The following is a 1,153,433-nucleotide window of genomic DNA, read 5'->3' as shown; positions in this document are numbered from 1 at the left end:
TAGATATGGGGTGTGAGAGACACTGTTGTCTCCAAGGTTTTTGGCCTGAGTAACTGGAAGGAAGGAGTCACCATTAATGTGGGGAAGACAATGTGAGAAGAAAATAGGCAAAGGGGGAGGAGAGATTAGCAGCTCAGTCTGAGACATGCTAAGTTTGACATGGATGTTAGACCTCCACGTGAAGCTACTGAGTATTATGAGTCAGGAATTCAGGGGAAATTCTGGACTGGAAATATAAATTTAGAAATCATGAGCACATAGATGGTACTTAAAGACATGAACCAGTGTTGATCAAGAAGACAGCCCTAGGGCACCTCTAAGTTAATAGGTCAGGAAAGGGCTGGACCCAGTGAAGATAGCTGAGGAAGAAGTCAACAAGGAGGTGTGAATAATGAAGTCAAATACTTTATTAGTGAAGTAAGACAGAAAATGACCACTGAATTTAGAATATGGGTCAGAGGATGGTTGAGGGGAAAGCTTGAATGGAATGGATTCAAGAAAGAAATTTAAGGAGAGAGAAAGCATAGATAGAGAGTATAGACTACTGTTTGAAGAAGTTGCTTTCACTTCTCTTAATTTCCTTCTCCCGGAGTCTCTGTGGCTTGTAGTACCAGTCTGCAAAGGTAAGTGTTTTATCATAATTCCATCTTCATGATATAGTTAACTCTTCATTATATATTCTTTGCAAATAGTTTGGAAGCACTTAAAGGAGAGACTCAATATCTCCCTTCACATCTGCAGTCTCCTTTCAGTGCTTTCCACAATTTTGTGCCCACAGTGAGTATCCAAAAATACTCAATGAACTAACTAAACAAATATTTCTCTGATTCTTTTCACTGCTCCTTTTTCTGGCTTCGGCCTGACTATAATTTTAATCAGCTTGTAAAGATCTCCAATCATTGGCTTTCTCTTCTTATCTCTTCATTGTCTTCCCCACAAAATTATCTAAACACTGAATTTTTACTAACAATTCTATATGAATAACACCTAAATACACAGAAACATAACAGCTCTCACAGAGTAATGAAAATGCTCGAATGCTTTAATCTCATTTAATCTTTATAACAAACCAATAAGGTAAGTACTACCTATATCCCCATTCTAGAGATGAAGAAACTGGAGCTTGAGATAGTAGAAATAACTTGCTCAAGTCACACAACTACCAAGTGATGATGCTTAGCATAGAAAACAGACTTCTGGCTCCAGAGCTGCTCACTAATCATTCTTGAATATCCTTAGAATATCCAAAAACATAATTTTAGAAAAAAGTGAATGTAGGTGTCTGCACTGTACTTTTCCAGACAGCCACATGTTTGAAACGTCTCATCCACATCTGCCTCTTCAGTTCACGCCTCTAGTTCAATCTCTTTCCTTCACATCTGCATGATCGAAGTAAACTCCTAAACAACCTCCCAGCCTCCTGCCGCCATCCTCATTCTTGTCCACTGTGCTCATGACGCCTCCTCAGTTCAAGAAGCTTTTATGGGCCCCTGTTTTTCCATTAGTCAAATTTCTGTTCCTCAATTTGACCTTTAAGAACTTTCATGATATGGTCCTAACCAAATTTCATCCTTTAGTACCTTCTTATATAGCCCTGTGCTTTAGTCAGAATGGTTTACCGACCATTTCCTGAAAAGAAGCTGCTTATTTTTACCTGTCATTTTCAATATGGTATTATCTTTGTCTATAAATTGCTCCCCCAACCCAAGGGCTTTCCTCTTCTCAGAAACAAGCCAAGAAGGCACCCAAATTTCATCCTTTGGTGCTCTTTGCTTTGATGTATAGTTGTCCCAGCTTTTAGACTTATCATCTGTACCTCTCTACATCACAACCTTTCTTGTACTTTACATTGGATTCAATAATTCTACTTTCATATACTTTCCACTTCAAAAAAATGTTATAATTCTTGGTTTTATGTTTGTTCCATCAGTGAACTAGCACTTTTAGGATCAATGAAAAATCAACTGATAAACAAAATATCACTACACGTGAAGACACGAAGGATTAATACATGGTAACACGAATAAATAAATGGATGGATGGATAGATGGATGGGTGGATAAAGGGCTTTACATTATACAGTTACCCATATATCATACATTGTCCCATTTCATCCTCACAAAAGCTGCAGGATGTGAATAGCACACATTTTACAGATAATGAATTAATCTTAAAAGGTTATCCTGACCAAGGTTATACCAGGACACTGGAACTCAGACCCAATCCAGTTATCTACTTTTTCCACCATGGTTGCCCCCTTGACAAAAATATAAAACCACTCAAAACTTAATTCAAAGTTGTTATCCAAGCCTTTTCATTTACCATGGATGAGGTTTTTATGAATTTGTTTTCCAATGAAATTGTAGTTCTACAATTCTATTCTTTTCCTCTTTAATAACAAATGCACTTCTAGTCTCACAATGGGTTGGTCATTTACCTTAACAGAAAGTCAACAAAACAAAGTGCACAGTTCTTTAACAACTCTCTTTCATTTTGATTCTTTTCTTCTGGAAAGCTCTGCCAAACTACAACTGACTCAAACAGTGATGGTTTACCAATTTGAATGTCTGAATATCAGAATAGATATGCTGTCTGGGGATACAATTCCTCTTCGAAGTGAACTTCTTTCTATCACAAGAACTTCCTCTCAGATTTCTGCTCTTCAGAGCACAAAACAAAGAATGGCTGATTAAATAATTGCTTTCTTGAATCACATGAAGTTATAACTCTACATGTTTTTCAAGTGAGCAGGTTTCAGATATATTTTTAAAAATATTCCATTTCCTTCCTCAAAATGAGCACTCTTATAAATTCTGAAAGCTTTCCTAACCCTCATAGGTTACTGGGACACCAATAGAGATCTGAGTGAAAAATTGACTAACAGGTTTTCTGGCATAATTGAATTATTCAAGGTTAACAAAAGTCTGGCCATCTTATTTGCTTTATTTTTTTATCCATGGGCTCAAAAAAAAAAACACGACAAAGCTAAGAACATTAGTGTATGTTTGCAAGTTATAAGGAAAATAACACAGGGAAACAAAAGTTATATGGCAATATGTAATGCTATCAAGGAAATACATTCTCTAATGAGTGGCGCCAACTAGTTAAGGGACCAACAATTTAACACAATAAAGCATTCATCATCCCAGTGCCCGAGGTTCCCTCAGCCTGTAGCTTATATCCCAAAATCATCTGTCTCAAAACTCGAAGTTGTGTTGAGATCTTCAGAAGGGTTGTGCATAAAACCAAAGTGCTACTTTTAATTTTTAAAATTATCTTAAAGAGCTATAAAAGTGGCATAATGTAACTTAACCCTAACTATATATTAGTAATTATTTTTCTCATTTCCTAAGGTGCTAGATGCTTTTTGTTATTTTCATTGTGAATTGTGAATCTGCTAACACAAGTTTTGAGCTCTTGTTTCTATAACTCAAGATAAAAAGAACTGTATTTGACTCATGCTAATTTTGTGAGAATGAGTTTACTCTTGTTTAACATTTAATTGTATCTTAAGACTATGCATTTTTAAGTTTTAAAGCTCAGATTTATAATTTTGACCTTGTATCTTAGGTGTCACTGTTAAAGAATGAGAAAGAACCTTTCCAGATATTTCAGAGGAATTAGACAAATAAGCTAACTAAAAACCTGGTATATGCTTTCTTCTATTATTTTTTAAAAAGAGAACAGAAATGTAATGATAATTAGTCTCATGTGCTATTTTCTCTTTTGCAAAATCTTAATTGGGTTCCAGGAAATGGATACCTTTCAATGATAATGGATGAAAATAACTCTCAATGAAATGATTATCAAATGGATTTTCCTGTTGAGAAGTGAAGATGAAACATGAAAAAGATCAGCTTATGCAGCAGACATTTTTCATTCTTTTTTACAACGTGAGCAAATGGAGGATGAAGGAGCAGCCTTCACCTTTCATCATATGCCATGCTATGCTCCAAGATTTACGTTACCCTTTAAGTTTAAAAAAAAAAAATAGTAAGCTGCACAAAATAAGGAAATTTTCAGTCATTGGAGAGGTCACTACCGAGTATATTTTCCTCTGGATGGCTTGCAATGAGTTGATGATGGTTAACCAAACAAAAACCATGACTTTTAGGATCAATGAAATTTGAAAATGGGATAAACAAAACAAAGGGATATTGTTTCCCCAGTGTAATTTGTTTTGAAAAGTTATTGCCTAGTGAGCACTGCATAAACTCTTATTTCACTCATGAAAAACCTGCATCCTATTTTTTAGTGAACAAAGCCGTAGTCAAAAGAAAAAGAAATCTGATTATTTGCATTATTTTAAATGCGAAATTTCACTCTTCTTGATTCTTAGTGATGTGATTTGTAAGGGGAACTAATTGTGGTCAATTATTATGGTCCTCTACCGCCACCTAGCGCTTACTGCATATTGCTGCAGCCCAGCTTATCTATTAAACCTAGCAATTTCTTTAGGAAGCTGTTCATACATCACAAATAAAAGGAAACAGGAAGACTCAAAGCCAGATTTTGATATCTCATAGTCAAAATATTTTATATTCTTTTATTTTAATACTTTAAATTTTCTTAAGGACCCCTGTAACTTGTTGAACTGAAAGTCTTTTGCATCCTTTGGCTGCATTCCCATAGATAAAGGTCTAATTGTCATTGCTTCCTGGCAATTATAAGGTTGACCATGATAAAATTTAAATCATTTCAAAATTTATTCATTTTGGGGCATTTCAGAGTGGACGATCTGCACATAAATGCTGAGTTTACAGAAACAGCCAATGAGACATGGATACAAGGGGGCCCTTTGAATACCCGATTTTTGTGAACAGACTTAAACCAAATTGATTGAACACAACTCCTGGGTTCACGTGATTATATACTAGTGGCAACAAAGGACAGTTAAGATGTGTGACAGTGACTCTCCCACAACCTCACTACCAGATTATAATGGAAGCAAATAATTATGCTTCCTTTCGTACCAAATTATGCACACCCAAGACATTTATTAACTACGCATTCGATAGCAAGCAGTCTATTCTGTAAGCTTAGTAAAGTCCCAACTATCTTGTTTTTAGTGCTTGAAAAACTACCTAGCATTAATTATTCATTAGCAGTAGATGTGGTAACATCCTTGAGGAAGAATTTTGTAACAGTGTAGTCAGCTTTAGGCAACCCTAAATTATCCTAAACCAATGGCTAGTTGCAGGACCACTTAGGGATCAAGCTATAGGCACTGTCCTTAAGGGTAAAAGTGACAACCTCTCATATCTTTTCATAATTGCTGAAAATAATTTTGTCATATAGGGGAGGAGGGTGTTAAAAATGATCCACTCTAAGTGTCAAATACATGAGTGTGTGTAATACATATGCCACTGCATAACACCAAGCAAGAAAAAGTGTATCCCTGTTCTTGAACACACATGGGATGAACACACATATTTGCCTCAGGAAAATATTCTATTCTTCTTGTTCTGGTTTTCTCTTGCTTAAATCTCTTTATCATAGTAATCCAACAACCAGGAAAATGTCTTCTAGATAAGAAGTGCTAGAATTGGGTGAGTTAAAGAGGATTTTCTAAGAAAACAGAACTGCAGTCTGGGCTGTTCACATCCAGATATACACCGGGGGAATAAACCAGCTCAGTCCACTCATGGAAAAGCTGACACTGCTGTGCAGCTCTGATCAGGTGAAAGGTGGTAGGGAAAAGCTCATCATTTAGGCCTCAATGGCCTTTTCTTCCCATTTCAAGCCAAGTCAACGAATACAGAAGAACCTAAGTTCCCTGTAAAACTGCCTTGATTTCTTCATTTATAAAATGTGAATGGGCACAGAAATGTGACAAAGACATTTGATGCCCTAGAGGAGATGTATCACCTCTTCTCCATTTTTAAATAAATACTTCAAAAGGGACATTAATTTGGGCTTTGTATCAAAGAAAATTTACAATATTTTATAACATTAGTAAATTCACTTTTTGCCAAACAGCATTGTTAAATATGCCTTTTGGGGTGAATGCCGGCATAGCCCAAACCCTCCCTCACTTGCTAGGTGTAAGCCCAGCTTCTGACATTGATCTCAGACACTTCCCACAGTGTAAAGCAGTGTAGGTCACATGTAGCCAGTGTAGGTCAACAGGGAAGCTGAGCTATCATCGGCTGACAGGGTGGTTTTCTTGGATTCCTTTGCTACCATTTAAAAATCTGTAAAGCCTGAGTGGCAGCATTAAGGCAGACACCAAGAAAGGAAAAGAAGGCCACTTTTTATAAAGAGAAATGGAGGCACTGTGATTCAACTCTGCTATAAGACAACGAAACCTTACAGCTTGTTTTATAGTGAGGAGCAGTGAAGCAGGAAATTGCTAAAGCAACGCATATGTAAAGGAGAGATGTGACTATACTAAGCAAAGATGCAGAGAAGATTTTGATACCTACCCAAGCCACTGCAACAGAGACTACAAAGTTCAGAGTCAATATTCAGGGAGTGAAATGCCACTTAATTAATGATATATTTGATTTTTATTAACTTTAAGGAAGGCTATGAACATAGGCATGACATTAAACCATATCATTCAGTTAGCAAGTATCATTTTTTCTCACCAGCTTTGATCTGCCTTTGGACTTACTTCTAATAAGACATGATGACTATCACTTATAACGAGAGTTTTAAACACATATTTGCTATTATAGCATTTTATAGAACTTATTTCTCAAGTATTTGGGCTGTACAATACACACACAGATTTTTGCCTTATAAATACTTAATGTTCAAACACACAAGAATTTCCAGAGGATATGTGGACCTAGATAGCTTTAAGGAAATCTATTCCCAGATGTTCGACTTCCCCATATACACTTTCTTAAAACTAAATTGCTTACATAGCACCATTCTCCAATAAAAGGTACCAGGGGTCCATGGAGTAAAGGGTGATTTTAGGGATAGGGCAGGCAAAATACAAGATGATCTTGAACATCTTACAGTGCCAGAAAGTAAGGAAGTGGAGAGAGAGAGAGAGAGAGAGAGAGAGAGAGAGATGCACAGGAGGGAGGGAGGAAAGAAGGTAGGAAAGATGGATGGATAGGGACATGTCAAAAGGACTCAAGAGTCAACCTGAAAGAGTTCTCACTGGATCTATACTTATACAAACAAATGATTGATTGAATAAATAAATAATTGAAGGAGAAAGAGCAAATCTTTCTTAGAGAAGAATTTCAAGTAATTAATGTAGAAGGTATTAGAGAAATAGAAAATCACCACTAGAACATCACAGTAATATTTCCTGCTGACGAGATATACTGTTGAACACTAAACCTAGTGTTCTTTAAGGAGAAAAAGATAGTTAAATAGCCTCAAAGAATCTCCCCCCAAATATTTATTAATTACTGTGGTGGTTTTAGCATGTGTCCTCATTTCTCTGATAGTTCTCCCTCCAGGAAGTTGAGCTTAACTCCTCTCCCCTTGGGTGTGGGCTGAACTTGGTGAATCTTTTCTAACAAATAGAAGATGGAGAGGGGAAAACAGCAACTTCATAGTGGCAGACACCACGTTTACTAAGTGATCAAGGTGAACATCGCCTTAATTAGTCATGTTGATATCATGTACCCCTGATTTGAAATCATGTAACTCCAGTCAAATCCAAATTAAAGGACATTCTACAAAACACCTGACTTGTGCTCTTCAAAAGTACCAAGGTCATAAAAGAAAAGGAAAGACCAAGAAACTGTTGCAGATTGAAAGGGACTAAGATGACATGAGGACTAAATATTGTGTGTTATCCTGGAACAGAAAAAGGACATTGGTGAAATCTGAATTAAGTCTGTACCAATATTAATTTCTGAGTTTTGATCAATGTTCCGTGAGTGTTCGAGACATTGACAATAAGGGAAGCTCGCTGAAGGGGATACAGATATTCTCCAGACTATCTTTACAAGTCTTTTATAAATCTAAAATTATTTCACAATAAAAAGGTTTTAAAAAAATCAATCTGCTTGAGATTCTCTACTTCCGACAGTTTTCTTTTCTTTCTTCCCCCTTCACAATAGCCCTCCTCCCATGTGACAAACAAAAACATACTTCTCACCCATCTCAATTTTGCTATGGTGAATTGCTCTTGAGTGTAAAACCTCCTGGAAACCAAACCTCCTGGACAAATTTGAAACGGCTCTGAGGGTGAGACAAGTGGGAGGAAAACAAAGACAGCGGCAAGAAGGAGTAATGAAGGGAGCCGAATCTTTTTTAAACCCATACCAATGTTCTCTCCCCCGCGTGCTTTCTCTTGCTTTCTCTCTCCCACCTATTTATTCACTTATTCACCCCTATAAATTTACCAACCTAAGAATTTTAATTCAGAGCTAATAAGGTTATGTTAACACATAGATTTGAATTTTTCAAAAAGGAAGTCTGACTTTTTTCTGGCAGAAAGTAACTTAGATTCAGCTGATAAGGACTGACTTTGCTAATTAAATTATGTGGTGGACATTTGAATCAAGTGCATGAGCTAAATTTGAGACTCCAAAGTTTTCATGAAAAGATATTTAAAGTATATACAATATGCTAGAAAATACATCTTTTGCAACTATTTAAACTTGATAAAAAATTTTATTTACCCATTTTTAAATGTGAGTGAGTAAACGGTTCTTCAACATTCTTTTGGGGAGGATGCAAGCAAAAAGGGAAGGCAGTCAAAAGAGAAAAGTCACTGTATCTCCTTTAGTGATATGAAGTGGCATGAGAGCTGGAAGGATACTTAGTCAGTGTGAGAACATCAGAGTTCCAGGAACCACAGGATTATTGGGTCTTTTAGTTTGCTAAAGTTCCCAAAATGCAATCTACCAGAAATGGGTTAGCTTTTACAATGGGGATTTATTAACTTACAAGTTTACAGATCTGATGTCATGAAAATGTCCAAATGAAAATATCGAGTGATGCTTTCTCCCTGAAGACCAGCTATCAGTGATTCTCAAGGCACATGGCGATGTCTGCTGGTCTCTTCCTTCTCTTCTGGGTTTCATTGCTTCCAGCTTCTGGCTTCAGTGGCTTCCTCTCTGTTTTCTGGGGTTTCTCTCTGTTTTCTGTGTGTCCTTCTCTCTCAGCTTCACTGGCTTTTCTCTCTCAGCATCTCTGTGTGCTTCTCTGAATTTCATCTCTTATAAAGGACTCCAGGAAAAGGATTAAGACCCACTTGGGGCAGGCCTCAACTGAAATAACCTAATCAAAAGGTCCCACCCATGGAAGGTCTACACCTACAAGAATGGTTAGCTTTAAGAAAATGAACTTTTCTGGGGTATATACTGCTTCAAACCATCACACCGTGATACAGGTAGATGTGAGATAAGATGAAGCTGACTGGATTGCAGAGACTCAGACAGAGGGCCACAGATCTCCTAGACATGTTTCCAGCTTTTAACCTGACTTGGGTCTTAGGACCTTTTGAGAATTTGACTAAAGCTATGAAAGTCTTCCCAAGAATAATACACATCAAGTCATACTCTTTAAATTTTGTGTCTAATTCTATGTTCAGAAAATGCTTGGAGAACCCAGTTAAGAAGACTTGGTATAGTGAGAATGAATAAAAATGTCAACCAATATGTGTGAGCATTTCAAAGCATTAATATTTTTTGCATCCATTAAAAAGCTCAGCATTCCACCCCAACCCTGTCACAAAACAAAACAAAACTCACCCCATGCATTATCATAGAAATGTTCTAGGAATTAGGCCATGCTCAGGACTAGGTGTATCAACTAGGTATATAATTAGTACACAGCCCACACTTTCCTCCTTGTCTTACACTCTTTCTCAGCCGTTATCCTCTCAGTTCCTCTTTTCTCTCTTCCCATCTCCTACCCAACTTTCAAAAATTATTTTTAGATTTTTAATATGAACTGAATCTTGGTCAAATCAGTTAACCCGATGTCTTGTTTTTGGAATCAAGGCCAATGCTCACCTGTAAGATACATGTGTAAAGTTTTAAAAGGCTCCCTCTCTGGGCAGAAGAATTAGAAAAGCCTCCCCTCGCCCCAGCCGCCCCGGGTAGACACAGACCCTCATGCAGAACTTGGCAAGCAGATGACACTTTTGTGCAAAGAAAAGTTTGCTCTTCCTCTGGGCAGATGGAACCTGGCATCAGGGCTCAAGGTCTAGTGAGCAGGGTGGGGGCTGGGTTCCATCCCCAACTCATTTCTCAGCCACACCTTTGGGCAGTGCCCAAATTGCACAACCTTAGCAAGTACCCTACTTGCTTTATTATAAACACTGAGTCATTGCACAACTGTTTTGGCCTGGTGAAAAGCAAATTGTTCTGTCTGTTTCTAGAAGTAGAATCTGGGTTGTCAAAGAGGTTTGAGTCCAGCCTCAGTACAATCACTACACCTTCTGAGTTGGGGAGAATCTGGCCTGAGCGTCAGTACCCGAGCCCTCTTGAGTGTCCCTTTCTACTCTAAAGGAATTCAGCAGAAGGAATAGCTTAGCCTGTGAATTCCGTAAGGGATCTGGGCTACTCACTTATAAGGAACCCATAAGACCCAAGCAGGCCACCTAAGCCTTGAGTAGGTTTTCTGTCTTCCCCTGTTTTGCACTCAACTAGCACAGTTCCAAGGTGGTGAGACAGACCCTCAAAGCAGTCTAGACACTGGTGAGCAAATTATGACAGGGTCATGGATAAGAGTAACTCCTCTAGAGTGCTGATTCTCAAAGTACAATCCTTAGCTGGTTATCAAAGCCTTTTGAAAACTCTTGGTGATGCTAGATTTTATTTCCATGTACTCAAACTGGGAAATCCATAGTGCATGAAACTAGGAGTCATGAAACCTGGGTCCTTGTTTCATCTCCTTTTGCCAGTTACAAATCTCCTGTGCTTTAGTCTCTTCTTTTGTGAAATGAGGACATTCTTTCTCTTCTTATCTTACAGAATGGAAAGCATAAAGATTTGCTCCATACAAAAGAGAGGAAAGATATAACTGAGATTACTTCTGAAGAAATGGCATAATATTACTAGGAATATACAGAGGAATAAGAGGAGAATATGAAGAGGAAGCTGTTTTAGTGTCCTTGTTGCCAAAGCAAATACCATGCAATGGGGTGGCTTAAACAATGGGAATTTATTGGTGCACAGGTTTGAAGGTGGGAGAAGTCCGAATCAAGGCCGCATCAATGAGATACTTTTTTCTTGGAGTCTGGCTTTCTGGGCTGGCTGCAGTGATCTTGGCCCTGAGGTGCTCTGTCACACAGCAGCACACGTGGCGGCCTCTCCTGGCCTGTCCCTTCTACCTCAGGTTCCCTTGACTTACAGCTCTGGCAGCTCCCTCTGGCTTTTTTTCTCTCTGTGACCTTCCCTACAAGGCCCTCCCTAATAGGATTAAGACCCACCCCAGGCGACACCTTATCACAGCTCCAAAACTCCACAAAAGGTAAAAGATTTGGAAGTTTGTGGGAGGGGGAGAAGGAGTTATAAAGCCGGACAGAGAAACTCATGGTGTGCAAAGTTCATCCCTGCCTTTAAGTAAACAGTCAATTGCAAAAAGAAACCAGAGAAAAGGAGATCGTTCTTGCAGCTAGTTGAATATTCCAGGTCTGCTCTTGTCCCAGCACGCTGATGGAAAATTCTTCCTCTTGACACTTGTGTGGGTAAGTTCCTTCTCTCCTTCAAGTCTTTAACCAAATGTCGTCTTCTCAGTAAGCCTATTCTGACCACCCTATCTAAATTTGCAGTCTGCATCCAATGCCTGGAACTCTAGATCCCCCTTTCCTTGCTTAATTTTTATTTTTCTCATGGGATTTACCACGTTCTAACAGCCTGTGTAATTTACGTATCACATGGCAATTTACTGCTTATTGTGTGTCTCCCTCTGCTGGAATATAAGCTTTGCAAGGGCAGAAATCTTTGTCTCTTCTGTTCTCTTAGACTTGCACTAGGGGTAAGTCTTAGACTTACTCCTGGTGCACAGTAAGTGCTCAGTGAATATTGTTGAATGAAAGAATGAAGGAAAGAGAAAATACAGGGAAAGGAGGGAGAGGAGTAGAATAATATGTTCAAGGTGTTTCAGTAATGGTCCTAAAATTCTTAGAGTGAAAAAACAAAGAGAAATGCTGCATTAGTAAGCATGTGTACTAAAATGGCTTACCAGGTGTGCTGGTTTGAATGTTATGTCCCCCAGGAAAAACCATATTCTTTGATGCAGTCTTGTGGGGCAGATGTTTTGGTGCTAATTAGATTTGCATGGAAATGCACCCCACCCAACTGTAGGTGATAACTCTGATGAGAGTGATGAGCGTGGCCCCACCCATTCAGGGTGGGCCTTGACCAGTGGAGCCATATAAATGAGCTGACAAACACAAGGAACTCAGTGCAGCTGTGAGTAACATTTTGAAGAGCAGCTACAGCCAAGAGGGACACTTTGAAGAAAGCACAGAAGCTGCAGATGAGACAGTTTGAAGATGGCCGTTGAAAGCAGACTCTTGCTCCAGAGAAGCTGAGAGAGGACAAATATCCCAAGTGCAACTAAAAGTGACATTTTTGAGGAACTGCAGCCTAGAGAGGAACGCCCTGGGAGAAAGCCATTTTGAAACCGGAACTCTGGAGCAGACGCCAGCCACGTGCCGTCCCAGCTAACAGAGGTTTTCCGGACACCATTGGCCATCCTCCAGTGAAGGTACCCAATTGCTGATGTGTTTACCTTGGATACATTATGGCCTTAAGACTGTAACTGTGTAACCAAATAAACCCCCCTTTATAAAAGCCAATCCATTTCTGGTGTTTTGCATTCCAGCAGCATTAGCAAACTAGAACACCATGTCACAGTCTTAGTTTCCCCTGAAAGCAGAGACTGATTTTAAGGCTTGGGCAAGGTCATTTACTTGGGAATATGATCCAGGGAGCAGGACTGAGGGACCAATGAGACTAAAACACACAAGGAGGAAAATCCAATACAAGGATGCATTAATTTCTAAAATTTCTATTGTGGTAACATATATACAACTATTTCCTATTTAATGACTTATATGTGCACAATTCATGATATCAATTAAATTCAAATAATGTACTACTATCACCATTTTCTGTTACAAAAACTTTTGTATCATCCCAAACAGAAACTCTGTACCCATTAAGCAATAACTACCCATTTCCCCCTGCCCCATCCCCTGGTAACTCCTAATCTACTTTCTTTCCCTATGAGTGTGCCTGTCCTAGATATTTCATATAAGTAAAATCATTCAATATATGTCCTTTTGTGTCTGGCATAGCCTGGGGAAGTCACGGACACACCTAGCAGTCATCTCCCAGCCCTCGCCTGCCACCCCCTTTTCTATTGTGTGCAGATGTTTCAATATATTTCTGTTCCACAGCAAGGGGGAGATGTTAGGTCTAATGGAGTGGCATCACCATACCTGAAACATGGAGACCAAGAACAAGCAGCCCCAGCTGCTTATCAGGGCAGGAGCTCTCAGTGGCAGGACCCTGACCACCTGGGTTGTATAAATACCCTGCCCGTGGGCATCACAGATTCATCTCTCCTCTCCCACATGAAGTAGGGTGTGCCGAGCTTCCAACCCTGACCCAGGCAGTTGGCCTGCCCAGGAGACCGGTCACAATGGGCTCTCTCCCCCTGCTCTTTTGAACCCTTTGTACTGTGTAACTGATAAAGTGGTCATTTGCTGAAAGTTCCTGGTGTGCCTGAACCTTTATTCCCACAATGCACTATATGGCATCTCATTCCACAGCTTATTTCACTCAACATGGTGTCTTCAGTGTTCCTCTTTGCTATAGCGAGTATCAGTACTTCAATCCTTTTTATGGCTGAATAATATTCCATTGTATGCACATACTTGCTCTAGTTTGCTAATGCTGCCAGAATGCAAAACACCAGAAATGGATTGGCTTTTATAAAAGGGGTTTATTTGGTAACACGGTTACAGTCTTAAGGCCATATAGTGTCCAAGGTAACACATCAGCAATCGAGTACCTTCACTGGAGGATGGCCAATGGTGTCTGAAAAACCTCTGTTAGCTGGGAAGGCATGTCGCTGGTGTCTGCTCCAGAATTCTGGTTTCAAAATGGCTTTCTCCCAGGACATTCCTCTCTAGGTTGCAGTTCCTCAGAAATGTCACTCTTAGTTGCACTTGGGATATTTGTCCTCTCTCAGCTTCTCTGGGGCAAGGTCTGCTTTCAACGGCCGTGTTCAAAATGTCTCTCATCTGCAGCTCCTGTGCTTTCTTCAAAGTGTCCCTCTTAGTTGTAGCTCCTCTTCAAAACATCACTCACAGCTGCACTGCCTGTCGGCTCATTTATATGGCTCCACTGATCAAGGCCCACCCTGAATGGGTGGGGCCACGCCTCCATGGAACTATCTCATCAGTGTTATCACCCACAGTTGGGTGGGGCACATTCCATGGAAGCACTCAAAGAATTACAATCTATTGAGCACTAAAATGTCTGCCCCAGAAGATTGCATCAAAGAATATGACTTTTTCTGGGGGACATAATACATTCAAACTGGCACAATACTACATTTTGTTTATCTATTCATCTGCTGATGGACACTTGGGTTGCCTCCACCTTTTCGCAATTGTGAGCAATGCTGCTATGGACATTGGTGTACTAATAACTGTCCTTGTTTTCAGTTCTTTTGGGTATATACCTAGATGTGGAATTGCTGGATCATATGTTAATTCTATGTTTAATTTTATGAAGAACAATTAAACTGTTTTCCACAGAGGCTACACCATTTTACATTCCTACCAGCAATGTAAGAGGATTCTTATTTCTCCAAATCATCTCCAGCACTTGCTATTTTCCATTTTTTATGGATAACCATCCTAATATGTTCAAAATGGTATCTCACTAGTTGTGATTTACATTTCCTTAATGGCTAATGATATTGAACATCTTTTCATGTGCTACTGACCATTTGACTATCTTCTTTGGAGAGATGTCTATTCAAGTTCTTTGCCCATTTTAAAAATTGGGCTATTTGACTTTCTGTTATTGAGTTGTAGCAGTTTTTTTAATATCCTGGATATTAAATGCTTATCAGATACATGATTGCCAAATATTTCCTCCCATTCTCTTGGTTGTATTTTCAGTTTCTTGATAATGCTCTTTGATGCACAAAAGATTTTAATTTTGATTTTAATTTTTTCTTTTGTTGCTTGTGCTTTTTGTTGTCAAATCTAAAATCTACTGCATAATATGAGGTCCTCAAGACGTTCTCTCATGTTTTCTTCTATGAGTGTTACAGTTTTAGCTCCTGTATTCAGGTCATTGATCTATTTTGAGCTAAGTTTTATATATAGTGTAAAGTAGGAGTCCAATTTTCTTACTTCTGCAGGGATGCATTATTGAGTTGGCCACTGCAGGTGACTTGTGCTTGATTCTGTTGTGACCCTCTACATAGTCTTGTGAAATACATGTCAGAACTGTCCACCCAGGGGACAACAGGGAGATAAATGCATTTTGGTTCTGTCTCCAGTGGCCAAGTGTGATTCCACAGGTGCACTTCCAGTTTGCAGATGCATTAAAAAATCCACAGGGCAGGAAGCAAGATGTATGCAGCAGCCTAAGGTGAGGTGTTGACATATTACACCTGTGAGAAGGTTCCTGAAAGATGCTCAGAACTATTCACTGAAACAGGGGCTAAGAGCATATAAAGGGATGCACAAGAAGTGTCCCATACATGTGCCCAGCACATTCTTGAGACCCCCTTCCTGACTATATTCTGAATCTTTTCTTGCTCAAATCCTTTGAAATATTTAATATTTCAATATCTGCATTTGTCCTACCTTTAAGCCTGCCTTGAAGGAGACTGAAGAGGAAAATGACATGTATGTATTTTCTGAAGGAAAGATATGATGAGGAGGGCCAATAAGAAGATAATTGGGCCAGAAACTGACCCATAAATGAACCAAAACTATTGTCACCTTAAATGCTCCAAAAGATTGGTTTTTAGTGACCAGAGATCACTTTATGAACAAAGTCTTTAATGTCTTTCTGGAGAGCTGGTCATATCACAACCTACACTCATCCAAATGAGGCAGCAAGTATATTGGGAAAACATTGACATTAGGCAGAGCTGTGGCAGGAGGGGGCTGTGGTAAACCAACTGCTCTTGACAATTACTAGAGGTGGAGAGAAATCACTGTGCATGTTTTTGCCAGTCATAATTCTTCAATAAATGTGATTCAATGACAGATGTGAGCCATTTCAGATGCTGATGGGGCCCACTGCACATGGTATGTGAATGCAGGGATCCCAAAGGAAAACATCCATTGAGTTGTTCAAGGTCCAAAAGAGGACAAGAAAGAAGAGGAAAGTGAGTTAGAAGGAACAAGAAAAATCAGGCAGGTCAAAGACTAATGGGGATGAGGGGTTTGATCCACTCAGAATGATTTAGTTAAAAAGGGGGGTGACTAGTGACAGGAGGTATATAGGAATGTGAGAAGCATGTGGGATTGAACTGGTGGAACTGAAAACAGTACAGAGGAAATGGCAAAAGTAAATCAAACCAACAAAGAGAGAGGCACTGTGCTGGTTTGGAAATGTTATGTGCCCTAGACAATGCCATGTTCTTTTAATCCATTCTTATGGGTGCAGACCTATTGTGGGTGGAACCTTTTGGTTAGGTTGTTTCAATTAGAATGTGACCCACCCAATTCAAGGTGGATCTTAATCCTTTACTGGAGCCCTTTATGAGAGGATAAAAGGCAGAAACAGAGAGAGGGCAGAGAGATGAGAAATACACAGAGAAGCAAGAAGGACCCACAGAAGATGAAAGAAACTCCCAGAGATACTTGGAGACAGCCATTGAAACCAGAACCAGGAGAGAAGAACCAGTAGACATTGCCATGTACCTTCCCTTGGGACAGACGAACTCTGAATGCCAGCAGCCTTTCCTCAGAGAAGGTTATCTTCCTCTTGATGCCTTAATTGGGTAGCTTCATGGCCTTAGCACTATAAATTTGTTAACTAACTAAACCTCATTGAAAAAGCCAACCCATTTCTGGTATATTGCACTCCAGCAGCATTAGCAAAACAAAACAGATTTTGGTACCAGAGAAGTGGGCTGCTGTGATTTGCATATACCAAAAATGCTGGAATGGCTTTATAAATGGAAAAGGGGAAGATTCTAGAAGAATTGTGAGATGCTCCATAGAAAGGCCTGGATTGCTTTGAAGAGGCTGTTGGCAGAAATATGGATGCTAAAATACTTCCAATGAGATCTTAGGCAGAAATGATGAATGTGTCATTGCCAATGGAAGAAAGGTGACCCGTGTTTTAAAGTGGCAGGGAATTTGGCAAAATTAAGTCAGAATTAAGTAGGATGGAAGGCAGAATTTGAAAGTGATGAGCTGGGATAGCTAGGTGAAGAAATTTCCAAATGAAATGTGGAAAATGCAGCCTGGCTTCTCCTTGTAGCTTATAGTAAAATGAGAGAGGAAAGGGATAAGCTGAGAACTGAACTCTTGGGAACAAAGAAACCAAAAACTGATGGTTTGGAAAATTCTGAGCTTCCAGGAAGCAAATTCCCAGAGAATATAGCCCCATGCGAGGATTTAACCAGTCAGCCAGTTCAGTGCAAGACAGGCTTGCCTGCCCAAATGTTACTAATTGCAGCAAGTTCTGCCTGAATCCCCCAGGCTGAGTTACACTCCTCTCCTGTGTGCCTTCCTCCAGGACAACTCTCATCATGGAGTATGTAATTATTGTCTGTTCAATTGTGGCTCTTTCTTTAGAGTGTAAATTCCTTGAAATCAGGGACCTTGGCTCTTCTTTGAAGCAGTGCCTTATTCAAACTAGATTCCTGGTGAATGAATGTTGGTCAAATGAATGAATCAACTATTCTCTCTATGAAATGGAAGGGGAAAAATAAACTTAAAGGTAAGGTTGGTCAAAGACCACTCAATTGGGAAAGAATCGTCTCTTCAACAAATGGTACGGGGAAAACTGGATCTCTACTTGAAAAAAAAAAGAAAAGAAAGAAGGAGGAGGAGGAAGAGGAGGAGGGCCTCTACCTCATACCACCTTATACACACACACAAAAAAAAAATTAACTCAAAACAGATCAAAGATCTAAATATAAAAGCCAGAACTATAAAACTCCTAGAAGAAAATATAGGAAAGTATCTTCAGGACCTTGTGTAGGCAATAGTTTCTCAGACTTTATGCCCAAAGCACAAGCAACAACAGAAAAAATAGATAAATGGACTCTCCTCAAAATTAAAAACAATTGCATCTCAAAGTATTTTTTCATCAAAGTAAAATGACAATCTACACAATGGGAGAAAATATTTGTAAACCACATACCCAATAAATAGTTTTAATATCCAAAAGAAATAAAGAAATCCTTCAACTTAGGAAGCAAAAGACAAACAACCCAATTTAAAAATAGGCAAAAGACTTGAATAGACTTCTCTCCAAGGAAGACATACAAATTGCCAGAAAGCACATGAAAAGATGCTCAACATCACTAGTCATCAGGGAAATGCAAATCAAAACCACAATGAGATATCATTTCAAATTTCTTAGAATGGCTGCTATTAAAAGAAAACAGAAAAAAAAAAAACAAGTGTTGGAGATGATGTGGAGAAATAGGAACACTCATGCATTGCTGGTAGCAATGTAAACTGGTGCAGCCACTGTGGAAGACAGTTTGAAGTTTCCTCAGAAAGCTAAGTATGGAACTGCCATATGACTCAGCAATCCCACTACTAGGTATATACATAAAATAACTGAAAACAGTGATCTGAACAAATATTTGCACACCAAAGTTTATAGTGGCATTATTCAAATTGCCAAAAAAAATGGAAGCAACCCAAGTGTTCATCATCTGATGCATGGATAAATAAAAGGTGGCATATATATATATATATATATATATATATATATATATATATATATAATTCAGCTGTAAAAAGAAATGAAATCCTGATACATGCAACAACATGGATGAACCTTGAAGACATCATGTTGAGTGAAATCAGCCAGACACAAAAGGACAAATGTATAATCTCACTGATTTGAGATAATTAGAGTAAGCAGACTCATAGCGTTAGAATCAAGAATATAGGTTACCAGGGGATGGGGTGGGCGTAGGAAATGGGAAGTTAAGACTTTAAATGTACAAGATTCTTCTTTGTAACAATGGAAATGTTTTGGTAATGGATGGTGGTGATGGTAGCACCAAATTGCAAAGGAATTAAGAGGACTGAATTGTATATTTGAATGCAATTAAAAGGGGAAATCCTACGTTGTATATATGGTACTAGAATAAAAATTATTTTTAAAAATCCATGGAATTGCAGAACACAAACAGTGAACCCTAAGTTAATCCATGGACTATAGTTAATAGTTCAAGTATAAAAATGTGCTTTCATCAATTGTAACAAATGTCCCACACTAATGCAAGGTGTTAATAATAAGATGGCATATGGAAATACAGGACCTATGCATGATGGTTATGTAAACCCACAACTTCTCTAATAAAGGAAAAAGAATATCTGGAAAGTCAAAAGCAGAGTGAAGAAGTTATGACTAAAGACCAAAAAATTATGAAATTCTCCTTAAAAACACAGTCTCTTGACTTTTATACTAAGAGATTCTAAGACAAAATTTCTGGTGGCTCTCCAAATTCAACTCCAGATTTATTTATTTATTTATTTATTTATTTATTTATTTATTTATTCATTTATTTATTTATAAATCTTTAGAAAAAGCTCTACCAGGAAATTCTTTTTTCTTTTGATTTTTTTTTTAATTAGAGAAATTGTAGGTTTACAGAAACATCATCCATAAAATACACTTCTCATATACAACCCTATTATTAACAACTTGCATTAGTGTGGTTCAATTATTACAATTCATAAAAGAGCATTTTTATAATTGTACTATTAAATATAGTCCATTGTTTACAATAGGGTTCACTGTGTTATACAGTCCTATGGTTTTTTAAAATTTTTTTTATTCTAGTAACATATATACAACCCCGAAATTCTACTTTTAACCACATTTATATATATAATTCAATGCAGTTAATGACATTCACTATGAGGAAATTCTTGTCATCTAACATTTCCTTAAAATTCTGAGGGAACATTATTTTCAATTTTGAATTGTGTATTCAGGAACACTTTCAATCAAGACTAAGACAAGAATGAAGGCAGTTTCGACACACAAAAATTTCTTCATTCCAGCTGAATGAACGTGCATTTTTACAAGCATTCCTAGAATGTCTGTACAGGCGATCATGGACCACACTTTGAAGAAAAGCTACTGTACAGGGATTGGCCTGCAGACAGCAAACCCTATCCTAGCCAACTATTTTACAGTGATAATTATGACCAGGGGCATACAAATGTCCAAGAGTTTTCATTCGTGAGTATCTTCTGAGGCAGGAGCAGCCAATCAGTACCATGATCCAATGCAGAGTTGTCTGTGTCTGAGCCAAGAGGCAGAGAAGGGAAAGCATACAAGACACTGGGGCTTGCTGATACAAATGGATGTGGAAAGTTAGAAACATAGTGCACGAGAGTCCTCTGCAATGGGAAGTGTGCTCATTCAGAGAAAATGTCAAGAAAAAAATGCTCCTTAAGGAGGTTTTGTTCACTTTCTTGGAAACACTGAGGAGCTGCTCCCAGAGAGTGGGGGGACTGGAAATGGGGTGGAGAAGTGAGGAAGGAAAGGCACATAATACAGAAGCAGAAGCATAGTAGACTGAGGTTCCAAAGAGGAGAAATTACTATTGATTTGGAGAGTTTCACTGATGGATTTTATATATCCCCTGACAGTTTAAGTGAGCCTCAAGCAGAGGTTTTATTTAAGGAAAATAACCACGTCCAAAATACAAGGATGGATGAAGATTTTGAATAGAGCAGGATTATAGAAAACATCTGCAAATAAAATCCTTACTGTTGCTGAATCCAGACAGCATCTTCATCTACTTCTGGGTCCTCCAAGACATTGCCAGGCACTTGACAGATGCTCCCGATATTAACAGAGGTGTATACAATCCAAAGGAAAGCACATTTCAGAACTTTTAGCCATCATAGGCAAAATAATGTTATTAAGTAAGGGAGAGAGAGACTGGGGTAGAGAGGAGGGTCTGTCTAGGGATTAATGTGGAAATTCTAGAAATATCTAGACAAGTTTGATGCTATGAGTATCTCTGCCAATTGTAAATTTACATGAGGGTTGTTCATTTGAGGAAGATCTTTTCTTTTTGTCATGGACACCGGGGGTGGGGAAATCCATAGTGTCTATCCTGGATGCGATGCCACTCCCTAATCTAGGCCCATGGATTTTGTTTGAGCCCTTAAGGACAAGAAGGAGGCTTCACAGGTGAGGATTTATTTTTCCAAGGAATTCTGCGAAATTTTTGTACAATTTGGCGTCCAAATGACAAGATGGGATTTGGAGTGGGAGAAAGGAAGTCTCGCCCTCCTTCTAGGTAGACCTTGGTGTGACTCTGATCCCATGAGATCTCAGGAAGCAGCAGGAGAAAGTGGCCTCAGCTGGAACTGACTTGAGGGCCTGAGCAGCAGTGGCAGTGTGGAGGGGCCTCTGGGCAGCCAGCACCAGCGAGGAGCCAGAGACAAAGCATGGGAGGTGATTGCCAGTGAGCACATAAGCACCACTTCCAAAGGACATCCTGCAACAGTTGTAGAACAGCTAGCTGCAACTTCTAAAAGAGTAGAGGTAGTTACATTTTGTGTTTTAACTATTACTATGATCCTCATTTATATTCATGTGTTGGTGAGGCCTAGGGAACCTCACATTACACAAATGTGGGAAATTCGACTCCTCCAGAAGATCTTTCCTCACTAACCCCATCACTTCAAATCACTGGTATATTTGTAATACTCTATGAATTTAGTAATTCAGTTTTTATTCCTTATGTATCACATGAATGGTTTTTACTGGCTATCTAGATTGTTCCTGTGTTTATATTTTATCTCCACATTTGGACGATAAGTTCTTTGAATGTAGGAATCATGTATCCCAATTCTTTTATGCTCCCCAAATAATCAGAACAGTGCCAAGCATAGTCAGCTTAGAAATCTTAGTAGTCATGGTTATGAAGCAGATGGAAGGAGGGTGCTTGAGTTGTCTACAGAAAACATTAGACAAAATGAAGAATGTGTTTTAAAATGTAAAGTGATGCAAGCATGTAATTTTGAATCAAATTTTAGAAATAAATTAAGAATTGTATAAAAGTGAGTCTTCCCATCATGCAGATAGTAAATGCACTTTAACTAGGGAAACGAGATGGGGAGAAAACAGGCTCAAATGGAGAGTCCCAATCAGTTAGCTGAGTCTGCCTTGGGTAAGGTATGGGTTGGGGGTTGCCACCTTGCTGGTTTGGATGTATTATGTCCCCAAAAATGCCATTATCTTTGATGCAGTCTTGTGTGGGCAGGAAACGTATTGGTGTTGATTGGATTGGAGACTTTTGATTGTATGTTTCCATGGAGATGTGATCACTCAGCTGCAGGTGGGATCTTTCATTGGATGGTTTCCATGGAGGTGTGGCCCTGCCCATTCAGCATGGGCCTTGATTAGTTTACTGGAGCACTATATAAGCTCAGACAGAAGGAGCAAACTTGCTACAGCCAAGAGGGACACTTTGAAGAACGCACAGGAGCTGAGAAGAGAGTAGCTGCAGATAAGAGACAGTTTGAAGACGGACTTTGACAGCAGACTTTTGCTCTGGAGAAGATAAGAGAGGACAAATGCCCGAAGAGCAACTAAGAGTGACATTGCTGAGGAACTGCAGCCTAGTGAGGAACGTCCAGGGAGAAAGCCATTTTGAAACCAGAATGTTGGAGCAGACGCCAGCCACGTGCCTTCCCATCTAACAGCGGCTTTCCGGATGCCATTGGCCATCCTCCACTGAAGGTACCCCATTGCTGATGTGTTACCTTGGACACTCTATGGCCTTAAGACTGTAACTGTGTAACCAAATAAACCCCCTTTTATAAAAGCCAATCCATTTCTGGCGTTTTGCATTCCAGCAGCATTAGCAAACTGGATTACCACCCTTAGCTATCTCTTTTTTATCCTTCATAGGATAAGGATAGGTGACAGAAGAAATAATGCCACAGCCTCCTCACTAATTTTACTGTTTATTTTTAACTATTTACTAACAAAACCCAATAAGATAAAAGCACCACAAACCCTAAGGATTGCTTTTCATTTTTTACTTTGAAATAAGTTTAGACTTATAGAAAAGATGCAAAAATAGTATCAAAAAGTGCCATAAGCCCTTCACCCAGCTTCTATGAATGGTAGCATCCTATATAACCATAACACAATTATCAAAGGCAGGAAATAAACATTGATATTATATTATTAACTAATGTAGAGACCTTATTCCAATTTCACCACTAATTTTTCCACTAATATCCACTAAATCCAGGATCTCACTTTGCATTTAACTGCCTTATCTCCTTAGCCTCCACTAATCTGGAACAGTTCTTGAGTCTTCCTTTTTCGTTTTATGACCTTGACACTTTTGAAGAGTACTGGCCAATTATTTTGTAGACAACCAAGTGGGGTTTGATTTCTCTATGATCAGATTGAGGCTGTGTATTTTGGGCAGGAATACCACAGAAGTGATATGTGCCCTTCTCACCATATGCATTCTTGAGGGGCTTGTGAAGAAAACAAAGAAACCCAGAAAGTAATGGGAAAAACTGCTAAGTTTCATTAAAAGAAAAAATAGTTGATGTTTTTTAGACAGAATAATAGACTTGACAGAAAAGGAAATGTCTGAAGTCAGGTCAGTGGGAGTAAGGACACAGTGAAAAGGATCACACAAACATTGCTGGCATGACAATAAATTGGTACCAAAATTTTGAAAAGCAGTCAAACAGTCGGTATCACATATCCTAAAATTTTTTTATAAAACTTTTGACCCCAAAACTTTACTTCTGAGAACGTATCCTTGCTATTTATCAAAGTGTCATTTAAAACAACAAGAAAATTGAAGACAAAAATATGAACATTTTAAAAGTAAGCAGTTAGGTGTTTTGGTTCTCTAACACCTGAAAATCCTCCTGATTGAGGGGAAATCCCAAGAGATGAAGGATGTAAGACCCCACCTCTCACTGTGGAAAACTGTGGGGCATATTCTCTCTCCCATTCCCTAGCAACAGGGCATGGTTCTGAAATCTGGGCTCAACCCACTGGATACTAACACCTGGAATTTTAACTATTGAAGAAGTGACCCAAAGAGTCAGGGAACAGTCTGAGTTTATTAGCAATACCTCTGGGAGGCTCCAGCAGTGCCAGGAAGAAAGATTTATAGCCAAGGCGCCAGAAGCAACACCCTAAGCAGACTGTGGTGATGCAGTGACATGAGCTTCCTGTGCCTGCCCATCTCCTGAGCCTGGCCCTTCAGCCCTCCTGTTAATTTTGCTAGCTGTAATCTTTCTAATAAATCCCTTTGCTGCTCAAGTTAGTGGAGGTTGATCGGCGATGTGCTTGACTGGAACAAAACTGCCCTTGAAAGGGGTTTAGAGGCTCCAGACCCTCAGAACATGGGGGCAGTCTGGGACTATTTTTCTTTCCTAACTGGAACCAGATGCAGTGAAGATGCCATTAGTAACAAGGATTGGGAATCAAGTCGCCACATAGAGAGTAAGAAAGAGCCAAGAACAGAGCCAGGTGTCGTAACTAGAGTCATATTCCTGAATGTCATTGATAAACACTAAAGAAGAAGGCTTCCACACCAAAAGAATTTTAGGCCTCTGCAATTTTATACTATAAAAATCTGGGGAATATGTGTATAAATGAAAGGTGATGGTGCTCAAACTAGTGTGCGCACCATGAGCACACTCATCAGAGATTCTGGATTTGATAAACTAATTCAAGCAGTGACAAGTGATTTTAATTGTTTGGTTGTTTTCCTGAAATTTAGACTCAATGGTTGATATCACTAAATGAAACTGAAGTGGCAGAAAACCCTTGGGTATAATGAAGAGGAAGACATCTAAAGAGCTTAAGCTATAGGAACACTGAAATGGATTAATCCTATGCGACTCATCTATCCTCCATCTGTCCTTTATGGCCTCCAAGGGGATCTGACTCTTCACTCACCAAGGCATTGAGAAATACACATGTGAAGAGATGCCAGAATCTCTGAAATACACTTAAATGGTTCTTCTCCAAGGAGCCTGGAGAGAGACACTGCAGTGAAATGGACTCCCTGACTCCCATGGAGATGGGATGATCCCGAGGAGATATAGGCCCAGGAGTATCACTGAACTTCCTGACACAAGAGGGGTGTGACTACACTAATGAGGCAGCAGGGCCGGGTGGAGAGTGGAGCGGTCGACTTGCAGGGATCTTCAGCAGTGGATAGTTGGCCATGAGATCCCTAGTGCCAAAATATATGAGAAGATTACCAAAGTGTAACTTAATTTGTATAACTAGTAAGTCTCCAAGCTCATGCAAAGAGGTCTAACCTGAGCCACAAGTGGGCACAATTATAATTCCTCATAGACCTAGAGGTCCTTAACTGGAAGGGAACCAGGGGGTCCTTGAGAAGGACACCACCAGCATCTTCTAGGTATCTTCCTCCTGGCTTTCAAAGGGGAGCTGGTGACCACTTGATGAAGCTAACTCTAAATCTTGACTAGCTAGAGCACCACTGAGCTCACCTTTCAGAACCCACTGGGGTTAGCCTTTATGGGAGTCAGATGATAAATATTGATTAAACATTGATACATTTTAAATCAGGAGTACATCACAGTAGTCCTAGTGAAATTCCAAGAATATCTCAAGTTTTTTCCCCCAATTCTCGAGTGTTTGGTTAGCAGCCCATGAGCTGGCAGAAAACCCTTCCCAGCTCCCTGATTTGTGGAATGTGGTGGTTTGAAACTGTACGTACCCTAGAAAGACATGTTCTTAAATGTAATACATTCCTGTGGGTGTGGACCCATTGTAAGTAGAAACTTGGTGAGGCTACTTCAGTTAAGGTGTGACCCATCTCAGTCAGGATGGGTCTTAATCCTATTACTGGAGTCCTTTATAAGCAAAATGAATTCAGACAGAGAAAGAGAAAGTCACCAGAAGTAAGAAGCGGAAATCAATGAAATCGGAAGAGAAGGGAGAGACCAGAAGATGCGGCCGTGTGCCTGGCCATGTGACAGAGGAACTAAGGATCACCGGCAGCCAGCCATTGACAGCAACAGTCTTTGGGGAGAAAGCACTGCCTTGATAATACCCTGATTGGGACTTTTTCCCAGCTCAAACCATGAGTGAATAAATTCCCATTATTTAAGCAGAACCATTTCATGGTATTTGCTTAAGCAGCCCAGGAAACTAAAACATGGAGCTAATTAATTGGTGATTCTTAAGCCAACCAGACCCAAAACTCCCTTAGACATTTTCTAAAGTCCCCTTTACATTCCTGAAATGAAATCCTCCACAGAGAATATAACCAACCTACACACATAAATTAAAAAGGACACTGTAATAACCTATCTGTAGTGTGAAGAAGAAATAAAAGGTAATTAATTCATAATAGCATGATAGCAACCATACTTAAGCATTAGAAGGCATAACAAATGAGTCAGACACTTACCCCATATACAGAATCACTGTGAATATTACAGCTCCCCATGATGACTGATAGATGTGTGCCACGTTGGCAACTCAGGTGCCACAAGCAGGATTGTCAACAATGATGGCTTTTTCCAAAATACTGTGCAACTCTTAAAAAGTTCCAAATCAAACAAAGCACAATCATCCCTCAGTTTACATGGTAGATCCACTTCTGGAAAATTCAAAGAGTATTAAAACTGTGCAAACATAATCAGTATTTTTATGAAAGATGGAGTTAGGTTTTAGGCTATAGAATATTCCAAATTGTATAGGAGCAGGACAGTTCTCTCTTGTATTGGTCTATCTTGCATATTGCAGAATGACTAACTTCCCTGGCCTTTGTCCACTAAATCCTGAATCATTGTGGCAATCAAAATGTACTTATGAATTTCAAAAATGTCTCTGGGGTGGTACGCACTTTAGAACAAGTGCATGGAGTGAGGGCTATTTCTGCAGGAAGTTCTACATGGAGGATCCTAGAGCTCTCCTTTCTACTGAAACAGTAAATCTCTGTTTTCCTTCAAACCTGAAAAACGTGGATGGGTGATTCCCTCTAGAGTATAAACAATACAGTGGCAGTAATTTGGGCCTGTTTTATTCTTTTATGTATCTCAAATGTCTAGAACAGGACCCAGCACTTAGTAGACACTCAACTCATATGTTTAGAACAAATGAATAGACAATCCCACATAACCATTCAATATAACCTGTGCAGTAGCCATGTGAGCCTTAGCGAACTTAAATTAATGATTAAATGTTAGCGTCATCAATTGGTTGGTCCACTTGAGATTGCCATTGCAGCTTAATTTCCTGTACTTCCCAAAGCAAATAAACACAGACCTTGTATATAGCTTTTAATATGGAAAAGTTTTTTTTTCCTCTCTCCTAGTCTCACTATCCCTAACAGCAGGAAGCAACAGAAGCAGTTTGCTAAAATCCGGCAATAAGCATACTACACTTTTACTATCGTATCCCAGAAACAGATGTAATCTCTACCTCCATGCCGTAATTTAGTCCAGAGAAATTTTGTCCACACCCCTCATCAGGATATCTTTTTAGTCTCCTCTAGTTATGGATGATGTCATGATGATAGGGTGGAATTTATCCTAGAAACCCTGAGACAATATCTGCAGTCTCAGGGTGGGAGATAAAGCCCACACAGATGTAGGGACCTACCAATTCAAGGAATTTTATGGGAGCCCAGTGTTAGAATATTCTCCCCAAAGTGAAGGGCAAGTTGCTACGCAGTGAGCCTCCTACCATAAAGGAAAGACGCGGTGCCTGGTGGGCCTCTTTAGGTATCAGAGGGAGCACTGAATCATGGCGCATTCAAAAGTTAGAGGCTAATGACCAGACCCAGAGTGGGCTGTGCAGCGTGGCCTTGGCAGCACTTCATCATCCTTGGTTCCCCAGTCTTCTCCTCCATTCTATGAGCTGTCTGAGCTCCCTTTCAATTCAACACTTTCTGCATACACTAGCCAGAATTGATTTCTGCTACCAATTGTGACAAGAACCCTTATTTATACAGTCCCCAATTTGGAGAACAGCAAAAATGGCAGATACTGTAACTTCACAATCATAAGTATTTATATGCCATTATATGAAAATTGCAAGATATAAAATGTTATATTACAGAAGTGAGTGAAATAAATATAAACACTGTCCACAGAGAACACTGGGAAGGGAATATATCCAGATGTTGAATGGTTTTCTCTAATAATAGGACAATGGGTGCTTTTTCCTTTTTCCTTCTATGTCTATTTCCAATTTTCTCTAACGAATACCTAATTCATTTATGATAGAAAATGCTTATCTTGAAAAACATCAGTTTAGCAGGAAGATAAAATTTTAAAATACTCCGTATGTTAGGAATTAATGTTTTGTCTGCTAAAATAGACTTAAAATGCTTCTAATTAAAGAAAATCTGTTGGAATAAATGAATCAATATAGAAAAGTTATTTGAGTTCATTAAAAGAAACATTTCGTATTCCTCTCTGGAACTGCATTTATTACTGCCTTGTGCAATTCATGGAAATCATTAAACAGTACTGTGGTGGGCCAAGTTATGTACCCCCAGAAAGAAGCAAATTCTTAATCTTAATCCACATTCCTGTGGATGTGAACCCATTGTAAATAGGAACTCTTGACGACATTATTTTTAGTTAAGGTGTGGCTCAACTGAATGAGGTGGGGTCTTAGTCCAGATAACTGGTGGCCTTAAAGAGGGAGAGCCACAAGAAGGAGCCAGTAGCTGGAAGTTAGCAAGAACCCAGAAAAGAAAGGAGAAGACATCATCTTGTGACTGGCAAGCCAAGGAACTCCAAGGATTGCCAACCAGTTCCAGAATGCTACAGTTTGGGGGAGGAAACAAGCCTTGCTGATATCCAGATTTTGCACTTCTCTGAGCCTCAAAATAATTAACATTAAATTTCCATGGTTTAAGCCAAAACCAGGTTGTGGTATTTGTGTTAGAGCTCAGACAAACTAAGACAAAGAATTAAAGGGCACCCTGAAATGGTTGCACGGCGCCTAGAACCTTGGTATATTCATTTCCTATGGTCTCTGTAACAAATTACTACAAATTTGGTGGCTTAAAACAATGCAAAATTATTTTCTTACAGTTCTGAATATCAGAAATCTAAATGGGTGTCAGCAAGGCTGCATTCCTTCTGGAGGTCTCTTCCAGCTTTGAGAAGTAGTCTGTCTTCACTCACAGCCCCTTCCTTGCATCACTCCAACCTCTGCTTTCATCGTCACATCTTCTTCTCTGACTCTGACTATCCTGCCCCCTCTTATAAGGACCTTCATGATTATATTGGGCCCACTCAAACAATCCAGGGTAATCTCAAAGATCTTAATTTACTCATACCTGCAAAGTCCTGGGCCATGGAAGGTGAGGAATTCATGGAAGGTGAGTAGGGTGCAGATATCTTTGGGAAGGGACAATATTCTGTCCACAACACTTGGGCTTTCAGAACCTCAGTTATCAAATGCAGGGCAGGTTGCCTTTCTGGAATGGGGCCAGGGGTATGAATCCATCATTCAGAGCTGATTTCCTCCCTGCATTCCCAGGGCCTGGGTACTGCTCGCAGCACCTCAGGGCTCCTCAGGGCTGCTAACGGAGCCTCAGGGGCCCCCAGCCTCCAAGACATTTGCATTTTAAAAAGAGGTTTGCTGCTCAATTTTTAAAAGTTTGAAGACCGCTGTGGTCCTTAAAAATGTTCAGGCAGACCAGGAATTCATGGTTTTTTGTTGAGCCTTCTTTCTATTTGGATTAGCCTCATTTCCCTTCACCGTATCCACCAGACGGGAGAGTATTCCACATTATGTGGTGATCCATCCATCCCCCTCCTGCCCCCCAAAAAGATTTTATAGCCCCTTTGGGGGAAGCAAATTATAAGACATGAGTCATAGTGAAGTTAACTAGGCATCTTGGGAAAGGAAAAAAAGAAGAAGAAAGTTATAACTGAATTCTGGCTTTTGCCAAATATTAGCAACAGTTAGCACAACTGAAGAACAATATTTTAACAATATTTTTTACAATCTACTGCTAGTTTGGTTGAGTTGGGAAGAAATTTTATATGTTGTAATAGGGTATAGTTTCAATAATTACGTTTGTATAGCACTTCATGATTCCAGTGCTTCCACATACATTATTTAATAATAACATGGAATAAATGCTCACTTTTAATAATATCTTTGTCTTCATTCAATATACTTTAGCTTAGCCTCTGAGGAGTTTGCTGGTAAATGGTTAATAACACTCCTCCTCAAGAAGTAGTGATCACCAATTCCTGTATGTAAGTACTCCCACCATGGTTGATTTCAAGCTACTGACATGTCGCTGAACTGGGAGTCAGGAAGAGATGTGCACAATCAATCAACTCTTGCAGGCAGGTTGGAGCCAGCTTTAAGTTAGTTTGCAGTCTTCCTGTGAACAGACCATGGTCCTATCAGGTTCAACTTAAGAAAAAATACTCTTTGAGGAAGAATTGAGGTGATACTCTGAAGCCAAAACCGGCTTTCACACGAGGTACATAAAATAGCAGACCCAGTGCTCTGGCAGAAGCACTCACATACCCTTTGCTCTTTCTGTATGTCTCCCTTCTGGTTTCAACGTGTCTTAATCTCCAACAGGTAGCACTTGTGACTTTTCTGCAGAATATGGCCCTTGAGCAGCTAGAGCTACTTTGCTTCGTTGTCTTACACCCTCACCTGATGACTGATGGGGAAGCCCAGCTCCCTTGCCAGGTCTGGAAACTCTTGAGGCATAATTTGCACTTCAGTGCAACCCTGTAGGATCAGATCCAGGCTGACTTCCCAGGCTTAGCTTGGAATGCACCCTTGTTTCCCTCACTCCTTTGTTTCTCCAGGGAGCATTTCTTCAACATATCACTTGCATATGAATCCTCATCTCAGGGTCTGCTTCTGGGGAACCCAACAAAGATATGTAGTGGGGTGAGCACATAAGGTCTCTACCTCTGATTTGTTCTTGCTTTAACCTCACCCTGTGAGTGCTTTAACAAACCTACTTTTCCAGCAATCAGTGTTTATAGTTACCTAGAATTTCTAATCAATTGTGAGAATTCAATGCATTTATGACAGAATATTTGAGGTCCATGGGGTGGGGCAAATATTGAATTCTGGAAAATGGGGTCAAGGTATGTTAAACTATTTAATTAAAATAACTGGAATGTGAGTCATTTCTAAATGCTTCTAGTTTCTGAAGCTTCTGGCTGGTCCCAGCATAGTGTAGGGCTATTTGATTGTACTACCCAAGTCCTGAGTATATGCACTGATGTGAGTAGAATTTCAGAAGTTGCACAGTAATAAAGCTATGCCATAATATGGGGGATTCTGTGAATTATATAAGCTTACTAGATGTTTTCTGGCTGGAAAACAACAACAACAAAAAGATCTCTCTGCTCTCAGTTGAAAGGATTTAATTTGTCTTCAGAAACACATCCTGTAACCAAGTGAAAAGGTCTATTAGGCTTATAAAGACACAGCGCCAAGTGCACAGTCTAACAAGAAACCTCTACAATTTACCCATAAAAAAAGCAGAAGAAAGACATGGATTTTGGCTCTTGGAGACTTTCTTTGGTTCCATGCAAATAAATAAGCAAAGAGTCCAGAGGAAAGTCTGTGCTTCCAAACTAAAATATAATAGAAATTCAACAATTGGGATTTTATTTTTAAGTTCTCCGGACCCAGAGGTGGTAATTTCACTCAGTGTATAAAGTACACAACATATTGGTATACATACTCAGTTGAGGCAATAGGGGTGAAATTGTTTCTTTACTCTCTGTGTAAATCATAAGACTGGAAAAGGGTGAAGTGCTCTGCTTGATTGGAAAATGGGAAGACACAGAAAGACCCCTTTAGATTCTCATCTATCAGTCTTTCCTTGTCCTCTGAAAGAGGGAAGGTTAAATTCTGATACGGCTTCTAGACACACTTTTATAAAAGCAGTCAAAAATAAAGCCGATGCTAGCAGGCAAGCTTAAAAATATGAACAAACAAACTATTACAGAACTTTGTAATCTGTGTTCACACATGAATTATTAACACAATTATTGAGTAAAGTGCAGCCCAAACATAAATTCTCAGACCCTGCAGTCTCAGGCACCTCACAAAGAGCTGTCTAAAGATAGAACATAAAGGGTTAAAAATCTTGAGAAATTTCTTTTGGTTTATCTTGCTGACGTTATCACTCCACCTAAAGATAAAATTATCCAAGTTTAAGGAAATGAAAGATTTCAAAAGAAAGAGGAAAAAAGAAAGATTTTTCAAGTGCCACAAATTGGAGATAGATTAGCAGGTTAGGGGAAAAAAAGTTGTTAGGAAATATTTAATATTCTGCTAACTCTGTACACAGTGGTGATGAGGAAAAGAATTGCAGAAGGCTGCCAAGATTGTAAAAATTAATTAAGGGTTTAATTTACATAAGATATTACATATCTAAGCAAAGATATGACAAAGAAATTGTTATGGGATTGTGTGTATGTGTGTTCAAATCCCTCACTTACAGAGAGACAAGTCTGCACATTATACACATATTAGGGCTGAATGGCTTCTCTGCTGTCAAGGAAACGTGGCTTTACAGAATTCAGTGCAATTAAGGTAAGAAGTAGATTTCTAAGCCTGGTAAGACAAAACAAGGGAAGAGATGAGGCAATCAGAGAGGAGAAAGTATAGTCTTATGACAAGACCATTCACCTTCAGAAGCAGTAAGCCAATATCTGAAAGAAAATAGACTATTTCTTCTCTTGTGCAAAACCGTAAAGGAGCTTTATGGATGTTTCCTCTGTGTCATTGTTTCTTTATCACCTTCCCCACAGAGCTGTATTGGTGGCAATTTAATTGCAGTCATTTTTTTTCCTTCCCATTCTTTCCATTGGTATCGCCCTGACCTCTGACTTTCAAGTCCTAAAGTTTTTCAAGTTAAAATCCCCTCTCGTATCACAGTTATTCATTATGGACATGTAGATACACAATAAGCAGGGTGGGAGGTGAGTTGAGAAACACTAGAAGCCAAATGATACAGTCTGGTAGAAAATTGCCTCCTGGAGACGCAGTCTTTGACAGCGTCTGAGTTCATAGCTTCTCCTAATCCCGTCTTCTTGGTCCTATACAATGACACCCTGGGCCTAGCACTGAGCCCCATCCAGCGCCAGACAGAGAGCAGATGTGTGCGAAAACAAGGCACTAGACGGCTGGTTTTGAACCAAGGCTGACTGGTGGCTGACAGGCTGTGTAGCCTGACCCAAGGCTAGAAAAGGACGAAGCACTGGAGCCAATTACGAGGCACTGTTTCCTCTGTAAATGGGCACCTTTGTAAAGAGACATGCAGGAAAGGTTAGTGGGCAGGAATGCATGACTGACAGAGTCCAAGAGGGTAAAAGTTGCCCTGCTGAGTGGCAACTGCACGGCTGGCAGCAGCGGTGAGCCTGGGAGGGCAGAGAGGCTTTGCACAACTTGACTCCCAAAGAAGGAGACCGCATCGTTCCCCATTTCAGCAGTGACAGGCCAGTGGCTGCCCAGAGGACACCCCCCCAGACACTGGCAGGCCTTGAGAGTCCCGGTTAGGGACTCAGCACCCCTCCTAGGTGTTATTTAATATTTACTGAGAGCCCACAACGGGTGAGGATTGACATTCTGATAATCCCTGGTATTAAGCTCTGGCTGGTGCTTCCTGACAGGACTGTGCCGAATCAAGGGCCGTGGATGCACTCAGGGTCCCCAAGAAGGTTCAGCAAGTTGCATATTTTTAAGCACTGCATGGAGGCTAGAGAAAACTCACTGACGAGGAAAATCGAAATTATTTACAGATCTCCTTGAGGTCATTTGAGCTCAGATTATGAAAGGAATAGTACCTGAGATCTGAGACCCTCCTTGAAGGCAAATACCTGGGAAATACATCTGAATGGAAGTGTAGACAGTTGTTTAGCACTCAAACATCAGTCGGGGTTCAGACTGGGTGACTGTGTGTTCTCCACTCCATGTCACATCATCTGTACATTCTCTTACACTTGGTTGAGTCAGCCACTTCACATCTACAGGGTGAGGACCAGGCCAAAAGAGGTCTCCCAGCCTCCTCTTTGTGTGTCTATTCTTGACAGACATCAAAGCCAAGGTGATTATAAACAGTCTGACAGCTCTATTAAGACAAAGAAAACACTTCTTCACTGGCTCAAAGAATTGGAAACAACTTAGTTTGTAAAATATATTTTTCAGCCCACATTCAAGAAAATAAAATAGTAAAATACATTATGAGATCATGAGATAGTTGTATACGTGGAATTTAGGCTATGATTTAAAATGTCCTTTGCCAATTCTTTTTCTTCCAATGCACTCCATGAAGTGTCCCTGTTACACTTCATTCATTTTGAATACCACTGTTTCAATAAAGGCTTCTATCTGGCCCCTGCATGGCTTCTGAGGAACCATCACCATAAAAATATCATCTTGTGGCCTTTGGTATTTTCTAAAGTACAGGAGCAATTAAAATGTAACTCTGATTTGGGTTGAGCTGGATTCCAATCCAATTAGCTTTATAAATTAATAGCTCTTTGTATTTCAGGATTAGGTGATGTTTAATTAGTCAGTTTATTGTTTCTAGTCTTAGTGTAGAATTTTACATTCTGACCAGTTTTAATTGAGTGGATGAACATTCATCTAGAAAAGCGTCAAACTTCTGTGCTAACATTAAAATTCCCATGTGTACATTATGTGGAGTGAAATAAGCCAGATACATTAGGACAAATATTGTATGGTCTCACTAATATGAACTAATTATAATTGAGCAAACTCATGGAATTAAAATCTAGAGTATAGGTTTCCAGGAGATAGAAGGAAGGTAGAGATTGGGGAGCTGATGCTTAATCTATGCAGAATTTTTAATAAGGTTGATTATAAATGTTTGGAAATGGACAGAAGTGATGGTAGCACATTATTGTGAGTGTAATTAACTGAATTGTGGGTATGACTGTGATTAAAAGGGGAAGTTTATGGTCATGTATGTCACCAGAAGGAAAGTTAGAGGATAAACATGGGACTGTATGACATAGTGAGCCCTGTCATGGATGATGACTGTGGTTAATAGTACAAGTATAAAATAAATGATTTTTCATGAATTATCACAAAAGTGCAACACTAATAGAAGGTATTAATAATAGGGTGGCATATGGGAAAAATACTCCTAATGTAAACTATGGACTAAGTTAACAGCACTATTTTAGTATTCTTTCATCAGTTGTAACAAAGTTACCACACCAATGTCAAGTGTCAATAATAGGGGGTATAAGGGATATGGGATTTTTTATTTTTTTTTTGCAGCAATGAAAATGTGCTCAAATTATCTATGGTGATGAATGCTCAACTCTGTGATTATACCGAGAGCCATTGATTGTACACTTTGAATGGACTGTATGGTGTGTGAATAAAACTGTTTTAGAAAAAAAAGATTCTGATGTGTACCTAAATTTCAATTCTCCAACTTCAAAATTTTATAGTATTTAGGCAGAAGTCACAAAAGCTGCCTACAGTACTCTAGGCCTGCCAACAGTTCTCCCCTTCCCTTCCCTTCCCTTCCCTTCCTCTCTCCCTTTCTTCCTTCTTCCTTCCTTCCTTTATTTCTTTGCCGGGAGAGCAATTTTCATTCTTTTTAATTAGTTGGCATCAAATCAAGTTAAATCATTGGATCTCACCCTCCTGGAGGACAAAAGCAATGGAGTGGAACAGCAGCTGCCCCCTTAGATGGGCCGATGCTCTCCAGTTCTCCTCAGGCCTCACTTGTCCTGTGCCCTTTAATTACTTTAACTGCCAGCCCCCATGGGCAAGTATTTACATTTGCCACCACTGTCTACATCCAGAACCAGGCAATGTTTGTCTGACCTTAAGGCCAAATCTTACCTGGAATTTTTGACATCTTTGCAGTAGAGAGTCTGTAACTGGGTTTTGCAATAATGTGCTCCCCTTTTCCCATCAAACATGCTGGGAATAAAATAATAAGTTCTTCAAATATTAGGATACAAAAAGAATTGGGACCAAAAGTTCACCAACTATTAGAATATAAAACAAATTGAGACCAAGATCAGAAAATGCTTTAGTGCCAATAAACACTAAAATGGCCTAACATAGCCTACGATTTAGCCTAAAAATTTAAGGATGAAGTTGTTATTGAAAGAAAGAGGGAGAAAGGGGTAACATCTAGGAAAGAAGGGGAGAAAAGAGAGTGAGAAGGAGCAAGCGTAGAAAAGCAAAAAGGTAGGAAAGACACTCAATAAACTGGGAAAAAGAACTAAAGTGCCACGCCAACTCCCTCAGGGGCTCAGGGGTCAGTAACACATCAGAGTAAAAATGGACAGGGAGTAGGAGGTGGGGGGAGAAAAGATTCCTTCTACTAAGTAACAATGTTATTCAATCACTTGGAAAAGGAGTAGTAATATCCCATTTGTTCCACCCAAACCCATTATGGAAAACAAGCTATCCTGAAACGTGTTTGTCTCTCTCATGGTTTGGCTGGTTTGAGTGTTCAACCTCACCTAAAATTCATAATAGATACTAATCCTATCATCTTTTTAACCAACCATTCCAGTGACAGAAGACAGCTAGTTTCATTATTTCAGATTACTCCCAATATTCAATAATAGGAAACGTTTTGAGGGCACCAACAGGGTTACTTGTCAGGAACTCCTTTTACAAAAGGCTAAAAACACACCAGGAGTGACACTTGAAATTGATCATCCTTTTAGCCATTCTGTCAGGCTTCCGAAAATTAATGAGTGGGCTGCAGAAGGGAAGTGGCTTACCAGAACAGTGCACAAATTTGCTGATCTTGACTTGCTGAAATTCTGCTTACCTAATGCAAAGCTAAACACTTCACTTCTCCTCAGTGTTTACATTCTGCCCGGATGTTTTCCTGGGTGTCCTCCATTCAATGTGGCTCCCTCCTCAGGCAATAACAGCAAGATACAAAAGAAAGCAACAAAAGTCGCTGTCCTCAGCTGACAGAATGCCACAAAAGATGTTCTCAGGCTAAAACTACAAAATCATTGTGTTTATAGAAAAATAAATTTTCAGAATGCAGGGATGACATCCACTCCATAGTATTAATTAGGCGAATATAGTGTTTACAGCACTACTTGAGATGCAATGGGAAGCTTACCTGGGTGAGAAAATATCTTCATCAGGAAAGTGGTACTCCCAAGGCAAGGTTTAGCTGCTGCTCTCTGTATGAATGACCTCTATCATTTATTCAAATATGAGAAATTCAACTGCAGGAGCTCTGGAAAGATACAATATTCCCTGTCTCTAAATACTGTAATTTGTTGAGGTAAAAGAAAAAAACAAAGAAATTTGAAATTTTTAAGGTTAACTATTAAGAGGCAACAATCATTGGTAAAATGTTCTCCAAGTTATGACAATTGATTAATGTACATACATAATATTCTCTACACATTTTGCACTTCACAGCCCCTACAAACCCTAGGCTCTGAACCAAGCCATGTTAGCCACAAAGCTGCCTCAAGACAGCACTGCCACCTAGTGGTCCTTTGGGAAAACTATCAGATCCCATATTTACAAAAAAGCTTTTTTTTCCTTCTCGGATCAGTGATAAGGTAGCTCAGGCATACATTACAATTCCATATTTTTCTTTCAAGGTTCATTGTTCAGTTTTAAAAACATCTTTTTCATAAATTATCTTTAATTCCGTTGCTCCTTTCCCTCTGTCTTGAATTTGTACCAGATTTATATAGAAAAATTTTATCTTGCTTTTCCCTCCCTTCTTTACACACTTTTCTCTATATTTCTTTTGTAAACAAAACAATTGATAAGAAGCGAGCATCTGTCTAGACTTTAAGAGAGGCATTTTTTCTTGTCAAGTCAACTTCACAGTTTCCCAAAGTTCTATGTTGAATATATTTATTAAAGTTGTCTCCTAAACTTTCTTTCTGCCATTTTACCAAAATCTAATTACCAAAATCCAAGACATACTGAATACTATTAAATTGTGGTTCCAAGCATGGAGTTTGGAGTTAACCTCCTTGGGCTTGAATTTCAGCCCTACTACTTATTAGCTATGCAAACCTAAGAAGTTACTTATACATCCTTGTGACTGGCATTCTCCTCTGTAAAATGAGCATAACAATTGACTTTACATTACAGGAATTTTGTAAAGAGTAAACAAATTAGTACTTGTAAAAATGTAAAGAACTTAAGCAGTGTCTGACACATATAAAGTTCTTAATATTTTATTTCATTGCAAATATTGAAATTTTATTTCTAATGCTGCTTTTTATTTTATATATTTGAATTTAACCCATACTTTGGGTTAAACAGATTTTTGTGACTTAGTCTGGAGCTATAACTACCACATATAACACTGTTTCAATTAGAAAATATGCCTAGTTTTTAAAAAATATTCTTTAACAAACTTCCAGAAAACATATTAATTGTGGATTAATAAACTATATGTTCACATTAACTTCACAGAGGGTAAGGAGCCATTGAGTAGGAGAATGAACAGGATCTGGCAGGAGAAATTAGATAAGAATGATTTCCTGAAAGATTTTGTTTTGGATGTTGTTAGAAATATTGAGAAACAAGAGATAGAAAAAGAGGAAGACATTCTAAATGATGAAAACGGTGTGTGCAAAACCTTGGAGGAACAAGCAAGTTGGAGGCCTACCATTTAAATAAAGCCCTGCTTTTATTTAAAAAAAAAAAAAAACAAACACCTTGGCAATTCAGTTCATTTTAAAAGCTTTTATAAACTCTTGTTTCTTGCATTCTGGGACATAATATTGCCATCTTCAAACTAGAATTGTGATCTAGATCCAACAGGAAAGTGGAATATATTGACAATATTCTTTTCCCATTATAGCATTTAAAGTGGATGGAAATTGAACGCATTAAAAGAGATTTGCCCTCCATTTTTCACAATGCTCCATACTGAGCATGAGCTGATGCAGGAGATGTGAGCAGTATGGGGGAAGCAATAGGCACATGCATTCACGACTGCAATCAAAATCAGATGCTTAATTTGTGGACTCACAGCACATAAAAGAGAAAATTCAAGCACTTACTGTAGCTGCTGCTGATTACTGACTATTCATTAAAAAGGTATTTGGCTTGCTCCAATGTAACCCAAATGTTCTTTGTGAAGAAAAATTCCATCGTGCAGTTTCTACAAAATTATGCAGCCCCCTGTTTATTATTCTTTAAGAACCCATGCCCTGCTTCATAAAAAAGAATTGTCGAGAGGTTCTTACAGTCTAGGAATTGTAGCTAAAATACTGGAATCACACAATTACAGAGAAGAAAAAACTAAATTAAGCTTCCAAAAGGGATACAGCCCAAGCTAATCCTTCCCCGTGTCTGAGTGAAATTCATTCTAACAAGCGGGGCTAAAATGTGTTTCAGTAATTGCGTCTTCCCTTAGCATTGCTGAGTAATTACTTTGCAACTTTGTCCTCCAGGCATACACACATAGAGTTATCATGGTGTGATTCCAAAATGATACCTAGACCCAAAGAGCAATGTTTTGCAAACCCTGTAGTCAAAAAGAATGGGAAAAATTACAGGGAAAAGTCAGTTTTCAGTCTGGCAGCATCTTAGGCTTTCATCCAGAAAGGAGGGGCATACCCAGGAGACCACCAAGACTTACACCTTGCCCTTATCTTCTCTCTCCAGGCAGGAGTCCACACAGTCAGACACAGCCCATCTAGATGCTTTGATGCCTCAGTTTCTACTTCCATCACCAGAACTAGAGAACATGAGAAATGTCTTGCTGGATCAGACAACTGACTTATATTGTTGGATCATCCGTGAGAGGATATGTTCATTCTGACATCAATTTCCAAACGAGGGAAGGTCGACTCTGAGACAACCCTAGCTTTTCTTTCTTTAATGAAGCTATTATCCGTATAATATTGCTCCTTTTTTTCCTGCTTCCTGACCCTACATGCATTTTCAGCTAGTACACCTCTTGAAGTTCCAAAAGTTTATAAATCCTGTCTTTGCCTTAAAACAACCTCTTTACTGAAGGCTAGCATAGTAGTAAGCACACAAATGTTTGGGGAAAAAAAATAGGTATCAAATGCACTTCTTGGTATATACACTGAAGATCTGAAAGCAGTGACACGAATAGATATCTGCATACCAATGTTCATAGCAACAGTATTCACAATTGCCAAGAAATGGAAACAACCCAAATGTCCTTCACCAGATGAGTGGATAAACAAAATGTGGTATATACACACAATGGAATACTACGCAGCAGTAAGAAGGAACAGAGTCATGATACATATGACAACATGGATGAACCCTGAAGACATAGTGCTGAGTGAAATAAGCCAGGCACAAAAAGAGAAATATTGTATGTTCCCACTAATGTGGACACTGTGAAAAATGTAAAATAAATGGTTTATATTGTAGACTGTAGGGGACCTAGTGATAGACAGCAAATAGTGAAGGGAGAATGATAATCTAATAAGAACAGATAAGTTATGGAGGGTAAACTTAATGTTCTAGGAATGCTCAGGAGCAACATGGTTTGTTAATTTCTGGGGGGTATGGTAGGAACAAGTTCACAGAAATGTAGTTATTTTAGGTTATTTGTTTTTCTTATTCTTTTGTTGGGTTACAGTCTGTTTATTTTCTTGGGGTAAAGTAGGAACATGTTGAAAGCAATGTAGTTATTTTAGGTTATTTGTTTTTTCTTATTTGTTTGTTTTGGTTTTGTTTGAAATGTTTTTTTTAATTGTTTTTTAATTTTTTGATGAAGTTAAAAAAAGCATGAATAAGTGTGAAAAAAAGCATGAATAAGTGTGAAAAAAAGTAAATGAACAATGGGGGAATGGAATGTTTTGGATGTTCTTTTTTATTCTAATTTTTTTTTATTTTTTTGGAGTATTGAAAATGTTCAAAGAGTGATTGTGGTAATCAGTGCACAACTATGAACAACTGATTGCACACTGAAGGACCGTATATTATGTGAATATATCTCAATAAAATTGCATTTAAAAAGATACGTATCAACTCAAATTGGACGAATTGGAAATACTCAAGGTCCGACCCCTAGATGTGAATACACCACCTGATTGGCTCGTTTTGACTGGGTGCTTCAAGACACCAACTTGAATTTTTTGGTTTGATTCCAAAATGATAAGCCAGGGTTTTTAATAATTCACTGTCTTATGGATATGGTTAGAGTTACCCATGTAACTCTTTTCATTGATAAGCCTGACCAAATTCCTTAACACGTGGAGTAAAGCCAACGGGACAGATCCTGCTCCGTCTGTAATAACTTCACTTTCTTATGAATAGCCTGTAGGTCATATCCTTTTTCAGTTTCTTTTATTCTCTGAAGTCAGCTATCCCTCCACATGCCCAGATGCACATTATTGAGATACCTTATTGAGAACTTCTCTTTGCTTTCTATGATCTATCACATGACATTTAAACTCCAGAAAAAGGATTGTGTAGGCCATTTGTAATTGTGACGCTTTGGGAGATTGCTCAAGAGAAGTTCTAGGACCACCATGGCAAAATCACAAGGATTCCCGGACTAAATTATTTTATTACCAAGCCAAGCCATCTGTCACCAACTGAATGTTGAACTGCATGTAGATAAGCCAATGTACTGCAAATGGAAACTTTAGTTTGCATGGGATTTGGATACTAGTGAAACTAATTTTTCTCTGATTTAACGTAAAGAAACCTATGTTACAATAGTTTTCACCCACTACACTCTAAGTTATAACTTTGTTAAAAGAGAAAACTTCATACTGCCACAAGCATTGATGAAATTGATTTTTCTCCTTCCTGAAATATCCCACCCCTTTTAATGATTGAACACTAAGATACCTGTACCTCCTGGCTCAGAAATATGGACAACATTTTCCACTAATGCTCATTTTTCCTCTGCTGCTGTCACAGCTTATTGCTCCAATTTAATGGTGGGTAGACCCACTGCTTTGACTTATTCTGTTACTTATGTGACAAAGGCTAACCCACCAAGGTCAGTAGTTGGTTGTCATTCATCACGTTGCCAATATGTCTGCCATGATTGATGAGGAAGATGCACTGGAGGGGCCCTGACTTATATGACTGTCACAGTTTTTGCCTCTCAGCCACACCAAGACTGGAGCTCCTGCACAGTATGCCATCTCTTATTTTAATATCTCTCTGATTAAAATGGCCCAAGAGCAGATCTGGTTTCATAAAACAGTGGGAGATGAGGGCATACAGGACCGGTATTCTCCCTGACTCAAAAAGTGCATTGAAATGTGACTGGCCTAGGGTGAGGACCCAAACAGAGTTGTAATCCTTTGCTTTAATGCAAACACAAATGTTTTCACCCAAATCCATAGCCCTGACAAATAAACACATCCCAAGCATTAAACCCTGGACGATGTGAACAAGCCCATTAAAGTAACCTTGCATTTTTAGCAAAGTTCACAATAGATTATTGAATTTTATAGCTAAAAAATGAAAAAGAGGTAATCTTATTGCTTTTGTAAATAGCATACAATTTCAGAAACATGATTAAAATCCTAATCCTAAGTCGATAAACACAAAACTCTTGATTTTCAAGCTTTTCCTCCCAGCAAACCTGATAAATCCAACCCAGGCAGACGCACAGAAGTCGATTATGGGGAAAATGTGACTGAGCTGCATGTACACATCCTCTTGGTCGTCTTTTCCTTTTTAATCAATAGCACACTGCGTCTCCAGCTTCTATTGAATTAGGTTTACAAAGCTTTTTTGTTCTCACCTGTCGCTAAGAAAAATCATTCATGGTATCCTGGTTCTAAGCGAGTGGAGACTGTGCGAATCAAAAAGGTAAAAACGTTCCCTCCCCAGGGAGGCTGCCAGCTGTCTCACTGACTCAGCGCCACTCTTGGCAGATTTGGAGGCTACCCTGGCACCGGCTCCGGAGAGGGCCATATAATAAGGTGCCACAATGCAAACCGTTACCAGGGAGAAATGGAACATCTGGTCTGGGACAAAGGCAAACGTTATCGTAAGAAGCAGCCTGGACATCAGCATTGAAGCGTGAATATGCCAAGGCCTGTCACCTGAAAGACGGGTCCCTGGAGCCAAATAAATAGAAACATAAGAAAAAAGAAAACCCCAGAGAGAAATAATATCACTTCCACATCACTTTTGTCTAAATGTAGAAGAACAGTACCAACTAATCTTTCTAGGCGCTCTATCTTATTTTTTTACTGCAACCAACAACAAATATTAAAATGGAAAAAGGTAGAAATCAGTTGGTTTGTGTCTTATCATTCTGCCAGTTTTTTTTGTTTGTTTGTTTTGTTTTTAATGCCTGCAAGCTTCCCTTGTGTCCTGCTGTTGTAAAAAGAGCTAATGACTGACCTCTGTTCTGCGGATATATTTTAACTGCCCCAAGGATCTACTGATGTGGGCAGCCAGTGTGAGAATAAGGAGGGACAGCACATGATTCCTGCACATCTAAACCCAGAGCTTTAGAGTGTGTTGCTGTCCGGGCTGCTTTATAAGCCTATCATTTTTGTTGTTTTAAGGACTAACCCACTTTCAGAAAAAGAGAAAAATGAAAAAATGCATCCGACTTCCAACTGCTTCAAAATCCGGATTCTCCCTTTTTTTCAGATTGATTAAAAAAAAAAAAAAAAAAAAACGCTTACCCTGTTGACAAAGCCCTTGTCAGTGTGAAAGTCATTATACTCTGTATAAGGTTTGTGTACTTCATTCCTTTCCAGAGCCATCTGTCTGAATTTAATTTACTGATAATTTTATCAGTCTCCCCATGCTTTGCCTGCAACCTCTCCATTGCATTCTTTATTCTTCACAGATGCTAACTCTTTGAATGACAGCTTCAATGCTTTTAGAATTTTGATGAAGATACACATTCTCTCGGAAGGTTGTCTCTTCTGTACACTCCACTCCAATTGCCCCACTGCATTTTTGGTCTCCTAGGTGTCAAAAGTTGTGCTTCTCCTGAGCAAAGTCAATCTAGATGCAAATTTTATCCAAGACATTGCAAAGAAAACCACCTGCGGCGGCACCATCCCAGGCACACCCAACGCCTTCATTTAAGATGCCATTTTGGAAACTGGAAATCAGAACACATTTTGTAAGGATGAATCCAATCTTCCTTCCTACCTACTTAGCCCATATATCTTTCATAAAATGCAGCCTGTCAAGGGACAATAAAGAGCTATTTAAAAATTAATGTTTTAAAGAAATCAATTGTCTCTTCTTAAAAAATACAGACCATTTAAATGCACTTTTAGGTTGCGCCTAATAAGATGGTTTATCTCAAGTATACTGAGGATATTGTGTTAGTAATTTCCAGATTAATCCTGGGGCAATGTCTTTGTACATTTGGTGTCCCATCTTGCTTTTAATTCTATCCAGTAAGCATTTCTAAGCATCTGCATTGAACAGAGTATGATGTTGGGCACTGGGGAAGATGGATAGGAAAGTCCACATGACATTTGCTCTCTGGAAGTTTACGATCTAGGAGGCACGAAGAGACACAAAGCAGGCTGCGATTAGTAAAAAGTGCTACACAAACACAAAGAAGAGGGGGGTTTGTTTAGCCAGAAATGTGGGGGCAGTTGCAGTGGAATGATATTTAGGGCATTTGTTCAAACACTCCAATCAAGCAGATGGGAGAGCTGTATTCAAATCAAAGGAAAGGCTCGGATGGGCCAAGCAAAGCAACCTGACTGAAGTGTTTTTCAACTTTGCCTCTTCCTAAGTTAACTCTGGTCTCCAAGATATCACCACCATTTCTCAAAGGAACCTAAGCCAGGCATTTTTGGAAGTGTCTTCTTCAAATCTTGAATATGTTTTGACTACCAATTTAGCTCCGATATTGTTTCCATGACATTTAGAAAGTTCCTGACAATCATTTGATTTCTTTAAAATCAAAACTTTCACTGAAAGGCACTATTCTGAAAACCTAACACACTGACAAGAAAAAAGCCAGAAAACAAGGGACTGACTCCACAGCGACGCAGTCCTAAGGGTCATGATCAGAGGACACATGTGGTGCTTTAATTAAATAACATAGATATCACCCATACAATAGAATGTCAAAAATTAAGAATAATAATTTATTGTTTAAAAATTGGAGCTATAATGACAATGACAATGATGATAATTATTAATGGCCTTATGAGGGACAATGAGATACCTGAACCAAAAGTCCAAACCCCCTCCTGGTATGATTTATATTAATTCTCATTAGCCTAGAGGACTATTTATGGTACTACATGAGGTCTTGGCATAAAGAAATTGCATTTGAAGCAAAATGTCTAAACACTTCCCCTGGAACAGTATAGGGGAGAATTTGGTTTAATGTGATATGGTAGGGATTAGCTAGTTGTTCCACAAATCCCATTCCTTTTCCCCATGGGTACATAACCAGACTGTATTTCCCAGCCTCCCAGTGCTTGCAAATTGAATGCAAGCAGAAGTGCTGTTCACCACTTAGCAGTCTTAGTAACTTCCAGCTTGACCCACCATACTTTCTTCTTTTATCTGCTAATGAAGTGAATCAGCAGAGAACTTCTGTGCCCCAGGAAATGGTGGGCCCACTAGAAGGATTGCATGGAGCAGATGTTTCCATGTACCCACACTGGAATGTGATGTGAATGGGAACACTTTCATAAATTGTTATTGTGTTCAGTCACTGAGATCTGGGAGTTGTTGTTACAGCAATTAGCCCACGCTGACTGATAAACTTTTGAGGTTTTGCAGCCACAGGGACTTATGTCTATGTCTCAGCTCTGTCACTTAACTAACTCTAAGAACTTGAGCAAATTACTTAACCTCTTGGAGCCTCAGATTTCTTATAAGTAAAACAGGAAATGCAGGGCTGCTATGAGCATTAAATAAAATAGAATGTAGGTAAAACTATTGGTACAGTGCCTGGAAATGGAAAGCATGTAATAGAAGATAGCTGTTATTATCTTAGGTAGAGCAAAGACATCATTTGTATGGTGTTATTAGCCAGCATAGAAATGTCCCTGGAGATTAGCAGAATTACTCCTCTCCAGCATTTCCTAGAAAAGGAAACTGTAATTTTATCTTCACTTATTATTAAAGAATTATTTATGAATAAAAGAATATCTTGTTACTCTCAATGAAGGGTGGAGAAACCTAAGATTTAGAGTTAAAATTCAAATTCCAGTTCTAGGATACCCACCTCTGGCCACAATGGAATAGCTGGCATAGGAATTATAACCCTACTGTTAACTATAAAACTGGACAAATTTTATGTGGAAATTGTTGTCAGATATTGAGCAACAAATGGCACAGGGCTGTGATTCTTGAGGGAAGAGTAACATGTGAGGTGAATGTTCCGGTTTGCTAATGCTGCCATTATGCAAAATACCAGAAATAGATTGGCTTTTATAAAGGGGGTTTATTTGATTACAAAGTTACAGTTCTACAGCCATAAAACTGTCCAAACAAAGGCATAAATATGAGTATACCTTCACCGGAGGAAGGCCATTGGCATCCAGAAAAACCTCTGTTAGCTGGGAAGGCATGTGGCTGGCATCTGCTTGCTCCCAGGTTGCACTGGCGTTCTCCAAAATGTCAGCATCAGCTTTCAATGGCCATCTTCAAAATGTCTCTCTAAGCTACAGTAGCACTGAGCTTCTTCTGTCTGAGCTTTTATAGGACTCTGGTAAACTAATCAAGACCCGTGCTGAATGCACAGGGTCCCACCCCATTGAAATAATCTAATCAAAGGTATTACCCACAGTTGGGTGGGTCACATCTTCATGGAAACAACCCAATCCAAATATTCCAACCTAATCAACACTAATATGTCTGCCCCCACAAGATTGCATTAAAGAACATGGCATTTTGGGTGACATAATATATCCAAACTGCACAGTGAGCTTCTTGTTGACCCCATATTTCTATTTAGGGGACTTTCTGAACACCAGGAAGAAAGGACAGAGCTGGGAATTGAGGGTTGCTGAAGAAACTAGAATTTATAGGGCAGGTTATTTGTCGGAGGGAGGTGCAAAAAGTGGGATCCCCAGAGATCTGTGTGGTGACGCTGCTCAGGACCTTGTCCAAGTGCTGGACTGCACATGTACAGGGAGAGATTCTGTGAGGCCAAGCAGATACCAGTTGCTGGAAGGTGATTCAGAAATGGAGATAGCAGAGGTTGTAAAGGTGCTGAGTTCCAGTCTGTTAGAATGGAGTGAAGGGACCTCACTTAGCACCTTGGACATTCAGATAAGAACCCAGAAAAGACTCGACTTAGAAATAAAGCCCATGCACTGAGTAAAGAACATGACCTTGGGCTAAGGCCAAAAAAAAAAAAAAAACTAAAATAGAACCTCCCTACCAAAATTTAAAACCTCTAGAGTAGGGTCCCTCAACCTGGGCACTATTGAAATATTGGGCCAAATAATCCTTTGATATGAGCTGCTGTCCTGTGATTTATATGGTGTTTAGTGGCATCCTTGGCCTCTACCCACTAAATGCCACCACAACCCCAAGTTGTGACAACCCAAACTGTCTCCAGACATTGCCAAATGTTGCCTGGGGTTGAGGTGAGGGAGAAAAATTGCTCCAGGTTGAGAATCACTGCTCTACAGGATTTAAGTGATCCACTATGAATTAACTGCCAGCCATAACAAAACTCAACACTCCTTAAAGAAAACTTCATAAAGCATAAATCATGTAGCTTTCACAATGTCCAGTATACATTTTAAAAATACTAACATGCAAATAAGCAATGAAATGACCTATGGACAAGAGAAAAAATAGTCAATGGAAACAGGCCCCCAAGATGAAGCAGGTGTTGGGATTATCAGATAAGGAATTTAAAACAGCTTTCATACACATGTTCAGTGATTTAAAGGAAATGATAGGTAGAATGAGTAAATAGGTGGGGGAAATCAGCACTGAAATGAAAACTATTAAAAAGTACTAAATGCAAATTCAAGAGCTGAAAAATATAATATATGAAAAATTTAGAAACTTCCTGGATAATAAGCTCAACAGAAAATTGGACAATGGAAAAAATGGAACAGTGAACTCAAAGATAGGTCAATAGAAATTATCCAAACTGAAGAACAGAGATAGAAATGATTTTCAAAAATGAACATTAGTATACAGTACAGATATACCTCATTTTATTAAACTTTGCTTTGTTGCACTTGACAGGTATTGCATTTTCTACAAATTGAAGGTTTGTGGCAACCCTCCATCTAGTAAGTCTATCTGTGCCATTTTCTCAATGCATGTTCTCCCTTTGTGTCTCTTTGTCGCATTTTAACTAGGTATGTATAGTGCCTTTGTAGACATAATGTTATTGGATCCTACTATATAGTATAAACATAAATTTTATTGTCACTGGGAAACCAAAAAATTCGTGTGACTTCCTTATTGTGATATTCACTTTATTGCTGTGTTCTGGAACTGAACCTGCAGTGTCTTTGAGGAATGCCTATAATTAGAGTTTTACAAGGAGAGGAGAGTGAGTGACACTGCAGTATAAAAATGTTTAAAAATAATAGATGAAATTTTCCCAAATTTGGTGAAGACATCAACCCACAGATCCAAGAAGTTCAGTGAACTCCAATAGGAAAAATACAATGAAGACCATACATAAGCACATGAAAGTAAAACAACTGAACAACAAAAATAGAGAATATTTTTATAGCAGTCAAAGTAGGAAAACTTGGTTACATTTTGGGAAACAATAAAAGGAAGGATTCTGATTACTCATTAGAAACAGTAGAAACCAGAAGAACATGAGACAGCATCTTTAAAGTGCTATATGAGGGGATTTATGCTTCTGGCCAAGATAGAGTAACAACATAATCTGAGATAAGAAAAAGAAATCAAACAGACAAAATATACAAAACAGTGGTTTTCAAGTTACTGCACCTCAATTAACAAAGAACAGTAAACTCTGAGAGACAAGAAATAAATGAGATGAGCTTTACGATTGCTCCTGCTTCTTGACTTGAGAGTTTCCAGGACACTGTGCAAGTAGGGGGAACGAGGCAGAGCCCATTAGATTCTCTGAGTTGAGAAGATAAAGCTTAGTGTTCAGGGAAAACAAAGCAGCTTGAGTTTTCCGGATAGAGTACAGGAGGAGAGGTCTTTACAGAGAGAGAATCCTGGAAACCTTTAGATAGGATCCCTTGAGTTTTCAATGCATGCATGTGAGGAAACAACCTGAGTCCAGGGGACAGTATCTGACAGTCACACAGCACAGGGATTAGTGCCTATCACCAGTCAGACTGGAAAACTGTGTTATTCACGGGGCATTGGGTAGGGTACTCAGAAGGATATTGCCTTGCAAGTGGGGAGTAATTATCCCTATGTCCGGCGCCGCCCCGCTCGACCCCTGTTCCCCGGCCGGCGAGGGGAGAAACAAGGGATGAGAGAGAGAGAGATGCAGACCACGCAAACTGACCTGGCTGGAAGTCACGACTCGAGCCACACGGCGGTTGCGAGAGCAAGTCTTTTACTGAAGCTAGATAAGCATTCTCTGTTACAGGTTTCCACGCGGGGCAGAGTGCCTCGCGGGAGAGCAGCCTCGATGTGGCCGTCAGGTATGGCTCCTAGTGGGCTGTCTCCCCGAGGTTCGCTTGGGCAAACTCTTAAGTACTCTACTCATAACCAATGATCTAGCGCCGCGCATATGCACTCAATTGGCAGATAGGAATAGTGAGTGTGCACGTCATAAGCGGAAGCAGGATATGGGCGCCATCTTGGCTCATTCGATGGGCGGGGGGACTTTGGAGCAGGTTTACAGCGCATGCGCTATGCCCGTCCCGGGAGACGGCTCTCCACATCTCCCCCTTTATTATTTATATCGACCCAGTGTCCCCAGTGATGAGTGTGCTCCCGTGAACCCAGATGGCTCACAATTTGTTCCGGTGCTTTGGGGAGTCTGGACTAGGTCTCAGCCATTTAGCGGCGGAGCCTCTAGCACCGACCAGAATGCTCACCTCATATGGAGACAGGAGAGTCCGTGAGCTGGAAACAACATGACTCTCCCTGCAGTGCTTTGCCTTGCAACTGGGGGACAAAGGCGGGGGCAGGGATAGCATTAACCAGAGTCGGAGGCGTCACTAGGCGTCCCTATGCATTGGCTAGAGTCAAGTCTGGCCACAACTATGACTCTGCCTTAGGGACCTACCTGAGACAAAAATTATGACTGCTGGCGTCGCCCGTTATACCCGGGACACAGCTGCGCGCTTAGCTACAAACCTCGCTCCCGAGTGCCCCGCCCGAGGCGGCCAGGATGGGGTATGGCCATCAGAATGGTCGCTGTTGGGGGTATCAAAGGTGGAGGACATAGCCATCATAGTGGTAACACGGTACTGCCGCGCTTGAAACAGGCGTTCTAGCAAAGATTTAACAATGACTAATCCCACCAATGGTCCCACCATCAAGAGAATCCAATTAGTCAAATTGGGCCAAGAGAACCAAGAGGTGACTTGGTCCCACAGATTTTTTACAGTCTCGCCCAGTGTGGAAAGGTCGAAACTAACAGGCTTCAATTTCCTAATGTTCTCAAGTCCCTGAAGGTCGGATTTCACTTGGTCGGAGAGATTGGTGAAGTTGGGGAGATAAGTGTCCTTGAGCCACTCGGCGACATCTTGCTGCTCCTCTGTCAAGTTCACCCTAACCGGGGTGACACAAAGCCTCCCGAATAACCATCGGGTATCACACGTCTGCTGGAGAACTCTCCAGAGTCCATCTATTTCTAGTCCAAGTTCATCTATCTCCGCTAGGAGTTTCTGAATGGCCTGGAAATTTAAGTTCAGCATCTGATTGTGGCGGCGTAGCACGTCTCGGGTAAGGTATGCCTCTTGGACGCCTAGACTTAGAGAAGGGGATATTGTTAAGTGAAACAACTTGAGAAACAGGGCCAACCCAGTCGGTTGCCTTGACGGGGAGCCAGACATAACTTGGGCGATACACTAGGATAGCGGGGCGGCGAGGCATCCGGGTCTTTGGAACGGTTGCAGACTGTAGGAGCAAACCCCGGAAGGAAAAGGCACCTTTGAGTCTCATTTTTACTCAAGATCCCTTCACAAGACTGGCGGCTCTTCCCTGTAACGTTAAGAAATTCAAGCAAGACTCCCTTACTTAACTCGCCATTACCAGTTTCACAAGTAGCATTCGCCGCAACTGTGGTGTTGACAACCTTGACAGAGAGGTTAGCAAAAGAGAGGATCAGTGTGTCATTGGTGAGGGGGAAGGACTCGTTGAAGCTTGTGGAGGAAATATTTCTGTCAGAAGGCAGGTGGTGGAGACCTAGAGACAGGGTACGAGTGAAAAACACAGGAGAGGCGGGAGACCCAGCAGAGAATGGGGCCAGGGTCGGGGGATGATGCCACAGGCCCCAAAGACCACTCTCCTGCGCTACCACAGTTCCACTAAAAAAAGAAAAAGGCAGATTAGAAGGATTGCTATAGGAGAGCAAAGAACAGAGTTACCGATCCTCTTTTTGGGCAACCGCGGGGTGGTCAGTCCTACTATTATCGTCTTGTCGGTCGTCGCCATCATCAGCAGGGTCGGAGGCTTGGTCTAATGGTTCAGGTTGTATATTCGTTGGCGTTTCTGACAGCTGTTCCTTGGCTTCTTCAGGTGATGTCACGGTTCTCACCAGTCTTTCCGGAACCCACACTGGTTGACGTCCTGGTTCCTGGGGAAAAACACAAACAGAGCCTCTGGCCCAGCTGAGCACCGGGTCAGGGCCTTTCCACTGCCCCGACAGGACATCCTTCCAACGGACTAGACCTCTATGCTGAGGACTCGGGGTGGTGTGTTGCAGGGCAGGTGTCACTCCCTGTGAATTTTCATTTAAAAAATTGTATGTAAATAAGGCTATAGACAATTGAGCCTTTGGGGACAAGCCGTGACCTATCCCCCCTTTCTGTTTCCTAAGCAGGTCTTTGAGCGACCTGTGCGCTCTCTCGATGATTCCTTGCCCTTGAGGGTTATAGGGGATGCCATGTTTCAATTGGACACCCATGTTGTCACAAAATTTTTGGAAGGATTTACTAGTGTAGGCTGGTCCGTTGTCTGTCTTTAACGTTTTTTTGGCTTACCCCAAGCCGCCCATGCAGCCAAGCAGTGTGCAACGACGTGGGAGACTCTTTCTCCTGGTTCAGCAGAGGCAAACAAAACTTGGGAATATGTGTCTATCGACACGTGTAAGTACTTGACCTTACCATACTCTGAATGATGAGTGACATCCATCTGCCAAGTATCCCCTGGGGTGAGACCCCTAGGGTTGACCCCAACCGAGGAGACTGCTCTCTGCTCCGCACAATTGCTGCAGGCTCGGACAATATCTCGAGCAGCTGCACGTGGTATGCTGAACCGCTTAGCTAGGGTGCCTGCATTGATGTGAAACTTGGCGTGGAACTCTCGGGCCTGTTGATATGGCACCAGTGTGGGAAAGATGTGTAGCTGTCGAGTGGCCACATCTACGATGTGGTTTCCCTGGGCCATGGGGCCAGGCAAGCCCGTGTGGGCTCTGATATGAGTTATGTAGAAAGGGTGTCGCCTGGCCCATATAACTTCCTGTAATTTGATAAAGAATGTTCTTACTGTAGATGAATACCTAATAGTGCCCACTGTCTCTAGTATCTGTACAGAGTTTACAACATAAGCAGAGTCCGAGACAACATTCAAGGGTTCAGAGAGGCTTTTCAGAACAGTGATGATAACCTGTAGCTCTACCCATTGAGGCCTTTGTGGATGGAAGAGTACTGTTTTGGGAGTGTCCCCCTCGACACAATACGCCCCTGTGCCGGAGCTGGAGCCGTCTGTGTACACAGTGGGGGCATCCGCTAGCGGCTTAGGCGAGGTCACCTTAGGAAAAATCACTGGGTGCCGAGCGACAAACTGCAAGAGGGGAGCTTTAGGGAATTGATTGTTAATGCTTCCGAGAAATGTACACCGGAGGACGGCCCATTGATCGATACATCCAGTGAGTATCTCAAGCTGTTGGGAAGAATAAGGCACTCGGAGATTTCTGGGTTGTTGGCCGAAATGCTGTACCGCTCTTTTAATACACTCCAGGGCTAACTCTGCAACCGCTGTAGGATAATGCTCTAGAACCTTCCGGGGGGAAACCCCAGGGTGGATCCAGAGCAGCGGTCCTTGCTGCCACAGCACTGCAGTGGGCTGTAATTCTGTTGGCAGCACGCAGGCCTCAAAAGGCTCATTGGGGTTTATTCTTTTCAGAGTGGCGCAACTGAGCGCTTGCTCTACCCGGTACAGTGCTTGCCTCGCCTCGGGAGTAAGGTGCCGGGGCGAAGTTATGTTTGAATCTCCTCTCAACAAGTCAAATAGGGGCGCCAACTCAGCGTTGGGTAATTTCAAATACGGGCGGATCCAATTGATATCTCCCAAGAGCCTTTGCAGATCATTCAGAGTACGTATATTGTCTAATCTGAGAGATACCTTCTGGGGGGAGACATGAGTAGGCGTGAGTTTCGCTCCCAGGAAAGTGGTAATGTCAGTCATTTGGATTTTCTCAGGGGCTACTTCCAGGTTAGCTTTTCTAAGGTCACAGACCAAGTGTGACAACACAGTTTCAAGGATTACAGCATCCTTATGGGCTAACAGAATGTCATCCATATAGTGAATGATTTTTACGTGAGGGAATTGTTGCCGGGCGCCAACTAGCTTTGTAGCAACATACAGCTGACACATGGTAGGACTATTAGCCATACCCTGGGGCAGGACCGTCCATTCAAAGCGTTGACAGGGCTCCTCTTGGTTACGAGAGGGCACAGTGAAGGCAAACTTAGGGGTGTCTTCGGGGTGGAGTGGAATAGAAAAGAAGCAATCCCTAAGATCTAAGATGACAACCGACCAGTGCCCTGGCAACGCCGAGAGGAGGGGCAGTCCCATCTGAACGGGTCCCAAAGGCTCCAGGCAATCATTGATAGTCCTTAAATCATGCAGCAGTCTCCATTTTCCAGATTTCTTTTTTATTACGAATATGGGGGTGTTCCACTGTGACATGGAGGGAGCGATACGGCCCTTTTCTAGTTGTTCTGATACTAGGGCGTGCAACGCTGCAAGTTTTTCCTGTGGCAAGGGCCACTGAGGGCCTGTGTACTCGGGCGGGGGGTACGGCAAAGGTTGCCCCTCCCCTGACCGGCCCATCGGGGTTTCCGGGTCTGGCAGCAAAGGATAATTACATTTACTGGGCATGGCCACTAGAGGGAGCTCTCGGCGAGGTCCTTTGGTGGGACCGCCCAAGGCGTCAGTTGGGAGCTGGGGTGTCCCTGGGGGTGCAGCGGTAGACATTGGCGGGGCGGAAGGCCGCACGGGTGTGGCGGGAGGCTCCTCCCACTCAAGTAGCGGGGATGCTTCCGCCTCCTCGTCGGTATCGCTATCTGACTCTGAGTCAGAGTCACTGGACTCCGGCGGTTTGCCCTTATAGGAGCCGTCCGCTGACGAAACTGACTGGGTTTCTTGGAGCGCGCACCGTGCTTCTTGCAAGACAGAGGACGGGCTTAGGCCGGTAGCCGATTCTAGTTCAAGGACCGCACGGACGGTCTCCCATATGGGTACTAGAATCGGGTCCATACACACGCCCGTCTGGCGCGCTCGGTCTATGTCGCGACCGAGCTTCATCCAAGAGGGTAGGCTAAGGCTGCCGGTGCAGGCAAACCAAGGGGCAAAAGTATCAACATCATCAAGAAAACGCTGAAGGGAGCTTTTCCTGACCGAGATACCCCGTTGTTTCAAAAGGTTCTTTAAGGGAGCTAAGAGAGATGAACTTCCGGACTGCCCCATGATTGCAGTCGGCACTATACTTCAGTCACTCGGAGAGCTCTTCCGAGTCCCCCGGGGTCACCTGAAAACCCACGGGCCCTAACTATCATGTAATAAGACGCACTCACCTTCTCGCGTTGATCAGGCGCGGGAAGTCCGCCGTAAGCTCGATGCGCAGCGCTGCTCTCCTCACAGAGGGACCGTCGAGAGCGAGGCAGGAGGAGGAGCGTGCCCCGTACGGGCCACCACTTGTCCGGCGCCGCCCCGCTCGACCCCTGTTCCCCGGCCGGCGAGGGGAGAAACAAGGGATGAGAGAGAGAGAGATGCAGACCACGCAAACTGACCTGGCTGGAAGTCACGACTCGAGCCACACAGCGGTTGCGAGAGCAAGTCTTTTACTGAAGCTAGATAAGCATTCTCTGTTACAGGTTTCCACGCGGGGCAGAGTGCCTCGCGGGAGAGCAGCCTCGATGTGGCCGTCAGGTACGGCTCCTAGTGGGCTGTCTCCCCGAGGTTCGCTTGGGCAAACTCTTAAGTACTCTACTCATAACCAATGATCTAGCGCCGCGCATATGCACTCAATTGGCAGATAGGAATAGTGAGTGTGCACGTCATAAGCGGAAGCAGGATATGGGCGCCATCTTGGCTCATTCGATGGGCGGGGGGACTTTGGAGCAGGATTACAGCGCATGCGCTATGCCCGTCCCGGGAGACGGCTCTCCACATCCCTAGACTAAATCTAAGTACTTCTCTGGTCACTCTTGCCAAATTATAAAACAAGACCCAAAAGGTTCAAACTGTTTACAAGTAACTGCACCCCAGAACAAGCCACATGAATATTTATGGGAATAAAAAAATATTTTCAGCATCCAACAAGGTAAAATTCATAATGTCTGACATCCAATCAAAAATTTCCAGGCATGCAAAGAAGCAGGAAAATACAACCCATAATGAAAAACCAATCAACTGAAAGTGACACAGAACTCATAACAGTGTTGGAATTAGCAGACAATTAGTAGACAAGGGCATTAAAATGATTAGTATAACAGTATTCCATATGTTCAAAAAGATAAATGGAGACAAGGAAGATATTAAAAAGACTGAAATCAAACTTCAAGATATAAAAACTACAAGTTCTGAGATGGAAGTTACATTGGATGGGAATAATAAGAGATTAGATATTGCAGAAGAAGAACTTGAAGACATTGCAGTAGAAACTATCCAAAATGAAATACAAGAAGAGCAAAACATTTACAAAAATGACCAGATCATCAGTGAGCTGTGGGCCAACTTGAAGTAGCCTAATATATATGTAATTGGAGTCCATGAAGGAGAAGAGAGAGAGGGATTGAAAACAATATTTGAAGAAACTATGGTCACAATTTTTCCAAATTGATGAAAACCACAAACCAACAGATCCAAGAAATTCAACCAACCTCAAGCATAAAAAATATGAAGAAAACTACACAAAGACATAATCAAATTGCTAAAAACCAGTGATAGTGAAAATCTTAAGAACAGCCAGAGAAAAAAAGATATTAAAGTGCACAGAGAGAGAGAGAGAGAGAGAGAGAGAGAATGGGAGCAGATTTCTCATCTGAAACAAAGCAAGCAAGAATACAATGGAGCAACATCTTTAGAATATTGAAAGAAAAAAAAAATCTTGTCAACCTAAAATTCTGAATCCAGCAAAAATATCTTGCAAAAAAAACAAAGCAAAATATTGAGACATACAAAAAACTAAAAGAACTTATCACCAGCAGGCATATATTACAAGAAACATTACAGAAAGGTCTTTAGGTAGAATGAAAAAGATATCAGATAGAAATGCAGTTTATACAAAGGAATGTAGAGTACTAGAAGTGATAACCACATAGGTAAATATATAACATTTTATTATTAGTTAAATCTCCTTAAAAGACAGTTGATTATCTAAAACAACTAATAGCAATGTACTGTGGGTTTATGGCATATGCATAAATAAATTTATGACAAAAAATAGCACAAGGATCGTAAGGGAAGAAATGGAAGTATACTATAGCACAATTATTACATTAAATGGGAAATTGTATAATATTGATTCTAAGTAGACTGTGATAAGCTAAGGATGCACATTTTAATCCTCAGATAAATGGACTTTGTAAAAATGCAAGGGTATATAGCTCAAAAGCCAGTATAGGAAATAAAATAAAATACTATAAAAATATTCAATTTATCCAAATTTCAATTCTTCCACTTATGTCCTGTGTGACTTTCTGCAAATTATTTCAACTTCCTTTAACTTTAGTTTATCTAGCATCGATTAAATGTATTTAATAATATTAATTTCATTAAGTTATGATGATAAGTCAGGTTTTAAATTCCTTAATAGAAGGAACTGTATCTTGTTAATTTTTATATTGCCTGTATCATGCCAATGCATGACACATGTATTTTTGAATTTACTTATACTTTCTTGTACCCTGCCTTATAAGGTGACTGAGTACCTAGAATATATATACTATAAAATATAATAAATATAAAATATAAATATTTGTTAAATTATTCTATTGCAAAGTACTCTACAAAATTATGAAATATAACAAGGTAAGCTAGTTATGGAGGAAATCTATTAAAATACCATGTATTTGTATTTGTTAAGTAATAAGTAAACAGACAGTGGCACATGTACACACACAAAAAAATTACACAAAGAATGTTTGAAGAGAATGAAAGACAATGCTCCATTTCCTTGTCTCAGCAACATTGATGTAAATATCAAAATCAGGCTTATGAATACAATCTAAAATATGTTTATCCTCAAAACGTATTTTCAGAGTTTCTCAAAAAGTCAAACCCAGAATTACCATATGACCCCAAAGTTCCATTCCTAGGTACATACCCAAAAGAAATGAAAAATGTATTCAAAAAAGTACATGCACACAAATTCATGGCAGCACTATTAACAATATACAAAAGGTGGAAATAGCCCCAATGTCTCTCAAAGGATGAATGGATGAACAAATTGGTGCATATATATATTTTCAGACATGAAAAAGAATGAAGTACCTATACATTCTACAATATACCTCCAAAACATTGTGACATAAAAGAGGTCAGACACAAAATGTCACATATTGTATGATCCCAATTTTATGAAATATCTAGAATAGATAAATCCATAAAGACAGAACACAAAGTGGTTGTCAGGGGATTGGGGGAGAAGGAAAGGGGAGTAACTACCTGGTGGGTGTTTTAGTTCCCTAGGCTGCTCAAAGCAGATACCATGAAATGAATTGGCTTTTAACAATGGGAATTTATTAGCTTACAGCTTGAGGCCATGAGACTGTCCAGTCAAGGCATCATTGAACTGATGCTTTCTTCCCGGAAGATTGACTACCAGTGATCCTTGGGTCCCCCCATGGCAAGGCACATGGTGGCGTCTGCTGGTCTCTCCCCTCTCTTCCGGGTTTCATTGCTTTCAGCTTCTTGTTTCCATGGATTTCTCACTTTCTCTGTATTGATCCCATTTATAAAGGACTCCAATAAGAAGATTAAGACCCATCCTAACTGAAGTAACATCATCAAAAGATCCTGCTGACAATGGGTGCACCTCCACAGGAATGAATTAACTTTAAGAACATGATTTTCTGGGGTACATAGAGCTTCAAACCACCACAGTGGGCAAGGGATTTTACTTTGGAATGATGGAAATGTTTCAGAACTAGATAGAGGTGGTGGTTACACAATATTGTGAATATACTAAGTGCCACTGAATTGTTCACTTTAACATGGTTAATTTTATGTTCTGTAAATTTCACCTTAATAATGCATTTTAAAAAAAAAAACTGTCACAGGGTGAGTCTTGATGACCTAGTACAACTGTTCTTCCCAAGACAGGTGGTTTTGGGGGATGCTAGTCAGCAACAAATAGGAGAAAAGCCAAGAGTCTCCATATATCTGTTACAGATGGCTGTCTGATTAATAGGTAATGAGGCCCTGAAACTGTTTTGCTGAGAATTATTTTAATTTAAATATGATATAAGGACAAGAAGAAAAAACAAAACAATTCATTACAACATCTCTGAAAAGATGCATCAAGAAAGTCTTCAGACCTAAGAAATATTTACCGGCCTAAAAGGATTTCCACTCTCTCCTCTTATACTAACAATGGCAATTGTCATCAATTACTGAGTACGATTCTCTGCTAGACTCTCAACTAAGCACTTTACGTTTATTTTCTCATTTAATGTTTGTAGCAGCCCATAAAACAAATATTATATGTATTACCATTTTACATATGAGAAAACTAAAGCTTAGGGACACCTAGTGACATGTACAGATTCACACAGCCAGTGACAGAGACAAATTTGAACTCAGTCAGGTCTGATTACTAAGTCCAGTTTCTTTTAAATACTTTACCACCTCCCTTAAAATTATTATGGAAATGAGAGAATCTAATACCAGTGAATAACATTCACCTAAAAAGTATATAGTATCATGTTGTAGGGAACTTTTAACTGTTCATAATCCAATCAATTCCAGTCTGAAATTTTGGGAGCCCTCCGCTGATTTGCGTGGTAAACAGCACTGTCTCTATTTCTCTCTGTCTCTCTCAGGCACACATAAAAACTGAGAGAGGAGAGAGAGAGAGGAGAGAGAGGAACACACAGTCAGTGCAGGGTATAGAAAGAGCACAGGCTTTGAAGTCAGCTAAATTTAGTTCAAATTTTTACTCCATCTCTCAGGAGCTGCCTGACCTTGATAGAATATTTAACTCTCTGTTTTCTGATCTGCAAAAGATCTGTCTACTTTGTAGAGTCTCTTGAGCTTTAATTTAGCATTTGTGACAAGTCCCAGCATGAAAATCAGTAATGTTTGCTTCCTTTCTTCTCTCCTGTCCCACACATTCACTTGTATTTCAAGTAGAAGGCCTCTACCTAGAAAGAAATGACCTGCTAATTAGGCACAGTCATTTGATGTGTGTACAGCACTGGATGGTACAGGCCCAACCTTAGTCTACGAACGTGTAAGGGCTTTGTCTGAGTGGCCTCTTCTTGTACGCTCAATATCTTCCACCAGGTGGCAGAAGATGTGTGATGAAGCAGATGCATAAGGGCTGGTCACCTTAACTGGGAAGAGGATAGGTATTCCAGAGAGAAGAGAAAGGTTATGGACACTTGCCACAGATGAGTACAAGATTTTCCCTCTGTACATGAAAAGGGAATGCTTAAGATCTCTTCCAGTTCTTAAGAGTCTATGATTACATGTCCCAGAAGAGCTTGGGACCAGTTTAGATTCACAATCACCCAGATTATGAATCACCTAGATTCCCAAAAGCAGGACTAAGTAAGTGTGGAGCTAAATTAAACTGATTTTGATTTCAGTATCATAATGAAGAATGGCTGAAACAGATTATAATGCATTGAATTTTTAAAAATCCATGAGTCCATAATGATACAAAATGTTTGTTACATGTGCATGATTATACACATATATGTATGTATAATAATTATAATAAATACTATTTTTAAGTGGAGAAGGAAAAGTTCTTCACAGAAAAATTAGAGCTAATAAACGTAGAAGGGATGCTGGATTTAAAAAACCACCACTTTCAACCATCATAGAAATAATTGATTTGGGTCAGAATCAACAGTAGATGTCAAAGCTGTGGGCAAAAGATTGTTGAAGAACATGATATTTACACAGTGTGAAAGTTTCACCCCACTGATTAGTTATAAATTTCAAAGGGTAAAGTTGCCTTTGATACTAGGAAAATCTGTTTCACCCTTCCTCAATCAGATGATCAAAGTTAACATCACCAAAAATGGGGACAAAGGGCTCAACATGTCTCTCAATTAGATATACTGAGAAAGGCATACACATCTGAAAACTGTGCTTAACCTGAATCAACCATAAGAAAACAATCATACAAATTCAAATTGGAGAACAATCTGTAGAATAATTGATCTGGATTCTTCAAAAATGCCAGAGGAAAATAAAAAGCTGGAGAGCTGTCCTGGATTAAAAGTTCCTAGAGAAGTGTGACAGCTGAATTTATAATGCACAATCCTCAACTAGATCCAAGATTTTTTGTTGTTATAATTTTTGAAAAAAACCTACAAAAGTCATTATTGGGACAACTGTGGAAATTTGCATCTGGGCAGTATTAGATAATAGTGTTGTCTTAATGTTAAATGGCCTGAGTATGATAGCAAGTTTTGGTTATGTAGAAGAAAGCCCACATTCTTCAGAGATAACAGGCCGAAGGGGAAAGTGTGAAGCCCGCAGCTAACTCTCAGCGCAGAGAAAGGAAACTGTATAGGACTAGGGGTTAGGCACACATCCTCAAAGTTAGCAAAATGGTAAGTGAAGCTAGGTAAAGGGTTTATGGGTGTTTATTGTACTATACTAGGGCTTTTTTTTTTTTCCTTTGGACTTGAATTTCATTTGGGTCTATTATTTTAATTTGGCTCTGAGAAGTCTCAGTTGAGAAAATCAGATTGATTCTTAATAGGGATCTGCCATCCTGAGGGAAGGGAGGAGAAGAGAGAAACCAGAGAAAAATATTTGTTGAAGCTTAAATGAATAAATGAATGAAATAAACAAAAAATCAAGTTCATATTGTATAATCATATGGATGGAGATTTGAATCTACTTGTTCCAAGAAACATGAGCAAGGGTTTACATTCCCCCAAATCTGCTCTTCTGATTATAGAATACATTTCCCTTAAAGTTCCTAGATTGCAAAAATAGCTCAGGCCAGAGGGAGGAGCCATTTCCTTCTAATAGGGGCAAAGTCTACAGTGCATGCAGACCTTTATTCTTCTGAGCCAGAGAAGTAACTGTAGGTACCAGCAGCTCCGAGCTCTGGCAGCTTGTCCATTTGTGAAGCCACGTGTGGTCTGCACAGGACAGCAGCACGTATTGCTATCTAACTCTATTCTCCACCTGGAATGGAAGTGGGTCACCACAGTCACATCTGAGAAAGGTCAGACTTCAGAGCCCGTCTCAGCATCCAATTTGTTCTTCCTCACATTATTAAGCTTTGCAGGACTCCATCGAGTCTATTTTGAGATGTTTTTTAAGTGGGGGAGTCGAAATGGTAGCTGTGATCCATTGAAAAGTACTTTCTAAAGGACAGACTTCAGCCTGTTGCCCTTCCACTCCCTACGTCCCCTCTGCATGACCCTCATCTATGCTATCCCTGGAGCGGAACAGGAATCTGCTGCATGTTGAAAGGATCATTGCCCTGGGATTCTTTCTGGCATGGACTGCCCTATTAGATTCCCCCTGCTGGGTCTGGGCTGTCTTTGGGTTCTCCCTTGTTCCCAAGCAGTTGCTGGGCACTCTGCTGTTTGTAAAAGTGTTTCTATGTCTCTGTGTTACCTGAATCCAGAGAAAAATAAGGATTTCCAATGTTTGGGGGGATTGGGGGACATACTGCCCCCTTCTCTGTGTTTCTGCTGCCTGTGCCTCTAAAATAGGGACAACACATAGCTGATTGATTAATATGGGGATTAAATGAAAATGTGAACTTCCCACTTGATCATGAATTCCTAGAGAGTAGAGACTTCCTCGTTCATCTTTGTGCCACAGCACTAGGGACCTTAAATACATATTTGATTGAATACCATATATGAAATGTATGAATATAAACAGACACCTTAACAAAGACGGTTCCTGATCCCATGTAGTCTAGGGAAGGACATTTTAATGAACAGGTTCTATAAATATATGCTTTTACAGTTGATGTGACTGGCTCCATTTTCTTGCATATTGTTGTGTTGCTGTTCATATACTAGATGGCAACAGTTCTTAGGGATAAGAAAACACTAATTTGATTTTAGAACATATTGTGTTGAGGGTCTCTAATTAGATATAAGATGAACCGAGCAATTAAAATATTATTCAAATATTTTAATATTTAGGACAGGGGTTAGCAACCTTTTCCTGTAAAAGGCCAGTTATTAAATATATATAAGCTTTGTAGGCCAAATAGTTTCTGTCACTAACAACTCTGTTGTAAGGTGAAAGCAGCCATAGAAAATATGTAGATGAATGAGCTGGGCGTAGCTGTGTTTTTTGTTTTGTTTTGTTTTGTTCTACAGAGTTCTCATATACCACCCTATTATTAACATCTTGCATTAATGTGTGGCTGTACTTTAATAAATATTTATGGGCACTAGAATTTGAATTTCATATAATTTCCACATATCTCAAAATATTCTTCCTTTGTTATTTGTTTCAAACATTTAAAAATGTAAGAAATATTCTTAGCTAACAAACTGTTGAGTTAGGATACTACCTGTGTTAGGAAATTACTTGAATTTATAACATATTTTTACATCAACTTAAAATTCAACTTCTGAAAGCAGGAGTTAAATAGATATTGAATTGCAATCCACTTTTTAAAAACAAAGGGTAAAGACTATCTAGGTGCTTATTTAAAAAGCAGTATTTTATTAAAAATTTAGCAATTTATTTTTCATTGTTTTCTAATAACAATACAAATTTCTAAAAGTATCAGTGAACTGTAGAAAGTATTTTCACTGTTTAGAGTGATTAAATTAAGCATGCTTCCATAGGTCTTAATGGTGTATTGCTACCACTTAACCAAATAGTTACCTATTCATTTTATACAACCTCCATACTCCAGATACTAGCCTCTTTACAACGCCAAACATATTTCTGTGAAAGAAATATGTATTTTTTTCCTTTAAATATAATCCTCATAATGGGGTAGTTATATGGTGTGTGTCAACAGCAAGAAGAATTTTACAAACACAGTAAAGGGAACTAAAATGCATGTAATACTCTTAAAAAGAAAAAAGGAGCATGTCAGCTCATGGTTAACCCCCCTCTGAGTGATTTTCCCAAGCCTTCAAAGGCTCTATGCTTGACTATCTGAGTTGATATTTTCCACCTGACCTTTCAGGGAAGTATTTCAGGTATTGGGGAGGATGGGAATTAGTTACTCATTTAACAAGTATTTACTGAGCTCCTCTTATATGTCAAGGACTGCTCTAGGCATTGTCAAAGCACTGGTGATCCAGGCAAGCAAGGGCCCTATTCTCATAGAGCTTATGTTCCAGTGAGGGGAGATAGCAAAGATGGAAAATATTAGATAATCATAGGTGTTATGCAAGGAATTTTAATCAGCTATTGTGACAGAGAGTAAGTACCAGTAAGGCTAGTTAAACCAGCTGATCAGAAAAAGACCTCTTGGAGGAGGCAACACTAAAAAATTGAGATTTGATTGGCCAGAAGAAACTGCTTCCATCGACAACAGGGTAAAGTGCATCCCAGGCAGAGGCCACAATGAGTGCAAAGGCCTAAGGTGAGAATGAGTTAGTCTATTTGAGAAACCCAAAGAAGATGAGTGTGGATAGATCGTAGTGAGTGAAAGTCAAGTGAGTTGAATTCAGATGCATAGACCTGGGCAAGATCAAGTTGGGTTTTGTAAGCCAGAGTAGGAAGTTTGGATTTTATTCAAAGGGTGATGGGACAAGAATGTAAACAGGGAGACCAGTGAGGAAGGTATTTCCGTGGTCCAGACCACAGGGGATGCTGTGACCAGAGGAGTACAATGCAGGTGAAGAGAGGCGGGGGTGCAAAAGCTGGATCTGTTTAGAAGGTAGAGGCCACAGATCTGCTGAAGGATTAAGTGTGGGAGGTGGGGAGAAAAGGAATCAGGAGACACTCCTCAAGTTTTGCTTTTAGCAACTGGATGGATAGGGCTGCCATTTTCTGAGAAAGCTAGACTGGAGGGGAGCAGGATTTGGGTGAGGGCAGATCAAGAGGTTTTTTTTGGGTCATACTAAGCTTGATATACGGTATTAGTTTCCTAGGGCTGCTGTAACAAATTACCACAAACAGGGTGGATCAAAACAACAGGAATGTATTCTTTCACATTTCTGGAGGCCGGAAGTTTGAAATCAAGGTGTCACCAGGGCTGGAACCCCTCCAGTGTTTCCCAATCCAGCTCCGTCTTCCAGCTTCTGATGATTGTAAGCATTCCTTGGCTTATGGCCTCGTGGCTCCAATCTTTGCTTCCTTCTTCCCATCACCTTCTCCTCTGTGTGTCTGTCTCAAATCTTCCTCTGCTCCCCTCTTATGTGATTGCATTTAGGGCCCACCTGGATAATCCAGGATAAACTCCTCCTCTTGAGGTCCTTAACTTACTCAAAGGTTTTGCCATACAAGGTAATATGTACAGTTTCCAGGGATTAGGACATGGACATACCTTTTTGCAGGTCACTATTCAGCCTACTACAGAGTCTTGTTAGACAGCTTCCAGAACTGTAAGAAAATAAATTTGTGTTGTTTTTAGACACTAAGTTTGTGGTGATTTGTTACAGCAGGAATGGGATTGTGTTACAGGAGGGTTAACACACATTTAGTTCTGGAGGCAGGAGTCCAAAAATCAAGGTGTTGGCCTTCTGGAGGCTCTAGAGGAGAATCTATTTTCTTGTCTTTTCCAGCTTCTAGAGGCCCCTCATGCCATTGCCTTTTCTCCCTCTTCTTCCTCATCATATCAGCTTCACTCTGTCCGACCCTCCTTCCTCCCTCTTACAAGAACCCACCTGGATAACCCAGGATAATCTCCCCCCTTAAGATCCTTAACTTAATCACACCTGCAAAGTGCCTTTTGCCATGTAAGGTGACATATTCACAGGTTCCTGGGATTAGGGTGTGGACGTCTTTGGAGGCCATTATCCAGCCTACCACCTCCCAAGGTGAAAGTGCCATTAGCAAGAGCCTTGCCTACACCCAAAGGCATTGGCAATTTTTCACTGGTGCAATTTAGATATCTGTGACTGGTAGAGATTTTATGGGGCAGTAGACCTCAAATGACACAATGGGGGTTAAGGCCCTGGGATTTGAACTAATTTGAAATCTAGTGGAAGGCAAAAGAGAAATCACTCCAACCTAAATACCACCCTTCTCAAGATACAAAAGAAAAAAAAATCCTCCATTTCCCATTACAAATAGATATATCCTGGGTTTGAAAATACAGAGAGGTGAAGAGTTAGTTAGGAACTACAAGTTTGGAGGACTGAATGAAAACATTCCATGGCTTGTGACAAAAAAAGCTAAAGGTTATTGTCAGACAAGACAACACTATATTTCAAGATTTTAGCTCCAGCTAAGGTTTCAAGATTTCAGCTCCAGTTAAGGTTTAATTTGAAATAACAGTGCCTTTGCCAATCTGCATTTAGAAACTCTGAACCAAGTCAGGCTAATTTGGCTCCTGTGTATCCTAATCAAGGTTTCAATTGAGTGCAGTGGGCAGCCTCCTAAAATTTTGTAAGGCTAAGGCATGAAACAAGGCTGAAGTGAGATTTGAACTGACATAAGGTGAAGTGAGTCTGAATCAGTGCAATCCTTAAATCCTATGTTTATCTGGAGCAATAAATAGAATGTAAGGTAGGCATTCTGTAACAGGTGTTCCTGGATGGTAGAGACCTAAAGCCACAAGAATGTTTGTAGGTAGATTAGAAAAAAATAAAGCATGGGAAGAAGGTTTGTTTTAGGAACCCCACTCTCTCTGTGGCCTGAGCCAAGTAAAGAGCAATTCTTGCAAGCAAACCAAGGGAGCAAACCGGTGAACAAAGACATCTGTGGTGCTGTGACTCCAATGTCTCAAGGCTGGAGAGCAGTTGAGAGTGTACGTTAGGACTTCATACCTGTTTCCATAGGTCAGCTCTGCCAGACACTCAACCCTAGCCCTGGCCTGGAGAAAAAAAAATTGTTAATTTCTATAATTTGGAGCACTTCAGTAAATGAGACAACAAGCTCACCCTTTGGGGACAGGAAAACTGTAAGCCCACAAGTGCCTTCATAACTTCTGCTCAGTTGAAAAAAGAGCCTATAACTACTATCAATCTTTGTGTCATGTGGAAGTGGCATGAAATTCAGGTTGGTCAATTTGTAATGAGCCCATGGTATGTTGTGGCACTTGCTTTGCATGGAGTATCTTATTGAAACTCCACAATCTCTCTAATAGGTTAGGCACTTCTACTACCTCTATTTTATAGATAATGAAAGGGGGTTTAAAAGGTGTGCCAGTTTGGAGCTATTATATCCCCACAAAAGCCATATTCTTTAATGCTATGTTTTGTGGGTAGACTTATTAATCTTTTTTAATTAGGGTGTGACCTTGTGATAGAATGTTCCATGGAGATTTGACTCTGCTCATTCAGGGTAGTTTACTGGAGTCCTTTAAAGAGAGCTCTCACAGAGAGCAGAGAGACAAAAAACACCCCAGGATATGCTAAGCCAAGACCCCTAGACATTAGATGCTTGGAAGCCAACAGAGATGCATGCTGATCCTTAGAGATGCTCAGAGATACTTAGAGTTGTGAATATAAGGACGTTTGGAGATACTGAGCTATGGACACAGAGCAGCTGAGAGAGACATGTTGGAGAAACCCAGGAGCAAATGCCAGCCACATGCCTTCCCAGCTGACAGAGGTGTTCCAAACACCATCGGCCTTTTTTCAGTGAAGGTCTCCTCTTGCTGATGCCTTAGTCTGGATACTTTTTTATTTTTTTCCAGCTTATCTGCAGAGTTTATTCCCTTCTGTTTTTTTTTTTAAATTCATTTTTATTGAGATATATTCACATACCATGCAGTCATACAAAACAAAACGTACATTCAGTTGTTTATAATACCATTATATAGTTGTGCATTCATCACCAAAATTAATTTTTGACATTTTCATTACCACACACACAAAAATAAGAATATAAATTAAAGTGGAAAAGAACAATTAACGTAAAAAAGAACACTGGGTGCCTTTTTTTTTCCTTCCCCCATTTTTCTACTCATCCATCCATAAACTAGACAAAGGGGAATGTGGTCCATACAGCTTTCCCAATCACATTGTCACCCCTCATAAGCCACATTTTTATACAATTGTCTTGAAGATTCATGGGATCTGGGTTGCAGTTTGATAGTTTCAGGTATTTACTGCTAGCTATTCCAATTCATTAGAACCTAAAAAGGGTTGTAGCTTGGGCGCTTTTATGGCCGTAGAACTGTAAATTAGTAGCCAAATAAACCCCTTTTATAAAAGCCTATCCATTTCTGGTATTTTGCATAACAGCAGCATTAGCAAACCAGAACAAGAGGTAAGTAATTTTTCTCATGTCATACACCCTTGAGTTGCAGATCCAGGATTCAACCCAAATAGTTTGACTCCTGGACCTTTGCTCTTAAGGATTAGTGGGAAGTTTCCACAACCTCCAGGAGACCCCTGTGTTCAATTCAACAAAATATTTAAGTGTTGCCCTTTGCAGACAAGCCTGGGATAAGAGATGATATAAGGGAGACACTTACATTTCGTCAATGCTTATGGGTTTAAATTCTCAAGAGTTTGAAAATAAAGCTGTTCTAAAGGAAGCACAATGATTTTTACCTAAGCCATGGAACTAGCCTGAGTCTCACAGTATTTTAATTTGGGTAGCAAATCAGAGCAGTTTGGTTAAATTGTCAGCCCTAAGGCCAGAGGGTCTTTATGAATCAGTTCTCTAGAGTCTATCCCTTTGACATAAAGCAAAAGACTTACACATAACTCTGGGGGTGGGGGTGAATAGATTTGACATAGGGCATACTAGGCATTTGAAGTGTGTCATGACTCTTCACAATAGAGTTATTTCTAAAAGTAAAGACCAACGTTTCTTGTACATATAAGCCCAATGGAAACCTTCACTGGTCATGGTCCATGTGTTTTTAGCTTAATAATTTTTAACACTTGGAACAACACCATGTACAGTGGCAGATAATAAATTCTAATTGACTAATTTCCACCCACATTTATTAAAAACTGAAAAGGACTATTTGATTAAGAGGGAAAACAGCATAATGATTAACAGCAAAAATTTTCACAGCCAGATAGCCTAGATTTAATTCTTGATGCTGCCACTTACTGTCTATGAGATTTGGGGCCAATTACTTGACTTCTCTAAGCCTCAGTTTTCTCAGCTGTAAAGTGGGGCTAATGAAAACACCTACCTTAAAGGGTTGTTGTGATGACCAAGAGAGCTAACAAATGTGAAATACTTAGAACACCACCTGGCACTATGGCTATGTTAACTATTGTTATCCACTAAATGTCAATTATGTCTACATATATTCAGTAAGTACTATTGAATCCCACACTCATGCTCAATTTTCCTCCCCAAGAGAGATAATCCATTTTCTCTTCTCTAAGCATAATAGAACCCCAAGGAAATTCTTTCAAAGGCTGAATATATGTACTTTTTCACCTATCTTTTCAAGGTCTGTGCCAAAATTCTAATATTGCACTATTGTGTACCAAATGGGGAACGGATTTTACTTAAGACCTATAAAATGTTGAGTAACTGGGATAATTACCAGTAATCAATGATCCTAATTAAACCTTCCAGCTACAATGTAATATAACCATTTATATTTTCCATCTTTTATTTATCCTTTCAACAAATATTTATTTAGTGCCAGACACTAGCACTATTCTAGGTGCTAAGGCTAAAGCAGTGAACTAAACAAAGTACTGAGCTTGTTTTCTGGTGGGGAATACAGATAATAAATACTTTTAAAATATTTACATATATAGATACATGTGCATGTATTATATATATATATAAAGCTAGGGGAGGAAGGGATAAAGAGTGATGAAGCATGCTGTATTTAATTGGATGGTCAGGGAAGTTTCTCTGAGGAGGTGACATCTAAGGAGATTCTGGAATGGCATGACTGCTGTCTCCCAACATTTCTGCTCTGTGCACCATGGTCTTGTCATGCTGGTGTTTCTACACATAGTCCTTCTTCCATGCTTTGTCCCCAGACTGAAGCAGTTCAGCCTGTTTATAGCTGCCCATTTCTTCCACATGTCAAGGTCAGTTTGAAATTCAATGATGTTCTTCTATACCTAGTCATTTTGAGTTGGCACCAAATTTAATAAAATTTTAATGCTGATATTGATGCTTTAAGGATTTTAGTCAGAGAAGGTTGTTAAGAGGGTGATTCTGTGGAAAGGAGGCAGGGGCCTGCTTGATCAAGGCAGCTTGGCAATCTATCCCTTGAGAAACCAGCAGAGTTATTTTTTATTTCTTTTTTTATATTCTGCAACTGCAGATTTCAGTTAATATTAAATTACTTATCAGAGACCATTTGGTATACGGTTTCTTTATATTCCATTTGACTTAACATCATTTCTCTGTAGTGAAGTCTCTTTGCTGTAAAAGCTCTTTTTATAGATAATTGAGCCTGAGAGTGAAATCTAGGCATTTGAAGGAAATATAGCTGCTTCTCTTTCCCAGGGAATATAATCCTGGCCTCCTTCCTGGAACCAGTGAAGTATGAAGAAATGACAGTCCTTGATTCCATCAAAGATCCAAGACTATTCCTTGACAGCAGGGGGCAGATCACCAAGTGAAAAGCTGCCTCATCTACTCGGAGTCTGTTCAGCACACACAGCATTCAGACAATAAATGATGGGCCACTGGAGCCATTAACAAGGAGAAAATGCATTGATGACTTATTCTTTACCAAAAAAAAGAAAAAACAAAAATGAATGTGGACCCAGAAAAATTCAACAGAAATATTCATCAAACCAAAACTGTGAAAGAAAGAAAGATATATAGATGAAAGAAACAAAGACAGAAAAAGAGACAGGGACAGAGAGAGAGGAGGGAAAAGAGAGGAGAGAGAGAAAGAGTCATCAACAAAATGGATATCCTCATTTACTCTCAGAAGACAGACAGCACTAGGGAGAGTTAAACTCCTTAGTTGAAATCACTGAAGGGGTTATGTTCAGCTTTATTACTGGATAGCAGGGTTGTACATTACAGACCATTATGAACAGAATCGTATGAATAAAGCAGCAGATATAGATAATCAAACCGTTTATTGAGGCATGGAACCACAATGCAGAAGCAATCACCGTGGAAAGCGGTGCAGTGACAATACAATTTTAAATCCATTTGATAGACAAACTACATCAGTTGAAACCTCTCAGGGTGAATGAGTTTAAAACTTGTTACTAGTAGGGCTGCCTATCCCATGATACCACTTTATTTGTTCAGATGGAGATTGGAGAATATGGGTAAACACCACAGCTCCAGTCTCAACACGCTTTGTAGATAAATCCAGTACAATATTTGTTCTCTATGACTTTGCATCAGGTTCTTTTCCACTGTAGAAGAAACGGGTGGGGAGTGTCAGGGGAAGGAAGAAAGGAGGCGTCTTTAAAAGACACCATGCATAGAACTGTGAAATGGCAAGATGTGTTTACCATGAAGGTCATAACAATTCTGGAAGGCAGTCTGTCATGTAATGCCCCTCTTCAGAGTTTTAAATAGCTGGGAATTGCTGTAGCCTCTTCAAGCAGTCTATCAGATAGTAAGATTCGTTATGTCTAAAGGCACCATTTAGCCAAAGCACACAGCAAGATAACTTCACAAAGTGCAGGTCATAAAATATATATTTGTTTTATGGTTTAATTTTCACATTTTTCCTTTTCTCCCATTGGGGACCTTAGTTAGTTTCAGCTGAAGGAAGTTAAACACTAAAATGGAACTTAGGGACAAAATGTTTCTGTGAAAGTACAATAAAAATAATTCTTGAAAGAATTGTGGCTGGAAAAGGTTAGACGCATCTTTTATGGAGAAAGAATGTGAACTGGAATCCAAAATGTAGCATTTGATGTAAAAATTACACCACAACTCTTAAGAGTGGTCTACAGATAATTTTTTCACTTATTGAAAGGCTCAGATGGATTCTCACTAGACAAAGGATTCTGTCTTGATAAATGTCCTAACTCTTCTTCTGAAGGTTGAATCCTCCACTTTATTTGGCCATTTATTTGTTCACTCATGACAAATTTGCTGCTTTAGGTAGGAAGGAGAATACAGTGATTATATGGATCTCTTTTTCTCTCACAAGGAAAACTTTCCTGGTGAGTTGCATTTGGGGTAAATTATTATATTTCGAATTCCTTGAAGTGAACAGCATATTTGTTGAGTGTACCACATGCCCCTGTACTTAATTGTTACTGTCTCAGAATCAGGTGTGGCATATTGTTGGGTGATTTGGAATAGGTCATTTATTCCCCATCACAGGTTTTTTTTTTAACATCTATAAAATGAGAAATTTAGATTAGATGATCTGAGTCCAGTCTAATGGTCTATGGTTTTATTCTTTATGAAGGACCTTAGAAAGATATGTAATTTTTTTAGAGTAAGACATATGAGTTCATAGGAACTATTCTTTATTAATCACGTGCATTATCTCTTTTAATCCTCACAGCTCTATAATGTGGCTATCGTCACCTTAAATTTTAAATTATTTTTATGATGAGGAAGTAAACCAAGAAATAGTAAAGAAATTTCACACATTTGCATAGTTATGAAGTAGAATGGGCTGGACTCAAACCCAGATCTATTTGAGCAAAGCCAGTTCTTAACTGCTGGGCAGTACTGACATCCTTAGAGAATGTGATCCCACAGCCTCATTTTGCATTTGCAACCTGTAGCTAAACAACATCAAGTGACTCGCCCAAGGTCATTATTGGGGATTGAATCATATACCCCCTCAAAAAATTATGTCTTTAATCTTAATCCGTGTTTCCGTAGGTGTGAACCCATTTGTAAATAAGACTTCTTGAATATATTATTAGTTAAGGTATGGTCAGATTGAATCAGGGTGGGTCTTAATGTGCATTACTGGAGGTCTTATAAAGAGAGGAAATTCAAGTGCATTTGTCAGTAGAAACCAGGGTCCGGCAGAAGCCACAAGACCTGGAAGACAGAAGACAGAGAAAGCCACAGAAGGTGCGCATGTGACTGAGACAGAGAGGCAAGACAAGGAATAGCAAGGATTGTGACAAGCCAGCACCAGAACAGTTCAGACTTTCGGGAGAAAGCATGACCTGCCTGTCAAGACATTGCTGTTGGACTTCTAGCCTTCAAAAACTTGAGACAATAAATCCCTGTTGTTTAATCCATCCCCTGTGTGGTATTTGTCATAGCAACCCTGACAAACTAAAACAACCACACAGCCAGAAGTATCAGAGTCAGAACGTGAATTTAGGTTTGTTTTCCTTCACATTGCCATATATGATCTTATACTGCCTGTTCCCTATAAGCCAAGTGGGAGGTCAATAGTATCTATGATTCATATTATTGATTTGATACACATAAATTCAAATAGCTAAGGAGAACCTAAGATGGTGGCTAGGTGAGACAGGGCAAAAAAACACTTCCATGAAAAATACTAGATAAAAACCAGAAAGTGACCCAGAACACCAGTTTGAGCGATGCACCAGCCGGACAAAGTCTGCCTAAACCACAGGGACAACGCACTTGGTGAAACCGGGAGTCTGCATTTTGAAATGAGTGAGTAAGCCAGCTGAAAGCCCTGCGGCCACGATGCAGTGTGGGGAAACCAGGGGTTGGCATTTGGAGACAGACTAGTTCTTTTTAAGAAAAGCAAAAACAAACAAAAAAAAAAAAACCAGGAGTGGCTGCAGTTATGACAGTGAGAACCGCGCAGTGAAGCATGGCATGAGCGGGCTGTGCCAACCTCTCAGTGCCTGGCGTGGAGGATAGATCACTGCTGATTCCCTCAGGGCCAGGGGGGCAGAGGGGAGAGCCAAAAAGAGAACGAAACTGCGCTGCTTGCAGCCGGCTCCCCAGTGGACTGGAGACACTCTTGCCCAAGGCCGTACCCACAGCCCGGAGCTGTGCCAGGACACCCAGTGTGACAGGGAGTATATCCCATGGCACTGCACACATGCCACAATATTGGCCATGGATGGTGGCCTTGAGTGCACCCACAGCTAGTTGTCCCAGAGCTGGGAAGGCGGAGCTGTGCGAAAAGGTGGGGGTTGACATGCCCCATTTAGCTATCTTTGCAGCAGGCTGAGAGTGCCCCTGCACAGCCCGGTGGCCCGGGGCTTCCCTTGAGGGACAATGCACACTTGTGATGTAGCACAGCCTTCCCTCAGCAGAGGTCTTGGAAGATCACAGCTGAGACGGGGGGCCCACTTGGAAAACCCAGGGACGCTATGTCAATGCCAGGGACTTGTGGGTCAGCAGCAGAGAAAATCTGGGGCAAAACTGAAATGAAGGCTTAGACTCTTGCAACAGCCTTGAATCTCCGGGAACACCTGGGAGGTTTGAATATTAAAGCTGCCCTGCCTCCCTAACCACCCAGACACACACCCCACATTCAGGGCAGACAGCACCAACAACACACACAAACTGAGTTAAACAATTGAACCCCACAAGAATCATTTCCGCACACACCACAGACACAAAGTTGGGGAGAACTGGCTTGGGAATAGGTGACTCACAGACACCATCTGCTGGTTAGTTAAAGTGTACACCACCAAGTTGTAGATCTGAAAAATTAAATTGGTATTTTTTACAACGTGAAAGAACCCTATCAAGCAAAGCAAATGCCAAGAGCCCAAAAACAACAGAAAATCTTAAAGCATATGATAAAACCAGACAATATGGAGAACCCAAGCCCAAACACCCAAATCAAAATATCAGAAGAGGCACAGTACTTGGTGCAATTAGTCAAAGGACCACAATCAAAGAATGAGAGCATGGCACAGGATATAAAGGACATGAAGAAGAGCATGGCACAGGATATAAAGGACATGAAGAAGACTCTAGAAGAGCATAAAGAAGAAATTGCAAGAGTAAATAAAAAAATAGAAGATCTTATGGAAATAAAAGAAACTGTTGGCCCAATTAAAAAGACTCTGGATACTCATAATACAGGATTAGAGAAAGTTCAACAACAACTCAGTGTCCTAGAGGACCACAGAACAGAAAATGAAAGAACAAAAGAAAGAATGGAGAAAAAAATCAAAAAAATCAAAATGGATCTCAAGGATACGACAGATAAAATAAAACGTCCAAATTTAAGACCCATTGGTATCCCAGAAGGAGAAGAGAAGGGGAAAGGTCTAGAAAGAGTATTCAAAGAAATTGTTGGGGAAAACTTCCCAAACCTTCTGCACAATATAAATACACAAAGCATAAATGCCCAGCAGACTCCAAATGGAATAAATCCAAATAAACCCACCCCAAGACATATTCTGATCACACTGTCAAATACTGAAGAGAAGGAGCAAGTTCTGAAAGCAGCAAGAGAAAAGCAATTCACCACATACAAAGGAAACAACATAAGACTAAGTAGTGACTACTCAGTGGCCACCATGGAGGCGAGAAGTCAGTGGCATGACATATTTAAAATTCTGAGAGAGAAAAATTTCCAACCAAGAATACTTTATCCAGCAAAACTCTCCATCAAATTTGAGGGAGAGCTTAAATTTTTCACAGACAAACAAATGCTGAGAGAATTTGCCAATAAAAGACCTGCCCTACTTCAGATACTAAAGGGAGCCCTACTGACAGAGAAACAAGAAAGGAGAGAGAGACATAGAGAATTTTATCAGACATATATAGAACCTTACATTCCAAATCACCAGGACACACATTTTTCTCTAGTGATCATGGATCTTTCTCCAGAACAGACCATAAGCTGGGACATAAAACAAGCCTCAATAAATTAAAAACAAACAAACAAACAAACAAAAAATTCAAAGCACATTCTCTGACCACTGGAATACAAATAGAAGTCAATAATTTTTGATTTGTAACTCCACTGTTTACTTCCTACATGATATAAAATACACAAACTCTAGTGACAAATGAGTGGTTTTGGACTCAATGTAAAATATGTAATTTTTGACAAGAACTGTATAAAGGTGGGGGAATGGAGGAGTATAGGAACATAGTTTATGTGTCCTATTGAAGTTTAAGTTGGTATCAAAGAAAAACAAGATTGTTATGGATTTAAGAGGTTAATTTTAAGCCCCACAGTAAACACAAAGAAAGTATCAGAGAATATGACATAGAGATGAAAAGTAGAATATGGGTTACAAGAAGTGGGGGAAGGGGCAATGGGCAGTTAAGGAATGAGTGCAGGGTTGCTGTTTGAGGTGAAGAGAAATTTCTAGTAATGGATGGTGGGAAAGAGATAACATTACAACATTCTAAATGTGATTAATTCCACTAATGGAATGCTAGGGAGGGGGTGGAATGGGAAGATTTAGGCTGTATATATGTTTCCACAATTGAGAAAAAAAAAAAAAAGACAGTCTAAACAGATGGCAAGTGAATGCCAAGGATGATCCTGGAGGGGATCTGAGGATGGAGGACAGGAGGCTCAAAGGGACACAGTTGAGACATAAGAAAAAAAAAAGAAAGAAAGGAAATATAGAATGTATGCTTTGTATCAATGTTGAATTTCTTGAACTTCTTAGCTGTGCTTAATGGGATTGCATAAAAGAATGTTCTTGTTCATGGGAATTGTATATGTGAATTATAGTGTATGTTCAAGGATGTGTGCAGCTTGCTGTCATATGTCCAGAAGACAGAACAATAGATGACAGCTGATAGATAGGGAGGGAAAGAAATAGCGGTGTGACAGCATGTTAAAGTTGGTGGATTGGGGTATCGGGGGAGCAGAGTCAGGGTATGATGGAGTTCTGTGTACGAGGTTTGTATTATTTTCGCAACTGTTCCTATAACTTTGAATTTATTTCAAAATAAAATTTAAAAAAAAATTCAAATAGCTAGAGAGACCCTAACTGATGTCAAGGGTAGGTGGATATTCTAAAAGAGTAAGAGAAAATAAAAGAGACTTGAGGAGAACTGAAGATTAAAAAACCAAGAAGTCCTTTAATGTCATCCAGTTCTCTTTCTATCAATATGCAACCGAAATGATATCTAAATTCCCATCATTCTCAGCTCCTGGGAAAGCTCTAGATCCAAAAATGTCCTGTGTTCAAGATCCTGGGAGAGCCTCTCCAATTTGCACTGACCTCACCCAAAGCACGAGCCCTAGAATAACAATTTAAACAGGCCACCTCCGTTTCCTGAAGAGGTCTCTCATTCATTGCCAAGATGAGCATCTTTTGTAATGGTGGGCAGCTTGATGGTTAAAACTTATGTCACTCTGAGCTGTCGCTTTTAAAAAAGCAGCAACTCCTTTGCACAGAGAGAATATGAACATATTTTTTGTCCCAAAGATGACTTGAAAAGTCCTCCTCCAATTTTCTTTGAGAAAAAATAGCCTTTACACTGAGATTAAGCAGGGAAAAACTTCTGATAAAAGGGAATATTTTTCACAGACTTGCAAGTGACTGCAAAGCCAGTTAACACAGAAAACCTTGTCACCTTAAGTATGCCATTTGTTATCACACATGCCGGAATACATCTATTCATCTTCTTTTAATTGCTGAGCTGCACTAGAAATACAAAGCAGCTCACTGATGCAGAGACTGTGAAAGAATATTTTGTCATGGAAACTTTGAAAACATTTCAAAGCAGGAGCTCTTCTCTGGTGAAATGAAACCTAGCTGTTTGTTGGGCATCATATTCGGCTAAGAAGCCACCTCCCTGAGTGGCTTTTGCACACATCTTCTTAGACTGACAGATGACTGAGAAGTTTCCAATAGTGTCAGATTTCCAAAAAGCATTTAGGAGAAGAGTAGTCTGTTGTTTCTTCCTCTTTTCTTGTGAAAGTGTAAATAAGTGAGATTATACCTGGTTACTACTCTGAATGAGTCTGAGACCAATCATGGGGTATTTTAGGGTCCACTCTTCTCTGAAGAATTTTTCTGAAAGTACATACAGTATCTTTTTTAAAGAAAGTAGAGTAACTACTACGTGTTTTATGATTCAGTTGCTTTAACTATGTCATTTCATTTAGTCTTTACAGCAACTCTATAAGATGTATTTATAAATTATTTTGTCATGGATGATAAAGCTAGCAGTTTAATTGCTAATGAGTGACAAAACCCCTGCACCTAGAAGATGATGGGAAGTTTGAAAGTGGTTTTCTCTTTTGAACTCTTCCCTCTCATCCATAGTCTATCAAGATATATGGCACAGTTATGACCTAGCTCTTCCACTTGGGGATTGCTGACCCCTAGGGGTACAAGAACATTCTTTCCAAGGAAAAGAGGAGTACAGAATGTTTTAAAAGCCCCAGTTTTCAGATCCTCAGTTTCCACATAAAATATATTCTTTCCTAAAATTGATCTGCCAGAGAGTGCACTTGCAGTTAAACCTTCTTTAGGTTTTTCTCACCCAACCCCACTCCCCCTTTCACAATTGCTCTTTTCCCATTTAATAAAAGAAAGGCACACCTTCCACCCATACCTTATTTCCCTATGATGTATTGTCTCAGGCTGCTATTTGAAATCTTATTGTTGGAGAAGCATTTTCTTATCAAGACACCATAAGCTTCCCTCTCTGCAGACATACACAGAGATGCAATTCATTTCATTAAGAAATGAATTTTCAATAAATGTTATGTTTTGCAATAATGTATCAAAATTTTAATATATTAGCTCTTTTTTATAAATCATTAATTAATTAAAATGTTATAACTCAATAGAGAAAAATATGCTAACACTTGGAGACTTACAAAATTAGGAAAAATTATTTCAATTTATAAACATATTTTGGTAGCAAAGAAATAGGATAACCAATAAAAGACTGTCAGGCCAAAAATATATGTAATTCATTGGAGTAGAGGTCTGTGAGGGAAGTGAGAAAAAGCAACAATGTAAAATGATGGACTTAAAGAAGAGTTGTTCTTATATTTTTAAATGGATGGTGATGGATATCAAGTCACTGTGGCATTTAGAGTCCAATGGAAACATTTTAAAAGGAGTGATGCAACACTTTTATTTTAAAAGGCAAAGGTGGTTTGCAGGTGAGTTCAGGTCCTCAAATATACCATGGTGATTTGTTATCTGTACCAGAAAATTAGAGCAGGAAATAGAACATATAGAGATGAGAAGCAAAGGCCAATATTCAGGCCACAATGAATACTAGTAGTTTGGTATAATTTCCTCTTCTCCAATCCCATTATAATCATTTTGTGAAAATTGCTTTCATATTATACTATTTCCTCTTCTTGTTAATATCTTTGTCATGTAAATGTAGCAACATTTTAATGGTTTAGCTATTTAAACTTTTCTGATGATCTCTGTCCCTTGATTGACCCTTCCACTTCACCTCTTCTCTTCCAGTTACAAGAACCGAGGCTAGGAATTGTTAGCAAATCAACTTACAGAAGTGGAAAGGTTATTCTGCCAGGAACTGCTGTTATAACAAGCATGCGAAAAGGCGCAACCAGAATTCGTTAGCAACCTAGCACTCAGAAACAGGATGCCATGGTACAGATTTTAGAAACAATAGAAATGGTTGATATTCAAAGAAATGCCATAATTCATGTTCAGAATTGATTTTCCCTAGCCTTTTTGCTGAGACTGTCAATAAATGATATGGCTATTTAATTTAACAATGGTCAGGGTAATATGATATATGTCAACAAGAAACTGAAAGATGTTTCATCATTCACCATTGTGGTGGTTTGAGGCTGTAAGTACCCAGAAAAACATGTTCTTAAATCTAATCCATTCCTGTGGGTGTGAACCATTGTGAGAAGGACAGTAGACCTTTTGATGAGGTTATTTCAGTTAAGGTGTGATCCACCTCATTCAGGATGGGTCTTAATCCTATTACTGGTGTCCTTTATAAATGGAAGGGGGGGAGGGAGAAAGAGAGAGAGACTATAGAAGAAAGAAGATGAAATCAAAGAGACCAGGAAACAAAGAACAGAGAAGCAGATGCTGCCATGTGCCTTGCCCGGTGACAGAAGAGCCAAGAATTGCCTTCAGCCAGTCTTCAGAAAGAAAGCATTGCCTTGGCGATGCTTGATTTGGACATTTTTCTAGCTTCAAAACTGTAAGCTAATAAATTCCCATCATTTAAATCACCTATTTCATGGTATTTGCTGGAGCAGTTTAGGAAACTAAAACAACCAGCATTACAAATACCCTGAGCTCTTCATATAAAGCAGCCAATTATTCCTTGGAATTCAGTTCCATAAAGGTGCTTCTTGGCCCTGGAAGATTTTTGTTATATCGTGTTATGACCTGTATACGTCTCCCAAAATGTGGGCAGAAATGCACACACACACACACACACACACACACACAGCATTGCAATGAGATACCATGATCTTTGATGGTAATACATTTCGCTTTCTAGCACAGTGTCTATAAATTTAGAATTTATGAACAAATATTGTTTCAAATTTAGAATTTATGAACAAATATACAAAAAGCATTTATTGTAAAATATGGATTCACATTCTATGAATACTATAATAATTTTAGCCAACATTGATTAAGTGCCATGCACTATGCAATGCACCTGCTTTACCTGTCATATTATTTAAGCATCACAACCCTTTGGAGTAGATACTTCAATTAATTCCCATGTTAAACTCAAGGAACCCAGGGCTTAACGAGTTAAGTCAATCGCTGTGATTTGTAACTTCTGAGTGGTGAGGTATCCCTGCCAGAGGGTCTCTCTTTGTCCCCCAGGACATTTCGGGCCTCCTGACCACATCTCTAGTGGTTCTAGAACCATGAAGAAACAGGAAGAATGGCTAAAGGGGATGAGGTTGTGCAGGATTTCAAGCATGAGGCAGAACTGACCTTGCTTATCCTTTACACATTTGAAACATTCATCTCTCTGTAGATAAATAGGGGATATTAAAAAATACACAAAGAGACACGTGTGGGTATAACTATAATATATTTTTCTTTATATGAAACCTGATGAAATTTTCAGGCTCATTTAACCAGCTGTCAAATAACCAGAAACCAGCCGGGAGCTATAGACCATAATACTTTCAGATAATAGGATGCTAAATAGGAGAGATGGATTAGTTATAAGCATTTGATACTCAACAGATTTCACAACTCCCTCTTCATCCCTCTTCCAATAGCTGTATCTGCTAGCTATTGAATATTGAAATTTAAGTTCTCTTAGATTATTGTCACAGCTGCAGTAGCAATCTTTAACACAGTGCTTACTCATTCAACTCCTATTATAAATGCCAGTGAAATAAAATATCACAAAGTCATTCAGATTCATAGACTAAAGATGTATCTCCATGACAAAGTAAAGTGTAGGATAAAATTCATTATCCTGATAAACTGATGAGCATGGACAAGTCACTCTGAATAATTTGAGTCAAAGGAACTTTTCGTTTCAATGGTTGGATATTTTTGGCCTGATTTATCCACATAATTGCCTCAGCTCTTCATTTCATTTTGCCCATGTCAACACAACGAAGTCTCTGTACTTGATTTTGAAGGCTTCACTATTTCATGTCATGTTAGGAAGAGAGATGCACACAGCAAATTCTGGATGAGGATCTTGTGACAAACGACTTCTATGGTTTGCACGTGTCTCTTCAATGACAGCTGCCGGGAAGAAACATCACCTCCCAGCTGCACAACTTGATCCTTCTCTCCCTTGTGAATTAGGAGGAATTGAATGTTTGGCTTTAAAGTGGTACTTCTCACTCTCTCGTTGAGTATCATAATTGTGCCTGGACGAAAGGAAACAAAAAACCTCATCATTGGCAACTGATGAGAGAAAAAATAGTTTTCTCATTACAGAGATAATAAGCAGGATGTTCCCCTACAGCTTTTCTTCCTAATTCTCCTTATTGTATTTTATTAAATGAGGCAGTTTGAAATTAAGTCTCTGGCAACCTTTATGCACACTCTGCATAAACAAGCAAAACAGAAGCACAGTTCAAAGAGCAAGTAGATGCCCCTCCCAAAAGCCATCTGCTTTCTCCTTGTTATGAAACTTCAATTCATCAGCAAAACTCCATAGAAAATGTTTATAGCAGAAGTGTAATCCTGCATTCTGGAGCTGCCTGGAGGCAGCAGAATTAGTGGAAGGGGGTAGAAAATTTGGTTAGGTTGTGCCACTTACTAACCTATTTAGAACTGGTCATTTAACCTCTGGCAGTCACTCATTCCATGTTCTTCCACTTGCTTATTTATTCAACAATATCTATTGAAGACCTTAAGGTGCTGGAAATTGTGGCAGGTGCCTCTGTTTACACATCAATACATCATAAAAATGAAGACAAATAATTATACCTGCCCTGCATACCTCAAAAGTTTGCTGCAAGGATCAAATGAAATGCTGCATCTGAAAGCACTGCTGTAAACTGAAAATGTAAAATGAATTCAAACATCCGCATTTGTTTTCCACTGACAAGCCACCAGAAAGAAGTGCAGCAACCAGGTAGGTACCCATGCAAAAAACATAGGCATGATTATAACTTACGGGAGATTTTGTCTTATATCTAGCACAAACTTTTTGCTAATTCTGCTAAGTCTGACAAAATACCCTCTTATCCCTATTCTCACCCATTATGCTTCTCAATGGAGGAAAACAAATGATTAATACACAACAGAATTTCTTCATGCAACTAGTCAATCACACTGAATAAACATACAAATAAATATACCCAAGCAATAATATTGACATGAGATCCAAATTTGCTCAGCAAAATGTCACCTAAACTTCCTGTTCCATTTTCCCCATAACTCATACTCAATGATCTGATGGTAGATCATAATGTGAAAAAGGATAGGACCTTGGAGATATTACATGAATAGGAAATACAACCTCATTGCGATCAGCCAGTGGGTTGGGATGGGGATATGTGTTTCTACAGCATACTCTAGTCTATCCTAACAAATTCAGAAATTAGATTGTACCAAAAGAAGCCATACTGAAAGAAACCTAAAATGTGTAGCAATAGCTTAGCATTTAGGTGGAAGACAGTGAGAAATCCAATACAGGAGGCTGATAAATGGCAATTCATGTTATTGCAGTGGGAAACCATTTGGTAAAATTGTTTCCTGTGGTTATTTGTAAGACAGACCATGTGCTTCTGAGCCCACTGATTTAGGGAAAGAAAGTTGAAAGTTAGTGTTGGCTGTGTTTGACAAAGAATAACGAGAAAGAAATAAGTTCAGGAAACCCCTAGCTGGTTTGCAAATAGAAATGAAGGGGACTAGAAATAGTTCAGAAATATGGAAGCTTGCAAGTTTGAAATGTGACACTCTAGGCCCCAAACAGTAAGTCTTGAGATCTCAAAAGACTGCAACAAAATCACAGTGAAATTCCTCCATTGAATGAAATGACTTAGGACAAGGATCAGATTCTATGTGAATGTCCTACCTATTATCTAGATATCTTCATGATAGCCACCATAAAGCTGAGAGAGAAATTCATGGAAGTGAGAAAGCAAAGAAATAAAGCAGATTTTAGAAATACGTCCAGAAAAGAATTTTAGGTGTGGTTACTAGCAAAAGGAACTTATTGGAAACAAATCAATCAGAAACCTACTATGTTTTTCAGAGAACTGTTGCCAAAGATAGTATGAGCCTGGACAAAAAAAAAAAAAAAAAAATTGACACTTTGATACATATAACCCTTGGTCTGCCAATCCCTCATGAGAGAGAAATTTGCTGAGAAAGCTGCGCATCTCCCAAAGAGGGCATATTCCCGACAAGCACTTCAGAAGTGGCCAATGAGTCTAATGGAAAAGAAAGAACAACTCTGGCCATGGTGTACAGTAGATAAAAGAACTCCCCTCAGTCCTCATCAAGGAACACTCCCCACCCCAGAAAAGGGGAGCCTTCACCATGTCTTCTCAGTGGGATTTCATCATGGCTGTATGTCCCCAGTTTTCCTCTTTCCAAATGGAAATGGGAAACCTACCCCATTCCACCAATGGGTAACCAGTGGAGTAGGGAGCTACATATAATTTTCTGTTTAGTTTATAGGTCATCTGATCAAAAGCCTCATACACAGCTGACTTAGAAGACCACAAATCCCATTGAGGTTGATGGAGTGACTGGACTGGACATTGGATTATCTGCCCTGAGGCTGAGTTACAATATCTATGTGTGTGAAGAATGGAGTAATTGGAAACTTGATAGCTAGAGGGCAGACACTGGCAGAGCTTGTGAGTGCCTATGAGATATCCACATTTCTAATGGTATAGTTACAGGATGAAGGAGAGCAATAGATTCTGCATGAGGGAAATGTATATTATTTGTGTAGCACCACTAAGATTCATGGGTCTATTTATTATCACAACATAGCCTATATTATATTAACTAAAATACTACTCAATAAAACCCCATCTTCATTATCCCCACAAAATTTTTAGCAAAGTCTATGCTGATCACTAAATTTTATGGTGTGAATGAATGAGGAAGGATATGTTTGAAGAAGTGTTGTCAGTTTCAAAGAAGAAAGTACAAGAGAAATTAGGAAATTTCTTGAGGCAAATGAAACTGAAACCACAACAAACCAAAATTTATAGGATGCAGCAAATTCAGTGGTAAGAGGGAAATTATAGCTTTGAATACTTACATTAAAAAAAAGATCTCAAATCAGAGACCAAACCTCACAACTGGTGGATATAGAAAAAGAGGTACAAACTAAACCCTAAGTGAGCAGAAGGAAGGAAATAACAAAGATTAAACAGAGCCAAATGAAATAGAGAACTGGAAAAAAAAAAAAAAGAAAAGAAAAGAAAAGAAAAGAAAACAATAGAAAGTACAAAGGAAACCAAAATTTGGTTTTATGAAAAGATCAGTAAAATTGACAAACCCTTACCTAGATTGGCAAAGAAAAAAAAAAGAGAATGGATGCAAATAACTAAGATCAGAAATGAAGGGGAGACATTACACAGAAATTAAAAGGATTTGTAAGAGGATATCTTGAACTGCTATACCCCAACAAATTTAGCTAACCCGGATGAAATGGACAAATTCCTAGAAACACACAAACTACCTACACCAACTCAAGAAGATACAGAAGATCTTAACAAACCAACTACAAGTATAGAGATTGAATCAGTTATCAAAAATCTCTCAGCAAAATAAAGCCCAGGAACATGGTTTCACTGGAGAATTGTGCCAAACATTCCAAAAAGAATTAATTCCAATTCTGCTCAAATGCTTCCAAAAAATTAAAGTGGAGGGAACACTCCCTAACTCATTGTATGAGGCCAACGTCACCCAAATACCAAAGCCAGATCAAGATACCGACAAGAAAAGAAAATTACAGACCAGTATCCCTTATGAAAATAGATGCAAATATCCTCAACAAAATACTAGCAAATCAAATCCAATTGCACATTAAAATAAATATACACCATGATCAAATGGGATTTATGCCAGGTATGCAAGGGTGGTTCAACATAAGATATGTAATTAATGTAATACATCATTAATAGAATAAAGGAAAAAAACAGATGATCATCCCAATTGAGGCAGAAAAGGCATTTGACAAAATACAGCAGCCCTTATTGATAAAAACACTTAGAAAACCAGGACTAGAAGGATACTTCTTCAACGTAAGAAAGGGTATATTAAAAAAAAAAGAAGTTTACATCATTTTCAATGGTGAAAGACTGAAAGCTTTCCCTCTAAGATCAGGAACAAAATCATGCCCACTACCAACACTGTTATTCAACATTTTACTGGAAGTTCCAGCCAGAGAAATTAGGCAAGAAAATGAAACAAAAGATATTCCAAATTGAAGAAGAAGAAGTACAACTTTCCCTATTTGCAGATGACATGATTCTATATAAAGAAAATCCTGGAAAACCCACAACAAAGGTACTAGAGCTAATAAACAGATTCAATAAAGTGGTGAGGTACAAGATCAACACCTAAAAATCAGGAGTGTTTCTATACGCTAGTAATGAACAATGTGAAGAGGAAAAAATCCTTTTACAATAGTAACTACAAGAACCAAATATCTGGAAATAAATCTGAGAATGTAAAAGTTTGTACACAGAAAACTATAAAGCTTTGCTAAAAGCAATTTAAGATCTAAATAAAAAGACAAACATTCCATGGTCATAGATTCTTAAATATTGTTAAGATAATTCTACCCAAAGCAATTTACAGAGTCAATGCAATCCCAATCAAAATTCCAACAGCCTACATTGCGGAAATGGGAATGCAATTACCAAATTTATATGGAAGGGTAAGGGGCTCCAAATAGCTGAAACCATCTTGAAAAAGAAGAATGAAGTTGGAGGACTCACACTTTCTAATATTTAAACTTATTAGAAATATACAGTGGTCAAAACATCACATAAGGGCAGACATATAGTGAGCCATTCCTGCTTCATGCTGAGCCAGGGTTTGAACATTTCTGCATATGTCTCATATAATGGTGTGGCCAATTTCCAGAAGTGTATTTACATGGGAGTACAGAGGAGCATCGGAAAGAACTCAGCCTCAGAAAGAAAGAGTTGGACATGGCAAAGCCTTAACCATTGAAGTGTTCTTGGTATAACGTGGCATCTTTACTCTTTTATTTCCCTGGCCCAATCTCTAGGCCCTGGGAAGACAGAGGGTTGTAAATAAAACCTAAATTTATTTAATTGAAGCTTCTTCAAGATATTAGACACATCAACATAGTTTTGATAACCATGTAACAGAGAATAGGGGCAAGGTATTTCTGCTCCTTGGTTGCCCTCTTGTCAACAGTATGTTGGCATCTTGAAACAGTTGTTGATGCCAGAGTAGCTGGCAGGGGAAGGCAGGCACCGTGGCTGCCCCCAGCAAGCCCAGCTGGAATGGGGGTACCCAGCAGGAACGGCAGCAGGACGCTGTAGATGCTGCTTGGCTCATCACCAGGCTTTTCAAGAGCACTTATCTGCCTGAAGACCCCAAGAAACACTCAGAGCCAGATGAAGAGAGCTGGACAGGGTGCTGAGTTCTTGGGTGAACAAGTGAAGGGTAGAGCCAGTGAAGCCTCATGTATCAGTTAACTTTTGCTGTGTAAAAACAACCCTAAATTTATTGGCATAATACAAGAACTGCTTATTTTTTCTCACAAGTCAAAGTGGACTGGGCAGCTCTGTTGACCTTCACTGGGCTCAGTTTATCTTATTTGGGCTCACGCGTGTGTCTGTGGTCAGCTAACAGGTCAGCCGAGGGCTTCCTGAATTAGGTGGTGTTGGCTAGAGAAACTCAGCTTTTCTCCACGTATCTCTCACATCCCTCCAGCAAATTAACCTGGGCTTGTCCTCAGTATGGAGGCAGGGGTCTGAGAGAGAGGGCCAAAGAGCACAAGGCTTCTGGAGGTCTAGACTTGGACCTGGAACACCATTCGTTTCACCCCATTGTTTAGGCCAAAGACGGTCACAAGGCCAGGCCAGATTCAAGGAAAGGGGAAAGAGATCGCTCCTCTTGATGACAGAGCTGCAAAGTCGATTGCAAGGGGGGCCATGATTCTGAGAGAAAAATGATTGGGGCTGTTTTTTCAGTCAATCCACCATACCTGGTTATTACTTTTACTATGATACTGTTTTTACACGAGAAATTTGGTTAAATGCTCTACAAATTTCAGAGAACCCTAAAGTTTGGAGGATCTCCGAAATCATCTATCCTAACCTCCTAATTTCAGAGATGAGGATTCTGAGGCCCAAAGAGCTCAATACTCGGATTAATATCTCAGAGGCAAAAAAACAAAAACAACAACAACAACAATGACAAAACCACAAAGGACTAGAAATTACTTCTGATTTGGCTTAGAGCTCTTTCCACCATACTATATTCTCTTAAAGGACACTTTCAGGACAGGACAAAATTTGATTTTGTTTTCCATTTTTGTGCCCACAATTGCTGTGGAATTATTAACAAGAAACTCACAAACAGTAGCCAACTGTCAGCCATGGGAGGTTCTCTGAGACATTGCTCTGCTCAGCTCTGACCAGCCCTCTGCCCTTGGCCTCTCCTGCAGTGAACTTCCATAACCCTAATTCTCTGCCCTGTCACATGACTGCCCTCCCTATAGAACCCACCTGTCCCAGAAGGTCCTGGCATTTGCCTAGCCCTGTCCATGCTTGCCTGAACATTTTATCCTCTTGAGAGAACTGCCCCCACAAACAGTTGTTAATAACCGTACTTATGCAATTTTCCCCCTTATTTTGTTTAAATAGTTACAGTTCTGCCTTCCTCGACTGTAGTTTTTCTCCAGAACGTATATTATGAACCAATTGATAGCATGATCTTTATTTCCTGTATTGAATGATGACAAGCCCATTTTAACCAGTAAGTGGTTAGAAATACCCTTCTTCCTCATGTTTTAAACCTGCATAGAAGGATAGAAGAGAAAAGGCATAGCTTTCTAGCATTGTAATATTGATCCTAAGAGGTTGGTGCTTGAGGATAGGGCAGTGGGTTGAGAACATCAGGCATTATCACTCTGCTGTGGACAAGCATATTTTGAAGTGAGTCGTTCCTGAAAAGGCCTGATCTCTGTACACAGAGCATGACAATGGGGAGAAAACTTCATATTTTCAGCCATTTTTATGACTCATCTCTATTTTTATGAACATCCCTGTGCAGTTCACCTCGTTAACCATCATAGGGATTTTAATTCTTGAGTTAATCCTGTGCTCATTCATCAGAATGAATATTAATATCTTTCTAATGCAATTTTTAATTAAATATAGCATTGCCATTATTACACCCAGAAGATCTAAATAGAGTTTGAAAGAGAAGGCAGACACTATCACAATAAAAATCGGCAAATTCTGCTCACATTCTTTTTGAAAGGCTGATCATCTGTGAAGTAATGAGAATAAATTGTGAGATAATGCAGGACAGATCTAATTAAGATAATGAGCTACGATTATGGACATGATTTTCCAGGTAAAGATCTTAACAAAAGACAATATATGGATGTGTTTTAAATATCCTTTTTGGTCTACTTACTTATATTAGCTATGTCTCTTAAAAAAGAAAATATTCATCAAAAGTAATGATCCTGAGTCAGTTGCAAAACTCCAGGACTTTAACTATTTTGCTACCACTGATGCATTTAATACTTGGACAGGCTTTTTAAAAATTTATTTTGCATATTTGACTGAAACCACTTTTTTTTTTTTTTTAAATCATTGCATTCAAAGGGAACCAGAGAAATATTAGGACCAACATTCTCTCTGCACCTTCACAATTCTAGGGAGACACTTTGATTTGGGTAGTACATAGCTTTGGAAGAATATTTCTGGAGGGAATTAACTAATTAGCCTGCCTTCAACAGCAGTGGCAGACAAGACAACCGGAAAGGAGTAATTGAGCTTTGACGGTATGCCTGTGTGCCATCTGTGCTCCCTCAGAGGAAGAGAAAAGCTCAAGGGGGAGAAAAAGAAGCAATTTCGAGAGAGAGAAAAAATCCAGAAGAAGACCCAGTTAATCCTTGGTCGACAATGGCTAATCAACAGAAATAAATATTTCCTGAGAAGTGCAGAAATGCTGCAGCTGAGTTGTGGTTGGGTCCAATGGCTGCATTACGAAGTAAAGAGTCAATGTTGCCCTTTGAAATGTCAGAAACCCCGACTGCCACCCGCTAAAGCTGACTGGAGGAAGGCACTGAAACCAGAGGGGCTCTGACAGCTCTCCCCATGTCCTGTGCATGATGAACGGTGGCTCTCGAGGAAATTAAATAAAGTTCTGATCTGTGATGTGTGCTTCACAGTGGATCCTGGCTCAGCGTCAGCATCATGTACCTGCCATTCACGGTTACTGTCATTTGCCTCAATTAGCATTGTACCGTTGGGTGTACACTTACTACCTACAGGAAACTGTAGCTTGGGTGCTATCCCTGACCCTGGCTACAGTGGCTTCTGGGTTACATTAACTCCCCAGCCACCAGCATCCTTCAGTGACAGCCCTTGGGACTACAAGGAGTTGCTCTTCTTGAAAATTTGAGAGCCTATGGACCCTTGAAAAACGTTGGGCCAAACAAAGGGATGGATGCCTGAAAGACATAAAGAAATGAGGCATTTCAAAACAAAGAAGTTAATTATCTGTTCTCTGGATTTTTATTGAATTTTGCTTTGCATTCTTCTTCTCTGTTATGTATACTCTTCTTCTCTCTCTCCCTTTTCCTCTCCTCTCCTCTCCTCTCCTCCTCTCTCTCTCTCTCTCTCTCACACACACACACACACACACACACACACACACTGGCTCTCTTTCATTCTCACTGTCCCATGCTTGTGTGGTATTGTGGAAAGAATATTACTAATAAGTTAAAAGACTGGGACCAACTCTTACTAGCTGTGCATGCCTGAACAAGTCACTCAACCTCTCTGACCCTCCATTTCTACGTAGACTCCAGGTTTATAATTCTCAGTGTGCTTACATTTCATGATGTCCTACAAGTAGATAGAATTTTTCCAATTTTAGATCTGAGGAAATGGAGGGTCAGAGAAGTTAAGTGACTTGTTCAGACAGTCCCATTAAACTCCCAAGCTATATTTTTGTTTTCAAATACACATCCAGTGCATGCTGGGGAAGGCAGGTGGCACTGGCCATGGGGTGGAAAAGAGGAAAGCGGCTCATTATCCTGAGCCTCCTGTACAGGAGACGAGCTTCCAGAGGAATACTTGTCCAGCATGCCTTGAATGAATATCCCTCTGCCTGTGAGGTCAATGGTAAGCCATGCCACCCTCCACCCATCCTTTTCTCTACCATCTATGAAACAGAACATCAACCAAGACCACAAATATAACATGTCCGAAACCCAACTAATTATCTTCCTTCCCAAACCTGTTCCTCTTTCTGTATTCCCTGCTCTGGTGAATTAACCCTTCAGCATCCTTCTCTACCACTCCTCTGCCCCTGTTCAGATCCTGGTTTCTGGCAATAGCCTCCCAGCTAATTTTCCTTCCTCTAGTCTCACTTCCTCCAATCAGCTCTCAACAAAGCAGAGAGAATAACCTTTCTGAAGAGAAAACAGAATCATGTTATGCTCCTATTCCGAAACTTTACATGCTTCCTATGGCCTGCAAGACAACATCCAAGTCCTGAGTGTGTCATCCTCGGCCTTTCATGAGTCCTCTGCATGTTCTCCAGCCCCCTCATCAGTCTTTCCTGGCAGCGGGCCTTGTGCTGTCTGTGCTGCTCTGGCCTGTTAAACATCACCAGGTTTCAGCACATCCCCACTCCCTGCCTGGTAACTCCTGCTTATCCTTAGGGATTTAGCTCAAGGGGCTCCACTTTCTAGCTCTCCCTATGCCTTTCCCACTCCACCTCTACCCTACGCCCTCCTTATCCTCATGTAACTGTTTGGTACAAAGCTCTGCTGGAGTGCCCAGCAGTGTGTTTGCAAATATGTGTCTAGCATATTTGGCTTCCCAGCTAGTCACTAGCCTTTGGAGAGAAGCACTCTGCCGTGATCTCCTTTGTATCCCCAGTGACCATCACACTGTCAAAGGCCATAGTAGGCCTCCTAGCGTCTTCCTCCCTTCTTCTAGTTGGAGATATCAAGGCTTCCTTCAAGCAAGTTTGTGGGTAATTGAGAGTTGTGGAAGAAAGCTTAGTTGGGTGTTCAAATTTTACTTTGCCAGGCACTAGCCAAAAAACACAAGACAGTGTGAAGTAACAGAAATTCTGCTTAGTTGTCTGAGAGTTTGAAGGAATTGTTTATGATCCTAAAAAGCATTGCTACCCCAAGGGTCTTGGGGCTGTTGTTTGAAGTTTGCCTTACAGACCTGCCCCAAGCGTCTATTTTATATCAGTTCCTGAGGGGTACACCCGACAATTGTTCCCTTTCCTCTACCTTCTATTGGTGCTGACTTAATCATGTGCTGGAGAAACACGTCCTTATATGCTACAGAAACTGTAAACCTTGACAATCTGGTTTCAATTAAAATAAATGCTATTGCAACGTATTGCCTCAAGGTATCTCAACACAGCATGACAATAATGCCTATCATAATTTGGCATTGCACGTGGTGTTATCCCCCAAAAACTGTAATCGGGGATTATTTTTACCATCTCTTTGTAACTTATTCACATTATTCTGATTCTTAAATCTCAAGGTCCTAGATCAATGCTTCTTATTGTTTTCATCACCATGTAAGGGCACTTTTAATCCAAGAGTCATGTTTCTGTTCCTTCTGATGACCTCAGTTCAGTCTTCCCTGTTAAAAACCTTTATTTGGTAATATTCTGCAAGGAGTCATTGCAAGCAAACATCACATCCAGAATTTACTTGATTTACATTGAAATATCAAACTGAGAGCATAAAATGTGCTTGTAAAATATGTAAGTTATTTTCAAACACAAAAAAATTGCAAGCCTATTTAAACCAACCAGAAAGATGTCATTCTGTTTTTCTATGAACTCTCTTATTATTTATGTGTATTCACCACCACGTAAATCAGAGCGGGTTTTCTTAGACAACAGAGCACAGTGTACAAGATCAATTGTATTCAAGGTTTGGCCCATTAAATTAAATTAAATTTCTGCATGGGGAGGAGGGACACATTTTCATGTTTGTATGTGAAAGACTTATGTTTTTGAGGCTGTTGTTCTTGTTGTCACTTATTCCCTCTTATATCTTACAGTTGAATTTCATTAAAATTGCTCTTCCAGCCTGAAAGGATTCTTTGCATTCTGCTTATACTATTGTACATTGCATTAATAATTATTGTATATTGTATATATTATGCTGTATTGATAACTATTTATTAAATGTTCATTTCCAACATCGGCTACAAGGAGTAGGTTCTAATCAAATGAGTCCTAATTGGATGGACAGTCTTTAGCTTGGAACTCACTTGAAAAATATTAGCTATGGCAGTTCAACAAGACACTTTCGTGGTGTGGGATAGATAGCAACCTAAGCCAGGCTGTTTCTGACTTTATAGCAGGTCAGTATTATTGAAAATATTCCTTTTCTTTGCAGTGCTGTCTCTAATAACACTATGAAACACCTCTGCATGGGGAAAACCATACGTGGTTTAAAACTGCTTCCTTTACAGCTAATGAAGAGTGTACAACATCATGCACTCTTAACAAGCAAAGAAAGAAGCGCTGACTCGCCAGTGTTCAGATGTCCCTGAATCAACTAAAGCTAGATGAATGTTGGAACCAGAGACTCCCGAAGGCCTTCAACCATTTTCATGTGAAAATTGAAATTGATTGCTGATCCTTCAGCTCTATAAGCAGCAAGGATAGATTTTATATGTATATTTTTTCTAGGAAATATTTTTAAAGAGGTGATCCTTCCTTATGGAACAGAGTGTTTTTCAAACAGGGAAAAGTGGAAGCAAGGAGAGGGGCAACATTTCAAAAAGCTCAGTAGCGGTGTGTAAGCTGATTTACTCCTCTGCTAAGACAGATTCCTTAACACAAAGTTTTATATCATTTTTCAGATAGGAACTGCACTGGAATATATTTTATACATGGAAAACCCAGCCCAGAATTACTAGAGTTAAAATCTCACAGCAATAAATTTCTATCTCAATTAAGTTGTCTATAGAACAGACCTATTTCTAGGTGCCAACTATTTGTAGATCTGACTTAGAAAATGCTCTGAAACAAACAAGCCTACACAATAAATGGCATTTCTGGTTCCTGAACTTGTAAAAGGCTTTCACTACCATGACCATATCTACTTGTCTGAACATCCAATGTAGAACTCTATTTAACTTCCTTGTAGTCCCAGAGACTGAAAAAATGGATACTTGAGGGAGAAGAAGCTTTGGGTAAACTGCAATCAATGATGTTTAGCAGAGATAGGAAAGAAATTTCCATTTGCACCCAGGGGCATCCCTTGCTCCCCTCGTTGGTACAGAGAGTTTTCCAATTTTAGCTCTGTCCATTACCATTGCAATCCCAAAGCACAGCAAAAGCCAGCAGGTTATTCTGACCTGCCTCTGTCAGCCCCTTCACCTTGACTCACTCTTTCCTCCCAAACAGACACAGGAATTTAGTTCAGAGGCTCAGCATCCATTCTCTCCCAAAGATGCTTTGGAGAAACATCTAATGAACTTCTGCTTTGGGTAATGGCATATTAGGTTATTAATACCAATCTTCCCACTGAAGACAAATTGAAAAAATCTGGAGAAAATTTTAAAAAGCATCAAAGAGCAAACAAGAGAGTGAGGAATTGCCACCATCCAAAGTGGAGAGGACCCAGGAGTTTGCCTGTGAGCATCTGTCTGCCTGGAACAGGTAGCTAAGAGGCCAGGCTGCAAAGCTGGCAGTCTTGAGGGGCTGGGGGACAAAACAATGCAAAGGCCAACAAGATTGGGTGACTTGTTAAATCATGCTCTGCTTTAGTCTGGACCTCAAAACTCTCCACCCTTGGAATAAGGGGAAACCTGAAGAAATAAAGCCGATATTGATCACAGACAGCATAAATGAGAATGTAGAAAATTCGAAAGAATCGTCAGATAAGTGATTAGAATTAATAAGTGAATTTAATAAGGTCACTGCATTCAAGACCAAAATCAGTTGTATTTCTCTATGCCAGCATCAAACTAGAAAACGAAATTTTTTAAACAAAGTGTTAAAATAAAATATTAAACAAGATATTATTTATGAGTTTATTTGAGCAGTTTGCAATTCATGAATCAGGCATTATCCAATCCACACTGCTCTGTGGGTGGTGGGTGGGTGGAGGGGGAGGAAAGAAGGAGCTGATATAGGGCAAACGTGAAGCAAATGAGGAAATGTTTTGACTGGCTGACAGATAAATTTCCTTTTTATGTGGAGGGAGTCTTACAAAGTAGGGAGCAGATATATATTAATATGGTATGTTTGTCCATTCTGATAAGCTATCACTACAGAACTGAAACTGGTTTATTACCAGATGTTGCTTATTTGCAATTCCATAGGATGCATTCATTGTTTCATTTTCATTTTCAGGTCAACTATTTTGTCTTCTGGAAAATGCTTTTTTCAGCTAGGGGTCCCTACCAGCAATGCCCAGTACAGGTGGCCATTTTATTTTTCTTTACAAATGTTATCTATAATAGCATCAACAATACCATCTACAAGTTAAATACCTCAAAATAAATCTAACAAAAGACATATAAGACTGCTTTAGCTTCCCAGCTGCTAAAATAAATACTGTACAATGAGTTGGCTTAAAAACAGGAGTTCATTGACTCATGGTTCAGAGGCTGGAAGGCTTGCCTCCTTCCAGAGTTGGTATCTTCTGGTTGGTTGGCAATCTTTGGGAATCCTTGGCTTTTTTGTCACATGGCAATGCACATAGTGACATCTCCTTTCTCTTCTGGGTTCTGCTGACTTCCAGCTTCTGGCTCCAGAAATAGGATTAGGGTCCATCCTGATTCAGTTGGGCCACACCTTAACTGAAGAAACCTCACCCAAAGGTCCTATTTACAATGGGTTCACATCCACAGGAATGGATTAAGACTAAGAATATATTTTTCTGGAGTACATACTTCCAAGCCACCACAAAGACCTACACAGAAAATGATAAAACATTATTGAAAGAAATTAAAGATGTAAATAAATGAAAGGATATACCATGTCAATTCTTCCCAAGTTAAACTATATATTCAATGCAATCCCAACCAAAACTCCAGTAGTGGAGAGAGAAAGAGAGAGAGTAAATTGTCTACCTAATGTTCATTTTATGAAATACAGCAAACCAAGAATAACCAAGACAAGCATAAAGAAAACAAAGTTGGAGAATTTGCCAATTATAAGGACTAAATCTATAGGAATTAAGCCACTGTGGTACTGGAACAATATTAGACAAATAGATCGAGTAGAAAGCCTAGAACAGACCCACACATATATGGTTACTTGATATATGACAAATTATAGCACTGTAGAACAGTGGAAAAAAGGCCGTATTTTCAAAAAATGGTGTTGAGTCGATTGGATATCCATTTGGAAAACAATGAAACTTGACCCTTACTTATCACACAAAAGAATCAATTCCAGGTGTATTGTAGATCTAAAGGTGAATGGTGAAGCAATCAAGTATCCCACAGATAACAGGACAACAACTTTGTGAGCCTGGAGTAGGCAAAGATTTATTTAACAACACAAAATACACTAACCAGAAAGGGAAAATTGATACATTAGACATCAATAAAATTAATAATTTCTGTTTATCAAAAGACACCATTAATAGAGTGAAAAGGCAAGCCACATGGTAAGGAAACATATTGTATTACCTATCACAGACAAAAGACCAGCATACAGAATGTATAGAGTTCCTACAAATCAATAGAAATATGCCAGGCAAAAGGACAAAAGGCTCAAACAGACACTTCACAAAAGAGAATCTCAAAGGCCAATAAGCATATGAAAAGATGCGCAACCTTTTTAATAATCAGGGAAATGCAAGATAAGCCACAGTGGAATATCACTAGAAACCCACCAGAATGGACAAAATTAAAAATACTCGCAATACCTAGTGTTTGCAAACATTAAAGCAACTAAAACTCTCATGCACTGCTTGTGTTAATGTAATTTGGTACAGGCATTTTTAAAAACTCTTTGGCATTAATTATTAAAAGTTTCACAGTTTGTATGTCCCGGAAATATCACTCCTAGGTTTATACAGAACAGCAATGTAAGCATATGTATACCAAAAGATTGCTACATGATATTGATAGCAACATTATTCTTAATTGCCAGAAGTTGGAAAACAGCCAATATATCCTTAAACAATAGAACAAGTTAATAAGTTGTGGTATATTCATACCACGGAATGTATCTAATCCTTTATTCAGTGACTTTAATTAATACCTGTAAACACTGCCACTAAATAAAACACCTAAAAAGAAAAAAATGTTTTTATAATTTTAATGGGAAAATTTTAATGCATTTCATTCTGATTATAAATACCCACATAGAATTCAGATAGAAGAAAAAAATCAAGTAAATAATGAAAACAAGTTATTATAAGTAATAAGCAATATTTTAAAAGCAAATAATTTGCACATGAAGTGTAATATAATGAAGGTTTATTGTGCTTATTCATTTTTCTTCTTTCTGCACCATTTTCTATACCAACTTATCAGCCTTTCACGGGTCCAGGGTTTCTTGCATTCAAACTACACTTATAATGTTATAGCCCAGAAAAAAAAAAAAAAATAGAGCAAAACATAAAGGCTAAAGATGAGATCCCTTTGAAATGAGTGGAAATACAGCATTCATAGAACCAACTGAAGAGTCAGAGAAGAAGACATCACCTCTTCATATCTCTCTTGGTGTATACATGCAAAACAACACATTTTGGATTCATCCAAACATGTCACAGGATTCTAATTTGTCCCACATGATATTCTTTCGCCAGCAACAATATTGGTGAGTGTGTCTGCCTGAAATCAAAATGCCAAAATATCACTTTCTACAGCATATTTATTTAGCATGTTTTTGGGTTAAAAAGTCATTATTCTGAATAAAAGGAATGACTCTTAAAAAGTGGTATGTATTTTCAAGAGCTATTATCATGAAGAAGTTATGTAACTCATTTACAAGTTATGAAAATTTCACATGCAACAATGTGGATGAAGCTCAAAACTGTACTGTTGAGGCAAAGCCAAATACCAAAGACTGCATGTTAATTCCAAAACATGCAAAATAATCCATAGTGTTGAAAGTCAGAATAGCAATTACCTTTGGGGAGGAAGGAAGGGATCATAATCAGGAAAGGCAGGAGCATGGCTTCTGGGGTGTGGATTATGTTCTATTTCACCCAAGTAGTGGTAACAATAGTGTGTTTCTGCAATTATTCATTCAGCTGTGTGACTAACACATTCAGCCTTGTGTTTTGTGCATTTTTCTGTTTGCATGGTATGTTTAACTAAAAATATTTATTTAAAATAATTTTTAATTACAATTGAAAATAGCAATAGAAATATCAAGTACTAAAAAAATAAAACTAATGAGATTTGCATTTCTTTATGGAGTGAACTATAAAAATGCAAGAAGATCTAAAGAAGTGGGGTATTTTACCATGCTCATAGAGTGAAGAATCAATGCTGTAGAGATTTAATTCTCAGAGTGAGCTATAGACTCAGTGCAATCCCCATCAAAATACCAAGAGATTGTTTGTGTGCATGGTTTGACAAGCTGATTCAAAAATGTATATGGAAAGGCAAAAACACGAATAGTCTGAAGAGAAAGAACAAGGTGAAGGATTTGATCTGTTCACTGTTAACACTTAATCTAAAGCTAAGGTAATAAAGGATTGGGATATTGGTGGAAGTACGTCAAAATCAACCAGTAAAACAGAATTGAGTGACCACACACAGACCCATGGATTTATAGATACTTTATGACAACAGCATCATTGCAGACCAGTGAAGATAGGACCGTTTTTTTCCATAAAGGCTGTTTGGACAATTGATTAAACACATAGGGAAAAATGAAGTTGGACTCCATCCCATACTATGCAAATGTGAAAACAAAATAATAATGCTTTTAGAAGACAATATTCCAGAATATCTTCATAACTTTGAAATAGTAAATGATTTATTAAATAAGGAGAAGGAAGGAAGGAAGGAAGGAAGGGAGGGAGGGAGGAAGGAAGGAGGAAGGGAAGGAGGGAAGGAAGGGGGAAGCAAGGAAGGATGGTAGGGGGAAAAATATACCAAAATTCTTAGTAAATTAGATTATATTGAATTAAGAACTTCTGTGCATCTAAAGACACCATTAAATGTGTGAAAGACAAGGCAACAGACTGGAAGAAGACAGTAGCTGCAACACTATAACTAATATAGGACTCATATCGCAATATATAAAGAACTTTTACAAATAAAAAAAAGCGACAACCCAATTTAAAAAGAGCAAAAGGCTTAAACAGCCATTTTGTGAAAGAAGAAATCCAAATGAACAGCAATAAATATAGGAACAGATCTCTACCTTATTATGTAATCATGGAAATAGAAATTAAATCCACAATAAAATATGATTAAACCTCCACTGGAATGACTAAAATAACAGTCTTACAATGCCAAGTGTTTGCAAGGATGCTGAACAACAAGAAGTCTCAAACATTGCTGCTGAGCATATAAATTAGTACAATTGGAAAAGAATTTAGCATTACTAGTAAAGTTGAATATGTAAATATTTAATGACCCAGCATTAAATTCATAAGATATGTAAGCAACAGAAATGTATTCCTTTTTGCTCAAATACATAAACAAGAATGGTTATAGCATCCTTATTCATAATAATCCCAATAAGAAAAAAAATGTCCATCAACAGTAGAATATATAAATTGTGGTGTATTAATTCAAGGGATATTATACAGCAGTGACAATTAATAAACCACAGACTACATATCAACATGGATGAATCTCATAAACACAGTGTTGAGAGAGAGATGCCAGACATGTAAGGGCACATCCTATATGATTTCATTTATATAAAGCTTAAAAACTGGTGAATGAATGAATGAATGAATGAATGAATGAATCAGCAGACAAAAACTTTATGGTATTTAGGAATGCATCTTTCAGAGATAAAACTATCAAGAAAAGGAAAGCAAGGAGGTGGTAACTACAAAAATCAGGATAAAGGCCATCCCTGGAGCATGGGAAAGGATTTTGGTAAGGAAAAAAGCATGCTGGACCTTCTGAGGAGCAGAACATATTCTATTTCTTGACCTGAGTGGTTTTTTTATGGATACTGTTTTATAGTAATTCATTAAACTATAGGCCATCTAGTACATTTACCTTTCCCCTGAACTAATAATGCTCAATGTTGTTTCTTGGTTTGTTTGTTTTTAAAATAATACTATATATTCACATACAAAAAATTAGGATATCCATGTGCATTGTCTTTCCCCTACTAGAATGAAATGTCTTGAGCGCCATACTTTCATCCTCATTAGTATCTTCCTGAGCATCTGCACTCTCATCATCATGGAGGAGGCACCCAGTACTCACACAACAAAGGATTTTGAACGAGTTGCTTTACAGGCCAACCAGAACAAACCTCTTCACAGTTTTGTTTTGACATTAAAGTCAAAGTTATCCTTTGCTTACCTTCAACTCCCCTTGTCAATGATTATAATACACACAAAAAAAGAAACCAATAAATTTCTGAGTCACATTCAAAAACCAATTCAAGCTCTCCAAGGAGGGAAGAAATTGAGAAAGAGTGGGAGGTGAATTTCCCTTATTGTATTCCATCATTTCCTTTCACTTTCTAGGTTGTTTGAGAAAGCCTAGGCATCAGCCCTCATTCTTTTTTGTGTCAGAATAAGAAATACTTGTCGTGTTGGATTTTTCTTGTCTTTGGTATTCCCCTAGGTAAGAGACTTCGTTGCTTGCGAAATATTTGTGAGTTCCTGTTTAAAAAAAAAGAAGTGTTGCAAGGTTCTAAGAAGTAACTTAACAAAGAGTTAGATTACTTTTAAATAAAGCTAGTGAGGTTTGGGGAAAAGAGCGTGGGCTTGGAGCCAGAGGGTACCTGGTTCAAACCCCAGCTCCGTAGGTTTATAGCTGTCTGTTACTGGCAATTTATCCTCTCCTAGACTGAGTTTCCAAATAAAAAACAGGGACAATATTTATACTGTATGTAAGATGATAGATATAAAAAGGCTTGGTGGGTAGAAGGTGCTAAACAAATGTTGTGTTTTTTTCCTACCATCTGCATTTACTGGATATTGTGGTAGGATCAATCCCCAGTTTGTTTCCTTCATTCCGTTTTTACAGCACAGGCCAGTAGACTTGGTAAATCTACTTATGTATAGGCGAAAGAAAGACACATCTTCAATTCAACTGAGGAGAAAGTTAAGGTGTCAAGTAAGGGCAAGGAAAATTCACCATAGAAGTCCTAGGAAAACAAAATCACACAAAAAAGGTAGAGACGTTATTTTACATAGAAAAAAAATGTGTTATTTATGCTTACCATTTTTTTATTTTTTATTTTTGGTTTTTATTCAATTTTATTGAGATATAGTCACACATACCATACAATCATCCACAGTGTACAATCAGTTGTTCACAGTACCATCATATAGTTGTGCATTCATCACCACAGTCAATTTTGAATATTTTCATTACTCCAAGAAAATAAAAAATAAAAGTAAAAAGAAAAGAAAAAAAGAACATCCAAAACATCCTATACCTCCCCATACTCTCTTATTATTCATTTAATTTTTGTCCCCATTTTTCTACTTATCTGTCCATACACTGGATAAAGGGACTGTGAGCCACAAAGTTTTCAGTCACACAGTCACACTGTGTAAGCTATATAGTTATACAATCGTCTTCAAGAATCAAGGCTACTGGGTTCAGTTCCACAGTTTCAGGTATTTCCTTCTAGCTAGCTATTCCAATACACTAAAAATGAAAAAGGGATATCTATATAACACATAAGAGTAATCTCCAGAATGACCTCTGGACTCCGTTTGATATCTCTCAGCCACTAAAACTTTATTTTGTTTCATTTCTCTTCCGCCTTTTGGTCAAGAAGACTTTCTCAATTCCATGATGCTGGGTCCAGGCTCATCCCTGGGAGTCAGCTCCCCATATTGCCAGGGAGATTTACACCCCTGGGAGTCAAGTTCCATGGAGTAGAGAGGGCAGTGAGTTTACATGCAGAGTTGGCTGACAGAGAGAGGCCACATCTAAGCAATGAAAGAGGTTCTCTGGGGGTGACTCTTAGGCACAATTGTAAGTAGGCTTAGCCTCTCCTTTGTAGGAACAAGCTTCATAAGGGCAAACCCCAAGCTTGAGGGCTTGGCCTTCTAAATTGGTAGTTTCCAATGCTTTTGAGAGTATCAGTAATTCCCCAGGTGGGGAAGTTTAATATTTCTACATTTTTTCCCAGTCCCTCAAGGGGGCTTTGCAAATACATTTTATTGTCTGCCCAAATTATTGTGGGATGTTTTGGGGTTTCACACTAACCTGTACAAACCAACCAAAACTCACTCCCTATTCAAAGTTCCATGTAATTATGGTGTTTGAATAAACTGCCCATACAAGTTAAATTATATAGTGTGCTACAGAAAATACAATTGTTTTTAAGACTCATTTAAAAAGTCAGATGCTTGAAATACATCATAATTGTTTTCATATCCTCAAGTACAGTGGTACTGTGAATTTCTATTTTTATTTTTGTTGTCAGTCAGTTAAATGTTCAGTCTCAGGAAGATAATTGAATCAGTTAAATTCCTGCAATCGTATTAATTAATTTAAATCCATCAACGTCATTATTTCAGGATTGTAAGCAGCACCCTCCTGCAAATTCAGCAGTGAGAAAAATTGACAAAATATACTGGAATCACCTGGTCACACATGAAGATTCTACATTAATCAAGAAAGTCAACAGTAGGAATTGTTCTTATCTGTCTGGATAATGTTCCCTCTGGATTTATAAGGCAACAAATGAAAATATAAACCTACCTCATTTCCCAGAGACTTACTAAATTACATTTTCCCCTGATCCAGATTTGAGATCCTCTAACTCTTGGTCTGACATCACCTTGCTTGCTGGGCAATATTTGCTGTGGCCAGTGCCGCTGGTGGCCAAAAACTCACTCTACTGCTACATGGTCTGGTCACCCAGAATGCTCTTCTTTCCACCCCACCCAACTTCTAAGCACAGCTCACCTGTGCTGTCCTCTCCCAGAAACCTTCCTTCTGTACCAGGTCCTCCGTGAGTTCCTTCTTTGGAATTCCTGCCATCTTTTTAATTATACATTATCTTGAATTGCTCAATATCATAAGTTTTTCCTGTTCTCCTACTACGCTCTAACTTCTTGCAAGGCAAAGGCAGAGTTTCCCACTTAGTCTGTTTTCCCACAGATCTAACATAGTGCTCAGCAACTAATAGGCATGTTGAGTGAGGGTGGCAGTATAGAAGAATGTCTTTATTCAACAGCCCGCTGCAAAAACTACTAAGGGTTAAATTCACCTTAAATCACCATGTGACTCATCCACAGGAAATCAAAAAGGGTGGATGGAGAGGGGGAAGCAAACCTCACAAGTCAGACAGAGGAAGCTCCTTTAACCTTGTTTGATGTTCTGTTTGGGTTTTTAAGTTTTACATACCGGACAGTGTTGATTTTTTCATCTTTCCCTGTCTTGTAAATGAAAGAGGATATTGTTCTCTACCCTATTTCAAGACTCAGAAGGCTGACTAGCATGGACCTCATCAATAGGGCACCTTGCCCACTGGTATACAATAGGGCTTCAATGGAAAGCACAGGCAAGAGGTTAGTGAAAGAGGAGAGTGAGGTCAGGGTATTTATTCCTCCATCTTCCTCCTGAGGGGTCGCCACAGGCTGGCTGCACTCCACCCCCAAAAGTCCCAGCAGCCCTCTCCAAGAAGCCTTATCACTGTATCTGGGTCTTGGTAACCTCCCTCCCCTCACCCTTAAGACAGAGGTGTGATAAGACCTTCCCACTTCACTCTTTACTGCACAATACTCAGTGTTTTCCTTATACCCTACCTATGCAGCTATAAAACTCTCTACAAATTACCCAGTTTGGATGGGTTGTTTCAGAAACTTGTATAAAACAGATTTTTTTCTCTTTATCATCTTTACCTTTATAATTTTAATTTTTATAATACGGCATCCTTCCTTGTTTCTTTAAGTAAGTGAATGCACTTATTATAATATGCTCTTCTCTTAGTGACTCAGGGTAATCAGGGGGACTCTCAGATAATAGTACAGTTTCTTATCAGTTTTTACCAGCCACACTGTGCTTTACAGATATTACCTCATTTCATTCCCCTGCCCAAAAAACCTGTGAGATGGATCTGATAAGTCCAAGAGAGCACAGTTGGTAAGTAGTAAAAATAGGAATATGAGCCCAAGAATCCAAGAATGTCTCATTTGAAAACCTGTGTCCTTAACAAGCACATAAACTCAGTTTCCTGCCACACTATACTGCCTTGAAGGGCTAGGGAGTTGTGTTGACTCTTATACTCTGTGGTTCACACTGTTCTTTTTGGGTCCAGATGATGATTTATATACCTCCTCTACTTGATTAAAAATGAATTGGGAGGAAACTAAGATGGTGGCTAGGTGAGACAGGGCGAAAAAACACCTCCATGAAAAACACTAGCTAAAAACCAGAAAGTGACCCAGAATACTGGTTACAGCGATGCGCCAGCTAGACGAGGTCTCCTAGTTCCAGAAGGGCCGTATACTTGGTGAAACCGGGAGTCTGCATTCTGAAACAAGTGAGTAAGCTGGCTGGAAGACCCACAGCCACACGGCAGTCTGGGGAAGCCAAGGTTTGGCATTTGGAGACCGGCTGGCTCTTTCAAAAAAAAGAAAAAAAAGGGAAAAACCCAGGAGCAGCTGCAGCTGTAATAGTGGGAACCATGCAGTAAAACACAGCAAGAGGGGTCTGGGCCGGCCTCTCAGTGTCTGGCTGGGAAGATAGCCTGCTGCAGATACCCTTGGGGCAGGGGTAACAGAGGGGAGACCCGGAAGCAGAAAGAAACCCCGCGGCTAGCATCTGCCCCCTGGAGGGCTGGATAAACTCCTGCCCAGGGCCGTGCCCACAGCCCAGAGCCCCGCCAGTTGTCCCGGAGCTGGGAAGGAGGAACTGTGTGAGGAGAGGGGTTTGGAGATGCCCCGTTCAGCCATTTTTACATAAGGCTGAAAGCGAGCCGGCTCGGCCCAGCAGCCCGGGGCTTCCCTTGAGGGATGGCATGCACTGGTGACATAGCACAGCATTCTCTTGGCTGAGCTCCTGGAGGATCGCAGTTGGGAGGGGGGGACCCACTTGGAGAACCAGGGATGCTATGCCAAGTCCAGTGGTTTGTGGGACAGCAAGAGAGAGGGTCTGGGGCTGAAATGAAATGAAGGCTTAGACTCTTGTGGCGGCCTTGAATCTCCGGGAACCTGGGGGATTTGAATATTAAAACTACCCTTCCTCCCTGGCCACCCGTACACATGCCCCACATTCAGGGCAGACGGTTCCAGCAACACACCCAATCTGAGTTCTCCAACTGAACCCCACAAGAATCATTTCCCCACACACCGTGGGAACAAGGTTGAGAAATGACTTGAGGGGTATAGGTGACTCACAGATGCCATCTCCTGGTTAGTTAGAGAAAGTGTATGTCACCAGACTGTGTTTCTGAAAAATTAGATCAATATCCTTTTTATTTTTTTACAACTTGAAAGAACCCTATCAAGCAAAACAAATGCCAAGAGGCCAAAAACAACAGAAAATCTTAATGTATATGATAAAACCAGATGATATGGAGAATCCAACTCCAAACACACAAATCAAGATTTTGGAAGAAACACAGTACCTCTCACAATTAATCAAAGAACTACAATCGAGGAACGAAAACATGGCAAAGGATTTAAAGGACATCAAGAAGACCATGGCCCCGGATATAAGTGACATAAAGAAGACCCTAGAAGAGCATAAAGAAGACATTGCAAGAGTAAATAAAAAAATAGAAGATCTTATGGAAATAAAAGAAACTGTTGGCCAAATTAAAAAGACTCTGGATATTCACAATACAAGACTAGAAGAAGCTGAACAACATCTCAGTGTCCTAGAAGTCCACAGAACAGAAAATGAAAGAACAAATGAAAGAATGGAGAAAAAAATCGAAAAAATCGGAATGGATCTCAGGGATACGATAGATAAAATGAAATGTCCAAATTTAAGACTCATTGGTGTCCCAGAAGGGGAAGAGAAGGATAAAGGTCTAGAAAGAGTATTCAAAGAAATTGTTGGGGAAAACTTCCCCACCTTCTACACAATATAAATACACAAAGCATAAATGCCCAGCAAACTCCAAATAGAATAAATCCAAATAAACACACTCTGAGACATATTCTGATCAGACTTTCAAATACTAAAGAGAAGGAGCAAGTTCTGAAAGCAGCAAGAGAAACAATTCACCACATACAAATGAAACAACATAAGACTAACTAGTGACTACTCAGCGGCCACCATGGAGGTGAGAAGGCACTGGCATGACATATTTAAAATTCTGAGAGAGAAAAATTTCCAACCAAGAATACTTTATCCAGCAAAACTCTCCTTCAAATTTGAGGGAGAGCCTAAATTTTTCACAGACAAACAAATGCTGAGAGACTTTGCCAATAAAAGACCTGCCCTACTTCAGATTCTCAAGGGAGCCCTACCAACAGAGAAACAAAGAAAGGAGAAAGAGATATAGAGAATTTTAACAGACGTATATAGTGCCTTACATCCCAAATCACCAGGACACTCATTTTTCTCTAGTGATCACAGATCTTTCTCCAGAAGGGACCATAAGCTGGGACATAAAACAAGCCTCAAGAAATTTAAAAAAAAAAAAAAAATTGAATATACTGAAAGCACATTCTCCAACCACAGTGGAATACAAATAGAAGTCAATAATTTTTGAACTGTAACTCCACTATTTACTTCCTACATGATATAAAATACACAGACTCTAATGACAAATCAGTGGTTTTGAACTCAATGTAAAATATGCAATTTTAGACAACTATATAAAGGTGGGGGAATGAAGGAGTATAGGAACATAGTTTATGTGTCCTATTGAAGTGAAGGTGGTATCAAAGAAAAACAAGATTGATATGGATTTAAGAGGTTAATTTTAAGCCCCACAGTAAACACAAAGAAATTATCAGAGAGTATAACCATAGAGATGAAAAGTAGAGTTTGGGTTCAGAGAAATGGGGGAAGGGGCAATGGGGAGTTAATAAAGGAGTATATGGTTGCTGTTTGAGGTGAAGGGAAATTTCTAGTAATGGATGGTGGGAAAGAGCATTGCAACATTCTAAATGTGATTAATGCCACTAATGGAATGCTAGGGAGGGGGTGGAATGGGAAGATTTAGGCTGTATATATGTTTCCACAACTGAAAAAAAAAGAAAAAGACAGTCTAAATAGATGACAATTGAATGCTAAGGATGAACTTGGATGGGATTGGAGGATAGAGGACAGGTGGCTCAAAGAGACACAGTTGAGACATAAGGAAAAGGAAACACAGAATGTAAGCTTTGTATCATTGTTGAATCTCTTGTACTTCTTAGCTGTGCTTAATGGAATTGCATAAAAGAATGTTCTTGTTCATGGGAAGTGTATACATGAATTATAGTGTATGTTCAAGGATGTGTGCAGCTAACTCTCATATGTTCAGAAGACAGAGCAATAGATGATGGATGACAGATAGGGAGGGAGGGAGGGAAAGAAATAGCAATGTGACAGCATGTTAAAGTTGGTGGATTGAGCTATCGGGGAAGGGGTGTCAGGGTATGATGGAATTCTGTGCATGGGGTTAGTATTGTTTTTGCAACTGTTCCTATAACTTTGAATTTATTTCAAAATAAAATAAAATTAAAAAATGAATTGGCAGCCCTGATATGAACCTGACAGTTCCTGCCCTATGGGTTCACCTGTCTGCAGCAGGCAGTCTCGCTTGCAGAGTTGGCTGCTTATAATATGCACCCCTACTGGAACTGTGGTGTGAAATAAAGAGTAACAATTTCCTGAATGAGAGACTGAGACTCTAATATTCACTCCTTCAGTTGAAGTAGGAGATGACTGCTCTATACTGTAGAAGGTCCATATTCTATCTTTTCAAACTTCATGATGAGTATATGAAGAGGACACAGAGCTATTACAAAGTGGACACAGTACCGTTGTGGTTCCTTGCCTTCTCTCCCACTATGAAGGTGCCTCTAAGAAAAAACAAGTCTTTAGCAACATGCAAAAGCTAACTCTGGTGGTTTTAAAACATGGCTGCAAATTCTTTAAGCCACATTCCATTGAGAAGTGATGTCTATGTGCCCTCGCCTTGTATCCATCCAGTGAAACCATGTGACTTCTTAGACTAGGTCATAAAATGCTATGCAGCTTCCACCTTATTTGCTGGAACACTCACTCTTAGAACCCTGATCTCCATGTAAGAAATCGGACTACCCTGATTCTGCCATGCTCTGAGAAAGCCCAAGCCACATGGATAGGGCACATGTAGACTGCTGGTTGACAGTCCCAAATGAGCCCAGCCTTCAAGTGATCCCAGCCCAGAAACCAAACATCTCCAGATGATTCCCATCCCTTGCCATTCAGTTGCTGCCAGTGGTTCAATTCTTCCCAGCTGAGGTGCCAGACATCATGGAGCAGAGACAAGCCATCCCTGCTCTACCCCGTTTAAACCCCTAACCAAATCAACGTGAATAAAAAAGGAGTATTTTTTTTAGGCTTCTAACATTTGGAGGAGTTTTTAATACAGCAATAGATAACTGAAACACTGACTGTTAGAAATAAAGGAGGAATTGGGGTGCTGTGGAAGGTATTAAGGGAACTTAGGAATAACCAAAATGGCCCAACCACAGCCACTCCATATCTATACAAGCAAATGCAGAAGACTCTGGGAGGCTGGGTTGGACCACCATGTCCTCTTTTTTCCTCCAGGTCCAAATTTGAATCTTCCATCTCACCACCCAAAGACGAGCAACATGAAAGGGCCAAAGAGGGTGAAGGGTAACAGAAGTTAACACTGCTGTGATATGGGGCAAGAGACAGAAAAGTGAAGATTTCTGCCAGAGAGATGTAATAACCTCACCCATTAATGGCCCAACTAATGATCTAAATATACAATCAAAATCATATTTCCATTTATTTGGAGTGGTGAAAATGTTAGGCCACTTAAAGGGTGGTGATGGTGGCACAATATTGTCATTGTAATTAATGTCACTGAATTGTGTACTTAAAAATAGTTAAAATGACAAATTTTATGTTATGTATGTTACCAAAATAAAATTTAAAGACAACAATAACAATATAGTACCATTTGTACTTCTCCAGAAGGGAGGAGCAGATGGGAGAAGGGAAGCTTCTCCTAGAATAAGGAGCTGAGTGAAGAACTTCCACTTTACCCTAAAGCCTGTAGCCAGCTCTAATGTAAAATTTGGAATGTTGGACCCAATTTTCCTACTTATTACTAATATGACAGGAAACTGCTTCTTCAAGCTAATGATACTCAAAGGCTGCCACTGGGGCATAGGTGAGTTTGGGGACAACCTTCAGTTCTAACTGCTCCCTGGATCTGAGGCAGAAGGAAGGCATATTCCCAGGGAGTTCAAGTGTACCTCACCAGGGAGGAAAGGAAAATAACAGTGTAGGTCCAGTCCTTAAGGTAAGGTGAAATGAGAAAATTAGTTAAAAAATAACTAGCTAGGATAGAGTGATGAACAGGGCAAAACAAGATAACACTTGTGCTGTCACCTTTCAGTGTGGCACATGGTGCTTGATGATAAAAAGTGGGGCCATCCAAAGCTGTGCTAGCCAACCCCTTACTCATTCCACTTTGTGCAGGAACCATCACCACTACCCTATGCGGACACCAGAGGTGACTTTAGAGCTGGTGACACCTAAGGCATAAAGAATAAATGACTTCCTCTTCCTGTAAGTGGCCCGAGGTGATCTCTGAAAATGGTTTGCTACCCACTTCACCCAGAAAACCTCACAAAATCATGCAAATCAAGAGGATCAAATCTTCGTGTTCACTTTAAGAACACCCGAGAAACTGCTCAGGCCACCACGGGTATGCATATTTGAAAAGTCACCAAGTATCTTAAAGATGTAACTTTGGAAGCAGTGTGTGCCTTACCATTGATACAACGGTGATGTTGGTAGGTGTGCCCAGGCCAAACAGTGGGGCTGGATGCAGGGTCGGTGGCCCGAAAAGAATGCTGAATTTTTGTTGCACATGCTCAAAAATGCAGAAAGTAGTGCTGAACTTAAGGCTTTAGATGAAGATTCTCTGGTCATTGAGCACATCCAGGTGAACAAGGGCACCAAGACGCACTGCTGTACTTACAGAGCTCACGGTCAGATGAACCCATACATGAGTGCCCTTACTTTACATTAGGATGATCCTTACTGAGAAAGAACAAATTGTTCCTAAACCAGAAGAGGTGGCTGCACAAAGAAAAAGATATCCCAGAAGAAACTGAAGAAACAAAAACTTATGGCTCTGGAATAAATACGTCATAAAGTAAATGCAAATTAAAGTTAAAAAAAAAAAAAAAAGAATAAATGAGGTGATTTCTATACAGAGGGTCAGCAAGAACAAAGGCCCTGAGACAGGAGATGCTGATGTTCAAGAATAGCACGCAGGCCAGTGGGGCTGGAGTGGAGGGGAGAGTAACAAGAGATGAGATCAAGGAGAAAACCAGGACCAGGTTATGCAGGGCTTTGAAGGCCACTGTAAAAATTTGAGCCTTGACTCTGGGTTTCATGGGAAATCATTGCAGGGTTTAGAGAAGACCAGTGAAATTATCTAATTTCTTTTAAGTGGGATGACTCTGGCTGCTGTCCTGAAAATAAACCTAAGGTAGCCAAGGTAAAATGGGGAGACCAATTAATTAGGGAGCTACTGTATTATTCCACACCAGATATGTTGGTAGCTTGGCCAGATAATGGAGGTGGTGAAAAGTGGATATATTTTTCAAGTAAAGTCATCAGGATTTGCTGACAGATTAAATGTGGAATGTGCCCTTTTCTTGCATCATTTTCCCCCATAGCACTTATCCCTTTCTAACATACTACATAACTTTCAATGTGTTTATTTCCTCCCCTCACAAATTAAGGTTCCATGAAGGTAGAGATTTCTGTCCATTTTGTTTACTGCCATGCCCCCAGTGCCTGGCACCTAGTAGGCACTCAATAAACATTCTTCTGGGGTGTTTTAATAATTTCATTAAAAGTTTTCACCCTTGTCATGTTCTCTTCCATTTATAGACATTATTTATTGCAGGTTTGATCTCATTATTCCAACACGAGTCACTTATCACAGTGAATCCACTTTAAATTGATCTACATTATTTAGAAAGTGCCACCTAAATTACTTCTACAGCTATTGCCTTGTTCTGATAACTGGTATAAACAAACAGCTGTTGACGTGCCAGACATGGGATGAGGTCATGGCTGAGTTCTAGTCGACTTGATTCAGTTAGCACAGATGCCAGCGATGCACATTTGCAAGGGCAGAGGGTGTAACACTCTTGCATTGAGGTAACGCTGAGCTGTTTTCTATTTTGGGTGTATGATCTATTGATGAAGCTGCTTTGATGCAGCCATTTGATGCCAAGGACAATATAGTGAGGCCATTTTTGAAGCAGGAACATTGTGACACTGCCTGAAAACAAACACCTTTTGTTCCAATGAACCTCATCCCATCTCTTAGAGTCGGGGATGGACTGAGTTTAGGTTTTGTCTTTAAGGAATCATAGGTTTGCCACATACGCATATCTCAGAAAGGGACATCAGTGATTTTAAGGGGAATTTCTGTCATTCTCTGAATATTCACCTCTCTCGAATGATCTGCTTGTTGAAAAATCATTTGCTTTTATGTAAATTTCCTTTAGTTATCTAATAATGGAAGTTGTTCTATTTTGTACTTGAGAGAATGGACCCCTATGCTTTTTGGCAAGGCTTTCCTGTTAGGCCAGCCTCATGTGACAAGGTTTCTATCCCAGAGCTGAGGAAAGGGAGGGAGAGGATCTGGGTGCAGAACATTCCCCATGTTCACTTTCAGCCTCACAGGAAATCCTCACTTGAATTTCTCATGGCTTTCTTAGAGCTCTTGATGAAAATCTGGAACCTGTGTGTGTGCTCCTTTTTTAAAGATCTGCCGAGCTGACTCTGCACAAGTCAAGAGAAATACAGGGGACCGTTTCTCCAACCAGGCCTGGTCTGCAGGCAGATGTCCTCACAGGCACAGTCTGCCACAGTGACTCACAGCCACAGGCAACCTGTGAGGAAATCTGTCCCAAAGGCGTAATAATTACCAACGCAGCCATACTGGGGTTCCTGAATAACGGCGGAGGTGTTTGGGGAGATTACAAGTGAAGGAAGGGAATTGGGGATTCAGGCATTGTGGCCACTGGTCTAGATCTCTTACTCCCCCATTTCGCACAGAAGGCCGTTCCTCTTTTTTGCTAGGGGTGGGGTGGGGGTTGTTGGAGGGCATGGGTTAGGTGGAACTAGAGGAAGAAGTAATGGGACACAGTTCACAAGTGGAAAAGTTGCCTAAGAGAGAAGCGTAAGGTTCATTCACTGTAACTGGAGAAAAGGCAGCACATTTTAAGTACAGGGCAGAAAGGTGTTTAATTCAGTGGCAGGATGATGAGTAATATTTTCTAAATGAATCATGAAGTATATCATCAGCTAAGAGTGCAGACAAAGAAGTGCTGGAGTTGAATGTTGGAAGAGAAGGGATGATGTGTGAAAGACACTGGAAAAGTGGGAAACTGGATATATCAGGGAGATGAAGTTGAAAGCCCTGTTGAGATCTGTGGTCATACATCTCAAGCGAGACCAGTCAGCACAATTGGGTATTTTTTCTCAAACTCTTTTACCTGCTTTGGTGCAAGTGCAGTTATTAGAGAATTGGGCTTAACCAAGGTTAGATTTAGCCAGACACATATGATGGAGGGAGATCGGGGCTAGAAAGTTAACGGTTTGTGAATAAAGTGGTTTTGTTGATAAACCATAAAATCTAAGCAGGGTAATGAGGGAGGCGAGTAGAGTATATAGAGAAGTGAGATACACTGAAGAATAGTGAGATCGTTGGGTGGAAGGTTCTGGTAAGATTTTAAAATTAGGGGAGTGGGATACTAGAGAAAATAAGCTGGAGAATTAGGAGGTGATGAGCAGCTTCTAGTCACTATTTCAGAAGTGAAGTGTTTTTTGTTAATGACAAAGTTCTAGGATATAACTATGAGAATGAATGACTGAGGGGAGCAGAAGGAAAACATAGTTGAAAGTGAGGATATCAAGGAGCTAAAGTCAGAGTGTTCAATGCATTGCCTTTATTTCACTGTTAAAGTCACCAGGAATGAGGACAGGAGTAGTGATAGACAGAAAGACAAGGAACCAGGTGTTAAAACCTAAATAAATAAGGGAGAGGGATGGGAAATTCAGCAAGTGCTCCAAAAGAATGCACTCTAAAGGCGCAAGAGCTCCTGAAGGACAAAAGGGAGAAATGGGCTGGAAGTGTGAATCAGATCAAGGAGGACATCTAACCCACCCTCAGACTTTGGGTGATCAGATTTGGGAGTAAAAGCAGCCTGAATTTGAAAAGACTCCAGGTTTCAGTTAGAGCAAGAAGATGAACAAAACATTCAGAAAAATGTTTGAGGAATCTAGGGGACTTTGCTCACGGTACCCTGAGTTCCAGAGGGTGCAGTGGAAGTGTTTTAAGGGTCAAGAAGGAGAGGTGATGGAGTTCAAAGTTGGAGATATACAAAGCCATGAGACAAGAATGATGAGGATGGAGGACTGTGAGGCTTGGGCTTCTGGTGGTGACCAAGGTAGATAAGATGTGAGCATGAAAAGTCTAGACCTGAGGGCCATTGAGGCAAGGTGAGCACTCACTTTGTATCGGGGCTCCTTCCCTGGACTGTTCTCTCAGTGGTAAAGCGATGGTGTGCTGTCCAGGGCAAAGGCAGCTTTCCTGCTAAAATAAAAACTCATTTCGCAGACTCTATTGATTACCTGGAATTCCTCAGGATTTTTTACTTGTTTCATAGGACTAAAATTTAAGTATCTGTTACATGAGGAGTCATGCTTGCAATGAGTGAGTAATCTAGACTTTGGAAGTAAAGTACAGTGATATTTCTCAGGTACCAACCTGCCTGAAACTTGGAAATGTCTTCAACTAAATAGTTCCATATCTCCTTTCACTCTTGGTCTGATGAAGTACAGGGATGAACAGCCAGAAAAAGAATGCTGTCATGGCTTTCTCTCTATCAGCCTGCTTTATCTTGCTTGGCCTGCACACGTGTACTTTTTGCTTTCGGATATCAAATTAGAAAGCTCTTCTCTAGGTGGGGTAGGTTGAATCATGACCCCGCCAAGACATGTTCACGTCCTAATTGCCCCCCACCCCTTGTGGATGTGAGCTCATTTGTAAATCAGATGTTCAAAGATCCTATTTGGATGAGGACAAAGTGAATCAGGATGGGACTTAATTCTATGACTGGAGTCCTTATAAGCAAAGGAAATTTGGACATGGAAGTAGAAAGGAAAGAGGAAAAAGAAAGAGAGAGATCACCATGTGACAGAGGCAGAGACTGATTACCAGCAAGTCACCACCAGAACCATTCAGACTTTGGAGAAGGCACAGCCCTTCTGACACCTTGATTTTGGACTAATATCCTCCAGCACAGCACTGTAAGACAATAAATTCCAATTAGGAATTAGGCCAACCAGTATGTGTTATTTGCTATAGCAGCCCTGGGAAACTAAGATACCAGGAAACCTTCTATGGCCACACAACCCTGTAGGCTCTTCTTGTGGAATCCAGTGGGTTCTTACCCATGTCCTAACTGCATGGCCATTGCTTCCTACTGGCTTGTCTTCCCTTGGAGGGGGCGTGAGTGTTGAATCACAATTCCTATTATGGTGCCTGGCATGAAGTAGGAACCTAACAAACATTTAATGAAAGAAGACATTGACATAATATCAGTTCTTTTGTTGCTTTAAAATAAAGTGCATAATACCAGAGAAATTATCAACAAAATGGGGAACCGGAGTTACATCATCTCCAAACTGAGAAGCGATTTTCTTAAACCTGTTAGAGAAAACCTTCTGAAGTTTATAGTGGAAAGAAAAAGAATTGCTGCACTCCCATATTCTCTCCAACTATTTGAAAAAGGCACACAGCAACCTCACTTCACCCCATTCACTCTACTACCCTACCCCTGTATTGCCTGGTAGTGTCTACTATTGGCCCAGCCCTGGGCTACATCTTGGAATTCAAAGGCAAACAGAAATTTTTAAGGGTTTATTAAATATTAAATAATTGAAAATTGGAGTAAATGCTGCAAAGGCAATAAACACGGTGCCAAGATGGAGAATAGTAAGGAAACCTACTTAAATAAGGGGGTCAGAGAAGGCCTCTCTGAGAACATGACATTTGAACTGGGACTGAAGGAGGACAGGGGATACAGTATTCCAGGAAGAGGGAAAAAAACATGTGCAAAAGTTCTTGAAAAGGATGGAGTTTGAAAAGACCAGTGTGAATGAGGCTACATTAGTGAGACTGGAAAGGTAAGCAGGTTTGAAGGTTGGGGTTGAGGTTGGGACTTGATTGTATTACAGCAGGAGGCTCTTAAGAGATTTGAAGCAGAAGGGTGGCATCATCCTATCCACTCTGTCAGTTAATAGTCATTTATTGAACATCTACTATGTGGCAACATTAGATGCTAGCACATCCATACTCTAGGAATTTGGGACAAGATAACAGACCATTCCCTGTTTTACTGTTATGTGTTCCAGAATTTATCCTCCCCCTAGACTATAAAGGGAAAAATGATTATGGGAGAAATATTTTTTGAATACAACTGTAAGTCTATCAATTCACTCTGACTCCTAAATGCTTAAGAAAATAACCCAGTCTGGTTCATCCCCATAGCAGTTGCTGAATTAAGTCTTGCTGACTCAACATACCAATGAATAAATGATGGCAAAGCTAACTGCAGCTCTGCATAATAGAAAATATAAGTGATTTAAGCATGAAACAGTTGGAGTTTCAGAGTAAATATTTATCTACAGTCTTTTATAAATAATTCAGATTTCTTTTTGAACCACCTGTCTGTGTTCCCACAGCAACTAAACTGAATAGACCCACCTGTGACGCTGCTTCCCATTTCAAGAGCCACATGGACAAGGATACAGAGGAGAGAGAGGCTCTCTCCACATTCTTTCTTACTGGATTCACTTTCTTGTCTGAGAACATCCCAGAAATGGTAGACAGTAGATAAGGAAGGAGGAGCTGAAGAGGAGGAATTGGATACAGAGTCTCGCCCTGCCACGCAATCAGGCAGTTTGGGCAGTTTGGGTGTGTTGTAAAAAGCACCACGACAGAGTCTAAAGACCTCGGTTTGCTTCCTCACTTTGCCCTTTACTAGAGTCTCCAAGAAATTATTTAAATGCTCTGAGATGCAGGTTTCTCATCTCACATTGTAGCAAGAGAACTGATGATGAAACTTTAAACCTATTAATAACCACGATCATTTTGAATAGTGTGAAAGGTTATGAGAAAAAGATAAAATAGAGCCTTGTAGTGGAGACTGGGAATGGTGAGGATCCTGAATCAGCCAGACTGTTTGGAGAAGAATTGCTCACTCCTGCACTAAAGGGAATAGTAAGATTCTATACCTCAAAGGGTGTGAATGTTAAATGTGGAAAAATAATAGTAAGCATTCCTTAAATGTATGTTTTCTCATTCATTTATTCATTCATGCATAGAAAACTAAGAGCTGTCTGAGAGGACAAGGGTTCCTCCTATAGCAGAAGGCAGGGATGAGGACCTCCCCCCTACAGTCCCCACCAGGAAATAATGACAAATGACAGCATCCAGATCGAGACTAACCTTGCCTTGTCTATCTTCACAAAAGGGGAGCTCAAACCCAGGCCAGTGTGTTGTCCATTCCACACACTCTCAACTAGAGGCATCAGTAGTTCAGGGGGTGTGCTTCTGTATCTGAATTCTTACTGTCTAGCACAGAGGTTTACACAAGAAGAGGAGTTGAATAAATGGAAATAAACAAGTTAATTTATTTTTAGGTTTAAGCCTGCAGTAATCCAAGCAATTGCCTGGTGGCGCGGTCTGCTTTGAGGAAATGGCTGCAGAGCCATAGGAAGGTTGAGCTTTGTTTGTGGCATTGCATTTAAAAGAAAAGGGTTGTCAAATTGTCATTCACTGAAAATCATGTTGCTCATTCACTTAATTAAAAATAAACTCATAATAAAAACAATAAATTAGAGAGACAAAATCTGAACAATAAGACTTCCCAGCGGCCTTTGATACATTATCAAATGGAAAACGCAGCCATTTTTAAAAACTAAACTTAAAAGCCCTGGGAAAGCTTGAAGGCATCTAAATCCGTCATTAGCATATGCAGCCACCAGATGTCACTATTGGTTTAAGCAAATATCTACCAGTTCTGGAATAATTCCTACAATTTTTGTATCTCTTAAGAACTTAGAGGGTGTCAGTGGGTGAAACTGAGGCTCCAGTTTCTTCTCTGGTCAGTTAGTTATTTACAAAGAAATCAGGACTTGGTCTAAGCTTTCAGACTCCCTTTCTTATACTTTCCCTGTACCATGTTTTTTGTTTAACTAAACCGAACAATTGATGTTCTTTATGCTCACAAGCTACAACTACAAAGAACTATGATACCAAAACCTCTCCCTGGGTCACAGGGCTCTGATGCATGTAATGGTGTTTGTTCACCTTTTCCATTTTTAAAGTGCTCCACTCTTGAGTATTGCCAGATGAAAGAGTTCTTCACAAAAGGAAAGGGAACAGTGAAGAACTTGCCAATCAAAGTCCAATTAAAATGTATTCTTATTGGGCAGCTGACATTTAAACAGTAGTTCTTAGAAGGTAGGTCACATTTCTGATATTTACAAATTACTTTTGTTATGCATGGTTGTATCCAGGATCACTTTATTCATTAGTTTTCTATTTTTTGATAAATATAAAGAAGATTAAATGTTACTATCCCCTGTTGCTAATCCTTTAGCTTCCCTCTATAGAATAGTAAGTAGTCTTCCTTCTATACAAACTCATTCTGACTCCAATAAGTCACATTCTGCATCCTCACCCCCACTCAAATATTGCTACAAGCAACACTTTTAAATTTCTGTTCCTACTTCCCGTTCTCACTACTTCCTCTACCTTCTCAAAGAGAGAACAGCTGATAGATTTTGATTTCCTAAAAGGCTGCAAAGATTCCCTGAAATTCTCTGCTAGTTGGCAACTCGCATTTTTCTTTTCCTCTCCACAAATGGAAAACTCAAAACAAGAAACCATACATGACAAGAGCAAGGAACAAAGAAAGACAAAGACCAAGGGAGAAAGCAAGGAAGTTTGTGCAACTAAGATTTGAAGGAAGAAAATTCCACGTAGGAATTTCCTCCTGGCTTGTTCCTATTAAATCACGTGATTCTGGTGTTGTGCTAATTTTAATACACCCATGGGTTTGTTTTTCTTTCATTTGGCAACTGAATTATGGTCATTATTCAAAAAGAATGACAAGATATTTGTGAACTGAGATGAATGCAAATATATAGTTGATTTATTTAAGTCCAAGGAATAATAGCCAAAGAGTTTGACTAAAATTTCTGCTAAAAACAGGACACTAAAGATAATTTTAATATATTCAGTGCAGTCATTCATTCCAGCTTCATGCATGTTGAGTAGCTTTTTGTTTCCCCAGTGATATCAACAGCCCTCTCAAACATTGAAAATACCAGCATTAGGTCATTAACACATTTCTGGCCAATGAGTTGAATGACGTAGAACTTCGGAAAATATCTATTGCCATTCTTCTTCAAATGAGTTGCATATTACATCCATTAACATAACTGTATTGATCTAGTTTCATTATTTTCAGTAGAGTGGAGTTTGGAAATATAAAATTGACAAATGAGAGCCATATGAGGAGAGAGAGCTTACACAAAATGTCATAAATTATAAACTCTCAATAAGGAATATCCTCAATAATTGCCATGACGTAGAAACATTAAAATGTTTGAACATTTTTAGCTTCAAAAAAAAGAAAATCTCACACATTTTTACCCTTTTATTTCAGACTAAATCTGTTGGCAGTTGATAATTCAGCCTCCTTTCTAGAGAGGTAATTTGAATTCACTTAATTGTCTAAGTTATTTTATCACCATGGACTGTGGGAGGCTTAAATTGGAGTCCTGGATCCAGATGTGTGGGTCCCACCCCCAGAGATGCTGCTTTAATTGCCCTGGGCATCCAGATGTTTAAAAGCTCCCCAGGTGACTCTAAAGTGCAGGCAAGGTCGAGAGTCATGGCAGCAAACCTCACATCTTCCATACGTGGATGTTAACAAACATTATATCTTTGTTATTTGCAGGGTTATTTATAATGGGGTTTAGTTCCAAGTTAGGTTTAAAATATGGTTGGAGTTTAGGTAATGGAAAATTATTTCAAATTACTGCAAAAGGTGTTTGCAAACTAAGCATTCTCTGCAAAGGAAAAAGAAAACACAAAAAGTAATAGATGCATCTTCTCTCCTTTTCTCTGAATAATCAGTGAATTCACTACAAAACTCCCAAACTCCTTGGAAATCCCCCCAAAAGTGTTTTTAATGTTACCAAAAACAAACAAAAATCCAATATCAAATAATTTGAGGTTAAATACACTTTTCTTTCCTACAGGATTTCTCAGAGACTTTAACATGCTAATAGAATGTGAATTAGCATGTGTGGTATGCGGTAAACGTTTGTTCAAGGACTGAAGGAACCAAGGGTCTAATGTTCCATGGAACACACTTCGGGAGATGCAATCCAAATGCAATCTTTTAAGGCAATAATAAGTCAGGCCTAGAACCAAAATGTCAGCCAAAGATTTTACTCTGCAGGTCTAACATAACACTCACTAAAATGTTCTCTTTTGAATACATCATTATATAACCTTCGAATATCTGGAAGTTTCCTACCAGTGGTTAAAAGTACAGCTCAGGAGCAAGGCTGCTTGGGTTCACATGAAGCATTTTTACTGAATTTCTCCTTGCTTCAGACTCCTCACCTGTACAGTGGGGAAGTGTTCCACGACCCCCTCAATTTTGTATTGTTGTGCTTGCTAAATTCTGGCCATTGCTATTATTGTTGTAATAGAACGTCAAGATTCAAATGAGGTGCCAAACTGCCATATGAAGAATTTCAAAATAAATTTCTAGGAATCCACCCTATGACTTCTGAACCCTTTGAGCCACTTTGAGAATATCAAAGTTTCAAGAAAGGGAAGATAAGGGAATATTTGGAGAGCACTTTGGAGAGAGCAATTGCCTTATCAGTCTCCACCATTAGACTTTGGGGTCTACTGAGAGGAACTCCAGAGAGAGCCAATGTGGAGTTTAGTCCCAGTAGGGGTCCTCGATAGCAGCAGCAAGAAGCTGAAGGCAGCCAGATTCCTAGGATTCAAAGCAGGAAGACCAAGTGATCACCTGGAACAGAGATGGATCCACCAGCATCCAGAGAACCAAAGAGGGGAGGCCCCCAGTGACAGGAATCCCAAAGACTCTACAAAAGTGCCCCATGAGGAGTCAGCTTAAACATCTAACACAGAAGAGAAAGAGCCCCACTTAGGTAAATTGAGAAGAAGGCTAAGAGGGTCCTTCTCCAGCTGAGGCTGCAGGCAGTAGCAGGCCAGGCTGGGCAAAGGGAAGTTTCCTGTTAGAGCAAGGTCAGAGCTTGGCTACTGTCTTGGGCCCATAACCTAGTCACTGAATTGAGCCTGTGTCCATGATCTCAATTGACAGTAGGATGGTCTATTACCTTGGCATGAGAAGAAAAGCCATGGAGCCTGGAGAAATTTTCATTCACGGGCACCCAGTGATGAATGAATAAATTTTAAAGGGACAGAAAAGACAAAAATGAGGTTGATTTTGATGATACATCATGAGTTCAGTTGTTAACACCACAGAGACATTGCGTGCACGGACACACATACACAAACATTTTAGGGAGATTGTGTCATAAGTTCCCATGAATTTACCCTCAATTTTACAGCCTTGCCACCGCAATGTGTGATCTGTGAACCAGCACATCCGTATCACATGGGAACTTTTTAGAAATGCAGAATCTCAGGCCCCATCTGAACCAGACCCTGCATTTTAACAAGATCCCCAGGTGACTTCCACGCACATTAAAGTTAGAGAAGTATTTCCTTATACTACCAAGTTGCCCATGATGAAGTCTTTGTGAGACTTTATTATCTTCTAATCGTGAAAACACCAGTCCATTTAAGCTGACATGAAGGACTTAAAATAGCAACAAATGTTACAGCACTTTGGCATTTACAAAGCTCTTCTACCATATCATTTTATCTGTTTTATACTGATGTACACTTCTGGTTAATTTTTAATCTGTTTTAGTTATTCCACTTATCATCTCACATATTAAGTGCATGTGCAACTGGTTAGACAACTGAAAGTAAAACCTGTCTCTCACACCTCATAGTCCCAGGCCACCTCCCAACACCAAAGGAGGATTAGATAGTTTAGTGTCTGGGATGGGGTAATAAATGCTCATTAGCTTACTGATGGTGGATGCTGCCATGTGAGAGGCACAGAGATGAAATTTCCCTTTATGTAGTGCCACAACTAATGGTCAAGGGTCTATCTGCAAGCTCCAGTCAGGGTTTCCTGGATTCATGGAACAGAGAGTCACTTGAATTAAAGCAATAGAAAGGGGAGGTTTTCAAGAAAAAGTATTACCATCAAGTCCTCTGAAAGGGCAAAAACCAGGTTAGCCCTGAGAAGCTAACCATATTTTCTTTCTCTCATACCTTCCCTTATTCATCAGCTCCGCTCTCCCCCGGCCCCACCCCTGCTTCAGCTGGCTTCCTCAGCTTAGCCGTAGAGGTGTCTCCTCTCTAACTCCAAGTCACAGCAGTCTAAATGGAGACCTCAACCTGGAGTCTCTTTGACCTTTGACATCCAGGATCTGCCATCAATTGAGGATTTCCTCTATGACATTTAGTTCCTGTCTCATCAGACCAGTTCATCTTTAGGTCACTGGAGAAAAGTGATCTTGCTCCTGCATATGCTAACCTCTCAGAGGTGCCTAAAATGAGGCTTCTGAGCAAATGACTCAAAAATTGCTGACCAGGATAGTTCCAATCAGTTGGGCAAAATATGGGCACTGAGGACTGCAGAGTCCATGGCAAGACCTCCTCCAGCCACTGCTACAGGATGCTGAGTGCATTTAGTAGCTACATACAGTAACTACTGCTCTACCAATCCTTGCCTAGCAGGGCCAGCTAATAGCAATGGCTTTCAGGTAATTAAATCACCTCAGCAAATTTTTTATTTTTAATTTATTTCCTATTTCTCCTGACTCTTTTATCATAATCTATAAAGATATAAAAACCAAACTTCATTCAAAAGAGTCAATTTTCAGTGAAGGGAATGATTTTTAACATGATGGCCAAGGATTTTTCATGTGTCTAGCTTTTAAATATACAATCTTTTCGATTAAATTATTGATTTGACCAAGTTTGCACGTTACTAAGTGATATTAATCTACAGTTTATATTCGATTTGTGTTTAGTTTGTCATTTTAAACAAAATGATCATCAATAAATGTCGCCATGTTTTCTGTAACTTTTTACAGATCTCAGTGAAACTTTATACATACACAAAGACCACTGAGATAGATTATTTCACTAGGGGGTAGTTTTGGAATTATCAGAACTGCTAGTATACTTATTTCATAGTTAATGTCTCTTAGATCTATAAGCACACTATGGTTCGTTTAACTATGCAAGAGAATAAGGTTCAAATAAGAGGAAGAACCATTAGAAATATGGAAGACACCACTAGAAATATATTCCAAAAAGAAAAAAAAAAACTGCTGTTGGTAAAAAGCAATAGCAAATAAATAGAAACTAATACAGTGTCCGACCCATAATAGGAACTCAATAAATGTCTGGCTGAATGAATGGGCACAGAGAAGACAAAAATGACAAATATAAGATATATGAATGTATATATGCAGAACTATATAATAACTTTCTTTATGGAAGATATAAGAACATGTTTTTACATTCAAGGGATCCCAAAAGTGATAAAATGAACAATGTTCAATCAGTTGCTCAACAGATAGAAAACTCAAGAAACCATTTAGGTAAATGTATAAATGTTTTCATTCTCCATTATTGATCTGAACTAAAAAGAAAGACTAAAATCCAATAACAATTGGAATTTAATGTATCTAGGAAGGAAGAAATTTTAATTAAATTTTGCAAACAGAATAAATCTCATCGAAGTATGAATGCCTCTTTAGAAAGGAACTAATAATAAAAATGTTAGCATAAGTTGAAAACAGTCAACAGCATTGAAGAAATTAAGAGGAAAAAGAAAAATTAATTACAAAGACATTATTTCAACACAATACATACTAATAATGCAATAGGAGAGAAACATAACAAAATCAGGAAGGAACTCATTTCACAGTCACAGATTTACAGAAAGGGAAATAGTCTAAAAGATCCATTAGGAAATTTCCTGGCATAATGTGGGTTAACAGAAGCTGAACGTGGCATTTATTTTACAGAAGATACATGAACCATGGTATGGTCTATGCATAAGAAAGGTCTGTTTAGCTTGGCATTTCCTTCTTGTTGAATTCCTTGAGGAGAGCTAAATCCTAGTACAGAATTTCAACTATGATTTTTAAATTGTGTTTACAGTAAGAAGTACATGAAAGACAAAAGGTCAAAGAAATAAAATAACCTGTTTAAAAATACATCTCCCCATTGAAGTGCGTCATGTTGTTCCAAATCTTTATAAACATCTCTAAGATGACACAGAACCAACAAAGTTCAAAGATGATGACATTGTCTTCCCAAGCAAATCCCTTTTCTGTTTTATAAGGTAGAGAAAAATTAAACATCATAAAGCTCTTCCAAGCCCACTGGAGCTCTTATCTTTAAAAAATTAGGAAGGGGGATGCTTTTCTGTGATGCAAACAGTTCAAAAAGTCACATATTTGTCTGTGGATAGTTGATTGCATACCATGGATGATTGTATGGTGTGTGAATGTATTTCAGTAAAACTGAATTTAATTTAAAAAAAAAAAGTCACATATTTGTAAAGGAACATTAATTCTTCTGAGTCACCATAATTGTAATTTGCTAATTTATTTCTGCAGCAAATATCAATTTTCATTAGTGGTCTGAAAGAGTTAAAATGCCTTTCTCCTCCCTAGCAGGTGCCTCCTTTTCTGACACACTGATCTGTTCTTTACAATGAAAGCCCAAAAGTAACCTGAAAAGAAAAAAGTTAAACCTTATCTTCCTCCACAGGAGGGACTTTAAACACAATGATAATCATGCCGTACAAAAGACATGTAATTTCATATTTACCGTTTAACAATTGTTTAAAAATATGTTGAAGTAGCTAGTGCTTTCAAAATGCAAGATTAAAGTGTTTCTGGTCAAACAGTTAAACTAGCATTAAAATAAAACATGTGGTTTCTTTTTTGTTGTTTTATTTTTAGTAACGTTACACCAAATACCTGTCCAGAACGGCAGCAAATCACACAGGTCAGGGTTGCTGGACTGCATCTGCATTTTATGGAAACTAAGAAGAGTAAGAGTCTGTGCCTGTGTTTGTCCAGCCTTTGGACATTCTCAGTCTTCTGCATTACTCAGTGGATATTTGATAAATAAATGGGTGAGAGAAGGAAGGGAGGAAAGAAGGGAGGGAGGGAGGGAGGGATGGAGGAAGGAATTTTTGTGATTTTAAAATGCTGGAAATATCTCAAAATTTGCTTGGCAAACAAGCCTACCAGGTGGTGAGCATTTTCTGGGGCACAGCAAGAAGTCCCTCCATCTGAAAAAATGGATTTCGACCATTTTTTTTCTTGAGGCCAAAAATGTCTTGTGTAGAGTACAGCCTTTTATACCAAAATCAGTGATACAGTTTAAAATGTAAATACTGTGAATTGCTATGATAAAATTTAATTCTACTTAGCAGTGTTTCTCAAATGTAGTCAATGACTGGTGGGTAGCCTTTTGTCATGGTTTGCCTGGGACAATGCTGGTTTATACCTGTCAGTCCAGAGTAATGATTAGTAGCACCACATTTCATCCTCGGAAGTGTCCAAGTCCGGATAATAATCTATATGGTCATTCAACCATTGGCTAATTACATTTGAAACTCATGGTTCTTATTAAAAGTAGAGATGCTTAGACCCTACCTCGAATCTAATAAAATTACGACCTCTAAATGGTACCCAGGAATGTGCATTTTAACAAGCACCTCCAGATGATTGTTATGAATATCAAAGTTTGACAACCACTACATTTAGATATAATAGAGGATGTTAGAGTTCAGTGGGAAGAAAGCTGGAAGTCCACTGAATGAAGGGAAGCAGGAAGACGTAACATCATTGAATAATACACCTAAAGCCATCAAGATTTAATTTTGCTCATTTGGCAACTTTCTCTACGGCTTGTATCCACTGCCACCAGAACATCTATCTTTGTCCCAGAAGCAGCAAGTTGGGTAAAACAGTACAAATGTAAGTGAAGTGGCACTGGAGGGCTTTGTCTGGCTTCTATATTTTACATGTGTTTCCATCCTTTGCCTGCCATGTTCTGAGTTTACGTATCTGCCTTTCCTGGGCTACCTGCAGAGAACCAGTCATTCTTGATTGTTGTTTTTTACCTTCCCCCATTACATCTCCACCATAGTCCCCCAAATTTAAATATAGAGAAATAAATATAATTATTCCAACAATGCTTACTTTTTTTCCACCAAAGAATTAAGGAACGGGGAAGAGCTGTGTAACCCCATAAAGGAAGTGGTAAGGATTCTGAGATTAACTCCCAAGTCTTCTTTCCCTGTTGTAGCTTTCTTCTTCAAAATGCTTGATGATTTTCAGTTAGAATTGAGCAACCACATTTAGGAGAACTGTATGCATCAGTAGTCTTTAATTTCTTTATTAATTAATTAATGTTCTTTGGTTGCAAGGAACAGAAAACAACTCTGACGAGCTTCAGGAAAAGGAAGTTTGTTAGAAGGATTCTAGCGCATCTCATGAAATCCAAGGAAGGCATGAAGGACAAAGGCCCAAAAGGACGGGAAGTAGGGCAGCTCCAGGGCCTCAGCAGGTGTTCACAGATCTCTCTCTAGAATTTGCCACTAATGTGACTTGGATCAAATGGCCTCCCAGCTCTCAGTCTCGCTATTCCAAATGTTAATCATACGCATACAGAACACAATCAGGTGGCAAAGCATTAAAGCAGTAAGAAGCCCATAGGTACATGCACAGGAACAATCCCCAGGGAAAAAGAAGTTATAGTTATCCAGACAGCTACCCCCGAGGCCATCTGTTCCAATCCACTTTCTGGCTGCTCAGAATACACACACACACACAGACACATACACACTCACATACATACCCTTCTTTTCCTATTTCCAAAGAAACCCCCATAACACAGGATCTAACCAGTCCTCACACAACTTCAATGGGAGACAACCAAAGTCATTTCTGTCATTACACGCAGAGAGAGGTGAGACGTGGTCCTGGCTCAGGTCTTCTGGTTTATGTCCATCCTTCTTCAATTCTATCACAATGCATCTCAGTATTCTTTATCCTAAGGATGACAGTAGATAAAATTAGACAACCTTGGAGAAAGGAAAAGAAAAGGAAAACTTTTAATTTTACAGTTCTCATTTTAAGAAGAAACAGAGGCTAAATACAATACTTAGCAGCAAGCAAGGGAATACTGGTGCCGGCTACAGTTCTCAATTCTGCAAACTTTCACAAGACTGCTAACTGATATATCTTATAAGCTCCTCCTCTTGTTCCAAGTTCTCCTGGCTTTCAGCCAGCATCTCAGCTTGCCAAGGATCTTTGCCATGATTGCATAAAGAATCCAAAATGTCCAGGTGGCAGTCTCAGTTCCCAATTCAATAGAATCAACTCCTTTTAAAAGAAAAATCCTTAGATTAAAAAAAATCGTTCCTCCCGTGGGTACTGATTTCCTTAGGCTGAAAGAGTTAACGAGACAAGAAACAAAAGTGCTGTAGGTGTTAAGATGCATCTTCACCCCTAGGTTCCCAGATTCATGCTATGAAAATCACATTAAATGTATTGGTCACTGGTTCCACTCATATTCTGCATAACATCCCAATATCACAAAGTGCTATTTCCCAGATGGTGCTGTGGCTGTTTTCAATAGGTCATTCCAACGAAGCCTACCATCATAAGGATGACTGGACATTTATTTCTTAAGACCAGGGAATTATTATCATGTTGCCTTGCTTGCTGTGTCTATGCAGAGAGTTCATGCGCAAGAAGTCAGGTGTGGAATCCTGTTGATGCTTTAGAGGTATGTGAGCAGAGAAAGCAATCCAAATCCAGAAAGACTATTCCAATGATGATAAATTGCTGCCTCTCCATAATGAGAGGGCATTATCAACCCAAAATAATTTACCTTCCACAGGATAGTGGAGCAGGTCCCCCAGAAGTACAATATTGGTCACTGCTGCTAACAGTATATGAATCAGCATTTGGGAAAGGAAATTGATGCTGTTGAGCCCAAGCATCACCTTCATTCTGGCCTCCATAGCTGTTATGTCCATGATCCAGACAACCGGCTGGGGAAGAGGATGACTGACTTCCATAAAAGGAGTCCCTTTTTTCTCCTGGTTAAGAACCTCTTCTGCAGTGATGGGCTCTTTGTGAGCATTCACATGGATCCAGATATTCTCCCACTCAGGGCCCATTTTGAGTGGTCCATCTACCTTTCTCTAAAACCAACTTGTCATGATTCTCTAATTTTGATCCTTTCAAATCCCTGGACTATCTAGTCAGAGACAGACTAAATATCACCCAGGATGCTCTCATTCATCCTTAACCATCTCTAAAATATTGCCATTTCCCAAACTCCCTACCCCAGCATAGCCCCCATTGCCCTAGTCTCTCTGGTCCCACCCTCAGAGACATCCTGACTGCCCCAGAATCCAGCAACCAAAGGGTTAATGTCTAGTGCAATAGGGGGTCTTCAGGACCGTGTTCCAGTGCTAGATTCCAATTACCTTGTAAAATATTTTAAATGACAGTTCTGAACCAGATATTTGCCTCAGGAATCAGTGTAGATCTTGACCTCAGGTAAAGTAGACAATAAAATCGTTCCCTTCCAGATAAAGTGGGCAATAAAATTTCTGCTCAAAATTTAACTACTGTGTTTTCCTTCTCAGCTGGAAGAACAGCAGCACTTCCCCACAGCTGAGTGGGTGCAGGTATATCAAGCAGAGCCATTGCACATGGGTTCAAGTTTCTTTATCCACAGTCCACTAGTCATAGAAAGCTCCCTAGGAGGCATAAGGAAGAAAGAGTAGCATAGCAGGAATACAACTCCTGATCATAAAATTTACCTGTCTTCAGGCTTCTCACAGGAACAACCTCAGATGCTTCTCTTCCACCTAATGTGGAGTACTGCTGGGAATGCCTGACTTTATGCCAAAGTGTATGAGACAACAGTCAGTTTGCCAGGCATCAAAGTAATGTGGTCATTTTATGCTAGATGCTTGGGTAATTCAGTCTCTACCAGAGTCCAGCAGCAAGCCACAAGTCATTTCTCAAAGTAGAGGGTCATCTGCATTTCCCAAAATATGAGGGGTCTCCTCTGTAATGGGGTCTTGTTGTGGCTTGTCACAGGCTCCATAAAACTTTCTGATGGGTCACAGACCATTCCAGAAGCACTGGATCCAAATGCTCACAAAGGCTGAAGGCAGGGCTGCTTGCCCTTCAGGCTGGACCAGCTGGAGAGCACAGCCTTGCTTTGGGTCTCACTCAAAACTGGCAGCTTTTGGAAGGTCAACCAGGAAAAAATTCAAAGTATGAGAACCGAAAGTGACAATACTACCTCCAAAATCCAAAGAGGCCTGGTAAATTCTCTTTAAAAATTTGTGAATGAATGATTTACAGCCTCATATGAATTACAAATTCTATGTCTAACTTCAAAGCACTAAAATTTCAAAGTGATGCTATATTATATTAACAAAATTTGTTGATTATTTCTCTTCCATTTCATTCATTCATTCATTCATTCCTTATTTTATTCCATCTTCTTACAAAAAGAACTGGAAGTGCCTTTTTATATAACATTATTGCTTTTTCCTAATAAGATGGTAGCAAGAAGATGCAGAGTTAAGAAAGCATTTTCTAAAGTTCAAGTAATTAAGTTACTGACTTAGCCCCACTTAGTTTCTATGTTATGGGTTCATATATGGAAATCTATCTATTTGGAAAACCAAGGACTTTTGAAATCTCTTAGAACCCATAGCTCTTGTGTGAGCTAAGCAGAATAAATATTGGCCTGCTTAGATAGGAAATCATTCTTTGCCATGCTCTTCCTTTCAAAGCCATTATAACAAAGATTTTTTTAATTTTTATTTTTACACATAGTTTATTTTATAAGTGCTATAGCTATACTGTGCACAAATCTGAGGACAGAAATAAATGTGACTTTTACTTCAGGGCAGGTTTCTATGACCCTAAATCCTACTTTCCAGTTTTCCAAAGCCCCCAAACTACAGAAGCTTAGCATATTAGCCAAACATATCTTAAAGTAATATAATACCTATGATCTACATTAAAGAGTTAAAATTATTTTTTCACTTAAAATTTGACTTTTTTTGAATCATTTTTAATTCAATTTTATTGAGATATATTCACATACCAAACAATCATCCAAAGTGTAAAATCAATTGCTCACAGTACCATTATATAGTTGTGCATTCATCATCACAATCAATTTTTGAACATTTCCATTACCTCAAAAAAATAAGAATAAGAATAAAAATTAAAGTAAAAAAAGACCCCAAACATCCCATCTTCCCCATCCCTCCCCTATTATTCATTTAATTTTTGTCCCAATTTTTCTACTCATCTGTCCACACAATGGATAAAGGGACTATGAGCCACAAGGTTTTCACAATCACACGGTCATACCATGTAAGCTGTCTAGTTATACATTTGTCTTCAAGAATCAAGGCTCCTAGGTTGCAATTCAACAGTTTCAATTATTTCCTTCTAGCTATTCCAGTACACTAAAAACTAAAAAGGGTATCTATATAATGCATAAGAATAACCTCCAGAATGACCTCTTAACTTCATTTGAAATCTCTCAGCCAATGAAACTTTGTTTTCATTTCTCTTCCCCCTTTTGGTCAAGTAGGACTTCTCAATCCCTCGATGCCAGGTCCAGGTTCGTCCCTAGGAGTTATGTCCCACATTGCCAAGGAGATTTACTCCCCAGTGAGTCATGTCCCACATAGTGGGGAGGGCAGTGAGTTACCTACTGAGTTGGCTTAGGGAGAGGTCACATCTGAGCAAAGAAAGATTTTCTGGGGGTGACTCTCAGGCACAATTATAAGTAGGCTCAGCCTCTCCTCTGCAGCAACAAGCTTCATAAGGGCAAGCCCCAAGATCGAGGGCTTGGCCTTCTAAATTGATCATCCCCAGTGCTTGTGAGAATATTGGTAATTCTCCAGGTTGGCAAGTTTAATATTTTCACATATTCCCCCAGTCCCTCAAGGGGGCTTTGCAAATACATTTTTATTTTCTGCCCAAATTACTCTGGGATGTAGCATGACATCACAGGCCAACCAGATCTCACTCCCTATCCATATTCAAAGTTCCATGTAATTATAGTGTTTGAAAAAACAGACCATACAAGTACAATTATATAGTGTGCTACGGAAATATAGACTTTGCACCAAATAAACATCTCTTCCTTTGGTCTCACACAGAAGTTGAAGTTTTAAAACACCATTCCCTGTATAATCACATAGTTATGCATTAACCACCACAATCCATATAAGGACATTTCCATTTCTTCTGCAAAGAAAGAGGAAGAGGAGAAAAAAAGAAAAAAGAAAAACAAATGATGGCAAAAAAAAAAAGAAAAGAAAAATAAAATACATTAAAAAATATTCAAACACCACCACCAACGCCAAGAGTCCCATACCACTCCCTTAAATCCCCCTCTTATAGACATTTAGCTTTGATATATTGCCTTTGTTACAATTAATGGAAGCAAAGTACAATGTTACTGTTAACTATAGACTCTGGTTTGCATTGATTGTATTTTTTACCCAATACCATCCCGTTTTCAACACCTTGCAAAGTTGACATTCATTTGTTCTCCCTCATGTCAAAATATTCTTATATTTGTACTTTTAATCACAATCATTGACCACTCTCTGTTTCACCAAGTTATACAGTCCCAGTCTTTATCTTCTATCTTTGCCCCTGGTGTCATACCTACCCCTAACCTTCCTCTTTCAACCACACTCACAGTCATCTTTGTTCAGTGTACTTACAATATTGTTCTACCAACACACAGTATTGTGTTATCCATTTCTGGATCTATACAATCAGTCTTCTTGAACATTCTATACTCCTTCAGCATCAAATGCCCAATCTCTATCCTCTCTCTATCTCCTGATATCTTCATTTCTACACTCTTCTCCAAACCTCTCTCTCCTTTCCTTTCCTATCTGTCTTGTAGAGGAGGTCTCCTGTTCACGAACTCTCTCAGTGTCTGTTTATCTGTAAATATTTTAAACTCTCCCTCATTTTTGAAAGACAGTTTTGCCAGATATAGGATTCTTGTTTGGCAGTTTTTCTCTTTCAGTAACTTGAATGTATCATACCACTGCCTTCTCGCCTTCATGGTTTCTGCTGAGAAATCTGCACTTAGTCTTATCAAACTTCTCTTGTATGTGATAGATTGCTTTTCTCTTGCTGCTTTCAGAATTCTCTCTTTGTCTTTGACATTTGAAAATCTGATTAGTAAGTGTCTTGGAGTAGGTCTATTTGGGTCAATTCCATTTGTGGTATGCTGTACTTCTTGGACTTGTAATTTTATGTCTGTCATAAGAGTTGGGAAATTTTCATTGATTTTTTCCTCTGTTATTCTTTCTGCCCCCTTTCCCTTCTCTTCTCCTTCTGGGACACCTATAACATGCATATTCGTGTACTTCATGTTGTCATTCAATTCCCCGAGATCCTGCTCATATTTTTCCAATATTTTCCCTATCTGTTCTTTGGTGTGTAGGATTCCAGATGTCCTGTCTTCTAGTTCACTGATCCTTTCTTCTGCTTCTCCAAATCTGTGTTTGTATGTCTCCATTGTGTTTTTCATCTCTTCTATTGTGCCTTTCATTCCCATCAGTTCTGCCATTTGTTTTTTCAGTTTACAAATTCTTCCTTATGGTCACCCAGTGTCTTCTTTATATACTTCATCTCATTTGTCACATTTTCTTTCAACTCATTGATTTGATCTAGAAGATTTGTTTGAACATCTTTAATTAGTTGTTTCAACTCCTGAATCTCAGTTGAGGTGTTAGTTTGTTCCTTTGACTGGGCCACACCTTTGTGTTTCCTGGTGTGGCTCATGATCTTTTTGCTGTCTAGGCATCTGATTTTCTTGATTAGTTTATTCTGGAGGTTGTTTTATCTCTGTTTCTAAGTTTTTCTTGTTGGTTGTCTTTGCTCTCTATCTTTTCTTTGTTTCTCCTGCTGGTCAGTTGTCAGATTGGCTCCCCCCCTCCCCAAATCAGGCAACTACTTTGGCCTGCCACAGGGATGAGAAGTAGGCACCCCAGAAAATTCACTGTGTGTGGTAATACAAATCTGCTGGCTTCCAGTGGTGCTCTGCTTTCCACCCACCAGCAAGACCTGGGTTGTTTTAGAGCCTTGCTTTGACAGTTGGGTTTTCCATATTTCTCAGCCAAAATATGGCCAGGTTTCTGTACAGGGCATGTAGACCAGCTCTTGTCATCTTAAGAAAGGGTCTGGAGCATCTTTTAAAAAGTTTTTCAATTCTCTTGCACCTTCCAGACTCTCCAGCAGATGGCACTGTTCAGTAACATAATTGACCTCAGAAGCAGCTTTGCCTCTAACCACAGGCTGTGTCTACACAGGTGAGCTGAAGCTTCAGGATTCCTATGCCCTTCCTTTTTCAGCCAAAATCTGGTTCAATGTGGGGCTCCACCTGTGGCAAAGTATTCCCTCAGCTGACCTAGCACTCCAGCCATCCCTCAGGCAAGGAAATGTCTGCTGGCTGCTGCTTCCCTCAAGGGTGGGAGAAGGGCTTTCAGATCCAGGGCTGGAAACATAGTGTCTGTCCATGTTTTTGCAGTCTCTTTGTCGCTCACTGACCTGGGCCTTGAAATGTCCTCCCCTGTCCCCCAGGTCTTCAAATGTTGGGTGTGTATGTCACTGCTGTGAGAGATTTTGTAGTCTGTGTCCACGGTAGGAGGGGTACTGTCTGCTGATTCTGTGCCTTTTCCACATAAGAACAAGTAAGGGGAAGGGGAGAGGACAAGTTGATCTGGGATGGAAGGTTCCTACCTCACATTCTTCTCTTTTTTCAATTTGGCATTTTCAGAGTCCGTCTCCCGCCTATATTCTCTTCCAGAGTTTCAAATAATTCAGAATTGTTCTTTTTTTCATTGAATCTCTGGAGAGAAGTTTTCAGTAGCTGTTTACATCACCATGTTGATGATGCCAACATAACAAAGATTTTTAAATGTAAATAACTATCAGAATTTTTAACAAAAAACTAAAATCTATATTCCTTAAAACCATTTTTCAAGTAGTTTTAACACACATTGATGTGGCAGGAACCCAATGGGGCTTCACTTCATTTGCTTCTACAAGCATTTATTGATCATCTATTTATGCAAACTCTGTATGAGGCAGTAAAGAAATAAGGCCCAGTCAACAAGACATCAAAGAACCTACAGGCTAGTAGAGGAATTTAAATAAGTAAACAGAAAATCACAATATAATATGACAAATTCTAAGACATGGCTTACCAGAGGGTGCTGTGATACTGAGGGTCAGTATTGCAGTTTTAAGTAAGATTTTAGAAAGGGATTAATCAGTTTGCCAGCTTTTATCATAATCGAATGTTTAAAATAAGGTCTAATCATATGATTCTACAGGTGTCAAGTACTGTTTAGGTTAATCCTTATTCAATTGTGATTTACCATAAAAAGTTGATTAATGGTTGGCAAATTACTTTAGTATATAAAACATCACATATGAAAATCCAATGATCCATCCTTTTCATGCATTCCTACCAATCCACAACATCTTGGTAGAAAATCACTTACTGCATGTGTTGCAGGAAGAACAATCTATCTGAATTCAAAGGCAAACAAAGCCTTAAGCTGTACTGAGATGCTAGAAAATAAAAGCAGCTGAAAACCAAACCATAGTCATGACACTCAAGAAAGACCAAGTATAATTACCCATAATAGAAGAGGCTAATAGAATTACCAATTGTACTATTGTTGCATTTTAGGTATGGATTTTTATGAATTTTATTGATTTAATTCTGAATATAGAGTGTTTTCAATTTGGTGTCAAGATCTGGTCCAGATGGGTGTTTCTTCAAGAGTAGACCACAAACCACTGTTAGTCATGGAGAATAGCAAACAGCCGAGTCAAGATGGGCTATGACCTGCATTGGATGAGCTTCCCCAGCAAAACAGGGAGAGAAGACAATATATGAGCAGATTGAGGCAGGAAAGGAAAACAGAGGAGGAGGAGAATTCCCTGAATGTAACTCAATAAATATTTATTTCATCTACTCTGTCTGAAGCTCTTTGCCAGAATTGGCAACAAAAGCTACTAGGCCTCCCTCCTGCAAATAGATCAACCACTACTTGGTAACTCTAGCCTAGGTCACTTAACCAGACTTGACCTGAATAATGATATAGTTATTTACCAGTTACTTACTACCATTTGCACAAAGATGATGCAGAAAGGAGAAGGGAAGGGAACACAGAATTCTATTGGAATTTTGCATCTGGATCCTGCCAGCCTTCCCTTAGTATTCTATACCTTACAAAGCCACCCCAGCCTGCTGGCTCCACAGAACCAATGTTTCTCAAAATTTAGTGTGCCTCAAAATCACATAGGGAGACAGTTTAAAATGCAGAATCCTGGGCCTCACCCAAAAACTTGATCCACTAGGCGCTACTCGACAGACATTCAAATTTGAGAACAGCCCTAGAGAGACAGATTCCAGACCAGCAGGAGAACCACACATTCCTGACTTTTAAAAGGCAAATAATGGTCATAGCCATTGGGAATGTTTGTTAATGTCGTTTACAAGACTCATCTTAGACCCAAAGACTGTAATAGGCTGAAAGTGAAAGGATGGAAAGATATTAACAAAAAAAGATAGTAACCAAAAAAAGATAGTAACCAAAAAAAAGCTAATATCAGACAAAACCTGTTATAAGAGACAATGGACACTATATATTAATAAAAGGGGTAATCCAAGAAGAAATAACAATGATAAATATTTTTTCACCCAACTACAATGCCCCAAAATACATGAGGCAAACACTGGCAGAATTGAAAGGAGAAATAGAAACATCTACAATAACTGTTGGAGTTCTTCAGTACACCATTCTCGCAATAGATAGACTATCTAGACAGACGATGAATAAGGAAATGGAGAACTTGAATAATATGATAATGGCACTTAGAACTAACAGACATATGCAGAATATTGCACCCAAAAACAGCAGGATATACATTCTTCTCAAGTGCACATGGATCTTTCTTCAGGATGTATCACATGTTGGATCACAAAACAAGTCTCAATAAATTTAAAAAGATTGAAATTATACAAAGCATCTTCTCTGACCTTAATGGAATGAAGCTGGAAATCAGTAACAGGCAGAGAACTGGAAAGTACACAAATAAACATATGTTACATAACATACTCTTAAACAATCAGTGGGTCAAGGAAGATATTGCAAGAGAAATCTGTAAATATCTTGACATGAAAGAAAACAACAACACAACATATTAAAACATATGGGATTCATGTTCATTCACATGCAATTCCATAGGAATTTGATGATTCACTTTGCCATTTCCGTGAAGATGCTTGTTGGAAATTTTATTGGAATTATATTAAATCTGTAAATCACTTTGGATAATATTGACATCTTAATGATATTAAATCTTCCAATCCATAGGCACAGAATATCTTTCCATTGATTTAGTTTTCATTAATTTCTTTCAGTAATGACTTGTAGTTTTCCACATACAAGTCCTTTACATCCTTGGTTAAATTTATTTCTAGATATTTGATTATTTTAGTTGCAATTTTAAATGGAATTTTATCTTGATTTCCTTTTCAGGTTGTTCATTATTAGTGTACAGAAATACCACTGGTTTTTGCATGTTGATCTTGTACCCTGCTACTTTGCTGTCTTCATTTATTACCTCTAGTTGCTTTGTTCTTTTTTTCTTTTTTTTCCAGGACTTTCTATATATAGGATCATGTCATCTGCAAATAGGGAAAGTTTCACTTCTTCCTTTCCAATTTGAATGGCTTTTATTTCTTTTTTGTTCCTAGTGCTTTGGCTAGAAGTTCCAGTACAATGTTTAATAGCAATGGTGAGAGCGTGCATCCTTGTCTAGTTCTTGATCTTAGGGGGAAAGATTGTCACATTGAGAATGATGTTAGCCATGGAGTTATCATATATGTCCTTCATGTTGGTTGTTAGTTCCCTTTTATTCTTAGTTTTCTGTGTGTTTTTATCCAGAAAAGGTGCTGGATTTTGTCAAATGCCTTTTCTGTATCAACTGAGATGATCATGCACTTTTTTAAACTTTCATACTATCAATGTAGTATATTACATTGATTGATTTTCACATGTCGAAGCTTCTTTGCATATCTGTGACAAACCCCACTTGATCATGGTGTATAAACTTTTTAATGTGCAGTTGGATTTGGTTTGCTTGTATTTTGTCGAGGATTTTCGCATCTATATTCATAAGGCAAATTGGTCTGCAATATTATTTTCTTGTGATAGCTTTATATGGCTTTGGCATTAGAGTGACACACCTCATAGAATGAGTTAGGAAGTCTTTCTTCAATTCATATATATATAATGTTACCAGAATAAAGTCTTTAAAAATTCAATTGTGCTTCTATAAACTAGCAATGACCCATAAAGGAGATTAAGGAAACAATTCTTTTTACAATTGCATACAAAAGAATAAAATACTTAGGAATAATTTTAACCAAAGAGGTGAAAGACTTGTACACTGAAAAGTATAGAACACTATTGAAAGAAATCAAAGAAAACCTTAAATAAATAGAAAGACACCCTATGTTCATGGATTAGAAGACTTAATATGTTTAAGGTAGCAATACTACCAAAGTGATCTAAAGATTCAGTGCAATCCCTATCAAAATCCTAATGGCATTTTTTTTTTTGTAGAAATAGAATAGCTTATCCTTAAATTCATATGGAATTTCAAGGGGCCCCAAAGGAGCAAAATCATCTTTAAAAAGAAGAACGAAGTTGGAGGACTTGTTTCCAATTTCAAAACTTACTACAAAGAAATAATCAATACAGTGTGGTACTGGCATAAGGATAGATGTATAGATCAATGGAATAGAGTTGAAAGCACAGAAATAAACCCACAAATCTATGGCCAATTGGTTTTTGAAAAGGATACCAAGGCCATTCAATGGGGAAAGAGTAGTCTTCAACAAATGGTGCTGAGAAAGCTGGATATCCAAATGTAAAACAATGAAATCAGATGCCTACCTTACACCACATACAACAATTAACTCAAATTGGATCAATAACCTAAACATAAGAGCTAAAACCATAAAACTCTTAGAAAAAAATATGCATCTGAGGACATTATCAAGAAAGTAAAAAGACAACCTACAGAATGGGAGAAAATAGTTGAAATCACTTATATGATAAGGGTTTAATATACAAAATATATAAATAATTGCTACAACTCAATAACAAAAGAACAAGCAACTCAATTAAAAAGTGGGCAGCAGGTTCAAATAGACATTTCTCCAAAGAAGGTATATGAATTGCCAACAAGCACTTGAAAAGATGCTCAACATCATTAGTCTCCAGGGAAATGAAAATCAAAATCTAAAGGTACCATTTCATACCCACTAGAATGGCTATAATTTTTTTAAAAAGAAAATAACAAGTGTTAGTGAGGATGTGGAGAAATTAGAACCCTAATACAGTGTTGGTGGGAATGTAAAATGGCACTGCTACTGTGGAAAATAGTTTGTCAGTTTCTTAAAAAGTTAAACCTGCAAATATAAGATCCAGCAATTTCATTCCTAGGTATATACTCAAAAAAATTTAAAACAGGGACTCAAATTCATGTACATTCATGTTCATAACAGCATTTTCCTACAATTGTTAAAGGTGGAAATGGCCCAAATATCCATCAACTGATACATGGATGAACAAAATGTGATATATCCATACAATGGAATATTATTCAGGGATAAAAGGGAATGAAGAACTGATATATGCTACAACCTGGATGAACCTGGAACATTATGCTAATTGAAAGAAGCCAGACACAAAATGCCACATATTATATGAAATATATGAAATAGGAAGAATAGGTAAATCCTTAGAACCAGAAGGCAGATTTGTGATTGCCAAGGGTTGGGAGGATGAGGAAATGAGAGCAATGCTTAATTGGTATGAGGTTTCCATTTGGGGTGATGAAAATGTTTTGGAACTAGATAAAGGTGGTGGTTTCACAATACTGTAAATGTACTAAATACCACTTTTAAATGGTTAATTTTAAGTTATGTGAATTTCATCTGAGTTAAAAAAGTACTGAAGTTGAAACTGACTTTTTCAGACATACAAAAGCTAAAAGAATTCATTGCCAGTAGGCCTGCAATACAAGAAATTCACTAAAAATTTTAAAATTTTTGTAGTTATATATCCATGTATCTCAAAAATAGCCATCTTTACTTGTCCAGCAGGTTGTTTTGTCTGCAGACATTACCTGTTAGAGATTTGAATCCCAGGATACTCCCTGTGTTAACACAAAGCTCTCAAGGTCCTGTGACCCAGAGACTGAGAATTACTGTTTAAGAATATAAACATGACAAGAAAATTGCAGATCTAACTCGATGTCGTGGAGCAAATGTATTAATTAGGATAAAGGCTGGGCTGCAATAAGATCCAAAAACACAGTAGCTTAAACGACATTTAATTTTATTTCTTTCTCATAGAACAGTCAAAGCAGTATGGCAGCTCCGGTTATCAGGGACCTGGCTCCCTGTCAACCCCAATGTATTGCCCTTGACTTCATGGCCTTGATGTTCATGGTTCCAACCAGTGGGAACAGGAAAAGACAAAGGCAAGGGAGCACTCCTTTCAAGCGTGAGACTCAAAAGCAACACTTCCAGTCACATCCTATTGGCCACGACCTAGTCACATGTCCACACCTTGCTGCAAAGGAACCTAGAAAATGAAGTTTGAATCTGGGCAAACTGCTCAGCTGAAATTTGTGTTTCAAATTTCAAAAAGGAGAGAATGAATATTGGGAAATGATTAGCAGTCTCTGCCAGAGCAATTAGTGGCAGATTTAAAACTAGAAGAGGAGAAGAGCATCAAATTTGGAGTTGGGAGATACAGGCTGTAGTCCTAATTCAGCCTTACTCTGTGTTTAAACCAAATGATTGGCCCATGCTTATTATCTAAGCCTGAGTTCTTAGTTATTCCCTTAAACTTTCATGGAAAGATAGTGAAGGAGAGAGAGAGAGAGAGAGACCAAAGGCCCAGAGAGTTCCATCTTAATCTTTCAGTTAAATCCTGTTCTTTAAATGGACAGTGTCTGATTTGAGGAGTCATTAGCCCTATATTTGCTGAGACCAGGGTTTAGCTCTGAACTAGGGTCTAATGTTTGCTCAGACCTTGGCACAGTGTCTAGTCAGCAAGAGGGTTATACTCAGTGATTCATGAGAGGCAAGAATCTCTACCTACAGGGAATAAGAAGTCCCATTTGGTTGTCATCAACACCACTTTTCTTGCAGAAGTTCCAATGGATGACACTGGGGGTAGAGGTGGGGAGCTGCATTATTTATGCAGAAGTCTAAGGTGTTGTGGCAATGAAAGCAATTACCTTTCTCCTCAGTGTAAAACAACCCCCCCCCCTTTCATTTTAGCTTTAATTTTGAAGGGAATGGAAGTTAATTATAACTAACAAAAGCTAATGCCACTTATTAAACATTTCTGCTATTTTCATACATACACACAAAATTTGCTAAAATACATAACTAGCTTTGCTGAGAGTATAATAAAAGCATTGTTATTCTAGATAGCATAACTGACTACAGGAATTAAACCAAAATTGACCAAGATATTTAGTCCATGTTCTTGAGTACATCCAATCTCTCTTTAAGGACTACACAATAGAGTGAATAAATGACTTTATTTTTGCCTCAAAGCAAGGCACAAGACAATGTGGACTGAATCAATAACAAGTCAGACATGGTCTATGGATTAAGTACAACTTGAACCCGAAACAAATATATATATATTCTTGCCTGTTAGGAATATGACACTATTCCAGTCACATTCAATGAAGTACATTGCAATCATCTAATTAATTTTAGACTACCTAAGAGGGAGAAGAAGGAAGGTAACTTGGCAAACACTAAGGGGCCTTAGAATTATCCAGCCAAAAGTATCCCTTAAGACATCAGGAAATTCATCTCCTAAAAAACCAATTTCCTATATGGACTATTGCTGTAAGGAAATTGTTCACTCAAATTAATTGTCATTAATTTGAAAATGTCTCAGATGCTAGTGTTCTTTTTAAGAATTAAGGTAGATATTTGGGGCCTTGCTGATAGAATTCTTATTTTGTTTTTATTTTTGCTTGCTATTTTGGTATTTATTGGATGTGGGGATTTGGTGGGGTAGGAGTTGGTTTTGCTTGTTTGTTTTCCCTTCAATGACATCCTCCAATAATATTAGTTTCTCAGGACAAAATTTCATTTCACAACCCTGTTATCAATAAGTCCCAATTCCATATGATTCATTATCTAACTAAATTGTGATCCTCTAAAAGGATAATTCTGACGGGTAAACAATTTGCTTCTTCCTTCATTAAACTATGGATGACTCAAGGTTGAGATGTTACAAGACTAGAGGATACTTGCAAAGTATGTATGTAGGAGGAACTTTCTTTTATACCATCAAGAGATGTCCAATAGATTGACCCAAGGTATTTCTTTATTTCATAAACAGCTTCTCTGTATCATTTCATCATGTATTTAGCTTCTAGGTGTCAACATAATTTGCACAGCATCAAGAAATCTGAAGATAATTCACATAATTTGGATTTTCTGTTTGTTTTGTGCTTACTCTGAAACTATTCCTAGGAAATATATTGGGTTTACAGTGAACAGTATTGCTTTGCTAAGGATGGTGGAGCAGTAAAATGGAAGGAGCATGATGACATAGAAAGGCCATACCAGCCCTGGATGGCCCACCTTCCAATTTCCTTTATGTGTACAAAAATAAACCTCTGTCTCATTTAATCTACTGCTCTTTTGGGTCTCTGTAAATGGCAGCCTAACACAGTTCCTAATTCACATGGTGCCTGCTAATGCATCGTGAACCTGGGGAGTTCTCAAACAATTTCATTGAATAGAGTATGTAAAGAATTTTTCCTATGGAAAAGTTTGTCATCTTGTTACAAGTTGGAAAATGCAACTTATTTATTTCCTAATGTCAGATCCCATTGTTCAATAGACTTTTTCTTCTTAGAAGCTGTTTGAGATTCTCCCTGGCACCTTATTGCATTGCTGATCTGCAAAAAATGAAACAATTTAACGTCCCAAAAGAGTAGAATAGTAACAGATGCAGCAATTTTTATAATGGGAAGGAAAAGGACTCACTAGGAATGGAGAATGCACATGAGTTTATTGTTTCCTTCCTCAAATATTATCCTAGGTGTTAGGACAAGATTTAAAATAATGATGAAAAGTAATTTTAAATTTTATCTAAAGCTCTATGGGAAACTGTGGAATTTCACTGCTGTGCTGACTAGGTAGTTCTTCTATCACATATTTGTTCACTTTTAAATATTTTCTTTAAAGTCACTTTTAACTTCTGTAACAACATAAGACTCCTGGCTAAGGTTTTCATCTTGGCCTTGGAAAGGTAGAGAAAACCAGAGTAATTAGTTACATAAATCAGCTTACTCTCTCACTTCCCCCGAGGTGTTTGTTCCAATTATCTGTATTATTTTGAGAGCAAACTTAGACCACACAAGCAACCCGCCATTTTACTGGTTCTCTTAAATGTAAATACCTGCTCCAAAGCCAGTTTTCGATAAACGGGGTTTCTAATATGTTTTCATTTAACCAGTAAATCACTACTGATGGAAAGGAAAAAATTATAGTTAGGAAATTTTGTTATCTATTTCTCTCTCAATGCTTCAATTAATTGATACATTCAGCCAACATTTATTGAGTATCTACTATGTTACAAATATCATTTCATTTTTCTGTTAAAAATAATATCTTTTTAAGTCATACAGTAGGTTTTTACACATACACTATTAGTTCTTGGAATCAAATATTTTAAAACAAAATATTTTAATCATCTTTCTTTTGCAAGGATACCTTTGTTTCTCATTTTAAAAAAGGGTTTGCATTTTCCTTTTCTCCTTCTTACAAATAGCAAAAAATAACATTCTTTATGGCTTGTGTTGTTAATAGGTTAGTTCAATGCTACTTATAAAAGCCAAAGATATAACAACATTGTTTTTTTTCTCCTAAATTTCTCCCAAATCTTAGCTTTTAACAATTTGCTATTTTGTAGATCATATTCATACAGGCATTTGTTTATTCACAAACATTTATTAAGGACTTGATGTTTCCTTAACTCCCTATTTTATGCCACACTGGGACAGGTTCATGTCCATCTATGACAGTAGAATCCCCAAAGGATATATCCAAATAATATTAACTTTAAAGTTTATGTATATTTCTGAACTGTGCCATCTTTCTATTAAAATGTCAACATCTTCTCCTTCCATACTTGTTCTCTATCCATCCTGGCCAGACACCTTTCTTTCTTGAGATGAACTCTCTTTAGTCAACCCCTGCTCAATATCCTATTAACTGAGTGCCTTTAGGACACTCAGTAAAACTTTGGACAGTGTCTTAATCTGTAAAGGAGGGATAATAATTTTACCTTCCTGGGTACTATAAGGATTAAATGTAAAGCGTATAGATTATGCCTGGCACATAGCAAGCACCCCATTCATGTTAGTTGTGGATTTCAGATTTGTTTGTATCATTACTCAATAGTCATCTTTCATTCCACCCTATTGAATTGTTTCAACCAGTTTCACCCTATTGAATCCATTCAATGTATTTATAAATATATACCATAACCAGGAATGGAGTCATAGCATCTTGGAGTTGCATTTCAGCACAGATAATTTTAAGATGCACCTATTCCAAAACTTTTTCTTCCCATGATCTGTACATTGCAGGGTACACCAGAAACAAGGTTTGGGTCATTACCAATGACAAAGAATAAGAGAAGATGAAGGTGCTACAGCATCAATAATTTAAATATAAAAGATATATATGACAGGAAAAAAATATACATACATACACATACACATATATACAGTTGTTTTTTAACACAGCCTTTTTTTTTCCTTTAAGCCCCACTCGATTTCCAGGTACAGGCCTCTAACTTTTCTTGGTGTTGAAGTCTTGAAGTCTTCTGTCCCCTAGAACCACAGAAATCTAACCTGGAAGCAAGGAGCTCCTAGCACCTCAGAGAAAGAAGCCAGGGGCGTTCCTTCGCTGTGGCTACCACCTGCCCGCCAGGTCATTGTGACGCAAATGCATGGACACGTGGAACACCTGCGGGAGAGCCGGGCGGGGGTGGGGGTCACCCTGGGCGGCAGATCCGAGCGGGGGATACCCCTGGAGATGGGGGTCGAGGAAAGACCCCAGGGAGTCGAGACAGGGAGACCCACTCCCCCCACCCCTGAACCGCCCCAAACAAGGTGAGGCCATCGCCCCTCCCTTCCCCCGGATCCCAGTGCTCCGGGAGGGGAGGGGAGGCGGCGGCGGCGCTCGGACTGCGGGCGCTCGCGGAGGGGAAGCGGCGCCCTTTCCCCCTGGCCGCTGCGCTGCGCTGCAACGCGCACGGGCTCCGCCGGCTGCTATTCCGGGTGGCGGCAGCCGCCGCAGGAAGGGCCGGTTCTTGAGCTCCCTCCGCCCCCTTCCCTCGCCTTCTGCTGACGCTGACGTCGGATGAGAGACCTGGAGGGACGCTCTGACAGCGGCCGGGAGGCTCCTAGGGGCCGGGGCTCCGAGGTACCTGCCCGCTGGGGCTGGGGCGGGGACGCGCAGGGCGGGCTGCAGCGGGACGCGCCCGGCAGTCGGGGCGGTCGGGGGTGCCAGCCCGGGGCTGCCTCCTCTGCGCTCCGCGAGCGGCGGGTGACAGGCGGTTGGCTGTCGCCTCCTGCCTCAGAGCCGGGTGCCCGAGTCGCAGCAGCCCCTTCCCCTCTCCCGCCTCCTCTCTCGGGCCTGGGAAGGTCTGGAGGATGCACACGCCATGAGAGCGTGCGTCAGCCCCGAGGGAGTGGAGGAGGAGGGTTCCGGGCGCCGGCCTCATCTCTGGCCCCAGCACAGGGAACACCCACTCCACCCCGAGCCATGCTTTCCTTCCCAAAGGTTCCGGCCCCAAGAGCCCGAGGTCCCTCCAAGGTGGGGACTTGCGTCCAGGGTTGACTTGTTGACAAGTTCACCTGCCTAATGTTTGCTTTTATTTTCGCCCCTCTGCCCGTCTTTGGCGAGGGCGGCATAGGGCGAATGGGTACCTGTTTATAACCACAAGTGCAAGGAGGCCTCAGCTTGGGCCCCCTCTGGGGAGGTGCTCACTGGCTTTGCACCCGACAGAGACAAGAGTCCCCAAGCAGGCCAGATCCCTGCAAACCGTGGCGTGCCCGTTTCCTTTGGGTGCTGCTGACTCCGCCTTTCCTGCGCTCCGGCTGTTGCAGCTGCTGTTTCCTCTAGAAACGAACGTATCCTGTTATTGTGTCTGCTTTTGCCTGAAGTGGCCCCCCATTAACCTTTCCCACTCTCTTTTTACTTGGAGTCAGCCAAGATCTACAGCTTCTCTTTGGAGTCCTAAAAGTCCAGGTGATCTTAGGCTACCAGGCGTTAACTGCCTAGTTGGAGAGAGTTATGGTTTAGACTGAGAATCAGGTTCTCTTCTGGTAGATAGCATAAAAAATCAGGAGAAAGGGCTTTGCCAAGAAACCTGGTTGGCAGCCTTTGTGTCTGAGATCCAAGATCTGGTAACTTTGTGAATATTATCAGGGTCTGGAAAAATATGTCACCGGCTGGCTTGGGAATGATATTGAATGTATGAAGAAAGGAGCACAAGGACTTGACGATTAAAGTCCCATAAATTATGACTCATTGCAAACCTGTTCTTGTCCAAACATTTTGATAAAGGCGCTACAGAAAATATATAACTGGTCTTCTGTGGACCTCTGGTTTAGGTCTTCTGAGATCTGAACGGTTCCAGTATGAATGCTGAAATAAAGGGGTTGGGCAGTAAAATAAGAAATGCCTACTAGATTGAAATCAATGCTTCAGACTTTACGTTCTATTTAAAACACACAGACCCACATTCTTGAAAAATGCTTTCACCTGGATTTTCAGACTAACAATTTCCTTTTTAGATTTCATTCTTTATTTCTGAGATAACATCATGTATAGAGCATAATATGGGAGCAAAATTAGTTGATAATCCTTCAGAGTTCACATATCTTGATTTGGTTTTAGACAGCATTAGACAACTTTCTTAAACTGCTGGAGACGTAGCTTTCTAATTGTACCTTTTTGTGTCACTGTACTGTTCTATAGTCCTGTACTGTTCTTAAAGATAGATCTTTTAAAAACATAACAATAAGCTACAGAGTGCTACTTGTAAAGGTGGAGAGAACTGAGCTTAAAAATCTGACCCTGCATACTCCATCTATGGATCATTGAATGCAAAAGATACTCAATGCTGGTTGCCTGGGCATTTTATTTTATAGCTTTTTATCTCCTTTTGGTACACTTGAATATCTGACTTCTCTGAAGATCTTTATTGCTGTGCACATCTTTCCACAGCAACTTTATGAGAAGTACAGAATGTTTCATTACTCGAAAGAAAACCTTCAAAAAAAGCTGCATTTTCCAGATATTTGACTAAGCAGTCCTTTTTCTCAGATGCAGACACTTATATCAGGGCACGGAAGTGTGGCAACTGTGAAATGATATATTAGGGTAAACTTGTGTTGATGTGAACTTTAAAGTTACAGAAACGTCTTACAGAAGGATGAGGCAGTTGATAGGCTACCAGGCTCAGAAAGAAGTTAGCCTCTGTATTGGTTAAGCCCAACAGCTAAAAGCCTGAGGGTTGGTAGAAAGGTCTATGGTCAGCATGCTGGTAACTAGTCCTTTTTATTCCATGGGCAAAGATGCTATGTGCATGTTTTTGTCCGTGAGGCAACATAGATCACTAATTAATTAACCTTACCCTTGGCCAATCCACAATCTGCCTCAACAGAGTGTGAATCTCAAAGACTGATAGAGGAGAAACCTTTTTTTTTTTTTTTCCCCACTATTTTTTCCTTGACTTCCAAACTGGTATGTCCCATAAGACAGTAAGATCTAGCACTGTGAAGGAAGTGCTTTGGATCCTGGTGGACTAAGATTAGAGTCCCAGTTCCAAACCTTAACCAGCCACGTGTCCTTAGGCAAGTTACTTAAGCTCTCTGAGTCGCCATTTCTATCTATAGAACAGGATCCACTTGGGGGATTGTGGTGGGGATTAGAGATCATGCATATAAAATGCTTGGCACAGTGAATAGGACCCAAGTTATAGCTGTAATTATTCTTTCACATGCTAAACACGTATACTATCTGTTTCTGAAATGGATGCTATGGCTTACCTGTGATAGGGAATCTATTCCAATTTGGTTTTGAGTAGTTGAAATGATTTTGTATGAATGCTGAGAGCCTGGGCTTTTTGAAAAAATGCTCCCTCAATTTGGGGTGCAGTGTGTAGTCCAGGAACAAAGTAAAGCTAATTTGTTCTGGTAGGGATTGATCTTTGAGCTTCTGCCACTCAAATGTGGTCCATGGACCAGCAGAATCAGCTTTCCTTGGGAACTTATTAGAAATGCAGAATCTCGGGACCAAGACCCAGGTCTACTGAATTCAAATCTGTATTTTAACGAGATCCCCAGTGATTAAAGTTTGAGAAGCATTGCTCTATCCTGGTATTTCTCAGACTTAGTGTCCTAAAGAATCACATGGTGGCTTGTTAAATGTGGATTCCAGCCTGGCTTCCATGCCATCTCAGGTGGCTCTGATGCCCAAGGTCCTTCCACCATTCACTGGGTGAGAAACACTGCACCAAACTTTTTATCTAATACCCTGCTATAAAATGGGCCTTTTCTCTCTTCCTTAACAAAGTTCACTGGCAAACATGATCTTATTTGATATTCAACCTCCTTTCAAGGTTAGTAGGTATTATAATTCCCATCTATCTGACAGGAAAATTAAGACCCCAGGCATGATTTGCCCTTAATAATGGATATGGTAGAACCAGTTTGGAATGTCTGAAATTCTAGTTGACCACATTTTCACTATTCTAGCACCCAAACTAATGCCCTTTTTTAAAAGGTGTAATTTTCACGAATACTAATGAATCTGTCCAGGACAAGAATGACTAAACATAATAGTACATTTTATATGTAGTTTTAAAACAAAGTCTACTTTCTATGTGTTTGTAGGCCATTTACTTAAGGTAACTGCTTTTGAGCTTCAGTTTGCCATCCATCCATAATATAGGAATCCTACTTAGTGGTATCATGAGGACAAGCAACGGTGTGCACGAAGCATACATCTCAGTGTCTGAAAAGTGGTGGTTCTCAGTAGTTAGTTGTTCCATTTTAAACCTAGTGAGAGAGAACGAGTTCAAGAAAAGCTAGGGAAGATGCCATGCCATATTGTCATGATGAGAATTGTCAGTCTATCCTGCTAAGTCAGATGCCCTCATTCCAAATCAGAATTGGGGCCATTCATTCAGCATTCCACAAGCATTTATTGAATATATACCATATGCCATGCACTTGTGTTAAGTACTAGGAATCCCATGATAAGATCCAGATCCCACTATGTCCTTAAGGAGACTGCAGCCTAGTAAGGAAGCTAGACTAGTTAGCTGACAATTACATTTCAGCGAAAGTGGGGAGAAGATGGAGACACGGAATAACCAAGGCCAGGGCAGAGGCAGCCAGGCAGCCAGGAGACAGGGTAGAGAAAACCTGAGAAGGCTCATGCAGGAGGTGACCCCTGAATTGAGTCTTAAAGTACCAATAGGAATTGGACAGGTAAAAACTATTGGGAGAAGATAGAGAGTTCCCAGCAGAAGTGCTCATGTGTACAAAAGGGGAAGATACAGGGACAGAATACTGGCAAATTGTCCCACCTGGAGCCTGATACGCATGTGTGGGAGGCTCCAGAGATGTGGCTGGTGAGGCAGAAGAGTCCATAATCAGTCCATGGGTGCCTTATCTGTCTTCTAAGCCACCTTGAGAGCTTAAAACACTAAATTTGACAGAATGCCAGAACAATAGGCATAAACTGGTACTGTCCTGAACAAACAGATGTATGACCACCCACTTATATGCCATAGGAAGGGGTTTGGTTTCATCCCCAAGGCCACAGATATAGGGAGCTACCTAGAGCAGCCTGGAACAGAAAGTAAGTGACTTTGCCCCTTTTAGCTGAGTGGACTAGGGCAAGTCTGATCATCTGTGAAGTGAGAGGATTAGATGCAATAATCATTGTAAGCACAGGACTGATGTCAGTTTTGAGCCAGATAGATATGGAGGTGGTTGGGGGTTTTAGTAGAAAATGTCAGTAGAATTAGAGAAAATTGCAAGGGTGAAATTTAGAATACATTTAACAGAAAATATATAGAATTAGAAAGGGATGATTGAAAAAGATAACTGAATGCAATTCGATATTTGAGAAAGAATCCAGGGTGTATGTATTTCAGTGATGGGCCATGAATATATTGATAATGGTATGTTGTTAACCCTGAGAGTCTAGATTTGAGATTATAAATGTCCTGTACTGCAAGGTGTACAAGGAATGACTATGAAGTATTGTGATCACTTTCCAAGAGCACATATTAAAATCCACCCCATTATTTACAATCATGAGTACTTCCACTTCTCTGTACCCGGAATATGGCACAATCACCAATATCTAAAAGCTAATAGAACTTAGGAGAAACCCAGTCTTCTGTGCATGTTTCTTGGGATAGGACATCTTAAGCCAGAGAACGAGGAGCTAGTTTTGATAAATGGTGCCCCTCTCCCCATAGACAGGGACCCCAGTGGCCTCCAGGACTCCATCAGCAGTTGTAGGTTTTGTTGTGCACAGACACCATGGTGGTAATGGTTTGTGGCGTAAATCAGCACCTGAGCTTGTGATTAGGAGAGATTGTTTTTTTATAGAAATGCAGACCATTAACCAACATCCTTTCATCTAGGAGCATAGTGGAGTGATTAAAAAGAGGAGCTCTGGAATGAAAAGCAGACTTGGATTTACTAATTGTTGACCTTGGGCAAGTCACTTCACCTTTCTAAGCTTTTTTCCTCACCTGGAAGATGGGGATGATACCTGCTTCATACTGTTGCTGTGGCGATAACATGAGACAATGGTGGAAAACACTTCAGCATGTAAAGTGCTTCGTAAATGTTAGCATGTAATCATTGCCCTTCGCCAAGCATGTATCAGCTAAACGCCTGCTGTGTTTCTTGTGCTGTGCTTGGTGCTGAGGAGACAAAGATGAATCAGTTAGGGTCTCTGCCCTCAAGGGGCTGACAGTCTAGTGCAGGAGATGCAGATGTAATTAGGTCTTTGCAGGAGAGTACGGGGATGATGAGAGAACCATTGCACCAGCATGGGGCGATTAATCCTTCAATAAGGAGGATAGGCATGGCAGGCCCAGGGAGTTGATAGGGGAAGGCTTCACTGAGGAGGTAACATTTGAGGAGAATCCCGAAGTATGGTGTAGGCTGGCCAATTGGATGAAGGTGGGGAAAGGATTTTGAGTGGAAAGAATGTCTCAAGGCTTGAAGTGGCATAGTATATTCAGGGAAGCTGTGCCTTCTGATGTGATTAGAAGTAGTTCTTGTACAGGGTATGGAGAAAGTTTTTTGAAAGGGAGGCTGAATGTGGAAGGGCTTGTGCTTTTTTGTTTGTTTGTTTGTTTGTTTGTTTTTGCTAAGAGTTTAGGATTTCTCTAGTGGCCAGAGAAAACAAGCAAAGCATTTCAAGTAGGGGAGTGCGGTGATTAGATTTTCATTTTTTAGTAATAGTTCAGACCATAGTGTAAAAGGTAGAAGTGGACAGATACAGGGTAGTGTTGTCTTTCAAGGCCTAGACCATGTCCTGGCTATGAAGATAGAAAGGAGATATGTTTAATAGCTGTTTAGGAGGGACAATGGATAGAACCTGGAGACTGGCTACAAAAGATGAGAGGTAAGTCAAGTTTCCATCTTGGGCCCCTCAGTGGATTTAGTGCTGGAAATCGATTAGGGACCACAGGAGGAAGAATGATTTGAGGGCAGAGATGGGGAGAGAGAAGTTCAGTTTTGGATGTGTTGAAATTGAAGGCTGAGTGAGACATCCCCGTGAAGACTACTTTAGGTAAATAGAAACGTGGACCTCGTTCTCTAGATAGTTCATTTTGGAAGTCATTGGCGTGTGAAACCTTTGGAGTGATTAAATCAGCTAGAGAGAGTGTGTGAAGTGTAATAAAGGACAGTCAAGGTTGTAGAGCCTTATGGATCACTGATATTTGAGATGTGGACAGAGAAAGGGGAGCTAATAAGGAAGTTTTGAAAAGATTTGAAGGTGTAGAGAGTGTGCTTCCTCAGAAATCAAGGAAGGAGAGCATTTCAAGAAGGAGAGAAGACATAGTCAAAGGGTCAAGTGAGATAAGGACTTGAGGTGGGCCCATAGTGAAAGTCTTTGTGTGTGTGTGTGTGTTATTATAGAGAATTGAATCAGACTACACAGGCTTAGAAGAACTCTAACTCTGAAGAGAAGAAGAAAGGATAGTAACTAGAGTGAGAAAGAGGTTGAAGAGTATAAGTTGATGGTGGAAAGCAAGGGAGGTTGATTAACTTGAAAGAGAAGGGATATAGATGGGCTAATGAGGGGAAGGCCAAGGGGTGCTCCTGGACTTGTGGGAGGAGGTATTCCAGACAAAAGGAAGGGAGTGGTAGTGGTTATAGTGATCGTTCCAGAGAAGTGAGCAGTGGTGCCCACAGAGGGGAAGCAAGGGAAGAAGATGCCCAGTGAAAAAAAGTACCCAGTGCATTGCCAGAAGCATTGTGCCCCACAGCTCATGTGAAGGGAAACTGTCTATCACCAGCCTGGGAAGTTTTTCTTCACCCCCTGTTTCCAAGGACAGTAAGACCCTCTCTGCTCGCTGAAGGCCAGGAGTTGAGTGTCCTTATACCTAATGCTCTTTCCTCAGCATTGCTATGGACAGCATTGGCAGCACTGGCAGCATTGAGAAATATGTAAAGTTTGCATTGGGTGCCAGAATACTCCCCACCTTCCTGCTTCCTGCTTCTCTCTTTACTACACTCTTGACCTGGAGCAGAGCCCAGGGCATTTGTGCAGCTTCCTGGTTATGCTACCTGAACCTGCCCTCCCAGGTATATGCCCCGTGGCCCAGTCTTTCCTGATCTTCATCAAAAACCACCAGTCTTGTGCCTTATTAGCTCAGGACTTTGCTGCTGTTCAACCCCACATGATTATTCCCCCAGGAATAAAGGAAGAAATTGGAAAAGGGATCTTTATCAGTTCTCAAATAACACCAACTAAATTATCCAGTTTAGGCAAGGGTAGCTCCATTGGAGTGGTAGAAAGGGAAGATGAAAAGAACGAGTTCCCCCTTTGTGTTTGCTTCCCTGTGCTCTGCTGACTTTTACATTAAGGTCCTCTTCTGTCTTCTTCCCATGCCTGGACTGCATTCATTCCTTGCTCTTAAGCCAGTCCAAACTCAAATATGATTTAGCTGCCACAACTGAACTGAGAAAAGTCCTTGAATATGTGCCATTTCTAGAGAAAGGAGCTAGGGTGGTTTGTTTATAGGACCTGTGCACAGTAACTATAGACATTTTATGAACCACATACAGGTGTCTGTGTATTTCAGTAATTTAAGACTTTAATGAAAGAAGGCTTAATCTGTGTCTTGGGGAAATTTCTCAGTCCTGGGCCTCGGTTCTCTGATCTATAATAGGAGGAGGTCAGACTAAATAATATATAGATTGTCTCAACTCTAAGAATTATCCTGTGATCAGCTCTTTAAAAGTCATTAAATTACTATTTTGAACAACCTTAAAGAAAGAGAATTGTAAATATTAGTGTCTCCCTAATTATTCGGATTGCTGTCATTAGCTTATGTACAATTTCATATAGTTATGGTCTGTATATTCACACTCTTGTTCTTCCTTCACATTTGTATTTATGTTATTAATCATTCATGGCTTTCTGTGTATTTGCATATGAATTGTACATAATGTATTTATAAAAAATAATTTATTTATAAATATAGACACACTTTTTATTTTTGTATTTATTATATATTTTTTCCTTCTTTTCATTTTTGATTATTTCATAGTAGTCTATCCACCTCACTTAACATTTCCATGAACCCAATTTGAAACAAATAGTACACTTTGCACAGAAACTTGGACCTTTCAAAAATACAACTTATTATGAAAATGTAGAGTGCAACCATTTTGTAGGTCATTTAAAAATGTGCATATGGTTTTATTTTTGTAATGACATTTCTGACTGAAAAATTATCAGAGATTCTGGGGATAAAGAGTTGTTTTATGGTACCTTGTAGCTGGTGCAGTAAATTGGTAAAAAAAGTTATGGAATTTATTTCTAGCTCTTTTGCTGATTACTAATGCCTTAGACAAATATTCTCCAATAAAAATATAATGGCGGTCAACATATGTAATTAAAATATTCTACTAGACAGAGTAAAAAAGGTAAAAAGAAACAGGTGAAATTAATTTTTAAAATATATTTTCTTTAACCCAATACATCCAAAATATTATTTTAACATAAAATATATAATTCAATATATAATATTTATAAATAAATATATAAAATATAATTAAATAAAAATCAAAATGTTTAAATATATTTATATACATACAAATGTGCTTTATAAAATATACACATAAACATGAATAGAAGATATGTATTATTTATGAACATAAAAATATAAATAAATATAAAATATAGATTTATTAATACAACATTTTACGTTCTCTTTCTGTACATAGTCTTTGAAAGCTGTTCTGTATTTGACACTTTCAGCACATCTTAACCTGTGGCCAATCACTGGCATATTGCCCAGTGCAGTCTTAGGTGTAAAATTAACTTATTTCAGATTATTCTTCCATAAGAAAGTTTTTAAGTTGACATCATGCTTTAATGTCTGAAAGAAAGTTATAAGTTTTATGACTGGACTCCAATTATAAAATGTGCTTTTAAAATGTAATTTAAGGATAACATTTAATCCTGTCATTTAATGCTCTGTGTGGACCGCTGACAGACGTAGTATTTCTTTACGTGAGCTGATGGAGACTTTTGTCTGACCAGGGTGTTCCTTCCCCCTTCACCTTTTGAGGTTACACTTTTAGAGAAAAGGCCACCATAAATATTAGGGATTAAAATTCATATGCTGTATTTGAATTGGCATTTGGTTGAAATAAAACCAAAGGTGAATATAATTTCTACAGCAATTTTTTTTTTCCAATTACTCTTTTCTTTCTCAAAGGCAACCTGTTTGCTCTTTTTCTGTTTACTATCTTCTAATCCACATTATCATTATCTTATTTGCTCTTGTAAATTTCTTTTAGGTTTGTTGTTTTCAAATGCCAGCCTTTTGGTTATTACTATCATGATTTTTGTTGTAGCATGAAATTCACCACTGATCATCCTTTGAAAAGGGTACTTTAAGCAAGAAAAAGAGGACTAAGACCCAAAATTGCTTCCCTCATGAACAGTTTGAGTTATGTGGTTTGTTTTTTGGTTTGTTTTGTGGGGATATAATATTTTTTAAATAATATTAATGTTGAGGATGATACACTTTAAAGAATATCTTGGCTGTGATTTTACTTTCTAAAATGAGACATTAGATTGGTATTTCCCTTTGAGAAACAGCTCTTAGAGCAGCTTATGACAGCTGAAGAGTATACCGGGTTGTGAATTGGCTGATGAGAATTTCAATCCCATTCTTGCCTGTGAACTTGACATTTAACTGGATCTTGGACATGACTCCACTTGAACTCCAGTTGTCATCTATGAAAATGAAGATGTTGTGTTTCTTATTTCTCCAGTATAAATGTCTCTGACGGTAATTAAAATGAGTTTCATAGTTTTTGACTCTGAAGGCATCCTAGATTTCATCAATTTTTCTGATAAGCGAAGTAAGACTAGAGAGAAGTGAGTTGGTGGATGTACAAGTTTGTGGCATATTCATGGATTTTCCAACTTTTATTTTATAGTGAACAGCATATTGGGAGAAAAGTTATATTGGCATTAAAATATTTGCTTTAGGAATGTGATTTTGATAATTTTAGGGAATCATTAAGCTTAATTAATCTGTCTATATAATACCTGAGTTGTTTTAAAATATAAATGAAGTAATCTTTTTAAATATCCGAAGACCTCAATTGTTAACAAAATGAAAATTTTAACAGTGTCTTAAATGAGGTCAGGATTTTGTTTTCCTCTCCGAAGATTTGCTGACTCACAAAGTTAAAGTGTAACTTTATTTCATGTTTACTTGTGAATTTATGAAATGTCAAAAATCATTTGCAGAGGACTCAAAACTCAACTAGCAGCAGAATCCATTTAATGTTATGTGGAATGTTAAGATAATCATAACCTTATCAAAATCTGAAAGTAAAAACTGTGTGATATTTAAAAGATAGGAAAAATACCCATGAAAACTAGTCAAAATCACATTAATTAGTGTTTTTTTTTTTTAAATTCAATTTTATTGAGATATATTCACATACCATGCAGTCACACAAAGTGTACAATCAGTTATTCACAGTACCATTACATAGTCATGAGTTCATCACCAAAATTAATTTTTGAACATTTTAATTACCACGCACACAAAAATAATAAGAATAAAAATGAAAATGAAAAAGAACAATTAAAGTAAAAAAGATCACTTGGGTGCTTTTTTATTTTTTATTTTTTTTTTGGCCCCATTTTTCTACTCATTCATCCATACACTGGACAACGGGGAGTGTGATCCACATGACTTTCCCAATCACATTGTCACCCCTCATAAGCTACATTTTTATACAATCGTCTTCAAGATTCAGGGGTCCTGGGTTGTAGTTTTATAGTTTCAGGTATTTACTGCTGGCTGTTCCAATTCATTAGAACCTAAAAAGGGTTGTCTATATTGTGCATAAGAGTGCCCACCAGGGTGACCTCTCGGCTCCTTTTGGAATCTCTCAGCCACTGAAATTTATTTCATTTCATTCACATCCCCCTTTTGGTCAAGAAGATGTTCTCCATCCCATGATGCCGGGTCTAGATTCCTCCCTGGGAGTCATATTCCACATTGCCAGGGAGATTTACACCCCTGGGTGAGTGTTGACATTTGAAAGGATGAGGAGGCTAATTCAACTTCCCACCTCGATAGGAATCCCTTTCCCAACTACATGGGAATATGATTTGGTGAATCACAATTTTAAAAATGATAATAAATATAGATAATTATGTCTGGAGGAATTGTTTCAGTTTTTTCATTGTTTCTTCTGAAACTATTGTAATATTTATACTAAAAGCACACTTGCTAATCTTTATAGAAAATTATAAAAATAATTTTGACTTAAGAGGAAGTGACTAGAGATAAACCTCTAGAAAAGAAAGATGAAAATATACTTTGTACAAAAAAAGTACAAATACTAAATTATTTCTTAACTCTGTACCCAGCACCCCTGACACATTTATATTTCTTCTCTTCACTAGACAAGCTGTGGGAAGCCTGTTCTAAAGCTCCCCAGAGCTAATTGGCTTTGTGTTCCCAGGCCCATTAGTCACCTATCTAAAGCATAGGTCCCATATAAAAAGGAGGGGCTTCATTTGATTGTTTCTAAACTCCCTTTAGTCTCTAAATTATATAATTTATACAGTTCTGAGCTTATGCACCAGAGAAATAAACCCAAAGACTTCCATCAATGAGATCATTTAAAAGGAAATATTTTGGGCTTAATACACTGACTGGGAAAAAGCACAAAGGCACACATTTCCACTTCTCTGAAAAAAAGCTAACTACATTTGAATTTTAAAAAATTATTGCCTGACATGTAAGTTACACTGCACAGAAGGTTGAAAACTGGTAATGTTTCAAGATGAAGTTGATGTCTGAAATAACTAGAAGAAGGAATGAGGAGAAAATTATATTAATTAGTATTGTACAATTAGAAGCTAAATCCAAGAGACATTTTTTCCATTTGTTATGGATCGTCAGAAGACTAATTACAGTAGCCTCTGTAACCAAGAAAGAGACTAACCACAAGCCAGATACAAAAGAACAAGTACTGTATGATTCCACTTATATGAACTACCTAGAATAAGCAAATCTTTAGAGACAGAAAGTAGATTAGCGGTTACCAGGGACTGGGGGAAGGGGAAATGGGAAGTTATTGCTTAAAATGGGTACAGGGTTTTTGTTTTGGGTGATGAAAAAGTTTTAGTAATGGAAGGTGGCAATAGTAGCACCAGATGGTAAAAACGAAAAAGAAAAAGAAAAAAAAAAACCATGCCCTTGAATTGTATACTTAAAAATGGTTAAAATGGCAAATTTTATGTTATACTTATGTAACCCACACCTTACACACACACACACACACACACACACACACACACGACTAACTGCCTAAGAAAGAACAAAGAAGGTACTCACTAAATGTGAAATAAACACTGTCTGGTGGCTCCAGTGTAAATCTAAACTGCTGAACATAGCATTCAGTGCCCTCAGAGAGTTGCCCCTATGTCTCTCCCCCATCACATCTCCTGTCTCTTTAAATTGTAGTAATGCACAACTGCTTATGTGTGTTTGAAAGCACACACCTTGCAGTTCTTCTGTGGAAGCCTTTGTTCATTTCTTTCCCTCTGGCTGGAAACACACACACACGTACATACACAGACACAAACACACCTCACCTGTCCAGCAACTGCTGATTCTTAGAGACTTAGCTCAGGGACCATGTAGGAAGTCAGCTCTGTGCCCTTCTTCTATGCTGCTCCAACCCTCAGTGCCTTCCTCAGCCATGGCACTCATCCCACATCACAGGCAATACTCAGCAGCCCTGACTGCAGATTGTCCTTTTCAGTTGTACACAAAAGTCAGTGTCATGTAATAATGTATAATTTAGTAAAGTTTACTTCTAAAGCAATTTTCTGCATTTTATCAAATATAAGCAACCATTGCTTCTAAGGTCTTACTATTATTTTATGTTCATAAAGAAAGAAAAATGACTGTCAGCTCAACAGATGATAAGCCATTGGTTGTAGGAAGCATACCAGTCTCAGGAATGTTGAAATGTGAACCGACTTGCATCTTAGATTCAATGATATATAGTGCTATGAAGTTGAGTTTGGGAGTGAGTAATTTACCAGGGGATGATGCTAGCCTAATGCTTTGCATCCACAGAACTGCAAGACTGTTCTGTTCTCCTGAAAGTACATTTATTGTTTGGAGGTAGGTGTAGGGAATGGCCCACTTCAGAACCGAGGAGCTCTGAGATAGTGATCATTTTTAGCCAGAAATAGAAAGGAGAGGAAAATGCAAATTTGGCTGTGGCCCAGATCTGCAATTCAAGAGAATCTGCCATATGCTCAGTACAGACACAAGAAAAAGGGATTCTGGATCTAGTTTCAGCTAGTACTCCAACTAATAGAATAAGTGCTTTCTGAATGGAAGAGAAAATTCTGCTAAAGTTGGAAACTTTGCAAGGAAACACAACACTCAAGAAATGTGATTAAAGAGTATGATTGGTGATGTCTTCAAGATGGCAGTGTGAGACATCCCTGGGAAAATTTCCCCTTAGAGAAACTAAATAAATGGGCACATTCCACTCACTTGGAACTCTAGAGGATTATAAAGACTAGAGAAAGACTCCACAAACACTGAATCGAAGGAAAAGAAAGAAAAGAAGGTAGGAGATCTGCATCTCAGACCTGCCAGAATGGATTCCTCTGCCATACTTGGTCCTGCGTGGTTTGAGAGCCACATAGTGGTAACACTCCAGCCTGAATACTTCCTGCCACGGACACTAACCACAGCAGTAATTTAGAGCCACATGCACATTCAGGCAAAGGGACCCAAGGCTACATAGATCCAGGGCAAAGTTGTAGCAGTAGGCAAGTGTGTGCATACAAGACAGCCCCCAGGAAACAGAAAACGAGAACAACTCATGGCAGAACTGTTGACAAGTGGTGTACACTTCTTACCCATTCTCTAATTGCTGGTGCACTAAACGAAAAAAAAAAAAAAAAAATAGGCATTTAAGAATGCCAATCCCATCTAGCTCTCTGGGGCAGGATACCCTAAGTTGGAAATTACTGGAGGCAGAAAAGCTACATGGGGACAAAAGGGAAAACTAACTACTGTAAAGCAAGGTGAACAGAGGACTGAAGTTATAGTAGAAATGCAGCCCTGAGCTTGGGAGAGCCATTGAGCAAATTGTAGCCACTGGGGAGGAAAATGTGCATAAAAACAAACAGAGCAGACTGGAACTCCCAGAGGAGTAACAGAGGAAAGTGTATCTTCTCCTGGAGGTGAAACAGTCACACATATTAAGGTAGTCTTAAAAGTTGCAGCACATGCCAAGGACAACAGACAGGTACAGAAGACTTAAGAAACTGTTAAACATGGGCTGCTCAAAAGGTTCAGTATAAGCTGGACTAAGCATTGAAGAGCCTTAACACACAGCCAATCTACAAAAAAAATCCTTGACAAGAGGCTAAGAGTGACTTCAGAGTTAGCACATCAAAATAATCAAATGATGAGACATCAGCAAAAAATCACAAGCCATATAAATAAACAAGAAGGCTCAGTAAAGGGAACAAATTAAAGCTTCAGAGGAAGCAGGCATTGGAACAAGTCAAGGAAGTTCAAATATATCTCCTGAATCAATTCAAGGATTTAAAGGAAAATATGGATAGAAATAAACTAAATATGGATATAGAGTTAAAGGATATTAAGACTATGTAAGCAAAAAGAAGTAGAAAGTCTAAGGAAAATAGGACTTCTGGGGATGAAAATACAATAATGGAGATTAAAAATACACTAGAGGCATCCAATTGCAGATTTGAACAGGAAGAAGAAAGAGTCAGTGAACTAGAAGACAGGATCATTGAAATCATATAGTTGGAAGAACAAGAAAAAATTTTTAAAAGTGAGCAGAGCCTGTGGGACAATATGAAGCATACCAACATAAACATGATAGGAGTCCCCAGAAGGCGAAAAGAAGGGAAAAGGGGGCAAAAGAATATTTGAGGAAATAATGGCAAAAAGTTTCCCAACTCTGTGAAAGACATAAATATACATGTCCAAGAAATGCAGTGTATTACAAACAGGATAAACCCTAATAATAGACCTACTCCAAAGACACATACTAAAAATGTCTTCGGAGAGAATTCTGAAAGCAGCATGAGAAAAAAGATTCATCGCATATGAGGGATCCTTAATAAAACTAAGTGCTGATTTCTTATCAGAAATGATGGTGAGAAGGCAGTGGTATGACATATTTAAGGTACTGAAAGAAAAAAAATGCCAACCCAAAATTCATTAACTGGTAAAACTGTCCTTCAGAAATGAGGGAAAGTTTAAGACATTCATGGGTAAACAAAACTGAGAAAGTTCATCACCAAAAGACCTACCCTATAAAAAATGCTAAAGAGAGTTCTTCAGGTTGAAAGGAAAGGACAGGAGAATAGTGGCTTGGAGCAGTATGAAAAAGCGAAGATATCCAGTAAAGGCAATTATGGGGAAATACAAAACCCGGTAGTACTGTATCCTCAGCATATAGCTCTATTCTTTATTTCCTATAAGATTTAGAATGCAACTGAATTTAAGAATACAGTTTTCTTGTAATGGACATGCATAAAGAGGTAACGTGACAAAAACAACATAAAGAGAGGAGACAGAGGGATATAGGAGCAGAGACTATGTATGCTGTTCAAGTTAAGTTGGTGTCTTTTCAAACTAATAGGCTATATACTTAGGTTGTTTAATACAAACCGCAGGGTAACCACAAATACAGTATTTTAAATATATACAGAAGCAAATGAGAAAAGGGATCAATTAGTTACGTTACTAAAGATCAACTGTACACAAAATGAGGCTGCAATAAATGGAAAGAGAGACAAAAAAGAAGTAACATATAAACAAAGACAGAATGGCTGAAGTGAGTCCTGTCTTATCAGTATTTACACTGGATGTAAATGGATTAAACTTCCGAGTCAATAGCCACAGATTGGTAGAATGAATTTAAAAAGTGTGATCCAACTATATATTGTTTACAAGAGACTTGCTTTAGACTCAAAGACACAAACTGGTTGTAAGTGAAAGGATGGGAAAAATATTCCATGCGAATAGTAACCAAAAGAGAGCTGGGGTAGCTGTAATAATATTGGAAAAACAGACCTGAAGTCAAAACCTGTTAAAAGAGACAGAGGAGGACACTATGTATTAAGAAAAGGATCAACCCACCAAGGAGAAATAACAATCATAAACATTTATGAATCTAACCACAGTGCCCCAAGATACATGAGGCAAGCATTGACAAAACTGAAGGGAGAAATAGACATCTCTGCAAAAATAGTTGGAGGCTTCAGTATACCTCTTTCATCAATGGATAGAACATCTGGACAGCAGATCAATAAGGAAATGGAGAACTTGAGCAATATGATAAATGAACTAGACCTAACAGACATAAACAAAACATTGCACCTGAAAACAGCAGGATATACATTCTTCTCAAGTGCACATGGATCATTCTCCAGGATAGACCACATATTAGGATATGAAACAAGTCTCAATAAATTTAAAAAGATCACACTTTATAAAAAAATTAACTTAAAATGTATTGAAGACCTGAATATAAGAACTAAAACTATAAAACTCCTAAAAGAAAACATAGGGAAACATCTTCAGAATCTTGTGTTAGTCTTTGGTTTCTTAGACTTTACACCAAAAGCACAAATAGCCAAGGAAAAAATAGGTAAAATGAACTACCATAAAATTTAAAACTTTTGTGCATAAATAACTTTATCAAGAAAGCAAAAAAGCCAACCTACAGAATGGAAGAAAATATTTGGAAACCATATATCTGATAAGGGTTTAATATCCAGAATTTATAAAGAACTTCTACAACTGAACAACAAAAGACACATGACCCAATTAAAAAATGGGAAAAGACTTGAATAGGTATTTTTCCAAAGAAGATATACTAATGGCCAACAGCAGATGAAAAGATGCTCAAAGTCATAAGCTATCAGGGAAATGCAAATCAAAACAAAAATGAGATAGCATTTCACACCCAGTAGAATGGCTACTATTAAAAAACATGGAAAACAGAAGTGTGGAAAGGATGTGGAGAAATAGGAATGCTTGTGCATTGTTGGTGAGAATGTAAAATGGTGTAGCCACTGAGGAAAGCAGTTAATTGATTCCTCAGAAAGTTAAGTATAGAATTACCTTATGACCCGGCAATCCCAATTCTAGTTATATAACCCCAAACAATTGAAAGCAGGGACTTGAACAGACATTTGCACACCTATGTTCATAGATATACAGACCAATGGAATTATGCATAATTGAGAAAAGATGGAAGCAACCAAGTGTCCATCAAACGATGAATGGATATACATTTGTGGTTGATACGTACAATGCAATATTATTCACCTGTAAAAAGGAATGAAGTTGTGATGTGATGCATGCTACAACACAGATGAACTTTAAAGACATCATGTTGAGTAAAATAAGCCAGACACAAAGGGATAAATACTGTATGATCTCTTGTATATGAAATAAGCAGAATAAACATATTCTTGAAGTCAGAAACCAGAATACAAGTTACCGGAGACCAAGTGGGAGAGGGGAATAGGGAATTTGGTTTGGGTGATGGAAAAGTTTTGATAATGGATGATGGGGATGGAGGCATAACTTTGGATATGAAATTAGCACTACTGAATTGTATATTTGAAAAGGGGAAATAAAGGGAAATTTTAGGTTGTATGTAAGTTACCACACATATACACAAACCCACAGAACTTTACAACACGATGTCAACAGTGCAGTAAAGTTACTAGAATAATTATACTAATATTGTTTCTTGAATTATACCAAAGGTACCATGCTCGTGCAGGATGTTAATAATGAGGAAAACTGTGCAGATGAGAGGGAAATATGTGGAAATTTGTGCTTCCTGCATGATATTCTGTAAACCTACAACTGCTCTAATAAAAAATAAATATAAAGAGATGTGATTCAAGAGGAAGCCAGTTTCCCATATGAATATGGTGAAATGGCTACATATCTTACCTTCGCTCTGCCTGTTGGCTCAGGAATATTAGAATTTTTGCATAGTTCAGTTGTAATTGGAGGTGCCCTCAGCTAACACCACTGCCTTGAAGAAGCTGAGACAAGAGTTCCAGAGCAAAACAAGTCTTTGGTGCAGCTGAAGCCAGCATATACGGAATGAACATGCTTTCCCATATTACATTTCTAATGAGGAGAATTCTGTATCAAGGTTTAAGAACAGACTGACTCCTTTATTTTATCATTCTGTCAAACTTTATGCTTAAATCAGGCTTGCTTTTTTTTTCTGTGAACCTTAGGGTATTAAGAAAACATTTTTACTGGCTTATTGGCTCTCCAGTTTGTTCATAATTTTTTTTTAAAGCAGGCAATAGGAATTAAAATAAGTGAAACAGCTTGTTGTAGCCTTTTACCTACCCACATGGATGGGTAAAATTGAGGACTCGGCACAGCCAACATATGTAAAGAACAACAGTGATCCTAGCTATTGCACAGGACCCCAATGAAAAAATCTGAGCAACGTATTCTTCCTCATTCTCTCAGTTCTTGCCATAGGACAAGCTGGTTTCTTAGCTGCATGGATATGGCTGCGGGGTCAATACCTGGTCTTAGAACATGAGGTGAACATATTGCAACCCCATCAAGGTTCAGTCTGGGAAAGTCTAAGGGGATTTTATATTGATTACATGTTGGAGTGATAATTTTTGACATATTGGGTTAAATAAAATGTTATTAAAATTAACTTTCCTTTACTTTCCTTTTTACTTTCCTATGTGGCTTTTAGAAAATATAAAATTGCATATGTGGCTCATCGTATATTTCTATTGGGCAGCACCAACCTAGACTATAAATTCCTTGAGACTAGGGACAGTACCTGGAACAAAATAATTAGATGCTCAATATATAATATTTGATATATTGAACTGAACTGAATGAATAGATGAGGATTATAAGAATTTTTTTTTAAGTAGTGATTTTGACACTGAATTTGGAAAGTGTAGAACAGGATGAGATAGATTGTGTTAGGAAATCTTATGATGTTTATTAATTGTCCCTGGCGTGTACATGCATACATACACACACAAACACACATACATACATACACACACACATACACATATATAGAGAAAGAGAGAAGCAGCCCTGGCTGCAGCTGCTTTCTCATCAAGCATTCAGATAAGCCCTGTAGAGTTACCTGATTTGGGCTACCTATGATTCCTTTTCTAGTGCTGTGTGTTCCAGCAGTTTGGTCAAGAAATGTTCATCTACTGAAAGGATTTTTTTTTTCCTGTGTGTTATTTCATTGTGTTTTTCAGACTTTAATGTGTTTAAGAATTGTTTGCAGAGTGTGTTACAAATGCAGAATCCCAGGCCCACTCCCAGAGATTACAGTTCAGTAAATAAGGAATGGGGCTCGGAATCTGCATGCTAATATCCCAGAAAGTTCTGATGCAAATGGCCTGTAAACAGTGCCTTGAGGTAGAAAGGGCTGTTTGCCCAGGGATTTTTATTAGATATTACACTATAAGGAACTTAAATTATTAGGTCTCCTAATAATTAAAAAGTACTAAGTATCCTATAGTTCATGGGGAAATCTAACTGAAGTGAAGAGTATAATAATTTTGTTTCCTTTGAACAATCTTTTTGTGACATTTTGGTGGAAATTTTGAGGCAAACGAAGTCAGTGTGTACTTGTGGTGTGCCGTGTAGGTGGTGAGAGGACTGGAAGTTCGTGGCCTCTCCACAGTCGTACTGAGCAGAGGGCAAAGCTTACTCATTGAGAATGTCATTCCCAAAGCAGCTTGTCCAAAAGCCTGGATGCCCTCCACCAGGAAAAGCGATATTGATTACCGGATGCTGTCACCTCAGAAGCATCCATTATATTCTAAGAAAATTGCCTACCACCATTCTCCTTTCCCCAGACTTGATGCCCATAATTTCAGCACCTTAGTTTGGTTTCCCTTAAAACATGTTAAAAAGCCTGGGACCCTTTCTAAGGCACAGGGAGAGTATTGGATTGATTTTGTGGAACAGCCAGAACCATTCATATGCTGAGCGCTGCCTCTGGCAGCCAGTGGTTCTTTCTGACCAGAGGCCATTCAGTTAGGGAGTGAGCACTCCATTCTTTTTGGTAACTGGTAGGCAAGTGTGGGCTGATCTCGTGGCTGGGCCGTTTATCTGCACCTGGGTTGGCTAGCTTCCAGGAGTGGAGCAAATGGAATGAGGGGCCGAGGTGTTAAATGCCTTCCGAATCTACTTACAAGACAAAAATACAATGCTAGCCAGTCAACACCTTAATATGTGCCCTCTTTAGTATCCCATTCTGGCTTATCAACTTTTTGTTTGTGTTTTTTTGTTTGTTTGTATTTTGCAATGCCTTGGTTCAACTTTTAAAAAGATTTATTATGAAATATTTCAAATCTATAAAAAGGTATACAGGTACGGTATGCTCAACCCCTAGCTGACTAAGAGAACATTGCACATACAGTTGAAGTTCTTCTATACCCCTCTTGAATCCCATTCTCTGCCCTCCCCTGCAGTGATAACTGCTATCTGGAATTTAGTATTCATCATTCCCAAGCAATTCTTTAAACCTTCACTATGCAATATATATATACCTCAACAATATATAGTATTGTTTTACATGTTTTAAAACTTTATATAAATGGTATCATGTTTTATCTAGTCTTCTAAAACATGCTTTGTTTCTGTCCACCTGCCTGTTCATGTCTTAAAGTTTGTTTTGGATATTTCCTTTCAGTGTTACTTAGATAAACTATGCTTGACACCGATGTGTGGTGTCATCGTTACCTTTAAAATACAACTAGAAATGGATTAGACTGAAAAATTTTGTAGATGTTTCAAATTAATGTATAATTATAATATAGTGTGTAACTGTTAAACATATTTGTTTTATTTCAGGTTATAACATAACTTATCCTCTCATGCTTTTTCCCTGCCCCTTCTCCCCAAATCATCAACAGTAGAAAAAGAAGAAGAAAACAACATGTCAGGACACAAATGGTAAGTAATTTGAGTCTTTTTTTAAATTGGCAGAGTCTAATGAAAGAGGAAAGCAAAATTTTATGCTCAGTAAATGTCTATTGAATGGGAAAATCAAGAGACTCGTTAGCAGTAAAATAACCTGTTAGCTCCTGTTCAATGTTGAGTATGGTCAAATTCAGTATTCCAACCAAATGTAATGTTCAAACCAAGTAACCCAAAAAGATTATAAATTCTCATCTAGTGTATATTCTCTCTAAAAAATGCATTTATTTGTATCTTTTCACTTCGGAATCTAGTTATGGTTTTTCTTACCAATGTTTATGTAATGAGTTGGTATATTTTTATCACTATTTTATTTACAACTTCTAAAATTAGCTGTAGAGTAATAAGAGTTTTATGTACGACAGCTATAAAATAAGTGATTCTACAACCACACACAACTCACACTCACTATTTTATAGTCATGACTCCAACCTTCATGACACTAAGGAGCCAGTCATAGTTGGAAGTATAAGATGCTAAATAAAATAGATGTGTAATCACATGGCAATGTCAGTTCTGTTGTTTATATGCCTATAACACATCTCAGCAGCATGTTAAACCTCTTATAAATTCCAGATCTGCTTCTAGCAGTGTTTCTGGACTCTTTTAAATCCTGGACGTACAAAGCATGCAGATTTTTGTTGAGTTTTTACTTCTTTATTGTTGTATCATAAAAAAAGTTTAGTGCATGTTTTCATTTCTTCAAATTACAGTTATAATAAAGAATGCATTTTTAATCCCTCCCTGCACTCTCAGTTGAAAAAGTCAGACTAAAGTCCTCTGTAATAGCAAATGTCAAATTTCAAAGGAAATGTTCACGTTGTAAAATCTAATGAGTTTTGAAAGGTAATTATTAAAAAGCTAAGGGGTTTAATTTCTCTGAGTAGCTCCATTCGACAGTTATGTAAGAGTTATCGGATTGTTTTTGTCCTTATTGTTCCATCTTGCCTCACGTTGATAATCCAGGGATTGGGGGTGGGGGCTCCATCCGTGACCTGCATACTGGCTGGCTGCTGTATCCAGGATACAGGTCTGAGGAAATAGGTGGTCACTCACCTGGGAGACGGGAGTGCTCCGGAAAGTGTTGCCTTCCCCCAAGTCTCTCACTTCCTCTGCCACATCATATCCTGCTGCCAAAACGCAAGACCTGCCAAGTGCACTGCAGTAAGCACTAGACTGGGGTTTAAGACCTAGGTTTTAATCCTCTGTAACTTTGGGCAAGATTCTTAAGCTTTTGAATCATTTAATAAATGATGGGGAGCAGAAGACATAGACTTGATCTCCAGATTCCTCCTCTTTTTTTTCAAAATGGAAAATTTCAAATATTTTTCTCTGTAAATCTGATCTTTGGGGAAAAAAGAAATCCAAAGAAGTCTGCTCCATTCCCCTTTCTTAGGGATCCCATTTTCCTGAAATAACCATAGTCATTTCACATTTTGGGTTATATCCTTCTAGACTTTTTAATGGATTTTTATATAAAGAGATGATATTTTATGTAAATGTTATAAATATTTTGTATAACAATGTATTTTTATCTTCTTTTTTCTGATATAAGCTTATGATAAAACTTTAAGTAGTTCAGGAAGATGCAAAGTAGACTATGAAAGTCCCCAAGTCTCTGGAAAAAGTGTTCTGAAATCCTTTCTGACTCTTTTTGGAATAAATTTGTGATTTGAAGATTGTAAATGTTATCTGCAAGGAGAGTATAAATCATTAAGCTTTGAGATTTTCGTGCGTTTTTAAAAACTTTTCATTTTGAATTAATTTCAAACTTCCAGGAGAGTTGCAAAAACATGCAAAATCCATACAGAGAACTCCAATATACCTGCCCCCATACCCAGATCCACCAATTTTAACATTTTGCCACATGTTTTATCATTCTATCAATCTGTCTGTTTTTTTGAATGTTTGAGAGTTGGTTGTTTATATCATGCTCCTTAACCACTTAATATTTCCACTTATATTTCCTAAGAACAAAGATATTCACTTATGTAACCACCTTCAGTACAGTCATCAAGTTCAAGAAATTTAACATTAATATAAAGCTTATAGTCGGTATCCCAGTTTTTTCATATGTCCCAATAATGTCCTTTTGAGTCTTTTTTCCTCTATTATTAGGTCCCATCCAGGATCGTATATTCCATTTAATTGTCATTGTCTCTTTAGTTGCTCTTTTTTTTTTTTTAAATTGTGGGAAACATATATACAGCATTAACTCCCATCTCAACCACTCCCAAACACACCATTCATTGGTATTAATCACATCCACAATATTGTGCTACCTTCACTACCACATCCATTACCGTAACTCTCCCATTGCCTCAGACGGAAACCCACATCCATTGTGCATCAAGTCTCCATTCTTCCACCCCTGCTCCTGGTAATCTCCATTCTACTCTCTGTCTTTATGAATTTGCATATTCTGGCTATTTCGTACAAGTGGAATCATATATTTGTCCTTTTGTGTCTGACTTATTTCACTCAAAATATCTTCAGGGTTTATCCATATGATGGCATGTATCACAATGTCATTCCTGTTAAGGTTGGGTAGTATACCATTGTATGTATAGATCATGTTTTGTTTATCAGTTCATCTACTGATGGACACTTGAGTTGCTGCCATCATTTTGTGAATAATGCTGCCATGAACAGTTGTATACAAATATCCATCTGAGACCCTGCTTTTCAATTCTTTTGGGTAGATACCTAGAAGTAGGTAGTCATATAGTAGTTCCATGTTTAATTTTTGAGAAACCACCAAACTGTTTTCCATAATAAGTGCACCATTTTATATTCTCACCAACAATGTATGAGGGTTTCTATTTCTCCACATCCTCACCAGCACTTGTTATTTTCTGTTTTCATTAATAATAGCCATTCCAGTAAGGGTGAAATGGTACCTCATTGTTGTATTTCCCTAATGGCTAATCATATTGAGGATCTTTTCCTGTTCTTATTGGAGATATTGGTATTTCTGACATAGTACAAAGCAAGTAATGTTTTAGGGCACAAATCTGGCACATCTCAAGTGACAATGTGATGAGAGTGGAAGGAGGAACATGTCTGCAGAAGGTTGGAGCCCGGGGTCCTGTATGGGCCTTTGGAGTAGGAACTTGAAATGGAAAGAGTTTGTATACTAAGCAGGGGGAGGGATGGAGTGCCAGTGGTGAACTTTCTGTCAATATTTAGGGTGTTCTTCTCACTTTTATAAAATTCCATCTAAATCTCAAATAATTTCTTTTCACATTTCTCTTTTACATAATTTTTATTTAATTTTCAGTATGATTTTCCTGAAGAATGGTTTGCTATCTTTACTTTAAACATTTATGTTTGAGAATTTAAAGTCTTTAACATCAGGAATCTGTAACATTTTACACATGCTATTTGTCACGCCCTTATCTCTACTTTTCTGCCGTCACTTACATGTTGGCTGTCACGGTGGAGTGGTGAGAGCGTTGACATCTGGCTTTACCCCTGACCCACTGAGGTGCCTTGCGCCAGCCCGCCCTCACCATCTCCACCTCTCAAAGCAGCATGTCCAATCTGGTAATATCTAAATTCTCTTCAAGATATTGTTTCTTGGTTTCCTGCAAAAAGAAAGGTATTTTGAGCTTTTGGAGAAAGTTAGGAAGAGCTGATTACTTTTCTTGCTGTAATAAGCATGTAAGAAAGTACTTCCTGAAGAATGTTCATATGAATTCTTTTCAGACTAAAATAGCTTTATCTTCATAAAAGTCATGAATGAAATAACTCCTTAAATGTTTTCAGCAGTTTTTCCTCAGACTTACATGATCGATATGCTCAAGATAAGTCAGTTGTAAATAAAATGCAACAGAAGTACTGGGAAACAAAACAGGCCTTTATTAAAGCTACAGGGAAGAAGGAAGATGAACATGTAGTTGCCTCCGATGCAGACCTGGATGCCAAACTAGAGGTGAGTGTTTTCTCCCTCTCAGCCCAGCAGAGCCACTGAGAGTTTACTAACCTGTGCAAGCATAGGTTTGTTTCATAGTTGAAAATCTATTATAAACAGCTAGCTTATGAGGAAAGTCTAGGATCAGAAAAATTGTATCCTAGTGTATTTTTTAATCCAATAAATTACCATGTAAGCATAAGTATGTTTCAGTTAATTTGTTTTTCCAGCACTTAGTTGGATGCATGGCAAGTGGTGGAGTCTCAATATATTTTTGTTGGAAAAAATGAGTGCAATCAAAGAGCCACCACTAGGGATGTCTGAGGATCAGAATTGGAGAGGGCTCAGAGGACTGGAGTCAGGCAAATATTCACATTTAAAAAAGAAAAAAGAATGAGTAAAACAATCCTGGAAAGTAGAGTCTTATAGCTTGGTGTTGAACCCTGGAAAAATCTGGAATTAATTAACTAAGAAGCTATTTAGTTAGACTAGTTAATAATATGGTAGGCTGAATTCATATCTGATTATCTACAGTGTTGATATAACTGATAAAATGCCCACTAACTCCCTGTCTTGCCAGACATTTCTGCCAATGGTTTGAGTTAAAATTTAAACAGCATTCTCATCTATTCTATGAATGGCAGGGCACTGAGTGGAATAATGTTGGGTGGTCTGATGATGATTCAAAATGATCTCTAAATTTAAGTTGTAAGCTAAAGTTCATGTGCTGAACATTCAATGGGCATACGATAAAAGTCCAAGTCTGCAGAACACCTTCAGAGGAGGCAGAAACCCTGGGTATTCTGGAAGAGAGAGGGCTAAGAAGACACATGCTGTCAATTGTATAGGAATGTGTGACATATGGAAGAGGGACTAGATTCATTCTATGCATTTGAGGGTAGAACCAGAGCTAGGAAGAACATTCTAATATTAAGGCTATCCGATGAGAGAACGGGCCGCCTTTTGAGACCATGAACGCCTTGTCAGCTGGATCTGGACAACTCCTCCAGTCTCTTACTAGCTGTCGTGACCTTGGGAGAATTTCAGTTTCTCTTATCCTTATTTTCTCAATATGTGAAATGGAGATATTAAGGCTTACATATTAACAGTTATTGAGAGGATTAAATTAGATCATAGAGTAATGGCTAACGTTTATTGAGTATTTACTATGTCCCGGGGATCATTCACAGTGTTTTGCATACATTATCTCTGGCACGAAGCTCACATCCTGACATATCTGGCCCCTGCCTCCCTGTCCTAGGTTTTCTCCCTCCCACATCACTAACACCCAGCTCTCATCCTCCAGCTACAATAGCCTTTGCTTAGTTCCGGTCCACAGAAAGGTATGTTCAAACCCATCAAAACGCTTCCTATGTTCCCTGCCTGGACATTCTTTTTTCAGATCTTCCCTTGGCTGGATTCTTCCCATAATTCATGGCTCAGCCTAAACATCACCTTGGAGAAGACTTACCTATATACAGTTAAAGCTGCTGCCCATCTGTTCCCATCCCCACCACTCCTGCTCACTGTTTAGCAAATGACCCAGTTTTATTTTATTCATAGTGTTCGACTCTCATGGAATTATCCGAATTGTTAGGTCTTTGTTTGTTTTTGGTCTGTCTTCCCTCCACTGCAAGGTCAGATTCCATGCCAGCCTTATTCAAAACTGTATCCCAAGCCAGGCACAAAGCACACATTCAGTAAGAATTGACTGAATAAGTATACATGTCCGTCCAATTAATGTTAACTTTCAACCCTTTCTTTTCCTGTCATTGGAGGTGTTCTAATAGAAGCTAGATTTGACGGAGATGTTATAAAGAAGATCCCTGCAATGGAGAAAAGTAGAATCAAAAGGCATCTATTCTTGTCATATAGTATTCTAAATTCAGTTAAAATGATTGAAGTTGCATATGATTTTCATAACTCATAGCTTTATTTTTCATTCTTAGTAACCTCATAAATACAATCATTATTCAAAAAGTAATTTAATATTTTAATCCCTAGTGCATTAAACACAATACATCATTTTATATTTATATTCAGGCTCTTGCATCAGCACTCTCAAATGGAATCAATTGTACTGTAACCAAATAGCTGTCCTCCTAGACTTGTATCATCCAAAGTACCTAGCTACAGCTAATGATTTTACACGATAGAGGTTTCTGATGCAGAAATGTTAATACTGATGTTGAAGTGTACAGAGAGAATGGATTCCTTTGATAAAACATGAAAATGATGTGCAAACCATTTTGATGTGTTCTAACTTGGAGTTACCCATAGAATGCTAGCTTATAAACCAAGAACTTTTATTCTGCTGTGTCAAGCTGTAGTAAATGGTCAGATTCTATTGCAATTTGTTGGGGAATTAATAGAGAAAATTTGTACTAAGTTTAAATATTTGTCAGAATTGCTTTTTAATTAACCTGTTTCTTAAAAACAACTCCTAAGTACAAGAATAGTCAAAATTACTCTGATGACAGAGGGAACTGACTGAATAAAGGAAACGTTATCTTGTTTGGGGTGTGTTTACACAAGTGTATACAGTTGTCAGAACTCACAGAACTGAACACCTTAGAGCTGTGCATTTTATTGCATTTATTTTAGACTCGATTTTTAAAAAATAAACAATAACAACAGAACAGCTCCTGAACATACTTTTTGAACCTCCTTGAGCCTATATTCAGGAATTACTGTGTTTTGGTGGTTTGTGACCCAGAATACTGATATCAGGCATTTGCTAAAGAATGTTGTCAGACTGCTGGTGTTTTCTTTTGTTTTATAGTGAAGAGTATTTTTGTTCTTTTTTTAAACAGGAGGGTGTGGTTTCATGACATGAGAAGTGGAAAATTTATATTCTTTATGACCGTGTTTTATTATATTAAGCATTCCTAGCAATGATCTTTAATCTTTTAATTATGCATGCATCCATTTTTATTAGATAATTTGGTCATATTTATTATGAAGCAGATCAGGAGTTTTTACTCAGATGTTGATGTATGTGCTTTATAATATCAGGACACAATTGCTAGATTGCCATGACCAGTAAGTTGGGAAAGGGGGCAGGCGAGACTGTCCTCTTGCCTCATTGAGTGTCTCCTCGGGGCAGAATGTCCATATGCCTGATTTTCTAATTGATGACCACTCCCTGGACTCTGAGTCAGTGAACAGAGGGTGGAGATGAAGTGTCTGTTTTACCTTTCCTCAAGCCGTCTCAGTTTCTGAAGCGAAGACTTGGGACCACTGTGAGTTGAAGCATAGAATCGTCTCTGGACAGCTCCACCTGCCTTTCCACTAATTTCCTAAATTCCTTCCAAAGGATGGCATCAGGTTGCCTCTCCATATCTTTTATTAGATCATTTGGAAAAGAAGAAGGAGAGATGGAGGCTGCTAGCTAAACTTGGTTTTACCAGATGTCTTTTAAACAGATCATTCAGATGATCGATTTTCATTTGCTTTTTATCCAGTTGTTTTAGCATGCCATAAAATACATTAGGATCACAAAATAAGTTAATGTTATCTTTTAAATACTATACTTAATTGACAGATCCTCCATTTAAAAAAGACAGCAAGTTGGTTAAAGGAATAAATTAAATTATGAATCAATATTGTGTCTCTGGTTTACTAAGTCCTCTAATTGGGCCCTTCACTTAGTCTTTCTTTTCTTAGCTATTATTTCAGTAATCTGGAGGAAATAATTGTTTTGCATATCTTAATTTAGATCCCAGAGATGATGAATTCTAATAAATATGGACTAATAGGAGCATATTTGGAGGCTTTGGTCACAGTCCCGCACAGTTCAACATACCCCACCAGGAGCACTTGGACATGTAATCCTGTTTTTAATGGGGCAAATCAAACACTATGGTTCTGTTAATTATAAAGATTTAAAAAATTTTCTGCTGTCTGTTTTATTGGGTATTTTGTTCATATTTTTATTTCAGCTGTTTCACTCGATTCAGAGAACCTGTTTGGACTTGTCTAAAGCAATTGTACTTTATCAAAAGAGGATATGTTGTAAGTATACCATTTGAACCAATGTAAATATTGAGCAAAAAGACAGTAAGAAATAGTTGGCATGGTATTTTGCCTTAATATATTATTTAATATGTTTCGAAAGTAAGACAAGGAAACTGTTAGTGATATTTGTATTTGCTCTTTAAGGGGTGGCAAGAAGGTCTTTAATAATTTTATCAGAATTCTTTTATGTAAGATGTTTATCTTACAATACCAGTACCATACTAAGAGAATTTTTTATGAGCTCTCCCATGGATATGGAAGTGCCATTTATTTTCCCAATTATAAAAAAGTTTGCTCAGTTTTATATCTTGGGCTTTTAAATTTTGGATTGTTTCTATTTGATAACCCCAATTCTCTTATGCCCAGTTTTGTTCCTTTTAAACTGACCAAATGGAGAGAGAAGGCATATAGAGTAATTCATTGAACCACATTTTGTTGACAGTGCTTCTCATGAACATTGCTTATGTGGGATACTGGTTATTAGGGAATGAGATTTTCATAAGGTCATCCTTTCTTAAGATCATTACCAATGAAGTTATTGCTGAAATGATAAATATAAACCTGTATATTAGCAACAAAACAAAACTGTGTATTAGCATGCTTTTACATTTCCAGTTGTAGGTTATTCTAATAGATTAATTTCTGTATTCCTGAGACTAGAAAATGGGAAGTCTTTCTTTTCCTATTTCTGACTGCTGCCAAAACCTTTTCCACTAATCACTAATTAATAATTGTTAATTTCCTTCATTAGTAATCTTTTATTAAGAAGACTGGGAGAAGTCCAAAAATCATAGGACTTGGAGAATTTTAAAATTTATCTATATTAATATTAAGAATTTGAGCTAAGATTTCTGTGGTTATAACTCCAGGCTCTTGTGCTATAAGAAAACCAAGACACATGGCACAGAGTCTTCTCTGATAGAAGCTCAAGATCCTTTTATATCTAGTCATCAGATATTTATTGGGATAATTCCCAGAGCAAGGCACCATTCTAATTCTGCGCGGTTCCCCATCTGGGGGATGGTGGCACCAGTAACATCCATCTCACTCAGAAACCTAGAAAGTTATCCTCAGTTTGCTTTTTTTAAAAAAGGCAAATCTATTCAGATTATCCCTTTGCTTAAACCTTATGTTGTGGAAAATCGTTGGTAAAATTCCCACCATGCCTCTGACACTCACCATGAAATGAATTATTTTCTCCTTTCTGGCACAAAACAAAAAAGTACTCAGAAAATTGTGACTTATTTTTTAAGTAAGTCACATGAGGTTCTGTGTGCTCCTTTTCCATTAAACTACACATACTGTAACAAGGGAAAAAAGATGCCTGCTTGCAAATTTTCTAAAAGAAGTGATTCTCTTGACAGAAATTATGCTTACTATTAATTTTAATGTTTCAAATGGAAAATAGAGGAGGCTTTCCCACAGAACAATCTTAAATTAGTTAATAGAATTATGACTGGACACTCATCAAGGGTTATAGTTGTCTTGCAGTTGATGTGATGTAAGGGGTTAGACTGTGTTCCCACCATCTGGTTGTGCCTGCAGAGCTTGGCTGTGGGTGGTGGGCAGGCCCCTTCACATCCACTCACAAAGTTCATGTGAGCCAAGCCTTTGCAGTTGGGCTGGGAAGCAGGGTTCTACGCTGCTTGGACTTTTAAGGTACCCTGCCTTTTATGGAGGACTAAAACTAGTGTCTTAATTTGAAGATGTTGCTATGTAGCTGTGAAAAACAAAAATGAGGAAAATCTTCATGAACTAATATGGAATAATTTCAGAGATGTACTGTTACGTGAAAGAAGCAAAGCACAAAAGTGTAGCTATAGTGTGCTAATCTGCATGCCAGAAAGAAGGGGGAAATTATATACATTTATAAATTGTATGTGTGTTTGTGTGTATATATACACATATAAGAAAATATACAAGTATTCTTCTCATTTTGGGAAAGAAACTTAGAAATGGTAAACCAGAAACCAAAGAGAGTGGGTGTCGACAGGGCTAGGTGGGAAGTGGGGAAAAGAAGGGGGAAATGGGAATAGGAAAAGGGTAGGGGGATGAGGAAGGAGCTACATTCTTTGAGTTTATCTCTGAAAAGCTCTGACTCTTAAAACCAAAAAATAGATACTTAAAACCAACCAGGATATAAAGAATCCAAAATAGAATACAAACAATAACAAAGTAATCTAATTGTATAATAAATGAATAACATAACCACCCTGTCAAGTGGGGAAAGGAAGAGCTAAGTAATTTTGGAAAATGATATTTTGGCTGGCTACTAAGGCCAAAGATTAAAAATAAATAAATAAATAACTATACACAAAAACTATACTCTAGTTGGTAAATTTGTTTCTTCTAGGGGAATGGATTAGCAATTCTGAAACATCTTTATGTATATACTAGGGTTGAACAAATAAGGTAATATATTGTGGATAATGAAAGTCAGCTTTCTTGCTGTCTGTGATGGAAGACATTACAAGTGAGGAAAGAGGGGGCTAGGATGAACACTGCGGTGTTGCATTGGAGTCAGTGGTTGATTCCAGGGCTGGAGCAGGGAAAATTAAAGATGAGTCTGGAATATTCTGTGATGCCAGAACATAAGGAAGTGCTTGGAAAAGGGTAGGGACCTATTGAAAAGACACTGGAGCAAACCTAAAGGAGCATCCAAGGGTCAAAGTAAAACAATTTGATCAACAAAAATAAGTAAGGATAGCATCGGATTAAAACCCATAGAATAAAAAAAATCCATTATCTATACAAATATGAATCAATAAATAAATGGGAAAGAAAGAACAGCTCTTCCTTATAGAATATTTATAATGAATAAATGTAGAAAGAATAGGGAACCACAAAATCACCGTTAGGCCAAAACCACAGTAAGAATAGTGGCAGGCAAGATTCACTGAAGGATACTACAATTAGTGAGTGGAAGTTTGATGAGAAATTGACTGTTTACATAGTCTCATGTATTTCCCAAAGATTTTAATAATTTCAAAAGGAAAAATTAGTAACTTTGCAGTGGAGAAACCCAGTGGACCTTACCTTAACCAAGTGATCGGGGCTAACATCCCCTGTGGTAAGCACGCTGAGGGCATATGCCCCTGAAACCTCTCGGAGAAGGGCTCGTCACCTCTGTGGGACCCTCCCCAACATCTATAATCCCCGTCTAACCAGGAGAAACCATCAGACAAACCCAAACTGAAGCACATTCTGCAAAACCCCTGACTGGCACTCTCTAAAGGTCTCAATGTCGTGAAAGACAAGAACCGAGGAACTGTCACAGGTTGAAGGAGATGACGGAGACTTGACAACTCAGTATAACGGGGATCCTGGATTGGATCCTGGAACAGAAAGAGGGCATCATTGGACAGACTGGTAAAATTCAAATAAGGCCGGTGGCTTGGTTAATAATCTTGTACCAATGTTAATTTCCTGGTTTTGATAGTCATACCATGATTATGTCAACTGGGGAAAGACATATGGGAACTCGGTCCTCTGTGGTTTTTCTCTAAGTCTAAAATTATTTCAAAATAAAAACTTCTAGAAAATGTAAATCAGATCATATTGCTCCCATCCTTCAAAGCCTCCAACAGCACTTAAAATAAAATCCACAATTCTTATAGCATAGCTTATAAATTCCTACATGATGTGGTCCCAGCTCACCTCTCCAGCCACTTTTTCCCTTGCCTACCAGCTACCTGAGGCCTTTTGCACTTGCTGTGCCTTCTCGTAAATGGCTCCTTCCTGTTCAGAGCTCATCTTAAACATCACCTGCTTAGAGACTTTCTCTAACCACCCAGTCCTAAGCAGCTGAAAACCTACCCTCTCTTACTCCCCTTCTCTTATTGCCTTATCTGATGTTTTTCTTGTTGCTTTTTGTTTCTGTGATTGTGCATATTTGTTTCCTATCTCCAGCCACTTAAGTGTGAGCTCCATAAGAGCAGAGACCTTGTATCTTGCTCATTGCTATATTCCCAGTTGCAAGAACAGTCCCTGGAACATATTAGATCATCCATAAATCTCTGCTGAATGAATTAATGTTGTCAAGCTAATTGCTTTTATAGTTGTTTAGTTGCTTCTTTAAGGGCACATCTGAAAATCTATTCAGCAATTAAATGTGAATAGGTTTTCATTTGTCTCTGAATTAAATCCCAGTTAAGTGAAACCTTAAAAGTAGAAACTTTGAGTTATCTGTTACCTTTATTATATGTGAATTTTAAACTTTTGTAAGTTAATTTCAATATTTAAATTTTAAAAAAATAAGGAATAAACAATCCTTAGGAAACGAAAACGACTGTCATCACCAAGTAATCCAGCGTTGATCCCTCCATGGCTTGGAATTCTTTCCGCCGCCCTCTGGGCAGCAGTGCCAATTAGTCATAGCCGGCACTTAGGGTGAAACCTGCTTACCAACCCCGGTTAATCCTGAAGTGCATAAAATGACCAAAAATGAGTTTTTAACTGCTTCGACCTACTTAGATGTATTTAGGAAAGGAGTACCTTTCACCAACCATGTAATCATTTAGGTATCATGAGTTGGTTTCTTCCTGGCCTTAAGCTAAATGTGTTCATTTGTATGTGATTTGAGGCTGCAAGGTAAAAAAGGTGGCAGTAGCCTCATGCTATTATGAATAAAAATGTGAAATTGCTCTCCATAGGGAAAGATTTACAGTGGAGTTGAGTGAGTCACTGTTAGGAAGGGAGGAGGAGAAGGAATGGAAAATATTAAAAAACAAAAAAACTTCTTATAACTCTAGGAATTATTTTTTTAAAAAAAGCTACATATAACCATGGTGTATTTATCAAATAAGCATTTAAAGTGAAAAGAAGTGTTTGGGGATAACTAGGCAAAAATTGCAGTTAATTCAATTATACAAGCCTTTAATTAGTGCTACAAATAGGCTGTGTAGTTGGCCTAAGGAGTAAAAGTTTGGATGAGGTTCCTGACCTGGAAGGTCAAATAGACACACATCTGCTGTGTACAAACGTCCATCCATGCTTACCTAAAGAAAACCAGCCCTGCCGTGGTTACTTGCTGAGCAGATGCCTGCAGGGCCCTGCTATCTCCCAGGAGGAGGAATCAACAGCTACACAGAGGAGATGGCCTTTGAGATGGGCTTCCACAGAGGAACCTGATTTTGAGAGAGAAGAGGAAGGAGAGTAGTCATTTATCTGTCAGGGAAAATGGATTCTAATAGTTTCTTCTGGGCTCTCCCAGCAGAGTGTTTAGAGTAAACAACATTCACAAAATAATAAGGAAACTGTAGCGAATTTACCCTTCATCTTTGGATTTGTGGTTCCTGGCCAACAATCTGCAGCTGTTGTTGGAGAGGTTGGAAAGGGGGCACATTCTGAAAGAAACCTGAACTGTTCATGAAAACGGGCAAGAGTCGGAGGCGCATTTGGAAAGCAATTGCAGAGACAGTTGTCAGGTACAGTGAGGTCGATGCGATGAACAGAGAAATGTGAAATAGAGCAGCATTCAAGGTATATGGAGAGTAAAGTGTTGTGTTCAGGAATAAAGCATCCTAGGAAGCTCGGTGCCGCTCCTGCCCCGCAGCTCAGCTGTTGGTGCGTGTGTGTTGGGGCCGGCACCCGTTATTTTGGAGAGGTGGCAGTTAGGAGCTGGGGAGCACTCCCAAGTCCCCAAGTGAAGTGGTTGGCAGCAGCCCGCTATGCGTCTGGGTTTTCTTGTTTGCATGGTTTTCAAGTTCACAAAGCTAGGGAAGATTGTTTTGAACTTAATGCCTGCCTTGGAACATGTTCATTGTAATAAAATTTGGGGAATATTTGTATATGACATTTGGGATATTTCCTTAAATTGCACCAGAGTTGTATTTTTTCCTGCATGATCGAACCGATGTGAGTAACATGGTGACCTCTTCAGAAAAAAGCTTTTTCTCAACCAATCTGTAGTACCAATTATAAGGCTTATTTTATTTGTGTTCACTATTTTATATATTTTTAAATGAGATTTTCCTTCTTTCTTCCCAAGTACCAATTTTAGTCTCTTTTCTTATCCCTCTTTGATGCCATCCCCTAAAATAGTGCTAAAACATTTTTTTCATCATAAGGCTTAAAAGTTTGTAAGAACAACTTTTGAAACAGACAGTTATTATTTATATATGAGCAGTATTGCTCCAGTGAGATAGTGTGTCTGTTATGAGATATTGTGGGACGTAGTCTGTTTTCCTGACCCAAACTGAGTTATCTGGGAAGATAGTCCTTTGGAATAAAAAATTTTCAAAAATTTCTTAATATTCTTGAACGCTCTGAAGTTAAAATCCAAAGTTTTTAACTATTATATGGCAAAATATAAAATAAAAATAGCATATTTTTATCCAAATTTTTTGTTATAGTTCATATCACCTATTTTAACACCATGGAAAATAAATTTCTATACTTGTATTTTTTAATGATAGTTTCATATAGTAGTGGCTTACTTTGAGTTAGTAGCATCTTTGTGGGCTCTTTAAATCTTAATGTGAAATTATTCTTGTAAATTATTGAAAAAATACCATTTTTCAAAATTAAGTTTATCATAGAAAATTAGAAGATACAAATTAGAGAAAATGAAGATTGCTGAAAAGAGTTCACCACTGTTAACATTTTTGCATTTTTCTGCTAACATAGAAATATTCATAGTTGAGATTTTTGTGCAAATTTGGATTCCACCTTAGCTATTGCTTATAACCTGTTTTTTTATGTGATGGATTTTGGTCATCTTTGTATGTGAATATTCTTCTACAACATGACCATTAGTGGCTGCACAATACCCAATGGTTCCATGATCAGGGTGCACTGTATTTTTAAAATTAGTCCCTAGGGTAGGGAAAGAGAGCTTTTTTGCTATTATAAATAATGGATGCTTTGATTACCTTTGTATGTACATCTTTGTGCCCATTTTACTATGCCCCTTAGGTTGTGTGATGTCAAAAGATACACATGATTCTATGACTGTATTTACTGTCTAATCAATCTGTAGAAAACTTGTACAGAGTCACTCTCACCAATAGTGCCATCTGAGGTGGTCTTTAAAAATAAGACCGAGATTGGACATAGGCCATTCAGATTTAGTTCCAGGTCTGTATTTTAAAAATCCACCAAGTCATTAGCCTATTTCCCAGCCACCCACCCTCAATCATCAACCCTTCCCCATTGCAAACCAAAAGCCTGTGTCATGGATGAGGTATTTGAGTTGCTTTACAATCAAGTAGAATGTAACTCAGAAGGCAGAGATGAAAAAACCAGCAGGAGAGAATAATAGGAGGGAGCTGGCAGTACATTATAGGCAGCCACAAAAGATTCTCACAGTTGTACCCGACAAACCCAACTCCTTTATTTCAGCCTGAAGCAGCACATTATCAGCTTGCTTTTCAGTACAGAGGTCATTTTCTGGTTCTGATTACAGTGCGCCAAACTCACTGACGGATGTACTCGAGTGAATTTGATCTCCCATTTTGTAAATAGAAGAACAGCATGCAAGTTAAATGCGGGGAGAGCTTACCTTGTAGCCTGCCATTTGGATTTAATTTCATGTGGTCTTTGCCTCTGAAAAAGGGGGCCTTGTGATTTCTCTCTCTCTCTTTCTCTCTGTGATAAAAATACTCGTTGTTCATGGCTCCTTTTGGTCTTTTCTTCATCAGTCTTGTCTCAAGAAGAAAATGAACTGGGAAAATTTCTTCGATCCCAAGGCTTCCAAGATAAAACCAGAGCAGGAAAAATGATGCAAGCCACAGGAAAGGCCCTCTGCTTTTCTTCCCAGCAAAGGTGCGTGGCCTGCACTGGGGCTCTGTTTTGGGGGGATATCGAGAGACCCTGGGACTCACCCGCTCGTGAAGAAGAATCTCACATTGTTCTTTAGAAAACGTGTGCCTACGACGGAGTTACTCTGTACCCTGTTATTCATGTTTGCACTTCACTCTCAGTTAAGATATCATATGAGTTTTCTTCCTCTCTGTTAAATTCTCTTGAAATGTTATTCTTATTTCTTCTAGTCTGTGGAGAGCATTACACTCTCCAATCACTGAGAGCGTTGTCCCGGGCTTATATTTGACCTTCAGCGTTGCCGGTAGCAATCAGTCTGGTCCCTCCCAGCAGCTGATGAAAGCAGGGGCCTAATGAGACCAGGTTGAAGGGTTCCCTGTCTGCTCCCCGTGGGCCAGTTAATGTCAGAGAGCCCTGGAGCAGCAGCAGCACCACTGAGAGCTTGCTAGAAATGCAGAATCCAGGCCCCAGCCCAGACCTGCTGAATTTGAATCTGCATTTTAACAAGTTGATTTCAATGAACTTCCAAGTTTGGGAGTTCTGGCACGGAGAAAATTGTGGTGGATCAGTGACTTTTTTTTTTCTTTCTTTTTCTTTTTACACACAACATGACTCATTTTTATGGGCTGTGTTGAATGGGCAGGAGCTCTCTGTGTCTGAAAAAATTGACACCCCTTCTCCTATCCCCAGTAACTAACAAGTCCAAAAAAATGTCACCCAGAAATGTTAGAATTATACTTAAATAAGTTGAAGGTAGTTTCCAAAAGTATTCAGACTACAGAAATTTCACTTACTCCAATTGTCCAATATTTTCTTCTGTAACTTACCTGTTACTCCTTTCCTTCCCTGTGGGCCCAGAGTAGGCCGACAGCCTGGGTCCCATCCTGGGATTCACACTGGCATCTCCAGGAAAACCCAAGAGAAGGGGATAGAAAAAAGAAACCAACCATGTCACTTTTACAGTGGTCTCACTCCTGGGCATTTTGATTCTTTCTTATGACATTTGGACCCTGACTTCATGGGCAATGCCAATTTTCATAGTTGGATGAAACCATTTCCAGTAGTTTTTCTGAGTAAGGTATTTGTTTAGAATCTTGAATTGCACCTTTTTATCTTAGTTGTTTATAATTGTTTTTTTTTCCTTGTTGCAAAATGTTCATTCATGTTAGATTTTTTTTTTAAAAAGAGAGACAAAACAAAAGGAGAAAATAAAAAAGTCAACTAAACTTTTAGTGATGACCCACTTTTAACCCTCGATAGATACTATTTATACATCTACAGCCTTCCTCACCCTTACAAGGTTAATTGAGTCCTGAAAAATCTTTCATAGAGTAAGTCCTCAGGTGTTAAGAATGTAATTATCATTTATTTCAATAGGAAAAATTCTATGCACACCTGTGTACCAAAATTGACATCCATAAATAGACAATACAATATGGCTATCCAGTTACACCTTTTCAGTTATGGACTGAACTATCTCACAAAGCACATATATGCTTCCTTAAGTTTATATAATCTAAATGTTGATGTAAACAAAAACTAAAAGATATCAACAAAAATAGTATGAATGATACATGAAATTATGGCTAATAGAAACTAATAAACTGCACTGTAGCCATAATTTAATACAGCAGGGCCAGCTTTGCTATGTGGAAAATGGCCCTCTGCATAGTAACTGAGGTTTCATGACACTCAGCTGTTCACAGATCCTCCTGAACAGGAATAAAGTAGAAGGATGACATAAAACTATAGTTGACTTGAATTCACAAACCTGAATGGATGTGATCTGGGTAGCCCAGATGCATTTTTAAAACATGAACAGCATCATCCCACAGTGTAGAAGATGAGTTTTTAAATCAAGTATCCCAAATACCTTTTTATTTTAATATATACACTTGAAAAAAAACATATAGCGTAGTATTCTGTTGTCTGGACATGCCATGATATATTTAGCCTGAGCCCTCTGTTTATTACTTGAGTCACTTCCACCTTTTTTTTACTAAAGGATAAATGTGCTTGCTGTAGACCTTTAGGCACTTTAATTATTCGCACTGGGTAGAATCTCAAGAATGGAAACGTGGGGTGTCTCACTGAAGCTTGAACCCGGCTACTGAGTTTTTCCTTGGTCTAGACTCAGTACACAAATGAATTATTTTCCCCTTTCTGATTTTACGTGAAGCAAGTTACAGAAAAAAAATGAAGTCGTTTAAATTCATTTTGCTTTTCTTTAAGATCTTAACATCTATCATCAAGTTATCACATCTTCAAAGTTTTCTGTCCAATTTTACAATAGTGAAAGAAATGAAGAAAACTTTATTCACAAGAGTCTTTTCAGCCAGTTTAGGGAAATTGGCCAATTCCAAGGAAAGAGTAAAAAGAGTCCAAAAATGAGCAGGATCCTAAGGAGCCAGTTGAGGACTCTTTTTCCTCTCAAATAGGAGTCTTCAATTATATAAACCTTCATATTTGTTTTACTGACTTTTTTTTTGTAGTCATTGCTACAACTGGCCTATCCAATTTGATGAAAGATATTAAATTTGAACAAACAGGGAAAAAGAACATGCTTGTTTTATGGCAAAATAGTATGTTTGAAAACAACCTGTAACACCTAGCTAGAGCAGTGTGAGCAAGCTATTTTTATAACAGTACTGAACATTAAAATACAAACCCTTACAGACAGAAGGAACACTAGAGAAAATAGTAAAAGAGGTTTTTTTTCTTAAACAGTTTATTGCACTCTCTGTGATCTTATAGTGCTGCACACATCTAAGGCATCTCAGACATCGCTGGAACTGCCAAAGCTGACTTCATCTCACTAATACCCATTGTTCCCTTCACCTAAATAAGTTTGCATTTAAATTGAAATTCAAATATCTTATTTTTATTTTTTTAACCTATGCCCTGAAACTTCATGAAGAACAATATTTTTACATAAGTGTGTAATTCATCTGACATTGCTCATTTTGGGTCGGAGGATAAAGGAAGCTGCAGTTTGTGGGTTTTTCCCCAAAGACATATATATTTTATCAAAAGTTTGATATGTCTCAGACATTTTTTGCCAAATAAACGACATTGTGTCACTTAAAGCTGATGTTATAATTAATTTACAACTATTTAGTTTTAGAGCATTCATTCATTTCTGCTGTAGGCTTTTTTGTAAGGATTAAATCATATAATCTATTTGAAAGTAACTAAGACATAGCAGACCCTCAGTAAATGTGCTTTTCCCTCTTCTTAGACCACTTAAACATGCTTCTCTCCATGCCCCATTCCACTGAGAGTACTGGAGCAAGCAGCGTATGCCCTGGCCTGTGGAAATAATCCAAAATGGCCTATTTAAGGAGACCCCAATCATACAAACTTCCACCCTCCTCACAGGGTTTCAGAGGAGCTGGAGGCAGGGAGGGGCCAAGAATAGAAACAGGAAATGTTCCTTAACACAGGTTTGGTTCCAGCTTTGAATGAATACTCTTTGCCCAAGCGTGAGGCCATGTGCAGTTAACTAACAGTAAACCAAGGGACCAGTATATGGATAATTGTCTCTGGTCTCTGGCTGAACAAATCCACACATATTTCAATGATAATTCATCAAATGTTCATTGAGCATATACTGTGTTCCAGGTACTGTTCTAGACTCCTGAAATTTAAGAATGGGCAAACTGTCAAGGATTCACATTGCTGGTCGGCTCACTTTCATGACTGTGGTTTTATCCTCTTGTCTAGGTTGGCCTTGCGAAATCCTTTGTGTCGATTTCACCAAGAAGTGGAGACTTTTCGGCATCGGGCCATCTCAGACACTTGGCTGACAGTGAACCGCATGGAGCAGTGCCGGACTGAATACAGAGGGGCATTATTATGGATGAAGGATGTGTCTCAAGAGCTTGATCCAGACCTCTACAAGCAAATGGAGAAGTTCAGGAAGGTAGGAGGTTTCATGAGGGTTACCAAAAGGGGCACCTGCTGGAAGGTAATGATGTGTGATTTGAATCCCTCTGGTGAAGAAGATACAACTCAAAAGCACCAAGGATGCAATTAATCATTGCTGGTGTCTTTTTATGTGACAGAACACCAATTAATGTGATATATAATTCTCCAAGGATAAGATAGAAGAGACAGCTGGAAATTGCTGGGATTTAGTAACTAGTTCTAATTGAAGTCAGATTTTCATAATGTGCGCTTTTTATAAGGCTGTCACTTTTAAATGCTTTTTCATGCATAACTAAGAATAGAGATTAGATCACATGAAACAGGGAGGTTAGAACAGACTATTGGGGAAATCTTTTTAAGTTGCTAATGCCTTAAAATTAATATAAGTAACAATACTTCTTTGTTTTGTGAAGTGTTCAGAAGCAGTGAGGTTTAGTTGTAGGATTAAATAAAGTAGCATTGACTATGTCTGCAATAGACCTCTTCAGAGATTTGTCTGAGGAAAATAGGTAACTGTGAGATAAGTATGTTCTTAAATTCCCCTGAAATAAATAGTGAGCTGTAGAGGAGAAGTCTTTAGTTGAGTTTTTAAAAGCTAAATATCTTGTGTGAATTTAGCTGTTTGGAGGTTTTGTCATTAGAATTTCTTATCCACGAGGACAAATCTGACCACCAGGTGGCAGTCATATACCAAGTATTTATGAGAACGAGTGGTTTTCGTTGTATACAATCTTGGTAGTTCTTTGTTTGGTCGACCAGGTATATTTCAGGATGTGAAGGAAAAAAATCACTCAGATGATACATTTTACATAATATTGTGTCAACTGTCTTGCTCGTTTCAAATGATCATTTGTAATTAGAGATACTGCTTAAAGTCTCTAGATTTCTTTGTAAGTCATCATTTCAGAGCTCTGGGAATTTTCGCTGATGAGCTGGAGGTTAGATGGGGGAGGGGAGTTCTGATGCTTTAGAGTACAGTCACCATTTCTTGACTTAGATATTAGATTGATGTAAGCTATTTTAGGAATCAAGTTTTCTTTCCGTTTGTAATTTAGAATCCTTCCCAATGAGGGGAAATCAGAGATCATTTTATTTCTGATCATAAATATTGTAGATGTCATCTATGCATTTAGCTTCTTAGTAGGCAGGTTTCTTTATTTTTCTTTCTTTTCTCTCTCCCTCCCTCCCTCCCTCCCACCCCACCTCAAACACACACACACACACACACACACACACACACACACACACCCCTCAAATAAGTCTGAAGTTGCTTTTGAATTTGTGAATTTCCTACATCCAAATCACCTCTTAACTCCTCCCCATCTCTATTCCATCTGCCACTCCCCTAGATCAATCTCCCCATTACTTCTTTTTATCTCCAAATATTCCTCCTCCTCCTCACATCTCCCTTTCCCCCATGTAACCTCTAATCTGCTCTCTATCTCCATGAATCTGTTTCTGATCATTTCTTATACGTGATATCAATATTTGTATGTGGCCCAGGCTACATCTGAATATTCTTGACTTTCTGTTCAGATTGGTATTTTGATTTGTCTTTGGCTCTCTATTTGGGCTGTGGAAAAAGAAAAAACAAAATTGGCTGCAGGGTATAGTGCTAGTCACTTTGTACCTACTGACTCCTATGAACGTCACAATGGCCAAGACACATATTTCGTGTTATAGAAGAAGAAAAGCATCCCCAAGCTAAGTTATTTTCCCAAGGTCAGACAGGGAAATGAAAGTCAGAATCCTAGGGGGAAAGAAATGGAAGTTGACGAATATACCTAAAATAGGCAAAAGCATTTTCATAATAATATCTCTTCTGTGGTTTATTCATTCAACATACACTTATTGAGCAGTTCCTATGTGCCAGGTAATAAAAAGAAATGTCATTATTCTTAAAGGCAAAATAATTTCATGTAAAATTGTGTTTAGGATTTGTTTTGGGGGAGGGTGGTTACTAACTAGGCAAGGATATAATGAAAACCAAGCCCTTCATCATTTGGTTTGAATGCTGAAACATTACCCAGTCTTTAGTGTCATCCATCTGTTGAGCTTGGAAAATATGGTTTAAAGAATCCTTTGACGTGCCGCGGTAGCTGCAGTGGTGGCTTACTCCCCAATTCCATGTGTGCTGCATCCAATTTAATAACTGAACATGGTGTACTTAGAATTTAAGGGAAGCATTTTTTTTTAAAGAAGTCTATTTTCAAGTATAAATTTGATTGGACTGGAATCTCCATGAGAACTGGGACAGAGGTGGTTCTCTTCACTGCCATAACCCCAGGGCTCACCCATCCGGTCCCCAAGTTAGCACTCATCAGATGGCAAGATTCCTGCCAATGAGTTTGAAGTGCCAGGCCCATATTTTCTCAAACATCTAGGGCATTTGCACAATGTGCAGCTGACCTCATTATGTTTTGGAAATTGACATGTATAGTTTTACAGGTAAGAAGTGGCATTATTGATTTATGACTTGGCGCCCTCTTCAGAATAAATTTATATCATGGAGTTTGCTGATCACTTGAGGTTTATAACATGATATTTAGCTTTGAACAAGCTTTAGCATTTTGCTCCAATGAGATTGCTTGTTAACAGGGCCTCTATTTATCTCTCAGGAACGTGTTACTGAAATGTGTTTTTGAGTCATCAGGGAGAGCAGTACAGCTGCATGTGGTTCCTAAAGAATTGCTCTGGAAAGAGGAGACTTTCATTCTCTGCAGAGCCAGCTGCTGCTTTCTCATGTCAAAGGATGAATCCTGAACAAAGTAGCATTTTGCTATAAATTCTCTTTGAATTCACACTTTCCAGAGGAGACAAAATTCTAATTCATACCTCATGAATGTGGTTCTCCTGGTTGGACTCTTTAGTATGCATTCATTCACTCATTTATTCATTCATTCAACAAATAGCATTGAACCCAGCCATGTGCCAGGCAGTGTGCAGAGGGTGTAGTAGTGAGCAAGCAGACGTGCTTGCCACTTTCCTGACACATGCAGGCATTTGGAGATCAAGCAAGTAAACACTATGCAGCACGGTGCATGTTTGCCCATGGTAGCAAAGGGTGAACAGGAACACTTTGGAAGGTCTTCCTGTAGGACGTGGCATCTAAACAAGACATGAAGGATGAGTAGGAAGTAGCTGGGCAGAGGGTGTGGGAACAGCAGAGCAGAGTCCAGGCTAAGGAAGCAACTTGGACAAAGGCTGCAGATAAAAGAGAAGAGGGCATTTTTAAGGACCTGAAGCATGGAAGGCAAGATGGGTGTGGGTACGAGGTGCCCCAGACCATGGGCAGGAGAGGTAAGCAGAACCAGACCACAAGGGGCATCTCCCTGAGGGCAAGGGGGAATGGAAGGGTGTTGAGAAGGGAAAGGATGTGATTGAATCTGTGTTCTCGATAGCTCTCTTGGGCTTTCATGCAGAGGTGGGATTTGAAGGGGGCAGTACCTTGAAGCTGGATGAGCTGTTACAAACCCACAGGAGAGATGGGGAGACCATGGAAGGAAGAGGAAGTGAACCAGAGGGAAATTTACTGTTCTTACTGCTACGAGATGTCATAGTGGCACCACTTTAATTACAGAGCTCTTCGGTCTTTTTTAGAAATAGGCGGAATAAGTGAAAATAAAATAGCAAGATCAAGTGTACTTTCACCTCCAACCATGGCTTTTTTCATAGTGTTTTCAAAATGCTGAGAACCTTTTAAATAGCATACAGTGAGCATGACCGAAATGATGAATGGAAAACTTAAAGCAAATAATCTGTTTCCCCTCTGGCACCCTTTGGAGCCCATAGGCCTGATGACAGAGCCCTCAGCAGCAACATTAATTAGCATATATTAGGTGCCTGTATTAGGGGTGGAAAAACAAAGAAGTGAAAAGCTTTATTCCAACCCTTAAGAAGGACCCTGCTAGTCATCTGCTCCTCTTAAAAATTACCATGATTAACAAGACACCTGGAGAGCATGGCCATCTGTAGCTATTCTGCTGCAGACCAACTGATAAGAAATGGGGATGAATTTACATGGGCAGGGCTGAGGTGGTTTATGTGCAGTTGGAAGTGCCTCCTGACAGTGTGATTCACCCTGGGAGGGAAATGGACGGGACACTACACCACGAGGTATTTTACAAGCAGAGTTGCAATGTGTGATATATGTGTCCTTTGAAGGCAGAGTAAAAGGGTGTGATTTAAAAATAGAAGTCAGCTTCTTGTAGCAGATTACATCAGCTAAAGTTGTGAGCTCACAGAAGAGCTTTTGCAGCCTGATGCCCTTGAGAGAGTCCTCCTGTGGTCAATTAAGCGATCTTGTTATTCTTGAAAGTCAGAAATGGGATGGAGGGTAATTATTCTAAATGGAATAAAAGCTGTATCAGATGTAAGAAAATAGTTCTGAATCCTCTAAAGAGATACTATGGAAATGTATATGTGAGCATTCGTACGAGTCAGAGTCCTCATAGACAAGGACAAGAGAACCAGTGTTTTAATGAGGATCATTTATTAAGTGGCTTAATGAAATCCTACAGCGTTTGTCTAGTGTTTCATCACCATAATTCACAAGGATGTCTAAGAGGTGTTGTAGGTAATGTGACTGTTACACACAGGTGTTCTCAAGCCTGTATCTGTTATCTGTTTAAAATACTTTGAATGATCTGATGCTAGGAAGTCATATCATCAAAGGATGTTTTGCTGTGAGAAGGTGTGTAAACTAATGCTGGTGGCTTAATAGGTGGGACCTTATTAGGGCAATCAGTTGGTGGTGTCCCTGTGTCTTGGCTGTGAACGTTTGGGTCTATAGAATTCAGTCAAGGGCTGGAAAACAGTCAAGGGCTGTGGACAAAGACTTGGGTTAATTAATTTGACAGTATAATTCATTACTGCTGAAATCATTGGTCTTTGTCAGGGGTCAGGCTCTTTTAGAATTGAGGGCAGGCCCCATGGGAGCCAGAGATGCCAAGAAATGCAGGAGAACCACTGCTCAGCCATCCTCCTGCTCTGCTCTGCGTTGAAGGCCTTTCCTTTTTGCCTGGGCCATCCAGCTCTCTGGCTTTAAACTTGTATTCTGCTTCAGTTCGGTGCCTAGGGCTGGGCTGGGACTCCCAATGTGTTGGGTTGAGGGATTCTGAGCATTTCAAGTTTGAGTCCACACAATGGACTAACATTGTCTTTTTAAGCAGTACCTAACTTCCAGATAAGTTGAGTGGAACTTCCACCTTAACTCTCAGGGTTTTGCTTAATTCATACATAAAGGGAAGGGTCATTTGACCCCATTATCTCCTCTGCTTCTTCTAGTTCTAAAATTCCATACACTGGTCTAAGTTCTTTTGTGAGTTGAAAATTCCTTTGGTAAGCCTGACACTCTCTTTGATGTATCTGTTTCATAACTCTCTATTTTCATTTGTTGGGTTTTGGTGTGTGCTTGTTTGTTTTGGTTTGCTTGTATAACTAAGGCACTGTTTTTCTGTGATCCCTAAGTAGATTGAATCTAGCTGCCCAAACCCCACCCTTGGGTTGCTGTTTCTTTATAGTACCCAAATGCCATAGGAAAAGATAACCGTTTTCACATAGTGCAACTCAGAAAGGAACAAGTAATTACACCCTTCCTTTCGATTTGGAATTTGCTGAGATGTGGCCTTTGGGGCTTTGTTTGTCTTTATTGATTTCCCCCCACTGAACTTGATAAATTGCAAAAATTAGTTTTCAGGGTTAAGCCAAGACCAGTTAGAACAGCATGCATGACATAGATAATTCTTGCAGTTTGTGGCTGTCTGGCTGGCTGCTGCTCCTGCTTGGAAATAGAGAGAAGGGAGGAGCATGGCCTCACAGTTGGTGTGTATGTGCTCTTAGAATGATTTCGTTGTTCCTGATATTGGGAAGGCCATGAGTCTTCTGTTCCCAACCCCACCTATACTGGCTGTGACAGCTTGCAGAAATCTAGTAAAAGTCTATCACAGTGTTCTCATCCACAAAAGGAGGGAGGTGTAGGTGATCTCCAAGTTCCTTTTCAGCCATCACATTTCTTTTATTCTTTTTCTAACATTGTTATGCTCGTCGGAAGTCTAGACTCTGGATTAGGACTGATGTGTACTTTTGTCAGCAAAGTGCTTTCTTCCAAGTCAGTTCTGGTCTTGCTGAGTCTACTTGTTTTGGTTGCTGTTGCTCAAGAACTCTGGAGAAGAAGGTTTCACTCATTGTTCTTGGGTAGATGAGTTTTGATGTTCACAAACTGATAATATTTATCTCTTATTTAGACAGCAATACTTTTGCAGGGTTCAGCAAACTGTGGCCCATAGGCCAACCACCTGTTATTGTAAATAAAGTTTTAGTGGAACATAGACGTGCTCATTTGTTACTTATTGCCAGCGGCTGCTTTCACGATACTGTGGCAGTTGAATAGTTAGTTATAACTATTGGCCTGCAAAGCCAAAAATACTCTCTGCTCTCTACAGAGAAAGTTTACTGGCCCCTGCTGTAATCTAAAGACACCTCTGGTGCACTTCAAGGAAAAGAAGTTTTATATAAAGAACAAGTTCATACAGATATAGAGATTTATATGTTTCTTAAATCTGAATTTTTTTAAGAAAGGACTGGAGTTTATACCACTTAAATTTCTAATGTAATAGGGATGCATAGGACCAGTAGGAAATTACTGATTAGGATACACTTCTCCTTTAGTACAGACTCTAGTACATTTTTTCTAGACAACTGAAATCCAGAGGAAACAAACAGAAGGGCCACCTCTATTTTGAGGACTTTCAGATAATGGGGAAAGAAGAGGAACTGTGGGGAATAGAAACAACTCTGCTACTTGTCCCCTCCCCAAAACAACAACAACAACAACAAACAGGCTTAAACTTTAATTCAATAAATACACATTTATCCGATACTTACTTTGCTTTGGACCAGTGGTTTAGAAAATGTACATCCAAATCACCAAAATCTGTAGGAAGCATTTTCCAAAATAAACATGGAGTGCATTCTTGGTTAAGAAACATTGTAGTAGACATTGGAAATGATAAGATTTCTAATATTACTCGGTCATTTTGCTTTATCTTCATTGAAGACTGATTCAATAGAAGAGGGAAATGAACAAGGCTGTGGCAAGCTTGTCAGGAGGACAGAGGTCATCTTTCCTGGAAAGCTAGATTCCTGTTAAAATATGAATTGGGAAGTGATGCTCATTCATATTGCTTAGCTGTTTGACTGAAAACATCAACGTTGTTATTATAATACGACAGCGACGTTACTTAGTTTTTTATTTAACAGTCATTTATTATAGTGCAATCTTTGTGCCCGATGTTTTTCCAAGCCCTTCACTAGTACAAGCTCATTTAATCCTCTGAATAACCCTCTCCAGTGGGTGCAGGTATTATCCCCACTTTGCATATGTGGAAACAGGCCTGGAGGGTGAGGAACTTGCCAGAGGCCACACGGGAAGGCCAGCTCCAGTGTCCCTGCTCGTTACCAGCACACAGCACTGCCTCTCATGCCACCTGACGTTTCCACAGTTCACAGCTTCACTTTGTAGGCAACCAAGATTCCATCCCCATTTTACCCATGAGGAAATGCCACGGTTCAAGGGATTAACAATTTGGCTGTTGTGCCAGACATCCAGTTCCAGAGCTTCTTCTCCAAACCTGTTCAGTCCTCTTAGAGAACACTGCGGACTAATAAAATTCCACGAGCTAATGGTCGTCATAGTAGGTTGAGTCCAGAACTGCCAGTCAGAAGATGCACTGACTCAGCCCATAAGGCAGGACAAGCTACCTACCCTGCCACTTGCCACCGTGCTAAGCCTTCCCTGCAGAGGGGAGATAAAAGAGGCACTTCCAGGATCAAAAGACATAATGCCTGGGAGGCACTTAGCACAGGGCCAGGCACAAGGCAAGCTCTCAGATAATAACTATTTTTATAACTACCACATTTATGACTGAAGCTCTGAGGAGAAAAACTTAGGGTGCAGCAAAACATGTAAGCTAAGTAAATCACTGGTGAGGTCTGGTTGGGAGGGTGGCCTTGGCCTTGAATTGCCCCCACAACGCAGGCTCAAGGAATCAGTGTTTGTTATTCTGAGTTGCCAGACAGAGTTGGATGGAGTGTCTAATCATGACAGACCACTGCTTCCAAGTTCAGCAGCTCCTACTGCTGCCTCCATCCAACCCAATGTACACAAAGGACACATAACTCCAGAAGAAGTGCTCCATCATCCTGGGAGCCCAACTTCCCCACCCTCTAGTCCAGGATTTCCTCACTGCCATCCCTGTCTCTCTTGGGAGCTGTTCAGGTCCCTTGTCCATTTTACTATTAAATTGTCTCGGGTTATAATGTAGTTAAATAACCCACTTTTGTGTCCTTAGGGCTATAATTTTTTTCCTTTCTCTAATCTGCTTTCAAGTTGATGAAGTCTTTGGAAAATTGGCTATTTAGCCTAATTTTGCATTTATACATGGATTGACATGGAAATTAAATAGCAGTCTCTTCCTATGTGCCTTTCTACTTGATGTACCTCCACATCCTTTATATTACTTCTTTCTAACTAGACTTCTTAATGAGATCTTGACAAAATTTAAACAAATAAAATCTTCATAGTGTGTTTATATCCTGAGAAGTTTTAGGTTATTTCTATGTAAAATAAACAAATATATTTTTATAGGTCCCTCTAAAATTACAAGGAAATTTAAGCACTTTTCTTTCATGGCTTGTTCTGTTTCCCAAGCTGGAGGTTTATCCTCAGCTGCTGCCATTATTCACTTTTCACATCCAGGAGATGTCCAGTTTCTGATGATTCCACTTCCAAAGTATCTCCTCAATCGGTCCTTTCCTCTCATCCTCACTGCTGTTGCCTGAATTAGGCGCTTTCTCAATTTAAAGCATTGCAATTGGCTCCCAGCTGATCTTGCTACCATCCTCCATTCTAACGCTAGTCTTAATTCTAAAACATAAAGCAGACCATGTCATTCTCCTGGGCAACAACCTTCTATGGCCCCCACTTGGCCAACTGACAAGTCTAAACTTGGTGTGGCCCTCCAGGCCCTTCCCAGGCTGGCTCTAACCTACCTCCTCCTCCTCCCTTCTCCCAGGTTCTCTCTCAGATAATTCCCCTCACTCTGCTGCCACCACACACATCTGTCGTCTGGCCACCTTCAAAGTTGTGTCATGCCCTTACTTTGCAAGCCCTGCTTCTCCCTCCTGAAGTGCCTCCTCCCTTCTGTGTCTGTAAAGCTCTGAGGCATCATGCAAGGCCAGGATACCCTGGGAAGCCTCCGCCAGCTCCTCAAAGCAGAGATGTTATCCCTTTTCGGTTTCCCATGGCCCTTTGTGCATACTTCTTAGCCTGGCGCATGGTAGGTATTTGATACCTATTTATTAATCAAATGAGTGAATGGGTAAGCTTGTAGTTTCTTTAATGGCAAGAGCAGGGTCTTACACATTTTTGAACCTCAAAGACACAGTAAGCAAACAATATGCAGCTTATAAATGTTTGTGTTACTGAATGAATTTTAATCCTGCTATTGAATAAAAATAAGACTCAGGCTATGCAAGCAAGGAGTCATTTGTTTTGAAGTCCTAGAAGATATTATCCACACATACTACTTCATAATTTCCATTATCTAATTTCTATAAGAATACCAAATATTTATATGGTTTTTAAAAATAAACGTATATTATAACAACATAAAAGCTAATATGTTGCCTTAAATAGATTTTTCTCATGAGAAGTATTGCATCGTTGCATATGGCATTTCCTCTAATTATTTGAGGCAAAGCTTGTTTAACTCTCAGGTTTCAGAGTGAACTGTGGACAAAAAATGAGTTATCTAAGTGTGAACTGATCCACTCCAAGATAGTTTTCCTTGTGCCATATTGTCTGGTTTTTATTTCTAAGATTTACGTGTATTGGCATATGCAAGCCTGGTTTCTAGAATTTCATGGATGATAACATGCAAAACAAACAGATTTTACAGAATAGCCAGTGGGCACTTGTGGCTATAGGCTCCATGTCATAGTGCTGCCATATAATGAGCCCATTTCATAACAGATTTCTCAGTGCCTCAGCAGCTAGAATCTCTTGGATGGATTCAGTATTTCCGTGTTTTATCACATTGTGCTCTTGGCTGCAGGGCCAGAGGGATGGCTGGTGCATGTGACATCCCCTACCCCCCCTACCCCAAACACAGATTGTTCATCTGCCTCTGTCTCCTTTTGGTAGCTCCTAAAGAAGGTGTCATGGTAGATTATGGTGAAATGGAAAATTATTGTGTTCAAGTAGTATGATGTACCAGTTACTATCTCTGGCCTCCCTAGTGTCTGTCTCCAAGTCTTTCAAATCTAATATCCCTCTGGATTGCCCTCTTTCTGTTGGTTAACAGCCGAGATATATTTCTTAGCTAGTCTTGTTCTCTTATGATAAATGAGTTGCAGTTTTTACCATCTTCTGGAATTTACTATAAAATAAGACAGTTGCAGCTTGTTGGGTTAGTAAATCCTTTAATGGGGATTTACTCACAGGTATGCAAAACAGAATGTGAATTTATTTAACTTCAAACAGCAGCAGTGTATCTTCTATTTCCCAAATACCAATAGCTTTGTAGTACTCTCAGTTGTTTTCATTAAAGTCAAAAAGAATTTTCTTCAAATCCAGTATTCTTTGCAACCAGACTTTTCAGTGACAGAAACAGCAATGGTTTGATGCGTGTCTTGTCACTTTTACATCAAATTCCGTTTATATGTTGGCTACGGAGAGTTAACGTTTAAGAAAGAAAGCTCTAAATACAATTGCTTCAGGAAAAGCCTGTCTTTTTTGTTAGTTTATTATTGAGGGTATTGAAAGGTTTTGAATAGCACTTTTTAGATTATTGAATTGTTTTTTGTTAATCCTTAACAAAACTTTCCTAATGAGATTTTTCCTAGAAGTATTGACCCTATAACAGAGTCATAGATTGTTCGTGGTTTCACAGGTTTCCCTGTCTCAGGGAATCCCCTGCATCCCAAGTCCTAAATCTGTCCATATTTTAATGTTTGAACTATCAAAAGAATGACTTAATGGAAAACTGGTATTTTCCATTGACAGTTCTGTTTTTTTTAAAGATATTTGGATGATCCTTTTTCTCCGGAGAACTGATATAATCCTAATTCAGTAGGGAATTTAGAAAGTGGAAGCCCAGATTACCAGTTTATGCCTTACTCATTGGTGGCTCTGTTTCCTAAAAGTGGCACCATTCTTACCCACTTTCACCTTCTCTCAAAGAGTGGCTTCACTTTGCCTCCTCTTTGCCTCCTTATGAGTTTTTGATAAAAGTAAAAGCCCAAACAGAAAACACTTTTAAAAAATATGTGTTACCTTCTGATGTTAAATTTTTAGGATGATTCCATGTATAGTAAAATTATCCCAAGTGAAAAATTTTTTTCATATTCAGCAATTATCTCACACTAATCATTAAAGAAGATAATAAAGCTCATAATATAGGAGCCCCAAAATCTCAAACTAGCCCATTTTACATGGACCCAGGAAGCCCTAAAAAGAATTGATCCTAAAAGCCCATTGGTATAACTGTAGTAAAATTCCCACAAGGCATTAATCAGGCTTCTGTTGTTACCGTCCAATGAAATAAGATTTTAGGGCTTGGTAACACTTCATAGTTGATTGGCTCTTTCTATTCAACTACCCATCTACCTGTCCATCCATCTATTGAAATTCACTCCCCAGCTGTGATTCTGAGACGACCTTTATCATTTAGATGCTGATTCCTTACTGTGGTTCTTCTGGAGAGACTTTGAAATAAGGGATATGTCTCAAGATAGATTAATTATATAAACACAATGAGGGATGAGGGATTTTTCTGGTTTGTTCTTTTTCACAGTTTCTTTCCTGGGCCTTTAGAAGTGAACCGTGAAATTCTTACAGGCAAAAATGGTTCATGGCTATTCATATTCTGAGAGGCCCAGGCAAAGAGACTTGGAAAAGTTATCACATACAAGGAAGAGGAATCATGGGTGAGAAGCCTAGAGATTAATGAGTGTGAAGTAAATGAAGCAATTTCTCAAATAGACAGGGAAGCTGAAAAGAAGCTAGGAAAGTAAAACACATTACATGTAGGATCTTGTTCTCTTTCATTTTTTCATCTTAAAAATTAGGGGTCGGGAAATACGAGAACCTGGCAACAGTGATTGCTCCTGGGGCAAGGAGCTAGATTGGGGGTTGAGATGAGCAGAGAAGAGATGAGGTTTAAGTTTCAACATAGGACTTTTTGTAGGTTTTAGATTTTGTGCCATGTACATATATTACCCATTAAAATAATTTGTACTAAAAATAATGGGAATTAATGAGATTAGAGTTAGAACAGATAAGATTTGGTGGAAGAAAAGGGAGAATGACAGAAAACTCTTAAATTGGCAAAAAACTAAGAGGTCCCCCCACCAAAAAAAAATAATGATAATAATACGAAGGGGAAGAGAGGACAGCTTTAGAGGAGGGCAAAGATGGGAAGCTGAGTTCCAAAGGTGATGTCATATGGGCAGCTGGGTGGAGGGGGTGGAGGATGAAGTCATTTTCGAAAGACATCAGCTGGGAGAGCCATATGAGGAGGTTAATCACACAGGGATCAGAGGCTCAAAAACAGCGCCTGAGGGAAACCCACCCAAATCAGGAATGGAGATGAGAATGTTTCTTTTGAAAAGCTTTCCTTGTTCTAGAAGAACTGGAATATACAGAGTTATGCTTAGCCTGAAAGGGAAAAAAGGTGAGAGAGTAAAAAGATAACTTTTCCCATACATCCTCAATTGTGTCCTGGGGAGAAAAGGTTCTGTGTTTTGCAGCAGTGAGAAAGCGGAGGCGATCCTTTACCAAAAAAAGAGTCAAAACAGGGGAGGGCAGCTACTTCAGAGAGAACAGCCCCACTGTGGGGCTTTGTGATGGGCTGCTGTATCCTCAACTCTGACATTAGATCTCTTAACTGGAAGGTTTTCTGCTGGCTTTCATAACTTGTCCGTCCTGTGTTTATTGTCCTCTTCCTAATTCTCATTGGTGCTATTTAATATGCTTAAACAAAACCCTTCCCTACACTATCTCCCTCAACTCTTTTCTGTAAATCTAGCAGTTTCATCAGTTCTTTCTATTGGTAGTCCAACAGGTTTTACAAACTAAACCGAGAATATTTATTCACCGTGAGCCCTAATTTTGTCACTAAAATTTCCTGAGAAGTACTATCAGTTGCTGTCTATCAAACTACATCCCTTTGGCTTCATAGTGTTTGTTCATTTCCAGTTTACTTTTTAAAAATCTCATAGGAGTATCCTAATGCTTAAATTTGAAAAGAAATTAAAATACACACAGGTTCTAAACCACATCTCATTCTGTGCACACATTTTGGACTGGACAACTACTAACTAATGAAGTGTACATGTTAAAATAAGATCTGACTGGGAAGGCATAAGGACAGAGTTCTTCCCAGAGTTTCCCCCAAGACTGTGTAATATACTCAGGTTTCTCTTGTGTTTTATCATAGTCACCACAAATCAAGTGTTTTAGAATAAAAAGTTGAAATCATGTTTAATTTTAGAGTCCCATTATTTTCCTCATCCAGGCAGTGTCTGCCATGCTTCCTTACCCTTCTTCCCCAGCCCCTGCCAGGAAAAGCCAGTGATTTGAAAATTGAAGCTTTGTCAGCTAAAGCTTTTATTGGTACTTATTATCGGGGGCTCAGTCTGCTTTTAATTTTAATTCTTGGCTGAAAGGACAAGATTTGCCTGCTTTTAAAATTTTTTGCACGTCTTTCACTTTAAAATAGCTAAAAATTGGTCATGGGAAATCAGACAGTGGTTTGGTTTCATAAATTAGACCCCCTTCTTCCATATCCTTTGTATTTTAGATTTGGGACAAAACCTCTAGGATTTTTTATGGACCTACTTGTCCCTCTTCTCTCCATGACACACCCCATTCTCCCCACTGTTCCCCAAATCAGCTAATAGTGTAAGTAAAATTCACATAAACTGATAAAGAGTGTTTTGAAAATATGATTTGGTAACCCTCTTTACTTATCCTTCAATCTAGAAAATAGGAACAATATATTTAAGAGAATGTTAAATATAAGGAGTGCAAAAGTCAAAATGCTGTTAAAGTTTTTGTTTAAAGATATATCTTTTTCACAGTATAAAAGCACAGCAGATATTTAAATTCCACAATGAACAATATGATAGGCTTATTTATGCATTTTAATTAACACATTTGAGTTTTTTCCCAGCCTGGGATTTTCTTAGCATTCTGCCTTATAGATTGATGTGGCAGCTATTTAAATATGTGCATAACACAGAATATTTCTGATTAAATATTTGTAATCTGCTCTTCAGTTTACAAAGCCATTTGGTATTTATTACTTCATTAAAGCCTTGCAGTTTGTTGAGGGTATGAATTCTCTGTCCCATTTTTCATCTAGTGTCACTGTGCTGGTTTGAATTTAGTATGTCCCCCACAAAAGCCATGTTCTTTAAAGCAATCTTGTGGGGGCAGACTTATTAGTCTTTCGATTAGGGTGGTACCTTTTGATTAGGTTGTTTCCATGGAGGTGTGGCTCATCCAACTGTAGGTGAGACCTTTGATTAAATTATTTCCGTGGAGATGTGACCCCGCCCATTCTGGGTAGGTCTTAATTAGATCACTGGAGTCCTTTAAGAGAGCTCACAGAGAGGAGAAGCTCAGAAAAGCTGAGAGAGACATTTTGGAGAGAAGCTAAGAGTTTGCCCCTGGAAGAAGCTAAGAGCTGACAGACCCAGATGCTTAGAGACACTGGGAGATGCAGACAGAAAGATGTTTGGAGATGGCAAGCTAAGAAATGAAGCCCAGGGTTTGTCCCAGAGAAGCTAAGAGAGGATGCTTAGACAGAAACACCCCAGGAGAACCAAGCAGAGAGCTGAAAGAGAGAAACTAAGAGATACAGAAGTCTAGAGACATTTTGGAGAACGCCATTTTGAAATGCAACCTGGGAGCAAAGGACCAGCAGACACCAGCTATGTGCCTTCCCAGCTGATAAAGTTGTTCTGGATGCCATCAGCCTTTCTTCAGTAAAGGTATCCTCATGTTGACGCCTTAGTCTGGACATTTTATGGCCTTAGAACTGTACATTTGTGACCTAATAAATCCCCTTTATAAAAGCCAATCCATTTCTGGTATTTTGCAGAACGGCAGCACTAGCAAACCAGAATGGTCACTGAGGCTCTGTAAATCTGACCGACTTTCTCACAGCTGCTCATATGAACCAGGATTCTAATCCAAGCTTCCTGACCCCAAAGTCAATGTCAGTGCTCTTCCTACCACTTCTGCCTCGAGTTTTTCGTAATCAGTAAATAGATCCATGTGTAGTACTAAGTCAAAAATATTTTTGTGGTAGAGGAAACCCGGCTTTGTTTTAAAGTAGCCTCATCTTCCAGCACACACACCACACACACCATCCTCTGCCCCCATTTCCACTGGCCACAAGGGCTCACTTTAGAAGTGCCCTTAAGAAATATTTGGATTTTCTTTTCTTCTCATCAAGGCAGTCCATCATTCTGTCTTACTAGTCACCTCCCTGTGTTCAGCATTTTTCTCGATCCACCTTGTTCTTTTGGTGAAATGGCTGGTCTGTAGGGTAGGTTCCTTGCAGCCAGGTGCCTGAATCCTGCAGTTTGCTTCTAGCTCAGGGCCCCAAACCTGGAGGGAGGGGAAAAGGCCTGTGGATGGAGAGCAGATGGCACAGAGGACAGCACCCTGGGGAAAGACCCCATCCTACAAAATTGTCTTGCAGGTTAAAGCTGGTATGCTATTGAAAGGTTTTTACCTGTAAGCAGATAATAATGGAGACCCTAGAACAAGCAGATGTAGAAAGATAACAGGCCCCTACTGATGTTTCTGGTAAAGCACTTCTCCCTGTATACCCAACTATCCCTGAGTTAGTCCTCTGGGCTTAGTGAGTATAAGAATCCTCTGAGAAGCAAGTTAAACTTCTAGAATCCTGGGTTCCACCAAGGAATACTGATTCAGGAGGGCTGGGATGGGGCCCAGGGACCCGATATTTAACAAGCTCCTAGGTGATTAATTGCTGGTGTCCATGGACCGCACCTTGAGAAACGTTGTTTCAGAGGACAGCCATGGAATAACTGAAGCTCCCAATGATGACTGACCATCCAAAAAGGTAGTTTTGCTCTATTTAAGAAATCAGACATCCAAGATAAGTGTCTAACATATGATGATTTCTTGTTTTTATGTTTTATTAATAATCTTGAATTACCTGGAAAAATTACTTAAATTAAGCCACTTGATTCCCCAGAGATCCCACTGTATAAATATTTCTATGTTGTCAGGTACTCACCACGCATGTTGGCTTAAGCCCCAGGGCCTAGAGATTTGTATAGCACAGACCTCAAATATTACTTGTTCAGTTTATCTACAATTGGTGCTAACCTTGCTAGCTGAATCTTTTCTCCTTTTTCAACTAAGCACCTCTCAGTGTCCTCCAGGTTGATTCAGAAACCTGAAAGAACTAGAAGGGAGCCCATGGTGAGCTAACATCCAGAATTGAATACTCAAGATCATGCTGCTTTATGGACACACAGCAAACAATGCTGAGAATTAATTTATATATGCTAAACCTAGGGAATTTTCCAGGAGCCATCTGGCACTTATGTTAGTGCCCTAATATGTGGAGTCCCAAATAAATCCCAGTCCTCTGCTTCCTTCCCCTTTCATGTGATGATTTGTCTATTGCCCCAATCTTGTTCATCCTCTTAGGAACAGATTAGCCTAAGACAGAGCAGGCTTCACCACCAGCTCCCACGAACACCTCAGTCGTCTAACTAACTCTGTGTTTGCTGCAGCAAACATTATTAGAAATACTGTCCTAGCTTTAGGGTAATTTCTAACGTGAGAACGAAGAAGTTTATCAATCTGCAGAGTCAGGGATGTATTAAAATCAGTAATTCTCATTTGTCCCCAGAATGACATTTCTGTACCTGTGGAGAATGCCATTAGAGGCCATGAAATCATAAGTGAGGAATGTCAGGAATACAGCAATTTAACATTTTTGACAAATGTTCGGCCTTGAACGGGACAAAAGAAACATTGATGTTGAATGTAAGAGTAGAAATAATAACAAAATTAGCAAATACATTCTTAAAGGCTTATCATGTGCCAGCTGCTGTTCTAAGCGTTTTATTTGAATTGGCTCATTAAAATTCACTAGGGGGTAGATACTATGATCCCCATTTCACAGGTTGTAAATTTACTCCGGTCACATCCCCACCACCACCACACACACACATACCCCTTATTATTTTCTTGAACCTAAGTGGTTTCTTTACAAACACATACACGTTCATGGTGGTTGGGACCTCTACACTTGTCAGTTAAATAAGGTTATTAAATAGCCCCTTCATTTCAGTTTAAATGCTGAGTCTATTCACAATTCAGCTGCTTATTAGCTCTGGTTTAAATAGACTCTCATGGATGCTGCTTTATAATTCTATTCCTTTCTCCTTCCCCGGATGGCACTGGCCTAACTGGAGGTGAGCAAGTTGGTGTCCTCCGAGCTACCCTCTGTCCTATGGCTCCTTTGCTGCAACACAGGCAGATTGGGCTGGCATGGGCTCCTTGGGTGGGGGGCGGGTTGATCAGGCTCTTGGTTCCATGGTGTGTCACTCCAGCCTGTCGTTGGGGCAATGCCTGCTCTCTTTTCTCAGCTCTAACAGTGCTCTAGGAAGCTCAGCCACCTTCCCCTGATGAATTCTCACCACCCTCACCATGGCCACTCGGATCATCTTAGGCACCTGTTTGGTCCCCAGCCTAGGAGATGGCTCTTGCAGCTTTGACTATGGGTCACTTTGCCCCACAGTAGAGCCCTCTCTGGCACACTCGCTGGCCAGCACCCTCAGCCACCTTCCTCTTTCTTCCAGAGAGCAAGTGAGTTTCTCTGGATTTCTTCCTTTTTCACCCCAGGGGATCTAAACTTGACCCTCTGTCACCATCTGCACTACCTTACATTGATGCAGCTGACCCTGAGAGTTCTGCCGTTAGATCCCCCCCTCCATTGCCTTTCTTTGACTGTGACAAAGTTGGGGCCCCATGTCTCATTGCCCACTTCTTTGACTGCCCTAGCCCAGAAGGGAGTAGGTAAGCTTTCTCCCTTCCCTTTTCTGATCAGTAACCACCACCACCAACAACAACACAAAAAAGTCTATGATCATGTCAGCCTGCTTAAGTGGAAGATTTTGTAAAGTCTTTTTATCTGGAAAGGCCTGAGATTCAAGCCTATTGTTTAACTGAAGACTTGAAAAGCCTATTTTGGGCTGTCAGAAGCTGGAGAATACACTTTCTTTCTCTTTGTATTTCTCCAATAACAATCCAAATCCACAGTCTCATGCCATCCCACACTGACAGTTGAGAAGTTCAGGTGCATGGACATATAAACAGAAGAGTACTTTGATATATTTCCAAAAAATATGACCCCAGTTTCCCACAGCTGCAAAACAGGCATTCAAACTCCAGAGCATACACTTTTGTCCACTGCACTCACCTAACCACATAAAGAGAATTAAATTTGGTTTTTTGCATTGATGGAAAGGAGCAGTGATCAAAATAGATTAGACTCGGAGTATGAAAACATTTCATTTTAGTCCAGAACATGTCTGCAGTTACAAAAGTAGAAGCCGAAGTTATAAGCAAGTTTCCTGAGAAGTAATAATTGGCAGTGAGAAAGAAGAAAAGAATAACAAATCCTGAAAGTGTGGTGGTTGGCTGGACATTTGGTAGAGGGGCCAAGAGTCCCCAACTCAAAACTCAACTGATATTATAGCAATGGCTGAAATATTCATGAGACCATTTAATTATGTCCAAGAATCTAAAATAGCCATCAACAGTCAACTGTATTAAATCCAGTTTCCTGTATTCAAGTATTCTTTCAACAACTTTCCCCCTATAACTCATCTACCTCATCTCTTTGATTGCCAGCAAAACTTATCAGCCTTCACATGGCACTTGCACACTGCTCCTTCCCTATCACGTCACCCCATGCAGGGGTCTCTTCCTTTCCTTACTCCCCTATTCGTGGCTACTACCTCCTCTAAGCTTGGTTTAAAACCCAGACTCTCAGGGATTTACTTTCTGGTTAATATAATGCTTTGTAATTGTGCTAATATATTTTTCTTTCCTTTAACTATACTGAAGAGTCTTAAAGACTTTTAGAGGCCATAATTACTTCTGCGTCACCCTCCAAACACATGGCAGTGTGCTTTATCTCAACAAATATTTAGCAAATGATTTTAATTTGACCTGCTTTCTTAATTAATTTTTATCTATAGTATATGGGGTGGAAGGGTGTCAGATTGGATTTAAAAATGTCTCACATCACTTCTACCCCATCCCAGTTTTCCAACATTTCATTTGATCAAAACTCTGTTTGTTTCAGGCTGCAAAAGAGAGTGTACATCATCTTTTAAGGGAGAAATCTACATTTTATGGAAGAGAAATCTATAGGAGCTCTTTTGAGTGACTATTCATATTCACTAAGACATGCAGTTGCTGGGTTGGGGGGTGTGTATAGAGGAGGCCACCAAATCCCTGAATGGGCTTAAACCATTCATTTCTGAGCAATGACTGTGTGCCAGGAATTATGCTAGGCACTAGGTGTGCCACGTGGGCAGTGACACCAGTGTCAGCGGTGGAGATGGTTAACACTTACTGAGTCCTTTCTTGTGCCAACCACTGGGCCAAGGAGTTATGTGTGCATTACTTTATTGGGCTTCCCAGTAATTCTTTGAGCCAACTAGAATGAAAATCCCCATTTTACCTTTTTGGGTAGGATTCAGCCTTAATCTGTAGCTGGATGTTTTATTTGCCTCCCCTTAAAACATTAAATGAAGAGATATGGACATAGGAGAGCTCTTTTCTTTTGACTACAATAGCAAAAGACAGGGCAGAAAGGTCTGTAAAGGAGCGAGGGGGGGAAGATTAGGTCAAGGGAGACGAAGTCCTGAGCAGGACTCGCACATATGAAGTGATAGCTCCCTTGCTGTTTGCTTTCTTGTAGCCAGGTAACTGAGCACTTAAAAAATGAGCAGGATCTTTCTACCCAGGCCCTTGACACTGGCTTCCTCAGCAGCTAGATGATCTCCAAAGGAGAGGTGCAAGAGATAGATGCTGAAGGTACAGAGCGAGAATGCAGGGTGCTGCCTGAATGGGTTCCAGAGAGTCTGGAAGAGAGGCACAAGCATGAATGAAATAACTCCAGTGCAGTGAGCTGCACCCGAAGTGTAGATATAGAGAAGAAAAAATGACCGTTTCCTCGGCATTTCACTGTGCTGTTTCTTCCACTAAGCTTCCCTCTTCCTTCACTCTGTTTTGCTAACTGATGCCTTTTCTTTCTCAAGTTGACAAACAGGACATTCCTTGAAATCTTCCTCACGTTACTTTATCAAGTTTCTTCATTCTATAAGTAGCCTAATCAACTCTCACAGCTTCGATTCCACATTCTCTGTGTTGACACTACGTCTTTCTCTTTGAGCCCGTTTTCTCACTTAAGACAGATGAGAATTTCTAAGAAACACTAAGTGCTCTTCATGGTCCATATTCGAGTGTCCAAACTGAACTCGACATTGCCCGTCTCCATTTGCAGGCTCCTCCCCAGACACATGAAACTCAAAGCCTGCCTTCATCCTCTTTATTCAGTCAGCCATCATATCCTGCTGAGACTTCTTCAGACTTTCCCCTGCATTGGTCCCCTTTCTTCTGCTTCTCACTACAGACTCCCCAGTCTTGAATTTCTTTGTCTGGGGGTTAGTGAAAGAGCCCCAACAAGCACAGCTCCCTCTCCTGCCTGCCCCTTCCACGTATCTTCCCTTCTCCCTCCCATCCACCTCCACACACTGATCCTGAACAATACCCTCTCCAACCAGTGGTTTTGCCATGCTGTATCTTCTCAAGGATTTACTGTGCTTACCTAGTAAACAACCCCACTCCCCCAACTTTCAGTATTCTCCATAACTGCCCCCTTCCTCCTTCCAGTGCTGACTGCACTTCCTCCGGTTCTGTGATCAACCACATTGCAGCACTACTTAATGGTAAAGGATCCTGAAGAAATTAATTGTTCATGTGGGATTAGCCCTAAGGAAGCTGAAACATACCCGCTTTTTCTGTGGATTTTAGAACAGTAAGGGGTAGACCTATTTGGGATGTTTTAGACATAGGAACCAATGGCTCTTCTTATGGCCCCTACAGATTTAGGTGTGTATTTGTCCACATGGTAGTTCTGTTTGTTTTTGTTTTGTTTTTCTTTTAGTGAAGAGTTCTGTAAAGCCTTTTGCATTTATTGTACCAAAAGCTAAAGGAATAATTTTTCCATGAGCCTGACCTGGCTGCATTCTTTCTACCTTAATAATGAAACACACATGCTTCCTTGAGGCTCAAGAGGCCTGGTACACCCAGTGAGGATCTTGAATTAAGCGAGGCTATGCTTTGTGGCTCCAATCAGTGTCCGTTAATGCTTTTTTTCTCCCTCTGCTTCAGATACCTTGTTCCTTTTTCATTTATTCTACCAAGCATTTTTGTAGCCTGTTTGTACATTAATTGAGTCTTCCTTGTCATTTAGAGAATACTCCTTGTTTTCAGATAGACGTTACAGTCTTTCTGTTAATGGTTCCCGTGAAGCGGGCCAGCAAAGCCTGTCTTATCCTTTCCACATCTTATTTTGTTCCCTCTCTAAAGTTTTTCCTTGAAACATTGGCCAGGATTCTGGTTCTTCCCAGTCTCCTGGAAAGAGGTTCCCTGGGGCAGGCTGAGCATGCCCCTATAAAGAACAGTAGCTAGAAAATGATGCCCTGGCGATGGGAATATTGATCTAGGAAAGAACTGGGTTTTTACAAGGAGATGTTTTAAGATTCATCACAGCACGTGTGCCTAGATGTGTCCCTTCTCTATGGCAGTATTTGTGTGTGTGTGTGTTTTACCGTTTTGCTTTGATTCTGAAGCAAAAAGTTGTGTTTGCAAAGAGAGCACTTATTTCAAAGATAAAGCAACTGATCGCATGTCAGCAGCTACTCTAGGCTTATTTTCCATTCTTTGATCTTCCTTCAGTCACTTCACTGGCCAATTACTGAGTGCCCCTGTTGTGTTTGAGACACTGCACTAGATGCTGTAAAGGACTGAGCAGAGGTATGACAGCCCCTCTCCTCAGTTTTACAGTCCAGTTGAGGAGATAAGACATATACTCATGAAAGAGAGAGAGAGAAAAAAAATGTTTGGTAGTCATTTGAGTAATAGGTCCATGTGTGGCATTTCTCTAGCTTTCTGTCTCTCTAGAACTTCAGGGGGAGACAAGAAGTCACACCTAAATTGGGAGAACTTCCCACTTTATTCTAAATTACACATGTATCTATTAAAATAAAACTTCACAAGCTAGGTGCAGGAAAGCTGTCTAATAATGGCAACTCATGCTTGAAGGACATTTATCTTCCATTTTTAACGTGATAGTTCATGCACTGTGAGGGAGACATTCTAAGGATGAAGGCAGAGACTGATAGAATTGGGTATAGACGCACTTTCCTGGCTGACTCCTGATTCATTGCTCCATTCAGCCTGAGCATAACTTGGAAGAGGGATGGTAACGAGACTAGTCATACCAGCCAAGCTTTCTGGTTGGGAAATAGCAATAAATGATCTTGAAGGAGGAAGTGCTGGATACAAAGGCTCTGTTTGTTTTGAGGGAGGATAACAAGGAAAAATAAGCATTATGGCGACAACTCATATATGGGAAAACTAGCTAAACCTCCAGGTTTTGGAGAGACAGGTGTGTGTGCATGCCCGCACAACCATGCATGCTCAGAACCAGCAGTATGGCTCTTCAAGCATTCTTCTTGCCTGTCTTTACTTGATTAAAACTCAGTTGGAAATGATGAGCTACATTAGCACTGGGCCTCTGCAGGATACTTTAATCCAGCAGCTCTCCTTGCAAGTCAGCACCTCTACATTCTAAGCATTTGGCCTGCTTCCTGTATCTTCTTTATTGTTCCAAAATAATCCTGGGGTTTCTTTGCACTCTGCTTTGGTGCTTTGGAAGTTTCCATCCTCGACTTGGTGTAACTCATTCTCCAAACATGTGTCAGGTTCCTCCCACTGAGCATGTGTGGTGTTAGAACAGGTTGCCAACATTGAGAGGCACACAACTCAATAAGAGACAGCAATTTCAAGAAAACAAATCATAGATTAATATAAGTGATAGATATAAATATGTAGATCTTGGCATGTAATATTCCCCCTGAGGCTTTTTCTGGATATCTGACCATCACATTGCCTGATACTATGTTATATAAATTGGACAAGTTTTTTAACTTAGAGTGAACAAGCTCCCATTAAAATTATTATTCAATCCACTGTAATAATGTAAGAGAAAGAGCAGTACTTCAATTCACAGGTGCTCTTAGCTGTTAGCATTCATTCATTCAACAAATATTTTTAGTCCCTATTATGTGCACAGCACTGGGGATACAGTGGTGAACAAAACATGCTAAGCAAAACTGCCCTCATGGAGCTAATAGGAGATAGGAACGTGACAAATATTTCATACAAAGTGAATCCATAATTAAAAATTATTAGGAGAGTGAGAGCATGCTTCTTCTCTATGTGGGGTCACTAATACTAGCTAAGACCTTGAGGATGTGTTGGCGATAGAAGAGTTGCAAAGGTGTGTTCCATGTGGAGATAATGGCACGTGTGAAAGCCCTGAGATGGGAAAGAGTTGGGAAAAGAGGCCCATGTTGCTGGAGTATAGTCAGTGTTGGTCAGGAGCCACGTCATGCAAGTCTTTGTAGAATAGTTAAGGGGTTGGGAATTATTGTGAGTACACTGAAAAGCCATTGCAGAGCTGTAAACAGGAGAGTGAAATGATCAGGTTTGCATTTTTAAATGATCACTCTGCTGCACTTTTGAAAGTACATTGGGAAACAGATAAGGGAGAGTGTGGGGAGCAGAATGGAGTGGGGGAGAACTTAATGTTGAGTTAGGGTCACGATGTTGGTGGCTTGGACCAGGGTAACAGGCATGAGTGCGGAGGTAAGTTGAGGCGTTTGTGATCTGCTTTGGGGTTAGCATGATCAGATTTGGTGAAGGCTTGACTGTGGAAAGAGAGGAGTCAAGAGTGGGCCTTAGTTATCTGGCATAGTAGATACAATCACTATTTACAGAGCCATGGAAAACAGGGTGAGAGGAATGTTTGGGGCGTGTGAACAATAATTCAGTTGTTGGGCATGTTATGTTGGAAATCCCCGAGAGGTAGATCCAGGTGAAATTGTCAGATATTTAGTTTTGAAGCTCTAAAGGGAGATCTAGGCTGGATATTCACATTTAGGTATTCATTTGATATCCAGGATAAATATATGTGACAAAGGATGAGCTCCCTTAGGAGAAGATTTGGAGCACAAAGGAAAAATGGCCCTGGATTTGCAGCATTTAACGATTGGATTAAGGAGAAGCGAAAGAGGTAAAGAAAAAGCAAGAAAGTTTGCTGTCATGGCAACCAAAAAAAAAAGCATTTCAAGAGGGCGAATCTGTCAACTCTGAATTACCCCACTGTTATGTCAAGTATGATGAAGAGTGAGAGGTGTTCCTGCATTTATAGCATCAGACAAGGGTAGTTTTGTAGAATTATTGAATAAATGTACATGGGTAAAAGGAAGAAGGAGGAGACACAAGGAAAAGATGTGGATTATGTGGACAGCTCTTTTGAGAAGACTGGATGAAAATAGGGTATGGAGGAAGGGCAGAAGCCTGAGAGTGATTTGTCCTGATAGGAGATACTAAAGCTTGTTTGAATGCTGCTGGGTATTGGGAGGGGGAGGCGGAAGATGCAGAGGAGAAGGGGCTATCTTAGTGCTAGTGGGCAGTCACCTAGAAGGCTAGACAGAGTAGAGTACAGAGCCCACACAAAGGGACTGGTCTTTGGTAGGAGAGGGAAGAAAGAAAGGATGGGTGCAAAAGCACGAAGGATTGTGGATCTGGTGGTAGGAAAATTAGGGATTTCCCTTATGATGGTGCCAGTTTTTTCTTGAAGTATAAGGAGTAGACATTGTCTGGGAATAAAGGGAAAGAAGAAGAGTTGGGTTTAAGGAAAAAGGAGAAGATATTACATATCTGACTAAACAAATTTTTAATGCATGAGTGCTTTGTTGGGAGTGTTCATTAGGGCCACTGTGTACAGCTGTGCAGGTTGTGCATTGCACAAGGTTGCCACATGTGAGAGGGGCACCATTTTCATCATAAGCATTGTAGATTTGTGTATTTGTTACGAAGTTTTCTGACAGATGGCAGTAAAATATCTTGTTCTTGCAAAACCAAGATATCACAATAGCTTTCTGGCAGGGAAGTGAGTGTATGGTGAAGGTATGTCTTGTTCTGATTCATACATAGATACCATGTGGACTAGTGGTACGGTACTTATGCAGTTATAGGATAATACTACTCTGCCCCAGTGGGCCATTTTGTTCAGCAGCACACAAGTTGCTCCAGGTACAGACATGAGCAGGCTGATGATTGAGTCCATCCACAGTTGGAGTTTGCCAAGCAATTGTGACTTGAGGAGAAATAAGAAATGCCGACGATAGTAACTAAAAAATGACTACCTGTACACGCCAAGCTAGATAAGGAGGAAGGTAAGGACGAGGGTCAGTGGATCTGAAACTTCAGTGAGAATGAAGCACTTTTTATTATAGTGGGGAGTCCTAGAAAGTGAGTCCTGAGGATGGGAGTTGGTGGTCAGAGAGATGGATATTTAAATGGTGATTTTGAGGTAGGGGGTTTCTGGTGATGGCAAGATCTGGGGCATTGTCAACATACTTGGTATTTACTTGGTGGGATAAAAAAGAAACCTTACACATTTCTTCCTTTCCAATACACACAGGGTCTAAAGTGGAAAGAAATATTGTCCCAAGAACTGAAAGTATGATTAACTCAATTCTCTGCATTTAAGCTCCAAAATGAGAAAACGGAAATGAAATAGAAACAATGATCAGTACTTTAAAATAAGTTTTATGTACATATGCTTTCTTAGATGGTATTTAGCTACATCTTAGTAATTACTAAGAGGATTTTAATTATTTTAGTCATATGTATCTGGAAAATATTTCTTCTCTCTTATTTCAACATGATGGGTTCTAGTTCATAAGATTCTGTGCATTAAAGACATTGAAGACTACTTATTTATTGCTTTGGAAATTTTGCAGGTAATTCCTCATGATTCACACTTGTATAATTTCAGGATTGTACTTCTGGGTATAGATCCAACGTTTTTGACGTTTTCAGGCAGAGGTTAGAGATAGTGTGTCTTCCCTGATGCCTTGTGGCATATTGGTAAGGCCTGTTTTTATTTATTTATTTTTTTCCCCTTGGTAATCTTTATTGTTCAATTTTTTTTTAATCTTCATTTTATTGAGATATATTCACATACCACGCAGTCATACAAAACAAATCGTACATTCGATTGTTCACAGTACTATTACATAGTTGTACATTCATCACCTAAATCAATCCCTGACACTTTCATTAGCATACACACAAGAATAATAATTAAAGTGAAAAAAAGCAATTGAAGTAAAAAAGAACACTGGGTACCTTTGTCTGTTTGTTTGTTTCCTTCCCCTATTTTTCTACTCATCCATCCATAAACTAGACAAAGTGGAGTGTGGTCCTTATGGCTTTCCCAATCCCATTGTCACCCCTCATAAGCTACATTTTTATACAATTGTCTTCGAGATTCATGGGTTCTGGGTTGTAGTTTGATAGTTTCAGGTATCCACCACCAGCTACCCCAATTCTTTAGAACCTAAAAAGGGTTGTCTAAATTGTACGTAAGAGTGCCCACCAGAGTGACCTCTCGGCTCCTTTTGGAATCTCTCTGTCACTGCAGCTTATTTCATTTCCTTTCACATCCCTCTTTTGGTCAAGAAGATGTTCTCTGTCCCACGATGCCAGGTCTACATTCCTCCCCGGGAATCATATTCCACGTTGCCAGGGAGATTCACTCCCCTGGGTGTCTGATCCCACGTAGGGGGGAGGGCAGTGATTTCACTTTTCAAGTTGGCTTAGCTAGAGAGAGAGGGGGTAAGGCCTGTTTTTAAATAAGTGTGTGTGTGTGTGTGTGTGTGTGTGTGTGTGTGTGTGTGTGTGTGTCTGTGTCTGTCTGTCTGTCTGTCTGTCTGTCTGTCTGTCTGTCTGAGTTAATGCCCAGGGAAATGATAGTATCCAGACTTAGAAAATTATTATTATTATTATTTTTGAATTAGAGAAGTTTCAGGTTTACACAAAAATCATACAGAAAGTACAGAGTTCCCATGTATCCCCCTCCACACACACACACACACACACACAGTTTTTCTTATTTTTAACACTTTGTGTTAGTGTGGTATCTTTTTTACAACTGATGAACAATATTATTGTAATTATACTATTAACTATAATCCATCGTTTACATTAGGGTTCCCTGTTAGTGTTGTAAAGTTCTATGGTTTTTAAACTTTTCATTCTGGTAGCACGTATATTTAACCTAAAATTTCCCATTTTAACCACATTCAAATATACAATTCAGTGGTGTTAATTACATTCACAGTGTTGTGCTACCATCAACACCATCCATTATCAAAACTTTGCCATCACCCCAAACACAAACTCTATACCAATTACTTATTAACTCCCCATTCCCTACCTCTACTCTGGCCCCTGGTAACCTGCATTTTACTTTCTGACTCTATGAATTTGTATATTCTAATTACTTCCTGTAAGTGAGAGATCATACAGTATTTGTCCTTATGAAAATAGACTGACACACTGGGAAGCTACTTAGATGTAATAAGGAAAATATTAATGACCATAAATACAGAAATAGTTTAAAAAAAAAAGTAAAAACTCAATTATAAAAGTATTAGTGATAGATAAAGGTGTGGCTTATGCATAGACATATAGGACACATTTAAGTTGAAGTCTGGGAAATGAATAAAGAAAGCAATATTTTGTATTCAAGAGGAATCAGAACCCTAACTTCCAATATGTCTTATGACTATCTGGGATGCAGGAATATCTTGTTTCTTCCTAATATTTGTGTTCACTCATTGCTAGATGGATAGTTGGATTCTTTTCCAGTTACTGTGGGTAACAGAATACCCCAAAACTTAGTGGGATAAAACAGCCATTTATCAAAAGGCTCACAGATTCTGTGGGTTAGGAATTCAGACAGGGCCCAGCAGTGACTTCCAAGGCAAAAGGCAACACAGCTTCCAACTGGCTCTTTTTCTCGGGATGTGCTTGCCCTTAGAACTTAGCCAACAGCTGGCGTCAGCCACTAGACATGTGAGCTGGTTTGAGCATCCTCACGGCCTGGTAGCTGACTATCCCAAACTTTCAAGACCCTCTTCAACCTATCCCTGAACCCTCACTCACAGCACATGACCACACCCCCTGCTACAGTGAGAAATTATAGTCATTAGGTATTTTCCTTCCAATTACTGTCTGCTTTTTTGTCATGCCCTTCTCATCAAAAACTCAAAAAATTTTAGTAGGCTGTTTCCTTCTTTATAACTCAGCCCAGCTATACCCCTGAAATGTCTATGACTTCCCCAAACCCAAACCCTATCACTTTTTTTCAGGCCTTATCTTAAGGAACCTCTCTAAAGTCTCGTACTGTCAGCCGCTCTGGACCCAGTTTTCCTCCTTCTCTGACCCTTCTTTCACTACCCTTCATTGCTGCTTGCTTGTCTGTCCACCATATTAATGTTGGTGTTTCCCAGTGTGCTGTCCTTGGTGAAATATTCCTCTTAACCTCATGTTTTTCCTGTGATCTGTTAATGTCCCTGATTTAACTGTAGTTTACCCCAAAATCTTTATCCCTAGTCCAGTCCTTTCCCTCAAACCCGTCTTAATATTCCCAACTGCATGTTGGGCATCTCTACTTTCATCCAGCAATGGGCCAGAAGTTTAAATACAGTGCTTCTGAAACTAAGTTCATCTCCCTGTGCCCCAGAACACTATCCTCCCCCCACCAACACCCTTCACACGCACTTCTTTATTCTCACTGAGGCTAGAAACTGAAGAAACATCTGGATGCCTTACTTCTCATACCTTCCACAATCAATGATTCATCAGATTTGCAAATTTTTATTTTCTGAATGTTTTCCAAATCTGTGTCTTCTGTAAGCCCACCATTTGGGTTCTAGTTCAGTCCCTTGCAACTTTACCCTGGACTACCAGTCTCTGCCTTGCCTCCCTGCTTCAAGTCTGCCTTCCACATAATCTAGTGTGACCTAATTGAAACCCTAATCCAACCACATCACGTCTCTACTCAGTGTCTGAGGGGGCCAAAGGATCAAGTTCAAGTTCCTCAACATCCTACATGGCCCTCTGTGGCTTTGCTGTTGTCCACATCTAGGACCTATCTCTCACCACTTCCAGTCTCATGTTTTATGCTGCAAAACACCAAGCTGCTTAGTTTCCTGCACACAACAAACTGCCTCTTATGCTTCTTCCTTTGTTGGTATTGTCTCCTCTGCCAGAAGACAGTTTGAGGTTGATATCACCTCAGCAGGTATGGGGTTGATATTGCCTCAGCTTTGAAAAAACAGAATAGAAATGGGCAAGGAAGGGATGTGGGGTAGCCCAGTGTGCAAGGAAGGATGGGTGGATGTGTGTGACCATAGGTGACATTTACTCAAACCACATTCTCTGCTGGAGGCCATTAGTTTGTATTACACTTCAGTATTTTGGCTTATGGTATGCCTGAATCAGTATTGTTTATCACAGAAACTTATAACATTCAAAAAGAAAATTGGGAGAAATATGGCATTCCCAAATATATATAAATACTCTTCTGATAAACCTATCTCGTATAACAGACAGTTCTGCTTGATTCCCCAACAACCACCCTACTCTGAATGGCTCTTGTAAGACAGTAATTGTCAAAGTGTGGTCCCCACACCATAGCAGCAATATCACCTGGGAACTTATTAGAAATGAAAATTCTTGGGCCCCACCTCAGACCTATTGAATCAGACGCTCTGGGGTTGAAGTCCGGCAACTTGGGTTTTAATAAAACCCTCCAGGTGATTCTGATGCATGCACAAGTTTGTGAATCACTGGTCTAAGACAGTCATGGTAATTCTATCCTCTTTGCCACTGACTGACTTAAGAATATAGGTAAGCCAATTCTGGCCAGTTAGGGGAATGGGGAACCTTCTCAAAAAAATGTCCCTTTCTCCTAAGAGGGACACTCAGAAAAAGATCACTCCTGTATTTATCTGTATGTTGTCATATCTGGATGTGACACCTGGAACTGCTTCAGCCATCTAGGGACCATGAAGGGTGCCAGCTGAGGGCAAAGCCAGCATGCCGAGAATGACAAAGCAAGGAGATGGAAAGAGCCCAAGTCCTTTAGGACCTCATAGAGCCATTGAATCAGCCACCTTTGGAGGCTGTTCTACCTCTGGAGTATAATGTGAATTAGTAAGTTTCCTTATTGTTTAATCCTGTTTGAGTCCATTCTCTGTTAAAAAATAATAATAAAAATGCACACACACGTGCATTTATTCACACCTAAAAGCTCTTCCTTCGTTTTTAAAGATGACATTAGACGTGATTACAATCACTGATGGTGTTAGTGAGATTCTTTGAAACCAAGTGAAACCCAGATGTCCAGAACATAGTAGTCACACTTCCCTTAAACAATCAAATAATGATGCTCCAAGCTCTCTTCTTATTTTTTCTGGATGTACAGGACTTTTCCAGGATTCCCTTCCCAAGCATTCTCAAGAATCTTACTTTGAGTTCCTCAGTTGTACTGTGGCTGTCACTTATCTCCTCAATCAGACTCCAGTCCACCGCTCCAGTCTTCTGCAGGTCACCCCTTATCCTTCTGTAGCAGAAGGGAATTATAACGCAGATGTGACTCCGCCTAGAACTTACCAGCCAAGCACTTCCACAGAGCCCACCACTGGAGGGTGTTTCTCTCCTCCATGCCCAGCCTGTCCCCATGTCACAGCTTCACTTTTATACCTGGCAGTGCCATTAACCATCCTGCTCAGCTTCTCAGTGAAGATTAACATCTTACTTTTCTAAAGGCAAAGAGTTTTAAGGATGCAGTCCACCCTTTAGGAAGTTTAGCATTTACTTTGTAACCCAGAACTCATCAGCACCTCCTTGTCTCTAACATCCACCTCCATTCCCACATATGTTCTTGGCTTTAGCTCTTTATAATCAAAGATGTGTATCAAAAAACAAAGGAACAGTTTATCCTTAAAGGTGAATTCAGACCTCACTTTGAAAGTAGTTGATCCCTGCTTTTTGCTTTCAAGGTTTTCAAAGGCATGGACTTTTTGTTGCTGGAATAGCACTTTGCTAAAGGATCTGGTGCTCCTTAGGAATTGGTGGTGGACATGGGAATGGAAATAAAACAGCAGGTGGAGCCACCATATCAGGCGTTTCAGGAAGAACAGCATAGCTAGACCACCAAGGACTCTAGGACTAGGGGGTTCCCGGGGTTTGAAACCTGCCTATCTCTCCCCCATCAGACAGAGCCACTCTCTGGGTCTCTTTCTCTCTGTAACTTCTCATTTAGCTCCCCTCTGCTGTTTGCCTGATTCTTTCCATATTCCCTAGTCCTGATTCCCAGGAGAGAGATTGGAAACACAGTGCTGGGCTAGCTCGTCACTATGTTTTAGTAGAGCCTTTTACACCAGATGAGCTCACAGGGCACTGACCCAGCTGGAATGACTCCCTTGGGTCAAGTGACTGTCCCTGGTCCAATCCACTGTGTTGACAGAACTGAGGTGGGTAAACAATACAGCCCTTGCTCCTCAGGGAATGGGCTAGTGCCTCTCCCTCAGCAGAGGCTGTGGCTGAGGCAGATTCCCTTAGAAGGAGCCTGTAGGCAAGGCCAGAACAATTACTGCAGTGTGACCAATTAGGACAATGAGGTCCTTCCCACAGGGAACACAAGTGAAGGCTGCATTTAATTAATGACTGGCATCCACATTTTGACCTCAGCAAGTTGTCCTTTCTGGGCCTTAGTTTCTTTGTCTGAAGAATCAAGACAGTTCATCTTGGTGTTTTCTGAGGATTTAGGGGTAGATCCAGGTTTTACAGGCCTGAGTTCATATATTTAGAGTTCTCTTTAGCAAAAAATACAAAATGAGGTGCAGTGTCTTAGACAGAGTCCTGAAGCTCAAGCCTCCTTGGTTTCCTGTAATTCCACCTCTGCTTCTATCCTTAAATTCTGTGGTTCCTCTTTGGTCACTGTTTTGAATTCTCCCAACCTCTTGGGCAAACACAGAAGCTCCACCCATCATTTACTTTTGGTTCCCTTCCTTCCTGTGACCTTCTTAGACCATCTCTTTTTCCACATAAAATCATTTCTCCTTTTCTCTATATTGTTTTTAATCTCTCTTCTTTATTTTATCTGTCCTGCTTAGGTGTGTTACTACTCTAAGTATCTCACATTTGTTTTGGAAGTAGGCAAGTTATAATTTAATGAATAAATAAGCAAATGGAGCAAACACTAGATGTTTTCTTTCATGCCTAGCCAAAGCTGTAACTTTGGTAGGACATTATCCAGTAATGGAAACTACATTGGGAAAGATTTAAAGGCTAGAGTTTTTTTTTTGCCACCACCATTTTCTTAATAGTTGTGGTGAGAGGACTAACTAGCAGATGAATATATTGACACCTTTGATTCGGTTTCATGCATGGTCCTTTGAAAATTTTTTATCTTGGCATCCCTTCCTTTGGAGATAAGGGGACCAAAAACTGAACTATTTGGCTGAGAGACTTTTGGATCTGAGCATGCTAATTGAATGTCTGTGAAACCACACAGCACAGTGTGCCAAAGATTCTTTCCTTTCTCACCAAACCATTGCTGGTGTCAGAGTCCGTGCAGTTGTGCCAGAAACAATATTACCAAGGTATGCATGTTTGCACCTTAAATGAGTGGTTATAGAGATTTTCTTTGTTTCCTTAGTTCTTCTGAGACTGCATTTCTCCTCTCCTAGGACTGTGATATCTAGACTTTTGTGGAAATGAAATACCACTTGGCAGCCCTATGTTCAAGTCACTCACAAGAAAGGGGGGAGAATAATGTCCTATAATATATGCTAATATTCTGTGCTATGTATTCTGACAAAGTGGAAATAGTGCAACTAAAAATGGTACAGAAAGTGGGGGGAGTGGAAAGTAGAATAAGCTCATTGATTGTTGTATGGGCAACAATACAGGCAAGCCAGATAGCTAAAGTTTAATTAGGAGAAAAAAAAAGGATGGGGTGGGGCTAAGGAAACATAAAAAGTATAAAATATCAATATGAACATTCCAAAACTCCAAAAAAGAGCAAATAAAAAACAATTGAGAAATAAATGCAGAAAATGTAACATAATGCCCATACTGATTATGAAATAAAATGTATAACAGAGTGAGACCAAACATATTAGTCCTATAAATAAATGCAAATAGGCTTAACTCACCTAGTAAAAAGAAATGATTTTCAGTTTGGCTCACTGAACAAGACTCAACTATATGCTATATCCAAAAGAAAATTATTCAAAAAGGCTAAGCATAAAGGGATGAGAAAAGAGATACCAAGCAAATGGAAATAATATAAAAGTGGGTATAGCAATATTGATATCAGAGAAGTAGAATTTAAACCCAAAAGCATTAAATGTAACAAAAATGACACTGATGAATTAATGTCAAAAATAGTGTCAAAAATGACACTAATGTAACAAAAATGAACTAAATGTAGCAAAAATGACTTAATGCTAAAAGCCACAATTCACAATGAAGATAAAACAATTATGAATATCTATGCACCAAATAATAAGCAACCCTTTTCATAAAGCAAACTACAGTAGATATCAGGGAGTCATAGAAAGAAACAGGTGTTTACAAAAGAATGTAACACACCACTCTGAATATGAGAATGTCAAGTTGAAAAATATAAGTAATGACACAGAATATCTAAACAACATAATTAATAATATATATCTTATGCATATATATCAAACTTTACACTCATATAATAGAAAATATGCTTTTTAAGTGCACGTTAAATATTAATACAAAAATTATTTTATACAAATTGAATTTGAGAATTCCTAAAAAATAATGATAAAACATTATTTACCAGGATCTGTGGAATACATATAAAACAGTGATCAGAGGAAAATTCAGAGCTTTAAACACTAATCAATAAAATGAAAGAATGACAATAAATAGAATTCCCAGCTTGATAAGCTAGAAAAAGAATAACAGAGTAAACCAGAATGAAGCACAACCTAAATCAAGAAAAAAGAAAAAGCACAAATACACAAAATGAGAAATGACAGGTGGAAATAACTGTAAATCAGAAGAAATTAAAAACATCATAAGAAGCTACTTTGCAGACTTCTTTGCAATTTGAAAATCTAATAAGTGGATAATTTTCTAGGGAAATAGACTTTACTAAAATTGATCTCATTAAATATAGAAAGCTTAAAACAGGCAAATTCCCAAGAAGAAATACGGAGCTCCTATCAAGGAGCTTCCCCATTTAATAAAAGCACCAGGCCTAAAAGGTTTCACAGGGAAATTCTATAAAACCTTCAAACACCACATAGTCTCTGTGCTCCATGAATTGTTCAGAGCATTGTGAATGAAGGAAAATTTCAAATTGTTTATACGAAACAAGTATAACAACAATACCTAAACCTGATTGAAAAAAAAAAAGTATAAAAATTACAGACCAATATCAATGTTGATTATTATTGTAAAATTTATAAATAAAATATTTGAGAACAGAATCTGATACCAAATGAAGAAAATAATACACCATGAACAAGTGGGATATATCCCGGGAATGTAAGATTGGTTCAATAGGAGGCAATCCAATAATATAACATACCTTAGTAACAGACCTAAGATCTGCCTCATTGCCATTCAACATTGTATTAGAATTATTAGCCAGTGCAAGTAAGCAAGAGAAGTAAATTAGAGGCTAAGAATTGGAAAAGAACTAAAACTAACTCCATTTTAGGAGATGTAAGTGTGTACCAGGAAAGTGCTAAAGAATCAATGGTAAAACTAAGTCAACTAATAAAAGAATTCAGTAAAGTAGCAGGCGATAAAATTAACATGCAAACAATAGCCTTTATTTATACAAACAGTAACTAATAGAATATACAAGGGTAGATAAAACAACATTTATAATAGTAGTAAAGAAGATAACCCATACTTCAATTTAACAAACATATAAAACCTATAAGGAGAACTTAAATATCCCTACAGACATAAAAGTAGACTTGCTCAAATGGAAAGACATCCCTTGCTTCTGGATGGTAATACTTAACATCATAAAGATGTCACTTATCTCCAAGTTAATTTATAATGTAATACAAACCAATAAAAATAACAAGTTGATGCTAAATTTCATATTAGAAAAACACACAAGAATATCCAGGAAAATACTTAAAAAGAAATACTGTGGGGGGTTGGGGACTAGCCTACCACACATTAAAACATACTGTAAAGTTTCCTAATTAAAATAATGTGGTACTGGCACATGACTAGGCAGACAGACCAATATAGTAGAATAGAAAATCCAGAAATAACCCCATGTACATATGGAACTTGAGTGTATGATAAAGGTGTCGTCTCAAATCACTGGGGCAAAAATAAACTTCTTAATAAATGATACTAGGACAATGGAGTAACAATTTGAAAAAGGAGTAAATTAGATCCATATCTCACAGCATACACAAGCATAAACTCCAAATAAATTATTGATCTAAATGTAAACAAATGAAGCTAAACAAGTACTAGGGGAAAATACATGTACACTGTTTGTTAACTTGTGTATACAGAAAGAACTTTCTATGTCTCAAAATCCAGATGCAATAAAATTAAAGATTGACAAATTTAACTAAATAAAAAAACTGCACAGCAAAACAGCATAAACAAAGTCCAATGACAACTTACAAACTGAGAAAATATTTGCAATGTATATCATGATAAAAGGTTAATGTCCATGATATATAAAGAACTTTTCTATATTGGGAGGAAAATAATTAAAAATCTGATAGAAAAATAGAATACATGAACAGAAATTTCACAAAAAAAGATATAAAAAGGGCCCTTAACTTATGGAAAAATATTCACCCTCATACATGGTAAAAGAAATGCAAATTAAAACTACCTTGAGATACCATTTTCACCAATTTAAAATATAATATTGTAGGGAAATTGGAACCCTCATATAGACCTATTGAGAATGTAAATTAGTACAACTTTAATGGGGGGGAATTTAGCAGTCTCTAACAAAATTATGTGTGTTTACCTTTTGATCCAGCAATCCCACTTCTAAATATTTGTCTTGAAGATACACCTGTCCAAATATACACAAATGCGTACCTATGAGATTATTTATTTCAGTGTTGTTTGTAATTTGTAAAATATTGGAAACAACCTGAATGCCCATACAGAGGTGAGTAGTTGAATAAACTATTAAATGTACACTCAATGGAGTACTATGCAACTGTAAAGAAAATGAGGAAGATGGCTGTAAACTGATGTGGAGTGATTTCCAGAATTTTTAAAGTAAACAAACTCAGTACAAAAGAGTACATATAGTATGCTATCTTTTGTGTAAGATAGAAGGAAAAATAAGAAAATAAACATTTGCCTCCTTATTTGAGGAAAAAGCACAGGAATGAAAGACCAGAGTAATGAGAGTGGTTACCAAAGGCAACGAGTGGCAATTGAATAGAGAAGAGAGAGGGAATAGAGGAGTCCTAACACTTTTCTGAATCTTCTTGTTTTTACACAACAGCCATAAAGAATTATATTAATTTTTTGCATATTCAATAGAAATTAATTAGTTAATGAATAAATAAGAAAAAATATGTAAATAAAACCACAAGGATGGTGGGGGACCCTAAAATTGAATGCAAACAGGAACAAATGAAACAAATTGTGTTTCAGTTATAAATACTATATCCGTATGAAGAAGAGAGAGGGCATCAAAACTAACCCAAGCAACTTTTTAATGTAGTATTATGACTATATGTTCCATACTAAAAATAAAAATAGCTCTAAACAAATATTGAATGCTAGTAGACCTCTGTTTTATAGAGGCATAGGAATTCTGTAAACCATTTTTTGTACATTCTACGATTGAGCAAATAAGTTGTGGATAATTGGAGCCAGGTTGTGCGCTTGGGGAGAAAGAAGTTACAATTATGTTAGCATTGGTTTGGAATTGGAGATATAGGTATGAACTCATGGGTTCTAATACATACATACATACACATATATATATTATATAGTTAGCTATAGATATTTTATTTGTGTTACTTTCCTAGGGCTGACATAGCAAATTACCACAAATTGTAGCTTACAACCACAGAAATTTATTCTCTTGCAGTTCTGGAGACTAAAAGTCCAGAATCAAGGTATCAGCAGGGCCATCCTCCTCCTGAAGGCTCTAGGGGAGAGTCCTTCCTTTTCTTCTTCCAACCTCCTGGGGGTTGCCAGCTGTCCTTGGCATTCCTTTGTTTGTAGCAGCATCACTCCAGTTTCTGCTTCCATCTTCATACAGCCTGTTATCTCCCTGTGTGTGTGTCTCTCTGTGTCTCCTCTTATAAGGGTACAGTCATTGGATTTAGGGTCCACCCTAAATCCCGTGTGATTTCATCTGAAGATCCTATTTCCAAATAGGGTCACATTCACAGGTACTGGGGATCAGAAATTGAATGTATCTTTTTGGGGGACACAGTTCAACCCAATACAGATATAGATGTGTGTGTGTGTGTGTGTGTGTGTGTGTGTGTAGTGTGTATGTGTATACGCACACACTATATATACGTGTAAGTGAACATTTCCCGGCTCTGTCCCCTAAGAGGGTCATGAAGTAATTTCACCCAAGTAGCAGTGAGCATAACTAGAACCCAGATCTTGGCTTCTAAATACCATTCTCCACTAAAAGGAACCAGGGCTCATTGAGATGGCTGAATTCAAAATTGGGACAGGGAAAGAACAAGATAACCCTGAAATAACTTGTTCCCCCAGAAGTTAAGGAAGTGCTTAAAGAATGATGGGGACATGTCAGAACGGCGCAGGGGCCAGCTTGATTGGCAGAGTATGGGGCAATTTATGCAAAATAGTAACTCCATAGTGAAGAAACCTGGCAGACGCTGCCTTAACCAAATGATCAAAGTTAACCTTGGCAGTAATGGGACTAACTGACAGCACGTACCTGACATGATGCCCTGAGAAAAAGCCGGCATCGCTTTTGTGGTGTGCTAGCAGGGGCGCATAACCTGAATCTGATCATGAGGACATGTCCGACAAACCCAAAATACCTGGCCTTTACAAAGAATGACCCAGGAACTGTCCCAGACTAAAGGACCTAAAGAAACATGACATCCGAATTCAAAGCAATATCTTAAATTTTCTTTTGCTATATAAGACATCTTTGGGACAACTGATAAAACCTCAATAAAGTTTGTTAGATAATATTTCAATATTAATTTCCTGATTTTGATCATTGTGCTGTGTTTATTGTAAGAGTATCTTTTATTTTTAGGAAACACACATTGAAGCATTTAGAGATGATCTTACATCTGCAGCTTACTCTTAAATAGTTCAGAAAAAAAGTGTGTGTGTGTGTGTGTGTGTGTGTGTTTAGGAAAAGAGAAAAGAAAAAAAAACAAATGTAGTAAAAGTGTTAACATTTGGAGAATGTAGGAATACAAAGAATTCTTGCAATTGTTCTTGCATATTTTATGGAAGTCTGAAATTATGTCTGATGACTTCATGGTTTGAACTTTAATATACTCTTTTATAATATTACTCAAATTAAGATGTTAAACATTCCATATATGAAGGAACAGAAATGACTTCAATAGCATTGAAAAAAAAATGATAGCAATAGAGGTTTATATTAATTCTAATCATGATATTGTATTTGTATTATAAACATTGTAATTGTATTACAACAATTATAATAATATGCTAGTATGAGTGTTTCCAAATTTAGTGAAATATGGTCTGTGTCTTTCAGATTTAATCACCTAAGATATTATGGTGCCAATCTTGTTATGCCCTAAGAAACTGATTTTAGTCACTTGAATATAAAGTGGGAAGAGCGCAGATGGGCAGCCATAACCCTCGACTCTTACTAGAGGCAGGCAGTGGTTCTTCACATCTGCTAACTGTTCTGTGGCCATGGAATAAACAACTATGATAGCCATTTAGTCATACTGGAGTCATGTCCCTGAGGAACCCCAGGGCAGTAAAATTTTAGAAGCTAAATGTTTAACTTTCCAGAATGTCTGCACAAGACAATGCAAGGCTGACAGAAGCAAACTTCCTTGTTCACTAAACACACTCAGCCCAGAAAAATTGAGAGATTGCACATGTATCTGTGAACTCTCCACTGTTGGATTTGTAAATTCACAAACCAAAAATAGATTCTGTGGTTTATCCAAGAAGCTACATTTTAATGATAAATTTATGGTGGATAAAACTTTTTAAATGTTAGATTTACTTCCTCTTTCATCCCTCTGCTCATGATTGAGCCAGGTTAAGTTGATTTGAGCCCTGGAGAAGAAACACATTAGTTCTGCAGAGTTTTCTCAGACATCTGAAGAAAGGTACTAAATAACCAGTTCTGATACATTTTAGAATCCTCCAGGGGGCACCAGAACATTCCCACGTATTTGACCACATTTCATTAAATCCAGAAAGGCTAACCATATTACCTTTTTATAACTGATTCCCCTATGGTAACATTTTCAGTTCTATTGACATTATTATGGGCTTTTTTTTTCCCCTTCATACATTTGCTTTTTCAACGTTTGTGAGTTTATGGGATGTTTCTGCTTCTCTGAGGAGGCGGAGGAAGGAAAGAAATCATCTCTTGGATGAGCCCTTAGAAACTGTAGCCATTTCTCCTCTGGGTAAATGTGAAAGCTTCCAGCCCACTTGACAGTTAGGGTTTTCCAATGTTCCTATTCTGGCTGGGGGAAAACACACACACACAAAACTTGAGGAAACTGAGAATTCAGTTCACTCTCTCAGCTTAATGCTGTGCCTAAGCTACCCTGTTATTATCATTATTAATAATAAACACAGTGAACGTCAGTCAGGCACTTCATGGAAGGTTTTTATATGAATCTTATGCAGAAGTAGAGGGTTGCCAGGCTACTGCATAATATTACTCAGTTCTGGTCCAGGAGTACAAAATTCCAACAGGCCTCCTGAGCCAGTCCCTCCAATTAGTGGCTACTTCATTACGAATAAAGAACCCTCATTACTGTGCGCCTTCAAGTGAAATAGGATCCTCTACCTCTTGAAATCCGCCTTTCTAAGTACAGACAGTTCCCACCTTACAAACAGTCCACTTCAGAACCACCGAGGCATTCAGAGGCTGCGGTAGCCCCCTGCAGCTGCTGCCTGGACCCCCTGCCCAGCCCCCTTGCCTAGCTCCCATTCCAGGCTTCTGATCTGCTCATGGGGGCTCTGCCCTCCCCCTCCTGCAGAGCCAGCTGCCTACCTGCCCCCAGACTGGGGGCTGGGAGCTGGGGGTTCGGAGCTGGGGGTTCAGTGAGGCCTCAGAACTACCGCTAGTTTTATAGTTGAGCTCAGCTATGGGGTAAATAGGCTTTTGTGGCCTGGCCTGGGAACTGAACCACCATTTTTAAAAGAAGAAGAAAAAAACTGTCTCTATGGGAAAATGTGTTCTGCATTCTCAACAGCCAGCCAACAAAGTTGGAAGCTGTCTCCATGTTCCTGGCAAGGTGGAGAGGTGAGAGGATCGGCCTGGGTATACTGGATTCCTGCTTCAGCTCTAGCACTAGGCCCATGTGACGCCTTAGCAAGCCCTTCAACCCCTCTGAGTCCCAGGTCATCTGTAAAACAATAGGATTGGATTGAGTTAGCCTCCTTCTGGTATAATGCCTCCAATTAATCAAAGCATTACTGTTTCCATTCATTCATTCATTCATTCATGAGCATTTTTACACAGGGCCTGCTTTGTGCCAGGCTCTGAGCTAAGTTTGGGGGATACAGCAAATAATATAGGTCCTGGCTCTCAAAGGGTTTAGTGTTTAGTGGGGGAGACAAAATGTAAGCAGTTGCTTAAATGTAAGTGCTATGATTTAGGTTGTATTCCTGGGTATGTTTTTAACACAAATAGATTTTTAATTTGTAGTAGGTCATTAGGTTTTATTTCAAGTATGCATTTTTCTCCAAACCTAAATATATTCTAAAGGGATTATTCTCAAGTGACCGGGGAAGAGAGCTGGCTATCTTGTGATTTTTATATTGTGATATAGTCCCAATACAGCATGATTAAAGTGACTTTCCTTTTTTCATACCATTCCACCTCGTAATATGATATGAATTCAGCTATTATTTCAAAGTAAAGGTGGCCCCCTTTCATTGTAGAGCATGTTGTGTCTTACTGATAAAAGGTACAGTTGGAGCAGAAAACAGTGTGCTTGCCCTCTCTCTAGGAAATGGCCCCAAGCCTTAATGTATGTGCATGTCTCCATCAGAGACAGGATGTGAGGTTCATTGTCCAGAGGAAACACAAGCACTTCAGGAGGCCCTCGGGCACCTTTCTGTTTGACAGGGCACCACATGTACCACTTCAGAATGCACAGTGATCATGATCTTGCTTGCAGAAGTAAAAGCCTATAACTAGCTCTTTTTATTTTATCAGTGCGATAAACATATTAATAGATTAATAAGTAACTTTCCGTATATATACCATGTACAGAAGAATGGTGCATGTAATTCCTGTCCTGTACTTATTCATTTCTTGGGGTATTTTTCAAAAATATTACCTTGTTTTGTAGTGTTTGTGCCCGTGTTCATCTTCCCTGAAATCTGAAATGTGCTTGAGAGTGAAGACCATGCCTCTTTCATAGTTTTTTAATGTTTTTATCTCATTTTACCTCACAACCATTACTACAGAGAGGAATAATTTACTTTTATGGTGCTAAATGTAGGACCTTGCACATAACTCCTAATTATAGCATTAAGTATTATAGTTTTAAGAGCATTTCTCATATATATTATCTCCTTATTTATCTCATTCTTAGTTTCTAAATCTAATGACAGAAACTCAGAAAGGTTTAATAACTTTTCCAGTGTTACAAAGCTAGGATGTCTCTGATCCAGGCATAGAACCCAGGCCCTCCAACCCAGATCAAATGCCCTTTCTACTCATCCCACTGCCAGGTGTTTTAATAACTGTTTGTTGTCTGAATACATGAGCTTATTCCAAAACTAATCTCCTATGCAAAGACCTACATGCCTACAAACACACCTACACACACACACACACACACACACACACACACACATATGCACATCCCTTATTGGAGTGTATTCTGTTATTGTTGTGCTATTCAAGCTGTAGAATAAGACCACATATGTAGATGGAGGTGAGAATAGCCTTTAAGGGAACAAACATTTACAGCATCAACCATTTGGGAAAGACTGTCCTTAGAATGATGTTTAATAGTCAAAATATAGCCTTCACTTTCTCAGGTAGAAACTTAGGAGTGCAGGTAAGTTTAGGTGTCAATCTCTGCTGATAATCTTCTCCCTACCACACAGGAGACCAGGAGCTGGAAAAGCAAACTAAGTCTCACAGATCAGTCTGTCTAGTTCTAACTTGTTATTCACAAGTCTCTAAGAAAGTTGTAGTTAGAGGGTTTGACCTGCTCTCCATCATGCAGTGGAGAGTTAGGGAGATGTCATCACACCTCTCAGTGTTGTTATTGGGGAAGCAGTGCCCTGAAGATTAGTGACGGAGGCAGCACATTCAGGGTTACACCCAAGGATGTGATCTCCGTATGTGGAGATTTTCATTTAAATTGCCAACCATGGGAATACAGTGAGCTTCCTTTCAAAGAGAACAATTTAAGGCAGAAGTGAGCATTTAGAAAGCTGTGACACAGCATACCAAAACAAAATTTTAAAAAGAACATTTTCAAAAATAGGGTAAATCCTGAACATTAAATCTGCTGACAGTTCTTGAAAAATGATCTTTTAAGGTGATTTTCTAATTCATTTTAAAATACTTGATACTTTGTCAACAATAAAAATTCAAAAGGACTATATTATCCATAGTATAGGAACCAGAATTCCAGTTTCCTGCTTGGCATATGGTAATTGCTGCAGCAGTGTCTTCTTAGGACCACATCACGTGACAGAATGCCAGCTTTCAGAGCATAAAAATAGAAGCTTTCACCCAAAGAAGGTGATGGTGTTTGTTACTGTACACCAGATTAAAAACTATTCATTCAGAAAGGAGTTTCAGCACGTACCATCAGTACTGGGGTAACAAAATCAAGATACATGGTCCCTGCCTCAAGTTCCCAGGAGCACATAGAAGACAGATGATTAAATTAACAGTGACCGTACAGCATGGTCAGTGTCCTGTGAGGTAACAGAGGCGTCTAACAAGGTGCTGTAGGAGCCTGAAAGAGGAGCATCAAAACCAGACTTGGGGTTGAAGTGGTGCTTCCTGGAAGAGGTGACACAAACTGGATTTTAAGGGCCAGTGTAGGGAAAAAATATGACAACAATGGGAATAATATGAAAAGGAAGGTGGTGAAACCCCTTTATGAGTTGGCAGATTGTACATCGTTTAGTTTTGCTAGAGAAAAGAATGTGAAAGGGAGTGAAGATGAAGGTAGAGAGGTGAGCCAGGGCCAAATCGTGAAGGGCTTGTGTGCAAGTTACAACAGAATGTGGATTTAACCTCCATGTTCTAGTGAAGCAGTGAGGGGTTTGTTTATGCATCAATCTTTTCAGATGCTTCTGAACACCCAGGAGCACCCACATTTTGGAACTCAAGGACAGCAAGACAGACCCATAAAGGGAAGAGTCTAATGTGTTTCCCTCGTCACTCGACTCGGGAGCCACTACAGGATGAAGAACACTACTCCCAAGCAAAATAATTTGGGGAAGATAAACTCACCGTTAACTTATTGGTTGATGATTTGTATGCAGGAGTTACAGTTATTTCCAGTGAATAAAAATGTATTGCAATATAAAGTTCAAGCTAGTTTGGACAGCTGAGGGACCAGCAAATTGATACTCTCCAGAATTTCACATGGCATGTAGACATGAGTACATGATCAAAAGAAAGAGTAATAGAAATAAACAGAATAATGGTATTTTATTAAATCATAATGAAGTACAAGAAATATCGATGGGATAAAAGAACATTATTGTAGGCTTTTACTGTCTCCTGAAATGTAAGCAATTCAGATTAGAGAGAAACTGGTAAAGTGGGTGCCCTGAGCTCAGTCTTGTGACCCGAGTTAATATTTCTACTGATGACCTGAAAGAGGAAGTGAACCCAGTTGGTTAAATTTTCTGATGATAGAATATGATAGAATTGCTTTCTTAAGTTAAAAACAGAAAACAGAAAAAAAAAAAAAGAAAATCTACCAGCTGAATAAACACTAAGAATGTTGGGACAGTGTGATAGCTGGCTAAATTAAAATGATATATATCTTCCTAATGTACAAACTACATGCTTATGAATAATTTTAACTGTATTTATTCCAACTTTCCAAGGGCTTGAAAATAAAAGACTTTTTACTCTGATCCTACATCAATGGATGTTTTTGTATATACTAGTTTGTATTTTAAACAAAAAGCCAGGATTACAAAATTTTAACATATTAGAATATTTTTATTAGTGAGTTGACAAAATGACAAGGAAAAAGAGTAGTAGAAAAGATGCTGAAGCCCCCATATTTTGGTAATATACTGTTAATCTCACTGGTCCAGGACTTGGTACAATTGGAAAGAAAAAGTGATTCGGTGAAATGCGGATGAACTTTCACATCCTGGCCCTGGCACCAACTAGTCAAGGAAGTTTAAGTTACCTGCTTGTTCTGAAACCCAGTTTCTTCCTTGTAAAATAGAAATAGTGACAAAATTAGGCTGTAGGGGAGAATAAAATGAGACTATGTGTTAGCATGTATAACACCTAATCAGTGAATAGTGATGGTAGTGCTAAGCAAGAGGGATGATGCCTGGGAAAGTCTAACAGTAATTCGGGGAACTGAGAGCACACGTTGTACACTCTCTAAGAGCAATGTTATAGAGTGGGGAAAGCAAAGCCCGAAGAGTGGTTGGTTCATTCGTTCTGGTATCCTTTATGCATTCGTTCTCTGTTTGGCACACCTGCAGCTTGTCTGCAAGGCTTCCACTCGCATGAAGCTTACAGTCCAGAGAGTAGTTGAGCATAGAGGGGAGCAGTTAGCATCTGCCATAGTTTTGGTATCATAAAGGTGTTTGTAAAACGTGTTGACAGCAAAGAGGAAGAAGCTGCTAACTTTGCTGAGGAGCCTTACAGGAAAAGGTTCTCAGAGGAGAAAACATTTGAACAGAAACTTAAAAGGTGAGTAAGAGTTACCGTGTGGACAAGAAGGGGGAGGGCTCCCAGGCAGAGGAAATGTGCAGAAGCGTGGAGGTGGGTTTGGCATGGTGTGGGCTGGAGAATGGCAGCCCAGTCCCCGGGGTATATAGGGCCTGGGGTGGTGGGGGCATGTGGGAGAGGAGGCGATGGGCTAAAGGCAGGCAGGCAGGGTGTGGGTGTGGAGTTTGTATTTCATACCAGAGGAGACAAAAATCCAACCCAGGCCAGATGCCGGCTTTTCCACTTACCTGGCAGTATGGCTTTAGGCAAATTATTTTCTACCTCAGTTTCTTTCTCTATGAAAACAGAGGTGATTCTACCTTTCCTTAAAGAGTTTCAGTATGAAAGAATTGTACAACTGTAGGCCCTCCAAAGCGTTCACTCCTTATCCCTCTCCTCACCCTCCTGCCCCCCACCTTGGAACAGTTGATTGGGTGAAATTAGGAGTATTACAACTCTTTCCCTTGGAAACTTGTTAAGAGTGGGTTGTGGTATGGATGCCCACTTCTCCTGAATGTTCATTGAGATGATTATTTGGCCAAGGTATTTGTCCAATACAATCATTTTTACATTCATAGGAAATTACCCTGCAGCATTAGTGTGCTCTCCTCTGTCTTAGTTGACTTTTAAATCATGATCCTGTTTGATTGGGGATTCAGGATGTTATGTGATAAGAACATTTTATAAGCCTGAACTACTGAAGACCAGAAGAGCAGAATAGGGAAGAAAATTAGAGTTTTTTCATTTATATCTGAAAATGAGCATCTGAATGGGGATCGTACGCCATACACTTATAAAAGAAGTGGGACTGTGTTAGCTGCGTGTGTGCCTTATCCTAATACTTACACAGACGAATACAAAACCTTTGTCTTGAATAAAGTTTTCATTTCATGTGAAGGGAATGCTAGCTGAAGGAGTCAATTTAATCTCCTAAAAAATCAGCAGCCTTTATCTAAAAATTCAGCTAAAAAAAAACCCTAAAATTATCACTGCTTATTTATTGTTGAATTGTTAAAATACAAAATGCAATTTTAGGAGGAAATGAAGTAAAATGTCAACTGCATCTTCCTTGTTTGGGGCAAGATACTAATTATTAATCATTTTAGCCATAGCATTAAACATGTGCAAACTTCCTTCTTTTTCCACTCCTTTTGCTTCCCTGCTTGACTTCAACTTCCCTCTCTCTCAAATCTGCCTGCCTCTCCCTCCTTGAATTAGTTAAAGGGTCAGCCAGGCCAGCTCTCCCAAGGTTGCCCACCACACTCCACATGCTCCTTTCCATCTTTCACCCCTGTCCCACCTCATTTTCATTAGCAGAGGTGCTGACCCTGGCAAGCCCGTGATATGATCTTTTCTTCCTTCTGTCTTCCATACGGTGCAAGTGCTTTCTCCAATGCCATGTTTAACTACCCCATCCCTCTATTTCCTTGTATTAGTGGGTCATATGTCTCTGACTGGCCCTGTTCAAAACTCTTTCTTATTTTTATTCTTCAGCATTTCTTTCCCAATATTTGGGTGTAATTTTCTTAAGTGCAAGTCTAGCATGATGCTGCTAAGAAGGAAAGTGTTGATTCATTTCTAGTACTATGGAAGTATGAGTTGTCTCAAATTTTCTTGCCATCTTGGGGAAAAGTCCCAAACAACAGTATAGGTAGGAAAACTTTGTATGCACATTCAATTCTAATGGACTGGATTCATTACAAAAGCATAAAAGAAAAAATAGAGATGTAATTGAATTTCCTATGGAAATATATTACTCAAAGTATTCATATTATGATATGCTGATTTTCAAAACACAGCAACATCTCCTGTTGAGTAAGATTAAGAGAATTATATCATCCATTTGTGATGAGCTCACATTTAATAAGACATATAAAATAGATGGGAAAAGAAGCAAATAGTTAAGGAGAACTACCACAGTTCCTTGAACAAGCCAAGTATAGTGCAACCACAGGGCCTTTGCACTCACTGTTCTCGGTGCAGAGAGGACTTTTCCCCCCAATATCTGCATGGCCTGCTTCTTCATTGCTCCAGGTCTCTGCTCCAGTATCTCCATCTCGAAGCCTTTCATAACTATTCCTTATGAAACGGAATCCTCTTCTACACCTCCTAAGCCCTACACTCTTACCTTTCTTACACTGCTTTATTTTCACCATCTAACAAACGTTGTTTTTACTACTGTTGTGTATTGTCCAGGTCCACTGACTGGAACATAACTGTCGTGCAAGCAGACACAGCTTTATTCCCTGCTGTATCCCTGGCACCTAGATGCTCAATAATATTTCTTGGGAGAGAGAGAGAGAAGAGGGCAGTAAGTCTGAATGGTGTCATGAAAGCTAAAACCTGGAATTACCTGAGGTTCATGAAAACTAAGAACAAAACTGTTGAAAGTGTGAAGTAGCAGCTTGGAAGAATAGGCCTCTTTGGGAACAGATGGTTTAATATATTTTGCATGCTTTCTTCATCTATTAGTTTGAATGCTTTGATAGGTTTCTGTCATCAACTGTTAGGTCATCCTGAAGTCGAGTACAGTTTAACACAGCATAAATGTTTGCTTCTGTGTCAAAATATTGAGCTGTTTGTGAGGCTTTTTGCCCAGTGAGAACTTTTTTGTTTTCTGTTTATTTCTTCATTTGTTTTTAAGTGTCATTATGAAATCATAGATTTGATTATATTTGATGTGTTTTAATCCATTGCTAATATTATCTTTATTGATGTCCAAAGTATCACATCTTTGGCTAAGTATTGGCTTCAGATTGACTCCTGAGTCCTTTTGACATGACCCCACTAGTCTTCCTTTCTGTTTCAGGATCATCTTAGATATTTCCTATCCAGCCACTACAATCAGCTGTTTCACCAAGGAGTATTAGTTTCTTTAAAAGGGACATGATATTTAGAGGCCATGATCTGGTGCTAGGGGAGCTCATTGCTTCTGAGTTAGGAATTATTTCTAGACCTTTTACAGTGGGCAGAGCGAGAAAAAAATATCTTTAGATTATTTAGTTTTAATAATGAAAACAAAGAAAGCAGAATTACTAAGTTCCTATTTTACTTTCATCTACATCAAGGGAAGTAATTAAAACTAAAAGGATAGAAGGGAGGACTTTAGGAAAAGTTGAAACTCAATGTATGAAAGGAGCTAGTGTGTACTAGTTGTATTTAAATTCATTTAGTCACCAGACTTAGCTGAATTATGTCCCAGAAATAACATGTGTGCAAGCACAGGAACACTTTGAGAAATCGGAGAAATGCCAGAAATAAAATAACAAGCAAATATTGTCCTATTTTTAAAAGGGAATAAAAAGATAAAATTCAAATATTCAATATAGTAAATTACACTTAAATTTATATCCAAGTTTTAAAACTGATTACCATATAGTTTGTAATAAACTTGGAAAATAATTTTGATTTTTCTGAAACAGGTTCCTTTAAATCCATAACACCAGACTAACCCCTTTTCCTCCTGTTGATAGTGTTTTATAAGTTTCATAGTATTCTGTATAGACATAATGGGGGAAAGTATGTTATATTGTGTGAAAAAAAAAGCAATACCCAATTCTGTGCTCTCTGTAAGAACTCACTTTAAGTATAAATATACAGATAGGTTTAAAGTAAAGGATGGATTTGTGTGTATGTATATATATGTGTGTATATATATGCATATATATATATATATATATATATATATATATATACACATACACACATATATATATACCTTTGAATCCTAATCAAAAGAAATACAAAGTAGTTATATTAATATCAGACAAAATAGATTTCAGGACAAGGATTACTACTAGAAATAAAGAGGGATATTTATTAATGAAAGAAGGGTAAATTCATCAAAAGGACACAGAAATCCTAATTGTATATACAACTAATAACAGAGCATCAAAATATATGGAGGAAAAACTGATAGGAGAAATCAACAAATCTGTAATTGTAATTGGAGATTTCACTCCTGTTCTTTCAGCAATTCAAAGAAAAAGACAGAAATCAGTAAGGATATAGAAGACTTGAACAACATTTTAAACTACCTTGGCTAATTGATCTTTATGGAACATTCCATTCACTAACATCAGAATACACATTCTTTTCAAATGCACATGGGACATTCACTAAGGTAGACCATTTGGGGGCGTCATAAAACAAATCTGAATAAATTTTTTAAAAACTGAAATTATGCAGAGTGTCTTCTCTGGCTACGACGGAATTAAACCAGAAATTAATAATGGATATATATCAGGAATATCCCCCAAATAATTGGAAATTATACAACATCTTTCCAAATAGCCCATAGGTTAAAGAAGATACCGCAAGGGAAATTAGAATCTATTTAGAAATTAATGAAATTAAAACAACATATAAAAATATCTAGGATGCAGCTAAAGTAGTGTTTAGAGGGAAACAGAACATTAAATGTTTATATTAGGAAACAAAAATGTTCTCAAATAGATAATCTAAAATTCCATCTTAAGAAACTAGAAAAAGAGGGGCAAATTAAACCAAACTAGCAGAAGGAAGAAATAAAGTGTAATAGCAAATGAAATTGTAAACAGGAAACAGTGTAGAAAATCCATAAAATCAAAAGGTGGTTCTTTGAAAAGACCAATAAAATTGATAATCTCTAGCCAGATTGGTCAAGAACAAAAGAGAGAAGGCATAAATTATCAATATCAGGAATAAAAGAGGGCATAACTACAGGTAGCACCAACATTAAAAGTGTAATGATTATGAACAACTTTAAGCCCACAGATTTGGTAACATGGGTGAAATTGACAAATTCCTTGAAAGACACAAACTACCAAAGCTCAATCAAATAGAAATATATGATGTGATAGCTCTGTATCTATTAGGAAAATCAGATTTGCAGTTTAAAAACCATTCCACAAAGAAAATTCCAACCCTATATGGCTTCACTGGTGAAATGTACCAAACATTTAAGGAAGAAATAATACCAATTCTTTACAAGCTCTTCCAAAAGATAGAAGAGGACGGAACACTTCTCAATTCATTTTATAAATTGGGCTAGCATTTTCCTGTTACCAAAACCAGAAAAAAAAGACATTTTAAGAAAAGAAAACTACAGATTAATGTCACTCATATATGTAGACAAAAAAAAAAAAAAAAGGATTTTTATCAAAATATTATTAAATAGAAATGGTATAGAATTTCTTTAGAGTTGCACAACTGCAAATATACTGAAAACCTTTGAATTGTACACTTTAAATGGGTGAATTGTATGTTATGTGAATTATATCTCAATAAAACTGTTAAAAAATATTAGCAATTAGGAGAATTGCTAAAAAGAATACATAAAAAGAGTAATATATCTTGACTAAGATGTATTTATCCCGGGAATGGAGTTCAATTTAACATTCCCAAACCAGTCAGTTTAATTCATTGTGGGAATAGACCACAAGCAACAAACCAGATTATCATCTCAAAATATCCAGAAAAGTGTTTAGCAAAATCCAATATCCATTCCTGATATAAAAAAACAAATTTTCAGTGAACTAGGGGTAGAAGGGAACATCCTCAATCTGATAAGAAGTAGCTATGAAAAATTTACAGCTAATATCGTATTTAATCATGCAAGACTGAGTATTTCTCTTATGGTTAGGGACAAGGTAAGTGTGTTTGCTTACACCACTTCTATTTAACATTGTCCCAGCCAGTATAATAAGGCAAGAAAAATAAATAAAAGACATACAGATTGAATGGGAAGGAGTAAAGCTAGACTCAGACAACTGATATATGTACATAGCTCTATTTACAAAGATGTAGAAAATTTCAAGAAATCTAAAAAAAAGTTACTAAAACTAAAAATTGAAATTAACAAGGTCACATGATGCAAGATCAGATTACAAAAACTAATTGTTTTTCTTGTTAACAAACAATTGGAAATTGAGATTTTAAAAATTGACAAATGTAGCATCAAAAATATAATACGAGTGACAGATTTAACAAAAATACATGCAAGACCTGTGCACTGAAAGCTACAAAAAACTGATAAAAGAATTAAAAGAAGGCCCAAATAAATGTCCATGAGTCGGAAGACTCAATATTTTTGAGATGTCAATTCTGACCAGTGGATCAATAGATTAAATACAATCCCCAATCAACATCCTGAAGGCCTTTTTGTAGAAATTGACAAGCTGATACAAAGATATATATAGAACTGTGAAGTATCTGGAATAGCCAAAACAAATTTGTAAAAGAAAAACATAATTTGAGGACTTACATTGCCTGATTTCAAGACATACTATAAAACCACAGTAATCAATGCAATGGTATTGGTGTAAGGAGAAACACGTATATCATAAGAATAGCATATGAAGTCCAGAAACAGTCCCACACATATATGGCTTGTTGATTTTTGCCAAAGTGCCAAGGAAATTCAATGAGGGATTTGACAGCTTGGTATTTTTCGATGTATGGTGCTGGCACAATTGGATAGCCATATGCAGGAAAAACAAAATGAATCTGGACCCATACCTCCCACCATAGACAAAAATTAACTTGGAATGGATCATAGATCTAAATATAAGAGCTAAAAATATAAAGTTTTTGGAAGAAAAGGCCTGGGAGAAATCTCTGTGACCTTAGATTAAGAAAAGATTCCTTAAAGCACAAAATATACAAACCATGAAAGAAAAACTTAGTAAATTAGACCAAATAAAAATGAAAAACTTTTGTTCTTCAAAAGGCACTATAAGAAAATGAAAAGGCAAGCTACACACTTGAAGCAAATGTTTTAAACATATGCCTGATAACGTATTTGTATTCGGATGCAGAATATATAAAGAACTCTTACAATTCAGTAATGAGAAGCAAACACAATTTTTAAAATAGGCAAATGATTTGAATGGACATGTGATCAGAGATATACAAGTGTCAAATAAGACATGAAAAGAAGTTCAACATCATTAGTCATTAGTGAAATGCAAATTAAAATCACATAGCTACCACCATACATCCACTAGAGTGACTAAAATTTAAAAGACTTACAAACATCAAGTGTTAGCGAAGATATAAGCATCTGGAACTTTCATTCATTGCTGGTAGGAATGTAAAATGATAAGTCACCTTGGAAAACAGTCTGGCAGTTTCTTGTAAAGTTAAACATACACTTATATGATTCAGCAGTCCTACTCCTAGGTGTTTAACTGAGAGAAATGAAAAAAATTTGTCTATACAAAGACTTGTACCCAAATGTTTATAGCAACCTTATTTAAAATAGCCAAAAATTAGAAACAACTCAAATGGATGTGCAACCTGCGTTATAGCTATACAGTGAAATCCTGCTCAAAAACAACAACAAAAAAATGAACTAATATATGGAATAACATCAATTGCAAAAGCAAGTGAAAGAAGCCAGATACCAAAAAAAACTGCACAGGCAGCATTTTGTCTGATTCCATTTATATGAAAACCTAGAGGAGACAAATCTAACCTATAGTGACAGAAAGCAGAAAAGTAGTTGGCAAGGGCTGGAACTTGGGGAAAGAATTGACTGCCAAAGGAAATTTGGGGGATAATAGAAATATTTGATATCATGATTGTGGTGGTAGTTACATGCCAGTATACATTGGTCCAACAACTCAAATACTTGTACACCTAAAATTAAATTGTACCTCAATAAAGCTGATTCAGAGTGATGATGGTGGTCATGATGATGATGATGATGATGATGATGACACAAGATTTCTGATAATAGAAGCTCTGATCAGGCTGTGTGGCTCGGGATCTCCCTGTACCTACAGTTAACTTGATAAGGTCAGCCTTGTTGACCAGGGTGTATGTGCCTTTTGAGCTTGACTCAGACTCTGAACGCTGTGAGTCACATGGTCACTGGTGGATCAATGACTTGTATCCATGGTATAGTTTATGGCTTATAGAATCACATAAACTTGAGTTTGGATCTAACTTTTGTATGTTAGATAAACATCTAGGTCTTGGTTTCCCCTTTTGTTTTGAAACAGGGGATTTCCAGAAGTTTCTTTTTATGGCTTATAGTAGGTGGTAAGTGATTTATGAAAGGTTTCTCTGGTCAAATAAACTTTAGAGACACTAGAATAATCAAAGTAAAAAAGAGATTTTTATCACAGGATTTCTCAGAGCCTTTCATGTGAATTTCCAAGAAGTCAAAAATGAGCAGCCTGTATTAGCACTCTCTTGGCTCCAAGCAACAGAAACAATATAGAATCTGTTGAGCGAAAGGGAGGAGTAATTAGAAAAGCCATGTAACCATGGGAAGGGCAGCTGATCCAGAAATTTGAGTGCTACCAGGACTGTCCTTCTGCCTCTCATGTGTGCTTTTCTCGTATGTCACCTTTGTTCTCTCAGACCAATTTTCTTCATACCACAGGAAACAAAAATGCCAGGAGTTCGTACCCCAGGTGCCTTACAACCACTAGCGAAGGACTGAGACTTATTCTATTTTCAAGTTGAGAACTCATGTGGAAGGGCTCTGGTTGGCCCAGCTTAGACCAGGTTCCTTTCCCTGAAGCAGCCAGCTATGATACACTATGGCTTATTCAACTTGGGTTAAAATGATCATCCCTGGGCCAATCAGAGAGAGTGAAGGGATGGCTTATAAAAGAGGATGCCATCCCTCATTTAAACCATGTTATTAGAGTAAAGAGAGGAGCATTTTCCAAAATGGGGTGAGGGTATTGTTGAGGGTAGACCAAAAAATAAAAAGTTCCTGTGGTCTATCCTTGGCAATCCACACCCGGTTGGTGCACACGCAGTCACTTACACATGCTTCACTGTATAATACAGTATCAAAATTGCTCATGCCATCAATGGATAAATATGATAAATCAATACAGTAAAGTGTTAAGTAAAGTGATTTAGCAAAGTGCTTGATTATCTGATGAAGAGTTCTTGGATCATTGGTCTCAAATGGAAAGATCTCTTTCAATGATGCCAAGTTACTGGCCTTTCTTTCCAAGTGACTTCAGATAGGCTAGCTTAGACTTTTCTCTTGTGGTACCTCACTAAAAGCCGAAAGAAGTAATTGGGATATTGTATTATCTTAACATTCTACACCCCGCCTCCTCCAGTCTCTAATTCCAGAAAAGTTCAGCCTCAATGCAAACTTGTCTAAATCCCAAAAGATTTTCTGTTATAACTTGATCAGTGGCTTTGCAAATGCAAAGCAAACAAGGATTCCTCACTGACTTGCCTACTAGGATTCAGCCTGGTCTACGTTTTTGGATTTGCCAGAAGCAATACCCTGGTCTTGGTATTACTTTCTGTCTTAGTCAGAAATCTTTAGATTGTAAAAGAGAGAAGCCTAATTTCAGTTTTTAGCATGGGGAGTTTACTGGGAGGCCCAAGAAACCATAGAAAAACATAAGGGCAGCTGGCTTCAAGGGCAACAAGAATTTGAGACCCAGATCCAGTGAAGCACCCTCTCTGTGTCCATCTCTCCTTCTCTTCCTCCTCCTTCTTTCCCCCCACTGCTCTATCCACCCCCTTAACCCTTTCCCTCCATGTTGTCTTCTGTCTCTCCACCATCTTCTTACACATGGAGGAGTAAATGTGGTTACTAACAGCTCACTACCTCACAGATCCCAGTTGTGTCCCCTCTGTGGGTCAAAACATCCCCTTTCTGGTCCCAAGTTCAGAAATCCTGGAAAGTCTCTGATTGTCTCAGTTTGGGAGTCAGCTGAATGAATAGTAAAATATTTTATTACAGTAGCTTTTTCCAATTGGGTGGGGACATTTTGTATAGCAGTGTATAGTGGGAATTGCATAATAAATTTGAGGCGGCTGCCTTCTGTTACAGAATGTCAGGGAAGGCAGCCTGAAAGAGGAGTGACTTCAGGCGCAGTTAGAAGATTGGAAGTATAGTAGATGAACTGTTTTAAGAAAGTATTTGTACCCTGGATGTAGAATGCTGCCTCAGAAGAAGATAGGGGTTGAACAGGTCATGTTAATGAGGGGATAGTATTGAGAGCTGGTTGAGAAAGAAAGCCAAAAATTCTGGTGTGCTCTGATGTGTCCAGAAGTATTTGATATTCATAGAATCAGCTGGTGGGAAAGACAAGTTAGACAGAGACATTGGGCTTGGGGTGATCAGATAAGTAAGAGTCATCTACCACACCCTGATGTCTATCCTTCACCAGGGTCCTATCTGTTTTAAGGTCAGACTTCCTAAGTACCTCAGATCAGACCTTTTTTTTTTCCCGTATCCAATGGCACTACCCAAGTTTAGAGCTACTATCATCTCTCACCCTGACTCCAGATATATACTCCTTTAATCAATCTTCACATTGTAGTAAGCAATCTTTTCAAATTGCAAATTGAATCATATCTCTCCCTTGCTTAAAAGCCTCCAATATTTTTCCAGGGCTTCTAGGGTAAAATCCAAAATTCCAAACACGTCTGTGAGGCACTGCTGTAGGTTCTCTCCCACCCTCCTCTCCTGCTGCATTGTATTCCACCCTCCGCAGCAACCCGGGTCTGCTAGACTTCCGTCAATTCCGAAACCTGCCTGGTTTCCCTCTGCCTGTGCACGGGCTTCTCCCTCTGCTGGAGAACTCTCTCTCCCTCTCTCCTTGCGTGGTTAATCATGTTCAGTCCTTCAGAGTAGAGCTTCCGCTCCTCCTTCTCAGTGGGCATCTTCTGGGTCAGATTCTTTAGTCATTCTCATGGGACTATGACGTTTTTCCTTCCAAGCACCAATCTCGGTTTGTAGGTATGCCCTCGCTGATGTGAAAACACTCATGAGATGGTCAGCTCTGCGGGTCAGAGTTCCGCTCTATTTTCCCTCACTGTTACTAGCTCATAAAAGATACTCTTAAGTATTTGCTCAATGGATAGAGAGAGAAAAAGCTATCTCCTGGAAGAAGAATTTTTTAAAAAAACAGGGTGTGGAGGGGTAGATTATTATATAGTTTTGTTGTTAAAGGAAAGAAAATACTTAGAAAAAGAAGTACAAAACAGCTTTCAGAATTTTGGTTGTGGATAATATAAAGACCTTTTCTACTTGGGTGGAGAATCCAGATTAAACTGAGAAGATGAATAGCTTTGCCTTCCCCTTATATAGTTTGAATTGGGTCTGAGAGGTAGAATTTTAGGTTAAGGGGAATACGTACAGAGAGATGCCCTTCAGTTTTCATACTCCAGACCTTTCTTGTTCCTCTGGTAAACTGAATTTTTGTAGCCTGGGGAAGGCAGGACCCAGATTAAAGAGAATCTAATATGCACGGTCATTTCTTAGAACTTGGAGAATAAGAGGAGAAAGGTAAAGCTTTTTAAAGAACCTTCAAAACCACAGGCGCTCCTCAAGATGTTTATGTAATTGAATGTAATTTATCTGGGATTGAGAGTAATAATAATCAAAACATTTTCACTTAAGTGTATCTTGACACAGATGAAATTAGACTCTTGATAGTGCCCTGTGCTTGACTATGTCCTTGGTGTTTTGTAGCTAGGGAGACATTTGCACAACATTTTAAATGAATTTTACCACATTCGTAATGCTCAACAGTGTAACATCCTCCTTGTTTGGCAAGGAAAGGGCTCAACATTTGGGAACCCAGCAGTGCATTAAGTATTTTAATAATCATTGTTGACACACAAAGCATATGGCCTTTCAGAGCTCACCAGGTCAAGTGTTAAAGTTGTCTTCTAGGTTTCTAAAATTCCTTTACAAAATTCAAGCGATTAAATTAGGGCATATTTCAAACTATTTCAATTCGTATACTTTGTGGTATAAGCAAGTGAAGTAAGTTTTCTCCTAGAATATAATATAATCTGTATATAGCTAATTATAGTAATGTGAAGGAAAAAGCAAAAATCACACACATACACACAAAATTTAATTTGCACTTAATTAGAAAATCTAGAACTTCCCTAATAGCAGGCCACTTTTATGGATGTCTTGTACTTACCAGTCACACTTTAAAACTGACCTTAGATATCACCTCATCCCAGAAGCTTTGCCTACCTCTTTTTTTTCTTAAATTAGAGAAGTTTACATTTATGGAAAAATCATGTAGAAAATACACAGTTCCCATATACCCACACACACAGTTTTCCCTATTATTAACACTTTGTGTTAGTGTGATACCTCTATTACAATTGATGAAAGAATATTATTATAATTGTAATATTAATTATAGTCCATGGTTTTCATTAAGGTTCATTGTTTGAATTGTCCAGTCCTATGGTTTTTTAAACATTTTTATTCTAGTAACATATATACAACCTAATATTTCTTTTAACCACATACAAATATATAATTCAGTGATGTTAATTACATTCAGAATGTAGTGCATCCATTGCTACCATCCGTTACCAAAACTTTGCCATTACCAGAAACTCTGTACCAATTAAGCGTTAACTCCCCATTCCCTACCCCTACCTCAACCCCTGGTAACCTGTATTCTACTTTCTGACTCTAGGAATTTGCTTGTTCTAATTATTTCATATCAGTGAGATCATGTAGTGTTTGTCCTTTTGTGTCTGACTTATTTCACTCAACATGATGTCTTCAAGATTTATCCATATTGTCTCATATGTTAGAACTTCATTCCTTTTTATAGCTGAATGATATTTCATTGTATGTATTTATACCACATTCTGTTTAACCATTCATTTGTTGATGGACACGTAGGTTGATTCCATCGTTTGGCAATTGTGAATAATGCTTCTATGAACACTGGTGGGCCAATATCTGTTTGAGTCCCTGCTTTCAGTTTTTTGCATATATTCCTAGAAGTGGGGTTGCTGGGTCACAGGGTAATTCTGTCCTTAACTTTCTGAGGAATTGCCCAACTGGCTTCCACAGCATCTTCACCATTTTTCATTCCAATGCTTGTTATTTTCTGTTCTTATTTTTTTTTAAATAGTAGTCATTCTAATGCATGTGAAATGATATCTCATTGTGGTTTTGATTTGCATTTCTCTAATGGCTAACGACACTGAGCATCTTTTCATGTGTGATTTGCTATTTGTATATCTTGTTCAGAGATATGTCTATTCAAGTCTTTTGCCCATTTGTTAATGGGGCTGTTTGTCTTTTTGTTGTTAATTTGTAGGATTTCTTTATATATTCCAGATATAATCTCCTTATCGGATATGTGGTTTCCAAATATTTTCTCCCATTCTGTAAGTTGTCGTTTAACTTTCCAGATGAATTCTTTTGGAGCACAAAAGTTTTTAATTTTGATGAAGTCTCATTTTTCTAGTTTTCTCTTTTGCTACTTGTGCTTGTGGTATAAAGTCTAAGAAATCGTTGCATAACACAAGGTCCTGAAGATGCTTTTTTATGTTTTCTTCTAAGAGTTTTATTGTTTTGGTTCATATATTTCAGTCTTTGACCCATTTGAGTTAAATCTTTTATATGGTGTGAGGCAGGGATCCACCTTTATGCTTTTGTATATAGATATCCAGTTTACCCAGCACCATTTCTGAAAGAGACTGTTTCCTCCTCATTGGGTAGACTTGGCACCCTTATAAAAATCAACTGGCCATAGATGTGAGGGACAATTTATGAACTCTCAATTTGATTTGATTTGTCTATATGTCTGTCCTTGTGCCAGTACCATACTGTTTTGATTACTTTCACTTTGTAATAGGTTTTAAATCTGGCAGTGTGAGTCCTTCAACTTTGTTCTTTTTCAAAATGATTTTGTCTTTTCAGAGCACCTTATTCTACCATATACATTTGGGGATTGCCTTTTCCATTTCTGCAAAGAAGGCTGATATTCTGATTGGATTGAATCTATAAATCACTTTGGGTAGAATTGATATATTAACAATATTTACTCTTTCAGTCCATGAACACAGAATGCCCTTCCATTTATTTAGATGTTCTTTGATTTCACTTAGCAATGTTTTGTATTTTTCTCTGATAAGTCCTTTGCATCTTTTGTTAAATTTGTTCCTAGATATTTGATGCTTTTAGTTGCTATTGTAAACGGAATCTTTTCCTTGATGTCCTCTTCAGATTGTTCATTACTAGTATATAGAAACACTACTGATTTTTGCATCTTGATTATGTACCTCACCACTTTGCTGAATTTATTTATTAGCTCCAGTAGCTTTGTTGTGGATTTTTCAGGATTTTCTGTATATAGGATCAGGTCATCTGCAAATAGGGAAAGTTTTACTTCTTTTCCAATTTGGATGCCTTCTATTTCTTTTTCTTGCCTAAATGCTCTGGCTAGAATGTCTGGTACAATGTTGAATAACAGTGGTAACAGTCGGCATCCTTGTCTTCTTCCTAATATTAGTGGGGAAGCTTTCAGCTTTTCACCATTAAGTATAATATTAGGTGTGGGCTTTTCATATATGCCCTTTCCTATTTTTCTAACTTTTTTTTTTTTAATTAAGAAAGGGTGCTGGATTTTTTCAAATACCTATTCTGTCTCAATTGAGATGATCATGTAGCTTTTTTCCTTCATTCTATTACTGTGCTGTATTATATTAATTGATTTTTTTTTATGTTGAACCACCCTTGCATACCATGGATAAATCTTGCTTGATCAGGATTTATAATTCTTTTAATGTGTTATTGGATTCAGTTTGCTAGGATTTTGTTGAAGTTTTTTTTGCATCTGTATTCACAAGGGATATTGGTGTGTAATTTTCTTTTCTCATAGTATCTTTGAAATTAGGGTGATGTTGGCCTCAGAGAATGAGCTAAGGAATGTTTCCTCCTCTTCAATATTTTGGAAGGGATTGAACAGTACTGGTGTTGCTTCTTGGAATGTTTAGTAAAATTCACCAGTGGAGCCATCTGGTTCTGAATTTTTCTTTGTTGGGATATTTTTGATTACTGATTTAATCTCTTGTTATTGTTCTGTTGAGATCTTCTGTTTCTGATTGAGTCAGTGTAGGTAGTTTGTGTGTTTCTAGAAGTTTGCCCATTTCATTTAGGTTATCTGATTTGTTGGCATACAGTTATCATAGTGTCCTCTTAAATCCTTATTATTTCTGGAGGGTCAGTAGTAATGCCCCCCTTTCTTTTCTGATTTTAGTTATTTGTATCCTCTCTCTTCTTTGTCTTTCTAGCTAAAGGGGTGTCAATTGTATTGGTCTTTTCAAATATTTGACTTTTTGTTTGTTAATTGTCTCCATTTTTTTTTCTCTAGTTCATTTATCTCCACTCTAATCTTTGTTATTTCCTTCCTTCTGCTCGCTTTGGGTTTAGTTTGTTCTTTTTCTGGATCTTCTGGCTGTGAGGCTGGGTCTCTGATTTGAGATCTTTCTCCTTTTTTAATGTAAGCATTTAGCTATAAGTTTCCCCTCAGCACTGCCTTTGCTGCATCCCATAAATTTTGGTATGTTGTGTTTCCATTTTCATTTGCCTCAAGATATTTCCTTTTTTCCCTTGTGATTTCTTCCTTGGCCCATTGATTGTTTAATAGTTTGTTACTTAATTTCCACATACTTATGAACTTTCCAGTTCTCCCTCTGTTATTGATTTCTAGCTTCCTTCCATTGTGGTGAGAAATGATACCTTGTATGATTTCAGTATTTTTTAATTTGAGACTTGCTTTTTGACCTTATATATGGTCTGTCCTGGAGAATGATCCATGTACATAAAGAAGAATGTGTATTCTGCTCCTATTGGGTGAAGTGTTTTATATGTGTCTGTTAGGGGTGGCTGATTTATAGTATCTTCTATTTCCTTTTTGATTTCTGCCCTGGATGTTCTATCCATTATTGAAAGTGTTGTATTGAAGTCTCCTGCTATTAATGTAGAATCATTTATTTCTCCCTTCAAATCTGTATTCGTTTCATGTATTTTGGGTCTTTGTCATTAGGTGCATATATATTTATAATTTTTCTGTCTTCTTGTTCGATTGACCTTCTTTGTCCCTTGTAACAGTTTTTTACTTAAAGTCTATCTGATATTAGTATATCTGATAACCTGTCCCAGCTCTCTTTTGGTTTCTACTTGCATGGTATATATTTTTCCATACTTTCATTTTCAACCTCCTTGCATCTTTGAATTTAAGGTGAGTCTCTTGCAAACAGCATATAGTTGGGTCATGCTTTTTTATCCATTCTGCCAATCTCTGCCTTTTGATCAGAGAGTTTAATCCATTTACATTTGAAATAACTACTGATAATGCAGTACTTTCTTCTGCCATTTTGCTATTTTGTCTTTGTAAGTCTTATACCTTTTTTGACCCTCAATTTGTCCATTAATGCCTACTTTCATATTTATTTGGATTTTTTTTTTGTATTGTACCATTTTGAGTCCCTTCTCATTTCTTTCTGAATATATTTTTCATATGTTTTCTTTGTCATTACCATGGGGTTAATATATAATATCCTAAATCTATAAAATCATATTTGATTTGATACCAACTTATCTTTAATAGCATACAATCCACTGTTACTATGCCTCTCTATTCCCCATCTTTTTTTGTACTTTTTACAAATTATCTTTGTGCATTGTATGTCCAAAACCATAGATTTATCATTACTTTTTATGTGTTTGCATTTTAGCAAATTTTAGTGCTAATGTTCAGGTCTTTGATCCATTTCAAGTTAATCTTTGTATACGGTGTGAGATAGGGGTCCTCTTACATTCTTTTGGATATGTCTATCCAGTTCTCTAAACACCGTTATTGAAGAGGCTGCTCTGTCCTGGTTGTGTAGGCTTGACTGCCTTATTAAAGATCAGTTGTCCATAGATGAGTGGGTCTATTTCTAAACTTCAATTTGATTCCATTGGTTAGTATATTTGTATTTATGCCAGTACCATGCTGTTTTGACCACTGTAGCTTTGTAATATGCGTTAAAGTCAGGTAGTGTTAGAAACATCATTCCTCTTTATCAAGCTATTTTTGCCTATTTGGGGCACCCTGCTCTTCCAAATAAATTTGGTTATTGATTTTTCTGTTTCTGCAAAGTAAGTTGTTGGGATTTTAATTGGTATTTCATTGAATCTATAAATTACTTTAGGTAGAATTGACATCTTCACTATATTTAATCTTCCAATTCATGAACACATTTATTTAGGTCCTCTGTGATTTCTTTTAGCAATTTCTTGTAGCTTTCTGTGTATGCGTTTTTTGTGTCCTTGGTTAAGTTTATTCTTAAATATTTGATTCTTTTGTTTGCTATTGTAAATGGAATTTTTTTTCTTGTGTTCATCCTCATATTGCTCATTAGTAGTGTATAGGAACACTACTGATTTATGCTTGTTGATCTTGTACCCTGACACTTTGCTGTATTTAATTATTAGCTCTAGTAGCTTTGCTGTAGATTTTCCAGGATTTTCTATGTATAGATCAAGTCATCTGCAAACAGTGAAAGTCCTACTTCTTCCCCACCAATTTAGTTGCCTTTTATTTCTTTTTCTTGCCTAATTTATCTAGCTAGAACTTCCTGCACAATGTTGAATAACAGCAGTGACAGTGGGCATTCTTGTCTTGTTCCTGATCTTAGAGGGAAAGCTTTCAGTCTTTCCCCATTGAGTATGATGTTAGTTGTGGGTTTTTCATATATTGCCTTTATAGTATTCAGGAAGACCCCTTCTATTCCTGTTCTTTTGGATATTTCCATGAAGAAAGGATGTTGAGTTTTGTCAAAAGCCTTTTCTGCATCAGTCGAGGTGATCATGTGTTTTTTTCCATTTTGATTTATTGATGTGGTATGTTACTTTAATTGACTTTTGTGTGTTGAACTAGTCTTGCATACCTGGAATAATTCCACTTGGTCATAGTGTATAATTCTTTTAATATGTTGCTGGATTTGATTTGTGAGTATTTTGTTCAGGACTTTGCATCTTTATTCATTAAAGACATCGGTCTGTAATTTTATTTTCTTGTAGTATCTTTGTCTGGCTTTGGTTTTAGGGTGATGTTGACTTCATAGAGTGAGTTGGGTAGCTTTCCCTCTTCTTCAGTTTTTTTGAAGAGTTTGAGCAGGATTGGTACTAATTCTATAATTAATATAATTCTATGAAGTTGTCCATTTGTCTAAGTTGTCTAGTTTATTAGCATATAGTTGCTATAGTATCCTCATTATTTCCTTTATTTCTGCAGGGTCAGTAGTCATCTCTCCTTTCCCATTTCTGATTTTATTTATTTGCATCCTCCTTCCCTTCCCCCCTCCCTCTGCTATCCTAGCTAAGGGTCCACAATTTGTTTCCTCAAAGAACCAACTTCTGGTTTTGTTGATTTTCTCTTTCGTTTTCATGTTCTCAATTTCATTTATTTCTGCACTAATCTTTGTTATTTTTTTTCTTCTGTTTGCTTTGGGATTCATTTGCTGTTCTTTCTCTAGTTCCTCCAGGTGAACAGTTAATTCCTCAATTTTTGCTCTTCTTTTTAAATACAGTTGTTTAGAGAAAATAAATTTCCCTCTTAGCACTGCCTTTGCTGCATCCCATAAGTTTTGATATGTTGTGTTTTCATTTTCATTTACCTCAAGATATTTACTAATTTCTCTTGTAATTTCTTCTTTGACCCACTGGGTAAGAATATGTTGTTTACCCTCCTTATATTTGTGAATTTTCTGACCTTCTGCCTGTTGTTGATTTCCAACTTCATTCCATTATGATCTGAGAAAGGTTTTACTTAATATCAATATTTTTAAATTTATTGAGACTTTCTTTGTAACCCAGCATATGGTCTAACCTGGAGAATGATCCATGAGCACTTGAGAAAAATGTGCATCTTGCTGTTGTGGTTTGTAGTGTTCTATACATGTCTGTTAAGTCTGGTACATTTATTGTACAAGTCAACATCTCTGTTTCCTTATGGATCCTCTGCCTAGATGTTCTATCTATTGATGAGAGTGGTGTATTGAAGTCTCCAACTGTTATTGTAGGATTGTCTACTTCATTCTTGTCAGTGTGTGCCTTGTGTGTTTGGGGACACTCTGGCTTGGTGCATCAATATTTATGATCATTATTTCTTCTTGATTAATTGTCCCTTTTTTAATATATAGTGTCCTTCTTTGTCTCTTTTAATTGCTTTACAATTGAAGTCTAGTTTGTCAGATACTAATGTAGCTACCCCTGCTCTTTTCTGGTTGTTGTTTGTGTGAAATATCTTTTTCCAACCTTTCACTTTCAACCTATTTTTGTCCTTCTGTCTAAGGGAGTCTCTTGTAGACAGCATATAGATGGGTCCCGTTTTTTAATCCATTCTGCCAGTCTATGTCTTTTTATTGGGGAGTTTAGTCCATTAACATTTAATATTATTACTGTGTAAAGTCAGTACTTTCTTCTACCTTTTTTTGCATGTATGATTTTTTCTGTTGAACTTTATATGTCATATCTTATTTTTTTCTCTCTTTCCTTTTACCTTTCCTGATAGTCTTCATTTCCACACTCTTCTCCAAACTTCTCTCTCCTGTCTTTTCCTATCAGCCTGTAGCAGTTCATTTGGTATTTCTTGTAGAACAGGTCTCTTGTTCACAAACTCTCTCAATGTCTATTTGTCTGAAAATATTTTAAACTCTTCCTCATTTTTGAAGTACAGTTTTGCTGGATATGGGAATCTTGGTTGGCAATTTTTCTTTTTCAGTATCTTAAATATATCTTACTACTGCCTTCTCACCTCCATGGGTTCTGTGAAGAAATCCATACATAGTCTTATTAAGCTTCCCTTGTGTGTGATGGATCACTTTTCTCTTGCTGCTATCAGAATTCTCCTTTTGTCATTGACATTAGTCAATCTGATCTGTAGGTATCCTGAAGTAGGTCTATTTGGGGCTATTCTGTTTGGGGTACACTGTGCTTCTTGAATCTATAATTTTATGTCTTTAATAAGAGTTGGGAAATTGTCAGTGATTATTTTCTCCGTTATTCTTTCTGTCCCTTTTCCATTCTCTTCCCTTTCTGGGACACCCATAACATGTATATTTGTGTGCTTCATGTTGTAATTCATTTCCCTGCAACCCTGCTCATATTTCTCCATTCTTTTCCCTATCTATTTTTTTGTGTATGATTTCAGATGTTATGTCTTTTAGTTCACTGATCCTTTCTCCTGCCTCTTCAAATCTGCTGTTCTATGTTTCCACTGTGTTTTCTATCCATTCTATATTCCTTTCATTCCCATAAGTTCAGCCATTTGTTTTTTTCAAGCTTACAGTTTTTTGTCTTTAAATCCTTCATCTCCTTTGCCACATTTTCATTCAGTTCATTGATTTCATTTAAAAGATTTATTTAAACATCTTTAATTAGTTGTTTCAATTCCTGTATCTCAGTTGAAGTGTTAGGTTGTGACTTTGGCTGATCCATATCTTTGTGCTTCTTAGTATGACTCATGATTTTTTTGCTGTCTAGGCAAATGATTTTCTGGATTAGTTTATTCTGGAGATAATTTTCACTCTTTTATCTAGGATTTTCTTGTTGGTTGGCTTTGTTCTCTATTCTTTGGCATTCAGTTCAACTTATTCTGGATCGCTAGCATAGCTTCTATTTAATTTGATCAGAATTTTTCAGCTCTTGTTTTTCTGGTTCTTACCCTATCTATATGGAAACTTTTTTTTTTTTTTTAGGGTATCTCCCAGTTATGATTGACCCCAATCAGATTTTCCCAATATATTCAGGCCCAGGTCTCAGAAAGAGGGTGTGCTTTGTACCATGTTTCCCTGTGAATGAGATCTAGCAGGCTGTCAGATCCTCCTATGAAGCCTCTGGATTCTGTGCTTTTCCTATCCTGTCCAGCAGGTGGCTCCAGTCAGCCCAAAACTCCCCACTGTTGTAAAGCAATGTGGTGCCTCTAATTCTCAGCATCCCCTGTCCCTCCCAGGGGTGTGGTTGTCTCAAGTTGTTTCTGTTTTCCAGCCCCTGGGGTCTGAGTTCTCTGAAGGAGAGCTGCCACTTGAGCTGGGCCCAGCCCCCCATTTACCTGGGGAAGATATGCCCTTTAGGGAATTATCTCCCCCACTTGACTCATTGCTTTGTCTCTCAGACCTGTCTTAGTTCCACCCTACCTGGTTCCAGCTGCCAATTGAAAATATCTGAGGCTTTCTCTAATGAGCTACTTAAAATAGTTTTTAAAAAGAAGAAAAGATTTAAAAAAAAAAAAAAAAAAAGGAAAAAAGAAAAGAAAAATAAAACAAGGATTAAAAAAAAAAAAAAGAAATCACTTTTCAGAACCTTTCCCCAGCCCCCAGTGTTTGCCAGACAAGAGCTGGAGTTTGTACCCTGCTCTATGCACCCCCCTTCTTGGGGCACAACCCCTTTCCAGTACTCTGAGCTCAGCCAACTCCAAATCCTCCTTCTTTATTACTTTTTATTTATTTCATTTTACTTTTTTGCATCAGCCCTGCCTCCTTTGTGCCAGGATTAAAGCCGCAGTTGTAGCTTGTCTGGGCTACTTTCCCTTGCTCCCATTAGGGAATACTTAAAGATCCTCCCTTTAGGGAGTTATCTCCTTTACCTGAATAGTCACTCTCAGACATTCCTGAATTCTGCCCTTGCCTAGGCAGTGCTGAAACCTGAGTGTTCCTGCAGCTCTAATGGGCTATTGAAAACTAAATAATAATAATAATAATTAAAATTTTAAAAAAAGAAGTGGAGAGAAAGAAAAGAAAAAAAACACATCCTTATCAGAGCTGGACCCCAGCTCCCTGGGTTTGCCATTCAAGAGCCAGAGTTGGTACCCATTTCTGTGTGCCCCTTTTTCTTGGGGCCATCCCTTTCCTGGTACTCTGAGCTCCTCCAACTCTAAAAGTCTCTGTTTTTTTTTGTTGTTGTTGTTGTTAGCACTGCCTCTTCTCTGCCAGAGCGAAACCTCCCAGATCCTTTTATGCTTGCTTTTGATTTATCTGTGCTCAGAGGTTTTATTCAGCAGTCCAAATTTGTTAACTAATTCTGCAATTGGAGCCTGGTTTAAGCCACCCTCCTTGCTCCCAGCAGAGACTGCTTCTTTTTCCCTTGGAGAACCAGTTCCAAAACAGCCTGCTGTGCCAGTGGACAGCCTGCTGCACCAGCCCCCTGGCTGGGGAAACTTACCATTCTTTGCTGCAACCTCAGCCATTCCACCCATTCCAGACTGGTATATGATGTATGTCCGGTCAGAGAAGCCCTCCAAACAGTTGTTGCAGACAGTTCTAGCTATTTACCAGCTGCTCTAGAGGAGTAACTAAATTCTACACCTCACCACACTGCCATATTGCCCCATTCCCCCAATCTGCTTTTGAAACCCTTTAGAGAATTTTTCATCTCACTTATTATGGTCTTCACTCCAGGATTTCAGTTTCGTCCTTCTTAAAATTTCTGTTTCTTATTGAGATTCTCATATTGTTTATTCGTTATCTTCCTTATATCCTTTAGTTCTTTCTCTATGTTTTCTTTTATCTCCTTAAGCATATGTTGGGTCATTTTTTTAAAGTCTTTTTGTAGTATGTCCAACAAAGTTGATGGTTTGGTGATGGCTTCTGAATTTTTATCTTTTTCCTTTGGATGGACCATCATTTCCTATTTCTTTGTCTTATAATCTTTTCTTGGACACTGTACATTTTAATATTTTAAAATGTTAACTCTGAAATTTAGTCCATCCACTGTCTGTTCCTTAAGTTTGTATCTACACAGTGATATGACAGAGATTTCCTTGAGTTCCAGGAGCTAACAAAAACAAACTAGTGCAAAAACACCTTGCATAGTCTTTGCAAATTGGCTTTGCAATGGAGAGCTGATGCTCTCCTTCTGAGTTTAGTCCCCCTGTCAAGATCAGTCCAAGGTGAATGTGAAATGCAGGGTCCTCTCTGTCTTTTCTGAGCCTGCCTCTTGTTTTTGTCTTGTTCTTGCTTGTGGCCTTAGGAATTCCTCTGTTTATTTGAATTTAAATATTTTGCTCCCTATGAAATAGATTTTCTGTCTCTCCTGGTTGCTCCATTGCATGACTAAAGCAGGTAATCCTTTGCCCCAGGCCACTTTGACTTAATTGTTTTTTATACTGCTTTAGCTGTAAGCTGCTTCTGCCTGCAGGGCAATGCAAGCCAGAGCAGGATGTCCTTGTTTAATCTTTTGTGCTGCCACTAATAGACTGGCACAGACATACTACCACCCCATTACGTGCATCGGGATTACTCTGCTCCCTCTGGAATAGGGCCAGGGACCCACAATTGGAGTGCAGGCTAGTTGCACACCAGGGAGGGAGTGGGGAAGGTGCCAGCAAGGGCACCATAGCCTTCTCTTGCTTTTTTAAAAGCTGTGTTTTCCTTATTTGGTTCTTGCCCAGTTACTACAACTCTTTAACTATTTTGTGGAGTTTTGAGGAAGATAGCTCTGCCACATTTTGCTAGTTGTTCCAAGATTCGGGAACAGCAATCTGGAGTGTCTTACACTGCCATCTTGGTCAACCGAAAGCTTCTTGTCTATCTTTTTACAACTTGTATCAGTTATCTTTGGCTACAGTAATGTTATGAAATAAGCATCCATAATATTCATTTACTTACATGTCTGGTGGTCAGTTGTTGAAGGCTGATCTTGGATGATAAGTAGGCTCTTCTCCACATATCTCTTGCATGCACTTATGCTGCCCTCCCCTTTCCTGGCCAGCCGAGTCATGTTCTCAAGCTGGCCTGGGCGCATCCTCATGGCCATCTCAGAGAGGCAAGAGAGGAAGCATTTTTTTAAGCCTGCATTTGCATCACATTTGTTAACATCTCATTGACCAAAGCAGGTGATGGCCAAGCCCAAGGTCAGAGTGGGAGAAGACTACAAAGTTACTGTATGAAGGGTGGGGATCAGGGAACCATTACTTGCAGCTTTAATGCCATCAGTCTGTCCCTCCTCCAGCATAAATTATTTTCTTGTCTGTGCCACCTCTGTTCTATTGTTGTACTTTTCCCATTGTGTCCTTGAAAGATTAGGTAATCCTTATGCCTATGAGCATTCATTCACAAGTATTTATTGACCACCTGTTATGTGTCTTATTCCTTTATACACTCCCAGAGCCTGGCACCGGTCCTAACACATAATAGGCATTTAGTAAGTATGTGTGGAATTGAAATCATACACGAATGCTCATACCCCATATTTATCTCCTTCCCCATCAGAGAAAAAGGGTGAGGACAGATGCCTTTGAAGGATCCCGGTTGAGATCTTCCTAGCTCAAGCAACTGGCAAAACAACGGGGCAATTTACAGCAAGTATTTTTCAGCTGCTAACATCTTCCCTTCTAGATTTTCCTGCCTTTTTCGCTGGAACTCGGGTTCTCTTATTTCTATTTCACTGTTCCTCTCAAGGGAAAGCAGAAAATCATTGATACTTAGCTCATCCTAAACTCTTTTTACATTCAGAGGTCCCAAGTAGCTTTAACTCATGGGCTCTCTGCAATACGGTGGTGAATAGTCAACCTCTGGGATTTATTTAAGCTCATGCGTGGTTAGTTTGAGAGGAGCTGGACAGCTTTCGTTCTCTGATCTTCCCCGCTCTGCAGAGCAAAAACAGAGGAATTCTTATGAATTTTTTCTACAGCTGTAGTCAGACACAAGAACAGATTCATATCAGGTATGAATTTATCAAGGTGCTGTTCAATATACTATCTCATCATTTTCCATATCCATAGATTATACATGGAAAACTTGGATTTCTGGGAAGAATCATAATTTTGAGTTTCATCAATTTCCAGTGTGTAGGGTAAATCACTTGGGAGGCAGAAGAGCATGGCTTTTGGAGTCAGGCAGGCTCATTTAGAGTGCCAGCTCTGCCCAAAAGTCACTTACACTGACGAAGCCTCTCAGTCCCCCTCAGTAGGAGATGGTAGTTTCAGAGTAGTAGAATAGTAGTAAAATAGTGCTGGCACATGTGAATAAACTGTATCAGTTGTTAAATTTGCTATTATTATTATTACTGTTATTGTTATTATAGAATACCTTATAAATTAGTATTATTAGTGCTAAAAATTGATGTAGTTTGTACCAAACAATCTACCTGTTTGTTTTTATTAGAAAATAAATGCATCACTTCTAAAACTTCTGTAAAAGTTATACTTTTAAATGCACTCAGGTACATTACATTTTGAAATGGCCTGAAAGTGTTCTACATTCACAGCGAATATGTGTTCAGCACCTGTTTTGTACCAGGTTACCAGATGCCAGTGATATAATGGTGAAGAACGTAGACAGCCTCCATTCCCTCCTGATATCCTATGATGGAAGAGCTATCATTCATAAGTGAATCAGTTTGTTTTTTAGGTTGTGTCAGAATGTCCTCATAGGGTATCCTGAGTTGGATCCTCGAACAGAGAATGGAAATTAGTGGAAAGATTGGTGAAATCCCACTTAAGTCTGTAGTTTGGTTAGCATTGTATGTTTCAGTGTTAATGTCTAGTTTTGACAAGTGTACCACGTTCTTGTAAGGTGTTAACATTAGGGGAAGCTGGGTGGAGAGTATAAAGATACTGCCTTGCCATCACTAAGGTCAGTTTGTAAATGTCTTGAGAGGCGAGTGATTTTAACATTAGACAAAGGAAAATATAATTAGGTTCGTAAGTGGGCTGTAAAATCATGATGTGCAGTACCCTCATTTAGGTCTTTTGGAGGTAAAGACCAGATATTGTAGGATCTTCTCACTTGTCTGGAATTTTCAAGGGTGTTTTCTTATATAAAAGAGAAAAGCCCACTATTGGTCCCCTTGTCTCCATCAACTTTTAGTACTTAAGAGTTTGAGTAATTCAGAGATTCCCTTTTAATTTTATAGGTACAAACACAAGTACGCCTTGCAAAAAAAAACTTTGACAAATTGAAGATGGATGTGTGTCAAAAAGTGGATCTTCTTGGAGCAAGCAGATGCAATCTCTTGTCTCATATGTTAGCAACATACCAGGTAAAAACAGTGATCTTTGTTACAGTGTACTAAGAATGGATGAGCCTTAGATGAAGTAAAAATGATGTTTGAGCTATAAGTATGGTTTAGGCATAATAAAATTCTCAGTGTTTTGTTTCTCATAATTTATTTCCCACATCTCTCCCTTCTAGCGTCCTCTAGTTTGGTCAAACCGAATATTAGCTATTCCCTTTGTGTGCACTGTTAATTCCCACTTTCCGGCATTTATTTATCTGGTTCCTTCTGCCTGTGGTGCCTTTCCCTTCCACCTCTGTGCCTTTCTGAATTCCACTCTTTGTGATGTACCTGACCAAATGTCTCCTCATGCAAAGTCTCCTGTGAACTCTGAGAACTTAATCTGTATTTTGTCATGGCACAGTCACTTTCCTCATTAGGTTGTCATTATTTAATGCACTTGTAATGTCTCCCCTAATAGCCTCTGAGTTCCTTCAGGATGCATTTATGTCCATCAGCAGTACTGTCAAGCCCCAGCTGAGTGTGGGGTACTGAACTCTGGGTGTTGTAGGCAACATAAAGACTAACAAAGTCAGGTCCCTGTCCTCAAGGAGCTTGAAGTTGAGGAAGGAAGTTGGAGGCAGTGAAGTCTGACTATATTTTCTGTATCTCAGGACAGAATAGAGTAAGCTAAGTGAAATCAGTTGTAAGAAAGTCAAGGAGGGTCAGAAGATGGAGAAACTGAATCAGCTGAGGGATCACAAAAGTAGATGTAAATGGTTGGCCCTGGGTTTCAGAGGGTGAATCAGACCAGGCAGGGGCACGAGCCTGGAAAGCATTCCGGGGGGTGGAGGCAGCAGTGTTTGGGGGAAAGGGGCACATTTAGTTTGGCTGAAATACAGCGTATATAGGTGCATAATGGGAGATAAATCTGCAGAGTTGAGCTGGGATCTTGTTTTGGAGGACCTTGAAAGCCAGAGATGAGTGCACTTCCCTGGGGCCCATGACTAGAACCGGGCATGCAGAACATTAATAGCTTTCCTGTCTGTCTTTGCAGACCACTCTGCTTCATTTTTGGGAGAAAACTTCTCACACCATGGCAGCCATCCACGAGAGCTTCAGAGGTTACCAACCGTATGAATTCACTACATTAAAGGTATGAAAACTGGAGAGGCCATTAGAAAACCTTTCGAAAAGTAAAGTTTTGTTTATATTCCAAGCAGTGTCTATTGCAGCAAGCATCAGTTTTCCAACAGGCTCCAAATACCAAAGAGACAACAACAACCATGATAGGGGTTTTTGTTTGTTTTTTGCTGCATCAGGATTCAATACAATAATCTACTACCATCCAAAATCACAGCTTGAACCTTGGGATGCATCTTACTGAAATGGTTTTAGTGGACTAGAGTCTAGTGACTGGTCCTGCTCATTTAAAATACTTGTTTGACATTGCTAAAGAGGAGATTGCACTAGTCTGATAAACTCAATTACTTTCTAATTATTAAATCCAAATATGCTCACTTGAAAAAGGAATCTTCATTTCCTCCCTTACTTACTTCTGACAAATATTGCTTTGTTCTGAGAGTACCATCCAACATAGAATTGGACTTTTTCATAAAAGTAGAGTAATATTTTCTGATTGAAAAGGCAACTTTAAACTCAATGATTTCTCAGATCCTAAGGGATACATGCACTTCTAATTCTCAATATTGCAACTGACTGTGGAATTATTTTCCTCTCTAATGATTGCTGGGGGTGAATGCACATCAAGATAAGGAAGTAATTTGGGTTCTAAAAGGATTTTAAGAATTGTGAGAGAACAGTAGGTGCTTTGTTGCCAGGTCATACCTCTGAAAGAAAAGGGACCAGGCAAGAACTGGTTTTGAGTTCACTTTGAAATTGCTTTGCTTCTAATTTTTCAGTCGATTTGTGTCTCATCAACTTTATGAAAATTTATGCTGGTTTTTTTTTTTACCTCAGAAATGCTTGATTTTGTTTCTTCCCAATGATTTTTTAATTTTAAATTCAGTTTTATTGAGATGTATTCACATACAATACATCATCCATGGTGTACAATCAGCTTTTCACAGTACCATCATATAGTTGTGCATTCATCACCCCAATCTATTTTTGAACATTTTCCTTTCACCAGAAAGAATCAGAATAAGAATTAAAAAAAAAAAAGTAAAAAAGAACACTCAAATCATCCTCCCTGTCCCACCCTATTTTTCATTTAGTTTTTGTCCCCATTTTTCTACTCACCCAGCCATACACTGGCTAAAAGGGAGTATGATCCACAAGGCTTTCACTGTCACACTGTCACCTCTTGTAAGCTGCATTGTTACACAATCATCTTCAAGAGTCAAGGCTACTGGGTTAGAATTTGATAGTTTCAGGTATTTACTTCTAGCTATTCCAATTCATTAAAACCTAAAGAGGGTTATCTATATAGTGTGTAAGAGTGCCTACCAGAGTGACCTCTCGACTCCTTTTGGAATCTCTCAGCCACTGAAACTATTTTGTTTCAAGAAATGCTTTATTTTGAGATGTGTAGAGTGAAATTACATCTACAAAAAGTGCTAAGACAGGAACCCTGAGACCCTCACCCTTTAAATAAAGGTCCCAAGAGGAACCCTGCACAGTTCCCCCACCACGTGATGCCCCTGACCTGACTCCAGGCAGGACATTGGGCCGTGGGGCTTGTTCCTCATAATCGCCCTCTTAGCTGCTCACTCACCGATTCGTTGGCACTTGCTGACATGATGCATGTTAAACACCTTCGAGATGGGCATTTTTTTTGCCCCACCAACTGAAAGATAAGTACTTGAGGAGGGAGACCTTCCTTTTCTTATGTCTCCTCATGTGTCCAGCCACATGGTCTACTCACAGTGGGCCTTCAGCCTTCCTCATAGCCTGGGCAGTGTGTCATCCCTTCTCTGTGATTTACTGCTGCTTGCAGCACCTTAGCAAGGACCCATCCTGGCCAAAGCAGATGGTGAAAATCAACACAACTCACACTATTCATGATTCTTACCTGGGCCTGAGCAGAAACCCGTGGAAGGTGCTTTGATAAGGCAGAGTGCTTCAGGATATAGGGCAAGAATGTGCATCAGATTTTATTTTATTATAAATACAATTCTAAAAGTTATCTACTGTCTTTTGAAAGACTCTGTACATGACACACATTGTCCAGGAGGAAGATGAAATAATGTCTACCCCAAATATAATTCCAGAGAACTTTAGGTTTGAGTTTACTGCATATTAAGTGTGACATGAAATCGTGAAATTGAAGTTGTGCCACAAGCATGGTGGAATCCTTATGTGTATCACTGGCTTCCTGTGCTGAGGAAAATATGGCTTCTTAATTTTTGCCATCATGTTTGTCATGCAGAGACGATCAAGCTGATTATGTTAGAAGATTCCTGATGAAGGTTTGACGGCAGTGGTTCAGGACATAATTACAAATATTTTAGGAAGATGACTGCCCATTGCCTTTTATACCCCCAGAGCCTTCCTTAAATTATGGTTTAATTGGTTTATGGTTTAATTATATTTAAGTTTTAATAAGGTCATAGTAATATTAAGAGTGTTAAGTGTCTAAAAACAAAACCAAACCAAAACAAACAAACAAACTGTTCATTACCTCTCTAAAATCCTATTCATCCAGGCTTTCAACAATATTAGAATTTCATGCTAATAGCTAATTTTTTTCTTTATGTGGACTCAAATCTTATATAATTGAATCCTGTTATTACACAGCTCATTAACACAGCTATAGACCCATTGCATATCGTATTGTATGCCACAAAACATGTCAATGAAAACCTCAATGGTTTATACATCGCAGTGAAGCATGAGGATATAACTTGACTTCCCAACCTTTTTGCATCAATATTTTTTAAAACTACACATCTTGTGTTTTATAATATTTTGATTTGATCAGGTCATCTTTCAATATATATATATATTATTTTCTTCATCATATATTGATAATGGATATTTTGAAATTTAAATGTTTTCCCAATTTATTTGTTTTCTGGGTTTTCCTTAGCAAATTGTCCCTTAAATGCCTTTGGGACTATGACCAGAAAGAAAACACTGTCTTTGGAAAGGTTTGCCAGGCTCTGTTAATGAAAAGCAACCCATTTGATTTCTTTGCTTCAGGGTGTATTCTGAGTATGTTGGTAATTGTGCCATTGCAGCTGTAGGATGATAATTAATGTGTTAAACACTTAGTTCCTCCTGTTTGGAGGGAATAATCTTTTGCTGCAGAATTACAGGGATATAACTTATGCCCCAGAAATTCAAATTTTTATTTCTGTGAACCTTTCCCTAGAAAATACATTTAGAAGTTCTTTTCCAAAATAATTTTATTATAAAAGTGAATTGAGTCTCCATCTCATACAAGTTGAAAAATATCTGAATGAATATTTTGACATTTTATGAATATTTTATGCTATATGGTAATGTTTTATGTGACAACAGCTATTGCTTTTTTACCTAGGCCTAATATGATTACATTCTACTTTTATTGACATTTTCCTTCATCATTTTAAATTTATAACCACTAGAGTTTTGTAGCATTTCAGCTTTATGAGAAATTCATATTTTAGTAAAAATTATTTTAGTTTAATTCCAATAGAGCTCAAATTTAAAGCAGAGAGACTCTACCACTTAAATCACCTGTTAAGTGTTTTCCAATAAAAGAGCCAATAACCTAATCTTGTATTTTCAAACAATAAACATTTATTTATTCATTAGAATGTTATTAAACATATATTTTGCATGAGCTATCTTTAATACACTAAATTTATACTCATTCCAAATTATCTGGGATGCCATTCACATGGTAGTGATTATCAAATTATGGGGATAGGAATGGAATGTTGCTAGCCATATCTTTGAAAGCCCTGCCACATTTTCAGAGAAAATAATTTAGACTATGAGTTTAAAGCATTTTTAAAAAACTAAATGAAGCTATGTTAGAAGAGCACTACCCCATCTTAAATTGCCAGCCTTCAGATGTGGTCAAGTTTGCTTCATCCTTCCAGGATGTCATTTACTTACACATTTGTACAGATCTAGAACAGGCATCGAAAAAACAAAGATGAAAAACTCAAGCCCTCAGAAGTCAGTGCTCTGTTTGTACGGATGGCCCTTCTCCCCCTGGCCGGCATGGGGGTTGAGTGGATGTTTTTATAGAGAAGTGAGTTGAGCATGGGCCCTTCACAGCAACAGACTCACTCGTGGAAGCTGGCCGAGGGAGAAGTATGTCCTCCTGAATTTGCATTTTTAAAGGGATCAATGTACCTGTATTTAATGAAAATGACAAGTAGCAAAGTATATTTCTTGATATGCCCCACTACAGTGCTTTTGGAAGGAAAGCCAGCTTTTTGACTTTGTTCTTCATGTTCTCCACTTATGTGATAAAGTGTTTAAGAGCTCTGGGGCTAGCATGGCCTGACTATATCTGGCTCTTCTAGTTTCCAGCTGTATTATGGTGGTAAGCTTGCTGGCAGTGGTGGTAGTGATGGAGGTGGTAGTGGTGGTAATGGAAGTGATGGTGGTGGTGGTGAAGGTGGCAGTGGTGGTGTTGTATTGGTGATGGTGGTAGAAGCAGTGGTGATGGCAGTGATGGTGGTGGTGGTGGTGATGGCAGTGATGGTGGTAGTGGTGATGGAGGAGGTGGTGATGGTGGTGGCAGTGTTGAGGGTGGCAGTTGCACCAGTAGCCCCAAGGTGATGGCAAAAAGATGGATTTATCAAGAATTCTGTAACGGATCCAGAAGACAGCCATTGAGAACTTGGGGACAGGAAGGTTTGTTGAGATTGGTAGGTTTCATAGCTTGTTACTTCTTACTCTCCATTTTCCTCCTAGAGTGTTCGTTTTACAGTGTGTTTCACAAGCAAGACTGGGAATGGCAGTGTGTGTTGGTGGGGGGCGGGGGCATTCACCAGACCACTCCTCTTTATAACCTGGCCCCTCCCTCCTTGGACTCCAAAGATGCACTGGCAGTTCCATTCCTAAACCTGTGCTTCAGCCCTGCAATCCCTGGACTGAGCTGATGTGATTCTCACCAGGGACAGGAGAAGACTGGGCAGGTGTGCAAGCAGGAAAGGTATGAGGGCTTCCCATCCCCGCAGCATGGCAAATTCTAAAAACTGCAGATTGACTTTGCAGTTGGCTCTTGATCTGCACCAAGATTTTAACTAAGGAAACCTGAATTTGAAAACATAGCTCTGAAAACATAGCTCTGAGCATGTTCAAAAATAACCATTGAAACAGGTGAGCCAATGTTCCCTCCTTTGTCTCCTGGGGTCTAGGACTGTGCACTGTTTTATAAAACATCATTGTAGAGAACAATGCTTTTAGCTTTCAAAATTCAAAAAATAGCCTCATCTAAATTTTGTGTCTAGCAGTCTTCTTCCACCCACCTCCACATTTCTCAGTTAATCACTTGAACCTTTACTGACAGGCCACATGGCTCTGTAGTTACATGCTTTGAATACAAAGTCATAATAGCTTTCATGAAAATTGGGTAAGTATCCCTGCAATGCTATTTTAGTTAGCAGTCCCAACATGGCATTTACTTATGGCGAGCATCCAGAATATCCTTTTAGACTTTCAAGTTTTTCCCTCAGTGTCATTACTTTACAAGGTGTTTAGCAAAGCTATTTTTTTCCCAAGCAGCTCCAGGCCAGACCATTAGAAACAGCAAATTGGGATGCATCCAGGTCGCTGGAAAAGGAGAGAGTAGGGTAGCTGCCCATGGCCACTGCTGAAATTTGAGGTGGACAAGCCATGGGGTGGCTTGTCATCAGTTCATCCATCATTTATGGTGACGGGCATTTGTCTTCTCAGTCAGCTAGAGGCTCAGGCCTCCAGAGGCTCATTCACTCACTCCTCCTTGAGGAGAAAGGGAAAAAGAATATCATCATATAGGTAATGACTTTGTGCCAATCACTCTGCTAGAAGAGTTTGTCATATGGTGTATATGACTCTAATGTACCAAAGTTGGGTATTATAATTAATACCACTGTTAGGTTCAGCACTGACATATAAAAAGTGCATATATATTTTGGTGAATAATCAAAATAACCTTGGGAAGTAGAGTATACTTGTTCCCATGTTTCAAATGAGGAAACTGAAGCTCAGGAAGGTCTAGTAATTTGCCCAAGGCCACATCCCCATATGGGAGAAGGGAAGCCCATGCTTTCCCCACTCTACCACACCCTGCTTCCCAGTGGCCCTTCTCTTGCACCCCTGCCCTCTGACCATGAGGCAGGAGGGAAGAAGAATGCAAAAGAATACCTTTAAAGAATACAGCTCTTAACTTGCAACTAAAAATAGCATTTTGAGGCATTTTCTTGTGTGCAAAAAGTGTAATTTATATGTCAGACCCTCAGATATCTGGGAACTTATGACTCTTTCCTCAGAATCTGGAATAAAGTCCCCTCACTCTCCTTGGCTGATCATATGGAGGGGGAGTTCAGTAAATGGCTTTGGCTTGGCTAGTCAATAATATCTCTTAACTAGCTGTAGAATTTCAAAGACCTGGATGCAAATACTGGTTCCACCATTTGGTAGTTGAGTGGCCTTAAACAAGTTACTACACCTCTCTGAGCCTCAAATTCCATGTCTGGAAACCAAGAACACTGTTTATTAGGAAGGGTTTAAATGAGACATGTAAAACATGGAGTGCAGACCTAATACAGGATGAGCAATGTAAGACATCGCATTCCATTTAGATCTTTAGAAGTCATTGGTTCTTACCAGGCAGAAGCATCATCTCTGGTAATCCTCACGGCTGACTGCTGTCTATACCACCATTGTTCCGATGGGTAAACAGAGGCTCCGAAGAAGTGAAGATGCTTGCCATGTCACAGCACAACTTGATCTATTTCCAAAGTCTGTCTCTTTCCAGGACACTATGATGTCTCCCCTGTACCAATTTTCCACCTTATTTCAAAGAATTAGGTTATATGTCTTGTTTATGATTGCATTTGATTTGTTATTCTTTAATATTTTTCTTTTATTTTTTTGTTATGCAGTACAAGTCAAGATTATCTTCTGGCCTAGATTAATAGAGTGTTCCTTTTCCATTGTCCTCGCAAATTTCTAAGTGCATGGGGTCAGGGGGTATTTAGAAAATGTTCATGAATTGTGTGGCTCATACGCATCATCATGGGCCCTGCTTTTTATTCCCCTAGTGCTAATAATTACGTAAACACCCACATGCACACACACCACCCAGTTCAGCATCTAACCATGCCCCACTGTTTTGAGCACTTTTATTTCCTTTTATGTGTAATAATTTATTTCGTGCCTTCATATGCATACAGTGTAACTAGTGGAAAGAAGCATAAGAAAAGCAAATGTCATAATTAAAGGATTAGAGAAATGTGAGTCAGTTGCCAAAGTTAAACATTAAATTTAGGTTATTACATTAGGGCTGACTGCTGGCCTTTTGTCTGTGAAATTTGTTTTGCCATGTAGTTTTGCTTTCATTCAGATGGATGTTGCTGTAGCTTTTATTTTCCTAATACAGGAAGTAGTAACTCCCATTATTATATTAAGCTATTTCCTTTCTAAGACACTTTTGCAAGCTCGGTCTGTGCATTTCCTCTGTCACACTGATCTTGTATAGAGAGAATGTGCACTTCCTGAAACCATTTAAGTATTGATAGAAACTATTAGCATGTGAGTGCAGCCTCTAACAGAGATAGCGGTTACTTAGTCTAAAAATATTCTTTCCTCTGCAGAGAAACTTTCAGTCTTCTATAATGCTTTATTGCTGCTAATACACAGTGATTCTCACAAGAAACTTTAATGAAGGACTGAGTGGGTTTGGGGTTTAGAAGCAGAATGCTTTGGAGTTTCATTTCTGGGGCCTGGGTTTGAATGTGACCTCCATCAGCCAGGGGACTGGACATAGTTCAAGCTGATGGCTGCCCCTGTCTGTACAAAGCCGGCTGGGCCTCCTAGATTCACTTCTCTGAGCTGGTGAGTAAGGGTAGGTCAGAGGTAGAAGACCATGCATCTGTCAGTTACACCCAATAACTAACTTCTGGGAGGGGAAGGGACATGATTTATCCTCCATGATAAGAGTTTCAAAGTTCCCCTTGGCCTCCTTCGTTGATTCCATTTATACTCTCTTTCGTTAAGAAACAACTTCCGTGTGTGTGTTTTATTTTCCTTGCTATAGGGTAGTATTTAGTTTAGTTTGAGCTAAAGCACCCCCCCCCTTACTTCAAGAGATGCCCCCTGAAATAGCTCTAAAATTGTGATAATAGTTGTCACATCTCTGTGAATAAATGACTAAAAACCATTGAATTGTACACTGTCAGGGGGTGAATTCTATGATAGTGAATTGTATTTCAATACAGCTGTTTATATATACGCATGTATATCCATATACATATATATGTGAATATAAGATGCCCCTTGGTTCAGAATTCTAGTATTTCATAAACAAGCTCATGTGCCCAGTATTAATCTTGCTTGTGGTTTTATAAACCTTTTCACAAGTATTCTCCTGAGCCTTTGAATTTCCTGTCTAAAGAGCTCTAATTTTTTAGTTTAACCTTATGACTGTTAATTAATCAACTAACAAGGGCCTATTTAGCGACCTCTCATGAGGCACAACAGCCAGACCATTATGGGACAATGGTAATAGTAGGTAGAGAAGAGCAGTTGTCACAGGAATTATTAATAATAATTTAAAGTAGCAATTGGAACTGCAGCCATTCTGTTGGTGAAGCACAATAGTGACTATTAATTGTGATTGTAGTGACAGGGAGCCAACAATTGAGTCCCTGCTAATGGCCCAACTGGGGAAGGGGTTGAAAAGAAGAGCTGAGTGGTTTACATTACAAAGGGATAGTCCCAGAGCTGCTGGAGTGTGGTTATGAGGCTGGAGACAGAGGGATGATAACCGTGGAGCTGTCAAGGGCATCTCGGGGCTTGGGCAGGCGCTGCAGCAGCAAGACATGGCTGAGAGCAGACCTGCCCTGGCCCTGTCTAGCACTGACGATAAAAAGAGAACACAGTGAAAAGATAGTTGAGTAAACTGGGAGGCCTGGGCAAATGTCGCAGACTCTAAAAGCGAGTCTTGGAGCCATCAGAACCTTGGCTGAGAATATCTCTGGCGTCACTTTGACCAGAGATGGGCCACTCTATGGAGAATAAAACTCCTAAAACGTGTTGGGGGGTGTGTGTGTGTGTGTGCAAGAGAGAGAGGGAGAGAGAGAGAATAAAATTCTGTGATTGGCAGGTCTATTGACATCTGATGAACTCCTCCTCATGGTTGCACTTTTCCAAAATACACACATGCATAAACACATGTCCCTGGCTTTACCACATGCTTTGGGGTATATGAAAAATCATGATGTATGTTCTATCAAGGAACATCAAAGTTACAGCCCACATTCCAGTTGTCTCCTGTCCCCATAATGTCCTTTATAGCATTTTCCCCTCCAGTCCAGGCTCCAGTCGAGGATCACGTATTTCATTTTTTTTTTTTTTGCCATGCATTAGAGAGAAAGAAAGAGGGAAAGTATTTGATGACACAAATGGGGCAAAATGAGAAGTAGTGGTGAAGCTGGGAAAAGGGTAAAGAAGAGTTCTTTGTAGTATTCTTGCACGTTTTTGGTTAAGTTGCAAATTATTTCAAAATAAAAACTTTTGAAACTCCTCTAATACTTTCATTTATGTTCTCCCTGTGTGACCCGTTGACCTCTTTATCTTCATCGCAAAAGATTTGTCTCTTGCCCATGACACAGCAGCCACAGTGGTATTCTTTTTGTTCCTCAAGCCAAGTTGAATTCCCACCTTTGGGCTTTGCCCTTGGTGCTCCCTCTTCTCCCTGAGCTGCACGTTGCATCTCTTTCTGGTCTGTTAGCTCACAGCTGAAATGTCACTTCCAAAGAGAGGATGTCCTTGTAAACTGAAGGAATGTTTTGGTCACTTTCTATCTGCCTGTTTTAATTCTTTGCCTGCCCCTATCACTAGCTGATAATTTTGTTTGTCTTTCTTGTGCACAGACGTATCCACAGCACCTAAAACAGCACCTGGTGCTCCTTAAGTGCTCTAAAATTATTTGTTGATTAAATGAACTAAACTAAATATCCAGAAATAGGGAGTCATTAAAAATGATGGCAATGCTTGATGATGTGGTTTCTGCGAGAAAATGATGCAACGTTCCAATCAGGGGACATATATTCAAGGGAAGTCCTTGGCTCTACATTAGAATATCAGCAAATAAATACACATTTATATTTTAAGTCAGTATTAAATGTCTAAAGAATATAACATCGTTTTATATTCTCCACTCTAATAAGCCATTTTGCTTTACTGTGAATTTGGCGTGCTGAGTGAACTTCAGCACGCCAGGAAATAGTGGTAATTGATCTGGATTTTGAAAAGACTGATAGGACTTTTGAGGGTAAACAGAGAGGTAGATAGCTTTTTAGGTTGAAGAAGCAGGAGGAACAAAGCTAGAGAGAAAGCAACTAGCAGATACGGGACTCTGAGAGACAGACCAAATTGAATGAGAAGCTCATTTCAGGGAGAGTAGGAAACAATGTGGGAGAGAAGGATGGGAATACATTTTAAAAGATTCTAGAGGAAAAGGGAAACATGATGGCATGGATGTTTTAGGAAGATTATACTCGGCAGGGAGTGAGACAGAGCTGGCAAGAGGAGTGTGACACCACTGTCGGTCTGTGTCCATGGCAGTCACCAAAATCCGTCACAGCTCTGCTCTGTCGAGGCTCAGCCTGGGCACACCTTCCTCCAGCCTTCCAGGCGGCCATCACTAAAGAACCAGGGTTGGCGTGTGGAATGTCGTTGCTTTCTTTGGCGTGTGTGTGTCATATTAGAGAAGTAAAAGCTGAGAAGGAAGAAGACAGGAGATGAGAAGTGAAGGCCCAAAGGATGAGGACTTAGATTTTGATGGCTCTGCTCATATAGAAAGGACAAGTATCTTGAGTCATTTCTTTTGCGTATGTAGGTTTCTAATTTTATTAGGGCCAGAAATTGATGGTTTTTCTTTCTTTCTTTCTTTCTTTTTTTTTTTTTAAATAATTCGTTATTCAGTTGTTACAGAAATATTTAGTTTAGTTTTTCTTTACTCTTTATCACTGGTGTACAGTTTCTAGGCACTTGCTTTTAAAAAAAAAAAAAACTTTTCGTAAATATTTAATAAACCTTGAAGAACATTAACTCCAAGAATTGTGTGCCCAAAAAAGATTCTCACCAGTTTTTAATCCACACAGACTTGGATGCACCTGCTTCGTCCACTCGTGGGAGTTAAGTTGTCAAAATATGTTAAGCCGTCATTTGTGGTTTAAAAAAAAAAAAGGTTTTGTTTTCTGTTGTTTTCTAAAAGCTGTTTTTAGATGGCAAACTAGCAAACAAAATTAAAAATAAAATGAAATTGTCTCATCTCTGAAGGGAAAAGAAGCTTCTTTTCTGTCAGTGTGTGGGCTGTAAGCAGAACAGAATGTTTATCTTCACTGCATGTTGAAGATGGAAAATAAAGTTAGCAATAGCCAAAAGGCCTTCTTTGGAATAACTTATCGCAAAAGGGAAAATATAAATCTAGTGACAAAACAACTCTCCCTTCTAGGCTTGTGTATCTTAAATGGGTCTGAGAACATCGTAAAATTCACTATGTAAAATTCTGTTTCTGTCCACTTGATTGGTTCAAGGTGATCTCCCAGTGCCTCTGATTCGAGGTGTGCTTGCTGGAACCAGCAGCAGTTGAATTTTATTGATGAACTATTCTCCCCCCCCCCTTTTCATTATCTGTGGCTTGTGATCAAGAGCTTACAAGACCCCATGAAAAAGCTTGTTGAGAAAGAAGAAAGGAAGATCAGCCAGCGGGACAGTACAGAAACAGCAGTGGAGGAACCAAGTCAGTAAGTCAGATGTCCCTTCTCTCAGCAAAACCTTCCTAACCACAGGTCAGGGCAGCACAGTCCTCACTGACCAATGGAGCTGGCCTCCGACCAGGGTGACGGCCCTAATTCCTCCCTCGTCAAGGTACATGTATTACCACTGAGGCCTGAACTCCTCCAGCACATATCCCTGCTGGGAAGCGGCTCACTCATCCCAACAGGAGACCCACTGTGAGGGGTTGGCTGGGGCAGGATAGGGCAGATGTTCCCAGCTGCAGCTGGCTCTCTGCCTTTTGGCCCCAGGCCCCACTTCTTCTTGTCTTCAGTGTCTGGGCCCTCCCTGGTGCTTTTGTCATCATCACTTAAAAGGTGATGCGTCCTAGAGAGGCAATCCCAAGGCTTTTCTCTCATAGAAGGAGATAACCTATGGCATTGCCTTGTTGCTATAATACAAAATTGCTGAGGGTTGGGGTTTGACATTTTGTTTTCTACTTTTCAGACTATTTTGGTTTTCTCTGTGAAGCAGAGAGCAGTTTTGAGAGTGAGAAATAACTGTTCTGTCTTACTTTCTTGCCTTCTCACAAAGATGGGGCCTCTAGTCATTTTAAATCCTGAGAGGAACTTTTTGACATATATATGGCACATGGTTGCTAATCCCGAATGGCAAGAAGGAGGTTGAAATATTGTTGTTTTCTGTGGAGATGTAAGAGCCTGCAGGAGTAGGGTTAATCTTTGAACTGACTGACCTAGGAAAGCAAACGAGATGACCTCTCCACTTGCTGTCCCTTTTCCTCAAAAAAAAATTTAGATGATAACCTTCTGGAAAAACAGGTTTATCCTCTTAATGTGTTTTCCAATAAAGTTTCAAATATATTTTTCCCCCAGAAATATTTGCTGCCAATTTTAGCCCTTTTTAATTTTAAGCAATTAGTAGAAAAATTCTTGAGTGCAAAATGAAGACAAGATTTCACTGTAAGAAAGACTGTAGAATGTGATCTGAATCCAATACAATTGACTATTTTAGGGGGAACTGGTTTAGCTATTCCTGGTAGTAGTGATAATGCTAACTACCATTTAGTGAGTGCCCACTTTGTGTTGGGCAGCAATGGCAGGTGCTTTGTTTATGTTATCTCAGCTCCTCCTCCTGTGACCCTCTACATAGCTAGTGTAGGTATTTTCCCATTTTGTAAATGATGGAGCTGAAGCTCAGAGATGTTAAGGGACTACCCACAGCCCCTGGTAGGGTAAGAGGCAGAGCGTGGATTAAGCCCCAGCACCTTCTTTTCACCATATAAAATTAGTGCAGTCAAAAGTAAAGCATCAGCTTTTACTCACAAGGGGACTACCTAGGATCTTCTCAGTTAGTCTTAGTTTAATTTCAGATTTCTCAACTATTTTAGCACTTCATTTTTAAAAGCTCAAAAAGTGTAGTCAAGTAACTATTCAAAATGACAATGAAAATTTACTGATTATATTGCTCAGAAATAGCAGGTGAAGATGAGCTCCATGCTTGGAGGAAGGTTCAGAGACACTGCTGACCTCAGGGCCTTAAAGACGTGGTGGAGGCGGGCGGGCAGCGTCCAGCGGGATTTGAGAGCCATCCTGCCTCCAGCCTTGTACAGTTTTGCTAACCTGCTGAGAGGCCTCCCCTATGCAACCAGGAATCAGAACAAACACCTGCTTGGCTAGCAGTTTATTACCATGTTTTTAAAAGCAATAGTGGTAAGCATCACTCTTAGTTCTAGCCATGTAGATATTTACAGAAAGTGCCTTCCAATGAAGCCAAATTCACTATTAAGATGCTACTAACCAGTGTTGGGTCAAGAGGAAATGGCAACTTTATTTCTTTTTCAGAAAATGTATGGCATATAAATGATTATACCTTGCCCTTTCCTGCACGTGTGTATGTGTGTGTGTTTTATTATAAGTGAAGTAGATCTTGTACTCAAGATCTGCTACATCATAAATATACCATTTGCAGAACTTGATTACTAAACTTTCTTTTATTTTAAGGTTAATCAAACTAGAGGATGAAAACCAGAACAAGAAATCCTCTATTTCTAAGAGTAAGTTTTAATTTTTACTTCCAATTGCTTCTGAAATATTACTTAATGCTCAATAGGCAATTCATTTTCTTTTTCAGCAAGACCTTTCTTTTTTTCTAGTCAAGAAAGGGCTACATTAATTTGCTTCCTTTAGTTTCAATTTTAAATTTTCAAATATTGTAGATGTTGGTTCCTTAGATCATGGGTTGTATATTTTGAGCCAGAAAAAAAGCCTGATTAGTCACTTCAGTGACAGCCCTTCAAAGCCCACAATTGAGACCAGGCAGAAAGATATTTCTTTTCATAAAACAAATGGTAAAATTTCTTCTGTTACCATTATTGGCTCTAACTGCTGTTTGGGCTGTGGACATAGTTGTAGTGCGATTGCACTGTTAACACTGGGTAAGTGTGACGTTGGGTGACTTGCTGACAGACGTCAGCCTGTTGCCGGGAGTCAACCGGGAGAGCTCACACCCTGCTCCGCCTCATGCCTTCAGATTCCTCCAGTTAATGGAACCCGGCACCTTAGGAAGAGGGGTCAGAGCATTGGCAGATGATATAGTATGCTGTGAATGGCTTATTAGCTGTTTCTGCCTCCTGCCATTGCGACCAGTTTTCTTCATTCGTTCCATTTCAAAGAGTATGGAAAATTGTGGTAGCAGTAATGTAATGCAATCCCGGGTCTCTCTTTGGGGTTCTACATCCCTGGGGACGCAGGGGAGGTTTTGCAGGTGTAATGAAGAGAACTAAGGTTACCTCAGCCCTCTGCTCAGCCTGGCCTCCCGGGGCCACACCTGCCCCTGCCGTGCTTCGCCCTTAGCTGTGGCTCAGGAGACGGGGAAGCAAAGCAGACCCTGGAACTTCCCCTCTGCTCCATCCTTCTCCTTCACCTCAGTCTTCCTTCTGTCCTTCTTCACACTTTTCCAACCACTTCTTCACCGACTGTTTCCTTCCCCCCACTTTACTTCTTCATTTGTTTTTCTTCCATCTGCCGTTTAAGTGGAGAGAGCCCTCACTTTTTGCCCCTGTGCCTTGGTTCACGATCTCTGTTCATGCCTGTCCACCGTCACTCACTCAAATATTTGTTCATTTGCTCAGCAGACGTGTGGTGAGAGCCGCCTCTTGGCCGGGCATGTGTCTGGGCTCTGGGCATGCAGTGGTACCCCAGTCACATACGGATCCTTCCATGGTGGGGCTCACTGTCTAAACGGGACACTGATGTTAATGTAATAATCACACAAGTAATCAGGTGACTCCAACTTTGGAGAGAGCTACAAGGGAGAGTGCAAGGCTATGGACTTGTGTGAGAAGGAGACCTCACCTCTTTGAGGGGATCAGGAAGTATTGTTGCAAGACCTGTCAAAACAAAGAAACAGCCAGGACAAAGGCTCTGAGCCAAAAATGACCAGGAGAAGGTCAGAGGAGCAGTGTCCTGGTGTGTGAGGGAGGGAGCTAGTGGCCGGAGGAGGCAGACAGGCAGGCAGGACCAATCTCCTAGACCGCACAAGAGCTGTCTGTGTCGCTCTAAACTCCCTGGGCCTCCAGGTCCCTGTTAGAGCTCTAATGTTGGCAGCTGGGCTCACTGATGTGGTTGGAATTGAGGCAATCAAGTAGAAAATTTTTAGTTCTGTGGGAAAATGTAAACTCCACTTTATTGCATTTGTATTCAAGTTACATATCTATAAAAAGTATATATTTAAATATGTCACAGAGCAGGGGGATCTAACATTCTCTTTCCTTGTGTAATATGATCACTTGTGGCCTTTGCATCACATTTTGAGATAGCAAATGTCACTCACCTTGTCTTATATATACAAAGAATGGAATTCATTAAAGAAATGTCATCTCTCTTTTATTCTGTGACCTGCAGAAAGTCTAATGTGCATATGAGTGAACCAAGTTTTAAGGCTGTTCTGCTGCCTTTTTCTTTTAGCCAGGAACATATGGCTAAACTTCCAAGCACCACCAAGTAATATTTATTTACTTAGGTCATACATTTGACCATGGAGGGACAATTGTTCGATTGGTATCATATGGTTTTCTGGATTATCTACCAAATGAAACAGACTCAGGGCTGCTGGTTCAGCAAACATACATTGAGAGCCAATAGCGGGCATATAACGTAATCTGAGGACCCTGCTTCTGCATGAATGAATTTGTGGATGCCATTTCCTCCTGAAGCTGTGCATTTACCTTACACTGCAATAGTACCTGAATCTGCACCCCATTCCAAATTGGTGATAATGTCTTGAATGTGTTATATTTACAGCTGAAGATGGAAAAAGTATTTTATCTGCCTTAGACAAAAGCTCTACACGTAATGCATGCTCAGGTAATCTAGATTAAGAAAAACTACTCAATTTTAATAATTTGACTCAAACTCCTTACAAAGCAAAACTGACTCATAATTTTGCTTTTTTTCACCTCCTCTAAAGGACCTGTCGATGAACTAATAGACGTGAAACCTGAGGAAGGTGGTAAGATTTAAGCATTTCTTTGGGTTTATAATTTAATTTTTAATTCATTTTTTTTTACATACAGGAAAATGTAAAATTGATCTTTTGAATAGCTTTGCATTCCCAAGCAAATTGTTTTCAGGTGACTGTCATCTGTCTTTATAAATGACCTAAAATATTCCCAAACACAAATTAGTGAATGTGATTGGTCATCTTTAGTATAAGTAATTTCATAATGTTCAGACTCCTAAAGGTAAAGTTCAAACTAAAGCTAAAAGTCATTATGACAAAGATTGTGTACTATAATAGAAAAAACGTGGCCTTCATGGCCTGGCTGTGAACTCTGGTTCTACCATAAATGGCCTGTATGTCCTTGAGAACTTTGCTTCATACTTAAACTCTCTAAGTCTCCATAGTTTTCATTTGGAAAATGGGATCAATAGCAGCAATCTTGGGGGTTATTGTCAGGATTGGAGATCCTTTAAAGGTTCTTTGTGAGTCATACCAGAAACACTCTTCAAACTGTGATCCGTTGAGATAGCAGGACTAGGAGTGTAGTCCAGTGGTACCACTGTGTCACCCAACTGTGTTGAGTCTCCATCAAACCTTCAACATGTGGGTAGAGTTTGCCTGGCCAAGCCCCACATCTAAGTTCACTGGGCCTAAAATTACTTTCTAAATGATCCCCCCAAAGAGAATACAGACCGTGGATTTGGATAAGACACACATAATCCTAAGTGATCCCAAGTAATTGAGTCTGTTCAGCCTGATCATAGGCTGCGCCCTCTGTCATACAAAGAGTTTCCTTCTAATGATTTATTTAGAGTCCAAAGACGCCTTGGGGTTCCAAATCAAACTCTAGGGCATCCTTTGCCCTGGTGGCTGACACAGCCTGTCGTGTTCTCACAGGTTTCTTACGGGACTGGGAACCTGCCAAGGTCATCCCGTGGGCCCCCAGTAATCAGGGCAGAGGACTTTCAACTTTCAACTGGATTTAATTCCTACAGTGTGAGAGGAAGAAACCCTCAGGAAAACTGAGGGCTCTGGTTAAAACTTTTTATCAAAAACAGAAAGGCACCACAACTAAGGCATTAAGTTTCCAGGGCTTAGGAATATAGAATTGAGGGCAGAAACCTGCCTTCCTTATTAATTTCTTAACTAGGCAACACACTCTGCAATTGCGCCTGAATATCTGTGCATATTTTATCAGAATGAATACTCATTTGTAAATATTGAAATTATACCAGATTCTGAGAGTAATAGGTAAGCAATTAATGAAAATTGCCATACATGGATTCCACTTTCATGATAACTTTTCCCCTTTGGCTTAAGGATAGATAATTTGATGGAGTAAATGCATTTTTATAAATTATTTTTTGGAGGTGGAAATATTTCAATTGTACAAAAGTGAGAAAAAGATAATTATATAACAAGCACTAGGTAACCACCACCCCATTTTAGCAAGTCTCGACATTTAACAAATGTATTTGTAATCGTACATATGCTTCAATGTATTTTGATAGGAAGGTTGTTATTCTTCCTGTTCTCAACATCTTGCTTATGCAATTAGCTCTTTGCTTTCATTTTTACTCTATTATATTTTTTTCATTTTAGTGAACTTAATTTTTTATTAAGTAATACATTCACACTGGTACAAAAAGTAAAATAATAATAAAAAGGTATACAGTAAAAAAACAAAAACAAACAAAAAAAAACTTTGACTCCCGTTCTAGTTCTCAACTTCCGCCCTTTTCCTGAACTCCCATCCCCCAGTGTATCTTTACGCAGGCACAAACTAATATGAATCTACAGTTTTGCATGTCCCCTCTCACAAATAAAGGTCCTTGGTTTTGGATTTCAATTCTTTTAACTTGGTAGCAATGGCACAATACTAACCTGTAGCCAAGCATTTCTTCACAGAATTAAATCAGACATGCCGCTGCCTGAGATGTATGCTTACTTTCATAATCTTCCTCAAAAGCATGTGCCAAGATATTTCGGAATAAGATTGACATATTTCTATTTTTTAAAACAACTTTTATACCTCATTGGTTTATAGTTGCAATCTGTGTTAGTTTCATAGAATAGCAGCTTATATCCTTTTTTTTGGAGCACTCAATGCAGTTCTAAAGATAGAGATATGAATGTGCTCTCCCCTAAAATGTGTACTTGTTCTCAGGCAGGGAAATGGATTTACACATTTTCTCAGTTAAATGCAGTGTCGAATAATTTCTCCTTTCCCTTATCATTACCAAGCCACAAAGACCTTCTTTAGGCAGGAAAGATTTTTCCCCACTATCTGTTGCCTCTTCTTTGTTGTCAACCCATAGGGCAGCATCAGCTTACAGCGTCACGGCCATTGGAGTAAAAATATTCTCTCAGTGAATAGAGAACTTGAGGTGACTGAAGACAAAAATACTCATTAATTTGTTGACTTCAAAATGTGCACCCTTTGGAAAACTGCCGGAAGGCCCAAATCCTGAATTTAAAATGCTGTTTATAATATGCAAGACATTAAACAGTCAAGAAATAAAAAAAGCTTTGCAGGGATGGCTGACTTTATAGGACTTGTGGGCTATCAGCTCTAGCACCCTGCTGCTTGGGGGCTGGTTCACTCCCAGTGGTAATTCTGTTAGACAAGTGATGGCTAAGTCATGGTATAATGTTATCCAAAGCAGACCGCTAATGACAGAAGCCACAGTTCTCAAGGATCCATTGCTCAGAAAATCACACTGATTCAGTGTCACAGTGAAATTTATTTTCTCCTGCTGAATAGATAATGTAATAGAAAACCCATATTTGACTTCAGTTTTTGAAATGTTTTAAGTAAAAGAGAAGCTTAGTGTGATATTCTGAGATGCTCAAAAGTGGCTCTGAAATCACATTGTGACCACATGGGACCCTCCTGACCTCAATTCATGAGTTATAACTAGTAGAAGCCTTTGTATTCCTCAAAATTTTGCTAAGGAAAATAGCTAGCTGATAACTGAACATAAAGTGGTAGGGTATTCCATTTATATGAAATATCCAAAAAAATGTAGAGCCACAGAGACAAATCAGATTGGTGCTTGCTAGGAACGATAGGGAGCAGCTGCTTAATGGGTATGCAGTTTTCTTTTTGGGTGATGAAATGTTTTAGAACTAGGTGGAAGTGGTAGAGGCACAACATTGTGAATGTACTAAATACCACTGAACTGTACAGTTTTAAATGGTTAATTTTAAATTATGTGAATTTCACCTCAATAAAAAATATTTTTAAAGGGGTGGTATAAAGCAGAAGAGAAGAATTTCAGCTCACCTAAATCTCATTACTTGGCCTTTCCCAAAATGCCCCCTCTCCACTACAAGATTAATTGAGCCAATTTTAAAAATGCTGAATTGTCCAGCTTGCCCCCACATTCATGTAATTCTTTGGGCCATTGTGTCTTCTTCTACTTCCTGGATTACTCCTTCTTACACTCGTGGTTCTAAATTGTGGCTGCACATCAGAACCGCTGAGGAGCTTACTCTGGTAGCTGCTGTAAGTCTGGGTGAGAACCTCTTGCCACAGTGATAGTGCACGTTTATCTCAGTGCACTCGCCTTCTCCCGGGTCCTTCAAGACCATCTTCTGCAGTCATTCATTTATTACTGACTAGGGATCTCATTGCTCCCTCACATGCTACACAGCAAATACTAAGTGCCTTATCTTTCTCGTAAACTATCCCTCCTGCCTGTCCTCCTCTGTGTCCTGCTTTGGTCCTTTCATAACACAGTGCTACACATTTAAAACCAGATACTGTTGTTGCAGAGAAGGCTCTATCCCTGGCCCTGATTTCACCTTTTTCCAGGAGATTGTATGGTTGTTAAGATCTAGCACTAGAATGGACAAGCAGACTTAGGGGTCATTGGCAGTTTTCCTGCCTTCTCTGGGTCCGGTACAGTTGGTTTGGTTTTTCTTTTTACTTTTTTTTTTTTTTTTTTTTTCGTTTTGTTTTTTGCTTTCAGAGGGTGGGTAGGGTAATTTTCCTGCATCTATTTTTATAATCTTGGTCCTTTGTTCACCAGACGAGAGCTTCTAGAAACAGTGTTCTTGAATTCTAAACATGTACAATTTGTTACCAGAGCCTTTTATAATGAAGAATTTATTTTCTTGTTAGACATTTTTGTAAGATGGTTTCCTACCCTTCTTTTCCCCATACCGTCTTCTGGGTGATGTGAGGATAGTGTTGGTGTTTGGGGTTTTTCATCTGTATTGCAAGTGTGCGGCCTTGATGATTAGTCATAATGTCAAGAGTGGGACCAGGTTGAAAACCAGAGAAACGGAGTCTTCCTGTTTCACATAGAGATGAAGGTAAATTAAGTGACATTTATCTGTTTGTTTTCCTGTGCTCTCATTTTTGGTCTATGAAGTTATGTTTCCATCTTCTGTGTTCCTAATTTATGCTGAGGTCATGAAACTCGGTATGATTTGAAAAATATTACCTGAGCAGGCTGGCTCCAGTTTCACACATTAGCTTTCTGTTACCCAAACTCTGCTTAAACTTAAGAGAGATTCTTCTCTATGTCAGTTTTCATACAGATAATGCTCATTGGTGTGGGGTCAGTTCTCCTCAGAGACATTTTCCCAGGGCCATGGGGTTTTAATTTTTAACCCTTGGGCAATGTAAGACAAACATGCCAAGTGGACCTGCCCTCTAGGCCACTCCACCTTGGTGTCTACAGCTGCTAGATTTGCCTGGCTGCTGATGGGGCCATTTGGCCTTAGAAACCCTTGAAACTCGACAAAAGCTTAAATGTTAGTTTATATGTGAGATCCTTAATAGGTTCTGAAATGAAAGCACTGTGCTGCAGTGAGAAAACTCTTGACCTGTGAGCCTGGGGTCCCCAGTCAGATTTTCTTTAACAAAGAAATTCTATGACCTTGGGCAGGTCATCTAACTTAGGTGTCTTTTTTTCTCATCTGTAAAATGAGTTAGAGGACATGATCTCTAAGATCCCTTTCAACAGTAGCCAAAAGGTAGAAGCAGCCCATGTCCATCCGCAGATGAATGGATAAACAAAATGTGGTGTATGTACACAATGGCATATTATTCAGCCATAAGAAGGAATGGAGTTATGATACATGCTACAACATGGATGAACCTTGAAGAAATCATGTTGGTTGAAATAAGCCAGACACAAAAGGACAAATATTGTATGGTTTCACTTATATTAATGACTTTGAGTAAGCAAATTCATAGAATAGAAAGTAGATTGCAGGTTACCAGGGGCAATAGGGATGAGGGAAGGGGAATGGAGAGTTATTGTTTAATGAGTGCAGTTTCTGTTTGGAGTGATGAAAAAGTTTTGGTAATGGTTGGTGATGATGGTGGCACAACATAGTGAAAGTATTTAATATCACTGAATTATACATGTGACAGTGGTTAAAATGGGAAATTTTGTGTTGTGTGTATATTCCCATAATAATTTTTTTTTTTTAAAAAAGAAAGAACCTTTTCACTTGCAAAAAAAAAGTACGATTCTTCTCACTGGGAGGAAATAGCAGGTTCCCATAGAGGAGAGAGGAAAGCACGTTTGAGAGATGGAAGTAGAGGAGTTTGCTGTATTGTAGGCTTCCCATAGGCAGGGTTGATGGGAGGCTGAAAGGCTTACATTAGAGCTGGGCTGTGGAGGCTCTGCATGCCACTGTAAGGAATGTTACCTTACTTAGTAGTCAGGGGGGAGGCACTGCAAGTTTTTGAGTAAGGGAGTAATCTCACAGCCAGGCTGAAGCAAAGGTACACAGTGGGAGAATGCCTTTTATGGAGCGCCAGCAGCCTTGCCATGGGCAGACTCCTAAGGGCTTAGTCAGGAATGTGTCTTCAGAGTTCAGGAAAGAACCTGAAATTTGAGATAGAGATTTGAGAATTTTCCAAGATGAGATTGGAGCCCTGAGAATAGATGAGATCTTCCATAGAGAATGTAGGGAGCAAAGATGCGATGCCTTAGGATAAAACCTTAGGGACAACCAGAGTAGGAAGAGGCCTCAGAGAAGGAATTGTCAAGGAGGTAAGAGGACATCCAAGGGAGCCGCCGTGGGGTCTCCTAGGCAATGGCAGCATTTCCATAGCGAGCCCACAGCACAACATGCCACAGACATCGAGGCCTGAGAAGAGAGCTGGAAGCGGCCATGAGGCTCTCACCAGCAACCTTCAAGAGAGCAATTTAGGGAAGAACTTGATTAGAGGCAGCTGGAAAAGAGTGGTAACAAAGTAAGAGGAGCTGTGGAAGGAAGAAGCAACCAGAAGAGATTTTAGAAGTGGGATGACAGAGTCAAAGGGCATAAATATTGTTAAATCTCTTACAAATTAGCAAACTGCTTCCCAAATAGTATAATAATTAGCACTCCCAGCAGAAGTAAATAAGAGTGCCTCACTCTGCATCCTTTTTTATTAGGAAAAAAAAGTCTTTCATAACTTAATAGGCAAAAATGTTATCATATTAAAATATTCCTTTATTTCATAACTGGGGGGAATAAACTATTTTTTTATGTTTAAAAAAAAAAAAAAAAAGAAGAAGAAGAAGAAGCCACCAGAACAGCAACTTGAAAGAGGGCCACATATCAAGTGAAGGCCTTATTTGGGGGAGGTGCACACAAATTCTGAGGCCTGGGGAAGAAGCATTGTAGCGCCAAAGACTAAAGATGCTGGAGTTGAATAATGGCAGAAGCGGGCTCCTGAAAGGGTGGGGAGGGGCACAGAGAGGGCTAATCTTGGAAAGGAAAGGTGGATGCATGAAAGGTCATGGGGTTGTAGGCAGAGAGGTGAGAATTGGAGAACATCATTTCTGTCAGTCTTTATTCTTGCAGTGATGTTCAAAGTTGGGTTTATATGAAAGGAAACATGCAGATATGAGAGCATGCAAGAAGGTGAAGGGGCTTGGAGTAGCATCTGTGAGTTTGGCATCTGAGAGCTCTACATCCTTTGTCCATCTGTTAAGACAAAAACAGAATGGAACCCCATCATCCTAGTAACAGTACTCGCTCATATATGTGGGTAGAAACTATGACTCCAGTTGTGTAGTTCCTACCAGGCTTCTCTCAATGAGCTTATCCCTCCTCTGCGTACCCCATTTTCTCTCCGTTGAGTTGAATTATTTTCAAAGAAAATGATAATGATTCTTAAAAGCAAACTGACTAGTGTTATTTCTCAAGTCTCAACTTGTCCAGTTTCAGGCATAAACCTGTCCTTTTCTACTTGTAATTAAGTTTTTTTTTCTTACAAACTATGTATAGCAGTTTCAAGCATGTTAATTACCAATGCAATAATTGGGAGGTTTCTCTGTTTTCTGGTTCAAGCAGTGCCAGTTTCATTACTTTTAGCTAAGTAGTAAGCTCTCTTAAAAGAGAAAATGTTTGCTGTACAGCATGCATTATTGTTAAATAACCAGGACACTAAGTAATAGCCAAATTCAATGATAGACCTTAGCACAGGCAAAATCTCTGTTTGCAATAGGCTCTAAACAATATGCTGTTCACCATTGGTCCTTTCCTCATTTCTGGCACAAAATTTGTATTTGATAGGATACAGTATTAGTCAGGAATCTTTTGGTTGCAAATGACAGAAACCTTTCTCAAAATTGTTCAGGTTTAAAAAAAAAAAAAAAGACTGCTTTGGTCCTTGTAATTGGGAAGACAGAATAGTGTATGGGCTGCAGGCAAGGCTGGCTCCAGGGGCTTAGACAGTGTTCGCAGGACTTCTCTTTCCAGTTCTTCATGCTGTTTCCCTCTGTAGGTTGACTTCATTATCACTGCAGCCTCAGATCTGCATCTCTAGATCTTGGGATCCCAAAGAAAATTGAGCCTCTCTTGATTCCAGTTTCCATATACCAAAGTCAGAGAAACTTCGGCATGTGCCCATCCCTGAGTCAGTCAGCATGGCCTGGGAAATGGAGGTCACACTTCCACCAGGGATGATGAGGCATCTTAAGAGGCATCTCACCAGGATGACATGGAGGAGGGGTTTCCCTAAAGGGAAAGCTGGAAAGGAAAAGGGAAGGAATGCTAAGTAGGCAAAAACAGCAGAAGTCCACTACAGATAGCACATCACAAACCTAAACAGTAAAAACAAAAATAGAGCATACAGTCCAGTTGTTTTGAAAGGCTCAAAGTTTATTATTTGTTGTTGCTGATGTTAGTCATTATCTTCCCTGGATTGACATTAGATTGCAGCTGTGACGCTTCGCTCAGGATCTGACTTAGCAGAGGGTCAGAAAAGTGACTTTAGGAGGAACACACACAGTTTCCAATGCCCATTTGAGACCATCTCTCCCTCTAGGGTCTACACATTTATTTGAATTGGTTCCAATAAACAGGTTTGGTTCAGTAATTATTTGGTTTCAGTCAGACCAGAAAGTAAACCACGTGAAGGGTCTGGGAGTCCAAGTTCCAACTGAAAGTAGGAAGTGCAGAGATTTGTGAAGTTAATATATGTAAAAAGGGTAATACTGAGAGAAAGAGGGTGCTTTGACACATGGCTAAGATGGGACTAGCTAAGGTCACGCTCTTACAGCCCCTTCCTTCCCAGAGATGTGCTCTCTCACCGTCCCTGCCCCTCCTCACCCCCATGCCAGGCTGTGGGTTATTCCTGGGCCACCCTCTTAACATAGCACTGCCTCAGAACTCTGTTTAAAAATGCCGTTTTGCCCATGTTCTCCTCTAACTCATCTACAGGCTACATGTTGGCGAATTCTATGATAACAAAAATAACGAGAGTGCTTAAATTGGATAGTTGTCTGATCAAAGTGATGTTTTGCCACTATTTTATATCCCAGTGATATGAGGGTGAGTAGACTCCTCCTCTTCTTGATTTATGGCCAGTCTGCTGAGCACATCAAAAATCCCCTTAATCTTTAGATCTTATCTAAAGAGTGGTTGAAAATAGAAAAGCCAACAGAGATAAGCTTTATTTAAAAGAGGAAAAAGAAAAACCCACCCTTCACTTACTAATTATCTTCTATGTTTGAGGAAAACCTGTTAATCTCACTTCATATGGCAGGGTCACAATTTCAGTATAGCTCAGGAAAAAAAATATGTCATGATTTTCCTCCTCTTCATCACTTAACAACAAAATGTTGGCAGCTTCCAAGTGGTAATTAGGTATCACAACAAACCACAGTTAATAAAAAGCCACCTGTCCTTGGTTCTCAAAATATGTTGAAAACCCAGTGAAAGATCTTGTTACAGGATTTCTGATATTTAATGTTCCCATTCAACTTGTGTTCAATATTCAGTGTTTTGTCAATGTCAATATTGTAAGGATGGTTCTCTTCTTTAAAGTCTTCCTTATGTACAGGCAATAAGGTTTAAGGTATAATTCTTTTAATCTTCCTGACAACACTCTGAGGTGGGCATAATTAATGTTATAACTTTATGGATATGAAAAAAAGGCTCAGAGAGGTTAAGGGTCTTTCCAAAGTCACACAGCAAATCATGGATGGTCCTGGGGCTCCACCTCAGGGCTGGTGCTCCCTCAACCCCTCCTGGATCCTTCTGGGTCTGTGTCTCACTTTCTGGATCATTCTCGTTTTGTCCTGTTTCCGGTTACGCTCTTATGCCTGCCCTCAGGCAGACAAGGCCCAGCTCTCCTTTGCTTCATGCAGTTGTGTTTTGGCGAAGGAGAAAGAAGCAAGTGTTCTTTCTTGGTCCTTTTCAGTTTCCTGACATCCTCTGCTCCCCCTTCCTCCCCTGGGCCCGTCAAGGCATGGTGGGTGTTCTCACCCCGTCCGGGGCGGCAGGGCAAACTGCCACAAGGCGTCAGCTGTTCTAGCCCAGGCAATGTGTATGGATTTAGGGCTTGTTGTGTGGGAAGATTCCAGAAACTATACAAACAAGAAGCTAAGATCTCCAACATGCTTTCCATCCTGGCGTTATCTCATATTTGAGAAATGTTCTCGTGAAGTTGCTTTTATATGAGAAAAACCAAAACCCTAGATTTTTGTGGAGACTTATTTAAATGTGACTCTAATGACCCTCATAAACTGGGGAAGAGGGGATGAGGGGGGATGGAACTAGAAATTTAACTATGAAATCTCTTAAGAGAGAGCTATAGGAGATAAGTTTATAGTCTGATAGACCTTTTCTTAGATCTAGCCATCACCCATCCCATCCCACCCAACCCCCCGAGCATGTGTTCCCAGGCGGCGTGGTGACCTGTCGTGTGCTCCATGACTTTGCGCAGCTTGCCTGGGCCCAGCAGCCGGGACAGTGGAACCGGAAGGTGCTGACAAAGATGACCTGCTGCTGCTGAGCGAGATCTTCAGCGCTTCCTCCCTGGAAGACGGCGAGTTCAGCAAAGAGTGGGCTGCTGTGTTTGGAGACAGTCAGCTCAAGGAGCCAGCTCCCGCAGGGGCCCCCGGGGAGCCAGACCCCAAGCTCCAGCCAGACTCAGGATTCCTTCCTTCGCAGCTTTTAGACCAAAATATGAAAGACTTACAGGCCTCCCTACGAGGTATGTGCTGCTGGGATTGAAATGGGATTTTTTATTTGTTTGCTTGTTGTTTTGTTTTTAATCCAAAGCCATATTTCTTCCTTGTCTTTTGTGTGTGTGTGTGTTTTCTGTATTTTTTATTTCATACCCATTGTTTTTTTTTTTAAATTTGATTTTATATCCAGTAACTTTTTAGCTGAAGCCTCAGAATCTCATTCCAGCTTTAAAATATCTTACAGGGTTGAGAATCTGTTCTCATAATTTGCTCCCTATGTCAACATTTCCTGTTAGTAAAAGGTTAGAGCAGTGGTTCTCGATCTTATTGTCTCACTTTGCTTTTAGGTTTAAGAGGACTAGGTTGTCTTTGCAGTTATGGCCCCGTATGCTTGGCCATTCCTGTCTGGTGACACCCAGGATGCAAAGTTCCCTGTGGTCCCCTAAACACCTTCTGTTTTTTTTGGTGCTGACTGACATCCCATTGGGCTTTTCAACTCTTTTTCCACTGCCTTGTGTCTTTCCCCTTACTCTTGCTCTCTCTCCATCCCACCCCACCCCACCCTGAGAATCCCTCAGCTGGGCAGTCTCTGTTCTGCCTGAAATCCGTGGCCACAGCACTTCAAGCAGGTCAGCACCCCTGGGAAGGGTTCAGCACCCGGAGACTCTCCGGTGGGCTGGCATGCTGAGCGAGAATTGCTAGCCCCAGAGCATATTGGTATAAAGTGCAAAAACCAAAACTCTGGTTTAAATTTAAATATTTAAGTTGGAGTTTCTAAACAAACAGACCTCAAGAAGAAAATTCTTTTCTCGTATTTCTTTTCAACACTTTTTCCTCCTTTCATGTCACATTGATTATTATAAGATGAGTATCACAATTCTCAAATCGTTCTGTTTTTTTCACAGAAAAAAACAAAACAGTGTGTTTATCTGGTATTTAAAGCTGAGGACAAACTGCAGAGCTGGGATGATTAAGTAATTATGGGCGATTAAAACCTCAGGTCTTTGGAGATAAGATCATGGACAGCAAGGAGTGGGTGGTCAAGACCAAAAGGAAAAAAAGTCTTCCATCTTCCCTCTTTTTCTGAAATACATGATTCCTTTTACCTTCCTTTGTGGGTCCTATTTTTCAGCCAACTCATTTATTTGCTGTAACGGAAGTCAGAGATACCAGGGGTAAATGAAATCCACCCCGAGTTTCACCCCTGGGTCTCACCATCTCTTCCACTGGAGCTGCAGACGAGCAGTGCTGCCAAATGACTTGAGGTTCACCCCTCACCCACCCTGGGGTGGAGCTGCTAACAAGCTGGGAGAGAGTCGGAAGGCAGGGAGCCCACGAGCCACACTGGTAACTCGGGGCTGTTGGAAACGCTCCATCTGTGCTACATGATGGACCCCTCGACACCCCCCACTTTGGAGACACGTGGGCCCCTGCTGCAGACAGAGAACAGTGGTGACAGTGCTCTGCTGGGGGTGGCTGAATGGCAGTCATTGTGAATGCCCCATGCTGAAACAGCAGAGAGAGTTCCAACCCCCTTCCTGAACAGGCAAAGTGAGAAGAGCTCAGCTCAAGGCCCACGGTGGGGCCCCCAGAACTATGCCCAACAGCTGTAGACAAAAGCAGTGGTCTTGGGGCTCTGCCGCTACAGCCTTCCTTTACGGCCAAGAGAAAGGTGCAAGGTGACACTTGGGTCTAGTGAAGGAGGTATTCAGACCGTGAGAGAGAACTGCAGGCCCATATTGTAGAAAGAGAAGGAGGGAACAGTAATGGAAGGCCATTTATTTCTCTCCTTTCAGAGTGCTGTCCTACAAGACCTTTAGGAAGTTTCCCTCATTCATTCAACAAATATTTATTGGGTCCTGTGTGTCAGGCATTGGAGAGTCACCTGAAAACAAAACAGACAAGGCTTTTGGCCTTCTTGAAACTCCCATTCTAATGGGGAGGAGACATTGAACAATAAACATAATAAATGAGCAAATTATATAGTAGGCTAGAAAGTGATCCATATTACAGAGAAAAAAAGTAGAATAGGGGCCAGGAGATGGGGAGTGCAGGGGGGTGGCAGGGTAGGTGGGGCTGCAGAACATTTAAATAGGGTTCTTATTGAGAAGATGAGATCTAAGCAAAGATTTGCAGGAAGTGAGAGAAGTGGATATCTGGGTAAAGGAAACAACCTGTGCAAATGTCCTGAGGTGAGAATGTGCCTAGCAGGGCAGAAGTGTTGTGGAGCCAACCAAGCGATGGGGAGAGGCAGTCAGAGGGGTTGCAGATGGCTAGGTTGCTGGGGCCTTGTAGCCATTTTTCAGAGTGAAATTGGGAAACATCACAGCATCTTGGGCTGAGGAGTGACATGATCTGACTTACATTTAAAAGGATCATTTTGGCTGCTAACAGTTTCTTTCCACTGCTGGGATTCATCAAGATCAATGTTAAAAGAGTTATTTTGTACCTCTGAGTTACCCTGTTTCCTTTACGTGCAAACAGATAGAAATTGAATGTCTGTGCAACTCAAATGACAGGAAAGAAAATTGAACCTAAGTAGTTGAAAGAGGAGGCCCAATCAGCTTCTTCCACATCTACAGGTTCCCAGCAGGTGCAGCCACAGTTCCACCACTGAGACTGTCCTCTGTCTCGGGGAACCTTCAGAATATATGTGGTACAAATAAAGAATGAGCTCTGTGCTTCATTGTGATTATATCATCAAATTGTAACCATGCTCTATGTATTTGAACTAGCTATTTTCAGGACTCATTCCCCCAACCCCACCACCAAAAGAGGAAAGGATAAATGTTGGCCCTAGAATTTTTGTACTACATTCATGGTCTAGAAAATCCATCTCTCTCTCTCTCTCTCTCTCTCTCTCTCTCTCTCTCTCTCTATATATATATATATATATATATATATATATATATATAAATTTATATAAATTTTCTGAATTAAACTCTTGACAGCTTACAGTGAAACTGGGTCCCCTGATTGTCCACATCACCTTGGAAGCCAAACTAAATAAACCACTGAAATAATTAAGTAGCTAAATTAAACACAGAATAGAAAGGTTCACCGGCACATTGGCAGAGACTACATTTAGCCTGCAACCCCCCTTCTCCTGGTTCACCCTGTAATGGGTGGCCAGGCCACTCAAAACTCTGGGCCTGTACTCTCTCAGCTGTAACATGAGGCATTGACCTCACTAGATAATCTGCCAGGAGAGACTCAGTGCATCCAAAGGTTTTTCTTCCACCCTCCACAATTATGTGTCAACTCCTCATCCCTGGGCTAAGCCCTGTTTCGGAGGTGTCGAGGTCTCAGTGTGTGTGATTCTGTGAGTCCGCTATTTGTGACTGTAAAATAACGCTAGCTGGCACTCAGTAGGGCACTGCCATGTGCTTAATGCTGTCGTGTGTTTTTCTTACAAGTGTCAACTTATTTCATGCTCACCACAGCCTGACCAGGCAGGTACTATTATAACCTCCACTGTATAGCCCAGGGAGCAGGTCCCGAGAGGCTAAGTCACTTTCCCACGGTCCCACCTCTAGTACGGGCAGCCGCACTTTGAACCTGAGCAGTCAGCGTCAGGGAGCTGTGCCCTTGACCATTATGCTCTGTTGCCGCCCAGTGAGGTATATCTGATGGCGAGAGTGATTCCCCAGCAGGCTCCTTCAGGCTGATCTTGGGATGCTGCCGAGGAGCAGCACTTGTTGGATTGACCTGGCGCTGGGCATCCTGGTCACACATGGGGTTGGGGTCCTCGGTTTGTCGTGGAGGGGGAATGTGAGCCTGGGGTCGGGGGCTCTGTCCACCACAAGAGTCTAATTATGTTCCTGAATGGAATATTTGAAAATGATCATCCTATGAAATTATCGCTTGTGGAAGCCGTAGTCTGCCACATTCACTGTGGTGCACTCATGCTCAAACCCGCCCTGTCCTAGGGCTCTGCGAGGGGTGATGAGGTAGGGTCTCCACCGAGTCTGAGGACTGAGAGTGGGGTGTTCCCAGCTCCTCCTCGGCCCCTTCAGACCCCGCCACTCATTTCCCTTGTCCTCCTCCGTCTCCTCAGTCTGCTTGCATTCTTCTCTGCCTTCCCTTCTTCTTTGGCCTCTCTCCTCTTCCTGCTCCCTGGTGCTCCAGGGGAACAGGAAGGAAAGACATTGAGTGAAGGAACAACTACGTCCTCCCTTCCCTCCTCCTTCATGCTCCAGGGGAGCAACGCAAAGGAACTTACATGTAGGATCAAGTTGTGCTGAAAATTTGCAGGAGTTGTTCATTTTAGCTGGGATTTCTGAGTTTCCGAAGTTATCATCATGATAGGGGCTGGGGTTTCCTGTGTCATGCAGTGATGAGAAAATTGTACCTTCCTGAGGCCTCTCAGAGTGAGTAGGAGGAGAGCCAGCCTGCAAGAGCTGCCTACGTTAGCGATGAGGCAAGGCTGATAGGCCTCATGCTCGATGTGCTGCTCTGCCACCAGGGTCCAAGATTCAATTTAGAAACAAACCTTGATACTGAAAAGAGCATCAGCTGTTCAAAATCAACATAGCAGGCCATCTTTTAATTTAGGATTCTGCAAACCAGAGTTGTGTGTCTTGTTCTGGATTCCCACACACATACAGCCCTGTGTTTCTTCAGGACACTCTTTTGTTATTGTTGTTTTCCTATCAATTTTATTTATTTATTTTTTCATTCATTCATTCATTCATTCATTTTTAGTTAGAGAAGTTGTAGATTTACAGAAAGACCCTGCAGAAAATAGAGTTCCCTTATACCCATCCCCATTTTTAACATTTTGCTTTAGTGTGGTTCCTTTGTTATAGTTGATGAGAGAATATTATTATATATAGTCTGTAGTTAATAGTAGGTTTCACTGTTTGTGTTGTACAGTTCTATGTTATTTTTTTAAATTTTTATTCTAGCAACATATGTACCACTTAAATTTCCCCTTTTAAGCACATTCAAATATATAATTCATTGGTGACCACTGAATTATATGTCTAAATGTGGTTGAAAGGGCACTCTTATGTTTTACCCATTTCTGAGATGCCTTGCTATCTGGGTGGATTTCCATTTAATGCTAACATAAATCTAGGATTTGCGTCCTCTCAGATTCACCTTTCCCCTACCAGAGCACACCTCTTGCTATTCTTGGCTTGGCCTGGCTCTAGGTTATAGATACTTCCTTTACTCAAAGGGAATGATGCAAAGGAAAAGGCTGTGGGGCATCTTTAAAGGCAGCTTGAACAAAGGGCAGGTACTCTCAGCATGAGCTGATGGAGTTTTTGTTCCGTCAAAGAAGCAACGCGTCCTTAGCCTGCTGAGGAGCCTCCACAAGGCATGCCTTCGATATCTGCAGGTTTTAAGTGCCTCCATTAGTCAAGAGAAGGGGCCTTGATGACCATGATTCCATCCTCATTTAATAGATGAGAAAACCAAAGGAATCCCAGAACAAACTCTGCGACTTGCCAAGTGCTTACGTTTCATCTGCCGTTCACATTAAGCTTGACTTACTTGGTCTTTTAGGCCCTAACTAGCCTCCTTGCTGCCCACGTCTTTCCTTAGCATGACTTATTGACCTTGTTCTGCCAGAGAAACATGTATTATATCAGAACACCAGCCTCCAGCCATATAGAACTCCTGCCAGCCTGGCTCGCCCCCAGCTCTGCGCCTTCACACATGCTTTGCCTCCCTTTAGAACGTGCCACCCACCTGCCCACCCAAGATGCTTGCTATACATGGTTCACTTCTTCTCACCCTTCAGGTTCTCAACTTCTATATCATTTGATCTAGGGAGTCTTTCTCGACTCCCCTCTCTGCCACCCTTCCCCCACTAGCCAGTGTTAGGTGTTTCTGCTCTCTACTCCCACTATACCTGTACTTTATTATACCCCGTATCTCACCTGACTGTAAAATTGATTTAATTTTGTCTCTTCAGCTAGGTTGTCATGGGCAGGGGTCATGTCTGTGTTGCCCACCATTATATTTCCAGAACATAACTTTGTGCCCAGAATATAGTAGATAGTCAGTAAATGCTTTTTGGGTGCATGGGTAGATGGATGGCAGGCAGACAGGGAGGCAACATTTAACCAATGAATCGTTAAAAGAAAGCAATCTTAAGATGTGAACTTAAGGAGGATACTCTCTGGGTTTAGTCCTGATGTTTGATGAGCTCTGCACAAATGCATTGTCAGCTTAGATTTATTGTGGCCTGCTCTCCAGCCAGTGTACTACCTATCTGGTTTCATACACAAGATCCCGTTTTATCCCTACCACAACCTGAGGCAGAAATTTTCATCCACCCTTTGCAGGTGTGGAAACTGGGGCTCAGAGAGGAAGTGTAGAGGGCAGAAGGTGCTTGGCCTGCGGGGCCGTGGTGCACCCACTTTTCCCCTTCACAGCCAGCCCCACCCACACCCCTGTGTGATTGTCAACACAGCCTCGGCGTTTGTGAAATTACATTCATGGCAAAGTGCTACTCTGGGCGGTGCTATTTTGGCCTCCCTGGCTGCTCTGGCTGGCCAATGTTATTTCTGGCTGATTTGTATTTTCCCGTATCTAAGTAAAGGGGGCAGGCTTGCACTATAAAATTTTATCCTCTGTTTTTCTGCAAATTGGTAGCACATTTGCCATATCAAAGGAACTGAGATCTAGGTAGTCATTTTGTTCACAGAGCTCTAATGCTCTCCTACCTCCACCCTTCACCACCTCTCTCCTGACCCAATTACTCTGAGATGATAGACGTCTTTCTAGCCACACATCTATCTTAAAAATGTCTTAGCGAAGTAACACAAATTAGATAACAGTTGATGGCAATTGCAGGAATATTAGCAATAATAACTTCTATTTAAGTAGCTTTTATTTTGTTCGGGCAGAAGCAAAGACCTCTGAAATCCGGCTTTCCAGTGCATCTGTAATTACTTTCATTCCAACTTTTCCCCTAAATAACTCCCAAAGGGATATGAGTAAAGGTTCACGTTGCAACTGAGCTTCTTCCTTTCATAGCTGGTGTCCCAGCCCCTCATGCACAGATATTCAAGTTGTTAGGTGGATGCTTAATAACTGTTGTGAGAAGAGAATTGACAAGGCAAACTGGTTGTTTTTTCTATGCACTCTGGGAAGAGGTAATGATACTTAGAGTCTTTGTGAAAATGCTGAGGTATAGGGTCCCCAGGGAGGCTATCTTCAGGCTTCCTCCTCCATCATGTCCCCTGCTATGGCGAGCCCCCCAAATCCCATGGATCTGAGATGCTGCTTGCCCCTGTGGTTTAAGAGAGCACTATTCAAAAAATCTGGAGTTACAAAGGAATTCAGTTAGAAGACATATGTTCTCTTTGTAAAGGAATCTGCCATTGTAATCCTTTACATGATATATTTGAAGATATGACTTGATTTCTGGTTCTTGTAAAATATGACTTGATACAGAAATACAGAAATTTTGTTTATTTATAACTTTTCAGGTATATGCCCATTACATAAAGGAAGGCAAACTTCATTTTGACATGTAGATTTATTTCTGCCTCCTTTTAGGAATGTGTTCCATTTTATAGTCTGGAAAACACAATGCTTTGAGTATGCCTCTCTTCCTGTGTTCTCTACAGCCATTTCTGAAAATGAACATTGTACATATTTTTGAAATGGGAAGAATTATCTCGTTGAGTTCTCACTGTATCAAATGGCAGACAGAGACTGGGGAGAGGTTGACTGCTAAGGGCACTCCTCCCCTGGCTTTTCTCTGAGTTGATTCTGATTCTGTGTTGAGATGTGGGCCTTGACAGCACCAAGAAGTTCAGGCTGCAGGATTTGGATTCAGCTGCCTGGGGAGCTGGGATCTGAACTGGAACCTTCTGTTGCATGGGAGGGCCTCTCTCTCTTTGTCCCAGCTCTGCTCTCAAATCCTTCCTTTAATTCTATCTGAGATATTGATCCTGGCTGCCTCCTAGACCATCTAAAGTGGTTGAAAACTTTTAACTTGCATAAGAATCACTGGGGGTTGTTAAAATGGTTTCTTGGGCTTCACAGCCAGAGGTTCTGATTCACGAGGTCAGGGGTTGCCTGTGATCTTGCATTTCTACCAGCTGTCAGGTGACGCCCAGCTGCAGGCGTGAGCACCAGGCTTGGAGAACCACTGCTCTAAGAGGCAGGCTGCAGGGGTGAGGGCAGGTCAGAAGGCCTCGGTAGAGAACAGGCAGGTCTCGAGTACACTTGGCGTTGAGGGCAAGATTGCAGGGTCAAGGGCAAAAGTTATCCGGCAAGATTTGACCCCTCTCAGCTTTTCCTCTGATCTGCATTATTTGGCGCATGAGAGAACCACAACTTTAACTTGCCACATTTAGTACAGTTTTAGATGATTTGAGTTTAGAAGGAATATGTTCATGGGCCACTTTTCTAGGATCCAGGGAAATTATGTTACTCCTGAATTACACCAAATACTGTTCATTTTTTTAAAAATTCCATTTTATTGAGATATATTCACATACCATACAGTCATCCATGGTGTACAGTCCGCTGTTCACAGTACCATCATATAGTTGTGCATTCATCACCCCAGTCTATTTTTGAACATTTTCCTTACACCAGAAAGAATAAAAATAGGAATAAAAAATAAAAGTAAAAAAGAATACCCCAATCATCCACCCCCCAAATCCCATCCTATTTTTCATTTAGTTTTTTGTCCCCATTTTTCTACTCATCCATCCACAAGGTTAGATAAAGGGAGTGTGATCCACAAGGTTTTCACAGTCACACTGTCACCCCTCGTAAGCTACATTGCTATACAGTCGTCTTCAAGAGTCAAGGCTACTGGGTTGGAGTTTGATAGTTTCAGGTATTTACTTCTAGCTATTCCAATACATTAAATGCTAAAAAGTGTTATCTATATAGTGCGTAAGAGTGTCCACCAGAGTGACCTCTTGATTTCATTTGAAATCTCTCAGCCACTGAAACTTTATTTCGTTTCATTTGGCACCCCCCTTCTGGTCAAGAACATGTTCTCAATCCCATGATGCTGGTCCACATTCACCCCCAGGAGTCATAACTTGCATTGCCAGAGAGATTTACGCCCCTGGGAGTCAGGTCCCACGTAGGGGGGAGGGCAGTGAGCTCACCTGCTGAGGTGGCTTAGCTAGAGAGAGAGGGCCACATCTGAGCAACAAAGAGGCACTCAGGGGGAGACTCTTAGGCACAATTATAAGCAGGTTTGCAATATACTGGTCATTTTTAAAAACATCTTATTGAAGTTTAATTTAGGTATCATAAAATTCATCCATTGTTAGTGAACAGTTCAAAGATTTCTAGTAAATTTATGCAATTGTACAACCATCATCACAATCCAGTTTTAGAGCATTTTCATCACCCTAGAAAGTTCTCTTGAAACCTGGTGCTTTGGATTGTTCATGAATTATGTTAACTATACTATATGTTCAGGTAACTTTCCAATGAATTATGCTTTTTAAAACCCTCTCTATTTTTTCATCATTTGAGACTTTATAAATAGGTCACAGGCCACCTGTTTCGTTAGTCATCAGTTTTGTAAATAAGTTTGCACATCATTTGCTGTATTAGTCAGTGTTCTCCAGGGAAACTGAACTGAAAGGATGTGTGCATGTGTGTATAAATATATAAATGTAAATATTATGACATTTATTATAGGAACTGGCCCACATGGCTATGGAGATTGGCAAGTGTGAATTCTGTAGGGCAGACTGCAAGTTGGGAACTCGGATGAAGATTTTGATGAATTCCCCTGGAGAAGCAGGCTGGCTAAAGGAGAAAGAGAAATTATTCTTTCTGACTGCCAAAATGGTCGGTTCTCTCTTTAAGGCCTTCAGTTGAGTAGATGAGACTTCTGTCATCTAATTGCTGAAGGCAGTCTCCTTTGTTGATTGTAGATATAGTCAGCCATAGATGCAATCAAGTGACTAATGATTTAAATGCACGATATATCCTCACAGTGACAATCAGGCCAGGGCTTGCTGGACCAAACAGCTGGACACCATAGCCTGGCCAAGTTGACCCATGAACTTAACCATCACGCTTGCTTAAAATGAAATAATTCAACCAGTGAGTATTATAGCATTTACTGTGTGCCAGGCCCTGCTTTGCCACGTTTTAAATAATGCTTCATAGATATATTTCTCATGGCTTAAAAGAGCACTTCTGTGGCTCATCTTAGTTCAGCAGTCAGCCATCATATGCTGGGCATTGCAAAAAAAGGATGTGAAGATGCATAACACATGGATCCTGGCTTCAAGGGACTCGAGGAAATGAAACAGAAATGCAAACTAATCAATACAGTATGGTTCTATAATTAAGTCCACTAGCAAGTCAGAACCTTGGAAGGCAGGATGCACAAACAGCATTAAATCTAATTATTTTTGTGGCATATATGGCGTGGCATTTTTGTTCTGGATATTGGCGGCATGGCCCAAATGAATGTTGCCATCCAAACTTGATCTCTCTTGAGGGCCTTAGCAGAGACCAACCTTTTCTTTAGAAATCACTTGTTATGAGAGCATCCTGTAAAAAGATCCAGTCTTAAGCACGATGGCCCAACAGTGATACACCATCTGCGGTCTGCATTTCACAATCAGCATCAATAGTCGGTCCACAAACACCTTCCAGTACTATTTTAGGTATTTTGGAGTACACTAAAGAGAAATTCCTTGTCCCATTGGGAGGACAGGACCTAGAGACAAGGAATTAAAGAGGTACAAAGAAGTATATGGTAAAGTTCTAAATTAAATATGAATCCTGCCAAAACATCCAGCACAGACGGTAAATGCTGTGGGAAATCATGCTGAATGCCTCTGAATCACCTGGGGCTGGGCCGGTACAGCATTGAAGAGCTGGGGCTGTGCAAGCTAAATGCCGTTGTAAGGGTACAGAGTAAAAATAGGGAGGGCTTTCTTTCCCCTCATATATTTGGACTGGACTGCCATATAGCTATCTGTATTAATTAAACCTTCCAATTTCAATTAGCTGTGTAGAAAATAAATGATCTAAATTATAATGGAAGTGGCGATGTGCCGTTTACTAGTTCCATTGTTACATTTAATGATGTTTGCTTTTTCTAAGTTCTTCCCATTTGTGACAGAAAAGCTAGGCACTTGATTTTCTTGGCATGCTATTGATGATCTTTGGTGTGGTTATGAAATGATGATCCTTGAGAAGAAAAACGGGCATAAAGCTAAAAAAGCAGAAATGCTTTAACCTTAGCAATTTCTCATTTGCTTTTCAAAATCCAGTCTTTTCTTAATTTTTGAATTGGGCATGATTATGCATCTCTATTCTCTCCTGAGACCTAATCCAGGTATGGGGGCAATGGGAGAAGGGTCCTGTCTTACCATCTTCTTCCCTTTCTTTGGAGGCCACCATGGTCGAGAACCATGTGCCCAGCAACGGGTGGGTCAGTGTGAGTGCTCCCCGCCAGGTCTAATGTCCTCTGGTTTTGAATATTAGGCTGCTCAGAAAGCAGTGCCAATCCTCCTTCTCCATGGCCGGCACCCAAGACAAGCCACCCAAATGGCAACAGCCCTGCAGCAAAAGGTAATACAGTGTTTTATCTCCCTGACGTGACGGTTGCTCTCCTTTCCAGTAGCCTAACGCTATTTTCTGCATTTCTTTACTGCTCAAAGCAGGGACTCCTGGGTGGAGTGTTTCACATGACCCTAGAAATTACATCCTGACTTTTTTCTGGCTTAATATCCTAAGTCACATTCCTTTGTCAAGTTGTATCTAATGTGTATGAATCAAATATCTGTCTCAATGTGATTGTGTGGAAACAGCAAGATGGGAAAGGCCACTTAGGTTTCCTATCTTTAGTCAAAAATACCACAGCCACCATCAAATAAGGCATTTAATTCATGCTCCTCAGAAAATGTCAGGTTTCTTAGTTGTCAAAAAAGATCCTTTCAAGTTCATGAGATCTGTTCCCTTTTGGGACAGGCCCCCAAGGAGAACATCTGCTTGACTCAAGGTCTCATCTGTCTTTGCAGTTCTCTCTTCCTTTTGTCATCACCACTCTCCCTTTGTTGACCACAGGAAGTTAAAAGAAGTGTCCATTCCATTATCATCAAAAAGCATTCATATGATACTCTTTTATGTATTGTACAAGTAAGTCGCACCTGATGTTTGCTCCAACAGGCAGTCTGAGGAGTGTGAGTGGTGCCCCAAGTACAGGCACCTGGCTTTTCCTGGCAGGGCCACCCCCATTCTCTGAGGGCCTTTGGTGCAGACCCTACCACAGTTGGGAGAAAGGGGAAGTGCACGAGTAGCATGTTTGCCCTGGAGATATCTTTAAGATATCTTGATACATGCTATCAAGAAGAGAGAGAGACTAACCCATAGTCTTGTCCCACACAGTTTCCTTGTGTGACCTCTTACATGTCTAAAAAGAGATGAGTTATTCCCTTTTATAAGTCATTTTTCCCCCTTGATCAAGCTATATTGAGCTCTTTCAAGTCTCAGGTTATATCAATATAAACTGGGTGTTTTGTGGGCTGACTGTGTGAGGAATTCAATTAATATTAATAATAATACATATTACCAATTAGTCTTGCCAGTAGTAGCTTTTTCTCTATAATGAATGCATTAATTATCTCATTCTATAAGTGACAGATCTACAAGAGATTTTGGGAAAAAAAAAAAGACAAAGGGAGGGGAATCAGAAGTATAAAGTGATCAGTATAGTTTTTTAACATTTAAGTGCCATTTTAGTAAAATGAAAGGCTCAAAATCCCTGTTTATATTAGTATATCCCATCACTGTAATGTAACCACTCTTAGCAACTTGTCTAACAATATTTTTAGACTCCAGCCAGATGGCAAGCACATTCCTAGAAACTCTCAAATAGAAGGATAACCTCTCAGAACCATTTTCTTTGTGTTTCTGACACTCCCACCTGGTGGAGAAAACAAACAAACAAACATGGGTCATCCAAGCCAATGAACTTAGATTCTCATGTGGAATGATTTATAGACAAAAGGAACCCTCACCTTATTTAGAAATCACTTGCATCAGGTGCTCTTTTGAAGATGTTCTCTTCATCTGGAAAACAATTTGGTTTTATAGTTGTGGTATTCAGGAAGTTAGGGTAGGTGGTTCAGTGAAAGAGCAACCAAAGGAAGTATTTCACTATGGCTGGAGCATGAGTGGGGTGTAGAGACCACGTTGACTCCACTGCGAGAGGGGAAGGCATGCCAAGGGCCTCCTTCCTGGGGCAGGAGAGAGTTGAGGAAGTAGTGAAAGAAGAGAAGAGCCCTGGGCACCAACCCCCCACAGGGTGAAAGAGTGGCTCCAACATTTCTCTTGACCCAGAGTATTTGAAAAGGTCCCTACAGCAGATGCTGCGAGGCACCTTGCTTCCTCAGCCCTTCAGCCTGATTTGTGAAATAACCTGTATAATTTCCTGACTGTGGTGAAGCAGCAGGAGCTGAGGTTTTGAGCAAACCCTGTGGGCTGTGGCCATCCACTGGGGAGGGGGTGGGGAGAGCAGCCAGCTGGGGGGACCTGCTGGTAGTGGTCAGCTGCTTCTGGGTGAGTCAACAGAAGTGCTCTCTCTTCACCAAGCTTCAGACTACAGTTTAGATTGTTATTCTACCAACCAACCAAGGAGCACAGAATTCCCTAACAGTTTTTAGAGACCAGGAGCAATAAGATTTTCCTGACTGGACAGCCTCCCTTTTCAGGATGACCCGTGGCCAGCCGGCACCCAGCAAGGCAGAGGTGGGCATTTGGAAGGTGGCTTTGCTGATGATTCCTCTTCTCTCCCCAGAGCCTGCCAAGGCTGCCTCCTCGGACCTGACGGCCTGGTTCAGCCTCTTTGCTGACCTCGACCCATTATCCAATCCTGATGCTGTTGGGAAAACTGATAAAGAACATGAATTGCTCAATGCATGAGTCTGCAGCCTGCGGGAGGGAGCAGCGAGCTGCTCCGCAGCCACACAGCTGGGGGCTAGCAGAAGTATCCAGTGATCAGTATGCTGTTTTAACATTTACGTGCCATTTTAATAAAATGAAAGGGTCAAAGGCCCTGTTTATATTGGTATAATTATTTACTCTTATTTGTTACAAAGGGTTGCAGTGTATTCTCTACATGGATCCAAACAATCCTGGATTGTCTACAGTCAGTTCCCAGCGGGCCACTCTCCTGCCTCGGGGCTGCTGCTGGGTCACTGGGCTACTGTGAGATCCAAGTCATAAACCTACTTTGTGTAAACGACTTGTCCTACAGCCCTGGAGGCAGCTGGATGCTGACAAACCTTCAGCTCCTCCCCTTGTGCTCTCTGCCCCCCACCCCTTAGAGGGGGCTGCAGGGAGAATCCCTCCCCTGCCAAGTCACCGTCCAGCAAGCTCTGGCCACAGCTCTGGCCAACCAAAGACACTGTCCCCACAGCCCTTACCTGATGGGCCTTGTGCTCTCTCACGGTGGAGGAACTGGGCTTCTCTGCTGCACAAGCCTTTCTATGGAAAGCAGCCATATTTGCATACACCAGTGTCTCCTTTTTTCCTTTCTGAGGCTGGAATTCAAATGCATATATTTCTGGAGCCTCATTTGTTTTTTTTAATTAAAAAAATATTTGACATGCAAAGTCAAGTTAATGGAGTCTGTTGTGGGGACCCAGAGTTGTGCTGAGGAAGCTGCTCTGGGGCTGGGGGCTGGGGTGGGGCAGAGAAGGAGGCTGGGTCCCGCCTGTAGCCTTGAGGTTGCTGAGATGACGGGCATGCCTCCCTCTGAGAAGGCAGCAGGGGAAAGAGGAGACCATGGGACTTTTTGTGTGAGCAGCAGGAGTGGGAACAGCAGTTTTGCATTTGGGCACAGAAGTGGCTCAGACACCTCAGCAGGGCTGAGCTAGACACCCCAAGAGCTGACACCTCTCCTCTCCCATGTGGCCGGTGAGGTGCTAAGTTAGGGCCATGCACAGCTGCAAAAGCCTGTGTGCCCCTTTCAGTGAGCAGGTGGCCCTGGGTGGGGGTGGAAGGGAAGATCAGCAGGAAATGGTTCTCAGTGCATCTGTGCCAGGGAGGGCTCTGCTGGCTCCTGCAGCCCAGTCCCCCGGCCCTGAGAGGGCTTCCCGGGGCCACTTCCCCAAACACACGGGAACTCTGGGCTTCCCCAGCCTCTCTGTGGTGCTGCCCTCTTGGGAGGGCCTGGCCACACTAGTAACCACCATCTTCTACTAGGCACCCCAGGGGGCTGGAGGCTGGGATGGTTGAAGGCGTTCTCTTTCTCTCTGTGCATGAAGGATTCTGCTGGTGAAATGGGGCTGAGGACACAACGTGTTTTGTAGCTCAGAAAACTCTGCCCACCTGTGGGCCCAGACTGGCCTTCAAGGGAGTCTCATTTGTAGAACATCAGTTATTTAGCAGATTCCTCAGCCTGGCATTGATGGCCTTTGAGGATGTCAAGATATAGTCTCAGGGTCCTACCTTGCTGTCCTTCCCCCACACACAGGACCACTTCCTGAGCCCTAACTGCTCGCATCTCTGGGCCTGTGCATTTGCTGAGTATGCCATCTGGGGAGCGGCCCCTCTCCTTACCCCCAGGAGCTGCCTCCTCCACTGGGACTTCTTGAGGTGCAGCCACCCCTCGTCTCTCCTGGAGATTTCATCGGCCCCTGCCCTCCCTCCCTGCCACCCTTCCACATCGGTCCAGCAGTGTTGGGACTGTGGCAGGCACGGCAGTGCGCCTGGCATCCTCTGGCCTGTGCTCCTGGCAACGGCTCTGCCACTAAGTGTTGCTACCCCAGAGAACAGGGTCCTCATTTCCCAAAACCTCTGAATCCAGAGCCACCAGCAGCTTGGAGTCACCCTGCAGGCCCTGGACTGCAGATTGCTGCATGGAGCGGCCTTGCATGGGGTGCGGGCTAAGGGGCAGAGTTTGACCCTAGGCCACAGTTTTTTTTGCAGTGATGGAAACACCAGCCACAGTAAGAAGGTGAAGCGGAGGCCCAGGGAGCTGCAGGGCAGGGGGTGGGGAGTATCTTCTCTTTTAAATGGTTCACTTTGAATACCGACAAGAGGCATTTTAAGATTGATATCTGGGTGGAGGAGAGGAGGATTGTGGTCGCTAGACAGGCTTTGCTACAAGTAAAAGGAAAGAATTACACATGGAAACATTTTCTCCCTGAATTTTCTTTACATTTTTGTAAAAGGGGGAAAGAAAAGGCTTCAATTCCCTTTCGCATCTGCAATCCACTTGGGCAGCCTCTTGCTCCCTCTTGATAGCGTGTTTTGATCAGGGCTCACACAAAGCCCCCTAGGCCACCCCTCCTGTTTAAGGAGACACAGCTGCTGCCTGCATGCTGGCCCTGCAGGGGGGCTTCCTCCGGGCGTCTCCCCAGCCACCTTTTCACACCCAGGCTGGCCCCTCCCTTCCCTTTCATCCCACATGGGGAGGCCGGGCTGACTCACAGATGCACTGGAGCCCTCAAGGACATGGAGAGCACCTGCTCCTTGAGAACATTCCTGCAATTTGAGGTGGTCTCCAAGTCCCCTCCCCCAAGCAACACATAAAGGTGTATATAAATTTAAGGGAGGGAGCCGGAAATGATGCTGTTTCCTCCTTTCTTATTTCTTTCCCCAGCTGACATGGGCTGTTAATGCACTTTATAGATTCATTCCCTTCAAGATATAATTTTAGAAATGTCAAGTTGATTTTGACTTCTGAAAGAGAAAAGCATCCCTGTCAGCTTCAGAATTAGAAATGCACCAACTCAGGAAGAACCAGCACTTTTAGTTGGAGATTTCTGCCCAGAAGTCTGGGCAGACTGCTCAGGGGTGGCAGCCTGGGGGCCCCTCCCAACCCCGGCCACTGGGCACGTGCATGGGGCTCGCCCACAAGCATGGCTGGTCATTCCCCGGGGCATGGGGCTAGGGCTGGGGCCTGGCTGACAGTGCCACACGAGGCTGTGGCCACCCAGATGAAGAGGGCACCTGCCAGGCATCTCCCGCCGTCTGCCCAAGCTTCAGCTCCTGGAGCCAGCTAACTGAATCCAAGCATCCACTCTCAGAAGCTGCTGTAGAGAGAACCTCCCCAGGAATGACCCTGACAGTGACACAGAGCTAAATATAACCCTTTTTTATTCTGTCAATATATCAAAGCTGCATTGTTGTGCTCACCTAGTTTCCCCCAAGCAGGGTGTGGCAGTTAATCCTCTGCTTTGATTGAAACCATCATCCCAGTTGTCTGACTCCCAGTACTTGCCATGCAATGATGTAGGTCTCGTCAGCTTGTTGGAAAACAGACTTCAGCCTGGAGCCAACTCCAGTTGATTAGCAGTAGTTACCAAGAATTCTGCATTGAGAAGGATTTGATAATGAGTGATGTCTGAGATGGGTGCAGGACAGGGAGCAGTGGCATTAGACATGGCCTTTATGGGGCTTTGAAATTTAATTCTTCATTTTTTTTTTTTCCAGCAATGGTAATGGATGGGGTAATGGATGTTGGTGATGGTAACACAGTATTGTGAATGTAGTTAATATTACTGAATTGTACACTTGAAAGTGGCTAAAATGGGAATTTTTGAGTTGTACATACATTGCTACAATTAAAAAGTTTAAAAATAAATAAATAAATAAAAAGTAACTAGGATTCTGGAACCCTGAGAAGAGGGGCATGTATGGACAAAGAAAGCAGAAAATTGAAAGAGCACATCATTACTGAAACATAACTCAAACTGGCTTAAACAATAACAGCAAAGCAGGGGGATTTATTTTGCTCTTGATCCAGCTTGGCTGGCCGCAGGGCCTCAGATGACGTACTGAGTAACTGTCCCCTCCCAGCTCCCGGCTCTGATTCCCTGTGTGGCTTCATTCCAACAGGCTCTACTCACAAGGTGGCACAGTGGCCACCAGCATCTCCAGTGGAGCCTGCATTGGGTCCTGTGTCCACTCTCCTGCCAATCCCAGGGTACATGGTAGCGGTGGGGAGATAAGCCGTTTGCCCAGCTTCTCAACTGCCTAACCCTGGAACCTGGCCCTCAAGGACTGACATTGGAGAAGGGTCCTCAAGGGAAAATTGTGGTGCTGTTGCCAGAGGAAGAGGGAATAGATGCTGGGCAAGAAAATGCAATAGATACCCACTGCAGTGACTTTGTGGAGACACTTGTCTAGTCTTCCCAGAGAGTATTAAAGAACTGGAACATTTTCCAGAAACCCACCATAGGGCCCCTTTGGAGGCTACCCCAAGCTCCAGGGTTGGAGGGCTTGGAGCTCCCAGTGGTCCTTCGATTCCTAACTTCATCTCTCCTGATAGCTGACTTCAGGGAATCACGTACAGTGGCCATGGAGCTTTTTGCATCCATCCTGCTCATATTCAGGTGAAGAACCTGAGGGACCAAAGGGACATGAAGGCTCAAAGTTATTGGAAAACCAGGGTTAGAGCCCAGGTTGCCTGGCTCCCGGGCAGGGGTTCTTTCTCTTCAAGATGTTTACTAGAAATGGAGAGCTGTAGAAAAAAATTCCAAAGACACACAAAATTCTTTTAAGAACCAGCCTTGCTTTTCTTTCTCCCAACTCATTTTATTTTCCTCTCTCTCTCTCTCTCTCTCTCTCTCTCTCTCTCTCTCTCTCTCTCTCTCTATATATATATATATATATATATATATATATATATATATATATATATTTAAAGCCAGTTATTAGGTACAGCCTTTGGGGATAAAATCTAGGAGGGTAAAATAGAGCATAAAGTATTTTGGGTGCTGAAGCCTGTGGTCTGTTAGTCATATACCCTCTCTGAGCGTCAGTTTTCTCAGCTATAAAATAAACATTTCCTGCCTCTTGGAGTTATTGCAAGGATTATGTAAGTCAATGCCTTAGACACTTAGCTTTGTGCTTGCACCCTGAGCACCCAGTACGGGCCCCTTGGCAAAATGCTACTGGTTGAAGTAAGAAGCAAAGGCTGCGCCCTCCTCCAGTGACCTTCTAGAACAGTCTTCAGGCTCTGTCTTCTCTCTCCATCACTTATTAACTCATTACTAAATATCAAGGGAATGGAGTTGGGGGAGGATGACAGGACTAGAAAGTTTAATGAAAAAACTGTCCCTGATTTTTCCATAAAGTTGTACAAAATTCTGTGATAAAACTAGGAGAAATGAAGTGGAATCTGCCAGACAGAAGGGAGGTGCTCCGAAAACAGGCCTAAGGAACCCTCCAACCTTGAAGGTATTTTTAAAAATAAACCACTGAAGTTTGCCAGAGTGGCTATGACAAATACCACATGCTGGTTTGGCTTAAACAACAGGATTTTATACTCTCACAGTTTAGGAGGCTAGAAGTCCAACTTCAAGGTATCACCAGATCATGCTTTGTCCCAGAGTCTGGGGTTCTGTGCTTGATCTCTGCCTCCGCCACCTGCAGTATCTGTCTCCTCCTCTGGCTTCCACTCTGGCTTCTGTGTCCAATGTCCTTTGCTTAGAAGGACTTCATTGAATTTGGTCACACCTTAGCTAGTAACATCTTCTGAGGTCCTACTTACATGGGTTCATACCCATGGGGCCGACCAGCGTTTGGGATTTGAGCATGTCTTCTGTGGGGGCATAATTTAATGCCCAACAACCATAAGCCAAAACCCCGATTGAAAGAAACTGGGATGCAGAGCAACTGGATCTCTCATGCATTGCCGATGGAAACGCAAAATGGTACAGTCACTTTGGAAAACAGTTTGGCAGTTTCATGGAAAGTTAAATACACACTTTGCATACAACCCAGCAATCCCACTCCTAGGAATTTACCCTAAAGAAAAAAATTTATGTTAACACAAAAACCCTATGCAAATGTGCATGACAGCTTTATTCATAATCTCCAGCAGCTGGATGGAGGACATGCGTACCATGCAATACTATCTAGCAATAAAAATGGACAAACTACTGATATATGCAACAAAAGAAGTCAAGTTGATTCCAGGTAACCCTGATGAGAAGTGATGAGAACGGCACTTTACCTCTGTGGTCTTCTTCCCTCCAACTCATAATTCTAGTCTCTTCATAAGAAAAAAACATCAAAAAATGCAAATCAAGGGACATTCTCCAATATACCTGACCAGTACTCTTCACAAGGGTCAAAGCTGTGCAAAACAAGACCTTGACACGAATAGGAAGGGATGAAGGACACATGACAACTACATGTGATGTGGTATCTTGGATTGGATCCTGGAATGGAAAAAGACCATTATTGGAAAAATGGTGCCATCCAAATAACATTTGTAATTTAGTTAATAGTATGTGCCAGTGTTTATTTCTCAGTTTTGACACCTGTCCCTTGCTATGTAAGTTGTTAACATTTGGGGAAGCTGGGTAAAGAGGATACAGGAGCTCTGCTATCTTTGTAACTTTTCTGCATATTTAAAATGATACCCAAATATTACGCAAAATATAGATAACCCTTCTTAGGTGCTAATGAATTGGAACAGCTAGCAGTAAATACCTGAAACTATCAAACTACAACCCAGAACCCATGAATCTTGAAGACGGTTGTATAACTATGTAACTTATGAGGGGTGACAATGTGATTAGGAAAGCCATATGGACCACTCTCCCCTTTGTCCAGTGTATGGATGGATGAGTAGAAAAATGGGGGTAAAAAAAAAAAAGCACCCAGTGTTCTTATTTACTTTAATTGTTCTTTTTCACTTTAATTTTTACTCATTACTTTTGGGTGTAGGAGTGAAAATGTTCAAAAATTAATTTTGGTGATGAACACACAAGTATATAATGGTACTGTGAACAACTGAATGTACGCTTTGTATGATTGCATGGTATGTGAATATATCTCAATAAAATTGAATTAAAAATATTAATAGAGTAAACTCATCAATAAAGAGACATAGACTGGCAAAAAAAAATAAAAAATAAAAAAATAAGATGATACTCAAATAAAAAGTTGTTTTGTTTTTAAAGGCTGCATTGGTGTGGTTTCATTTATATGACATTTGGAAAAGGCAAAACTATAAGGCCAGAGTTCACTCAGGTCAGTGGGGGAGAGGATGACCACAAAAGGGCACAGGGGAATTTGGGGGGGGTGGGGGGGGAGATGGAAATGTTCTATAAATTGATTGTGTTGGTGCTTACACAACTGTATGCATTTGTCAGAATCCATAGAACTAAACACTAAAAAAAGGTGAATTTTACTGAATCCAAATTATACCTCAATAAGTATGACTTTAGAAATAAAGAAATGAGAAAAGAAATTGCATTCTGGATCCTCCCCAAAGGGACGCCAGCACTAAAGGGAAAGAGAGAGACCCCAACTGGGTCACAGAGCAGAGAATCTGGTCTCGTGATCCTGCTCCTCGTGGTGGTGTTCTCATGAGGATTTCCATCATATCCCTCCGGGGGTGATAAGGGTGGGCCAGGCTGTGGTTCAGCAATAGTCTTCACAAAATCTCAGTGGCTTCTCACATGGAGGCTTATTCCTCACTTGTGCTCATTTCCAGCGTGGGTCAGGGGGTCTCTGCCCACAAACCCTCAGGGACTCATTCTGAGGGAGGTGCCCACCAGCCTATGTGGAACGCGTGTCCTTCTCTGTCACTGCAGCAAGGAGCCTCGGAGCTGGAGGGTCATGCACCGGCTCTTCTCTGCTTGTCCAGCAGCAGCGTGTCACTCTTCCCTGTGCAGCCCATGGGCCAGAAATGGGCCCGTGGCCAGGCCTAACTGCAGGGGGCTGGGAGATGGGACAGCAGAAGGAATTGGTCATAAGTACGACTATCCCTGTTCTTTAAAGATGATTTTGACAACCTTACAACAGCAGAGTCTAATCTGTTCAAAGGAAAGAAGAAAAAAAATACACGTACTACTTAGAAGAGGGTTTGTGTGTGTGTGTGTGTGTGTGTGTGTGTGTGTGTTGTTTGATTTTGAGCAGACAGAGGTAATATTGACAATTCTGTCCTCTTACAGGAGACTGGAAACACTGTGTGAATGTTCTGGACCAACTGACTGTATGAATGAATGCACCAACGTTCGAAATGCCTGCTACACCTACGTGCCCCTTCTAAGCAGTCCTGGCTCCCTTTCTGCTAGGACAGACATATTCTTTCTTAGGCTGGCCTCAGCCGAGTAACTCAGGAAGCCAAAGTGGAGAAGGGTCAGAGCGTATCAGATTCTACCTCTTATGACTCAGAACTGCTGATGATATCAAATAATTTGTCAACGATAAAAGCAATAGAACCAGAATTAACAGAAGCAGTGCACATGTACCATAAAGCAATAGGAGCCTTGAGTAATCAGCAACTATGATGAGCAGGGAGCTGCAGAGAGGTCTAGAAAAGATACACAGTGGTGGAGGTGAGATGGCCGGTGCTGGCACAACCATCACAACAGATCAGGTCACCATGAGGACTGAGTATCTTTGCACTTCAGCTGCTGATCTAAACTTGCTTGATAAAATTTCACCTCTTGTGCTCTCCTCTGTAAATAGGACCTTTGGCCTTAATGCAAAACAAACACCTATGTGCTCTTGCCTTCTGATAATTGGTAGGAAACTGACCTGAGGGCCCTACTGTTCTCAACATGCCCAAATGTTTGCTTTAGCCTTCTCAAGCATTTGGCCACAGTCATGGAACCAGTGCTCTCCTCGAGAACATGATTAACCTCAATGGAATCCTGGGGCCCTTCAGGCTTTCTGTCAGTCTCTTCCCTTTTTAACCCTGTTCCTATAGGCTCGGCACTCTTGCAGCATTTCAGGAGGATGTCCAAGCCCATGTGAATGCCTCTTCCTCTATTGCTGAAACATGCTTCCCGAGAACAATCTCTGTGCTGGGTAACTATGAGTCTCAGTGATAGAACGGGCAACCTCTTCACAACTTCCTGAGTAGAGAGCTGTTCAGAAGTGCTCAGGAGACCTCTGAAACCAGATAAGGACCTGCATCCAAGCCCTTTCTGGCAGCCAGCGAAGAGGCGAGTGATACTAGAATGCCTCAACGGTAGAGCCGGATTACATGTCTGCTTTCTGGGACTTCCTTCTCCAGCCACTTCCAAGGAGCTCTTTAAAAGATTTGGGTCCTGGAGTCTCCTTGCTGGTATATCTGGCCCTGAACTGTGGTTCCCAAAGGTCTGTTTCCTATCAGAGCATCTCCCACTATTTCCCTGTCCCTAGCACAAACAAGGCATTCCCAGGAGACACAGTCCTTGAAAGACCAGTGCCCTTGTTGCAATTTCTTCCAGCAATTCATTGCTATTTCCCCTGGCTGGGTCAGGACAAATTTTGAGTCGGCACTGCACAGATCCAGAATCCCTCTTCCCTTTCAATCTTTCTCATCCTGGGCAGACGCACCCATGGGACCCGTCTCTTTCTGTCCTGTTATAGACTCCATTCTGGCCCAGGGTTTTATGGACCTCTTGGTTTCAAGGGTTCTCTACATCCTCTGGAATCATTTGTAATTTTTTGGTGAAAATGCTGGTATGTGGATTTTTTTTTTTTTCTAAGGAAATGGTCTAGGGCTTTCATAACTCCTCAAGCAATAAAATCAGAGAAATCCATGCTAATCATCGGCTTCACATGGCTGTAGAGGGCACCGGTGTCACCGAAACCTCCTGTGAGTCTTAAAACCCACGTCGTCCAGGTGTAAGCAAACCTGAGTTCTCTCTGGCCACCTTTCCCTGCAGGGAATTATCAGCCATTCCATACCGTTTCCTCTCCTTGACCTTGATGGCTGAGTTGGCTGAGAGTGGGCCTGGGCAGTCAAACTGAGGGGTATTTTTATCTTGCCAATGGGAGCTGCCATTCTGGGTGAGCTGTGACTTTGGCTCCAGCTGGGGAGGAGGAAGCTAGCAGCCAGAGAACATGTCCTGACAACACACTAGGGCGAGCTTGCTACCTGCAGTCTTCTACCCATCTGTTACCTGTGCTCAGAACCAGCCCTGAGGAAAGCCCTTGCTTCTTTAGCTTGGGCTTAAGTGGTGAGCCTGTGGTGAGAGAAGCCTAGAGCCGAAGTTAGCTTTTCTGTCCTATAAACCAGGTCCACAGTTAAAGAAAGAGGATCTTGAAACACAGAGGAGTGGGCCCAGGCTGAGGCCTGCAAGAGTCACGATCTCCTGGCCTTGCTTTCCAGGTCTGGACAGGGTGAGGAGAGCCAGGCCCACAGGATCACAGTGAGCAGGGAAGACGGTGGTGCAGGTCTGTTCACACAGCAATGTGCACAGGCTCTGGCCTCTTGGGTGGGCAGCCGGTGTGGTGGGTGCCGGGCCCCGCTGACCGAAACAGAGGAAAGGTGCAAACCACAGTGAGCCATGGAGAAGCAAGGACTGTGCGGTGAATGCCACTGAGGTATTAGGAGCAGTGGTTGTAGGCGCATGTCACCATGCTTTGGTCTGTACTCCCTTCACTCACTCCAACGCTACATGGACTATGGAAAATAAAAGCAGCCATTGTTCATGGAGCAGTTACTCTCTACTGGGTTCTATGCCGTGAGACCTCAGCCCAGTTCATCCTCTTCGCTATCTTACGGAGTAGGTGTCTGTGTGTGTGAGGCTTTTTAAATTGAGATATAATTCACATACCACGAGATTTACTCTTCTAAAGGTGTACAATTTAGTGGCTTTTAGTATATTCACAAGGTTATACAACCATCACCACTATCTAATTCCAGAACATTTCATCACCTCCCCCAAAAAATCCTTTATCTATTAAGCAGTCGTTCTCTATTTCCTCCCCACCCCAAGCCCTGGGAAGCACTAATCCACTTGCTGTCTCTATGGATTTGTCTCTAAAGGGCATTTCACACAAACAGAATCATACCAAAATGTGGCCTTTTGTACCTGGCTTCTTTCACATAGCGTAACATTTTCGAGGTTCATCCAGGTTGTAGCATGACGTACTACTTCTTTCCTTTTTACGGCGAAATAATACTCCATTGTATGGAAATACTGCAATTTTGTTTATCCATTCATTAGTTGATGGACTTTTGGGTTGTTTCCACTTTTGGGCTATTATGAATAATGCTACTATCAATATTCATGTACAAACATCTGTGTGAATATATGTGTTCAGTTCTCTGGGGCATACTCTAGGAGTGGAATTGCTGGGTCATATGGTAACTCTATGTCTAACCTTTGGAGGAACTGCTGGACTGTTTTCCAAAATGCCTGCATCATTTTATGTTTCTACCAACAATACATGAAGATTCCTGTCTCTCCACATCCTCATGGACACAATTATCTGTCTGTGTGATTACAGCACCTTAGTGGGTGTGAAGTGGTATCTCATTGGGGTTTTAATTTGCATTTCCTTAATAGACACACGTATTATCATCTCCGTTGTACAACTAGAGACTCTCAGACTCCCTGTCTCATGCCAAGTCCTGGACCATTTCCCCTTGTGTCCCACTGCCTCTGCATGCCGTGGCTTCCTCTGGGAGGGACATGGCCTGCCCACTGACCAAAATCATAGATGGCACATTGCTGAGGCCCAGTTTAGTGACTAAGGGGAGGAAACTTGCCAGGAAGGAGAAATAAGCAAACATCTGAATCCCCAAATTGTTTTCTGCCCCACAGGCCTACGCCAGCTACAGATTCGAAGAGTAAGAGGAGAGGCCCAAGATCTAGAACACTGGTGATTCTCTAGTGAGATATCCACTGCAGCCTGCCCAGGCCTCCCAACCTGGGTCCCCAATCTGCTCTAACATAAAGTCTGGGTGGTCGCTCCTGTGGCTAAAGAGTCAATGCCCATCTCTCATGATGCCACTTCGAGGTAGTCCCTGTGAAACTAGACCAAACAACCCTCAGAAAAGAGTGTACCCAGAAACATGAATCACACACAGGAACAATCTCTTGATCATTTCCAGGATTCTATCATTTGCTTTGGCGGGGGTGGAGAGGTACTTTTCAGTTTTCTAGATGAGGCAGTTCAAGGAGTGTAAACGAGAGGACAGATATCTGAGTTCCCTGGTGCCCACTTCACAAATCCAGCTCAACTGAACGGAGGGCTGTTAGAATGGGCTCTGAACTAAAACTCCAGTCTTCTCCAAAGGCACCTCCAACCCCATTCTGAGTGTATATACTCCAATCCTGGTTCACCTTAAGAGGAAGGGTATTGGGCCATCTTTTCTGGGGAAAGGGAAAGGACTGAGACTACCTAACATCTTTGGATTCCGGACTGAGCCATATTTGATGTTTTCAAGCCTTTCTTCAAACCACTTTAAGATATCTGTTGCTCATTTCCATTAAAATGAAATCTTTTGCCACCATTCCCTTCCTTTCCTCCCTACTTTTTTCTCCCTTGATGTTTAAAAATTACAAGAGTAAAAGGTACTAATGGAGAAAACTTAGAAAAGCGGAAAAGCAAATGTTAAATATAAAACTTATCCACTACCCATACATAACTGCTATTATCTCTTGTACATTCTTCATGTCTTTTTCATGCTTATAAAAATACATCGATTTTTACAAAACAGGGACCACACTGGTTTGTGATCTGCTTTTTTGCCACTTGGTGTAAGTACTGTTCAGAAAGGATGTGCCAATTTATTCTTCTACTAGCAGATAGGAGAGTAACCATATCCACCCCACTTGGCAATGAACAGTATCCTTCTTTTTAATCTTTACCAATTTAAATGTAACAAATTATTGTTTTAAGTTGCATTTTTTGGATTACTAGTGAGGATAACTATTGATTTCCATGTTGATCACTTCCTGTGAATTTCATCTCGTCTTTATCTTAGGAATATGTAAATCAGTCAGTTCAGTCATCTCCATTTTCTGTTGCAAACTGAAGGATGGAAGGTGGTGCACAGAGAGGGAAGAGAATTGTCAACAATGAAGGTCAGCTTGCTTCCTTGTCTTCTTTTTACCAAACGTAACAAAAGCAATACATAGTCAATGTAAAAAAAAAAAAAAAAATCAAACATTTCCAAAGGGTAAAAAAATATAGTGGATGCTCATCTAACACTTCCCCCAGATCCTGCTCCCCAGGTGTAACCATCTTTAGCCTCCTTTTGCTACCTCTTTACTGTCTTCCCACCTGAGACAATCCAATGGAGGAAAAAAAAAAACACTTTGGAAAGAACTATTACTTGTGGAAAATGCTGCAAGATGGGGTGGAATGGGTGATGTCTTTTTTTAAAGCTTTGATTTAATAAACAAGATCTGTTTAAGTTGGAGTATGAGAAAAGAAGGCAGAATTTCTCACCAAAATGAGGAATAGTTCTACCTTGACTGCCTTTTTTTTTTTTTTTTTTAATACTTTAGTTAATGGGAGGCTGGTGACCCACTGGTTCTAAACTGGCCTATCCCATTCCACAGACATTTGCTTCCCTCCAAGATGGGAGGAAATAATTTTGTCAGAGGTTCCAGATCCAGGTGACAGCTCTTCTCATGCATCACAGCCATTCTCTTAATACTACGATTTTGAACAATTAGACCATTTTCCTCCAAAAGATTTTCTGATAACAAGGAATGGGTCCCCTTTCACACTACAAATTCTACCCAAGTATCGGTGTCTTTTAAGCCTGACTTTTATGACATTCCTTTAACCAGAATTAGGTATGTATGGCCCTTCAGGCAATGGATGTTATTTCAAACTACTGTCTGGAAGCAAGCTGGAAAAATGGTGGATCCAGGGCTCCACAAAGACCTGCCAAATGGAGAAAGAGGTTCATGCTGGAAAGGAAGACTTTTTCTTGGGTTTTCTATTCCACTTTGTTAAGGAAAAGGGTTACACTCAAGGGACAGGAGTTAACAAAGGACACTGCTCACATGCTGCAATAAGCAAGCCTGCCATTTTTCGTGTGGACTGAAATCAAGACAAACAGGGTGAACTTATCTCCCTCTCCATTCACCTGCCTGTTTGATTCCAGGCAAACAGCTGATGTGGTCTCTCCTGCTTCCCTTCCCAATGACCACCCTGGAGCATGCCCTGGGAGCTTTGAATAAAGAAACTATTCCCTTCAGAATAGTTGCTCCTGATTATTTCTCCTGATCGCTGCCCTAAATCCACGGCCGGCCCAGCAGGTCCTGTGGGCAAGATGGTTTGGTGTTAAGGCAACTTTTAGGCAGTAAACACTTAAAATCACATGAGCTGTTGAAATAAGATTTTCTATAAGATTCTTTGTCTGGACCTCAGGCTCTTCTTCAAGACCCCTAGGGCTTCTTTCAAGAAGTGTCCATTCTAAAAAATGAGCCTCGTTTTCTGGACCCAGAAGACAGAATTTCATAGTAAGACTCCAGGTGATGTTGGTGGCAATAATGGGTAAGGGAGGGGGAGAGGAGGGCAAGCAGCTGCTATACTGTATTAGTTCTCTATCATTTTATGTAAACTACCCCCAAATTTAGCAGCTTAAAACAACAAATATTTATTATCTAATATAGTTTTTGAGGGTCAGGAACCCAGAAGCAGCATAGGTGGAAGGCTCTGGCTCAGGCTTTCTCACAAAGTTGCAGCCACGCCATTGGTCGAGACTGCGTCATCTCAAAGCACGACTGCGGCTGGAGGATCTGCTCCCAGGTTCCCTCACCTGAGGGATGGCAAGAGGCCTCAGTTCCTCTTAGCTGGTAGCCAGAGGCCTCCACTACCCTTCACGTGGACCTCTCCACAGCCGCCTGAGCACTCTTGCAACATGGCTTCCTCTATAGCAAGGTATCCAAGAGGGGCAAGCGCACCCAACATGGAAGCCAGAGTCTTTTTATAGCCTAATCTCGGCAGTGACATACCATCACTTCTGCCATATTCTATTAGAAGCAAATCCTGTCCACACTGAAGATGAGAAAAATTAAGCTCTACTTCGTACAGGGAGCAATATCAGAGTATTTGTGGACATATTTTTAAAATTACCACTTTTGATACAAGTTACCTGTATCTAGTCTGCTCTTTGATCCACAACAGAGGTCTGCAAACATTTTCTGTAGAGGACCAGATAGTAAATATTTTAGGCCAGTGGGCCAGATGGTCTCTGTTGCAACTACTAATCCTGCCACTGTATTGCAAAACAGCCAGAGGCAACACATAAACACATGAGCATGACCATGTTCCGATAAAACTTTCTTTACAAAAGCAGGCAGTGGGCCAAATTTGGCCCATGGCCAGTAGTCTGTTGACCCATGGTGTAAAGCTGAAGGGTAACTGGAAGCCTAGCATACTTAGTGATTTTGTTTCCTTGCAATTGGAATTCTGTTTCAAAAGAAATTCATCATTCATCCAGATGGCATCCATCCATATGGTCTGGCCCAGGCCACCATCATGTCTCTGCAGCTTCAAATTTAGTGGTGGGATAATAGAAATACAGGGAGGTAAATACGCAAGATTTAGGTGGAGAAAACTTCAAGACATAGATTTCCAGTCTTTGTCATCTTAAAAAATGAAGAATAGGGGTGTAAAGAAAGACAACTGGTTTAGACAAGGCAATGTCTTCATACCATTTAATTACAGAGGCTCAGATGAGGCAAGATGTGGCAGAGTGAATTATGTACCTCAACAAAGATATGTTCTTAATCTGCATTCCTGCGGGTATTTACCCATTCATAAATAGGACCTGTTGAAGGTATTATTTTTACTTAAGGTGTGGCCCAACTGATTCAGAGTAGGACTTAATTTATATTACTGGAGTCCTCTATGTGCAGAAGAAATTAAGACAGAGCCAGGAGTCATGGAAGCCCACACATGAAGCTAGAAAGAAGTCGGTAGAAACTGGAAAGAGCAGACACAAAGAGAGAGAGAAATCACCATGTGACAGGAGGCAGAGATGCAAGCCAAGGAACCCCCAGGATTGTGAAAAGCCAACATCAAAACCCAACAAACTTGGGGAGAAAGCATGGCCTTGCTGACACCTTGATTTTAGACTTCTTTTCCAAACCACGGGCCAGTACATTCCTGTTGGTAAGCCAAACCAATCTATGGTATCTGTCACAGCAGCCTGGCAAACTAAGGCACAAGAAGTCTGAGAGGAGAAGCTCTTTAGGCAACTGGGACTAAACTATAACGGGCCAGGTTATAGCATCCAGAGTTTGGCTCAAGGTGTGAATTAAGGGATCCATCTTTGGGCAGGTAGAGGAATTCCTTTAGAGGAGGCTTATCGTTTGAGGACAGAGAAACAAATATACATAGGAATTGTGGAATATGGTGAGATAATGAGGCAATTAAATAATATTTTTGTCATGGTACAACGTAGTTTCCCAGGTCATCAAGCCAACTAACAGGAAAAAATGATTCATTTTAGTAGCTGAAATTAGCTCATGTTTTCTCATGACAATTCAGGGCACACAGCAAACAAAAGCCTACATTAGCATATAAGACCAAGAGCTAATACAAGAAGAAAATTTAATTTTACAGAGGGGACATGAGGTATACAATAGATTGTCTTCTGACCACTGTTTATATTCAATAAACTCATTGTTTAAATTCTGTTATCAATGTTTTTATTATCAATTGACTTTCTTTTTAAGCAAACTTCTCCTGTAATAGGTCTTTTGTTCAATACATTTCAAAAACAGAAGACAATTTGACTTCAAAAGCCTATCTACCAACAGAATGGGAGAAAATATTTGAAAACCATATGTCTATTAGGGGTTTAATATCCAGAATATAGAAATAACTCCTGCAACTCAACAATGAAGGCAAACAACCCAATTTAAAAATAGACAAAGGACTTAGATATTTCTCCAAAGATATACAAATGGCCAATAAGCACATGAAAAGATGCTCACTATCATCAACCATTAGGGAAATGAAAATTAAAACCACAGTGAAATGCCACTTCACACCCCTAGAACGGCTATTATTTAAGAAACTGAGAAAATAGTAAGTGCTGATGAGAATGCGGAGAGATAGGAAACCTTGTACATTGCTGGTGGGAAAATAAAATGGTGCGGCTGCTGTGGAAGTTTGGCAATTCCTCAAAAGGTAAACACAGAAATACCATATGACCTGGCAATCCTACTTCTAAGTATATACCCAAAAGAATTGAAAGCAGGAACTCAGACATATATATGTGCACCAGTGTTCACTACAGAATTAATCACAATAGCCAAAAGATGGAAGCAACCCAAATATTCATCAGCAGATGAATGATTAACAAAATGTGGTATATATACACACAACAGAATATTACCCAGCCTTAAAAAAGGATGAAGTTCTGATCCATGCCATTACATGGACGAATCTTGAAGACATCATGTTGAGCGAAATAAATCAGACACAAAGGGACAGATACTATATGATTCTACCTAAATGAAACAGCCAGTATGTTCAAACAGACAGAGACAGAAAGTGGAGTACATATTACCAAGGGTGACAGTGGAAGGGGAATGGGGAGTTCATGCATAATGGGTTTCTGTTTGGGGTGATGGGGAAGTTCTGGTAACAAATGGTGGTCATGGTAGCACAACATTGTGAATGTGATTAGACCCAATGAATGGTATGGCTTGGGAATGGTTGAGATGGTAAAATTTGTTGTATGTGCCCACAATTAACAAAAAGGAGGGGGCAACTAAACTATTCTAATGATGATTAAATGCAATACATGATCTTGGACTTGATCTAATAATGACGGAGAAAAGGCTCAAAGGGCATTATCAGGGTATATGAAAAAAAATAGGGATATATGCTGTAAGCTTCCTTACATTTAAAGCTTTTACATGTAAAACTTTAAAGTTTAAATTTACATGTAAAATTTTTTAATTTACATGTAAAATTTAAAGTTTTTACATGTAAAAATGTAAAGTTCCTTACATTTAAAATTCCTTACTTTTAAAGTTCTTAAACTTGATAGCTGTACTTAAGGCGGTTATGTAAGTGAATATCCTTGTTCTTAGGGATGTACATGGAAGTATTATGTGTTCAAGGAGCATGATGTATACAACTATCTCAACCATTCAGAAAACAGATTAATAGATTGATAGACTGATAGATGGATAAAACGATACAGCAAATGTGGCAAAATGTTAAAATTGGGGGTCTGGATATCTGTAGGCAGGGGTATGTTGGAATTCTCTGTATGGGTTCTGTATTATTTTTGCAATTGCCCTGTATATTTGAAATTATATCAAAGTAAGTTTCAGGAAAAAAAGCGCAAATCCCCTTGGACAATTGTCTATCAGAATAAAATGATTAAATACATCCCTAAACTGGGACACATCTTTCCACCAGGGGAGGTAGACATTCAAGAAAACTTTGCTATTTCTATAAATGCTGTGAGGTGAAGTGGGGTGTTACCACTCATTTTGCAATATTCATAAATAAACTTCAAGGTACTATTTCTAGGTAGCATAAGGTTAACATATTAAAGTTCTTAGGCCCACCCCCTGCCCCTTCTTGTTCTTCGGGTTTGTTTTTTGCAAATTCTGACTTGTTTTTCAGGGCCATTTACAGCAACTTTATTACACTATATAGTGGAGTCAAGCAGAAATAGGGCTGAGAACTCCACTTTTCCTTCACATTCACTTGCAATGGACTTTTAAATGTACAGGGTAATTTATTGCCTAAATTATGTATTATTTTCAAGTAGGTAGTTGATAAATGTCACTATTAAAAAGCTACATATTACTTTTGTGAGCCCAAAACACAACTACTTAATAGTCATTCTTCAGTTCAATTTAAAGGTCAAATCTTAGTGAGCTCTTTCATGAAATGTGCTTTAGGAATGAAGAACACTCTGCTGGTGAATTATTTCTCAAAGTGGTTTGTTTTTGCTTTTGTGCCACCATATGGCCTACATAGACCATATTTGGATAAATTGGGCAAAACAGTAATCCTCCTTTGTTTTGCAAAGCTTTTCCCCCTCTTATTTTTGATCCAAATACAAATAAAAAGGGTAAAAAATTAAATTTTATTACTTCAACTCTCTTTGCAAGAAATATACAACTTCCTCTGACGTGATTTCACTAAACTTTAAAAACTCACCTCCATAACTAATTCTTAGGTATAAAATAATGTAGTGGGGACATTTTCTCTATTTAAGGTACTCGTAGCTGTGGGCAGTACAAAGACTTGGAACTTTAGACATCCAGCTTCTTACTTCATGATAGAAAATGTGTAAATTAAATGTCAAGAGGAAAGTAAGGCTGTAGGACTCTGATCCAGTTAGACACACTATAGCCCCAGAGATGCAGGTCTGGGGCTTGATGAGCAGTGAATACTGCCACAACCCCCAGCTGAATTCACCTGTCAGGTAGTGTGCTAACACCCTCATTCCTTCCAGAAACACATGGGAGCTATTCCAGTTTTACTAATAACTTTATTTAAATAAGACACAGGTACTTCTATACTGAAAAAATACAAAACAAAAGCCACACATTTCCTTGTGTAAAGCCATATTGTATGGTAACTCGAATACTGTTCAGCACAGTGGCTATAATTAAACAGTACAACTATATACAAAATTTAAACAACTTTTGACAAATTTCTACAGCTGGATGTAGGATATATTTGAGCTCAACAACTTCTGTGAAATTTACACAGCAAAGCATAAGCTTTAACACATTTGGTTCAAAACTTCAATATATGCTAAGAACAAATGTACAACACAATTAATATTCAGTTTCTCATGAGAAAAAAAGCACATCACTATAAATACCGTACATCAGATTTCATCACCAAAAAAGCATATTCAGTCCTTCTTTCTGAAATTGATATTGGTACTATTTGCATCTTATTTGGACAAAAGCAGAGCACAAGATCAACACATTATGTAATGCTAAACCAGAGATCAGAAGTTAAACGGAGCTCATATTTATCTTACGGAACTAGTATTTTTTCTCCCTTTAACCATAATCTACAAAATATAGTATTTTCATCAAGGCCTGAGATTATTAGGGTTAAAGGTATATGCTGCTGAAAAGATTGTTTAAAAGGTTCCCCTGTGAAAATGGCAAAAGTAAACTGAGTCCTTTTCTCCATGACAGTCTCCTACAATATAACACTGACTAATTTAAAGGAGCCAGAATGCACCTTCAGGAGAGAATATTACTGCAAACTTTGGTGGAAAGAAGAGAATTGGGATCATGACAAAAGAATACACAGAAAACACACAAACAAACACAAACACATACACACACATATCCGTTTCTTTAAAAAAAAATTAACGGTGTTGCTTTCTTCTTTATTGTCTTACATTTCTTCAACCTCCTTAGAAAATAAACAAAATGAAAACCTAGGAATGATTGAAAGGGGCTGAAATGCTCCTGTAACTGTAGGCACCTTGTTTCCCTAATTCTTAAAAAAAAATTGTGTCATACACTTTAGGTGCAAATGAAACAATTCTAGGTTTTACTGAACTGAAAGGAATGGAATAAAATTAAAGAAGCTTCCTTTTGCACTTGGATATGCTCTTTGTGTTGCAGGAAACAGTGTATCTGAAAGTTGGTTCTCCCACCGACCAAACAGGAATATCTGGGACTTTCTCTACACTGTTGAGAACTTAAGTCAAGTCTGCAAGTTCAAGGCTATTTAACTTGGGTTTATGCTCTACTCTGCATGTTAAAAATCTTAAGACTACTCATGATGATATTGAGAGGCTTATAGGAAAAACTTCAAACTATTGCTTTGTTAAGTCACCAACTAGCCAGCTTATTTAACGTTGCATTACTTTTGAGACCCAAGTATTGTTTGTCTACAGGTGAATACAGCTCATGCACCTAAACTGCTGGAGTGTGTCATTCTTTTAAACTGCAAATTAAAGAATTTCCAAAAGAGAAACTAAACATTAATATGCCTTAAGCTAAAATGGTAACATTTCATGACCCCAACAGCCAACAAAAAGCAAAACAAAACGACCTCAATCATCCCTGTGAAACTTCAATTGTTCTGAAATTAAACCTAGACATTGTCTTTAAATTTCATTACACACAATGTGGAATGTTTATGTACAGCCTAGTACTGAACACTTTATTTGCAACACTTTAACAGTCTCAGCAACACCTGAACTTCTAAAAAAGCCACATTTAAAAATGTTGAAACAGTGAATGCAACAGTTGTTTTACTTGTAACCACGTGACAAAAGTGATGTCAGACACCACAGATTTGCTGGTTCTCCTCATGTTCACCCGTGTCCAGGATTATCGTTCTCCTAGGGTTGAATGCACTTCTTATTCCAAAAATGTGGAATGTAATGAGGAAAGGGAAATGCAAAACATAAAAAAGGCAAAAGAGTGATGTTCCCTCTTTAGCTTTTTAGCTGTGAAATATTTAATATCCCAATATGATATACATTCCAAGTTACCTGAGTTTAGACTTCAACTGAAGTACCTGAAGCTAGGCCATAAGGGTGGGCACTGTGCAACTGTTGTGGCCATTTTTTTTGTTTTTTTGTTTTTTTTTTTTTTTGCATTGTATGTATTATAGAAGTTAGAAACAAACACCTGGATCAATTGTAAACATAATCCTGAAGTACAGTATTTTCCATAGGACAAAACACAGCAAGACATTTTCTAGAGAGACAGGCAACCTTTTGATATAGAGCTTATTTATACTGAAGAATTTGGAACAAAATACAGGACACAGTACTAATCTGTCAAACATACTATGAAATGCATAGTCTCCACTTACAATGCTGAATGACACGTATTTTGCAAGCATTACCGCTTTCCACAAAAACTGCTGAATAGGAGTTCCGTCCCTGCCAAGATCAGAGTTAAGAGATATTTTATGATGCTGATAAGTATTTTGTTGGTGGTGGTGCTGTTCAGAAAAGTTTATCACTCCATGCAGGTAGATGTCTGAGATCTAGTTCCTAATCCATGGAACACAGGGTAGAGGCCGGCTCCCCCTTTGCTTTAGATGATCACATAGTTCTGAGCAGAGACGTGCTCTTCAGCCTGTAGTTCCTGCAGAAGCTGTTGCTGCTGCTGGGATGGCTGTTGGGTAGAGGCCTCTGTGGGACCCACTGTGCTGGTGTCATTGGAGAGAGATGCAAAGGAAACCCGGGATGAGAGCTGCTCAACGGTCAGAGTGGACAGAGCTGAGCTCTGGCCAGAGTTAGGAGAGTTCTTGAGCATCAGGTCAGAGGCAGGTAAGAGAGGGCCTAGAAGTTTCACAGGACAGAAAGCTGATCCGGTTGGGATGAAATTAACCTTGTTTTTGTCAGGACATGAAAAGAGAGGGGCTGAGATAGGCTGACGAGACCTAAAACCATAAAACAAAATTAGGTTTACAAGCATTACAAAGTTAAGCACTTTCTAAATTAATTGGAGTTCTTTAAAACAGCTTAAATGTGAATGGCAGGGAATGCAGGTTAAGTGTACACAGAGGGCAAACATCTTCCATAGCACAAGTCAGCTGGCAGACTATTCACGTACACAGCACTGAAGTGGTCTTTGAGACAAAAGGATTTCCAAAAGGACTGGGCAGATAACACATTTTTGCAGAGATCATTAGTTTGCTTTCAATCATTTAGGAACAATTCAAAATTTCTTCCATCATAGTTGAAGATTCTGTAAGGATTACCTTTTTCTGTAGAGAAAAATTTATACGTGGGGAAAATTACCCCATCATGTATTTGGTTTTAAGCATTTCTCCTTTTTCTGCATCTCTACACATATTTCTACTAAGACAGATGGAAAAAAAAATTCAGTGTTCTCTCCAAGAGCCAGTAAGCCCAAAAGAGCAGGCTCCAAAGCTCTGCCTCTCCTCTCACTCTCAGGAGCTGGACCATCAACTCCTGCAAGACAGGTCTCTGTCTCCTCCTCAGTTGCAAGAGTACAGCAACCTCCACTAGGCATCCACACTGGGATAGAGAGATAAGTGAGTCCAAGAGTAGCACATAGGCTTTTTCTAAGCTATTCTGTTATGGGTTTACAGCATGAACCTCTTTTCTTTTAATTTCTAATTAATACATACTGAAATGCCAAAAAGAAAGAAGACAAACAAACAAACGTGAATATAGTCTAAATTCAATGAAGAGTACACATGCTAAATGTGTCTTTAAGGGAAGACTAACTTCCCTCTGGCTTGTGGAATCACTATCATTAGGCTAGCCACACACGGATGTCAACTTTGCTACTAATTTTTTTTTTATTAGCCTTCTAAGTTAATAGAGCTCTGGAAAGGAAAATTCTCAATAATTAAAAATAGATCTTTTAGGTGGTAAGGATGAATTTTCAAATTTCTTTGTATTGACATACATTTCCAGGATCCAGACTCCAATTTTCCTTCAATAAGATCTCTTTTTGCCTATTCAACACTCTTTGAGTATTTGCTTTTGGAAACACATTATCAGCTGGATAGAGTAGTTGATTCGACTGTCATCAACTGGTCTCAGTAAAAAGCTTTACAGCTTTACAGATCCCGGCTGATAGAAAAGACATTACTTACGCCATTTCCTCAAAGACCTTCACTCGCTCACATCCCTCTGGGGGCTCCCGTTTGAACATGTAGCTGTTGTTTGGTTTGGGAGATGAAGCATACTTGGGTAACGGTGAGCTACTCCCACTGTCTGTAAATTTAAAGCAGTTATATTAACTAGTGATTGAAAGCTCTTTTAAAATTAAATTTGATTTCCAAACAAGCAGCCTCCTCTCGAACAACCGATCTACTACTGCCCCTTGGCTTATACCACCACAGAGCTTCTTTTATTACCTAGCTATTTCTAATACCTTTGTGTAGTACATTTTTCTAATTAAAAGCTTCAAGGCAACAGTAATCTACCATACCACAGAACATAAAGAGGAGGATATTATGATCCAAAAAATTGCATTTTGAATAAAGCAGAGGTGTAATCCTTTCTGAAAATAAATACAATATTTCTTACATATTTCAAAAATGTAAATGAGTAATATACAGAAATTATGCTGAAGAATTACAAGATATTATAAAAATACAGGGTTCTCTACACTTGCTCACTGTCCAAACCAAATTAATTGAAAATTTTAATATGCAGAATAATCTTCATTATAAAAGTTCTTAATAGAAAAGGTGCTTTTATTAAACACCATGAATAACATATGTGCAAGGGGAAAAAAACAGGTTTATGACACATAAAGTCTTTTTCCATCTCCCCAACATGAAATTTGCTGAAGAGTTTTGTCTTCAAAATGTTTATACTAAAGAGCTGTCTCTGAACAGTTTTGTGTTTTTGCTACTTTCTGAAAGACATCGAGAAACCCAAAAGCATGTTTTCCTCAAATTTATGACCAAAAAGAAAAATAGTCTATTCATGAAAAGCCATAAAAACCTATATGCAATTCCTCCCTTTTCCTACCTGGCAAAGGATTCTGGAAATTCAAATCCACCAAAATGTGTCATTATCTATGTAAGATGCCAAGCTGTAAAGCCAGTAATATATTTGTATAAATACAATAGTCCTATTTAAACACGTTCTGACTTATATAAACCAGTCCCAAATGTTAAAATACTAATATACACATGATCTATTGAGATGCATTATTTTCACATATTTTGAAAGATGGCATTAGTAACTTAATAAAATGTGTTCCAATTTTGATAAGTTGCTTTAGTTTAGAGTTGCGGCACCCTCCAAGCAATCCTGAGAGCCTAGGATTCAGTAACCGGCCGCCACCTCCCCCCCCCCAGACGAGTCAACTACGACCGCATAGAGTATGGAACACAGTCCAACATTTAGAAACAGAATAATGTGAAAATTTTTGTCATCATTAATGAAGTATAATGCATACTTAGAAAACAGAGGTAACCCTTGATGCACACTAATCCTGTATCTTGATAACGATTCAAAGTGCATCCATTAGTGCTGGGTATGCAAATCTATGCTTATACATGAATATGGCTCTACCTCTGCTGAGAAAGCACTGCCTGCAAAATAACGAAGCCACACTATTAGGAAAGCTAGAAAACCACACAACTTCTTTATTACTATTGTTACTCATGTCTCAATAGATTATGTATAGTGTCCTGGAAGGAATTAAGTATTAGAATTAAGTATGGTTTCTTCAAAATCCATTTGGTATTGAGGATTTTCTTCTTAGATTCAACATTTATCCTGTATCTTGCTTAAACAAATGGGAGGGAAGAGGAGAAATACGATTTCTCTGTCAGACTAATGCAAAGCTTTATTAGCCTGATTAGAGTTCTGAGTGTGCCACTCTTTATCGAGCAATAGACCACAGAGACTGGTCCATGTTCAAAGACTGGTGAGAACAAGGCTTTGAACTTGGTGTAATACCAAAAATACACCTACTCCTCACTATAATATCCAACTAGCAACAAGCATGCAAAAGATATAAATAAGATCAAGATTACAAATGAGTATTGTATTGTGATGCTTCCATGGAGATTACTGCTGGTGACAATACAGCCCACAGGGTCATGCAGAATTGGCCTAGCACGATGGGCTTGCTGCCTTTAACAAGCCTTTTATGCCATCAGCAGGTGTGTGTGTCAGCAGTCAAGTATCCGTACTGTATCATATGGAAAATGCCACCATGGCCACAGCTACAGTCTCCTGTGTTCTATTTCTTCCTGCATCATCAGACATACAACATTATTTCTCTCACAACTTATATTTATGGTTTCAAGGGACTTTCCCAGAATTGAAAGCTAGATGTGAGGTGGTTAATCTGCAAAACTGATTATCTTCCCATTAACAACAGTCTTGCATGAGTTAAATTTTTCCTTCTTAAAAATTTTCTAATTTCAGAGGCTATAAATGTATTTTAGAGTTTCACCCACTTAAACTTCTTGTTCTGTTTTTTATTTTGGTGGTGGTAGTAGTGGGGAGATTAATGCTGAACAAATAAGTATATTGTTATCCTAGAAAAATGTTATTCAGGTCTACTATATCTTCTCTGTCTTTTCAATAAAGGTTGTTCAGTTTTTCTGTGTAAAACTGTGTATCTGTTTGTTGGCCTGAAAAGACTGCTTGAAAGAAAAAAATATTCTCAAACTATGTACAAAGATAGATCTGAACTATGTTCAAATCTGGAGTGTTTACCTCAGATAAGTATGTAAGAAACCTGGTAGAGTGCAAAGAGGAACAAGGAATGGAGAACCTAGTCTGGTTTTTTGTTTTTTTGTTTTTTATTTTGAAATAAATTCAAAGTTATAGGAACAGTTGCAAAAACAACACAAACCCGAAACACACAACTCCATCATACCCTGACCCCCCTCCCCTGATATCCCAATCCACCAACTTTAACATGCTGTCACACCGCTATTTCTTTCCCTCCCTCCCTCCCTCCCTATCATCCATCATCTATTGCTCTGTCTTCTGAACATATGAGAGCTAGCTGCACACATCCTTGAACAAACACTATAATTCACATATACAATTCCCATGAACAAGAACATTCTTTTATGCAATCCCATTAAATGCAGCTAAGAAGAACAAGAGATTCAACAATGATACAAAGCTTACATTCTATATATTTTTTTTTCCCTTATCTCTCAACTGTGTCCCTTTGAGCCTCCTGTCCTCCATCCTCAGATCCCATCCAGAGTCATCCTTGGCATGCAATTTAGACTGTCATCTATTTAGACTGTCTTTTTTTTTTTCCTCAATTGTGGAAACATATATACAGCCTAAATCTTCCCATTCCACCCCTTCCCTAGCATTCCATTAGTGGGATTAATCACATTTAGAATGTTGTAATGCTATCTCTTTCCCACCATCCATTACTAGAAATTTCCCTTCACCTCAAACAGCAACCCTATACTCATTTCTTAACCCCCCATTGCCCCTTTCCCCATTTCTCTTAACCCATATTCTACTTTTCATCTCTATGGTCATATTCTCTGATACTTTCTTTGTGTTTACTGTGGGGCTTAAAATTAACCTCTTAAATCCATAACAATCTTGTTTTTCTTTGATACCAACTTAACTTCAATAGGACACATAAACTATGTTCCTATACTCCTCCATTCCCCCATTTTTATATAGTTCTTGTCAAAAATTACATACTTTACATTGAGTTCAAAACCACTGATTTGTCATTAGAGTTTGTGTATTTTATATCATATAGGAAGTAAATAGTGGAGTTACAATTAAAAAATTATTGACTTCTATTTGCATTCCATTGTGGTCAGAGAATGTGCTTTGAATATATTCAATTTTTTTTTTTTTTTAATTTATTGCGGCTTGTTTTATGTCCAAGTGTATGGTCCATTCTGGAGAAAGATCCGTGATCACTAGAGAAAAATGAGTGTCCTGGTGATTTGGGATGTAAGGTTCTATATATGTCTGTTAAAATTCTCTGTATCTCTTTCTCCTTTCTTTGTTTCTCTGTCGGTAGGGCTCCTTTTAGTATCTGAAGTAAGGCAGGTCTTTTATTGGCAAACTCTCTCAGCATTTGTTTGTGAAAAATTTAAGCTCTCCCTCAAATTTGAAGGAGAGTTTTGCTGGATAAAGTATTCTTGGTTGGAAATTTTTCTCTCTCAGAATTTTAAATATGTCATGCCACTGCCTTCTCACCTTCATGGTGGCCGCTGAGTAGTCACTACTTAGTCTTGTTTCCTTTGTATGTGGTGAATTGCTTTTCTCTTGCTGCTTTCAGAACTTGCTTCTTCTCTTCAGTATTTGAGAGTCTGATCAAATATGTCTCGGAGTGGGTTTATTTGGATTTATTCTATTTGGAGTTCGCCGGGCATTTATGCTTTGTATTTTTATATTGTGTAGAAGGTTGGGGAAGTATTCCCCAACAATTTCTTTGAATACTCTTTCTAGACCTTTACCCTTCTCTTCCCCTTCTGGGACACCAATGAATCTTAAGTTTGGACACTTTATTTTATCTATCGTACCCCTGAGATCCATTTTGATTTTTTTGATTTTTTTCTCCATTCTTTCTTTTGTTCTTTCATTTTCTGTTTTGTGGACTTGTAAGACACTGAGTCACTGTTCAACTTCCTCTAATCTTGTATTATGAGTATCCAGTCTTTTTAATTTGGCCAACAGTTTCTTTTATTTCCATAAGATCTTCTATTTTTTTATTTACTCTTGCAATGTCTTCTTTATGCTCTTCTAGGGTCTTCTTTGTGTCCCTTATATCCTGTGCCATGGTCTTCTTCATGTCCTTTATATTCTCTGCCACGTTTTTGTTCCTTGATTGTAGTTCTTTGATTAATTGTGCCAAGTACTGTGTCTCTTCTGATATTTTGATTTGGGTGTTTGGGATTGGGTTCTCCATATCATCTGGTTTTATCATATGCATTAAGATTTTCTGTTGTTTTTGGCCTCTTGGCATTTGCTTTGCTTGACAGGGTTCTTTCAAGTTGTAAAAAAAGAATACCAATCTAATTTTTCAGAAATACAAGTTGGCGTGTACACTTTCTCTAACTAACCAGCAGATGGCATCTGAGAGTCACCTATACCCCTCAAGTCAGTTCTCCTCAACTTTGCCCTTGTGGTGTGTGGGGAAATGATTCTTGTGGGGTTCAGCTGGTGAAGTCAGTTTGGGTGTGTTGCTGGAGCCATCCGCCCTGAATGTGGGGCATGTGTCCGGGTGGCTAGGAAGGCAGGGCTGCTTTAGTACTCAAACCTCCCAGGTGCTCCCGGAGATTCAAGGCTGTTGCAAGAGTCTAAGCCTTCATTTCAGTTCTGCCCCAGACCCTCTCTGTCGCTGACCCACAAACCACCGGCATTGACATAGCATCCCTGGGTTTTCCGAGCGGGCCCCCTTCTCAGCTGTGATCTTCCAGGACCTCTGCTGAGGGAAGGCTGTACTACGTCACAAGTGCACGCCGTCCCTCAAGGGAAGCCCCGGGCCGCCGGGCCGTGCAGGGGTGCTCTCAGCCTGATGCAAAGATGGCTGAACAGGGCGTCTCAACCCCCTCCCTCTCCTCACACAGTTCCTCCTTCCCTGCTCTAGGACAACTGGCGTGGCTCTGGGCTGTGGGCACAGCCCCGGGCAGGAGTGTCTCCAGCCCACTGGGGAGCCAGCTGCAAGCAGCAGGGTTTCTTTCTCCTTCCAGCTCTCCCCTCCATTCCCCTGGCCCCGAGGGAATCTTCAGTGGGCTATCTTCCACACCAGACACTGAGAGGCCAGCTCAGCCCGCTCCTGCCATGCTTCACTGAGCAGTTCCCACCGTCGCAACTGCAGCCGCTCCTGGGTTTTCCTTTTTTTTTTTAAAAGAACCAGTCCGTCTCCAAACACCAACCCCCAGCTTCCCCACACTGTAGCGCGGCCGCAGGTCTTTCAGCCGGCTTACTCACTTGTTTCAGAATGCAGACTCCCCATTTCACCAAGTGTATGGCCCCTGTGGTGCTAGCAGACCTTGTCCAGCTGGTTGGTGCACTGCTGAAACCGGTATTCTGGGTCACTTCCTGGTTCTTATCTAGTATTTTTCACGGAGGTGTTTTTTTGCCCTGTCTCACCTAGCCGCCATCTTAGGTTCTGTCTGCTAGTCTGGTTTTAACTGTCAATATTTGTATAGTTGAACACAACTGCTTTTCTGGGATTCTATATAATTAAAGGAATTGCCACTCCTAACTCTAAAATTCTGTGATTAAAAAAAAAAATGGTTCTAGAATACAAAGAAGGAACACTGTACCAAAATATTTTTTTGCTCTGTCAAGTGGCATACTTTAAAAACCACTTATATGACCAAGCTATCCTACTCATTTCAGACTTACAGATGTCTAATCAGTGAGAACCCTGTGTTGAATTCAATAAAACACACTACAATAAAAGAACATTATAAATGTGAGGTGAGAATGCCTTCCTAGGAGATTCAACATGAAAAGTCTCAGGGTAATTTTAATTCAGTCCTTGTTGGTCACAAGCATGTTTTCTCATTACGTTATCCTGAAGGGGAACAATGTAGGAAAACAACTAGAAATATAGTTGGGATTAAGTTAAATATTAATTTATGTTCTCATAACAGCTTAGCCAATGTCAATTAACATAATTAAATGCAATGAATATGATTATTTACCTATCTTTCTATATTCACAATAGTCCCATCTATACTTATAAGAGAACTACCCAACTCTGAAAATCAAGGGTACAGAAACATTTTATTGGGTATTTTAAGATTTTGGTTCATAGTTATGCATAGATATCATATTTACCATTAAAATACCAGCAATTTCTCAAACATTTTTAGTCATATGATAATAAATTAAACCTTGGAAAAATTAGAGAAGTTATTCTTAACGTCTGGTATTCCATATAGAAATGATATTTACTAATGTAAAACTACTTATACTTTTATAGCTTGATTTGAATTTCTCCTACATTATATCTGATGTATTAAGTTTTGTAGCTCATGATTCCAGCATTAAAAAAATCATATATATAAAGGTTGACTGATTTAGTAGGTATGTAAAATCTTTGCCATGGTTCTATTCTAGCCCCAAGTCTTTAGTTTAGATGTGCTTTATTTCATACTACCATATTACCTTACCAAATTAAGGGAAATTAATTCTAAAACAAGCAATATAATTATAGAGCAGTGGTTCTTAACTCTGGTTTCACATTAGATGCATCAGAAGATGTTTTAACACCACCAATGTCCAGACCTCACCCCTAAGAGGTTCTGATTTAATTAGTCTGGGGAGGAGTCCAGGCATTCCTTTTGTTCTGCATAGCCCCAAATTTGAGAACTAATTGTGAAGATGTTAAGAACACTGGTTTGGAGTCAGGTCACCTGACTTCTACATAGGCCTAGCTGATTTTTTTTTTTTTTTTAATCTGGAATAAATACTGATATGATAGCTGTGGAAAATGAGTGTTAAAGGATTAGGATAGTGCCTGAAATATATAGTAAGCTCTCAATAAATATTATTATTATAGTAGAAAGAACATACCATTCCTAATTTGAAAATTAAAAATGGTGAAGTATTCAGAAGGTACATGCCTATTCTAGTCTCTTGGCAGGAGAGAGTTACAGAATGTAAGTATTTTTAAATAGATCTGTACACTCTAACTCTATTCAGGTATACAGAGATAAGATTTTGTTTCTGGCTGGGAAGAAGATTTTGTTTCTAGCTCTAATACTTGGAGTATCAGATTCTCCAGGTTTTGTGATTGCCAGTTCATGATGATATCTTTTAGTATATAGCGATCAATCGGTTTTGAAATTAAAATCAATGCCTAAAGCATGCAAAGTCTATATACCAAATGTGCAGGAAAAACATTTTTACAAACAGTAATTCTTATTCCAGCTTTCCGAGCTAGAATAACTTGGGAAAGCGAGTACCATGTTTTCAACCAACACTATCCTCAATGACTTAACTAAGAGCATAATCAAGTTATCCAAGACAATTAGATCACAGATATGATTAACTAAAATAGGACCTAAACAGAATTACTATTCTAGTGTTAAAATTATTTCTTCTGCATGAGGAAATGAAATTATCAGCTGTCCTGTGGTTTGATGGCCTAATGAAATCAGGAGGAACACAATTGTATAGCACTTCATGACAACAAAGTTTTGGAACCAAGTAACATTACCAACTGTACTGAAAGGCCTGGACTGTCAGTTAACTCCAATATCAAACTGTGAATAAGTAAATGAAACATTTGGCTTTTACAGATAGCCTCTAATGTTTCACAAAATCTCAAAGTTAACCTTTTATGAGAAAGTTACAGAATTTCAAAACTATTATACATCAGCTATAGCCAAGATCATCTGTAGATGAGCATTCAATAAAGTGTAAGGAGGAAAAAAGTAACACTAACTTTTAGTACTTATATTTTTGAACTTTACTTCAAATTAGATGTTTTTTGAATAAATGGAACACAATTTACATTCCAAATGTTAGGCAAATTAATTAGGTATTTGTCACATGTGGGAGGTGTTTTGCTTTATTTTATATTTTATCACTTATTGTTCCATAAGAATTAATTGAATTGATAATTTTAAAATTAAGTATAGCTGCTCCTTTCTTTTTGTGTACTCACAATCAGTATAATGCTTTTCTTCTACAAACACAAAACCTGATGTGCAGAACAACTTGTCTCCAAATCTTACAGTTGTTGATATGCTAAATGCTCATTCAGAGTCTAAGATGATAGCTAAAAATAAAAGCAAATCACCTACTGAAGACTGTTCTCAAACCAGTTCATAGTTTACAACCATGCTTCTTATATATGTAAGTCACAATGGTAAAATGAAACTGAAAATAAAATTTCAGAGTACACAGAATATTTTATATCTTGAAAAGTAATACATTTAAGGATTTCAATTTGATGCAATCTTATTTTTTATATTCTCAAGATTTTTACATGAAAACTTTCCAGGGACATCAGTTATCCAGGAACTGAATGAAACACACTGTTTATATTAAATTGCTCCTAAATTATACAAAAGGAAAAAAAATTAACATTTGAACACTGAATTGAAAAGTTTCAATTCAATTTTCAATGCTCACTCAAAAAATATTTGCTGTGTACTAGCCATGTGCAAAATAGAAGGCAAAGCAAAAATCCCATAGATGTTGTCACTGTGCATTACGTAAAATTCACTATTTCCTCTTTTGTTTTTATTCTTGCTTAAGGGAAATGACATTATAACATCCTGAGGCAGAAATCAGCATGGCTTTAAACTTCGTATATTCACCTTTAACCTGCTCCTTCGGTTATTCCTTACCTTATTAATGGTGGTAATCATTTCCACATCTCCCAAGCTAGAACTCAGCTGTTATCTGCCTCTGTTTTTCCTCTCTCATCTAATATATCTAATCAGCCACAAATGCTGAATTCTTCCTCAACCTCTTTCCTCCAATTCCTCTGCCCTAGTTACCCCTCCTCATCTTTGCCCTATAGCTGCGATCTCCTGAGGGAGCTGTACAAAACCATCTACTGACAAGCTGGAAGAAAATATTAGAACATTGCTACGTATTGGTTTTTTATCTCTCAAAATAAGAAAATATGCTTTACTAACACATATTTAATTTTTGAGTTGAATTATATGCATATATAATTTAGAAATACAGGAACTTAACATTAGTAGTACAGATTCAAAAGTGCTGACAGGAGTATGTAATAAATAAAGTTTGGAGGCCACAAGCCTAGACTTTAAAATAGTATCTTATCTTGTCCTCCTGCTGACTGTGTCTCTATTTCCATAGTTATACCTGAATTGTGGTCCTTAAAAATAAAGTTGGCCATGCTGTTTAGCTGACAAAAAATCTTTTGTTTGGCTCTTCCTTTCTCTTAGCAGGGCCTACAATAAGCAGGGCCCCTTATGAAATACTGGCCTTTCTACCTCATTGCCTTCAACTCCCTACTCGTCACCCCTGAGCTCCAGCCACACCTTTTCGTACTGTTCCTCACACACCAGGCCCTTTCACAGCTGACTGCCTGTATAAAGACTGTTCCTCCTGCAAGGGCAGCAACATATCCATGAAGTTCCTACAGAAGAACTTGTTGGCATCTGGAGTCACAGAATTTGGAAAAGTTACTTATTTTCCCTAAGCCTTATTTCCCCACCCTTAAAATAATGACAACGTCACCTACCGGTAGGAATACAGTAAGATCACAGGAGATAAAAAATCACCTTAGCATATTTAATCTTCCTAACGATCCTAGGAGGCAGCTACCATAATCAGTCCCAATTTATAGGTGAAGAACTTGAGATACAGAGCAACTTGCTAAAAGACACATGATTAGTAAGTGGCAGAGCAGGGATTCAAACCCAGAGCTAACACAGTCAGAGTTCATTACCTTTGTGCTCTCTGCCTCACTAAGTTTCGAAGTCTCTCAACTTTACTGTCCACATTAGATATGAGGAGGTGAATAGATGATCAGATTCCTTCCACTCTACTATTCTATGCATCTAATTAAAGGCTTACAGCTCTGCTAACAGTTTGGATCTGCCTCTATTTAGTTTCACAAGAAGACTGAGTGTAAGCAATGACCCTTAGGCTTTTATATTTTTTTCTGAGAGGAACGCAAAAGATAATGGGAGATCTGGTGGATCCCCTATTATTTTCTCCCTAGTCATGATCAGAGCTCACCTCTGTTACCAGCATGACCAACTGGGAAAAGGGGAAGGTGAGACAGGTTTTAGCAAAGTCATTTCCTTTCCCCAAACTTCAACAGGAAGTCTGAACTTTATTACTTCTTTCCCACCAAAGGCTTAACACTAAGTTAAGTCTTAGTTTGGTTACTCTTTATTGCGTGTATGTGTGTGTGTGTGTGTTTACTAGGAGTATCACACTCTTCTTAAACATCCAGAAACCTAACATACATAAAGTAAATCCTTAAAAATGAACACATCATGAAAACAGTTGTAAAAAAATACTAAAACTATTGCCCACTAAGCACTACTCTATGCTTAGCACTATTGTAGGAGCTGAGGATTTAGCAATGAGGAAAATAAAGTTACCTCCTCTTGCTGGGGCTTACATTCCAATACATAAACAGGAGATTAAATGAAATATATATGCAGGTATATTTAAACACCTGGCTTGTAATTGGTTTGTGTATTTTCTAGACCCTTTGCTGCAAAAACTAGAACTAAATTATATACTCATTAAGCAGTTTTGAATTATGAAAAATAACTCATCCATGGCGAAATATCATAGTATCTGCCATTAGTACAATTCTGAACATTTTCAGAGAAGGGGAAAGGTCATTTGCTAGGTGCTTATGTGCCGGCAGATACTGGGAATGTACGTAACTTTAGATGGTATCTTGAAAAAACAGAAACAGGGAAGATGTCAGTTTCAACCTACAGGATAACCCCTGTGGTGGAACAACATCTCTATACTCTTTGTAAATGTACCACCAAGAGGTTCTTCTAGGATAACAAGCAACCTGGAACAAAATGGGAGGAATCTTTTGTTAAAGAGACCCAGGATCTAGAACAGTGGCTTTACGATGTGGTGGCTAAAAGAAGTGTATCTATCATGATTAGGCTACTTAGAAGATAGATGGTTAAGGCATAGGGCAAAGGTCAAAAATAAATAAATAAATAAACAGACCCCTGGAGATAGACACAAATAGGGTTAAAAAGTATAAAGGAATAAGAAGATGCCAGAAACAGTCTATTTCAAAAAGTCTGCCTAGGATCAGTTCTAGACTCTGAAAAGACAGGGCTCTCTCGTGACCCCAAGGGCAGCTCAGTCCTAATATCTGAAGTTTAGCATTATTCTTTATGAGTTAAATCGCAGTATGAGTTAAATATCCTTGCATATATTGGCCTTGGGAAACTCTGTCCACATAGCATAATTGTTACAATGGGAAAATATGATTTAAGTTCCAAGTAACCAATCAATTTACAGATTCTTGGAAAACAACACTTGGCCTAAGTAAAATGGTTCCGTTTACTTCATGATTACAATAATCAATGTTTCCACAATCTCTCTCAAAACTGCAGAATTTTATAACAACTGCCTAAGTGAATTGTGCCAGAGATCAATAAGCAGCAGACTGAAGTCTAGATTTTGTGGCTTGCCCAGCACCAGTTTGATTACCATCAAGGAACACAAGGCAGAGTTGCTAAAAGAACTAATATTTCAACACTGCCCTCTCTATTATATAAATGACTATTTTCTTCCCTTGTACTTTAGGCATGACAAATTAAAATAATTTAGGCTTTTAGGGTATATTATGAGGATGTTAAGATGAGAATCCCTAACCTGGATATCTCAATTCTCTGCATAGACCATGATGTAGGAACTGTGGCTGTTATTAGGTTAGCTAGCCTGGCAACTTTACACATGACACCAGGCTGTTGCCTTCAGTCTTCAGGTCACTGGAGAAACTTGCCAAAAAACCCCCAAAAAAACCCAAAACTGAAAACAGTCTCTCAAGAGCTGGACCTTCCTAAATAGTCCAAGTGTTTCTGTCCTGGCATCGCAATAAATACAGTCAAAGAAAACAACAAATACGCTAATCAACTAAAACAGATGTTAAGAATAGGCAGGGAGAATGTTAGCAAAGTTGGGAAAAGGGTAAGTATGTAACAGATGAGTACTAGATCAGCCTACCAGCACATCTCTCATTCGAGCATATATTCACCATGGTTATCCCTCCCCTGCATGCCATCCAGTGTCTGAGGGAACAAATTTCTCAACAGCAATTACAGGACAAGTAGACACTTCAAATCTGTCATAGTTGACTACAAATTGCAGTTTTCATTGTGTTTTCATAGTTGATGGCTGATGCAAACCTGTTTGAAATCTGTGCTTCTACTTTTTTCTTACTGGAAATAAATATAAAGAAACCAAACACCAAATTATGTTTCATTGTAGAAAAACGCAAACTTTAAGACCTTTATATTAAAAAAAAACATAATTTGGACATTAAGTACTGAGTCAGAGACTATTCTATAGTTTGAATGACATAATATATATAAGTTTCAGAAACTGTACAACTGCCAACTCTCTCCTTTGTTCCTTTAGTTTTCTAACATATGGTATAATAGGGTATTACTTATTTACATACCCACCTACTCCCTATTAGAGTATAAATTCCCTAAAGGCAAATATCACATATTTCTCCATCTCTAATACAGTACTGACATACTGTTGATGCTCAACAAACACTTCCTGAATAAACTAGAAGTATAAACTCAGCTGGAATACATCAACATCTACTCTCAACTCTAAAATATATATACGTTTGTGTGTATCTGTATGTATATGCATATAAAGACACACAAGATGGATTGATGCTATTTTAATTTTCTCTTCACAAAGATGGCAGTTATCTTGTTTGAGAAACAGAAACTTCATAATTTAATTGAAGGTCATGAATTTTTCCAGGAAAGAGTAACATCAACTTGATCTTAATCAGAAAGTAATGACTCTAAGCTAAATATGGTAGATATGTTAACAAACTGATGTCATGAGGCTTTAATTCCCAAACTGAGCTAAATGGTAGGCTTATAGAAAACAGAAAAATGTCTTAAGTGACTCCAGGGTCTCTTCTATCTCTGTAATTTCTAGAGAGATTTTTAAAAAAATCACTATTAGTAACACCTACCACCATTTGTTGTCTATTAGTAATAAGGGTTTGTTAAGCAACTTGCTACATTAAATCATTTGATGCCAATAATGATATAAGGAGGAATTATCACCTTATTTTACAAAGAAAAATAAATTTTTTAACTATTATGGAAGAAACTATTGGTCTTGGAGATGATCTGGATCAGTGTTCTTATTTTACATATTTTAAAAAAACACCCAAGAGGAAGAGAAGACAGAAAAGACATTTCTGTTATGCAGGTGGTTGTATGGTAAGGAAGAATAAAAGGCTACAGAGGAAAATATACACATAAAAGCAAAGTCTTACTAGGAAAATAAGGTCTAATCTATCTAGGAAATGGTCAGAAGTCATATTATTACATAATTGGCAGAAATTAGGTCAGATAGGGAAGTTTGGGCTAAATTGTAGAGGGAAAGCACATGGTATTTTTTCTGAAGACACTGGAGCCAACAGTGAAGGGGAGCCACCAGGTGATAATAATGATGGTTGGTATTAGAGCAGATGCTACCACTTACTGAATCCTTGAGAATTAAGACATGTTTTTTAACAAAAATTTTATAGGATTTGAATCCATCCTGTGTACTGTCAAAGCTGATGCTGCACTTAGCTTCTGAGTTACATCTCCCACAAAAGACTTTGGTAGAATAATGACATTTATACGCCTTCTCATCATAAAACAGATTCTACATCTTTGGGAAAATGAGATATTAAATACACACTCTTAGAAACTTATGATCTAAGTGAGGACCCTCTTCCAAACTGCAGAAATCATGTATTTATCTGCTTTATGGATACAGTCACTTGGAAGCCCTGAAGGCATCTCACAACCAGTCAACCCAAATGGAACTCTTCCACCATCTTCCCAGTACATGTTTTGGTTCAGCATCTCTTAATTACCCACATGATTAAGCTTACAAAGAAGAAAATGAAAAATCCAGAATGAATTGTATAGCCTTAATACAACTTTTATTTTTCACTTTTCATTTTAATCAAACTAAAAGTGCTAATAAGTAGAAAAAGAGGCCAACTTGAACTGTACTTATCCTTTCTACTGGTATAACAAAGAATGTGGATTTTGGATACACCTGTTTCACCACTACTTCTTGTGTAGCCTAAAACAACTTGTTACTATTATTTAATGTATCCATTTCCCTTTAAAACAAACAAACAAAACACTCCTACTAGAAGCAAGATGTGTTCTCATTTGTTTTACTGTGAAATATCCATAGAAAAATCACTATGGTTATGAGAAAGTAAAGGTATTTGCTCTGGTGAAGTGTCTTAGTGAAACAGTTTCCTAGTCTGGCGTTCTAAGAAATGGAGACCTTCCACTTGAGGCAAAGAGATGCCTAAGGTATTGCCTTCAGTCCATTCATAAAGAAGGAAGGGTGTCCACAAGACTTTCAATGATGAAAAGGTCAAAAGAAAGGGAAGAACTTGAGCAGCTTAGCCATGGAAATAAAAGCAGAGTACAAAGTCCAAAGCAGCTTCTGTTTTACACCTCAAGAGAGAGTCAGGCGTAATATAATGATGAATGAAAGGAGCCAGACACAAAAGAATACACACCATAAAGTTCCATTCCTGTGAAATCCAAGAGCAGAGAAAACTAAATTTGGGGATGGAAGTCAGAATAGTGGTTACTTCCAAGTGGGGAGGGGAAGGGGCCTGAGGGAGCCTTCTAGTATGACAAAAACTTTCTATGCCTTGATTAGCTAGTGGTTACATGAATGCATACACAGTAAAAGTTCACTGGCTGATCACTTATTGCACTTCACATACAATAATACCTGAATAAAACAAATTAAGGGGGGGGGAGACCATAAAAATCCTGTAAGATTCTGTAAACTTCAGTTCTTCTAGGTTTTAAAATTTTGTTGCCTACAATCTATTTCTCTATGGTGAGAGGCAGTAAATGTGTTATAAAAATAAGTTCAGTGTTTCCTTAAACATAGCTAGGAAGATGGAAGCTGGAGAGTCTATTTTGCCTTATGTGTCTAGGTCTTAGGAGGCCAGAAACCAAAAGAAGAGTGAGTGAATGTGGCAAAGTACATAACAGTGTAAAAGAAGAACATGGGGAGATAGTTTGGCCTTGACAGGCAACAAGAAATCCCAGAGGTTTAGTTAATAATCACCAGACTGTAATATAATCTCTGATATCCTGTAGATACTTATTAAACTTTATCTACTTAGTTAAAAATACACTCAGTCTTCCAACAGAGTTTTGAGAAATTATTTCCTACAATATCAATCTGATTACCAAACCTAACCTCAAGCATGAGAAATATAAATTACCATTACCATCGTTAGCTCTGGACAGTTTCAAGGAAAAGATCCGTGTATTATATGTTGTGAAGATGTACAAACTCCATTTTATAGCTTTCATTAGCTGTTAGAACTATGCGCTGTGCTTCTGACACATTTATGGAAGATGTTTGTGAGAGTCACGAAGAAGGGGATACACGAAGCCAATGAACAAACAAACCTAGATTGACCATCTTTTATAATCCCACCATTTAAACAAAAGAAAAAAAAACGATGTAATGGTCTAAGACAAAAAAGGTATAATGAGCAAGGCCCTCCAACAAACTCTATCTAAGTGCATGATTTCATTCTCACCTTTATCACGATCATAGAGCAAATCTTCAGTTGAGCAAGGGCTGCCATCCTGGGATTCCGGGGGACAGAAGGGGGAGACACAGGGCGAATGGCTGCTGCAGCTGCTGCTGCGCTCCTGGACAGAGGGGGTCTGAGTGTCGATGCTGCGAGTACTACTGCTCCGGTAGTGGGCGGGGAGGGGAGCCCTCCGGCCATCTGGTATGTCCAAAGGCTGGAAGAGGAACACCCCGCTAAATATATAAATGACAGTGCATACACTCTAGTCAACACGAAAAACCACATGGCCTTTCCACCACTATCACCATCATATTTAATTCTTCAAATAACAGGCAAAGATACCACATTTGGGTCTGAAGTTAATTTTGGCATGTTATCTTTATCGAGCTACCAATTTCTTTCAAATCCCTAAAGATAGTTAGGTTTTCAGAAGACTAAGGCCAAACTGTTAGCCTTAAACATTCCATAGCTTTCTATATGCATTCCTAGGTTAGCACCTACTCCTCAAGGACAGGGGCTTTATTGTTTAACACTAAGTACCCAATGCCTAGCACTAAGCCTGGCACATAAGCACACTTTTGGTAACATTTTGCTGAATGAATTAACCACATTGGTCAGGAAATTACTTTGACCTACTAGTAAGATAAGTGAAATCTAGAGTTACAGATATAGATGTTTCTGTTTATGCATCCTTTCCTATTTTAACTTCTCAGAGGCCAGGAACTATACTTTCTTATTTCCTTTGCAAACCACCCAAACTTTCTAATAACAAGGTTTATTCTATTAGTACTCAGTGGAGGATATTAACATAACTCAGAACAAGTCTACTAACTTTATATTTAATATAGGATGACTCAGAATACTACTTGGTTCTAAAAACATAAGACATATAAAGGAAATGATAATCATAGAATTATATATTTTGGACTTGAGAGGGGACCTTAGATCACTAGTGCAATGTCTTCCCTTTACGAATAAGGAATCTGTAATTCAAAGTACCTGATGACATGGCTAATTAAGTGGCAGCATGGCTCCCACAACAGTGGAGTCTCTACACTCTGCTTCCACTATAAAAACAGATCTTATTGCATTTGCCTCATTTGTGTACTAACAAAGTGGGTTCAAGAAATAAAATTCTACATATTAATTTTCTTAAGTAATTAAAAAATTTTTGTTAACAAAAATTTTGTTAACAAAAATTTTGTTAACAAGACTGCAATGCTGGGAAAAAAAAACTCATATTCTCAGAGTTTATTTACAATATATTTCCACTATTTAGGGTGTACTCTGCCCGTACTCTGAGTTTTGTCATTTCAGAGTACTCAGACACACTGTCAAAGAACAAACGGAGGAACATGAAATTAGGCAAGATTCAAAATGTATCTGTTTTTTTATAAGGAACAAACAAGTTAAGTGAAGGTTGAAAACCCTTACCTACTGAAATCATAACTTCATTTACCTATGTAATGCTGTTAAACCAAAACAATTCATAACCTGATAACTATACTGTAAAGAGAATACTCAATTATTTAAATAACAATTCATTTTGTAACCAAACTTTTAAAAGTAAAACTGTCCGAGGTAGGAAACAAGGGATATTAATTTAGTTGATCAAACTCTGAGAAAATGTTCCTTTAATAAAAGTAATGTTGCTAACTAATAAATAACATAGCAATTTGTAGCTAAAAAAAAGTTTAAGAATTTGAGTTGTCTTTCATTCACATCCTATCTGATAAATACAATCTCTATGTATTCCCATTTCTTAATCTATAACTGGATGATACATCAATTCTGTTCACTAACTTCCATTTTGTTGGAGGGGAGGAGGGGAAGAATTAGAACAAAACATGTTTTAGAAATCTGTATTTTTAGGATGAAATAGAAATGAGAAATATAAAGGTTTGGAAAGAGGTTTTCTACTATTACCAACACTGATATATTTAACATGACAATTTTCCTTTCTTAGCTACTGGCAGATTCAGTAATAGTGACATTTTGATTTAGTAAAACTTTGAGGTACATTTCATAATAAATTGAAAAGGTTTAAAAATTAGTACTTTAGTTATTGTTTGTAGGTTACCCCAGAATAATTCTTAAATAGCAGCTATGAAATTAGAATATGCCTCATTTGAAATCAGAACTGTTAGCAATTTTTATACTTTATTATAGTTTTGTTTTCAAAGTAAATATGTGAATATCTTATCCTCCAAAAATAAGACCAATTTCACTTCCTTATATTACTGTTCTTAAACTTTACTTGATGTATAAAGATAACAATTTAAGGGTAAATAGCTAAGAGGTGGAGTAATTTCCAAAGGATTCCTTTATGGCAGAATAGACATAAAATAAAAATATGACATGAAATGTATAATGGAAGTAAAATGGAGCAATCTTTTAGAAGGGTGATTTTTGGCAATATCCATCAAAATTTCAAATGTATGAATGCTTTGACCTAGCAATTTCACTGCTAGGGATTATGCGCAAGAGTCCACAATGTTTTCTAAAGCACTGCTTGTGATGACAAAAACTGGAAATAACCTAAAGGTCCATCAGTAGGGGATAATAAAATAAATTATGGTACATTCATGCAATGATTTGCTACTTGCTAGTATATACACACAAACACATACATGGAGGATGTATAAAAAGCTATGAATAATGCTCATATCCACTGAGTAATACTGAGGATTGGAACAAAGTTTTATTTTTTTATATTGTAAATAAAAAATTGAACTGTTTGGATTTTGAAACCAATTCTACACCAGTGTTATGTTCTCTGAAGGAAGCAAACATTTACACTTTATATAAATTAAATCATAGCGTAGTTCCAAAAAAGCATCAGGGAGATGATTAAGCCAAAGGCTACTTGGTGGTTTCCTTCGTTGAGTCCACCTTGTAAAATTTGGTCCAATATAGGTTCACATGCAGTGGTGTCCAGATTTCTTTTCTGGGACAGAAGTAATTCACAAAATACTTTTGATTAATTCAAAATAGATCAAAGATCTAAATGTAAAAGCTAACACTATAAAACTCTTAGAAGAAAGCATAAATCATTGTGATCATGGATCAGGCAATGGTTTCTCAGATATGATACCAAAAGCACAAGCAACAAAAGAAAAACTGTTGTGCTTTAAAGGACATCACCAAGAAAAACTGAAAAGACAACCCACAGAATGGGAGCTAATATTTTCAAATCAAATATCTAATAAGGGACTTGTACATAGAAAATATAAAGAAACTGTTATAACTCAGTAACAAAAAGACAACACAATTTTAAAACAGGGCAAAGGATATGAATAGACATTTATATCTCCAAAGATGATATACAAATGACCAATAAGCCAAAGTAAGATCCTCAATATCATTAGCCACAATGAGATACATCTGACACCCACTGAGATGGCTATAATCAAAATGACAGATAATTATAAGTGTTGGTGAGGATGTAGAGAAATTGGAACTCTCATACATTGCTGGTGGGAATGTAGAACAGTGCAGCCACTTTGGACAACAGTATGGAAATTCCTCAAATGGTGAAACATAGATAGGTTAAAAAGTGGCATATCGATACAATTAAGTATATTCACAGTAATACAAAGAAATGAAGTGCTGATACTTTCTACAACATGGATGAACCTTAAAGACATTAGCTAAGTGAAACTGCCAGTCACAAAAGATCACATATTGTTTGATTCCATGAAATTGGGGGGATTGAGGGGAAAAGGGAAGTGACTGCTAATGTTTATCTTTTTGGGGTGATAAAAACGTTCTAAAATTGATTATGGTGATAGTTCCACAACTCTGTGAATATACTAAAAACCACTGAACTATACATTTTAAACAGATGAATTTTATGCTATGTAAATTATATCTCAAAAAAGCTGATTCAAAAAATTAGTCCTTTTGAAAGTTTACAATATTAAAGAAAAAAACATCTCACGTAACCTTACCTTGGTCACTTCTTCCTTCCCATTATTTTCTTTAATGAACACCTTTTCTAATTCAGGACTTATTCCTTCTACATTGCAGGGTACACGTGAAACAGATGATTTTGGCACTGATATATTTGACAGTGGCATAGGGACCGATCTTGATCCAGTAGCCTACAAAACAAAAAATAAGGTGGTGTCAGATTATTTGTGGTCAAAGAAATCGAGAACTGAAGAACATGGTAAATTCTAAATCTGAAAGCAATGAACAGTTATTTTTGACATTTTAAGTAAAATATAAATTTAGATACACATCCAGAAGATTAAATCTTAAAGTAAAGAAATAATAAAGTAAAAATTATAAAGTCAAAACAATCCTTAAAAATCTCCTTATGTGCTGTGTTCCTGCCATCCGTGAATCCTGCACATTCATGCCCAAGAGATTTTTTTCATATTTAAGTTTTAACTCTTTGTTACACATTTGTTACATATTTGTTGTTTCTTTTAGTATCAAATATTTTTCTTTAGTACTTTTATTAGTTTTATTTTTCATATTAAAATACTTAATCATGACTGAATTTCTGTGTGGTGAGAGATAGGGGCCTTAGTATTTTTTCCCACACAGTAATCCAAATGCCCAACATTTCTTTAACATGAATTCTAGATTTAATTTCCCTGAGCTGTTATTTGATCATCCCCATATCAGAGCTATGCTTTAATTGCTGTCATTTTATAGTACATTTTGGTATCTTGCAGGGAAAGTCTTTTCAAACTTCCATTTCTATTAATGGGCCTTATTTTTCCATATGAACTTTGGAAACAACTTTCCAAGTAATAAAAACAATTCCTTTTGAATTTCCACTGGAACTCAATTTGTACATTTATCTGGGGTAAACTGGTATTCAGAAAATACTGAGTCTTCTCATCCATGAATGTGTTAAGACTTCTCATTTATGTCTCTGTCTTAGTTTCCTAGGGTTCCCATAAAAAGTACCACAAACGGTGTGGCTTTAAACAATAGAAATTTATTGTTTCACAGTTCTGGAGGCTAGAGGTGCAAAAACAAGGTGTCAGCAGGACCATGCTCCCTCTGAAGTCTGTAGGAGTCTGGTGATGGTTTGCCAGCAATCAATGGCATTCTGTGGCATAACTCAATCCTGGCCTCCATCTCATGGCCAACCTCTCCCTCCCTCCCTCCCCTCCCCCTCCTTGTCCCCACATCTCCCTCTTTGTTTCTGTCCAAAATTCCTTTCCTTATCAGGCCACCAGTCATATTGGATTAGGGCCCAACCTGATCTAGTTTAGCCTCATCTTATCTAATAACATCTTCAAAGATCCTTTTTGACAAATAGGGTCACATTTATGAGACCAAAGGTTAAAATTTCAACATAGTTTTTGGTGGGAGACAATTCAATCCATAACAGTTCTCTTAAATATTTCATATTCTCAAGAAAGTCTTATGGTTTATATATTTCTTTTAAGTTTAATTCTAGGCATTTTATGTTTTTCACTGTATTTTCTTCCTGTTATTGCTAGTAAAAGAAAACTACTGATTTTTGTACATTTATCTTTAATAATCTCATTAAATTATCATTTTCCCTTTTAATATGGAAAATTCCAAACAAAAACATAATTAGACACAATACCATAATGAAACCTGACATGCCCATCGTCTAGCTTCAAAAATTACCCACATTTGCTAATCTTGTTTCACCTAAACCCACTTTTTTTTGTTTTTTTACTAGATATTTTAAAGCACATTTCAAACTTCATATTTCACTTACAAATATTTCAGTATGTATAGGTAACAATTATTTTTACAGCATAACCATGATGCTAAAAAATTCAATTTTTTTTTTTTTTTTAGTCAGTAAGTCAATGGATTTAGTATTAGTATACTGGGCTCCTAGAAAAAGTGCTTGAGATAAACAGAGTATATGTTAATTCTACCAGACTAAAAAGAAAAAGGAAAGCATATGTGAATTTTCACTTAAAATATGTGAGAATTGTTGCATGCTTATTTTACAGCTATGTTGAGATAAAATTTGTATACAATAAAATCCTCTCATTTTAAGAATGCAGTTCACTGAGCTTTGTTAAAAATATAATCCTGCAATTATCAGTACAATCACAATCCTCCAAAATTCCCTAGGGCCTCTTTACAGACAATATTTGCCCTAATATTTTCTGTCTCCACAATTTCGCCTTTTCTAGAATTTAATATAACGAATCACACAGTATGTAGCCTTTTATTCCTGACTTCATTCACTTAGTATGATATTTTTGAGATTCAACCAAGTTGCATGTATTAATAGTCTGTTCCTTTTTATTGCTTGCTGACTAGTATTCCTTTGTAAGGATATATCCTTTTTTTTTTTTTATCCATTCACCAGTTGATGGCTATTTGGTTCTTTTCTTTTTTTTTTTTTTTGTTTTGTTTTTATAAATAGTATCTCCATAAACATTCATATACAAGTCTTTCTGTGGACTTATGTTTTCATGTCTGTTGAAGAGATCAAAGAGTCGAGTTTCTTGTTTGTATGTAGGTAGGTGTATGTTTAACTTTTCATGAAAATGCCAAACTGTTTTCCAAACCACGTTCCCACCAGCAATTTGTGATACATTCTAGTTGTTCAACATATTCATCTAGACTTGGTGTTGTCAATGTTTTTCACTTTATCTATCTTATTAGTTTTAATAGTTTAGTTCATTCACTTTGATTTTCTAAGTACACAATATCATATGAAAATAACATAAACATAGATACCTGTGACTTACCCCTCTTTATGTAATGTTCCCAATATTTTATTCCAGGGTCTCATTAAATTTGTGGTTAGTTACATTAGGAAGTGTACTATTTTTAGTTTAATAAGATTTTTTTATTAATCATAAATGGATATTGAGTTTTATCAAGCGCTATTCAGCATCTAGAAATTAAAACATTTTTTTCTTCTACTAAGACCTTCTAATCAGCAAACTAAATTAATATATTTCCTCATGTTGAATCATCTGTACATTTGTAAAACTAATTGTATATGCTCAGGTTTCTTTTGCTTTGCTACTATATTTGAATTACTAAGATTTACATCAGCATTTCTAAGTAAATTTGGTCTAAAGCAGCACTTTCCAAATTTCCTTCCATGGGCTATATTAGCACAGATTTCTGGAGGAAAAAACTAATCCTCAATTTCTTCATGTATAAAATGGGGGCAAAATACATACAGAGATACAGAGACAGATGGGCTAATGAACTGTTAGGAAGATTAAATGAGACAATCCAGAGATGCTCAGTAAGTGAATGAGCTAGGATTTCAGCCCAAGACAGTATCATCATCAAGAACACTATACTTTGTTATCTGTGTTAATTAAGTAAAAGGATTAAACATATGTATTACAGGTTGAATTGCATCCTCAAAAAAAAAAAAAGATATGTTGCAGTCCTAACCCCCAGTACCTGTGAATGTGACCTTATTTGGAAATAGGGTCTTTGCAGATGTAACCAAGTTAAGATCAGGTCATGCTGGATTATGGTGAGCCCTAATCCATTAAGACTGGTGTCCTCATAAGAAAAGTAGAGACACAAATACAGACACACAAGGGAGAAGGCCATGTGAAGGCAGGGGCAGAGACTGTAGTTACGTAGCTACAGGATGGAATGCCAAGGATTGCTAGCCCCTACCAGAAGCTAGGAAAAGTGAGAATAATTCCTTCCCTAGAGCCCCCAGAGAGAGCATGGCCCTGCCGAAACCTTGATTTTAGACTTCTAGCTTCCAGAATGGAGAAAGAATAAATTTCTGTTGTTTTAAGTTACCAAGTTTATGGTACTTTGTTATGGCAGTCCTAGGAAACTAATACATATGCTTAAAAAATGGCTTTCTTTTAACAATTTAATAAACAATAATATTTTCGTAGAGCTAAGGATTATGTTTAAAAAAAAAACTTTTTAAATCTAAAACAATGCAGATTATTTCTTTATAATGAACTAAAAGGAATTATACAAATCTAGACAAAAGAAGTTAGCCCACCTGAGTGTGACTGACTGCTATATGGTTGCCATGGAGAGGTGACTGCCGATCTTTCTCCTTACTGTGACGATTACTCTGTTTACTGCGTTGTAGTTGCTGCCTGAGTTTGGCAATCTGCTTTGGGGGGTGGAAGTGGGGGTGGGAAGGAAGCAAGAAGAGAACAAAAGTGAATACCAATTTCTAAGTATTTATTTTTTCAACTTCTAGGTATCTATAAATGTATCCTTTTTCTCAAAAGGTTCAGGAAGAGACAATATTTCATCACAATGATTTATCCTTCCAAGTATTTAAAATCAAAGACTATTGACAATGAGAGAGAGATTCTACAAATGCTTCACTTCTACAATTCAAACAGTAAATGTGTAGACTAAATTTCTTCAAATTTTTTCAGATTTTACCTTTGTAACACCAGAAATATCTTCCTTTTTAAAAATCCTTTTTAAGGTGAAAAAACTAACATTTTGCATGCATACTGATTAAAATCAAACACACTCTCTTAGTACAGGGTTCAAATTAGTTTCTAAGTTCCTGCTTCATAAAAAATAAAGTGCATCTGATATACCAATTACTGAACACTTTAAAATTCCAAATCTCATGGTGATGAGGAGAATCAAAGCTATTTAGTATTAGTAATTTACTAATACTTAATATCTTACTATATATAACTAATTAGTCACACAACTTTTAAAAACAAATATAATTTAAGATACATTCTGCTAAATGGAACGATCACACTCCTAGGCTTATGAGAAAAATCACTACTACAGTACGCCTTGGAATTCATTAAACTAATATATTTTATGTGATACGCAATCTTTTTAAAATTTACTAGACCAGGAGTAAAAAATATTATTGAGCATTTTAAAGGGAACCATTAGTAATTTGGGGCAAAGGGTAAATACAAAATAAAGTTTTTAAAATATATTAATTTCCTCAGAAAGATATTGCAAAAATACAATATATTATGATATTATCTAAATGCTTACCTTGAAGAGCCACAAACAATAAAGAAGCATAATAGACAGTAATTATTGAAGCCTATAAAAGCTCAAGAGGAAAAGTACATGGGCTGTTAGGTATACTTTCATTTACTTGTGGCAAATAGTAGAGGAGAAACAGCAAGGAATGAATAAAGCATCCAAATAAAGAAATAATACATATTCTTTGTTTTAATATTATGACTTTGGCTTTTATAAAGCTCTTTGTAGCTTTTGGACCTCTCAACACAATGTCTCTGCAAAAGATGTACAAATGTTTATCTACGTTAATGTTTGGGTTCTGTGCTCTCTGTTGAAATGACATCATTTTCCTATAGAGAACATTAATTTTCATGAAAAAAGGAATCAAAATTAGTAGGTGATCATTACAAATCAAGACAGATTATTCCCTATTATAAAAAACAAATAGGATTTCAAATTGTACATGTCACTTTATTAGGATACAGGTATAAAATTAAGTGTTTTATGAATATTAATGTTTCAGTGGTGTTTCAAACTGACAAAAGCTTGCACGGAAGAGCCATAATGCCTAGGGATTAATCAAGGTAATTCTTATCTATTCCTTTTTAAAATAATCTTTAAAAATGAAGAAACAAATTAACCTAAAACTGAGCAATCATAATCATTCCATTTTCAAGGCCTTGTGACATCAAAATAAGCCAGAAAAATTTTTGTTCTATAAAGGTCTAACAAACCCTGAAACAAAACCATACATGCTACACACCTTACTTTGCTTGGGATCCTAACTTAATGCAACCTAATGTTTTCACAGAATGCTGTTAATCTTTGGAATATAACATAGTGATGCTCTATTTACAATTCAGAAGGGATTAGAGTAAAAGGGAAGAATACCTTTCTAAATATGCAATCTCAGAAGATTGTAAATTTTAGTCAAGCAGTATGCGAAATGGAAGGAGGACTATTGCCCCAAAAGTCCTCCTTTGCTTTAGAATATGGGTGGTTCCTGTGTTGTTTACACCACATTCAGAAGGAGGGCAGGTGTACATCAGAACATGGCAAATCCAAGTACTCTTGCCTTCCACAGCTTTTACTTAGAATTTCCCTTCTCTTTTCCCTTTAACGCTAAAGAGCCTATGGTTATCCCACGCCACCTCTTCTCACCAATGTCAGCACCAAGCTAGAGCAAACATAAAGGTGTCCCTGGGAGGAAGAGGCATAAGGCAGGTGTAATCCTCACCATTTCTCACACCCCATCTACCTCAACCACAACTCTAAATCTCTGCCGAAGATAGGCTAAGCCCAAATTCCAACCTCACATAGAAGCCTTTGGTTCTCACTTCAGTGGGACTACATACCACAGTTACTACGATGAAATGCCCAACATAATATCTTCCTTTAGAAAGGAAATATTAAGTGAGATGGAATGGATTTTTTTTTTCAGCTATATTACAGATGAATCTTACCTTGTGTTTCTAAATATTCATCAGTTACTCTGTGGCCTAAAGAAAAAATAAAGAGGGAAGGAGAGAGGAGTCTTCTTTAAATTTGAAAGGGGTCCCAAGCATAGGAACTACAAGGTTAAAAAATGTTAGGTAGTAAGTGACCCTGTGTCCCAAATGAGAAATGGTAATTGTAAAACAGAAGAAGTAGGATAAATCCTCACAAAGGAAAAACTAAAACACGTGTGGAATTAGATTAAGAAAAATCAAGAATTGGCTCCACTTAAAATCTGAGAAACAGAAACACATTTTATTGTAAATTTTTAGAAACTTGGTAATGTCCCTTTGTTTATTTACTATTTTTGTCTTGTTTGCTTCACTCACTATTGTCAGCATTTAAAAACCAAACAAAACTCTGAGCCTCAAAAGACTGACTGAATACTTGCTTCAGGGACTGAAGGGAAAGGAAATGTTTCTCAAAATGAATTCTATTCCATGGTAGGCCAGGGAAATGAGAAATCTTAACTTAAAAGAACTAAGCGGTGGCAGTGCGAAGATAAGCAGGATCCTGGGGCTTTAGGAAGAAAATAAAGAAAAAATGAAAGGAGAGCTATCCTAAAACAGGAAAAAATCTTACAGGTAATCACTACCAAGAGACCTAGTTTCCACAGCCAATCCTTCTTACCCACAGGCACCTTTGCACCAAGGTGCAGAGATACAGCAATCAGTTGCAGCTGGGAATTCTACTAATTGTTACTCCTGATGTTATGAAAAGATGGGAGATATGTTGCTGTTTTCCCAAGAGAGAACTCTGAATGGTATTTTTTAAAAAAGGTGACTATGTACAGTGTTTAGGGTTGATTGCACTATTACAGGCTGGCCTAGGAATCTAGATTCCACAGAACAGTGTTTCACTGGGAAATACATTCTGAGTATCAGACACCTAACTCAACCACATTTTTAGAACATAACCCACTTAAAAGTGGGGAATTAATTTTGGGTGTCAATTTCCTCAACAGAAACATCCTTTTGAAAGGAGAAAATACAATGTATTACTAAAGTATAAATAATTTGTATTCAACAGCTAGAAATTTTGAACATCTAAAGATAACCTGCCCTAGGCTGCCATACAAACTGTACACGAGCAAGCATTAAGGCCCCAGGCTGAGGGGGTAAATAAGGACTGAAATCCAGGCCAGACCAAGCTCTACCCGGCAAGCTGTAAGCCTTGGCACAACACTGAGGCCACCTGGAAAAAGCCTTTTCTTCACTCGAAGGCACTGCCCTCTTTTAAAACCTTATGCTAAACATTGGACTGGCGGTTTGATGTGCCAAGCCCTCGATCATGGGACTTGCCCTTATGAAGCTCGTTACTGCAAAGGAGAGGCTGAACTTGCATATAATTGTGCCTACGAGTCTCCCCCTGAGTACCTCTTTGTTGCTCAGATGTGGCCCTCTCTCTCTCTCTCTGAGCCACCTCAGCAGGTAAACTCACTGCCCTTCCCCCTATGTGGGACCCGACTCCCAGGGGTGTAAATCTCCCTGGCAACACAGGATATAACTCCCAGGGATGAATCTGGACCCGGCATCATGGGATTGAGACTATCTTCTTGACCAAAAGGGGGATGCAAAATGAGACAAAATAGTTTCAATGGCTGAGAGATTTCCAATGGAGTTGAGAGGTCACTCTGGTGGACATTCTTATGCACTATATAGATAACACCTCTTAGGTTTTAATGTATTGGAATAGCTAGAAGTAAATACCTGAAACTACCAAACTCCAACCCAGTAGTCTAAACTCCTGAAGACAATTATATAATCATGTAGATTGCAGGGGGTGAGAGTGTGATTGTGAGGACCTTGTGGATCACACTCCCTTTATCTAGTGTATAGACAGATGAGTAGAAGAATAGTAATAAAAACTAAGTGACAAACAGGGTGGAATGGGGGGATGGTTTGGGTGTTCTCCTTTTACTTTTATTTTTTATTCTTATTCTGTTTCTTTCTGATGTAAGAAAAATGTTCAGAAATACACTGTGGTGATGAATGCATAATTATATGATCATGCTGTGAACAGTTGATTGTATACCGTGGATGACTGTATGGTATGTGAATATATTTCAATAAAACTGCATTTAAAAATAAGTAAATAAATAAATAAAATGAAATGTCCTTGTTTCCATTTAAAAAAAAAAAAAAAAAACAAAACCTTATGCTAGTGGGAGAGAAATAACATGGTAAGGTTGTAATAGCTTCCAAGGTACTGAGTGGGAAACAGTGCTGAAAGGAGTATCCCCTGATAAACCAAGAAAGCTATATGCTTGCAGCCTTGCCAGAAAAGAATTATTGGAAAATAAAAGACATCTGCAAACACAGTAACTATGAGATCCACTTCTGTTAATGACATTTCTAACAATTAACTCAGTCATTAGAACATATCCACTTTATGTAAAGAGCTATTCCTATAATAGACATTTACCCTTTGACAAATGCAGGCAACACAGTTTTAACAAATTACAATTCAGCAAGCTGGAAATGCTCTGATGAAGCACATTCTGACTACTAACATACGCTTTCTAACAAGTAGTCAAAGAATAACGAGCATAGGCCAGTCTGATGACTGTATCAACAACCAACTGAAAAACATTAAAACTTGCCTAAATAATACCAACTAGTTATTCACCACTAGCAATGCAGAAGGCTCTTTGCCAATTAGTTTTATGTCAATTACATAATTTGTTTTTCAACAAAAGCATATGAGGTAAGTAATATTATTTGGGGATCCATTTTACAAGTGAGGAAACCGAGAAGTAGAGAGATTAAAAAACTTGCTAAAATTTTACATAGTTAGGTTGTGAAGCCAGAATTTGAACTCAGAAGCACAATTCCAGAGTCTGCACTCCTGACCACCACTCTATACTGCTTGAACAATCATGTTAATAACTCACAGGTGATAATGAAATCTTACAAAAAGTGTAGCTGGACATTCAAATGGGAAAGAAAAATCTGACAATAGCTAAACTGAGATAAAACCCCTGAAACAATTACTAAAGATATTATCACAACTTATTTTTCTTAAAATATACTTTGTCATGAATCTCAAGATGTTTAGTCCCTTTTACATGAAAAAGGGAACATATGATAAACTTAAATGCTTATGATATAAAGATCAAGTGTCAAAAAGAAAGGCTCTGAAGACTAGCTAACAGCAAATTTTACATATTAGATCCCTTGATAGCATCCAAAGGAATATCAAATGCAACAATACCTAATCTAACACTAAAAATAAAAATTTTAAACATGCTTTTGCCTTTCCATAAATATGAACAATATGTTGTTTTCCTGTTTTTCTCTAAAGTGCCAACAGACAAAACATAATGACCTAAATGCCATTCATTCATTCTCTCTCCTGATATTTAAATTAATATGCATGGGCATATGCATGCACATACAAAGAGCACACACAGGGGCAAGCACAACACCCATGCACCAGGGGTCACGTGCATGCACATCGACAGACAGACATCCCTGCCCATAAGCAGACTCAGAAAAACCCACTGGCTCAGGATCAAAGAAACACAGAGACCCCAACACACAGTTCCACTCCTACGGGTACAGTCAGCATTCGGAAAATTTTTATATATATAAAATAAGTTTTAACGCAGAATTGTTTTACCATTAAGGCATATTTGTCAATGGGGCCATTTTAATAATACCAATCTAACATTTAAAAAATAATTCACAAACCCGTTTGATCCCATGGATTTATTACATCCATTTTACAGATGAGGAAAAACTCTCAAAAATAAAGCACCTTGCCCAATGTGAGACAGCCAGGAAATGGCAGACTGATCTTGAATCCAGTCCGTTAACCTTCAATTCATAACTTCTATTACCTACCAATGCTGCTGAAAGTAATACAGTGTTGACTGATGTTCAACTGCAAATAACTACCAGTTACTATGTATTGGCTCATAATCTCAACCACTTCACAAAGTAACTCCCTTTCTTAATGTTGGAGATATTGCCAGATGTGAAACTGAAATAAAAGATGGACAAAAATTTGATGAAGCAATTAACTGACTATATACTAACTTACTGATAAGTTTCTATTTTTTTTTTTTTGATAAGTAGTTTATGGACCTTAAAAATTGCTCCTATTGGATCTGATTTTAAATAGAGTAATGAAAAGATTACAATTCATTTTCATGTGGATTTAGAGACTTCAACTGAATAAAGAACACATGTATTTTTTTAAAGTTTTATTTATCACCTAATTCCTTTGATTCCAAAGGGATAGTCAAAATTCTTTAGCTTATCTTTAGGTCCACAGAAAACATTAATGCAATTATTTTGTCCTATACAACTAAAAAAAAAAAAAAAACAATTTTTAAAGTACCAAAAATTAAAGGCTGTTAGGGTAGAAGGTATACTCATAGTAAAACTATAAGAAATATTTTTCTTACGTAAAAAAGGAAGACCACATCACTAACATCCATAAATCACTTTTTGATCAGAAGCTAGAAACATCCCCAATCATTTCTCTTTACTGCTCCAGATGGTTCCATCTAAAAGCAACTACCTACTGCTAATAGTAAGTGGCATAATAACTAATAGCTTATTGGTAAAATAAAGAAGCAATGCATGATTTTCCCTTCTATCCACTGAAGGACTTGATAGAAGTAAACCCCTCTTTTTCAATTTATCTTTATCATAATCGGAAATAGTTTCAAAACAATGACAACAATACGATAGAGCAGGTCACATAATACTTGATTTAGTATATTCTGAACACAGAAAAATACTTTAAAAACCTTAGTGTTAATGTATTAATAACTTACAGCTTCTCACACTGTTCCCTCAGGTGACTCATTTCCCCCACTCATCCTTATACTTATATTATACCCTATTATATAATATACACAATATGTTATACTCATAATAGTCATCTAAATTATAAATATTGTCTAAATTATACTCATCCTTTAAGATCCAACTCAATGATACCTCCATGAAGTATTCCCCGAAGTTCCTAAAGTGACGTACCGCCTCCTACTTTTGAATCCTCATAACACGTTGTTTCTCATCCTATCTATTATATTCATCTGTATGATAGGTATATAAAATATCCTAAGTCTCCTTACTTCCCTAATAGATTAAAGGCTTCTTGAGAGCAAATTATCTCATATACTCATCTTTGTATTTCAAGTTCACTATAGTAGATATTTAACAAGTATTTTCTGAATGTATAAATGTATAATTAAAACCTAAACCTGGAACCATTAAGAAAGTGCTTTTCAAAATGCTACTTGCTACTCTTTAGTGAATCATGAAATCACTGTATTGATTTATACACAGCATTTAAAAAAAAATTGAATAGAACAGAAAATATCAGAGTGTATCACATGAATTAAAAGTACTGTTTAAAAACTTCTGTTTCAGTTTTATACATAAGTGTGTATCTGTACACAAATACAAACATAAGGTATACCAGCTTATAATGTAGGATTTTTTTTTTTAAACTGTCGATTAAAGTAAATTTGAATAACATTATACTAAGTGGTACTATACCTTAGATTCTTGGGGTTTCTTTTTTTCCTTCTTACATTCTCTAGCTCTTTACCCTTCTCATTTTTTCAAGAGTGCATAGGTATCACTATCTGCATTGATCCGCCTCCTTCCTCAACGCTACACTCAGACAAGAATCTCATGTCCACATTTTAAAGTTATCCCTCTACATATCTCTGTATCTATTCTTTACATTGATTTCTATCTCTATGGTAGCAAACCCTTCCATCTGTACAGTGAATCTCTTTCTTTTCTACTTGCTACAAGGGTATCTTCACTTCTGCTTTCTTTCATTCACTCATTCATTCATTCATTTACCCAACAAATATTTATTGGGTTCCTGCTCTGTGCTAGGTAGCTGGGTTTCATAAGGGGGAAACAAGGCAATTAAACTTTTTGCCCAACTAGAGTTTATAGTCAAGAGGGAAACTAGACATTAAACCACAACAGAAGTAAATACAGTACTATAAACTGTGATAATGGCACTAAAGGAAAAGAACAGCATGTTAGTACTTGATAGTAATCGAATACAGGCTGGCATGTGTCAGAGGCTGCTTAGCAATTTAACAGGTGAGAAATGGGAAGAAGAATCTCTCAGAAGAGAGGAAACAGCACAAGCAAAAGGCCCAAGAGGACAAGGAGCTTGGAACCAACGAAGATGTGATAGAAAGGTGGAAGGGAATACTGGTCAGAGACTCAGCTGGAGAGAAAGTTAGAACATGCAGGGCCTCATCAAAGATTGGGTTTTCATTTAGTAATGAGAAGCCATCAAACAGTGCTGAGAATTGGAAATGAACAACAACAACAAAAAACAGACCAAATTTATGACTAGCCTATTTTCTGCTAATTTTCTTTACTTAACTCCTAAGACATGTTTAAGTCCCCTAAGTTCTGAGCCTACTATCTACCTCAAAGCTATTCATACCAATCTTCCTCCATTCTTTAAAAACATCTGGCTCAAATTCATTTCAAATTATACAGTCTCCTTTAACTCTTCTATTTTTCCACATTGCACAACTTCTATAGATAAAACTACCACAGTATCTTAAAATTATTCATAAATTGACGTGTTTCCTATTTTAAGCTAATTTAGATAATATAAATAGACTGCTTACTAAGGCATGAAGGCAATAGATGCTACATTCCAAAAATATTAGGATGGAATACCTTAAAAGCAGGTCCAGGATAACGATTACATGACTCAGCCAACCCACCCCCACCACTGAGTATGTGAAAGGATCTAAAGTAAATATTGAAAGAGGACTAAGAAGAGGCTACCTTCGTCAAGGAAGAAATAGGAAATGTTGTGAGACACCCCTCCATGGATCTCTCACGCTCCTATACATTTTGCTGGGTAGGCCAAGAATGCAAGGCCCTAACCACTCTCTTCACCGGGGCTATTTCTCAGGGTGTGTTTGTAATGAACAACCTTGAGGATAAAGAAATGTCCTTTTGGTACAAAGAGCAGGCTTGCTTACTATAAAACTGTGGATTCTTCGGGCTCAATGTTCCTCTCCTATAAAGTGATCTACTGTATGTGCGGGCATCCAGCTGGGCCCTCCATATCACCCAGGTGGAACTTGAGGCAAACATGATGCTCTTGATACTTGCTGTGCTGGGAATAATAAAGTCCTCTGTCTCTAAACCAGAAGTCTCACGTCTTTTGCCAGCATCTGTGAAACAGTAACAGGGTAACTTAGGTTGTAAGTAGGATAAAGTCAAACCTGAGACGAGTGAGGGAGTACTTTACTCATACCTCAAATCAGGAAAGAGGAATTTTAGTGGAACAATTGAAACAGTGAAGGGAACACAGTGGATTGGTGCTGAATCCCACCCCAAATAATAAAAAGGGTGAGAAAGGATGGTGGGAGATTTGCTGTTGCATTAGAATCAGCCTAAATTCCCAGACAAAAAATGTATATTTCCCGTGAACCATTCGGGAAATGCGTGAGAGCCACCACAGAGGGATGTTTAGGTCCGACTTAAGAGGACCATCTAGAAGGGTGACCGGAGCTCAGCATCTGGGAAGCTGAAGGTCATTTCTGGAATCCTAGAGGCTAAAGTGAGAGTAAGGGAATCATTAGCCCAGACAGATAGATAGGACTACAGGTACGAGACGTGCAGCAACAGGGATCTCCAAAGAATCCATGAAACTACTCTGCAAGAGAAAACCCACAGAATGTAAAGGTATCTTGTAATAGTACCAGTCAAGTAGGGGAGTAACATTTCTGCTCCCCTTACCTCCCTCCCCAAGCTCCAATTCCAGAGGGATCAGAAATAGCAGCTATGGAGTTAAAGAGGAGGTGAGCAAAAAGGGAAAAGTAGCCCCCAAGATCTCTTTAACCCAGGAGAGGTCACTGCTGCAGGAGATCTTGATGGAAGAAGGCGAGTCATTATAGCCATGAAAGAAGTTGGAAGCTTTCACTATTACAAAAGACTGGACAGTATTTGCTGATTTAAAGGCAACACAGGAGTTATTAACTTACAGTGATGAAAAAACAAAAAATCATGGAACCATTCTAGTTTTCCACCATGGGCAGAAGAACAACTCTCATAGAATATTTTTGTTATAAGGACATTAGGAATTAATATGAAGTCTTTCTGTAATTATCCCTTAAAAGTCTTATTTGCTTTTCCTATTTTGTAATTAAGATCTTTAAAAAGTACACTGTATCTATGGTTTCTTTTGAAATTCTAGATGCTTTATACAATACTGAGCATGTCTTATTTATTTGATATTACTCCAACAAATGCAGTGACAATAAAAAAGGGTAGTGTAGGCTAAAAAGTGTCTTAAAAACTTAATTTTCTTTCTTTTTACCTCAACTAAGTGTGTGCAAACTAAGTACTATAAAGTGTTATACTAATTACATCCTTCATCAGTTACTTAGCAGACTTCTTAAACTCTAATTATGCTTTACGTTAGTTTTTAATTATGTTATATAACCAGAAAACCACATATCTAATCAATGGAAAAGCACCAGTTTAACGTGTCTATTAGTTTAGTTTGTAAAATTTAAACAAAGTTTGGGTTAACAACCCTCCAGTAAACATAATTCACAGAAGCAAAAATAATATTTTCCTGAAGGGAAATGATGTCTCACTTGTGTTCATTTCCTTAGCATGGATACTACTACACTGTATACTGGCATCAACTGTAGTTTCTAGTAAAATTATTTGATAATCTGATTGGCATTCCTTTGTAGGTAATCTAATTTTTCTAGTAGCTGGAAACAGTGCGTGTGTCCTTGATCTACAATTCCATTACACTATAGCTAGCGGTGAGATTTTTTTCTCCTGTTTATCTTGTTAGGCACTGATGGGCTTTTTAAAATACGAAGACACGATCTCTTTCCAAATCAAGCAAATCTTCAACCTTTAAAAAATTGTTTTATTCTTATTTTCATTTTTTTTTGGAGTGATGAAAATTCAAAAATTGATTGTGGTGTTGAATGCACAACTATATGATGAAACTGCAAACAACTGTACACTTTGGATGATTGTATGGTATGTGAATATATTTCAATAAAATTACATTAAAAAATTAATCTTCTCTGACCCTTATTATTCTTACCTTCTGTAATTTCCCAATTCAGTCTATCTTCCATGTCTTAAACCTCTTTATCTTTTTGTTTTATGTTCTGGATGATCTGTTCATCCATACTTTCAATTCTCAGTTAAGACTTTTGCAAGTCTTTCCCTCTACTATGTCAATTTAGTGTTTAACTCACCAGAGTTTTTTGTTTTTAATTTCATCAACTATTCATATATATAAGATTGTACAAGTGGCACTTTTTTATTGCGCCTGTTCTTATTTATTTATTGTAAGATACTATTTCATTTGAAATTTATAAACATTTTTATTTTTAAATTTTTTGGAGGCATTGCTTTCATATTCACATCTTCTCAGATGTTAACTATCTATTATCTCTCATGGCTAGAGGTTTCCTGTATACACTAAAACATTTGTTTACAAGCTTGTCTTACAGGGAAGTTCTATCTTTTGTGAGTTCTTCCCTCCTGTGTCATTTCATGGTTGCCTCAAGACTAGTCCTGTGGAGTTGTGCAGCTCCAAAGTAGGTTTTACATTAGGAAGACTGAGGCTTTGGTCCACAGGGGCAGAGCTCTGTGGTAAGTTGAATTATGTACCCCAACAAAAATATGTTCTTAACCTTAATCCACACCCCTGTAAATCCATGTCCTTATAAAGAGAACCTGGAAGTTACAGAAAAGAAAAAGGAGATGACATCACTATGTGATGGGAGGCAGAAATACAAGCCAAAGAACCCCAAGAATTGCTAGCAGCAAGCACCAGAACACTTTAGGGAGAAAGCCAGCCTTGCTAATATCTTGATTTTGGACTTCTAGCCTCAAAATCATGATACGATAAATTCCACTATTTAAGCCAAACCATTTCGTGGTATTTATGACAGTAGCTCTGGCCAACAAAGATAAGCTCTATTCTAGATGCCACATCCACACACAGCATATGGTTATGGTTTCCACTTTTGCATGAATACCTCCCTGGGTCACAGGAAAACACCAACAATGTTGGGTGAAGTTAGGAGTTTCACTGCCTAGAAACATAGTCCCAGTTCCCTGATTTATAGAGTCCAGTTCCAACCTCTTACCACTGGCAGGACACACTTGGCTCCCCTTCCCATGAGAGTTTTTAAGCCCTGCTGAACATAACTCCAGGTTTCTGTGAGGTGGACAATGCCACCATCCACTCATCACCAAGGATTTCTTTTCTGTACATGGTCTGCAAAGATTTTCCTTGTCTTAAATGTACCTAGGATATATATATTTATTTATTTATAAAACATTCACATTCTATTTCTATAAGCATGGAGTGAAGTGGGACAGATGTTACAGGTGTTTTCATTAACATTCTGGCCAAAAATCCTGATGAAAAGTATCTGAGGGGGACAGCATGTATATATATCAGAAAGAATGGATGTGATACAGTTGAATTCAATCTTATGATAAGGAAGCAGACCGTAAGTTATTTAAAAAAGGAGAACACTGAAATTTTAGTGGTGTATAACATTTTTAAATCCCAATATTTCAGTAATAGTTTTGGCTTTCCATAATTTTCTCAAATTCCAATTCTGCCACCTATATCACTATTCTTCCTGTGTTTACTGTCAGTCTTCACCCACGTATTCTCATCATTTTCCCAGTCTCGAGATTTATGCCACATACAATTTAATGTCTTCATGTCATACCATGGTGTTGAGGATTGAATCATGTCCCCCACAAAAGGCATCTTTAGGTCCCAACCCCTGATCCTGTGGGTGTAAACCCATCTTTAAATATGACCTTTGAAGATGTTATTAGTTAAGGTGTACCCAAACTGAATAAGGGTATGTCTTAATCCAATGTGGCTGAAGACTTACAAGCAAAGCAAACTAGAGGCGGAAAGAGAAGTCACAGGGAGGAGTCAGAAGCTGTGAATCAATGGATCCCAGAAGAGAAAGGAAATTTTTCCATGTGCAGTGCCACATGGCAGAAAAGCCAAGGATCAAGGATCACAGGTAGCCAGCCACAAAATGGCAGCCCTTGGGGGGAAAGCATCGCCTTGCTGATGCCTTGATTTTGAATTCCTCCTAGCCTCAAAACTGTGAACTGATAAATTAGGGAAAAGCAAGTTAAAACCACGAGGAGATACCATAATGCACTCACTACAATGACAATAAATAAAAAGACAATACTAAGTTTAGGAAAGGATTTAGATAATCTGGAACTGTCAAATATTGTTATAAGGAATATAAAATGGTACAGCCATTTTAGAAAACAGTTTGTCAATTGCTTAAAAAGATAAACAGAAACTTAACCATACAACTCAGCAATTCTATTTCTAGGAATCTTTAGAAGAAAAATGAAAGCATGTTCAGTACCTTTACCTGTGTTATTTGCCATTCATATATATTCTTTGGTGAAACACTTCTATTCAAGTATTTTGTCCATTTTTTAAAGTGAATGGTTTCACTTTTTATTATTGATTTCTAAGTGTTCTTTGAAATATTTGCAAATCCAGAGTATATAATCTGTGGCCAGTCTTTTCGTTCTCTTAGTAGTGTCTTTTGAAGTACAAAGTTTTTTCATTTTAATGTTCAATTTGTAATCTTTTATTTTACGGCTTTTATTTTTGGTGTTGCATTTAAGAATGCCTTATAATCCAAGGTCTTCTAGAAGTTTTATAATTTTAGAGCTTACATTTATGACTATGATCCATTTTGAGTTGATTTTTCTTTATAGTATGACTTAAAGATTTAAGTTTTTTGTCTTTATATATGCATATCCAACTATTCCAGTACAAATTGGTGACAAGACTGTTCTTTCTGAATGAACTGTGTTGGCACTTAGGTTGAAAATCGAATGACCCTGAGTATAGTCACACAATTCTGTTCCATTATCTAAGTCTCCCTTTACAAAAATATTAAAGCATCTTTAGTAATGTATTTATATTAAGTATTAAAATCATGTACATCATGTATTCTCATCATTTTTCCAGTCTCCAAAAATGATGAGAATATACCATCCAAATATTTCCTTTTTTTTTCCAAAATTATTTTGGCTATTTTAAGTCTTTTGCATGTCCATATAAATTTTAGAGTAGCTTGACAATTATTACCAAACAAGGTGGGATTTTGATAAGGATTACATTTAATCTATACATCAATTTGGATAAATTACCATCTTAATAACGATACTGAGTCCTCTTATCCATGAACTGGTAAGTCTCTCTGTGTATTTAAATCTTTTTTAATTTAGACCAGAAATGTTTTATTTATGATATATAAATCTCACACTTTTTTTTTTGTTAAACATATTACTACACATCTTCATCTTTTTTATGCCATTGTGAATACACTGTTTTCTTATTTTTTGGACTGTTCATGGTTAGTATATAAGAATACAATTGATTTCTGTACGTTGAGTTTGTATTGTGCAACCTTGCTGAACTTGTCTATTATTTCTAGCATATTTATAGGTTACTTAGGATTTTCTGCCTATATGATCATGTTATCCGTGAATAAAATCAGTTTTACTTCCTCTTTTACAATATGGATGTCTTTTATTTCTCTTTCTTGCCTAACCGTACGGGCTAGAACCTCCAGTGCAAAACTGAATTGAAGTGGTGACAGTGGACATCCTTAATTACCTAGCTGCTAAAACAAATACCATACAATGGGTTGGCTTAACAACAGGAGTATCTGGCTCACGATTTCAGGGGTGAAAAGGTTTACTCCCTCCCGGGTTTAGTATCTTTCAGCTGGCTGGCAATCTTTGGGATTCCTGGCTTGTATGTCACATGGCAAGCACATGGCAATGTCTTCTTTTTCTCATCCAGGTTCAGTTAACTTCCAGCGTCTGCCTGCTCTCTGGGGCTTTTTCTCTGTGGCCATATCTATAAGGCCTCCAGTAAAAGAACTAACACCAATCCTGATTCCACTGGCCATACCTTAATTAAAAACAACCTCATCAAAAGGCCCTATTTACAAGAGCTTCACAAACACACGAATGGATTAAGATTCAAAACAGGGCACCTGTTCAGGATGGCTGAATGAGATGCCTCAGGGCTCTGCCCCTCAGAGAAGCTTTATGCAACAGCAAGACTGGCAGAAACATCTTTCTTAGCTACACAGAAAACAGTTAAAGACTTGCAGTAATAGCTTCTTAAAAGTACTCCTGGCATTCAAGAAAAGCTCAGTCATGGCTTCTGGTTGACCAAGATGGCAGTGCAGGATGCTCCAAGGCACTGTTTCCCCACAGAGTCTTTGAGCAACTAGTAAAAACTAGCAGAGATATCTTCTTCAAAACTTAGGAGAACAGTTAAAGGGTTGCAGTGGCTGGACAAGTGCCGAATCAAGAGAGTGCAGCTTTAAAAATGGGGGATGATGTCTGTGGCACTCTTACTGAACCCTCCCCAATGTGGTGCAGAGGCAGCCCATGCTTCTACATTGTACATCACTGGCCCTGTTCTGGAGGGAACAGAGAAACCCCAATAAACATACTGGAGTGCCTGTTATCTTGGTGCCACTCTATCAGATGACAGCCTGAAAGACAACTTGGAAACTCCTGTTTGGCTCTCCCTCCCAGAACTTGCCCTGTAGGCAGAAGCAGTTTGCAGATAGCCAAGACAGTGTAAGAAACAATTAACTGGAAGCAGCCTGGGGCAAAGGATTATCTGCTTTAAATCATGCAACAGAGTACCCTGGAGGGGGAGAGATACTATTTCACAGGGAGCAGAGGGGGCATGCAAATTCCTAAGGAATTCCTAAGGCCAACAGAAAGTGCAAAGAGCAAGCACAAGGCCAGGACAAAATTCAGGATCAGAGAAGACAGAGAGGACCCTGCACTTCATATTTTGCCTTAGGCTGATCTACCTGATAGAAGGGCTAAATTCAAGAGCACCAGCCAAAACAGAGCCAATTTGTGTTTTTTATGTTGGTTTGTTTGTTTCTGTTATTGCCTGGCACTCAAGAAAATCTCGGTCATATAACTAGCTGGATACAAACTTAAGGAACAGGCAGTTCATGGACTAAATTCCAAAAAAAAGCAGTAAGATCTCCTAGCACCCTGGCTGGTCCTGCCCCCCTCCCCACATTGGCTCAGAGCAGATCCATGGCCCCAGTTTTGGAAGGAGCAGAGTAATCCTCATGCACAAAACAGAAGCATGTATGTCTGGCTCAATATGTCTCGTGGCAGCCTGAGGGACTCACTCGCCCAGAAATTGTCCCGTGCGTAAAAGGCAGCTCATGAAGCTTTCCTACAGAATGCTGTGGGAGAGTAGTCAGGTCACACTGCCTTAGTAAAGGATTGCAAGCCATAGGACATACAGCGCAGTGCCTGGGCTGTGAGGCAACTGTTTCCTAGGGAACAGTGGACATTTGGAACCATGTAAACTGGGGAAATTCTAGGGCCATACCTGCATGCCCAAGACAAGATGTATGGGTAGAAAGCTTCAGGGACATCTCTGTGCTTTGGCCTGGGTTATTCTCTAAACTCATATGGATAAACTCTGAAGGACCGCTCTTGCAAAGGTTAATCTGTAAAGACTGGAAGAGGCATTTACTTTTTTTGCTGCTGCTTCTATTTGTTATTGTTTTATTAGCACCAAGCATTCAAGGAAAGCTCTGTCATAACACTAGCTGGATAAAAGCTTAAGAAACAGATGGCTCAGAGTCTAAATTTCAGTGATAACACATTAAAATATCAAAATGTCCAGTTTTCAGCAAATTGTCCAGGTTTCAACAAAAGCTTATAAAACATATGGCCCAGGCAAAGAATATTAAAGCACTGTAGACCAGACATGGGACTTAACAAACAAAAACTTAAAAAAAAAATTGTCCTAAATATGCTCAAAGAGTTAAAAGAAGACGTGACCAAACAACTAAAGGAAATCAGGAAAATGACAGATGAATGAAAACAAAGAGAATATCAATAGAGAGCTGTAAATCATAAAAAGGAACAACACAGAGCTGAAATTCTCAGTTAACAGAAATTAAAAATTCCCTAACAAACTGGAGCTAGCAGAAGAAAGAATCAGAGGAACCTGAAGGTAAGACAATTCAAATCTTTCAGTCTGAGGAGCTGAAAGAAGAATGAATGGGCTAAAAAGAACAGAGCCTCAGGAACTTGTGGTATACCATCAAGCATACCAACATACAAATTGTGGAAATTCCAGAAGAAAAAGACAGAGAGAAAGGGGCAGAGAGACTATCCAAAGATATAAAAGTTGAAAACTTCCTAAATTTAATGAGACGTGAATTTAAACATCCAAGGTGTTCAGCAAATTCCAAACAGGAGAAATCCAAATAGACTCACATCACAGCATATGATAAACAAACTGTTGAATGTCAAAGATAAAGAGAAAATTCTGAAAGTCACAAGGAAAGAGCAATGTGTCATATATAAAAGAGCATCAATAAGATTAACTGCTGATTTCTCATCAGAAACTATGGGGGCATGAAGGCAATGGAACAACATATTTAAAGTGCTGAGATAAAACAATGGGCAACTAAGAATTCTATATCTGACAAGAATGTCTTTCAAAAATGAGGGAGAGAGATAGACAGAAGCCAGAGAAGAGGAAATGATTACCTAATATGTACAGATGTGTTAACAAGGTTGAACTTAAAAACTTAAAGGCATGGGAATGGACAGGAGTGATGATATTTTGTTAATGGGATTATAGATAGCAGTACAGTATTGAAGGCTAATATGATTGGAAGGGGTTGTTTAAAGTCATTTATCACACAGATTAGCACTACAAATATTTCTTGCATGATTTACTTCTAAGGTATGACATTTGTACAAAGAGTTGTCAACAGAGTGGTATATGGGAAAAACTACCTATAGCATACTATGGACTATATTTAATAGGAATATGTTACTAGTACAACACCAATACTACAGGTAAATAATTGGGGGGTGGTATAAGAGTTATGGGTTGTTCTCTCAATTGTTTAAAATTAAGAGTGATGATGGCTGTATAATTAAGTGAGGATAATGTGAGATACTAATTGCTTATTTTGGACAGAACATATGCTATGTGAAATTAGGGAACCCATATTTAATAAGCAAAGCCCACAATCTTGAGGCTTGCTCTTATGAAACTTACTACTTTAAAGGGGTGGCTAAGCCTACCCATTATTATGCTAAGAGTCACTTCCAGAGAACCTCTTTTGTTGCTCAGATGTGGCCTTTCTCTCCCTAAGCCCAAGTCTGCAAATAAATTCATTACTCTCCCCACTATGTGGGACATGATTCCCAGGGGTGTGAGTCTCCCTGGCAATGTGGGTACATGCCTCCCAGGAATGAGCCTCGCCCTGGCATCAAGGGATTGAGAAAGCTTTCTTGACCAAAAGGGGGGAAAAGAAATGTAACAAAATCAGGTTTCAGGGGTAAGAGGTTTCAAATAAGAGTCAAAAGACTATCCTGGAGGTTACTCTTCTGCAAGCTTCAACTAGATATTGCAATTGGCCACAGTAAGCCAACCCCAAACCAACAGTATTCCTGAAAATCCTAAAGAATACCCAGGTCCCTATCTGAGATTCTATAAAAGTTTCACTCACTAAGTTTACTTTTCAGAAACTTAAAACCTCCAGATTGTTCCTATGCCAGATAAGCCCCCAAACCCAGAGGCACTAGTCTCTTCAAGAACATCAACCAGCCGCATCCTCATTCTCCATAATGTTGACATCCTTTTCAATATGAACACATTAGAGTAGTAACTGCCCAGATATCCCTGAAGATTGAGACAGTGATCAAATGAGAGGGAGGAGTAGCAATAGAAAAGATAGGATTTAACAAAGGATTATGATTACTGAATCATTATATAAATATTTTTTAGTCTCTAGTGTATTAGAACAGCTAGAATGAAATAACTGAAATTGTGAAACAGTAACCCATACTAGACATTGAAATTTGCTCTATAATCACTTGGTAAACCGTACTTCGAAAGTTATCACTTTCCTGTATTTATGTTGTATTTCACAATAAAGAATCTTTTTAAAAAAATGAGGGAGCGATTAAGACATTCCTATATAAACAAAAGCTGAAGGAGTTCATTACCACTAGGCTGGCCCTACAAGAGATGCTACAGAAAGTTCTGCAGGTGTAAAGGAAAGGATACTGGACAACAGATTGAAGCCACATGAAGAAATAAGGATCTCTGGTGATGGTATTACATGTGTAAACATAAAGGCCAGTATTACTGTATTTTTAGTTTGTAACTCTACATTTTAATTCCTACAGGATCTAATGGGCAAATGTATAAAATGATAAATTGGTGGTTTGGGACTCAATGTATAAACATAATTTGTGACAAGAACTACATAAAGGTGAGCAGAGGGATGCAGGAACATAGTTTTTGCATACTATTGGAGTTAATTTGGTGTCAGAGCAAATGAAGATTGTTATAGATTTAGCGTGTTAAATTTAAGCCCTGTAGTAACCATAAATAAAATACCAGAGAACATGCAACCTCACAGAGACAGAAATTAAGAGTACAGGTTTCTGGGGCAGTGGTAGGGGGAATGGGGAATAAGGAGTTAATGCATAATGGGTGCAAAATTTCTCTTTGGAAAGATGGGAAAGTTTTAATAATGGAAGGTGGTAAGAATACTGCAATACTATCAATGTGATTAATCCCATTGAATAGTATGCTACAGGGTGATTGAGATGGGGAAGTTTATGTTTATATATGTTCTCAAAAAAAAGAACAAGTAAAGAGAAAGTGACAAAAGTAATACACAATTTCTGGGTGGGATCTAGCAAGGGAGGAGAAAAGGATGAAAGGGACATTACTAGCACTATGAAGAACAGGAATATAGATTTTTAAGCTTTGTATCTATGTTAAATTTCTTAAACTTGATAACTGCACTTAAGGTGGTTACATAAGTGATTATCCTTTTTCTTAGGAAATGTACATGGCAGTATTAAGTGTTCAAGAAACACAATATATACAACTCACACACAAGTGTTCAGAAAATGGATAGAATGATATGGCAAATGTGACAAAATGTTACAATTGGTTGATCTGGGTATCTGGGTGGAAGGTAGGGATATGTCAGAGTTCTTCGTATGGTGTTTGTATTATTTGGGAACTGTCTTGCAGATCTGAAATTATTACAAAACAAAAAGTTTAAAAAAAAAAAAAGGTAGCCAAAAAACCACAAACTGTTATGGGTGTGCTCTGTTGTAGAACAGATTCCTCTGTCTGATGAACCTGTGAAACTTAGAAAACAAGTTAACCGCTTCCAATACGCAATGGTGGGATAGGCGTAAGATAAACATTCCCATTTCAGAAAGGAGAAACTGGAAATAAAACAGGAGTCACAAGTCCCAAACAAATCTGAAACCCAGCAGGTCAAATTCTTACTAGATTTAATGGTCTGAGAGTCATCTCCTGATGGATGCCCTGTCCTCCAGGTTTAATGGCGCATCAGTCCTAACCCTTCCAAGCGCTTGCCTAGAGGCCAGGCTCTGCACAAACACTGGTGCACAGGTTCCACCATCTCTGAGCATTGGGCTGGCAACACTCTTCCTGAAAATAGGGGTGCAAGACCCTGTTCCTCCAAGCACTGGGGTTAATGGCTTGCCCCCTTCAAGAGAAGGGTGGGACCTGGTGGGACACAACCTTCCCATCCAGAGAGTGGGTCCATTCTCCTGGCCTGAGGAAATATTTTCGATCCAGACCTTCACTTCCATGCTTCTGTCTTTGAAGACACGCTTTCTTCAATTTGTCCCTTCTCTGTCCCTCTCGGTCCAGGCTAGCAGTGGTTCTGCTCATACAAATTTTACAACAACCTTGTGGGCTTTGAGTGCAGTTCAAAGGGGTTCAAACCATCAGATGAAAGAACTTTCCAAAGATCCTTCCTTGAAAAATTCATTTCCAATCCTGCCTACCACTGAAATAGTCAACTGGATCCATGTTTGGCCACGTGCACTTTAGCAAGTTCATTTAAACCCTCATGTGGAGCCTTGTTCTCCAGGGGCACACTTTTCCAAAACACAGGACAGTCCAAGAAAGTCACTTCTGGCCCTAGTCTCAGAGCATGCCATCTGGATAGGCCAAGAATTTTCCAAATTATTAACTGCTGGCTTCCTTGTGCCTAACAGTTCAATCCTCAGTTTATTTCTTTGCTCTCTCATTTCACTACAAGCTGCAAGGAGAAAGCAGGCTGCACCTTCCACATTAGCTTGGAAATCTTAGCCAAATATCCAGCATCACTGATTCCAAGTTTTGCCTTCCATTTAACATCAGAACTCAAGTTTGCCAATTCCCTGTCACTTTATAACAAGGATCACCAATTTTTCAATTTCCAATGACACATTTACCATTTTCTTCTAAGGCCTTGCTGAAAGTACCTTGACCTTCCATATTTCTACCAGTAATCTGCTCATGACAAATTGTATATTTTCAAAGAAGATAAAATGTTCTCTATAGTTCTCATTTACTTTTGAGCCCTCACAATTCTTCCACCCTCTATTCATTACTCAATACCAAAACACATTTTAGTTATTTTTAAAAGGGGCATCCCACTTCTGATACCCAAACGATATTATTTTCCCGGCTGCTATACCATACAATGGGTTGGCTTAACAACAGGAATTTATTGGCTCACAGTTTCAGAGACTAAAAGGTTTGCTTCCTTCCAGGGTTGGTATCTTCTGGTTGGCTGGAAATCTTTGGAGTTCCTGGTTTTTCTGTTACGTGGCAGGCAATACACACGAGGCAGTATCTTTTCTCTTCCATGATCCGTTGACTTCCAGTTTCTGGCTGCTCTCTGTGGCTTTTTCTCTGTGGCCTCTATAAGGCCTCCAGTAATAGAAATAAGACACATCCTGATTTAGTTGGCTAATGCTTAACTAAAAATCATCTCATCCACTGCTCCTATTTATAACTCATTTATACCCATAGGAATGGATTAAGAACATGGTTTTCTGGGGTACATAATTCAATCTGCCACACCAAGGAATGCCAAGGATTACTGGTAATTACCAGAAGCTAGGAAGAGGCAAGGAAGGATCCCCTCCTAGAGCCTTCAGAAAGAACATGGCTCTGCTGACACCTAATGTCACAGTTCTAGCATCCAGAACTGAGAGAGAATGAATTTCTGTTGTGTTAAGCCATTCAGTTTGTGGTACTTTGTTACAGCAGCTGTAGGAAACTAATACCTAAGCTGTGTTTCTTACAGACAGCATATAGTTGAGTGTTGTTTTTATATCCAGCCTGACAATCTCTGCCTTTTAAATGGAGTGTTTATCCATTCACATTTAATATAGTTGTTATGATTGGATTTATGCCTGCCATTTTGCTATTTGTTTTCTATTTTCATTCTTCTGTTTTTCCTTTACTGCCTTCTTTTGTGATAAATATATTTTAATGTACCATTTTAATTCCTCTGTGATACTTCCTACAATTTTTGGAATCATTTTCTTAGCAAATGCTCTAAGGATTACAATACACATCTTAATTTAACACAATCTACTTAAGAATAATGCTTAATGACAGTAAATAGAAACTTTCCTCCAATGTATCTTCTTTTCCTCAATCCTCCTTTGTACCATTATTGTCATATATATTTCCTACAAAAAGGATATAAACCCAACAAAATAGGGTTATAATTATTGCTTTATATGACCTTATGTTTTTAAATAAGTTAAGTGAAAAAATGAGAAAAGAGTGTATTTATAGACTCTTATATTTACCCACATATTTACAATTTCCAGCATTCTTCATTTCTTCCTTTGGATTCAAATTAACATCTGGTGTCTTCTTTTCACCCAGAAGGAAATCCTTTAGTAATTCTTATAGATGTTCTGCTAGCAACAAATTCAATCTCTGTTTATCTGGGAATGCCTTTATTTCACCTTTATTTTGGAAGACTAGTTTTGCTGAATACTTTGTTGACAGTTTCTTTCTTTCAGTACTTTGAGTATTTCATCCTACTGCCTTATGGCCTCTATTCTAACGAAAAGTTAGCCATTAAAGGTGTTAGTGTCCCTTATGTGTGATGAATCATTTTCCTTTTCATCTTTGGATTTCAAGAATTATACTATGATGTACGGTAAATTTATCAAGTCTCTATGATTGTCTTACCTCTTAGAACTCTGTTAAATCCCAGCCAGTCCACCAGTCCACTGCTTGCCCCCAAACGGACCACCACTTCCACTACTGGAGCTGCTGGTCCTCCCTATTCAGTTGTCACCCAGATTGCCACTTTAAACTACAATGCCCCATATCGAGTGAACTCTTTCTATCATGGTCAGCCAAGTGGTTGGTTTTGCTGTTCTGCCCCATCCTGCTTCAACTCTTGTACCAACGGAGTTGGAGGTGAGTAGTGGGAGAAGAGGAGTAGGCCCAGACAAGAACAACCCAAACTTGAACTATTCCTAACCTAAATTCAGTAGTTTTCATGAATAAAGTTTCTCAATTTGTCTGGCTGATTTCCAGAGCACTGAAATAGTTGTTTTGACAGTTTTGTCCAGTTTCATGGTTGCTTTTTAGGGACAGTAATTGAACCTTCTTTTCTCACTCAGTCACGTCAGTCATTTCTTTTATATTAGTGTATGTTGTGTTTTGCTGCAATTCAGTCAAATTTCAGTCTTGCTGATAACTTTCAAGATTGTTTTTAACTCAGAGATAAAAATGCAAGTTCACTTTTCTGTTATTCAAATTCTACGCGTAGATACGTAGCTATTTCAACACGGATGTATTAGGCTCAGCATGCTTTCTTTTTTTGTTGATGCTGGGAAAAATGGATTTTGTGCATATGCATTTGAGTACAGGGATATAAGGAGTTGAGGATTTCTCTACACTAATATAAGGAGGCCACTAAAAATGTAATATAGTCATAAACAAAAATCATGCTAAACAGCCTATATCTGTTCAGTTCAGGAACAACACTAAGAGGTTTGGAAACGATGGCATATGAAAAACAATTGTGAGAAATGTTAATGCTTATCCTGGAGAAAAAAATGACCTACTAATAGTAACATTATTCAAATCTTAATATTATTTAAATATTTAAAGAAGTTGATTTATTTAATGTTGCTCTAGAGGGCAGAGTCAAACTAAGGGGCATATAACTCTGCAGGTGAACTCACTGCTCTCCCCCCGTGTGGGATCTGACTCCCAGAGATGTAAATCTCCCTGGCAACGTGGGATATGACTCCTGGGGATGAATCTGGACCCGACATCATGGGAATGAGAACATCTTCTTGACCAAAAGGGGAATGCCAAATGAAACAAAACAAAGTTTCAGTGGCAGAGAGATTCCAAATGGATTCGAGAGGTCCCTCTGGTGGGCATTCTTATGCACTATATAGATAACACTTTTTAGGTGTTAATGCATTGGAATAGCTAGAAGTAAGTACCTGACACTATCAAACTGCAACCCAGTAGCCTTGACTCTTGAAGACGATTGTTTAGCAATGTAGCTTACAAGGGGGGACAGTGTGATTGTGTGAAAGCCTTGTGGATCACACTCCCTTTATCCAGTGTATGGATGGATGAGTAGAAGAATGGGGATAAAAAACTAAATGAAAAATAGGGTGGGGGGGGTGATTTGGGTGTTCTTTTTTACTTTTTCCGGTACAAGGAAAATGTTCAAAAAATAGATTGGGGTGATGAATGCACTGCTATATGATGGCACTGCCAACAACTGATTGTACACTTTGTATGACTGTATGGTATGTGAATATATCTCAATAAAATTGAATTTAAAAAAACCTAAGGGGCATAACTAAGAGCTCAATATACAAAAAAACTTATTTAAAATTTAAAAACAATTAAACTCCTATAAAGTACTGAGTTCCCCTCATTGAGAATGATCACAACAGAGACTTGACTATCAGCTTTTTAAGGGATGTAATACAGGGGGGACAGACTAGACGACCTTACAATCAAAGTTTCAGTAATTTTATAAAAACAGTAAGAATTTAGATGAATAAAACATAAAACCATCAGGAAAAATAATCTAAAATATGCATAAAGAATAGTATAATTAAGGTTATTCAGAATAAATAAAGGAATGGGTCTTAAAACTATTTCTAAAAAACATGGTTTCTACTGTACTATCAGGTTCCAAAAGTCAATAATATGCTGGATATCATTTAAAAAAGCTACTGGAATGAGGAGCTATTAGAATCAGAAAACACCACTGTACAAAGGTGTGATCAATATTTGTGGTTTTTCTACGTCAAAAACAAGAAAGGTGAAGTGGGAACAAAAGATAACTAAGATGAACACAATATACAGATTATTACATAAAATAAGATTTCACTTTGGAAAGCCTAATACTGAATGGCTACAAAAGAAATAATTATAAAGGATAAGAAGGGTACATAATAAGGTAAACTCAGATTTGTTCACCAAAACTTTGACAACACAAACTCAGAGAGTTAAAATTAGGACAAATACTTTATTCAGAAATCAGTAAGAAAATCTGCTGGGTCCAAAAGAGGTTACAGGCTGCAAACAAAAAAAAACTTACCTCTTTTAGTTGATCAGCACTCCCCCATGATGCAGAACGCTGATGTGACCTTTTTTCTGCTCCCTCTTCTGCCCAACAGCTAGGTGTCTTAAAAAAAAAAAAATAAGAAAGAAAGAAAGGAATTTTGTCTCTATCATCCCATGGCAACTAAAATATATTTCAAAATCTTAGCACATACCAGTTGGAGGTCATACTAAAACTCATTGACACTAAAATTTTCATAATCCCAAGAAATGTTTTAAATATTCTGTCATATTCTAAATTAGACATGCTCAATCTAAGACTCATCTTGCTCAATATGCTTAATATTTTCACATGAACACTAATAACTTAAAGTTACTGAATTCAAAGAGAATTGTGAAGCTTTGCATATTGGTGCTTTTAAAGAGAATAGCCAAACTAAATACGAAATGATATTTCTACTAAATACAATGAACAGAAGTAAGATTAACATAACTGACTCAGAGAAAGTGGGGATTATAGAGTGACCTAAATGTTAAATATCTAGGCACAGGGCTGACAGTACTACTTTTCCTGTACTCAGGGAAGAGAATATTAACAACAGTAACTTTTTAAAAATTTATCCGGCATCTTTCTATAAAAAATGTAAACGGAAATGAATAAAATCAGTAAATATGAACTAACTGATCATAAATTAATGTAATGTTTGTTTTTTAAAACACCTGTGCTATATATCAGAAACTGGAATATTTTAACTAAAATCTCATTTTCAGTTACATAATCATTAATAGACTGTACCTAAATGGAATGAAAAATATTAAATCCCAAATGATGCCATAAAGTGGTAAGACCATTTAGTAATTATACTAAAAAAATCAAACAAGATCATAATACTATTTTTAATATAGGAGATCATTTTAGGGTACTGCAAATTAAGGAGAATAAAAAACCACTATTTAAAAACAGACAAAGGATAATGATTATCAAGATAAAATATATGACTTTAAAAAACCTTTTTTATTAAAAAAAAAAAAAGCTGAAAAAGAGCCCAGACTTTAATTAGTGATATGAATGAACCAGGTCTGGTTAAGACCAGGGCATGCCAGGCCAAAGGGTAAAGGTTGAAACTGACTGTGCTTTAAAACTTCAACTTCCATATGAGACCAAGAGAAGAGATCTCTATTTGGTACAGGATCTAAATTTTCTAAATGGTACAACTCTACAGTCGATTTGTTCAAACATCACAATTGCATAGAACTTTGAACAGAAAGTGAGATACGGTAGGTTAGTATAGGCTGGAGTGAAACAGTGACACATCCCAGAGTAATTTGGGCAGATAATAAAAAATATATTTACAGCCTCCCCCTCCCCAGCCCCGAGGATCTGGCGGAGGTGCGGATGTATTGGACATTCTCACCTGGACTGGTGTTGATGTTGTCACAAACATTGGGACCGGTGGTTTGATGTACTGAGCCCTTGATCATGGGACTTCCCCTTATGAAGCTCGTTACTGCAAAGGAGAGTCTAAACTTGCATATAATTTTGCCTAAGAGTCTCCCCCTGAGTACCTCTTTGTTGCTCAGATGTGGCCCTCTCTCTCTCTAACTGAGCCATCTCGACAGGTGAACTCGCTGCCCTCCCCGCTACGTGGGACCCGACTCCCAGGGTTGTAAATCTCCCTGGCAATGCAGAATATGACTCCTGGGGATGAATGTGGACCTGGCATCGTGGGACTGAGAGTATCTTCTTGACCAAAAGGGGGATGCAAAATGAGACAAAATAGTTTCAGTGGCTGAGAGATTTCAAATGGAGTCAAGAGGTCTCTCTGGTGGACATTCTTATGCACTATATAGATAACACCTCTTAGGTTTTAATGTATTGGAATAGCTAGAAGTAAATACTTGAAACTACCAAACTCCAACCCAGCAGTCTGGACTCCTGAAGACAATTATATAATAATGTAGATTACAAGGGGTGACAGTGTGATTGTGAAGACCTTGTGGATCACACCCCCTTTATCTAGTGTATGGATGAGTGGAGGAATGGGGATAAAAACTAAAGGACAAATGGGGTGGCATGGGGGGATGATTTGGGTTTTTTTCACTTTTATTTTTTATTCTTGTTCTGGTTCTTTCTGATGTAAGGAAAATATTCAGAGATAGACTGTGGTGATGAACGCATAACTATGCTATCATACTGTGGACAGTGGATTGTATACCATGGATGATTGTATGGTGTGTGAATGTATTTCAATAAAACTGAATTTAATTTAAAAAAAAAAAAAAAGAAAAAAACCTTTTTTATTACAGACTGAAAACTCTATCAACCACAGGGCATTTTTAGGGCAGCAAAACTATTTTGTATGATACCCTAATGGTGGATAAGGGATATTTGTTTGTCAAAGCCCAGAGAACTATATATACAAAGAGTGAACCCTGATGTAAACTACGGATTTTAGTTAAAATAATTTATCAAATTTGGTTTATCAACTGTAACAAATGTACATTAATGAATTTATAAAACTTGATACTTTCATCTGCCTACCAAGTATAAGCATTACACGTCCAAAAATTCAAATAATCACAATCTTTACAACTCAAAAGTATGTTCTCAGATATGAGTCAAAGTTTTGGAATGCTGCATAATTATTTAACAACAATAACATTCATAACGCTAATAATTTTCATTTTGTACAGCTCTCACTTTTTCCAGGACATTTACATAAACTGTATTTCCAACTTAGAGATAAATCAATAGCAATAAAAAAAATTTTGTAATTGCCTAAATATTGCAGAGACTATCAATGGCAAGTGGAACTAAATCTGAGGTCTCTTATCTCACAGAATATCTTCTTTCTTCATATTATTATCCTTTACTTAAAACTGAATGTGAACTTTCTGGACGTCATGAACATGGTTAACATAGGGCATCCCCTATAGAAACAACTAATAAAAGGATAAATACCACTTGGTTAGAACTCTGGAGAACTCTGGAGGATGTTAGAGACTGGAGAAGAAATCCACAAAGGCTGAATTAAGGAAAAAGGAAAAATCCCACCCAAAACAAGTAGGAGATTTAAGTCTCGGATCTGCCAGTCTAGATCCCTCCCTCCTACTCAGTCACTTGCAGCTTAGAGGTCGCATAGCGGCAGCACAGCCTGGATCCCTCCTGCCATAGATGCAAATCAGAGTCACTCCCAGCAGCAAGTTAGAACACCATGTATATCCAAGCACAGGGACCCAAGTATGCAAAGACCCAGGGCATATGGCAAACAGCTGAGGAACACCACATACGAAAGTGCCCCCAGGGAAAAAAAAAAAAAGAGACCACAACAGAACTGTTGGCAAGAGGTGCACACACTCAGCCCAATCTAATTGTTAGATCACCTAAACGAAAAACAGGCCTTTTTGGATTGACCCCAACTGGTTCCCTGGGGCAGGATACACTAACAGGGAAGTGATCCCGGACGAAGAAAAGCTTTATGGAAAAAAAAACGGGGGAGGAACTGAACTGCTGTCAGGCAGGACAGTTCCCAGAACTGAAGAGTGTAAAAAAAGGGGGCACAAAGTGAGAGAAAATTTGAACAAATCGTAGAAGCTGGGGAGAAAATTCTGAAAAAACAAACAAACAAACAAACAAAACAGATCAGAATTCCCAGAGAAGGAAGCTTTCTCCTGGAGGTTAAACAACTGCACACAAAAAAGGGCAATCTTAAAAGTTGTACCACATATCCAGGGCATGAGTTGGTTCAAAAGAGCTCAGAAAATCTGAACAAACACACTACACTAAAGGTCCAGTATAAGCTGGACCAAGCATCAAAGAAGCAATACTAAGAAATAGGAAGATATGGCTCAGGTAAGGGAACAAATTAAAACTTGAGAGAAGACAAAGAATTTAGAACTAATTAAAGAAGTTAAAAAAATCTGCTAAATCAATTCAAGGAGATGCCAAAATTTAACTAGAAATAAACAAATGGTAGATATAGAACTAAAGATATTAAGAAGACAATATGTGACCAAAAAGAAGAATTACAGAGGATTTAAAAAGAAACAATAGAAAATGTAGGGATAAAAGGTACAATAATAGAGATTAAAAATACACTAGAGGTAAACAATAGCAGATTTGAACAGGCAGAAGAAGGAATCAGTGAACTAAAAAACAGGACAACGGAAATCTTAACAGTCAGAGGAACAGAGAGAGAAAAGAAAATATTGAGCAGCTTCTCAGGGACTCGAGTGACAGCATGAAGAGTACAGACAAATCAAGGTAATTCCAGAAGGAGAAGAGAAGGAGAAAAGGGCAGAAAGAATATTTGAGGAAATAATGGCCCAAAATTTCACAACTTTCATGAAAGACATAAATATACAAATCCAAGAAGCACAACATAATCCAAACAGGATAAACCCTAATAGAACTACTCTAAGATACATACTAATCAAAATGTCACATGACAAAAATAGAGAATTCTGAAATCAGCAAAAGAAAAGTGACTTGTCATATACAAGGGATCATCAGTAGGACAAAGTGCTAAAACCAAGAAGGCAGTGTGATATATTTAAGGTACTGAACGAGAAAAACTGCCAGCCAAACATTCTTTATCTGGCACATCTGTCCTTCAAAAACATTCACAGATAAACAGAAACAGAGAGCTTATCACAAAACACCTTCCCTATGAGAACTGCTAAAGGGAGTTCTTCAGGTTGAAAGAAAATACAGTAGAGAGTGGCTTGGAGTAGTGTGAAGAAGAGAAAATCTTCAGCAAAAGTAATTAAATGGGTAAATGCCAAACTCAATAGTACTGTATCCTCAATATATAACTCTGAGTAATTCCTATAAGAGTCAGAAAACAAGAGAGTAAGAAAAAGTCATATTTTCTGATAACAGACACACAAAATATGAAGACAAAAACAACATGAAGAGGAGAAATGGAGAAATATCAGAGCAGAGAATGTGTACACTACTGAAGTCAAGTTGTTGCTATCTTTTCAAATTAGTAGGTTACAGATGAGGTTGTAAAATACAAAGTCCCACAAAGGGAATCTTTTAAAAATACACAGAAACAGAAATGAGAAAGGGATCAGTCAGATACATCACAAAAGATCAACTATGCAGAAAAGGACATAGCAAAAAAGGAAAACAGAGACAAAAAAAGAATATGACATATAAAAGAACTAAAAGACAAAATGGCCAAGGTTAAGTACTACCTTTACAGTAATAACACGGAATATTAACGGATTAAACTCCCCAATCAAAAAAAACACAGCTTGTTAGAATGGCTAAAAAAGCACAATCCAACTGTATGTTGTTTACACCTTAGACCCAAAGACACAAATAGGTTGAAAGTGAAAGGATGGAAAAAGATAAATAGACTTTAAGTCAAAAGCTGTTATAAGAGAAGACTTATTATTCAAATATTGATAAAAGGTCCAATCCACCAAGAAGAAATGACAATCATAAATATTTATGTACCTAACCATGTGACCCAAAATCCATGAGGCAAATACTGGCAAAACTGAAGGGAGAAACAGTCACCTCTACAATAACAGTCGGAGATTTCAATATACCACTCTCATCAATATATAAAACATCTAGACAGAAGATCAAGAAGGAAACAGAGACATTGAATAATATGATAAATGAATTAGACCTAAAAGACATATACAGAATATGACACTGCAAAACAGCAGGATATAAATTCTTCTCAAACGGACACGATTCGTTCTCTAGGATAGACCACATGTTGGGTACCAAAACAAGACTCAATAAATTTAGTATCTTTTGTTAGGCAATGGTTTCTTAGATTTTACACCCAAAGCACAAGCAACAAAAGAAAAAAGCCATGTGAAAAGATGCTCATCATCATTAGCTACTAGGGAAATGCAAATCAAAACCACAATGAGATTCCATTCCACACCCACTGGAATTGCTACTACTAAAAACAACAGAAAATTACAAGTGTTGGAAAGGATATGGAGAAACAGGAGCACTCATTCGCTGGCAGTGGGAATGCAGAATTGTGCAGTCACTTGGAAGACAGAATGGCAGTTCCTCAGAAAGCTTAAGTATAGAATTACCATGTGATCTGGCAATCCCATGTCTAGGTATATACCCCAAAGAATTGAATGCAGGGACTAGAACAGATACATGCACACCAATGAATTGCCAAAAGATGGAAGCAACCCAAGTGTCCTTCAACCAAAGAATGGATAAACAAAATGTGGTATATAATACAATGGGATATTATTCAGCAATAAAAAGGAATGAGTTCTGACACACACGACATGGATGAACTTTGAAGACATCATGCTGAGTGAAATAAGCCAGACACAAAAGGAAAAATATTGTATGATCTCACTGATATAAAACAATTAGAATAAGCAATCTCAGAGTCAGAATCTAGAATATAGGTTTCCAGGGGCTGGGCTGGGGGTAGGCAATGGGGATTTAACGCTTAAATTATACAGTTTCTATTTGGGTTGTTTGTAAAGTTTCAGCAATGGATGGTGGCGATGGTAGCACAACATTGTGAAAGTAATTAACAGTGTTGAATTATATATGTGAATGTGGCTGAAGGGGAAATTTTGAGTTTATATATGTTACTAAAACAAAATTAAAAAACAAAACAAAACAAAACTATAGGACTGCACAACAAACTGTGAACCCTATTGTAAATGATGTACTATAGTTAACAGCACAATTATAAAAATGTTCTTTCATGAACTATAACAAATGTACCATACTAATGCAAGGTGTTAGTAATAGGTTGGTATATGGGAACTCTGTATTTTACATATTTTATGCATGAATTTTCTGTAAACCTACAACTTCTCTATTTAAAAAAACTGAATATGAATACCTACATGATTATTTCAGAATGCAGTATTAGTTATAAAAAAGGAAAAAAACTAACTATAAGGGAATATTTATGCTCATAAAAGCAAGCTGTAATATGTGTAGTGTTTTAGAAGTGAAAACCCAGTGGAAGAGTTCTCTAAATCAATGTGGCTATAAAGTTAATATAAATTGTTTAAGTATATTCTTCACAGCCTCAGCCTTCCAAAAGAGTAATTTCATTTTAAGCACATCAATTTAAAAGAAATAATACAAAAAATTTTCTGATCTACAAATAGCCACATATGGCTATTTAAATTTAATTAACATTAAATAAAACTAAATGTTTAGCTCCTTGGTTGCACTAGTCATATTTCAAATGCTCAACAGCAGCATATGGTTATTGGCTAGTCATCGCTGCAAAGGACAGCACCGATATGGAACATTTCCATCACTGAAAAAAGTTCTATTGGAGAAAAGTGTTCTGTACATTTAATCAATGATTTTTTAACAAGTTATGTTAGCCAGAACAAAACCAAAAGGAAGCTACTTTGTTTATCAAACTTATTTCAAACTGATGGTTGTGAAGTCAGAGGATAAACTAATTTGAATCCAGTTTGTCATATCTGAGTATTTGAGACATATTTACCATTTGAATTAGGTATTAAAATAACAATAGCAGAAAGCAGCCTAAATTCTTTCCTTTCACATCACCAGGTAGCCCCGTCCAAATTGTCTACGGATTTTCCATGGGTTAAAAGGAAGAATCTACTGAAGACCACGTCTAGGGAACATGATATTAAAATGGCACTATAACATCAAAGTCAGCAATTTAGAAGGAGGTAAGCAGTTGAAACAAAGCTGGACATTGCAGATGAACTATAAAGAACATCATTAATCTAGATTAAATTTTTACAACTGGGTTTCCTCATAACATTGCTTCTGGACATTAGTAGGAACATATGACAAAAGGGTTCCATAGTCAAATAAAGTTGGGAAATATTTTATATTATGCCTTCCTCTACTCAATGTATAATGCACATTCACATTTCAAAAACATATTCTTTTAAACACCTGTTTAGCTTTCTTTCTCTCATATGGCCCCCAGAACACTTATTCTACCAAATACGCTTGTTCACATCCTGAAGAACACTATTCCGCAGACGGCTTGAAAGAAACGCAGTCCTCAATCAATGGTATTGTATATAACAGCTTGCTCTTCAGCCACCACTCTTTAGGGATTTTTTTTAGAAAAGCCAGCATAAAGCACTTTTATTGCAATAATAACTCAAAACTCCTATGTGTTGCCAGAGATGGGAGGTTAGGGTGGGGAGCAGCAATAATTTCTCCCACCAAATCACTACACAGGTCAGCAGTGGAGTGAGAAAGGGGAGGAAAAGCTAGGAAATTTTGAGATCAGCAGCGGGGGCTCAACAACTTTCTAGTTGCTTCCATTTAGACAACCAAAGAAGCGAAAATGAACCTTTCATATATTTGAGCAATGAAGAAGCAAAGCCCATCTCTAAGACTGTTGAAGAAAAGGTGGATGGCTAAGAAAAAAAAAAAAAAAAAAAAGACCCCTCTATATGAAGAGGATGCCTTTAGTGGAAAAGGCCAATTTTGATTCCCACATCCCAGAACTGTCCAAAGTCCAGCCCAGTACAGGTCCACCCCTCCGGGTCTGATTTCCTGTGAGAACTGCTTCCTCTCTGAGTGAAATACAAAGAGAAAGGCCCTACTGCACAGGACTGCACAGGCTTCAAAAGGAATAGATATTAGACAAATTATTTTTGGGTAGGTCTCCCGAGCAGCTTAAAATACTAGGTACTTTGGTTATTTACACCTTTATTCACAAACTAGCAAAGGTAAATCTGCATTACCACTTTATCAATTTCAAAACAGTTCCAACCAACTCCTAGCAAGAAAATAATTGTTTTTCAATATGCAAGAACCTAAAGCTATTTCCCCAAACAACCAAAACAAATAAAAAACAAATTACTTAACCAAATTGTTTTAACCTTATTTGAAACTTTAAAATCTGTTTTTATGTGTGTGGATTATAGTTTATAATCTATTATGGAAATATGGTTATTGACTTACAATTATTTTTATAGTACTTATAGATTATCTTTAGCGTTAAAGTATTGATAAATCTGGCAAGAAATGAGATAGAATTAGTGGAAAATCAAAGATAATTATATTAAGAATTATGTTTGCAGATAGATTTTAAATTACAGAGATGTTTTAAAATAGGTAATGACAAACCATTATTTATAAATGTATTCTTTGGAGATTATTTTAATTAATAAACATTAAAATATATTTTAATCTAAAAGATTGTTTTGAAGAGTCTAACCTGATGAAGAAGCACAAAAAGATCATGATTCTAGTGTAGTTATCCTTTGCCTCTCTGGTATTAGTGGTAACCACATAAATAACTGCTTCAGATGTTGAAAAAAGAGTGTAGATATGGCAGGCTTCAGTTGGAAAAAGACACAAGAAGGTTGTTAAGAGTGCATTTTTATTTGATGTAAAGATGAAAGCTTTTTTTTTTAAAGCTTTTGGACTTTGTTGCTATTAGCAGATACCTGCTCAAAACTTTTTTCAGGCTCCAACTATATACCAAATTAGTTAGAGCTTATTATACGAGACCAGTCTCAAGTATGGTTCCCTGAGGTGAAACATCAACATCACCTGGGAACTCCTTAGAAATGCAAATTCTCAGGCTCAACCCCAGACTTAACTAAATCTGGAACTTTTAGGTAAGGCCCAGCAATCTGTTTTAACAAGCTCTCCAGGTGACTGATACAAGCTAAGGTTTGAAAATCACGGTTAGACTAAGGGAATAAAAAAATGAGTAAGATATAGATTCTGCATTCAAGGTGTCATGCTGACCATATACCCACTCATTTTCCTTCTAGGCTAATATCCATAAACAAGTCTAATACAAATTTGCATTTAATTACATCTTTTTTGGAAATGTACATATGCTAATGGAAAACACTTTGTAGCCATGGAGAAAGTTATACTGGTAAATTTTCCTTTACTGTGGCATATTAAGCAGCAGTCTCTAACCAGGACTAACTTGCCCGAGAGTTTAAGGAATAAATATATTAAATCCACATCTATTTAGACCTCAATGTCTTTAACACACAACTGAGGGAAAGTCTGTGATGAAATGGTTTGTGATTTCCAGTTTATTAACCAGAAAACTTATTCAGAAGAGTTAAACTATCTTTGTTTTCTGGGAGTGGGGGTGGAGTGGGAAGGGATGTTACACACTAATAAATCTCCGAATTGGCAATTTTTGAAAACAGCAAATACCACAGAAATCAAGTACTGCATCTGTGCTGGATATGATAAAATTAAACAATTTGCCTTACTCAATAAGAAATGCTAATTTGATTAAAAAAAAACTAAAAAACAATCACAATATGTGCCAATAACCTCAAGAATATTCATAGTGATTCTACTTGTAAGAATCTAAGACGTACACTAAGAAAAAAACTGGAAATAAAGTAGATGTCTATCAACATGAAACGTAAAATCGTGGCACATTCTTAAACAATACTAAGATCACAGCACATGGACTACAATCCAACTTCAGAAAGCAAATACAACCAAAGAGAAAAAGACTAGAAAGATAACACTTCAAAACATAGTAGTGGGAATTCTAGGCTTTTCTTTTTGTTTTCTGTATTTTCTATTAATCCAATAGTAAGCATATAATATTTTAAAATGAGAAAAAAATCAGGAAAAAATGACTTAAATCATGTTTTGCAGTATTCAATAGCACCAGAAAATGCTGTGGCATTATTAAATTTAAAAAAAATTATGAAACACTACTTTACAGTATTATCTGAATTCTATTTTTAAATTTCAAATAGTCAAAACATAAAAAGGATATACATCAAAATATTAACATAAAGAAAATAAGTTGCTTATATTCCTAATATCCATACAGACCAACTTATTTTCTTTATGCTTTTTTGTATTTTTCCAAATTTTCTATGATGACTACTATTTTTGAAATTAGAAATTTGTTTTAAAAAAATAAGAAAAGGAGCTATACCATAGGCAAGTGTGGATATTTATCTACTTTGAGAAAGCCCAATATACAATTACAAAAATCCTCAAACTTATTTTGGAAGAGAGATGGTTACAAATAAACTTTGGGCTTTACCTTAAGTTAGGATGTAAGAAGACATCACATAAAATATTTTTCATTAGAAAGGATTCCTCTGACTACAGGATTTTCTCGTAATTGTAAGTATTTGTACTTAAATTATAAAATACTGTCTATAGGAAGAGAGTTAAAGACTTTGGAAAGATAAACATTTAAATGTTTAGAATAACTGAAAACTGTAGATAACTGAAATGTCAAAAACCCAGAAATATTAGTGGAAAGTTATTGATAAGAACATTGATAGGAAGGTAAAATTTAGTTTGGATATCTCTTTTGTGGTACAACCTTAATTATGTGAACAGAAATATACCTGTAAAAAATGTTTTCCTTGAGGTTAAAGATAGAGTTACCATATGATTCAGCAATTCCACTCTCAGGTATATGTACATATCAAAGAGAAATGAGTAAGTCCATACAAAAACTTGTAAAAGAACGTTAATAGCAGCATTATTCATAATAGACAAAAAGTAAAAACACCCTGAATGTTCATATCAAAGGATGAATGGATAAATAAAATGTGTTATATTCATATAATGGAATATTATTCCACCATAAAAAGAAATGAAGTACTGACACGTGCTACAACATGGATGAACCTTGAAAACATTATGCCAAGTGAAAGAAGCCAGACATAAAAGGTCACATACTATACGATTCCATTTATATGAAATGTTCAGAACAGGCAATTCTATAGGGACAGAAAGTAGTTAAGTGATTGTCTAGGGCTGGATTTGGAAGGGGATTTGGCGAAAATAGTAACTATTAATGGGTACAGAGGTTTCTTAGTGATGAAAATGTTTTAAAATTAATTGTGATGGTTGCACAACTGTTGAATATATCAAAAACTCTTAATTGAACACTTTAAATAGGTGGATTGTAAAGTATTTGAATTATATCCCAAAGCTGTTATTAAAAATATTTAATCAGAGACAATTATAAACTAATCTTATTTTTCAATTAAAACAAGCTGAGTGTTGCTAAACCTGTGAGTCCTAAGCATTGTTTATCTTTTATCAATAATAACTGATATTTTCTTTTACGTTTTTTCTTGCCAACTCTAAAGACACACAGAGGCACTAGCTGAGTAATATAATAGAAAAGGGCTATGAGGGACCATGCACAATTTATCTAGTCAGATTTCTCAAGTGGTGGTAAGATCACTGAACACAGGAAGCAAAGATGTAACACAAAATTATGGTCATATCTTAGAAATATTATTTTTTGGCTACTTCCAGAAATATAGTTATTTAATAGACCCTTGACAAATAAGAAGTTTCTGCCTTAACCAACGGGAGATGTTTATATGAAGGACTCAAAATACAAAGAATATTTAAAGTTATTTGGTATTTATACTTCAACAGTTTCACACTTTCTGACAAGCTTTATCCCTACTACTGGGGATGGATTTAAAATCAAATGACAAGATCTAATTTTCAGTTTTTAGAAAATATTAAATGTGCTTATTCTCCAGTGTTAACATTTTTTTAATTACAATTTGCTTTTGTTGCTGAGTTTCAAAAAATTGATGCCAGACGTAAAAAACATGAGCAATTTTATTTTTACAGGAAATATTCTCAAATACCTTAAATAATACATTAAACAGTCACATTACAGTACAGCTGCCACTGAAATACCTAAGAGAAAAATCATTACTTTTGTTGTTTCTTAATAGCTTTTAACCTGTTATTTTTAAAAATCTCTTATACCTGAGACAAAATCAACAAGATAAGTAACTATCAGCCATCTGCCAAAAATACTTCCATACCATTCTTAAAACCACTGAAGTCATAAAAACTCAGCAGTCAGCTTATGGCATGAATATCATCAATGGGATACCTAAGAAATGGGGAGGAGGAGGGAAGTTTTCAAAACAATATAAACTCACTCTGCCATAGTGAGACTTATAAATTAGACGTACCATTTCTTATTTGCAACACTAAACAACAGGCATGCAATAGCTACTTCTAACTGAATGAATTCTGACCTACCAGGAATTGTTCAATGAGCTTTAGAGCTCTCTCATTCTCTGGGGTTATTTGTATCTTTTGTATGCCATTTCTTACCAGTCCAGACTCATATTCATAATTTTATAATCAATTGTTCACACTAGTAATAATGACTTTTTATGTCTACCTAATTCAATATTATTACATTTAAACATGCTGAAAGCAAAATATTATAGGTTTTAATATGGAAGGCAAGTAACACTTATCAGCATCTATGATGTGCTAGATACTGTGCCAGAAGATTAACATGGGTTATCTTTTTTAATCCACTTTGCAATAGGTATTAGTATTATCACCCAAAGCAATGACAACTCCAGGGCAGAGAAAACTGTTTCCACTCTTCATGCTAACATTTCCTGTTAGTCTGGTGTTTTCAATTCCATTCATTCATTCATACAAAATAGGCATTAAAACCTTGAAGGGCATACTGCTTTCTTATACATAATCTAAAATACAACACAATTTTTAAGTTCTTAAAGCTTAATGTCAGAGGACTGTGGGAAGATGGCAGAGCACAAAGCCCCAGGAATGAGTCCCTCTACCCAAACAACTATTGAACTGGCAGGAACTGTCTGAACCAACTATTTTGAAACACCAGAGTCTAGTGGATCATTGTGCAGCTTCCAGGAAGGAGGGAGAGGAAGAGGTGATAAACTGGGGTAAACACTGGGTGAGTTCCACCCCCCTGCAGTGGCTAATAACTCACTTCTCCCAGGCGCATGGTGGCAGCAGTGGGGACTGCAACTTGGGTTACTGGTACAGCTTGCCGGTGGAAAGGACGGCCATAAAGGCCTAGTGCTCCTAATCCAGGGTTGTGTGGTCTGATTACTGATCACTGCTTTGATTACCTATTTCAGATCACTGGAGGCCAGCTCTGAGGTTAGCCACTGTTCTAACATACCTTGGGCAAATGTGGTAAGGAATCTTAAAGACAGTAACCTTTCTCAAAAATACAGAAAGACAGGGAGAGGAAGAAGATGGCAGCATGGAGAGGAATGGAAACTAGTTAGTCCCCCTGGAACAACTAATAAACAACCAGGAACAACTAGTAAATAATCTGGAATAACTGCTGGGGGACAAGCATGACTGTCCACACATCATACACCAACCTGGATTGGGACGAATACCCAAGATCGCAGCATAAAACCTGCAAGTAAAAACTGCGGACCCGTGCCAAGAGCCACCCCTCCCCCGCCCCCCACAGCAGGCCGAACTGCAAAGCCTCGCTCTGTTAGACAGCAGCACTCTCTGAACAAGCGAATGTACCTCAGCCCAGCTCCAACTGAGGTTTTCATTAACAAATGTGGACTGCTCAATACAAGCTCCAAATCCCCAACAAGAAGAAAGAGGCTTTTGATGACAACTGATCTTGGAGAGCAGGAGGACCTCTCTGGGAGGGAGTGGGAGCTGGGATGTTCAGGGAGAGTGCTGTTACCCCAGGCCTCAGAGAAGGTGGAGCACATTCCCCAGGGATTGGGGAGAGCCTGGCTGCCACCTAACCGTTCTGAAGGGTTTGAGCGTGTGCCCCAGAGATGGAAGAGAATCCAAGTGTTGCCCCACTGTTTGAGGAGGGTAGGGCCAAGAAAGTGGTCTCCCCAATGTGAGGATATGTTGGAGCACTCATCCCAGCACTTGGAGAGAAAAGGGCTCCTTAAAGGCCCTTAGGAAGGGTTAGACTCCTGCTCTCTCAAGCCCCAAGGATAAAACGTTATTTTGTAAATGACTCTCAGACTTTGAAACCTAATAGAGTTTGCCCTGTGGGTTTTAGGAACTATTTTGGTCCTGTGAACCCTGTTTTCCTTATTGTTTCTCCTTATGACAATGGGAATGTTTATCCTATCATTGTCCCTCCTTTGTATATTAGAAGCAGATAACTTGTTCTAAGTTTCACAGGTCCACAGACAGAGGGGAAATTTGCCTTCGAACAGACTGTGCCTTTAATTGATTTTGATGGGGTCTTGTACTAACCTATTGTTACCGAAGTGATTTAAGTTTTTGTGATACTGTGATGGGATGAATGTATTTTGTATTTGGAAAGCATATGTTTCCCTGGGGTCCAAGGGGTGGAATGTGCCAGTTTGTATATATTAAGTCCCCCCAAAAAGCCATATTCTTTAATGCAATCTTGTAGGGGCAGACGTATTAGTGTTGATTAGACTGTAATTCTTTGAGTATTTCCATGGAGATGCAACCCACCCAACTGTAGGTGGTAATTCTGATTAGGTAATTTCCATGGAGGTGTGGTCCTGCCCATTCAGCATGGACCTTGATTAGTTTACTAGAGCACTATATAAGCTTGGACAGGAGTGAGCTGCTACAGCCAAGAGGGACGCTTTTGAAGATTGCATAGGAGCTGAGAGAGGAGCTGCAGCTTACAGAGACATTTTGGGGACGGTCTTTGAAAGCAGACTTTTGCTTCATAGAAGCTAAGATAGGACAAATGCCCCAAGAGCAACTAAGAGTGACATTTTTGAGGAGTTGCACTCTAGAGAAGAGTATCCTGGGAGAAAGCCATTTTGAAACCAGAACTCTGGAGCAGATGCCAGCCATGTGCCTTCCCAGCTAACAGAGGTTTTCCAGACTTCACTGGCCATCCTTCAGTAAAGGTACCCAATTGTTGATGACTTACCTTGGACACTTTATGGCCTTAAGACTGTAACTTTGTAACAAAATAAACCCCCTTTATAAAAGCCAATCCATTTCTGGTGTTTTGCCAAAAGGCAGCATTAGCAAAACGAAAACTGCTCTACAGGAAACACTAAAGGGAGCACTACAGACAGTAAGGAAAAGACAGGAGTGAGAGGTTTGGAACACAATTTTGGGAGATAGTAGCACAGCAATGTAAGTACACTGAGCAAAGATGACTGTGAGTATGGCTGAAAGAGGAAGGTTAGGATATGTGATACCAGAAGGAAAGAGGAAAGATAAAGACTGGGACTGGATAACTCAGTGAAACCCAGAGTGCTCAGCGATTGTGATAAAAGATACAAATATGTTTTAACATGAGGGAGAACTCTGACATTTTAATAGCTTGACATTGCAAGGTATTAAAAATAGGGTGGGATTGGGGAAAAATACAATCAATGCAAACTAGAGACTATAATCAACAGAAACATTGTATTATGCTTCCTTTAATGTAACAAAGGCAATATACCAAAGCTAAATGCATATGGGGGGGAATATGAGAGGTGTTTGGAACTCTTGGCATTGATGATGTTGTCTGACTATTCTACTTTAGCTTAATGCTACGTTTCCTTTTGTTGCGTCCTAGCTGTCATTTTTTTTCCTTTCTTTTTTCTTTTTGTTTTGTCTCTCTACCTTCTTTGACTCTTCCTCCTTCTTTGTGGAAGAAATGGAAATGTCCTTATATAGATAGTGGTGATGGTGGTGAATACATAGATACAGGACTATACAGGGAACCACTGACTATTTACTTAGGACGGAATGTATGTTGTGTGAACAAAATTGTCTTAAAAAAACATGGGCTGATGAAGAAACCCTGAAGGCACTATATTGAGTGAAATAAGACAGACACATAAGGACAAATATTGCAGGGTCTCACCGGTATGAACTAATTATAATATGTAAACTCATAGATATGAAATGTAAGTTACCAGGATATAGAATAAGGATAAAGAATGGGAAGCAGTTGCTTATTATGAGCAGAATGTTCAACTCAAGTGAACTTAAACGTTTGAAAGTGGACAGAGGTGATAGTGACACATTGTGAGAATGACTAACAGTGCTGAATGGTCTGTGAATGTGGTGGAAAGGTTAAGCTCAGAGTCACGTATGTTACCAGAAGGAAAGTTGGAGGTTAAAAGATGGGAATGTATAAAACAGTGAACCTTGAAGTGACAATGTCTGTGATTAACTGTACAAATATTAGAAATCTCTCTCATGAACCAGAACAAATGTATGACACTATAACTAGAAGTTAATAATAGAAGAGCATATAGGGAAAAAATATACCTATTGCTATCTATGTACTACAGTTAGTAGTATTTCAACATTCTTTCATCAACAATAACAAATGTACTATACCAATACTGTGAATCAATAATGGCGGGGTGGGAGTTAGGGATATGGGAGGATTTGAGTTCCCTTTTTATGTCTTTATTTCTTTTCTGGAGTAATGAAAATGTTCTAAAAATTGAATAAAAGATTTTATTGTGGTGATAGATACACAGCTTTATGACAGTACCATGGGCAACTGATTGTACACTTTGGATCTTTGGATAATTCTATAGCATGTGAACAATCTCATTTAAAAAAAATACAGAAAGACAATTAAGGGTCTGCATTAACTGGGCAAGTGCTGAATCAAGAAAACATAGCTTCAAAAACCAGAGAAGCAGCTTCTGGTGTACCATCTAACACCTCCCTGATCCCCTTCAACTCAGGGTGGAGCTTTTGCACTCCCATTACGGGTCCCTGGCAGAGGGAGCAGCGTGTGTGTCCTGGAGTACATGTGTGTCAGTGCCAAGCTACAGAATGGAAGTCTGAGGGACTAGTCAGGGAACTTGTCTGAGACTCACCCCCTAGAGTTTGTCCCAATGGAAAAGTGCCTTGTAGAGAGCTGGAATAGCATGAAAAACAATTAAAAAAAAAATGGCCTGGGGCAAAGAACCACCCTCATTAAGTCGTACAACAGAAAATTCAACAGGGGATGAAAGTCTATTTCAAAGGAAGTAGAGGGGGCGTAAAAGGGAGAATTCCTAAGACTACAAGCAAGCACAAGCCCAGAAAAAGAAGCAGACTCCATGGCTCCATGCAGGCTCAGATAAGATAGGGAGAACCCTGCCCTTCCCATCTGCCTCTGGCTGATCTTCTTTACAAGAGGGCTAAGCTCTGAAGGAGACCCCTAGCTAAAGCAGAGCCAATCTGAAAAGACTATGAAAGGTGTTTTTTGCTTTGGTTTGTTTGTTTTGATTAGTTCCTGAAATTCAAGAAAATCTCTGTCATATCACTAGCTGCTTACAAACTTAAAAAACAAACAACTCAGGGATTAAATCTCAGAGATTTAAAGATATTAAAATGTACAGTGTGAAAGAAACATTACAAGATAAACAAAGAAACAGTAAGCGATGGTCCAACCAAAGAAACAAGATGAAAATACAGAAACCATAAACAAACAGGATCAGACTTTGGACTTATGAAACAAAGACTTTAAAAAAAAAATGATGCTTAATATGCTCAAGGAGATAAAGGAAAACATGGTGAAAGAACTAAAGAATATGAAGAAAACAATCAATGAACAATATCGGAGTCTCTCTGAGATTCTCAATAGAAAGCAAACACAAATACTGGAGCTGAAGAACACAGTAACCATATGAAAAATTTGCTAATGGTTTCAACAACAAATTGGAGGCGGGAGAAGAAAGAATCAGTGATCTAGAATAAAACTACTGAAATTAGTCAGGCTGAGGGCAGAAAGTTAAACGAATAAAAAAGAGTGAACCTGTGGGACACCATCAAGCATACCAACATATGCATTATGGGAGTCCATGAGGGAGAAGAAAGAGAGAAAGGGGCAGAAGGAATATTCAAAGAAATAATGGTAGAACACTGTGCCAGTCTGAATGTATTATGTCCCCCAAAATGCCATTATCTTTGATATAATCTAATGTGGGCAGAAGTATTAGTGTTAATTAGGTTGTAGTTCTTTGAGTGTTTCCATGGAGATGCGACCCACCCAACTGTGGGTGATGACTATGACTGGATAGTTTCCATGGAGGTGTGGCCCCGCCCATTCAGCATGGGCCTTGATTAGTTTACTGGAGCACTATATAAGCTCAGACAGAAGGAGCAAGCTTGCTACAGCCAAGAGCGACACTTTGAGGACTGCACAGGAGCTGAGAGAGGAGCTGCAGATGAGCGACAGTTTGAAGATGGCTGTTGAAAACAAACTTTTACTCTGGAGAAGCTAAGAGAGGACAAACACCCCAAAAGCAACTGAGAGTGACATTTTGGAGAGAAGCTGAAGCCTAGAGAGGAACATCCTGGGAGAAAGCCATTTTGAAACCAGAACTCTGGAGCAGACGCCAGCCACACACCTTCCCAGCTAAAAGAGGCTTTCCAGATGCCACTGGCCATCCTCCAGTGAAGGTACCCTATTGTTGATGTGTTACCTTGGACACTTTATGGCTTTAAGACTGTAAACGTGTAACCAAATAAACCCCCTTTATAAAAGTCAGTGCATTTCTCGTGTTTGCATTCTGGCAGCATTAGCAAACCGGAACAAACACTTACCAAATTTAACAAAAGATATGAATATGTACATTCAAGAATGCCAATGAGCCCCAAATAGGAACAACTTGAAGAAAATCATGCACAGACATATAGTAATCAAACTGTCCAATGCCAAAGACAAGGAGAGAGTTCTAAAAGTCACAAGAGAAAAGCAAATAGTTATGTACAAGGGAATCCCAATAACATTAAGTACTGATTTCTCATTAGAAACCATGGAGGCAAGGAGGCCATTGTATGAAATATTTAAAGTGCTGAAAGAAAACAATTGCCAACCAAGAATTTTATACCCAGCAAGACATTCTTTCAAAAAATGAGAGAAGATTAAGACATTACCAAATAAACAAAAGCTGAGATAATTCACTACCATTAGATCTCCAATGTTAAAGGAAGTTCTTCAGAATAAAAGGAAAGAACACAGAGAGTAGATCAAAACAGTGTAAAGAAATAAAGGTAAAGGTAGCCATATGGGTAATCACAAATAGCAGTATTATTGTATTGCATTTTCTTGTATGTAAATCCACTTATTTCTTACTGGTGCTGAAATGCAGAAGCATAAATAGTTATGATAAATCCATGGCTTTGGACATAAATGTACAAACATATAATTTGTAACAAGTACAAAGAAAGGGGATAGAAGGGTATAGGAACAGTGTATGTGTATGTACTGAAGTTAAGTTGGCATAAAATCAAGTATGATTATTAAAGTTTTTGGATGTTAAAACTTAACCTCCTAAAAATCACAAAGGAAATAACTGAAAAATATATTCAGAAGAAAATGAGAAGGAATCTAAAATGGTATGATAAAAAAAATTCAAATAAATATGAAAGTACACATTAACGGAATAATCGAGGGTAAAAACGGTATAAGACTTATGAAGACAAAATAGTAAAATGACAGAAGAAAGTTAGGCATTATCAGTAGCTACTTGAAATATAAATGTACTGAACTCTTCAGTCAAAAGGCAGAGAATGGTGGAATGATTAAAGAAAAGCATTCCCAACTATATGCTGTTTTATGTATTTGTCTTAAATTCAAATACATAAGTAGGCTGAAAGTGAAAGGATAGAAAAAATTGTACCATGCAAATAGTAGCCAAAAGAGAACTGAGAAAACTATACTAAAATCACATAAAACTGAGATGAGGGACAGAGAAGGTTATTATATACTGATAAAGGGGTCAATTCAACAAGAAGACAGAATAATTATAAATATACTTGCACCAAATATCAGAGGCTCAAAATATATGAAGCAAATATTCACAGATTTGAAGGGAGAAATAGACAATTCTATCTTAATAGGAGACTTCAACACACAACTGTCAATGCTGGACAGAATAAGACGACTTCAAAAATATTATAAATAAATTACACCTAACAGTCATATATGGAATACTTCACCCAAAAGCAGCAGAATGCACATTCTTATTTATGTACATAGATCATACTCCAGGACAAACAATAAGTTAGGTCACAAACCAAGTCTCAATAAATTGAAAAATACTGAAGTCATACATTGTTATCCTCTCTGACCCCAATGGAATGAAGCTAGATATCAGTAACAGAAGAGAAAAATGGAAAATTCACAAATATGTGGAAATTAAACAAAGTACTCTTAAACCAAGCATAGGTCAAAAAAAAAAGTCACAAGGAAAATTAGGAAATATCTTGCAACAAATGAAAATGACAAAATACCACAACTTATGGAATGCAGCAAAGGCAGTGCTGAGAGGGAAATTTATAGCTCTAAAGGTTTACATTTAAAAAGAAGAAAGATCTCAAATCAGAAACCTAATCTCAAGACTAGAAGATCAAAACAAGAAGAACAAACTAAACCCAAAGAGAAGTAAATGAAAGAGAATTAAAAAAAAATAAAATCAACAAAACCAAAATGTGGCTCTTTGAAGAGATCAATACAATCAACAAACTTTTAGCTAGACTGACAAAGAAAAAAAGAGAGGACACAAATGACTAAAATCAGAAACAAAAAGGATGATGTTACTACTAATCCCACCAAAATGAAAAGGACCATAGGAGGACACTATGAACAACTACAGACCAACAAAACAGATAACCTAGATGAAATGGACACATCTTAGAAACATACAAGCCACCTACAGTGACTCAAGAAAATATAGCCAAAAACAGAACAACAACTGGTAAAGAGATCAAATCAGTAATCAAAACCATCTCAACAAAGAAAAGCCCAGGACCAGATGGTTTCACAGGAGAATTTTACCAAATATTCCAAGAAGAATTAACATAATACTGTTCAAACACTTCCAAAAAAAAAAAAAAAAAAATGAAGAGAACAATCCCTAACTCATTCTTCTATGAGGCCAACATCACCCTAATTTCAAACTCAGATCAAGATACTACAAGAAAAGAAAATTAAAAACCTATGTCCCTTATGAATATAGAGGGCAAAAATACTCAACAAAATGCTAGCAAGCCAAATCCAACAGCACATTAATAGAATTATACACCATGATCAAGTGGGATTTATCAAAGGTATGCAAGAGTAGGGTCAACATAAAGAATGTCAATTAATATACTACCCCACATTAACAAAAAAAAACCACATGATCATCTCAATTGATGCAGAAAAGGCATCTGATAAAATCCAGCAACTCTTGTTGTTAAAAACACTTAGAAAACTAGGAATAGATGAAAACTTATTCAACATGAGAAAGAGCGTATGTGAAAAACTCACTGCTGACATCATACTCAATGGTGAAAGACTAAAAACTCTCCCCCTAAGATTAGAAACAAGACAAGGATATTCACTGTTACCACTGTTATTCAACACTGTAGTGGAAATTCTAGCCAGAGCAGTTAGGCAAGAAAAAGAAATAAAAAGCATCCAAATAGGAAAGGAAGAAGCAAAACTTTTCCTATTTGCAAATGATATGATCCTATATACAGAAAATCCTAAAAAACCACAACAAATTAGTTCTAGTGAACTAATAAATTCAGCAATGTGGCGGACTACAAGATCAACACACAAAAATCAGTAGTGTTTCTATATACTAGTAATGAACAATCTGAAGAAATCAAGAAAAAAAAATCCATTTACAATGGCCACTAAAAGAATCAAATATCTAGGAATTAATCTAACCAAGGACATAAAGGACTTATACATAGAAAACTACAAAACATTGCTAAAAGAAATCAAACAAGACCTAAATAAATGGAAGGACATTCATGCTCATGGATCAAAAGACTAAATATTGTTAACTAGTCAGCTCCACCTAAAGCCATTTACAATGCAATCCCAATTAAAATTCCAACAGTCTTTGCAGAAATGCAAAAGCCAATCTTGAAATTCACCTGGAAGGGTAAGTGGGCTGAATAGCCAAAGCAATCTTGAAAACGAAAAAATTTGGAGGACTCCTACTCCCCCGATCTTATAACAATGTCACAGTAATCAAAACAGCATGGTACTGGCACAAGGACAGACCTAAAGACCAACGGAATCAAACTGAGTTCATCAACAGACCCTCACATTTATGGTTAATTGATTTTTGACAAGGCTGCCAAGCCGATTCAATTAGGAAAGAATGGTCTCTTCAACAAATGTTGCTGGAAAAACTGTCCAGACATATGCAAAAGAATAAACATGGACCCCTACCTATACAAAGATTAACTCAAAATGAATCAGACATAAATATAAGAACCAGAAAAACTTTTGTGCAAAAGAGACTTTATCATGAAAGTATATATATACAACCTATACAATGGGAGAAAATATTTGTAAATCACATATCTAATAAGGTTTTAATATCCAGAATATATAAAGAAATCCTACAACTCAATAACAAAAAGTCAAACAACCCAACTGAAAAATGGGTAAAGGCTTGAAGAGACATGTCTCCAAAGAAGATATACAAATGGACAAAATGCTTACGAAAAGATGCTCAACCTCATTACCTATTAGGGAAAGGCAAATCAAAACCACAAAGAGATACCATTCCACATCCAAGAGAATGTCTACTTAAACAAACAAACACAAAAAATTACAAGTGCTGGAAAGGATATGGACAAATAGGAAACTCATTCATTGTTGGTGGTGATGTAAATTGCCATATGATCTGGCAATTCTACTTCAAGGTATAAACCCAGAAGAATTGAAAGCAGGGACTCAAACAGATATTTACATACCAATGTTCATAGTGGCATTATTCACAATTGCCAAAAGATGAACAGAAATCAAGTGCCTATGAACTGAGGCATGGATAAACAAAATGTGGTGTATACATACAATGAAATATTATTTAGCAATAAAAAGGAATGAAGTTATGATACATGCAACAACATGGATGAAGACATAATGTTGAGTGAAATAAGCCAGACACAAAAGGACAAATATTGTATAAATTTACTGATATGAAATAAGTAGAAAAACCAAACTCACAGAGTCAGAAGCTCGACTACAGATTATCAGGGGCTGGGACAGAGGTAGGGAATGGGGAGATAATGCTTAAATTGTACAAGGTTTCTTTTTGGGTTGATGGAAAAGTTTTGATAACGGATGGAGGTGATGGTAGCACAACATTCTGAATGCAATTAACAGCACTGAATTATATATTTGAATGTGGTTAAAGCAGGAAATTTTAGGTTGTATGTATGTTACTAAAATAAAAATTTTAAAAAAAGCAACCTCATAGGACTATACAAGTAGTGAACCCTAATGTAAATCATGGGCTACAGTTAATAGTACAATTATAACAATATTCTTTCATCAATTGTAACAAATGTACCACCCTAATGCAAAGTATTAATGATAGAGTGATATATGGAAACTCTTTTTATGCATGATTTTTCTGTAAACCTACAACTTCTCTAATTCAAAAAATGCAAAAAAAAAGCTTAATATCTGTAATTCACAAATTTCTTTTTCAGTAAATGCTAGCTGCTTATTACTTTCACAGGATTTTTTTATAAAATAGTTGATGGGCTTTAAGTTATGAAAGTTGAAAATCCATGTACCAGACAACAAAGGTCAGGAAGCCAGAGTAAGAGAGTTGTTCCAAATAAATTCAACCTATTATACAATTTTACCTAGAGTTAGCTCTAGGGTAAAGGTATGGAATGGAGAAAAATGAAAACAGGTTAATTCTGTGGCCCATTAAATGTTCTGATAAGGGTTGGAAAATGGAGTATGTGGGTAACAGAGTAAGAGGAAGGTCCTTTACTAAATAACTTTCACTTTTAAACCAAATGAATACATTACGTATTAAAGTTAATAAGTAGAATTTGGAATTTACGCTAATTTAAAGAGATAGAATTTGAAACTGATGAATAAAATATTAAATATTTTAGCCAAGCATTTAAATTTTTCATCAATACAGATGAATATATTCCTTCAGCAACTAAAAATATTACTCCCTAAGACTAGGAACATGGCTACTTTGATGTGGACTACTCAACTCTAGGATTCTACAATCCTGTATCCTAATCAGATAATGGCTGAAAGAAAAAGTAAAGTTGATATACAGAAATGAATCTTTATACATTTACTTAACAGCCAGTTATATACCAGCTTCATAGAAACAACTACTCAAGAGCCCTGAAATGCTTCAGAAGGCAATCTAAAAATTTGACCAAGATGGTGAAATTTTCAGTCTTGCTTCCATTTCATGAAGAAGCCCTCCCAAAAATGCTGCTTCTCAAACATACTTCAACACCAGGCTCTTCAACACAGGGTACAGGAAACCCAGACGGATGTACCAAATTTGACTTTTTTGGCTAGCAAATTAGTTTCAGATCAGAGTGGTAAAACTGAAAGTTTTCTTTTATATTCATTACTATTTGAGGTATATCAATCATTCCTTTGATTAAAGTCCTCCCCACCAAACTCCTTTCCGGAAGGGAGGAATAAAAGCTAGAATATTTTAAATATAATTTTAAGCAATAAAAAATTTATATATTTTTAGTTCAGAGTTGGCTGACTACTGAAAGTTGACTAAAACAACCACTAAGTAGTTATTAGTTACTCCAGATCTCTTTCTAAAAATAAATTAAGATAACTAAAAGTCTAGGTAAAGATGGTAGCAAACAGGTAGTACCATAAAGCTACCCTACAGTCAAACCTAATGAAATTAAGAAAAATAAATTCAAATGCTATTTTTTGTACTTTTGAGCATGATCAAAAATACTTCACACTTTCTACTTTTGAAAATTAATTTAAAACAATAAAATACCAAGGAAAAGCATCATTTGGAGAAAACAAGAAAGAAGAATGAAAAATTTCATTTAAGACCCACCCATTCCACCTTTCACTAAAGAAAAAAAGAAGAGAAATGTGCTGACATCTCTCTCTGACACCACTTTGGAGGGAAGGTTAAAGAGGGGAGTGGACTGGAAATCAAAGGGGAAGAACCTAAAAGAATAAAAGCTACCCACTTTCAGTTCAGCTGCCCATTAGACACTTAAAAACCTGCAGAGGCTCACCATATCATTCTTCTCTAATAGGGAGAAATACACAAAAGACCCCAAGAAAGATGGCTCAAAGGTAATACTTGCAACCATAAGCATGATTTACCAGAGCAGAAAGACAAAAATAAACTAAGAAATTAAAAACTATGAGAGAGATGCAGAGAAGGAAGAAATTCCCATTTGAAGTTCCTTTTCCAGCTGTGAATTAACAGTGCCATGGCCAATATACATTCATCTATCTTACAGCTAATGTTAAAAGTAAATGTTTTTCACTGCTAGTAAATATTAACAGTAATAGCAATTACTGTTATTGGTATTACTTAAAACACTTAATGTGTCAGTAGCTGTTCTTAGCATTTCAAATTCATTAGTTCAATTTAGTCCTTAAAATTCTAAGAGGTTGGCACTATTATAATATTCCATTTACAAATGAGGAAATTGAGGCACAAAGAGGTAAAGTAATTTGTCCAAAATCACAAAGTTAGAAAATGCTGGAGCTAAGATTCAAAACCAGGCAGTCTGATGCCAGAACCAGAACTATTTATTTATTTTTATCTGTTTTATTACTCATCTGCCCCTACACTGGATAAAGCAAGTGCCAGTCACAGGTTTTCACAATCATATAGTCACTAGATAAAGCTATATAATTATACAATCATCATCAAGGATCAAGGCTACTGGATTACAGTTCAACAGTTTCAGGTATTTCCTTCTAGCTATTCCAACTCATTAGAAACCAAAAAGACATATCTATAGATTGCATAAGAATAACCTCCGGAATGATTTCTCAACTCTATTTGAAATCTCTTAGCCATTTGTGTTGTTTCTTTTCCCCCTTTTGGTCAAGAAGATTTTCTCAATGCCACAATGCCAGGTCCAGGCTCATCTCTGGGAGTCATGTCCTACATTGCCAGGGAGACTTATACCCCTGGGAGTCATGTACCACGTAGGGGAGAGGGCAGTAAGTTTATCTGCAGAGTTGGCTGAGAGAGAGAGGCCACATCTGAGCAACAAAAGAGATTCTCCGACAGTGACTCTTAGGCATAATTAAAAGTAGGTTTAGCTTCTCATTTACAAGGATAACTTTCATTAAGGTCAAGCCCCAAGATCGAGGTCTTGCCTTATTAAATTGGGAGTTCCTAATGCTTGCAAGAATCTCAGGAATTCCCCAGGTGCGGAAGTTTAAGAGTACCACATTTTCCCCCAGTCCCTCAAGGGGACTTTGCAAATACTTTTGTATTTTCTGGCCCAAATACTCTGGGATGTACTAGGGTATTACATTAATCTGCATAGAATAACAGGATTTCATTCCCTATTTTAAGTTCTATGTAATTATGCCGTTTAAATAAACTAAACATACACAGAACCAGAATTTTTAACCAACGAAAAGAAAAGTTTAAATTCAGGGGAAAATTGTCAATAAAGACAGGTCTTTCTACAATACTAAACAGAACCAACCATGAGGACAACAGAACTGACACAAATGTTTAAAACTCAATAATATTAACAAGATATATACGGCAATGACTGTTGGAAACAGATATCAACAGAAATTTTAACTCACAACTGCCTGTTCAAGACAGAACAAGCAGACATAAATAAAAGGGGTTATTAGGAAACTGAATAATATAATAAGGTTGAATTGATATATACTGAATTCTGTATCTAAAAATAAAAATTGTACCTGATTTTCAAATACCCAGGGAACAGTCTCAAAAAGTGGATCATATATTATGCCTCAAAGAAAACATCAATAAGGTCTCCAAAGAATTTCTATAGAATATATAGAAAAGTATATAAATAAAAGTATATAAACTAAATTTTTGTTTGGAAAAGGAACTTCAATCACTTAGAAATGAAAACCAAAACAAACAAAAAGCTCCTATGTGCTAAACAGAATTCAAAAACAGAAGCTGCATAATATCTTGAAAACGTATATAATGAAAATACTATATACCAGTCAAAACTGAGCTCAGAGGAAAAATCTTGCCATAAAAAATTTATATTATTAAACAAGAAATATTAAAAATAAACAAATTAAGCATTCACCTCTAGAATCCAGAAAAGGAGCTACAAATACTCTAGGAAAGCAGAAGAAAGGAAATGATAAAGCAAAATCAGAAGACAAAGAATTAGAAAAGAGCAAAACAAAGTAAAATCAACATGCTTAAAAAAATTTTTTTAAAGCTAATAAATGCATTCACTAAAAACATAAATATACCATATTAAAATGAGAAAGGGGAAATAACAACAGACACAGATGATATTTACACCAGGCCAGTGCAGAGAGGAAGGAAATCTTGCAAAATTGTTCTATGAAGCAAGTGTAACACTAATCTGATGGCTACATCATAAAAAAGAAAAAAATTCAGGCCTCATTTCTGAATAGTGTACAAACTATCATAAATAAATAGTAGCAATTACTGTATTTGCCACTGTATGTTTTAAAAACTGCATAAATTAAAAGCATTTACTCCAGAAACACAATGATAGTCTAAATATTAGGTAATCTAATAAAGAAATTCACCCTATTGAGAGTTTATGGGTCAAAAACAACTTATTCATTTTTAATAAATGATGAAAAGGCATTCTGCATGTAAGGCCTCACTCCTCACTCCTGATTAAAACAAGAAAAACCAGCCTCATAGCAAAAGTCACTGTCACTTCCAATGAGAAAACTGGTACATTATCATTACAGTCAAGAAAAAGACCAAGGCATTCAACCACCTTAACCATTAGTCACATGATTCTGAGAGTTTTAACCAATACAATTTCAAGAGAGAACGTACACAAGGGATAAATAATGGAAAGGAGGTAGATGAGTCATACTTTGTATGATCATATACCTTAAAAACCAAAAAGAATTACCAGAAAAATTACTAGAAACAAGAGAATTCAAATAGAAAACTTCATGTGAACAAATTAGAAAGTATAATTGAAGATCCTAATCACAATAACAACCAAAAAAGATCAAATACTTAGCTATAAGTATAACAAAAAATGTGCTGGTTCTATATGAAGAAAGATTTAAAATTTTCCTGAAGGACAAATATAATGACTGAATACATAAAAAGACATATCCCTTTCCTGGATGGTAAAGTGGACAATGCCACAGATATTAATACTTAACTGCAATCCAAAACATTCCAAGAGGAACTTGAAAAATTAATTCTAAAATTAACAAGAAAAATAAATATGCAAGACTAATCAAGAAAATTCTAAAATAAATGTAATGAACACAACAAACCATATGAACTATTAAAATCAATCACCAACAACAATAATGAAAATCATTTGGTTATCTCTTGTTGCTCAGATGTGGCCTCTCTCTCTACACCCACTCGTAGGTACACTTACTACCCATCCACCCTACATGGGACATGACTCCCAGGGGTGTAAATCTCCCTGGCAGCATGGGATATGACTCCCAGGGATGAGCCTGGACCCAGCATCGTGGAACTGAGAAAGTCCTCTTGACCAAAAAGGGGAAGAGAAAGGAAACAAAATAAAGTTTCAGTGGCTGAGAGATTTCAAATGGAGTTGAGAGGTCATTCTGGAGGATATTCGTATGCATTATACAGATATCCCTTTTTAGTATTTAGTGTATTGGAATAGCTAGAAAGAAATACCTGAAACTGTGGAACTGCAACCCAGTAGCCTCGATTTTTAAAGACGGTTGTAAACCTATGTAGTTTACATGGTATGACTGTGTGGACTGTGAAAACCTTGTGGCTCACACTTTGTCTATCCAGTATATGGAAAAATGAGTAGAAAAATGGTAACAAAAATTAAATGAATAATAGGGGGAATGGGGGGATGGGATGTTTTGAGTGCTCTTCTTGTATTTTTATTCTTATTTTTCTTTTTTGGAGTAATGAACACGTTAAAAAATTGATTTTGGTGATGAATGCACAACCATATGATGGTACAGTGAACAAATGATTGTACACGGTGGATGACTTTAGGTTATGTGAATATATCTCAATAAAAGTGAACTGGAAAAAAATCACTTGGTTAATCACAAAAAAGACATAAATGGTAAATAGCATAGAGAATCCAGAAAGAGGCCCTAAATGTATGGAGATTTATTTTATGATAAGAGTGGCATCTCAAATCAGTAGGGAAACGATAAATTATTTAGGCAACATACTTAGATCCCACCTCATTCCTTCTATGAGAATAAACCCCCAAAGTATAAAGATATGAATGTAAAAAAATGAAACATTAAGGTACTAGAAGAAAACATGGGTTAATATTTTTTAACTTTAAATGGGGAAAAGCCTTCCTAATTATGGCATAATACAAAAAGTCACAAAAGAAAAGACAATTCTTCACCCTCTCTCAAAATTAAACAAATGCAAATTTAATCAAGATATGAAACATTTTAAGAAAATCAGAGTATGTAGTTATTATAACCTTTTATTTGGAAATTTTGCAATATTTAGCAAAATTAGATATACATACAATGACCTAGGAAATCCACCTCTAGGAATTTATCCCATAGAGATACTAATATAAGGATGCAAAATACAAAAATAAACAAAAAAAACCTCTTCACTATACAAAAAAGGAAGCAATTAAATATGTAAGCTATGTTGCCCAGTACAACAGATTATAAAATAATGAAAAGAATGGGGTCAGGATTTACATATTATGATTAAGATAGATGTTCATGAGCCATAAAATGGAAAAAAGCAAGTTAGAGATACAATGTATAGTATGATTCCAACTGTGTTTGTATATGTTCAAAGAACGTCTTTCTATACATAAAGAATATTTCTCGAAATATGTACCAAAAAAACCCATTAATGATTATCTTTAGGGAGGGGTTCAGGGAATCAATATCTATTATTTATGTTTTTCTGTATTACAGATTATTTAATCATCGAAAGTATAATTTTTCAAATATAATTAAGATAAAACTCAAAAATACATAACTTAAAGCATTTTATATTTCCTTTAATTCAGCTGAATTAAAAACATCCTGAGGTAATGATGGAAGGTCTATATATAGATCACCAAGCATCTTTTACAAGAACTGAGATGCACAGAGATTTTATAAGATAGGATGCTGACCTTGGGGGAATGGAAATTTTGTGTTTAAGCAAGTGATTTTTTTTTTTCATTTCCAAGTTATATACAAAAGCAATAAACTGATCATTTTATTAGACTATAAACATAATTTAAAGCATTTTAAATTGTTTAACAAGAAGGAGGTAATGGTTAGCTTAAGATATTTGTTTGAAGAAAGCCTATTAATTTGATTCGGCTATTATAGAGAAACAACACCCATAAGTATTTTAGCTCAATGGAAATTTCAGAAAAGGCAACTTTTTGAGGATAAGGCAGTAGTAGCCTGTTTCTGGGGCTGCTTCAGATGGACTGCTTACACAGAGAAAGTTGCTTCTAACTGTATCAAAAAACAGAGATTAAGGTCCGTATCACTCAAAGAAAGGTATAACAGGACACTAAAACCCAAGGTAGCTTTGAGAAGCAATTAACACTAAACTACTAAGACTTTGTTTAATTAAAAAAAAAAAAGTTTGAAATAAGAATAAGGAAAAAAGATTAAGAGGATGACAAAACTATGGGGGGAAAAAACAGAAAATACAATTATTCCTTTCATTCTATTTTGATATTGATACTATGTCCAAAATTGAATCATATGAGTTTTTAATTTAGAAAGATAACATACCCTGCTCTGAAAGGGCTATAAATATCTGTTAAAAGGGGTAATTCGTTGCATATTAGTCAGTATAGACTAGATTATACCAGAGCAACCAATCAATCCCCAAGTCCCAATGGCTTAAAACTACAAAAGTTTTATTTCTTGCTCACATGACATATACATAATGGGTCAATAAGAAGCCTTTGTGTATCACTGTCACTCAGAGACCCAGCTGGTCAGAGTAGCAGTGAATAGTTAGTTCCCCTGGTCAGTGGGAAAAGATAATTCAGGTAAGCATGCACCAACTCTTGAAAGCTTCTTCCCAAAGCAAATCTCATGGCCACACTTAACTTTGAGTGGGCAGAGAAGTACATAATCCTATCATGTGTCAAGTAGGACAGAGCATATGAGTATCTGCGAACATCCCTAATCACTACTACACTTGGGAAGTCAGAGGAAACAGCTTTGATTTTTGTTGTATACTATTTTTTATTGTGTGATCACTCTAACAAGAGTATATATTACCTTCACGTTTAAAAACACACCCAATTCACAGAATTTTTAATTTGTCCAGATTAAGCTTTATACTTCAGACTATGAGGCAAAAACTGAGGAATAACCTTAACCTCAAGTTCTATTTTAAGAGTTGGCAATAAATTTTTATCCAAAAAAGTTGTATCTGCAAGGATATAAATAAAGTAACACTGAATTCCACAAATGGTTTTATTTTTTCTACTAAACAGATTATTCTAATAAGCAGGCAATGATCCATTTCTTCACTGCCCTTAAAAATGTGAAGCTATCTATTTCAGTCCTCAGTATAAATGTGTGGATGTGTTAATTAGGTATCATTTACTTCAATTTACAGAAAAGCAAATTGAAGCTCGAGTTACACAGCAGTTATTTATTTACAACATTTTCTTAAGAAAATTTTCAAATGTGCAGAAAAGTTGAAAAAACTCATGAATACCCATGTAAAGTCAACACGTAGACTTGATACTCAACATTTGCTACATTTGCTTCATCTATCTATCCATCCACCATCTTATTTTTTATTCATTTCAAAGTATGCTGCAGACAACAGTATATTTCACTCCTATAACAACTCCTTAGAGTTCAATATTTATGCTCTACATTTTAAAGTAAAAGTTATGTAGTCAAATGCAAAAATCTCAAGAGTACACTTGGATAAGTTCTGTTAAATGCATTAGATAAATAAACATAATCCAAATTCTGACCAAAATAAAAATTTCCATCATCCCAGAAAGTTCCCTTCTAGTGGCCTTGATTTGAACGTAAGACCCATCTCCAAATCCATAATCTTTTCAAAACTATGCTACCTCTTTTAAAATTACCAAAGTGTAAATATATTAGATAACATTCATTAAGAATTTTATTTCTAAAGCCCTCAGTAATTAAGGTAGCTGAAATATGGAAATATGAAAGAAAGAAGATAATGGAGATGCCCTCCAACAAGACCATACAGCCAAGGTGCTTAATATGTGTAGCAAGTTGACTGTATTGCTTCTACTCCACCAACCCCATTAACAAACAAACAACAACAAAAATACTTCTTCCCTTCCAAAGTGTTCAAGAGTTAATTCAGGAGGAATCCATATTGCCAAAAAAACCACCTCATGTTTTTATCCCTGTTTCTTCAATTAAGCTATCAGATCCTTGGCGCCAAAATTAGCCCCTGACCCTACCATAAGCTATGCTGAGTAACAAAGAATTCCCCACCTAAACAGCAGCAAGCCTGGCTTCCAAGGTCCACTCTCTTGCTGAGGGTTGGGTGGATAGAGCTTAAACATGAGAACTGGAGTGTCCACACATTTGTGTACTGCCACCCCTCAAAATATAGGACGGAGTGTGGGGTAGGAAGAGAACAGGGAAGGTTAAAGGGATGGGGTGGGTTCTGCCCATTTTGGCACATAACTCAAGAATCCAGTAACTCTTAAGTTCAAACTTCACCTTACAGGTCCATATGAAGATTTATTTGTCAAGGTGGGAAGACAAAACATTTTATTTCATAGCTTATTAGTTTGGCTTACACATATGTGCTGTGTGGGTCTTCATTTGTATTTGCCCCGTCTCTGCAAAAGTTAAAAGTGGGCCTATTCGCATCTACTACTATCAACTTAATTTGTGTATATAGTACTTGCCACATTCACTTTTAAATATTACCATATTTAATGTATACAGCAATATCATGAGTTAGGTATCACTAACCTCATTGCACAAAGAAACAGACATGTTTGAGAAATCTACCCAGCACCCTTTTCTTCTGTCTCCACATCACTCTCTTCCTCTTAACTCCCAAATACCTAGGTTTCCACCCCTACCATATCACTGTATCATCAATACTGAACTCTCCAAGAGACTGTATTCCTAATCCCTACATCCAGTCCTTATTCTCCATGACCTCTTATCATGTCATCCATTTATTCGTTTTTGGAACAGCTTTCTCCTTTGCTGTAAGGCTACACTGTACCAGTTCTTATGCTAGCTTTCTGCTCTTTCTCTGGCTCCCCTACTTAGAGTTTTTGTGAAGGATGAATAAGATAATGTTTCTGGATAGAGTCAGTATGACGCACATGTTCAATAAAAGTTAGTGCTTTCTTAATCTAAAAAGCAGCATAAGAACAATATCTACTGCGGCTGTTTGGAGCTGTAAATACCCCAGAAAAACATGTTCTTAAATTTAATCCATTCCTGTGGGTGTGGACACATTCTAAGTAGAACCTTTTGATGAGTTTACTTCAGTTAAGGTATGAACACCTCAGTCAGGATGGGTCTTAATGCTATTATTGGAGTCCCTTATAAATGGAATAAATTCAGACAAAGAGAGAGAAAGCCACGGAAAAGGTGAAATCAATGAAACCCAAAGAGAAGGGGGAGACCAGCAGATGTCACCATGTGCCTTGCCATCTAGCAGAGACGCCAAGGCTCGTTAAAGCCAATCTTCAGGAAGAAAGCATTGCCTTGATGACCACCTTGATTTGGATATTTTTCTGGACTCAAAACCATGAGCAAATAAATTCCTAGGGTTTAAGCCAACTTATTTCATGGTATTTGCTGAAGCAGCCTAAAAAAACAAAACATCTACCATTTTTAGTACAGTGCTAATTACTATACTAGGTCCTCTATATACATATTATTCCATTTATCCTAGCAACTCCATTTTAATAAGAATAAAACTAAAGCCCAGATGGGTTAACAGACTGACCTGAGTTAGAACCCAACTTCAGTACTTTCTGGTTTTATAACCCTGGATAAGTTTCTTAACTTCCCTGGGCTTCTGCTTCCCCATCTATGTAATGTTACAATGTTCTCGTGAGAATTGAAACAAAAGATAAAAAACACACAGGACACATTTCAATAAATGTTAACTGCCTCCTTCTCTTGTTGCTTCCAGATGAATAAATGAGTTCTCTTTCTCTCTCTATTGTGTGTGCATTTCAAGTATTTAGCCTTTGGTCATTTGACCTGATCTCTTTATAGTTTATACCTACACTTTATCACACTTGTGAACCTAACTCCTCCAAAAAGATGGCCGTAAATTATCTGAGTCTAGATCACCCTATATGATCAGACCCACTTCTCGTAGTTTTGCTAGTTATTTCTACTTGAGCATCCCATGGCCTGTCATATCAGACCGATCTTCTTCCTCACAAAACAGAGAATAGAGAGCAAAAGACTGTGGACATAAGTATTATAAAGGCATAACTGATAGGGTATGTGATGATAAAGGAGCTGATTTCATATTTTCAAGCTTTCCTGAGAAAATGATAAAAAATGAGAAATGACGTCTTCAGAGATCATGTCCAAAATTCTCTCCCCCTTTCTCTTTTCTCATTCTTTAGACATGAACCTCTAATCCTTCTATTTCTCTAACCCACTCAGCCCCAAATAGTTTCTTCTTCCATTAAACTTCCTTACATTTAAATGTTCCATTTACCTTACGTCTAACTCTACACTAAATCCTATCTCAAATTTTCATAGGTTTATATTTTATCTTCCTAACTGTTCTGTAAGTTCTTTAAGGCCAACTACCGTCTTACATGTTTTGTATTTTTCATTGTGCCAACAAATGATGATTGACTACTATTATGCAAATGTGGTCAAAAACTCTTGTATCACGAAAAAGATGTTTTCAAATGTTTTCCTGACATGGGAGGAAATTTTTCAAATCAAAAGTTTGGGGAGACTTCCATCAACAGGAAAGGTGTGACCAACAGTACGTTTTCTATTTCTCTCTCAAAGTTTTTATCTTGAATATCCTTAGTCATGTATTAATACTTTATAAAGTAATTAAGAAGTGGGCAAACTTTTCTTCAAAAAATACTTATTTTCTAATATGGTTATGAGTGATTATATTAGTTTCTATTGAAAAGCAATTCTAAAAACAACACAGGAGTCTTAATAGATATTAAATAATTTTAAAACTTCTAAAAGCCAGATGACTGAAAGAAAAAACTCCATTCTTCTAGAGTTTATTAAAAGAAATCTTCTTTGGTTAATAGAATAGTTCAATTCTGCAAAAAAACCACTTTTCTTGATTAAATTTCATTTTCTTTAGTGTGATCAAAACAGAACTGTAGGGTAGTAAAATGGATTGTGATTTTCTTATTTTACCTGAGTAGCTTTATCTTTCATGCATGAAGGGTAGTGGACATGAGGATCCCGTGGCCACTGTCCTGTGAGGTAAGGTCCTGTTATCGTATCCAAAGAAGAGGTTCGCCTTATTGTACTAGAGGTTCGAACTTGCTGAGATTTTGGCCTGTCCACTATAAAATGTAAAAGAAGAAATAATTTAGATTAGTTGCTTATGAGTAAAGTGAACTTTAAAATTATTTAAACTTCATAGTTTGTAGAATGTCATCCTGTCAATTTTCCTTATGATACATATTTACTCTAAGAGCCCTCTTAAATATGATTTGATGAAATGTGTAGACCCTTTCTCAAGGAAAAGACATACACATTAAATCTTGCATACACTTCCAAGGCTATGGAGACCATCCATTTTAAAAACCTAATCTAAAATCTGTATACCATCTCCACTGCCATTAATTTAATTAATACTCCATCATGTCTCAACTGGACTGCCAGTTTCCTGTTATCTCTGCATCCTTCTCATCTAAATCTTATAGTGCCACCTTCCTGCTAAACAACCTTTCAGTAGTTACCCAACATCTTAGCTTAAAGCCCATATTATTTAGTATGACGTAGAAGACTTTCACAATTTGGCTCTTACATACCTCAATTCTTAATCTCTTGCTACTTCCCCATAAACCCATGCTAACTACCAAATGCCACACAAACTACTTGTAGCTTCCCAAATGTAAAACGCACCTCACTGCCTCTGTACAGTCTATTATTTCCAGAGTCTAGAACTCTCTCCTATCCTTGTTCACTTGACAAACTCTTTATTTATTTTCAAGACTAGCTCAGGTGTCACACTGCCTTTGTGAAACCTTCCCCAGCACCCTTCTCTCTTCTTCTCTTTCCTCCTCTGGTTAAGATACATATACCCTCTTCTGCTTTCATGGCACCCAGAGCCTGTTTCTCTCTCCAACTAGAGCATAAATTCCACAAGGTTATGAATAACCCCTACAGAGTGAAGGAAAGTAGATGCTCAATATTTATGTAATGCATTTATTCATGGCCACACTAAAATAATGTGTATAAGGAACCTTATATTTTAATTTAACTTCCTCATTTATGGATGAAGAATTTGAAGCCCAGAGGTATTAAGTGAATTGTCCAATGAACAGAGCTACTAACAGTCAACAGAGATAAAAAGTAATCATTATCTCTAGACATTATACACAGTTCACTTTATCTGTTCTAACAATCTACTTCTCCTCCCCATACAGATACAATAGGTATTTGGCTGAAAATTAAAATTATCACGCTGAACACTAAACCCTAAAATAATCCAAATGAATTACAAGCTCCCAAGGCTCAGTCTTATTCAGAGTTGTATCCCTCATCAAACAGAATGCTTTGCATATTACAGAGGATCAATAAATGTTAGTTATTAAATGCTGTCTTTAACTACTTTTCTGCAGCCAGAACACACCACAATTAGTTGTCTACCAGAAAAACAAAAGAAAATGAAGTATACCTAGATATGTTATCACATTACCTAGTTATCTTATAATTGCAGTTTTGATTTCTTCTCTGACCTAAGAATTGTTAAAGAGAAGATTCAAAAATTACTGTATTTCCTATCTTTATCACTTAGTTCTAATTTCATTATACTGTAGGCAGAGAATCTAGAATGACCTATTTCTACTCTTTGGAATTACCTGAAGTTTTCTTTGTGATCAAAAACATGATGACTTTTTATAAACATTTCATGAGTCATGGAGAAGACATTTTCTGTTTTCAGAATATATACTTCTTTATTTGTCTTGTGTATCAACTGAATTAAATAAAAATACAGAATATAGGAATAATATAATTGTCAGTTTGGTCTGCCACAGATTTAGTGAAGTACACTAAAATCTCCTAAATCTATTGAGTTCTCACAATTCTCTTCTTGCAATTTTTAAATATTTATATTTTAGTTCTGTATTATACTTTGTTATACATAGATTCATGGCATCCTGATTATCATCATATTCTTCGACATTGTAATCTATCCCATTTATCACTCTTCACTTATATTTTAAACTTTCCCAAATTGAATAGTATGACCTCCCTGTGCTTTACTTTTTTTTTTACTTTATTTTTACTGTGGTAACATATACATAACATGAAATCTGCCATTTTACTCATTTTTAAGTGTACAATTCAATGCCATTAAATACATTTACAAAGTACTACCACCACCAACACCCATTACCAAAACTTTTTCATCAACCAAAACAGAAACTCTGCACCCAGTTAAACAACAACTCCCCATTTAAGCATAACTTTCCCAGCCCCTGGTAATCTCTAATCTACTTTCTGTCTCTATGAATTTGCTTATTCTAGATATTTCATATAACTGGAATCATACAATATTGTCCTTTTGTTCATCCATAAGGTAGCAAGTATCAGAACTTCATTCTTTTTTATGGCTTAATAACATTCCACCGTATGTATATACCACATTTTGTTTATCCATTCATTTATCTGTCAGTGGATACTTGGGGTGTTTTCACCAATGTTACAGCTGCTTCAAATGTTGGTGCACTAGTATCTGTTTATGGTCCCTGCTTTCAATTATTTGGGGTATATACCTGGAATGGAATTGCTGCGTTATATGGTAATTCTATGTTTAACTTTATGAGGATCCACCAAACTGTTTTCTACTTTATATTCCCACCAGTAATGCACGAAGGTTATAATTTCTCCACATCTTTCACCAATCGCTGTTAAAATTTGTTGGTATGCTCATTCTTTCATTTTCAAGTTTTTAGAATCATTTTGTTTTATGATAAATCTTGTATATATTATTAGGCTTTAAAAAAAAAAAAAACTTAGTAAGCCTTCTTGTAAAAGGTGAGTTTGTCTCCTTTATGTTTATTGTTTTAATGAATTCGATTTCACTTGTCATTTAATTTCTTCCTATTTTTGTAAAGTGTCATTGCTACTTAATTTGTTTTCTACATTTTCTTGTTTGTTTCTTACTCTCCTTTCTCCTTACTCTTTCACCCCATTACAGGTAATTTGAAAGATATGTAGCTTATTTTTACTTCTACTACTATTAGTTATTTCCATTACTTCTTTTAAATATACATTTTTCTTATTATAAAAGCAATACCCACTCATTTTAGCAACTTTGGGAAATACGGAAAATTAAAGTGCCCCATAATCTTATATTTTATAATGATATGTTTAAAATTTTTTAAAAGTTACTTTACATTCCCTCCACCAGGAAGAAACAAAACAAAACAAACAAACAAACAAAAAAAACCATAAATCATCCCTTGAAAGGCAGAGCCAACATTTATAGCATCTGACCCCTAAATAAAGAAGGCCTACACATAGCTCAGCTATAACCTGGAAATGAAAAACCATTATATGTGGAAAGTTTGTGCCTATACTTAAATGGCTCAGACCTATCTGAACAGTTGTATGCAGTCTACTTAACTGTTAAATCTCCTTCTAACTTGGTAAGGAAACAATAAGGACCATTTTTAGGTTTTTAAAAAAATGATTTAAGTATATGGACAATCTATAAATGAGCCCCTTGTTCTGCATAATATATTCCAATCTACATTTACTAATTTTTCTTTTATTGTATTTATTATTTACTTATTATTTATTTATTGCATTTCTTGTACTGTATTTAAAGCTGGACAGCTGACCATCATTTTCATAAGATCACATGCTTTCCCCTGTGTCTACTCTCTATGATTAGCTACTTTATTAGAACTGCAGTCTTCAGATTACCTTAACTACTCTTATGGGTAAAAATGTAAGCATGCAACATGTGTAGTTATTTATTAAACAAGGATATAAAGCAGAGTATGGATGGCACATGCATGCTAATGAAAGAAGGCAACCAAGAGGGGGAAAAACAGTCTAGGCAGCAGATAGCAAAAATTATGCTCTATAACTAGTCCAAAGGAAACATTCAAGGAGTCCTGCCATGCCACTTGGCAGTCCTGTTAACATTTCCCCCTTAAATAGTTGAGGATAAAATATAAACTATACAAACTCACCAGTAAAACATGGCAGTTAAAAAAAATCACATTATTATAAAATAGTGGATCTGTTTCCAAATCCCAGTACCATGCAGATTGTTAGGACCAGGAAACGATTGTTCATAGTGGCAGTATGAAAAAGGCCTTCCTATTGCGTTCATCTACAGGTTGTGCTTTTCCCTCCTGAATAGAGAGACACATGGCAGCAGCAGCTGGTAAGCCTGGGGCTCCTCTGGGATACCTTATTGAGTACTATGCAAAATAATTCTTATTCTCTAGCAGTCAGTTGGAAATTGTACTTTAAAGTAATAACAGTAAAGTAGGTTTAAAAACAAGAAGCTAGATTAGCTAACTCTGAATCTGAATAGCAAATGAGGCAGTGTTCTAAATAGGGCAAAAATGCTTAAAATCTAACTACCAGAACAATGCAATATGATGTCAAATTGATTAATTTATTCACAACAATTTTTACTTTAGTGGCAATATTTCAAGACTGACTAATTACTGAGTTTGAAAATCTGAAGTCTTAAGCTACCTGCAATGGAAACTTCACAAAGCTAAGTGGAATTTCTACAAGTTTAAAAAAAAAGTTGAAGAATTTTAGAAATTTTAAGGGTTTTAGCTACAGGGTATTATTATGAAACAAGTCACTACATCCTCCAAACTACCCTTACTTACCAAGTGGTAAACAGACTACAATGTTGTTTGAGTGCCACAACTAACACATACAATAGACAGAGTGCTTACACTCTCCTTGGACTTGAACACACACCAACTTTTTCATCCTACATCTGCCTAAGCAAATAAAACTTGTCAGTTCTCTGTGTTTAGCTGTCAACTGATGATTAGCCATCAAAGCTTTCCATTAATATCAGTTACACAAGTAAAGAACATCTAAACTTAAAGAAAGCATTTAAATAGCAGTTTATTTAAACCTTTTGAAAAGGAGCTATTACTCCTTTAACTATTGTGTAAGGACTGTAACTTCCATGAAACTTAGCTGCCATAATATCACCATTAAGAATTATCTTTATTCAAAATCCATCTTTGATTGCAATTGTAAAGACTCTTCCCAAATTTGCAAAGTCATATAGTTCAGCAAGATGCTTAAAATTACTAGGTATTAATACCAAATTTTCCAGTTGTTCTACATACAGAAGACATATGAATAAGTAGCTTTTTACATGAAAATATTATATTACCAATGCTAACCAAAACTATCAACTGGACACAAATAAAGTCATTTTGCTTGAATTTGTGCTCCTGAAGTGTGTACAACTTTTTTTTATCTCATTAACAATCAATACAGCAAAAATAATCACATTTATAAGCTAACCTGTTAATGCTCAAAATGAAAAATCACTAAGTCTCATAATGTATACAAACATACATGTGTGTATCAGTATAAGTATATACACATATCTGTATATGTGTATGTATGTGTGGATATGTCTTAAATTACCTAATGGATCGAATAGAAGAATATTTAAGGAAAATAGGCAATACTTTTTAGCCACTATAATGTCAACATGTGGGCATGTCTGAGAAGTAACAGAAATAGCTTTCTAATATTTCATCCAGAAACTAGACCTTGGGAGATCTTAAAATATAAGATCATAAGGTGCTCAGCCCAGTTCACAGATGGACTAAGAAATGGAAACTAAGGGTAAGATCCTGTGATATGGTGATCTATATAAAGATCACCAGGGAGCTTGTTAAAAATGCAAGTTATTGGCCACACTTATATTCTGATTAAGTTGGTATAGGGTAGAACCAGGAAGCAACCTATTTTTTAAATCAAACCAGACCAATTAAGATGCATCATCAAGTTTGGAAATCGGTACAACCCTAAAGCAACTTCTCAAAGCATGGAACATTTGTTAAAATGCTGATTTCTGGGCCCAATCTCTCATCAATGATGTGAGACTCTCTGGGAGTGGGACCAAGAAGTATTCACTTTTCAATAAGCACCTTAGGTGACTCTAATGCCAGTAAAAGCTTAAGAACCAATATCTGGAGGACAGGGACTAAATCCTTTAGAATTTGCAGGTCCTCCCCAAAATCCTTTTCTGACAATAATCTACTCCATTTAGAGGTGTTGAAAGTTTGACCACACATCCAAGAAAATATCCTGGGTCTTCCTTTTTATTTTTATTTTTTTCTTTATTTTGGAGTAACGAAAATGTTCTAAAATTGATTGTGGTGATGAATACACAACAATGATACTATGAACCATTAATTCTGCACTTTGGATAGATTATATGGTGTGTGAATATATCTCAATAAAATTGCATTTAAAAAAAGAATAGCCATAAATAAATATGGGCACGGAATTTTCCTGCTATTGGTTCACTAGGGTTAAATATAAATTTGCGAAGGCTCTAATTTGTTAATAGACGCTGACTTCAGTATTTCTGTAATGAGAGCCACAATCTTAAAAGGTATAGTTTTAAATTTATTATCACCACCAAAATCATGAGTAATTTTCTCCTTGCCCCACATTTACAGATAACTATTTTAAAAATAAATTTCCAAAAGAAACTTAATAACTACATAACTTGTAACAAAGTATATGAAAAGGAGATTGGTATACCTTCTCAACCCAATCTAATGTACATTAATACTGTTCATCTAATAGAATTATTACTAGACTTAGTTTGCCAAAGTCAGCATATTCTAGGTACCTTCACCTATAGCCTTATGGGACTTCCTCCTCAACATACAAAAAGAAGAAAAGTTAGCCAAACATGTGGGCCACATAAATTAACTGTCAAATTCAAATGAACTTCAGATAAAAGACAGGACACTAGGTCTGAATATGTTATCTGAAACAAAACCAAAGGGTACAACGTAAGTCCTCTCAGTGTGAGTAGATTCTGAAACACTAATCACTAGACCTGGATTCCTGCCACAGAGCAATCTAGAAAACATTCAGAAATGACCATATGGCTGCCCTGCAGAAATCTGGAAAGGAACCAATCAAGAAGGTGACAAGAGAAACAAACATGCTTCTGACAAATGAGGCCTGACATAGCTCTGTAATATGAGGACATCAAGAAAAACAATTTTTAAAAAAATGTAGTTAGGCAGACATTTGGGTAATGTGTCTCTAGGTTACAGCTCACCCAGTTAAGTCTGTGTTAAACGAAACACAAGTTACGATAAGACACTGGGGATGGGGAGGGAGCTACAGCCTGTTTTCAAAAAACTCCAAGGGAATATATTTTTGTATCAGGGTTTTAAAGAAAAATTCACTAAGACAGCCATGAAACCTGCTGACAATCACTGGAAGAATACACAACAAATTAAGGTAGAACTCTGACATCTGGAATACATCGACAAAGAAATTACATACATGGCAGATGACATACTAAAGATTTTTAAGTTTATTTTTTCTGATGGCAGAGTGACAGTCCTTTAAGAACTCTGACAACTGAAATTAGAAGACAAGGACTCATCAGCTTTATGAATTTTCTAATGGATTCTATTAACAGAGATTCCAAACATCTAAAATCCATTATGACTAAATGAGTTCAAATTTTAGAGAAATAGAGAATATTAGCAACATTGAAAACAACTAAAATAAGATGGCCGAAAATAGAAAGTCATATTATAAGTGAAAGGAACACATATAGTCCTTAAACAAAAGAGTGAATATTTCACAAAATTTTGTATCAAAGCACTTCACTTCCAGCTAGAGCACTGATAGAGCTTGGAATGTTTTTATTAAATGAGACAGATTTACTGGGATTTCCCAATTAAAAAAAAAAAAAAGGTAGAGAACAGGCTATACCCTAATCACGTATGACAGCCAATATTATTGGTCAAATGCCTTCATATTCTAAATAGGGAATAATCTACCCAAGTGAGTGATGTTTAAAAAAGGCATTTTTCCTCTAACGAACTTCAACTTTTATCAAATGAAGAAAAAGAATGAAACAAATAGACAAAAAAGACAAAAAAGACCCTCCCTCATCCCTCTAATAAAGGATACTACTAAAATTTTTTGATATATATATATATATACATACACAGAAATACACACACAGAGACATTTATCTCCATATTTGTCCAGGTAACAGTTTTACTTCATAACACTAGGACCTGTGTGTTATTATTTAGTTTAGCAATTTGGCAGATTTCTAATATGCATGGTGGTTTCTTTTCATTAGGTAGAGCAATAAGTCAATAGTCAAGATAGTTCCTTAGTTAAGAGTTTTGTCAAAATATTCCAACAGTAGGAAAGATGGTGGCAGAACAGATTTTAAATTTCCTGATAACAACCAAGACCAACAACAATATCTAAAAGATGATAATGCTACAAAATCCCCTAAAATAAGTGAGTAGGGACAACCATGAATTCTTACAAGACCACTGTTTTATCAGCATCTGTATGACACTGAACAGAAGGAACACACCTGGGCTTCTGTTGGTCTTGACAACAACAAAGCACCAAAATCATTAATGGATATAAATGAATGTAAAAGGCCAGTCTGAGAACAGGAGTCAAAACTGGAAGGCGCTTTTGCAGGATCCAATTTGCAATTGCACGCAAGGGGACTCCAATGCAATAAAGTTTGATGGTTCTAGAGCAATATGACTACTCTCAACCTAACAAAAAACAGCTGCTTCCAAGACACAGTGCAACAGTGAGAAGAAATTATTGGGAGTCAAATCCAAATTGGGTAGATCAAGGACAACAGGAACAAAGGAAAGATAAGGTTGAAAGTGGGGGAAGGGAGCCATGGAAGCAAGTTGCAGAAATGAGTTTTTTCTTTGTTTTAATCATTTTACAAAAACAAAAGAAGTGAAATAACACAAACCATGAAACTAGAAAATCTGTCCTGATCCCTCCCTCCTAAAAGTACAATAAAATTCATTTCACTTAAAAAATAAGCAACAGAAGAGAACAGCAGGCTAATCACACATAAAGTTATATTATAAGGGAGAAAAGAGCACAAGGAATAAATGACATCCCTAGGAATAATGAAATCATGACAGAAAGACATGCCTATATAAGATGAAAACTGTAACCAAATATTTCAAAATAAACTAAAAAAAAATTTTTATGGATAGAATCATCAACAAACCTTAGAATTAGAAAAAAACTCAGAAATTATGTGTTTGGCAAAAAGGAAAACATGAAAAACGTGACCAAAACAGGAAAGATTTAGAAATATAATAAAAAATTATTACAGGAAAGAAGACTAAAGAAAAACAAGAATGAATAAATACAATGAATAATACCCTCATAAAAAGAGAAAATGTAAAAGAAAACAATTTTTAAAATAAAGAAATGAAGGAAGAGAGTGAAAAAGAAAATGATTGGCATATTAGGGAGGCAAAGAAGGTCCACCATATGTACAATAGGAGTACCCAAGGAAGAAAACCAAAACAACAAAACAGAAAAAAAAAATGCTAAAAATTCCAATTTAAGAAAGCTTTCCTAAAATAAAAGATAACTTGAAATTACACTTTGAAAGAACATGTACATACCTGGAAATACTGATCCAGGATCTCCTACACCAAACACATTCTAATAAAGCCAAAGTGACCTTTGAGTATAAAAGCCATGGATAAAAACTGCATCTGGGTTCTTAACATAAACTAGCATGAATTCAAGGACTACTATGAATACGAGTCTTTTCTAAGAAATGTACCAGAAAATAAGTTTCATGCAACCAAAACCTTGGAAAGCCATTAACATAAGGACTTTCAGGAGGTATGAGTCATTCAAGCAGTAAATTTGAAAGAAGAGAGCAAAAGAATGCTTGCCATCACAAAGGCAAGCCTTTCATCAATAAATGAAAGAGAATGATCAGAAAAATCATATTTTTTTCTCTCAGCACATTTCAATTTAAGACTATGAATTTCCAGAATATCTGATAAATAACTAAATTTATTAAATTCCTCTAGAACCAGGGATATATATTTATTTTTAGAATTCTGATATTCTTCCAATATTCAGATTTTGTTGGCAAAGAGAAAAATTAATGCTAGCCTTAGAAGATATACTTTCTTCCTAGGTAACTAAAAAAAACATCATCTTATGTCCCACATTGAGGGGAAACTAACTGGAATTAAAACATGCATATTCACTCCATTTATAGGATTTTTGTCCATTCTCTCCTTCCAGAGTTGGCAATCACATAGTAGAGTTTCAAAAGTGTACCCTGTGGAAGTCTGTAATAAGACCCAGAAAGGGAGAAAGGGACAGAAATTTCTTTTATGAGGAAGGGTGGCATTTACCATGGAAAATGGCAGGGCAATTGACTGAAGGGCTTAAAGAGAGGACTATGGGGACAAAAAATGGAAAGGAGCCTTGAGGAGGACCACCTTCTTGCATTAGATAAATCTAAAAGTGCCTCTCTTTGTAAGGGACAAAGGGAACAATCAGTTTCCTTCCACAACATCCCATAATCTACTAGACATGTCAGTAAAGAACAAAGGGATCCTATTATTTTCAAGTCCAAGAAAGGACTGTAACTATTAACATTATGCGCCAGGGTCTTATCACTACTGAAAAAGAACAATCAACTTACATCACATAAAATGGCATCATTAACAATCTGTATAATGATTACAGTTCCTATGATTCTGAAGAAGAATCTAAAAAGTGACTCTATTCCTTGGAAAATTATCAGCCTTCTTACCTCTCATGTGAATAAGGAATAATGATTTAAATATGACACAGCAAGTACTACAGTCTCCTAGACAATATCACCTCACAAAATCTAAACTGAAAATCTATAGAATTCTAATTCCAAATACATTTTAATAACATACAATTCAAAAATGAAATTAAGATCCAAGCACTTAAGTCTAAGCTCTGAATATTTTGCTTATGTAATAGTAACTACAGATTAGTTTATAAAAGGATAATTATAGGGAGAACAGTTAAACCCTCAGGTTAAGTGTAGAAGAGATTAAGGCAAAAGGCTTTGGAAAAGAGTAATTGCTTAACCTCAATAAGATATCTCTGCTAGTCATGCTAATCTACTGGTGCTAGGTAAACGATAAAGAGAAATTTGTACTGAAATGTCTGGATACCCTTAATTTGCTTAATGCAAAAGAACCTAGTAAATTAAATCTAGCCTAGAAGCTGCATTTTCTCCCATTTTGTGTCCCCCAATCAAGCAATGGTGAACATGTTGTTGACTAGGAAATATACAACAAACTACTTCTCTAGAGAAAACTCAGAATAAATAGTCTCAACAGAATCAAAGTTTCAGAAATAAGGAAACTCAAATGTTTACTCTAGCATTTACTTTCATAAATACTGACACCAAAGAATCACCTATGTAGTTGTAAAGCAGCAATTTATCCAAAATCGAATGCTTCACTAAAGCTGGAAATGGCCAAAAGCTGCAGGAAACATCCTGAAGGAAAATGTTTTATATAAATGACACCTTTGAAGAGGCCATGGAGCAAAATAGAACATGATGTTAAAAAAAAAAAAATGTCTGTGTTTGCATACACAGAACAACTTCTACCTCAACAATTCTACAAATATTGTACATAGAAAGTTGCCAGGAAAGGTTGCCAAGAACTGAGAGCAACTTAAGATGAAAATAATAAAATAAAATGAAAATGGTAGTGGCACAACTAAGTGCAGAGGAAAAGTACCATCAAATATTTTAGAATAACACCACAGTTTTTTTTTCTCTAGCATAGCCACACATCTGGCCATTGTAAACTCAGAGTTGTCTATTGTAGTACTGACTGAATTGTACTCCAGTCAAAACAGCACTTCCCAGGAGATACAAATGGACCAAAATCACAAAGTTCCAGAGTTTATCCTTAGCATCTAAAGTTAAAAACAAAGAAAAAACACTTCTTTCACCAATAATGAAAAAGTTTGGTTCAACCTATGTACCCAAGGAATGAGTCAACCAGTCTCAGAATATAGTTTTAGATACAGCTTGAACTGTTAACAATACCTAGAAATAGGTGAAACATTTTGAATAAAAAATTGAGTACCTCCACTTTTCTTTAAATATTGAGGTCAAGTAAGGTTATTAAGGTTGGTAATGCAAGCAGCTAGAATTTTTTTAAATTAATGGCTTATCACAATAAAAAAAAAACAGTATCAATCTCGCTGGTTGACAGATAGCCTTCCACATAGTCATTCAGGGACCCAGGCTTCCTTCACCTTATGGTTCCACCATTTCCCTAGGGCCTTGGTTGGAATCCTCTGCTAGATCATCTGCATTCAAATGACAAATGAGGGAAGAGAAAGAATGAGGAGGATCAAACTAGAGTTTTTTATTGACAAAGGCTAGAAGTGTCATATATTGTTTGGCCTTACCTAACTGCAAGGGAGATTATGAAATATAGCCTAAATATGAGCTCAAGAGGGAGAAAAGAGGTTATGATGAACATATAAAAATCTACTGTAGAAGAGCTTAACTCCATTTGTCTGAATTGCAGTTGGAGATAATTTGAGCCAAATAACTATATTATTACCATAATTTGTCAGCATAAACAGGATAATTGAAATCACTTACCTTAACTCTCAATATTAGGCTCTTAATTTTAACATCTTGGTTATTTTCAAAAATCATATCTACCCCCAAAAGAGAGATTCAACCAAATTTAGACTATTCTGAATAATGTGTTCTAGTTCCAAAGGCATTTCTAAAAAAAGACTTCTAAAAAGGCTGGGACACATACCTAACAACCCAAGGGGATCCCTTTGAATAGGTTAGCACATTTGAAGAACTGTGAATCATTTTTCTTGAGTTACGAATCTCATCATCTACTGAAAGTTCTTAGAAACCTTAAGATTTATCAAATCAAGGTGGTTATACTTTCAAACTGATAAGTATATATCAATAACAATATACTTGATGTAAAAAACGTAATAAAAACCTCTTGCTTATCAACATTAACACAAAATATCAAAACAAAGTTCAAGTTTCTGAATCCTTTTAACACTACACTTAACCATAAAAACATTTTTGTAAGTGGTTATAAAATAAAATGGCCACTTGCATTGAGCGTTGCTGGGAGAAGACCCATTTCCGAAAAGGGCTTGACATAACCATTATTCCAACAGACATACAGGGGTTCTTCAAGAAAACAGATTACATGTACAGGGTTGCTGGTAAGTAACACCTGGTGATAAAACTAGTTTTGGTTCAGTAGAGACAACTTAACAGAACGGACAAACATACCATACTAATCAAGTTACATCTGCTCCCCACTTTGTAAGACCCTGCCTATGTAAAATAAAAATTTAAAGTCAGCCAGTCAGAACATTTCCTCACTTGCCTCCACATTCACTCTACATAAGCTTCTTTCCACTGCCCTGGTGGAGCTCCCTTCTACTTTCTAAATAGGATGTTGCCCGATTCGTGAATCACTCAATAAAGCTGTGAGATCCTAAATTGTATGAAAAGTTTTTCTTTTATCACTGTAAACTTCTGCCAAAAAAGACTCCAGTGCTAGCCCGAGTTCTAAGTTTTGGGATCGGGAACCATATGGAAATGAGGGGCTGTGTTCTCATACCTCCAAAGTCATCAGGTCTCTGTGAACTAACACTTTCTCTCTCAAAAAAAAAAAAAAAAAAAAAAAATTTATGTCCATCATTCCCTTCTGGACTTCAAGAAAACACTCTTCTAGAGCTGTTCTGAGCTAAATATCACAAAGAAAGTAATATAACTAAAATAAATCACATGAAGGTAGTTAAGTCTCAAGGATATCCTTTCAGAGATTTTTTTTTAAGATGACTGTCAACTCAAAAGAATCTTTAATTAGTAATCTTTCAGGCAAAGTGATAAAGTGAAATCAAAACATTCAGGTAGAGAAATACATTTGGTGGCGAGTAAGATCCTAAATAGACAAGAATATCTGTCCTCAAGAAAATGACAGCTTAGGTAAGAAAGCAGGTATCTTAACAAATAAATATACACAATATAATTGACAATGTTAAGGTGTAAAAATAGTATTCGGGATACCTGGAAGAAATAACAACTGTCTCCACGAGGAAAAGTTAGGACTCTTGTGCTCAGGGAAGAGAGACATTTGAAAGCTGGTTTCCAAAGAACAAGGAGGCATTTTCAAGCAAAGAAATGTGTATTGATTGGAGGCATATGTATTTCTATCTGGAACACGTATTCAGAATGCAGATACATAAAAGGATAACATTTTCAAGAGAAAATGAGTTCAGTTTGGCAGAAATACAAGGTATATAGTGAAGGTTACTGAGATGAGCCTTAGATGCCAAGCTAAGGAAGGATCTTGGACTTTAACCCTTCTTCATCAAGGAACCAACAGAAACCTTCCATCAAAATCAGATTTTTTCTTTTTTAAGAAAAATTGTGCTTACAGCATAGTAATGGTTAAATTGAAGATGAGCGACTAATGGCAGGTGAAACCACTTAAGAAGCTGCCTTTACAACAATCCAAGTAATCAAGACATGGAGTGGATGGAAATAAGCTGCTATATTTAGGAGATAACTCTGAAGAGATGGGACAAGATATGGTGATAAGTAGGATGGGAAAAATGGGAGGAGGAAAAGTCAAGGCTTATACTGGCAGGAGAGAAGAACCCAACTCAATGATGCTCTGGATCTCAATGCCTCTTACCCACGGCTGAATTCCAGAGTGCTGATAAGCAAATAAAAGAAACCTTTCAATTCCATTTCCACAGCAAGTTTCTGAGTGTAATCTCAATCTACTCATACTCTCATCTTGATAACTGTCTTCTAATCATATCTGATTAGAACCTCCAATTACAAGGAGCAAAAATTTGTTAATAAATCACAGCTTTCTTCTCTCGATAGCATAGAGAAATATACTACGACACTTTTTTCAAGATGCAAACTGGAGACGAAATTCGCATACTAAGGGAGCATGATATATTCTATTCTGTCAAACATAGGTTGAATTTACTTTAAAATTTTTTATACAGATGGTAATAGGACAAACAAGAAGGTAAAAAAGTATGAACAAAACATCCAAAGACAGTTATATTTTAAAATATTTAGATTTGTAAACTTGCAGAATATAAGGATTATGTCTTTTAATTTCCCATATACAGGTACCACCAATAAGAGAACCCACTCTAACTCTAATGTCTGTTTCAACTTGAATTTAAAAACCAACATAATCTTCCTCTCAAAAATCAGAATGTCAACCCCAGCAGAGAATAATATCATATGTTTGTTAACAAAATTGTCATTCTAAACTATGTTAGATGATTTAGAAAAGGGAATTTATATTTATATTAATTTGTTTTTCAAACCTAGCCAATAAATTATTTAACCCAGAAATCAGCATTCAAAATATGCTTCCAGGAAGGAAATATAATTGTAACACTATTAATAGTAAAGTTCCCCATAATCACAACAAGGAAGATATTCAGAACTGTATCTAATTGGCTGTCTATTGGTTTTATCTTATATGAGGTGAGGAAAACCCCTAGGTGACTACCATTTGGTATTTTAAAATTGCTTAAAGTGTTATAAAAAGATGACCATGAACTTCCTCTCTGTGGAGAAATGATTATCTAGTGATTATCCAGTGATTGCTGAGAAAAGGATGTAAACACACACACACACACCTTTAGGAATAAACAGATTACTTGGTCAATCAGTTGTCCTTAAGTATATACTAAAACTTCAAATTAAGTTAAAATCACTCTGTTGGAATATATAATTTAACTATTATATCAAATAATATATAATTATTTAATTATATAATTATGATTATAATATATAATTCATAATCACAATCATAATCATAATCCACAGCACTTGTCATATTTCTATTTTAATTGTGATTACTTACTGCTTTGTCCTCCTGACAATGAGAAGTGTAGAAGGTTTTTGTGAGTTTTTCATGAAGTTTGCAATAAATGCTTTCTCCATGAAGTTGGTTCAGAACAGTATGTTAGGAATTTACAACTGAAGTGATTCTTTTTTTATAAGGACAAAATATACCAGGAAAGGACTTGGAATATTTATCCAATTTAAAAGTATACCTTTTCACAGAGAAATGAGAGAAATAAAAGCAATAGTACATATGAATTTGCCAAATTTATTAGAATTTTAAAACTCAGACTAGAAAGGGAATGGAAAAGATCTATTCATGTTAATTTATAACTTCTTAGGGTATTAGTTAATTCTGCTGAATGTCAGTAGAACATTTTATGTAGCAATGAGAAATTACACTATTCAGTAACATGTTTTTTCAACCTGAGATGAACCTTGTGCAACTGACTTCCTAAAAAGTTTGTGCAAATAACATTTTGGTAAATTGAATCATTTTACTTGCATATAAGTTAGTCTTTCTGTAAAGCAAATAACCTCTGCAAAATCTGATTCACAGCTTTAAAATTTTATATCATAATGATGCAAATATTAATATGCAATTTACATTTTCCTTGGTTGAAGCTTAGCACAAGCATGGTCTTTAGGAGAAACTTTAAGACAGACATTTAAATTTGTAATGGAAGAAGCCCACCAAAATCTGGCCATGATGTTTCAAGTTTCTCTAAACTTAATAGTGGATTCAGAAGCTAATTCCATGGAGACTCACTAGACCAAAATTCACTGAACAGAAATCTAAACTTAGAAACTCAACTCTGTGGAAGCTTATCTCCCATCATTCAAAATGTGGACTACCCTAACTTTATCATCTTTGTCCTACCTATCTCTACCAGCAAGCACTCTTAGCACCTTCTATTCTATGTGAAAGTCTAAATCAGTGTTTTTCCAAGCTTAACCACCATCACTGAATGACAGGCCTTAAATGAAGATGAGAGCCACCTAAACCATTAAGCATTGAGAACATGAGCAACATAGTTACAATCTATTAATTTTAATCTGTCAGATATTTATAGGACTACCTGTTCTAACAATTACTGATTACTGATTTAAACCCAGCTACATATATAGCTAGACAGAAATCTCACATGTAAGGATTTAATAAACATTTATTGCAGGGCCTTTTTAGTGCTAGACACCATGCTGAAAGCTGGAAATGCTGAAAATGACACAGGTGATACTTGGTGAAGCACACTCATACACCAAAATTACCCTGATCAAACAATTACAGAAACACTAAGACAAGCTAAGATAGATGAAAAACCATAACCAAACTGAAGTCTCTAGATCACATTAATTATGTACTATAATACAGTGAGTTAAATGATCAAAGATTCAGCAATTCAACTATATATTTATTTTGTCTTATATTTTAAGGCACTTAATTTACGGATCAAAATGAACCAAAAAAATATTAATGAAAATTTATTTAATTACTTTTCCTATACGTAACGCAATTTTAGATGATTTATTATATGATTATATTCAGGGACCATAAACTTTTCTTCGGTGTTCCATATGAAACACAAAAATTCAGCCCAGAAAATATGATTCACCTAACATCTATTTGCTTAACATAAGATTATGTGTAATACTTATTCCATTAAATATGAATATTTGTATAAAGAAGTTATTTTTTGACCACATGGCTTAGTATAAAGTAAAATAGAGAAACTGTCCTAAAGATTAGCTAACATAACTGAATAGCAACATTAAAGGTTATAATGCTAGTAATTCTGTAAAGTAAAAACTAAAAATGGATAAAAATTGAAAATAGGTAAATTCTGAATATTAAATTGAGTACTATAAAAATACTATGCCATTGTGCATTTGACCACGATACCAACTGAAGGTTAGCACTTACAATACATGAAAAGCTTATTCTCCGGTCTAGTTCAGTAATAGCAGGCACTTAATCAGACAAGACCTACTCACCTCAACAGCTTTAAAGAGCAGTACTGTCCAGGTACTACTACTACACAACATTATTCCTACATATCCACATCCAACAATACAGTACAGAATTCTGAGAGGATGTGTGGAGAGGGCAATTAAAAAAAGGTCAGACATCATCCTAGGCCAAACTAGAAACCTACAAGACCATAATATGTACAGACAGCAATACAGATTAAACCTGTTATAGAAGCCATACTACAGGGTTATTCTAATCTCCCTCTAATGAAAGAAAAACATATAAACAGAATGGTAACTTCAAAAGAGAAAACCAAAAAGCTCAGCCTAACTTAGAAAGATAAGCGTAAGAACACCATAATTCATATATGATACCCGAAGCTCAGAGAGAAGAGTGGGTCAAATTCTTACAGCTTTTAAATGAATTAACCTTGTTGAGAAATACAAATAAGAGCACACCAATTGCACCTAGAATACGTATTTCGTAAGGGTCAAACACAATTTCTCACATGTAGTAGGGGCTCAATAAACATCTGTTTCATGAAAGAGGGAGAAAAACCATTAGTTTTTCCCCACTGTAGTGCCAATAACTAGGACAATATCTGACACAAATTATTTCTTGAATAAATAGTCATCACTGAAAATACATTAAAGCTACACTAATCTTTGGCCATATGTTACTCAAAAAGAAAAAAAGTGAGCAAATGCAATTGACTAAATTGCTGTTTTTTAATAGTGGGTTACTTTGGCTTGAAAAATACAATTTTAAATACATTTTCTTAAGGTACCTGATAAAAATACTAATGAATATTGTGGATTTTTTTCAAAAAACTAATTTTCGAGCACAGTCTAAATCCTCAACTTTGCAATACTAATGAAACTGCATTTAGAAATGTTTGCTAACCCTTGCTTAGTAAGCAGTAGATGCTTAAATGACCTGTCTTTAAGTAGAAAAAGAAGAGTGGGTTGTTTTCAGGGGTGATACCTCAGAGTACTCCAAAAAATACTTCAGAAGAAAATGCCATAGTCACAGAACTTTCAAAGATATGAATACATTTTATTTATAGATTACCAGCAAAATATATAAACAAACATATTTTGCCATGATCTTTCTGTGCCTTCATGGAAGAATTTGCAGGTTTACGTGAGAATAGCAAAGTTTTTATACGGCTAGACCTGATACAATCCTGAGCAACTGGATACCACTAGCTTGTATTATCTTCTAAAATACCAACATTACTTCACTAATTCAACTTATAGCCTGATGTGTTTAACTAAAACAGTAAATATAATTACAGAAAAAAAGTCATGATAAACTTTATCTATCACATAGACTCTATATTAGACTTTCAATATCGTAATTAAAATACAATTTCCAGTGTTACTTATGAAAGGAATCATGTTCCACATTGACTATTAAGGGGAGCTTAGAGGAAATTACTAAAAGGGAGATTGAAATTTCTTTTCTACATCCTATCAGCAAATGCAGAAAAGGGGAAGACCAGCGGGTACAAATTAAGAAAGCAGTACCTTGTTTTCCCATGACAGTGAAACACAAAAAGATACCATTTTGAACACTACTAAAATATCAAAGAATGGTAAAAGAATCATAATGTTAGGGTTGAATATAGTCTTACAATACTTTATCATAAATGGGTAGATTTTTTAAAGGTTACATTTTCAAATATGAAAACATGAAAGACCTTTTTCAACAAAGATCTTGAGATTTCTTTGTGGAAGGCAGTTTTTAAAAAATTATATCTGAGTTGTCTTAACAATGCCATATATCCTTTAAGAACTAAGGGGAAGGCCCACTAATAGCATAGTAAGGTTTCAAAGTGCTTATGACATTCTTATATGCCTACCTGGGGCCTGAATCACTGGGAATACTTATAGCTATTTTAAGTTCTATGGACCCTAGAGTCCAGTTCCATTTAGCTTTCTCTTCACCCAATCACCAAGTCTATTTTTAGCCTTTCTATGACTTACCTGTATAAACAGTGGGAAAACCCACTGAGCAGGCTTTCCTGCCCCATAACTAACTGGGTTCCAGTTAACTTGAAGTTGACAGTTTAGAGGTTATAGGAGCACCCTGGGCCCCTTGTGCATGTAGTGTGACCTTCGGCAAATTATTTAACTTCTCAAGACCTCATTTCCTCAACTATATAAAAAGGATGTTAATAGTGGCCTACACTGGGTTATAGCGAAGATCGGTGCTTGACAAAAGAACAGATAAACAAAACATAGTCTATACACATAATGGAATATTATTCAGCCTTAAAAAGGAATGAAGTTCTTATACACGTGATAAAATGGATAAACCTTGAAGACATCGTGTTGAATGGAATAAGCCAGATACAAAAGGATACATATTGTATGAACTCACTGATATGAAATAATTAGAATAAGAAAATTCAGTGTCAGAACTAGAATACAGGTTATCAGGCACCCGGGTTGGGGTAGGGAATGAGGAGTCAATGCTGAACTGGTATGCATTTCTGTATGGGATAATGGAAAAGTTTTGGTAATGGATGGTGGTGACGGTAGCACAACACTGTGAATGCAGTTATCGGCACTGGATTGTATATTTGAATGAGGTTAAAAGGGGAAATTTTAGGTGGATATATGTAACTAGAATAAAAATTCCAAAAAAACACAAACCTATAGGACTGTACAACACAAACCATGAACCCTAATGTAAACCATGGACTATAGTTAACAGTACAATTATAATATTCTTTCATCAATTGTAACAAAGGTACCACACTAACACAAAGTGTTTATAATAGGAAAAACTGCATGTGTGAAGGAGGCTATATGGGAATTCTGTATTTTTTGCATGATTTTTCTATAAACTTACAAATTCTCTATAAAAAAAAATCTTCTCCCCCTTCTCCCTCCGAAAAAGAATACCCAATAAACTGCAAAGAATTTAGAAAAAAAAGAGAATCATCTTGTCTAATAGGTAAACATTTCTTTTCAATAGAAGAATCTTTTCCCTACCCAACCAAAATCTTAAAAATCCCAACTCCCTCAATTTATATAGAAAAAATAAGATGCAGAGTTAGTGACTTATTATAAGCCAAATGTTAAGACTGTAAATAGAATGCAAGTCTCTTGACTCCAAATGTAATATTTTCCATTATACCTTTTTGTCTCTAAGACACATTTATGGAACTGTTTAGAAAATAATTACTTTGACCTTTGATTTTATAATTAATACTAGAGAAAAAAGCCAGGTTTTTCTATCAAGGAATAATGTTGCCACATATGCTTCATTCTGCCTTTTTCAGAGAAAAGGCAAATAATCCCAAAACCAAATTTATAGAAACAGTTATAGGGCAGCTCTAGTTATTAGCCAATACTCCTTCAATCTTATTTCAATACCATCTACAGTAATCATATTAGGTATCATGATAAGTATTAATAAAGCTAATTAAGCCACAAAGAGTTCATTTATATAGTGTATAATCTGCTTAAGAAAATAATTAAAATTAAATAAAATATTTCATCAAAAAGTTAATTTTTTAGTAATGCAGAAGTTAGAATAATCCACAGATTACTGACAAAAATTCTCCCTGTGGCCATACCAGATAAATAAAGTGCTATTAGTCAGTCGTTGACAAGTATTTAATCTTTGGTAATACTAGGCAGCAAGCTGTATCAGTTTTTTTTTTTTGTTATAAAACACATTCAGATATTTAGTGGATTTCTTACCTGTTCTATTAATTTGGCAGACAATTTTGAACACTGACCTGGGCACACAATAATGGGTTTCACTATTTTCTTTAATTCATCCTTATTTTTGAGCCATCATTAAGGTACACATAGAGAGTCCAAACCCCAAAATGCAGAGAGAACTGTTGGCTCTTGGGAGGACTGAATCAACATAGAGCAGGTTGCTGGGACAATCACTTGAGACCAGTCTCTGCTTTATGGTTCCTGAAGCATTAATTACTTTACCACCATATGTAAGTAAATTTTAACATTAACAAAGGGAGCAAAGGGGATAAAAGCATTTCCCTCCTCTAAAATGTGATTCAAGGACAACACAGATTTTAGATGTAAGGAGGGCCAGACACAAGCTCATATTCCTGTGCCCTCAGGGACAAAGATTTCACACACACATATTCTTTTTTTGCAAGAAATAATGGATAGGCCAATTCATTCATATATGTTACATTCACCATCTTAGGGCTCACATTTTTAGATATTCTAAAAATGTCAGAGCATATCCCCACACAGCATAGGAAACAACAGAAAACCTGTTCTCAGTCATTCCTTAAGCTCAGAAATCAGGGCTGATCACCAAATCACAGCCCTTTTTGAGTTGCAAGCAACTGGATAGTCTTGTGGAATGAACACTGGATCTGGAATCAAAAGATTTACATTCCAAATCCACTTACTTGCTGAATGAATGTATACATTGCCAGGCATATAGTAAGTACTCAAATATATGTTTTCTTCCTTCCAACCCTACAACAATTAGAGATTTCAGCGTAATATAGGGGACGTCACTGAGGTATTCATGAACTTGCCTCCTCCTAGTATTTGCCTCAATATCATTCACTTGAAGTAAACAGCACTCCTTAAAGGTATCTGTCATGTTTGTTCCAACTAAAATGAAAACCAGGAAAAGTATTTTTCCAAAATTTGGTCATAATGTAAGTAAAACACTTAGATTTTTTTTTCCAGAATTACTGCTAATCCATTCAAATTTGTTTTTCTGAGTAAACACAATCTTATTTTTCTGGAATCAACTGGATGACTGGAGTCATGGTGCCTTACAGGAGTCCAGATAAGGGGAAGAGGGGAAGAAGGGAAGAGAGGTGGCTTCTGGCACTTGTACCAGTTCCCTAGGCTTCCTAATGAATAGATGAGGAATGTTCTCTCTTCTGCTTACTTTCAGAAAACCCAGTTAAAGACCATCACCAGTTAGATAAAAGCTCAACCTCTTGTTAAAATAATTAAACAGTGTATCTATCACACAGAAAGAGGGTTGCAAATTTGGTTTCTTTGACATTTAAGAAGGGAATGAAATTATATATTGAAGACAAAAGATAACGCCAGGCATAGACCAAGGACAGGTCCTATAGAAGAGCCTATCCTGGCAGTGTCTGGGAATTTTCAGCTCTGGAGAAAGGACCAAACTAAAATTAAAAATAACAAAATCATTAGTATATAATCTTTGGTAGATCATTAGCTGTAAGTGAAAGTTTCTATAAAATGGGCTTTTAAGAAATGCTTAAAATTTCAAACTTAAGGAAAACTCTTTCCTCTTAGCCATCCGTTGAACACTGCCATTTATTTCCATTGTTATTTATTGCTGTAGTGCTCAGTTACTGCTTTGTTTTCTTATTCATACTTAGTTTGCATTATCCCAAATAAAATAAAAGTCACAGATGTCATTCCCCTTCAACATTTCCCAAAGTATAAATCCTAATTTGCATTAAGTCCTCACATAAAAGTACAGGACAGTGAATGAAACGTCCTTCTATTAAAAAGTATTGGGTAATTACTGAAATGATTTTCAGTTCAACATACACATATAAAACTTCACATACAGTTAAAAACTGACCAAGATGCTTTTATATACCTTAGGTATCCAATATTCAATATGCTTAGAGTAATCTTTACTTGAGAAGAACATATCTTTAAATATAAGACAGTAATTTAGATTAAATAACTTATAAATTCACTTTTCTATTTTGTTATTTATTCGTTATCTAGAAATTTTATGCACCCTGAGATAAACGGTGGGGGAAAATAGATACATAAATAATGAAAGTGTTGCTATTTAGTACAGTTTGCAAAGGCTGAAAACTTTTATTAAAAAATAAGTATTTGGAGCTTGTAACTTTTAAAAAAGCTGAAGCTTTAACATATTTTATTTTCACTGCAGTATAGGAAAGCTTGAAACAAGTTCTTCTTAAGGATTCTAACAAAATTAACTTCAAAAGGTGGGAGGAGAAGACCTTAATTTCTAACAATATCAGCCTGAGAATTAACTTTATAGGGAGAGAATATTTGATTATCCTTAAAAAGAAAAAAAACATTAACATTTTTGCATTAAGCAAACTGAGCACAACCATAAAACTGTCTCAAAAAAGGAAATTTAAATTAATGAAAAGATATGAATTGATTAAAACACACACACACTGCCTGCAGTCATTCAACATTATATGCTAGCTGGCTTTGTATTTTCTTTTCAAATAGAATCATAACTTCTTTATGCACAAAACAATGTGTCTCTGAAGATACTCATGAAAAATTCTAATCAAATTTCACTCTAGAGTTAGCAATCTGTTAAACAGTATTAGGCTTAAATAAATTTGATACGTTAAGTCAGGACCCAACACATGTTATTTCCCATAGCAAGAGCTACATAAATCACAAGCTCTTCTATGTTTTGTTACTAGATTTGGTACACATAAAAATAAGCAGTATTCTCCATCTAGAGTACACTAATACAACCACTTTTACATCTTTTAGCACTTACAATTCATCCTAAAGCTTAACTTCACCAAACATACACACACACACTCACATGAGGATTTGCATTTGCTACCTACTATATTTTGCACAGTAAAACTGTATTTGTTTTGTTTTCAAATCCATAGGTTTTTCTCTATGAGTCTTCTGAAAGAAGCAACTTATTATATTTTCTTTTGGTTGTTACTAACGATTTTAATTTAAAGATCATTAATTCTTACACTAACATACTGTCGTATTCTCATCTGAGTTGTCCTATTTATCCCAAAGGTAGACTTTATGCATTACCATTACAAAAAAATAACTATTTGCATAATACTTTATGATTTTAAATCTAGTACAAACACATCACAGGGAGCCTGAGGATGCATTCAGCTGCTTGTCATTCACCACTTCAAGACCCTTCAGAATCAAACATGGGGGAGGGTGACATTTTGCTAACAGAAGTACAGAAATGAATATAAATAGCAAAGCTTTAAGTTTTAAAAATTCCAAAAGATGGTTAAAAATACAAATAAAAAGATGATCCATGAGCATACACAAAACCATTTCAACTTGTAAAACTCCATGTTCTCTAAACAGAGTAAGGTGCTTGGAGACTTATGATTCTCCACATTTTAATTATCTAAAGCCGTACTACAAAAATAAATTGCTATATTTTTGCTGGGTTTTATAAATTAATATCATGGTGATAATAAAATCGATTGCGCCTATCTACAGAATTCAGCTTTTCTTCAGCCTTATGAGATAATTTGAGTATCAATTCTCTATTACTCTAGCCATAACCTCATAAATATGCATAGTAAGAATATTTTAAGAGGGAAATCGTAATCATCTAACATATTTACAAATTATGCTGTTTCATAATTTCTTGGGAAAACAATTACAAAGAAAATTGTTTAAAGCTTCTGTATTTTCTTCCATACCCACCACTCCAGATAAAATGCACAAAATACTGAATGCTCAGTTATGTCACCTCTAGTGGCCATAGTACTGGAAGATTTTTGTAAACAATATGCCGCTATATTAAACACACACCCCTAGAGCCATCATCTACTTAATTTAACATTTTTTAAATAGAGTTTCAAATGCAGTAAAACACCACCATCCTGAACACACACACACACACACACACACATACACACACACATTCTAGAGTGTGCAGAAAATGAAGGAGGTGGAGAGCAGAGGAAGAAATGGAGCACGCTGTTGTTTTTCATTCATGCAGTATAGTGATGTCAGTGTCTGCAGCAGCAGCAGCAACAGCAGCAGCGGCGGCGACAGAGGGCAGCGGCAGGAGCCTTGACCTGTGGAGGCTAAAATCCACTGAAGTCAGAACCTTGCAGAATTCAAAAGATACTAAGTAGATAATAATTTGAAAAATTAAATTGACTGTTCCATGTCCTATGGATTTTAATGGCTAAAGAGACAGAATAGATTAGTTGTACAGTTTTAATTTGGGTATGGGGGAACAAGGGGGAGAAGTAGGATGGGGTAATATAATCAGGCAACTGGGGATCCAAGAGCTTATATTCAAAATCACCCTAATGTAAGAAACTGACAAAATCACCTGGTGTTACAAACACAGAAAAACATCTCTAGCAGAGAAAGCCCTTCCATTCTCAATACAAGCTCTCCGATGATGTAAATCTGTCTGCTGCACAACCAGACTCAGAAGAGTGTTTTCATCATGATTACATTAAAATTGCATTAAACTTAGATGTACCACACCACAACAAAGAGAGTTTAAGCCTGATTACAAATTTCATTAAAGCTATTTAATGGTAGAGAATGTAATCTCTAAGCAATGAAAGTTTTAAAAACAAGTTGTACTATGATCTGTTGTAAGACGTGTTTATCAACAAAGAGGGAGGAGGTACTACTACTAGATGGCCATTATTGTTGCAGCAATTGCTGAAACTACTCTTACTCGGTCCACAAAACCTCTGTCCACAATCTGCAATGCTTATATTAGCCCCTAAAAGAAAATCCTCAAACTCAACATATGTACTGTTCAAGCAAAATCACCAGAAATTTATGAAACTGCTGCCTTCTTTTTGTTTTGCTACCTCTCATTTCATACAGCTCTAGAAAATGTGGGAGAGAGTTGCATATGGCATTAATCTGTTAGAAAATGGTGGCCTCTTCTATAAAATACAGCCAAAGATGTGTGTTCCGTTGTGGTCATTATTAGGGCGATCACGTTGTTTTCATTCATTCATTCATTCAGGATTTGCTGGAAGATGTCAGTTTCTGCAGCAGCTGGCCTGACCTAGGGGAGGAGTGGGGGAGCAAATTCTTCTTGGTGCATACAGATTACAGGACGTATTTCTTGGTGCTCATGTACGCATCCCACTGCACTTACATCCTACTCTGGTACACCATCAAGTGGTCTGAAAACAAGTACCTTAGCAACATGCTAATTACAGGTCTGAAATAGTAAAACAAAACGTCAAAACTGCAATCTATCCTAACAGGCAATCACTTTCTCCAACTCTAAGAGCTTCATCAAGAAAACTCCATTAAAAAAATTCCACATACCACATAAACATTGCACAGTGTTCGAAAGTGTTTCTCTTCCAGGAAGAGAATTTTTTTTTCCCCCACTCAGTAGGATCTGCTCCCTCCACAGTGCAGCAGCAGCATCTGTAGCTCTAGGCTGGTGTCTAATAATATTAGCTACTCCACTCTCCTTACGAGCTTTAAGTCCCTGTTTTGCCTAATGTTTCTTTTCTCCCCTAGGACTTCACTAGATCATGCACTGTGTCCCTAGACATAAACAAAACAAAACAAAACCGAAAACATTACAAGCCCACAGTATCCACCAGCTCACCATTACCTTTGACACCTAACAAAAAAGAAACCTGAGATTCTTTAACAGTTAAGTGTACTTTAAAATGAACCTTTGGAAATTTACCATAAAAACCTTGAGTTGGGCATAAACTGTTTCCAGTATAGTACTGCTCTGATGCATATGACTATATAAAGTAGAGAACAGAAGGAGACTGGGCAGGGAAAACAAAAACAAAAACAAAAACAAAACCCTACACCCTTCAATTGCACATTGAGAATTGTCCCTTCCACACTAGAGCAGATTCTTAGTTAATAACTACCACCACCACCCCCACCAAAAAAGATAACATTTATCCCGATAGTTAGTTACAGGCTCGGTAGGAACTTGTAGGAAAGCACAAAGAGTCTGCAGAGATTACAACCACCACCTTATCGGCAGCTGCAGAGTTGTGTGCGTGTGTTTTTAAGTGTTTCGCCCGGCTCCTCCTTCCCCTGCTACAAACAGCAAACACGCGAGAGAGCTAGTCAGCTATTAAACTGAATAACCTTTCGATGCAGGCGAGTGATGTGAGATAGAAAATCTGAGGAGCGGCAGGAGGGTCAAATAAAAGTTGCTTTTCAGTTCGCTCAACCAAGCCCCGCAGCAACCGCAGGGGGGTGAGATTCCCAAAGCCGCTTTCACACCTTCGATAATGCACTAGCAAAGAGAAGCCCGGAGAGGCTGAAGTTTCCACGGAGGGCACCGCCGGGGAGACGCAGCCCGGGAGGACGGGAGGGTTGGGCTCGCTACCTCTGCACACAGGCGAGCCGGGGCTCCGTCTCTCAGGTGAGCTGCTCCTCCGGCGGCTCTCGGGGGACCGTCTCGGGCGGCCCTTGGCCCGCGGCGCCTGCTCGGCCGGGAGCGCGGCCGGCTGCGGCGTCGGGCTGGGCGGGCTGGGGCCGCGGGCCGCACCGGGCCCCGGGAGGCTGCCCAGCGAAGCGGCGGCGGCGGGCGGGCGCGTGGGACTGTGCTGGCTGCCCCGCAGGAGCTGGTAGGGCACCGTGGCGCGGATGGGCTGCAGCAGCCGGCCGGCTCCCCCAGCCGGGACGCAGCCCACGCCGCCGCCGCCCGCACCGTTCCCGCTCCCGGCGGCAGCGAGGGCAGGCGGGGAGCCCGCGGCGCTGCGCCGCATCCTCTGCGGCGGGGGATGAGAGGTCTGAGAGGAACTGGAGGAGGAAGAGGCAGTGGACATTGTGCCTCCGCGGGCCCCGGACGCCGCCGGCCGACACAGACGCGCGGAGCGGGAGGCGCGCAGCGGGAGGCGCGCGAGCGTGTGGGAGCCGGCGCGATGGTGCGTGCGAGTGTGTAAGGGGGAGGGGCGGGGGTATAGGGGAGGGGGAGGAGTCTCTCAGCTCCCCCTTCCCAGCGCGCACCCCCGCCGCCTCTGTGAGCGGTGTTGGGGGAGGGAAAGGGGGAGGAGGGGAAAACTGCGAAAACAAACGTCCAAAGGCCCCAACCGCCCCGCCGAGCTTGGCCGTGTCGTTCACGGCCGGGGCCGCGAGGACTCTGGAGCCGCCGCCGCAGCCGCCCCGAGCATCGCGCTGACTGGGGGAGTGGGGCAACAGCCAAGATCCCGCAGCCCCGGGGCCGCTCGCAGCCTCCTCGGCCCCCGTGAAGCTCTACAAGAGGAAGACCCGGCAACGGCTCGGAGGGCCGGGATCCCTGCTTCTGGGGACCAGGTTAAGGAGAAGGGCCTCGAGGTGCCTGTAGCTCCACGGAGCCACAGCAAACACCACAGTCTCTACCCGCTCCTCACTCGGAATAGCAACTAATGCCCACCCCCCCCAACATACACGCCCGCGCCCCGCCCCCGGCACCGCCTCCCCTGCGCCTCCCAGCTGCCGCATCGAGGATTCCCATTGAGTCCGCTGCTCTCCACCAGAACCCAAGTGATTGGTTCTAGATAGGAGTGAGAGTAGCTCCCGCCAATTAAAGTGGTGTATTCTATCTTTGGGGCGGGGCATAGGGGAAAGCGTGAGGAGGGGGCTATGCGCCCAGGGAGCGGCGTAAGAGTGACAGCCTTTGAGGTGAGAGCGAGACTTTGATTGGACAGCCCTGGGAAAGAGGGTCCATGTGTGTCCTGCGCGTGCCCCGCCCCACAGACACGCGCACGCCTCGGCAAGCAGGTTGCAAGTGTTCCACCTCCCTAGGTTAAGGGAAACTTTACTTTGCAAGAGCACCTGTTCCGGTAGGATGATTTAGAGTTAAAACCAGAAGTAGGTATCCCTTCCCTTCTAATCTTAGTTGTCTGAGTTTTCGTGGCTAGCGGACTGATCAAAAGAATTTACGGTGCTTAATATAATTAATAAAGTAGTCAGGAGCAGTGTCTGGCATCTGGATTGAACAAAGGGCCTTTTATATAATTGTATAGCCCACCCTAACATTTGTAGTTATGCATCGAAAAGAGATAATCAAATCTTATGCTCCCTGGCGGCAACTCTTCTAAGGAGGGTCAACTAGGAATTTTACATCATTACGCCATCATTAGGTATATTAATGGAGGGTGTCCATTTGGCTCCCCCCGGACGCAGATGGCCTCTTGGGAGGAATAAATACCAGGCTTGATGTAACAATCCACTGTGGTAAATTCTGTTTTTATTCTGTAATGAATCTGAAAAGATACAAGGATTTCAGATGACTATTAAATACCCAAGTTTTTTAAAACTAAGGCTTTAAACCTTAAGCAGAAATACTTTATTTAACAGTCTAAATCAAATACCTTCCATTAGCTTCCAGGAGGTTAAAAAAAAGAGACAAGTGGGACCCCAGATTGCTCTACTCCTGGTGTCTGTCCATCCTGACAAGCTTCCTGTGATTTCAGGGAGTATATGCAGAGATCAGTTTCACTCAGAAGAGACACCCCTCTCTGCTTCCCTGTGCCCTCAGATCAAAAAGCATACTTAGTTCTGTAAAAACTTGATGATATCCAACAGAAATAGAAAAATTGCATTCAGTACTTCATTCCATTACAACTGGAAATGGTTCCTCACTTAATCTCACACTAGAATAACAGCTAACATTTATTAGTCACCATGTGCCAGCCACTGTTCTAAGAACATTATATGTGTTAACCCATTCAGTCCTTACAGCAATGCTTAAGGTAAATGCTATTATTAGTCTCACTGTGTTCTCAGCTGAGGCACAAAGTGGCCAAATGTCTTGTCCAAGATCACTGAGCTAATAAGTGGAGAGCTAGGAATGTAACCCAGGCACTCTGGCTCAAGAGTCTATGAGTAAGCCCTCTGCTCTTGTGCCTCACAGCTTAATGCCTTGGAGTACATGATCCGTAGAATGTTTACAACAGTCCACAAAATTCATCTCTGAGAGAAGTTCTCATTAGTTCAAAAGAAATTTTACAAATGAAAACAGCCCACTATTATTTTGCTTTCCAGAAAAACATATACTTTAATTATAAATAGGGCAAAAACCTTACTCTTTCAAATTTGGTATAATTCATCTGACTTGTGTTACTTTTTCATATAAAAATCAATAATTCCTCATTAATTAGGAAATTGCATTCTTTCATGAGTAAAAAGAATGATAAATGGTTTCTCTCTGGTGACTTTTCAGAAGAGGAAGACTAAAGAATGTTTTAGTCTTGACAGACTAAAATTTGTAGCGCTTTTTAAAAAATGCTGGTAAATTTCTACATTGTTGATTTGATGACAGCATGGATTCATTATAGAAATGTCATCTCTGACCACTCCTAAATATAACTATGTAACAACTACAACACATTAGATTACAATAATTCTAAATTTAAACCAAGCCACAGTCACAATGATCAATATTTTATTTGGATCTAAAACAAGACACAATACCTGGCCACTATTTTGGGGCATTATGTGTTCAAATCTATCAGAGCCAACTTAAATCAAGGCATCTAAAGAAAATCTAAATGAACCACACAGAGATTCAGTATGATCTTGAAATACTATTTTCAGCTACTGATAAGTCATCATGACCTATTTGGAAGCTCAATTACCTTCTCTTTCCTAAAGAAATCTTAGTCATCTCTCAAACCTTTATCTCATGGAATAACTACTGTTATTCATGTTTAAGGAATTCAGTCTTTGAACAATTCAGGTGGGCTAAACTAAACTAAACCCAGTGCCTACTTTCACATGTCCCCATTTGTTGAGTTATTAATATATTTTATTCTTATTGAGAATGGAAACGGAGATCCAAAGTTATGTATAAGCTTCAGAAAATATTCTCAGTAAATTGGAAACCCTCTAGAAGGAATTGTGGATTGCTGGACTAGAATAGCATTCTTATGCTCTATACTATCTATGGAATTGACAGGCCCAGGGCAGATTTTTGCCTATTTGTTGAAAATAAGTGTAACTGTCTCTGAAAATTCTATAAGAGACTTAATGTTAGTAATGACCACTTTACTATGTTGTTCTTACTAGGAGAAGATAAAATTGAAAGCACAGTTTGGCCACATGGAAAATTCCATTGTTCTCGGTAGCCTCATACCTTGGCCATCTGTCGGACATGAATCCACCGTTAGCTAATCTGAGATGGAACACTATAGTGTGTACTTCTTGGTTCAAATATGGTAATGGACTATAATTTAGGTTAAGTTAAAACTTGGAATCATTGGCTACATGTGATTAGTATGCAGCCTCTTGTGGAGAGATGATCAGATAAAGAATCCTCAGGACAGAGCTACCAAAGAAGGGGCTTATATTCCAGAGATGAAAACCTTCCTCTTCTAGTTCCACCCAGGTTTGTCAGGCTGTGCATCCAAGACCCATCCAAATCTAAGAGGCAGCCCAGGCTGTCAGTATTAGCAATGAGGTCATGGCTGAGAGAGAACACTAAACAGATCTGCACTGATGTTCATCTTAAGCTGATTAAACTCTTGCATAGATGATTCTTAATAGCAGCAACAACAAAAAAGCCTTGCCTGCATTTTTATTCCCGGCAGATGGGGAAAATAAAACTCCTTACTGCTTATGAGAGCCTACGTGCCCCTTGGCACTAGCTGTTCCCTTTGCCTGTAAGGTCCTTGCCCCAGATATCCATGTTGCTTGTTCCCTCATTTCCATCAGATCTTTCTCAGTTGTCACTATCTCAGTGAGAGTCTCTGGACACTTGCTTTAAAACTGCAAGCCCCCTTAGGTTTTCCCTATTCCCTATCCCACTTAATTTTTCTCCAGAGCACTTACCACCATCCAACCTATCATATACTGCCATTTTTCCCCCACATGTCTGCACTGTCTAGAATATGAGAGTCATGAGGACTTTTTACGTTTTATAATTGCTGAATCTCAAGCACAATGCTTGGTACATAGCAGACGATCAATATGTATCTGTTAAAATGTGGATGAAAGAGTAGACAATTTTAATTGGTATTTGTTTCATGGACTAAAACATGTGCTTTTCATCAGAAAAAGAAATCATATGGTACTAACAGGTGTATCTCTGCTGCAATGGCAAAACCACAGAGTAGAAAAATGTTCTATGTGGCTACTGTAAATCTTACAGATATTTGCTGACATTCAAAAAGAAAGGAATATCTTGTATTATGGTCCTTACACAGGCAAAATGAAAGATATTAGCCCTAATGTCTCTTGGGAGACTCATCAAGAGGTCAAAAATGGAAAATGGAATTGGTAATGGAAAAAAAGACAGTTGAAATTTACAGGAAAAAAAAGAACAACTTAAAATGACAGCGAATGACAGTTGGGGAGGATCAGTTAGGGAGTGACATCTGGTGATTGGTAGTGGGTTCTATCTTAAGAGGTCTGTGTAACGGAACTGAAAAATATATGATAATTAAATAGAAAGGAACATTACATGTAAGCGATGAAAAAAAATTTTTTTTAATTTTTCTTAAAATAAGTTCAGAAGAAGCAATAGAAATAGGAGATATCTTATTTGTAACTGGTAAGGTCATCAAAAGAGTAAATAGGCAGTTATTCCTCCAAGGATAGGAAACAGTAATAAGGACAATGGATTTTTCAGCCTTGTATCTCCACAGCAATTCCAATTGCCACTACGACGCCAGTGGCGTATCCCCTAAACTGATACGTAAGATTTTTGCCACTTAAATAAAAGAATATATTGTATACAGTCAGCACATTCAGAAGCTAGAGACTTGGGGACCAAAGAACTCTAAATACTCTACTCATTGTATGTTGTGATATTCTATTTGTTTTAGTTCCAAATATAGTGTTAACAATATATGAAAGCAGTAGTAGTTCTATGAAGGTAGTATGCTTGACTATCATAGTGTTATTTTTTTAAATGAGAGTTTAAGTAATTAAAATGTGTCATGGATTAATTTTCTCCTGCATGGCTGAATTTTGCTTTTTACCACAAAGTATGTTGAGGGACAGTTGTTAAGGTATACTCAATTCATCAGCAGCACTTGACTATAGGAGTTTCTTTTAACTATTTTGAACTTTTTTTAGCACACAATTTTCATTGTCCTACTCTCACCCTATTGAAGAAGCCCATAGTAATGCAATGGCATCTAATAAGCCCATATGAGCTTATTGTTCCTAGTAGCAACAATACTGGCACCAAGCCTTAATGTATTTCTCATCCACTTAAATACTAAATGCCTTCTAAGTGTCAGACACTATTCTATACTCTGCAGGGCATACCTGTTCTCACACTCTGGTATGTTGTAATCAATTAGGCATAATAAGATATGCTTACAAATCAAGCTTAAAACCATGCCCAAACAAAATATTTTGCAAATGAAGCCTTATGGGACTGATGGGAAGGAAAGACCACTTTTGAGGAAAAGCTTCAGAAATAAAAGTATGAAGAAGTTATGGAGGTAGGAATGCACAAAGTGTGTTAGAAGATGACTGGACAGTATACCTTGCCTCATGGTTAATGGAAGCTAAGCCTTGGTTGGTCAAGAGCAAGTCACAGAGGGCCTTGGTTGCCAGGTAAGGTGTGCACTTCAGTGAGTATGCAATGAGGAGCCACTGAAGATTCTTGTGCAGGTGGGGAGAACATTATTGGAGTCACACTTTATGAAGATTGGTGCAAGAATAGTTTGCAAACTGGATTGGAGGTAGTAGGCTGAAAGATCACTTAAAAGACTCTGAAAATAGTCCACATGTGTGAAGTTAATGAGGGTTAGGGGGATGACAGAGAACATGGAGAGGAGAAAAAGGTGGCCATGTGAACCATGGAAACAAGGAGGTAGACCACCCTGAGGCTTTAAGCTTGGATGCCTGAGATGGCTTTAACAGAAACAAAGCAACCAAGAGAAGGAGTAGGTTTGGGGAGGAGATAATGAGTTCAGCTATAAATCAGAGAACCAGAGGACAGTTAAGTGGAGGCACTTTTTAATTGAAAGTAAAATTGAGAAGAGCAGAGATCTGGATTTGGAGGTTATCCATGTACATATGATAGTTGAAACCATGGGCACAAATAAGGTTGGCAAGGGAGAAAAGCATAGAAATAAAAGAGAGTCGAGGACAATATCAGTGGAGAAGGGAGGCTTAAACAAAACACAAGAAAAGAAGGCAGAGAGGAAGCACTCTTTAAAGTAGAATAGAGAGAGTTCAGTGTCTCAGAAGACGAGTCAGTTTGCTAAAAGCCCATGTCCTCTTTCTCTGAGAATTAATTCTTCCCCAACATTCACAGAGGGGGTGGATGTACCAGTTTGAATGTATTATGTCCCCCAAAACTCCATTATCTTTGATGTAATCTTGTGTGGGGCAGATGTATCAGTGTCGATTAGATTGTAATTCTTTGAGTGTTTCCATGGAGATGTGCCCCACCCAACTGTGGGTGATGACTCTGATTGGATAATTTCCATGGAGGTGTTGGCCCGCCCATTCAGGGTGGGTCTAAATTAAATTACTGGAGCACTATATAAGATCAGACAGAAGCAGTGAGCTAGCTACAGCCAAGAGGGACACTTTGAAGAACTCACAGAAGCTGAGAGAGCAGCTGCAGATGAGAGACAGTTTGAAGACAGCTGTTGAAAGCAGACTTCTGCTCTGGAGAAGCTAAGAGAGGACAAACGCCCCAAGAGCAACTGAGAGTGACGTTTTGGACAGAAGGTGAAGCCTAGAGAAGAATGTCCTAGGAGAAAGCCATTTTGAAACCAGAACTTAGGAGCAGATGCCAGCCATGTGCCTTCCCAGCTAACAGAGGTTTTCCGGACACCATTGGCCATCCTTCAGTGAAGGTACCCAATTGCTGATGTTTTACCTTGGACACTTTATGGCCTTGAGACTGTAACTGTGTAACCAAATAAACCCCCTTTTATAAAAGCCAATCCATCTCTGGTGTTTTGCATTCTGGCAGCATTAGCAAACTAGGACAGTGGGCCTAAGAGCTGTGTTTGTACAAAATGACCTTACCCCCTGACCACAGTGAATTGGACCTGAGATCGACAATTGACTAAAGCAGGGCCAATCAAATTTTTTCCCCTAGGAATTTGGAGTTAGGAAATTAAATGTTATTTTGTTAAGAGCATGAACTGGGTAAACATAGAAACTTCCACATGGTGGTGTTGGGGAGGGGTGGCATCTTCTGTAATGGGCAACACAGAAGCAGAGAAAACCTGTATTCTGAGAGAAAAGAATGAAATGATTTGCAGAGAGAAGGAGAAATAAGACCAAGTGGCCTGAGAGAGGAAGAGGGGCTGAAAGTAACTTCACTATTGGGAACTATTTTATGCCTGGTCGTTTTTTTCAATCCTCCAAAACTATCTCCACTTCCTCCCCACCCCTGCTGATACAAGTCCATATATTTCAACCATCAAATCTTCAAGCATCTGAACCCATTTCTCCTTCCTTTCTGATACAAGTTATAGATTTTCTTCTCCCCTGACAAAAGCCAACTCCTCTCTTTATGATTTACATTGTTTCTCAAAGACTTCATTTCTTTAGTTATTCCATCCTTCTTCTTTATCATCAAATTATTGATTATTCCTGATAATGTAGGAACATGTTTCCATCCTACCATTAAAAAAAAAAAAAAAGGATTCTGATACCGTGCCTTTCTGTCTGCAGTCCTAAATCCTTGATCCCATCACAGTAACTTTTCTTGAAAAACAAGTCTACATATTATCTCTGATTTCCCACTTGGTCTACTCCAATCTGGCTTGCATCCCTACCACACCACTGAAAACTGCTAATTAAGGCTCCAGATAGCTTCCAGATCACCAGATTCAATGAATATTCCTCAGACCTCACCCTATTTCAACTTTCAGCTGTTTTCTACACAGATGATCAGGCTCAGCTCATTTCTTAGAGCCCTGGAAACTGCATTTGCCTTTTCTGTCTCCCACTTCTCCAATCACTGCTGCTCAGTCTTCTTCAGAGGTTTTTCGTCCTCTAATCCCCTCTAAATATTGGGCTCTATTCTCAGATTTCTTCTCCCTATAAACTCACCCTCTTGGCAATCTCAGCCATTTTCATGGCTTTAAATACTAAAAAAAATGCTGACAATTCTCAAAATAACCTGTTCAGCCCAGAAATTTCTCCAAATTCCTCATTCATGTATCCAGTTGCCTTATGTGACATGTCAATTTCCTAGAAATACCAAAATTAATGTGCCCAAACTGAATTAAACTTTTAATTTCTATAGTCATTCTCTCACCACACCCCCTGCCCCCCAAAAAATTCTGTCCCCATTTTTTTCCTATTTCCAGAAATGATATCACCATCCACTCTATATTTCTAAACCAGAAACCTAGGCAATATTCTTGATTTCTCACTCTCCCTCTCTCCCCACCTCCAAGCATTAGCTAGTGCTCTTACTTGATTCTCATAAATAGATGTTCCACCCATTCACTTCTCCCTATCTCCTCTGCTATTACAGTAATCCAGACTACCATCATTCTTACCTCAACTATCGCTCTAGCTGCCCAACTGGTCTCCCAGCCTCTGCTCTTGCCTTGCTTAACCTATTTCCCATGCATCAGTCAGAATAAACTTGAAAATATATTGGAATATGTTGTTTCCCTGCTTAAAACTATTCATTGTCCTCCAATTACTTTGCAATGAAATAAAAATTTCTTAAAATAGGATAAAAGACCAGGCCTGATCTGATTTCTAATGCCGTCTCCATCTAATCTTGCTCTACTCTCCCCCTCTCCCTTCAAGTTCTGGCCACAAGGGCCTGCTTTCACTTCCCCTGAAACCCCGCCTCAAGGCCTTCACACAGGTGCATCCTCAGCCTGAAATGCTCCTTCCACATCTCCACTCCTCCATTTCATTGAGTGGCTCCCTCACATCTTTCTGATCTCAGCTTAAATGTCTTGTCTTCAAAGAGTCCTTTCTGAGTCTTCACCCATTATTAATAGCCTGTAATAATCTATCATTAAGCCAGTTTGTTTCATCCATAGTGCTCATTACAAGCTGTAAATACACAATTTGTTTACTTGTTTATGGTAAGCTTTCCCCAGTACATTGTAAATTCTCAAAGGGCAAAGACCATGTATCTTTTGTTCACTACTCAACACCTAGCTAGTACCTAGAATCAGTAGGCACTCAAGAATTATTTGTTGCAAATTTATTGGTTGCTGATGGCCTTTTTGTCCTTGTGCAGCCCTAGTACACTTTCTGTGGGAAGGCTTCCTATGGTCTCATATTAAAATCCTCCTTGTTTCAGTTATTTGAGTGGGGTTCTGGTCTTACAATCACATGATCACTAATTAATAAATAAAGTTTTTAAAAAAATGGGGTGGGCATAGCAATGTCAAATGCTGGTGAAAAGGTAGAAGGTTAAGGAATAAAAAGTCACTGGATCTCATGGTAATTTTCACACCAGTAGTATTTACAAAAAGTGATCCCACAGAAGCCAGATTGCAATTGGGTTAATAAGAAGGGTGAGAAGGTGGATGTCACCAATGCAGAATACTCTTTTAAGTTCAACAGTAAAAATAAGGCATGAAGTAAAATGGGATCTTCAGGGTTCAGTAGAGTCAAAGAAAGTATATGTTAGTTCATTTTTAAAAAAATAAAGATATAACTCAACAACAAAAAGACAAGCCAATTAAGAAATGGGCAAAGAACTTGAATAGACATTTCTCCAAAGAAGATACATAAATGGCCAATAAGCACATGAAAAGAGGCCAAATAGCCTTAGCTATTAGGAACATGCAAATCAAAACCACAATGATATACTACCTCACACCCACTAGAATGGCTATTTTTTAAGAATGGGGAAAAATAAGTGCTGGCAAGGATGCAGGGAAATAGGGACCCTAGTACATTGTTGGTGGGAATGTAAAGTGATGCAGCCACTCTGGAAAACAGTTTGGCAGTTCCTCAAAAAGTTATACACAGAACTGTCATAAGACCCAGCAATCCCACTTCTACTTAAAGGAACTGAAAGCAGGAACTCAAACAGATGTTTGTACATCAGGTTCATAGAGGCATTATTCATAATAGCCAAAAGGTGGAAGCAACCCAATTGTCCATCAACCAATGAATGGATAGACAAAATGTGGTATATACATGCAATGGAATATCATGCAGCCATGAAAACAAATGAAGTTCTGATACCTGTTGTGCCGGTTTGAATATATTGTGTCCCACAAACACCATTATCTTTGATGTAATCTTGTGTGGGCAGACGTTATCAGTGTTGATTAGCTTGTAATTCTTTGCGTGTTTCTTTGGAATGTGCCCCACCCAGCTGTGGGTAATGACTCTGATTCGATAATTTCCATGGAGGTGTTGCTCCGCCCATTTGGGGTGGGTCTAAGTTGAGTCACTGGAGCCATGTAAATGAGCTGACAGACAGAGGGTGCTCAGTGCAGCTGTGAGTGACATTTTGAAGAGAAGCCACAGCCAAGAGAGACACTTTGAAGAAATCACAGGAGCTGCAGATGAGAGACAGTTTGAAGATGGCCATTGAAAGCAGACTCTTGCTCCAGAGAAGCTGAGAAAGGACAAATATCCCAAGTGCAACTAAGAGTGACATTTTTGAGGAACTGCAGCCTAGAGAGGAATGTCCTGGGAGAAAGCCATTTTGAACCCAGAACTTTGGAGCAGACGCCAGCCATGTGCCTTCCCAGCTAACAGAGGTTTTCTGGACACCATTGGCCATCCTCCAGTGAAGGTACCTGATTGTTGATGCCTTACCGTGGACACTTTATGGCCTTGAGACTGTAACTGTGTAACCAAATAAACTCCCTTTTATAAAAGCCAATCCATCTCTGGTGTTTTGCATTCTGGCAGCATTAGCAAACTAGAACAGATTTTGGTACCAGAAATGGGGTGCCTTTCCTGCTGAATTTGCAAATACCAAACATGTTGGAATGGCTTTTTAAATGGATAAGGGGAAGATTCTGGAAGAACTGTGAGGAGCTTGATATAAAAGGCCTAAATTGCTTTGAAGAGACTGTTTGTGGAAATATGGACTTTAAAGATCCTTCTGACGAGGCCTTGAACAGAAATGATCAATGTGTTCTTGCGAACTGGAAGAAAGGCGATCTTGTTTTAAAGTGGCAGAGAATTTGGCAAAATTAAGTCCTGGTGTCAGATGGAAGGAAGAATTTGAAAGCGACAACCTGGAATACTTAGCTGAGGAGATCTCCAGACTACGTGTGGAGGATGTACCCTGGCTTCTCCTTGCAGCTTATAGTAAAATGCGAGCAGAGACAGATAAACTGAGAACTGAACTCTGGGGTTCAAAGAAACCAGAAGCTGATGGCTTGGAAAATTATGAGCTTCCAGGGGGTGGAATCCCAGACGCTACAGCCCAACATAAGGATGTAACCAAACATGGAACCCAGCTGCCGTTTCAGTACAAGCCAGGATTGGAGATGGTGTTATCCAGAAAGGATTTGTGGAAAGTCCTATTGTCTGATGGCTTTGATGCCTGTGTGCTTCATGCAAAGCCAACAGAATTTTTGGGAGATCTTTATAGACAGAGATGCTGCTGGTTGGGACCAGAGGAGAAAAACAAGGAACAAACTGAAGGAAAAATTTCTTCAAAGACAGAGCCATGGAGGTTGAGGTCTGGAGTCAAGAGGCCTTGGGCTGGGAGAGCAGAGTAGCCCACATGTATGGAAAGGGTGAGTTTGCCTCGGAGGTCAAGGGTGGGCCTTCTGCCTTGATGCTCTGGAAGAGTTTTGCCACCCCAACCCCCAAAGAGGGTGGAGCACATTTCCAAGGGAATGGGGAGAGCCTGGCTGCCACCCCACTGTTCTGAAGGGTTTGAGCATGTGCCCCGGAGATGGAAGGATATCCGGGTGCTGCCCTGATGTTTGAGGAGGGTGGAGCTGAGAAGGTGGTCTCCCCAATGTGTGGATATGTTGGAGAACTCACCCAAATGTTTGGAGAGGAAAGGGCTGCCACAGAGGCCCTTGGGAAGGGTTAGACTCCTGCTCTCTCAAGCCCCAAGGATGCAACATCGTTCTGTCAATGACTCTCAGACTTTGAAATATGATGGAGTTTTTCCTGTGGGTTTTAGGAACTGTTTTGGTCCTGATAACCCTGTTTTCCTTACTCTTTCTCCTTATGGCATGGTAATGTTTATCCTATGAATGTCCCTCCTTTGTATATTGGAAGCACATAACTTGTTCTAAGTTCACAGATCCACAGCTAAAGGAAAATTATGCCTTAGGACTAACCACACCTACATTGATTCTGGTAGAATTTTGTACTTAACTATTGTTACTGAAATGATTTAAGTTTCTGTGATATTGTTGTGGGATGAATGTATTTTGTATCTGGAAAGATAATGTCATTTTGGGGTCCAGGGGGTGGAATGTGCCAGTTTGTATATATTGTGTCCTCCAAATGCCATTATCTTTGATGTTATCTTGTGTGGGCAGACGTTATCAGTGTTGATTAGATTGTAATTCTTTGAGTGTTTCTTTGGAATGTGCCCCACCCAGCTGTGGGTGATGACTCTGATTGGATAATTTCCATGGAGGTGTTGCTCCGCCCATTCAGGGTGGGTCTAAGTTGAGTCACTGGAGCCATATAAATGAGCTGACGGACAGAGGGTGCTCAGTGCAGCTGTGAGTGACGTTTTGAAGAGGAGCTACAGCCAAGAGGGACACTTTGAAGAAATCACAGGAGCTGCAGATGAGAGACAGTTTGAAGACAGCCATTGAAAGCAGACTCTTGCTCCAGAGAAGCTGAGAAAGGACAAATATCTCAAGTGCAACTAAGAGTGACATTTTTGAGGAACTGCAGCCTAGAGAGGAATGTCCTGGGAGAAAGCCATTTTGAACCCAGAACTTTGGAGCAGATGCCAGCCACATGCCTTCCCAGCTAACAGAGGTTTTCCGGACACCATTGGCCATCCTCCAGTGAAGGTACCCGATTGCTGACGTGTTACCCTGGACACTTTATGGCCTTGAGACTGTAACTGTGTAACCAAATAAACCCCCTTTTATAAAAGCCCATCCGTCTCTGGTGTTTTGCATTCTGGCAGCATTAACAAACTAGAACACCTGTGGCAATATGGATGAACCTTGAAGACATTTTGTTGTGTAAAATAAGTCAGAAACAAAAGGACAGATAATGTATGATTCCACTTATATGATGTAACTAGACTATGCAAATTCTATAGAGACAGAAAGTAGAGTACAGGTTACCAGGGGTGATGGGGGAGGAGAAATGGGGAGTACATTATGGGTGCAAGGTTTCTGTTTTGGGGTGATGGAAAAGTTTTGGTAATGAATGGTGGTGATTGTAGCACAACATTGTGAATGTGGTTAATCCCAGTAAATTTTATGCTTGGGAGTGGTTGAGATGGAAAATTTTATGTTGTATTTATGTTTCCACAATTAAAAAAAGAAGAAGAATTGGAAGAAATTTCTATTGATATGCTTGCGGAGAATTGAATGGGTGAATGGGGAGGAGGATAAATAGATCTAGCATCCATGAGGCAGTAGAGGATTTCAACATTTAGCCTTGAAATAACTGAAGATGGCCACTTCTGGAGGAAGAAAAGTCATTTACAAACTGGCTGTCAAGGGAAGGATCAGATTCTCTTGAGAGACTTCCTAACCTGCATCCATTCACTCTAGATCTCACCTCCCTGCCCAAGACTGTTGTTGCTTTCCAAAATTAGCATAGCAGAGACTTAATGCTGCAGAAGGCCACTGTGGAGGATGGGAATGTGTCATATTTTTTGGTGGGATGGAACAGAAAATAGAATGAAGTCACTATGGAGAAAGAGGTCAGAAGGGAATATGTGTGTTTCAAGTGCTCCGTATCAAGAGGAATATGACAAGCAAACAAAACCATGTTTCCCAAACATATCAGGTCATCAGGCATACTGGAGCCCTTGCTAAATATACAAATTTCCAGGCCCCTTCCCTGGAGAGTCTAATTCAGCAGGTGTGGAGCTGGGTAGAAGTCCAGATAGGGCAAGATTGTATACTTTTTTTTGACAAGTTCCCCAAGTGACTTTTATGATCAGGCAAGTTTGGGAAACAGTGGATTAGAAATAAAAGTTTATGAAGTATAATTGCAGGCACAAATATTTTCTCAATTTTCAGCCAAATACCAAGAAATTTTGATACCTGACATCAACTCATGGAAATTGCTCAAAGCAAATAGTTTTCAAAATTCTACATGGATTTCTATAAAATAATCCAAGAAGTCTATTCATTTTACAGAATTGGCATCTAGTTCTCTGATTCCAAATAATCTACAGTGGTATTCATAATATGACTAGTTTATAGATACTTCTTTATTATAGAGAATTTCATTGAGGAAATTGAAAATGGAAGTGACAAACTAACAATTAGTGGTAATTTATAAGATAATAATGTCAAATATTTTAAAGCCTGTTCTGCTTCTAGTTTGCTTAGCACCAAAATCGGTAAGTTAACCACACACAAAAAATCTAAGAATATAATTTGCTCTTATCCATTCCTAACACTCAAATGAGATTTTTATCACACTAGCAGTAGAGCCACTGAGAGTGGTTTCAGGTCTGTAAAAATATTTCTTCCATCCCACAGAAAGGGTGATTTGTACTAATATACAACATAGTTGGACCCCAGACCTCTTTCTGGGACCACAGGGCCCCACTAATTTGTACCAGTTTTTCTTTATTCTAGTTGGCTGTGACCATCAGGTACAAATTAGTGCTAAATCAATATTAGCTGATACTTCCCGAGGTGTGGGAAGTGTGGAAACCTGATCACATGAACAAACATAGTCCTTCCAGGCTACATTTAAATAAGATAGTTATTATTATATTATATGGGAAAAAGGCTTTGGTTTTTTAACAAATCTTAATGCTACCTTAATTTTGCTTATTTTATATACTGATATCAATAGTCAGGATTGATTTTCAGCTATTTTACTTTTCCTATCGCCTTTCACACTTTTTCATTCTTTCAGGGAACTTTCTCCTATTCTTCCTATTTCTTTTTCACCTCTAGTGGTGCCATACGCATGTCCCCCTCCTCCACCTTTATCATGTCTAGTACTACTTACTAAGTTGCGTGGAGTAGCCAAGGGGACCAAATTTACATACCTGCTTTAATTGCTCACCTTGGGTGGAGCACTGTCCTAAATAAACTACAATTTTACCACAGTGCCATTACCCAACAAGGTATTTTTACAAGTGTCACTTTATAACACAAAAATAAACAGGGCACTTAAACTTGTTATTAATGAAAAAATTTTAGCTGCTCACTTTCCCTACCCAAGGGCCAAATCTCACTTCATTTGTTCTAAGAAAACTCTTAGGGAGTTTTCCTTAAAGGAAATCTAAGAAAATCAGCAGAAAACAAGAACTGTGAACCCGGTCTAAGCTATCCTTTACCCTTGCAAGGATTAGTTCTTTTGGTAATTATCAATGACAAGAAAGCTTAACATTTTTCTCAATGCTTCCAAGTTGAGGCTATTTGTTGTGTAGCTATATATTCAACACTCTCATAAATATCTCAAGTATACATGTTCAGTGTTAGCCATAAATGGAAATAGAAACACATGTTCAGAATTCCAAGGACATGGTGTGAGTCTACATGATTTTTCCCCCTTTTATTTCCAGAGATTTATAGAAATCTATATTATAGTATTTTAAAAGCACTTTCATGTCCATGACTTATTTAGATCGCCACCACAATTCTGTGAAGTAGTCAGGATGGGCATGCTATTTCTTTTTTACAGATGGGCAAATGGAGGCCCACAGCCTTGGCTGGAGTCACAGTTAACACACGTTAGATTCAGAACCAGAAACCAGGTCTCCTGACTCTTGACCTGGTGTTCTTCCTTCACTATAAAAAAAAGTGCCATTATAGCAGGAGAATCAGTGATGTGATATCTCAGTGAGAGGGAGGTATGGATCTTTCCCCCAGCCCACTCCTCCTGGGTCTTTGAAGGACCCATGAGCTAATGGGATATGCAAGAGAGGGTACTTACTGCCTGAGCAATTGATACCTATTCAGGGCAACCTGATGTTGCACCCTGATAGGAGAAGGGCTTAGGTCTGAAGGTTCTAATTTTCTTTAAACATCCAGGGTTCCTAATAGGAAGACAGGGTGTGGTAATTATATATCTTGCTTTTGGCGTATCTTCTCCATAGCCTAACCCTCACAAAAGCCTTTCAAACACTGGTAATCACAGCTTTCAGAGTCGAAGTCTACAAACTCATAATCCACACAGATGACATAATAAAGTCTTTTCAAATATGTTAAAGCTAAAGAAAATTTCAGTGCTACTGGACTCACATTAAAAGAAAACTGCTTCAAAAAGATGTAGCCTTTATTTCTATGTTACTTCTGTTCTCTACCACACAGATGTGTAATAGTTTCATGATAATCTGAGGAGGTGCATATTAAAATATTTGCTTCAAATTCAATCAATAACTTAGAAAATAGACTAAAGTATGTGTATAGATGACAAGACCATACTACTAAAGTCAAATGGTTTCACATTAGAAAACAGACTCAAATTAATGAAACCACTTGAAATAAAGAAGGAACTGCTTCTAAGTAAAGTGAAGAATCAATAATGATAAATAAATATGACATAGAAAAACTATTGTCCTTGTTATGGCAGCCTATAAATGGAACCTGCATTAATAACATGACTTCTTTTTAAGAATTTAGCAAGATCTGTGGTGGAATTTCCCAACATCTCTATCACTGGCCAGTGGTCATATACCCTGTCTAATTTTGGGGTTACTCAATTTAGGAGGGTCTAAATTTTAAAGAATTATGAAAGTAGAGTCAGAAAAGTCAATTGAATTAGCTTTTAGTTTGAAGAAGCAGTTCAAGGAAGGCTCAGTAATAGTCTATAGGTTTATTTAGTATATTTAGTGCCATAGATATTGGTGTTTGGATATTTTTCATTCATAGTAAGAATGCAAGAAAATATAGATTTTAGAGTGAAAGGGTAAATAAAAGGAATTAACATATATTAAATGCTTACAGTGTGCTAGACAGTTTATGTACATTAGTTCATGGACTTTTCGCAGAAACCCTGCAAGAAAGATGGAAACCAAGACTGAGAGAGGGTAAGTCAAGGTCAAAGTCAAAGGTCAAAGTCCTGGACCTGGTATTTTGACCTAAGTTCTGTTTACATCGAAAGCCTGTGTTCCTGACACCAAGTCTCTATAATACTGCATTGTGCAGGTTTATGGAATCTTCTTCCCTTATAAATTCAACGATAGTTTCTAGAGATATATAACTGGGATAGTTGAGATGCAGTCCTCTCTAGAAATAGAAAAATGGACTAAATTCCTCTTAGGTCACCTTCAGCCCTGTAATTTTTTTATATTAGAATTCAGGTGAATAGAGTTTCAGCCCAAGGCTTTTACTGAGCCCACTTTTTTCTTTTTTTAATCATTAAAGATCTGTAGCCCGTAGCATGAATAAGACTTTAGATGTTTATATTTAAAGTTTTCTCCACCTACTTAAATGTCCAGCAATAAGGAATTGGTCTAATAGAGTACATCCACACAATGGACTTATATGGAAGAAATTTAAATATTAGAAAATGTTAATGATATAGTATTAAATGAAAAAGTATCACAAAAACCAACCCATTATGTATGCTTCTAATAGAATTTAAAGATATATTTATATAGTGTGTTTCAAGAAACTGGGAGGATATATACCAAAATATTAACAGCAATTTCCTGTGGGCACTAGGATAATGGGTGACTTATTTTCAGGGCTTCTCTACATTTTTCTAAAAATAACATGTCTTACATATATTACTAGAAAGAATGCTTTTCACATCACACACATGTAAAACAAATTTCTGCAAAGGTTTTAAAATAAAGAAATAGAATAAATGTGTTATGAATGCAATTATCCATGGTTAAAAGGAAATTTATTAAATAGCACAGAGCCATTGGTGGCAGCAAATTGGCACTGTTCCGAACACTGGAGGTAAATTGGCCCTTCATATATTATCTTATGCTAAAATTATCATATTTTACTACCAGAGTTCTTTTAGCCCCCTGCCTCAAACCCTCTACTCAGAAGGCACACAGAAAACACACAGTTAATCATGTCGTAAAATGGACGTAGTAACCATACCTAGTTCATGGTGGTTTTATTTTATTTTTTTTAAGATTTAGTGAAAGATCCTAGCACAGTGTTTGGTCCATAGTAAGCACTCAATAAATGTAAGCTATCTTTGTAGTTATGTTCTTACTGATAAGCTAAAGAACAGAAGAATTCTACAGAGGAAGATGGTAGTTGATCTAATGAGAACTTCATATCAGCCACTTGTGACATGTAGTTAATTTTAAAATAGACTTACAATTAATGTAGGTGGTGTCCAAAGGAATCTTTGGCACATTGTAATTACACAGTCCAATTCATTCATACATGCTTATCAAGGTTTAGTGAGTAACGAAAACAGGAAATGAAACCAGGATATAATTCAATTTTTCCTTAATCAGTTTGCTTGTGTTTATATAACCAAAAATGATCAAATATAAAGAAAATGTTAGGACTTTAAACTACACTGTTATTTGAGCTTATATTTTTTTTATATATGATTATAAACAGCTTAGAATTTAGATATGCCCTTTACTATTAAAAAAACAAAAACAAAAAGCACATATACGATTCTTCTTTTAAAATATCACTATCCATTTGGAGACATACACAGATTTGTTTAAATATATTTTAATCACATACATTAGGTAAAATTGGAATGATTAACTGTCCCACATTTTTTAAGGGAAATCATTTTAGGAGGTGTCACATTTCTAGACAAGGAAACTTTAACCTAGTGATTTTAAAGAATATAGCTTCAGTTGGGCATCATATTTCAAGATCAAAAAGAAAAACCTCACAAAATAAAAACTTAACTACTTTCAAAGTGAAGAATACTATGACTATAACTGATACAAAAGTGATTCAGAAATATGAGTGGGATTCTAAACATTTAAACTTAGACTTGCTTGTCTCCTACTCTGATCGAGAGCAGAAGTGTTTGGGAGAGCACCAAATCCAGATGATGTGGTGGAAAATGTTTTTGTTAGTTGGAGAATGAGGATGCCCTGCTTTATCTAGCTATTTCCAAACTTCAATAAGGAGCTGCATCTCACACATCAACCCTCCCCCTTTCTATCTCAGCCCTCATTTTCTTACTTCTTCTCAGAAGTCCCTTGTGTGTTTCCCTCCAGGACCACTGCTAATTGATCTCTTCTGGGATCACCATCCTCACCCCTATTGAGGCTTTTTCTACTGAGTCACATCCTCAAGGAAAAGTTTATCCTGGGTGATGTATGCCAAGCCTTGCCCAGCCTCATCTAGCTTGTTTTCCAGCTAACCAGTTTATTGTTCGTCCCAGGAAGCAGAAGAATGGTTGGAGCCTAGAAGCGGCCCAATATGCCATCACCATTGAGTACATATTTGGGTAAACTAAATCCACCCAAGACAACAGTTACCTCTATTTTCCTGCATTTGCTTGGTGTGATTTTTTTAACTTCATCAAGATTTCATGTTGAAGTATTAATTTTTATATTTCTTTGTGTTTCTATCACATGCTTTAAAGATAATCATTTTGAAATCAATTATTTACATTTGACTGAGTTGTGGTTCTGTGTTCATATTCCAGGTAGCAGATTACTGTTTTTTGTGGATAAATAGAGAATATCTCTTTCTTTTCCCCAGGAGAAACTATGTGATTCTGGAAAACACAGAACATCTGCCAACACAGGGCAGGATAGTTAAGATGGATTTTCATTTCAAAAAATTTGGAAGTGAACAGATTTCTCAGGCAACTGAAAGAACCTATTTGGATCTGTAAAATTAAAAGAGGCTTGACATGGACTGGACTTTGTGTCGGACAGATTTCCCTAGACAGGGAAAGAACTCAACTCAGTTAACTGGCCTGCGTTTCACTTTCTTTGTCTGTAAGATCTGGTGATTCAACTGGCCCAGCAAAAGATACAATAAATGAATCTGCATTTTCCAAGCCTGATGAATTTTTAAAAACGGAATTAAATGACTAATTGGAATCTTGAAGATGAAAGGAAAGAACACAGTTAAGCATCTTGAAGTAAAATGTTGATCTAACTTGGAATTCTGCTGGCCCTGAGGCCAAATTACAAGGAAATAAAGAGACTCAAGATGATATGCATGGCCTCTGCTCCTACTCTGAGACTGTAATGTGAGGGCTGGAAAAGGAATACTTCCTATAGAAACATAAATGTTAAAGTATGAACATTTTGCTGTTATTTCAATACAAAAATAAATTTAAAATCAAAGATGTCTATTCTCACTTGAATTTGTTTGTAAATCATCTATTATGTAGTAGGTGCTAAAAATCTGTTCATGGTATGGGGACTAAACATTCTCTATGCCCTGTGTAGGTGTTTCATAAATGCTATAGTTCATTTATTATAAGATACTTTTTCCACATCTTAACATCTAAAATGTGGATGAAATGTTAAATTAATGGCATGTCATATTTTAATTGGCAGCATCTTTTTTCTTACCGTTACTTAAAATAATGGTATGATTTACAGTAGATAGTATCTTAGATTTGATGAAGTACAGCATTAAATACAGTTTAAAAATCAAAACTCTGTCTAGAATTCTAAGGACCCGATGGATGTTTTAGTATTTGTGAATTATCATAAGAGCAAGCTGGAAAATGCTAAAGAAATGCTCCTGCAAAGGTCTGTTCTTGAGAACGAAGATTACATGCATGGCCACGAGGAGGATGATGGACAAAACATCGATGACATCATCAATGATTTAGGCCTGGCATCAAACTCAGCTACATGTCTCCTGCCTCCTTCCCTAAGCAACTAGAGCTGCGTCTAGTCAGTTTCAGTCCCTTCACAGTGTGTTGGGGATCACAGATACAGTGAAACCCACGGAAAAGATTCATTTACCCTAATAATGACCAAAGTAGTAGGTATAATGTATTTTCCAGGTATTATATTTATCCAAGGTTTGACTGTACAAGGTATCTTGTACTTTTAAAAGATTTAGAACCTCATACAACTGATATAAAGTAAGTGTATTCTTTAAAACTTGAAAAAAGCATTTTTTAAAGTATTGCAATATATTTTTGTTACCCTATTTATATCAACCCAAAATAGCATTTTTTTTTAATAAGGGTTTCAGGGATCTTAAGTTAAAGTAACAAAGTGGCAAAGTCAATATTACTGAAGATTAAAGCCAATAATCTGTTTTTTTTTAAAGATGACTATACACACATACTATATATAGATATGTAGATAAGGTTGTGGAAAGTTATGTCAAAATTGGCTACTTCTGAGTGAAAACTGTGAGAGTTTTTTCCTCATCTGTACTTTTAAACTTTGCCCCAGTAAATATGTATTGCATTTGCAGCAATAAAAGAAAGCAATAAGGGTTTTTCTTTTTCATGATGAAACAAAGGCAATATAAAGTAAAGCTGGAATCTTCAAGGATGCATTTGCTTAATAATTTCTTCCTACAGAGTTACAGGCACCATCCAGTCCAGCCACAAAGTCCAATTTAAAGTTAGCCATAGTGAGACAATGGAGGCACTAAGCTGTGGTCAAAAGAATAATTCTGCCTTCCATCTTGATACAGATGGAGATTTCTGCACGTTTCTGTGTGTTGACAGTATATGTGTACACATGCAATTTGCTGTCTCTGGCCAGGTCACAGAATGGAGCAATTCACTTAAAAGCATAATTTTCTTCATCTGGATTTTGTTCAAAATGCTGGAGCTGAAAAATTCTATTTGGACGTTACTTCAATCCCTTAAAGCATAAAACCCTTTCAGTATGGGGCTTTCTCCTACTGTAACCACATTTGTGCCAAATTAAAAATATTGATAAGCAGTATTTGAAAGTAACTGATGCAATAAATAAAATGTCCTATTTTTCTTAGCTGTTAGCACAATTTTAGGATGATGTGCCTCTTTTACCATGCATTTGGTAGAAAATTGTACTTCTGCTTTTATGTTACTCATAAATAAAAGTCAATATTATTCAGGTTCTTTGTTTCCTCAAACCATGTTATTAACATTTATAGAAATACAGCTTTTTCCTCTTTTACCTTGGGTGTAGATGATCTCATCAGCTTTTGCAGAAAAAAAGATACCCTTAGGGTCTGAATGGATATTTGAGGAGATAAGCTCATTTTTAGTTCATGCCCAATAGTATTACATTATTTTTTATAAAACAATAGCAGCCTACATCTTATAAATTTTAATGTATTCCTTCTGTCATCGAGTAACAACTGAATTGTCCTGCTGGTAAACAACAGGACTTATATCAAACTGTGGATGATGTCTAGTTACTCTATTTTTGCCATCCAACAGCACAGAAAATTATGTCATGGCCAGCATTTCAGTGGCTTTAGGGATCCACATGTGGCTAGTGCCTCTTCATATATTGCTCAGGAAGCATTTTATACAATGATTTCAAAGGGAGAACAAGAGAAAATTGGAAGGAGAATTTCATGCATGTTTTTGAAATTGGGAATCTCTCTGAGCCTCAGTTTCCTCCCTGGTAAAACAAAGAGGATTATTCCTTCCTCAGAGTGTGATTGTAACTATTAAATGGGTTATATGAAAACAGTTTGTAAAGCACTATGTGGGTTATTATTAGTATTACATAAATATGAACATTGAGCACATAAGGCAAGACCTCATTAAATTCAGTGCTCTGGGTGGTGCTTTAGCACTCAGGGTAGCAATGGATGGGATGGAGGGTGAGAGGGGACAGGCTGAACACTATTGACCTTGGTGCTATAAAACCCCTTCCCAGAATTTTCTGGTTTGCAGTGTCACTCATGCTCATTCAAGGTAAAGGGCATATTCTGACTCTCTCATAGCAAAGGAACTCCCCCTCCAGCAAATGCATCTGATGTTGCTAATGCCTTCCAGTTTAGGGTCCGTAAAAGCAGGGGTACTAATTGAAAGGGAGAGGTTATAGCATTCTCTTGAGGGAGTTCAGGGAAGCTTCTCCAACTGGGAAGTGAAAATGGGCAGCAATATGTGATTTAAAGAGCTAATGGGCATTAACTAAATCCACCGCAACAAAGGCTGGTCAGATGAAATACAGGTCACCTATTCCTGTCTCCACATACCCACCTAACTCCTGGTAATATAGTATTTCCACACCCAAGTAAGAGATGGTTCCAATGTCCTGGGGTAGGAAGATGCTTGATGGCTAAAGAGTTCTGGTCTGCTGTTTGTAAGCCAAGATTCTACTACCATCACCCTCTTCTTCTTTTGTGGCAACAGAGACAAACAAAGGGGATTTTCTTGAGCAGAGTGAGTGACAAAGAAATGAGGCAAATTATTGAGAAACTGATGGACATTCATTGAAGAGTAACAAATATGATTTATCGGCCTGGAGGGACTGCCTTCAGAGGGAAGATGAAAGAGACAAATCTCCCAGCATGACCTGGCTCTAACTAACGGGGACTTGGCTCATCGGCCACAAGTACTTGAAGGGTGTAAATAGCAGAAAAGGAGAGAAATTATTTAGTGTGGTCCAAGGGGACAGACACCAAGAGGAGTGATAGAAATGAAAATCAAAACGAAGATGATTTAGTGACTGAGCAGGTCACATGCCCTAATGGAGAGAGGTATTATATTCTGTTCAGCACCATCCCCGGGGAGCCGTGGGAGCCCCATCACTTGCACCATTTACAATTGGAAAGGGCACTAAAAAGTAGATCAGCATATTGGAGAGGGGAAAAAACCACCACACACCCTCAGAGGATCGCGGGATGACTTAATAGGTCTTTTCCATCTCAAATTACCATGATGTGGCTTATGTGCATAGGGACCAGAGTTGCTGGAATAATTTTTTCATTTTCTGGGCTTTTTTTCTGTTACTACAAGGACTCAGTGAAGAAACGATAATAGGTAACGGAAAGCAGTTTCTCCATTGCGAAGAGAAGCTTAAAATGTTCTGAGGCTTTATTGTGAAGGCAGAGCTGACTGGATAAAGTTTCACAGTGTGATGTCAGTGTGATGTATAAATAAATATACACACATGCAAAAACAACATATATATATATATATATATATATATATAGAGAGAGAGAGAGAGAGAGAGAGAGAGAGAGAGAGAGACAGAGACAGAGAGGCAGTGAGAGAGAGAGTGGGAGAGAGAGGAGACAAAGGAAAAGAAGCTTTGCCACATTTGGGTGGTGGGTGCATAAATGAAATTTCAAGTCATTTATTCTCCAATCCAGAAAAATAAATGTCCAAATACTTAGTTTATCTTTAAAAAGAATAAGAAAAAATTATTTGCCTTTAAAAACTATCAAGAACCATTCATAGGAACTTGAAGGCCCACAGTTTGAACTTATTTATGTTTTCTGTCCACAGCTGCAGTTGTATTAGCAACTGACACATTCTGAAACTCGTGGTGGCCCAGAAGGGCACGTGTGGGCATAAACAAGGCAGTGCCAACTTGAGGTAACAACTGCAGCTGAAAGGAACACGCACAGCTTGGTCAGATGGAAACTGGGGCAGGCAGAGATGGGCCAGTGTTACCGCGATTGCTAGAAGGAGCACAGCTGGGACCATCGCAATCCCTTCAGCCAGAGGATGACTCAAAAGCAGGGGGACAAAATAGTAAGAGGGTGACAGGAAGGAGAGGCAGCAAAAAGGAAAGCAAAAGAATCTAGGTGGGAAAGAAACCCACAGATGTAACCCGCAAGTGGAAAATCTCACAGTTCCTGATAAAAATATTGTATGTGGTCGGGCATAAGTCAAACTTGATGTTCTGGAAGACTGACATCTGCTATAAACAAATTCAGGGTTTGACCTACACCCAGCAAATATAGGTCAACCCTCATCCTGCTGCTGCTCTCAGTAGCTGTAGCCAATGGGAGCAAGAACTGCCCCAGTGCGCCAGTGCAAGCTGCTGCTAATAGCTGGAAATCAACCTAACCCCATTTCCTGCGTCTCTGCTGTCACTCACTTGTCTATTCATAGCCGATTTAGGCACAGGCTGAGCTACTGGTTGGCTTTAACTGCTGGGAGAGACTGACGAGGTAGACTCTGTGGCCAGCATACATATTCTGATGTCATCTGGGTGAAAGATCTGTTTTTCAGCCCTTCAAGGAGGTCTGACTGAAATTCAGTACTCCTTTATTAGCCCAGGGGCCATCCTAGGCACATAGAATCAGAAGAGACTTTTCAGATCCCTTGTTTCAACAGAATCGTAGAGATATTTCAGAGAGAGAAATACACGAGAGGCCTGTTTTCAGAAAGGAGCCAGCTGAGGTTGAGTGACTTGTCCAAGTTCACTCAGAGCTGGTGGTCGAGGCAGAGAAAAAACCAAGGGAGTGGTCTGAGAATAAAAGAGGAAAGCATCTAATTAAGTCTGGAGAAAGAACATCATCATTGAATAAAACAAATTTAATTAAGAGTCTCACATTGGGTTAAATATCTGTCCAAAATCCCAGTTCAGTCATACATATCTCTTTGTCCAAGCTGTTCAGACTAGTTTTAAAAGTGAGTTCATGTTTTTAAAAATGTTTTTTTAAAATGCCCAGTCCATGCTCCTCAGTGGAAGTGACACTAATTTAAGTGTAGCCTGGTCTTGTGGCCACAACTGTTCCTCAGTAGGCCAGTAGCCGAGGCCTATTTTCAAGACTGAATCAGAAGAATAAGGGATAGAATGCTAAATATTCTGTTGTAACTACATAATCTTTCTTTGGCACTTTTTATATCTTTCTTTCTGGAATCCCGACCAACAGGGCTAAGTTAGAACCCTGAGAACTCCATAATGCAGAATCTTTGATTAGAATACACAGCCGTTTTCTTTTCATCACTTTAAGAGGACAAACGAATCCCTGACAACTACTTTTCCCACTACTTAGGATTCCAGAGGATATTCCTGATTGGAAGTCATTCTTTGTGTTTAAGTAAACATAATTAGGCTTATTAAAGAAAATTTGAAAAACACTGAAAGTAAAATAAAAATCATCCATAAGCTTACCAGCTAGTGACAACACAATGATCATTTTTGTGTTTCCTTCTTTCCTTCTCTTATTTCTACGCACATCAGTATATGCTACAAAATTTGTTATAAACTTTTTAAAGGTTTTTTCATATATTGTCAAATTGCCTGCCAGAAAGGTGAACTCAATTTACAAGTCCACTTTAAGTGAGTAGCATAATTAAAACCAATAAACCAAAACCCTTTAAATTTGAATGTCGAAAATGATGCCTCATTGCTGTCTTTTTTCTTTATTACTTCCAATGCTGACCATTTCCGCCTATAGTGGACATTGTGTTTGACTCCTCAGCAAGAACGTGGTTTCTAGTATTGACTCCGGCTCCAGGAGTGGGTCCTGATTAGCATAAACCACACATGGTAATCCTGTATCCCTTGCTAGTGAACGGCTAAAAATCAGAACATGGCATTCCTCTGGCAGATTTGGTCCGACGTGGTCCTAAATCGACTCTATCAGGCTGAAGAGAAGGACATGTATTTTGTTGCCAGGAAAGAGACTCAACTTCTCTTCTGATGGCCGTGAACAAAAAAGCAGTTGCCCCCAGTTGCTGCTGGGAACCATCTTGTGATCCTGGGAGAAGCCAGCCTGGCCTTCTGGTTATGTGAGATAATAAATTTCCTCATTGTTCAGGTCAGTTTCATTCGGAATTTCATTTTTTACACTTAAAAGCTGCCACAACATTTTCTGTTCTTCAGGCCTTTTGTGTTTTTTTTCCACTTCCTGTTGGGGCATTATTATTTGACTTGAGGATGTGTTAAGAGCTCTATCGAGGATATAATCTTTTTTGTTTTTATATTATAAATATTTTTGCAAGTTTATATCTTATTTATCATTTTCCCTTTATCTTGCTTAATGTAGAGCAGACTATAATTTTAATCTATCAAGTCTATTGGTATTCTTCTTTGAGATATATTCCATGGCTTTTATTCATTCATTCAAGCATGTACATATATACATTGAGCAACTACAAAGTGCCAGGCACTATGAGAGTCATGACGAATACATAAGGGAGTCAATAAAGACACAATCTCTGCCCTCGTGAAATTTATATTCCAGCAGGGGGTTAGCAGTGGCGCAGACATTAACTGAAAAATCACAGTAATGACTTCAAACTGTTAGTGGGTGGATCCTACAAAAGGAAGCTTCATGATATTTGATAGTATGAGGATTAAATCAAGTCATGAAAGTCAGAGAAAGCTTCCCCATGGAAGTAGTGACTAAGTTACGAATGACGAAGAGGAGTTAGCTAGGTTAGAGCACTACAGGCAGTGGAAAAGCAGGTACAAAGGTCCTGTGCAGGAAGCAGCACAGGAAATAGGAAGGACTGAATGTGAATGTGGCCAAGATTCTGAGAGGAGATTGGTATGAGATGAAGATGGAGAAGTCAGAGAAAGGGGAGGAGGATGAGCATGCATGGTAAGGAGCTATGCCTCCTTCCTCAGATCTATGGGAAACGATTGAAGGGGTAAGGTAACACACTCAGGTCTGTCTTCTCATAACCCTGTGGAAATGGATTGGGGTGGGGCAAGAGTAGGGGCAAAGAGATCACTGAAGAGGCTATTCCATTAGTCCAGGTAGAAGTCATGATAGATTAGACTAAGGTAGTGTTGGTACAGAAGTGGACGGATTGAATTGGATGGACTGAAGGGATATTCAGAAAACAAAATTGATAGGACTTGGTATTGGATTGGATGTTAGAGGTAAAAGAAATATGGTTGTCAAAGATGACTCTGAACAACTGCTTTGTGCATTGTTCAGATGGACATTGATTATTTGCTGATGTAGAAAACACGTAGAGGGCCAGTTGGTTTTTAGAGAGGAGAGGGTGTGGTGTGGGCAGTGCAAGTGTTCAATTTTTGACCTGTTGAGTTTGAAGTACCCTTGGAATATCTTTGAGAGGAAGGCAAGTAGGAAGTACATACTAGGTGGATTATGTTCTGCTTGCCTGAGAGTCAATCTCCACCCTTCTCTATTCAGCTCTGTATCCAGGGAGAGGGAATGCGTCAACATCCCAGGCATTGCCAGCGCCTGGCTCCCACTGCCTCTGGCTTCTAGTTAGGTTCAGCCAATGGGAGGTATAGGCAGAAGACTGAGAAGAAAGAGTGAAGGCAGAGTATTTATTCCATATTTTCTCCATACCATATTCTCTCTTTCCCTTCCTCTGCTCCTACCCTCCCTCATTTCCTCCTCCTTCACTCCTTCCTCTTTGCCTCCTTCTCCTCCCCTTCTTCTTCTCATCTCTTCCCTTTCTCACTCCCTTCCTCCCTCCCTCTCTCTCTTGTCCAGCAATCATTTCCATTCCCTTGCTCCTTGAGGCCTAAGGCTACTTAGTAATGGCTCCCTGAGATACTGCACCATTATCCCCTGTTGCTTTCCCTAAACCCTTTACAAATAGTCTCTACTAAAATCTTCTTAATAGCCCATTTGCAGTATGCCACTTGTTACCTGAGGAGTAAATAGGAAATGGCTGGGCTAGAGTTAAATTTGTGAGTCTTCTGAGCAGAGGTGCTAATTGGAGCCTAGAATACGAATGGGAATACCCAGGGAGAGAGTGTAGAGAGGAACTGGCCCTGAGGAACTCAGACATGTGAAGGCCTGCAGAGGACAACACTGCAAAGGCACTAGAGAAGCAGTGGTTAAAGTGATAGGGGGAAAATCAGAGGAGTGTGTGTCTTGGGAGCCAAAGGAAGAAAAGAGTTTTGAAGGTAAGGAAAAGGTAGTCAAGACTATCAACTGGTTTTACAAGATCACTGGATTTAGTGATTTACACCATCCTGAATCCGTTACATATTTAACTGTGTTCCCTTCTAGTTTATAATGCAATTCGTTACATTACTTTAATTTACCTAGAATTTATTTTGGAATATAGTTTAAGGTGAAAAATTAACTACCCTTCCTTAGCCATTATCCCAACATCATTTATTAAATAATGTATCACTTTCTCCATTACAATCACTTCATTCATCATATATTGTTTTTTAAAGTACAAGAAATGCTTAAGTATTTTCTATTAGATATTTGAAAGCTTTTCTATTTGACTGTATCCTAGTGTTCTTTTTTTTTAAATGAAATTCAGTTTTATTGAGATATATTCACATACCATATGTGCCAGTTTGAATGTATTGTGTCCCCCAAACGCCATTATCTTTGATGTAGTCTTGTGGGGCAGTTGTTTTGGTGCTGATTAGATTTGCTTGGAATGTGCCCCACCCAGCTGTGGATGATGACTCTGATGAGATATTCCCATGGAGGCATGGCCCCACCCATTCAGGGTGGGACTTGATCAGTGGAGCCATATAAATGAGCTGACTCAAAGAGAAGAAACTGAGTGCAGCTGTGAGTGACCTTTTGCAGAGGAGCAAGCTTGCTACAGAGGAACATCCTGGGAAAAAGCCATTTTGAAACCAGAACTTTGGAGCAGACGCCAGCCACGTGACTTCCCAGCTAACAGAGGTTTTCCGGACGCCATTGGCCATCCTCCAGTGAAGGTACCTGATTACTGATGTGTTCCCTCGGACACTTTATGGCCTTAGGACTGTAACTGTGTAGCCAAATAAACTCCTTTTTTATAAAAGCCAATCCATCTCTGGTGTTTTGCATTCCGCAGCATTAGCAAACTAGAACACCATATAATCATCCATGGTGTACAATCAACTGTTCAAAGTACCATCATATAGTTATGCATTCATCACCACAATCTATTTTTGAACATTTTCCTTAACCAGAAAGAATCAGAATAAGAATAAAAAAATGAAAGAAAGAAAGAACACCCAAATCATCCTCCCCATCCCACCCTATTTTTCATTTAGTTTTTGTCCCCATTTTTCTACTCATCCATCCCACACTGGATAAAGGGAGTGCAATCCACAAGGTTTTCACAATCAATACTGTCACCCCTTGTAAACTACATTGTTATACAATCATCTTTAAGAGTCAAGGCTACTGGGTTGGAGTTTGATAGCTTCAGGTATTTACTTCTAGCTATTCCAATACATTAAATCCTAAAAAGCATTATCTATATAGAGTGTAAGAAGTCCACCAGAGTGACCTCTCGACTCCATTTGAAATCTCTCAGCCTCTGAAACTTTATTTCATTTCAGCTGGCATCCCCCTTGTGGTCACAAAGATGTTCTCAGTCCCACAATGCCAGATCCATATTCACCCCCGGGAGTCATATCCTGTATTGCCAGGGAGATTTACACCCATGGGAGTTAGGTGCCACATAGTGGGGAGGGCAGTGAATTCATCTGCTGAGTTGGCTTAGCTGGAGAGAGAGGGCCACGTATGAGCAACAAAGAGGCACTCAGGGGGAGACTCTTAGGCACAATTACAAGCAGGTTTAGCCTCTCCTTTGCAGTAACGAGCTTCATGAGGGCAAGCCCCAAGATAGAGGGCTCGGCATACCAAGCCATCAGTCCTCAATGTTTGTGAGAACATCAGCAACAATCTAGGTGAGGAAGTTCAACACTTCTGCACTTTCCCCCATCTCCTCAGGGGGGCCCTGCATATACATTTTTATTCTCCGCCCAAATTACTTTGAGATGTGTCAATATTTCACTCTAACCTGTACAAACCTACCATATCTCACTTCCTACTCAAAGTTCCATGTAATTGTGGTGTTTGAACAAACTGACAGTAGAAGTTATATTATTTAGAAAATATAGAACCTGCACCAATTAAACATCTCTTCCTTGGTCTCACGTGGAAGTTGAAGTTTTAACACACAGTCAGTTTCAACCTTTACCCTTTTATTTTTTAACAGTTGCTAAATGCTCTAACACTGACATTCATATCTGCTGAGCTCTAGCTCTGAGTTTCAGGTGTCACACAGATACCCAATGTTCCAGAGACCAATCAGGTTATACGCAAAGGGATCAGCATCTCAGAGTTCGGAGATAGCCAATACAATTCAGGAATAGATTTGACTGCTGTAAGAGCTTACAAACTAGGGACCATTACAATAATCATTCCCTGACCTAGTGTTTAATGGTTGTAGCATTGTCATATTGCTATAGTTTAATATCCATTAGAGAAAGTCTGTCACCAAAAAATCATTTATTCTTCCAGATAAACTTTAGAACCATTTTATCAATTAAAAAAAAATCCCATTGGGATTTTATTTGAGATTATTATTTTTTTTTTTTGCCATATAGTTTTATAACCTTTTCTCATTTCATGATATATAGATTGCTTACAGAAAAATACACAAGACATACATGTTTAGCTCAATGATTTAACGCAAAATGAACGTCCATGTAACCACTACTCAAGGTGAGAAATACAACATTGTCAGCACCCCGTAAAATCCATCTTTTATATCCTCTCTCAATCAATACTTCCTTCCTGACAAAGGTAACCACTGTCCTAACTTTTATGGCAATCACTTCTTTGCTTGCCTAATTTTTTTTTTTCATTTTTATTGAGATTGTTCAGATACCATACAATTATCCAAAGATCCAAAGTGTACAATCACTTGCCCCTGGGTATCCTCATACAGCTGTGCATCCATCACACTTAATTTTTGTTCAATTTTTAGAAACTTTTCATTACTCCAGACAAGAAATAAAGTGAAAGATGAAAAAAAAAAAAAAAAAAAAGAAAAGAAAAGGAAACTCTAATCCTCCCCTATCCCTAACCAACCCCCCTCAATTGTTGACTCGTAGTATTGATATAGTACATTTGCTACTGTTTATGAAAAAATGTTGAAATACTACTAACTGTAGTATATAGTTTGTAATAGGTATATAGTTCTTCCCTATATGCCCCTCTATTATTAACTTCTAATTGTATTGTCATTCATTTGTTCCGGTTCATGGAAGTGATTTCTAGTATTTGTACAGTTGATCATGGACATTGCCCACCATAGGATTCAGTTTTATACATTCCCATCTTTTGACCTCCAACTTTCCTTCTGGTGACATATATGACTCTGAGCTTCCTGTTTCCACCTCATTCACACACCATTCGGCGCTGTTAGTTATTCTCACATCTTGCTACCAACACCCCTGTTCATTTCCAAACATTTAAGTTCATCCTAATTGGGATTATTTTAAGTCTATAAATTGAATTGGAAATAATTTAAATGTTTATTATATTGCCTTCTTAGCCAGAAAAAAAAAAATATATATATATATATATATACACACATACATTTATCTTCAAAGCTCATGTTTTAGCTCCAAGAAAAGTGTATTTTCTTCAAATAACAAACATATTGGTGAAGACCATTTCCAAGTTTTTTACATTTATATCATACTTTCTGAGTTTTCTTAGACAGACATTGTTATTCATTTCTGACATGTTTTTGGTATTAAAAGCCAAACATATCTGTGGTAGAAAAAAAATAGAAGAAATCAAGAAGAAAAAATTTCATATATAATCCCAACAGCCAAGACTTAGTTCCCAATGCTGTTAACATTTTGATGTGCCTTTTGAAGACATTTTGTATTCTTATATATGCATATTTTATGTTTCTTATACAAATTAGATATCATAGATATTGCCCTGTAAGTTTCTTCTTTCACTTACTATATAAGGAACATCTTCTCATGTCAGTGTACGTACATCTAACCCACCATCCTTCATTGCTGCATGCTACTCTGCTGTATAGATGTGCCTTTTATTAGATCTTTTATTAGGAACCTTTGTCATTTTCAACTTTGGAACATGAAATTATGCTGTGATAAACATCTTTTACCTCCTGAATTCTAAAGAGCTTTATAAATTTATTTTTATTGAATATTGAAGTATTATGTACCCCCAAACACCATTATCTTTGATGTAATCTTGTGTGGGCAGACCTATCAGTGTTAATTAGTTTGTAATTCTTTGAGTATTTCCATGGAGATGCGCCCCACCCAACTGTGGGTGATGACTCTGGTTGGATAATTTCCATGGAGTGTTGGCCCGCCCATTCAGGGTGGGTCTGAATTAAATGACGGGCGCACTATATAAGATCACACAGAAGGAGTGAGCTTGCTACAGCCAAGAGGAACACTTTGAAGAAAGCACAGGAGCTGCAGATGAGAGACAGTTTGAAGACAGCTGCTGAAAGCAGATTCTTGCTCCAGAGAAGCTAAAAGAGGTCAAATACCCCAAGTGCAACTAAGAGTGACATTTTTGAGGAACTGCAGCCTAGAGAGGAACATCCTGGGAGAAAGCCATTTTGAAACCAGAACTTTGGAGCAGACACCAGCCATGTGCCTGCCTTCCCAGCTAACAGAGGTTTTCCGGACACCATTGGCCATCCTCTAGTGAAGGTACCCGATTGCTGATGTGTTACCTTGGACACTTCATGGCCTTGAAACTGTAACTGTGTAACCAAATAAACCCCCTTTTATAAAAGCCAATCCATCTCTGGTGTTTTGCATTCTGGCAGCATTAGCAAACTAGAACAAATACTAACTATATAAAATATATATAAAACAAATGTTAAAGTATAAGAACATAGAAATACTATAATCAGTTATGTCCCACTGTATTGTTTAAGAAATAGAGCATGTAAGCCCCTGTTGGTCCCTCCTCAACCCTATCCTCTATTCCTCATTAGTCTCTTTATTTTATCACATAAAAATATATGCCTAAATATACATAATATATAATTTTGCATGTTTTTTAATTTATATAATTGAAATTTTACTTTATGGATCTTTCTGTGACTTACATTTTTTTGCTCAATAACATGTTCTTGAGATTCATTCATGGTGTTGCAAACAGCTACAGTTTATTCATTTTTACTGCTGCATAGTATCAGTTATATGGCTATACAGTAATTTTTTTAATCCATTCTACTGTTGGCAATACTTTCATTGTTTCCACTTTTTGCTACTGCAGATACTGCTACTTGAACATTCTTGTACCTGTCTCCTAGTACATGTGTACAAGAGTTTCTTGAGACCAAATATCAAAGAGCAGAATTTTGGGGTCAAAGGGAATAAGTATTTTTCAACCTAATAGATAACACCAAATTATCTTCCAGAAATGGTAGAAATAATTTACACCTGCACCAACAGTGTCTAAGAGTTCAGTGGCTTTATATCTTCTCCAATTCTTAAGTATCTCACATTTTTTAAAATACATTTTTTTTATTGTGAGATTTAACATATATACAGAGAAGGGATAACTTTCAAAATATGATTTCACAAGTAGTTAGAGAGCAAACTTCAAAGAATGTTATGGGTTAAGAGTTCCACAATTTCAGTTATTTCTTTATTGTGAAATTTAACATATATACAGAAAGGTGATAACTTTCAAAGTACAATTTCACAAGTAGTTACATAGGTCATTTCAAAGAATGTTAAAATGAATTAGGTTGCCTTTTTCTTAGTAATTTACAGATGTTATGTAGTATAGGCACTACTCCCTTGTCACATTGGTATAGCAAATGTGACAATTTATGGCTCATCTTTTCACTCTCATTATGGTATCTCTTGGTGAACAGAATTTCTTGACTTTTAGTATAGTTAACTTTAATATTTTTCTTTAGAGTTTGTGCTTTTCTATCCACCCTTCCCTTCCTTTAACTCAAAAGGACATTCCCTTATATTATCTTCCAAAAGTTGTAAAGCTTTACCTAATGTTGTCTTTAATCCATCGGCAGCTGATTTTGCCATGTGGTGTGATGTAGGGGTTCACATTTATTCTTTACATGTAATAGTTGATTATCTTAGCATGATTTGTTAAAAACCTCATAGTGAGTTTCGATGCCAGCTCTGATGCACTTGAGAATCATCTTGCCAAATTCCATTCTCCTCCCTCAAAATCCCCTCCACCCAAAAAACATTGTTAGGACTTTGAATGTAATTAAATTAAATCTATGAATCATTTTGAAAAGGAGTAACAACTTTACAATATCAAATTTTCTTATCCATGAACATATTATCACTTTCTGTTCAAGTCTCATTTAACCTCTCTCAATAATTTTAAGAGTTTCTGTGTATAGGTCTTTCATATGTTTTACTACATTTATTCCTAGGTATTGAATAACCTTGATAAAATTATAAATGATTTCTATTTTTAATTACATGCTTTAGCAGTTGGATACTAGTATATAAAAATGCAATTTTTTGGTATATTGACCTATAAGTAGCAATTTTGTTTAAAAATGTTATTAATTCTAATCATTGCTGTGTAGATTCTTTTGTATTTTCTATGTAGAAAATCTTATCATCTAAAAATGATGACTGCCTAGCTTCTGCCTCTATACTCCTTATAAATTGAATTTCTTTTTCTTTCCTCACTACTTAGGCTAGGACAAGCAACACAATGTTGAGAAGAACACTGCCTCAGGATAACAGGCAGCCTTATCTTCCTTCTGATCACAAAAGGAATATTTCAGTGTTCCCCCATTAAATAAGATGTCTGCTGTAGATTTTTCATAGATACTAGCGATCAGATTAAGTAAGCACCCTCTATTCCTACTTTGATTAAAATTTTTATTATGAAGATGTTTTCCAATTTTTACTATTAACTTTTCTGAATTTGCCCATCTTATTTTTAAAGTCTACCTTATTTTTTAAAAAAATTTGTAGCTGGATTTTTTTTTAAAGCCATCCCGACAATTTCTGTCCTTTATACATAATGTAGTTGCTTATGTATTTGAAGTTATTTTTGCCATTTTATTTTTGGGTTTTCTCTTTCTTTTGCCTTTTTGTGTTTATTTTCTCTCTTTTCTTTCCTTTTTTTAGATTTACATATCTTTTTGCTCATTCCATTGTTCCCCTGCTATACTGGCTTGGAAGTTATACATTTTACTTCAAGTCTATTAGTGGTTACCCTAGAACTTTTAACATGTATTCCTGTGTTATCAAAGCCTAAAATTAATTTATCCTTCCATCATTAAGCATTCAAGGACTTCAGAACAGTTTACCTTGGTGGTTCCCTCCCTAAGTATGCTCTATATTTATTTTTTTATTCATTCCATAATAAGATATTATTATTATTGTTTTCTATGTTAATGTTCCTTTAGATTTGTCCAAATATAATTTTCTTTGCTATCCATTTCTTATTGTATCTTAACTCCATCTGGAATAATGTTGCCTTTGTTTGAAGTACATCCTTTAGAATTTCCTTTGATGGAATTCTGCTGGTTGCAAAATATCTTTCAGATTTTAATTGACTAAAAATGTTTTTATTTCACCTCCCATTCTTGCAAATGTTTTGTTGGCTACATAATTCTAGGATGACAGCTATTTTCTCTCAGTATACAGATTACTCCACTGTCTTCTGACTTCCAGTATTCCTTGGCTTCCAATGTTCTTTATAGATAATGTCTTTTTTCTTTCTGACTGCTTTTAAGAACTTTTCATTGAGCTGTGTATTGTGTGATTTTTCTTTGATGTGACTGGGTTTGAGGTTTTTTAACTTATCTTGTCTGAGAGGGCTTCCTAAATCTTTCATACGTTCTGAAAATTCTTAGAATTTTGTGTCTCCTCCATTCTTTCTCTTCTTCTTCTAGAACATCTAATAAACATAAATTAAACACTCTTACTTTATCCTTTATAGCTGTTAACTTCTTGTCCTATTTTCCATCACTTTGTCTCTCAGTGCTGCATTCTACATGGTTTCTTGAGATCTCATTTCCAGTTCACTAAAACTTCTTTCAGCTATGGCTAATCTGGTCTTAAAATGGAATGTTGAATTGCAAGTTTTAATGACTTTATTTTTCCTTTCTAGAAGGTCTATTGGTTGTTGTTTTTTTTGTTTGTTTGTTTTTTGTTTTTTTTCCCCCAAATCTTATGGGTTACCTTTTTATTGTCTCTTGTTCTTTTCTATTTTTGATTTATCGTTTACTTCTTTAAATATACTTGTTTTTGGTTTTTCAAAATATACTCAAACATAAACTTAAATTTTTTTCATCTGATATTTACAATACCTGGCTGAAGTTTTTGTGGGTGATACTCAGTTGTTCATTCCTGCTTACTTCCACTCATGTTTTGTTGTAAGCTGTGGATTCATATTTCTGTGGGAATTCTTTGAAGCCTAGATTGAAGGAAATTCATCCAAAGAGAATTTGCATTTGTTTCTGCCAATTGCCCATGGAATCTACCAAAGGAGGACCGCTTTACACTAGATTCTCAGCTTGAAGTTTTTCCAGACCACCCATGCAGTGAAAAGTCAAGCAGCAAAACTCACACATAAGGGCTAGCTTGTACTTACAAACTTTCAGGGAAGAATTTTTCCCCTTTACCCAGTGCCAGATTTCAAGATAAGCTATTTTCCTTGTTGTCCGCTATGGGGGAAGTTCTATTCTAGTATAACCTTTCCAGTTTTATGTTGGGTGTTGTCTTTTAGACTACCCTCATTTGGTTGGACCTAGGCTTTGTCACCTATCATCCATACCTCACAAGACTGTGAAAACTGGAACTCAAGAGCCCATGGATTTGTCAAAAGTCTTCGGAGCAAAAACTGGCATTAGTGGCTGGTTCATCTCCCTAGAACCTTGCTTTGAATTTGTTTTGGCCTTATGTTATCACTCTACTGATAGATTTAAAAATGTTTCCATATTTTATTCATCATTTTTAGCTATTTTTAGCAGAAGTCTTCATAAGAATATCTAGTTTGCCAATGGTCTTTCACTCACCTCAGCCACTCACTTCCATATCACACCCTAGACCTTTTCATTTCCAATATCTGTGCCACCTTCTAAATCTCAATCTCAAATATCGGCTCTATGGCCATCCTCTCCTATCTTTGAGCTCCTTTATGCTATCAGTCCCACTTCAACAATTCTTCAACCCCGTTAGGACTACCAATTCAATCACTTCCAAATGGTCACTGTCCATCTTCTCAAGTCCCTCCTTATGTAGATGAGAGGCTATGTGGGACCACTGTGTTGCAAAATATAATATAAATACTGCCTTCCAAAGTTGTGCCGTGCTGCAGTACTGAGTCTGTGTTTCACCACAGGCATGTTCTTGTTATTTCCCCCTCCAAAATCTGATCTGGCAAAAATTTTTATTAAACTCACATCTGCCTACTCTGTACCTGTGCCTGGAGGAAACAAGCAACTATGCTTACTAGTTTCCTTGTAAATTTATGTGGCTTCAGTATGTTTACCAATCCTACTACATTTCTGTAGTCAGTACTCTCCCACTCTTCAAAATTACTGATTCACACCTTCTTCTCTCTGCACATCTCCAGCCTTTCCTGACCTTCCCCTTTCTTAGTTGATGATTTCCCTTCTTATTTCAATGAGATCATGGAATCCAACACTAGAGAACTTCCCCATTCATCTACCATCAAATCCACCAAACTGCCTACATATTTAACATATTCTCAGATTTCCCTCTTGTGACCTTGGATGTATTCTTCATGTCCATTTATAAGGCCAAAATCTCCACTTGTGCACTGGATCTCACCCTGTTTTTCCCCCCTTTACCCATAACCATAAATTATTCTTTCATTCTGATTTTACTCTTGTTCTGACACTAGGCACACACTGTCATATAAACAGGAGACACTACTTCTGGGAAGATGGGGTGGATGTACTTTTCCCTATTCTCCTCATTAAGTACAAAAAAAAAAAAAAAAAAAAAAAAAACCCTAGACATTATATTTAAAACAAAACTAAGAAGACTTTCAAAGCTGGAAAGAAGAAGGCAGAATGGCTGGGGACCTTGGGACCTGAGGAACAACATGTCAGTTGGTAAGTTCCCTGGGTTTTCTTTTTGTTTCATGTATCCCAGACTTGGAACTAAAGAAGCTGACAACCTGGAAACACATAGATTAAAAAAAAGCCCCCCAAAAAGATTTACCTGTGTAGCCAAAGAACCAGAAAAGGGGCAGCCTAGCAAAAGAGAAACTTTTAGACAATAACTGCTGCACTCTAGCCAAATAGCACAGAAAAAAAATTGCACTTCACATCAGCAAGTCTGACTGGGGAGCCCAGACTTCTACTCTTGCAAGGTTGTAATGAGGCACCTCAAAACCCCCACTGAGGTGGTGTCAGAGAAGGCTGAGTAGGGAGCAGGGATTTTCATCCCTGCCAAGTGGTAACAAAACCCCTTCCCACCTCCTACAGTATAGTGGATACCACATAGGAGCCTGGACTTCCATACCCACCTGGCAGTAATAAGGAACCCCTCTCCCTCCTTACTCAATCTGAGCAAAAGAGAAAACAGGCTGAAAGAAAAATGAATGGAGTTTGAGGGACCTGGGGGATTATGACAGAAGATTTAGGATTAGAGTCCTAGAAGGAGAGAAGAAGGAGGGTGGGGCTGATAAAGTACTCAAATAGATAATGGCTGGAAACTACCCAAATCTGGCAAAAGATATAAACCTGTATATTCAAAAAATTGAGTGAACCCAAAAGAGGATAAATCCAAAGATGTCCACACCAACACATATCATAGTCAAATTTCTGGAAACTAAAGACAAAGAAAAATCTTGAAGGTAGCAAGTTAGAAATAACACTTTACCAGGGAAAACAATTTGAATGACAGATTTCTCTTCAGAAAGCACGGAGGCCAGAAGGAAATGGCACATTTTTCAAGAGCTGAAAGAAAATAACTGTCAAACAAGAATCCTATATCCAGAGAAAATATCAGGAATGAAAGATAAATCAAGACATTCTCAGATGAAGGAAAGCTAGGAGAATGTTTTGCCTACCCTAAAAGAATGGCTAAAGGAAGTTCTTTTAGTAGAAATGGAATGAGAAAAGAAGGAAGAAAAGGAATAACAGAAAGGAAAAATGAACATGGTAAGGAAAAATATATGTAAATATGATAGGCTTTATGCTTCCTATTGAGTTTTCTAAATTATGTTTGAGGGTGGAAGCAAAAATTACAACACAATATGATGTGGTGCTAAATATATGTAGAGGAAATAATTAAGACAATCATATTATAAATGGGGAAGTATATAGGGGGATAAAGGGAGGTAAGGTTTCCACACTTCACTGAAATGGTAAAATGAAAACAGGAAACTCTGAAAAGCCATACAGAGCCATACAGAAATACACTGAAAAATGCAGACAAATAAAATGGAATTCTAACAAATGTTCAAGTAACCCATAGGAAGGCAGAAAAGGAAAACAGAGGAAAAAAACAGGAAACAAAAATAAAATGTCAGACTTAAACATGAACATATCATCAATTATATTAAATATAAATGGTCTAAATATACCAATTAAGAGGCAGATACTGGCAGAAAGGATTTAAAAACATGAGCCAACTCTAAGCTATCTACAAGAAAGTCACTTCAACCCTTTTGCTGATGATGACTATGGTTAATAGTACAAAAGAGAATGTTCTTTGATGAATTATAACAATGTATGACACTACTACAAGGTATTAATAATGGATGGTATATTATAAAAATAGACTTAATGTAAACTATGGACTATAGTTAACAGTAATATTTTAATATTCCTTCATCATTTGTAAGAAAGGTACCACATAAGGCAAATGTCAACAATAGGGGAGTAAATTATTGGTTGTTCTGGTTTGCTCAAGCTGCCAGAATGCAATATACCAGAAATGGATTTGTTTTTACGATGGGGATTTATTAACTTAAAATCTACAGTTCTAAGGCCATGAAAATGTCCCAATTAAGGCATCAACAGGATGATACCTGGACTCTGAAGACAGGTTGCTGGCACCAGGACACCTCTGTCACATGGGAAGGCACATAGTAATGTCTACTAGTTCTTTGCTCCTGGGTTTCATTGCTTTCAGTTCCTGTTTCTGTGGCCTCCTCTCTGAGCTTCTGCAGGTCCTCTCATAGCATCTCCAGGGCATCTTTATGAGCTCTGTCTGGGTATTTCTCTTTAAGCTTTCTCAGCTTTTTCTGTCCTTTAGCCTCTCAAAAAGGACTCCAGTAAAAGGACTAGGACCCACCTTGAATGGGGTGGTTTACATCTCAACTGAAATATCCTAACCAAAAGGTCCCACCCACAACAGGTCTGCACCATTGGAATGGATTAAGAGAAAATGGCCTTTTCTGGGGGAACATAACAGCTTCAAACTAACACAGTGGTTATGTAGGGCTGGGGGAGAATAGAGGGATTGAGAAGTGACTGCTAAGGGGTATGGGGCTTTTCTTTTTGGAGTAATGAAAATGTTCTAAAATTGATTAATGTTGAATGCATAACTCTGTGAGTATATTAAAAGTCATTGTACATTTTGGATGGATTGTATGGTATGTGGATATATCTCAATAAAACTCTTAAAAAAGAAACACTTCAAATATAAAGATAAAGTCAGGTTGAAAGTAAAAAAATGGAAAAAGATACATCATGCAAACATTAATCAAAATTAAGCAGGAGTGGCTTTATTAATATTAAGTAAAGTAGGCTTCAGAGCAAAGACAATCACCAGAGACAGAGAGAAACATTATACAATGATAAAAGGGTTAATCCACCAAGAAGATATAGCAATCCTAAATGTGTATGCACCAAATAATAAAGTACAAGTTATGTGAAGCAAAAATGGACAGAACCGAAAGGAAAAATCCACAACTATAATTGGAGATTTCAATACCCCTTTCTCAACAATTGATAGATAAACTAGTCAGAAAATCAACAAGGATATAGGAGACCTTAACAACACCAACAATAAACAGGGATAACAGGATCTACAGAATGCTTCAATCAACAACAGGAGGATATACATTCATTTTAAGTGCCCACTAAACACATACTAAAATAGACCAAATCCAGGGACATAAAGCAAACTTCAACAAATATAATAGAATTTAAATCATACAGAGTATTTTCTCCAACCACATTGGAATTAAGAAATTAATAACAGAAGAGAAAACAGTAAAACCTCTAAACACTTGGAACTAAACAACATAATTCCATGGTTCAGCAATATATTAAAATAATTATACACCATGACCACTTGGGGTTTATTCCAGGGATGCAAGTTTCAATATTTGAATATTAAGCCTGTAATCCACCATAATAGGCTAAAGAAGAAAAGTCATAGAACCATATCAATTGATGCAATAAAAATACTTGACAAAAGTCAATACCATCCATGATAAACACTCTCATGAAAATAGGAATACAGGGAACTTAAACTTAATAAATAGAATCTACAAAAAACTGACAGCTAACTTTACACTTAAAGGTAAAAGAATGAATGTTTTCTCCCTATGATCAGGAAGAAGGCAAGGATGCTCATCTTCACAGTCTTTTTCAATACAGCACTGCAAGTTTTAGCCAATGCAATAAGGCAATAAAAGGAAATAAAAGGCATACAGATAGGCATGCAGATGACATGACTGTCTATGCAGAAAATTCCAAGGAATCCACCAAAAAGCTAAACTAATAAGTGAGTTCAGCAAGGTTGCAGGATACAAGATAAGCACACAAAATCAATTGTGTTTTATGTACGAGCAATGAACACACGAACACTGAAATTTTAAAAATACATTACCATTTACAGTCATTCAAAAAATGAAATATCTAGGTGAAAATCTAATGAAACATGCCTAGAACTTGTATGCTAAACACTATATAACACTGATTAAGGAAATCAAAGAAGAGCTAAATTCCTATCAAAATTCCAGCAAGATTTTTTGTAGGTACAGCAAAATTATTCTAAACTTTATATAGAAATTTAAAGAACTCGAATAGCTAAAACAATTTTGCAAAGGAAGAATAAAGGGGGAAGAATCAGTCAACTTGATTTCAAGACTTACTATATAGCTACAATAATCAAGACTTTGGTATTAGTGAAGGGATAGAGACGTAGATCAATGGAATAGATAGAGAACCCAGAAACAGACCTATACAAACATACCCAACTGATTTTTGACAAAGGTGGAAAAGCCATTCGATGGAGGAAAGATAGTTTTTTCTACAAATGGTGCTGGAGCAGTTGGACATAGATAGGCAAAAAGAAAAAAAAATGAACATCAACCTAAGTCTCACATCTTACACAAAAATTAACTAAAAAGGATCATAGATTTAAATTAAAAACATAAAACTATAAAACTTTTAGAAGAAAACAGGAGAAAAGCTTCAGGATCTATAGCCAAGCAAAGAGTTCTTAGAATTGACACTGAAAGCACTGTCCACACAAGGAAGAGCTGATACATTGGATGTCAATAAAATTTAAAACTTTTTCTGCATGAAAGATTCTGTTAAGAAGATGAAAAGACAAGTTATCAAGTTACAAAGTGGGAAAAAATATTTGAAAATCACATATCTGACACTGGACTACACTGTTGAGGACAAAGTCAACAATAAATAAAATAAACAATCCGATTAGAAAATGGGCAAAATACATGAAGAGGCATATCACCAAAAGAGGATATACAGATAGTAAGTAAGCTCAGGAAAAGATGTTCAACATTCTTAGCCATTAGGGAAATGCAAATTAAAACCAAATTGAAATATCTCTATATACTTGTCAGAATGGCCAAAATAATGAAGAGGGACAACACCAAATGCTGGTGAAGATGAAGAGAAACCGAGTCACACATACACAGCTGGTGGGAATGTGAAATGGTAGAGCCACTCTGAAACTGTTTGGCATTTTCTCAAAAAACTAAACATGGAATTACTACACCACTAACAGTGGTGCTCTTGTGCATTTATCCCAGAGAAATGAAAACCAAAGGTTACATATTGTATGATTCTATATATATAACATTCTTGAAATGATAAAATTATAGAAATGGAGACCAGATTAGTGGTTGCCAGGGATTAAGGAAGGGGTAGCTTTGGGAAGGAAACACGAGGGAACTGTGATGATGGAAATGCTCTGTATCTTTACCACATCCATGACGGTGTTCTTCTGGTTGGGATATTTTACTATAGTTTTGCAAGACTAACATTAGGGTAGCTGGGTAAAGGGTTCACAGGATCTTTTATTATTTCTTATTACTGTGTGTGCATCTACAATGATCTCAAAATAAAAAGCCTAATTAAAAACAAAAAGAAGAAAAAGAAAAAACAGAACATAAAAAAATAAAGACCTGTTCTCTAAGATTCTGCTGTTGTAATAACCCTCTCTCCTGTGACATAAACAATACCTCCCTCCTCTATCATTCCCACAAGCAAACATGCTATATTGTTGCTCATCTTCAAAATAAAACAAAACAAAGCAAAAATCCTGCCTTGACCCTATATTCCCCTGCAGCTACTGTTTCCTTTCTCTGTTCTTTTTTTAGAGCAAAACTCTTTGGAAGAGATTTTTATATTTTGTTTCTCCAATTTCCTTCTTCTGTTCTCTCTTTAATCCACTCACATCAGACGTTCATGCCTGCAACTCCACCAAAACAGTTTTTCTAGAGCAGGGGTCGGCAAACATTTTTGTAAAGGACAAGAAAGTAATTATTTTTCGCTTTGTGGGCCATACAGTCTCTGTCGCAACAACTCAACTCTGCTGTTGTAGCATGAAAGCACCCATAGAAAATACATAATGGATGTGTCTGTGTCCCAGTAAACCTTACTTAAGGACACTGAAATTTGAATTTCATCTAATTTTCACATGCCACGAGATATCATTTTTCTTTTCTTTTTCCCAGCCATTACAAAATATAAAAATCATTCTTACTTAGTTCAAGGACCCTACAAACACAAGCAGTGGGCCAGATGTGGCCCTTAGACCATGGTTTGCCGACCTCTGGTCTAGATCAGTAATAGCCTCAATCTTGCCAAATTCAATAGGCGATTCTGTTCTTCATTTAACTAAAACTCTCAGCTGTATTTAACATAGTTGATCACTCCTTGTTTCTTGAAACACTTTCTTTCCTTGATTTCTGGCTACATTTCCTCGTTTTTCTCCCTACTTCACAGGTTACTCCTTTCTCTCCTTTGCTTATTCTGCCTCATGTTTCTGACCCACTAACATTAGAGTCCCTGGGACTCAGTCCTTAGTTGTCTTCCCTTTCCACTGACACTCACGCTCCCCTTGGTTAGCTCACTGACTCTAGCTTTAAATTCTATGAATACGCTGGTGACTCCCAAATACACATCTCCAGCTCCACCCTCTCCCATGACCTTCTCTCACTTACATGTTGATGTTTCTAGTTGAACTCCAAATATGTCCTTAATTGGATCACTTGACTCCTTCTCCCTCATAATCTCCCTAGACCTCACTATCATCTCTCTCCTGGATTACTGTTCCAAGCTCCTACCTGGTTTCTCTCTGGGGAATTTTGCAATCTGTGATCTTAACAATGTAAATCAGATGAAGTCATCTCCTTGGTGAAAACCCTCCAGTGACTTCTCATCACTTAGGAAACATCCAAACATCCACGGGCCCCAACTAACTTCTTAGGCCTGACTCCTATCATTAACCCCTCACTCACTCTCTCTGCCTCAGGCACCCTGGCCTTCCTTCTGTTTCTGTACAAGCCAAGCTTATCTCCACCTCAAGGCCGGTGCACATCTGTCCCCAGTCTGCTCAGGCTGCTCTTCTCCTAGACTTTGAAGTGGCCTGGTTCCTCACTCTGTGCATGTCTCTGGCCAAATGTCACAGAGGCTCTAAAAGCTTCCCAAACCACTCAACCTCAAGTAATGAACTCCACAACCTCTGTCTCTCTCTTTCTCCTCTTACTAAGCTTTCCTTGAAAGTATCTGTCATTTTCTGCAGTTATAAATTTACTTGTTTTCTTCTTTATTGACTCTCTTCCCCAGAAGAACGTAAGCTTTGAGAGAGCATGGATTTTGTTTATCTTGGGTACTGTTGTATCCCCAGTGCCTGAGACATTGATTGGCATATGCTAGGGGCTCAATAAATCCTGACTGAATGAATAAATGCCTGAAAGACACATCTTCTTGACCAAAAGGGGGATGTGAAAGGAAATGAAATAAGCTACAGTGGCAGAGAGATTCCAAAAGGAGCCGAGAGGTCACTCTGGTGGGCACTCTTACGCACAATATAGACAACCCTTTTTAGGTTCTAATGAATTGGAGTAGCTAGCAGTAAATACCTGAAACTATCAAACTACAACCCAGAACCCATAAATCTTGAAGACGATTGTATAAAAATGTAGCTTATCAGGGGTGACAGTGTGATTGGGAAAGCCATGTGGACCACACTCCCCTTTGTCTAGTTTATGGATGGATGGGTAGAAAAATGGGAGAAGGAAAACAAACAAACAAACAAAGGCACCCAGTGTTCTTTTTTACTTTAGTTGTTCTTTTTCACTTTAATTATTATTCTTATTTGTGTGTGTGTGTGGTAATGATGGTGTCAGGGATTGATTTTGGTGATGAATGCACAACTATGTAATGATACTGTGAACAATCGAATGTACACTTTGTTTTGTATGACTGCATGGTATGTGAATATATCTCAATAAAATGAATTTTTAAAAAAATGCTACATACATACTGCCAGTCTTATCTCCAGAAAGACTGTACCAATTTTTACTGTCATTTTTTTTTCACACCCTCACCAACAGTGGTTAAACACTTTTGAGATACATTTTATGTGCCAGCAAATGTTCTAGGCATTGGGGAACAAAAAGGTGAATAAGAATCATACTTTCCTTCTAGGGTCTCACAGTCTAGTGGGATTTTTCTAATTTAAGTTGAATGCCTGGGGGATCATAGTGGTTGAAATCACAGATTCTGGAACCAAACTTCCTAGGTTCTAATCCTGGGTCCCCCAATCACTAGTTATGTATTCCTGATCAAATCACTCATACTCTCTGCACCTCAATTTTCTCCTCTGTAAAATGAAAATGATAATAATAGTAACAACCTATAGGTTGTTGTGAGGATTAAATGAGTTGATACATGCAAAGCTCCTAGAACAGTGCCTGGCACATTATGAGTGACTAGTAAGTGTCAGCCACAGTCATTATTCACTCCTCACTGATTTTTATGCCTTTTAAATATAGCTTTATCCATGTCCCATGAGTTTTGATTGGCAGTATTTTCATTATTTTAGTTTCTAAACATTCTGTAATTGTAATCATATTTCCCCCTCATGCCCAATAGATATTTAGAAGAGTATTTTTAACTTTCCATGTGGGTGGGAATTTTTGTTTTAAATGTTTGTACCTAATTTGTAGTTTTATTGTTCTGTAGTCAGAGAATATGTCTGTGCACTTTGTGTTTTAGGAGATTTATTGATGTTTTCTTTATAGCCTAGTACATGATGCATTTTTAAAAATAATTCCTTCAATTAAAATAATTTCTCCCTTTGTCCTCATTGTGAAGACTTTTATGCTAGGGATACATCCTATAAACACACTTCCAACACACCAAACTAGACTGTTAAATGAAATAAAAGCTTCAATCACGTTGAGTTAAAATGCTTTATTCCTGTTCAATTTGCAGTAATCACAGATTGCAAATTTCCCCAGAGAAAGGGAAATGGGAGCAGGCACACTCAGTTTTGGTGTGATTTGCTAGTTGTTCCTCTGCTGCCTCTTTTCTCTCTCCAGTTTTTTTCCTGTAAAGAATGACTTTGATTCTAATTGTGCAGATTGCAATTTCCAAAAGTGACTATGGCAATCTATTTGGTTTCATGCTCTTCCAGAACCTTGCCACTTCCCATCGAGAGGTAAAGTCCATTCCCTATCCCTCAAACTTGGGTGCCCCAATAAAAAAGGAATGGATGGAAGAGATGTTGCAGGACTTCCAAGGCTGGGTCACAAAAAGCAATACGGTCTCTGTCTGGCTCTCTCCCTTGTGATACTTGCCTTTGGAAGCCAGCCATCATGTTGGGAGGAAGCTCAGGCCACATGGAGAGGCTGCTTGTTGGGGTTCTGGCCCAAAGCCCAGCTGAAGTTCCACTGATAGCTGGCATCAGCTGACGGACGTGAGTGTGGGAGCCTTCAGCCAACCCCAGCTCCCAACCTTTGAATCTTCCAGCTGAGGCCCCCGATAGCACGCAGCAAAGACCACAGTGTCTTTTCCAAATCTGTGACCCACAGACATAGTGAGCATAATAAATAAATGATTGTTTCTCATTATTGATTTATGGGGTAATTTGTTACATAGTTATAGTAGCCAGAGCACTAAGGATGGAGTGAATCCAATTAATCAGAAAATTTCATGTAGAAAGAGGGTGTGTAATGAGAAAAACACTAGACTAGGATCTGGAAGACTTGGGCTGTAGGCTAGATTAGCTCATAACTGGCCTTGGTTCTGTGAACAAATCATTTAGCCTTTCTCGGCCTTAATATCCACATCTGTCAAAGGAGTACTTTGGATCAATGAACTGTTAAGCCTCTTCCAGTTCTTCCATTAGCATCTTGATTTAGAAAATCTAGAATTATAAAAGGTTTCATATTGGAAATATCATCTCTTTTCTCAAGATACTATATATCTATTTTTGAATAATGATATTCTTGATTTTACAGTTAGCTTTCAAAGGGAAATCTTATTTCCCTCATTTCCTAATTTTTCAGTGGAACCCCTTTACCAAGCATTGACAATATAAAATAGAATCATTTTTATCATCCCAGTTTTAGCATAAAAGAAGTTAAAGAGTTTGGCTAGGCATTTGCTACAGAACGAAGGGCCCCCCCAGTTTCAAATCACAGTAATATATAAACCACTGCTTCAATTCCTGACTTTTATATTGTCCAGTGATCCCTGCCTATTTTGGGTGTTCTTTCTTACCAGGTGAAATGCTGCCAGCATACGCTTACTGACATTTCACTGTCTCAGTCTAGATTTAGCAGTCTGAGAATTTAAGTCTGCCTTACAAAGCCCAATCTGTTATGATATATGTAAAGCTGGTGTCTTATCAGTTGTAATTCCCTGGAAGTTGCCTGGTTAGAGGAGTCATCCATTATTCCACATACTACATTCCAGAAGAAGCTAAAGCAAATGCTTAATGTATGCTTTCCAGTACATAATCCTTCTGGTCCCTAGAGTGTGAAGACTTGGGACAGCTGTCCTGGGTCAATAGTTAGGAGACCCAGCCATGCTGACAGCTTGTCAGTGACTCAGAGAGCACTGACTGGGGCTCCATAAAATGTTTATACCACCCTCGCTGAGAAACACTCTTAACCTGCCTACCACTGCCAGTCATGCCAGAATCACTGACTCTTTATTCCTGCAGTATCATATTATACCAACTAACGCTCCTGCAGAGTGGTCAAAGCTAGTAGGTGTCTCATTTGAATTATATGCTCAACGAGAAGGAGTTGTTGATTCCTACTGTTTATCACAGTAGTATGATGTTATTATAATAGTATGATTTCATTAAATATTACATAAATAAATGAAATATGAAGACAAAGAAAAGAGCTGTTTCTATGGAAACAAGTTGAAAGCCTCACAAAATCTTAATATAAGCATGATGATAAAGCTGCAGAAAATTGTGGGAAGAAATCTAGGATTCTGCCCTCAGACTGCTTCCCAGTTATCTCTAAATTCCCATTCTGCTTTAAAGAAACCCATACTTTAAGTCTTAGATATTACATTGTAGGTGAACTATAATCAAGATAGATGCTCTGTGCTCGAAGAAAAGGTCTTATCCCTATGTCAAAAGACTGGTGAATGGATATACACTTACCAGATTTCAGTGAATCACAATGTTTGTGGAACGTATCATTTTTTGATTTGCTGCTTTAACCTGTTTTTTAACAGACACTCTCGGTCCTACTCCTGAGGCATGACTTGGCTTGGACTATATATAAATTCAGTTCATCTCTACTTTCTATTATATCACAGCAAATAAATTGCTGTTGGGACCTCCTTTTCCTGCTGCCCAGCCTACAAACTGCCACCTTGTGACTTCATTTTCACATCCAGGCTACCACTGCCAATTCTCCCCAACCCACCCCCCTTTACCTCCCAAATTAATTCTAGAGGAATGCGATTTATTCTTGGCTCCACAAACCTCATTGGGATGGTTCCATACAAGCTCATTTACCCAGGGAAAACTTTGCTGTCTTTCCAGATCTAAAACAGGCCCCCTCCCCCTTGCCCCAGGCGATTCTCCAGTAGGGCTCCTAGATCCTTTACTTCCTTCTTCAACCAGTGTTTACTGAACACCTTCCATGCGTTGGTCTAGTGCCAGGTACTGGGCATGTAGTGGTGAATAAAATGCATGTCAACAATATTAATATCAATATCAATAGAAGAGCAATAAGTCTTTTTGTTGATAAATTGGTAAAATGACCAGGGAGATTTTTCCATAGCTCTTTTCCCCTGGGAGACAGACGGTTTGTTGGTTTACATATTTATACATATATTTAGAAATGTATGCATTTATTAGAATTCCTGGGGGAAATTAAATGGGGTAGGGTATTTAAGACTCGTTAATTTAGGTGTCAGCAAACCTTTTCTATAAGGGGCCAGAGAATAAATAGTTTTGTTTTTGCGGGCCATACATACGGTTTCTGTCACAACTACTAACCTCTGTTGTTGTATCACAAAAGCAGCCACAGATGATATGTCACAAAATGGGAGTGGCTATGTTCCCATACAGTTTTCTTTACAAAATGGGGATCTAAGTTTGCCAAGCCCTAGAATCTATCAAAAAACCTTACTGGCTCCCCCACAATCTATTTAACTTGCTCAAGTCTCTTCCCTTAAAAAATCAGAGAAGTCCTACATTGCTGCAAAAACTTGTACTCACTACCTTGACTTCTCCACTTCTCACTCATCTTCAAAGCTGGACAATCCCACCACTCCACTGAAATTGCCTTTATCGGGGCCACCAACAAGCTCCAATGTTGCAAAATCCCTTAGAGACTCCATCCTCTCTTTCTTACTCAATCTCTTAACAGCTTTCCACACAGCCAACCACTCCCTCCTTCTGGAAACACTCTCCTCACTTAACTTCTGTAACATCACACATAACTGGTTTTCCTGCTATAAGAGCAGCTGCTCCTTCTCAGTCTTCAAAGGTTCTTTCTTGTATTCACACATCTGAATGTTGGAGTTCCTCAAGGCTCCCTCCTGGGTTATATGGCTTCTCTTCTTACACTCTCCCTAGGGAACTTCATCTATACTGTAGCTTTAAATGACATCTTTATGCTGAAAACTCCTAAATTTATTTCTTCAGCCAGATATCTCCTCCAGTACCTTACTCATATATCCAACTGCCCACTCCAACATTTCAAGTCTCTCAGGCACCTTAAGCCTAACGTAATGAGTAAATATTATTGAATAAATAAATGAGTTTACCTGGTTGCCCAAGCAGAAACCAGGACTTAATCGCTAACTCCTCCCTTTTGCTCACCTCATACCTTACCAGAATGTAAGCCTTCTCTTTCCTAATCATCTTCTGAATCTTTCCCTGGCTTCCTGTGCCTAATTCCCAGGCTGGTACAGCTGCCTTGGTTGCTTACTATTGAAATACTTCTATATTGGTTGTAAAGAGCTGCTACCTAAGCCTTCATCTTGCTCTGGGATCTGTCCTCTGGGATCCTCCTGCCCTGTTCTAGCCAGCCTGGCTCAGCAGGGAATTCCAAGACCCTTCCCCAGTGCTGAGCTCATGCCAAACTGGTTGTTAAATATTTTAATATCATCTTTGCCTAATATCAACATTACTAAGGTATTCTAGCATTAAAAAACCATCTCTCGCACAGATTTTTGGAAGAGCCATCCAACTAGCCTCTCTACCTTCAGCCTTGCACACCACCTGACCCTATATGGCAGCCAGCATGATTTTTCTACAAAGCAAGTTGATCCCTTCTCTTCCCTCCTTAAAACCTTGAAAAACAGATACTCCTCAAGATAAAATCCAAACTCCCTGACAAGGTTCACCAAGCTTTTCATGGTCTGACGCCTCATTTTTTAAATCTCACTTCCTCAGAGATGTCATCCCTGATCCCATCGAAAGCAGGTTCTCCCTGTTATTCTCTCCCAGCCCCTTGTTTGCTTTCTTTTTGCATTTATCACAACCTGGCACTATGTTGATTATTTTTGTCTGTCTTTCCCACTAAACTATAAGATCTCTGAGGACTGGTACTATACCTACCTTATATACTGATATATCCCTAGCCCATGAATATTTAAGTGAATAAATATGGCCTCCTGAATACCTTCTAGCTTCTAATTTTTTCCTTTGGAACCTATGGCTTAACTGTATGCAGTAAACATTTATGCCATATGATTTGATAATGCACTATTCTCAGCTCCCTAAATATTCCACATAAATGACTACTCTTTCCTTGGAACACTCTTGCTTGGCAAGAGTGCTTACTTCCCAGGTTTCGGCATAGTCATCACACCCTCCAAGAAGCCTTGCCTGCTGGTCCACCCCCTGTCCCCCACCCTGCCATGGCAGAACACTTTATATTATAATTTAAGCGTCTGTTTCCCATTCTGCTACTCTTACTAGATGGTAAGCCTTATGAAGGCAGGGACTGTGGCTTGTCATTTCATAGTTACATCCCAAGCACTTTGCTCAGTGCCTGGCTTGAGAGAAGTACTCAGTAACTAATATTCAGTAGACTAATTCAGTTCTAAAGCAGACACCCTAAAGCTCTGAGAGGAAGCCAGTGAACTCATATCCATGTGATATGATACCATTTGTAAAAGGGCTATCTTCAAAAAAAAAAAGGGTTTTTTTTTTCCCCTGTCTATGAGTGAGCTTTCCTTTAGCAATTTGCTTCTGTGATGTGCGGTGACTCCACCTGCAACACGAAGTTTGGCTTTAAGGGCAGAAGCTTGTTCATAAATTGCACCCTGAGTGAGAAGTGCAAAGTGTAGGTTACTAAAAGATCTATAGTGAGACCAGGTTTTGTAATGTCCTACAATGACATAACAGGAGAGCAGTATCCCTGCCTTGAAATAAATTTCCACATATTCATCCAGAATTCATGTAATTCGGTTAAAAGAAGAATCTCTTTCCTCTACTCAATAAAGACAGTTTTATGGCTTCTTTCTGCAAGATACATAAATACATTAAAATATGAACAAGTCAACGGTGTAATGAATCATTTCAGTCCTATAGTGCATATGTTTTTACTACAAATCTCAGAGAATAAAAGCTATTCATGCTCTGCATTTTTAAATTATGATAATGTGATTAGTTATTATGAACCTACTTGTTCTTCATGATAGGTGCAAGATGTTTAAGCCTTCAATAGCACTTGTGAGGGGCCTGATTAGTGCTTGAGACCCAATCAAGAAACTGTTGACGAAGTTCCAGTAACACATAAAGTTATATGTACGAGAAGAGTTGATCATTGCTAGAATAAAATTGTTTACACTAACAAAATAGTGTAAATTGTATGAATGCACATTTTTATTCTTCCAGGAAAGTTTTAGCTGCTAATGTGCCCTTCAAATGTGTTTTGCCAGGATCTGTCAAGACCATTGTTTTTGCAATGGAAGTGTGAACAAGACCATTGTTTTTGCAATGGAAGTGTGAAAATGACAGAGTAAACTGCTATTGTTAAGTATGAAAATTCAAACACATCCACATCAGTAAATAGATGTTTTCAAAAACTCAGATTTCAACACAGTTTACTGCATTCTTGCATTTTGATGTCATGATCAACCAAAATTAAAAACAGAAGAGGCACATTTTGGTTCATGTTATTATTCTGCCAAATCAGATTGCCTGTTATTGTCTTATACAGACACAAGCTCAGAGGGAGAGGTGGGGAGAGTGAAAGGATAGTTTTGGAATCTTACATGAGTCCGATACATTGAGAACTTTTTAGCAATTGAAGAAATGAAACTCAGTAGAAATAAATGTAGTATAAGACACTTCACATTCAGTGATTTTGACAACTTTTGTAGAAGTAGAACCCCTTTCATAAGAAGTCTTATGAAGAATCACAATATATATAAAGCAGAATATACAAAATGGATAAGAATATTTTTAGTATATACTTCATTAGTTAAAATTTATCTCATTTATTCAACTGGATTAGTTGGAAAAATAAATCTGTTGTGATGAACACCAAAAACTAAAATTAAAATTAAGGGCTTATTATCAGGGGCTGGGGGAAGGGTGAATGAGGAAGTTAGTGCTTAATGGGTACAGAGTTTCTGTTTAGTGTGATGATAAAGTTTTGGTAAATAGATGGTGGTGATGATAGCACAACATTGTAAATGTAATCAATTCCACTGAATTGTACACTTAAAAACGGTTAAAATGACAAGTTTTATGTTATATATATATATTACCATAATAAATTTTTTTAAGAAATTAGGTGGGCTTAGATGACAAATATCTTATATGAGCATCAGTAGCAATTTATTCCTGCAATTTCCTATAGCGAAAATGTAGTTTTTAAACAAGGTGCCTGTTCCAGTTTGCTAATGCTGCCAGAATGCAAAACATCAGAAAGGGATTGGCTTTTATAAAAGGGGGTTTATTTGGTTACACAGTTAAAGTCTTAAGGCTAAAAAGTGTCCATCAACAAAGGGTACCTTCACTGGAGAAAGGCCATTGGCATCCCGAAAACCTCTGTTAGCTGGAAAAGCAAGTGGCTGGCGTCTGCTTGCTCCCAGGTTGCATTTCAAAATGGCATTCTCCAAAATGTCTGCATCAGCTTCCAATGGCTGTCTTCAAAAATGTCTGTCTCAGCTCCAGCTACTCTCTCAGCTCCAGTGCTTTCTTCAAAGTGTCCCTCTTGACAGTAGTAAGCTCGCTCCTTCTGTCTGAGCTTATACAGTGCTCCAGTAAACTAATCAAGGCCCACGCTGAATGGGCAGGGCCACACCTCCATGGAAATTATCCAATCAGAGATACCACCTACAGATGGATGGGTCGCATCTGCATGGAAACTCTCAAAGAATTACAATCTAATCAACACTAAATACATCTGCCCCAACAAGATTGCATCAAAGAACATGGCATTTGGGAGGACATAATACATCCAAACCAGCCCAGTGCCTTGCAATCTTAGGATGCTATTCCATTTATAAATAATGAAAGGCAGCTTCCTCTCTTCTGAGGACTGCATCAAGGGTTGAGCTAGTAAAACAAAGTTAGCATGTCGTTGGTCTCTATTGGTCATAGCATTTGGTACGGGACAGACACTTGAATGTGTCTGTGTTTAAAAATATAGTTTTGTAACAGTTAAAATATATAATGAAACTAAAATTCCAGTGGAATGTTTCCTGACCCCTGAGTCTTCTCAAGGATACAGTATGGTGAGGCAAGGTGAGGACACCACTCCGGCTGGTGCTCTCTGAATTGCAGTCTCCTCCACTATATACAGAGGATTTTAACAACAGATCTGCTAACTTCATAGGATTGCTGTGTAGATGGTGTGTCTCCCTGGCTCCTCACACTGCCCTCCTATGCACAGAAATGGTATTCCTCTTGCGGGTTTTCTATCTCAATTAATGGCACCACCATCTTAGGAACTGCAGTCCCTTTCAACTCTTCCTTCTTCCTTACCTCTAACATTTAATAGCTCATGAAAGTCTGTTAATACCCATCTCCAAAATATATAATTCATCCTCTTGTCTCCCTTCTGTCCCCACTGCAAGGACCTCTTGTCTGGCAACCTTCAGCCTCACCCTACCCCTGGTAGCCAGAGCTTTCATTCTGAGACACACATTTGATCAAGTCACTCCCTTGCTTTAAAGCTGGTAACATTTTCTCTCACTTAAATGGTTAAGACCCAACACCTCAAACACAGTACAGAAGGCCCTTCACAGTCTGACCCCACTACCTTCCAACTTTATCTCCTGCTGACTCCCCCAACCCAGGCAACCTAAACTCTACACTAAACTCACCTAATCCTTTGTACCGGCTATTCAATCTGTGTTTGGAGAACTTGTATTCATCCTTCAAGACCCAACTCAAACATTACCTCTGTGCTGGTTTGGATCTATTACATCCCCCAGAAAAGCCATGTTCTCTAAGGCAATCTTGTGGGGGCAGACTTATTAATCTTTGTGATTAGGGTGTGACTTTTTGATTAGGCTGTTTCAATGGAGATGTGACTCACCCAACTGTAGGTGAGCTATTTTTATCAGATCATTTCCATGAAGGGGTGGCACTATCCATTTAGGGTGGGAATTAATTAGATCACTGGAGTCCCTTAAGATGCTCAGAAAGAGAGATGGGAGCTGGAGCTGACAGAGATGCTTACAGATGCTTAGAGATGCGGATAGAAAGACGTTTGGAGAAGCTAAGCTAAGAGATGATGCCCAGAGTTTGCCCTGGAGAGGCTAAAAGACGATTCTCAGATGCTTAGAGAGAAATGCTCCAGGAGAAACAAGCAGAGAGCTGAGAGAAGCTAAGAGAGATGCAGAGACATTTTGGAGAATGCCATTTTGAAATGCAGCCCGGGAACAAAGGACCAGCAGATGCCAGCCACGTGCCTTCCCAGCTGACAGAGGTGTTCCAGATACCACTGCCTTTCTCCAGAGAAGGTATCCTCTTGTTGATGCCTTAGTTTGGACACTTTTATGGCCTTAGGACTATAAATTTGCAACTAAATAAACCCCCTTTATAAAAGCCAATCCATTTCTGGTATTTTGCATTTCGGCAGCTTTAGCAAACCCGAACAACCCCCTTTCAAAGCCTTTCTTAATTTCCCCAGGCAAAGCTAGTTACAGATCTTCAGTGCTCTTTGCACTAATTATCCTTGCAGCATTTGTTCCATTGTTTTACTGTAATTATCTGCTTATGTGTCTCTCTTTTCTCCAAAAGACTATGAACTCTTAGAGATCAGGGATTGTATCCCATCCCTCTTTTTATCTCAAGCACCTATATCATGCTTAACATATGCCTGAAACATGGGAACCCTCAATGCATATGTTTTGTAGTTTTTCTTACAGCATTTCATGTGGAGCTTGCCCCTGATTCTCACAGTGATGGAGAAACAGAAACCACAATGGCATCCTGTAGACTCCCTGTTGCAGTAACAGGGTACAGCTAATTGTCAGTCTCCTTTTTCCTTCCTTTAGTTTTTCCATACCTTTGGGCAACTAACCCTTTATCTTCCTCCAAATGTATTATCATATGTTTCCTAATTGAATTTCAAAACTTCTTTTCTCCATGGTGTTTTCTTTCTCAAATTCACTTATCCTGTCCCCTCCCAGGTTATATGATACTTCCTTGGTGTTTGGAATTGAGTCACTCCAACAGAAATTATTTGCTCTCTTGGTTTTAGAATGTCAGATTTTGGAAAAAGTGCTTGCTTCTCCTCCTTACCCTTGGCCCTTTCATTTTGTTTTCTCACTGCATTTTATAATCCTTCTCCAGGGAGCTCATATTCAAGCTATCAGCGACTTGCGAATCTCAGGTCCTCCATCCCGAGACACTGTAGTGATGTCAAGATTGTAATTATTTTTATGTATTAATGTGTACATTCTACATCAATTGCATTTTTTCCTCACTCATTTTTATAATTCAATAAAAATCCACCCCGTGATATTATTACTTAATTATAAACTCGGTTGTTTATTGCTCCTGATCATTTTGATATTTTACAGATTTTATCATCTTTTATTTGCTTCATGATTTTACTTGAAGAGAACTTACTTACTAGGATGATTATTCTTCTTCATCCACTCAAGTGTTCCCACCCCTTTTCAATCTTCCCTGGGTGTGAAAAAAAATAGCTTGGCAATGGTTCACTAAGAATTGTAATTTAATCCTTTGGAATAACAGGCTTTTCATTGCTCCTTGCTAGGATCCGACGGACTGCCACACAACCAGTTCCCTACAAAAGAACAATGCAACTCTAAAGAAAAGAAAGTACTGGCAACAAGGTAAAGAATAGGAGACTTTTTACAAAATTTGTTAATATAAATTAACCTTGAGAGTCAATGGCATCAAATTATGAATTAGTATTCCTTTTCAAAAGAAGAATCAGGACATTTTTGGCAGTGAATGCACATGTACCTGAGTGAGCATCTGTGCATTTGATCAGGGCTTAGTTTTGTGTTTATATTGGTGGAGTCTCTTAAGATATGCTTACAGAACCAAGGAATAATGCAACATTCAAGAAAGAGCAAACAGGACCTTAATTCTTACCTCCCATGGCCCCTGACCTCAGGAGAGTTTGTCCAAGTTGTTTGGTGTCCCTGTGTTTTATGGAGCAAGTTATTGTAAAAAAACTGCAGAGACAGTCCTATATGTTTATAATTGCAACACATATATTTGTCTAAATGGGATTGGTCCTGATATGAAATGTTATCCTTTTGAGGCAATAATAGTTCACCAACAATCTGCATAGTAATTTATCACCTTGTTTTCAGTCATTATCACTGTTAGTTTACCATGTGTTCCACAGGCTTAACATCACAGAGAGTTCACTGGGATTAGTTAGGTGTTTTAAGATTCATTATCATCACCATTATTCCTACAAATCACACCATTTATTTAGCACCAACAATCTGCTGAAGAAAGCATGTTGGCACAATCTAAACGGGATAAGAAATAGATCCCCTTGCACAGGAGTGTGGCAAGAGCTCCAGGCGAGGATGGGTGAAGGAGGCTCACTTGGTTGGCTCTTAGGAAAGGGTTTAGGGGCGATGGCTTTCCATAGCCCAGAATACCATCTCCTGGAAGGGCAAAGACTGTGCAAAAAATCCTTTTATTTCTGCCAATGGCCTGATCAATAGAGAGTGAAGAGAGCAGACGAGAAGGCACACTTAAGATGAAAGAACTTGGAAAAACTGCCCATGTCTATGGCACAAAATGTTTTTTTCTGCAAAGTGCATTGAGACTAGAATGTTCTCCAGTGTGTCTGGGTGTAAAGTTGGTATACGAGTTCACTCATCTCAGATTCCCTCACTACCAGCACAGACGACTTCTGCGGCATCTAGAGGGAAGATCCATATAGTTAGCTGAAGTGAGGTGGAGAGAGGTTGGCAGTCCAAGCTTAGCCAGCCAAATACTATATAATATAAAAGGATGCACTTCCTTCTGATCTAAGAATTATTGCAAGTGATTCAAGGCTATATTCTGTCTTATTTGAAGTCCTAGTGGAAGCCAACTCTAATGCTCTCTTTTCTTTCAGTAAAATGTAAACATTTAAAGTCCAGTGACCCTAAGCATGTATAAAATTTGACTTGGAAACTAAGTTTAAAAAAACTGCAAAGGTTTTTTTTGTGTGTGCGTATCATAGTATTGGCCAAAGCTTTAAACAAAACTCAAAAATGAAAGGAGTTATTTGGAGAAAATGTTTTTGTTTAATGATTTTGAAAATCTGGAATAAAGCAATAATGCATATCAATAAAACTTTATTTTATATTTATTGAGAAACAAGAGTTCAAAATCATCTTGTATTTGGTGGTGAGTAAAATCTGAAGTATTGATTAAATTCTTAGTTTGCATGAAAACAACACATTTTTCATTTTATGAGATGTGATATGATTTATCACCTTTAAATAGCTTTAAGATAAACCTCTGATTTGCACATAGATTAAATACTTGATTTTTTATATATCCTTAGTAGTTCTGGTTACAGGAATTCCGAGTGAAGGCTAAAAACACTCCATATTTTAATAAGCCTAGGTTTACTAAAATGTATGAAGGCTCACAGTATTTTTAGCCACTCACTTTATCTTACCTCAGTTAGCATCTAGACACATAATTGTAACTGAGGAAGAAATAAAAACTTAATTTCCACCTCAGTAGTTCAGTTTGCTGTTCTTGGTGTCAGAAAAGTTTTATAGAAAATGGCTGCACAGGAGAAAAAAAGTAATGCTTGAGTAAATACAGAGTCCAAAAATTCTTCACATATGGGAAGATTTTAAAAATAATTATAAACAAGGAATTTGGTAGGTTTTTGCAGAAAGCAAAGTGAACCAATACATTTCATTACTTATTTATGTTTATGGAAAACATTTTTTTCTTCAAACTTATACCAGACAGGAAAATAATCACTAACCTTTCCCACAATGACCGGTGCCATTTGTGAAGCTACTTCTGGCAAAAGTAAGACTTTTTCAGAAGACTGAAAAAAAAAAATAAAAATACAGTACAAATGTTGTGGTTTTTATTGCTATTATGAAAAACTAATTTCTTTAGACTTTGGACCGGAGGGGTAATTTACATGGCCGATTTATGAGAGCTCTCACAGAATGATTGCACACCTGCATTTGGGGAAACAGAAAGAAAAACCCTCTTGTTCAGTAATGTGCCATATGCAAATTGGAGGATCAAAGGAGCACAACAGCTGGCACGCAAAGAATATTTTACAGATTCTTAAGGAGCACTGTGCTGGAGGCATGGGGGTCCTCCATCAGACTGACAGAAGTGCACGGTGCCACTTGGGTAACCTTAGCTCAAGTATGGAAGAAAATGGCTTTTGAAGACACAGATAAAGGCTATGGCCAAAGTCTAAAACCCATTGGCATTGATAACTGGGCATCCAGCAAAGTGGGAAGAGCTATGAACAAATTCATTAATTAGGGTCTTGTTTACATTCTTACCCTCGACTGAAAACATGTTTAATCTACACACTCCTTGATTTATTTCAATCTTTATTGCTAGAAAAAAAAGGCAGCCTGCTGGAATTTCATAAAGTATGTCAATGGCACACTGCTTACATTTCTGGACCAGGATGGACACATCATCACTCAACATTTATATTAAGTGACAGTCCCCCTTGAAAGCCCAGCCCTCACTTGAGTAAAGAAGTGATTATTCACCCCAAAGGACCAGCAACAAGACTTTAGAGGCAGTGCTGCCCGTGCAGAGAGCTCTGGACCATTCTCAGCTTCAACTCACTCATCAGTTAAACAGGGATAACAAGTGATAACACCCCCACTCCTTGTCCATCTCACGCTGCGAACACCAAATGAAGTCAAAACCGGTGAAAAGACTTTGTAATGTGTAAGATGACATATAAGTGCAAGGATTATAATTAATTAATGTATTTGCTAATAGCAATTCTTAATTTATAGATATTAGAGAAGTCCCAAATCTCCAAAGAGATGAATGTGATTATAATTATTTGACTCATATTTGTTTTGATTAATAATCACGTTTCATTTAGGAAAGAAAGCTAAATTTCCTTTACAGGCCACCCTTCTGCCAGCGTTCGAGGCTGATTTTTCTGCTTTTGCAAAACTCACTGAACTCAACTCAAACTTCAACAGGGAAGTCTCAGTGTTGATTAAAATGGAATATTTTAGATTTGTGCCCTAAATCTAATCAAGAAAGACAAGACAAGAAAGACAAAATTATTGTCATTCCATGCAGTCCTAGAACCCTGAGCTGCCCTCATTCTTGGTCCATCAGCCAAAAAACTACCATTTTAGGCAAGAATACAACAGACTACTGCTCTTCAATGTAAACTGTATAATAACAGACTCATACTGTACTATGAAGCTTCGTTATAAATAATGAAGACACCACTGTGCTTACAGAGCACAATTTACTGTTGAAGCTTTTATTTTCCTCTTTCTAGAGAAATTCACAATTGGACATCTCCTCATGGGAATTACTAGAAGCCCTTGGTGGTACAAGTAAGCTCTGAGGCTTAGAGGTAGAAAGCCGGGGAAGAGAACTTCCTTGCCTCAAGTTTTACATGCATATCATCTGGTGTACCTTGTCTTTTCCTCTGAAGGGGAGATGGGCCTAGTAACTGAATGCATGTGTTGCAAAGAATTGTTGGCCTTTTTTATAATATACCTGAGTTATAATAATGACCATGCACAATGCTGTCTTTTCCCATCCATCTGGAGGTGGTCTCTAGACTTGAAGTCCTGGAGATCCCCGACCCCTTTTCCTTGTTGCCTTCAGGTAGCTGGGGTCTCTTACTTTGTAAGCTTAAGGCAAAATGTATGGCTGGGCTACTCTGTGGCCAATGTTTTTTTTTTTTTTTGTAAAACAAGGGCTTTTGATTTGAAGGTCTTGAGGCGTCTTTCAACTTTGAAATACTCATGTTTCATGGATCAACACCTCCAAGGATGATCCAATTTACTTGGTGCGTAAGCCTGATACATACAAAACTTGGCACCTAATATCTATTAATGAAAAGACCTCCAACCTCCTTTATTTATTCATATTCCTGTAACTGGCAACCATGTAATGACAACAGAAAACCACAACTAAAATAACTTTTTTGCAAAAGACCATTCAAATCAATTTTAATAAACCACTTGTCTACTCCATGGAGATAAATATGGAGTATTTCACTGGGGACAATTACATTTTGAAAAACATTTACTGAGATGATCACCGGAATACCTATAGTTATCATGTAGCAATACTGATCATTAGCCAACTACTACTTCAGCTGGCTAATAATATCTAACCTGAACTCTATCATTAACTGGCTAAGTGGCCTAGGATAAACTTCAGTTTCCTTATTTGTAAAGTGGGAATTGGGCCATTGAACCGGCTCTTGAAAAGCACTTGTAATGAGCCTGAGTCTCAGAAGGCAAATGACCAGCTGGGACCATTTGAGACTCTGGGGGATACATTTACTCTTTGGGGCCATTAGGGGAACCATTTAGTACTGCAGCAATAATTTACTAATGTTGCTTCTGTGGCCCCAAAGAATTAATGCACTTTCCATATATCTTCTGCTTTCTATTTGTAAATCAAATAATCTATCAGATGGTGTCCTTGACAAGTCAATTTGCCTGACACAGGTGGGCATTTTACTACCAGAGAGTACTTACTTCTTCTGGGCTCATAAAATAACCAGGATCCAAACCGCAGCAGGCATTTACATGGCACTCGGCATGACAGAGTACTTTGGGATTGTTGATGAAATACAGAACCGTAAACTGCTTTAATATCCCAGTGCCTTCATTGCATTCTCTGAACTTTAGAAGAACAATGATGAATAGTGTTGCATGAGTTATGTGTAGAGCCTTGATTTTATATTTTATTATTAATAACATCTATAAAATGTAAACACTTCTCTTTTAGAATCTCTATTCACCCACCTGTCCTTTTTTCCTTCCATCTATACTTGGAGGAAGAGGGACATTGGAGAAGGTGAACCCTACTTAGGTTCTGGATCCCTTCCTATTTGCTTGTCTTCTCAAACAGCATTTCTTTCTCCTACTCTGCCCTGCATCCTCCACCTTTTTTTTTTTTTTACTACTTGTTTCCTCCCATCTGTGTGAAAAGATGCTGTGGTCTTAAATCATTCTCTCCGTGGACTTTATGTTCCTCTTTGCCTCTCTCCCTCTCTTTCCTTTTTTTTCCAGAAGTCTGCATTTACTGTCTTTGCTTCATCCACTCACTTACTCCGTAACCCACTGTAGCCATCTTTACGTGTGGTCATCACTGATAAGACCTTAGGGTCTCTGGATCTTCAAGGGCCCATAAGATATTTGAGATCTGAAGAAAAATTGATTGGATTAAGTACATAAAGAAAACTATAAAATTGCAATTATTTATATTTCCAAAGGAGAAAAAATTAATCCCCTAAAATGTTTTATGGAACAAATTTAATGTGAAATTTGGTACACTTTAATGTTTGCTCTAGTATGGATCTTTAGAAACCAGAGTGTTCAGGTCCTATGAGAGTTTTAGATGGCCCCTTCAGAGATCTCCTAATTGCCAGATCCAGTGACCCATTTTCAGACCTTATTATTAAAAATTGAAGCAGCATTTGATGTGTTAACTATGTCCTCCTTCTAGACACCTTCTCCTGCCTTGGTTTCTGTGACATCACCTTCTCCTAGTTTTTAACCAACCCCTTTAGCCACGCCTGCTCAGCCTTCTCTGGATTCCTCTTTTATGCCCAGAGTTCCTCCCTGACTTTAACTCTATATATGTTTCTTAGCACTCTTGTCCATGCCCAGGTTCCTACGATCAGGTATATTTGGAGCTCCATCGCCACCCATGCTGGCACTTCAAAGTCAACTGCTCTCTTCCTCCACATTCCTATCCAAGTAATTAGCACACTATGCACTCAATGGCTCAATCCAGAAATGTAGGTGACATCTTACACCTTTCTTTCCCCCACATCTTGTATCTAACCAATCACCAATTCCTGTCCATTCAATTTCAATATGCTTTGAATCTGTCTACTTCTCTCCATCTGTTAAAACACAAGTCTAGATTTGTCATCTCCACACCTTAGGATAAAGGCCAAAATCTTAGCATGGATCACAAGACCCTCCATGAACTGGCCTCTGCCTGCCTCTCCAGCCTTAATCCCAGTCCTTATTACTCCTCACCCCGTTCCCCTCAATATCTAAACTGTTGCCAGACCAGTGTTCTATCTTCATTCTGCTATGGTCTTTTCCTTTTGTACATAGTATTTATCAGCCTGAAACATCTTCTGACCACTCTTCTACTAGACAGGACTTCCTTGAATCTCTAGACCACCATGCCTACAATCACCTACCATCATTACATTCTCATTGCACTGTGAGTCACCTTTTGTAGTTCTCCATCACACATGCAATTATTTGTTCAAGGTCCATCTTTCCAGTAATGAGTGCCTGGTATTTACTGAGTACTTCCTCTGTGCCAGTTATTTTTATATATATTATCTCATTTTAAACATCACAACAACTAAAATGTAGTTTCCATTATTACCCCAGTTTTGCAGATAAGGAAACTGAAGCACTGAGAAATCGAAGACCACACAGCTAATGTCAGGTAAAACCGAAACTGGAACCTAGGCAGGCTATATCCATGATGCAGTATTGTTTCAGTGAAGCAGGAAGTTCCACAAGGACAGAGCCATATCTTGTGCCCCCAGAGCCTAACATAGGTCTGGCGCATAGTAAGATGCCAACCAGGAATTGCTGAATTAATGAATAAAATCCAAATTTCTTAGGGTGGTATACAGGGCCCTCTGTAATCTTACTGTGCCCTATTTTTCCAGCCTCATCTCCTACTAGGCCTGCCCCTTCCTTCCGAAGCCCTGTCTTCTAACTATATCAGCAGTTCTCTGAACAGGTCACACTGATTCACAACTCTGCCCTTTGTATATTCATTAACTCACTCAATCACTCATCCATTCATTCACTCACTCATCACTTATTCATTTACTGAATACCTACTAAGGACTAGGCAGAAAGAAAAGTGCTACAATAGATGTTTGCTATAGGATCACAGAAGAAGGATATATAAATAAAGCTGATGGGTCAAGAAAGTCTCTTAAGAGAAGTTAAAAAAAAACAAAACTGAAATTGAGTTTTCATTTCCCTGGAATGTACGTATGCATGGCAAACCCTATTCATCTTTCAGGGCTCTGCTCACATGTTTCTTCCAGTGCTTCCTCCATGACAGAACCTGCAGAGACATCATACTAAATGTGATTAGATGATTCCCTCCCCCATCAGACTGTGAGATCCTCTTTTCCTCTTTGAATATCAGTCTCAGCACAGTGGGTACCTGGCACAGAGGAGATATCCAATAAAGAGCAGATGAATGAACAAATAAAATCATGGCCCTTTTTGTGAAAACACTCCTCTCAAATTCATTGAACAATTCTATGCACTTACTTGAAGCCATACCATTTAGGTTCCTATTCATTTACAGAATATAGTTTCCTTAACATAGAAATGAGAAAGATTGGGAGACCATTGATACCTATCATTATCATATTATTTTATTTTAGGTGGATGTATAAATGATGTAAAAACACTTATGTAAATATACACACTCATTCATATGCTTTTAACTGCCTGGTGAGCCCAATAACTTGAGAAAATAAGAATATACACATGTTTTCACAAAAGCTCTGGGCGCTTTGGAGAATACTACATGACAGAATGTTAGCATATTTGCTGAAAAACAAAATAACCTAATTGATTCGGTTATCAATGAAAAAGACTTTTTCATTATTTGAAACAAGCCCCAAATGTTAGGCTGCTAATGTGTTTTTTGCATACTTATGAAAAAAGTGTGATGCCGTCTATATGTCTGACTAACATCACCACTGTTCATTATGGCTTTGGGATATGGAGGGCTCCTTGAAAACTGTAACGAGATGGAAACTTGGCCCACTGCCTCCTTTTCTACTAATATAGGCAGGATGTCTCTGACTTTTTCTCAGGGGACCAGTGCTCTTATGGGAACTGCTGAGGGAGATGCCTGGCATTCAGCAGAGCTGAATGTCTAGTCCTGTTTCTGTTTTAATGTGCAACCCTGAGCTACCTCTTTCTCTCTCTTGGGGTAGGTTTCCTCATTTAGTCAAATGATTAGGTTGTACCAGAGCAGGGTCAGCAAACTTTTATGGTAAAGGGCCCAATAGCAAAAACTTTCAGCTTTGCCAGCCATGTGGTCTCTGTTCCAACTACTTAACTCTGTCACTATAGCACAGAAACAGCCACACACAATATGTAAACGAATGGACGTGGCTGGTTTCCAATAAAACTTTATTTAAAAAAACCAAACAAACAGGCAGCAGGCCTGATATAGCCACTGGGCCATAATTTGCAAACCTCTGGACTAGATAAATTCAAGGATCCTTTTTAGCTCTTTTCTGCCATGGGGGTAAGTTTCAATGATTCTGTGAGAGTTCAGGATTGTGGGACAGCTGGAAAAAAAGAGGAGCACACTTTAAAAAATCACTGGTGGATGGGATTACTATATTTGACTTATCTTTTCACTTGAAGTCTTTTAACTTTGCAGCATAATGCCCCTATTATATTTAGCAATTAGAATGCCATCACAAAGTAAAATGTAAAACCATTATTCCCTGAAAAGAGAAAAGGCTTTCGGTATGAAATGATGCGTGCAAGGAGTGTGGGTGATAATTTACTCATATAATCATTTCTATTTCAGTTCTATGGCATGTATTTCTGGAGATGGCTCACACGGCAAGGAGATCTTTAAGACGTGCACGCCATAATTAACCTTTTTATATACTCTGTTAGAAATATCAATAGTCTTTTCTCCTTTTGCAGTTTTAACTTTACTTATGCTCTTTGGAAGTGATTTGAATTAAAGGATGATTATAAGAAAAAAAATAATACCTTGGCTTTAAAACAAAACACGCATATTCTTCCTGTTATTTTTATTTCATGCTTAAGTTCTGGATCATGACCACCTCCATCTCGTTTTTCTCCCTAGCAGAGGAGATCAGACAACTGGTGAGGGTTTCTGAATTGTGTAGATTGGCGGTTCTCAAAGTGCGGTCTCTGGGCCAGCAGCAGCAGCAGCAGCAGTAGCAGAAGCAGCATCTGGGAACATGTTAGAAATGCAAATTCTCTGGCTCCACTCCTGACCTACTGAACCAGTACTTCTGGGAGTGGGGCCCAGCAATTGGTATTTTAACAAGCCCTCCAGGCAATTGTGGTGCCCACTAAAGTTTGAGAACAACTGTATAGATTATTGCTTTCTAGAAACATAAGTAAAAGGGAAAACCTGGCCTCACACAAAGAGACGAATGACACTAAGTTTGCACATTCAGATGGTGCAGAATAAAGGCAGTAAGCAAATTGCAAATTATGGCCCAGTGGCTAAAGAGAAAAAGGACTGAGAAAGAAAAACAGGGAAAAAAGAGATACATGGAACTTCGATGAGTAGGAGGAACTAGAAAACCCCAGATTTCCATCTGCAGCTGTGGCTAAGCTCCATCATATCCCCATCACCTCTTGTCTCAAAGACATTCATTCAACAACCCTCACTGTAATTGATTGACAAGGACTGTGCTAGGCAACAGGAAATGAAGAAGATAATCTCAGGCCTACTAAGAAGTCACGGCCTCGGAGTGGAAAAAGGAAAGAAATAGCTTCCTTGAGAATTTACAAAGACTACCTAATAGTCCAAGTCAAAATGGAGCAGTTGGATGGTAGGAGAGAACAAGGATAAAGAGTACAAAGAAGAAGAGAAAATAAGAGGATAAAGAGAGTGAGCATTAAAAACAATTTGTACTAGAACATTTAATGATCTGTTCTTTTAATCTCTCCAGTTACTCATTGGCAAGCTCTTCTTTAATTGGAGATACAAATCCACTGGACAGAACCACAGGAGAACTGTAACCAAAAGCTTTTCCTGCCCTTATGATGCTTAAAGCTGGCAAAAAGCAAAAGTCAAACAGAGACCTAAACCATTAAGCCATGTATGGGTCAGGAACAACATATTCTTCCACTAACACAACCTGATCACTTTTCTAGTCCTGTGGCAGAACATTAATCTAGAACCCTCATCATAAAATCATCTTTCAGTCCATAAGGAAAGTGTCATAGATGAGATCATGTTATTAAAGGCTACAACCAAATCAAACACCCTAGGGCTTTTAGAGTTTAGAAAAATTTTAGAAGCCATCTCATCAAACAGCCTTGAATGTTTAAAGGATAACTATCATTTCATAAAATGGTGTTTATGTTCAAGCAACAGAGAAAGGTAAAAAGAAAGAAGTAAATAATTTACTAAAGGCAACATTTATCTCTGTAGTGCATAAATACAAACAGAAGGATAGATAGAAATAATTTCAGAAAGAGGCAATCATATGATACATGTTACATTTTAACATAAACTTCTAAATTTATGTTAATTTTCAATTTACAGAAAAGTTGCAAAGATAGTTCAGAGTGTTCTCATTTATATACCCCTGCCCAACTTTGCCTATTGTTGACATCTTACATTGCCACATTACATTTGTCATGACTAAGAAACCATTAATCAAACCCCAGACTTTATTTGAACTTCCCTAGTTTTTCCACTAATTTTGTCTTTCTGTTCAAAAATCTACATTGCATGCAGTTGCCAGGTATATATGCTATTTTTAATCCATTAATTTAATATAAGTGGAAACTTTCTTAGCCAACCTCGACTAGACCAATTTCCCAGGTCACTTTTCAAGTGATGCCGTTCACTTTAACTTCTTGCAGCAAGCAGACAGCTCTCTAGATGGTCCCACTATTCTGTTCCCATCAGTTCACCTGGATACTTGCCACAAGTCTTTTTTTTAATCACCTAATTAAATTTTATGAAATCTGATAAAGTACAAGTGCAAAAAGAACAAATGATTGTTCATACATTCTAGGATGAGTGTGTTGGAAAGACTGAATAAATGCAAGGTAGTTCAAAATTTACTTTCAAATTCTGTGTGAGCAAGGTAATGGTAAAATCTTGAGAGGTAGGGAGTGGACTTCTAAGAAGATTCTGCACTTAGATTCCTTCCCAATTGTCTTTCAGTTCTGGTTTCATTTTAAAGAAACTGAACCTGGAAATCCTAGATAGTTCACTATCAGTGTAGTTCATTCACAAAAGATGACCAGGGGGAATTCCAAACAGGGGTACACTCTCAAAGAAAAGATCTTGGTTTGAAATCAAAAGATTGGCAAATGACAAATGACTATATATGGTTATGTTAAAATAAAATATGCATAGTAAGCATTTTTTTTTTTTCAGATTTCCTTTTTTAAATACTTTTTGTTAACTCACAAATAGTTGCATTAGATAAGATGGCTATAATTTGATGAATTTCAGGTCAAGATTCCAGTTGAGATTTTAAATCAAGAGGTTTTTAATAGTCTAACATTACTCTAAATTTAAGGGGAAAACAGATTAGGAAAAACTTTAAGAGGTTAGAGCAGCGATTTTCAATTCAAGGCAGCACCAATTCTTTAGGGTACATTTCGAAATGCATAGGAATGTAAGAAGATTTTAAACTACTACTTTAATTATTTTATTAGTTATAGGACTATTCAAGTTTTCTAATTCTTAAGTCAGCTTGGGTAAGCATCTTAGCTTGCCAGGCGACTTGTTGGGTTAACAACAGGGATTTATTGGCTTATGGTTTGGAAGACTGGAAGTACAAAATCGAAGCATCAGCAAGACAAGGCTTCTCCCCAAAGTCAGGAGCCTTTGGATACTGGTTGCCCACAATCATGGGGTTCCTTGGCTTGCATCTCTGCTTCCCATCACCTGGGGAGCTCTAGTTTCTTGTGTGTGCTCTTCTGGCTTCCAATATCTTCCGGCTCCTCCCCCTGTGGTTTTCTCTCTCTAAGGCCTTGGGTAATGTGGACTAAGGGCAACCCTTAATCAGTTGGTTCATTCCTAAGGAGGATCTTAGAAGGCCTCATTCACAAATGAGTCCACAGCTTAACAGATAACACATCTTCAAAGGGTCCTGTTGACAAATGAGTTCACACCCACAGGAACACTGATTAAGAACATGTTGGGGTTCACAATTCGATCTACCACTGTAAATTATATTTTTCTCTCTCTCTATATATAATTTCATCTAGGTTTTCAAATTTATTGGCATAAAATTTCTCATGGTATTCTCTTTTTAATCTCCACTGTATCTATATTTACATACTCAGTTTATTATTCCTTATATTATTTGTTCTCTTTTTCCCCTCAATAATTCTTACCTTTATTGATCCTTCTGTTGTAGTTTTGTTTTCTATTTCATGGAATTCTGCTCTTATTTTCATTTTTTTCCCCTTCTGTTTTCTTTGGGTTATTTTCTTGTTTTTTTTTCAAAATACTTAAGAAGGGTGCTTAGTTCATTTTCAGATTTTTTCTTTTGTAAAATAGTATTTATGGCTGATAGATTTCCCTCAAAAATATTAGTTTTGACATGTAATATTTTCATTATAATTTAGTTTTAAGTATTTAAAAATTTTCATTATGATTTAATAAATTGATCTGTGAATGATTAAGTATTCTATTTCCAAAGATGTGAGCATTTAAAACACATATTTTTGCTGTTCATTTCTGTCTTAATTGAATTTTCATTAGAGAATACCATCTTTCTAAGGTGTAAACTTTAAATTCAAAGTTGCTTTAGTGCAAGTCTATTGATGACAAACTCTTGGTTTTTAACTGACAATGTCTATTTCACTCTTATGATTGATAGTTATAGCTATTTTCTTTCAACACCTTGAAAATATTATTCCATTGCCTTCTGTTTTCTGATATTACCTTTAAGCACTCTGCTGTCCATGAAATTATCATTTCTTTGTATGTGATATATTTCCCACCTCTAGCTGCTTTAAACTTTTTTGTCTTTGTTGCTCTACAGTATCTCTACTATGTGATGTCTAGTCATGGATTTTCCTTTTATTCATCTTGCTGGGAAAAGTCGTGCTTCCTTGAACTGTGGATTCATCACTTTTAGTATCTCTGGAAATTTCTCAGCTATGATTACTCCTTGATTAGATTTATTCTCTCCTTTTGTGACTATGATTTGACATATGTTAGACCTCCTCATTTTATCCTCATTATTTTAAACTATTTCCATGTTTTCTAGATCTTTTACTTTTTGGATTCTGATTAATTTATTCAAGTCTATCTTCAAGTTCATTAATTCTCCTTCAGATATGGCTAAACTGCTTTGTAACATGTTTTTATTTTCTTCCTTTTAACATTTACATGTTTCATTTCCAGAAATTCCATTTAGTTATTTTTCATAACTGCTTGATCACTCCTGATAGTTTTTTGTTGCTTGATCATTATTTTGATGCTATATTTCATTTTTAAGTATTTCATAAATACTCTATATCTGACAATTCTAATATTGATGGTTTGCTTCCTCATATGCTTCTCGGTCTTTGAATGTGAACTAATATTTGCCTGATTATAAATTGTGGCTGTCCAATGGGGTTTAAACTGGGGATGCTTTCCTGTCGAGATTTGGTTTATTTCTTCTAGGAGCCAGGGGAATTATCAACCTAGGGTCACATCTGCTTGCCTTGAGGGTCCTGCCCTGATGCAGAATCTTAGCTTCAGCTCCCTTTCCCTGCTGCTGACCATAGGCTCAGTATCCAAATTGCAATTCACAGTACTCATACTGGCATTTTCCCTCAGTGTAACACAGTTTCTGTCCCTTGCTTATCGCTCAGCACATTTACTTGCTCACTGCTCCAAGTTCTGGTGTTAACTCAGCTTGTTTTTTTTTCATCTTGGGGGTGCTGGGGTCAGGCTTGGAGATTATTTTCCAACATCAGGGTACTAGCAATGAACGGAAATGTTTTATTCAGGACCTAATTGGCTTCCAGCAGAGTGTCTTGTCTGCCATTGCTGCTGGAAGTGTAAGTCCTATTTTTAATCAGGGAAGTTCAATAAATAAAACACATGTGCTGACCATTCTGTCTCAGTTTCGTAGCTCATGGTGCCCTCTTATGACTTAAAGGGTCAAATCTCTATAATTATTTTCGTATTTTCAGTTTACAAATAAGGAAACTGAGAGGACCAGAAAGGTTCAATGACTTCACCAACTCATGACAGAGGGGGAACTAGAAACAATGTTTTATTCCAATCTAGTAGTCTGTTCAATAAATCCTTCTGATAATTTTTTAACAAAACCCTTTAGACCTGACTTTCAAAGACATGTTATGTTAAATTTCACCTGTGATTGTTTACATTATAACAAGGCTTAGAATTTTATTTTTATGACTAAGCATATCCAAGTCCAGTATAATTGGGTATAATCACAGACGTACATAAATAAATCCAAGCCTATATAGGAGCTATTGTAAATTCTCTATCGATAAGTAGGCCATAAGGAAGATAACTCGAGAGCATTAAGATAACTAAAGAATCCCAACCTTCTCTTTGTCTAATAAGCATGATCTTTAAGATAAAAATAATTGTACATATAGAAAATTTGATTTTATTTATGCACAGAAGCAAATAATTTCTGGTAAAGATTATAGTGACTTGATTAATCACATACTATGTCCCAAATAACCTTTTAAATAAACTCTCCATTGAGTTAACTCATAGATTAAAATTATAAACTACACGGGTATGCCAGAGAAGGATAAAAGTGAGATTCCTGTGGGCAGTGCTCATCAACAGTCCTCTGGGACTGTCAACTATACACACACAGTCAACTAACATAACACTAAAATAATAATATAGTCCAGGGATGGGAGAGCAAGGGAAACAAACTAGAGGCAGTCAGTGAAACAGTTACTTCAACATAGAGAAGCATGCTACCAGAAAACCTGAAAGAGAGAGGGATTAGAAACTCACCCTCAAAATACCAGCAACACAACAAAGTTATGGATAGCTTCTAGATGGAATTTTTGATTTCTTAAATCCTATCTGATAGCTTCCACTTTATTAGTTTTGCTTGAGAGGTATATATTTTTTTATAATAATTAATACCATTTATTGAGTAACCACTATTTCCCAGACACTGTTCAAAGTGTTTTTTATCTTCATTTTATTGAGATATATTCACATACCACGCAGTCATACAAAACAAATCGTACATTCGATTGTTCACAGTACCATTACATAGTTGTACATTCATCACCTAAATCAATCCCTGACACCTTCATGAGCACACACACAAAAATAACAAGAATAATAATTAAAGTGAAAAAGAGCAATTGAAGTAAAAAAGAACACTGGGTACCTTTGTCTGTTTGTTTGTTTGTTTCCTTCCCCTATTTTCCTACTCATCCATCCATAAACTAGACAAAGTGGAGTGTGGTCCTTATGGCTTTCCCAATCCCATTGTCACCCCTCATAAGCTACATTTTTATACAACTGTCTTCGAGATTCATGGGTTCGGGGTTGTAGTTTGATAGTTTCAGGTATCCACCACCAGCTACCCCAATTCTTTAGAACCTAAAAAGGGTTGTCTAAAGTGTGCGTAAGAGTGCCCACCAGAGTGACCGCTCGGCTCCTTTTGGAATCTCTCTGCCACTGAAGCTTATTTCATTTCCTTTCACATCCCCCTTTTGGTCAAGAAGATGTTCTCCGTCCCACGATGCCAGGTCTACATTCCTCCCCGGGAGTCATATTCCACGTTGCCAGGGAGATTCACTCCCCTGGGCGTCTGATCCCACGTAGGGGGGAGGGCAGTGATTTCACCTTTCAAGTTGGCTTAGCTAGAGAGACAGGGCCACGTCTGAGAAACAAAGAGGCATTCAGGAGGAGACTCTTAGGCACAGTTATAGGGAGGCCTAGCCTCTCCTTTGCAGCAACCGTCTTCCCAAGGGTAAAACCTATGGTAGAGGGCTCAACCCATCAAACCACCAGTCCCCTGTCTGTGGTCATGTTAGCAACCATCGAGGTGGGGTAGGCCAATACCCCTGCATTCTCCACAGGCTCCTCAAGGGGGCACTACATATTTTTTTCCTTGTTTTTCTTTTTTTTTTTAAATTTCTTTTTTAAATCAACTGTATAAAAAAAAAAATTAAAAAAAAAAAAAAAACATACAATAAAAGAACATTTCAAAGAGACCATAACAAGGGAGTAAGAAAAAGACAACTAACCTAAGATAACTGCTTAACTTCCAACCTGTTCCTACTTTACCCCAAGAAAGTTACCTAATATAGCAACATTTCTGTGAACTTGTTCCTACTATACCCATCAGAAATTAACAGACCATAGTCATTCCTGGGCATCCCCAGAACGTTAAATAGCTTATCTGTTCTTCTTGGATTATTGTTCCCCCTTCCTTAATGAGAGGTATATTTTTAAAGTTAAAATAGTTGGGTTAATATCCTAAGCTTTATTCTAGATTTTTTGGGGGAGGATGAGGGGTGAAGAGATAAGTTTTGTAAAGTTCTTTTTAGATGACTTGGCCATATCAATCAATTATATATCCCTTTTTAAAAGTTTTCATAGACATTTTCCCCAGGAGATCTTCTAACAGCATTTCAGCGTGTTTAATTTTTATTTCCACATTAACATGCAAGGGAAGATAGTGTCCTTACATGCCTTTTTCTCCTTTGATTTGCCTTCTCATTCAACTTTTGATTCCACCCACCACTCTCCCCACCCAAAACCCAACACCACTGGCATATAGCTCCACTTCTCAAAAATACGTACTGTTTTAGTCAAATGTGATACTAGTTTGCGTACAGTTCTACTTAGGTTTTCTCTTTTAGGGGAACTGTGAACCTTTTGAAAATCTGTATTGATATAATTGTACACAGCATATTCCACATCTGCTACTACTCTTGAAAAACACTTACAGACGAAGATATGTAAGCATTCCATGGTGAGGGGTGGAGGTGTGCTGGAGCTTGGAGTGGCAGAACCTGTATTACCCCTAAAATGGTAGGAGAGGCTAAGATAAATCAATTTGGTAGGGAGGGGACACAAAAGAAGGTGATTTCAACAAATCAAATATGTGAAGTGGCATTCCTAGAGTCCACTTCACATTTTTCAGTAAGTGATTATCCAAGAACTTTGTTTGCTTTTTTTCGTGATCAACTTTTGTATAATAACATGAATTTAAATTATTTAGAATAACTTACTGTCAAAGCTGCTATAAAGTTTAAGAGTGAAATTATCGATACATTTCATTACCCACAGGTGAGCTCTGAAATTACCCCTCCATTAAAGGACAGGTCTCTGCCAGGTGGGAATGGGTGCACCATACATCTGCTACCACTGGACGGCTGTAAAATGTAGTGCCGTCAGTGTAAACATCCTTTGTACATCAAGTTGCCTTGTATTACTATTATTATTTTTTAATAGCATTGGGAAAATCGGCCAATCTGAGTAACTTAACAGTGGGGGAAGTTGGTGTATAATAAGACACTAGATTGTTTATAATTGCTTGAAGAGATGTCTTCCTTAAGTCTCCTGACACAGAGTCAGGAGTTAGAGCAGGTCGGGAGGCTTGTTACACCTGGAGCCCAATGGGAAGCATCAGGTGACAGTTGGTCTTCTCCCTGGAGAGCCACTTTACTCATTATTTTAGTGTTTGTGTTGATGAATGCCTCCAAAGTGAAAATTAATTTCCCTTTTGGATTACTTAGAATATTATTTTTAATGCTTAAGTTTTCCACATCATCCTCCGTCACAATTTTTTTTTTCCAGAATAAATGAGTGAAAAAAATTACATGGCTGTTTTTAACAGCACACAAAAAAATAAATTTTTGAGAGATTTTATTTCCTATCATTTCCTTGTAGACATTCTTAATGATGATATTTCTTTAATGGAAAAAATTGAGGTTAATAACATTTAGTGTTACGTGTTAAAATGAAAGCTTGGTGTATTATTGCGAGAAGGGGAAGCTCTCCTCAAAGCAGCCAGCAGATGAAAACCTATCTGCTTCTATCTAAAATATTCCAAACAATTAAAATATAAAGCTGGCTGACCAAGAATAAGCTTTGGAATAGTGAAATCATTCTGGACCTATCGGCATTGCAGTCTGTCCCTTTTCATCTGTCACCCCAAATCTGGTGTGTTAGAGAAGGGCAGGGACAAAAGGCCTTTCCTAATCTATCCAGCTGCCTTCAACCCCTGCCAGAGCATCTCCGGGCAGTACTCAGTGTTCACAAGGCAAGCCAGGAGAGCATGAAATCAGCCAATTTCAGCTTCCTCCTCTCACCCCCCACCCCCAGCTCATCCCCAATCAAGGCTTCCGATTCTTCCGATTCTGAAAGGCTACAGGAGCTTTCCAAGCCCCTTAGTGGTCCTTCTTTGCCAACTCCGCACCTGGGGAAGCCTCTGGAGAGAGCATTCCAAACTGCCAAACACCCAGTACCAACTTCCTCAGCACTAATCCTTCAGGAGATTTTCCAAGCAGGCAACGTTTTGGGGAATTTTGCTATCACTTCCTTAGGAAAGGTTTACTGGGATAGATTTTCATGTCTCTATAAGAAACTGTGTTTAAGTTATTAAGTTATTAAATTACTCTGTGCTAAGAACTGAATCCTGTCCTCACAAAAGGCATGTTCAGCTCCCAACCCTGGTCCCGTGGGTAAGAACCCATTTGTAAACAGGACCTTTGAAGATGTTATTAGTCAAGGTGTGTTTAAACTGAATGAGGGTGGGCCTTAATCCAATATGGCTGGAGTCCTTAGAAGCATATTGGACATAGGAAAAGCAGCCACTGGGAGCAGCCAGTGGCTGGAAGTCAGCAAAACCTGGAAGAGAAAGAAGATACCACTGTGTGCATTGCCATGTGAAGGAAGAGCCAAGGACCCCACAGATTGCCAGCCAGCCGAAAGACACCATTCCTGGGTAGAAGCAAGCTTTCGAGCCTCTGAAACCACGGGCCAATAAACGCCTATTGTTAAGCCAACCCGGTGCAGCATTTGTTTTGCAGCTAGGAAACTAAAGACCCTAGTGGATAAGATATTCCACAAACAAGGGTGAAGACATCTCATCTATCTACTTTAATACTGCATAATATTGCGTATAAATGAGGTCTTTTGTTTTTTTTAAATCTAGGTTCTGAGGAAAGTGATGGATCCTTAAACACAAGGCGGACTGACTCCAGAGCAGATATGGGAAGTTGGAGAGATTTGAAAAGTGGCAGTGAAACGCCTTTTTATTTTTTAAACTGTTCTGCCCCTTCCTCCCTCCCTCACTCACTCACTCTCCCTCCCTCCCTCCCTCCCTCCCTCCCTTCCTTCCTTCCTTCCTCTCTTTTTCTTTCTAATTAATAGGCTTCATTTTTTGATGTAGTTTTAGGTTTACAGAAAAAATTAAGCAGAAAAGTACAGGGTTCCCATACACTTCCTCTCTTCTGCCCTCTCCCCTACATTTTCCACTATTATTAACATCTTGCCAGAGTGGTGTATTAATGTGGTGAATTTGTTACAATTAATGAATCAGTAGTAATGCATTATCGTTAACTAATGTCCATAGTCTACAATAGGGTTCACTCTTTGTGTTGTGCAGTTCTATGGATTTTGACAAATGCATAATATCATGTATCCATCATTACAGTATCATATAGAATAGTTTTAATTTCCTAAAAATGTCCTGTGCTCCACCTACTCATCTTCCAACCCCATCCCCTGACCCGACAATCGCTGATCTTCTTCCTGTCTCTATAGGTGCCTTTTCCAGACTGCCATATAGTTGAAATCATACAGCATATAGCCTTTTCAGACTGGCTTCTTCCACTTTGCAATATGCATTTATGGTTCCTCTACGTCTTTTTGTGACTTTATAGCTCATTTCTCTTTATCTCTGAATATCATTCCATTGTATGGATGTATCACAGTTTGTTTATCCATTCACCTAGTGAAGAACATCTTGACTGCTTCCAATTTTTGGCAATTATGACTAAGGCTGCTATAAACATTTGTGTGCAGTGAAATGCCTTTTTTTTTTTATATTACATTTATAACTATCATCTTTTTGGGCTTTCTCTTTCTCTGTGTTTTAGGTTAGATGAGTGTTGTGACTTTAGGAAAACAAATGGATCTTTATTCTTAGAAGGGCAAATAGGTTTCTTCCTCTTTTTAAATTGAAAGCCGCAGGCAAAGATCATTGTTAAGGCTCACCAGAAACTTCCTGAAAGAACTTCAAATGGACAAGCCCTGGAAGGTTCTATTTTCAAGTTGGGATCTACTTAAGTCTAGGTAAATATTGAGTTTGGATTACAGTGACTGAAAATAGTGAGATACTTAATTGTACTTATATACATGTACTTTTGTAACCCCAGCTCTGTTTTGTGTCTCTGAAACAGAATGTTCCCTTATATTTGTACTTATGTGCCCTAAGAAAGTTCTATTTTATAAGAGAAAATCATAATTGAATGACTCAGTTGATACCAAGCCTAAGAAAAATCCTAATCCTAATTCTACTACACAGACTCTGGCATCCACCCCAACTGCATGGTTGGGTCAAATGATACAAGACCTGTAACTAAAATGAACACTTTAACGAGCATTTATTGTCACCCTTATTCAACAGACATTTACTGAGTATCTCTATACATTCTACTGGATCCCAAAGGCCAGTAGCAAAGATATGAGACTCCCTTGTACCAGATCTGGTACCAAACCAAAAGGGACAGATAAATCTAGACAAAGAGTTCCACCCCAAGGTCAAAAGAAACTTACCTTAAATCCAGGGAATTTCAGTTTGGGACTATATATTTTCCAATTTTCCTCCTCAATATATATCATCTACAGCCCCAACCTACCTTAGAATAAACGGGATGGGTTGAAAGAAAAAAAAAAAGAACCAGAAATTCCAAAGTAAAAGAAACACTTGAACACAAATATGCAAAAGTTAGGAAACCACAAATTAATGCTTTCCTATAAGGGATGGAGAATGACAAGTTGAGCTATGAAATGAGTACTAGGGCATGCAGAAAGAGCCATAGTGGTGATTTACTGTTACTAGGAAAGCGTTAGCCTAGCATTTGATGATTTTGTGCTTTTGACTTTATAGCCAGACAATTCCATTCCTGCATTTAAAAAAAATTGATATATCATAAAATTAATACTGTAAGGGGATATGGGAACAGATGAATGTAGTTGACTTTAAGGAAAATGATGTTGCAGAAGAGATGAATGTACATATTTAATTTGTTTTTGAGATGATGGCTGTGCCATTTTGTATATATTATGTCCCCCAGAAAAAGCCATATTCTTTGATGCAATCTCATGTGGGCAGAAGTATTAGTGTTGATTAGATTGTAATTCTTTGATTGAGTGTTTCCATGGAGATACAACCCACCCAACTGTAGGTAATAATTCTGATTAGATAATTTCCATGGAGATGTGGCCCCGCCCATTCAGCATGGGCCTTGATTGGTGATAGGGAACTATATAAGCTCAGCAGCAGGAGCGAGCTTGCTACAGCCAAGAGGGACACTTTGAAGAATGCACGGAAGCTGAGAGAGGAGCTGTAGCTGAGACTGACATTTTGAAGACGGCCGTTGGAAGCTGATGCAGACATTTTGGAGAACGCCATTTTGAAATGCAACCTGGGAGCAAGCAGACTCCAGCCACATGCCTTCCCAGCTAACAGGTTTTCTGGATGCCAATGGCCTTTCTCCAGTGAAGGTACCCTTTGTTGATGGACACTTACTTTATGGCCTTAAGCCTGTAACACTTTGTAAACAAATAAACTCCCTTTTATAAAAGCCAATTCATCTCTAGTGTTTTGCAAAAGGGCAGTATTAGCAAACCAGAACAATGGCTAAAAGGTAGTAAGATTTCCAAGTCAAATAGTTGGGACCAGAAACAACAAAGGCTGGGAGGATTTGTACCAGCCACCTCTAAGAGAGAGGAAGTTCCTTAAGGAATCAAGTAAGGTGCCAGAGAAGAAAAAAATCCAGTGCCTAGATATGAACATTTCACAATTTCATCCTTTGATTCTTCACATATTTGAATTAATACCAGTTCCCTAGGCCAGAATCTAGTGTAGAATATGTGCTTTTCTAGCAAATAAAGTAGCTGTTACTATGATTTTAAACTAGTACCATCAATATAAAAGTGACTGCTACATTCTGTGAGCCATTTACTTCACATTCAGATGAAGTCATAAATATAAAATAAAGCGATGGGATATTTTCTTGTATCTCTTTAAAGTTAGTATCTCACATGTATTTTAAATGCTGGAAAAAGTGTCGAAAGGTCAGGATCCAGAATGAATTACATACCTCCTCCCTCCCAACCCCTAACCACAGCTTTAGTATCTCAAAGAAGAAATGCAAACTAAAGAGTAAAACTATTTTCAGGTAAGACATTTAAAAAATAGAAGCAATAGTTACCCTGAAAAATGATCTATTTATGTCTACCTGACCCATTATAAAAAATAGGTTTCTCTGAACACTTTCTTAGCCAACATCAAAAGACAACTGAATTGTGTACCCAGGAATATAGTTAGTTCTTCATCCAAACTATCCGCTTCAGATATCCAGGCAACAATCGACACCTACTTTCTTCATGTTCATCAATCAGCATTGCATTTTTTTTTTAATCTTCATTTTATTGAGATATATTCATATACCACGCAGTCATACAAAACAAATTGTACTTTCGATTGTTCACAGTACCATTACATAGTTGTACATTCATCACCTAAATCAATCCCTGACACCTTCATTAGCACACACACAAGAATAACAAGAATAATAATTAGAGTGAAAAAGAGCAATTGAAGTAAAAAAGAACACTGGGTACCTTTGTCTGTTTGTTTCCTTCCCCTATTTTTCTACTCATCCATCCATAAACTAGACGAAGTGGAGAGTGGTCCTTATGGCTTTCCCAATCCCATTGTCACCCCTCATAAGCTACATTTTTATACAACTGTCTTCGAGATTCATGGATTCTGGGTTGTAGTTTGATAGTTTCAGGTATCCACCACCAGCTACCCCAATTCTTTAGAACCTAAAAAGGGTTGTCTAAAGTGTGCGTAAGAGTGCCCACCAGAGTGACCTCTCGGCTCCTTTTGGATTCTCTCTGCCACTGAAGCTTATTTCATTTCCTTTCACATCCCCCTTTTGGTCAAGAAGATGTTCTCCGTCCCACGATGCCAGGTCTACATTCCCACCCGGGAGTCATATTCCACGTTGCCAGGGAGATTCACTCCCCTGGGTGTCTGATCCCACGTAGGGGGGAGGGCAGTGATTTCACCTTTCAAGTTGGCTTAGCTAGAGAGAGAGGGCCAGATCTGAGCAACAAAGAGGCATTTGGGAGGAGGCTCTTAGGCACAACCATAGGGAGGCCTAGCCTCTCCTTTGCAGCAACCGTCTTCCCAAGGGTAAAACCTGTGGTAGAGGGCCCAACCCATCAAACCACCAGTCCCCTATGTCTGTGGTCATGTTAGCAACCATGGAGGTGGGATAGGCGAATACCCCTGCATTCTCCACAGGCTCCTCAAGGGGGCACTACATCTTTTTTTTCCTTTTTTTTTTTTTTTTTTTTAACTTTCCCTTCTGTTTTAAATCAACTGTATGAAAAAAAAAAGTTAAAAAGAAAACAAACATACAATAAAAGAACATTTCAAAGAGACCATAACAAGGGAGTAAGAAAAAGACAACTAACCTAAGATAACTGCTTAACTTCCAACATGTTCCTACTTTACCCCAAGAAAGTTACCTAATATAGCAACATTTCTGTGAACTTACTCCTACTATATCCATCAGAAATTAACAGACCATAGTCATTCCTGGGCATCCCCAGAATGTTAAATAGCTTATCTGTTCTTCTTGGATTATTGTTCCCCCTTCCTTAATTGCCCTCTATTGCTAGTTCCCCTACATTCTACATTATAAGCCATTTGTTTTACATTTTTCAAAGTTCACATTAGTGGTAGCATATAATATTTCTCTTTTTGTGCCTGGCTTATTTCGCTTAGCCTTATGTCCTCAAGTTCATCCATGTTGTCATATGTTTCACGAGATCGTTCCTTCTTACTGCCGCGTAGTATTCCATCGTGTGTATATACCACATTTTATTTATCCACTCATCTGTTGAAGGACATTTGGGTTGTATCCATCTTTTGGCAATTGTGAATAATGCTGCTATGAACATTGGCGTGCAGATATCTGTTCGTGTCACTGCTTTCCGATCTTCCGGGTATATACCGAGAAGTGCAATCGCTGGATCGAATGGTAACTCTATATCTAGTTTTCTAAGGAAGTGCCAGACTGACTTCCAGAGTGGCTGAACCATTATACAGTCCCACCAACAGTGAATAAGAGTTCCAATTTCTCCACATCCCCTCCAGCATTTGTAGTTTCCTGTTTGTTTAATGGCAGCCATTCTAACCGGTGTTAGATGGTATCTCATTGTGGTCTTAATTTGCATCTCTCTAATAGCTAGTGAAGCTGAACATTTTTTCATGTGTTTCTTGGCCATTTGTATTTCCTCTTCAGAGAACTGTCTTTTCATATCTTTTGCCCATTTTATAATTGGGCTGACTGTACTACTGTCATTGAGTTGTAGGATTTCTTTATATATGCAAGATATCAGTCTTTTGTCAGATACATGGTTTCCAAAAATTTTTCCCATTGAGTTGGCTGCCTCTTTACCTTTTTGAGAAATTCCTTTGAGGTGCAGAAACTTCTAAGCTTGAGGAGTTCCCATTAATCTATTTTCTCGTTTGTTGCTTGTGCTTTGGGTGTAAAGTCTAGGAAGTGGCCACCTAATACAAGGTCTTGAAGATGTTTTCCTACATTATCTTCTAGGAGTTTTATGGTACTTTCTTTTATATTGAGATCTTTGGTCCATTTTGAGTTAATTTTTGTGTAGGGGGTGAGGTAGGGGTCCTCTTTCATTCTTTTGGATATGGATATCCAACTCTCCCAGCCCCATTTGTTGAAAAGACCATTATGACTCAGTTCAGTGACTTTGGGGGCCTTATCAAAGATCAGTCGGCCATACATCTGAGGGTCTGTCTCCAAATTCTCAATTCGATTCCATTGATCTATATGTCTATCTTTGTGCCAGTACCATGCTGTTTTGGCAACTGTGGCTTTATAATAAGCTTCAAAGTCAGGGAGTGTAAGTCCTCCCACTTCGTTTTTCTTTTTTAGAGTGTCTTTAGCAATTCGAGGCATCTTCCATTTCCAAATAAATTTGATAACTAGCTTTTCCAAGTCTGCAAAGTAGGTTGTTGGAATTTTGATTGGGATTGCATTGAATCTGTAGATGAGTTTGGGTAGAATTGACATCTTAATGACATTTAGTCTTCCTATCCATGAACATGGAATATTTTTCCATCTTTTAAGGTCCCCTTCTATTTCTTTTAGTAGAGTTATGTAGTTTTCTTTGTATAGGTCTTTTACATCTTTGGTTAAGTTTATTCCTAGGTACTTGATTTTTTTAGTTGCTATTGAAAATGGTATCTTTTTCTTGAGTGTCTCTTCAGTTTGTTCATTTCTAGCATATAGAAACATTACTGACTTATGTGCATTAACCTTGTATCCCGCTACTTTGCTAAATTTGTTTATTAGCTCTAGTAGCTGTATCGTCGATTTCTCAGGGTTTTCTAGATATAAGATCATATCATCTGCAAACAATGACAGTTTTACTTCTTCTTTTCCAATTTGGATGCCTTTTATTTCTTTGTCTTGCCGGATTGCCCTGGCTAGCACTTCCAGCACGATGTTGAATAACAGTGGTGATAGCGGGCATCCTTGTCTTGTTCCTGATCTTAGAGGGAAGGCTTTCAGTCTCTCACCATTGAGTACTATGCTGGCTGTGGGTTTTTCATATATGCTCTTTATCATGTTGAGGAAGTTTCCTTCAATTCCTACCTTTTGAAGTGTTTTTATCAAAAAGGGATGTTGGATTTTGTCAAATGCTTTTTCAGCATCTACTGAGATGATCAGTTGATTTTTCCCTTTTGACTTGTTAATGTGTTGTAATACATTGATTGATTTTCTTATGTTGAACCATCCTTGCATGCCTGGAATAAACCCCACTTGGTCATGGTGTATGATTTTTTTAATGTGTCTTTGGATTCGATTTGCAAGTATTTTGTTGAGGATTTTTGCATCTATATTCATTAGGGAGATTGGCCGGTAGTTTTCCTTTTTGTAACATCTTTGCCTGGTTTTGGTATTAGATTGATGTTAGCTTCATAAAATGAGTTAGGTAGTGTTCCATTTTCTTCAATGTTTTGAAAGAGTTTGAGTAAGATTGGTGTCAGTTCTTTCTGGAAAGTTTGGTAGAATTCCCCTGTGAAGCCATCTGGCCCTGGGCATTTAATTGTGGGAAGATTTTTGATGACTGATTGGATCTCTTTGCTTGTGATGGGTTGGTTGAGGTCTTCTATTTCTTCTCTGGTCAGTCTAGGTTGTTCATATGTTTCCAGGAAATTGTCCATTTCCTCTACATTATCCAGTTTGTTGCCATACAGTTGTTCATAGTATCCTCTTATATTTTTTTTAATTTCTTCAGGATCTGCTGCTATGTCACCTTTTTCATTCATTATTTTGTTTATATGGGTCTTCTGTCTTTTTGATTTTGTCAGTCTAGCTAGGGGCTTGTCAATCTTGTTGATCTTCTCAAAGAACCAACTTTTGGTGATATTTATCCTCTCTATTGTTTTTTTGTTCTCTATGTCATTTATTTCTGCTTTAATCCTTGTTATTTCTTTTCTTGTACTTCGTTTAGGATTGGTTTGCTGTTCATTTTCTAGCTTCTTCAGTTGATCCATTAGTTCTTTGATTTTGGCTCTTTCTTCCTTTTTAATATATGCGTTTAGTGCTATAAATTTCCCCCTTAGCACTGCTTTTGCTGCATCCCATAGGTTTTGGTATGTTGTGTTCTCATTTTCATTCGTCTCTATATATTTAGCAATTTCTCTTGCTATTTCTTCTTTAACCCACTGATTGTTTAGGAGTGTGTTGTTTAACCTCCAGGTATTTGTGAATTTTCTAAGTCTCTGATGGTTATTGACTTCTAATTGTATTCCATTGTGGTCAGAGAATGTGCTTTGAATAATTTCAATCTTTTTAAATTTATTGAGGCTTGTTTTACGTCCCAGTATATGATCTATTCTGGAGAAAGTTCCATGAGCACTAGAAAAGTATGTGTATCCTGGGATTTGGGATGTAATGTCCTGTATATGTCTGTTAAATCTAATTCATTTATCAGATTGTTTAGGTTTTCAATTTCCTTATTGGTCTTCTGTCTGGTTGATCTATCTGTAGGAGACAGTTATGTGTTGAAGTCTCCCACAATTATTGTGGAAACATCAATTGCTTCCTTTAGTTTTGCCAGTGTTTCTCTCATGTATTTTGTGGCACCTTGATTGGGTGCATAGACATTTACGATTGTTATTTCTTCTTGCTCAATTGCCCCTTTTATTAGTATGTAGTGGCCTTCTTTGTCTCTCAAAACATCCCTGCATTTGAAGTCTATTTTATCTGAGATTAATATTGCTGCACCTGCTTTCTTTTGGCTGTAGCTTGCATGAAATATTTTTTTCCATCCTTTCACTTTCAGTTTCTTTGTGTCCCTGTGTCTAAGATGAGTCTCTTGTATGCAACATATTGATGGTTCATTTTTTTTGATCCATTCTGTGAATCTATATCTTTTAATTGGGGAGTTTAATCCATTTACATTCAACGTTATAACCGTGAAGGCATTTCTTGAATCAGCCATCTTATCCTTTGGTTTATGTTTGTCATATTTTTCCCCTCTGTCTATTAATATCCTTTATTGTACCCATACCGAATCTCTTTAGTACTGAACCTTTCTCCAAGTCTCTCTGTCCTTTCTTTGTTTCTCTGTCTGTAGGGCTCCCTTGAGTATCTCCAGTAGGGCAGGTCTCTTGTTAGCAAATTCTCTCAGCATTTGTTTGTCTGTGAAAAATTTAAGCTCTCCCTCAAATTTGAAGGAGAGCTTTGCTGGATAAAGTATTCTTGGCTGGAAATTTTTCTCACTCAGAATTTTAAATATATCGTGCCACTGCCTTCTCGCCTCCATGGTGGCTGCTGAGTAGTCACTACTTAGTCTTATGCTGTTTCCTTTGTATGTGGTGAATTGCTTTTCTCTTGCTGCTTTCAGAACTTGCTCCTTCTCTTCTGTGTTTGACAGTGTGATCAGTATATGTCTCGGAGTGGGTTTATTTGGATTTATTCTATTTGGAGTTCGCTGAGCATTTATGATTTGTGTATTTATGTTGTTTAGAAGATTTGGGAAGTTTTCCCCAACAATTTCTTTGAATACTCTTCCTAGACCTTTACCCTTTTCTTCCCCTTCTGGGACACCAATGAGTCTTATATTTGGACGTTTCATATCATCTATCATATCCCTGAGGTCCATTTCGATTTTTTCGATTTTTTTCCCCATTCTTTCTTTTATGCTTTCATTTTCCATTCTGTCATCTTCGAGGTCACTGATTCGTTGTTCAACTTCCTCTAGTCTTGTACTACGAGTGTCCAGAATCTTTTTAATTTGGTCAACAGTTTCTTTAATTTCCATAAGATCATCCATTTTTTTATTTAGTCTTGCAATGTCTTCTTTATGCTCTTCTAGAGTCTTCTTGATTTCCTTTATCTCCCGTACTATGGTCTCATTGTTCATCTTTAGTTCTTTGAGTAGTTGCTCTAGGTGCTGTGTCTCTTCTGGTCTTTTGATTTGGGTGCTTGGGCTTGGGTTATCCATATCGTCTGTTTTTTTCATATGCTTTATAATTTTCTGTTGTTTTTGGCCTCGTGGCATTTGCTGAACTTGATAGGGTTCTTTTAGGATTTGTAGACCAATTGAAGTCCTTATATCTAATTTATCAGATCTACAGCTTCGTGGAGTACACTTTCTCTAACCAGCAGGTGGCGTCCACGAGCCACCTGTTCTCCACAAGCCAGTTCTCCCCTGCTTAGCCTTTTTGGTGAGTGGGGGAGTGAGTCTTGTGGGGTCCAACTGGTGTACCAAGCTTGCGTGTGTAGTTGGTGTTGCCTGCCCTGTATATGGGGCGTGTTTCTGGGCAGTCAGGGAGGGGGGGGGTGGCTCTAACAATCAAATCTCCCTGGTGATCCTAGAGTTTTAAAGCTGCTGCAATAGTCTAATCCTTCAGTTCAGTCCTGCCACAGTTTGTCTCTGCCACTGACCCACAAGTCCTTGGTATTGGCGTATGGCTCCTGAGACTTGCAAGTGGGCCTCTCTTCCAGGCCGTGCACCCCGGGTCCTCTGTTGAGGGATGACTGTGCTATGTCACAGGTGAGTGCCATCCCCCCAGGGCAGTTCTGGGCTGCTGGGCTGTGTAGGGAGGCTCCCAGTCTGCTGAAATGATGGCTGAATGGGGCTTTGTTAATTCACACTGCTCTACCTTCCCAACTCTGGGATAAACAGCTGAGGTTGCAGGGAAGGCTAATGTCTACGCCCAGTTTTGTGGTGTGTGCCTGTTATTTGAAGCACTTCCGTCACACTGGGTTGTCTGGGGCAGTTCTGGGCTATGGGGCTGGCGATGGGCAGGAGTGTTTCCTGTCCACCAGGATGATGGCTGTGAGCGGACACCCCCCTTTTCTTGGGAAGTTATGGTGTGTAGTGAATTTTCTCAGCCACTGGATTATTGCGTTTTGTCTCAGAGCTCTCCTAGTTCTGCTCTTGACTTGACCTGCCCAAATAGCAAGTCTTTGGAGCTTTCTGTATTGGGCTTCTTAGAGTAATTGTTTTAGAAAAAGAAAAAAGGATTTAAAAAAAAACAAAAAAGAAAAAACAAAAAAAAAAAAACGGGCCCTCCTCAGAGATCTAATGGGTTATTGAAATGGTAAGAGACAAAGCAACCAGGGCCATTAAGGAAAGGTCCACAGGGCAGAGAGATCAGCTTTTCTTTGGGATTTGCATATGCGCCTCAGGGCCCTTCCCCTTTCTATGTTCAACAGAACTCCAAAAATCCTCCGCTTTTATTTTGGAGTTTTTCGTGTTGTTTTTTTTCTATGCCTGTCTCCTCTCTGCTGGGCTGGCTGCTCTCAGATTCTCTGGTGTCTGGTCTCAGTCTATCTATGGTTGGAGTTTGAATCAGTAGAATGAGTTTCCGATAAGGGCTGCCACTGCAGTTCTCCCTTCTCCTTCCTGGAGCTGACAGCCCCTCCTCCCCTGGGACTGAGCCTGGCAGGGAGGGGCGCGGGTCCCTTGGCCGCAAAAACTTACAGATTTCGCTGATCTCAGCAGTTCCACGTTTTCATGAGTGTTGTATGAAGTATGCCCAAAGTCAGATTGCTCTGTGGTGTCCAGTCCACGCAGTTCCTGGCTTTCTACCTACTTTCCTGGAGGAGTAACTAAAACATACAGCTCACCAGTCTGCCATCTTGCCCCGCCCTCCCAGCATTGCATTTTTAAAGCACATTTTAAATTGATATATTTTGGAGAATAATACAAAAACCATTATTTTCTGAGTGTTTACTTTGTGCTAAGCACCAAGCAAAAGGTTTTAAATAAATATGAAAGATCCTATGGTTGACTGATTAAACAGACTAGGATGTAAACTCTTTGTGGGTTGGGATTATGTCTTATTCTGTCTCACATTAAACAGATATAAGTGAATAAAGAAACAGTCTCATGAGGAACAGGGATCGTCTTCCCAGTTTGTTAAAGGAGGGAAGATGTTAAACAGATGTTAAGTGATCTGTCAGAAGTGAAGGAGAGCATTTGCTCTAGGGGCAAGTATTAGGGAGACGGCAATGTTGCCTCTCTCCTAGAGAGACTTTAGGAATCTTGTCTTTGTGTTTGGCAAGAACCACAGTTTGTTTCAGGACATGTACAGTCAATCCTGTGTGAACCACTGACTGAGTGCTTTCATTTGGACCAGTCATTCTCACATTATTAGTTCTGGATCAGAACAAGATTGCTTTACTAATATCATTTATTAATAATCATACAACAGACAGTATTGCCAGTAGCTGCCACTTATTAACCACTCAGTATGTGCTAGGCTCTCTACTAAGCACTTGACAGCTAATATCTCCTTTAATTCTCATCTCAACATAATGAAGTAAACATTATCCCAACTTCAAAGATAAGAAAATCTAGGCTCAATGAGGTCACAAAACCTGTCCAAAGTCAAACAATCAAACCTAGATCTATTGACTTTTGTGTATCTTGTTTGCCTCACTATATTTACTTATTATTCTGCGATCATCAATCAGCTGATGATCCAAAGACATTTTAATACTGTGAATGCATGTCTAGATACTTTTATTTCTTAAAGAATAATTGCAGAGCATGCCTCTGAATAATGAAGATATGAAGTGGGAGAAAATTCACTTCATATTCCAATGAAATAAATGCAATGAGAAAAAGAGAGATATAAAAATTTACCCCATCCATGAATAGAGAAAGTGAATTAACTAAGATGACTGGTGACTGGAACAATAGCTAATGAAAACAACCAGCAGGACACCTAAAATTCACTCATCATTCACATTCTTGATATCCCACATCATCTCATTTTAAGAAATAAATATTTCTTACCTTCTCTGAAACATGCTTCTTGCTCCACCTCGTTCCTTAGGCTACAGAAGTAATTCTCAATCCTTTTTCCATTATTGCCCTCTTAAAGAGAAAAATTAAATTTGCTTTAAATTCTCCCCTATGACAGAAACTAAATACTAAGGGATAAGATTTGTCGGGTAGGGTTGAGCTTTGGAGGTCCACAAACACATTTCGTATCTAACTTATTTTCACTCTCCCAAGAACTAATTGGCCCTGTTGAGAATGTTTGCATTACAACTACTTAATCCATGTTCCTCCATCGTATACCCCCTTTTAAATGAATGTATATAGGGCTGAGTAATAAATACTCAGGAAAAGCATGTGGATAGTCAGAAATGGCATTTCATCGGTGCCTCATTAACAGTCATTGGGCAAGTTACTTCAGTTGATTCATGGGTCCTCTTAACTACCAAGTTATATGTTCAACTGCATAGACTGGTGATTAGACTGGCTAAGAGAAAAGGCCCTAAATCAGATGTCCTGGGTTCAAACCTCAGTTCTACAACTTATCAGCTGAGACTTTAGCCAAGACATCTAACCCTGTGATTCTCAACTGGGGGTGATTTTTGCCCTCTAGGAGACATTTAGCAATGTCTGGAGACATTTTTAGTTGTCACAATTGGAAGCAGGGACTGCTAGCATCTGGTGGGTAGAGGTCAGTGATCCTGCTAAATATGCCACAGTGCACAGGTTAGCCCCCCACACAATGAATTATCTGGTCCAAAGAGTCAATGGCTAAGGTAGAGAAACTCTGATCTAACCTCTCTGTTTCTCATTTTTTTTTATTGTGCCAGATGATTTTCATTCTTTAATGAGAATGGCATTTCCAACCCATCTCTCTTGCTGCCTACACTAATTTTGTCAGCCTCCCTTGCCTTATAGTTAGGGAGAGCGGTAAGGCAAAGTTTTGTCCAGTGAGATGTAAATGAAAATTTATTAAGGGCTTGAGGAAAGCTTTGGTTTTTTTCCTGATAAAAGAAGTAGTTTTGACTAGTATCACCACTTCTTCTCTTCCTCCTACCTTGAACATGGAGGCAACATCTAGAGTTGTAGCAGCCATCTTGGAGTTATTGAAGGAAAGCCAAGAGATTAAAATGGGATGGCCTAGATAGTGTTGAGATCCTGAACTATGTCAGTAGCTCCTCTTTCTAAATATATTGATGCACTGGAATAACCTCTATTTGTTTAAGCATTCTTGATATACCCAAATTTAAAATTAGATTAATAATAGGATTTTCAAAGATAAAATAAATGTAAATATTTGTAAAATATATATAAAGCACTGAGAATAGTGTTTGGTACCTAGGAAGGGCTCAGCCAATGCAAGGTAAAGTCACTACTGCTATCCTTAGATACCATCCCATCATACCCATGCCGTCAACTGTCTTTTGATCCAAGGTGGGATGAAGTGGTATGTGGTTGGACAGGCATAATACTATCTTCAGAACCTAAGGTACAACTCAAAGCAATACTCTCAGGGGTCTGTGGCCATCTGCAGGTATGAAGGACAACTCATGTTCATTTATTTATCTATCCATCCATTCATCTATCCAGAATTACCAAGCACCTTTAATATTATATTTCAAATCTAAGATAAAGTGATACATGCTTAAATTGTTGAAAATGACAAAGAAGAAATGTGATTTAGTAAGCATTTCTAGTGATGATGAAATAGTTCTACAATCAATTATGAACTTCAAAAATTTCTCATGGACTGGGTTGTTTTCTCCACAGTTATCAATGAACCAGGAACCTGTCTTATCAAGTCCTCATTGTGCTGAGCACTTTGCAACTTCAACTGTAAATATTATTCACTTTCATCCTTTGCACCTAATGTTTTGTTCACAAGGGTACAAAACCAAGGCTCCAAATAGTGAGTGTTGTGACTGATCCCAGGAAAAGTGCTATTTTTTTTAATGAGAAAAACCAACTTTTATCTTCAATAACAGGGGTAGGCAGAGAGTAAAGGTAAAAATGCTTGTCCTTCATAGAGGAACAAAGTGGGCCAATTTTTGACTGGTGGGAGGTATATCTTTGGGAGAGGATCTGGTGTAGGAGAGGGTGCATACACTGAAGAACATGTCACACAGGGAATGGGGAAAAAGAAAAAAGGGGAGAATGAGGAAAGGGGAATTACCTTCTGATGATAGCAGTGGTAACAAATCTTACTTTGACATTGAAGACATTTTCTACCAGTGTGGATGTTCCCATCATTTAAGATCCAACAACTGGAATAATGTGTGGAAGTCAGGTAGTCATTGAGCACCCGCTGTGTGCAATGTGTTTTATAATATAAAATAATCATTAGCCTGTCTTTCTGTATCATACAATTTATTTAGGGAGACAAAGTTCACCACATATTATCTTAAGAGAACAAGTGGAAGAAACAGTGTGAAAATCAGGATGTCATAGGGGCTCTGGGATGATATGTGAACTCTGTGCTCAGAGAACATTCCTGAGGGAGCTAGAAGGTGTGCTGAAGTGTGGGGTAGATTGTGTCTTTGCAGGAAAGGGAGAATCACCACCGGGAGAGAAAGGACAAGGAGCTAGAAAGGAGGTGGGGGCTTGGGTAGGAAGCTGGACGGGGTCCATGGAAATAAGGCTCAGTGATTAATGTGGTACCAAGGAGACAGGTACTAGGCAGCTCACTATTTCCAGGTGAGTCACAAGAGAACGTAGCTTCAAATCTAGGACTATTGCTTTTAATTCTGTTCCACCATCCCCACCCCTGCCCATTCTTTTCAGTTTGTCGCATTGAAAAAAAATCACACAATCCAGGCAAGGTAAATATATACTTATTTTTTCCAAACAACTTAACTGGCTCCTGACAAATTTTCTTGGGTTTTTCCCAATAACCATTGCTTGTCCTCCTAGTCACCTCCTTTCACAATTTTAATTTAAATTTCCTCACCTACCTGGCATTTCATGATGGTTGAACCTGCCTTTGGCGGTCCACGTGATATTGTTACCGTTACCTGCTGTTTTATACTCTGCAATGAAAAGTGCTAAGGACAGAGGCTTTGTCTTCTGTGTTTTAAGTTTTGTTGATCGTCGCTGGGTACATTTCTGACTCTTCGTATTTAACAAGCGTAACAAAGCATGACTGGGACGAAGGATATCGCATCTGCCATCCTCCAGCACAACAAAAGCAGCAAGCACAGTGGTCTCTGACCTCTAGAGTGGTGATAGATTGCACTGGGAAATGAGGCCCTTATCACGATCCACATTAAAAAAGAAATAGTGCCTCAAATGTATCTCCATGAACACTAGAAACGCCTGAATGGAAATAACCTAGACCCAGAAGACAACTGCTTTGCTTAACGAGAGTTTATTCCTACAATCACTCTCTGATAGGTGGACATTGCCAAGTGTAGAAACTTAAGAGTCACTTAAAATTACTAGGGTAGTAAACCTAAGATGGGTAGAGATAGTTTCAGCATATAGTCTTTCAATTAGAAAAAAAGAGAAACTATTGACCTTGGTACTCATTTAACATAACACTTTAATCAAGAATAGGAAGGTAATAAAAGATTAAGAACTTGCTTTCAAGTTTAATTTGGGAGAACATTTTTTGCTGAAAAACATAGCTAATGAAAGACTTTATTACTTCTTGATTTTATAAAGTATTTGCAAGTTGTCATTTAGACAACAGAAATGCAGAATTTTGTTAAAAGCATAAGGTGTTTTTTTCTCTTTTAGACTAAATGAAATTTTTAAGAGATTGGCTACTTTTGTTTTCTCCATTTGTTAAAAATGTTGTAGGCTCATATTCTTGCATCAAGGGGAATGGAGTACCCATGAAAATGCATAACTTTAGAGGTTACAATAATTAATGTGGTGGCTACATTGGCTACAAATCAGATAGGATAATATTATAAATTTTAATCCACTACAGAAATTTAAAAACTAAATTAATGCAATAGTCTGGCTACCAAGTGAATGTACCAGTTTAAGAATATTTTGGAACCTGTTTTGATTGCATAAAAAATCAAAATGATGGTCTTCCTTCTTCAGATAATTTGCTTTTTCCTCAGAAGAAAACTGAGTTTATCATTCAGGAATCTGGACCACTACCAAAAGGGTTAATATTTCCAAATCCTTCAGTAAGGTTATGTTACATAAAAACAAAATGTCACATTCCATTAAAACATCAGGCATTCTGTTTTATGCTATATATTTAAATCTACACAAATTTGTGATTTAAAAAGAGCTCATGTAATTTAATTGGCATTAATCAATGTTGGTTTAATAGAAGGCAGAGGGAAGTTTCCTCTTGGTAGACTATTAAGGAAAACCAAAAAAACAAAAAAAACAAAAAAAACCTAAATTACAATAGATAGATTCATAGAACTTATACACTAAAAATTTAATCTAAAGACTTAATTGGGACTGTCTAAAAGATTAAAAGAATACAAAATATTTTACTGTATTAGTGCTGATACAGCTAGTCAAACAAAATGTACGTTTCTGTCTTCAAGAATTTAAGAAGTTAAATTATTTAGGATACAAGATAAATTTGGGAGCATTAAAGAAATCTAGCATATTCTAGTATGCAAGTCTAAAAGGTTGCCTAAAGACTTCTAACATAACAGACTCAAGGGCAAATACTAAGGTGGATGGGATAAAGACTTTAAACTATTCCTTGCTTCAACAGTGATTCCATCATTTGCACATCCAACAAACATTTACTGAGCACCCACTATATGTCAGGCATCATGCTAAACACAAAAGTATATGTTAGGATCCATTCATAGAATTGTGAAGCACACAAGCAAATAATTACAATACTTTGGGGTCAAGAGCACAAGATGAGAACATAAAAGAAGGGTATCCCCCCAGCTTAGGGGGAATAAATGGAAGGCTTCACAGAGCAGGTGACACCTGAAGAAAATTTTGCAATAGGATTTAGCCAGGTAAAGAAGGAAAGGTCAGGGTATTCCAGGCAAAAGGGACAGGATGCAAGGAGGTGAGAGAAGGTTATCTTAAATGTTAAATAGTGCAGGACACTGCACAGTAGGAGAAGAACACAGAGTACATGAGTGGGAATATTAAGAGGTGAGGCTGGAGAGGCAGTGGAGGGACCCTGTTTGCCTTAGGACACTTCAGTTCTCCAAAGATACCAGAGAGCCCTTAAAGGGATTTTAACTTGTATTTTTTTTTTAAATTCCTTGCACCTCTAGTGTGGGGGAGGGATGAAATGAGGCAAAACTTGACATAGGGAGATTAGATAGGAGAAATGATAAGGGTCAGGACTGAGGAAGTTGTAGGTGATATGGAGAAGGGAGTACATATTTGAGAGACAGAGCTTTAAGGTATATAATTGACAAAAGTTTATCATCAATTGAGTGTGGAGATGAGTAAGAAGGAACAATGGAAAAATGCCTAGATTTCCTGCATGGGTTATCCAAGGCCTCTGGGTGCAGGAATGGTAGCAAGTAATTAAGACAATTCCTTCCAGGACCACATGGAATGGAGAAGGAGTTCTCCAAAGCATAGGAGAACAGAAGAAGGGGGTGAGAAATAGTGTGGAGAAAATAAAAAATAATACCTTCCAAGAGGAGATTTTGACAACAAATTATGTATATGGATCTGGAACTTAAGGGAAAATTCTGGGTTGGAGATTGTGTCAACAGTGGTTGGTAAGACATGGATGTGCTATGCAGGAGAAGACAGAAAGGAAGAGAAAAGAGCCCAACATGGCATTCTGGGAACACCAACATTTTATGGGTGGAGTGTTCTGGTTTGCTAAAGCTGCCAGAAATGCAATATACCAGAAATGGATTGGCTTTTATAATGGGGGTTTATTAGTTCACAGATTTATAGTTCCAAGGCCATAAAAGTGTCCAAACTAAGGCATCAATAAGAGGATGCCTTCACTGTAGAAGGCTGATGGCACCCAGAACACCTGTCAGCTGGGAAGGCACACGGCGACGTCTGCTAGTCCTTCTTCTCTTGGATTCTGGTTTCAATGGCTGTCTCCAAAATGTCTTTCTGTCTACATCTCCAAGGGAAGGCACGTGGCTGGTGTCTGCTGTTCCTTTGCTCTTGGGTTGTGTTGCTTTCAGCTTATGATTCCAGTGGCTTTCACCTTAAGCATCTGTGGGTTCTCACTTGGCCTCTCTGGGGCAAACTCTGGGCTTCATCTCTTAGCCTAGGATCTCCAAATGTCTGGGTCTGGGCTGGCAATCTTCAAAATGTCTCTGCCTTTTATCCTTTCATAGAAGACACCAGTAAACTAATTAAGACCCATCTTGAATGGGTGGGGTCCTATCTCCATGGAAATAATCTAATCAAAAGGTCCCACTCACAGTACGTCTGCACCCACAAGAGTCGATTAAAAGAACATAATCTCTCCTGGGGTACATAACAGTTTCAAACCAGCACATGGAGTGAGGGAAAAAAGTCCCCAACAGTCTGAGATGGAATGGTCACAGAGATATAAGGAAAACCAGAAAAGTCATGTCACCAAAATCAAGGGTGAAGACAATTTCAAGAGAGTTTAATAAATCAGTAGTGACAACCACCTCAAGATAAGGAATTCTGTCAGTTGGAGGTGACTCTAGTAAGGATCAGTTCAGTGGAGTGATGGGAGGGGGAATCAGACTGCAGAAGGTTGAGAAGGGAATGGAAAGTAAGGAAGTGGAGACAATATAGCCTACTCTTTAAGAAGCTTGAATTTAAAGAGAAGGAAAATGAGATTGTAGCTAGAGTTGGCGGTTTTTCTCTTTCAGTATCTTAAATATATCACACCACTTCCTTCTTGCCTCCATGGTTTCTGAGATTTTATGCTGTGATCTTGGGCATTCCTCCCAATTCAGGTTGGTGTATGATGAGTGGACAGTCTCGTTTGTCCCCCTGCAGTTATTCTGGATTATTTACTAGAGAAGGAATAGAATTAGTTGAGTAGAAAATGCAGGACAGAGACACAGGAGAGCACTAAGAGAAAGGTGCACTACTACTTGGAGAAAAAGAGGTCTTTCTAAATCAAGGTCACTTAAATACCCAAATGTGCTTGGAGGAAAGCATGTGGAAAAAGGAACACATTTGTCAAGGACAGATCAGATAGAATTAATAAATTCTGGGACATGAAATATCAAACTTAACCAAGAACACACTAAGGGAAACTTGGCAGCTAGGCAAAACCTCCAATGAGTTAGTCCACGGCACCAAAATATATTGTATTGTCTAGAATCAGTTCTTATTCACCTCAAGGATATATAAAATCATTTTGGGCAGAGGAAAACACAACCTGAAAAACATGGAGAATTCCAAAAACAGACAAAAGCCGCAGTTTGTAGAGGCTTGGTAAACTAAGCATTATTTTCAGCTGCACAAAAGCAGAAGGATAATTTGGGAACCCTTACTAGGGTCAGAGAAACCACAACGTCTAGCACTTCTTTGCTTTGGGGAAGTCTCAATTATAGATAATATAATGGTTTATTTCATTCATTCAATTAATTTATTTCTCAATAAATACTACTTGAGGATTTATAATGTGCTAAACATAAGTTAGGTAGAACATCAACAAGAAAGGATGGATTCTTAAGTGAAGTGGAGTGGTGCCTATACTTTATAAAAAGCATATTCAGGGTCTTGGGCAGGATGGTGGCATAGAGAGCAGTGGAAGCTAAGTAGTCCCCCTGGAACAACTACAAAAAACCAGAAACAACTAGTAAATAATCCAGTATAACTGCAGGGGGACAAACGAGACTGTCCACTCATCATACACCAACCTGAATTGGGAGGAATGCCCAAGATCACAGCATAAAATCTCAGAAACCATGGAGGCAAGAAGGAAGTGGTGTGATATATTTAAGATACTGAAAGAGAAAAACCGCCAACCAAGAATCCTATATCCAGCAAAGCTGTCCTTCAAATACGAGGGAGAGCTCAAAATATTTTCTGACAGACGATGAGAGACTTTGTGACCAAGACACCCGCCCTACAGGAAATACTAAAGGGAGCACTACAGAGTGATAGAAGACAGGAGTGTGTGGTTTGGAACACAATTTTGGGAGATGGTAGCACAACAATTTAAGTACACTGAACAAAGATAACTATGAATATGGTTGAGAGAGGAAGGTGGGGAGCATGTGAGACACCAGAAGAAACGAGGAAAGATAAAGACTGTGACTGCGTAACTTGGTGAAATCTAGAGTGTTCAACAATTGTGATAAAATGTACAAATATGTTCTTTTACGAGGGAGAACAAGCAAATGTCAACCTTGCAAGGTGTTAAAAATGGGGAGGCATTGGGGGAGGTATGCAATCAGCATAAACTAGAGACTGTAACTAATAGAATCATTGTATTATGCTTCCTTTAATGTAACAAAGGTGATATACCAAGGTGAATGCAGATAAGAGGGGGGGATAGGGGAGGCATGTTAGACACTTGACATTGGTGGTACTGTCTGATTCTTTATTCTACTTTGATTTAAGGTTATTTTTCCTTTTGCTGCTTCCCAGCTGTCATTTTTTTTTTTCCCTCTTTCTTTTGCCTCTCTACCTTCTTTGACTCTCCCTCCTGCCTTGTGGAAGAAATGTAGAGGCCCTTATATAGATAGTGGTGAAGGTTGTGAATACATAAATATATGACCATACAGAGAACCATCGATTATTTACTTGGGATGGAATGTATGGTGAGTGAACAAACCATATTAAAAAAAAAAAAATGGGTTGATGACAAAACCTTGAGGGCAATATACTGAGTGAAATAAGCCAGACACATAAGGACAATTCTTGCAGGGTCTCACTGATAGGAACTAATTATAATATGTAAACTCATAGACATGAAATATAAGGTACCAAGATATAGGACGAGGCTTAAGAATGGGGAGCGGTTGCTTAGTATGAGCAGAATGTTCAACTAGGATGAACTTAAATGTTTGGAAATGAACAGAGGTGTCGGTAGCAAGATGTGAGAATAACTAACAGTGCTGAATGGTGTGTGAATGAGGTGGAAAGGGGAAGCTCAGAGTCATATATGTCACCAGAAGGAAAGTTGGAGGTGAAAAGATGGGAATGTATAAAAGTGAATCCTATGGTCGGCAATGTCCATGATCAACTGTACAAATACCAGAAATCGCTTCCATGAACCAGAACAAATGTATGACAATACAATTAGAAGTTAATAATAGAGGGGCATATAGGGGAGAAATATATGCCTATTGCAAACTATATACTACAGTTAGTAGTATTTCAACATTTTTTCATAAACAGTACAAATGTACTATACCAACACTACGAGTCAACAATTGAGGGGGGTTGGTTAGGGATAGGGGAGGATTCGAGTTTTCTTTTCTTTTTTCCTTTTTTTCATCTATCACTTTGTTTCTTGTCTGGAGTAATGAAAAGTTTCTAAAAATTGAACAAAAATTAAGTGTGGTGATGGATGCACAGCTGTATGAGGGTACCCAGGGGCAAGTGATTGTACACTTTGGATCTTTGGATAATTGTATGGTATCTGAGCAATCCCAATAAAAATAAACAACAACAAAAAAAGTACCCAATAAATGTTAGCTATTATAATAATAATAATAATAAAAAGCATATTCAATTTACCTATTTTCTTTGTAATGGAAAATACAGAGCAAAATCTGTCAAATATCTTTTTGGCTGGTGAAATGAATACAGGATACAATGAAAAAATGTCCTAGGTCACAATGGTTTTAAAAGGTGGAGAGACATTGACCTGAGGCCTTAAGCATGTCTTCCTAGAAGAGATTCGAAGAAGATTCAATTTGAAGATTCTTTCCTCCTCCATTTATATTCGTTTCTAATTTCAAGGTATTGAGTAGGCAAACAAAGACAAAGTGTATATTTAATTATGGAAGCAAAGACAAACTTTTTTTTTAATTCCATAGACCACTGGTATTTTCATGAAGTTTTGGCCAGTGCCAGTGCCTTCTCTTAATCATTCTTCTTTCTTCTACTGCAGTCCATATGTTTGGGGTCGGGAAACTCAAATACCTGCCCAAGGTAGAAACTTCTAGATTTTGCTCACAAACAGAAGCTAAGACACCTGCAAGGGGAAGAGAGGGACTCAGTATTCTTGTTTTAGGCTGTGTTAATTGATGGCTACAGCTGGTGTGGTGTGAGCTAGAAGACTATGTACAGTCTGTTCCAGGCTCAAAAATATATATCCATTAACACAAATTTTTGTGAAGAGCTAAAACAAGGATGAGGGAAGAGATTGTAGAGAGAGAACGAGTTTTCAGGCTTTATCTCAGATCAACCGGCTGTTTGCTGTTTGGCATTTATGTATTTCTTTTTGGCCCCATGAAGGCCTATTAAAATGCCTAACTAATGTCACACACTCATGTTAAGGTACAAGGTAAGAACTCTGCTTTGTTCTGCCCTTGTTCTTGAAAAAAAGCTTCTTCTTTGTTAGTCTCCCAAATGTTCCTAGCCATTATGCAGAAATACATTAATTTTAAAAACAAAATAAATTATGTACCTTCTGAAAAACAAAATGAAAAGAAACAGCCTACACATAAGCACATATACACAGAATGAAACTAATATTTCCCTGTTCCTTCTTCCATGTGCTCAGAGTTACAGCCAACACCTGTGGCCACACAAGGGGCAGATTTGGCAGCTGCAGAACCCAGATGTCAGACACTGGATCGCACGTCCCTGGCAGCAGTCCTAAGTTGAAGGCTGTCTCCTTAACTGACCTCTGAAATGGTCTATTGTCTGATTCCCTTTCTAGCCTGGGTAGTAACTGAGAGGCTCTCCGTGGGGGCTGGTTCAGGGTTAGCCTACTGATGGGTTATTCTGGATGCAATTATCCTTTGCCTTACCTTTGATTGTAAGGAATTTATTTCCTTTGTAAGGGTGAAAATTGGGACTGGGCAACTTCCTAACAAAGAACTACGTGCAGGTCTCTTTCAAGGATAAAATAAGATGTTTTTTGCTTTGATTTTTTTCCCCTCAACTGAAATCAGATGAGATCAACCTTATGTTTTGGCATACAGTGAGCTCTGGTTAATCAGAAGCAAAATCAGGAGTTTCTCGGACACCTCCCTCCCCTCCCCCATCCCCACCCCCAGAAAAGACTCTGAGTTTCATTATTCTGCTTCTTAAAATTACTCCTTAAAGGCTAAAAAGGAAATCTTTTTTTCTTTAGAAACTTAAGGAGCTACAACATTGTTTTCGCTATTTCTAAAAAAAAAAGTTTCTACTGAAGAGAGCTCTTTGTATCAGGAATTATCTTGTTCTTTAAAGAGGAAAATGAGTACTATAACCTCACATTCACTCCACTTGCTGAAGAATGAAATTATGTGTAAGATGCACCCATCTTGGGAATGAGGTATGAAAAGACCAAGTATCTAAGAGGACTCCACTTACAGTGCAATGCTTACTGCCCCACAGAGAAAGATCTCTTTTGCATAGTAATAGCCATATCAAGTTAAAGAGAGACATGTCTGATATTCACAGGGAGGTAAATTCTGAGGAAAATAGAATGTATTAATATCATATCTATTGTCAAAAGGGAATCTATCTGCACCATAAAAAATCTCCCAAATTTTCTTTAACTTTTATAAAAATGCAGATTTGTCTCTTGGCCACCACAGATTTAGACTTTAAAAAAAGATGATTGAATACCCATGATTCCACACTGATATAAATAAATAATTGAATAGATAAACTGGGGAGAAGAGACAAATCTCCCATGCAGACGACCAAATAATTTATGTGAATATTTCCCCCTCAAGGAGGTGGAGCTTAAGTCCATTCATTGGGAGTGAGTTGAGCTTCCAAACAATAAAGAATGGAAAGGGGAGGAAGAGTAACTTTACATTGGAAACAGCAGGGAAACACTACCTTGGCCAGGTGATCAAGGTTAACATCATCAGAGATAAATCATGAGGACAGCATGTACCCTTAACAGGATGTGATGAGAAGGGCACTGTGCCAGTTTGGATGCATTATGTCCCCCAAAATGCCATGTTCTTTATTGCAATCTTGTGGGGACAGACACATTAACATTGATTAGGTTGGAACCTATTGATTGTTTCCATGGAGATGTGACTCAATCAACTGTGTGCCAGAACTTTGATTAGATAATTTCCATGGAGATATTATGCCATGCAGTCAGGGTGGGTCTTAATTAAATCACTGGAGTCCTATAAAAGAGTTCACAGACAAAAGGAGCTCAGAGCAGCTGAGAGTGACATTTTGGAGAGCAGCTTAGAGAGACACTTTGGAGGCGGCCATTGAAAGCAGACTTTTGCTGACACTTTGGAGATGCTAGCCCAGTATTTGCTCTGGAAAAGCTAAGAAAGGACAAAATGCCCCAAGAGCAACAGTTTGAAGAATGCACAAGAGCTGAGAGAGGAGCTGGAACACAACCTGGGATCAGCAGATGCCAGCCACGTGCCTTCCCAGCTAACAGAGGTTTTCTGGATGCTATTGGCCTTCCTTTGGTGAAGGTATACTCATGTTGGTGCCTTAATTTGGACATTTTCATGGCCTTCAGACTGTAACTTTGTAACCAAATAAACCCCCTTTATAAAAGGCAATCCATTTCTGGTATTTTGCATAACGGCAGCATTAACAAACAGTAACAACATCCATCAATCATCTAAGTATCTCATTGTAATTCCCAGTATAACCACGTGAAAACATCAGATAAATCCAAGTGAGGGATATTCTACAAAATAAAAGACAAGTTCTTAGAACTGTCAAAGTCATCAAAAACAAGGAAAGACTGAGAAACTGTAACAGCTAAGAGGAGTCTAAAGAGACATGGTGACAAAAGGCAATGTGGTACCCTTGATGGGATCCTGTAACTGAAAAAAGACATCAGGGAAAGACTGTGAAATCTAAATATGTGTGGAGTTTTTAGTTAATAGTAATGTACCAATGTTGGTTGCTTAGTTGTGACAAATGTACCGTAGCGATGATACAAGATGTTAACTATAGGGGAAAATGGATGAGGGGTATATGGAAGGTGTCTGTACCATCTTTGTAACTTTTCTGTAAATCTAAAACTATTCTAAAATAAAAAGTTTATTTAAATAAAAAAATAGTTGATCAACATATTGCAATATTGATTGTAACAGAGTTGTATGCATCAATCAATACCTCTCTTTCTTGCTCTCTCATACCTATCCACCAGGCATATGGCATAATAGATTTCCAGATGCATTAGAATACTTCATCTTTCAAGCCAGTGTAGTATAATGGAGTCAGACCTAGTCTGAAAGTTTTAGATTTCCCAATAATGTCAAAGGTCAGGCTCTCAGTAATATTCCATGAATGCTCAAGAGGATAATGTCCACAAACCCTAATATTTCTCAATGGATTTAAAAGATATAACATCTTTAACCCATCTTTGCAATGCCTTATATTTCATGTGACTTCTATTAACAAAATGATTAAGATGACAATATATTAATATTTGAAAATAACATATTCCTTGCTAGATTACTGAGAGCAATGTTCATTTATTCATCAGTTGTTATCAAGAGGGGTAAAGGGGTAATATCTGATGTACCACTGTTTTAGAACATGGATAAGATTCTTTTGGCTACTCTACACCAGTCCTTTAGAATTATAAGGAACGAAATCCCTGGGAATTTTAGAAGACATTTCTTTCAAACTGTTTGTTTCAATTCATCATTTTACTTTGAGAACAACAACAAAAAAGTGTTGATGTCAATAAATACTTACTTAAAAAAACTGTTGTTGTGGGTTTCTAGAATTGTTAACAACTGTTGTAATTCAGTTAATTGAAAATCAATTAACCAGAACAATGAAATTCCCTCTTTAATTCAGTAATTAGGAACAGATGAAAAATGCCATTTTAAAAACGCTGAAAAAAATACATGCAGATTCCTAGATATTTTTGGGGTTAAAAATAAGACTCAGTAAAATCATTTGCACATTCTATGTCTGCAGAACTTTGCAATGATAATTCATATTAAAGAAAAAGACCATGATCCTTGATAGTAAGAGAAAAAAAATTTTCCCTATGGAATTCTTAACTATGGCAGAAGAGTTAACTAAGATATTTTAGGAATACTTTCCATAGTGAGCTACATGATATAGAAAAAAAATAGTGTGTGTGTGTGTTGGGGGCGGATTTGTGTGTGTGTAGAATCTACAAAAATGTAGGTAGCTATTTTTATATTACTCTTTAGGCAGTTCAGTTAATATGTATTTTGCATTTCATTAGATTATTTTGTGTGTGTGATTAGTAACCAGAATTATAACAACTCTCTTTTCCTGAACACCTATGCTGTGTCAGGCTCTATGCTGCCAAGTATTTGACTTACACGGCCTGTAACTTGAATACAACCCTGCACGGTGAACATGGTGACTAATGAGCAAGAGAACCAAGGGCAGGCAAAGTTAGGGGACCCATGCAAGGCTCCACAGCTTGTAAGTTAGGGGACTCTTACAAACTCTGACTGCCTCCAGGGCCTGAACTCTTTCTCATCATATCATGCCACTTTGTTATGAGTCATATAATAATTATTGTCATATAATAATATATAAATATAGTCATATAATAACTATTAAAATGAAAGTTTATTTATCACTAACTAGGCCTCAATTTTCTTAGGTATAATGAAGGCATTGGCTCATTGATTTCTAATGTTTTTCTCAGTTTTTAACTACTCAGACTGATATATATATATATATATATATATATATATATATATGGGATAAGAAAATTAAAATGGCCATTTTCATATTTTTGTTAAAAATAAATCAATAATATTGGCGTTTACTAAATTTTGTGATGATGGGGCTCTCTGTTCATGTGATTTCTCTCAACTCACTCCAGTTTTATAAGCTGGGACTAGTGATCTCACCACTGTCAATGTTATTCCTTGAAAACTTACATGTAAGAGGAAATTTTATACTTTTCTCTGTGATATACAAAGTATATATTTAAATCTTTGCCTTACCCCAGTCTATAAGTTACATTCAGATATGAATAATGCAAAAAAAAAACAGTTTTCTGAATCCCCAAATAATCAAAATATTAGGCTATTTTAAGTCACATTTATTTAAATATAACATTTTCTCCAAACAAATGAAAGTACTTATAAGCATATTTATAACATGGAAGACATAAATATAAATGAAATGTGTAAGTACTGTAGGCAAAATTTAACAAATATATTAGACAAACTGACTTCATGCTTACATTTAGCTTTAAGGGCACATTAACATGGATTATTTGAAACGGATGAAAAAACTGCTATAAAATGTTCACATTTGCATCAGTAATAAGTCACATTTCCTAGACTGATGTTTTAAGGAAGCTATATAAAAATCTAATTTAATCATCAACCACATATGGTAACGTTATTTGCAAATGAAGCATATTTTTGTCAACAGAAATGTTTCTTTAACTTTTAAATAATATAACACATGTATCAAGAACATGGCACATTTATTTATTAAACAAACATGCATAACACACTAAAACATGAATAATTCATGCACTTTCATGCACAGAATTAACAAACTGTATTGCTATTAATCAAAATAAATGTGATTTAAATTTCCCATGGCATAGAAAATTCTCTATCACAATCTACCTTGTCCCTTTACAATTTATTGACCAGTGGCAGTTCTCTTCTGTTTTAGTTAGAATAAATAATGGATATTCAAGAACAACAAGTCATATCTAGTTGTTTTGCCTACACTCTAATTGGAATGAGTTGATTTCAGTTTTTCTCGCAGTAAAACATTTCCATCTGTGTTGTGGCCAACAAATTTTTAAATAAGGGTGTTATCAGCAATAATATGTATCATCATGAGATGTTTTTCTTTAGGAGGCAGGGAGGTTGAAAAGGAATGTAGCTCTCTTCATAAACTGGGAACATATGTGGTAAGGAGAGCAAATGCCAACTGAGGCAGAGGCAGGGAAAGTCCTTCGGAAAGCTGGTGGGAGAGCACGATCTGAAGCAGCAAGAAGGCAGAGGACTCATTCGATGTGCAAAGGACAGCCTGGGGATTAAGAAAACTGAAATTCATCCCTCAAAAGAAGCAGCATCTAGAGTAGTTACAGCATTCTTACAGCAACAAACTACCACTGCTTTTCAGGACAAGTTTTAATTTTCCACATCAGTATGCCTAAAATCAGGACTGAAGAAATTAACCTAATTGGCAAGCTTCCTTCTGAAATCATTCATAAACAGTGTGGAAGAAGAAAGGGAATAACGTTAATTCAAGCCTCCTCCAAACCAGAGAAAAAGATTCACGCTCACTCTAGGTGCAGACTTCATGGCTGTGGTTACTAAGAAAAATGCCACAGTTCTTTCTCACAGTTTTTCTAAGATTAAATCTGAGGTGTTCTATTTGGAGAGACCATTATTTGGAAGAGTCTACTCCTTTTATAAAAATCTCCATAGCCTAATTTTTGTATTTGTTGTGTGGAGGAAAGGAAGTAGAAATTAGTTCAATTTTTTAATACAAATATACTTTATTCCCCACCCACCCCCAAAAAAGAACAAGGAACACAATGTTATTTTCTTTGCTTTCTGATCCTTGCGTTTCTGAGGTCATTTAAACAGCAAAATGGCAAAGAACATCACACAGGTTAAATTAAATAGGAAACATGTTTGAAAAGCCGTTCAGGTGCAAGTAGGCACAATGATTATGAATCACAGAGCACTGAATTTTCCAGAGTGAAGTCATACCAAAACCGTGATAAGTTCTCACTGACATCATAGGAGAGTAAGTGTTCCGGCAGGTCGCTGCTGATGCCCTGCACGGCCAGCACGTGCGGCGCCAGGGTGAAGGGGACATCGCTCAGGAGCTCGGCCATCAACGAGCTGTTTTCCAGAGTCTGGCCTGCCTTATTTTCCATCTCACAGCCTGCTACAGTCACACTGGACGAATTTTCTTTGTCGGTCTAAAAATACATATATATTTGAAACATTTAGACCTCATGAACTTTGAGGTTTAGTAATGGTAAACGTGGCATTAATACAAAAAATGATTGAGAAATGTGGAATATATAAATATTCCCAGATTAGAATGCAGTTATTTACCTTGCTTGAGAAACACATCCATCCAAATCTCAGCCAGGCTTGAAAATGAGTCCTAAACCCTGCTTTTACTCAGACTGACCACCTGTGGCCCCTTTAACTACGCACTGGCATACTTGCTAATTCCCTGGCCCAGATATTGTCCACAAAGTCTGCCCCACCTCCTCCCGATTCTATGACTGCTCTGGGGCTCTGCTGAGGTCCCAGCTTCTCTGTGAAATCTTATGTCATCAGAGTCCAAAGTGATCTTTCCCTTCCCAGAATACTAACTGGGCAAATTGCCTAGGATATTATTTGGTGTTTCTTATGCATGCCCTTGCCAATTGCTATTTCATATACATATGCCTTATCTGCAATTAGACTTTAGGGTCCTTGAGGGCAAGTGATCTGTTTTGCATGTCTTTGTATTCCCCATCTTGTATACCTGACCACTTTATCATAACATAGACTTGAGAATTTAAACCTCTAATGTGTACCAAGAGTATCAGTCATTTGACTTTCACTGGAAATAACGTTATGTTACAGAAATTATTCAAATAGAATAAATATATCATATTCAATTTGTTTAAAGTATCTCTTGCATACACTAGTTTACCAAAAGACCTGCACTGGAATAGTCAAAGGAGCATACAAGCCCCAAACTGGAAACTACCTGAATATCCATCAGTAGGAGAATGGACAGCTGAATATATTTACAGAAATGAGAATGAATGAGCTGCCACTATAAGTAGAGGCTGACACCTAAACAAAACCAACTTAGGTGAGAAAGGCCCCCCACCCCGCAACCTGCCATCTCATGCAGTATAAAACTTCAAAGTCTTTGCAAAGGCCTGCAACAGTCTTTGTGATCATGAGGTCTGCGTTACCTCTCCAACTACTCTGCCCTTGCCCACCCCATTCCAGTCCCACTGGCCTCCTTGCCGTTGTTGGAGCACCCAGCCTGCCTCTGCCTCGGGCCCTTTGCAGTCCCCATTCTCTCTGCTCATGAGGTCGCCCCTCCCTTACCTCCTTCCACGCGTTGGCCGAAATGTCACCTCCTCAGCAAGGCCTTTCCTAACCACCTTATTTTAAACTGTATACTGCCCTCTTTCCTGCCCCCTCCAACACTCCCTGTCACGCTCTCCTGATTTTTTTCTCTCCATGACTTTTAGCACCTTGTTATAAATTAAGTAATTTATTTATTCTGACTGGGGACCCTCAAAAGCTTCAGGAGCTTTTTGCCTTTCACGTTTACTGCTGTACCCCAAGTGCCTAGATAGGTGCATAGTGCTGAGTAGATATTTGTTGAATGATGAAAGCAGACCAGATAATTGCTCACATAGAACTTATATGCTATGCTATAGGTTAAGAATACTGATAAATTCTTTAAGTCCAAAGGAGAATGATTTTCTGTGGGAGAAATCTGAATTTTGCACAGTATCAACTCTTCTGTTTCTGGCTTTTTTCACTCAACATTATGTATATGAGATTCATCCATATTGTTGCATGTCAGATTTAAAAAATCTTGAAGAACATTAGGTTGCAGAGAAGACATCTTCTGACTGATGACTTAAAAGGCTAACTTATTAAGAGTAGACATTTGGGTAGGTGAGCAGGGAAGGAAGCAGGAAGATAGCTGGGAATGAGGGATGATACTGGATTTGGATAGTAACAGTAGAAGTGAGTAGGATGGTTGAATTTTGGATAGACTGTGAGGATAGAGCCAATAGGACTTGCTGACGGAATGAATGTGGCAAAGAGAGCAAGAGCAGAGTCAAGAATGAAGTCCAAGCAATAAGGATGGAGACCCATTTACAGGGTGGGAAAGAGAACCACGGGGGCAGGCCTGGGCAGGAAGGTCAAGAGTCTAGTTTTGGACATTTGAGTCAGTTCTTTCTAGGCATTATGCTGCTGCAAAGGGGAAACAAGAGATACATATGGATCAGGAGCTGGAGAGGGACGTTTGGTCAAGAGTGGTTTCTCTTGATTTTTACTTTATTTTATTTTATTGAGATTGTTCACATACAATACAATCATTGAAGGATCCAAAGTGCACAACCAATTGCCTATGGTACCATCATACAGCTGTGCATCCATCACGACAATTAATTTATTTTTCAATTTTTAGAACATTTTCATTACTTCAGAAAAGAAATAAAGATAAAAAAGAAAACGCGAATCCTCCCATACCTCTAACTGCCCACCTCCATTGTTGACTCATAGTACTGGTATAGTACATTTGTTACTGTTGATGCAAGAATGTTAAAATACTGCTAACTGTAGTACATAGTTTGCAATAAGTATATTTTTTCCCATATGACACTCTATTACTAACTTCCAGTTACAGTGTCATACATTTGTTCTAGTTCATGAGAGAGATTTCCAATATTTGTACAGTTAATCACGGACATTGTCTACCACAAGATTCAATGTTTTAAACATTCCCATCTTTTAACCTCCAACTTTCCTCTGGTGACATATGTGACTCTGAGCTTCCCTTTTCCACCAAATTTACACACCATTCAGCATTGTTAGTTATTCTCACAATAATGTGCTACTGTCACCTTCCGTCCGTTTCCAAACACTTAAGTTCACCCTAGTTGAACATTCTGTTCATAATAAGCAACTGCTCCCCATTCTTTAGCCTTGTTCTATATCCTGGTAACTTATATTTCATGTCTATGAGTTTACATATTATCAGTAGTTCGTATCAGTGAGACCACACAATATTTGTCCCTATGTTTCTGACTTATTTCACTCAATATAGTGCCCTCAAGGTTTCTTCATCAATCCATTTTTTTTTTTAAGATGGCTTCTGTTTACCCACCATACAGTTCATCCTTAAGTAAACAATCGATGGTTCCCTGTATAATCATGTATTTATGCCTTCACCACCAACACCACTATCTATATAAGGACATCTCCATTTCTTCCACAAAAAAGAAGGAAGAGTCAAAGAAGGTAGAGACAAAAGAAAAAGAAAAAGAAATAACAGCTAAAAAGCAACAAAAGGAAAGATAGAATTAAACTAAAGTAGAATAAAAGAGTCAGACAGCATCATCAATGCCAAGAGTAACATACCCCTCCCCTATGTCCCCCTTATATAGGCATTTAGCTTTGGTATATTGCCTTTGTTACATTAAAGGAAGCATAATACAATGTTTCTGTTAACTACAGTTTCTAGTTTGCATTGATTGTACTTTTTCCCCAATACCACCCCATTTTTAACACCTTGCAAGGTTGACATTCATTTGTTCTCCCTCATGTAAAAACATTATTTGTATATTTTATCACAATTGTTGAACACTCTAGGTTTCATTAATTTATACAGTTCCAGTCTTTATCTTTCCTCTTTCCTTCTGGTGTCCCACATGCTCCTAACCTTCCTCTTTCAACCATACTCACAGTCATCTTTGTTCAGTGTACTTACATTATTGTGCCACCATCACCCAAAATTGTGTTCCAAACCTCTCACTCCTGTCTTTTCCTATCTGTCTGTAGTGCTCCCTTTAGTATTTCCTGTAGAGCATATATCTTGTTCACAAACTCTCTCATTGTCTGTTTGTCAGAGAATATTTTAAACTCTCCCTCATATTTGAAGGACAGTTTTGCTGGGTATAGGATTCTTAGTTGGCATTTTTTCTCTTTCAGTATCTTAAATATATCACACCACTTCCTTCTTGCCTTCATGGTTTCCACTGAGAAATCTGCACATAATCTTATCAAGCTTCCTTTGTATGTGATGGATCGCTTTTCTCTTGCTGCTTTTAGGATTCTCCCCCTCCTTGACATTTGATAATCTGATTATTAAGTGTCTTGCTGTAGGTTTATTCAGATCTATTCTGTTTGGGGTATGCTGTGCTTCTTGGATCTGTAATTTTATGTCTTTCATAAGAGATGGGAAATTTTCATTGATTATTTCCTCTATCACTGCTTCTGCCCCTTTTCCCTTCTTTTCTCCTTCTGGGACACCTATGACACATATATTCATGTGCTTCACGTTGTAATTTAATTCCCTGAGATGTTGCTCATATTTTTCCATTCTTTTCTCTATCTGTTCTTTTGGGTGTAGGTTTTCAGGTGTCTTGTTCTCCAGTTCCTGAGTGTTTTCTTCTGCCTCTTGAGATCTGTTGTTGTATGTTTCCATTGTGTTTTACATCTCTTGTGCTGTGCCTTTCATTTACATAGATTCTGCCAGTTGTTTTTTCAAACTTTCTATTTCTACCCTATGTTCTACCTTCATCTCTTTTGCCATATCTTTCCTGAACTCGTTGATTTGGTTTTTGAATTGATTTAGCATATTTCTTTGAAAATCTTTAATTGATTGTTTCACTAAAGTGAAACAACATCTCAACTGTATTTTGATTGAGGTTTAAGTTTGTTTCTTTGACTGGGCCATAGCTTCATTTTTCCTAGTGTAGTTTGTAGTTTTCTGTTGTCTAGGCATCTGGTTTCCTTGGTTACCCTAATCAGATTTTCTCAGACCAGAATGGATTCAGATCTCAGAATGGGGTTATACTCCATTTCAAGTCTCCCTGAGGGTGTGTCTTTGAGATTGACAGACCTTCCTGTGAGGCCTCTGGCCACTGTGCTTTTCCTAACTTTCCCAGCAGGTGGCATCTGTCAGCCTGTCACTCCCAAATGATGTAAGCAATATGGCCCCTTTAATTCTCAGCTTAGGTTGTTTCTGGTTTGATTGTTCCCACCGCCCCCCCCCCCCAGGCCCCGGGGTCTGGGTTCTGAAGGGAAGGTAGGCACTAAAGCTGGGCCCCACGTACTTCCTCTTAGGGAAGATACACCCCCTAGGGAGTTATCTTCTGCATTTGAATTCCTTCTTTGTCTCTCTGACTCTATCTCCACCCCTGTCTGGGTCAGAGCACTGTAAACTGAAAATGGCTGAGGCTGTCTCCATTGAGCCACTCAGGTTGAGAGAGAGAAAAAGGGAAAGAAAGCCCCCTTTCAGAGCCAGCCCCCCCCCCAACCCCCACCCCCAGTTTTGCCTGTTGGTCAGAGAGAGCACCTGGCCTTCTGGGCTCCCTTTCCTGGGACACAAGATTTTTCTGTCTCTTTAAGGTCAGTCATCTCTAAAAGCCTGTTTCTGCTTGTTAGGGGTTTGTCTGTGTTTGTAGCTTGTATTCAGCTGTCCACTTTTGTTAATTAAAACCCAGTTGGAGCTGGGCTGAGCTATATTCGCTTGTTCACAGAGTGCTGCTTTCTCCAACAGCGAGGTCTTGTAGCTCAGCCTGCTGTGGGGGGAGGGAGCTCCCAGCATGATTCCGCAGTTTTTACTTACAGATTTTATGCTGCAATCTCAGCCATTCCACCCAATCCAGTTTGGTGTATGATGTGTGGACAGTCACAGTTGTCCTCTAGCAGTTGTTCCAGATTATTTACTAGCTGTTCCTTGTAGTTTATTAGTTGCTCCAGGGGACTAACCAAATTCCACTCCTCTCTAGGACACCATCTTGCCCCTCCCTCTGGGTGCTCTGCTTTTGTTTTTTAGATTGGGAAAGACAATGGCAGTTGATAAGCTAATACAACAAGCCCATAGGGAAGGAAAAATCCATGGAGAATCTGTAAGAGAAGGAACTGCTCTGTAAACAAGGCATCCCCAACACAGTAGAAGAAAGCCTTTAAGGAATATTTGTTTAGTGGACAACCTCAAATTAACAATACTAACAAATACATCCCCATCAAGAGTGGTCTTATATGGTCATTTGAAAATAAAACACCTGAATGCTTTTTTAGGATCGCAACTAAAACACACGTAATTGCATGCTGCTTTGACAAAGTTTATTATAAAGATCCATGTATAAAGTGGACATATCCTGTCTCCTGAAATCTAACTGGAACTTTAAAATGCTAAGTATCCTAGGGTTCAGCCTAGAGGGCAGGTATCAGTGAATAATGACTCCATGAAATACCAGTCTCTCTAAAGGGTTTCACCATATGCCAGCTTGAAAAGCTTGAAAAGAAAGCAAAATTTGGGTGTACCACAAAATCTCGAGATTATGTCCACGCCAGGGCATTGATTACCACTGGGCAGCAGGGCAGAATGATCATAAGCACAGATACTAGAGCCAGACTTCTTGGTACAGATGCCACGTCTCCTGCTTATTAATTAGAAAATGAGCTCGGGCAAGTTACTTAACTTCTCTGTGCTTCACTTTCCTTAGTTGCTTATGAGATTAATAATAGTACCTATTTCATAGGATTCTCATGATTAAATGATGTAATGTTTGTGATTAGAACAGTGCTTAACACATGCTAACTAAAATAAGTGAACAAAAAACATGAAGATTGTAAGATCCCACTTGGCTTTAGATAAAGTCCAAGATTCATCCATTCTTTCTGTTGTTGACATTCACTGGTGGTTCAGATAATCTTACCTTCTCTTCTCCTCTTACACCTTGTCTTTTTTATCTCATTTGCAAATATTCCCTAGATCTGTTAGTCTCATCCTATACTCAAATTTTGTTCCCTTTTTGTACGCAGAATGTTCTTCCAGTTTCATTAGCCAAATCATCTTCTTTCTTAAATGAAAGCATTCCTGAACTATTACCTGACAAAGTTTACAGAGGGGATACATTACGCTTAGCACTTTGCTTTCTAAGGCTTAATTCTCCACAGCAATATTTATTCCTTTTTTCATGCCTTTATTAATCCTTTCTTCTTTCATCTGTCAAAGCATACAGTCCTTGAGGACAAGCTTATATCAAAGTACATCTAGTACAATAAATGAATAGAAGTATGTGGTTTATTGTTCAAGTTCTCCTGATAAAACTGCCATATGACCCACAAGGGGTTGCTTCATCCATGTGAGCCTTAGCTCTCTATTTTGTAAAATGCATGGTGAGGGATGAAAAATGATGATGATGGCAACAACTGGCATATATTGAACATTTAGTTTGTGCCAAGCACTATCTAAGTTGTTCAAATGTATTCACTCACTGAACCCTTAGAACAACCCTGTGTGGTGTGTACTATTATTAGTCCCATCTTTCAGACAGTAGGACACAGAGGCACTGAAAGGTTAGGGAACTTGTCCCAGGTTACACAGTGGGGCAGCAATAGAACTATGAATCCAACCCAAAGAACTTTGATGCTCTTCATTCTAAGATCCTGCACATTTCAGATATGCTTTGGAAAGATTAGCTGACTGAATGAACAAAGCTTTAAAAATTTAGGGGATAGAATTAGGAAACATGACAGTCACTAAAATAGCATACACTGACTTAATTTGGAAGGAAAAGAGATTCTAACATTTTTACCTTTAAGGAGAAAAGGCTGAGAAAACTATTAAGGTGAGAGATCTCAAGAGTAAAGAGGAATGGAAAATAAATTCTCATTCATTTAAAATATATTTATTCCTGGAAATGAATCTCCTAAGAATCTGGATAAAGCCATGGGGAAAACACCATGGACAGTGAAATAAGATCATGTATGAGCTGATAATTATTGAAACTGGGAGATAGGAACACACATGGGAAGGCATTACACTATTCATTGTACCTTGGCATATATTTGACACCTTTTCTGTAACAAAATTTTAAAAAAATTAGTTTAATTTAAGAAATACCATGGAGAAACGATTCTACTAAATACCTCCCAGAATGATCTGAATTTCAGCTGTGCTCTATGAGTTACTCCAGCACTTCTCTCTTACCAGTTGGCTATAGTACAACATTCTAGTCTCCAAGGAGGCTGTCTGCCCTCTTGGCAGCAGGGTGAGTGCCATGATGCAGCTGCTGTTGGCATGCTGAGAGCTGGAAGGAGAGGAACTGTGAGGCACAACCAGGCTATGTCACAAAGAAAATGTGAGTCAAAATTCAAGGACCCCACATCCAGTAAACCTGGTCACTAAGTCTCTAACTTGGCAGCCAAGGAAAGCAGAGGTGGGGGCTGATGCTGAAACAGGTGCATGAGTTCCCCTGCAAAAGGCAGCCCTCTCTCTCAGACAAAGTCTTGCAATTTTTCATTTGCATAAGAAAATGGGTCTTGAAAGGGAAGAATTAGTATGTTAACCACAATGGAGTGAGAAGAAAAGAATCAATTAACCTTTTGGTTAACAGCCAAGTTTTTAAAAAAATTACTTCAAATATCATGCTCATAAAGCCTATTTGTTATTTTTGTGATTAATCCTGTTCACAGAAATGCTGCTATAATAATGTTCCTGAGTAAAAGGTCCTTCATATAACAGAGCTGTAAGACTTATTTTTCAAAACGGTGTTTGGCCTTACATGGTTTGAGTATGAGTACACTAATGTCAGTATATTTCTTTAATTTCAGGGAGAAAACAAATTTCCGTATCTATAGCATTACAACAAATAAAGTTTACAATCAATTAGCTGTTTTCATAGGCCTAAAATTATTTCTCGTGCATCAGGTAACCAGTTAAAAAAGGGTCTGGACAAATTGATCTTCTGTTCTTCATATTCTCTTATCTTTCTTTCAAATAATTCAAAGAGGTTTGTAGGCACTACTGATCCCTTTCTTGCAAAGGGGCTGTAAAGATTCATGAAGTTCAATCTGTAAAATCGTCTAAGAGCTTAGGAAAAAACACATTCCAAAAATATAAGGAACATAACACTTTCCAGTAAAGGCTTAGCAAAATGAAGTCACTTTTCCAGAGCAACAGAAGGTTAGTGGCATCCCTGTGAACCTCACTCTTGAGTGTTTGAAAGCAAGAAAATGCGGGTTTAAGAACAGACAACTGTATTTTTCCTGGCATGAAAGCCCAATAATGCCCATGAAATTTGTTAGGAGGCTCCAACTTCGCAAATCCTCTAACAGTTGGAGACCTCATCTACTTAGCCATACTCAACTAAATTATGAATATTTTATTAGTATGAAAATCACCTATTTGACATCTTTTAAAATCTCCTTTTTTCTGCAACCTGTGCCACAGATAATTAGGGATAAACTAGTGTCCTGTAAAAGCAATATATTGATGCATTAAAATTTAGAAACCAGCCTTAATCAGAATAGCACTAGAACCCATTAAAAGAACATGAAACCAAGTATAAAACACCCATTTAATACATTTAATTTACATGCAAAGATGGTAGCTATATCAAGCATATTTCTAGGAAATGAGTTATACTCAGAGAGAATATCAAGCTCTGGCAGTCTATGCCTTTAAATTCAAATATCTATAAATAAAAGACATGTTCCTTTGAACAATAGCCTGAAGAAGCAACAGTCACTTTATCTCCCCAGATAACTATCCCTTCTATTCTGGCTTCAGCTGGTATCTGCTTGCATTACATCAGCTTCTTGGGGGGTGAGGGTGGGGATCAAATCTAAGTTTGAAGCATCAGGGGACAGAGGTTAGGAAAAGCTGATACATGCAATGGTACAGTTAAGGCATAACTGAAGCATTTTTTTTCCTAAGAAGTTGGTTGTTAATAAATTTCTGGCTAGCCATTAAAAGCTCAGGGATTTGTCTCTTGCACCTGCATAAGGCCTAAGCAATAGTCTCCCTTCATGTGGGAGAAATTGCATTGCAATGGCAGAGACTATTCCTTATTTTTCCGCAAATTCCCAGAATCTGGGGGCTAGAACTAGACCTAGAACATCATCCGCAATAGTAAGTGCTCATTAAATGTTTCTGACGGGCACAGAATTCAGTCCCCTCGTTCTCTTGGACACTTCCTTCAGGATGCAGACACTCTAGGCGCCCCCAAATTAGATTTTTTAAAATTGAGGTAAAATTCACCTAACACAAAGTTAACCATTTTGAAGTATACAACAACCGAGCGGCATTTAGTAAATTCACAATATTTTGCAACCATCATCTCTATCTAGTTCCAAAACATTTTCATCCTGACTTGATTTTTAAATTGAAGGGATAGACCAAAGAAACAAACAGAAACTTAGAAAACTTTATCACTGATCCAGTTAAGTTAGGTGGGAGAAATCGAATTCACTGAAAACCCATGACTTCCATCCAGCCTCTTCAAGGCTGCAAGTATACCCTGGGTGTTGGTTTCCCAAGAAGTGAAGTGATCCTAATTGGGGGCTGCTATATTTGAGGAGCAAACTAAGAAACTAAGGTAGAAAGTCGATGTTTTCTTCATTCCCTTTTCTTTTCCAGTCTCTGTCATTATTTTAGTTTACATTTTGGTTCCTTTTTTTTTCCAGTATTTTTTCTCTTTTCTTTCTTTTTCCCTCAGTATTTCCACCTGTTTATGCTTTTCTTCCTGCTTCTCCTATTTTCCTTTTAAAAAAGAAAAACAAGTTCTCCTGACTTCCTCTTTTCAGAGTACCAGCTGAATGTATATAAGTGAAGAAGGGGAAGCCAGCAGGCTGTCACTTGCTTCTGTAATCTGTTCCATGTATTCTTGGAAAAGTGGCTTGTCTGAAGTCAGAAAATCTTCTATACTAGCCAACTAGAGCTGGGGTGCAGTGGAAAGAGGAAAGAGAAGCATTTTAGGAAAGAAAAAAAAAAAAAAAAACAGGCAAGAAACAGTGTGTTCAGTGTGGGATCCTGTTTTACATTGGTTTTGAAAACACAAAGGGCTATTCCAGGGACTTTTTAAAAACATTTTTAAAGTTTTTAAAGTTAGTTTATAGAAATTGATGGTCTCTAACCTCAAGCTGTCCAGAAATATCGTATTTTCCCAGGCAGCCCCCACCACCAATTCATTTTTCACCTCTTCTCTCCTCTGGCCCTACATCACCATCTTCCTCCTCCTCCTTCTCTCCCACTTAGAGAAAATAGGAGCCATCAAGTAAGAATCTCCTCTAGGCTGGCCCACTCTGCGCAAAAAACGTATCTCCATTTGTTTCCATCTGTAGTTGTCTCCTGCCATGACAGCCACGTTGCCTTCCTCCTACAAAGCCCATGCCTCCACTGGTGCTTTGGATCCATCCCCGACCTTCTCTTCAAGGACAAGACTTCCTCATTTTAGAGTTTTTGCTCTCTCTTCACTTTCTTCTTCCTTCAGTATGGCTCTTTTTTAACAGCCAAGCTTTCTGAGACCACTATTGAACTCACTGTCTGCATTCAATCCTCACCAACTCCCTCTGCCTTCTAGCTCCATCCTTCTACTGACGCTGCTTTCACAAAGGTTACTGATAATCACTCTGGCTAAGCTCAGAAGATGCTGTGAAGTGCTAATCCTATATGACCTCTTCGCAGCACCTAAGACTGTTGACTCCCTCTTCGAGTTTTTATTTCTCGGCTTTTTTGTTTACTTCTTAGTTTTGCTGTCTACCTGTCTAGCTGGTTACTTTTTGGTGAATCTCTGAAATGATGGTGTTCTCCTGGATTTCATTTCTGTTTCTTTACTCTTTTTAGCCTCAACACACTTCTTTGGATGAGCTTACCTACTGCCCTCCTTCTCCACCTCCCAGAAAGTAAATGTGTATGTGCATGTATACATACATCTACATACACGTCACTCTCTAATCCATATTTCTGTCTCAAGCTCTTGACCCATATAAGTTCAACTCCTATTATACCTCCTTTTGGATATTCCACAGGCATCTTAAACTCAACATGCTTAAAACTGGTCTCCCATCTCCTTCCCTGTCTTCAATCTCACAACAAACTTAATGCTCTTCTAATAGTTTCTGTACTGATTAAAGATACCTACAGAAACCTGCATATCCTAGACTTCTCCCTCCCTCTCACTTCCTCTATCCAGTAAATCACTGAGTCTGACTGATTTTGATGTTTTAAATATCTTCCCAAATTCATCTGCTCTTCTTCATTCTCTTAGTTCAGGCCACTATAGTCTCCCTGGAATGTTGCAAGAGATTCCTGCATGTCACCTTGCTCCCCCTACACTAAATTCTCCCTGTCACTGCCACGGTGGTATCTAAAACACATTCTCTTCCCTGTTTAAGACTCCTGAGTCCTTTGGAGAAAAGACCAAACTCCTTATGATCTGATCTTGCTTACCTCTCCAATTTCTTCTTTTACTACCATTCCCTAAACTCTTTACACTGCCCATACTGAACTTACTCTTATTCAAACTTGCCAGACTTTCTCTTTAGCTCTGAGCCTTGGCTCATTCAATTACTTTTGCTTAAAGTATAATATTCTTCTCTTCTTCTATTTCCTTCATCTTGTCAATTTCAACTTGCTTTTTTGGGACACACTACAGGCCTTTTTTAGAAAGATCTACCCAACTAACTCCCCCTGTGCATACCTTTCTCACAGCACATACACTGGACTGTAATTCTCTGTCATCTCTACAAAACTATGGGCAGCTCAAGGCCAGAGACCAGTGCTTTCTTCTCCGTTTCACTAGCAACCAGCACAATGCCTGGCTCATAGAATACAGGTTTATTGAATGACTGAGCAATCTAAATTTCTTCATGGACTTCATACACAAATTTATTCAGAATAAGCTAGGAATTATTATGTTGAGTCTCTATTCTTGCATGCATTTATATTTTTCTAACAAGATTTTACCAATTAATTTTCACATTATCACCAACATGGTGAAGAAGGGATGATATAAAATGCAGATTGAACTTAAACTGCTTTCAGACCCTGGAGCTACATCTATGTCCTATGTCTATTTCTTGAACAATGAGTTGGGTTGATCTTTGACTTTCCAAATGAACAACTTCACAGCCTTGTCTCCCCAAGAAGTTTAATACAGTCCTGCTACAACATAGGTGAAACTGTTTGGGAAATATTTTTACTATAGATCCACCTTCTCACTAGCCTCGTGTACGCCAAACCTAATCAAGTTGTCTAACACAGCTCTTCTCTCCCCAAAACCAGTATTTCTCTGCAGTGATATGGCAAAGCCTGGGATGGCTGCAGTGTAGCCTATGCTCGGGGGTGGACATGAGGCACAGGACTGGTGACAGGGAGCAGGGCTAGGTAAGCACTGTAAGGGGAAAAGCTAAAGAGATGAGAGCTCTGTAGGAGGGTAAGAAGGGTGGGAAGTCCAATTATTTAATTTCTGTTCACTTCTGGTAAAGGGAAAAGCCTCTTTCCTACTACCCTGGTGTCCATAAAGAGGAATTTTTCTCTAAGCATCTCTGGTATCCTGCCCCACCCACATTCCTTCCCAAGAAGATGGAATGAGTTACCTGTCTGGTGATGAGAGCCACAGGTCTATGTTTCTAGATGGGGGGAGATAAACCACCCAAGGTCCTGGGTCCTCGGGGAGTCTCTCCTTCTTGCTCTACCTGGACTAGGGGAGACAAGTGACTGGGGTAAGAGTGTCTGCAGGGCTGACTTAAACTTTCCCACTCAGATGTGGGGACTTCAGAGTGTGGAAGTCCATTTTAGCTACTGCACTAAGCTGCCTCTTCCAACCCAGGCTGTACCAGTCAAAAAGGGGCTATCTTGTTTCTCTGCTTGAGGGCTCTATGGTTTTATTTCTCCATTGACTCAGGATGCCTGTGAGGACACATATGAGGACAAGGGGTGCCATTTATTAGGCCCTCAAGATCCTACCAATTTCTACTTCCCAAAGTAACTCCAATTACAGTAAAAAAAAAAAGACAGGTAATTAACCACACCAAAAATAAATGACATGCAAATGTTACATGACCTGGAAATTAAAAACATAAGCTGAAGGTTTAAAAAACTTGACACACCCTGTAACACTCCATGAAACAACTTCTTCATATGATTATGTCAAAGTTTCATGACAATAGATGTAGGGGATCAGAAAAGTTCTAACCAGAATCTTGGAAAAATGACAAATGACATTCATTTAGTGTCTTAAGCAGTTTTCAAAGTACTTTCACATGTTATTTCATTTGTGACTCACACCCCACTAAACCCGATAAAGAAGCTATAATTTTTATGCTCATTTTCCTGGGCTCAGAGTTTAGTGACTATCTAGGGTCACACCACTAGTAACTGGCAGACTTGCACTCAGTCTCCTGATCTACAATCCAATGTTCCTCGTTCCATGCTCTGTATCAGTGACGGTCACATACAGAGTAGAAAAGAAGCATGTGTTCCTTCTATCCAGATTATAACAACATCAATACAACCTATATTACACAATCTATGACATTATCAATCCAACCTGGTCAGGCAATCGTTCTTTTAGCATTGATCAGTCATATTTCAATTGCATGCACTATATTACAATTTCATGCAAAATATTTTTGCAATGTTTACTTATAAATTATGATTGTTTTCTTTATGAGGCTAAGTGAGTTAAACTAGTTAAATGAACTGTTCCAGGAAAGACCATGATCAAGGAAGATAATTTTTTAAACTTATTTGGCTGGTTTTCTTTTTTAAGAACTTAAGTTTAACAATTTCTCTATGGATAGTGTCATTTGGGGTAGAGGATGAAAGTCTAAAAGTACAGACCATAGAAACACAGTTTAAAGATAGCAGTTCAACTAAGTATCTTATAACTAAGTAAATCCATGAAGCTGGCTACAATATGTAATAGCTTAGAAAATTATAGCATCTAATCACAGCCAAGGTCACAAAATGGCTTAGGATTTTGTGCACAAATTCTTCAAGCTTATTATGCTTACCACAGATCTGAAGAATTTGATATCCCTTATTAGTCACACTGGATTGTACTTAACTTCCCATTTATATAGCCTTATTTATTTTAAATATCTATTCAACTTCTTCAGAATGCAAGGTGATAAGATTGTATTTCTTCCAGGTAATTTCAAAGGAAAACAATGAAAAATTATCTTGCACATCCCCTCAGCAAGCTGAATATTAATTGCACTCAAATGAATGATTTTCTTTTTGTAAAACAATAAAGTAATTCAACTGTCTGCATTTACAATAAGAAAGGAAATGGAATATTTCTATTTTTAGAGCTGGTAAGAAAACATAAATACTTATATTATAGTCATTTGCTATTATATAATTAGATACATAGATAGACATCATTTATATGATATTGACTGAAAGAAAATAAATAGCAAAGGATACTAGCAGGAAAAGCAAAGGAGAGTAAATCTAAAAATGCAATAGCTACATGCTGGTTTCTTTGGTGTATGCTTTGATGGGATGAACATCTGACAAGTATGATATATTTTTAAAGAACAAACATTTAGATGTAGTTACAAGCAATAATGAATGTAATTATTTCATGCTAAGGCTGTTGTTTGAGGACAGAAAAGCTAATCTATTTTGCTGGTCTTAATTTATACTGAAAAGCTTATACTTTGTCCTTTGTTTCCACCATTATTATGCAAAAATATAAGGATATAATTCTTAGTTTGTATTTAGAATTGTCATGTCCGTAGCCAGAATTCAGACAATTCTATCAGTAGGAGCTCATGATCACCCTGTATATATATATATAACATCTCCTCTCTAATCTCTGAAAACAAAAAATTCTTTAAGGAATGGGAAAATAGTAGACAAGAAAAGCCTTATTTTCTTTGTAATTTGAATTTGATGTGTGGAACAGTCCACATCCTCAGAAATACAGTAGTTGATGAAAACGCAGTCATGTCTTGGACTGCCCATTTTCAGATAGAGATGAGAGTGAAAGGAAGTGTGCCACACCAAACTGAGCATAGAAATTATGATGGCACATTGATTAAATTCCACTCAGAGGGCATACAAGTGCTAGTATTATCCACACTTGCTGTACCTAACCCAAAACTCCACTAGAAAAACAATGCTTGGCAAACTTGAAGAGGTGAGCAGAAAGCTGTGTCACTTGACCTTGGCTCTCATTGGCAAAAAGGTTGTATTTCAAAATAGAAGATGGGGTTGGAAAAGAAAATACAGCTGTGTTTTCTCCACCCCAGTGTGAGAACGTAAGGGGCCACTTGGCCTGGCAGAAGGCTGAGTCCCTTCTCGGCGCACACTCAAAGCCTGACCAAACGGACGTGCTATTTTAACTCAGGGCAATATTTTTAAGCTAGAATAAGATCAACTAGGTGGAAAAGCTGGGAAACAATTCTAACAATATTGCCAGGATTCACTGAACATAAGAATCCCGGGTATGTAAGCACATGGAGAAAAGGTAGCAAAAGCCTGAAGTGAAGAAAACATTAAGTATTGTTCCTGCTTATTTTGAATTATAAGTTGGTTTTAGTATAAAACATTTGTTTGTACAATTTCATAACATACTTTTTTTGGCTTTAAAAATTACAATTAAAACAAGGCTTACCAAATTAATATTTGATGAATTAAAATATAGAATATGATTTATACCATATCAATCTTGTATGTAACAGCTCCACAATCCCTAAGACCTTCTAACCACACTAGGACATGATGCTGGAATGTTTTTTTTTTTTTTTGCACATTATTTTAAGGGTACAATATGCTATTACCTGAACTTGAGAAAAGTCTATTGAATACTATAGGGAACAAATAATGTGAAAAAGTAATTGAAAATGAGTAGCCACAATGGTGTCCCCAAAATCGTGTTAGGAAAATTGAAACTTTACATAGCTTAATAAATTTTGATAAGCATAATGTCTCAACAGAACAGTACACTTTATATAAGTGACCTTGGAATTTCTCAAAAGAAAATACACAGGGTGATAGAAAATGCTTTCAGATCAACAACACAGAAGTTGATTAATGGAAAATCAGTTCTTAGTATCATCCCTTTCCAGGATTCCCAAGTTTTAGGAAGAAAAAATGTAATTATCAGAATATATACTATTACTTGTACATTAAGTTGAAAATTAATCTGCAAGACTTAGTAGAAAGTGCACTAGATCCAAGTCTCAATGACCCCCATCTCTAAACTATGATCTTATTCAAATCATTTAACTTTTCTGGGGTCCAATTTACCCCTCTGAAACAAGAGATAATTGAACCAGATGATCCAGCTCTAATGTGCCAAGATTCCAAGTAGAGTCAGACCCCAAATCTTCTGGGCCATTAAAAATTCTTAAGGAAACAGCTCTTAAATCTATATAAAGTATAACTATATAAAGAAGGTGGTAAATGAGGAGTATTTATCTTAAGAAGATACTCAGAACAGAGAAGGATACTCCAAAATTTATGAAAAGGATTCCTAACAGGATGCTTAACTTTGCACTGCTCTTGATTATAATAAGAAACAAACTATACAAACACTTAGGAATCAAATAAGAAAAATACAGACAGGTGCCAATCTTCTAAAAAGTTGTAGCCTAGAAATTTCCTTTATAATTAATTATTAAGAATTCATAATGCAATTTCTTATGCTGAGTCTCAATATATATGAAATCTTATACATTTGCAATGAATAGATGTAGAAAAATTATTATATTAGAATTAACAGAAGAACAATAAATGAGATCAAATATATTATAATTATCTTGATTGCTAGTGGTTGAAAAAACCAAAGGTAGTTGGAGAAGTTTCCTTTTGTAGAGATTTTAAAAGGAACTTCAGGGTACTTTCAAGATTGCTGGCAGAGGATGTTTGGGGGTGTTTCAATTACAAATTTCTCGAGGGACAGTTATGCTTGGCCAGGTGTTTTAAAAAAGATTCCATAAATAAGAAGGTAATAAAGGAGAATTTTCCAGAGGATAGTGGCAAAATCTGGAAGAGAAAAGGGGTATGTGTATGTGTATGAAAGAAAGCAATTCACTAAAATTGGAAATGACTGGCTATCAAAGGGCAAAGTGTGAGCAGAATCCATCAGCTAACTGACTAAAGTGGAAGATGGGATATTGTGAAGAAGAGCCTCATATAGTTTCTTTCTGTCCACCTGGTGACTTGACCACGGTCAATTTGGTTTTCATGTTGGCTGAACCAGGGCACAGAGAGGCCTCAAGAAGGGTGCAAGGAAGAAGCAGCACCATGCAACTCTCTGGGACCAGATATTTATATAGTAGTTCTTGGTAACCTGAGTGCTAATTTTCAAAGGTCTAATATTCCACCAAAGTTTCTAGGCAGCCGATTTTCAGAATCTAGTACAGATTTTTTATTAGCTTTCTAGAAATCATTGCTGTGGTTTCAACTTACAAAGTGGTCTAAAAACAAACACCTGCAATTTCCAAAGTGTTCTTAAATGAATAGAAACTACGCTTAGAGTCCAATAACTTCTATTTTTTGGAAGCCTAATAGTTTTATCTAAAGTAATTTTTAAAAACTTTTTCTTTTGAAATAATTTCAAACTTACAGACAGCTGCAAAAACTCAAAACCCACACAGAGAACTATAACATCTCTGTTTTCATACCCAGATCCTCCAATTCTAACATTTTGCCACATTTGCCATATTTTTCTACCTATCAATCTATTTGTCTGTTATTTATCAATTCATTTTCTGAACACTTAAGTTTAGATTGTATACATTATGCTCCTTGAACACTTATTACTGCCATGTATATTCCCTAAGAACAAGGATATTCACTTATGTAACCAGATTTACATAATGTACAGAATTACAGATGTACAGATTTCAAGTTGAAGAAATTTAACATTGATATAAAGCTCAGAGTCTACATTACAATTTTTTAATGTGTCTCAAAAATGCCCTTTTGGGCATTTTCTCCTTCATTATTAGATCCTGTCCAGGATCACACATTGCATCATTTCTTTAACTGCTCATTCTTTTTTTATAAATCACTGGAACACATATACAACATAAACTTCCCCATCTCCACCACTCCCAAGCATACCACTCAGTGGGATTACTCATACTTACACTATTGTGGTACCATCACTACCTTCCATTACTGAAACTTTCCCATCTCCCTAACAAGAAACACCACATCTATTATGCACCCCCCTTGTTTCCCCTCCCCTGGCAACATCAACTCTAATGTCTGTCTCAGTGAGCTTGCACATTCTCTGATATTTCCATTGTAGTTACCGTGGGGCTTAAATTTAACATCCTAAATCTTAACACTCTTCTTTTCTTAAATACCAATATTAATTTCAATGGTATTCACAAACTCTGATCCTATCCACCTCCATCTCCCCCCTTGAACAAGGATTCTCTTTCAGGGCTTATCTATACAGTGAGTTTAGAGAATAGTGAAAGCCCAAGGTGTAAGGGCCTCCCTGATCCTTTCTGCACATGCATCTTGGCTTGGGCATGCGCATGTGGTCCTGTAGTTCCAATCACAAATGGCATGTTTATACATCATGAGGCCACTAATTTATCATTATATGTTATGCATTTGCCTTTGAGATCCTATAGGAAATAAAAAGTGGAGTTACAAAGCAAGAGTATATAGTACTGGCATTTATATTTACCCTTGTCATTACCATTTCTGGAGATCTTTATTTCTTCATGCAGCTTCAATCTATTGTCAGTTGTCCTTTTCTTGCAGCCTACACAACTCTCTTTAGCATCTCTTGCAGCGCCAGTCTAAGGGTGATGAATTCCCTCAGCTTTGGTTGATCTGGGAATGTGTTAATCTCTCCCACATTTCTGAAGGACGGTTTTGCCGAACATAGAATTCTTGTCTGCAGATTTTTTATTTCACGTTTCAAATATGTCATCCCATTACCTTCTTGCCTGTATGGGTTCCGACAAGAAATTGACTCTTAACCTTATTGAATTTCCCTTGTATGTAACTTGTGGCTTCTCTCTTGATGAATTTCAGAATTCATTCTTTATCTTCGGCATGTGACAGTTTGATTATAATGTGTTGCGGTAAGGGTTTATTACCCTCTTTGGAGTACATTGGACATCTTGGATGTGTATATTCAAGTCTGTTGTCTAATTTGGGAAGTTATAAGCCATTATTTGTTTGAATATTCTCTCTGCTCCTTTCTCCCTTTCTTTTCCTTCTGGGATTTCCACAATGCATTTGTGGTACACTTGATGGTGACCCACAGGTTCCTCAGGTTCTGTTCACTTTTCTTCATTTTTTTCTTCCTTCTGTTCCTCAGAATGGATATTTCAATTATCTTATCTTCCTGTTCACTGATGCTTCTGTCAGCTCCAATCTGCTGTTGACCCCTCTAGGGAATTTTTTATTGTGGTTGTTTTGTACCTCAGCTTTTTTTAAACATTATTTTATTCTGAAATATAATATATATACAGAAAAGTGATAACTTTTAAAGTACGGTTTAACAAGTAGTTAGAAAGCAAATTTCAAAGTATTGTATGCGTTACAGTTCCACGATTTCAGTTATTTCCTTCTAGCTGTTAGAATACACTAGAGACTAAAAAAAAATATCTATACAATGATTCAGTGGTCATATTCCCTTGTTAAATCCTATCTTGTCTGTTGGTACTCCTCCCTCTCATTTGATCATTGTTTCAATCTTCAGGGATATCTGGGCAATGACCACTCTAACTTGTTCATATTGAAAAGGGGTGTCGACACTACGGGGAAGGGGGATACAGTTGGTTGATGTTCTTGAAGAGACTGCTGCCTCTGGGTTTGGGGCTTATCTGGCATAGGAACAATCTGGAGGTTTTAAGTTTCTGAAAAATAAACGTAGTGAGTAAAACTTTTATAGAGTCTCAGGAGCCTGGGTATTCTTTCAGATTTTCGGGAATACTATTGATTTGGGCTTGTCTTACTGTGGCCATTTGTAATATCTAGCTGAAACTTGCATAATAGTAACCTTTAGGATAGCTTCTCGACTCTATTTGAAATCTCTTAGCCCTTAAAACCTTATTTTGTTACATTTCTTTTCCCCCTTTTGACCAAGAAGGCACTCTCAATCTCATGATGTCAGGGCCATGCTCATTCCTGGGAATCATGTCCCACATTGCCAGGGAGAGTCACTCCCCTGGGAGTCATGTCCCACGTAGCAGGGAGGGTAATGAATTTATTTGCAGAATTGGGCTTTAAGAGAGAAAGGTCACATCTGAGCAACAAAAGAGGTTATCTAGAAGTGACTCTGAAGCATAATTATAGGTAGGCTTAGCCTCCCCCCTCTAGGGAATTTTTTTATTTCTACTACTGTGGTCTTCAGATCTGTTTGGTTCCTTTCCATAATTTCCACCTTTCTATTGCTGTTCTCTTTGTGTTCATCTACCATTTCCCTGATTTTCTTTACTTCTTTGTCCTTGTTTTCCTTTAGCTCTTTGAGCATATTTAGGACCACATTTTTAAAACTTTGTCTGGTATGTCCCAGGTCTGGTCTTCCTCACTGATGGTTTCTAATGCTGTAATTTTTTTCCTTTGCCTGGGCCATCATTTCCTGTTTCTTTGTCTGTTTTGTAATCTTTTGGTGAAACCTGGACATTTTGATAATTTAGTATGTTATTGCTGGAATTTAGACTCTGAGGCATCTGTTCCTTAAGCTTGTATCCAGCTAGTTTTATGGCATTCCTATGAATGCCAGGAGCTAACAAAGAAAAAAAAAAAAGAAGGAAAAAAAGAAAAAAAAAATCTTTCTTGGTCTTTGCAGATTGACTTGAACAAGGAGTCTCTTTCAGGGCTTATCTATACAATGAGTTTAGAGAATAGTGAAAGGCCAAGGTGTAAGGGCCTCCCTGATCCTTTCTGCACATGTGTCTTGGCTTGGGCATGTGCATGTGGCCCTAGGAATTCCTCTGTTAACATGGATACAAACCTTCCCTCTCTGTAGAAAATAGTGAATTCATTGTCTTGGGCACTGCACTGTATGTCCTATAGCAAGCAATCATCATTCCAGGCAGCCAGATGACTGCTCTCCCACCACATTCTACAGCAGAGCTCAGTGAGCTGCCTTTTTCACAAGTTCTAGGACGGTGAGTCCCTCAAGTTATCATCAGACAGACTGGGACAGACAAATGTGCTCCCAGAATGTGCATGAGGGTTACTCTGCTCCCTCCAGAGGCAGGACCAGTGATCTCTGCACTGGGAGCACTGGCTGGCTCCATGCCAAGCCAGTGAGGGGTGGGGCAGGGGCTAGACAGGGTGCTGCAAGACCCAACTGCTTTTAAGTTGCCTTTTTCTTGTTTGACCCTCACCTTGTCATTGTAGTCCTTTATTTTCTGGAGCTTTCAGAAAGATGTTTCTTCCAGTTCTTGCTCATTGTTCAAAGTTTCTGGGGGGAGGTGGAGCTCTTATTTAAACTAAATAATTTGTGATCCATCCATCAGGGTGGAGGTAAGTAAGGTGGTTTATATCATAAGCCCCAATATGTATTAATAAGTAAATTATATTAGCTAACTAGTGATTCTAATTTCATCTGATTCAATTTGAATCCATCTTTAAGGGTCTAATAGTGTACTTATTTCTACTACCACAGCTATCAGTTCACATTTAATGAGCAGTTCTTTGCCAGTGATTTGTCTAAGCTTTTTTTTTTTTTCTTTATGAGATGGGTACTATTTTCACCTCCATTTAACAGATGGGGGATACCAAGGTATAGAGAAATTAGATTATCTAACTCTGGGACCACAGCCTTACCCATTATTCTACATCCCAGATCTGACCCAGTCTAAGGAAACTTTGCATCATGCCTTTTAAAATGCAGTGCAATTTTTCTAAAGGCCAACCAGTATGTTCTCCCTCAGAAAGGGTTTTAGAACACTTTTCTGATGATCATACTTTCCCTTCCTCTCAAAATAAAACAAACAGAAACATGGAATAGGGAAGTTAACAGTTCTTTGGGAAAAAAGTTGGGTGTTGTAACATGTCTCATTTTAAAATCCAGCTGGATATGCTAATCCTATGCAGATCTCTGAAATTAAAGACTGCTTCGACTATTTTCATCCAAAAATCACTGTTGTGGTCCCTGAGTAATACATTTTAAAAATAACTGTTTTACCTTAACCAAATATATTCTAATTAAATTTAAGAACTTAAAGTAACAGTAGGCTGTCCTTGGTTCATGATGATGACATCGGAGACTCTGAGACATGCTGTCTGTGGCCAATTGTCCGGTAACAGCGACTGGCTGTATTCAACTGCCCACATTCTCTAGCCCACGGCCCTTGGTGAGAAGTGGCAAGAAGGTGCCAGATGGCTGGACCTGGGCTGCAATCTGTTCTAAGGAAACAGAGAAGATACCTTACCTTTAACGGGCTCAAACACACGCTCTGGGCCTATTTAACATAATTCTTCAACCAACTATTCTAAGGAAGAGATTATATCATCGGCTACAAAAAGGAATGAGAGCATTTCCTGGACTCAATATAGTTGCAAACTTCTGGGTGGACTCTTAAGTGTGGAAAAAAAGGGGAAGTACATCATCACTATTTATGCCTAGCATAGCACAAATAAATTGGTGCTGCTTTCATGCTCAAAGAGTACAGTGGATTTCAAAAAGGCCATGGGTGTATTTTACTTCCCATTTATTTAATTGCTTTGAACTAAAACATAAACAATAACTGACTAAAGTGATGTAGTTAAAAATAAAAAATTCATGTTAACTGCATAAAAAGATATAAAGATTTAGATGTAAGAAAAGAGAAAATTTATGAAAAATATCTGGGATCATCAGTCAGAAAAAGTAAAGCAAATCACAGGTTTAAAAACAATTTAAAAATTCTCCCTGGACAATCACTGAGGGGGAAAAAACAAACTATTTTTACTTGCACAAACATTTATCCAATTGACTCACTCTACTCCTTCAGTTTTCCATTTTACAACCAGAACTTTGTTTTTGAAGAGAGACCTATCCAGACAATATATATAAAGTACATGCTTTTTTGTACCATGAGCTTTGCTACTGTCCCTTTGTCTGGTTTAAATCAATTGAGCAGGGCAAAGGAATTAAGAGAAGTTAAATGCATGGTTATTTCTGGATGGCACAAAGGATTCACTGTATAGACAACAGTGGATAAAAGGAGAGAAACAGGGTGGTTTAGAGAGAACCCAGGAGAAAGCAACAATAGAACAGAAAGGTAGACATGGACTGGTAAATGCTCAGACACGGAAAAGAATGGGAACAATTCACAAACACAGAAGTTTCTATAGAGAGGGTCAGCAGAGAAAACTTCTAAGTTTGGAGGCCTGCGTGGCCCTCATTCACCAGTGGACCTTGTAACTACGTCTCCTGGCAACAACAAGGTCAGCTAAATCCATCCTGTCTCATATCCCTGTTCTCTTTGTTTTCTGCTTTAAAATGCTATGCTCTCCTAATCTTTTCTGTACATCCATTTTCACAATGCCTTCTGCTTCCTTTCCAATTTCTCACTGTTCTCTGCCCTTCCAAACTTTTCCATTTGTCTTAAGGAACCTCATTTGATCTGTAGATAACAAACCCACCCACCACCCTCCTCTGGATTTCCTGAAAGACTCTACTCCCCCACACCTCTTCTACAGCTCATGTGCCTTCACAGACTTGTCTAGATGATCTCCACTCTCGTTCACTTCTCAACCCATCCCAATCTGGCTTCTACCACCACTAATGCTTGTCTAGGTTGCAAATAACTACTACGTTGTCAAAGCCAATGGAGATTTCTGACCTTAATTTACGGCTTCCCCCCATCTATGGCATTTGATGTTCTCTCTTCCTTAATCTCTTCTCTTGGCTTTTGAGAAACCACACACTCCTATTTTTCCTTCTATCTCACTGGTTTTCTCTCCATATCCTTGTCAAACTCCTTTTCTTTACTATCCTTCTATTTTAATTCCTCTGGCCTCATCTATTTTCTCTTTATATAAGTAATCTCATCTTCCCAAGGATTTAAATATAATCTTTATGCTGATGAGTCTAAATTGTACCTTGAGGTTGGACTGCTCCTCTAAGCTCCAAACACGCACACCAGCAGCCTATGTTAGGTGTCCACATATTTCTCAGACTTCTCCAAATTCCAAAATGGAAATTTTGTTTCTTTCTCAGTCTTACTCATCTCAGTAAATGGCAGCAACATTTACCTGGTAGTTCAAATCACACATCTGGAAGTCATCTTTATCCCCTCATCAAGCATATCTATTTCCTCAGTAGATACTATTGCGTCTACGTCAAATATATGCCCAAATGCCCCCTTCTCTACATCTCAGTTGCATCACTTTAATCCTGCCAACCATGCTCTTTCATACCAACTGCTTCAACAGCCTTTAACTGGTATTCCCACTTCCTCTTTTGCTCCTCTCTAACTGATTCCCCACATAGGCACAAAAACAATCTTATTGTGTAAACTGTATCGTGTCACTCTGCTGCCCAAAACCCTTTGAGGGCTTTCCATTAACACTCAGAGGAAGCACAAACTCCTTATTCTGGTTCTTGCCATCTCTCTAGCCATATTTCATGACATTTTCTTCCATCCTTCACCCCCTTCCCCCATCCTTATCACTATAATCCCAGCCACACTGCAATTTTTTTGGTGCTTAAACATACTAAGTATCTTCTCTTCCAGGGACTCTTTTAAAAAAACTATAATTTATTTCAAAAACAGAAATGTACAAAGAATACTTATTAACCATGTGCCAACCAAGCAAACATAACAAATGTTAAAATTTTACCATAATTGCTCTGTATCTCTTTCCTCTCCTCTTCTTTTTCTTTTCTTTTCCAAAAAATGCAATGTTACAAAAAGTGAAAACTTTACTCTCATTTATCCCTTCCTTCCTGCCATTCAGAGGCAACCACTACACTGAAGCTGGCTTGTATCTTACTGAAAATATTTTATTACAAATATATATATCCATAAATAATAAACAATTCACTCAAAATTACATTGACAAGATTTATCCACAGCAAATCAGGTGAATTTAGTTCATTCATTTTAACAATTGCAGAGTATTTCATTGTATAAGTATAACAAATTTACCCATTCTTCCATTGGTGGACATTTAGGTCATTTTCAGTATTTTACTATTACAAACCATACTCCAATAAATATCCTAATGCCATGTCTCCATGAGAGTGTCTCTAGGGCAATGATCTTCAAACTGGGAAACCATATCACTGGGACTAAAAGAGCACCCAAGGGGTGTGCAACCCCAGATAACTCTTTACCTTTAAGGGAAAGAGTTTCCAAGCACAGATAGCTTTAAGGGAATGGATTTCCAGATCCTCAACTTTCATAACTATATATGCCGGAGAACATACCACTGGTCAAAAGATTATGGCCTTTCTCTTTCCCCACCTCCCTCTCATAGCAACCCTCCTTCTACTTAACCATAGAAAGGCACACCTCCCTTCCCATCCTGAATCTTACTGATGTATAAAACCTCTTGGACTCTAAAATACTGACGTCTATGAAGCCTCCTTTGATCAAGGCATTGCTACCGGTATCAGTTGTGTATTTTGCGTGTTTTCAAGGAGGCAGAGGTGAAAATTTCCCTTTTAGTTCCAATAGATCTAAGAATCATCTTCAAGTAAAAGGAACACATACAGGTTCCTTTTAGTGTTTTATATTTTCGCCAACACTTAATCAGACTCATAAAAGAAACATTTCATTCTTTTGTCAAAATATTTTTTAATATCATAAATCCACATTTATTTTATAATTGGATGCATCTCCCATTTGCTCTCATTTACCAAGCTCTTCCCTCTTATGCTTGTCCACTCCTACTTATCTATTAAATTTAGATAAAGTTAAAAGGAATGTTATGGATTCTACTGTATATAATGTACTTAAAAATCACTATTACACCTTTTAGTAAGGCCCAATATCTTCTTCATTTTACTGTTAAGTTTCATTCTAGTTACAATCATTCTCAGATACATGAATTAGTTGATGACAAAAAAAATTCAGGTCCTTCCATTTTATTAAGAGATTCCCTTCTAATAAAAATAAAATTTTTATGCTTGACAAGTATCAAAATTTGTAATGCATTTATATCATTTTGATTGAATATATACTACTAATAATCATAATGATAACTCAGAAAATTTTTCACATTTGGTCTTATGGTCATGATAAAATATTTAAAAAAAAATTTAAACTAATATTTTTTTGCTAAGAAATACAATAGATTGATCAATAAAAGACTTTCCAGTTAAAGGATAAAATTCTTTGGGGAAAGTGGATGGAAATCTGAGTCCAAGAAGAAAATCTCTGATTGATAAAGTGTGTTCATGTATTTTTAAAGTAGATGATGGCATGTATCAAATTGCTATGGGATTTAAACTCCATGGGATATATTTGAAAGAATGATGTAATCGTTTTATTTTAAAATGTCAATATTTACAATATGTAGGAAATTCTATCCTTTGCAACTATTAAACTTAAGATGGAAAATTTTTCCACACATTTTCAAAGTGTGAGGGGGTACATAGTTTTGAAGATTGCTTTTAGGAATAACTGCTCTAGGGTATACATCCAGAATTGTATCTTCACATTTACCAGCTATTGCCAAATTATTCTTTAGGCAGTTTTACAAATTTGTACTAAGTGTGAAGGCATTCCTTTTCCTATAAGGCCACCCAAACCTGGTGTTTCCAGACATTTTAATCTTTGCCAATCTGAATGTGAAATGGTATCATATTTTAGTTTGCCTCTGCTGCCTGGTTCTGTCTAAAATGCCTTGCTTCATTCTTCACATATCCTCCCATCTCTTCATGTCTCAGCTCAAATACCACTTCCTCAGTGAGGCCTGCCTTGTTCTCCCTCTAAAGTAGATCCTTCCACCCACTGCTCTCTGTCTCACTCCGTAAGGCTATTTCCTTCTTGCCCAAGTTTCACATTATTTCATCTGTTTGCCTATTCTTATGTTATTCTGTTTTTTGGTCAGGCCTTCCTACTAAAATGTAACCCCCGTGAGATAGGGTTACTGTCCAGTCCATTGAATGGGTAGTACATAGCAGAGTATGTGGCACACAACAGACACTCAAATATTTGTTGAATAATGACTGTCACAGGGTTGAGGAATGGAGTGGTGTCATTCCCTACCCTTCCTTCAGAAGACTTCCCACAATCCACTGAAAACCACAGCACCTGGCTCATGGTCTTCCTCTAGGCCACATTCCTTAACTTTATTCCTAGTGAACTCTGTGCACACCCCCACAAATGCTTTTGCAGTGAACTGTGATGAACTGTAGGAAAAACAATATAAAAACACCAATTAAGGGCTCCCCTGCTGTGAGACCTTGGAAAAGCTTCTGCACCTTGGTTACTTAATTTTTGTATGCCTCAGTTTTCTCATCTGTCAAGTGGGAATAAGCAAATCTACTCCATTAAGATGTTGTGGGGATTACATGAGAATGCTAGTAAACCTCTTTAACATAGCTTCTGAAACACAGTAAATGCTCAATAAACATTAGTTATTATTTCTTTGCCTACTATAATGAACTTTGAAAATGGCAGTCAAGTCTACCACATTCAATATTATCCTAAATTTCAACATAAGGGAAATATTTTATCCTAAGAACTTCAAGTGATATACAACTTTATCATAACTTAAATGACATGTAAATTAATATCAGTGAAAAAACTGGTATATGGTTTTTCTATAAAAAAGCAAAACGATTTTATTATTCTCACAAATTGAGAATGTATAAATAAAGTTGGCTGTAAAATATTACAGAATTGCTAGAATATATATGGCTCTTCAAAAAACCTCTTCTTCAGAAATAATTTGACCTAATAATTCTAAAAGCAAATTGACTTTATAGTTGTCTTTTCCCTTAGTTTGAAGACTGAATAACAAAAGAATCAATTATGATTTTTATAATGATTTCCTGGCTTTCAAGCCCAGGTGATACTATGGATCATGACAGCATTCCAGTTAGTAGTTCACAATTTTCTCTTTTTCCTTCTTTTAACAATGCTCAGAAAAACAACTTTTTCTAATAAGCATTTCAGCAACAGTAAACTTCGTTCAGTTTACCCTCTATAGTTATTTTTGAAGGTATCAGAAGTGTCTTTCTACTTTAAACTTCTTGGTGGACATACCACATTTGGCACCAAGGATAATTTTAACCAAACTGTGAACATTTTAGACACCAGACACTGATATAGGAACTGGAGACTTCCTGCAGTGAAACCACACATTGTGTGACTTTACCCCAATTACCAAGTTTCACTGCAATGCATTAAAAATTGCTAAAATGCATGCTTTTGAAAAGTTTAATCAGATGTCTTTTTATTTTGAGATGGCAAACTGAAACACAGATTGACTATACTATATATATTGATACATTTAATAGCATAACAGATTCTGTTAAAATCAGTTAAAGTTACTGGGGAAAAATACATGACAGACCAGTCAAGTTAAAAAAAGGCTTCAATTTAGTAAGTTAATATAAAGTTAACAAATGTTAAAAATGATCATTTTTAAAAACGGATATGCCAGATAACATACCATTGGTTCAAAAGAGCTTCCAGTGGTATCTGAAACATTCAAGAATTTCTTTCTTTATTTAGTAATAACTTAAAAATTCCTCACTGGCTTAATTCATATCAGCTCAAATACATCAAAAGATGATTGTCAGCTGAAAAATTTTGAACAATTTTGAGATTACATGTAAAGAAACCAAATGGCTTTGAGAAATTAGGCAAAGTGGGTATAAATAATGGCCTTGTTTTTGGTTCTTACAAAATGTGCATCCTTATTATAAAATGGAGAAGACGGCATAAGGCAGAGGAAAAAAATGAATTAGGAATCAGAAGATTGACTGCATTCATCCATTCACAAAAATATCTGAGTCCCTGCAATGTGCCTGGCACAATCTACAGTCATGCTACAGCTGTGGTGAGGAGTATAGTCTATTGGGGAAGTTGGGCACAAACCAAGGAAACCAACCGTGGGAAGTATTTTAGGGAAGGAGAAGCATGCAATGAAAAGAAATGGACAGGGTTTACAGGGATGAGGAGAGCAAGACAACTAGCTTTGACTGCTTGTTCAAAGAAGGCATCACCGGGGTGGTGAGGTCTTCATGAAAGGATACAGCGTGGTAAAGAATGGGAGCCGTGCTGCTGACACTGATTGTATGACAGGGTACTCCCTGAGCATGTGGGCTCCCCAGTGAAACGGCGATGACAATACTGTTATCCCTCTCTCACAGGGCTACTGTGAGATCCAACGAGAGCAGATACCTAAAAACTGCTGTGTCAACTGTGAGGTATCAGGGTGACACTGCCTTGGTTTGCTCAGACTAAGAGGTTTCTTGGGCTGTTCAACTTTCAGTGCTAAAACCAGGACAATCCAGGCAAACCATGATGGCTGCATCACATTGAAGCAATTATTATGATCAAATATTTAAAACCTTTGTTCACTCAATTTCCATACTTAAGTATTATAGTATTTGAAGTCTAGGAACTGTTATTATTGAAAAATATTTGCTTTAATCATTGACTCTCACTACATATCAAGTTTTAAAATCCCATTCAATGTTCTGATAACAGTATTTGGTACTGCTATCAAAGCAGAACAAAAGATTATCAAAGTTTCACCATGATTTCAAAAAGATGACTGAAAAAACTACTACTACTCAGATAAGCTTTGTAATTCATTTTTTATATTTTATATATTTATTTGATAAAAGTGATATTTTATATTTGTAATGAGAGTATCTCTAGCTATGAGTATTGAATAGATTGTGATATCTCTCAGATAATAAAAAAGAATTTTTATACCTCTATGGAAAATGAGATGTCCCAGATTTGACCAAGAACCCTGAATTCAATGGTGGTGGATTTCTGGGGAAGAGAACGAGAAAGCTGAAAATACTTTAAAGATAACAGCAAATGCTTGAACTTTTCCCTATTTTTTGTACTAGAAAAAGTAGATACCATGAGATATTATAAAATATGCTTTACATGTGTCATTAAATCTGCACAGCAATCCTAAAGTATTACTATTATTATTCCTAATTTACAATCAAGGAAAGTGAGGGACAGAGACATTAAATAACAGATCCAAAGTCAGAATTTGTACACCACAGAACACCATTCTGTACTGCTTTTAAGAACTGAACTCTGGATTACTTTCTTTTGCACGAGCAATTCTTGAGCCCCAATATATAGACTGTTCTCACAGAACTATACAGGGGGACGGTAAAGCTTAAAAGAGAAAATAACTATTGAAAACTCCAGTACTGTATTCACTGGATCTATTTGCAAAATATTTCCACTGCCATCAGGGTTCTATGTGCAAGGTTATCATAGAAAAACACCTCCATTTTAAGAAAGCTAAGTAACCGAAGTTTCAAATTTACAAAATAATCTGAAAGGAATGTTTACTTGTTCTATGGAGAAAGTCTTGGCTGTAAGGATTCAGTGAAGAATTCTGAAGGCTAGACATTCATTTTCTCTTATAATAAAAAATGTTAGGGTCACAAAAAGCTGATATCATTGAGAAGGGTAGTGGTCTTAAGATCTGAGAGCGATTTCTACTCTCAAGCTTTACATTCTGTGACATAAAGCATGCAGTGTGACCTAAAGCAAGTCACTTAATTTCTCTGAACTTCATTTGCTGTTCTTGTCCTTAAAATGAAGGAGTTGGATTAGAGGATCTTTAACTCTATAAAGCAGCCCTACCAAACAGAAACTAATGAGAATTACATACATAATTTTACATCTGTCAGTAGCCACAATATAAAAGGAAAAGGAAATAGATGAAATTTTTAATAACATTTTAGTTTTAACTCAATGTACCTAAAATGTCAGTTCGAGTTATCAATATAAAAATTGAGTGTGTATTTTACACCTACAGTACATTTCAATCCAGACTAGCCACATGTCCTGTGCTCAGTAACAACCTGTACCTAGTGGTTACCACATTGGACAGCACAGCTTTAGAAGTCCATTCTCCAACAATTCATGTAAAGTGCTTCAGGAGTATTCTATTATGAAAAGTGAAGCATACCACCAGAAATTAGGCCTAATAAAAGCAGCTGTCCTAAAAGTGAGGCTTCAATAGCAGCACTGAGAAGGTTCCCGACTTCGGAAGCCTGAAATATCACCTGTGATGAACATCCCTTTGGATTAAACATGAGTTGCCCATGTTTTTCAATTTTAAAATGCAAATTGTAGAAAGATAATAAATGAAGTTCTTAATGCAAACTCAAAACTTTTTTAGAAGTATATGGGCTGTATATAGTAAATTAAAGGATCCCTAATACTTGATGTGGATGCATTTATCACATTAGTTGGATCACCAGTATCTTACATGGTGTTGGGGGTAGGTATCAGGACCCTGTGGAGGGTAATGTTCTAGTTTGCTAATGCTGCCAGAATGCAAAACACCAGAAATGGATTGGCTTTTATAAAAGGGAGTTTATTTGGTTACACAGTTACAGTCTTAAGGCCATAAAGTGTCCAAGGTAACGCATCAACAATCAAGTACCTTCACTGGAGGATGGCCAATGGCGTCCAGAAAATCTCTGTTAGCTGGGAAGGCATGTGGCCGGCATCTGCTCCACATTCTGGTTCCAAAATGGCTTTCTCCCAGGATGTTCCTATCTAGGCTTCAGCTCCTCAAAAATGTCACTCTTAGTTGCTCTTGGGGTGTCTGTCCTCTCTTAGCTTCTCTGGAGCAAAAGTCTGCTTTCAACCACCGTCTTCAAACTGTCTGTCACCTGCAACTACTCTTTCAGCTTCTGTGCATTCTTCAAAGTGTCCCTTTTGGCTGTAGCTCCTCTTCAAAATGTCACTCTCAGCTGCACTGAGTTCCTTCTGTTTGTTAGCTCATTTATATGGCTCCAGTGATTTAATTTAGACCCACCCTGAATGGGTGGGGTAACACCTCCATGGAAATTATCCAATCAGAGTCATCACCCACAGTTGGGAGGGGTGCATCTCCACAGAAACACTCAAAGAATTACAATCTAATCAACACTGATACATCTGCCCACACAAGATTACATCAAAGAAAATGTCACTTTGGGGGACATAATACGTCGAACTGGCACAGGTAGCTACCTAAGAAAAAATTATCATGATTAATTAAAAAAAATAAAAAAATAGAACGTATCTCACAGCCTATGCATTGGGTATTTTAAATATGGCAATTGATGTAAATTGCTTCCCATAGTGCCTAGAACATAGAATCTTTCAATAAATGCTGGAAAATAATTGTACAAAAAATATAATAGTACAAAAATAGTTCAATTATAAAAAAATGCTATCATTAATTGTAACAAATGCTCCACACCAACGCAAGGTGTTGGTGGTAGGGTGGTATATGGGAATCCTATATTTTATGCATGATTGCTCTGTAAATCCACAAATTCTCTAACAAAAAAAAATTTTTAAACTATCCTGATCTAGCCTTACATTCTTATAGTCTAACTGTGAACTAAAATGTGGGGAAAAGATAAAAAGAAAAAAAAACGAATCCAGATAATCACATGCTAGGTGAAGTCACACCAAAGGTCTGTCATTTTAACCTGAAGCTCAACTAATGACAGCTTTGACAGAGTGAGGGGGAAGAAATTACTACCACCAATCACTGTTCTAAAATGCACTTAAGAGATGGTACTAACAACACAAAATAAAAGTTATTAATGGAAGTATAATTAGGCAAACCACTTTAAAACAATCAGGTACTAAATAACAGACGAAATTCAAAGCTTAAGGTACACCTTGAAAGGAGAAATGGTAAGACTTCCTCATGAGGCTTGTCAAAGGCAGAAACAAAACTCTGGACTATGTGTAATCTGTGCCCTAATTTCAATCAGTTCCTACTTTGCTATTCAGAGGAAGGTTCTGCAATAATCATATCTGGAGATGACCACATCATGGATATGTGGGAAGGGCTTGCCAGCCTCTTGGGAAGGAGGTGAAAGAGCCACCGTGGTCATCAAAACAACTTCCGTCATGTGTTTTCATGCAATCAGGAAGAAGGAGGCTGTGTATTTCATTATATGAAAGTGTTCATTCCTCTCCACTGGCAAGCCAGAGGGATAAACCTTGTCATAAACCAAGAACCAGTATCCCACTCAGCTTACTCTCGCAAGAAAACCACAATTTTAAATTTATAGAACTTTATATGTATGTGGGGTGGTGGTGGTGGTGGTGATAAATTCCTGCTGATTTTTCAGGTTAGGGGTGGGTAGAGTTTTAGATGATTGTAGAATTGATATTAGTGGGCCTATGGCATGTTAGCCATTCAAGTAATGTCAATACAGTAAATTGAGGAAGTGGGATTATAACTTAGTTTACTCTGGTTCCAAAGCTGGAACTTTTTCTCCAGGCGGAAAGGATTATATCTGAAAACCATGAAGGGTAAGGAATCCCCATTGCATTCTTTTCTATGGGCTCTTAAGGTTACTTCCAGCCTACTAGTCCCAATACTAGTCAGTATTGTACATAAAGTTCCAGAAGGAATCAGAAAAAAAGTTAACAGGAACTTTCATTTTAATATAAGGTACATTATTCCTCAAAAGGGAATCTGCCAGTCCTTAGCAATCATTCAGTTCTAGAACCATCCTATGAGCAATGGATTAGGCCTAGAAAGAGGCTCATCTTGGCAGTGAATCTCCAGAACAGACAAGCTTGGGACCTAACAAGGACACCAGCATGCCAAAGCAATGAACCTTTTACAAGCTTTGCTGTCAAGTGCTCAACTTTAAAACTCAGTGAGCTGGGCACACCTTCATCAAGGTGGTGGAGTGAGGTGCTTCAGGGCTCTGGCCCCCACAGAAGCTCTGACCAACCAGCAAGGACTGGTAGAAACATCTTTCTCAAAGCTCCAGAAAACAGTTAAAAGCACTGCTTGACAGGCATGAGCTGGATCAAGAAAAATGCTACTTAAGAGTGGTAGGTCTTGTGGCACCCTGGCTGGCCCTGCCTCCACCCCTCCCTGGCTTGGTGGAGAGCTGGCGCATACTCCCAAGGTGCATTTCTCTGGTCCCAGTTCCAGAGGGAGCAGAGTAAATCTCATGCACATACTGGGAACATGTACGTCTGTCCCATCTGTCTGGTGGTGGCCTGATGGATTCACCATCCCAGAACTTGCCCTGAATGTAGAAGGAAGCTCACTGAACTCTGTTAAGATGCTATGGGAGAGCAGTCAAGTGGCTGCCTGGGACAAGGTGTTGCTGTAGGACATAGAGTATACAGGACAGTGAGTTTGCTGTTTCCTACAGAAGAGAGGGAATGTTTGTATCCAGGTAAACAGAGGAATTTCCAGGGCCACACGTACATGCCCAAGCCAAGATGCACGTGCAGAAGGAGAGGAGGAGGGCCCCTACACCTTGGCCTTGAGCTATTCTCTAAGCTCATTGTATTGATAAGCCCTGAAAGAGAATCCCTACACAGGTCAATCAGCAAAGACTGAGAAAGGTGGTTTCTTATTTTCCTTCTTTTTCTTTTTTCTTTTTTTGTTAGTTACTGGCATTCAAGGAAAGCTCTGTCATAACATTAGCTGGATACAAGATTAAGGAACAGATGCCTCAGAGTCTAAATTCTAGCAATAACACAATAAAGTATCAAAATGTCCACGTTTCAACAAAAGATCACAAAACAGACAAAGAAACAGGAAGCGATGGCCCAGGCAAAAGAGAAAAAGTACAGTGTTAGAAACCATCAATGAGGAGGCCCAGACCTGGGACATACCAGACAAAGACTTTACAAATTAAGCATATTTTAATATGCTCAAAGAGCTAATGGAAAACATGGATAAATAAGTAAAGAAAATCAAAAAATGATAAATGAACACAAAGAGAATATCAATAGAAAGATAGAAATTATGAAAAGGAACCAAAAAGAGCTGAAGACCACAGGAACAGAAATTGAACATTCCCTAGAGTGGTTCAACAGCATACTGGAGCTGGCAGAAGAAAGAACAGGTGACCATGAAGATAAGATAATTGAAATCATCCATTCTTAGGAGAAGGAAGAAAGAATTAAGAAAAGTGAACAGAGCCTAAGGAAACTACGGGACACCATCAAGTGTACCAAAAATGCATTGTGGGAAGTCCAAAAGGAGAAGAAACACAGAAAAGAGCAGAGAGAACAGTCCAAGAAATAAAGGCTGAAAATTTCCCAAATTTGACAAAAGATATGATTATACACATCCAAGTTCATGCTCAATGAATTCCAAACAGGGTAATCCCAAAAAGACCTTCGTCACAACATGTTATAATCAAATATGTCGCAAGCTGAAGATAAAGAAAGAATTCTGGAACCTTCAAGAGAGACGCAACATTTTACATACAAGGGAGCTTCAACCAGTTTAAGTACCGATTTCTTATCAGAAACCATGGAGGCAAGAAGGCAGTGGGATGACATATTCAAAGCATATGAAAATAATAATATAATAATAATAATAAACTGTCAGCAAGAATTCTGTCTGGCAAAACTGCCCTTCAAAAATGAGGGAGAGTTATTTTGTGTGGTGTGGTAATGAGGGTGTCGGGGATTGATTTTTGGTAATGAATGTACAACTACGTAATGGTACTGTGAACAATCAAAATGTACGATTTGTTTTGTATACTGCGTGTATGTGAACATATCTCAATAAAATAGAATAAAAAAATGTTTGGCTGCAAAAAAAAAAAAGAAAAAAAAATGAGGGAGAGTTCAAAAATTTCCAGATTAAATCTAAGCTGACGGAGTTCGTCACTACTAGACCAGCCCTTTAGGATATGCTAAAGAGAGTTCTGCAGGTTGTAAGAAGGGGTAGATAGACAATAGACTGAAGCTGCATGAAGAAATAAAGATCTATAGTAAGGGTAATGACAGGAGGTAAATGTAAATGCCAGTACTACTGCATTCTGCTTTGTAACTCCACTTTTTATTTCCTACAGGATGTAAAAGGCAAACTTATAAAATGTAAAGAGAATCAGTGGTTTTTCGACTTATAATGTATAAATATTAATTTGTGATATATCCACAGAGGGTGACAGGGGTGAAGGGTATAGGAACGTAATTTATGTATGCATTGAAGTTAAGTTGGTGTCACTGCAAAACAGACTGTTACAGATTTAGGATGTTAAATTTAAGCCCCATGGTAGCTACAATGAAAATATCAGAGGAAATGCAAGCTCATAGACAGAAATTTGAGTACAGTTGCTGGGAGGGGGGGCTGTTGGGGGCAGGAAGACAAGGGAATGGAGAGTTAATATAAAATGGGCATCGAGTTTGTTTGGGGAAATGGGGAAGTTTCTATTAATGAACGGTGGAGGGGACACTGCAACACAATAAATGCTGCGTCCTTTTGCCACAGTCAATAAAAATCATGATAAAACACTAACAACAAAAACACAGCAGTGACCATTTTTTTGAGTACACATCCCACAGAACGTTATGCTTGGGCTATGGCTGAGATAGGAAACTTTACGTTGATTCATTGTATATATGTTCCCACAAAAAAAAAAAAAAAAAAAAAAAAAAAAAAAAGGAAGAACAACTAAAGATGGTAAAATGACCATTAAAGACAATACATGATTCTGGATGGGATCTATCTAGGGAGGATAGAAAGCTCAAAAGGACATTTATTATTGGGACAAACGGAAAAGTTGGAATATAGACTGTAAGCGTTATATCAATGTTAACTTTTGTGAACTTGATAACAGAACTTAAGGTGGGTTACATAGTGGATATCCCTAGTTTTAGGAAATGTTCATGGCAGTGTTACATGTTCAAGGAGCCATGATGTATAAACAGATACTCAACTGTTCAGACAATGGATGATAAACAGAAAGACAGACAATAGATGGGACAGAAAGATGGATGGATGGATGGATGGATAGAATGATAGAGCAAATGTGACAAAATGTTAAAAACTGATGGATCTGGTATCTGTGGGGATGGGGGTGTGACGATTTGAAGCTCTATGTACCCCAGAAAAGCATGTTCTCAAAGCTAATCCATTCCTGCAGGTGTGGACCCACTATAAGTAGGATCATTTGGTGAGCAGGCTCTTGAGATGTGACCCACCTCATTTAGGATGGGTCTTAATACTCTTATTGGAGGTCCTTTATGAGAGGATAAAAGCCAGAAAAGACACTGAAAAAAGGAAGAGAAGCTGAGAGAGAAGCAGCCAGAAGCTGAAAACCAAAAACACCAGGGAGAGAAGGACCAGCAGACACCAGACACGTGTCTTGCATGGGACAGAGGAGCAGAGAATTGCCAGTAGCCTGTCTTCAGAGTTCAGGTGTAGTCTTGACGATGCCTTGATTTGGATATTTTCATGGTCTCAAAACTGTAAACTTGTAAGTTAATAAATCCCCATTGTAAAAGCCAACCTATTTCTAGTATATTGCATTTCGGCATCTTTAGCAAATTAAAACAACGGGTATGTTGGAGTTCTCTGTACGGGGCTGCATTATTTTTGTAACTCTCCTGTAAGTTTGAAAGTATTTCTTTCCAAGTCTTTCAAAATAAAATATTTTTTTTTAGAAAAAGGCAATGGGCTTCGGAGTTTCTGTTTGACGTGATGGAAAGTTGGGGTGATGGATAATGGTGATGGTAGCACAATATTGTGAATATAATTAATACTACTGAATTGTACCTTTGAAAATGGTTGAAATGGAAAATTTTGAATTGCATATATGTTACATCAATAAAAAGAAACAAAAAGCATTGAGCTTAAAATGGCATCCTGTGCAATTCTTTCTTAATTTGGCAGGGAGACTTTAGTTTCTGCAAAACAGAATCATTAAATTGATTATTAAATTTGTGCATCCAGATTGCTCTTTGAAGGGCTGCAAGTAGGGAAAAGGCCATCTCAAACAGGATTATATTCAAGATATGGAGAGATTCTCCACTTGGCAGATGATCATCTGTGTAATCTTGCTTCATTGTCATGGCACAGATAGTCCCAGGTTTTGTAACTGTGTTGATCCACTAAAGACTGAGAGCTCTGGGAGGATATGGACCGTGTCTGCATGTTCATAACTGTATTATATCCCCATCCCTGAGCACTATGCATGGCACATAGCGGTGCTTAGTAAATATTTGCTAAATGGGGAAAAAGAATTCTTCTGCAAAGGTTAAAAGAAACAATAATGGACCACCAGTGACCAAGGTTTCGGAAGCGTAAGGGATATACTCCTTATTTTTAGTACTGAGTAAGGGATATACTTCTTATTTTTTGCCTAGGGAGATTGTAGCTTTCTTCAGATAATGAACTTTCTTCTCAGTGAAATATATGCATAACAGCAGTCAGAAAAAAGAAGGCGACTTGATTTGCCTTGTCATGTTTTACTCAACACCATCAGGGAACTGTCCCCAGGTTATCAGAAAATACGATACTATTTTTCTTTTATCCCTTAACAAATCATTCTAAATTTCTGATGGATCACAACAACAAGTTTTAAATGGCTTCAGTTCTTATGAAGTGTTCATATTGGTAATGCCAAACCAAACTTTAATAAACTTGTCTAGGTCTTAGTTACGCTTATCAAAATAAGTTAAGGCCTACCTTGAAGATTCTAAATATAGCAGTAACAACAACAACAAAACAACAAAAATACAAAAATCATTACATTTAGTAATTTCTAATTTACAAAGCACCTCCACATTTATAACCTCATTTGGTTTTTAATAATACTCTCACGAAGAAGACAGAGTTACCCTCATTTTACAGAGGTGGAATAGGAGCTCATGCAGATAACACATAGTGTCACCCAATTAGGAAATGAATAGCTGGGAATTGCAAGTGTGAAATGAGGACACAGCTGAAGATGTTTCAAAAGTGACTTGTTTATAAAACAAACTTTAGTTTACTGCTTTTGTTCACTTAACATACCTAAAAGAGACACTGTACAGACATTACATACTTTACTGTAAGGTATCATTATCCAGCCTTGTCATCATTATTTTTGTTTTATACAGGAGCATGGAGAAAAGTGTATGCCCGTCTCAGATGATAGCTTTTTAAATTAGCTCTTTTATTCCTTTATAATACAAGCTGACAAGAACTATTATGGATGGCAGGGAGAATTTAGAAAAAAAAAAAAAAACCTAGCAGGTTATGTCTCTTCATGGCAAACTAAAGTCTGATTGGTTACAAGGACAGAGATGTATCTCATTCCTCTTCAAACTAGACTAGAACTATTCTAGAACGTTCCAGGTGGGAATATTTCCTAAGTCTTTCTTTGGCATTGTCTTTTGTAAGCTGCTTGCCTGCCAGCTTTTCCAGTGAGCCAGTGAATCTATATAAAAACACGCTTTTGTATACAAGAATACAAAAATAAGATTATGTTGATAATCAACAATACCTTGTATCATTTTTAAAAATTTTCTAATAAGAATAAATTTATTCAATACCCTAGTAAACATTTGGATTATAAGTATCCAACAGTGTAAAAAGTACAAAACAGATTTGTAGCTTTCTAGTATAATAATACAAAGTGCATGACTACACACAATACATCCTATAGGCAAAGAAAGGTAGAAGGGGAAAAAGACTGTGGTTGAGGTCTAGCAATAAATAATTAAATGCAGAAGTAGAGATGACCAATATTGTAGTATATTCTACCACCAATCCTGCAGCCAAAATGTACAAAAAAGCACACAACACATTTCCAATATAACCCAGGAGGAAGGTGATAATGGCTGGGACTCTTCACTGTGTAGTCTGTGCATTTAGTGGCATGCAGCATGTAGGTTTTTCCAAAAGGAAGAGATATAAAATCTTAGGTTTGGATTAAGAATTATAAAACTATAAGGTGCCTATAAAAAGTGGCTCAGTGCTTACTGTTATTTATACTATCCAATTTTTAAAATCCAGTTTTAAAAGCATGGAGTCATGATATTATAAGGTAGGCAAAAATGCTCTCCCCCTCATGAAATATGTAAACTGGTAGTATTTTTTTCCTGAAATTTTATAAATAGGCAACGAAAGCACTTTGGTTTGGATTCACGCGAGAGGGTTTTAATACATGTTCAGGATTTATTTATCACCTAACATGTCAACGTTCAGAAAGCTTGACTAAAAGAAGCCATACCCCAAACCAACCCACTCAGCATTAACATACACCTTTTTCCTTCTAGAATTTTACTTTAATATAGTGAAAAAGAAAAAAAAAGAACCCTAATAGCTTAAAACAAACAGCTACTCAACAAAGATAAACCTTCACAAAGGTCAACTGAAGTAATGAAGAGCTAAAGCTGAACTGTGAAGATTTTCAATGAAATCACCGGTCATATAACACAAACAAAAGTCAATTATATATACACTAGACAAGACCTCTAAGAAATGAACTTTTGTTTTTTGCCATCTTGAAGACTTGCACACTTTATTTTTCAGACATTTTTAAATAGTGTGTTCTCTACCACGTGGTAGTGCTTTGGTACTACTCATATGGGATCACTTTCCCTGAGGCCTTGCCATTTCCCCAAGAGGAGCTTTGATTCTGCTTTGGAAGTTTCAGATACATTAACATCTTTATCAAATATTAATATGGAGGGAGGTGCAGCATATACAGTCAAGTTACCGCTCTGTATATTTAGTAATCACTTTCTCTTTCAACTATTTGCACCAGAAAGCTTAGTATGTCTTGTTTAATATTTCAGCAATACAGGTCTGAATCATCAGAACTTTGGCAAGACCTTAATACTTCAAAACTGTTAACAAATACCTCTAGGGGCAAGTCCATATGATTGCATTAAGACAGCTTTACTATCATGAGGGAAAACAAGTGTAGCCAGCCATCTTAAAAAATGCCCCAACCACTGCTTCTCAATATAGAAAAGACTAAAACAACATATGGTTTATCATACAGCAAATCCCATCTCTGTCCCCTGAAATTCCCTTAATTTAATATGAGAAGGGGATTTAAAAAAAGACTTAAAGAACACTTTACAGCAGCATTCAGCTTGCCTATGAAATACTCAGTATCTTAAATATTATGTACAGTTCTCTTTTTTTTTTTTCTCAGTAAGCTAGACACTGACTTCAGAGTCTGTGGACCTGGGGAAAAATAACCCATTCAAAACCATTCTTGAAATTGTTGGTAGAATAGCAAGTATTCAAGTTAAAAATAGAAGTGTCACTTTGTTGTCTTTCCAAAATTTAATTTAATTTTTTGTTTGTTTGTTTGTCTTCTTCATAAACCTCAGACCCCACTCTGAGTGCAGATGGGTACAAGCTCTGGTCCCTGCTCCTCATGCTCCTTGGCAGCTGCTTTCTTATTGCTGCAGCGAGGCTTGAATAGATGTGTGTCAATGAGGGTGTCCCCAAAATGGCCTTTGTAGCTATCCCACCACATATTTTCTGACTTTTCCAGTAGGTGAGGTCTAAAAAGAAAAAGACTTGTGTTCTGTTAGAGCCAGCAGCCATCTCGGTATCTGCGGAACCATCTGACTGGTTACTGTAACAAGTAGCCTGGGCTGGGGAAGCCTTGGGGTGGTTCTGTGAGCGAAGTAACTGTGACGTTTGAATTCTTTCTGCAGTTTACTGATCTGGTTGCTTTTTATCCTGTTTCCAGACAGAGTTTTACTTTCTTCGGTTTCAATGCAGTCTTCAGTCTGCGTCCTCCCCTTGCATCTACTGCATGAGTCCAGGTTTTTTTCAGTCCTGCTGGCAGCTTCCTCCATCTTTTCACACGCAGGGCACAGGCACTGCAGGTATCTCCTGAACGAATCTCCTGCAACTCAAAACAGCTCTGGAAGGCCTCTTCATTGCATTTACTGTCGGTGAATCAAGAACTGGAGGACTTAGCCCTGAGAATACAGCAGCCTTCTATTCTTCAGTATTCAGGACATCTTTGGCTTGTGAAAACCAAACATCTTTTCTTCTGGGCAACAGTCTTCCAAAAACAGACGTTCCACATGCGATAATGTTCCAGAGGTGCAGACTGCACGTCAGGTCAGCCCCGTCCGGTCGCTCCCTCCTCCTCAACTGCCTTGTCTCCCTTGCATTCTCTTTTGAGACTACAGCTCAAAAAGTCACTAAAGTACCTACAATTACCCATTAGATGTAAACAGTACTATTTACCCTGATTAATATTGCTCCTCCTTTGGGGGAGGGGCAAGATGCTCACAAAGTAATCTGGGAACATAAAATAAAATATTAGACATATGTTTCATGTCTGCCTCCTCTACCAACCCCCAATCCCTCCACTAAACAGGAAAGTTGAAACACAAAAAAGCCTTTTAGCTTGTAGGCTCCTATCAGTGGGAAAATACCTATCAGCTGTCTTAGCTTTTAGGCTTTGACAAGAGATAATAAGGTCTATTAGGCTATTGTTTGGCTCCCAAGGGCAAGGAGTTGCATCCAGCTCCTGAGCAGCGAGCCTCTGATGACCATAGGCTGCCAATTCAGGCTATGATGGGATGGTGCTCCTCCCTGCTTTAAAACTATCCTGGAAGGTCAATGATGAATACCGCCAACTTCTAGTTTTTTGCCAAACTCTATTAGGAACCATCCTTGATGATCATCTAAAATTAGTGGTTCTTAACTTTTGTGATGACCCTTTGAGAACTTTGATTAAAGATCTGGACTCTTTTCTGAGAATAATGCTGCTGTTGCCACTGTTGATAATAATAATGATAACAATAATAACAAAAACAATAGCAGCTAACATTTTTTTTTTTGAGTGCACATGCTATATGCAATGCATTATGCTAAGTGCCTGTCAATGATTCAAGGCTTATCTGAATCATTCCTCTCCACTCCCATATACCCACTAGCTCACCAAACTTTTCTCCACCACTTCTGTTAGCATTCTTGGCAATGCCAATATTCAGGTAGACCTGTGGCCCTCAACCCTGACTGTACTTTATAATCATATGGGAACTCCTGAAAAACAGCAATTTCACAAGACCCACCAATAGAGATTCTAATTTAATTGGTCTGGAGTGGGGTGTGGGCATCAATATTCTTTGAAAGCTCCCTAGATTGTTCTGATGTGCAGCCAGAGCTGAAAACCACTAACAGATGCAATCCATCCAATACTCCATCTTAGTTCCATGTCCTCTTCACTTTTCAAAATTCTTTCCTCTCACCTCACAAGAGCTATATACTTCCATGATTATCTGAGACCTTGACATTAATAACAACTGCTCTAGCCCCCAGAACACTATTTCATGCACTGCACACACTGACCACCACCTAACAATCTACCTCACACACTCTAGAATCTGCATTAAAGCAATTCTAAGACCACCAAAACTGTCATTCCACTTGTTTGTTGTCCAGTACATCAAAATTTGCAGTCCATGGCTAAAATGTACTTAGGGGAACATATATAGTCTTAAATGCACATATTAGAGAAGAATGAAAATTAAAGAACTAAGGACCCAACTTAAGAAACTAGAAAAAAAGGAACAGAATACACTAAAATGAAGTAAAAGAGAGGAAATCATAAAGATAAACTCAGAAATGAATGAAATGGAAAATGAACATGTAATAGGGAGGATCAATGAAACCCAAGATTTGTTCTTTGAAATCACTAATACAGTTGACAAAAATTGATAACTAAGAAAAAGAAGTAAAAGATATGACAAAGAACATTAGGACTGAAGAAAGGGCATAACTACAGATGTTATACAGATTAAAAGGTGTAATTCATAATGATTTAATAGTCACAAATCTTGTCATATCAAACACTGTTCTAGTTTGCTAATGCTGCCGGAATGCAAAACACCAGAAATGGATTGGCTTTTATAAAAGGGGGTTTATTTGGTTACACAGTTACAGTCTCAAGGCCATAAAGTGTCCAAGGTAAGGCATCAACAACTGGGTACCTTCACTGGAGGATGGCCAATGGTATCTGAAAAACCTCTGTTAGCTGGGAAGGCATGTGGCTGGCGTCTGCTCCAAGTTCTGGTTTCAAAATAGCTTTCTCTCAGGATGTTCCTCTCTAGGCCACAGCTCCTCTTCAAAATGTCACTCTCAGTTGCTCATGGGCATTTGTCCTCTCTTAGCTTCTCTGGAGTGAGAGTCTGCTTTCAACAGCCGCCTTCATACTGTCTCTCATTTGTAGCTTCTGTGCATTCTTCAAAGTGTCCCTCTTGGCTGTGGCAAACTGCTCCTTCTGTCTGAGCTCTTATATAGTGCTCCAGTAATCAAGACCCATGCTGAATGGGCGGGACCACACCTCCATGGAAATTATCTCATCAGAGTTATCACCTCCAGCTGGGTGGGTCACATCTCCATGGAACACTCAAATTACAATCTAATCAACACTAATATATCTGCCCACACAAGCCTACATCAAAGATAATGGCGTTTGGGGGGACATAACACATTCAAACTGGCACAAATACCAACACATATAAAACAAAACAAAAACACAGAACTGCCAGTAGAAATGATAGAATCACAATGGTGATGAAAGACTAATATACTTATGCTGTCTTTGATAGATTAGATACATAAAACATAACTAAGAACATAGAGTATTGAACAATTGATCCCTCTGAGCAAATTAGTATGTTTGTCTATGTGCACGTATTTTATATGCTCCTGAGTTCATCTGTATGGGTGTGTGTCTAGGTATTTTATATGCATTAATAGAAATAACTTTGTATCCAACAATATATTTTCTAAGTGGACAGATAATGTTTAATGAAAAACAATCAAGTGTTCTCACAAACATTGAAGACTGATGGTTTAGCTTGCCCTTACGAAGCTTGTTACTGCAAAGGAGAGGCTAAACCTGCTTATAATTTGTGCCTAAGAGTCTCCCCCAGAGTACCTCTTTGTTGTTCAGATGTGGGCCTCTCTCTCTAGCTAGGCCAACTCAGCAGGTGAACTCACTGCCCTCCCCCTTTATGTGGGACCTGACTCCCAGGGGTGTAAATCTCTCTGGCAACGTGGAATATGACTCCCAGGGATGAATCTGGACCCAGAATCGTGGGATTGAGAACATCTTCTTGACCAAAAGGGGCATGCGAAATGAAAAGAGATAAAGTGTCATTGGCTGAGAGATTTCAAATGGAGTCGAGAGGTCATTCTGATGGACATTCTTACGCACTATATAGATAACCCTTTTTAGGATTTAATGTATTGGAATAGCTAGAAGTAAATACCTGAAACTATCAAACTCCAACCCAGTAGCCTTGACTCTTGAAGATGACTGTGTAACAATGTAGCTTACAAAGGGTGACACTGTGATTGCAAAAACCTTATGGATCGCACTCCCTTTATCCAGTGTATGGATGGATGAGTAGAAAAATGGGGACAAAAACTAAATGAAAAATAGGGTGGGATGGGGGGGATGATTTGGGTGTTCGTTTTTACTTTTAGTTTTTATTCTTATTCTGATTCTTCCAGTGTAAGGAAAATGTTCAAAAATAGACTGGGGTGATGAATGCATAACTATATGATGGTACTGTGAACAGCTGATTGTACACCATGGATGACTGTATGGTATGTGAATATATCTCAATAAAACTGAATTTAATTTAAAAAAGCAATCAAGTTACTAAAGAAGAACTTAATAGACTTTGATAGAAAAAAGCTTTTGGCAAGATTTCTTCCCAAAGCTTTTAGAAAAATGATTAATTCATGGATTTGAAACAAAAAGTTGGAATAGCATACACTATCTAGATGGAAAAATTTTAACGAATCTAGGTATCCAGAAACTATTCTAAGACTGGTCTAACATTTTTGAAAATTTCAGACATACATAACTTTTTAGGTAATACAATTTCAAACAGAGAAATAAATTGTAGGAAGATCTCATAAGCCTGAATGAATGGACTAAAAAATGGAAAATGCTTTCTGAAGGGATTAGTGCTGTACACTTCTATAGTCACAAAGATCCACAAATGTTAAATAATGACAACCTTTCTGAATAAAAACTATGTTGAATTTGATTTCAGAATGCTGCATGCAACTGTATACACCATGCCTCAAAAAAGGAAAGGGAAAGAATGAAGGTAACATTTTTTGAGCAAATAGGGGGCCATTCTGATGTGTAATCTCATTTAATAATCAGTGCCTAGCATTTAATAATCAGTGCTTAGGAGTGTGTCTACTTTTATTCATTCAAAAAATATTTTCTGAGCACCTACACTATGCCAGGCATTGTTATAACCACCGGGATGGAAAGATAATAAAATAAATAGGTGAGATATATTGTATAGTAGATGGTGACAAGTACTACAAAGAAAAATAGAGAAGGAGACAGGGTGGGTAGTGCTGGAGTAGGGGAGTTACAATTTTAAATAGACGCAGTCAGGAAATGCCTCACTTAAAAGGTGATTTCTGAATGAACACTTGAAGGAGATGAGGGAAGGGTGTTCCAGGCCAGAATAGCCAGTGCAAAGTGGGGTCAGTGAGGCAGAAGCAGCGAGAACATAGGGGATGAGGGTGGGAGTAGAGGCTGGAGAGACCCTGGGAGACAGACTGTGTAGGGCCTTAAGCTCGCAGTCAAAATGAGACACAGGGCTACCAGAGGCTTTTGAATGGTGGAGTGATAGGATGTGCCCTATGTTTTAAAAGAATCATCATGTGGTTGAAAATAGACCACAAAGAAGCAAGGATGCAGGAAGGGAACCAGTTAGAAGCTTGGTCCTGGGTGGCAGTGAAGAGGGTGAGTAGTGTTGGATTCTGGATATATCTGAAGGTATAGCCCACAGGATTGGCTAATGGCTCAGGCATTAGAGGTAGCGAGGAATCAGGATAACACAAAGATTTGTCCTGAACAACTGGAAGGGTAAGTTTTATTCTTCTCATTTTACAGAAAAGGCAACTAGAGATTATTCCAAAGCTCATAGTCTTTCCACAATGCCTCACTACCTCACAGAAAGGGCAACTGAAATTATATGCACGGACGTCTTTTATTTGGATTACAGACTCTTCATTTTAGAAAGACGAACGTTAAAAAGAGATTTTAAAAAAAATAATTGGTAATATCTCCCTGAATCATGAGCTGCATTGTTCAACAACGTGGTGCAGCCTGAAATGCAAAAAGGCTAGAAAGGGCATAGGACATTTATGGATGACAGAATCATAACAGATTATCTAGGGATGTTAGGGATAGTTGGGTAGATCTCCACATTCTTGAATTTCACTGATGGCATGATAAATTACCCATAGAACCTCCTTGGAAACTGTTTGACAGAATGAGATGGATAACAGACATTCCTAAGATTAGATAGGAGAATAACTGTTTTGTTCTGATGTCTTCATTTCAAGTGTTTCAAATGAAAAAGTAACCACCAATGTTCTAACTGCTATTCAGTGACTAAAGATATTTTTAAGAAAATACACAGAGCCATGTTTTGGTACATTTAGCATATATGTATAGCTTTCTAGTTTTAATGGATTAAGTGCTAACAGGCTCCAAGAAATGCATTTGTTTAATTTCTTCCATCTTTGTGTTTATATTCTCTAGTTTGCTATCTCTAGCAGGATGCCCTAGCCAGTGCAATTTAATTTTGTTGTTGTTGAAATAAAATATAATTCTTTTTCTGCCACTCTTATTAGAAATACCACATTGGATAACTAGAATTAAGCTTCATCTATTGTGCTTTGTCTATTTTTATAATATGCCATGGTGTTCCAATTCCTGAGAGTTAGTTCTCTTTTATCTGCCCACATACGTACATCCATACTTCAATTAAAGGTACTTCCCTCTTTCTTCTCAGTCATTTTGACCTAACTCCTTCCTGTCGTTCACCTCCATGTCAGGATAGTTGCTAATATCAAGAAATACTATCTCCACAGTGTGCCTCATGTATGTAATCACCCTCTTTTTTCATTCCCTGTGATAATGGTCCAGAGAGGACACGGATTCTAATTTTGCAACACCTCTGAATGCATTTCCTCACGTCTTGTATGTCCCCACAGCAGTCTATCTGACATATTTGGTCCTGCTTGATTTTATGGCATGGCTCTAGTAATGTCACTCTATCAAAACTGTGTCATGGCTTCATACTGACAGGTGAATTAAGTTACATTTTCTACCTAACTTTCAGTATCCTCCACAATGTGGCCTCAAGCTGTTTTTCCAGTCTTATGTCCTACTGCTTCCTTTATAAGTTAACCACACTTTAGCAAAACCCATCATTCTTCTCCGAACCTACTTATGTTTCAGCATCTCTGTGCCTTTGCTCACACAAAAACTTACCCCCTGGTTTAGCAAAAGTTGACCAATCTTCAGGTCCTATCCCAATTGCAACTTCTTTTGAGAACCTTCTCCTGATGCCCCAATCAACTTGATCACCACCTTCATTGACTCTCTTTAGCACTTTATACAACGCTTACTGTAGTCTGCAGACAGGGACACCTTTCTCATCTTCAACACTTTATTCTAAGCTCCTGGAAGTAACAACTGTGATTTGCTCATCTCTGAATCTCTCGTGGCGGTAGCACAGTGTCTTACACAAAGTAGAATTCAATGATGATCAGGGAAGAAAACTGTTAAAAAAGAGTTGATGTCTTAAAAGAGGCTGTCTTTACACTCACCATTAAATGCCATGAACCTTCCCCTTTATATAATAATAGGATATTAGTGGAGACGAATGGATATAACAATCTCTTCCCAGTCTCCTCAATTTTCTTCTACTCTAAAGAGAAGTTACATTATAGTGATTGAAAGTCCCCTCTAAAAATGGTGACACTGGGCAATAACTGAGAGAGAAGATCAGAATGGATCTGTTTCTTACTCACTACTTAGTAAGTAAAGGGAATATAAGATAATATGTTTGAATTAGAGATAGAAAGGAAATAGAGTTTACAATGGAGAAAAAAATTACAAAAGAAAATCTAGCTTCACAAAATGCAGTCTGTCGAAAATGTTCCAGTTGAATGTCAAGATTAAGAAAAATCAATAAAACCTGTGAAGCCAGAACCATGTGAAAAGCTTTTTAGGCTTGACGGCAAAATACAAAGCTATGGCTCCAAGAAAGTAAAATCTTTCTTGAGTAACCGCAGAAGCAATTCTTCAATATTCAGGAGCTTCCATGGCCCTGAGGTATGCTTAGCACAAATTGCTTAGTACACAGATAAGGACAGTCAAGATGCAAAGGGCCAACATTTTCAAAAGGACTTTTACCAAGGCTGCAATTAGTTGTTCTAGCAAAAACTGCATACGTGTCTAATTGCATACACAATTGGCTAATTGTATCTTCAAAATAAAGGGTAAAGGGTTAATTATATCCACATCTGGCCACAAAGAAAGAGGTTGTCCTTTTAAAACTATGACACTACACTTAGAGGAAAATTCGCATTAAACAACCATCCCTATATTACTACTAATAATTATAATAATACCACATGCTTATAAATTAATACCTTTCACCATGATCCTGAAGACACTTTACAGACATTAATTAATCTCACAATACTCCTATGAGGTATGAAAGGCGATTATCCCAACGGTGTCCATGAGGAAATACAGCATAGTTAGGTAGTTGTCAAATAGCCACAAAGGGAATCAGAGCTCTTGGCCCTGGTTCTAGGCACTGGCCCAGTTCACCAGGCAGGTTTATGGGGGGGCTTGATTCACATATTCAGGGAAAATAAGCCTAAAAACAATGCAAAACTAAGTAATAAAATTTCAGAATAGTAAAAAATGACCTGTTGGTGTGACAGGATGTTAAAGGTGGTGGATCGGTGGATCGGGGTATCGGGAGGGGGGTCGGGGTATGCTGGAGTTCTATGTATGGGGTTTGTACTGTTTTTGCAAATGTTCCTGTAAGTTTGAATTTATCTCAAAATAAAATTTCTTATTAAAAAAAAAAATGACCTGTGATTTTGAGACCCATTTTGACTTCTTTCATTCAAAGGCACACAAAGAGACAGTATCAAGAAGGGAACTAAGAAGGAGAATTTCTTTTGTTCTTTGATTTTATTATTAAATATTTTAAATAAGAAAAAAATATATAGTGATCAATGATATACCTCCAATTAATTGTAATTTCAAAATTATATAAGAAGAATACTTTTCTGTGCAAGAAACAAATACTTAGAATGTCCTTTGGGACTTTCAGCTGGCTATAGCAGCTCTAAAGTAAGGACATGTCAGAAATATAGACGTGAGGTAAAGGACTCAAAAAAGTAAAATTAATGTTACCTTAATCCTAATTGAGATGAACTTAAATCCAATTTACGTTAGGCATAAATATCTAATTTAACACAAATAATTTTCTTTATAAATGCATAAATGTATTATTAATATTTCATATAACCTTAATATCCTTAAGAACCACAGAGACATGAGAGTTCACTTTTAAAAATAACAAACTATATATTTTGAGGACTGATTTATTTTTTTATAATTAAAAAAAAATTCTTCTATCCAAATCAGAAAATGTTTGGATGATTTGCTTATTAATCAAAACTAACTATAAATTCTCAGTGCAGATTAATTATAAAGACATGGGGACGTAAACATGCTCTAGTTCAGTTTGGTTCAATTCAATTCACCTATTTGATGAAGACACTGCACTGGACAATAAAAGATCAGTGAGACAAAGTTCCTGCTTTTAATTATATTCATCCAAGCCTTACCATATCTCTTCCTAAAAGGTTTTGAGGTAATATCCAATGGAAGAAAAAAGAAAACATTGAAATAAAAAGTCAGGGATAAGGAAAATAGAAACAAAACATCCTGAAGTTAAGGATCAGGTATAACCGTGCTATCCATGCTTCAAAGTTGGCTATAAGTTACTGGGCACCCACAGCAAAATGGAAGCTATAAATGCCAAAGGAAAAAAAAAAAAAAGGCACCAGAGTATATAAGCAAATTTGTTAAAAGGCCCAATAGTGATAAAAATCAATACAGTATAGGATTGAAATGGAGAGATGTCTTCCAGTGGAGAAACTTGGGAAGGCTCCAGGGAAAACAGTCACATTCCGAGCTGGGCTTGAAGGGCAGGGCTGGCCTCCATAGCGACTGCTGCAGAAAGGGCATTCCAAACTCACTACTCAGTGAGCAAAGGCAGGGAGCTGTGCAAGCACCAGGCGGGTGGGGGGTGGCAAGTAGATCCTAGCACAGAGTATGAGATGGAATGCAGCCTTAGAGGGGCCTGGCAAGAGCTGGAGGCCCCCTCACAAAAGCTAAGGCAATGGGATGTTTCTGTCAAGTAATAGGGAACACTGTAGGTTTTTGAGTGAGAGAAAAGGTAATACAACTAATTTTTGTTTTTGAAGTGGAAAACTCTAGCACTCGTGTAAAGAATAGATCAGAAGGGCAAAAGTGAGGAGGAAGAAAGATCAGTCAGAAGGCTTTGTAACAAATCAGATGAGAGATGTAAGGGCCTGATCTCTGGTCTTTCCACAGGAGAGGTAAAGGAGAGGACAAATAAGAGAGACTGAAGGCAGAACTGACAGGACTTAGTGAATAATTAAATGTGAGGAAAAGGCTGAGTCGCATATGACTTGAGTGCCTAGCCGCTAAATCCTACTTAACGGAGGAGATCGAGAAGATTGATACTGAATGTTTTTCTAACGCCTTATTAGGACAAGTGTCAATAGAATTAACACACACCTTTGTATTATAAATATTTTTCATCAATGACAAGTAAACAAAATTGTTTTGAAAAATGCTTATGCATTTAAAATATATCAGAATATGAAATGTATCTTCAAAATAAAAATTAAATGTGCTATTTCAGGCAGATGCAAGATACAAGATCTAATGCACTGTGGTTATATTTCTAGCTCAGGTTTCAGCACATCCCTTTTTCTGTTCATGTACATTTATAAAAAATGAAATGAGCTTTAATCTTTCTTCAGAGATTCAAATGATTTACAAGAACGGACCATGCACTCACTGTCTTCGTAATCCTCCCACATTGCCAAAGGAATAACACAAAGTTAGTAGATGCTTAAAAATTACTTGCTGAATGGATAAATTTAAAACAGAAATCAAATATAAATCTGTCCCCTGAACATGCGGAAAGTTATAGCTGTTAGTGTAAGAATATTTGTTGAATCTGCATATACAAGTGATTGCTGCCGCTCATTAAATGACGATTTTAAAATGTCGTCAGGAAAGATTTATTTCCTAAATAATTTATCCTTATCACCAAATTCATTGTTATGAAAGATTGCTAGATGCCCTATTCAAGGCAAGTCCTCATTAAGTGCTAAGAATTGCTCTAGCAGAACACCAACAAGAAAATGCTTGGGAGATATTGCAATGCACTTACAAAATTTCCTTAGAAAGTAACATGGCCATATGGTCAATATTACATAATTAGAAACTTTGCCCTTTATAATAGTGTTTCATCTTTGTGTTACAAATTTTATATTTTGAAGGAAAACCACTGATTTTTATCTACCCCAATTTAGTGATAACTTTACTATCAGGACCTCCTAACCACATACAAAATATAGTTCAAACTTTAAAATGTGACATTGAGAGCCCTAGACAATTTGGGCCAAATTTTCTAGCCGTAATTCCCTTTAATCTCCTGGTCAGTGATTCTCTAGGAGTGAGGAGAGTATCACGGTGTGCCAGTGCTGAGGGAGAGGAGTGCTGGAAGACCAGGGTTCAAGAAACCTTGAGGAGCAAACAGAAGGGGAAGGGAAAAAAGAAGGCAGGCAGAGAGCAAAACAGGTCAGGGGCTATCTCCTTTCTTTTTTTAGGTCAAAGTCTAGCAGCCCCTTTGCACTTGCCTTGGGAACATGAATTTATATACAAATAGCCCTGAGGCCAGCAGGGATGGGGTCTCTGCAGACTGACCCAGCTGCAGAAAGCCCAGAACTAGGGACTCTGGGGAAACTGAGGCAGAGCTCTAGCCGCTGAGATTAAATCAGTGTCTTGGCAGTTAAGTGTTTGGATTGGGCCCAACAGACCTGAGTTTAAGTTTGAGCCACAAATTAGCTATATGACCTGGACAAGTCATTTCACTGTTCTGTCAGTTCTCTCAGCTATAAAATGGGTATACTAAATGAGATAATATATGCCCACAGTGCACTCAGCACATTAAACACCAAAGTAGATGTTCAATAAGTAATAGTGGTTGTTATTACTGGAGGCCAGATCCAGAATACCAGAGCCTGGACCACATTTATCCGTTTACCAACCAGCAACTATCAAACACCTTTTGCTTTCTGAAATACTGAGTTGTGAATTCAAATGAACGTATTCCAGTCAGAGGAAACTGTGCACAAAAAAACTGAAGACATGCAGAAGCATGGTATGCTTGAGACACTGCAAATATTTGTTATTGCTGGAGCATCAAGTGCCAGGGAAGAAGTAAAAGAAGAGGCAGTTTAGAGGCCAGGAAAGGCACCAAATGCTGTGTTAATCAGCTGATAAGCAGTCCCTGGAGGTGAGCCAGTGATACGGTAAGATTTATGATTTAGAAACATCACTGCTGGCTGTAGATTTGGAAAGGAGTGAGGCTGGAGGCAGGAATATCACCTAGGAGACCTTAGTAATAATCCAGATGACAAGGGAAGAGAATGTGCATATGAAGTGGCCCTTCTCCAGCACTGTTGTTTAAATGATGAAGGGCAGGGTGAGAAGAGGGAAAAGGAGAGGGCAAAGGGAAGTTAAAATCTTTCATCTGGAGGGCAGTGTTTGTTTTGGGTGAGTCACTTTTTATCCAGCCTGCCCTCAACAATGTTTATAAAGCACACAGGACTTTCATATTTTGTCTAAATTCATTATTTTAAAGTTTTACATCTGTAAGTATACCACTAGGAATTTTATATTAAGTGAAACAAAAATAGAGAGGTGGGGGTGGGGAAGAAGGAGAAGCAAAAGCTATTTGTAGTAGGTGTCTTTTCACTTTAAGAACCAGTACTGTCACCTTAAATGGGAGCATTTTCTCCTTTTCAAAAAATGAAAAGTGGGCAAGATGAGAATGGAGTCTGCCCTTTCCTATTTCTCAAAAGAAAAAAAAAAAAAAGTGGACACAATATACTTGAAGCACTTTGGGCTTCAAAGAATTGTACCTGTATTGTGTTAGTATCTCTGACCAGGTTAGGATAGAATGAGCAAACAGCATAGTCCAGGGCGGCCATGCATAGAATTTACCAGACTCAGGAGTTCTTTGAGTTAGTAAGAAAGCTGAGTTATAGTTAGGGTTGCCAGATAAAACAGATATAATTTTTTAGTATAAGTATGTCCCAAATAATGCATGGGGCATACTTAAACTAAAAATTTTTCTATTGATTAACTGAAATTCAAATTTAACTGGGTGCCTGGTATTTTTATTTGTTAAATCTGGAAATGCTAGTTCTGGTGGTATCTTAGAAGGAAAAAGTTAGCTGAATGAATGACCTATTTAACTTGTTTGAGGCATTTTGGCTTCTTTTATGTAATAGAGAATGTTATTAGTTGACGTATCAGGGAATTACGAAGCATAATAACATAAAAATGTGAGCATAAGTGATTATTAAGTTATAAAAACTTTCCCAGCAATATTGGGGTTTCATCTTTTTAAAAAAAGAAAGCAGCAAGGAGAGAGGGACTTAATTAACAAAATAGAATATTAGCACTTTTTTAGCAAGAATAATGTTCACTGACATAAGTACTACAATCTACAGACAGGAACTTCTTAAGAGCAAACAGCCCACAAAAGTACAGAGGCATAAAAACTTTTCTGAAGAGATGCCACTAAAATTTCTTTTTTTCTTTCTCGATGAAAATGACAGAAAAGACAACCAAAACAAGTTTTTATGTTCATGGAGGTCTTACTAATATGTCCTCAAACTGACTGCCAGAAAGAGAGGGTGACAGGGGCAACGTCCTCATCTTGGACAGGGAAAGGTGGAAAGCCTAGCTCCAAAATGGAGAATCTTGCAGCCTTTACACCAAAGCATAATAGCTTTTTTTTTTTTTAAATGTACTTTATCCTCACTTTTATTACTTCCAGACCTCTCTCCTCATTAAGGCACAAATATCAGCTGAGAGCTCCTTACAGGGTAGATACCCCAAATAGTCTGGCTGCTGGTGGGATACAGACCTCCACCTTGCATGCATATCAGCTGAAGGAAGAAAAAAGCCCTTATTCATCAAATTTAAAAGGCGCTCTCTCATTTCATGCTAATTGTATGGTCCTTTGCATGATATACAAAAGATTGCCTAAGATGAAAGGCATTACGAAGAGAACTGTTTTTGGAACAAGATTAATTTATTACTGTTTTTTAGGCAAAGTAGACAACTGACTACTTCAAGTATTACGTTTATTTTACAGCCTGACCTTTACAGATTTCATTATTAAAAACATCTATCCAACTGCCTATCTCTGCTTAATATAATGTAACTTTAATCTACTAATCCCAGTGCTGCCAAACCTTTTAGGCTGGTGTCAAGCATTTTATAAATTAAAGACTTTAAAATAAAGTACACAAGTTTTCTTTATTTGAATTCCACCCACCCATCGCCCAACACAAAGGAAATAGTGAAGCCCCCCCTGGAGAAGAGGGGCTGATTATTAATCAAGCTTGTTTCTCAGTTCCTACAATATGCAGATTCTGCTTTGGCTGGTTTCTTATAAAAGCACAGTATCAAAAAACTCATTTTTGGTTACTGATATTTCCAGTAATAATATATAATAATACAATAAGTGACAGAATTTTATTCAAGAGTTGTAAAGAAGACTTACAAGCCATGACAATTTATGATAGGTCATAACTTATGGTACATGGTAATACATAAATTGGGTCTTTGAAAACCTGTATTAATTTTGATTTATGTTACCATAAACATCAACTGATTATTAAAAACCACGTAAAAGCCATCAGAGGAAGAGGTGGGAAGTAGAGAAACAGTAGGTACAGTTCATTCATTTGGGCTGCACAACAACAAAGTGGCACTTACGCTTCCATAACCATCTAATGATTGCTACCAGGCAACTGAAGCAAGGTTGGCACTTCCAAAGAACAGCTGCTTCAATCTGGAGCCCTTGATGAGAAGAGAAGAATAACTGGGCATCTCAGACTCCCAAAAGGAATGATTCCTCAAGAGGTTAAAAACAGAATGAAATATGGTATCAAAAATTAATATTTACTGTAACAAATGTACCACACCAATGCAAGGTATTAATAATAGGGTGGTATATGAGAACTCAGTATTTTATGCTTTATTTTCCTAGAAACCTACCAGGTTGGGATAGAATGAGCAAACAGCATAGTACAGGACAGCCATGCATAGAATTTAACAGACTCAGGAGTTCTTTAACTTCACTAGTTAAAAAACAGCAAGGAGAGAGGGACTTAATTAACAAAATAGAATATTAGCACTTTTTTAGCAAGCATAATGTTCACTGACGTAAGTACTACAATCTACAGACAGGAACTTCTTAAGAGCAAACAGCCCACAAAAGTACAGAGGCATAAAAACTTTTCTAAAGAGATGCCGCTAAAACTTCCAACAAAACTAACGTGCCACAAATGTAATTTTAAATTTTTCAAGTAGCTATGTCAGTAAAGTTAAAACAGGTGAACTTAATTTTAGAACTAAAATTTATTTAACCTAATATATCCAAAATATTATCATGCCAACATGCAATCAATATAAAATATTATGGAGATAGTTTACATTCTTTTTTTCATACCAGGTCTTTGAAACCCAGTGTGTAGTTCATATTTACAGCACCTCTGAATTCAGACTGGTCACATTTCAAGTGCTCAATAGCCACATGTGGCTAGTGGCAACTGCATTAGGTAATGCAGTTAAAATTTCACAACTTAAAAAGGTAAAAAAGTCTTGTTCTTAATTACTGCCTAATGTTTTTCCTGGGAGTCAAATCTCAAGCCACTAGTGAGGCCACTTATTCTTTTGGGTTAATCAACTCAGTAGGCTATAAAATGCAAAAAAGTTATATCACTTAAAACAGAGATTGAATCATAAGAAGGCCATACTTAATTTTCATTAATAAGTACTCATATAATTAACTACTTGCTTTCAACTGGCCCCTTTCCTGATCCTGCCACAAATTTCAGGAGTTGCAGTTTTTCTCAGAGGATCTAATTATCAGCCACATCACCCAACATTCGGTGAATATTCTCTTCTTTACCATTTCCTAATTATTTGGATAACATAATGTTTCAAAGTAGTAAATTATGTAATTCCTAAACTCAAACTGGTTTATAACTAATTGGTAAGAATGGTGGATTTTCCTCATGAAAAAAGTTCCAAAAAATCAAGAAAAGAATAACTAATAACAAGTGAGTACCAAAATAAACTAAATTCCAGGCTAACAAGCTCCTTGTCCCTTTAGAAACTACAAAAGGCAGCTTAAGGGCTTGCATGCAAAATTGAAGCGCTGCAGACCATTTTCTAAGGGCTAAAGCAGAGATGATCATTAGCAGAAAATAAGTGACAGAGTAGTGCCAACATTTAATCCTAAAATCTGAATAATCAAAATTTAAAAGATACAATATTAGAAAAACGAATGCCAGTTTATTTTTCCTTCTTTCTCATCTACTGTTAGATTTTAATTTCCAGTTTGGGTTTAGAATTGACTGAGAATTCCAGGCAATATATTAGAAACCAAAAAGTTAGCGGAATTATAAATTCCATAATCAGCATTTAAAAAGATCTTGAGATACAAACAGAATATTCATCTTAATCATGTATGAGATTAGTTAATATAGTTACATATATCAGAAAAAGAAACATTCCCATATTACTATGCTTTGTATAATTCTCCTAATATATCATTCTCAGAGCTCATTTCCTCCTATATCACCACCATTCTGCATTAGTAATTCCTTAACACTTAACTTGATTGAGCAAAGCAATGTCATGGCTCATTGATTCATTTGGTTAATTGATGGCTAGCCTTGTGGTGTCCTAAAACTTGCCTGAGTGACTATTACCCCTGAAAGACATAGTTATAATCCCCAACCCTGGAATTCTCTTTCAGTTACGCTCAATTGTCTTGCTTGATCTTGATGTGATGAGCTTTTAGGAGTGCAACACGATTTTTTTAAACCACAAAGCTTCAAGTCATAACCCAGCAATTTTCAGACAGGGAGAACAATGGTTAATGGATCCTTGTCCAAAATAGGTGTTGAAGAAAATTTGTTGAAATAAATTGAAATGTCTGATATTTCATAACTATACTTGGATAAGAAGGTAGAAAATGTAATCTATTAAACAAGCTAAGCAGGTTTTTGTGAGACAGTGATAAAAATTAAAATGTAAAATTAATCATGAATCTTTTGGTGTCTAAACAAACTGATACCAGAATCTGAATCCACTTTCCTTTCAGAGCAAAAGTATAGTTATGAGTGGAAAGCACAGAACACTGGTTTTGGTTTTTAGTGTCAACAGGCATGGGGTGGAGGGTAAAAACAGAAACAAAAACAAAAACAAGCAAACAAACAGAACAAAAACACCACCAAGGAACAGGCAGAGAGACATATCCAAGTAAAAACAGCCCACCGCTTTCTGATCTGATTCACTGGCTCTTTTGCATGCGTTTACAGGGTGATTTCTGCAGGATCTTTTTAATATGTATAGCGTATGGGTGCTAAAATTTCTTCTCATCGACTTTGGACTTGAAAGTTTACTGTGGTATTGGCTGTTCAGACACTATATAAGTGACATGCTGCTTCCATTGCTTCTTTCTCTTCCTTCAAAACTATTTGACAACTATTACATGTTAGGTGTTGTTTTTAGGTATTGAAATTTCAGCAATGACAAAGAGAAGATCCTAGCTCTCAAGAATCTTGACTCTTTCAGTAATTGTTTGGAGAGTTTTCTCTACCTGTTACCCCTCATGTTCATATGAAAAATTGCTACTCATCCTTCAGATCTCTGCTGAAATACCTTTCAACTTCAATGCCATCTGTTATGCATTGAATTGTGTCCTCAATAAGATATGTGGAAGTCCTAACCCCCGTATCTCAGATTGTTACCTTATTTGAAATAGGGTTGTTGCAGCCTGAATTAGTTCAGTTACTATGATGAGGTCATACTGGAGTAGGGAGACAAAGACAGTGTCTCAGTTACCTAGCGCTGCTGTAACAGAGTAACATGAACTTTGTGGCTTAAAACAATAGAAATTTATTCTCTCCTAGTTTTGGAGGTTAGTGGTACAAAATCAGAAAGTCTGCTGGGTCACGCTCCCTCGAAACCAACTAGGGGAGAACCCTTCCTTACCTCTTCCTAGCTTCCGGTGGCTTGCTGGCAATCCTTAACACTCCCTGTCTTGCAGCGGCAGCATTTCAATCTCTGCCTCTGCTGTCATATGGCATACTCCCCACAGGTGTCTGTGCCGCTCCTCTTCTTCTTATAAGGACACCAATCATATTGGATTAAGTCACATATAGTCAGTATGAGCCTCAGTAGTACAAGACACTATGGAAAATTAAAAATCAAGTGCAATTGCAGATTTCTGCAAGGTTGTGTACTGTGCAGCAAAGTATTACAGTGCAAAGCAAAAGGCAGGGGCTTGGTGGTCAGTTAGGTGCAGTCTACATTCTGGCTCCATTATACTTAATGATTTGTATGACCTTGGGATATTGATATTCTTGAGCCTTGGTTTCCTCCTTCCTCTATAAATATATAGATAATACCACCTACCTCATCTGTGAATATTAATGAAACAATGTATGTAAAGTTCCTACCAGCTCTAGGCCTAGCATATAGCAGATTAAAAAAAAAAAAAAAAGAAAGAAAAAGAAAAAGGAAACTCTCTTCTTTATTTCCTATCTCTCTTTGACAACTTAGAGAACCAGAGAAGGCTTTTGCCTCCAAACAGAATCCTGCGGTGTTTCGCTCCATTCCCTCTCCTCCTCAGTGATGTCTATTATTGGAAAAGGGAAAGCTTCAAAAAGCAAAACAGGTTGATATCAATATCAGAGACCCCTTGCAGTCCACCTGACATTCATTCTCCCTTTTTTCCTTACTTGAAGGACCCTGCTTTTACTGGGGTAGTAAAGTACTGAGCTAACATTTCCTGGGTTTCCTTGCCACTATGGCTGGACTTGTGATGCAATTTAGCCAGTAAAACTCCCTTCCCTCTCTTCCTCCTTCCAGCTTCCTGGAAAGTTGATGGGATGGCTGAAGCTTCAATAGCTGTCTTGCAACTAGGAGGAAAAGATCAAGGGACTCAGAGGTCCTTGGTTTTTACAACCTTGAGCTCCTGAACTAAAGCTTCAACCGCCTTCCACCAAACTTCTCATCACGTGGGAAAACGGGAAAAATAAAGCTCCCCATTTGTTTAAGCCACTGTCTTGCAAGTCTCTGAAATTCTCAGCTGAGCACAATTCCTAATTGATTTAGTTCCTTCAACCCTGCTTTGGCATGATTTTCAAGGCACCACTCACACATAATTTCCTTCCAACTTAAAAAGAAACTCAAGCTTATGGAGTGTCTAGCATATGTCAGGCACCGCACATAGATATATATTATATATTGCCTCATGTAATTCTTGCAGTAACTCTGCAAGATAAGTACTGCCATTACCATTTCACAGATAGGAGACACGAAGATCTAAGAGGCTAGGTACTTTATTGAAGGTATCTCAGTGGTATTAGTAGTGAAGCCAAGATCCCAGCTACAAGTCTGTCTGTGATAAAGTCCATGTTCTTGCTGCTACCCATGCTACTGCAGAGGTTCTGTGAATTCACTACTATGAGGAAGCATTACAAGATAGTATGTCTAAATTAGGTAGTCACTTTTCCTAGGCCTTCCATCCTGAGATTTAAAGCCCAACTGGCAAACCATCTAAAACGTATTTCTAGAGAATGAAAAAAAAAAAAAGGTATTTGGAAGAAGAACATAAGGTGGCTGATGTGGCAAGTAATGAGAACTGCTGATGCCTGTGGTGCACCCTGCCTGAAGCAGGTGCACAAAGTTGATGGCCTGCAACGGAGGCGCCTTTCAACTGTGTCCTCAGTAAATAAGAACCCTGAAGAAATCATATTAGACTGGAGGTCAGCGTATTAGTCAGGGTTCTCCAGGGAAACCGATCTGACAGGATACACACACACACACACACAATAACATAAGTGTAAATATTATGCTATTTATTATAGGAATTGTGTCATAACTGTGGGTATGGAAGGGCAAGTCTGAATTTGTTAGGGCAGGCCATAAGCTGATGAAAGTTTTCTATGAATTCTATGAATTCCCCAGGAGAAGCTGGCTCCCTGAAGTAGAGATCGAAAGTCTTCCTTCTGCCTGCTGAAATAATCAGTTATCCCTATAAGGCTTTTCAACTGATTGGATGAGACTTCTCTCATTATTGAAAGCAATCTCCTTAGTTGATTGTAGTTGTTATCATCCATAGATGCAATCAACTTACTGATGCTTTAAATTCATGAAATATCCTCACAGTAACAATCAGGCCAATACTTGATCGACCAAACAACTGGACACAATCACCTGGCCAAGCTGACATATGAACTTAACCATCACAGTCAGAGTGTGAGCCAACTGCCAGGACTGCCCATCCCATGGTCATTCTCTGCCTGAGACATGGAGAGGTTAAGTAAGGAACCCAAGGCTCACAGTAAAAAAAAAACACATGTTTAATTTTATCCCAAATGATTCTTCAGAAAGAAAGAGGAGAGAAAGAAGATTGAAATGCACACATGTGTGTAGCTAGCCTATTAAAATTAAAAGCACACTTTAACTATAAATGTATTTTATGTAAGTATTATATAAATATACTTACTTAAATACACATATTTAAATCCTTTTCGCTACACAACGGATTTGAAGAAACTGAAAAGAGCTACAATAAATTTAAAAATGATGTCCAGGAAAAAATACAGAGGAGCATCAGATAAGAGGAAAATAAAGTATTGCAGACACACATCCCATAAGTTCCTAAATCGTTACTAAAATTGAGCTGTTCATTTAGGTTTGAGTTTCCTCCTAGACAAGTTAGGAACAAAATTAGGTAGGAAATTCACAATGTCCATGAGAAAAAGAGAGTATTACCACCTTGGGGGAAGCAAAGTATTTTCTGTTTATTTAAAAGCACTAAGAAATCAGAAGCCCTAAGTGAACTGCACACAGAGGAAAACTGTTTAATGTAGTAGACAATGTCTTTAAGTAATACCTCCATAATAAATGTCATAGTGTATGCCACACAGCAGTTTCTCAGAGTTATGCAATCAAGCTGAAAAACACTTCAGGGAAGGCAATCTGTGCAGGACTAAGGCAATGAGGTGGCTATACACAGCTTCTGATGGGCCAATTTGATCTAGTAATAAATTCCAGAATATCTAAATGAACAAATGAGCAGCCTAATCCTCAAACTATTTCCAAAGGAAACCAACTTAAGAAGTAGGGTTGTACAAGAGTTCACCAACTATTTTCAGTTAAGAAGTTAAGAAAGTTTCCAGAGGCTCTTTACTCTTATGTAAATGGTACTTCAGTCCATTATCACTGTGCTCTTAAGTATCTGTGCCAGTCTTTTCTCCCTCTCCAAGTGTTATAAAAAGGCAGAGAAAATGTGGGTTGCTATTACTTCAAAACAAAATTTATGGGCTTTTAGCTTTTACATTAGGAGGTTCTAGTACATACGTCTTTCTATTATATAACTGGTGTTAGAGAAAATTTATGAATTCACACCCATAATGATTTCTTAACTAATTTAAAGGTGATGTGTGAAAGCCATGTTCCTAAGAATATGACATCCCCAAAGTGGACATTAAACAGCCCTTGTGTGGGTAAAAATTAATCTCAATTACTGGACAGGGTAGGAAGAAAGCAGTTCATTTAAAAAAGAATAATAAACTTGCTCACAGTAAGGGGTGGAGCCTGCTGCTAGGTCTGGAAAGAAATGTAAACTCTATGTAAATGTAGTGGAGGCTTAACTAAAGTATAATTTTTTTTCTGTGTATTCATGCTGATGCACTCTTGCAAGCATATTCACAAAAAAGAATCCTCACTAAAATATCAAATGCGATATTCAGATAATGCCATTTATACCACGGGCATACATGCATGCTGCTTTTCCATTACCTAAAGATTCAGATGAAATTTATCCTTCAAGAAAGAATCTCTTGTTGTGCAAAGACAGCATAAATATGGTTACGCTTTAATTTAAACTCTTTATAGAGTCTCCAGAAGTTACGACTATGATATGAACCAAAGGAGGAAAAAATAAAGATCATTTGCTACTAATTAAAAAACAGGGGATTAGAAAAAGGATGGCTGTGGGAAATAAGGAACAGTTATTCTCCCAACAAGGACCTGTCACCCTGCTGATTTTGTGGTTTTTAAACCAATGAAAGTGAAAACTGGCAACAAGGTGACTACCAAAATATAAAAAGAGTATTCTATATGGTTTTTAAAATAATAATAATTTCCAAATTGGATAAAGAAAACTAGATTTAATCAGCAAAAAGCTAGTATTTCCCATTTTGGTGCCTCATTCTAAATGTATATAATATACACTTATATTGGATCTAATGTGGCTGCATGCAATGCAAAACAAGGTTCCAGTTTTTGAGTTCTAACTGCAATATAACTTTAATAACTAAGATTGCTAAAGTTAAAGAAATATAAGTGTGGTCATTTTAAGTTACCTAGCTTCATCAGGCAGAGCTACAAAAGCAGCAGGTTAGCTATGTTTCTGGCAGGGAATAATTGGTGCTGGGCAACAGACTGTGTATATGAGCAGAAACACCACGTAAAACTCACATTACTGGCTTACCCACACCATATGTGTATTTTTGTATGGAAACATGGACAGCTTTCAAACCCCTCACATGGTTTGGCCTTACAGGCCAGGATGAATGAACATTATGTTTCAGTGTTCTACTTAACCCTCATGGAAACCAGAAGAAAGTACCAGAATTATGACCTTATTGTTAAAATTTTTGCCAGCACAATGGAAATTAGGACACAGATGTGGTGGTTACAGAACATACAGATTTGAAGTTACAGAAAAGATCCTTACAAACTCTGATAAGCAGGCCTTATGTTAATTCATCTTGACAATGTTTGAGGGTAATCAATGACCTATACTAAGGTGACTGTCAAATATAAAAGTCAAAAGTTTATAGATTTAAAGAAATAATAATAAAGTGAGTGTTTCAACTGTTCTCTACCAGCAACCAAATTTATCATTTCCTAAGTAAGACAGACTTTTGTTAGCAAGAGCAAGGATATCCAAAGCAGTTTATTTACTCCCAGGGGCTGTTGGACTATTCCTTCCTAGCCAGCATGAAAGCTTGATTAATCAAGGTCTAAAACCCTCCTGCCCCAATCAAAGCAGTAGTATAAAGGCTGGCATTTGGTGGTACAATCCCAATTCACTGTAAGAGCTAAAGAGCCATATCTTCTGATGGTGGAAGAGATCTCAGACATTCACATCTAATCCACCTACTTCATAGATTAAGAATGGTAGTTGAAGAAAAGCTTAGCAACTTGTCCTAGATCATATATTTAGTGAGCAGAGAAGTCCAGAAAAAGTGTACTTTCTACTATATTATACGGCCCAGTAATTCCAATGAAAATAAAGTTTGATGGAGAAATGCATTCTATAAAATCTTCTTCTCAAAAGGTATCTTGAATGAGGATAAACACATCCAAGAATTAAAACTACCGTTTAAATGACATAAACAGTGCAATAACCTCTTCATCTTAGGGAAATTAGAAATTTGATAGGGTTTTATATTAGAAGAAACAAAGAAGGAGAAAAGATACGTGCACTTCTTTGATAGAATTATATTCTTATAAGCTAATTATTTATAAAACTCTCAGTATCAGGTATATAAAGGGAGAAACAAGATTTTTAGACCAATACATGTTCAAACCAGCAGCCCAGTAATTTTGGACAAAATTTTTGGGGAAAAATATGACTTCATAACTGATACAATGAAATTGACAGTCAAGGGTAATCAATGAGAAAGGTTTGGGCCATGCAATTTCCAATGATATATGAAAAATGACCCTGTATAAGGGTCTCTTCTCACACATGATAGGTGATTCAAATAAGTATACCTCACTCTTCTCCCTGCTGGAAATGCCCTTGGGTGACAAGTCATGATCATATGTGGTGTTCTATGATGAACTAATTAAAGATCTTAAATCAAAATGAGCCAAGGCAGAAAAGTACTAATGTATCTCCTAAAAGTCATCCTTACTAGATTGTTCCACTGTCTTAATTACTGTACAAAATAGTTCTACTCAAGCAAAAAGTAATCTTGAGTGAATTTATCATTTCCCTAGCACCACCACCATTACTACCACTTAAAATATAAGATAAAATCATTATTGCCAAATTAGAAAATCAGAAAACTGGAAGAATGATTTAACCCATAATTTACCATCCCAAATGGAACCATTCTTAATGTTTTTATGCATTATATCATCTTTTTCTGCATCATTTTTACACAGCAGGATCATACAGTACACACAATTTTGTATTTTATGTTTTTTAACCAAGTGTCTTCACATTTTATTGAAAACTCACCATAAGTGTCATTTATGAAAACTGAAAAATATTCCATTAAGTGGATATGCCATCCCTTTGCACATAAAACTTCTTGTGGGTTTAAAAAGATTATTTCTTTAGAATAGAATCCTAAAAGTGAAATTACTGTCAAAGTATATTAATGTCTTGATAGCTCTTGATACTTACCACCAAAATGCTTTCCAAAAACGGTTGTAATAATTTAAACTGCCTTTAATATCAATACTTGTTATACCTGTATTTGAACTACGAATATCCTGCAAGAACAGACTATTTCATAATCATCTTTGTATCCCCAACACTCTTAGTGTATATTCTTATATACTATGTTATACTAAAAAAAAGTCTTAAAGCCAATATATCCTGGAGTCCAGTAGATGCTCAATGAATATTTGCTATTCTTGAAACTATTTTGAGGATCACTGGGGAATCTCCTTTTTCATAGGCCAAGCAACCCCAACTACTTTCCACAAAGAACCCAGTTTTTAATGGACTGGTCTTACTTACTCCCCTATTTAAGGAGTGGCAGCCAAAGTCAAGATCCCATGGAATTCACAAAGCTCAAGAACATTTAAACAGCAAGGTAATTAGTCCCTACAGGGTCTGAAGTCTCTTATAGCTGTACTGGTTCTAAGAATGACAGTATTTCAGTATTTTCCTCGTCAACTGTTAGAAGGCAAAAGGGAAATAGAAAAACACATTAGAAGAAAAGTGAACATGCTTCATTAATATGTGTAGTCCATGACTTTTCAAAAATTCAATTTTTGTTTCCTAAATTACTGAACTATGAATTCCACATGTAACTCAACTATGTACAAGTGCACAATGCAACTTCCATACCTAGTTCAAAAGAACACAAACTTTTTGTTTGCAATTGTGTTCAAAAGTGCTCACTGTGTATGAGATTGAGAGGCATACTTTAAATGATCTGAATTAATGAGAAAAAGTCCTCCCAAATCCTTACTTTAGCTTCCAGGGATTCTAACATTACACACAGAACAATTTTAGCAAAACATTTTTGTTGTTGTCTTTACTACCTTAATTACTGTTTTTACAACTGCTGTCTATTAAGTTTCCTAGTGCAAATTGGCCATGAAATTATTTTAGGTCTTTGTTAAGAAATTTATATTAAATATACAATAGGTAACTTTGGTTAACAGAAGTTGGGGAAATATTAGCGCCACAGTTTATTATTATAAATAATTATAAATAATTTTTTGTCTTCCATCAATATAAGCACAGGAGTATCTCAATACCACCAGCTGATAATAATCTTTATAAACCTTACTTTGTAGCTATACCATCTGTTAGTTATTATTTTATATGTGTCTCCATACGCATATGTGAATTCGTTGTCACTCAAGACAAATACACAAATGGAATTACGATTTTGTGGAGATTTTTTTGTTGTTGGCTTGTTTTTGTATTTTGTTATCTATGGGCCAGTGAACTAAGCAAATAAAAATACTCTTCAGTTTTGGAGACCAAAAATGAATACAAATTTAAAAAGAATTTTTGCCGTTACAAATAAAAGACAAATTCATGTTCAATAAACACTTAAACAATTAAAAAATATCTGCTTAAAATTAGGTTAAAATTAATGGTCACTAAAATTGGATATAATTATATTAAAAGTGAAACTTACATGTTCACATCTCCAACAATACCCCTATAAAATACAAAACAATAGGTCCACTAGTAAATTAGTAGCTAATATGGTTCCAGTTCTCATAGTATAAAATATTTTCCGAGATTGAAGATTAGAAAAGAATGACTAATTACTTATTTAAGGCAAAATCTCAAAACTGGGCCCTTGACAAATCTGTGGGATTATCCCCCTGAGCTGTAAGTCACAGACTCATTGACTAGCAGAAGGCACTAAGAAGCTGAAATGTCATTTCAATTCACAATCAAAATTTACCCAGAACAAGAAGAAAAGAAGGACCAGAAGGATGTGTCTAATCCTCCCATTGGATAATTAGTTCCAACTTATTACTTTTTTCCTAAGTTTTAAAAGTCTAATTAAAAAAAAGAGATAACAATGGCTCTTAAACCATGGACTAAAGCACAACTTGAGAAAAACCATATTTCATCACTAACATAGATCAAAGATTTCTTAAGTTAGCCTATTTTACGTGGTGACACCTTGGGATCATACATAGATAATTATAAGACATAAACAGAAGTAACTAATTTAAGTCATCATTGATTAAGAGAAAGCCTAAAATATTTAGGGGGAGAAGTGAGGAAGAGCCAAACAAACCAACTCTTCAGAAGTACTGGGAAATTATGATTTTTCTGGAATGAATATTATATTAATTTCACAAAATAAAAAGTCCCACTAATTACTTACTGCCAAAAAAAAAAAAAATGCTTTTCATAGACAATCTTTCATTTAAATGCATTAAAATATCTCATAATCCAATTGTGGAACAATTAACCTATTTGGTACCCAAACCAGATCTCCTTTTTCAAATTCTATTCCCTCTAGATGTTAGAATTTCCATGATGTCGGTGAAAAAGCTGTACTTGGAGAGGGAACAAAGTTTTGAAGTACACTTGGGTTATAAAGTGTAAGGAAAAATATCACAGACTACTTTAACAAAATATTGTAATGGCCATTAAAACGACACTGTAGTACAGGCAAAGTTACATTCATTTTATAACCCTTCATTATCTGTCACTGAGATTCATGTGTGTAAAGGAGTTTTATATCATGATTTGCTTCTGTATTTCTAAAATGTACTTAATGAAGGATTTCATTTTCTATGAACTTACCTTAATCATATAAAAATTAACCAAATATATAATTTTTAAAATTATTCATAGTTCAAAGCTCACCAAATGCACGAACCCTCTGTTGACACCCTCTAATGATATTTCTTCCTCTGTTGAAATTAAATAGCTATCTTTGTAATTTCAGAGCTTAAGAGGAACTTTATTTTATTCCACTTATATTACAGTGATTTGTGGAGTGTTCTATTTTTCCATAAATAAATTGAGAATTCCTGCTTCTTTAAGTTAGTCACTGAGTTTAAATATCTTTATATTAATATCTTTACTTTGGTATACTAAAAGCCACATTTTCCAAAAGGTCCTGAAGAAAATGAGTTATATTTTGGCACATAAGAATGTTTTCTTAAGCTGTGTGGAACCCATACTAATTTATAAAATATTTTCTCATTACAAATAATATTCAGTATTTCCTATGTATTCATTAAAATTAAAATGAGACTTTTCTACTACTACAATAGTTACAACTTCTTAATCAGAAATATATTTTTAAAAAACTAACTGAAATCATTAAACTTTTCCTTGCTAATGTAGTAGATGTGCCAAAAATAAATTAACAGATTTTTTATGGGTAATGCCTAACAAACGTAGTAAGAAAAATTTTTAGCGAGAACAAAAATAACTATGTTTATAATATAAGGTAGAAACTATAATTTGATCAAGAGATTTACTTTTTTAACACAGCATTTGCAGAGGACCAGTGATTTATTCATCTGTTCAGAAACATTGGCAGGGTATCTATGCCACACCACAAGTGACTTGCATATGTTAACTGTTGAGGCTATAAAGATAAATAAAGTTTAGTCCCCACCTTCAAGAAGCTCACACATAGTAAAGTCATAAAAGACAACATGAGTAGTAAGAGGACATCTGGGTTATCTCTGGGTGGGGTGCAGGGAAAGGCTTCCCAAAGGAGGTAACATTTAACAGAGTTTGAGTTTAAGCCTCATTCTGTAGGTTTCAAGGCATTTGGGGGGTATGGATATAACAAAATATGCTTTTATTTTTTTAAGAAAGCTATTTGGGAAAGAAACTGCTCATCTAAGAACAGGCTAGCCAACAGATAATGACCGAGTTGGGGTATAAGGAACCAGATTTAGAAGGTATATGTAAGGTAGAATCAATAAGACTTGATAGATTTGATGAAAGAAGTAAGACAAATTGTGAGAATGGCATTTAGGCCTTTAACTTGACCAGAGTGGATGATGACATTAAATAAAATCTAGATTATCAGTTAAAAGGTATTTATTGAACACCTTCTATGTACCAGGCATTGTTCTAGGCCCACAGCAGTAGACAAGGCAAAGTCTACCTTTATTCTAGTCAGGAGAGGCAGAGATAAACAAACAAATAAACTGAGATAGTGATAAACATGATGGAGAAAATAAACCAAGGTTATGTGACAGTGACTGGGGGGAGGGACAGTTTAACTCAGGTAGTCAGGAAAAGTGGCATTTTAACTAAGACCTGAATGATAAGGAGACAGCCAAGTGAAAATCTGGTAAAGAAGGGATAGAAAATGCAAAGGCTGATATAGGAAAGACTTTAACTTGATCAAGGACAGAAGAATGGCTGGTGTGGGGGACTGGGAAATGTGGGCATAGAGGGCAGTTAGATTGAAGAGAGCATGGAGTTCTTGTAGCCCACACTGTAAGGAGCTTAGAGTTTATTTACAGTGGGTAGCCAGGAGAAAATTTTAAGCAAAGGAGTGATGTGATCTGATTTATATTTCTGTTGGCAGAATGGACTACAGTAGGGAAAATGGAGGCAAAGAGTTCAGGTAAAAGAAAGTGGTGGCTTAGACTAGGTAAATTCTAGGTAAGAAGCAGTCTGATTCCAGATATTGAGGTAGAGGTGGCAGGGTTTGCTGATGGATTAGATGTGGAGTATGAGGGAAAAAGAGGAGCCAAGGGTGCGTTAGTGGTTTTGATTCTAAGCATCACATAAAGTCACAGTTTCCCTGGTGGTATCACAAATGCCAAAAAAAAAGGGTTAGCTTATACAATGGGAATTTATTATTTAGAGGCTAGAAAGATTGCTTCTTCCAGGGCTGGTAGCGTGTTGTGCTCACTGTGACAATCCTTGAGGTTCCCTGGCATGTGTTTCAGTTTGCTAAAGCTGCCAAAATACAATATACCAGAAATGGATAGGCTTTTACAATGGGGGCTTATTAGTTCACAAATTTATAGTTCTAAGGCCATGAAAATGTCCTAATTAAGGCATCAACTGGACGATCCCTTCTCTGAAGCAAGGCTGATGGTATCTGGGATTCCTCTGTCACATGAGAAGATACATGGCTGAAGTCTGCTGGTCCTCTCCTGGGTTTAGCTTCTGATTTCTGTGGCTTTCTACAAAATGTCTCTGGGCTTCTGTCTTAGCTTCTCTCGGCTCTCTGCTTCTTCCTCCCAGGGTGTTTCTGTCTAAGTGTATATCTCAGCTTCTCGTGGCTCCTGTGGGTCCTCCTTGCTTCTCCTGGGGGCAAACTCTGGATTATATCCCTTAGCTTCTCTCCAAAATGTCTCTCTCAGCTTCTCTGAGCTCTGTTTCTCTGGGAGCTCTCTTAAAGGACTCCAGTGAAGGATTAAGACCCACTTTGAATGGGCGGGGTCATGTCTCCATGGAAGCAATCTAATCAAAAGATCCCAACCACAATAGGTCTGCCCCCACAGATTACAAGAAAATAGTCTTTTATGGGGTACATAACAGATTCAAACCAGCACAGCATGTATCTCCTGCTTCCCGTTACATGATGATATCCTCTCCCTTCTTTCCCAGTTCCCACTGACTCCCTGCTTCTGGCTCCTCCCTGAGGTTCTCTCTTAGTATGTCTGAATTTCTTCTGCTTATAAAGAACTCTAATAATTCAGATTAAGACCCAATCTCAGTTGGGCCACACCTTAACTCAAAATAACATCTTCACAAGGTCCTATTTACAATGGGTTCACACCAACAGAAATGCAGATTTAGACTAAGAAAATGTCTAATTGTTTGTACATAATTCATTCTACCACATAGAGGGTAGTGATATTTATGAAGATGGTGAAAACTTGACAAGAGAGAAGCTTCAGGGTAGTGGGGCCAGAAATCAATAGTTCTGGTTTGGTCATGTAAAGGCTGAACTGTCTAGAAACTTGTAAGTGAAGTGTCATATAGGCAGTTGGATATAAAGCTAGAGCTCAGGAAAAGGTCTAGGTGGAGATACACTTTGGGAGGCATCAGCCTCTGCTTGGAAGTTAAAACCATGTGACTAGATAAGATCATCAAGACAGAGTATGGGCAGAATGAGTGTGCAACAATGATTTTTGTTTTTTGGGTGTTTTGTTTTGTTTTGTGTTTTGATTTTTAACGGAGGGGAACAATGAATTCCATTTTAGAAACTTAAAGTCGAGTGTTCCAGTTTGCTTATGCTGTCATTTTTCAAAATACCAGAAACCGACTGGCTTTTACAAAGTGGGTTTATTTAGTAACAAATTTACATTCTTAAGGCCATAAAAGTGTCAAAACTAAGGCATCAACAATAGGATACATTCACTGAAGGAAGGCCGATGGCATCCTGAACACCTCTGTCAGCTGGGAAGGCATGTGGCTGGCATCTGCTGGTCCTTTGCTCCCAGGCTGTGTTTCAAAATGGCTTTCTCCAAAATGTCTCTGGGTGTCCTGTCTTGGTTCCTCTTTTAGCTTCTCCAGGGCAAACACTGGGCTTCATCTCTTAGTTTAGCATCTCCAAGTATCCTTCTGTCCTCATTTCCAAGTATCTCTAAGCATCAGCAAGCATCTGGGTCTGTGTCAGCTCTAAGCTTCTCTCTTACCTAAACCAGTGAACTAATCAAGACCCATCCTGAATGGGTGGAGCCACACCTCAATGGAAATAATCTAATGAAAAGTATCATCCACAGTTGAGTGAGTCACATCTCCATAGATAACACTAATCGAAAGGTCCCACCTTAATCAAAAAACTAATAAATCTGCCCCCACAAGACTGCATTGAAGAACATGGCTTTTGGGGGGACAAAATATATCCAAACCAGCACATCGAGGTAAATGATTATTGGGCTTTTCTGTGGTAAATCATTTATAGCCTCTACAAGTATTTTATTATCCTCTTGCATTGCTATTTAACCCTATGGTGTCATTTGTAGTCTGTCTGTTCCTTTTTTGCTACCTCAGTGAGCTCTCTGATAGCAAACACTGTCCTCCCAGTGTCTAGCAGCTATTCATATGGGGAAGGCACTTTTGAAATATTTGTTACAGCGTAAGTATTTAAATCCAGGCTTAATGATTCAGGATTGATTAATGGGGAGACTAGAAAGTAGTACAACTATGAGCTAGATTTAAGTCTCTAAAGATCATAGTCTCAAACACTTTTTAAGAATTAATCTTGGAATTCTTTTCATCACTGAATCAACTTTGAAAAATAATCAAGTTCTGCAGACACATTTAATGAATCACATAACTGAGCAGTTAAACTCAAGTAATCATGGATGATTTCTAAGCCCTCTTGGTGGTTCTTTCCCAAATCCCAAATACATCAACCTTTATTTCCTATCAGAGACGCTGCTCATGGTCAGCAGTCACTAAATGTTTGAATAAATGAAGGAGATCAAGTAGCTTCAATGTGTAGGCTTTGTTTTTCTTTGTCCTTGTATCCACTTCTTTTACCACTACCTACTCAGCTCTTTGCACAGTGCCTTGAATACAGTTAGTGCTTAAATAAATATTTGTTGCATATATAAATGAATGAATGAAATGCACAGTTTTATGGGGAAGATGATTCTTTTCTTCTTCTTCCTGAATTTACTTCCTTCCTCACTTGTTTAAATAACTTTCTTCCCTGATTAAAAAATATTTGTTCAATGTGAAAAAGCTGAATACAAAAAATAAAACAAAAAGATCTCCCTTCCTAAAAAAAAAATATTCTCTATTTATAACCCATGATTCCATTAATTCAGTCATTTAACAAATCTTCTTGACTGCCTACTCTGTGTAGGCTTTGGGGATACATGATGAACCAAACAGACAAGGCCTCTGACCTCACTCTTGTCATAGCATCTACACCCCTATGCTACAAGCTGAGCAAATAGGTGTGTTACCATGTAGAAAGTTTCAAAAGTCATGGAGACTCCTTCCACCCTGATCATTTATATTCCCTGTAAGTCTTAAAAATAATTATTTCAGCAGGAAAATATTGTTAGTATTTTTCTACATAGAACACAATTGTGTCCTAACTACGTTTTCAAGCAGCCTCAAGGAACAGTTTTCTCATGTGGAAAAGAAGAAAGAAATGCCCAAGTTTTTCTACGAAACACTGTCACATCATATACTTTGATGCTGGAAATAGGAAATTGTTCTGAAGAGCTTATTTTCAAAACTTTCTCTATGGATTCATATAAAATTTATAATTCTAATTATTTTGGGTAAAAATATTATCTGCTTATTCAAATGTATTAGAAATCAGTCATTTGATTAACATGGTTCTAATGTTTTAACCTCAGGGCTCCATTCCTCTTTTATACAGAAAGTTTCCATTTCTTGCATTAGGAAAAGTTTAGCACGGGGGAAGTCACTCTTTGTACTGGGACCCCTTGACTATCAGCAGATCACCTGTTTTCTTTAGAAGAAACTCAATGATAACTAGGCACCTGTCTGCATAGCACCAGGAGATGTTACAATCTATACTCAGAGCAACACGTGATCTGTCTTTTTCACTCCAAAAGGACTCTCACGGTGTTTCACTTACCTCCAAAGGTTGGTTGCCTTTCACTTCTGAAGTGTTATCTCTTGTTGCCATTCTTTGCTCATTTGCTGTATCTCCTATGAACCCCAAATAAAAAACAAAATAAAACAAAAACTTCATTGTACTATCAAAGTCAAATTGTCTTCTATTTTTTGAAATACCTTGTTATTTAATGAAACATTTCACATTATAGAAGCAACTATTATTTCCTTCATTACAAAGTCAATTTTAAAAAATAGTAACTTTATAGAGGTCTCATAAATCATCCATAAAATACGTATATACAAACCCTAAACCAGAAATGCATCCTGCTTCACATGAAGGCTTACTCTACAAAAATCAAGTTATTTCAGATTCTGTAAATAAAGTCATATTTCAAATAAACTAGGAAAGCTTAAGACTTAAAGAAGATAAAGAAAATTATTTTTAAATAAAAACTCTTTGTAAAATGAATAATTGTTCTCCAACTTAGTTTTTTTATAAGGTTTACTCTTTATAAGTGTTCTTATTTCTGTCTCTATGGATTTGTCTCAGAGTAGATATATACGTTTGTATGTAATAACTGACAAGCTTTACAACAGAAAAGAATAATGAACCAATTCCTAAATTAGTCTTTGGCTAATAACTTGATTCTTAAGGCTGGTGCCTGGGTGGGGTACATTACCAAATGAAGCTGGTGACTAGGCTTGACTCCATGATGTGTAGTCAAGGACAAAGGGCAGATGCAAACACAGTTGGGTAAGTACAAGCAGAATTTAATGTATTAATTTATTAATTATCACTAATGGTTTGTAATTAATACATAGTAGGTAGAAAAAATTAGCCTACTTCTTTGAAACAAAATGAGAGATTAATTTATAAATTTGTAAATTGTCCTTCCCATAAAATTTAGCCAGGTCAGGAATGTCCACAATTGGGAAAACTGACAAATTCATACAGGATTCCTCGGCTGACACTAAAGGGTAAGAATTTGTTGATACAAGGAAGGTCATGGATCTTCACTGGAGATTATCAAATATGAAAGTCTTGGCTGAACTTACTTCCTCCATGTGAAATAAAAAGGTTTACTTTACTAATGGCTATAATCAAGGAAGAGCCTCATGAAAATGTTAAAGGATTAGATACAATCTTAATAAATTCTGAAATCATGAAGCAGGAATTACATTGGTAGTTTATTTACCTCAGATAAACTAACTCCCCCAAGTGTTTGCAATCCAAACACAACAATACATATTTTGGCCTATCAGCTTTGTTCTCAGTTGTATACAAAATTATTATCGTTGGGCAGGGCCCAGCAGAAAATAGGTGTTCAATAAATAATTGAATAAATTAATGGACTCCTCTTTGTTGTTTCTCTTCCATGAAACTGTGACAAAATGAAGTTATACCAGTGCCTTTCTTCTAAAACATATTTGTTAAATTTCAAAGGCAAATATATTAATTTGATGTATTGCTAGTATTGCGGCATAATTTAGTAGATTTTAAAAATAGTTAATGGTTAAAAAAAATCATATTGAAACAAAAGCCATTAGGAACTTTTAGGTTGGGTCTATAAGGTAACAAAGTTAATTGGTATAAAGCGGAAAACTGAATCAACCTATTCTGGTGACCTAGGATGTCAAGCAACTATTTTCTTTCATTTTTTTTAAGTGATTGCTCAAAATTACACTTATCTGCATATTAAGGAAAAAGAGCCTAAATTTTCTGAAATCTCCTTTCTCTCCAAAAGTTAGGGTAATCACAACACACACACACACACACACACACACACACACACACACAGGTGGAAAGTACAATGCACAGGGAATTTAATCTGAAACCATGGGAGTATGAGTAGCCAAGTAATGCAAATCTCTGGACAAGTAGGTCAAGGCTGTGTTTCATAACTCACATATATGATGTTTATAAGAAAATCTGTATAACCCAATACAACATGTCATTTACTCCAAGAAATATCCATCCACAGCCACACAAACACTAAGTATTTTGCTAAAATCAACCAGCCTGAAGTCTGTGCTTCCTTTGCCATTTTCTTACTTTAAGGCATGTATTTATACAAAACTTCCTTCATTTCTCCCTACTGCCTGAATAACCAGAAAGGTTAGCAGCCAGTGCTCTTGACATCACACAACACAACTGCCTGGAAGCGATTGTAGAATCACTATTTACTGAAATGCCATGTGTGGTGATGACTCAGATAGGACAATAACTGATTACAAGGAAAAATGCCATCTGCTAGATTATTTCTCTATAAACAAAGGCACAAAATGAAAACCACACAAACAACTAACAGAAAAGAACAGGACAGAAGGAAACATAATTTTTGAAGACTTATTTTATCATGACAAAATTAGACTTATTTTATCATGACAAAAATTTCATTATTCTCCTATGCTTTTCAGATTTTGCAGAAAAGTTAGATATTTAACAATAAATTAATAAATGTAGACGTGGCAAATGTGAAATAAGTTACTTCAGTTTCCAAACATCAGTTATCTCTAACTTATATACTGGATATATTCAAAGGTTTCATTTGCAAGTCAGCTGTTTAAAAAGCAGAACAAAAATAGGCAACATCTTCCTAGTACTTTATATTTCATAAAGCCCTTTTTACAACATCACATTTGCTTCTCACGATGGCGCAGTAAGATCTTTCCCCTCCTCGTTTACAGGTGAGTGAACCTTGAGGGGCAGAAAACATCAGTGACTTGCTCACAATTTCACAGGTGGAAGGCAGTCGTGACTCCTGACATTTTTGGGGACTCTGTGGTCTGGTGGGAGGGTTCCAGTGCATGAAGGCTGAGGTGAGCCAGGAACTGAGAAGAGTGTAGGGCTCCAAAGGGGCGTTCTGCGTAGTGTGTTGTGTGCGTACAATCTTTTGGAGCCTCTAGATATGTCTCCCTCCTTTTTGTTTTCTTCCATAGGGCCCATGAATTAATGTGCTTTCTTCCCTTTCCACTGGGGATACTGAATATTCCTGGACTAGAGCAGTCTCTTGTCTTTCCTTCTTGCCTTTTAAAGCAGACACAATCCACTTGATATTTTTCTAGGAGTTTCTAAGGCTAGAAACCATTTTACAAGAGGCAAAATCCCCCTTACACCACAACCATGCAATTTTCTTTGTTCAGAAGGTAATTTTTATTTAGGACCAGTAAGTGGTAAAGGCTACATGTATGTACTAATGAAGGTCTTTTAAGGACTAAGAGGACTAAATAAAGTTCATCTGTATTTTAGAGTAGGAGATGGCAGAGTTTTCTGTAAGGAGCTTTGCAGGCCATATGGTCTCTGCCACAATTCTCACCTCTGCCACCGCAGCTGAAAGCAAGTACACCAATGAGTATAGCTGTGTCAATTAGACTATTTACAATAACAGGCAACAGGCTGTAGTTTCCCAATTCCTGTTTTAAAAGGAATAAATAAAACTCAGGCTTTCTAGGATAAAAGCTGGATGATGTTGCAGCTATCTGAGGAAGATGTGTTAAGGGATGGTCATCAGGGTTTCATGAGGATCCCAGTCTACTGGATGAAGGCGCGAGTTGAGGGAGAGGAAAAATGGCAGTAAATAATGAGCATTTATTAAAGTATAAGGCAAGCTTGAGGGCAGTAGTTGATGTTAAATAAGCCAGAAATGAAAAGACAAATATTATAACGCCTCACTACTATGGACTAATATAATGTGTAAAACTCTGAGAAACTGAATTCACCAGCATGAGTTATCACAGGAAGGTTTATGTAAAGGTCCCTAGATTGTAAGGTATTACAGCAGCACATCCATTCCTGAGTTGCTGTGGTTATTTCTAAATTCTGAGATGCTGAGCTCTTTGTGTATAATCTGGTTCATTCCCTGGAATTCAGGTATCTGTGTCACACCTGAGACTCAGGGCTAGCATTCTGCAGCTGTGAAAGTCAGCATTACCTAATACAGCAACTGTTAAAAAGCTGAAAAAGATTATCAGACTTCAATTAGAGATATGAATGAAGCTGATCTGGTTAGGACTAAGGCAAAATCAGACTAAAGGGTTAAAGGATGATACTGACTGTGTTTTAAAACTTCAACTTCTGCGTGAGACCAAAGGAAGAGATGTTTATTTGGTGCAAAATTTATTATTTTCTGTTAGCACACTAAATAATTTAACTTGTATGGTCAGTTTATTTGCCACACCATAATTACATGAAATCGTGCTTAGGGGGTGAGATATTGTTGGTTTGTAAAGGTTAGTGTGATACCCTGATACATCCCAGAGTAATCTGGGCAGGGAATAAAAAGTATTTGCAAAGCCCCCCTGAGGGATGGGTGAAAATGTGGAAATTTTAAACTTCCCCATCTGGGGAATTCTTGATATTCTCACAAGCATTGGGCACTACCAATTTAATAGGCCAAGCCCTTTGATCTTGGTGCTTGCCCTAATGAAACTTATTCCTGCAAAGGAGAAGCTAAGCCTACCTCTTTTGTTGCCCAGTTGTGGCCTCTCTCTTTAAGTGTAGGTTACTCACTGCCCTCCCCCCGACATGGGACCTGACTCCCAGGGGTGTAAATCTCCCTGGCAATGTGGGACATGACTCCCAGAGATGAGTCTGGCCCTGGCATTCCTGGGTGTGCCAGTTTAATGTATTATGTCCCCCCAAACGCCATAATCTTTGATGTAATCTTGTGTGAGCAGACCTATCAGTGTTAATTAGATTGCAATCTTTGAGTGTTTCCATGGAATGTGCCCCACCCAAATGTGGGTGATGACTCTGGATAATTCCATGGAGGTGTTGGCCCACCCATTCAGGTGTACCTTGATCAGTGGAGCCATATAAATGAGCTGACGGGCAGAGGGAACTCAGTGAAGCTGAGAGTGACATTTTGAAGAGGAGCTACAGCCAAGAGGGATATTTGAAGAGAAAGCACAGGAGATGCAGATGAGAGATAGTTTGAAGATGGCCATTGAAAGCAGACTCTTGTTCCGGAGAAGCTAAGAGAGGGCAAATACCCCAAGTGCAACTAAGAGTGACATTTTTAAGGAACTGCAGCCTAGAGAGGAATGTCCTAGGAGAAAGCCATTTTGAAACCAGAACTTTGGCAGCAGATGCCAGCCACATTGCCTTCCCAGCTAACAGAGGTTTTCTGGACACCATTGGCCAGCCTCCAGTGAAGGTACCCGATTGCTGATGTGTTACCTTGGATACTTTATGGCCTTAAGACTGTAACTGTGTAACCAAATAAACCCCCTTTTATAAAAGCCAATCCATCTCTGGTGTTTTGCATTCTGGCAGCATTAGCAAACTAGAACAGTGGGATTGAGAAAGTCTTCTCTGGACCATAAAGGGGAAGAGAAAATTAAACAAAATAAGGTTTCAATGGTTGACAGACTTCAAATAAAGTTGAGAGGTCATTCTGGAGGTTATTCTTATGCATTATATAGATACCCCTTTTTAGTTTTTAGTGTATTGGAATAGCTAGAAGGAAACACCTGAAACTGTTGAACTGTAATCCAGTAGCCTTGATTTTTGAAGATGATTATACAATTATATAGCTTTTACGCTGTGACTGTGTAATTGTGAAAACCTTGTAACTGACATTCCCTTTATCCAGTGTATGGACAAATGAGTAAGAAAATAAAGACAAAAAATAAATAAATAGTGGGGAGGGGGGATAAGGGGTGTGGGATATTTTGGGTATTCTTTTTTATTTTTATTTGTTTTCTTATTGGTTTTCTTTTTGTTTTGGAGTAATGAAAATGTTCAAAAATTGATTGTGGTGATGAATGCACAACTATATGATGATACCGTGAACCACTGATTACACACTTTGGATGATTACCTGGTATGTGAATATGTCTCAATAAAATTGCAATAAAAAAAAAAAAAAGAAGAAGAAGAAGGGAAAAAAGAAGTATAAGGGAATGTGGAAGGGAGGGGGAGGGAAATCCCCAGTGCTAGGAATAGACCGTGACTGCCTGTTTGGGTCACCCAGAGGAGACCTGTGTGTGTTGTGGGAAGGGCAGGAGGAGATACTTCTTTCCCACCCCTTATGCTTCCTTTCATGTGGAGGAAGCTCTATTAACATCCACCCCAGGCCTCTCTTCACTTTCCCAAGTCTCCTCTTTAGGGCTTGGGGAGTTTGGGAGCAGGACTTGGGTGCAAATTGTTCTGCCCATTCCTCTCTCCTTTCTTCTGAGAGTGAGAGGACCAGAGAGAGCAGGAATCTGCTCGGATCCTTTATAGGAAGGAATCCTGTCCCAGCCCAGCATATCCCGTGACCTAATGGAGTTCATTCTAATTCTGGGGTTCAGATCAGGAAACTCATATGCTTCCTGACATGAACCACATTCTTCAACACCAGCTTCACAGCTAATAAAGATGAGAACTTGGTCCTCATCTGTTCCTTTTTATTTTTTTCCTCAACTGTCCATGTCTCATCTGCCAAAGAGGGGTGTACTATTGGCACATCCTTGAGCCCAACAGACTGGAAATGGGCTGGTGGGGGCTAGGTCAGGGTCTGCCTGAATATGAAAAGTTGTGAATTGGAAAACTGTTTTCTTTTTTCTTTATTTAGAAAGGATTTATCTAGACCCCATTTCTGAGAAGTGATCTGCAAAACACTAGTCCTATGGGGTTCACATTGAAAAAAATTTCTATGGTCAAAAGTATGAGGAAAAATTGCAGAGCTATTTAATTCCAGTTGCTTCCTGAAGCACTTTGGCATAATAAAAGCTCTGAGACATTCTGTGTTGAAGAAACTTGTTTAATTTTTGCACATGACTATGGAACCATTTTTTTCAATGGATATCTAGTAAACATCTTGCAGAGGTCTGTGGGAAATGCTGATTTCTGAAGTCAAATTTCTGAAGTTAAAATTTATTACGAAATAAATTATTTTTATCTGTTCAGAAAACCCTCAACTTTGTCGAATTTGTATTATTTAGCTTTTGTGCACTCTTTTTACACAATGCTAATCCATGCTATTTTCCTATTGATAATTCTTTTCACGACTCCCTTTTAATTCATTCAACTGTATACTGGCTAGCAGTATGTGACTGCATTCTACCACATAATTCCAACTCCAGAATAGCTGCTAATCTACAGAGGAGAAAAGGATAGCCAGGCACCTTGAAGACACAGGAGAAAGCCCCAGCATTCAAAAATATCTACCCCCACAAATTCCACCAATTAGAGATTCATTAGGGCTAATGAGCTCCTCTTTTAAAATGCAAATATCCTCTGGTAGTGTTTGCCTATTAGTCATTTGCCAAGTGAAGCAGTGGAAAGAACAGTGGAATGGACACACCATTAACTCCTTTCATTTTTCAGTCATACTCTCATTACACAAGGTAGCCTGGCACCAAGGTAGAGAAACGAGAATGGCTTTGGGGTCAGACAAAACTTGACCCAAATCCTTTACCAAATCTATAACCTTGGGCAAGTTTCTTAATTTCTCAGAGCTTCAGTTTTCTCATCTGAAAAAATGGTACAGTGATACATTACCGGGCTATTATAAAGATTAAATGAGAAAACATGTTAAACACTAATTGCAGAAAAGGGGGGTGAGGAGTTGTGGCAAGATAAATGTTTTGCCATAAATCTTGGTGTCAAGGGCTGTTCTGCCTTTGTCATGTAGCTGTTGCCATATCTTCAGGATAGCAGAGGGTAACAGTCCTGACACACTATCTCATTTAACGCTCAGGGCAGTGTTGAGAAGTAGGCATCATTAAGAGGCAGATCTGGTGTTGGAAACCTAGTCAGCTGGCAATGCCAAGCATTCCGTAACATCACACTGATTCCCATTGTTAATCAAAACTCGACCTGTTATCCAGCTCAGTTTAATACACTTTATATGTAAATCTCCTCCAGTTTAGTTATTTTTTCCCTTCCACTTTTTCTAATTATGCCCATTTAACTCCTGTCCATTCTCCACCAAAATGAAGAGAAGAAGTAGAGAAAAAGTAAATTCCTGAGTAGAAAAGCTCAGGAAGCCTGCTGCTGGAAGGTTCCACTGACAATCTTTATAATCCCAAAGGAAAATGAGCCAAGGATAGAACAGTTAAGTCACAGAGGGAGGAATGCAGTTAGCAAACAAATAAGGGAAAAGGTTCAAGCTGACTTAGAATTAAAGAAAATCAAATTACAATGGCACCAAGTATATAGTAAATTAGCATATCAAAATTATCACACCCGAATGTTGCTGAGGATGGAATAAAACCAGTATGCTGGCATCATTCTGGTAACAAAGTGAATGCTCAAAACACATCTGTTGATGTGACTGTACAAAAGTGCATTAAGAAAGATAACAATTTCATACACACACTCACTAAGGGCTTATAAGTAAAAAGAATTCCCGATGAGCACTAAAATACAAAGAAAATTTTAAATTAATAGTTCAACAAAACAGGCAAGCTACTTTATAAGACATTACTGTGAGTTAATTTTAATACACATAATTTTTAGGATCACATTAGATTTTAACCTTGTGGTTGCCATTAAAATCACACAACTAAAACCTTGCTTAATACTTTTAAAGCTTGGTGTCATCACCACTACTTTTGAAGGCACTTACTCAAGGAAGGAAGAATGTCAGCAAAGGTCAGACCTGTTAATCGGCCCTACAGGCCTGCTCTTAACTTATCCTGGGATTCCATGGTCATCTTTTGGTCTGAGTCTTGTTACTTTGTAGACATGGGTAACAATTTTTCTAGAATATCTTGAAACAATCCACAAACATCAATTAAGTTGTTACAACTATGTTAAAGCAGTTAGACCTAGGCATTTTTGCTTTTACGCTACAATACCAGAAACTTAAAAGGGTAATGAATTTTGCTTTTCATAAATATTGTAACTTGCTGTACAAATCTACCTCTAAAGGTTTTTGGTGGTGTTGTTGTTGTTAATATCTTTCCTAAATCAGAGTAAACTTATATACTGAGAGTCAACTGGACTGACCATTCCTGACCCTGGATCCCAAATGCTGTTAAAAGAAAGCTCTACAAGGGGATGCTCTGAGCAGTCTACTGACGACAGGTTCTATATACTCTGCTGGGAAAAAACAGGACTGAGACTGAAAGGATTTTCACAGTGTGTATAGCTTCAATCTGAAATATGTAAACAGAAAAAATAGGCTCACTCATCTCTACCGGGTTATCTGGTATCCTTCAGGACACCAGGATATAAAGACTCAAAGGTACTGTTGGCGTTGAAAATGATGATCCATCACCAATAGTGCAAATGTTAAGTTGAACAGATGAATGGATCAACGAAATGTGGTATACACATAAAATAGAATATTATCCAGCCTTAAAAAATGAAGTCCTGATGGATGCTACAATATGAATGAACCTTGAAGATGTCATGTTGAGTGAAATAAGCCAGACACACAAGGACAAATGCTACATGATCACAGATAAAACAAGCAGAATATGAAAATTCATAGTCAGAAAAGAGAATATAGGTTACCAGGGGCTGGGCAGGGAAGAGAAATAGGGAGTTAATGTTTAATTGGTACAGAGTTTCTGTTTTGGGTGATGGAAAAGTTTTGGTAATGGATGACGGTGACTGGGCACAACTTTGTGAATGTAATTAACACAGTTGAATTATATATGTGACATTTATATATATAAATATCCACAAAAAAACACCCATACAATTGTACAACACAAAGAATGAACTCTAGTGTAAACTATGTCTAACGTTAACATCATAAGTGTAATATTATTATTTAATCAATTGTAACAAAGGTACTACATTAATGCAAAATGTTAAAAAAAAAAAGGGAGGTCTGTGAGAGGAGGGTGTATGGGAACTCCGTAGTTTCTGAATGACTTTTCTGTAAACGTATGACTGCTATAATTTTTAACAAAGGGCATTATTGGGACATATGAAAAAATTGGAATATAGACTGAAAGCTTTATATCAGTGTCAGTTCGTGAATTCGATAAGGTGGTTACATAAGGGAATATTCTTGTTCATGTTTCACTTTGAAAAAGAATCACCTGTGATGAAAAGTCCTCAGATTCTGACTTGGGAAGAGTGACCAAGGGCCTAAGAATCTGAATGTTTGGCAGGGATTCCAGGATAGTATAATGCAGAAGGTTCATGGACAACACATTGAGAAACACTGAAGCAGGCTGGGATGGTCTAACATGCCTGACAGATGATCCTCAGTCTAATTTTTAGGATTGTTTCCTCCCTCCCTCCCTCTCTAACTGTTCAAATATTTATAGAGTACATATCTTTGTACTAACCTTGAGGCTCAATAAGTATTTCCCTCTACTTAAAATAAAATGGCAGGAGTTAAAGATAAGTCAACTACCTGTCAGTACAAGTGTTTGTGTTTTTTCAATTTGTTTAATTTTGTTCTAAAAATTGCTTACATATAGATGTTATAATTAGTCTTTCATATATATTTATATTGTCATTTAAGAAACAGATACATTTAAAAAGAAAAAGTCAAGCCAAGTGATGGAAAATGTGTATTTTCTTTCTCTCTGCTCAAAATTGCTTATGGTTTGATAAAGGGCCATGAGAAATAGTGTATTAGAAATAGTTTGACCATCTGTCCAGCTACTATGCAGTAAAGAAAACAATAAGCAATATCAGGGGAGCACACTTTGACCACTCTGTACTAGCACAACATTTTGTTTCAGTGCATATCTGCAAGCTGATTTGTAATTACACTACAGGGTAACAACATGTTATTAGTGCTATTGAATTCAACATGCTATTCTTTAAAAAAAAAATTGAAATTTTTAATAACCAAAATAAACCAAGAAACATAAAACATAAGATGTTGGATGAAGAGATGCAGTACAAATAGAGATTATAAAAAAACTCCAGAGAAAATATGCCTATCTTTCAATGACCTAACACGAAATACCTAACCTTTCTGAGGAAGAGCCATTTTTCAGTCCCCATAGGTCTTGATGTCACTCTGGTGTGTGAGGGGTGGAGGGTGGGGGGATGTTAGGCTGCTGACAATGAAGTCTGGGTGACTGGTGAGGAGGGTTAATATCAACAAATAAATTCTGAGGTCCCCATTGCTGGCTTGTGCTTCTTTCCCATGGAAATCCCAGCAATTCTGAGGAGTTGAGGGAAGGAAAAAGAGAACAGGAGAGTAACAGGGTGGGAAGCAATGGACAAATCACTTTGAGGGCCTACTACTGGTAGATCCTAATCTAAATGGGGAAACTTGACCTCAGACGATTCGAAATAGATTGATGCCATGAAATCAGAGTTATAGAAAGGTGTAAAGCCAAAAGTTCAAAAAGAAGGAAGAAGTGCCCTGTTGAGATTGAGAAGGTAACAAAGCTAAAAAAGTGTGAGAATTTGCTCGATTCCAGAGTGAAAAGTGATGATGGGAAGAGCAAGGACTGCTCCTCGTCTGGAATGTTCCTCAACCCAGACTCAGCAGGTAACATGTACTCATCGTCTTGACTCAGCTTCAATACCACTTCTTGAACACTTCCCCCAACTGGAACCCATTCCACCTTTATGTGTTCCCATATGTTCATCTTCAAAGCACTTCATACATTTGCAATCATTTAATTATATGCAATCACTTATTTAATATCTGTCGTTCGCACTAGACTATCAGCTCCACAAGGACCATGATGTGTTTATTTGCCACATATCCCATCATCTGGTACAGTAGCTGGCACCAAGGAGGCACAAAATAGCCACTGAATGGCTATTTTCTGACACATTATGGAAAACTGTGGCATGGGCAAGAGGAAGGTGTTAATCTCAGAAAAAATATAGATTCTGATGAATCTTTGGGTTAAATGAAGGAACCTGAAGAGGATGCACTATGATTGTTAAAAGGAAATACATTTATTAATAGCACTTTGAACTGGGTGAAAGGAAGAAGCCAAACAAAAGACTTAAGGAGAGATCAATAATCACAGCTCTAATGTGAAGTTTGGACAGGATTTCTGCAATAAGGAAGGACAAGGTAGATGAAGTAAGATATTTGAGAAGGTGGAAACACTTCCTGGCATTTGCTAAGCGTGGAGGGTAAAGGGCAAGGAGTCAACAGTAACTTTGAAACTGCATTATGAAAATGATAGGTCTGTACATGTGTGAGAGAAATGGGAAAGAGAAGAGATTTTTACCAGGTTCTATGGAGCTACAGTGAGTTTGAGATAATCATCTGAAATATAAGAAGTGGCTGAGACTCCCAGAGAATTCTGATAAAGTATATTCATTTATCTTACTGTATTTCTGGCTGCATTTTTTAGTTAATTACTAATAAGTATTTGACTAATTTTAAAATATTTAATAAAACACCATAGTACCACATTAGAAGTATATACCAACAAATTTGCAATATTTTTAATTGCTCTAAAAAATAGTACTGTTCAAAACACCTGCCTTTATTTTGGTTTAAGAAAGACTCACTAATTTGAAGACTGGTTAAACAGTAAAAATACTTGCCATTTTAAAGTTATGAAGATTGAATATGATTTATGTACTTTAAATCTCTATTTCTAATATATTCTCATCAAATCCATGGTATTGCTTGATATCATCAATTAGATATTCTTAAAATTAGGGTTCTTTTATTAAATACCCATCACATATTTACATCATCATGACTCATTAATTTCAAATAAAATCAGCAGTCTTTGGGGGAGTAGGTTCAATGAAATCAGAATTCATCTGGACTTGTGCTTAATTGCAAAACACATTAAAAAATTACCATCTCCAGTAACTTTTTTAATGCTTTGAGGACTAGGATGGAAAAAGAAAGATATTAACCAACCAGCTCTGTAATGCAGAGCTGTCTAAGAGTAATTGCTTCAGTCAGATCATCCTGTCTCAATCAAATTCCTTTTCTTTTCCCACTCACGCAGTTAAAACAAAGCAAACCTCCCTCCTACGACTAGTTTTCTCTCTTCACTCTGCCAGGTTCTCTTTCCTTACTCTGTGAGAAAGCACATCAACTCTGCTGAGGGAAAAGCACTAGTAAACCACAGCACAGTGGCAAAAGGGAGAACCTCTCATTCTAAGGGAGGAACAAAAAGCACCCCAGCCAACAAGGCTTCCAGAGGGGGACCTACTGGAGGTTTACTTCTCTGTTCTGTGTTAACTGATTTATAGACCACCCTTCTATGTATCCATCACACTGCAAAAGAAGTCGGGAAGAAAAGAATAAAGAATATGGTTCTTGTTAGCTTTTGGGTCTAAAACTGTGATTAGCGAAAGAAGTTTCTCAGAATAGGAGACTAGTAATGGGATAAAGAATTGAAGAACTCAGCTTGGGTTCAAACATCAGTAGAAAACAAACATTCCAAAAATTAAAATAATTAAATTATATTGGACTTATTCATCATTTCTGATTATTCAAATATCTGTTTCCTTATAATACTGGTAAGCTAGTCTTTTATTTCCCAATTTCTGTGGGCAAGGTTTATCTATCTATCTATCTATCTATCTATCTATCTATCTATCTATCTATCTATCTATGTCTTTCTTCCTCCTTCCCTCTCTTCCTGAATAATTCAGTCCCAAAAAGGTCTATCTATCTATGTCTTTCTTCCTCCTTCCCTCTCTTTCTGAATAATTCAGTCCCAAAAAGGTAGGTAGTAGCAGGCTATTAAGGTCCAAGCAGGGTAAAGATGGATCTAGAGCATCTCATTTTGCTAGAAAGTATTCAAACAACAATGGTGTTCTAGTTTGCTAATGCTGCCAGAATGCAAAACACCAGAGATGGACTGGCTTTTATAAAAGGGGGTTTATTTGGTTACACAGTTACAGTCTTAAGGCCATAAAGTGTCCATCAACAAAGGGTACCTTCACTGGAGGATGGCAAATGGCGTCCGGAAAACCTCTGTTACCTGGGAAGGCATGTGGCTGGCGTCTGCTCCAAGGTCTGGTTTCAAAATGGCTTTCTCCCAGGACATTCCTCTCTAGGCTTCAGCTTCTCTCCAAAATGTCACTCTCAGTTGCTCTTCAAAACATCACTCTCAGCTGCACTGAGTTCCTTCTGTTTGTCAGCTCATTTATATGGCTCCAGTAATTTAATTTAGACCCACCCTGAATGGGCGGAGCAACACCTCCATGGAAATTATCCAATCAGAGTCATCACCCACAGTTGGGTGGGGCACATCTCTATGGAAACACTCAAAGAATTACAATCTAATCAACACTTGCCCACACAAGTTTACATCAAAGATAATGGCGTTTTGGGGGACATAATACATTCAAACCGGCACAAATGGGGACAGCTTTAAGTGGCTCCCGTTGGCCAAAGCTGAGACATTTTAAGCATCAAAATAAATAATGTTAGTAGCAGATTAAAATTCATTAAATATAGGAATCTACGCACCCCTACCGATATAAATGAACAAATAAATAAATGAGAAGAGGAAGTTTTTCCTTGCAGTGGAATGTCAACAGATAAATGGAAAAGGAATAAAGGAATTCTCTCACCATTTGGCAACCATCATAGTAATAATTCTGCCAAGAAACAGCTACGGATGCTAAAGCTAGTGGGTGAGAGGTTGATGAGAAACAGGATATCATATAGTCCCAAAATGCCACACCACAATACAGTGATTACAAAGAGAGCATGCATAACTTTATATTGGAGAAATCTGGCAGAAGCCACCTTAAATAAGTGATCACGGGTAACATCTCCAGTAATGGAACAGAAATTGTGCATCACAGATAGGATGCAATGGGAAAGACACATCATTTCTGTGATATTTCTAACAAAAATTCATAACCTAAATCAAATTGTGAGGACTATCAGACAAACCCAAATTGAGGAGTGTTTTACAAAATAACTGGCCTTCTGCAAAAGTGCCTAGATACTGAAGGTCAAGGAAAGACTGAGGAACTCTTCATGATTGAAGGGATTAAAGAGACATGACAACTAAATGCAAGACATGATTCTCAACTGGATCCTTTTGCTATAAAGGACATCATTGGAACAAAACATAAATGGGATCTTTGGCTTCGATGGTTAATTTCCTGATTTTGATGGTTTAATGGTTGATATAGGAGAATGTCTTTGTTTTTAAAAATAAACACTGAAGTATTTGCAAGTAAATGACACATCATATTGCCAATTTATCCTCAAATGATTCAGGATAAACAAAAAGCTCTGTGTTCTATTTTTGCTCCTTCTCCATATGTTTGTAATTATTTCAAAATAAAAAAAGATTAATAAGAAAGTAGTTAGGATGATTAGAATACAGAGAGATATGGACACAGATATAGATACAATTATAGATATATAGATAAAGCTACAGATATAATTTCACAGGCTACTTTATTCAAGAACAAAAACCAAACTCATCCCTTATGCCCTTCATCTGCACCTCCTGGGTGCTCTCTATCTCAAGGAAAAGTACCACCAAACATCTGGTGCCTCACTTTCTTTATCTCCCTCACCCCCTACATCCAGCAAATATCCTGCCATTCATTCTGAGTCCTGGCCTCCACATGCAGCTTTCCATTGCCACTGGCCCTACTCAAATTTAGGCCACCATCATGTCTTGCCGTGATTTCCATAAAAGGCTAACCAATGAGTCCACCTTTTTGTCCTCTTTCCTTTAATCCATTCTCTTGATCTTTCTAAACACACATCTGGTCATGTTGCCTCATCCCAAACACCAAGCTATCTTATGAACCTCCCACTGTGATTACAATCAAGGCCAAATGCCTTTGCATGGCTTACAAGTCCAGGATGATCTGGCCCTGATGAACTTTCTCAACTCTTTCCATACCTTCCCCTCCAACTCTACACTCCAATAAAACAATTACTTTCAGTTCCTCATGCAACTTCTCAGGTATGCTACTTTCTATGCCTTGAACTCTTTTCTGTACTCCATCTTACCCTTTTCCCACTCAGCACACAATAAAAGCTTGGGAAATACTCAGTTTAATGAGTGAATGAATGCTTTGAAACCCTTTTCTTGCATTCCCCAAACTACTGTCCACAGACTTTTCAGTTTCTTTACCACAATTTTGTATCACACCCAGATTCACTTCTTATATCAAATCCTATGACGACTTCATTCTTCTGTTTTTTTGTTGTTGTTGTTGTTGTTTTGTTTTTCTCTTCACTTGCTAAAACTTGTAGGACTGAAATCAAATTCTTCAGACACTCATGAACGGTTCTGTGCAGGAAATTAGTACGCTCAGTTACCTAGGGATGTTTCTAATGCAAACAAACAAACAAAAAAACCAACTCCAAAACAGTTCAAATAATTAGGGAATCCTTCTAAGAAAGAGGGGCAGAAACCAATTTAAAAATATATTCAGATGTGTTTCAGTTTGCTAATACTGCCATTATGCAAAATACCAGAAATGGAATGTCTTTCATAAAGGGAATTTATTAGGCCACAAATTTATAGTTCTAAGGCCATAGAAGTGTCCACTGAAGAAAGGCCGATGGCATCTGGAACGCCTCTGTCAGCTAGGAAGGTATGCAGTTGGTGTCTGCCGGTCCTTTGTTCCTGGGTTGTGTTTCAAAATGGCTTTCTCCAAAATGTCTCTGGCTTCTCTCTTTGCTCCTCTCTCTCAGCTCCTGTGCATCCTTGCTCCTTTCTGCCAGAGCATTTCTCTCTAAGCAACTGGGGGTCCTCTCTTAGCTTCTCTGGGGCAAATGCTAGGCTTCATCTCTTAGTTTAGCATCTCCAAACATCTTTCTGTCTGCATCTCCAAGCATCTTTAAGCATCAGGAAGCATTTGGGTCTGTGTCAGCTCTCAGCTTTTCTCTTAAATACTCCAGTGAACTAATCAAGAGCCACCTTGAATGGGCAGAGCCACACCTCCATGGAAACACTCAATCAAAAGTTTTCACCCTAATCAAAAGATTAATAAATCTGCCTCCCACAAGATTGCATCAAAGAACATTGCTTTTTGGGGGACATAATATACCCAAACTAGTGCAGACGACATAATAATGTGTTTATTTTCCTACATAGCACTTTTCCTCGAAAGATTTTAAGCAAGAATTTTTTTCTACTCTTCCAGGAAACTGTGACAACTGCATAAAAGGGGATGATTAACAGGTTCTTTACAAGAACTTTACGAGTAAGGACAATTTTACTCATTTAACAGGTGAAGAAAATAATGAATGAGAGGTTCAAAAATATTCCCAGCTTCACAAAACTCCTAAGTGGGACAGCCAGTATTCACATTAAAGCCTATCTGGGTTCAAGACCCACATTCTTTCCAATATAACTATAAAAGGAAACAGTTCACTCAGAATTTTCTTCATGAACAGTATCCACCTTCAGGATGGCTTACTGTAACAGGCTAACTGGATCCATTTATTGTCTTAAATCTCTTTTTTATTACATCTCCTTTTTTGTGAATTACCGAATTAAAATAGACAGAAAACAGTGTCTATTTCTGGTTTCATTTCTCTTAACTGGAAGAAACTGGTGTTTTTATAAAATTGTGCAAAACAAACTGATTATCAAATGTGAAAAGGTACCTGTTGAAGCAGTTTTGTTGTTTTTCAAGTATGCCATTGGTGTGCGCTTATTTCTGGCTCTGGTGTTTCATTTCTTTCTATTTTCTCCTGGGTCTTTGGAACCAGTTTTACATCTCTAAAGGAAAAGGACATCACTTTACCCCTACAACTCACAATAGTTCATTTTTAAGCTAAATATCTTTGGTAGTGAAGACATGGAAGCAACCTTTGAGCTTATCTTGGCTATGGCCCTCCGTCCCCACTACCAAACCCACTTTATAGGTGAGATCCGGAACATGTGTCCTGATTGTCATTTTCACCTCCCAGTCCCAAAGCTTAACGAACACCCACAGAAACAAACCCTACAACATCTGGCTAAACATATATATATTCTACAAATGTTAGCTCACAAATTCTCATATTCCAATGCTACTATCATTGTAGTCATCATAGAGATAGTGAATTATTTTCATTCTGACAGGAGAAAAACATATTTTAATAACCACCAGCCCCGGCTTACAGACCACGTAGAGCAAGTTACAACTTTCTGTAATTGATCTGACCTAGTTTCATTTTACAAATTACACAAGACGGGTGCAACTAGATTGTCTCTTATAAGGACTAAATGAGACCCTAAGATCAGCAAACTACCATCTACCATCTAATTGTTAATCTCTGAATTAGACTTTATCAGTGAGTAAGTGGATCCATACAAGAGATTAAGCACTAGACATTTTGTTATTATTGTTGTTGTAAGCACAGAAGGTCAATAATGTGGATTAACCAGGATTAAAGCATTATTTTCAGATTATGTTTGTAGTTCAAGTTTCTAGGTATTTAAAACTATCCTTAAGTTTAAAAAAAAAAAAAACCCTACAAAATAAAACAAAGAAAAAAGAAAATAAATTAAAAAGTTAAAAATATAAAACTATTTTACTGAGAAAAAATTCATTTGTATATACAATAGAATGTATATATACTACATAAACATTTTATCTTTGAGAACAAATACATGAGACAATATGTGACACAAACATGTGTGTTTCATATTACACATGCATAAAGGTATTCAGAAGAATAAATGGTATCTGGAGACAAAGAATCATGGGAAAGATCCAGGAGAATAGAAAGGTATACAAGAACACCGGGGGTGGGGGAGTGGGGGTGGGAATCTGAAAGCAAACTGAAGAATTTTCATATTTTCCCATTAGCATTAAAAACATCTCTTCCCAAACTACTATATTCTTAAGAGAGAGAGAGAGGGAGAGAGGGAGAAAATAAAATAGATAGGAAAAACAAAGTTTAAAAAATGATATTTGGAAAAAATTAGTTTAGAGGAATGCAAATGATAAGTGTGATGTGGTTTTCACCATATGAGAAAACTAATTTGCCTTAATATAATACACTATTTTTATATTTTAGAATTTCTTCATTAATTTTATGTTTAACTTGTGACTTCCTGTTTCTTTCAAAATATGAGGCTAGAGAAAATGGTTTGGATTTGACAAGGATGAGTATATCAATCCATGAAAAAAAGAGAGTTTTGGAGATGAAGGGAATTCTATGTTTCTATTTTTAAATATTTTTCCAAATTCATAGCTTTCATATGACCAGTTACAAAATATAATGTAGGAAAAACTAAGACGGCGGCTAGGTGAGACCGGGCAAAAAAAACACCTCCGTGAAAAACACTAGATAAAAACCAGAAAGTGACCCAGAATACTGGTTACAGTGATGCGCTAGCTGGACGAGTTCTGCTAGTATCACAGGGGCCGCATACTTGGTGAAACCAGGAGTCTGCATTCTGAAATGAGTGAGTAAGCTGGCTGGAAGACCCACAGCCACATGGTGTTGTGGGGAAGTCGGGGCTTGGCATTTGGAGACTGACTGGCTCTTTTAAAAAAAAAAAAGAGGGAAAAACCCAGAAGCAGCTGCAGTTGTGGGAGTGGGAACCACGCAGTAAAACACAGCAAGAGGGGGCTGGGCCGGCTTCTCGGTGTCTGGCTTGGAGGATAGTCCACTGAAGATATCCTCAGGGCCAGGGGAACAGAGGGGAGAGCCGGAAGCTGAAAGAAACCCTGTGGCTAGCAGCTGACTTCCGAGAGGGCTGGATAAACTCCTGCCCAGGGCCGTGCCCACAGCCCAGAGCCCAGCCAGTTGTCCCAGAGCTGGGAAGGAGGAACTGTGTGTGTGGGGGGGGTTGAGATGCCCCATTTGGCCATCTTTGCTTCAGGCTGAGTGTGCCACCGCACGGCCTGGCGGCCTGGGGCTTCCCTTGAGGGACAGCGCACACTGGTGACGTAACACAGCATTTCCTCAGCTGAGCTCCTGGAGGATCGAGCTGGGAGGGGGGACCCGCTCGGAGAACCCAGGGACGATATGCCAAGTCTGGTGGTTTGTGGGACAGCAAGAGAGAGGGTCTGGGGCTGAACTGAAATGAAGGCTTAGACTCTTGCGGCAGCCTTGAATCTCCGGGAACCTGGGGGATTTGAATATTAAAGTGCCCTTCCTCCCTGGCCACCCGTACACATGCCCCACATTCAGGGCAGACGGCTCCAGCAACACACCCAAACTAAGTTCTCCAACTGAACCCCACAAGAATCATTTCCCCACACACCGTGGGAACAAGGTTGAGAAATGACTTGAGGGGTATAGGTGACTCACAGACGCCATCTCCTGGTTAGTTAGAGAAAGTGTATGTCACCAGACTGTGTTTCTGAAAAATTAGATCAATATCCTTTTTATTTTTTTACAACTTGAAAGAACCCTATCAAGCAAAACAAATGCCAAGAGGCCAAAAACAACAGAAAATCTTAATGTATATGATAAAACCAGACGATATGGAGAATCCAACTCCAAACACACAAATCAAGATTTCGGAAGAAACACAGTACCTCTCACAATTAATCAAAGAACTACAATCAAGGAACGAAAACATGGCAAAGGATTTAAAGGACATCAAGAAGACCATGGCCCCGGATATAAGCGACATAAAGAAGACCCTAGAAGAGCATAAAGAAGACATTGCAAGAGTAAATAAAAAAATAGAAGACCTTATGGAAATAAAAGAAACTGTTGGCCAAATTAAAAAGACTCTGGATACTCATAATACAAGATTAGAGGAAGCTGAACAACAACTCAGTGTCCTAGAAGTTCACAGAACAGAAAATGAAAGAACAAAAGAAAGAATGGAGAAAAAAATTGAAAAAATCAAAATGGATCTCAGGGATACAATAGATAAAATAAAACATCCAAACTTAAGACTCATTGGTGTCCCAGAAGGGGAAGAGAAGGGTAAAGGTCTAGAAAGAGTATTCAAAGAAATTGTTGGGGAAAACTTCCCCAACCTTATACACAATTTAAATACACAAAGCATAAATGCCCAGCGAACTCCAAATAGAATAAATCCAAATAAACCCACTCCGAGACAGATTCTGACCAGACTCTTAAATACTGAAGAGAAGGAGCAAGTTCTGAAAGCAGCAAGAGAAAAGCAATTCACCACATACAAAGGAAACACCATAAGACTAAGTTGTGACTACTCAGCGGCCACCATGGAGGCAAGAAGGCAGTGGCACGACATATTTAAAATTCTGAGAGAGAAAAATTTCCATGAAGAATACTTTATCCAGCAAAATTCTCCTTCAAATTTGAAGGAGAGCTTAAATTTTTCACAGACAAACAAATGCTGAGAGACTTTGCCAATAAAAGACCTGCCCTACTTCAGATTCTAAAGGGAGCCCTACGGACAGAGAAACAAAGAAAGGAGAAAGAGATACAGAAAATTTTAACAGACATATATAGTACCTTACATCCCAAATCACCAGGACACTCATTTTTCTCTAGTGATCACGGATCTTTCTCCAGAAGGGACCATAAGCTGGGACATAAAACAAGCCTCAAGAAATTAAAAAAAAAAAAAAAAATTGAATATACTGAAAGCACATTCTCCAACCACAGTGGAATACAAATAGAAGTCAATAATTTTTGAACTGTAACTCCACTATTTACTTCCTACATGGTATAAAATACACAAACTCTAATGACAAATCAGTGGTTTTGAACTCAACGTAAAATATGTAATTTTAGACAACTATATAAAGGTGGGGGAATGGAGGAGTATAGAAACATAGTTTATGTGTCCTGTTGAAATGAAGGTGGTATCAAAGAAAAACAAGATTGTTATGGATTTAAGAGGTTAATTTTAAGCCCCACAGTAAACACAAAGTAATTATTAGAGAATATAACCATAGAGATGAAAAGTAGAGTATGGGTTAAGAGAAATGGTGGAAGGGGCAATGGGGAGTTAAGAAATGAGTGTAGGGTTGCTGTTTGAGGTGAAGGGAAATATCTAGTAATGGATGGTGGGAAGGTGATAGCATTACAACATTCTAAATGTGATCAATCCCACTAATGGAAGGCTAGGGAGGGGGTGGAATGGAAAGATTTAGGCTATATATATGTTTCCACAATGGAAAAAAAAAAAAAAAGACAGTCTAAATAGATGACAATTGAATGCCAAGGATTCAATTGGGATTGGAGGATGGAGGACAGGAGGCTCAAAGGGTCACAGTTGAGACATAAGGAAAAGGAAATATAGAATGTAAGCTTTGTATCATTGTTGAATCTCTTGTACTTCTTAGCTGCGCTTAATGGGATTGCATAAAAGAATGTTCTTATTCATGGGAAGTGTATATGTGAATTATAGTGTTTGTTCAAGGATGTGTGCAGCTAGCTCTCATATGTTCAGAAGACAGAGCAATAGAGGATGGATGATAGATAGGGAGGGAAAGTAATAGTCATGTGACAGCATGTTAAAGTTGGTGGATTGGGCTATCGGGGGAGGGGGTCAGGGTATGATGGAATTCTGTGTATGGGGTTAGTATTGTTTTTGCAATTGTTCCTATAACTTTGAATTTATTTCAAAATAAAAAAACAAATAAATAAAAAATAACAAAAATGAAAAAAATATATAATGGAAAGAAATTATCCAATTCCCATTAGTCATTAAATATACAGTCCAGAAATAAAATTATACACTATCTAGAAAAAAAAATAAATGTATGGGGCCCCTATAAATAAAAGTATAAAACTTTATTGAGGGATATTTAATAAAAAGACTTGAATGAATGGAGAATCATTCCTGAATAGGATTATAAACATAAATATGTCAAATTTCCTCATATTAATATATAAAAATACCAGTAATGAAATTCCAATTAAATTCCCAATGACTTTTTTTTTCTGAACTTGGCAAAGTATTCTAAAGTTCTACTGGAAAAATAGATGAAACAAGAATAAGAAAACTCTTGAAAAAAAAATGAGGGAAGTCTTGCTCTATACACTATTAAAATTTATCAAATCTAAATTAATTAAAACAATAATGATCCAGAAAGAAGATAGATCAATAGCACAGAAAGCTAAAAAATGGATCCTAGAATATGAATGAGTTTACTACATAAGGTTCATGTCAAAATTTTATTGAAAACCTATGTGTCAGGTACTATTCTAATAGGAAGCATACTGGTATAATCTTTCTAGCAAGCATTTTTGCAATATGGATCAAGAACCTTTATATCCTTTTAGCCAAATTTCAGTCCTAGGAATTGTCGCTAGGAGTGGTCAGAAATTTGTTTCAGTTTTACAAGGATGTTCATCATAGGATTATCACTAATAGTGACAATCTGGCAACAACAATAGGGGAATTAATAAATTTAATTATGGTATTTCCATATAATAGATTACATAACTATTAGCATTATGTTTAAAAAAGTACTAATATATATTCACACAAGAGAATATTATAGGAATGAAAAGCCTGAACTATAACTACAATATAGACAGATCTCACAACACAGTAATCTTGACTGAAAGAAGCCAAACATGAAAAAGTACACAGTTTGGTTCCATTTTTTTAATCATATTTTTTACTGTAGCATATAACATATATACCTAGAAGTGATAACTTATCAAATGCACCTTAACAAGCAGAGAGTAAATTTCAAAGAATATTATGGGTTACAGGTCCACAGTTTCAGTTATTTCCTTTCTGTGAAATATAACATATATACAAAAATAATAATATCTTTCAAAGTATGATTTGACAAGTAGTTATATAAGAAATTTCCTAAGTTGTTATGAGTTACAGCACCATCATTTCAGTTATTTCCTTATTGTGCAATATAACATTGTATGGTTCCATTTACATAAATTTCATATATATAAAGTAATCCATGCTGTTAGAAGTCAGGATAACTTTGAGGGTTGGAGGTAGTGATTGAAAGGGGGGGATGCTGAAGTGGAATTCAGTAATTTGTTTCTTGATCTGGATGCTAGTTACACGGATCTGTTCATTTCGTCAAAATGAACTTAAAATTTGCACTCATTTCTGAATGTATGTGCCTTAGTTTGCCCTAGCTGCTATCACAAATACCACACAACGGATTGGCTTAAACAACAGGAATTTATTGGCTCACGGTTTTGAGGCCAGAAGAGGTCCAAAATCAAGACGCTGGCAAGAAGTGCTTTCTCCCTGAAGACTGCAGTGCTCTGGTGCTGACTGCCAGCAATTCTTGAGGTTCCCTAGCTTTTATCTCTGCTTCCTCTCACATGGTGATATCCTCTCCTTTCTTCTTCATGACTTCCAGGTTTTCTTTATAAAGCCTCCAGCAATAGGATTAAGACCTCCCTTAATTGAGTTGGGCCACACAATAACTAAAATTAACATATTCAAAAGGTCCCATTTACAATGGGTTCACACTCACAGGGACGCAGATTCAGATTAAGAGCATGTATTTGTTGGGGTACATAATTCAATCTACCATGGTATGGCTATTTATCAATAAAAGGTTTTTAAAGAATTAATAACATGAATCAAATGTTGATAATATTAAGTGGGGAAAAAAGGAAGACCACAAAACTAAAATCCAGTCCTAGTTTTATAAATAAAAAAGTAGCTTAGAAAAATTACTAGAAAGAAAACAGGTAGCTGGGTAGATGAGAACCAGGTTAAATTATGTTGAAGATCTAGTGGGAGGCAAGGATATGAAGATACTGTCTTATAAGGGCTATTTGTTGGGAAAGCTTGGTTTGAACGGGAAGAAACCAATATTTTAGGATATGTAATCTTTAAGTATGTAATCTTTCGGGTTTGGCTTTTAATAATTCTCTTTTGCAAGCACAATCCCCATATTTCATTTTCCCCATTTGCTTTTTTTAAAATCAGGTTTACACAGTTCATCCATTTACTTGTCGTTTAGATTGTTTAGTTTATGGATATTGTTAATCAACCTGCTATGAATATCCTAAAAAAAAAATAAAATCAGGTTTAATGAGGAATAATTTATATACTATAAAACTTACCCTTTTTATGTGAAGTTCTATGAATTTTTTTAAGTTTTATTGAGGTATAATTTGCTATGCTGTATAACAAACTGCATTTTAAAGTGTTCAATCTATTGAGTTTTTACATATGTATATATTTGTGAAAGCATCATCACAATCAATATAATCAACATGTCTATTACTCCCAAAAGTCTCCTTGGCTCCTTTGTAATCTATCCCTCCTACCTCATACTCCCACACCCAAGCAACCACTTTGCTCTGTCACTACAGGTCTGTATTTTCTAGATTTTGTAAAGGGAACCATACAGCATATACTTCAGTTTCTCTTGGAGTAAATGGTTGGGTTGTATGGTAGGTGTGTGTTTAATTATTTTAAACATTGCCAAATTTCCAAAGTGGCTGCACCATTTTACATCCCTACTAGCAGTATATGAAAGCTCCAATCTGCATCCTCACCATTTGGTATGGTCAATCTTTTAAATTTTAGTCATTCAAATGGACCTAGTAGTATTACACTCTGGTTTTAACTCGCATTTATTTAACCAATCATATTGAGCATCTTTTCACGTGCTTATTTTCTATTCATATGTCTTCTTTGATAAAGTGTCTTTTCAAACCTTTTGCCCATTTTTAAATTGGGCTTTTTCTTATCGTTGATTTTTGAAAGTTCTTTCTATTCTGGATACAAGTCCTTTATCAGATATGTGTTTTATAAATTTTCTCTCAGTCCAAGGCTTTTAAAAATTTTCTTAATAGTGCCTACAAGTAGAACTGTTAATTTTGATGAAGTCTAATTTATTTTTTCTTTTATGGATCATGATTTTTATGCGGTATCTAAGAAATCTTTGCCTAACCCAAGGTCACAAAGATTTTCTCCTATGTTTTCATTTATCAGTTTTATAGGCTTAGGTTGTATATTTAGGTTATGAACTAGTTTCAGTTAATTTCTGTACATGGTGTACAAGAACAGTCATAAGGAATATGTACTCTTAGGGGCTGAGGGAGGAGAAACACAGTGACAGAACTGGAAGAGGACAAGCAATGTATTGGCAGATGAAAGACAAAGAGACTTGGTGGCAATAGCAGCAGCAGCCGCAGCAAACTAACTGCTCAGGGACAACATGAGAAAGGAAGATTTAATAGCCTTGCCTCTCACCTACACCAGATATCACTGTGATTTCTCCAAAGTCCAAATTTGATCACATAACCCCTTACTTGACATACAATAATGGCTCTCCACCTTTTGTGGGATTGGACCTAAACTCCTCAGCAAGGGGTATAAGACCTTTCCTGCACTGGCCCCTCACCCTCCTGCCTATCCTGGCCCTTCCCCTCAGTGACATGGACCACTTGCAGTTCTCCAAACACACCTCTAAGCATCTGCACATGCTATTGCCTCTGCTAGGAAGGTGGTTTTTGTTTTGTTTTGTTTTGTTTTTTAAAAAAAAGACAAAGAGGGAGAGGATTTCAATTATAGGAGAGCTTAGGCTGTCAAAGTCTGCCTGGAGACTCAATGGAGAGAAGCATAGAGTAAAAGTCACTGAATTTGACAATGAGGTCATTGGGGGGCTTTGAGACAAGAGTTTCAATACAGTGAAACAGAAAGAAGTCAGCTTAAAATGGATCAAAATAAAGCATGGATGGTTAAGAAGAGCTCAAATCACTCTCTTGAAAATTTTATCAATGAAAATGAAAGAAACATGTATGATATGAACTCAAAGAGGGTTTCGTGTGAAGGATCCAGTAGAGAGAGATGGTGGGAACCCCAGGCCCATGGCCTTCCCCAAGTGCCTTGAAGACTGCACACAGCAGTTTGCCTGACCTAGGACAGTTCAGGTTTGACCTATTCTCCTTGTAAAATCAGGCGCTAAATGTAATCTACACCTGAAATTACCCCCTCCCTGAGACTCCCTGAGATACTGTTATCTACAAAATAATCTATAATCCTCCCCACCTCCTTGTTGATTACAATCAATCCCTCCCTACGTTGTAAGACCACCTTATGCTCTCATACCCATTGGAATGTCGAGCCCTTATTACCAGCTTATTCAGCCGCCGCCCTGCCCATCCCCTGCAAAGTGCGGAGTATCTTCAGGTTGATCTCTCAACCCGCTGCCATTCAGAGAAGCTCCTGAATCCATTCAGAGAAGCTCCTGGATTCAGGGCAACATGACTCGACTTCCCACCCTGTAGGTAAGCCCCATAATAAAAGCTCATGTCTGAAAACATATCCAGTGCTTTTGTTAGTCCTCTGGCTACAGCAGCCCTCTTGGGCCATGACAGAGATTAACGAATCAAGAGAAAGAAATGAAATAATTGGTGAAGCAAGGTTTGAAATGAGAGAGGTTGAGAAGGTATCAAGGACACCTTTTGCAAGGAGGAGACAGAAAGTGAGAAGGAAACTGGGTGAAAACAGAGACATTTAAAAAACGGTGGCCAGGGAAGCTCAGGGACCTTGTTCAAACTTCCTGGTAAATTAGCAGAGGAGACTATCTACTGAGACTAAGTTGGGGCTGGGGATGGGGTGCGAGAAGGATGATAGGGTTTGGAATTGTGTTGTGGGCAAAGTGGTAGGGAATCAGATAGTAATAAATAATTGGATTACCAAGGAGCTTTGAGGGCACTTGTAGAGAAAGCATCTATGTTTGTAAATTTTAATATTTGCTTTATGCCCTTTCCTGGGCTGCCCAAAATTCCTAGAAATAGATACAAATGGGTCAAGTGGTTCCATACCTATACTGTAGGACTTTACAATCTCATGGTTTTCTTTAACATTACCTCATTTTTTTGTTTTGTTTTGTTTTTAACCCTCACAACCTGTTTGGTATGTAGAACAGGTATTACAGTTCCACATGAAGGAAAAAAAAGCTGGGAGAATGACTTTCCCAAAATTCTTGGCTAGCTGGGACTTGAACCTAGATCTTTTGATTCTAATTCCAGTCATTAGAACCCTAGTAATTTTCCCACTACATCCTGCTGCTGCTCCCTATCTTCAATACTCACATTGTCATTCTTACCTTAAAACCTGGCCTGAGACAGTTTCTTAATTGCTATTCTACCTTTCCAATCCACCCCACACTCCTCTACATCCAGTTTCCTAAAACACAACTTGGCTTATGTTCTTAAAACTTCACAGTAGTCTACAGAGAAATCACAGAAGAGGCATCCAAGCCTGCAGAACTCCTAAGAGGAAACAGGAAAAGGAGTCTGGCACACATGAGGGCTCAGTTTGCAAACAGAAAAAGAACCAACTCTCAAGTTGCAGCCATGGTTTGCCACTCAGAATGAACTCAGGCCTGACTCTCAATGTTTTCTTAAGGCCTCTGGTGAGGAAAGACATAAAAGGAATCAGGAGGGAGCAGTTGCCAGAGAGCCAGAGGGAGACGACAGCCAAGGTTCTTCTCTAAAACGTTCAATGTAGAGTTCTTGTCCTATAATAGCTCCCAGTGTGAAGGATGCTAGACTGGAAACAGCCAGCACATTTGGGCTGTAACTGCCCACCCTTCCAGGCCCTTTATCCAGTTTTCCAAACTCCCCTAACTGAAAGAAAGCCCAAGATCCTCCCTTAGAAAATCATCAGTGTATCATAAAGTCTAAGTCTTAGTGGTCTGAATCTGGCCCTTTTACACTGCCTGGTGTGAAATTTTTTGTTTTTTTTTTTTACTGCATTGGGTAACCAGTCTGAAAACTTGTAATAGCTGAGTATTTGGTACAAATCTTGGCTAACTGTGAACACAAAAGTTTTTCAAAAATTCAGCTCCTCCTTGACCTTGTAATAGTTATTTTGCTATGCTACTGTAGACTGTGATGCAAATTAAGGCATTTCTATTCTTATTTCAGAATCTGCTGCTTATAACAAGTGTATGCTTTCAAAGTCAACTGACAGCCTAATGTTCCACATTAAACTACAACAAATTAACACTTTCCCAACTTATTTCATTTTCATTTTACCTATTCATTTAAAAATTTATCAAGAAAAATATACTTTTCACTGCTCATAGCTTCTGGTCCTCAACAGACAATACCTAAACACTTGAGAAAGTTCCAACAATGTTGTAACTTGTATACAAAGTAGATCTAAAAAGCAGCAAGTAAAGCTCAAAAAATTTTTTTTCTACAAAAGTGAAATGTCTAACTTTTTTACTGCATTAAAGTTAACATGAATATAACTGTTCAATTCCTTATTTTAAATGTTATTTTGAAAGCAAATCTCTCACAAGCGAAATCATTTTAAAATCCGTACTTTTCGGTTTGGCACTTGTTACAAAAACGAGCAATTATTCTGCAGTAGAACATCTCATGTTTCCCTTGACAAAAAGATATTGTGAAATAGTAAAATACTGCAGACCAGAATTACAGTGATATTTCTGCTTTTAAGTAGTAAAGAAAAAATGAATAAATTTAAGGTGAAAGACTGTTGTCACTTTCTTAAAAACAGGCCTTTTCTGTTAAATTTAATCTGCTTTCACACAGTTTTTCTTAATTACACTACAGCTGTCTGGTAAGGCACAACTGACCACTTCCATCATGAAAACAAACTGTACTCTACCATCTAAAGTTCTTGATTAAAAAGCAAATGTTTTTGTTAGCCCAGAGAAAACCGGTGCAGCTGCTCCATTTCACGAGGCAGGCACCTCACTCCATTCAGCTGTGAAGAATGGCAATGACTGTAAATTGTTCTTCCTGATCGGTTCCACAATAAAAACAAACCACACTACTTTCAATTTTTCAAAGCCAATTTTTTTTTAAGCCTCCAGTACACTAGAAACAAGTGTTGTGTTCTTCTGATTCATGGCCTTTGATTTCCACATAAACGTCCCTGTATGCATGTAAAAACAGGTCTCTGCAGGATACTCACAGAGACTGTATATATTAACTTACCAGATGTACCAGAAGATAGAAGCGCCATCAGCCTACCTTTTAAAGTACGATACTGTTTAACAGCTTAAACTGTCTGTGACTAAAGGATGACTGCAAAGAATGTACTGTATGTGGAGAGGCATTAGGTAGTTCATGAGAAAACTTCAGCATATTCACCAAAAGTGCAGCAAGTGGTTCCAAATTTGTGTTTTAAACCCTCTTGGTTAAAATCCATATTAAGGAATTAAGGTCAAGTCACACATCTGCATCTTGCAACAAAAGCACTTGAAATCTGATAATAACTAAAATTATTGACAATTTTATTAAGAAAACTCTGAATGTTCCCGATTTACTCACAATGCTCAAACGATAACTATGACTTAAACTTGAGATCTTTGAGTATTTTATTAATCCAACAAACAGCACACCTCCCCTATATTTATTTAGATCATGCATAAATTATTTACTAACATATCGTGCTGTACTAATATCTTAAACACATTAACAATACACAAAATTTGACAACTGCAAAAGGTGGGATTAAAAATAATTTATAAGTAGACGGCTGAAGACTTTCGTTGCCCACCTTTAACTCTTCTTGGACATCTGCTAGGACACCCCGTTTCCCACACTATGGAGACCATTGACCTAAGAAAGCTTTGGCTAACATGAGACCAAGCTAAGTCATTCGTGACTTTGGATGAATTCTTTGATTGCTTTAAGTTTATACCCCTGTCCCTGAGATGCTTGTTTGAGGAAATTTAAGGATATAATCTAGTTCAGAACAGCTTTTAATTCCCACTCATGACTGGAGTGTTACAATGGAACATAAATGTGACCAAACATTATGGAAATGAAAAACAGGAAAATGTTCAGATTTGTGAATATCCACTTTAGTGGCAAAACTGCTGATATGAAGCTAGCAATTCTGATTCCTCTCTAAAACAAGACAGCAATCAATATCACCTAAATCGGCAAACAGGTTTCTACTGAAAATAATATCCTGTGGCTGGTGCAATGATGGCACCCCCTACCCAGGCTGGTCTCCCAGTCTCCCATTTGTCCCCTTTCTGCATTCACCCTCTCAATTCATGGAAGCCATCAAAGATTTCTCCTCTTTCTCAATTCTCATACCCTCTCAATTTCAAAGTTTGGTCAATTCTACCTCCTCAAAGTCTCTCAAACTTTTCTCCTTCCCATCGCCAACACCATAATTCAATACCCTCCTAACTGTTTTTTTTAATCTCTATTTTCCACCTTCCTTGACTTCTTCCTCTATATCACAGCCAGAATAATCTTTATAAATATTGTGACCTTGCTTAAATGAGGAGAAATAGAGGGTATTTTGAAGAAAAAGATAGGAATTTTTAGGCTGCAGAAGATTTGAGAATGTTTATAAACTCAAAGGAAATAGCCCTTGGGAAGGAAAAAATAGGGTACATGATAAATACAGCCATGTCCCGGAGCATAGGATGGGCTCAAGGTTCTGGAAGGAGAGGTAAGTTCTGAAAAAGATGAAGAGACCCCTCCCTCTGAGGCAGAGGGAAGGCTATAAGGATGGATAGAGATGGAGGTAAATTTGGATGAGGACGAAAGGCAAGCTGAGGGAGCATATGCAAGACATTATCTATTTCCTTGGAAAACTGACAAAAGAGGGAGAACATTACATAAAATGAAGGAGTCAGAAGGGCCCAGTTCCTGAGAAAAAGTGGTTCCAGTATGGAACAGTCACTGTGGATAATGAGAAAAATAGGTGATTAGGCCTAAGTTTAGAAAGAAAGAGAGAGAGAGGGAGAGGGAAGGAGGGGGAGAGAGAGAGAGGGAGAGAGAGAGAGAAGGCATCCTGAGCACTGCATTAAGGCTGGAAATCATTAATCAGTGAGAGGAGAGTTGGTTACAAAGGTGCTGGGCAGGAGAAGGGGAAATGGTGTGATTATGGTGCTGATGGGTTTTAAGTTACCAAACAGCTCTCAACATCTACCTCCCTCCATTTAGCTCAGTTTCCCCAGGTTAATGCAATTTGGTTCCTCTTCCTCATCTGGTACCATGATGAACATACTGTACCATTTCTAGAACATATTACACTGTCAGGACTTTGTCTTAGCACATATTGCTTCCATTACCTAAATGAGCTTCTCTTAACTCCACTCCACTCCCCTCCACTCTTCATGGAAACAAAAGAGAACACTCCAAAGTACATCTGATTGGCCAGGGTCATCAAGCCACAAAGCTAATTAGTTGGGCACACAGAGGCACGCTACAAGCAATTGTTTGAGGAAGGGATCGATAGGTAGCAAAAACCAATCCCTGAGTGGAGCAAGTTCTTAAAGGCACATGAAAAGGAGGGAATAATCGGTATTTTTAAGTACCCCCTGACCCCAGACAACCAGTGTGTAGTAAACTTACATTTTATTTTTGAGGTCCTTGTTTCCATAACCGATTGAATCTAAAGCTTAAAATATGGTTAACTAAAGTCCTTGACTTAAAAAGAAAAGACATTGGTGGGCACTTGCATTTTCAAATTTTTGGAGCAGTCAATGCTACTCAGTCTTCCGAGTTGGCAGAAGCAGATTGATGGGGTTTTTGCTGAGGGTTCCTATCTCTGGAACTGTTCCCTTGCCATATTACCTTTAATATCTGAGATTGATTTTGATTGGTTTGCCCAAATGTGCAAATCGCAGACATGCAAAAGTTAAACTTCTGGACAGGTAAATGAAAGGGAATGTCTGGTCGTGGTGTTTCTGTTCCTCCTTTGTTGATTCAGAGTTCACAATGCACTGGTCCTTTCACTGTCACTACCATTCTCCTCTCCTCCTTTTAATCATCATCATCTCAGGACCAGAGAAATGTAAAGGTATTAATTAGTCATTCACTCATTGATTTGATAAAAATTTACTGAGTGCCTAAAGTGTTATAGACGTTGGGGGAAAAGCAAAGGTGAATAAATGCAAAGCTTCCAGTCTGGAGAAGGAGGAAAACACGTAGAAAATAATAAATAGGATGTGGTAAGTACTGTAATATAGGTATGCATTCATTCATTCATTCAATCATTCAACAAATATCGAATACTAATACATGCCAGGCAGTTTTAGATGCTAAGGACTTAGCAGAGAAAGAATAGAAAAATAAAAAAGAAGCCTTGTCCTGAAGGAGTTTAATCAAGATACAAATAAGTAACAAAATTAAGAAGACACACTGAAGGCAGTAACTTCTCCACATTAGGAGAAGTCAGCAAGCCTTGCCAGTGAAACTGACATCCCAGCTGAACCTTGGCGGAAGGGCACAAATGTACAGGCAGAAGAGGATGATGGTACAGGAAAGCAGTCTCAGGAAGTAAATGACACCGAGGTCTGAGAACAGGGCATGTGGTTCAAAATGACAGAAACATTTATTTCAGTAAGAAGAACAAAGGACCCCTACCTCACTCCATATACAAAAATTAACTAATGGAACAATGATCTAAATCTAAGAGCTAAAATTATAAAACTTTTAGAAGAAAACATAGGAGTAAATCTTTGTGTTAGAAGAGACACCAAGGCAAAAGCAATAGAAAATAAATACATAAAGTGAACTTTATCAAAATTAAAAATTTTTGTGCACAAAGGACACAACAAAAAGAAGTGTAATAAGAAAGCAAATAAAAATGAGAGGCAGTAGAGAATAGAAGCTGAAGCCACACTGCCTGGGAGTGCACCTCAGCCTTGCCTCTTTCTAGCTTTGTAACCCTAGGAAAGTCACAGCCTCTGTTTCTTCATATGTAATATGGAGGTATAATAACAGTAGCTAGCTCATGGAATTATTTTAAGTATTACACTAGTTAATACATGTAAAGCTCTTAAAAATGGCACCTGGCAGCTAGGTGTAAACTATTTTTATTTTTGTGGGGTAAAGTGGTTATAGTTTCTATTCTGATATGGAGCTGAGTATTTTCCTTTAGAATCCATATCAGACACTGATGATCTTCTGGACAATTGTTCTTCCTCTTATTAAACTGTGTGAAAATACTGCATTACTAATTAATTCCAGCTGCAAATACTGTACAGTTGAAAAAAAAAAAACATACGTGCTTAGCAATGCAGACTGTTTTAATCCTAATCTTGCCCATAGGCAAGAATGCCTATAGAATCCACCAGAATATAAATGTGACTAGACTATAAGCTTCTGCCAGAGCAGGGCCTTTTGCTGTGTTCACCAACGTATCTCCAATAGCTAGATCTATCCTGGAACATGGCAGAATTTAATATTTTTGAAGGATGAATGTGGTTTAGAGTGAACTGTCCAGATCTTAGATAAATTATCAACCACAGATTGTAGGAAATTACATATACTTAAATGATTAAAAAATGAATATTAGGTAAGTTTTAACAGCAATAAAAATCATGAACTTTAAATGAAGTTCTGAGTTTATCCTCAACACTAACGAGCTCACAATATAAGAGGGCAAAAAACTAAGCACCTCGAAGTAGTTGTAGATTGCCTAAAGAGGTTTATATGGTTTAAACCAAAGCAGCACCTGTACCAGTTAGTAGAATAAATTCAACAAGAAGCAGTTATGAATATATAAAGTATAAGGCTCTGGGGGTTGTTTTATTATGTGAGTAACAGCAAGTGTTTTCTGGACTTGCAGCTGGTGTTCTATTTCTAAACTACACTATTTTATTCATGACAAAGTTTGAAACCTGAGGCAATATCAGTTTATTAATCAGATGAACTTTAATGTTAAACAGTAAAAGTTTTATTTCCTAATATAAATTGTTGGCCTAAAGAAATAAGTAACAAATAGTATGTCATTTTCATGCCTGGGATAAGCACCAGCTTGTAGAAAAAAAGAGTTCTAAAATTGATTTAACTAAGTACATACTTGGAGAGAAAATTGGACAAGTAAATTCTACTGCTCACTAGCAAGGTCACTCTATTATAAGCCATGTACTAGTACAAGCAGTCACAATTTTATTAAAATAACGAAATTGCTACATTTGGGTTCTAAAAGCCGTATTTGGATTCTAACATGAGAGCATCAAATCACAGAAGACTAATTCTAATTAAAATTATCAGAATGGCATGTAACTGAGGAGAACTGTTCTATCATTTACTATATATATGAGAACTACTGTCAGGTAAGAATTTAATAAGTATTCAGAAAAATATCCCATAGATACTAAGTAGGAAATTTTATTTCTAAAACACAGGTAAATATGTGCTTATTAAATGAGACTGCAAGAACCCCAGGTGCCCCTTTAGCTACCAGCCTTCCCTGTTTTCTTTCACAACCAAACTCACTATTCCCCAATCAAATTTATGTTAAGTTCACATGAACATTTTTCAGTTCTACAAGTATCCTGTGCTCTACAGCACTCTTCCCTGATGTCACCCCAGATTTCCAGTTCACCCCAGTTCCTGTTCACTCATCTGTTAGGTTAAGTGTCCCTGTGTGGATAGCACCTCTCGCTTCCCACTTTATTAAATGTTTGATGATCCGTCTCCCCTGCTGGCTGAGAGCCACGTGGACAGGGACCTTATCTGTCTTACCATACTGTATTCCTAGACCCTAGCACAGCAACTAGCATAGAGCTGGAGCTCAAAAATTATTAATTAAACATATGAATAATTTGCTTGGTCAATCAACCAAAATTATTGCTCATAACAAGAATGTGAACTTTTTAAGGCCAAAGCCTGTACCTCATTCATAACCCCCAGTACAGGCCTACCTCAGTTCCTGACTCAGAGACAGAACTCAATCAATGATTGATGGGTGAATAAAAGTAAACAAATTCAACGACTGAAACTATTTTCAATTTTAAAAGGCAAACTTTAGGATATTAATATGTAGCTATGCAAATTACTAAATTTGTTTAATATCATAAATTTCTTTTCATAAGATGTAAAACAACAACAAAAAAAACCAGAAATATAATCTAAAACTTTTTGTAAGTCACCAATAATTTCTGAGGCAATAGTATGTTTTTATTAATCATTATTAAACAATGGAGTATTATACTAGAAAGAAAAGGAATATTTTGAGAGAAACACCTCAAGACCAGATTAAAGATTTGGCAGAAAAAGGGACAGATACATAAAGAGTGAAGTGGTGTGAGACAGAATACAAGTGAAGGTTAAAAGGGATTCAGGCGGAGAGAACCTAAGATGGTGGCTAGGTGAGACAGGGCAAAAAAACACCTCCGTGAAAAACACTAGATAAAAGCCAGAAAGTGACCCAGAATACCAGTTCCAATGATGCAGCAGCTGGACAAGGTCTGCCAAATCCACAGGGATCGTGCATTTGGTGAAACCAGGAGTCTGCATTCTGAAACGAGTGAGTGAGCTGGCTGAAAGTCCGGAGGCCGCACTACGGTGTGGGGAAACCGTGGGTTGGCGTTTGGAAATGGACTAGTTCTTTTTTTAAAAAAAACAAACAAATCCAGGAGCGGCAGCAGATACGGCAGTGAGAACGGCGCAGTGAAGCACGGCAGAAGTGGGCTGTGCCAACGCCTCAGTGTCTGATGCGGAGGATAGCCCTTCCCACACTCGCTGCTGATTGTCTCAGGGCCAGGGGGGCAGACAGGAGCCAAAAGGAGGAAGAAACCATGCCCCTTGCAGCCATCTCCCTGGCAGGCTGAGAATGCTCCTGCCCAGGGCCGGAGCCACAGCCCAGAACCACGCCAAGGGTCCCAGTGTGATGGGGAGTGTTCCCCACAGCACCGTGCACACGCCACAATATCAGCCGTGGACAGTGGCCTTTAGTGCACCCACAGCTAATTGTCCCAGAGCTGGGAAGGCAGAGCTGTGCAAAAACAGGGAAATTAACACACCCCATTCAACCATCTTTACAGCTGGGTGGGAACAGCCCTGCATGGCCCGGTGGCCCAGAGCTTCCCTGGAGGGCCAGCGCACACTTGTGACGTGGCACAGCCTTCCCTCAGCAGAGGTCCTAGAAGAGCATGGCTGGTAAGGGGGACCCACTCGGAAATCCCAGGGACCCTACGCCAATACCAAGGACTTGTGGGTCAGTGGCAGAGACAATCTGTGGCAAGAATGAAATGAAGGCTTAGACTCTTGCAATGGCTTTAAATCTCTGGGAACACCTGGGAGGTTTGATTATTAAAGCTGCCCTGCCTCCCTAACCACCCAGACACATGCCCCACATTCAGGACGGACAGCACCACCAACACACCCAAACTTAGTGCACCAATTGAACCTCACAAGAACCAGATCCCCACACACCACAAAGATAAAGTTGGGGAGAACTGTCTTGAGGGGAATAGGTGACTCGCGGATGCCATCTGCTGGTTAGTTAGAGAAAGTATACACCACCAAGCTGTAGATCTGACAAATTAGAGATTGGTATTTTTTAGATCCTGAAAGAACCCTGTCAAGTAAAGCTAATGCCAAGAGGCCAAACACAGAAAATTTTAAAGCATATGATAAAACCAGATGATATGGAGAACCCAAACTCAAACCCAAACACCCAAATCAAAAGATCAGAAGAGACATAGTACTTGGCGCAATTAATCAAAGAACTAAAGACAAACAACGAGAGCATGGCACAGGCTATAAAGGACATGAAGAATAGCAAGGCACAGGATATAAAGGACATAAAGAAGACCCTAGAAGAGCATAATGAAGAAATTGCAAGAGTAAATAAAAAAATAGAAGATCTTATGGAAATAAAAGAAACTGTTGACCAAATTAAAAAGACTCTGGACACTCATAATACAAGATTAGAGGAAGCTGAACAATGATTCAGCATCCTCGAAGACACAGAATGGAAAATGAAAGAACAAAAGAAAGAATGGGGAAAAAAATCAAAAAAATTGAAATGGATCTCAGGGATATGATAGATAAAATAAAACATCCAAATTTAAGACTCATTGGTGTCCCAGAAGGGGAAGAGAAGGGTAAAGGTCTAGAAAGAGTATTCAAAGAAATTGTTGGGTAAAACTTCCCAAACCTTCTACACAATATAAACACACAAAGCATAAATGCCCAGTGAACTCCAAACAGAATAAATCCAAATAAACCCACTCCAAGACATATTCTGATCAGACTGTCAAATACTGAAGAGAAGAAGCAAGTTCTGAAAGCAGCAAGAGAAAAGCAATTCACCACATACAAAGGAAACAACATAAGACTAAGTAGTGACTACTCAGCGGCCACCATGGAGGCGAGATGGCAGTGGCATGATATATTTAAAATTCTGAGAGGGAAAAATTTCCAACCAAGAATACTTTATCCAGCAAAACTCTCCTTCAAATTTGAGGGAGAGCTTAGATTTTTCACAGACAACAAATGCTGAGAGATTTTGCTAATAAAAGACCAGCCCTACTTCAGATACTAAAGGGAGCCCTACCAACAGAGAAACAAAGAAAGGAGAGAGAGATATACAGAAATTTAACAGACATATATAGAACATTACATCCCAAATCACCAGGACACACATTCTTCTCTAGTGATCACGGATCTTTCTCCAGAATAGACCATATGTTAGGACATAAAACTAGCCTCAATAAATTAAAAAAAAAAAAATTGAATATATTCAAAGCACATTCTCTGACCACAATGGAATACAAATAGAAGTCAATAACCATCAGAGACCTAGAAAATTCACAGACACCTGGAGGGTAAAAATGAGGGGGAGATGAAAACATTCCCGGATAATCAAAAGCTGAGGGACTTCATCACCAGTAGATCAGTCCTATAAGAAATGCTAAAGGGAATTGAGCAGGCTGAAAGGAAGCGACACTAAACAATTGAATGAAACTACATGAAGAAATAAAGATTTCCAGTAAAGATCATATGGTAAATATAAATACCAATACTCCTGTATTTTTTGATTTGTAACTTCACTGTTTACTTCCTATAGGATCTAAAATACATAAACTGTAATGATAAATCAGTGTTTGGGACTTAATGGAAAATATGTAATTTTTGACAAGAACTACATAAAGGTGGGGGAATGGAGGAGCATAGGGACCTAGTTTATATGTCCTACGGAAGTTAAGTTGGTAGCAAAGAAAACAAGATTGTTACAGATTTAGGATGTTAAATTTAAGTTCCATGGTAAACACAAAGAAAGTATCAGAGAATATGACATAGAGATGAAAAGTAGAGTGTGTGTTATGAGAAGTGGGGGAAGGGGCAATGGGGAGTTAAGAAATGAGTGTAGGGTTTCTGTCTGGGGTGAAGGGAAATTTCTAGTAGTGGATGGTGGGAAGGTGATGGCATTGCAACATTCTAAATATGATTAATCCCACTAATGGAATGCTAGGGAGGGGTTGGAATGGAAAGATTTAGACTGTATATATGTTTCCACAATGGAAAAAAAAAAGAAAAAAAAAAAAAAACTAGTCTAAATAGATAATGACAATTAAATGCCAAGGATGATCCTGGATGAGATCTGAGGATAGAGGAGAGGAGGCTCAAAGGGACACAGTTGGGACATAAGGAAAAAAAAGGAAATATAGAATGTAAGATTTGTATCAATGTTGAATTTCTTGAACTTCTTAGTTGCACTTAATGGAATTGCATAAAAGAATGTTCTTGTTCATGGGAAATGTATATGTGAATTATATTGTTTGTTCAAGGATGTGTGCAGCTTGCTCTCATACGTTCAGAAGACAGAGCAACAGATGATGGATGATAGATAGGGAGGGAAAGAAAGAAATGGTGGCGTGACAGGATGTTAAAGCTGGTGGATCGGGATATTGAGGGAGGGGTGTCGGGGTATGCTGAAGTTCTGTGTATGGGGTTTGTATTGTTTTTGCAACTATTCCTGTAAGTTTGAATTTATTTCAAAATAAAATTTAAAAAAAAGGGGGGGGGATTCAGGCTTTTTATTATTGTGGTAACATATACAACTCAAAATTTCCCAGATGTCCTCAGTGGCCTAAGTGGAAAAGTGCATACTTGTTGGATTTGGGAAAGGAAGTATGAGAAACAAAGACAATATCTGATTTGATCTGTCCTTTAAAAAACAATGAATGACATTAAGTATTAGAGTAAATAGATGTCATCAGTAGTGGTGATAAAGCTGAAGGACAAACATCAGTGCTAAGAGGAGGTAGGAAGTTAAGTACAGGGAAGGAAGTGCTTTGAAAGGAAACAGAAGGCCAGTTGCAAAGATAAGAGGTAAACTAATCAAAGAAATTGTAGAAGCCAAGATGAAAAAGGTGCTAAGAGAATGGGCAGAGGCATGTGAATGGTCCTAGAGCATAAACGCTAGAACCACAGAATAAACAATGAGACAGGGTAATCCAACCAGTATAGACAACAGGAAAAATATGACTTCATTGTTAACACATGCTGCTTCCAATCAATTCTGGCACTGTTACCTAACAGAGTTCTTCGTTAAGTCCAAGCTTACCTCAAGTGATCCAGCTCCCATCACTGCCTTAAGACACTATATCACAGTCTGCATAGTTGGCTAGATGTTGACAGTTGCCTATGAAAGAGCTTGTACTACATGCCCCCTTCCATGGTCTCAGCTCAATCTAAACAAATTTGTCTTCCAACAACTTACTTATATCCATCATCTGACTTCATAATGTTTTATCATTTAACCAGAGAAAAAACTTTTCTCTAAAATCCTTTTTATTAGGTCAATTTTTCCCTATTCTAAGGACTGCCATTTCTATTTTCCAAATTACTCAAAATAAGTAATTCTTGGATTGGTTTAAGACAAATGTAGTCATAATACTAGCAATTTGTAAAAAGTTTCTGCTTCTCTTGTTTATTGTAATGAGTTTGTAAGACGACTGCAAATGGCAATGATTCTTTGTCTGTGCCATATCCTATTGCAACCTCATATTTACTTTGCCATCTGATATCACCTTGGCTCCCTCTCAGCATTATTAAGCTTTTCTCCCACTGAATATCTATTTCAGATTATTTGCTCTTAGATGTTTTAACTTACATTTTCCTAGGCTGAGTCGCACTATTCCCTGTGGACATTTCTAAACCTTTTTAAGTATCTGTGTGATACTTCTCTTATTTCACTATTTGAGATGCTTCCCAATTTACTATCATCTGTAAAATCAGTTGGCACACTGCTCATTTCCAATTTTAGATATTTAATGAAAATGCAAAGGAGGATCCGATAAAATGCCTTCATGAAGAAGTTTTATTTCATCTTACGAAGACTTAGTTTTTTAAGTAAAAATTGCAAATCATGTTATTGAGTTAGTAAACCTGAATTGTTTACTTATTACATGAATCATATACTATTAATTTTTGTGACTACCTTTAAACAAAAGTGCAATGATATTTGCTAGAATTTATTTTTGTATAATGTGTATACTTGGTTCAATTTCATACATTCATTTTTTTGAGATTGTGTTAATGTAGAGGCAATGGTTATTTAAAAAGAAGCAAAAGTAGCATTTTTGTTTAAATTTCAAATCTTAAATATATTTAAATTTAAAAATTCAAATATCTTTGGTTCTACAATGACTGTAAAAACATCACCGATTTTAATTAAATAGAAGGCACATCAATTAGACAGCCATGATCCATAGTCAATATTTCAATACTACTTCATTGTATTTTTTCCTACTAGGCGGTTTATAACTTTTGTTTCCTGAGCTCAAAACATATTTTAAGATATAATTTGTCTAGTTAATTTCAGGATATTTATTTTCCTAAATACTGGGCTTACATAAACACAAAATTCCTGTTTTACATCCTTGTTTATCTAGAATATTCTAGTTTCCCTCAGTTTCTTTAGACAGTGCCAACTTAATAGCATTTTACAAATTAAATCTGCTAAAACTAGTGTTATTGAATGTGTTTTAATTACATTCTGTTAAATCTTAACTATCATAGTGTTCACCTGACTCCAGAAGTCTTTAAATAAAAAACTTTCTAATATAACCCAGGACAGTTAAGAGTTAAACATGTGCAATTTAGAAAAGAAATATGGCAAGTCCATGTATGTGGCTGAGTCTTAAAGGGATGTTTACCTTGGAAACCTGGCTCTGTCTGCACTATATTATGACCCTTGTCATCGCCTGCCTTGGAGCAGTTACATATGTGTCTACTTCTCCCACTAAGCAATTCTCTCCTAAAGGGCAGAAGCAATCTGTCTCACCTTTGTATCTTCATGAGACCTACAACAGCACTTTGCACAAAGCTAGACACAATAAATGTTTGTCAAATTATAAGAAACACAAAGTTCTTGACTTTGCCTTGCTACCCAAGCCCCATGGAAAATGAAAGGAAAAGTAACCGAAGTGAACAGGGTTGGGGGTGGGTGGGTGTTGGTGGTAAGAATGTTAGCAAGTAGAAATGGAAATATATAAACATGATCCTTACTTAACCAGTCACTAATGTACTTGAAGAATAATCAAGAATTTTGTTTTTAAGGAACTTTCTCATTCTCCCCACTTTAGAAGATGGAAAGTTTTGTTATCTAGTTTGAAAGTATTTTCTGGATGGGACACACCCATATATAGACACAGCCAATGTAAATAATTTGTTCTCCTGGTGTCGCCACTACTGTGAACAATGATGAACAGATCAACAGTACAGGAATTCCCCAATAAAGAATGACCCATTGTGTAGAAAACAGATCCTAACACAAGGAACTGTTATTTACGATAGGTTTCTACTTTCTGAATGCTGGCTGGCACACCCACAGTCTTTAGCTGCCTCTGAGGCAGTCTCCTGGAAAATTTGAAACTGATCCTTTAAAGGCAGTGCAATTCAATTCAACAAATATTTATTGTGCACCCACTGTATACAAAGGCACAAGAATGGAAACCTAGAAAGAAAAGCCTGTGAAGGAGATTGAGAAGAAGAACTGATTAGGTAAGAAGGAAAAGATACAGGAGAGAGGCATGCATTGGAACCCAAGAGAGGACTGGTCAACAGTCCTAAACATCACAGACAGTAGGAAGCTAAGACTCTAGAAGAAAAGATAACAAAATCCCTACTGAGTAAATGCAAAACACTGATGGAAAAAAGACAACTTCTTAAGTTTTCCACATTTAGAATAATCATGCTTTTGTGAGCCTATTCCCTAAAAATAGGCCCCATTTCTATTAACCTTGCCACTGGTCAGACTTGAAATTTCTTCCTTTTCCCTCTGATGACAAATGTAATTGGGTACCAAGTCCTGTCACTCATACCCACATAATTAGGGTCACAGGCATGATAGTACAGGCTGTGCACTGCACAAGGGTGCCACACTGGGGGTGGGGGTGGGGGGCATGGGGAGTATTCAAATCATAGATGTGTTTATTTATTTTAACAATTTTCCAGCAGATGGCAGTCAAGTGTCTTATTCTAATACAATAAATATATTACGATTTTCTAACAGATGGAAATGAAATTGTTTTTGGAGACTGCAGAATGTACTGAAAGGGTTAGTGGTGGCTGTGCCCACAGGGTCTCCCATCTCTTTCCTAGTCTTCATTCTGGCTGCTGCCACCATGAGTCAGACTCACTTTCAAACCAATCCCCTAATTTTACCTCCAGTTCATCACACAAACACCTGATAAAATTTCCTGAAGAAGAGTTCTACTAGTATAACCTCTCTTTATAAAGTCTTTACTGGCTCTATTTTATACAGTTTCTTCAATGTCACACTCAAGGTCCTTCATACAAGGTCCTTAACCCTCCCGTCTAGTCTGGTCTTTCACTTTTCTCCAACTGGTGCCTTACTCCCAGCCAAACCTAACTTGCCTTAAACACGTCTGTCCTTTTAGACCTTGCTATCTTTATTCATGCCATTTCCTCTGCCTGGAATTATCTCCAGATTCAATCTTCCTGTCAGAAATTTTCAATCATATTCAGCGGTATATTTTGGGGAGAAGTTTTGCATGAGGGAATAGTATCTACAGCGAGCATCCCCCCCAAAAAACATTCTTCCCCTTGACTTTGGTTGGTTTTCCAGTTATAAATTGCTGCACAAAAAAAACTCCCCTAAACTTTAAATAACTATTTTTTATTATACTTCACATATTTGCCAGTAAAAATTCAGGCAGAGCTCAGGTGGGTGTTCCTTCTGATCTCATAGTGGCATTAGAAGCTTCTCTGTAGTAAATTGATATTCAGCTGACAGATGGGCTGGTCTTGGGGGGGAGGCGGTGAGGAGAGGGAGTCCAAGACAACTTCACTGGCATGTCTGGCACCTTGACAGAATGGCCAGAAGGTTAGACTGAGGTGGGGCTGGGGCCCAGGTCGTCTACACACATGGCCTCTACAGCAGGAAGGCCCCAAGGTGGTTGGACTTCTTATATGGTGGCTCAAGGCTCCAAGAACGAGCTTGTCAGAGAAAAAGGCAGAAGCTGTTGGCCTTTTATGACCTACCCTTGCAAGTCACATAGTGTCTCTTCCACCATATTCAACTGGTTGAAGCACTCATAAACCCACCCAGATTCAAGAGAGGGGACACAGACACCACATTTCAATGGCAGAGTGTCAAAGAATATATAGCCATATTTTAAAACTGCCACAGTTAGGGGACAGTGAGTGGAAGGGGGAAGGCAGGGGAGACTTTTACCTGGAAAGATCTGAGCCACTTCACTTATTGACTGTTCTTGAATATGTCACTGTCTTATAGTTTTCCCTTTTCTGTATCTTTGCTCAGTCTGTTCACTCTGCCTGGAAAGTCTTCCCATTCCTTCTTGTTTACAACGAGGATGTCTGATTAACATAGACTTTTAAGTTCTTCATCCTTTAGGGCCCAGCTTAAATTCCCCTTCCCCCAAGAATCCTTTCCAGATCCTTCCAGTCGGGTTTAATCTCTAATTGCTTCAGATTTCTGAGTACTTTTTTCTTCATTATAGCACTCTTTTCTATGCATAACCTTATATTGGATTTTTATTTATGTAAGAAGCAAAAGAGAGACAAAGGCAAAGGAAGCAACAGAATGCTGTGAGCTACAAGGTTATCCCTCCTGTGACCCTGAAAGTTTTCATTAAAGTTTAAAGAGAACATAAAATGTTTAATGGGACTAGAACTCTCATGGAATCAAGTAGAGAAGTTGAGTTCCATTTCCGGGCTGGCTGGATGAGGCTAATTCAACATATGTGGTCAACATCCCTTAAATATGTATAAAATTATGTTTATTCTAAATTATTAGTACTTGTATCACTATACACTCCAGGAAAGATGAACAAAATTAGGGAAAAAAAAGATTTCTGTCTCTAATATTACATAACTTTTTGTCCTCAAAAATCTCAAATAGAACTTTCCCTTGAAAAAGAAAAATCCATATCCTACATAATGTATTGAGTAAATATACTAATGGGACTGTGAAGCTATACTAATAAGAAAATCCAATAATACCAAATACCCAGTTTAAGTAATCATATAACAAGCACAATTTTGAGCTAGAAAATATCTAGTTCCATCTTATCCTGATGAGAAAACTGAGGCCCACAGAATTTGGTAAGACCAAACAGAATTCATTTCCTGTATAAGAATAAACAAAACAAAACAAGAAACAAAGGTACAAAAATCTGTGAAGCAAGACATACACAGAAACATTTGTGGCAACACTGTCTACATTAGCAAAAACAGAAAAAACATAATTATCCACTACCAGGAGAAGGAATAAATATGGTATCTTAGTGCAAATGAATACCACAGAGGTTAAAATGAATGAACTACTGTTGCAAATATCAACGTGGATGAATCTGACAAATACAATGTTTAATAAAGAAAGCAAACTGCAGAAGAATACATAGAAAATGACAGCATGCATATAAATTAAAGATTTTATATAATTAAAAAAATTTAATAAGCAAAATAATACTGTATTATAGCTTGGACTCACACCATATGTTGTAAAAATATTTTAAAAACAGGATGGGAATGAGTGGTTACTTCTATGGGGACTAGAGGAGTACACAGGAAGCTTCAGCAGTATCCATCTATAATGATGATGTCTAAAGTTAAGTGGTAGGCACACAGATGCTTGTTTTATCATACTTTATACCTTTTATAAAGCTTAATTATTGTACAATAAAATTTCAAGTTAAAAAATGTCAGTGAAAACAGTTTTTACACTTTTGTCTCTTGAGATAGTCACTAGAAAAATGACAGCATAAACAGGAGGAAAGAAAGCTAAGGCAGTCTACCTGGGGAATGGTTGAAGACCATTGGGACAGGCTGTGTGAGAGCAATGAAGCAAAGCCTCTAGGTCTCAAAGTAAGATAACAAGAAACCAACCAACCAAACACATTTTTTAACAAATCGAGTAAGTCACATTCCGGATCCCTCCCTCAACTTCTGCATTGCTATTTTCAGAGTCACCTCTTCCCCCCGACAATGCCCGTACTCAGGGTGGACCATAAGGAGACAGGAGGCTCAAACACATCACAGAAGGCTTCTATGTGCTTTGGAATGGCGGCAGCAGCAAAGCCAGCAACAACTAAGTGAACACATGCTATGTGCCAGGCATTCATTAAAAGCTTAGAGTTTCATCTGCATTCTCTGCATTCTCTATTTACTGTGCTCCTTTTAGTGAGGCAAGGAGACTTGCCCAGGCCACACGGCTAGCGAGTGGGAGAGTCAGGATTCCTGCCAGAGACAGACTTGAAACCTATATATTCTACTTCACTCTCTACTCAAAATTATAATTACCAAATATCTGTAAATTAACTTATCTATGAAAATGTTATTTCATTTACATCTGGCTCCCAAACATGTTTAATTAGTTTAACGCAGCTTTACTTTAAGTATTTCCCCTCTGCAACACAGGAGAAAGAACTTTTATAGATCACTGTCTTAAAAAAACCATCTGTACTATGTTCACATGGTTGTCAAGGTTTAAAAGCGAATACAAATAATAACAGAAGCCAATTCCAAGGGGGATTTTTCTTTTGTGGGACAAGATTAGATGGAAACATTCTGAAAAATGAAAAAAGTACGCCATCTGGAATAATTTTATTTTCTCACATCTTGCATACTTCATAATGTGCAACAATGTGAAAAATAAAGGATCAGGGAGTACTGAAGTTGAAGAGTCTCAAGACCTCAGAACCAAGATGACACCTTGAATACATAATAAAATTGATAGCTGCTTATGAATAGATACTCTCTCTGGATTTTTCTCCTTTTACTAACCAAAACCACATTTACATCATTCATCTCTTAATAAAAGTAGTTTCTTATCTCCCAAAGAAACACAACATTCAGCTCACTTTAAATAAAAAAGGTACATACTAGCTTGCCACAAAACAGGTCAACATGCAGGTGTTGTGTCAAACTGGTCATCTCCTCTGTGGAGAGCAGGTCCCATGCACTGTGGCAACATCCAGGAGCTCAGGAAGGCTCTCAGCATCATCTGAACCGGAGCGCCAAACCCTGGCTGCACAGAATCACCCAGGAACTTTAAAGGAATTCTGAGACGGCTATAACTCTAACTGATTGGTAAAACAGTAAAGTGTCCAGAAGATAACAGAAAGGAATATTTTCTTAATCTTAGAGTAGGCAGAGATTACTTACACAGGACCCAAAAAGTAGTAATCAAAAAGGAAAAGGATGACAAACTGTACATTAAAATGAAAAACTTCTGTTTCTCAAAAGACACCAACACAGAATGGAAAGGCAACTGACAGAGTGAGAGACAATAGTGGCCAACACATACATCCAAGACTGGTGCGACGTGCTTGCAGCTGCTAGTCTGAAGATGAGGCCTAGTGGCCAACACATACATCCAAGACTGGTGTGACGGGCTTGCAGCTGCTAGTCTGAAGATGAGGCCTAGTGGCCAACACATACATCCAAGACTGGTGTGATGGGCTTGCAGCTGCTAGTCTGAAGATGAGGCCTAACCACAAAGGGGGTAGTGCAAGGAAAAGGTCATGTTCTTTGGAACCTTAAATTAATGCATGCCTAAAGTCAGCCTAACCCACGGACCAAAAAATCTTCCATATCATTTAAGCAAAGATGAGGTGGATTTTCTGCCACTTTCTTCATAAATAATCCTAAATGATACTCAGCTCAGATCCACTTACACTTTATCGTTCAACTTCTCTGAACATGTTGAAAAGCTTCTTTTTGGTCAATCCGCCAAATGTTATTAAGTCCACCACATGTCCTCATTTCCTTATTCCATTAAAATTTCAGTCAAAGAAGTCCTGATAACTCCAATCTCGAGTTGTTCCTTCCCTGGTCTCACACATTTTCCAATAATCGTCCTTGCCCTTTGGGGTCCTAATTCATGCCATCCTCAGTTCCAGAGTTTACTGCTTCCCTGCAATCACTTCATATTCCTTTCTTTCTGTTAAATTCACCCCTAATTTCTTTAGTCTTGTGCTCTCAGGGCACAAAGCTCTAACAAATTCTACTTATTGAAAACAATGTGGTTCACAAATTTATTGATCAAAAACATTTATTCAGTGATAAATATGTGCCAGTCCACATATTTATAACTATCACCATACTTCATATCATAATCCCTTTAGCTATCAAATAATCATTAATCATCTAAAATTCTAAATTCTTAAAATCTAAACAGATCACAGGAATCTACCTTACTTTAGTGGCACTGGGCTGCTAAAACTACATAAACATTTAGCCAACATGTTTCTAATTTTCATTGTTTAATTTTAAAAATTGTTTCTTACCTTGTAACTCTCCAATCAAAAAACGAAATTCTTAAATTTTTCTGCAAAACCCTCCTTTACTTTTAATATGCTTGGAAACCAGTTTGGAGTTTTCTTGCCAATGTGAAAGCCTTTCCTTAAGCCTGGCAGAGGCTGGACTGTAGCGAGAGGTATGGAAAAGAGACAGACGAATTTTTCTCCTTTTTGCACACTGCTACCCAAAAAAAAGAAAGTGCCACCAGATGTGAAAGGAAAATTTAGATTGCGAATTCTGAAATTTAATCTAGCAGTAAACAAGCACCAAATTTTTAAGATCTAGTACACTTTAGCTATCTGTCACAACACCATTTCCTCCTTTAAATGTGCTCTTGATTAGAAAGGGCCTGCGTCATTTTTTTTTCACTTTGGTTAATAGGGTTTTATTTACTTTAGTGAGCTCTAATGGTGAGGGAAAAAGGAATCCTTTCCCTTAAAAGGATCTGGTGGTGGTAGAATAAATGAGAAACAACATTATTTTCAATTTTGTAACTGGAGAAACTTTGCTTTACTAGGAATATTTGACTGTTTTTTGTTTTTTGTTTTTTTAAAGAATGAAGTGCCTGTACTTATGTTTGGTGCTCCACTAATCCCCACATTACGTATTAACAGATGTTTATCCTACCCCAAACTGAGAAGAACAGTGAGAAGGCAGATCATGCTAAAGACTCTGGATTTTATTCCATGATAGATTTGAAGCCTCTGGAGGGTTTTGAACACAGAAGTGACATGATCTTACTCATGCTTAAAAAAAAAAAAAAAAAATCCAGCTGTTGTGTGAAAAAAAAGAGGCTGTACAAATAGAATATTATGCAGTTAAAAAAATGGATGAGATAAATCTGTAAGTTGCTGTGAAAAGATGTGCAAAACATAATAGTTCAATTAAAAAGTTAAGATGCAGAATCATATATGCAGAGTATGATCTTCTGTGGAAAAATGTGTGTGCATACACAAACACATACACACACATTCACACACTAGAACTGTCCACATATATAATTTTAATGTAATTTTAAATTTTCTAGTAATCACATTAATGTAAAAAGAAATGGGTAAATTAATTTTAATTGTTCTATTTAACCCAACATAGTAATCAATATAGAAAAATTTAATGAGGTATTTTGCATTCTTTTTGTACTAAGTCTTTGAAATCAGGTTTTTAATATTTATATAATTTCTCAATTTTGATGTTAAATTTGCATTGGAAATATCTGATTTGTTATCTGCAATTGAAAAAGTAAATCCACATATCCAAGTTTATAAACATATTTAAGACTGTTCCATGATTTTATCAAGTATGTTTTTAAAATTAATTAAATTTAAATAAAATTTAAAAATCAGTTCCTTATTCACACTAATCACATTTCAAGAGTTCCATAGCCACATGTGGCTAACGCCTACCTTATTGAACAGAGCAGATTAAAACAACTGTAGAAAATACACAAGAAAGGTTAGACCCATTCCCCTCTGGGGTATAGAAATGGGGGCATGGGAGAAGTCCTCTGCTTATTACTTTATATCTTCTGGAATATGTATACCATATATTTAAAATATTTTTTCACCTCGAAAACTATTAACTACAGACAGGGAAGGATCCAGGTTGTGTGGGGTCTGAAGCCTATGCAACTTTTGGGGCCCTTTTAAAGAAAAAGAATACAAAATTGTGAATACAAAATTAAGTTAGAAGTGAATATGTATTTAGAACAAGAAAAATGGTGAAAAGTTACAAATTTTAAACAGTTGACAAATACCACAAACATCACAAAACCTAGAAAAATGCCATCTTATTTTTTTATTAATTAACCACCTGGAAAACTTCATTAATACTTTTTACTTAAAATTTGACTGCACACATTTTGAAATATGCTAATTTTATAATATCACTTCTATATATAAAATAGAAGGATAATTCAGTGTTTCTTCTAATTATGGCAAAGAAATATAATTGTTTAAAAATATATGTTTAGAACAGCTTCTTGCTATTTCACAACTCATATCATATAAACTTTTTGGATCACTGTCAAATTTGATGATACTTTTATCCAGTTTCTTTCATATATGAGCTGCAGAGTTTCAGGGCATTTCAAGGTTCCTTATGTAGTGACTAACATTAAATACTGTGAAATTGAAGATACTCAACTATAAAGATCCTTGTGGTAACATATTATGAATATGTTATCTTTCCCTATCTTACTATTTTGTGGTCAAATCAGCAAGAAACAAATCTTTTCACAATGTATTTATATAATTCACTCCTCTTCATTTACTAGATTTTCAAACTACCCATGAACCTATTTATTACTAATATTCAAAATTTTCCTCTTCTTCTCAATGAATTACTGTTTTTTTTATATAATCTGAATTTTTTACAATATGCTTTTTTGAGGTCAAAATAATTTATTTGTTTCATCATTAACCTTTATTGCTTTAGTTTAATACTCCAATAATTTTTTATCTGAATTTTCTCAGTTCTTTAATAAATAAACGTGAAGATGACAAAGAAGTTACCCTAAATACAGGTCTAAATTAGGAATATGCAATTTCTCACTTGTCTTACTGAAACATTCCAAAACATCTTTCAAACTGCAGTTAAAGTTGTGAATTCCCAACTCAACTTCCCCTTAGCCAAATTCCAAAAATGCCAGTGTTCTAAATCCAAAGCAATCCAATGTGTGAGGAAATGTGAAGGAACAAAGGTTGGAGTGGAAAGAGACAGCAGTCTTAAGCAATTTTGGTTTAAGTATCTTAACATTTTTCAAATTTTGCAAAAACATTTGCCGATGTGAACATACAGCTAGTGCTCCTCCCTCCTTGGAGGAGGCCTGTGCAAGGCAGAGTTCCTGAAACCTAAGTCTAAGTAAATTAGCTCATGGTAAACTTGCCTCTGATTACAGGTAAACAGAGTACTTAGAAGATCTAGCTTAAGCCAAGCATCCTTAGTTCTACCCCCAGAGGAGTTGGGCATTTCTCCCACCTGCTCTCCCATTTCATTGTAGCATATTTAATTTCAGGCTGAAGTATATGGCTTGGAAGTCTTAGGTGCAAACACTAAATTACTTTCCCTACTTTTCCAGATTGCACAGCTAGATATCACTTAAACTCAGTTTTTGCCAAAATTGAGGTTCACACCTACTGAAATCTTGATTAATGAAAACTTTCTGGCTCCATTTCATAAACTTTTTCAGTTTCAGTTTCACCAATCTATTATTTTGATCGACACATCCAGCCTCAAACTCTCTCCTAAAGCTCTGAAAATTGTGGCCTTGTTTCATCATAACAACTAAATTTTCATTTGCCCCACACATCTATAAATAATCCCTATCATTTATAACATATGATACATATGTTATACGGGGAGGGAAATAATCATCCCAGAAGCTCAATGCTTCATAAGGGGAAGTAATGTAACTACTGGAACAACATAGGAAACAATAATGATATCATATTTACATAGCTCTGTTATATACACAAAGGGAAGCCTGCACAACATCAAACAGAGCTATAAAGTAGGAGTCTCAACTGGCTTTTAACACAGTTAAAGCTGATTTTTAGCTTCTTTACAATTCATCTTTCATTTCTAACTTAGAGAATTTCAAGGTCTGACTGGGGGTCATTGCTTCTTACTGTCATATTTACTATCTCCATTTACCCTCTCACACATGTAAGTCCAGTAATAAGTTTCAAACTTATGTATGCTTTCACCAAATTCTATAAAATCCAATAAATACAGAGAGTTAAGAGCACAAACTCTGGAACTCAACTCTTGGCTTGGCCACTTTCAAGATTTGCAATCTTGAACAAGTCACTTAACCTCTCTGTGCTTCAGTTATCTTATTTGTAAAATGGGAAAAATAATACCTACCATATAGGGATGCAGTGAGTATTAAAGAATTTATATTTGTAAACAGAGCAGTGCCTGACACACAGGGCTTTATGGATGTTTGTTAAATATAAGAAAAATATGTATTCATGTCCAATAGGAAAGGCAGAGCAGTCACAGAAGCTAAAATCAAAACAGATATTCATACTAATTTGAGTGGAGCTTTACTATTTTCTGTCAAGTGTTATAAATTTAAAACTGCTAAAAGCAGTTAATTCAAATTTAAGAACACAAACACATTTCTGAACAAATAAACAATTCATACATTATCAATACCATATCTATCCCTGATAAATAGGGCAGTCATATACCAACAAGCAAAATGGACTCTAGATGGGTAGCTTTAGGTAAGTCATTTAATTCCATGGAACTTCAGAACTTCCAGATCTGTGCAATGAGTATAATACTATCTCAACTTAAAACATTTTCTAAAATTACATTATATGATACACCTAAAGAGCTAGTGTGTGTTCTGGCATCTAGCAGAAATTCAATAAACAGTAGTTATTATAACTGAAATTGATAATCATTCTATTCTTTTAATATTCCTCTCTATTTTATACTATATATTATAGACTGCTGCACCTCACCATACTAGCAGTATAGTTAGGAAAATGTATCTTCCCTATTCAGCCTTGTGAATACTGTTAAACATAATCAATGCCTGAGCTTGTCCTGAACTAAGATTGAATAACATTGGTGAAAGAGATCCTTCATGGATATTTATGAATGCAAATGTGACACATAAGCTCCTTTCATTAGAACTTAACTTATTAAAATTTTAAAGGAATTTAAACTATCATAGAATAGAATAATTTTATCTTAGATGATTCCTGAGTAATAACACTTCAGTTTATACCATGTTGTGTGAGAACTTTAAAAAAAAAATCTCAATATATACTACTTTATGAATCTTTTCATATCTGCATATTAGATCACAGCAAATATCAATGTCCAGTTTTATTTTAGAAAAATATGAGACAGAATATTTATGTCTTGCCCTCCTAAACCTACCAAGAAGGGAATTCGCATAATTTCTCTCTGTTTCTGGAGGAAGCCTTTGCCACCAGTACTGAGAATGCTATAAAATTAAATATTAGAGGCTCAAATTGCTAACCATTCTATAAGCTATGAAAAAAAAAAAACTGCTTACCCTCTCCCATTCCTGGAAAATGCATTAACTAATGTCACTCAAATATTTTCCCTTGGATTAGGTGGAAACAGTTCAAACCCAAAGAAGACACACGGCTTTAACTTGGAATGTTGGCTAATAGAGTGCACACTGTTGTAAAGTTAGTTAAACCACACAGTATCCTCATTTAAGTGAAATTATAAAAACCCAGAAAAGATTCTTTCAAGGAAAAAGTGTCAAAACTGTTTAGTTTACCACATCAACTTTTACCATATTTATTGAGAAATTGTTGCAGCATTCACTTTAACCTTTAAAAGAAGAACTGATAAATTGAATTTGTCTTGAAAGGCCACATACTTTTAAAACAAATCTACTGAAAACGTATCAATACCAAGTATGAAAAGGTTACAAGCTAGAACTTTTAAAAGCACTATATAACACAAAGTTTCCTGTTTTAACCATTTTTAAATGTATACTTCAGTGGTCCTACAGGATAAAACGGGAAACTTTGTGTTATATAGATGTTACCACAATAAAAAAATTATGCTAACTGAAAGAAGCCAGTCACAAAATACCACATATTGTATGACTCCATATACACGAAATATCCAGATAGTCAAATTTATAAAAACAGAAAGTAGATTGGTGGTGGCTAGGGGCTAGGAGGTCAGGGATGGAGGGTGACTGATAACAGGTTCAGGGTTTCTTTTTTGAGGGGACAAAAATATTCTAAAATTGCAGTGATGGTTGTACAATTGTGTGAATATATTAAAAACACTGAATTGTACACGTCAAAAAGATGAATTTTATGGTATGTGAATTATATCCTAATAAAGCTGATTGGTTTTTTTTTTTTAAAGAAAGCACTATGAAGGGAAGTTTCTTGAAGAAAAAGGAAAAAGGAACAGAACAAATAGCACATACAGAAATCATTGTGATCTAGGTGAAGAGGAGCCCAGGGAAAAAAATAATTGCGTGTGATAGAATGTCTTTAGCACAACAATAAAAAGGGTGCTAGAAATGTGGGAAGTTTTGGTAGTTCCTAGACTTACTAATGATCATCCTTGCTCCCAGACTGACAGAGCTAAATCCCAAGGCATTCTTGTGACAAGTCTTATATTCTTTTCCCACATTTTTTGCTTCTAAAAGTAACAGAAAAAAAAATTATAGTTTATGTATTGAAAGATACTACTATTCCCCCAAAAGCAACACAATATATAGTTTCTTTTAGTAAAATTACTGATTTTTTTATTGTGGTAACTTATATAAAACAGTTTAACCATCTTTAAGTGTACAATTCGGTGACCTTAATTACATTCAGTATGTTGTGCTACCATCACCACCACCATCCATTACCAAAACATTTTCATCATGCAAAACACTAACTCTATACCCAGTAAGTAATAATTAATTCCCCATTACCTCTTTCCTCAGGCCCTGATCACCTCTCTTCTACTTTCTGCCTCTATGAATTTGGTTATTCTAGTTATTTCAGGTACAGTATTTTAAATGAAATGTACATTAAAAAGTAATAGTTTAAAAAATTTGGTACATGGATAAATCAGCATTTTTATATTATTATTGTGCCACCACAGCACAATGTTAATTGATTACCTTGCTGTAAATGTAAATGCAAGACAGATGAGTCCTACCTCACCCAGTTCCCTCCCCGTCAAAATTAAAGCACCTCTAATAATAAGATTGATTGATTAATTTATGATCCAGTTCTAGGAATGGTTGTCTGATTCTACAGCAGTACCAGTTTTGAAAGGTTCATCAGTTATATTTTCATAAATATTTATTTTACAAATGGATATTGAATTTATAACTATGGAATGTATTCTAACCCATGGAAGGGAATTTGGTTTAAGGAATTATTGTAACTGTAATATAACTTGATTGGATGTTTTACTAGATGATTACATATTTTCTGGACCCAGAAACAGGATATTCTCTAATAATTTAATAGTTTAGATTTAATTTCTAGACTTTCTTCCAAAAAACACAGGCAAACCTTTCTTTGCCTTTAACAATGAAGGCTTAGTCTCCCATTATATGGAGAAATGGGACAAATCAGCCTGCAACAATGATTTCCCATTTCCTCAAACCTCGACCTAGTGGGCTCTGCACTAGAGATGAAAGGAACAAACACCTCCATTGTTTGTTCTGTGTTGGTTTACTACTCTGGCAGGTTTGTGGCATGGTTTCACTTGGTTAAAAGTTTATTATTTCTTGGCAAAAATATATTTCATAATTGTTAAACATCACAATAATCCAAAATTTGAAGATTTATGAGGATACTGCGGAGTAGTAGAAAAAGAGAACCATCTTTTTATTTTGCCACTATGTGACCCTGACCCAGTCAGTGAACATCTTTGAGCCTTAGTTTTCCTCATCCATAACCCAGGATGTCCCAGGGATTTCTGAAAGGATCAAGTGAAGTAACATTTATGAAATGATCTATAATATGAAAATTATAAAGCAAATGGAGTGATATTGACAATAGTAGGAGAAATAATAGTGACTATTAATTAAAGGAAATACATTTAACTATAACTCAGCCATTCAGGAATCTCTGGTTTTAAGAATTTCATGAATTATACAGTAAAAAGGGTGAATGAGCTTTCTAGATGATAACTTCAGAAAAATACCAACACTTCTGAACAAAACAAGGATAGAGTTTTCCATTGCTCTAGGACAGACATCAAAACATCAGTATACAAGCAAGAAAGCAGTGAGTTGAAATTCTTACAGTGCTGACAGAAAAAAAAAAATGTCAAAAAAGAATTTTAAACCTGGTGAGACTTTCTTTCAAAAATGAGGGAAAGAGTAAGACATTCCCAGGTAAACAAAAGTTGAGTGAGTTCATTGCTACTAGACCTGCCCTACAAGCAGTAGGAAGTAAAGGAAGTTCTTCAGACTGAAAGCAAAGGACACTAGATAGTCATTCAAAACAGCATAAAGAAATAAAGATCTCAGGTAAAGGTAGCCATATGGGTAATTATAAATGTCAGTACTATTGTATTGCATTTTATGGTATGTAACTCCACTTCTTACTTCCTACAGGTGCCAAAATGCAAATGTATAGAAAGTAATGATAAATCTATGGTTTTGGATATATAATATACAAAGATACCATTTGCAACAAGTACAAAAATGGTAGAGGGGTATAGGAATAGTGTATGTGTATGCTACTGAAGTCAAGTTGTTATCAAATCAAATATGATTATTATAGTTTTAGGATGTTCAATTTAAGCCCCATGGTAACCACAAGGAAAATACATGAAAAATACATCCAGAAAAAATGAGAATGGACTCAACATGGTGCAATACAAAAAAAAATCAAATGAATATGAAAGGAGGCATTAAGGAAGAATTGAGGGACTTAAAAGGTATATGACTTACAGAGATTAAATAGCAAAATGGCACAAGAAAAGTCCTGCATTATCATGAGCTATTTTAAATGTAAATGGATTAAACTTTCCAGTCAAAGGAAGAGATTGGCAGTATGTATAAAAATTCATGACCGTTCAACTATATGCTGTTTATAAGAGACTTGCCTTAAATTCAAAGATACAATAAGTTGATGGTGAAAGGATGGGAAATAATATACCATGCAAGTAATAACCAAAAGAGAGCTGGAATGGCTATAATAATATTGGATAAAAGAGACATTGAGTAAAAAAACAATTACAAGAGACAAAGATGGTCACTATATACCAAAAAAGGGAACAATTCAACAGGAACATGTAATAATTATAAACACATATGCACCTAATAGCAGAACCCCAACATATATATTTAGGTGTGGCCAAGCTGAATCAGGGTCAGCCTTAATCTGTATTACTGGAGTCCTTATAAAAAAGAAAATTCAGACTGAGAAGTCAGAGGCACACAGGAGGAAACCAAGGAGACCACCATGTGATAGGAGGCAGAGATGCAAGCCATGGAACACCAAAGATTAAGGCAAGCCAGCACTAGAACCCTATAGACTTTGGGGAGAAAGCAAGGCCTTGGGGGCACCTTGATTTTGGACGTTTAGTCTCTAAAACTGTCGGACAATAAATTCCTGTTGTTAAGCCAATCAGTGTGTGATATTTCTCACAGCAGCTCCAGTGAACTAAGATACTTTAGAGTTATCTTGGACTGTGACTTTATCTTATGTATCTTCTCTCACTCTCTCACTTGCTCTGGGGGAAGCCATCTGCTGTGTGTGAGATGCCCTTTGGAAAGGCAAGGAACTGAGGAAAGACTGCAGGCAACAGCGAGTGAGGAACTGAGGCCCTCAGTCCAACAGCCTGTGAAGATCCAAATCCTGCCACCAACCACGTGAGTGAGCTTGGAAGTGGATCCTCCCCCAGTTGAGCCTTCAGATGAACCTGCAGCCCTGACCAACATCTCGACTGCATCGTCTTAAGAGAGAACTTGAACCAGAACACCCAGCGAAACTGCATCCAGATTCCTGGGCCACAGAAACTGTGAGATAATAAATGTTCGTGGTTTTAAGCCAAAAACAAAACAAACAAAAACATCACTATATGATATGGTCTCCTCTCATGTACAACATCAAAACATTGCTAGTATTTGTCATTTACTTAAACCCTCCCATCTCCATTATTTAGGAAAAAGTCCTCATGGTCTAACAGTTAATTAAGGTATCTCATTATTTCTCACTGTGCACTTAAAGACCACTTTGCTTATTTAACAATCAATATCAATTCTAATTTGATATATGAAGTGCTTAAAATAAACATGACCACTTTCAGTAACAATTTATACACACACACACACACACACACACACACACAAACATACACCCCACTTAAAAAAAATTCTCCTAAATCTATGGGACCTTACTACCTGAAGAGAAGAATAAAAAGAAGGGATTATTTGTGTAAATTGTACCAAAATCATGAGACATTTCCAAGTTTGTGTCTGAAGTTCTTTAAACAAAGTAGCCTTTTAAACACATTGAGATTAAAAGTGTAAAACATTTTAGGGACAGAGAATCTGGTTGGCATTCTGCCACTTTCTACACCAGATAATTTTGTCTGCTGCTGTTTGTCTCACATGTTTTTTATTCTCTCTCTAGGGAAGTCAAAGCCTTTTCACTTGCAATCAAACTTTACTGTAGCTCTGGTAACTACTTTACAAGGTGATAAGCATTCACAAGAGGCTTTTATTAGGCTGGTAGGTAGCTAAAGCAAAAACGTCTCACACATATTTAGGCAACATGTGTGAAATGGAAAACTTTAAATATATATGAGCTTCAAGTTAGGACATGAAAACTATATATCCTATGAAAAAGCTGGAGGAATGGAAAGGAGCATTTTAAATTGCCTAAAATATAATTATGAATGTTATGTATAGTTTCTTTGTCTCAATTCAACACATCAGCTTGTTTAATTAACTTTATCAATCCTTTCATCTGCTAATCCACTTCTTCCTGATTTTGCCAGTATATTTTTCCCTCTATCATTTTTCCAAATGACTTTGCAACGTTAGAAGAGAAAGCCTTGCTTTTACCACGCTGCTTCTGTTCAATTCCACAGGAAGTGCCCTCTAGAAGCAGTCTGAATTCCATGGTAGATGCCAGAGGGAAACCAAGCATTCAAATATGAGACTACCAGTTAAGACACAAATAGGGTTCAAAAGCACTACTCCACCAGCAGGAGAAAGAAAAGATGATCAGGTTTCAGAAAGGTACCATTCACGAGGTGCCTTCAGATGGGCCTTGGGTGCAGGTAAGACCTGGGTAAGTGGAGGGAAGAAACAGCCCCAGGAATGTCAAGAACAATGACCCAACATTATTGGCACAAAGAGACAGCCCAAGAGAAACAAGCTTCAATGAGAAGTGGAAAATGTGGGGAAACAAACCGTTTGTTGGAAACTGCACTAGCCCAGTTTTTACACACCATGAAGTGAAATATACTCAATGATATTCAAGTCTTCAACTACCTGCAAGGTTATATCATAAATAAAATTAATGTCCTTGGTTTGTAAAGATACAATGCTTTTCCTGGCAACATAACTTTTTCGAACCTGTCCAGCAAACTTTAAGCTTGTTAATAATTAGTTCCATCTTATATCCCCAGAAGTTGGTTACAGTGTCTAGTGTCTACATTAGCAGGTACCTAAAAAATGCTTCCTAAATGCTGAATAAGCACCGAGTAAAGGGGTAGGAAATGGACCTTGCTGGCACAAAATAGTGGAAATATAACCCTTCTCAGTTTGCCACTGGCAATGCACATCCCATGAGTTCAGAGTTTCCCAAAATAAATGCACAATGTAATTAGAAATCAAAGAGAGGAAGCAGTAAAATCTCAAAAGGAAATTATTATGAAAAAACAACCCACAGAATGAAAGAAAATATTTGCAAATCATTCACCTGATAAAGGATTTGTATATATAAAAAATGCTTACAACTCAATAATAAAAAGACAAATAACCTGATTTAAAAATAAGCAAAAAATATAAATGGACATTTCTTCAGAGAAGATATACATATGGCCAATAAGCACATGAAAACATGCTCAACATCCTTAGCCATCAAGGAAATGCAAATCACAATCACATTAAGATACTACTTCACACCCACATTAGGGTGGCTATAATAAAAAAGATAGACAACAACTATTGGAAAGGATGTAAAAACATTGGAACCTCATCCACTGCTGATGGGATTGTAAAATGGCGCAGCCATTCTAGAAAATAGTCTGGCAGTTCCTTAAATGGTTCAACACAAAGTTACCATATGGCCCAGCGATTGCACTCACTCCTCGGTATATATTGAAGAGAAATGAAAACATATGTCTACACAGAAACTTGTACATGAATGTTCATAGCAACGTTATTCATAATAGCCAAAAAAATGGCAACAAACGTCAACTGATGAATGAATAATGAAATATGGTATTATCCATACAATGCAATATTATTCAACAATAAAAAGGAATGAAGTATGATACATGCTACAGCATAGATGACCCTTGAAAAACGCACTATGCTACATGAAATAAGCTAGTCACAAAAGACCACATATTGTATGATTTCATTTATATTAAACATCCAGAATAGGCAAATCTAAGAAAGTAGATTAGCGCCTAGATATGGGGGAAAATGGGGAATGACTGCTAATGGACAAGGAGTTTCTTTTTGAGGTGATGAAAATGTTCTAAAATTGATTGTGGTGATATCTGCACAACTCTGTGAATCTATTAAAAACTACTGAATAATACACTTCAAATAGGTGAATTTTATGCTATATGAATTATATCTCAATGAAGCTGTTATAGCTTTATGAGTAGGTTTTCTTCTCCAACAGACTCACTTTGCCCAAAGTAAGAAGAACCCACATCCAAAAAATTGTGTAAGCCCATACACATAGAGGAAAAATATTAACATGATTTGGGAAAGTATACTGAAGTAAATCAATGAATATAATACAACAAAACAAATGTCAAAATCAAATATAATTGAACATTCTACTGTTTTCAATTTTATAATTTAAAAATGGTATATACTACAAACTTCGTATTTGTGGTTCTTTGTACAGCCTTAACAAATGTTTTTGACAGAAGATGTTTGTTAATTGCTATGCAATTTCTTGTTATGTGGAAATTAATTGACTTTTACTATTTAGGTTTTAACAAACAGCATTTCTACTATCCTTTGCTAATTACACTGTGCCTGGCTTTTGCAAGCATTTCAACTACATATTCCCTACTTTGATTTTAGAGCAGCTTATCTGTAATAATGTGAATTTGTGTACATTTCAGCTTGACCCATTAGACTAAATCTGATTTTATCGCTTCTAAGTCAATTCTAGATAGAGACTTACCTAGAAATGTACATTACCATGAATAAATAAGATAATGTCTAAATATATACCACCTCTTTCTGGATTAAACAGGAATGGAAACACACATGTACACATACAGCAAAAAAGACTTAGTGTATGTAGAGTAAAACTCATGTGCTTACAGTAAATATTTCCCCATAAATCTTCCTAATACAATGAGAATTATTATCCCAGGATGATTACATTTTGAGTAGAGCCCTCTGACGTTTTAGATTAAAGCAAACCTATTACGACAGAAAGAGGGATAAATGTTCTGCCTTGTGCTTTTTTTTTTTTTCTTTGCAAAATAAAGCATCAATATCAGAAGTTGGAAAAGTAAACATGCAAAAAAATAGTAACTTTCTCATCAGGCAAGCTTATTTTAGACAAATGAATACAGAATTTCAAACCTGTGATTATTTTTATTCTCTTTTCAATTGACAATCTTGACAATCACTTTACCTAAAAAATTTGGTTCTAAGTATTAGACTTTTTAATAAATAAAATTAATTCTAAGATGTTGTGACTTTGAAAAGGCTCCAGGGAAAATAGAGCAACAAATAGTGGCATAAATTATGCCTTAATAAAATATAAACATTAAACAATATCATATATGCTGAAAATTTCCAGTTTCTGTGATGAAGGAGAAATGTTAATCTTCTTAGAGGAGAAATATAATGATTGATGGCCACTAGATGCAAGGGCTAAGAGAAACCAGAAACCATCATATTATAAAATAATAAAAGTAAAGCATTTATTGAGTGCATACTTTGTAAAAGACATTTTCTTGAGCATTTTACGTACCTAATTTCATTTAATCCTCATAACAATTTTGTTAGGTAGGTATTCATTATGTATAGCCATTTTATACATGATAAAATGCAGGATCAAGAGATTAAGTAGCTTGCCTAGGAATGAGTAGGAATTAGAGCTGGGACTTGAATCCAAGTCTGACTCCAAAATCCATGCTCTTTCTATTAAACCACTCTTCCTTCCAATAATAATCTATCATCTACCAAGACAACTCAGTAGCATCAGCCATCCTAACTGTATAAAGATTCAAAGAATACCAGACGTATTCCTGTAGTCTGATGGGTTCAGCTACATTTCCCAGATAAGATGTAAGGAATAAAAAACTTATGTATAGCCTACTTTTTCAAGTTTTGGTACACCAAAATAAAGAAATAATCAGAATTAAATTAATACAACCTTAACATTTCTATTTCTTAAAGCTTCATAAATCCAACTTAGTAGAGACAATCTAATGTTAATACATGGAAAATAGGATACAGATTTTATAAAAATCATTTCTATTTAGATCCAGCATGTGATATATTTTCACACTCTACTGTACACCTGTTTGAGCATATCTTTTATAGTTGTCTATTAAGAAAAATTTCTTTAGTGTTTGTCCAAAGTTATCTTACCAATTGACTCCATTTTAAATCATGGTGGGTTTTTTTTGGATACCAATACCATTTTTTTAAAAGGCATTTTTCTAGGAAACAATAGGTATGTGTGTATTTGTACATATTTATAAAAGTAATACAGGCTAAAAAAAAAAAGTAATACAGGCTAATGTTCAAACTACGGAAAGTTGGATCGGATCCCACTCATTTTGAATCACTTTTCTCTTAGCTTTTATAATACCCATTCTTCTCAGTATTTTCCTGTTAACTCTTTGGCTGTCTTTCTCAGTCTCTCTTATCAGCATCTACTCTACTCAACCTCTAAATGTTGGAGCTTCCCAGCTCCAGGTCCTAGACCATCTTTCCTTGTCATTCCACATTCGCACCTTAGGAGATCACATCCATTCACAAATATTTAAACACCATCAGCATTCTAACAATCTCCACATTTATGCTGTAAACCCAGATCTCTGGTTTCTTTGTGTAGCTCTACTACTACTAGATAAAAATTTACTTTGTCCAAAAACTGAACTCTTGGTCTTCACCCAAACCTACCCCTTCCCTAGACTTCTGTATTCTCTGCTCTGTGTTTTATGCTACATACTTGAGATTAATCACAGGGTATCTCCTTCTCTCTATATCTAATCCACCAGCAAATGCTCAATACATACATAATCTGTCCACTTCTCTCTGTTTCCACTGCTACCATCCTAGTCTAAGTCACCACTACCCTTCACCTGCACTGTCATTGCTTTTGGCCATTTTCAACCCATTCTCCCCAACAATCAGTGGGATCTTTTAAAACAAAACCAGATCCTATTACTCCTTTGCTTAAAAATCATTCAGTGATTTCTCATTGTACTTTAGGATAAAAGCCTGTCATTCTTCTCCAAATTCATTCCATGTTCCTTGCTCTTCTTTCTGTACTTCAGCCATGCTGGTCTTCTTTCAGTTTTTCCAGTAAGCCATCAGGACTTTTTGCACAGGCTAGTTTCTCCACCTAGAAAACCTTTCTCCACCCATTTCCTAGCTAAACTGCTAACTCATCCTTCAGGTCTCAGCTCAAATATCACTTCTTCAGAGAGGCCTCCCCTAACTTCCCAAATTAAATCATCTCCCTCCGGTAATTCTCTCTCATAGCATCCTTTTCTTTCCTTCATTTGACTCATTATTATTTATAAGAAGTATTATTTATAAGTATGTATATAGGTTTGCATGTGGATGTGAATGCACATGTACATAGTAAATGACTGGCTCTTCCACTAGACTGTAAGATCCATGAAGTCAGGGACCACATCTGTCTTGGTCACCACTGCATAGCCCATACTTTGCATAGCATCTGGTACATAATGGGTCCTAAGTATTTTCTGAAAAAAGAAACAGTTCTAACACAAACATATTTTAGTATATTTTTCTAATATAAATTTTTACACTTGAATTAAATCTAATAGTAAAGTTTTAAAAAGGTAATTAAATAGAAGTAGCAAAGGGGCCTTAGAAATATACAGTAAATACTGTTGAGAATTTGACCAGAAAAAGTAAATGTTACAGAAAAAGGCCATTTCAACAATGGCCTTTCAACATTTCAACAAATATTCACTGAGCATCTATTATATACTAGGCCCTGTGCTACCCAGTGGAGGTGGCTCATGTCAGTATTGATTCACCAATAGCATTTTATCACCATGTACAATATGTTTTAAGAGGTAGTTGGTAGGAAAAATATCTTCAACACTGTAACTATAAAAAGATTTTATTACATCAAAACTATAAAAATTTTTCCTTAGGGATATTAAAATAGCTTTATTTTGACATTCTACAAAGGTGCTGAATTTTTAATTAGTTGATTTAAAGCATTTTAATTAACAGCCTCATTTTTTGGGAAAGAAGAAATGCAGGTTTTGCGTTCCTTAACCTATTATTACTTGTAGTTAACTGAAAGTCACAATTATTTTTACAGCAAGCTGATAGCTTCATGTTTGTTTCAGTTAATGTAGACTCAATAAATAGCATAGGGGACCTCAACTGTCATTCTAATCATTCTAATCATGTTTTAATCCATTGCATTAAAAAAACTTGTCTAAAAAAAAGCAAAAAACAAAACCACTACTCTTTTTTTCTCCTTGTACTTAAAAGGAATTCAAAGTTCTCCCCACAAGTACAACACCTGGGGAAACTTCATTAGGCACTTTCCCTGAATTACTTCTTCGTGATACAAAATGAGGGCTTTATAACCTGAAGAAGTTAATGTAACATGCACTACTGCTCAGGGACTCACAGTAGCACTGAGAAACTGCCATGCTATGAGCTTACTTCATGTTTTTATCAAATGAATGCAGTGCATGTGCACAGGCACACACGCAAACACACAACCTAAAAGTAACAGTTTCTCAATTATTTAGAGAACCAATGAATTTCTGACTTCAGTATTAACTGAGGAAAACATTAAACTTATTCCCAATGTCAAATTATCTTGAATTCTGGTAGCAATGTGTCAAGAGAGATGGACAGTGGATAAGGTGCAAAGAAACTGATTAAGGACTCTATTGATTACTGTATGTGGTAAATTACAAAAGGATTATGATTCTTCAGGATGGAAAGGGTAATGCAAAAGGCAGATTATAAAAGTACATAGCCTTATGAACTATTATGTTCTACCTGAATTTATCCCCAAATTTCAGAATCCTAGAATCCCAGAATTCTAGACAATGTAGTCACCAACTTAAATGTGAAATAATTTAAGACAAATACAGTATTATTTTAAGCTGTGGGTAGAAAACATATCTTTCACTATAAAAAACTGTATAAAGCTGAAATTATAATAGTTTGAAGAAGGATTCAGATGATTCTTATGAATTTTATGGACTTAAAAAGTAACATTTTATTATTATTACCATCATCATCTTGCAATATTTGGGAGAGGATAGAGAATAGCTAACTTTTCTAAAGTTGTCACTACAAATAGCCATGATTTCCTATAAAGCATCCTTTGAGGTATTGGCAGAAAAAAATACCAGAATCCTTTTTCTCTCGTATCAATATTTGCTACCAATAAAATGGATTTGGGATAAAAAAAAAATGAAAAAAGAAAGAAAAAGCAAATTTTCAAAAGAAAGTGAGTCTACTGCTCAACATTTCAAATCTGCCTCATACCTTGAAAGTAACAGTATTTCCAAGGGTCCAGGAAGTTTTAACAATTATGCTCCTGTTTGAGAAGGAAAAAAAGGTTCACTGTATAGTAATTAGATGCTTAACAGTCTTGACTTATTTAAGCTGCCTTCCATTTTTCTCATTGACACAGGCAGCTACAAAGCTTACTCAGATTTCTCTTCAGGTCCATTCTAATTAACCTTCCTGTGCCCTCCTTTGCATGGACAAATAAGGAGAATCTGAACAACATTACAAGTTTTTCTGACCAATCAATGGAAAGCTGAGTCATTTCTTCTTTTCATCATGAATTTCATTCCAAAGTAGAAATTTAAAAAATCCTACAATTTATCTGCAGATCATGAAATCTCTTAATTAGTATAAGCTCACAGTTTATGTTTACACATACATATATTTCAAAAAATATAAGTTGCCCTTGACCCTAATATAAAATCCAGATTTTCTAAGAGTGCTGAGTAAAGTAATGGTTTGCCTGACTTGCTTTATCACTAGGAACACTTATAATATCAAAAGAATTTGTGTGTGCTGCCTTGGCATCCATCTTACTTTGGCTAAGCCACTTGCCTCCACACTGACCTTTGGCCTGGTTATAAACAGCTTTCCAGCCTTGGGGCATAAACTCCCCCAGAGCCCAAACCCACATCTGCGGCCACCACCCACAGCACTCACACACCGCACCCAGAACCCACAGCTGGTCCCAGATGATAAAATAACCATCTCCACTGCCCTCCGACCTTCAGTCCCTTTCCCTTTTCATGTCTGTTTGCTTTAAACTTACCAATCCTTGACTCCTGCAGGAAGTCCACTAACCTCCACCCCTGGACCACAGTAAAGGTACAAGCCTATGGGTCCTTTTTTTTTTTTTTTAAATAATTCAATTTTATTGAGATATATTCACATACCATGAAGTCATACAAAGCATACAATCAATTGTCCACAGTACCACATATAGTCGTGCATCCATAACCAAAATTAATTTTTGAACATTTTCATTACCACACACACAAAAGTAATAAGGATAAAAATTAAAGTGAAAAAGAACAATTAAACTAAAAAAGAACACTGGGGGCTTTTTTTTTTTTTTGCCCCCATTTTTCTACTCATCCATCCATCCATCCACTGGACAAAGGGGAGTATGGTCCATATGGCTTTCCCAATCACATTGTCACCCCTGATAAGCTACATTTTTATACAATCGTCTTCAAGATTCAAGGGTTCTGGGCTGCAGTTTGATAGTTTCATATATTTACTGCTAGCTATTCCAATTAATTAGAACCTAAAAAGGTTTGTCTATATTGTGCGTAAGAGTGCCCACCAGAGTGACCTCTCAGCTCCTTTTGAAATCTCTCAGCCACTGAAACTTATTTCATTTTCTTTCACATCATCCTTTTGGTCAAGAAGATGTTCTCCATCCATGATGCTGGGTCCAGATTGCTTCCCGGGAGTCATATTCCACATTGCCAGGGAGATTCACTCCCCTGGGTGTCAGATCCCATGTAGGGGGGAAGGCAGTGATTCCATCTGCCAAGATGGCTTAGCTAGAGAGAGAGGGCCACATCTGAGCAACAGAGAGGCATTCCAGAGGAGACACTTAGGCACAATTATAAGCAGGTCTAGCCTCTCCTTTGCAGTAACAGTCTTCCCAAGGGCAAGTCCTGTGACTGAGGGCTCAGCCCATCAAACAACCAGTCCCCAGTGTCTGTGAGCACATCAGCAACCATCGAGGCGGGGAAGCCCAACACCCCTGCATTCTCCCCCAGCAATTTTCACATTAGTGGTAGCATATAATATTTCTCTTTTTTCTGCCTGGCTTATTTCACTCAGCATTATGTCTTCAAGGTTCATCCAAGTTGTCATATGTTTCACGACATCATTCCTTCTTACTGCTGCAAAGTATTCCATTGTGTGTATATACCACATTTTATTTATCCACTCATCTGCTGAAGGACATTGGGTTGTTTCCATCTCTTGGTAATTGTGAATAATGCTGCTATGAACATTGGCGTGCAGATATCTGGTGGCATCGCTGCTTTCAGATCTTCTACGGGTCCCTTTTGCTGGGCCTGTGTGCTCCCCGCCTGCTGGCTGAGCCATCCGAGTTGATTATGCTTCTCATCAACCCCTCGTGGCACCCCTATTCCTCTCTGGAACCTGGGATTGACACCACCTTCCCTCATGCATTACTGCCTCCGTCACCCACTGTGTCATACCTGACTTCCACTGGGACCCAAATTACAAATCCAACCTAATCAATTCGGAACAAACGCCAATTGGTTTTCTTGAGAGAAATAGATCTTGAAGAATCTGTTCTAAGTTTTGAAAATATTTGAGACTGCTTTCAGACAGCAAAGGTGCCCAGGTTAAACCACACTGCAGAAGAGTAAATAATTACTTCAAAGAAACACTTGTCAGCTACTGATGCTACAAAGAACTGTTCTGTCTTGCTGAACGTACATGAAAAGGGAAGGTGTTGGGAATGGGGGGATAATGCCAAATCCACCTGAGGTTACTGTAACTTACTGAAAATATGGTAAACTTTACAGGAACCAGGAAAGGTAATGACAGTGAGATATAAATTGACTGCATGATTAAACCTCAAATGCCTTCATTACTAAAGTTTATGTTCTCATCTGTGGTGTGTCAAATTTTAAAATGTGATATTTTAACAAACTGTGCCAATAGCCTACTTCAAAAATACATACCTTATTTTTTTAAAAAACACTTTAAAAGTTTATAACTTGTTCAGGTATTGTGCCTGAATAATGTTGCTGAGAAGTGGAAATAATTTCTTGCCTTTTTTTAACTGAAAGTTCAGACTGTTCTCTCAGGAGAAGGAAGGAGGGAAGGAAGGAAGGAAGGAAAGAAGGAAGGAAGGAAGGAAAGAAGGAAGGAAGGAAGGAAGGAAGGAAGGAAGGGAGGGAGGGAGGGAGGGAGGGAGGGAAGGAGAAAAGGAAGAAAAAGGAAAAAAGTAAAGAAAAAAACAATCACCAGGATCTCATTCCCTACACCGTCTCCCTTTTATTTCCTTTTCCCATTCTCTGTCTCATCTGGCAACTTTTAACATCAACCTTGCAGCCACTGGCCAATGGCTCGACCTTCTTCAGCCATCATCTAAATTCTAAATGTGGCCATGTCAAGGTTGTTACACATGAAAGCTATTAAAAAAAAAAATGACACTTTACTGATAAAGGCAAAGACGGTGTCATTTTTGAAAACTGACAACGTTTAAAGAAGAGGGTTCGGAGTTCCAGCCTGCAGCAAACAGGAGAAACACAAAGAAATGCCTAAATGTGATGTCCCAAGGTAGGCACAGCCCTAAGAGTAGCTCAGAAAAAGAGCAAATTATTGGTGAAGTTAAAGCAAGAAAATATTCCTGATGCATAGCATTTAGTTAAAAGGACAAATAAAGTTCATTTATACTTGGTGCTTAATGGAAGAGTTTTTCTATATCCACATTATTTTGCAATACTTAATATTGATGCAACAATCTAGTGTCAATTGACCTTAAACAATACCTGATTAAATATCACCAGGTCCTGCTTATACCAGTAGTCAGTGTCAAATACCACAGTGAGGTATCCAACTCAAACAGAGATGATTTAAATTTTATGACTTGATGAATACAGCAACAATTTACTTTTTGGCACTAAGGGCACAAGGAGAACAAGCCTCGGTTAGGTTTGTTTTGTTTTCAGGTTCAGTGAGTCAGATCCCATCCTGGAAAATTTTCATAAAATTATGCTAATTTCTTCCATTGCCTATGCTACTCCTTGTTCACAGGTGTTTCTAACACCTTTGAGAAACTAGATTAATTCTTTCAACAACTAAGATACTACTGCTTAATGTTCTGCAGACCTTTTTATCAATTTGAAATACTTACATCCCTATATGTATCAAAATGACATTTTTCTATTAGCTTTGCTTTAGAATCCATTTTCTCAGTTGAGAATATGAAAAATCAGGCTATGCTACTGCCTTGTTTTAAGGCGACTTACAGGACACATTTTTTTTACTAGCACTGGATTTTCCCTTTACATAATAATGGCTAATATTTATTGAGGACTTAACTTGGTCCTTGGAGAGGATGATATCTGTCTTCTGAATGGAGAAAAATCTCAGAGGAGAGACACAGTGATTCCCATCTCCACACACCGTGGAAATGAGTCTGCTTCATATTTTGCCCTTGTCACCGTATATGAAGGCATCACAAAGCGACTTTACGATTCAGAGAAATCACTATGTATTTCTTTTTAGTTTCTAGTGTACTAGAACAGCCAGAAGGAAATACCTGAAACTGTTGAACTGTAACCCATACTATACTTTGAAGTTTGCTCTGTAACTACTTGTTAAACTGTACTTTGAAATTTATCACTTTTCTGCATATATGTTATATTTTACAATTAAAAAATGTTCAAAAAAGATTCAAAGAAAGAGCTCTTACTTAAGGAATATGATTTCTGGGAGTTAGGAACTCAATTAGATGAAGAAACAAATTGTGTGAAATGAAAACAAGTAAATAGCTATCCCTCACTCCAGGAGGTACAAGGATAAGCTCTCGACACACATTACCTCTTTTACAATAATCTGATAAATTCAAAATTATTAGTATCTCATTTTACAAATGGGGAAACTGAAGCATAAAGATAGTAAGTGACATTCCCAAAAATCCACAGCTAATTAATGTCATGGGAAATCAGATTTGAATTTGGATCTAACAAGTTTCAGAGGCCAACCCCCTGGTCAGTAGGGGGTACCGCCACTCACTGTGCTCTCCCACCTTAATTTACCACTTGCAGGAAATGATTTGGTCCAATCAGCCAAGAGGATTAGTCAGGCTAGTCCCCTTCCAAGCATGAAGCACCTTTCGGTAAGGAAAGCCAAGGAAAGTAAGGAAAGTTCCATAAATCAAATCTATAGATGTGTATTGGGAGCATGAGAAAGAGGCGGCAGGCAAAAAGGCAAGGAAACAGATTTCATTTCAAGAAAAAGAAAATATTCAGGGTTGGTTAACAACAAATATATGACCTTACATTATGGAGTTTCTAAATTTTATTTTAAAATTTTGCTACTATAACATTATGCCACTCAGGCCACATTCCACACTCTTTCTAAAATTACTATATATAAAAAGACAACATGCCAAGCTTCAAGGAGTCCAATTTAGGAAATGGCAAAAACAATCATTTTCTGATAGATAAAAATTTAGGGGTAATTCAAACTATATAAATCTCAGTGTACAAATTGAAATAATAGTACCACCACTGTCACCAAAAAATACGTACAACTGTCAGAAGTGAAATAAATCAAATAATACTAAGTTTTTCCTACTGATTTTGTTCTTCACCTTTACTGTGGAGGAGTTTTGTTTTTTCCAGGCTCTTGATCCAACAACATTACTAAACATTATTGGCTCCAGAGATTACATAATGCACCAAGCAAATAAACCCAAATTTAAGACCTAGTCCTGGATTTGGGCAGCAACCTGAGCTTCCTGCCCGAGGAAGGAGAAACTAATGTTGATAACCACCCATTACGTGCCCAGCGCTGGACTGGCCATTTCATCCAAGTCATCGAATCCAAGCCTTACAAAAGCCCTACTGAGATGATGTCATCACCCTCCTTCCACAGTGGAGGAAACTGAAGCCCAGAGAGATTACTTAACTCACCAAAGTCCCAGCTGGTGAGCAGCAGTGCTGTGCTTCAAATCCAAATCTGTCTGACTTACCAGACAATGGGCATTCCCCTAAATTAACATAGAAAAATTACATATTTTTTTGAAAGCTTAACTACTTCCTCTTTCAAAGACAACAGAATTCTCAGGACTCAGCTTTGGAGATGCTCTTGGGCAAGGGCATAGCCTGGGTCAAGAGTGGGAATCCCTCACACCATGGAGCTGCCTTGGCTGGGAAGGCAGCAGGGTCTGCAGGAGAAACAGGAGCCCAGGGGACTTCGGGTGACCTGGACTGTTTTCAGTTTGTCTCCTACCACTGGGGCACAATGGAAACCCTGTGGCTCTGCAGGCATCACTTATAACCTACCTGGCTCTCGCTGTCCTGGCTGTATTGGTAGAGGAGGAAAGCTGCCTTCTGAATGGTGAAAAAGCCCAGGGGAGAGATAGTGATTCCTATCTCAGCACATTCAGGAGATGAAGTCTGTTGCTTCATGTTTACCCTTGTCACTATTTATAAAGACATCAAGAAACAACTTTAGGATTCAGAGAAAGTGTACTCTTTCTTAAAGGAAATAATACGATTTGGGGAAGAAAAGTTTATGGGAACTCAGTTAAAAGAAGAAACAAATTCTATGAAATGGAAACAAGTAAATAAGGACTATAACACATAGAGATCTACATTGCTAGAGATAATTTGAAGATCATATTGGAAGAAAATGAGTAAAGATAACTCCGAATCTATGACAATTCTGAGTGAACAGTGCTGTCTAAATAAACAGATCTCCCTCCATCTAAGAACAGAGGGTAAACTCAGCTGGGGAAGATGAATTTAAATCCACCTCCATCAAACTGGGAAGTGGAAAAGTTGAGCTGTGACCTGAAGATCCATGGTTTGGAACAAAAGCTGGAACTTACAAGGAAGAGTAGTGATCTCAAAATAGAGTTAGAAAAATCCAAACAAAGGGATCAGTCTCAGGAAGAGGATCCGAACAACAGACATCTGCAAAGACTAAGTAAGGGATAACATACAACATTCAGTTCAGGGAACTGAAGAGAGAAATGACTAATTTACATCTGAGATTTAAGTGCGGGCTCAACTACTGAGAACACTGAAAACCACCTGCAAACTGGAATGCCTTTGCCCCAAGAGAATGCGTTGAAAACCTTGGAAAAGACAGCACAAAACTGCACTTGATGCATTTTACTGCAACATTCAAAAGACATCCCCCTTTCTCACTACATGGCAAAGCTGTTTGTATTAAACACCACAGCTTCCCTTTCACCAGGAGATACAAAGATTTTAGCCTAGAAAGCAATTCTCCAATTATGGACAGATAATGAGAGATCTATAACTAATATGGCACAAACTTGCATGAACCCAACTCCTATTCAGAAATTCTATGGGAGATAATCTGTGGGTGTTCCCAAGTCCTCCTAAATCAAGTGAGACAGACTTCAGGGAAACTAAAAATTTGCCTTTACACAACCTGTTACTTATTTGGATCAACATAATCAAAAGTGCTTTCTAGGAATTAATACTGAAGGAATTCCTATCCAAAGATAAGAACATGGAATCTCCCCCAGTGGTTTCCCAAGAAATGTTTACAGCAAACTAAAAGTGGACTTGGATCAAAAGTGAAGAATTCTTCAGTATATATAAATGACATATATTTCAAATATTTTACTTTAAAAATTACCTTTAAATAATACTATCTTTCCTTCAAATCTGATACCACCATGGGTTATTTCTAGCTATAATATCTATGTTCTCAAGGATGGTGTGCTATCAATCACCCAGTGTCAACTTACCTCTTTGAATGACCTTGCAAGAATATTCATTTCAGGCATAATCACTCTTCCTGCACAAATCATTGTCTATTAAACAGTAATTTATTTAATATGCTCCTGGAAATTTTTTTATATCATTGGTTTTGTAAAACCCAAATGTTCCATGATAGAAACCACTAAAAGGACACCTGTCACAATATATTCATTAAGCACACTTTTAGGAATATAAGTGAAACAATTTATAATCTTAGATGTAGTACATAAAAATGTAATGCAATTCAAATGGAATGGAAACACTATTTAGTATCAGATTCTTAGGTCTTAGGTATTTCCTGAGCATTGTGGGAGATTGCAAAGCATTTTTAATTAATACAGTGGGATTTTAAATTTTTGCTTTTTGAATAAAACAATAAAGTTAGGTGGCATATCATTTTGCTTTAAGGATCAAAAGATATGTCATAAGGTGATAATGCCAATTGATGGAAATAATAGGTAACTATTTCTATTTCAAGGGGAAGAATAGAAAACGAGCAATCATAAATGCCATGTAGGCTAAGCATTTGGTTTCAGCATGATGTGATGAAAGGCTTCATTTTAACCTAACATTCCTCATCATCCTGAGTATTTATGATGAAACTTCATATGCACAGTGATGTTTACATACTTTTCCATATAATGAAGGTGTGCTGGTTTGAATGTATTATGTCCCCCAGAAAAAGCCATATTCTTTGATGCAATCTTACGGGGCAGACATGTTAGTGGGGATTAAGTTGGAATGTTTGGATTAGGTTGTTTGCATGGAAATGTGCACCACCCAACTGTGGGTGATGACCCTAATTGGATAATTTCCATTCAGGGTTGGTCTAAATTAAATCACTGGGGCCATCTAAATGAGCTGACAAACAGAAAGAACTCAGTGCAGCTGAGAGTGACATACGAAGAGGAGCTACAGCCAAAAGGGACACTTTGAAGAATGCACTGGAACTGAGAGAGGAGCTTCAGCTTACAGAGACATTTTGGAGATGGCCTTTGAAAGCAGACTTTTGCTCTGGAGAAGCTAAGAGAGGACAAACACCCCAAGAGCAACTAAGAGTGACATTTTTGAGGAGCTGAAGCCTAGAGAGGAACACCCTGGGAGAAAACCATTTTGAAACCAGAACTTGGAGCAGATGCCAGCCACATGCCTTCCCAGCTAACAGAGGTTTTCTGGACACCATTGGCCATCCTCCAGTGAAGGTACTCAATTGCTAATGTGTTACCTTGGACACTTTATGGCCTTAAGACTGTAACTGTATAACCAAATAAACCCCCTTTTATAAAACCAATCCACGTCTAACAAGGAGACCACAATTCTTATTTAGGAATATGAAATTCATATTGGTTTGTTTTCTTTTCTAGGGTAACAGTTGTCAAGACTGGGTGAAAGACGTTCCCACTAAACCAACAAATAAAATCAGCAAAGGAAATGCATCAGTGAAGCACCCAAAATGTCGGCCTTCAGTGCATACCCAATAGCCTAGTGGTATTTTCATAACTATATACCAAGACCACCGATGTCTTTTGGAGGTTTAACATGGCGTTCAGCTTACTACCCAGAGATTCTGGTGTTTCCTGCCAGATAAAGGACAAACATACCAACTGGGTATAGTCTACCACATGCTTCCGTTTCAAAAAACAATGCCAGATTGCAACATTCTCTGTCCACAAAAATGCCTGACTTTTCTGGGTTAAGATCTTTTGGACCTAATAACTCCATTTCTTATGACAAAGATTTCTTTCATTGGTGGATTTATTAAATAAATAAGTAGTTCATCAGTTTACAGAATGTGTTATTTCACACAATTTAATATGAAAGAACTAGCAGGTGGTACTATTAAGAACCATCAGTAGTAGGAATTGTTTCATACATGACCAACTTAATCTACCTTTGGAATGCTGCCAGCCCTTATGAGGTTTTTCCAAATAGCACATTCAAAGTTTTAGTGTCCATCTACTCAGGGTGTTTATGAAATCCTTGTGCAACTTTCAACTTGACCTATCCCACTGAACTATATTTTATGGGACTGTGCTAAAACTGCTGTGTATTCATCCAGACCACATTCTTTAAAGGAACTTTGAGCCAGGATCATGAATGCAATTTATGAAATCACTCAGCAGCAGCTGGAGAATGTTTTCAATGAGGTGGAAAATCAGACTGAATGTTGAATCACCAAAAAATGGAGGTTATGTTGAAGTCTATAAATTTAAACTGCAATGTTAGTCTTATGCATGCTGATTTAAGATGTTTTTAATTTTTTTCTGAACAACAAAGTACAATAAAGATTAAGGCTTAAAGTTAACATGGAAACTTTAAAACACCCAAAATGGCTATGATGTTGTATTTTTCAATCAGAAACTTTATATTTTTCCCATGTTATAAGACTAACAGCAACTCATTAGAAAAATGTTTTATAGCATCCCAAAAAGACTAAAATATATTTTAGAGATCACTGATACCCCAATTGACTTGTACCATATTTTAAAATTTTTACACTATTTATAAAGATGCATATTTGAAAGGAAATCATTTCCTAATAGGCTATTAGAGAAAAATATATTTTATTATTAAAGAAAAATATATCAGTATGAGAGAGAGAGTGGTTAACATGTTAAAACAGAGCACGGCTAGATGCAATGTAGTGGATCCTGCAACAGAAAAGCACATTAGTAGAAATTAGGTGAAATCCAAAAAAAGTCTATGGTCTAGTTAATATCTGACACATCTACCATGGCTACGTACAATGTTAATATTAGGAGAAGCTGGATGAAGAGCATAAAGCAACACTCTTTGCTACTTGTCTGTGGATCTAAAATTAGTCCAAAATAAAGAGTTTATTAAAAATTTTTTAATGTGATGAGAATATTGGTAGCTTCTATAATCACCTTCTTCTCAACCCTTCCTGTACTCATAGATTGGGACAGATTGTATTTTCCACAGTTGGCCACAATGTCTCCTATCCCATATACTCATTACCAATATCTCCTCCATTAAGAGCTGGCATTTATTTCTCCACACCCTTGAATCTGGGCACACCCTGGGACTGTTTTGACCCACGGAATATGGAGGAAGTGATGGTAAACTCATTCTGGGTAGAGCTCTTAACTGGCCTGGCAGCTTCTGCCTCCCGCCTGTCTGAATGCTCACTCTGGAGGCACTCCCTTTTGAAATCATTTTATGAGAAACCTAAGCGATGTGGAGAGGCTACATATAGGTACTTTTCTTGACAGCCAACAACCAGCATCAACTGCCAGTCAGGTACACACACTACTCTGGACATCTAGCCTAGCCGAGTTTTCTGATGACTGCAACCCCAGCAAGAGCTCAAGCAAGAACTTCCCAGTTAAGCCCAGTCAACCCATAGAGCTATGAGAGATACTAATAAATTATTGTTTAAGCCACTATGTTTGGGATAGCTTGATACACAGCAAAGATAACTGGGATGCTGATAATCAATAAAAAGGGACCTACTGGATAAATGAATTCATGGAAGATATGGAAATAGAAAGTCTGGAAAAGAAAAGTTCAGGAAAATAGAAGATCTGGAAAAATGGTAATTGTGACCCTTTTCACTTTACTATTCTGCCTACTTTCTCTTTACAGAATTTACTGATAATAGCAGTTAGGGACAAAGAGTAAATTTCAGGAAAAAATACTCAACTGGGGCTTCATGGGAGAAACAATGTTTTTAGGTTTATCAAGAGTCAAATGTATCAGTTCACTAATGCTCAGTCAATAAATATTTTCTTAAAAGGCACATGAATTACTCATTGCATTTGCTTCCTAAAATAATATTTTAGGAATATTTTGTATGAATCTTTTAGTGAATCTCAGTGGCTAGAGGAATTAACCCAAGAATAAAGAGACAAAAAGAATATTTATCTAAAATTAACTATATAACACGACATAATAACAGCTAATATTTATCTCAAGTAATTCTCACAGTCCTATGAGGCAAGTCCTCTTACTATACCCATTTTACAGATAAGGAATATGAGACTTAGTCAAGTTTATCAACTTGTCCAAGGTCACCAGGTTACTTAGTGTAGGAGCCAACCTTCAAATCTCATTCACTGTTGATAAGAATGTAAAATGCAAACTGTGGAAGACAGTTTGGCAGCTACCCAGAAAGTTAAGTATAGAATTACCATATGACCAAACAATCCTACTTCTAGATATATACCCAAAAGATTTGAAAGCAGAGACTCAAGTACATATCTGCACACCAAAGCTTACAATGGCATTATTCACAATTGCCAAAGGATGGAAGCAACCCAAGTGTCCATTAACTGATGAATGGATAAATAAAAGTTGATATAGACACACAATGGAATATTATTCAGCAGTAAAAAGGAATGAAGTTCTGGTTCATGCAACAAAATGGATGAACCCTGAAGACATGTTGAGTGAAATAAGCCAGACACAAAAAGATAAATATTGTATGATCTCACTGATATGAAATAAATAGAATAAGCAAACTCATAAAGTCAGACACTAGAATGTAGATTACCATATATACCAATATATGGGCCAGGGTAGGGGTAAGATTTGGGTAGTTAACACTTAAATTGTACAGAGACCCTGACTAATACAGATGGTATATGGGAGCTCTATTTCATGCATGATTTTTCTGTAAACATACAACTTCTCTAATTAAAAAAATAAATAAATAAATAAATCCAGGTTTGTGTCCAGAATCCAAACTCTTAACCACTATCCTTGTCCTGATTAAAAGTGTTTACACTTATGCCTTCTTTTCTAAATTTTAATAGACCATGGGAAAAAAAACATTTTGAATCACTAATCAAGTAACTTATTTCAAATTATATTCTAACATTACACTCTGGGGAAGAATTGTCTATTCTTTCAAAAAAAAAATCTGAAAAGTCTCCTTTATTTGGGGCTAAATATAGACAATTTAGCAAAGAGTCGGTTGGGTTAATTATTATGAGCAAATTAACTTAAATACCTACAAGTCTTTGACATAATTGTCAGCACGCAAATGATCCAATCATCGGATCCAATCTCTTGATTCTACCTCTATTAGTATCTCTAGATGCTGTATTCCCCCCTTTCATCCTATTCTCACTACTCTATCCAGGACTTCATCATACCTTGCCTAGCTCAACGCAAATGGCTCAAAAATCTCCCTCCTGTCTCTTCAGACCATGTCCCACCCAGGCTGCCACCACATTTCTGTCTTTAAAACACATATTTGATCATTGCCCTCCCTTCATTCCAAAGAAAAAATACTTTCAAAGTATTTAAAAGCCAAAGTCCAATGGCCATAGTATAATATGTAAAGCAACCACTGCCACCACCAACTCTTTCACTGCACAGCCCCTATCCAGCCTCTCACTATATTCTCACTATATTCCTTCAAATATTATTTGCTTTAAAAATCATTTTTGACATTCAATTAATATTGATTGAACCCAGGTTTTATTTTTTCACATTCTATTTCTAAGAGAAAATGTATGGTTAAAAGTACGTGCCTATTTTTTAAGCCTAATCATTTGGATCACGGGCTCAGATCAGGAGTGGAAGACATAAGAGAGACTGACTCCCAGTGCATCTCTGAAGGTGTCAAACAGACAACTTTTTTTTTTCCCTCAAAAGGGAATGAACCAGACAAGTATGGGTGCAATTAATGGTAAGTCTAAAGGTAGAAAAAGGAAGACAAGTTGAATGAGACAAGATCATGTGCTTAAAGTGAGGGTTAGCAGAGAACTCGAAAGAAGGGAACATGTGCATCAGCCTCTGTGGGGCACAAGAGCACAGTGGTTCTCAACCTTAACTGCACATTAGAACCACCTGGGAACTTCTAGAAGTCCCACCAGGCCATACTCCAGGTCAATTACATTAAAATCTCCAGGGGTGGAACTGAGGCATTGGTATTTTTTAAAGGTTCTCCAAGTGATTCTAATGTGGAGCAAAGATTGAGAACTACTCCATTAAGACAGAGCTGATGAGAAAGGACCACAGAGGAGAGTTGGCAGCTTAGATAAGTGGAAAGCAACAATGCATTATAGTGCCCATAATCACAATTACAATTTTCTCCAGAAATACTTAGTACCTGGGAGCAGGGGCAGAAAAAGGCAAAGAATGGATTTATCCAGAGTTGGAAACTAGCAGAGATCAAAATATTTGAAAGATCTAATTTTCACAATGCATCAATGAAAGAACCACAGGCTCCAGGTTGGAAAAGAAGTGATATAGGGCAGAAGATTTGGCAAACAGCTGTCAATGAGTTGGGTGAACAAGTAGGAATAGTGGCATGAAAGAAGGAAAATTTGGCACCAGAGAATGGGATTTCTGATTTTAAGAATTCTAAGGTGGCACCATTCTCAGTGATTAGATAATCTAGAGCAAGGATGCAATTGAGAATTGAAGTAGAAAAGGTAACAGTCATCGGCAGTGAAAGTCTTTGGAAGACAAGGGAGTGAGGTAAGGGTATTAGCTGGGGCAACATCACAGATGCTAGAATTTCCTAGGCTGACAATAAGACCTGGGAAGGGGAGGAAGCCACAGCCAAAGGGCCCTGTGAAGTCTGGGAGCAACCTGTAGAGAGAAGAAGATGGCAGTGGGCAAAGTCAGGCAGTATGAATCCCAGAAGATGGGGGCCTCATTAATGAGGTGAAAGAGAAATGGTCTGCAGTGACAGAGTGGCACCAGGAGAATAACAATCCTGACCACAAAGTCAAGGGTATGAGAGAATAAGCAGTCTGAGATGGCAGAGTTCTCAATTAAAGGATGAAAATGGAGCATCTTTCCAAACCCATGTTTGTTCAAGTCATCCCTACCCGCAATTTAACGCTCATCAATGGCTTCCACAGCTCTTAAGATACAAACATTACCATAGCCCACACAGTCTGGCACAATTTGGGCCTTCTTAATTCCCCAGCCTCATCATGTCCCATATTCTCTTCTCACTCTCTGCACACTGGTTTACTGGTCTTTTTCTAATTCATCAAAAGTGCTATGTTCTCTCCCACAGAAGGGCCATTACACATGGCTATTCCCGCAGTCTGTCTGAAACATTTCTTTATCCCCTCCCCTCTCCATTCAGTCAACTCTTAATCTTGCTTCAGCTCTCAGCTCAAATGTTACTTACCTAGGGAAGACTTCCTCAAACTTCCACACTTGGTCATGTGCTCTTGTTCCGGTTTGCTAATGCTGCCATTATGCAAAATACCAGAAATGGATTGGCTTTTATAAAAGGGGGTTATTTGGTTACAAATTAACAGTTCTACAGCCATAAAAGTGTCCAAACTAGGGCATCAACAAGAAGGTACTTTTACTGAAGAAAGGCCATTGGCATTCAGAACACCTGTCAGCTGGGAAGGCACGTAGCTGGCATCTGCTTGCTCCCAGGTTGTGTTTCTCTCTACGTGTCTAGGGGGTCCTCTTTTAGTTTCTCCAGAGCAAACTCTGGGCTAACATCTCTTAGCTTAGCATCTCCAAACGTCCTTCTGTCTACATCTGTAAGCAGCAGCTTTCAACTGCCTTCAAATGTCTCTCTCAGCTGCTCTGAGCTCCTTCAGTTTGTGAACTCTTTTACAGGAATCCAGTGATTAAATCAAGACCCACTCTGAATGGGTAGATTCCATATCTCCATGGAAATAATTTAATCAAACATTTCACCCACAGTTGATTGAGTCACATCTCCACGGAAACACTCAATCAAAAGATTCCAACCTAATCAACTCTAATACATCTGCCCCCACAAGACTGCATTAAAGAATATGGCTTTTGGGGGGACATAATATATCCAAACTGGCACAGCTCTCGTAGCACTTGTTCACACAGTAGTTTTATACTTGTTTGGGTGGTCATACAATTAACGTCTGTATCCCCAACTGGGCTGTCAGTTCTATGAGTGCACAGACTTATTTATCATTCATGTCCACTACTTATTCCCAGTGCCTACTAAAGTGGCTAGCATACAGTAGACCCACTACAAATGCTGCTGAATGAATGAATCATTACATGAATGAACAAAAAGAAACTTAATGAAAAAGCTGAGGAGAGCTGATATTATTCTTACAGTAGCCATAGATAACTATGTCTTGACTGCTTCTACATGCCAGATATGGCTATCTCATTTAACCCATCCCAATTTTATATGGGAGGAGGAAACTGACACTCAATGAGATTAAAGGACTTGCCTATCATGTCCTAATGAAGAAGTGCCAGAGCCAGGATTTACTCACATCGAGTTTTACCTTATCTATTTGTAGAATGGACCACACAGTTACTTACAGTTAAAGCTAAATTTTTCCTCAGAAAAGCAACTCTAGATGTGCACACATATCTGAACATATACCAGCTTGACTGGCTTCAAGCTGGTACTCTTCACCATGACATTCTACAATAGAAAGGGAAACATAGGTGCTATGAAACTGAGACAATGGGTCAATGGGTCAATGGAAACGGGGTCTGTGAAGAAGAAAAGGTTTGGATGGGGAGAGTTTGATGAAATCATGGAGAGGACAGGTAGCCCAAATCCTCATGGGCAGTCACAAAAGATAAGGAGGCAGGAGGGAGCAGCATAAAAGTTGATTCATTGACTCTACAGAGGTCATCTCTGAGGTGAAAGGGAGTGGCCAGTCATTCCAGTGGGAGATTGTGGAAGGTGACCACTTCTAGCTGATGACAAGTCTCTTCTATATTCAATGAGGCAAAACTGATATCACCACTTAGTACTTTTTCAAATACATGAGCTGCTTTTTACAGAAAAAAAAACCTGAGTTCTAATATAAGGCACCACTATGGCTCACCATCGTGCAGAGGTAGAGCAATTTTCTTTTGGTAACAATACTAGACAGGTTCCTTGGTATTTAAAATAGAACTCAAACTTGTCCAAAATCAGGTCCAAAGCACTTGAACCTCTACATCCACATAAAATATGTAAGAAACTTTAATGTTTTGCTTTCTACCTAGTTTTAGCCAAAAATCCAAATAAGAGAAAAGAGACATTCACATACTAACCATCCATTCTTCCAGATACTTTAACGTGACTTTTCAATAAATTGAGATTACCAGAAGGGAGCTTACCTTACCTGCACTCAATCCACTTAGCCTTCATTGAAGGCTTTTAGTTCTTCAGTAAAATGCCCTTTATTTTTATTGAAAGTTTAAATAGAAATATATTTAAAAAAACATATTGGCTTCTTGTACAAAATCACTACTGAATACACTAAACCATTACGCTCTTCCATAGTCTTTTTACAATTTCTATGAGAAAAGTTTATTTCTCCTGATGACACTGAATATTTTCACTTGTTTGGTAACTAGGAAGCTTTGAGTTAACTACAAATACTATATTAGTCTAGGTCAGTGTTTCTCTTTGGTGTGCATCAAAATCTTTGGTTGGGGAGGGGTAGTGGGGGGGGGATTATTAAAAGCACAGGTGCCTGGGACCAACTCCAAACCTGTGGAATCAGAATTGGTGGGATGAGGCCCAGGCACATGTGCTTCTGACAAGCATCCAAAGTGGTTCTGATACGCACTGAATGTGAGTTTCACCGGGCTAGGATTTTCACATACCCTTTCCTCCTTTCTTCTCAATAGTCCACAGTTTTTAATTTCTATTTTAATGGTCTTGTAGAGTACATATTCTTTATCGCAAGCTTTCTTATATATTTTTGGAGGACAGCAGTTTAAATTTAAGATGAACAAACAACTTCAAGTATTCTACTTCTGAATGACCCATTTGAAATAAAACTTGTGACTATATTTTTGGTTCCTGTAACTATTTTTCTCCAGAGGACCTACATTCTCAAACAGATGGCTTTTTTCATCCTTGCCATATCCCTCAGTGGCACATTGGAAGAAAAAACTATTATTTCCTTCAAAGAAGAAAAATAAAGGCTCAAGTCCAAGGCAAACTGAGTGTTTATTAACTACTCTCATATTCAAGACATGGTTAAATATCACCTCATCAGGACAGGTAAAATGCAAGGGAAGAGCATCTCTGAATATGGAAAGGTTAATGCCTCTGAATATGCCACAGCACACTGACTCACCCTCTTCTGTTTATACAGAATTAAAGAATCAAGACGGTTTAAGTTTTTTTTAATTGATCAATCACTGTAAGTAGTTGTAAACAATTTTGTATAAGAGCTCAAAGTATAAGTACTTTCTTCTTTCCACATTATTTTTACCATCTTCATTTTCCAAGGGAAAACTAAGTAAAGCCTCCCAAATTTAAGGTTATAATGTACTGTAATGTCTGTAGTCACTAGGGTACAAAAAAAAAAATACTAGTTTCCATGGCTTTCTATAGTTGGAACTATCTGAAAATAGATATAGTCAATTTGAAGTCTTTTGTGAAATCCCTTGTGAGACTCGACTGTTGACTGTGGTTAGAGTGCATTCTAAAGTATAATCAGGTTGCATCATCACCATCACCTGCTCAGAGTCAAGTTGAAGCTGAAGGTGGCTTCTTGTACTACACTCTGATGTGGGCTTGCCAGAGAGATTACTAACTATTTTGCAGCTGGTTTCAAATTCAGTTGCTGCAACACAAGTGCAGATGCAATGGCTTACCCTAATTATATTGCTCCAGTTTAATCTTTCCATTTGCAGCACACTGTATACTGGATTGAATTCAAGATCCTGTATTAGTTTCAAATAGAAGAGATTTCCAAATCGCATATTGTGACCCTACCCCACAAACTTGCTGATCATATTTCATCACTGTATCTTCTGGATACACCCAGAGGTGTTTCAGCTCTTTAAAAAAGGCAGGAAAAACTGTCCTTAAAAAGTATTTTTTTAACAAAATAAAAGAGAAGTAATGTCATCTTGAAATTTTTTTTAATCTTGAAAAGAAAATCTCTATTTTCTCCCTGCTTTCAATTAAATATACTAGCAAATTCTAAGGAAATTAATCTTAATCAGCAATTTCCAAATATGGCTGATTATCAAGTCACCTGGAAGGTTTTAGCACACACTCAGATTTCCCCAGCTTCACCCTAGACCTATGAGTCATAATTTAAAGAGGTTTCTTGTAAAAGTAATCCAAAGTTAAATAAAGCTTATGCTGGTACTGCTTCTGAGAATCAGAAACAAAAAAAAAACAAACAAAAAAGCAAAAGAAAAACACAAATTCTGCCCATCTCAGGCAGGTCTTTTTACTGCCTATTGTCATTGTCCATATTTCATAAGTGTTTTGTGTCAAGAATGATGTCTATACAAAGACATGCAGTAAATAAGAACTTTTAAAACAAAAGAAGAAAAAAAAAATACTAGTATTGTCAGATCCACAAAAGCTACCCAAACAAGAAGTTCCAGGGGGAGATTTTTGGATACCAACCATAATGACAAACTCACTCTCTCACCTAGGCCACAGTCCCTGAACCGCACAATTTAAAAGTAATCTTTATTTAAAATGTATCTCTTTTGTTAAAAATACTATTTGTTTTAAATACAAAAACTCCATATTATTGAGGCTCTAAAGTGGGAAAATAGAAGAATCAAATACAATAGAGGCCAATGGGAGTGGAACCAGTTCTTCACTTACTTAAAAAAAAAACAACAGTTGCAGCAAGGATATCATAAAAAATAAAATTGGTATACCTTAAGCATTTTATTTTACTGAACAACAAATAAATCATATTCATTTAATAAAGTGAGTAATTTGAAGTTACTTAGAATAAATACAACTTTTTAAGGCATTGCTCCTTCACATGTTATCATAATCTTACTGAAGCTGATTCAGGCTGTTACTCCATACAACACAAAACTATTTCTAGGCATCTGCAATGGTGATGTGAGTAATTTTTTACTGTGGTTTTGCTCTTATCTCCTTCTCTTCATATTTAGATTCATCCTTTTCTATTACAACCTGATCATCCATAATTTCATTTATATATTTGAAAAACCTGCTGCCATTAATTTTCCATACATTAGTTTCTTACAAATTAACACAAATCTTCAATTCGTCTGAGATAATAATTGTAACAATGAATGATGTTCTTCATCATCTCCTTGCAATTCAGGATATTCTTAAGTCAGTTTTCACCAAGGTTTAGTACATGCTGAAATGGGATTTTTGTTCTGTGCTAATGCTATATTATTTTTAAGTCTTTTAATAAATGTTATATATTTCATATGACTGATAGTTCTTATACTTCTTTTTTCCCCAAAATAAAGCTCGAGTCCCTGTATTTACATCACCTCTTTAAATATTCCAGAATCATCTGATCCGTGGGTTAGAGCAAAGATATATTTAATCGTAAAATGATGGCTTTTGAGTCACGTTCTCTAACGTTCCCATGACAGGGATGCAAAGAAACAATCTACCCGGGGCACGGTCATTCCTGGGAAATTTATTTTCTTCAAATGTTTCTATGCTGAAGGTACATATTAATGGGAAAAATTCTATAAATAACTAGTCAATCTCAGTCCAATAAGCTAAAAAAGTTTAATGTCTGTACTTTATAAATTCTAGAATTTGTGAACTGGACTATTTGTAAATTTGTAAATTTTTTAACAGCAAGTTGATCAGGATACAATTTATCCCTACAGGTGCCCAGTACACCAATACCTGACTTTTCCCCAACTTTCAATGCAACTGTTACTTGTTCTAACTTTCCCACACAGGAAAGAAGTTGGGGAAGATGTTGGGCCAAGGACTTTATTTGCAATAGGAACCCATGACTAGAGCTCTGAGTTTTTCTTTTATAAGCCCAACTTATAATACACTGTATACAAACCCCAATTGTTGTGAGAAGAATGAGAACTTAAAGACATTTGCAAATCAATCTGATGCATATTTCTTGATTCTTTTACAAGACATATGAGACACACTTAAATTGACAGGAACTTTTTTTTTTTAAAGCAATTAATCTATATAGATTATTTCCAAATCATTTAACTAATTTTTTTTGGAGTTCACTCATTTCATTTAAAGAATAAATTACAAATTAAGGCACTCCCATGTTGAGGACAGACATAGAATTCCTCATATGTAATTTCTCTGGCTTGCTTATCAGTTAGAGTGGTAGGTGAGGACTTTTCACTTCTATTAGATTCATATTGTGAGTGCTCTCATATATTATATCAACAGATCAATTACTAAGGGCTTTGCCACATAGATTACATTCATATGGATTCTCTCCAGTATAAACTTCCTTATATTAACGGAAATAGCAGTGATGACTAAAGGCACTACCATACTGATTACAAAAAAAGTGTTTCTTCAATATGCGAGTTCTCTGGTGTTTTTAAAGGTTAAGACTATGGCTGAAAACTCTTCAATATTCAAAATGTGTAGTGTGAGTTCTCTCATTCCATCCAAGGTCAGAATATTGACTGACGGCTTTCCCACATTGATTGCATTCATAGGTTTCCTCTCAAGTTTGAATAATTTCACATTGTCTAAGGATAGAAAAATTAAGGTTTTCCCATACAGATGACATTCTTTTGACTTCTGTCTACTGCATTCTCTCATGTTGCCTGAGGGCACAACTACGAGTGAAAGTTTTCCCATATAGATGACATTCATGGGGTTTCTCTCCACTGTGAGTTCTCTCATTTTGTCTGAAGGTAGAACAATAAATGAAGGCTTTCCCACATGTATGGCATTCATAAGGTTTCTTTCCAGTGTGTGTTCTCTCATGTTGTCTAAGATTAGAATACTGACTGAAGGCTTTCTCAAATAGATGGCATGTCAGTTTGGATATATTATGTCCCCCAAAATGCCATGTTCTTTAATGCAAACTTGTGGGGGCAGACGTATTACTGTTGATTAGGTTGAAACCCTCTGATTGAGTGTTTCCATGGAGATGTGACTCAATCAACTGTGAGTGAAATGTTTGATTAGATAATCTCCATGAAGGTGTGGCCCTGTCCATTCAGAATGGGTCTTGATTGGTTAACTGGAGCCCTATAAAAACTCACAAACAGAAGGACCTCAGAGCAGCTGCAGCTTACAGAGACATTCTGAAGACTGCTGTTGAAAGCTGACCCTGACATTTTGTAGAATGCCATTTTGAAATGCAACCTGTGAGCAAGCAGATGCCAGCCACATGCCTTCCCAGCTAATAGAGGTTTTCTAGATGTCAATGGCCTTTCTCCAGTGAAGGTACCCTATTGTTGATGCCTTACCTTGGATACTTTATGGCCTTAGGTATGCTCTTAAGACTGTAACTTTATAACAAAATAAAATGTCTTTATAAAAGCCAATCCATTTCTGGTGTTTTGCAAAACAGCAGCATTAGCAAACTAGAACAGGTGGCATTCTTGGGGTTTTTCCCCAGTGTGAGTTTTCACATGTTGTTGAAGAGTAGAAGCTTGACTGAAGGCTTTTCCACATAGATAACATTCACAAAGCTTCTCTCCAGTTGTGTAAGGTGAAAAAAATCTAATGGAAATTTTTCCACATAGAAGGCATTCAAATGGTTTATCACTAATTTGAGTTCCATTTTATTGCCTGTGGCCAGAGTTGTTAATAAAGGCTTTAGCACTTAGATGGCATTCACATTATTTACTTCTGATGTGAATCTGCTTAAGTTAATTAAAAGATGACTGGTCACTGAGGACTTTACCAAGTTGTTTGCTTAAATATTGTTTCTTTCTCATGGAAATTAATGCATGTTGAGTCACTGTGGATCTGAGAGTGGAATATTCTTGCAAATAATTACACTGAAAGGAATTCTTTTGAGTGCAAGACATCTGCAACGATATGAAGTCAGAATTGTCCTTCTTGTAGGTAAGTTGTGTGAGTATCATTTTTTGCTTTTTACATGCAGTTTTCCTGCCTGGACTCTGATTTTGGAGAAATCCCATTCCTTCTCTCCACATTTCTTCACTTGTGCCAACTGGGACAGAACATCTGATTTGCAGACCTGACAACCATGGTTGCATTGTCAAGAGATCAGCTGACAACTGTCTTCCTTTGGAGTTCACTCACAGAAAAGCAGTAGGTGTGTAAAGGAGAGCTATAGTAGCTGTCGCCATTTTACATCCATTGCGGCCGCCTTGCGTGATCCAAGCTGCTGCTCCCTTTGTGGTCTTGTGCGATTTTAACTAAATTTTTGTAGAAATAAGTATTCACTTTCGGGAAGAGCAGGCATGGGTACAAAATGGCAGAGTAGGGAATTTACAAATTACTACCTCCACTAGAAAAAGGAAAAAGCTGGAAAGAGAGAGTAGAATTAAGTAGGTGGGAGTCCTGGAACTAGAATGGAAATTTAGAACAACTACAGGACTGCCAAAGGAAGAAAGGGGCAGCCAAGAGTTTAGCTTTTTTAAGTGAAAGCACTAATAAGTGATCACCTCCAATTATTCCCATTGCTCAGCCCCCACAGCAGTGCCGGCAGAAGCAATGGCAGCTGCAGCAAGGACCCAGATTCCAGGAGCAGCCCAAGGTTCACAGAGGAAACCACCACCTCTAAAAGTTGGGATTAAGGGTCAAGGTGGGTCTCAGGGAACAGCACAGCAACTGGCCTTAGCTTCAGTCCTCTGGGCAGCAGGACTTTCACCTTTCATCTGGACACAAAAAGCTAGGCACCTTCTTTAGCTGTGTTTTTTTGTTTTGTTTTGTTTTTTTTCCCCTTTCTGGGTGTGGGCATTTCCTGATCTGGCAGATTCCTGAGGGCATAGCATACTCTGGCCTTGATTTCCACCCTCTCCACAGCAGCAGCAGCAGCAGTTCAGTAGCTCTAATCCTTACACCACGACTTATCTACCAGGACCTCAAGACCCAGTGCATTTTTTCATTGGTTGGGTTTACTCTTTCTCTTTCTTGTGTTGTTTAGTCTGGCAGATACCTGAGGGCCCAGCACAGATGCTCACCTTGGTTTTTCTCAGGGGCAGAGTCTTCTGGCCTTAAACCAGCATCAACAGAGATATAAAGAGACAGTGCATTTATTTTTTTCTTTGCTTTTTGGCTGGTTGGTTCTTTTCTTTTTCTGTATTATATTTTCGGGTCTGGCAGATCTCTTAGGAAAAGTAGGGATGCTTTTAGCACAAAACAAGAGACTTGGGAAGGCAGTGTACTTCATTATTTTTTTGCTTGTTTTTATTTCTTTTGTGTGTGTGTGTGAGTGTTTTGTCTAGGTAGTAGTATTTTTCCCCTCTTTCTTTCTTTCCTTTCTTTTTCTCCTTTTTTCTATTTTTTTTTTTTTTTCCTGTTCTTAGCCTGGCAGACTGAAGAGTAGGAGAACTAGATTTCCAGAGTGACTGAAACATAATACTCAGAATGTCCGGATAGCAACAGAAAAAGCTACAAAATGTACAAAGAGACAGGAAAGCATGACCCAGTTATAGGGGAAAAAAAAAAAAACCAATTTGACAGAAAATATTCCAGAGGAAGTGTAGTGTATGGAATTATTCTGATAAATAGGACCAATGAATTTAAGGAAAACATGGACAAAGAACTAAAAGATATCATGACAATAATATATGAACTAAATGGGAATTTTAATAATGAGACAGAAATTATAAAGACCCAAATGGAAATTCTTGAACTTAAAAGTACAATAACTGAATTGAAAAGTTCAATAGGGGGATTCAAGATCAGATTGGAGGAGACAGAAGAAAGTGTCAGCAAACTCGAAGAAAAAATCAATTGAAATTTTCTAATTTGAGGAGCAGAAAGAAAAAGGAGTCAAAAAAAAAAAAAAAAAAAAAAAAAAAAAAAAAAAAAAAACAGAAACTGAGGAACCTGTGGGACACTATCAAGTGTATTAATATACACATAATAGGAGTCCCAGAAGGAAAAGAGAGAGATGAAGGGCCAGAAAAGATATGTGAAGAAAAACATTTTTAAAAAATTTCCCAAATCTGATGAAAGACATGAATATAAAAATCCAAGATGAATGCCAAGTAGGAAGAACACAAACTAATCTACACCAGGACACATTATGATTAAACTGTCCAATGCCAAGGGCAATGACAGAATACAGGCATTCCTTATTTTATTATGCTTCACTTTATTGCACTTTGCAGATATTGTATATTTTACAAATTGAAGGCTTGTGGAAACCTGCATTGAGCAAATCTATCACCACTGTTTTTCCAACAGCATGTAATCACTTATGTCTGTGTCACATTTTGCAAATTCTCTTAATAATAATGAAAAAGTTTGAAGTATTACATCTGTTATGATGATCTGTGCTCAGTGATCTTTAATGTTACAATTGTAATCATTTAGCAGTGACACAAACCATGCCCATATAAGAGGCCAAGCTTAATCAATAAATGTTGTATATGTTCTGACTGCTCCACTCACCAGCTGTTCCCTGTCTCTCTCCCTCTCCTTGGGCTCTCTATTCTGTGAGAAACAACAATATTGAAGTTAGGCCAATTAATAACCCTACAATGTCCTCTTAAGTATTCAAGTGAAAGGAAAAATTACACATCTCTCACTTTAAATCAAAAGCTAGAAATGATTAAGCTTAGTGAGGAAGGCATGTTAAAAGCTGAGACAGGCCGAAAGCTAGGCCTCTTGCATCAGTTAGCCAAGTTGTGGATCCAAGGGAAAAGTTCTTAAAGAAAATCAGAAGTGCTAATCCACTGAATACATGAATGACAAGAAAGTGAAACAGCCTTATTACTGTGGAGAAAGTTTTAGTGGTCTGGATAGAAGATCAACCCAGCCACAACATTCCCTTATGCCAAAGTCTAATACAGAGCAAGGCCCTAACTCCCTTCAATTCTATGAAGGCTTGAGAGAGGTCAGGAATCTGCAGAACAAAAGTTTGAAGCTAGTAGAAGTTCATTCTTGAGGTTTGAGGAAAGAAGCCATCTCCTAAACATCAAAGTACAAGGTGAAGCAGTAAGTGTTGATATAGAAGCTGTAGCAAGTTATCCAGAAGATCCAGCTAAGATAACCGATGAAGGTGATTCCACTAAACTATAAATTTATAAACTATAAAATAGTCTTCTATTGGAAGAAGATGCCATCTAGGACTTTCATGGCTAGAAAGGAGAAGTCAATGCCTGGCTTCGAAGCTTCAAAGAATAGGTTGACTCTCTTGTTGAGGGCTAATGCAGCCAGCGAATTTAAGTTGAACCCAACAATCATTTACGATTCTGAAAATTCTAGGGCCCTTAGGAATTATGCTAAATGTATTCTGTCTGTGCTCTATAAAAGGAACAACAAAGCCTGGATAACAGCACATCCGTTTACAACATGGTTAATTGAATATTTTAAGCCCACTGTTGAGACCTACTGCTCAGTGATGTGTCACATATAAGGTATCCTGAAAATACCCATTTTCTTGATAGAAAATATGGAGGACAGAAGGCAGCAAGAGGACATATTTTTAAAAAGAAAAATGTTAACCGAGAATAATATCCAGCAAAGTTGTCTTTCAAAAAATGAGGATGAAATTAAGATACTTCTGGAAAAACAAAAACTGAGGTAGTTCATTACCACTAGACCTACCTTATAGGAAACGCTAAAGGGAAGCCTCCTTTTTGAAAGGATAGGACACTAGACAGTATCTCGATACTGGATGAAGAAATAAAGATCTCCAGTATAAGTAAGAACATGAGAAAATATAAAAGTCAGTACTATTTCATTTTTCCTTTGTAATACTATCTTTTACTTCTTATAAGGCTTAAAATTCAAATGCATAAAAAACAGGTATAAACCTTTGTCACTGAGGACACAATACCTAAAGATATAATCTGTGACAAGAACAACATAAAAGGGAGGGATAGAGTGATATAAGTACCATGTATGTATAAACTACTGAAGTCAAGTTGGAATTAACACAAACTAAATAGTAATGGATTTAGTATGCCAAATATAATCCTTGTAGTAACCCAAAACAAAATATCTAAAAATTCTACACAAAAGGATAAGTGATTCAAAACTGCTCATTATTAAAGAGACTCTAAATTAAAAGGAAGGCAGTAATGGAGGAAAAGAGGTATAGAAAAGGTAAAAGACTTAAAAAGCAATTAGCAAAATGGCAGAAGTAAATCTTGCCTTATCTGTAATTTCCTTAAATGTAAATGGAATATATTCTCCAATCAGAAGGGAGAGATTGGCAGAATAGATAGAGAAACCTGACCAACTAAATGTTGTTTACAAGAGACCCATCTTAGCTCCATGGATATAAATAGGTTGAAAGGAAAAGGATGGAAAAAAATATTTCATGATATAGTAATCAAAATGAATGGTGGCGGCTATATTACTATCAGACAAAACAGACTTTAAGTAAAAACCAGTACAAGAAACAAAGAAGGATATTGTTTATCAACAAGATTTAACATTTATAAACATACATGTAACTAGCAGCAGAGCGCCAAAATGTATGTAGCAAACACTGACAGAAGTGAAGGAGTAATAAAGAGACACCTCTAAAATAACAGTTGGATATTTCAACATTCCACTTTCAATAGTGAGTAAAGCATCTAAACAAAAGATCAGTAAGGAAACAGAGGACTTGAACAACACTATATATCAACTAGATCTGACTGACGTGCACAAGAATCATTTTCTAGGGTAGACCATATAATAGGGCACAAGAGAAGTCTCAATAAATTTAAAAATATTGAGATCATAAAAAGTAACCTCTCTAACCACATGGAATGAAGCCAGAAATCAATAACAGAAGGAAAACTGGAAATTTTACAAATATGTGGTAACCAGTATACTCATAAACAACCAATGGGTTAAAGAAGAAATTACAAGGGAAATTAGAAAATAATGTGAGACAAACGAAAACAAACACCCAACATACCAAAGTGTATGGGATGTAGGGAAGGCAGTGCTCAGAGCGAAATTTATAGCTCTAAATGCCTATATTAAAAAAGAAAAAAGATATCAAATTAATGACCTAACTTTACATCTTTATGAACTAGAAAAACAAGAGTAAAGTAATCCAAGGTTAGCAGAAGAAAAGAAATAACTAAAATTAGACTGAAGATAAATGAAATATAAAATAGAAAAACAATTTAGAGAATAATCAAAACAAAAAGTTGGTTCTTTGAATAAAAATCAATAAAACTGACAAACCTTGAGCTTTACTGACATAAAAAAGAGAAAAGATGCAAGTAACTAAAATCAGAAAGGAAAATGGTGATCACTTTATCTTACACAAATAAAAAGAAATTACAAAAGAACAATACGAACTATTGCATACCAACAACCTAGATTATCTAGAAGTAGAAAAATTCCTAGAAATACATCATTACCCAAATTTACTTAAGAAGTAGAAAGAAAATCCAGACCACATGGCTTCACAGCTACTGTGGAAGGTAATATGACAGTTCCTCAAAAAGTTAAATATAGAATTACCGTTTGACCTAGAATTCCATTTCTAGGTAGACATCCAAAAGATAGTGAAAACTGTCACAAGCAGATACTCCAACACCAATGGCCAAAGCTGGAAACACCACAAGTATCCATCAACAAATGAATGGAAAATTAAATATGGTACACATATACAATGGAATATAACCTTTTTTGCACCAAACAGTTAAAGAAGCATTAATACCAATCTTTCTCAAACTCTTCCAAAGAATTCAAGAGGAGGAAACAGTTCATTATATGAGGCCAGCATTACTCTGACAACAAAGTCTGGTAAAGACATAACAAGAAAACAAAATTAAAGACCAATTTTCCTTAAAATATACAGGCAAAAATCCTTAACAAAATACTAGCAAACCAAATTCTATGGCATATTAAGAAGATTATACACCATGACCAAGTGGGATTCATCTCAGGAATGCAAGGGTGGGTCAACATAAAAAATCAACCAATGTAATACACCACATAAAAAGAAAGAAGGACAGGAAAACCCCACATAATTATCTCAATAGATGCTGAAAATGCATTTGACAAAATCCATCACCTTTTCTCAGAAAAAGACTCAGAAATGTAGTAATAGAAGAGAACTTTCTCAACATGAAAGGCCACTTATGAAAAGTCCACGACTAACAACAATCAGTCTTGAAAGACTTAAAGCTTTCCCCCTAAGATCAGGAATGAGACAAGGATAACTACTTTCACCACTGCTGTTCAATATTGTACTAGCAGTTCTTCCCAGAAAAATTAGGCAAGAAAAGGAAATAAAAGGTATCCAAATTGGAAAGAAAGAAGTAGAACTATCTCTATTTGCAGGTGGCATGATCTTATATAGAGAAAACCAAAAGGAATTCACAAAGAAACTATTAGAGCTACTAAATAAAGTCAGCAAGTGGCAGGGCACAAGATAAACTTGCAGAAGTCAGGTGAGTTTCTATACACCAGTAATGAACAATCTGAAAAAGAAATCAAGAAAACAATGCCATTTACAATAGTGACAAAGTATAAAATATCTAGGATAAATTTTACTAAGGATAGAAAAGTGTGTATATTGAAAACTACAAAACACTGCTAAAAGAAATTAAAGATGACCTAAATAAATGACAAGACACCCCATATTCATGGATTGGAAGAGTTAACATTGTTCATATGTAAATATTACCAAAACAATATATAAATTCAATGCAATCCCTATTAAAATGCCAGCAACATTTTTTGCAGATTTGGAAAAACTGACCCTTAAATTTATATGGAACTGCAAGGGGTCCTGAACAGCCAAAACAATCTTAAAGAAGAAGAACAGGGTTGGAAGACATACATTCCAATTTCAAACTGTATTACAAAGTGACAGTAATCAAAACAGTGTGGTACTGGCACAAAGACAGACAAATACATCAGTGGAACAGAATTGAAAAGCCCAGAAATAGATCCACGTATCTACGGCCAATTGCTTTTTGACAACGGTGCTAAGTACATGCAGTGGAGGAAAACCAGATATCCACATGCGGAAGAGTGAAGTCAGACCACTACCTCATACCATATACAAAAAATAAACTCCAAATGGATCACGAGCTTAAATATAAAAGCAAAAGTATAAAACTAATAGAAGATAATATAGGGGCAAATCTTTATGACCTGAGATTTGGCAGTTGTGTCTTAGATATGACACCAAAAGCAAAAGCAACAGAAGAAACAGATAAATTTGATTTCAACAAAATTAAAAACTTTTGTACATCAAAGGAAATATCAAGAAAGTGAAAAGACAATCTACAGAAAGGAAGGAAATAGCTGCAAACCATATATCAGATAAGCATTTAATATCCAGAATATAAAAAGAACCTTTATGATGCAACAACAACAAAAAAGACAAACAACCCAATTTAAAAATGGGCAAAGGACTTGAATAAACATTTCTCCAAAAAAGGATATACAAATGGCCAATAAACACATGAAAAAATGTTCAACATCACTGACCTTTTAGGAAATGGAAATCAAAACCTCAGTGAGACACCACTTCACATCCATAAAAAAAGGAAAATTACAAGTGTTGGAGAATGTGGAGAAATTGTACCTCTAGTTAATAGTTGGTGAGAATGTAAGTTGGTACAGCCACTGTGGAAGGTAATATGGCAGTTCCTCAAAAAGTTAAATACAGAATTACCATTTGACCTCGAATTCCATTCCTAGGTATATAACCAAAAGAGTGAAAACAGTGTCACAAGCAGATACTCAAACAACAGTGGGCAAAAGCTGGAAGCACCACAAGTATCCATCAACAAATGAATGGAAAATAAATATGGTACATACACACATTGGAATATTGTTCGGCCCTAAGAAAAAAATGAAGTTATGAGGCATGTTACAATATATAAGAATCTTGAAAACATGATTGCTGAAATAGGTAAGATGCATAAGGACAAAAATTGTACGATATCACTTAGAAGAGTTGCCTAGAAATAGCAAATTTGCAGAGATTGAAAAGATTACAGGTTTTGCGGGGAGAGTGGAATGGGGGAGAAGAACGAGGAAGTGTTTGAAAAAAATACTTTTTATACTCATATATTATTGACTTTCAAATTAAATTGCGCAGTTACAGTAGCAAGTACAAATGTTCAGGAGCAAACAGAGTGACTCTTGGAAAGGACACGACCCAGCTTCAGGGGGCAGAAGTATGCAGGTTCACCAGAGTAAAGTTTATATGCTGCCAACATTCAGGGGTTTATAGAAAAGCTAGAGAATAATAATATTGGTCAATCTGCCAAGTCACTAAGTAGAGGTCAGTTAAGACTTCTCCTTTACACTTTTGTCAGGTATGAGACCCCTCCTTGCCAAAGAAATGGATAAAAAAGTCACTTACATAGAAGATAAGGTATTTGGAACTACTAAAGGAAAATAAAGTTTAACTTTCCAAATCTATGTCAAGGATCAATCCTATAATTTCAATACCTATTTCAAAAATACACTAACATCATTATATTTCTTAATGAAGGTTTCCAAAGAAAATTGATTAATACACATAATATTAAATAATGAAAGTCAATCACAAAATGTATTAAATACACTTAAATTTTTACTTAGTGAAACAAAACTCACTTTGCAAATGCCATACAATGAATACAATTTTTCCCATCGTGATACACATACTAAGATATTTTCATTAACAGTGAAGCCTGATGATCAAACTCTACCCAACTGTAATAGCAAAAGTTGTCCATCCACAAAGCTATAAGCAGCATAGGAGAATATGAAAATGCTAACAGAAACAGGCAAAATCCATTTTAATTTAATTTCCTTACTGTCCTTTCTTTAACCAAAAAAGTAAGGAGAGTTTCATCTGATGTATTAGTTGAATGCAAAAATGAAGATGCAAAGAATTTTAGCAACAAATAAATGGAGTTACCAGCAGCATTTACAGCACAGACATGTTTAACTTGGTGTTTTAGTGATTCTAAAAGGATGTAAGTAGTTGCCCTACAACACTACAGGACTGTTAGAAAGACTGAATGAAATCAGCTACGTCAGTGTGCTCTGAAATCTTCAGAGCACTGGGCAGCTATTACGCATTCTTACTAATTAGTACATATCAATTATTTTTAGTGATGTAGAAGTTCTTAATAGAAGATCCAAAAATTTAGTATTTCTAGGACTTTCTGAAATTTTTAACAATTGATGGCTTTCTGGAAGTTCAACTGAGTAGTATTTTAATAAAAGGGAGGGCAGTAGAAATAGTAGTTTTGCAAGATCATCCACAGACACACACAAAAATGGGTTTTCAAGGCAATTTGAAAAATACTGAATAATACAAAAGCAACTTAGAAATTTTCAAAACACATTAATAAAGACTGAAAAATTCCTGTGCAACTTCTTTAACCATTTTAAACCAAGTATTTCTGAAACTATCTAAACATGATTCTACTTTTTCTGAAACTATCTAAACATGATTCTTTTTACCTACTATTAACATCCCAACAAATGAGTAAATGTTGATGTTTCCAAATTAATGCAAATATCACTGAGTCCTCTCTTATTCTTTCCTGTACATGAATGTTTTAAAATCAATTTTACATTTTTCTGCCTACCACCTTTTATCCTCTATCTCATACACAACACAATCTCACTGCTAACTTCAAGTAAAGCTACATTAAAGTATAGAGTATAGAGTAAACAACCAGCAACTCCTAAAAAGCAAGTAAATAAATACAGGAAGATAACAATAAGCACATAAATGAAATAAATCAATCGTCAAAAATTAACAGAATTCATAACAATAAAACAAAGAATAATTTTCTTATAAAAGTGGTATATATTTGAGACCCGTCACATACACATGAAACAGAAGGTTAAAATATTGAGACAGAGCAATACAGAATTTCTCATTTAAAAAAAAAAACTGATTTTTAGATGGAAGTACAGAAGTCCACAAACAAGGCTTTGGCCATGGCTTATAAAGCTTGACCTGATGAAAACTTAAGGTTCTACAGCAGCAAATTTTCTACCAAACACTTATACCCTAAGGTATTAAGAAGGTAAGTGGGATATAAATATTCTCCAAGATAAAACTCATACTTAAAAAGCTAAAAATCACTCCATCCCCCAAAAGCACTCTATAAATGCCATGTACTAGGCTGTGAAGAAAATCTCAACAATTTAAGGAATTTCTATCATTTGGAACACATCCTCGGACCACAGTGCATTAAATTAGAAATCTTGATCAAAAAGATTCCCCAAAACAAAATCTCGTATTTGGAAATCTTACATTTTAAAATAACTCATAAAAGAAGAATCCACAATAGAAATAAGAAAGTATGTTAAATTGCAACTAATAAAAATAATGCAAAACAAAACTTGGATGCAGCTAAAACAGCACTTAAAGGGAAATACAGCATATTTTTAATTAACATATTAGAATATAAAAAAGCTAAAAATTGATGATTCAAGGATAAGCACCCAGCTTAAGAAGTTAGAACAGGCTGAACAAGATAAATCCCAAATAAAATTCAACAATTAAAATAGAAGCAAAAATTAATGAAATAGAAAATAAATATACAACAGGGAGAAAAAACAAACCCTAAAGATGATCTTTGAAAAGACCGAGGAACATAATAGCAAAGGAATAAGCAGACAATATTAGGATGGAGCAATGGGAATACAACAATGAAAATTCCAGAGATTAAAAAGGTAAAAAGATATGATGAAAAAATTTCTAAGCAAAAATTTGGAAATTTAGACAAAATGAGCAATTTCCTAATAAAACATAACTTACCACTGAATCAGAAATAAGCTAATCTATAACTATCACAAACCTGGTAAAGATAGTACAAGAATGTAAATGTCTAAGCCAATCTCACTCATAAAACTATATGCAAAAATCTCAAAATGAATCCAGTAATTTATTTTTAAAGTATCAAAATAAAATACACTTTGGATCTACCTCAGGAATGCAAGGTTGTTTAAACATTAAGGAAACAATTAATTCATCACATTAATAAATTAAAGGAGACAAATCAATCAAGAGATCTTTAAAAAGCATTTAATAATACTCACTGCCTATTTATAATTAAAAATATATATATTTTATAAATCAGGAAAAGAACTTCCATAGTCTGATAAACAGCATATACCATATTCAATAGTTAAACATTATAAATGTTATCAGCACTGCCTTTACAATTGGAAATTAGATAGAGATGCTTGCTTTGATACTTCTATTCAGCATACCAGCAGTTATAGACAATGCAATAAGAGAAGAAAATGAAATCAAAAGGCAGAAAGTTTGGAAAGGAAGGGAAAAAACTCATTATTCCTAAAGATTGATTATTCAGAAAATCCAAAAGAATTTAAAGATGGATTATTAAAAATAAAAAACTTTAAGGTACAACATCTGTGCTGGTTTGGATATATTATGTACCCCCAAATCCATGTTTTAATCTGATCTTGTGAGATACTGGGATTAGGTTGTTTCCGTGGAGACGCGACCCACCCAACTGTGGGTAATACCTTTGATTAGATTATTTCCATGAAGGTGTGGCCCTGCCCATTTAATGTGGGTCTTGATTAGTTTACTGGAGCCCTATAAGAGCTCAGACAGAAGGAGCTCAGTGCTGCAGCTTAAGAGAGACATTTGAGAGAACATCATTTGAAACACAACCTGGGAGCAAAGGAAGAAGATACCAGCCACATGCCTTCCCAGCCAACAGAGGTGTTCCAGACACCATTGGCCATTCTTCAGCGAAGATACCCTATTGCTGATGCCTTGGTTTGGACACTTTTATGGCCATAGGACTGTAACTTTGTAACCAAATAAAACCCCTTTATAAAAGCCAATCCATTTCTGGTATTTTGCATAAAGACAACATTAGCAAACCGGAAAAGCATCAGTATACAAAAATCAACTACATGTTGTTACACAACCAACAATCAGAAAATTTAATTAAAAAAAAAAAAATTACTATAACAGCTGAAAAAGCAGTTTCTATAGCAGCAGATTTTCTACCTAAGAATAAATTTAACAAAAGAGCACATGTGACTTCTGTGGAGAAAGTTTAAAACAAATTGCTAAAACAAATACCATGCAATGGGTTGGCTTAAACAACGAGAATTTATTTATTGGCTCATGGTTTTGAAGCCAGGAGTGGTCAAGGTATCATCAAAGTGATGCTTTCTCCTAGAAGACTGTAGCATTCTGGGGATGGCTACCAGCAATCCTTGGTCCTTGGCTTTTCTCTGACATGGCAATGCATATGGCAGTCCCTTCTGGTTTCTCTTTTCTCTTCTGGGTTCCGTTGACTTCCAGCTTCTGGCTGCTCCCCTGTGTCTGAACTTCATTTTGCTTATAAAGGACTCCAGTAATAGGATTAAGATCCTTCTTGATTCAGGTGGACCACACCTTAACTGAAGCAACATCTTGAAGAGATCTTATTTACAACGTACTCTTTACCCAGTTTCCTCCAATGGTAACATCTTGAAAACTAAGGTACAATGTCACAATCAGGACACTGTCATTGCTATAGTCAAGATATAGAACATTTTCATCATCATGAAAATCCCTCATCCTGCCCTTCGTCCACTTCTCTCCTGCTCCCACTCTATGCCCTGCCTTAACCACTGGTGCCAACTAATCTGTTCTCCATGTCTATAATTTTGTAATTTCAAGTATGTTGTGGTAGGTTGAATTATGTATCCCAGAAGAAAAAAAAAAACGTACTTAATCCAATTTCAGAGGGTGTAATCCATAGCAAATAGGATCTCTTGCAGAAGTAATGTTTTTGTTAAGGTGTGGCCCAACCAAATACAGGCTGGGTCTTAATACAGTTTACTGGAGTCCTTCATAAACAGAAGAAATTCAGATATAGTGAAAAAAAGCCACAGAGAAAAGCCAGAAGCTGGAAGTCAACAGAATCCAGAAGAGAAAGGAGAGGATATCGGGAAAGTCAAGGAACTCAAGGACTGCCAACCAGCCAGCCAACACAATACCAACCCTGAGAGGAAGCAAGCTTGCTAGCCTGTGCCTTGATTTGGACTTCTGGCCTCTGAAACCATTAGCCAATAAATTCCTGCTGTTACACCAACCCATTGTGTGGTATCTGTCATAACAGCCAGGAAACTAAGACAGTTATACAAATGGAATCATACAGTAGGTAACATTTGGGATCAGCTTTTCTCAGTCAGCATAATTCTCTAGAAATTCATGTAGATTGCTGCATATCAAAAGTTTGTTCCTTTTTTATTGCTGAGTAGTATTTCATGGTATGGATGTACTACAGTTTTTATTTTTTTAACTGTTCACCCATTGTTTCCAGTTTTTTGGCTATTACAAATAACTATGCTATGAATATTTGTGTAAAGATTTTTGTGTTAAGGTAAGTCTTCAATTCTATGGTATAAAATTCTAGGAGTGCAATTGCTGAGTCATACAGTCATTGTATGTTTAGTTTTTTTTTTAAGAAATGGTCTGTTTTCCAATCTAACTATTCCATTTTACTTTCCCACCAGAAATATCTGAGTAATCCAATTTCTTTACACCCTCACCATCATTTGGTGTTGTCACTATTTTTTACTTTAGCCATTCTAATAGGTGTGTAGTGATATCTCACTGTGGTTTTATTTTTCATTTCGCTAATGGCTAATAATATAGAACATCTTTTCACATGCTTATCTCTTCTGTGAAATCTCTCTTCATGTAATTTGCCCATGTTCTAATTGAGTCGATTGTTTTTACTGTTGTGTATGGAGGGTTCTTTGTAATTTTAGATACTAGCTCTTTGTCAGACATGTGGTTTAAATATTTTTCTTCACTCTGCACTTGTCTTTTCATCTTCTTAAACAGATTTTGCAGAGCCAAGTTTTTAATTTTGATGAAGTCTAATTTATCCATTTTTCCTTTTATGGATCATGCTTTTGGTGTCAAGTCTAAGAACTTTTTGCTCAGCCCTATAAAGATGTTCTCCTATATTGTTTTTCTAAAGGTTTATGGCTTTATATTTTACATTTAAGTCTGTAGTCCATTTTCATTTTTGTATGAGGTGTGAGACTTAAGTAAAGGCTCATTTTTTTTTTGCCATGGATGTCCAATAATAGCATTGTTTCTAATAGATTACCAGACATCATCAAAACAGGTATGTAAATTATGGTATATTCAACATTGGAAAGTCAAATGAAAATGGAAAAAATGGAGGTACATGCAGCAATATGGATGAATCCCAGGTACATGAAGAATGAAAAAGGCAAATTGTGATTGCCTTAATATATGGCTTTAAAACCTACAAAACTAAACTCTGGGCATTAAAAAATGTGGCAACACTACTAAAAAGGGGAGTGGGGAACAAAGAATTTAGAGAGTGAAATTTCCCTTTGAGGTAGGAGTAAGAGCAGTGAAATCAGGGGGGTGGGGGGGTGGGTGGGCATTAAAGGATAACGATAAATTCTGTTTCTTAAACTGACTGGCGGTACATGCATGTTCACTTCATTATTACTCTGAATACCTTCTCACTTTTAAATAAAACTTTAAAAGGTTACTTTAACTGAGATTTGTATAAGCAAGAGCTAAAAATAAAAACCTGATAAGATCTGCTGCTTTAAGCCCTTTAGCCCAGCTGGTCATAAATTAACTAGCAATACAAGGACACACCAAACAGACTCCCATTTGGGACAGATGTCTTCTGAGCAAACCCTAGTTTGTCCCCAAGCTTCACTGTGTCCTTGCAGGCTCAGCACCTGATTTTCTTTCAACTCCTGGACTCTAAGGGGTCCACCTTCCTTCCAAAAAGATACTTCTGCTTTGTTTTACAGCATTCGGTCCTCCTTAGTTGGCACTGTTAGAAATGAACACCAACATCTGGCCTCTCCAGCTTATTCTCAGGACTCATCTTTGTAAGAGATGGTGAGATGGCAATGGGTGAGCCTTCCTGACTGTAGCTGGTAAAGATCCACAATTGAACAAATTTATAATGTTCATATCTATAAAAATTATAGTCTAGAACCTCACTGCACAAATGCAGTATATACATAGATACTTTCAAAAACTGATGCTTAACAAATCCATATTGTAAATTACATTGCATTATATAATTATTCATAGATGTATAATTTGGATAAATTTGAGAATATGGATAGGAAAAGAAACAAAAGTTCATTTCAAACAAAGAAAGAAAATTTCTTGACCAGAACAAAAAAAAATTGCAAAATATGAAAGAATTTGTTACGCAAGGCACCAGAAAGGCTGACTATTAAATAAAGTAGCACTGTTGATGGTTAGGACTCTCTTCTCTCTCTCAATCTCTCTTTCTCTCTCTCTCTCTCTCTCTCTCTCTCTCTCTCTCTCACACACACACACACATACGCTCACTCACACACTCACACACACTTAACTTGTTATGAAATTTCTTAAAAGAAATCCATACAATATAATTGCCTATATCTGCATATACACATGGGTATTTGCTCTCTTGTATTAAGTTTCCTGTAAACCACATATCAATGAGGAAAAAGTTCTAATATTCATGCCCTTTGTAAATGATGAAACCCTTTGTCTCCAATAACTATAGTTGCTCATTTCAGTCAAACTAACTTAGTACTTAGTGTTTACAAAATGTAAATTTAAGACGGCTGAAACAAAGTACTTAGCAAAGTACATTACTATTTTAATCGCAGGATTTGCTTCTATTTTTGAGGTATATCTTACATAGGACAAAGATATTGACTCATTTAAAAAGGTTTCTTTTAAATATTTCAAGTTATAAAGCACTGCTACTATTGTAAAGGTCCTATTAATTTCTTAATAGAGTGTTAAGCCTGGTTCCATTATATCCAAAAAGGAAATGCTGTCTAATAAATACAGGGGTGATTGAATCAAGGTCACTGTCACTTGGGTAACTTTAATACACAAACAGTTTATAGTATATATACTTCTATAAAACTAAAGCTGAGCAATCATAATTTTATCTTCCATCGTGTACAAGTAGCTTATTCAACATTCACTAGTAAATCAAGGGTGAAAGGGAGGGTTGTAAATCACAAAGAAAAGATTCATTTAATCTTAATTCCCACTTGAATCTATGTAAAATGTTAAATTAGACAGTTGAGAAGCTGTTGTTTTTGAATATGTAATTGCTATTGAGATGATAATGGCATGGATGTCGCAGTTAGAACCATGATCCAAATTTGAATACGGTATTAATGAAGGAGGCTAACAGAAGAATGACGAATGAAATACAACAGTGTCAGCAACAGACCTTAATGAAGCAAATTACTTTCAGTACCTTTGTAATTCAGGAGGAGCTGTATAAAAAAAGTGACAACTAAAGGATCAAAAGCGGGACCTTTGCAAACTAAACATGCTTAAAACATGACATCACTGTCTGGGCAACAGGGCATTGTGGAAAGCAGCCTCAATGTTTGGGTTTTACAGCTCACATCACAAAATAATTACATTAAAAGATCTGGCTGGCAAACCAGTTTCCTTAGAAAGCATCTTTATATTTCAAGTTAATGACATTTCTGAACAGAAAAAGAATTTACATGCTCAAAGACATCCTGGCTGATTTTTAAAAAGGATTAGATGTTAACACTAATAATAGTTTTGAAGCAAAATGAAGCTGGATTCTGGATCATAGCAAACTAAAGAGGTAGTTCTTTTTTTTTTTAAGTTCCAAACTTAAACTAAACTATTTTAAGTTTACCTGTTAAATTTATGAAGCATACAATGCATACTACTTAATAAATAATGGAATCACTTTATATATTCATATTTTAGGATCAATTATATTTTTGCAAAATCTCACTGAGGCAATTTGAGAGCATATGGCATTCCCATTGCCAAAGCGAACATACATTTAACATGTTTAAATGATTTAAGCAAGGTAACATGGATAACGGTGCTAGACACTGAACACAAGGCTTCTGTCTTCCAAGGAAGTCATTTTAGGCAAGTGAAAAGTGCTGGGATTACAAATTAATTTGATATCCATGAGGATATTTTCTCAACTCTTCTAGGTTACTATATTTCTCTGTGACAATAACATTCATTCCATATTAATAGCCTAGGCGGCCCAAGGAGTTTATTACCATATTGGACACAACCACTGTTGTCCACACCAGTACTCACCAGGGTTATAGAAACCGATTCTGCCTATCAATCCCCAATCCTCAAATGTGTGCACAAACGGCAATCCTACTGACCAAAGAATGCCAGTGTACTCGTTAGGTATTTATAATCAGAAAATGATTCTTCACTACCAATTATGTCCTGACACAATCATGTTACTGTTTCTGGAGACTGACTGGAAATGTTTGGACTTCAAAAATAAGGAAACAAGAATATAAGCAAATAACATGGTTGAACTTGAAAACATTATACGCTAAGTGAAAAAAGACACAAAAGGACAAATATTGTACGAATCCACTTCTGTGAAATATCTGGAATAAGCAAATTCACAGAGACAGGCCGTAGATTAGAGGCTGCTGTGGGCAGGGCAGTGGGGGAAACAGTAGTTTGCTTAATGAGCTGTGGTACATGTAACTTATTTAGAACAGAACCAATCACATAGTCAGGGCTCAGTTATATCAATTATCACTATTCTTATTTCTGTTGCCTATTAACATGTTACTCTGATCAGTTACTTCAGTTCTGTGCACCTCACTTTACCCAACTTGAGAAAATAATGATACATGATGTTTTTAGGCATAATTTAAATGAAGCTTTCGAAAGTGCTTAAAAATACCAAAAATATTACACGAGTTGTTAGCACTGTTATATTAGTCTCAATTTTTCTTTTTTAGAGTCACTGAGCCTAGTCTAGTTCCTATTTCTGCAGATGTTTCCTGAACTTGTCCCTCTCTGTACTCCAATCAGACATATTCTAATCAGCAAATCTGTACCAATGTGAGAACATGGCCAGCCTCACTGCTTCTACCTCCTCTAGACTTTCCTACACCCTGCACCAAGAATTAATTTATTACACTTTTTAAAATATTTTTTTTCTTCTATAGTTTTGATTCAACATGGATTTCACACATTTTCACTGACCCCTACTCGCTCTCTTCCCCAAATCCTCCAACACACACAAACATTGAGAATACACCAAATCCTTACCCCAAACTATACAGTATTCTGCCATTGTGGGCATTTGGAAAACATTAACTAAATTAGCAATTAGCTTCAGATCTCCTTAGCTAATATTTAGATAATTTTGAATGGTGACCTTCAGTAATTTATTTTAGGGAATAGTGATTTCATCTATGTTCTTTTCAATATAAAAATAGTAACAAAGATTTATAATAATAGATTATGGGCTACATACAGTTTTCTGTTTAACAATAAGTACCAGTTTTCAGCCTGAATTATAATTCACTGTACTTGTAATGGAAATACCCATTTAACCATATAACTATTAAAACAATGGGTTAGAAGGTACAGTACTTAAAGCCAGATAATTATATAAAATGCAAATTAAGTTTTTTATAATAACACACTGAATATAAATACTGGGTGCCAGTCATAAAGAGCGTATGACTCAATTCAATTATATTAATCCTAGAGTTATTTTATCATGCTTGCATCTAATATCATCATTTGAGTGGGTACCTTACTAGAACAGGTAAAATTACTTTTTTTAAGAGAAGTTGTAAGTTTACAGAAAAATCATAGATAAAATAGAGTTCCTATATGCCACCATAATATTAACACCTTGTATTAATGTGATACATTTGTTACAACTGATGAGAGAACATTTTTAATAATTGTACTTTTACCTATAGTCCATGGTTTACACTAGGATTCACTGTTTGTGTTGTATAGTCCTGTATTTGTTTGTTTGTCTTAAGTTTTTATTCCAGTAACATATATACAGCCTAAAATTTCCCCTTAAACACATTTGAATTTGTAGTTCATTATGTTAATTATGTTCACAATACTGTGCTACCATAACCATCCATTACCAAAACTTTTCCATCAACCCAAATAGAAACTCCATATAATTTAAGCATTAATTCCCCATTCCCTAACCCCTGCCCTGGCCCATGTTAGATAGCTTTTGACTCTGTGGATTTGCTTATTCTTTATTTCATATCTGTAATATCATATAATATTTGTCCTTTTGTGTCTGGCTAATTGCACTCAACTGATGTCTTCAAGGTTCATTCATGTTGTGGCCAGTATCATAAATTCATTCTTTTTTATGGCCGAATAATATTCCACTGTATGTTTACACCACATTTTATTTATCTATTCATTGGTTGATGGCACTTGGGTTGCTTCCATCTTTTGGCAATTGTGAACAATGCCACTATGAACATCAGTGCACAAATATATGTTTGAGTTCCTCCAGGATCATATGATAATTCTATATTTAATTTTCTCAGGAACCATGAAATTGTCCTCCACAGTGGCTGCACCATTTCACATTCTGACCAACAACAAATGAGTGCTCCTGTTTCTCCACATCCTCTAAAAAACTTATTATTTACCTTTTTCCTTACAAAATAATAGTCATTCTAGGGGGTATTTAATGTCATCTTGTTTTGGTTTTGATTTGCATTTCCCTCATAGCTAATGATGTTGTACATCTTTTCATGTGCTTTTTGGTCATTTGTATATCATTTTTGGAGAAATGTCTAATCAGGTTTTTTGCCCATTTTTTAATTGGGTTCTCTGTCTTTTTGCTGTCGAGCTGTAGGATTTATGTATTCTGGATATTAAAACCTCATTGGATATGGGTTTCCAAGTATTTTCTCCAATTTTATATGCTGTCTTTACTTTTGTGATAAAGTTCTTTGATGCACAGAAGTTTTTTATTTTGACAAGGTCCTATTTATCTGTTTTTTTCTGTTGTTGCTTGTGCTTTGGGTATAACGTCTAAGAAACCATTGCCTAACACAAGGTCATGAAAATGTTTCCCAATGTTTTCTTCTAGTATGTTAATAGTTCTGGTTCTTATATGTAAGTCTTTGATCCATATTGAGTTGATTTTTATATGTGTTGTGAAGCAGGGGTCCACCTTCATTCTTTTGTATATGGACATCCAGTTTTTGCAGCACCATTTGTTTAACAGACTATTCCTTCCCAATTGAGTGGACTTGGTACAGTTGTCAAAAATTAGTTCCATAGAGGATCTAAGATGGTGGCATAGAGAGGAGTGGAAGCTAGTTAGCCCCCCTGGAACAACTAATAAACAACCAGGAACAACTAGTAAATAAAATCCAGAATAACTGTGGGGGAACAGTCGTGACCATCCACTCATCATACACCAACCTGAATTGAGAAGAATGCCCGAGATTGCAGCATAAAATCTGTAAGTAAAAATTGCGGATCCAAGCTGCAAAGCCTCGTGGTGCTAGAGAGAAGCTCTCTCCCAGCAAGCAAATATAGCTCAGCTGAGCTCCAACTGGGGTTTTAATTAATAAGCGTGGACTACTCGCTACGAGATACGAATCCATAACAAGGAGACAGAGGCTTTGAGTAACAACTGACCTTGGAGAGCAGGAGGGTGGCCACAGACTGGCCCTGAAGGGGGCTCTCTGTCTCTGTTTTGGCTCAGTGGAGAAAGCCTCAGCCATTTTTAGTTCCCAGCACTCTGACCCAGACAAGGGTGGAGACAGCACAGGCAGAGTATATTCAAATGCTAATGATCTCTCCCTAGTGGGGGTTATCTTCCCTAAGAGGAAAGGGGTGAGGCTCAGCTCTACTACCCGCCTTCCATTCAGAACCAGACCCCAGAGCCTGGGGGAAAACAGCCACACCTCCTTATACCAGTCTGGAGTTACAGCCTGACAGGTGCCACCTGCTGGAAAGAAAATCACAGTGATTTGAGGCATCACAGAGTGTACCAATTTTCTAAGACACATCCTCAGGGAAACCAGATACTGAATAATTCTTCCTTCTGGGATCTGAGCCCATTCTGGTCCGGGAAAACCTGATTGGGGTGGCCTAGGAGGTCAGATGCCTAGACAACAGAAAACTGCAATCTACACTAAGAAAAACGAAGTTATGGCCCAGTCAAAAGAACAAACTTACACTTCAACTGAGATACAGGAATTTAAACAAATAATAATAAGTCAATTCAAAAAGTTGAGGGAAGATATGGCAAAAGACATGAACCATATAATAAAAACAATGGGAATATATAGGGTAGAAATTGAAAGTTCAAAAAACCAACTGACAGAATCTATAGAAATGAAAAGCACAACACAAGAGATGAAAGACACAATGGAAACATACAACAGCAGATCTCAAGAGGTGGAAGAAAACACTCAGGAACTGGAGAACAAGGCACCTGAAAGCCTACATACAAAAGAACAGATAGAGAAAAGCATGGAAAAAAAAGAGCAATGTCTCCAGGAACTTAAGGACAAAACAAAAAGCAAGAATGTACGTGTCATTGTGTCCCAGAAGGAGAAGAGAAGGGAAAAGGGGCAGAAGCAATAATAGAGGAAATAATCAATGAAAATTTCCCATCTCTTATGAAAGACATAAAATTACAGATCCAAGAAGCACAGCATACCCCAAACAGAATAGATCTGAATAGGCCTATGCCAAGACACTTAATAATCAGATCATCAAACGTCAAAGATAAAGAGAGAATCCTGAAACCAGAAAGAGAAAAGCAATCCATCACATACAAAGGAAGCTTGATAAGACTATGAGTGGATTTCTCATAGAAACCATGGCGGCAAGAAGGAAGTGGGGTGATATATTTAAGATACTGGAAGAGAAAAACCACCAACCAAGAATCCTATATCCAGCAAATATGAGGGAGAGCTTAAAATATTCTCTGACAAACAGACAATGACAGAGTTTGTGAACAAGATACCTGCTCTACAGGAAACACTAAAGGAAGCACTGCAGACAGAAAGGAAAAGACAGGAGTGAGAGGTTTGGAACACAATTTTAGGAGATAGTAGCACAGCAATATAAGTACACTGAACAAAGATGACTGTGAGTAAGGTTGAAAGAGGAAGGTTGCAACCACGTGGGACACCAGAACAAAAAATCAAGGACAAAGACTGGGACTATGTAACTCAGGGAAACCTAGGGTGCTCAACGATTGTAATAAAAGATACAAATATGTTTAAAAAAAAATCAGTTCCATAAATATTGAAGGTTGATTTCTGAACTTTCAATTTGGTTCAATTGGTCTACATATCTGTCCTTGTACCAGTTACCAGGCTGTTTTTATTACTGTTGCTTTGTAATAGGTGTTAAGATTGGGAAGTGTGAGCCCTCCAACTTTGTTCTTTTTTCAAGATGACTTTGACTATTTCGGGACCCTTACCATTCCACATAAATTTGATGATTGGCTTTTCCATTTCTGCAAATGAGGCTAGTGGAACTTTGATTGGGATTACGTTGAATCTGTAAATTGCTTTGTGTTGGACTGACATCTTAACAATATTTAGTCCTCCAATCCATGAACATGAAATGGACTTCTATTTACTTAGGCCTTCTTTGATTTTTTTTTTTTTAGCAAAGATTTTGTGGATTTCCATGTACAAGTCCATTACATTCTTGGTTAAATTTATTCCTAGCATTGCAGTTTGCTAATGCTGCCATTTTACAAAACACCAGAAATGGATTGCCTTTTATAAAGGGGATTTATTTGGTTACTAAGTTACAGTCTTAAGGCCGTAAAGTGTCCAAGGTAAGGAATCAACAATAGTGTACCTTCACTGCAGAAAGGCCATTGGCATCTGGAAAACCTCTGTTAGCTGGGAAGGCACATGGCTGTTTCTGCTGATCCCAGGTTGTGTTCCATTTCCACTCTCAGCTCCTGTGCATTCTTCAAAGTGTCCCTCTTGGGGCCTTTTGTCATCTCTTAGCTTCTCTGGAGGAAAAGTCTGCTTTCAATGCTATCTCCAAAATGTCACTCACAGATGCTCTGAGTTCCTTCTGTTTGTGAACTCCCTTATAGGACTCTAGTGATTCAATTAAGACCCACCTTGAATAGGTAGAGTAACACTTCCATGGAAATTATCCAATCAAATGTCTTGCCCACAGTTTATTAAGTCATGTCTCCATGGAAATAATCAATAGGTTCCAACCTAATCAACACTAATATGTCTGCCCCCAAAAGATTACATCAAAGAACATGGCTTTTCCTGGGGGACGTAATATATACAACCGGCACACCAAGATATTTCATTCTTTTACTTGCCACTGAAAATAGAACTTTTTTCTTGATTTCTTTTTGAAACTGTTGATTACTATTGTGTAGAAACTACTGAGTTTTGGGTGTTGAGCCTGTACTCCACACTTTGCTGAATTCATTTATTACTTCTAGTAGATTTGTTTTGTTTTATTTGTTTGTTTGATTTTTCAGGATTTTGTTTATAGGATATAGGATCTGCAAACACAGAAAGTTTCACTTCTTCCTTTCCAATTTGGATGTCTTTTATTTCTTTCTCTTGCCTAATTGCTCTGGCAAGAACTTCCAGTACAGTCCTGAATAACAGTGACAGTGGACATCCTTGCCTTGTTCCTGATCTTAGAGGTAAAGAATTTAGTCTTTCACCACTATAATGTTAACTGTGGGTTTTTCATATATGCTCTTCATCATCTTGAGGAAATTTCCTTCTATTTCTAGTTTTCTACGTGTTTTTATCAAGAAGATGTGCTAGATTTTGTCAAATGCCCTTTTTGCTTCAATTTAGATGACCACAGGGTTTTTTTTCCCTTCATTCTGTTAATGCGGTATAGTATATTAATTGATTTTTTATGTTGAACCACCCTTGCATATATGGGATAAATCCCATTTGATGATGGTGCATAATTCTTTTAGTGTGCTGTTGGATTTGGTTTGTTAGTATTTATTTGAGGAATTCTGCATCATATTCATAAGGGAAATTGGTCTGTAATTTTCTTTTTTTGTGTGTGGTATCTTGATCTGGCTTTGGTATGAGAGTGACGTTGACCGCATAGAATCTCTCACAGATTCCCTCCTCTACAATTTTTTAAAAGAGTTTGATTCTTCTTGGAATGTTTGTTAAATACCCTGTGAAGCTATCTATCTGGGCCTGGGCTTTTCTTTGTTGGGATGTTTTTGATTACTGTTTCAATCTCTTGTTGGTTTGTTGAGAACTTCTACTTCTTCTTGAGTCAGTGTCAGTTGTGTGCATGTTTCTAGGAATTAGTCCAATTCAACTAGTTTCTATCATTTGTTGGTGTAGATTTGTTCATAGTATCCTCTTATAGTCCTTTTGATTTCTGTGGGGTCAGTAGTAATGTCCCTCTTTTTGTTTCTGATTTTAGTGATTTGTGTCCTCTCTCTTTATCTTTGTCAGTCTAGCCAAACACCTTGTTGATTTTATTGTTTTCAAAAACCAAATTTGGTTTTATTGATTCTATTGTTTTTTTTTATTCTCTATTTCATTGATCTCCACTCTGATCTTAGTTATCTTCTTCCTTCTGCTTACTTTGGGTTTAGTTTGTTATTTTTTCTAGATCCTCCTGTTCTGATGTTAGGTCTCTGTTATGGTATCTTTTTTCTTTTTTTAATGTAAGCATTTAAGGCTATAAATTTCCCTCTGAGCATTGACTTTGCTGCATTCCATAACTTTTGCTATGTTGTAGTTTCACTTTCATTCACCTCAAGATATGCCCTAATTTCCCATGTGATTTCCTCTTTATCCCATTGGTTGTTTAAAAATACATTGTTTAATTTCCATGTATTTGTGAATTTTCCATTTCTCCCTCTGTTATTGATTTCAAGCTTCATTCCATTGTGGTTGGAGAAGATACATTGTATGATTTCAGTATTTTTTAATTTATTGAGACTTGCTTTGTGACATAATGTATTGTCTACCCTGGAGAATGATCCATGTGCACTAGGGAAGAATGTGTATTCTGCTGCTGTTGAGTGAAATGCTCTATATGTATCTGTTAGGTCTAGCTGGTTTAGAGTATCATTCAAGTCTTATATTTCCTAATTTTTCTATCCATTTTTGTTCTATCTAGATGTTCCATCCATTTTTGAAAGTTGTGTATTGACATCTCCTACTATTAATGTAGAATTTCCCATTTCTCTCTTCAAATCTGTCAATATTTGCTTCACATATTTTAGGGCAGATCAGAAAATGCAATACAATAGTGCTGGCATTTATAATTACCCATATGATTACCTTTACTGGAGGTGTTTATTTCTTTATGCCACTTTGATCCACTGTCCAGTGTCCTTTTTTTCAGTATGAAGTACTCCCATTAGCATTGCTCATAGAGCAGGTCTAATGGTGATGAACTCCCTCAGCTTTAGTTTATTTGGGAATGTCTTAATCTCTCCATCATTTTTTAAAGAAAATCTCACCAGATATCAAATTCTTGGCTGGCAATGGTTTTCTTCTATCACTATAAATGCTTTGTACCATTGCCTTCTTGCTCCATACCCTCTGATAAGAAATCAATACTTAATCTTATAGGGATTCCCTTGTACATAACTTGACACTTTTCTGTTATAGCTTTCAGAACTCTCTCCTTGTCCTTGGCAATGGATAATTTTATTACTAGGTGTCTGGGCAAGGTTCTCAGTTTATCCTGTTTGGGGTTCTTTGGGTGTCTTGAATGTGCATATTCATGTCTTTCAATAACTTTGATAAGTTTTCTGCTATTAGTTCTTTGAATATACCTTCTGCCCCTCTCTTTCTTCTCCATCTGGGAAGAAATGCTAATTGGTATTAGCTATAATGCTAATAACATAATGCTATATTGGTACGCTTGATGGTGTCCCATAGGTCTCTTAGGCTCTGCTCATTCTTTTTTATTCATTTTTCTTTCTGCTACTCAGTCTGAAACATTTCAATTGTCTTGTCTTCAAGATCACTGATTCTTTCTTTTGCCACCTCCAATCTGTTATTGAAATCTTCTAGGAAATTTTTCATTTCAGTTATTGTGTTCTTCAACTCCAGTATTTCTGTTTGGTTCCTATTGAGAATCTCAAAGAGATTCCCATACTGTTCATTCATTGTTTTCCTCAAATTCTTTAGTTCTTTCTCTGTTTTCCTTTATTTTCTTGAGGATACACAGTCATTTTATTACGGTCTTGGTGATGGTTTGAAGCTGTTAAGTACCCCAGAAAAGATCATGTTCTTTTAATCCATTCCTGTGGATGTAGAGCTATTGTAGGTGTGGCCTTTTGATTAAGTTATTTCAGTTGAGATGTGAACCACCTCATTCAAGGTGGATCTTAATCCTCTCAATGGAGTCCTTTTTAAGAGGATAAACAACAGAAAAAGCCCAGAGAAGTTTAGAGAAAAATCCCCTGGAGGAGCTGAGAGAGGACACAGGAAAAACAGAGAGGAAGCCATTGAAGCCAGAAGCTGAAAGCAATGAAACCTGGGACAGAAGGACTACCAGATGCCAGCCATGTGCCTTCCCCTGTGAGAGGTGCCCGGATGCTGGCAGACTATCTTCAGGGTCCAGGCATTGTCTTGTTGATGCCCTGAGTGGGACATTTTCATGACCTAAGAACTATAAATTGTAAATTGTAAATTAATAAATCACCATTGTAAAAGCCAACCCATTTCTGTCATATTGCATTCTGACAGCTTTACCAAACCAAAACAATTTCTGCCTGGTTAAGTCAAAAGTCTGGTCCTCTTTGTTGATGGTTTCTGGATTTCTGTCTTTTCCTTTGCACAGACCATCATTTCCTGTTTCTTTGTCTTGTAATCTTTTGTTGCACACTGTACATTTTTAATATTTTAAAGTGTTAACTCTGGGATTTAATCCATGAGCTGTCTGTTACTTAAGTTTGTATCTAGCTAGTGATATGACAGAGATTTCTTGAATGTCAGGAACTTAAAAAAACAAACAAACCAAACCAAAAGCTCTCTTTCACTGTCTTTGCAAGTTGCTTCTACATTAGCTGGTGGTCTCCTTCAGAGCTTAGCCCTCCTATCAAGTAGATCAGCGTGAGGCAAATGTAAAGGGCAGTGTCTACTCTGTCATATCTGAGCCTGTGTGGAGCCACAGAACCTGTTTCTTTTCCTGGCTTATGCTTGCTTCTGGCTTTCAGAATTCCCAGGTTTCAGTTTACAAGAGTTCAACTGAAACCCCCACCCTCACCCCACACCCTTTGAAATAGACTTTCGCCCCTTCCTGGGTGCTCTCTTGTGTAGACCTTTGCTCTAAGCCATTTTGACTTAATTTTTTCTCACACTGACCCAGCCAACTGCAAGTTGTTTCTCTGCCCTCAGTACCATCTCTGGGAAGGGGAGCCTGAGACAAATTTGCCAGCTATCTCTCAGACTTGCACCCATAGATTGGCACTGACATAAATGCATCCCCTATGCACAAAGGAGTCATTCTGCTTCCTCTGGATGATGACCAGGAACCCACAACAGCAGTGCAAGCTGGATCCACCCTGTGTTGTGGATGGGTGAGGGAGGGGTCAGCAAGGATGCCAGGAGCTTCTTCTATGGCTTTTGAAGTTGTGTTTTCTTGATTCAGCAATTGCCTAGTTAATACAGTTCTTCAACTGTTTTCTGTAGTTTTGAGGAAGGTTATTGTCTTTAAGACTCCTCTGCTGCCTCTGCCCGAGCTGGCCCCCAGAGATGCAAAGTAGCTGATCAAAAGTAATCTGCTATCAGACCACACACCCCTGGAGTCTGGAGGACCATGTCTTTATGTCCCCACCCTGGCACCAGTGAGCTGCAACAGAAGCCTGAGCTACTGTCCCCAGTGCTGTCCACCATATGGCTGGGGGAGGAGAATGGCAGCCACTCCAGGGCTATTTACCGGTTTCTTCTTCCTGCCCCTTCCTGGATGACTCACAGTGCTCCACTAGACTCTGGAGTTTCAAAATTGTTGATTCCAATAGTTCCTGCCAGTTCAACAGTTGTTTGGTGGAGGGACTGATTTAGCTTCCTACCTGCAATCTTCCCACAATCTCCCCTGAAATTACTTTTTAAACTTCAGTACTTTAAAGCTTCTACTAATATAAGTGGTTATGATTATAAAAACTGAGAAGATTCTATGTTCTATAAGCCAGTTATTTTTCCAAAACACAATGTTAATAATGACAAAATTTAAATCTTATGCCTCAGTTATACAAAATTCATTACAATCATCTCAGAAGTTCACATGCCAACTTCATATTCTGTGCAGTTCAGTAAGAGCTAGTCTATGCCAAATAATTAAACTGAAAACTCTTCTTATTGCATAAGAAGCTTAAAATAACAAAGATTGATTTACAATGTGAGAATAGGAGCTCCCTAAAATTCAGATATCCAAGTGTGAATTATACTTGAATGACTTTTTCTCACTATTTCCTTTTGTGTTTCATGTTTCTACTTCCACCTCATCCCCAGAAGTAGCTACTTGAGTGAGCATCTCTAAGTATTTGAACGGCTTTTAGTGGAAAAAATACCACCACACTTCATGAGACGAAAATACATTGTTACTTTTACTTTTTACTTTCACTTTACTTTAGGACTTGTGTTATTTTTAAAGGCAGTTTTCTGAATATAATCTTACTAAAATAAACAAAAGATTTATTTCCATTTGTGTAAATAATGTTATTTATATCCAGAGCTCAGGTTAGAATTCATACCATGCCAACTCATCCATTCACTCTCACTCAACAAATATTTCCTGAACACTTAATATTTTTAAGACACTAAGTCTGAAAACCTGTGGTTCCCCAGGAGTCATGGAATTGAAAACATATTTCTGCCCTCACTCAATATAGCTTTGGAGCTAAATGTGAAAAGCCTGAAGGAAGGAAGTAGTCTTTTCTGGTCCTAAACTTAGAACAAAATCCATTTCCAAGATGACCTTACAGATTGGAACATCACATCCACAGGCCACCCTAGGGATTCACTTCTCTAGCAGAGTTTCCAAAGTGAAACTTTCCAGTGCTACTGTTTAGCTAAGTCTGGTGCCACTATTTTTAAACAGTTTAATGATTTTATTATTTTAATGTAAGTAAAAAAGGAATAAATCTATACTTCTATCATAAATTCTGAAAAAATTCTAAGGAACTAAGGAAATGAGAACTTTAATTTGAGGTCCAAGTTCATGAATTATTAGCGTGCAAACATGTTTAACTTTTAAATCAACTGGAAAAAGAATCCAAGAGATCTAAAAACGTGTTATATTATCTTAAGAAAATAAGTCTCATGAGAAGGAGAAACACAATTTCCCTCTAAGAAAGGTCTGACGTTCCCATAATTGGTGAAATGACTGTCCCCTTAGAGCTGGGGGAACCCATTTCCATGGAACTCATGATTTACATGCTGCAGGAAAAATCAGGGTCTAGTTTTTGCCTCAATTCACTCTGAGATGAGTTCACTTTAAGATGAGAGTCTCACGTGCCTTACCATTACAGAATCCCTAACAAAGTGGGGCAGGTAATAAAGAGAGTTGGAGAACAATGGTTGAAAAGGGTTACTACAAACAGAACTTGAGAAGCTGAAGCTGCAGCACCCAGTAATACTGGGTTATTTGACAGTCAAATGCTTGGAAGGAAGGCCCAAACAGGATCTCCAAATATGTGATAAACCACAAAAAAAAAAAAAAAATTCAAACAGAATAAAGTCTGCAATGATGCAACCTCAAACTATCTTTTTGTTAAGAAGTCAAGTGAGAGAGGAGCTAAGATGGTGGCATAGAGAGGAGTAGAAGACAATTAGTTCCCCTAGAACAATTCATAAATGACAGAAAAATTAGTAAGTAACCTGGAATAACTGCAGGGAGACAAACGTGACTGTTCACTCATCATACACCAACCTGAATTGGGAGGAATGCCCAAGATCGCAGCATAAAATCTGTAAGTAAAAACCATGGACCCATGCCAAGAGCCAAGAGCCCCTCCCTCATGGAAGCCTCGTGGTGCCAGAGAGCAGCACTCTCTGAACAAGCGAGTGTACCTCAGCCCAGCTCCAACTGGGGTTTTAATGTTAACTGCTCAATACAGACAGTGAATCCCCAACAAGGAGACAGAGGCTTTTGGTGATGACTGACCTTGGGACACTCAGGAGACATATCAGTCTCAGGGCGGGGAGCCCAGAGGATCAGGTGCTATCTCTGGCCCTCAGGTGAATCTGGGGATTTTCTGTACCTTTTTCTCTCCATCAACCTGGGCTGAAAAGATTGGAGAAAGGCTAGAGAAAGCCTCAGCTGTTTTCAGTTTGCAGTGCTTTGCAGTAGAGAAAGCCTCAGCCATTTTAAAATCACAGCACTCTGACCAAGACAAGGGTGGAGACAGCCGAGTCAGAGAAAAAAAGAACCTATTTATTTGCAAATGACCTCTCTGTAGGGGGCATAGATTCCCAAGAGGAAAGAGGAGGGGCCCAGCTCTACTACCTGCCTTATATTCAGAACCAGACCCCAGAGCCTGGGGGAGGAGAGCCGCAGGCCACACCCCCTTACACCAGCCCATGACAGGCTGACAGGCACCACCTGCTGGGCAGAAAAGCACAGGGTGTGTCAATCCTCTAAGACACACCATCAGGGAAACCAGATACTGAATATTTCCTCCTTCTGTGACCTGAGCTTGTTCTCATCTGGGAAAATCTGATTGGGGTGGCCTAGGAGGTCAGATGCCTAGACAACAGAAAACTACAACCTACACTAACAAAAATGAAGTTATTGCCCAGTCAAAGGAACAACCTTACACTTCAACTGAGATACAGGAATTTAAACAACTAATGCTAAATCAGTTCAAAAAGTTTAGAGAAGATACAGCAAAAGAGATAAAGGCTATAAAGAAAACACCGGAGCCCAATTATAAAATGGGCAAAAGATATGAAAAGACAGTTCTCGAAAGAGGAAATACAAATGGCCAAGAAACACATGAAAAAATGTTCAGCTTCACTAGCTATTAGAGAGATGCAAATTAAGACCACAATGAGATACCATCTAACACCGATTAGAATGGCTGCCATTAAACAAACAGGAAACTACAAATGCTAGAGGGGATGTGGAGAAATTGGAACTCTTATTCATTGTTGGTGGGACTGTATAATGGTTCAGCCACTCTGGAAGTCAGTCTGGCAGTTCCTTAGAAAACTAGATATAGAGTTACCATTCGATCCAGCGATTGCACTTCTCGGTATATACCCAGAAGATCGGAAAGCAGTGACACGAACAGATATCTGCACGCCAATGTTCACAGCAGCATTATTCACAATTTCCAAGAGATGGAAACAACCCAAATGTCCTTCAACAGATGAGTGGATAAAGAAAATGTGGCATATACACACGACGGAATACTACACAGCAGTAAGAAGGAACGATCTCGTGAAACATTATGACAACATGGATGAACCTTGAAGACATAATGCTGAGCGAAATAAGCCAGGCACAAAAAGAGAAATATTATATGCTACCACCAATGTGAACTTTGAAAAATGTAAAACAAATGGTTTATAATGTAGAATAGGGGAACTAGCAATACTGAGCAATTAAGGGGAAACAATAATCCAAGAAGAACAGATAAGCTATTTAACGTTCTGGGGATGCCCAGGAATGACTATGGTCTGTTAATTTCTGATGGATATAGTAGGAACAAGTTCACAGAAATGTTGCTATATTAGGTAACCTTCTTGGGGTAAAGTAAACAGGTTGAAAGTTAAGCAGTATCTTAGGTTAGTTGTCTTTTTCTTATTCCGTTGTTATGGTCTCTTTGAAATTTTCTTTATGTATTTTTTTTTAATTTTTTTCATACATTGATTTAAAAAAGAAGGAAAGTTAAAAAAAAAAAAAAGAAAACAAGGAAAAAATGTAGTGCCCCCTTGAGGAGCCTGTGGAGAATGCAGGGGTATTGGCCTATCCCACCTTGATGGTTGCTAACATGACCACAGACATAGGGGACTGGTGGTTTGATGGGTCGAGCCCTCTACCATAGGTTTTACCCTTGGGAAGACGGTTGCTGCAAAGGAGAGGCCAGGCTTCCCTATAATTGTGCCCAAGAGCCTCCTCCCGAATGCCTCTTTGTTGCTCAGATGTGGCCCTCTCTCTCTAGCTAAGACGAGTTGAAAGGTGAAATCACTGCCTTCCCCCCTATGTGGGATCAGACACCCAGGGGAGTGAATCTCCCTGGCAACGTGGAATATGACTCCCGGGGAGGAATGCAGACCTGGCATCGTGGGACGGAGAACATCTTCTTGACCAAAAGGGGGATGTGAAAGGAAATGAAATAAGCTTCAGTGGCAGAGAGATTCCAAAAGGAGCCGAGAGGTCACTCTGGTGGGCACTCTTATGCACACTTTAGACAACCCTTTTAGGTTCTAAAGAATTGGGGTAGCTGGTGGTGGATACCTGAAACTATCAAACTACAACCCAGAACCCATGAATCTCGAAGACAATTGTATAAAAATGTAGCTTATGAGGGGTGACAATGGGATGGGGAAAGCCATAAGGACCACACTCCACTTTGTCTAGTTTATGGATGGATGAGTAGAAAAATAGGGAAGGAACAAACAAACAAACAGACAAAGGTACCCAGTGTTCTTTTTTACTTCAATTGCTCTTTTTCACTTTAATTATTATTCTTGTTATTTTTGTGTGTGTGCTAATGAAGGTGTCAGGGATTGATTTAGGTGATGAATGTACAACTATGTAATGGTACTGTGAACAATCGAATGTACGATTTGTTTTGTATAACTGTGTGGTATGTGAATATATCTCAATAAAATGAAGATTGAAAAAAAAAAAAAAAAGAAAAAGAAAACACCGGGCATACATAAGGCAGAAACCGAAAGTTCAAAAAAATAACTAGCAGAATCTATGGAAATGAAAGGCACAACACAAGAGACAAAAGACACAATGGAAACATACAACAGCAGATCTCAAGAAGCAGAAGAAAACACTCAGGAACTGGAGAACAAAAAGCCTACATGCAAAGGAGCAAATGAAGAAAAGAATGGAAAAATATGACCAACATCTCCGGTAACTTAAGGACAAAATGAAATACAAGAATGTATGTATCACTGGTGTACCAGAAGGAGAAGAGAAGGGAAAAGGGGCAGAAGGATTAACAAAGGAAATAATCAATGAAAATTTTCCATCTCTAATGAAAGACATAAAATTACAGATCCAAGAAGCACAGCATACTCCAAACAGAATAGATCTGAATAGGCCTACACCAAGACACTTAATAATCAGATTATCAAACATCAAAGACAAAGAAAGAATCCTGAAAGCAGCAAGAGAAAAGTGATCACCACATACAAAGGAAGCTTAATATCACCACATACAAAGGAAGCTTAATAAGACTATGTGTGGATCTCTCAGCAGAAACCATGGAGGCAAGAAGGAAGTGGTGTGATATATTTAAGATACTGAAAGAGAAAAACCGCCAACCAAGAATCCTATATCCAGCAAAATAGTCTTCAAATATGAGGAAGAGCTCAAAATATTTTCCAACAAACAAGATGAACATGTGAATAAGACACCCACCCTACAAGAAATACTAAAGGGAGCACTACAGAGTTACAGGAGAAGACAGGAGTGAAAGGTTTGGAACACAATTTTGGGAGATGGTAGCACAGCAATGTAAGTACACTGAACAAAGATAACTATGAATATGGTTGAGAGAGGAAGGTTGGGAGCATGTGAGACACCAGAAGAAAGGAGGAAAGATTAAGACTGAGACTGTGTAACTCAGTGAAACCTAGAGTGTTCAACAATTGTGATAAAATGTACAAATATGTTCTTTCATGAGGGAGAACAACTTTGCAAGATGTTAAAAATGGGGAGGCATTGGGGGAGGGATGCAATCAATGAAAACTAGAGACTATAATTAACAGAATCATTGTATTATGCTTCCTTTAATGTAACAAAGGCTAAATACCAAGGTAAATACAGATAAGGGGGGGATACAAGAGGGGTGTGAGACACTTCACATTGGTGGTGTTGTCTGACTCTTTATTCTACTTTGATTTAAGTTTATCTTTCCTTTTGCTGCTTCCTAGCTGTCATTTTTTTTCCTCTTTTTTTTTTTTCTTTTGCCTCTCTACCTTCTTTGACTCTTCCTCCTGCTTTGTGGAAGAAATGTAGATGCCCTTATACAGATAGTGGTGAGGGTGGTGAACACATAAATATGTGACTATACAGGGAACCACTGATTGTTTACTTAGGATGGAATGTATGGCACATGAACAAAACCATCTTAAAAAAAAAAAAAAAAGGGTTGATGACGAAACCTTGAGGGCAATATACTGAGTGAAATAAGCCAGACACTAAGCACAAATATTGCAGGGTCTCACTGATAGGAAATAATTATAATATGTAAACTCACAGACATTAAATATAAGTTACCAAGATATAGAACAAGGCTAAAGAATGGGGAGCGGTTGCTCAGTATGAGTAGAATATTCCACTAGGATGAACATAAACATTTGGAAATGAACAGAGGTGTCGGTAGCACATTGTGAGAACAACTAACAGTGCTGAACGGTGCGTGAATGAGGTAGAAAGGGGAAGCTCAGAGTCATATATGCCACCAGAAGGAAAGTTGGAGGTCAAAAGATGGGAATATATAAAACTGAATCATATGGTGGGCAATGTCCATGATTAACTGTACAAATATTAGAAATCTCTTCCATGAACCAGAACAAATGTATGACAATACAACTATGACAGAGGGGCATATAGGGAAAAAATATATACCTATTGCAAACTATATACTACAGTTAGTATGACTTCAATGTTCTTTCACAAACAGTAACAAATGTACTACACCAATACTACAAGTCAACAATGGAGGGGGTTGGTTAGCGATATGGGAGGATTTGAGTTTCCTTTTCTTTTTTTCGTTTTTTTTTTTTTTTTTCCGCTTTATTTCTTGTCTGGAGTAATGAAAATATTCTAAAAATTGAACAAAAATTGAGTGTGGTGATGGATGCACAGCTGTACGAGGGTACAGGGGGCAACTGATTGTACACTTTGGATCTTTAGATAGTTGTATGGTATGTGAACAATCTCAATAAAAATTAAAAAAAAATAGAAGTGAGTCTAAAGTACTTTTAAGGAAAACACTAAGTTCTAAGACACTGAAAGTTGACTTAGAGCCATTTCTCAATTAATCAAAACTTCTACCAATTTAACTGAAATACATGACACAACTAAAAGAAGAAATGCACCATCACATAATATTTTTAAAAAACTAAAGAAATAGTTTCCTATGGTGCTGAGAAAATGATAGTTGTTATATTTTATTTTGCACATTTCTCACAGAAATAAATTTCACCTATCTATACCTTATTTCATTAATGTCATTAAGAAAACCTCACTGCTCTCCCTGCCACATGGGACCTCAGTCCCAGGGGCGTAAATCTCCTGGCTGCGCAGGATATGGCTCCCGGGGATGAATCTGTACCCGGCATCATGCGATTGAGAACATCTTCTTGACCAAAAGGGGGATGCGAAATGAAACAAAATAAAGCTTCAGTGGCTAAGAGAATTCAAATGGAGTCAAGAGGTCACTCTGGTGAAAATTCTTATGCACTATATAGATAACACTTTTTATGTTTTAACGTATTGGAATAGCTAGAAGTAAATACCTAAAACTATCAAACCCCAAACCAGTGGCCTTAATTCTTGAAGACGATTGTATGACGATTGTATGACAATGCTTACAAGGGGTGACAGGGTGATCTGGAAAACCTTATGGATTGCACTCCTTTTATCCAGTGTATGGAAGGATAAGCAGAAAAATGGGGGCAAAACACTGAAGGAAAAATAGGGCAGGTGGGGGGGGACGATTTGGGTGTTCTTTTTTCACTATTATTTTTTTATTCTTATTATCACTTTTTCTGGTACAAGGAAAATGTCAAAAAAATAGATCGGGGTGATCAATGAACAACTATATGAAGGTAATGTGATCAATTGATTGTATATTTTGGATGATTGTATGGTGTGTGAACAAATCTTATTTTAAAAAAAAGTAAATGAACAATGGGGGGAGGAGGGGAATAGGATGTTTTGGATGTTTTTTTTTTTATTTTAATTTTTATTTTATACTTTGGAGTAATGAAAACGTTCCACGTTTGCCTGTGGTGATGAAAGCACAACTATATGACGATACTGTGAACAACTGATTGTACACTTTGAATGATTATATATGATTATATCTCAATAAAACTGCATTTAGAAAAAGCAAAGACTTGACAAGGTAATTTATAAATAAATAAAATCACTTAAGAAAGGGAGCTGTTTATTCCAAATGCATAAGTGTGTGGTGTCTAACTTATGGGCACTCAATAAGAATCTGAGTAGGCCTTCAATAAATATTGAATAAATAAATAACTTAGCTGGAAATCCATGAATTGTATACACAAATTCTATGACTCTCCTCAAATTGTAGGCAAAATACTGGGCCTAGGGGTGCATGAGTATTTTTCATAAGATTCTCATACCGTCTGTATCCAGCAAAGGGTAAGACTTCCTTTGAGTAATTGATGAATTGATCATCTTTCAGGCAGTCCACTATTAATGTGATTGCTTATTACTGAGATTTTGATAAGAGCTTGACAACAAAAGATCCAGAAAACACACCGTTTAGCTAGAACTTGAAGTGCAGAATTCTCCATTTTTAATTAAAAGCGGAACTGGACACTATGACAGTCAAATGAGCAGAGGTCAGCCTGATGTCAATTCCAACCCAGGCAACTCCCTACAGACAAGTCCATTTAATAGCTGTCATGAAGGTGGGCTGAATCAATACCAAAATTTTCCTCCAAAAATAATTCCAGTGTCATTCAACACAGTCATATAGGAACTATGATTTATACTTCTCAAACTGGAAGACGGGTACCCTCAGGGGTACATAGCAGCATGTGAGAAGATACATGATGCCAAAGGGAAAAGCATAGTGATCTTCCTAGCATCCTATTTAATGTTTGCCCCTACATAATTCAAATCTTTTTCTGTTACAATAAGTACAGACATACTATGCATGGAGTAAAAAATTCACATGAATTTAAGATAACCCCAAGCTCCAAAAAATAAAAAAAAAAAGTATCCTGAAGCCAGGTGCCCATCTAAGGGCCTTAAGTAGCACATATTCATGCCCCTTTATCATTGGGCTACTTCAGAAGATGAGTTGGAGCAGGATTGCCACAGAGAGAGGCCACAATAATTTTTCAAATTGAATTTTACATTAGTCATTTTTTAAAGTCTCTAAAAGGTATCTGTTCTGGTTTGCTAATGCTGCCATTTGCAAAATACCAGAAATGGATTGGCTTTTATAAAGGCGGTTTATTTGGTTGCAAAGTTATAGTCCTAAGGACATAAAAGCGTCCAAAGAAAGGCATCGACAATAGGCTACCTTCACTGAAGAACATCAATGGCGTCTGGAAAACCTCTGTTAGCTGGGAAGGCACAGGCACATGGCTGGTGTCTGCTCCAGGGTTCTGGTTTCAAAATGGCTTTCTCCCAGGACATTTCTCTCTAAGTGTCTGGGGGTGTTCTTTTAGTTTCTCCCAGGCAAACTCTGGACTAGCAAAAATCTACTTTCAATGACTGTCTCCAAAATGACTCTCTCGCCTACAGCAGCACTGAATTCCTTCTATTTGTCAGTTCTTTTATATGGCTCCAGTGGTTTAATTAAGACTCACCCTAAATGGGTAGGGTAATACCTCCATAGAAATTATCCAATCAAAGGTCTTGCCCACAGTTGATTGAGTCACATCTCCATGGAAGCACTCACAGGATTCCAACCCAATCAACACTAATACGTCTGCACCCACAAGATGGCATCAAAAACATGGCGTTTGGGGGGACATAATACATCCAAAACTGACACAGTATCCATATCTACTTTAAGCAAATATATTTAAGGAAAACTCTTTAAGACAACATGGTTATGGTACCTGCTTCATAGGTCTTTTAGAAATAATATTCAGTGTTACAACTTGTCTGGAAAAATAGATGAAACTGATGTTAAAGCAATAAAAATAAGCAGTTCTTTTGAACCATAATTAGATAGGGCAAGCATTGGACAGTGAGGAAACTATCCAAAAAACTACATAATCAGCATTCTTATAGAAGATAATAATCTCTCTCTTCATTCCTGCAAAGGGTCAGGAGCACAGTCCATTGAAAAGTGGTACGTGTTCATCAAGATTTTAAAGGGTGAAAATAAGTATTTTAAAAAATAAAAAGAGGAACAAAACAATCTGATTTACCCTCACTGAAAATGATCTGATCTACCACAAGATCATTCCTCCTGACCATTCTTGGAACATGTAGTGAAGTAGTTCTATAGAAGTATCACTTGTTCAGAGCCAGGCAAAGGTGTTTACTGCGTTCACTAAGCTTAGGTCATTGCTGGTTCCACTTCACATAGTCAAATGCCCAGGAAAAATCAATAAATCTGTGACCTGTCTTATGTTGTTCTTAACGGATTTCAGATGGAATGTCTGAAAAGGGTTAGTCTTAAATTTAAAAACAAACAAAAAAGGGAGCGTCTACATCAGTCTGGCCTGACAGGGCTTTACCTATGGAGTTAATAAGGGTAAACCAGTTGGCAAGCTAAGTGCCCACTATTCAGAGCTGACTTTGAGCAGTTCTAGGGGCAGAAAATCTTTACAGAGTGCTTTATTTAGCTTGAGCCTGTGAGTCATTTGTCCTGTATGAGGGAGAGTTACTGGCAACAAATAAGGAAGAGCCTTGAGATCGATGAATTTCAAGCAGTTGACATTGGCTTAATAACCAGGGGAAAATAAGCTTCCCCTTTATCAAACGGGATCTGAATTTCCACAATTTCCCTTACCAAATTCAAACCATTGGTGATTCTATTCTCAAATCAGGCCTCATGGCCAGTTCTAATAGCTAAACTCAGGTCTCCTAACAAGAATTATATTTGAATTTTTTTCTAGAAAATTAGAACTTTATTCTAAGATACATGCAATAAGACTCCATGTAGTTTTTATAATCAGACCACATTTACTGTTTGTTTAATCTCATAATCCTCAACAAATCCAGCTCTAAAAGGGTCTTATTTGAGCTAAGCATAAAATAAATTATACTAGCAATAGTTTTTCAGAAATATATCAAGATATGGTAGGGTTTAACAGAGCCTCATACAAAGATCAATGATCCTTTTCACCCTTCCTCACCTTTACCAAATCCAACTATGAGTACTTAAAATTTAATACAAATAATGCTGCTTAATTTATAATCATGTGAGAGGAGAGATGGGGGGGGAATCGTAAAGATGCCACTCTGGCAGAGAATTCATACATAAAGATGCTGGGTGAATTAAAACGAGAGTTGTTGCGGGCCCTTGCTGAGGTGCACATGCTTAGAGGCAAGGTTTCTTTATCCAGGGCCATGGTTCAATAAAGGGGTCACATTCTGTCAGCAGGAATTCCAATGCCAGAAAGTCAATGTGTTACAGACGCTAATGCCAAAGAACATGAAAAGCCTGAGTGTTCTTGCTCTGGAGACTAAACATTTAGAAAATTCTATGGCTAAAAGAAACAAGGAGAGAGCAAAGCGCAGGCATCGTTAAAAAGCATGTAATGAAAATTAAGTAGAGAGAATCAGAGTAAAAATCAATTTTTTAGGTCCAGAAAACAATGGAAGTGACAAGGTTAGTAGATTTTTATCTCTCTCTGGCCTTTTTTATCTGATAGAAACAATCATTCTGTGTTATAAATTAAATCCTAAAGTTGGCTGGATTTAAGAATTCTGAATAAAATAAACTACGGTGGGGAAAAAGTTGACGGCAAGTAAATAAACCATTGTCGTGTGGTGGGGAGTAACGGCGCTTTTCTCTACTTGGAAAACAACACACCTAGTTTCTTCTTCAGAATGTTCAAGTATGACTCAAACAGATAAAGTTCCAGCTACATGATACTGCTTCTCTATGCGTATGGGGGAAAAAAAACAAACGTTTGTTTGTTTGTTTTGTTTTGTTTTATAATTAAAGGGTTGGGTATATTTGCTACAGGTGGCTAACGAAAACTGAAATAAAAATGCAGTTGCCCTCCATCAGCAAAGCACTATCAGACATTCCAGATCAACTGACAATAATGGCAATAAAAAAAGAGATCCCATTTCTCAGTGAGAAAAACTTCCTTTTTAATACAGGCCATTTAAAAATAAAGTGTGATTTTTAACTTTAACTGTTAAACAACCAATACAAAAACCCACTGTAGAAGAAAAATTATTATAAATATTCATGGTAACTTGCCCTAATATGACAAGAGTTTTAACAGTTTAAACTTAACAAAAGGAAAAATATTGTATGATTCCACCCATATGAAATAGCTAGAACAAGCTAATTCACAGACATAGAAAGTAGATTAGAGGTTATCAGGGATGGGTAGGAGGAGAGGAGTGGAAAGCTATTGCTTAATGGGTATAGTTTCCCTTTGGGGTAAAGAAAAAAGCTTTGGTAATGGATGGTGGTAATGGTAGCACAACATTGTGAATGTAATTAATACCACTGAATTACATACTTGAAAATAGTTACAATGGGAAATTGTGTGTTACATATATTTCCACAATAAAAATTTTAAAAGTTTAAACTTAAAATTTTAGAGAAACATATTGCAAAAGAATTTAACAGGAATACAAAACTTCTTTTCCCAAAATATTTCCCCAAGACATTGTTTCCCCTTGAAAATGCTATAAATCATTAAGTTACTGTAGAATGACTGAAAAGTTTAAGATGAGATTTTCCTATATAATAATCTGGCTTTAACGCTACCAAAATATTTATAGTTAATAATGTATATGTTTTAAAAGAAACTTGTGTGCTTGTTTTGACATGCAGAACAGTAAAAGCATTGCTAAAATTTTAAACTATTAAAAAAAAAAACCTTCACAGAAAAAAATCTAATTTACTCCCTAATTCACCAGATGAGAAATCTGAGCTTCAGGAATGTGATCTGAACTACATATAAGGTGAGAAAGAAAACAGAAGATTTCCCATCTTCATTTTTAAATGAAATCTCTTCACCCAACAAATGTCATGAAGTCAAAATGCTCTTTTCAGAACAAATGAAACAGCAGAAAAGCTGATATTTTAAATTCTATCATGCAAACTATAATTTTAGAAAAAAATAGTTTTTCTAAGTTTAAGTTTAAATTGCTACTAATGTTCAATTTATTTTAATTTATATGTTTTAAAGTAGAACAAAAATCATGACTATGCCTACAAATGTCCAAAGAAAAAACAGCTATGGAAGTAACTATGACTGGCTATTTGCAAATTTTCCATTTAATAACCATTTGCTCTTTATTCATATATTTTAACTGCCTACTAGTTGCTTGGAAAATTAATGTTAGCTCTCTATAGAATTTAAGGAAAACCTAAAATTACATCAACTTGGTTTTTTTCCTACAAACTGTGAAAAGACCACCATTATTCAATTTTGGCAGCATAACACCTCTGCCCAATTCCAGGAAGGTGCACATGGAGTACAACTAGAGAAATTCCAGTTTGTACCACGCTGAGCTCTACATGCTTCAAGGTCTTGTAACCTTGGAGACCTCAAAGGAGCTGAAAGAAACTGCACTCCTTTAGGGAACGGAAAACGTTTAAATATATCTGAACTAAGAATATTAAAATACATTTGTTTGCGTATTTCCCTAACAGGTATAAATCACAACTGAATTTCTGTGGTGGTAAATTTAACCCAACTTCAGCAATTAAAAAAGATGCCCAAAGGCTAGAAGGTATATATATATTTCACTGGAAAGGGAATATTTTTACTATAATTTGTTCACACTGTAATTAAGCATTTTATATAAGGTAGCCTCTATACTTCACTTACCTTTTCTCTCCTTAACAGACAAAAGAATTTACATACTTTTAAAGTATTCTGAATATACAACTATCAAACAGAAACATTTGTTTATGAGGTGGTTTGGCTGTTTAAAATTATCCCTAAGATCTTTTTTTAGCTCTAAAACTTATATGCTGCATCCCCCTCATATCTTTTAAAGGCGAAATGCTACAAATTGTAGCTCAATTTATAATAAAAGATAAACACTTAAAAATAAGATTAATAAAATTTGTATCATTGCCTTTAAAGACTATCTTTAAAGTCTGACATACTGAGCATGATTAATGTGAAATTCAAGTAAAAGCATAATATATAATTGGTTTTAAAATTTAAAAAGTGCCTTTGAGCTATAAATTTAGGATGATAAAAGGTAATGCATACATTTCAACTTGTCTCCCAAATTTGCAAATTTAGAAAAAGGATTATGATTTTATTTATTGCCTTCAACATTTTTGGAAACAGTAAATTTCTAAATATGAAACACATAAAGATATGTGAGTCATATAGGTGAGTTGCTAGTTTAAGACTACATTACCACTAGCAGGATTGCTGACTTAATAAAATAGCTGGTCTAGATTAGTTCAGACATCTTCCGCTTAACAGCAGTAAAACCATTCCTGAAAATCAGATGTTGTGCAGGAAAATTCAACTGGGAGCCTATTTCCCATAACTTTAAATGAGAAAAATTACAATGTGTTACACATCAATCCAAAACCACCAACCAGTTTCTTAAAACATATCACAAACACAGTAAATTGCCTATATATAAGTAATAAACTACTTATGATAGTATGTTAAACTTGCTTCCTGAACACCAAACAATTTATAAGATTGTTCATCACCACTGGTTTTGTGGCAGTGACATGGTCCCCTTTGATGCCAGCAGTATCCAAGACTGCATCCCTTTTGATGACACTTGGCATTTGTTTCAAAATGTTTACAGGTGACTCTCAAAATCCATTAATTTCATTTGAAATGTAATTCAATACTATTTTCAGACACTGTTTTGTTAAAAATTGAGTTTGGGGGGAAGTAACTTTTCCTACATAAACACTAGCTGAAGAACTTTACGAGACATTCACATGTTCTATTAAAAGCTAAAAGAATGCCAGGAAAAGATTATCCAGGGAGATGTAGCATTTTAGGTATACCCACCAAACACCATCCAGACACTATCGGCTGCAAGTAATAGAAATGCAGCTAAAAGTAGCTTAAGCAATCAGGAAATGTATTATATCACTTGATACGAGATCCAGAGGTAGGCAACTCCCAGGCTAGGTAATTCATCAGTTCAACAAGGTCACCATGGATGAAGCTGCTCCTTCATTTTACTCTGCCAACTTCAACAGGTTGCCTCTGTCTCAGACTAACTTCCGTAATACCCTCTAATACCTGAAACTATCAAACTACAACACAGAACCCTTGAATCTTGAAGACAATTGTATAAAAATGTAGCTTATGAGGGGTGACAATGGGATTGGGAAAGCCATATGGACCACACTCCCCTTTGTCCAGTGTATGTATGGATGAGTAGAAAAATGGGGACAAAAAAAAAAAAAAAAAGCACCCAGTGTTCTTTTTTACTTTAATTGTTCTTTTGCACTTTAATTTTTATTCTTATTATTTTTTGTGTGTGTGGTAATGAAAATGTTCAAAAATTAATTCTGGTGATGAACGCACAACTATATAATGGTACCGTGAACAACTGAATGTACGCTTTGTATGACTGCATGGTATGTGAATAAATCTCAATAAAATTGAATTTAAAAAAAAAAATAAAAAACAACGGATGTAACATCTTCAAGCATTTCATCTAAATAAAACAACTGCCCAGGGGGAGTTTGCTGTCTCTCCTGTATCTGCCTTTCAGCCCGTCAGCTGACCTTCCTCACATCCAGTTACTCAGAATCGTGCAAGGTGCCCATTCCCAAACCAACTGCAGGCATCGTGGTGGAGGACTGGCCCACCATGATTGAATTAGGCAACACAGCACGACCATCCGGGGCCAGCAATCAACCCTCTCCTTAAACACATGGCCATACACAGGAGGGTGAATATTTTGAAGTGTGGAAGAAGGGGAAAAGATGTTTCGGTAGGCAGAACTGCTCTGAATGCTTACAAGTTTGCATAAATACAGTAATTAAAATAAGTATAATTTAAGTCCAGGTGATAGGTGATATAAATTAAAGCTTTATTTTTACTTGAAAAAAATACTTTAAATAGAGAACATTACCAAGCTTTCTAACCAATATTAAATGATTTTAGAAGTGATTCCAAAACCTGTTAATAATATATGGATTGAAGGTCTATTTTATGGAAGTTTTTATGCCTACCTTTATGTAAGACAATTAGCAAATGACATGTCATTAAGAGGCTTACTATCAAAGTGGCAAGACACACAAACATAAAAGTTCAAGTAACATTACAAAACAATAATATAGGAACTGATACAAGATACTATGTGACTGTATTAGCTTTCTTGGGCTATAGTGACAAATTATCACAAACTGGGTGGCTTTAAATAACAGAAATTAATTCTCTTACAGTTGTGGAGGCTAAAAGTCCCAAATCAAGGTGTTAGCAGCCTTATGTTCTCTCCAATGGCTCTAGGGAAAATCCTTCCTTCCCAGCAATGGTAGCCAGCAGTTCTTTGCCATGGCTTGTAGCTGCATCTCTCCAGTCTTGCCTCATCTCATGTGGCCTTCTCCCCTGTGTGACCCTGTCTCTGTGTCTCTTCTCCTCTTCCCATAAGGACACCAGTAATACTGGATTAAAGGCCTACCCTGCTCCAGTATGACCTCATCTCAACCAATTAAATCTGCAACAACACTATTTCCAAACGAGGTCTCAAACAGGGCCGTATGGCAGCTCACTGTCTTCAGGAACAGAGCCCACTCCTCTGTTATCCTCTCGGTGTGCCCTTGTCCTTAGGGTTCAAGATGGTGGCTAGGAAGCCACTAAATCATCTTATCCACATTCCAGGATCAGGGGAGTGGCAGGAGGAGAGGAAAAGATGTATACCAGACCAGCTTTGTTTTAAAAAGGTTTCTTAGAAGCTGTAACACAACACTTCTCATATACCACTGGCCAGAACTCTTATTACAATTCCACACCTAACTGCAAAGTGACCAAGATAAAAATGCTATTACTAACAAAGAAGGGGAAACAAATATTGAAGAACAACTAGTAGTTTCTGCCCCTGTATCATGTTTCAGCTAAAGGATATGGAAAAGCTTAAACTTAAGTTATCTGATAGAATGACTTGTAATATGATGGTCTTACAGTGTTTATTAGTTTGCTTTTGTTGTTCTCTGGCTTATCATGTCAACATGGCATGTGTATACTTGCATACTTTGATGCAATTTATTTTTTTATTAAAAAATAATTGTCAATCATGATTAAATTGTAACAATTACCTACACTTTTAAAAGTCCTAATGAATTTGATTAAAAAGAAAACAATACAAGACATTACTCCACTGCTTTAAAATGGTGTATAGCTCCCTACAGCCAACGGGATAAAATTCTAACATCTCAAAGTAGCACATAAGGCCCATCACAAACCACCTTTCTAGACTCATTTATCTTTGCTGGCCCTGCTGCACCCTTTCTAGTCAGCCAAGGAGAACTGTTTACTGGCCCTGAACATGTCCCAGATTCTTCCAAATCAACATGCCTTTACACAGTCTGTCTCACCACCTGGAAAAGTTTTATTCCCCCATGCCATTCTGTATAAAATAATTATTCCAGTGATTCTCACACATCAGTGCACATAAAAATTACCTGGATTCCTGGTTTAAAATGTTGATCTTAGGTCTACAGCTCCAAAGACTCTGTTTTACTAGATGTGGGTCAGGCCCAGGAATCTGCAGCATCCTTTAATAAGCAGCAGAGCACATGAGACAGAGAAAGTGCTCAAAAATGTTCACTTAGTGATTATTACAATAAGAAAAGGATACATTACATTAATGTAAGAGCTTTTCCTTCTGGCTTAGTTTATTGGATAATGATAATGCTCTTCCAATGTAACATCATAATTCTATCATGATCTAATGAAAGAAGCAAATGCTTAAATTTTTTAGGAATTCACATTTTTATAGATTAATGTGTAATAATAATTCTTCCCTTTTCAAAATATTTTGTTTACATTCAATGGGTTAAAAAAACAGATACTGAATAAAATAACCATTTAAATATAAAAGAATATTGCTGTATTGTTAAGATTACCAGAAAGACAACATTTTGGTCTTCTAAACCTATCTGCATTAGTAAAGAAAACAATGTTCACACTGAACATTTTACTTAGATTCTCAATCTCATTATGTACTTCCTCAACAAAAGTGAATAAAATTAAACTTCAAATAAAAGTACAATATAAAGCTACTCATCACAATTGTTAAGTTAAATATTCTTATATGTAGAAATTATAGCATTATGAAAGCCTTGAAAGAAATACTAGAGGAAACACCATACTTAAATCTTTCCATATTCATGCTGTACTAAACCAGTGCCCTGAAGGAACCAGTACCACAGACTACCCCCAAACAGCTATTCTAAATACATGAATGCCTAAAATTTCAAAGAACAGGTACCTCAGAGGTTACTTTGAAAAGTTTACAGGTATTAAATTTGTCAAATAATATTACCTAAAGTCATTCTAGATGTACTACAACTGAAGACAAGAAAAGTCATGTGCCAACGGGAACTCACATTGATAAAATTAATTTAACAAAATGTTTCCTAATTGCTTTACTGATTTTAAAAAAGCATTTAAGATTTCAAATATATTACTTTTAGAAACAGATTTCATTTCTTAGAATTCTGTTTGGGGAAAAGTGTGCTTACTCAGAAATTCTGTGGTTTATTTGTTTTTTTGTGTATTTCTTTACAGTTCAGCTAAAGTGGAGGATAAACTAACTTTGTATTTTTATGGTCTTCTTCAAGTATCTTAACACATTACATGAGGGTATACAATTACTAAATTATAGCTAGCAAATTGCAGTGGTTCTTAGCCCTGGATGCACATTAGAATCACCTTGGGAACTCTGAAAAAAAAAAACTACTAATGTTTAGGCCAAATACCAGGCTACTTTAATCAAATCTAGGAAGGGGGTCCCAGCACTAGCATATTTTCAATGTGTCCCCTAATGCATAGAAGGGTTAGAACCAGGAAGTTAGGGACAGAGAATCCCTAATTTACATGAGACACCTGAGTCTATTGAGCCCCAGAAATACTGCCTGACCTGCCCACAATTAATTGTGCAAAACAGAGGGTTAAGGTTCCACCTGTTTGCACACCTGGCACCTCTCCCCTGGCCCACACAGGCCCCTCTCCCTCTGCACAGTCAAGGGGCTAAGGGAGTGTACACCCCACACGGGAACAGCCTTGCCTGGGCATTCTCACCTAAGGGAAAGTGAAGTGCCACTAGATGAAGAGGTGAAGCAGAACTGAGTACCAAGGCATGTGAAAATTCTGTTAATTCTATCCATTAAACACACAAGTCCACATTTCTTAATAGGAGAATAAACAACTACGTAACGAAGTCAGTTGAAAAACCCTGGCATACTTGCTTTCGATTTGAAAGGTCAAGAGTAAAAGCACAAACAATTCCTAAGTAAATCAAATGTAATTTCAGTTTTTCTGGATCACAAGACACATGAATAAAGAGATAATAATAGGATGAATTGCTTTTTAATCCATAAACACTCTATTTTTTAAAAGATTTGGGACACTTGTGTTGTAGGAACCAGGAGTAAAAACAGGAAGCTCATGAGGAAAACATTTATTTTTGCCATTGTTTTAATTAAAGCCTTCAACCCTTATGAGAATCAAAGTGACTTAACTCTCCCTTGATCCTCGGAATGCAAATTTTTATTGTAGAGAGCTAAATTTCTACTTTTAAAGGAAGGAAAACATACAGAGATGAAGAGATTACCAAAAAGTACCATATAAAAATACAACAGATTCACTGAAGTGTATATACATGATTTGATTCCCAGAATGAGGAATTCAATAGGAGAGAATCTTAAAAATAGCCCACTCCTTTTCAAAATCTGATTTATCATTTAAACTGGAAGACAAAAGGTGAGAGTAAACTCCAAACTCCAATATTAATAGTTAAAAGATGAAATCCAAGCTGATGTGAATTACTAAACTCTGACTCCTAGTCCAATGAAACTTGTAAAATAATTATCTTAATGACTAGGAAGTTAGAAATTCTTATGCCCTACTTTAAAAAGCACCTGCCTATTCTGAAAACATGATGAATTTCAGTTGTACTGTAGCCCAATTCCTTTAATCTCTTTAATAGTGCTTCTCCAATTTAATTCTGCCAGCTCCAAACATATATGCAATATTTGGTCAACAACGTTATTCCTTTACATTTTCTATCCCATGGGTTTTTTGTTATTTTTCCTTCTTTTTGCTTTTAAATAATAAGTTAATTCATGCCTTTGTCTTAATTTTGGAAGAAATTATAAGCCAACATCTAGGCAATAGATGTTTCCTAATTTAATTTCCTCTTTCCTAATTTAAAATAACTATGAGGTTGCACACTACATTAGTAAATTTGTAATCAACTTGAGGATAACGTCTTAAAAGTACAATTAAACATGTCATAACAGAAGAAAACCCTGGTAATTACAAATAGTACCACACTTGCTGGTTTTTTAAACAGTAGTGGAAAATTAAGAAAAATCGCCCCCCAGTGAGGCATATGAAAACTACAATTTGTTTTTGTGTAAAATGAGTACCCTGGAGGATTACTTCAACTTCATTACTGAATGAAGGGATAAGTTATTACCTTCTTATGTGAATAGGAACTGGTTGAGAAAGGATGTTTTTCTACCAGGATATTTTTTCCTTATTCTTATTCAGCACACTGACATTTTACAAAGGCTAAAGCCTTGGAAACCTTAACAGGGAGGAAAGGCTTTCCATCCAAATGTGAGCTAATTGTCTATGAGAAGCCCAGATATTCCGGTCAACAAAAGTGCCTGGCTCTGCCTGGACCTGGAATTTCAAGTCATGGTGTGTTGACTTCATCAGCTCAGCACTGCCATGTAATAATTCTGACCTGACCTGTTGGTGTTAAGCAGGAAAGCTTGCCTAGGGGAAAAAGTATTCTCAAGTGGAAAAAAAAATGCTAATTTACACCATGAACGGCATAATTAACTCTGACCTTTTAAAAACAGGTTATAAAGGCCACATGAGGTGAAAATCTAACAAATTCTATAGAGTCCATATTGATAAGTTATTGCTACAAACATAATTGTGTTTCTAAGCCTTTACTTAGTTGACTCACTTAGAAGTCAATAGGTAAACACACAAAATCAATTATATACATTTATTTTCCTCTAATATATCTATTGTACATGAGAACAACAACAAAAAAATATGGGGGGGCCTATTCTAACCAAAATACATCTGTGCAAGTATGGAGCCATGTTAATAAAAACATTAAAATCATTTCATAACTACCATTTGACCTATTTGACATTTTCCAAAATATTTTTGAACAGAGAACTCTGAGACTAAATTAGACATTTGTATAGCTAGAAGCATACCATAAAACGAGCACCTAGCTGAAAAAGAAAGTTTTTTTAAAAAAAGAGGTTAACATCTTATTTTTAAAGAGAACTATATTCCTAATAATCTGAAAGGACCTTTATCAGTCAATTCAGTTAAGTCCTTAATTGTTTAATCATTTTTTATTAATTAAACAATGTATACTACCATCCATTGTCAACTTCATGAAGGAGATTTCAGTTTTCTGCTATATTTTGAGATATTTTAGTAATCAGTGAAAAGTTTGTGGTAGCCTACCATTTTAAGAGAACAATAATATAACAACCAACCCTCTTATATTTAAAAAAAAACAAACAGCATTTTCCCTTTTATACAATAAGGAACACAATTTAACTTTTAAAAGAGCTTGAAATTTCACTAATGTCATAGAATTATAACTGACGATACGACATTAAAAAATGATGGAGAGCTCATAAGAGCAAAGGCTCTGAAGTCAGATTGTCTAAGCTAATCCCAGATCTGCTATATTCTAGCTAGAGAACTGGAAAAAGTTAAGTCCTCATCTGTAGGTGGGGATATCATACTACCTCATTCACAGGGTTGTTAAAAGCATCTTATACACTTAACTCATTTAATCCCTTCAATAACCCCATGGGGAAGTTACTATTATCATCCTCAATTCATAGATGAGCTAACCGACACACAGGTAGGTTACATATCTTGTTCAAGGTGGAAAAACTAGTAGGGTGTCAGGATGCAAACTCAGCAGTCTGGCTCTGGAGTCAGCAGTCCTATCTGTTCTTCACTGTAGAGCCTCTGAAGTGTTCCTGAGGAAGAAGGAAGATGGATGCGATGAAAAGATAAAGAAAAGAGAGGAAGTGAAAGCCAGGTGTTGAGTTGAATTGTGTCTTCTAAAATGATGTATCAGAGACTTAATCCTCTGTACCTCAGAAAATGACTTTACTTGGAAATAGGGTAGTTACAAATGGAATTAGGTGAGTTAAAATGAGTTCACATTGGAGTAGGATAGGCCATTAATCCAATGTGATTGGTGTCCTTTATAAGAAGGTGTCTTCATTTTCCAGGGCTGCAATGAAAAATACCACAGACAGGTTGACTTAAACAAGAGGACTTTATTATCTCACAGTTTTAGAGGTTGCAAATCCAAGATCCAAGGTATCAGCAGACTTTCTCAAAGTCTGTAGCATTCTGGTGACAGCTTGCTGGCAATCAATCCTTGCTTCCATCACATGGCTATCTCCTTCAGTCTCCTGTGTCTTCTACTGCCGGGTCCCAGATTTCCTTTGCTTATAAGGACTCCAGTCACATTAGATTAAGGCCCATTCTGATTCAGTTCAGTCTCATCTTAATAGGATTGTCAAAGTCCCCATTTACAAATGAGTTCATACCCATAGAACTGAAGGTCAGGACCTGAACATGTCTTTGTGGGGGACATAATTCAACCTACTATAAAAAGTAAGGGGAAAGGACACATAAAGAGATGATCATGTGATGACAGAGGCAGGGATTGAGTCATGCTACAAGTTAAGTTAAGTCTTAGTTTAATTTCCAAGTTGCTATGACAAATACCACACAATGGTTTGGCTTAAACAATGTGAATTTATTGTCTACAGTTTCAGAAGCTAAAAGGCTTCTTGCTTCCTCCCAGAGTCAGGAGCTTCTGGCTGGCCACCAGTCCTTGGTTTCCTCAGCAATGTCCTCTCCTTTCTCTTCCAGGTTCCCACTGACTTCTGGCTTTTGGCTCCTCCCTGTGGCTTTCTCACAACATTTCTGAATTTCTTCTGTTTATAAAGGACTCCAGTAATCTGGATTAAGAGCCAAACCTCATTCAGTTGAGCCACATTTTAACTAAAAATAACATCTTCAAGAGATCCTATTTACTATGGATTCATATCCATGTGTAAGTTTGGAGCATATACTTCAAGCCACCAAACCAAGGAATATCAAAGACAGCTGGCCACCACCAGAAACCAGTAGAAAAGCATCGAACAGATTCTTCCCTACAGACTTCAGAGGAAGCATGGACCTTCTGACATCTTGACTTAAGACTTCTAGACTCAAGAACTGTGAAACAATTAATTTCTGTTGTTTTAAGAAGCCACCCAGTTTGTGGTACTTTGTTATAGCAGTCTGATGAAACTGAGATACAGATGCTATCTGATGGCATCAGTCAGGAGAGTTACTAAGCTCACAGAACATAGGTTTGCAAGGATTTTTCATGGAAAATGGTGAAGAAATGAAGCTTTGTATCTGGAGGAAAACATGGACTAAGCAGAGACAAGCATCAGCAGAAAGAGGAGCTGAGGGACAGGAGGGTCTCAGCCCTCATTTGTGGGACCTATCTTGCATCACCAGCTGCACTTGAAATTAAATTGCCATCCTGGAACTACAATGGAAACAATACCTCACTTTGACTGCCCAATTGCTGGACATATGGTACAGGAGACAGGAACAACCCTGCTCAGTCCAAGATGGTCCTGGGAAAATTCCCACAAAATACAGCATGTCAGCCTTCGGGAAAATGCACCATTGGAACTTAGATATAGTAGATGGAGCAGCTAGTGCATGCGAGTACCTTAGAACAATTAAGTCCTGGAAATTCCCTCACAAAATAGCAAATTTGGAAGTCTGTATGTCTTTTGAGGCTAGGTTAAACATAATTTCTTAAACTAGAGTCTTTTCTGGAAAAGGAAAAGAGGTCCATAGCAGATATGCTTTACCTGATGAGACAAAATACCCTGGAAACAGGGCCCCTACTGGGTTAGCTGTAAGACAGGCTGTGGAAAATCTGGTCAAGGCTACATGCTACTGGAAATTAGAAGTCTTGGAAGGAGCAGAACCAGGGTCCAATTCAATTGTGGTGAAAATCTGTCTCTGAAATACTGCAGGTAGCATATTACAGAGGTAGAGAGGTGAAGAAGATGTAGAAAAAGCTTTGACATCCAGCAATAGAAACTATATGTGGTCTCAAAGATGCCAGTACAACCAAATCACATCATTTAAGTAGCTATTTGATAATGGGAATAATAATGTACCTTTCTTTTTTCCTTTATTAGAGAAGTTGGGGGTTTACAGAACAATCATGTATAAAACACAGGATTTCCATATAACACGTATTATGCCACCCTGCTTTGGTGTGGAACATTTGTTAAAAATTGGATGAAGGCACATTTTTTTAATTGTACTATTAAGTATAGTCCATGGTTTAACTTCAAGTTCACTGTTTGAATAGTTCAGTTCCATGGAGTTTTTTTAATTTTTATTCTGCTACCATATATAAACCAAACATTTCCCCTTTTAATCACATTCAGATATATTCAGTGCTGTTAATTACATTCACAATGTTACATCACCACCATCCATTACCAAAACATTTCCATCATTCCAGATAGGAATCCTGTACATTTTAAGCCTTAACTTCTTATTTCCTATTCCCTGGTAACCTATATTCTAGATTCTGACTCTATGAGTTTGCTTTTTCAAATCATTCCATATTAGTGAGCTCATACAATATTTGTCCATTTCTAATCATGAAACAACAGAAAAGAGCAAAGCCCTCTGCATATAGGTTAAGACACACACTTTGGAAGACCAGGCTTTGTTGGAGCAAATTTCTGAGAGAATTTATAGAGAACTCCCAAAGCAGCAGAAATTTCACAAGAGAACTGATACACCCTTGAAGCTTTTCTGTTAGTTCAGGAGGTGAGAGGGAAGCAACACAGGCAGCCCTCAAAGAACAAAAGCTGGGGCTGGCACAGCCGGCACTGACTTGGTTGACAAGGCACAAATCCCTGACCCAGTAGGGAGAGTCAGAGAAATAGTCATGTCCACAGCACCTCACCTTATCCCAGTCAAAAGGATCCCTAGGCCAGGTCAAGATTTGTGCCCCACTATTTTGCTTCAGGTGTATGGAACCCGGTCAAAGAGAAAACAATTCTGACCACCTTCACTACTGCCCCCCTCCCAGGCCACATGAGGCAGATTTAGAAAAACGCACGAGCCTGACGGACCTTGGCTGTGGAAAGAATGGGGCATTCTGTGGTCAAGTTCAATCACTATAAAAACTCTATTCTAGTCTCCCAGAGAGCAAAGTCGAGAAATGGAAGAGGGCCAGAGAGTTGAACCCCTAGTGTCCTCTCTGCAAGAGACACAAATCCTAAAGAAAAGTCCTGAAGAAACAGAGCCCCACCCAACCATACTTCTGAATGTGGGGCCATCAGAAGCATGGAATAAGCCTAGCTCTGAGAGGGGAGGAAGTGCAACAGAAAACCTAAGCTGAAAATTCAGGATCACCCTTAAATCCTAAAGGTGTCATCCTCCACTCCCCAAGGCATACGGAGGATTTGCCAATTCAGGGGGAGCCATGTCTGACTGGGACAAGATAAGGAAGAAAGAGGTAGGAAGCCATATCGGGGAAGGCAGACACTTGGGAAACATCCCAGGAAGCAAAACACTGTGTGAATTCATGTAAATCCTCTCAGAGAAGGGGACAAAATTTAGCAGGGAAGAGGTCCAGAGTGGAAGAGGACGAGTGCCTCAAGGCAACACTGGATTTTAGCATCTCCTTGCCATCTCCAGAAAAAGAATTTCAGGGAGGAACTATTCAAAGATTGCACATATTTTCCTTGGGGGAAAGATACAATGACATGGAAGAAATTTCATTTTTCAAAATTCCCCTTGGAAATGCACTGTATTTGGTAGAGATATTGTTTTAAAATCATTAAATTCTTTGTAATTAGCAGGTATTAGTTTCATAATAAAGTCAACAAACACTTAGGAGACATTATTCCTTCATTCAGCAAATATTTATAGGATGCCTAATTTAATTTCAGATGGTAATTTAAGCAAGTTGGTGCTACTTATAAAAGAGAACTTGAATTTATCAAGGATTCTTTAAGACTTCTGATTTTCCACAAGCACAAAGGATCACTAGTTTAATCATCTGGAAAACAAAGGTGATTTTACAAATTTAATTTGGAGTACACAGCCAAATGAAGATATAAGAAAAGCCTGAATTGTCAATAATATTCTAAGTGATTGACAGCCTTTATCTTTATAGCTTCTTAATTTTTTTAATTATATAAATAAACTAATTCTAAAATTAGCAAGAAATAAGTAAAAGATCAATCATATAAATCTTAAGTAATTTTTAAGAAAAAATAATTCATTTAATTATCATTTTGTTTCTTAAAAGGACTCACCTAAAAGGACAAATCCATCTGCTTCTGTCTCTGGTACTGAGGGCTTTTTAGATTCAGGAGGTTTTCTGAAGAAGTGAAACATTGTTGTGGCTGCTGCAGCTGCTATCTGAAAAAGAAGCACTATATAATGTCAAATTCAGATGAAACTGCAACACGCTTACTCTTTTTAGTAAAAATCCATGCACTAAGATATCAAATAATTACTCTTAGGAATTCTATTACCAGACCTAAGAACATGGGTCTTTTCTAGTAGTCAGAAGACAAACCCAGATATTCCCAAAAGAAGAACAATGCCTCAACTTGTATTAGCAGAATGGCACTGGGAGCCTCAGTTTCTGCTTCCTTAAAAGTGGAGCTGTGACATAATTAAATGAATGAGCATGGCTGTATGTCAGTAAAACTTTATAAAAACAGGTGGCAAGTAGACCATCATTTGCCAATCCCCTGTGCTTTAAAAGCATAAGGGAGAATAGAGCCATCATATGGTTTCTGAAACATATACTGGGATTTTAGAATACCTAAATTTTTTAACTATTAATAGCGCACAGGAAACTAATTTGGCAAATTTTACTTCCCTGAATATCACTGACGACTTTATAAATGCATCTAATTTATTTAACAAAAAAATACTCTGTGACCTTGAGGATACCTTATTTTGGCCATTTTCCCCACCCCTATTCCCAAACCCTGGGTTATCAAGAGCTAAAATGCATTCTGTTGGTCTTAGAGCACCAGCCTACTATACAACAACTGTTATAAAAAATGTTTATTGTTTACCAAAAACAGTGGACCTCTTATCAAATGCTGCTTGGTAACAAAATCTTATCACAGTTTTAATAAAAAAAAAAAAGCTAAAAAAAAAAAAAAAAAAAAAAAAAAAAAAAAAAAAAAAAAGTGGAGCTGTGAAGAAAGGATCAGTGAACTGGAAGACAGGTCATTCAAATTCATACACACAAAAGAACAGATGGTGAAAAAAATGGAAAAATATGAGCAGGGTCTTAGGGAGCTGAGTGACAACATGAAACGCACAAATATATGTGTTATGGATATCCCAGAAGGAGAAGAGAGGGGAAAAGGGGCAGAAAGAGTAATAGAAGACAAATTCACTGAAAATTTCCCAACTCTTATAAAAGACAGAAAATTAGAGATTCAAGAAGTACAACGTACCCCAAATAGAATAGATCCCAATAGACCTACTCCAAGACACTTACTGGTCAGATTGTCCAATGTCAAAGACAAAGAGAGGATTCTGAAAGCAGCAAGAGAAAAGCAATCCATCACATACAAGGGAAGGTCAATAAGACTATGTACAGATTTCTCTGCAGAAACCATGGAGGCAAGAAGACAGTGGCATGATATATTTAAGATACTGAAAGAGAAAAACTGCCAACCAAGAATTCTATATCCAGAAAAACTTTCCTTCAAAAATGAGGGAGAGATTAAAACATGTTCAGACAAACAGACACTGAGAGAGTTTGTGAATAAGAGACTGGCACTACAAGAAATACTAAAGGGAGTGCTACAGGCTGATAGGAAAAGACAGGAGAGAGAGAGTTGGAGAAGAGTGCAGAAATGAAGATTATCAGGAAAGGTAAAAGGAGAGGAAAAAATAAGATATGACATATAAATTCCAAAAAACAAAATGGTAGTAGAAAGTACTGCCCTTACAGTAATAACACTAAATGCAAATGGATTAAACTCCCCAATAAAAAGACACAGACTGGCAGAATGGATTAAAAAACAGGACCCATCTATATGCTGTCTACAAGAAACTCACTTTAGACACAAGGACAAACATAGACTGAAAGTGAAAGGTTGGAAAAAGATATTTCATGCAAACAACAACCAGAAAAAAGCGGGAGTAGCTATATTAATATCAGACAAGTTAGACTTCAAAAGCGAAACAATTAAAAGAGACAAAGAAGGACACTATATATTAATAAAAGGGTCAATTCATCAAGAAAACATAACAGTCATAAATATTTATGCACTAAGCCAGAATTCCCCAAAATTCATGAGGCAAACACTGCGATCACTGAAAGGAGAAATAGATACCTCTACAATAATAGTTGGAGACTTCAAGACACCACTCTCATCAATGGATAGAACATCTAGACAGAGATCACTAAAGAAACAGAGATATTGAATTGTATGATAAATGAACTAGACTTGACAGACATTTATAGAACACCACATCCAACAACAGTAGGATACACTTTTTTCTCAAGTGCTCATGGAACATTCTCTAGGATAGACCACATGTTGGGTCACAAAGCAAGTCTCAACAAATTTAAAAATATTGATATTATACAAAACACTTTCTCAGACCACAATGGAATGAAGTTGGAAATAAATAAAAGGCAGAAGGTCATAAAATTCACAGACATATGGAGGCTAAACAACACCCTCTTAGAAAACCAGTGGGTAAAGGAAGAAATTAGAAGAGAAATTAGTAAATACCTCGAGGCAAATGACAATGAAAACACAACTTATCAAAACTTCTGGGATGCAGCAAAGGCTGTGCTGAGAGGGAAATTTATTGCCCTAAATGCCTATATTAAAAGAGAAGAGAGAGCAAAAATTGAAGAGTTAACTGCTCACCTGGAGGAATTAGAGAAAGAACAGCAAACTAACCCCAAAGCAAGCAGAAGGGAAGAAATAACAAAGATTAGAGGAGAAATAAATGCAATTGAGAACAGGAAAACAATAGAGAGAATCAACAAAACCAGAAGTTGGTTCTTTGAGAAAATCAATAAAATCTATGGACCACTGGCTAGGCTAACAAAAAAAAAGAGAGAGCAGATGCAAATAAATGCAATCAGAAATGGGAAAGGAAATATAACTACCGACCGTGCAGAAATTAAGGAGATAATGAGAAGATACCATGAGCAACTATATGCTAATAAACTAGACAACTTAGATGAAATGGACAACTTCCTAGAAAAGCATAAACAACCAACATTAACTCAAGAAGAAATAGATGACCTCAACAAACCAATCACAAGTAAAGAGATTGAGACAGTCATCAAAAAGCTCCCAAAAAGGAAAAGCCCAGGACCAGATGGTTTCAGATGTGAATTCTACCAAGCATTCAAGAACGAATTAGTACCAATCCTGCTCAATCTCTTCAAAAAAATTGAAGAAGAGGGAAAGCTACCTAACTCTTTCTATGGAGCCATCATCACCCTAATACCAAAACCAGGCAAAGATACTACAAAAAAGAAAATTATAGACCAATTTCTTTAATGAATATAGACGCAAAAGTCCTCAACAAAATACTTGCAAATCGAATCCAGCAGCACATTAAAAGAATTATACACCACGACCAGGTGGGATTTATTCCAGGTATGCAAGGCTGGTTCAACACAAGAAAATCAATTAATGATACACCACGTCAATAAATCAAAGCAGAAGAACCACATGATCATCTCGATTGATGCAGAAAAGGCATTTGACAAAATTCAACATCCTTTCCTGATGAAAACACTTCAAAGGATAGGAATAGAAGGGAACTTTTTCAATATGATAAAGGCAATATATGAAAAACCCACAGCTAACATCACACTCAATGGGGAGAGACTGAAAGCTTTTCCTCTAAGATCAGGAACAAGACAGGGATGCCCAATATCACCATTGTTATTCAACATTGTGCTGGAAGTTCTAGCTAGAGCAATTAGGCAAGAAAAAGAAATAAAAGGCATCCAAATGGGAGAGGAAGAAGTAAAACTTTCACTATTTGCAGATGACATGATTCTATATGTAGGAAATCCAGAAAAATCTACAGCAAAGCTACTAGAACTAGTCAATGAATACAGCAAAGTAGCAGGCTACAAGATCAACATGCAAAAATCTGTAGTGTTCCTATACACAAGTAATGTGCAACAAGAGGAAGAAATCAAGAAAAAAATCCCATTTACAATAGCAACCAAAAGAATCAAGTATTTAGGAATAAACTTAACCACGGACACAAAAGACCTTTACACAGAAAACTGTAAGAAGCTGCTAAAAGAAATTGAACAAGACCTGAAAAAATGGAAGAACATACCATGTTCATGGATTGGAAGACTAAATATAGTTAAGACGGCAATTTTACCTAAACTGATTTACAGATTCAATGCAATACCAATTCAAATCCCAACAACTTACTTTACAGAAATAGAAAAACCAATAACTAAATTTATTTGGAAGGGTAAGATGCCCCGAATAGCCAAAAATGTCTTGAGAAAGAGGAATGAAGTGGGAGGTCTCACACTACCTGACTTTGAAGCATATTACAAAGCTACAGTGCTCAAAACAGCATGGTACTGGCATAAGGACAGATATACTGATCAATGGAATCGAATTGAGTGTTCAGAAGTAGACCCTTACATCTATGGACAACTGATCTTTGATAAGGCAGTGAAGCCGAAGCAACTGGGAAAGAGCAGCCTGTTCAATAAATGGTGTTTGGAAAACTGGATATCCATTTCCAAAAGAATGAAAGAGGATGTCCATCTCACACCTTATACCAAAATTAACTCAAAGTGGATCAAAGACCTAAACATTAGCACCAAGACCATAAAACTCTTAGAAGAAAATGTAGGGCAATATCTTAAAGATCTTGTGAAAGGAGGTGGTTTCTTAGACCTCACACCCAAGGCACGAGCAACCAAAGAACAAATAGACAAATGGGATCTCCTCAAAATTAAACACTTTTGTACAACAAAGGACTCTGTCAGAAAAGTCAAAAGGCAACCTACACAATGGGAGATAATATTTGGAAACCACATATCAGATAAGGGTTTAATATCCCGAATATATAAAGGAATCCTGCATCTCAATAACAGAAAGACAAACAATCCAATTAAAAAATGGGCAAAAGACATGAACAGACATTTTTCTGAAGAGAAAATACAAATGGCTCAAAAGCATATGAAAAAATGCTCAACTTCACTGGCTATTAAGGAAATGCAAATCAAAACCACAATGAGATATCATCTCACACCTACCAGAATGGCCATTATCCAAAAAACAGAAAATGACAAGTGCTGGAGAGGATGTGGAGAAAGAGGCACACTTATTCATTGTTGGTGGGAATGTTGAATGGTGCAACCACTCTGGAAGACAGTATGGAGGTTCCTCAGGAAGCTAAATATAGATTTGCCATATGACCCAGCTATTCCATTGCTGGGTATATACTCAGAGGAACTGAAACTTAAGACACAAACAGACATTTGTAAACCAATGTTTATTGCAGCATTATTCACAATTGCCAAGAGATGGAAACAGCCCAAATGTCCATCAAAGGACGAGTGGATAAACAAACTGTGGTATATACACATGACGGAATATTATGCAGCTGTAAGACAGAACAAAGACATGGATCATGTAATAATGTGGATGAACCTTGAGGACATTATGTTGAGTGAAGTTAGCCAGAAACAAAAGGACAGATTCTGTATGGTCTCACTAATATGAACAGACATTAATGAACAAACTTTGGGAGTTAAAAGCTGACAACACAGGTGACCAGGAGATAGACAGAGGGCAGAGACCAGCCATTTGATGCTGAAGGACTACAGAATGTTTAGGATTGATTGCATAGATCCAGAAATAGCATAATACTGTGTGACGGCAACACAGTATTGTAAGTACACTGAACAAAGATGTCTGTGAGTAAAGCTGAAAGAGGTGGGATAGGAGAATGTATGACACCAGAGGTAAAGAAAGATGATAAAGACTGGGACTGTATAACGTGGCAAAAACTGGAATGGCCAATGACTGTTACTAAATATACAAATATAAAAATGTTTTTGCATGTGGGAAAGCAAATAAATGTCAACCATGTAGAAATTTGAAAAAGGGATGGTATTCAGGAAAAAACATAATCAAAGCAAACTGGAGTCTATGGTCAACAGTAACATTGTAATATACCTCCATTAAATGTAACAAAGGCAATATGCCAATGCTAAATGTATATGAGAGGGGGATATAGGGGAGTCATATGGGATTCTTGGTAGTGGTGTTATTTGCTGTCCTTAGTAGTATATTGTATTGTATGACATGTTATTTTTCTTTTTATCATTTTTTCTTATTGCAAAAAAAAAAAACAAACAATTTTTCTTGTAGTAATCAGTATGTTCAAGTGCTGATTGTGGTGATAAATGTACAACTTTATGATGATACCATGAACAACTGATTGTACACTGTGGATAAATGTATGGTATGTGAATATATCTCTATCAAATTGTAGGAAAATGTATATATAGGAGTAAAAGTATTGGAGAAAACATGGTGAGAGGGATGATGCCTCACCAATATGGACTAACTACAATGTGTAAACTCAGAATTGAATCTTAGAACATAGCCTAACGTGGACACAATAATTGTAATAGTCCCTAGATTGTAAGCTCTTACAGCAGTTAACTCTATCCCTGAATTGTAAGGCCTATCTCTAAACTTTGAGATGCTGATCCCCTAGCGTATAACCTGATTGGTCTCTGGAACAATGCATATCTCTGAGACACCTGAAACTCAGAGCTAGAGCTCGGCAGATATGAATGTCAGTATTAGTGCATACAGCCACTGTCAAAAAAAAAAAAAAAAAAGCTGAAAAAGAGCCCAGACTTCAATTAGTGATATGAATGAAGCAGATCTGGTTAAGACCAGGGCAAGCCAGGCCAAAGGGTAAAGGTTGAAACTGATTGTGTTTTAAAACTTCACCTTTCATATGAGACCAAGGGAATAGATATCTATTTGGTACAGGATCTAAATTTTCTAAACGGTACAACTCTACAGTCGATTTGTTCAAACACCACAATTGCATGGAACTTGGAATAGGAAATGAGATACAGTAGGTTAGTATAGGCTGGAGTGAAATAGTGACACATCCCAGAGTAATTTGGGCAGATAATAAAAAATATATTTACAGCCTCCCCCTCCCCAGCCCCGAGGATCTGGGGGAAGGTGCGGATGTGTTGGACATCCTCACCTGGACTGGTGTTGATGTTATCACAAAAATTGGGACTGGCGATTTGATGTGCTGAGCCATCGAGCATGGGACTTGCCCTTATGAAGCTCATTACCACAAAGGAGAGTCTAAACTTGTATGTAATGGTGCCTAAGAGTCTCCCCCTGAGTACCTCTTTGTTGCTCAGATGTGGCCCTCTCTCTCTCTAACTGAGCCATCTCAACAGGTGAACTCGCTGCCCTCCCCTCTACGTGGGACCCGACTCCCAGGGGTGTAAATCTCCCTGGCAACGCAGAGTATGACTCCCAGGGATGAATGTGGACCCGGCATCGTGGGACTGAGAGTATCTTCTTGACCAAAAGGGGGATGCAAAATGAGACGAAATAGTTTCAGTGGCTGAGAGATTCCAAATGGAGTCGAGAGGTCACTCTGGTGGACATTCTTATGCACTATATAGATAACACGTCTTAGGTTTTAATGTATTGGAATAGCTAGAAGTAAATACCTGAAACTACCAAACTCCAACCCAGCAGTCTGGACTCCTGAAGACAATTATATAATAATGTAGATTACAAGGGGTGACAGTGTGATTGTGAAGACCTTGTGGATCACACCCTCTTTATCTAGTGTATGGATGAGTGGAGGAATGGGGATAAAAACTAAAGGACAAATGGGGTGGGATGGGGGGATGATTTGGGTGTTCTTTTTTCACTTTTATTTTTTATTCTTGTTGTGGTTCTTTCTGATGTAAGGAAAATGTTCAGAGATAGATTGTGCTGATGAACGCATAACTATGTTATCATACTGTGGACAGTGGATTGTATATCATGGATGATTGTATGGTGTATGAATGTATTTCAATAAAACTGAATTTAAAAAAAAAAAAAAGTGGAGCTGTGACATCAGTCCCATCTATGTCATGGGTTTCTGAGAGATTTAAGTCAAGGTGCATGGACTTCCAGTTTAAAATCTTGATGTTCACAATGCAACCTCTCTCAATTTCTGAAGATTCAGAATATAAACCAAGAAATAAGTATATGTAAAACTAAAATTGACAGAGAACTTAACACCAGAATCAGGAAGGATTTCCACTAATTGTTAATCAGGCAGTAGAGTGCAGGGAATAAAAAAGAAAAAGAAAAAAAAGAAAAACCTGTTCAGAATTTTTGTTATGCTATCACTAGTCTAAGGCTCATAAAACTGAGGCAACACTTCAAACATCCTCTTCTGTTGGGTATCTGATTCAGACACCCAAGTTTTGTACCCATTGTAAGCCAGCCTTAAATTCCCACTGGAGCGGATCTTTGTGCTGTGTCTCATTGTGCCTATCATATGTGTGCATGCACATTTCTCTCTCCTCCTACTCCTCCCGTTTTCATACCTTGAGGCAGGGCAAGAACTCCTAGGAAACAACTGGGAAGAAGGTTGAAGGGTATTTGTAAGGACACATTACATTCCAAGAACAGTCCCATATAAGTAAAGCAATATAAGAGATGGCAAAGAAAGGAAGAATCCTGGTGGTAGCAAGTGCTCCAAATTTTAGCTCTCCTATATTCTATCAGTTCCAAAAAATCAGGGAAGGAGAGTAGGTAAAGATTTAATAGGAGCAAAAGCCTTCTAGAAACTGAGATTTGGACTAGGATTTATGTAGGTTAACCTGCCCTCAGTTATAGATCTGAGAAGAGTGTTAACCCCAACCTGGGTAATACTAAGAGAGCTTATTAGTTGACATAGAACATATTGCGGCAGGTATGACTTTGAAAAGTAGGAAAAAAAAAAAAAACACAAGCCAAGTTAAAAATAAAATATTCTAATCAAGGACATTTTGAGGGAAAAAAAAGCTTATTGGATACAGTAATGTAATGGATCCAAAAGAAAAGTCTGAAAATGGTTTAGTACTCTCAATAGAGTACAAGAGGACATGGCCTCTATGAAATTGGTGCAAAAGAAGATTAGATGGAAAATCAAAAGGAAAAGATGAAAAGACAAGGAATCACATGAAAAAAGTAACTTGATAAGATAATGAGACACACACAATACAATGCACATACTTCCAATCCTTCCCAAAACCTTAATAAAGTGATTGTAAAAGGGTAATAAACAGAAGGCCTAAGCCCCCAAGGACAAAGAAAATGGAAAAGTAAATGACAGTGAGAAAAATACTGGAAACTAGAAAGCAGATGGACGAACTGTGTAACTTAATAGTCCAGAGAAGCTGAAATCTTAGGCAGCCGTGGGGAGTATAGAACACAAGCAGAATCACATGAAAGAATCCCGGAAAGTCTCAAGAATTGGAGACACCAGGAATTTCATGAAGTGAGAATGTAGAGACACCAGGAATTTCATGAAGTGAGAATGTAGGTGGATCTAAAAAGTGGATTGGTATAAAATATGCACAATATATAAAGGAAACAATAAGACACACATAGCCCCAAATCTCTGTCTCCATGTTACACAGTCAGTCAGCTGTTCCTCCCCCACCCAGGAGGTGCCCAGAGTTTTACTTTCTGAAGATGTCAAAAGAGAGGAATGCCAGACAATTAGGATATGCAGTGAAAGTTTGCAGGAAATGCAGAATGGTGAGTCACACTCCCTGGCTCCCTTCCTCCACTTGACTCCTACAACACTCAGAACTAATTAATGTCCTAAGAAAATTTTAAAAGAACTCTTAAAAATTAAGACTATAATAGTAGAAATTTATTTTGAAAAATCAGAATATGAAATCTAGGAAATTACCAACTAAATAGAAACAGATTTTTAAAACATAGGAGAAAGAAGAAGATAAGATAATCAGTCTAAACGATCTAAGTTTCAGAAAGCAAGATTATAGAATATTAAGTGGAAGAAATCATCAATGAAATAAGTCAAGAAAATATCTCAGAGTTAAATATATGAGTATCCAGATCAAGGGCCCACTGAATATCCAGCACATGGACTAAACAAGACAAAACACTCCAAGGCACATGGTAAAAAATTTTTACACTGGGAGATAAAGAGAAGATCCTAAAGTCAAAAAGGACCAAGACTCAGAAGAGTAATGAACGTCTCAATAGCAACACTGGAAGTTAATAGCGTAATGTCTTCAACTTTATGACAGAATTATTTCTATCCCAGTCAAATTAATCAAATATTAATAAAGGACTTTCAAACAGATTTTCAAACGTGAGCTCAAAATATTTATCTCCTATGCACCCTTCCTCAGAAAGCTACTGAGTATGTGTTCCACCAAAACAATAGATAATCCAAGAGAGAAAACATGAGGCCAGGCAATTGGAGATATAACACAGGGACTCCCCACTGTGACTGATGACAGGAATGCAGCCATACAACAGGCACAGCAACAAGTACAGTTTGGAGCCTGGGGACAGAAGACTTACTGGACAGCTCCAGGAGGAGGGTGGGAGGAAGAGCTGACTAATGACTTGAAATAAGATTTATACTTAAACTATGGGTCCACTCGTGGGAAAGTTGGGAGATGAAAACACTAGAGAAATTCTTATTAAATGGGCAAGACAAGAATGACCATTATTATTGCTGTAATTCACCAGTATTCTGGAATTTCTAACTCAGTGGTCTTTAATCTTTCTTGGGGAACAGGCCCCTTTGAAACACTGATGAAAGTAAGAAACTATTTCCCTAAGAAAAAACACAATTATATGTTGTCAACTTCAAAGGGTTTAGGATGCTGGGAACAGAGAGTGCACCAACCCCTTGGTAAGAAACCCGGTTCTAATTGATGTAAAAAAAGAAAAAAAAATTTCAAGCAAGAGACATCTATAACAGAAGGGAAGAGAGAAAATTATTTTTTTAAATAAATAATATGCCATAGTAAGCTGAAGACCATAATAACAAAAGCTGAGAAAAAATTAGACTTCATTAAAAAGTTTGATAAAGTAACTGGTAACAACAAATGTAAAACTAAAAACCTTTCTATATATCATTAGAAACCATTTTGAAAACATAACAGGAAAAGAAAAAAATCTCTTTTCTGAATAGGTACTGCACTAGTCACCAGTGCTGTTTACCAAATAGTTCTCTCACCAAGTTCCAAAAATATGGGCTCACCGTGAATTAGGTATGGATACATGACTTGCTATGGCTCATGAAATACGAAAGTGACACTTCAACATGGAAGCTTCAAGAACCAGGGCATGAATCACCATACACCATTTCCCTTTGCCACAGGGTCAGGCAATATTCTAGAACAGGTAATAGACAATCCTTCAGTCTGGGACTAGGAATAAGGCAACACAGAGCACAGCTCCTAGCTAAACCATGATAAATATATAGTTAAGCAAGAAATAACCTTTGCTGTCATTGAGATTTTTCGGTTGTTTCATACCACAGCATAATCTAGCACAGCTGACTGATAAAGAAATTAATATCTAGAAGTTGAGACTATCACAACAAAAAGTCCAAAATATGTGTTTTAGTCTCAGGTGCTAGTCCAAAGACAGGAAAAAAACTGTTAGAAGCTGGAAGAATGGCAATCCATCTACTGCAGTGGCAAAACAATTGGTAAAACCATGGCCTATGGTAATTTACAAAGCAGATGTGATAACTAATTAATCTGAAGCATTAGGGGAAGAACCCAGAAAACAGAAATTAGTAGTATGTGTTGGCAACTGTTGGCTGTTTCTGACAGGGTATTTCAAGAAAGAAATGAGTTCAGAAAAGAATGGTTGGTTTGCTAGCAGGAATGTAAGAAAACAGAGTTCAAATTCAAAGACGTGTAGGGTTCAAAGAGGTCCCCCAGAAAAAAACATGTTCTTTGATGCAATCTTGTGGGGGCAGATTGACTAATATTTTTGATTTGGGTGTGACCTTTTGATTGGATGTTTCCATGGCGATGTGACCTACCCAACTGTAGGCAATAACTCTGATTAGATCATTTTCATGAAGGTATGGCCCCACACATTCAGCATAGGCCTTGATTAGTTCACTGGAGCCCTATAAATGCTCAGACAGAAAGAGCTCAGAGCTAGCTGCAACTGAGAGACACATTTTGAAGATGGCTGTTGGAAGCTGACACTGACATTTTGGGGAACGCCATTTTGAAACACAACCTGGGAGCAAGCAGATGCCAGCCATGTGCCTTCCCAGCTGACAGAGGTTTTCCAGACACCATTGGCCATCCTTCAGCGAAGGTACCCTATTGTTGAAGACTTAGCTTGGACACTATTATGGCCTTAAGACTTTAACTTGTAACCAAATAAAGCCCTTTTATAAAAGCGAATCTGTTTCTGGAGTTTTGCAAAATGGCAGCATTAGCAAACCAGAACAAGGCCTTTGAAGGAACAACAGTTGACGCCATCTCAACTTTGGGTAAGGATCAAAATAAAGGTACGACCATCACACTCGATATAAAGATTTCAGAGTTGATTAATGTGGCATCCAGTAAATTCTTTCCCTTAGGATAAAATGGTTCAGGGAGAAAGAGGCTAAAATTCTAGGCTCCAACTGAAGCCTCCTAGAGCAAAGATACACAAAATTAAATAAAGGGAGAGAGGTATGCACAGTAGTGAGAAAGATGAGAAATACAGCAAATCTAGGAATAGCAAATCTGGATATTGACCCATGAGGCTGACTAGAATCAAACTGATAAGAAGCCAACAAAGATTTTTGAGAGTTGTTCTGATGAAAGAACTACCAGTTTAGTTTTAAAAAGGAACATGACAATTGGATATTTAATATAACACTTGGGTGCCAACCTTCTACAGACAGAAAGATGCCAGAGAAACCTGCTGAGCACCCAAGGAAGGCCTATTCTCCAGTGTCCACTTCAGCCTATAACCAACGAAGCTCATGGAAAAAGAAGAAACTCCAAGAAGGCATGGAGAACAATGGGCTGGGAAATCTCCCAGAAAGCAGAATCTGGACATAATTAAGGCACATTTCCTAGCTCCCTGAAAGGAGTCTCCCCAAATTGCCTGCTAGTGGAATTCTATGGAATTGCTATGATTCTGTAAGTGCCATGTATCTCCCACCCTTCCCCTTTCTGAATGGGAGTGTTGGATGTTGCTATCCTTCCCCATTTCACCAGTATATATTGAATGTGAGGTGATGGGACAGATTAGTTGTCTTTTTAGTCATGAAGTCCCCAGATGTAGAGGTGCTACATCTGGATCTGAAAAAGAGACTCTTGAACATCACCCATAGATATCAAATATTGAGTAAGATGCTATAACTAGGTGGGGCAATGAGTTATTTTCCTTGGAGAGAGGTGAGTTATTTGGCTTATGGAAGGGTGAGAGATATGAATACATGTTGACCAGAAATGAGAACCACATAATCATTTTGGCTGTTCACTGACTCTCTGCCTTAAAAAAACATATCAATAGGACTATAGTTTTCTATGCTCTTTGGAGTGAAGTCTGGCCATGTGACTTGCTTTGCCCACAGTGTCATAGGCCATTACAGTGTTATAACAAGGAGCTTTGTGAACACAAAGAAAGAAAGGCCCTTAACAAGTGGTCTCCGTATTAACATATAAAGATCAGCCTTTTAGGCAGCGAGAGGCAATGCCCGAGAGGGTGGACGTGGTGGCCGCCGAAAAAACAACCCCCCCTGTTCCTGCTTCTCCTGGAGAGGTGCCCTGTCACTCCCCTCCACCAGCTGGTGGCTACGAAGAAGACAACCATCTTTCCACCTCCCCACCTCCACCCCACCCACCCACACCCCCCCACCCACACCCCAGACCAAAAGTAGTAGAAACCCTGTCTTTCAGGATTCCTGGGATACGGAGTCTTCAAGCAGTGACAGAGGTAGGAGCAGCAGCAGCAATGGCCCAGACAGGACATTGGGCCAGAAAGCAGCTTAAACCAGATCATCAACAGATCCAGCCCCAATACTCCTCAGCCTGGCCCCGAGCCGCCTGCACTATGCCAAGGCCTGTACTTCCACATCAACCAGATCCTGAAGGAAGCCCACTTTCCCAGCCTACAGCACCCAGGGCAGCCTCCAACACGATGAGCCTGCATTTTCTTGCCTTCTGTGAAGGGGCAGCGCTGTGCAGATTTGATATATCAACTTACCATTTGTTTTTAAAAATTGCACACAAAAATCACCTGTTGGCTTTTTGGTCGATATTTGAAATAACTGGTTAACAGGCAATTGTTTACTTTGGGTTCTGCTGCACTATTGCAATATCAAAGGGGCTCTGAAGCAATTTTTTATAGGATTCTTTTGAAAGTGGGTATCAGATCCATGTCAAGGTAATGTTATTGATGAAATCTCATCTGTGTGTTGAATCCATAGTATGTCCAGTTCAGATTGATTTCCAAATCTGTCAATTAGAAATTCTACTTCACATAAAAAGGCCTTTTAAAATGAGGGATCTTCAACTTTTTAACTCAATAAACTAGTAAAGTGTATCTAATTTCCATGAAAAAATAGAAGTTTTTTTCCAAAATATAGAAAGGTTGATTTTGTCTTGCACTGAAATTAACTGCCATACTACCTCTTACTGTGTGGATGTCCTACTGAAGGTACTCTCTCCTTTTAACAGGACAATAATCAGATCCAATTTAGACTGTGTGAGTGAAGCACCCTCTCTAATAACTGTCTTCTCTCTGGTACATATTTGAATTTCCAGGGAAAATGTCTTTCAGACTCCTGTATACCCAGATAGGTTCTGTATCATTGTTCCTCCAGGGTCTGCACTTCAGACCCCACAGAAAACATTGCACAATTCCGAAGGGAAAAAAAATACGTAGTAATTCTGTCTTACTCACAAATTTATGTTGGCAGCTGACATGATCTCCTTGGTGATTCCACCCTGTGTGTGAGTATGAAGGCACTGATGAACGCTGACCAAGTATAAGCTACCTGAAATGATGTCTGAAGTAACAAGTACTGTGAAACCACTGGGTGAAGTTAATTTTATGTTTAAATAACCCCTAAGTGTAACTAGGGGGCCACATTCCATCACTGAAACTGGAAAGATTGGTGTGGCTTAGAAATAAGCAAGCAGAGGCCCCTTTTGAAGGAAATAATGCAGCAGATGTATTTAGAGATGGAGACGTTCCTGTGTTGAGAAGTGTCCTCTCTTCAATCTTTTGGAAGAGTTTCAGCAGGATTGGTACTAATTCTTCTTGGAATATTTGGTAAAATTTATTGGTGAAGCCCTCTTGGTCCTGGGCTCTTCTTCGTTCAGAGGTTTTTGTTTACTGATTTAATCGCTGCTTGTTATTGGTCTGCTGATATCTTCTATTTCTTCTTGAGTCAGAGTGGGTAGTTTCTCTGTTTCTCAGAACTTGTCCATTTCATCTAGATTATCTAATTTGTTGGCATACAGTTGTCCATAATATCCCCTTCAATCTTTTTTATTTCTCTAGGGCTGGTTATAATGTTCCGTTTCACTTCTGAGTTTGGGTATTTGCGTCCTCTTGCTTTTTTCCTTTGTCAATCTAGCAAAGGGTTTGTCTGTTTTATTGATCTTTTCAAAAGAACTAACTTTCAGTTTTGTTGATTCCCTATCGTCTTTTATTCTCTATATTTTTTTTAAATTCTCTATTTCATTTATTTACACTCTAATTTTTATTATTTCCTTCTCCCCTCATTGGATTTAGTTTGCTCTTCTTTTTCCAAATCCTCCATTTACAAGGTTAGGCCTCTGATTTGAGATCTTTCTTCTTTTTTCATGTAAGCATTTAGTGCTATAAGTTTCCCTCTCAGCACTGCCTCTGCTACATCCCATAAATTTGGTATGTTGTGTTCTCATTTTAATTCACTTCAATGTATTTCTTAATTTCCCTTGTGATTTCTTCTTTGGCTCACTGGTTATTTAAGAGTGCATTATTTAATTTCCGTATTTTTGTGAATTTTCCAGTTCTCCGTTATTGATTACTTGCTTCATGCTAATCAACAAAGATATGATTTTGATTATTTTTAATTTATGAAGGTTCTACTGTGACCTAATATATGTCTATCCTGGAGAATGATCCATATGCCCTGCAGAATAATGTATATTCTGCTGCTTTTCAGTGACATGTTCTATATATTTCCATTAAGTCTAGTTGATTTACAGTATCATTCAAGTCTTCTATTTCTTAAATGCTCTTCTGTCTACATGTTCTGCTGATTATTGAAATTGGTGTAATGAAGTTCCTATTATTAATGCAGAACCATTTATTTCTCTCTTAATCTTTCAAGTTTGCTTCACATGTTTTGGGACTCTACTGTTAAGTGCATAAATATTCATAATTACTCTGTCTTCTTGCTGAATTGACCCCATTGGCAGTATATAGTGACTCTGACCTCATAACTGTTTTTCTCCTAAAGCCTACTTTATCTGATACTAGTTTAACTACCCCAACTCTTTTGGTTGCTATTTGCATGGTATATTTTTTTCCATCCTTTTACTTTCAGCCAACCTATGTTTCTGAATTTAAGTTGAGATTCTTGTAAGCAGCATACAGTTGGGTCATTCTTTTTTATCCATTCTTCCAATCTCTGCCCTTCCACTGGAGAGTTTAATCCATTTACATTTAAAATAACTACTGATAATGCAGAACTTTCTTCTGCCATTTTGCTACATGGTCTTTTTAAATATTATACATTTTTCCCCTCAATTATTTCATTAATGCCTACTCTCATAATTATTTGAAATTTTGAACTGTGCCACTTCGAGTCCCTTCTTGTTTCTGTATAAGGAGCCAAGGTAGAGGACCCCACTATTGCTTGCCATGAGCTTGGAGGACAGGGGATGGTGGCCACTGCACGGAGGGTGAAATTCACCAGCATTTACTGCAATTTACCATCCTTTCCTCTAGCTCTTCCTTGGATACTTCCCAGTGTTCTATTAGAATCTGGAATTTCAAAGTAGTTGATTTAAATAGTTCCTACCAGTTCAACAGTTGTTCTGGTGGAAAGACTGATTCCCAGAGCCTTCTACTTGCCATCTTCCCACAATCCTCTTTGTTAAAGACCTGCCCTTCCTTCTTAAGAACTTCTTTTAACATTTTTTGCAAGATAGACCTACTATTGACAAATTCCCTCAATTTCTGTTTGTCTAAGAAAGTATCTATTTTCCCTTTACATTTGAAGGATTATTTTTCTGGAGTTCTAAATATGGTATGTCTAGGTTTTGATGTTTTGGTATTTATCTTGCTTGGTGTTCTCTGAGCTCCTTAGATCTGTGGTTTGGTGTCTGTGATTAATTTCAGAAAATTCTAAGCCATAATTACTTCAAATACTTCTGTTCCTATCTTCTCCTCTGGTATTCCCATTATGTATATATTACATCTTCTGTAATTGACCCACTGTTCTGGATATTCTGTTCCATCTTTCTCATTCTCTTTTCCCTTTGCATTTCAGATTTGAAAGTTTCTATTTACTTATCTTCAAGCTCACTGATTCTTTTCTTGGCCATGTCCAGTCCACTGATGAGCTCATCAAGGGTATCCTTCATTTCTGTACAATGTTTCTGACTTCTAGGATTTCCTTTTGAATCTTAGAATTTCCATATCTGCATAAAATACCCATTTATTTTTACATTTTCCACTTTTCTCATTAAAATCTTAGCACATTAAATATAATTATTTTAAATTCCCAGTCCAATAATTCCAAAACCTCTGCCATATTTGAGTTTAGTTCTCATGCTTGCTCTGTGCTCTGTCTCTTCAGACTTTGGTTTTTTTTTTTTTTTTTTTTTGCCTTTTATTAGGACGTGTAACTATTTTGTTGAAAGCCAGATATGATTTACTTGGTAAAAAGGGATTGAGGTAAAAAGGCCTTTAGACTGAGATTTTATTTTTTTCTGGCCAGGACTCAGGCTGCGTTTACTGTTTGTTGTGGCTGTCAGTGTCAGGGGTTAAGATTTCCTCTGGTTTTCTTCTTTTTGTCTTAACTATTAATAGTCTTTGGGTTTCCTAGAGGCTTCCTAAATAAGATCTGATCCTTGCAGTTCTTTCCCTTAAAATCCTCTCTTGTTATATAGGAGCTGTATCAATATGGTGGTAGTGGGAGGAGAAGCGCTCTATGATCCTATAATTAGGTTTCAGTCTTTTAGTCAGCATGTGCCCCCAGAATGTAACCTTCGCAAGTGCTTCTCAATTCCCCCCTCTGCCCTCTTAGGAGACAAAAAAGACTAGAGGGATCTGGAGTTGAGTATTTCCTTTCCCCCATGTCAGTTAGGCCCTGTTAAAATACATCCTTTGGAGGGAAGCCCTTTAGAAAGAAAACAGAATGCTTACAAGAGGGGAATTTTCACTGGTCTTCACAGTGAGAACCTGGCAATGCTCCTAGAGATAAAACTCACAAAAGCATGGGATCCCCCTAAGACTGGGATCCCCAGAGTTTTTAACTCTCAAGCTAGACTACACAGAGCCTCTAGCAATCTGTCAATTACAGACAGGCTTCTGTTCTTAGGCTTCTCTAAGAACTGTGTGTGACAGTTCAAATGTGTGACAGTTAAGTTCTCTAAGAGGTGAGCTGTGATTTTCCTGTGTCTGCCCCTCTATCCAGATTTCTGGGAGGCAGCTTGCCCTGTGACCTCAATTCTCTGATGGACCTAAAGAGGTTTTTTTTTTTTTTTGCTTTGCTTTCCATTTTTCAAGCTTTTCCTTGTTGTTAGGACAGGAATGATGAATCACAAAAAATTTAAGCTGAGTGAAAGAAGCCAGACCAAAAAAAGAGTCCACAATGTATGATTCCATTTATATAAACTTGTAGAAAATGCAAACTAATGTATAGTGATGGAAAGCAGATCAGAGGCTGCTGGGGGGGAAGTGGGAGATGCAAGGGTAGAGGACAGGAGGGAGGGATTACAAAGGGCACAAGGAAACTTTGGGAAAAGATGGATATGTTCATTATCTTGATTGTGATGATGATTTCATGAGTGTGAACATATGTCAAAACTCACCAACTGTACACTTTCACATGTCGTTCGTTTCATGCCAATTATACCTCAAAAAAGCTATTGAAATTCATAATTAGCATGCTATTAAAAATTCATTATTAGCATGATATTCTAGACGTAAGATAAAAGTTTTAGGTCACAAATATTCAGAAAATCATCTCAAATTTCTTAAACCACTTCATGTGTGTTACAGATACAGTCATTGTATGAAAAGCAAAATTTTATTTTCTCTAAGCACTCAAATGAAACTGAAAAATAAAAGAACAGTACATGTGCATTTTGAATGGTATAACCACACCGCATTATCAGAGAGCAAGCCTGAATGTGCAGATCCTATTGCTCTGAAGCAGGGAGAAGGGTGAAAGGGCAAGAAATAAACATCTTCTTTTTCCTTTCATTCCAAGGTTTATGTTTTAAGTACTATAATCCACAAAAAGGGGATTAAGGCAACCTGGTCTTTTCAATTCGATCATCTCCTTTCAATTTCAACAGATTGCTAGTTAATGTAAATATATCAAAAAGACTGAAATTCATATGTATGCTCCATAAGCAGCAGCCACTTACTATAAGTGAGAATATACATAAAAACACACACACATTTTTTTCTTCGTGTTTGTGCCAAAATCTAATAAATACATAAATTTCTTATTGCCAAAAGGTTAAAATCCTCAACAGTGTTTATCCTCACTTCTCTTCTTTTGTATGCTGAGTTGCAAACTGCATGATTATACAAAAATAATACAAATTTAGACAACAAGCTTTCTAAATTCTTCTGAGAGATAAATTCAAATGTGTGACAGTTAAGTTCAAATGTCAATTTGGCTAGGTTATGGAATCCAGTTGTTTGGTCAAGAAGCACTAGATTGTTACTGGGAGGGTATTCTGTGGCTTTAAATCTTCAATCAGTTGATTGCGTTTGTGACTAATTACATCTACAATCAACAAAGGAGAATGCCTTCAGCAACGAGAGAAGTCTCATCCAACCAGAAGAAGGCCTTAAAAGGAGAAATGATGATTTCAGCAGTCAGAAAGAATTTCTTTCTCTGCTTCAGTCAGCCAGCTTCCCCTGGGGAATTCTGCTGAAAACTTCAGCAGAATTCCCAACTTCCAGCCTGCCCTACAGAATTTGGAGTTGCTTATCCTCACGGTCATGGAACCAATTCCTAAAATAAATCTTGTAATATTTGCATACATATATATCTCATTGATTTTGTTTCTCTGGAGGAAAATGGATGATACAGATATCAAAAACATGTAAGACGTCGATTCATGCTTTTGGTAGCTTTAATCTTGAGAGACAAGATTATATTACATAAAATAGCATTAAACAGTATAAAACATTCCAGAGAGGTCAATGAGAATTAGAATAGCCCTGGTAGGCTTCACAGAATAGGTAGGCCTGGAATTTAACACCATCACATGGGTAGGGCATAGATATAAAGAAGAGAATGAAGGCCTTTCCTGTAAGAAGGATCAATATGAACAAAGAGCATAATGTGTTTTGAGAACAGGAAAGGGATTAACTTTACTAGAGGTGAAGATTAATACAGATGAGCAAAAGGAATTAGAACTGTAGAAGGTAGAGAAAAATTATTGAAGGGTCTGAAAAGTCAGAAAAATGCCAGAATATTCAGAGTGGGATACAAAAATTTGCTGGATTACTGTACAGACTAGGATCTTGAGCACATTAGCATTTAATAAAATAAAATTTCAAATGGTATGCCGGAGAGCTTGACTGAGGAGATTATGGACTCAAGAGGGAAAGTTAGAAAGCTGTGTCAGTAAGAGATCAGATTAAAACAGGAGATGCTTGAATGGAAAAGAAAGAATGCACACAAACAATATGCTATCGAACCTAGTGATTCTCAAAATACAAAAGCAGAAAGGAATTAGTAAAAGATGTCTGAAGTCTCAAGCCTGAGGGACCAGAGAGTGGTATTATGAATAAAAAAAAAGAAAGTAGGAAAGGGATGTGTATTTTAAGAAAAGAAGAAAACAATGAATTCTATTTTGGACAAGTTGGAGGGGGGTAACAGTGGCTGGCCCAAATAAAATATGTAAAATGATCTGGAGAAATAGAACTAGTGCTCCAGTGAAAGCAGTAAGACGGGATTTGGGAGCTGTCAGTTGAAAACATGACCATCACTGGTATTTCAAATGGAAATATAAAAGTTCAGGGATGGGGATCCTGATGTCTAAGATCTCAAATTATATCATGAAAATATATCCCTTTATCTATCACTAAATTGATGTGTATGTTGCCATATTTTTTTTTTATTTTAAAAAAACTTGATTCTTGGCTGTCATAACAGGACTAAAATGTTAACTCTCCTATATTGTTTCACATTGCAAAACTGCAGAAACAACTGACCTCTGAGAGTGGTAAATTCAAATGCCATCCAGATAACTATGAATGAAACAGGCCAATTTTAAGTCAATGGGAGTGAAAGGGAGAGTAGAAGCCTAGTCTACTACTGGCCAAGCAGCACAACACTGGCCAAGCAGGAAGGTGGGCCCAGGACCACCAAATCTGATTTTTTAAGACAAGGCAGAAATCCAATTATTATTAAAAATCTCCTAGTTCGCAGATTATAGCAACAAACTAAAATTTTTTAAAAAATATTCCGCAGATTGAACAAATCTACAAACCATAAGGCTTCAGGCAGCAAAGTTTTAGACCCAGCGTAAGAACTGTTTAGTAGTCTAAATCTAAACAGTGTAAAAAAGACTTTGGAACATAATTGATACCCTGCCTAGCTCATCCATCTGGAGTTTACCTCCACCTTTATTTGTCTTTGACTAGGCTATTTTATAACTCTTCAGAGACAGAAGTTAACTTGTAGAGAACTGATAGTAATGCAAAATTCCTGTCCATAAAAATGCATCTGGTAAAATGCAATGATTATTGTTTCGTGGAAATTTACAAGTTTTGCATCCATTTGAAAATTCAATTCAATATTCCTTCCCTGAATATAAATGCGTGGTGGTACTTTGAGTTCTCTTTCAAACTAGTTGTAAAATCTTACTACTTTTCCCCTATTAATTAACAAGTTAAATAAAATCTTTGATGGATTTATATTTGTATGAAAGACACAGTTTTGCCCTCTTTTAAAATTTATCCTTTGACATTAGTCAGACTACCAATTAGAATTACACAAAGATTACTCTTTTCTTCCCCAGTTTTTCCACCACAAATAAGTTTTTGTGTGTGTGCGTAGGTTTTTGATATTGGTCTAATGAGGGAAAATACAGATGTTAGAAAGGATAAGCAAGAGGAAGGAGCAATGACATCAGAACTGATGTCACAGACGTGCTCCATAAAATAATGTGAAACCCAATTAATTAAAGCATTAACATGAACTTTGTTTCTACCTCTCTGATTTATTCGCAAACAACAACAAAACAACTGAGTCTTAGATCTCTAGCTCTTTCAAATTTTAGGTCCCAACCCATTAGTTAGAGTAAACTCAATTTAGTAGGTCTGAATCAGGATTTTTTTTTTTTTTAACTGAATGGAAAAGAAAGAAAGGAAAAAGAAAAGACAGGAAAAGAGAAGAAACAAAAGAAATACGTTATCCGAGAGCTTCATATATGATAAGTATAAGAACTGATTCACAATCTTTGGCTTTTGGGTATGTGTCATGAGTATGTATATGCTAGGTCAAGAAATGAAACGCATTTTTTAGTGTGGGTTGCTCAAAAAAGTTTCAAAGCCACTGGTCATATTTTGGTACTCTATTCACATACCCTAAAAGAATTATGAAAAATTATGCGCCCCTTATGCTTTTTAAGTTAACATCTAAAACTTTCCATCAGAAATTATAAACAATGTAGTTTCTAGTATATTTTAAAGGTTTATATGTTTAAACCAAGTGTTATATTACTCTTTTATATTTATGCAATGGCATCTAAATATAATATTTTAATATCTACCATCAACCATTTTAAAAATACATTAACAAGTTTTTCTGTAACAATAGAAAATTACAAATTGTTCTTTTTTCTCCTTGAACTCGTATTTCTATTCCACTTCCCCCACTGGTCTGGAGTAGCTCTGGGATGTTCTCAGAACACACTAGAACAGCTTTTATAATCTATCTAGATGAATACAAAGTGGTGGTGGCAATCTCATTTTTAAGAGCTCTTGTACTCTAATTTAACATCCTAGCCTTTTCACTTGTCACCTAAATGGAAAATGACATCATATGCATATATAACAACCATTAAAAATTGAAGTCATATGATGCAATACAACTTATTTCCCTAATATGACCATATAGATGCTTTTAGCAAATTGAGATTTTAAAGACACATTATGGTTAGCCAAAAGAGAACATCTAAAATAATTAGAAAAAGCCAGAAGACCCCCAAATACAAATTGTTGATTATAAAGCAACAGGCAAAGGAAGATTCTGGAATAGGGCAGAGGGCCTCCCAAGAACTTTACAGTGCAGATTTTCAACAGTGGCCAACCCGGAATTTTTTTTTTCTTGATCTTATAGTTTCCTAACCTTTAGTCTGTAGTCCACTGAATTATATACAGCAATAAAAGACATGTTCTTGTTCTTATTCCTGTTCTTGTGGGTGTGAAATCATGTGTAAATAGGACCTTTTGAATAGGCTGAAGAAATTTAGACACAGGGAAGGACACAGGTAGAGGATGGAAGTCAGCAGAAACTAGAAGAGCAGAGTCAAAGAGAGAGAGAGATCACCCTATGACAGAAGGCAGAGATGGAAGCCAAGGAACCCCAAGGATTGCAGCAAACCAGCACCAGAACACTCCAGACTTTGGAATGAAAGCACGGCCTTATTGACACCTTGATTTTGGACTTCTAGCCCCTGAAACTGTAAGCCAATAAAATTCCTATTGTTAAGCCAACCAGCATGTGGTATTTGTCACAGGAGCCTGGCAAACTAAGAGACGGTGTAAATCCACTTCCTATTTTATTAATTAAAGGCAGAAAATGTTTTTCAGAAATGGGATGTGTTGGATTCAAACCTGAAATCCTTAAATATAACACTAGAAATTCCTAGTTAACATAATATCAGGGGAAGAGGATTCTAGTTTATCACCACAATGTGATGACTTCTCTTTAACAGCTGACTCTATCTGCCATGGAAAAAAAACATCCTAGAAGCTTCACTTGATAACCTCAACTGCTGGCTACTCATCATTAGCTTATAAAATATCAACCACATGAACTATTCAGAATCATTTGATGTCACTATAATAATAAATGATGCCATTATGGATTATATGATTTGGAATCAGTAATTTTCTGGAATACTGTCTCTAGCAAAACTACTTCCTTTAGCCATATGATAAGTCATTTTGAAAAGTCACAAGTCAGCCCAAGAATATTTTAAAACAAAATCTTGTCTTCTTCTCAGATCCTACCTATATCACTGAACACAGGTGATCTCCCTAAGGAAAAACAGACATAAAATAATTTTACTTTCCTCCATTAGTTTGTAAATAAATATGACAACCAAGGTTAACTACTAGAATTGTCAAGGAAATTGTTGTTTAGTCTTCTTGTTGCTGGATTTGGAATGTTTTCATTTGTTTTCTTTTTAATTAACTGCCTGTTTATTTTCAGAATCAAGAAAGTGGTAACTGTTTTTCTCCCTTTACTGTCCCTTATTCATAATATGAAAAACAGAAAAGAATAATAAAGTCTCCCCCAATTTTACTAATGGGGGGGCTTCCATTACATTAGGCCAGAGTTTCTCAATTTCTGCACTAATGGCATTTGATGCCAGATAATTCTTTGTAATGGGACGCCATCCTGTGCATTGTAGATGTTTAGCAGCATCCCTAGTCTCAACTCACGGATGTCAATAGCACCTTCTTTTCCGCTTACCAGCTGTAGCAACCAAAAATGTCTTCAGACATTATCAAATGCCCCCTGAGGGGGCAAAACTGACCCCGGTTGAGAATCAGGGCATTAGAGAAAAGGAACTCACTCAGCAGTGCTCTCTAGGCAAAGAAATTCCTCTAGGCCTGGGAATCTCAGACTTCACCCAAGGAACACTCAGAACCCTGGCCTCTTCTTTTACACGAACACTTACAGGGAGGAAGAAAGCTGTGCTGTAACCTACTCCTTTGTGAATGGGTGTGATTACCCAGTATGTGATGCACTCTAGTCAAAAAAGGGCCAAATTTCAAGAAGTTTCATTAAAAAACAAACCAGTTTTCCTCTTTTTAATGCCTCCCATGTGAAAACCACAGATTTTTTTTTTCTCTAATGAGGGATGATAAATAGCGTGAGGAGATATAGAAATTTAGAAGATAAAGATGCTGCCTTCTGAGAGTTTACAAACTGCTTATAATTTATCATAAGGTCTCAATAACTGAACAAGAAGATAATTTATAGGAGACTCTAGTGTTGTGCTGACTATTTTAAATTAATGATGGAAGGTTATATTTTTGTGTTTTAAAAAAGTTACAAACATAATTCTACATAGCTGCCATAAATAAAGAATTTTAGTGCGGACTTAAATAACATTAATGTCTACCAATGCAATACTAAATTCTACAACTCTGAAATGAAGAATAGCCTGCAAAAGACTCCAGATAACTCTAATAAAAAGCATCTCTCCACATAAAACAAATATCTTAAGTGAGAAAACATATTTAAATAATGCCCTAAGGGAGAACAAAGTCACCCAATATGAGGTTACACATCTTCACAATTCTCTAGAGCATAAGGAAACCTAGAATGAATAAAAAAATATATATATTATTATTATTCAGTTTGTGTCTTTAAATTGCTCTAATTGCACACTTTAATATATTCAACATACAAGAGAACTCATCATGCTCAACTAACAAAGAAGACTCACTACCCAAATTGCCCACTAAAAATTTAACATAATCCCAATCAAAGTTCCAACAGCCTGCATTGCAGAAATGGAAAAGCCAATATCAAATTTATTTAGAAGGGTAAGGAGCCCTGAATAGACAAAACTGTTTTGAAAAAGAAGAACGAAGTTGGAAGACTCACACATCCTGACTTTAAAGCATATTACAAAGATACAGTGGTCAAAACAACAAGCTACTGGAACGAAGACTGATGTATCAACCAATACAATCAAACTGAGAGTTCAGAAATAGACCCTCACACTTATGGCCAACTGATTTTTGATAAGGCTGACAAGTCCACTCAATAAGGAAAGAATGGTCTCTTCAACAAATGGTGCTGGGAACACTGGATTTTCATATGCAAAAGAATGAAAGAGGTCCCCTATCTCATACCATACACAAAAATTAACTCAAAATGTATCACAGACCTAAATATAAGAGCCAGGACTATAAAACTCCTAGGAGAAAATGTGGAGAAGCATTGTCAGGATCTTGTGTTATGCAATAGTTTGTTTCTTAGACTTTACATCCACAGCACAAGTAACAAAAGAAAAAAATAGATAAAAGGATTCTCTCAAAATTGAAAACTTTTTGCATCAAAGGACTCCATCACAAAAGTGAAAGACAACCTACTCAATGGGAGAAAATATTTGGAAACTACATATCCAATAGGGGTTTAATATCCAGAATATACAAAGAAATCCTAAAACTCAACAATAAAAAGACAAACAACCCAATTAAAAAATGGACAAAAGACTTGAATAGACATTTCTCCAAAGAGGATATATATCAACGGCCAAAAAGCACATGAAGAGATGCTCAGCATCCCTAGCTATTAGGGAAATGCAAATTAAAACAACGAGATGCTATTTCACACCCACTTGAATGGCTACTATTTAAAAAAAAAAATAGAAAATTACAAATACTGGAGAGGATGTGGAGAAAAAGGAACACTCATTCATGGCTGGTGGGAATGTAAAATGGTGCAGTTGTTGTGGAAGGCAGTTTGGCAGTTCCTCAGGAAGCTAAATACAGAATTACCATATGAGCCAGGAATCCCACTACTACCTATATACCAAGAACTGAAAGCAGGGACTTGAACAGATATTTGCACACCAATGTTCATAGCGGCCTTACTCACAATTGTCAAAAGATGGAAGCAACCCAACTGTCCATCAACCGATGAGTGGATTAAAGAAATGTGGTATATACACACACTCCAATTTGCTAAAGCTGCCAAAATGCAATATACCAAAAATGGATTGGCTTTTATAAAGGGGATTTATTAGGTTACAAATTTAGAGTTCTAAGGCCATAAAAGTGTCCAACTAAGGCATCAACAAGAGGATACCGTCACTGAAGAAAGGCTGATGGTATCCAGAACACCCCTGTCAGCTAGGAAGGCACATGGCTGGCGTCTGGTGATCCTTTGCTCCTGGGTTGCGTCGCTTTCGGCTTCTGAGTCCAGTGGCTTTCTCTTTAAGCATCTGTGGGTTCTCACTTAGCTTCCCTGGAGCAAATTCTGGACTTAATCTCTTAGCTTAGCATCTCCAAATATCCTTCTGTCTGCATCTCCAAGCATCTGGGTCTATGTTGACTCTGAGCTCTCTCTCTCCCTGAGAGAGACTCCAGTAAACTAATTAAGACCTTGAATGGGCGTGGTCACATCTCCATGGAAATAATCTAATCAAAAGGCCCTACCCATAATAGGTGTGCCCCCATAAGAGTGGATTAAAAGAACATAGTCTTTTATGGAATACATAACAGAGTCAAATCAGCACAACATACAATGTAATATTATTTAGCTGTAATAAAGGAATGAAGTCATGATACATGCAACAACATGGATAAACCTTGAGGACATTATGCTGAGTGAAGTAAGCCAGGCACAAAAGACAAATATTGTTTGAGCTCACTGATACAAACTAACTAGAATAAGCAAATTCAAAGAGTTAGAATCTAGAATATAGGTTATCAGGGAATAGATTGGGGTAAAGAATGGGGAGATGATACTTCATTTGTACAGAATTTCTATTTAGGTTAATTGTAAAGGTTTTGAAATGGATGACAGTGATGGTAGCCCATTTTTGTGAGTGTAATCAACAGTGCTAAATTATGTATGTGAATGTGATTGAAAGAGGAAGTTTTTGGTAATGTATGTTACTAGAATGGAAATTAGAAGACAAAATATGGGACTGTATAGCACAGTGAACCTTGCTATTGATGATGGACTGGGGTTAATAGTACAAATATAAGAATGTTCTTTCATGAATTATTACAAATGTTTGGCACTAATACAAGCTGTTAATAATAGGATAGTATATGGCAAAAAAAAAAAAGACACCTAATATAAACTATAAATTATAGTTAATAGCACTATTTTAATATTCTTTCATCAATTGTAACAAAAGTACCACACTAATGCAAAGTCTCAACAATGGGGGGATTAAATGGGAACACTGTATTTTTTACATGACTTTTCTGTAAACTACAATTTCTCTAATCTAAAAATAAATTTTGTTTTGAAAGTCTGTATCATTTGACTTTCAGTATGTGTGCTGGTTTAAATCTATTGTGTACCCCCAGAAAAACCTATGTTCTTTTAATCCAATCTTGTGGGGGCAGACTACTGTGGTTGGGACCTTTTGATTAGGTTGTTTCCATGGAGATATGACCAATTCAAGGTGAGTCTGAATCCTTTACTGGAGTCCTTTAAGAGAGCTCACAGACAGAGAGAGAACTCAAGAGAAGCTAAGAGAGACAGAAGCTGAGAAGACAGTCATTGAAAACAGAACCAGGAGAGAAGCTAAGAGATGAAATCCAGAGTTTGCCCCAGAGAAGCTAAGAGAGGACCCCCAGACACTTAGAGGAGAAACGCCCTGGGAGAAACAAGCAAGGACACACAGGAGCTGAGAGAGCCACTGAAACTAGAAGCCTGGAGAGAAGGAACTGCAGACATTACCATGCGCCTTCTCTTCTTACAGAGTAACCCCAGATGCCATTGGCCTTTCCTTAGGGAAGGTATCTTCCCCTTGATGCCTTAATTTGGACATTTTCATGGCCTTAGAACTGCAAATTTGCAACCTAATAAATTTCCATGAAAAAGCCAACCTATTTCTGGTATATTGCATTCCAGCAGCCTTAGCAAACCAAAACGGTATGACAACCTAACTGTATCACCAGAAAGTTTTTACTCCTCCAAATAAACACAAATTTCTCATAACAGTCAGTTGTTTGTTCAGTTACTAATTCATCCAACAAACATTTTTTGAGGGCAAACTATTGGCCGGGCACTGTGATAGGCCCTAGAGAAACAAAATCAGACAAGTTATTTTTCTCCAAATTCAATGAACTAATCAATCTACTTGATGCCTCTTATCCTGCTTCTTTATCACTTCTCACAATGCCAAAGCATGGTGATTAACTACTCTATAAAACCAGCACCAACCATTCAAGTGGCTAACAGTTACTAGTCTAGTCAAGAAATAATACTAGCTGTCTAAAGAATTGTTTCAGACCCCTGAAAAAACAAGAGAGCCACTTGTTTTACCTCCTCCCAACTTTTCATTAAAATGCACATAAAGAAAAGCAAGACAATAACTGTCAATAATTCTGTCAACTAAAAATAAGAGACCACATGCCAAAGTCTGTCTTATTTCCATGAACTGCATGATCAATAGGGATTGACAAGAAGGACATTCTTGCACATGCTGCCACATACTACATCTTTTGAAATACTACCCAAGGAATAAATGAATACATAACAAACAAGCAAACCAAAACAGAAGCATGAACTGCAAAAAGGATGGGAAAAGCATTTCACCCATCCCCACAGCTTGAGCTTAATTTTAAAATACCTAACAGAAAAATAGGCTGCCAGAAGTCCCACTGCATGGAAACTCTTTGCAATGTCTTGCAGAGCTAGAGTCCTCCTCTCCCTCCTCCATTCAGAGACCACAGTTTTTGGCCTGGGCAGTCAACAGAAAGGAATGAGGAGGGCAAAGAGGAATGAGAGGCCCAAAGAAGACGGTAAAAGAGAGCTCAAAACCTCCCTCTCACCAGAGCATAGGAAGGATGTCTATTTTCAAGTTAACCAAACTGCAAACTCCTAATTCACTCAGACCCAACAGACCCACACAAAATAAGTGCCTGTTAAGCTCTGGGAATCAAACCAAGCCAGGAAAGGTATATAACCATCTGACTTCCAGAATCAGACTCAGAAACAAGAAGCTGCCAATAACCAAAAGTTCAGTGACGGAGACTAAGGTAAATCTCAGGCAACCACTCTCTCCTTCAAGAAGAGATCAACATAAGAAAGGGAAAATAAGGAACCAAAGACAAAGAGAAAGAACATCATTATCATAATTTTTCCCAAGGAACAGCTGAAAAGTGTAGAAAATATCTCTTGGTAAACCTCAAAGTGTTGCGAGATACACAATCTCTTACATTCAGGCTGCTGAGAAGGTTTGGGCAAAACATACCATCACTCAGATGGATTCAGGGCTCCTTGCTTCTGGGGAGGCACTTTTCATCCTAAAATGTCCCACAGATATTTATGGTCAATCTGGCCATGATACAACAGTTCTAAGCTATGATTTATTTAAATATTTTCCATAATAAGGCACTGTGCTCAGTGTTTTACATACATGCTCTTATTTATACTTACAACAACCTTAAAGGCTGTATGTCTTGTGTTAATATAGAAATTGCAGCTCTGAAAGGTTGAGTAAACTCATCCAAAAGTAATTTAAGTGAATTGTGCCAGGATTTAATCTGTCTGTCTGCTCCAAAGTCTATGTTTCTTCACTCTGTGCTATACTGCCTTAATGCCAAGCCTGAAGCATCTTCCCCAGCACACTTTTCTCCTCCTCTATTCTCTATCTCAGGAAAGAGCATGATGGTCCAACCAACTTCCAGAGACAGGACCATAAGTGTTACCTTGATTTCACCCTCTCCTCACACCCTATATCCACCAACCATAAATCCTACAACTCCACATCTCCTGAAACTATTGCCTCCTCTCTATTCCTACTGACACTACTTCAGTTCAGCTCACCACCGTCTCCAGCATGGATAATTGCAACTTCTCTGGACATCTTTCCAACATACTAGACCCCCAGTAGTCGTATTTGTACTCAACCCTCCCTTTGTCCCCTTCCCCACCACACTGTTTGGACCAAGTAGAGTCACCTGATTGGAACCTGGCCAATTAAATTCCCCAAAGAGCTGGACACAGAGCCTGGGGTAACCATGTAGGTCTATGTAAACAATGAAGAGATAAATGAGGGAGAAAACAGTCTCATAAAGAAAGGGTAGACAGCTTGGATTCCGAAATCTTTCCCAGCTATGGCTCCAGTCCCCTGTGAGGTCAGTAACCCTTGGGCTAGTTACCTAACACACAGTCAGTTTCCTTTTGACTTAACAGTTTAAGGTCGTTTAAAGCAGTCATGTTACTTGTACCAAAAGCACCTTGACTAGGACATTCCAACCCATTCTTCACTCTGAACCCAGAATGCTCAGTCTAAAATGTCATACTGATCATCTCACTCCCCATCCAATGTACTCTTCCAGTATCAGTATTATTTAAGTCCAAACTCCTTGGCATGGCAGATAAGGAAACATTCCAAGTTCTGGTCTCTACTTATCTTTATTCTTGCCAATCCCCTATGTTATCTTCGCCAAGGTCTCAATCAAGCACTCATAATCCACCAAGGTCTTGGTGAAAGGTATAGCTGGATATGATGTCCTCAGCAACTGGCAGAATCCCCACACTGGCTTTTAAAGTAAGAGCATTTGTGATACAAAAAGCCAGGTGTAAGCCCCTTGAGCCACCCCTCTCTAACAAAATAGAAAGACAAAAACAATACTAGAGCTTAGGTGGTTTGAACGAGACCGAGACAGAACCAGAGCCAGGCACAGGCAGTGGATGCGGTTCCAGCAAGAGCCAAAGATGGCAGTGAATGTACACTTGACATCAGTGACCAGTGATAACCTAAGTCAACATGACATGCTGGCATGGGTCAACAAGGCCCTGCAGTTGAATTTGGCAATAATTGAACAGTAGTGCTCAGAGCCTGCCTATTGTCAGTTTATGGACATGCTGTTCCTGGGTTCCAATGCTTTGTAGAAAGTGAAATTCCAAGCTGAGTTAGAACATGAATACATCCAGAACTTCAAAACACTACAAGTAGGTTTTAAGAGAATGGGTGTTGAAAAATAATTCCTGACAACAAATTAGTGAAAGGAAAGTTTCAGGACAATTTTGAATTCGTTCTATGCCTCAAGAAGTTTTTTGATGCAAACTTTGATGTAAAAGACTACGATTCTTCTTGAGGACCTGGGGCCCAGGGCCCTGCCCCCTCCTCCATTACTGAGATACACTCAGCCACCTACATGACCAGGCAAACAGGCCCTTCCCCCCAGGGATAAAGCATTAAAATCTCCCTCCCCTAATCACTGATAATAAACAAATCTCACAAGATCCTGCTGTAACCAAACCTCACAAGACTTTGTTGTAACCAAATCTCAAAAGACAGTCCATTGTCACAAACCTTTATAAACGACCTCCCCAGCACTGCTCTCTTGCTGTGCGGAACGCTGACTTCACTGTTCCCAAACTGCTGCAATCAGGGAGATTCATCTCCTGTGTGTAAGTCCCTAAATAAACCCATGGGTAACTCTGTGCCAGGCATGTTCTTTGGTTTGGGGGCAAATCTGGGTTGGAACACCTGGCATGCCAGTTGGGAGATAAAGAAACTGCCAGCTATAATAAGCCTGAGTCCTGGGAAAGGAGACAGAGCTGGGGAAATCCTGGGATGGCCTGAAATGTCCATGTGGGGAGGGGTGGCAGCCCTCCTGGACAAGTGGGGGCCACTGAGAGAGTATGGTGATCCCCAGAACTCCCTGGCTAGACTGCTGGTTCTCCTGCAGCAGGCTGCAGGACAGTTAGGATTTCATAAGAAAAGGGAGAGCCGTCATGCTGCCGTGGCTGTTGCATGGCCTCTGTTAGGAACTTTGCGCTCAGCCACAGAAGAGGCTCTGGCAGTCAAAGTTGAGGTTTGCCGCCTAGAAGAGGAACACAAGTTAAAAAGTGACATGCAGATAGCCCAAGGAGATGTGAAAGATGCATTAAATGAGAGGCTGCGTCATGTAGATTAAAGTTTAGAAATATTAGCATGCCGGTATTATGACTTCCCCTGACTGGGATCCCAAAGTGTGGGATCCCGTTGATTTTTCTTTAGATGAGTATGAGCCCCCATCTGACTGGGAACCTGAAATTAAGGAAAGTAGGCATGTTCGTTCTCTGGTCCAACAAAAGATCAAAACAAAGCAGATACAACACCCTGATCCCCAGGCAAGGGGGAGGACGGTGCTGCAGCTGCCACTGCCCTAGCAGCACCTCCTGATCAAAAGGTGCTGGTTACAATGCGGGATTATACTGCCACTGAATAATGGGACATTGGGAATCAATGCAGACAAAAACCTAAAGAAATTTTACCAAACTGGCTGCTGCACCTGTGGGGCACTGGTGTGGAGGGAATACTGCTTTCAGCACATGAAATAAGCAAACTGGCCTCTCTTACCATCCACCCCTCCCTCCACCAACGTATATATTCCTTAGCCACCCAACTGAATCTAGCTCACTATTAAATTGGTTAGTGACTCAGTGTAAAGAAACTTGGCCCAATGTAGGGGACACAACCCCGGTCACCACCACCCCCCTACATTGGAACATGCTTGATGAATTACAAGATATGCTAAGGGGGCTAGGAATGAAACATGCAGTTTATGCAGCTGACTTCGTGGGACCAGATAACGAAAGTTTCACCACAGACATAAAGGACACAATCTTACGTAGTGCACTGAATCAATGGTATGGGACACTGGTGCCCACTCTTAGCCCACTGATGGGGCAACCCATCTCTAGGGCTGCCCAAGTAGTAGCAGATCTAGGAGAATTTGAATACCTAAGGCGAAAAGGAGCTGAGGTCAGGGTTATGGTCCAAACTACGTGTTGCGAAGACAAATGTGGGCCGACCTAATAGCTGTCAACACTAAAACTACTGATAGACAGCTGAACCCTGTGCTAGTAAAATTATGGAGTAAATTAACAAAGGAGCAAAGATATACTGAATTTAGAACAGATCACCGGAGGGAGAAGCAAACTCTGGCCAAGAGACTTGGCCCTTACAGTATAAAGAGCCCTCCACTACCCCTGCTGAGGAGGCATAGCAACCCTTTCCCCTCGCATATGGGATGGGTCAAGATCCCCAAATAAGAGCTATATATGGTGTTATGGTTTGCTAAAGCTGCCGTTTTACAAAATACCAGAAATGGACTGGCTTTTATAAAGGGGATTTATTTGGTTACAAATTTACAGTTCTAAGGCCACAAAACTGTCCAAAATAAGGCATCAATAAGAGGACAGCTTCACTGAAGAATGGACAATGGCGTCCAGAACACCTCTGTCAGCTGGGAAAGCACATGGCTGGTGTCTGCTGGGCCTTTGCTCTAGGGTTGTGTTTCAAAATGGCTTTCTTCAAAATGTCTCTGGCTTCTGTCTTCGCTCCTCTCTCAGCTTCTGTATGTCCATGCTACTTTCTCCCAGGGTATTTCTCTCTAAGCATCTGGGGGTCCTCTCTTATCTTCTCTGGGGCAAACTCTGGTCTCCATCTCTTAGCTTAGCATCTCCAAACGTCCTTCCCTCTGCATCTCCAAGCATCTCCAAGCATCAGCGTCTGTGTTGGCTCTTGAGCTCTCTTAAGTACTCCAGTAAACTAATCAAGACTAACCCTGAATGGTTTGGGGTCTACACCTCCATGGAAAAAATTTAATCAAAGGCCTCACCCACAATTGGGTGAATCACATCTCCATGGAAACAATCAAAAGATTCCACCCAACAAGATTGGGTTAAAAGATCATGGCTCTTCTGGGGTCCATAACAGTTTCAAATCAGTACATATGGGGATTCTGGGGATAAGGAGGCCGCATATTGAGTTAACTATTTTTAACTAATGAACATAGAGTTCTGGCACTGGTGGATACTGAAGCAGAATGCACCCTAATATACGGAAAAATGGCCACAGCCCAGAGGGCCTATATTGGCCATTCCTGAGTGTGATGGTAGGTTCTTGTATCAACTTGGCCAGGTGATGGTGTCCAGGTGTCTGGCCAAGCAAGCACTGGCTAACCATTACTGCAAGGACATCTGTGGCTGGTTCATAAACCACAAGGTTAGCTTTTTAAATCATCAGTCAATTGGCTGCAGCTGTGACTGATTACATCAATGAAGGTGTGTCTTCCACAATGAGAGGATTCAATCAGCTGGATTTAACCCAATCAGTTGAAGAATTTTAAGCTATTGTCTGTAGTGTTGCTGAAACAGCCCAAGATACTGACAGATGAGACTCAGTAGCTTGGCAGCCCCACATCCCCTGATCTCACTTATCTCCAGTCACAGCATCCAAACCAGCACCATCTCAAGGGACATCAACACAGCAGCCAAGTTCATTGGGGCTGGGGCCGCCCCAGTTGGGGTGGCTGGCTCTGGGGCTGGGACTGGAACTGTGTTCAGGAGCCTCATCATTGATTATGCCAGGAACCCTTCTCTGAAACAACAACTCGTCTCCTGCGCCTATCTGGGTTTTGTCCTCTGGGAAGCCATGGGGCTCTTTTGCCTGACAGTGGCCTTTCTCATCCTTTTCACCATGTGAAGGAGTTGTCTCCATCTTCCATAATTCTTTCTCCTGTGTCTCATTTGCCCTGTGAGTTCATTTTCCTATACCTTCCCAGGCAACCTGGGGAAAGTGGTTGGCTCAGGGTTTGACAGAGGGAAAACAAATAAATGCTGTATTAATAAGGAAAAAAAAAAAAAAAAAAAACAATGGAAACTGGCGAATGACTATTGATTGTAGAGAGCTTAACAAAGTAATAACTCCTCCTTAGTTTGCAGCTGTACCAAACATAGCTACTTTCTTACAGGACATAAATACACCAGTTTCTTTTTGTGTTAGACTTTGCTAACACTTTTTTTAGTATTTCCTTAGACCCCTCCAGCCAGCCTGCATTTGCCTTCACATGGGAAGGACAACAATGGACATTTACCATGCTAGCACAAGGATCTCTCCATAGTCCCACTATCTGCCATGGTCTAGTAGCCCAAGATTTAAAAATGTGGACACCTCCAGTAGAGGTCACTCTTTTTCATTATATTGATGATGTTCTATTAACCAGTAACTCTCTTACGGAACTGGAGACCGCCACCATAGCTGCAGTGGCCCACCCTGAAAGCTGAGGTTGAGCAGTGAATCAGCACAAACTGCAAGGGCTGGGGTACTCTGTCAAATTCCTGGGTATTGTTTGGTCAGGGAAGACGAAGACTATCCCCTCTGCTGTTGCTGATAAAGTGAAAAATTATCCCACCCCACATACTCCTAAACAGCTAAAGGTTTTCCTTGGTTTGTTAGGTTATTGGGGACCGTTTATACTCCATTTAGCACAAATCCTAAAACCTTTGTATGTCCTAGTCAAGAAAGGGAAAGCATGGGAATGGGAAATTTCATACACGCTGCCTTTCAAAAGGCTAAACAAGCCTTTGCACAGGCTCAAGCTTTAAGGGAGGGGTGGACCCAGATGTACCTTGTGAATTGGACGTGGCCAGTACCAATATTGGCTTTGGGTGGGGCTTGTGGCAAAGGCAACAGGTAAAACAAGTTCCCGTTGGCCTCAGCTTTGGAAAGGGGCCAAACTACAATACATCCCCTTAGAAAAACAACTATGTGCTGCCTATAATGCCCTGCTGCAAGTTGAAGCACTAACCCAAAGATGCCCTTTGTCATCGTGCACTGTCATCCCCATATAAGGGTGGATAAAAGACAGCAAATAAACCACATTCAGGGAGTGCTCAGCTGAGCACTATGACAAAATGGAAAGCCTATCTACTTCAATGCAGTGTCTTTAACAAGAGCCCCTTAAGTGCAGAAATGCATGATATTCTGGGACCAGTTTCCTGTGTGGAAGAGTAATGTTTGCCCCTCCCTGCTGATCTCCTGAGTTGGGTGTTTCTGTGCCCACCATTGACCGATGTGGCGGTATACCGGAGTCTGCCTGGCATACTGATGGATCAGCAAATGGGGAGCCCACTACCAGAATGGCAGTAGCTGAGCAATCTAGTACTTACACTCTATGGTGGGAAACTGGGACTATGCAAAGCGGCCAATGGGCTGAATTAAAGGCTGTATGAATGGTCATTGTTCATGAACCAGGAGACGCACTAACTGTTTGTATGGACAATTGGGCATTGTACCAGGGCTTATCACATGGAAACAAGAGCAATGGACCGTCATGGGCCACCCCTTATGAGAGAAAGAAATGTTGGAAGACATCTGGGCTGCCTGCCATAAGCACAATGTTTCTGCCCATAGCACTGACTGTTCACCTGGCAATATCAAAGCAGATGCTTTAGCAAAAGATCATAGCCTGGAGCCAACATTGCACAAAGCTCCTGAACGGCTACATAGGAAGACAGGACACCGAGAATACCAGACTCTGTGGAGGCTGGCACAGAAGTTTCAGTTGCCCATCACATGGCAATAGCTGAAAGACATTGTGGATGTCTGCCCCTCCTGCTCACTGCAACGACCAAGAATGCTTCCTCACCAACTTGGACACATCGGCCACGAGCAGATTCCAAGTCACCAGATGGCAAGTAGACTACACTGGGTCACTTCCCTTATCTGAGGGTGCAAAATATGCCTTTACAGTCATAGAGACAGCCACTGAACTGTTGCTGACCTTCCCAGTAGGGAAAGCTAACCAAAGAGCTAAAATACATAGCCTAGAAAAGCTAAGTGCCTTTTTCAGGGTCCCCACATGTGTGGACAGTGATAGAGGGACCCCTTTTACTGGACAACTAAACCAAGCCTGGGCTACTGAACATGATATGGACATTTCATTTGCTTTACAACCCCACAGCAGCGGGGTTAACTGAAAGAATGAGTGGGCTTTTAAAACAGCAGTTAAAAGACAACTGACAATCTCTACAACAGTGGACATGCCAGTCGTATCTGGCACTCACCAACCTCAATTCACAGCCAGAGCAGCTGCTCCTGCTCCCACTGAATTAGTAACGGCTGGACCTATGCAAGCCCTGTGAATACAGGTACAGAGACCAGCGTTGCTACAACCACGACACGGTAATGAAAATAATTTGCTCTTGCCTGCCTCACAAGCATTAGAAATTGGGGAAAATAAAGTCAATTGGCTGTGGTCCTGGCCAATGCTGCCACGGTAGGTGGGTATCTGAAGCCCATGGGGTATCGGGGTCACCCAAAATTTAAGCATTAAGCCACAGTTTATATGTAAAATGCCAAAAGTTGAATATATAACTAACCCAGGAACCCCTCCCCATACCTCCAGGTACTGTATATATGATTTTGTGGACACTTATTATGCCTAAGCTAACCACAGTTTTAACTCCAGCAGACTCCCTGCAACTGCAGGGAGGGGAAGTGTGGTATTTAAAACCCCCTCATAGCACTCCTTCCCCAGGAACTCTTCTGTCTACAAATGGAAATTTAGTTAGTATATTGTTTGATCAGCAGGAATTACCCCTCATTGTTCCCCATAAACATCTTTCTTTTTGCCATAGCACCCTAGGGGCTTCAGCAGTAACTCATGCCCACAACTGAACTCAATGTTGGGTTTGCACAGACTTCCTACCTTTAGGTGCTACCAGCCTTTCTTGGACTGTAACCCCGGCAAACTGGACTGCATGGAACACCCTGCAGGCCTGGCGGAATTGAACGTGTAGGAAAATAAGACTGAAAATCACAGATTTTATCAACTATCAGTAGCATCTCTTTGTGGGGTAGTTATTTCTGTGGGGGGGGGGTAGGGGGTGTCTTGGTGTTTAGTTGTCTCTTATCCTGCAATGTCTGTCCTATGGTCAACAGTCTGCTGCATGGGGGTGGACTGTAAGGACCCAGGGCCCAGGGCCCCGCTCTTTCCTCCATTACTGAGACACATGCAGCTGCCTACATGACCAGGCAACAGCCCCCCCATCCTCACCCCTGGCCCTCGCCCCCAGGAGGGGACATAAAAACTTCCCTCCCCTAGTCACTGTTAGTAACCAAATCTCGTGAGACCTTGTTAGAACCAAATCTTGCAGGAGACTCCATTGTCACAAACCTTTATAAAGGACTCCCCTTGGCACTGCTCTCTCTTTCTGTGCAGAATGCTGACTTCACTGTTCCCGAACCACTGCAATTGGGGAGATTCATCTTCTGTATGTCCCTAATTAAACTCATGGGTAACTCTGTGCCAGGTGTGTTCTTTGGTTTGGGGGCTAATGTGGGTTGGGACAAGCCTGTAGCTGCTGGGCAAGGTCAAGAAATGGCAGTGGCTCCCTCCCTTGTTGCTCCAGGTCTGAATAAACCCAAGAAATTCTCAGCTCTAGCAGTGCCACTCCACAGAGGCCCATTTCAACACAAAGAATGACTGTAACTCCTAAGGCTGGCCCAGGTGTGGCAAGAAAGATTCCAGGTGTGGGCAATGGGGATGATGAAGCAGCTGAACTGATGTAGCAGGTCAACATATTGAAACTTACTGTCAAAGATGTGGAGAAGGAGAGAGATTTCTACTTTGGAAAACTAAGGAACATCGAATTGATTTGTCAGGAGAATGAGGGGAGAAAACAACCCTGTATTGCAGAGGATTGTGGACATTCTCTATGCCACAGATGAAGGCTTTATGACACCTATGAAGGGGACACACAGGAGGAACAGGAAGAGTATTAACAGCCTGGACCAGAAGAGCAACATCCGAATTCTTCACTCCAAATCATGTGTTTAACTGTAAAATACTCCGTTTTATTATTCTTAGAAGACTCACTGGTTTCTTTCCAGAATCAAAAAGTACCTCTTCTTAAAAAGTGCACTTTGCAGAAGTTTCACTCCTTTACCATTAAGTATGAATTAGATGCTTTTACCTCATAGCAGAGCAGTATTAACATCTGGTTGGTTCACCCAGGAACAAAGAGGTTGCCTCTGGGGCTCACTGTGTGGTTCCTAGAAACGCTGATTGCTGGAGAAGGTGTTTTTATGTAATTCATTGAAGTGGAGACCTCAGTAGAGAAACAGAAAGACTGTATTGAATTTTACGCTACTGTGAAATCTTGGCAAAGAACGTTTTAATAAAGAAATGCCTTAAGAATATTTAAAATATGCTTCCATATTTCAAATTATTAAAATGTAACATGACAGATTTTATGTGTTTGACATTGTGTTTAGGAAGGAAGGGCCACACCTTGGAATCTCTGGAGCCTTCTGTTCACAAGTCTTGGCAGGACTGTTCCAATCCTTATAGGCCTAGACATAGGCTCAAAAGGAATATGTATACAAAGAGGTATTTTATGATAAAATTGTCATGTAGTGCATGCTTTGGTGGAATTCAGAGGAAAACCCCAATTCAGTAATTAACAATGCCAAAAAAAAAAAAAAAAAATGCAAGTAACTAGCCATTGTTCAATTGGCAGCGGTGCTATTTCTCTTTTGTGTACTTTTAGACTTTTGTTACCCCAAATTCCATTTTATTGGGAACCCACTTTCCACCTGGTCTTTCTTGACTTTGAACAGTTTCTTTCTACTTTGAACAGTTTCTAAATAAAATTCTGAATTTCAAAAAAACCCCACTAGAATATATTTTCCGGTAATATGTCATATCAAATGTTCAGAGAAATCACACCCAGTACAACCCATCTAAAAATGCTAGATTAATATAAAAATTGTATTTTTTTTAGGTATGGCTAAGTAGATAAGAGAATAAAGAAATTCCACGAAGCCAGAAAGAACAAGAATCTACAGATCCACACTGTGCCGGTTTGAACGTATTGTGTCCCCCAAATGCCATTGTCTTTGTAGTCTTCTGGGACAGATGTTTTGGTGCTGGTTAGATTTGCTTGGAGTGTGCCCCACCCAGCTGTGGGTGATGATTTTTGATGAGATGTTCCCATGGAGGCGTGGCCCCGCCCATTCAGGGTGGGCCTTGATCAGTGGAGCTATATAAATGAGCTGACTCAGAGAGAGAAAACTAATGGAGTGCAGCTGGGAGTGATGTTTTGAAGAGGAGCAAGCTTGCTAGAGAGGAATGTCCTGGGAGAAAGCTGTTTTGAGGCAGGAGCTTTGGAGCAGACATCAGCTGCCTTCCTAGCTAGTAGAAGTTTTCCGGACGCCACTGGCCATCCTCCGGTGAAGGTACCTGATTGCTTGGATGCTTTGTGGCCTTAAGACTGTAACTGTGTAGTGAAATAAACCCCCCGTTTTATAAAAGCCTATCCATCTCTGGTGTTTTGCATTCTGCAGCATTAGCAAACTAAGACACACACTAACATTTTTCCTGGGGCCATTTGCTGATTTCTAATGATAAAAGCCTGAGTTTTAATGATCCATGTCCCACAGGAAAAAGGGACAAAGCTGAGGGCCCAAACATCTTGGGAAGAAGGAAACAGAAATCCCCTCTGAAGAAACATACCCTTAAACCAACCTTAAAAAAAAGCAACCAAAAAAGATTTCCAAAAAAAAAAAAAAATGATTTCATAATCAGAAATTACTATACATGTGAAGAAACAAGCCACAGTGAGGAAAAGTTTTCAGAAACTAAAAATTACAGAATCAGACCCATAAAGACTCTGGGTATTAAAACTATAAAATGACTTACTTTATTTTCTTTAATATATGAAGAAATAAAAGAGACGGCTGAAAACATGACCAAAAAAATGGGAGACCACCTATAAAAAATAATAAAATTTGAAAGGAAAAAGAAAAAAAGAACCAAGCAGAACTTCTAGAAACAAACAAAAAATAAAATAAAATTAGAAACAGCAAAGGAGTTACAACTGCATGAAGAATTAGTAAACTGAAAGCTAAGGAGAAATTATCCAGAACTCAGCACAAAAAAATCAATTGGAATTGTAAAACAGAGGTGAAGAGCAAGTAAGAAGGACCGTCTTACTTCTTATTGGGGTTCCAGAAGAAGTTAGAGAGAATGGGAAATGCAATATTGGAAGGGATATTTCAGCCCCATGTGGCATCACTGTGGCTGATGACTGTGTCAATCTGATCAGACAAAGAACAATTCTTTTAAAAATGTAGTCTCTACAGACAAAAATTATCAGATTTGCAAAGCACAACATATTCACAAGAAGGTAAATAAAAGAAATCCACACCAGGACACATTTTATAGTAAAACTACAGAACACCAAAGACAAACTGAGGATCAAGCTGACAAAGAGACACAAAAGCTTACAGTAGAATCACAATTTAAAAGAAAGCAGATATCTCAAAAGCAGAATAATATCGAAGTAATTTTGAGCAAAATTAACCGTCCATTTAGAATGATATGCCATATTAAGATAGTGAAACTATCTTTTGAGAATAGGATGAAATAAACATATTCAGAAAAACACAAACTTTACAATGAAAGACAATTTCCAACCAAAGAGTTTCCCTGAAGGAACTTCTAAAGAAGGCACCTCAAAAGAAGAAAAATAATTCCAGAATAAAGGTTGAGATGTAAAAATAAACAGTAAGCAAAAAAATGATAAATATATGGTTAATTCTAAGCAAATATAAATTGCCTAAAACAATAATAATGTAATTTGTGAGGTTGCAAGAAATCAAGATAGAACTAAAATTCTGGACAACAGCATACAAAGAGGAAAAAGGAATGGAGTTTCAGGTCCTTCTCTTAACCTAAGTAAAGTAACTTTAGGCTTTAGATTTAACATAAATGTTAAAATTTGTAGGGTAACCACAAAATCTGGAAATAGAATATATAACATTCAAACTAACAGAAGAGGATAAACTGGAATGAAGGGAGAAAAAAAAGTAACAAAAAGTCCATTCAAAAGAAGTCAAGAGGGAGGAAAAATTAAACAACAAAAAAGAATATACAGGAAGCACAAGATAATTAGAAATGGATCCGAAAACATCGATAATCATAATCAATGTAAACAGACTAAACCTTTCCAATAAAAGACAAAAGTTACTCAGAAAAACCAAGCCTAGAGCTATACACATTATTTACAAGAGACACACCTAAAACCTAAGGACTCAGTTGAAAGTTGTCAGGCCAACACAGACACAAATTCCACAAGGGCCACACAGTATAAATATCAAGTAAGGTTTACTGGAGAAAACTTAGAGTAGTTTCTATGAAAACTACTAAGCACTAGTGTTTCCATAGGGAGGGATGCAGGTCCTCATACACCTAGGCAATTATGGCATAATAGAACCCTGCTGGTTAAGGAAGTGGCTTTGTTAAGAAGGAGCCACTGGCAGGTGTTAGCCTGTTCTTCCCTTCAGCTGAGACCTGTCAAGCTACCTTTGATAAACTACCAAACCAAAGAGGAAACTAGCCTCCAGGGTCATGGTCTTGCCTCCCCTAGGTGAAATGCAGGATGGAAAAAGATACAAGCAGCAAATTCTAACCAAAAGAAAGCTGGTGTATCTGCAGTGACAACAGACAAAATGGATTCTAAGGCAAAGAGCATTGTTTGAAATGGTCGTTACCTCATTCCACCATTTTATTTCACTATCCTTACCTTGTACATATCAAATAACGAAGTTTTAAAAATACATAGCAAAAGTCAACAGACTCTCAAGGAGAAACTGCCAATGTTACCATCTATAGGGTATGTTAATGTGATTATTTCAATAATTGAGATATTAAACAGGTAAAGGCAAGAAAATAGAAATATTTCAACACTGCTTGATCCAACAACTGGAAAATACATTTTTTTCAAGCAAACATGAAACAATTACTATAATTGTCCACATACTTGATATGCCTTAAAGCAAGTGCCATATACTTTCAAAGAATTAGTTCAGATACACAATACCCTCTGACCGTAAGGCAATTACAGTAGAAATTATTAACAAAATTAAGTAATTTTAATAAAATCTATACATTTGGAAACAAAAACAACCCATGGATCAAAGAAGAAATATATTGGAAACTAGAAAATATTTAGAACTTAATGATAATAGACAGTTACTTAAAAAATTTATGGGAGTAGTGACAGGTAACTCTACCAGATCCAGAAGATTTTACAAGTGAATTCTACCAAACAGTCAATGAACAGATAATCTCAATTTTATTAAGAATCACAGAGAATCAAAAAGAAAGAACATTCCCTACCTCATCCCATGAAACTAGTATAACCCTGATATCAGAATCTGACAAGGAATATACATAAAAGGAAAATTATAGGCCAATCTCACTCACAGACATGGATATAAAAATGTTTCTTAATGAACCAATAGCAAATCAAATCCAGGAATGTATAAAAAAGATAATATACATAACCAAGCTGGGTTTCTTCCAGAAAATATGAGCTTGGTTCAAATTGGAAAATATATGCATCTCTATCATCTCAATAAAGGGGGGAGGAAGGTATTTGATAAAGCTTAATAATCATTCAGTGAAAACTCTTATCAAACTAGGAATAAAAGAGAAATTCCTTAACCTAATAAGCAGAGCTTCAAATTGTGAGCCTTCCAGGAAGTCTCCTCAAAGGGAGCTGACACCAACGGAGGTACACCCTTTTGTCCACCTATTCTCTGCTGCCTAAAATGGGAACTTCATGGTTGAAGGTCCAGCACTTATACAGGTCTATGAGGTGACCTTGAGGATAAACTACATGCTGAGCATAGAGGAGCAGAAAGACAGAAGGAACCTAGATCATATCATGCAAATCCTGAATTGCATGCTTGTGGACTTCTTTGACATGTAAGAATAAGCCTTTGTATATTTTAAGATACTTTTACTTTGGATATTCAGTTTTATGCAGTCAAACCCCAACTTAACTCAAACACCATTTACATGCAAAATGGTACTGGAGGTTCCAACCTGTGCAGAAAGACAAGACAAATAAATAAAATATGTGAGGATTTAAGAAAGCGACAAAACTGTAATTATTCACATATGAATAGGAAACTCAAAGAATCTTTTAGAAAATTTTTAGAAATGAAGAGTTTAGCAAGATGACCAGGAAAACGTCAAGTGCATTTCTAAATACCAGCAACAATCAGCCAAAACTTTTAAGTTTAAAAATATACCATTTACAATTGTAACAAAAACAAGGTACCCTGGAACAAATCTCACGAAGTCAAACTTTTCTGCAGAAAATTATGAAATTTTGGGGTAAGACTTCAAGAGGATGAAAATAGCTTAAGGACATTAAGAGCTGCTGTCATTAAGATGTTACCTCTCCCCAAATAAATACAAGGATACAATGCAAAGATAATCAAAATCCCAATGCAATTTTTCACAGAACTTCAATAAGGAACAGCAAATAGGAAAGAATAATCAATAATCAAGATACTACAGAAGAACACAGCAAGGTATAAGGATTTGCCCTGCAATCCACCCCTACCCCCCTCCACACAGCATATGTACTGGGTGTTGGGTATAGACCAATGGGACAGAACTGACAGACCAGAAACAGGCCCATGCATATACCTAAACTTTAAGCTGACACTGCTAACCTGTGGCCAAAAAAAGGTGATCTAGAAGGAGGCAGGGCAAGATGGCGGACTGGTGAGCTGTATGTTTTAGTTACTCCTCCAGGAAAGTAGGTAGAAAGCCAGGAACTGCATGGACTGGACAACACAGAGCAATCTGACTTTGGGCATACTTCATACAACACTCACGAAAACGTGGAACTGCTGAGATCAGCGAAATCTGTAAGTTTTTGGAGCCAGGGGACCCGCGCCCCTCCCTGCCAGGCTCAGTCCCGTGGGAGGAGGGGCTGTCAGCTCCGGGAAGGAGAAGGGAGAACTGCAGTGGCAGCCCTTATCGGAAACTCATTCTACTGATCCAAACTCCAACCATAGATAGACTGAGACCAGACACCAGAGAATCTGAGAGCAGCCAGCCCAGCAGAGAGGAGACAGGCATAGCAAAGAAACAACACGAAAAACTCCAAAATAAAAGCGGAGGACTTTTGGACTTCTGGTGAACACAGAAAGGGGAAGGGCAGAGCTCAGGCCCTGAGGCGCATATGCAAATCCCGAAGAAAAGCTGATCTCTCTGCCCTGTGGACCTTTCCTTAATGGCCCTGGTTGCTTTCTCTCTTAGCATTTCAATAACCCATTAGATCTCTGAGGAGGGCCCTTTTTTTTTTTTTTTTTAATCCTTTTTTCTTTTTCTAAAACAATTACTCTAAGAAGCCCAATACAGAAAGCTTCAAAGACTTGCAATTTGGGCAGGTCAAGTCAAGAGCAGAACTAAGAGAGCTCTGAAACAAAAGGCAATAATCCAGTGGCTGAGAAAATTCACTAAACACCACAACTTCCCAAAAAAGGGGGGTGTCCGCTCACAGCCATCATCCTGGTGGACAGGAAACACTCCTGCCCATCGCCAGCCCCATAGCCCAGAGCTGCCCCAGACAACCCAGTGTGACGGAAGTGCTTCAAATAACAGGCACACTCCACAAAACTGGGCGTGGACATTAGCCTTCCCTGCAACCTCAGCTGATTGTCCCAGAGTTGGGAAGGTGGAGCAGTGTGAATTAACAAAGCCCCATTCAGCCATCATTTCAGCAGACTGGGAGCCTCCCTACACAGCCCAGCAGCCCAGAACTGCCCTGGGGGGACGGCACTCACCTGTGACATAGCACAGTCATCCCTCAACAGAGGACCCGGGGTGCACAGCCTGGAAGAGAGGCCCACTTGCAAGTCTCAGGAGCCATATGCCAATACCAAGGACTTGTGGGTCAGTGGCAGAGACAAACTGTGGCAGGACTGAACTGAAGGATTAGACTATTGCAGCAGCTTTAAAACTCTAGGATCACCAGGGAGATCTGATTGTTAGGGCCACCCCCCCTCCCTGACTGCCCAGAAACACGCCCCATATACAGGGCAGGCAACACCAACTACACACGCAAGCTTGGTACATCAATTGGACCCCACAAGACTCACTCCCCCATTCACCAAAAAGGCTAAGCAGGGGAGAACTGGCTTGTGGAGAACAGGTGGCTCGTGGACGCCACCTGCTGGTTAGTCAGAGAAAGTGTACTCCACGAAGCTGTAGATCTGATAAATTAGAGATAAGGACTTCAATTGGTCTACACATCCTAAAAGAACCCTATCAAGTTCAGCAAATGCCAAGAGGCCAAAAACAACAGAAAATTATAAAGCATATGAAAAAACCAGACGATATGGATAGCCCAAGCCCAAGCACCCAAATCAAAAGACCAGAGGAGACACAGCACCTAGAGCAGCTACTCAAAGAACTAAAGATGAACAATGAGACCATAGTACGGGATACAAAGGAAATCAAGAAGACCCTAGAATAGCATAAAGAAGACATTGAAAGACTAAATAAAAAAATGGATGATCTTATGGAAATTAAAGAAACTGCTGACCAAATTAAAAACATTCTGGACACTCATAGTACAAGACTAGAGGAAGTTGAACAACGAATCAGTGACCTGGAAGATGACAGAATGGAAAATGAAAGCATAAAAGAAAAAATGGGGAAAAAAATTGAAAAAATCGAAATGGACCTCAGGGATATGATAGATGATATGAAATGTCCGAATATAAGAGTCATTGGTGTCCCAGAAGGGGAAAAAAAGGGTAAAGGTCTAGGAAGAGTATTCAAAGAAATTGTTGGGGAAAACTTCCCAAATCTTCTAAACAACATAAATACACAAATCATAAATGCTCAGCAAACTCCAAATAGAATAAATCCAAATAAACCCACTCCAAGACATATACTGATCACACTGTCAAACACAGAAGAGAAGGAGCAAGTTCTGAAAGCAGCAAGAGAAAAGCAATTCACCACATACAAAGGAAACAGCATAAGACTAAGTAGTGACTACTCAGCAGCCACCATGGAGGCAAGAAGGCAGTGGCACGATATATTTAAAATTCTGAGTGAGAAAAATTTCCAACCAAGAATACTTTATCCAGCAAAGCTCTCCTTCAAATTTGAGGGAAAGCTTAAATTTTTCACAGACAAACAAATGCTGAGAGAATTTGCTAACAAGAGACCTGCCCTACTGGACATACTAAACGGAGCCCTACAGACAGAGAAACAAGAAAGGACAGAGAGACTTGGAGAAAGGTTCAGTACTAAAGAGATTCGATATGGGTACAATAAAGGATATTAATAGACAGAGGGGAAAAATATGACAAACATAAACCAAAGGATAAGATGGCTGACTCAAGAAATGCCTTCATGGTTATAACGTTGAATGTAAATGGATTAAACTCCCCAATTAAAAGATATAGATTTGCAGAATGGATCAAAAAAAATGAACCATCAATATGTTGCATACAAGAGACTCATCTTAGACACAGGGACACAAAGAAACTGAAAGTGAAAGGATGGAAAAAAATATTTCATGCAAGCCACAGCCAAAAGAAAGCAGGTGTAGCAATATTAATCTCAGATAAAATAGACTTCAAATGCAGAGATGTTTTGAGAGACAAAGAAGGCCACTACATACTAATAAAAGGGGCAATTCAGCAAGAAGAAATAACAATCGTAAATGTCTATGCACCCAATCAAGGTGCCACAAAATACATGAGAGAAACACTGGCAAAACTAAAGGAGGCAATGGATGTTTCCACAATAATTGTGGGAGACTTCAACACATCACCCTCTCCTATAGATAGATCAGCCAGACAGAAGACAAATAAGGAAATTGAAAACCTAAACAATCTGATAAATGAATTAGATTTAACAGACATATACAGGACATTACATCCCAAATCACCAGGATACACATACTTTTCTAGTGCTCATGGAACTTTCTCCAGAATAGATCATATGCTGGGACATAAAACAAGCCTCAATAAATTTAAAAAGATTGAAATTATTCAAAGCACATTCTCTGACCACAATGGAATACAATTAGAAGTCAATAACCATCAGAGACTTAGAAAATTCACAAATACCTGGAGGTTAAACAACACACTCCTAAACAATCAGTGGGTTAAAGAAGAAATAGCAAGAGAAATTGCTAAATATATAGAGACGAATGAAAATGAGAACACAACATACCAAAACCTATGGGATGCAGCAAAAGCAGTGCTAAGGGGGAAATTTATAGCACTAAACGCATATATTAAAAAGGAAGAAAGAGCCAAAATCAAAGAACTAATGGATCAACTGAAGAAGCTAGAAAATGAACAGCAAACCAATCCTAAACCAAGTACAAGAAAAGAAATAACAAGGATTAAAGCAGAAATAAATGACATAGAGAACAAAAAAACAATAGAGAGGATAAAGATCACCAAAAGTTGGTTCTTTGAGAAGATCAACAAGATTGACAAGCCCCTAGCTAGACTGACAAAATCAAAAAGAGAGAAGACCCATATAAACAAAATAATGAATGCAAAAGGTGACATAACTACAGATCCTGAAGAAATTAAAAAAATTATAAGAGGATACTATGAACAACTGTATGGCAACAAACTGGATAATGTAGAGGAAATGGACAATTTCCTGGAAACATATGAACAACCTAGACTGATCAGAGAAGAAATAGAAGACCTCAACCAACCCATCACAAGCAAAGAGATCCAATCAGTCATCAAAAATCTTCCCACAAATAAATGCCCAGGGCCAGATGGCTTCCCAGGGGAATTCTACCAAACTTTCCAGAAAGAACTGACACCAATCTTACTCAAACTCTTTCAAAACATTGAAGAAAATGGAACACTACCTAACTCATTTTATGAAGCTAACATCAATCTAATACCAAAACCAGGCAAAGATGCTACAAAAAAGGAAAACTACTGGCCAATCTCCCTAATGAATATAGATGCAAAAATCCTCAACAAAATACTTGCAAATCGAATCTAAAGACACATTAAAAAAATCATACACCGTGACCAAGTGGGGTTCATTCCAGGCATGCAAGGATGGTTCAATATAAGAAAATCAATCAATGTATTACAACACATTAACAAGTCAAAAGGGAAAAATCAATTGATCATCTCAATAGATGCTGAAAAAGCATTTGACAAAATCCAACATCCCTTTTTGATAAAAACACTTCAAAAGGTAGGAATTGAAGGAAACTTCCTCAACATGATAAAGAGAATATATGAAAAACCCACAGCCAGCATAGTACTCAATGGTGAGAGACTGAAAGCCTTCCCTCTAAGATCAGGAACAAGACAAGGATGCCCGCTGTCACCACTGGTATTCAGCATTGTGCTGGAAGGGCTAGCCAGGGCAATCCAGCAAGACAAAGAAATAAAAGCCATCCAAATTGGAAAAGAAGAAGTAAAACTGTCATTGTTTGCAGATGATATGATCTTATATCTAGAAAACCCTGAGAAATCGACAATACAGCTACTAGAGCTAATAAACAAATTTAGCAAAGTAGCGGGATACAAGATTAATGCACATAAGTCAGTAATGTTTCTATATGCTAGAAATGAAAAAACTGAAGAGACACTCAAGAAAAAGATACCATTTTCAATAGCAACTAAAAAAATCAAGTACCTAGGAATAAACTTAACCAAAGATGTAAAAGACCTATACAAAGAAAACTACATAACTCTACTAAAAGAAATAGAAGGGGACCTTAAAAGATGGAAAAATATTCCATGTTCATGGCTAGGAAGACTAAATGTCATTAAGATGTCAATTCTACCCAAACTCATCTACAGATTCAATGCAATCCCAATCAAAATTCCAACAACCTACTTTGCAGACTTGGAAAAGCTAGTTATCAAATTTATTTGGAAAGGGAAGATGCCTCAAATTGCTAAAGACACTCTAAAAAAGAAAAACCAAGTGGGAGGACTTACACTCCCTGACTTTGAAGCTTATTATAAAGCCACAGTTGTGAAAACAGCATGGTACTGGCACAAAGATAGACATATAGATCAATGGAATCGAATTGAGAATTCAGAGATAGACCCTCAGATCTATGGCCGACTGATCTTTGATAAGGCCCCCAAAGTCACTGAACTGAGTCACAATGGTCTTTTCAACAAATGGGGCTGGGAGAGTTGGATATCCATATCCAAAAGAATGAAAGAGGACCCCTACCTCACCCCCTACACAAAAATTAACTCAAAATGGACCAAAGATCTCAATAAAAAAGAAAGTACCATAAAACTCCTAGAAGATAATGTAGGAAAACATCTTCAAGACCTTGTATTAGGTGGCCACTTCCTAGACTTTACACCCAAAGCACAAGCAACAAAAGAGAAAATAGATAAATGGGAACTCCTCAAGCTTAGAAGTTTCTGCACCTCAAAGGAATTTCTCAAAAAGGTAAAGAGGCAGCCAACTCAATGGGAAAAAATTTTTGGAAACCATGTATGTGACAAAAGACTGATATCTTGCATATATAAAGAAATCCTACAACTCAATGACAATAGTACAGTCGGCCCAATTATAAAATGGGCAAAAGATATGAAAAGACAGTTCTCTGAAGAGGAAATACAAATGGCCAAGAAATACATGAAAAAATGTTCAGCTTCACTAGCTATTAGAGAGATGCAAATTAAGACCACAATCAGATACCATCTAACACCGGTTAGAATGGCTGCCATTAAACAAACAGGGAACTACAAATGCTGGAGGGGATGTGGAGAAATTGGAACTCTTATTCATTGTTGGTGGGACTGTATAATGGTTCAGCCACTCTGGAAGTCAGTCTGGCAGTTCCTTAGAAAACTAGATATAGAGTTACCATTCGATCCAGCGATTGCACTTCTCGGTATATACCCGGAAGGTCGGAAAGCAGTGACACGAACAGATATCTGCATGCCAATGTTCATAGCAGCATTATTCACAATTGCCAAGAGATGGAAACAACCCAAATGTCCTTCAATGATGAGTGGATAAATAAAATGTGGTCTATACACACGATGGAATACTACGCGGCAGTAAGAAGGAACGATCTCGTGAAACATATGACAACATGGATGAACCTTGAAGACATAATGCTGAGCGAAATAAGCCAGGCACAAAAAGAGAAATATTATATGCTACCACTAATGTGAACTTTGAAAAATGTAAAACAAATGGTTTATAATGTAGAATGTAGGGGAACTAGCAATAGAGAGCAATTAAGGAAGGGGGAACAATAATCCAAGAAGAATGGATAAGCTATTTAACGTTCTGGGGATGCCCAGGAATGACTATGGTCTGTTAATTTCTGATGGATATAGTAGGAACAAGTTCACAGAAATGTTGCTATATTAGGTAACTTTCTTGGGGTAAAGTAGGAACATGTTGGAAGTTAAGCAGTTATCTTAGGTTAGTTGTCTTTTTCTTACTCCCTTGTTATGGTCTCTTTAAAATGTTCTTTTATTGTATGTTTGTTTTCTTTTTAACTTTTTTTTCATACAGTTGATTTAAAAAAGAAGGGAAAGTTAAAAAAAAAAAAGAAAACAAGGAAAAAAAAAGATGTAGTGCCCCCTTGAGGAGCCTGTGGAGAATGCAGGGGTATTCGCCTACCCCACCTCGATGGTTGCTAACATGACCAGAGACATAGGGGACTGGTGGTTTGATGGGTTGAGCCCTCTACCATAGGTTTTACCCTTGGGAAGACGGTTGCTGCAAAGGAGAGGCTAGGCCTCCCTATGGTTGTGCCTAAGAGCCTCCTCCCGAATGCCTCTTTGTTGCTCAGATGTGGCCCTCTCTCTCTGGCTAAGCCAACTGGAAAGGTGAAATCACTGCCCTCCCCCCTACGTGGGATCAGACACCCAGGGGAGTGAATCTCCCCGGCAACGTGGAATATGACTCCCGGGGAGGAATGTAGACCTGGCATCGTGGGACGGAGAACATCTTCTTGACCAAAAGGGGGATGTGAAAGGAAATGAAATAAGCTTCAGTGGCAGAGAGATTCCAAAAGGAGCCGAGAGGTCACTCTGGTGGGCACTCTTACGCACACTTTAGACAACCCTTTTTAGGTTCTAAAGAATTGGGGTAGCTAGTGGTGGATACCTGAAACTATCAAACTACAACCCAGAACCCATGAATCTCGAAGACAGTTGTATAAAAATGTAGCTTATGAGGGGTGACAATGGGATTGGGAAAGCCATAAGGACCACACTCCACTTTGTCTAGTTTATGGATGGATGAGTAGAAAAACAGGGGAAGGAAACAAACAGACAAAGGTACCCAGTGTTCTTTTTTACTTCAATTGCTCTTTTTCATTCTAATTATTATTCTTGTTATTTTTGTGTGTGTGCTAATGAAGATGTCAGGGATTGATTTAGGTAATGAATGTACAACTATGTAATGGTACTGTAAACAATCGAAAGTACGATTTGTTTTGTATGACTGCGTGGTATGTGAATATATCTCAATAAAATGAAGATAAAAAAAAAGTAAAGGGAGTGTTTTGTATGACTGCATGGTACGTGAATATATCTCAAGAAGATGAATATTTAAAAAAAAAGTAAATGGTGTGAATCTCACTTACTATTTAAAAGGAAGCCATGTCAAATAAAAAGGAGTTAAAGAAAAAGTCAGCAGCAAAAATCTAGATTTCATTATGCCAAGTCCCCCTCTTAAGCCCCTTCTCCTTTGGCTTAATTATGGAAGGATTACAAGTCGGCAGGATGCTTAGGATCTCATATCTGTATAGTTAGAATTTATGTTCAGAATATTCCTTCAAAAATATAACACATTGTACTGGTTTGAAACTGTATGTGCCCCAGAAAAACATGTTCTTAGACTTAATCCATCCCTGTGGGTGTGAACCCATTGTAAATAGGACCTTTTGATGAGGTTACTTGAGTTCAGATGTGGCCCAACTCAGTAGGGATGAGTCTTCATCCTACTACTGGAATCCTTTACAAGCAGAATGTAATTCAGACAGAGAGAGAGAAAGCCATGGAAGCAAGAAGCTGAAATACAAAACAGAACCTGGAAGAAAACTGAGAGGCTAGAAGAGGCCACCATGTGCATTGCCATGTGACAGAGGAGCCAAGGACCAAGGATTGCCTGCAGCCAGCTCCAGAACACCAAGTCTACAGGGAGAAAGCATCACCCTGATGATGCCTTGATTTGGACTTTTTCCTGGCCTCAGAACCATGAGCCATTAAATTCCCATTGTTTAAGCCAAAAAAAAAAAAAAAAAAAAAAAAGGTGATCTAGTCAATAAATGCTACTGGGACAACTGAAATGAAAATGAAGCAAATTGGATACCTAACTGGTAATGTACATTTAAAAAAAATCCATTCCAGATAATAGATTATTAAATCTGAAAGGCAAAACTACAAACATTTTAGGAAAAAAGAATACCTTTAAGGGGTTGGTATAGGAAAGGATTCTTAAAGGAGGTATATTTAAATGGCCTTTTTCAACTATATTAAAATAAAGAAAAAATATTTAAAAATTAAGAGCTCTCTCTAACAAACAAACAAACAAAAAAACAGAAAGAAAACTGAGAAAATCCTTTTGTAACACTGCCATGCAGACTAACATGAAGAGCTCTCAAAAAGCAAGAAAAAGACAACTCAATAGAAAAATTGGAAAACTATTTAAAATAGTCAATAAATATTTGAAAAGATAGAAGTAATCAGGGAAATGCAAGTTAAGACTATATTGGAAGAAAAAAAAAACTTCAAGCATTGTCAAAAATGTGGATCAACTGAAACTCTTCTATACCCCTGACAGGGGAAACCTCTTGGTTTTACTAATAAAACTAAAGATGTTCATCCTGTACTCCAGCAATTCTACTGAAATACCTTTGCACAAGTGCACCAGGAAATAAGTACAAGAATACTCTGGGCAACCCTGTATGCAAGAGGAAAAACTGCAATCAAAATGTCAGTGAATTAGAACAAGAAGAATTTACTCTGCCTACATGTGTCAACATGGATTAATCTTAAAAGAAGCAAGTCACATAAGATATACAAAGTATGGTCCCTTTATATAAAGGTCAAAATTTGGCAAAACTAAATAATATTCCATTTAGAAAGGCCTATATATGTGATAAAACTATAAAGAAAAGCTTAGGATGCGTAACACAAATTTCAAGATAGTAGTTACTTCTGGGTGGAAGGAAAAGATTTGATTGGAAAAGTGCAAACTACTAACTAGCAATGTTACATGTTTTAAGTTGAATAAGAGGCCCAAATGGGTTCATTTAATTTCTCCTTAAACTATACATATCAGCTATATATACTCTTCCCTTTGTAAGAAATAGTTCATAATAAATTCTCAGTGATTCAAAAATATCCAAAAACCTGTTTTAAAATTTCTTCTTGCTCATCTTCCCACTAAAAAATAATGTCTTTGCTTTTAAGTGATCTTTTATCTGGAACTTTAAGGGCTGCTCTTTTTAAAATGTGCTAGTACATTAAAGAGATTCATGTGTACCCTATCCTATGTAACATACATCAACTTGTTTTCCAAAGTAATGCTATTAGTGCAAAAGACCTTAAAGCTTTCTGCAGACATGTAAAACAGACAATAACTTGCACCAACACAACTACCATCTTTTATATACCTTGCTCCTATTTAATGAAATCCTTTAAACTTGTTTTTGTGGCAGCAAAATTTTAAAACAAACATTAATACTAAGTAAGCACTGGAAGGAAGTTAATTATTTAACTACAGTACATCAGATTTCAATCTTAAACTGCAGGCCTTAGGTCTCAAAGAGGATCTTCTTTGCTTAAAGTAAAAACTGCCGGATGAACGAGAGACTCTGGATAGCTTCCAGAATTTGAACGATGACACCCCTGTAGCTCTGGGCAAATTCACAGATTCACTTTCCTCACACACAAAATAATAAAATCCAATTAAAAAAAACCTTTTTTCCAATTTCCGCAGCACCGTTTGCAAGTATTTTTATAAGCACTCATTCTGGAATATCCCTGGCAAGGCAGTACTAATCCCAGCATACAGAGCTCCGAAAATCAAAAGACATAGGTTTTTGTGCCACAGGGTTAGCCCGCGACAGCTCTGAGATTCCCACTCAAATCTTGTTGAAACAAGTTATCTTCCCCTCCAGAGTCACGGGATGTGGAGAGAGCTGGTGGAAAGGGTGCTGGGGGTTAAAAAGTGTTCGTTAATCATATGGTCAAAGGTTAAAGTCAGCTGGGACCTTTCAAATCATTCAGTCTATCCGCCTCCTTTTGCGGATGGGAAAATTATGCCTCAGGGAAAAGAGCACTTGCTCAGAGTCATAAAGGCTTGTCTCTGCTCTCGGACTAGTGGTCCCTGCCTCCTCTCACGCCCCCAATGCTTCTTTTCGCTACTAACACGAAGTGGGTGGGGGACAGACATCTCCGGAGGCTGGCTATACTGTCAGGACCTGAAACGGTTTTAGAGGTAATCGGGCTAACCTCCCCCGTCTTCTCAGTGGGGAAACTGAGGCTGGAAAGTGACGCAGCTTGGGCGTCAAATCATTGACCCTCTGCCTCTGAGAAGGACGAGCCTGATGAAGGTCGCTGGTAACACCCGCTTCCTGTCTCCAAGAGAGCAACTGTCAACAAACCCCGAGATCCCCAAACTTCATTCAGCAAGAATCCCGCGGCTCCCACACGGAACCGGGAAGAGTGGATGCTAAATCATTAGAACTGCTGGTGCACAGTACGAGAACGCCGCGGGGGCAGCCGGCGCCAAACTCCTGCCTCGCTCTTCAGCATCTCCCAGCGAGAATGGGAAGCAAGAAGGTGGCAACACCTCCCGCGAGAAGAGGTACCTGTGGCTCTTGCAGCAGTCCCCCGCCGCACCAACACAGGAGCCCGACACCCCACTTCCGGGGTCAGATCACAGTGGGGACGCCCGAGACCGCGGCAGGGCAGCCTCATACCCCGCCCCCACCAACCCAAGCTCCGCCCCCACTGCCTTCTTTGCCCAGAACGGAACCAACTTCCGGGACGCCGCGCGTCACTAAGCAGCGGATCTGTACTTCCGGACGCATATCTCAATCTCTCTCTCCTTCCCCACTTCTTTCCGGGATAGCGCAATTGCAGCCAGGTCTCCTCGCTTTTGATTGGCGGAGCGGGAGCTCTGGTCTTCGCTGATTGGTGCAGAGGAAATGTGCCCCATAGCCACCCGCGGGGTGTTCTGTTTCAGGCGTGTGTCAGTTTCCCGCCAGCTGTAAGTCTTGCGCCGCCGTCATGGCGGACATAATGGAGTTGCCGAGGCGGCGCGTCAACGCGAGCATGCTAGCTCAGTTCATCGACCGACCTGTATGCTTCGTAGGGAGGCTGGAAAAGGTGCGTGGGCTCGCTCCCCTGCACTCCCTGGTCGGTAGCCGGTTGGGGGGTGGGTACCCTGTAATCGTCAGGATGGCAAACTGAAGGTGGCTAACGGAGGGGAAAGACAGAATGTCTCAGTGCATCACCGTGTTCCCAGTTGTTTTATTTTGTAGGAGGGAGCTTCCCCCCCCCCTCTTTTTACCCATTGCGACCTCGTTTTGACGTCTCTTATGGTGCGGAAACAAGATGTTTTCCAGTGCTCTTAGTTATAAAGTCCAGTTCCCCTACTCCATTGCTGTTTGTATATACTTGAAGAAAACTATAGACATGAATCCCAAATCTACATTCTGATTTTTTTTTGTTTTAGCCAGATTTGACCGTGATCCCAACTAGTTTAATATGCTTGCTTTCTTCTCTTCTGGAATTTTCTCTTCCTAAACTTCATTTCCTCGTTGAAGTCGTCTCTCCATAGAACATTCCTTGAATGTCCCTTCCAGATCCCTTAGCAGCCATATTATCTTACCCCCTGGTATCGTGTAGTCCATAACATCCTAAAGGCTGGAAGGGATCCAGAAGATGCGGCCGCCGCCCCCACCCCTGCCCCGCCCTCATCTTACAGAAACAGACCCCAAAGTCTCAGGATTAGTGAACCCAGAAAGCTGAAGGAAAGAAAACTACTATGTAAAGACTTATTTAGTAGCTCATTTCATTCACACATCAACTTCCTGAGGTAGGTGTTAGGAGATAGGGAGAACAAGTGGTGGTTGTTTCACTGAAATGATCATGGCCACAGAAATTGGCAAAATTGGCATTCAAACCAGATCTCACTGCATTCTTGGCAGCTGCCTCCCAGGCATAGAAACCAGATCTTCTGGCAACAGTTCTCTGTTCACTGTCCCTAGTTTTTAAAAACATACCCCACTTGGGATATGTACTATCCAATTCATGTGCACCAGCAAATCTAACTTACAGATGGTATAAACCCCCTTTAATTTGTTCTTAGCATAGTGTTTCCAGATTCAGCAAAAACATAGGACATACTTATACTAAGAAAGTATTTGTTGTTTATCTGTTATTCAGATTTAGCTGGACATTCTGTGACCAGATGTGGTAACACAAGACTACAATTTAAATGAAATAAACTTCAGAAAACAATTGCTTTCATTGAAATCAGGGACTTGAACAGATATTTGTACACCAGTGTTTGTAGCAGCATTGTTCACAGTAGCCAAAAGGTAGAAGCAACCCAAGTGTCCATCCACAGATGAATAGATAAATGTGGCATATACATACAATATAAATGTGATATGTACATACAATGTAACATATTCAAGTGTAAAAAGGAATGAAGTTTTGATATGTGCTATAGCGTAAATGAACCTAGATGACATTATGTTGAATAAAATAAGCCAGGCACAAAAAGACAAATATTCTATGATCTCACTTATCTGCCCTTAGACTAAGCAGATTTCATACAGACAGATAGTAGATTACAGATTGGGGTGGAGTGGTTGGTGGAGGTAGTTGTTGCTTGATGGGTGCAGTTTCTATTTGAGATGATGAAAAAGTTGGGTGATGAATGTTGATGAATTGTGAATGTTATTAATTCCACTGAATTGTGGTATTAATTGTACACTCGAAAGTGGGTAAAATGGGAAATTTTGAGTTGTATACGTGTTACTACAATAAAAGTTTTTTTTTTTAAGTAAAGCTGGAAGTTAATAGCTTGTATCTCAAAAGAATGAATTAAGAAATAGCTATATAAACATATTTAGAATTAGGGAAACAGTATCATAATGAGAAATATAATTTTTTAACAGTATTTGTTCCTAGGAGTGGCATAAATAATGGGAAGTATAAGGCAAGGGAATGTTTCTTTTCATGAGTGGTCTTTCCTTACTATATGACTTTTTAGAGTTCCTGGTTCCTGATGTGACAAACTGTATTTTATTAAAGGCCATTAATTTCTTCATTCTGTCCTGACCTATATGTTAATAAATCATTTAATTACAGATTTAAGCAAGTTGAAGTTTTCCTTTCCTAGATGTTTGAAGCTCTAAGAAATGCCAGTAATCTTTAGTTCATGCTTTCCAAGTCTTTATAATTGTAAACACTTGAAGGAATTAAAACATGCCAAAATTAAAAAAAAAAAATTGCTTTGTACTAATCAGCTAGTAAGTTTAGGTCAATCTGCTCATCTTTTGTCAAATTGTTTTCATTTGTTTATTTTAATGAGATTTTAGAGGTTTTGTTTTTGTGTGTATGTGTTTTTTTTTTTTTTTTTTAATTATGTGTTTCTTTTTTAGATTCATCCCACTGGAAAAATGTTTATTCTTTCAGATGGAGAAGGGAAAAATGGAACTGTTGAGTTGATGGAGCCTGTATGTTTAAGTATTAACTCTTTGTACATTATAGTTAATTCTTCATCTTGGGTTGGTTTGTTGCTGATGTTTCTGATTCTTGGGGTAGATATATAAAGAACAATTTTGTAAAACTTCCTGGCTCTAAAATTCTTGTACTCTTCTCACATTATATTTACCTTTAAATTTCTATCCAATGGTTCTTTGGGCTCTCTGATTGTTGAATTTATCCCTTAAATGGTAGATAACAATTTTCATTCCTTATGAGAGATCAAAAAAACCACGTAAGAAAAATCTTCCAGTTTAATTCATTTTTTTCTTCCTTGGAGTTTTACATTTTTTTAGTCTATTTTCTATTTATTTTTACATATGCTTTCAGTTGTCACCTATTTGTTTTTACGTTTTATGTTTAACATACTTAAAAACATTTTTTTGTCTTGGTCTTTTTAGAAGACAAATCCATGTGCTCTTTGGTTAACATATTCAGAACACTGCACTAAAAATCATCAGTAATAGAATGGTTCTGCTCAGTGAGTTGTTTTAATCAAATTACTGCTTGTAGAAAGGCTGGCCATTCTCACTTTTCTTTATCTCTAAGTGATTTTGTCTTTAACTTAAAAGGTTAACTCTGTTTTTGGACTTAAAAGCTACTCTTAAAGGTAATAGAACACGTGACATCCCAATAGTGAGTACTCAATAAAAATTGTTGAGCAAGTTTTAATTCAGTTTTTGCATTGGTAAATTTAAAAATCATTTCGTTACGTGAATTGAAAGATATTGTAGAACAATTTTCCATGGTAATTACCAACTGCAACATTTCACAACACCCAGTTAACATTTTGTTCTTTGTGTTAGCTTGATGAAGAAATCTCTGGAATTGTGGAAGTAGTTGGAAGAGTGACAAACAAGGCAACTATCATGTGTGCATCTTACATCCAGTTTAAAGAAGATAATCATCCTTTTGGTAAATAAAGTATTCCAGTATTTAGTGGCTTTATGTAATTAGAAGGAAAATGATTTTATTCTTAACTTGATATTTTTTGGTCTTGTTTTCAATCTTACCTCATTTCCAATTTCTATGGTGTTTTCTTATCCCAGATGAAAATGGAAGGACACTTTGGCTTGCTTCTAAGTAGTGCTTGTATATGTAGGAAACTCAGTGAAAATTAATTAATATTTTGTGGAAAGAGAAATTTAAAGAATATGGAAAACAAAAATAATGTAATTCTTTTTTCTTTTCTTTTTTTTTTTAAATATATGGTTTGAAGGGGCTGAACCGTGCCTAATACCTAAAGCATGACCGGGCAGGAGCAATGCCTTGGTAACAGATACCAAAGTGAATGGTCTCCTGTCCCCCATGTCTTTTTCTTTTTTGGAGGGACAGTTAAATAAATATAATCCACATCTCAGTTTTAGAGATTGGATGATGAAAATAAATTGACCGCTGAAAGAAAAGAAAAACAGAATTCTTTTAAATAATAATTGATATTACATCCTTCCACTGTAAACTGTTTGCTAAAATGTTTCTTTCAGATCTTGGACTCTACAATGAAGCTGTGAAAATTACCCATGAGTTCCCTCAGTTTTTTCCTTTGGGGATTGTGCAGTATGATTGACCTTGATGAATTTTTTATGATTGTGAAAGATCTACATTAAAGACTATTAAAAGGAGGCTTCTGATGTTTGAGGGAGAAATCTTTGTGATTTCTAATATTTAATTTGTTCTTTTTAAAGTTCCATTTACTTAACCATAGATACTCCAATCCAGTCTTTGGTGAAACTGTTATATTGACATTTCTCACCTAAGGAGTAATCATTCTCTTATAAAGAATCACTTTTCTAGTGTACAGATTAGATCCAGAGCAAAACAATTGTCTGAATTTAGTTTTGTGTTTTATTAATAAAAATTAAAACAGAATATACTGTTGGTTATTTCATTCTTATTCTTTTAGTCATGTATTCAAGCGCAAACTTGGAATTTCTAAGCTATAAGGTCAGGACTTAGACCTACCAGTGTGAAACCCTGGGCCTGCTCTGTTAAGGATGTTCTCTCTATTTCACAATGCTGTACAATGTTGTTACTTCCTTGACAGTCTATGTAAAAGTGGTTTTGACTGATTAGAAAGAGCAAACAGAATCCTATATCTTTGGGGGATTTTAAAACCGATTTTACAAAGTGTCGAACAAGGATACATGATCATTAAAACATGAAATCATTTAATTTTTTTCTCTTTCTTTCAACTGTCATTATGTATATTAAGGAATTCTGTTTACCACCAAGTAATGTTGCTGAGAAACGCAACATTTCTCAGTGTAGGATCGCGCAAGATGCAGAACTGTGGTGACCTGGGTAGCCAATTAGATTTCATGGCTTGATCCATTCTCTTTAGTTAGGAAATAAGATAATTCCAACTCCATTTAGATTGTAAATTATACCAAACAATACTTATTTTAAATTAACAGAATCTTAAATTTCAACTTTTATTATCCTAAAATACTCTGCGTATTATTTAAGGGGCATTGCCATAGCCACTTATTGTAAAGCATTTTATTATAGGAAGTGTAGACGATTATAGTTTAAAATACGATGGGAGGTCTGTGTGTGTGTGTGTGTGTGTGTGTGTGTATGAGGGACATCAGCCAGTCTCCATAACACAGTGCTGTCTTCGGTGACAGAGAGGCGGTCCAATCGTTAATTCTGTGTTAACCCTTGACAGCTAAGTGCTGTTAAATGTTGAAGATGCCCTTCAAACTATCCTTTGAGCTACCCAAGTTTCATAATTAGACTAAATGAATAGGGTATCTTACTTCAAATGAATCTCTTATGCTAATGATTTATGGTGCTATGTCTCTACCCCCAACCTCTCTTCTAAGCAGCTCAACATCTGCAATTGGATGTCCCACCAGTATTTCAATTTGAATGAGTGTAGTTGGTTCTCCTGCCCTATGTTCCCTGTTTCTTTTTTTGGTAACAGCTTTATTGAGATATAATTCCCATATTATACAATTCACCTATTTAAAATGTATAATTTAATGGGCTTTATTGTATTCAGAGTTGTGCAACCATCACCACAATCAATTTTAGAACATTTTTATCACTGCAGAAAGAAACCCGGTACCATTTATCCATCACCATCCAATTGCCGCATTCTCCCCCCATACCCTGGCAACCACTAATCTGCTTTATGTCTTTATAGATTTGCCTGTTCTGGACATTATCTATAAATGGAATCATACAATATGAGGTCTTTTGTGACTGGTTTCTTTTACTTAGCATAGTTTTCAAGAGCCATCCATGCTGTAGCATGTATCAGTACTTTATTCCTTTTTATGGCTGAATAATAGTTCATTGGATAGCTATTTGGGTAGTTTCCACCTTTTTACTTATGAATAATACTATAATGAATATTTGTGTACAAGTTTTTGTGTGGACATTATCCAAAGGTAACAATGTTTAACTGTTTGAAGAATTTTATTTTTCAAAGTTGTTGCATTATTTTACGTTCCCACCAACAGTATATAAGGATTCTAATTTCTCCACATCCTCACCAACACTTATTATTTGACTTGTTGATTAAAGCCATCCTAATGAGTATAAAGTTGGTATGTCATTGTGGTTTTGATTTACCCCATTTATTTTACCGTTACCATAATCCACCCAGTTGCCCAGAAACCCATAATCCAGAATCCGCCTAGTTGCCCAGAAACCCATAATCCAGAATCCACCTAGTTGCCCAGAAACCCATAATCCACCCAGTTGCCCACCGTTACCATAATCCACCCAGTTGCCCAGTCCTTTTCACTCATTACCACTGTAAGTTCAGGCCTTTGTCATTTCTCATTTAAACTGTTGTAATAGCCTTTCCCATCATCCAGCTAATAGAGTTTCATTAAACATCAATTGTAATCATGCTATAGAGCTTAAAAACTTGAGAAGTACGGATAGGGAAAAACTTCCTAAGTTTACAGTGGAGAAATTTGCAAACACTGCCTTAGCAAAATGATCAAGGTTAACATCGTCCATAATGTCATGTGGATACGCGCCCTCTGACCTGTTGTGATGAGAAGGGCACTTCACCTCTGGAACTATTTCCAAAACCTGTAACTCCAGTCTAATTGTGAAAAAACAGAAAAACCCAAATTGAGGGACATCTACAAGCTACCTGATCAGTAACCCCCTCAGAACTGTGTCAAAAGAAAAAGACATGAAAAAAGAAACAAATTTACGTAACAGAGGAGACAGGAAAACTAAATGTAATGTGGAATCCTGCATTAGCTTCTGGGAAAAACTGGTAAAATCTGAATAAAGTTGGGAGTTTAGTTAATAGTGGTGTACCATTGTTGATTTCTTAACTGACAAATATACCAAGGTAACTTAAGATTATAACATTTGAGGGAGATTGCAATTGGGAGAGGGAAGTATAAAAACTCTCTAAACCTAAAATACTCCAAAATAAAAAATATTTTTTAGAAATCAACAACTTCCAGAGGCTCACTACTGCCTAGATCAGGTCCACATTTCTAACTACTGTTTGAGAACCTTCACAGTCTGACAGTCTCTCACCTCAGTCTCAAATTCTGCTCTCCCGCTAAAGCTACCTTCCAGCCACCCAGCCTGCCATTCCCTTTAAGAACTGGCTGCCATTGAACTTGCTGTGTAATGTGTACTTCTGTGCCCAAAGGAAAATATTTTCTAAGCTTTCTCTAACTTAGGTAGGCAAACTAATTTGTCATTTTATGTTCTCATATTCCTTTCTCATACCTCTCATCACACTTAACTTGCTAATAAACTTTTTTTTCCTTTCGTGGTGGGAAAGGAATAAAAATACATACTTTTTGTTTTCTCTTCAATTACTGATACACTACAAAAGTTGTAAAAGAAAGTTCCCAGTGTCTTCCTAGAGATACTGCTATGTTTTGGTGTATATGGCTTTCCACAATTTTCTCTACATAGATTATTTGTCTAGCTATAGGACCTTATATGGTTATGCAACACGCATTTCTCCTTTAACATGTCTTGGCAATTGATAGAGCTAGCTCATCCTTTTTAATGATTGCAAATATACCATTGTACAAATGTTCCCTAATTTATTTTATTAATACTCTAATTAGTCTTTATTAAGCTGAGCTCCTTGTTAGGTAAGAAACCTGTCTTATTTGTAGTCCCAGTGTCTAGCTTAGTGCACAAATAAATTAATCCATCCTAGCCTTGTTTGAGAAGCTATAAAGCTGGGAGGAGAAGTGATGAAGGCCTGAACCATAATAAGGAGGGAAAGAATTCAGAAAATGTTAATAGATTCATTCAGAGCTAAACAATAAGGAACCTAGGATGAGGTCAGTTAATAGTTATGAGGCAACACAAATGTAAGAAGTTGATAGGCCCTTTGGTGAAGATGTCCAAAGGGTATTTGGAAATGTAGGACCAAACAGATTTGAGAGACAGTCTGCTAAAAGAAATATTTAAAGTAGAATTTAAGAAGTCTACCATCACTTATCTACAATTTTGAAATCTAAAATGGATTGAAAACCAAAAGCTTTTCCTAAATTTTGGGCAAAACTTATTTGGCAGCAAAACCTGATATGAATCTATGTAGGGGTATTTATAGTTTTTATTCATCTCTGTAAATACTCATGTTTCACTGCATAAATATTAATATGTTTGATTACACGAATTGCAGCTCTTTCAGTGAGGGATTTACATACTGCCCTGACTTTTCTAAAACCCCCAAATTCTGATTTTTGAAGCACATTTGGCCCCAAAACTTCAAGTAAGGGATTGTGTTCCTGAATCAAGGAGTTGCATACAGAGTGAGACAGCCATAGAGCCGATGACAGAACTGTGGTGGGCACATGCTTCTGTGGAGCAGGAGCGGAGAGAGTGAATGGGATGAGGAAGGCTAACCACTGAGTTAGGAGGGGAATCGCAGCAGTGCCTGGTACCTAGTGAGTGCTCAATCCATATTTGTTGACTGAAAGAATATGAAAGGGAAAGGAGGAGAGTTTCAGAACAATTAAAGAAAATACAAATTAAACACTGATCTTATTAATTTATAATATATAGCAAACACTTATAAAAAGGATTGGGATACAAAAATTTAAAAGGAAACTTAATGAAAATAGGAGATGAAAACTACCAAAATACCCCGCCTTATAATGTGAATATAATTAGGCATTAAATTTATCTCCAGGTCTTCCTGGGAAGCTAGGAAAAGGGAAGAAAAATTGGCTATAAAATTTTAATAGCCTTAAATTCATTAGCACAATCAAACTTCCTCCTGATACTGCCTTCTAAAAGGAAGACCATGCAGAATCTATTGGGGGTGATGAACTACAAAGTAGATGTCTTCAATAATAATTTACAGGTGACTTTCAAATGATCCTTTTTATTTTCTTCTGACAAAGACAACTGAAACACAATTCTGGAAGCATCTCTTCATAGGGTGAGTTAAACACCCTGAGTGATAAACTAGTGTTATTACAGAATTTATAGAATTATGATGTTGTCTTTTTAAGGTATTAATTTAATATTAGGTTGAGTTATGTCACTCAACAAAATTTTTTGTCAAGTCCTGGGCTAATTGCTGGAGATGCATATAAACATGGTTCCTGGCTTCTGAAATCTCAATCTATGGCAGTAGCATAATCTCAAGTTTTCTCTCTTATTACTAAAATTTTAATATTTAGCTTGTCTGAGTTTTCAAAGAAGTCTGCCATGGTAAGAACAGCCAAATTCTTAGGTTCTATTTAGTGGAACTCCAATTTGGTTTCTTCCTTTATTTAATTTACAATTTGATTCTACTCTGTTGCTGAAAGACCATTAATAATCCTGGTACCACAAAGCTATCTTTCCTATGAGAAGATGGTGCTAAATTTAAGAACATTGATAAACCATGTGTTTTAAGTTACTTTTCAAAGTGATGGTTTGAGGCAAGCCATTTATAGGTTTTTTAACCCGATTTGACCTATAGCATGGGGTTTTGAGATGGCTAATCAAAACCAGAGGTGTAGTCTATGAACAATCTATAGTGTAATACATTTATCTTGATTGCAAGGATTAAATTGATAGTTGTATGTCATCACATATTCTTTATATTTTACAGAATGACAGCAGCAGGGCACCATGTTCTGTAGTATTTCCTCATTTTTTTTTTTAAAGTTCAGACTGAGTATAGTGGCTTTGGATATGAAAACTGCTTTCTCACCATGATTATTTGTATGGTTTAAAAACAATCTCTGTGGCCTTTATATAATATGATATTCAAGGTGCAAGACTCAGAAAACTTTGAGACAGTTCTCAAAAAATAGTGAGTGCCATAGTTGGAAGAAAGGAAAACATATGAGCAGTTCATTAGTTTTTGGCAATGCCATAGATGACACTGACTTAATTTGCCTCTTTTTCTGAGTGACTACTCATTTCCCACAGGACTTTGAAATATCCAGGAAAATTAGGCACTCATTTCGGATGTGAGAATCTCTTACTATAAAATGTTATATTAATGTAATAAAGTTTATTTAATGCTGTTAAATTGAATTATTTCATTCAAAAATCTTGGTATCTTGTTACCTTGAATCTTGAACAATAATCAGCAGGGAGAAATTCTTATATTGAGTAATTACTAATTAAAAGTTAGATAATTTAATATTATTTTTTACCTTAAATACTTAGGAAATAAATATTATTTAGATCTTAGCATTTATTTTCATTAATTCAACTCCACTTAATACACAATGATCATTTAAAACCAAATTGCATCAAGTAAATTATTTAGCACAACCCCACACAAGATTAGAAACAGTGTCATGTTTTACTTAAACATTTTAATATGTTTTCTTTAGCTTTTGAGAAGCTTTTAAGTATTATGAAAACATTGGACCTGATGAGAAGATATTATTTCTTTTTTGAGAGACTAATCTATTCTTTTAAGCGATCAAGGTCCTACTTAGTCAATTATTTCTTTCATACGGCTCAGAAATGTCACATCTTAGTTGATCATGTATTTGACCTTTTATGAGAGGCAGACAGTGGACCAGGGATTGCCTCATTTTGGAATCTCCTCAGAAATGACTAAATGCTTTCCAGATGAACATACTGTGGACACAAGGAGGAGCTAGGAATTAGAAATCATTGCCTCCAAACTAGGGGAATGTCTAAACTTCTTTTTCTGTTGGAGCCTGGTGACTTGAAGGAATTCACCCTCTGGGCAATTTCTTTCACTCTCAGAGGTATGATCAAGGCACTAAAATAATTCATGATGAGATACGTTCATTTTTATCCCACTTGTTTCCAAAAAAGAATTTAAGACATCTGCAAAAGTTTCTGTCCTTTCCCTGTTCTCTCATCATAAATCCATACAGATTGACTTTCCCAAATGTAAACTTGAGTTACCAGTGGAGGTGGAATGGGACAGTCAGTTGATTAGTGTCATTTGTCACAGGAACACTCATCTGCTAAAATTGGCTCTAATGTCCTATGTTATCTCATTTTAAGGAAAATAAAAAATAGCATTTCAAGCCTATTAAAATATGTACTCTATTGCTTTTCCACTCTTTATCCTCTATCTTATAGCCTAAACCCATTAGAGGTATGTGCCGGTTTGGATATATTAATGTCCCCCAAAAAGAGCCATGATCTTTTAACCCAGTCTTGTTGGGTGGAAACTTTTGATTGAGTGTTCCAAGGAGATGTGACTCATCCAACTGTATGTAATACCTTTGATTAGATTATTTCCATGGACATGTTACCCCACCCATTCACTGTGGGTCTTAATTAAATCACTAGTGTCCTGTAAGAGCTCACAGACAGAAGGTGCTCAGTGCTGCAGCTGAGAGACAATTTTGAAGAGACGCTTGGGAGCTGACTGCTTTGGAGATGCTAGCCCAGAGTTTGCTCTGGAGAAGCTAAGAGAGACAAGCCCAGGGACATTTTGGAAAAAGCCATTTTGAAACTAGAACCCTGGAGAAAATGCCAGCCATGTGCCTTCCCAGCTAACAGAGGTTTTCCAGACACTATCGGCCATTGTTCAGTAAAGGTACCTTCTTGTTGATGCCTTAGATGAACACTTTCATGGTGTAGAACTGTAAATTTATAGCCAAATAAACCCCCTTTATAGAAGCCAATACGTTTCTGGTATTTTGCATAATGTCAGCATTAGCAAACCAGAACAAGGTACAAATTTAAGAATACATTTTAAGCAGCACAGGGAAAATATATTATCATTCTATATGAATGCCAACACTGTACATAAACATATACATAAGATACCTTATTTAAATAAAAATAATGCTTCTCTGTTTAACCTGCCTTCAAAGTAAAGTCCTGGCAGGTATTTTTAAAAGGAAATATAGACCAAAAAAAAAAAAAAAGCCTAGAAACATTGCTAAAAATCACCACTTATATATACATTAACAATTAATGAAAAGATTATAAGGAACCATATGCTTCTTAGGTATAACTCCCTAAACAATCTGGAGTACATGACATTTGGCTTCTATAATTATTAAAAACAAATAGGATCTAGAGATAAGTCATTGGATAAATTATCTCATTGGAAATGGGGTTAGGAAACTGCATGGATTTTAGGAAATAAAACAATGCAGAAAGACAACTATTTCAAGCAACAGACTAGTTTGAAGTATTTATCTAAAGTACATTTCAGAAATGAATGATTTGGACTGATGCATTTGAACTTTTAAAAATGTTATGAGTTAAAATCATTAAGTCAATGACATTTAGATACAGTAGTGCTGCCTTCTGTGTTCTCAACAGATTCTAAATTCAGTTACGTGTGTCTTGTGATCACAAGATACGGTTACAAATAGCAATAATTGTTGCAAAGCAAATTACATGGTGGCTCAGGAAAACATTCCCCTTCCAACAGAGGGGGGAGTGGATTACCTTACTCATATAGCCTGCAGGTTATATAATGAAGATTAAGGCTTTAAAATGAAAAAGGATTGCATGCTAAAACAGAAAAATGACTTCATGAAAATAAAAAGTCAGATCTCTTTGTTAAGTAGGAAAAAACATCTAAAGCACAGAAGAGAAACTTTAAGTACAAATATTTAAGTGTTTATAGGCTATGGAAAACTGTTATTAAAAACAGTTTATTCTTTTTCATAACTTCATAAAAATACAATCATGTAAATAAGAATTTTATTCATATAATGCTTGAATATGTTACAACTTCAAAGTGGGTAATTTCTACTTAGCTGGAATCAGTAAGAATAAGGATACATAATTTTAGGCCACATTTGCCTCCTGCCCCTAAGTTATAATTCTGAGTGAAATCTGTACACAGACAAAAGTATTACTGTTAGTTTTAACCCATTTACTTTAGTAAGAAGTGGCCAGAGCTTATCAAGTTTGAACTACTTCAGGATACATTTTCATATAAGTAACCTTTAGGTGGGTTGTCACAAACATGGGTGGTCATTGTAATAGAGATTTCAAGAAACATTTTATTTCATATCTGGCAATTTATTCCCTTAACTCAATGTTTCTCAATCTTTTTAATCATTCCTTTGATAAATATTAAAATCTCATGGCTGAAACTTCCCAGCCCAGGATTCTGAAATGCCCTCCTCAACTCCATCCAGAATCACTGATAAAGAGAAGACAGGGTATACTATATGTTTATTGGAATTTTTTGCTTGTCTGCCTTCACAGTATACTGCAAACTCTGTGAGGGCAGGGATAGGGTGGAGCAAACTCAAAGATGGTGACTGGAGGATGAAAGGAAGACTGTTCATTTTATACTTTGTGGCTTTAGAATCAGGTGAATAAATTGCCTACTCAAAAATTAAACAAAAATGTCTTCAAGATAGAGATTTGTTCCTGAAAAGTTAACTCTGAGGAAAATAGGATGTATTTTTCAATAGGATTCATTCTAATAAATCAGCCAAATCCAACCACTTTGGTCCATTTTTCAGAATATGAAGTTATCCTCAAAATAGGGAACCACACATATTTTCTACCCCTCAAACCATGAGCCTACCTATAGTAAAAACCACTGAGAAACAAGATGAATACTAACAAGCCATACTAAGTAGCAACAAAGATGATAGACCACAATATTATAAGCAAAGTTATGAACCAAGATCATCAGAAACTTTTGGCAGGACTATTAGTCTTCCTCACTGTAACTGGAATCTATATCTTGTTAATCCAAGTGACTTGTGTGGAGAATCTGGTTAAAAATTTCAGAGATGATTATCATAAAAGAAATAGACACTTAAACCTGTTACTTATTTCAGGTTACTTATTTTTGGGTAAATCACACAAAAATACATTATAGCCTCCAAATTACCTAACAGTAATGGCAATAGATATTCTTATAAACTGTATTTGCACTTCATCATATTTACTGTGTCATCACCCCCATTTCTCAGGTGAGAAAAGGTTTGGAGGTATTACCTAATTTGATTAAAGTCACACAGCTACTAGGTAATAGTCAAATCTATGTCTGACTTCAAAGATGTGATTGTCTCTACTGTGACATACAGCATCCCTTGACAAGGGTTTAGTTTAGGTAGCTGCTTTAATTCAGTCAGTGTTGGAATCTCCACCACTGAAGCAGGGTAAACAGTAAGAGTTGGTTTTCATTTTTCTCTTTGGGATGATGGGCATAATAAGGGGCTCATCAAGTGGAGGAAGGCTGGTATAATTTTTAAAGAACATTAAAGCCCTGACAATGGAGAAATACATCAAAGGTAATTTTGAAATTTGGGGGGAAAAGGTGGATAAGGAGAGACTTATATCTAATTCAGGGATTTCCAGGATTTGGCATTTTTTCCTCACAAGTAAACAGTAAGCATTAAGAGTGAGCAAGGGTGTAAACAAGGAGTCATTGTAAAATAAACACAGAGTGGATAGACATACAAAATCTATGTTTAACCTCACTCAGAATTGAATATATGAATAAATGAATATATAGGATATTTTCAAGATTGCCATAATTAGAAATGTTATAATGTCCAATATTAAAGACGGAGAAACAGGCATTGTCCTTTACCATATAGTTTGAACAGAAATAGTTGGTTCAACTTTTAGACAGCTGTTTGGCAATATCTATCAAAATATAAAATATGCGTACCTTGACTCAACAATTCCACCTTTATAATTTATCTGACAGATATTCTTGCTCAAAAATACCCAAAAATTTATGTACAAGGATGCTCCTGAAGCACTCTTTGTAGAAACAACAAACTGGAAATAAATACCTTACATTTCCATCAATAGGAAATATAATATATCCATATAATCACATACCATGTGATCACATACAGGTAAAAAGAAAAAAAGTAGGTGTATGTTCCAGTTTGATAATGCTGCTGTTATGCAAAATACCAGAAATGGATTGGCTTTTATAAAGGGGGTTTATGTGGTTAAAAATTTACAGTCTGAAGGCTACGAAAATGTCTAAATTAATCAACACAAGTATACCTCACCAAAGGAAGGCCAGTGGTGTCTGGAAAATCTCTGTTAGCTGAGAAGGCACGTGGCTGGCATCTGCTGATCCCAGGTTGTGTTCCAGCTCCTCTCTCAGTTCCTGTGCATTCTTCAAAATGTTTCTCTTGGGGACATTTTGTCCTCTCTTAGCTTCTCTGGAGCAAATTCTGAGCTAGCATCCCCAAAGTGTCAACAAAAGTCTGCTTTCAACAGCCATCTTGAAAATGTCTCTCTTAGCTGCTCTGAGGTCCTGTTGTTTGTGAGCTCTTTCATAGGACTCCAGTGATTAAATCAAGACCCACCCTGAATGGGTGGAGTCCATATCTCCATGGAAATAATCTAATCAAATGGTTCACCCACAGTTGATTGAGTCACATCTCCATGGAAACACTCAAAGGATTCCAACCTAATCAACACTAACATGTCTGCCCCCACAAGATTGCATTAAAAAATATGGCTTTTGGTGGGACATAATATGTTCAAACTAGCAAGCACAGTGTATAAGGCCTAATATGGAAAACTCTATAAGATACACTTTTAGGTTAAAAAAAAAAAAGGAATTTGGAAGAGAGTTTACATAGTATGATCTTATCTTTGTAAAGAGAGAGAGGCAAAGATTGACACAGAGAGACATAGCTAGATGTGGTTTATGTATAGAATATTTCCATATGTATATACAAACTTTAAAGCAGTTTCCCAAGGGAAATGATAATTGAAGTTTTGGGAGTTGGGAGAGCATACAGCATGAAGGAAATGGAGCAAAGGGCCAAGGAGACATTAACATCCACTTTTTACTTTTTGTAACTTTTATTTTCTCTACTGTGAGCCTGCACTCTATCTATCTGTCTGTCTGTCTATCTATTTACAAATTTACAGTTCTAAGGCCATAAAAGTGTTCAAACAAAGGCATCAACAAGAGGATAACTTCACTGAATAATGGCTGATGGCATCCAGAACACCTCTGTTAGTTGGGAAGGCACATGGCTGGCATCTGCTGGTTTATTGCTCCTGGGTTGCATTGCTTTCAGCTTCTGATTCCAGTGGCTTTCTCTTTAAGTACCTGTGGGTTCTCACTTAGCTTCTCCAGGGCAAACTCTGGGCTTCATCTCTTAACTTAGGAACTCCAATGTCTGGTTTCAGCAGCTGTCTCCAGAATGTCTCTGGACATTTTCTCTCTGAGTCTCTCTGGGCTCTCTTCACAATGTCTCTGCCTTTTATACTCTCATAGAGGATGCCAGTAAACTAATTAAGAGCCATCTCGAATGAGTGGGGCTACATCTCCATGGAAATAATCTAGAGCCATCTCGAATGAGTGGGGCTACATCTCCATGGAAATAATCTAATCAAATGTCTCACCCACAATTGGGTGGGTCACATCTTCATGGAAACAACCCAATCAAAAGATTCCACCCAGATAGCCAGCCCATGGAGTGCTGGACCCATAGGGTACAAAGGCCCAGGCCATGGCTCCCTGCATCTGTGATGCCCACCACCCCCCACCCCCCGCCACCACTGCTTTGGTTCCAGCAGTGCCTGGGTACCAGTCTGGTACATTATGGGAGCACCGTCTCCCAAGGAGGAGGAGGCAGAAGGTGAGTTGGTGGATCTGTGAAGAAACCAGTAGACTAGGAGAGGGAGGGGAAGGTGCTAATCATGTGGTGCATGCACCCGAGAACCATGTTGGTATGGAAACCCTTTAACCCAGAAAGTCACAAATTGGACAAGAGCTTCCAGCTGACCAGGCTCACTGAGCTGAAGGGCATGGACTGCAAAGTGCCCCAAGATGTCTGACAGAAATTGCTGGAGTCCTTGCAAGAGAACCAATTCCAAAAAGATGAGCAGTTTCTGGGAGCAGTTATACCAAGGCTCGGCATTGGGATGGATAGGTGCATCATCCTTCTGGGGCACTGTGGCCTCTCCCTGGCATAAACAACAGAAACATTTACCCTTACATGATGGGCAGGATAGCCTGTGCCAATGTCCTCAGTGACCTTTATGCAATGGGGTCATGGAATGTGACAACATGCTCATGCTCCTTGGGATGAGCAATAAAATGACTGACAGGGAAAGAGATAAAGTTGCCCCTAATTGTACAGGGTTTTAAAGACGTGGTGGAGGAAACAGGGACATTAGTAACAGGTGGTCAAAAAGTATTAAACCCCTGGATTGATTTAGAGGGAGTTGCTATGACTGTCTGCCAGCTCAACAAGTTCATCATGCCAGGTAATGTGGTGCCAGGAGATGTTCTTCTGACCAAACTCCTGGGCACACAGGTGGCTGTGGCCATGCACCAGTGGCTGGACATCCCTGCAAAATGGAATAAAATTAAACTAGAGGTCACCCAGGAAGATGTAGAGTTGGCATACCAAGAAGCAATGATGAAAATGGCAAGGCTCAACAGAACAGCTGCAGGGCTCATGCACACGTTCAATGCCCACGCAGCCACCAACATCACAGTCTTCGAGATCTTGGGCCACATGCAGAACCTGGCCAAGCAGCAGAGGAACAAGGTGTCATTCATCATCCACAACCTCCCTGTCCTGGCCAAGACGGCGGCCGTGAGCAAGGCCTGCAGGAACATGTTCGGTCTCATGCACCGGACCTGCCCGGAGACTTCAGGAGGCCTTCTGATCTGCTTACCGCACGAGCAGGTCGCACAGTTCTGTACCGAGATCAAGTCCTCCAAGTACAGGGAAGGCCACCAAACATGGATTGTTAGAACTATGGAGAAGAGCAACCGAACAGCCAGAATCATAGACAAGTCCCAGATCAGCAAAGTGGGCCTGCAGGTGGCCACTCAGAACGCGAACCCCACGCCCAGCACCACTTCCTAATCCAGGCTGCACTAGCTCTCTTGTTTTGTTTTTACATGCATCTATTCCATTACCATTACTTCAATTAAAGACTGTAAACCACATTTTGTCTACACATCCGGTGACTTTAGGTCGATTTGTGAGTGTCTACTACTAATAATGTAGAGCCCATTGCTTTCTTTTCCTGTTACGTTAACTGAAGATGCATATAATCTTGAGGCAGCTTCTGAGTTGAGAATTACATTGTTATCCAATACTGTTGATTCATTTTGAATCTTTAAACACTTATCTCTTGCCTCTTGGTTCTTTCCAAGATTCCACCCACAATAAGTTTGCACCCATCAGAGAGGGTAAAAAAACACAGTCTTTCCTGGGGTACACAACAGTCTCAAACTGGCACAAGGATTAAGACCCATCCTGAATGAGGTGGATCACATCTCAGTTGATATAACCTAATTAAGAGGTCCTAGCCACAATAGGTCTATACCCACAGGAAGGGACTAAAACAACAAGGACTTTTCTTGGGTACATAACAGCTTCAAACTACCATAGGAACTGTCATTCATTGATGGTGAGAATGTAAAATGGTACAGCTTCTTTGGTAGATAGTTTGGCAATTTCTTACATAGCTAAACATAGGCTTACTATGGCACCCAGCAATCATGCTACTAGGTATTTACCCAAATGAGTTGAAAACTGATGTCCACGCAAAAACCTGCATGTGAATGTTTATGGCAACTTTATTCTTAATTGCCAAAATCTGAAAGCAGTCAAGATGTCCTTCGATAGAAGAATAGAAAAACAAACTTTGATATATTCATAAATGGGATAAATGGAGAAGTACCCCCAAAAATGCTGAATTGAAGAAAGAGAAAAAGAATCTCTAAGGTCAGCTAGGAGATTTTGTCCCAGACCTGCCAATCCAGACCCTTCCCCCTCACTCAGTCCTGTGTGGCTTGAGGGTCTCACAGAGACAGCACAGCCCAGGTCCCTCCTGCCATGGATGCAGATGATAGAGCCACTCACAGCAGTGATTTAGAACCCCATGCATACTCAGGTACAAGGACCCAAGTCTGCAAAGACCTGGGGCAAAACACAAGGTACTGAGGAGTACCCCACACAGAAGGGCCCACATGGAAGGAAGAAAAAGAGAGAGAATGGCAGAACTGTTGGCAAGAGGTATGCACACGCAACACAGTGTCTGTTGTTTGGACCACCTAAACACAAAACAGACCTTTCTAGATTGACCCATCTTGGACCCTGGGGTGGAATACTCCAAGGGAGAAGAAATCAGAGGCAGAAAAGCTTCACAGTAAAAGAAAAGTGTGGTGCGTTTGTATGTGGGGGAGTGGGGACTGAACTGCTGTAAGACAGGACATGTCTCAGAATTAAAAAGTGTAAGGAAAGGGGGCAGGGATAGAATTTAAATAAGTCATATGAGCTAGGGAGAAAATCCTGCACAAAAACAAACAGAACAGATCAAGATTCCCAGAGAAGAAACAGAAGAAAGGAGGCTTTCTCTTGGAGGTGAAACAATTCTATAAACATTACTATCTTGAAAGTTGTACTGCATATTCAGAGCAAGAATCAGATGAAGAAGAACTGAGAAAACCTGAACAGTTAAACATGGGCTACTCTAAGGTCCAGAATAAATTGGACCAAGCATCAAAGAAGAGCCTTAACACAAAACCAATAAACAATAAAACCCTACACAAGAAGGAGAAACTGACCTCCAGAGTTAATGCATCAATCCATCCTAAGAAAAAGGAAGAGATGAAATCAGTCAAGGGAACAAATTAAAACTTTATAGGAGAAACAGAATTTGGAGCAACTAATCAAAGAAGTTCAAACAAATTGCCTAAATCAATTCAAGGAGATAAAGGAAAATATGGATAAAGAGCTTAAGTATATTAAGAAGAATGTGTATGAGCATAGAGGAGAATTCGAAAGTTTAAAAAGAAACATAATAAATTATGGCGATGAAAGGGACAATAATGAAGATTAAAAATACACTAAGGCATACAACAGAAGATTTGAATAGGCAGAAGGAAATTATACAATCAGAAGAAAAGCACGGAAAAATTGAGCAGTGTCTCAGGGATTTGAGAGATAGAATGAAACATACAAACATATGCATCATGGATGTCCCAGAAGGAGAAAAGGGAAAAAGGGCGCATAGAATGTTTGAGAAAACAGTGGCCAAAAAAACACCCAACTCTTATGAAATACATAATTATACAAGACCATGAAACGCAACCTACTCCAAACAGAATAAATCCTAATAGACCTGCTCTGAGACACATACTAATATAAACTTCAAATTCCAAAGTTAAAGAGAGACTCCTAAAAGCTACAAGAGAAAAGCAATTCATTACACACAAGGGATCATCAATAAAACTAAACGTTTACTACTCATCAGAAACCATGGAGGTGAGAAGGCAGTTGTATTATATATTTAAGGTACTGAAAGAGAAAAATCATCAGCCAAAAATTCTTTATCCAGCAAAACTGTCCTTAAAAAATGAGGGAGAGTTTAAAATATTCACAGAAAAACAGAAATTGAGAGTCTGTCAACAAACAACCTGTGCTATAAGAAGTGTAGTGTGAATAAATGAAGATCCTCAGTAAAGGTAATTTAAAAGGCAAATACAAAACACAAATGTACCATATCCTCAATATACAAGTCTACTCTTTAATTCCTTTATGAGCCAGAATAGAATTGAGAAAAAGGAATATATCCTGATATTGGACACAGAAAATATGAAGAGATAATAGGGGGCAGGATGAGATAAAGAAGGGAAATAGAGGCAGAGGCATATGGGAGCAAACTTAAATATATGCTATTGAAGCTAAGTTGGTAGCTCTTCAAATTAGTAGGTTATAGATGTATGTTATATAAAATAAACCCAAGGGTAAACACAAAGTATTGAAAAAATAAACAGAAACAGAAATGAGAAAGGGATCACTCAGATACATCACAAAAGATTAACTATACAGAAAAGGAAAAGATGAAAAAAAAAAAAGATATGACATCTAAAAACTAAAGGATAAAATGGCTGAAGTACATACCACCTTTACAGTAATAACACTGAATGTTATTAAACACCCCAATCAAAAGACACAGATTGGCAGAATGGATCAAAAAGCATGATCCAACCATATGTTGTTTACAAGAGACTCACCTTATACCCAAAGTCACAAAAAGGATGAAAGTGAATGGTTCAGAGAAGATATTCCATGCAAGTAGTTATCAAAAAAGAGCTGGGATATATACTAATATCAGACAAAATAGAACTTAAGTCAAAGCTGTTACAAGAGACAAAGAAGGACACTATGTATTTATAAAATGGTCAATTCACCAAGAAGAAATAACAATTATTAATATTTATGCACCTAACCACAGTGCCCCCAAATATGGGAGGCAAACACTGGCAAAACTGGAGAAATAGACATCTCTGCAATATTAGTTGGAGACTTCAATTCACCACTCTCATCAATAGATAGAACATCTATACAGAAGGTCAATAAGGAAAATGAGAACTCAAATAATGTGATGAATAAATTAGACTTAAAAGATATATTTATAGAACATTGCACCCCCAAACAGGAGGATATACATTCTTCTTAAGTGCACATGGATCATTCTCCAGGATAGACCACATGTTGAGTCACAAAACAAGTATCAATAAATTTAAAAAGATTGAAATTACACAAAACATCTTCTTTGACCATATGGAATGAACCTGAAAATCAATAACAGGCAGAGAACTGGAGAATCCACAAATATATGCAAATTAAATAATATACCCAAACAATCAGTGGGTCAAAGAAGATATTATAAGAGGAATCAGTAAATATCTTGAAATGAAGGAAAATGAGAACACAACTTATCAAAACGTATGGGATACAGTGAAGACAGTGCTGAGAGGGAAATTTACAGCCCTAAATCCTTACATTAAAAATGAGTAAACAGCTAAAATCAAAGGACTAACTGCATACCTGGAAGAACTAGAAAAAGAACAGCAAACAAAACTGAAAGAGCAAGCAGAAGGAAAGAAGTAACAGGGATTAGAGCAGAAATAAATGAAATAGAGAAAAAAAAAACAATAGAGAGCATTAACAAAACCAAAAATTGGTTCTTGAAAAGATCAATAAAATTGACAAACACTTATCTAGACTGACAAAGGAAAAAGGAAGAATATGCAAATAAACAAAATCAGAAATGAGAGGGGGGACATAAATACAGACCCCACAGAAAAAAAGAAAAGATCATAAGAGCATACTCTGAATAAATGTAGGCCAACAAATTAAACAACACAGATTAAATGAACAAATTCCTAGAAACACATGAACAACCTACACTGACTGTAGAAGAAATAGACCACAACAGACAAATTACCAGTAAAGAGATGGCATCAGTCATAAAAACTATCCAACACAGAAAGTCTAAGACCAGATGGCTTCACAGAATTCTACCAAACATTCCCAGAAGAATAAATACCAGTCCTACTCAAACTCTTCCAAAAAACTGAAGAGACAGGAACACTACCTAATTCATTTTATGAGGCCAACATCACCCTAATACCAAAGCCAGACAAAGATACTACAAGAAAGGAAAATTACAGACCAATTCCTCTTATGAATACACATGCAAAAATCCACAACAAAATACTTACAAATGGAATCCAATAGCACATTGAAAGAATTATACACCATGATCAAGTGGGTTTTATCCCAAGTATGCAAGGGTGGTTAAACATAAGAAAATCAATTATTGTAATACACCATATCAACAACATGAAAGGAAAAAAAAACATAATCATCTCAATTGATGCAATAAAGGCATGTGACAAAATCCAGCATCCTTTCTTGATAAAGAACTTAGAAATATAGGAATAGAAGTGAATTTCCTCAACATGATAAGGGGCATTGTGCTGTTTTGAATCTGTTATGTACCCTATAAAATACTATGTTCTTTTAAACAATCCATTCTTGTGGGGGCAGACCAATTCTGGATGGGACCTTTTGATTAAGTTGTTTCCATGGAGATGTGATACCACCCATTCAAGGTGAGTCTTAATTAATTTACTGGAGTCCTTAAGAGGGCTCAGGGGAGAGAGACAAAGAGCACAGAACCAGCACAGACCTACATGCTTGGAGATGCAGACAGAAAGATGTTTGGAGATGCTAAGCTAAGAGATGAAGCCCAGAGTTTGCCCCTGGAGAAGCTAAGAGCAAAAGAGACAGAAGCCCAGAGACATTTTTGGAGAAAGCCATGGAAACTAGAATCCAGGAGAATAAGGACTAGCAGAGGTTGCCATGTGCCTTCTCAAGTGACAGAGGAACCCCAGATACCATCGGTCTTTCCTCAGAGAAGGTATCTACCTCTGTTGTCTTAATTTGGAAATTTTCATGGCCTCAGAACTGCAAATTTTTAACCTAATAAATTCCCTTTATAAAAGTCAATCCATTTCTTGTATATCACATTCTAGCAGCTTTAGCAAACCAAAACAGGCATATATGAAAAATCCACAGCTAACATCATACTCAATGGTGAAAGACTGAAAGCTTTCCCTCTAAGACCTGGAAGAAGAAAAGATGTTCATTATCACCACTGTTATTTAACATTTTACTGGAAGTTCTAGCCAGAGCAGTTGGGCAAGAAAAAGAAATAAAAGATCTATCAATTTGAAAGAAAGAAATAATACTTTCACTCTTTGCAGATGGCATGTTCCTACATATAGAAAGTCCCCAAAAATCTACAAAATAAATATAGGGTTTACTATCCAGAATATATAAAGGAATCCTACAACTCAACAATAAAAAGACAAATAATCCAATTTAAAAATAGGCAAAAGATTTAAACACATTTCTCCAAGAGGATAAATATAAATGGTTAAAAAGCACGTGAAAAGATGCTCAACATCATTAGCTATTAGAGAAATGCAAATCAAAACCACAATGAGATGCCATTTCATACTCACTAGAGTGGCTACTATTTAAAAATCAGAAAATTACAAGTGTTGGAGAGGATGCAGAGAAATAGGAACTTTCATTCATTGCTGGTGGGAATGTAATATTGTGCAGCCACTGTGGAAGACAGTTTGGAATTTCCTCAGAAAGCTAAGTTTAGAATTACCACATGACCCAGCAGCCACTGTGGAAGACAGTTTGGAATTTCCTCAGAAAGCTAAGTTTAGAATTACCACATGACCCAGCAATTCCTCTCCTGGGTATATACCCCAAAATATTGAAAGCAGGGACTTGAAGAGATGTTTGCACACTGGTGTTCATAGCAGCATTATTCACAATTGCCAAAAAATGGAAGGAACCCAAGGGTCCATCAACTAATGAATGGATACACAAAATGTGGTACATACATACAATGGAATATTATTCAGCCACACATAGAAAAGAAATTCTGGTTCATGCGACAACATGGATGAACTTTATGTTGAGTGAAATAAGCCAGACACAAGAGGACAAATATTCTATGATTTAACCAATATGAAAGAATTAGAATAAGCAAACTCTAGAGTTAGAATCTAGAATATAGGTTATCAGGGGCTGGGTTGGGAGTATGGAATAGGGAGTTAATGCTTAATTTGTACAGAATTTCTCTTTAGATTGATTTTAATGTTTTGGAAGAGAATGGTGGTGAAGGTAGCATAACATTGAAAGTGTAATTAACAACACTGAATTATACATGTGAATGTGGGTTAAAAGGATGAATTTTAGGTTGCATGTATGTTACTAGAACAAAAAAAGATGAAACATAGGATTGTAAAACAGTGTGAATCCTAATGTGAATGATGGACTGTGGTTGACAGTATAATTATAAGTGTTCTTTCATGAATTGTAACAAAAATGCCACACTGATATAGGGTATTGATAATTGGGTGTTTATGGGGAAAACCACCCTAATGTATACTATGGACTATAGCTAATAGTACATTTATAATATTCTTTAATCAATTGTAACAAAGGTACCATACTAATGCAAAGTGTTAATAATATGGGTGTGGTATATAGGAATGCTGTATTTTTTACATGATTTTTCTGTAAAGCTACAACTTCACTAATTAAAAAAAATTTTTTTAAACTACAGAAATCAAAACAGTGTGGTACTGATACAAGGACAGACATATAGATCATTGGAATAGAATTGAGTCCAGAAATGAACCCCCACATCTACAACCAGTTGATTTTTAACAAAAGTGCCAAGACTATTCAATGGATGAAAGAATAGTCTCTTCAATAAATGCTGCTGGGGCAACTGGAAATCCACATGCAAAAGAATTAACTTGGTCCCCTACCCCTCACCATATAAACAATTAACTCAAATTCATCAACACCCTACCTATAACAGCTAGAAGAAAACATAGGGGTAAATCTTCATTACCTTGGGTTTATCAACAGATTCTTAGATATGACACCCAAAGCACAAGCAACAAAAGAAGATAATTTGGACTTCAGATTATTAAAAACTTTTGTGCATCAAAGAATATTATCAAGAATGTGAAAACACAACCTCAGATTGGAAGAGAAGAATTACAAATCATATATCTGACAAGGGTCTTATATTCAAAACATATATAAAAGAACTTGTACAATCCAAAAACAAAAAGACAAACAACTTAAGTTAGAAAATGGGAAAAGGACTTGAATAGACATTTTTTTCCAAAGAAGATGTACAAATGGCAGTGGTCAACATCATTAGCCATTAGGGAAATGCAAATCAAAACCATGAGATACCACCTCACACTCAGAAAGATAGCTATAATTTAAAAAAAAAAAAAGGGAAAATAACAAGTATGCCAGTTCGATGTATTATGTCCCCCCAAATGCCATTATCTTTGATGCAATCTTGTGTGGGCAGACATGTTAGTGTTGATTAGATTTTGGAATCCTTTGGGTGTTTCCATGGAGATGTGATTCAATCAACAATGGACAAGACATTTGGTAGGATAATTTCCATGGAGGTGTTGCCCCACCCATTCAGGGTGGGTCTGAATTAAATTACTGGAGCACTATATAAGCTCAGACAGAAGGAGCAAGCTTGCTACAGCCAAGAGGGACACTGAAGAATGCACAGATGCTGAGAGAGGAACTGCAGTTTACAGAGACATTTTGGAGATGGCCTTTGAAAGCAGACTTTTGCTTTGGAGAAGCTAACAGAGGACAAACGCCCCAAGGGCAACTGAGAGTGACATTTTGGAGAGAAGCTGAAGCCTAGAGAGGAACGTCCTGGGAGAGAGCCATTTTGAAACCAGAACTTTGGAGCAGACACCAGCCACATGCCTTCCCAGCTAACAGAGGTTTTCCAGACACTATTGGCCATCCTCCAGTGAAGGTACCCGATTGTTGATGACTTACCTGCAACACTTTATGGCCTTAAGACTGTAACTTTGTAACCAAATAAACCCTCATTATAAAAGCCAATCCATTTCTAGTGTTTTACATTCCGGCAGCATTAGCAAACTAGAACAAGTGTTGGTGAGGATGGCGGGGAAATGGGAACCCTTGTGCATTGCTGGTGGGAATATAAAATGGTGCATTTGCTGTGGAAAATAGTTTGGTAATTCCTCAAACAGTTAAACATACATAAACCATATTACCTGATAATCCCATTCCTTAGTATATCTGCAAAAGAAATGAAAGCCAACTTGAACAGATATGTGTACAAGCATGTTCACAGAAGCATTATTCACAATAGTCAAAAGGTGGAAACTCCAAATATCCATCAACAGATGAATGGATAAACAATGTTGATCTACCCATACAGTGGAATGATTCAGCATTAACAATGAAAGTTCTGATGTATGTTACAACATGGATGAACCTTGAAGACATTAGGCTGAGTTACAGAAGGCAGAAACAAATATTACATATGGTACAACTCCATTTATATGAAATACCCAGAATAGATAACTGGATAGAGACAAAAAGCAGATTGATGGCTGCCAGGGGCTGGGGGAAGAAAGAAATGGAGAGAAACTGCTTAAAGGGTATGGAATTTTACTTTGGAGTGACAAATATTTTGGAGTGATTTAGCAGTGATGGTTGTACAACATTGTGAATGCAGTAAATATCATTGATTTGTATATTTGAAAATAGTTAATTTTATGATATGTGAATTTTACCTCAATAAAAAAATTAAAAATAAATTTAGTAAACACTAAAAAAAATCCATAGAACTGCACACCACTTTTATTTTCTCAATTGCTAAAACAAATACCATAAATGGGTTGGCTTAAACAAAAGGAATTTATTAGCTCACAGTTTTGAGGCTAAGAGAAACCCAAAATCGAGTCATTAACAAGACAATGCTTTCTCCCTGAGGACTGTTGGGTTCTTAGTCTGGCTGCCAGCAAACCTTGGTCCTTGGCTTTTCTTTCCCTTGGCAATGCACATGGCAATGTTATCTCTCTCTCTCTTCTGGGTACTGTTGACTTTTGGTTTCTTACGCTTCATGGGATTTTTCTCTATACATGTCTGAATTTTATTCTGCTTATAAAGGACTCCAGTAATCTGGATTAAAGCTCAAGCTGTTTCAGTTGGCCAAATCTTAATGAAAAATAACATCTCCAAAAGATCCTATTTATGATAAGTTCAAACCCACAGGAATGGATTAAGATTAAGAACATGTTTTTCTGAGATACATAATTCATTTTCTAACAAATCCAAAGAGTGAACCCTAATGTAAACTATGGACTTTAGTTAATAATAATGTTCAATATTTGTTCATTAAATGTACTACACTAGTGCAAGATGTTAATAATAGGGGAAACTGTATGTATGGGGTGGCACAAAGATGGGGTATATGGAAATGCTCTGCACTTTCTGTGCAATTTTTCTGTAAAACTAAAATTGCTATAAAAATAAATTCTATTAAAAATCATTGAGATGGGGCAAGACGGCAGCAAACGGAGGTGTGGAATTTAGTTAGTCCCCTAGAGCAACTAGTAGATAGCCAGGAATAACTAGAAAATAGTCTGCAACAATTGACTGGGGGACATCCATGACTGGACACACATCATACACCAGTCTGGAATGGGTGGAACAGCTGAGATTGCAGCACAGAACTGTAAGTAAAGCTCCCCAGACTGCAGAGCTGATGCCCTTCCCCCACCAGCATTGCAGGCTGAGTTGCAACACTTCCCTGTTGGAAAAAGAAGTGATCTCTGCCATGAACAGGGAAAGATAGCCTAACCAAGCTCCAGTTGCAGTTTTAGTTAACAAATTTGGACTATGGAATACAAGCTAAGAGCACAGAGGAACCTGGAGCAAGCAGGAAAGGAATCCTGAGGTCTCTCCCAACAGAGAGGAGACAGGGCTGATGGAAAAACAAACAAAACAAAACAAAACAAAAAGAAAAAGAAAAAACAGAGGTTTTTGGAGTCGGCTGAGCTCGGAATACTGGAAAAGAGCTGTATCCCAAGAAAAGGGGCACACAGAACTGGGTACCAACTCTGGTCGATCAGTGAAACTGGAGTGCTGGGGACGGGCTCTGAAAAAGGGATTTGTTTCTTTTTTCTTTTTTTTTTTTCCTCTCATTCTAAGTAGTTCATTAGAGAAAGCCTCAGGCATTTTCAATTGTCAGCACTGACCCAGGAAAGGGTAGAGTTAAGATAGTTAGAGAAACAAAGGAAGAAGTCAAGTGAAGAAGATAATTCCCTAAAGGACTAATCTTAACTAATAAAAGTGGGGGGGAGGACAGTGCTCAAGTGGCTGCCCTCCCTCAGAGAATTCAGACTGCAGGACCTGAGGAAAAAGAGGAAAAAAAAAAAAGAAAAAGAAACAGAAACAGCTTAAGCTTAGTTTTTGACACTCTCAGCCCCTGATAGGGACAGGGTCTACTGAGAATTAAAGACAGCACAACTTTTTATGCCAGTGGGGAGCTGTGGGCTGACAAGCGCCATCTGCTGGGCAGTATAGGAGAAGCACAGTGTATAGAAGCCTCAGGAGAGTCTGACAATCTTTTGGGGCTCATCCTCAGGGAAAATTGATACTGATTACACCCTCTTCCTGAGACCTGAGCCCATCTGGTCTAGGAAAATCTGATGGGGGTAATCAAGGCAACCAGAAACCTAGACAATAAAAAATTATGATTCACACAAGGAAAATGAATATACGGCCCAGTCAAAGGAAGAAACTTACACTTCAAGTGAGATACAGGAGTTTAAACAACTAATTAAAGATGTCTTAACAAATCTAAGTCAAATCAATGAGCTGAAAAAATGTGGCAAAAGAGATGATCTAAAGAAGACACTCGATGACCATAGAAAAGAATTTGTAAGGTTGAAAAACAAATGGCAGAACTTATGGGAATGAAAGGCAAAAGAGAAGAGATGAAAAACATAATGAAGACATACAACAGCAGATTTGAAGAGGCAGAAGAAAGGATTCAGGAACTAGAGGATAGGACATCAGAAATCCTACACACAAAAGAACAGATAGGGAAAAGAATGAAAAAAATATGAGCAGGGTTTCAGGGAATTGAAGAATAACAGGAAGTGCACAAACATACATGTCATGGGTGTCCCAGAAGGAAAAGAGAAGGGAAAGCTGACAGAAACAGTAATTGAGGAAATAATCACTGAAAATTTCCCATCTCTTATGAAAGACATAAAATTGCAGATCCAAGAAGTGCATACCCCAAACAGAATGGATCCAAATAGACCTACTCCAAGACACCTAATAATCAGATTATCAAATGTCAAAGACAAAGAGAGAATTCTGAAAGCATCAAGAGAAAAGTGATCCATCACATACAAGGGAAGTTCAATAAGACTATGTGTGGATTTCTCAGTAGAAAACATGGAGGCAAGAAGGCATTGGTATGATATATTTAAGATACCGAAAAAAGAAAAACTACCAAACAAGAATTCTTTATCCAGCAAAACTGTCCTTCAAAAATGAGGGAGAGTTTAAAATATTTTCAGACAAACAGACACTGAGAGAGTTTGTGAACAATATACCTGCTTTACAAGAAATACTAAAGGGAGCACTACAGGCAGATAGGAAAAGCAAGGAGAGTGAGGTTTGGAGAAAAGTGTAGAAATGAAGATGATCAGTAAGGGTAAAAGGAGAGAGAGAGGAAAATAAAAATAAAATAAAATAAGACATGTAAAATCCAGAAGACAAAATGGTAGACAGTAGAAATTATGTTAAGTGAAATTAGCCAGAAACAAAAGGATAAATACTGTATGTTCTCACTAATATGAACTAACATTGATGCGCGAACTTTGAGAGTAAATTTGAGAACACATGTTATCAAGAGACAGAAAGAGGTTAGAGATAGGGCATTTGATGCTGAAGGCAGAGCAACAGGATTGATTGTATAGATCCAGAAATGAATAGTGCAATACTGTGTGATGGTAGCACAGTATTGTTAAGTACTCTGAACAAAGATAAGTGTGAGTACGGTTGTAAGAGGAAGGCTAGGGGAATGTATGACACCAGAAGGAAAGATAGAAGAAAAAGACTGGGATTGTATAACTTAGTGAAATCTAGAGTGGTCAATGATGATAAATTTACAAAAGTAAGAATGTTTTTACATGAGGGAGAACAAATGAATGTCACAATTGTAAGGTGTTGAAAACTGGATGGTATAGGGGATAAAATACAATCAATGCAAACTAGAGTCTGTAGCTAACAGTAATATTGTTAGATGCTTCCATAATTGTACAAAAAGCACATGATTATGTGCAAACTCCGAGAATTGAATCTGAAAGCACAGGTTATCAGGGGAAGTCTTATTGTAAAGGTTCTTAGATTGTAAACTCTTACAGTGGTAACATCCATTCATGAGTTGTAACGATTATTTCTAAATTCTGAGATGCTGAGCTCTTTGTGTATAACCTAGTTGGTTCCTGTAACTTTGGATATCTGTGTGACAACTGAGACTCAGAACCAGAGTTTGGCAGCTATGAATATCAACATTACTCCATACAGCAACTGTTTAAAAAGCTGAAAAAGAGATCAGACTTCAGTTAGAGATATGAACATAATGGACTTGGGGTTGAGACTGAGGTAAATCAGACTTAAGGATAACGGATGATACTGACTCTGTTTTAAAACTTCAACTTCTATGTGAGACCAAAGAAAGAGAATCTATATTTTCTGTAGCACACTATATAATTTAACTTGTATGATCAGTTTATTCAAACACTGAGTAAACTGGAACCTTGAATAGGGGGTGAGATCTGGTTGGCTTGTACAGGTTAGCTAGAAGCCCTGATACATCCCAGGGTAATTTGGGCAGAGAATAAAAAGTATTTGCAAAGCCCCCTTGAGGGACTGGGGGGAAATGTGGTAATAATAAACTTCCCCATGTGGGGAATTCCTGATATTCTTGCATGTATTGAGGACTACCAATTAAGTAGGCTGAATCCTTGATCTTGGGGCTTCTCTTATGAAGCTTGCTACTGCAAAGGCGAGGCTAAGCCTATTTATAATTGTGCCTAAGAATCATCCCCAGAGAACCTTGTTTGTTGCTCAGATGTGGCCTTTTTCTAAGCCTACTCTGCAGGTAAATTCACTTCCCTCCCCACTACGTGGGACATGATTCCCAGGCATGTAAATCTCCCTGCAACATGCGACATGACTTCTCAGGATGAGCCTGGACCCAGCATCATAGGATTGAGAAAGACTTTCTGACCAAAAGGGGGAAGAGAAATGAAACAAAATAAAGTCTCAGTGGCTGAGATATTTCAAATGGAGTCAAGAGATCATTTTGGAGGTTATTCTTATGCTTTATATAGACATCTCTTTTTAGTTTTTAGTGTATTAGAGTAGCTAGAAGGAAATACCTGAAACTATTGAACTGCAACCCAGTATCCTTGATTCTTGAAGATGGTCATGTAACTATATAGCTTACAATGTGTGACCATGTGATTGTGAAAACCTTGTGGCTCACACTCCCTTTATCCAGTGTATGGACAGATGAGTAGACAAATGGGGACAAAAAGTAAATGAATAATGGGGCGCAGGCAGGGTATGAGATGTTTTGGGTGTTCATTTTTACTTTTATTTTTATTCTTATTTTTTGGAGTAATGAAAATGTTCAAAAATTGATTGCGGTGATGAATGCACAACTATATGATGATACTGTGAACAACTGTAACTTCAGATGATTGTATGGTATGTGAATATATCTCAATAAAATTGCATTTTATAAGAATCATTGAAAGCTCATATAATATATACATGACACTAACAAGGAAGAAGCTATCTAGCCCAGTTTACCTACGAAAGAGAAAATCGCTAGACTTCAATAAAGAGATCTGCTTTATTTCTAGCTTTACCACTCAGAGCACCTCTTTGGGTGACCCTCCCAGCTTCCTTTCAGGTCTAACATGCCATGGCTCTAGATGTCTTTTTAGTCAATTTCCAAATCAGTGGTTAAGCTAACAATGGCAAATAGGCTAACTCTGATCAGTTATTGGTTGCTTCCTGGAATATTACTACGCTGAAAACAATTCTGATGTGATTGGTGGAAAGTTAGTGATTGATAATCAAATTTTGTCAAGACTAAAGAAGGGTGGTGGTCCAAGTACACCATGGCCTAACTTATTCATCTTCATGGTGACTGAAAATAATTGTTATATTTGTCACTGGAGAATTTTAACATATAAAGGAAGTTTGCTATTGTTCCACATGTAGAAATTTTGTTTTATCTTATCATCTCAGTATTTTCTCCTTATCAGCACCATTTCCTGTCTATTTCCCCAAATACAGTCAGTCTCAGTTATCTACAGTAACCAATGTGGGCAAAATTGTTCCCTACTTAGGAGTCCTCAAAAATGTCTTTTCTATTTTATCTTAGAACACCCGTAAAAACAGATAAAGATGAAAACAGAACACGACCACCAAAAATCTAAGTACTAGAATCTGGAAAGTTTCCTGAATTAAGTAAATGCAGAAGCACCTGGAGTGAGAAAAACCTATGACAGCTCTACTCCATGTATAACTAGACTCTCTGCTCTGAAGAAAATGCACATGCACTTCTATTGGGTAACCAATATAATGCAGTTCAGGTAGCTGTCTTAATTCAGAGCTAGACTAAGTGGTTGGTTATATGAAATTCAGAGGAGGGCTGAGAGAGGAAACAATGAGAAAATATTAGAGTAATGTACTAAGGGTGTCATACTGAAAGATGAAAGTAGATGAAGAGGGAGTTTAAGTTCAGTTATGCCCAGAACTCTAGATGGGAATCCCAGGTACAAGGAAGATGCTAAAATAGAAGTTCTAAGTTCCATTCTTCCCTTGGGTGTTATCACTAACAACAAAAGTACAATCTGTCACTTTTTTGTAGGTCTATGCAGATTTTCAATTCTCTGCCATCTGTTTTCAAAAATGCAGGATCACATCATCCAGATATCTAAATGATGGTCATATCCCCTCATTCTCACATCTGCTTGCTGAAATATAAGAAAAGTTCTATCAGACTATCAAGTATCAATCCAAAATCCTTTTCTTCTCAAATGGAAATTCTTTGGCAACTTCACTGCTCACCATTTCATGCAAATTGCATGGTTTCATACATTTACAAAGTTTTATACAATGAGACAGTGATTAATAAAAAGAATGGGAAGTTTGGGAATATTAGTGGGTTGTTTTGAAACAACAACCACTTCACTTCCATGCCTTCCAAGCTTCTATCCTCAACCTAAGGTCGAGAAATTTGGTAACGGTGGTTATTAAGCCAAAAAAAAAAAATTTTTTTTTTTAAGCCAATCAGGTGGGATAGTGCGACTCAGAAGGGATTAGTTATTATTATTCTTTTATTTCAATGCTCATAGTTTGTCCTAGCACAATCCTCTGGTAGCAGAAACAATTTCAGTAATGATGCTGATGGCTGCAAGATGATCAGCTGAAGCCTCTACCTTTTAGTACAAAAGGAATGGAAATGATAGGCATCTCATTAATCATTTATCCCAGAGATGAATATGTTCAGTTGCTGATAGGGGTCTGTAGGTGAATGCTGCCAAGATGAGAAATATCAACTGTCAGGCCTCATGCATAATAACTGTAAAGCTATTTTTAAGCTTCTTTGAAGATTAAAGTTATGCCCTTTTTCAAAGCCTACAGTTCCATCACATATGCTTGGCAATTTTGTTCTATGAGAATTCATTTTCACTCTGTTCAGATGTCTCTGCTTCAGAAAATATATACAGTCAAAATCTAGCATATCAGAAATTATTTAGAAATTTGCAGTGTTCCAAGTATTTGGCAGTGGACCCTAAAAGAACAGAAGAGTAAAAGAGGCAAACCAGGAAAGGTATTGTTTAACTTTTTGGTTAAAATTTTCCACTGGATATATTTTATCAGCAAGGATGATAGAAGGTAATTTCTTAGGTCCCCATGAAACAGACATACTCTATATTTCTATAACATTTTCTGAAGATAGAGATAGCAGACTATATTGTTCACTAAACTAGGTAAACAATGTTTCCAAATGAGTAGCTGTCCCAAATTGACCTTGAGAATATCTAAATTACCAGGTAAGAAATTATGTTAGGGCAACATGCTTTTCATATGTTGAATGATGAGTTTCTATTATTGCTGCTATTTCTGCCATTATATTTTTAGTACAGCATTTTAAAACATTGTACTATTAACAGATCAAAATTACATTTTGAAAAATGTATGAATGACCTTTATATTGTCAAATGATTTCTAATTAGAAAATAACTTTTAAAGCCCAAATTAGAAAGTTTAATAAAATCAACTGACATTTCCTTGGCTTACAGAAGTGACAAGTCACAAAACTCTTTTCAGCAAAATATTAATCTGAATGGATGTGAGTATGCCAAAACTATGCTTATGCCTAGCTTTTCTGTTAGACATATGACTTCTCCAAGGCAAGTATGGTGGCACCCAACATTTAACCTCATGTCTTTTAACACAGCATCCAGCACACACAGGCACGCAAATGCTTGGTAGTTTGTTGGAAAAATGGACCTGCAGGCATGTTCAGAATTCATAACTTAAACACATATAACTTACTCATTGAAATGAGTTGAGTAAAATGCACTCCAGATTGGATTTAGACAAATCAAATATCTTCTATACACAGAGGACACCAGTACAGGGTCAAAACAGAGTCAGAAAATCAGGGTCAAAGCAGAGTCAGAAAATCTCCTGAAGAAAATCTAGCAGATGGAAGCTGATACAGTCATTAATTATATACCATTAACCTCAGGGTAATCAAAATTATTTTATGAATCCATTCCTAACATACTAAATGGAAAATAAAATGCACTATCTATGATGAGCGGTCCTTAACAGAGAGAGGACTGCATCTTGTTTTTCTTATATACTGTAAAATACGGAACCTAGCAAAACGCTTTCCTATTAGATCTCAATGTTAATTTTCATAATATCTTGTAGGTTTCTTCACCTCACTGAATTATTCCCAATATTTGATGGTTTCATTATGGTAGTAACAAGATACCAGATTATGGATAACTTTTATAAAGTCAGTAACATCCATGCATAATACGCATATGCATTTATTCATAAAAAGAATACACCAATATCATAGAAAACGTAGCCTATAGCAAGAAGAAAAATATTACTCAAAATCTTACCCCTTAAATATGACCACTTTAAAATTTTTGTAAATATTCAAGTTTCCCATGCAAACATGCTATACATACAATTCTATAACTTGCCTTTCCCTCCACTTACCATATATCATGAATCTTCCTTGTCAATAATATGCATACTATTTGAATAGTTTCTTAGTATTCTACTATATGTATGTGCCACAACCTATTTACTCGCTTTCCCATTATTGGATATTTAGGTTTCCATGTTTTTATTATAAGCAATACTGTGATGAACTGCCAAATGGAAACAAACATCTTTGTGCACTTATGTAATCATTCCCTTCCAAAATATTTCCAGAAGTACACTATGTCAAAGAGTATGAATCTTAAGGCTTTTAATACATATTGCTCAATTATCCTCAAGAACACTTGTACTGATTTATACTTTCACAAGCAGTTTTCTGGGAATGCTTCTTTCCCCACATCCAAGAAAGTGCAAACTATTCCTTTTAATCTATACAGATTGGTGAACAGTATCCTATTGTTGTTTTAATAAGCATCTTTTTTTAAATTCATTTTTATTGAGATATATTCACATACCATGCAGTCATATAAAGCGTACATTCAATTGTTCACAGTACCATTATATAGTTGTGTGTTCATCACCAAAATTAATTTTTGAACATTTTCATTACCACACGCACTAAAATAATAATAAAAATTAAAGTGCAAAAGAACAATTAAAGTAAAAAAGAACACTGGGTGCCTTTTTTTTTTTGCCCCCATTTTTCTACTCATCCATCCATACACTGGACAAAGGGGAGTGTGGTCCATATGGCTTTCCCAATCACATTGTCACCCCTCATAAGCTACATTTTTATACAATCATCTTTGGATTCATGGGTTCTGGGTTGTATCTACTGCTAGCTATTCCAACTCACCAGAATCCAAAAAGGGCTGTCTATATTGTGCATAAGAGTGCCCACCAGAGTGACCTCTTGGCTCCTTTTGGAATCTCTCAGCCACTGAAATTTATTTCATTTCATTTCACATCCTCTTTTTAATCAAGAAGATGTCCTCCATCCCACGATGCTGGGTCTAGATTCCTCCCTGGGAGTCATATTCCACGTTGCCAGGGAGATTCACTTCCCTGGGTGTCAGATCCCACCTAGGGGGGAGGGCAGTGATTTCACCTGACAAATTGGCTTACCTAGAGAGAGAGGGCCACATCAGAGAAACAAAGAGGCATTCGGGAGGAGGCTCTTAGGCACAATTACAGGCAGGCCTAGTCTCTCCTTTGCAGCAACAGTATTGCCAAGAGCAAGTCCTATGGTAGAGGGCTCAACTCATCAAACCACCAGTCCCCTGTCTGTGAGCACATCAGCAACCATCAAGGTGGGGAAGCCCAACACCCCTGAATTCTCCACCAGTTCCTTAAGGGGGCTCTGCATATTTTTCCATTTTTTTTAAATTTAGCTTTTTAAAAAAATTATCTATATCAAACAAAACAAAACAAAAAAACCAAAAAAACATACAGTAAAAAAATATTTCAAACAAACAACACAAGGGAGGAGGAAAAAGACAACTAAACTAAAATAACTACTTTACTTCCAACATATTCCTATCCTACCGCAAGAAAATTACCTAATATAGCAACATTTCTGTGAACTTGTTCCTACCATACGCATCAGAAATTAACAAACTATATTCACTTCTGGGCATTCCCAGAATGTTAAATTTACCCATGATAGCTTATCTGTTCTTATTGGGTTATCATTCCCACTCCATTAATTGCTCTCTATAGCTAGTTCCCCTACATTCTACATTATAAACCTTTTCTTTTACATTATTCAAAGTTCACATCAGTGGTAGCACATCTTTTTGTGCCTGACTTATTTCGCTCAGCATTATGTCTTCAAGGCTCATCCATGTTGTCATACGTTTCATGACATTGTTCCTTCTTACTGCTGCATAGTATTCCATCATGTGTATATACCACATTTTATTTATCCACTCAACTGTTGAAGGACATTTGGGTTGTTTCCATCTCTTAGCAATTGTGAACAATGCTGCTATGAACACCGGCATGCAGATTATCTGTTCATGTCACTGCTTTCAGATCTTCCAGGTATACACCGAGAAGTGCAATCACTGGATCGAAGGGTAACTCTATATCTAGCTTTCTAAGGAAGTGCCAGACTGACTTCCAGAGTGGCTGAACCATTATACAGTCCCACCAACAATGAATAAGAGTTCCAATTTCTCCACGTCCTCTCCAGCATTTGTAGTTTCCTGTTTGTTTAATGGCAGCCATTCTAATTGGTGTGAGATGGTATCTCATTGTGGTCTTAATTTGCATCTCTCTAATAGCTAGTGAAGCTGGACATTTTTTCATTTGTTTCTTAGCCATTTGTATTTCCTCTTCAGAGAACTGTCGTTTCATATCTTTTGCCCATTTTATAATTGGGCTGTCTGTACTATTGTCATTGAGTTGTAGGATTTCTTTATATACGCAAGATACCAGTCTTTTGTCAGATGCATAGTTTCCAAAAATTTTTTTCCCATTGAGTTGGTTGCCTCTTCACCTTTTTGACAAATTCCTTTGAGGTACAGAAACTTCTAAGCTTGAGGAGTTCCCATTTATCTGTTTTTTCTTTTGATGCTTGCACTTTGGGTGTAAGGTCTAGAAGTGGCTGCCTAATACAAGGTCTTGAAGATGTTTTCCTACATTATCTTCTAGGAGTTTTATGGTACTGTCTTTTATATTGAGGTCTTTGATCCACTTTGAGTTAATTTTTGTATAGGGTGTGAGGTAGGGGTCCTCTTTCATTCTTTTGGATATGGATCTCCAACTCTCCCAGCCCCATTTGTTGAAAAGACTGTTATGTCCCAGTTCAGTGGCTAATAAGCATCTTTTGTTACTGATTGAACATTACATACTTATTTGCTATTTTAATTTCTTTTTCTCTGTCCAAGTCCTTGGTTGATTTTTTCTATTATGTATTTTCTCTATTGATTTGTGAATGCTCTTTATGAATTAAGGATATTAAATCTGTCAAACATGTTGTAGTTCGTTGGGGGATAAATCATATCCCTCCACAAAGGCATGTTCAGATTTCACACCCTGTTGTTGTGGATGGACCCATGGTAAATTAGATCTCTTAAAAGATGCTACTTCAGTTAATGTGTGGACCAATTGAATGTTGGGCTTTAACCTGGATTACTAGAGACCTTTTATAAATACGCAAAGTCAGACACAGAGAGAAGTTGTGGGAGCAGCCAGAAGCTGGAAGTCAATGGAACCTGCGAGAAGAAAGAAGGGAGAAGCCCCTACCACATACATTGCCATGTGAGAACATAGCCTAGGAACCCCAAAGATTGCCAGCCAGCCAGAAGACCCAACCTGGGAGGAAGCAAGCTCTTTAGCTTCTGAAAGCATAAGCCAATAAATTTCTGTTGTTAAGCCAACCCATTGTATGGTATTTGTTTTAGCAGCTAGGAAACACAAAGTTTATCACAGTTTGCCTTTTAACTGTTTATGGTATTTTTGCAACACCAAACTTTAATGACTTAGAAAAGGAAAAGGTGAGCCCCCTTCCATTTTCTTCTTCTGTATTGCTATGTGCAGAACTAGCAACAACGGCATCCTTGTTTTGTTACTGTCTTCCATGGGGAAGATTCTAATATTTTCCCACTTGGCATGATGCTGTTTTTTTGACATAGCAAATTCTAAAAAACAAATTAGGAGTCATTTTTTGAATTTTATCAAGTGTCTTTTACATCTAAAGAACTATTGACATTTTTTCTTTTCTGATGTAATACTAAAGTATTCCATCCTCATATTCTTAGAATAAATTCATCATCGTAAATTATTCTCTTATATACAGCCCATAAAGCAGTGTACAGAAGTATAAAATGCTAATTTCAAGTGCTGAGAGGGAAGTCAGACTATCAGATTCAAATCTTGGCCCTACTATTTACTAGCTGTATAACCTAGGGCAAGTGACCTAACATCCCTAGGCTCAGGCGGCCTCATATAGTTTGGGAACACAATAGTGTATCTGCCACCTCACAGGGTTACTATGAGAATTAAATAGGATAATGTGCAAGGTAAGCACATAGTAAGCACTAATGGTAACTATTATTCTTGTTAATACATTGCTGGATTCAATATTAATTTTACTTGGGACTTTACTATGTATTTTCCTAAATGAAATCAGTTCTTTGTTTGGCACTCTATGTTAATTTGGTGTGTCGGTTAAGTAAGCTTTTAAAAACATTTGGGAAACCATTCTGTCTCTATACTCCAGAAAATTAATATTTTATAAAAATTAATATTTTTGTAAAGTGCTTATGACCAGCAAAATAACCTATAGAATTTTCAGGCAGTAGGGAAAATAGGCAGCATGATGTAATGGAAGGACCAAGGGTAGTATAAAGGGGAGTTGTTATCCAGCTAGCCTGCTTCTGCCATCACCATGTGTGTCACAAGCACTCAATACAACCATGTTGAACTAACCTAACACTCAGCATATGTCTCCCACTTCTGACACCTCTATCTGTGCAGATATTAGATACTGCAAGCATCCTTCCCAACTCTATACACTTTTGACTCTGACAGTGACCCTTATAACTAAGGAAGTTTCTTTCTTCTTCCTTTTTATTGAAAAATGATAACAGATCTAAGCATTCAAAAGAAACATCTCCAAATACAAGTTTCTAGCTAAATTATGATGAAAAAACAATAGCAGCCCTTTCAAATTGGTACCTACATGTTTTAATTATGGCTATCTCTTGGGAGAGCAATTCTCACAACATACTTCCTTATTTATCACCCACTACACCACCAAATTTTAACTTAAATGAATGTCAAGGGGGAAAAACACAACAGAATGGGAGAGAAGGAAGGAATACACAAAGAGATAACCTTAGACACTTTCTCCTGTAAAGAAGATCAAAGATTTCAGAATGAAAATAGGTATGAAAACTTCAAATTTACAGGAGACAATGCTCGACTGTCCAGGTTCACCAAAATTTACATTTTCATCCTTGAGTTCACTCCTAATATAAACTCATGGGTGATCTGGAGGAATTCTGCATACATAAAACAGTAATATTCTAAATATACATTAAACAGAAGTAGCCAAGTCCTATCTCAAAAGAAAATGCCACAATTTATCCTGATCTGAGAAAATAAGCTCTTAGAAAATTTTCATTGCTGAGACAAATGTAGATTCTTTGTTCAAATAATACCATATTCATTTAAAAAGTACTGACAAATTAGTAACCAAGATTAAAGTAAAAATGACTGATAATCACTGCTATTTATAGAGTCCTTACTATCTGACAAGGATGTGGTACTTCATGTTCATTTCATCACCTAATACTGCACTCACAATTATCCTAAGAGATAGGTATTTCTGTACCTTTCTTTTAACAGATGATGAAATTGAGGCTCAAAAAGATTAAGTCACTTTCCCAAGATACTGGGGCTTGGATTAGAACTGACGTTTCAAAGCCTATACTTTTAATGTTAGTGCAGTCAGATGAGTGACTGAAATTAAATTCAGTTATCGAATTAAATGCGGAACTATATTCTAACTCTTAATGTTTACCATGGGTAGCATCGACAATGGAAAGCTACTTTTTAAACATATCATTGTAAAAAATAATCAATTTGTAAAGTGTATTAAACAGAAAACAGAGCCTAAAAGAAACATTACTTCAAGATTAAGCATTAGATCTGGCATCAAAATAAGTACTAATATTACTTTATATGGATTATTTTAATGAGTAATAGGGGATTTTTAGATTAGACATGTTGACTTCAACCCAGATTTATTCAATCTTTAAAAAAAATCAGTTTATTAAATGCTTCTATTAAACATGCTTAGGTAAAATATCTTGTTCAGTTTATAAACCCAAATATCAGTGTCTTAGTATTAAAAACAAGAAAATAACTTAATCTATTATTTTTTCATGGTCCACACACACTAAAATGTAAAACAAACATAACAGAGAACTTAAAAACTGCATGTTTGAGTTTCACAGAAAATACTAGAAGGTTGACATAGGCACAATTAATCTTAAAAATGTCACCTATATGTAGTAGACTTCATAGTCATGTCTCATTAAACAGTATTTCTAAGGATTAGATATAACTCAATCCTAAATATAGACTCAGGATTATTACATCCTTTTTTTTCTAGCTAAGGAGAAATGAAAATGTATATGATAAGAATTTGACATTAAATTTGAATTTTCATATTTAGGATATAATAAATTTGAAAGATACACTTCAACTGAAGCATCAGTAAAGATAAAGAGTACGTCTTCGTCAAATTAAAACAGTACGATGTCCTTGAAAGACTGGAAAAATGTTCCCTTAACAGCAATCTTCGTAAAACTTAGAAATATTCCCAACTCTTTTATTTTAAAAGACTGTCATCTAGTTAAGAACTTTTTTTTAAGAGTAGATATGCAATACTTGCAATGCTTTCTTAGAACAGGCTCTTTGTGTCATATCTCAAGGTAAAACAAAAAAACTTAATCTACTTATATTCAATATTTAGGATACCTCAAAGTAATCTAATAAATAGATTCTAGTTTTTACCATATGAAACTACTAACATGAAAGCTCTTAAAAAATTTTGACAATTTTTTCTTCTGAAATCTATAAAATAATTAATTTTTAGCTTTACTATTTTATTTATGACCACAACTTCAGTTATGAAATTCTCAGACCTCTGCATATGGCAGATAGAGAAACATGTGACAAATTCTTTTTATTTCTCTTGCAACTATTTAGTTAGGAAAAAGCAGATGTTTAAATTAAGTCCCTGAATTGGGCCCAATGAACTTACTTTTAGAAACCTACATCTAAAGTAAAGTTGTTTCCAGATAACCCTGTTTCCCTAACATCTCCCAGTCTACTTTGGAAAAAAGAGGTTATTCCCAAACAGGAGGGAATATGAGAGTAGGAGATACTGACATAGATTACACTGAATGGTTAGCCACAAACAATCTTGCATAGACTCTGTATTTAATAAAATGCTCCCAGGTGATGAGGATAAGGCGATGGATTAATATTGAGAGAAATCACAGAAGACAAAGGTTAAAATTGCAAATTTTATAACATGGTCCCCTGAAATGGTGCATATTTTTCTCTTTGGAAGAGAAAAAGTTGTAAGGTACATTCTCAATATTGGCTTTTCTAGGAAGACAATAATGGTCTGTGCCAAAAGATCTCTTATCTTAAAATCAAAGTGTATGAGGGAAGGGCTCCTTAAAAATAAATATCAACATACACTGATAAAATTTATTCTCCAGTTTGGGGTAGATGTGCTCCAATTCTAAAATGGAAAAATCCACAATCCTTAATTTTATACAAAAGGAATTTACACATAGATGAGCTTAAACTACTATTGAAATCATCAAAGTGATCATTAAAGTGCACAGATTTTATGGAAAGATATCCAATTTCAGTTCTGAAGCTATAGATTGAAGGTTGGTTCATGCTTATGTCAGTAACTGCCTGTACAGTGTTCATAATTTCAACAAAACCCTACAAAGTTCTTCTAAAATGAACTTTTTCAAGCTACTGAACAGAACTCTCGCCTACACTTTGATGTTCATTTCAGCAGCATTTGTCTCTGTGAAGCACATCAAAATCACTCAAACGTCAAATTGCTGATCTGATAGAATGATTTATTTTCCTATTACAGGAAAAGTCATGAGTGACTTGTTCTGAGGTATGTTTTTGAGCTATGAAGGACATCTAAAAGACGGTTCCACACTCGAAGGTTCCTCTTTAGGTGATAACATTTTATGGCTGGACTGTCTCTGCAGGTACCAAATTCCCTGTTGTATCTAGCTGCATACATTTGCATGTGCATGCAGATACAGGACACTCTGCATGGTCCCTAAAAAAAAAAAAAAATAAGTCAAATAACAGTTAAAAATCCAAATTATAATAAATGGCTAAAAAGCACATGAGAAGATGCTCAACATCATAACTTATTAGGGAAATACAAATCAAAACCACAATAAGATACCATTTCACACCTACTAGATGTCTACTATTAAAGAAACAGAAAATCACAAGTGTTGGAGAGGATGTGAAGAAACAGGAACTCTCATTCATTGCTAGTGGGAATGTAAAATGGTGTGGCCACTGTGGAAGGCAGTTTGGCAGTTCCTCAGAAAGCTAAGTATATAACTACCATATGACCCTGCAATCTCTCTACTGGCATATATCCACAACTGCTAAAAAACGGGAGCAACCCAAGTGTCCATCAACCAAGAAATGGATAAACAAAATGTGCTATACACATACAATGGAATATTATTCAGCTTTAAAAAGGAATGAAATTCTGGTTCATGCGACAACAAAAATGAACCCTGAAGACATTATGTCAAGTGAAATAAGCCAGACACAAAAGGACAAATATTGTATGATTTCACTGACATGACATAATTAGAGTAAGCAAATGCACAGATTAGACTCTAGAATATAGGTAATCAGGGATTGGGTTGGGGGTAGGGAATGAAGAACTAATGCTTAATTTGTAAAAAATTTCTGTTTAGGTTGACTGAAAGTTTTTGAAATGGATGGTGGTGATGGTAGTACAACATTGTAAATGTAATTAACAGGACTGAATTATGTAGGTGAATGTAGATAAAAGAGGAAACTTTAGGTTTATATATGTCAATAGAATAAAAATTAAAAGATAAAACATAGGACTGTACAACACAGTGAACCCTACTGTAAAAAATGGACTATAGTTAATAGCACAATTATAAAAATGTTCTCTCATGAATTATAACAAATGCACAATGTTAATGCAAGGAGTTAATAATAAGGTGGTATACTGGGAAAAGAAATACACCCTGATGTTAACTATGGACTATAGTTACAATACAATTATAATATTCTTTCATCAATTATAACAGAGGTACCACACTAATGCAAAGTGTTAATGGGGAGGGAGGGGGTATATGAGAACTCTGTGTTTTTACATATACCTACAACTTTTAAGAATGTAAACCTAGACTTCTCTAATTTAAAAAACTTAAAAAATTCCAAATTATACATACATACATTGATATATATCATGCAGTTTTTCAAAATGGCATTTGGAAAAATAAAGGAACAAAACCCAGAGACAAAAAGCATTAAAAAATCATTAAATGAGAAATAACTGTCAAGCTGAACTTGGGGAGAAAGTTGCAAAAAATGAATGGTTTTACTTTCTAAATACACAGAAATGAGAGATATGTTCAAGTTACAAAGATGACAGGGATGTGCTCAGAGTTTAAATTATAGCTGATGTGACAAAGTGGGCATAAAAGTTATAGTAGTGAAAAGAGGGTCACTGGCATTGTTCAAAATAAAAGTTAAGTGTTGACAGTCTCAATTGCATGGGGTGCTTACTTACATGACAAGCTATTTAGAAGAAAACTGATTTGGTAGTTTGACATGTATTCTTCATTTAATTTACAATTAAATTTCATAATAAATTACAGGATATTCAATCAGTTGTAAAAATCTGTACATATCCTCTCCCCAAATAAACAAAAATTAATGCTTTTCAAATATTCAATACATATAAAATATTTAAAATGTTTTTATATAACTTAATTTTGGAGATTAAGGTTACGTAAAATATCTAATAAATGAAATGCTGATGCCACCATTGTTAGCTCAAGTGACAGTAAAAAAGAAATTCCATCCTTTGGCTATATATTAATAGAGAAGTATTTAAAAGGCCATCTGCTTTATCTCCTATAACTCCAAGCCTATTAAAGAAGGAATGTACTGATTACCTGAACCAACTAAGCATATGTCCAGCATGCCCACCATGCCTGCAATTGTGACACCATGTAAACCAGTTGTTAAATTGAGCTAATTTTTTGTCCTTGTTCAAATCTACTTTTTCATCTGATTTGGATCCTCCTATGGGGAAAAGACAATGGCTTTCATTAACAATATTTAAAAGGTATTTCTAAAACTGTGTTCAAAATATAAAAAACATATCATATTGAAATAGCAATTTTGATACTAGGATCTAGTTTAGATTGAATGAATACTAAATGACAGGAGTGTCTCTATACTTTTAATAGCCAAAAAAGTAGAAAAATATAAATGATCAAACCTATATAGAAACAATCTGAGTTAAAAACTTTAGAGAAACTGAATTGGACGTTTCAAATCTTTCCACAAAGAACTATGAGGCCCAGTTTACAGGTGAGTTCTATCACATTGAAAGGACACGCAATTCTCATCTACCGAAACTTTTTCAAAGAATAGAAAAAAGGGGAAATTTTTCCAATGCCCATTTCAGGCTGGTATAACTTTGCTAACAAAAGCAGACAAAGATAATATGAAAAAAGAAAATTATAGACCAATCTCTCCCCTGAACACAGACATAAAACCCTAAATAAAATATCAGAAAACAGAATCTTACAATGTCATAATGCTGTGATTTAGCAATTCCACTTCTAGATAATTATACTACAGAAACTTGCACATGTGAAAAGGAGATATAAATAAGAATGTTCACAGACACCTTGTTCATAATAGTAAAAACACTAAAATTTTTAAGTGTCTATCAATAGTAAATTGGAAAACTGTATTATAGTCATGAATGGAACACCAAGTAGTCATGAGAAATGAATAAACTACAGCTACCTTCATCAGCATAATTGAAATAAACCTCCTCCAAAAAGACACGTTGAACAAAAAAGGCAAGAGAAAAATATATTCTTACACTGAATTGAAAACACAGGCAAAACTAAAAATGTGATAAAACTTTACAGACAAACAAGAGACTAACAGAATTTGGGAAAGTGGTTACATCTGAAAGGAGGAAGGTGGTGTGATTAGGCAGGGAAGAAGGATGAAGGGTGTTGGTATAGACAATTTCTTAAGCAGGGTGGGGGACTCATTGATGTTTGATTTATAATAGTACATGCTATATAGACTCTTATCTATGTTACAGTTTACCAAAAATTAAAGAAAAATGTGCAATTATATATGCACATTTTCACATGCATCTTTATGAAACTTTGGGTACTCCAAAAATGTCCATTCTATTAGTTTTAATTAGGCTACCTCAACGTATCTTCTTTTGTTCTAAAACAACTTCAACCAAACTGAAAGAGTATAAGAGACAATGTATTTAGAGACAAGAATAGAAAAAGGGATAAGTAAAAATATTAAATCTAATTAAACAACTGTGTGCATATCAAGAAGATGCATTGACAATATGTTCAAAACTTCACCTGGAGCATTGCTGGTTACACTTTAATGCCCAAAGGGATAGTCTTGCTAATAGTTTTAAGAATGATTCCATCTATTTTTTGCTAATGAAATGAAGGTGAAAGGATAAGTAGGAGGTTCAAGGATTTAAGATACAAATACACTAAAATTCCTCCTAAAAGATTCACCAAAACAATTAACATTGAGAGGAAAAAAAGGAGTAGGAGAAAAAATATTAAATTTCTAAAAGACCTTACAGAGAAACTATTTATATCTCATTAGTGATTTTCACTTTGTTGGAAAAATGTGACATATACAGAAAAGAGTGAATCCAGAATAGGCTAATCCTTATGTTGCTCTGATGAAGCTGGAAATACTAAGGTCTCCCTCATTGCCACATTTTTAAAACTCAAATGACATTAAATAAAAAGGATTTATAGTGAATTACAAAGATAAGTGCTACAGGATACCTGAGGAAACTAAGTTTCACTTATGCACTACTACTAATGAAAGAATAGTACGGTATATAGTATATTCTCTAACTCTAAAAATGTATCACCATCTAGAAGTTAGGTCCTTATAAGGGCAAGAATTTTTGTCTGTTTTGTTCACTGCAGCATTTCCAGTACTAAGAACAATAGGTACTAAATAAACATTTGTTAAATAAATAATGTCTATAATTTATAATGCTTATAATGATGCTAATTAGAACTGTTTCAACAAAGTTCTAATTTTTAATCTTCAAAGCACAACTGAGTATAAAATGTGCAACAATCAGTTAAATAGGTCTAAGGGATTCCTAGTTACTTGAATTGTGGAGCATGATGGGTGGATGTGATCCCTAACTGCAGGCAAAGCACCAGGGAAGTTTCTACATCTGAACCTTTAAAATGTCATGAACCAGCTTTTCATTCTATTAGGCCCTGCTTTGTTTTTGGAACTAGGATTCTTCTCATTTCACATACCACAAAAGAATATGCTTATTATTCTCTAAGTACCTCAAATCAGCAATATGTTTAAAGACCATATTCAGACTCCCCCTAATTTTCCTTCACTATTTCCTTTTAGTCTGCTTCCTAGTCCCTTGTCACACTGAGGTACTTGCTACTTCCCATACACTCCAGATACTTCTGGGAAAGCTTCCCTGAAATCGTCACATATTTAAATCTTTCTTTATATAAAATCCCCTATCCACCATGAGGAGCTACATGTGTTTCAGAATTCAGAATGTTTTGGGATTTTAGAAAAATAATAAGCAAATATTCTATATTATATAATATTCCAAAGAAGTATGAGGCAGCACCCTGTAATCAAATATATCAGTATATCTGCTGTGAAATATGTTAATATTCACAAATAAAGACCACAATAGCCTCACATCAATTCTGAACAGGCTTCGTTGCCAAGTGAGATTACTATAAACTGATTCTTAAAAACTTTGGATTTGCAGATCTTTTTCAAGATTTTGAAATGGCAGAAAAATGATTGTGGACCAATATTTACTTTCTAGAACATCTCATTTCTTATCTTATATTAGTTAGCCATGTTCACTGAACACCATACACTCCATGAGGGTTTCTGATTAATTCATCTTAGCACATCAACTTTATCTTACTGTATGAAATAACATAAGTGCTTGAATATATATATTACATAAAGAAAATATTTCTATAACAAATTTGGGAAAAAATTTCTGAACAAATATGGAAAAATGTTAAGATTTAATAACCTGAGTAAAGAGTATTCATTATATTAATCTCTATAACTGAAATTTGAAATATTTTATGATTTAATTTCCTTTAAATTCTAGAAAATTGTTTTTATCTTTTCCTACCTATTTCAAAACAGAAAAGTTTGAAAACCTAGTATACAGCAAAAAAGAACAGTACTCACGTGTCACTGAAAGGCAAATAACCATTATAGTTCCCAAGGTTTATGCTCCAAAAGATATACTAAATTCAACTATTTCTACGTATCTCAGTTTACAGACATATATGACTTATTTATGCTGTATTTTACTTGCTTATTCTTTTCATTATAGTAAATATTGCAAATTTCCATTTTCTCTTTATTAGCATTGGGGTCATATAAAAAGCAATCAGGAAGTAATGTATAAAATAAAAATCTTTGATTAAAATTTAAATAAAAAATAGAATGTAGGCTATAAAACACTACATAATTTCCTTTATTAAACAAAGGTCTTGTTTACAAATAATTAGCCAATGATATCAGCAAGTCTCTCATGGATGTTAATGTAACAAAATAGACTATTTATTTTATTCAGAAATCAACCCTCATATCTATGCCCAATTGATTTGACAAAGGTGCCAAGTCCACTCAACGGGGAAAGATTAGTCTTTTCAACAAATTGTGCTGGGAAAACTGGATATGCAGATGCAAAAGAATGAAGGTGGACTCCTATTTCACACCATATACAAATTGCAGAACAGAATCATGAAAGTCACAACTAGAAAAGATTTATATAAAAGAGGGCTAAAATAACTCTCAACATCACACAGTGAATGTCACAGAGCTAGAATTACAAGCATGATGACACTCTATCCAGTTCTTTATTCTATTTATACCAGGGTGCCAAGTAATCAAAATGTTTTTAATTAAAATTTTTGCCATAGTACTTTTTCCAAGTTACATAAGTAGCTAAAGCACTCCCAGTTACTGGGTATATTATTTATATTCAATTATATACTATTCTAAATTTTTCCCTTATGTTGATTTACCATGAACAGTAAAAAAAAAAAAAAATCCCAATATTTCTGACCACTAAAATATATATTTATTAAATAACTGAAAGATAGAGCAGAAACAGCACCAAAACCTAGAAGTCAAGGGGCCTTGGTTTGAGGAAAATACTTTTCCTTTGTATTTCATAGGTAGATTTTGAAGATGAAATGACAAGAAATGTTAAAATGCTTTGAGACTATCAAAAGCTCCTTATGATAGCAACTAAAAGAATCAACTATCCAGGAATAAATTTAACCAAGGGTGTAAAGGACTTGTACACAGAAAACTACAAAACATTGCTAAAAGAAATCAAAGAAGCCATAAATAAATGGAAGAACATTCTGTGTTCATGGATTGAAAGAGTAAATATTGTTGAGATGTCAATTCTACCCAAAGCAATTACAGATTCAATGCAATCCCAATCAAAATTCCAACAGCCTTCTTTGGAGAAATGGAAAAGCCGATCATGAAATTTATATGGAAGACTAAGGGACTCCGAATAGTCAAAGTCATCTTGAAAAAAGAAAAACAAAGTTAGAAGACTCACACTTCCCAATCTTAACACCTATTACAAAGCCACAATAATAAAAACAGCCTGGTACTGGCACAAGGATGGATATATATAGACCAATTGCATTCAAGTTCAGAAATCAACCCTCATATCCATGGCCAATTGATTTGACAAGGGTGCCAAGTCTACTCAATGGGGAAAGATTAGTCTTTTCAACAAATGGTGCTGGGAAAACTGGATATGCAGATGCGAAAGAATGAATGTGGACTCCTTTCTCACACCATGTACAAAGATTAACCAACAATGGATCAAAGACCTAATTATAAAAACTAGGACTATAAAAGTTCTAGAAGAAAGTATAGGGAAGCATCTTCAGGATCTTGTTTCAAGCATAGTTTCTTAGACATTATAACAAAAACATGAGCACCAAAAGAAAAAATGTGTAAATAGGGCTACATTAAAATTTAAAACTTTTATATATGAAAGGGCTTTATCATGCAAGTAAAAAGACAACTTACAGAATGGAAGAGAATATTTGGAAAACACATATCTGATGAGGGTTTAATATCCAGAATATATAAAGAAATCCTACAGCTCAAAAACAGAAAGACAAACAACCCAATTTAAAAATGGCCGAAATCAGATGTGGCCCTCTCTGTCTAACTGAGCCACCTTGGCAGGTGAACTCACTGCTCTCCCCCTCTACGTGGGACCTGACTCCCGGGGGTGTAAATCTCCCTGGCAACGCAGGATATGACTCCTGGGGATGAATCTGGACCCAGCATCATGGGATTGAGAATATCTTCTTAACCAAAAGGGGGATGTGAAATGAAACGAAATAAAGTTTCAGTGGCTGAGAGATTTCAAATGGAGTCAAGAGGTCACTCTGGTGGACATTCTTATGCACTATATAGATAACACCTCTTAGGTTTTATTGTATTGGAATAGCTAGAAGTAAATATCTGAAACTATTAAACTCCAACCCAGTAGTCTGGACTCCTATAGACAACTGTATAACAATGTAGATTACAAGGGGTGACAGTGTGATTGTGAAAACCTTGTGGATCACACTCCTTTATCTAGTGTATGGATGGATGAGTAGAAAAATGGGGACAAAAACTAAATGAAAAATAGGGTGGGATGGGGGGATGGTTTGGGTGTTTTAATTTTTATTTTTTATTCTTATTCTGATTCTTTCTGGTATAAGAAAAATGTTAAAAAATAGACTGGGGTGATGAATGCACAACTATATGATGGTACTGTGAACAGTTGATTGTATACCATGGATGACTGTATGGTGTGTGAATATATTTCAAAAGAACTGAATTTAATTTTAAAAAATGGACAGAAGACTTAAATAGACATTTCTCCAATGAAGATATATAAATGGCCAATAAGCAGACAGATTCTCAACATCATTAGCCAACAGGGAATGCAAATCAAAACCACAATGACACACTATTTCAAACCCACTAGAACGGCTACTATTTAAAAAAATGAAAAGTAACACGTGCTGGAGAGGATATTGAAAAACAGGAACTCTTGTTCACTGTTGGTGGAAATGTAAGATGGTGCTGCTGCTGTGGAAAGCAGTCTGGCATATGAGAAAGTTAAGAATAGAATTACCACATGACCCAGCAATCTCATTTCTAGGTATATACATAAAAGAACTGAAAGCAGGAATTTGAAAAGATATTTGAACACCAATGTTCACAGCGGCATTATTCACAATTGCCAAAAGATGGAAGCAACCCAAGTATCCATCAACAGATGAATGGATAACAAAATGTGGTATATACATACTGGATTATTATTCAGCATTAAAAAGGAATGAAGTTCTGGTTCATATAACAACATGATGAACCTTGAAGACATTATGTTGAGTGAAATACACCAGACACAAAAGAACAAACATTGTATGATCTCAATGCAATGAAATAATTAGAACAATCAAATGCAGAGTCAGAAACTAGAATTCAGGTTACCAGGGGCTGGGGCAGGGTAGGAAATGGGGTATTAATGCTTAACTGGTATAGAGCTTCTCTTTGGGGTGATGGAAAATTTTGGTAATGGATAGTGGTAATGGAGGCACAATATTATGAATACAATTAACACCACTGAGTTACATATCTGAATGTGGTTAAAAGGAAAAGAAATAAGTTGTGTATCTAACCAAAACAAAAATAAAACAAACATAGAACTGTATAATACAAATGTGAACCCTAATGCAAACTATGGACTATAGTTAATAGCATGCTTATAATAACATTGGTTCATCAATTGTAGCAAAGATACCACATTGCACAAAGTGTTAACAATAGGGAAAACTGAGTGTGTAAGTGGGGTATATGGGTACTCTGTACTTTCTGCATCATTTTTCTGTATCTCTACTACTTCTCTAACAAAAAAAAATTGATTAAAAAAGGCTCTATATGAGTACAAGGTATTTGTTATTAGAGGAAGGTACACTGAGTATTAAATATTATATTTGAGAGATCTTCTCTTAGCAGAAATGATAAGAAAATGTTTAGTTATAAGATTACTTAATACTCAAGCTTTTCCTTAAATTGGTCTGCATTTTTGCGATTACCTGAGGTATCATGGATATAGATTTTGCTTTTAATGTATAGATTTTATCAGAGGAAACACAAAAGCCTCCAAGCCAGTAAATATGCCCTTTCTTAGAAATAATATAACCTCAAGCTAGTATGTATTTTATTTACAACATTACATCAATTATATAGGAACAATTTCAGCTCTGAAAAGGATATTCTAGAATTATATCATACCAGGACAGCTAGAAACAGGTGTTCCCATATTAATGAGACAAAGTGCACATCGAGGAAGGGGTTTTCGACAGCCTGGGCAACTCGTGACCTTAGATTTTGTTGGTGAGCCACTGACTCCATACTGACTAAAACCTCGGCCCTGATGAGGCACAGTTGAACAGCTGTAGGAGATAGACTTGCCACAGAAATTGCAACTCACAAACACCTACAAAACAAATGAAAGGAGGAATAAAATGTAATGCAAATGTTATGAAATGATAAATAATTCAAAGTTTAAACCTAAGAATTTATTTTAAGATAATTTTATTTTAAAATTTATTTTATATTGTAAGGAATTTATGTGCTACATTTGACTAGCTCTCATTTAAAATCTCCACTTAGTAGTCATATTATTTGAGTTCTTTCCTTGTTACCTTTGTTTACTGATACCCTGATAAAGGCAGAAACTTTGGGAACTTGGATTCCAACATTTCTGAGATAACAAGGACTTTAGGGATTACACTTGGGCAGTAAGAAATAGCCCAATATGACTTCTAATCCAAATTTCAGCGAAACAATCTCTGAACAAAATCTTCTTGTAAAGAAACCACTCTTTTCCTAGGATAAAAATGAGTTAAAGATTTGGTAAAGGCAAATCATTAAAACTTTAGAATAATAGCAACAGAAATTGCTCATTGTTGTTTTCAGCGTAAACTCCTAGGCTCTTAAGCACTATTCATATAGATTAGTAACAAATTTATCATGTAATAATATTTTACTAATACATGGGTTGTTTTAATATAAGCAGTAATTTCTCTATTTCTTAAAGTAAGAGAATAGCACCATCCAGTGCCCACATTGAGGATATACCCTGTATTTAACATCTGAGCTAAAACATTGAGATCGCATGTCATGGGCCTTACATGATAACTGATCTGTTTTTTAAATTTTAAAGAAAAAATTTTCCATGTGTAACAAGACATTTTTATATATATTGTGAAATAAAGAAACGAACTGCCTTCTTACATAAAAACAGCAAGATAAACTTTATACACAAATGGAATGTATAAGGTCATACAATAGTTGAGTCTGATATGGGCTTGGAATATACTAGAAAACCCTGGACAGTCCTAGAATTGAATTAAGTTTGCCTAAGATCATCTAGGCCCGCTGTTGTTTGCTCTTTTCTTAGACCAAAGCTCAAGTCACTGTAACAATTACTTGGAAGTGGCAGGACCAGAGAACAGGAAGATCAAGGGCAAAGTGCAGTCTGGGACAGATAAAGCCATCAGTGGGAACAAAATATAAGCAAAAAGAGGTGGTAATGATTTATTAAATTGAACTCTAAATTTACCCTATATCAAATATTATAGATACTTAGTTCCTTGGCCAGAATTTTAAGTACATGCTACAATTTGATTCTCTACAAAACGTACTTACCTGTGCTAAAGGCTTGGAACTGGGATCCAACTTACTCCTGTGAATATCAAATTCGGCACGTTTGTGCCAAAATCTCCAGGCATCTAATAAATTTCTATAATTCTCAATCCAGTACTGAACCCTTTCATCTTTAAGAACATCTAAAGGAGAACCCTAAGAAAAAAACATGAATTATTTCAATTGTTTAAAAATTTCCAGATAAACCAGAGAATTCTGGGTAACATATGATTATGAGTCAAATGGAAGAAATATGCCTCCTTTTTGCCAAAAGCAGGCTCCTAATGAGGATGTATATAAAATCATTGATAGAGGATCTATTAATTTATTTTAAGACAGCCTCTTAATGACATAAATAAGTACTGCATATATCATTACACTTGGCCAAGGAAGTATAATTCTCCACATTTTATTTAAATTTAAGGAGCCAAGAGCAAACAATTCACCTTCTTGGTTGAGTGCTTTAGCCCAACAATTAACACCTTTGGATTCTAAAAATCTGTTTACTATCTAATCCAAATGCATACCAAAATTGCTCAATCACATTTAAAATAATACTGAGCCTAGACTTCTGTATCTAGCAGTGCACTATGAAATGAGATGTTACTATATACCTATTTTTCTGTAGGTTAAACCTGTCTACTCTTTCTCTCTCACTCTCAAGTAAAACATACGTTTATCTCATTAAAAATTTAAAAACTGAAACATTAAAACAACAAAACCAAAAACTTTCTTAGTTCTTTTGCCCATAGGCCACAATGAAAAGCAACAACTGATTTCACCTACTTTTATTTTAGATTTCTTCTCATTAAGAACTTCAATTACTTGCTAGTAAAAATTTTCCCAAAGCTGTATTTTCCATGGCATCTGTGACACTTCACATTTCACTTATACTTGCTTTGGGTTTTCATAGAAGGTGTTCAGCCCTGTCAAGGGTATGTTCCTTAACTTGACATGTTAGAGAAAGTAGGGAAAGGCTCCACCTCCAATGACACCATGGGTATCAATTTGAAACCCAGTTTTCCCCAATCTCACTTCAGGACATATAGAAAAGCAAAATGTTAAGAGAGAATTTAGCATGCATCTTACTTATGGAAAAAGAGGCAGGAACTCGCAACAGTTAAATCTACCGTTAGACGTTCTATCAAAAACAAAAGAACCGTGTATCTTCCAGCTATTAAATAAGGTGTCAATTTCAATTACTGGAGTTAAGTTTGGCTAAAAGAATATGTGAAAAACTCTTAATAGACAATTTCGTTTTTTAATTTTTTAAAGAAAGCTTTAAAAAGAATTTTTTTAAAAGGTTAACAAAGAAAATTCACAGAAAAGTAAGAAATCTTCATACTCCACTCTTTCCCCTTGAAATGTGGGTATTATATGGCAAATCACTAGTAAGGATATACTAACAAAGAATTTAGTTAATTTATATTACGTGAGTTTTCTGTAGACCCACCTGGCAAAGCCTAAAATCAAGTCCCAACAAGATCCCCAAAGGAAACAGTTCAGAGATTGAATCTGAGCAAATTTGAAGGGCTTGAAAAATACCTTAGGCTTTCTACAGATCCATAGTAACAAAATATAAAAGTAAAGGTGATCAGCCAGTAACTGAACTGACCTCAAACGATAATCAACACTCTTCAGAAAAATGTTTGAGAACTCAGATCTCTACAGAAATCTCCTGCATACAAAGAAACAGGTAAATGTGGATCATATTCAAGGAAAAATGCAATCAAGAGAAACTAAACCTAAGGTAGCCCAGATGTTAGATTCAGCAGACAAAGATCAAAGCAGCTATTAGAAATATGTTCAAAGAGTAAAAGAAAATGTGCTCAAAGACTTAAAGGAAAACAAAGCTTTAATTAGGGAACAGATAGAGAGTCTTAGCTGAAAAGTGTAAACTATTTAAAAAGTTGAAATTCTAAAACTGGACAGCACAACTGAAATTAAGAGTTCCCTAGAAAATGTAACAGCAGATAGGAGGTAGCAGAAGAGTTAAGAAACAAATCAGTAGACATTATCTGATTTGAAGAGCAGAGAAAAAAAGGATGGAAGGAAAATAAACACAGTCTAAGGGACCTATGGGACAATATGAAATGATTTAATATATGTCTCATAAAAGTCCATGGAAGAAGAGAGAATGTGATTGGGGAAGAAAAAATACTTCAAGAAATAACACCCAAAATCTGACGGAAAACACTGACTTACAGGTCCAAGAAGCTCAGTGAACCACAAGCAGGATAAAAAGAACCACAGGTAGGCACATCAATGTCTAACTGGTGAAACCAAAGATACAGAGAAAATCTTCAAAGCAGCCCAAGGAAAAATGGAACATTACATATAGGGAAAGAAGGATAAGAACGGACTTCTTATCAGAAACAATGGTGGCCAGAAGTAAGCACATCTTTAAAGTGCTGAAAGAAATACAAGGGTGAAATAGACATTTTCAGTTAAAATTTTAAAAGCTGAGAGAATCTGTCATCAGCAGACCTGTACTATCAAAAATGCTAAAGAGAAAGACGAAAGGGAAATGATACTAGATAAAACCTGGATTTATCGGAAGGAATGAACAGTAGGAAGAATGGTAAATAAGTGGTTACATATAAAAGTCTATATTTTCTTCTTATAATTTACATAAAAGACAACAGACCATTCAAATAAAAATAACACTGTAAGTTGGAGTTTATAATACATGTAGGAGTAAAATATATGTCAACAATAGGACAACAGAGGGGAGGGTGTATAAATGAAATTACACTGCTGCAAGGTTTTCACACTTGTAAACAGTGAAGTATGAAGCAAAAAGTGGAAAGTGTCAGATGGGAGGTAAAAAAAGGAAAGGATGAGGTAGGAAGCATGATGTGTCAGATGTGAAGTGTGAAGTATGAGGATGTAAAAAGCTGACTTTGATGAGTTAAGGGTGCATAGAGCAATCATGTTAAAAAAAATAATAAAAAGGTTATAGCTAAAAAGCCAACAGAGGTACTAAAGTAAAACACTGGAATATTAAATTAACACAAAAGGTGGCAGGAAAGAACAAAAGGAAGAAGGAAAAACAAAATGGGAAACAAACTGCAAGATGATAGACTTAATCTTGGACCATATAAATAATTAATTAAATGTAAATGGATGAAAATCCCAGTTAAAAGGCAGTGATTATCAAACTAGATTACAAATAAAAGTAAAATCCAACTTCCTAAACACTGTTTGCATTTTAAATATATATTATAAATCCATGTAACAGGTTACTAACCCATTTGCACTCTGTAGCTATAATTCTACAGTTTGATTTAAAAGATGTAATCTCATTACAGTAAGAAAAAGAAATGATACATTATGCTACAGAAGGACAACTTTTCTTCCACGGGCCCTATGTCTTAGGGTAAATTTACATTGTGGGTCAGTATTTATTTATGTTCACAAGATGGTAGGGTAGGGGAGTGAGTATTTTACTATGTTTACTCAGTATAGAGCATCGTATCACATTATGTGAAAGGATGTGTGCAGGAAACAAAGATACCTAGACCAAGAAAGGATAAGGTTAGCTGGAAGGCCACAGGAAATCTCAGGGAAAACCCTGGATTTTCACCAAAAGCAGTAGGCAGACTCTGCCAGGAATGTCTGTAACCAATGGACAGTAAAAACTGAGAGAAAACAGATTAACTGGTTATTCCAAATCAAGCCTACTAAAAATGAAAAGCAAAATTAAACTTAAGAGAGCTGTGGTATAATATGCCTTCTGCCCTTCGAATGAGATCTATAGTTCAGATTGGAGAAAGGGAAACTTTCATAGAAGGTGTAATTCCGCCAACAGTTGCAGAAACTGGAGCAGTTTCTCTGTTCAATTTGAATTTTACATAAATTCAGATACAGTCAAGATGGTCTCTTCCCAGAATGAAAAGAAAAGCTGGATAATGCAATGCAGGGGACATAGGACAATAAGATAAAGCACAAGTCCTCTGTAGAGCAAGTGATTAGGTTAAAGCCAAATGCCTTCTTCTAAAGATCACAAGCAAGCAAAAGTATATACTCACTTTTTTTTTTACTGTATGTTTTTTAAAAATTTTTTTGATACAGTCAATTGCAAAAAAGAGTCAACTTAAAAAAAAAAAAAAATGAAAAAAACATGCAGAGCCCCCCCCCCCCCCCCAGAGGAGCTGGTGGAGAACTCGGGGGCGCTGGGCTTCCCCATCTTGACAGCCGCCGATGCACTCACAGACACAGGGGACCGGTGGCTGGACGGGCAGAGCCCTCCACCACGGGACCCGCCCCCTGCAAGACCACCACCGCAAAGGAGAGGCCAGGCCTGCCTGCAATTGTGCCCAAGAGCCTCCTCCCAAATGCCTCCCCCCACTTGCTCAGATGTTGCCCCCTCTCTCTAGCCAAGCCAACCTGGCAGGTGAAATCACTGCCCTCCCCACTACATGGCACCTGACACCCAGGGGAGCGAACCTCCCTGGCAATGTGAACATGACTCCCCGGGAGGAATACAGACCCAGCACTGCAGGATGGAGAACACCTTCCTGACCAAAAGGGGGATGCGAAAGGAAATGAAATAAGCTTCAGTGGCTGAAAGATTCCAAAAGGAGCCGAGTGGTCACTCTGGTGGGCACTCTTATGCACAACATAGACAACCCCTTCTAGGCTCCAATGAACTGGAACAGTCAGCAGCAAACAGCTGAAACCATCAAACCACAACCCAGAACCCACGAATGTTTTTTTCTTTTTTACATATGTAATTCTTTTATTCTGTAAAAGGTAACAAAACATATAGAACAAAACTTTCCCTTTTTCAAACTAATGTTGCAAACCCATATTATCGCATATATAAATACTACACCCCACAGCTGATCATGAATTAAGTAGAGTCTGACAATGTCCTCCTCTAAGTGTTAAGCCAAAAAAAAACCTCATCCAGGAGTGTCCTCCTCTACTCTTTATCCTGAATGATCAGTGGGCGGGGAGGGGGGAGTTTAAACTGAACTAGTGAGTAACTGGAGAAAGGAAATCAGTGTGTATTAAGAATGTTTTAGAGCTAATTTTCAGAATAGTTTTCACCCCTCAAAAAAAAAAAACCACAAATATACAAAGACGGATCCTTCACAGAAATCAGGAAATCAATTTTAGCTAATTTCAAATATAAAGAAGAGAATGGCACAGAATATAAGCCACCATGTGCTTTTCTTTAATTATACTGAATCTTGTATGGCACACGCCAGTGTAAAGTTTGTTATTCAGACTCTACAGGCATCTTTCCTTAATTCAAATCAGTCCTGCTCCAAGCATATATCAGGAAATGATTCAAAAATAATAATAAAAATCAGGCCTGTTTGGCACTATGATACAACTGGGGAAAGTAAACCAGGGGAGATTCTACCAGCCCCCAACCCCAGAACATTCCACTGCAATATCTACTCTCTTTTAAAGAAACTGGAACATGATGAGGGGGTTTCTACTCATCTATTAAAAAAAAAATTCATACATACTTGAAGCGCCTGACCATGGTGGCCGGAACGTCATCGTGCTAAGGCCTGCCTCTCCGCAGTCCAGCCTCCCAGCCACACAGCCTTTACATAGCTTCAAACTCGTCGATTCTCTGCTTCGTATTGCCCTGCCGGATCTGCCTCAGTGTTGTACTTGTTGCGGCCTTGTCTCATGTTTTCATTGTGGATGATATCGTTGTGGGTCCTCTTGTTCTTGTCTCTGGCCTGGGACAGCTCGTTGGTCAGGGTCAGCAGCTGCCACCGCACACGCTCATTCTTCTCGGCCTCGGTGATTTGCTTCTCTTGCTGCGGTCATCCAGGATGCCCTCGCTGGAGAGCTCGGCACCGTAGCCCGAGTACTCCGGCCCTTCCTCCTGCGGGCTCTCCTGCACGTGCAGATTCACAGACTCGTACACGGGTAGTGACGGGTGTGGCGGCGCCGTCATCACCAGGTGCAGCTCCCCTAAGTGGGAGTGATTCTACGCTGTGCTGTGAACTACCCATTCTTCTTTAAAATTGTAGGGTATTAAGCTGTGGGTCCACCATTTCAGAGTGAACAGAGGCTATATACAAACTGGAGCCCGGGCGGTGGCAGGAGGAAGGGTTTCCACGGCACTAGGATCCCGTTGCAGACTGGCCGCCTCTTGCAGAGCAGCAGTAGTGGCGTCTCCCCGGTGCGCTCTGTGCTGGCGCCCAAGGCAGGGCCCGCGGCGGGCGACAACCAGGACGCCCAGCGACGGAAGGGTCCACCTGATCCCCGCCCCCCACTCACTTTCAATTGAAGGAAGAAAATACAAAAATGCCTATGCTTTATTTTATTTATTTATTTATTTTTAAGTTACTGCCACACTGTACTGACCTGTAACATGCAGTAACTTGCTGTTTGGACATCTCCAGTTCTATCAACATAACTCTCCATTAAGTCCACTCCATCTTTAGTAAGGCCTGTAAGCAGAATTCCTTCCAAATTTCCAGCTTCTTTCATTTCATTAGTCAACTTTTCGATGTATCTATTTAACTGGAAGATTAAAAGTGACTTTTTGAAGCAATCAGTTTCACTATATATTTTGTACTTCAAAACTTCTACATTTGGAAAAATTTTATTCCTAATGAAAACATTTTAAAACCAAAGCCCTTACTAAAATATAGATATGTGATCTAAGAAGTCTGCAACCATTATCAATTACAATGTAGCACCCACAGTCATTCAAAATATTTTAAAATAAGACAAGGCATTTACTATAGCTTGATACTTATTCTGTAAAAGAACTATAAAGAGTTTACTATTTTAAATTTAAATAGAATTGTTGCTGTTATTCTGCAAAGTTCCTGTTGTCTGTCATAGCAAGACGTAACAGAATGACATAATCTGAGTTGTTAGGAAACTACTGCAAGATCACCAAGAATAACCATCTCCCCTAAAGTCATCCCTGACTTCATCCCACCCTAAATTCTAGCCAAGAGTCCTCTATACTCCCCCAGCACTCTATTATTATTACAGTACTTAGTACATAGTGCTACTGGTTGTTTATGTGCATTTCTCCCTCATTATACACATAATAAGCACTTTTGCATCTTCAATTAGTAGGATACACTGCTTATCCATAGCAAAGGCATTCAATAGTTGTTTATTAGAAAATGAAGGAATCCCTTTCATAGAATCACTAAGGGATAAATTTAAAATCTCTATCTATTGACCATTTCATTCCCAAAAGCAGAAGTGAACTAAAATATTAAGTCAGAATCTAATGATACACATAATTCTACAATATTCTGATCTAATAAAGAAATTACTTTAGTCTTTAGAAGAATTTATACATAAATCTCACATATATTTATTCATAAATATTAGTTTCCTAAAATAATTCAGTTACAGTGAAAATTAATTACTTTAAATACAGAATTAAGTAAACTCTTACCTGAGTATCACTAAGGAATTTACATGCAAATGCTACTCTGTCACGTACTGCAACTTTGTTTTCATACTGGAAAGAGAAAAAGCAAGGAGTTACTTGAAAGGGCTATGTGTTTTAAATTTGCGGAGACTAAATATTTCATATGCCTAACATGTAAGTTTATTTTCATATGTTTTAAGTTACTGTGCATATCCTGGCAGAACCATTGGTGGCCTACGATGCCTATCTCTTTTTTTTTTTTTTTTTTAACTATTTTAAAAAATTGAAATGTATTCAGATACCATACAATCATCCAAAGTATAAAACAGCTGTTCACAGTATCATCATATAGTTGTGCATTCATCACCACAGGGTGCCTATCTTGATGTAACTCTTAGGAACCTCAGTGATAAGGTTGTTGTTCTTGCAAAATAGAGGAATATTTCTCTTGTAAACACTGTGCAAATCCAGTTTTTAAATAAAAATTCCAGTTCTGCCTTAGAAAACTCCAACATAAAATATAAACAATGATATAAAGTATATGAAAGTCAAGATGCCATGCAATCCTTCCATCATAGAAATTAATTTGGGGGAAAAAGAAAATCTTTTCTAGGCTGCTAAGCTAACCAACAAGCATAGAGAATATGTGAATTAGATATACTCACACAGAACTCAGAAAGAATACTAATATGTTTCTAAGTACAAAGTGACAAGTTTTAAAACACATCCTATTTTAATGATCTATTCAAAAAACAGACTTCTGTGGCTAAAGCTTAATAAAAAAACTGTAATAGTAAAAAAATAAATAAAAAAAATCTTGGCTATTATTTGAAGTGGTTAGAAAAGTTCAACTAATTTACTGAAATCAATGGGAAGAATTCATACAGCTATGGAAATTGCCAAAATGGGCACTAAAACATTTATTAAAATTTTTATTACGGTATCTCAATAAAATACATGTTTTAATAAATTCTTAGGGACTGACAAGCAATGCAAATTTTATAAGAAATGCTATAATGGAAACAGAAATAATCTTCATGTTAGAAAGCTCTTCTCATTGCTTGATAGAAGCCCAATACCATAAAGATTATGGTAATAAATGAAGCTTAAAACCCCACAACCAAAACTGATATACAAATCTCATTTCATTCTTTCTCCACTTTGATAAATAACCTATATGGTTGATAAAGAAGAGGAAAAATAGCAATGATAAAACCAAATAATGAAAAAATGAAATAGTCTACTCTAAGTAGGATGATCATATCACTTATCTTTCCAAACTGGGACACATCTGAGAGTGACAAATGCTAACTCAGACAGGATGTATGGTCATCCTGACCATAACTGATCATGAGTTGATTCACTTAAAAATGAGAATATCTTTTTATGTTTATATAGTTGTAAAGTTCTAGAGCTCAGTTCTTAAGTTGAAGGACACAATTCTTATTCCTTCTACTTCTGTCATAAACTATACTATTAAAACTATAAAAATCAATCTCAATTTGATATCAGCTAACTAACTTTAGGCTGGGAATCACACTCAAAAAGAGCTACTCAAAAAAGTTTAATATCTTTTATTTAAATAACATATCATGGAGGCGGGGCAAGATGGCGGACTGGTGAGCTGTACGTTTTAGTTACTCCTCCAGGAAAGTAGGTAGAAAGCCAGGAACTGCGTGGACTGGACACCACAGAGCAATCTGACTTTGGGCATACTTCATACAACACTCATGAAAATGTGGAACTGCTGAGATCAGCGAAATCTGTAAGATTTTGCGGCCAGGGGACCCGTGCCCTTCCCTGCCAGGCTCAGTCCCCTGGGAGGAGGGGCTGTCAGCTCCGGGAAGGAGAAGGGAGAACTGCAGTGGCAGCCCTTATCAGAAACTCATTCTACTGATCCAAACTCCAACCATAGATAGACTGAGACCAGACACCAGAGAATCTGAGAGCAGCCAGCCCAGCAGAGAGGAGACAGGCATAGAAAAAAACAGCACGAAAAACTCCAAAATAAAAGCGGAGGATTTTTGGAGTTCTGGTGAACATATAAAGGGGAAGGGCAGAGCTCAGGCCCTCAGTCTCATATGCAAATCCCGAAAGAAAAGCTGATCTCTCTGCCCTGTGGACCTTTCCTTAATGGCCCTAATTGCTTTGTCTCTAAGCATTTCAATAACCCATTAGATCTCTGAGGAGGGCCCTTTTTTTTTTTTTTTAAAATCCTTTTTTCTTTTTCTAAAACAATTACTCTAAGAAGCCCAATACAGAAAGCTTCAAACACTTGCAATTTCGGCAGGTCAAGACAAGAGCAGAACTAAGAGAGCTCTGAGACAAAAAGCAATAATCCAGTGGCTGAGAAATTTTACTAAAACACCACAACTTCCCAAGAAAAGGGGGGTGTCCGCTCACAGCCATCATCCTGGTGGACAGGAAACACTCCTGCCCATCGCCAGCCCCATAGCCCAGAGCTGCCCCAGACAACCCAGTGTGACAGAAGTGCTTCAAATAACAGGCACACACCACAAAACTGGGAGTGGACATTAGCCTTCCCTGCACCCTCAGCTGATTGTCCCAGAGTTGGGAAGGTGGAGCAGTGTGAATTAACAAAGCCCCATTCAGCCATCATTTCAGCAGACTGGGAGCCTCCCTACACAGCCCAGCAGCCCAGAACCGCCCTGGGGGGACGGCACTCACTTGTGACATAGCACAGTCATCCCTCAACAGAGGACCAGGGGGTGCACGGCCTGGAAGAGGGACCCACTCACAAGTCTCAGGAGCCATACACCAATACCAAGGAATTGTGGGTCAGTGGAAGAGACAAACTGTGGCAGGACTGAACTGAAGGATTAGACTATTAAAGCAGCTTTAAAACTTCAGGATCACCAGGGAGATTTGATTGTTAGAGCGACCCCCACTCCCTGACTGCCCAGAAACACGCCCCATATACAGGGCGGGCAACACCAACTACACACGCAAGCTTGGTACAACAATTGGACCCCACAAGACTCACTCCCCCACTCACCACAAAGGCAAAGCAGGGGAGAACTGGCTTGTGGAAAACAGGTGGCTCGTGGACGCCACCTGCTGGTTAGTTAGAGAAAGTGTACTCCACGAAGCTGTAGATCTGATAAATTAGAGATAAGGACTTCAATTGGTCTACACATCCTAAAAGAACCCTATCAAGTTCAGCAAATGCCAAGAGGCCAAAAACAACAGAAAATTATAAAGCATATGAAAAAACCAGACGATATGGAAAACCCAAGCCCAAGCACCCAAATCAAAAGATCAGAGGAGACACAGCACCTAGAGCAGCTACTCAAAGAACTAAAGATGAACAATGAGACCACAGTACAGAATACAAAGGATATCAAGAAGACCCTAGAAGAGCATAAAGAAGACATTGCAAGACTAAATAAAAAAATAGATGATCTTATGGAAATTAAAGAAACTGTTGACCAAATTAAAAAGATTCTGTACACTCACAGTACAAGACTAGAGGAAGTTGAAAAACGAATCAGTGACCTGGAAGATGACAGAATGGAAAATGAAAGCATAAAAGAATGGGGAAAAAAATTGAAAAAATTGAAATGGACCTCAGGGATATGATAGATAATATAAAACATCCTAATATAAGACTCATTGGTGTTCCAGAAGGGGAAGAAAAGGGTAAAGGTCTAGGAAGAGTATTCAAAGAAATTGTTGGGGAAAACTTCCCAAATCTTCTAAACAACATAAATACACAAATCATAAATGCTCAGCGAACTCCAAATAGAATAAATCCAAATAAACCCACTCCGAGACATATTCTGATCACACTGTCAAACACGGAAGAGAAGGAGCAAGTTCTGAAAGCAGCAAAAGAAGAGCAATTCACCACATACAAAGGAAACAGCATAAGACTAAGTAGTGACTACTCAGCAGCCACCATGGAGGCAAGAAGGCAGTGGCACGATATATTTAAAATTCTGAGTGAGAAAAATTTCCAACCAAGAATACTTTATCCACCAAAGCTCTCCTTCAAATTTGAGGGAGAGCTTAAATTTTTCACAGACAAACAAATGCTGAGAGAATTTGCTAACAAGAGACCTGCCCTACTGGAGATACTAAAGGAAGCCCTACAGACAGAGAAACAAAGACAGGACAGAGAGACTTGGAGAAAGGTTCAGTACTAAAGAGATTCTGTATGGGTACAATAAAGGATATTAATAGAGAGAGGGAAAAATATGGCAAACATAAACCAAAGGATAAGATGGCCGATTCAAGAAATGCCTTCACGGTTATAACGTTGAATGTAATGGATTAAACTCCCCAATTAAAAGATATAGATTCGCAGAATGGATCAAAAAAAATGAACCATCAATATGTTGCATACAAGAGACTCATCTTAGACACAGGGACACAAAGAAATTGAAAGTGAAAGGATGGAAAAAAACATTTCATGCAAGCTACAGCCAAAAGAAAGCAGGTGTAGCAATATTAATCTCAGATTAAATAGACTTTAAATGCAGGGATGTTTTGAGAGACAAAGAAGGCCACTACATAGTAATAAAAGGGGCAATTCAACAAGAAGAAATAACAATCCTAAATGTCTATGCACCCAATCAAGGTGCCACAAAATACATGAGAGAAACACTGGCAAAACTAAAGGAAGCAATTGATGTTTCCACAATAATTGTGGGAGACTTCAACACATCACTCTCTCCTACAGATAGATCAACCAGACAGAGGACCAATAAGGAAACTGAAAACCTAAACAATCTGATAAATGAATTAGATTTAACAGACACATACAGAACATTACATCCCAAATCACCAGGATACACATACTTTTCTAGTGCTCACGGAACTTTCTCCAGAATAGATCATATGCAGGGACATAAAACAAGCCTCAGTAAATTTAAAAAGATTGAAATTATTCAAAGCACATTCTCTGACCACAAAGGAATACAATTAGAAGTCAATAACCATCAGAGACTTAGAAAATTCACAAATACCTGGAGGTTAAACAACACACTCCTAAACAATCAGTGGGTTAAAGAAGAAATAGCAAGAGAAATTGCTAAATATATAGACGAATGAAAATGAGAACACAACATACCAAAACCTATGGGATGCAGCAAAAGCAGTGCTGAGGAGGAAATTTATAGCACTAAACGCATATATTAAAAAGGAAGAAAGAGCCAAAATCAAAGAACTAATGGATCAACTGAAGAAGCTAGAAAATGAACAGCAAACCAATCCTAAACCAAGTAGAAGAAAAGAAATAACAAGGATCAAAGCAGAAATAAATGACATAGAGAACAAAAAAATAGAGAGGATAAATATCACCAAAAGTTGGTTCTTTGAGAAGATCAACAAGATTGACAAGCCCCTAGCTAGACTGACAAAATCAAAAAGAGAGAAGACCCATATAAACAAAATAATGAAAGAAAAAGGTGACATAACTGCAGATCCTGAAGAAATTAAAAAAATTATAACAGGATACTATGAGCAACTGTATGGCAACAAACTGGATAATGTAGAGGAAATGGACAATTTCCTGGAAACATATGCACAACCTAGACTGACCAGAGAAGAAATAGAAGACCTCAATCAACCCATCACAAGCAAAGAGATCCAATCAGTCATCAAAAATCTTCCCAGAAATAAATGCCCAGGGCCAGATGGCTTCACAGGGGAATTCTACCAAACTTTCCAGAAAGAACTGACACCAATCTTACTCAAACTCTTTCAAAACATTGAAGAAAATGGAACACTACCTAACTCATTTTATGAAGCTAACATCAATCTCATACCAAAACCAGGCAAAGATGCTACAAAAAAGGAAAACTACCGGCCAACCTCCCTAATGAATATAGATGCAAAAATCCTCAACAAAATACTTGCAAATCGAATCCAAAGACACATTAAAAAAATGATACACCATGACCAAGTGGGGTTCATTCCAGGCATGCAAGGATGGTTCAACATAAGAAAATTAATCAATGTATTACAACACATTAAAAACTCGAAAGGGAAAAATCAAATGATCGTCTCAATAGATGCTGAAAAAGCATTTGACAAAATCCAACATCTGTTTTTGATAAAAACACTTCAAAAGGTAAGAATTGAAGAAAACTTCCTTAATATGATAAAGAGCATATATGAAAAACCCACAGCCAGCATGGTACTCAATGGTGAGAGACTGAAAGCTTTCCCTCTAAGATCAGGAACAAGACAAGGATGCCCGCTGTCACCACTGTTATTCAACATTGTGCTGGAAGTGTTAGCCAGGGCAATCGGCAAGACAAAGAAATAAAAGGCATCCAAATTGGAAAAGAAGAAGTAAAACTGTCATTGTTTGCAGATGATATGATCTTATGTCTGGAAAACCCCGAGAAATCAACGATACAGCTACTAGAGCTAATAAACAAATTTAGCAAAGTAGCGGGATACAAGATTAATGCACATAAGTCAGTAATGTTTCTATATGCTAGAAATGAACAAACTGAAGAGACACTCAAGAAAAAGATACCATTTTCAATAGCAACTAAAAAAATCAAGTACCTAGGAATAAACTTAACCAAAGATGTAAAAGACCTATACAAAGAAAACTACATAACTCTACTAAAAGAAATAGAAGGGGAGAAATATTCCATGTTCATGGATAGGAAGGCTAAATGTCATTAAGATGTCAATTCTACCCAAACTCATCTACAGATTCAATGCAATCCCAATCAAAATTCCAACAGCCTACTTTGCAGACTTGGAAAAGCTAGTTATCAAATTTATTTGGAAAGGGAAGATGCCTCGAATTGCTAAAGACACTCTAAAAAAGAAAAACGAAGTGGGACGACTTACACTCCCTGACTTTGAAGCTTATCATAAAGCCACAGTTGCCAAAACAGCATGGTACTGGCACAAAGATAGACATATAGATCAATGGAATTGAATTGAGAATTCGGAGATAGACCCTCAGATCTATGGCCGACTGATCTTTGATAAGGCCCCCAAAGTCACTGAACTGAGTCATAATGGTCTTTTCAACAAATGGGGCTGGGAGAGTTGGATATCCATATCCAAAAGAATGAAAGAGGACCCCTACCTCACACCCTACACAAAAATTAACTCAAAATGGACCAAAGATCTCAATATAAAAGAAAGTACCATAAAACTCCTAGAAGATAATGTAGGAAAACATCTTCAAGACCTTGTGTTAGGCGGCCACTTCCTAGACTTTACACCCAAAGCACAAGCAACAAAAGAGAAAACAGATAAATGGGAACTCCTCAAGGTTAGAAGTTTCTGCACCTCAAAGGAATTTCTCAAAAAGGTAAAGAGGCAGCCAACTCAATGGGAAAAAATTTTTGGAAACCATGTATCTGACAAAAGACTGATATCTTGCATATATAAAGAAATCCTACAACTCAATGACAATAGTACAGACAGCCCAATTACAAAATGGGCAAAAGATATGAAAAGACAGTTCTCTGAAGAGGAAATACAAATGGCCAAGAAACACATGAAAAAATGTTCAGCTTCACTAGCTATTAGAGAGATGCAAATTAAGACCAAAATGAGATACCATCTCACACCGATTAGAATGGCTGCCATTAAACAAACAGGAAACTACAAATGCTGGAGGGGATGTGGAGAAATTGGAACTCTTATTCATTGTTGGTGGGACTGTATAATGGTTCAGCCACTCTGGAAGTCAGTCTGGCAGTTCCTTAGAAAACTAGAAATAAAGTTACCATTCGATCCAGCGATTGCACTTCTCGGTATATATCCGAAGATTGGAAAGCAGTGACACGAACAGATATCTGCACGCCAATGTTCATAGCAGCATTATTCACAATTGCCAAGAGATGGAAACAACCCAAATGTCCTTCAACAGATGAGTGGATAAATAAAATGTGGTATATACACACGATGGAATACTACACGGCAGTAAGAAGGAACGACCTCGTGAAACGTATGACAACATGGATGAACCTTGAAGACATAATGCTGAGCGAAATAAGCCAGGCACAGAAAGAGAAATATTATATGCTACCACTAATGTGAACTTTGAAAAATGTAAAACAAATGGTTTATAATGTAGAATGTAGGGGAACTAGCAATAGAGAGCAATTAAGGAAGGGGGAACAGTAATCCAAGAAGAACAGATATGCTATTTAACGTTCTGGGGATGCCCAGGAATGATTATGGTCTGTTAATTTCTGATGGATATAGCAGGAACAAGTTCACAGAAATGTTGCTATATTAGGTAACTTTCTTGGGGTAAAGTAGGAACAGGTTGGAAGTAAAGCAGTTATCTTAGGTTAGTTGTCTTTTTCTTACTCCCTTGTTATGGTCACTTTGAAATGTTCTTTTATTGTATGTTTTTTTTTTTTGTTGTTGTTGTTGTTTTTTTTTAATTTTTTTTTTCCATACAGTTGATTTAAAAAAAAAGAAAAGGTTAAAAAAAAAAAAAAGAAAAGAAAAAAAGGAAAAAAACATGTGGTGCCGCCTTGAGGAGCCTGTGGAGAATGCAGGGTTATTGGCCTACCCCACCTCAATGGTTGCTAACATGACCACAGACATAGGGAACTGGTGGTTTGATGGGTTGAGCCCTCTACTGTAGGTTTTACCCTTGGGAAGACGGTTGCTGCAAAGGAGAGGCTAGGCCTCCCTATAACTGTGCCTAAGAGCCTCCTCCCGAATGCCTCTTTGTTGCTCAGATGTGGCCCTCTCTCTCTAGCTAAGCCAACTTGAAAGGTGAAATCACTGCCCTGCCCCCCTACGTGGGATCAGACACCCAGGGGAGTGAATCTCCCTGGCAACGTGGAATATGACTCCCGGGTGGGAATGTAGACCTGGCATCGTGGGACGGAGAACATCTTCTTGACCAAAAGGGGGATGTGAAAGGAAATGAAATAAGCTTCAGTAGCAGAGAGATTCCAAAAGGAGCCGAGAGGTCACTCTGGTGGGCACTCTTACGCACAATTTAGACAACCCTTTTTAGGTTCTAAAGAATTGGGGTAGCTGGTGGTAGATACCTGAAACTATCAAACTACAACTCAGAACCCATGAACCTCGAAGACAATTGTATAAAAATGTAGCTTATGAGGGGTGACAATGGGATTGGGAAAACCATAAGGACCACATTCCCCTTTGTCTAGTTTATGGATGGATGAGTAGAAAAATAGGGGAAGGAAACAAACAAACAGACAAAGGTATCCAGTGTTCTTTTTTACTTCAATTGCTCTTTTTTACTTTAATTATTGTTCTTGTTATTTTTGTGTGTGTGCTAATGAAGGTGTCAGGGATTGATTTAGGTGATGAATGTACAACTATGTAATGGTACTGTGAACAATCGAATGTACGATTTGTTTTGTATGACTGCATGGTATGTGAATATATCTTAATAAAATGAAGATTAAAAATAAACAAAAAAAAACAAAAAAAAAACATATCATGCATCGAAATATAATACTTTATGCAACAGAGATTTGAAAGCTTAAAGTTAGATAAAATCTCCTATCCTAATTAAAAGGCGAGTCATGTGAAACAGAAATTAGCTTACCAAAACTCCATCATAAGACCCAGTTTCACTTGTCAGAAAAGCAAACATGACACACAGGTATGGATTGTTTAGTTGTAATCGTAGAGTGCTGCACATTTCTCTCCAAAGGGAGTTCTTTTCATCCGTATAACCCGATAAAGCCATTGCCACCACATTGAGGTTCAGATCTCCTGCATATTAAAAACAACCAGCTAATCAAAGTATTCAAAGCTTAATTTCCCCTTCTTCCACATTTCTTAAACGATAAAAAAATAATGATCAGCCAGTGACTTCTACCCCCAGAAAAATGAGCACACTGGGCTAAGGGTTTTAATTTCAGACTGAAAAGTCTGCCAACAACTACAAGCAGAAATTTCTATTCTTTTAAAGCTCTTGCCCATATCTGAAATCCCTGTGCAGGCCAAATACATCTTTTAGTCTTGAAGGTCTCATTCCAGGCAGGATGTTACTGCTTAGTACCTAAAGGAAGAAAAGTGAAGCCATCCTACCAGAATCAATGCCAACTTCGTCAACATGTTCATTTATCTTGAGATATTTCAGAAATTGACAATAAATATTATTGCATCTCAGCACAGCAATTTTCATAATCATTTTTTCCTAGTTCTAAATATATAATGCACATACTTTTATATACATACAAGTATGAATTACAAAGTGCAGAAAACCAGTATTTCAGTATTATTATAAAAACATAAATTTTTAATTTTTCTAGAAAAAAATAACTTTATCAGAATAACCGCAGAATTGCAATTTAAACATATTTGCAAGAAAGCATTTGTTACCAACAGCCTTTTGTAAACATTTGTTTTTAGTAGATTACATGGCTGCTGGTAAGTCTGGTAGTCAGCCCTATGGCTGTCAAGACTTCTAGCATTGTTTCTTGGCCCTAATCATTTTCTTTCTTTTTCAAATAAAACAGCCTTTTTCTTACTTTATGTTCTTAACAGCATTGCTCTTCATTTCTATAAACATTTTCCCAACTTATTTGGTGCTTGCTTCCTGTGCCTACACTATTTAAACTAGACTGTCCTAGACTGTCAGGTTTTTTGTTTTTTATTTTTAATTTTTAAAATTTTAATACAGTTCCAATCAGGATGTCTGCTTCATTTCAGCTCCTTCACTGCCAAACCTGGGGGCAGGTATTGCTTCAGTTTCTCTGCCTAATGACCAAGGTATAAAGGTATCTGCTGCATCGAACTTAAAATTTCACATTATCCTTATTTTTCTTGATGTTGACAGATTTGGCATCCTTTCGCAAACTGTGAGCAGGAAGTCCTTGATTTCCTCAATTTTGCGAGGCATGGTGATGTGTCACACTGGGAGGCAGGCACTGACCTGCACCCCGGATTATCCCCACTTCCCCGTACACTGCCGGAGAGACACTCAGCTAGACTGTCTTTTAAATAACTGTAACAAAGGAATGTCTGTTGGAATTCTCCTTAAAACAGTTTATTTCCAAATGGAAAAAAATGTTTGATTCAGGGAAATCTTTTTCAGTCTTTAACCAAATTATTGAATCAACAGAAAAACATTTTTTCCTTATTATTGGTTTAAATCTACTAAATTTTCCAGGTACATGTGACAAGAAAGTATCATGGTTTCAGGTTGTTGCAAAAATTTAATTATGAAAGACTATATTAGAGCAAGAGTGAAGGAAAAGATGCCAATGTGAGCAATACCTTAGCTTTTTCAACTTTTGGACTGCAAGTAAACATATTACAGTTAATTCCATGGTTTTCTCTATTGTAACAGAACAGCCATAGTTTGAAAATGGACCAGCAAATACAAATTAAGGATTCTGAATACCTGGAAATAATTTGCTAGTTATATTAAAAATGATAGCTATATACATCTTATGTATTTTCAAGTGAAATATTTCTGACAAGAAAAAAAAACCTGACTTTTTGAATTAAGATTTGTTTCTCTGAGTATTCTATGGCATAATGCCAGAGGAAAACTTAATCACATTTCACTTTCTTTACTTTTAAAAATATTAAATGGGAAATATGTTTTATCATCACATGCTGGTTTGAAGCTGCTATGTACCCCAGGAAAGGACATGTTCTTTTAATCCATTCCTGTGGGTACAGACCTGTTGTGGGTGGGAACTTTTGGTTAAGTTATTTCAGTTGAGATGTGACCCACCTCATTCAAGGTGGATCTTAATCCTTTTTACTGAAGTCCTTTATGAGAGGATAAAAGCCTAGAGAGCTTAGAGAAAGGCCCTGGAGAAGCTAAGAGAACACCCACAGGAGTTGAGAGAGGAAGCCACTGAAGCCAGAAGCTGAAAGCAATGAAATCCAGGAGCAAAGGTCCAGCAGACGTCGGCCAAGTGCCTTCCCATGTGACAGAAGTGTCCTGGATGACAGCAGCCTTTCTTCAGAGAAGGTATCATCCTGTTGATGCCTTAACTGGGACATTTTCATGGCCTTAGAACTCTAAATTTGCAAGCTAATAAATCCTCATTGTAAAAGCCAACAAATTTCTGGTATATTGCATTCCAGCAGCTTCAGCAAACTGAAACACCATACTTAAGAGGAAGCATTTTTATGATAAAAATACACTTTTTGTAAGAATCTTTTAGTCCAACTAAAAGTTTCATTCAGCATTTCCAAAGGTCAACCAACAGCCATCTAAAAGAGAAAGTATGAACTAAAATATACTCAAATCTTTTGCAATAAAAATGCTTGCACACTAAAGTAGTCCTAATCCCCAAGGAAATGCTTTTTAAAAATGTATGTGGACTATCATTAAAAGAAAACATTTTGAAAACTGACACATTTTGAAGATGCACCCATTTGAGCACCCTTATATTATTATTAAAATGACATTTAAAAGATACATTTTATTTTTTAAAGACCTAAACCAAGGCATCAACAAAAAGGATGAGCTAATATTTGCTTTTATAAATACAGTACCATGTTAATTTCTTTTTTTGACAAAAATCTACATAAAAATACTAACTTTATTAGATTTTTTTAAATTATCAGCATCCTTTCTTTAAATGATTCTAGGAACTGCCAACATCTTAGAATATAACCTAATACCTTTTTCTGAAGATGCCCCTTCATTCAGGATTTGAATTGCTCGTCGAATATCCAGGTTGAACAATGCCACAGCAGCAGCTCTCTCCCATTCCCCTTCTTGTACAAGGGAGTTCACAAATGGCCCTACATCTACATCTGTTCCTTTCTTGATCCATCCACAAAGCTGTAAAGCTAAGATTCTTTCTTCACTTAAATTCTGAATATCAGTTTGCTTATCCAACCCACTCCAATTATGTCTGCTGCTTTCCACCATTCCTAAAAACAGAAAAGATTTTTATGTTAATTGCTTTACTGTTTATTGTTATTTTGGAATATATTCAGAAAATAAGTCTTTTTTACAGAGAAATATTTCAACAACATATTTTGAATATTCAACTCCTCAATCAATTTTATGCTAGTATAAAGATGAAATATGCCAAAATTAAGGCATATTTTACAAGTTTCTAAATACAAGAGTTTCTTGAGTTATCAAAAAGAGCTACTGGAAGAAGAGAGAATGCTCTGGATAGACTAAGTTGTGTCACTGCTTTAAAGAAGTCTTCCTGACCACCTATTCTAAAATAGATACCAATCTGTTATTCTCTAACCCAACAACCATGTTTTAGCACTTAACATAAGCTACTGTACTTTATTTATTAATTTATATTTCAGTTTTATCTCCTCTCCCACTAGAACATAAACTCCAGAGGGCAGGGATCTTGTTTGCTTTATTCACAAGGTATCCCCAGTGCCTGAAATCCAATAGGAGCTCTTTCTCGCTCCCTCCCAACTCCCTTCTTTCCTTCTACTCCTCTTTATATATGTGAAACAAACGAGATCATAGACATCAAAGTACTTCAAAAGTTTAAGGCAAATTGTAAAGTTAAAATACCACTGAATGATTTGAAGGTCTTTCTTCCCTTACTAAATCAGGAGACTTTTCACATTCTTATTCTCTTTTCATGAGGAAACCTTAATATTCTTATAGCATTCTTTAGATTGCAATCAAAGTAGTTGATCCTAATAGCAAAATAATTTCACTTAGGATGATGCTTGGTGCCAAATAAAGGTAAAATGTATGGACTCTACTCATTGCAACTCAAATTCTTAAATGTTCCAGAAAGTGTTACCACTGAAATTATCATTATATAATTATCTGTTATATTAACAAAAAGGATTTTCAAAATAAACTGAACTATGAATTGGGCAGCAGGAACATCCAACATTACAAACATCTTTTGTTATTATTGTAGCAATTTACATTTGTAATTTATACATAAAATGTATAATACAGTAATTACACATTTTTAAATCCTAGATCAATAGCAAATAGGTTTTGGGAGTTCCTAAATCAACCAGCTGTGGAAGGCCATGAAGCCCACCTCCTGGGATCCACGCCCTTGTATAATCCCCTCCCCATGAAAAATTATAATCCATAAATTTAACCCAAAACTCTGCTTGAGTTCGAGCAGAACTTGGGACTTGTTTCTAAACAACAGAATATGGCAAAGACAAAAGCATTCTGCAGATGTTATTAAGGTCCTTACTCAGTGATTCTGAATTGAACAAAAGAGAGACAATCTTCTAGGAGCCTCATCTATCTATTCAGGTGAACCCTTTAAAAGGGGTTCTAGAGGTAAGAGAGGCAAGAGAGAATCTCCTATTGGTCTTCAAGAAGCAGAACTGCCACGTAGTGAGAAAAGACCAAGTGGCAAGGATCTGTAGGCAGTCTCGAGGAGCTGAGGGTGGTCTGGCTGACAGCCAACAAAAACAAAACAAAATAAAACAAAACAAAAAACAGATACCTCAGTCTTACAAGCAAAAGGAACCAAATTCTACCAACAACTATGGGAGCTAGGAAGAGGACTCCAACTTCCAGAAGGGAACCCAGTCTGGCTGACACCTTTATTTTAGCCTTGTGAGAGAGCCTGAGGAGAGGACCCAGCTAACCTGTGACCATACTCCCAACCCACGGAAACAGTGAAATAATAAATGTTTACCATTTTAAACTGCTAAGTTTGTAATGCTTTGTTTGTTACACAGCATAGAAAACTCATACACTGTTCAAAGTTGACTTTAGCTATATTCAACCTGGTTAAGGCATTAAAGAGAGAAACATAAGCAAAAATAGGAACACATTAAAAATTTAATCAGTTGTCATTTGCAAGTCATCTATATAATGGAAAGCATTACTTATTAAAAATCATCTAATCTAAATACTTGGAAAGAGTAAAAATGGTACACAGCCAAAGTCTAAACTCTCCATTGTACCTAATTCATACTTTTAAATAACTCGTGTGACTGTCTGATGTTAGATTGTAGCAAAAGTCTAAAATATTACCCATGTTAGTATATATTTTAAACTATATGTCACTGCTTTATAAGGTTTCAAGATAGTTCTTTATAAATTTTGGATATTTAAAAAATAGTTAAATAATTTACACTTGAAACCACTTATTTTTAATTGTAATATTGGCTTGCCAATTCTAGTCAAAGAGTTAAGAGAAGGCTTCTGAAAAGAAGTTTTCTTACTTTAAGAAAGAGCCACCTCCTACCCACAGAAAAGAGGAAGCCTGCTGCCTTACATGCAACCATGAAGGAAGCTAGCCAAAGGACAGAATCACTTTTAGTTTATGAGGTTTTTAAGGCCTATAATGAGAAAACTCTAAGCATTACTTTTCTGAACAATGAACTTAAATTGTCTGTTTAGATAGAATGTAGTCACTAAATTTCAGGGAAAACAAGCTGCAGATGGACATAAAAGGAGTTTATTTTCATCCCTCCCATAAAAATATTAGATTCAAATGCTGGTATTTAATTATTGGTAAGAATACTATAATTGTTAGGTTATGTCATAACAGATGAACAAACAGCAGCAATTTATTTTTCAAATGACTTCTTACGGTTTAATATATTCCAATTTCTCAGAGTTTTTATTTTATAGAAATTTTTCCATGGAATAGAATAGAAATCAATATATATGAATGCAAAGTGCTCACTGCTAGCAGGGGAAAATACATCCTGTAAGTCACATGTATGAGTAATGTATAATGTATTTTACCTGCTCAGAGACTTTTTTTACTGCTTGATAATTATGTTACAGGTAATTAGGGTTATCACATAAGTAACATATTATTATGAGTTTTTGAGCATATAGTCATGCTATGATTTGTTAGCATAAATGAATTTTTAACATATCACTTTGAACATATATCTGAAAAATAATTTAAAGCACTTAGGCATGTAAAGCAATATTAAAGAGACAAAACTGTATCCCCTAAATTTGAGACTGCCCTATATATAAATAATAGAATCAACATTTTAGTGATGGTTACAAGGGAAGCAAGTTCACTTAAAACATTAAAATAAAAATCTGTTTCAAATACTATAGCAAGAAATCAGATATTAAGTTATTTGTAGATACTAATTTATTGCAATTTTATATCTATGTAATCATAACAAAGCAATAAAATTATCCAATATGTTGTTAAAAACACTAAAATCCCAGCTATTTTGCCCCCTGAAGTTATTCTAAATAGAGAAGTTTTCTAGATGAAAGAATAACATTTTCATCATGGAAAGCTGACCAACATTTTCATATACAATTTTCTGTTTTTCAAAGGAAGGAGTTAAACCCATTGATACAGATTCCCTCAGAGCATACATCCCCCTCATCCTGGGTGACTTCAACATTCAGTCCATCCAATAAACTAACCTCTCAGTTCCTTTAATTCCTTATCTCCAGTGATTCTTACCTCCAAGACGTCAGCTACTTCTTTCGTGGACACACACAGAATTGTTCTTCCTCCAAAAGAGCCACTTTCTAACCACAACCCCCTAGGCCTTCCAGCAATTTACTTCCTCTATCTTCTTTGACCTGAGAGTCTCTTGATCACTCTTATTTTTACTTAACAGTCTTAATCTGTATTTTCCTCCCTATCCAAACTTGATCCTATGGGCCAAAAAAATAACTGCTCTCTTGCCAATATCCTTAATTCTCCTGCTCCATTGTTCTTTATTCTTCCAGGTGGTAAAAAAAAAAGAAAGAAAAAAATGTTGCCCCACAATCCTTCCACGCTTCTCAAGACAGCTCTCTCTCTTCTCTTCTCCCTACAACCTCCCTGCTCATTTGCAACAAGCAAACCTTCTACTACACTGAGAAAATAGGAGTCATCAGATGGAAAACTCCTCAGCTTCTAGTCTCTGAACTTTATTCACCTTGCATAGCACCTTCCCCTTTCCTGCTGGCTAATATGGAGGAAGTGTATGCCCTTTATCTAAAGCCAATCCTTCCACCTGTGCTCAGGATTCCATTCCCTACCATCCCTAGGAAGTTTGCTCTTTTCCCCCTTGTCTCCTGAATCTTTAACCTCTTTCTATGGGCTTCTTCCCATCATCATTTAAGAATGTTTAACCTAATCTCATCTTGAAAACAAAACAAAGCAACACAAAAACCCTTATTTCATCTCAGATGCTCCTCCTCCTCCTACTGAATATCTTTTTATTCTCCTTGAAGGAAAAATTTCTCAAAGGAAGTACTTTAATTGATGATTTGACTTCCACTCCTCACTAATGAAGCCCTTTTCCTTGGTCACCAGTAGCCATCCTACTCTTAAATCCAAAGAGCACTTTTCAGACTTTGCCTTATTTGGCTGAATCTGAAGAAAGGTGCACTTGACAACTGACTTCTCTTCCTTTGTCCTCATGAACATACAGTTCTCCTGGTCTTTCTCCTATCTCTGGCTACTCTTCCTCAGTCTACTTTTTGTCATTCTGAACACCTAAACCTGGCCAATTTCGTCCACTCCTATGATATCAAATACTTATCTCTAGTTATATATATTTTAGGCATACCCTATTGCCCCCTGGACTTCCCCACCTAGCTACCTTAAATCCAACTTCCTCCAAAATAAACTCTTCTTTCTTCTCAAATGTATTCTTATGATATTTCTATCTAAGTAAATGGTACCAACATTAACCTAGTTTCCCAATTACATGTGTGCAATCTTTGACTTTTCCTTCTCCTCCATCCCCTTTATCCATTTAATCATTAAATTTTGTCCCACTCTCTAAATTATCCATGTTTTTTTACCCCTCTGCCACTAAACCTGGTAAGGACACCATCACTACTTCCCTAGCTATCCATATTCATTCCTTCCAATTTATTCTTCACAGAAAGTGACAGTTCTAAAACACAAATCTAAACCTGTATTTGCATATTAAACACTCAGCATATTTACAAACCGACCTTTTTGCAAACTTCAAGACTATTTCTACCTCATTCATCTCACCAAATTCACAAAACAGTCTGTCACTATCCTTTAAAATCCTGCTTGGTTGCCCCTTGTTACAGGATGACAAATCTCCCTAAATTTTAACATAATTTCTAACCCCTTCCTGAGATAGCCCATTGCTTACCTTTCTAGCCTCTATTCTTACCTCACTTCCCTTCTCACACTATTCCATTCATACTAAATGCGCTATGCTTTCTCCCCTCTGAACTCACTGAATATGCTGTCCCCTGTTTGGACCTTGCCTTTGCCTTTACCTCCTCAAGGAAACCGTCTATGATCCTTAAAACCAGAATAGGAATCCTTCGTGTGTATAACTGTCTGTTCTTCCTCACATTATAACTGCCTGTTTACTTGTCCATGTTCTGAACTAGAATGTAAACTCCCCACCAGCAGGAATATTTTTCTTTTTCAAGCACTGTGAGGGAAAAGATTAATCTATCAATAAGACAGACTAATCTCTTCCCTATCAGACTATTGATAGTCTATCTTATTGATGTCTCCAGTTCCTAGGACAATTCCTGGCACATACTGAGCATGTAATAAATATTTACTGACTGAATGAACAAACTTACCGTATATTGTAGTTATAATACATAAAGTAACATGGGGAAAGCAACTAGCAACATGTCTAGTTCATAGTAAGCACTCAATAAGTATTATTTATTTCTCACCAATGTTAAATTAGCTGTGTGCTTTAATCAACCTGTGTATTAGATTACCGTGGACAAGATGTCTTGATGCGTTGACTTACTATGTGCTGAATTATGAGACATAGAGTGAGGTAAAGAGAAACTGCCAGATAAAATAAAAGGTTGAAACGTAGGAGTGCCATCTTTGACAATAATTTTTCTACTTTTTACCTTTGGGTAGTAGAAAGAAAACTATCTAAACCAAACTAAACAAAAAGCTGAAAATCTAGCAATGAAGAGATGAGGAACTCTTTCCAAAAGTGGTCTCTCTTTAGTCAGAGTCAAAAGACAACTCTTGACTCTGGGGTGGGAAACTGAGTTTTGTCTCTTATACCACAAACACTAAAATATTCCAAACTTTTCCCCTGTTTCTCCTCAAAAGTAGTTTGTTGGCTTTTACCTAAAATATGCCAAATTATAACAAAAACAATAATCAACCACAAAATAATTAAGAATGCAGTGTGGCCTGATCTATTGCTAAAACATTTTAAATTCTATAAACTTAGTATTTAATTCTTTGCAATACTGGTTCTAAAATCATGAAACATGGTCTTCAGGTTCATTTATAGGGGTAATACAATATGTCAGCCCCTTTATCTAAGTTAATAAAAACAGCAGCCCAGAAACTTCTAATTAAGCTAATTCATTTTATTATTTATAGTAAAAGTTAACTTTTTTGGTGAAGGGCCAATGGAAGAACACCAAAATGAAATAGGTGAATGGTCTATTATATCTTTCAACAATGTGGACCAAAGCAATTTGAACATCCTTAAACAGAAAAATTACAATAAGCGTTAAGAGCTTAATTTAAATGTTTAACCTACTCATTAAAAAAACAGCATATTATTTTGTGAGTACTGATAAAAGTACTGTAAAAAACCAAGTTGGATTTATTACCTCTACTACTGCTTTTGGATTAGATAACATAAACTACTTTCTAGCAGCTCAACTTGGGGCCAAGTTTGACCACTAGCAAAAGCTAAAGTCTGGGCTGGCAAGAGCTACGAGATGTTTTGGGTCATGCGAATTGTTTAAAATGGAGAATGAGGAGGATTATAGAACTAAATTATGATAATGTGAGATATGGATGGATTATCATGGACAGAACATAAGCTATGTGAACTTAGGAACCCCCTACTTTATAATTCAAGTCCTTGATCTTGAGGCTTGCTCTGATGAAACTTATGTTTGTGAAAGGGAGACTAAGCTCACTTATAATTATGCCTAGGAGTCACCTCCAGAGAACCTCTTTTGTTGCTCAAATGTGGACTTTCTCTCTCTAACTCTGCAAATAAATTCATCATCCTCCCCTCCCTCCCCCAACGTGGGACAGGACGGCCAAGATAAATAAGCCTTCCTGGCGACATGGGACATGGATTCCAGGAATGAGCCTCACACTGGCACCGAGGGATTGAGAATGCTTTTTGACCAAAAGGGGGAAAAGAAAGGCAACAAAATAAAATTTTAGTGGCTAAGAGAATTCATATAGAAGCAGGAGGTTGTCCTGGAGGTTACTCCTATGCAAGCCTCAATTAGATATGCCAAATGACCACAACATGATAGGCCCAAGTCAACAGTAGTCCTGAAAACTTTAAAGTGTGCCCGGATCCCTATCTGGGACTCTAGAAAGGTTTCATTCACTAAGTTTATTTGTCAGAAATATAGATCCTTCAGAGTGCTCCTATGCCAGATAAGTTCCAAAACCCAGAGGCAATAGCCTCTTCAAGAACATCAACTAGATGTGTCCCCTTTGCTCTTTATAAAGTTGATGCCCCTTTTTAACATGAACAGGTCACTGCCTAGACATCCCTGAAGATCAGGAAAGTGAGCTAGAGGAAGGGGTAGCAACAAACAAGATGGAATTTAACAAAGGGTTATGAATACTGAATATTTATGTAATTTTCTTTTTCTTAGTTGCTAGGGTATTAGGTTAGAAGGAAAGAATTGAAATGGTGGAACTATAATCCATAGCATCCCTTGAAATTTGTTCTATAGCTACTTGTTAAATGGTTATTTGAAAGCTATACCTTTTTGTATATATGTTGTATTTCACAATAAGGAAATAACTGAAACTATGGTACTATAACTCATAAATAACTTTGGAAATTTCCTATATATCTACTTGTTAAATCATACTTTAAAGATTCTAGCTTTTTGTATGTATATTTCATAATAAGGAAATAACTGAAACTGTGGAATTGTAGCCTATAATATTCGTTGAAATTTGCTAACTACTTGTTAAATTGCAAGTGGAATGTTGTCACTTATACGTATATATGTTATATTCTACAATTAAAAAAGTGAAAAAAAAATAAAGCTAAGGTCTGAATCTTAGGTCAAAGAGATATTTATAATCAAAACTTCAATTTCAATAAAAAGAATAAACAACTGCTTAAAGCAGCCAATGAATAAATAAGTTCGACTCTTGTCATCTTTATTTTATTCTTAAATAGTTTAAAAACTTGAATCCTACATTAGTTAATACATCAAGAAATATTTCAAGAATGGCTCTTTCCATAAGGTTATATACTTCAAGTCATAGTTATTGTTGTCATTCGATGACTAAGTGAAAGTGTCTGGGCAGTAAAATAAAAAGGAGTCTCCTTCAATTAGACAACTTTTTACATAGTTTTTAAAAAGCAAAATACTGTGATTAATATCCTAACAGTCAGCATTCTATAAATCACCTAATGTACTGTCTCTCATACTGGGTCTTCAAAAAAATATTAAATAAATGAATGAATAAATTTAGAAAATGGGTATCATTTCAAAGAACCATGACTCCCTCCAGAAGAGGTATGGATCTAATTACAATTGGACATTTACCCCAACAATTCACTAAAATATCTAACCAGAAAAACCAAAAAAGAAAAAAGAATATTTATGTACATTATCCTGGGAGGGAAAAATTAAGAGTACAAGGTTATAAACATATTGTAGAAAATAAAATGGAATTTTCTTACCCAAAGACGATTTTACAATTGATTTAATTCCTGCATAAACCAATGATCCTTTGTTCCCTGGAGATTTCTGATCCATATCTTCTGTATACTGCTTCATAAGTATTTAAATGCATAGGAAATACTAGTGATGATGCATAATAAAATATTTCAAAGCTAAATTCTTTTGATTTGGAACAATTCATAATACACACCAGTGAAGGTGGTTCTATTCTACTGTAGAGATATGCTTTCCTTCCTCCTACACAATCAGCAAGGCAGTGCTTCAAGTTCAAGAATTTTAAACACTTTCACATCGTAATTTTAGCATTATGTAACTTGTGTTTGCACATAAAACACTCAACATATTTACAAACTGACCTTTTAGCAAACTTCAAGACTATTTCTACCTGATTCATCTCACTAAATTCACAATACAAAGGATATAATGCAGAGTATACCAGAGTGACTTGAGCTGTGGATCTTCATTTCCAGCTAAAATGTGGTTTCTCCAAACCTGCTCTGTATCAAGTCCATACCTTGATAAAGCCCGAAGGCGCATCTTTGTTGCTATATCTTTTTCTAAAGAATTTTCATTTTCTTCTTCTGCACATTCACACAAGTGACGACCACAAGCCCACATTAAAGATGTAATTGGACTCCAGGCAAGAGATATCCTTTCAAAAACTGTGAAGTCAGACATGGTTCGGTTGGGAGTTACAACTATCATTCGATTTTGACTTGATGGATGCCATGCAAAGGAAGCAATGTAATTGTCACAAGGCTGCACACTTCTTTCAATTATCGTGGGTTCAGTTTCATCCCCAATGGGAGTGGGTGTATGCTGCATATCATACAACCTAATAATATTACTATCCCTTGTTAATGTGGCAAGCAGACCAGTTCTAGTTGGACACCATGCTACTTTTGTTAAGGGCTTTGGTTGCTCAGTTAAAGTCAAAACTGGCTTCTCAAATTTTCTAAGATCCCATATTGCAACCTGACCTTCATAGAAGGAAGCAACACGATCGTGGAAGTATGGGTCTACTGTCACCCCCTGAACAGCTTTTGTATTTACAAAACATCTTTGGCTTGTATTCCGAAGATCAAATATGGCTAGGTTACGATGCATACCAGCAAGGAGAAGTTTCTGGTCTCGTGGAAGCCAACAGAGAGAGAGACAAGCATCATTCTGTCCTAGTTCATAAAGTGGTTTTGTTACTAACAATGATGTTTCAGTTTCACCTGCTGAAAGTCTGACTTTCTCCATAGGAACTATATCAGGAGTATATTTGCTACAGATATCCCATATTAGCACTGAAAAATCAGCTCTATGTTTGTCTAGACCAGCAGCAAGCCAGTTACTATCCAATGGATTCCACGCAAGGGTATTGCATTGTCGTGCATGTTTTGGAACAAATTCTTTTCCTATCAAATCCTTGAACTTTGAGTTATGATCTTGACCAAGACTTGTAAGGACTACTCTACCATTTGCTTGTCCAACTGCTAGAAGACATTCAGGATCATAATTGAGATACCAGGCAACACATTTCATATAGGGTGTATCTGAATTTATTGAAAGTAACGTAGCTGCAGAGTCTTCAGATAAACGTAAAGATCCAGCTTTGAGTTCCGAATTCACAGTAGATTCCACATGATAAAGGCTCAGTTCTGAGTCACATACAACAAATCTATCCACCTGGTGTGGTGCCCACAAAATATCAGGTTTGGTACCGCTCATGTTTATTGATGTGCTCAAAGAGTCCTGTCAGTTCCATTCACGGAAAATCTGTTCAAAAACAAAAAGCTTTAAAATATCAACATAATGTAATTTTTAAGTTGAATAAACCACTCAGACAGCCAAGATAGTCTCTATACAGATAACCTGCTTTTTCAATACATTTCTACTTCTCTCCATCTACTATTAATTCAAAAGACAGTACTTACTGAATAAAAACAAAGAAAAATGAATGACCACTTTCTCCAACAAGATGAATTTGTTAAGAATCTGAGAGTCCTATCTTGGCTTCATTTCCCTTGATCAATTATCTTAATTGCTCTTTTACTAGTAGCTTCAATTTAACCTGAAGGGTTAAGATAACAGCACTGTGTTGAACAAATCAGTAAGGGGTAAAACTTTAAAATATTATGAATCATGTTCCTAAGCAATAGTTTAGGGCAGCACTGTCCGAAAGAACTTTCTGCAGTGATAGAAATGTTTATATCTGTTCTGACCAATATGGTAGCTACTAGCCTCATGGTTACTGAGTGCTAGAAAAGTGACTAGCGTGAATTTTAAATTTTATTTAATTTCAATATAAATAGCCACATATGGTTTCCATTATGGACAGTACAGATTTAAAGTACAATGCCATTAGTAAGAGAGAGGTCTGTTCTTCAACTTTCAATAGCAAGTAGCCATACGTGGCAGAATAAACAATGAAATGCATTGAGGAGACCTGAATTCTATTCCTAGATTGGACATATATTGACTATATGTGTGTGTGAGAGAGGGTGGAGGGGAAGTCCCTTATCTTTTTCATGTATATAAAATTAGTTTAGTATTTCCCAAACTTTAGTCACTCATGTACCACATTGTTATATCCATGTACCACCCGTACCATTATTTAATATTTTTCTTTAAATCGACCATTTTTAAAGGGTCATGGGTATGACATTCTAATTATATTTTTTCTAGCATACCTTAAAATAAATATATAACTATTAAAATGCTCTATTATGTTTTACCTAAAATCATCCTTTGCACTTTGGGAAACTGAATAAGTAGTCATTAAAGACTCTTGCAGTTTTCAACTGTATAAACTTTGAATAAGTGCTGAAATGGGAATTTAGAAAATATAAATATTCTAGCATTTTAAGCACAAATCCAAAAATAACTATAGCTAAACATGGTATTTTAATATTAAAGGCTACCTATAAAATTTAAATATCTATTTTTAATTGAGACTGGTTAGAAGTTATAGATTGTATTCAAAATGAACAAAGATATTTATAATTTCCACTTCAACTTTTATCTGTATAGCCAGATTGCATGTTCTTAGAAGGCAAAGCTATGGTTCATTCATTTCTCTATCCCAGGCATAGAGTTTGATACAGACTCCTAATAAAGATATACTTAAAAAATTAAAGTCAAACATAATTACTTTTGATCTTGCAAAAGTTTCAGTCAGGGATTATCATCTTGAATCTCATAGACTAATATGATTTAGATGATTGGGAAAACATCTAAGAATTCTTATACTAGCTTCATTTCTTTCCTTAACAGTTCTGGGTAACAGGATCATTTTAATTATATTCTTAGTAGAGCCCTCAGTTTCTTCATTTCCTTGCCACTTGGGCTTTGCCATCGCCCCAACCCTAATCAACCCAATTATTTACAATAGTCTCTCTTCCATGCATACTGCCAAGTGATACGAGATTAAGGTTAGTTCCATGTTCTACAAATTAACCCAATAAGAAACTAAGGTGGCCTATGGTGCAGGTTCAGCAATTTTTTTACTCATTTTTCCACTCTGGGCCTTTAAAAATTCATCTTTACATAATGTCACAATGATCTTTTTAAAACATAAACTTGACCAGGTTATTCAACCCCTACTTAAAAATCCTCCAGTGGTTTCCACCTGCTCTTAATATAGTTCCAAATCTTTAATATAACCTATAAAGCCCTAAATGCTTTGGCCTCTACCTAATGCTGTGGCCTCATGGCACACCATTCTCCTTTAACTACACTGTCCCTCAATTTCTAGAATGTATCTCCCACTACCAGGTCTTTCCCACTGGTGGAATACTCTTCCCTCCCCTCTCGACTAGGTTAACACCTGCTCAATCTTGCCATCAACCACTACCTAACTGCTCCCCAGTCTAGGTCAGGGCCCCTTGACATATACTCTCATTGAATAGTATTCCTTCCCTATAAACCACCTATTTCCATCTCTGTTACTAGATTATAAACTCCATGAGAACAAGTAAAATATCTTTTGTTCTCCATTGTACCTCTAGTACCCATCACAGTGCTAAGCACTTGGTAGATACTTAGTAAATATTTGTTAAATAAATGCTCTTGTTGAATGCTCCTGCTGACACTTACACAACTGCTATTTCCAATCTTTACCAGTTTCCTGATGCTCCCATCCTCTACCCTTCATAGCAGAGATGGGCTCCAGTCAAGAGCAAAAGTGCCCACTATCATAGCTCATTGTAATGATGGACAAGATCCCACAAGTAAGCCAACGTAAGAAAGGATCACTCTAATACACTGACTTTCTTTTATTCTATAAATGTTTATTGGGACATCTTGTCGACTAAGCAGCATAAGATGCTTCAGGGTTCCATTCCCCACAGAATCTTTGCACAAGTGGCAAAAATCAGCAGAACCACCTTCTCAAAACTGTCAGAAACCATTGAAGGGTTGCCAACTGGATGAGTGTGAAATCAAGAAAACACATCTTAAAAAAAAAAAAAATGTAGGAGAAGCTACTGGCACCCTTGCTGGCCCTTCCCCTACCTCCTACCCAGTGCAATGTGGGGACAGCCTGTGTTCTCATTGAGAGTACCTGGCCCTTTTCTAGAGGAAGCAGGGTAATACTGGGGTGACTGTATGATGGTTGCCAATCTACAGAGTGGCAACATAAAAGGCTGAACCAGGACATTCATCTCCAGCTCGCCCTTCAAGAACTTGCCCTGAAGACAGAATTAGCTTGATGACAGCTAGAGTAATGTAAGAAACAATTAAGTCAAAGCAGTCTAGGCAAGGGATAACAATATATGGTATAGTGTCCTAGAGGAGGAGAAAACTCATCTCATGGAGTTGAGGCATTCAGATTCCCGCAAATAGGGGAATTCAAAGTGGAAAATCCTATGGCCTTGTGCTAGTCTAAGCCCAGGACAAAACTCAGGCTCTCAGACTTCTGGGGAAAAAGGCAAGAGTAGGGAGCTCCAGGACAGAGTCCTTCACCAAAATAACTATTTCAAACAGGTAGGAACTATCTGAAACAACTATTTTTAAATGCCAGAGGCCAGAGAAACACCGTGCAATATCCTGGAAAGAGCAGGAAGAACCGTAAACTGCTCTCTCTGTGCAGCTACTTCCAACTCCCACTCTTACGGCAGGTTGCCACGGGGTCCAGTCCCTGGCCAACTGCTGGTGACAGAAAGGGACATTAAAATCCTCTTCCCCAAGAACAGGGGTGTGCACAACTGATCACTGATTACGGCTTTTGATTAGCAAATTCAGATTGCTGGGTCAGTGCTCTGAGGCCAGCTACTGTTTCAACCTGCCCCAGACAAAGGCAGTAGCAGCCATTGTTTCAACCCTCCCAGGAAGGAGCGGAGGCAGTGAAGATTTAAAGATGCAGGGTTTCCTCGGTGCTGCAGGGGAAGTCAGGTGAAGGGCTGTATTTGCTGGGTAGGTGAGGAAAGCTCACTTTGGGGAGTCATCAGAGAAGTTTTTGGCATTCTTCCCCAAGCCTTCCTACAGGACATTCTGGAGCCAGTCTGCACCCCCTTTGTGGGTCCCTGTTCCTATTTTGGATGGGAAGAACAAACTGGCAAAGTCTTCCCCTGGGGTGTCTCTCCTCCCAGAATTTGCCCTCCAGGCAAAAACAGTGTGAGACAATGAAAGGAGTGTAAAAATCTCCAGAGGCAGGCAGTCGGTAACAAAGGCCTGCTGGCTTCAGGTACACAGGAGAGGGAGGTTTGCTCCCTAGCAAACAGAGGGAACAACCAAACTCCTATGACCTGGGTAACTCCAAAACAACTAGCAAGCAAAAGCCCAGAATAAGACAGAGGCCCAGTAAGACTGGGAAAACCCTGCACTGCATTCATATTGGGCAGACCTTCCTGATAGGAGGACTGAAGCTCAAGAAAAATCTGTCTTATCACCAGCTAGTCACAAAATCAGAAAACAGATATCCCAGAGAGTAAATCCCAAAGTTAACAATTAAGGTATTAAGATGTACAGCATGCAACAAAAGAGTACAAGATAAAGAAACAGGAAATGATGGTCCATCCAAAGGAAGAGGATGAAAACACAGAAAATACCAACAAAGAGAACAAAAATGTGGATATACCAAAAAAAAAAAAGCCTTTTAAAAAGATACTAAAAATGCTTAAGGAAAGGAAAGAAAGTACAGAGAAAGAACTACAGGATATTAGAAAAACAATGACTGAACAATATGAGAGTCTAAGTAAAGTGATAGAATTTTAAAATGGAACCAAACAGAACTACTGGAGCTGAAGAACACAATGACTGAAATTAAAAATGCTCAGGAGAGTATCAAGAGCTGAATGGAGCTGGCAGGAGAAAGAATCAGTGAACCTGAAGACACGAAAAGAACAGAAAGAAAAAAGAAATATTAAAAGAGAAAATAGCCTAAGACAGCTATGGGATACCATCAAGCAAACTAATATATGTGTTATGGGAGTCCCAGGAGAGGAAAGAAAAGAGCAGAAGAAATAATTAAAGAAATAATGAAAGAGAATTTCTCAAACTTAGGAAAAGATGTAAATATGCTCATCCAAGAACCTGAGAGAACTACCAAACACGATAAATTAAAAGAAAAAATACACCCCATCATATACTAATTATACTATCAAATGCAAGTAACAAGGAGCATTCTGAAAGCTGCAAGAGAAAAGCAATGTCTTACATACAAGGGAATCCCAGTAAGATTGAGTGCCAATTTCTTATCAGAAACCATGAAGGCAAGAAGGCAGAGGATTAAAATATTTAAAGTGAAGGAAAACAACTGCCAGTCAAACAATTTTATATCTGGTAAAACCCTCTTTGAAAAATGAGAGAGAGATTAAGTCATTCTCAGAGAAACAAAAGCTGAGGGAGAACATCACAACTAGACCTGCCTTACAAACAATGCTAAAGGGAGCTCTTCACAATGTAATGAAAGGACATTAGAAAGTGGTTCAAAGCAGCATAAAGAAATTAAGACCTGCGATAAAGTTAACCAATTGGGTAACTACAAATACCAGAATTATTGCATTGCATTTGTATTGTTTGGTATGTAACTCCAATTCGTCCTACAGGTGGTAAAATGCAAAGGCATAAAAAACAATAATAAATCTAGATTTCTGAATATACAATGTACAAAGATATAAGTGATAACAAGTAAAAAAAATGGTGGGGGGAGGAGGTGACATCATCAACATGGCAACACAAACAGCTGCCAGGGGCTTTCCCCCAGATATTCAGCAAAAGGGGAGATAACCCTGACTTGTTCAGAGCTCTGGAGGAGGGTATGGACAGGAGAAGGACCCTATAGATGCCGAATTGAAGAAGAGAGATATAGGGTGTGAGAACTCTGTTCTGTGCCAGCAGGTCCTCTACCCTCCATCTCAACTCGTCTTACGCAGCATGGAAGGAACACAGAACCAGCGGTTGGGATTCCTCTCACTTCCCACTGGGAGACTAGAAAATCGCTCACAGCAGTGAGACAGTTCCCCATCATTTAGAGATCATAGGGATAGGGGAGGACATTTCAAGGCCCAGATCAGTGAGGGATGAAGAGTCTGAGAAAACACAGGCAGAGACTGTTACAGTCCTGGGTCTGAAAGCCTTTCACCCACCCTTGAGGAAAAGAGTAGCCAGTCGCCCAATACTTGCCTGGGGATGGGTGAAAACTGTGGCAGCTAGGGGGGTCCTCTGCCGCAGAGAGAGTGGGGGCACAGTCCCACACTGCGTCAGACTTTGCCCAGCAAAGCAAGGGTGCAGGAAACCCGCAGCTTCAGCCCTGCCCAGTCCGATGGGGTGGGGGTGGGGTGGGGCACGGCACCAGGTGGCAATTCAACCCCACCCAACCAGACTCACCTGCTCTCTAACAAGTAATTCAGCCCTACCCAACCAGTCTCAGCCAGGCAACAACAGGTAATTTAGCGCTGCCCAGCCAGACTCAGCTGCGAACGAGAGGTAATTCACCCCACTCAGCCAGTCTCAGCTGTGCTCCAAGAGGTAATTCAGCCTCACCTGGTGTGCTGGTTTGTATATATTATGTTCCTCAGAAAAAGCCATATTTATTAACGTAAACTTGTGGGGGCAGATGTATTAGTGTTGATTAGACTGGAATCCTTTGACTGAGTGTTTCCATGGAGATGTGACTCAATCAACTGTGAGTGAAACATTTATTTGGTAATTTCCATGGAGTGTTACTCCACTCATTCAGGGTGGGTGTTAAATGGATCACTGGAGTAGTATGAAGGAATTCACAGACCGAAGAACATCAGAGCAACTGAGAGTAACATTTTGGAGAAGAGCTGCAACTGAGACAGATATTTTGAAGATGGCCGTTGAAAAGATGACATTTTGGGAGAATGCCATTTTGAAACTCAACCTGGGAGCGACCAGAACACCATCCACGTGCGTTCCCAGCTAACAGAGGTTCTCCTGATGCCAATGGCCTTTCTCCAGTGAAGATACTCTATTGTTGATGCCTTACCTTGGACACTTAATGGCCTTAAGACTGTAACTTTGTAACCAAATAAACCCTCTTTATAAGATCCAGTATATTTCTGGTATTCGGCAAAAGGTAAGCATTAGAAAACTGGAACACCTGCTCAGACACAGCCTCAGATGCAGAAGGTAAATACCTTCTGAGGACAAGTAAGTAACTGAACAGCGCAATCTGATGGGCAGACCAGAAAATGCAAGGGAGTTAAAGGACTTCTCAGAACTTCTCCAAACCTTATCCCAGGCACAGTGGAACTGGTTGATACCCTGTGCATGGGAAACCGGCCCTGTATAAGTTGAGAAATATGGATTGATCCAAGAGTTAAGCGTGCTCTAAAGCAACCCAAGGCTTGCTTACTGGTGAAAAATGGAACACCACTGGGAGCCAGCAGAGTTGATTAACACACAGAGAACTTAATGAGGTGCCCAGTGCCTACCCCACAGAGGCAAGCTGCTGTGGGTGCCTGGTTATAGGGGAGACTGGGGGGGCAGAGATAATCTGAGAACTGGCCCAGCAAGAGAGGGAGGTACAGGCAGGGCAAGAAGCAGAATAACAGGAACTGAAAAATTCTGCTCAAGTTGAACACAGGCCATGTTAGAGGTGTAGAATAAGTTGAGACTGAATGCAAAAAAACAGATGGAGAACAAAGCCAATCAATGAGAAAACCCAAAGTAAAAGAGTAAAAATGACCTCTAGAATAAACCAATCAAGGAAACCAGATGTCTGGACACAAACAAAAAAATTATGAGTCACACTAGGAAAATGAAGACGAGGCCTAGTCAAAGAACACAAATGAATGCTTCAAACAAGATACAGGGGCTGAAACAACTGATTAAGAAGATGTTTAAACAAACATGCTAAATCAATTAAAAATTAAATCAACTAGTTGAGGGAAGATATGGCAAGAGATGAAAGATATAAAAGAATACATTGGGCAAAACATAAGAAAAATGAGAAAGTTTGCAAAAATAAAATGACAAAAACTTGTTGAGAATGAAAAGCAAAACAGGTGAGATGAAAAACACAACAGATACTTACAAACACCAGATTTGAAGAGGCAGAAGGACTACTGAACTAGAGAACAAGATGTCTGAACTCTTACACAAAACAGGGAATCCTACACAGATAGGGAAAAGAATGGAAAAATATGAGCAGGATCTCAGGGAACTGAATGAGAACATGAAGCACATGATTACATGTGCAATGGGTTTCCGAGAGGGAAAAGTGAAAGGAAAAGGAGCAGAAAAAATAATGGAGGAAATAATCACTGAAAAATTCCCATCTCTTCCGAAAGACATAAAATTACAGATGCAAGAAGTGCAGTGTACCCCAAACAGAATAGTCCCATTTAGATTGCCATTTAGATTATCAAATGTCAAAGACAAAGAGAGAACTCTGAAAGCAGCAAGAGAAAAGCAATTCATCACATACAAGGCCAAGCTTGATGAGACTATATGCGGATTTCTCAGCAGAAACCATGGAGAACGATTAGGCAATGGTATTTAATATTTAAGATACTGAAAGAAAAAAAAACCGCCAACCAAGAATTCTATATCCCAACAAAACTGTCCTTCAAAAATCAGGAGGAGTTTGGAAACATTTTCAGACAAACAGACACTGAGAGAGTTTGTGAACAAGAGACCTGCTTTAACAAGAAATACTAAAAGGGAGTGCTACAGGTTACAGAAAAGACAAGAGAGAGGTTTGTAAAACAGTGTAGAAAATGAGACTATCAAGGAAGGTAAAAGGAAAGACAGGAATAAAAAGATATGACATATAAAATTGAAAAAGACAAAATGGTAGAAAAAAGTACTCTGCTCTTACAGTAGTAACATTAAATGTTAATGGATTAAACTCCCCCAATAAAAAGAAAGACTGGCAGAATGGATTTAAAAAAAAGGACCCATCTATACACTGCCTACAAGAGACTCACTTTAGACACAGGGACAAAAATGGTTGAAAGTGAAAGGTTGAAAAAGATATTTCATGCAACAACCACCATGAAAGAGTGGGGGTAGCTATATTAATATCAGACAAATTAAACTTCAAATGTAAAATAACTAAAAGAGACAAAGAAGTACACTATGTGTATTAATAAAAAGGACAATTCATCAAGAAGACATAACAATCATAAATATTTATGCACTGAACCAGAGCACCCAAATACATGAGGCACACACTGAACAACACTGAAGGGAGAAGTAGACACCTCTACAATAATAGTTGGAGACTTCAATACACTGCTCACATCAATGGATAGAACATCTAGACAGGATCAATAAGGAAACAGAGGTGCTGAATAGATAAATGAACTAGACAACAGACACTTACAGAACACTACACCCCACAACAGCAGGATGCACATTTTTTTCAAGGGCACATGGAACATTCTCCAGGATAGACCACATGCTGGGTCACAAAGCAAGTCTCAATAAACTTAAAAATATTGATATTATACAAAACAGTTTCTCAGATCATAATGGAATGAAGCTGGAAATCAATAACAGGTGGAAGGCCAGAAAACTCACTAATATATGGAGGCTGAGAGTAACACACTGTTAAACAACCAGTAGGTCAAGGAAGAGAAATGACAAGAGAATTAGTAAACATCGTGAAACAAATGACAATGAAAACACAACGTATCAAAACTTATAGGATGCAACAAGGCAATGCTGAGAAGGAAATTTATTGCCTTAAATGCCTATATTGAAAAAGAAAAAGACTAAAAATCAAGGAATTACTGTTTATCTGGAAGAACTGGAGCAAGAACAGCAGACTAACCACAAAGCAAACAGAAAGAAAGAAATAAAGATTAGAGCAGAAATAAAAGAAATTGAGAACATGAAAATAACAGAGAGAATCAACAAAACCAAAAGCTGGTTCTTTGAGAAAATCAATAAAATCCATGGACCCTTAGCTAGGCTGAGAGAGAGGGAGGGGGAGGGGGAGAGGGAGACAGACAGGAGATGCAAATAAATAATATCAGAAATGGGAAAGGGGACATAACTATACCCCACAGAAATTAAAGCAGCTAATGAGAGGATACTATGAACAACCATATGCTAATACACTAGACAACATAGATGAAATAGACAACTTCCTAGAAAAGCATGAACAACCAACATTGACTCGAGAAGAAACAGAGGATCTCAACAAACCAATCACAAGTAAAGAGATTGAATCAGTCATCAAAAAGCTCACATAAAAAAAAGTCAAGGACCAGATGGCTTCACATGTGAATTCTACCAAGTATTCAAGAAAGAATTAGTACCAATCCTGCCTCAAACTCTTCAAAAAAATTGCAGAGGAGGGAACGCTACCTAACTCATTCTATGAAGCCAGCATCAACCTAATACCAAAGCCAGACAAAGATACTACAAGAAAATTATAGACGAATCTCTTTAATGAACATAGATGCAACAAGCATCAACAAAAATATTCACAAATCGAATCTATCAGTATATCAAAAGAATTACACACCATGACCAAGGGGATTTATTCCAGGTATGCAAGGCTGGTTCAAAACAAGAAATCAATTAATGTAATACACCACATCAATAAATCAAACTGGAAGAACCACATGATCATCTCAATGATGCAGAAAAGGAATGGACAAATTTCAACATCCTTCTTGATGAAAACACTTCAAAGGATAGGAATAAGAGGGACTTTCTCAACACGATAAAGGCAATATATGAAAACCCACAGCTAACATCATACTCAATGGGGAAAGACTGAAAAATTTCCCTCTAAGATCAGGAACAAGACAGAGATACTCAGTGTCACCATTGTTATTCAATATTGTGCTGGAAGTTCTAGGTTAGAGCAATTACACAAGAAAAAGAAATAACAGGCATCCAAACTGGAGAGAAGTAAAACTTACACTGTTTGTAGATGACATGATCCTATATGTAGAAAATCTGAAAAATCTACAGCAAAGCTACTAGAACTAATAAATGAATGTAGCAAAGTGGCAAGGCACAAGATCAATACACAAAGATCAGTAGTGTTTCTATACACCAGCAAGGAGCAATCTGAGGAGGAAATCAAGATAAAAATTTCATTTTTAATGGCATCCAAAAGAATCAAATATTTAGGAATAAATTTAACCAAGGACACAAAGACCTATACACAAAACTATAAGAAATTGCTAAAAGAATCAGAGAACCTATAAATGGAAGGACATACTGTATTCATGGATTAGGAGACTAACTATAGGTAAGATGTCAATTCTACCTAAACTGATGTATACATTCAACACACTACCCAATAAAATCTCAACAACTTACTTTGCAGAAATACAAAACGAATAACCAAATTTATTTGGAAGGTCAAGGTGCCCTAAATACCCAAAAATGTCTTGACAAATGACAAAGAGGAATGAAGTGGGAGGTCTCACATTACTTGACTTTGAAGCACATTACAAAGCTACAGTGGTCAAAACAGCATGGTACAGGCATAAAGATAGATATGCTGACCGGTGGAATCAAATTGAGTGTTCGGAAAAAGACCCTCTCGTCTACAGTCAACTGATCTTTGAGAAGCAGTCAAGCTAATGCAAGGGACAGAGGCAGCATCTCAATAAACGGTTTTTGGGAGAACTGGGTAGCCATATCCAAAAGAATGAAAGAGGACTCCTATATCGTGCCTTATACAAAAATTAACTCAAAAATGGATCAAAGAGGTAATGTTAGAGCTAAGACCATAAAACTTTAGAAGAAAAATGTAGGGAAATATCTTAAAGATCTTGATACAAGGGGTTTCCTAGACTTTACCCAAAGAGCAAGAGTGAAAGAGAAGAAATAATAAATGGGCTCTATTCAAAATTAAACAATTTTGTGTATCAAAGACTTTGCCAGAAAAGTAAAAAGGCAGCCTACTCAGTGCAGAGAGACAATATTTGGAAACAGCATGGTCAGATAATGGTTTAATTCCAGATAATAAAGAGATCCTACCTCAACAACAAAAACAGACAATGCAATTTTAAAAAGAGCAAAAGACATGGACAGACACTTTCCGAAGAGGAAATACAAATTGCTCAAAAACAAATGAGAAGTTCTCAACTTCACTTGCTATTAGGGAAATGCAAATCAAAACACAATGAGATAACATCTCATACCTACCAGAATGGCTGTTTTCAAAAAAAAACACCAGGAAAAAAAAAAAAAAAAAACACCAGAAAATTACAAGTGCTGGTGATGAGGATGTTGGTGGGAATGTAGAATGGTGTAACCACTCTGGAAGGCAGTGTGGTGGCTTTGCAGAAAGGTAAGCACAGAATTGCATTATGATCCAGCAATCCCATTACTAGGTACATATATTTGGAGAAACTGAAGGCAAGGACACGAACGGGCATTTGCACACCAATGTTTACAGCAGCATTATTCATGATTGCCAAGAGATAGAAACAGCCCAAATGTCCATCAAAAGACAAGTGGATAAACAAACTGTGGAAAATTATGCAGGTGTAACACAGAATAAAATCATAAAGCACATAACAACATAGCTGAACCTTGATGACATTATGTTGAGCGAAATTAGCCAGAAACAAAAGGACCAATACCTTCTGGTCTCACTAACATAAACTAACATTAATAAGCAAACTTCAAGAGTTAAAGTTGACAACACAGGTTATCAGGAGATAGAAAGAGGGTAGAGATCAGGCAATTGATGCTGAAGGAATATAGAATGTTCAACAGCATAGACTGTATAGATCCAGAAATAGAAAGCACAATACTGTGTGATGGTAGCACAATACTGTAAGTTCAATGAACAAAGATGAGCGTGAATATGGTTGTAAGAGGAAGGTAATGGCATGCAGGACACCAGAAGGAAAGATAGAAGATAAAGACTGGTACTGTATAACCTAGTGAAACCTAGAGTGGTCAATGACGGTGATTACATGTACAAATACAAAAATGTTTTTATATGAGGGAGAATAAATGAATGTCAACTTTGCAAGGTGTGAGAATGGGATGGTATTGGCGGAAAAATACAATCAGTGTAAACTAGAGTCTATAGTTAACATTAACATTGTAATATGCCTCCACTAATTGTAACAAAGGCAATATACCAAAGCTAAACATCTATAAGTGGGGGATATAAGTGTGGGGTATAGGATTCTTGGTGGTGGTGCTGTTTGAATTTGCTAATGTATTTTCTTTTATTTTTTCTTTTACTTTTTTGTCAGTTTTTTTTTTCTATTTTTTCTTTTGTCTTTTTTCTCCTCTTCCTTTCTTTTCACAGAAGAAACGGAAATGTCCACATATAGATTGTGGTGGTGAACGCCTAACTATGTGATTATACCAGGAATCACTGATTGTTTATTTAGGACTAAATGTTTAGAAAATAAACAGAAGGATACAAGTGCTTGAGAAAATGTGGAGAGAAGGATGAACCTAATCACTACTGGTGGGGAAGTAGAATGGTGCAACCCATCTGGAGGGCAGTGTGGTGGTTCCACAGGAAGCTATGTATGGGGTTGTCATATGGTCCTGCAACCCACTGGGTATATACTTCAAGGAACTGAGAGCAGGGATGCGAATGGACATTTGCACACTGGTGTTTTTGGTGGCAGAATTCATGATTTGCAATGGTTGGAGGTGGCCTAAGAGTACACTGACTGATGAACAGGATGGTGAACTGTGGTGTAAACATACAATGGAATATTGAGCGGCTGCAAGAAGAAATGAAGTTGTGAGGGATGCAACTAGGTAAATGGACCTTGAAGACAGTATGTTGCATGAAATAAGCCAGAAATGAAAAGACAGATATAGTTATAATGCCTCACTAATAAGGAGTCACTATAATGTGCAAACTCTGAGACTTGAATCTGAAAGCACAGATTATCCGGGGAAGACTTACTGTAATGGTTCCTAGATTGTAAGCTCTTATAGCAGTTACCTCTATTCCTGAGTTGTAATGGTTATTTCTAGATTCTGAGATGCTGAGCTCTTATGAATAACCTGGTCAGTCTCTGGAACTTCAGGTATCTGTGTGACACCTGAAACAGAGCTAGAGTTCCCGGCCCAGACTCATCCCGTACATTAACCCATAGAGCAAATATTAAAGAAAGCTGAAAAAGACATCAGACTTCAATTAGAGATTTGAACAAATGACCTGGGTTAGGACTAAGGCAAATCACACTAAAATTTAGAGGATGATATTGACTGTGTTTTAAAACTTCAACTTCTGTGTGAGACCAAAGGTAGAGATGTTTATTTGGTGGAAATGTTTATTTTCTGCAGCATGCTATATAATTTAACCTGTATGGTCAGTTTATTCAAACACCATAATTACATGGAACCTTGAATAGGGAGTGATATATGGTTGGTTTGCACAGGTTAGTGTGAAGCCTGATGCATTCCAGAGTAATTTGGGTAGAGGATAAAAATGTATTTGGAAAGTCCCCATGAGGACTGTGGAAAAATGTGGAAATATTACATTTACCCTCCTGAGAATTCTTTATAGTCTCACAAACAATGGGGACTACCAATTTAGTAGGCCGAGCCCTTGATCTTGGTGTTTGCCCTTATGAAGCCTGTTACTGCAAAGGAGAGACTAAGCCTTCTTATAATTGTGCCGAAGAGCCACCCCCAGAGAACCTCTTTTGTTGCCCAGATATGGCCTCCCTCTCTAAGCCAGTTTGGCAGGTGGACTCACTGCCATCCCCCCTAGGTGGGACATGACTCCCATGGATGTAAATCCCCCTGGCAACATGGGAGACATGACTTCTGGGGATGAGTCTGGGCCCAGCATTTTGGGATTTAGAAAATCTTCTTGACCAAAATGGGGAAGAGAAATGAAACAAAGTTTCAGTGGTTGAGAGATTTCAAATGGAGTGAAAAGGCAATTCTGGAGGTTATTCTTATGCATTATATAGATATCCCTTTTTAGTTTTTAGTATATTGGAATAGCTAGAAGGAAACACCTGAAACCGTCAAACTGCAACCCAGTAGCCTTGATTCCTGAAGACGATTATACAATCGCGTACAAGGTGTGACTCTGTGATTGTGAAAACCTCATGGCTCACATTCCCTTTGTCCAGTGTATGGACAGATAAGTAGAAAAATGGGGACAAAAACTGAATGAACAATAGGGTGGGATGGGGGTATGGAATGTTTTGGGTGTTCCTTTTTGTTTTTACTTTTCATTTTTATTTTTTTGGAGTAAGGAAAATGTTCATAAGTTGATTCTGGTGATGAATGCACAACTATATGATGGTACTGTGAACAGCTGATTGTACACTGGATGACTGAAGGGTATGTGAATACATCTCAATAAAACTGTATTGAAAAATAACAAAAGCTAAAAAAAATTTATGCTAAGTGAAAGAAACCAGATACAAAGTACAACATATTATATGATCACATTTTAGTAATTTTAAACAAATTCATAGAGACAGAATTAGATTAGTAGATATGTAGGGCTGGGAAAGGTTAGAGGGATTGACAGGTGACTGCTAAGGGGTTTAGGGTTTTTCTTTTTGGAGTAATGAAAATGTTCTAAAATCGATTGTAGTGATGAATGCACAACTTTGTGATTATAATAAAAGCCACTGATTGTACACGTTGGATGGTTTGTATGGTATGTGAATATCTCAATAAAACTGCTTTAAAAAAAAAAAAAAGAAATCACAAGGGAAATTAGGAAATATCTTGCAATGAACGAAAACAAAAATACAACTTACCAAAACTTATGGGATGCAGAAAAGGCACTGCTGAGAAGGAAAACTGTAGTTCGGAAGAAAGATCTCAAATCAGAGACCTAACCTCAAAACCAAAAGAACTAGACAAAAAAACAAACTAATCCCAAAGTAAGCTGGAGGAAGGAAATAAATATTAGAGCAGAGATAAATTAAATAGAAAATGAAAAAATAATGGAATCAACAGATCAAAAGTTGGTTCTTTGAAAAGATCAATAAAATTGACAAATCTTTAGCTAGAATGATAAAGAAAAAGAGAGGACTCAAAAAACTAAAATCAGAAATGAAACGGGAGACATTACTACCAATGTCACAGATATAAAAGAGGATATAGAAGAACTGTATGCCAATAAATTAAATAACCTAGATGAAACAGAAAAATTCCTGGCAACACACATACACTACCTACACTTGACTAAAAAAGGAATAGAAAATCTCAATAAAACAATAACAAGTATAGAGATTGAATCAGCAATCAAAATTCTCCAAAAAAAAAGAAAAGACCAGGTCCATATGGTTTCACAGGTGCATTTTACCAAACATTCCAGGAACACCAGGAACAATTGACAGCAATCTTGCTCAAACTCTTCCAAAATATTGAAGAGGAAGGGGCACTTCCGAATTCATTCCATGGGGTAAACATCACCCTATCATAAAAGTCAGATAAAGATATCACAAGAAAAGAAAATTACAGACCAATATCCCTTATGAATATAAATGCAAAAATCCTAACAAAATACTAGGAAACGGAATCAAACAGCACATTAACAGAATTGTACACCATGATCAAGTGGGTTTTATCCCAGGTATGCAAAGGCGGTTCAACACAAGAAAATCAATTAATGTAATATACCTCATTAATAAAACAAAGGGAAAAAAACACACATGATCATCTCAATTGACACAGAAAAGGCATTTGACAAAATCCCACATGCTGTCTTGGTAAAAACACTCAAAAAACTAAGAACAGAAGGAAGCACGATAAAGGGTATATATGAAAAGCCCACAGCTAACATTCTACCTAATGGTGAAAGAATGAAAACTTTCCCCTAAGATTAGGAGCAAGACAAGGTCACCACTATTATTCAACATTGTACTAAAAGTTCTAGCCAAAGCAATTAGGCAAGAAAAATAAATAAATAAAGGTATCCAAATCAGAAAGGAAGAAGTAAAATGTTCACTAAAATGTTCACTATTTGCAGATGACATAATCCTATATGTAGAAAGTCCTGAAAAAGCCACAATAAAGCTACTAATAAAAGAATTCAGTAAAGGGATGGGGTATAAGACCAATGCACAAAATTCAGTAGTGTTTTTATATACTAGTAAGGAACAATCTAAAGAGGAAATTGAGAAAAATTTCCATTTACAAAAGCAACTAAAAGAATCAAATATCTAGGATAAAAGTTAACCAAGGATGTAAAGGACTTTTACACAGAAAACTAAAAAACATTGCTGTACGAAATCAAAGACCTAAATAAACAGAAGGGTATTCCATGTTCATGGATTAGAAGAATAAAACTCCTGAACAGGTATAGAGAAGTGCATCTGTAACCATCCTCTTACCAAAGCATAAACAGATTCAACACAATCTCAGTCAAAAGTCCAACAGCCTTCTTTGCAGAAATAGAAAAGCCAATTATCACATTTATATGGAAGGGTAAGGGATCCCAAACAGCTAAAACCACCTTGAAAAAGAACATATTTGGAGGACTCACATTACCTGATTTTACAACTTCCTACAAAGCTATCAGAATGAAAACAGCATGGTGTTGGCAGACATATAGATGAACAGAATAGAACTGAGCATTCAAAAATAAACCCTCACATCTATGGACAATTGATTTTTGACATAAGTCCTAAGTCTACTTAATAGCAAAAGAAGAGTCTCTTCAACAAATGGTGCTGGGGAAAACTGGATACCCATATACAAAAGAATGAAGGGGAACTCCTACCTCACATCATATACAAAATGGATGAGAGACCTAAATATAAGAACCAAAACTATAAAACTCCTAGAGGAAAACATAGGGAAACATCTCTATAGGACATTGTATTAGGGAATGGTTTTTTAGATATTATACCCAAAACATAAACAACAAAAGAAAAAATAGATACATGGGATTTTATCAAAATCTAAAACTTCTGTGCATCGAAGGACTATCATGGAAGTAGAAAGATAATCTACATAATGGTAGAAAAATATTTGGAAATATCTGATAAGGATTCAATATCTAAAATTCAAAATCCTACAACTCACAAAAGAAAAGACAACCCAATTTAAAAATGGGCAAAAGATTTTAACACATTTCCTAAAAGAAGATATATAAATACTCGATAAGTAAATGAAAAGATTATCAACATCATTAGCCATTAGGGAAATGCAAATCAAAACCACAAGATGCCATTCCACCCCCGCTAGAATGGTTATTAGTTAAAACAAAACAAAACAAAACAAAAAAATAGAAAATAAGTGTTGGAGAGGATGTGGAGAAATAGGAAGACTCATTCATTATTGGTGGGAATGTAAAATGATGCAGCTGCTGTGGAAGAGAGTTTGGGATGACGGAAAAATTTTGATAATGGTTTGTCATGATGGTAGCACAATATTGTGAATGAATTTAACATCACTAAATTGTACATTTCAATGTGGTTAAAAGGGGAAATTTTAGGTTGTAATATATTACCATTACAAAAAATCTTAAAAACCATAAAACTGTACAAAACAGTGATCTCTAATGTGAACTATGGACTACAGTTAATAATATAATTATAATAATATTGTTTCATCAACTGTAACAAAGGTACCACACTAATGCAAAGTGTTAATAACAGAGAAAACTGTGTGAAGGGGTTTAAATGGGAACTCTGTATTCTCTGCATGATTTTTCTGTAAACCTACTACTTCTCTAATTTAAAAAAATGTTTTAAAAATATGGTGTGGTATGAAAACTTGATGCTATATGGAAAAATCTCCCTTTACAAAACACAAATAGAAAGTGTTACTGTAATTTTGAAAACTATTTGACTTACATGACTTTCAATGGAGAAACACCAGAATTTCTTCTGATGTTATACACTTAAAATATTTATATTACTATCGACAAAATTTGATCATAGTATCTTGTACAGAATCACAGAACTTGAGAGAAAGAGATTGGCACACTCTCATTTCATGTAGGAGTAAGGTGAAGCTCAGATATTTTAGTTCTTGTCCAAGGTCTCCTAACTCCCATTCTAAAATATTGCATAGAGACACGGTCAGCTACATAATGTACTGGGCCCAGTAAAAATGAAAATGCAGGGCCCTCTTGTTAGAAGATTATTAAGAATTTCAAGATGCCAAAAGCAGAGCATTAAATCAAGCATGGTTGCCCTCTAAGCCTGGAACCCTGTGGGACTGTTTAGGTTGCTGAACAGGTATAAAGAAGTGCATCTATAACTATCCTCTTACCAAAGTATTTCTTTGCAAACCAACAGACAATATAGATGGGCACAAACAACTAGGAATCTGGTGTAGAGCAAAGAAAACTGAACCCGCAATCAGAAGACCTCCAGCCACTCACAAACTAAACCTTAACAAGACCCCTAAATTCCAAGACCATAAAACAGAACCAACCTTTCCTACTTCCATCTCCAAGCAGTGACAATCAAATGAAACGAGCTCTTCACATCACACAGATGTTACCAGAGAAGTTAATATGTTCCAATGTTGGAGACATTGAAAAATTGGCGTTTGAGAGGGTGGAGTTTACAATAATTAGGGCTTATATTTGGATCCTCAGCTTCCCAGTTTAACAAGTGCTCACTTCCCATCAATAGTTTCTAAGCAAAAGAAAGCCATGTTGATTCTGTGATCATCACCAGAACATCTATAATGGTATAGTGCAACAAAAATACTTTGAGTCATATAATTTAAAACTTCTAGTAGCCACACTTAAAAAGCAAAAAGAAATAGATGCAATTTCATTTAAAAATATATTTTATTTAACCCAATATATCAAACGTATTATCCTTTCAGCAGGTAGTCAACATAAACATTATTGAGAATTTTTACTTTTTTTTCTGTTGTTTTTGTACCAAGACTTGGAAATCTGATGTGTATTTTACACGCAAGCACTCTCAGCCCCAAGTGGCTACTGGACAGTGAAGATCTATAAGCGTACAAAGTTAATCAATCACTTTTTCACATTCTTTTTTGTCTTCTACCTTTCTTACCACGGCATATTACAACGGTAGCAGTTTCAAATTCCCACCACCACTATCTTCAAGGAGATTCACTATGTAAATCCAAATTTCCTTTAAAATATTGTTATGAAAAAGACCTGCAACTGCAGTCATTTGTTAAGAAATTTAGCAATGCCCATGGCATAAGCAAGTGGCTTTATTCGTCATCTCAATGAATTTTAATTACTTGTATTTGAAGAGATCAGAGCTAGATGTCCGGGGGCAGGCCCTTTAAGAAGTATTTAATAGTGTACAACTGAACAGGGCTTGTTACTTATTCCCGGTAAGCCAAGACTCTGAAGGCGACTCCCACGCTCCAGACACCTGGCTGAGTCTCTCGTTAACAGCGGCGACGCTGTTCTGAACAAATCCGCCGTGGCGAAGGCTGAGCTCGGCCCCCCGCGCCCCGGCGGAGTTCCCTGCGCGCCCTCTGGCCGCTCGCAGCCCCGGGGCTCCCGCGGAGGCCCAGCGTGGTTATCCCGCAGAGGGGAACGCGAGTCCCCACGCCTCGGCTCCGGGGAAGCTCTAGCGCCCACGCCCACCCGCACGGTTCAACTGGGTTTATCCAGGCCCCTCACGGCGGCCCCGGCACTCCCCGGCCTTCGCCCGGGGCCTCACCCCAGGAAGAGCGGGGACGCGGCCCGGGCCGCACTCACTGACCTGAGGTGGCAGCGCGGCCGCTGCACAGCCACTTCCGGGCTGGTCACCGCCCCTCCCGCCGCGGGAGCTGGCACGCGGGCAAGATGGCGGCGGCGCGGCCAGTAACCGGGGCCACCTGGCCAGGCTCCACCACCCCACAGCCGCACCTCCAAGACACGCTAACCGCGCCTCGGCCTCGGAAGGTGAGTTGCCTACGCGCGTGCCCCGCCCTTCCCTCGCCCCGGGAATCGCCCCGCCCCGAGGCGGAGCCACTGCCTGGGAGGCCCCGCCTTCTGGGCGAGCACTCGCGCCCACCCTGCAGGCCCTGCCCCGCCCCCAGAGCCCGCTGGAGAGAGCTGAGGGTCTGGGACTTGTACTGCACCCCAGGGCCCCTTTACCGATTTCAGAGCTTGTTCACACACTTAAGCCTGTTCAACCAATTTTAGTTTTCATTAAAAATTTATTGTGGACCATGTAGTAGAAAGTCCAAGGTATTTGACTGAACATTTGGTCACCCCTGTTCTCTCATTCCACAAGCACGCCTTGAGCGTCTGTTATGTACTAGGCTGAAATGCTGGGGATACTGGAGTGAACAAAACCAGACATGGTCACGGCAGGAAACTGACAATTTGAGTGGTGCCTTTTAGGACTGGTAGAGTGCTACACAGGAAGGGCGCCCCTCAGTGTTGGGGAGTCAGGAATGCTTCCTTGAGGCACTATTAGGCAGACACATAAGGTAAGTTTGGGATCAGCCAGGAAAAGGAGGGCAGAAGGGGCTGGAGAGAAGAGTCGCTTAACAGAAGGAAGAGCAAGTGCAGAGCCTGGAAGGCAGAGCAATTGAGAAGCAAGAGAGAATGTTTGGAGATTAGAGTGAGCAGCGGAAGTGGTGAAGTAGGGAGAAATTGAGATACTGCATCAGGAAGGTATTTGGAAACTAGTTTAGGGAGTTTGGGTGGACCTTTTCCTAAGGGCAACGGTGGAGCTACTGAAGATTTTAAACCAAGCAAGTACGATATGATCAGTTTGGTTGGGGTGGGGGAGAGCTAGGATAAGTATGCAAATGAGAGATGATGGTGGCCTGAACTAGCCAGGATGAAGACAATTGGATGGCCTGAGAAATGTTTAGAAAGCAGAATGAACAAGGGCTTGATGATTGATTGAGTGAAGAAGAAAGAGGAGTCTAGGATGGTGGCCAGGCCCTGATTACCTAAGATACTGGTGCTTCCATAGGTGTTAAAATACTGACACAGGCTTTCTTAAGATGTCTGCAGTCTTTGCTTGTTTGTTCTTGACCTTGTCTTGGCGATTGATGTAACCAGCAGAATGAGCTTAGTCCTGATGATCTTCAAAGCAGATAGTTTTGGTGAGAAGATGAATTAGGGGAGAGTATTGCCTGTGGAGGTCTGAGACTCCTTTTCACTACAGCCTTTGGAGAAGTAGAGGCTGAACAAAGTGCTGAGGGGAAATAACACAGAATTCATCACTTCATACAGTTTCTTGCCAATCTTCTCAATGGTTTTGGCCCTGGCCCCAAATCACCACACAAAACCTTGGATCAATACAAGACTCTTCCTTACCCACTCCTCCTATACATGCCTAACAAAACTTTCACCCTCAAACTCAGATGATTTTGCCTCCTACTTCACAAATAAAATTAAGAAATATTAGATAGGAACTCCCACAGCCTCATATTGCTTCCTCTCTCCCTCTTGCAACATCTTCATTCACTCCCATTCTTACCTTCTTCAGGCTGACAAAGGAAAGAGTAGGAACTCCATATGTTTCCCCTCTTCTGTGATCTTTTGCCATCAATTTTCTCCTCTTCTAGGTGTCTTCAATCTCTCCATTTCTCCTGGTTCTTTCCCTTCAAAATATAAACATGTTCAAGTCATTCTCATTTATATTCTCAAAGGAGAAGATGAGACTTGCGCTCTTTAATGCTGCTTCCTATCTCTCTTGAACTCACTCCATTCAAGCATTCATGTCCACTGCTCCACACAACTGCACTTGTCAAGGTCACTTACTTCTGTGCTACCAATTCCATTAGCCAAGGCTTCACCTTTGCAGGTTTTGACACAGTTGACCTCTTTTCTCTTGAGATATTTTCTTCACTTAGTTCCATATCACCACTCACTTAGTTCCATATCACCACTCTTCTTTAGTTCTTCTGTCCCTATGACTTTGCTATTTCTTGAACATGGCAAGTGTGCTCTTGTCTCAGGGCCTCTGCATTGTCTCCTCCCTCTACTGGAATGCTCTTCCACTAGAAATCTGCATGATTCATACTCTCACTTCTTTTGAATCTGTTTAGTTGTCATTGACTATATATAAATTAGCTTCACTGTCCTCTGCTTTAATTTTCTTCAAAGCACTTGTCACAACTTCACATACATATTCATCTCTTTACTTGCCTATACCTGTCTACTCCTTCTAGAATATAAGCTCCACACCCCCACTTTCCATCCTTTTCTTTTGTCTTTTAGTAATAGAACATACGTCCACCTCCAAGTTTTAGCAGGGCACTTGGTGACCCAATTAGAAGCTATGATCCTTGGCCTCCCATTTGGCTAGGTATGGCTACGTCAAAAAGTTGTGACCAATAATTTGTGAGTAGAACTTCTGGATCATATTATTTAGAAAGGAAGCTGCTTGCCATCTACTTCCTCTTCTCCCTTACTACTGTAGAGAAAATGGCAGAAGCAACAACAAAACATGGAGAAATGAAAACTATTCATCTCTTGTACAATTGAACTTGTGTTTGTTGTAAAGATTAAACTGTATCAGAGAATTTCACAGACAGTTCTGAGGTTACGTTTGTTGCTTTACAGACACAATTATATATTGTAATGGGTATCAGAGTTGCTGTGCTTAAGTCTCAGTGTTGTTTTTCTATTTTTTAATTTTAACTATTGAGTTCTTAACAGGATATTGTTCTTTTTAAGCCCCTTCATTTATGTTATAAAATAGGTTTATTTTGTTTTTGTTTTTGTTTTGTTTTGTTTTGTTTTTGTAGTTTTAAACCAGTAAAGGATAGCAGGTGACGAACTATAGCAATTCATTTACTGCTGGAACATTCTATGGAATCTGTGTTAGCTAATCCCAACTACCTTTACTTCCGCATGTACAAAATCAGTCTGTACCTGAGAGCAGGCTTTATTCTTAGGTGGAGCCTGAATAGATAGACACATATAATCCTATACCCACAGAGTTAAGGAGAAACAATAAGGTTCAAGCAACGTATTAGGTGCTTTATTAACTAGGATGGTAGGCATCAAACTAAAATCAAAGCCCGTAAAACATGTAACATGGCTTTGGTAATTATGCTAGATGGAATCATGTACCCTGGCAAAAGACATATTCTTAATCTTAATCTGTGTTCCTGTGGGTGTGAACCCATTGTAAAAAGGAATTTTTGAAGTTGTTATTATTAGTTAAATTGTGGCTAAATTGAATCGGGGGTGGGGGGTTGGAGGAGAGTGTCTTAATCCATACTACTGGAGGCTTATAAAGACAGGAAATTCAGATGTAGTCAGTCAGAGAAAGCCAAAGGAAGAAGCCAGAAGTCAGCAGAAACACAAGAAGAGATGTGACTGGAGGCAGAGAAAGCCAAAGAAATTTAAAGATTGTGGTAAGCCAACCCCAGAGCACTATGGACTTTGGGGAGAAATCATGGCCTTGCTGACACCTTGATTTTAGACTTCTACCCTGCAAAACTAATTTTAAAAATAGTAAATACTTGTTTAAGCCAGTTCATTGACTTATTTGTAATAGCAGTCCTGGCAAGCTAAGACAGTGATCTTTTTACAAAGGTTGAGGACGAGAAGATCTGAGATACCATAAAATAGTGGTCTTCAAAAATTTTCTAGCATATTCCCAAATAAATATTGTAATTCATTGTACTTTTTCTTACATTTTTAGTATTACATCTAACATTTGTCATAATGTAAGTTTATATACTAAATTGTTAATATTTAAATTTGTAAATTAATAGTTACATAACGCTTTAAATATATCAGAAAGAATTTAAATCTCACAGTGAATGATTTCCACTATCATATATTTAAAAATTTTATGAATAATCTGTTCTTTAATTATCAGAAAGTTTACATTATTCTTTTTTTTCCTCCTTGAACTTCTATTTCCATTCCACTTTCTCCCATTTAATTATTTTTGTTTGTTTGTTTAACAAACAGTTATATAGCATCTACCATGTGCCAGATAACTTTACAATATAGACTTTAATTTAACACTCTTTCTCAGGGAGGGTTTCCTGGCAACCAGAATCAAAGATGGAAATTGAGATGTAGGATGCTTATTAAGGATTGTGTTTGGGATCAACACCTTATGAAAGGGAGGGAAAAGAAGCAGGATTGGGCAGAGGGAGAAGTGACACAATTCCCGTGAAGGCCTCAGCCAACCAATGGGAAGCTCTGGAACTGGACTGGCCTTCAGAGTTGTCCTGAGTTGGAGTGATATGCCAAGGCCTTTACATTACTCCATTGATGTGGATGTGCTGTTAGATTTGAGCTGCCCCTTGAAGAAGGTATGACTTTGAGTGAGGCAGTTTTCTCACTTAAGGCCTTCCCCAAAGAGAACTGACAATTGAGGGCTATCTGCTGGCAGCATTCCCAGCAGCTGAAGGAATAAGTCATTCATTACTGAAGGGGGATCTGGGAGGTACATCACGTAGTCCGCCACATCTTCATCACAACTTCATGAGGAAGATACTATTATTTCCCTGTTTTACACATGAAAAACTGAGGCACAGAGAGGTTAAGTAAATTGTCCAAGATTGCACATCTTTTAGGTGTTGGAGCTAGGATATGAACCCAGGCAATCTTGTTCCTGAATCTATGATTTTAACTACTGGATCATGCACTAGCAAATGGAGTAGCCATTTGATATAATTGTATGCATCCATTAAAAATAATCTTTTAAAATACTTGGCAAACTTTTCCTTTAAAGGGTCAAATAGTAAATATTTTCAGTTTTGCAGGCTATATCTCCTTTATCACAACTCTTCTTTGCCATTGTAGCACAAAAGCGGCCATAGACAACACATAAATAGCCATGGCAGTGTGCCAATAAAACTTTATTTTCAGAAACCGATTTGTTTGCTCTTCTTCTAGAAAAACATTTAAAGATAGAGGAAATGCTCATGGTTTATTGTTACAGGAATAAAATAGTACTATATGGAATAAGGATAATGAACCTAAATTTTTTTAAAACACTAGAGGGACCAAACAGTTGATATCTCTGTGTGGTAGATTTAAAAGTGAACATTATTTTCTTCATTCCATTTTCTGTATTTTTAAAAATAAAGATGTAAAATTTTTATAATGAGAAAACAACAACAAAAATGAATGTTATTTTAGAGAACATAATTGGAAGGATTAGGATGCTAAATTCCATAATGATAGACAGACATATCATAATTCTATATCCACAGAGTTAAGCAGAAATAATAAGGTTCAAGCAACATATTAGGTGCTTTATTAACTAGCATGGTAGCTGTAGCATGGGTGATGCTAACATTTCCTGCTTTGCTCACTGTAGGGTATAATTTAACTCATCTTTTTGGATGAAAACACTAAAGCAATAGTCATCAAAATTAATGTCAATTAGGCACTGTTTTTCCAAGTTAAACCAAAGTGATTACTACTTGGTCTCCTTCCCTCATTGGACAGGATTTGAGTAAATCACATCTGGGATTTTGAAATAGGTGATGTGGCTAAATTCTGCCCATCTCTCTGGTCCCATAACCATTGCCCTAGTTTAGGTCTTAATTACTACTTACCAGACATGAATCTCTCACTGGCCTCTGATTCACTGTTTCTACACTTTTACTCTAGTCCATCTCCTCTGTGTGGCTAGATTGATCTTGATGCCCAAGCCATCCGCTTACTTCACTGGTTCATGTTGCCTGTTGACCAACATCCAAACTCCTCAGCCTGGGGTTAAAGTGTTCAAAATTTTAAGTCTTAATAAAAAAAATTGTAAATTCAGTGAATCAAATTAACTTTAGAATTACCTGAGCCAGATGAGCCTAAAGGTATTGTAAAACACCTTGGTAGTAAATGAGAAAAAGATTTCCAGAACCTACACTGAAAGTTAAACTTATATCAGACTATGAAGATAAGGCTTTCAGAATCAGTGTCATTCTGAGGAAAAGTCCAGGTCATTGAAAAATTAAAGCATATCTCATTGGCCTGAGTCAATAATTTTGACAGTTTCTCATGTAATGAACAATGTGTAACTATGAAACTGTAAATGAATAACAGACTTGACTCCCATGTTCCAAATCTTTGACCATCAGAAGCTTATTTGAGAAGCTAACTCTTACTTCTTAGCTAAGTATAATTGTAACCCCAGGAAGAAGAAGAGGTAAAAAACCTGAAGCAGAAAGAGAATCACAATTAAAATCAGAACAGAATGATGATGAAATAAGTTTACTTTCAAAATTGTACCTCTTTTGTAACATTTGTACTAGTTAGTTTTATAAACATTGCTCTGTTGAATATATTTTATCTTCTGTAAAATATTTGAAAGATTCTGCTATTTTAAATTTGAGAAGAGAGATTCAGTTTGCAATAACACTTAAGAGTTTGGAAAAAATATAACTTAATAAGTGAATATAATTTCAATGTATTAGTTGTATAAATAAGGTAAGTATTTATATATATGTTGTTTAGTGATGAATAAATTGGTTATTAGGCAAATTACATATAATATTCTCCTCCATGTAACATGCACAAAAGCTTCTGGGATATTAAAAATAAAAGTTATCGGCATGAGGTTCTCCCCATTCTAGCCCATCATGTCTTTCCTACTTGATCTTCTACTAGATCCCTTGAACCACACTAGATTTAGCCCTATTGAAGTATTCCCAGTTGCTTCTGTTTAGCACTTTCTCTGTAACAGGTCTTTGTTCCATTGTTTCCTGGAACATCCTCTTTACAGATTTAGAAATATTAGATTTTATCCATTTATGGTAGATGGAATTATGTACCCCAGTTTAGACATATTCTTAATCCTAATTCACCTTCTTGTGTATGTGAACCCATTCTAAATAGGATTTCTTGAAGATGTTGTTTTTAGTTAAGATATGGCCCAACTGAATGAGGTTGGGTCTTAATCCGGTTCACTGCAGTCCTTTATAAGAAGAAAAATTCAGACATAGAGAAAAAGCCACAGAGAAGAGCTGGAAGCCAGAAGTCAACAGAACCAGGAAGAGAAAGGAGAGGGCATCACCATGTGTCGTGAGGCAAGGATACAAGCCAAGGAACTCCAAGTTGCCAGCAGCCAACACAAGAATGTTACCGGCTTTGGGGAGAAAGCATCAACTTACTGATACTTCAATTCTGGACTTCTCCTACCCTCAAAATCACGAGCCAATAAAGTCCTGTAATTTAAGCCAACCCATTGTGTGTTTATTTGTCATAAACTAAGACACCTTCCCTTGAGATAAATTTCAAGCCCAAACCCTCCTTAAAGTCTCCCATAGCTGGAAGTCATGTCTGCCTTTTTGGACGTCCTGGCACCTTGTCTGCTGCACCTCTCTCAGACTTTTAGTCTCTTTATTTTATATATCTAACATTATATTTTATAATAATACTATTACCTATGATATTATAGTAGACTATTAGAGTTTTAGTGTGAATTATTTGAGTGAGACATATGACATAGTCATCATTATTCCCATGATTACTTGTCATATCAAAACAATGAATGCATGATAAAATTTATACAAACACATGAAAACTTCTATTTCAACTCAAAATTTTAAAATATTGCTAAAACAATATTAAAGGGAATGCTTTAAAATTCAGATATTCTACAATGCACACTGTTTTCATTTCTCTGTGCTTCTGTCAGGATTTACCCATTCTTTTATTGCCTATTTGTTTATATATAGGGTGTTAAAAATAGGATCTGTTATTTCTAGTTTTGGCTAAAGCCACCCAAGGCAGAAAATAGAACAATAGGTAATAAACACTCATATTTCAAAGTGACATATTACCATCTATACAGAGCTGGAAAAGTAGGTTTTGCAACCTAAAGACTCTGCCCCACCTGAAGGGTGTAAAAAGTCTGGGAGAGCAAACTCTCTGGAGAAATTAATTTGCTCTGAGTCTCACTCTTAATCCCATAGGAAAAGGCTGGGATGTGCTTTTCCCTGCAGCAAGTTTGATCTGTGCAACGTGGAACAGAGATTGGGGATAGGGAACATGATGGACCTGTGTCTGTCATGCCTGAAAACTCTAAAGGGCAAGCTACTGTGACTGGCAAGTGCTGATGTCAGAGAGCTGATTGATGTCTCTGTTGGGGACAGCCTCCACTCCCAGAATTTATCAGAAGAGAGGATGATGAATGTGCCCTGCAGCTCAGATGTGGGCCACAGGGGCAAGAGAGTCAGCCTGGAACAGTCAGTAAGAGGGCTTTTTGGCAGGAGTGAGATAACCTCTGTAGAAATGCTGGAGGTGTTCCACTGGGTATAAGCGGGTCTCGGAGTAGGGTGTAGGAAGTCATAATGGACACCTGCCAGAGAAGAGACTTTACTGGCCTTAAGACAACTTGAAATGAGCGATCCCCAGTGGAGTGGAGTCTGCAAAGAACACACAAGAACTCCAGAGGAGGTACCAGATCAGGGTAGTAACCAGAAGATCCAGTCAAGTAGCTTTTCTCTGCCTTTCTACCAGGAAGGGTCAGAAACTGCTATTCATGAGTTTGGGGGAGGCAAAGAGGCAAAAGTGGGGAATGGAAAAGTTGACTATGCCTCCTTTCCAACTGCAGGCTTCCAGCATGGAACAAGCCTGAGCTGGAGAAAGGAGAGTTTTTTATTTTATTTTGTTTTATTGCTTGCAATTTTATTGAGATATAGTCATATACCATGCAATCACATAAAGTGGACAATCAGTTGTTCACAGTATCATCATATAGTTGTACATTCAGCACCACAATTTTTGAACATTTTCATTACTCCAAAAAAATAAATAAATAAAAATAAGAACAAAAATAAAAGTAAAAAAGAACTCCCAAAACAACCCCTTCCCCCATCCCCCTCTATTATTCATTTACTTTTTTGTCCCCATTTTTCTACTTATCTGTCTATTCTCTGGATAAATGGAGTGTGAGCCACAGGCTTTCACAATCACATGGTCGCACCATATAAGCTATATAGTTATACACTTGTTTTCAAGAATCAAGGCTACTGGGTTGCAGTGGAGAGGAGAGTTTTAAGTTCAGAGTTTTAGCTACTACATAGGAATAGACATTTTAATTATTGTAATGTGATAGTTTCTATGACCTAACATAAAAAATTGATTTCTTTTTTTGTATCAAAGACTGACCCAAAGATTCATGATAGCTGCCTGACATTTCTTCCAAGTAGGAAGGAAAATGCTGCCCTCAAAAATAGATATGAAAGGGTCGTGGCGAAAAATAAAATTGTTTTATGTTGCATCCTATGAAGTTTTGTTCTTTCAGTGTAATGGTGACATTTTGGCTGGAATCAGAATTTGCAAACAATTTTATTCAACTTCACAGAGTTTAAGAAATACAATGAAAATTACAAAATATAATAAATATACAATTTTTGTTAACTATAGACAGATATTATTTGCATAAACAGTGTGGTGCTACAAAGGCCCGAGGGCTACACTTTTTTTTCTGTTTTTTTAATGCAATTTTATTGAGATATATTCATACACCATGTAATCCATCCAAAGTATACAATCAATGGCTTACAGTATCATCATATAGTGCATTCATCACCACAATGAATTTTGGAACATTTTCATTACTCAAAAATAAAAAAAAAAAAAAGAAGACCCAAAACATCCCATCCCTTTATCTCCTATATATATATAGTCTTTATTTTATTACTCATCTGCCCATACACTGGATAAAGGGAGTGTCCATCACAAGGTTTTCACAATCACACAGTCACGTGATAAAAGCTATATAGTTATAGAATCATCGTCAAGAATCAAGTTTACTGGATTACCATTCAACAGATTCAGGTATTTCCCTCTAGCTATTCTAATACACTAGAAACTAAAAGGGAATAATCTATATAATGCATAAAAATAACTGTCAGAATGACCTCTCGACTCTACTTGAAATCTCTTTGCCATTGAAACTTTATTTGATTTCATTTCTTTTCTCCCTTTTGGTCAAGAAGGCATTCTCAATCCCACAATGCCAGGGCCAGGCTCATTCCTGGAAGTCATGTTCCAGTGTTGTCAGGGGGACTTATACCCCTTGGAGTCATGTCCTGCACAGTGGGGAAAGGTGGTGAGTTTGTTTGCAGAGTTGGCTGAGATAGAGAGGCCACATCTGAGCAAAACACTATGTTCTCTGGGGCTGACTCTTATGCATAATTATATGTAGGCTTAGCTTCTCCTTTGCAGGAATAAGTTTCATAAGGGCAAGCCTCAAGATTAAGGGCATGGCTTATTAAATTGTAGTCCCCAATGCTTGTGAAAATATCAGGAATTCCCCAGGTGGGGAAATCTAATATTTCCACATTTTTCCCTAGTCCCTCAAGGGGACTTTGCACATACTTTTTTATTTTCTGCCCAAAATACTCTAGGATGTCTTGGGATATTACATTAACCTGTACTGAATAACAAGATCTCATCCCCTATTCAGGTTGCATTAATTATGTTGTTTAAATAAACTGACCATACAGGTTAAATTAGATCGTGTCCTACAGAGAATTTATAAATTTTGTAATAAATAAACATCTCTTAAATAACAGTTAAAACTCAGGAATAGATGTGACTGCTGTAAGAGCTTATAATCTGGGAAACTTTACAGTAAACCTTATTGAACATTCCTGCATCATCAATTTCCCAATCTCTGCCCATATCCCCTGATAACCTATGCTCTAGAATTCAATTCTCAGCATTTGCTCATTATAGTTAGTTTATACAAATGAGGCCTTACAATGTTTGTCCTTTCATTTCTGTCTTATTTCACTCAACATAATGTCCTCAAGGTTCATTCACCTAGTTGCAAGTCTTACAACAAGGCCTACACTTTTTCAAGTTATATATTAAACACCTCCAGAGAAGGCCAATTGGATCATGGTTTTTCTCACAGTCATCAGACAGCAAGTACCTTGAGGAAGGGGCACTTTCCTAGTATGGAGTAGTAAGAGGAATGATGCTGTATTTCATGAGGAGGATTCACAAATGGTGTATAAATTAAGCAAATGCTCAGACGATTAAAATTATTATGTGATGATGGATGCTTGTAGAGTCAGTTCAAAGATAATCTGCTTTCCAGCAAGCAGCTTAGTTTTTATTAATTTGAATAAGAAGCATCCTTATATTTATTTAATGACTTAAAAGTTAAAATTCTGATTCTTTTTTTTAAATCACACCAGCCAAGGAAACACATATTATCTGTCATATTGGCATATTTGGCTTGCAAATATGCCAAAAATAAGCATATTGGGTATAAATTGAAGAGCTCTAAGAGAATTAATTGAACTGAAACAAACTGTTTTAAATAGGAAAGTATCGATTGTCTTCTGTGAGCAAGTTTAAGCTTCTTTTCCCCCCTTATTTTATTATCAAGAACAAGATAAGTTCAATTTTAGAAAATAAAGTTAGTTATGTTTTGGAGCATGGGTTTTAGTATGTAAATTTTGACATTTCCAGCCCTTTCCCTACAAATACTATAACATATATCTCTCATAGAAAATCTAAGCCATTCTCTGTTCACATGGAAATAATACCTTATAGTATAAACTCCTGAAAATGTTAAAGTATATTTATTAAATACATGTCTTACTGTCTATGGGTTTTTCTTGCATGTAACTTTAATATAAATGTCTGGGAAATAAGACTCCATTTAATGCCTCGACATTATTGGATACAAGTAAGATCCACATTGTCTTTTAAATAGAATCATATGAGATTACTCTTTCTAACATAAACATTGATACTCCATGACTTTTTCTTGTGGTAGATATTAATATGATTTTCCTAGCAGCTCTTCAAAATTTTAGATTATCTCTTTGAACCTGGATTTTTCTTTCCTTTGCATTTATTTTACAAGGTAGAGATTGGGGAGTACAGAGTGTAAATAAGAAAGTAAAATTCAGTCACTTTTAATTAGGCCTACATAAATATACAGGGAGATGGACTTAAAGGTGATCATTATTCACAACATTCTTCCTTTGGGTTTAGAATTAATTGACAAATACGCACAGCAGTTAGAGACATGGAAATCAGAACATCAACATTATCACCAGTAAAGCTGGATGTGGCAACTCCACTCAAGCTCCCTGGTACCTGCACCCATGTTTAGACTCAGGGCTTTCTTACCCACCTGAGTCCTCTATCTCTAAAGGGCCCAAATAGTAGGTATGGAGAGGGTGAAGTCACACATGCACTAGGCTTTTAACACATTAACTCCATTGAAGAAACATGGACTAATGGATGTTAGACTATCACTCCTGCCATTCGGGATAAATCATTCCTCCTCTCATGTGAAGAAGTGAATAAGGGGTAGAAAGAGGTGCTAAAAGTTATACACTAGCAGAATGATCATAGAAAAATGAAGGCAGGGGCATAGGATTACCCTGACATACTTTGTGGAATTCTTCAAGATTGAATCTTAAAAATATTTAGCAAAATAAATTTATTTAGGAGATAATTATAAAATCCTGTAATAATTTCAAATGGTTGTTCATTCACCAGATATTGAAGATTGACCACACATATATCATGGATACAAAAGAATTAAAAAAACACAACAAAATCTTGCCCTTAATTTAGTGAGAGCAATAATATTTAAGTGTTATTTTGAAATATGAAATATTTATATCTCAGTACAAAATAGTACTCAGTTTTGTTAGATTAAATGGTAGCATGTATAACGTTGGAAGAATTCTGAGGGAGTGATCTCTGTGGACTTCCATGCCAGTTAAGAAGCATTGGGTTTAAGTCTATTTAATCTGGCTTAAATAGTAAAGGGGGAATTGGCTTCTGTTATTGTGAGTCCAGAGGCAGAATGGTCTTCAAGATTGCTTTGATTCAGCGTTTAAGTAAGGATCAGGTTTCTTTCTCTTTGCTCTGGTTAGTGTCATCAAAAAACTCCTTATCACAAAATGGCTGCCCTTAACTGCAGAGAAAGTCTTTCTGGAAGCTCTCTCAGAAGAGCAAGACAGTTGCTTTCTCAGAACCACCAGCAAACATCTCCACAGTCTCACTGGCCTGAATTGGGCCATATGTCTACCTCTAAATGAATAACTATGGCTAAGACATGGGATTCCTCTAATAGCTTGGATTTGAAGCATAAGCCATATGGAGCCAAAGTTACCTGAGTGTTGAATTTCTAACTACCTGGGAGATGTGTTGACAACTGAACAAATACCAGGGTAATAGTGAAGAGATAAATCAGGATTAGGGTTGATAGAGTTAGCAAACAAAACAAAGCAAAATGAAACAAAACAAGAGCAACAGAACTATTCATTGTTCATCTGGTATTCTAATTTAACTGGGTATCCTGTATATTATCTGGCAATCTTAGGGTAAATAATTAGGATGGCAATCACAATGTCCACTTCATCTAGAAAAGTTGGGGAAGTTGTCGTGGAGAAGATGGGACATATATTTGAGTTGATGGGTAAGATATAGGTAGGAAGAAAGGAGAGATGGAATACTTGGGAGAGAAACACAGTATGAGGAAGGTTGGTGCAAGTATGGTAAAAATAGAGAAGACAGTGTCTAATGAGGACAGGATGGTCAGGTTTAGAGAAGAGTGGATTGACCACAGATTGTAATTAGTTTTGAATGTCATATTAAGCACTTTGAACTTTGTCTTGTAGATCAGGATGGCAAACCTTTTCTGTGAAAAGTCCTGATAGTAAATATTTTCAACTTAGGAAGCAATATGGTCTCTGTCACAATTACTCAACTCTGCCCTTTCAGCTAAAACACAGCCATCAACAAGTAATAATATGTGGGTATGGCCATGTTCCATTAAAGTTTTATTTACAAAGCAATAGTGAATCTAGTAAGCTAGATTTGGCCACAGGGCATACTTTAAGGAATTGTCCTTCTCTGTTCTTTGTGATTCTAATGAGGCTATCACTTATGATACTCCAACCTCGGGGATGGACATGTGATCCACAACTGGCCACAGAGTATTGAACAAATTGATTGAGTCCTATATTCAGTTCTAGATCTTTGCTACTCAGAGTGTGGGATTAGTAGCATCAGCATCACCTGAGAACTTGTTAGGCGTGCAGAATCTTGGGCTCTTCTCAGACTTACCCAATCAGAATCTGCATTTAGGCAATATTCTTGGTTTATCATATGTGCCCTGAAGTTTCAGAAGCTACTGATTTGTAACCCATTTTCCCCATCCAATAATTTTGCCCCCCTTCTTTTTTTTTTTTTTTTTTTCCCCTTAATCTAGTTTGCATTGGATTTCTGTATTCAGAGTTGAAAGAGTCCTGGCTAAAGCATGATGTCTATAAAATGAGAAAGTGACTTAGTGAAAGCATCATGCTTTAGATGTATTTGGTGTTCAGGATGGATTGTGGAGGGAAGACTGGGGATAAGAAATCCAATTCAGGAAGTAGTCTAGAACCCAAAGTTTATCCTTTGCTGAGATTTCCGCATATTTGAGTGAGTTGTTTGGGTGGTCCTAACAGAAGTCTGTTTACTTTCATTCGTTTATTCTGTGAATACTTATTAAGTTCCTGCTGTGAGCTATTCAACATTCTGAGTGTTAGTGATCTAGAATAGAGGTTGGCAAACTGTGGCTCATGGGCCAAATCTGGCCTACTGCCTGTTTTCGTCAATAAAGGTTTATTGGAACACAGCCACACTCATCATTTACCTATTGTCAACGGCTGTTTTATACTAAAATGACAGAATTGAAAAGTTGTGAAAGAGACCACAGGGCCTGCAAACCCTAAAATATTTACTGTCTGTTTAATAGAAGTTTGCTGACCCTTGAACTAGAAGGAAAAGATTCGCATTTTCAAGGGAAAAGGCAAAAAGCAAGCAAACAAACAAACAAACACATAAACAAATAAAATTATTTCAGTTAGTGATCCAAGGCAATGTGATGAAGAATAATTGGCATGGAAGAGATGGCAATAAACAAGGAAGGCCTGTTTGAGGAATGAGATTTGAATGATAAGGAGCCACCCTTGCAAAGATCTGTAGGCTGAGCATTCTGGGCAGAGGAAACTGTAAGAGCAAAGGCCCTGAGGTGAAAAACGGCTTTATGGGTTAAGAAAGAGTAAGGCCAAAGTGGCTGTAGAGTACAGAGCAAAGGGGTGAATGGTTTGGGAAGAGCCAGATCATGTGGGACCTTGTATACCTGACTGGGGCAATTAAATTTTATTTTAAGTATAGTGGGATACCGGGGAGGCAACTCATCCTAAGGGAAGAGAGAACCAGGCATAAGGAGCTTGCCTTGGGGGTTGGATGGGAGAGTGACTGGGTAGAGTGTGGGATTGGTCACTTGGATTTCCCTTAATCCATTTCCCATGGATGAAGTTTTGAGTCCTAAAGACAAAGGGTGTAAGGGGTGGGGAGCTTGTCATAGAGCTATTTCACTATAATCTCTGTAAGACAATATAGCTTTGGTACCTGCATCAGTAGATTAGGCTGGACTTTAATAACAAACAACCTTAAGCTCTGGTTTACAACAAAGATTTATTACTTGCTCAATTCACATATCTACCATGGGTTAACTGCTGTTCCCCTTTCTGTCTTCCCTCTGGGATCCAGGCTGGGAGCAAACTATCAGGAACATAGCTGATTGTTAGGACAGAGGGAAAAGAGATCAAGGTAAACATGTTTCCTCTAAAGTTTCTGCTTGAAGTAGCACTCAGTTTTCACCCAGATTGGTTTACCAAATCATATCACATGGTCATGCCTGACTTCTACATGGCAGGGATATATAATTCTTCTGCAGGTAGGGACTCTGAAAGAGAGGCCCACAGAATACCATCTGTGACAGTACTTCTCTGCAGACTGTAACACACAAAGAAGGGACCAGTGCATTCTTCTCCACTTTGTACAGAACATTTATGGCCTTGATAGCTCAGAGGCTCCAGCACATGAGGGTGGTACTTAGCAGACACATGGCTATCTAGGGGAGAGACTGGGCACCTGGTGGGAGACAGTGGTGCCCTGCAGAATCAGTGGAAATGGCAGTTTGTAAGCAATAGAGGAAGGGGGAAGGCTGAGGTAGAGGGAGGAAGGAAATGAATGATGTCAAATGGTAACTGATGATTTGTTTATGAGTACATATAAGATGCCTACTGGGTACTTCTAGGGGTACTTGGAGGGTGGGTACTTTGCAGGGACTGGGACACTGGTTATTGAAGTTATGAAGGTCTGGTGGAAAACTAGAAGTATCTATGAGAGATGTTGCAAAAAAGGAAATCAACAGGACCTGGTGACTCAAGAAGTAGAGTCCAAGATGAGTGATAAACCGTGTGACTGGGATACTATTAACTCTGTTTTAATTATTGCTGATATGTAGAAAGATGGAAGTGTTTTCAAAGTATTCTTTATTATTAAAAGTTTCGAGAATATATAAAGAGTAATATGACAAATAGCCATGTACCAAACAACAGAATTTTAAAATGTGTTAGGTCTTTTTTCTCTTTTGTCTTTTTTGGTTTTAACAAATCATTAGAAATGGAATTGAAGTTCCTTTTGTATCCATTCCCTGTCCTACTCCTGTTATTCTTTCCTCAGTGGCAACCACTCTCAGGAAGTTGGTATAGAATCTTTCTCTCAAAATTTGCTATATATTTACAACATATTGATATATCCATAAAATAGCTAATATTATTATACTTGTTAAAATTTTATACAGTAGGTGTCATACTGTCATATCATTCTGCAACTTTCTTTTTTATTTAATATTATATTTTTGGTACATACAGATCTGGTCCGTTCATTTTGATTGCTTCATATTTTTATCATGTATGAATACTACATTATGCTAGAATATAAGCTGACATGAGGTCAGGAATTTTGTCTCTTTACTTACTGCTGTAGTCCCTGTGCTTAGAACAAGGTAAGTATTCAGTATACGTTTGCTGAATAAATAAATGAACGTAATTGTGCCACAAATTATTTGTCCATCCTCCTCCTGTTGAACATTTAGGTTGTTTCCAATTTTTACCATAATAAACAATTCTCTTGTGTGTCTTCTGAACAGATGTAATAGGATTTCTTTAGAGTTAAATCCTAGAAGTGAAAAAAAAGACACATTTTCATCTTTACTAGATAATGACAAATTACTCTCCAATGTGACTTTACCAAATCAATTCTCACTATTTCTGTTCCATTTCCTGACTCACTTGGTAAGTTCTTGCCTTTGTTATTCTTAAAACTTGCCTATTTGATGGAAAAGGTATGAGCTCAGTGTTGTTTAGTTTGCATATTCCATGATTACTAATGAGGTTGAACACTTTTCATATGGTTACCAGCCATTTAGATTTCTTTTCTATAAATGACTTTTCATATCCCTTACCTATGTTTTCCTTTCCTTTTTTTTTTTTCTTTTTTTGACTTTTCCACATTAGGCATTCTTAATATATACTCTGAATACTGATCCTTTGCCTGTTACACATGTCGTAAATATTTTCTAGTATTGCTTGTCTGTAAGTTTTAGCTACAGGGGAACATTTATAGATTTTTATCATTTATAAAACTCTTTTGCTATCACTACAACACTGAGAGAAGGGTTATTTTTTGTTGTTCCTGCTGCTGCTGCTGTTATTGTTATTTTTATTAGGCTTTTTCTCAGAGTCTTAGCTTTGCAGATGTGGAAACCAAAGCTTCAATTATGTATAGTGTCATAAAGCAAGTAAATAGCAGGACCAATACTTAGACCTATGTTCTGGGCTCTTTTAAATGGCAGGAGGGTACTGCACCTCCTGGAACTTAGATACAATCACTTAAGTTCCAGGAGGAGCTGGAGTGGGCTTGTGCCATGTCATGAGAGCCAATTGTTAAATTTTCAGGAATTTTGTGAGCTGATTGTTAAAGACAACTATTATTATATATTAAATTATGTAAACTCATAATTAAATAAATTATATCAAAACAGCAGTAATAAATACTCAAACTGATCACTTCTTAATTATTGTACTACATTTTATAATTGTCTATGCTCTTGAAACTATTTCAGCCATTGTATCTGTATGGCAGAAATCCTGTATAATATGGGGGTTGCTATATTATGGTGCATCTCTGCCCAACCCTGTGTTCAGTGTTATTACATTGGAAGTTTGAAGTTAGTCATTCTGGAAATATTTACATAACACAGATCTGCTACAAATTAGGTCTTGAATTATTGTTTTGTTTATTATTTAGACTTAAGAAAACAACGGAGAAGGTGTTAATAATGCAGATTAAACTCAAAAGTGTATTATATCTGTAACAGTTGAGTAACAAAAAAATTGAGAAAATGTTCTTTGAGTATTTGAAAATTATTATTTAATTTAATAAAGAACTTGCTCATTTCATTGACAAATGAGTGAAGCTTCTGCATACATACATCTTTTTCTCTGTTTCACTTCTGTCTTAAGTGTTCAAAGTAAATAAATGAAAATATCAATCAACATTCCTGCTGGAACTATACTCATTTGTCATTTGTAACTATAGGTTAAGGATACAAGAGTTTGGCAAAAATCAATGAACATATTCTGTGAGACTCAATTTGCTATATGGATTTACAATAAAGAATATTTTTAATATTATTTGTAAATTGTATACTATACATCCTTTATATCAGTATCATTTATAACTTACGTACATGTACACACACATACATCTTTTTTTGGGAGCCAGTTGTTAAATATTTATCAGCCAAGCACTGGATACAGTCTTCCTCCTTGTTTGTTTACTACTCCTTTCCTAGGAATTAGGCATTAAGTTCATTGATTCTGCCTTCTAAATATTTTTCAGAATTGTTTACTTCTTCCCATTCCTGATGCTGGTACTTGAAGCACTTATGTCACATTTGTTTGAAAATAAATTTCCTAGCAGATCTTTCAGACTCCAGGCTTGGTTTCTTCCAAATAATTCATTACACAGCTACCAGAGTGATTTTCCTAAGGTAAAGATGTGGTCATGTCACTCTCTTGCTTAAAATTGTTCAGTGCTCCTGATTGCTTTTAAGATAAAGTCTAAACCTTTTTAACACGGCATGAAAGAAGTCCCTATTTATCCTCTCTACTCCTTGTGCTTCCAACCCCGATATCAGGCTGGGCTAGCTGCCCTCTTAGCATGTCTCTTTTATAGAAATTATCACATTCTAATGCCATTGCCTTTTTTCCCCCCAATATTTTCTTTTGAAAGTTTTCAAATATACAGAAAAGTTGGCAGAATTGTACATTGAACAAACACATATATACCACCTATATTCTATAATTAACATTTAATCTACAATTAACATATTTGCTGGTTTGAAACTGTTATGTACCCCAGAAAATGTCATGTTCTTTTAATCTATTCTTGCAGGTGCAGACCTCTTGTGGGTGGGAACTTTTGATTAGGTTGTTTCCATGGAGATGTGACCCACCCAATTCAAGGTGGGTCTTAACCCTTTACTGGATTCCTTTAAGAGAGGTCATGGAGAATGAGAGCTTAGAAAGAAAATGCCCTGAGAGAAGCAAGAAGGACACACAGAAATTGAGAGAGCCATTTTGAAACCAGGGCCCAGGAGAGAAGGACCAGCAGACATCGCCATGTGCCTTCCCATGTGACAGAGGAACCCCGGATGCCAGCAGACTTTCCTCAGAGAAGGTATCTACCTCTTGATGCCTTATTTTAGACATTTTCATGGCCTTAGAACTGTAAATTTGTAAACTAATAAATTTCCACTGAAAAAGCCAAAGCATTTCTGGTACATTGTATTCTGGCAGCTTTAGTAAACTGAAGAATGTGTCTATTCATCTACCCTCCCTCTATCTTATTTTCTTATGATGTATTTCAAAGTAAGCCACAGACACCAATATACTTTACTCCCAAACACTTTAGTATGGGATCATTAATAGAGTTTGATATTTGATTACTTTTTTTTTTTTTGGTAAAATTTGTCATTGCCCTTTATTTGACTATCTCCTCCATTGGGCTGAAGTAACTTTGTCCATCCAACACCTGACATATAAAAGGATCTTAGTTAAAGTTCCTTAAGTGAATAAATTTAAAATTTCATCAGATGTTACTTTGAATTTCTTAATTCATATATAAATGTAGTTTTATCACATCTTCTCTACCTAGAGAAGCTGTAAAAGGCAGCTTACATTCCACTGGTTCAGCATCGTAGGCAATGAAGAAAATTAATATGTTAATGGTAGTAGACCTGTTGATTCCCACGCTGTCTTTCTACAAATCTCCACAAGGTGGTGCCGAAATATCTTTTAAAAAAAACAAAACGAAACAACACAGTAGTCCCTCAAGACCCTCACAAATTTCAATCCTCACAAATTTATGTTAGTATTTGGCATTACTGAATTTGGTCAATAAGCATAAATAGAAAAAAATCTTTAATGAAGTAACAGTTATTACATTAAATCTAATTATACATGTGTGTTTCAAGAATCTGTAGTTCTGATTTAAACAATGAATAATGATTATAATAGGTCCTTATATTTTTGTGTAGTTTTATATTATATTAAAAGTTTTTCATATCCCCAAACAGTAAAAATATTGATTCACCTTAAGTCCCTTTTAAACTTTGTCCATGAATAATTTGTCCATAGTACAGAATTTAAAAGGACAGAAGACACAGCACAATATTATATAAGATGAACTATATAAATTTAGATGTAAATAAAAAACCAGATGACTCTATTACTTAACAGAGGGCAATGTCATCCAAATCATAGTTGTGGTAGGTTGACATAGGATAATAAGTTGCATAATATTCCTAAAACATTTTTGTTCCATAGATTCAATAGAGTTTTTAAAAAACTTTCTTGGTTGAATGTTCTTATTAAATCCCAAATTGATGGAACAGAAAACTCAAATTGATGCTATGCTTATTTCTGCAAATGATGATATCTATCTATATTACTGGCTGCATTTGGATCAAGAATTGATAGCATGGGCCATGGGTCATTGAAATCAGTAACAATCCCCAGCAAAACTGCCCAAACTTGGAGGGGAATATATTTTAGCTCAGGGTTCTAAGAAGTGGTGTTCCTTGCCCTTAATGTCCCAGGCATTAAGATTTACATAATGAGATGTAAGACTCATTATGTGCTGGAATTTAGCCCATGAGAATTTGTCTTGAGCTATTTGCTACTAAAGTTAAATTCACATTTCCCAATCGTAAATTGTTGGCCATAAACCAGCCTCCATTTTCTTCCCTCTGGTACAAGCCTGGGTGATTCAAAGGCCTTGAATCAACTGGGGTATTTGGGGGTAATGAAAGATGGCAGTTAAACACAAAGATCTAAACAGTATTTCCTGACTGACTCATGCTATGATCTGTGGGTGGGTCTCAACATTTGCCTTCTATCTTATCAAATGTGAAATGGAAGAATTAGATAAAAATGGACTCTGAGATTCCTTCTAAGTTCTGAGATTCAGTGCTATTATTTGTCCCTATACAAGAAAAGTTTAAATACCCTCTAGTGGGGAATCAGAAGAATTCACCAAGATACAGTGCAACATTGTAATACCTGAAAACGATAAACTAAATGAATAATAGGAAATATTGTTTCCGTTAAAAGCAGGGTTTAGTCAAGGATTAAGTAGCTCTGGTCTTTCTTTTGGTGGACTCTGTGAAGAAGTTGATTGCTTATTCACTAATGGAAGGTGTTCTAGTTTGCTAATGCTGCCAGGATGCAAAACACCAGAAATGGATTGGGCTTTTATAAAGGGAGTTTATTTGGTTACACCATTACAGCCTTAAGGCCGTAAAGTGTCCAAGGTAATGCATCAACAATTGGGTACCTTCACTGGAGGATGGCCAATGGTGTCTGGAAAACCTCGGTTAGCTGGGAAGGCACATGGCCGGCATCTGCTCCAAGCTCTGGTTTCAAAATGGCTTTTTCCCAGGACGTTCCTCCCTAGGTCACAGCTCCTCTTCAAAATGTCACTCTCGGTTACTCTTGGGGCGTTTGTCCTCTCTTATTTTCTCCAGAGCAAGAGTCAGCTTTCAATGGCCTTCTTCAAACTGTCTGTCATGTGCAGCTACTCTCTTGGTTTCTGTGAATTCTTCAAAGTGTCCCTCTTGGCTGTGGCTCCTCTTCAAAATGTCACTCTCAGCTGCACTGAGTTCTTTCTGTTTGTCAGCTCATTTATATGGCTCCAGTGATTTAATTTAGACCCACCCTGAATGGGTGGGGCAACACCTCCATGGAAATCATCCAGTTAGAGTCATCACCCACAGCTGGGTGGGGCAAATTTCCATGCAGACAACCTGGTCCAAATGTTCCAACTTAATCCCCACTAATATGTCTGCCCCACAAGATTGCCTCAAAGAATATGGCTTTTTTCTAGAGGACATAACACATTCAAACCAGCACAGAAGGGAATCCTTTTATTAAAAAAAAAATTGAACATTCAAGCCTATAAGACTAGATCTGTCCACTTTCTTTAGAAAAGATAATTGTGTATTTTTTCTGATAACACTGATTTCTAATTAGTTTGGCAAAAAATAATTTGCTTTTAATCAGGAATAAGCAACATGGAAAGATAAATATTAGTACAGTAAATCTTTAGAAAAGTATTTTAATGGTCATAAGACTGGTACAATGGAAGTTTCTGCTGTCACTATGGTCTAGGAAGCATTATGTGTTGCATATGGGATATGATTATTCAAGTTGGAGACCAAATGACACATAATGAAGCAAGCTATATTAGGAAGTAAATGATGTAAGAAGACAGTTGAATAGAGAGAATGTAAAAAGGTCAACTCGATCAGAATTTGGTGTGGGAAGTGGGACTAAAGTCACCCTGCCCTAGACTTAAGCAATGGTACATTTTCTTCATTTCCTTAACATTTTATCACCAATGATAACTTCCATTTTCCTATTGTCTTCGAATGCTTTTCATCTTTGCCTTAGTTGATAAATAGGACCTATGCTATTTTAGTGTTCGTCTAACTCACTGACAAAAGGCATGAGCAAGTGTCCAAGTCTTACTCGTGACCCCAAGAAGAATAATGAAATCCCAAACTCCAAAATTTGGGGGCAGGAGTTAGTCATTCTACTATATTAAGATTTTATACTGAAAAAAAAAAAAATAAGGGGGATTCTAAGAATAAATTTCCCCAAATTGGGTAAGAAGGACATTGACTTCTCCTGTCTTAGTTGATAGTGTTCCTTTCCACTCCCAATCAGCAGTGAGAAGTGGCTGAAATTGGTAAAGATTCTGAACAATCACACTACACCTTAGTCTTGGTCCAAATGTATAACCGTGATAGAAATTTGAGCTGATTTGTTACAATGACTTCATGCAAATAAACTATTCTGAAATATACCAAGTCATACTAAACTTCAATTCCTTTTTTTTTCCTTTTTTTTTTTAATCTTCATTTTATTGAGATATATTCACATACCACGCAGTCATACAAAACAAATCATACTTTCGATTGTTTACAGTAGCATTACATAATGGTACATTCATCACCAAAATCAATCCCTGACACCTTCATTAGCACACACACAAAAATAACAAGAATAATAATTAGAGTGAAAAAGAGCAATTGAAGTAAAAAAGAACACTGGGTACCTTTGTCTGTTTGTTTCCTTCCCCTATTTTTCTACTCATCCATCCATAAACTAGACAAAGTGGAGTGTGGTCCTTATGGCTTTCCCAACCACATTGTCACCCCTCATAAGCTACATTTTTATACAACTGTCTTCGAGATTCATGGGTTCTGGGTTGTAGTTTGATAGTTTCAGGTATCCACCACCAGCTACCCCAATTCTTTAGAACCTAAAAAGGGTTGTCTAAAGTGTGCATAAGAGTGCCCACCAGAGTGACCTCTCGGCTCCTTTTGGAATCTCTCTGCCACTGAAGCTTATTTCATTTCCTTTCACATCCCCCTTTTGGTCAAGAAGATGTTCTCCGTCCCACGATGCCGGGTCTACATTCCTCCCCGGGAGTCATATTCCACGTTGCCAGGGAGATTCACTCCCCTGGGTGTCTGAACCCACGTAGGGGGGAGGGCAGTGATTTCACCTTTCAAGTTGGCTTAGCCAGAGAGAGAGGGCCACATCTGAGCAACAAAGAGGCATTCGGGAGGAGGCTCTTAGGCACAATTATAGGGAGGCCTAGCCTCTCCTTTGCAGCAACCGTCTTCCCAAGGGTAAAACCTATGGTAGAGGGCTCAACCCATCAAACCACCAGTCCCCTATGTCTGTGGTCATGTTAGCAACCATGGAGGTGGGGTAGGCGAATACCCCTGCATTCTCCACAGGCTCCTCAAGGGGGCACTACATCTTTTTTTTTTCCTTGTTTTTCTTTTTTTTTTTTTTAACTTTCCCTTCTTTTTTAAATCAACTGTATGAAAAAAAAGTTAAAAAGAAAACAAACATACAATAAAAGAACATTTCAAAGAGACCATAACAAGGGAGTAAGAAAAAGACAACTAACCTAAGATAACTGCTTAACTTCCAACATGTTCCTACTTTACCCCAAGAAAGTTACATAATATAGCAACATTTCTGTGAACTTGCTCCTACAATATCCATCAGAAATTAACAGACCATAGTCATTCCTGGGCATCCCCAGCACGTTAAATAGCTTATCTGTTCTTCTTGGATTATTGTTCCCCCTTCCTTAATTGCTCTCTATTGCTAGTTCCCCTACATTCTACATTATAAACCATTTGTTTTACATTTTTCAAAGTTCACATTAGTGGTAGCATATAATATTTCTCTTTTTGTGCCTGGCTTATTTCGCTCAGCATTATGTCTTCAAGGTTCATCCATGTTGTCATATGTTTCACGAGATCGTTCCTTCTTACTGCCGCGTAGTATTCCATAGTGTGTATATACCACATTTTATTTATCCACTCATCTGTTGAAGGACATTTGGGTTGTTTCCATCTCTTGGCAATTGTGAATAATGCTGCTATGAACATTGGCGTGCAGATATCTGTTCGTGTCACTGCTTTCTGATCTTCTGGGTATATACCGAGAAGTGCAATCGCTGGATCGAACGGTAACTCTATATCTAGTTTTCTAAGGATCGAACGGTAACTCTATATCTAGATTTCTAAGGAACTGCCAGACTGACTTCCAGAGTGGCTGAACCATTATACAGTCCCACCAACAATGAATAAGAGTTCCAATTTCTCCACATCCCCTCCAGCATTTGTAGTTTCCTGTTTGTTTAATGACAGCCATTCTAACCAGTGTTAGATGGTATCTCATTGTGGTCTTAATTTGCATCTCTCTAATAGCTAGTGAAGCTGAACATTTTTTCATGTGTTTCTTGGCCATTTGTATTTCCTCTTCAGAGAACTGTCTTTTCATATCTTTTGCCCATTTTATAATTGGGCCGTCTCTACTATTGTCATTGAGTTGTAGGATTTCTTTATATATGCAAGATATCAGTCTTTTGTCAGATACATGGTTTCCAAAAATTTTTTCCCATTGAGTTGGCTACCTCTTTACCTTTTTGAGAAATTCCTTTGAGGTGCAGAAACTTCTAAGATTGAGGAGTTCCCATTTATCTATTTTTTCTTTTGTTGCTTGTGCTTTGGGTGTAAAGTCTAGGAAGTGGCCGCCTAATACAAGGTCTTGAAGATGTTTTCCTACATTATCTTCTAGGAGTTTTATGGTACTTTCTTTAATATTGAGATCTTTTGTCCATTTTGAGTTAATTTTTGTGTAGGGGGTGAGGTAGGGGTCCTCTTTTATTCTTTTGGATATGGATATCCAACTCTCCCAGCCCCATTTGTTGAAAAGACCATTATGACTCAGTTCAGTGACTTTGGGGGCCTTATCAAAGATCAGTCGGCCATAGATATGAGGGTCTATCTCTGAATTCTCAATTCCATTCCATTGATCTGTATGTCTATCTTTGTGCCAGTACCATGCTGTTTTGGCAACTGTGGCTTTATAATAAGCTTCAAAGTCAGGGAGTGTAAGTCCTCCCACTTCGTTTTTCTTTTTTAGAGTGTCTTTAGCAATTCGAGGCATCTTCCCTTTCCAAATAAATTTGATAACTAGCTTTTCCAAGTCTGCAAAGTAGGTTGTTGGAATTTTGATTGGGATTGCATTGAATCTGTAGATGAATTTGGGTAGAATTGACATCTTAATGACATTTAGTCTTCCTATCCATGAACATGGAATATTTTTCCATCTTTTAAGGTCCCCTTCTATTTCTTTTAGTAGAGTTATGTAGTTTTCTTTGTATAGGTCTTTTACATCTTTGGTTAAGTTTATTCCTAGGTACTTGATTTTTTTAGTTGCTATTGAAAATGGTATCTTTTTCTTGAGTGTCTCTTCAGTTTGTTCATTTCTAGCATATAGAAACATTACTGACTTATGTGCATTAATCTTGTATCCCGCTACTTTGCTAAATTTGTTTATTAGCTCTAGTAGCTGTATCGTCGATTTCTCAGGGTTTTCTAGATACAAGATCATATCATCTGCAAACAATGACAGTTTTACTTCTTCTTTTCCAATTTGGATGCCTTTTATTTCTTTGTCTTGCTGATTGCCCTGGCTAACACTTCCAGCACAATGTTGAATAACAGTGGTGACAGCAGGCATCCTTGTCTTGTTCCTGATCTTAGAGGGAAGGCTTTCAGTCTCTCACCGTTGAGTACTATGCTGGCTGTGGGTTTTTCATATATGGTCTTTATCATGTTGAGGAAGTTTCCTTCAATTCCTACCTTTTGAAGTGTTTTTATCAAAAAGGGATGTTGGATTTTGTCAAATGCTTTTTCAGCATCTATTGAGATGATCAATTGATTTTTCCCTTTTGACTTGTTAATGTGTTGTAATACATTGATTGATTTTCTTATGTTGAACCATCCTTGCATGCCTGGAATAAACCCCACTTGGTCACGGTGTATGATTTTTTTAACGTGTCTTTGGATTCGATTTGCAAGTATTTTGTTGAGGATTTTTGCATCTATATTCATTAGGGAGATTGGCCGGTAGTTTTCCTTTTTTGTAGCATCTTTGCCTGGTTTTGGTATTAGATTGATGTTAGCTTCATAAAATGAGTTAGGTAGTGTTCCATTTTCTTCAATGTTTTGAAAGAGTTTGAGTAAGATTGGTGTCAGTTCTTTCTGGAAAGTTTGGTAGAATTCCCCTGTGAAGCCATCTGGCCCTGGGCATTTATTTGTGGGAAGATTTTTGATGACTGATTGGATCTCTCTGCTTGTGATGTGTTGGTTGAGGTCTTCTATTTCTTCTCTGGTCAGTCTAGGTTGTTCATATGTTTCCAGGAAATTGTCCATTTCCTCTACATTATCCAGTTTGTTGGCATACAGTTGTTCATAGTATCCTCTTATAATTTTTTTTAATTTCTTCAGGATCTGCAGTTATGTCACCTTTTTCATTCATTATTTTGTTTATATGGGTCTTCTCTCTTTTTGATTTTGTCAGTCTAGCTAGGGGCTTGTCAATCTTGTTGATCTTCTCAAAGAACCAACTTTTGGTGATATTTATCCTCTCTATTGTTTTTTTGTTCTCTATGTCATTTATTTCTGCTTTAATCCTTGTTATTTCTTTTCTTGTACTTGGTTTAGGATTGGTTTGCTGTTCATTTTCTAGCTTCTTCAGTTGATCCATTAGTTCTTTGATTTTGGCTCTTTCTTCCTTTTTAATATATGCGTTTAGTGCTATAAATTTCCCCCTTAGCACTGCTTTTGCTGCATCCCATAGGTTTTGATATGTTGTGTTCTCATTTTCATTCGTCTCTATATATTTAGCAATTTCTCTTGCTATTTCTTCTTTAACCCACTGATTGTTTAGGAGTGTGTTGTTTAACCTCCAGGTATTTGTGAATTTTCTAAGTCTCTGATGGTTATTGACTTCTAATTGTATTCCATTGTGGTCAGAGAATGTGCTTTGAATAATTTCAATCTTTTTAAATTTATTGAGGCTTGTTTTATGTCCCAGCATATGATCTATTCTGGAGAAAGTTCCATGAGCACTAGAAAAGTATGTGTATCCTGGTGATTTGGGATGTAATGTCCTGTATATGTCTGTTAAATCTAATTCATTTATCAGATTGTTTAGGTTTTCAATTTCCTTATTGGTCTTCTGTCTGGTTGATCTATCTATAGGAGAGAGTGATGTGTTGAAGTCTCCCACAATTATTGTGGAAACATCAATTGCTTCCTTTAGTTTTGCCAGTGTTTCTCTCATGTATTTTGTGGCACCTTGATTGGGTGCATAGACATTTACGATTGTTATTTCTTCTTGCTGAATTGCCCCTTTTATTAGTACGTAGTGGCCTTCTTTGTGTCTCAAAACATCCCTGCATTTGAAGTCTATTTTATCTGAGATTAATATTGCTACACCTGCTTTCTTTTGGCTGTAGCTTGCATGAAATATTTTTTTCCATCCTTTCACTTTCAGTTTCTTTGTGTCCCTGTGTCTAAGATGAGTCTCTTGTATGCAACATATTGATGGTTTATTTTTTTTGATCCATTCTGCGAATCTATATCTTTTAATTGGGGAGTTTAATCCATTTACATTCAACGTTATAACCGTGAAGGCATTTCTTGAATCAGCCACCTTATCCTTTGGTTTATGTTTGTCATATTTTTCCCCTCTGTCTATTAATATCCTTTATTGTACCCATACCGAATCTCTTTAGTACTGAACCTTTCTCCAAGTCTCTCTGTCCTTTCTTTGTTTCTCTGTCTGTAGGGCTCCCTTTAGTATCTCCAGTAGGGCAGATCTCTTGTTAGCAAATTCTCTCAGCATTTGTTTGTCTGTGAAAAATTTAAGCTCTCCCTCAAATTTGAAGGAGAGCTTTGCTGGATAAAGTATTCTTGGCTGGAAATTTTTCTCACTCAGAATTTTAAATATATCGTGCCACTGCCTTCTCTCCTGCATGGTGGCTGCTGAGTAGTCACTACTTAGTCTTATGCTGTTTCCTTTGTATGTGGTGAATTGCTTTTCTCTTGCTGCTTTCAGAACTTGCTCCTTCTCTTCTGTGTTTGACAGTGTGATCAGTATATGTCTCGGAGTGGGTTTATTTGGATTTATTCTATTTGGAGTTCGCTGAGCATTTATGATTTGTGTATTTATGTTGTTTAGAAGATTTGGGAAGTTTTCCCCAACAATTTCTTTGAATACTCTTCCTAGACCGTTACCCTTTTCTTCCCCTTCTGGGACACCAATGACTCTTATACTCGGACGTTTCATATTATCTATCGTATCTCTGAGGTCCATTTCGATTTTTTCAATTTTTTTCCCCATTCTTTCTTTTATGCTTTCATTTTCCATTCTGTCATCTTCCAGGTCACTGATTCGTTGTTCAACTTCCTCTAGTCTTGTACTATGAGTGTCCAGAATCTTTTTAATTTGGTCAACAGTTTCTTTAATTTCCATAAGATCATCCATTTTTTTATTTAGTCTTGCAATGTCTTCTTTATGCTCTTCTAGGGTCTTCTTGATTTCCTTTGTATCCCGTACTATGGTCTCATTGTTCATCTTTAGTTCTTTGAGTAGGTGCTCTAGGTGCTGTGTCTCTTCTGATCTTTTGATTTGGGTGCTTGGGCTTGGGTTATCCATATCGTCTGCTTTTTTCATATGCTTTATAATTTTCTGTTGTTTTTGGCCTCGTGGCATTTGCTGAACTTGATAGGGTTCTTTTAGGATGTGTAGACCAATTGAAGTCCTTATCTCTAATTTATCAGATCTACAGCTTCGTGGAGTACACTTTCTCTAACTAACCAGCAGGTCGCGTCCACGAGCCACCTGTTCTCCACAAGCCAGTTCTCCCCTGCTTAGCCTTTGTGGTGAGTGGGGGAGTGAGTCTTGTGGAGTCCAATTGGTGTACCAAGCTTGCGTGTGTAGTTGGTGTTGCCTGCCCTGTACATGGGGCGTGTTTCTGGGCAGTCAGGGAGGGGGGGTGGCTCTAACAATCAAATCTCCCTGGTTATCCTAGAGTTTTAAAGCTGCTGCAATAGTCTAATCCTTCAGTTCAGTCCTGCCACAGTTTGTTTCTGCCACTGACCCACAAGTCCTTGGTATTGGCGTATGGCTCCTGAGACTTGCAAGTGGGCCCCTCTTCCAGGCCATGCACCCCGGGTCCTCTGTTGAGGGATGACTGTGCTATGTCACAGGTGAGTGCCGTCCCCCCAGGGCAGTTCTGGGCTGCTGGGCTGTGTAGGGAGGCTCCCAGTCTGCTGAAATGATGGCTGAATGGGGCTTTGTTAATTCACACTGGTCTACCTTCCCAACTCTGGGACAATCAGCTGAGGTTGCAGGGAAGGCTAATGTCCACGCCCAGTTTTGTGTTGTGTGCCTGTTATTTGAAGCACTTCCGTCACACTGGGTTGTCTGGGGCAGTTCTGGGCTATGGGGCTGGCGATGGGCAGGAGTGTTTCCTATCCACCAGGATGATGGCTGTGAGCAGACACCCCCCTTTTCTTGGGAAGTTGTGGTGGTTAGTGAATTTTCTCAGCCAGTGGATTATTGCGGTTTGTCTCAGAGCTCTCTTAGTTCTGCTCTTGACTTGACCTGCCCAAATTGCAAGTCTTTGAAGCTTTCTGTATTGGGCTTCTTAGAGTAATTGTTTTAGAAAAAGAAAAAAGGATTAAAAAAAAAAAAAAAAAAAAAAGGTCCCTCCTCAGAGATCTAATGGGTTATTGAAATGCTAAGAGACAAAGCAACCAGGGCCATTAAGGAAAGGTCCACAGGGCAGAGAGATCAGCTTTTCCTCCGGATTTGCATATGCGCCTCAGGGCCTGAGCTCGGTCCTGAGCTCTGCCCTTCCCCTTTCTATGTTCACCAGAACTCCAAAAATCCTCCGCTTTTATTTTGGAGTTTTTCGTGTTGTTTTTTTCTCTATGCCTGTCTCCTCTCTACTGGGCTGGCTGCTCTCAGATTCTCTGGTGTCTGGTCTCAGTCTATCTATGGTTGGAGTTTGGATCAGTAGAATGAGTTTCTGATAAGGGCTGCCACTGCAGTTCTCCCTTCTCCTTCCCGGAGCTGACAGCCCCTCCTCCCACGGGACTGAGCCTGGCAGGGAGGGGCGTGGGTCCCCTGGCCGCAAAAACTTACAGATTTCGCTGATCTTAGCAGTTCCACGTTTTCATGAGTGTTGTATGAAGTATGCCCAAAGTCAGATTGCTCTGTGGTGTCCAGTCCACGCAGTTCCTGGCTTTCTACCTACTTTCCTGGAGGAGTAACTAAAACATACAGCTCACCAGTCTACCATCTTTCCCCGCCTTTGATAAGGTTTTGATATCCAGAATGTATAAAGAAATCCTGGCAAACAACCCCAATTAAAGAATAGGCAAAAGATTTGAATAGACATTTTTCCAAAGAGGAAATACAAATGGCTAAAAAGTATATGAAAAGATCCTCAACATCACTAGCTAATAGGGGAATGCAAATCAAAACCACAATGAGATATCATTTCACATCTATTAGAATGGCCAACATTAAACATACAGAAAACTACGAGGGTTGGAGAGGATGTGGAGAAGTAGGAACACTCATTCACTCCTAGTGGGAATGTAAAGTGGTGTAGCTGCTGTGGAAGACCATCTGGTAGTTTCTCATGAAGCTAAGTATAGAACTGCCATATGACCTGGCAATCTGCTACTAGGTATATACTCAGAAGAACTGAAAGCAGGGATGTGAACAGACATTTGCACACCAATGTTCATAGTGGCATTATTCACAATTGTGAAAATATGGAAATAACCCAAGAGTCCATCAACCGATGAATCGATAAGCAAATTGTGGTATATACGTACAATGGAATATTATTCAGCAGTGGGAAGGAATGAAGTCTTAAAGTATGTGACAACATGGATGAATCTTAAGGACATTATGTTGAGTGAAATAAGCCAGACAAAAGGACAAATATTGTATTATCTCACTGATATGAATTAATTGTAAGTAAACTCATAGAGTTAAAATCTAGAATATAGGTTACCAGGAGATAGAATGAGGGTAAAGAATGGGGAGCAGTCAGATGTGGCCTCTCTCTGTAGCTAAGCCAACTTGGCTGATGAAATCACTGCCCTCCCTGCTATGTGGGATCTGGCACCCAGGGGTGTAAATACCCCTGGCAATGTGGAATATGACTCCTGGGGAGGAATCTGGACCTGGCATCATGGGATGGAGAACATCTTCTTAACAAAAAGGGGGATGTGAAATGAAATGAGTAGGTTTCAGTGGCTGAGAGATTCCAAAAGGAGCCGAGAGGTCACTCTGGTGGGCACTCTTGCACACAATATAGATAACCCTTTTTAGGTTCTAATGAAGTGGAATAGCTAGCAGTAAATACCTGAAACTATTAAACTACAACCCAGAACCCTTGAATCTTGAGGATGATTGTATAAAAATTTAGCTTATGAGGGGTGACAATGTGATTGGGATAGCCTTGTGGATCACACTCCGCTTTGTCCAGTGTATGGATGGATGAGTAGAAAAACGGGCAAAAAAAAAAAAAGCACCCAGTGATCTTTTTTACTTTAATTGTTCTTTTTCACTTTAATTTTTATTCTTATTACTTTTGTGTGTGTGGTAATGAAAATGTTCAAAAATTAATTTTGGTGATGGATGCACAACTATATGGTGGTACTGTGAACAATTGATTGTACACTTTGTATGACTGGTATGTGAATATATCTCAATAAAATTGAATTATTAAAAAAAAGAATGGGGAGCAGATGCTCAATGTCTGCAGAATTTTTAACTAGATTGAATTTAAAGTTTGGAAATGGATAGAGGTAATGGTAGCATGTTATGATGAGTATAATTAACAGCACTAAATTATATGTGTGATTGTGGTTGAAAGGGGACGTTTAGAGTCATGTATGTCACTAGAAGGAAAGCTACAGGATGAAACATGGGATTGTATAACACAGTGAACCCTGTGGTGGACAATGACTGTAATTAATACAAAAATAAAAATGTTCTTTCATGAACTTAAACAAATGTACATAACTATTGTATTATTAAGGAGTTAATAAGAGTGGTATATGGGAAAATGCACATAATGCAAATTATGGACTATAGTTAACAGTAATATTTTAATATTCTTTCATCAACATTAACAAATATACCACACCAATGCTAAGGCTCGACAATAGGGGAGAATAAGGGGAATTGGTTTCTTTTTTTTTGGAGTAATGAAAATGTTCTAAAATTGATTGGGGTGATGAATGCACAACTATGTGATGATACTTGTGACTCATTGATTGTATACTTTGGATGAATTGTACAGTATGCTAATATATCTCAGTAAAACTGCCTTAAAAAAAAAGTGAGGCCCTGGGATCAGATAGACCTGGGTTAAAATCACTTTACATTACTTAGTAAAGACTATGTTTAAAAAGAATATCTTATCAACACTACACTAATACTAGAGATGAATAATTAGCAACTGATAAGAACTCTGGGATGTATTATGTTATGATAATTCTTTAAAGTTTAGAGTGATGATGATTGTACAACCAAGTGAAGATAATGTAAGAAATTGACCATTTGTCTTGGGATAAAATGTATGTTAAGTGAAATTAGGAACCCACTACTTAATAAATCAAGCCCTTGACTTGAGGCATGCTCTTGTGAAACTTAGTGCTGTAAATGGGAGGCTGAGTTCTCCTATAATTATGCCTAAGAGGCACCTCCAAGGGACCTCTTTTGTTGCTCAGATGTGGCCTTTCTCTCTCTAAGCCCAACTCAGCAAATAAATTCATTAACCTGCCCCCCTCAAGGGACATGACTCCCGGGGGAATGAATCTCCCTGGTGATGTGGGACATGACTCCCAGGAAAGAGCCTGGTCCTGTCAGTGAGGGATTGAAAATTCCTACGTGAACAAAAGGGGGAAAAAAGAAAGGTAACAAGCTGAAGTCACAGTGGCTGAGAGATACCAAATAGAGTCAAGAGGATATCCTGCAGGTTTCTTTTATGCAAGTTCCAGCTAGATTTCCCAAATGGTCACAGTATGCCATGCTCTTACCAAAAGTAGTCCCCCCAAACCTAGGTCCCTAAGATTCACTCACTAAGTTTTATCTCTCAGAAACTTAAATCCACCAGAGTGCTCCTATGCCAGAAAGTCCTGAAACCCGGATATAACAGCCTCTGTAAGAACAACAATCAGATGCAGCCACCTTCCCCATAATGTCAACATACCTTTTCAATATGTACAAGTTAGGATGGTCACTGCCTAGACACCCCTGAAGATGGAGAAAGGGATTAAGTGAGAGGAACGGGTAGCAACAAACAGATAAGATTTAACAAAGGTCTATGAATACTGAAGCTTTGTATAAATAAATATATATATATATATTTTAGATGCTGGGATGTGGGAATAGCTGGAAGAAGGTAAATGACATGGTGGAACTGTAACCTATGGCATCCTTTGGAATTTGCTCTGTAGCTACTCGTTGAATTGTATTTTGAAAGTCTTCACCTTTCTGTATATATCCTATCTTACATAATAAGGAAAGAACTGAAACTGTGGAACTGTAACCCATAAATTTTGAAATTACCTATATAACTGCTTGTTGAGCTGTACATTGGAAGTTAACAACTTTCTGTATGCATGTTATATTTTAGAATGATGGAAATAGCTGAAGTTGTAGAACTGTGACCCATGTCATTCTTTGAAATTTGCCCTCTAACTACTTGTTAAATCATATTTTGGAAGTTATTACTGTTTTATATATATATATGTTAAAGTTCACAATTAAAAATGCATTTAAAAAAATGTGAGGCCCTGGGAGCAGATATACTTGGGCTAGAATCGCTTTCTGACTTTCTCCAGCTTTAGTATGACAGTGGGCAAGTTACTGAACTACTCTCTGCTTCGATGTTTCACTTGAAAAATGTGAAATCCTATGGTACCTCCTCTTAGTAGGTGGTTGTGATTGTGCAGGACTAAATGTGATAATGTGCATGAAGCACTTAGCACAGTGCCTAGCCTGGTGAGTGTTCATGAAATGGAGGCTGTTATTGTTACAATAAGGAAATCCATTAATATTAAAATGCCTACCTAGGACAGCTGATTTTAAACAATTATAACAGTAGCATTTATATTGATTCCTCTTATCACCTAGCCTCTTTTTTTCAGAGGCAGTCCGTAGGGAAGCCTCCCTGTTAGTTGTCTAGGAGTCAGGTGGCTTCTTGGTGGTACATTTTACACTGATAAGCATTGATTTAATATGGACTATAACTACAAGGTAGAAAATCAGAAAAAATACAATGAAACAACCACAATGACCTCCTTTCCTGTGCAGAGACCTCAGTATATTGACCACTGTGAATAAACCTATCATGCTCCAGTTTGAAAGGATCTTAATAAATAAATAAATTCACTACTTCATTTCAGAAGTGGGGAACTGAAGCCCCCATAGATGTAAGGGCAGAAACAAGACTACACTCAGATCACTCTTTCTCCAGATATTTTACAAAGATATTCAATAATCACAGAAGCAGGAAGACTAGAATAATGAACCCCTGTATACTCATCATCTGGCTTCAATGATTATCAACCTGTTGCTCTTCTTGGAAAACCAGTCTTGAATCTGAGTCTGGTGTCATTTATCCTCCTTCACAGGGATCTTCAGAGCCAATATCTCACAGAGCATACCCCAGGCAAAGAAATGTAGGAATAAGAAGAGAAGGACATACTATGAGAAACAAAGGCAGGCTGTCAATACTAAAATAAAGGACATTCACTCAAGTTGTTTTACAAAAATCTGGAAAAAACATTTTTGCTCCTAAAGGATGCTGTTTCTTTAAATTGCTTACTGATCCCACCCAGATCTTGCACCCTGGCCTGATGCCTGACCACTCTTGCTTTAACTTAGTCTTACAAACATGAATAAAAGCAAAAGATCCAAAAGCAAAGACAATTTTTATTTCCAACAGAACAGAAAAATATAAAATAGCCTACTCCATCCCCAACAATAGTCCTGTTGGCATTTGCTTAACCAGTCTTGAATTCCTTTTTTGACAGACTTTGTAAGGTAAGAGACATAACTGCTTTGTTTTCATCACTTGAAATGAGATATGACCATCTTGGAATTGTAAAAGATAAATGGCTTACATGCTAATTATATAAAGAAAGAAAGTTTGTCAAAATTTTTTATCCTCTGTATTACTTTAAATAAATTATTAGAAAAATATTAACTTTCAAAATGCAGAAATTTAAACTTTATTTTTAAAGTCATTTTAAAATTGATTTTTAATCTGCAGTCTGGTACCTAGTATTATAATAATGTTAATATCTTTGGGGACAGCCTTTTCTTAATTTGGAATAGGTTTTTATAATTCAGGATTAATTGCAGAATACCTTATAATTTGGCTATTCTGGCAATTTGAATAAAGTTGTCTTTTATCCTATAATTTTATCTTTAGATACAGTAGTATGGAAACATTGTGAATAAAATTTGTAAACTCTGCTGATAATTTTGTTTTGAAAAATCATACAATGCAAAATATTTTATATTTATTGATCTTTATATTACCCAAAATAAATTTTAAGCAAAAAAGGGAAAAATATTGCATTTGGTTAAAGAGAATTGTTGTTTCTGCATTTATGAAATGTAACCTATAGTAAACATAGAGATTTTACATTTCTTTCATTTAACTAATAGCATTTTGTTCTGAAATCTTTTCTTCTTCTTAAGAATCAATATAAAACAAAGCGAACTAAAATATAGCAAAAGGGATTAGAAAGTAAGTGGACTCTTGGGATGCTAAACTAATGAAAAAAGACTTCAGGAAGACAGGAGATCTAAAAATCTAGGGAAAGAAAAGTAGAAAGGTATAAAGGTATCCTCTGGTTAAATATAAGGAAACGGAAAGGTATAGTAAGACTTTGGTTTGGGATAGGTAGATTAAAAAGGTCAAATATTAATCAAATGTGAAATATTGTGATTATTGCAATGCATAAAATATATTCGTGAGCATTGTATATACAGAATTGCATATACACAAATTCATTATTATATATCAAGAAAACTGTATGTGAAGGTGCTTTGTTTCAGGGAAAGCTAAGTCTTGATTTAGCCAGCATTTTCAAAGCTCAAAATGAAGCCTAAAAATGAGAAGAAAGTAATTTTTTTTTCTCTAGAATCTTGCATGGGAATCACCTTCTTTAGGTTTTTGAAGAGTTTCCTTGATCACATAGCTTATAAAATCTTCCTTGTTCTCAGTGAAGTTCAATTCTCTGTCTCTTACTTTCAGAACTTCTGGGAAGTTCTGTATGGTATGGGCTCAGCCAAAGAGAAAAGTCATATGTAGTGCCAGGGACATAGCTTAATCCTTTTACCCTCTGAAAATGCAATAGAAGCTGTGTTTTCCACATCGCCTTATCTTTATACTAATCTTCATATTTAACTTCTAAATTCTCCTCTGTTCTTCTCCTTGGTTGTTAGCAAGGGGATAACTTGGGGAACCATGTTCATCATCTGTTATATTTCCTTAGCACATTTCTTCCGCTTTTGTTTTGTTTTGTTTTTTAATACCCAGCTGCCTCCACATTTTAGCCAACCTAGTCTGAAGAGAAGTTGGCATTTGGCCAGATGCACTTGCATTTGCCAGCAGAGATGCTCAGCTATACTGATCCAAAGTTGCTTAATAAACTTGCTGCTGGACAATTCTATTTGCGGAGCAGACTATGGCATGGGGTCCTCCATTGGTCCATTCCCAACCCAACAGTTTTGCTTCACTTTGGAATTTGTCCATCTGGCATTTATTGAAGAAGTGGGTTTCCCATCTCACTCTTCACCGCTTTTGTATATATTTCCACTCCCATTCAGACTCTGGAATAATCATGCTCATGATTTCCCAGTTCCCACTCCCTGAAGGCATGGTGCCAAAGAAGGAAAATGGGATTCCTTTTCCAGAACTCCTGAAATCAGTGTAGTTTAAGCAGGCAAATATTTCCAAGGAACGTTGAATATTGGTTCAAAATAAGTGCTTTTGTTCCCATTCTCTTTGATATACTGAGCTAACAACACAGGGTCTTCTTTTGCTGTGGAGGCCTGTAGATTTAAAAGTAATTTGGTGTATTACTGGGCATACTGAGTAGTGAAGCTGACTGAGGATTTAATAGAGAAGAATTAGATATTTTTATTGTTAACCTACTCAGAAAAATAGTTTCATGGGACTGTTCAGAGGAGGTGCTTCTTGCCTTCAAGCCCTGCTTTGATCCATTAGTTCTTCCAGCTACACTAGAATGGAAGAACAATGTTGCTTTTAAGCAAATCTATCAGTTTTTATTTTTTCTTTTTCTCTCTCACTCTGTTTTGATTCATGGTCTATGCAGCCACAGGTGCAGCTTGGAACTCCCATGGAGACAAAGTTTCCAGAGTAAGAGTAGAAAAGAGAAATGGGGGTTTTATGGAAATAGAAAAGCATTTTCAGTTTTGAGTTGGCCTCTGAACTCACTGAAGCTGTTTGTAATATTAAGAATGAAATCATGGTGATTCTCTACAACCCTGTAAAAATAGTGGGTTTTTTAGGAATCAGTTATAAAATGACCATGTAGTCAACTTAATTCACCCTGAAAAAGCTGGAAATGTCAAAGCAGACCCCTGTGATTGAAACAGAGTTACTCATATTGCATGCTACTGAAATGTTTTTAAATGGTTCACCCTACTCCTTGACTCCCCATCATATAAGGAAATTAAGAATACCTGGATGTAATTCTTTGAATATAGTATATAAAAATATTCACTAATAAGTGTTTGGTTGTGGCACCATGATTTTTTGGATTAGAAACTTCTAAAATTTTTAGAAATACGAATGAAAACCTCATTTTCCAGTCACATGCCAACTTTCAAGTCTAATGACTTGATATTCAAAAATAGCAAACACTATATTTTATTAAAGTATTCATAACTTATTTTTCTATTAAAGGTGCTGCAAGACAGATGACATTTCATCATTTGCCATAATGTGGAACCAATATTTTGTCTTCTGTCTCCTGCTTTTGCCAGCTTTTATGAGTCAAACAGTATATGGACAAAGAAAGAAAGGACCAAAGTCAAATTCACCTGCAAGGAAAAATTACTTCCAGGGTAAAATAATGTTTTGTTTTGTTTTTAATTACTAGAGTTAGCTTGTTAAAGCACTGCTATGAATTTTTCTAAATAGAATTAGAAGTAAATAGCAAGTCACATATGTATTATATATATGTGGCCTTCTACTTTGATACAATTATGATATTATGATGTTAATATACCTTATATACTTACAGCACATGAAAGTTTTCAGAGCACATGTACATTTATTATCTCATTTGAGCCTTGTAGTAACCTTGTAAAATAGGCAGGACAGAGATTGCCACTCTCATGTTATAAAGAAATTGAGGCCCAGAAAGGTTAAGTGGCACACTCAAGGCCATAGGCGAATCGACTAAGAAGATGCAGAACTAGGATTCAAACTTAAGTTTTCTGCTTTTAAGTTAGGTTTCTTTCTCTTCGATTGTTGCTATGATGTGAAGTGTGTAGTCATTTTCTCCCTTGATTTCAAGAAAGTTAAAAAAAAAGTGCTGACTCACCAATATGACATAACCTGAGAATTAAGTAGCGTATTATTTACTTCTAAACTACTTTGCCCAGTGGTTGTTGAATTTTTAAAATATGATACACCCTTCTTCCCTCCCACTTTAAGTAGGTTTTACATTGTAAAGTACTCAGAACATATGGAATTCTGTTTGTTTGCTTTTGACTTGTATGAATTTATGGACTTGGAAAGAGATTGAATTCTTTACAATTTAAGCCCTGTCTCCAAGATGTTTCTCTTACTTATTTCCCTCTCCCCTCAAAAACAAAACAAACAAAACAAAACACAACACCTCAGGGCTCTCCTTATATAAAGCTGTTTCATGAGTAGAGACAATTCTTATGCCTAACCTGTTTGTTCTGTTGCAGACTCCATTTGCCTCATAGATGTTATCTTCATTGTGGACAGTTCTGAAAGTGCTAAAATCGATCTCTTTGATAAACAGAAAGATTTTGTGTATAACTTGAGTGATAAGATTTTCCAGTTGACCCCAGCCTTCTTGAACTATGACATCAAACTGGCAGCCCTTCAGTTTAGTAGCTCTGTCCAGATTGATCAACCTTTTTCTTCTTGGAAGGATCTGCAGACTTTTAAGCAGCAGGTCAAATTGATGAAACCCATTGGACAAGGAACTTTCTCTTATTATGCCATCTCCAATGCCACTAAGCAATTTAAGACAGAAGGGCGTAATGGTGTGAAAGTGGCTTTGCTGATGACTGATGGCATTGACCATCCAAAGAATCCAGATGTTCAGATTATTTCTGAACAAGCCAAAGCTTCAGGAATATCATTTATCCCCATTGGACTTTCCACTGTGGTCAATGAATCCAAACTTCGTTTGATATCTGGGGACTCATCCAGAGCATCCATTCTGCTGTTGAGTGACCTAAATCTTGAAGATAAAATTCAGGATCGTCTGGTAGGTACCGAGTGGGTTGGTTATGTATATTTTTTCTTATTATAATGCTGATATCTTGGTTATAAATTCTGTGTGAATAGATACTAGATCAAAAAAAGATGAAAAAATAAATAGAATTGTCTTTGAAAGTGCAAAGAAGAGCCTTACTCAAGTCTTTCTCTACTTCCTTGATACTTTACACCAGATAAATGGGAGAGTACAAGGCTCATTCCCTGGAATTGCATTCTTAGCTTTATTGCCATCTTATAATAAGGATTTTGGAAGGATTACCTTCCAATCATATACCTCATGTTCTGGTTTTTTATTGTAGGATCATGAAAATTGTGAACATATTCAATTTGTGGTCAACTTATGGTCTGTTATATTTGTACCAATGTTCTTTTCACATTCCAATCTGCAGGACTGTTTTTGACCCTGTCTTACCTAGTGCCATAATATGTTACTAAAGCAAAGTTCATGAATTCCTGGTTTCTTATTATCTCCTTGTTTCTGAGGTATTAACAAGCCACTCAGTTGAAAATCACCTGCAACTTAAAATCAACCAAAGTTTTCTCCCATTAGATCAATGAGTCCCACTTGATTAGCTGTCTCAGTGCTTTACTTTATTGATTGATCAGCTATGTGTGAGAGACTTTCCTTGTTACTTTGGAAAATACAAAGCAAAGCAATTGAAATGAAATCTTCTTTACAACATTTCTCAAGGAGAAAAGTCCTGGAGATAAATTGATTTGTTAAGTGTTACAAATTGATTTTCTTTAAAATCCTTATTTTCTTTGATTTCTTAAGAAGAGGGCAAACGTGTCCTTCAGGTACTGAGCATTCATTGCAAAGAATGGCTCTATATCAGAGATTGGTTTGCCCTTCTGTTCCTTTCCCCAAACCCTTTTCCCAACATTGCTCTTATATTTTAACTCTCAGTTGTTTTCAGCATGAGAAGCTGACTTTTTTCTTATCTAAATAATAGCTGTTTAGAGTATTGAGTATTTTCTCTATATTAGGCATTGCTTGAAGCACTTTATATATTTTATTTCATTCAATGTTTATAACAATCTTACCATGAAGGTACTATTATTTAACCATTTCACAGTTGAAAATTTAAGGCCAGGTAAAGGCCCAGAGCCAGCATGTTTAACCCTGTAAAGTATATTGACAGAGGAAATAGGAATGACTTTTTAAGGGTTTCTCAATCAGAAATGCCCTGTAACAGTTATGGAACCTCCTTCTCCTAAAGTTTCTAACCTTTCTTCCTTGGAGATTGGGGTAGATATGGAGAGTGGTACCTGAATAGGAAATGTTGGGCCCAGTCTCTGTGGTGCTTGGGGGTGAATGCTCATTCTGAATTTCTCTTTTGATTGAATGGGAAACTGTCAAGGGTGTTTGGTAAACTGCATAGACCGGTCTGTGCCATGATTGAAGGGATCCTCACCGCCGAATGTAAAGCAGAAGATTCCAGCATATGAGGAGAGTGTCCAGAGGATGTGATAATGAGTCAACTGTTGCCACTTCCCCATCTTCACTCTGAGTGTGAGAGGACCTGACTGTAGAAGATGCAGGGCAGGCAGCTCTTTGTCTGGTCAGATGCGTAGACTCAGGTGTTCATGCTCTCTCCAGATGCACCTCTTTGAGAGCTCCTGCCCAACTGGCTATTGGCAGTAGACTTGAAGCAGGATTGTTTGTCTTTTTCTGTGGAAACCAGAAAATAACCAAGTTCCCATGACTCTACTTTTCCTTAGCATCCTGTGATTTCAGCTTGTTTGTTCACATGGAAGCTGTCTGAAAAGCCACTTCTTAGAAGGAGGTGCTACTTTCCAACCAACCACTCCCAGAATCCTTAGTCTCTTCAAAGAAACGTATACCAAAGTTGAGTATTTCAAAGTGCCAGCACCTAGGAGGCCGAACTTGACTCTTGAGCAAATCATTGAAAAACCCTTCATCTAATTTGAATTTTTAATTTTTCTGTTTTGAAATAATTAGGTAATTGACTTTTAAAATAAGTTAAGTAGGTATAAGTTACATACAAAAACTGCGTGTACTTAAAGTGCACAATTCCATGAATTTTGACAGATGTATACACCCATGAAACTACCAATACAATCAGGATACATACACATTTCTATCACCTCCAAAAGTTTCCTCATGCCTCTGCAATATATCCCTCCCTTGCTCCTAAGCCACTGATCTGATCTTTGTCACTCTAGATTAGTGTACATTTTCTAGAATTTTGTATAAATAAACTCATACAGTGTGTTTTCTTTCTGTGTTAGGCTTTTTTTACCCAGCATAATGATTTTAAATTTATCTGGGTTGTTTTTGTATCAGCAGTTTATTTCTTTTTATTGCAGAATAGACTTTAGTTGAATTTAATGGACGTGAGTATCCATAATGAATAGATTTTACAGGAGTCAAGATAAATGAAGGAATCCTTTCACATTCCTCAACACCTCTAGTAGGAAGTATCATGTTAGAAAACAATGAAAACATTTCAGTTCTAAATACCAAACAAAGAACTGATGATTCCAAATTGCAGAGGATATGTAAAATATTTTGTTGCCATTTGTTAGGATTTATGGAACAGATTTGAAACCTAAGAACCAAATTCAACCCAAGAAGAAAGAGTATATGGAGACTTAAAAAAATTTTTTGTCTCTGTCACCTTTGATGTTAAATATTAAAAAAATCCTTTATGATAATAAAGGTTGCGACAAATTGGTCTCTTTCTCTGATGATTCTTAAGAAAATAGTAAACTTAGTGTATCCTCTCCCTCACACATCAAGAAAGGAGCCGCTTGAGGATTTCTGTACTGCCTTTAGAATCTTATACTTTGTTAATGTATTATTTTTATGGTCCAATTCCCATTTTTCAAGGTTTCCTCTGTTTAGAGCCTGATTTCTGCTCTCTTTTTGATATTGTATAGCTACTATTTTGCTACTATATTAAACTGCAAAATTTTTGTTGCAGAGTTTGTTCCCTTGCCTACCAAGTTCTTTACTAATCCTGTCTTTTGTCCCCTTCTCATGGCATTGACCCCACACTCATTCACAAAATTGCCAAATCCATTCTAGCCTTCTCCTTTTGTGTATATGCCATCATAAAAATCTAACTCCATTGATAAAATGCACCTCCTTTTGTTCTAGTGAGGACTTTTCTCTATTTATCCTTTTTATTTAAACTACAGTATCCACATAGAATCTTATTGAACATGCTCTTCCCCCTGGCTTTGGCCATGTTCTTCCAGTTTTCAGTTTTCTACACAGTCTGCCTTACACGAAAGCCTTCCCTGCTTCTCAAGGCTTCCAGCTCTATCCACGTGGGCCCTTCTGTCCGCTCTTTTCAAATGTGCCTCCTCACTGCTTCCTTTGTCTTACTGCCCACGCTGGTCTTTGTGACTTTTTTCCCCTCATAAACTTTGACAGATAGTGCAGCATACCATCAATAAGTCGGTTCCTTGCATTCCTCCCTACAAAATTATCTAGGAAAGCCCACCTACTCCAAGAAGCCATCTTGTTACCCCCAGTCTAGGATCTCCTTCCCACGCTGCTTGTTGTGTGCTATCTGTTTTCTGTCACTGGGGCTTATAGACTATAAGTGCCCTTAGGGCTGGCCCTTTGTTCTTTGTTTGAAACAGTCTTATCTATTGTGTAGTTTTGGGTCCATTTTTGTTTCCATAGAAATATAAAAATTCCAACAAACACAAAACCAAATGAGTTCCAAAAGTAGTTATTTATGTTGCTATGGTTTTAAGCCTTATGGCACTTGTTTTTAAAGAGTAAACTGGCAAAGCAGAAACTGAGTTTTAAAAGGAAGAGCTGAAAAAAGTGAAAAATTACACATCAGGCACAGTACTTGCTAAATTAATGAGTTTGAAAACTGTTTAGGGTATTGGTTTTTATATCATAAAGTGCCAAAACTTTGAATTTTTCTTGATATTCAACAGTTGTTTTCAAATATTACAATTTGACTTAAATTATTTGTAATTTTACTGTCTTTCTTTGACCTCTTTCAAATCTCTTTCCCCTTTCTTCCTCCCAGAGGAAACCAACATTCTGAAGAGTGTTTTAAATATTTTCAGATCATATTATATACCTGTCTGCAACTTGCTTTTTCACTGAACATATTTTGGAAATTTATGCATGTCAAAATATGTAGATCCAATGCATTCACTTTAATTGCTGGATAGTATTTCATTTATTGATTTCATTCCACTGTAGATGGATATTTTAATTAGTTCCAGTTTTTAACTATTTAAAACAATGAATGCTGAAATGTACAGGTAATAGCTAAAAAATATGCTTGCCTTAGCTCAACTCAGCAATCTACTCTTTGTACTTGGTTCCTGAAAGACATTAACCAGAACTTCGCAGTTCTGCTTACAAAAAAGATAACAAAATAGTGTCAAGAACACCTAGTGGCCCAGTGAATCAGGGACTCCCTCCTCAAAAAACAAAAGTTTAATATTCCTAAAAATCAGCTAAGAAAATGTCATGAAGACCCTGCACATAAGAGCTTGTAAATCAATATCTAAATCTAATAACTGAAACTAAAACAACAAGATGTGCTTGAAACAACACAGAATGAGAAATTACTTGTGCCCTCCTCACAAAAATCCAATATCACTGCTGACCTAATGTGCCAACGTCTCTAACCTCACCTCCCTTTGTTTAAGCTAATAAAAACCCATATGCCAAACAGCCTGGCACAACTCTCCCTTGAGCACACCTGTGCTTCTCCCTTACATGTGTACTCTCTCTTCAGCAAACTTCTTTTCACTTGCTTGTACCTGCTTTTCTCATCCCTAAATTCTTTCTCACGACAAGCAATAAATTTTCTGCTTGCTTAATCTATGCTGTGCTATGCCCATGAATTCTTTCTCGGCGCATGGCCAAGATCCTGGAATCCAAATCCGGTAACACAACTACAAGAATTTTTCTAGGATATGTCTTGAAGGTGTGTCCAGATAACAGATGGAAACCAGGACTTCTCTGGGCATCCTAGAGATAGTGCATACACATCTTCTGCTTTCCAGATACAGCCAGATGTTCTGTAGAGAGACCATGTCACTTTGCACTGCAACTGGCAGTGTATCTGAGTTCCCATTTCTCCATATGAGCTAATAGTTCTTAAAACTACAAATATCTAATCTGCTTTCAACCTGGATTTACATTGGCTAGCAATTGAAAATAATTTGGTGGAGGGGGCAGGTAAGAATCTGAATTTTTTAGATGGGGTCAGTGGCCAGAGTTTTATACTCTGGAGACAAGATCATCAAACTTTCTCATTTTATGTATGAAAAAAAAGTGACCTAGAAGGATTACATGACTGGCCCAAGGCCACACATCTGATTAATGGTAGAAACAGGATGGAAAACCAGGATGACACTTAATTCCCAGCCTAATCCCCCCCCCCATTAAATCATTTGAGCTGCTTACAGCATTTTGCTATGTCTTCACTCTAAATTATTAGTTTGTATGGAAATAAAAAAGTAAAAACAAAACTAATAGGGTGCAGAGGGATGTACCTATTCACTGTTGGTAGGGAAGTAGAAAGGTGCAGCCCATCTGGAAGGCAGGGTGGTAGTTCTACAAACCCGTTATTAGGTATATACTGGGAAGAACTGAAAGCAGGGGCAGGAATGCACATTTGCACACTGGTATTTATAGTGGCACTATTCACAATTTACAATGGCTGGAGGTGGCCTAAGGGTACATCAACTGATGAACAGAAGGGTGACCTGTGGTGTATAGGTACAATGGAATATTGAGCAGCTGCAAGAAGGAATGAAGTTGTGAGGCATGCAACTAGATGAATGAACCTTGAGGGCAGTATGTTGAGTGGAATAAGCCAGAAACAAAAAGACCAGTATTATAACACCTCACTAACTATAATGTGCAAACTCGGGGAATTGAATTCGAGAGCATAGGTTATCAGGGGAAGGGTTATTGTAAAGGTTCCTAGATTCTAAGCTCTTATAGCTGTCACATCTATTCCTGAGTTGTTATCGTTATTTCTAAATTCTGAGATGCTGAGCTCTTTGTGTGTAACCTGGTCATTCCCTGGAATTTTGGGTATCTGGGTGACACCTGAGACTCAGCACTAGGGTTCTGCAGCTATGAAAGTCAGCATTACCCTATACAGCAACTGTTAAAAAAGATGAAAAACATATCACACTTCAATTAGAGATAGGAATGAAGCTGATCTGGTTAGGACTAAGGCAAATCACACTAAGGGGTAAAGAACAATATTGACAGTGTTTTAAAATTTCAACTTCTGTGTGAGACCAAAGAAAGAGATGTTTATTTGGTGCAAAATTTATATTTTCTGTAGTACACTATCTAATTTAACTTGTATGGTCAGTTTATTCAAACACCATAATTACATGAAACATTGAATAGGGAGTAAGAACTTGTTGGTTTATAAACAGATTAGTGTGATCCTCTGATACATCCCAGAGTAATTTGGGCAGAGAATAAAAAAAGTATTCACAAAGCCCTCTTGAGGGACTTGGGAAATGTGGAAATATTGGACTTCCCCACCTGGGGAATTACTGATATTCTTGCAAGCATTGGGGACTACCAATTTAATAGGCCAAGCCCTTGATTTTGGGGCTTGCCCTTTTGAAATATATTCCTGTAAAGAAGACACTAAGCCTACTTTTAATGATGCCTACGAGTTACCTCCAGAGAACCTCTTTTGTTGCTCAGATGTGGTCTCTTTCTCTAAGCCAACTCTGCAGGTAAACTTACTGCCTTCTCCCCTATGTGGAACAAGTCTCCTAGGGATAGAAATCTTCCTGGAAATGTGGGACATAACTCCTGGGGATGAGCCTGGCTCTGGCATCATGGGATGGAGAAAGCCTTCTTGGACCAAGAAGGGGAAGAGAAATGAAACAAAAGAAAATTTCAGTAGCTGAGAAATTTCAAATAAAGTTGAGAGGTCATTCTGGAGGTTATTCTTATGCATTATATAAATATCTCTTTTTAGTTTTTGTGTATTAGAATAGCTAAAAGGAAATACCTGAAACTGTTGAACTGCAGTCCAGTAGACTTGATTCTTGAAGATGATTGTATAACTATATAGCGTTTATGGTGTGACTGTGTAATTGTGAAAACCTTGTGACTGATACTTCCTTTATCCAGTGTATAGGCAGATGAGTCAGAAAATAAAGAGAAAAAAATAATAAATAATAAGGGGGATATGGGGTATGGGATGTTTTTGGTGTTCTTTTTCTTTTTCTTTTTATTCTTATTCTTATTTTTTTGGAGTAATGAAAGTGTTGAAAAAATTGGTTGTGGTAATGAATGCCCAACTATATGATGCTACTGTGAACCAATGATTGTGCACTTTGGATGATTATGTATGGTATGTCAATATATCTCAATAAAACTGCATTAAAAAAACTAATAGGGTACAGAGTCCTCCCTAGAAGTTCATGCCTTGACTTTTCTTTAACTTCCTCCTTAAATCCTTCATTTTTTAACACCTTGCAATATATATTCCAGTGCTTTTTCCTTTAATTTTCTATTTTATCATATGTAGATTGCCCCTGAAGATTCAGTGATAGGCACAAGTTTGACAGAATAATTCCTACCTTAAGAAAATAATAATTCTAGCTGTAAATATAGGCCAATTTCTTTTCAGTGTTTGACTCCAGACATGGCCTTTGGTGCACTTACGAGATAATACCCTACTGAGTCGAAATATGGTAGTGAGGCCTAGGTGTTGGACAAAAACTGGATCATGACAATTCTCGAAAATTATGAATTTAAAGTAGGTTTGCAAAACATTCTGGCTAATTCATCCTTTGCCTGTGTAAGTAAGTATGGAATGTTACTGAATGGTCAGGAGGCTCAGCCCTAGCCCTGGTTCTCCCAAATGTGTGACCTTGTGTAAGTCACATCACTGTGGACCCAAGTTTTCTTATTGCAAATCGAAAGGTTGGATCTGATTGATTTCTAAGGTCCATTAATATTTCCTGAAGTTACAGCTCTAAAATTAATGTTTTAATGCTGAAAAATAAATGCATATATGTATCGGACTGGAAAAATAGAAGAAGGGAAAATACACGACTATATATTCTGCCTAAGTGTTTCTAAATAAAAGTGAGAAATGTCTCATTATGACAGATTAAGCTGACAGCCAAATTATGGAGATTATTGAGCTGATAAAGGAAACAAATGATAAAATGAGTGACTTATGTAATAGGATAATGTTCCTAGGAAACATGGCATAATTTTAAAAGCTACCGCCCTCTTCATGTCTCCTATTATTACATGGCTTAGAGGGCTCCTTATGGGGGTTGGCTGGTAAGTTTCATTGCTTTTACAAGGTTAAAAAGGCTGAATTACTATTCTTCTTTGAAAGAGCATATCCCATAGAGAATAATTAAGACTAATAAGATACTAGAAGTATAACCATGAATCAAGTTAATGTTTCATTCTTTTTTTCCCTCCTAGGACACCTTATTTAAAGAGAAGGTAAGTACCACTACTTTGATTACTATGAATTACTCCAAAAGCTTGCATTACCAAATCAGCATTATAATTCACATTAGAAGAAAAAGTGTGACTAAATAAAAATGCCTAATTCTTTTTAAACTGAGCCAATCTCTTTTGAGGCAGCCACCTGATTTCTTTTATGCCACCTTATCTACTACAGATTAGAAATGTAGAAATAGTAGGAAATAGTTAATATGATTTTACAGAGTCAGAAATCAATGATAACCCAACGACACAGTTATTGCTTACTTTGATATGATTTCCTTTATTCTCAGCCTGATCTCACATCAGGTACTGGGGGTCCTCTCCTTTGGCAGTGGCTTGGTGTTGGCCAGGATTAGGTGGAGTGTTCCTGGCTGAGAGACAGAGCTCAGAGTGGCTCCTTGCCTCCTGCTGGATTGACTTTGTGTGCTTTCTTCCTGCTGTGAAGAAAAGGGAGCCCCTGCTGTGGAAACCAGCCCATGGGGCAAAGGAAGCTGGCCACTATCAGTAGTGGGACTTGGGCAGTAGATGACCATCAGGTTGCTGAGGACTTCTGTACGTGCCTTTCTTAAAGCATTTCTCTTTAAAAACAGTGTGGAACACCTGAACTTCGCTAGATAAGATGTTTATTTAACATCAGAAAATGTACAAATATTACTGTATAAAATAACAGGAGCCAACTAAATCATGTGTAGTACCCCATTTCATAAATTATACATGGTCAGATGAACCATTATTTTTATGTACCATTAAGAAAGGAAAACACCTTTCTAATTAAACTATGATACAGTGCTTTCTTATCAATTAGAATTTTAAATTTATACTCACAGAAGGTATATACTTATACTTTTAGATTTACTTAGACACAGATTTTTAAATTCCTATATCATTTTTGTGCATTCTTATAAGGGAAAATGTAAACAAACTAAATTGTTTATTTCTAAAACTTCTTCACATTCAGAGTTTAACTCTTCTGAACCACTTTTCAACTCAGCCTTGGATGTACTTGCTTTTCTATCCAGTACTGGCCTCTGTGCCTTCAAAGTGTTAGTGAGGCAGTATTTCTTAAAAGAATGCTCCAAGAGTGTCTTGGGAATTTTCTTCCAAGCCACTGATAGCCTGTAGGTTTTGAAATTCATGCACAGAAAATAACAACTTCATCATGACTGGATCTGGTCAACAGCTGTTATTAAGACTCTTCCTGATTTCAGAGATGTTAAAATGAGAAAAAAAACACTGTATCTGAGAATCGGTAAAATGGTATTGGTCAAGTGTTTTTCTTTGCTGAGTAAAGAAATATTTAATATTTGTTTATTAATGCACTTTGATATATCATTTAGAAGACAAGCTGCAGAAATTCCAAATGCCCACTGAAAATGTTTTTCCCCCCTTTTAACTGGCAATTATATGTTCCATTTTTTGGATAGGAAGTCTGTCTTACTTAACCATAGCAAAATTTAATGATATGTTATTAGCTGGTTCTTATGAAGACAGACTTTGCCTTAGAAAAATTTAAATTTAAATTTAAATTTAAAAAATCTCCATAAATTGATAAAATTTCTTCAAAAGAATGTTCCATTTTGTTATGTACTGAACAAAATCTGAAATACTAAATTTTACTGTGTTAATTAATAATGTATTTCATTATTGATTCAGTGTGGACACAAGATCTGTGAATGCCAGAAGGGGGATCCCGGTGATCCAGGGCTTCCTGTGAGTATACCTCTACCTTGGACTTCAGGTCAGTTCAGGAGGTGCTAGCACTGAAAGTTCTGCTCACGCTTGAAAAACCCTGGGGCTATTTTGTGCTGTCAAAAAACAATTGTATGCAGATAGCCGCAAAAGTGGAGATACTGTTTCTTTCACTTATTTCTAAAGGGACACAACTGTCCTCAGAGATAAGCCTGGGATTTTAGCGACCTGAACTGAAGGCAGATTTGGTTTAATACGATGAAATTCTTCCCACAAGGGATGTTTCAGCATCGCCTTTTATATGATAATTGGGGCCAAAATTTCCCAATACTGAAGTGAAAGTGTAAAAAAAAGAAACACAAATCATCAGGCTTTAGGCAAAAGTTTATCCCACTCCACTTAGAAACAAGTGACACCAACCTCTCTGGTAGTTAACTGTTGCTGACAAATGTATCAAACAACGTAGGGGTAAAACAAACCGTGTGGCTTCACCTGGAGGCAGCTGATCAGGAAGCTTTGGGGCATTAGAGGAAATTCTGTAAATTGAGGTAACCATTTGGCAACCAAAGGTAAAGTGAATGATTTACTGTGATGAAGCAATATTTGATAAAATAATCCGAAAAGGAGTGCTTCCTTTCTGCAGGGCCCATTATTTTCTGGCTTGATGTCTGGTAGATGCTATGTCTGTATTGGTAAAGCATTTGAAGTGGCATTAAAATGGCTGGAAATGCTGAGCATTTCTCTAACACATATCATTTGAAAGCATCTATGCTTCTCTTCTATATCCCATTTATTTATGTGATTCCAAACCTTTTCCTTAGAATTCAGAGGCCCAGTGGAGATGAACAGATCTCTCTGTTTCTTAGGCTTGTTTCACCAAATGCCTGGAAGAAGCTGCTGAACTAATGCTTGTGTTTGGGGGAGGAGGAGTGCAGAGAAACATGTACTGTAATTATTATAGAAAATGACCATTTTATCCTGAAACTGAGGTCCAAAGCCTACACTTTTATAAACCATTCCACCAATCAAGCCATCAGAAAGTGGGGATGTTTGTTTGATTATCTATTTTGATTTTTCAAAATATAAAGTTAGATCCATTACATGATAACAAGGCAGCCAGTAGAAGCTGACTTTGGCTAAAGCAAAGGTTGAACCTGCCCTTCCTCTAAAGTCTTAGTTGGACTTACTGCACTCAGAGATTGCCAGGAGAAGGCTTATTTGAGGTATTTGATTATAGTTTAGAATGAACAATTAGAAAGCTTACATTTGCTAAGTTAATCTGACAAAGTCACTCTATTATCAAAGGAGACTACTGTACATGTTTTAATGGGGTTATGCAATAGAGCTATGTTGTCTAATATTTATTGATGCCCCCCAAAACTAGTTCTCAGAAAAACAAGTTTTTTAGTGGCTTGAGAATAGGAAAACAAAATGCCTTTCTAGAACAGGATTGGATAACTCCTTTCTCCCATGCTTTGAGAAGGTCCCCTGTGTATCAGAGCCTCTGTGACCATAGGCAGCTAAGCTGGCTGGGTTAATTTTTAGTGACTGAGGGATGGGTGTAGCAGTGGTCCGGGATGAAGAGAGGACATGGACAAATGCATCCTCTTGCCTGTCACAGACAAGCTTTTAAATCTTCTTTGTTTGAGTTTGATTTGGTTTGCAAAGCTGGTGAGAATTAATTTGTGTGAACAAGTAATTGATGGGGGGAGAGGAGGAAGAGACTGTATCCTCATCCTCTTTTGAGCAAATATAAAGAATCTGCCTATTCAAGATGTGCAGTTTTCCTAGTAGGTAATAATGGGGAGAATAGAGTTGAATCTCTGCCTGGTAGGAAATTTTTTAAAATAATCCTTCCTCATTTTAAGTGAAAAAGCTGATCAAAAGTTATTATAAGTTATAGGAAACTAACAGAATGTCTGCTCAAAATAATCTTGTTTCCCTTTGCCTTTAGGGTACACATGGAAACCCAGGTGTCAAAGGTGAGCGAGGACCAAAAGGAAACCCGGTTAGTAGATAAATAGATTCACTTTAAACCAATATATCTCCCTTTAGATTTATTTAAAGAACAAAAATTAAGAAAGCAAAGAGCATTGTAGTATATGTTAGTGGTAAAAATCTGATGATTTTTGTGAAGAATATAGGATGCTCACTCCCTGTGTTATCTAGCTAATCTGTGCTTGCTTGCATTTTACAATTCTGAGTAACGTGAACATCTTAGTGAGGAAATTTAGGAAACCTATGGTGTTCAATAACTAGAAATTTGTACTTAAACAGTGGCAGCCAAAATTAATTAGTATAATGTCTCATGAACTGTTAATACATGTTCCACATCAGATTGACATCACCACTTTCATTTTTTATGCATCCACTTTATGAATAACTGAACTATAATAAAAATAGAAAGAATGCCAGATGGCCTCTTACTCCCAAGCTGTCTTCAGGCATTTCCCCAATTCTTTTCTTAGTGTATCCATCAAGAAAATATCCTAGATTGATTTTTTTTTAAAATTGCCTGTTCAGATCTTTGTTGGGATGATGGTGTTTCAAGTTCTAGAGCAACCGAAAGAATCACAAGGCAAAAGACGAGCAGATACAACTATGTGAAATCGTAATGGCAAAAACTCTGTATAATGGATAATAATTAAAATAGCAAGGAAGACTCATAGGGAAATGTCTGCAACAAATAAAGTTGACATTGGATTAATTTCTGTAGTACATAAAGACCTTATAAAACTGATGAGAAAACTATCAAGCCTCTAATAATTAAATGGGCAAAGGACACAAACATTCAATTTCCAAAAGAGAAAACAGAACTAGTAAATAAAGAACTAGAAAATGTTTAATTTCACAGGTAATGAAAGAAACTGAAATAGAAACAATGGGGTGCCATTTAACACCAATTATTTACATTTTAGAAACTTTGGAGTCCTGAGGTTTTTGCTTTTGTTTTTCTTTTTATGGAAGCAATTATCTGGTTCACAGAATTTGTTTTTTTTGCGTGTATTTCAAACTTTAAAAAGCATTCTTTTTCTTATAGCAATTAATGCAGCAATATTAAAATAATAATAATTAGTGATAGCCATGTGGTGATGAAACTTGTTTCTTCATTGCCTAGAAGTATGGGTAGGACATACTAGCCACAAATATTTTGGAAAGCTATTAGGCAATACATGAGGCATTTAAACATTCAAAATTTTAACCCAGTAGCCTCATCTCTGAGAACATTTTTAGGGATATAATGAAAATGTCAGTTATATATTCTTGGCAATAGTATGCTTGGCAAGGAAAGGGAATGTAAGGCAGCCTTGGATCACCTTACAATACATACACATGTGCACACTCAAGTGCTCCCCTACACTCCCTCACCTTATGTAGATCTGAATTGATGCTATCATGCTTTCCTTTTGTTTTGTTAAATACCTGTTTCAAATCTATGTTCACGTTTCATTTATTTGGCCTACAATTTTGAACCACTTAATATATTTTCCTAAGTCTGGCTAATATGAAGCAATCACTCTTGAGGACATTCTGGAAAACATGCCAAAGCCCCTTAGAGAAAAGCCAGAGTGTCGGCTCCAAGAGGGTACAATGCTTTATTTGAGAACAATGGTCCAGTTGTTAAACTGGTGTGCAAAACTCAGCCTAAGCTGTGAAAAATGTACCTAGAGTCCTCACCCTTCACATCTGGCTTCACTCCAAAGGGCAAAGGTTATCTCTGCTGTTACTTTCTTCCCCAGATTGTATGGTAGAAATATAAACGGTAAAACTGAAGCCCCCCCAACAGGTTGACCTATTAATCTGGGAATTCTGAATAATATATTTTATTGAACAGCCAGTCACTCTGCAGGGCTGTGGAATTTTGACTGAGTTCTTTGTTTGTGACAGGGTAATGCTCAAAAAGGAGAACCTGGAGAAGGAGGCCCAGTGGTATGTACACAACTGGAATGCATTCCCAATAAAGTAATCCCAGGATGCTAAGATTCTGTTATTGATCGTTTTGGCCCTGCAGTGCAAGTGCAAAAAATAATTCATTTATCTGTGCTCTTGATGGTTCAGACAGGCAGTCAGACAGATATGATCTTAGAAATGGGAACATGAGGAGAAAATACTCTGCTCTATAGGCCTGATGATGGCACCAGGGGTTGTCAACCACATGACATTCCCTGAAGCTTAAATCAAGACTTGTAAATGGTGCAAATGAGGAAAGTATTTTGCTTTGGTCTATTTTTTTCTCCTCTGTCATAGAGGATAAGTTAGAATTTCAGGAATGTGAGAATTACATAGTCTAAACTACGTTTTTGTAAATCCAGTTCTACAAACAAAAGAAATTATCATTCTATTAAGTTTTTACCACCACCCACCACCCCCAAATTAAAAGAGATCGAAGATTGCCTGAGAAATAATTACAGTGAATTTCTTCTTTTGTATTTTTCTGGAAATTGTGGTAAGTGTAGCCCATAGCAGGGAATTATGGTGTGAACAAAAAGGAGGCCATGTTACATAGCTCCTTTTTGCTTGTCCACCTTGGACGTAAGACCAGGACTCATAAAAACCTGTTCTCTTCATGTTTTTAATGAACTTTATAAAAAACTCTGATGGAAAGTTTTATAATGTCAATGGAAATGCTTTTAGAAAATTGTGTTATTCATTCAGGAAACATTTCTTAGGTATCTTTTACATATAGGGCATATTACTAAGTGAAAATAAAACTAAGACAAAGCCCTTATATTAAAAACATTCTGTTACCTCACAGGACGTCTAGATAAGATATTCAAAATAGCTGTAATATGGAGGAGAGTGCAAAAATACTGTAAGAATTGCATGAACAGAGTTGTTTGGGTAGGTCTTCAGAAGAGATTGGAAAGATCAGAGCAGGTTTTATGGGATGAGCCTTTAAGAGGAGGTAAGAGTTTGACAGGCAAGGACAGGGCAGGGTGGGGTGGAAGGGGCAAGCATTCCAGATGAAGAGAATGCAGTAAGCAGCAACCCGAGAGGAGGCAGCGTGTTGGGGCATGGACTCACTAGGTGCCTGAAGAGGAGGGTTGTCAGGCACAGAGTGACGGGTGGCTTGGGGTCGGAGTGGGTGCTGAGTGTTAGCAGCAGGGTCTGGGTTTTGCCATGTGATGGGCAGCACCCGAGATTTTAGATGAGGTGCATGACCCCATTAGAGCTCTGCTTAAGGAAGATTAATCTGGCAGTGCTGTATGAGAGGAACTAGCTGAAGGAAGGAGCACTTAGAAGAAGGTTTGTTACTGTGGACTGTTTCAGAGGTAACAAGGGCCTTGGCTTTAGAGCTGTGCTGGCCATTGTGAAAGCCACTAGCCACATGTGGCTATGGAGCACTTGAAACATGGCTAGTCTGAATTGAGATGTTCTGTAAGTAAAAAATAAACACCAAATTTTGAAGAATTAGTACAAAAAAAGCATGTAAAATATCTCACTAATTTTTTTCATTATTAATTAATGTTTAAATTATTTCTGGTACATTGGGTTAAATAAAATATAATGTTAAAATTAATTTCCCCTGTTTCTTCTTACTATTTTTACTGTGGGTATTAGAGAATTTAAAATTACTTGTGTGGTTTGCATTTGTAGCTCACATTATATTTCTACTGGGCAACGTTAGGCTAGAGTGATAACAGAATAGAAAGGAAGAGAATATTATGAGAAATCATGAAGGAGTAGAAATGATAGGATGTGGTGACTAAAAAACAATATACTTTAATAAGTAATATTCCTTTATTTTTGTAAAATCATATTGGCTCACTCCTAAATATATTTGTAACACTTTTTAACTTAAAGTAATGACAGAATTTTAAGTATGGGTGTGTGTTGTAAGGGGTGGAGGGTGCCCCAAGATTCCTGAGATTAGAAGTTTAGCCTTTTTTTGAGCACAGCAAACATTAATTATTTTAATAGAGAACCCCAATTTAACTGTCTATAATGTGGCATTTAACTTTAAGCATAGTAAATATAAAACCATTTACATGTAAAAATATTTCAAAAATGTATTAAATTGTAGTGTAATGATTTTTGTCTTCTATTCTTCAGTGACCACTCATTTGGAGAGCATGTTATTTCCTTCTTGAAGTTTCCTTTTTTACCTTTTGTAAAAAAGTCATACACAGAACAAAATTCTGTAGTCTGACGCACATGTAACCTCAATAATAGCTTATTTATTCCACTGGTTTCTCCAGTTCACTTTAAATATGTCTTAAAATTCTATTTCCATACCCTGAAAAATATAGTTGTGTGAAAAAGATGTGTATATCCCTTTTGAAGAAATACTTTCTGTTGCTTCGAGTTGGTAATTTCCCAGTCCCTTTAGTATTTGGTATTGTGTTACTTATGGGCAGCAACACAATAGAGGAGGTTGTGCAGGATTCCCAGGAGTGACACAGAAGACAGCACGGGCACTGTCCCCTTATTTAGCATGAGATAAAATACAGTAACTTAAAGGTCACTGTCTCATCGGGGTTGATAAAGGAGCCATTCATTTCCTTAATGTTATATAATCTAGACCAAATTTGAAAGGCACACCATAATGGATACAAATATTTATGTATATTTTAAAGGCAGTTATGCCAGCTTATTTCCAAAGCCAATTTCTCTAAGAGTCTCTGAAACATTTTCAGCTGCAATAATTCATAGTTTAAAAGTCAATATATTAGGGTGGTCCCTGCCTAGACACCCCTGAAGATTGAGAAAGTTATTAAACAAGAGGAAGGGGTAGCAAGGATTTAACAAAGGATTACGAATACTGAATCTTTATATAAATATTTTTTTTAGATGCTAGGGTATTAGAATAGCTAGAAGGAAATAACTGAAATGGTGGAACTATAATCCATAACATTCTTTGAAATTTGCTCTATATCTACTCGTTATATTGTACTTTGAAAGTTATCACCTTTCTGTATTTACATATTTCACAATAAGGAAAGAACTGAAACTGTGGAACTGTAACCCATAATATTCATTGAAATTTGCTAACTACTTGTTAAATTGTACTTTGAAAGTTGTCACTGTTATGTATATAGGTTAAATTTAATAATAAAAATGTATTAAAGTAAAAGAAATCAATATAACAATTTTGAGCAGAGCATTAAAGGCCGTCACTTCTACAATGAGTTTCAGTCAGCATTTTCCCCTTTAGTTTTTGGCCAAAGGGTAAGAAATTGGGTTTGAAAATATTCTTGGAAATGAGAATGGAATATAACAAAGGGAAAAATAAGGTTCTTTTCTTCTCCCTAGTACATGCACATTCCCCAAGAACAAAGAGAAGCAGAATAGCTTACATTTATATGGTCTTATTTTCCAATTCTGTACAGATGTATTTTCATTATACTTCATAAATGAAAAATGCCTAACACTCCTTCCAACTATGCCTTCTAATATCACATTTTACTTTTTCTTTTATTATTATTATTATTATTTTTTTTTTTAGGGAAATCCTGGATACAAGGGTGACAAGGTAAGTTAGTAATAAATAATAGATGGACTGGAGATTTCTGAAAGAAAAACAGAAACACAAGTGTACTTATTTAGTTATTAATACTTACTTTCCTCTATTTTTATAAAGCTAGTATACTATATTAACATAAAACAATAATAGAATATTAGTTAATGGATGGTGGTATAAGGGGTAGAGGGTGTCCCAAGAGTCCTAAGATTAGAATCCAGTCTCCCTTAGCTCTACAAACATGAATTATTTTAGAAGAGAGCACCTATTTAACAGCCATGCAGCACAGGAATCCAAATTCAAAGTTTCTGTATATAAACAGATGCAGTTAATACTGCGATTAGGCTGTTCCCTTGGTTCTCAACTTCCTATGAAAACCCTCTCACAGGGGAAAGAGAGGGTTTGTTCTGGTTAAGCAGTAAAGAATGACGGCCTGAATTCAGTGAGGCATCTAAGTAGTTCTTGCAGGAGGAGTAAATTTGACAAACAAACAAAAGGTATGGGTTGGTAGATGATTTTATAATTATTTGCATATTTCAGGTTGGGAAATCAAGTTGATTAAAAAAGAAATAACCAAGTTGTAGTGGGGCTCTGGAACCTCTGAGAATATGTTTCAGTGGTTCATTGATAAATCTATCCCATAGTTCTCTATTATCAGATTTTCTGAAATCAAAACATGTCCCTGTCATCCATTCTGTCCTACAGGTGGTAAAACCCTCAGACCTAGGCAAGAGGTCTTCTCATTAGAGGGTCCTGCTAAGGCTTTCCTTTTGCCTCCTCACTCCCCATGGAGTAAAGAGACTGCAAGGCAAGACACCTGTGCCCTCTTCTTCTAGACCATGCTTTGGGTACCCAAGACTCCAGAAGTCCCAAGCATGTTTCTAGGGCATACTCTAATTTCTCTCTCATGTCCATCTTCTCTCTAGACTAAGGAAACCAAATGGTAGCTGTTTTGGGGGCAGGAGGGGGCTGTGGAGGGATCACTGCTGTGCTACCTGGGGTGTCTTCATGCGTGCTCCCATGGTTCCTCTTGTTGTGTGGAAGGAGCTGAGGTGGGAAGAGAAGTGGAGGCTTGGCTCAGGCTGAGGGCTGAGGGTGTCCTTTGGTATAGACTGCTGAGGAATTCTCAAATTCTAAGTCCTTGTAAAAGTTATATTTGTCAAAAAGGATGATAGAACATAGTTTATTCACTAGTTTATTATCCCAATTTATAATTTTTAACACTTTAGACACAGGGTGTGTGGGATCCACTGGCACTCTTGTCCCAGTCCCTGCAAATATTAGGGTGAGCCTTTATACAGATAGATAAATATATCTTCAATCACTGAAAATGTTAGGCCTAAAAGGGGAAGAGTCTAAGAAATCCCATGACTCTGCCTTAGCAACCACAAGAACTTGGGCACCTCAACATCTTGGACACTCAGTTTCTTCATCTGTATCAAACTGGATTAATATAGGCCTGCCTACTTCACAAGGGAGTTGGAGGATCAAATGGTATAATGGATGTGCCAGTGTATGGTAAACTGTTTGGTGGTCCAGAAATGTAAGGTGCTATCATGAAGAGGCAAAGAACAAATGATGAAATGGGAAAGTTATGGAAGTTTCATGATTGTCCTATGTAAGTAAAATTGTCCTGTGCGTAGTTGAGGAAAATTATGGATGGTGTCCAACCTTACCTTATTCCTTGAGCTAGTTATCAACACCAGGAAGCTTTATATGTTTTTGAAGAGACCAATTTAACCTTCTAGGGAATGATAGATTCATGGGAGGAGTTCTCGTTTGGAAAATACAAGTTGTCAGAACAAAGTGACCCCAAATCATTGACATTGAAACCAGAATGACACCAGGAGTAGGAGCAATAGCAACCAGAGTCTGGGAACAGAATTGATCTGTTCAAAGCCTTGCTCTCTGGAAGTGTGTAATTGTGGCAGTTCCACACAGGAATTAATGAACCCATCAAAAAAGACGCCTTTGCAGAGGCAAGTAACATGAGTACAATCTTTTCATTCCCAGAAATCTTCCCCGAAACAAATGCTGTTCCTCAGGACCCTATAACTAACAAATCTGTCTGGACAAATGGAATGTGAATTCTGGCCAAAAAATTTTGAGTGTATTTATGGAGCTTTTCTGTTTTATATTTTGGTGGTTGACTCATTTTATCCCCACCCAACATGATTAAATTAAGTGCTTTCTAATTGATTCTTCAAGAGTGATTTTTCCATTTGCACTCAGAAATAAATGTTCAACTTGTTCTAAGTGAAAGCTCAGTTTTTCCTGGGTCACTTTGACTCACGATATGATGTGAAGAGAGAGCAGATTGCTTTTGAATGGAAGCATAGCTGGCTCTAAGAATTGTGCATCCCTCTTTCTTGCTCCTGATTCCAGCAGTATTCCAGACAATAACCTAGGCAGTAGTATCAGATGAGTGGGAAGTAATTTGGAGAACATGGCAGTGTGCCTTGTTCAGTTTTGGGTGGTTGATAAAGAACATGGATTTGGGAGTCTAGCAGACTCTAGTTTATGGCTTTGAGCAAGCTACTTCATCTCTTTGAGCCTCATTTTCCTCATTTATGAAATGGAGATACGTATACCTTGCAAGGCTGTTGTGGGATTAGTGATAATATAAAGGACCTTGCACATAGTTTGCATTCCAAATTGGTGGCTACAGTTATGATTTCCCTCCTTAGAGGAATGCTACTCAGACTGTGGTCTGCAGGCTGGCAGTCAGTCTGGGAAGTGTTTGTTGCTATTCTGCAATGAGACAAAGCTTGTACCAGAGTATAAATCAACTATATCGCAAAATACACTAGTTAGTTCAGCTGACATTTCTTTTTCATAGCAAGACTTCCTTGATGAAGGAAGCAGTGCATTGATTTACATTCTAGCACAGGTTCCCATGTGACTGCATTACAGCGCTTTGAGTAGCATGCCCTAGAACAGTACATGGATAAATAATACAGCAGCAGAAGCAGGAGGAATTAGTAGTGAGGGCTCCGGACAAGGAGTCAGAGACCTTGCTCTGCCTTTGACTACCATGTACACTGAAGTAAATCATCTATCCTCTCCAATTGGGTTTCCTTATTTTTAAAATAAGAATTGCTTTGAGGCTCATATCTCTATGAAATTCCTTTGAAAATTCTTAAGTGCTTTATAAGCAGGAGATAGTATTATGTTGATGATAAAATTTTAATCATTTTTCTAATTGACTTGTTTATTTTTTAGTTCTAAACATTAGAAGTATTAAAAGTTTGATATAATGGATTAGTATTCAGAGGTCCCAATTCTCACTCTACCTGAACAAGTTACTTTGCCTTTTGGAATCAAATTTTTCAGTCTGTAAAATTGGAATAATAATATTCATCTCAATAGCCAATGTTGGATTAGCTGAAATAATGTATGTAAAATGTCATGTATGTAGGTATAGTTTAATAAACTATAAAATGTAATTCAAATGTTAGGATTTTTCATTACTACTCCAGGGAAGACAGGGCAGTAGAGTGTGATGATGGCAAATATATGGCATGCTTGCCTTTTTGCCCCACTCTCATGCCCCATGGCAGTCCTTGCTAATTCTTCATGGCATTTTTTCCACCAAGTCACAACACAGTCTCAGAACCTTTTTCTCACAGTTCTCTAGGCAAACACTACTAACTGATCCAAGTTGGCCCTCAGGTTGGAGCATGGTGTAGTGGAAAAATAGGAAAAAGTAGAGGGAAGTTCAGACCTTGATTCTACTCCTTACCAGCTATATGACTGAAAGAAGTTGTTGAGCTTACATTTTCTGATTTGTAAAATGAGAATTACAAAGCCAGTTTCATTGGCTTTATATGGATTCAATGAAATCAATTAGGTAAAGACGGTCTAACATATTGTAGGTCTCAATAAACCTTAGTTCCTTTCCTTCCCATTTCATCCATCTCTTAAAAATGTTAATCCTCATTTGGTGGTATCATTGATCTGATTCTCTCAAGTTAGAGATAACTCATGAATAACAATTTTCAGAGTCCACTGCCTATGCAAGTAACAGTATTCAGGATAAAACTGTGTAGAAACCATCAGAATGTTTATAGCATATGATTCTGCTGTGAATCTTTTAAAAAAAAAAAAACAGAAACCTTAACATTGAATGCCTACAAATGTCTTTGTTATTATTTTTTCTTTTTTAGGGTGAACGTGGAGAATGTGGTAAACCAGGAATAAAAGGTGATGAAGTAAGGAACATGTTTTAAAATGCTAACAGCTGTGATCCATTTTGGGGGGCTGAGTTTCCTTAAGAGGAAATACCTGGGATGAATTATGTTGACGAGTCAATGGCTCAATTTTCACATCTGTAAAACATGAAGTAGACGACAAAGCAATTCCTAACTTTAGTTAATGGAGCCCCAAATGCCTTTCTTATGGCCCATTAAGATTTTGCTTTTTGACACCCTAACCTTTGAGGGGAGGCCTACTGAATTTTATGGTGAAAAGAATAATTTAACCAGCAAAAGCAATTCAAGTTCAAATCAGGGCAGAGAAGAATTGCTTTCCATATGTTAACACTGACAACAGGCACTTTCTGAAATGAGTAAAGAATTCTGTGAAATAGGAAAATAAAATGATTATAAACAATGTAGCAGAACCAGACATAAAGATTTGAAATGTTGACAATGCAGCAAGTCAAAGACAATTGGGTAGATATTTGCCTTCAGTTAAAATTTAAATATGAATAAACTAAACTGGAAACAATATTGAATATGTTAAGGAGTTCTTAAATGGATCAGAAATATATAGAGAAGTACATCTGAAACAGGGGTCCCAAAAAGGAACAGAATAAAAATAAATAATTTTCATTGTAGTTAAAAGCTATTAGCAAGTCACAAAGATGCTAAACTCCTCCAATGTCTATACTGTAAATATGGGAGAGAGTCAAGGAGAGAAAATAAAGCAGAAGGTGAAAGGAAGAGGATAAAATAATAGAATTGGCCCAGGTGTCTACACACTTTAAATAGTCTAAGACTTTCTGAAGGCTTTAGAGTTAAAGGTCAGGTAGATCTGTAAAATGTAGGCTAGGGAAATAGCTCTGGGCAAAATGAAAAGTGTGGTAATAAGTAGGCTATTATTGGAGCATAATTTTAAATGGGAGATGGACATGGACACTTGGGAATACAGAAGAGGGGTAAATATAGAACAAAATGAAAGCCAAATAATAACTGGGAAAACTATTTGAAATAAATATGACTGGCAGGGTTAAGATCGTATTTCATTATATGGCTAAAACACCAAGGATTGTTAAAGTGTGCCAATATTTACTGTACTAAAAAGAAAGAAAAGAAAACTGGCAATTATATATATATGTATTGCAATTGATTGTGAGATGTATCCCAATGTCAGAGATGTAAAAATGTGAAAAAAAAAATGTGTCAGAGTTAATGAATTACAGTGCCCTTAACATGGAGAGTTCACAAGTTCATAAGAAAAACATGCAAAAAACATGGAGAGACATAAGAGGAAATAAAAATGGCTAAATGAGAAAAATATTCACACATTAGCATTCAGATAAATGAAATTAAAGCATTAAAATATTATCTCATTTATCAAATTCTTAGACACTGAAGAAATACAGGGTACTCAGTGCCGATGGAGATGTAACATAAAGATAAAATCTCTCTTACTCAGGTAGTGGGAATGGAAATCTGAGTAAACTTTACAGGGAAAAGATTTCTCTCTCTCTTTCCATATATGATGTGAGTGAAAACATGAGAACGATAAATAGCCTTAAATGCGTTTATGATATCTGATTCAGTCATCTTCCAGGAACTTACCCTTAGGAAGTAATCAGAATTGGGCAAAGATTTGAACACAAAGATGCTCATTATAATATTATTTAAAATAGCAATCATTAGAAAATATTTAAATTCAAACTAGGGAAATAAGTAACTAAAATATGATAGATATTTATTTTTAAATATTCTATTTACTAAGAATTTTTAATGCATGGAAAGAGATTTTTAGTACAATGTAAGGTCAATATTGTAGGATACAAAATTGAATATACAATTCCTTCAAATTATTGGAAGAAAAATCCATTGGAAATACAACTGGTTGAAAATATGCCTAAAATGTTAATAGAAATTGCCTCTGCATGCTTTTTTTTTTTTTGTGATTCTTGTCAAAATGTCTGTCATGAACAGGCTGTATATATTTATTTTTTTCTCTTTTCTTTTCTTTTCAATTCAGTTTTACTGAGATATATTTACATACCCTACAAGCATCCACAGTGTACAATCAATTGTTCACAGTACCATCATATAGTTGTAAATTTATCACCCAAATCAATTTTTAAACATTTTCATTAACCCCCCAAATAAAAATAAGAATAAAAATACAAGTAAAGAACACCCAAAACATCCCATTCCCCCTATTATTCATTTAATTTTTGTTCCCAGTTTTCTACTTATCTGTCCATACACTGGATAAAGGGAGTGTGAGCTACAAGGTTTTCACAATCACACAGTCACACTGTATAAGCTACATAGTTATACAAGCATCTTCAAGAATCAAGGCTTCTGGGTTGCAGTTCAACAGTTTCAGGCATTTCCTTCTAGCTAGTCCAATACACTAAAAACTAAAAGAGGATATCTATATAACGCATAAGAATAACCTCCAGAATGACCTCTCAACTCCATTTGAAATCTCTTAGCCACTGAAACTTTACTTTGTTTCATTTCTCTTCCCTCTTTTGGTCAAGAAGCTTTCTCAATCTCACGATGCCGGGTCCAGGCTCATCCCCAGGTGTCATGTCCCAGGTTGCCAGGGAGTCTTACGCCCTTGGGAGTCATGTCCCATGTAAGGGGGAGGGCAGTGAGTTCACCTGCCAAGTGGGCTTAGAGAGAGAGAGACACCACATCTGAGCAACAAAAGAGATTCTCTGGGGGTGACTCTTAGGCACAATTATAAGTAGGCTTAGCCTCTCCTTTGCAGTAACAAGCTTCATATGTTCAAGCCCCAAGATTGAGGGCTCAGCTTTCTAAATTGGTAGTCCCCAGTGTTTGTGAGAATATCACAGGCTATATTTTGAAAGCAGAAAATAAGTGGGAATCTGGGGAAAGAAAAGACTATATTATCATCTCATAAAAATAAATTTAAAAGGATTTTCTGGTTATGAAACATAATTGAAATATTTTTATTAGAAGAGTGTTCAGTATAAAGTGTTTTGCCAACTTCCATATCTCGAAGATGGACAAAAGAATGATCTAGACATCATGGAAACTCACTAAATTGTTAATTTAACTGATGTTGCCATGTTGGAAGGAAATGATATTCCATCAAGCTTACTGCTTTCTAAGGAATCTTGTGAAATATTTCCATTCCCCTGATCAAAATCTCAATATATAGGCCAAGGACTTACAAATAAAATAGTACTTTCATAGAGTTTGTATCCTAAAGGAAAGTTTGACCTTCCTTTGGCTTGTTAATTACAATCATTTCATTAACAATGAATTTCTGGCTTTGATGTTGGGTTAATCCAAAACATATTCCCTCTCTTCCAACTAAAATCACTGCATTTTGAAGATGGATATTTAGAGCAGCTCCCTGCACTTTTATTCCATAGGGACCCCAAGGGCCGGATGGACCAAATGGACCTAGAGGACTTCAGGTAAGAAAGCTGAAACCAAATCTAAGCCTGAGATTGGGGGACTAGTAAAAACAGAGGGGGTCACACAGAGAATGTATTTTGGTGTTTCCAACTTCTCCTCAGCAGTGGAAGAAATAAAATTGAACAGAGGGGCCATAATAACCATTTTGCACCCTGCCATTGAACTCTCCAGCATCTCTACCTGATGACAGCTTGCCCTTTGCTTGCTTGTCTCTGGTGTCTAGCTCTTTATGTTTAGTACAGTTTTCAGGTATACCAGTGCCTGAGTAATCATTAAATAAAGCTCTGGCTTTCAGAATTAATAATTTATCATCTCTATTCTACATTATAATAAATGGAAAAATATATGGTTGTATTAACTTGGAAGCAGATTCTTGGAAATTCATTAAATACAAAGCAATGGCAGTGAGCCTTTAATGCATTAAATCCTATAAATAGTAAATTCAGTAAGCAGAAACAGCATTTCATTTTTATTTTTGCTTCCAATAATAGTGTTTAAGAATGATTTCCTTAATTTTTCTGCTCAAAATTATTATGCTAATAATAGACTGTCACATCTCTGGCATAAAATTTGTGTCATAAAAGTTTATTGTTAAGAAATGTAGAAAAATAAACAGATTTGTTTTGATAAGCACAAACCCTTAGATAATAGGTAAGATTTTTTTGTATTTAAGCAAAATACAACTGATAAGAATTCCAAAATATTACTGAATAATTGAAGCATGTTACGCTTTCTTTCTTGTTGCTCTTTATTAGCAGGCAGTACTCACTTTTTTCTGTATTCCATTTCTGGACACTTTGTTTGCACTGTATCACCTGCATTTACTACCTTTAGGTGCTAGATGAACTCTTACACTGATGAGGTAATTTTACCCCACAAAGCAGTTCCTAAACATTGCTGCACATAAGAATCACCTGGGGAGCTTTTAAAAATCCCCTTGTCCAGATGCACTCCCTACCAATTAAATCAGTTTCTAGGGATGCGAGCCAGACATCAGTATTTTTAAAGTTCCCTCGGTGTGCAGGAAAGTTTTGGAAACACTGACCTAATATTTTGACAAATTGATTCAGGCTTTCTGAAGATAGGCATCAGCAGGTCAGTCTACCTCAGGAGTAGATGAAGGGACAAAAGTTAAAAATTTGGTGTCTGGGAAGACAGATAAAGTTCAAAGTAGTTAAATGCAGGATAAAGTTCAAAGTAGTTAAAAGCAGGAAGTAACTATTTTGTACCACCACTGTAACATAGTTGGAAGAGCTAAGCATTTGATCTAAATTACAGTATTTTTTACTGATCCATCACTACAAGTAGTAAATGCTTAATAATATGGAATGATACTTTGAGGCACTTATTTTCTATCCCATGGATAATTTTGGATCTTTTTTTTCCTAGTCTGGAGTCTTGTCTCTTCTAAAATGGGGGTGGGGGGGGTGGGAGGGTGGAGAGATGAAGAGTTAATTTCAATATTTTTAAAAATCTACTGAAAATTTTTCTTTTACTCAAGATTTCCTAGACAGCACCTAGTTAACCATCAACTCCTTTGCTTTGGCCTAGAATTGTTTCAGGACAGAGCAGTAACTCCAGTTATCACAGGATCATTGGAAGCTCTAACATTCAAAATATAGGTGCCTGAGATATTAAAAAAAAAAAGTTTAATAGGAAAACTTTTTTAAAATAATTGGGTCCAGCACAGGCATAAGGTTGGAAGACACAAACTTTAGAAAATAAAAACTTCATTGATAAATGTTCATTCTCAGTTTAAGTGCTATTTTAGAAGCTGCTTGTTTGACACAAGAAATATTATCTCATCCAATTTTTCAATCTCATGCAATTTTAGTTTAACTCTGAAATATAATATGACTCATAACCCATGGTCCCTAGAAATCCTAAATGATGATTCATTCCTGGTTTGCCTTTTGTACATAGAACTAATTCTTGATTTTCATTTTGGAATAGGGTATTAGTGGACCTCCAGGGAATCCAGGCCCAAAGGGATTTCAAGGCAATAAGGTAATGTTATCCATTGATTAAAGTTAGGCAGAATGCCTTTCCCCTAGTGAGCTAGGATAAGGCATGTTTCTCAGGTAGAAACCAATGGACTCTTTGAGGAAGTATCTTTGGAAATGTATCTACAGATGTGTACACAGAATCGTGTTCAAATACATGCAATAAATCAGTGGCGTAGCCTTAGTATTTATTATTATGTATTATTCAGGGGATATTATTAAATATATATTATTATGTAAAATCTTAGCTCTGTTTCCTGCTCACTCCTGCCATTTAGTCATTTCATGGCTCATGAGAAACTGAAAAGCAGTAACAAGTAGCACAATTCAAATCACTCTATTTCCCACATGTAATGCCATTTCAATATAAAGTTTATAAGGCAAAGAAATTTATAACTATCATACCAACAGAAATCAAGCTTTTTGATTATGGGGGTGTCATCTCAACCATCAGTACCATGCTTGTAATATTCCACAGATAACCAGGCAAGACTGATAGGGAGGGGTTGAGTAAGAACCAAAAAATGCTAGGAGCTTCAAAGAGCTGGTTCTAAGGCTCCGTTTTGCAAACAGAGTGACAATTAATTTGCTGAAAGCATGCATTTTAGTTCCCTCTTTAACTCTTTTCAATGCTTTTTAAATTTCACATATATAGTAAATATCCAACAAATGGTGTCAACTTAGATCTGGGAAATTTGTGGCAGTAATAACAGCAGAAGGTGCTCTTCCTAACTGACCCTAGATAAAGCCAGTCTTTTAAGGATGCTATTAAATTTAAGTTGTGGGGAGCAGTTGGGCTACTTGAGTGTTATTTTTCTTGAGAGAAGAAAGGGAGTGACTGTAATAAGTATAGCATTTTTTAAAATCTTTTGACTGTTTATTGTATAATATAAAACTACAAAAGTAAGACTGATCATTTCCATGTACATTTAATCTGTCTGATTGTTTAGATTACAGCCCAAATCTACATGTGAATACAGCCTTCTGGGTGCCTACGTAATGTCTGTAATATTGCATTGAAAAGGCACAGCTCTCAGGTCTGTGGGGAATATACCTCCCTTTTGATAAAAAGCCCTCCTCAAAAACCATGCACCAAGCATGTCACTGTTTACATCTGTTCCAAACTATCTGTTGTTTGCATGTATGGACTGCACTTCTCTTCCAAATTTGTTTAAATATAGTATTTTTAATGAGATAATGACAAGGTGAGATTTCTCAGGCAATTTTTAATGGGCAAATTAAAGCAGAATGGGCTTTTCATCCAGAGTGTGCTTAAGCTTCATCTGGGGAAACTGGCTTTTCCATTCCTTGCCCATGATTTATTCTTTCTTGGGTAAAAACAAATGGCCTCTGTGAATATGGAGTAGAAGTTTTCATAAAAATGCTTTGGTTATAGGTAAAATCCTGCAGCAAGGAAAACATTTTGACAGTTCACACAATTTTTAAGGATTCTTGTTACCTAAGAAGGTAATTTTCTCATGTTTGTGATAAAAAGACTTAAAATCAGGGCTTCGCATGGGGTTTGCAACAATGGAAGTACAGAATACTTGAGCCATAGGCAATGTTAGAGATCATACTGGCCCAAAGTTTTTGTTTTAGGAAATGAGAAATGAAGCCTCTAGGCTTCAAATGGCTTTCCTGACCCAAAGGCACAGCCAGGCTCTGTCAGCTCTGGAGGACTGGAATGGGTACAAGGCGTGCATCTTTGGGTGATGGTGGTGGTTGGGTCTGTGGGTGGAGGGGTAGATCCATAAAAAGTTGTCATAATTTTATTGTGTTTCATGGCCTGGCCATTTAGGTATTTTTGTAATACTGTTTATTTTGAAATATTTTCAGATTTACAGACAGTTGCAAAAATAATACAAACCCCATAGAGAGAGCTCCAACATACCCCTTCCCTCCTCCTGTATACACAGATACACCAATTTTAACTTTTTGCCATATTTGCCTTATCATTCTATCTATCTATCTACTTATCTATCAATCCATTTTCTGAATGGAGGATAGATTGTATGCATGATACTCCTTGAAGACTTAATACTGCCTGTACATTTCCTAAGAACAAGGATATTCATTTATGTAACCACCTTAAGTGAAATTATAAAGTTCAAGAAATATAACATTGATATAAAGGTCACAGTCTATATTCTAATTTTTTATATGTTCCAATAATGTCCCTTTGAGTCTTTCTTCCTCACCTGCTAGATTCCATCCAAGATCATGTATTGCCTTTAATTGTCATTGTTTAGTTGCTTTTTCTTCCTTTTTATTTTTAATGTAGGAACATAGATACAACATAAACTTTCCCATCTCAACCACTTTTAAGCATACCATTCAAAGGGATTAATCACGTTTGTAGTATTGCAGTAATCTTACCACCTTCCATTACTAAAATTTTCCTGTCTCCCCAAACAGAAACCCTACACTTATTATGCATTAACTCACCATTCATCCTGCCCCCTGCCCCAGCAACTGTACTCTAATTTCTGTCTCTATGAGCTTGCATATTCTCTGATATTTTCTTTGTAGTAACCATGGTGCTTAAATTTAACATCTTAAATCTATAACGATCTTGCCCTGATACCAATTTAATTTCAATTGTATACAACAAATTATGTTCCTAAACCCTGTCATCCCCCAACCCTTATGTAGTTCTTATCACATATTAGATGCTTATACAAGATGATGCCAAAACCACTAATTTATCCTTACCTTTATGCATTTGCCTTTTAGATTCTATAGGAAGTAAAAAGCAGAATTACAAACCAAAAATACAACAGCATGGATATTTACCCATGTTGTTACCCTCACTGGAGGTCTTTATTTCTTCATGCAGCTTCAATCTCTTGTCTTTTGTCTTTTCCTTTCTACTTGGAGAACTGTTCTTTAGCATGTCTTATATGGTCGGTCTAATGGTGACAAACTTGCTCAGCTGTTTATCTGGGATGTCTTAATCTCCCCCTCATATTTGAAAGACAGTTTTACTGGATATAGAATTTCTTGGTTGACAATTTTTTGCTTTCAGCATTTTAAATTTGTCTTCCCATTGCCTGCCTCCTTGTGTCCATTGTTTCTGGTGAGAAATTGGCATTTATTCTTGAGGCTCCCTTGTGTGTGACACACTTTGCTTCTCTCTTGTGGCTTTCAGAATTTCCTCTTTGACATTCAACAGCTTGATTATAATATGCAGTGCCATGGGTCTATTTGGGTTTATCCTGTTTGGAGTTCATTGAGTATTTTGGATATGCATATTATGTCTTTCATTAAATTTGGGAAGTTTTTAGCCATTATTTCTTTGAATATTATCTCTACCCCTTTCCCCTTTCTCTCTTTGTTCTCTTTCCAGGACTCCTACAATGCATATGTTGGTACATTTGTCCCACAGTTTCCTCAGGCCTGTTCATTTTTCTTTATTCTTTCTTCTTTTGCTTGACAGACTGAATTATTTCAATTGTTTTATCTTCAAGTTCACTGATTCTTTCTTCTGCTGGCTCCAATCTGCTATTGACCCCCATTGCCCCAGGGAATTTTAAATTTCTGTTAATGGTGCTCTTCTGCTCTGTTTGGTTTCTTTTCCCAATTCCCATCTCTCTGTTGGTATTCTCATTGTGTTCATCTGTCGTTTTCCTGATTTCCTTCAGTTCTTTGTTCATATTTCCCTTTAGCTCTTTGAGCATATTTAGGACTATTTTTAAAAGTCTTTGTCTGAAATGTCTAGGTCTGGTCCTCCCAATGAGTGGTTTCTAATGTTTTAATCTTAGATGCCTGAGCCATCACTTCCCATTTCTTTGTATGTTTTGTAAACTTTTATTGAAACCTGGACTTTTTGATATTTTTATGTGTTATCACTGAAATTTTGGACTCTGAGGCATCTGTTCCTTAAGTTTGTACCCAGCTAGTGATATAACAGAGCTTTCCATGAATGCCAGGAGCTAATAAAAAACAAACAAACAAAACAAAACAAAAAAAACAGAGGAAGGGAAAAAAAACACTTTTTGAAGTCTTTGTGGATTGACCTGTGCAAGTGCTGTCCTTCAGAGCTTATCCATACAATGAGTTTTAAAGAATAGCTCCAGGCCCAAGTGTAGGGGCTTCCCTGATCCTTTCTGCACCTGTGTCTTGTCTTGATCATGTGCGTGTGGCCCTAGGAATTCCCCATATACACAATTCTGAATGTCCTTTCTTCCCCAAGAAACGGTTTCCTCCTGGTCCTAGGCATTGTACTATATATCCCACAGCCAGCAATCTCTTGCCTCAGGCAGCATGAGTTGACTGCTCTACCACAGTGTTTTGTAGGAGAGCTTTGTGAGCTTCCTTCTACATGCAGGACAAGTTCTGGGATAGTGAGTCCCTCAGGCTACCATCAGACAGATTGGGCCAAACATACATGCTCCTAGTATGTGCATGAGGGTTACTCTGCTGCCTCCAGAGGCAGGATCAGGGATCTGTACTGGAAGTGTAGGCCAGCTCTGTGCTGAGCCAATGAGAGGTGGAGAAGAGTCCAGCCAGGGTGTCATGAGATTCTACTGTTTTTAAGTAGCTCTTTCTTGATTTGGCTCTCACCTTGTTATTGTAGTCCTCTAACAATTTTCTGGACCTTTGATAAAGATGTTTCTGTCAGTTCTTGCTAGTTGTTGCCATTTTGAGAGTGTTGGGGAGCTTGGGGAAGGGGTGAGGTGGGAGTGAACATCCCCTTTTCCCTCTATTTGTATTTCTGCTTTAAGGTCACGTATTCAGTGGTTTCTTGACTCTTACTTTAAGGCTATTACTAATTCTGGATAATTTCTACTTCTCTTTGTATCTGTCAGGAAGAGATCATGTTACATTGGTCACTAACTATATTTTTTTCATTTTATGCATTTATTAGTGTATTGTCTTAAAAGTCAGGTTCCAGGGAATGATTTCATCTTGCCTCCCAGAATGTACTTCTAAATTTTGAAGACTTGAGAAACTATTTTATTCTTCAGTCTGGAAATAATATTAGTTTATAGAGTGACTTATTTTTTTCATCCATTATCATTTTATTTGAAAATGTTTTTAAGATATTGCTACTGTAATTTGTGTAAAAAAAAACCCATTAATTCTGTATTTTCTATCTAGGTACAAGGAGGATTATTTATTTTGAAATTTTATAATAATAGTTAACAGCTGTGTATCATGTATTTATTATATACAGGTACAGTTCTAAACACACATTTAATACTATAACATCTCCATTGTACAGATGATGTGACTAAGGCACAGAGAGTTTAAGCAACATGTCTGAGTGTTTACAGCTTATAAGGAATATAGCCAAGATTCAAACCCAGTCAGTCTGGTCTTAACCACCATATGATATTTATCCTGTGAGGAAAAGAATGCTGAATTTCCTGGATATTTGCTTTGAGACAAATTCATTTCTTTTGAATAATATGGAAATTGCATCCATTTCCTCTTCTTGTGTAATCTGGCTAGGAACAATAATCTGTTGAAAGGTGCATTTCAACTGGATTATATTGCTCATCTGAAAATGCAAGAAAAGAAGGAAAGGAATTATGTGGGAAAATAAACTTGTGATGCTAATTGTGTATTTTCAAATATCATGTCTCTTATGGGACCTTAAAATAGAAACCTTTAGTCTTGCGACATTTGCAAAGATTCCATGAGAATTTTTAGCTGGGGACTGCCTTTGTTTTTGAATTTATGAATGGTCTCTCTCATGAACTACAATCACGTTTTTGTTGCTATAGTGGTTGGATGTTCTTCATCAAAGGGTATGCAGAAAAGGTGACCAAAGAACAAAAGGGAAAAAATAGCATGAGTTAAATCAAGGAAAAATTGGAGTCTGGCCAAATTTCTCAAGTCATTTCTCTTATTAATATTTTCCACTTCAGAGTAGCTCTTTTTCTGCTCTGGATATCCTTGTTGCCTTAGAAAAAAAATGTAGATGATTTTCAGAATGAAGTCTCAACACCCAGTCTCTCCCATACAAGAGGGTCATGTAGCAGCATCCTGAAGAACAGCCCACTGGTCTCTCAAATCACTTAGAAATGTAAGCACCCAAGTGTCCAAGTAACCTTATTCCTAGGACCAAACTGAGACTGGAACTGAGGACAGGGCATGGTACTCCATGGGAGTAGAGCCTGAGCCCCCAAGAACCCTCTGCCGAGCCCCATGAGGTCGTTGTTGTGGCTCAGGTTGCAATCACATCTGGGCATAGACTAGATCTTCTAGTACTTAGAAAGGAGGGCTCAAGATTGGCAGCAATTTCAAATCGCAGAACAAGTTACCAACATTAGTTTTGAACAAATAAACAGTAGAACACTGAGTGTGCCAAGCCCATAGTAAGTAATTTTTGCCATTTCTTGATGTCTTTCTGAGGTTATTTCTGAAGGGTATTTCATTTTCAAATCTCATGCAAATCCTCTTGTTCCAAGACTCTGTGCTCCTGGGAGAAGGGCCTGCTCACTGTGGCATGTGCAAGAGACAGCCTGTGACTCTTTGAAGTGTCTGGTTCTAGAACTTTGGTCGTAGGACCAAAATCACACTAGGAAATGTCTCTCACTTATTTTCCCAAGGCAAAGTGCCATATATTAATCCTCAAACAATTAAAAAATATTGTGATGTTTTATTATATATTAATTTATTTTAATAGATGAATTACCTTCCTTCTTCTAACCCCTCTATTGTTCTACTTTAGGATGTTCGTAATATTTCCTGCAGTTTTTTTTCTAGGTGTTTTCTTCTTGCTCTACACTGAAGTGTAAGAAACTCAGAATCCTTTTACATATGGGAATTGTTCTTACTTTATGTTTATTTTACCTTCTGAGATGTTAAGAAACCCCACAGAGAAATAGCACCAGTCTGGTGCAGTTTCCTAAACAGAGCTGGTCAGGGTAAATAAAGAATTTCCAGTGAGTCAAACATCCATCCAGTTTGAGCAAAGGACACGGTATAAATGAATAAACTGAAATTATGCCTCAAGAGAAGTTAGTGGGGATAAATTAAACATTTAGTCCCATCTCAAAGTTCTGCTATTCTTGGACACCCTACAAAGCTTTCCTTAACTTACTCCATCTCACCTCCATCCCCTTTTTTGAGGTTCCCAAGTACAGGAGATATTTTTCAAATAGCTAGTATGTTTATGAGGGATTTGAGTAAAGGATAGCTAAATGTATGGACTCTAGAATTAAAATTGTAAACATAGTAAACATCCCTATACAATATCCTGTTTTCTTCAAAATTCTCTATGAAAACAGCAAGGGGGCAGGTTGCCAACCTTTGACATATGGTGTAAGGAACGTGTAGGTGCATCCAATCGCTGGCAGTATGCAAATCAAATTTACATCTTTTTAGCTCCCATGTGTTATACCTTTGAATGTTGCTAGCTTTCTTTCAGATATGAGCTATTGGTAAGAGAATTGAGCAGATACTTGCAGGGCCATCACTGTTTAAAAATAATCCAGAGCAGAAGATCTAGTGAGAGGGGAACATCATTATCATAACCGAGAGACCAAAAATTATTATATGCACACACATTCACACACATTTAAGATAAGCAACAAATAAATATTTGTTGAATGAATGAATGGATAAAAGTTTAAATAGAATGAGTGCTCAACAGTATCATACTACAGACAGGTTAGTTAAACAGGCAGGAGCCTAGGAAGTCACTTGATTTGGCAGTTTCAAGGCCTCTGGAAACTTTTGTGGGAGCAGTTTCAATAGAGACATTGGGGAGATGAAAACAGTTTGTGGAGGACCAGAGAGAAGGGGGCAGCAGCCAGAAATGTCGACTACTCTTCCAAGATATGCGGGTAATAAAGAGAAACAGGACAGTGTTGCTGTAACCTGTCAAAATCTTCTTGTGCATTAATTAATCAAATGTGTTATTATGCTTGAACTTTCTTCTAAGAGAATGAATACATGGGGCTTGAAAAATTTTTTTTTACTGTTTTATATACACAACTTAGGGTCTCATGTTTTCTATAATGTTAATATTCTTACTAGTACAGAAAATCCCTAATGAAGATTTAGTATTTTTCAAACACATACTTGTTTTTGTCATTATTTAAATCCTTGGTTTGGCTCAAAGGTCAACCTACTAAACATAACTAATATTTCAACTGGGGTTTGGAAGTAGTTTAACAGCACAAATACGAACTATGAAAAATTTAAACTTTCTCCACAAACAAGCTTTATTTCATCTCCCCAGCAACTTTTCGGTTATTTAGTATTTTTATACTAAAAATATCTTAACATCATGATGTTGCTTTCAATCACTAAAAATTCATTATGTATAACCAGATAGAATTCTTTATAACCTGAAGTGAATTAAATCAGGGGAGATATATATATATATGAACATCTGTAATTCCTAGTAAAGAATAAGTAATTAAACAAGAAACTATTTTAAATTCACAACTCTCTTAACAGACTGTCTATATTCTTGGCTTCATATAAATTATTTTAAGTATCCTGTGCTTGGGGAATATTTCAGCTTTTCTTGTCCAAAAACAATAACATAGTTCTCCTAGCAGGCTAATGATTTTGAACAAGATTGCAACTGCTCAGTGTTGAGGAAAAATCTCTTTACAATTTTAATTATAAATATCTGTTTAATGAAGAATCAGAGCCAAGCTGCCAAACTATGTGAATGTTTTCCTTCAGAGATGTCAAAGACTTAGTACTATTTCTGTTCTGGACCTAATTAAAGGGAAAGAATGATTAGCAATCCAGTGACTCTTGTGGAAGGAGCTTTGCTGTCCACACACATCTGCCTACCAGAACTACTCTAAATGAGTTTATTAACTCATTTGACATCAGATAGCTGACAGTGACAGTTTGACGTGCCTCCCAGAACATGTGAGATGTCAGCCAATGGCTTCAAGGTAGATGATTTCCATTCCCCAAACTCTGATACATGGTTCTCAGCAGACGGGATATGCTGTGTGTGTGTGTGTGTTTAGAGACTTGCCAGGGAGAAAGCTCTCAGGGACCAGAGAATCCAAAATGCTGCCAACATTTCCCACAATGTTGCTGATTCCAACCCACATGCCCAGTCAAGCTGAGCACCAGTGTGAAACAGAATCAGCCACTGCCATATTTTCAGAGAGATGCCAACTTTTAAAAATAATTACGTCAGTCCTTAATTATTTCAAGTTGCATCATTGAAAAGGGAAAATTAAATTTATTCCAAGAGTAAGTTAAGAGTAAATGGGTTCACTGTGAAGACCTTGTGGATCACACCCCCTTTACCTAGTGTATGGATGAGTAGAAAAGTGGGGATAAAAACTAAAGGACAAATGGGGTGGGATAAGGGGATGATTTGGGTGTTCTTTTTTCACTTTTATTTTTTATTCTTGTTCTGGCTCTTTCTGATGTAAGGAAAATGTTCAGAGATAGATTGTGGTGATGAACGCATAACTATGTTATCATACTGTGGACAGTGGATTGTATACCATGGATGATTGTATGGTGTGTGAATGTATTTCAATAAAACTGAATTTAATAAAAAAAAAAAAACCCATCAAAAAAAAAAAAAGAGTAAGTGGGTTCACTGTAATATGAACCCATTTCTCTGACAAATTGATGCCCTAGTTCTCATGTTTATGGGGAGAGTACACCCTAAATATTTAATAGCAATTCATTGTGTGCTAGAAGAGCCCAAACAGTGTCCACTGGAGCTGTGATTATTTTCAACTTGAGTGTGTATTCCAATTTGAGTGGAGAGCACAGCAGTTTGGAAGGAAAAGTTTCTTTGAGGGGAAAATTTGGAATATCTAGGAAATGTAGTGTTCTCTAGCACTCAAACTTTGAGATTGAAAAACAACTTCAAATTTAGGGCAAACTTTTCGGTCTGATTTTTAAAGAGAGACAAATTCCATGGCCAAGAACATGTAAGATAAGAATGGTAGTTACCTGGCTGCTCCAGCAAATTTAATTTACATAGAAAATTAAGGATAACTGTAGAATTTTTAAGGGCAAAATTTGACTTAATTTGTCTGTCAGACTGGCTTTTATTCAAAAGGACAGAGTAGGCACATTTGAATTCAATCCATTCAAATTTCCAAGCATCATAAACACTGACAATCAACTGATTTGGGGACAGTCCTTTGTTTTGATTCATCGTGAGCCTGGGCATATTTTGGGGGGAACTAATTTGAATTTGACCATTCTTTTTGTCTCATCTCTTTTCCTCTTCACAATTGGTCCAAATCAGCAAACTTCTTTAGAGTAATGTCTGTGCCATATTAACAGAACATTGCTCTAGTTACTAGATGTCCCCTCCAAAATCATGAGCCCCTGGGGCGATTTGAGTATTTAACATTAGTGAAAATTCCTTTGTTCCGATCAATCTGGATGGAGGCTAGTCTCAACTTCTGTTCCATTTTACTGTTGATTAGTACGATGAAGAGAAAAATTTCAAGTTGACCAACATTTTAAATAGCACACATTTGTTAACTCAAACACAGAGTATTCAGAAATCTTCCTTAACAAAAGTTAAAGGTACAGATATGTACAGAAGAAAAAAACTGGAAGGAAACACATCAGAAATTAATAGTAGTTAATTATGTATGTGTACTTTTATATTTATGGCAAATTTTCTACATGAAGATGCATTATTTTTGTAATCAGAAAAAAGTTAGCAATATTAAAAAAGCAATTCAAAACAATAGCACTCTCCATCTCCCTATCATCATGCCACAGGGCCAGAAGCTGGAGAATGAAGAGCCATATCTCTGGGTAATACTGAGATTTGAGTTTGGGCAGGTCAGGTAACCTCTCTGCGACACAGCTTCCTCAACTCTGAAATGTAGGGGTTTGGTTGCAGTGGTCTTGTCCAGTGTTATAATGTCGCAGTAGGCTATAATAATTAGAAATGCTTCTGGCTTCAAATAACAGAAATCTTGACTAACGGCTTAAATCGCAAGAACACTTTCTGCCTTAACAGAATGTTTGAAAGTAGGTCCTCCAGGACTGGATCAGAAGCTCAGAGATGTTATCAAGGAAACAGTCTCTTTTAATTTTTTCTGTGTTACCATCTTCAGCTGTTGGCTTTTCATCCTAGAGCTTGTTGCCTTACAGATACAAGATAGCTATCACATTTCCATGCATCATTCCAGTGTCCCACACAGGAAAGAAAAGGCACCCAAGTAAAGTCCTTCACATCACATTTGTCAGAACTAAGCCACATGACTCCCTCTAGACTAATCAATGGTAAAGGGAAATGGATCCCAGACTTGCTTTAGACTGATTATTGTTCATGCTACATTGTCTGAGATCAAGGGATGAGAACAGATCTATTAACAGAGAGGAGAGATGATGATCATTGGGTAGGAAACAAAATTTGTCTGCTACAAGCACCCAAAGATTTGCTGAATTAATGAGTGAGGGCTGTTTTAGAACTTTTATGGATCATTTGTGGATCCCTTTGAAGGCCCCTTCCTCCATAAAAATATTAAAAATTATATTTTAGGACTGAGTTGGTATAAAAATAAATATAGTCCAGCCTTGACTATATGTTATTGTTCATTATTGTGTTTGTTTTATTCTTACATAAAAAATTAAAATTGAAACATTTTTGTGGAACCCTAAAAGTATCGTGAACCCTATAGACTGTGTCTAGCTTTCCTGGTAGATGTCAACCCTGGGTCTATTTTATCTTGCTAACTGAAGTGTAAACAATTGAGAGCAAAGACTGTGTACTAAGTTTTCTTGTTTTCCTCAAAGCCCCCCTCCCAATGCTATCCATGTAAAAGCTGCTCAATGAATACTATTGGGGTTAAATAAAATGTGATAAATACATACTGCAGAATATTATTCAGCCCTAAAAAGGAATAAAGTTCTGATACATGTGACCACATGGATGAACCTTGAGGACATCATGTTGAGTGAAATAAGCCAGACACAAAAGGACGAATATTGTATAATCTCAATGATGTGAAATAAATAGAATAAGCAAACTCAAAGAGTTAGAATCTGGAATATAGGTTACCAGGGGCTGGGTTGGGAGTAGGGAATGGTGAGTTAATGCTTGTGTTGTAGAGTTTCTATTTGGGTTGACTGTAAAGTTTTGGTAATGGATGGTGGTGATGGTAGAACAACACTGTGAGTGTAATTAACAGCAATGAATCATATTTGTGAATGTTGTTAAAAAGGGAAATTTTAGGTTGTATATGTAACTAGTAAAAAAATTTAAAAAACAGCATAGGACTGTACAACACAGTGAACCTTATTGTAAATGATGGACTATAGTTAATAGTACAATATAAAAATGTTCTTTTATGAATACACACTAATGCAAAGTATTAATAATAGGGCAGTATATGGGAACTCTGTATTTTATGCATGACTTTTCTGTAAACCTATAACTTCGCTAATAAAAAAAGCAAATTAACCATAAAAATTATAATCTACCATAAAGATAATTTCCAAATGTTATAAATAAAGGTGAATATACACACAGAATACACACTCAAAATACTGTTGAGTTAACCTAACATATCACAGTTTCTTCTTCTAGGGTGAGCCTGGTCCTCCTGGTCCTTCTGGTCCCCCAGGAACCCCTGGTATTGGACATCAAGGGGTGAAGGTAAAAATACTTGTCTCTTTGGCCGTTGATGACTATTGGATTTATTGTAGAGTCTGGGGGAGCTCTGATATGAACTCTACTCAGCCAAACTCTCATACACACAAGGAAGCTGCCTGCCAAATTTACTTACAGTTTGAATTCTTGGATACTGCAATGCTCTGGTCAGGAGCAATTATCACAAAGAGAAAGCAATGTAATTTTTGATTAGTTGGAATGAAAAACTTGCTTGCCTCCAAATACCCACCCTCTCGCCAATGTACATATAGTTCTGTTGAGTTTTCATAGACTTGAAATGTAAACATGCAAAATGCTATTGGGAAGTGTAATAACATAGTGCATCAACTTCAACCCTGCTCACATGAAATAGGCATGGGGAAGTAGAACCCAGAAGAATTGAGTAAGTAAATGAAAAAAAAAATGGTTTGTAGGGAATTAGGAATGGCTGGAACACCCAACACCTTCGGGTGCTCTACATCATGCAGCATATAATAGAGCAGAAGTGCTTACTTTACATGGGTTTTCTATGCTGGGACAATAAGACTTTGGTACAGGACCAAAGTAGAGAACAGTACCAAAAGTGCACTTTGAATGTAATCAAGTGTTGCCGTGTATGGCATTTAGACAATAAGTACATTGAGACTTAAGGGAAGATGGAGTTTATTTTGGCGGAGTTATTGAAGAAAGGTTCTGGAGGAGACAAAGTATGAAACAGAGCTTAAAGGAGAGAAGAGGAAGGGAACCATGATAAGAAAGGGGCAGCATTTCCAGTTGGTGGTGAGGGGACATGGAACAGCAGGAGCACTGTCAGCTTGACCATCTCAGTAACCAAAAGGAATTGCCACACAGTCCATCTTGCCAATCACTACACAGTAGTTTGTGGAAGCTGAAAGTGCTGCATTGTAGTTAGAGAAGAAGAGATGACGGACAGTTAAGGATAATTTTTTTACACTTAAATTCATGTGGTTTCACCTTCTCTAGAATTTGTTCCATCTTTATGAATATGAAAAACCTGACTATTTTGCTATTTATCTTTTTTGAAATTCCCATAGTATTGTATGCTGTTTATTTTATCATTACCTATTTGCTCTTGTGTTTTGAGTAGTAGTGTGCTTGAGTGATTTTTAAAATTCCACAATTTTTTTTCTTTTTGACATACAAAAATTAGGATTTCTTCATTTAAAAACTCAAACTTTAATTCTTTTATTTCTTTTTCTTAGGGAGAAAGAGGCCAAGAAGGAAGAACAGGAGCTCCAGGACCTATTGGAGTTGGTGAGCCAGGACAGCCAGTAAGTACCACTAAGTTCTAGATGGAACAAAAAGGACAAATACAGTTCTCTTGTACTCTTTCTACTTGGAATAAATAGTTAAATTAAGCCACTTTATTTTTGACAACACCTGAAATAGAGCCACATATACACAATTTGAACAGCTGTCTCTTTCTTACTGGCAAACAAAAGACTAATCAACTTGCCCAAGAAGATAAGAGGTCTCATGTGTCAAAATTTTCTGGGAGTTAACAGATCTAGATTCAGATCTAATCTCTGTATTTTGTTATTGACCTCCCTGTAACTATGAGAAAAATAACTGGGAATGAGGACCTTGCTTATTACCTAATTCATCAGCATACTCTAAAGCGAGGATTGATGATGGTAAATAGATAATCCCTATGTTATTTGTAGTGTCTACCTTATGTAGCTTTGAAGTTTACTGTTGTTGGAGAAGAAAAAAATATGTTTCTTCTGGAGAGAGGAAGAGGTGAGCTGGAGAGGAAATGCATAAAACATGACAATTCTAGTATAATAACCGTCTTAACTTTTCAGGTAATCGTTTTTCTCCAATGAAAGAACTGTTTCTGACTCATTGACATACAAGTTAAAAAAATAATTGTGAAATAGTTGTTTTCCCCATTGGTTTTGCATCGCATAGGTCCTCACATGTAAATATTAGCAGAAAAATGTACTTCCTTGCTATATTCTGTGAGCAAAATGGCAGCATATTGTGTGAGGGTTAGGCTTTTCACTGAAGTCCAGATACACTAACTTTAAAAAGAAAGCATTGTATAGAAGGGAAAAAACCTACTGTCTAATTATCCAGAGGTCAGTGGTGTAGTGTAAATTTCCACTAACTAGATAGTGACCTTAAAAGTAAACTACTAACTTCTCTGAGTAACTGTTTTGGTTATATATTGCTGCATAACAACCCGTCTCAAGATTTAGTGTCTTAGAGCAACAACAGCAACAACAAAATTATTATTTCTCATGATTCTGTGGGTTGACTGGGCAGTTCTGCAAAACAGATGCCAGCTGGGGTGCTGGAATGGCTGGAATGCTAAAAGTGACCTCACTCACATGGCTGGCAGCTGGGGCTGTTGCCCAAGGAACCTCAGTTCTTCTCCACATGTGTCTCCACATGTGGATTTTTTGGGCTTTCTCACAACATGACTGCTGGGTTCCATGGAGTGTTGAACTGGAAGGAGCCACTGGTCTCTTATGCCTAGCCTCAGCATTGTTCATTTCCCCTCATTACTGTGTTACATTTTATCCATGCCTGAGTATTGTCCTAAGGTACTAATTCTAGAAGCAGCTACCCATGTATATATACCTCACTAGTACAAAACACTTGCTGGTTCCAATCAAGTCAAAGTCATTTTAAAAATGTAAAAAAAGAAGAAAAATAAAAGAAAAAAAATCACATATCACTTCTGTGAGGAAATTGGCTAAAACAAGTCACAGTGTCATTCAAGATTTGAGCAGAGGAGAAATGGACTCCACCTCTCTAAGAGAAAATGGCAAATCATTTTTGAGATCTTTAATATGCCTCAGTCTCAATTTCAGCTTTTGTAAAATTAAAAGATTGAGTTCTCTCTAGTTCCATGAATTTCAGAGTTGGAAACGTAACAAAAATTCTGAAAATGTCAGGGAAATTGTTGCAACTTTCAATTTTTTAAATATGAATTAATGATTTCATGTTCAGATTGAATATCATACATTGTTAGTTTATCCAAACTCTTTGACAAACTTAAGAATGAGTTTCACTCATTCATTCTGTTTCTTAAAATGCTTTTCTTTTTAAATAATGAAATATTTTTAAATGACAATATTTAAAGCATACTGAAAAACACAGAGAATGAGTTAGCAAACCTCCATCAGGTAGACAACTCTTAACATTTTGCCACATTTGCTTTAGATTTTCTTTAAAAGACAAAAAAAGAAAATCATGGAAATGGTAAGTCTATACAGTTTCCTCCAGAGAAGAGAAAGGATCAATTCCCAACTCATTTTATGAGGTCAGTTTTACCCTGACACTAAAACCAGACAGTAACAATACATAGAAAGAAAACCACAGACCAATATTCCTCATGAATATAGAATACAAACCTCCTTAAACAAAATATTAGCAAATAGAATTCAGCAATATATTAAAAAGAACTACAAACCATGACCAAGTGGAGTTCATTCTAGGGATTCAAGGCTGATTCAATATTCAAAAATCAATCAATATAATTCACCACATTAACAGGCTATAGAAGAAAAATCACACAATGTTATCAATTAATACAGAAAAGCAGTTGAGAAAATTCAAAACCTACTAGTAATGAAAAATTTCAGAAAACTAGGAATACCGGAGAACTTCACCAACTTGATAGAGAACATCTCCAAAAAAATCTATAGCTAAAATCATACTTAATGGTGAAAGACTGAAGGCTTTCCTTCTAAGATTAAGAACAAGGCAAGGATGCCTACTCTCACTGCTCTTATTCAGTGTAGTGATGGAATCCTAGCCAGTACAATAAGGCAAGATAAAGAAAAACTGAAACTGTCCCTATGATGATCAACATAGAAAATCCCAAGAAATCTGTAAAAAAAAATAAACCTCTTAAAGTTAACAGGTAAGTTCAGCAAGGTTGCAGGATACAAGATCAACATACAAAATAAATTTTATTTCTAGATACTAACAAGGAACACATAGAAATTGAAATTAAAATGACATTACCAGGAGGGATTGTGGGAAGATGGCAGAGGAGGAACTACTAGGAATCAGTCCCTCCACCAGAACAACTATTAAACAAGCAGTAACTGTCTGAATTAACTATTTATAAACTCTGGAGTCCATTAGAACACTCTATAGCATCCAGGGAAGAACAGAAAGAAGAGGCCAGTAAATAATGGTAAATACCAGTAGATCGGTCTCTTTGCATGGTGGTTACTGACACTCGTCCCCCTCTGCCAGATAGCAGTGAGTCCGGCCCTGGCATAGCTTTCTGGTGTCAGAGAGGATGTAAAAATCCACATCCAAAGATGCGGGGCTGGGAAGTGGCAGGTCAATTGTTAACCACTGCCTTTGATTAACTACTTAGAATTGCTGGGGGCCTGGCTCTGAGGGCAGCCATTGTTCAAAACCATTCTGGACAAAGGTGGCAGAGGAGACTTAAAGATGGTATGCTTCCTCAGAGCAGCCGAGGACAGTTAAAAGGCTGCATTAGCTGGGCAAGAGCAGAGTCAAGAAAGTGCAGCTTTGGAGGAGACATGGAAAAAGCTCCTGGTGCCGTTCCTGACCCTTTGCTCATCCCCTCTACAGGACAATTTGGAGCCAACCAGTGCTCCCTTTGTTCCAGCTGGAGAAGACTGACTTGGGAAACTTCTCTCTGGCATGCTCCCTCTCCCAGAATTTGCTCTCCATGCAAAAGCAGCTTGAGACAATGAAAGTATTGTAAGAAACAATTGAGGCAGATTCCAGAATTTGCCCTCCATGCAAAAGCAGCTTGAGACAATGAAAGCAGTGTAAGAAACATTGAGATACATGGCCTGGGGCAAAGGCTTACCTGCTTTAAGTCCTGTAGTGGAAGAACTGGGAGAGGGAGCAGGTCTGTTTCCTGAAAACTAGAAGGGGCATTCTAACTCCTTTAAACAGGGGAACTGCTACGACCACTAGGAAGTACAAGCACAGGACAAGACACAGGCCCAGGAAAGACAGGGAGGACTCTGCTCTTTGTATTTGCCTTGGGCAGACCTTCCAGATGAGAGGGCTGTGCTCTGCTAGAGAGCACCAACCAAGGCAAAGCCAGTTTGTAAAGGTGATGAAAGGTGTCTTTTGCTTAGATTTGCTTGGTTTTGTTAGCTCCTGACACTCAAGAAAATCTCTGTCATATCACCAGTGGGTTACAAACTCAGGAAACAAATGTGTCAGGGAATAAATCCCAGAGTTGGCATTTGAAAATATTGAAATATACAGTGTGCAACAAAAGATTACAACAGGACATGATGGCCCATCCAAAGGAAGGGGATAAAAATCAAGAAAACATCACCAAAGAGCAGACTGTGGACATACTAGACAAAGACTTTTTAAAAAATGATCTTCAGTATGCTCAAGGAGATGAAGAAAAATAAGAAAAAGAAGTAAAGTTTATCAGGAAAATAATGAATAAATGATATGAGAATCTCAGTAAAGAGATAGAAAATTTAAAAAGGTACCTAACAGAATTACTGGAGTTGAAGACCAAAATAACTGAAATGAATTCTAGGAGGGTTTCAAAAGCAGATTGGAGTTGGTAGAAGAAAGAATCAGTGAACTCAAAGACAAGAAAATTAAATTGAGTAAGGCTGAGGAGTAGAAAGAAAAAAGAATTATAAAAACCAAAAATAGCCTAAGAGGTCATGGGACACCATCAAGCATACTAATAATTACATTAGGGAAGTCCCAGAAGGAGAAAAAAGAGAGAAAGGGCAAAAGGACTATTCAAAGAAATAATGACAGAAAACTTCCCAAACTTAGCAAAAGATATGAAAATGTGCATACAAGTAGCCCAGAGAACACCAAACAGAATAAGCTTGAAGAAAATTATGCTGTCACTGATGAAACTGTTGCATGAAAAGGACAAGGAGACAGTTCTGAAAAAGCAATATGTTCTGTGTGAAGTCCCAATTAGATTAAGTTCCAATTTCTCATCAGAAACTACGGGGGCAAGAAGGCAGCGGGTTGAAATACTAAAAGTGCTGAAAGAAAGCAACTGCCAACCAAGATTTTTTTTTTATATCTGGTGAGACTTTCTTTCAAAAATGAGGGAGATATTAAGACATTTTTACACAAAAGCAGAGAGAGTTCTTCACCACTAGAACTGCCCCATAAGCAAAGGTAAAGAGGGTTTCTTCAGACTGAAAGGAAAAGACATTAGATAGAGATTCAGAGTAACATAAGGAAATAAAGATCTCTGCTAAAGGAAACCATTTAGGTAATTACAAATGCCAGTAGAATTACATTGTATTTTTTTTGGTATGTAGCTCCACTTCTTATTCTCTACAGGTGCTAAAATGCAAATGCATAAAAAGTCATGATGAATCTATAATTTTTGGCATACAATGTACAAAGATATATTTTGTAACAATTAAAAAAAAGGTGGGAGGACAGAACAGTTGAGGAACAGTGTATGTTTATGCTATTGAAGTCAAGTTAGAATCAACTTAAATGATTGTTATATATATAATATAAATGTTATGTATAATATGTGTGTGTGTGTGTATGATGTTAAATTTTAACACCATGGTAACCACAAGGAAAATATATGAAAAATATATTCAAATAGAAATGAGAAAGGACTCACTATGGTACAACACAAAAAATTAAATGATATGAAAATAGGCATTGGAGGCGGGGCAAGATGGAGGACTGGTGAGCTGTATGTTTTAGTTACTCCTCCAGGAAAGTAGGTAGAAAGCCAGGAACTGCGTGAACTGGACACCACAGAGCAATCTGATTTTGGGCATACTTCATACAACACCCTTGAAAACTTGGAACTGCTGAGATCAGCGAAATCTGTAAGTTTTTGTGGCCAGGGGACCTGCACCCCTCCCTGCCAGGCTCAGTCCCATGGGAGGAGGGGCTGTCAGCTCCGAGAAGGAGAAGGGAGAACTGCAGTGGCAGCCCTTATCGGAAACTCATTCTACTGATCCAAACTCCAACCATAGATAGACTGAGACCAGACACCAGAGAATCTGAGAGCAGCCAGCCCAGCAGAGAGGAGACAGACATAGAAAAAAACAGCACAAAAAACTCCAAAATAAAAGCGGAGGATTTTTGGAGTTCTGGTGAACATAGAAAGGGGAAGGGCAGAGCTCAGGCCCTGAGGCTCATATGCAAATCCCGAAGAAAAACTGATCTCTCTGCCCTGTGGACCTTTCCTTAATGGCCCTAATTGCTTTGTCTCTTAGCATTTCAATAACCCATTAGATCTGTGAGGAGGGCCTTTTTTTTTTTTATATCCTTTTTTCTTTTTCTAAAACAATTACTCTAAGAAGCCCAATACAGAAAGCTTCAAAGACTTGCAATTTGGGCAGGTCAAGACAAGAGCAGAACTAAGAGAGCTCTGAGACAAAAGGCAATAATCCAGTGGCTGAGAAAATTCACTAAACACCACAACTTCCCAAGAAAAGGGGGGTGTCCACTCACAGCCATCATCCTGGTGGACAGGAAGCACTCCTGCCCATCGCCAGCCCCATAGCCCAGAGCTGCCCCAGACAACCCAGTGTGACAGAAGTGCTTCAAATAACAGGCACACACCACAAAACTGGGTGTGGACATTAGCCTTCCCTGCAACCTCAGATGATTGTCCCAGAGTTGGGAAGGTGGAGCAGTGTGAATTAACAAAGCCCCATTCAGCCATCATTTCAGCATACTGGGAGCCTCCCTACACAGCCCAGCAGCCCAGAACCACCCTGGGGGGACGGCACTCATCTGTGACATAGCACAGTCATCCCTCAACAGAGGACCAGGGGGTGCACGGCCTGGAAGAGGGACCCACTTGCAAGTCTCAGGAGCCATACGCCAATACCAAGGACTTGTGGGTCAGTGGCAGAGACAAACTGTGGCAGGACTGAACTGAAGGATTAGACTATTGCAGCAGCTTTAAAACTCCAGGAACACCAGGGAGATTTGATTGTTAGAGCCACCCCTCTCCCTGACTGCCCAGACACACGCCTCATATACAGGGCAGGCAACACCAACTACACACGCAAGCTTGGTACACCAATTGGACCCCACAAGACTCACTCCCCCACTCACCACAAAGGCAAAGCAGGGGAGAGCTGGCTTGTGGAGAACAGGTGGCTCGTGGACGCCACCTGCTGGTTAGTTAGAGAAAGTGTACTCCATGAAGCTGTAGATCTGATAAATTAGAGATAAGGACTTCAATTGGTCTACAAATCATAAAAGAACCCTATCAAGTTCAGCAAATGCCACGAGGCCAAAAACAACAGAAAATTCTAAAGCATATGAAAAAACCAGACGATATGGATAACCCAAGCCCAAGCACCCAAATCAAAAGATCAGAAGAGACACAGCACCTAGAGCAGCTACTCAAAGAACTAAAGATGAACAGTGAAACCATAGTACAGGATACAAAGGATATCAACAAGACCCTAGAAGAGCATAAAGAAGACATTGCAAGACTAAATAAAAAAATAGATGATCTTATGTAAATTAAAGAAACTGTTGACCAAATTAAAAAGATTCTGGACACTCATAGTACAAGACTAGAGGAAGTTGAACAACGAATCAGTGACCTGGAAGATGACAGAATGGAAAATGAAAGTATAAAAGAAAGAATGGGAAAAAAATTGAAAAAATTGAAAGAGACCTCAGGGATATGATAGATAATATAAAATGTCTGAATATAAGACTCATTGGTATTCCAGAAGGGGAAGAAAAGGGTAAAGGTCTAGGAAGAGTATTCAAAGAAATTGTTGGGGAAAACGTCCCAAATCTTCTAAACAACATAAATACACAAATCATAAATGCTCAGCGAACTCCAAATAGAATAAATCCAAATAAACCCACTCCGAGACATATTCTGATCACACTGTCAAACACGGAAGAGAAGGAGCAAGTTCTGAAAGCAGCAAGAGAAAAGCAATTCACCACATACAAAGGAAACAGCATAAGACTAAGTAGTGACTACTCAGCAGCCACCATGGAGGCGAGAAGGCAGTGGCACGATATATTTAAAATTCTGAGTGAGAAAAATTTCCAACCAAGAATACTTTATCCAGCAAAGCTCTCCTTCAAATTTGAGGGAGAGCTTAAATTTTTCACAGACAAACAAATGCTGACAGAATTTGCTAACAAGAGACCTGCCCTACTGGACATACTAAAGGGAGCCCTACAGACAGAAAAACAAAGAAAGGACAGAGAGACTTGGAGAAAGGTTCAGTACTAAAGAGATTCGGTATGGTTACAATAAAGGATATTAATAGAGAGAGGGGAAAAATATATATGACAAACATAAACCAAAGGATAAGATGGCTGATTCAAGAAATGCCTTCACGGTTATAACGTTGAATGTAAATGGATTAAACTCCCCAATTAAAAGATATAGATTCACAGAATGGATCAAAAAAATGAACCATCAATATGTTGCATACAAGAGACTCATCTTAGACACAGGGACACAAAGAAATTGAAAGTGAAAGGATGGAAAAAAATATTTCATGCAAGCTACAGCCAAAAGAAAGCAGGTGTAGCAATATTAATCTCAGATAAAATAGACTTTAAATGCAGGGATGTTTTGAGAGACAAAGAAGGCCACTACATACTAATAAAAGGGGCATTTCAACGAGAAGAAATAACAAACATAAATGTCTATGCACCCAATCAAGGTGCCACAAAATACATGAGAGAAACACTGGCAAAACTAAAGGAAACAATGGATTTTTCCACAATAATTGTGGGAGACTTCAACACATCACTCTCTCCTATAGATAGATCTACCAGACAGAACACCAATAAGGAAATTGAAAACCTAAACAATCTGATAAATGAATTAGATTTAACAGATATATACAGAACATTACATCCCAGATCACCAGGTTACACATACTTCTCTAGTGCTCACGGAACTTTCTCCAGAATAGATCATATGCTGGGACATAAAACAAGCCTCAGTAAATTTAAAAAGATTGAAATTAGTCAAAGCACATTCTCTGACCACAATGGAATACAATTAGAAGTCAATAACCATCAGAGACTTAGAAAATTCACAAATACCTGGAGGTTAAACAACACACTCCTAAACAATCAGTGGGTTAAAGAAGAAATAGCAAGAGAAATTGGTAAATATGTAGAGATGAATGAAAATGAGAACACAACATACCAAAACCTATGAGATGCAGCAAAAGCAATGCAGAGGGGGAAATTTATAGCACTAAACGCACATATTAAAAAGGAAGAAAGAGCCAAAATCAAAGAACTAATGGATCAACTGAAGAAGCTAGAAAATGAACGGCAAACCAATCCTAAACCAAGTAGAAGAAAAGAAATCACAAGGATCAAAGCAGAAATAAATGACATAGAGAACAAAAGAACAATAGAGAGATTAAATAACACCAAAAGTTGGTTCTTTGAGAAGATCAGCAAGATTGACAAGCCCCTAGCTAGACTAATAAAATCAAAAAGAGAGAAGACCCATATAAACAAAATAATGAATGAAAAAGGTGACATAACTACAGATCCTGAAGAAACTAAAAAAATTATATATAAGAGGATGCTATGAACAACTGTATGGCAACAAACTGGATAATGTAGAGGAAATGGACAATTTCCTGGAAACATGAACAACCTAGACTGACCAGAGAAGAAATAGAAGACCTCAACCAACCCATCACAAGCAAAGAGATCCAATCAGTCATCAAAAATCTTCCCACAAATAAATGCCCAGGGCCAGATGGCTTCACAGGGGAATTCTACCAAACTTTCCAGAAAGAACTGACACCAATCTTACTCAAACTCTTTCAAAACATTGAAGAAAATGGAACACTACCTAACTCATTTTATGAAGGTAACATCAATCTCATACCAAAACCAGGCAAAGATGCTACAAAAAAGGAAAACTACTGGCCAATCTCCCTAATGAATATAGATGCAAAAATCCTCAACAAAATACTTGCAAATCGAATCCAAAGACACATTAAAAAAATGATACACCATGACCAAGTGGGGTTCATTCCAGGCATGCAAGGATGGATCAACATAAGAAAATTAATCAATGTATTACAACACATTAAAAACTCGAAAGGGAAAAATCAAATGATCATCTGAATAGATGCTGAAAAAGCATTTGACAAAATCCAACATCTGTTTTTGGTAAAAACACTTCAAAAGGTAGGAATTGAAGAAAACTTCCTCAATATGATAAAGAGCATATATGAAAAACCCACAGCCAGCATGGTACTCAATGGTGAGAGACTGAAAACTTTCCCTCTAAGATCAGGAACAAGACAAGGATGCCCGCTGTCACCACTGTTATTCAACATTGTGCTTGAAGTGTTAGCCAGGGCAATCGGCAAGACAAAGAAATAAAAGGCATCCAAATTGGAAAAGAAGAAGTAAAACTGCCATTGTTTGCAGATGATATGATCTTATGTCTGGAAAACCCCGAGAAATCAACGATACAGCTGCTAGAGCTAATAAACAAATTTAGCAAAGTAGCGGGATACAAGAGTAATGCACATAAGTCAGTAATGTTTCTATATGCTAGAAATAAACAAACTGAAGAGACACTCAAGAAAAAGATACCATTTTCAATAGCAACTAAAAAAATCAAGTACCTAGGAATGAACTTAACCAAAGATGTAAAAGAGCTATACAAAGAAAACTACATAACTCTACTAAAAGAAATAGAAGGGGAGAAATATTCCATGTTCATGGATAGGAAGGCTAAATGTCATTAAGATGTCAATTCTACCCAGACTCATCTACAGATTCAATGCAATCCCAATCAAAATTCCAACAACCTACTTTGCAGACTTGGAAAAGCTAGTTATCAAATTTATTTGGAAAGGGAAGATGCCTCGAATTGCTAAAGACACTCTAAAAAAGAAAAACGAAGTGGGAGGACTTACACTCCCTGACTTTGAAGCTTATTATAAAGCCACAGTTGTCAAAACAGCATGGTACTGGCACAAAGATAGACATATAGATCAATGGAATCGAACTGAGAATTCAGAGATAGACCCCCAGATCTATGGCCGACTGATCTTTGATAAGGCCCCCAAAGTCACTGAACTGAGTCATAATGGTCTTTTCAACAAATGGGGCTGGGAGAGTTGGATATCCATATCCAAGAGAATGAAAGAGGACCCTTACCTCACACCCTACACAAAAATTAACTCAAAATGGACCAAAGATCTTAATATTAAAGAAAGTACCATAAAACTCCTAGAAGATAATGTAGGAAAACATCTTCAAGACCTTATATTAGGCGGACACTTCCTAGACTTTACACCCAAGCACAGGCAACAAAAGAAAAAATAGATAAATGGGAACTCCTCAAGCTTAGAAGTTTCTGTACCTCAAAGGAATTTCTCAAAAAGGTAAAGAGGCAGCCAACTCAATGGGAAAAAATTTTTGGAAACCATGTATGTGACAAAAGACTGATATCTTGCATATACAAAGAAATCCTACAACTCAATGACAGTAGTACAGACAGCCCAATTATAAAATGGGCAAAAGATATGAAAAGACAGTTCTCTGAAGAGGAAATACAAATGGCCAAGAAACACATGAAAAAATGTTCAGCTTCACTAGCTATTAGAGGGATGCAAATTAAGATCACAATCAGATACCATCTAACACCGATTAGAGTGGCTGCCATTAAACAAAGAGGAAACTACAAATGCTAGAGGGGATGTGGAGAAATTGGAACTCTTATTCATTGTTGGTGGGACTGTATAATGGTTCAGCCACTCTGGAAGTCAGTCTGGCAGTTCCTTAGAAAACTAGATATAGAGCTACCATTCGATCCAGCGATTGCACTTCTCGGTATATACCCGGAAGATCGGAAAGCAGTGACACGAACAGATATCTACACGCCAATGTTCATAGCAGCATTATTCACAATTGCCAAGAGATGGAAACAACCCAAATGTCCTTCAACAGATGAGTGGATAAATAAAATGCGGTATATACACACGATGGAATACTACACAGCAGTAAAAAGGAACGATCTCGTGAAACATATGACAACATGGATGAACCTTGAAGACATAATGCTGAGCGAAATAAGCCAGGCACAAAAAGAGAAATATTATATGCTACCACTAATGTGAACTTTGAAAAGTGTAAAACACATGGTTTATAATGTAGAATGTAGGGGAACTAGTAATAGAGAGCAATTAAGGAAGGGGGAACAATAATCCGAGAAGAACAGATAAGCTATTTAACGTTCTGGGGATGCCCAGGAATGACTATGGTCTGTTAATTTCTGATGGATATAGTAGGAACAAGTTCACAGAAATGTTGCTATATTAGGTAACTTTCTTGGGGTAAAGTAGGAACAGGTTGGAAGTAAAGCAGTTATCTTAGGTTAGTTGTCTTTTTCTTATTCCCTTGTTATGGTCTCTTTGAAATGTTCTTTTATTGTATGTTTTTTTTTTTTTTTTATACAATTGATTTAAAAAAGAAAAAAAAGTTAAAAAAAAAAAAAAGGAAAAAAAAATATCTAGTGCCCCCTTGAGGAGCCTGTGGAGAATGCAGGGGTATTGGCCTACCCCACCTTGATGGTTGCTAACATGACCACAGACATAGGGGACTGGTGGTTTGATGGGTTGAGCCCTCTACCACAGGTTTTACCCTTGGGAAGATGGTTGCTGTAAAGGAGAGGCTAGGCCTCCCTATAATTGTCCCTAAGAGCCTCCTCCTGAATGCCTCTTTGTTGCTCAGATGTGGCCCTCTCTCTCTAGCTAAGCCAGCTTGAAAGGTGAAATCACTGCCCTCCCCGCTACGTGGGATCAGACACCCAGGGGAGTGAATCTCCCTGGCAACGTGGAATATGACTCCCAGGGAGGAATGTAGACCTGGCATCGTGGGATGGAGAACATCTTCTTGACCAAAAGGGGGATGTGAAAGGAAATGAAATAAGCTTCAGTGGCAGAGAGATTCCAAAAGGAGCCGAGAGGTCACTCTGGTGGGCACTCTTACGAACAATTTAGACAACCCTTTTTAGGTTCTAAAGAATTGGGGTAACTGGTGGTGGATACCTGAAACTATTAAACTACAACCTAGAACCCATGAATCTCGAAGACAATTGTATAAAAATGTAGCTTATGAGGGGTGACAATGGGATTGAGAAAGCCATAAGGACCAAACTCCACTTTGTCTAGTTTATGGATGGATGAGTAGAAAAATAGGGGAAGGAAACAAACAAACAAACAGACAAAGGTACCCAGTGTTCTTTTTTACTTTAATTGCTCTTTTTCACTTTAATTATTATTCTTGTTATTTTTGTGCGTGTGCTAATGAAGGTTTCAGAATTGATTTAGGTGATGAATGTACAACTATGTAATGGTACTGTGAACAATCGAATATATGATTTGTTCTGTATGACTGTGTAGTATGTGAATATATCTCAATAAAATGAAGATAAAAAAAGAAAATAGGCATTAATGGAAGAATTGAAGCACAAAAAAAGTAAAAAATTTACAAGCTAAAGAGCAAAATAGCAGAAGAAATTCCTGCATTATCAGTAGTGAATTTAGTTGTAAATGGGTTAAACTCTCTAATCAAAAGGCAGAAATTGGCAGAAAGGATCAAAAATCATGACCCAGCTGTATGCCTTTTATAAGAGACTCACCTTAAAATCAAAGATATAAGTAGGTTGAAAGTGAAAGGATGGAAAAAACAATAAACCATGTGAGTAGTAACCAAAATGGAACTGGTGTGGCTATACTAATATCAGATAAAACAGACTTCAAGTCAAAAACTTTTATGAGGGACAAAGGTGTTTCATTAACTTTGGGGTCAATTCAACAAGAAGATGTAACAATTTTAAGTGTAGATGCATATAACAGTAGAGCCCCAAAATTTATGAAGCAAATACTATCAGATTTGAAGGGAAAAATAGATGGTTCTATATTAATAGCAGGACATTTCAATACACTTATTTCAAAAATGGATAACACATCTAGACAGAAGATCAGTTAGGGAATAGGAGACATAAACAATATTCTTAACCAACTAGACCTAAAAGACATATATAAAGAACACTTCACCTAACAATAACAGAATATACATTCTTCTGTAGTATACATTGTCCAGGATAGATCATATATTATGTCAAAAAACAAGTCTCAATAAATTCAAATATATTGAAATAATATAATATATATTCTCTGACCACAGGGGAATAAAGCCAGAAATCAATAACAGAAGGAGAAATGGAATATTTACAAATGTATGGAAATTAAACAACATACTCTTAAACAGCAAATAGATTAAAGAGGAAATCATAAGGGAAATTAGGAAATATCTTGAGGTGAAAGAAAATGAAAATACAGCATATGAAAACTCGTGGGATGTAGTGCTGAGAGGGAAATTTATAGCTCTAAGTGCTCACATTTAAAAAGAAGAAAGATTTCAAATAAACAATCTAACCTCAAAACTGGAAGAACTAGAAGAGCAAAGCAAACTGAACACAAAGCAAACAGAAAGAAGAAAATAACAAAGATTAATATTGAGAGAAATGAAATAGAGAATTAAAAAAAAACAATAAAATCAACAAAACCAAAAGTTGGTTCTGTGAAAAGATCAATAAAATTGAGAAACCTTTAGTTAGAATGACAAAGAAAAAAAGAGGACACAATGACTAAAATCAGAAATGAAAAGGGGGCATTACTACTGAAATAAATAGGTAATTTTTTTATCCAGAATAAGAGGGCACTTTGAATAACTGTATGCCAACAAATTAGATAACCTAGATGAAATGCAGAAATTCCTAGAAACACAGAAACTGTCCTCATTGACTCAAGAAGAAATAGAAGATCTCAACAAACCAATAACTAGTAGAGATTGAACTGGTAATCAAAAACCTCCCCACAAAGAAAAGTCCAGTACCAGATGGCTTCACAGGGGAATTTTACCAAACATGCCAGGAAGAATTGACACAAATCTTGCTCAAACTCTTCCAAAAAACTGAACTCCCTGATTCATTATATGAGGACAACATCACATCATACCAAAGCCAGATAAAGATGCTGAAAGAAAAGAAAATTACAGAGCAATATTTCTTATGACTATAGATGCAAAAATTCTCAGTAAAAAAAGTAGCAAAGTGAGTCCAACATCACATTAAAATAATTATTCACCATAATCAAGTGGGAGTTATCCCAAGTATGCAAAGATGATTCAACATAAGAATATCAATTAATTTAATATTCCACATTAACAAATGAGGAGAAAAAACATATGATCATCACAATCACTAAGGAAAAGACATTTTTACGAAATCCAGCACCCTGTCTTGGTGAAAACATTTAGAAAACTAGGAGTAGAAGGAATCTTCCTCAACATGATAAAGGGCATATATGAAAAACCCACAGCTAACATCACATTTAATGGTGAAAGACTGAAAGCTGTCCCTCTTAAGACCAGGAACAAGACACAGATGCTCACTGTCACCACTGTTAGCTCACTGTCACCACTGTTATTCAACATTGTACTGGAAGTTCTAGCCAGAGCAATTAGGCAAGAAAAAGAAATAAAAGTCATCCAAATTGAAAATGAAGAAGTAAAACACTCTGTGTTTGCAGATGACATGATCCTATATATGGAAAATCCTGAAAAATCAACAACAATGTTCCTAGATCTGATAAATAAATTCAGCAAAGTGGAGGGATACAGCATCAATATGCAAAAATATACCAGTAATGAACAATTGGAAAAAGAAATCAAGAAAAAAATCCCATTTACAATAGCAACTATAAGAATCAAATACCTAGGAACAAATCTAATCAAGGATGTAAAAGAATTGTACATAGAAAAGTATATAATATTGCTATATAACATGGAAGGATATTCCATGCTTATGGATTGGAAGACTAAATATTATTAAGATTTCAATTCTACCCAAAGTAATTTACAGATTCAAAGCAATCCCAATCAAAATTCTGACAACGTTCTTTGTAGAAATGGAGAAGACAATTATTAAATTTATATGGAAGGGTAAGGGCCCCAAATAACAAGAGCAATCTTGAAAAAGAATAATGAAGTTGGAGCACTCACATTCTCAATCTTAAAACTTGTTACGAAGCCACAGTAATCAAAACAACATGGTACTGGCGCAAGGACAGCTATATAGACCAGTGGATCAAATTGAGAGTTCTAAAGTCCCCCTCACGTTTATGGACAAATGATTTTTGACAAGCAGGAAAGAATAATCGCTTCAATATATGGTGATGGGAAAACTGGATTTCCATTTGCAAAAGAATGAAGGCGGACCTCTACCTCACACCATATACTCAAAATGGATGAAATACCTAACCAGAACTGTCAAACTCCTAGAAGAAAACATAAGGAAGCATCTTCAGGACCTTGTGTTAGGCAATGATTTCTTAGACTTTACACCCAAAGCATAAGCAACAAAAGAAAAAATAGATAAATGGGACCTCCTCAAAATTAAAAACTTTTGTGCTTCAAAAGACTTTATCATGACAGTAAAATGCTAACCTATGCAATGGAGGAAAGTAATTGGAGACCACATATCCAATAAGGGTTTAATAACCAGAACATGTAAAGAAATCTTTCAACTCAATGACAGAAATGCAAACAACCCAATTTACAAATAGGCAAAAGACTCAAATAGACACTTCTCCAAAGAAGATATACAAATGGCCAAGAAGCACATAAATAGATGCTTAACATCACTAACTATTAGGGAACTGCAAATCAAAACACAGTGAGATACCACTTCACACCCAGTAGAAAGTTTATAAGTGTTGGAGAGGATATGGAGAAATAGGTTGTGGAAGTGTAAAATGGTGCAGCTGCTGTTGAAGACAGTTTGGCAGTTCCTCAGAAAGCTAAATAGAATTACCACATGAACCAGGAATTTCTTTACTAGGTATATACCCAAAAGGATTGAAAGAAGGGACTTGACCAAATATTTGCACACTGATGTTCAAAGTGGCATTATTCACAATTGCCAAAAGATGGAAGCAACCCAAGTATCCGTCAACTGATGAGTGGATAAACAAAATGTGGTGTATACATGCAATGGAATATTATTCAGCATTAAAAAGGAATGAAGTTTTGGTTCATGTGACATGGGTGAACCTTGAAGACATTATGTTGAGTGAAATAAGTCAGACACAAAATAGACAAATATTGTATGATTTCACTGATATGAAATAATTAGAATAAGCAAAGTCATAAAGTTAGAATCTACAATATAGGTGACCAGGATAGGGGTAGGGAATATAGAGTTAAGGCTTAAAATGTGTGGAGTTTCTATTTGGAATGATGGATAAGTTTTGGTAAGGGATGTTGGTAAAGGTAGCACAGTGTTGAGAACTTAATTAACTGCACTGAATTATACAGTTGAATGTGGTTAAAAGGGGGAAATTTTAGGTTTTGTATGTGTTACTAGAATTAAAATATTTTTAAAAATCCATGGAAGTGCATAACACAGTTAACCCCTAGTTTAACCATGGATTATAGTTAATAGTACAATTACAAAAATGTGCTTTCATCAATTGTAACAAATATACCACACCAATGCAAGTTGCTAATAATAGGATAGTATATGGAACCCTGTATTTTATGTATGATTTTTCTGTAAATCCACAACTTGTTTATTACAAAAAAAATTACCATTTGTGATAGCTAATAGATACTTGGGTAAAATCAAATAAAACATTTATAGGAGTCATATGCTGAAAACTACAAAATACTGATGAAAGAAATCAAAGAAGATAAACAAATAGAGAGGCATATCATGTCCATGGATAGGAAGCAGCAACACTGTAAATATGGCAGTTCTCCCTATATTGATGTGTAGGTTTAATGCAGCTCCTTTAAAAATCTCAGCAAGATTTCTTTGTAGATTTGAGATAATATTATTTTAAAAATCTTATGGAAAGGCACAGGAGCTAGAATAACTAAATGAATTTTGACAAAAAGAATAAAGTTGTAGAACTCACACTGTCTGGCTTCATGATTTACCACATGGCTATATTAATCAAGATGGTGTGATATGGGCAGATCATAGAAGTATGACAATTGGAACAGAATAGAGAAACCAGCAATAGACACCCACACAAGTACAACAAACTCACTTTTTTTTTTTTTTTTTTATGAAAGTGCAAAAGCAATTCAATGGAGGAACTATAGCCTTTTAAGCAAATGATGATGGAGTAATTGGATATCTTTATGCAAAAAAAGGAACTTCAAACTTAGATCTCAAACTTATAAAAAATAACTCAAAATGGATCACAAGTTCAAATATAAAAATATAAAACTAAACAACTTTTAGAATAAAATAGAGAAACTCTTTGGACCTTAAGGCTTAGTAAGTCATGTAATCTTAAAAGAAAAAATCAATAATTTGGACTTCATCAAAATGAGAAAATGTTTGCTCTGTGAAAGACCACATGAAGAATATAAAAAGGTAACTTACAGACTGGGAGAAAATGTTTGCAAACCATATATCTGACAAAGGACTCATATTTAGAATATATAAATAACTCTCAAATTTCAATAGTAAGACAAAATCCAATTATAAATGGGCCAAAGACATGAATACTCATTTCACAGAAGAGGATATATGGATGGCAAATAAACAAAGGAAAAGAGATTCATTAGTCACTAGGGAAATGCAAATTAAAAACCACAGTGAAATATCACTATACACTTATCATAATGGATTAAAAAATTAGCGACAACATAAAAAACTGGTGAGTATATGGAGAAACTGCATCACTCCTACATTGCTTGTGGAAGTGTAAAATGTACAGCCACTCTGGAAAATAATTTGGCAATTTCTTTAAAGAAAAAACTAAACATAAAATTAAAATTTCTGTAAGACCTAGCAATCACACTCCTAGGCATTTAGCCCAGAGAAATAAAAGTTTATGTACATACACACACAGACAGACACACAAAACTGTACATGAATGTTCAGAGCAGCCTTATTTCTAATGGCCAAAACTTGGAAACAACCCAGTTATATTTCAATGGTAGAATGGTAGAATAAATTGTGGTATATCCAAACCATGGAGTAGTACTCAGCAACAAAAGGGAACAAATTACTGGTACACGCAACAACTTGAATGTGGCTCAGTTATGCTGAGTGAAAAAAAAGTTAAAGTTTACTAACTACATGTGTGAATCCATTTAGATAACATTCTCAAAATGGCAAAATTATAGAGCTAGAGAACAGATTAATGATTGCCAGGGGTTAGGGATGGTAGGGGGTGTCAAAACACGAAGGGCATGGGCGTGACTATAAAGATCTTTGTGGTGATGGAATAGTTCTCTATCTTGATTGCAGTGAAGGTTACACAAATTCACTTGTGATAAAATGGCATAAAGTTATATATACATTGTATCAATGTCAATTTTCTGGATTTGATATTGTATTTTAATTAAGATGTAACTGTTGGGGGAAACTTGGTTTTTCTATCTATATATGTTATATCCCCTCCCCAAAAAAGTACATGGGGAAGTATCTGTACTATTTTTGCAACTTCCTTTCCATCTATTAAAAAACAACAGAAACATTACATGTGTAATGTTCTGTTTTTAACAGAAGCCCATTCCCTTGGTCTCAGACCCCTATTCCCTTAATCTCTTTCTTCTTCTGCCATCTAAAGAAGTAATCATTATTCTGAATTTGGTATTTTCATTTCAATCAATACTTGTACTTCAGTTACAAATATATGTATCAATAAACAATATATATCATTATATTGAATATTTTAAAACTTTATATAAATTGCGTTTTAATCTACATATCATTCTGCAGTTCCTTTCTTTGCTCAATATTATGTGTTTGAGATTTATCTGTATTGACACATGAAGATCTAGTTCATTCATTTTAATTACTGTATAATATTCCATTGAAGGAGAATACCATCATTTATCTATTCTGTTCATGAACAATTAGGTTGCTTCCAATTATTTGCTATTACATAGAGTGCTCCAATGAATATGTTTCATGAACAGTGCTTAATTTCTCTTGGGTATTGTTTTTCAAACATTTTCACTGTGGCCCAAAGGAAGAAATACATTTTATATTGTGATCCAGAACACATGTACGTATATATTGGTGTAAAAAGAAGGTTCATTAAACATCACTTATTCTTAGTGTAATCTCTCTGATGTTTTCTGATTGAATTCTTTTCTATTCTAGTCTATCTTACCATATTCTATTTTATTATGTTTCAAAAAATCTAACCAGTTTACCAAATTGATTGAATAGCACACTAATTATTTGTGATCCCACTTTGAAAAATATCAAATTCGGGATATATCTGTTGTCTTAGGTATATTCTACTGATCCTGTATAGAGCTAATAGAAGGATTCTCACTGATAACTTAAACAGGACTCTAGCATTGCCAAGTCCTTGGGAACTGAAGTGTGACCATTTCTCTCTCTTCCCCTCTTTTGCCCTCTCTTCCCCTCACCTGCCCTACCTCCTCTTTTACCCCTCCCCTTTTCTCTCCCCTCCCACTCTGTATTCCCTCCTGTCCTAACCAGGGTCCCCGTGGTCCTGAAGGAACACCAGGAGAGAGGGGTTTACCTGGAGAAGGAGTCCCAGGACCAAAGGTAACAGTGCCTTCTGCACTTGGAAAGAGAGCTTTGTCCTGCTCAGTTATGGACTGCAAATTTCAAAAAATGTGTCCGAACCAATTATTAGAAATCAAGTATTTTCCTGACCATCTTCCTTACTAAAATGAAGGAATATGTACATTTTCCCCTAACATGCAAAAGCAATGCAATTTGCAGTTGTAAGTTAATCAATTAGATACATTTGCAATTATAAATAAGTGATCAACAGACTTCCACTTCATGTAATTACCAGTCATGAAATTAGAAAATTTCTTAAAGCATTTTTAGTCATTAAAGCAACTTGTGATAAATAGCAATTTTTTTGTACAGAAGTTAAAATATTGAGTCCAGCTGTGGCAAAAGTTTTATGCACAGCTTTGCTTTGTGAAACAAAGATAAGAAACAGTCTAATGAATCAAGTTGTAATAGTATTGCCACTGATTTTATAAGAGGGGAAATATGGGAGGGAGAGGGAACTGGAAGTTACCATATGAAGCATCATTTACCAATGATGAATTTGCTTGAGAATTTATACTTTTCCATGACTTCTTACTTATAAGTTTTAGACCTCAAGTTTCTCTAGACCAGGAATGGCAAACTTTTCCTGTAAAGGGCCAGATAGTAAATATTTTAGACTTTGCAAGCCATATGCTATCTGCTGTAACTACTTAACTCTGCTGTTACAGCGTGAAAGAAACCATAAATAATAAAAGAATGAATGAATGAATGTCTCTGGGTTCCAATAAAAATCTATTTACCAAAAAACAGGGAATGTGCTTGGCTGGGCCCACGACTGTAGTTTGCGGACCCCTGGTCTAGACTGTTTACCCACAATCTATGGCACTAATACCAGGGGCCACACAGGAGACAATTTTCCAAGATACTTTGGGCAGCATGAACAAAATTAAAGAGTAAGTGAAGATAATTTTTGGAGTCCTTCTTCCTTATTTTCTAAAGTCTTTCCCCAAAATATATGCATGTATGCACACGCTGCCCAGAGGACCACATGCTGCTTTGCAAGTGTCTAAGACCTCCCACTGCAGTTAGTCAGTCAGGTCACTCAGATCTGACCTCCTCAAAATGGCCTCATGCTCCAAAATTGCATTTTATTCCTTTTCAGTGTCCTACACCATAACAATACTCAATTACCTATGAGAAACCTAAATCACTGTTAGAGGGAAAGCAGTTAGCCACAACAAATAATTCATACGCATTGTGAGTGGCTGCTAGGTTGAATTTTTAAAACATAAATTTTAATTTGTCATAATAAATGGAAATGATATGTTGGGGAAGGGAGACCTTCCTACTGCCTTTGACTAACCGAAGTATCACTATTAGAAGATAGGGGCTAGCACTTTGTCACCACATTTCAGAAAGGTTTGCTATATATAGTTTTTTGATTTTTTTGGCATATAGTAAATTTCTATTTATGTATAGCCCAAACAATCTGGAGATTTTAAATAGCCAGAATCATTCCTTTCTTCTCTTTATAATCTGTTTTTTTTTTTTTTTTTTTTTTTTTAAGATAAAGAAACAAATGAGAAATGAGTGGAGCATATTCCAAGGCATGTCTTAGGGACAGGTTCAACATACCTTGATATTGTATAAAGTATGATATAAGGATATGCTCTTGTTCAGAATAACCCAGGGGTACTGCATTGCTCTCTATCTCATCAAAGAAAGAACACATTATATTTGGTGTCATTTTAAGGTCTAGTGTATGTGATTATATGCTTTGGTAATGATCAGAAGAACCCATTAGTCAGAATACTTCTTTCCCCAACCAGCCAGCCAATGGGAGTTTTTATTTGTGCTACTTGCTGATGCTTTGCAATGATACAGGAAAAAAATGTTTTTTGCAAGTAACAGATCCTGGAGTCAGAATTATCCATTTGCAGTGAACAGTGAATTTGGATGCTTGTTTTAAGAAATAGGTTTAAAGCATAATTTGTAGAAATTATAAGGTAAACTGCTTTAAAATCCTGATTTTTTTTTTTTTTTTTTTTGATTTTTTTTTTTAGCACACTGATATTCTTCCCATATACTTTCAGGGTGAAAAAGGTTCTGAGGGACCAATTGGCCCACAAGGACTACAAGGCCTATCAATCAAAGGGGACAAGGTACTCCATGTAGGGTATAAATAGAAAAAATGCCAATAAGACTATTTTTGTTATTACTCTTTATGTGTGTTTATTTATGAACTGTATGCAACATGATAACCATGTCACATGAGTATCTGGTTGATTATAAATTCAGTGTATATGGTAGGTATATTATTACACAGGATGAATTATGATCTAAGAAACCCATCATGTATATTCATGGTAATGTCTCACTTATTTGAGTTCTGGCTTCCAGTGACCTCAACCATCAGCAAAGCAGCTTTGATGCCAGACATTAGCAAAAGAGACGTCTACTTAGTAAAGAGAATTGTTGTCATAAACATATTGACTTAACTCCATTGCAGAAGCACAAATGTATTGGTTCTGGTTTGCTGAAGCTGCCAAAAATGCAATATACCAGAAATGAATTGGCTTTTACAATGGGAGTTTATTAGTTCACAAATTTACAGTTCTAAGGCCATGAAAATGTCCAACCTAAGGCATCAACAAGAGAAGGATACCTTCCCTGAAGAAAGGCTGATGGCATCTGGGGTTCCTCTGTCACAAAGAAACGCACATGGCTGGAGGCTGCTGGGCTTCTCTCCCGAGGTTAGCTTCTCATTTCCATTTCCATTGCTTCCTCCAAAATGTCTCTGGGCTTCTGTCTTAGCTTCTCTCTCTCAGCTCCTGTGCGTCCTTGCTTGTTTCTAAGTGTCTGGGGGTCCTCTTTTAGCTTCCCTGGGGCAAACTCTGGATTTCATCTCTTAGCTTCTCTCCTGGTTCTGGCTTCAATGGCTGTCTCCAAAAATGTCTCTGGGCATTTTCTCTGTAAGCATCTCTGAAGCTCTCTTCAAAATCTCTCTGCCTTTTATCCTCTCATAGAGGACACCAGTAAACTAATTAAGACCCACCTTGAATGGGTGGGGTAACATCTCCATGGAATTAATCTAATCCAGAGATCCCACCCACAATAGGTCTATACCTCCAAGATTGGATTAAAAGAACGTAGTCTTTTTCTGGGGTACATAACAGATCCAAACCAGCATAGCATCCTTAGACCCTCACTCAAAAATATTGCCTTAAAATGGAGTTAAAATAAGGAAACTAGTTTAAGAAAAGTAGTGTTGATGTCCTCCAGCATAGATTAACAAGAACACATCTATAGTTGAACAAAGTTTTTGACTTATTTCAGTAAGGGAGACCACATGCTATAAGAAACCAGTGGCAACTCAATAGGAGGATGTAAGATAAGGCTTTTCATAGGATTTGGTCTCCTGTTAGATAATTTTAGGGATGGTTCAAGGAAGCACAAGTTGGCTCTGGATTGGATACTGTAAGAAGTGGGGGTAATTTTATCATTGGATATTTTAATGAATCTTATCTAGGAGGTGAGAAAAATGGAATCAGGCTTAAGTTATAATTGTTTAAAAGATGTAGCAGTCATTCATATTAACCAGTATAATGGGATGTTTGATTAATTTTGGGGGTTTGGACAGTGTGTCTTGTTTTTTTGTCTGTGCCCAGATATTATTGCAGTGGGATTTTGCTTCTGTTTTGGTTCATCATGGTCAGAGAGTGGCACTGTCTGATATTGGTGTTCTGTATAATTGTTTATGTTCAGCAGGAGAACTCTATGGCCTAGCTGTTAGGGTCTGCCTTTCTCTTTCTCACTAGTTACTTGCTTTCTTTAAAATAGCTATAGATTATGCCCAGATTGGGCATGGGGGGGGGGACAGTGGATGTGGTTGGTGATAGAAGCTACCAGCGGATAAGGCCCTAAAGAGCAGTGGGAAATGACAGATGCCAGAGGGGGAGGGAACGTAGAAATGTGCGAAAAACAAAGACCTCATATCAATTTGGAGTCATTTATATGCTAGCCTCTATGTATATTATTAAATTATATATTATATTAGAATTATAATTGATAGTAATAATTCACCTAGGTATTATGTTTCAATCTTGAATTGCTTACTCGTTTTATTGACTTGTTGTCTCTTCTGGGTATCTGTGTATTTAAATAGCAGAAATAGTGGTAAACAGTGAGTTATACAAAATTTAGAGGTAATACAATTCTTGGTTCAGACAGTTCAGCTCTAATTGTAACTGCCATTCCAGAATACTCCCAAAATAGAAAGTTTAGTACATAAACGATTAATTTATAATTTTATTATTTTGGAAGGAAATATTCCTTTCAAAATGGTTATACTATAAAGCTTTGTTTTAGTGTAAATTATCTGGAAAATTTGGTTATTTGAAATACCTGTTCTTTCAACAAATATTGGAGCACCTAGAATGTTCCAGACCCTCTTCCAAGTACTAGAACATTTGATTTCCTGGAACTGGCAGATAATTTACACACACAAGCACACGTGTCATATCTGCCAGATCATTTAGTTGATTTATCGTTTTTTCCTTGGTGCCTTTTTTTTTTTTCTTTTGAGTTATACAGATTAGGAAGGTATAATTAATAGAATTTTAGGCTATAAACAAAAAGAAAAATAAAAGTGACTCCCAGGCATGTTGTTAGGTCTGGATTTGATATTTAAAAAGATGATGCTAGCAAAAAGAGCAAAAAGATCATGTTACATTCTTTGGACAGCAATACATTCAGCTTAGGAAACTGAAAAGATTCTATTTCCTTCTCCCTTTGGAGCAATGAGAACTGGTACAACAGAATCATTGTTTCATGAGTTTGGTAACTAACCTTTTCAAGTGTCATGACATGGTGTTTGTGTTTTTACATCTGGAGCTCATGCAAAGAAAACATGTTGAAATATCGGGACATTATCACATGGAAATTACAGAGCTTTTATTCTGCTATTCCCTTGGCAGCTCAATACTGTCTTCCATCTGCTTCCCTTTTCTTATTCTTCCTTTCCTATTCTTTTATATTTAACTTTCAGAGACTTTGATTTCTGTGATCAGGTGATAAGATAAACACTCCTATGATAAGGTCTCTCTAGTATATATAATTCATACCCAAAAAAGGAAGTAGTTCTGAGACAGATATTTAAATGTAAATAACACTGTATAAAAGGGTATCTCTCTTATATGCTTGTTGACTTTTTGTAGAATAGTGGTTACAAGTTACATTCTGGAGTCAGAGGTGAGCTTGAATCATGCCTCTGCCATCTAACAGTTGTGTGATCCAGGGCAAGTTCCTTAACCTTATCTGGAAGATGGGGATGCCTATTTCAGAGGATTGTTTTGAGGATTAAATGAGATAAAGCATAAAAAGCATTTAGTACAGTGACTGCCACATAATAAACATACAAGTTCTGACAGAGAACAATCTAGTTTGGAATCAGAACTTGACTCCATTCCATTTTCTTTCCATGATATTTATTTAGATCGGGGTTGAGACACTTGGGAAGCATATTCTAGGGCATGTCTTAGTGAAAGGTTCAACATACTTTCATATCAAAGTCTGATATAATGATATACCTTGTTCATAATAGCATATTATTTAGGCCAGGGGTTGGCAAACTATAGGGCTGACTGCCTGTTTTTGTAGATAAAATATGAGAACACAACCACACTGTTTGTTTGCCTGTTGTCTATGGCTGCTCTTGTACTACCAAAGCAGTGCTGATTAGTTGCAACAGAGACTTGCTGGCCCTCAAGCCTAAAATATTTACTATCAGACTGTTTGAAGAAAATTTACTGATCCTAATGTAGTCCAAAGACAATTGCTGTTAAAATAAGCATACTTATCCATGTTGCTAAATCCAATGATCGATTTTCAGTTTTCAACTTTTTTGACCTATCAATAGCATTTGACAGATTGATCACTTTCCTCACTTCATTTCCAGGATACCACACTTGCCTGGTTTTTCTCGTCTCTCTCTGGCTACTTCTCAGTTTTTTCTGGTTCTGCTTCATCTCTCTGACTTCTAGTAACTGGAACGCCCAAAGGACTCAGTCTCTGGACCTTCTCTCTTTCCTATTTACCTGGTACACTCACCCAGTCAGGGCTTTAAATAACATCTATATACTGAAGGCTCCTAAATTTATGTCTTCAGCCCAGACCTTTTCTGCCTCCTTGATGTCTCCGCTTTCATGTCTATTTTAAACATCTCAAACTTAACATGTCCAATATTGAGCTCCTGATGTTACTTAAATCTTGCTTCTCTTTCAGGCTTTCCAGTAAATAACTCGATTATTTCCCAGTCTCAGAAACACCCTTGATTCCTTTCTCTCTCTCTTTTTTAAACTTTACATCCATTCTGTATCAAGTCCTATCAGTTCTACCCTCGAAATACATCCAGAATCTGAGCTCTCTACCACCTCCGCTGCCACCACCCTGTTCCATGCCACCGTCATCTCTCTTGTTCAATACAGCATCCCAACTGAGCCGTTCAAAACTAAGATCATTCACTGCCCTGCTCAAAACCCTCTCTGGCTTCTCATCTCATTCAGAGAAAAGCCAAAGTCTTTACAATGGCCTAAAAGGTCCTGATGATCCATCTGCCCAACCCCACTGCCATACTTCTCTGACCTAACCTTTCATGCTCTCCCTTATGCACACACACTCCAGACACACTGCCCCCTCACTGTTTCTAGAACATATCCAGCATCGTCCTTGTACGCGCTGTTTGCTCTGCCTGGAATGCTTTCCCTCCGGGTTTCCACCTGGCTCATTCCCTTTCATCAGTGAGGCCATCTCTGGCTTCCTTATCCAAAATTGCAACCGCCTCCCCCTTTCCTGATTTATTTTTCTCCTTAGCACGTATCATTATTCAATGCACCATATATTTTATCTATTTGTCTTGTTTATTGCTTACTGTTTCTCCCTCCAGAATTTAAGCTCTATGAGGACAGAAGTTTTTGGCTATTTTGGTCACTGGCACATAATGGGCACCCAAAAAATATTTGTTGAAAGAATGAATGAAATGATATTGCTTTTCCTATTAATAGCTATCACTGTTTCCCATATTTCTTTCAGGGAGGGAGAGAGGAGGACCCTTTATTTTTTTTTGCATTTACCTTAAATAATTTCATAATTTTTCAAAGTGCATACTTAATAAGATTTGGAGGGAAAAGTATTTATAAAATTTTAATACATTTTTCTTCAGTTTCTCTCTCAAGTCCTGGTTTTCTTCTAACCTATAAATTTTATGCTTTTAAATAATTCTGTTATGAGCCTAATAGGAAGCATTGCATCATTATAATAACCATTCAGGCATTTTTGGTTTTGTGAGAAAAATGACAAACAAAAGCTGATGTAAATGCCCACCAATTTAGAGAAGTAGAAAAAATACATATTCTATTTTTGGAAAACTTGACTATAAACTGTTTGAAAGAAATGGAATTTCACAACTCTGTGGTGCAAACAAGGATTCCAAAGTTTCGACAGTAGCATTCTTTGGAGAATTATTTTTTTTTTAAATTAATGTTCTGTGATTAACACTTGAATTACTAATGCATAATTGGATATTTCATTATAGTTCATTATTTATAACTTTCATAGTATAAGAGAACAGGATGAATAGGAACCTCAAGCTTTATATAAGTTATAAGCCACTTAAAAAGTTTATTTTCTTATATAAATTAAGCATACTCTGAGTTGTTTACCCAGTTAATTTCCTGGGTTGGACTTTTTTAATGGTATAAAGATAAGTTTTAATCTAGCTAACTTCAAATTAGCAAAGTATGTAAAGATGAGTTTTTTTTGTATTGTTACATTTCTGATTTATTTTCTACACAGGGAGATTTGGGACCTGTGGGACCTCCAGGACCAGTAGGTATGCCTGGAATTGGGAGTCAAGGTGAACAGGTAATCAATGCTTTTTTCTTTTCCCTTTGGTACAAACATTCAAGCCTGATCCCTGTGTTAATTGGAGGCCAGTCCTGCAAACATCTATGAGTATAATTGACCAGCAGGTTGCAATAGGATATATGTTGAGAAGTGAATATAGGGAAGGATAAGATGGATTCATGAGAAGATTTTATCTTTCAGAATTTCCAAAGAGTTAAAAAATAAATTGTGTGTTCCTTGATGCTGTTAAGCCTAATTAATAGGGTAAAAGCCTAATTACTAGGGTAAAAGTTTTGCGGAAATATGTTTTTTATTTTGTAGTTCCCTTTGGCAGCAATATTTCATTTACCTGTTGGTTTATGTGTTTTTTCCCTCTTTGGGCTTTGTGAATGATTAAATTCTACTCTCTCCCAGTGTCAGTAGAGTAGTCTTTCCTAACCCCTAACCACATACCAACCTGGAAATCATTAAACTTAAAACAAGGACCAGAATCAGAGGTACCACTTCATTTAAGGGACACCCTTCCTGAATAGAGGCACACCACATATAGGGTTTATAAATGATGACTGGCCTCTCTTGGTCAGAAGAAAGGAAAATCTCTGGGGATGTCTCTACATTCATTGTTGGAAATGCTTCCAAAATCTTCTGACCCTAACTTTTTGAAAAGCTGCACAGTCATCTTAATATGATGGTAACAGTACTATCTACTTGTTGTTTACCATGTGGATTATTTTATATAATCTCATTTAACCAAAGTGATCACCAAATCCAGATTTATGCTGAACATCCTCCTGGGTAAAAAGTAGCAAATCAGTTTGATTAAAATGTATCATTAATGTTTGACTTATTCTGTTGCCTGGAAAATGAACAGTGCTCTGTTTATCTAGGGTACTAGAGAAGAGAAGGATTTAAAAAAAATGAGAATTTCAACTTATCTTTGAGTTTCTTTCCAATCATCTGTGGATTAATTAGTTTGGTTTTTTGTTGTTGTTAACTGGAATAGCCGCAAAGTTGGCTATTACTCCTTTCCCCATTTCTGGCCTCTTCGCAGAAGTCCTATGTAATATATTAGGATGAAGGTGCAGGAAAAGCCAAGGTAAATCTGTAAATAAATATTTAGATAAAATTAAGAGCCAGATATTTTGACTATTCAAGGATATTTTTTTATCATCATTTTATTGAGATATATTCACATACCATGCAGTCATACAAAACAAATTGTACTTTCAGTTGTTTACAGTGCCATTACATAGTTGTACATTCATCACCTAAATCAATCCCTGACACCTTCATTAGCACACACACAAAAATAACAAGAATAATAATTAGAGTGAAAAAGAGCTATTGAAGTAAAAAAGAACACTGGGTACCTTTGTCTGTTTATTTCCTTCCCCTACTTTTCTACACATCCATCCATAAACTAGACAAAGTGGAGTTTGGTCCTTATGGCATTCCCAATCCCACTGTCACCCCTCATAAGCTACATTTTTATACAACTGTCTTCGAGATTCATGGGTTCTGGGTTGTAGTTTAATAGTTTCAGGTATCCACCACCAGCTACCCCAATTCTTTAGAACCTAAAAAGGGTTGTCTAAAGTGTGCGTAAGAGTGCCCACCAGAGTGACCGCTCGGCTCCTTTTGGAATCTCTCTGCCACTGAAGCTTATTTCATTTCCTTTCACATCCCCCTTTTGGTCAAGAAGATGTTCTCCATCCCACGATACCGGGTCTACATTCCTCCCCGGGAGTCATATTCCACGTTGCCAGGGAGATTCACTTCCCTGGGTGTCTGATCCCACGTAGGGGGGAGGGCAGTGATTTCACCTTTCAAGTTGGCTTAGCCAGAGAGAGAGGGCCACATCTGAGCAACAAAGAGGCATTCAGGAGGAGACTCTTAGGCACAAATACAGGGAGGCCTAGCCTCTCCTTTGCAGCAACCATCTTCCCAAGGGTAAAACCTATGGTAGAGGGCTCAACCCATCAAACCACCAGTCCCCTATGTCTGTGGTCATGTTAGCAACCATGGAGGTGGGGTAGGCGAATACCCCTGCATTCTCCACAGGCTCCTCAAGGGGGCACTACATCTTTTTTTTTTTTTTTCCTTGTTTGTCTTTTTTCTTTTTTTTTTTTTTTTAACTTTCCCTTCTTTTTTAAATCAACTGTATGAAAAAAAAAGTTATAAAGAAAACAAACATACAATAAAAGAACATTTCAAAGAGACCATAACAAGGGAGTAAGAAAAAGACAACTAACCTAAGATAACTGCTTAACTTCCAACATGTTCCTACTTTACCCCAAGAAAGTTACATAATATAGCAACATTTCAGTGAACTTGTTCCTACTACATCCATCAGAAATTAACAGACCATAGTCATTTCTGGGCATCCCCAGAACGTTAAATAGCTTATCTGTTCTTCTTGGATTATTGTTCCCCCTTCCTTAATTGCTCTCTATTGCTAGTTCCCCTACATTCTACATTATAAACCATTTGTTTTACATTTTTCAAAGTTCACATTAGTGGTAGCATATAATATTTCTCTTTTTGTGCCTGGCTCATTTCGCTCAGCATTATGTCTTCAAGGTTCATCCATGTTGTCATATGTTTCACCAGATCGTTCCTTCTTACTGCCGCGTAGTATTCCATCGTGTGTATATACCACATTTTATTTATCCACTCATCTGTTGAAGGACATTTGGGTTGTTTCCATCTCTTGGCAATTGTGAATAATGCTGCTATGAACATTGGCGTGCAGATATCTGTTCGTGTCACTGCTTTCCGATCTTCCGGGTATATACCGAGAAGTGCAATCGCTGGATCGAATGGTAGCTCTATATCTAGTTTTCTAAGGAACTGCCAGACTGACTTCCAGAGTGGCTGAACCATTATACAGTCCCACCAACAATGAATAAGAGTTCCAATTTCTCCACATCCCCTCCAGCATTTGTAGTTTCCTGTTTGTTTAATGGCAGCCATTCTAACCGGTGTTAGATGGTATCTCATTGTGGTCTTAATTTGCATCTCTCTAATAGCTAGTGAAGCTGAACATTTTTTCATGTGTTTCTTGGCCATTTGTATTTCCTCTTCAGAGAACTGTCTTTTCATATCTTTTGCCCATTTTATAATTGGGCCGTCTGTACTATTGTCATTGAGTTGTAGGATTTCTTTGTGTATGCAAGATATCAGTCTTTTGTCAGATACATGGTTTCCAAAAATTTTTTCCCATTGAGTTGGCTGCCTCTTTACCTTTTTGAGAAATTCCTTTGAGGTGCAGAAACGTCTAAGCTTGAGGAGTTCCCATTTATCTATTTTCTCTTTTGTTGCTTGTGCTTTGGGTGTAAAGTCTAGGAAGTGGCCTCCTAATACAAGGTCTTGAAGATGTTTTCCTACATTATCTTCTAGGAGTTTTATGGTACTTTCTTTTATATTGAGATCTTTGGTCCATTTTGAGTTAATTTTTGTGTAGGGGGTGAGGTAGGGGTCCTCTTTCATTCTTTTGGATATGGATATCCAACTCTCCCAGCCCCATTTGTTGAAAAGACCATTATGGCTCAGTTCAGTGACTTTGGGGGCCTTATCAAAGATCAGTCGGCCATAGATCTGAGGGTCTATCTCTGAATTCTCAATTCGATTCCATTGATCTATATGTCTATCTTTGTGCCAGTACCATGCTGTTTTGGCAACTGTGGCTTTATAATAAGCTTCAAAGTCAGGGAGTGTAAGTCCTCCCACTTCGTTTTTCTTTTTTAGAGTGTCTTTAGCAATTCGAGGCATCTTCCCTTTCCAAATAAATTTGATAACTAGCTTTTCCAAGTCTTCAAAGTTGGTTACTGGAATTTTGATTGGGATTGCATTGAATCTGTAGATGAGTTTGGGTAGAATTGACATCTTAATGACATTTAGCCTTCCTATCCATGAACATGGAATTTTTTTCCATCTTTTAAGGTCCCCTTCTATTTCTTTTAGTAGAGTTATGTAGTTTTCTTTGTATAGGTCTTTTACATCTTTGGTTAAGTTTATTCCTAGGTACTTGATTTTTTTAGTTGCTATTGAAAATGGTATCTTTTTCTTGAGTGTCTCTTCAGTTTGTTCATTTCTAGCATATAGAAACATTACTGACTTATGTGCATTAATCTTGTATCCCGCTACTTTGCTAAATTTGTATATTAGCTCTAGTAGGTGTATCGTTGATTTCTCAGGGTTTTCTAGATATAAGATCATATCATCTGCAAACAATGACAGTTTTACTTCTTCTTTTCCAATTTGGATGCCTTTTATTTCTTTGTCTTGCCGGATTGCCCTGGCTAGCACTTCCAGAACAATGTTGAATAACAGTGGTGACAGCGGGCATCCTTGTCTTGTTCCTGATCTTAGAGGGAAGGCTTTCAGTCTCTCACCATTGAGTACTATGCTGGCTGTGGGTTTTTCATATGTGCTCTTTATCATGTTGAGGAAGTTTCCTTCAATTCCTACCTTTTGAAGTGTTTTTATCAAAAAGGGATGTTGGATTTTGTCAAATGCTTTTTCAGCATCTATTGAGATGATCAATTGATTTTTCCCTTTTGACTTGTTAATGTGTTGTAATACATTGATTGTTTTTCTTATGTTGAACCATCCTTGCATGCCTGGAATGAACCCCACTTGGTCATGGTGTATGATTTTTTTAATGTGTCTTTGGATTCGATTTGCAAGTATTTTGTTGAGGATTTTTGCATCTATATTCATTAGGGAGATTGGCCGGTAGTTTTCCTTTTTTGTAGCATCTTTGCCTGGTTTTGGTATTAGATTGATGTTAGCTTCATAAAATGAGTTAGGTAGTGTTCCATTTTTTTCAATGTTTTGAAAGAGTTTGAGTAAGACTGGTGTCAGTTCTTTCTGGAAAGTTTGGTAGAATTCCCCTGTGAAGCCATCTGGCCCTGGGCATTTATTTGTGGGAAGATTTTTGATGACTGATTGGATCTCTTTGCTTGTGATGGGTTGGTTGAGGTCTTCTGTTTCTTCTCTGGTCAGTCTAGGTTGTTCATATGTTTCCAGGAAATTGTCCATTTCTTCTACATTATCCAGTTTGTTGCCATACAGTTGTTCATAATATCCTCTTACAATTTTTTTAATTTCTTCAGGATCTGCAGTTATGTTACCTTTTTCATTCATTATTTTGTTTATATGGGTCTTCTCTCTTTTTGATTTTGTCAGTCTAGCTAGGGGCTTGTCAATCTTGTTGATCTTCTCAAAGAACCAACTTTTGGTGATATTTATCCTTTCTATTGTTTTTTTGTTCTCTATGTCATTTATTTCTGCTTTAATCCTTGTTATTTCTTTTCTTGTACTTGGTTTAGGATTGGTTTGCTGTTTATTTTCTAGCTTCTTCAGTTGATCCATTAGTTCTTTGATTTTGGCTCTTTCTTCCTTTTTAATATATGCGTTTAGTGCTATAAATTTCCCCCTTAGCACTGCTTTTGCTGCATCCCATAGGTTTTGGTATGTTGTGTTCTCATTTTCATTCGTCTCTATATATTTAGCAATTTCTCTTGCTATTTCTTCTTTAACCCACTGATTGTTTAGGAGTGTGTTGTTTAACCTCCAGGTATTTGTGAATTTTCTAAGTCTCTGATGGTTCTTGACTTCTAATTGTATTCCATTGTGGTCAGAGAATGTGCTTTGAATAATTTCAATCTTTTTAAATTTATTGAGGCTTGTTTTATGTCCCAGCATATGATCTATTCTGGAGAAAGTTCCGTGAGCACTAGAAAAGTATGTGTATCCTGGTGATTTGGGATGTAATGTCCTGTAGATGTCTGTTAAATCTAATTCATTTATCAGATTGTTTAGGTTTTCAATTTCCTTATTGGTCTTCTGTCTGGTTGATCTATCTATAGGAGAGAGTGATGTGTTGAAGTCTCCCACAATTATTGTGGAAACATCAATTGCTTCCTTTAGTTTTGCCAATGTTTCTCTCATGTATTTTGTGGCACCTTGGTTGGGTGCATAGACATTTACGATTGTTATTTCTTCTTGCTGAATTGCCCCTTTTATTAGTATGTAGTGGCCTTCTTTGTCTCTCAAAACATCCCTGCATTTGAAGTCTATTTTATCTGAGATTAATATTGCTACACCTGCTTTCTTTTGGCTGTAGCTTGCATGAAATATTTTTTTCCATCCTTTCACTTTCAGTTTCTTTGTGTCCCTGTGTCTAAGATGAGTCTCTTGTATGCAACATATTGATGGTTCATTTTTTTTGATCCATTCTGCGAATCTATATCTTTTAATTGGGGAGTTTAATCCATTTACATTCAACGTTAAAACCGTGAAGACATTTCTTGAATCGGCCATCTTATCCTTTGGTTTATGTTTGCCATATTTTTCCCTCTCTCTATTAATATCCTTTATTGTACCCATACCGAATCTCTTTAGTACTGAACCTTTCTCCAAGTCTCTCTGTCCTGTCTTTGTTTCTCTGTCTGTAGGGCTCCCTTTAGTATCTCCAGTAGGGCAGGTCTCTTGTTAGCAAATTCTCTCAGCATTTGTTTGTCTGTGAAAAATTTAAGCTCTCCCTCAAATTTGAAGGAGAGCTTTGCTGGATAAAGTATTCTTGGCTGGAAATTCCTCTCACTCAGAATTTTAAATATATCGTGCCACTGCCTTCTCGCCTCCATGGTGGCTGCTGAGTAGTCACTACTTAGTCTTATGCTGTTTCCTTTGTATGTGGTGAATTGCTTTTCTCTTGCTGCTTTCAGAACTTGCTCCTTCTCTTCTATGTTTGACAGTGTGATCAGTATATGTCTCGGAGTGGGTTTTTTTTGGATTTATTCTATTTGGAGTTCGCTGAGCATTTATGATTTGTGTATTTATGTTGTTTAGAAGATTTGGGAAGTTTTCCCCAACAATTTCTTTGAATACTCTTCCTAGACCTTTACCCTTTTCTTCCCCTTCTGGGACACCAATGAGTCTTATATTCGGACGTTTCATATTATCTATCATATCCCTGAGGTCCATTTCGAGTTTTTCAATTTTTTTCCCCATTCTTTCTTTTATGCTTTCATTTTCCATTCTGTCATCTTCTAGGTCACTGATTCGTTGTTCAACTTCCTCTAGTCTTGTACTATGAGTGTCCAGAATCTTTTTAATTTGGTCAACAGTTTCTTTAATTTCCATAAGATCATCCATTTTTTTATTTAGTCTTGCAATGTCTTCTTTATGCTCTTCTAGGGTCTTCTTGATTTCCTTCATATCCCGTACTATGTTCTCATTGTTCATCTTTAGTTCTTTGAGTAGCTGCTCTAGGTGCTGTGTCTCTTCTGGTCTTTTAATTTGGGTGCTTGGGCTTGGGTTATCCATATCGTCTGGTTTTTTCATATGCTTTATAATTTTCTGTTGTTTTTGGCCTCGTGGCATTTGCTGAACTTGATAGGATTCTTTTAGGGTTTGTAGACCTATTGAAGTCCTTATCTCTAATTTATCAGATCTATAGCTTCGTGGAGTACACTTTCTCTAACTAACCAGCAGGTGGCGTCCACGAGCCACCTGTTCTCCACAAGCCAGATCTCCCCTGCTTAGCCTTTTTGGTGAGTGGGGGAGTGAGTCTTGTGGGGCCCGATTGTTGTACCAAGCTTGCGTGTGTAGTTGGTGTTGCCTGCCCTGTATGTGGGGCGTGTTTCTGGGCAGTCGGGGAGGGGGGGTGGCCCTAACAATCAAATCTCCCTGATGATCCTAGAGTTTTAAAGCTGCTGCAATAGTCTAATCCTTCAGTTCAGTCCTGCCACAGTTTGTCTCTGCCACTGACCCACAAGTCTTTGGTATTGGCGTATGGCTCCTGAGACTTGCAAGTGGGCCCCTCTTCCAGGCTGTGCACCCCGGGTCCTCTGTTGAGGGATGACTGTGCTATGTCACAGGTGAGTGCCGTCCCCCCAGGGCAGTTCTGGGCTGCTGGGCTGTGTAGGGAGGCTCCCAGTCTGCTCAAATGATGGCTGAATGGGGCTTTGTTAATTCACACTGCTCCACCTTCCCAGCTCTGGGACATTCAGCTGAGGTTGCAGGGAAGGCTAATGTCCACGCCCAGTTTTGTGGTGTGTGCCTGTTATTTGAAGCACTTCCGTCACACTGGGTTGTCTGGGGCAGCTCTGGGCTATGGGGCTGGCGATGGGCAGGAGTGTTTCCTGTCCACCAGGATGGTGGCTGTGAGCGGACACCCCCCTTTTCTTGGGAAGTTATGTTGTTTAGTGAATTTTCTCCGCCACTGGATTATTGCCTTTTGTCTCAGAGCTCTCTTAGTTCTGCTCTTGACTTGACGTGCCCAAATTTCAATTCTTTGAAGCTTTCTGTATTGGGCTTCTTAGAGTAATTGTTTTAGAAAAAGAAAAAAGGATTTAAAAAAAAAAAAAAAAAAAAAAAAAAACGGCCTTCCTCAGAGATCTAATGGGTTATTGAAATGCTAATAGACAAAGCAACCAGGGCCATTAAGGAAAGGTCCACAGGGCAGAGAGATCAGCTTTGCTTCGGGATTTGCATATGCGCCTCAAGGCCTGAGCTCCGCCCTTCCCCTTTCTGTGTTCACCAGAACTCCAAAAATCCTCTGCTTTTATTTTGGAGTTTTTCGTGTTGTTTTTTTTTCTATGCCTGTCTCCTCTCTGCTGGGCTGGCTGCTCTCAGAGTCTCTGGTGTCTGGTCTCAGTCTATCTATGGTTGGAGTTTGAATCAGTAGAATGAGTTTCCGATAAGAGCAGCCACTGCAGTTCTCCCTTCTCCTTCCCGGAGCTGACAGCCCCTCCTCCCCCGGGTCTGAGCCTGGCAGGGAGGGGCGCGGGTCCCCTGGCCACAAAAACTTACAGATTTCGCTGATCTCAGCAGTTCCACGTTTTCATGAGTGTTGTATGAAGTATGCCCAAAGACAGATTGCTCTGTGGTGTCCAGTCCACGCAGTTCCTGGCTTTTTACCTACTTTCCTGGAGGAGTAACTAAAACTTACAGCTCACCAGTCTGCCATCTTGCCCTGCCTCCTCAGATCATGTATTTTAACCTCTGGGTTCTACTGCAGTAAGCCAAGGACTGAAGCAAAACAATTTAGCCCTCTTTTTTTATTCCCCACCTCCAAGTCGATTTATTTATTTGAAAATTTAAATACCTCTGTGACTGACTTCCTGAAATATCCCCCAAACTGCACCTATACAGTTACCTATCTCTGCATTTTCCTTCACATTTCTATTCTTCTGTCTTCTTGAACTACTGATCTTTCACCTCTAGGCTTCAGGTGCCAACTCTCTGAAAAACTTACAGGGTTTTCTCTCAACTCAGAATTAATCTCCCTGTTCAAGGTGCCCTTTGTTTAAACTTCTTTTTTGGCATTTAACACATCACGCCCGGGATGAGTCACTTGTGTGGCTGCCTATCTCCCCAGCTAAACAGAGAGCTCTGTGAGGGCAGGGGGCCGTGTCGGAATTATTCTCTTTTTAGTGCCTGCAGTGGGTCTGGTGGGCGCACAGGAAGTGCTCAGGGTTTTTAAAAATGAGATTAGCGTTTTTAAAGAGTTCAGAGTCGCTGTCTAGTGGCTGTATCTTTTCTAGGGCGGCTCTGTGGGCTGAGATGCCCTTGCCCCGGCCCGCTCCCACTCCTCTGCCCCCTCCTGTCCTGGCTTGGCCTAAAGCCTGGCGATGCTCTGCAGGCCAGAGGCCCTCTGGTGCCCTGACACTGGCCTCGGCCCAGTTTCTCAAGGATATTTTTAATCATGTTTTTTATTGTTGAATATAACATATATACATAGAATTGATAACTTTCCAAGTGCAATTTAACAAGTAGTTAGAGAGCAAATTTCAAAAAATATTATAGGTTACAGTTCCACAATTTCAGTTATTTCCTTATGAAATATAGCATATATGCAAAAAGGTAATATCTTTCAAAGTATGATTTAACAAGTATATGTATAGGAAATTTCTAAAGTTGTTGTGAGTTATAGTACCACAGTTTCAGTTATTAGCTTATTGTGAAATATAACATATATACAAAAAGGTATAGCTTTCAAATTACAATTTAACAAGTAGCTAAAACAAATTTCAAAGGATGCTACATGATACAGTTCCACCATTTCAGTTCTTTCCTTCTAGCTATTCTAGTACCCTAGCAACTAAGAAAAAGAAAATTATATAAATATTCAAGGATATTTTGACTATGCCACCAGGGCATTCCCCAGCTTGGTAGTTTATTTGCTGGCTTCAGCAGGGCTTACTTACACTCTGATCCTGGAAGTGGCTGGCAGTGCTGACACATCCTGGGACTTGTGATGTGCCAGGGCTCACCCACCACTGTGTGGCTGAAAATGAGGTTCAAAGAGCCAAGTCTGTCCAGGCGGCCTGTGTATTCTCGACTGCCCGCCTATGGCTTCCTGCTGGCTTTAAGGCTGGTCTTGGTGGAGTTATTGGTTTTCAGCTTAAAAAATTTATCTTTGACTTCTTTCTTTCCTTGCTCCCTTATCTTCTTTTCCAAAATAAAAAAAAAATTTTGTGATAGAAGGGGCCATTTCTGGAGCTGACCCCCTAATAGATAGGAGATTAAATAAAATGTACTATGTGTAAACTGCATTGAACAAGAAAATAATTGGTTTACTCTTTTAAGGCAAATGATTCACATTTGACTTAAATTTAATCTCTGTTTATGTAGTGGGTAAAAACGTTAAATTAGGGATAAAAGAAAAATAAAATAATATTTATAAAATAAAGTGGAATATAAATAACCACATAGACACATGTACACACACATATGCACACATTCCTTTGAATTTTTTGGTTCCCTGTCTCATTGCCTGCTATTTGTGGGCTACTGGAAGAATCAGGAAGGATTCTTTCTTGTAACTGTTCAATATTTGTAGTGGAGCAACCTTTAATTCCCTAAACTGTTTGGACTGCTTTATCAACCAGAGAAAAGGGGAATAATCTTTGTAATTTAAAAACAACAAGCAGTTGTATCATGTAATTAGAGAAAAGGAGCATAACACTTATAATAAAACTATCATTTATGTCACCATTATTTGAACAACCTTGCTTTATGGGATATAAGAAAAACAGCATTTTAGTTTTTTCTCTCATTATCCCTTTACATTTTTTTCAGTGGGGGAAGATTTCTTCCTGCCACAGAAAGAAATTTCTAGCAGGCTACACATTTTTCTGGTCACTTTTAAGTAATAGAAAGTTATTGGGTCATTATAAGTCGCAAATCATAGTTACAATTCTGTAATTGAAAGTTCATATGTTATTCATCCTTTTAATCTTCATTCATCTGACACGAGCTGCAGAGAGAAGCTGTGGTCCAGCAGAGGGGGTGTGTTCCTCGTCCCTCCCAGGCTGAATCAAGGTTGGGAGGAGAGGAGGAGAATGTGGCGGTTCTAGCTTGGTTGGTGCTGTTGTCAGATGGCTTTGAGCCCTCTGGGCTTGGAAATGTTTGAAGCTGGGTTCCCCCACTGGCCCCTCTGCTCCTGCGAGGGTGTAGATGAAGGACTGTCTTCCTCCAGCTGCCTCTCCCCCTCAGCCTCTGCTTTACAGGAAGTTTACTCTACCCTCACTCTCTGTTGAAGTGCCATTGCCCTTCCTGACCAGGGTAGGGTTCAAAACAGTCCTAGGCTCTGTATGTTACAAATGATTTTTCTGTAAACACACAAACTCCTCTAATAAAAACAAAACAAAGAACATTTCTAGAATGGCTCTCTCTCTTACCTGGAGTATATCTGATCTACAGAAAAGAATCACGTTGCCTTTGCACTGACAAACTCTGGGTGCACAGGCTGATTCTGCATCATAACCTTTTCTTGGATACCACAGGCCATTTTTGCTTTCTCAGCCACCAGTTGGACACAGTCCCTTGTGTCCCCCAAACAAAAATCAATATCCCCAAATGGTTTAATTGAAGTTCCCTTTCTGGTCTGGGTGAAGAGAGAAGCAGCCCAAACCCCTCTTACCCTCTCAAAAGAAAACTCTTTAGAAGGCCACTTTCTCCAAAGAACTTTATAAATCCTGTTTTCCTCCTTCTTTTTATACCTGCAGTGTGGGTGAGGGATTCAGGAGTCATGCATATAGTTCTAGTTTGAATGTTCTTCAGTTTGGTGTGTGCTGGCTCTTACTTCTTAGAGCCTGGTCAAACCTCCAGTTTTACTTCCTGATACATTTCTATCGGTACAGCTAGGCTAGAGGTTTGCCTGCCTGTGACAGAGATGTGAAATGGGTTAACAAGATGGAATTTTATTTACCTCTTACTCAAAACTCCAAGCTGGTGTGGCAACTCTGTTCATCAGTGTTATCAGGGTTTCAAGTTTCTTCATTCTTGTTGGTCTGCCTTCCTGAGGGTGCTTTCCTCATCTGCATGTTCCAGGAGAACCTGTGCCATGTTTTCATTCAAGCCAGTGGGGAAGGGAAAGGGGGAAAGAGGTTCATCCTCCTTTAGCATAGACCAGAAATTGCACACATCACTTCTATTCACATCTTTTTGGTCAGAACCTAGTCCACGTGGCCACACCTGGCTGCAATGGACACTGGGAAACATGGTCCTTATTCTAAGCAGCCATCTAGGCCAGATAAAATTTCTGTTACTATGGGAGAAGGGGAGAATGCATATTATGATTCAGTTTGTATCCTCTGCCATCCCACTCAACAAACATCTATTGTGGATGAGTAATCTATTTTGGGATGTGAACTAAACTTTTACTTTAGAGGAAATAAAACTATTCTTATACAAATATTTTCTTAATTTCACTAACACAAGTTTTATTTTAAAGGGAATCCAAGGTCCTATTGGTCCAACTGGTCCTCAAGGGCCCCCAGGGCAGGGCTCACCTGGCCCCAAGGTAATTTTCTAAATGAGAGCGGAGTTTGATGTCACTATAGACTGATGACTGTTTTCTGGTCAGTAGCCAGTTCATTTGGAAAACAACGCATGAAATAATTTAGAAATTAGATCTCTACTTAATGTAAAATGTTACAGGTAATCCTAAAAGTTTAGAAAATGGGATATATATTTTAGGCTTTAAGTATCTTTACCTCCACAATCATCTTTAACTGTTTGTTACTTTCACTTTTGAAACACTATTCGAGCAACTCAAGTAGTTTTATCAGTAGATCTTATTGATGTCTACAAGCCTCTCTGGCTTGGTTAATTTTCATTCTCACCCCACAGTAGATCTGATTTCTAAAATATTTAGTTAAAGGAATGGAATCAGAAATTATCTAACAAATGAAATTTTTCTATGGAATTGGGAATCAAATCATCTCCTTCAATGGAACTATGATTTATCACTTGTAGAGAGGCATGACACTTTTTTGGCTAGCTGTCCCTAATATTGCTCCAAAGAAGCATAGGCCATTGTTAATGGTTAAAATACTTATCTGAACTACTCCTCTTAGAGCATAATTCTTAGAACTGCCCATGTGAGAAGCTCAATAGAATAGTTATGCTCCTTGTGATTTTCAGTTTGGGGCTCATAATTGGAAGCTCACTTTGTGCTCTGGGGTTGCGTTGTCATTCTTGATCTGCGGTCACCATGGCTTCTCATATTTTAATTTAGTTGTTCTGAAATATAAGCAACTACCTATCTATTCTAGGTGCTCTCTACAGATGGAGACTCCTTAAAATCAATACTGAGTATGCCACATAGCCTATAATTTAAGTCAGACCCTTCCATATGCATCTTATCTGTATCTATATTCCAAATTTAGTGAAAATCCATCCAGTTGCTTTTACTTGTGGTGATCTCAGGCTAATAGAAAAACTAATTGTGTGTGTGTGTGTGTGTGTGTGTGTGTGTGAATTAAGCACATGAAACTCCGTTTCTTATCACTTTGTTGATATAAGATGCTTTTATGAAGATCAAAAGCAGGTATATATCATTTTTCTTTTGTTGCCACATTCAAATACTCTTTCCTTTCTAGGGAGAAGTAGGCCAGATAGGACCTGTAGGTCCTAGAGGACCAGTAGGAATTGGAGTACAAGGTCCAAAGGTAAGTTGACTATTCTACTCAAATGTGTTTAGATAATTTAAATATCTTGTAAGTTTTAACTTATATTCAAATACAATCCAGTCATCTGTTATTCCCTGGGAGTAGAAAATTTATTCAAAAAAGCATCTGATGCTCAACAATAGCTCTTATTGTTTAAGAAGAACCTTAGTTTATTTTAATTACTCCCATTCATTTAGTAATTTAAAAAACTCCTTTTCTTACTAGATTCAGAATCCCCCCTTTAGCACACAGTGATTCTGTACAAATGTTAAATGTGAGTCCAATTATAAAAAGTAAAAGTACCTACCTAGTGCCTAACACATATATGATTTCAGTAAAGATTACTTCCCTTCATTTGTTTTGTGGCTGGCTCCTTCTCAGCCATCAGCTCTCAGCTCTAAAGCTACCTCCTCATAAATTCATTCTCTAAATCTCAAGTATGTCCACCCTTCCACTCCTGTTACACATATATATTTTATATCTCAGTATGCTGTTTGCTACCCTCTGCTTATACCACTTAACACAATTTGCATGCATTTGAATCCTTTTTCATTGTACTATACCCTCTACAACTGCAGTATCCAATATGGTAGCCACTACCACATGTGGCAATTGAGCACTTGAAATGTGGCTAGTACAATTCAGATATGTTCTGATAATGATGTATAATCCATACACACTGGATACATGTTGAAATGATAATATTTTTGGAAAATACATAATAGAATTATTTTCACCTGTTTCTTTTAACTTTTTTATGTGACTACTAGAAAGTTATAAATATATATATGTCTTGCTTTATATTTCTATTTGATAATGCTACTCTAAAGTGTCAGCTCCATTAGGGCAGCAACCCCTTTATCTTATTCATTATTGAATTCCTAGGTTCTTGGACATGATAGGTGCTCAATAAATACTGCTGAATAAATTAACGAATGAATAAAGGAATGAATCTCATTTCTTCCTTTGTAATTTCTATAACTCATCCTAAAGGTATCTAGAGTCTGGTGAGCCATGCTGAGCATTAAACTTCACCATTGTTCTTCTGTCATTATGATTATGCTTAAGAGCATTTAGGTATTGGATGTATATGTAAGGTGTGGGCCTAAGAAGAAAATGGATTTTATAAATGTTGCATAGCTATAAACATATACTTACAGGACTAAAAATGTATTAATATTGTATTAATAGCTGCCGTTTGATGAGTGGTTTCAGTGTGCCATACAATGTGACAATTGTGCTAAGTATAATACATTTAAACACACACACACACAAATATGTGTGTATGTACATGTCAATTTTAAAGGGGCAATACAGAGTAGTGAGGCTAAGCAGACAGACTACCTAAATTCAAATCCCAACTTTGCTGCTTGCTAATTAGATGTGTAATCTTAAGCTTCTCTTACTTAAAAAAATGAAAAACTTCAAACATACTCACTGGAATAAAGAATTATACAAAGAATATCCATGTATTCCACAACCCAGCTTTATCAAATATTAACATTTTGCCATATTTGCTCTAGAGAATTTTTTTTAAGAAAAGCATGAATGATATAGCTGGAGTCCCCTGCCTGTCCTCCCCATTCTCACTGCCCACTTGTCCCTCTCCAGACATAGTTATTGTCATGAATTCATAGTTTTTATACTTTCCCACATGTTTATATCCATAGACCATATATTGCCTTTTTTGTGTTTTTCAACTTTTTATAATGTATTATTCTGCAAAATATTTTTATTCTGCCTTATGTTTTATTTGCATTTTCATATGCCTCTAATTCATTCATATTAATTGATTTATAGTATTCCATTATATGAAAATACCTAATTTTATATTTATTTTCCTGTTGATGGGAATTTAAATTGCTTCCCATTTTTCCCTTTTACCAACAATGCTGCTATAAACATTTTGTATGTTTCCTCTTGTACAAGTAAGAGTTTCTCTGACTTATAGAAGATAAATAGCTAGAAATCGAATTGGAAGATCACAGGGTATGCAAGTCTTCAGTTTTTATATTGCCAAATTCATCTCCAAAATGGAGTGCCGGTTTTCCCTCCTGCCGGCAATGTATGGCAATTGTTCTTTCTCTACATCCTTGCCAGTATGAGGTGTGTAAAAGCACATCTCATTGTTTTAATTTTTATTTCATCATAACTAATGGGTTTGAGCAGTATTTCAGCTTTTATCTTTTGTAAATTGCTATAGACATTAATTTTCTTTTTAGGACAGATTGTTCCTTTCTTATTAATTAATAGAATTCTTTGTATATCTGTCTATTAATCCTTTTTCATATGGGTTGCAAATATCTGTTCCCAGAGACTGGCTTGTCTTTTTCTCTTAAGATATGTAAAAATCTTTACATCTTTTAGTGTAAAGAAGTTTTTCATTTTTTGATATATTCTATTCTTTATTGTGTGTGCTTTTTAAATATTATTTAAGAAAAATTTATTGACCAAAAATTCATAAAGATATTCTTCTGAATTTTCTTTTGAAAATTTTAGCATTTTGCTTTTCTTATTTATGTCTTTAATCTACTTGGAATTAATATTTGTGTATGGGGCAATGTAGGGATCTGTTTTTCCCTATGTGGATAGCCAATTGTTCTAGCACTAGTTATTGAATCATTTCTGCACTGATTTGTAATACCGCCAATATCATATATCAAGTGTCTATACTTGTGAGGATCACTCTTGAGCTCTATGTTCTGCTCTATTTGCCTATTCATCCCTCTCAGTGCTATTAACTCCCTTGATTATGATATGTTTATAGTAAGTTTTGACATCCTGTAGGGAAAATATTTTCATGTCATCTCCTTTGTTTTTAATTTTTCTTGAATCTAACATTAAATTTTAGGATTGGCTTGTCAAATTTAACAAAAATCCCATTGGTATTTCGCCAGATATTGCATTGAATCTACAGATTAAATATTGTCTTTCAAATACACATAGTTAAATTCACCAATTTTTCATGAAAATTTCGTTTTCTCTATAAAAGTCTTGTACTTCTTTAGTTAAATTTATTCCCAGGTACCTTAGATAACTTTTTGCAATTGTGAGTTTTCACTTTTTCTACATCTCCTAATTAGTTATGACAAATTTGTAGGAAAAGTATTATTTTTTTTTGTATGTTGATTTATTTATCCACAAACTTTATGAAATCTCTTATTATTTCTAATTGTTTTAGAGTCTCGATTTTTTATTCCCATGTACATAATTACATGGTCTGAAAATAAAAACAGTTTTGCCTCCTCTTTTTTTAGCTCTTAGTTCTTTTTATCACTGTGTGCTGCTATGATCTCCAGTATAAATGATAAAAAGAAGTGGCTTTAAGGGAAGTGCTTCTAAAATTTCATTTTAAAGTGTAGCTTTTGCTGTAGGTTTTTGAGAGATATCCTGTATTAGTTTAAGGAAGTTCTCTTCTATTTCAATTGTATCAAAAGTTGTTGATTAAACATAAATGAGTATTGAATTTTATAAAATTTTGCATCTATTGAGATAATTGTATTTTTTCCCCTTTAGTGTGTTAATTTGGTATTGTGTTACATTTATAGTGTTTAGATATTGAACCTTCCTTGCATTCCTGAGATAAACCCAAATGATAAAGATATATAATTTATTTTATAATATAATTCAATTAACTACTAATTTATTCCATTTTAGCATATATTTTTAATGGCCTTAATGAGGTATAAGTGACATACAATAAATGCATGTTCAGAATATATAATTTTGGTAAGTTTGGCATATATGTGTACTCTTGAAACCATCACCACAACCAAGATAATGAAGATATCATCACCCCTCAAGTTACCTAGTGCCCTTTGTAATACCATCCTTCAAGCCTTCCTTAACCCCTCCTGTTGCCATTGATCTGCTAACCATTGATATGAGTTATGCCTTTATAGATTACTTTGCATTTCCTAGAAGCTTATATAAATGGAATCATGCAATGTGAACCCATTTTTGTTGCTGACTAATATTCCATTGTATGGATGAATTAGTCATTTATTTTTACATTTACTTTGTTATTCCTGTGATTTTCTCTTGTATATAGGATATAGTTGGATTTTTTAAATCCAGTTTAAAAGTTTCTTTATTTTAATAATTAATAAATTTATTTAATTTCTTTAGTAAGACAATTTTGTGTCTTCTGTTTTTCATAATTTTCCTTGGCTTATTTTTGTTTCCTTCCCTCTTTTAGATTGATAAAGTTTTCTAGATTCTTTTTCTTCCTCTGTTATTGCGGGGACTATGTTTTTAAAAAACACAGATAATGATGCATTTCTCTAACAGTGTCCAAAAGTATTCAGTTTTTCTTTCTCACACCTGATGCTTATTATTTTTAAACTATCCATTGTAAAAGTCTCTTTCTTGTTATGTTAAGAGTTTAAATTATAATAATGTCTTTAAAACACACAGAAGTCATTCCTTTTTAATTAAAGATTAAATATGTTGACTAATTTTTAAAATCAATTTTTTGTGCTTATAAATGTTTCTAGTATTACATCTTTCCTTCTGGGTTCACTTCTTTTCTTCCTGAAGGATATCATTTTATAGTTCTTTAATAATGATCTACAGGTAGTCAACTCTTAGTTTTTGTATGTCTAAGAGTATCTTTGCATGGCTTTTATTTTTGAGTATTAGTTTAGCTTGGTATTTTTTTCTAGGTAGATAGTCATTTACCCTCAGCACTTTTAAAGGGTTTTATTCCATCAACTTCTGGCATATACTGTTGCTAATAAGTTTGTTGTCAACATTCCATGTGATTTCTTGTCTTTTCTCTCTCTACCTAAAATTTATCACTAAATTTACCAAGGTTGGATTTATTTATACTGTCTAGTACTTGGAGTCTACTTTGGATCTGAGGAGTCATGGCTTTATTCAATTCTGAAAAATTTCCCACTATTATCCCTTCAAATTTCCTCCATTATATTCTTTTATAACATCAATATATAAATATTTTTGAGCCTCTTTTTTGTCTTTTAAATACTCTTTCAAATGTTTTGAATTTCTTTGTATTCTGGATTAATTCCTCAGTTCTTTCTTCCAATTCATTAATTTACTTCACTTGAGTGGAGTCTAGAGTTTATCCTGTTCATTATATATTTTATTTCAATTAATCTTTTCTCATTTCTATGATTCCAAATTGGTAATTTTTCATATTTCCCTGTTTTTTTTTCATTTATCTGTTTTTGTTTCATAATTTTGTTAAATGAAGATTATGCCTTTTCTTATGTCTCTATTTCTTTTTTATAGTCACTGTAATATTTTAATCAAATTGATTTCATTTGAAATAAATTTCTTTCCTAAAGCAAAAAAAAAAAAAAAAAAAAGGCTTTGTTGGTTCTCCTTCTTAGTATCTTATATATATATATTTTTGTTTGTTTGTTTGTTTTCCCTAGAGGGGCAGTATCATATATTTTTAAATATGTTCTGGAATTTTCTCTGGCCTCCAAATCAGAATCAGGTTTGACTCTGTGGTGATATTGGGGATAGCACAGATACGGTATCCAAGATAGCAGATGACTCAATTTACTTTCTAGGGATGAAAAGGCTGTATCTAGGGCCTTTTACCTTCTAGTTTGAAACTTAAAGTGATAGCCCAAGTTGAGGGTCACAGAGATTTTTTTCAGCTGCCTTTTTACAAGCCGGGCTCTGGGCAGCTCCCCAGGGAGCACTGTCCCTCTCTGCTATGACTCTCTCCACTCCCCACCATGGCCTGCTCCAGACCTAGAGCCAGCAAGTCTGGAGCTTCCGTCAGCCTTGTGCTTCTCCTCCCTTTGTGCTCTACTGAGATATTTATTAAGCATTTGAGTCCCACTCTCACTTGTTTCCTCTATAATATATTTATTGCTATGAGTTGAAAATAGAGATGGTGAGTCAAAGCATAAATGCACTGTGTCATGTTGTCTGGAATCTCCCCTCATTTAAGCTCCTCAAGCCTAATATCTTAAGCTGTAAAACAGAGATAATAATATGGGCTTCACAGAGACTTTAAGTGGATAAATGAGTGAATATATTTATGACTAACATAATGTCTGGTAATAATAAATGATAGTGCTATTATTAATAAAAATTTATTGCCAAAACTGGAGATGAAGTTAAGTATTTTGCCTAAGATAATAAAGTTAGGAAGTGTTTTGAATGGGATTTGAACTAGGTTTGTCTGACCCCAGGGTCCATGCAGTTATTTTACATACTATTCTATAAAGCTGTTAATAAAAGGAAGCCAATTAAAAGAAGCTGATTTTTCATATGTTAAAAAATATGTATGTAAACTGGGTTAAAGAAAAATGCTAACTGGCTAACTTTAGGACATACATTAATAAGGGTTGTTCTGGATTGCTAATGCTGTCATTAAGCAAAACACCAGAAATGCATTGGCTTTTATAAAGTGGGTGTTATTTTGTTACAAAGTTACAGTCCTAAGGCCATAAAAGTGTCCAAACTAAGGCATCAGCAATAGGGTACCTTCACTGAAGAATGGCCAGTGGTGTCTGGAATACCTCTATTTGCTGTGAAGGCACGTGGCTGGTGTCTTCCTTTGCTCCCAGGTTGTGTTTCAAAATGGTGTTCTCAAAAATGTTGCTCTTGAGGCATTTTGTCTTCTCCTAGTTTCTCCGGAGCAAACTCTGGGCTAGCATCTCCTAAGCATCAGCAAAAGTCTGTTGTCAATGGCCATCTCCAAAATGTCTCTCTCAGCTGCAGCAGTCTAGGTCTGTGATGGGTCTTTTTAAAGGATCCAGTAAACTAATCAAGACCTATGCTGAATAGTAATCTAAAGTATCACCTACAGTTGGGTGAGTCACATCTCCATGGAAAAAACCTAATCCAAATATCCCAAATATCCAAATATCCCACAAGATTGGATTAAAATATCATGGCTTTCCTTTGTGGGGGACATAATATATCCAAACCGGTACAGAGGATTATGGCTAAAAACAGATAATAAATTTTTAAAGCATAATAAATTAGGGATTTTTCATCTTACAAAAGATTTTTGATCAAAAGATTACTTTTAAATGTCCAGTGTTCCTAGTGAATATAATGTGATTCTATTTACCAAATTTAATAATAAAAGAGTGTCCTTTAAATGCAGTAAGGAAAATTTTATACTGTTTGAAAATGGCATGAATTTTCTTTTAGCATTTTAAATGAATTGTTATTCGAAATCACAAATTAACTTGAAAGCAAATAGAATTATTGCATATTAGAGCTGGAAGTAATGTTAGAGTCCCAAATTTTCATTTCACTTATAATCCAAAACTGAGGCCTAGAGAATTAGGTAACTTGCCCAAGTTCAAATGGTTTAATTACTATTAATTACTAACCATATTTCTCAGCCCGGAGGCTTTTCTAAAACAACATAAGATACATCCACTTGAAAGTATCTCAGAATGGAGGTGCATGATAAACATGAAATAAAACTGTCTTTATCCATCAGGGGGAGCCAGGCTCAGTAGGGCTCCCTGGGCAGCCAGGAGCACCAGGAGAAGATGGAGCTGCTGGGAAGAAGGTAACACTATGTTTTTCATGTTACTGGACTGAAAACAATTGAGCCAAGCTGATATCTTGGTTCTTCAGAAGCTCCAATTAAATCATCCACACCAAACTTTGTCTCTTTATGGAAAAAAACAATCCTACAATTCTAAATTTCTCTTTTAGTTTACCCCAGATCGAAAGAGCACCAATTCTAAGGCTGAAGTAGTGTCCCAGGCCCTCTGCCTTCTCTCTGGTGTTTGGCCAAGGTGTTCTCCAGTGATCTGGTTCCTTCAGGATTTCTAGAAAGCACTTTAATTTAAACTTGGAGAAAAACACTTTTCCCCCCAAAAGGAGAGCCTATAAATGGATTCAGGAAGTAAGACCATTGTAATGATTTCCTGAGTATTTTGAGTTGACATTTGAAATACTCATTTTTCAATATAGGTAGTGAAAAACAGCACCTGGAAAGGCTGAAGGTCTTTCCTGTTAAAAGAAAAAAAGAAAGAAATACAACAAACATGAATGAAGAGCCAAAGAAAAGTGTGCTTATTGCTTTAGAAATTGGCAAAGAAATTGGACTAGCTCAGGCTTTTTCATATTTCAGCTGCTCTGAGTGAAACTGGAGTTGATGTTAATTAATCCACATTGGTAAACTTCCAAATTAATTTTAACACTAGAGTGAAGGTGTCATCTTTTTTTGTAGAGTCTCAGTACAATCCACTGGCAAGCAGAGGGGACAATGTGGATTTATACATGCTCTCTCAGGAGGGTCAGCTAAGACATCGCTTTCATTTCCTTTAGGGAGAAGCAGGACTTCCAGGGACAAGAGGCATAGAAGGACCACCTGGAAAAGGACTACCTGGCCCCAAGGTATGGAATTGACAGAGCACTGGGGAAAGCAGCCTCCCTTTGTTCTGATCTTGATACTAAGGAGCCAACTTCCAAGAAATTTGTTATCCTTCTGTCAAATGTGTTTATATCTGGCTTAAAATTCTGGATGCTAGCTTGTGAGCTTTTGGAAGACAGCAAGACTGTATTATTTATTTTTTATTTTTCTAAAATCTGTCATACTACTTGGCATATAGGAAGAGTTCAACACATATTTTTTAATAAACGGTCAGACTAACATTTAAAAGATGCATTATTGAGATTTGAAAGTCCATAAATTTGTTCTAATATTTATAGAATCTCATGCAATAATAAGAAATATCCCCTCTTTAAATGGCAGTTTCACTTCCACAATTTGGCATAAAGTTACTTTACACACTGTAGAAGTGCTAGTTGAAAAACATCTTCATACGTCAAGATGAGAAAATCTAAATTTATCAATAAGACCAAAAACGATATGACCTATCTAGTGACAGGATGCCTCTAAGGTGCCAGAAATTCCTGCAGTTGTTATGTGTAACAGTCTATGACCATATAAACATTCTGCTGGATTATATATGAGTAAAATAAAAAATCTGTATACTCGTTAGTGTTCCATTTATAATTCTATTAAAATAAAATTGATAGCTTAAAAAGTTTGTGTCTTGTGAAAGTATTGACTAATTGAGTCCTTATCTTAAATGTGAGAATATGAAAATTAATATGTATTTGTAGAATTTTAAACATTTTTATTTATTGATTGACCGTACCATGGGGCTCTTTTTTGAGGGGTTGGGGGTAGGGAACAGCTTTCTAATATCTTGTGAAATATTCTTTTAGAAATTCTGGCCTATTAACAGGAGAATTAGTGTTTTCTAGAATATGCTTTTGGAAAATAGACTCTTGGCAGTAATAATTGAAGTTGTGAGAATGAATGACATCTCAAATAGAGAACTGAGGTCCAGGTCCACAGTTGTGAGCCAGCCAGAGAAAGAACATTCAGAAGAGTATGAAGATAAAGAAAATAGTGTTATGTTAGGGAAACCAAGGATGAAAAGTTTCAAGATGAAAGCGATGGTGTCAAATGGCACTGATGGAGCAAGGAGAATGTGCATTAGCAAGAGAGGCCACTGGATTTGTAGCTTTCAAGTAATTTGTGGCTTATGGAAGGCTATTAGAGAAGAGTGGCAGGAATATGCTATGTAGCCCAGACATGTCAAGATTCAGTGTTGGCACTTTATTATATTTATTATATTTATTTGAGTTCCTGTTGTGTTCTGGAGTGACTTAGGTCAATACATTAAATCTGGTAGTGAATGGAAGAAAAATAGTTGTGATTGGGTTTTGTCTTTATTGGCAAATGATGACAAATTAAGTAATAGTTGGACATTCAATTGTTATTGTTACAATCTATGTCACTACTCCATTAGCATAGACCATAAGGAGTTAATTACATTTCTGTAGATATGGAAACCCTGTAGGTGGAAGCCCCAAGGAATTACTTCTTTGATAAGCTGAGCACATACCTGGATATGGTGACTTGCATTTGAGCCCTAGTTAAGGATAGTTTTGTGATGCTGTCAGACTTCTGTTTGAAGGTGATAAAATTACTTCTTTTGGGGGGAGCATTGCCATATACAGCCATGCTGGAGAGCAGCCTGGAGGCAGTTTCTAGCTCTGCCCCAGGTTAATGCTCGGGCTTTCTACTAATGGAATTATTGGCTCCTTTAGGGGAGAAAACTAGACTCCCTACAGAGGAAAAAATGTGGCTGGATTTGGAAAATGTCTTATTTTATGCTTTAAAACTGAAGTAGCATGAAAGCTGAAGAGCAACATGAAAAAGCACAAGATAGCTCTCTTTTCTGAAACTTGTGAATGCCTCAAAACCATCTGTTAATAGACACAGGATGCAAAAGAACTGCAAATTCAAATAAAAATTCCCAAAGAAAGACACCTTATTTAGATTTAAAAAGTAGGGACATCACACTTAATAAATGAGGAAGCCAGAGACTGAACCTGAACAATTCTGAAGTTATGCAATCTACTCAAGAACACTGACACACACTGTACCACTGAGGTGTGCTTGGGGAGCTTCATTTTACAATTGGCTTTGATACTGGTTGTTATTAGGTTAGAGAGGGTCAGTTAACACAACATTTATATTTTTTATAATTATTTTGTCAGGGTGATGAAGGACAGAAAGGGAGCAAAGGAAATCAAGGACAGAGGGGATTTCCGGGGCCTGAAGGGCCAAAGGTATGTTTCTTATATTCTCATTTATGATTTGGGGATATTGTAATTGTGTCTGGTTTTAATAGAATATCAGATTCCACTGCTAATATGATTCCTTTGTTTCTTTCCCAACAAATAAAAAATAAATAAAAAAAAAGAACCCGAAATAAAAAAGCCTTTAAAAAACACACTATCCCCAGACAATAATAGAGTTGAATAAAGAGATTGCATAAACTATGTAACTTTCATAGGAATATTTATGCTTATAGAGAGACTCTGTATGTCAGTCTCCTCTATTAACAACTAAATATTCAGAAGTTGGTCTGTTACATTCAGAACCTCTCAGAGCCTGTCACTTCAATCATAAAGAGAAGATAATGCTATTACCTAATTCACAGGCTTGTTTTGAAGACTAAAAGCGTTAATAAGGCACTTAGCACACTTCCTGGCACATAGTAAGTGTTCAATACATGGAGGTTTTTCAGAAAGAAAAAATCAGTACTGTGAACTCGAAAGTAGGGTATATGTGTCCTGATAAACTGCCAAGAGCATAATTACTGGCAAGTGATTAAGTATGTGTCCATATTTAGCAGGAGACAATATTGAGGTCATTTGGATATGTCAGGAAACAGAAACTACAAACCTAAGAGAATTCATGCTTCTTGGAAGATGCTTGGAAGAAAGAGATAAGGTATATGTTTAAGGACCAGATTATTAAAGAACAAATTTTTAAAATGGTACCTGCAAGATAAGAGCAGGTACAAAAGAAAGCATCACCCATGGACAAGTGACTCTTAAACTTCAATCTATTAGTATCAGCTGAAGCGTGTTAAAAATCCAGGTGTCTTGGCTCCATCCCCAGAGATCTTGATTCAATAGGGGTTTGGGATTGGTGCAGGAGGTGTCCCAGGAATCTATATTTTTTAATACATGCCCTCTGATGCAGGTAGTGCAATGAGCATGTTATGAGGAGTGTTGCTACATAACAAACAAATTGTATTAATACTAATACAGTGATTCTTTTCGTTATTCAAAGTAAATATTTTTCTGTGTTTTGAAATAAAGCCTTTTGGCTAGATGAAGAATTGCCTTATTTTAAAGCACAATCACTCCCCTAATACAGGGTCTTTAAGAAAATTGTATTCTTTTGATATTACTTTTTATATTTCAAAAGAAATCAGCTTCTTTTTAAAAATAGAAGTAGGACAGATTAAATCTAAAACTATAATTTTGCTTAACCCCTGGTTTTAGTGAAGAATTTTAACAGGTTAATGTTTTACCATAAGATTGAATAATGTGGTTCATTCTGTTGCCAGGATCTTGGCTGTGTCATGTACCATTGCCTTATAGGTTTGGATTTAAGGATTGGCACGTGCAGGCATTGCATGAACTGGGCCCCAGTAGGCAGGGCAGGCAGCCTCTGGGCCGTTTTAGGTAAGCAGCACCGTGGGAGCCTGGGCTCTGAAGAGTGGTATAGCTCCAGCAGCAGACATTATGGGTCATTACTGGTGAGTCTAATTGAAGGGGTCCATCCCAGAGGATTCAGGCAGACCCATGAGACAGAGGGTTATACTATTGAGTTGTCAGAGGTCAGAGGTCCTGGGTCAGGCAAAGGCGGAATTAGTCAGTCATCTGTGATCCTAGAGGGTCAGGTTGAAACAGCCTAGAAATAATTCATTCTCTAGGGCAGGGGTCAACAATTTTTTTTTTTTTTTTTTTTGTAAAGTGCCTGATATTAAATAGTTTAGGCTTTAAGATGTTTTGGGGGAGCCAAGAGACAAAATTGAGAATACTTAATCATTTAAAAATATAAAAACCATTCTTAGCCCAAAGGCTGTACAAAACTTGATGGCAGGCCAAATTTGGCCTGCAGGCAGTAGTTTGCTGACCTCAACTCTAGAGCAGTTGTTTCCAAACTGACTGCAAACCTCTGTCAGCAAAAATTTTTAAATCACACTCTAATATACATTGGTCTGTTTCTTTATTTCTAATTGTAGTTTTCATGCATATACTATTATACAATATGTATGTTATAGAATTTACATAAATAATTGAAAGTTTAAAGGATGTGATAAAATATATAAAGTCCTAATATCTTCTTCTAATATCTAGGTATTTAATTTAGATATTCTTCTAATATCTTAAAAGGATCATTTTGAGCACCTCATGGGGTGTTGTGTGCCCTGTTATGATGATAATTGCTTTGGAATAGTGCTTTTCAAAGTATGGCCCTGGTGCTTATATAAGAATCAGCAGGAGTATGTCATAAAAATTCATATGCCTCAGACAGCCCCTAGAAGTACTGAATCAGAATCTCTGGAGTGACAACCCATCTACTCTGCATTATACCAAATTTCTGTAATGATTCCTCTACTCCCTAAAATTTAAGACTCACTGGACTAGATCCAGGTGGGATAGGGGAATTGCCATGTTGCTCCGAATCGATTTTATTGAGACTCAATATTGAGATGCTATATAGTTTCCAAGAGCTGCTGTAACAAAGTACCACAAACAGGGTGGCTTAAAACAACAGAATTTATTCTCTCACAGTTCTGGAGGAGAAGTCAGCATCAGTGGGTTGACAGGGCCATGTTCTCTCTGAAGCCTCTAGGGGACAATCCTTCTTGCCTCTTCCAGCTTCTGGTGACCTCAGGTGTTCCTCGGCTGTGGCAGCATCACTTTAATCTCTGCTTCTGTCTTCGCATGGCTTCTCCCCGTGTCTCTCTGTCTCCCTATCTCCAAATCTCCCTCTCCTTATAAGGACACCAGTCATTGGATTTAGGGCCCACCCTAATCCAACATGACCTCATCTAAACTTGGTTACATTTCCAAATAAAGTTGCATTCACAGGTTCCAGGGGTTAGAACTTCATACCTTTTTGGGAGCACAGAACTACAACAGATTAAAAAATGGAAAAATGTTTTAATTTTTCTCTTCACAGTTTCATTTCTTACCACAAACTCTCTATTTCTAAAAAAACAAGGATGTCAGAATACAATGGGAGACTGATAAAAAATGAGCCATTAAAATAAAACAATAATGAGTTGTGAACTTCAAGGTAGAAGTTGAACAATGCTTACTGTTCCAGTTTACTAATGCTGCCATTTTGCAAAACACCAGAAATTGATTGACTTTTATAAAGGGGGTTTATTTGGTTACAAAGTTACAGTCTGAAGGCTGTAAAGTGTCCAAGGTAAGGCATTCAACAATGGCGTCCGGAAAACCTCTGCTAGCTGGAAAGGTATGTGGCTGGTGTCTACTTGCTCCCAGATTGCATTTCAAAATGACATTTTCCAAAATATCAGCTTTCAATGGCCATCTTCAAAATGCAGCAAGCAGTGAGCTCCTTTAGTCTGAGCTTTTTATATGGCTCCAGTGATTTAATTCAGACCCACCCTGAATGGGTGGGATAACATCTACATGGAAATTATCCAATAAAGGTCTTGTCCACAGTTGATTGAGTCACATCTCCATGGAAACACTCAATCAATAGGTTCCAACCTAACCAACACTAATACGTCTGCTCCCACAAGACTATGTCAAAGAACATGGCATTTTGGGGGACATAATACATCCAAACCAGCACACATACTTACCATGTTATCCAAAAGCTTATGTTGAAGATAATTATTGTAATTAAACAAAAAATTTCTTTCTGAGCTTCCTGGTGGACAACACAAAAGGAAGCATCATGAATTGAATTTTTATTAGCTGATAAAAGGAGGTACAAGAGATATAAATTTCCTAACACTCAGAAATTAATTGAATGTATTTATTTAAAGGCTCTGAAATCTTAATGGTCAATAACATTAGCTGTGGTTTGACAAAGGTGATCAAATATTTTCACATTGGTCTTAGAAAGAGACAAAGGTTGTGAAATCATTTTAAAATGCTGCGAAGAGGGGACTCGGGCAAGATGGCGGCATAGAGAGGAGTGGAAGCTAAGTAGTCCCCCTGGAACAACTACAAAAAACCAGAAACAACTAGTAAATAATCCAGAATAACTGCGGGGGGACAAACGAGACCATCCATTCATCATACACCAACCTGAATTGGGAGGAATGCCTGAGAACACAGCATAAAATCTGTAAGTAAAACCTGTGGAACCAGGTCGGGAGACCCCCTCCCCCATAGCCCGAGCTGCAGAGCTGCGTGGTGCCACAGAGAAGCTCTCTCCCAGCAAGCGAATACAGCTCAGCTGAGCTCCAACTGGGGTTTTAAGTAGCGAGTGTGAACTGCTCACTACAGGTACGCAGCCCCAAAAAACAGACAGAGGCTTTGGGTGACGACTGACCTGGGAGAGCCGGAGGGTCGCCTTGGACTGGGTCTGAAGGGGACTATCTGTTTCTTTTTTGGCTCAGTGGAGAAAGCCCCAGTCATTTTCAGTTTCCAGGGTTGTGACTGTGGGAAGGGTGGAAACACCACAAGCAGAGAGCGAGACCATTGAAATGTTAATGACCTCCACCTGAGGGGTCTGTCTTCTCTAGGAGGAAAGGGGTGGGGCCCTTTCCATTCAGAACCAGACCCCAGAGCCTGGGAGAACACAGCCATGCCTCCTCACACCAGTCAAGAATTATAGGCTAACAGGCGTCACCTGCTGGGCAGAAAAGCACAGTGACCTGAGGCATCAAAGGGTGGAGCAATTTTCTAAGACACACCCGCAGGGAAACCAGATACTGAATATTTCTTCCCTCTGGGACCTGAGCCTGTTCTGGTCTGGGAAAACCTGATTTGGATAACCAAGGAAACCATGCCTAGACAACAGAAAATTACAACCTACACTAAGAAAAACAAAGTTATGGCCCAGTCAAAGGAACAAACGTACACTTCAACTGAGATACAGGAATTTAAACAACTAATGCTAAACCAAATCAAAAAGTTTAGAGAAGATATTGCAAAAGAGATAGAGGCTGTAAAGGAAGTACTAGACATGTATACAGCAGAAATCAAAAGTTCAAAAAACCTACTAGTAGAATCTATGGAAATGAAAGGCACAACACAAGAGATGAAAGACACAATGGAAACATACAACAGCAGATCTCAAGAGGCAAAAGAAAACACTCAGGAACTGGAGAACAAAACACCTGAAAGCCTACACGCAAAGGAGCAGATGGAGAAAAGAATGAAAAAATATGAGCAGCGTCTCCGGGAACTCAAGGATGAAACAAAGTACAATAATGTACGTATCATTGGTGTCCCAGAAGGAGAAGAGAAGGGAAAGGGGGCAGAAGCAATAATAGAGGAAATAATTAATGAAAATTTCCCATCTCTTATGAAAGACATAAAATTACAGATCCAAGAAGCGCAGCGTACTCCAAACAGAAGAGATATGAATAGGCCTACGCCAAGACACTTAATAATCAGATTATCAAATGTCAAAGACAAAGAGAGAATCCTGAAAGCAGCAAGAGAAAAGCAATCCATTACATACAAAGGAAGCTTAATAAGACTATGTGCGGATCTCTCAGCAGAAACCATGGAGGCAAGAAGGAAGTGTTGTGATATATTTAAGATACTGAAAGAGAAAAACCACCAACCAAGAATCCTGTATCCAGCAAAGCTGTCCTTCAAATATGAGGGAGAGCTCAAAATATTTTCTGACAAACAGACAATGAGAGACTTTGTGAACAAGACACCTGCCCTACAGGAAATACTAAAGGGAGCACTACAGGGTGATAGAAGACAGGAGTGTGTGGTTTGGAACACAATTTTGGGAGATGGTAGCACAACAATGTAAGTACACTGAACAAAGGTAACTATGAATACGGTTGAGAGAGGAAGATGGGGAGCATGTGAGACACCACAAGAAAGGAGGAAAGATAACGACTGGGACTGTGTAACTTGGTGAAATCTAGAGTATTCAACAATTGTGATAAAATGTACAAATATGTTCTTTTACGAGGGAGAGCAAGCAAATGTCAACCTTGCAAGGTGTTAAAAATGGGGAGACATTGGGGGAGGGATGCGATCAGCATAAACTAGAGACTGTAACTAATAGAATCATTGTATTATGCTTCCTTTAATGTGACAAAGGTGATATACCAAGGTGAATGCAGATAAGAGGGGGGGATAGGGGAGGCATGTTAGACACTTGACATTGGTGGTATTGTCTGATTCTTTATTCTACTTTGATTTAAGGTTATTTTTCCTTTTGCTGCTTCCTAGCTGTCATTTTTTTGTTTCCTCTTTCTTTGGCCTCTCTACCTTCTATGACTCTCCCTCCTGCCTTGTGGAAGGAATGTAGATGCTCTTGCTTAGTATGAGCAGAATGTTCAATTAGGATGAACTTAAAATGTTTGGAAATGAACAGGGGTGTTGGTAGCAAGATGTGAGAATAACTAACAGTGCCGAATGGTGTGTGAATGAGGTGGAAAGGGGAAGCTCAGAGTCATTTATGTCACCAGAAGGAAAGTTGGAGGTCAAAAGATGGAAATGTATAAAACTGAATCCTATGGTGGGCAATGTCCATGATCAACTGTACAAATACTAGAAATCACTTCATGAACCAGAACAAATGTATGACAATACAATTAGAAGTTAATAATAGAGGGGCATATAGGGAAGAACTATGTATCTATTACAAACTATATACTACAGTTAGTAGTATTTCAACATTTTTTCATAAACAGTAACAAATGTACTATATCAATACTAGGAGTCAACAATTGAGGGGGGTTGGTTAGGGATAGGGGAGGTTTAGAGTTTCCTTTTCTTTTTTTCTCTTTTCATCTTTCACTTTATTTCTTGTCTGGAGTAATGAAAAGTTTCTAAAAATTGAACAAAAATTAAGTGTGATGGATGCACAGATGTATGAGGGTACCCAGGGGCAAGTGATTGTACACTTTGGATCTTTGGATAATTGTATGGTATCTGAACAATCTCAATAAAAATGAAAAAAAAAAAAAAAAAACCTATTTCCAATCAAAAAAAAAAAAAAAAAATGCTGCGAAGACATTTCTGTGGTTTTCCTAATATAGTCCCCATATATGATTTCTCTGCTTGAAATGTATGAGTATTTTGCTCTTTTTTGTAGGGTGAGCAGGGCATTATTGGACCTTTTGGAATGCCTGGAGCATCAATTCCTGGACCACCTGGGACAAAGGTATGCATTTTTGGAAATAATTTTTTCTTTTACTTGAATGAAAAGACATTTGACATTTGGAGGAAAAAAATATCTTTCATGATCAGGGAATTAGAATTTTAGTTTGGGAAGAGCTCCAAGGAATTATCTAGTTCAACCTTGATATTTTACAGATAAGTAAACTATAGTCCAGTGGCAAAATCAGAACTAGAAACCAGCTCTTTTGCTCCTTGGCTAGTGCTATTGCTTCACCCTGCACTATCTCCACCAAATCCTAGGTCTTAAAGCAGGTAAGAGTTTATTGTTCTTATTTAGAAAAATCTGCTAGTATTTATAATCAGGAAGTCTGGCAGAAAAGAAGTGCATTCAGATTTATAGAGCATCCCATGCCATTCTAAGTAAGTCTAAATATTGGAGTCTGGAGAGCCCCTTATTGCAGTGGACTTTCTAGAAACAGCTGTAGTAGTCTTTACTGACAGGTTTTATTTACTTAGGATTTTAAATTCCTCTCAAATATATTAGAAGAATGTGCTGTGTCAAGGTCTGAGACTGATAGATTAAGCTCTCCAAATCAGCCAATCTCCTTTATGCTCTGCGCCTTGATGGTTTCTCATGCAATCTATAGCCAGAAACTGTGAATGTTGTTTGAAATGTACAGGGAGATAGAGGAGGACCTGGGATGCCTGGATTTAAAGGAGAACCTGGAATTTCTATTCGAGGACCAAAGGTAGGCTTTATTCATGTTCTTTTTCTTGTTCTGTATGTGAGAGAAGTGAAGGTAGATTTGATGCCTAATAAGTTGACGATTGTTCTACTTGCAAAGTTTTTACATTGATGAACTCAAATGTAAGAATACAGCTATTCTCTTTTTAAAAAATCAGAGTATTTATTTTTCATAAATGTAGGGACAGTAAGTCCTACAGTTAAACATTTACTGATTAAACGATAGTTTGAAAATGCTCTTTTTGTAATGTCTGTGATATAAGGGATTATATGGTCTCTAGCTTCTTTCATTTACTTAATATCTGGCATATCTGTGCAAAACAGTGCAAAACATTGTCCCAAAAGTTTGTGCTTGGAAGCTTTATTGAATCAAATTTCTCCTGCTTTGGTTATCCATGCTTCCGAGTTATTTTAAATATAAATGCAAATTATAATAGGAGAAAACACCTTTAAGTAATCATGTCTATTTTTCAATGGCAATGAAGCACCATTCTTCTCTTCAAAGAAAACTCAGCATCTTAGCAAAATTTAACTGTCCTAAGTGTCAACATGCACATCTGTTTACGAGAACAGTCTTGAAGGCCCCATAAGCAGCCCTTACTAAATTAACAACATGTTGTTATGTAGCTTTGAAACTAGCTAATGTGCTTTCCTAAAAAACAGTCTCTTCTAGATGAAAGGGTTCAGGTACTTACATCAGTGATTTTCAGACTTAGAAAAAGAAAACTTGGAACCATCTTTTAGGTGAAATGTAATGCAAAGCCTATTATGTAAAACTGATAGAAGTTGGAGTGGTTCTTGTTGAAGGGAGAGGGAGGCTCCCAGGCCTCTGCTGCTCTCCACTGCTTGAACAGGCCTTCCCCCAGGGTGACAGCGTCCTGGTTTGTCTAGGACTCAGGGGATTCCCACGACCTGGGACTTACAGGTCCAAAACTGGGACGAGTTGGTCACCCAACCCCCAGACCATGAGGCACATGCAAACCCAAACTATGGCAACTTTCTATGGGAACCCAGGTTATGGAGATGATGCAAGGAGAAAAAAAATTTTTTTTAATTCAGTTTTATTGAGATATATTCACATACCATACAATCATCCATGGTGTACAATCAACTGTTCACAGTACCATCCTATAGTTGTGCATTCATCACCCCAGTCTATTTTTGAACATTTTCCTTACACCAGAAAGAATCGGAATAAGAATAAAAAATAAAAGTAAAAAAGAACACCCAAATCACCTCCCCCCCTTCCCACCCTATTTTTCATTTAGTTTTTGTCCCCATTTTTCTACTCATCCATCCATACACTGAATAAAGGGAGTGCGATCCACAGGGTTTTCACAAATCACACTGTCACCCCTTGTAATCTACATTGTTATACAATTGTCTTCAAGAGTCAAGGCTACTGGGTTAGAGTTTGGTAGTTTCAGGTATTTACTTCTAGCTATTCCAATATATTAAAACCTAAACAGTGTTATCTATATAGTGCGTAAGAATGTCCACCAGGGTGACCTCTCAACTCCATTTGAAAACTCTCAGCCACTGAAGCTTTATTTACTTCCATTTTGCATCCCTGTCACAGCCCGAGGGGGCTTTACCAGTCAAAAGACCAAAGGGAAGACCCAGCATTTTCTGAAACATGAACTTTATTTGGGGCTTACACACAGGGAGGCAGAATTCAAACAGCTTTTCTCTCGCCGGGCAGGTACAGCTTTTGCAGGGAAAGTCAGCCATGTGATTCAGAGAACAGCAAGCCCTTTTATAAGGGTTTTAGACAAAGACATTCCTAAGGGTGGGGGGAGCATAGATGCAGGAACAGGTCACTCTGACCTAAGGGGTGGTGCAGGAAGGACTAGAATAACATTTGAACAATTACATTTTGCTCTTTTTGTGAGACTAAGAGTCTCTCACTTCCTGCCTGCTTCCCAAAGTTACATTTTAAGGTCAATTTACCCTTTTTCTCCTTACTGGCTTACAAAGACAATAGGTTAAACATTTAGCTGCCTAGGTCACACAGACTGCTATGCACCAAAGATCTGCAGGCCTGTTTTGCTCAGGCCACAGGTTGCCACAATCCCCCTTTTGGTCAAGAAGATGTTCTCAATCCCACGATGCTGGGTCCAGATTCATCCCCAGGCGTCATATCCTGTGTTGCCAGGGAGATTTACACCCCTGGGAGTCAGGTACCATGTAGGGATGAGGGCAGCAAGGTCACCCACCAAGGTGGCTTAGAGAGAGGGCCACATCTGAGCAACAAAGAGGCACTCGGGGAGACTCTTAGGCACAATTATAAGCAGGGTTAGCCTCTCCTTGTGGTAACAAGCTTCACAGGGGCAAGTCCCAACACAGAGGGCTCAGCACATCAAGCTGTCAGTCCCTGATGTTTGTGACAACATCAGCAACAATAAAGGTGAGGAAGTCCAACACCTCTGTATCCTCCCCCAGCTCTTCAGGGGGGTCCCGACCATATGTATATATATATGTTTCTTTTGGTTTTATTAATTTTTTTTTAAATCTTCATTTTATTGAGATATATTCACATACCACACAGTCATACAAAACAAATCATACATTCGATTGTTCACAGTACCATTACATAGTTGTACATTCATCACCTAAATCAATCCCTGACACCTTCATTAGCACATACACAAAAATAACAAGAATAATAATTAAAGTGAAAAAGAGCAATTAAAATAAAAAAGAACACTGCTACTTTGTCTGTTTGTTCATTTGTTTGTTTCCTTCCCTTATTTTTCTACTCATCCATCCATAAACTAGACAAAGGGGAGTGTGGTCCTTATGGCTTTCCCAATCCCATTGTCACCCCTCATAAGCTGCATTTTTATACAATTGTCTTCGAGATTCATGGGTTCTGGGTTGTAGTTTGATACTTTCAGGTATCTACCACCAGCTACCCCAATTCTTTAGAACCTAAAAAGGGTTGTCTAAATTGTGCGTAAGAGTGCCCACCAGAGTGACCTCTCGGCTCCTTTTGGAATCTCTCTGCCACTGAAGCTTATTTCATTTCCTTTCACATCCCCCTTTTGGTCAAGAAGATGTTCTCCATCCCATGATGCCGGGTCTACATTCCTCCCTGGGAGTCATATTCCGTGTTGCCAGGGAGATTCATTCCCTTAGGTGTCTGATCCCACGTAGGGAGGAGGGCAGTGATTTCACCTTTCAAGTTGGCTTGGCTAGAGAGAGAGGGCCACATCTGAGCAACAAAGAGGCATTCGGGAGGAGGCTCTTAGGCACAATTATAGGGAGGCCTAGCCTCTGCTTTGCAGCAACAGTCTTCCCAAGGGTAAATCATGTGGTAGAGGGCTCAACCCATCAAACCACCAGTCCCCTAGGTCTGTGGTCATGTTAGCAACCATGGAGGTGGGGTAGGCGAATACCCCTGCATTCTCCACAGGCTCCTCAAGGGGACTCTACATACTTTTTTCCTTGTTTTTTTTAACTTTTTTTTTTTAAATCAACTGTATGAAAAATAAAAAAATTTAAAAAATAATTAAAAAAAAATACAATAAAAGAACATTTCAAAGAGACCATAATCAAGGAGTAAGAAAAAGACAACTAACCTAAGATAACTACTTTACTTCCAACATGTTCCTACTCTACCCGAAGAAAGTTACCTAATATAGCAACATTTCTGTGAACTTGTTCCTACTATACCCATCAGAAATTAACAGACCATAGTCATTCTTGGGCATTCCCAGAATGTTAAATTTACCCATGATAGCTTATCTGTTCTTATTGGATTATTGCTCCCCCTTCCTTAATTGTTCTCTATTGCTAGTTCCCCTACATTCTACATTATAAACCGTTTATTTTACATTTTTCAAAGTTCACATTAGTGGTAGCATATAATATTTCTCTTTTTGTGCCTGGCTTATTTCGCTCAGCATTATGTCTTCAAGGTTCATCCATGTTGTCATATGTTTCACGAGATCGTTCTTTCTTACTGCCGTGTAGTATTCCATTGTGTGTATATACCAAATTTTATTTATCCATTCATCTGTTGAAGGACATTTGGGTTGTTTCCATCTCTTGGCAATTGTGAATAATGCTGCTATGAACATTGGTGTGCAGATATCTGTTCGTGTCACTCCTTTCCAATCTTCCGGGTATATACCGAGAAGTACAATCGCTGGATCGAATGGTAACTCTATATCTAGTTTTCTAAGGAACTGCCAGACTGACTTCCAGAGTGGCTGAACCATTATAAAGTCCCACCAACAATAAATAAGAGTTCCAATTTCTCCACACCCCCTCCAGCATTTGTAGTTTCCTGTTTGTTTAATGGCAGCCATTCTAATCGGTGTGAGATGGTATCTCATTGTGGTCTTAATTTGCATCTCTCTAATAGCTAGTGAAGCTGAACATTTTTTCATGTGTTTCTTGGCCATTTGTATTTCCTGTTCAGAGAACTGTCTTTTCATATCTTTTGCCCATTTTATAATTGGGCTGTCTGTACTATTGTCATTGAGTTGTAGGATTTCTTTATATATGCAAGATATCAGTCTTTTGTCAGATACATGGTTTCCAAAAATTTTTTCCCATTGAGTTGGCTGCCTCTTTACCTTTTTGAGAAATTCCTTTGAGGTGCGGAAACTTCTAAGCTTGAGGAGTTCCCATTTATCTATTTTGTCTTTTGTTGCTTGTGCTTTGGGTCGAAAGTCTAGGAAGTGTCCGCCTAATACTAGGTCTTGAAGATGTTTTCCTACATTATCTTCTAGGAGTTTTATGGTGCTTTCTTTTATATTGAGATCTTTGTTCCATTTTGAGTTAATTTTTGTGTAGGGTGTGAGGTAGGGGTCCTCTTTCATTCTTTTGGATATGGATATCCAACTCTCCCAGCCCCATTTGTTGAAAAGACCATTATGACCCAGTTCAGTGACTTTGGGGGCCTTATCAAAGATCAGTCAGCCATAGATCTGGGGGTCTATCTCCGAATTCTCAATTCGATTCCACTGATCTATATGTTTATCTTTGTGCCAGTACCATGCTGTTTTGACAACTGTGGCTTTATAATAAGATTCAAAGTCAGGGAGTGTAAGTCCTCCCACTTCGTTTTTCTTTTTTAGAGTGTCTTTAGCAATTCGAGGCATCTTTCCTTTCCAAATAAATTTGATAACTAGCTTTTCCAAGTCTGCAAAGTAGGTTGTTGGAATTTTGATTGGGATTGCATTGAATCTGTAGATGAGTTTGGGTAGAATTGACATCGTAATGACATTTAGCCTTCCTATCCATGAACATGGAATATTTTTCCCCTTCTATTTCTTTTAGTAGAGTTATGTAGTTTTCTTTGTATAGGTCTTTTACATCTTTGGTTAAGTTTATTCCTAGGTACTTGATTTTTTTAGTTGCTATTGAAAATGGTATCTTTTTCTTGAGTGTCTCTTCAGTTTGTTCATTTCTAGCATATAGAGACATTACTGACTTATGTGCATTAATCTTTTATCCTGCTACTCTGCTAAATTTGTTTATTAGCTCTAGTAGCTGTATCATTGATTTCTCAGGGTTTTCCAGATATAAGATCATATCATCTGCAAACAATGACAGTTTTCCTTCTTCTTTTCCAATTTGGATGCCTTTTATTTCTTTGTCTTGCTGCATTGCCCTGGCTAGCACTTACAGCACAATGTTGAATAACGGTGGTGATAGCGGGCATCCTTGTTTTGTTCCTGATCTTAGAGGGAAGGCTTTCAGTCTCTCACCATTGAGTACTGTGCTGGCTGTGGGTTTTTCATATATGTTCTTTATCATATTGAGGAAGTTTCCTTCAATTCTACCCTTTGAAGTGTTTTTATCAAAAACGGATGTTGGATTTTGTCAAATGCTTTTTCAGCATCTATTGAGATGATCATTTGATTTTTCCCTTTCGAATAGTTAATGTGTTGTAATACATTGATTTTCTTATGTTGAACCATCCTTGCATGCCTGGAATGAACCCACTTGGTCATGGTGTATGATTTTTTTAATGTGTCTTTGGATTCGATTTGCAAGTATTTTGTTGAGGATTTTTGCATCTATATTCATTAGGGAGATTGGCCGGTAGTTTTCCTTTTTTGTAGCATCTTTGCCTGGTTTTGGTATTAGATTGATGTTAGCTTCATAAAATGAGTTAGGGAGTGTTCCATTTTCTTCAATGTTTTGAAAGAGTTTGAGTAAGATTGATGTCAGTTCTTTCTGGAAAGTTTGGTAGAATTCCCCTGTGAAGCCATCTGGCCCTGGGCATTTATTTGTGGGAATATTTTTGATGACTGATTGGATCTCTTTGCTTGTGATGGGTTGGTTGAGGTCTTCTATTTCTTCTCTGGTCAGTCTACGTTGTTCATATGTTTCCAGGAAATTGTCCATTTCCTCTACATTATCCAGTTTGTTGCCATATGGTTGTTCATAGTATGCTCTTATAATTTTTTAAATTTCTTCGGGATCTGCAGTTATGTCACCTTTTTCATTCATTGTTTTGTTTGTATGGGTCTTCTCTCTTTTTGATTTTGTCAGTCTAGCTAGGGGCTTGTCAATCTTGTTGATCTTCTCAAAGAACCAACTTTTGGTGATATTTATCCTCTCTATTATTTTTTTGTTCTCTATGTCATTTATTTCTGCTTTAATCCTTGTTATTTCTTTTCTTCTACTTGGTTTAGGATTGGTTTGCTTTTCATTTTCTAGCTTCTTCAGTTGATCCATTAGTTCTTTGATTTTGGCTCTTTCTTCCTTTTTAATGTATGCATTTAGTGCTATAAATTTCCCCCTCAGTACTGCTTTTGCTGCATCCCATAGGTTTTGGTATGTTGTGTTCTGATTTTCATTCGTCTCTATATATTTAGCAATTTCTCTTGCTATTTCTTCTTTAACCCACTGATTGTTTAGGAGTGTGTTGTTTACCCTCCAGGTATTTGTGAATTTTCTAAGTCTCTGATGGTTATTGATTTCTAATTGTATTCCATTGTGGTCAGAGAATGTGCTTTGAATAATTTCAATCTTTTTAAATTTATTGAGCCTTGTTTTATGTCCCAGTGTATGATCTATTCTGGAGAAGGTTCCGTGAGCACTAGAGAAGTATGTGTATCCTGGTGATTTGGGATGTAATGTTCTATATATGTCTGTTAAATCTAATTCATTAATCAGATTGTTTAGGTTTTCAATTTCCTTATTGGTCTTCTGCCTGGTTGATCTATCAATAGGAGAGAGTGTTGTGTTGAAGTCTCCCACAATTATTGTGGAAACATCAATTGCTTCCTTCAGTTTTGCCAGTGTTTCTCTCATATATTTTGTGGCACCTTGATTGGGTGCATAAACATTTATGATTGTTATTTCTTCTTGCTGAATTGCCCCTTTTATTAGTATGTAGTGCCCTTCTTTGTCTCTGAAAACATCCCTGCATTTAAAGCCTATTTTATCTGAGATTAATATTGCTACACCTGCTTTCTTTTGGCTGTAGCTTGCATGAAATATTTTTTTCCATCCTTTCACTTTCAATTTCTTTGTGTCCCTGTGTCTAAGATGAGTCTCTTGTATGCAACATATTGATGGTTCATTTTTTTTGATCCATTCTGCGAATCTATATCTTTTAATTGGGGAGTTTAAACCATTTACATTCAACGTTATAACTGTGAAGGCATTTCTTGAATCAGCCATCTTATCCTTTGGTTTATGTTTGTCATATATATTTTTCCCCTCTCTCTATTAATATCCTTTATTGTACCCGTACCGAATCTCTTTAGTACTGAACCTTTCTCCAAGTCTCTCTGTCCTTTCTTTGTTTCTCTGTCTGTAGGGCTCCCTTTAGTATCTCCAGTATGGCAGGCCTTTTGTTAGCAAATTCTCTCAGCATTTGTTTGTCTGTGAAAAATTTAAGCTCTCCCTCAAATTTGAAGGAGAGCTTTGCTGGATAAAGTATTCTTGGTTGGAAATTTTTCTCACTCAGAATTTTAAATATATCGTGCCACTGCCTTCTCGCCTCCATGGTGGCTGCTGAATAGTCACTACTTATTCTTATGCTGTTTCCTTTGTGGTGAATTGCTTTTCTCTTGCTGCTTTCAGAACTTGCTCTTTCTCTTCGGTGTTTGACAGTGTGATTGGAATATGTCTTGGAGTGGGTTTATTTGGATTTATTCTATTTGGAGTTCACTGGGTATTTATGATTTGGTATTTATGGTGTTTAAAAGATTTGGGAAGTTTTCCCCAACAATTTCTTTGAATACTCTCCCTAGATCTTTACCCTTTTCTTCCCCTTCTGGAACACCAATGAGTCTTATATTCGGACGTTTTATATCATCTATCATATCCCTGAAGTCCATTTTGATTTTTTTAATTTTTTCCCCATTCTTTCTTTTGTGCTTTCATTTTCCATTCTGTCATCTTCCAGGTCACTGATCCCTTGTTCAGCTTCCTCTAGTCTTGTACAATGAGTATCCAGAATCTTTTTAATTTGGTCAGCAGTTTCTTTAATTTCCATAAGATCATCTATTTTTTTATTTAGTCTTGCAATGTCTTCTTTATGCTTTTCTAGGGTCTTCTTGATATCCTTTGTATCCCGTACTACGGTCTCATTGTTCATCTTCATTTCTTTGATTAGTTGCTCTAGGGACTGTGTCTCTTGTGATCTTTTAATTTGGGTGCTTGGGCTTGGGTTATCCATATCGTCTGGTTTTTTCATGTGCTTTATAATTTTCTGTTGTTTTTGGCCTCTTGGCATTTGCTCTAGTTGATACGGTTCTTTTAGGATTCGTAGACCAATTGAAGTCCTTATCTCTAATTTATCAGATCTACAGCTTCGTGGAGTACACTTTCTCTAACTAAGCAGTAGGTGGCGTCCATGAGCCACCTGTTCTCCACAAGCCAGCTCTCCTCTGCTTTGGCTTTGTGATGAGTGGGGGAGTGAGTCTTGTGGGGTCCAATTGGTGTACCAAGCTTGCATGTGTAGTTGGTGTTGCCTGCCCTGTATATGACGCGTGTGTCTGGGCAGTCAGGGAGGGTGGGTGGCTCTAACAATCAAATCTCCCTGGTGTTCCTTGAGTTTTAAAGGTGCTGCAATAGTCTAATCCTTCAGTTCAGTCCTGCCACAGTTTGTGTCTGCCACTGACCCACAAGTCCTTGGTATTGGCGTATGGCTCCTGAGACTTGCAAGTGGGTCCCTCTTCCAGGCCGTGCACCCCCTGGTCCTCTGTTGAGGGATGACTGTGCTATGTCACAGGTGAGTGCCATCCCCCCAGGGCAGTTCTGGGCTGCTGGGCTGTGTAGGGAGGGTCCCCGTCTGCTGAACTGATGGCTGGATGGGGCTTTGTTAATTCACACTGCTCCACCTTCCCAACTCTTGGACAACCAGCTGAGGGTGCAGGGAAGGCTAATGTCCACGCCCAGTTTTGTGGTGTTTGCGTGTTATTTGAAGCACTTCCGTCACACTGGGTTGTCTGGGGCAGCTCTGGGCTATGGGGCTGGCAATGGGCAGGAGTGTTTCCTGTCTACCAGGATGATGGCTGTGAGCGGACACCCCCCTTTTCTTGGGAAGTTGTGGTGTTTAGTGAATTTTCTCAGCCACTGGATTATTGCCTTTTGTCTCAGAGCTCTCTTAGTTCTGCTCTTGTCTTGACCTGCCCAAATTGCAAGTTTTTGAGGCTTTCTGTATTGGGCTGCTTAGAGTGATTGTTTTAGAAACAGAAAAAAAAGGATAAAAAAAAGAAAAAAGCCCTCCTCGCAGATCTAATGAGTTATTGAAATGCTGAGAGACAAAGCAATTAGGGCCATTAAGGAAAGATCCAGGGGGCAGAGAGATCAGTTTTTCTTCGGGATTTGCATATGAGCCTCAGGGCCTGAGCTCTGCCCTTCCCCTTTCTATGTTCACCAGAACTCCAAAAAGCCTCTGCTTTTATTTTGGAGTTTTTCTTGCTGTTTTTTGCTATGTCTGTCTCTTCTCTGCTGGACTGGCTGCTCTCAGATTCCCTGGTGTCTGGTCTCAGTCTGTCTGTGGTTGGAGTTTGGATCAGTAGAATGAGTTTCCGATAAGAGCTGCCACTGCAGTTCTCCCTTCTCCTTCCCGGCGCTGACAGCCCCTCCTCCCACGGGACTGAGCCTGGCAGGGAGGGGCGCGGGTCCCCTCGCCGCAAAAACTTACAGATTTCACTGATCTCAGCATTTCGACATGTTCATGAGTGTTGTATGAAGTATGCCCAAAGTCAGATGGCTCTGCGGTGTCCAGTCCATGCAGTTCCTGGCTTTCTACCTACTTTCCTGGAGGAGTAACTAAAATATACAGTTCACCAATCCGTCATCTTGCCCCGCCTCTCCCGACTATACATTTTTATTGTGCAAGGAGAAAATTTTAAATTTCCTGATGATAATAATAGAGATATGACATTGATCAAGAACATTTGGGTGACAATTTTCATGTTGTTTGATAACTTCCTGAATCTGTATATTCATAGTTCCACGACTTATAGTGCTCTCTTCTTACTAACACTATTCTTAATAGTGCTTTAAGTTCTTAATCCAATTAAGTGAGCTGCCAGAGTTTAAAAGTCTTACCTGTTTCATTATTGGGTATTATTGGTGATGGTATTTAAAGTTACTTGCCCCTTTACGTTAATCATTTTCCTGTTCTTTTGGACTCTTTCTGACATTCTTCCCTAATTCAGTTGTTCCTAAATTTTTGGGGGGTCATATACCTCTTTGAATGACTGACAGAAGTTTTAGCACATTAATTCAATTTCATGTACTACTTTGGGAAGCTAGCAGACCCCTTTCCCTCCCTAAAGCCCATTCCAAAACACCAAATTAAAATTTCTGCCTCAACTTCTGTTGAATGAGCCACTTCAAAGTGAATCTAGTGAAGAAATGCCAAATGGCAAAATTGCATCTTTAAAAATATTGTGAGGAGGCCAAAATAAAAATCTGAGAAAGAATACTTCACCTACCTTGCCCCCGATATTTCCCATTAAACATTGGAAGTAGAAGTTAACTAAAAGTTTTACAGGAGGACTAAGATCTCTAGGAAAAACATGGTTTCCTGTGAGTGTTTTGAGGCCCCACCCACCCGTTGTGGGTTGGCAGAGGTTAAACAGTAACAGCTGCTGGTAATTTGTTATAGGCTTGGAACTTTGAAATAAAAACTGAAAAGTGAATTTGGATTCCAATTTCCTTTTCCTTTGAATTGAACCAGAGAGCAGTTACTGCTTTGTTTTTTTGTTGGCCCTTTCCTTATATAAGCATGGGTTTCTTATTTTGGGGTGAGTCCCTTAGTAAATGTTTAAGAGTTTTAGTCTTCAATTTTGTTGGAACAGCTTAATAGAATTGCTTCTGAGAAGTGGCCAGTTCCCTGTAGTGGCGAATATATCAAAATCCACCTTCCCAGCTCTGTTCTTGCTCTCTGTCACACAACTTTATGAAACCATCTTGGGTTTTTGTTGATGATTAATAGAGCTTTAAGTTTTTACAAGTGACCACATGTTTCCCAAAGATGATCATTCTTAGGAAGGTTAACCACATAAAGCCAGACTTTTAGATTTAATACGAAAAAAAATGGCTGTTTCATTTATGGTTTTCAAAATAAATTTAACTATTTTATTGCTCCAAGGCTATGAAGTTTTTTTGAGTGTTGGTTTTGTTTTGTCAATCATTAATTCATAGGAGTAGAGTTGGGAAAAGTTTTTGGGAGTTGGATTTGGGGCAGCTTTTTGGCTTGGGATAGTGGCAGTTTGATCTCACTGCTTGTTTGCAGGTAAGGAAAGTACCAAAAGTCCTGCTCCTTTTCCAACCTCAGAAAACAAAGGTGTGCTAGTTATTAGAGTTTGTCCTAATGTGAAAAACCATAAATATTTTCAAATGTGAACAGCTTGTTATAAAAATAAGCAATATGCTTTGATAAGGGTCTGTGTGAAAGTTGTCACAGTAACAGAATGGAATTTTACAAGTTTTAAAGATAAATGTAATGCTCTTATGTTTGATAAATCTTTTCTAAAAGAGTTTTCCTCATTTTTTCCTTACTCTCTCTCTATTTTCCCTTTGCCAGCAATTTCTTTGATTTCCATTTGGAGGAGTGTTACACATGTCAGAAAACCCTGTTTTCCAACAAGACAATAATCACCTTTCCTACCCTCTATATAAGAACTAAAGGTTACTATTAAAAGTTTTTGTTATCTCAGGTTATCACTGGAAAGCAATATTTATAACTTTTTCCCAGGTTCCAAGATATGAACCATAAAGACTCAATGTCCTATCCCTTCATAATTTGTTTTTAAAAAAGTTGATGTTATTATTTTTATTTGGGCCTATTTATTCCGCATGTAATTTGGGTCCTATTGATGAAGACAATAAACTTACCATAACAATAGGTAGCAGACAGTAGTCTCTTTCCACACTAAATTAAAATTTTGCCATATATTCTCTGCTAGTCTTCCCTTCAAACCTATGCTTATTAAATTTTCTTACGTTTATATTTCTCCCTGATTTATCATGCACTAAAAATTTGTGACTTTAAAAATGAAAACATTAGCAATAAGCCACTTTGTTTCCTGTGAAGTGTTTCTTTTGTAATGGGTCACATATATTCTCTACATTCATTCTATACTTCCCAGTGAACTGAAATGGATGACTTAGGAAGAGATAACAAGTGACCTAGATGGTAGGATTTCCTCCTAAAATTTTTTTAAATCATTCCTTGAATTTACCAAATCCACCTTTGGCATGCTGAGCTGTTGTTCTTAAGTTTTGCCCAATGTTTCTTAGTTTAGTCTAATAATATCACCTGGTGTTGGAATTTACCCAGGGTGCCCAAGGCCCACGGGGACCAATGGGTGCTCCAGGACTCAAAGGCGATGGCTATCCAGGTGTGGCTGTAAGTGTGGACACTGATTTTCTCCCTTCCCTTCCTCCCCTCCCCTCCCCTCCCTTTCCTTTCTCACCCTCCCTATCGCCTCTTTCTCTCTCTTCCTTTCTTGATGAGAATTGCACACAAGATGCTCACCCCCTCCTTTATTATGTCACCTCAGGGACCTCGAGGGTTACCAGGACCCCCTGGACCAGTGGGTTTACGTGGAGTGGGAGACACCGGAGCAAAGGTAAGATTTTAGAGTAGATAACATACTATCTTCCAAAATTATTCCTAGGTAAATGACTCTAATAAAGGTGAAATTTTTCATCAGGAAAGGTATAGGAGTAGAAGAACTGAAACAATTGATGTTATTTACCCTCTTCTGTGGACTTCCTGGGGAACTTGCAATAGTTTCAGCATTTAGATACCTTTGTGGCTTTTCTCCCACTTCCCTGGCAGCAACTCTCATGCTTCCTTGCTTCTTCCTCTTCTCCACCCAGAACAGGGTTCAGCTCTGAGGCCTCCTCTCTCTTCTACCCACACTCTTTCTCTTGGTGCTCTCATCCAGTCCAGGGGCTTTAACTACCATCATGTGCTGATGGCTTCCAAATTTCTACCTTCTGGCCTGACTTTTCTCTCCCCTAAGCTCCACCTCACATTTCTAGTTTCTTATCTTACATCTCCTCTTGGATTTCTCACATATATATCAAAAATAAAGCCCTTGATCCCTTCCAGCCCCCCACCCCCATCCCCATAAGCCTGTAAAGGGCATAATCAGCCACCCTTGTTCAAGCCAGAAAACGTAAGAGTTATCCTTGGTCCCTCAACTTCCCTCTCCTCCCTCAATGTCTAATCTTCCAGTAAATTCTGTCAGTTCTACCTTCAAAATGTATCTTGACTCTGGCTCCTTTTGTCCTTCTGCTTCCAGCAGTGACGATCACCATCATCTCTTGCCTGAGCCAATGAAATAACCTCTTCACTGGTCTTCCTTTTCCCACTTCTGCCCTTCTATGACCTAGCAGGCAGAGTGGTCTTCTAAAACCATAAATCAGATCATATCCCTTTCTATCTTAAAACATTCTGGTCCAGGGGCTTCTCTTGGCACTTAGAACAAATGTCAGCACTTTCCATAGCTGACAAGCCTCTTGGAGACGTGACCTGAGCTCCTGCCCTCTCTGCCTTGCTGCCTGCCTCCAGCTCACAGGCCTCCCCTGTTCCAGCTCACTGCCACCTTCCCGTCTTGATTCCTGGTCTCTTTTACCGCCCTTAGAAGGGATGAGACTTTGATACTACCCTCCCTAATGGGGCAGGTGCCTTTTTGACTTCTCCCAAGTAGAATGAAAAGTTGGCAACTTATTGTACTAAATATTATCTCTAAAAAGAGGTATTAATACTGCCTCCATGTCTGTGTCTTGGGGTAATTGTGAGAGCCAAGTAAGAGGATGTATCTGAAGGTGCCATGAAAACTGTAAAGGGGAAACAAACCTGAGGTGCTTTATCAAGGCGCTGGTTTGTTCTGACCTAGGACTGCTCAGATCCTCTAATGTACCTCCGTAGTAGCATGCAGACCACAATGAATTTGGGTATTGAAGTATTGTGTTTTGTTTAAGGCATAGTATCTGCCAAAATGTTAAAATTTAAAAACAAACCAAGATTCAATATATAAACCTCATTTTTTCCTGCTTTGAGTGAAACACTGGTAAAACTTGTGTTATTATACTAAATATTCCCTTAGGGAAATAGAAACTTATTCTTATTTAAAATAAGGCCTGAAATAAAATGTGTCAAATATATACTGGGATGTTCTTATATTCCAATGGAAACATGATCATTTACATTTTCACAGAGTAGATTACCTTATACATGTTATGTAAGTTTGTTAAGTATATGTTATGTTATACTATTGTATTACCACTTAGCAGTAGCAATAATAATAATAATAAAGGCACTTAGATACAGAGAAAGAACATTTTCAAGTTTGTACCTTCCTTCCATTCTGTTAAATTATTTAAGATAAAAACTATGACATTGACTAAATGATTTCATGTACTGTTTCCTTCCAGTACAAATGAATATGTATTTGCTTTCATATTCATTTTAGGGGAACAAATCAAGAGAAAAGAAGTTCCTTGCAAAATTTTATCCTGTCTCTTTTTAAAAACAAAAACAAAAACAAACAAACAAACAAAAAAACCAGACAATATGTTGCCAGAAGATGTGGTTAAGCAAAACTCGCAATCTTTGTTAGTGGACACAGGGGAGCTGCTTCCTGCAGGTGCACCCGCCTCTCTCTCAGCCACTTTCCCTTCTGTCCGTTAGTCTTGCCTCTTTGTGTGGATGATGTAAAGTCATGTTATCTAGGATATCTCCTCTCCTTGAAGGAGATGACAAGAGTATGAGCTAGTCTTCTTGGGCCAAAGGAACTTGAAAATAAAAGAAATTTTAAAAGCAAATACCAGCTTTTAGATAACTTTCAAAATCCTCTCCTTTGTAGAGGACTTAAAGTCTCTATGTGAAGTCTTTTCTTGGGAACACTTTTAGAAACACACGTGTGTGCTCACACATGGACAAAAACTGGTAAAGAAAGGGAGATATTTTGTAAAGTCTAGTTCCAGTTAACTTCATCCCTCTGGTTTGGTAAAGAGGTGAGACTCTCAAAATACTAAAAGTTGTCAATGGTAGCAAAGACACAGGACCCAATGTGTGCAAAATTCCTCTCCTTCCATTGTGTGTTAAAATAACAGAGAAATTCTAAGTATGTGGGGATGTGTGGGAGTGTGTGTGTGTACTGTATAGACATATATATACTGATAATGTTTTTCATTTAAACTCTGTGTAGTCACTTCAAATCTTGACCTTAGGGCATTAGCTTGCAAAACAAAGATGTTTTGAAATGAGGAAACCATTAAGGTTAACTATTAATTTATGGTGGGTTTTTGTGATATTTAGTTAAGGTCACAGGTGTTTAGCATATGACAAAGATATGAAAATCAAAGTTCTTATGTTTCAAAACATATAAAAAACAGTTCCTGACATCTAGCACCCTTGTGGTGCTCAATGACTTTTTTCCAAGTGGAAAAATTCCATATGACATTAGTGTTTATAGTCCTTCTATAAACAATTGCCTTGAGTTTGATTCTAATTTCAACAAGGACTTCTGAAAGATTTCTAAAATTTTTGTAAAAACGACTACTACAAAGGAGGTAGCAGGTACAGTTTTAAAAGCCACTTTTCAGACATGATGGGAAATAGAACTGACAATTTAGACTCTTGTTAAATGGGAAGTTCTCATTTGGTACCCTGACTGCCTACACCCAAACTTTTGGCTTGTTGATAAGGAAGACAAGTTCAAGGACCCTGCTTAACACTGCCTGCGTTTTTTCACTGGAGCTCTCTAGAGACTAGGAGGACCCCTTGTGATTTGAGGACATCGTTATGTAAATCTCACCACCCTTTGAGAAGCTGCAGAAAACTCTTTGCTCTTGTATTTTCATTGCTGAAGAGGTATGAGGCCATATAACCCAGGGATAGTGTCCCTGATGTCCCTGGGGGTAAGAGTTCCTTCCTGGCCTCCTATAAGATACATGAGGGCTCAGCTGAGTTCCATAAGGATAGGTGCATCCTGCTACACATCTCATTAGCTCTCTTAGTCCCCTCAGTGTGCTCACTCATTGCAGGAAAAATCATAGGCTTTTTGTAAAGCCTCAGAACAATTGGGCTCAGACAACGCTTCCACAGAGGAAGTCTGACCTGGATTTTGGGACCCTCAACGGACCTCTTAACCATCATGTGGTTGCAATAAAGTCTCTGGGGCAGAAAAGACTTGTTGGATTGTTGTTGATATTATTGTAATTATTATGTACTATCTAAATATTTCCAGAATGTCATAGAATTTTGAACAACTCCCTTATTGTAGAGATAAGGAAAGTGAGGACCAGAAAGGTTGAACAACTTGCCTGTTTACAATGTAAACATCTTTGATATGGTATTTGTGATTGTGTATGAGAAGGAGACTATGAATATGGATGAATGAATGAATGGATGAATGAATGGATGAAGAAATCAGAGCAGAATGAATGATTTGCCCTGATTCACAGGTGCTCAATCTCCAGTGCTGCCAGCACAGTATAGTGTATAGTTGGATTGTTTCTCTTTCCATCCTAGTTTTCCTATTGTAAAAACTTAAATTTTTATGTAAACATTAAAGAGAAGCATAAACCCCAACCCCAAAAGAGTTAAATGTTTCTCAAAAGCTTTAAATGTTTCAATATTGTAAATACATCCTTTATTTGACAAAAATGGCCCATACTCATAAATTAAAATGCAAGTCTGCGTGAAATTCCACTGAGTATCATTATTCTAGAAATGTTCCCAGCATCTGAATTGGCCCTCTGTTCTCTGCAATGGCTCACATATGTGCATACCACCAACAGGCAGCAGCGGAACAGAGGCCCAATTCACACAGAGATGCATTAGGAATTTGTGGATTCCATTGGTGGACATGAACTAGACAAGGAACTCCATTTTGAACAGTGCCCGACAAGGAGGGTGGACTTAAGACACAGAACTTAACGATAATGAAGTTACGGGTGGGCAATTCCAAAGTGAAATTGAAGAAACTCCCCTCCCTATAATGTGACTGTAAAAGTGCTTCGGGCAGGACAGTAAGGCCAAAACAGGGCAAGATAAAGCCGGAGCCATATAAAGCTTGAAACCCTCAAGTTTCAGAAAAGGTCACATTCAAGACCAGGAAAACTTGACTAGGTAACTTTTCAAGGTTACTCCCCATCTCAGTTCTATTCATGATCTTTAAAATCAGAAGGGTGCCCCAGTCTATCCCATCCTTTCAGTGTTGCTAGTCTCTCTCCTCTCCTTGCTGTTTTCCTAGCACTGCATTTCTCTCCCCAGAAGTGTGTACATACCTTTCCTGCAGCTTTGGATACACAAACCAAATCTCCTTCACTTTCACCTCCCATATCACCATCAACACATTGGTATTTCAAATCATGCAGACTGGAGGAAATTTCACCCAGTGGAAAATTATATGAATATCAATTCAAGAGAGCCTGCTCTTTCCCCTGTCTTTAGCGGCACTTCCAATGTTTCTATTTTCAAGGTAAGAAAAACTCTCCCTCTCCAATGATACATTACTGGCACAGGGGAATCATTGTTCATCTTTGATGAGTTGATTTTGAGAAAAAGAAGAAACGATCAACAACAAATCTCTCTAAGTTGTAAAGCAAGTTTTTAAGTTATCACGGACTATGAGATACTGCTATTTTGACAAATCAATAGTGAAGTTCTAGGAGAGAAATTGATTTGAAGAATTGAAATAATTTTAAATATTTTGAAATTTAAAGCTGGAAAAGCACCTGAAAGGAAATGTTATAGTAATTTGAATAATTTATTTTATAGCATCTTCTTGATTATTTCCTCATCTGCATGATAATCATGCTGCTAATTATTCCTGCCTCCCTTTTTGTATTAAAGGGTGTCAGTGAGGAGTAACTGAGTGATTTGACAATGGCCCATCAATGACAATGGCCAAACAATGATCAATACCCATCATCAACATCTGGGAGGGTTGTCGGTCCATAAGCTTAGAATAAGGGCTCTAAAATTTCCATTGACATTCCAGCAACCATGTGTTACTAAACCGTATCTGTGGTAGTTAGAGCCTTAATAGTTACATCTTAATTTTAATTTAAAAGCCAGAAAGAAAGAAACTTTAAGCAGCTGCTGATCATCACTTTAACTTCTTCTATTGTGTTTTAAAACTCAGTCATTCCTTGGTGTCATCATTTGGTAGAATCTTCAGAGTACCATACCTTGAAAAATTCATAAAAGGCTGATTCCACAGTGAATGCAATTTGCTTTTTATTGTCCCCAAGGTAGAAAAGCATGAAATCACTTCTATAACAACTAAACATGCTTCCACAGTCCTTTCAAAGAGTGGGAGGTACTTAATTTACACAAACAGAGAGAGAGATTGTGATTAAACCCTTATCAATAAGTGTGTTTGGTGGGGGGAGGGAGATAGACTAATGTGTTGTGTTTCCTTTAAGAGGACTATCTGCTCAAATATTGTATTTAAATTTTATAAATGTATAAAGTGTAATAGTTTACTTCTTTGTCATTGCTCTACCTGGAAACCCTTGCCACTTACTATCTGTGTGACCTTAGCTAGTCATTTCATCTCCCTGAGACTTAGTATCTTTATTTGTGATTTGGGATAATAATACCTACTTCAAAGAATTATTCTGAGGAGTAAGTGAAATAATGTTTATAAAACATTTTATTGAATTCCAACCTACTAAAGCATTATTAGTAGTAGCAATAGTCATGGTATACATTACTCTGCCAAATCAAATACATTCTAGAATGGATGAAATGAGAGTTAAGAATTTGTGTAGATAGGAGCTCTGGAATGAGACCGATTAAAGCACTGGGATAAACCACAAAACTAAGAATGGCAATGGAGGGAGAAAGGTAGAAAGGGAAGCTTTAGACAGTTGTGTACTTGCTCAGGTCCTGTGGGGAATCTTAGGGCTCTTATAACCCAGGATGTTTTCTTTCTTCCCCTTGAGAGGGTATGATTGACTCAACATAGGTAAGTGACTTCCATAGCCACTGTGTTTGTATTAAATGGCAGCTGGATGAAAGTCTATGGAGAAGTTGACATCTTACAAGTAGTCCTGTCCAACATGGAGGTGTGAGGTGGGCTCTGGATCAGACTTGGGTTTGAATTGCTTCAGGTTAGGTGGTCTTTGGCAAGTCATGTAAACTCTCTTGCCTCAGTTTCCTTATCTGTAAAATGGAGTTAGTTGATGTTGATAGGATCAAATAAGATAATGAATGAAAAGTACTTGCCACATAATAAATGTAACAAATGTTAGTTATTGTATTGTTAATTTTAATAGTTTTATCATTAGCCAAAGCAAAGATTTACTAATGAGAAAATGAATGAATGTGATAGTATGATGGCCCTTTCATTTTTCTTTTTCTTTCTTCCTTTTTAAAAAAGTGAAGAGTTCAGTGAATGATTACTAGGTCCATTATAAGATTATGTATGTTTTTAAAGGGGTAAATGAACTACTCAGCAAAGTTAGGGTCTAAATAAAACCTTCACTGGATCATTTAAGTCCACATTACAAGTTCTACAGATAAATCTAAACTTGGCCATTTCCTATGAAAATGAAAGGAGTATTTCCTGTCTAGATTCCCCTTTATGGCCTGAGAGGAAGCAGTAGGCAATTTAGTTATTCTGTTTTGAAAGAGTCGGGACTGGGAGCAGGGATAGGTTTAGGCTGCATGCCATCTTAGGAAATAGATGGATGTAGTTACAATGGCAACTCTAGAATTTGCTTTCAGGTCTGTTCATTGTCTCCTAATGCGAGAGCTCCCTCTGCAGGCTTCAGCAACTCTCAGATCCTGTGTGGGAAGGGAGGTCCAGCGATTCAAGTATCTATGGTGATTTGTTTATTTGTGAATTTTACCCTATCCACTGCCAATAAAACGGCATATCATGGGTAAACACACTTCTTCTTAGGTATTGATAGTGCTGCTTGATGGCAGAACTGGTGTCACCAGGCAGCGACGTGAGTCCTGACCACAGTCCTCTGTTCACATTCACCAGGTATGGTGGCCTGGCATGGACACATGGCCCATGGACAACGAAAGACATGATGCCTTTTCAGCGACTCCACCTTAAGGAGACACCCTGTCTCTGTGGATTCACACAACTCCTGTAGTGCCTGATATTCCCATCTACTGTACATATACACCGAGGAACAGTCCTAACAATGTTTAGACCAACTCTTTTATCTGCGAAATATGTTAAGATAAGATTTGATTTGAAGTTTATCCGATTAGTAAAAGCATATGTATATATTAGATTACATTCACATAGATAGAAAAATACAAAGATTATTTTGACAGAATATAGTCATATGTTAGCAACTGTTTAAAGAATGATGGACAACTTGTTCACGGTCAACACGGCAATATCACAGTTGACATGGAATCACACACTTAAAGCTTATTGACCAAGGCTCAAAAATGGAAAAGGCAATAAGGTATCCACAGGGTCAGCTCTCCTATTGCATTTAGTGTTCAGACACTCCTAAATGGTGTAGGTTAGGGGGAACTGAGTAAAAGAGAATATGAAGGGGAAAATGAATAGCATGGACAAGGCTGGCCTAAAGTAAACCCACACCTGTTTCAACAGTTGTGCCCACTTGCTTTCCCATCTGGTATATGTATGTGCGTGCGTGTGTGTGTGTGTGTTAGTATGATTCATACTAATCAAAAAGGAGATAGTAACTAAAATCATCACAAGAAAAGTATCACAATTAGAATAGTAGCATGTCAAATTCTTATTTTAATAGAAATACTACTTTATAAAAAAGAAATCAGCCTTCTCTCTAAATTCATAATTTTAAAAAAATCGTGTAAGATTTGGAACATACTAAGCATACATGAAACACATGTAAATTTTATTAATGATCTTGAATCTACCTGTGTGCTCCTCTGCTTTGTCCACCTTTCCATCTTTCAAATTTTGTATTCCTCTCCTTATTTAGGGTAAACTTCATGGCACCATTTCTTTGCCCTCACTGCTGATATTTTTGTGTGGTTTTGTTTACTTTTTCTTATGTTATAAAAAACATTTTGTTATGGAAATTATTAAGCATATACAAAAGCAGGAACAATGGTATAAAGAACTCCCATTGATCCATCACACTTCTTCAATAATTATCAACACTTCAGTTATCAATGGTCAGTCTTGTTTTATCTATATTCCCCAAGCCTGGACTCCCCTCCTACAACTGGATTATTCTGAAGCAAATTCCAGACCTCAACTCTATAAAACTTTAGTATTAGTCTCTCAAATTTACCACCCCCCTTTTAAACACATGACCGCAGTACCATTATCATACCTAAAAAATACTAACATCAATTCCTTAATATCATCAAATATCTGGTGTTCAAATTCCCTAGATTGTCTCCTGAATTTGTTACAGTTGGTTTGTTTGAATCAGTTTCCAAATACTGTCCACACATTGCATGTGATTGAGATGTCTCTTAAATTTCTTTTAATCAAAAGTTTTCCTCCCTTGATTTTACCTTGTACTTGTGTGTGGGTTATTTGTCCATGAGGATTTTTCTGAATACATTCTCATCACGTTTTTAAAGATGCTCCTCCATCCTCTGTATTTTTTGTAAACTGGTAAATAGATCCAGAGACTACTTCAGATTCAAGTTCAGGTTTTTTGGCCAGAATACTTCATAAGTGGGGTTGTGTATTTCCTACTGCATCACATCAGGCACATAATGTCTGGCTATATCCTTTCTAACCTCCTCCCCTCATCATGGAATGACAGAAGTGAGCAGAAACACTAGAGTGGAAGCCATCATATCTGGGGTGCAATTGGGGATGTTAGGCAAAGAAGGCTATTTTTGACCTAACATTTAATGATTCTGTGTCAAAACTATTTAACTATTTTTACCTGTGTCCTGTTTAATTAGAGGGTGTCAAAATGGAAGGGAAAAGACATGCGCCTTTTAAGAATTAGCTGGTGTGTGAATCAGGTGTAGCTGGAGGCCCTCACATGGTGAACCAATGGACACTCCCTTTAAAGATACTTCAGAGGTACTCAGAAAGGAGAATAGAAATGTATATAATTCTATTTTCTACTTGGAGCTCTTGCTGGTGGGAGTGATTCTTTAAGCTGGGAGAAACTTGGGTCCTCTCAGAGTTGGGAGTCAGTAGGGGAAAGTCATTAAAGAGATAATTAGTACCTGTATTCTCAAAAGTAGCTAAGTACTAAATGGAACAGATGGCAATAGGACACTAGAATCACAAAAGTGGCCTTAAGCAAAAGAGAAATATACATAATTATGAGAGTAGAGATTAAAATTATTAAGTCAGTAATAAAGCATAAGGAGTTTTCCCCATTCTTTTCAGGCTTTTTAAAAAATCTAGAGATATTTTAGAGTTTGTAAGTAGAAAGTAAAGTAAATTAAAGGATGGACTGTTTTTTCTGTGTAAACAATTTCACCATTCTTATAATCCATGATTTTTGTACTGTTGAATGTAGTGAGCTCTTTTCTCATAAAAGGACATGGGCAAAACTGGATCTAGGGCAGAGAGCAAGGAAGAGCTGGGTAAAAACCTGACTCTGTCTCTCCTCTGTTTTTTTCTTTATAACTTTAGTGAGGTATATCTTACATAAAACAGAATTTACCCATTTCAAGTATATAATTCAATGATTCAATGCTCATTGATCAATTATTTTTAAAGTAAATTTACCAAGATCTGCAATCATCACCATAAATCAGTTTTAGAACATTTTCATCACCACAATAAGAGCCTTCATGACCATTTACAGTTAGCCCCCATTTCTGTCCCTGGCCCCAGACAGCCAATAACCTTTCCGTCTCTATAGATTTGCCTTTTCCAGACATTTCTTGGAAACAGAATCCTACATATATGGTCTCTTGTATCTAGCTTCTTTCATTTAGCATGTACAGTATTTCATTTGTTTTTATTGCTAAATAGTATTCTATATTGTAGATATACCACATTTTGTCTATCCACTCATCAGTTGGTAAACGTTTAGGTTGTCTCCAATTTTGGGCTATTGTGAATAATACTACTAAAAATTTTGTTTGGACATGTGTTTTCATTTCTCTTGAGTAGAAATCTAGGAGTGGAATTGCTGGATTATATGGTAAATTTTCTTGAATGTTTTTAAAAACTACCAAACTGTTTTTCAGAATGGTAGCACTAGTAAGGTATGAGGTAATTGTGGCTTCCTCCTGGCCCTGCCTCTTAATAGCTGTGCAGCCTTGGGCAAACTTCAGTTTCCTCTTTAATAAAACAGGTGGGATGAGGAACTGACATGTACCAGGTGCCACTTCATGCTAGACACTGTGATAGGAGCACTCCCTGCCTTGTCTTGCTTCATTCTTTTTTTTTCCCCCACTGATTAGAAATTCAATATTTTAATGATGTCCAGTTTCCTCTAAAATATCTACAGATTCAAAGCAATATCAATAAAAATTCACAGTGTGCATAAACAACTATCAATCTGAATTTAAAAATGTATAAGGAATTAAAACATGTATAGGCTAATATTAGCCAATGAAAAATGTTTTACTAGAGATGTTGTGGACTTACAGAACAATCATGCATAGAATACAGGATTCCCATATACCACCCCACCACCAGCACTGTGCTTTGGAAGTCTCACTTCATTCTTATCCCCTTGAAATGTAGCTATGGTTTTCTACATATCTGGTGAATTTACTGAGGTTCAGAGAAGTTAAGTAAATTACTCATCATTGTAATGCAGGATTGTTTGAATATCAGATTGTATCAAATAACATATATGAACATTCCTAGCACAAGGTTGGACACATGGAAGGTGGTTTAATGAAGAGATTTTTATTTCTCTGCTACTTCCCATCAGCCACATCTCAAATAGGTCTAACCACTGGGCCTGACCTACCCTAATCAATATTATCACTTTCCTGGGGATAGTTCCCTACTATGAAATTGTCATGCCTCAGAGAAACTGAAAAACCCAAACAGAGCTTACCCTGCCCCTCTAGTGGCAGAAATGCTACGTAAGTAGCATATTCTATGTTGCATAAATTAACAGAAACAACATAGTTTGGAATGTGGTTATCTCTCTTAAGGGTTGCTTTTTATTCTTGTCTCTTCTTTTTTCCTTTCTATCTCTTCTCTCTTTGGGGAAGAAATTCTCAAGGGTGGTAATTACTTTTACATATTCCAGAAAGGGGAAGTTATGAAAAAAAAAAAAATGAAGGTTACTGTATATGTCAGAGTTCTCTAGAAAAAGAGAGCTGACAGGATGTTTATTATAGGAATTGGCTCACATGACCATGGGGATTGGCAAGTATCAATTCCTAAGGGCAGGTCACAGGTTGGGAACTCGATGTTGACATTAAATCTCCCAGTTGAACTGCAAGTTGGGAACTCTGATAAAGGATTCAATGAATTCCCCAGGAGCAGCTGGCTGCCTGAGTAGAGAGAGAAACTCTTTCTGATGTCTAAAATCTTCAGTTCTCCTCTTTAAGGACTCCCAACTGATTGGTTGAAGAAACATCTCTCATTGTTGGAATCAGGTTCCTCTGTTGATTGTAGATGCAATCAGCTACAGATATAATCAACCGACTAATGATTTAAATCTGGGAAATATCCTCAGGGTAACAATCGGTCCAGTGCTTGCTTGATCAAACAACTGGACAGCATAACCTTGCCAAGTTGACACAGGAAATTAACCACAGTTGCCAAGAAGTGAATTGATATGATTGATTCAAAATGGACCCATATCAAGTGGTTTAAAGATTGCATAAGTAGAAAGAAAGAAAGAAAGAACAACAGAACAAAAGAAAGAAAGAGAGAAAGAAGGGGAAAGGGAGAAAGAAAACAAAGAGAGGTAACAGTGTCAAGTATAGGAAAGGGATATGGGATAAAAAAGCTCAATCAATATCTTAGTAAAATTAAAGGGTTTTTAGATTTTTAAAATACATTTTTGAAAATATATTTTATTATGAAATATTATTCAACATAAAGTTACAAAATAAGTAACCTATCAGTCATTGTGTCTTTTTAGGGAGAACCTGGTGTCAGAGGCCCTCCAGGCCCCTCTGGACCTCGAGGACTAGGAACCCAAGGACCAAAGGTGAGTCCTCGTGTCTGTACTCTGTGGGAGGATGAGATACCATCAAGGTGAAGGGACAACCAAGTCGACACTGACATCACAATAAGTGTTAATTTTAGTATTGACTTATTCTTCCTTGATTGCTGGTAGAAAGCCTAATTTTGTTGTATCATGTGAACCTTTAGTAACATAGAAAATTTATGAAGTTTATGAAGAATTAGTTTCCCTAAAAGAAATTAGAAAGTCGATCTCTCTTTTAAAAGTAGTTGCAAAGTGCCCCAAGTATTGTCAGAGGTGCCTGAGGTGGCCCTTGAACAGGTCACCAGCTAATGTATCTATCCTGCCATGGGTTTGTCATCTACCCTGTCAGGGCATCAGTGCAAGGGTCTGGTTTTATTGTCCCCATACAAGGTAGGAGGGATTTCCTTTGTCCCCCTCTGCTTTCATTTCTATTTTTCCTCCTTTTACCATGTTCAATTTGGTGATTATCCATCCTTTTAATCTTTTAATCCAGTGTTTCTCCCTGAGGATGATTTTGCCCTCCCCTCCCTGGAGACATTTTTAGGTGTCACCACTGGGGAAGGCGGGTAGGGGCCAGGGACACTGCTAACATCTAACAGTGACAGGACAGCTTATGATAACAAAGAATTATCCAGCTCAAAATGTCAATGGTGCTGAGAGAGAGAAATCCTGTTTTGATTGTTTAATTCACTTGTTTAACAAATGTTTCTTTGGTTTGTTTGAAAAGTAAGGTAAAGAAATATCAGGCACATTCATAGGAAGAACAGGTGTCCTTGAGCCATCCGTTACAAATTCCAAACCCAAGACCATTTATTTGTACCCAAATGTATAGAAGTGAATTAGTACCACATTATCAGAGAGGAAAGGGAAAAAGGCTTACAGATTTTACTGACAGTCCTAGAATTACCAAGATTCCCAGTTTATACTTGTTTTTTTTTCCTATCAACTCTATTTTGGTGGTAGGCTATATTTAACCTTACAGATCACTTTATATGAATGGAGAGCCCCCAAACTGTTAGTAGTAATCATCACTGGATGATGGGAAGATGGGTATATTTTATTTTCTTCTTTATTGACACCTTCATTTCTGATTTTTTTTTTTCCAGTGAGCAGGTGTTCTACTTATAGTTAGAAAAGATAAAGCTTTTTTCCATACTGGAAAGAAAAAGACTGACTTATACAGTAACTTACATTAACCCAGCATTGCCCAAATCTTCTTCCATCAAATTTTAATTTGGTTAACAAGTGAAAATCCACCCCATCAAGGGGCTTTTTTTATGTTGCCACTCCTATGTGAATATAGACTTGGACAGGGATCATGTTTTTTGTTCTGTGCAAAATCTGGCAGATTGTGGGTATTTGTATATTAATTGTTGAGTAACTTATGTGCTCTTGGTGACTAAATTCAAAATTTATGTCTTTTCCTGTATTGGTATTGCTGATGATTTTTAGTGAATATCAAAGTTCTGTTGCTTCTATGAGTCACTATTGGCATCAGCAGGGAGTGGTCATAGAAGAAAGCTTCTCCTTGACCTAACTGTATTTCACCCCCTTTTCCTTCCCTGCTCTCCTCTCCCCACCCTTAACCTGTTCCTGCTGCTGCTTTTGGCTTCTTACAGGTGAAAGTCTCAAGAAAAGGCTTTTAAGTGCCCAGCCATCTCTCGACATGTGAACACTCCAGCTGAAAAGTTAAAAGGGAAAGAGCCAGACCAGCTCTGTCTCTTCTCTTTCAATTGCTGCCCTCCCTTTGCTATGTTGAACTTGGTGTAGAAGTTTTACATCAGGCTCTCTGCTGATGCTTGTTGCATGCCTTCTGCTTCCAAGTCCCTGGCTGCTTCTGCACATACCCTGAACACTTTGTGCCTGTTTTCTATGGTTGTGGAGAGTGAGTTAACAAGTAAGTATGTAGAACAGTTTTCCTTATGGTATCGGTCACAGTTAACTAGTTTATCTACATCTGTATTATTCTAACAATATTCTGTAATTAAAAGTATAATTTTTTAAATAAAAAAAATTTAATTTGGGAACTTCTTGGTTAAATAAAGTAACTTCTCTATTGTGGGACTTCTTAGATGCTTTAATATATTAATGTGCACTAGAATTTCCATGGGGAGGCACAGACTGGAGTGTAGAACATTTTCCAATCTTATTTGACTACAGAAGTCAAAGGTTATGTTGTAAAGAACACATACTGGGAAATGCTACTTTGTCCTATTGCTTCATCTATAGATTTTCTTAAAAATTCTAACCAGACCAATCCACATAATATCTACTATATCTTTAAACCCAACTCCAGTGAATGCATAAAATTTGCTCTTTAGATGGAGCAACATATTAAAGTCTACAAAGTGTAAAACCAGTTGTTCACAGTACCATCATATAGTTGTGCATTCATCATCACAATCAATTTTTGAACATTTTCATCACTCCCCCCCAAATAATAAAAATAAGAATAAAAATTAAAGTAAAAAGAACACCCAAGACATCCCATCCTCCCTATTTTTTGTCCCCATTTTTCTACTCATCTGTCCATATACTAGATAAAGGGTGTATGAACCGCAAGGTTTCCACGATCACACGTTCTCGCCATGTAAGATATATAGTTATACAAAGTTTTTCAAGAATCAAGACTACTGGGTTGCAGTTCAACAGTTTCAGTTTCAAGTATTTCCTTCTAGCTACTCCAATACACTAAAAACTAAAAAAGGATATCTATATAATGTGTAAGAATAACCTCCAGAATGACTTCTCAACTCCATTTGAAATCTCTCAGCCACTGAAACTTTATTTTATTTTATTTCACTTCCCCTTTTGGTCAAGAAGGCTTTCTCAATCCACGATGCCAGGTCCAGGCTCATCCCTGGTAGTCATGTCCCACACTGTAGAGAGATTTACACCCTTGGGAGTCATGTGCTGTAGAAGGGGGAAGGCAGTGAGTTGACCTGGAGACTTGGCTTAGAGAGAGAGGCCACATCGAGCAACAAATGAGGTTCTCTGGGGGTGACTCTTAGGCACAATTATAAGTAGGCTTAGCTTCTCTTTTGCAGTAACAAGCTTCATAAGGGCAAGCTCCCAAATCAAGGACTCAGCCTTCTAAATTAGTAGACCCCAATGCTTATGAGAATATCAGTAATTCCCCAGGTGGGGAAGTTTAATATTTCCACATTTTTCCCCAGTCCTTCAAGGGGGTTTTGCAAATACATTTTTATTCTCTGCCCAAATTACTCTGGGATATATCAGGGCTTCACACTAATCTGTACAAACCAACCAGATCTTACTCCCTATTCAAAGTTTCAATGGAGTTTTATTAGGTTACAGATTCATAGCTCTAAGGCCATGAAAATGTCCAAATTAAGGCATCAAGAGGAAGATACCTTTTCTGAGGAAAGACTGCTGGCATCCGGGGTTCCTCAGTCAAGTGGAAAGGCACATGACGACATCTGTTTGTCCTTCTCTCCTGGTTTCAATGGCTGTCTCCAAATGTCTCTGGGTGTTTCTCTCTCAGCTCCTTTGGGTTCTTGCTTGTTTCTCCTGGGGCATTTATCTCTAAGCTCACTGGGTTTTTACTGTCTTTTATCCTCTTCACGAAGGACTTGGGTAAAGGATTAAGGACCCACCTTGAATGGTCTGGGTCACATCTCAATTCAAATAGCCTAACCAAAAGGTCCCACCCACAATAGGTCTGTCCCCACAAGAATGGATTAAAAGAACATGGTCTTTTCTGGGGTACATAACAGATTCAAACCAGCACACAGCCCAAGCTGACCAGGCTAGTGGGCCTCCACTTCTGCTTATGCTAAGCAGCTCTGCCTTCTCTCTTTATTTATATTTGGATAATATGTAAAATTTTGTTTGCAAAGGGTTTGTTTGCTCTGTGGCTTAAAAATATTTGAAAAACACTGCTTTATTTAAAACATGAATAGCTCATAGGGAATGTGGGTGAAGGTCCTATCAGACTGAAGTAGAAACAAAGCTGAGAGTAGTAATACTTAGGTTATTTCTTCCTAAATCCTCTTACACTTTCTCTTCAATTTCTCCCCATCCTCCAACAGGGTAACATTGGTCAGAAAGGCTTGCCTGGCCCTCCTGGCCCCCCTGGCCATGGCTCTCAAGGAATTAAAGTAAGTTACCTGACATGCTAGAATCACCTCTCAATTGACTAGGGTGATGATATGGGAAGAAGTTATGAATAATACAAAATATAGCTATTGTAAACTGGATTTAATGTAAGCTTAGCAGTTAAAAATGCATCCAATATTTAGAGACATCATTCAAAAACTGTACAAATGATATAAGTACAATAATTTCATGGATACTAAACATTACATAAATTGCTTGATGAAAAATTTAACTGTAACAGTTGTTTGTGCTGGTTTCTGAGCTGACTGGAGAATTTATGCCGAGCTGCATGTTCCCTTCCTCTTACCCTCCTCATCTGCATCTTCCTTCATTAGTCCAGGGCTTCTCAATCCTAGCTCACAATGAAATCACCTGAGGAGCTTTTAAGTAATACTGATGCCTAGGCTCTACCCCAGAGGAATGAAATCTGAATCTCTGAGGGTAAAGCTTGAGACTGTAGGTTTAAAGGCTGCCCAGGTGATTCTCATGAACATCCTGGGTGAGAACCACTGCTCTAGGCGCAGAGTCAGAGGATTGAAATTCACAACCATCTTCATTTGGCTTTATTTTTGCTTCAGCAGTGGCAAGCCTGTCTAGCAAGGTGGGACACCCAAGGTTTCCCATGTCTTAGTAGAAAAAAATTGGCATCGGAAGGTCACCAAGTAATTTTGAATAATTCTCTCTTCTATGTCTTACATGTTGATTTTTTTTAACTGACACATCCTCACCCTCTATTTTTTTGTCCCCAAATAAACTTCTATTGTTTCTACCATTGTTATGCTTAGAAAAGGAGTAATTCACCCCTGGATACTTAAAATTGACTCTAAAAAAGTGGAAACATTCAGAAGGAACTCATTTTCAACCAGCAGAACTTCTTAATGAATGGGAAACAGTAGCAGCTTAAGATAATAAATGTGAAAATCCCATGTTGAAATTAAAATGCCTACTCCTGTGGAGAGAGAGGGAGCTTAGTCAGGAGTAAAACTCCTTGAATGTGTGTTGATCCTCCCAGTCCGTGGCAGGCCTTTTAAATAACAGTCATTCATTCATCTGGCTGGGTATTCAAGCAAAGACCAAGAAGTTAACATGTTGTCCATAGTGTTCAAGCACTGGAAAATACAGCAGAAATCTGCTTCCTCATAAACAACATCACTCACTAAACTCTACAGTTAAAGGAGGGACGTACATGGTTTTGCATAAGTTTGCTTTAGCAGGATCACCAGTCTTGTCACCAACGTGAGCTCAATTCACATGTGCTGTTGGTTCAGTCCCTCTACTTCTTTAATCTGATGCCAGTTTTCTGCCCTCTATTGTCTGGGAGATATTTTCTTTTCAGGTAGGAACACCTTGCTGTTACTTTTAATTAGTCCTCACCCGTTGTGACTCACCAGGCTTCCCGCCCTTTTACATGTCCTCCATGTTCAAACTCCATCCTGAGAAACTAGATCGTGAAGGCTCCCATCATAGGGAAAGAACCAAAATGAAAACTGCCAGATATCCAGTCGTGTCCTGTCAGATATGAGATAAGCTTTTCCTCCACTCAGGGTTGTGGCCTGATACAGCTTGGCAGTGAGCCTTGACAAAGGCTGACTCATAAAACCAACTTTTCCCTAAGGACTAATTGCTCATTTTCTTGTCCCATGGTTGTACCATCACTGCAAAAGGGAGAAAACTGAAACATCAAGTTGGCTGTTTTCTTCTCGAGTCACTTTAAGGCTATATGATCAGTGAAATTTCATTTCTTACACTCATTCATTGATTTATTTCCCACACCTTTGTAAAAGCCATTTGAATCAATAAAACTTGCTTCTGTTTGTCTGTCTTCTTAGTAGGTTTTGAGGTAAGCTCTTCTGTTAACCTTTAATAATGGACCTGAATTAGACTGTCTCCCTATGCCATCCCAACCACAGGGAAAATAAAGGCTTGGGTTGCAATTGCAGAAGGGATTTGTTCCAGCATCCACCTAGCTTTGTTTCTGGTATATCGGTTCTTCAGTTATTCATTCATTTGTTTATTCAACCAACCAACCAACTAATACTGATTGAGCACCTTTTGTGTCAAGCAAAAAAGTTAAGTGCTGGGATAAAATGGTAAGTAAAAGAGATATGGACTTAGTCCTTATGGAGTTTACAGGCTATAAAACAATTCTGCTTTGAGCTCCAGAAAGTATAGAGGGGGTGCAATAGAATGAAATGGGGCTCCAGGGGTAGGCAAGGCTACTGCAGGATCTCGTAGGCTACAGTAATGAGTTCAGTCTTAATCCTAAGAGCAATTGGAAGTCAGAGAAGAGTGACATTATCAGAAAGGTATTTAGAAAAGACACTCTGACTCCCAACCATAGATGGATTGGGGTGTCTATAAAGAAAGTGGGAGATCCCTTTCCTATGCCCCTGTGTATTCTCCTGATTCTCCATGTGAAAGAGTACTCTATAGGAAAACCCTCCCCCTGCCTTTCCTGGGGTTCTGGGACCACCCAGGGCCACTGCCATGGCAGCCCCGGTCCTGGACCAGCCTGAGAGCATGGCAAGCTCACACACCCCGCCACCCCACCCCGTGGCACCTTGGCAGCCCCCCGCAGTTCCTCTAGGCCCCCTGTGGCCCAGCTGGCTCTGCACTACAGAGGAGCTACAGCTCCTCCAGAGGCCCCAGTGCTTTATCCCAACCACAGATGTCCTGCTGATTGGATGGATGAATATAAGACTGTGGCTCCATGGTCCCAAAGCAGCCTTGGTCTTCCTGGATCCTGGCCTCTGGATTGGTGTAGGTCAGGAGGTTGTATGCCATCCTTTAGTCTCACTGTGAGACTCCAGCACCAACCATCCCCTAGATAGAAATTCTAGATATACCAGAAATCTCCCGGGTTAAGTCAGGAGGGAGAAGGTGTAGGGCTGAGTGTTGAGGAATTCTGTGATGTGCCAGCTAGTCCTTGAGGGGCCAGGAGGGCCATAATGAGTGGGCAGGCCAGTCCAGTTAAAGGGCCAAGCATGAAGACAGACAGAAATGGCTTCTTCCCTCAGTCCTCAGACCTCCTCATGACCTGTGCTAGTCTCCCTCCCTCCATTTTTGTTCAAGTCAATTCCAGGGTCCTGATCAGTCCTTACATCCCCTTAGTACTCTCTCTCATAGGATCAGGAGGCCCTTTTATAAATAAGATTCCTAGTGGCCATCCTTGACTTTCAGGAGTTTCTGAGGTAGATTCGTGGACCACACACGAATTAAAGTTAAAAGAATTAATTTCCATGCTACTGGCTTCAGTTCTTCCTTTAGAACCAAGCATGACTGTTCCAACCCTGGCCTCCATGTAGTTAGTCTGTAGCCAAGGATGGGCTAAGATTTTGGGCCTAGCCAATTTGTTATCAGTGTTTTTTGTTTGTTTGTTTGTTTGTTTTTAAAACAAACAAAGCTGCAGTGACTTGTGGGGGAACTTAGTGAACACTATCTAACAGAACTTCTAATGTCTCCAGAGCTGAAAAATAGTAATTATTGCAGTGGCCACATGGTCCCAGAGCTAACAGATCAACCAGGGGCCTGGAAATGGAGGGAAACTCGGTCTGTTGGTCCCTCCCCTCTCTCTGTAATCTGGCCACAGTGGTATGTAGGAAGAGAATGCAGACCTTGCCCTGAATCCCGGCTCTGATTCTTTCTAGTGTGTAACCTTGGATAAATCATTTATCTTTGTTGAGCCTCAACTTTCTTATCATTAAAATGGGGACAATAAAGCCAATTTCATAAGTTATGGTGAAAATAATATGGTTGAATAGTGGGTATTCAACCAGAGCTTGGTTTCTGGAGTCAGCAGGTTTGAATCATGGCATCTCCACTTCCTAGTATTACATCTTTTCCTCAGTTTCCAAACTTGAGTAGTGGGGATAACAATAATACTGTTTCCTAAAATTATTGTGAGGAATAAGTGAAATTAAGTGAGATAGTATGTGCAATGTGTTTATCAAAGGCTTAGCACACAGTTATATATGCAGTAAATATTAGTAATTATTCATGTCATTATCCCTTCCTATTTCTCTTCCCTTTTCATGAATCCCTTTTGTATTTTCCAGGAACATTCTGGCATGCCAGAATTCTGACATTCAAGTGATTTAATGTTTTAAAACATAATAAATTGGTTGTAGTGGTTAGTATACTCCTGGCTACAGTACCAAATAGACTCCAAGATACACAATGGCTCAAACACAGTAGAGGTTTTGCTCACATAACAATTCAGTGTCGGCATTCTTTGTTGGTAGGCAATTTTCAGAGAACCTGGACTTCCATTTATGGTCCTCCATCCCCTGGGCCTCTGTACCACTTACAACCAGTGGGCGAAAAAGGAGACTGTGTAAAAGCATATCTGCTTCTTTAAAGTCTTGTCCAGGCGATGACACATATCACTTCTGCCCACATCTAATTGGCACAACTGGTCACATGGTTATACTTAATTGCAAGAGAGGCTGGGAAAGATCACCTGGCTGTGTGCCCAGGAAGAAGACGAACCAGGGGATTGGTGAACAGCTGGCAATTACTGCCACACATAATTTAATCTGTTTCTAGGAAAGATGGAAAATTTTTAATTATTGTTCTGAAGTATATTGATGCTTCCGTAATTAATGTTGCTAGACTGGGTCTTTGCCATTTTGGGCTTAATTTGATTTTTGAAATCAAAACTCTCCATATAATATGTGAGCATTTTTGCCTTCATTGTTTCACAACAGAAGAGGCAACAAAAACAAGCCTGGTCTCCATGGCAGCTTCCAGAGTGCCTGTCACTGTCCTGATATGTGAAGTGCAGCCTCTCTCCTAGGTTTGCAAGGACTGGGTTCAGGCCCATCATTTGTTTTATCCCATCTTAAAAAGAAAGCCTTAGAGCCTTGAAATGTTCTTACTTAGTTCCAGCAACATCAGGAGTACCAGTGGATGACTTAGAATTTGTCTGAGTTGTCGGGCTAGCTCCCAGCCAAATAGCTAGAGGAGGCTTGAGGTTCCATGGGGCCAGGAAAAGAACAGAAAATGCTTACTCCAGTCTATAGCAAAGCCAGAGCAGAGGGTGAGGGGCACCAGAAACCTTGCAGATAGTTGTGGTTCAAGCTGGGGAGAGATGGGCAGAGCACCAGAGGAGGGGGGCGAAGCTGGCATGAAGAGCTAGCAACTAGTCTCAGGCAGGTAATAAGGGGAGGGTCAGTGTCCTGAGAGTTACTTGGGATATCAATAGCAATTGACACATGCAAGGTGTGATGGTGGGTGCGTCAGTCCAACTGGCAGGGCCTAGCATGGAAGCTGCTAGAAAACGGCTTCTCTGATTTGGGAGTTCAGGGTGGAACTCAGAGCTTTGTAAGATTCTCATCTCAGTGTTTAAGGTGGTTAAGCTGGTCGATTTCTTTGTGTTTCTTTAATTTGTTTCCATAAACTCCAAATACACTTTTAAAGCATCAGGTATTTTGGTACCTTCTGGTGCCCCTTCACTAGAAAAGCTAACGAGTTAAAGAATGTCAAGATTCTGTAGTGGAACTTTCACATGCAGCTGCCAGTCTTCCATTTGCTTCCTGCTTCGGAACTGATGGCTTTGAAAGTGTTTCCAGAATCCTTTCGACTAGATTTCTGGTTAGAGTATGCCTATTACAGCATGGAAATTGCCACCCTTAAAGGCCAAATAGCAATGATTTATTCATTGAAATGTAGTTGGCTTAAGGAGCAAAAAGACCCAGATATAAAAAGTTGGGGATCGGTTTGATATGCACTAAGAGGGGTTAAGAAATAGTGACTTCAGGAAGTCTTATGTCCCTGTGTTGCTGGTAGTCAAGTTAAAAAGAAAACAGATAGGATTTAGTTTTCTAAACTCATAACCTGCTATATAACGGGGTTAATATTACCAAGATAGTAATATGTAACACACACACATATATATATAACATATGTTAACTTTCTGGTGTTTGAATTTAAAATTTTCTGTTCTATGTACGTGGAAATATTTTGTGTTCAAGGAGCATGATGTATACAACCTACTCCCAAATGTTTAGAAAATAGATAGATAGATAGAATGATAGAATGATAGAGCAAATGTGATAATTGGTGGATCTGAATGTCTGGGTAGGGGTATATTGGAGTTCTCTGTATGAATTTTTTATTATTTTTGCAACTGTTCTATAAATTTGAAATTATTTCAAAGTAAAAAGTTTAAGGCAAAACATTTTTTTTCTTTCCCCCTCTTGACCACAAACAACAGCAACAAAAATAGAAAACAAAATGAATCTTGATAATAGTACAGTCACTGAATTGAGCTTGCACATGCGTGAGACACTAAATTGAAACAACCGAGTTAGTAACGTGGCATAGATTTTGTGTGCACTCACACCAGAAACCATCCTTGAATTAACTTATGATACTTTTCCCTGTGTTTTTTAAATAGCCACAATGATTCCTGCCAATGAAAAGGAGGAACTGAAACCACATGAGAGGCTTAAACATTTCAATAGTTAGGTACTCTGGGATTACACCTGCCAGAATGCCTGTGGCAGGGGAGAGCTGAGACTAAAAATGGATCCTGGCCGTCAAAGCCACACACCTAGTTTCAGACAGCTAAGGCATCCCCATACCTTTATGCATTTTTATATGTTTAAGCCAAATTGAAAACAATTGTATGGGTTAAAAATCACAATCCAATGTGCTGAGCCCATGGTATTCTCAGTACAGGTTGTACAGGTGAGGGACAGCTAGCATTTATTAACTGGGGTGAACACTGAGACCATTTGTATTTCTTATCTACACTTTCATTTACATCCTGGATCAAGTGGCTGTCATTCCTTCAAGCCAGTTAGGAAAAAAGGATACTGTTTTTTCCTTCCCGAATCTGAAACTGAAGATATAGTAGGGTGTTTTCCTCTCTCAATCTTTCATTATTAAGTTTCCTTTTTAAAATAGCCAATTCCCTAAATCAGAATTGGAATGAAAATTTTAGACTCTCAAATTATCAGGCTTGAATCATCATTAATTATTACCAGCTTATATTTATTGTCTATGTTCTGGTTTGCTAATGCTGACTTTTTGCAAAAACACCAGAAAAGTATTGGCTTCTATAAAGGGGGTTTATTTGGTTACAGAGTTGCCATCTTAAGGCCATAAAGTGTCCAAGGTAAGGCATCAGCAAAGGGTACCTTCACTGAAAGATGGCCATTGGCATCCGGAAAACCTCTGTTAGCTCGGAAGGCACATGACTGGTGTCTGCTTGCTCCCAGGTTGCGTTTCAAAATGGCATTCTCCAAAATGTTGCTCTTGGGGCATTTTGTCCTCTTTTAGCTGCAGCTCCTCTTCAAAATATCACTCTCAGTTGGTCTCCAAAATGTCACTCACAGCTGCACTGAGTTCCTTCTGTTTGTCAGCTTTTTATATGGCTCCAGTGATTTAATTCAGACCCACCCTGAATGGGTGGGGTTAACACCTCCATGGAAATTACCCAATCAAAAGTCTTGCCCACAGTTGATTGAGTAATACCTCCAAGGAAACATTCAATCAATAGGTTCCAACCTAACGAACACTGATATATCTGCCCCCACAAGATTGCATCAAAGAACATGGCATTTTTGGGGACATAGTACATCCAAACTGGCACAGTCTATTTACCATGAACAAGGCCCTGTGTGCAATGGCCAGTGACCATCACGGAAATTTGCTAAACTCCTACTGCATACCTTATGCTGCCATTAACCTAAAAGGAAAATAAAATTTCTAAATAATTTTCTCCAAAGTAAATATTGTTCCCTACCCCAAGGTTTACGATGGTTCTTCCAATTCCAGAAGGAAATTCAAAGACAATGTTCAATGCTGTGTGCCAACTGTTTTTTTAAAAAGATTTAAAATACCTCCAAAAGTTAGAAAAATTATATGAAGGATTTCATTTGAGCAGTTACATATTGAAACTACTCATCATGCTATAAAAGGACGTAATTTATAACTATGATAAGAATGCTGTCAGTTTAAATTGGTCTAACTCTTTCTCTCCCCATCATTCCTTCCTTCCTCCCACCTACCCACTCATTCATATTTATCTAATATATAAAGATGCAAGTACAATATATGTATAACTCTTCATTCTTATAACAGATATTCTCCAGATGAAATCAAATTGAGTCAGGGATATGGATAAATTACTATTTGTTGTTGCTAACATATTTATAGCTCAGGAATTTCACTGTTGAAAATTTATAAAAGGCCTTTTGTCTTTCTCCCACCTATTGATGCTTGGTCAGAAGTAAGTTGCTAGTATTTATTTCCCTCTTCTCTTTTCAGCAAGCTAAGAGGTGACTTTACAACTCAGAGCCTTGAGCCCCTGGAGAGAGCTAGGGTCATATTATATTCTTAAACACATTTTTTTTTTTCATAAAATATTCTTAAATAGAATTTTTAAATAAATTACATGTATTATCTTAAGCCTCACCATTCTGTGAGGTAGGCCCTGGGAAACTAAGGCACAGAAATGCTAAGTTAACATGCCCAATGCCACTCAGCTAGGAAGCATTTGAGGTAGGATTTGAACTTAAATCGTCTGACATCAGAACCCAGGCTCACAGTCACTCTTCTTCCATACAGCCTTCCAGAGCCAGTCATATGTTGGAATTGCAAGTCAGGGTAGACGTCAGAAAGAGGAAACTGATCATTTTAAGGTTTTGCAAAGTAAATGTCACTCAAACTTTTTATTTGCATCTTGAAATTAAAGGTCAGCATTTCCAGATGTGAGATACATGCAGTAGGCCTTTTCTCCTGCTACTCTAATGTTTTTAAAAGGAAGCAGTATAAAAAGGAAATCTTTTCCCCCAAGTACAGTTCTGTCAGAAGACAGGGATTGGTCTTAGTGACCTTTTGAAATGAGTGCTAGGCTTATGTCTAGGAATTATGGTGGGATCTGGCCTGGCATGGGTAATAACCGCTACAGCCATCATATCTTCAAAGGCTTATCAAGTCCTTTCCGGGTTGGCGGGTTGCAGAACCTCCCCTTTTGTACGGCAGCCCTCTGTGAAAAGTCAACTTATCTACACTGTTACTGTTCTCACAAACATTTTAAGACCTTTACAATTGTTGGCTTTTTATTCTCTGAACCCTTCCTTTTCTGGTTACAATTATGTCTTCTCTCCTTAAATATAAGAAATGAGGGAAAATGGGGTAAAATTACCTGTTCAGGGTCACTCAGAAAATTCCAAACAAAGTCAAAATTATGACGTTTTATGGGTATTTGTAGCTCAAACTGACAGGCTCTGATGATAGCTCCAGAATAATCTTTCTTTCATCCTGTGAAAAATTCTTCAGTTGTTAGTTCTTCAGACGGCTTCTCACATTATTGGGGTCGTGGGAACTGGCGTTTAGCCAAACCAAAGGAGAAGAGCAAAGAGTACTGAAATGGAGAGAAATAGGCAGGAAAAGTGTCTGCCTCTAGACAGAGAGAGAGAATTAAGGAACAAAAAAAAAGGAGATAGGGACATAAAAGAAAGAGGAGGAAATCATTTGATGATTTTGGTAGGTATTATGTATAGAAATGCTTTTGGCCTTAAAGTCTTTTATTATCTGAAATTAATGAGTTAATGTCTTTTGATTAAGTTTTACTGGCATTCTATTTCCACTCTTTTACTCCAGTCTTTTTTTATCCTTTTATATTTTATATCTCTTTTAGACAACATGTATTTGGATTTTTTAAAATACAATATGACAATATATGTCTTTTGCTAGAGCATTCAGTTCATTTACATTTGATGTAATTACTGAAATATTTTGATTTATTTCTGCCTTCTAATTTTGGGCTATTTATCCCTCCTGTTCTATGGTTCCTTTCTCCCCATTTCTTTCTGTTTTAAAGTCAGATTAATTTTGTTTGTTTAGAAATCTTTTATCATTAGAGCATTTCACCTTTTGCAGAACATGTATAATGTACAGAAATTATTCAAGGCAACTTTTTACCGAACATTAATGTTTGGCTGAAATGTTATTTCAGTAGCAAAAACCATCTTCAGTTATAAAAAAATAATCAGAAACTTTACTGGATTTAATCTGCTTTTACAAATGTCCTAAGCAGTCTTAGGTAAATAATATTTTAAGCAGGGAAAAAGCACTAATGTTTAAATAGTTTGGTATATGATTTCTGTAGTTTATGTACATATATTAACTGATCTCTTTTATAGGAAACCTAACTAGAAGTCTATTGCTTGTACATTAAGTATTGCAAAATAAAGGCAAAAGCCAATCTCCTTTTAGCAAAAATACTCTCATATGTAACAACTGCAAGTATTAAAGATATTATTTAGTGGTTGATAATTATCTACTACAAAATATTAAACCAAATAGATTTACTGGACTGTTTTTCAGATTCCAGCTGCACACTGGCATCCAAAATAAGGATTTTTCCAGAAACAAAAGCTGCAGTACAATTTGGTTGGTGGTTGGTTTAGGTTAACACTACTTTTTTCCTTTAATTTTTTATCTTCCCCATTGTCCCGCACCCCCACCCTGCAGTGGCACTATATTATCAAAAATATTGTGATTAATTTTTAACATATTTTCCTTCTACTGGTTTGTAAGTTACACATTCTCTCTTTTTTCCTATTTTTTAATGCTTACTCTTTAAATTAAAATACACTTATCTTGTGAAAATCTAAAGGTAATCAATAGCTTTACTAAATTCCTGGTGGCAAATAACTTAGAACACTTTAATTCCATTTACCTTCCACCCTGATATTACTGTTGTTTTGATATTACTGTTGTTTTGTATTTTAATTAATCATTAACCCCTCAAGACATTATTCTATTTTTATACAATCACTGTTTATTCATAAATTTATCTACATATTTGCTGCTGTCTTTGATCTTTAATCCGTCTTGCATCTCAGACTGGAACCACTTTCCTTCTGCCTGAAGTACATTCTTCAGAATTTCCTTTGGTGAGGATCTTCTTTTCTAGAGTAGCCTCTTTCCCTATTTATTTTCCTGACAGTACCTTTATTTCTCCTTCATTCATAAAAGATATTTTTCTGAATATAAAATTATGGGTAACAGTTTTTCCTTGCAGTGCATGAAAAATTTTCCCCTGTCATTTGACTTTTATTATTGTTCTTGAGTATTCACCTGTCAGTCTAACTATTCCTTTGATGGTGATTTGTCCTTTTCTCTGTGACTTTTAAGGTTTTCTCTTTTTATTTGACATTTTATAGTTTCACTATAATGTGTCTATATGTGGATTTGTTTTTATTTGTTAGAAGATTTGTTTAAGAATTAAGGTTTATTAGAATTCTTGATTCTGTGGACTGGTATTTTTTATCGTCTCTGGAAAATTCTCTACCTTATCTCTTTAAAGATTGCTTCTGACCCAATATTCTGCTTTCTCTCTTTTTCTGGAACTCTAATTTGTTAAATCTTTCAATTCTTTCTATGTATCTTGTCCTTTTATATTTTCAATCCTGTTGTCTCTCTGAGCTACATTATGGCTTTGTTTTTTGTAGACTGATTTCCAGGTCACTAAATCATTCTTCAGCTGTGTCTAATCTGTTGTTTAACCAGTCCATTGAATTTTTAGCTTTAGTTATTTTTTTTTTTATTTCTAGAAATTCTATTTGATTTTTTTTAAAAATTCGTATGGTCATTTTATATAGTTACAGAGTATTCTTTAGAAAAAGAATTCAGAACATACAACATCCTTGCTTAAAAGACTTTAAAGTCTAACTATACTATTTTAAAATAATGCACAACATTCTGAATGTAATTAACAGCACTGAGTGCTGTTTATATTTGAATGTGGTTAAAAGGGGAAATTTTAGGTTGTATGTATGTTACTAGAATAAAAATTTTAAAAAAAGACCCATAGGATTGTACAAAACAGTGAACCCAAATGTAAATAATGGATTATAGTTAATAGTACAATTATAAAAATGTGCTTTCATCAATTGTAACAAATGTACCACACTAATGCAAGGTATTAATAATAGGGGAGTATATGGGAACTCGGTATTTTCTGCATGATTTTTCTGTAAACCCACAACTTCTCTAATTATAAAAAAGTTGCTACAAGTCTGTTTATGGTCTGGATGCTGCCAACTTCTCTGACTTTATCTTGCATCTCTCTTTACTTCACTCAATGTAATCCAGGCACACTGGATTTCTTCTTTTTGCTCAAAAGTAAAGATCATTCCTTCTGTAGGGCCTTTGCACTTGTTTCTTCTACTACACCTTGGACATGGCTGGTTTCTTACCATCATTTAAGTCTTGCTCAGATGTCTTCTCCTTAGAGAGGCCATCCCTGACCACACCATCCCATCACTACCCATCTCAGTCATTCTATCATATGATCTTGTATTGTTTTCATAGTGCAACCACCATCTGAAAATATCTGTTTCTTTGTTTACTTGTTTATTATCTCTCTTCTCCCTGTAAAAAGAAACTCTGTGAGAATAGAGACTTTATTTCTTTCATCCACCTCTAATTCCCTAGCACCTCGCGGAGTGTCTGGTGTATAGTAGATACTTAATAAATCTTTGTTGAGTGAATAAACAAATTAATGAGTAATTTAATGAATGCATAAAGGTTACATGGTGGGTGATGATAAAGCTCTACCTAGAACCTTATTGTTCAACCCAAAAAATGATTCATTCATATATGCTTTCATTCAACAATTAAACTCAATCACTAAAGAAGACCATAAATTTGTGAAATGATTAATTCTTATCAAATCATTATGTTTTACAGTAGAAGCACTTCACTCTTATAAATTGATATATTTGGTTGGCCCAACAGGTAAAAGTTTACTTGGAAAAGCTGGATTTGGCTTTCCTGACTGTAGATCTTCATAATCCAATTAACTATTACCACATTGCCACAGGATCATAATGGAAACCATAAAACTGAATATATTTGTTTGCTATGAATAAACCTGAGGGAATTGTATCTGATGAGTCTTTCATATGCTTACTAGGTTATGCTCAGTGATAGTCAGGGTACGTTTAATAAATTCTTGATTGAACTGATCAAGATCCTAATTGTAAAGGCTCATATTAATGAGTGAAAAAGCTAAGGGGAAGGAAACTTAATCTGTCATTGCCTTTTACTAGATCAGTCAATCATCATACAATGCTATTATACTTTCATGGTTCTCTTAGGTTAATAATTGAATTAGGAATAAATAAGAGACCCAGTGCTATCTAGATTTTCACAGCTTCGTGGTTTTTACCATGTAATTTCTGCCATGAAAATTGACAGATTTTCCCTGTGAATTCATATTTGTAGAGAAAACATTTAAAGAATAATCCTAACACATTCATTGTAAATTCTTATTCATTGGCATAAAGACAGTGAGCTTTTATGAGACTTTTTGGCATATACAATTAGACCTTTAAATAGTGGTTCTTAAATTTCAAAGCAGAAAATAGATTTTAAATCCATTAGAGTACTAGTCTTCTGAAAGTTCTCTAACTGGCTTTTTGGGTTTTTAGAAATGAAATTTGACGAGTCAGTTGTTCCCATTGTGATTATTATGCCAGGTTTAGAAAGAAAGAAATCTTTCACAGACCTCAATCTGTCCTTCCTTCTTAAATTACCTTATTGTTCTAATTTTGTATAGTAAACCATCATATTTGCTATGTTTTCATGCAAAGTATATACTTATATAATAGTGCACACACAGCCTTTGCTGGGATTATGAGATGTCTAAGGCTAATATGCAATGCATTTCAAAATATAATCTGCTTTTGTTTTGTGTATAAGGAAAAAATAAGCTTATTTATAAGCCTTTAGCTCTGATCTTTTTGCTCAAAATGAAGGATACCAGCTGCAGTATTCATTCTTGGCTAGTTGTATACAATTCTATTTCAACAATTCATGAAAAAATTTATTAAGCATGTATAAATGTGCCAGGCCCTTTTCTAGGTGCTTGGAATGTATGATGAGCACAATAGACAAAAATCCTTACCTTTATGGCAATGACATTCTATTGGCAATAAACATATTAAATAAATAAGTTATATAGTTTGCTTAAAAATGAAGACTGCTATGACACATAAAGAGAAAGCAGAGTGAGGGGGATGAAGGGGCATGGTGCAGTTTTAAGTGGGATGGTTACAGAAGACCGCATGAGAAGATACCATTTTGGCAGAGATCTGAAGCAGATAAGGGAGGGAGCCATGTGGACTTCCAGGAGAAGAGCATCCCAGGTGGAGGGAAGAGCTCATGCAGAGGCCCTGTGGCCATGGAAGGGTGCTTGGCATGTTAAGAAAAAAGAAAGCAAAGAGACCAGGGTGGCTGGAGACGATGAGGTCAAAGAGGTAGGTGCGGTGAGGTTGGGGCAGGGCCAGATCATAGGGAGTCCCTTGTAAGGACTTTGGGTTTTACTGAGAGTGAAGTGGGGGGGCTCTTTGTAGGGTTTTGACCAAAGGCACGATATGGTCTGACTTACTTTTTAAAAAAATTACTGTGACTCCTAGTTGGAAATAGACTATAGTGGCACCAGGATTGAATCAGGGAGGCTATTGCAGGAATGCAGGCAATTACAAATGGCATTTACAAAATCCAAGTTTTATAATCTAGTCCACATAAATTTAACTCCCTAGGAAAGGATTTATATATAGTGGCCTGTGTCAGAAAGCATAAACTTGTAATAGAAAACATTCCATGATGACAAAATTGAAGCCAGATACATAAATTGGATTCCAAATCTACGGACTGAATTTTATGCTGTTGAGCCAAACTGAACTGTATTTTATGTCTGAACTGTGGCACAAAAACCAAAGTATCCTAATCCTAGATGCATGTTTTCAGTATGCTTCTGAAGAGAACAAAGGTAGAATCCCTCCCTTTTCCTCTCTCCTCTATCTAGGATTATTGCCTGCTGAGACATAGGTGAAATTACAGGGCTGAGTACAAACACATCCCAGAAGTACTGCTCATCCTCACTCGACAATCACCACGGCCCAGTAAAAGAGGTGCCTGTCTTCTATTGGCCATTAAAAACATCCTGAAATGCATTTCTTTTCTTTTCTCTTTTCTTTTCTTTTCTTTTCTTTTCTTTTCTTTTCCTTCCTTCCTTCTTTCTTTCTTTCATTTTACTGAGATATATTCACATTAAAAACATCCTGAAATATATTCCTTTCCTTTCCTTTCCTTTCCTTTCCTTTCCTTTCTTTCCTTTTCCTTTCCTTTCTGTTCCTTCCTTCCTTCTTTCCTTCCTTCCTTCCTTCCTTCTTTCTTTCCTTCCTTCCTTCCTTCTCTCCCTCCCTCCTTTCATTTTATTGAGATCTATTCACATACCATACAAACCATCTGAAGAATTCAATCAATGGCTCACAGTATCGTCACATAGATCACATAGTTGTGCATACATCCCCATGATTAATTTTAGAACATTGTCATTACTCCAGAAAAGAAATAAGAATAAAAAATAAAACTCAAATCTTCCCATACCCCTTATCACCCCATTGTATTTGTGTGGTACATTTGTTACTCTTAATGAAAAAATATTAAAATACTGTTTTTAACTCTTGTCCACAGTTTGCAATAGGTACTTTTTTCCCATATATCCCTCTATTATTAACTCTTTGTAATAGTCATACATTTGTTCTAGTTCATGAAAGAACTGTTTTATATTTGTACAGTTATTTATAGTCATTGTCCCCCACAAGATTCACCGTGTTCTACATTTCCATGTTTTAGCCTCCAACTTTCCTTCTGGTGACATACACGACTCTAAACATCCCCTTTCCACCACATTCACACACAATTCAGTACTGTTCATTATTCTGACAATAGCATGCTACCATCACCTCCATCCATTTCCAAACATGTAAGTTTGACCTAGTTAAGCAGTCTGTACATATTAAGCAACAGTTCCTCATTCTTTAGCCTCATTCTAAATCCTGGTAACCTGTATTCTTTATTTTATGTCTATGAGTTTACATAATATAATTAGTTCTTATCAGTGAGATCATAAAACATTTGTCCTTTCGTGTCTGACTTATTTCACTCAACATATTGTCCTTAAGGTTCATCCATGTTGTATGCTTTGGAGCTTCATTCCTTCTTACTGCTGAATAATATTCCATTGTATGTATATACCACACTTTGTTTATCCATTCATCTGTTGATGGACACTTGGGTTATTTCCATCTTTTGGCAATTGTGAATAATGCCGCTATGAACATCGGTGTGCAAATGTCTGTTTGCATCCCTGCTTTTAAATCCTCTGGGTATATACTGAGTAGCAGGATTGCCGGATTATAAGGCAACTCTATACTTAGCTTCCTGAGGAACCACCAAACTGACCTCCACAGCAGATGACCATTTTACATTTCCACCAGCGGTGAATAAGTGGTTCCATTTCACCACATCCTCTCCAACACTTGTAGTTTCCTGTTTGTTTAATAGTGGCCATTCTAGCAGATGTGAAATGATATCTTATTGTGGTTTTGATTTGCATTTCCCTAATAGCTAGTGAGGTTGAGCATCTTTTCATGTGGTTTTAGCCATCTGTATTTCCTCTTTGGAAAAATGTCTGTTCAAGTATTTTGTGCATTTTTTTAACTGGGATGTTCATCTTTTTATTGTTGAGTTGTAGGATTTCTTTATATATTCTAGGTATCAAACCTTTATCAGATATGTGGTTTGCAAATATTTTCTCCCATTGACTCAGTTGCCTTTTCACCCTTTTAACGAAGTCTTTTGAAGCACAAAAATGTTCAATGTTGAGGAGGTCCATTTATCTATTTTTTTCTTTTGTTGCTTATGCTTTGGGTGTAAGGTCTAGGAAACTACCTCTTATCACTAGATCTTAAAGATGTTTCCCTATATTTTCTTCTAGGAGTTTTATGGAACTGGCTCTTATATTCAGGTTTGACCCATTTTGAATTAATATTTGTATAGGGTGTGAGATAGGGGTCCTCTTTCATTCTTTTGTATAGGATATCCAGTTCTCCCAACACCATTTATTGAAGAGACTGTTCTGTCCCAGTTGAGTGGATTTGGGAGCCTTGTCAAAAATCAATTGACTATAGATCTGAGGGTCTATTTCTGAACTCTCAGTTTGATTCCATTGATCAATATGTCTATCTTTATGCCAGTACCATGCTGTTTTGACCATTAAGGCTTTTAATATGCTTTAAAGTCAGGAAGCTTGAGTCCTTCCACTTCATTCTTCTTTTTCAAGATATTTTTGACTATTTGAGGCCACTTCTGCTTCCAAGTAAATTTGATAATTAGCTTTTCCATGAAATGTATTTCTTAGTAAAGCCTAAAAATAGTAAAGATTTGGGTATGAATATTATCTTTATATATATATATATAATTTTAAAATTTTATAATTTTAAAAATCTTTGTGTGTATATATATATGTGTGTGTATATATATATATATATATATATATATATATATATTTATGAAGGAAACAAGTCTAAAGAATGTTTTAGTATGTACCCAAAGAGATCAACTTCATGAATTTGCAAGGCCTTGTTTGAGCTGGGTATCCCATTCCCAAGACTTCTCAACCCTCCAGCTCTCCATGAAAGTCTTCCAGTTCCCTGTGAAAGCTTTGTTCCCTGGCCCCAGTGTTTTTTTGTATGCTGGCACGTCTGTTTGGATTGTCTCTTTACCTCTCTTCCGTGGGCTCCCCCTTGTGCAGATATCACAGCTCATATTAGATAACACCTACTCCAAGGCCTTGCCTGTGTCTTTACACCTCTGTGCCCTCTTATTTCCATGGTACACTGGGTAACCCCCATCACAGCACTTCTCAAATTGTAAGTGCTTATTTTCTTATTTAGCCACTAGACTGTGAGTTTAACAATGTCTTTTTTTACTGTTGTATCCTGAATACCTCATACATGACCATCACATAGTAGGTATTCAATAAAAAAAGATGAATGAGTCCTGTCATGGCCTTATTCAATATTTATAAACTTGGCTATCAGCCAGAATATTCATTTAACAAATATTAATTAGTATCTACTATGTGCTGGGCATTGTGCAAAGTGCTGGGGATAGAAGTGACTCTTATGGCTAAGACACCTACCCATGGAGATCAGATTCTATAGGGTGTCCATCTGCTCTCCCTTATAACCATTTAGTAAAATACATACATACATACATGCATACATATATACACATATACATACATACATACATACACTGGAGGAGGAAAATAGGCACATGTGCATTGAGTCTGTTGGTTCCTTATCTTAAAAAGAATAAGATGATCTTGTTTAGTGTTTGGCATGAAATTTTTTTAACTCCTGATAAAGTCTGCATAGTTTGATTCTTTAAACATCAGTACAAAACAATTTTCTTTAAATCTGAGTCAACTGCCACACATATTCTCTTATATGCTACCTAAGTAATAACTTATGTTTTTGATAAAAGTATTGTTATATGAGGTAGGAGTGGGAACTAGAAAGACTGAATCCATATTCTACTTACCAAGTCCATTCCTTTGAGCCACAGAATATATGTATTTATAATTTATCACTTCTCACTGATGAAACAGTGGGATTGAAGCTAACCTTGACAAGAAGCTAAATGTCCTGAAGTTAACCTTGGCACTATACTGATTAAATCCCAAACTGGAAATAATGTGAATCCTAATAATGGCAACCTATATAGAAAACAAAGTTTCCCATTGTAATCAAATGTATTGACGGTAGATTTTTAAGTGTGAATTAAAGGAACAAAAGATTCAGCACCGCCTTTCCCACTGGGAAGAGCCCATTATCATCTGCTTTTCTTGTTTTGTCAAGACATCTCTCATTAGCAACATCTTTTGTCCTTCTTCACTCTGCGTTCCTGGCCCTTGACATTTCATGCTGCAGGTTTAAAAAGTAAGGGTAAAAGCTCAAGAAGAGGGTAGGAGGAATTTGGAGGTAGGATTGGGGAAGGATTCTTATTTAAGAATTTGGAGAAAGAGCCCATGCCTGGAATACCTGAGGAATAGCAATAACAGGGTGAGCCAGGGTATGAGATGAGAAGTCACCAAAGAGCTTCATGCAGAGGAGTTACTGATATAAATCATGTTTTAAAAGGATGGTTCTGATAGCAGGTGGCAAATAGACCAGTGGGTGCAAAGATATGTAAAGAGATGATATAGGAAGCTATTTCAAAGTGCAGATGAGAAGTGGCGGTTGGCCCAGGGTGGTAATGGTGGAAGGGTGCTTGGATTCTGGATCTCTTTTGCATGTAGAACAGACATGATAGATGAAATGTGGGCTGTAAAATATATAGAAGAGTCAAGGATGGACTGAGGTTTTTGGCCTGAACACTGGAAGTATGGAGTTGAGATCTTCTGAGATGGGAGAGGCTATAGAAAGAAAAGGGGTGGGGAAGTGTGGAAGAAATCAGAAATCGATTTGGACACATTAAGCTAAACCTTCCAATGGAGATACTAGGTATGTATTTGGAAGTAGAAATCTAGAGTACAGGAGAGAGGTCAGAACACGAGGTATAAATTTGATTTAACAATATTTAGTTGGTAAAGTTTGGAAACTGGTTGAGAACACCTGGGGAGTGAGTGTAGCTGAAGAAGAGAGGAGGTCCAAGGACTGACCCTGGGCACCCCAGCATGTGGAGGTTGGTATGATGAGGGGAACCCGGAAAAGAGACCAAGGATGGTCTCAGTGGGACAGAAAGAGAACCCAGAAAGAGTGCTGTCCTGGAAGCCAAGAGAAGTATATCAAAAAGGAGGGCATGATCATCTGTTTTCAATGCTGCAGATGGATGATGTGATCATTAGATTTGACAACACAGAAGTAATTGGTAATCTTGACAAGAGCTGTGCCAGACATACACACTGACACACACACACACACACACACAAAACACACACAAAACACAGAAAGACAGACACACAGAGAGAAACAAATATGGAAAACTCAACAATTGTTTAATCTAGATGAGGGGAATATGAGAAACATTTGTATTATTGTTGCAATTTTTTCTGAAATTTTGAAATTATTTTAAAATAAAGAGTTTAAAGAAGAAAGAATGGGGAGAAAGGAAAGGAAATGGAAGCAAAACATACAGGCAGCACTTTTGAAAAATAAAATAGAAATAGAGTAATAAAGGGAGACATTGTGTGATTAAAGAATTTTTTTTTTTAAGATGGGCAGTATTACAGTATGTTTTATGCTGATGAGAATGATGTAGTAAATGGAAAAAAACATGATGCCAAAGAGAATGGAGGCTGTTGCTAAAAGGATGTCCTTGAGGGGGCTTCTTTAGATTCACCTCCCACCCAACGTAAAAATCCATTCTGCAACATTCTAAAGAGCATCTGGCCACCCAGATTCTGCTTGGACACTCTAAGGAGTGAAGGTTTTCTTCCTTTATTGTATGTTTTCCAGAGATCCTGGAACAGATTCCAGAAGCTTTGTTACTTTTTAGATGAAATAATGCATACTTGTATCAAATTCAAATACCTCAGAACTATGAGAAGTTGTGAAGTTTCCCTTTCTCCCCTTCCATTCTACCCTGTGGAGGTCACCACTGTTCAGGGTTTAGTGTGTCTCTTCCATACTTTTGACTAGATGCACATATGCACACATATAGAACACCTTTTTAAATCATTCTTCCCCAACTTGCCTTTTCCTACAGTTAATATATAGTATGGACAGCCATCCAAGTAAATACATATTTATTGCATTCTTTTTCATAGTTGCAGAGTAGTCCACTACAGGGATGTAACATAATTTATTTATATATTCCCCTACTTTAAATAATGCTGCATAGAACATTCTTGTATTTTCCCATTCTTGCACTAACATTTCTACTTCACTGCATTTTGAAAAGGCTAATTCCATAGCTATAATTAGTAAATCTTCTTTCCTTATATTGAACTGAAATCTGACTCCCTGTGACTTTTTCTGTTGCTGCTAATCTTTTCATGTAGTTCTCTACTCCACTTTGAGCATTGAGCATGAGCCTAGGCTTATAAAAATTCGTGAGCCCAATTTCATTAGATACATTTTTTCTTTTACTGTTAAACTTTTTGTTTGTATATTTTCTTGCTTTATCATTGACATTGAAGCAAACATGCAATTGAAACGAGTTAACTTTAATAACTGAATTTATGGGAGATTGACTCTCTGTGGGTCTTTTTACATCATTTCATTCTGTTTCTTGGCATCAGATATGCTACCCAATAGGTGCCTCCTATACCAAGACCAACTCAGGCTGTCATTAAGTAGCTTATAAGGACAATCTAGAATAGTTTTGCTGGGAAAATGAAGGGAAAATTTTCCATATGTAAGTAAGGTCTGCTTCTCTGAACCTGTCATAGGAGTAGTTCTTATCTGTTAAGTTGGATCAATTGAGAAAGGAAAGCTGGGCATATACATGAATGAGGAAGCATTAACCATAAGGCTCTATCATACATCTATTTAGAGAATTCATAGGACTTTCTAAATATTACTTCTTTAATCCCCATAGCATATGAAAGAGGCATATAAAAGAGCTAATATTATGAATCCTTTGATGAAAGACATTCTCTGAGGGGCAATTAATTGTTAGTCCTTTTTAAGCTGTTAATTCCTTGTAGAGACTAATCAGTTTATAGAGTGCTACTGTCTTTAAGTAGGTAAAATCCTTTTTTAATAGATGATAAAACTAAGTGAACAATAAGCAGGCACTGTTTCCTGTAATTCACATCTCAAATACAACATTTCAAAGCAATGTGTTTCCATTTTGGCCTTTTGATGTCAGTGTCAGTCATGCTTTGAGAATTGCTACATGGGAGGGGCAGCAATCTCCGTGCCAGGATGGCTGGGCCTGATCTGGGAGCCGTGTTGGCCTAGCAGGCATGTTGCTTACGGTGGATTGGAGGTCATTGTTGTATAATGTATACACCAGTACAGATGGAATCAAGTGTGAGTCATCCACTTTGGTTTGCTGTTTGGTTGGCCGGCCTCACCAAACCTACTGACAGGAAATAACTCAGACCCCAGAGAAATCTGACCGAATGTCACGTTGGAATATTCTTTTTGATTGATATAGTTACAACATGTAACATGTGGTCAAAACAAGTTTATTTTTCCCCAGAATCACCAAATTGTGAAGGGTCTTTATGTTCAAGCTGTAGAGCTTCAGCCTGATCCTGTTGATCAGGGTTCTCAAAGTGTGGTCTGCAGACTAGTTCGAAATGCAAATTCCTGGGCCTAATGAATCAGTAACTCTGAGGGTGGAGCCCAAGAAACCTTGTCTTAACAGGCCCTACAAGTGTTTCTGATTTGCAGTAGTGTGTGAGAGCCCAGGATGATGGGGAGCCCAGGAAGGGTTTGTTCAGTTTTGAAAACAGCTTTAATGAGATGTAATTCACATACCATACAATTCACCCACTTAAAATATACAATTCAATGATTGTTAGTGTATTTACAGAGTTGTGCAACCATTACCACGATATAATTTTAAGACATTTCCATTGCTTCAAAAAGAAATGCCATATCCATTAACAGTGACTTCCCGTTCCCTTTCTAGTGCACTCCCTACCCCCACCGCCAGCCCCTGCTTTCTGTCTCTTTAGATTTGCCTGTTCTGGACATTTCGTATAAAGGGAATTATAAAGTATGAGGTCCCTTGTGACTGGCTTCTTTCATTTAGCTTAATGTTTTCAAGGTTCTTTCATGCTGTAGCATGTATCAGTACTTCATTCCTTTTTATGGCCAAATAATATAATATTGTATGGATGTACTACATATTGCTTATTCATTCATCAGCTGATGGGAATTTACCTGTTCGTACTTTTTGATTATTATAAATAATGCTGCTATGAGCATTCGTGTACACTTTTTTTGTGGGCATATATTTTAATTTCTCTTATGTATATATCCTACATATTAGTTTCTAGTGCCGCCATAACAAATTACCACAGACTGGCTGGTTTAAAACAACAGAAATTTATTCTCTTCCAGTTCTGTGGCTCGAAGTCTGAAATGAGTTTCACAGGGCTAACATCAAGGTGTTGACAGGACCACACTCCCTCCAGCTGCAGAGGAAAATGTGTTCCCTTGCCTTTTCTAGTGTCTAGAGCTCAATTCCTTGCATTTCTTGGCTCATGGTCCCTGCCTCCATCTTTAAAGCCAGCGGCATAACATTTTGTCTCTGACTCTACTTCCCTCTGCTTCCTTCTTCTGTCTGTCAAGTCTCCCTTTGTCTGCCTTTTATAAGGACCTTTGTGAATATATTGGTCCCACCCAGACAATCCAGGATAATCTTCCTGTCTCAAAATCCTTAACATAATCACATCTGAAAAACCCCTTTTTCCATATAAGGTCACAGGTTCCAGGGTTTAGGATCTGGATATTCAGGCTACCACAGTATCAAAGCAGCATGGAGGATGCTGCCCTTTTCACTGCTTCTGAGTCTGTTCTTGGCTGTTAATGATCTGATGTAATGGAAGACAGAAGAGTAATTTGAAAAGCATAAAAAATTTCATGAAATTCTTTCATTCAACAATCTTCTACGCAGGGATTGACTAATATGTACTAGCAGTCTCCTTAACAGGAGACCCCATTTCCTGCAAGGCCTGTGCAGAATGGTTCTTAAATGAGTCGTAGTGGTTTTCTAGCTTGTAGTAATTCCCATACCTTAATTGTCTCAGAGGCCAGTGCCTCTGGAGCTATTAATAAATCGGCCCTGGACTCAGTTCTAGACTTCAAGTGCAGAGACCCTTTCTCCAGTTGACCCAATTCTCTGCTGGGTACTTTTCCATACTTCCCTAATTTATTGTCATGTCTCCAATCAATCCCCAAAAGTTTATCATCAAATTTGCCTTGTTTTAAGCTACCATATATCTAGAACATCCCTTGTTTCACCAGTGATAAATTGTTTCTGTTATCCCTCAGGAGTGAATTCAGATAGCAGTAGTTGAAGCACATGCCTTTGAAGTATGGACTGCTGAATATGGTATTTCAAGAGTTAACCAAGCACCTGTAGAGTGTAAATTAGGTAAACTTGCACCTACATATATTCATGACTCTGTCCAAACTGAAGCATATGAAGGCAAATTACAGACAGCATTACCATTATCTTTATGAATGAAAACTGTGGCAGGCTGAATAATGGCCTGCAAAGATTGCTAGGTCCTAATGTCTGGAACATCTGAATATTACCTGATATGGAGGGGAGATTATTCTGGGTTATCCGGCTGAGCCCTAAATGTAATCACAAGTATCCCTATAAAAGAGAGACCAAAGGAGATTAGGTTACAGATGAGGAAAAGGCAACGTGATGGATGGAAGCAAAGATTGGAGTGATGTGCTTTGAAGAAGGAGGAAGGGTCACAAGCCAGGGAATACAGATGGCCACTAGAAACTGAAAAAGCAAGGAAGTGGATTCTCCCCTCAGAGCCTCCGGAAGGAAAGTATTTCCTTATAAATTTTAGAATCAACTTGTTGCGTTCTGTAAAAATATCCTATGATTTTGATTAAAATTGCTTTGCTTTTATGGATCAGTTAGGGGAGAATTGACATCTTAAAAATCTTGAATCTTCTAATCCATGATTATGGTATATCTCTTTATTTTATTTAGTCCTTCTTTGATTTCTTTCATCAGACAGATCTTACACATATGTTGTCAGCTTTATACCTAAATATTTAATAATTTTTAGTTAAATTGTAAATGGTACTTTAAAAATTTTCAGTTGCATAAAATAAAAATTTTTCTATAGACTTTGTATCCTGCAAACTTGCTAGACTTATTAGTTACAGTAGCTATTTTTCAGATTATTTTGGATTTTCTACAGAGATAAATCATGTCATCTGTGAATAAAGATAGTTTTATTTCTTCCTTTCTTCCTTTCCACTTGGACACTTTTTATTTCTTTTTTTTTTTCCTTATTGTACTTTTGTGCTAGGATTTCTAAAACATTGTTGAATATGAATGGATGAATAGAGAAAGCAGACATCCTTATCTTGTTTCCAGTCTTACTGGAGAAGCTTTCAATCTTTCAACATTAAACATGATGCTAGCTGTAGTTTTTTATGTAGATGCCCTTTATCAGGTTGGGGGAGTTCCTTTCAATACAATTTTCTGAAAAATTTTCTCATGAATGGGTATTGGATTTTGTCAAGGACTTTTTCCTGCCTCTACCAAGAGGGTCATCTGGCTTTTCTTTTTCAGCTGTTGATCTGGCAAATTATGTTAACTAATTTTCAAATGTTAAACAATCTTATGTGTTGTATCTCTTCTTTTATCAGTCCAGTTAGATATTTATCCATTTTAATGATCTTTAAAGAAAAAAAAAAACAAACAGATTTTGGTTTCATAGGTTTTCTGTATTATTTTTAGGTTTTCACTCAGGCAATTTGTTAAAAAATTTAGCTGAATTCTTACCAGCTTGTCTGACATCTACTCCAGTTAAGTTCATGTCTTGTGTCTCCTTGGAGGAGCCTGTGTTTCCTTAGATTTCTAGCTAGTTGGTTGCCCTGTGTTTTAGTTTCCTAGGCTGCTTAAGCAAATACCATGAAATGGTTCCACTTAAACAATGGGAATTTATTCACTCATGGTTTTAAGGCTGGAGAAATGTCCAAATCAAGGTATCATCAAGGCGATGCTTTCTCACAATGACTGTGGCATCACGGGGCTGGCTGCTGGCGACCCTTTTTCTTAGCTTGTCACATGGTAAGGCACATGACAGTGTCCCCTGGTCTCTTCCTTCTCCATTGGGTTCTGTTTCAACTTCTTGTTTCCTGTGACTTTTTCTCTCATGCCTGAATTCATTCTACTTATAAAGGACTCCAGTAATAGGATGAAGACCCATCCTGATTGAGGTGGGTCACACCTTAACTGAAATAGCCTCATCACAAGGTCCTACTTACAATGGACTCACACTCACAGGAATGGATTAACTTTAGGAACATGTTTTTCTGGGGTACATGCAGTTCCAAACCATCACACCCACAACCACATCTCTAAGATGGATTTAAGAAAAGTGATCTCACAGATTAGTCAGCACTTTTGTTGTTGTTTTAAGAAAGAGAGCAATGTTTTTTCTAGATTTCGACATCCTAAGCAAAAGCAGACATACATTTTACATTTTTTGATCATCTATGAATTTGACTTTTTTTCTTCTGTACCTTACTGAAAAAAATATTTGTAAAGAAAAACCATTACTTCCTGATATGGCAGCAATGCAGGACATCTATTAAAATATTCAACTAGTGCATTATGCTTGGAAATTTCTTTCCAGAGAACAAAAAAGCATCTGAAAAAAATTAAAATTATCACATTATTAACTGGACAGATCTAAGAGAAGGATATAGTGGTTTAGAAGCTGGGTTTGAAATTTGGATTTAATTATACCTTCAGATAGACAGGTTCTTTCCTGCAGTTGCTTCTAATGAGTGCTGAAATCATTGTCTGTCATTTTCCAAAGACTTAAAAAAATCTGACTGGATAACATTCCCCTCTGCCAAGTTAAATATGGACTTACTAAAAGCTTTTAGCCAGATAGCCTGCCATGAAAGTTATGAGAAACCTTCAAGTATTTTGAAGGGAAACCAGTGATTTAAAAAAAATCAAAAAACAGTTGCCTTTATTATAGGGAAATTCAACTGCCTGGAGTGTCTACGGTATTAACAAGTACGTATTAAATGTCTATATGGTGAAGTAATGCAAAATAAATTGCTGAACGTAGAACTGATTCTAACAGGATACTTGGCTACTCTGCAGTTTTTCCCTCAGGGCATGGCAGTAAAGCCACAATAGCTTGTAACTTTTTTAGACAATTTTGTCATTTCTTAAAGGCAGCTAGTTAGTCATAAATATTTATTGGGCATCTTCTGTGGGTAGGAACCTAAAAGATTGGAAAAGAAATACTTACTCTAAAAAATTGTCAGAAAGGTATTTAGTTCTTTCTGGGCCAACTTTGTCTAAATATGTAATTCCCAATGATAATTCACCATTGTACCACAGTCCCAGGTTCTTTGTTTTGGGGACAAAGCCCACCATGGATTTCCGTGGGCCTTCAATTTCCCTTATATCTGGCCACAAACCCTCCCGACTCTCCAGCTTGGTACCCACGGTCTTCAGCATCTCCCTGACTGCCCAAAGCTACCTTTCAACCATACGTGATTGAATGAAAATGGCCTCATTCACCTCTGCCACAAAATATGAGAAAACTAATTATACCAAAGTGTCATTTACTAAGACACCACTTTTAAGAGGCTATCTTTCTTGAATTATTTGTTTTTTATTTCTTTTCAATTAGAGGAGAGAATGGTAGACTCTCAGATGTGTGTCTCCCCAGGGCCCTTCACCTGGCTCTGAGGGTGCCCACCTAGTCTGTAGGTAGGCAGAGCCTCTGTCCTTCATTTCCAGGATGAAGCTGCGGACTCATTCCTAATAGAACACGTTTCACCAAGTGTAATGAAGTTCGTCTTTGTTATCCACACCCCCCCCCCCCCCCACCTATTCCTTTTCATGACACCCGTGTTAGGATTGCCATCTTTGGAAACAGAACAGATTTTTCTCCTCCTCTTTCTTCTGCTTGAATCCCTTGCTTGGAATCTGAGCATTGGTTCACCATTTAGGGCTCATTTAGCTGGTGTTTATCTTATTCCATATAATTTTTGTATGTCTGAAATATTTCATTATAACCATTTTAAAAAGAAAGGACTCTGTTGGTTTTTTTTTTTTTTTTATTAAATTCAGTTTTATTGAAATACATTCGCACACCATACAATCATCCATGGTATACAATCCACTGTCCACAGTATGATAACATAGTTATGTGTTCATCACCACAATCTATCTCTGAACATTTTCCTTACATCAGAAAGAACCAGAACAAGAATAAAAAATAAAAGTGAAAAAAGAACACCCAAATCATCCCCCCATCCCACCCCATTTGTCCTTTAGTTTTTATCCCCATTCCTCCACTCATCCATACACTAGCTAAAGGGGGTGTGATCCACAAGGTCTTCACAATCACACTGTCACCCCTTGTAATCTACATTATTATATAATTTTCTTCAGGAGTCCAGACTGCTGTGTTGGAGTTTGGTAGTTTCAGGTATTTACTTCTAGCTATTCCAATACATTAAAGCCTAAGAGGTGTTATCTATATAGTGCATAAGAATGTCCGCCAGAGTGACCTCTCGACTCCATTTGGAATCTCTCAGCCACTGAAACTATTTTGTCTCATTTTGCATCCCCCTTTTGGTCAAGAAGATACTCTCAGTCCCACGATGCCGGGTCCACATTCATCCCTGGGAGTCATACTCTGCGTTGCCAGGAAGATTTACACCCCTGGGAGTCCCTCCCACCCCTTCTTTTTTTTTTTTTTTTTTTTTTTAATCATCATTTTATTGAGATATATTCACATACCACGCAGTCATACAAAACAAATTGTACTTTCGATTGTTTACAGTACCATTACATAGTTGTACATTCATCACCTAAATCAATCCCTGACACCTTCATTAGCACACACACAAAAATAACAAGAATAATAATTAGAGTGAAAAAGAGCAATTGAAGTAAAAAGGAACACTGGGTACCTTTGTCTGTTTGTTTCCTTCCCCTACTTTTCTACACATCCATCCATAAACTAGACAAAGTGGAGTTTGGTCCTTATGGCTTTCCCAATCCCATTGTCACCCCTCATAAGCTACATTTTTATACAACTGTCTTCGAGATTCATGGGTTCTGGGTTGTAGTTTGATAGTTTCAGGTATCCACCACCAGCTACCCCAATTCTTTAGAACCTAAAAAGGGTTGTCTAAAGTGTGCGTAAGAGTGCCCACCAGAGTGACCTCTCGGCTCCTTTTGGAATCTCTCTGCCACTGAAGCTTATTTCATTTCCTTTCACATCCCCCTTTTGGTCAAGAAGATGTTCTCCGTCCCACGATGCCGGGTCTACATTCCTCCCCGGGAGTCATATTCCACGTTGCCAGGGAGATTCACTCCCCTGGGTGTCTGATCCCACGTAGGGGGGAGGGCAGTGATTTCACCTTTCAAGTTGGCTTAGCCAGAGAGAGAGGGCCACATCTGAGCAACAAAGAGGCATTCAGGAGGAGACTCTTAGGCACAAATATAGGGAGGCCTAGCCTCTCCTTTGCAACAACCGTCTTCCCAAGGGTAAAACTTATGGTAGACGGCTCAACCCATCAAACCACCAGTCCCCTATGTCTGTGGGCATGTTAGCAACCAAGGAGGTGGGGTAGGCGAATACACCTGCATTCTCCACAGGCTCCTCAAGGGGGCACTACATCTTTTTTTTTCCTTGTTTTTCTTTTTTTTATTTTTTCTTTAACTTTCCCTTCTTTTTAAAAACAACTGTATGAAAAAAAAAGTTAAAAAGAAAACAAACATACAATAAAAGAACATTTCAAAGAGACCATAACGAGGGGGTAGGAAAAAGACAACTAACCTAAGATAACTGCTTAACTTCCAACATGTTCCTACTTTACCCCAAGAAAGTTACATAATATAGCAACATTTCTGTGAACTTGTTCCTACTATATCCATCAGAAATTAACAGACCATAGTCATTTCTGGGCATCCACAGAACGTTAAATAGCTTATCTGTTCTTCTTGGATTATTGTTCCTCCTTCCTTAATTGCTCTCTACTGCTAGTTCCCCTACATTCTACATTATAAACCATTTGTTTTACATTTTTCAAAGTTCACATTAGTGGTAGCATATAATATTTCTCTTTTTGTGCCTGGCTTATTTCGCTCAGCATTATGTCTTCAAGCTTCATCCATGTTGTCATATGTTTCACGAGATCGTTCATTCTTACTGCCGCGTAGTATTCCATCGTGTGTATATACCACATTTTATTTATCCACTCATCTGTTGAAGGACATTTGGGTTGTTTCCATCTCTTGGCAATTGTGAATAATGCTGCTATGAACATTGGCGTGCAGATATCTGTTCGTGTCACTGCTTTCCAATCTTCCGGGTATATACCGAGAAGTGCAATCGCTGGATCGAATGGTAGCTCTATATCTAGTTTTCTAAGGAACTGCCAGACTGACTTCCAGAGTGGCTGAACCATTATACAGTCCCACAAACAATGAATAAGAGTTCCAATTTCTCCACATCCCCTCCAGCATTTGTAGTTTCCTGTTTGTTTAATGGCAGCCATTCTAACCGGTGTTAGATGGTATCTCATTGTGGTCTTCATTTGCATCTCTCTAATAGCTAGTGAAGCTGAACATTTTTTCATGTGTTTCTTGGCCATTTGTATTTCCTCTTCAGAGAACTGTCTTTTCATATCTTTTGCCCATTTTATAATTGGGCTGTCTGTACTATTGTCATTGAGTTGTAGGATTTCTTTGTATATGCAAGATATCAGTCTTTTGTCAGATACATGGTTTCCAAAAATTTTTTCCCATTGAGTTGGCTGCCTCTTTACCTTTTTGAGAAATTCCTTGGAGGTGCAGAAACTTCTAAGCTTGAGGAGTTCCCATTTATCTATTTTCTCTTTTGTTGCTTGTGCTTTGGGTGTAAAGTCTAGGAAGTGGCCGCCTAATACAAGGTCTTGAAGATGTTTTCCTACATTATCTTCTAGGAGTTTTATGGTACTTTCTTTTATATTGAGATCTTTGGTCCATTTTGAGTTAATTTTTGTGTAGGGGGTGAGGTAGGGGTCCTCTTTCATTCTTTTGGATATGGATATCCAACTCTCCCAGCCCCATTTGTTGAAGAGACCCTTATGGCTCAGTTCAGTGACTTTGGGGGCCTTATCAAAGATCAGTCGGCCATAGATCTGAGGGTCTATCTCTGAATTCTCAATTCGATTCCATTGATCTATATGTCTATCTTTGTGCCAGTACCATGCTGTTTTGGCAACTGTGGCTTTATAATAAGCTTCAAAGTCAGGGAGTGTAAGTCCTCCCACTTCGTTTTTCTTTTTTAGAGTGTCTTTAGCAATTCGAGGCATCTTCCCTTTCCAAATAAATTTGATAACTAGCTTTTCCAAGTCTGCAAAGTAGGTTGTTGGAATTTTGATTGGGATTGCATTGAATCTGTAGATGAGTTTGGGTAGAATTGACATCTTAATGACATTTAGCCTTCCTATCCATGAACGTGGAATATTTTTCCATCTTTTAAGGTCCCCTTCTATTTCTTTTAGTAGAGTTATGTAGTTTTCTTTGTATAGGTCTTTTACATCTTTGGTTAAGTTTATTCCTAGGTACTTGATTTTTTTAGTTGCTATTGAAAATGGTATCTTTTTCTTGAGTGTCTCTTCAGTTTGTTCATTTCTAGCATATAGAAACATTACTGACTTATGTGCATTAATCTTGTATCCCGCTACTTTGCTAAATTTGTTTATTAGCTCTAGTAGGTGTATCGTCGATTTCTCAGGGTTTTCTAGATATAAGATCATATCATCTACAAACAATGACAGTTTTACTTCTTCTTTTCCAATTTGGATGCCTTTTATTTCTTTGTCTTGCCGGATTGCCTTGGCTAGTACTTCCAGCACATTGTTGAATAACAGTGGTGATAGCGGGCATCCTTGTCTTGTTCCTGATCTTAGAGGGAAGGCTTTCAGTCTCTCACCATTGAGTACTATGCTGGCTGTGGGTTTTTCATATATGCTCTTTATCATGTTGAGGAAGTTTCCTTCAATTCCTACCTTTTGAAGTGTTTTTATCAAAAAGGGATGTTGGATTTTGTCAAATGCTTTTTCAGCATCTATTGAGATGATCAATTGATTTTTCCCTTTTGACTTGTTAATGTGTGGTAATACATTGATTGTTTTTCTTATGTTGAACCATCCTTGCATGCCTGGAATGAACCCCACTTGGTTATGGTGTATGATTTTTTTAATGTGTCTTTGGATTCGATTTGCAAGTATTTTGTTGAGGATTTTTGCATCTATATTCATTAGGGAGATTGGCCGGTAGTTTTCCTTTTTTGTAGCATCTTTGCCTGGTTTTGGTATTAGATTGATGTTAGCTTCATAAAATGAGTTAGGGAGTGTTCCATTTTTTTCAATGTTTTGAAAGAGTTTGAATAAGATTGGTGTCAGTTCTTTCTGGAAAGTTTGGTAGAATTCCCCTGTGAAGCCATCTGGCCCTGGGCATTTATTTGTGGGAAGATTTTTGATGACTGATTGGATCTCTTTGCTTGTGATGGGTTGGTTGAGGTCTCCTATTTCTTCTCTGGTCAGTCTAGGTTGTTCATATGTTTCCAGGAAATTGTCCATTTCTTCTACATTATCCAGTTTGTTGCCATACAGTTGTTCATAATATCCTCTTATAATTTTTTTAGTTTCTTCAGGATCTGCAGTTATGTCACCTTTTTCATTCATTATTTTGTTTATATGGGTCTTCTCTCTTTTTGATTTTGTCAGTCTAGCTAGGGGCTTGTCAATCTTGTTGATCTTCTCAAAGAACCAACTTTTGGTGATATTTATCCTCTCTATTGTTTTTTTGTTCTCTATGTCATTTACTTCTGCTTTAATCCTTGTTATTTCTTTTCTTCTACTTGGTTTAGGATTGGTTTGCTGTTCATTTTCTAGCTTCTTCAGTTGATCCATTAGTTCTTTGATTTTGGCTCTTTCTTCCTTTTTAATATATGCGTTTAGTGCTATAAATTTCCCCCTTAGCACTGCTTTTGCTGCGTCCCATAGGTTTTGGTATGTTGTGTTCTCATTTTCATTCGTCTCTATATATTTAGCAATTTCTCTTGCTATTTCTTCTTTAACCCACTGATTGTTTAGGAGTGTGTTGTTTAACCTCCAGTTATTTGTGAATTTTCTAAGTCTCTGATGGTTATTGACTTCTAATTGTATTCCATTGTGGTCAGAGAATGTGCTTTGAATAATTTCAATCTTTTTAAATTTATTGAGGCTTGTTTTATGTCCCAGCATATGATCTATTCTGGAGAAAGTTCCATGAGCACTAGAAAAGTATGTGTATCCTGGTGATTTGGGATGTAATGTCCTGTATATGTCTGTTAAATCTAATTCATTTATCAGATTGTTTAGGTTTTCAATTTCCTTATTGGTCTTCTGTCTGGTTGATCTATCTATAGGAGAGAGTGATGTGTTGAAGTCTCCCACAATTATTGTGGAAACATCAATTGCTTCCTTTAGTTTTGCCAGTGTTTCTCTCATGTATTTTGTGGCACCTTGATTGGGTGCATAGACATTTACAATTGTTATTTCTTCTTGCTGAATTGCCCCTTTTATTAGTATGTAGTGGCCTTCTTTGTCTCTCAAAACATCCCTGCATTTGAAGTCTATTTTATCTGAAATTAATATTGCTACACCTGCTTTCTTTTGGCTGTGGCTTGCATGAAATATTTTTTTCCATCCTTTCACTTTCAGTTTCTTTGTGTCCCTGTGTCTAAGATGAGTCTCTTGTATGCAACATATTGATGGTTCATTTTTTTTGATCCATTCTGCGAATCTATATCTTTTAATTGGGGAGTTTAATCCATTTACATTCAATGTTAAAACCGTGAAGGCATTTCTTCAATCGGCCGTCTTATCCTTTGGTTTATGTTTGCCATATTTTTCCCTCTCTCTATTAATATCCTTTATTGTACCCATACCGAATCTCTTTAGTACTGAACCTTTCTCCAAGTCTCTCTGTCCTGTCTTTGTTTCTCTGTCTGTAGGGCTCCCTTTAGTATTTCCAGTAGGGCAGGTCTCTTGTTAGCAAATTCTCTCAGCATTTGTTTGTCTGTGAAAAATTTAAGCTCTCCCTCAAATTTGAAGGAGAGCTTTGCTGGATAAAGTATTCTTGGCTGGAAATTTTTCTCACTCAGAATTTTAAATATATCGTGCCACTGCCTTCTCGCCTCCATGGTGGCTGCTGAGTAGTCACTACTTAGTCTTATGCTGTTTCCTTTGTATGTGGTGAATTGCTTTTCTCTTGCTGCTTTCAGAACTTGCTCCTTCTCTTCTGTGTTTGACAGTGTGATCAGTATATGTCTCGGAGTGGGTTTATTTGGATTTATTCTATTTGGAGTTCACTGAGCATTTATGATTTGTGTATTTATGTTGTTTTGAAGATTTGGGAAGTTTTCCCCAACAATTTCTTTGAATACTCTTCCTAGACCTTTACCCTTTTCTTCCCCTTCTGGGACACCAATGAGTCTTATATTTGGACGTTTCATATTATCTATCATATCCCTGAGGTCCATTTCGATTTTTTCAATTTTTTTTCCCCATTCTTTCTTTTATGCTTTCATTTTCCATTCTGTCATCTTCCAGGTCACTGATTCGTTGTTCAACTTCCTCTAGTCTTATAATATGAGTGTCCAGAATCTTTTTAATTTGGTCAACAGTTTCTTTAATTTCCATAAGATCATCCATTTTTTTATTTAGTCTTGCAATGTCTTCTTTATGCTCTTCTAGAGTCTTCTTGATTTCCTTCATATCCCGTACTATGGTCTCATTGTTCATCTTTAGTTCTTTGAGTAGCTGCTCTAGGTGCTGTGTCTCTTCTGGTCTTTTGATTTGGGTGCTTGGGTTTGGGTTATCCATATCGTCTGGTTTTTTCATATGCTTTATAATTTTCTGTTGTTTTTGGCCTCGTGGCATTTGCTGAACTTGATAGGGTTCTTTTAGGGTTTGTAGACCTATTGAGGTCCTTATCTCTAATTTATCAGATCTACAGCTTCGTGGAGTACACTTTCTCTAACTAACCAGCAGGTGGCGTCCACGAGCCACCTGTTCTCCACAAGCCAGTTCTCCCCTGCTTAGCCTTTTTTTTTGGTGAGTGGGGGAGTGAGTCTTGTGGGGCCCAATTGGTGTACCAAGCTTGTGTGTGTAGTTGGTGTTGCCTGCCCTGTATGTGGGGCGTGTTTCTGGGCAGTCGGGGAGGGGGGTGGCCCTAACAATCAAATCTCCCTGATGATCCTAGAGTTTTAAAGCTGCTGCAATAGTCTAGTCCTTCAGTTCAGTCCTGCCGCAGTTTGTCTCTGCCACTGACCCACAAGTCTTTGGTATTGGCGTATGGCTCCTGAGACTTGCAAGTGGGTCCCTCTTCCAGGCCGTGCACCCCGGGTCCTCTGTTGAGGGATGACTGTGCTATGTCACAGGTGAGTGCCGTCCCCCCAGGGCAGTTCTGGGCTGCTGGGCTGTGTAGGGAGGCTCCCAGTCTGCTCAAATGATGGCTGAATGGGGCTTTGTTAATTCACACTGCTCCACCTTCCCAGCTCTGGGACAATCAGCTGAGGTTGCAGGGAAGGCTAATGTCCACGCCCAGTTTTGTGGTGTGTGCCTGTTATTTGAAGCACTTCCGTCACACTGGGTTGTCTGGGGCAGCTCTGGGCTATGGGGCTGGCGATGGGCAGGAGTGTTTCCTGTCCACCAGGATGGTGGCTGTGAGCGGACACCCCCCTTTTCTTGGGAAGTTGTGTTGTTTAGTGAATTTTCTCAGCCACTGGATTATTGCCTTTTGTCTCAGAGCTCTCTTAGTTCTGCTCTTGACTTGACGTGCCCAAATTGCAATTCTTTGAAGCTTTCTGTATTGGGCTTCTTAGAGTAATTGTTTTAGAAAAAGAAAAAAGGATTAAAAAAAAAAAAAAAAAAAAAAAGGGCCCTCCTTAGAGTTCTAATGGGTTATTGAAATGCTAATAGACAAAGCAACCAGGGCCATTAAGGAAAGGTCTACAGGGCAGAGAGATCAGCTTTTCTTCGGGATTTGCATATGCGCCTCAAGGCCTGAGCTCCGCCCTTCCCCTTTCTGTGTTCACCAGAACTCCAAAAATCCTCTGCTTTTATTTTGGAGTTTTTCGTGTTATTTTTTTTTTTCTATGCCTGTCTCCTCTCTGCTGGGCTGGCAGCTCTCAGATTCTCTGGTGTCTGGTCTCAGTCTATCTATGGTTGGAGTTTTAATCAGTAGAATGAGTTTCCGAGAAGGGCTACCACTGCAGTTCTCCCTTCTCCCTCCTGGAGCTGGCAGCCCCTCCTCCCAGGGGACTGAGCCTGGCAGGGAGGGGCGCGGGTCCCCTGGCCACAAAAACTTACAGATTTCGCTGATCTCAGCAGTTCAACATTTTCATGAGTGTTGTATGAAGTATGCCCAAAGACAGATTGCTCTGTGGTGTCCAGTCCACGCAGTTCCTGGCTTTTTACCTGCTTTCCTGGAGGAGTAACTAAAACTTACAGGTCACCAGTCTGCCATCTTGCCCCGCCCTCTGTTGGTTTTTGAAAGCTTGAAAACCAATGAGTTAGGAAACAGAGGCATGCTGAGATACTCAAAATTACAGCAGCCCCAAGCACCCCTCTGTGACCCCTCCCAGGAGTTACCTTGTGAGCCCATCAGACCCTCGGTAGTAATGTCTCTCAAGCTTTAGCATCCTTCTGGTAAATGCATAATTTCCCCCTACTAGCACCTTGCTTCTCATTTGGTGGGTCTGAAGTTGGGCCTGGGATTTGGAATTTTTATCAAGCATAGCAGAATTTCTAGTGGGGGTGGTAAGGGTAACTTTGAGAGACATTGCTGAAGGTAAGCAAATCAAACCCGAGGAGCCCATGGTCCTTCAAGCCTTTGTCACAGACTGATCATTACTAATGATCCAGAGTTAAGTAGGGATTGAGTGTTGGATCCAGGTAGCATCAGCACCATAACTTTGTGTTCTTGTTAGTGACTATTTCTATTTCATGCTCAACATCCAATAATCCTTAAAACATGGTTGTTGGGGGGCAAAAGATATTGTTAAATTATGGTGGAGAAGGTTGAAAACAAGTAATGAATTGAAAACCTTCCAGCTTTCTGAATTAAGGAGGGGTGAATTTAGATAAATAGCTTCATATTTCTACAAATTATCAGGGATGGAACTAAGAGTGTATGTTGAATTACATAAACATCTTTTCTGATTCCTTGGCATTAATTGGGGAGAGATACTATTATAGACTCTTTTCCCCACTATTAAGATAATACATACTTTTAGCATATCAGAAAATATGGAAAAAAATATTTAAAATATAATAAAATCACCATTAACACCACAACTGAAATAACAGCTATTTGTCATTTATGAACTGGTTGAGATCAAGTTAGCTTGAAATTGGCCAAGGGGGGAGTATTTAAACCTTAGAAATAGACAGACACTGCAAATCAGGGTCCTCAATCCTACCCCAGATTCAGTCATTAAACATTTACTAGCAAACCATTGTGCCCATCTGACTTATACATTTACTCCCAAATTTAGTTAATATGATAATGCAGTCTTGAAACTGCAGGTATGTTTCTGACCCAAAGCATATTCTGCGCTATCTTGGGAGATTAACGAGAGCATCCCTGTCTTGTATCCTGTGTAGGGGGAGCAAGGACCTCAAGGTCTTCCAGGTACAAAGGGCACAATGGGCCATGGCCTCCCAGGCCAGAAGGTAAGTATTTCAGGGCTTTGGATGTTTAGGGTGAGGATCTCAATATCTTTACTTTAACTTTTGGAAGATTTCTCATATATGCGTCATTCTTCTCCTTACTATTCTCAAGGGGAAAAAAATCATTTGAAAGTGAGTTCATTGCCTTTTCTACCTACAAACATGCCTAACTTGGTAAAATCTCATTTTTTTCATACTCAAAAGTCATCTAATAAAGGAGATGTAGGAGACACCAGATAACTCAGGGTAAAATTATATATAATATTTGAACTTCCTGAAGGCAGTGAGCTGATTGGATGGTATCCTAAGGACTTTTTAGCCTTTGAGATCTCTGGCTCATCATGAATTAGATAATGGTAGGTGGGGAAATATAAATAAATGGTCCCAGACTTTTTTTTTTATCATATAATATATTATATTAATGAGAACCATAGGTCTTTAAGAGATACCAGTTGTGAATATATCAAATATTAGAGTTTTTCTTATTTGCCTTTAATATTCTCATTCTGAACTTATCTTTTTGCTGCATTCTAAAGGGAGAGCATGGAGAACAGGGTGATGTGGGAAAGAAAGGTGATAAAGGGGAAATTGGAGACCCCGGATCGCCAGGAAAACAGGTGAGAAGTGATTTTTAAAGTCTTGCTGTAATTTTATATATTATGGTTCCAACGAGCATTTGACTGTTATTCTTCTTCCACTAAGTAGGGGTTACAAGGACCAAAAGGAGACCAAGGACTCACAGTGAGTATCAATCCTGGAGGGTAATTGAGGGTTTTGTGTTTGCCAAAATTACTGCTTTAGATTTATGAATTCTTTTGATGCAGAATTACAGTTGCTATTTAAATGGTAGCAACTCGCAAGCCCAGTGTTGTCTTAGGTGCATGAGTTAATTGAAAATAAATGTTAGGGGAGAAATAAAACATGAGTTAATTGAATATAAACGTTAGGGAGAAATAAGACCTGGCAGCCTGTGTCGAGCCCGGAGGCAGAGGTGTGGTGCTCCTCCTCTCTGACCACTGGTAGAGTTGGTAATATCAATATTATTGGTTACCAAGAGGTGAGCTGTTCACAAGAAGCCAAACGACCAAGTGATTTTTTATTTTACAAGGTCGTTTCCATTTCAGAAGGGGAGCTCTTTTTTCCTGAACTAGTTCCTTTAGGAAGTGCTCTGAGAAGAAGAGCAATCACAAATCTGGGATTACTTTTATGTATTTGTTCACTCTTTCAACAAATATTTGTTAAGCATCAGTAAACTTTTTCCTATTCTTCTCCCCATAACTTTGAAAACAAAAGGCAGATTCTTTCAATTCCTACAAGGTGGGAAAGTTCTTGAATTTCTATAACAAGGTCTAATTCTTCCCTTTTGGTTCCTCCCCTGGAAGTGGAGTGAAAAGGAGACCTTCTTGTTTTTCCCCATTTGATATTTTAGAGGGTTGTGGCCTGGAGATGCTGGTCCTGTGTACCCTGCCCAGCAAATCCAGGTGCAAGGGATGTGGGCGTTCAGGTGGTGAGGGCAGGAGCTGAGAGCCGGGCGTTTGACAAACAGAACTGCACGTGTTTTCTATGGCACATCTGCCTTCTTTCTCCTTGTTGTTCCCCAACATGCCAGACCCTCACAGAGGCCTACAGTGGATGAAGCAGCTACATATGCAGCAGTTGCTCCCCAAAAGTAGGGAAGAGTGTACATAAAATGACCAGAAGCCAGTTTCCCATAGGTTTATACTAGCCCTCAACTCCCAACATGGGGAGCAGGACTGGTTTCCTTCATTCATTCATTTGTTCACTTATTCATTCATTTCACCACTTACTGAGCATGTACTTTGGGTCAGGGTCTGAGACAGGCACTGGGGATACAGTAATGAATAAGAGAATAGGTCCCTACCCTCAAGCAGCTCACTGTCTAATACGGAGAAAAACAAGTAAAGGAAGCTCACCTATGTGTGATAAATGCTATGACAGAAGAAGTGGATATGAGAAATGAGGTAAGGTAAATCTTTGGGGGCAAGGTAGACTTTTATCTCCTGTGCTGAAGGTTTCAAACCAAGAGGCAGAGATCCTTGGAAATAGGGACATCATCCCACTGTCCTTGGCTTTCTGTATTTTATAAAAAGGGACTAATAGGAAAACAAGAGTAAAAAGGAAGAGAATATGCATTAAATGAGAATTCGATATGTGACAGGCAATGCATTAGGCTCTTTCACATCAGTACTGTCTTTACTCAGTACTGCAGAGTATCTGGGGGCCATGATTTAGAGGGTCCCACTCCGGACCTCTAGGCCTCTTCAGCTGGACCCCTTCCCTGGGATGAGGAATCCTTGGGGCAAGGGGGAGTGCCCGCCCCGAGCCTAATGCCATATTCTGGATACCTAAGACTCCAGAATTCCCTGCCCAAATGGCCACAAGTTTGGAGAGCTGACAGCACTGGCTTATAAGCATGGGCCCACCCACATGGTGGCCAGAGAGCAGCTGTTTTCAGAGGATTTGAACAGAACTTGGAAGTGAGGACTGGGTTCTTGGCACGACTGCTGACCCAGTGGCTCAATTCTTCCAATTACTTACCAACCTCCTGCTTTCTCCCTCTGAAATGTCCCTCCAGGCCAATCCTTCCCATCCATCCTACTACTACCACCTTCTGGTCTCATTATTCATCACTGAGCTATTTAGGAACTTCAACACACACGCACACACGCACGCGCACACACACACACACCCCATTTGCTGCTGTGATTATCTTTCTTAAATGCAAATGTGATCAGATCTCTTCTCTGCTTGGGGATCATGTGTCGTCCTACTGCCCTGGGTAAAGTTCACACTCTTCAACATGGACAAAGACCTTCTATAGTCTGTCTGTCTTCCACATTTCTTGTTATGTCATTCTTTCTGCTATGTTGTTCTTTCTGCTATGTACTCTGAGTCATAATTCCACTCAAGTCCTGCAATGCAATGTGCTTTACATGAATGCTGTTTTCCTACCAGCATGCTCCCCCCACTCTGGACCATCTCCAACCCCTCCTTGTGGGCAAACATGCAGGTCACTTCTATATATGCTACACCAGCCAGGGCGCCACTACGTGTATTTCTAAAACTCAGCTCATTGCAGGCCCTTCTGATGGAGCTGATGGGCAACAAGACAGGGAAGAAATGATTCAGGAACATGGGAAAATTTCATGGAAGAGCTAAAGTGAGGGTATTAGGAAACTGGGGCAGGGATTCACAAAATTGGGGACAAAAAATAGTACAGAAAGAGGAATGAATTATTGTTCTGGTTCTTGTCTCAGTTGCTCAGCAGATGTGGTTTAAATCATATATCTAACAGCATGCATTACACACTGTTGTAGGTAGTACTTAGTGGTTCTACAGCCTGTGCTAAGAGCTGTGTATGTATTACCTCATTTAATCCACACCTCAGCCCTAAGATACAGATGCTGTAAGTTGCCTAATGCCCAAGACCACAGAGCTGGTAAATCCTGGAGCCATGAAAGTCTAAGCTATTAAGTTTCATAACTGAAAAGAATTTCAGATATGATATATTATAACCAACTTTTAACTTCAGGGCTATTTTATTTTCTTCAGTGGATGGATTACACCAAATGACCCAATGCTGATTGTAATAAGACATATCATATATAACTATAAGAAAAAATGTTTTCCTCATACAGTTAATGTTAATACATTTCCTTTTCTCCCCCCAGAGAGAAGACATTATTAAAATTATTATTGAAATATGTGGTAAGATTTGACTGTCAAGAGAAAACCATCACTTTAAAGTACTGATCCCACTGTGCAAAATCTGGGTTGGTCAAGATACGTGTGTATTTTATAGCTGGTGGGAATAGTGTAAGCTCATTTGAAAAGTCAATGGGAGACTGAAAGGAAGCAGTGAGAGGGACTGTGGGAATAATACTGATTTAAGAAACAAAATTCATCTTCCCCAGGTGATTAAGGAGGGCGAAGTTACTGTTCTCTAGTCTGTGAGCATCCGGGCCTTTTGAAAGCACACTGCTTATTTGTATTCGGTGACATTTACCTGAGTTCTATGCTTGGGAAGAAAAACACAGCAAAGGAAATATGATTAAAAGGACCCAGCTGGTATTTGAGTCTAGCTAGCTAGTGATTATGATATCCATGTTTTTCCTAAAGTCTTTCTGAATGGAGCTTTGAGCACTGTTTCTGGAGCTGTAGTCTACCCCAAAGGCAGGAGGATGCAGCCAGGAGTTCATCGTGCTTCACAACTATATCTAAAGCTTCCATGGCTGAACACTTTAGGCTTAAAACAGAGTTACCTCAAAGAGGAAGAAAAGTAAGGAGATTAGCCAAAAGGCAAGAGATTAATAGAAGAATGAAGATAAGAGAAATTTCATTGTTTAAAGTGGATAGCAAGGAAAAGGTTTGTCTCCCAGAAGACTTCTGGGCCTTAGAAACCAGGGTAGGATCCCACTCTCTGTGGTAACAGGCCAATTTAGACTTGGCTTCTGAGATCTAGGAGCCCTGTAAGAAGAACACCTGGTTTCCTGATGATTTTCTGTGATAGGTTATTGAGCAACATGATGATATGAATAAACAAATGGAACTCTGATAATTACTATAGCCAGGTGACGCTGTCAACTTTGAATGGTAAATTCTAAGTGGAATTTGTTGATCATCATTCTCTGGAATTGCTCCCCTCAAAAGGTTTTGTAGAATGGATGGACCCTGGCCTCCATGGCAGTAAGGGAACCACCAGAGTTGTCATTGTGGGTGACTGGGACATCAACTAGAGTAGCTAGAAGAAGTTATTCCTGTGAACAGATGGAAAATAACAATAGAAACAATCCTTCTCCACATTCAAAAATGTTCACCCCTTTATTCCACCCATTGGTCACGTAATGAACCAATATCCATTTTCATATAAGGATATGGCAAAGACAGAAACACCCTTCAGATTCAGATTATACAAATGGTGGAATGATAGATAGCAAATACGGGATGGTGAAGAAAGAGAGGGGAATGTAATTGGAACGGTATACCCAGGGTGCCCCAATTTTTAAAAAATATTTTATTTTTAATCTGACAAAGGAGCATGTGAATGTTTATTATTTTATCCACTAGAGTGTTTGTTATATTTCTGCACTATATTTGAAAGAGAGTCAAATGTAGAAACCAGAAGGGAAACAGTTGTTAACTGTTTCCATAGAGGGAGGTAGTAATCCAGGTCTCAGGTTCATCCTTGTCCCTCTCTCCCCTTCCCTCACCAATCTGACACCAATCACTTATGCTTTGAATTTCATACCTGCAATGTTTTCTGTTTCAACATTCACCTCATAGGTTGTGGGCGCAAATGCAAAGAGATTCCAGTGGAGCTTGTGTTTGTGATTGACAGCTCTGAAAGCGTGGGACTAGAGAACTTCCAGATCATCAAAGATTTTGTGAAAGCTCTCACTGACCGGATTGCTGGGGATCTTTCCACCGCCCGCATTGGTGTAATCAACTACAGCCATAAGGTGGAGGTGGTATCTGACTTAAAGCTGTTCTCTGGCAAGGATAGCTTGAAGTTGGCTGTGGACAACATGCAGTATCTGGGGGAAGGCACCTACACAGGCCTGGCTCTCCAAAAAGCCAACCTCATGTTCCAGGATGCTAGGCCGGGCGTAAAGAAGGTGGCCCTGGTCATCACTGATGGGCAGACAAACGACCAAGATAAACATTTCCTGGATGAAGAGGTGAAGAAATCCAATGACATCAGTGTAGAAACATTTGTGATTGGGGTAGTGAAGAAAAATGACCCCCAAATTGCTGTTTTCCGCAAAGAAATAAATCTGATTGCTACTGACCCAGATAGTGAGCATGTCTATGAATTCGATAACTTCTTTGCTCTGCAAGGTAAGGCTGTCACTTCAGGGGGAGGAATTTGCATTGTTCTTCCAGGGCCCACATCACTGGATTATCTTGGCCAAAATGGAAATCAAAGGCTCATGAGGCTTGTGCCCAAATTCACATTAAATTGTAACACAGAAACTCCAGAAGGCTAAAAAAAAATGTTGTATCATCCAGTTTAGAGTTAATCCAGTTTGTCATCTCTTGTCTCTATTCATTTGTAATAAGTGTTGAGTTGACTTTGGAGTTGTTCCAATGGGGTATCTATGGTCAGGATGTGGATGAAGAGAAAGAATAGGACTTGGGGGTATAGCTAAGATTGGGTAATATTCAGAAAATTAACTTGCTAGCAAAAGGGATGGAAAATAACAATAGAAACAATATGAATTAAGAAGAACATTTTGAATGAAAAAAAAAGATGGTACTCTAAAGAAATGAAAAATGCTAAGTGACTGGGATTATTTAGAGGACACATTCTATTCTCTGCTTTTATGAAAACAGATAATGATGAGTAAACAGGTTGATATTAGGAATTTATCTTAAAGAACAAACTTTTGGACATTCACCATACAGTGCTATGCTAATCTGATGGGCTTCCCTATACTACATTTCCCCTTTCACATGAACTGATATTTACTAATGAGCAACCTAAGACATCGATGCATCTATGAGTAAATTTAGGTCAGTGTTGCTTTACGGTGACTCATGTTCCAATTCTTTGGAAACTGATAGCTCATTCAGGCAGGACCCAGGCTGGGCAAGCTTGGGAAGCAGGTGAAAGTTATGCTTAATGTAGGTCCAGCCTTCAGTTTAGCTCTATCCTTCCTCTTCCTCCCACCTGGGAATGGGGCCTGATGTGGCCTCCATGGGCCCTTGATGCCTCCTTCCTGCTTTCTCTGGGGACCAGCACAGCCAGCCAAAAGGATGCATCCCACACGCAGAACCTTTCTGCATTCTATTTCTCTCCTTCTCCAGAGCTTTCTAACTTGGAGTCCCATTTCCACTGTACCCTGCTGCGTAACTGGTGGGGTTGTCTGATACATTCAACCTCACTGGCTGTTAATGTATAAGAATAGCTGAAAATATTACACTATTCAGAGACAAGTTACATTTTAATAAATGATGATCTTTGGCATGTTGTCCAAAGAAGTCGGTTGCTGGTTACAGCCAGTGAGGGATCTATTTTTGGACCGGAGGGCCTTTTGCCATCAATAAAATCAAAGGTAATGCCTATTTAAATTACTGTGGGTGAAGCTGACCCCTTGTATGTAAATTACACAGTTTGACACAGTTAAACAAGCACTTATCGTCATTCTTTTGCCTATTTGGAACATCATATATAATTGAATTAAATACAATTATTTCAGTTGACCTCTTATAGATGAGCTAAAGATGTTCTATACCTTAGTTCACCTCACAGTTGATTTCAAATAATGGGGAATTGTCTGCTTAGTTTTAGGAGAGTGGAGAAGATCTCTTTAAACAGGTTTTCAATAATGTTTCATTTCAATGGCTTCTATTGTCTCTTTTTTTCTACTTCTCTTTTAAAAGAAACCCTAAAGGATAAATTATTTAAAGAAATTTGTGAGGATTTTGATTCCTATTTCCTTCACGTTTTTGGTTCATCTTTGCCTGAGTCTGGACTTGGAATGTCAAGGGAAGAAATCGATGAATCCACTCCAGAACCTAAGAGACAACTTTCTGAGTCAGTAAGTAATTGTCTTGCTTAATTTGAGAGCTTAAAATTGCATGTTCTGTCTCTTTTACATCAAAGGTCATCTAGTTCTGCGCTAAGAATCACCTGAGGTGTAAGCAATTTCAGATCCTTGGATCTAAAGGAAATCTCCAGATATCCAGTTCTGAAGTAGCTGTGGGGCCTATAAGCATGAATATGGTATTTATTTTTGAATTTCCAGATTTTATAAGTAATTATTTATTAAATTATGCAAACAATATTTTTATATTATAACCCTGCCACCACCAAAGTAATCATGTACATTGAAACAGATGAACACTATACTATTTGAATTCACCCACTTAACGTGCCTTGCAGATCTTTCATACCAGGACACAACCATCTGTGTATCCACTCCCCACTTTGCACCCTCTCAAGTTTCTTCAAAGTATGCACACCCCAATTTGACTCTCTCTCACAATCCAAGCCTGACTCCTGTTCATTTATCTTCCACCTCCAGTGCTTGGAATGGGGACTGGGAGGCAGGCTGTACACACATATGGTGCGAGGGTGGATGCAGAGCTCCCCAACCCTTTGTTCATGAGAAGAACTACCTCCTGAATGTATTGAGCCAAATGTGACTCTCTTCATAGCAAGCTTCTGCAAAATGACCTGGGTCAATCAGGTCATGAACAACTATTAGGTTCTTTTAGGTAAAAATGGGAAGCCTCCCCCAATTACTGGTGAGTGAGTGCTATGGTCTCTTCACAACCAAATTACATCTAAACTAAGTCTAGATCTAGCTCTACTACACATTTTGACATCCTCTAGCAAGGACGTGCACAGCAGACATGCACCTATTCTGTAAGGTTAGCAAAGTGCCTGCCCTGTCTTTTTATGAAAACTGTATGGACATGAAAGAGTCACCATAAGCAAGTGCAACAATACTCTAGCATGAGGATTCAGCTAACTGCCTCAATGGACTCAGGCCTTGAGAAACCTCCAGATTAGCAATTGGACCCAGAACCATTGCAGAATTAAGCCCAAGATACTGTTCATAAGAGCCAAGACTACAGTGCTCACTAGATTTTTATACGCTGCTCAAAGAAGGGCAGAAAGCCTCAATATTTCTATTTGATTAAATACTGACCAACTCTGAAATGAGTACTTTCCCTTAGGGCGACAAACTGCCCTGTGTTTTAGTTTGAAATTTAACACACTTGTTTATACCACATGCCCTAAACCAAGGTCAGCAAACTCTTTCTGTAAAGAGCCTTGTAGTAAATATTTTTGGCTCCGGCGGGCCATTCATTCTCAGTTGCAATAACCACCATTGTCTTTGAAACACAAAGGCAGCCATAGACAATATTTAAATGAATGAGTGTAACTGTGCTCTGATAAAACTTTATTTACAAAACAGGTGGAGGCTTGGATTTGGCCTACAGAGGGTTACTGATCACTGGTCTCTACTGAAGTATTTTCAAGTTAATTACAGACCACAATGTACACTTTCTATCTCTTCCTGAGCATGGGATGCTACTGGGGCCTTGCCTTGCTTGTGTGACTTATCACTTTGTCCCTCTCTCAGTCAATCCCTGTCCCTTTCTAAAATCTTCCTAAAAAGCAAGTAGTGTTTAAACTCTTCTCATATTCACTGAATCAGATTTTATCTATGTTAACACAAAGGAATTCCGATAGTATTTGTTGATCATTTACTGCTGTGCTAAGTGGGAATTCTTAAGTCACAGTTCCTACCCTGGAGAAGCCCAGTCTTCAGAGAGATGGATAAATACAGGATGTATTAGGAACTTTAGCAGAGCTGTGGACGAGTAAGTCATGAGATAGTAGAATTGATTATAAGTGAGAGTAATGGAGTACTTCACAGAGGAGGTGGCATTGAGCTGAGTTTTAAGAATAAGGAAGATTTTTTTCAAGGGAACAGTAGAGGAAAGGGTATTTCCAGCAGATGGAGCATGTGGGCAAAGGGGAATTCCAAAGCAGCGTGGCATTTCAAGTACTAGGACAAGTTCAGTCTAACTGTATAGACTAAGCTATGTGTGGCAGAATTTTAAGAAAGTTGGACAGGTAATTTGAGGACCAATGATAAATGGCTTCATGTGTCAAGATAAGGAGCTTGAACTTCATCCAGGAAATAGCAGAGGAATTTTTAAAGCCAGGGCCATATTTGGTTCATGGCCATATTTGGTTCATGGGAAGAATAACTGTGTCTGCAATGTGACAGATTTGGGAGGAGGAAGAGACTGGAAGTTGGGAAATGAGGTGCTATCGTCAGGCGAGAGATAACGACGTCCTAACTAAGGCAGAGGTACACATTGGAAAGCCGTTTCTGGGGTAGAATTAACAGGATTTAGTGGTTGAATGGGTTGGAGGTTAGGGAAGGAAGGAGTCTTGGGATGACTACAGAGTTTCTAGGGTCTAGTGGCTTGAAACACCATATTCTGAGATGAAGAAGATAGGAGGCAGGTCAGATTTTTTAGAAGGAAAATGATGAATTTAGTTCACACCATGTAAAGTTTTAGGTAGAGGCATCTCAGGGATATCCAAGGTAGATGTGATGGTTAATTTCATGTGTCAACTTTTCCAGGTTAGAGTGTCTGGTTGTTTGGTCAAACACTGGCCTAAATGTTGCTGTGGAGGTATTTTGTAGGTGGGATTTTTTTGCATCTACAATCAGTTGACTTTAAATTAAAGGAGATTACCCTTGATAACATGGGTGCACCTCATCCAATCAGTTGGCGGCCTTAGGATCAAAGAACTGAGGGTTCCAGAGGGAAGAAGAAATTCTGTTTGAAGACTTCCAATATCACTCTTCCCAGAATTTTCAGCCTGCTGTACAGATCTCAGGCGCTCTCTGTCTCTCTCTCTCTCTCTCTCTCTCTCCCCCCTCCCTCCCTCCCTCTCTACCTCTCCCCCATATATAAACACACACACACACACATACATACATACATACATACATGCATATATCCTGTTGGTTCTGATTCTCTGAAAACCCCTGACTGACACAGCTGATGTGACACAGAAAAAGAACAGCAAGACCATATGGCTCTAGTACCAGTAACCATGACCAGGAGGTTTGATGGCCCTGAGACACAAGGAACATTAACAGGTTATGACAGATGAAACACTCTGGTAACTAAGGAGGGGAGGACACAAAAAGAGTACATCCAAAACAGTTTGGATTTACAACATGGAGAGCCCTGTGAGGGAAATTGAGCCTCAGCTAGTCTTTTCTAGGGGACCTCTGACAGAGATAGTGGAAGCTTACAGTGAACTCTTAGCCCCTCTTGCAACTAGATCTTCTCACCTTAGCTATCACTGCAAAAGCATTAAGGCAAGACAAGTTTTAAATAAGGCATGTGTCTAGTAGATGTTTAGACTGAAAAAATCATCCATGCATTTACATTCACATTTATATCTCTGTCATATGTATATATAATATGGGTATATAGACATATACACACACACAATATAAATACAAAAAATATTTGTATATCTGTGTATGCACATCCACCTTTATCTAATAAGGATAATTACAGTATCCAAACATCTGAAACAAAATGAATCCATGAAAACCTACAGATTCTCGGAAGGAGAATGCATACCCTAGGCAACACTGGGAAAAAAGTGAGCAATGGTCCCAGAAGCTCCAGTTTCCCTTTTTGCATTTCTATTTCCTTTCTCTGTTGTCCCTTCTATCACTCCCTTAAGACACCTACCTCTGTTCTTCCTCCTTCTCCTGTTCTTTCTATTAAAATCTGAGAGAAAAACCTGATATTAGCTATGTAAACTTCAGTGTGAAATCTAAGTCAGTGGGTTTACACCTCCAAGGAGGACTTATGTTTTAAAAATGACATCTAATTTTGGAATGAGACTTGATGCTGATTCAGATGTACTAGAAACATATGGGAACAGATGTGTTGGGAAATTTGGAAAAGAGGAGAATCTCCCAGGTTCTACTGACTTCATAACATTTAGGCAACCCCTGACTCTGTTGCTTTTACAGGCCAGTCTAGGGAAGCTAAAAATGAACGTCTGTTCTATGCTGTCCTTCTCCTGAAATCCATGATAATTTATACTTTCTTCTGGAATTTATTGCATTTTAGCTTGCTAATGATTATTTTGATATGTGCCTTAAATCACCTAATGGATTTAAATTTCTTGAGGAAAGAAGGACATGATCTGTGTCTAATTAAATTTTGTGTTCCACTCACAATCTAAAATAGTGCTTTGTCTTCTACACAATAGATGCTCAATAACTGCTTATTGACTGAATGAATGATGTATCGACTGTTGGGCTAAATAAGAAATCTGAAGATTTTCTTCAATGAAATGCATCAATTGCACTGTTATAAAAAGGATTGTATATGTAAAAAGATTCTTATCTTTTATGGGACTAATAATGTTAACACTTCATGTTCCTTTATTCTTTCTGGATTTGGCCAGTTAAGATTTCCAGGATATAAATGGGAGCAAGGCAATGAAATCAAGTAAACATCATTTAATCAGACCAACTGGTTATATCCAGTAACGGCCCATTAAGCAAATAAGCATATTAATTTCCTGCATGAAGTATCTTTTTGTCATTCTAAATGCATTAATAAATAATGTCAATGCATAGGGTGTTTATTCACAGGAGCTGGTTTCTTGTAATAATATTCTAGATTTTCTTCCCCTTGAAAGAGAAGAAAGGAAAGAAGACTCATCTATCTCTCAAACAGCTTCTTTTTGTATTGTGAAAAAGCATTTCCTAACTGCAAGTAACTGAGATAACCAGCAGCAGCCGAGATAACTTTCTCTCTGTAAAAAGGAAGCTGTGGAATTTTCTATGCTGAGTCCACAGTAGCCTAGTGACTGAGGCAGCTCAGGTAGTGTGGGAAGAGTCCCTCTGTGAATCCTGGCAATCAGAAGGTATAGATAAGGAAAGTGAGAGCTGTGAGTCTGCTCCTTCCCCCTGATATCAAGCCTTAAATCTAGAATGCAGGCTCCTCATTTCCCTGAAGGAAATATGTATCCTGTAGCGATGTAAATTACAGAAAACTAACACAGCAGACTGAATTTCCTAGTCCCCCCCGACACACACACACTCTCTTTGTCTCCTCTCTTTTAGTGAGAACGTATCCAAGGTCACCATTCCAATTTGCCATATTTTTCCCACTCTCTTCCTTATCTTCCAACTGCTCAAACATCTCCATCTATATTTTCACTCTTACCATCTCTCCCATCCCTTACTCTCCTTTCCCTGTAACCCTTTCTCATTCTTAACCCATCTCCAGAAACATCTAAGGCCACTCTGGAACTAGGGCTCCACTGGCAATTTTTTTCAAGAATTGGAGCTCTAGGCAAATGTCTTAGTTTCCTAGCTGCTAAAACAAATACCATACAATGTGTTGCCTTCAGAACAGGAATTTGTCAGCTAAGCCCAAGGTTTCAGAGGCTAAAAGGCTTACGTCCTCCCTGGGTCAATAGCCACCCTTGGCGTTCCTTGGCTTTCCCATCATATGGCGATGTCCTCTCCTTCCTTTTCTGTGTTCTGTTGACTTTCAGCTTCTTCCCCCGGCTTTCTCTCAACATTACTGAATTTCTTCTGCTTATAAAGGACTCTAATAATCCTGATTAAGACCCAGCCTCATACAGTTGGGCCACACTTTAACATCTGTGAGAGATTTTATTTGCAACAGGTTCACACCCACAGGAATGGATTAGGAACATATTTTTCTGGGGTACATCATTCGATCTACCACAAGAGATTCAGACGGTACTGGAAATGGATATGTCCCTTCATCCAGAAATCTGGCCTTGGGTTCCACCTGCAACTCCGATGTGAGCTTTCTAGTCCTCCACCTATACTCTTGGACCTATTTCCTTTTGCCTTCTCCAAGATCAGGACTTTGCTCCAAAGATATTCCCTTTCCCCCAATATTTTCAGACTCCTTCCCTGTGGTCAGTGTGGTCAGTAAATATGCTTCAGACTCTCACATCTGAAAAATCCTCCTAAACTCACTTTATTCACATTCCCTCTTGCTACTATCCTATCTCTATCTTTTTGTCATCAATTCATTCATCAGACTGTCTCTGCTCCCTCCCTGCCTTCCTCTCTCTCTCCCACCCCCCCCCCCCCCCCCCCCCCCCCCCGGGCCGCCCCATCCCCTCCCCTTCCTTACTTCCCATTCATTTGGGAAATCCCCTAAAGTCAGACTACTACCTCCAATATGCCAATGAAACTCTGCTGGCAAAGCCACCAACACTCTCCTAATTGCCAAACCCTTATAGGCAAACTCTTACTTGATTACTCTTTTGCATGTAACACTAGGGCCAGTCCTATTGTGAAATGCTTTTGTTGACTTTGAGAGTCTGCTTTTTCCTTCTCCTCCCACCCCTCTGAGCATTCTTACTCTGTCACTTTTAGGGCTTTTCACTCTCTGCCTCCTCCTTTAGTGTTAAACCATGATTTTTCTGAGATCGATCCTCAGCCTACTTCTCATCTTGTTCCACATTCTCTTTCTGAGTTTCAGTGCCACATAAGCCAACAAATCTCAAAGCTGACTCCCCAATCCAGACTTTTCTCTTGAACCCCGAATTCATAATTTTGATTGCCTATGCACATCTTATTCTGAGTGTCCCACAGGCACTCAACATAGAATGTGTTCACAAAGCTGCTCCTACAGATTTCCTTACTAGGGCTGTAGACCCACCAACCAGCCTGGGCAGGAACCCAGGATGCCTTCGTGATCCTGTTTGTACCTTACCTTCCATCCACACTCACTGGGGACTGTCTTCATTGGTCTGTTCTTAAAATCCCTCTGTCCACCCCATCAAGTCCTTTCTCCTCAGCCGTACCTCTATTGTCTTAGATCAGGGCCTCATCGTTTCTTGTCTATATTAATAATATTGTATCAAAACTCAAATCCCTTCTCTCATTTCTACATCTTCTTTACTTTATTCATTTTCTTTTGATAATGTCGTTTTAATTTTTATTACTCTTTTAAAAGTAACATCATTGAATTTCTTCCTTTAAATAGAATTCCATTTTGGCTGAATTTTCTTTAAAATCTGTCTATAATACTATAGCACATATTTTTATTTGGTGCTAAGCCTCCATGGCAGTAGGGTGGGAGAAATAACAAATATTTCAATGCATCCATATTTTCTTCTAATGTCCTATTCAAGTAAAATTTTGTAAGTTTGCTCAATCATGTTATACTGATTACTAAATGCAGTAACCTACTCAAAGGCCATAATCAATGCTTGCTATTGAGATTTTTCAAAAGACAAGGTGGAGTCCAGATTACTTTATTATCCCCACTGACAGGAGAATTTAGTTGATTTCCTGAAACCCATCTTAATTAGTTATGTGTTTACAGTGGTCAGTACTATAATCAATGCTCTCATCAAAATTTATATTTTGTCATTGTGGTCAAAAAACTTCAAATTCTTCTTGATAAAACTCCTAAATGACATAACTAATTATTGGTATTTTTATATGAAGTTGCTGTGTAAGCATCATATATTGCTATTACTAGACTTAATTCCCTTAGAATATAAGATTCTTCTGTCCTATGGAGGTAAAACAAACATATAGCAAAACTGATCTACAAGAAATACCCCAGACCTGGAAGGAAGGAAGACTGGGCTGTAGTCTCAGTGCTGAAGCTAAATACTTTATTTCCTTTAGTCCAAATTTTACATTTTCCCCATTTTATTATTTATGAAATTGGGATACAATTATTTAATGTGTTGTGATTTTTTTTTTTTAAGACTCTTGATTGAATGTATGGTGTAACTCACAATCAGTGTCATCTTAGAAAAGAAGAAATGTGATAGCTGGAGGCAAATCACCTGTTTTCTAGAAGTCTCAGTTTCCTTATCTGTAAAACAAAGGATTAGTAGCAGAATATTCTCCCTGTTCTAAAATTATATGATTATAGCACTCAAAAAGATTTACTGGGTAATGCCAGAATGGAGGGCATTATCCTAATATTTAAGATGGTTGAAATGGGATAAAATCTTACATTCTACCCTCTAAAAAAGCTACATCAATCTGGGGAGGGAAAGCCTAAGCTCAAGGTGCTCCAGAAGGTCCTGGGTAACCTTAAAATGTAATTTAACAGCATTGGCCTTAAGTACCCGAGAGCTGAGAGATGTGGATGGCATACAGGTGTTATCACTGAGAAGACCCAATCAAGGAAGGCATCTGAGCAGCCAGACTCCTGGAAGGCACTGGCTAAGGGACCAGCTGGTTGTGGCAGAATCCCTCCAGCCAACTGGGAGAAATTTTGGCCAGCACTGCTGGGAAAATCCCAAATCTTAACACAGGGGTTAATGGTGATGATGAAGCAGTGGGAAAAGCCACAAGTTAGGTATTCAGCAGTGCATGACATGGAGGGGGGACATCATTTCCTGTGATTTGGGGAGTCCATTTATAAAATTGAACTTGGATTTTAAATAACTAATAATGGAGAGTTGGGTAGAGGCAGCAATGCTGAACTTTCCTGTGGAGAGCCGTCTCCCGGGACGGGCATAGCGCATGCGCTGTAAACCTGCTCCAAAGTCCCCCCGCCCATCGAATGAGCCAAGATGGCGCCCATATCCTGCTTCCGCTTATGACGTGTACACTCACTATTCCTATCTGCCAATTGAGTGCATATGCGCGGCGCTAGATCATTGGTTATGAGTAGAGTACTTAAGAGTTTGCCCAAGCGAACCTCGGGGAGACAGCCCACAAGGAGCCGCGCCTGACGGCCGCGTCGAGATTGTTCTCCCCCGAGGCGTCTTGCCCCGGGCGGAACCTGTAAAGAGGATGATTGCCTAGTTCCATTAAAAGCCTACATGCTTCACTGCTGCGGGTCCAGAGTGATCACGAGTGCGTCGGGTAAGACATTGTCCGCACCCTCTCTCCCCTTATCTCTCTGGTCCCCATCGCCGGCCGACCGAGGACTCGAGGCGGGGCGGAGAAAGCGCCGGACACTTTCCGTTAAATGTTCCCAAAAGCAAACTAGCTTTTTTAACTTGACTTTATCAGAAACAAAAATGTGAATTCTTTTTGTGTGTAGTTCACTGTCTCCAGAGTTCAGGATGAAAAGAACGAGCCTCCAGAGCCTACCTGGGTTGACAGCTTGGCCACCCCTCACTCGCCCGTCGCTGCCGCCACCCAGAGGCCATTGCTCAGCCCCCCCGAGGGTGGGGTAGAGCGTCTGGAAACCAGAACTCCAAGTCTTGGTTTGATTTTACAACCAGAAAAGTTGGTGCATAAGTGTAAGAGATATCTGCCAATCAGCTGCTGCATCAATAATATGAGGATGGTAGATAAGATGGTTTCTATAATCTCACCTAGAAAGAAAATGTTACCGGTCTAAACAGGGAGGACCAAAGATATTTTTCACTGGATTAGAGAGTTTGAAAACTAGCTGCCTATGGAACAATTGGTCTATAAAATATTTTAGGCTATCATATTATTATTATTACTATTACTATTATTGTTTTTCATCTGAATGCCTTTAGAAAGGATTGTGCTCTCCTGTTTTTCCATACTCCCTGTCATCTTATGCATGACCTTTGTCACACATTTGTCCATTTGAGTTTTTGACCCCTGAATTTTAGAAGAAAGAGAAAGACGCAAAGGGCTAGATTCTGATTCATCAACATATTTTCTATGGATTTAATATCTATAGAGAATTAATCATATGTATTTTTTTTCTGTAGAATATGCAAAAGAGACTATGGCCTTGCTAAAGAAGCTTAGGTTAGCTTGAAAGCAAGTTAAACAATGTACATTATTTATTTTTTTAAGAGTGTAGGTGATGACTCCTTTCCATTTTGTCTAAGGAGACTTCACGGGAGAGAGAGAAAATAAATGAATCAAGACATGCTCCAAATCTGGGGAAATGATTATGGGAGGAGGAGAGAAGGCTATTCTCTCTCTCTCTCACTCTTTCTCTCTCTCTATCTCTCTCTGTCTCTCCTATTGAAAAATGAGGCGTGAGTACCTGTGATCGTAGTGGCACTTTCTATGAACAAACTTGGAGGAAATGTTTACAGAAGGCAAAATCATTTTCACTGCAAATATTAGTTTGATTTTTAAATTAAATCCAAAGTAGAGAGAAATCGTACCTTTCTTTCCCTTGTCAACTTATCCCCTCGTAAGTATTAGCCAAAAAAGGTTCACAGTGTTATGCTCTCAGGGAAAACTGCATTTTTAAATGGGGTTTCATTAAAATCAAAAACCTTTATGTTTTCAAAGGAATGAGTATCTAATGGTGGAATTTCAGATGGTGGGGGAAATATTTTGGGTAGTCAGAAACCCTTCTTTCATTAACTTAGTACTGTATTTCCTTAGTTGGTCTGTTAGTGTGCATGGAGAAGAGTTGATTTATGTAATAACTTTGTAAAGCTTTTACTTTTAATCTGTTCAGTGGAAGAAAAGTCTAAAATAATGCATGATCCTTTTCTCCCCCTAGATCCTAGATGCTTAGAAGTCCTAAAGCCTGGAAACTGTAGTAAATATGTGGTTCGGTGGTATTATGACCCACAGGTCAACTCTTGTGCCCGATTTTGGTTCAGTGGCTGTCATGGCTCAGGCAATAGATTCTACAGTGAAAAAGAGTGTCAAGAAACCTGCATTCAAGAATGAGCAAGCACCTGAACCTGTAAAAAGTCTCTATAAACCTATGTCTCTATAAGCAAGCCTATATTTTCAACACATTTACCCAATTCAAATAAAGTATAATATCTGAGTGTGTACTGAGTATTTACAGTTTATAAATAATCAAATCCTCACAATAAGCCCAGGATGTAGGTATTATTAACCTCTTTTCCAGAAGAGGAAGCTGAGGCTCTGAGAAATTTAGTAACTTATCCCTGGTCATCCAAAGAATAAGTTGGAGATTTGGACTAAAAGCTGGGTAACTTCAATCTACTTTACAACTTGGAGTGTGGTTCTGATTGCTCTAATTCCCATTCCACATATATGTAGCATTAACTCCTCCTCCATCCCCTGGAGTATGAGGTAGGTGGCAGGAAGGAGTTTAGTTGGAAATTAAATGTGATGGGAATATGATTATGCAAGGCAGGTAGTGGGATAAGAGAGAGATCGTGCTTAGGGAATCCCAGCAAGATGCAGGTTCTGAGAGATGAGTGGTGCTGGGATGGGGGTGGAGGTGGTGAGGGCCATTAGATTTTTGCCTCACTTGCCCTGAAAGTAATAATAGAAACCAATGTGAATTAGACTTAGTTGACTCAAATTTATTATAAAGTGTCACTCCCCATTCCTCCAATATGTTTGGTAATAAAAGCCTTTATTATATGTTTAAGCTATATATTTGAAACAAAAATTATAATTTAAAAGAAGCTTTTATACCCTTCCTTTAAAATATTTAAGTGGAATTTTCAATTTTATGGGGGTGGAATGAGAAAGCACTTGATGGTCAAGAACCGCTTGAAGCCACATTCACTTTTGAACAGGTTATTTTAAAGAAGAACTCATACTGAAAAATGAGCCACCAAATAGAAATATGACTCAATGACGTAATTGAGAATTGGCTTTGTCATTTTATAATAATGTTGTGACATCCAGCCTGGAGGACCATTAGTTCTGAGCTGAGCTCAGACAGCATCTGTATATATTTTCTTTCTCCTTCTTTCAGGCCTGTGGCCCTCTTCAGGTTCAGCAATGCAAAAGAGCACTCGAAGAAGAAAATGGGAGAACAATCTTTTTAGCAAAAAAATCACAATTTTTAAGTGGTTCAATTAAAATTTTATAATATATTATCTGATATGACAAAAGAATATATGCAATATACTTGTAAGTTAAAGAACATGATAATAAAGTGAACACCAGTGTGCCGGTTTGAGTGTATTGTGTCCCCCAAATGCCATTATCTTTGTGGTCTTGTGTGGGGCAGAAGTTTTGGTGCTGGTTGGATTTGCTTGGAGTGTGCCCCACCCAGCTGTGGGCGATGATTTTGATGAGATGTTCCCATGGAGGCGTGGCCCCGCCCATTCGGGGTGGGCCTTGATCAGTGGAGCTATATAAATGAGCTGACTCAGAGAGGAAACGGAGTGCAGCTGGGAGTGATGTTTTGAAGAGGAGCAAGCTTGCTAGAGAAGAACGTCCTGGGAGAAAGCCGTTTTGAGGCCGGAGCTTTGGAGCAGACGCCGGCTGCCTTCCTAGCTAACAGAGGTTTTCCAGACACCACTGGCCGTCCTCCGGTGAGGGTACCCGATTGCTGAGGTGTTACCTTGGACGCTTTGTGGCCTTAAGACTGTAACTGTGTAGCTAAATAAACCCCCATTTTATAAAAGCCAATCCATCTCTGGTGTTTTGCATTCTGCAGCATTAGCAGACTAGGACAACCAGTGAACACATCACACAGAATATGAACCAAACATTACCAATTCTGTTGAAGCTTCCAGTTCCCCTTCACCATCCCAGCCCCCTGCTCTGTGCCCAAAGCATCCCGTCTTGAAGTTTGTGTTTACCATTTCAGTTTGCCATTATTTTTATATGTAATTTTCCATGCAAAACTTCATATCTATATGTCCCTAAACTATACACATTTAGTCTTGCTTGCTTTAGAGCTTCATAAAAATGGTGTTATATTCTAGCCTTCTCCAATTTGCTATTTTCACTCAACATTGTAATTTATCCATGTTTTACCACTTATAAATATATTCCTAAATGATTTAATGTTTAGGTTTTTTTTTTTTGAGCTTTAGAAATTTTGTGTTATGCAATTCTCTGCAACTTGCTATATTAAGCTGTCGTAATTCATACACGTTCATTTATTTTCACTGTTGCATAATATTTGTGTGAATATACCATATTTAACCATTGCCTGGTCTGCAATCATTTAAATTGTTTCCATGTTATTCTTTTGCTATTCCATCAGTTTTGCTATGAATGCTTTTGTGCATGTCTGTGAGCATGTGTCAGTGTTTTTCTAGGATTTATACCTAAAAGTGGAATTGCTGGGTTGCAGGGTATATAAACATTCACTAAGACTCTATAATGCCAAATCTTTTTACAAAGTGTTTGAGCCAATTTATTATACACTCCCACCAGTTGTGTATGAGTTCCTATTCCTTAATATTCTTGCCAACACTTTGTATTATCAGATTTCTTAATTTTGCTAATATAGTGGGTGTAAAATGCTATCTTGTTTTTATTTGCCTTTATCTGTGATGTCTTTCCATGTTTATTCATTTATGTTTCTTCTGTGAAAGGCTTGTTTATAATTGAGGAAGGTTTTTCTATTGGATTGTTTATCTTTTCATTATTGAATATTCAGAGTTCTTTATATATTCTGGGATCTAATTCTTTGCTGGTTATATGTGTTGCTATCTCTTTTATGGCTGCTCTTTTTACTTTTCACAGTTTTTTTTCTTTTAATAAACAGAGTATCTTGATTTTAATGCAAATTTACTCATCTTTTTTGGGTGTGGCTAACACATTTTGATCCTTGTTTATGCTGCTTAATCTCTCAACCACTTTTCTTGTGAGAGAAATTTCCCCAGAACAAAAACTGCTCCAAGTGCTGGCCTTACCTCTCTAGATTCTTATCTTCAAACAGATGGTAATTCCATAAATTTCTTTTAGCTCTCTGGTGATTTCTAGATGATGTTTATATTTGCACCATCTTCTTTAATTTTCCTCAGCAGAAATGTGACCTGAGCTACTTAGTTAACCATTATCATATTGTGGTTGTGGTTGTGGGATGGAGGGCTTTGCGTATTTTCTTATTTCCTGGAAACCCAGTGAGGCATTAAAAAGTATGTATGAGTCAGCACATGGTTGTCAGGAAGTAGAAAGACACTTCAGAATATCCAGCCTGCTATTTTGCCAGAAGCAGAAGTACTTAAACATTCTTTTTCAAGCTATTCTTAACTTTGAACCCATAGAAAATAGAAATGCAATCATATTATAATGATGACTTGGAGATTTATTCCTTTGTCTGGAATATCATTCTTCTTCTCTGACTCACCAAATCTTACAAGGAAGACTCACAGTCCTGTTCTTCAGAGCTGCTTTCACAGCCCCAACAATTCGGCCACACCCTATGCTGCCCAAAGCACTTGGTTTATGCCTCCGTCCTGCACTGACCACCTCTGAGCTGCTTTGCACTAAGTGGAGGGTATCTATATTATTTTCCTATTGTTGCCATAACAAATTATTACAAATATTTCCTTACAATTCTGTAGTCAGAAGTCCAATTGGGCCTCACTGGGCCAAGATCCAGGTGTTGGCAGGCCTGTGTTTCCTTCTGGTGGCTCTAGAGGAGAACCTGCTGCCTTGCCTTTCCAGCTTCTAGAGGCTGCCCTCATCCCTTCTCTATGTCCCCCTTCTCTGTCTTCAAAGCTAGCGATGGCAGGTTGAGCCCTTCTCATGTTGCCATCTCTTTGGTTCTCTGACTACAGACAAGAAAGTTTCTCAGCTTTTTAAAGACTCACGTGATTAGATTGGGCCCACCTGGATAATCCAGGATACCTTCCCATCTCCATGTCCCTAACCTTAATGGCATCCTTTGCCAAGTAAGGTGACATATTCACAAGTTCCAGGAATTAGGAGGTGGACATCTTTGGGGAGTCATTTTTCTTTTTGCAGCATCTATATTCATGCCTTGTTTATCTCTGTCTCCCTAGTTCCTAGCACATAAAAAGAACTCAATAAATTAAAAAAATAATAAATTCTACTCATTTTATAGAAGTCATAACAGAAATAATTAACTACTGGCAAGAGAAGAATAGAAAAAGATTAGAAAAAATTCTACCAGTTTAAAGGAGAAGAATAAAAGAAGAGTGATATGTCGATGAGTGAAAATTAATTACCTTCCCATGCACTTTTGAGATTCAATACCCCCTTCCCCACTCCATGGTTAGCCATACAAGGGACAAGTCAGAAGGAGTGGTGTCTAGCTAGATGAGGGATCAAAGATACTGAGCTGAACAATCTGTGAGTTCATTCTGGAAAAGAGAATAATTATTTATATTTTTTATTTTAAGCTAATTATGAAACCAATAGAGATGGAGGAAGGATATGACATTTTGTTTCTCCATTCTTGGAATGAAGGGGAAAAAAAATCAGGATATGCACACAAATTGTGGACATTAATGTACAATATGATTACATCTGTATGAGACATGAGACAGACAAAACTAAAAAATATGTAACATATTGATAATATTAGTTACCTAAGGAGGGGTTGATTAAAAAGAAATGACAATCTCACAGGAAAGAATAGCTTGAAGAAATATTAGATTTGGTCTAATTTGATAAAAGTGATTGTTGTTTCACTCATTTAAAATCAGTTATCATCTGGGTTTGTAATTCTATGACCATAATTCCATTTCTACATTTTTAATGCATTTTGGTGGTTTGAAGCTATATGTACCCCAGGAAAACATGTTCTTAACTTTACTCCATTCCTGTGGGTGTGACCCCATTGTTAAGGAGGACCTTTTCATGAGGCTACTTCAGTTAAGGGGTGACCCACCTTTAGAGGTCTTAATCCTCTTACTGGAGACCTTTATAAGAGAATGAAATTCAGATAGAGAGAGAGATGCCACAGGAAGAAAGAAGCTGAAATGGAACCCAGAAGAGAAGGAAGAGACCAGGAGATGCCTCTGGGGCCTTGTCATGGGACAACAGTCACCAGCCCACCAGTCCCACAAGGCCACAGACATGGGGAGAAAGCATCACCTTGATTGTGCCTTGATTTGGACATTTTCCCAGCCTCAGAACCATAAGCTAATAAATTCTCATTGTTTAAACCAAACCAATGCTTGCTTGAAAAATCTAGGAAACTAAAACATGCATGTATGGTTTCTGTAAAGAAAAAACATTGTATATCTAAATATTAAATATATACACATTACAACCTATGCATAATGTGTTGTCATGTTATAAATGAATGCTGAATGAGGATGTCTTGTGTTCAAATATCTAGGAAATACTAGAAAAATAGAATAATAATATAAAATCCTTCCCCAAATGTTTTTGCTAAAGTAGGACTTTGAAATACTGGTGGATGTTGCTAATAGATTGGCTAAACTATAATTAGGGAGTAACCAAAAAAACCCACTATGCTTTGGATCAAGGATCTTAGAATGCATACCAAAAAATGAGAAAGATTAGTATAGCTGTTCAAATGTATTCATCTAAAGTGCCATGCTTAGGATGTTTGTATTGATACCCTAAGCATCAAATAATGTGTACACACGAAAACAACAAAACAAAAAATTAAAAACCATGATAGACTTGCAGTCTATCTAGTAATTTCTTACCTAGATGTGTTTATCAAAACCACATGTGCATTTTTGTTTTCTTAACTGCCAGTGCCAAGCTTCCATCTGTAGAGGCTTATCCGGCAGGTCTGGAATGGAGCAGGGGCACATGCACAATTACAAAGAGCCACAGGTGATTCTGCTGAGCAACCCTTGCCGAGAACCACCAAGAGGATGACTGAATTATGTTAACCTTAAGAGAGAGTCTAACTGTTGAGTTGAAATGTTAGGTGTTTATTTATGCACTTTTTCTCCACAAATCTGTAAGTCAATGTCCTTAATGAATAGCAATGCAAAGATAGATTAATGTTGCTGAAGTGTCCAATATTTTTTTCCTCATAATATCTTATGTGAAATGTCACCAAAATAAGACATTTTAGGATACCATGGAAATGTGTGTGTGTGGTTGTCCAAAAAGAACAGCGCTAAGTCATACTCTATATATTTATTTATGGAATTTGTCCTTCATAAAATACTGAATTGATTCCATTTCTGAAAGTCCTCAGTGATGGTTTGAAGCTGAATGTACCCCAGAAAATCATGCTCTTAAAGCTAACCCATTCCTGTGGGTG

At 37.8% G+C, this 1,153,433-nt stretch overlaps 7 protein-coding genes and 4 pseudogenes across 22 annotated transcripts; 7 read left to right on the top strand and 4 right to left on the bottom strand.

Moving 5' to 3' along the window:
• The first annotated feature begins 142,937 nt into the window (after positions 1–142,937).
• ICA1 (islet cell autoantigen 1) lies at positions 142,938–297,453 on the top strand. Of its 12 annotated transcripts, none has more exons than XM_037836780.1 (15): positions 142,938–143,037; positions 164,646–164,747; positions 168,543–168,705; positions 172,626–172,698; positions 180,342–180,465; positions 184,186–184,384; positions 255,496–255,621; positions 256,634–256,732; positions 268,402–268,496; positions 270,489–270,541; positions 272,790–272,852; positions 272,956–272,997; positions 283,175–283,444; positions 294,864–294,950; positions 297,178–297,453. In XM_037836780.1, exons 2-15 carry the CDS (start codon positions 164,731–164,733, stop codon positions 297,300–297,302), a joined length of 1,536 nt encoding a protein of 511 aa, XP_037692708.1. In that variant the 5' UTR covers positions 142,938–143,037; positions 164,646–164,730; the 3' UTR covers positions 297,303–297,453. The 12 variants fall into 12 exon arrangements, with proteins under 12 accessions (XP_037692708.1, XP_037692705.1, XP_037692716.1 ...); XM_037836777.1 differs by having other exon boundaries at positions 168,540–168,705; XM_037836782.1 differs by lacking the exon at positions 142,938–143,037 and adding an exon at positions 143,061–143,350 and having other exon boundaries at positions 168,540–168,705; positions 272,956–272,994.
• Positions 297,454–316,543: 19,090 nt separating this feature from the next.
• GLCCI1 (glucocorticoid induced 1) lies at positions 316,544–435,057 on the bottom strand. 3 transcript variants are annotated; one of them, XM_037836768.1, is made up of 8 exons: positions 434,508–435,055; positions 406,687–406,838; positions 370,713–370,799; positions 344,736–344,852; positions 340,732–340,884; positions 336,785–336,995; positions 320,637–320,757; positions 316,544–319,448 (listed from the first exon to the last, which is right to left on the bottom strand). In XM_037836768.1, the coding sequence occupies exons 1-8, from the start codon at positions 434,947–434,949 to the stop codon at positions 319,100–319,102; spliced, it is 1,632 nt and encodes a 543-aa protein (XP_037692696.1). In that variant the 5' UTR covers positions 434,950–435,055; the 3' UTR covers positions 316,544–319,099. The 3 variants fall into 3 exon arrangements, with proteins under 3 accessions (XP_037692696.1, XP_037692697.1, XP_037692698.1); XM_037836769.1 differs by having other exon boundaries at positions 344,736–344,849; XM_037836770.1 differs by lacking the exon at positions 320,637–320,757 and having other exon boundaries at positions 319,212–319,448; positions 434,508–435,057.
• Positions 435,058–540,845: 105,788 nt separating this feature from the next.
• On the bottom strand, positions 540,846–814,669 carry UMAD1 (UBAP1-MVB12-associated (UMA) domain containing 1). Of its 2 annotated transcripts, XM_037836772.1 has the most exons (5): positions 814,532–814,595; positions 797,819–797,953; positions 758,158–758,263; positions 615,795–615,868; positions 540,846–541,302 (listed from the first exon to the last, which is right to left on the bottom strand). In XM_037836772.1, the coding sequence occupies exons 2-5, from the start codon at positions 797,840–797,842 to the stop codon at positions 541,045–541,047; spliced, it is 462 nt and encodes a 153-aa protein (XP_037692700.1). In that variant the 5' UTR covers positions 797,843–797,953; positions 814,532–814,595; the 3' UTR covers positions 540,846–541,044. The 2 variants fall into 2 exon arrangements, with proteins under 2 accessions (XP_037692700.1, XP_037692701.1); XM_037836773.1 differs by lacking the exon at positions 797,819–797,953 and having other exon boundaries at positions 814,532–814,669.
• Positions 687,629–688,650, top strand: LOC119534778 (annotated as a pseudogene).
• LOC119534777 lies at positions 768,625–772,078 on the top strand (annotated as a pseudogene).
• LOC119534429 (ATP synthase F(0) complex subunit C2, mitochondrial-like) lies at positions 793,233–793,544 on the top strand. The gene has a single exon (XM_037836775.1). It carries the CDS (start codon positions 793,233–793,235, stop codon positions 793,542–793,544), a length of 312 nt encoding a protein of 103 aa, XP_037692703.1.
• A 128-nt stretch (positions 814,670–814,797) lies between the features above and the next one.
• Positions 814,798–820,992, top strand: RPA3 (replication protein A3). The gene is made up of 4 exons (XM_037836774.1): positions 814,798–815,051; positions 817,340–817,414; positions 818,249–818,357; positions 818,927–820,992. Exons 1-4 carry the CDS (start codon positions 814,953–814,955, stop codon positions 819,007–819,009), a joined length of 366 nt encoding a protein of 121 aa, XP_037692702.1. The 5' UTR covers positions 814,798–814,952; the 3' UTR covers positions 819,010–820,992.
• Positions 820,993–831,518: 10,526 nt separating this feature from the next.
• On the top strand, positions 831,519–832,675 carry LOC119534966 (annotated as a pseudogene).
• Positions 832,676–857,516: 24,841 nt separating this feature from the next.
• Positions 857,517–920,049, bottom strand: MIOS (meiosis regulator for oocyte development). Its single transcript, XM_037836766.1, has 11 exons — positions 919,863–920,049; positions 898,242–899,583; positions 897,819–897,917; positions 888,894–889,148; positions 885,847–886,016; positions 876,330–876,395; positions 875,270–875,428; positions 868,934–869,086; positions 867,515–867,719; positions 860,038–860,167; positions 857,517–858,134 (listed from the first exon to the last, which is right to left on the bottom strand). The coding sequence occupies exons 2-11, from the start codon at positions 899,533–899,535 to the stop codon at positions 858,038–858,040; spliced, it is 2,628 nt and encodes an 875-aa protein (XP_037692694.1). The 5' UTR covers positions 899,536–899,583; positions 919,863–920,049; the 3' UTR covers positions 857,517–858,037.
• Positions 886,032–887,148, bottom strand: LOC119534425 (annotated as a pseudogene).
• Positions 919,533–1,148,531, top strand: COL28A1 (collagen type XXVIII alpha 1 chain). Of its 2 annotated transcripts, XM_037836764.1 has the most exons (35): positions 919,534–920,044; positions 958,889–959,049; positions 959,905–960,455; positions 968,907–968,927; positions 970,587–970,643; positions 972,577–972,630; positions 974,511–974,552; positions 978,070–978,096; positions 982,251–982,295; positions 985,679–985,723; positions 987,678–987,731; positions 1,000,233–1,000,301; positions 1,001,519–1,001,587; positions 1,021,819–1,021,887; positions 1,023,942–1,024,010; positions 1,029,700–1,029,768; positions 1,042,499–1,042,567; positions 1,043,649–1,043,717; positions 1,051,159–1,051,230; positions 1,051,998–1,052,066; positions 1,054,248–1,054,319; positions 1,061,329–1,061,397; positions 1,062,035–1,062,103; positions 1,074,872–1,074,940; positions 1,075,095–1,075,163; positions 1,087,561–1,087,629; positions 1,091,682–1,091,750; positions 1,128,969–1,129,037; positions 1,129,571–1,129,651; positions 1,129,740–1,129,775; positions 1,132,727–1,132,763; positions 1,134,339–1,134,893; positions 1,136,439–1,136,596; positions 1,145,637–1,145,838; positions 1,147,041–1,148,531. In XM_037836764.1, exons 2-35 carry the CDS (start codon positions 958,926–958,928, stop codon positions 1,147,211–1,147,213), a joined length of 3,441 nt encoding a protein of 1,146 aa, XP_037692692.1. In that variant the 5' UTR covers positions 919,534–920,044; positions 958,889–958,925; the 3' UTR covers positions 1,147,214–1,148,531. The 2 variants fall into 2 exon arrangements, with proteins under 2 accessions (XP_037692693.1, XP_037692692.1); XM_037836765.1 differs by lacking the exon at positions 1,074,872–1,074,940 and having other exon boundaries at positions 919,533–920,044.
• Positions 1,148,532–1,153,433: the final 4,902 nt, after the last annotated feature.

This window comes from Choloepus didactylus, chromosome 5 (assembly GCF_015220235.1).
Source record: "Choloepus didactylus isolate mChoDid1 chromosome 5, mChoDid1.pri, whole genome shotgun sequence".
Lineage (NCBI taxonomy): Eukaryota > Metazoa > Chordata > Mammalia > Pilosa > Megalonychidae > Choloepus > Choloepus didactylus.
The sequence above is the reverse complement of the archived record's forward strand: the minus strand, read 5'-3'. Positions and strand labels throughout refer to the sequence as shown.

Excerpts from the sequence above, each read along its gene's own strand:
- COL28A1 (XM_037836764.1), top strand. The coding sequence starts at position 958,926 with ATGTGGAACCAATATTTTGTCTTCTGTCTCCTGCTTTTGCCAGCTTTT. Across the intron at positions 1,129,776-1,132,726 it reads AAGGAGACCAAGGACTCACA|AGAGAAGACATTATTAAAAT; the intron begins GTGAGTATCAAT and ends TTCTCCCCCCAG. Across the intron at positions 1,145,839-1,147,040 it reads AGAAAAGTTGGTGCATAAGT|ATCCTAGATGCTTAGAAGTC; the intron begins GTAAGAGATATC and ends TTCTCCCCCTAG.
- MIOS (XM_037836766.1), bottom strand. The coding sequence starts at position 899,535 with ATGAGCGGTACCAAACCTGATATTTTGTGGGCACCACACCAGGTGGAT. Across the intron at positions 897,918-898,241 it reads ACTCTGGTATACTCTGCATT|TTATGAAGCAGTATACAGAA; the intron begins ATATCCTTTGTA and ends GCATTTAAATAC. Across the intron at positions 860,168-867,514 it reads ACCTGTTTCTAGCTGTCCTG|GAGGATCCAAATCAGATGAA; the intron begins GTATGATATAAT and ends TTTTCCCCATAG.
- GLCCI1 (XM_037836768.1), bottom strand. The coding sequence starts at position 434,949 with ATGTCCACTGCCTCTTCCTCCTCCAGTTCCTCTCAGACCTCTCATCCC. Across the intron at positions 406,839-434,507 it reads CGGCTCGCCTGTGTGCAGAG|TGGACAGGCCAAAATCTCAG; the intron begins GTAGCGAGCCCA and ends TACATTTTATAG. Across the intron at positions 370,800-406,686 it reads TGAAAGATAAAGCTACTCAG|ACACCTAGCTGTTGGGCAGA; the intron begins GTAAAATAAGAA and ends TTTTTTTTTAAG.
- ICA1 (XM_037836777.1), top strand. Across the intron at positions 256,733-268,401 it reads ATGAATTCACTACATTAAAG|AGCTTACAAGACCCCATGAA; the intron begins GTATGAAAACTG and ends CTTGTGATCAAG. Across the intron at positions 272,998-283,174 it reads CGTGAAACCTGAGGAAGGTG|CTTGCCTGGGCCCAGCAGCC; the intron begins GTAAGATTTAAG and ends GACTTTGCGCAG.
- RPA3 (XM_037836774.1), top strand. The coding sequence starts at position 814,953 with ATGGCGGACATAATGGAGTTGCCGAGGCGGCGCGTCAACGCGAGCATG. Across the intron at positions 815,052-817,339 it reads TCGTAGGGAGGCTGGAAAAG|ATTCATCCCACTGGAAAAAT; the intron begins GTGCGTGGGCTC and ends TTTCTTTTTTAG. Across the intron at positions 817,415-818,248 it reads CTGTTGAGTTGATGGAGCCT|CTTGATGAAGAAATCTCTGG; the intron begins GTATGTTTAAGT and ends TCTTTGTGTTAG.
- LOC119534429 (XM_037836775.1), top strand. The coding sequence starts at position 793,233 with ATGAGACTCAGTAGCTTGGCAGCCCCACATCCCCTGATCTCACTTATC.
- UMAD1 (XM_037836772.1), bottom strand. The coding sequence starts at position 797,842 with ATGTTAATACTGCTCTGCTATGAG. Across the intron at positions 615,869-758,157 it reads AGATGGATTTGTCCTTTTAG|GAGATACAGCAAATGAGCAA; the intron begins GTGAGTCCTTTT and ends TGGGGTTCATAG. Across the intron at positions 541,303-615,794 it reads AAGGCAACCAACCTTTGGAG|ACCGACAAAGAAAATTCGTC; the intron begins GTAAGTGAAACA and ends ATGTATTTTTAG.